The sequence below is a fragment of the Pleurodeles waltl genome, chromosome 6 (genome assembly GCF_031143425.1).
Source record: "Pleurodeles waltl isolate 20211129_DDA chromosome 6, aPleWal1.hap1.20221129, whole genome shotgun sequence".
In the NCBI taxonomy this organism is placed as follows: domain Eukaryota; kingdom Metazoa; phylum Chordata; class Amphibia; order Caudata; family Salamandridae; genus Pleurodeles; species Pleurodeles waltl.
In genome coordinates this window covers 1,678,092,770-1,679,017,050 of record NC_090445.1, presented here as the reverse complement: position 1 = coordinate 1,679,017,050, position 924,281 = coordinate 1,678,092,770, and the positions used below count along the sequence as shown (strand labels likewise).

At 44.9% G+C, this 924,281-nt stretch overlaps 2 protein-coding genes and 2 long non-coding RNA genes across 7 annotated transcripts; 2 read left to right on the top strand and 2 right to left on the bottom strand.

Moving 5' to 3' along the window:
- Nucleotides 1-19,864: 19,864 nt before the first annotated feature.
- Nucleotides 19,865-284,346, bottom strand: CRB2 (crumbs cell polarity complex component 2). Its single transcript, XM_069241708.1, has 13 exons — nt 284,032-284,346; nt 175,249-175,920; nt 163,801-163,996; nt 155,014-155,153; nt 152,460-152,642; nt 149,797-149,910; nt 62,140-63,087; nt 59,084-59,646; nt 48,718-48,883; nt 47,665-48,532; nt 44,779-44,895; nt 41,368-41,488; nt 19,865-33,595 (listed from the first exon to the last, which is right to left on the bottom strand). The coding sequence occupies exons 1-13, from the start codon at nt 284,102-284,104 to the stop codon at nt 33,368-33,370; spliced, it is 4,389 nt and encodes a 1,462-aa protein (XP_069097809.1). The 5' UTR covers nt 284,105-284,346; the 3' UTR covers nt 19,865-33,367.
- On the top strand, nt 99,587-581,455 carry LOC138301341 (uncharacterized). The gene is made up of 3 exons (XR_011205091.1): nt 99,587-99,798; nt 152,385-152,505; nt 581,060-581,455. It is a non-coding gene; the product is annotated as an uncharacterized lncRNA (long non-coding RNA).
- On the bottom strand, nt 539,083-586,930 carry LOC138301340 (uncharacterized). Of its 3 annotated transcripts, none has more exons than XR_011205089.1 (2): nt 586,167-586,930; nt 539,083-543,001 (listed from the first exon to the last, which is right to left on the bottom strand). It is a non-coding gene; the product is annotated as an uncharacterized lncRNA (long non-coding RNA). The 3 variants fall into 3 exon arrangements; XR_011205090.1 differs by lacking the exon at nt 586,167-586,930 and adding an exon at nt 585,324-585,425; XR_011205088.1 differs by lacking the exon at nt 586,167-586,930 and adding an exon at nt 584,939-585,109.
- A 133,164-nt stretch (nt 586,931-720,094) lies between these two features.
- Nucleotides 720,095-918,425, top strand: SLC2A6 (solute carrier family 2 member 6). 2 transcript variants are annotated; one of them, XM_069241707.1, is made up of 10 exons: nt 720,095-720,350; nt 773,187-773,349; nt 782,058-782,264; nt 783,972-784,071; nt 792,497-792,705; nt 794,489-794,641; nt 795,904-796,012; nt 796,866-797,036; nt 807,003-807,148; nt 917,479-918,425. In XM_069241707.1, exons 1-10 carry the CDS (start codon nt 720,223-720,225, stop codon nt 917,632-917,634), a joined length of 1,542 nt encoding a protein of 513 aa, XP_069097808.1. In that variant the 5' UTR covers nt 720,095-720,222; the 3' UTR covers nt 917,635-918,425. The 2 variants fall into 2 exon arrangements, with proteins under 2 accessions (XP_069097808.1, XP_069097807.1); XM_069241706.1 differs by lacking the exon at nt 917,479-918,425 and adding an exon at nt 832,549-836,341 and having other exon boundaries at nt 720,097-720,350.
- The last annotated feature ends 5,856 nt before the right edge of the window (nt 918,426-924,281 follow it).

Below are 924,281 nucleotides of genomic sequence, written 5' to 3'. Positions count from 1 at the left end.
GACGTTGGACTAAGCCAATGGTGAGTTCAGGTAAGTAAGGGGCTGGGCCAAAGTTCCCTTTAATTTTGTTTTCACAACAACAGATTTTGCAAGCAGCGCACAAGCGCGCATGCAGGTGAAACCTAAAAAGAAAGATTTAGACCTGTCAATTTTTTTATTTTGCTAGGTTGAATTTGCAGTTTAATACTGCACTACATGCTGCAGTGGCATGCCTGAAAAGTGCTACTTTAGGGGGTGGCACAATAAGTGAAGCAGCCCACCTGTAGCATTTTATTTATAGGCCCTGGGTACATGTAGTATCATTTACTGGGTACTTATAAGTAAATTAAATGAACCAATTAGGCACAGACCAATTTTACTGTGTTTAAAGGCAAGAGAACAAACACTTTGCCACTGGATAGCAGGGGGAGTACTCAGAGTCCTAATGACAACAAAAATTAGTTCAGCAAAAAAATGGAGGGCGAAGACAAAATGTCTGAGGGAATATCACACCAAGGATGTCAGATCTAACACCTTCCCACCCCACCCTTCCTCCCACACTGGTTCGACTTCTAGAGGAGCACAACTTTCTGTTGTTCGAGGGTACCATTGAGCGAGTACCGGGCGTGGAGAAGAGGAGAGGATGTTACTCACCATCCGTTCTCATTCTAAAGAAGGACAGAGGCCTCAGGCTTGTTTTGGACCTGCACCTACTGAATGCCTTTCTGAGAAGAATGACAGGTCCAGAATGCTCACTGTGCCCCAGATCCTTTTGTTCCGGGAGCCATACAATGGAGTGCGTCCTTGAACTTAGGGGACACATATTTTCATACACCCATCTTTCAAGTGTTACTTACATTTCCATGTAGGCATGTAGCACTTTTAATTTACCCTGCTCCCCTTCGTCCTTTCCTCAGCCCATTAAGTTTAAAATAAAATGCTGGTGGTGGTCGTTGTCCATCTTCAGAGGTCAGGTTAATGCATATTCCTGTATCCTGATGACTAGCTGCAAAAGGCAGCTCCCTGCAGTAAGTAATGGACCATGTTTGAACTCATGACATCATTGGGGAGCCACAGTCTCACCTGGGCCCCATGCAGAGGATTCCATTCACTGGAGCAGGTCAGGACACAGTGGCATTCAAGGTGCTTCCTCTTCCCCAACAAATCTGCGACATTCACCATATGATCCCGATGTTTCAGGATCAGCCCTGGGTTTTGGTGAGGAAGAATCTGAGGCTTCTTGGTTTACCTGCCTTATGTATCCTCCTCATCCTGAAAACTAGGGGGCACATGCGAGCCCTGCAATGGACCTTCTGAACCCAGTGGACCCAACATCAAGGCTGCCTCTTCGACTCCATTTCGATCTGGATGGAGAGGACAGAGGAGTGGCACTGGTGGCTGGCAGACACCATCCTGTCTTTTGACAAGCCATTTCACAATCTCACATACTCTTTTCATGGTAGTGACAGACACGCCTCTGTTGAATTTAGTAGCATCTGGCAGAGTCAGAGGACTTTGGTTTCTGGTGGAATATCTGTCTTCTGGAGTTTCAGGCAATCCATTTGACCATAAATGCTTTCCTGACATCCAACAAAGTCCTAATAGAAAAAATGACTGCAGTACTGCAATACGCAGAGTGTAGTGGTGTCATGGATTTTATGCCAGGAGAGGCTTTGCCCCTCTGGAGGTGGTTAACCCTGTAGAACATTTCCTGGTCACAAGCCACCTAGCAGGGTCCCTGAATGCCATTGTAGATGAACTGAGTAAGCATCATCCGGTGAACTACAAGTGACATCTTCATCCATGGGTAGTGCAAGATATCTTTGGTCAATGGGGTACGCCTTGGCTAGATCTAATCGCCATTTGAGAGCACGCAGTGTCAGCAATTCTGCCTGTTGGAGTTTCCTCCAGGCCACTAGTTAGGAGACACCTTCTGGCTTGAATAGAAGATGGACTTCCTTACGCTTTCCCACTCTACTTCTTCTGCCTGAAGTCCTAAGCAAGCTAAACATAGGCAAGGCTCGTCCTCAACCCAAATGGACCCACACCACCCCCACCTCAAGAAGCTCCACTGGTTCCCTATTCAGAAGAAATGTCAATTTAAGATGCTAATCTATACCTGCAAGGCCCATCACAATCAAAGACCAGAATACATCAAACACTGCCTGAATTTCCACCAACTCTCCAGAAACCAGCACTCTGCTTCCCTCTCCCTCGCACGCACCCCCTACATCCACCAAAGCAACAGTGGAGGATGCTCCTTCTCCTACCTCTTGGTGAAATTGTGGAACCCCCTCCCTCTTCTCCTACAGACCTCATCCTCTCTTCTGGAATTAATGAATGGACTGAAGACCTGGCTGTTCACCTGAACTCCTTAGCAATTATGTTCTCAGTGCTTGGATAACCTTGTGGGTGATTAGCTGTGATCTACAAATCCTACTTGGTTGATCGATTGAAAGTATGTCTTCTACTTTCAGTGCATAGTAGAACGTATATTAGTATAGTTCTCAGGCACCTGATTTTTATAAAAGTGAGAAGTAAATCAAGGTTGTTGGAAAAGGGGTGAACTATATGATAGGTTTGGGGCCTTATTGTGCAGCACACTCACATTTATCTTTTTGGGTCCATTCAGAATTATTTACTTAACCTTGAGCTCAACCCATTGGTAGCTATGGCACAGAGCAGCAAGGCTTAGAAAAGGAACAATATGCAAATCATTTAACACCATCAAACAACAGAATAGGAAAGTTACCAAAAAAGAGAGAGAACAACAGCAAATTATTTTTAAAAAGAGCATATTTTAATGAATTTTTAGAGTCCTTAATGACCAAAATCCACCAGAGTGTCCTGGAGATGTGAATTTTTTTAAGGCACTTAGGGCCATATGTACAAAAGCGTTTTCCCATAGACACAGAATGGGTAAAATCCTTTCGTACATCTGGCCCTAACTTTAACATCAACCGCAAACAAGCACTGGCTAGTCAAAACTGTGAAAACGTGTGAAAAGTTTGCAACACTGAGTTTTGGTGGAGGCTAGTGATCCTTGGGATGGACAAATCCAGTCACAACTAACATCCATAGGTCCAGCAAACTCAGGTGGAACTTCTAGTTAATTCCAAATAGTCAGTTGAAGCGCCTGGTGTCCGGTAGTGGCAAAAAAGCTGCGATGGCTACCAGAGATGCGGTTTGGCCTCTCCCAGCTTTAATGTTCCCAGTAGTGTTCTGAGGGCCAGTGAACTGACCTTTGAAGTTTCTGCTTCGTATTGGGGCTGGGAATCAACTTTTCTACAAGCCTGGCATGCAGAAGAGGTTCCAAACTCCTCTAGCCCAAAAGTGCAGCAGGGGCAGTAGCTTCAACATCACAGCCTCTGTTTGTGCTCTTGCAACAGGTGCAAAGTGGTCTTCCTCTCATTATTGGTCCAAATCCAGCAAGTACTGAAGCCTGGAGTGCTAGGGGGCCCATTATATCCCAGTGAAGTGCCCCAAGGGGGCAACCCAGTCACTAGCCAAGGGGCTAGTAGGTCCCCTTCAATCTGATGACTCATTTCCAGTGATGTTTGGCATCTAGCTATCCCACAGTGCATTCTGCATGCCACAAACAACATGAATGTGAGGACCTTGGTAGCCCACTCCTGGGGGGTGAGTACCATGGGAAACACTTCCACTGAACTCTGTTTCTGAAACTCATTTTCCTTTCCTTGGCCCTGTCTAGGGGAACCAAAAGATTTCTGGCGCGGGAGTGTTGTCACAGCAGCCCATCAAAGGTAGCATCAACACCCTTCTCAGCCCATCCTGTGGGCAGGGGGGTAACACCTACAGTGCAAAAGCCTATGTACCCACCCTGGGAGTTGTTCACATGTCTCACCAGGTGGGCAGAAACCTGACTGCAAAGTCCCTAGACCAGCAGGGTCATAGAGTGGCATCTATTGAAAAAGTGTCCAGCATTCAGTTTGACATAAGTGTCCCCTTTAATTTGATACTTTACTTGGCATAGTTAAGTAGCCTCTGCCAGGAGTTAGATGCATTGGAGTGCAACCATTAATCCTGCAATGACCTTATAAGGCTACTTAACTGTCCTCAGCAAACACCGACACTTCAGGGCTTTGCTGTATAGACATATCAAAAATAAATGTAGGGCTTCATAGATCTGCCTTGGAGGAGACTAAGATGGGACTAGTGCACTTTGGCATTAATGATAATGGCAAAGTAGAGTGTGCAATGCATGCACAGCCTTTTCACTGTGTAACGGCAGCCAAAAGTAGTGTTTTCACTTTGTCACACACAAATTGGCACAACCGGCGCCGCAGCTCTTGTGTGGACAGCCAGCCTTACATGCCATGGGTACCATGTACTAGGGACTTATAAATAAGTCTGTGCATGCCAGTTGGGGCCCCAATTAAACATACCATTTTGAAAAGGAAAGAGCACTGTCACTGAGGTCTGAACAGCAGGCCTCGGTGCACTCTCGAAGTCGAAAACCAGCAACTAATAGTCCAAGTTGGGCAAACAGTTGGGGGAACCTGCAAACAGAGTATTTTCTCACAAAGTTATCAGAGTTCCACTGATACTGTCACTCATGCCGCTTCTCAGTGATGCCTTCAGGACTCCTTCCCTTTCTGTGCTTCCGGCACCTTTTCTGGCATCTTTGCTAAGAACTGGGTTAAACTTTGGTGTTATGTTTGGTGGAGGTTCTTCCTCTAACAATGAAAAATGGTGTGAAAGTTCAGTCCACTTGCTTCCCTCAGGGGAAATGTAAAACACTGTAGTAGTGCCCGGACAAGGAGTGAAGAAAGGATGTTCAAAAACATTTACCGGTTTACTGAGAATCTAATGTGTGTATTTGGAAGCAGATTTTAGTGAACAGATAGCCTTAGGTTGCCTCCTAGATATTGATAAGATAAGAGTTTATGAAGCAGTTATTTCATGGACTTTTTGTACTGTATAAATTCCCATTTTTCCTTCGTACTGATAGTTGATTGTTTTGTTTTCTTGCCAGATCTGCAACATTAAAGCTTAAAGTAGAAAACAAGTACAAGCAGAGTCGAGAAATCATTCTTTTTCAGAAAGGTGTGACTTTGCAGGTTCCTATTCTTGCTTGCCCTGCTGAATAACTACGAATAGTTCACAATTAGAATTCATCCTGCCACTGGATGGCTTCTGTCCCCATGTTTGTCAAACCTGGGTGATACAACTCCTGTGGGTACACCTAGTTAGACCAAATCAGTGACAAAGCAAATATGAACTTGAAGATATTAAAAATGAGTATGACTGGATATCAGCACAGTCAAACTTAGATTACACTAAAAAATGGCGGGGAGGCATCAAGGAAATATTTCAGAAAACTTTCTTTGTCTGTGTACTTCAGACATTATCAATGGTTCATGTCGATAGCTGATCGGACATCTTAATTTAATATGAATCAATTTGATTCATCAAATTTCTGTTCTTTATGTTAACCTCTTTATCTATATATGTAAGGGAACGTATTTTTAACAGAAATGTGTTTGTGGCAAAATGCGCATCCTCTGCAATGTTGGCTTAGTATATAGCCAAAAGGATGCTTTGGTTTGCTGAACATAACACAAGCATTCACAAACCCAATAGATTTTGCCCATGTTGAGAGCTGCTGGCTTTGGCAATGGCTAGTAACCGTATTTCACTTCAGCATCACTGCTGTGCTGCATGGCTAAATGTTCGAAAATAATTGCTATGATGCTGCCAGTGCTGGCCGCATCATAGCACTTTTTCCCCATAGAACTGGAGGTGGCAATACAGACAACGGGAGGGAGGGTGGTGTAGGGTCTTGCATATTTGAAGATGGAACCTTCATGGATCCAAACGGACGCCATATCAGTGTGACGTAATCGCTAAAATAGAATAAACTGAAAGCTTGGTTTAGAATGTTCACAGGTAAACACAGAGGAATAAAGGCGTGTGATTTACAACTCTGTGTGTGGCCTAGTCATTGGCGGGTATCCAGGCTGGGGAGGATTTTACAGCTGGTGACGAAATGGGGGATAAGTAACCCGACGAAGAAATTGCTCTCCAGGGAGTTTGCAATGGTCCAAGCAAACTGCTTGTGCATGCCACGTCTGCCTTCATCGAAGTGCAGAGTCGACGGCATATCAAGCACAACTCCAGCCGGTGTGAAGCATTTGAATGGAAAGAAAGCTTCATTAAGAAGTCTACGCATTGTTGGACAACAACAACCAAGACTCTACTAAAAGGTACCGTACTGCCACACAAAATAACATCATACAGTGTTACAACGTTAAAGCTAAAGGCGAGATACAACTAGGTGTACAAAGCGCTGCAAGGCAGAGATGAGCCAGATGTCAGAAAATGCTAATTGACATGTAGAAAGTAGGAAATAAATAACTTTCAGAGCCCACTAAAGAGAGTCATCGTGCAACAGCATTCAAAAGAGTGGCTCAAAGAGAAGTGCTCAGGATTGTTCTTCAAGAGCTGTCCATACCCAAAACAGCTGCCTACGAGTCTGGTGAGTGGGGCTAAGAACAACTTTGTTGGTCTTGAAAGAGCAAGGAGTTGTCGGCACATGTCAGATTAGTGAAATTTGAACAAGGCAGCTAAAAGAGAAGACACCGTTCCCATTAATGTCAGACAATCTTGAGGCTCACACATCAAAATACTTTAAAGACAGTTTGCACAAATATAATCATCCAACAGCATCAGGGAGCGCCCTACTCTCAATGTCAGTAAGTTCCACACTGGTTTACAATGCTGCCGCCTTCCTGAAACCACCTTTGGATACCACCAATAAAGAAAATATTGTCAATAGATGGACGGCTTAGATACAGACATTTGAAGATTTCATTGATGCTGTTGAAGAGACTGATAACAGAAAGATTATCAAACATCTTAACAATCTTGCTGGCGATAGTGTGAAAGAAGTCATGAAGAAAATGATGAAGAAGTCACATACTGTCAGATTAAAAATGCGTAGAATAGCAAGTTCAATTCAGTTCCAAAGGTTGATTACAAAGATATGTTTTCTGTCAAGAATGTCAAAGAGTTGGAGAAACTATCGATGAGTTTGTGGAAAAATGCGAGGTAGTCATCAAACACTGCTGGGCAGAGCGGAGGGGTCTGGCGGGGTTATGGAAGGAGATGCGATGGTTCAGGTAGGCCGGTCCGATGTCGTGCAGGGCCTTGTAGGTGTGAGTGAGTAGTTTGAAGTTGATTTGCTTCTCTACTGAGAGCCAATGGAGTGGCTTATGCTAGTAGAAGTTTGTCAGAAACAGACCGTGCTTACTCACAACCTGAGAAGGAAAGCTTGGCTGTGGTAAGGGCTTGTGAACATTTCGATGTATTTCTGTACGGAAAGCTGTTTATGCTGGTAATTGTTCTTTTCGGGAGAGCACGTCAGGGTAGGTTCCCCTGCAGACTGCCGTCATCCACAAATAGTGACCGCTTTCGGCATGGTACTTCCCAAGGGGCCCCCCATGTACCAAGGGATGGGCGACCATTAGAGGTTTCTGACAATTAGTGAACTTCTATGTAAGTGACTATATGATTTGTTTGACATTTTTGCAAACTTTCGGTAATATAGACAGGAGAAGTCTTATTATGTATTGGTCCTGAAGAAGCGTCATAGGATCTTGTTAGACCACTGTACGCGAAACATGTTGACCATGTCCTAGGAGCCCGACGATAATCTCCTTAAGCTCCAGCACCATGCAGAAAGTGGTTGAGCATTATTCCTCATTTTACACTTTCCTTCTGTTTTTAATCTTGGTCCCGGTCTTATTCCATTGATTAATTAAATTGACTCGCTCCTATTAAGACTGGGAACCAATTTTAGCTTTCACTCTCCTGCCAGGATTAGTGCCTGACCGCAACACCAGGTCTTGTAGTGTCCGCTACCACGGCTGCTACCTAAAAGATCTCCGGCAAAGAGCCCCCTTACGGGGAGCCCGTCAGACATTGCAGCGCCGGTCTGACGAGGAGCTACCCGATGATGAAGCATGACATCCTCTCGGATGTGTGAGGGCTCTTGTTCCTGAACTTTAATGTTCCCCTAGTGATTATATTTTTCCATTTGGAACAGTGTACACCTTTTTTGTATGTTGATTTAACGTTAAACATGTCCTTCCAGTAAAAAGACCCTAAAAGCCATTCTCACTATAGCAGAGTTAGCTGTTCCCTAGGAAAGCATAGGGTTACATTATTACATTTATTAATCGTATTTACATCTAGGAAACAGCTGCAGGAGACTTTTTTGGATTTTTAAAAATATTTATTACAAACTCAATTCATTGGTACAGTGGGATTCATAATAAATATTGCTAAACAGGTACTTTCATAAAGTGGAATCTTAACTGCCTAAAACCTGCTAGAAGGCCATTTGCATAAGCTTCCAATTGTCACCCAGCAGTGGAATAGCTCCTTTGAAGAGGTGTGAAGGTGTGAACTTGCTCCCAGAGCTGAGATAAAGGCCTTTGGTGTGGGAAGATTATCTGTTTCTCTTGCAGGCTGACCATCTGAGCTGTGCCTATGAAATTAATAACTTCAAAGCGACCTACCTTGTCACAGGCAAATTCAGAGAACGCATGGGGCTGCCACTTTCCTTTGTCTCCTTAGCCAGGCAGGTCCTAAGCTCAGGGTGAGAGGAGCTTCCTCCAGAAGTGATTTTGAGTGACCACAGAGGAGTGGTTGCTCATTTACCTGGCCACATCACTAGGTTTTGCACAGGAGCTCTTCACAGGGAAGGAAAGGTTCTGCCATATGTTTGAGCAAATTGTTTGCAGTAGGTTACAGAAAGTGCTGCAAAACTGGGTAGAATCACAACCTAAGAACATTAACCCCATTGGTTAGGGAGTGGCCAGGAGTTTACCCCACCCATAGGCTGGTGCCAGATATAAAAGTTGCAATTACAGTACCCTCCTGAGATCATGTCTGAACCTGTGGAAGAACAGAAGAAGACTGAACCTGCCATCTGTGACCTGTGATGAGCCTGAATACTGGATATTCTCTGTCTTGTACCCAGGAAAATAAGTGGTCTACAAGGATCATAATGCTGACCTCTCCTTTAGGCAACAGGGATATAGCACGGATCAAGAGGCCTTTTTCAGCATTGCCAGTTGACCAGTTCCACCCTACTCTGGATCCTGCTACTGGCCTCTGCTGAAGCAACTCTTGACTCCCAAGTGCTGTCTCCAGGTCCTTTGACTGGTGTCAAAGTGTACTCCTCCTAAAGATTCCTGAAACCTGGGACTAAGAAACTTTTTGCACTGAGAGCCAGCTGACACCAGTACCAACCTTCCAAGCCGATCACTGAACGTGCACCACTGCTGGGATTCAGTTTGCCGCAGCTCCCACTATATTGTTCTCCACAGCAGCAAATTTTATTTAGCTGGACCGCAACCAACCAGCATCCAACGATGTTGAGCCACCTTCGGCCATAGCCTGAAGCCTTGCCCCGATAAGGAAATCCAAGCTCCAGAAATCTTTGTAAGTCTGAATGTAGAAAGCTTCACTAGACCGAGCCGTTGCCTGTATCCAACCAATGTCAAGGGGTGTTTGAGCGCCAAACCTGAGCATTTCCTATTCAGAGCTTTCTCACCTTCATGAGCAAAATAACTGAGACCTCGAAGGTCAGCTCCCCGTAGTTGTGGTCCACCCCAGCTTTGTCCACAGCCTGCTGCCTTGCTCTGTGGAAGATTTTTTTTGCTCGATAAAAGTTTCGAAGTGTGAAGGTAAGTTTCAGACTGGGATGAACCAGGTCGTTGTATCTGACCTGCTTTCCATCACAGTTGGCCTTAAACCTTACTGTTGCAAATGCAACAAGATAACCAGGGTTCGTTCTTCTCAGTTTTGGTGCTATTTTTAAGTTCAAACTATAAAAATTGAAAACTACTTTTTTACGTATTGGATGCTTGTCATTTGGATGTCATTTTATTTATTAAAATGTACTCTATTTTCCAAAATTGATTTGAGATTTTTCATATGTTGTGTTTTGACTGTATTACTGTTTGAGTGATGCATAAATACTTTACACATTGCAAGGAAAGCCCCTCTGGTCTGTGCCATAGAAGGTTGAGCTCAGGTTAATTTAGTGACTTTAAGGGTTGACTCTGACACAGATTGTATTTATTATTCAATGTGGGTACCCATCCCTCTCAACAAATACTTTCATTTCTTGCACCCTCTATTAAGGAGGTGATCCCAGTGGCACTTTTGGCATTCCTCTATTCTTGGTCTTCAGGGTCCTTCCCGGTGCCACCTCAGGCCAAGCTGTGCTCCGGGCACCAGGTGCAGATCTAGCACTGAATCCATGTTTGAAATGTTCAGTCATGCTGCAGCCCCCCTCGAGTGCGATTGGGCCCAATTGGATCTTTTTTGGGGTTCTGTATAGAAGTCCCCCAATAGGTCTTCTGCCAGCACCGCACATCCCCCCGTTCCTCACACCAATGCCTCCACTGCCATCTGGAGCTGTGCTGATGCCCTTTTTAGCAGATCCTATCCATGTGAAGAAGCTGACGCCACCTCCGAGGCTCTTGCCACCTATTCAATAGCCATAAACCCGAGTTCCGCTATCCCCCCTCTGGAGCAACACCCATCAAAGGCTAGTGAGATCCTTCAGAGATCAAGGAGGGAGGCTCAGTGATGAGAGGAGGAGGAACATTTCAAGAAGAAACAGACTGAGGATTCACACCAATCCTTCTGGCATACAATGCATGGGGTCTTTGGGTTAGATTATATTTTGCAACATGTCCTGGATAACAGTAGCGAGATGCTAATTTCCTGCCTCACTGATAGAGCAGTCTTTTGAGAAATTCTGAGTATTCAGATACATTGTCTGACAAGGAGATGGAGATGAAGTTTCAGATACATTGCCTGAAAAGGAGATGGAGATGACGTTTCCTTTGGGACTCCACTTTCCATAGGTAACATCATTCCACACTGTGCTACTTAAAGCAGCAGACGTCCTTGAACTCCCCTGCTCACAGTAGAAAGCAAAGCTAATCTCCTAATAGCCTTACACAGTCTTACAGCCTAGTCCACATTTGTCTGAACAATCGTTGCCCTTTAACGAGGCCCTTTTGGACCCAGTCCCGGCTGCTTGGGAACAACGGACTTCCATCCTGGTTGGTAACCTGTTTGTATCTAGAATCTACAGACCTCCAATGGTCCCCCCTTTCTGTCATTGCTCCAATCACCACAGAGCTTAGTGGTACAAGCTTCTTGCTGCCCGTAACAGGTTCTTGGAACGTGCCTTACAGCCCCAAAGGTTCAGGATTTTAAAAAATTGCAGGCAGTAGGGAAAAATATTTTTCCAGCAGGTGGACTGTCCCTCAAAGCACATAACTGATTGGAAGATATGCCCATGCCTGGTGGGGTATGTCTCAGCTAGTCTTACTAAACATATCTCAACACCTCAAAGATCACTCTACAGAGGTAGTACATGATGACCAAGATATTAGACACATTAATTAAGGTTGCAAGGGCACATCTTATTCTCTAGCAACATGCATAGCTGAGATCATTTAGTTTCTTTAATGAAATGCTAGAAAGATTTAAGGGGATGAAGAGCAATGGTCCAGGTCAAGGGGCTCCAATCTTTGATAAGAGAATATTCCTGAATAGGAAGCTTCATGGGGTCTCAAACTATTTAAATTTCCTTTAGTGCAAATCATCACTGCCCTCCCAGCAGCAAACCCTTGCTTTCAAACAGCACAGAGGAAGGGACATAGGCAGAGGCTACATTATCCAGCGGGCAGCCTCTTCTCTTCTTCTCCAGGGCCCCAGGAAAGCTGCTTTAGTCCATCCTTGAGAGAGAATGTGCGCTCCTGAGGGAAGATGCACATCCTGCTATTTCTAGGCCTGGAAGTTCATAATATTGGACAAATAGATATGCCCTACCCTTCCAGGAGACTATTTCTACCACCCCCCCTTTCTCAATCCCCCAGTCAGAAAACCATCTTCAGACCTGCATCAGGAGGTGGCCGGCCTCCCTCCTCCTGATGCAGTGGTGGAGTTGGTGCCAGAGCAGAAAGTGGAAAAAAGGTGCTACTCTTTGTACTTCCTGATCAGGCTCGTGAATCGTTTCCTCCACGAGAAGCAGAAGGAAATCTTCAAGATGTTGTCCTTTTCTTAGGTTCTTTGGCATTGGAAGAGGGAGGCTGGAGGGTGAAATTAGGATAGCTGAACATGCATTTCCACTTGCCAATCCTGCAGTTGCACAGGAGGGAATACGCTTTGCGGTAGATTCAGTTCACAATCTTCTTATTTGGATTAATATCTATAGTCTTCACAAAGCTGATGGCAGTGGTTGTGACCAATCTCAAGTCAGGAATCTTGGTGTTCCCCTGCACGGCAGACCGGCTACTTAATGTCTGTTCATAGCAGATGGTGTTGCATCACCTGCTTATGACAGCATTTTTCAACTTGGGCTTTTCCATTAGCATGCCCAAATTTCTCATCAAGCCCTCTCAGTGTTTACTTTTCATAGGGGCAGTCAGGATGCAATATGACCCATAGCATTCTCTCCTCCACAGAGGATCAGGACTTTAGTATATAATTACAGTGTTTCAGGCGGAAACTCATACTTCACTCCTCACGGCACTTCACTTACTTGCTCTGCTACATTCTTGTTTCTTCTGCATCACTCTGGCACGTGCAGGCTCTCCTGTGGTGCCCCTGCATGCAGTGGTTTGAGCACAGACGAAATCTGGCAGACACTATTATCATCTTCTGGGTCACTGCAGTGACTTGATGGTCATTGGTGGAGCACTTGTTCCAGTAGATGTCCTTCTACCCTTTACAAGCCCTAGCCACAGTGGTGATGGATGCATCTACTCTTGGGGTGATCATCTGGCAGAACTGGAAAGCAAATATGCATGAGGAATTGAAATGGCCAGAGACTTAGAAGTGCTTGAGTCTACCTTATCACTGTAGGCCATGGTGTCAGTGCAGTGAATGAGTGCCCTGAAAGGCATTGCCACAACCCGCAGGTTCACAGTCCCTGTATTTAGTAAAGTAGGGCTTGTGGCTTTTGGGACAACTTCCACCTCAGGCAGTGTGGGATTGACATTAGTAATCTGTTTATTCACTTGAGACCCCTGGTCAAGGTGGATTTTAGGACTTCTAGAAATCATAGAGAGCATCTCTGCTGCCTCACGCTCCCCTACCGAGAGTTGTGAGAAGCCCCCGACTGATTCTATGCCTTTCATGCCTCCCCCAGCCCATGCCACTGCTCATTTTCCACATTTGCATGAGTCTGTTTTGCATGTACCTGGGTGCCTAGTGTTTCCAACTTGAGTTGTCACATCAGTCATGTCAAAGCTTCAGTGCTCACCCAATGTTTTAAATATCTCAAACCACCAAAGTCACCGCCAATACCACTCTTGGTCGGAACTGTGCTTACTTAAGGACCCCAAATGGCTGTTATGGTTCCTACGTTGCATCTCTAATTAGCTGACCCCCAGCGATTGTGACAATTACAGTCAATCTTGGCAGTTCAAAAAAGCATTCAAGGACTGCGTGCGTTTTTTTGGGGAAAAAAACCCTGGTGAGTATACAGGTTTTATTTCCTTTATTTTTATCAATACTTTTGGGTGAAAAAGTAATTATAGGCCACTGTGGCTGTAGGCATAAGGAAGCATTAAAGAAGGAGATGAAGTCACTCACCTTACACTCTAACAGCCATTGAAGTTTAGACTGCCAAAAAAAAGAACACTCCTTGCTGTTTTTAGGTCGAGCATAGCTGCTTTTCCAGCGTGTTGGTATGTATCTGGGTTTTTAACCACGCCCACCACACGCCTATCACTGTCACTCGTGTAATTGTAATAGTATTTATATAGCGCTTACTACCCCTGACGAGGCGTTGAAGCGCTTTTCGGCTAGTAGCACGCTACTCCGGAACCCAACACAAATTAGTGATGGATTAGTATCGGGAAATATGAGTACAGTTTTAGTATTATTATGAGTTAATTTGAGCCGCGGATATGAGAGTTTGTTAGATTGACTGGAGTAATGGAGGGGTGGAGGAGGAAAGAGTCCAGAAGTGTTAATTGGGAGTATATGGTAATAGGATTTAGGCTTGTGATGAGTAAAGGAGGATGGAGGAGGGAAGAGTCTGTGGAAGGGGTTAGGGAGATCATAGTAGCAGGGTGAGATAAATGAGGGCGAATTTAGTAGGGTTGTTTGGGAGGTCATGGTAGTAAAGTGAGGTTTGGTGAGTTAGATGTGGAAGCGGAGGGAAGAGCTTAGGCAGAGTTATTTAGGAGATGAAAGTAGTAGAATGAATTTGGGATGAGTCAGAGTGGGAATGGAGGATAGATTGATAGAGACATGACATATGACGATGGGTAGATAAGTATGATATAAGATGAGAGCAGGGATTCATAGATATCTACTATACTATAACAACCCACCCAGGGGCCATGCAATGACCCACGAACCTGCCAAGCACAGAACAACATACACACACACACACATATATATATATATATATATATATATATATATATATATATATCAAAAAACGAAGTTGTCCTCATGTGAAAGCGCACTCCCAACAGGTTATATAAACGGGAAAAAAAAAGCAAAGCCAGCAACTCACAGTGAATTTTTTAAGCAGTTTCATTATTCCAGGCCTTAAGTTATAAAATCATCTCTGGACACGTGTTTCTAGGTCAATCCTTTCTTCAGAAGAGAAAAATATAAAAGTGTTTCACCCTCATAGGTGCAGCCAGTGCTGGAAGTGTTCCAGGCATCTCTTTCTTACTGAAAAGACCGGCATAGCCTCAGCTTGTCTAATTACAGGCACCTGATTAGTCTCTTTAAATACCAGTCCACCCCAGTGGGCCTCTCAAGTGAGCAGTGCATGCTGGTTGTGGTGGTCCTGCAATTTTTTCATTTTGCCCCAAGTGGGTTGCTGGAGCCAAACGAAATAATGAACCAAAGTGCAAAACCTTTGTAGGCGAATCCAAAGTAAAATTGTCAGATTTGCTGTGAGTATCCCATGAAGCCATGCCGGTCTTTTCAACAAGAAAGAAATGCCTGGAACACTTCCAGCACTGGCTGCACCTACGAGGGTGAAACACTTCTATATTTTTCTCTGCTGAAGAAAGGATTGACCTAGAAACACGTGTCCAGAGATGATTTTATAACCAAAGGCCTGGAATAATGAAACTGCTTAAAGAAATTCACTGTGAGTTGCTGGCTTTGCTTTTTCTTCCCGTTTATATAACCTGTTGGGAGTGCGCTTTCACATGAGGACAACTTCGTTTTTGATAACTAACCGGCCCGTCCAGTCGGGAAAGCAGCACCACTGCACATCGAAGCAGGTCTGTGTGACTAAAAATGGATTGTCACATAAGAGCAATCAGGTTGGGTTATTCACAGCAAATCTGACAATTTTACTTTGGATTCGCCTACATAGGTTTTGCACTTGGGTTCATTATTTCGTTTGGCTCCAGCAACCCACTTGGGGCAAAAATTAAAAAATTGCAGGATCACCATAACCAGCATGCACTGTACTCACTTGAGAGGCCCACTGGGGCGGACTGGTATTTAAAGAGACTAATCAGGTGCCTGCAATTAGACAAGCTGAAGCCATGCCGGTCTTTTCAACAAGAAAAAAAAACACGTGTCCAGAGATGATTTTATAACCAAAGGCCTGGAATAATGAAACTGCTTAAAGAAATTCACTGTGAGTTGCTGGCTTTGCTTTTTCTTCCCGTTTATATAACCGGTTGGGAGTGCGCTTTCACATGAGGACAACTTCGTTTTTTATATATATATATATATATATATACATATATATATATATACACACACACACATACATACACACATGAATACACACACATATATGTACATACAATACATACTTAGAACCATGGGTAAATATACTTAAACAGGTTTAAAGAGTGTGTGTGTGTATTTTATTGTTATGACATAGTAACGATACATATTTTCTAAAGAACTATACATAACTAGAAATATACACATAATCAGAAAATAAATTTAACATAGGCATATGCAGTCCATAGTTGTTTTAACATGGTGGTTATGAAGGAAAGAGCCAACTCTTGAGTAGTTTTCTGAAGACAAGAAAGTTATGTGTGGCTCTTATAGTTGGGGGTAATGAATTCCTTAGTTTGGCTGCTTGAACGAAGAAGGATGTACCACCTATAGTCTTTTTCTTATATGGTGGTGTTCTAAGGTCGGGTGCCAATCTTGAGCGGAGGTTTCTTTGTTGGATGTGTTTGGTTATTTTGTTTCTGATAAAAAGCTGTCCTGTTCCATGTATAGCTTTGTGGGTGATACAAAGCAGCTTGAAAGTGCATCTTCTGGCAACAGGTAACCATTGTAGTGCTCTCAAGGCAGGGGAGATGTAGGCTTGCAGCTTTACATGTAATAGTAGCCTGGCTGCGGAGTTCTGAATACGTTGTAGTTTTTTCATAATAGATAGAGATGATCCATGGTAGAGGCCATCGGCATAATCCAGTTTGGATAGTACAAGCGAGATAGCAGCTTGCACCTTGTGTGGAAATTGGAGGTGGGGAAGATGCGTCGTAGCGTCTTCAAGGTGATGAAGCTTGTTCGTGCTAATTTGTCCACTTGGGCATTCATAGTTAACTTGGTGCTTTCCAAGGTTCCAAGGTTTTTAACTTCCTTGAATAATTGAGGAGGTGGTCCGAGATCGTCAGGCCAGAAGCACCACAGAGGTTCATAACTTTTCCAGTCACCACATATGAGTATTTTTGTTTTGGAGGTATTTAGTTTGAGATGGCTCCAGGTCATCCACTGATCAACGGCTCTGAGGCAACTGAAGATTTCTGAGTTTTCAATGTTTTTGGGGCATTCTAATTTAAGTAGTATTTGTGTGTCATCTGCATAGTTGTAGCATTTGAGATGAAAATCATTGATCAGTTCTGGGAATGATATCATGTAGATGTTGAAAAGCAAAGGTGAGATGATTGATCCTTGGGGGACCCCTGCTTTTGTGAGGTAGGGTTTGGACGAGAAGGGGTGTGAGTAGATGATGTTAGATCTTTTTTGAAGATAGGAAGTAATCCAGTCGAGAGCAGTCCCTTCTATGCCGGCTTTGTAGAGTCTTTGAATTAGGGTGTCATGGTCAACCATATCAAAGGCAGCTGAGAGGTCCAAGAGAAGTAGTGCAGCAACTCCATTGCGGTCGACTGTGTTTTTAAGATCATCCCAGATTGCTATGAGTGCCGATTCAGTGCCTCTTCCTGGGCGGAATCCAGTTTGGAAGTCTGAAAGTATAGAATGGTCTTCAATGAATTGTTACATCTGGGTGAATGCTTCTCTTTCTATCAGTTTGCCCAGGAAAGGTCCATTTGTGATTGGTCTGTAGTTGTTGGGGTCCTGCAGGTCTAGGTTTGTTTTCTTTAATAACGGTCGTATGTATGCCTTTTTCAGGTCTACAGGAATGTACAAGCTGCAAACTCACAAAAGGGGAGGGAGAACCAGCAGAACAGAGCATTCCAGAATATCTAAAGAGTTTAAGCGCAGATATCTTACCTCTGCATCTCCTATATGAATGTGTTATTGATCTTGCACCCCAATCCCTTATTCTCTTCTTTCACCTAACCATGAAAGAAGAGGAAGTAATGAAGCAATACTTAGGAGAAGACTTAGAGAAGGTGTTAATTAGACACTGCACTGGTGGAAGCTCCCCTGATCTTTATTTACTCCCAAACTGAATGGAAAATATCTACCATATAGAGATTACTGTGAGATAAATGCCTTTTCTGTCATACATCACTATCCTTTCCCCCCATACCTCTTTTTCCTGAAACAGATAAAAGATAAGGGGGGGTTATTACAACTTTGGAGGAGGTGTTAATCCATCCCAAAAGTGACGGTAAAGTGACGAATATACCAGCAGCTGTATTACGAGTCCATTATATCCTATGGAACTCATAATACGGCTGGTGGTATATCCGTCACTTTACTGTCACTTTTGGGACGGATTAACACCTCCTTCAAAGTTGTAATAACCCCCAAGGTCTTTATGAAACTAAATTGTAGAGGAGCATACAATCCATCCATAATTCATGAGGGATACACCATTTAACATGTGCTATGACCATTATGGTACCTAATAATGTAATTTGGTTTATGTAATGTCCCTGCCACTTTCCAGCATTTTGTTAACAATATTGTAGCAGAGAATTTTTTTTTTTTCTTTTACAAAGATCAGGTCACCTTTTTAGGGCTTTTAACTTTCAAGGAAGGCATCAGTATGGCTCAGGACAAGGTCAAAGTTTTATTAGAGCGGGCAACCCGAACATCTGTCAAAGAAATGTGAATATTTGGTTTTGAAAACTTATATCACCATTTCATTAAAGACTTCTCCACAAATATGAAATCTATCTCAATACTGACTCGGAAAAGTGTCAGCCTCTTGGGTGAGGCCAAGAACTAGGAGCCCCATTTTACCTTTTAAAAACTTCAGCTATTCTACAGCATATGATCCTGCAAGTGCCCTTTTTAGTAGGGACTGAGGCATCAGCGTTTGCTATAGAGGCAGTACTGTTGCAAAGATATCCTGAGACTGAGGCTTATTATTCACAAAACTTTCTGCTTCTGAAATGAACTGTACAATCTAAGAAATGGAGCTGTCAGCGATTAAGGAGGCCTTCGCAAACTGGCCACCCTATTCAGAAGGGGCATTACATGAAGTCACCACCTGGAAGGACCATACAAATCTGCTTTAGTTAAAATCAATGACATTTCTAAATATGAGACGTGTGAGATGGGCCTTGATTTTCACAGATTCCAGAAAACTATCTCCTATAGGCTGGGGAATGGCAAGGCAATGATCTCTCAGGACAACAAGAAGAACAGGTAGAGCTGATTATGGAACAACATTGAGATAATCTAAGGTGTTTTCATCTTTTGCAGGTAATGGTCTAGTGTGTCCCTGATTGGTCTTGTTTTAGATAGTAGAATGGGTTATGAGAAATATATAGTATCTTCACCTCTGGTGAAACACAGCAAATCAGGCAAGCAATGCGTATTGAAACGTTTAAGTATGACTTTCATTTACAAAGGATTGTTTTATGCATACAGTAATCATAAGATCTAAAAGTGCAACAACTTTGAAAGTGATTTGGAAAAAGCAGTGCCTATTAATTACTGATTCCTCCAAGACCACCCCTCTATGTTTCCTTACTTAATAGAAGTAGTTGACAGCGCCAGGTGGTCTTGGAGTCCAGTTCTTGGAATACCTGTGTGGGCTAAACCTGCACATTGTGAGTCTATGTCAAAGTACTTCAAATAGTCTTTTGTAGTCATGAAAACTTAGACAGAGAACTAAGATTGGGCTCACAGTATTAGCTAAAGAAACAATCAGCTCTTCAGTGTCATGGAGGCAGTGATAAGAGTACCAGTTAGTAAGAAGTCATAGCTGCCAAGCAGGGTAAGGGCTATGATATGAGCACCAATGGCATGCAAGGGAGACAATTGTCCCGCCTTCCACTTAGCCAAGTCCTCGTCTGAAAAAAAGAGCATCCATGAGGACTGGCTTAGTGTAACGCAGATTGATAGTGAAAATTTGTTTTGTACATCATGAGGACACAGTCTCAACATATCTCGTTCTATAAAATATATGTACCATATGATGAACGTGTGCCTAGGTTTGTTATGGATGTCTTTTTCAGCGCACTTTTGACCAGGGACTGAAGGTTTTGTCCAACTCTGAGAGTACTACAGGCAATACAATACAATAAGTTGTTGACTAGTCGTATTAAAATGATTAATACCTTGTTTAGAAATGGAGAGTTGGTTCTAATGTTCAGATGCAATATACTTTCATAATTATACAGAGACGCACAAAGGGACATTCACATAAGCTTTTATGTCATCAATAAAAATACTTCGCCACTTGTTTATCTGTTGTTTATTGCAAATAATTGTTTGTCAGACACACAGTCTATTATTTACAACTCTATAAAAATCTTATTTCTGAAAGTCTGGAGATTTATGTAGACTAATTTCACATGTGAATGACATTGTGTAAAAATATATTTAGAAATTAAATACAAAAAGTGGTTATAAAATCACAGTGACAAAAAAAGACTTAAATATTAAATGCAACATTTCATACCAGTGTACCATACTGTTCAGTAGTCCAAAACAGAAATCTAATTTTCACATTTCATCTATTCCAGTTTTCATAGGAAACAGTGTAGTATTTTATTTACTATGTGACCTCATGCTGATGTTACATTAGTAGTCTGCGGCAACCTCTATCCAACGTGTGTGCATTTATTTTTCCAAGTCTCTGTGTCATTCCATTTCTTATGATTATTTTATAAGTTATCTCTTGGACGAGGTAATTTTTTTAAAAGGTGTTTAACAACTTTGGAGAATGACGAGTCATTAATTCAGATGAATGTGTGCATGAATAAAGACATTTGTATAGCACTGGAACCTATCGTGGATTTGCACGTATAGGTTCATGTTTTGGAATTATCAGGTTTGCAAAATGTAGGGAACTTTGCTCTCAGCCCCCGTAGTCGTCACTGTTTTGTACCCCCCAAAAAAAGCTGAAGGATGAGTGTTTTTATTTACAAAAAAAGTACTCACTTTTGTCCGAGCTCACTGCTAGAAAAATAAACTCTCTGTGAAAACAAAGGCCAGAATCTGCCTCTTTTGACCAGTGCGAGCTCCAGTTTTTTCCTTTTCAGGCCAAGGCTCAGATTTCCCCTTTAACCTACGTTTAGAAAAATCTTTACGTACAGTTTCTGAACAAAAGTTTTTTGTTTTTTGTTTTAATGTTGTACCGGAAGTCCTAGAAACTGTCTTGAATTGTCATTTTTATATGCAGGAAAAAAGTTGGAGTGGCAGGTTCATTTAACAAGACTACACAGGGTGTAGGCAAGGATCACAGTCAGAGGTGCCAATGGGCACAAAGTTCCACATTAAGAATACTGCAAGTTGTAAGCAAATTCTAAAAACACACATTTATTTTCTATCAGTTAGTAATATGAGTTTAGGATAGTTTCCCTGCAATGTATGCAATATGTTACATAACTTTTGGCCTCATTATGAGGCTGGTGGTCTCGCGGTGACGGTCAGACCACCGCACCTGTGGAGGTTTGACCGGACCCGCAAGGAGGCTTCTGTCCCCACCGAGTATATTGTTCCTGACGGGGTGACGGCGGTCTGAGTTGTACTCATCCAGGGAGGCGCTGAGCTTGGCGCCGCCTGGCTGATTGCAACTCACTATACCGCCAGTCTTTTCATGGCAGTCACGCACTGCCCATGCTCATGCCAGCCTCGAATGCGCACTGTCTGCTTTGCTTTACAATATTGTAGCACTGTTCCCACCGGTCAGCCCGGGGGAAACATTGTAATACACATGGTGGTGACTTCTTTCCCGCAAGTTTGGCCGTCCCGCGGTGGAACCACCAAATTCATAATGAGGCCCTTTGCGTTTACCAAATAAGCCCATCTGTGTGGTTGAGGAGGTTTTATCATTAAAAAAACATTAAATCTTTCTATCCAATATCTGAAAAATCATCTGCATTAGTTGTACATGCAGGCATCTACTTAAATTAACAATATTTTTTAAATGTTCTGGACCAGAGTTTCTCAGGACATAAATGCATCATCAGAACACAAATCCATGCAGCAAATTTATCACACCAGTTGCCACATTTTAACAAGTATGGGTTCTAAAGAGCCACGTTTTGTTGGCTATGCAAAGCCCAACAGTTGATCAAGGTGCCGAATTCTTTGGGGGAAGAAAGATTGATGTTCCACGAACTGCACATGTCCTCATCACCACAGACACATCTAAATCTGGGATGAGCTTCTAGGCCATGCGTTTGGCTTCTGCCTTTCTGCTTGCCGTATAAATTGTGGCCTGCTAGCAAGGACTTCACTAGTGTACATTGTGCAATGGCACCATGTTGCAAATATGGTAGATTGTCGCTTGCCTGTGACTGATTGTTTTGGGTTACATTTGTGTGAAGAAATATGGCAACTCTGACAGTACATCGTGATGTACCTATCAGTGTTGTTACCACTGGAAGATACGCCGTAGTTGCAGAACATCTTGTAAGTACCGACGCATCACTGATGACACACCAAGTGTTTTAAATGCACCCCTGTGGGTTAATTTCCTCATACATAAACTCAGCGATAGTTCACCCAGAGTCCTGAACAACTGACCACACTGTTTCATCCCTATTGTTAATTGTGGTCTGCCAGGGTAGGGAGGATTTTAAGGGTAGAAGCTATCCAGTAAACAGCGAAGGTTTAGTTTCACATACATCTGTTCCACACTTAATTATTATTTTATAAGGATGTAGGCCTCTCTGAACATATCTACGAATGCTAGCACATATTTTCTAGGATTCAATATTAGGCTGTCACTTGTTCTTTGACTCACCTTCATCATCCCATAAAGACAAATTCCTCCGATATACCAAAACTGTAAACCTGCATCAACTTCCATGGGACTGCTCTGCAACGACATCTGAGTGGAGGCATGCCTTGTTTGGCGGTATTATGGAAGTAGATACCACATTCCACAGAATGGCAATTGATAGTGGAAATCTTGCATTTAATAATTGCTGACTAGAGCACATTGTTTTTATTGCTGGCTTAGTTCAAAGTATAAAGGTCTCATTACGAGTTTGTCGGGCCGACTGCCGGCCTGCCAGACCCATGGGGAGGAGACCGCCACGATTCTGGAGGCCTCCTCCACCCCGATCCTATTACAATGTTTCCACCAGGCACTGCTTTTCCGATAGTCCTTTCATGGCGGTGACCCCGCCCTGTAAAGGCTGGCAGAAAGAGAAGTTGTGATCAGCCCAGTGATGCTGAACTCAGCGCCGTCGTGGCTGACCACTACTTCGACCGCTGCCAACCCATCGGGATCCGTGATCCTGGCGGTGGCAGTGGTCTCCTGTCAGTGTGACCGCCAAGGTCGTAATCTGGTGTTTGGACTGCCAAGAGTGCAGAGGTCTGACCACTGTGAGTTTGGCGGTCTCATGACCGCTAAACTCGTAACGAGGCTCCAAATCATGTAGTGTAAAATAGCAGTACTGTGCTCCATTAACTACCTTTTAATGTGAATTATATTTACTCTTTCCATTTTTAGATTGTTGAGGCCAGTGTTTATTAACAAAGTGTGGTCATGGTTTGCTCCATTACACTGTCCAAGGCCTACAGTTCCTTCAGTGCCTGCTTAGTATCATTCAAGGCATTCAGACATATTAGGCAAAAAGCATTGCTCAGTTCAGGTTCAGTTTTTAAGCATCAAATTCCTTAAAGCGGACCTACCTAATAATATCAGTGCAAACTGTGTTTGAAAATGTTATTTTATCGCATTTTCTAAAAAAATCACATATTGTGTACATCAAATGTGAGTCTGATAATGTAAAACTATAAGGGAACACCTGAAATGTAGAAATCAATGTCCTTTCTTTTGCATCTGTAATTGCCGGCGTCGGACTGGCCTATAATGCAATCAGGCCGCGTCTGACGGACTGGTCTGACAGATCAGTGTGTTGCTTTTTTTTGGCTGTTTGGGGGTCTGTTGTATGGTCTGCCCGGCCGGGTTTTACAGCTGATTTCCCTGATATTAAAACAAAATTACCAGCAGCAAGCTCAATCCCTACAGTATTGTATACATTGCAAAACACCTATACAGTGCGTATTTACAAGTTAAAAACTGCCCCAATTTGCAGACATGATCCACTTTTAGCTCATACGCTAATGGAGGACACTTTTATTTTGATGACGGGCCTATTTTCTGTGCCTTTCCGACCTAGGTAAGTACGGGTAAGCTAAAATACGGGTAAGCTATTAGATGTAGCTAAGGCAGAGACCCGCAAAGACAATATAATGTGAAACGGGTGAGTAAAGAAAAATCATGTATGGTGTGAGGGGAGAAAATGACATTAAATGGTCATAATGGGTATTCTTTTGTCCTTAGAGATTCAATGGATCAGTGCCTATGACGTGACAGTGGCATTTACATAATTAAATAATTCTATTGGATCCCTTGTTTTGCATGACAGCTTAATTTATTTCACATTTGGAGCCAGGTTCTGGTGCCAATACGTTTTTGCTGAATACAGTCCATGTTTCACAATCAGTGCAAGTCCTGGAGTTCATACTGTGCATGTTCTACTTGGCAAACTCTTCTAAGGTGAGCTGCCAAATCCTTGACAGTAATAAATGTTTCATTTCCCGGCCATTCCAGCCCCACCACTGAGGATTTCCAAAACTGACAAGCTTCACATTGCATTCAGGTCACCCCTTGTCCCTTCCCACGCCTCAAATCAAAACATTTTTAAAGAAAACCTGTTTCACCCACAGCCGTGGCAAAGGTATAAATCGCAGAGGAAATCTGTTCATGAATAGAAAACAGACTTCTGGCCTTGAAGGACAAGATATGTGCTGTTTCCATGAAATTATATTCCTCTTTAATTTCCTGCCGCATGTTTGTGACCACCACCAAACCCCATCCATTCGAGCAATGTAAGTGATTTTTCTTTTGGCTCCTTGAACCCTACAGACCACACTTGAGTGATTTATTTTTTAAGAGTGCATGACATATGTTAGAAAATAATTCAATATTAAAATAAATAGCACACTAAGAAAATTATTAAAACTTTGAATAACGGAAAGTAAAATAAAAATATGAAAGGTACTAGGTCTACATTAAATTTACGTTGGAGGTCCAATTATTTACAGAGTTATTTTGTTGGTATTAAATTTGGGAGCAGTTTAAATGCTGGCGTACCGCTTGTGGCTATATGTAAGCCAAGGGGCATTCTTGCCTTAAAGTAGCCAGCAGTTGTGTTCTGGGGATTAACAACAGAATGGGCCACCGTACACAATGCCACTGTTTTCATTGCTGTTTGCACAAACACATCTTTGTTTTCCAGCAAAGATGCCATCATTCTTTTCCTTTGTTTAGTTCAGTAGGTGAATGTGAATGATGAAGACTTGTTGTGAGCATGTTTTAGAACTTTTCGTAAGATCTGGAGCCAGAAATGTATTTTTATTTACATCAGTTACATCTTATTTGTCACGTGTGCAATATGGCGGATAGTAACTGGAAATATGTCTCACATACAGCTCAGAGGCCTTCGCCTCTTCTGTATCCTTCAGCAGCTAGTTTTAGCACCTCCATGTCATTTCAGTCACTACAGGCCCTCTTATGTCACTCAATCCTTAGAATGCTTTTTTGTGGCTAGTGTAGATAAATATTACAGTGTACAAATAAATCATGGCTCTATTGTCATATCATCAAATATCGAAGGTTATCAAACTGAGTCTGCAGTCCACATTGTTTGCTTCCTCTCCTTCAAATCCCCTTTATTGCTCTGCACATAGCTCATCAGGTCATTTGCAGGGATAAGACCGAGGTGTTTGTCTGAACTGCAAACACAGGACTTTGGCTCTTGGCTCTGCCTCTGTTTGCTGCCTTCCTTGTTTTAAATACCTGTGGCTGGGCAGCTTGACCCCAGTCTTGTTTATTTTTTAGAGTACCTTGTTCATTTTTAGACTAAGACCCTTTGGTGCATTAAGCAAACCCTTGTCCAACAAAATGAGCTGTATCTTGTCCTGCAGTTCTTGAACAGGCGCCCCATGTCTCTTGAAATCTCTTGAAAAACTGGTGTGCTCTGGTTGCTTCCAGAAGACATCCATGATGATAGTCTTTGTTAGTTGGATAGAATTTTTGTTAACTTTCACTCCTAGCGTCAAGTGACAAGAAGACAAATCCAGGCATTACAATAGCTCTAAGTAACAGATGAGGGCTTTACTTGTCCTCCTGAACACATTCAGGGTGATGACAGGCCTCAAGCAATGTTTTTTGTGATCCCTGTGCCCTCTTTTTCCCTATATCTGTCACCCGACGTTGATTATTAATACCAAATATCTGATTGAAGCAACTTAAGCAGAATTCATAACTGCTGTTATTGTAACACAACATTGTATTAACATTACGCTTAAATAAAACAAATATAAGTACAAAAAATCTAGTAAAACAAACAATTAGGAAGACATGATGCCAGAGATGTAAGATCTAGCTGCTCTGTGATGTCTACCTGTCATCTATATCCGGCTAAAAGCATGTGAATGTCCAACTGGTACACAATGGTCATGCTACGGTAGACCTATGAGTTTCCTAAATGTCTACTATAGCTAGCCCACTACTTTCAACCCGTGCTTACTAATGACGACAACTGCCTGACCATTTGACCCAGTACAGAATACATGTCAACTCTACACAGAAGAGCTGTGAAGTACTCCTACCTCCTTGGTCATGGTAAAAAAATAAATAATTAAAAACGTAATCATTATAAGTATTTTTTAACCTTTCCTAAATGTACCTTAACTTTCTGTCTTCTCCTTATGTTTGATTATATCTGTCAATGTCAAGAAGCTAAAGTAGTCTGTACCATAACATAACACAACATAACATAACATGACATGACAGTAATGGCGGATTGAACAACTTACAGCCTGGATTTAGACGGGGAGTCCTGATGCAACTGATCCTTTAAAATCATTTAAACTTCATCAATACATGATTAGTTGAAGGAAAAACGTATATGAGACGTTTTACTGGGCCTGGGTTAAATTCACTTTTTAAATATTCACATATAGGATAGGATTCAGACTAGGCTACTGTGTCCAAGTGAAGGTCTCCAAAAATATTGATACCGAGACCGAAGCATGCTGGCCTGATGCAATTAAAAATATTTTTTTTAACGTTTTAATGCCTATGATCACTTGTCCTGTCACTGACAGACATTTTGACTGATTAAATTGCAAAAACTGCACAAAATTAAATTGCACTTTATGACATTAAATACCTAATATAGTAAAGATGGGGTTGAATCGTTGCCTTGATACTAACCAGGGTGTAAGATTCCAAATCCACTTTTCCTGTACTACTTTTCTCTTAATTTAGTATTTTTTCTCAAGATTTGTAGGTTTCTGGTTTTATAATGACTGTGGACCTTTTGGAAATGTATTAAAATGATTATATAAAACTGAAACTTTACAGTTTTGTATGTTCTGTTAGGGCATTGCATTCAATATTCATAATGTTGGGATATGGTAATAGTAAAGGCTAAAATCTGGCACTGGTAAAGAAAGATTGCCATGTTTAACAAATATGAACATACATGCTAGGACTTGAATGATGAGGTGTTTGCATGACCAAAAGAATTCTGTGGAATATTTTGTACAAATTCCTTATTATTCCTCGGTAGGTGGTGCAATACACTTTAGGTGTAAAGGAAGGCAGCAATAGAAAAATGCCTCATGTGTTTGGTGCATGGTGATTGCTGTGGACTGTTGTGGCCAAGAAGTGTTTGAGTTTACTTTTCTGTAGAACAAATGAATATCTAGTCACTTACTGGTGACACAAATACTTGACACCTAGTTCAAGAGTATACCTGCTTTGATGATAATACAGGCCCAAATGTACAAAGCCTGCTAAGATACTCCCAACAACTCTTAAATAATGTAGGTAGCATACGATATCCTCTATACCCTCATTGCATCAGATACTTTGTGTGAGTGATGAAAGTTTGTGTGTTCCATCTTAACAGTATGCTGGTGTATTGCCAACAGGCTAGATTTGTGTAGGAATAGTTTGCATGATTTTTGCACTCTACACAATGATACATAGAAATACCAGAGTAAAACCAGCATTTGAGCATTCGAGAGAAATGTAGATAACCTCTGTGACACTAGAATATCGTGATTGTCTCTCTTGCACCCTACAACAGGAGCAAATAAAATCTGCAATATTATCCCTTCTTCCTTAAGCAAATCAAAATATTTTACAAGCATCTGCTGCTTCAAGTGTTGTCAAGGGTCAGACCAAATGTGCAGCAGTGTAATACATTTACAATGACTAATATCTTACAAATTTAACACTCTTCAAATATACATATTATCTAAATAAAATTGGGGGTAGGGGAGCTAATGTTTCCTCAATAAAAATGATAGTGCAGAAAATGTAAATGTACAAGCTTTTCACATTTGACGTACATTGGTCAGTGCTTGAGTGTTCTGTAAGAGTCCTCTAGATGTGTCCCGGGGCACAGGCAGGGATGCTCAAATAAGTCGTTCGTTTGGTGGAAGTTTCAGGACGTTCCACATCTCCACTCTCGCCCCATCTTTCTCCTGACGGCTGGGGCTGTAAGTCCCCTGGGTTGCCCTCTTCTTTCTCATGGCAAACACAGACGTTGGAATGACCACAGAGAGGATGAGAAGGATAGCAGCTCCTGCTGCCGAACCCACGAATGCCGACATGTGGGTGCCTGGCCGGAGCATGGGCTTCTGCTGTGGGACATGGCCATGGCAAGTTATTAAACATTTCTTTTTGTGACAATACTGATGTAGAAAGCACAATTGTCATAAAATGCAACCACTTGTTACATTAAGAGGCAACTATCACCCTACAAAGATAATGTTTGCTGCCTTACATATGTATGACTGTGTTTCCTTTATATTAGTAATTGTGGTTACGCGTTAACTTTACAGCTTTACAAGCTCAAATATTTAGCACAATCTGTGCATGTGTTTAATGTACTTATTGAAAACAGAGTCTGGTTCTAAATCTAAAGTTTGTCAAACAACTAGGTCATTAAAATGTAGATATGTTTCTAATCCTTCTGGTGTAAAATCCTGAGTGCTAAGACTAAATGGCGTACATGTTTCATAGTCTTGTTCTTGAAGGTGTTTCAGAATTACAATGCATCCATCACAGATTGGTGACCAGTCACAGAGGACTGAAGAATGGGAGCAATAGTTTCCCTTAAGAGACCCCTACTTAATGCACCTCATCTGCAGTCCTGGACAAAACAAGGGGCGGGAGGTTTCTTGTACACCATAACCCCAAGACCCTGGGTGTGATTTTTATACTCTGTTTCCGAAACCTTTTTCCAAACACATGAAAATGAAATAGCAACCCAAGGGTTGCTAATCAGGAAACTAATTATTTCATAGAAAATTTGTTTATTTAAATTTGTACTTATCCTGCCAGTTGGAGTGTTACATTTGAATAAAGGAGACCACGGGTGTTATAAAGTGTGCGGCGTAACAGTCAGCTACTTCTTCCTACTCATCAGGCTACTGGAGATTTAACACGAAGGCATGTCCTAAAATGGATTCAACCCTTCCAGCCTGACAGGAACCACCTTTAACATCTGCACCAATTAAAACATTTGAGGGGGTCCTCAGGTGCCACCTCTCCTCTGTTACTATTTAATGCTAATCTTGAATCGCGGACTCTCCTCATTGGATCTTTCAGCTTTATCTACGTAAACTATGCCTAGGGAGCACCAACACCATCTGAACTGAAATCTTCTGGAATTCACAACATACAGCCTCACTCCAGAGAGACCCACACCGGCTGTTTGTGAAGAGCCCTGTGTAGTTCAAGGCCTTATTCATTGTATGTACCACCAACTTTTTGGACTTTTCCGTAAGGCTTGATAGATCTTTATATGATATTTTGTATTTTTCAATGCAGAGGGTTCATGCTTTCATAAGGCAAAATAAGGCATCAACCCTAGGGCGCCACCTAGTGATGGTGACAAGTAGCTACAAAAGGCGACAATAAACAGCTTTTTTAGTGTGTGGGCAGGTACGCCCTCCACTTGCCAAAAAACTAGTATATCTTGAGCCCTGGAAATTCTTGCCGAGCACCTGCCGTTCCTCTGATGCCCGGCTTGTTCCTGTACTTTACTTTCATCATTCTCATTTGCACATGGTCCTTTTCATATCAAAGAGCTCCTGTATGGACCTACACAGCTATTCAAATGAAATCAGAATAGAATGCATTTATATTCCTAAAGAATAAATGAAAACCTGGCTTTATAACCAGTAATGTCCAGCTCTACTTAATTAGTTAGAATAACTTCGCCCCAGTGCCAAGAAAGCTCTTATGGTGTACGCGTGGTCAGATATAACAAATGAATCACTAAATATGCAGAGGGGCTTCACTGATTGCCTACACTACATGTTATTAGCACAGTGTCGAACAAACTGCCAGGCAGAATTGTCTTCATAATGACTTATTTCTGTTTTTAATCTCTGGTTTAGGACATGCTCCCCTGACCTGTTTCATATTTTTTAAATGATTTCAAAGTAATATTTCTCAATCCAGTTTCATCGATGTTCTATAAGGCTCGCAGCAATGAACATTGCTCCATTTTTGCATCAGTTCAAATGTGTTGTAATTTAGTCTAACATGGCACTAGATCTTTTGAAATCATCAATGATCTATTCATCCTTTTGTTTCAGTTAACCCGCCCAAAGTTCGTAGTCTCAAATAACCAATCAAATTGCCTTAGTTTTAAATAACTCACCCAGCAGCTATCATTAATGTATGCTTTTGACATAATTAAACCTGAGAGGGTTCTCATAAATATTTGTCCAACACATAGCCGCCATTTTCTCTATGTGACCATGTAAATCTGGGCTGGCTGTATCATGACTCCATTTTGTGTGACAATCTATATCAGGGCTGGCTGTAACATGACTCTATTCTGTGTGAACATGTACATCTGGACTGGCTGTATCATGACTCCTTTCTGTGTGACCATGTACATCTGTGCTGGCTGTATCATGACTCTATTCTGTGTGACCATGTACATCTGGGCTGGCTGTATCATGACTCTATTCTGTGTGACCATGTACATCTGGGCTGGCTGTACCATGACACTATTCTGAGTGACCATGTACATCTGGGCTGGCTGTACCATGACTCTATTCTGTGTGAACATGTACATCTGGGCTGGCTGTACCATGACTCTATTCTGTGTGACCATGTACATCTGGGCTGGCTGTAACATGACTCTATTCTGTGTGAACATGTACATCTGGGCTGGCTGTATCATGACTCCATTCTGTGTGACCATGTACATCTGGGCTGGCTGTATCATGACTCAATTCTCTGTGACCATGTACATCTGGGCTGGCTGTCTCATGACTCCATTCGGTGTGACCATGTACATCTGGGCTGGCTGTAACATGACTCCATTCTGTGTGACCATGTACATCTGGGCTGGCTGTACCATGACTCTATTCTGTGTGACCATGTACATCTGGGCTGGCTGTACCATGACTCTATTCTGTGTGAACATGTACATCTGGGCTGGCTGTATCATGACTCTATTCTGTGTGACCATGTACATCTGGGCTGGCTGTAACATGACTCTATTCTGTGTGAACATGTACATCTGGGCTGGCTGTATCATGACTCCTTTCTGTGTGACCATGTACATCTGGGCTGGCTGCATCATGACTCCATTCTGTGTGACCATGTACATCTGGGCTGGCTGTATCATGACTCAATTCTCTGTGACCATGTACATCTGGGCTGGCTGTCTCATGACTCCATTCGGTGTGAACCATGTACATCTGGGCTGGCTGTAACATGACTCCATTCTGTGTGACCATATACATCTGGGCTGGCTGTATCATGACTCCATTCTGCAACTGTGCACAGGGGCAAAAGGGAGGTGTAATCCCTTCTTTGCAAATACAGTGCTGACTCATGAGCATGGAGTGATGCAGTAAATCTCTGAGTTAGCGCATGCACTGCAGACAGCGCGGCTTGAAACCACAAAGCTGCCATTGCCGCTCTGTGTATCAGAGCATCGTTTCTGGAACACGTGAGCTGACTTGGACTTCACGTTACCAAGCTAGTACGTGTGCTGCAATTAGAAAACAATGCTAGGTGTGCGCAGGCGCAGAATGCGATCATAAGACTCCATTATGCCGGGGCGAGTAGTACATCTCTCAACGTAAGTTTCAATGCTAGCAAGTAAAGGTCTCTAGCACAGGGGAGGCTTTGGATGGGTTTGTCCATCTTCTGCTGCTGTTGACAGTTCTTTTTCAGAACATTTCTTGACAGTACCAAGTTCATCATTGACATTCCAACTAGGCTTCAAAATATGAACCTTTCTCATTATAAAAACTGCGATATATACAAACGTACCATAAATAAGCTCTACATAGTTTCCTTGGACAACATTCAACAACAGTGAAGGCACAGCACACTCCGGAAGAACATGGGTGGTACAGTCCGTAAGGTGACACAAGGCTGGGATTGTCTCAGTTGAACACAAGCACAGTCTTCTTATTTTAGAAGAGCATGTTCTTCCTCCAGGTATATTCTGCTACTCCTCCTTGCTATTCTGAGGTGTGTAGTTTGACTTATGGGAAACAAGCTGTGTGTGCTCGCTACAACATCGGTGGCCTCTTTCTGTGATACTTAGATGTTGTAAATATAATATTTCAAAATAAGGATTTTTTTTTCTTCTTCTCTTGTTCTTCGTGGTGCCAGAATGTGAGGGAAGTGACTAGATACCACCTTTAAAGGTTTGCATCGTTTATCCTCCAGTAGTACGACATCTCCTTCTGACGTCATTTGTTTGTAGTACATAAGATTAGGCCCCAGTCTATTTTTGTCCAGGTAGGAACCAAATAATCTTTTGTTGGACAAGACCGTCGTGTAATGTTGTTTTTATTTATTTGTTTGGGCTTATGGAACTTGAAATTCTTTTTAATTAAGGGAATTTAAATAAATTTTCGAAACAGCTGCCTACACGTGCAATCTGAAGGCTACCTATGTTTTGACACATATGTGTTGACCTTACAGTCTCACACTTTGAATATATGCTCATTAAAGCACAGAATGAAATAGGAATTTTCACTTCCCTATCATTCTGCCCTTTGACCTTCAACAACATCAATGTTTGGATGAGGCTTATGATGGATTTAAAAAATGGCAAATATTTGCTAGGCGCAAGATGGTAGCATGACCCAGAGACAAAGAAGTTTACAATTCTCTAGAGCACTGCAAGGCGGCTTTTCAAAAGTGGGCTGTGTAGGTATTCCTCATTTCTAGAAGAGGGGGAGAACCACATGAAATGACCCTTGTAATCCTTAAGGGAAATGGTTGTAATTGTCTTGGCTAGGATAGTAAATGCTTGTGTCACCTTACAGAGAGTAAAGGAGCTTTCAATTACCATTGGTACTTTGTAAGAAAGCACCTCACAGCAGGTCTTAACAAGTGATTTGTGGCTTTCTGCCAATCATTGTCCTGGCTTTGAATTGCAAAAATCTGGAAAAGCAAAGTCACTCCACACAGATTCATTTGGAGTTGATACCGTAGGACGCAAGGGCCACCCTTGGATACAGACCACCTGCGGTTTGGTAGGGTGCCACCTTTTGGAATGTTGAAGCCACTTTAAAGGCTGCTTTGGTTCACTGTGGACCCAACACAATGCCCAAAGCACATTGTTGTGGAGGTGACCGAAAGCCTTAAAATCACCATAGGTTCTGGGTGCACAGAGCTGTCGGCGTTCGCGGTCTGTATACGGGGACCAGCTCATATTAAGCGTTCCTCAGGTGGCATCTTCATGACGCTGTCCATCTCCAGGCGTGCTCCCGCCACTTCCTGCTGGCTCGGGCTGTAGGTCCCTTCCGACTGGCGACGCTTCCTTGCAGTGAAAACCATGAACAAGACCCCAATAGCAAGAAGCAGCAAAGAACCACAGGCTACGGGGACAGCTACTCCAAGCAATGGGAATGTGAAAAACCCAACTGGAATCCCCTTCTGCAAAAGAAACCAATGGACAAGAGTGAGACCCTGGGCACAGAAGGAGGAAATGTTCTTTGCGTGTGGTCATCGTCTTGCAACCCTGCGTTCACGGATCCCACAGAAGTCTGCCAAACCCCAGATGCCTCTGTTGAAAATTCTAACCCACCTGTAATCCCAGGTGAAGTGAAATACTCTTCTTTAGAACAATAATAACCGAATGGGTATTACATTTGATATTTAGAGAAAAGCTCCCTTTACTGCCACTTTTATGTGGTAACTCACTTTTTAATTTTTTTTTAAAGTTATTTGGAAATGTGAACCAACCCATGACATCACACACATTTAAGGGAGTCATTACAAATAGCAGAATAGCATCCTGAGGAATTGTTTAAAGTCAGGTTAGCATTGGCATGATGCATTCTGGTTCACATAAAGACTTTAAGGGGCATATTTAAGAGCTCCTACTGCCTCCGTGTGCCACATTAGCGTCAGTTTTTTTATGCTAATGTAGCCCAACAAGGCCAAAATCGCCGCACAAGATTTACAAAGTGGCGTAATGTGTGCATTGTACCACTTTGTAACCCCTTGCGCCACATTATGCCTGCACCAGGCATAATATATGCAAGGGGGGCGTTTCCCCTTTAGGGGGGCTGAAAAAATGGCGCAAAGAAATCTAAAAGATTTCTTTGCATAATTTTTTTGCCATTTTTAACGCCTGCTGAGTGCAGGCATTAAAGGGGCCATGTCATTATTTTAAATGGGCTCCTATGTACTGTTCAGGGTTAGCGCCACCCTGAACAATACATCAAAAGTGTCAGAAATTCTGATGCTATTGCCTCCGACCCTGCGCCATAGTGCGCAATATTTTAAATACAGCACACACGTGGTGGTGGTAGGGGGCACAAGGGGATGCAAGATAAGTGCTGCTACATGTATTGTAATGCCACTTTTCTTAAATCTGGCCCTAAGAGACTTATTTGTAAAACTCTATATTTCGTGATGTCACCTTAGAATGAAGGAAGCGAGTCCAGCCTAGTACTCCAATAAAGTCTATTTAAGCATTGTTGTGCCTCTGATCATTGGGTTTAAAGCCAGGAGAAAGGTTTAGAAAAAGGCATTTATACTTGTCTCTGAGCCATCAAACTACCTCTTGTGAGAAGTTTTTACAGCACTATTTAAAATGACATTTTGCTGTTTGCCCCCCCCTCTGTTCTCATAAAACAAGTGTTTTTTGCAGCTATTTATCGCAGACTTGTGCCACATGTTGGCAATATGTGATGACACCATAAGCTACAGTGGTCCTGTTCTAATACCCGTACTTCTTCAAATAACACCCCATCATGTGCTGTAACCCATAATTTCCTGCTTAGCCAACTATGCACATCACTTCGTTACAATAGCGTTGCGCAAAATATGGCCTGGAGCACTTGGACTAACACGCGTGTACTTCCTAGCCTGATGCTCCCCCACCTGTGTTCCTGAATCATGGCTTAGGGAACTCTCACCCATTCAAGTGCTTCTGTGACATACTCCCTACAAACAGCATTTGTGACTGAAGTTGTCAAAAGGCCAATAAATACACTCATAGATGTACACATTTTTGTAAAGAATTCTATATTTCCCTCGAACTCCATCAATCGAAAAGCATAGCTGAATTTGAAGTTACATTAAAAGTTACATTTAAATGGACTTTTTCAAACTTATCGATGCTTGTAGTGTTTTAAACGATGACATTTTCATCTTCATTAGGTCTGGCCTAGAGACAGCCTCATGTAGTCATAAAAATGCATATATATATTTATACATACATACATATATATGCTTTTGGTCAGGCCCCTTCAAGTACAATGCTTTTATATATATATAAATATATATATATTTTTTTTTGCGATATCAAGTCAAAGATTTCCTGGTATAGTTATGAAAGAAAAGTGCTCTCCATTCCTAAGCCCACACCGCCCTCTCGTGGCATTTTAAATATCAATTTGCACATAGCCCACACATTAAATAAAATGCAGTACTCTTTCACCTAATACAATCCTAATCTCTGAACATGACAACCTCCCCCATAATACTTTTAGAGACTGCATGTATGTGCTCAGATTGAATTGTTACATTTATTAGATTTGGCAAGTGTCAGGAGTTTCAAAAGGAGATGCTTCGAGTGAGTTCTGATGTCCCTCCCTTCCTTTAACAATGGCATTAAATAGAATATTACTCATTGAGGACTTGCAAATGTGGATTACGCCATTCTGTTTCTTCCGATTTTGTAGTTCTAAACAATGATATTTAAATAGAATAAAGATACCAGAAGGTAACACGGTGTTAATTCCGTGCATCAGGATAAATCGCACTGAATAGGCCCAAACCCTGTTAGCAGAGATTTTTCCACCGCCAAGCCATTGCAACATGCATTTGTAAGCCAGTAAGGTGTGATTTCTCACAATTATATTTGACCTTCACATCATTGAAATTGAAAGTGATCAAGGCTGCGGAGTAGGCGGAAACGCGTCAGTTTCCAGGGTAAACTCTGTTTCACCTGCAGCCCGAGTGACCGTTTCATTTTTTGTAATTGAAATTAACCAAACAGCAGCTAACCAAAACACATCAGACTTTTATGTTGATGCAATTTATTTTAATTTTATGAAATTAATAAAGTAATTTAAATATATGTGTGTGTGTACGCACACACACGTACAGGGAGTGCAGAATTATTAGGCAAGTAGTATTTTTGAGGATTAATTTTATTATTGAACAACAACCATGTTCTCAATGAACCCAAAAAACTCATTAATATCAAAGCTGAATATTTTTGGAAGTAGTTTGTAGTTTGTTTTTAGTTTTAGCTATGTTAGGGGGATATCTGTGTGTGCAGGTGACTATTACTGTGCATAATTATTAGGCAACTTAACAAAAAAAAATATATACCCATTTCAATTATTTATTATTACCAGTGAAACCAATATAACATCTCAACATTCACAAATATACATTTCTGACATTCAAAAACAAAACAAAAACAAATCAGTGACCAATATAGCCACCTTTCTTTGCAAGGACACTCAAAAGCCTGCCATCCATGGATGCTGTCAGTGTTTTGATCTGTTCACCATCAACATTGCGTGCAGCAGCAACCACAGCCTCCCTGACACTGTTCAGAGAGGTGTACTGTTTTCCCTCCTTGTAAATCTCACATTTGATGATGGACCACAGGTTCTCAATGGGGTTCAGATCAGGTGAACAAGGAGGCCATGTCATTAGATTTCCTTCTTTTATACCCTTTCTTGCCAGCCACGCTGTGGAGTACTTGGACGCGTGTGATGGAGCATTGTCCTGCATGAAAATCATGTTTTTCTTGAAGGATGCAGACTTCTTCCTGTACCACTGCTTGAAGAAGGTGTCTTCCAGGAACTGGCAGTAGGACTGGGAGTTGAGCTTGACTCCATCCTCAACCCGAAAAGGCCCCACAAGCTCATCTTTGATGATACCAGCCCAAACCAGTACTCCACCTCCACCTTGCTGGCGTCTGAGTCGGACTGGAGCTCTCTGCCCTTTACCAATCCAGCCACGGGCCCATCCATCTGGCCCATCAAGACTCACTCTCATTTCATCAGTCCATAAAACCTTAGAAAAATCAGTCTTGAGATATTTCTTGGCCCAGTCTTGACGTTTCAGCTTGTGTGTCTTGTTCAGTGGTGGTCGTCTTTCAGCCTTTCTTACCTTGGCCATGTCTCTGAGTATTGCACACCTTGTGCTTTTGGGCACTCCAGTGATGTTGCAGCTCTGAAATATGGCCAAACTGGTGGCAAGTGGCATCTGCACGCTTGACTTTTCTCAGTTCATGGGCAGTTATTTTGTGCCTTGGTTTTTCCACACGCTTCTTGCGACCCTGTTGACTATTTTGAATGAAACGCTTGATTGTTCGATGATCACGCTTCAGAAGCTTTGCAATTTTAAGAGTGCTGCATCCCTCTGCAAGATATCTCACTATTTTTGACTTTTCTGAGCCTGTCAAGTCCTTCTTTTGACCCATTTTGCCAAAGGAAAGGAAGTTGCCTAATAATTATGCACACCTGATATAGGGTGTTGATGTCATTAGACCACACCCCTTCTCATTACAGAGATGCACATCACCTAATATGCTTAATTGGTAGTAGGCTTTCGAGCCTATACAGCTTGGAGTAAGACAACATGCATAAAGAGGATGATGTGGTCAAAATACTCATTTGCCTAATAATTCTGCACTCCCTGTAGATTTTTTCACTGAAAAAACTCAGTTAAGTGTTAGTTATGGTTCAGCATTTAAAAACCTGAAAAACCCCTTGCAAATGAGTGCCCACTGTAACTCACGGTCTGCCAAGCTCAGTACACCATTTTACAAATGGTACAGGATACAGAACTGACTACCACGAACGACACTCACTGTCCTGTCATGGACAGTGCACCACTTTGCCAATATTATAGACAAATAATTCTGTCTACCAAGAGCAGAGCGAGCTATAATATGTCTTGCATAAAATAACTTGAACATTTCAGAGGGTTTAGGGTTTTGTGTTCAGTGAACAATAACAAATGGTTAACAGTATTTTCTGTACATTTCTTTGTATATTTTTTTTTTATAAATACCAGTTACACATGCTATTTACCGATTCTACATTTTGCACAACCTTCAGCAAGTCCTGCACCCAAACCCCTTCAGGTGTGTGCAGCAGGAGTTTGCTGGCTTTGAACTGGGCTTTATTCGTTAAGTGCTTTGGAAATTTCACGCAGATTCACCAAACAAAGCCAGAATTATTAGTGCAGTGGTTCCCATCTGTGGTCCGGGGACCCCTGGTGGCGTGCGAAGTCTCCTCAGGGGGTCCGCGACTGCTTAGACAACTAAATCAGATTAACAGATTAGGTCCCCAGTTTTCAGTAATAACTCATTGGGGGTCCCCGGATTCCAATAAGGATTTCAGTGGTGGTCCCTGGCTTTCAGTAATGATAAAGTGGGGGTCCACAGAGGTCAAAAGGTTGGGAACCACTGTATTAGTGAATAAAAACTATTAATGTTCCTCATTTCTCTTTGCCTGCGAACATTGAGGGAACCGTTCAAAACCTGACATAACCAACAGAATGCTAAAGGTCTGCCAAATTGTGTGCAGATACTTCAATTCCATTCATTGCTAATTGACTGCCAAACTTTAATTTAGATTCTTCAAACAGCTTTAAAAGCAAATGGAAGTTATCTTGCTCCCCATTTAACTATGCCATTTTTGATGGGCTGACACAAAATTTGGCAGACCAATCCTTCAAAGCTTCAGACAAGTTTTGTACTGAACAGTCAGACAGTGCCACTTTTTATCGGCATACAAAACTCTTTTTTGCTTCTCCTTTTTTGCACTAGGCCTTTCCTTGATGGATCTACATTAATTTGAAAATATCAAGAGCTATCTCAAAATCCTGTCTGCCATAATTCTTGCATATTCGTCAAATGCTGTAAAAGCAAATTGGCTTTTGCAACCGACAAGATGCACAAACGTTTTAACCCTTTCACACCCCCAACACTTTTTAAAAACACTAATATCTCAAAGACTACTGGACAGATTTACAACAACCCTTGAAAAGCACACTTCCTGAGCACAGTTCTACTATCTTGCCAAGTTTGCTGTATACTTGTTCAGCGGTTTTTGCTGTAGCTGTGAGCACAATTCCTTGGTTACCTAAAAATGGAAAGTGTGCATGTTCACTGTTGTTGGCTTGGTCTCTGGGTTTGGACCTTTATATTCCTGAGTACCTCTATAGGTTTGCCTGGGTGATATTGGCTGAGTTTAGGAAAATCTGATGTATATTTCTGAAGGGGACATATTCAAAGTATTCCTCTATTGTTGAGTTGCCTAAATGAAGAATCACAATACTATTAACTTCCTTTTCAGCCACATTTTGTACAGCTTTTGCCAGCTTTACCCACCACTCCCCACAGTAAAAAGCAGTTCATGCAAAGTTGTTAATACATTTTATGCCATTCCATTACTACACAATAAAAATCATGCACTATTAAGACGGTCACAGCCGCCGTACGGTAAAGGTCCCCGCAAAGCGAAACGAGCGCCACATATTTCTGGACAAAACTTCATGCAAGAAATGTCAATCAACAGCAACAGAAGTGGAGACTCCATCCAGCCCAGCTCTGAGGATGTCATGCAGGGAAGTTCTGCCATGCATTATTCTCGTTATAAATCAGGGTTATTGAGTTTAATGGAAAGATACTCAGAAAGGAGGACAGAAGCCTGATTCAGTGTGGATGAGAGAGGTAAAGGTGAGAAGTAAGGAGCGAAGTGCCCCCCTTAAAACAAGAGTTGGAACCCCTGAAATCATCCGCATTAATCCTTACTAACACTACACATCTCTGATTCTTACAACAAAATCAAAGTTCCATAAAATACAAATAACTGTTCAAGTAACAAAACATATTTATAGATGTCAATTCTTTTTAAAGTTAGCAGCAAGGTAGGAACATTTTAAAGATGAAAGTCGATCATCTATCTAAATTCGCAACAATTACATTATTTTCATAACTTTTTCAGCAAAATATTTTATTTTGAATGAATAAAATGGTTTAGTTATCCATTTTGTTGTTGGGGTTGGCAAATGATCACAAGGATGATTCCCTGTTGCCCTTCCCTGAAAAAAAAGTTATATACATCTAGCACTTATTAAAATGCACCCAGTAGTAGGGCTGAATGAATCGGCATGAAGTTGTTGAACACACATTTATTTCATGGTTGAAGTTCTTTCGCTGTTAACAGACTAACAAAAGCCATACATTTTCCTCAACAGAATATTTTAGGTACATGGTCCTGACTTTTTTGCTTGGTTGTTGTACCTTATCTCACTAGGCCCCACAGATGGTCCCAAAGAAGCAGGGGGAACATGATGTCTCAGGGGTTTGGAAGAAGTGCAAGATCCCAGTTGTGGGGCTGAGATTCTCTCAGCTTTGAGGTGGCGGGGATACATTCTGTATCATTGACGCTGTGGATCATAGTACAGTGCTGGACTAGACAACTACAATGACATTAGAGGCTATTGATAGGGTGATTGATTGATTGATACAATCGCTGGCTGCTCGGATACAGTTTAAGCCTTGTTATTGTTCTGGCACTGCTGTGGTATGCTCTCTACTCTGATGGGAGTTTTTTTAATAAGGTGATAGGTTGTCATGTTACATCAATGTGAACTAGTTTGAGTGGCCATTTTGCAACATTTTGACATAGAGGTGTAGAATACTTTGGCACACTCTCACCACATGGATAGGGGATTCAGGCTCAGCTTGGATACACCAAATGAATAGAATGTCTCAAATACATACACAACACTGCCACATTGTGGAAATGTCATGATAATATTTTGGGGTATTCTGTGTAAAGTAATGTTATGGTACATGGATGGGTAATTTTGGCAAGAATTGTCCACAAATTTGTATTTCAGATTTTCTGCTACAATTACATGCATTGTCCAGGCTGACATGTTAAAGGTAAAATACTCAATTCTAAATGATGCTAGAATGCTGCATGTTCTCACTTATTTGTTTGAACTTATTCACCCACCCATACTAGCTAGACCCCAGTTCTGTCTTTGTAATGCTTTGTTTCTATTTCCGTAATATAAAAACTCTTTTGAGTTAGTTGAACTGGGAGAAAAGGTTCTGCACTAAATTTGCTATAGTTTGGCCTTCAGATTTACTTAAAAGTGATAGAGAAGATCAAAGTGTTTCTGTGACAATACGGAGGGCTGCCAGTTTACTGTACCTCACAACGGCTCCCAGTGAAGCTGCCGTTACATACACACTTGTACTTGTTGATGGAGTCCTGGCAGGTTCCACCGTTCAAACATGGGCTTGAGTTGCACTCGTCGATGTTGACCTCACAGCTGGAAGAAAACAAGCAGTAACTTATGAATAACATTTCTGTATCCAGGTAACATGTTTGTGTAATCTATTGGCTTCTTTCCAGACACTTTTGTGGATGAATTAATCACAAAAGCCGGTGGGAGCACCACCCACAATCCTGCCATTTTATGTTTCTCCTCACAGAATCTAGCTGGTTGACCAGAGTAGATCCTCCAAAATAACAACCTATTCTCCACATCTCTTGCCCCATCATGTCCATGACATAGCTACCACCCTCACTTCAAAACCTCCTCATGTCCATCCAGAACATCTTCATGTCTTCACAAACTCCTGTCCCACTTTCATAAACTCCTTTTTGATTCACATTAATGTCTCTTTCAGAATTTGGGCTTGCTATATCCCCCATCATATTCCATCTCTCTTTTACTTGAAATGAATTGGCCATATCTGATCCCACCAAACACAGCTGGAGTTGGCCACAAACGAGGATTTCTGTCCACCTCAAAAAGGCAAAAGGTCATTGTCAGTGCAAGTGAAGTGCTCAACTATCATGAAATTGATGTATTTCTTACATGCTACATTTGTATGCTCCTGGGGACCCGGTGTTAAAGCCAACTAGAGCCTTCTCCCTCAGAAGGCTTTCTGTATGGTGCTAAAGATCTTGACTGAAATTCTCTGCTCTGATGAGAGCTAGTAGAGATGCTTACAGCATCTGGTCCCACAATCTCCCTTTCTGAGTTAACTGCCCTTCCCTACATTTCTTTTAAATTTCATAGTCAGTGTTTCGAGTTTGAAGTCAAAATACAGACCGCAAAAATAACTTCTGCTAAAACATAGATTTAATATGATATCATATGATATATGCTAGGGCTGGCTTAACGTACAATTCTAACTCCAGATCTGGAACTCCAGTCCAAGCGCAGTATCAGCCAGGAGACATGGTGTATATTGAGTAACAGTAAATTTAGGTAGAAGCTGAAACATATGTAAGGTGATATTTATATATAATTGAGACATTGATATTACAGATTATGGAGTTTGTTTTTGCAAAAGTTGTTTTCACAGGCTACAATTTCTTTGGACAGCATGAACAGATTGTGCTATGGTAGTCAACACAACAGAGATTCATGGTCTTGATGAAATATCTGCATTGATTTGATTGGACTAACAGAACAAAGAGGGTGTCGATGAGATGTCGGTATTGATTTAATTGGACTAACACAACAGAGATTAATGGTCTCGATGAGATATCTGCACTGTTTTCATGGCATTAGAGTGAAAATCTTCCTTCTTTTTAGCTGGTAGTTCTTTCACCATCCTACTAACGTTAGACGATAAGGCCAGTGTGCTATCATACTGCAAATCATGCTGCTCTCGTCATGTGTAGGCTGGACCTCCAATCCGATCTCTCTCTCTCTCTTTTAATGATTTCTGCTCTCTCTCCAATGATGAAGCATTAGTTGTGGGATTTGTGACTGGATTATCAGGGACGTGTAACTCATTGCACCAGTAAACACTTGCTGATTATATGCTAAAACCATAATAATTATATCACATATCCATCAAAGACATGCTTGTGGCATTTCTTTGATGGAAATATGATGTAGTTACTGTGGAGTATAAATGAGAATTCCTTCCTCATTTCACAAAACATCCACTGCTTTTTTTTTTTTTTTAAATACATTTCCAATGCAAGATAAAACACATTTTTATTGAGCTCTGTGGGCGTTAGTGACAGTTATCAATCTGAATGTTGACTCGGCTGCACCAGAATACCTGTTTTTGATGCCACAGTCGAAAATAATAAGTGTTAAAAAAACAAGCAAAAGTCCCAAAAAATCATGGAAGCAACCACGTGTGTGACAGAGGTGTAATATGGTAAAGACATATTAAACATATTAAGGATGTGCACAGAATGACAGGTAAATGCACTGAGCAGCTTCCAGCAGGTGTATAGGAGGAAATGTCCGTAGCCCAAGTCAAAGAAGGACTTGGCCAGACACCAGAGAGTGAAGCTAACATGAGCAATAAAACATGGCTGCAACCTAGATTGAAATTGCAGTGTTAAAAAGAGTCTGGGCATTTTGGTAACCAGCCATGGACGTGCAAACTCTCAGGTGCATATCCTTGTGCAACCACAAACTGCAACACAATTGACAAATGTAAAATAGTTAGACTTTGATCTAATCCACCCAGTTACCCTGTATCTCAGGATTCTGATCTAATCCACCCAGTCACCCGGTATCTCAGCATTCTGATCTAATCCACCCAGTTACCCGGTATCTCAGCATTCTGATCTAATCCACCCAGTTACCCTGTATCTCAGGATTCTGATCTAATCCACCCAGTTACCCTGTATCTCAGGATTCTGATCTAATCCACCCAGTTACCCGGTATCTCAGGATTCTGATCTAATCCACCCAGTCACCCGGTATCTCAGCATTCTGATCTAATCCACCCAGTCACCCGGTATCTCAGCATTCTGATCTAATCCACCCAGTCACCCTGTATCTCAGCATTCTGATCTAATCCACCCAGCTACCCTGTATCTCAGCATTCCGATCTAATCCACCCAGCTACCCTGTATCTCAGGATTCCGATCTAATCCACCCAGCTACCCTGTATCTCAGGATTCTGATCTAATCCACCCAGCTACCCTGTATCTCAGGATTCTGATCTAATCCACTCAGTTACCCTGTATCTCAGGATTCTGATCTAATCCACCCAGTTACCCTGTATCTCAGCATTCTGATCTAATCCACCCAGTTACCCTGTATCTCAGCATTCTGATCTAATCCACCCAGTCACCCGGTATCTCAGCATTCTGATCTAATCCACCCAGTCACCCTGTATCTCAGCATTCTGATCTAATCCACCCAGCTACCCTGTATCTCAGCATTCCGATCTAATCCACCCAGCTACCCTGTATCTCAGGATTCCGATCTAATCCACCCAGCTACCCTGTATCTCAGGATTCTGATCTAATCCACTCAGTTACCCTGTATCTCAGGATTCTGATCTAATCCACCCAGTTACCCTGTATCTCAGGATTCTGATCTAATCCACCCAGTCACCCGGTATCTCAGCATTCTGATCTAATCCACCCAGTTACCCTGTATCTCAGCAGTCTGATCTAATCCACCCAGTCACCCGGTATCTCAGCATTCTGATCTAATCCACCCAGTTACCCTGTATCTCAGGATTCTGAAGCCACTCAACTTCTGTGTTTTAGTTCATCAGTTATTAACCACAGAATATTTGTCTGAACGGCGAATGTCCAGTTAGGAATAAAATAATGTTGTTCACGTACTTCCTTCCCGTGAAGCCGGCCTTACACGTGCAGTTTGCCCCCCATATCCCACTGGTGCATTTGCCTTCGTTTAGACAGGTGAAGTTTTTATCGCACTGGTCTGGCGGGTATGCCCATCTGAAAACAGCAAAAAGAAATCGCAATGAAAATCGATTAGAGAAACCATCTTAAACAGCACATCAAACAAACACCACTTCTCGGAATCAGTTTTGAGAGTAGGCCAAAAGAATGAATTCCATTTAGTTTTAAAGAACTTCTGCTCTGTTCATGACTAGATGATCCTTTCTGGTTTGCTATCATATGAGCATGTGCCTGCCTCTTTCTAGAGCTTTTAAGTTATGAATCCAGCCCAACTCAGGGTTCTTTGTCTTTTCAGGGGTAGAAGTGATGGGATCAGCAACCTTGTCTGACACGCTCTGGCTGAATCACCCTACACATATATTATTGTAGAAAGGCGTTAAACTCAGCTAGAAGAAAATACAACTGGCGCTCCTTCCCTCACAATATCCACATTTGAAATGTATTTGTGGAGTAAAATTAATCTTATCAATAAGAGATTAGTATATTTTGGCAGTACATTCAATATTTTGATTCACTTTTTTGAAGTTATCTCTGAGTTATATGCACATGTATGTTGCGTCACGTTGGCTGATTACTAGCTGTTTGCAGCTCTCACACAGTCAACTGTGCTCCTAAACACATCTACAAATTACAGATGTTCTGGATACATCTACAAATTACAGATGTTCTGGACGCTCTTATGGAGTTATGACTTGAAGTACAGTGGCAAAATTCTCTAGGGTAACAGTGCTGATTTCCGAAGTACTACAACAGGCAGACGTTAGCCACTGGGCTATAAATATGGATTGAAATTTTAATTTATTTTTATAAGGTTTGTTAACACGACTTTAAGAAATAAAGCATCATTTTCTGTGGAATTGTGCCATTTCTGCAGTAGTGCATCTGGCTGACATTAGCCACGATATGCTGTGCACTCCCCCTCCATGCTCTTCACAGCCCGTGGCCCCATCCCTTCTACAAGAAAACTGTAATAAACAGAGATTATTAAAGTTTTCCTGTAAAAGCTTTGCAGCTGCTGGCGGGGGAGCCGCCCCTGTCTATAAGTGAGGGGGTTAACAAAAATGGAGGAACTCACATTTTGCAACTGTTGCTTTTAAGAAATGTACATTAGGGTGCTTAATTTACTTTGCTTAACCCTTAAAGGTCTATGATTTAACTATCCATGTGCAGGGTGTAAACGATTTGTTTAACAATTTCACCTTTACTTTGGACTTTGCAGTTATTGTTATTAATTCCATAGAGAGTTGGGTTGATGTATCAACTTGATAGGATATTAGGGATGGTCTGTGGCTAACTTGGCCTGTCGTATACCTAGGGAACTATTTTAAGATGCTTGCGTTCATATCTATGTTGAATAGCCCCTTTCTAGCAAATGGCTGCATACTTAAAGTAGTTGTATTGATTTCAAAGACTCCTGCAGTCACAATGAAGGGCAAGACAATGGCTAATTTGTTAATCCACTCTAAATTACGAACACAAAAAAAGGCCAGTGATTCAATCCAGTTAACACCAGAATCAAGCCAGTGGCTAGCTACCTACTTAATCAGCCATTATCAGGACTAAAGGACTGGTCAGTGATTTATGGCAGCCAATAAAAGGCTCATTGAGATCTGTTGGGTCAGTTTAAGGATGTAGGAGCTGACCAGCTGTGAAGTCCAGTTGTTACTGCAATCGAGAAGTTGGGCAGCTCTTCAGAGATGTCAGTCACAGAGTCATATTGAATAGGAGCTGCTTAAGCTGATCAATTACAGAATCAAAAAGACGGACTACTTTTCAATCCAGTAGCAGGAGCAGGAAGATTGATAGCCACTTGAGCCAGTCAATTACAGAGTCAAAGTTATGAGCTGTGACATAATGTAGGCAAAGACATGATCACAGGGACTGTCATCTAATTAACCAAGGAGATAAAACAATACAACCATCCATGTAATAAAGGCAATAAACGAATGGTAGAAATAGCCGCCCATTTATCCGTGCCCATTCAGAGTAGGGAGAGGACCAGTAGGCAATAGTCGGTTGTTTACATCGGAAAGTAACGGAGCCATTTAAGGCAGCCATCATTGGGTCCAGACGATGGACCGCTTTTGAGTCCATTCCAAATAGGGTAACGACATTGGGCGGTTCAGGTTAGCAGTGTCAATTCGCGAGAGCATTTAGGAGTACGGAAACTAGTACTGCAGGGCCACTTTTTTACGCACATGTATACGCCTTTGCGAATCTGCCAACGAATGTCCAACACTCTATCACTAAGGTAGTCCTTTCTGTGTGTACTAATGGTATATTAATGCAACATGGCTGGTCCCATTTCAGATATTTTGAGGCCATTTCACAAAGGCATAGATGAGCGTATATACCCACTACAGGAGTGCTACTTTACGCGCTCTAAACTGCCTTTGGGAGTTGTCTCCATCATGTTTATATATGATTATGTAATGATTACTCCTATTTTTTGGGTTGCTACTGTATAGCACTGTGAATAATAATATCTTCCTTTAACCATTTCATTTTAATAAACTTTATTCCTACCAGGACTCATGCCTGTCAATTTAGTCTACTGGAAGATCTGAATAATGGGCACCTAACCTCCTGTTTTCAATCTAGTCAGTAACAGGATCACAGAGAGATAACTAGCTCGTTAAAGAAGGGATTATTATTGGATTTATGCAGCTTTCCATTGCACAATTTCCCTTGTACACGTTACCTGGACTTGTATCGATACAGAAGAGTAGGCAAACATGGACTGTTTATAACAAAATTAGCATTGTATGTTTCAAAGAATAATTCATTCAATATATCCAAACCTACTGGCAGTGAGTCCCGGCGAAGGCCGACGTGCATTTGCACGAGTAGGTGTTAATTCCATCGATGCACGTCCCTCCATTCAGGCACTGTTGGTGTTGGCAGTCATCGACGTCTGTTTCACAGTTCTGACCGGTGTACCCCGGAGGACACACACAATGGTACTCTCCCTCCAGGTCTACACAGTGGCCCTGGACACAGGGGCTGGATTTGCAGTCATCAACATTGGATTCACACTGAGGCCCTTCCCATGCAGGTGGGCAGACACAGCTGAAAGAATTAAATAGGTCCTGGCATTTCCCATTATGTGAGCAAGGATTCGCCAAACAGACATCCGCCCCCCAACAACCCAGAGGAACAACTCCAAGACTGCTTATCACAAACTGATCCCGCTGTGGGAAACTCTGGTCTTCAACGAATGGAAGATGAATTCCACTGATGTCGATGTGCCCTAGGCAGCCTGTGAAATTCTCCGCCAGGAATATAGAAACTTTATTTTGCAGGAAATTCAGGTTCCCAGCACTCCCCTGAAGAGAAAGATTCTTAACGCTGTCCAAGTGTGCGAACCATCCAGAAGAAAAAGCTGTTGCGTCTTCCATGGACAGAACCAAATGGTGCCAAAGAGCGTCTGAGACTGGGGTCTCGCTCTTGAAGGTGATGCCTTCGATACTGTTACCACTCAAAATGTTTACAAGCAAGAAGTTGTTCTCAATACTGATATGTATTGAGTCTACTCCGCGTGCTGCATGCAACAAAATAGCGTTGTCGTCTCTTGTTCTGAAACTCAGAGAGATGCTTGTGAGATCCTTCTCGATGGGGGTTTTCGGTGTATACTCAAGCACACTGGTTTCTTGGAATGTTGCATTTGCTAGACCTGTGAGAAAAAGAAAGGTTTCTATTACATTATTAATTTATTGTAAAGATTTTTGGACACAGAGCACTGGATGGAGTGAGGGTTATTAATAAGTAGTGAAAGTTTCTCCATTTAAATTCATGATGTAAGTTCGCCTCAGACATAGTCGTACAAGCTTCTAGACAAATAAGACGCGCAGTACTCACACGTGTATCCTCCTAGAACATTCAGACACTCCGTCGCAATGGGGCACGGGCTGTTCTCACACCAAACCAGCTCTTCGCAGGTTTTGCCAGTGTATTTAGTTGTACAACTGCAACTGAAATCATTCCAGGTGACCGTGCATGTCCCACCATTTTTACAAGGTTCAGACTAAAAAGTAAAGAAATATATGTTTCTCATTTATCTGTGCATATATTGTTTTTCTTTTCTTTGGCAAAGTTCATTTAGAAACATTCTGCTCTTACCTTGGGTGAAGACAATCATTAAAGATTTCAAACCCAGAATTACAGTCTACAGATTGTGTAAAACCAGGAGGAGGAGTTTAGATAGCTGAGATAAAACGCTTTGCAAATAAAAAGACCGGGAATATGTAGGCAAAAAGTTAATTGCTTCTTTAGTTATGGAGAGATGCACTGAAAATGTAACATTAAATTGCACAGAACATTAAAATGAATTTGCACTTTGACTTAGGAGTAGCCAAAATGTGTTGGGGTTGTGTATCCACCTATATATTGAGGGACAGATCTAATCATACTTTCCTTGTATGTAGTACTTGAAATGGAAAAACATAAGTATCAGAGCACCTGCTTGTTTCTGAGAAGTGCCGGTACTCTCTAATTAAAAGTATTATGTTTTTCCTGAGAAGTGCAGGTGCTCTCCATCTCAAAATAAATAAGTGCTGGTACTAAGTACCGGTCAGTACTGGCCCATTTAAAGCACTACTTGTAGGAGGTCTTCGCATTGCAGTCTGTGGCATCTTGGTATTTTCTGTGTTGGTTCATCCCTGGCCAAGGTTTCCCCTCTGACCATTATCATAATGGTCCCTCCCACCAAGATTCCAGGAGGAGAGCTCTGACTGTCGCCAGAAGATCTGAGGGTGACCATCTCCCCACAGTCCCAGATGCAGGGCTATCAGAGGTGATTACCGGGTGCATGATGACCTAGGCATCAAGCTCTCCAGGTCATAGCGGTCCTTCAGTGAGAGATAGTAATAGATTTTCCTCCGTACCCAAGCCTGCGGTTCATTAATAATGAAGCAGCATTGATCCTGGCACTAGAGGACACCAGATGCCATGGTTTCTCTTTATTAATAACAGGTGCTAATGCCACCTAAGAAAAACAGAAGACGTACCCAGAGGGCTCTGCACTGTTTTGGCCTCAGGCCTCACAATAAATTCTGAAGAGCTGCCCATTTGAGGTGTAGGACAGTAACTTGATGAAGGCTTCGTAATGCCTGACAGAATTAAAAGGCAGGGGTAATGTTCAAGGGGTCAACACCAACCTCTCTGCAGCAAGAGGCAGAAGCCAACATCCATCTAGGAATTATCCAAATGCACTAAAAATAAAAGGGGCTGGGTAACAAGAAAACCAAATTTCAGAAAGTCTGACATTCAAAAAGGGCAGAGTGAGTTGGTGGTCAGCTAGGGCAAAGCTGGGGACTAGGTAAAGCCTCTAGCTTCTACTCCAAATACAGGAACTGACAGAGGAGGTGGGCTTCCAAGTTTTTTGAGAAAATATCAATATATTTTTGATTCTTCTTTGTTTTACTTGTGGTCGAATTAAAAAATATCTGGAGGTTTGCTGACATTTCCTGGTGCGTCTAAGTATTTATAGTGCTAACTCCTCCCGGTGACTATTGCTTGATCCAGGATGACTGAGGAGGAAATCAAGGACAATCACCAGTATGTGTGTGGGTGGCATTACTTTATGAGGGTGGGGGAGGCAGTGGAGGGTGTAGTACTGGATGCTGGGCGGTGCTTAGACCGGTACTGGGCCATCCAGGAAGCTTTGTTGCTGGAGGGGATGAGCTGGGAGCAGGAGATGAAGGATGGGTACCGAATGATGGGAGTTCAACTCCCTTCCATTACCTTTAGCTTTCCCCAGCAGCAGTAGGACATTTTTCATGCCTGAGGAGGAATGCTGACACCACCACAATTAAATTTTTCTTTTTTTTTGCTTTTCAAACTTCAAGAGGTTTGGACAGTGGAAATTCTGGAAATGGTAACAAAATATGGGCCTGATTTACACTTTTTTTGCGCCGCATTTGCGTCATTTTTGACGCAAAAGCGGCACAAACTTACAAAATTCAATTATATTTTGTAAGTTTGCACCGTTTTTGCATCCAAAAATTACGCAAATGCGGCGCTGAAAAAGTATAAATCAGGCCCTATGTTTGTTGTCATGCCGAATCCAATACTTTGCAACCTCTCACTCCCTAAATGTATTCAATTTTCATTTTCCTCCATGAGTTAGCATGTTAAGAAATATATTCACTGTGAACTTGCAATTGATCAAGGAGAGATGAGTGCACAAAACCGCAAATGCCCTTTACACACCTTACTCAAAACCCAAGATGAGGGCTCAGGATGTTTTGTTTTGGACATATTTTACCGTAGTTATGTTTACATTTTCTTGTGCTTCTTTTCTATCTTTTCGGCTGTGTTGATTTGTCTAAAAGGCAGAAAACCCCATCATTTCTTTAATGGTCAGTTCCTCCTGCCTGGGCCTGTGGTCGTTCAGACAAGCTGATGTTATATTCTGCAGCTAATCAAGTATGAAGCATATACTGTTGGCTTGGTGTCTCAACATGTGAAAAAGCAAACAGTGTCAATCTCGATGGCAGTGACAGATCATAAAAAACTCAAACCCTAAAAGTGAGTAAGTTAAGGTGAAAAACACACCCAGCCAATTCCTAATATTACACATTTTTTGCTTTTTTAAGCACTCCAATGTTCTGTATATCTACTCATTGATCCATGTTATGTATGATGTGGTTGTATGAAGGACTCATGCATTCCTGAACCACAAATGCCTTAAGAATGTGGTCACAACAATGACCGCCTCTTTAACGCACATTCGTTTACCACGCATGCCGTTAAAACGAATTTCGTTGTAAATGCATGTTTAGTGAAGGAACATGCGTTGTAAATTTTTCCCTGCCCTGGCCCCTTACACCTGATACCATACTCTGCAATCCACCCCACCCCTTAATACTGCCCCTTCAGCCCTGTCCTGAGCCCTACACCCCCCACCCTGAGCCCTAAAAGTAACCCCACCCTGCCTTGAAACTACTCCCACCCCAACCCTGAACCTTAAAACCTACCCCACCCTGTCTGAAAAACTACCCCGAACCCACACCGCTGCCCTGAACCCTAAAACCTACTCCACCCTGTCTGAAAAACTACCCCGAACCCACACCGCTTCCCTGAACCCTAAAACCTACCCCACCCTGTCCGAAAAACTACCCTGAACCCACACCGCTGCCCTGAACCCCTAAAACCTACCCCACCTTGTCCGAAAAACTACCCCGAACCCACACCGCTGCCCTGAACCCTAAAACCTACTCCACCCTGTCTTTAAAACTACCCTGATCCCCCCCCCCCGCCCTGAACTCTAAAAGCTACCCCGCCCTGTCCTAAAACCTACCCGGACCGCCCCCCCGGCTCTGCCCTGAACCCTAACACCTACCTACGCTGTGACCAATCAGACCATAAACACTATCACTTTATGAATCTACAAACTGATTATTTTCACACTGCTTTACAATATTCCTAGACCCTCGTGAGGATGGTCTGCTGTAAGTTAAATTAATATTCATAAGATGCTCATGAACAGCGCAACGGCACCCACCGGGTCCACCTTCAATGTACATAAAAATGCCACTAAAAATAAATAAAGGCATTTTGCAAGTTTTATACAATGTGGGCAAGTTCCAGTGGGCGGAGTTAAGAAGGAGTCAAGTCACCTGGTTTCCCAGACAAGTGAGTAACCAGCCATCTTGCTAAACGGAATATTAGTTTAGAACGGTCCGCTACTGTTCATGATGGTAGAGATGGATTCGCAACATGCGGAGGAAATGAAATTACGCACCCTTTGACCCCATGGAATTGATACCGCCTTCACCAGGCTCCTGTTTGTTGCTGAAGGGTTAGCGAAAGGGCAGAATGTGGAAACTATGGAAAGTAAAGAAATCTGTTACAGTCCTCTTTACTTTCACCTCCTGAACCGCTCTTCGTGGCTCGCGCGGTCAGGGGGCGCGAGGGCAGTGCTAGAGGCGCCAGCTGACACCCCTAATGGACAACCATGTACGTGCTTACCAACTAGTACGGCAACAGAAGATAACGTATGGACACAGGGCTCTGACAGCCATGAGTAGAGGTGCACCACAATATCAATTTCTGAAATTAATAAATAAAATAGGCATTTCTGGAAATCTCCTCTAATGAAAAGCACATGGAAGGTTCATCCAAGGGGGGGCATTAAAAAACCTCCCAGAGAGAACCTGTCTTGCAAAGGCTTGTGAGCCCTAAGTCAAGAAGGTGGACACATGCCAAGCAAGACCTCTTTAGTTACCTATCGTTCTAAAATGTTCTCCGTGATCTGAGGGTCAGCTCACGGTGTGCCTGCTTAAGGCCCTTCTGCCAGCGAATGCGGGTTCGGTTGTGCCTTCATTAATTATAGAGAGTTGCCAGGAGCTCCAGCACGGTGAGAGAAAACATTTAAATGTGGTTCTCGCAGGTGTAGGTGAATCAAAAGCTGTGATTCACAATGAGGTGAAAGAAAGGTGTTCCGGAGCTTGTCGCGGTTCCACTAAATGACTGTACGGTTCTTCGCAGGATTGGTGGCTTCATAAGATGCGGGGCAGGACTTCTTGGTGGTATTAAAAGTGCACAGTCCAGGTAAAGTGGTAGCTATTGCATGAGAAATACATATAGGAATCTGCCACTGTATGGATCTGAACTTATATAATGGTAAGAAGGTAATATTGCTTACCAATAAGTCTTTTGGAAGTAGTATCATTATATAATGGACAGAAATTCGGGTTTTCAAGCCACGAAAAAAAATGAGGCTAGCTGGAGACGTGTTAACTGAATGGTGAATCAAGGTGATTCAAAATATACTACCTTGAAATGATAAGCAAAACAATAAAACATGTTATCCTCCAATGCCCCCTCCCCCCAAAAAATAGATCTGTGGTCCAGGCCATGATTATATTAGTGTTTAGAGTAGCATGGGCAAATAAGCCTTCTTACCCCCTCAAGACCCACCACAAACACCACACATCCTGATTTTAACCTTTATAGAGGCTCTAAGGGTTGACGTGCAGGTCTGGCTTGTAGGCTCCTCTCCACACAGCCATTTGTGTGTGTTCACTGGCCAACCGGGGTCAAATGACACCTTTTAGACAGTGAGAATGGCCGTAGTGGGTCATTTTGGGAGCCACATTTATTGGTGTTTTATAATCCCTTATATCTCCGGAACAGTACAAGAAGGTTCAGAGTTCTTCTAATCGGTGTTGGGCAGGAGGAAGGCATGTTTTACTTTATTTCTTTTTTTTAATAAATGTTCTTCAGTGTTGTCGAAGAGGTAATTGGATAAAGCCACTTTTAAGTTTAGGCCTCCACCGCTTTCCCAGAATGCACCTCAGAGGTGTAGCCATCCAAAATACACTACATTGTAGGTGGCTCCTTCCGATCGAATAACATTCATTCAACTGCACTAAGGGGAGTACTTAAGCATCAATTCATTTCTATTCAGCACTTTCAACAGCATTCCACATCTAAGATTGCTTTCTTGGGGAGAGGAACACAAGGCCCAAGTTACTGAGACGTTCTTCTGACTTATGCAGGTTTTATGATTGCTACTAGCCAGAGACGTTGGGCATTGTTTACCAAGTTTTTTTCTGTCTGTTGCTTATGATGTTCTTAAGACCTAAATTTGTAGCTTATGACTCCACTAAGTCATCTAAAGTCACCAAATTCCCTATTTTAAACTAGGTCAATTTTTCCAGGTGTAAGGCGTTCTTAATATTGTCAAAGGCTGGGACATTGTTTAGTAAATCAAGCCCACGATATTTTCATTAAGGGAGAATCTAAAGCAATAAAAGAAGAGGCGTGTGGTCCCTAATCAGCGCTTCAAACAGTAATCATCATATAATAAGATGACTTCGGCTCTATGTCACCAAGTTACAGGCTTTCTTCATGCGCCCTCTTAAAGAACTTACAGCCTTGCGGCCAACTTTCATTGCAAAAAGGTCCTATAAAAAATTTCTGCAAAGTATATTCTCTCCATACACATTTTATTACAAAAGGTCTTGTGTGGTCTGTTGTTGACCATTCTCAACATTTTCAACTGTAGTCAACCACTGGCATATCAATTTTAATGTACAGAAACAGCAGTTAAATTTTTATCCTAATGTTTCATTTTTACAGATGTCAGAAGAACATATGCAAATCACTGGTAAAATGAAAACTCACCATCACTGATGAAAACGCTGAAAGGAAAGACCACTGAAAAATAATGCAGTACCGTTAACCCATCAAAAGTGAGAGCTGAACTTGAAGAGAATTGTTTTGATTTAGTCACAGCAGAGAATACAACACATCTTTGATTGTTGCAAGGTCTTACTCCTGTGCTCAGTGCCAGCCCGCCAATGGACAGACAAATAGGGTCAGCCATCTTTGAGCATGACGTGACCCCGCATTCGATCTTGTTACTCATGGTGCAAGTTTGCTCCAACTATTGCACATTATTCCCTGAATATCAATATTTCAGACTAAAGAAAGCCTTGGTCATCGTCAACGTTATTGAACTTTGAAAAAAACAAGACGTTCACCTAAGCTGAGCCCAAGCACTAGCTGGGTGTACCGTGCACTGCGCATGAACATACAATAAACCGCTGCAGCAAAAGAGTAACAATGAGCTGAGCACTAATAATACCTGTAATGTACGTTTCTATAGGCTACTCGATGTTTTGTGTTAAAGGTGTACACACCTACCATGCCCGAATCATCTGAAGAACAAGTTATACTGATTATGATCAAAATTCGAAGAGCTGTAGTATTCATTGTGTACCAAATGTGCCTCTGTGCACCTTAGTCAGCGTGATGAACTATAGGGGGGCCTAGCCACGAATTTCTTAGGAAGTACTGAATCAGGTGTTTACCTAGTCCCAGGAGCTAAAGTACATGCCAAGCCGTCGAAAGACCCATTGCGCATGTAATGCACTAAGGGCCAGATGTATCGGACATTTTTGCAGGCCGTTTCCGATTGCAAAAATGCATTTTGGTATGTATCAAGTCCAATTTGCGATTCGGTAACTTGTTACCGAATCGCAAATTTGATTTGCGACTACCTACCGATTCGGTGTTAGTAAGGGCCGTGTTGAGGGAGTCCCTTCCTAATACCGAATTGCAGAGGTATGTATGATTGTTTTGTGACCGTGAATGCGCTCGCAAAACAATCGCAATTAACACCAATTTCCAACTGGCGCAAATCCATTTGCAAAGGGGAAGGGGTCCCCAAGGGACCCCTTCCCCTTTGTGAATGCATGCAAAAACATTTTTTAAGAGAAGGTAGTGGTCCCACGGACCACTGCCTGCTCTTAAAAAATGAAAAGAAAACGTTTCATTTTTCTTTTTTAAACGCATCCCGTTTTCCTTTAAGAAAAATGGGCTGCATTTAAAAATATATATATTGCTTTATTCAAAAGCAATCACAGACATGGTGGTCTGCTGAGCCCAGCAGGCCACCATCCCTTTGATTGTAGCCGTTCGCAATGGGTCGCAAATTTCGACCTACCTCATAAATATTAATCAGTTAGGTCCACTTGCGAGCCCTTGCGAATCACTAGAGGAAACTCTTGGAGTTTCATACATTCCAAAAGCGATTAATTGCGATTCGCAAAAAAATCGCAATTTGGTAATAGCTATTGGAATTAATCACACATCTGGTCCCATATATCATCCAGAAAAATGAAAATATTTTTTTTAATAAATGTTACCCTGGTGAACAGTTCTAAAACTTCAAATTTTCTAAAGGTACATTTTTAAAACAAATAATAATAGCGCTCGTCAATTTGCCATCTAAGATGTAAAAGTCAATTCTATTTTTGCATATGAATGCTCTATATTATTATTTTATTGAGCCCCATGTAATGTATTAATCTATTTAAACATTGTACAGCGCAGCAACCTGAATACGAGTCAGTATTATAAGGTGGTTGCCCCAGGATCACACGTTTTGACTCAGTGGGAGAAGTTGATATCTGAACACATTTTCCATATTACAGAGCCTGCAGCTCATGAATGGAAATAAGCACTTGGTGACGTCAGTTTCATTGGGTGTGACGCTGCTTCTTTCCCTGTTGAATAGTGCTAAGTGGCAAACCGTATACATCAGATCAGAGTGACACCACATAAGAAAGTTGTGGAACCAAGTGTGATTAAACCACAAAAGAGGCAGGAACACAAAAAATAATGATTATTTGTGAAATTAGAATAACAATATTTGTACAAATGTGAAGAATGCGCCAGGTCGTTCTCTTTAGTGCAAAGTGAAATGTAAGACACCAAAGGTTTAGATCTATAATTATGTGTAAATGCCAGCTGGCCTCCTTTGGCCCAGTTGAAAAAATATATTTCAAAAAGAACAACACAAACCATTTACAAGACAAGGAGGAACAAACCTAAAGCAATTACCAATGATAACAAAGGAATTTTTAAAGGCAGGCCCATCAACCAGTGATAGTGATGGGCCTGCGGTGGGCGTGGTTAAAAGCCCACAGATAGATTACAACACTCAGAGCGCTTGCGAGCTCGACCTAAAAACGGGGGTCGAGTATGATCAGTCTCAGGTCACATTTTCCTAATTTGAAAGAGCTGTGAAGTTCACGGTTGTTGGATTTTGTTAATCCTCAGACTGTGTTAAATCATCTCTTCCTCACTGATTGAGAGAGAAGTTGTTTGTTTTCAATGTTTCAATGAAACTGACTAATGAATGGAGAGGGCCTGGGTCTGTCACTGAAGTGAGATCGTGCCTAGCTAATGCCTTGGGTAGATGGCACCCCAATATTTCAATAGCATTGTGCCGTCCAGTAACTACAATTATAAAGATAAACCAATCAAACATTGGTAAATGAGTTCAGAAAAGCCCGTTTCACAAAAATAACTCATACATGTACTCGAGTGGGTCTCCTACTTTTGGAGCAGATGTCTGACTATTGTGGAGTTCACAAACGATTCATAACTCCTAGGAACCTGTAGACTCCAAACAGTTATTGTTTTTTTATGTAATGATGCTCACTTACAAAACCATTTAAACGTGTGAATGTTCAGGGCGTACATTTAGGCATGCACAAGCGTAACTCGAAAGAAAATATTGCTGCACTTTATAACATTTTTGTTTTTTTTTCCATTGGGAAACTATTCCTTCACACTTCTGCGATAGCACAAACATTTCTGAAGGTTTTTCACTTTCCAGGGTACACATTTACTCCTGCTTTTCACAAAAGTAAATTTAGTTTCATATCTTGAATGTCAAAGTGCCTGTAAAGGTTCTTGAATACTTAAAATCCTGGGTGCTTATGGGCCTATACCCGAGCGTGCATTATGAAGAAACATCTAAAACAAGTTTCTGTGAGTAGATTACAGGCATATAAAGCTACAACACACTGGCGGAATAGTAAGTATGAGTAAATACACTTATGGGTCCAGATTCATGTCTTGTGACTATCAGAAATATTTTTCTACCGCTGTTTGCTCACCAGCTTGGCACTTGGAGGGGCGACTGGCTTAAAATATTCAGGTCTCGTTGGCCTGTTGTTCGGTGATACATTGGCCTTCCAATGTGCCTTTAGGAGTAGACAACAATTCAATTCTCTTTAGTGCTGTAATAGATACATTACAATGTATATTTGTGTTTCTTTCCCTTTTGTCCAAGCTGTGCTGGTTTCTTTAGGCGTACTGCTGCAGCAAAGGTGGATTACTTCGCATTCCACAGCCAGTGTAAAACCTCATTTCCACATATTGTACAGATCTGAGCATTTACTAATCCGCACGTGCTGCCTGCTTTCACTTGTGATACAATTCTATATTTTCTGCTACTCTGTTTATTACATATTACACACAGCTACCGCAGTGCCATATTTAAAGAGTTACCTTAATAAACATTTCCTGGTTGAAAAAAAGCACGTGCATGCATCATGGTAAATGGAAAATTGATCATGTGAAGGTATGAAGCTGGTAATATGTGTTATGGTCCCACAATGTAACTCGAGGTTCTGGTGACGTTTACAAAGGAGGCTGTTCACACGTCACCCGGCCTAACAATGGCGTTATTAGACAGTAGTATTCAGATGCATATCATGTACCCATTGTGTAAATAAGACATCAGCTTTACACGCACACTTCCATATGTTTGGATCAATAATGAACTACTGATATTTTAGCCACACTGCGCATTTTTATGTGTAAGCCTTTAAGGAAAAATATAGGTGATGCCAAGCCAGAAAGGGAAAAATATAGGTTATGCCAAGCCAGAAAGTAATTAATTAATATTCTAGGTACCTACCTTGCACGTGTCATCTGAAACACAGCTCTCAGTTAAATGTCTTACTTTCCCGAAATAATGCTGACCGGGTAGGGTGTAGTTTTCAATCTGGAGAGGAAAAAACTCCATTCGGTGGTTGTTGAGCCTCAGGTCTTGTAGACAACCCTTGAAGTATCCTCCCCACAGTTCAAGGCGCTCTTCGTCTGGATTTCCGCCAACATACAGGTGGTCTCCCGCCGCCAGGGCCACCGAGTCCAGCTGCCCCAGGTCCTGCTGCCTCCCTTGGTTGCTCACAGCCACCATCCCATCTCTGAAGTGCATGCCCAGCAGATGTCTCCTGCCATCGGCCACAATTTCCGGGAAGGTGACATTATTTTCAGGCGAAGTGAATATGCAAATCCTGCCATTTTCAAGAAAGACACTGAGGACAGTTGTTGAGTCATTGCCAACTTGTAACAAAAGGCCACTGGGTTTGAGGGTCCTCAGGAAAACAGAAAAACTGAAATTGGTGCCAAAGTTCTCCTCAATTGTGAAAGAAACCAGACTGGGCTGTCCGTCTAGGTTAAAGGTCCCTTCTGTATACTCTGCAGACAGAAACAAAAGACAGGCTTGTTATACTGCAAAAAGGAAAACATTTATAACATGCTATCGTTACTAATGGAACACATGTTTTTTATACAAGGTTCGTCACTCACTAAATACAAAATGGGGCTCATGGATTTTGATCACCTGTAACAATTCGCAATGTTTCTAGGTCAATTTCTTCTGCGTCCCGTTGTAAAGCACTACTACACTACACTTGTGATTTCAGTTATGATGTCACAAATGAAGTCATTGGTGACACCATAATTGTATAGTATGTCTTGTAATATTACGTTTTTGTAACTGAGTAGATTGAGCTTGGTCCACAAACATTTTTGTCATTTATTTACCCTTTATCTTTAGAATGTGTGACAGACAGACACTTTTGAGTTCCTCCACACATTTAGTATGGTTGGCCGTGCACTTTATCTACTCACCTCTCTCCCTCTTTTGTCCCTCTGTTACTCTCTGTGTTTCTCCTTTGTCTTTTCTCCATCTCCCCTATATTTCTCTCTTACCATATCGCTCACTCCCGCTTTATTCTTTCTCGCTCTTTCTCTTGATTGCTTTTCCATTTTACCACTCTGTTTTCCCCTTCCCTCTCTTCTTGTTTTTAGGTCAAAGCCTAGCAGACAGCACTACTGCATGGTTTGCTAAAGACATCGGGAGGATTTTCAGAAAGCTTCCCTGGGAATGCATTCCGCCAGTTGTTTACCATTGGTTCGTGGTTTGTAACTTACATTTTCTGGCTTTCTATTTGCAGGATTCATTTATCTGCCCCTTTCTTTATATAGACCTGTAAATCTTTGTGCCACTGCTTTCTATGCCACTGCACTCTACTATGCACCACTTTAACCTATGCCACTGCATTGTACACTGCTGAATTCTGTGCCACTGTACTCTATGGCACTGCACTCTACGCCACTCTACTCTGTAACATTCTATGCAAATGCACTCTACACAAATCCATTCTAATCTACTCTGTGCCACTGCACTCTCCTCTGAACCGCTGTGCTCAATGCCTCTGCGCTTTATGCCACTCTACTCAGCAACAGTCTACTGTCCGCCACTGAACTCTGTCACCCTACACCACTGCACTCTACAACACTTTGCTCTGCAACACTGCACTCTACGCCACCGTACTTTGCACTACTGCATTCTATGACAAGGCACTCTACGTCATTCTACTCTGGATCACTTAGCTCTATGCCATTGCACTCTGCAGCATTCCACTCCAGGCCACTGCACTCTAATGCACTATACTTTACTGTGCACCACTCTATTTCACACCACTCTATGCCTCTCTATTCTGCACCACTGCATTCTATGCCACTGTACTCTGTGCCACTCTGCTCTACACCAGTGCATTTTATGCCACTGCACTCTATTATGCAACACTCTAATCTACACCACTATATTTTACAGCAATGAGCTCTATGCTGCTGTGTTCTGCAACACTCTACACCAATGCATTCCTCACCAATCCACTGTACTCTGCACCACTGCACTGTACGTCACTCTTCGTGACTCCACTCTGGGCCTCTCCAACCACTTCACTCAAAAACACTCTACTCCACTCTTTGCCATTCCAATCTACGACACTCCACACCATTCTCCTCTACGCAACTTTCAGCCATGCTGAAATACAGCCACGCTGGTGTACAACACGGCCAAAACACATTGGCAAAGCCAATAGCTCTTGCATAGGTGAAACTTACTGTCTTTGCCAATACATGTTTTTTCTCTCGCGCTCTCTCCTCTCTAACAATGCCACTCTTTCCTTTAGCTCTCTGGCCTGCCTCTCTCCTTGTCTCCCTATCACACCCCTGTCAGTTTTTGTCTCTTTCTCTGTTTTGTGAAACTGGGCCAAAACATAAATAAGTAACTTAATTTAGAAAATTATACAGAATTTAACATTTTTTTACTTGTAAATATGGCATTTTTTCAATGTTTTGAATATCGAAAAGATTATAAACAAAAACAATATTATCAGTGAAATGTCTTATTAATATAACCATGCAAATTATTGTTTAGGGTATTGCAGGTGATAAACGAAAGTGATTTACTGTAATTGTCCTTAGCTTAGCCATTACAATTAATGTACTTGTTTCGGGAGATGAATCCCTAATTTTACTCTGAAAGTATTGAAAATAAACATAGTTCTTTTATCAACAGTATGGGTTTCGATTTTAGTGCTTTTTACAAGCAAAATAATTTGGTTTCTTTCAAGTTCTCTGCCTCCTTGCATCTCACTGCCACAAGAGGGCACGCTTATGCCTAGTATTGCCTGGATCTGTTTCACACCTGCACCCCACCCCACCCCACCATTGTGAATATTTCATTGACAATTTCTGCCACCAATGCCAGTAGACATGAGCTTCCTGGGTTAAATAGCATATTTTTAAAGACTTTTTAGTAACCCTGGCAACACAGCAGTGCTTATGTTGCTGACATATATGTGGAATACAGTGATATCCTGGATGTGAGACACCTACCTTGCAAGCATGTTGCTCCTTCATAAGGCCGCATGCAGTCACACCTGAAGCTTGTCCATAGATCAATGCAGCGCCCTTCGTGAAAGCACGGGTTGGGCTCGCACCACTCCGTCCTATTGCATCCAAGGCTCATCTGATATGATGTATCACCCATAAGGTATTGTGGAAGTAAAGTCTTGGAGTTCATGCGCAAATCCTCCATGCAGCCAGTGAAATTCTGCTGGCTCATTGTGTTGTTCAAAAGGGATCCCTCATAGAGACCACCAATATACACTCTGCTAAAAGAGTCTGGGATGGACTTGTTATGGCTCACTGACTGGTCTTTCATGCATGTGCCATTATTGCACCCTTCATGGCCAAGGGCCAGCCTCAAAACTTTGTTCAAAGTAACCTCTGCTTGGTGCCAGTGGCCATCATCTACTCTTAATTCATTCATTTGCAAACATGTTTCGGCACCGTTCCACTTGATCGTGGCCTGCAGCAGGCCTTCGTAGATTTCAAGGAACAGGAATTCCTCCTCGTCACCCTGGTAAAGCAGCAGCAGATCGGGTAAGGTTGTTCTGAAACGCAGAGAAATACTGAGCCTCTCACTTTCAAGCTCCCTTTTTGTCCTGTTTTTTGAAGAGAGGTCATAAATAATATAACCACCAGAGGAGAAGGAGAACGTGGTGGGAGTTGAGCACACCTCATCGTAGAAGCCAGCCTGGCACTGGCATAGGTGGGCATGGTTTCCATCCTCGTAGGTCGGAAGACAAGTGGCTTGGTTTTGGCAAGAGTGCTCTTGGCACCCAGTTAGTCTTACAGAGCAGTTTTTCCCTCCCCATAAGACTCCTTCATCATCAGCATAAGGGCAGAGGCAAGTATAGTCGGCAATGCCATCAGCACACAAAGCTCCATTTTCACAGGGATCACTTTCACAGTCGTCTATATTTGTGGAACATTCCACACCTACAATAAAGCACAAAAACAGATATGTTAAAAGAGGCATGCAATCATAGAAGCACTACATAGCCATGATTTTTTTTAACATCATAGTCAGGTGGTGTCACTCTGTCGTGTTCCTTCCCTTCTAATGGCAAGTACTGAAAGGAGGCGACAGAGACTTTAGTTTGTAGTGGAGAAAGTTTTCTCCCAGTCAGCCAACACCTCCTTGTATTTACAATGTAATCATGTTACTATTTTTGGGAATAGGACATGTCTGATGAGAAAAAACATGTATTCAGTTTAAGGGTTTCTTAGAAGGCAAAAAAATCCTTTACTTTAAAGTTGCCGTGTAAACTTCCAGGTGCAGTGACTCTAAGTGTGCCCATGTACTTCAATATTATGCAGCAAACTTTGTATGATCAGTCTGGAAAACTGGGGTTAACTCCTTGAACAGCGAAATGCAGGGGCTTAATTGCAAACGGCTTGCGCCACTGGTGCGTCACTTTTTGTGGTGCCCCGGTGGCATAGGCTGCAGGCTCATATCTACAAGGCCAGGCAAAGTCACTTTGCGTGTCGCTTCATACCCTTGTAGATGATGGCGTGAGGCAACGCAGCCCAAGGTGCTCCGTTGCCTTACTTTGCGTCAAAGAGGCATTCCATGGGTGTTGCAGTGGGTGTTCCCACGCATCACCCATGGATTTTGACACATTCCCAGATTTACAAGGTTTTGTAAACGTGGGAACGCGTCAAAAGCCTACGCCACCCAAGGGGCGTAAGGGTGGCGCAACAGTGAGAAATAACATTATTTCTCTCTGTTTTTTCCTCTTTCTATGTGTACTGCATTCTGCAGCACATAGAAAGAGAAAAACATCTCTTCCTTCACAAAAACAATAATCTCCGCAACGCAGGCAGCTTTGCACAATGGTGCACGGGGGCCTGTGTTGGGGCATGGCAACAATTTATGTTCCAGTGCAGAGGACAAGGACAGGAATGCGCCATATTGTAGATACAGTGCATTCCTGCCCTTTTGTTTTGATGCAGGACAGAGCAGCAGGAAGGCTTGCGGCACTGCCCTCTGCCAGAAAATTGCAAATGAGGCTCCCAGTTCTTACAAAAAGAAAACGTTTCTTAATCTATCCATGTAATTCTTCAAGGTTCATGCTCTTTTCAGGTGCCTCTTTTGTAACTGTACTGCAAGCATTAACGTTTCTCGGATTGTCCTCAATTTTGCAAACAGATTGCAACCCCCGAAAGAGGAAGTGACGTCAGAGAAGAACAGAACAGTCACTTTGTTGATTTGCGAGAGTCACAAAGGTGGAATGTACAGGTTTATGCTTTGTCCTTAGTGAGTTTTACTTCTTTGATACAGATGTCCAATGCATTCTCTGTCCTCCTGTAATATCATTTTCTGTTTCAAATATTAATTACAATTCTTAATATTCAAGAATAAGCAAATTATGACAAATGCTTTCTAAAGCTACTAAAAAGACGAATGGAAAGAGGTTTTGAGTGGTAAAGCAATCTGAAATCAAACATTAGTAGTAAAGATCAACACTCTAGCATTATTTGTAAAAATTGTTCTTTTTGAGGTTCGGGTGGGCATTTTTGTGGTTACGTAATGCATATTACAGCACATTTTCACGAAAAGTTGCGAAAAAGCAATTGGCTTTAAAGGGGTAGTCATGGGATGGTCTAGGTCCAGGAGTTTCATGATGTGCTAAATAAGCCTGACCCTCCCCATGGTTTTTCACATTCACCCACTCAATTATAATTTAGTGAAAATGATAGTTAAGTAGTTACTTCTATCCTAACAAATTTCTTTATAGGATGTCTAAAATCCAATCTTCTAAATACCTAAACCCACTTTCTCATGTGATGTAAAAAGAGGGAGTGGGTGGAACGTATCTTTCCCTTAGGAAACTGCTTTCCTCTGTCAGTAAGTTACCACAGTTAGTGAACCCCAATTCCCGGCACCATAAGCTGCGACTGAAGCACAATGACTTTCATAGATCTCTAAATAAGGGATAAGACCCTTGTGCCCAGGGTGGAGTGGCATGCTTAGTAGTAAGTATAAAAATATAGAGAAACTTAAACCGAGTGTTGGATATATGGGAGAACCATTGTCCAAAGGAATTCGAAGCAAATGCTTAAATAGGAAAATTGCTTGATCCATGCATAATAGCGGGAATTCACTGGCATATGGGCACACATACAATAAAGTGGGACTTATTAAAATTAGTTGTGGGTTCTAAACTGGCCATGAATTCCACAAAACCTTTCACTAGCAAGCGCAAAGCATTAGGTGTACACGCGATCAGCACAGTGTCGTCCGTGTTCAACAATATTGGTAAGGGCGTATTATTAATCAAAGGGATGTCGCACAAAGCTCTAATCAAAAGTCAGAATTAGTTTATTTTAGATGTAAGATAAACAGAAGTGGGGCCAGCACACAGCCTTGCCGCACACCTCAGACCTGAGAAAAGAGTTCCGTAAGCTCCCCTAAATCCCCGTATTTTACCCTTGCAATCAGATTAGCGAGAAGGGCATGCAAAAAGTTCCCTAGGTTTGATACAGTCTACGTTCTGACAGGATACTCTACAGCTTGGAACAATTAACTAAATTGGAACCTGTTGGTAGGTCCATACTTGGCAGGCACAGAGGGCAGCGTTTGGCGATGGTATACTTGCTGAGGATTAGGTGTAAATTCAAACACTGCTCCAGTGTACCCAGTCATTCCTTAAAGCCCTGTTGGGTATGGTGTAATATATTATTACTAAGGGACCAAATGCACATCCTGGTATATATTACTTTCCCGATTATTTTAACCAAGTATCAATGAGCGAAAATGGGCAATAACATTTAGGATCCCCTCAATTACCCTTTTTAAAGATGGGTAAGATTGTGGATGAAGTACATGAATTTGAGAAATTATTACTATCTAGATTATTATATAGACCAAATAGATTCATCAGTACGGCCCAGAGTTATGTTTTGCACTCGGTTAAAACCTTTCATCTGGTCCTACTGCTTTTTGCCCAGTTATGGTCAACTTGAAGGCAGGACATTCTTCACAATCTGGGGCTGAAGATGAAGGACCCCCTCCTCCTCTATATGCAGAGCTGAAAGGTGGTTGACTCATGCAGTGGTATTGATATGACAACTAATTAGGGAGGCCGGGTTGGGGTTCGGATGACAAGCGCTAGTCGTAGCCCTACATTCCCTCTGGCTTTTCAGGTCTGTTGCAGCTACCATGTGCTCCCAGTTAGCTTCCCTGAACCCCAGCTTCTTTTTCCTCAAGGTTTCCTTACAAAACCTATGAGCAGATGTGACCACAACAGGAACCCTGGGACATGCCATTAAAGTGTCCCTCAGTTGGTGATTTGCCCTTGGAGTCGAATCATTTAGGGAGGACAGAAATTTCCCTTAGAGGCCTCATGAGTGCTTGATCAGGGTGCCTAGTTTCTCAAAGGCAGTTATCATATTGGCACCAGTTGTATCATCATTAAGGCATTGTAAGAAGGATGCTAGTTTGGGGGCTCCTTGCGAGATGACTCCTATTGACCTCGGTTTGACCTGTTCTTGTCACGGCTGCGGCCACCAGTCCCAATAACACAAGTGGTGCAGTGTTTTTATTGGCACGAGTGGGGGTAATGCTAAGTGGTAGAATTTTCATAGATTCCTGCAAATTCTGGGAGTTTTCATCACAGAAATTTAAGGAAAATGTGTGTATGTTTGGGCATAGTTTGAGGTTCGCAGAGCATTGTGGGTAAGAGAAGGTTTTCTAGTTTTCAGAAATGTCTGTGGTTGGTAGGTTTGCATTCTATGCTACTGCACTCTACGTCATTCTATTCTGCATTACTTAGTTCTATTCCACTGCACTCGTCAGCATTCCACTCCAGGCCACTGCACTCTAATGCATTATACATTACTGTGCAACACTTTATTTCATCCACTCTATGCCACTCTATTCTGCACCACTGCATTCTATTGTATTGTATTGTAATAGTATTTATATAGCGCTTACTACCCCTGACAAGGCATCAAAGTGCTTTTCGGTGAGTAGCACGCTACTCCGGAACCCAACAAGAATTAGTGATGGATTAGTATCAGGAGATATGAGTACAGTTTTAGTATTATTTTGAGTTAATTTGAGCCGCGGATATGAGAGTTTGTTAGTTAGATTGACTGGAGAAATGGAGGGGTGGAGGAGGAAAGAAATCCAGAAGTGTTAATTGGGAGTATGTCCCTCATTTACTCATCCCAAAGGCTTGGGATGAGTAAAGGGGGATGGAGGAGGGAAGAGTCTGTGGAAGGGTTAGGGAGATCATAGTAGCAGGGTGAGATAAATGAGGGTGAATTTAGTAGGGTTGTTTGGGAGGTCATGGTAGTAGAGTGAGGTTTGGTGAGTTAGATTTGGAAGCGGAGGGAAGAGCTTAGGCAGAGTTATTTAGGAGATTAAAGTAGTAGAATGGATTTTGATGAGTCAGAGTGGGAATGGAGGACAGATTGATAGAGACATGGCATATGATGTTGGGTAGATAAGTGTGATAAGATGAGAGCAGGGATTCATAGATATCTAGTATAACAACCCACCCAGGAGCCACGCAAGACCCACGAACATGTCAAGCACAGAACAACATACACACATACATACATATATATATATATATATATATATATATATACACATACACAGACACATACATACACACATGAATACACACACATATGGACACATATATGTACATACAAAACATAATTAGAACCATGGGTATATATACTTAGTCAAACAGGTTTAAAGAGTGTGTGTGTATTTTATTGTTATGACATAGTAGCGATACATATTTTCTAAAGAACTATACATAACTAGAAATAGACACTTAATCAAAAAAAAAAATTATCAACATAGGCATATGCAGTCCATAGTTGTTTGAATATGGTGGTTATGAAGGAAAGAGACAACTCTTGAGTAGTTTTCTGAAGACAAGAAAGTTATCTGTGGCTCTTATAGTTGGAGGTAATGAATTCCATAGTTTGGCTGCTTGAATGGAGAAGGATGTACCACCTATAGCCTTTTTCTTGTATGGTGGTGTTCTAAGGCGGGGTGCCATTCTACCCTACACCAGTGCATTCCCCAAATAAAGAAGCTGCCTCAATTGTTTTTTCCTCTATGTAGCGCTTTAGGTCCTTTTATGCCGTGGTGTCATGGCCCACCCACACAAATGGGGTATGGTTCTTATTGGGAGACAAGTGAAAACTCAGGGTGGTAGGAAATATATAGCTCCCTACAGATTCCAGAACTTTCCATCACAGAAATGCAAGGAAAATGTGTGTTTTTTTACCAAAGTTTGACATTTGCAAGGGCTTCTGATACAATTACCTGGTGAGAGCCACGCAAATCATGAACACCAATACCCCCTTGGTTGTCTAGCTTTTAAAAATGTTCAGGTTGGCTGAGGTTCCCTATGTGCCTGCTGAGTGAGGTTCCAAAATCCACAGCTACCCACTTTGCAAAAACAGGGTCAGTTTTGAGGGGAAAAATATGATGTATCTATGTTGCATTTTAGGCTGTTTCCTATGACAGGCATTAGGTCTAACTGCACAAGTGAGGTTCCACTTTTATTGGGATACTTGGGAGAAGGCAGGGTGGAAGGAAGCTTGCAGCTCCCCACAGATTCCAGAACTTTCATCACAGAAATGTGAGGAATATGCATTTTTAATCAAAGTTTGAGGTTTGCAAAAGATTCTAGTTAAACAAAATCCTGGTGAGAGCCATGCACGTCATCCCACCCTGAATTCCCCCAGGTCTCTAGTTTTCAGAAATGTTCAATTTTTCTAGATTTTCCTAGGTGTCGGTGAGCTAGGGCCTAAAATCCACAGCTACCCACTTAGCAAAAAAAAAACAAATGTCCAATTTGAGTGGAAACATTTGATTCTATCCATGTTGCATTTTGGGCCATTTCCTGTTGGGGGCACTAGGTCTATCCACACAAGTGAGGTACCGTTTTTATCAGAAGACATGTGGCAGCAAAGAATAGTAGAACATTTGATATTACGAATTGTATTTTGCTGAATTTGTGCCTTCCGAATGTAAGCCTGTTTAAGAAAGAAGACATTTTTTAAAAATACTCTCTAAAGCATATGCTAGTACGGGTGCCTAGAAATTCAGAGATGTACAAATAACCACTGCTCCTACACTCCATATCTTGTGCCCATTTAAGAAATACATAGGTCTCTTTGATACCCATTTCCCATTCTAAATATTTCACCATACCAGTCGGTCTATACTTAGTACACAGTGAAAAACTGTTGCACAGTGCAGCTCAGTTGTTGTCTGTGGGTATCTTGGGCTCCTGGAGAACCTACAATCTCTATAGTCCCCACAACCAGAGGATGTAGTGGACATAATGGTATATTTCATTTGTAAACTGGCCATTGGAACAAAAAGTTATAGACTTAAACTTTGTCACAAATGGCTGTTTTTCCTCCTCATTCTTAATATTTTTTTAATTTCAACAGTTAATTTCTTTATGAAAACCCTGTGCGATCTACATATGACCCCTTGCTGAATTTTGAATGTTATTTACTTTTCAGAAGCTATAGCTTTCCGTGATCATCCATTGGTTTCATACTGGTTTCCAACACAAACTGGAAATAGGTTGACAGCAAAAAAATAGGAAAAATGGGCTACCTCTTTGAAAAATGCCAAAACTGTAGTATTAAAAACTGTTTTTTTATTCAGTTCTGGATCTTCCAGAAAGCTGGGAAGATTGTTTATCACAGCAAAATATTCATTGATGCCATTTTTAGGAGAAAAAAAACAGAAAGTTTTATCCAAAATGCTTTTTTTCAGAATTTTCCAAAAACTCAAAATGGTGCTATATTTTGCCTATTTTCTTAGTCTCCTCCAGGGGAACCCCCAACCTTGGTACCGTTAGAATCCCAGGATGTTAAAAAATAAAAGTATGCAAATTTGGCGTGGATACCTTATGTGGCAACTATTCCAAAAAGCTAAGACGTCTTAGCATGAGGCAGAAAGCCCCAGTAGTTAAAGAAGGGTTAACAGACATTTTCACCTAACGAAACTTTGTTTTCTTCAGTGAATCAATCTATCTATCTATCTATCTATCTATCTATCTATCTATCTATCTATCTATCTATCTATCTATCTATCTATCTATCTATCTATCTATCTATCTATCTATGTACACACACACACTCCCCAAGCAAAGCTCAAGCGTGTCTTGGTTATAATAATTGACTGTGGCTCGGCCCTCGTGGTCTGGTAAACCAATTAGAGACGAGCAAGGAAACTGCTCCTTTTACCCCTCTGAGTGCAGTTTTAGATTACTGATTAAGTGCACTAGGACAGCCTACTGCACATAATCTGTAATTGGTATTTCTTTAAGGGGCTTGTCTGTGGGCGAACTGAGCGGCAATTTAGGTTTCTCAGTGAAGATTTGCAGAAAGTCCTCTTTGAATTCTTAATCCCTGTATTTACCATCATTGAGGTCCTGTTGTAAAATCAGGAGAAGGCCATGATATGGATATAAAAGCAATCTCCGGCCTCCCTTTACTCCTAACTGGGTCCAAGGAACAAAGATTGACATTTGACACACCTAGCCAGTCATTTTGAATTAACATGTAGCAGTATTTGTTTTACATGAATACAAAGTCCTAATTTAGGTCATGAAATCATTAAACACAATAGGCTGCCCTTTGATGGCAAAAACGACAATTTCATAAAATATTACTTTTATTAGACTGCAATACAGTGTTGTAATTGAATGTTAAATATAATAAAATATGAAAGAGTCTTTATCAGTTTTTGCAAAATATTTGCTGTATTATTTACAGCCAGGGTGGTGGGACACAAATGCGGGGAGATGAGCACAATTGCAGCTGGTTCACCAGCCACACCTACAGTCTGCCCCTTGACCCTCAGGAAAGAATATGCAGGTGCTGATGGGCTAAGTCTGAGTTAACCCATCACGTCACTGCAGCTCAAAAGGTGCATGATGTCACTTTTGCTACTCGTGACATTTTGTTGAATAGGTGGTCACGCTTTACCTTACCTGCTTTTCAAGTACCCTTGCCGGACTCCAGTGGCTTCCCTGCCAGATTAGGCGGCCGGAGAACAGCTGTAGTTCTCAAAGGATCTGGCAGAATACTTAGGGCCTGATTTAAGAAAAGTGGCACTGCACCAAGTGACTCTTAGCGCCCCCCCTAACGCCACCATGTGTGCGCTGTATCTAAGATACGGCGCACCATGGCGGTAATTAGGGGAAGTAGCGTCCACATTTTTTACGCTAACTCAGAGCTTTGCAGGATTAGCGTAAAAAATTCTGATGCTAATTTTGCAAAGCCCATTGAGGCCCATTGAAAACAATGGTGTGCCTTCTTTTAACGCCTGCTCTGGGCAGGCGTTAAAAGTGCCAAAAACAATGATGCAAAGAAATCTCTTGAATTTCTTTGCACCATTTTTCAGCCCCCCTAACGGGGGAATGCCCCCTTTGCATACATTATGCCTGGGACAAGCATAATGTAGTGCAAAGGTTTACAAAGTGGCACAATTCATGCATTGCACCACTTTGTAAATTTGGTGCTGCGATTTTGGCCTCGTTGGGCCACATTGGCCTGAAATCTAATTACGGTAATGTGGCAAAAGGAGGCGCTGGGGCTCTTAAATCAGCCCCTTAGTATCACAGCTACTCCTGTCCCAAGTCTCTCCAGCCCTGGCAAGCTCCTGGAAGGACTGTGGGGGCTGATGTGGTGCAGGTGGCAGCAATGGATGGGTGGAGGGGGGATGTGTGGGCCCATTGCTTTCAGTTGTGTCATCAGTTTTCAATCTCCTAGCCCCTGCCCTTCCCTCTAGTTAGTCTCATTTCAACTTGACCATCTCCAAGGAGTGGAACCATAGGGACAACCACGTCTGCGGTGAAGCTCATGTGGTACATTACATGCCACCACCATGGCATATGCATTGCGCTTCTCTTTATACCACACAGGAGGGCTGACTGGCTGCAGCTGAGTGTAGCATGACTATGGAGAGCTGCTGTCCCCAGCACCCTGCAATTGTGGGCAGCCCAAATCAGCTACTGATGCTGCATCCCCATAGACCCAACCGAGCTGCAAATGCTGGATCCAACCAGACCGACCCGACAACTGATGCTGGATCCTCCCGCCCAACCCACCTACTGATGCTGGACAGCCACCACCCAAACCCAGGTAGTAATGCTGGATCCCACCCCACCCAAAGTCAGCAATCTATGCTGGATCCTACCAGACTGACCCGACAACTGACGCTGGATCCTCCCGCCTGACCCACCTACTGATGCTGGACAGCCACCACCCAAACCCAGATACTAACGCTGGATCCTGCCCCACCCAAAGTCAGCAATCTATGCTGGATCCTACCAGACCGACCCGACAACTGACGTTGGATCCTCTCGCCTGACCCACCTACTGATGCTGGGTGGCCACCACCCAAACCCAGATACTAATGCTGGATCCCACCCCACCAGAAGTCAGCAATCTATGCTGGATCCTACCAGACTGACCCGACAACTGATGCTGGATCCTCCTGCCTGACCCACCTACTGATGCTGGATGGCCACCACCCAAACACAGATACTAATGCTGGATCCTGTCCCACCCAAAGTCAGCAATCTATGCTGGATCGTACCAGACCGACCGACAACTGATGCTGGATCCTCCCGCCTGACCCACCTACTGATGCTGGATGGCAACCACCCAAACCCAGATACTAATGCTGGATCCTGCCCCACCCAAAGTCAGCAATCTATGCTGGATCCTACCAGACCGACCCGACAACTGACGCTGGATCCTCCCACCCGACCCACCTACTGATGCTGGACAGCCACCACCCAAACCCAGATACTAATGCTGGATCCTGCACCACCCAAAGTCAGCAATCTATGCTGGATCCTACTAGACCGACCCGACAACTGACACTTTATCCTCCCACCGACCCACCTACTGATGCTGGACAGCCACCACCCAAACCCAGGTAGTAATGCTGGATCCCACCCCACCAGAAGTCAGCAATCTATGCTGGATCCTGCCATGCCAACACTTCCCCCTCTCCTGTAAAAATAAATGTTTATAAAAAACTACACAACCTCTAGGAACTAGCAATGTGTTGTATCAAATGAGTAAATATACGTATTGATTTTCAAGTTACACACAGGGTTCCCAATACTGACTCAAAACACACTTAAACTCATACATGCGCACACACTCTGCCATTAAAGATTATTTACAATAAACCTTTTTTTAAGTGACATGTAAATCCTATTCCACAGATTGATGGGGAGTAAATGTTTTGTATTTCTTCAGAATAATCTTCTGCGGCTGGCAGGGGGATAAAAGCAGCCCAGATTATCCGGCTCTGATTGTATTATGTATGGCCCCTTAGTGACCAAGCAGATGGAACAGGAGCGGCAGGGGTTGAGCACTGAGCTATTCCGAAGGGGAACCCCAAGTTTTAACTTTCTACAAAAGCGACAGAAGTACTAGAAATCTGCCTCCTTTGCTAAAACCAATAAATGATGTTTGAGGGTCAAGGGCTCCCTTCTCCATCTTCTGTCTCCCACTCGTCTTCATCTCCTTCCTTCCTTCTCTCTTTATTTCCGGTTCCTTACTCTTTCCTTTGCCTGCTTTCCTCATCCTTGCCTCCTTCTCTTTCTCGCTCAACCTGATTTTCTTCTTCCATTTTCTTCTTTTCCTCCCTCCTCCCTGTTCTTTCACCCTCTCCTTTTCTTTCACCCCTTTCCTCTCCCTTTTTTATTGTTCCCTCTTCCCATATTCCACCCCTGTGCATCTCCCCCTGAAATGTAACCACAACCAGGCCCCTGCCATTCACTGGGTCTAAACAGATCAGAACAAGCAGCCTCTGAAACAGCATCAGCTGGTGAAGGGCAGACTGGGACGCCTCCCACCTCTGGGCCCTGGTGCACTGCACCGGCTGCACCAGTGGTAGCCACGCCCCTGCAGTAAAGTGCAGCAGATGGTGCAGGCATAATGGTCTATCTGAAAATTGTGCATGAAAACAGGATTACTCGAGAGGGAGGCCACCACAAGAGTACCCCGACCCCAGCCATAACCGAGCTACCAGTTTCAGGGTACAGGTGATAGACTATTTACTCGTGTAGCACGCATATTGTCACTTTCAGAGGACAATTTCAACCAAGTCCATGACAGCTCCAAGAAGCCAAGTAATTCTAGATTTCTGTGCTTTACAAAAAATGTGATAAATAAGAGTATGTCGAACAAGTGTTGGCAAGTCCAATTAGTCTGGAGTTGGCTCTCAGTTGTTTTAATTTGTCAATGCTTTTTTTTTTGGCCTAGTCTTTATAAACATTAGGCCAGATTTACAAGAAAGTGGTGCATCATCTGTGACATAACACTTTTCTTGAACCCCCTGCTGGTACCTAATGACATCATGGTAGTGTCGTATTTACAATACAGCGCACCATGGCGCACATTAGGACAATAGCATCAGAATTTATGACGCTATTCTGGTGCTTTGCTGCATAAATGTAAAAAATGTTGACCCTTGTGCAGCAAAGTGCAAGGAGGCCCATTGATTAAAATGGGCATGCCACTTTGATGCCTGCATTGAGCAGGCATTAAAAATGATGCCATAAATGGAGCAGTGATATCTTGTAGATTTTATTGAGACATTTTTGCGGGGCCCCCAACGCCGGGACACCCTCCCTTGCATACGTTATCCCTGGCGCAGGCATAATGTGGCGCAAGGGGTTGCAAAGTGGCGCAATACATTGATTGCGCCACTTTGTAAATATGACGCAGTGAAAATTGCTTCCTTGAGCCACATTAGTGTCAACAGAATGGCATTTGTGTTGCGCAAAGAGGTGCTAGGGCCTAGTAAATCTGGCCCATTGTGTGGAAAATACAGAGCCTTTCCAATATTGGAAAAAAGCTAAATTAATTCTTGTCCTCACAAAGCACACATTGCTCTGGTAGTCTCTGCAGATAAAGGGAACTACTTTGTGAATATGCTCCTTGTGAAAGAGCAGAGTGCTGTCACTCACAGTGAAATCAGACAGTGGCTGAAATGGGCTGACCGACTGCGCCATGCTGGAGTGGGTGAAAGAAAAACGAGAATGACACAATACCAGACCACTGGATGAAGTGGGATGGCTGGAAGTCCTTATAAGTATGGGCATTATACATGTAATGTTAGTCAAAGCATAAGGTCCTGGTAACTTCAGAACTAAATGTAAGTCCTGAGCCCCAGAAATGAGAGGCCAGTGCCCACAAAGTTAAACCAGCAGCACAGGTTCAGCAGTTTCTGAGATCCAGAAAGCTAGCACTTATACACACAGATTGATGGAACCCTTCAGTTAGCATTCACTAACTCAGAGAAGGATGCAGAACAGGGCTGGATATGTCTGATCCATCCCTCAGGATAGGATGTGCTACACCACTCTGTGATTCCAGCTGCTAGGAGTAAAGGAGATCGTGTCTGGCGAACACTTCATGGCTCACCACCAGTACTCTGCTTCAGGTCCCTCCGGTGAGTACCTGTGTAGCTGTAGGAAGTTGGCTCTGTATGTACTATTTCAAAGTAAGAAATAGCATGCACAGAGTCCAAGGGTTCCCCTTAGAGGTAAGATAGTGGCAAAAAGAGATAATTCTAATGCTCTATTTTGTGGTAGTGTGGTCGAGCAGTAGGCTTATCAAAGGAGTAGTGTTAAGCATTTGTTGTACATACACAGGCAATGAATGAGGAACACACACTCAGAGACAATTCCAGGCCAATAGGTTTTTGTATAGAAAAATATATTTTCTTAGTTTATTTTAAGAACCACAGGTTCAAGATTTACATGTAATACTTCAAATGAAAGGTATTGCAGGTAGGTACTTTAGGAACTTTGAATTAGCAAAATAGCACATACAGTTTTCACATAAATGACACATAGCTATTTTAAAACTTGACACACTGCAATTTTCAACAGTTCCTGGGGGAGGTAAGTGTTTGTTAGTTTTTGCAGGTAAGTAAACCACCTACGTAGTTCAAGTTTGGATCCAAGGTAGCCCACTGTTGGGGGTTCAGAGCAACCCCGAAGTTACCACACCAGCAGCTCAGGGCCGGTCAGGTGCAGAGGTCAAAGTGGTGCCCAAAACACATAGGCTTCAATGGAGAAGGGGGTGCCCCGGTTCCAGTCTGCCAGCAGGTAAGTACCTGCGTCTTCGGAGGGCAGACCAGGGGGGTTTTGTAGGGCACCGGGGGGGACACAAGTCAGCACAGAAAGTACACCCTCAGCAGCGCGGGGGCGGCCGGGTGCAGTGTGCAAACACGCGTCGGGTTTTCAATAGGTTTCAATGGGAGACCAAGGGGTCTCTTCAGTGATGCAGGCAGGCAAGGGGGGGGCTCCTCGGGGTAGCCACCACCTGGGCAAGGGAGAGGGCCTCCTGGGGGTCACTCCTGCACTGGAGTTCGGATCCTTCAGGTCCTGGGGGCTGCGGGTGCAGAGTCTTTACCAGGCGTCGGGATCTGAGGAGCAGGCAGTCGCGGTCAGGGGGAGCCTCGGGATTCCCTCTGCAGGCGTTGCTGTGGGGGTTCAGGGGGGGCAGCTCTGGCTACTCACGGTCTCGCAGTTGCCGGGAAGTCCTCCCTGAAGTGTTTGTTCTCCACAAGTCGAGCCGGGGGCGTCGGGTGCAGAGTAGCAAGTCTCACGCTTCCAGCGGGAAACGCAGGTTGTTTTAAAGTTGCTCCTTTGTTACAAAGTTGCAGTCTTGGGTGAACAGAGCCGCTGTCCTCTGGAGTTCTTGGTCCTTCTAGAGCAGGGCAGTCCTCTGAGGATTCAGAGGTCGCTGGTCCCTGGGGAAAGCGTCGCTGGAGCAGTGTCTTTAGAAGGGGGGGAGACAGGCCGGTAGAGCTGGGGCCATAGCAGTTGGTGTCTCCGTCTTCTCTGCAGGGTTTTTCAGCTTAGCAGTCCTCTTCTTCTTAGGTTGCAGGAATCTAAGTTCCTAGGTTCTGGGGAGCCCTTAGATACTAAATTTAAGGGCGTGTTTAGGTCTGGGGGGGTTAGTAGCCAATGGCTACTAGCCCTGAGGGTGGGTACACCCTCTTTGTGCCTCCTCCCTGAGGGGAGGGGGGCACATCCCTAATCCTATTGGGGGAATCCTCCATCTGCAAGATGGAGGATTTCTAAAAGTTAGAGTCACCTCAGCTCAGGACACCTTAGGGGCTGTCCTGACTGGCCAGTAACTCCTCCTTGTTGTTCTCATTATTTCCTCCGGCCTTGCCGCCAAAAGTGGGGCCGTGGCCGGAGGGGGCGGGCAACTCCACTAGCTGGAGTGCCCTGTGGTGCTGTAACAAAGGGGGTGAGCCTTTGAGGCTCACCGCCAGGTGTTACAGTTCCTGCAGGGGGAGGTGTGAAGCACCTCCACCCAGTACAGGCTTTGTTACTAGCCACAGAGTGACAAAGGCACTCTCCCCATGTGGCCAGCAACATGTCTGGTGTGTGGCAGGCTGCTAGAACTAGTCAGCCTACACGGATAGTCAGTTTAGGTTTCAGGGGGCACCTCTAAGGTGCCCTCTGGGATGTATGTCACAATAAAATGTACACTGGCATCAGTGTGCATTTATTGTGCTGAGAAGTTTGATACCAAACTTCACAGTTTTCAGTGTAGCCATTATGGTGCTGTGGAGTTCGTGCATGACAGACTCCCAGTCCATATACTCTTATGGCTACCCTGCACTTACAATGTCTAAGGTTTTGCTTAGACACTGTAGGGGCATAGTGCTCATGCACTTATGCCCTCACCTATGGTATAGTGCACCCTGCCTTAGGGCTGTAAGGCCTGCTAGAGGGGAGAATTATCTATACTTCACAGGCAGTGTGAGGTTGGCATGGCACACTGAGGGGAGTGCCATGTCGACTTAGTCTTTTTATCCCCACTAGCACACACAAGCTAGCAAGCAGTGTGTCTGTGCTGAGTGAGGGGTCCCCAGGGTGGCATAAGATATGCTGCAGCCCTTAGAGACCTTCCCTGGCATCAGGGCCCTTGGTACCAGGGGTACCAGTTACAAGGGACTTACCTGGATGCCAGGCTGTGCCAATTGTGGAAACAAAAGTACAGGTTAGGGAAAGAACACTGGTGCTGGGGTCTGGTTAGCAGGCCTCAGCACACTTTCAAATCAAAACTTAGCATCAGCAAAGGCAAAAAGTCAGGGGGTAACCATGCCAAGGAGGCATTTCCTTACAGTAGCTATACGTTTTTAGCATCCTAACGACTTTCTTTACATTTCAGCTCATTTTTTTAAATTTCATTTTGTCGTCTGTATTGCATCTGATGGCCTTTCACCTGGCCCTGAAAAATCAGAATCTAGAAAAACAAGAAGTCGTGGGCCTTTTTAAATTGATTGTGCTGGTGGCAGCCCAGTTTTTCACTGACGGGTCCAGCTTACAAGGGATTGAACCAGCCTGGTAAAAATCTGAAGTTATACTAGACCTTAACGGTACCAGTGCAAATTCACACTGACAGGCCCTGCTCGCACAGATGACGTTAGTACCATTTTGCACTGACATTTCCATATTGCAGCAGAGTGCAAGTGCGCTGGTGCAGTTCTGCCATTGCCAGATTCACAAATGTTGCACTTGTACAATTTATCACTGTCATTTTCAGACATCTTTTGCAGTGATGTAATTTTGTACTGATATGAATAGACTGCAAGGGAGACAGTGCAATTCTGCTAGACATTTCTAAATGACCTAGATCAGTGGTTCCCAACTTTTTGACTTCTGTGCACCCCCACTTTATCATTACTGGAACCCAGGGATTCCATTGAATCATTATTGGAATGCGGAGATCCCCCTTTCCCCCCCCCCCCCAATTAAGTCATTTCTAAAAGCTGGGGTCCTAATCTGTTAATATTATTTAATTTTCTAAGCAGTGGTGGACCCACTGAAGAGACTTCGCGGACACCCCGGGGTCCCCTGACCCCAGGTTGGGAACCACTGACCTAGATTGCATTGGTGTAATTATTAGATTATATATATACTGTAAAAGTGAAATTTAGGTGAAAATTTACACTGACTTAATCAGATTATTAGACTGAAGTTGCGCTAATGATATTTTGCAGGAGTATATATATATGTGATTAAACAAAGCGAGAATTGTATCTTGCACCAGTCTGTCAGTCAGTCTAAATGCCAATGCTATATTACATCGGTTCTAGTGCAATCTATGGAATCGCGAATCGGGCCTGGGACGTGCGTGTTTCCGGATAGCGCCTAAAGCCCACCGTGGCGCACCATATGTGCGACCTCGTTTCTGCTTCTCGTCGGCGCCGACGTTCGCACCTTCCCTCCGTTCACGCCCTCACACAAAAGCACGAACAAAAATACTCCCACAACCCGCTTTGTTTGGCTTTTGTGAACCTTTTCTCCCAGATGCCTGCCCTGCAGCGGCCTCCGAAATATAGCGCCGATTTAGGCCGCGAACACTGTGAGCCCGTGAAAACTCGCGTTTGGTTAACAACGTGCTGAGCTGAAAATCTCCTAAGCAACAAGGCTTGCGTGCGAAAACTCCCTTTTACTTTATGCTCGAGGAAAAGAAAAAAAGTTCTAAATCGTTATTTTTAAAAAAAAAAAATGCATATCGATTTTAAAGCTTGGGTTTATGAGTGTTCAGCCTGCACATTGTCTGAAGAAGGTGCATTTCTGAAGCAAGTCAAATAGTTCATATGTAGTTGTTTTATGACGCCATGGATTGTGAGAAGAAACCACTTCCCAGCACTGATGAGCATAAAAACAAGCATTGTCAAAGCCAATAGGTCGGACGTTGAACACCGGCTTTTGGCTTTGACAATCCTAGTTTTCTTTTTTCATGATCTTAGTAAACCTTTATTGCTGTGGAAGATGTCGGGGCCCTCGTTATAATAAAAAACAGACTATCTAAAAGTAAAATAACAATTTGGGTAAAGGTAACTGCCTTGTGTGCGGAGGTGTTCTTTGTGGAAAGGGCAGAATGCTATTAGTCACAGTGAGGGTAGCCATTGCTGCCCCATGCTGTATACTGAAGTGGGCTAACCCCGCTGCTCCATGCTGTAGAGTCGGCTGACCTGCTGCCCCATGCCGTAGAGTGGGTTGACCCCGCTGCCCCATGCTGTAGAGTGGGCTTCCCCACTGCCCCATTGGTGTATACTGGAGTGGGCTGACCCGCTGCCCCATGCTGTAGAGTGGGCTGACCCGCTGCCCATTGCTGTATACTGAAGTGGGTTGACCCTGCTGCCCCATGCTGTAGAGTGGGCTGCCCAGCTGCCCCATGCTGTAGAGTGGGCTGCCCCGCTGCCCATTGGTGTATACTGAAGAGGGCTGACCCTGCTGCCCCATGCTGTAGAGTGGGCTGCCCTGCTGCCCATTGCTGTATACTGGAGTGGGCTGACCCGCTCCCCATGCTGTAGAGGGGACTGACCCGCTGCCCATTGCTGTAAAATGGAGTGGGCTGACCCTGCTGCCCCATGCTGTAGAGTGGGCTGACCCGCTGCCCATTGGTGTATACTGAAGTGGGCTGACCCTGCTGCCCCATACTGTAGAGTGGGCTGACCCGCTGCCCATTGGTGTATATTGAAGTGGGCTGACCCTGCTGCCCCATGCTGTAGAGTGGGCTGACCCGCTGCCCATTGGTGTATACTGGAGTGGGCTGACCCCGCTGCCCCATGCTTTAGAATGGGCTGCCCATTGCTGTATACTGGATTGGGCTGCCCCATGCTGTAGAGTGGGCTAACCCCGCTGCACCATGCTGTAGAGTGGGCTGACCTGCTGCTCCATGCTGTAGAGTGGGCTGACCCGCTGCCCATTGGTGTATACTGGAGTGGGCTGACCCCGCTTCCCCATGCTGTAGAGTGGGCTGCCCATTGCTGTTTACTGGAGTGGGCTGCCCCGCTGCCCCATGCTGTAGAGTGGGCTGCCCCGCTGCCCCATGCTGTAGAGTGGGCTGACCCGCTGCCCCATGCTGTAGAGTGGGCTGACCCGCTGCCCCATGCTGTAGAGTGGGCTGACCCGCTGATCCATGCTGTAGAGTGGGCTGACTCGCTGACCATTGGTGTATACTGGAGTGGGCTGACCCCGCTGCCCCATGCTTTAGAATGGGCTGCCCATTGCTGTATACTGGATTGGGCTGCCCCATGCTGTAGAGTGGGCTAACCCCGCTGCCCCATGCTGTAGAGTTGGCTGACCTGCTGCTCCATGCTGTAGAGTGGGCTGACCCGCTGCCCATTGGTGTATACTGGAGTGGGCTGACCCCGCTTCCCCATACTGTAGAGTGGGCTGCCCATTGCTGTTTACTGGAGTGAGCTGATCCTGCTGCCCCATGTTTTAGAGTGGGCTGCCCCGCTGCCCCATGCTGTAGAGTGGGCTGCCCCGCTGCCCCATGCTGTAGAGTGGGCTGACCCGCTGCCCCATGCTGTAGAGTGGGCTGCCCCGCTGCCCATTGGTGTATACTGGAGTGGGCTGACCCCGCTGCCCCATGCTGTAGAGTGGGCTGCCCCATGCTGTACACTATATTGAGTGGAAGAAAAGTGTGAATGACACCAGAACAGGCCAATTGATGAAGAGTGCGGACCAAAACCCCATAAGTAATATATTATGCATATAATTTTAGTAAAATCAAAAGGCCTTGGCTAGTGGCAGGCCTAAATATCTCCACCACTTATAAGGTGCAAACCACAGATCTTATCTTGTGCTCGGGTATGAGGCATTGCAAGTAGGAACGGCATTGTGTTACACGCACACGAAGGCTGTCAGGAAACAGCCACGTGACAGTACAGGGCTTGTGGAGTTGTGTAGCACAGCAGGCCACACTGCATCTCTGGGAACTGATTTCTGACCCTCACAAACCCAGTATAGCCTAAATATTGCTGTTATCTGAAGAGTATTACTGTTGTGCATCAGAGAAGAGGTGTCACAGAACATTGCTTTCTTCTCACTCGCCTTTAAGTTAATACATTTGGGTAATTGGTGCAAAATGCTGAGAGCTCCATTCAAGACAATGGAGTGGCTCTGGGTGTATAATGGCTGGTATTAGCCTTGAGCTCAACATTCCAATGTTTACCTTAATGTATCTCCCTTTATAATTTGGGACATTCTACCCTTAGTGATTGGAATGTTCTAATACCCCTGTAGCCCTTCTGCCTCGGGCTATACCTGTTAAAGGCTCTCACCTTCAGCTCAGGCCTACAACAGATGTTCAGGGCCTTTTACCACCGGTATAGACCTCGGCAGAAGGCTACAAGGATATATATATTTACAGTTTTGGAACTTTAGGGCCTATGCAGTGACAGAGCAAGTTTTGCATGAGTCAGCAATAAAGACATGTGACGAAGGGATTTTTTTCCTCGCAATCTTCCTAACTTTCAATCGAAAGCTTCACAATCTTCACCAAGTTGCAAATGTGTGCCTCTTTCGAAATCTGAGTTAAAAAATGTGACACTTACGATAATTCATTACTGGCTACAGTTACCGTTGCGCATAAAATGATGCTCTGAAAATGTAAACTCGCGTTGAAAAAGACTGCATATATTCATCATCTCTGCTGGTTTTTGATTAGAGTGAAATGGATCTTGCAAAGTACAGAACACATCATTGAAGCAAATGTAAACTTAGAGAAAAATGTCACAAACTTTATTAAGTGAAAATTAGGACCTTCAGAAAATCACTGACACAGAAATAAATTTGCGCTCTGTCAGCACTGAGACATTCTCTAAATTCCATAATTGCAGACCTTTTGGTGAGACTGCAAGAGGGCTTGATTTAGTATCTGTTAACTTTTTATGGAGTGTGGCCAATATGTATGGGGTATTGATCAAAATACCCCTACCCATTGCTCAGACTCTGCACTTGGCATTAATGCCACTTTCTTCCTGGTAGAGGAAGGGTTTGATGTGGTAATACAGTGAGGGAGAAGCCTATATGGTAGACTATGTCATATGTGCGCCCCCCCACTCCTACCCCACCAGGTGTACATCATTTCCTCGTGCACCTATTTCCTTTACACATTTCTGAAAGGTTTAGGACACTTTGGGGGTTATTCTAACTTTGGAGGAGGTGTTAATCCGTCCCAAAAGTGACGGAAAAGTGACGGATTTACCACCAGCCGTATTACGAGTCCATTATATCCTATGGAACTCGTAATACGGCTGGTGGTATATCCGTCACTTTACCGTCACTTTTGGGACGGATTAACACTCCTCCAAAGTTAGAATAACCCCCTTAGAGACAGAATATCTCCATCAGTCACTTGTGTGAGAAATCTTAGAGAGGAAGTGAGTACCTGCAGGTTCTAAACCAATGCCAGACCATGTCCTTCATCTGAGATGCTGTGCACTTGGCCAGTTCTCAGTGCCGGAAAGCCAGCTTAAATTCTATCACTGGAATGCAAAAAGAGAGCATCCCTTTTTTGTGAAGCAGACTCGAGCATGTGCCTCAGGATACAAGGTAACGGGCAATTTCCTGAGCAGTTCCAGTAAATTGTCAATTTTCTAAAAAGAGATTTTTTATGAAAAGGTGCATTTCTGCGGTGCCTTCCATAACATGGTTTCTTCTCATTGAGTAGAATGCATTCTTTTTCTTAGGCACCTCTGTACAGCATAGGAAAAGGACATTAATTAACAAGGCTAATAGATCTTGTGTAAGTGCGACCTATTGGCTTTGCCAAAGCTTGTTTAGTTGTTAACCATGCTGCATATCAGCCGTCTTACTGTTCAGTGTGGCATAAAATCATTGGGCAAGCCAATAGGTCTCATAGACAAGATAAAATAGCTTTTCCAATGCTTTTTGGAACTTCTGCCCGATGTGGAGATTTCGATAACCTTTTCTTTTATTTCAGTTCATACTTTAGATGATCCTGAAGTTAAATTCTGTTTACTTCACACACACACACAGTGTTAGTGTTTTCCCGCTGATGTCAGGTATGATGTTACGGGCTTGACGTCAGCGGATACTCGGGCTAGACTGGGAACTCAAAGCAGCCCTGGCAGTGTTGTAAGCCCAGCCCCCTGGCCTGGGGGGGGGGGGGTAGCCTGTGGGGAGGAGGGGTTTGTGTGTGGAGGGAAGTATGTGATACACTGCGGCTTCTGTTACTGACAGTCAAGTTCAAGCCGCTGCTGCAAAACTGGCCCCCAGTAACAAAACTGGCCCCCACCGCTGCAAAACCGGCCCCCACTCTTCCGGCCCACTGGGAAAATGGCCAATGCCCACTACGGCCAGTCCGGCCCTTGCGGATACGCACTCCTGACTCTGTGATTAATCCCGAGCAGCAGTTTGATAGGGGCAAGCGTCTGGCCAGAATTCTGGCAGGGGAGTCGTGGTAAGGGTTGCTTAGCTGTTGCCCACCTGCCCACCTCCAGTTGTCCCGCACGCGCCTTAATCTCCGTAAGCAGCTCTCAGCCGCTGCATTTAGAATGCAAAGGGTCAGGGTCCTTTTCTGACTCCTCTTCTGTGCTGGACTTTGTTGTGTAGATGTTTCATAAGGCGGCTGTCTCCACCTTCAGCGTGTTTTCTTCTACCTATGGACGTGCACTGCAGTGGCCTTAGTTACACCACTGCTGCCCTACACGTGGAAGCGTGGATAAGAAGCGGAGGTTCACTGCTCCAGCATAAACATTGATGAGGGATCAAAAAAATAAAGCATCGTTCCAAAGGTGCGTCTGTTGTTGTAGAGACCAACTAAAAGTTGACCTGCACATAACTCTGAAATCTGTAAAAGTGCTCTTTCTTTTCAATAAATAGTTCTTTATATGAACGCTCCCAAGACCTTGATGTTTCCAATTGGTATTCATCTCCGTTTTGCATGTTTCATGAGATCATGCTCAAGCAACATGGCCGACATGTTCCAATAGCACGGCAATGAGTTCTGCCTCATGGAACAGGTTTCATTGTGGGCTCTAGAATTTTCGCTGCCTCTGCTTACTGTTACCCCGAAGACCTTACTGTCCAAACTCTGTTCTGCGTTGGTCATGTCCGTGCTTCACTGGAGGACAACATGTTAAGTCACATACTTGGCCTAGGTATGGTGAACTCTTGTGCGGTCCTTAAGTGGTCCTCAGAGGACGAGCGCCGGCTAGTGGACAATTCACTGTTTGGACAGGTGCAGTTGAAGCCAGTGCAGAGCTTCGAGGGCAGGCATGGTACTAACACGGGGTACAGGTGGGCCAGACTAACCCCATCATGACCTTTGGTCCACAGAGTCACAGCAGACGATGCCACCTGTTAAGTGCTTTTTCCATTTCAGTCACCTTCACTTTAATTATCCATCAGGGAGAACCCCAAGAAAACATTTTACAGTGCATTGTTTGTATGACTACTATTTTAAGTATGTACTGATAAGGGGAGAAAATACTGACTTTAGTTGATTTTTCCCTATTTTTGTACTGGCTGAGAGATTAAAATACTAATCATGTTGGTTAAAAAAAATTCAGGCTGGAACCCTAGCTAGCACCTAAAGCAAAGTGTTAGGGTGGCCAGCAGAAGGTACATTAAAGCTCGGCTTTTATGAGCTTGAAGTTCCAACAGGACCTCGAGCTGGGACAGGCTTCAGGCTCAATCCCGGCTCGAGCTTTCAATAAGTCCCCCATCTGTAGTTGAGAGAGTGGGAGCAGAGGCTTATCTGCCTGTGGTGCAGTAGGTAAGGAGACACCAGGGCCCAGGCATTTGAGTGGCCTTCTCTACCTCAGTTATGGTCTGAGTGAGGGTTCTGAGAGTGTTTATGGTTTTGTCTGTGTACGATTCACACAGTAATACACCGTAAGATGGGTCATGCATGATACTATTCAGATAGTGGCAGTGCATGCCTCAATGGAGGAGAAGCCACGAGGGTGAGTGGATCATAAACGCTGTCCCCTCCCCCATTACCTAAGAATTAATGTGGAATGCCTACTAGAGTAAGGGCCTAATTCACAAAGGTAAACTTACACTTTTGTGTAAGTTTACTATCTTTATGTATTCACAAACTACAAGTGTATTTTTACTAACAGTAATGTTACAACTCTGGAGATGCCACAGTCGGGGTGGAGAGCTCCTCACATGAAAAGATAGAACAGCTCTATGTTTTTATGTGCGTGGTCTCGGCCACAAGTGTGGAGTCTCTGTAGTCGTAAAATTTCCGTTAGTAAAATTAAATTTGTAGTTTACAAATACAAAAATAGAAAACCTACAGAAAAGTGTAAGTTTGCTTCTGTGAATCAGGGACTAAGTGTGTCAGTCTGTTTTCTTCCAAATGCTGTGGTAAAGTAAATAACTGTATTTTCACAAATGAAATATTATGTTGGGCTGAAGTTATTCTCACCATTAAGCCAGAGTTAGAAAATGAAAGCATTTCATTTTCTGATATGTTACAGTATATTGGACATTCCTAGGTTATATCCAGGTCCACTGGAGTTATTACATTTTATGTCTCTGGTGTTTTCTGAAAAATTATGGAATTGCTGTATTTGCCACATAATCTATCTACTGCATAGTCTGCAGATTTAAAACAAAATTCTAGAAGCATTGTGTAGTAACCTTTGATCCCTTTGAGCAACAACGGTTGCACCACAGTTGAAGACCCTATGAAAAGGTTGACTGTTCACCTTTTAGTTGTTTATTGCTATACTTGTGTGATAAACTTGTGCTAATGTGGTACAACCTGGGCACAGATAGTGTTAACAAGTGTAAAAAAAGACAAAATAATCCACTATCGCAAAATGTTGCCATGTTACACAACATAATTTTTCTTTTCCTGCAGTATAATTTAGTCAACACACAGAATTTGGTCCTCCCCTACAGTGTAAATTCAGTGGCCCTGGATACAGTGATACTCTTTATCCAACCACATCTACTTGCAATGGGACTGATGATAATTCAGTTCAATAAGTGGCTACCATGGGTTATGAAACGTGGCATGATATAGAAATGATGGCACTAATGCTAATCATCTATACTTACCACAGAACTAAATAACCCACACCAAAGACCTTCAGATCGTTATTGACTGCATCCTCAACGGAAGATGCTAAGGAACATTTTCAAGTGGTTTGCAGTCAACACCTGGAAAATCATCACCACATTCATGCCACTAGCAAACTAGACTACAAGAACACCCTCTACGCCGGGATTAACGGGCTCATCGGGATGCTGCAGAACATTAAGAGCTCGGCAGCCAAATAACTCTCAATCTTGCACGACACTCGCACATCTCACCTCAAGGAGCACCCTGGCTACCCATACACAAAGGAGCACATTTCAAACTCCTCACCCAAACTTTCAAGGTACTCTGGCCCAGCTTACCTCAACAATACCATCTGCTTTCACAAACCTTCCAGACACCTGAGCTTGGCAGGACTCCTATTTGGACACATTCCAAGCGTACAGAAAACCTGATCTTGCAGTAGAGCCTTCTCCTCATTCACACCGAAAGCGTGAAATGATGAGCTGTTACACATCCTAGCCACCTCCTCACTTCCTGAATTCCACAAGAAGCTGAAGACCTGGCTTTTCGAGTAACCACATTAGACCCTAGGCTTGGCTAATCTCACACCTGCTCAGTGCCAGGATGCCCTCCTGGTTGAGAGTGCACTATATACATCAACATATCATGACATGACATGACCAGAGAGAAGCAAATGCACTTTATGGAGCATTCAGTTCAGGCTGGTGCAAACCCAACCATTTCTAGAGTATTCTGTTAGTCTGCACGATTGCTTTTGTTTTTCATGCTGTGTGCCTATTTGCCTTTGCACCCGCATCCATAATATCAGAAAAGCTAGGAGGCAAAGTGAACCTCTCATTTCCAGGGGTCACCCCCCTTGCAAATGAGGGAATGCCTTCTGACTATAGCGCTGGCAATACATGCGCACTAGCGCTATCATTATTACAGATGGGGCTGCAGAAGCATCTGCTTGTATTAGGTCCCTGGTAGCAGTGACCTACCACAGACTGCTTGGAAACCAGCTGCTTGTGCTGAAGCCTGGCCTGATGGATATTATAACAATTGGGGCTGATGAGTATAGACATCAACTCTTACTGTCAAATAACTTTCTACATGCACTGTATGCCTCTTTGGAAGGAGATACAATGTAAACCTAGGACTTGTAAGCTACCCCCTCAATTGGCAACAACTGGGCCTTTACTGGCATACCCAAATGGACCCTTGGCCCATCCAGAAGAAAATTCCTGGAACCGGGTCTTTTGGAGGGTGACATTTAGGTGAGCTGATCAGGCCTTGGACAGAGGTGGGCAGGAGGTGATTCTGCAGACTAAATTGTGCGTGCCTTCCTAGTATGATGTGAGGATGCTGCATTTCGGCCAGTGCTGCCGACTTTGGTACTGGGGCATGAGGTTCGAATCGCGGCACTGCCTCAACATTCTGTGATTCTGGGCAAATCACTTAATCTCCCATGTCTAGAAATTAATGTGACTTTGAGCAATTTACCTGGTGCTCATGTAAATGCTCCAATACCTTCAGATCAAGTTTGAGATATATAAATATGCATAAAAAATGGTACCTCTATTGCACGGGACGGAGACTAATTGAAATGTATCAATCTGTACTCAGTCCATGCGCCACACACTGCCAAATTACAAAGCAGCAGACAAAAGAAAATGATGGGAACGAATGGGCAGGCTAAATACCCCAGCTAAGGAGTATTTTTATTTTTTTGACAGAATAGGTTGCCAAGCGACAGCGCATGTGCACTGCCTACAGGCTTGCTCTAAAACCAGACAGTGGATGCTGTATATTTCCTTTCCTGCTTGGTCCTTTCTTCAGATGAGATTTGGCCCAGAAGAGGTTAGGAATAGCTAAGACAAACATCTCCCTCCCACTGCTTAGTATTCACAATGGCTCAACAGCACAAATCACCAGGTAAATTGGTTGTTGATGCCAAAATAATAAGTAAACGGAAGTCCCTCAATGTAACACATTATATTGACATCATAGTTGAATCCTGTGCAATACAATTAAACCTAAGTTGTTGTTAATGCAATATGTTATCACAGATAAATTAGATCCTATCGCTATAATTGTAGACTCAATTGACAATGTCTGTGCAGAAAATAATAAAAAGATGTTTCAAAAAAATATTGACATCATAAGGATGAAAGACTGAGCCATTGTTGCCAGGATTTTTGTATATGACTCTTAGACTTAGCATGATTCTCAAATGGAAAGTAACATTCCCGTGCCCCCCGTCACGCACAGTTCTCTACTCACACATTTTTGTGAAACTCATACTCCATAAATGTATGTCCTGCATTAATAAGAAACATTGTTGTTCCAGTTTAAAATGTCCTGTTGTCGAGGAACTGGTGGACAAGTGCTGTTTCATTTCTGCAAATTTATACTCTGAAAATGATCATTCTGAAAAGAAGTTCCTTGACACGATAAATATGCACCTGCTTTACCAATATGAAGTATTCGCTTGTAAGGCTTGGATTAAATGTGGAATTACATGCTTATACATAACCGGTTTCCATTTTTGAGGTCTGCCACAATTGGGGACTATCTCACCATTTTGAGCTTATCAGGGACCAGGTGTGTTTTTGTCTGCTAAGCCCTAAAACGGCCCTTGATATTTTATCTTTTAGATGATGGTGAACTAGTCTTCCTAAGGGGATTTTGGGCCTTCTTCGGTTCAAGCATGATGTCTTTGAGACCTCCAGAGCTTTCAACCCTCCAGAAAGGGGTGTGGGTGATGTCCCTTTTGAAATCTTGGTGCCTGTGAGAGAGGACTATATTTGATTCCTAAACCAATTAAGCCTATTTACATTCTGAGTAAAAGGGAGGATTGCGATACCTCGACTTGCATTCACAGTGCAATCTCTTGGAATCCTGACCCGTGGCTATTTGCAAATCCTGCAGAAAAGGCTAGAATTTCAGAAATGGAGAAAAAGATGTCCAAATTCCTAGAAGAAGGGGGTCTGCATCGCCCTTCCCTAAAAAAAGCATGATGGGAATAGCATTGTTGTGGGTACATGCCACCGCCCAGTGGATCACCGTATGCTCCCCACAATGCCTGAGCTCCCAGCCACAATGTGGAAGCTGTCCCCCAAATACAGCTTTCAATTTTGAAATCCAATTCTACACCCTTTGGGGAGCCAAAATGTCATCAATGGTTTTTGACCCAAATTGCAGTTGCAAAACATTAGCACATGTCATTGTGGTGCATAAAGAGGGAGATGTCACTTTCATGCCCCTCCTCCATTAATGCAGCTCTGTGGATTACAACCTAGGGTTTTATTGTGGCAAAGTCTATGATGTTTCAAATTACAGGATTTGTGACAGCAAAACCCTGTGATTCAACGCCCTATATGTCAATAAAAAATGCTATTCCAGGCCTAACCACAGGATGGTAATGTGGTGCATATTGTTGAACCTAAGATAGTTAAAGTCTGCAAAATCACAAAGACCTTAACTACATTCAGAATAAGATGGGTGATCAATTCAAGGTCAATATAAGATATCAATGGAGTGCAGCACCCTCGCAGAACAGTCACCACAAAAAAGAGCACTTACCTACAGTTAAGGGAGTTTTAACTTCATTCAGATTGCAGGGACCAACTATGAAATGGCCATCATCTGACTGATTTAGAAAAGACAACAATTTGAAAGGAAGGAGGCTGCTTGGGGGTGGACAATTCAGCAACATGACACAGTGCAGAATGTACAGGAGGACGATACAGGTAACTAAAGCCCTCGCCCTCCTCTGGGTGCTCACAGACATCATAACAACAACAACAGAAATGTTGATAAGCATGTGTATCTACTCCCTAGAATTGAATACCACTATATCCCCAAAGCACGCCTTGATGGGGAAGTGAAGATTTACTATTCCAACTCCACGTCTACTTACCTTGATGATTTAGTGCAAGTCAATAGAATGGAGTTGATATATGTGCCTGTCAATAATAACAGCACAATGAAGAGTGAAGGGCATATGCATGCATTATAATTATTTTTGCCATCATAGTGTATTTTTCCAATCCTTAGAGAGCATTGTTTGATTGCATTTTACTGTATTATTATAAACATATTTTCAAACTTAAAAATAATAATGACACAAGATTTCAGTACCACACACTTGAAAATACTTCCTATTTCTAAAATAAACAAATTAGCGGTGTTCTTCAACAAGGTAAAAACATCACCTGTAATGTTTCTCACTCTACAGAGACACATTAAGATGAATGTTCTCAACATAGATAAAAGTTCTCAACATCTAAATGTGGTACTGCATCCCCTCAGACATGGTCATTCTTAATAACGCCCAACAGGAAGAGAAAGACTGTGACTCTGACCACGTGAGCTCTCATCTACCAGGGATTCTCTGAGTGAGTCGTGAATTTATACACAAAACACATGGCCATCTCCATCATCAGCACCTCAAGACTGTGCAGTGTTTGGCAGGCTCCTGGCTCCAGGACCATCCTCCAAGGAAAGATGATGGACAAGTGTGTGTGTGGGGGGGGGGGCGTGTGTGATCAGAAGTGAGGATGAAGAATCTACACCCTATCACCTTGTTGTGGTATGCCACCCCTAGCAGGCCCCCTGCAGCCCGTCATCTGTGAATTCCCTGTGATTCCCCCACTGAGCCACCATTACTATGGCAGTGTAGCATATATTCTATCTGGGAGCCCTTTCTGGCAGGTCTAGGAAAACCATCAATTGTACTGGAGGAACCACTCACTGAATGTGTGTGGTGAGAGTAGAGAGTGCAGTGTCATCTTAGGATTTTTGGGGACCCCAGTTAAGAATTATTTTGGGGGGCCTTTGTGGAACAACTTTGTATTTTAATACCCATTGTCTGCTAATCCCAGTCCAGAAGATACTAAATTCTACATTAAAGGGTGAGACAAAGGATAGGCAAAAGTGAACATAAGTGAAATAGTATGAAAGTTCACTTTCCTGGGGGTCCCTTGGAAGGTGGGAGCCCTAACTAATTGCCCACTGTGCCTTAAAATTTATCTGAGACAGTGTATTCAGTGTCAAAACAGATTTGAAATGGTGTGAGTAAGTTAGTAGGAAGGAAAGTTGGTTTCTTCTCAGAAGATCTTTGGGGTGTTTTATGCATGTGGGTGATGTATGCTGGAGGGTTTCCTTTCTACCTCTCAGAATGGAAGGCAGATAGAAGGGCGTAAACTGTCCTTCGCCCAGCCGGAGCATCACATCCAAGCATTCATCCAAGCATCACAACACAGGTCTGTTATCGTGATTGGGTGCTGTGCGTGTAAGGATGCGATAAATTATCTATATGTTTCTAAGTTGTATGCTGCTGTGGTGGGGACCAAGCTTTGCCAGCTATATGGCTTTGGTGAGAATGAGCGCATGATGGTGAGGAGGGGTTCTTTCTAGCATGTGCTCTTTGAAGTTAACCATTTGTAGGTGAGATTGGAATGATGGTTCAGGAGTTGGTATTATGTGCGGCCACATCAGGGTTGTGCAAACGGTGGTGATCGTTCATAAAAGTAACAAAAGAGCAACATAAATGAAGGGTTACAGAGGCAAGTTGGTTCCAGTGGGAGAGGTTTTCATAGTACTCGTTTTAGAATGGACAAAGTTTGCTCATAAAATATGTTCGTCATGGATGGTGCTGTTTTGGGAAGGGAGTTCACTACATTGTGTTATTTTACACTAACATATAGTGTGGATATTATGCTGTGCTACACAATATTATATGTGATTTTAACTTTTTGCTTTTTTATGGTATGCTATGTTATGCAGTTGCTTTATGCTACAATATTATGCTAAGTTTGATCTCATTTTATGTTATGTTATATTGGTATGTTATCTTTTATTATTATATCGTATGCATAATAAGCACGGCCACCGGAATCATGTGATTGTGTGGCTGCAGCGTTTTTTCCATAATTGTGGATTTGCTGCATATGCCACATAATTCATAATCTGCATAATCCATCATTTGCTGCAGAATCTGCAGATTTGAACACAAAATCTGTTTCTGGCTCAAACTGTTCACAAGTTACTAAAAACACATTGACACATGTTGCTGTGCAGTGGAAGGCCATTTGCATAGGGTGACTGGTCACTTTTCTGTTGCTTGTTGCTGTATTTAGGTGTTAGACTGGTACCAGTGATGTGCAACCTAAGCCCAGAGAGTGGTAAAACGTGTAAAAATGACAAAGTAATGAAATAATACTATCACTAAATATGATGCATTATGCCTCACAAATTGCCTTTTCTTGCCGCGTAATTTAGTCAACCCTGCTGCATAATTTGGCCCTCTCCTGCAACATAATTGCAGTAGCCCTGATATTAAGGGAGTGCACTATGTATATATATATGCATATATATGTTATTTCTATAGTGTGAGCCTAGCCAAGAGGCAGTGGAGTGTTGTACAAGGTCAAAGGCAAGCTTAAAGTCGGCGAGTAACAGGAGAGGAAGCTGAGCCGTGACGGTTAACGCATCGTGATGTAGTGCTCTTTAGTGGTTTCTCAGCACTGGAGAGGAATAGAGAGGCCATATAAAAGTCTAAAACAGCGAGGCTGAACAAGCAATGGGCTGCCTGCGAAGAACTGGCTGTAAGGACCTCGCAAACTTAAAATGGCGGCACGTTGTGTAATGTTCTAGGGCTGCCCTTTCCCCACCTTGCTGAAAAAAACAAGGAATTTGCAGTTGGCGTCACGTAAGGAGGAGACACTGAGGCAGTGTGGAAATCTCAGCACATAAGAGCGTTAAGCCCCAGAAAAGGAGATTGAAGATTAAGAGAGGACCCCGTGTGGTGCCATACGCAGAACACCGACGAAGTGACGACAGCAGGGGCGGAGCCAGTCACAGGAGGGAGGAGTCTGTAGAGGAGGGAGTGATGTGGGAAGTTGGCAGGCCTTGTGTAAAGGCATGTATGAGAAACTCCTGGAAGGAAACTGGTGCCTCAGTTCCAAGTTTAATTGTTTCATTTTGGAGTTGCGTGAACGTGGCTTAATAATAACTCCAAGTTGCAGGAAAAGAGGTAATAAGACAGTGGACCAGTTGACCCCCAGAAATATAACAATCCCAATAAAATGGCATTGAAGGAAAAAAAATTAGCAGCTTGAATCATATCTGTAATAACCTGTTTGTTTAATCCTGTGCGCTATTCTGCCCCATTCTTACAGCTAAAGCAACTTTGTGAAAAACACATGGCAGGGTCAGGATTGACTAAAAAGGTGTGAACATATATGGCCTTTATTTTATGGAGGGATGGTTCAGTATTGGCTGGCAGCAGTGATGGTCAGTCCAGGTGATGCAGGAATTGATTGAACTGTGACTGTCCCTGGACATAAAACACCTGTTGGTCACTCCGTTTTCATATGTCAATGAGGACCCTGTTTATCCGGTGGCATATTGTACCTTTGACCACACTATTTTTGTGCCTTGCAGATGAAAATAAATGTGGCACGATAGAATATGTTACTTATGTGAAGCAGGGTCGGCTTTAGCGCTGGTGGTGCCCTGTTTTGACAGTCTGTTTTGCCCCCCCCCCCCCCCACTCCATGACCATCTCCTCGGAATCCCTCCCTAACACCCGGCAAATGAGTCCCATATCTTTCCATAGCCCCCTTTCACACATACATTCATTTGTTTTAAAACATTTGTAAAGTCTGGCTTTACTAATCCACTCAGCTAGCCACACAAAATAAAGATCTGTTCTTTGCAGCAGGCATGTTAACCTGCTGCGCTACTTTATAGCGAGTCAAAGCTGCCAAAACTCCCATCTCTCTCACTAGCAGGAACATTAATCACAAGAAATATCTTGACATTTTAAATGCTTCCTGAAGTCTGGATGCAAACAGGAACTTTTCAGCAGGTGCTTTTAAAGCGCAGGTTCCTAAGTTATCGCTAAACACAGCGAACCCCCTGAGGTCAGCGGTCCCTAATTCAGGTCATCACCCGGTGCGGCCGCACCGCACGCACCGCCCTAAAGCCGGCCCTGACGTGAAGTACACTCACAACCGTATAGCGTCTCCTTTTTTGCTACAGTACAAAGGAAGACGTCCGTGTTATCACCACAAGACAGGATAACTGACAAGAAAACAATTGTTATTGTTTCATAGATTCCGTTCTAGAATCTGTTTATAACATAAACCATTTGGGGCTATAATCATCGTCAAATTGCACGTGCGATCCCACGTGCTATGGATTGGGCTCAATATCTTTGTTTATGACTACTGCACGTGAAAAGGCACACACCCAGGTCCACTGAGTGAATGTTCTATTTAGTGGCGTTGTTGAGAGGAGGAACAGGAGGGGGCATCACAACACGCTCGGTGCTTCGCCCCCCACACACACACACTCTCAACGAGGGTAATATACAGCTTATTACACTCTACACATCTGCATGTATGCTACACATAGAAATGTAGAGCAATTATTACACCAGAATATCAGTATACTTTTAAGTCAAGAAGTTCCGCTGCAGATAAACACCAGACCCAAAACCAAGATTGGGGGGGGAGGGGAGGTGGGGAGGGGGGGGTGTAAATAACCCCCAAGGTGTCATCAGTGTGAAATAATGGTAAGGCACTGTCAAATACAAGGCATAAAGGGATGTGGTGATATTCTGTGCTACAACACCAGTAGTTATGTCACCAGAACCACATGATGTCAATCGTGGCTTGATATAAAAACGTATATTCTCATCACTTTCGGTTTAGTGCACCATCAAAAGATACATCTTTCCAAAGAGGAAAATGTTTTTTTGGATGCAGTAAGTTACCTTCTGCATTAACCAGCCAAGTAGCCTTCAATAATAAAAGTAGAATAAAAAGACTTGATTTATTATGACGCCTACCCGAAGTTGTGGTTTTAGTGGCTGTGTTTCCTGTTCACTTTTAAAGGGAACCCTTCAAGGCATGTTTTGTCTGCTGCACATGTAGCTGCGCTTCAGGGTCTGTTCTTTAGATCGTTTAACTCACAAACGGGAAGTGGGTGCACGAGCATAAACTGTGTTTACACCCACTCGGAGGTACAGAGTGGACCAATCGAATCATGTGTTTTATTTTGTAATCAAGGGATTTTCGACCTGATAAAAAGGGACCATTTGATTGGTAGCAAGGAAGCCAGTCTGATAGAAGGAACTGAACGAATTTTCAAGAGTGGGGGTACTAACTGGTACGTCACAGGCTCACTTAGCAGCCATCTTTCAGTAGTCTGTCCCCGTCCACTAATGTTCTTCTTCGATGACACAAATATTCTGCTCTCCCCCGAAACTGCAAAATATCAGGAAACATTTTCTTCTGGACTTTAAGGGCAGGCTTTAGCTGCAGGCGCTAGATTGTTTTGAATTAAATATATTGTGTTCTTAATCCTGCCAGAGATGTCTCGCTTTGAAGAGCCCCTTTTGAAAGTACGACTTTGCATTCCGTTAAAAAGGGGAATTATTCTAGCACAGAGATGTCTAGACATTCCCTGATCTTTCATCTGGTGAGGGTTTACTTGTGCAAACAAGGACAGCAAGTGCACGTGCAACCTAGCGGAAGGACAGGCGTAAAAACCTCGGGTCCAGTCACAAAAAACATACAGAAATTACGCATCGTATATAGGATGCTTGTGTCGAAAACGTTCTCACAGCACATGTGCACAAGCAGACAAGCCACAGATTTCCATTCATATCCTTTGGCTTCTGCGGACTGTCCACAGGGCAGGCCATCCACAGGAGAAAGTATTTCAGACCTGTAAGATTTGTTTTTTTCTCCACCTGTAAGTATATTTACTGACCTAATTTACACATTTAGGGTCAAATTTAGAATTTGGATGATGGGTTACTCCATCACAAACATGACGGATATCCCAACCGCCATATCACGATTTCCATAGGATATAATGGAATTGTAGTACGGTGGACAGGATATCCGCCACGTCTGTTGCAGAGTAACCCCATCCTTCGGGTGACGAGGCATCCCAGATTTTCACCAGCTGTCCTGGCAGATATCGGAAACATTTAGCTCATGTACCGGGTTTTAGAGGTGGTCGACTGAGAATGGTGGGAGGGGATTTTTTTTTTCCAAACCAGGGATAGTTAGCAGCTGATATCAGAAAGCAATTTAATTAACAGGCATTACACTGGCTTTCAAAATTGCAGTTTATTAATGTTCTTAGTGTCTCTTCTGTAATTCTATTCTGATGAGCGCTGCCATTCTGTGCCCTCAGCTGAAGTAAACGTGTAGTCCTTCTTCTATTTTTGTGAAATGTCCTGGTTTTTGGCTTTAAATTTCTGGTCACCCTACCCATCCTCCAAACTCTAAATCAGGCCTTAAGTCCGACTAATTTGGCATCAAGCAGAGTGCTGCCAGGAGGCCTCAAGTCAGAACCACTGCTGAGGTATAAAGTATCTGCAGGCCACAAGTATGGATACTGTTAGCCTGACTCAATATTCCATCATTCCCAGGTAGGTTAACTGGCCACTGTTAAACTGCATAATAGTAACACCTGTGATGAACAGTACTGAGAAACAGCAGGTGTGATATGAAACACTATACATACGCTACTTCAATGTAAAAGTTTGGAAGGACACTGGATACCCACATCTTGCAACTTCAGATTTGTTCACCTTGACACCAAGCCCCCAACACCCACCTGTCCAAGCCCACCACCCTGCGTGGCCTTTCCTCCCCAGAACAGCCTTGTTATGTCTTAAACATAAGATTACAACCAACATAGTTCTGGATCTCCCAAAGTCCATCCTTCGACTGCCCATGAGTTTAGGCTCACAATATTTTTCCATCAGATGCTTGTTTTACGTAGCAGCAGGAGTTGGGAGACCACCTCAGTCCAAGTCATAACCGACACTGTCTCACGTCCTATACTTCTCACCTACATATCATCAGGCGGTGTATTTATTAAAAAATCACGGAGCACAGCAAGTCACCTCCAAGCGCTGCGTGATAGGAAGAGGGCAGGTATGCACCATACTTAATATTGTACGTGCACTACTGTCCTGTCCTTGCACTGGTGCACAATGCCCCTGCGTTGTCAGCTGGTTTGATTTTGTGCAGGAAGGGACACCCTCCTGTATAAAACCAATCCTGAAAGACATTTTCCTCTTTCTATGTGTGATGCAGAATGCAGCACACATAGAAAAAAAAAACAACGAGGAGAAATATAGGCCTTTCATAAATATGCCCCAAGTGTGCTAGTCTAATCAAATCCTGGCAGCAAATCAAGACTACAACACCCAGAATACATCAGGCTATCACTCTCGCACATGTCCAGGCCGCCAGTGTCCCTAATGGCGTGGAGAGAGGCGATCAGCCTAGTAGGAACCGGCAGCAGTGGGCAGGGTTTGATAAAACCACATATTTCATCTTTTCAACATGGTCACTTTCTTAAATGACCAGACACTCTAATAAAATGCACATTTGACTAGAAATGCAGTACGCTGTATAGATATAAAAAAAACGTTCCACGATAATGTTGGATTGAATGCAGTTGGTAACTATGGAAATCAAATCTTGAGTCTGGAAACATTTTTGAAGCAAAAAAGCTGCTGAAAAACTCCCTCTAAAGTGTACAGTAAGCCTTTGTAGTGACAGCTCAGTTTATTTAAAAATTCGATCTTTACTAGACCTACTTACATTTACACTTTCCGTGGCGGCTGAGAGGCGTACATTAATGAAAGCCAGCAACCTAGCTCGGTCGGTTAATGCATCTTATGTCCTTAGCTGCATGCAACCTACTGACAACAGTTTTAAATCGAAAATTCTCCGACTCGGTTTACAAACTTGGTAGAACCAATCCCTTTGCTCGGGGTGATAACATGAACTTTTGTTTTAAAGTGCACTGAACCTGCAATACTGTGAGAGGTGGGATTGTATAAATAGCACATTAGTGCGAAGGTCCTACACAATATATGGGATAGCAGTTTTATCAAGTGCAGTGTCAATTTATTTACATGAAATGTTCCCGCAGCCCTCGGTGTGTTCTGAAATAGTCCTATAACTATCTTTGCACTGCTCACTACAGAGTTAAAGTCCGTCCTGTAAACCTGATAGCTATTCAGTGCGACAGGTTTGTGAACTGAAGTTAGTAGATGCGTCTGCAACGTAAAGGCCACAGGTGTGTATCACCGAGGGGCTAAACAGCCTCTCATCCTTCCAATATCGCAAGTGAGTGACACTAAGTGTAAAACACCTGTTAACAGCAAGAATTCATGCTAATTATTTGTAACAATAATAACTTGTTTTAGTATAGCCAATCATTCTATTCAGCTGCTGTCTCTAAGCGCTGTATATAACAGGTGATACTGTCATCCACTTTTTGGAGGGTACATGCTATTGTCCTGAAGATGGAAACCAGTACTGGAATTCACAATGCACTTCACTATGACCCATACTTAGACAGGGAAGCCTTCCTCCCCCATATGTCACTCGTCCACACGTCAACTAGCTGAGCCGGGATTATCCAATCATCATGAAGGGTTTAGACCACCAGGGTTCATGTTGGAACTATAAAATAAGCATTGTCAAAGCCAAGAGACCTGAGTTTCATTATGGGTCCTGAGTAAAATGAGAAAAAATAGTCTGCTGACGTGAAAAAGAAATGCATCACGACTGACTACTTTCTGTTTGCAATGCTCCTATGAGATCATTCTTCTGCTGTGCGATGATTCAGTGTTCTTTTTTGGAGGCGTAATATAGTTCCTGATGTATTTCGTCAGAAGCACTCCAGAGGAGATGGAATGATACACCACACAGCCAATAGCACGAGGTGAGAAATGTTACTGATTGTTCGGAGCCAAAGCCAATTTGATGTATATTTTAATCTATTGGTAACAATAATTATAATTGACGGTAGCGCTGCCAAGAGAGACCTAAAAATAACATATGAAGAAGAGTCTATAAAACTCACTTTAGAATAGAGAGACCAACATTGTCGCCTGACAGACAGTGTGATCCTGGGCTAGTCACTTAATCTCCCCATTCCCCAGTTAGTTCTTAATTGACCTACATTTGGAGACCATGAAACTCAGTTATAATAATGTATAAACAGAAGACATTTTGAAAACTTCGTAGGCAGATAAGAATATGAGGTTGTGAAATGTCTGCCTACGCTTTGCGCCCACATACATTTCACTCACACGACAAGTGGTGCAGTTCACAGCCCTTCACTATTCGAGCCTCCTCGCTCACTCAGCATCACATGAGACAAAATAATGTAAAATCACCGGTTAGGAGGAGAAATCCACTTAGGACGGTCCAGGCGGTCCGGGCTTTCATGTTGGGATCCTCGCGCGCATTTGTGGCCGCTGGTCGGGGGCCAATTTAATAATATTTCTGAGAAGGACACCAGAAGGAGAAGATGAAGGTGTGCCGGGGTCCTGGGTGCTCCGTCCTCCCCTGGTGCCAGCTGGGCTACAGGCGAAGCCCTGCGTGCCGGGCTCTGAAGGGGGCTGGGGCGGGCGCTAATCCGCCCTCCCTGAGCCCTGCCCAGCTGGCTGCTGTCGGTGCTGACATGAAGAATGCGTCTGCCGGGTCTTCCCACACCGTGTGGGCCTGGCTATGGCCTCGGCTCGGAAGCTGGGTCCCTGATTCCCGGACTCACACAAAGTGGGTGGACACGTCCACCATTTATGCAGGAGATTCTGAAGTCCCTCAGCATGGTCAGAAGTGGTTGACTCGGTAAATTTTTGAATTTGAAATTTGATGACCTGGGAACAAATCCTCCTTTTGACAAGTACCCTAGGATTCTGGGGAAGTCGGTCTCAAAATTGTTAATCTGTGAAGTCCGATGACAAAATGTCAAGAACACGTGTGTAACAATGCCACGAAAGGGACTATTTAGACCCACGTGGTAACACTCCGTCTCACCAGCGGAAGTAACATTTGTGCCAGGTAACCCCGGTAGCCCTCAGCTTCGGGTAGGTGCTACTGATTTGGGAATCAAGTTTTGGGTATTAAATCTCAGACTGAGATTTATGGTTTCTTTATAATTTGTTCCCATTGTGTTTTTCATATGATGCCACTTTACTGGGGTTTCTTTGGGGTTCATTACATGTCCCGTTGGGATTCGGTACAAAAACACTACACTTGGTAAATAAAAATATGGCACGGTGTGGTTTTTCAGTGGTGCAACATTACCGCATGAATCCAGATTACACAACTCAGGATTGGGGAAAACATGTAAATAACCCATGTTTTCCGACTTTTCAAGGTGCACAACCTCAGAATGTGCAGATTTTCCTCTCACAAATTGTGCTCAGTTCTACCTGTCAAAAAATGTGCACTACGGCTGTGGTGATTACTGCAACGTACAGATTCAGATCAGTGGCGTAACGAGACTTGAGGGGGGCAGTGGCGTAGCGTGGGTTGTCAGCACTCGGGGCAAGGCAAGTAATTTGCGCCCCCTAACCCGGGGCAAGGCAAGTAATTTGCGCCCCCTAACCCGTGGATTTAGTCTCTTCCAAGATGTTGCGCCTGGTGCGGCCGCCCCCCCCTGCATCCCCCACGCTACGCCACTGGAGGGGGGCCCTTTTGAATAGGGGACCCCTGGAGGTTGCCCCCCCCCGACACTGCGGGGGCTTGTGTTATGCCACTGATTCAGATGTAAGCTCCAGTTTGTGCACAAACTGGGATTTGTGTGGCACTTGTACTGTAGTATTACTGTGGTACACAAATACAGCAATACCACACTGTAAAATGGAAAATAATGAATGTTATCATCTGCAAAACGGAGTGCTAACAATTTCACCCGTCTTTATATGTGTAGAAAATGCTAATTCAGGGAATAGCCCTGAACTCTGAATCTAGTGCAGTTTTCTGCACTATGGGGTTACATCTCAATTGGCACACCAGTCGAAGGGCCTCATTACGAGTCTGGTGGTCTTACGACTGCCAGACTTGCGGTGGTGGCCGGACTACCACATGCCAGGTGGTCCGAATGTCTTATTATGACCCTGGTGGTCGGACCACAGGGGACCGGCGTCATCGCCAGGAATGTAGTTCAGCGCTGCCGTGCTGATCATGACTTCACTTTCTGCAAGCCTTTTCATGGTGGAAAGACAGTACTGGGGGCCGCAGGGGGCTATGGCAGACAGTGTGCATTTAAGGGTGCTGGGAGAACTCTCTGTGCGACGGCATTGGCCTCGGCTCCACGAGGATCCAAGGCAAATGCTGCTGCACGGTATCCACTGGACTGACCGGCGGAAAACTCGGATTTCTGGGGAATCAGCCGGTCAGCCCAGTGGAAACCCTGTAATAGGGCCGGTGTACAGTGATGCTTTTCACAGCAGGCAGCACTGGGATTGTTTCGAGGTCAGTGTACCCAAAACATCAACACAATGAAGTGCAAGATCTCTGCACCTGATGGTCATTAGCCTTTCGGAAGCAGCAATCAGGGGCAGAAAAAGGGCAAGTCTGGCCTAGAAAGTTACTTTGAACAAGAGTAATAACAGCCCCACTCTTTACCCACCATCTAACAGAGCCAAGGAAGAACTGAACAGCATATCCTTGCCACCACATTTTGTGGAAAAGTAGCTCGCTCCACATCCTCCTCACTTTATTTTCTAGGTCTGCACCTTTGAGCCACAGGAATGCGTTCATAGACGTCTACTGTCTGAGAAACTATCCTTAACCCCATCTCATGCTATGCCACAACCAGGGGCATTCAAATTGGGCCCCACATGCTTTCATAAACAATACTGTGAGTCAAACTTTAAGGGTGAACATCAGAAGAGATCCTCTCCAGCATTTGAAGCAGTGCTTAATTTGAGCCGGTGATTACCGGTGCGGGGCACCAGCACCTATTTTTGAAGGCTGGCACTTATTTTTCTGCATCAGGTAATTACTGCGAGCAAAAGACACACATAAGAAAGGCGGAGGGAAGAAAGATGGAAAAGCACTACAAAGAGAGAAAACAGAAAGCTGCAAGAGTAAGCTAAAGGGGCAGGGAGTGGCTATAAGTGGATAAAAGAGGTTGAGACGCCGTTAGGATTACATTGCCTCGGTATTCTGTCCCGTTTTGGGCACCGGCTCATTTTTATTTACAAATTAACCACTGATTTACTGCATTTCTTTTTCAATGTTTGTATTATTTACTCCATATTTTCTGACGTTACTATGGTCATAAGGTGACTGCTGCCTCAGTGTGCAACTGGAACCCCTCAATGTGTTCCTTGGCATGCGTCAAGCCAATACTTTACACTTTCAGCCCTTGCGCTAATCAGCTGATTTTATTCAGCTGCTCTAGCAGTAGCCTTTCAGTGGAATAGATGATTCTCCCAAATTTAGTGTTTTTCATAAATACCTTACTAGCCCTAACTCACATGCCAATAATGTTAATTGTTCTACAGTTTTGCATCATAAGATTGCATATTATCTCCCATAACACCTCCTCTGTATTCCTTTGAAAAATGCCCTTGGCTTAAACATTTTGATTGTTGCCTCATCATTCTTCTTTCAAATAAACATCCCCTTACTTTTCTTCTTCTGGGCGTCTCATCTTCCTGAACACAGCTGACTCTAAGTAACATGAATGTTCACTCTAATCCCTATTACTTTTTTCTGCAAATTGGCCATACCTCATCTCAGAGATCTGCCACCTCTCTTTTATTAGTCATGCCCCTGCAATCTGACAATACTTAATCTCCTGTATCTCCTCTAATAATACTGCCAACAATTTGCATGAATTCACATGCCCCACACATAACTCCTACTCATTTAATCTACCACATAGAATCTGGAGTAAATTCATGGAATGGTTTCCTTAAGAGCAAAAGACTGATCCAATAACCACCGAAGAAACACTGGCCTTAAGTTCCAGAGCACTGTGTTGTCCTGCGTAAAGCACTTCAATGCGTCATCAGGGGTGGTAAGCACTATATACATGCATTTACAATACAATGCAATTTATAACCCTGATCCAAACTAATACTGTAACACATGGCAGTGGGCAGTCTGTTTCATGCAGACTGCTTTATAATTTTGTTATTCTGCTTCACGCTCTCACACTCACATAAGACAAAACTGCTAGAGATTATGTCCATCATCAATTACTGTACCAGTCGACAGTAATAACCCACCCATCACCAACTGATGAAGCATTGAATAACTGAGGACATCTGCCACATAACAGAGGACTTTACTTTAATCTGGATCTGTCCACCATATCTTCCTCCAACCTATGCCTGCAGAGGGCCGTCATATCAGAGCATGGACATCTCAGTGCAGTACCAGGCTAAGTGGACTTTGAGCATAAGGTATACCATAAAGGGACCAACAGAGGGGTTCAAAGCTGCCAGGTCACTGAAAACCCTATACTGTGCAACAAGATCTTCTTCATCCATCACACTGCTCGGAGCTGCGTCCCATCACACGATATCTGCATCTTGTGGTCATCAAACACGACATGGAAACACTTCCTGCACACAAGTAACATTAGCCCCTGAAGTGCGGGGGTGGGGGGGGCGAGCTCCAGGAGGCTCCCTCAGCACAGTACAGTGATCAAAGTGAAAATTGGGGGGGCTCCATGTACTTTGCGGGGGCCCCTTCAAGTTTTGTTATGTCACTGCCCACAGAGAATCAAAAAACGAAGACAACCCACTTCCAACCACACACCCTACATGGTGTAGCATGCCACCCAGGTAAACTAATACTTCAGCGCCCCCACAGGGATAGTGACGGCTATATAAATGCTGCTTTATGATACTCCTGCAGGAAATGCTTATTTCTCTTTCTGCAATCTGTAAACACTAATTAGGCCGGCCACCCCCGACACTTGCCACCCACTCGTCTGCACCAAGTCTAAGATGTTAAGGCAGACCAGGGCTTATTTCAAAACACCTCCTGGAATAATTGAGTTTTCTTAATTGGTGCCGCCATGTTGACTTGCCTTGATTTTAAGGAGGCGCCGTAAGGATGCTGCTCACAGCGCCTTTATATAGCACCAGCAGCCACACTGCTTCCAGGCACCTGCTGGGGTTAGATCTGGCTCTGAGAACCAAGCGCATCTGGAGCATATAAGCCACGGAAGTTACAAGTGCAGTTTGATCCCCTCAAAAACTTGAATAAAGGCCGGAGGAGCTTGCATTGCGAGGGTCATTCAAAAACAATTCAAAGTAAGGCCCATATTTATACTTTTTTTGCACCGCATTTGCGCCGCTTTTTGACGCAAAAGCGGCACAAACTAACAAATACATTATGGCCCGTTTTTATACTTTTTAAGCGCCACATTTGCATCGCTTTTTGACACAAAAGCAGTGCAAACTCACAAAATACAATTGTATTTTGTAAGTTTGTGCCGCTTTTGCTTCAAAAAATGACACAAATGTGGCACTAAAAAAGCATAAATCTGGGCCCATATATTGTTAGTTTGCGCCGCTTTTGCGTAAAAAAGCAGCGCAAATGCGGCGCTAAAAAAGTATAATTATGGGCCTAAGTCTGTATAAAAATCCACTTCCTCACAAAAACTAAAAATGTTCCCAGCGGGCAACATTTTTGACTTTTTCTAACTGAATGTGATGAATCGACAGTCCCCTGTGCTGGTAAAACACATGGCAATGCCAGTAAAAAGTGTGTGTCTGCGCGAGGGCAACAACAGATAAGGCTGTGATAAGAACAGTGTTTGTCGGCCGACACTCCTGGCCACAAGTGGGGTGTGGAGTCCTTAAAATAGCTGCCAGTCAACAGCCAAGGCTGCTCCATTCCTCACACAGAAAAGATAACTTTGGGAAGATGTGCCCCGCTGGTGCTAAAGGACTGCTGACAGGGTCACATATCTGTCTGCACAAAAGGATGACTTCCGGGAAAGCTACCTCTAGTAATCTCTGCTGCAGTAGTGGGGCACAGTCACACATGGGCTCAAGAGGCACGTGTTTGGCACTAAACAATTACTAAACCGAAACGAGATATACATTTTTTGCATGAAGGTGGAATTCCTTAATTTGAGTGTGATAAATAAATAAGCATTCATTAATTGGAATATCAACTTTGTAAGTAATATTTTAACAAGCCGGGGCCTACAATCTCATCTGTGCCTACCGTATGTTTGTGCTCAGTGTGGAATTATGTTAAACAGACACCATGAATGGGGGTCTATGCCCCCTCACAATGACATATGACAATACAGATGTGTGTCCAGTAGACTGACAACTCAATTTTGTGGGCCAAAGGCAGCGCTCTCTAAGTGTAATAGGCTTACAGAACCCCACCACCGCTCTGCCCCACCCCCCAAGTCAATGATGGTAGTAGTAAATTAAAAACTTGACCTATCATTTTTTTTCTATAATTTATAGAATGTTGCATTTTTTAGTCCAATTTTTTTCTCAGAAATATGGAACAACAGACAGTTTTTCATTTGTTTTGCACCCATTTTGACTTCAGATTTACCACTAAAACTACTGAGCAAACCAATGCAAAAATGGTAAAACTGAACATTACGGAATGTTGTGCCTGTAAGTTGTTGGTACACTTGGTACCAGGATACATATAGGGCACTATACAGAAGTTTCTGGGCATAAGATAAATGAAAGCAAGCTTTCTTTACTTGTCCAGGTACTTTTTATATGTTTGCAGCATTTGTTCCCAGGCCGTGTTTTTTTCCTTTTTTCAACCCCGCAAACTACAAGCGAGTGAGGAGGGCCCAGAAAAAATGGGGAAAGTCGTAGTATTGCCCAACAGCCCCCATTTCTAAACCTCATTTCTTTTGTTGGTCATTAGAGGTGTTTTTAAGAAATAAGTGTACCTGAAATTGTAGAATAAACACACACCTGTGAAGTCGGGTAAAAACAGAAACTCTTGCCCAAGTGCTTAAAAATAAAGGAAGGACAGAAAACTATTATGTGAAGACCCAAGAGAGTGAAACTTTTCCACTCGCATGTCAGCCTCAACTAAGTGTAGATGCTGAAATGACTGGGATTACTGTGAGAAACCTCCCCATATATGTATCACCAGATGGTGAGCTTTCATATTAGGAATCACTTGCTTCTGGGTGAAAGAAACGATTCATCGTTCATCAGGAAGTAAGTAATTTACTGAAAAACTCTACAAATGTATATTTTTGCAATGTTTTCTTGCACAATTGTGGGAATAAAACATATAACTTTGGGATGTGTTCTGCAAGCTGGAGGAAGCACAGACTAATAATTGGCGAGGAGCCTCCTGCATCCTTCTAGAGGTGAACAGAACATAGAAACTTGGGGTCTAGCAGCTCAGGTCTAAGTCTTCGTGACTTATATCATCTACTGACTACAGCATCGTTATGATTTGGGAATACGTGCATTTAGGAATTGCTCTAGGCTGTTAAAATCTCTCTAGGATGAGTATTGGCATTAATCTAATTACTTTGTAATGGCTCTTTCATTAGACACTTAAGAGTCTGAGCTGAGATGTTGGTGCCTGGTCACCCACCCATCACCTGGAGCGTCACCCTCGCCTTCCTTCGGGGTCAATGTCTCCTCCTCAGCTCCACCTGACTTTGGAGTAATGCTGTTGCTTTAAAACGAATCACACGTCAGCTCCCACCCAGGCTCCCAGCCCCTTGTAATAAATCCCTTGCTACAGGTTGGGGCTAGCAGTACAGCAGTGACGTCTCTGCACTTCACTAACAGGCTCTCAGGAGCTGTGATCCTAACTCCCAGCTGATCCCTTCTTAATATCCACATAGCAGGGACCAAAGCGCCCAGATCCATTCCTTAGAATCTAACATTTTAAACTGTGATAAAAAAAAGCTACCAAAGCAGATCCCAAATCTGTCTTCTCCACAAACAAAAATAGGACCTAAATGATGCACTTAATTCTTTTGCAATAAACAGGAGGAACTTCAGAAATTTTAAAAAGTTACATTTGTTTGCAGTGGATCGTCTTAAGTTGAGCAAATCAACTCGGTTTCCTTGATCGTGTTTCAGATGTCTGGGTGGTGTTTAATCAGTATTTTAACAAGGGTCTCAGCATCAGGAGGTTTGTAAACATGTTCTTTAAATTTTGTTATTTCCCGAACACATAAAAAAGTACTTCAGTTGTAAAATCGAAAAATATAAATGCCCCTTACAGCATATGTATGTGAATGTGGTATTTGTATAGTGCAAACCAAGCCATAAGGAGCTCCCTCCTGTAGCGGATAAACTGTTAAGGTACAGCAAACAAATGACTGAAGAGCCAGCTAGGTCCTGGGAGCAGAAGTGACTGATAATGCATCATGATGTAGTGTTGGGGCAGTGGTGGCTAGTGACCTTGAGAAGTGGCTAGGTGTGATCCTTGACTCAAATGTAAGTGTGCGAGCCTGACTTCTTCTTGGAGGGTTCGGGGGCAGGGAGGTTGCTCACACTCTTGCACTCAGTCTTAATTTCTCACTCAGTCTCATTTACTTACTCATTCACACTTGCACTCACTTTTACGTACACTGACTCACTCAGTCTTATTGGCCCATGCAGTCTCACTCATTCTCATTCTGATTCACTGATTCTCACTCTTTATGACTTAGGGCCTGATTCTAACTTTGGAGGACGGTGTTAAACCGTCCCAAAAGTGGCGGATATACCACCTACCGTATTACGAGTCCATTATATCCTATGGAACTCGTAATACGGTAGGTGGTATATCCGCCACTTTTGGGACGTTTTAACACCGTCCTCCAAAGTTAGAATCAGGCCCTTAATCTCGCCCACTCCCACTCATTCTGATTCACGTCATCTCACAATGACTCAATCAGACTCCCTCATTTTCAGTCCCACTCCATCTCACTCATACTGGTTCATTCAATGTCACTATGACTCACTCATTCTCATTCATTCTTCCTCTGGCTCACTCGATCAGACAGGGTCACTCGGTTTGACTTATTCCAATTCATTCATTCTAACTCTAACTCACTCACACTCACTCAGTCTCACATATTCTCACTTAGGCACATTCTAAATCAGTTTCAATCTGACTTACTCTGTCTCACTAATTCACTCAGCCCCACTCATTCTGATACACTCAATCTCAGTCTGGATCACTCATACTTGTTAGTCTTACTCATTTCCACTCATTCTGACTCACCCAGTCTAACTCTGATTCACTCAGTCTAACTCATTCTTAGTCAGTCACTCAATCTCAGTCAGTCACTCATTCTCAGTCAGTCCCACTCAGTCTAACTCACTCTGTCTGACTCAATCTCTGACTCAGTTAGAATGTGGCTCACTCTGACTCACTGATTCACATGGTAACACTCAGTTCAACACACTGTCCTTCTCCCTCCCTCACCCTCATTCATTCTCACTCATAGTTACTCTTCCTATCACTCAAATGCATGAGTATGAGGGATTGAACAGACAGCAGGTCTGAATCTGTTTTCCGGGAGGAATAGTGGCACTTTGTTTAGTAGAGCGAGGCGGCGGCGTTTTTTTTTTGTTTCCTTGGTCACATGTGTGGGTAGGTTGAGGTTTGTGTCCAGGATGAACCCACTTGAGTTGGCATTGGGTGAAAGTCGGTGTTGAAAGCCATAAAGGTTGATGTCATTGAACCAAGATTGGACCAGCTGTTGCATGCTGCCCTTTGTAAATAACAAGAATTCTGACTTGGTTGTGTTGAGCATCAGACAGAGTGAACATTCAAATCTGAATGAGGAGCAGGCAGTGTTTGTGGTGCTGAATGTCTAAAGACCTTCAAGTAGAGCTGCCAGCATCTGGTGAGTTTTTAATAGTGTTATCAGTAAGTAGATCCCCAAGGGGTTCCAGGTAGAGGTTAAAAATGATGGAGGACAAGGTGGACTCTTGGGCACTCCACAGGTTATAGGGATCTCCTGTGACCTGGAGGTGCCCATGTGAACAGATCGCTGTTGGTTCAATAGGTTTGTGATAAACACCACTATCCTAAATAGATGCTGCCAGGCCCACATTTTTAAATGTTTTAGATACTCAACTGTATGTTTTTCATACAAGAATTCTGAGAATTAAACTGCCACAGTCAGAAAATAAATAGTGCCATTTGAGCTCTTCCTTTTGGACTAACTCATCTGCGTGGGACATATTGACAGGTGCAGCAGTCAGGAAATTTGCCTCTTAGGTATTTCTAAAAAAACATTAAGTTTAATTATTACGTCAATTGCCTTCCCTGGATGCTAGTCTCTGGAATTACTCAGTGTGATGATTGACATTTTTGTATTTGTGTTTATTGACTAGTTTACCTCTGTCACTTTTATGCTGATATTTCATCTGCTGCTCCCTTCTCCCAGCTTATCCATCAACTTCATCCCATTATGTCGCGGTGTAATCCCCCAGCTGTGGTACATTTCCAAGTTGGCCTTCAACCACTGCCATTACAGTGGAATATTCACCTAAAAGGTCTTATCTGTAAAAGGTAGGATTAACACATGGAAATGCCAGTGGGCACCTCATTTGCTTCAACACCCAGGGTTTCCCCAGAAACAAGGCTAATTCTCAAGTCTCCAATTTCAAGTCAACTTCAAGCCACGCACCAAGTAGTAGACCTCCAGCAACAAGCAACTAGAAGCATCATTGCCTTCTAGGCCACTCTAGAGCACTGCAACAAAGCCTAAAACAGGAAAACAGCACTTCCAGACCACTCTAAAGCCTGGTCACATCACGTGCAACACGCAAAAGACATACATCTCAAACAAGAATTCCAAACCTCTCCAAATCACTGCAATAAAGTGTTAGACAGGAAACCAACACTTCTAGAGCACTAGCTCACAGTTACTCACACACTTGCAATACGTGGAAGATATAAACCTCAGACACAATTCTAGACCACTGTAAAGCACCACCTTCTCAGTTGGACACAAGTGCAATTTGAGGCATTCGACAGGGACACAACACTTCTTGACCAAAGAAAGCATTGCCATCTCCAAGTTACACACAGATGGCCAACAAATCATAATGTATAGGACTCAAACATATTGGTGTTATATTGTCAGGCAAGTGAGCTTCCTCCCAAAAACACAGCACTTACACGCAAGGAGCTCAAGCTGTTCATGTTTGTGAGTGGAACTACAGCTTGGCAGAGGTTCAAAGTCTTTCTTCCAATGCCTTCCACATCACAATATCTCTATGGGTACACAGCAACTTGTATTGCAGTAACCAAAACCTCTAGTTCAGTTGCAGAGTTTAACCCTTCTTCGAAAATTAACAGTATGCAAGAGCCAAATTCAGGGGCGGCTCCTTCGCTATGGGGAAGGAGCATCGCCCCCCTGGCTGAGCCAGCAGCAGAAAACTAAAACAATAGCTCACTATCGTTTATTTTTCTGCAGTAGTGCAGGGAGGGGCAGGACTGGGCCGTGGGAGGAGGAATGCAGCGTACTTAAGTGCGCATGTGTGTTTGGCCAGCCATCTCAGGCCAGCCAAACACACTTGCGCACTTAGGTTTCCCCACACTGGCTGTGTTTAACAGCCGGGCTGGAGAAACTGCACAGACCCCAGGGGTGCGTTTCTGAGCAGCTCAGACCAATGATGACACTGCTTTCATGCTAGGTTTAGTATGAAAGCAGCGCCAGGATTGCTGGGGAGGCTGTGCTGGTGTCCCAGTGAATGCTGGGACACCACATCAAGGGAACAGGAGCGAGGCGGTGGGAGACGGCAGTCCGAGGTAAGTTTATGTTTTATTATTTTTATTTTTATTTTCCCCTTGTGGAGTTTGTTCATTGTTTAATAAAGAATAGGTCAGTCCAGGTTATTGCCAACTAAAATGAGTTCAGCCTTTGAAGATCTTTGCAGTGTGTTATGTTATGTTGTGCTTTTAGGTTATTCATCACTGTCATTATTCTTCATGGGGTATGTAAATGGAAGGATTAAAGTTCTGTCTGTTTTCACATCACACAAGAAGTACAAAGTAGAGAGCACAACAGGCCCAGCTATTAGTTGATTTTAGAAATCAATGTAAAATCTGTGGGTTAAACATATTCTTTCCGAAGTTAAGAGTGAGCAGAGTTGGCTCATAAGGTTCAAGTTGTTTCGAGTATGTGTTCTAAGGTTACACCGTATAAAGGGTATGGGAAGTTACATAGCTCACAAATATGCATTTCCCTTATACCAGTCACACTATGATTTGTTCAAACTGAGATTTCTTTGAACCACCCCCACCAAATAGAAAAATTGCAAATGTACCTTAAAACAAACCCGGATGGAGAAACACAAGGCGGTGATAAATTCACCAGTAAGTCCTAGGAATTTCCTAGTTGAGGTTGTGCACACTAACGTCTTCTTTTTACATATGATTTTTTTAGCATAACAAAGAGTTTGTATTGTCCGAAACAACACATATCTCGCAAGATTGATCTTTTGAGGCATATTTATGAGCACCGGAGCATCACGCAGACTACAAAATCATATCCATGCGGACACGCAAAGCCTCTTTGCATGGCTTTGAATGGCCTCAGAGATATGGAGTAAGGCAAGGCAGCGCAAGTCACTGCGTTGCCATACTCTGCACCAGAGAAGTGTTCCATGGGTTTTCCCACACAACTTCCCTGGGTTTTGACACATTCCCAGATTTACAAGGACAAGCCTTATACCTCCCCAGGGCAGGCGTGATGAGGAGGAATATCTTTATTTCTCCTAGTTTTTTCTGCATTTCGCAGCACACATAGAAAGTGGAAAACACCTCTCAAGATTGTTTTTTGTGGAGGAAGGTGCCCCTTTCTGCACAAAAACAATCCTGCCAACAACACAGGCATTCTGGCGCATTGGTGTAAGGGTGCTTGCGTTTGTTCCAGGCAGCTGAAACGGCACCAGTGCAGGGGAAAAGGAATGCACCATATTGCATCAATGCAGTGCATTCCGGCCCTTTCACGTTAGCGTACGGCAGCGTAGCGAGGTGACTTGCTGCTCTACCCTATGCCAAATCCCTGTAAATACGACCCTCTGTCTCCAAAACTAGACCCAGATTATTAAATACCCCAGCAATTAAATTCCCCCTGAAATCAGCATTTATTAGTATAAGTGTTTATGGGGTACATAGTGAACCAGTTACATTTCGCCCTATTTCAGTGTTTAATTTGTGCTTGTTGTTTCCGGTGCGGAGCATCAGCACTTATTTTTGAGGGCCGGCGCTTAGACTTCTGTCTCAAGCATTTGCTGCAAGCAAAAGACACAAATGGGAAAGACGGAAGAAGGGAAAAACGAAAAAGCGTCACAAAGGGAGAAAGTAGAAAGCTGCAAGAGTGAGCATGGGCATCGAGTGGCTGTAAATGAAATAAAGAGGCCCGAGCTGGCTTCAGGATTACGCCGCCTCAGTATTCTGTGTTCCCACATTTAATTGCAGCAGCTGCATCTTTAAGAGGAGGGCTTTTTTATTTACAAATTAAGCACTGCCCTATTTGAATATTATTGCACTTACATTTGACTGCACAGTATAGGCAAGTGAAATCAATCAAACTCAGTAGCAGCTTTGAGAAAAAAAAATATTATACATCAAATTAGACTGAGTACTCATGAAAAGTGGTGTTTCACTGCAGCACCTACATTAGTCATTTTTCTGCTGGGGTAAGTACACAAGCCTAACAAGAGGCATCTGGGTGTCTTCAAGACTAGATGTCACCAAGCCAGCTCTTCAACACATGATGACATCTTGTTAATATTTTAGTAGTAATGGGAAACCCAAGTAGGATGTGTTGGCATGCACTTGCAATTTCCAGTAGCTCTTCGCGCTCCACACCACAAATGGGTGCCTTTCACGCCAAATCTCTCGTCATTGAGAATGTGGCAGCCGGCACGGAAACGGCGTATCTGGCACCGGGGTTTCCTGCAGGGAGGAGCAGGGACAGCGTTGATCTCTTCCAGAGGGGATGAGATGCTGTGACACCTCTCATCCATTGTTAATGCCCTCTGTACGAGTCTCGCGATACGCTGTCTCGTATTCGCTGATGCTGGAGGCGGTCTGTTTATCCACTTCTGCGCCTTGCCTGCCTGTCAAAAACGGATTGACGCCTGTCAAAGATCTGAAGCAGGAAAATGAATTCTAATAACTTCTTGGAAAGCTTGTTTCAAACCCGCAGTGCTGAAGTTCCTGTTTGCTCCTTCACTCTCTGACTAAAAAGCTGCTTCCAATTGACAGCATTGGGGATTTACATTGTGTTTTTATTTCCATAAATCAGAAAATAGAGCAGTGGTACTGGTTGTTTACTTCACTGACTGCACTTGCCGGGCCTCCGTCATTTCCTCGAGTCTCCAGATATGTAATGCACAGTTTGATTCTGCACAATATGTACTTCATGAAGCTTGCCATCTGTTGGTTTCACTGGTAATTGTCTAGAAACAGATGCTTGTTCCTCCCAATGTATTGTTTCCAGCCTCCTTCAAAAGACTAGTTAAGTTCTTCTTATCTGCTGTATCCAAAGGTCGGTCCTCATTTTACACTTTCTGTTGACTATCCAAAGTGGTATGTGGCGCGGTATTACCTCACTAGAGTTGATAGTTTCAGTTTTTGCATGCTAATTTCTATTTCCACTAGACATGTACACCTTCCTATTTGTAGCTCACATTGTAGATCTAATCTAAATATCTTCCGGGCTCAAGGTCCTGAAGAAAGCCTTCTACCCCTTTAGGGGCCTTTTAAATAAGGCCGATACATATTGACCACTACCTAAGCTAGAATGATTTCCCCTGTTGAAACAATTATTCTGGGGTCAATTGCAAGGTAGTTCTAACTCACCATTTTTTGTTTTCTTGTGCTCCTAAGTTCCTCCTACTATCGCGGATAGGACAGCGCATTTTAACATTATATGTTACCTTAATAACTACCTTCACACATGGTACAACTGTACACAAAAGAAACACCAGCAAGAAAACTCCCTCATACATGAGGTGGGCCGGCTCATGCTAAGCCACACTTGGCATGAGCATGCGGCGGGCTTAGTGATGACGCGTGCCACCCGCGGTGGGTGAGGACCGAGCATCCTTCAAGGTATTAGTCTTCCCTTAAAATACATTTACAAAACATCTGAACCCAAACATTCGTTATCTGCTTCTTTCCTCCAGGGTTATCCTCCAAGAGTCATGTTTGAATCTTTGGAGTGCTGTGTAGGGAGGGTTTACTCTGGCTAATGGGTTTAATCTCCATCCTTTGTGAGTTATATGGAGTGGGACAGCAAAGAAGGTGATTGGCCTGTCCACGGGCCCCACTGATGCTTTAAAGACCAAGGGGAAAGTAGTGGGTTTCATGCAGGGCTTTTCTTGCCACGGATATCAAGCCTTTAGGTTGACTGAGTTTCCTTTGTGTGTAGAGGTCTTCATGACACAGTCTGTTGACCAGCAGGTAGTGGAGCAGTATGTGCTTAGGCCCTCATGGTCTAGAGACATGGATGACTGTGCCTCTAAAGGGGATTCTGTTTTGAATTATGGTCTTGGATTGTAGAAGAAAAAAAGGCCACAAGAGGCCATTAGTGCTGAGGTTTCAGCAGTCTCGGATTCTGGGTTGCAAGCTTTAAAAGTCTGCTTTTTCAAGACAATGAAAAAGTCTAACGTCACGAGTCACCACCAATCTCCTTCTCATTTTCTTTTTCCTCCTAAATTGTGTCTTCTCCCTGTACTTCAGGATTGCGTTGGCCTTCACCTAGATAGAAGCAAAATAGAACATGTATCCACAGGTCAGACAGGCCTAAAGGTCTGAACTATCTGGAGAGGAGCAGATGGGCACCTACTCCTCTTTGTTTCTCCAGCTTTAGTTCTGCTCAGGGCCCAGTCTCCTACGAATTTAGTTTTGAAAGACTTGTGACAATAGTGGATATATCCAGAGTGTTCATGTATTACTTCAGCCTGGATGTGTCCATCAGAGCAGAGGTTTATGAGATGTAGGATTTCCAGTCATTGGTGAAAGAATAAACATATCTCTCTTCTAAGCTTCAAGCTAGTCAAATACTATGGTAGTTTGTTGGTGTGTAAGTAAACTCAAGTCAAATTCATCTTTGATGTAACTAGGCTATTTCTCTTACCTTTGTCATGGGTTAGGGGAAGGTTGATAGCAGTCTTGCATACCCATGCACTTAGAGACTTGAAGGCAGATGGTTCTTTTTTCATCTAGGGTTCAACAACACTCATCCAGTGGCCACTGAGGAAGGCCTCGAACCAAAAGGTTTCTCCACATCTCCTGGTGCATTGCCTCTTTAGAGATGACAATCACATTTGTGAGTCTGGTACCAGATTCCATTCTCATTATCCTCTTGTGACGTTTGTTGGGTTTCAGATGGATGGCTGGCCTTGATCCAGGAAATGCATTAATTGATCTCAAAGGGCGCGGTGGTGTCAGGGCGCTTTTCTAAGTAAGAGTCTTGTTCAGAAGTGACACATGGAATGTGGTACACTTTGCCTTGCTTTTCTACCATCAGGAACCAAACACTGATACCTCTTCCCAGTGCCATCAGTTTAGCTTGAGTGACAGTGTTCCCATAATCTCGCTCCCAGCTTCCTTCTGTTTGATTCCTTTTTTTCACCAGGGAACACAATTTCCTCTTGTGCTTGGTCCCCGTGCCTCTCACGAAATTTGTATCTACCTCCTCACACCTGTGTTTGTGTGACTGGGCGCAAGACTCCCGCTCTGCACATCTGTGACACAGTTTCACCCTCACGTGCCTTGGCGTGACCAGATGCACACGTCCCTTCAGCGTTTCCTTAACAGCGTAGGCAGAACAAAGTTACTACAATCTGTGCAAAAGGTAAGGAATGATGTACCTGACTCTTTGCGAAAAAGCATTAATAATGTTTTATATGCTGATGGTTGTAATCAGGCACGTAAATAGGCAATCATTTTGCCCAGATTTTATTAAAATCCCCAATCTTGAGGGGCAGAAGAAAAAAGTTTAGATACTTAAATATAGTTCATAAAGGTAAGAAATAAATGTTCTTCCTTTGTCATGAAAACTCTTCATTACAGCTCAGCATTTATTTCAAGACTTCACTCGGAGGTTAGAAGACTTGTTGCATCTCTTTTTAAGGACCAATATCATGGACCCTAAAGTACCTTCTAGCAAGCCTTCCCTCCCCCACATAATAAATATAAATGAGCTTTATTGTCCTGCATGGTTGATTCTTAATAGAAAGTAGTGTTTCTCAACACTTCATTTTGAACTCAAGGTAAACATGACCTTAAGGCAAGTGTCCTATTTTGACCAGCTTATGCTAAATAATGAAGTAGCAAATTTTTTGCAAGGTGTGCACATGTAGGCATTCTTTATGCTGATTTCACATTCTAAGGGGCATATTTAAGAGTCCCTAGTGCCACCATTGTGTTATTTTTTTTGGTGCTAAGGTGGCATTAAAGTGGCTTTTCTGCCGCACCATATTTACTAAGTGGTGCACCACTTTGTATCCCCTTGTGCCACATTATGCCTTCGCCAGGCATAATGTATGCAAGGGGGAGCCTTGTGGCGCTAGGAGGCCTGCAAAAATGGCACAGTTAAATTTAAAAGATTTCACTGTGCCATTTTTGGCATCATTTTTAACACCAGCTCAGAGCAGGCGTTAGAATGATGCTCCAATAGCAAGCTATGGGACTCCTTGCACTTTGCTGAACTACATTTTTAGCTGCTGGTGTAGCAAAGCGCCACAATAGTGTAAAAAATGATGCCGCTATTGTGCTAACGACCCCCATGGTGCGCCGTATTATAAATAAGGCACAACAATGGTGTCATTAGGTGCCGGTAAGGGGGGCGCAAGAAAAGTGACGCATCATAGCTGATGCGCCAGTTTTCCTTAAATATGAGCCTATATTTTTTACTGGCTCTATTTTAGTCAACAAGGAAGAAAGAGCGGAGTTGTTAAACTGGTGTCCATGTGCTTCTGTACGTGAATGAGAAATTCTTCATGAATTGGATCTGCTGAATGTGCAAATGTTATTTCCTTAAGAAACCTGTGCATTTTTTGTAGCACGGAAGTCCATTTTATATCGCTGTTTGTTAAAGTAATTTATTTGATGATGGCGCAGAATGTGTAGTTTAATTTACTTTAATCTCATAATATGCCACATAATATGACTTTCTCCGTCCATAATTTAGTTAAGGTAGCCGCAGAGTTTGTTCCTTCAAATCCCTATAATTCCAGTGCTCCAGTCTATTAGTCTCTGGCGGCCAGAAGTGTGTTGACGTCACGATTAAACTGCTTTGTTTCACAAATGTCAGCTTTGTAAAACTTTCAGCATTCCTTGAAGCTTAGGGAGACTTTTATCTATGTTTGGCTGCAGTCTCTTTGCTAAAGGTGATTTACTAGGACTGTGACGACTCCAGACAATTCACTTGGATTCGCCAGTGTTCTTTCATTCAGGCAGCATCATTAGATTTATCTGGTAACATCGGTTTACAGCTTTTTGGAAAGTGTTCGTCCTTCCGTGGGGCTGGTGTATGTCACTGTGTCTTCTGAGCAGAAATATACCCACTGACTGTAGAATGAGCAGGTATTTTGAAGGTTTAGATGTGCCCTTTGGGTTGAGACCCCAGAGCAGTGCTTTATTTGTAAAATAATACGTGCCGGTGCCGAAAAGCGCTGCTCAGGCACCCGGGACTGGCGCCGTAAAATGTCAGAATGCGAGCAGCAGGAGTGCGAAGTCCCAGACCCACATCTGGCATTAATGCACTGATAGGCCCTCCCTTGCCAGTTACCTCACTCTTAGGTGTCTCTCACTCGTGGTGACGGATTTTCGTTACTTCATTTCCTCCATCGTTTAGTTGTGTTTGTGTTTACCTCAGTTGGCTTCGGGAAATGTCTGATGTGGAGAAATGAGTGCCGGCCCCCAAAATTAAGTGCCGGTGCCCCCCACCGGCCACCACCGACTCAAATTAAGCACTGCCCAAGAGTATAACGTGTTAAGCCCACGAACATGAAAGAGGCAATTCGCAAATCCAAAAAGAGGTTGCTTTTCTTTACTTCTGAGCTTGTGTTTTCTAAAAAATGCCATAGAACTAATTCTCGGAGCTCAGTCACCCCCTGCTCGGCAGGGGGCTGGTCCTGCCTCTCATGTGCTGTGAACCAGAGTCGGACAAGGGCGAAGCTCTAATCTGAGCTGGCACCTCTCGCCCCGGACAGCGCCAGGCTCAGACATCTCTGGGTCCGGCTTCCACCACAGGGAAGGGGTCAGCACGAGGAGGGGTCGGTAGAGGCCTGTCAGCCTCGATGTCCTGCAGGCGAATGTTGCTCCCTGCGAGAGGTGGACACCTCGCCTTCTGGTACTCCCACCAGCGCCTGCGTATTGTACGTGAGTGATGGAGCCTGTGTGGACCATCCTCTTCACTAGTTAAAGCAAATACTTCACGAGAAGTCCCTAGTCCAAAACTCTACCATACGCGATTCCTCTTTCCGCTCATCTGACGCTCTCTATGGGCTATTGAAACTATGCTGTAGATCTCAACTCATGTCCACCACGGTGAGGTTTGATGTACCACTACTTTGATTCCACCTCCTTTTCTTTGTATCAGTTTCAGAATTTTATAAAGCACTTTCAGAGGCAAGTAGGCGAACAGGATGGATCTCAAATTAAGCATCTGCTGATACACAGGTCACAGGTTCATACCCCAGCAAGGCCTGCTAAGACTTCCAACCTGCATAGGTGAGTAATTTAAGTGCAATAAACTTGGTACTAGAAACATTAGTCATTTACAATGAGTAGAAGCCGCATAATTGTGGTATCAAGTGATATATAATAAGCAGCTTGTTATTGAAGGACATTTCCTGTTCCGGTAACACATCAGTAGTAGTGTATCTTCACTGTTGTGGCTTGCTATTAGAGCGCTGCTGTATAAGCGTCATACCTGCCTTAGTTTAACCTACCCTGGCCTGTCCAGCTGAGACCACACCAGCAAGACCATGAGAAGCAATAATAAAACATCTCCAAGCAAATCAAAAATACGACAACCTTAGTGATGGGACAATCAGCTTTTATATCCACAGAGGGAACTAAAACCTGCCAGCCAGCCAGAACCTCCTGGAGCTCTACACAGTAACCAATCCAGATAATCTAAGAACCTACTCAAACTTCTGAGTCATAAAATGGTGATGTCTAGATTGACACTGTTGTGGCACCAGGTGTATGTCACCAACCGCAAGAGACAAACTAGAATAGGCAAGATCCTGTCAAAAGCAGAAAGTGACTGTATGCGGTACCAACAGACACGTCACTTTCACCACTCTTGTGTACGGTAACTGCACCTGGACCACATCATGGTTTTAAACCATCCAGTGGTGTGCCGAGGACCTCCAAATCTATATCCAGGAGCATGGCCAAGAATGGAACTGATAGCAGAGTCCTTCGCTTAAATGAAATGGAAACAAACATTGTGGTGGTTCTCAAGGAAAAGAACAACAGAGAGGTCTCCGTGTGTCACAAGCTGCAGAGTGTGCCCATATCCTGTCACAAAAAATAATTGTTCGAGTTTGAATTTTCCACTATGTGGTAAGTAATATATTAGCCAAAACTCAATGCGTAGTGAATGTTTGACTGTTAATTAATTTATCGATGGGCTATTTTTAAAGAGATACAAATCTGTACCACTAAATCCGATTGCATTTTCACACAGTGTGACATAATCCCTCAAGATGATTTCTTTGTGCTCCTCTGAGTTAAGATTAGAACACATGTCTATGCTTTAGGGCAATCAAAGCGGATCGGATGAGCTGATGGAAAAAACCTTAAGTAATGGATGAGGCCCCTAAAGATGCTAAGGTACCCATTGGACGCCTGTTTTGGGCTTCTGACCGTGGGCGAGGAGGGCTATGTGTGTGATGCAGAGGCGGATACCGAATGATGGACTGTAATGGGAGGTCAGCGAGGGATGATCAAAGAATGTGGCATGAAGTAGCCAACCTGAAACAATGTGGAAGCATTTAATACCAGCACTGAAATGCCAAATTAGCTCCCAGTAGACCAGCGGCCAAAAATCAACATAATTTGCAAAGTGAAGAAGGTTTACTGGGGACTTTACCCCCAACAAATGACCCAGATCCTTACCCTAGCAATCTGTGAGGCCAATTAAAGCTCATCGTAGAGGCAAATCTATAAAGGTTCAGTGTCATTAAACAGTCATTAAAAGTTTACCATGCTACGTACTTTTCAAATCAGAACTGGCAAAGCTAATCGGTCTGGGTTTGATGTGCTTTCACATGCAAGTGAGTCACATTGGCAGGAGCCAGCAGAAGTGGATAGAGAGGACTATGGCTGTAAAGTAGTTTCTCATGCAGATTACTGTCAGTGCTTGATTGGAGCCATGGAGGCAGAAGGATACACTCAAGCAGCCAGCATCATAGGGTGAGAGGTGCATACTCACTCCACTGGGTTTAGTGAAGACTTGCTTAACAAAGTCTCAAGCTAATGGCTGAAGAGCCTAGTCAAAGAAAGCCAATGGTTGAGATAGTTGGACCCAAAACCCAATCCCTACATATTGTAAGTAATAGTTCTGTTTGATGGCTGTGCTGTGAAAGCCCAGACCTCAGAATTGCCCAGAATGTCAGTCTCTCTCTCTTCTCCCCCCATTCCCTTCTTTACAGCCCTTTAATTACGTGTGTGCAGCTTAACAGTACAAGCCATCCTCAAATGTCACAAAACCGTCCTATTGCATTATGACTATGGGGCTAATTTAGAATTTGACAGAAAAGGTACTCTGTTGCAATGGTGCCAGAATATCCTTTCCTGCAAACTCATGGTCCGCCCGTCTGATGTACAGATTGGAGGATCATTAGTATATGACCGACTGAGACTGCTCCGCCTCCGTTGCTGACATTCTCCTACGACGGCCTGATTGAGTGAGGGCCATCGGAGGTTTGGCCATTTGACTGCCTGCCCAATTTATAGTGGGCTGTTGAATGGCTAGTTTTCACTGTCTGTCACTGTCGGGTAAATCCTGGCAGTAATGGCAGGGAAAACTGCAAAAGGACCCCACATCATGGGAGATAACACCCATGGGTTTTGGGTTTCTTCAGTTTTAGTATTTTCAAAAACAAAATCTGCTTTGGAATTTCCTTTTTGAAATTACAAAAACATGTTAAAAGTTTGACATTCTGTACCATCGTGTTCACAGAGCCGTCCGCCAAACTTTTAATACATTGATAGGAACTGCTGTGACCGGGCCAGGAGATATCTCTCAATTCACTCTGATGGAGTAAATATTGTAAGCCAATCTCTAAATCGGGCTGAATGTTTAGCCAGAAATACAAAACAGAGAGAGGGAGGTAATTTATTCATAAATAGATGTGAAGACTGTTTTGTCAAAAGCAGCTCCACCATCCTCAATTTTCAGTTAGTCATAAAGTTTTGTGCATTGCCCAAGTTATGGCATTGCATTTTCCAGTTATTGATCCACATTTCAAATTTGGCCAAGAGTTCACTTTCTCACTGTGGAACCACCTTGACTCTTCTAACAGAAAGTGGTTTCACTGTGGAATGTTGGTTTTTACATTCTATCTTCCCAAGTTCACCCTGTAGGCTTTAAGCCCTTTACAGTCTACACCCAATGTTACAAACAAGTGGTCATGTTCGTCAAGGATGAAGTCCATCAATATAAGTCATCAATGTTCTGTGTTCCCCTAGAAAGTGGAGAACATCACTGACTCATCTGCAAGGAAAGATACCCGCAGTGTGGCTATAATGAATCTTGGCCTGACCTTGTGGACAAAGCCAGGAGAGAAAGCTGGATTGCCTATTAATTTGGGAGAAGCAGGGGAAAAGCGCTAACTACCTCAGTACCCCAAACTCCGTTATCCCTCTAGGAGTGGTAAAGGAGAAGTCTTTTTAGTGAATGAAACTTCAGTAAAATATCTGAGAGTGTATCCAAGTGCAAATACAGAAGAGCTTTCAGATCCCTGGATAGGTCCCATGCCAGAGAAGCAATGAGGAATCACAAATACCTCAAGGGGATGAGAGGCATCAGATCTGGAGATCCGTCGTCCAGGGATCATGTAGACCGTAATCAATGACTCTCAGTGCAGAGGCTGCCGCACTCAACACCTTATTCTCATTCACATTCATTCTCACAATGCACCCGTGTAGGTGTGACGTCTGCACTGCGGAGTCCATTTCTGCTAGGCATCTCTGAGCTGTCACAATTGCTTTTGAAGCTCGCCTTGCCTGCATATGTTGCTTGGACCTAATGGTCACACGAGGGCGGCACCGTAGTGCAGAATGCATCCCTGTGGTCGTTCCACATGTGGCCTCTGCTGTGCGACCACCTGTCACAGGGAAGAGATGTTTAAACTCACTGGTGCTCCTTTTGGAGTTGTCCACATTATGTAGGAAACCTTGGGGAGACAATGCAGTGATAAATATCTATTTACATTTGCCATGGTTTTTTCTTTTTCAGAGTACTCGATCTGTGGCTATATCTGTTACAAAGACAGCTCGGCAACGAGAGCAGGGAAACTGGGATCCCATGTTATCCACCTGAGCAGCAATGACACCCTTGGTGCTCACAGATCCACTTCTGCATTGCTCAGACCACATCAGTTTCCCTTTCACAAGCACCAAATAACCCCATGTTGCATGTGACACCTTCCACCAGTCCACTCCTTCTAGCAAAACATGGTTTGAATTCTGGGACTTGTAGTGACAACCCCTCACCCCACACACGCACACCCTCGTTGTACCTATGGTCCTAAAAATACCAGCATGCAAATGGCTGTTGATTAAGAAGTCAGGGCAGGAAGATCATGGACCCATTTATCAGTTATGCATTAAATACACACATTTAACTTTCCCACGTGCCTAGATGTGATTCAGTTTCCAGCGTATCCTAAGCACAAGCATTCATGTATGTGGGTAATTGGAAGCGCTGGCGAGAACGCAGAGAACCAGGATTCACACTTGCACTGGACGGTTTTAGAGATAGTGCTTTAAGGGTTAACAAATGGACGCGGCACACTTCTGCTGATGCAAATGATTGCAGGTTGTTGCATAAATACTCCCTACATTCCTGGATCTCTGCTTGAGAGATTCCGAGGCAAGATAGAAAATGAAACACTGAGCAGAACAGAGAGAGAACTTTAATCATGAAAGTCCTAGTACAAACCCAAGTGAAGGGAGGTGGAGCTGGAAGTTTACCCTGCAATCTGTAGCTGGGGGGGGGGGGGGGGGGGGGAGGGGTGGGAGGGGGTGGTGGGGGAGGGAGGCATGGCTGGAAGGTTCGTGAAAACACTCTGTGATGCTAACACAGAGTAATAAGCTGTTTCCCCAGCGTGACCACGCAGGGATTAACTGCCCAAGCAGAGGGGATTAATGTCTATTATTGCCCTGTCAGCTGCACTCCTCAACACTCAGTCACCCAGCTGAATGAACCCTCAGAGAGAGACAACATGTGACTACAGCATGGGCTGTGCCCTGTGATCGGCTGCTGGTGAGCAACCCCTGGCTGCACCCAGTGCCTTTAGGACACAACATATGGGGCATATGTAACAACAAGTCAAGCAGCACAGCTCAGCAGGTCACCTTGCCACACTGTGTGATCAGGGCTGGACTGAAGCCCAAAGCAGCCCTGGCAAATCTTCAGACCAGCCTCCCTAGGGTGCATAGTGAGCAAGCCTGACTACTACATGGGGACTTGGGGGTTTCTCCCCCCAAGAAAATATCAGAAAAAATGGCAGAAATGGTGCATTCTACAACACATTTTCATGATATATTCAATTGTATTACTTTTTAAATCATAATAAATGATCGTTGTGGAGTGCACCAGGATACAGCAATCTTTATCGGAGCTCTTCAATGATTCCCTCACTATCACCCTCCAACAGTGCCTTCATCTCTCCATAGCCCCTCACTCACATGTATTTCATTTGTTTTATAGCGCCTCTCTTACCAGAGTAGGGTGTTGGATCATACATGTGTAAATCGGTGAATAGAAAATGTTACATAAAACAAAGGGATCTACAAGGTGTAGGATCCACATGTAATCCATACTGGTATGCACTTTAAAGAGTTCTTGGTCTAGGGAAGCATAAACTCAGGATTCAGAACGTAACACAGTGGCTATGGTTGACCTTACTTGTATGAATTTGTTTCTACCCACACTAACCCTTTTTAGCAAAATTAGTATAATGAATGACTGGGAAAAAACATACCTTTTCTAACCTGTACCATGCAGTTTGTATGCAGCTCTTTGATGGCAATTCATAGCTAAACTATGATTGTAACTCATTAACTGCACAGTAACAAAAGGACTGTTGTGACAAAAGCAGTAATCCACAGAGCTATGCACATAAAATACTGTTCTGTGATCTGCATGGTACACATTCATTGCAGCAGGCATATTAACCCTCTGGGCTACCTTAGATGAGTCAAAACTGCCACTAGACAAAACTCCAATCTCTCTCCAGCAGGAACATTAATCACCAGAGTTATCTTGGCACTTTTATTGTTGCCTGAAAGCTGTTGGATATACAAGGAACTCTGCAGTGCTTTTAAAATGTCTGCACTGCTACAAAACTGGCACCTAATAACAAAAGCAGCCCCCACTCTTCCAGCCTCCCAGGGAAATGCCCGATACCCGGTACAGCCAGTCTGGCCTTGTGAAAACAATCTAACAATGGAGTTGATGCCCATGTGCAATATCATAGAGAGGAGGATTCACTTTACCTCGTGACTCAAGAGACGTCTTCAAAGAAAAACAACTTGCACACATCCGGACCCAACACTAGATGGCAGGAGTATGCCCAGCATGTGTATCTCCAGCCATACATGCCATCGAACAGATATTTTGCCTCGTTACGCTTCACCCAGGGAGGTGTAGGTTTTTGGTGCATTTCCAGGTCTGCCAGTGATGGTAAATCTGGGAATGCACCAAAATCCATGGGTAGATGCGTGGGAACACCCATGCTTCACCCATGGGATACTTTCCAAGGGCAGAGTAATGCAATGTAGCAATTTGCGCTGTGTTGCATTACTCGGGATTTATCAAGCCATGCATGGGCATGCAAGGTGGCCTTGCATTGCTTGTTAAATCTGATTTAGGTTTTGCATCAGCCTTGCACTCCCTTGCGTGGTGCAAATGTGATGCAAAATCTACATGAATATGCCACTTAATGCTCAGTCCATCATTTGTGTTTCTTTACTTAATGCTCAGTGGGCAGTTTCAGGTGACAGTGATCCAATGTAAGGGTTACCAATAGTGGGCCACGAGGGCCGGATACACACACGATTTTTAGCATTTGATGTATGTACATTAGAGCTCTCCAGATTCCCATTTTCATGCCTGGGTAGCTCCTCCAGTCCCAATTATATTTCTTTGTAATCTGGTAATTGTTTATTTCTTTATAACCACCACACCAACAATTACCAGAATCCAAAGAAAAACCCTAAACTATACACTGCTCACACATTGAATGGAAACTTAGAAAGCCATTGTGTAAACTGAATGAACCTAAAGCATAATTGGTTAATTAAGCAATATTTATTTTGAAAGTCTGGCTTGGACCCTCCCTCCTGGACAAAGGTGAGGGACACTAAATTCGATGCGTTGGAATCTAGGCAAAGTGTTTAAGAAAAGGTTCCCTATAGGGATAAACTCATTCCAGGTTTGTACAGCAAAATAGCTGAATCTTACACTATTGTGGATCCATCTCTAGTCTATATTTAATATAACTTTTCACTTTATATTCTTGCTTTTATGACAGTCTATGCCAACTTATTCACACCTTTACATAGACAAAGTATCACCGCGTTGCTCATGAAATCACATTGCACTATAAATATCAATTTTCACAAAATAGGGTGTACGGATTGAAAAAATGCCTGTGGTAAACCCTGAGAGTGTTCAACCAGTAACCTGTATAGACCAATGTCACTTTAAAGTCTTATTCATTTTTCTGAATGGAACCTCTTCTTAATGAACTGTTGACACGTTTCGGCCTACATCATTCGGACCTCCTCAGGACAAAATACAAGGAGTGCATTATTCCAATCACATTTTGTTGTCTAATTCTTGCCTACGTCGCTAGCAGAGTATCTAAAAAAAATATCGGCATAGGTTGAATATCCTGGTCTAAACCTACAGGCTTCTGCTTTTGGGTTCGCTAGTGTACATCACATAAATGGAATAAATATGAAACCATATGTCTGTAACAGCAATAAACTGTGATACATTGCTGTGCTCAGAACTGTGTTTCTAGTGCATAAAATACTCATGTTTCAATGTATGTATGTATGTATATAAGTGGATTTGTAGAGCGCGTTCCGGCTCAAACGAGCATCGAAGCGCTAATCAAAGGTAAGAGGAAAGAAAACAGAAACACAGTGCCGCCATGAAGAAAAAAAGAGGCCAGGAAAACAGGCCAGAAATTAGCGCGGGAAAAGTCGAGTTTTAATCAGTTTTCGGAAGCTCAAATAATTAGATTCCTTCCTGATATGGATGGGGAGAGCATTGCAATGTCTAGTTGCAGCTGCAGTGAAGGCTTTGTCCCACCACTTGACTTTGTGGGTACGCAGAACCTGAATCAGGAAAGCTTCAAGGGACCTTAAGTGACGCCTAGGTCTGTACCAGCGAAGGTAAGTGACCAAGTAATGAGGGCCAATACCGTGTACGGCTTTATGAGTCAAGCATAGTATTTTAAAGGTCACCCATTGGGCTACTGGGAGCCAGTGCAGTTGATTGAGACTGCCTGTAGCTGAGGCAGAGCGCAGAAGATTTAAAATGGATCTTGCCGCCATATTCTGAATCAGTTGAAGTTTTTTCATGGAGACACTGTCCAAGTTAGAAAGGAGGGCATTACAATAGTCAAGCCTGGACGTGATCAAAGCTAGTGTGACAGTAACTTTCAACTCCTATTGTAAATAGGGGAAAATTTTGCGTAACATTTTTAAAGTCCATAGACATGTCGAAACAGTATGGTTGACTTGGGCTTTAAAGGATAAGTGATCATCAAAGATGATCCCTACATTTCTGCTGGTGGTGGTGGGAACAGGGAGAGAGCCACACTCATCGGGCCACCAACGAGAATTCCATCGCTCAATCCCATTACCGAAACATAGGATTTCAGTTTTTGCCCCATTTAATTTCAACCAATTGGTTCCCATCCAATTGTTAATAGCTAGCAAACAGTTGTGGTAGCGAACAGCCACCTCCTCCCAGTTCTCGTCCACTGGTATAATGAGCTGAGTATCATCAGCATAGGACGTCGGCATAAATACGAACAACCGTACTAGGTTGGCCAGGGGTGCCATATAAATATTAAACAGGGTAGGACTCAAAAAGGAGCCCTGAGGAACCCCACAAGGTAGAAGATAGGCCACAGATCTAAAGTCACCGTAGCTGACTGAAGTCCATCTTTCAGTTAGAAATGACTCCAGCAGCGTCAGTGCTCGGTCTCTGATGCCCGCCTGATATAGGCGAGTTAATAAAATTTGGGGTGAGATGGTGTCAAAAGCCGCTGATAAATCTAGTAAATTCAAAATAGCCCCTTGTCCACCATCCACCATTCTTCGTTTAGAATCCGAAGATGTAATGAGAGCAGATTTGGTGCTGTGAAATTTTCTAAAACCATGTTGCGAAGGGTCTAATACACCCTTTGCCGTTAGAAAAGCCATTAACTCCTTATTAATGTGCTTTTCACAGATTTTAGCCAAAAAGGGGAGGAGAGCAATGGGGCGCAAATTGCTTAAGTCCAAGTCATCACCGTTTGCCTTTTTCTTCAAAGGGGTGACCGTTGTTTCCTTCCAGGAGGCAGGATAACTTCCTGATGATAAGACCTCCTGAAGAATGGGGGCTATAGCACAAGCGAAAATTTCAGGGGCTAGTTGAAAGATGGACGGGGGACACGGGTCTAGATGGGAACGTGACAATCTCAACAATTATCTTTTGGATGCAATCTTGTGAGGGAAATGAAAAATGGGATCGAATCATATTGCTGGTGTTTGGTTCTACATCAGACATAGTGGCCTGGTGGCAGAACACCATCACAGTGAAGTTAGCAATGGTTGGAGACTGCTGAACCATGGCCCATTGCTGTATATTGTAGTGGGAGGAAGAACTGGTATTGGCAAAACCTATAGGTCTCGCCTGTGAGAAATCTATTGGCCTTGTCAATGTTTTTAGGCATGTTATACAGCGCTTGCACAAAATGATTATTACCTTATAAAATATTATACCATGATATAGCATATATGTATGTTATATAATATCATAATATTTGAATATGATTGTACTGTATGATAAATGTTGTATGGCAAGGTTTGGTGTGGTATGGTCTGTCATTGTATGGTATGGTATGGTCTGTCATTGTATATGGTATAGTATGTAGCATGGTATGGCCTGTCATTGTATGATATGGTACAGTATGGCATAGTATGGTATTGTATCATATGTATTGTATGGTATGATATAGTTTGGCATGGTATGGTATTGTATGGTATTGCCTGTCATTGTATTTAGTATGGCATGGCATTACCTGTCAATGTACATGGTATTGTATGGCCTGTCATGTTATGGTATGGCCTGTCATTGTATATGGTATGGCATGGCCTGTCATTGTATATGGTATTGTATGGTATGGATGATCATTGTATTTGTTATGGTATGGAATGGTATGGTATGGTCTGTCATTGTATGGTATGTCATTGTACATGATATAGTATGTAGTATGGAGTATGATATGGCCTGTCATTGTATAGTATGGGTGGTATGGTCTGTCATGATATGGTATTATATTGTATGGTATTGTATGGCATGGTTTGGCATGGTATGGTCTGTCATTGTATAGTATGGTATTCCCAGTCATTGTATTTAGTATGGTATGGTATTGCATGGCATGACCTGTCATTGTATCTGGTATGGAATGGCCTATCATGGTATGGTATTTTATGGTATGGTATGGCCTGTCATTGTATATGGTATGGTATGGATTATCATTGTATTTGGTATGGTATGATATGGTGTGGTATGGCATGGCATGGCATGGCATGTCATGGCCTGCCAATGTATAGTACGGTAGAGCCTGTCAAAGTATAGTAGGGTATGTATGGAATGGTGTGCCTGTCATTGTATGGTATAGCATGGCCTGTCATTGTATAATATGGTATGATGTGGTATGGCCTTTCATTGTATAGTATGTCATGATATGGTATGGTACGGTATGGTATGGCTTGTCATTTTGTAGTATAGAATGTTATGCTATGCTATGGTATGTCACTGTGTGCTATTTTATGGCCTGTCTTTTTATAGCATGGTGTGGTGTGGTAATCTTTGCTACAATGTACAAATGAAGCTATGGGAGGAAGCTCAATAGAAGCAGCCAAACAAAAAAAGTGCTTTATAATATGCTATTTTCACACTAGAACGTTTTGTACAACTCGTAACAGTGCGAATAGAAACCAATTTAAAACACACCCTGTGTTTTGCATAAAACATTTTAATCATGCTCAAGACATCCTATAAATCATAAAACATATACTAAAATATGCACTTTGTTACAAGTGACTACCTGATAGAGCCAACGCAAAACCACAAATGTATTTTGAAATCAGCGTAAAAACAACGCTAACAACCTGTGTCCTGCTGGTGTTGTTATGCTGCATCAAAGAGTCGAAGGGGAGAGGATGAGAAGTAAACGCGAATATGGGAAACGAGCAATAAACGAAACAGCATGGAGCAAAACCAGAGCAAGTCAACTTAAAAACACATGCACTCTTACAACATGGTGCAAGTAAAAGAAGAAAGAATCCCAAATAGAAAGCTGTAGTAGCAGCAGGACATTCCCAAAAAAGGGAGCAGTACTTGGTCCATGCTCCAGGGACAAGGAAAAACAAACAAACTGAAAGTGAAGCCAAAAGGGAAGCCAGCAGACACTAACCAAACAGGAGCCAGCAAAAAAGACTGACAATGAAGCCAACGGATGGTAAGTAATGAGCTGGCTTTACTCTTCCTGTATGTAAACAAAATGTCTTATAAACAACAGCACATGTGCTGTATCAGGAGGGAACCAAAAATGTGAACTTGACAACTACAGGCCAATGTATGAGCTATCTAAAAGACCCCCTTCGTAAATATATTATAGATATAATTTTTGAAAAATCTAAAGTTCCTGGCTGACCCCTGAGCTAATTACTAGGTACATTCTCCACTGATTGCATGGTGCCCCCAAGACCCACTACTCACATCTACCTGAATTTTACTCTGAAATTCTGCTGGGATCCCTGCCCTACCAACCCTGCAGAAAGTACAAATGTGGGCTACATGCAGATGTGGGTCCATGTACGGAATTACTGCAGGCTCTTTAAACTGAAATGTGCATGTGACAATCTAGGCCAGGTGAAAGATATAATTACCAGGAATCACGACTGATGTTTTCTGAATGTTTCTTTGGTATCTCTGGACACTCCATGTCTTTGCAGATTCAATGCAACCTTTATTTTCTTCCAAAAGTTTGTGTGCAGCTCTAGTTCTCTAGATACATCAAGTGATCTTGCAGGTCTCTAGTTCCCTTGAGGAATCTGGTGGTCTTGCAGACCTTGCTACATCAGGTGATCATGCAGATCGCTGTTTGAAATGCCAAAGCAGGGTACGAATTTAAGTCTCCAAGTTATAAGGTTAGCATTTTAGTCCCTAGCCCACATCTCCTTTACGTTCTATTCACCTTGGACCAAAACCTTGGAGTATGTGCTTGTTCCTGCTGGCTGCATGATACACCAGTGTGTGCCAGTGTTACCTGGCCAAAGGTGACCATGCATTTGGATCATTGGCTTTAGCAGGCCAAATCTACTTCCTGTAAGAGATTGTGTTGCCTTGTGCCAATTACTGCTCTGGCATAGTCCAACATTTGTCATTATCACACTAGGGTATATTTGGGTTACCACAACGCTGCTGATAGCTTACAAGGGTAGTCAATGAGATCAGCACGAGATATACAGTTTCAATACCGCTGATTAAGCTGACCCCAACCACAACTATGGCCACACGACATTCTTCACCCAAGGGGCGAGTGCCAGGTCCGGGAGCATTGCCAGTGCCTCCTGCATCAAGAGTGTCATTCCATCCTCTCCGTCACTCTCCTTCTCATAGTATGCCAGGCTGTGCTACAGATTTATTATTTCTGTGTCTTACTAAGGGGTGAAGCGGGCCCCTGGTGGTGTCTAGCACTATTCAACCATACGGCATGACTGATAGGTTAAGAAGTAGATCTTCTCATCAGAAAGGACATCATGCATGGTGTATACATTGATGTCGCCCATATCTGGACATAGGGACCAGTGAGGTCAGGCGGTGTGTCACATACAGAGGACTGGAGGTAGGAGAGTAAGGGGGTGTTTCATAAGTATTGGTTGATAGTGCATGGGGAGAGGGCGATGTGAAAGTGTTAGGAGGTCTACCTGGCCTTTCAATTGGTGGAAAGAGATCAAGGGATTTCTGCCGGGGGGACATTGTGGGGCAACAGAACTTCAGAGCCTGCAGCACTCCTTGGTCACCAGGTAAGAGATGTAAGCGAGTGCCACATTTGACAGTCCAGGTGCACGGAGAATGGAGCCGGATCACCAGGTAGGAGATGTAAGGGAGCGCAGCATGAGACAGTCCAGGTGTATGGATAATGGTGCAAGATCACCAGGTATGAGATGTGAGGGAGTGTTGTATGAGACCGTCCAGGTGCATGGGCAATGGGGCTGGATCACCACATAAGGTATGTAAGGGAGCGCTGCCTTAGACAGTCAAGGTGCATGGTCAAGGGTGCAAGATCATCAGGTAAGACATATGAGGGAGTGCAGCATGAGACAGTCCAGATGCACGGGCAATGGGTTTGTCTCACCAGGTAAGAGATGTAAGGGAGCGCCCCATGGGATGGTCCAGGTGGACGGGCAATGGTTTGTCTCACCAGGTAAGAGATGTAAGGGAGCGCCGCATGAGACAGTCCAGGTGCATGGATAATGGTGCAAGATCAACAGGTATGAGATGTGAGGGAGTGCTGTATGAGACCATCCAGGTGCATGGGCAATGGTGGCTGGATCACCACATAAGATATGTAAGGGAGTGCAGCATGAGACAGTCAAGGTGCATGGACAAGGGTGCAAGATCATCAGGTAAGCTATATGAGGGAGCGCTGCATGAGACCGCCCAGATGTACGTGCAATGGGGCCGGATCACCAAGTCAGAGATGTAAAGGAGTGGCGCATGAGACAGTCCAGGTGCATGAACAAAGGTGCCAGATCACCAGGTAAGAGATGTAAGGGAGCATTACCTGAGACCGTCCAGGTGCATGGATAATGGTGCGAGATCACCAGATAAGAGATGTAAGGGAGAACGGCATGAGATGATCCAGGTTTATAGGCCAATGGGCTAGATCACCCTGTAAGAGAGTGGTCTTCAAACCTTTTAATGCTGCACCCCCCCAGGTAAAAACAAAAATCATTGGGGTCCCCCTTCGAATTTTTCATATTTATTCTCTTAAATTGGCCATTTTTAAATATGTCTAGACATAATTAAACATTACAGTTAAGTTCTGATACTGTCTAAAAAATGCAATCAAATACATGATGCCAAACATACTATTCTGGTCAGGCAGTCCTTACTAACCTGTAACAGTCTCCACAGTGTGAATATTGGAAGTGGGGGGTTTGACGGGTATTTGGCGCCCCTTCCCTTTTGACACATACTCCTAGGTTGCAAATAAATGACAAACCATGTTATTGATGCCCATAACACAGTGGTATACTGCTGCCCATTCTTTTCAGCTTAAAATGAGCCCCGGCCAAACTCCTCAAATGACAGCAGCGCATACAAAACGCCTCTGCACGCCTGATCCTCGATGCCCACTGCCACAGCCACATCACTCCCCTTCTGAGAAATCTACACTGGCTCCCTGTCAACAAAAGGATAACCTTCAAACGCCTCACCCATGCACACAAGGCGCTCCACAACACCGGCCCAGCCTACCTCAACAGACGACTGAACTTCTACACCCCGTCCCGCCAACTCCACTCAGCCGACCTCGCCACCGTTCCCCGCATCCAAAGAGCGACTACAAGAGGCAGATCCTTGTCCCACCTCGCCGCCAAGACCTGGAACAACCTTCCCCTGCCCCTACGACAGACCGAAGACCTGCTGACTCTCAGAAAGCGGCTCAAGACCTTGTTATTTGAGCAGTAGCACCACCCTCCCCCCCCTCAGCGCCTTGAGACCCTCGCAGGTGGTAGCGCGCTTTACAAATACACTGATTGATTGATAATGCTTCTTTTGGCCAGAGCCTGGTGCCCCCCTGGAATCACTCGAGGCCCCCCCAGCCCTCCCCCAGTTTTACTGTAAGAGATGTAAGGGAGTGCTTCATGAGATGGTGTGGGTGCACAGGCAATGGGGCCACACCAGGTAAGATATTTAAGGGAGCGCTGCCTGAGACTGCCCAGGTGCATGAGCAATGGTGCTGGTTCACCAGGTGAGAGATGCAAGGAAGGGTCGCATAGCAAGGTCCCGGTGCATGGACAGCGGTTCATGATCACTAGGTGAGAGATGGAAGGGAGCACCTCATGAGATGGTCCAGGTGCATGAGCAATGAGCTGGGTCATCAGATAAGAGATGTAAGGGAGTGCAGTATGAGATGGTGCAGGTGCATGGGCAATGGTGCAAGATTGCCAGGTGAGAGATACAAGGGAGGGCCGCATAATGTGGTCCCTGTGCATGGAGAGTGGTTCCTGACCACCAGGTAAGAGATGGAAGGGAGCACCTCATGAGATGGTCCAGGTGCATGAGTAATGAGGCCGGGTCATCAGGTAAGAGATGTAAGGGAGCGCAGTATGAGATGGTCCAGGTGCATGGGCAATGGTGCAAGATCACCAGGTAAGAGGTGCAAGGAAGGGCCGCATAGCAAGGTCCCGGTGCACGGACAGCGGTTCCTGATCACCAGGTAAGAGATGGAAGGGAATGCCGGAGGAGATGGTCCAGGTGCACGAGCAATGAGGCCGGGTCATCAGATAAGAGCTGTAAGGGAGTGCAGTATGAGATGGTCCAGGTGCATGGGCAATGGTGCAAGATCACCAGGTAAGATATGCAAGGGAGGGTCGCATAGCAAGGCCCCGGTGCACGGACAGTGGTTCCTGATCACCAGGTAAGACATGCAAGGGAGGGCCGCGTAATGTGGTCCCGGTGCACGGACAGTGGTTCCTGACCACAAGGTAAGAGATGGAAGGGAGCACCTCATGAGATGGTCCAGGTGCATGAGCAATGAGGCCGGGTCATCAGTTAAGAGATGTAAGGGAGCACAGTATGAGATGGTCCAGGTGCATGAGCAATGGTGCTGGTTCACCAGGTGAGAGATGTAAGGGAGGGCCGCATAGCAAGGTCCCGGTGCACGGACAGCGGTTCCTGATCACCAGGTAAGAGATGTAAGGGAGCACCTCATGAGACGGTCCAGGTGCACAAGCAATGAGGCCCGGTCATCAGGTAAGAGATGGAAGGGTGCGCTGCCGTAGACTGCCCAGGTGCATGAGCAATGGTGCTGGTTCACCAGGTGAGAGATGTAAGGGAGGGCCGCATAGCAAGGTCCTGGTGCACGGACAGTGGTTCCTGATCACTAGGTAAGAGATGGAAGGGAACGCCGCATGAGATGGTCCAGGTGCACGAGCAATGAGGCCGGGTCATCAGTTAAGAGATGGAAGGGAGCGCAGTATGAGATGGTCCAGGTGCATGGGCAATGGTGCAAGATCACAGGTAAGAGGCGCAAGGAAGGGCCGCATAGCAAGGTCCCGGTGCACGGACAGCGGTTCCTGATCACCAGGTAAGAGATGGAAGGGAATGCTGGAAGAGATGATCCATGTGCACGAGCAATGAGGCCGGGTCCTCAGATAAGAGATGTAAGGGAGTGCAGTATGAGATGGTCCAGGTGCAATGGCAATGGTGCAAGATCACCAGGTAAGATATGCAAGGGAGGGCTGCATAGCAAGGTCCCGGTGCACAGACAGCAGTTCCTCATCACCAGGTAAGACATGCAAGGGAGGGCCGCATAATGTGGTCCCGGTGCACGGACAGTGGTTCCTGACCACTAGGTAAGGGATGGAAGGGAGCACCTCATGAAATGGTCCAGGTGTATGAGCAATGAGGCCGGGTCATCAGGTAAGAGATGTAACAAGCACAGTATGAGATGGTCCAGGTGCATGGGCAATGGTGCTGGTTCACCAGGTGAGAGATGCAAGGAAGGGCCGCATAGCAAGGTCCTGGTGCACGGGCAATGGTTCATGATCACCAGGTAAGAGATGGAAGGCAGCACCTCATGAGACGGTCCAGGTGCACGAGAATGAGGCCGGGTCATCAGGTAAGAGATGGAAGGGAGCGCTGCATGAGATGGTCCAGGTGCACAGGCAATGGTGCAAGATCATCAGGTAAGAGGTGCAAGGAAGGGCCGCATAGCAAGGCCCCGGTGCACGGACAGCAGTTCATGATCACCTGGTAAGAGATGCACAGGCACCTCATGAGATGGTCCAGGTGCACGGGCAATGAGGCCGGGTCATCAGGTAAGAAATGTAAGGGAGCGCTGCATGAGATGGTCCAGGTGCATGGGCAATGGTGCAAGATCCTCAGGTAAGAGATGCAAGGAAGGGCCGCTTAGCAAGGTCCCGGTGCACTGACAGCGGTTTATGATCACCAGGTAAGAGATGGAAGGGACCACCTCATGAGACGGTCCAGGTACACGGGCAATGATGCCAGATCTCATTTGGTGTGGGAGGTGGGACAAACCTCGGATCAGCCAACACCCAGGAATCCTTAAGCTGGAGATGGGACTTGCACTGTGCTACTGGGAGCAGAAGGTGGCTTAGAACAGAGCTGGGGAAGGCGAGCACAGTTGGCAAGCAGCAGAAGTTCATCTACTGCCCTGTATGGTCGTTTGCAGTACGTGAAACTGTTTCTTCAAACTGTTCCTCATGTTTAAAAAAAACAAATAAAAATCCTCATGAGCTCACAAATGTTTTAAAGAACTAGTATTGACAGATGCCAGGACTTTGCAAATCAACTTACTCATATGGCACAGAGCCTTGTGGCTCTTTCCTCAGTGTGAGTGGGTCTACATCAGAGTAGTGCCTTCGGATGGGGGCCTAAGAAATAATGGTTCATATCATTTTGTCTCCGGGTTAAGTTTTCTTTAAAGGTTCCCAGAAGCCTTACAAAACACAGATTTGTATCTGCGATACCATTACACTTCAGATGCCCCCTTTTAGGTAGACTCCCATTATCTGAAGAATCTCTCCAGACAGAGAGCCCTGGTGACAAATAATGGAAAGCTTCAAAAGACCCTCCACTTCCTAGTAGGGGGATTGTATCCAGCCACAGCAGTGTGCCTTCTTCTGCATCTAAGAAGGACCCAGAACACCGCTTGCTCAATGGTCTGGTTGCATTCCCAGGGGTTTTCCTTCATTTCCGAACTCAATTTTAGATAGTGTTTCAGAACCTGGTTGTACGTTCCTACTACTCGGTGGGCCGGAAACAGTGGAATGACAGAATAGGTGCTGTGTCGCTCTTTCATGTAGGTGTGTACAGGTCACACTAGTGCTTAATTTGTAAAAGAATAAGTGCCCAAAAATCTGCTCTAAAACCTGCAGCCGGTACAATTAAATGTCGCTGCACCGAATGCCAAGACTGCGTGATCTTGAATCGACCACGGGCCTGTTTATTCCGCTGCCAGACACTTCCTGAACCTTATCTCACTCTTACAGGTTACTCCTTTTCTCCTTTGTGACTGGCTGTTCTCTGATGCAGAAAAGTAAGTGCAGGTCCCCAAAAACAAGTGCCGGCGACAATTAAGCACTGGCTCATACACACAGGTTGAACTATTATTTGTTTTGCGTTCCCTCTGTGACTTGTTCCCCTACTTCTAGGGGAGTTTGCCTCCACCTATGTTGTCCCTTCGCTGTCAGGGCAACCTATAAAGTTCATGCCCCCACTTTCTCCCCAGTCCCTGGAACAGGAGGAGGAGTCCGTGGACAATGAGTCCTCCAAGAGCCTTGAGCCCCACCTACCCTCACGACATGGCATCAGGGACCAATAGTGCGAAATCCTGCGAGAACAAGGGTAGGCAATAAATCTTTTTTCTTGTGTAGAAAATGGTGGCTTTAATGATTGGTGATAAAAAAATTTTTTTTTGGGTCGCTTTTTGTCTTTGTCTGAACTATCGGTGGTGTAGCCCACAACACGTGTACCTGTTATCCAATTAATTCATGTTCATTTTATCGACGTCGTAAGGTATTTTTTTTTTTTTTTTTTACCATCTGTTTTATTTTGTTTTTCCGCACATCAAACAGTACCATCTGCAATTGTCACGATATCGGATATAACATATATCTGCAATAAAGCACAACAACAATAACAACTCAGGTCTTATCTCCATCTATTTTCACGTTTTATATCTTGCAGCTAAATCACTCGTTCTCTGCGGTGTCAGATCTTGGCGGGTGATGTATATTATCTTATTTTCCATATGTCACTTGATTGCGCGGGGAGGCAGGAAGGGGGGAGTGGGGGAAACCTGGGCTAGGGGATAACTATTGATTTTATTTGTGCTTGTCTCACTAATACATATTATAGCTCTGTGGAGAATTTGCTTTCATGTGTGATTATATATAATTGATGTCCTGCATGTTTACCTAAATCTCTGTCAATTTTTCAAGGTGGGCGCTCATCATTTTTGACCTCTAGTTTGGCCACAAGTGTTTCCCAAACTTCAGACCCAGTGTGTTTCTGGCCTTCGTCCCGCAATTTCCGTAGGACCTGATACTCTGTGCGTGCCCAACGTAGTGTCAAGCCTCGCCATGTTTTCAAATCTGGTGGTTTGGGGGCTTTCCAGTTCATAGCGATTAACCTTTTGTACATTACAAACGCCAGATCTGCAAACCTATGTATGTGTTTATGTTTCTTGTCTCTTTTTCTAATTCCGAGCAAGCAGGAGCTAGGATCCAGTGTGAATACAAGGTCTGTAATTGCTGATATATCAGTCACTACCGCTTGCCATGTTAAATCCAGAGAGCCACACTCCCAGATCATGTGATAAAAGTTAGCTGAAGGGGAATTGCATCGGGGGCACTGGAATTCCGCGTCAGGGAACATACGCTTCAGTCGTGCAGGTGCAAGATAAGTTTGATGTATGTAATTAAATTGAGTATATCGAAATCGAGGGTTTCTTGATACATTGCGAGTATGACTTACTGCTTGAGCCCATTCTTCTGCGGTCAATTGGTTCGGTAGCACTGCGTTCCATCTAGTTCTAGCATTTTCTAGTCTGTTTACAGGGTGTGTATGCAGGGCTTTATACGTGTTTGTTATGACTTTGTTCTGAATGTCGTATACTAGCATATGATGCAGTGAAGTGGATATATTAGGTTCCTGATCTCCTGCCGACCATGCCTTTTTAATTAAATGACAAATAGAATAATATGCCATAAATTGGCCCACTCCTATTGAGGTGAGTTCTCTCATGGCTTCGAATGTCATTAGCTTCCCGCCTTCAAAGCAATCTCCCACTACCAGCACACCTGCCTCAGTCCAAATCTCAGTAGAATACATGCCCAATGTGCTACCCTTACTTGGGATGTATCTCAGAGGGATGAGAGGGGAGTACGAGGTTCCTTTCTGGCTTTTTTGTACGTATTTTGTCCAGCATTCATGTGCGGTTACCATTAATAGATTATCGGTTGCTCTATGGGCATGAACATTGAACAGCCACTCCAGCAATGGTTTGCCATTTAGTTGCTTCAGGATCCATTTGGTTTCAGCAGATTCAGGTCTATGTATCCAGTTCAGGATCCACTGTAACTGTGCGGCAGCAAAGTACAGTTCAAAGTTTGGGGCTCCAAGCCCCCCCTCCTTTAATGGTCGCTGCAGTGTGGCAAGTGCTACCCATACTCTGCCACTCCCCCATATGAGTCTCGACAAAGCTGTGTTTAATTCTCGAAATAATTTTTGGGGCACTAATACGGGTAAGGCCGCAAAGAAGTATAGGAGTCGGGGGAGTAGCAGCATGTTTGCTATTGCCACTCTACCCAACGGCGATAATGGTAGTGCACACCAGAACCGCAGAGACCCCTTTATTGAATTCAGTGCACGTCCCAGGTTCCCATCTCTCAGATCTTCGGGTTTATGGTATATATGTACTCCCAGGTACTTGAAGGTATCAAAGCACCATTTCAAGCGCCCTTCTTCCCTATTCTCGGTAGGCCAGACAGTCAGCGGAAACACACATGATTTATCCCAGTTTATCTTTAAGCCCGATATTACGCTAAATTCTTCTAATAGGGATATCACTAGCGGTATAGTTTCATTACATTCTCTTACATATATCAGGGCATCATCTGCGTATAACGAAATTGTATGGCATGTTCCTGCAGAAATCACTCCCCATCGTTCCCCTTCCTTGCGTAATCTGGTCGCCAGTGGTTCCTTTGCTATGGCGAACAATAAAGGAGATAGTGGGCAACCCTGTCTGGTGCCCCTTTCAATAGGGAAACTGTCTGAGATGGTGTCTCCTGTCTTTACTCTGGCTCTGGGTTGTGCGTATAATGTCTGTACCCAGCCTATAAAGGTAGTTCCAAACCCCATATTTTGCATTGTTTCAAATAGATAATTCCATCCCAGTGTGTCAAATGCTTTCTCAATGTCAAGTGACATTGCCACACTGTCCTGTGTTTCTGGTGGAGTATCTCCTAGTATGCTCAGCAGTCTGCGAATGTTTAAGAATGTGTTGCGTTTTGGGATAAACCCATTCTGATCTTCGTGTATCAGGGTGTGTATTATGGGGGCTAGTCTGTTTGCTAGGATTTTACCTAGTATCTTGCAATCTAGGTTTAGTAGTGAAAGTGGTCTATAACCCTCTTCCCCTCATATGGAGGCCGCGCACCAAAGGCACGCCAAAGGCAAGCCCGTCTGCGCCCGTCCGCGCCTGGACCGCGCCCAGCGCCAGACCCCCTGGCCCCTGCCGCTGCGAGCCTACCCGCCGGACCTACGAAGCCGCCACCCTCATCGCACTCAACACCGGCCGGATCCCCGGGTGCTGCCGAGCCGCCCCAACACGCATCCACGGACCCTTCACCTGCCAATCCTGCAAGTTCTCCTGCATCCAAACCCGCACCGCACCCGCCAAACCAAGCACCAGCAGCAACCATCTGAAGTGCATCCTGCTCAACACCCGCTGCGTCCACAGACACGCCGTGGAACTCTGGAACCTGCTCGACACCACATCTCCAGACGTCGCCTTCCTCACAAAAACATGGATGAACGCCTCCTCAGCGCCCGACATCGCCATCGCCATCCCGGACGGATACAAGATCACCCGGAGGGACCGCGTCAACCAAACAGGAAGAGGCATCGCCATCGTCCACAAGAACACCATCCGCATCACGACCAACTCCGACGACACCCTCACACCCCCGAACACCTTCACTTCCAGATACACAAGTACCCCAAGACCACACTCAGAGGCACCCTCATCTACAGACCCCCAGGACCCCGCACACAATTCAGCGAAGACCTCGCAGACTTCCTCAGCCCACATGCCCTCCTCTCCGCTGACTACATCCTCCTAGGGGACCTCAACTTCCACCTGGAGAACAACAACACCACCACCCTGCTGGACAACCTCGCCAACCTCGGACTCAAGCAACTGGTGAACACCCCCACCCACTACGCCGGACACACGCTGGACCCACTCTTCACCTCCAGCAAGTACATCTCCTTCAGCCACTCCACCGGACTCCACTGGACAGACCACAGCTGTGTCCACTTCAGCTTCAGAAGAACCACGACTCACCACCACCCACAACAGGCCCCCCGCAGTAACTGGAACAAGATCACCACCAACCAGCTCTCCACATCACTGAGCCTGAACCCCCCCGGCAGCTCAACGGACCCCAACCAAGCAGCCAACAACCTCACACAGTGGATCACCAACTGCGCCGACCACCTCGCACCACTGAAAAGCCATCCCACCAGACCCAACAACAAGAAAGCCCCCTGGTTCAACAGCGACCTCAAGAACTCCAAGAAGAACTGCCGCACCCTCGAGAAAACCTGGTGAAAAAACCCAACTACTGACAACACGACCGCCCTCAAGCACGCCTCCCGCAAACACCACCAGCTGATCCGCACCACCAAGAAGACAGCATTCAAAGAACGACTAGACAACAACGCACACAACAGCAAGGAACTCTTCAACATCGTCAAAGAGCTCTCCAACCCCAGCGCCGGAAACAACGACATCACGCCCTCACAAGACCTCTGCGACTCACTCGCCTCGTTCTTTCACCGCAAGATAGCCGACATACACAACAGCTTTGGCGCACAGACCACGCACCCAACCACCAAACCAACGCCCCCCAACACCACCCTCCGCGCCTGGACCCCGGTCAGCACCGAAGACACTATCCACACGATGAACACCATCCATTCCGGATCTCCGACCGACCCATGCCCCCACCACGTCTTCAACAAGGCCGACTACATCATCGCACCCCATCTCCGGGACATCATTAACTGCTCCTTCAACACCGCCACCTTCCCGGAGAGCTGGAAGCATGCCGAACTCAGCGCCCTCCTGAAGAAACCCGCAGCCGACCCCACCGACCTCAAGAACTACGGCCCCATCTCGCTCCTCCCGTTCCCTGCCAAAGTCATCGAGAAGACCGTCAACAGACAGCTAGCCGCCTCGACCACTCGACCACTCGCAGTCCGGCTTCCGTGCCAACCACAGCATCGAGACCGCCCTCATCGCAGCCACTGACGACATCCGAGCCCTGCTCGACAATGGGGAAACAGCGGCACTCATCCTCCTAGACCTCTCCGCAGCGTTCAACACTGTCTGCCACCACACCCTAGTGCAACGCCTCAGCAACATCGGAATCCAAGGGAAGACACTAGAGTGGATCATCTCGTTCCTCACCGGAAGAACCCAGAGAGTCCGCCTCCCCCGTTCAGTTCCGAGGCCACCAAAGTCATCTGCGGCGTACCGCAAGGATCGTCACTCAGCCCCACCCTATTCAACGTCTACATGAGCCCCCTCGCAGCCATCACACGCCAACACAACCTCAACATCATCTTCTACGCCGACGACACCCAGCTGATCCTCTCCCTCACCAACGACCCAGCCACCGCCAGAACCAATCTGCACGAAGGGATGAAAGACGTAGCCGAGTGGATGATGAATAGCCGCCTGAAGCTGAACGCAGACAAGACGGATGTCCTCATCCTGGGATCTTCACCCTCTGCCTGGGACGACTCCTGGTGGCCCCCTGCACTGGGCAGCGCACCCAAACCAACGGACCACGCACGCAACCTGGGCTTCATCCTGGACTCCTCCCTCTCGATGACCAGACAAGTCAACGCTGTTTCATCATCATGCTTCAACACCCTACGCATGCTCCGAAAGATCTTCCGATGGATCCCCACCGAAACCAGGAAGACGGTCACCCAGGCACTCGTCACCAGTCGACTGGACTACGGAAACACCCTTTACACCGGAACCACGGCCAAACTACAGAAAAGACTCCAACGCATCCAGAACGCCTCCGCACGCCTCATCCTCAACATCCCTCGACACAGACACATCTCCGGACACCTGAGAGACCTGCACTGGCTCCCCGTCAGCAAGAGAATCACGTTCCGTCTCCTCACCCACGCACACAAGGCCCTCCACGACATGGGCCCCAGGTACCTCAACAACCGCCTGACCTTCTACACTCCCACCCGCCAGCTACGATCGATCAGCCGTGCCCTCGCCGCCGTTCCACGCATCAGGAAAGCCACCGCGGGAGGAAGATCCTTCTCCTACCTGGCAGCCAAGACTTGGAACTCCCTCCCCATCCACCTCCGTCTGACCCAAGACCACCTCTCCTTCAGGAAGCAACTCAAGACCTGGCTGTTCGAGCAGTAGCGGTTCCCCCCCTCCCCAGCGCCTTGAGACCCTCCGGGTGAGTAGCGCGCTTTACAAAGGACTGATTGATTGAACATCTGTGGAGTCACGGCCTTGTTTAGGCAGAACCACTATTAATGCTTCACGCAATGAGCATGGGAGTACTTTGTGGGTCCATGCTTCTTCGAACACCTCCAGTAAATGCGTTTTCAACTGTGTGGAGTACATGCTATAGTATTCTATTGGTAATCCGCCTATACCAGGTGCTTTGTTTCTAGAGATTTGTGTTATGGCTGCTTCTATTTCCACCATTGCCAGTGGAGTTTCCAGTGCTTCAGTATCCGACTGTGACAGCTGTGCCAGGGTCGCCCCCTTTAGAAAAGACCTAAATTGTTGACTAGTGCCTGATCCCCGTCCCTTGTATAGGCTTGTATAATAGTTTTCAAACATTTTATTAATTCCTTCTTGACTAGTAGCCATGGTTCCATCTGCCTGTCTAATAGCTCCTATCGGAGCTTCGAGTCGTAAGGTATAAAAGCTTAAATTGCTTCTCATGGACTTAAAATTCTCTTTGTACTTGAACTTCTAGTTCCACACAGACTGTTCAAGCAGCTGCATTAACCCACATTACTATCTATAGAGCACGCCTTGAATGTTAGCGCGAAGGGAACTTTCTTTCGCCTCTGTGTTTGCTTTTCCTTCTACGAACACAAGATGGCGCTCTCATCTCTTTCAAACACCCTCTGAAAACTGTAAAAGGAGTCGAGCGTTGTAACTGTGAGTGATCTTGCTTATCAAGTTCATTTTTAGGACTTTCACTAGCACTAAATGAAAATAAACTTCGAGAAATAAGGAGGCTCGACATGAAACGTCAGAATAAGTTTCTGGTCTTGATAGTCCAGGCAGCGGCGACGGTACCCGGGGAAAAGACCTCTTCGATGAGGGCATCGCCCGAGACTTTAAAGAGTTATTTATGCAGTCTCTGTAGATACAGGTTCTTACAACTTGGCACAACTTTTAGATGCAGTGTTTTTGTTTGTAACATAAAGTAAATAGTTAATTTGAAAAACGTGTACAATTATAATTTAAAACACCCAAATAAAGTAGGCCCGAATTTCATTCAATTTTCCACTGTGAGCCAAAAGAGTTTTCTTAAAGTGTTGTCCTTGTTCGTTCTGTACAAACACGATTACCTAAAACACAGACTTCTCGCTACGTGAAAGTCTTAACCCCGTTGTTAGGCACGAGCCCTCCTATCTTGCCCGAGAATACAGCATCCCTGAAGATGGGCCTCTTCGCTTGTGCTTCTGGGGCCGAAACCCACAATAACAGATTCATATTGAGAGTTAAGACATCTGATTGTGATTCAGCCAAATGATTGGTCGCAGTGTAAACAATCATGCTGCTCAACCAATTATTGTGTTTTTAGGTCTGGCTTAGAGACAGCTTTTAGCTTGCTATTGTTGAGGACCTGCTGTGGACCCATCAAACACCTGTTGCGGAGTTTAGGCCAGCCCATTGCTTACCATTGACTTACTTTCTTTTTTATCTTATTTTCTTGCCTCCTAATTGATTAATTTTCTTCCTCTGCTAGTGTTTGTATCTCCTCTGAAACACAGCTTCTTTACTGTCATTTGATTGGATGAGTTGTATCCATCCACTGCTTACATCCATCAAACTACTTATTTTCTATCTGTGTTTTTCTGCTCTGTCCTCCTCCCTTAAAAACATGTCCCCCCAGCTTGTGTGTTACTTCCACCACAGCTAACAATCTGGATGTATTCTGCATTTTTATTTTATTACCCCCAGTTCCTCCATTGCTTCTGAAAGCCCCATTCCCCAATGCTTTCCTGACAAGTTCCTCCACTGCTCCCACGCCCATTTTTAATTAAAAAATTGTCCCCTTTTACACACTTTCACACATTCCTTTTTTACTTCACCAATACAATGCCTCCATGTCATGCTGCAAATCTGTTAATGTGGGGTGACACATGCGCTTGTATACATTATCATCTTGTGGAATCTCTTTTTGTTTTCGTAGATGCTGCCCCATATTGGCAAGTAAGCATTTTTTTCTTTTTTTTGGTTTAATTTCACTCCCTTTTTTTCCATGTTTGCAGTATCAGCAAAAAAAATGGCACCTGCAAAGCCGAAGTTTCGGGTTATGCCACTGAAAGACAAGGCCTATTGATTTTGCTGATGCTTGTTTGACAACAGTATTTACAATGTGTCATATTTTTGTGTCTGCATTTCTGTTTTGCAAACCTATATCCACTGTTTATTTCGCAATAATATATCAACATATTACTCGGCCTTAACTCCCGTTCAGCTACAGTTTTGTTAGGACATTAATGTGCATTTAAGAACCATGTAGTAAATATTTTTTCAAACAGTACTTACTTATTATGAATTTTGAATCTATTGTGTATTTTGAACATTAAACTACTCAGCAGTTTATTTCAATAATAGTAGGTATTTCCATTGAAAAATTAAGCATAAATATTTTCCAAATACACTGTCTTGAATGATTACCACGAGGAAACCACTATTTTCTACGATACAGCATCTCAGTCTTCACAAAGAGCGTTGTTTGTTTGCCTCCTCTCTCATATCCTACCCATTTTTAACCCCACAGTTTATCATTCTTTCTTCCTCTTGCACCATGTCCGACCCCAAAACATACCCTACACCACTCTGGGGCAAGGATACTCAGCATCCCTAGAAAAATAATATTTTGTCGTCTGGAGCGCTCCTGCTCCTGTACCATCAAGCAACGTGTTGCAATCACTAACACTGTTATAATTGGACAAGGGGCCAAGCCGCCAGGTCACAGGCACCGAAGACAGGTGTAGGCCGGATCGGACCGGTCCCAGGCAGTGGCCAATGGCGGCCACCTTTTGAATTTCCCAGGGATGAGCAACCGTTGGTTGCTCCCATTGGTGGCGGGGTTGCCCATGCGGTCGTCAGGGGCGGTAGGGCATGTTAAGTAGCAAGCAAGGTCGCTCAGGTTACACATTACTGCCTGGTCCCCCCCCCTGATGATCGCTGCCGCTGCCCTTTGGCCTGCTCGAGCGACGGGGTTCTCTGCACTCTGCATAATGAAGCATCGGATCTGAACAACTCCCCACCCCAATCTTGCTCTGAGCCTCACCAACTCCTTATGTGATCCAGTCTCTGCTTGCATTGGCATTTATCTCCTCGCCCATGCCCACTCTGTCAGATACCACTGTGAAAAAAAACCTCCCACCCATACAAATAACCCATGCCCACAGCAAAACCCTGCTAAGCACACTTCAGCCGCAGAGGCACAGACCTGCTCTTTTGCGGCTGTACTATGCTGGCACTTATAGTGCTTATGCACAGTTCTCGAGCAGTGTGGCTGTGAATCGTGAATCTCATACTCTTGGTGTGGGGATACGTGGCTGGAGAGAAGGCTGGGGTGTCTACAAACACACAGCACAAAGAAACACGCATTGGCTTAACCTTGTCAACAAATGTAAAAATCTGCATTCACAAATACTGTTTGCATGTGGTCTATGCACAGATGATGTTCATCACATTAAAGCCTGTGCTACTGGCTTTGCCTGTGATGGAGATAAAAAAAGTTGCACACATGATTGCTTAATGTATAGAAGCATATCAGAGATGAAGACCTGAATTACACAGAGTGATGACTGACTCTAGTTTTAAGATGTAAAATAGTCCCTCATGCATTGCAATGGAAGCACTTCCTGGAAGGTGAATGACAGACCACATAGCTAATTATACAAGGTCAGAGAGTAATAATGCTCGGGGTGGAGCCAACGCCTACTCTATGTGCACCTTAAAGAATCGATAACAATACCACATGCAGACAGCTGCACTGTGAAGCCAGGTCTAGAAAGGAAGGGGGTTGGGAAAAGACTAAAAGAAACAAAAGAAAGGGGGAGTATCGAGTGAAGCAATTGGTCTCTGACCCACCCCTATTATTATATTGATGATTCTTAATTATTATTGTTATTATTAGCCGAGCACAGATAATCACTTATAATAAGTCACTTGGCTCTGTAGATCACAAAAGTTGATTGAAACAGCAGTTCAGCTTCTTTAGTATATTCAGCTCCCCAGGGGTATTTGCAGGAATATCAAATCCGAGAGCTTGTCTTTCTATGTTAAAAGCAAGGCTGATAGCAAGAAACAACAGACTATTCCAAGAAAAAGTCCTAAAGATTAAAACAATTGACTATTTGATTACATAATAAAGAAAAATAAATATTTTAAAAAGGATTTCGAGTCTGATAAAACACTGGTGATATTTTAGGTCATGAGGAACTCACATTCGTGTTAGCGCTGGAACTCATTCTCAAATTGGATATTGACCCTCAACAACCTGAGTGAACCCTGAACCCATGCTGCAAAATTTAATTGTTTTTTAAATGCTGCCAGTGCTCCCATCCTTGCACCCCTCTGGTTACAAACACAAATATAAGCTGTGCACTCATGTGGTTGCTCCAAGTGTGGAGTGGACGGTGCGGCCTCACACGCGACACCAAACATCACCAATAATCAAAGAAACTCTACCAATACCCAGTGGCGGCCGGTAATTTTAGGAGGGAGGGGGTGGGCGGGAAGCACACTCACACTCATTCATTCACACATGCACGCACATCCATTCACAACACTCATCAAGATTCAAACATACAGCAGCACCAAACATTAAGTTAAAAAACACTCACACACACTTACCTTCAGTTCGGAGGTTCCAGGAGGGTTGGGACTGCTGCCTTCGCTCTCTGGCTGACCTTAGGTCAGCCAATGAGGGAAGGCAGCAGTCCCAACGTCGTCACAGAGTGGGATGGGGTCAGTGGGACTGCTGACCCCTCCCCACTCTGTGACGCAGTGTCACTGATTGACACTAGCCCTGGGCGCTTCAGTGCTTAAACCTGAAGCGCTCAGGTTGAAGTCAACGGGTGACGCTTCCCCTCGCCACCGAGGGGAAGGGCCTCGAGGCACCTTTGCTGAGCCGAGGAGGTCACGCCCATAGGAGCTGTGACCTCCTCAGCTCAGCAAAGTTCAGCCCAGGCAGGCAGAAGTCTGCACAAATCTCGCATTTCTCACTCCTTGCTGCCTGATCTGAACATGAAGGGTGTCTGTGCGGCTGACCTTTGCTCAGCCTGACAGGCACTCTTCATGAGGGGTAAAAGGTGGGAGGGGTATGGCCCCTCTGCCCTAAAGGACGAGCCTCGGCTGCCAATACCCTTCTTCCAGCATGAACTACTGATGCAGGCTTTACTCAGCCAATGGTAGGAGAGCCTTTGCGGGCCCCAAAAGGAGGTGCGAAATGTAAAGGAAATGCTGCAGTACAAGACACAGAACCTGATGTAGGGGCCAGATGAAGTTACTGGGACCAGCTGGTGAAGGAGTATGTATGCCAATTTACTACAATGCCAGCGGTACTGGAAATTACGTCATGCATGATCTGGCTCCACAACAACATCAAAGGGTTCAACCCATGTCCCACCCTTTGCCCATTAGCAGCCTCCAGTTTAATGTTGAGGGGCTGTGAGAAGGGCATGGAACTGACTCCGCTGATATTAAATGGGAGCGGCAGAGCCCTGAAACTAGGGCAGCCAGGCTAGTGCCAAATACACAGGTCTTCTCACTCACTGCCATCAAGGACACCACTGCCAGTCCTGTGTTTTTAACTTACAAACCATTGCTATCAGGTTGGTTTGTCTTGGTTCAATACAAACACACCAGGACTACAACTCCCAGAATGCATTACAACTGGAAACAGTGTGGTAATGACACAGAGTGAGATGGTCTCACTAGTGCCAGGGTTAGCAAAGGCTAGGCCAGGGGATAACACCAATTCACATGCATGGCAGAAAGGGATCGCCCCTGCAATTTTCTGGGCTATGCCAGTCACAACAACGTGGGCAGCAGAAATAGTTTGTGTTCACTTAATAATCAAGAGTGTACCTTCTGCAAGGTTACTCTGCAAAAATTCATGTATCTGGGAATAATTTAGAGGAACGTACCTGTGTACCCCAGGGCACAGTGACAGAGATATTTGTTGACTGCATCTTCACAGCGACCCCCATTTTGGCACGGCTGGGACTCACATTCGTCAATGTTAACAGAGCAATTTTCACCTTTAAAAAATAATAGAAATATATTATCATGATGAAGTAACTGCTCTTCATCAATAAAATTCACATATGAAAATAATGACTTCCTCAAGGAACGTTTGCCCTAATCATCCATGTCTCTGAGTAAAACAACATTTCCATTCTTAAAAAAATTGCTAAATAGGAACTGTTGAAAACAAAAGGAAAACACTAGAGAGAATAATAGGTATTAGTTTTGGAAGAAATGTATCATATAGGGTTTTGGGCACTGAAATCAGTATTTGGCTCACAGTTTGCGATGCACCCGTATTAGTAAGGACACATGGGATCGTTCTTACGCGAGGACATTGTGTAGCGGGTTTTGTGCTTCCGAGACCGCTGATTGAAACCCTTCAGAGTAAAGTTTGGCAACATTGTAGTGAGAACGTACGGATGCTGGCATATTGATGGAAGTTTATGGTTTGAACACACTCGAGGAAAGCAAGATTTTCGTATTAAGGTGAAAGCGATTTGTAGTTAAGACATCAATATTGAATGGGGAGCCACTGTGCCTTCGCCTGTACATGCAGGGTGAGTGAGGATTCCATGAGAATTTGGTGCAAAACACTGGCTTGCCCCTTTTTGCTTGTGTTAATTCCTGATGAAGACCCTTCTTCAAGATTTTGAATACTCATCCTTCCTTTTTTGGGTCGAAACGTCGATGATAACATTTCATTTTGCCTGTTCTTCCTCCTAATGGGGTATTATGGATACAAGCTGTCACCCCGTTTATTCAATGAACACTTTATTGATCAATGTAATTGTGTATAGACAGGCCTGCAGAAAACTTTTGTATGATATATTGTGTGTGTTTTTTGTACTCTTTTTAGAAATGCACTTTGCAAAGTCTGTGGTATGTGCACAGGAGCAACCACTGCAGTGCTTTTTGTTATTACTCATTACTGTTTTCAAATACAGTAGTTAGATTTCGTGTTGTTTTGTCCTTTTAAAACAAACATCTGGTCACTGGAGAGAACTGTGCAATATTATTAGTATTGTATTTGCAGACTTTCGTGGGACCGCTTTGTTAGAAGTACTACACAGTTTACATTGGGCAGTAGCTCTCTGCTTCCGGATTGAAGGATACCTTTTTTTACAGATGAAGTAAAACTGACTTTTGAGATATTCTGGGACTATATCACTTTGCAACATTCGGCAATGAACTTTGTGTCAGCTCGGGCAGTAGTGGTTTTCAGGATCTGGACACACAGTCGTTTCAGTTGCCTATACTACACCCCATGGGAGCAGAAAGCAACAGTACGGAGCGGTCCTAGTTCATCCGTTACAGATGATGTTCAAACATACTCCCACCTCTAACATAAGAGAAGGTTGGTACCGTGAAAGCAGGAGTGGCAGCTCCGGTAGGCTGGTATTTGGCAGCTGTGAAGGCTCAGAAAGGCAGGGGATGGGACTCCAGGCTGCAGATCACACTAGGCACATCTGGGGCATGAGGAGAAGCCGCAGAAGTTGCACATGGAAGCTGGCGTGATGGAAGCATCTAGTTCTTGCTAAGATTCCTCGCTGTAATGACCTAGTTCGCACCCATTTCTGCGTCCCTGCACTTTGTTATGTTATCCCTTCCTCAGCCCCCTCAGTCCCTTCTCTCTGTTGGCTTACGCTAGACTTGAGTGTCATATATTAGGTGCTCTGCGGCTTTGACTCCTTTTTTCAGGCTTCCCTCATCTTCGGACCCTTGGAGTGTATCCAAGTATTCTTGGGGGCTACGTGCTGCCTACAGCTGAAAATGTCATGGTATGACTGAGGGTTCTATAGTTAATATTTGAGTTCAGTATTCTGTGTCCAACACTCTTAAAGTTGTACTGTTTTTGTCATTACGTATACTGCTCAGCAGTGGCTCCCTGCACCCTACATGTTTTCAACCAATAGCCGCCTCATTAGTTTCTCTCTTTCTCTCCATCTTTTCCCCCTTTCCATGAGGCTTATCTCCACTTGTAAATACAGGAGGCAATGGTTCACTAGGACCTCATTTAGTATCATTTCTATTTGTTAACAGCAACACAATAACTTGAGTCAATTAATGTAAATAAAGGGCAGCCATTATGGAAAATAAAAGCACTTTTAATTATGGAAGCAATACGCACTGACCATAAATGGACGAAGGAGAAAAATTAAAATCGTGCAAATGTCTCCCATTGTCCTACAGAAAGGACAAAGCCTCCTTCAGGTTTAGGTTTAGGCCTTAGGGGATGCTGGAGATGTTTGTCTAATTCCTCTGGTGATTCCTAAAGCATGAAAATAGTGCCCATTTGCTTGCTCACCCTGACAAGGGATAATCTTAAAAGCAAATATGTTTTATTTTAAGAAGGTCTAGGACAATATCTATTTAAAAGTTTACTGTTATCACTTTTTGTGATTTTTGTGCATAAACCTATCTTCTGTGAAGCGCTTGGTGCCAGCAAGTTTTATCGGTGCTTTGTGACTTTGTCATATTTTTGCAGTGCTTGGCCACACTCTACAGCCCACCCCGACTGAGAAGAGTATAGATAACAGAAAACACTTTCTCTTGGCAGTACCTGTGAATCCTGGCTGGCATCGACAGATGTATCCCGCAGCTCCCAGGTAACTGAACTCTTCCTGGAATTCAGGAAGCAATCCATAACTTGTCTGATTTGAACGTTCGAAGCAGAGCGCTCCATTCTCGCATGGGTGGTTGGCACACTCATCTATGTCTATTGCACAGTGGTACCCCGTATAGCCTAGAGGAGACACAGTGAACATAGTAAAAATTAATCACTATATTTGTTTTACATTTTAGTAGAGTGTTTTTTAACATCACTAGTCAGAAACAATAGAAGCATATCAGAAGAACCTACTGGGTTTATCACAGACATAATAACATACCTACACAGCCAAAAATGTGCTTTCAGTTAACCCACCTTGGACGGTTCACTGCTCTTTCTGATCCCCCACTCTGGACACCGTGTTTTACGCACTCAAGACCGAGTGGTTTCTGAAGGACCCTGTGCTGGTCCTTCAGGACTCTGCGCTGCTCATTCCGCATGGACAACTCTCTGCTTCATCTAGACCCTGCGTTGCTCCTTCCCACAGGACCCTGCCTTCCTCCTTCCTGGACCCTGCATGTCTCCTCCACTGTGCGGCCAGCGCTGCTGGATGTCAGCATGCTGTATACCAAGGCCATAGTCTTGAGTCCACCTCAGACCTCCTTAAGCAACCACCAGACACTGCCAGTCCCTTTATCTCACTCTTGCAAGTTCTCTTTCTAATCCCTCCTTTCTCTCTTTGTCATTGTTGTTTCTTCCTTCTTTTTCTCTTGTGCATTTCTCTGTCTCTGCTCGGGGTCAACATCTGATTAAATAAAATAGGTGCCAATCCCCAAAAGTGTGTGCTGGAGGGCCCCACCTCCAACCGTTAGCTGAAATTAGGCACTGGGGCTGCTCCCCCCTTGAACACTGTGCATCTTCACCCTGAGCGCTGCACGGGCACCCTTGGGTTATGCACTGTTCTCTGTGCAGCCTCCTAACCCTTGACCATGAGTTGGTCCTCACCTTCTGCCCTACTAGAGGACCCACTGGACTCTGTGCTACTTCTCTTGTGGGCCCTGTGCTGGCGCTTAGACTCTGCTCTGCTGTGCCCCCGGCCCCCACAGGACTACTCCCTTCGCTTTGAACCCTGCACTACCCTCGCAGTACACCTTCCCCCTCCTCCATCGTGCGAATTGTTTGAGTTTTGTAGGGAAAAACAACAAGCTTCACTAATATTTAACACAGGTTGACGCTTGCCCTGCCCTTCACCCCTCAAAAAAGTTCTATTTACTGATGATGGGCAGTTTAAGGACCATGGGCCATAATTACGAACACATTTTCCTATACACACAGAATGGGTAAAACCCTTTGATACATCTGGCCCCAGGAGTGGTAAATACAAAAATAAATGCAATAATGTCGTCCTATTGTCTTAGTGTCTGCCCTCATGACCACCAAGAGCAGATGTGTCAAGGGCAGTGGTAGGAAACCCTAGGTGAAGGCAGAGGAAGCACTGACTACCAATAGCTACACCTAAGTGATGTTCGTAGGCCGGCCATCTTCTCCATAGTCAGGAAATGGCACCACGCCCCCTCTGTAGTACCGCATAAGTGCAAGCATGACCATCTCTCTACACTTACTGCGACAGGTCTCCATGGAGCAGGTTTTATGCTAAAGAGATTGGAAGCAGCGTGAGAGGAGGTCGCTGCCCTCTCGGACCTACTTACTGGCCTGTACTTGAACACTAATGAAACAGTTCTTTAAGACGTATTAACAAATGGCATTTATACAGTGCATTAAACAGAATATGGGTGTGAAAGTTTTTATTACACTTGTAAAGACTCACGTAGATCACAATTATTGGCATTCTAGTAGGTTTGGGACTGTTCTGGTTCTCCTAGATTTAGGCCCTGGTATAGGTGCTGTCTGGAAACCCAATAGGCTCTCATATGTTGTTTTGCTCGGAAAACTGATGTGCTGTGTGCTCATAAGTTAACTTTAAAAAAAATTCATACCGATGTTGAAATAACTTATGAGTATGTGAAGGTCATGCTTTTCATGTATAATTGAAATTGGAGCACTTGGTGACCTATGGCTAGCAGTCGTAGCTTTCACACAAATGACTGGAAATGTGCCTGATAACCACTGCACAGCTCCATACACCCCAAAACTTGTCCTATCTTAAGGACACTCGTATTAGCACTTGCCACTTCCTGTATCTGGACAAGTGGCCCATAAACTGAAGAGCGATGCCTTTAGTGTGTATGACCTAATGAGATATGGGATCAGTTCAACTCACTGAGCCATCTTGGTTTGATGTGTTACTAGATTTTGAAGAAGGTGACTCCTAACACAGGGCTTTTCCTTAATTCCCCCTCTTCATTTTTCTTTTCTCTTTCCTCTATCCTGTCCCCTCTTTTTCATCTCTCCTGCTTCCCTGTGTACATACAGCCATATGACAGGTAACAACAGCATAGACACATTTCTTTGTATCCTTCAGTCAACATCACTCATACAAAGGTGAGTACGAGGGTGCAATCCCCTCTTCTGTCTCTAGGGGGTGATCCAGAAGTAAGCTCCTGACCTGGCCAGCAGGCACAGCTGTAGTTCTTGACCCCTTCCAGGCAGGTGGCGTTGTTCAGGCAGGGGTCAGAGGCACACTCCGGGATGTCAAGTTCACAGTGGTCTCCGGTGAAGCCGGTGTCACTGCAGTCACACTGGTATCTGAAATAAACAAACAACACTTACTAAGAAATGCATCAGACACAAGACAGGCTCATCTATATCTGATTGATGGTAGACTGATCTATGACAGATTGATCTAAGACAGTCTGTCCTATGACAGACCGATCTATAACAGACTGACCGATCTATGACAGACTGAGCTATAACACAATGACCGATCTATGACTAATCTATGACAGAATGATCTATGACTGATATGTGGCACACTGATCTATGACAGATTGATTAAAGGCTGACGGATCTATGACAGACTGATCTATAACAGACTGACCAATCTATGACAGACTGATCAATCTATGACAGACTGATCTAAGACTGGTTTATGGCTGTCTGACCTATGACAGATTGATCTAAGACAGTCTGACCTATGACAGACTGATCTATAACAGACTGACCAATAACACACTGATCGATTTATGACTGACCTATGACAGAATGATCTATGGCTGATTTATTGCACACTAATCTATGACAGATTGATCAAAGACTGACGGATCTATGACAGACTGCTCTATAACAGACTTACCAATCTATGACAGACTGATCTATAACAGACTTACCAATCTATGACAGACTGATCTATGACTGGTTTATGGCAGACTGATCTTTGACAGATTGATCTAAGACAGACTGATCTATGACAGACTAACCGATCTATGACAGACTGATCTATAACAGACCGAACGATCTATGACTAATTTATGACAGACTGATTTAAGACTGATCTCTGGTAGACAGATCTATGGTCAACTGATGTAAAGCAGACTGATCTAATCTGTATCTTGGCCAAACCTTGGAGAGTTCTCGCAGCTTTTTACGTGGCAAAACTTTGTGCTCGGTTTAGAGTTTGGAGAACAGGTTATTCCATCACAACGTGACTGACATCTCATCCACCATATTACAAGTGCCAGTGGCTATAATGCACCTCTAATAACGTCACAAGATATCTCTGAAGTTCGTGACTGAGTAACCATCCATCAAACCCTAATTCTGACGCTTTATTTTCCAGGGTTAGCTATGCAGAACACAAATGTGCACATTTGATAATGCACCATTATGTTTTTATACAAAAAGTGTAAATTGATTTCTCGATAAAGCTATATGAAATACGGAATTAGTGACAATCTTTGTGCATTTCTTTTAACACTTTTAACATTTTTGCATATGCTAGCGCAGTGGTTCCCAACCTGTGCTTTGGGGACCCCCTGGGGTTTCACAAAGCCTACTCAGGGGGGTCCATGACTGCGTAGACAATTAAACAATATTAACAGAATCATAAAGTGTGTACGACCAAAGTAGCTAAGTGTACAATTGCACATTTTAAAAAGTACTGTAAATATCAAGGACTTTGAAACTGGAGGCTAAAAATTAGGTTAATATCCTCCGATTGATCTACCCGAGTAGTGCAGGTGCATCAAGCAGAATAGTATGAACGATCTGTGGCTTCAATTGAATGTAGAAAAGCTCCAACGTGCCTATTAATATTTTTTTATTACGTATATTTGTTTTCAAAATAAATAAAATGTGTTATCATTTGTGTTTGATGGAATGCTTGTTTCTCTAATTTTTGTGTATTGTTTTGTGGCAGAAATCATGGACAATGTTTAGGCCTCAGCTTCCAGTAATGAATCAGTGTCGGGGGGGTCCCCGGATTCTAATAATGATTCAGTGGGTGTCTCGGGGTTCCAGTAATGATAACATGGGGGTACCACTGTGATAGCGTATATTGTGCATACCTCTGAGGCAAATATCCACAGATATTATTTTAAAAGTTAGCATCTCAGTGGATATTGTATTCTAAATCAAGATATGCTGACATGATTATGTGCGCCTCAATCAAAAACGCAAAGGCATACCCCATCAGGAATTTACAAAGGGTTAGGCAGATTCTTTGTCTCGGGAAATAATTCCTCTTTGAGGAAAGTCACTAACGACCAGAAAAAAATAATTGTATCTGCTTTATTAAATATATTGCCTTTAATTTTAAATAAGCACTATGGTATAGGTACTTGTAGAGGTACAGGGGTGAGGTACTGGGATTAGTTGGAGGAGAGGTACTGGGGTGTAGGTATTTGTAGAGATACCTGGGAGAGATGGAGGAGAGGTACTAAGGTATAAATACTTTTAGAAGTACAGGGGAGAGGGACTGGGATTAGATGGAGGACAGACACTTTGGTAGAAGTACTTGTAGAGGTACTCGGGTGAGGTATTTTAATTAGATGGAGTATAGATGCTGTGGGATAGGTATGTGTAGAGGTGCAGGAGAAAGGTATTGGTATTAGATGGATGAGCAACCCTATGGTATAGGTAATTGTAGAGGCACAAGGGAGATGTATAGGATGATATGGAAGAGGGGTACTATTGTATACATACATGGGAGAGGTTTTTCGATTAGATGAAGGTGAGGTACAGATGTATAAATAATTGTACAGGTACATGGGAGAGGTTTTGCGATTCTGTAGAGGAGAGGTACTGTTGGTATAGGTACTTGCAGAGGTATAGGGGAGGGGTATTGGAATTAAATGGAGAAGTACTGTGGAAAAATTACTGTAAAGGTACATGAAAGGGTTTTGGGGAATTAAATGGAGTAGTACTATGGTATAGGTACTTGTAGGGGTACATGAGAGAGGTATTGGTATTAGATGGATGAGAAGCACTATGGTATAGGTACTTCAAGTGGTACAATGGGGAGGTATTTTGATTAATTGGTGGAGAGGTTCCATGGGGTAGAAAGGGCTAGCAATCCTAGTGTATATGTAGGGGTAGAGTTAGCATGTAAAGTATTAGGTAGAAGGTAATGGTTAAAGTGCTAGCATAGTGGTAGAGGTATGAGATTACAATCAGGGGTTTAAAAATTAGGATGTGGTTAGGAAGAGGTACGATAGTATAGGCCAGCGTAAAGGTACATCATATGCACCGAGGTGCAAGTGCTAAAGTACAGGCATAGCTAAAGGTTTAGGAGTAAAGGCTAGAACAGAGGTGTTACGGTATGGGTGAGGCAGGGTAAAAGTTTGTAGATGAAAGGGGTAAAGATAAAACATACTTTAAGGAGAGGTGGAAATACCATCTAGGGTTAACTGTAAGAGCAAAAAGGAGATGAAGAAAGCAAAGTAGTTGTGGAGAAGAAAGAAAGAGGTTAGGCAGAAAAGTAAAGAAGAAAGAGACTTCTATGATCCAGGAAAAATATAGGCTGCAGAAAACTATTTTCACATGAAGTGCAGTCGCAGGGTGTGGTATTGACATCCTGTGAATTGCATTAATGTAGAAAAATTTGGGGAACCGGTGTCTTAGCCAAGACCCCAGGGCCTACTTAATTCAGGCCGCAGCACGACATTGCAGTGTATGCTCGCCACGGGTGCGCAGCTGGAATGCGAAAGGCATGTCAAAGGCAAGGCTGCCTGCGCTCGTCCGCACCTGGACCGCACCCAGCGGCAGAAATCCTGGCAACATGACTATCCAATGCAACACCACAGCTGTAGCCACCATTGGAGATAACAAATGCTGCCACTACTCCTCTACCATCCTCTACGATCTCAACAACACACACAGTAAACTCCCTGTTGCCGTGCATTCCCTAGCAGTACTGTAGGACCTTTCTCCTGCACCCATTGCAATTTCACCTACACACCTCAGACCACAACACTGTTACCTCCAAACAAACAATGCACCCCACCTCCAACCCATACCAACTGTCTGGCATGCTCCTAAATGTCCTACACTTCGGGAAACTCTCCACTGAAATATGGGACCTCCTTAACAGCAACATGCCTTTCTTGACCGAAACATGGCTCAGACCAGCCTCCAGCTCACACATCACGGGAGCCATCACACCGGCCCACAAAACCATACACCGGGACTGAAATAACAAACTAGCTGGAGAACTCACGATCCACTACAAAAACATGATTGACTGTGCCGCGTAAACGACTCGGACACCAACCTCATGGAAGACCTCCACCTCAAAATATGAATGGACTTCAATGCCACCCTGAAGGGAATCCTCACCTACCATCCCCTGGTTCCCGAGCGGAATTCTGCAACCACATTGCAGACTTCATCGCTTCCCTCTCCATCAGATGAACCAATTACATTCTCCTCTGGGACCACAATTTCCACCTGGAAGACACCACAGACCCCAACTCCACGACCCTCCTCGACAGATTCAGCAATCTCGGGCTCACCCATCTCGTTCAAGGACTAACACACACAGTAGACCACACCCTCAACCCTATTTTCTCCTTCAATAACAGGATCACTGCCACCCACATTACGCCACTCACATAGTCTGACCACTATATCATACATTCTAAGATACATGCCCACCATGTCACCCCACCCAAAAAAACTAAGCACTAGCAAGACACTGGAGCAAAATATCCGACGAAAACAGGACAAAGACCCAATAGGAATGTTCACCTAACCACACCGGGAACGCTGATGCTGGCACGAAGCTCTTCAATGAATGGCTCACCACCTGCACCAATAGTACTGCTCCCACCATAAACAAGCCTTCTAAAAACAATAAATGACCCAGCTGGTACCTAAATGACCTAGGGAGTCCAATCGCCACTGCAAACAACTTGAGTGAAAATGGAGACTCGTCAAAAATACCACCGCAACATCTGTACAGAAAGCTGCCCTCAACCTCTACCACTGGCAACTATGAGATGCAAGGAAAAAAGCCTTAACTCTCAGACTCAAAGTCAGCCTCAACAATGCCAAAGAACTATTCACCATCTGCAAGGTGTACTCCAACCCTGCAGCTGTGACCAAAAACATCATCCCCTCTCAAGCACTGTCAATGACCTCTCAAACTTCTTCAAACAGAATATTGCCAAGATCTACAACACATTCAATCCACAGCATACTGATACAAATGCCCAGAAGGACACCACCCTAATTGCCAAACATCAGCTAAGCAACCAGAAGCACCTCTCAAATGAAGATATCACCTCCTTGATGAACAACATTCACTAAGGTGCCCCTTCAGACCCATGACCCCACCTCATATACAACTTTGAAAGACCACCATCTCCCCCACGCTCACTGCTAAGAAACCAACAGTGGACCCCAGTGCCCTCAGAACTACAGGCCCATCTGGCTCCTGCCCTTTCAAGCTAAAGTCATGGAGAAAGCCACCAATACCCACCTAGCAGACCACCTAGAACTTCATCAAATCCTAGACAGCTCTCAATCTGGCTGTTGCATCAACCACAGCACAGACACTGTCCTCATTGTGGCCACCGATGACATCAGAAGCATCCTTGACCAAGGAGATACTGCCACACTCATCCTCCTCAATGTATCCACAGCTTTCGATATGGACTCCCACAACTCACTAATTGGAAACCTTCAGCCCTTAGGGATCTGCAAACTTGCCCTGAAGTAGATTTCCTCATGACAGTACTTAATGAGTTAGACTTCCCCTACACCTCAGTACTCATGAAACTCATCTGCAGAGTCCTACAAGGATCGATGCTCAGCCAAACACTCTTCAATGTCTACATGACGCCCCTCGTGGACACCGTCAGAACCCATGGCATCAACATAGTGCCCTATGTGACAACACACTCATCCTCTCCCTTAGTGACTCAACCAGGACCACCAAAGCAAACTTCGCCAACTGCATGAGCAACATTGCTGCTTGGATGAAAAACAACTGCCTCAAGCTCAACACAGACTAAACTGAAGTCCCTATCTTTAACAACAACCACTCCTCCTGGGACACCTTTTGGTGGCCCTCTGTACTTGGCCCCCACCCACCACTATGGATCATGACAAGAACCTCGGGATCATCCTGGACACCAACTTCTCCATGAGCAGACAGATCAATGTCGTCACCTCATCACACTTCCACATCCTGTGAATGCTACACAAGATTTTCAAGTCGATCCCACTTAACACCAGACTTGACTACGGAAATGCCCTCTACTTTGGAATCCCAGCCCATGCTCTACACTGACTCCAAACCACCCAGAATGCCGTCGCCAGACTAATCCTGACCATCCCACGAAATAACCGCATCTCTCCACAACTCAACAATCTCCACTGGCTCCCAGTCCAGGAAAAATGTATATTCAAGCTACTCACTTGTGCCTACAGAGTGCTCCACAACACCAGTCCAGCAAACCTCAACCACTGGCTCAACTTCTACCAACCCATCAGACGACACCTATCTGCGTCCCAGGCAAGAGCACACCTCCCTCGCATCAATATGGCCAGAATCGGAGGACGCGCCTTCTTATACTTTGTAGCCAAGATGTGGAACGATCTTCCACAAAACCTCAGGACCCCCACAGCCCCTCCCTCATGGACTTCCAAAGACACTTGATGCATGATCTCCTCCCCCTTCAGGCCTGTGCCTGGATACCCCTCAAGGATGATTATCCATGCTCTACATATCCACATAACATAACATCAAATAACAAGTTGGTCAAGTGCAGTAGCAAAGGGTTAGAATTCCAGTCTAGTCATTTGAAATTCAACATTGTTGCCACATTTGCTTTGTCTGCAGGATCTAACATGTGATCAAGTGGAAAATATCTCCAAGAAAATGATTCTTGAAGCTAGCCTAAGGTAGAAATGTCAGTGGCTAGCTTGTGTAACTTATTCATAACAGCAAGTTTGCATTTATTTGATGCAGTATTTAACCTATGCAAGAGTGAGTGTGAGGTTTGTGATAAAGACAAGATAAACAAAGGGGTAGTACTATGAAAATGCTTTATCCCCATGAAGAATTTTCTTGAGCACTTCCAGGACAGAAAGAAGTAGAGCCTCTTTCCTGGAAGCACAGGATAAAAATATAATGCAATTGCATTTTTCTAAACAACTTGACTGGTGATGTGCTTCATTCGGTTATATATATATATATATAGGGCAGATGTACTAAGCTTCTGGTTGCAAAAAGTTGTCACAGTTTGCAACCAGAAACATATTTTGCAAACTGATCAATGTACAAATAGGTTGGTTGGCAAAATAAGAATTTTAATTGAGCCACAATATGACCTGCGTAATCATTATTTCTTAAGTAGGTCGCAAATTGTGATTCAATCCGATTGGCCACAATCACAAAGATGGTGGCCTATAAGGGCCAGGAGACCACCATGACTGTGATTGGTTTCAACGGGCTGCTTTCGGAACAAATGTTTTGTTTTTGTAAACGCTTAAGTGAGAGTTGGCAGTGGTCCCTTGGGCCACTGCTGTCTTCCCCTGAAACGTTTACCCCAAATAACAAAGGGAAAGGGGTCTAAAGGTGTATTCCTTGCGTTTTGTGACTAGGTTACCATCTAAACTTGTGAGATGGCCCACAGTTTTGAGACCGGAATTCCAGTTGAAAACCATAGTTACATATGGTATCGATTTGCAGTTTGGAAGGGATCCCCGCAATATGCTCCTTCCAAATTATGAATCGATAACCATTCACAAACCCACTTTAGGAGTCAGTAAACGTTTACTAACTCCTAAAATGGGTTTAGTGCATAAGGAGTATCTATTTTACAGTCGAAAACAATTCCATTTTGTAAATCGGCGTGTTCGCAAGGCCAGAAATTATATATTTGGCTCCTGCAGTCCTGGCCCCTTTTCAGAGGTTGAACTTAGAGATGTTCTCTATGCACCTATGCTCGATTAAAAGTGTAAAATCAAATGTGGAATTTTTGTTTGAAATTAATTTTCTCAAATCACTTTATTACACCATATACCATTACATGTTATTATTACAGTATATTTGGTTCCAATGGAAGTGCGTGGATACTGGAGAGGGGGTAGTGCACGCCATGTTCGTAAATAACCACTAACTTGTGAGTTTGTGAGTATTCACAAAAGTGTTCGTAGTCCAGTCCCACCTGGGATACGTATGAAGATGTAATCCTGTGAAAAGCAACAATAACCCCTAAACCAGTGTGGGAATGGGGAGGAACCCCATCCCCCCAAAATTGGAGGGGTGGGATGGCAGGAGAATCTCCACAGGGAAAAATATTGTAACAGTAATTCAACAGAAAAGTTTGCAAATGGCCATTTACTAAGCACCTACATGCATCTGTATGAACATGTTGCACTACCTGTGTATAAAGGTTTTCACATGTGTATACACCTGGAAAGCGGTCACTTCCCAACTTTCCTGGAGTGTTAATGGAATTTTTGAGAGTTCATAAATAATGTTTAAATCTACTGCAAACGTAGGTCTGAACCTAAAGGAGTACATTCACAATGCCTCTTGAGATTCGTGCCTGCCTTTGCACGATATGCTGAGTTACTGCCATGAAGCGGGCCTGAGAGTATGTAATCATAACTTTGTCCTTTGGGCAACCAAAGCGCAACTGTAGTAGAGAAGCTTCAGTGTTTCAAACCCATATACAAATTATTTGTAGCTAAGGCCCCAGAATATTGTAAACTAAACATAGTCAGACACAAATATCATGTCCTAAATATCGTTCACAAAAATATCACATTAGAGTTAATATTTGAAAATCTACGCCCAAATGGATGAAATTTTTGTAAACAATTTAATACATATTCCTGCTGCCAGATATCTTAGCTAATGATATTCTGACATATGATCCACATGTCTAACGATTATGATGCCAAGGATCCACAGAAAGGCAGCTCGGTCAAGGGTGAGGCTTACCTATTGACACGGTCAAGGCATCGCCCTCCATTCTCGCAGGGCTGGCTGGCGCACTCATCGATGTCCACCTCACAGAGATCTCCCTGGTATCCCGGCACACAGGTGCAAGTGTAGAATCCCACGTGATCACTGCAGGTGGCGTTGTTCTGGCAGGGATCCGACTGGCATTCATTTATATCAATTTCACAGTTTATACCTGGATAACAGAAAAAGTGATAATGGCATGAACATCGCACTTAAGAAACAACTTAATTAAGTACATCAGCACAGGATTTTAGAAACGAAAAACTGATCTTTGAGAAGGGGTAGGTAACAAGTAATCTGCTCATAGAAATATTGAGAACATTGCATGGATACCCAGGCATGGAGAAGTGGGAGCCTTGTAAAACGTACACATTTAAGGTGACCACTATCCCAGTCTTTAATTTACCATCTATAAATCATTGATTTCAGGTGTTAGTCTAATTAGTTCAGTGGAAGCAAAACAAGACTACAACACCCAGAATGCATTAAGCTGTCACACAACTGTCCACAACTGGAACCAGGGTCAAAATGAGCTGGAGGTAGATGGGCAACCTACATGCAGTGCTCCATTGGAGAGTAAAGCATATCGAAAAAAGGGAAGGGATTATGTTACTAGGACTCTAGCAGCATTGCAATTAAATTGGCATAATAGTGCTTGAGATTGAAGACAAGAAGAGCTAATTATGGAAACCTTCACTGTTCAAATAATTTAGGAGACATCAGTAGAGTCTCCAGAACAGGTTATGCATTTTCCCCAGGAAGGAATAAGAGGAATGCTGGAATATAAATTCTTACGTCAAGGTAGTTTATGCCTGCATATTTATTTCTTGCTAATTCCAACACCTGCAGCATAATTTGCAGATTTTAAGTCTGGGCTATCTAGCTCAAATGATGCTAACACGAAAGGTAGCACAAGCTATTTTATCTATGAATGGGTGACGATTGTGCTCCATTTGTGTAAATGTCACAAATTGATGAACTAGAAGAATGTCTTTTGTCTGCAGTAAAAAAATAACAGTACCAATTTAAATGCCGTTAACAAATAGTTGGAAGAATGAGTCCATCATTGACAAAAAATATGTTTCATACAAGCCACCTTCACATTACAGGGTTCTCGCAGCAGTGGATCCTTTAAGAAGACCTTCAATGTTCTAAAAGCAGGGATAACTTTAAGAGAACATTCTTAATTTATAAGAATCACCAATATTTTGGTTCTGTCTATAGGGTCTGATCTTTTGAATGGTAAGATGCCTCTTACCGCTGTATGGGGTTTTTAATGGTAAGAGATGCACCCGAAGCACCTTGGCTTTAGAATAGAATAATCCCAAAATAGGTTCCATAAAATTTAAAAACATAGCTATGATATCAAGCATATTAGATTATTATTTCCATACCTTTTAGACGTATGAGGGCTCATATTCTGCAAGCTAGGAAAACCATGTACCACAAGACACAACTTCTACTTGAAACCAAAGCAAATCACCTTTCTGCTGAGACCAGTACTGTGTGTTTACACAGACTAACTCAGTGAAGAAGAACGGGCAGAACCAATAAAATGGAGTTCCTTTGCAACATTCGTCAGTTGTTGGTAAATATAATAGTTTTCTTCCTATAGAAAACTCTCTGTTTTTTAGAAGCAGTGGAATTTCTTTTGTGCCAAATAGTAGTGCAACGTCGAGATAAAACCACAGAATTTACACTATTATTTTTTCTCATATTACACAATATACCTACCCTTTAGATCTGAATTATGCAACTCTACAGCATAATTTCATTTTTGTATACCACATATTTCCCCATAGCCCTGACAATGACCTGGCAGGGAGAGAGATAACTAGAGAGAGAGAGGGTGCGGGAGAGTGAGAGAGAAATTGTTTTCGCACTGTAAACATGAATGTGGATGCCTCGCCTCAGTGTTGGTCCAGCCCTAGAGGCCACATCTCAGAGAGGATGAAGACAGCTTCTGGGTTCCAAAGACAAATGATCCAGGTTGTGCGTGGGTTCAACCCAACCAGAGTCCTCGGAGGAGAATCTCAAGGAGACAAGCAAGTATATAATGGTGGGGAGAATGGAAAAAGGAGGTGTGATACAGACATTTACATTAGTGAGGAGTAAAAACACAGTATTGGAGGCAGTATGTGAGCATCTTTTAACAGAACCGAACTAATCCAGCTTGAGGTTAGAGCATCTGATAGGAAAATAACATGAGGTAACAAAGCCCTGAAGTGACACTTGGATACCTTGGGAGTAATGTTAGAAGCAACTGGAGTGAGACATTCAAAGTGGCTCAAGTAGGGTAGGAGCACCTTAGGAGTAACATTAGAAGTAAGTGAAGTAGGGTTAGGGAGGCCTCAAGAGTAACTACAGGAGTCAATGAAGTGAGTCCGAGAGACCCTGGGAGTAACTAGTGGGGATAGAGCGGTCTTATGGCTAACATTAGAAGTGGCTCAAGTAGGGTAAGAGCACCTTAGGAATAATATTAGAAGAAAGTGAAGTAGGGTTAGGGAGGCCTCAAGAGTAACAGTGAATGAAGTGAGTTCGAGAGACCCTGTGAGTAACTCGTGGGGATAGAGAGGGCTTACGGCTAACATTAGAAATGGCTGAAGTAGGGGTAGGGAAGCCTAAGTAAGCCAAATTAGAAACCACAGAAGGGGTTAGTGGCCTCATGGATAACTTAGAAACCAATATATTAGCCATGAAGTGGCACACATTGCATAGTGAGTGGGTTATATCAGTTATGAGGTGGCCTATATTTGATTACAAGAGACTTATACCACACATGGTGAGGGCTACTTTGGACTTAGGTGTCTTACACTGAACATGAAGTGGTTTCCATGGAACATGAAGTGGATTCCACTGAGCTTTCCAAGCCATAATGGGCACATTTTCTAGTGCTGGATTTAGGTGAGATAAAAATGCATTCTGGTTGTTGTAGTCTTGTGGAATTAATTAGACTAACACACCTAAAATCATTAATTTGTAGGTGAAATGTTCAAGGCTGTAGACAGAGTTGCTGATGACCCATAGTGTGGTAATCATTCTAGTTGGACATGAAACAGTTTATTGGACACATAGGAGCTCATTCCGAGTCTGGCGGGCGGCGGGCGCCGCCCGCCAGGCGGAAACCGCCCAAAGACCGCACTGCGGTCAAATGACCGCGGGGGTCATTTTGACTTTCCCGCTGGGCCGGCGGACGATCTCCAGAAGAAGAAGGAAAGCCCCTGCAACGAGGAAGCCGGCTCCGAATGGAGCCGGCGGAGTTGCAAGGGTGCGACGGGTGCAGTAGCATAGCAGACAGTGAAAATCATGGTGGGGCCCTGTTAGGGGGCCCCTGCACTGCCCATGCCAGTGGCATGGGCAGTGCAGGGGCCCCCAGGGGCACCACAACACCCGTTCCCGCCTTCCTGTTCCTGGCGGGTTTTACCGCCAGGAACAGGCTGGCGGGAAGGGGGTCGGAATCCCCATGGCGGCGCTGCAAGCAGCGCCGCCATGGAGGATTCCCTGGGCCAGGGGAAAACCGGCGGGAAACCGCCGTTCCCCTTTTCTGACCGCGGCTTTACCGCTGCGGTCAGAATAGCCCTGGAAGCACCGCCAGCCTGTTGGCGGTGCTTCCGTTGCCCTCCACCCTGGCGGTTTCAAACCGCCAGGGTCGGAATGAGGGCCATAGTGGCTGATATTGGACTTGAGGTGAATTACACATGATGACATTGTAATTTATGGGGAACATTGCATGGCTTCTTTTGCGCATTAAGTGGCGTACTTTGGACATGAAGTGGCTTGCATCAGAAACTAAGTGTATTATATCGGATTTGAAGTGGATCACTTCGGACATGAAGTGACGTGCATTGGACATGAATGTTATCATTATGAGACCCACTTAATTCCAGTGCAGCAGGAGACAGGAGTGACTGACCTCATCGGAGATGTTTGCTCTCCCCTGGAATGTTTGGCTGATGGCTGCTGAAAACTCCACGTGAAAGGGTGGACCAAAATAGGGTTGGCTAAGGAAAAGGGACCCAGAATTGCAGATTACCCTGGAATTTCCTCATTACTTAGTACACCCTCAGGGTTCAAACTGTAATCTGCTGGATTATCTCTGCACCCCCTTTTCCACCCAAATGGTACCCTTCAAATTACAATAAACTTATATTGAAAAATAACAGCCCATTCCCTTGTAAAAGATAACAAGGGCCCCTGTGGGTGTTGTTGAACACAAAATGGCTTGCAGTGGACATGAAAACAGTTTCCCAGGTTTTGCATTTCCTTGATGACAGTATTACTTTTAGCAACTCGGATTCTGCAAGCCAGGAAAAGTGTGCCTCACAAGACACACCTTCCACTTGAAACCATAGTAATTTCACTTCATCAATCTAGCCGCTTTGTAGGCACTGTTTTAAAATTATAAACCCAGATTTAAGACATTGTAACAACACTTAAGCATGCATTTGATGGCCAAAAATGCCACGCTATATTTACGAAGTAGCACAGTGCATGCATTGCGCCACTTTGTAACCCTTTGCGCTACATTATGCCTACGCCAGGCATAATGTATGCCAAGGGGGCATTCCCCCGATAGGAGGGCCGAAAAAATGGCACAAAGAAAGCTAAGAGATTTATTTTGTGTTATTTTTTTCAGCACTTTAACCGCCTGCTCAGAGCAGGCGTTAAAAGGAGGCTCCCATTGATTACAATGGGCCTCTGGGCACTTTGCAGGACAAGCGTCAAAATCTTTTACGGTAATCCTGCAAAGCGCCAAACTAGCGTAAAAAATTAGGACGCTAGTTCCCTAACTACCGCCATGGTGCGCCGTATGTTAAATATGGCGCACACATGGTGGCGTTAGGAGGGCGCTAAGGGCCACTAGAAGAGTGACATTGCACTAGGTGCAGCATCACATTTAATACATCTGCCCCATAGTTTCCTTCAGTTTCGGTTGATAGAAAGTGGAATCCCATCAAGTGAAGAGAAAACTACCAACAAATATATAGGCAATAATGCTGAACGTGATGTCACGTTTCAGTAAAGTTTAAGTGACAGAAATAAAGGAGGCTGTGAGGATGTGGACAGAGGAACTACTAATAATGGTGGTGATTGTTTCATGATAAAGAGACCCTTCACCAATTGACCCACATTGACCTCGTCGGATTTTTTTAAAATCAAAACATACTGGAAAATTATTTTGGTGTTTGAAAATCACTGTAAACGTGTAGCAGTGTTCCCCTTCCAGCCCTGACCCATCATAAAACAACATCCTGAAAAAACGAAATGTGTCCGTTCTCACCTCCCTCCCAACCCTGACAACAGAGGAGCGCCATGTGCCACCCCTCACCATCTTTGGGTTGTCTCCATCTGTCATACTGGAAATAGCGCCTGCACTGAAATACTGTCAATGTTTCCTTTCCACCTTAGCGGTGCTCACAAAAATGAACATATCTCTCTGGCAGCTCACTGGTGGGAGAACTTTCGGAACTTAGGGACACTGTCTGTGCTCACTGAAGTTTTCCAAAATTGTTTTTTTTTTTCTAAAGAAGCCCAGTTTCCTTTAAGAAAATAAAGTTGCTTTAAAAAAAATGAAATAATTTCAAAGGTCACAATTCCTATGAAGGTATTCAATTAAAAGGGGTTGCAATTTGCAAACTTCCAAATAAATATTAACAGAATAGGTTGTTCTGCAAACCTCCGCCCCCTTTCATTATTTTATGAACCAACCTATTAGTACAGAGGTAGGTTTGTGAAATAAATTTCAGGGCACAAAAATTTGCTGTGCAGTTTATGATTGCCTTCTGTGACTAGTGCAATAGCCCCAGATTCTATCTGAGCTGTCAGTCAAATCCTTTACAAGTTAGTGAACTTGCAGTTAGGTGTAATGCAGCTACCGTAGATAGCTGCCTGTTGCTTGAAAGTCACAGTTTTGAATACCAGCAGGTCCATTCAGGCTTTCATTCTTCAAAGGTCACTAAAATAAGTACAAAAGAGTTTGGTAATAAACTTATCAGCCCCGGAGGAGGTGGTGTAGTGTGCTAAATAAGTGTATTGTTTGTTATAGCATACTAACAGATCTGATATAATGTTAATCACCTGGGATAAGAGTTGTGACAACAGTGTAGATTTAAAAAAAAGTAATTGTGCTGGTTTACGAGAACAATTGTCCTCTGAGGTGATTAGGTTGAGCGCCCAAGCACTTTGACCTGTTGTAAGAACTGTGGGCTTTCAACCACGCCCACCGCACGTCCATCACTTTCACTCGTTTGGGTGCTTCCCTTTCAAAAATCCTTTTTTATCATTGGTAATTGCTTTACGTTTGTCCCTCCTTGGGGAGGGTTTTTTACCGCCTTGCAGACTGCCCCTGTTACATGGGTAATTGCACGATTGCCAATACGTTTAACTGTGAGTGAACTTCTTTTTCTTTTTGTGTCTCTCCTTCACGCTCATGCTCTTGGCGGCCGTGGCGCTTTGAATCGGCTCGCTTATGTCAACTGTCTTACTTTTCATTTTCAATTTATGTGGCAAGAAAAGTCCAGTTACGAATTTACAAAGCTAATAGCTCTAACTCGAGTAAACGCGAGACCCATTGCATTGCAAATGCTTTTTTATTTTATTCACAAAAGAATGCTTATTTTCGTGGCCAAACCAAAGTATGCTTCACCTTCCTTAGTCATTTTTGCTAGTCCTTTCGTGGGTGTTCAAAAATCAAAACTATTCTTTTGATTTTCCATGATGACAAGGGTTGTAAGTTTGTATTTGCTTCTGTAGGTGTGGATATGTGTATTTAGTTGAAATTAATTAAGCGTGCATTATTGATATGGCCTGAAACTTTGTGAAACTGTTTAGTATATGTTTGTATCTTTTAATAAAAACCGTGAAAGAAACACTACCGCCTCGTGCTACAAAAAGGGTTTTCATATGTATTATTAATGCCTTCTGCCCTGCAGACACCCTTAGCATCTGCAGTGGAATTCCCGGGGACAGACATCATCGGTGAAATGTCTGCATTCCTTTGCAGTGAGGACCACAGGAGAGCCTGTGCCTGGTGGTACCAGGGAGGGCCTGGGTGAGCTTTCTCAAGCTGTTTCTTCATACTCTGTGCCCCAGAGACAGGTCTGCTCCATATTGTTACGGTATGAGACCCCTAGTGTGTTAGACAAGTACTGCAAACCCAATAAGACATGTACCCTGTTTGAGGAAGGCAAGGATTTGCAGGACCAATGAAGCTCATTGTAAACCATGGCATCTTGTTGCAGGACGCGCAGCTCAATTCACCCCCATTATAAGGCTGCTACCCTCCTTGGACTCATCTTCAACTTCCAAATAAGGCAACTGACTCCCATAGTCCTCAGTGGAATTACCCGGCATCAAAAAAAACTTCCTCACCCTCCACAAATGTGTAATTCCATTGAGAGGTATGTGTAAAACAGAGAGCTGTTACGAATTTCAGGAGCTACCCTAGGAGTGACTCCAAACTCAAATCATCAACTTCATCAACAAACAGGAATTGAGTGAAGGAATCTTCCATGCTTATAGTTGGTTGGGCATACTTCACTTTTCACCACTTCTGTCTTGTTTCTTTGGATTATGACACTTGTAGTCCTGGTTTTATAATGAGATAAAGAAGACTACAGATCCCAGAATGCAAAGAAAAAAGTGAAATGGTTGAACTACTTATGTATAAGGCCTGGGAATCTTGGCAGCGCTGTGCATGGAATAAAGTTTGGGAGGCTAGAGCACTGGTCTCTTTTGGTTGCTTTTGATTTGCAAAGTACACTGATACCACTAAAGTGGACTCACAGCGATGTACCCCTGTCCATTTAGAGACTGAAACGAGATGTTTTGTTCGACTGCTTGCACAGAGGGTAACCTGGCAGGACTTCTATCTCATGATTAGAAAGAGGGTAGATGGAGTATAATGTTAGAAGTTAATCTACAAGGTGGATTTCAAAGCCAGATGCTGCCACCCGGTGGATGAGGTATAGAGTTTTGACAAAGTGTACTCATCTGATAAAGGAATATTTTAAAAGGTATATACTATACCCTCCAGTCGTTTTAACAGATTTGTACCCAGAAATTCTCAACCATTTAAGCATGCCAAATGCACATTCTGTGTTAGATTATTCAATATTCACTGCCTTACTTGTTACATGCTAACCTACCAAATAATCGTTTATTTGACATATGTCCTTGACAAGTTTGTCCTCTTTTTTTATACTGTTTACTGTCTTGTCAACATGGAATTTAAATCTGTGTAAGAGATCTTCCTATTTTACTTTTATTCATCCTGTTTAATATTAATTTCTTGCCTCTGATTAAAAAAACATTTGTTTTTTTTAAGGTATAGATCATTCATTTTCATGTTTTACCAAAACCAATCAAATTCATATCATAAACTACATTATACATATTTTAAAAACACACAGTTAAAAAAAGATCGCCAGTAATGTCAGTTATCTGTTCAATACAACTACAAGAATTGTATATTTGCAATATCTAAATGCCGCTCACCTTAGTGACTGTTACTCCTTATGAAAACAGGTAATCAGAGTCTCCCGCATGTCATTGACTGTGGGTATCTGAGTCGGGTGCCTTCCAATATTATGAGGACATGCCCCAGGCAGATGAGGTCCACTCCCTTCCACCCGAGCACCAAATAACAATCCATGCTAGAATGGCAGGGCTGAGAGGACAAACACCTCCGAAGGAGATTAATATTTAACTGGGCTACATATGGACAGGATTTCAGGAGGCCCTAGTGGGTTTCTCTGAAACCTAGCAAGGTGTGGGTATTCCATTCTCTGGGTTTAGGCCATTGAGATTTCCTCAAGATGCGGAAGGGAAAAACCATAGAAAATGTCAGAATGACAGTGGAGTAATTTTAGGAATATTAGGAAATGACTTCTAGGTGGAAAGAAGGCAAGGCTATGAAGTATTCCTCTAAATTAATATATCACCATTAAGATACTCCTGGCCAAAGTTTGCAGGATCTGTGTGTGTGGCTCCCTGACTAGAAGCAGCAGCCCTTATTACTTAGGACGGAAGCCCTCAGCAACCTAAAGGTGGCGTGCTTCATCAGTGTACCCCGTCATGCTGGCATCAAGGAAATCTGCCCATGTGGACTACAACCTTCCTCAGAGGGGAGCTGTTAAGAGGATGTTAGAGGAGAGAACCTCTATGAAGCGGACTGTGTGAGGTACAGAAAATATGCACAGGGGAGATATGTGAGCAAGAAAGTGAGGTTTACATTTCCTCTTGGTGGCCAAAAAATGTTATTGTTGACCCCACAGGGCAGGTTTAAAAGGCAATGGGAAGTAACAATTCACCCGAAGAGAGTAGTCAACATGTTTCTGCATGAGCTGTGCTCAGAGGGGCAGGTGTCATGGCATTTGTTAGTGCCATTCTCTCTCTGCTACCAAGTGGTATAAACAAAGAATAAAATACGTTTTTTGATACTACACTATGTAAATTTGCTGTTCTTCCGGATTTCTCCTGTGATAGGAGGTGCGGTCCGTCCTTTAGGGCGGAGGGGCCACGCCCTCCCACCTTTTGCCCCTTATGAAGAGTGCCGGTCAGGCCAAGCAAAGGTCAGCCTGATGGACACGCTTCATGTTCAGGTCAGGCAGCCAGAAGCAGACATGTACGATTTGCACAGACTCCTGGATGCCTGAGCTGAACTTTGCTGGGCTGAGGAGGTCACAGCTCCTATGGGCGTGACCTCCTCGGCTCAGCAAAGGTGCCTCGAGGCCCTCCCCTGGGTTACGAGGAAAGCGTCACCCATTGACTTCGACCTGGGCGCTTCACGTTTAAACCCTGAAGCGCCCAGGGCGAGTGTCAATCAGTGACACTTCGTCACAGAGTGGGGTGGTTCAGAAGTCTCACTGACCCCATTCCACTCTGTGACGAGGCTGGGAGTGCTGCCTTCCCTCATTGGCTGACCTAGGGTCAGCCAATGAGGGAAGGCAGCTGTCCCAACCCTCCTGGGACCTCCGAGGCTGAAGGTAAGTGTATGTGTGTGTGATGTTTTAAAATGAATGTTTGGTGCGTGCATGTTTGAATGTTATGGGTGTGCGTGCGAGCGTGCGTGCGTGTGTGTGTGAAAGAATGAGTGTGTGTGTGCTTCCTGCCCGCCCCCCTCACTCCTAAAGCTGCCGCCCGCCACTGTGTGATAGTACAAGTTATTGCCTCACTTCACCCTGCAGAGCTGGCAAGGGAACATGTGACCCCAACATACGGTCTGTGATATCTTCCCTTCTTCACTTATATCAATAATGGCCAAAATCAGGCAACGTAAGCCATCAGTCACTACATACATGGTCGAACATGCACATGCTAAAGTGCGAGGCTCACCAGTCCACAATCGTCATGTGTGTCACAAACCATCTAACTGAAAGGAGGATCAAAATAAATGCTAATAAATGCACATGCCATAATTGGAAGGGAAAGAAAGATCTCAACCATGAAGTCTGATAAAATGACACATTTTCTGAAACTCAAAGACTAAATACCCAGATTTAAGATAAGGAAGTGAGAGACAGGGTTGCTAACCAAAGAAATATAGACAAGTCCTCCACGCCTATACGAAAGAGAAGCATCAAAATAACATTAGAACTTATCTCAAGACAAAACAGATCCTGGAGTGATCAGAACTCAGGCACTAAGAACAATCCACGGAAACCGACCAAGAAATGTTCAACCACCACTGGATATATGGTGGTGGTTTGCGTAAAACAGCACTTTTCTCAGCACTTAATGGGAAAAATAGAACTAAGGCTCAATCCAACATGAACATATTTCTGGATACTCTTGTTTATGTTCCTATACCACGGAGAGTAGAGCAGAAGAGGGAAGTTCTAATACCACACTAGAGTGAATAAACATGAAGGACAAACGACTTATGTCGGAAAGAGGCGCATGTGCACTCAGAGAGGTCCATCATATTACATCACCCAGATCTTTCGTACTCATAGGAGATACATCAATGGGATGCTCACCTGTGGCGCATGTGCACTCAGAGAGGTCCATCATATTACATCACCCAGATCTTTCGTACTCATAGGAGATACATCAATGGGATGCTCACCTGTGGCGCATGTGCACTCAGAGAGGTCCATCATATTACATCACCCAGATCTTTCGTACTCATAGGAGATACATCAATGGGATGCTCACCTGTGGCGCATGTGCACTCAGAGAGGTCCATCATATTACATCACCCAGATCTTTCGTACTCATAGGAGATACATCAATGGGATGCTCACCTGTGGCGCATGTGCACTCAGAGAGGTCCATCATATTACATCACCCAGATCTTTCGTACTCATAGGAGATACATCAATGGGATGCTCACCTGTGGCGCATGTGCACTCAGAGAGGTCCATCATATTACATCACCCAGATCTTACGTACTCATAGGAGATACATCAATTGGATGCTCACCTGTGTAGCCCAAAGTGCACTTGCACTCATAGTGGTCCATCATGTTAAGGCAGGTCCCGTTGTTGATGCAGGGTCTAGACGCACACTCGTTGATGTCGATTTCACAGCGATAGCCCTGGAACCCAGGCACGCAGAAGCAATTGTATTCATTGACTGTGTCCATACAAATGGCTCCATTTTGGCACGGGCTGGAGGCACATTCATCGATGTCTTCTTCACAGTGGGAGCCACGGAACCCAGGAACACAGGCGCACGTGTAGTTGCCCACCCCATTGATGCAGGTACCATTATTTTGGCAAGGGTTATCCACACACTGGGAACTTTGAGGTTGGCAGTCTTCACCGAAGAAGCCTTTTTGGCATTGGCACTTTGCCCCAGTGGCACTCAGGACACATTCAGTATTAGGCCGTTCGCACTTACACTCACTGGTGCCCGCGCTGCAGTTGCAGATGCACTCGTGTCCAAGGATTCCCAGAATGCTAGTACAGGTTTCATTGTTTGGACATACGGCCAGTAAACATTCGTTGTACAGATGTTCACAGTTCTTTCCAGTGTACTCCAGGGGTTCCTGGGGGCAGGTACAGGTGTACCCATCTCTTGAATCCTCACAGGTACCCCCATGTTGACACGGAGTTGATGAACAGTTGCTGGTCACTTGGGAACAAACATTTCCTGGAGAAAAAAAAGAAAAAAAGACTTATAGTTGTGCTTGGTGAAATATATTTTAATTTAGAGCGGTTTGTCTTTCCCCGAAATACACTGCAACTGAACGTTTTGTTAGCTGTGGGCCTAGAGCCCCGTAAATTAAACAACAGAAGGAAACCGAAGAGCCAATTCAAGGAGGGCAGCCCAAGTGCACAAACACTACCTTGAGAGGGAAATGGCAGGTCTATTACCCAAGAAAACAGCCAGAAGATGAGAAATAAACAGGCAGCCTGCAGGGGGGGTCTCCGTGACCCCCTCCACCCTGCTGCAGAGTGATCTGTGGGGTGGCAGAGTAAACAAAACACATACAAAGAAAGCTGGTGGTTTCCATTTGTAAGGAAGCCTGTGAGTTTTGGGTCAGCAACAAGGCTTTCAGTTTTCACGAATAACATCTACTGGGATAGAAAGTGCCTAGACACCGCAATGAGCCCTCTGCATGGCATAGGTCTTAATTAATGGCTGTGTTATCCTTCTATGGCAATGACTGCCATCCATGTCACTCTGCCCACTTGTGAAAGGGCGCTCTATTCACGAAAATATCCCCAGTTCATGACAATGTTTCACATTTACAACAGTGGTTTCGTTTGTGACAAAAGACGTCCATTCATGACAAATATTCCCTCTTTCAAAAGTGTTTTCTTTCGTGATGAAATTCTATATTTAAGACCATGCTCCCCTATCATGTCGATATTCCCCACTCATGACAAACACAATACTTCCAATTTATAACAATGGTCCAAATAGGTAACATTGCTTCCAGTTTAGGTCAATGCTGTCCATTTGTAACAATGATCACCATTTGTAACAATGTTCCTAAGCCATGTCAATATTCCCCTTTCCTGGCGGGGTTGTCCATTGGTATCAATGTCACGCCCAACCATACAATGTTTCACATTTGTAATAATATTTGCTACACAACGTTTCCGTTTTGTGACAATGTTCTAAATTTGAAACAAAGTTTCCCATTCGTGACAATAAACCATATTTTGACAATGGTCCCAATTTGCAACAATGCTGTTCTCCATTCACAACACTGTATTGCATTTGCGACACTACAGACCATTCATGCAAAAGTTTCCATTTGTGAGAATGTTTCCCAAGGTCGAAGAATATTTGCCACTTGCGCAATGTTGCTGTTTGTTGTGCACACAAAAGCATCTCTACAGTCCTGTTGATGTCGACCCAACATGTAGGAACACACAACACTGCATGTTTGAGGAACAAAAAATAGGGGATGGAAAGAGGCAGGGCACAAAACAACTCTGCAAGTTTGCCAAGGCCTATGTTCGGAAATGTTAGCACATTAAAGCTAGACCTATTGGCTTTGGTTCTATGTCCAGCAAAGAAGCAGATCATTTTACAGGAGGTACAAAAGAGAAGGAAAAGAGTATGGCAGACGAGGAGAAAAGGTAGGGTGAGGGGACGTAGGGAAGTGTTGGTGCCAAAATCAGGGGTGGTTCCTCTGTTACGATGGAGGAGTGTCACCCCTCCCCCTCGCCAGCAGTGGCAGCTGCAAAACCTTTACAAGAAAATGATAATAAACTGTTTTTAATATTGTTTTCTTGTACAGGGACGGGGCCACGGGGTGACGAGCAGTGAGGGGAGTGCACAGTGCACTCCCGTCAGAGTGCATGTGTGTTTGGCCGGCCGTTTCGGGCCAGTCAAACACACATGCGCAGTAGGCTCTCTCCAGGCTGGCAACTGGCTGGAGAGAGCATACACAGGCTCCCAGTCTGCCTGGGAGCGCCCTGGCTGGGTGCTCCCAGCCAATCCTGACACTGCATTGAGCAGCATCAGGATTGGGCACAGGGCAGGCTGGGAGCCTGTGCCTGTCTGCAGCAGAAGAGAAGATGTAGGAGCGGAGAGGCGCAGCAGCGGGCAGGTAAGTGTTTTTTTTATTCATTTAATGTTTTTTGTTTATTCCCCCCTCTGCACCCTCGCCCCACCATCCCCCGTGCCGCCCCACCCCTTCTGCGAGCTGCGAGCCGTGACTGGCCAGAATATTATCCAGATTTAAAACTCAATTTGAACAAAATAATCCTTCAGCATCAGCCGGCGATTGGTGGTGTGTGGAGTGAGTAGTACGGTAAAATGATGTGATGTGCTTGGAGATAGGTCAGGCGAGGAGGTCATGTAACATGAATGAGGCACAGTGGATCTACACCAACATTATTTTCTTATGGTTCGTTCATTTGCATTTGATTGTTCAGGTAATTCGGTCCCATTTATAAAAGGAAATATAATTGTTAGCCAGACTCTTCCATTTTGATTAGTAATGTGGACCCTTAGAAAAGGCAGACGTCGGTAATGATTACTGTGATTAATTATTTCTAATTAATAAACCATATTGCCTCTTTAGTTTTTACTTGATAATTAAGTTGACAACTTTTTATGTACTGCCAGGCAACAGGTGCCTTCTGTTTCCTCAATCAGTTTGGATCATATGCAGAACTGAGCTTTGAACCTGGGAACTGAAGCAAGAATTATTTCATGGGTTAAGCTCTGGGAATTCAACATTTTACTGGGTGTGAACATTATCATCTAAATAGGGCATGTCAGGGTGTTTTTTGTGCTGACTTCACCAAACTCTACATCTTTTGGTATTTGCCGGTCATTTCTTTCCAGGGAAATGTTGGCACTGTGTGACCTACAGAAATGTATTTGGAGCAAATTGTGAGGCTGCTATGTTTGCAACATTGAATTATGACAGGAGTTACTGCATATTCTGGAATTTAGCAAGTCACTCATGATGAAAGTTAGCGGTGAGATTTAACCACATTAGCCCTCTCACATTCCTTGACCACTGGTTCTCAGAATAAAATGAAAACGTGAATTCAGGCATCAAGGAAAACCATGCAAGCCTCTATTTATTTTTATTTTTTAATTGCACATTTATAAAATATTTAACCATAAATAATATTTACCTTTTATTTATATATGCAGTTTAACTTTAAATTACATGTATATATATGTTTTCAAAAGTTGAAATAAATTAATTAAATTCAACATTATTTCCTATGGGGTTCTATTCTAAGTCCCTGCCTCCATTACTTTCAATTGGTGGGTGTTGCAGCACCAGTGGTTGGCCACGTGTGATGCTGGACTTATTCCATGTTGTGCTGGAGTAGATTTATTACTGTTTTGTCTCCTTTTTGGCTGCAATAACTTTAGAAGAGCAGTTTGTGAAGAGCAATGGACTTACTCTTTAGTCAGTGGGTGTCATAAACTCCTCCTTTATCCCCCCTATGCCCCTTCCATTCAGTAGTAACTATGTCCCTTTTTCCAGTCACTCCCCTGGTCCTTCTCACATTTACTACTATGTAGTAAACGTATGTGTGTGAGGCTCATCACCTAGAAAAGCAAGGAGAGGCGGGGATTTACACTTGTAGGTTTGTGAATTGTTAAATAATTTCATTAATTTGTCGCAATGTCTACTTTCTTGTCAACATAAACGGATGATGGACGGAGTGCTGAAACTTTTCAAACACTCACTCCCAGTCACAGATCTGGGTTTAATCCATTTTTCTTTTGCTCACCATACGCCCATTTGCACCCAATATGCAAATCAGTCTTGACTCTGCTCCTCATGGCGCACAGTCAATGCACCCTCCAACATCTCTTTTGCTTCTCTCCTCGTGTCAGTAATACAGAGTGGGCGATAAGTGCTCAATCATTGGGGATCACCCTGGTGCAGCACTGCTGAGATCTTTATTATAGAATGGGGCAGCACAAACATCTGGGGCATCTTTTGTAATACCAAAGTACCACTGGGCATAAAATGCGGGCACGCCTACCGGGCACTTTACATAGTGCTATATCCATTTAAGGAAATCAAATGGAAAAGACATTCCGCATAATTCAAAAAAAGTGTGGCCGCGAATCTGTTCAACCCAACAACACGTACCATGACGTCACTGATAACGCGCACATGACGTAAGCTGCGTGACACTCAGGACGTGCCGTGCGGCTTGTACCCAGCAGTACCCATGGTCTGCCTGACCTTTGCGCCCGCGCTCCCAGCCTCTGTCTTAAACCTTCCCGTAACTTATTTTTTTTATTAATTGAACGGCCAAGCTGGGAAGGCATTTTATGTGGCCAGTAAAGTGAAGGACATGGATTTAGCCCCACAAAAGATCCCTTTCCATTGACCAGTCCAACTCGTTACTGAGTTTGGTGTTTTCCCCCCAGATTCCTGCGTCTCGGTGAAAGCGTCATTTATTTACCCTTTTGTGCATCCATCATGGTTCAAGCCCTGCGGCGTTCTCAGGAGAGGCCTGCTGCTGCCCACAGCCCAGGGCCCCATTTATACTCGACGCCCTCCTTTCTTCTGAAATTCCCATTCAGGCAGAAACTCTCAATAACAAGCGTGGAATTCCTACTAATTAGATGCAGGGGGTTGGGGCCTGGCGCAGTGGAGGGCTATTCTTCTATGTCCCATTTATCCTTCTAAAGAAAGAGCAGCTTCTCCCTCTTCTGGCCGTCAAAGTCTTCGAAATAAAAATGGCCTGTCTTGAAAGTAAATTTTTATAAAGGCTTAACACTAGTGTTTAGGCAATGCTTATCTCAGTGTACTATTGGTAGATAGGAGTGCAAATGCACATAGAAATTATGTGATTGGTCCAGGATCAAACATTGGCCTAGTTGGGATGCGGGGATTAGAATCCAGGTCTCTTGGCATTTTGCCACGAAGCCCTCCTCTCCTTCCTAATATCAGATACTCACATATTTATTATGGTCGTATTTTAAGTCACACTACATTTAAATCATGTTTGTAACTGGTGGAATGTTACTCAAAATAAATTTTTCTGTTTGAGACAGAAACATTTTAAATCTAGAGGTAATGCAAAACTAAACTTTAATGCAGTAAAGTTCTAACGCCTGCACTTTGGGAATTGGCACAGGCACTTCCGGGTATAAAATGGGACACGAGGTTCAAGGGTCGTCCACGAGAGGTGTATGTGTCTGCTGGCAGAAGTCCTCAAGTGTTTTGAACCTAGTCTGGCACAGCCGTGTGGAAGGGGCAAGGAGGATGTAGGGGTCTGCAGGATGGGGAGGTCCTAGGATACTCACCATGGAAGGTCTTGGAGAGCCTGATTTACTTGTCTAGCTGTCAGCCTCCTCTGTGAGTACTGTGCTTCAGTGTTACAAGTAGTTCCTGAAGCCCCCTCCGGAGCATTATAAGTTCACCTGGAGGCCTCATCTCTGTACTGACTAGACCTAAAGTTATTTATCTGAACTATTGTGGCTAATTATAGATACATCTCTGTGAACAAAATTAGCCGAGTCATACAGTTTAGGATAATTCAAGATCCCCAAAACTCACAACTATTTTTCAGTTTGATTTCTTTGGGTTCAAACCCTTAATCTGCTTTTCAAAGTGTGCACTAAACTATTAAAAGAAATACGTAAGTTATTTGCACTCTCTGGTAGGCAAATTTAGTGGACGAATCACTTCAACCCACCTCACCTTTAATCATATGTTAGTAAGACTGAGATGGTTCACCCTGTAAGTGATTTGATCTGTAGCACCTGCTGTATCGATCATGAGGCTGGACGCACCAATAAACACGATTGTATTGTGTCAGGTTTAAATGACTCGCCTTTAATGTTGTGCTTAGCTCTGGAGTCCTTACAGAGAGTATTTTGTGTATTATGTGTGCTAATCTCGAATGTTGTCTTTAGTTCAAGACAGCCCTTCTGAAATGTTGACATTAGTACTGATTCCCGGCTTCATACATGTCTGGTGACAACTCCTGCAGTTTCAAGAGCTAGCGCCCATACCTGGGATAATCTACCTAGTTCCGCTGACCCCAGTTGAATAGTTGAATTTAGTTCTCAAGGCCTCTTCTGGGGTATTGTTTCTATTTCTGAGGACACCAGCTGTAGTGTTGTGTCCAGTTCTGGAACCCCAATCTAGAGTTTTGTGTGAAGCTCTGTAGGCCACACCTGGAGCGCTGTGTTGAAAGATGAGTTAGAAAAAGTGTAATGGTTAATTCCATTTGCTTCACACATAGGTGCTCAACGATGCAAATAAATATATTCGACAACAAAGGGTGAATGAAAAATATCATGAGATACTTAGGCATCTCAAGGTAATGCTCAAGGGACTAGGTGCTGCAGTATTTAAAGGAACAGCACTCACTGAACCCCATTCACAATTTGATACTGTGGACTGTGAAAAACGAAAACATACTTTTAGTTCTCACCCAAGACTGCATGTGCTGTCTGTTCTGAGACAGTACTAATTTTCGACAAGATAGTAATCTTTGGCAGTAGTAATCTCTGCAAAGACACCTCACTCTGGGATTCCACCTGTTGGCCTGCTGAACCTGGACCCACACCATGCCAACCCATGCAACAAACCTCGGAATAGTAAATGATAACCATCTCACCATGACCGGCCAAAATAATACAGTCTCTGTCTCTTGCTTCCACACGTTTGCGATGCTCAGGATGATCTTCAAATGGCTCCCCACCAACACTTGCAGAACTGCCACCTAAGCCCTCATCACTGGCAAACTGGACTACAGCAACACACTCTAAGCTGGAATCAACATTCAACTGACCACAAGACTCCAAACCTTGCAAAACTCAGAGGCTTAGCTCACCCTCAACCTCCGATCCTGCACTCACATCACCCTGCACCTCAAAGACCTCCACTGGGTCCAAATCCACAAATGAGCACGCTTTAAACTCCCCACGCACACGTACAAAGACTGACACAGCATTGGCCCTAGGTACCTCAACAGCAACTTAAAAGTAATCAAACCTACCAGATACCACCGCTCAGCTAGACTCCTTCTACTTGCGTCCACACCCACATACGCAGAACCAGACACAGCAGTTGTGCCTTCTCCTACCTCACTCATAGAGCCAGGAATGACCTGCCCCTGCAAAGCAGAGCTGCCTCGCCGGTCCCTGAATTCTGTAAGAAACTGAAGACCTGAATCTTCACCTACCCACGGCCCTGGCTCAGCCACACAGCTCCTTCTCCATCACCAGTGTACGCTGCCAGGTGAGTTGTGTGTTACACAAATACTTAAAACATAAAATAAGATTGGTAAAGCCAATAGGTCTCAACGGTAAAACGTATTGGTTTTACCTATACATGTTTGTAACAAAAGTGCAGTGAACTCCTGGAGCAATCTCTGAGCCTAAGAGGTAATAACTAAAGCAGTAACTACACTCAAAACCCCTTTGACAGACAGAAAAGCAGTGTCAGAAAGTACGGAAGATTGAAGTTCAAATCCACATTCATTTGAGAAGAAAGCAGGATGTGAAAGGAGACCACTGGCAGGGCATGGCGAGCCATAGCTGTTTCTGAATCCTAAGGAGTCAAGGAACACGCCTGTGGGCTTTATGTTTTCTAAAGTTGTCCTGTGGCATGACCTTCTAGTTTATTTTTGCAATTTTATATACTGCAAACCTGGCCCAAAGGCATTGGAGTGATATATACTAAAACTACACATTTTACTTGAGAACAAGTTACTAATGTCTTTTCTTTCAAAGATGGGCAGGGTAAGGGAGTTTCCCAGAATCCTTAGGGTGCTGAGCCGAGGCTGGGATTCAAACCTGGTTTCTCCAGTTCCAGATGCATCAGCCGCTGGCCACCTCTCCTTTCCTAGATGTGGCATATTTAGTAAGAATATGAGAGGTGGAAATCACTTTCTGAATAGTGGACCGGGCCCTGAAGTAGGTAGACCTACAGCATACACTAACAGCAGTGAGACACGCAGCAGCATGGGAAAGAGAACAGGTAAGTCACTGTCCTTAGAATACCGGGGCAAAGGTCACGAGGAAACACCTGATGAGGGAGGTGGGGAAGCTAAGGGTTGGCGAGGACACAGCTGCAAAGTCAGGGAACAAAGGCCCCCGTAGCCCCGAGCTCCAGGTTCCCCCTCAGCTCAGTACCCGGCCTGAGTGAGTCGAGAGGGGACCCCCCTCCATGCTCTTTGAGAGGGCCTCCCTCCAGGTTCCTTAGGCCACTGGCCAGGCTTTACTCCTTATCAGCTCTGTGGTGTATTTGATGGCTTACACATGCCAGCAAGTGTGATGGAGGTAATTTCTATAGTGCACATTTTCTTTATAGTAAGCTACTCCATGGCACTGACACACACTTTGCACCACTTGAGCTTTTCCTATTATACTATAAAATGCAATTGGGTGCCATTTTTGATGGACTATTTGGTTTCGAAGATAGGCTAACCTCCGATTTTTTCAGACACGAGGTATTTTACTATTTGTTTTCAATTTAAAAGAAACATTCAAATGTGTTTAGCTAGCTCAGCTTCCGGAGCGTTTCCTCGCTAAACAGGGCTAATATGAAATGTCTTCATTGTCTCTGGCCCTCTTTAAAGTGCCTCCTCCAGTCAGTGATGATAAAAGTTGCCTAAACACAAGCACACACTGTTCTTCTGCTACTCATTCATTCCTCTGTGTCTTAGGTAATCTCCTTCAATGGTTCTCACACTGTTTATCAGAATTGTTCCAGCTTCACTGTTTCAATTTTCTGAGTCAACCATAGCTTTCCTGCTCACAAAGAATCTACTCCAAAGCCTTCTGTAGGGAGTACAAGGCCATGGAAACCAGATGTCTTTATGGACCAGGCTGCCATTAGGCCTGGCTTGCCAAAGCGCAGGCTTCCTGGACTTCATGTAATCGACAGAAAAAGAACTTTATGAAGCACACAGGGCGTTGGCTCCTCCTACATGTTGATTTCTTTAGCTATAGCATTTGATTTTGCAGAATTTGTGGGCTTCCTCTGAAAAAAAGTGTTTAAATTATCCTTAATACATTGTTGGAAAGCTTATGCCCAACAGTATTCCTGAGTTGATTGTGGTGGAGAGCCTATCATGTAATTTGTCTGACTGTTAGTGTTAAAAGTTACGCCAAAGGCAGTAGGCCAGACTTATGCATGTATGTGGTATTTCTGTAGCGTGAACCTAGCCAAAGGCGATGCATGCAGGGTCAAAGACATGATGTAAACGAGTCATAGGACAGGTAGGCACCTCATTTGTCAGATGCCACGGGCCTTGTGTGTTATCAAATAACATGAGAACGGTAGTAGGTCTGACATATCCATTATGACAACATATGTTAAAGTTGGTAGCCTTGTACAAGCGGACGGTTATTATGCAATGGTGCCACATTTACACTGGTATTTTGTTTCAGGGAATGCCACAGATTGGTGTAGTAGGCAAGGGCTTTGTTGTTGGTTACCCTCTCTGACAAACCCTCAAGGTACAATATTTGCAGTGTGACCACCCCTACTTACTACAGGCAGTGTATATTGTTTTGTCAACTGTACTTTTGTACATATTTGTATGACTGTAATGTGCACAAATAGTTGACATCTGGGAAAGCTTATGTTAAAGGCACCAATCTTAAGGTGGGTATGGTGACGAGCCAGTTATAATGGCATTGTGTCGGATTGAATCCTTGAGAAAATATAGGTCAGATGCAATTGGTCTGATCTGTTTGTAATGGAAGCTTACAAGACAGGTCATGGGGGTGTCATTTTATAGGGAAAAACACCCGGAAAATCAAACAAGCCTTTAAGGGTGTGTTTTTAGGGTCGAGCCTGCGTTGCATGCGCTCGCGCATGCGTATCGCAGCGAGACGCTTTTGTATTTAGAAAAGGGCTCGGAGCCCTGTCAACTTCACATCAGTGTTTTTTATTGGTTCGTGGGCTTGCCTAATAAAATCTGCTTGCTTTCATTAGTCGAAGGCAAGCATACGTCATGCCTTTTCCGTGGCTAGCCCTCCTCGAGCGCAGCGACCAAGTACAGAAAACATGCGAAGCTCGCTGTTTTCCATCGGGCTCGTGGACTTCTTTTTCTCTAATTTACGAGCGCGATCTCGCCTGGCAGAAGTCGAGCGCTTTACATAGTTAATTTCACTTTTTCGGGTTGTGTACATAAATGCACTTTTGCCCGATAGGTGAAAAGTCGGGTTAGGAGTTTACAACGCGATCAGCTCTAACATGAGCAAATGCGAGACCCATTGCATTGTAAATGCTTGTTTTTTTTGCTGTGTTGATTCTGTGCCTGGGATTTTGTAACATAGAATGTTACAGATTGCCAGAGTAGGCAAGGGGTTTGGTTATCCTCTGTAACAAGCCCTTGGGTAGAAGATTTCCACTGTTAACCCCTTTTAGGCCCACTTATGAGGGTGTGTATAATGTTTTACCAACTGTAATTTTGTGCATTTTTGTAATGTTGAAACTGTTGCACTTGGGAAAATATACACTCAAGACAGTAGGCCTGAGTTAATTATTTTTTAGTGACAAAGGTATATGCCTATATTTAATTAAGAAAAGTTATATCCAATGTCGTAGGTCTGACCTGTTTATTATTGAAGCTTCCGACAAAGGCAATACCCCTGCCTTATTTATTTGTCAAAAGAATTATTTAAAGCCCATGATCCTTCAAGTGTGGATTGATATTATGTGTGCAAAAGCTATAGGCAATTTTTAAACCATATTGAAACTCACAGATTACGTTGTAGATGAAGGTTGTGATGATGGCTACCGTCTCTGACAAACGCTGGGAACTAGGTGATTTGTACTGTTCTTTCCTTGTTAGGCTCTTTTAGGAGGGGTTGAAAATATATATATATATATATATATATATATATATATATATATATATATATATATATATATATATACATATATAAATATATATACATACAAACTGTTTGCTGTTAGTCTTTGATATTAAAATCATCAGACTCATCCTGCGTTCTTGGAGTGCGGTATATTTCTTTGTTTATGAAAACTGAACTTTTACTCATTTTTACTTATTTGTCATTTTATGACTGTATGCAAATTACTGCCTTACGGAAAGTTTAATCTCAATGCAGTAGCCCTGAGTTGCTTATGGTGAAAATCCGATTCTAATGTTTAAATGGCAATCCTTATGCTCGATATACTAGGCCAGTGGCCAGTGTAAGTTACAGTAAAGGCTGTAGACCTGGTTCTTTATTAGTAAAAAAGCTGTGTCACATGTCTTATGTATGTTCTGTTTATAAAAAAAAAAATATGGCAAAGGCAGTAGGGCTGACCTATTTACAGAGAGCATTACATGTTAAAGACAATAGGCCACATTGTGCTAAAACTGATATAGAGTAATGTAGATTTTCAGCAGCTTTGGTGAACGGAAAATCTGGATTTCATTAAAGACACAGAGACTATGGGGGATATTACAACTTTGGGGGAGGTGTTAATCCGTCCCAAAAGTGACGGATATACCACCAGCCGTATTACGAGTTCCATAGGATATAATGGACTCGTAATACTGCTGGTGGTATATCCGTCACTTTACCGTCACTTTTGGGACGGATTAACACCTCCTCCAAAGTTGTAATAACCCCCAAAGTTACATAGAATTCGACAGATTACTGTAGTAGGCTAAGGTTTTTGTGTTTATTATTCCCCTCGGACAAACCCTAGGAGAAGGTTTTCATTTGAGAATCCTTGTTGGACCTCTTAGGAGTCGTTGTGTATTGTTTAACTGACTGTATTTTTATACGTTTGGAACGTTATGTGCCGCATTTAGTGGTGTGTGTCTTAATGGACCTTTTACATCTTTCCTGACAGCCTAAGTTTGTCAGGCTCTTGTATTAAAAACAGTCATAAAACATATGCATATGTATACGTTCTCATAGTGACTTCAGGTCAGCCTTCTTCAGTTATAGGTCTGTTCAAGTGTAATTTACATTCTGCGTCCACCCATGACACTATATATCATGGCTCACGTCTGCCTTTGGCTCTATTACCCTCTCTTGCAAGATCACATGTGCACATCTATCTGAAATTGAGTACACTTTACCTTAACTTTCCAATTTATCCTTCAGAGGTCTCCTTTTTTTTCCTTCTGTTTTCTTATTTCCCTTCCTTTTCTGATTTTATGTATTATTTGGCGCTCCAAACAGCCCCCTAGACAAAGCCAGTGGGACGTTGATTTATTGTTTATTTCAACTGCAGTGCACTGCTGCATCCCGCATGACCAGTTCTATTAAATGGGGTGGTCATCTTGAAGTAGATCATCCACACAGTATCTTTGTTTTGCCATTCCAATATGACAGAGGCATTTAGAAGCAACACGTCAGCCATCTTGGATTGGTTCAACAATTATTCACTATAAACAATGACATTTCAAAATGGCTTCTCATTGCTATGTTTAATTTTTTTCGTTATTCTTAATTGCAAGCGCAAGTTTGCCTTGTTAAAGCAGTAGTATTTGTATTTTTCTTTTATTCTTTTAATTTATTTTGCATATGCTTGTTAAGTGTATGTGCGAATTATCTTATATGAGGAGAATTAATGAATGTAAGAATAGGTGAAAGGGTGATGAATGGATGTATGAGTGCAAGAATATGTAACAGACTGAAGGTATGATGAAGTATTGCATACCAAAACCTACAAGTGACTGAAGAGGCACTTTCATCTCTAAGCCAGACCTATTTGCACTATTATTGTTCATTTTGTACTTGGCAGCCATATGTGTCCAGTTGGAAAATCAAGAAGGAACGTCTGTAACATGCAGGGACAAGGTTAATTTTTGGCGATGGCCTGTATCTGGTCCTTTGTGATAATTACTTTGTAATTTTCAGTGAACCATATAGCTAAAGGGTGTAGCCATCGCTCATTGGCATACCTCAACATAAATGCACGGCCCATAGTCAAAGGCCCAGTTTCTGTTTCATTGCTTTGCACAGGCTAATAACCTTTTTTACAAGGGCAAACAGTCTTTTGAATTCACAAATTTTGTTTCTGCGCTTGTAATGCAATTTTATCACGAGACCCAATTCACCAATAAAAGTGAAAAAGTACAGGAGGAGAGGAAAATATCTTGCTTAAGGTACTTTTACGTGTACTCACTATTCACCAACATTCCCAGTAGTATGCCTAGAAAGCAGCATCAAGTCGGAAGGATATGTGGCAATTCTAGAAGGCGTCCTATTCTGATGTGCAATTTCAACATAATGTTAAATTCTTCACAGGGTTGGATAGACACATTGTGTGAATGCAGTTTTTTTTCTTTTTTCTGTATGAGAAAAAAAACTTTCCTTGTGGATAAAGCTCTTCCTGTACATCCTCACCAAATATGGGAGTAATCTGTTACTCTTACCATCCTGGAAGGAAATACGATTGTGAATAGGCCCCAGAAATGTTTTTAGGTGAAAACATCTACTCATTGGTTTGGGTAGTATGTGGAGAGTGAGAGAGCGATCCAGGGCTGAAATGTCATATCTATCTGTGCACTCACTCGCAATGTCATGGATGGTTATTCAAAATTCCTCTTCCACCCGTTCCCACTGGCAAAAAAGGTTAGAAACCTAATTCTGCCCATGGCAGGAGCAATTATTTTCCAGTTTAGGAAAGCGTTTATATGATCCCAAAAACTGGCGAGAAAAAAAGAAACAGAAAAACCTAGCAAGTGCATTTGGATTTTCTTTGAAAATGTTCAAATTATCAAAAATATACAAATATATACTTGTGCTTTCAAAAAAAGATTTAAAAATGTTTCTGAGAAATTGATGTGATTTACTGAAAGAGGCAAATCTGTACCCATGCAGGGTCAAAGACCTTCAAGTGCAGAATTCTAATGTATTTTAAGAATCTGTGAGTGTTTTATTCTAAGTACCCACACAGTCCTGGTGCTGCTCTCATGCTGTGTGTAGCATGAGAGAAGCACCAGGATTGGTCTGAGCGGCTTGGTCTGCCGCTCATACATTGCATGGGAGTCTGTGCTGTTTCTCCAACAAGGCTATGCAAAACACTCAAGTTGGAGAAACCTAAGTGCGCATGTCTGTTTGGCAGGCCTAAGGCAGCCGGCCAAACTGACATGCGCACTTTTAAGTGCACTCCATTGACTCCAATCCTCCTCACCCCTCCCATGGCCCTGCCACTCCCTGCACATGCTGGCTTAGCCAGCAGCTGAAAAAAAAACAATAGTAAAATATTGTTTTATTTTTCAGCTGCTGGCTCTGAGGTAGTGGGGCAACGCTCCTCCGCCATTGTGCGGAGGAGCCGCCGCTGTGGGCTTCTTCCAATATGAGAGTCGGATGCTGAACAGTTTGTGAAACAAGTGTGGTTGTTGAAGTTCACAAACTTTCCAAAGCATTCTCACCATCTATTCCTCACCTACTCCTGTAAGAGGATAAGAGGATGTACTCGCACAAATAACACTCAACAGTAATTTTTTATGGTGTAAATCCACATTTAATGAATGCAAAAATGTCTTTGTGCTCAAAAGTTTACTTCCACTTGTAAGTTCAATTTATGGGTCTATCTTGAATACCTTTATAGAAGAAAGATCAAAACTAGAAGATAGGAGAATAGCAGCAAGACAAGGGTGGAAGAGGTAAGCGTGGGAGGTGTTCATTCAGAATGATAACTGTAGCCCAAAAAGAAATTGGGAGAAGGAGGACCAGAAAAAAAAGATTAGACTAAAAGTGTGAAACTGAGAGGGGGGATTTGGCATGAAAGAAGAAGAGCCAATGTAGAAATTACAGCGTCTATGGTTTGAAGTGCACGATGGGCTAATGTTGCAAACTATAAAACAGGTGTGACTGTGCAGGGATATATTCAGTGCTTAATTTGAGCAGGTGGTTTCTGGTGTGGGGTTCTGGCACATATTTTTGAGGGGCGGTATTGAATCTTCTGCCTCAAGCACTTACTGCAAGCAAAATACACACATGGGAAAGACATAGGAAGAGGAAAACGAAAAAGCGTCCCAAAGGGAGAAAGCAGAAAGCTGCAAGAGTGAGCTGAGGGGGCAGAAGTGGCTGTGAATGGATTAAAGAGACCCGAGATGGCTTCAGGATTACGCTGCATCAGTATTTCATGCTCGCACATTTAACTGCAGCAGCCCCGTGTTTCAGAGGAGGGCTTTGGGCACCTGCACGTTTTATGTACGAATTAAGCACTGGATATAATCCTGGCACTACATTTGTTCAACTAGAATGCCATCCATATTGCACATAGTATCCATTCATGCCTCATGGACATGGAAAACCCCCAAGGGAAACGTGTTATGTGAATTAACAACATTTTGTGGATTTAAAATGTCACCCAATTTTCAACAATGGACCACTGGTTCGAGCAGGGAGTGCCTTGCTGAAACAGTGATTTAGGCAGTTCTTAATTTGTAAATAAAAGTATGCCGGTGCCCAAAGCCTTCCTCTTAAACATGCGGCTGTGGCATTTAAATGTGCGAGCACCGAATACTGAGAGAGCGTAATCCTGAAGCCATCTCGGGCCTCTTCAATCCATTTAGAGCCACTCCCCGCTCCTTCAGCTCACTCTTGCAGCTTTCTGCTTTCTACCTTTGTGACGCTTTTTCGTTTTTCTCTTCCTCCATCTTTCCCATATGTGTCTTTTGCTTGCAGTAAATGCTTGAGGCAGAAGAATAAGCCCCGGCCCGCAAAAATAAGTGCCAGTGCTCAGCACCGGAAACAATAAGCACAAATTAAGCACTGGATTTAGGGCTGCAAAATATATTTTCTTGGGACAAGCATTCTCCTTCCCGTATCTGGTGCGACCTTTGAATTTACAGTCTTTAGAATAATTTTTCAAGTGTGATTTCAGCAATGGTATTTCGTGGATTTGTTTGTAATTTTAATTAAATTTCTTGAAATTAATTCATAATTTCGCACTTTTATAAGAAGGACTCCAGAATGGGGGACATAGCAGATTTAACCTGGAGACTGATGTCGACCACTCTTACAGGGGGGCACCCAGGGGGAGGCTTTTCAGTAGGGTCACACAGCTTTCACCAACCGTGAGGTTGCCCACGGCCTATGAGGGATCAATAGCCACTCAAGGCTATAAGTCAGAAACACTTTGGGCACATCCCCAGTTCGCCAGGGCCTGAGTCTCAGCTTATGAAGGAACACAAATAAGCACTGACAAAGCCAATAAGTTTGGTGTTGGCTGACAACTTTGACCTTGCAATTGTTTGTGAATTGCTTTGTAAACCTGTAAAAAGGGGACTAGTTTTTAGTGTAAGGCACATAGTAAAAGAACAAAATGCTGTCAGGCAGAGAAAGTAGGCCAATGGCTGAAGTGGGCCGACTCTGAGGCCCTGTTGTATGCTGTGATAGTGGAACTAAATTGTGAATGGCACACTAACAGACCAATGGACAGCTGGCTGTAAGCCACTGTAAGTAAGGATATTAAATATAATTGTATTGAAATCAAAACATCTTGGCTAAGCCTAGACCTAAAAACAAGCACTGGCAAAGCCAATAGGTCCCACCTATGCAAGAGCTATTGGCTTTGCCAATGGGTTTTGCAATGGTGTACACCAGCGTGGCTGCTGTTCAGCAAGCCTAAACATTACTGGTATAGAGGAGAGTGGCATGGAGTAGAGTGTCGTAGAGTGTCATAGAGCAGTGGTTCCCAAACTTTTGACTTCTGTGGACCCCCACCTTATCATTACTGGAACCCGGGGACCCCCAATGAACATTATTGGAATCTGGGGACCCCCCACTGAGTCATTACTGAAAGCTGGGGGCCTAATCTGTTAATAATATTAAATTTTTTAAGCAGTCGCGGACCCCCTGAGGAGGCTTTGCGGACCCCCAGGGGCCCCCGGACACAGGTTGGGAACTACTGTCATGGAGTGGAGGATTTTGGAGTGGTGTAGAGTTGACTGGAGTGTCATAGAGTGGAGTGTCATGGGGTAGAGGTGAGTGTTGTGGAGTAAAAAGGAGTGGTGAAGAGTGCCATAGTATGGAGAGGGGCAAAGATTGAAGGGGCAGATTGGAATAGAATGGAGTATTGTGGAGTGGTATAGAGTGTTATTGAGTGAAGTGGCATATAGTGGCATAGAGTGGTGTGGTGTAGAGTGGGGTAGTAAAGTGGAGTAGTGTGGAGTGGAGTGGTGTACAGGGAATTGTGTAGAGTGCAGTGGAGTAGCGGAGAGTGAATTGGAGTAGTGTGGAGGGGCATAGAGTGGAGTTGACTTTTGTAGAGTGGATTGTCATAGACTGGAGTGTAGTAGAGTGGAGTCTTGTATAGTGGAGAGTCGTAGAGTGTTGTAGGATGGAGTGGATTGTCTTAGAATGGAGTGTCATAGAGTGGAGAGTCATAGAGTCTCATGGACTGGAGTAGATTTAATTAAAGTGGCGTAGAGTGGAGTATATTAGGGTGGCCTAGAGTGGAGTGGAGTGGCATAGAGTAGGGTGGTGTAGAGTGTAATAGAGTGGTGTGGAGTGTCATGGAGTGGCAGGTTGTAGAGGGGAATGAAGTGTCATGGCATAGTGTGAAGTAACGTAGAGTGAAGTAGAGTGTCATAGAGTAGAGTGGAGTATCATAGAGTGGAGTCTCCTGGAGTAGAGCGGAAGGGCATAGACTGGCATAGAATGGAGTAGAGTGGCACAGAGTGGAGTATGCATGGTCTGGTAGTGCACTGCCATTACAGACAACACATTTTAAAACGAAACCGCCATTATACTTGCACAGATGCACAGCTGTACGGATAAAACTATACAGCGCACAAACGATTATATGTGGAAATAGCATCACCTAGTGTATTGATTTCTTTTGATCATATTAAATTATTTGTTTCCACCACACATCAGAATTACAAATAAATGTGCTGCATTTATGCCTTCCTAATTTTGATATATTCTTAAAAACTTGCACAGTTCATTTACAAACATTTAAATTTTGTTGTGTGCCTAAAAGAAAAGGCTTTCTTTTCACACACCCAGATTGTCAGATAAATCCTCTCACTTTAAAGTCAGAAAAATAAATGTAAACGCCAGGCTCTCTCAGAAACAGAGCCTGACATTAGACCTCAGTCTTTAAATGCACAGCAAATGTGGCAAGATAAGAACAACATTTAAAGGCTTGTTACAGAAAGTGAGCAGTTGAGGAAGAATACAGTAAACAAGGTGTGCTCCATTAGAGGGAGAAAAGAATGCTGGATGGCCTACCACAGACAGCAAATAGAAACAATAAAAATGTGAGTTGCAAACCACAAAGCCAATGGTAAGCAGTGGGCGGAATGCATTCCTATGCCAGCGTTCAGAATGTCCCCAACATGTCTTTGCAAACCAGACAGCTAAGCCAATTGGTAGGCTTCAACCTAAAAAGGATTGCTGCTTAATGGAGATTAATGTGGGCCTTTCACAAGGAGAGTGTGGCAACAGACAGTTCTCTCTTTTAACGTCCATCATGACTCATGCAGACCTAACTTTCCACTAAAACAAAATTATTTCTCGTCTACTTCTTGGTGAAGAGAAATATTTTTGCAGGGGGCCTAGAAGGTAAAAAAAAGTGTTTAAAAAAGTAGCACAAAAATGCTTTTTTTTAAAAAACATTTTCATGCCAAACCAGGTTAGGAAAGGGTTAAAGCAACAGGAGGGCAGCAGGGAGAAAACAAAGTCTCAACAGAAGAATTAGGAGGGCGGAGGGTGGGGGGGAAGTTGTCAAAAACACTGGAGTGAGAGGCATCAATAGGTATGATAGGTGGAAATAGGAGGGAGTAGAGAGGCTTAAAAAGGAGAGAGTAAAACACTTGCACTCACATCGAGTGCTTCACAGAAAAAAACAAGCATTGGAAAAGCCAGCAGGTTTCTCCTATGTGAGAGCTATTGTCAATGTCTTGTAGCCATGTTCTACAGCAGAGTGGAGGGAAGTAGAGTAGAGTGAAGTAACATAGCATAGAGTGGTGTGAAGTGGTGTAGAGCAGAGTATAGTGGAGTACAGTGCAGTGGCATGGAGTGGAGTAGAGTGGTGTGGAGTGAGATATAGTGGACTGGAGTAAGGTATAGTGGACTGGAGTGAGATTTAGTGGAGTGGCGTAGAGTGGAGTGGCATAGAGTGGAGTGACATTAAGGGGGTCATTCTAACCCTGGCGGTGCTAAAATGACGGGGGCACCGCCAACAGGCTGGCGGTGCCCCGCTGGGCATTCTGACCGCGGCAGTTCGGCCGCGGTCAGAAGTGGAAAACCGGCGGTCTCCCGCCGGTTTTCCGCTGCCCAAATGAATCCTCCATGGCGGCGCAGCAAGCTGCGCCGCCCTGGAGGATTCTGACTCCCCATACCGCCATCCTGTTCCTGGTGGTTCTCCCGCCAGGAACAGGATGGCGGTATGGGGTGTCGTGGGGCCCCTGGGGGCCCCTGCAGTGCCCATGCCAATGACATGGGCACTGCAGGGGCCCCCATAAGAGGGCCCCAAAAAGAATTTCAGTGTCTGCTTTGCAGACACTGAAATTCGCGACGAGTGCAACTGCACCCGTCACACCTTCCCACTCCGCCGGCTCAATTCTGAGCCGGCGTCCTCGTGGGAAGGGTGTTTTGCACTGGGCTGGCGGGCGGCCTTTTGGCGGTCGCCCGCCAGCCCAGTGAAAAACCCAAAATACCCTCAGCGGTCTTTCGACCGCGGAGCGGTATTTTGGAGGGGGGAACTCTGGCGGGCGGCCTCCGCCGCCCGCCAGGGTGAGAATCACCACCTAAGTGTCCTGTAGTGGAGTGCCTTAGACTGGAGTCGTGTAAACTGACGTGCAGTGGAGTGGAATGCAGTCGAGTGGAGTGGCGTAGAGTGTATTGGTGTAGAGTGTTGTTAAGTAGAATGGCAATGAGTGCATTGATGTAGGGTGGAGTGGTGCAGAGGTTTTGGTGTAGAGTGCAGTAGCATTGAATGCAGCATCATAAAATGCATCGGCATAGAATACAGTGGCGTAGAATGCAGTAGATTAGAGTGGTGCAGGAGAGTACAGTACAGTGGCCTAGAGAGCAGTGTCATAAAGTGCAGTCACGAAGAGTGCAGTGCGGTAGTGTAGAGTGGCATAGAGTGTAGTAGGAAGAGTGCAGAGTAGAGTGGCTAAGAGTCAATGATGTAGAGAACAGTGGCATAGAGTGGTGCAGAGTAGAGTGGTGTACAGTACAGTGGCATAAAGAAGGGAGGTGGAGAGTAGGGTGCAGTGGTGTAGACTGGAGGGCTTAGAGTAGAGTGGCACACCGTGCAGTGGTGCAGAGTGCAGTGGCATAGAGTGGAGTGATGCAGAGTAAAGTGACATAGAGCGTGGTGGCATAGAGTGCACTGGCATAGAGTGCAGTAGAGTGGTGTAGAGTAGACAGGTACAGAGTAGTTAGTGGCATTGAGTGCAGTGGCATAGAGTGCAGTGGAGCAGAGTAGAGTGGTGTAGAGTTCAGTAGTGGAGAGGGCAGTTTTTCAGAGTAGAGTGGTGTAGATTGCATTTGAGTAGAGTGCAGTGGCATAGAGTGGTGCAGAGTAGAGTGGTGTACAGTGCAGTGGCATAAAGAAAGGAGGTGGAGAGTAGAGTGCAGTGGTGTAGACTGGAGTGCTGCAGAGTAGAGTGGCACAGGGTGCAGTGGCGCAGAGTGCAGTGGCATAGAGTGGAGTGATGCAGAGTAAAGCTTGGTGGCATAGAGTGCACTGGCATAGAGTGCAGTAGAGTGGTGTAGAGTAGACAGGTGCAGAGTAGTTAGTGGCATTGAGTGCAGTGGCATAGAGTGCAGTGGAGCAGAGTAGAGTGGTGTAGAGTTCAGGAGTGGAGAGGGCAGTTTTTCAGAGTAGAGTGGCGAAGAGTGCATTTGAGTAGAGTACAGTGACGTAGAGTGGTGCAGAGTGGAATGACATCAAGAGCAGTGGCAGAGAGTACAGTGTTGCAGAATAAACTGGCATAGACTGAAGTGACGTAGAACAATTGTTTGCCGCCACTTTACGCAGTTTTTAGAGTAGCTGTGATAAGCTTATGCACTATATAACATACAATTTCTGTTTGTGCTCGCTGCACATGAAGCAAGGCTAGTTGGCATGAGCTAAGAAACGTATCTGAACATTAAGAATCGATTCATCAGCCCATGTTCAAGATCCATAATATTTACAATCACTTATAAAGCCGGGCATATGCACTTTTGTTGGCCTAGCACAACAGAAATGACAGAGCGATATCAATATTAATGTTAAGTGCACTAGCTACAGTACAATTATTGTCTGGCCATAATAAAGGGAAGGGTAAAACATATCTGCACATGAAGATCAAGCCATCAGTCCATGTTTGAAGTCTACAACATTTACCTTCACTTAAACACCAAGCATACAACGTTTTTCCTAAATGCTTCCAAAAACCTGGCACAGCCAGAGTACAAAAATGCAGCAATAAAGCAAGTGCATTAACCATCTATCACCTTAAGTCCCCAGCATTTAAAATCACTTATAATCCATCTATGAAAACTTTCTGTTAAGAAACACCGCCAAGAACCTAGCACAGTGGAAAAGGCAAAACAGCAGCAGTGGAATACAGTGCATTAGTTACAGAACTAATGATTTTCTAGCCACTCTGCAGCCATGAACCTGTACACTGTGTGGCAGGCTAGTTCTGTTTGTATTAGTTGCAAATGTGGCAGAGCTGGTCTGCACAATCTACTATTAAGGGAACTAGAATAGTTTTTCTCTAGGCCCTACATAGGTCACAAAAGAAAACAAAGTGCAACTGTGATTGAGTAAATGCCACATGGGCAGACCGCAAGATCTTTGTCCCAGTATGCTGGTGAAGGGAATGAAACCAACAGGAGGGCCATATAAAGATAAAATCACACCAGATAGTATATTTGTGTGCTGGGAATCATATAACAAGCATTTGCAGTACAATGGGTCTTGCATTTGCTGGAGTTAGAGCTATTAGCGTTGTAAATTTCTAACTGGAACTTTCTTGCCACACAAACTGAAAATAAAAAGTAAAAAAGTTGACATAAGCAAGCCGATTGAAAGCACCGCCGTGAGTGCGAAGAGAGAGACAAAAGGAAAAAGAAGTTCGCTTGCAGTCAAAGTTATCGGCAATAGTGCAATTATCCATGTAACAGGGTCGATGGCCAAGGCAGCAACAAAACTGCCCCAAGGAGGGAAAAACGTAAAGCAGTTACCAACAAAAACAAAGGATTTTTGAAAGGCAACCCCATGAATGAGTGATAGTGATGGGCGTACGGTGGGTGTGGTTAAAAGCCCAGATACATACCAACATGTGGGAAAAGCAGCGCTTGCGCTGTGCTATGCTCAACCTACAAATATGGTTCTATACAACCGCCCATCATTAGTGATGTGCATGCCCCCACCTTCCTTTTGCTGCACTCCAAAATATCTCTTATACTTACTTGCCATAAGAGTCAGCAAGTCATTTTTGATGAATACTTTGGAGCACACTCCTAGGTGCTGTGGGTTGCCAAAAAAATCATGGCATCTAATTGAATGCAATTGGGTCTTCATGTACTGTAGCCATTGGGTATTTTTACACGATTTATCTAAGTTCAAGCAATCTATGATCACTGCTTCATAGAGTGTTGCTTCAGGTCGACTCCAAACTGATATCCATAACAGTGTTGGGGCTATCTTGATAGTATCCTCCACGTGTTGTAGGCCTAGTTCTTCATGATGTCAGAGAAAGAAGAGTAAACATCAGGCTCTGTCAGAAAAGAGTCTGACATTTGACAACTGTCTTTGAATGCACAGCAAATGTGACAAAATGAGAAACAGGATTTAAAGTTCTGTTTTGAGAAAGCAAGCAATCATGGAAGAATACAGTAAATAGGCTATGCTCCACGGGAGGGATGTACTTAAGATGGACAGCCTAAAACAAATAAAGTTAGCAAGTAGAAAGCAAGGAAATGTGAGTTACAAACCGCAAAGCCAATGGTAAGCAATGGGGGGAATGCCTTCCCAGGAAAGCTTTCCAAATGCTCACAAGATGTCTTTAGCAAACTAAATAGCTGTGTTGTCTGGTAGGCTTGAGCCTAACAAAGAGCACTGTAAGGGCCATATTTATACTTTTCGACGCACAACTGCGCCAACGCAGTTGTGCGTCAAAAAAGTTAACGCCGGCTAACGCCATTCTGAAGCGCCATGCGGGCGCCGTATTTATTCAATGACGTTAGCCGGCGTTAGCCGGCGTTAGCCGGCGGCGCTGCCTGGTGTGCGTAAAAAAAAATGACGTACACCAGGCAGCGCCGGCGTAGGGGAATATGGAGCTTGGGCGCCAAAAAATGGGGCAAGTCAGGCTGAGGCAAAATTATCGCCTCAACCCGATTTGCGCCATTTTTTTCGACTCCCAACCCCCATTGAAATGACTCCTGTCTTAGCAAAGACAGGAGTCATGCCCCCTTGCCCAATGGCCATGCCCAGGGGACTTCTGTCCCCTGGGCATGGTCATTGGGCATAGTGGCATGTTGGGGGGCACAAATCAGGCCCCCCTATGCCACAAAAAAAATAAAAATAAAAATACTTACCTGAACTTACCTTATGTTCCCTGGGATGGGTCCCTCCATCCATGGGCGTCCTCCTGGGGTGGGCAAGGGTGGCAGGGGGGGTCCCTGGGGGCATGGGAGGGCACCTCTGGGCTCCTTCCGAGCCCACAGGTCCCTTAACGCCTGCCCTGACCAGGCGCTAAAAAACGACGCAAAAACGGCTGGACGTCATTTTTTTTGACCCGCCCACTCCCGGGCGTGATTTTTGCCCGGGAGTGTAAATACGGCGCACATGCCTCGGAGTCAATTTTTTAGACGGGAACGCCTACCTTGCATATCATTAACGCAAAGTAGGTGTCCACACTAAAAAATTACGCAAACTCCATGGACTTTGGCGCTAGACGCGTCTAACGCCAAAGTATAAATATGGAGTTAGTTTTGCGTCGGAATTGCGTAAAAAAAAACGACGCAATTCCGGTGCAAACAGAGTATAAATATGCCCCTAATTGTCTACCAGGTGGTGACTTCACTAAGTGAAAGCAACAAGACCATCCTGACAGTTGAATAAAAAGGAAGGATAGTAAAGTGATTCTCAAAGTGTGAAAACATATGTCTCTACAAATATTTGTATAAAATTGACAATCTTTAGCTTCTACTCAATCTGTGACAACATAAAACCAGGTTTGTGGTGGTCAATAACACAGGAGCAGACTGTCCTCAGCTGCCAATACTGACTGTGAGGATTGTGAGGTCACTGAAACAACTATTGTAGTCTGTATTCAGCTAGTCTTTCGGATGTCACAAGGGGCTGGGGGTATCAATGAAACTTGATGGCTAATATGCCTTGCCCTACAGATTGTGATGTCACAGGGCCCCGATATACCATTGTGACTTTTGCTGTAACCTATCTTTAGTTACAGTTGTAATATAATACTGGAGAGAGAGCAATCACTGAATAAAAGCCTGTATCTAATTTCCTTTTTACAGACAACTAGTTTCCCATAATAAAGAAAATACATAGATGCTCAATTCTAATAAGTTATTACAGTGGATTTCTGGCATCATAATGCTTGCTGTCAGAGCCAACAACCAATGGAAAAGGCATTACATAGAGAGTAAATAAAGCTACACTTAAAAAACAATGAAAGGTTTCTTTCCTTATCTGCTCTGTTTTACTGGAGGAACAATAACAAGCAGAAAGGAGAAATTTCTAGCAACATGTTTATATTGTCCACCCTTTAAGTGACTACAAGAAAGATGGAACCTCCTCGCATGTTTCTACACATTCTGAGGTAAAGTGTGTTTAAATGTGAATTGAAAGCTAAAAACCTTTTGCAAGGAATAGCTAACTGCTTTCTGGTGTGTTTAACTTTCAACTAGAGATTCTAGTTTTATTCTTCTCGTTTGTAAACCTCCTATCTCTTTCATAATAAAAAGCACCGCACTAAGGTTTAAGGTGTTCGTTGGAAGGACTATGGTGTGACCAAGTAGTAAAAGGAAAAAGTGCCCCTTGCCCCGTGACTAATTAAAGCAGGTGGGGGCCACCAGCACTTATTTTTGGGGACTGGCACCTATTTTCCCACACCAGATCTTTGCCGGGTGCAAGAGAGGGAAGAACACGCACAACAGAAATATAGAGAAGGAGTGGTTGACAAAACCATCACAAAGGGAGAAAGCAGGAACACGCAAGAGTGAGGAAAATGGGCAGGTAGTGTCTAGTAGTGAATTAAAGACCACTACCCTTGGTATTGAGAGCACCAATGTTGATTTGCACCGGCCACCGGCTTCTGACTAGGGCTTGGAGCACCAGCACTCTTTCTTTCACAAATTAAGCACTGCCTGTGCCATAGACAATATGGATACTGCAGGACATGTTGGAGTTTGATTATCTCATAAAGAAACACAGCTTTTGTTCTTGTTCCTCTATATAGTCACTAAACTCCTCAGTGACTTGCAATATTTTCATTACGTATGGCAAGAACGGCTTATCCCATATACAATACAGGGAAGCTTGAAATTCCAACATAAAAACATGTCTCTAATTTCCGTCTCTACTCACCTGTACTAATGAAATGAGTAGCTGCTCAATTGTTATAAACCATTACAGTAGAGTTGTGACATCATAAAGCCTTTTAAGAGCCAGCAATCAAGGTGAAAAGCAGGTATTGGAGCATAGTTGCATCTGCATTAAAAAAACTACAGGACCTAGATATTCCATCTTCTGAGTTGTATTTGTAAAATGCACAGATATCATTATAGACATTTATCGCAACATTTATTTTTTGCATATAGTGCATGACAGGAAAGATATAGGCCCATATTTATACTTTTTTAGCGCCGCATGTGCGTCGTTTTTTGACGCAAAATCGCGAAACTTACAAAATACAATTTAATTTTGTAAGTTTGCGACGATTTTGCGTCAAAAACCGACGCAAATGCGGCGCTAAAAAAGTATGAATATGGTCCATAGTCTCTCTGTACTTTACTACTGATTCTGAGCTACAATTCATTTTTAATCTGAGTTACATTAAACTGAGTCTACTGTGTTTTTGCATCAAAGTACTAACTGCTTTTTGAGATCCCTAATTTCACACAACAGATTCCGCTGTTGTTGTACATAACTGCAACATTACTATCTCTCTCATATGGAAGAGCAAGATACAACGTTTTTAATTGGTTTGTGGGATGGGGTGATGTGACCATATAGTACAAGGAATAAAGTACCCCCTGCCCTATATTATAATGAAATTGCAAGTCACCTTGGAGTTCCATGACCTCATAAAGGAACTCTACACCATGGCTCTTCTCAGTGATTTGCAATATCCTTACAAGTTACAACAGGGGGTACTTTATCCCGTATATCACAGGCTATTGTAATATTACTGCTTGCAGCAGATGGTAATCTCTCACAACTAACAAAGCCAGAACTGTCTCTGGTTACATCTGCCAAGGAAACACCACGGTTCAAGTATTTAGAAGCAACGCGTAATGTTTTAAATACATTTTAATGGAAGAAAGAGTTAAACGTGTAACTGATTAACAAGTTAATGGCGCGCAGTAAGTCCCAGGGAAAGGGAGCCTTCTCAGCTACATATAAGCCTGGCCAGGCCCTTTGAAGACTTGTCACGGTTGGCTTCGGCATGCAACCAAATGCGCAAATGAAACTGGAGAGGCTTAGAATTCCTTTACAACCCAGTTTATATTCCTGTAAGGTTAGACTTAATGTGAACTTGAAAAGTGAAGCTCAGACACGTGAGGCACTGCTCCACGGCCCTGATAGGAGGATGCCAGGGGTCCTTCCAGATGTGCGCCTGGCAGGGTCTGGATGGATGACTTCTGAAAGCCACACTCACACAGAGACATCTGACGGTGATGAGCGGCTGTTGCAATATGTGACTCAGTGACAAGTTGCCTTCAAAAAAGGCAAGAATGACCTTCAATATCAATTTCATTTTCACCTTTAACTAACCACCTGATCTTGTTTTATGGATACCTCCTTACACCGCCCACATAATTTGCTGTGTTGTATTTATGTAGATAAGATACTGCTGTTTAAACATGTTTGATTAAGTCTATTTTGTGCTCATCAGCCTAGAATTCGTTCTAGTTTTTACTGTACAAATTAGCAATTTTTTGAAGCTTGTAAGTTACATCTTTGAAATGTGCTGTGCTCCTACTGGAGTTGGTCTGGGCCGTAGAAATTCACACATATTTAAATGCTTTAAGAAAAAAAATCAACTATTGCCCAATTTCTACCTATTTCTTAAAAGAACACAACACGAAAAAAACAATTTGCTGCTTTTCCATGATCATAACCTGGTGGAAATCTTCTCGAGCAGGCCTCACCGTGTTTGACACCATTGTGGTTGAACAGAAGGCTTACTGAAAATGGTTTCCTATAACAGACTGGCAGCCATAAAACTGCACAACACACACTGCGCACCTAATCTGGTGCGCTCAGCGACCGACAAACTCTCCCGCGAGGAATGCAACATTAAACGTCAGGCCTTCAAGATCCTCTCAGTATCAGACACTTGCACAATCACAGCCATGACGTTTACACATTTTGAAGAGTCAAATATTTCCAAGCCAGGAAACACACAACAACGTCATCCATTGCTGTATACGGGGGGGGGGGGAGGCCCTCCACGTGAGCGGAGGAGCGTCGCCACAGTAAAAAACACATGCCTCTAAAAATGCGCCCAGAACTGAAAAATAAAATGGTTATAAACTGTGTTTATTACCATTTTATTTTTCATCACCATGTCGTGAACGGAGTGTTTAACCCCTTCGCTGCCAGGCCTTTTTCCCCTCAGGTGCCAGGCCTTTTTGGCTATTTGGAGCAGTTTGCGCTTAGGCCCGCATAACTTTTTGTCCACATAAGCTACCCACTCCAAATTTGCGTCCCTTTTTCCCAACATCTTAGGGATTCTAGAGGTAGCCAGAGTTTGTGGGTTCCCCTTGAGGAGACCAAGAAATTAGCCAAAGCACAGCACATTTTTTTTTTTTTTAAATGGGGAAAAAAGGCTGCAGAAGAAAGGTTGTGTTTTTGTCCCTGAAAATGGCATCAACAAAGGGTTTGCAGTACTAAAATCAGCATCTTCCCAGGTTTCAGGAGCAGGCAGACTTGAAACAGAAAACCACAACTTTCAACACAATTTTGGCATTTTACTGGGACATACCCCATTTTTACTATTTATTGTGCTTTTAGCCTTCTTCCATAAATGGGTGTGAACCCAATACTGGATCTCAGATGCTAAACATTTCTGAAAGGTAGACAACATTCTGAATTCAGCAAGAGGTCATTTGTGTAGATCTGACATGGTTTTACTATAGAAAATAATAGCTGAAATAAAAAAAGTTTGAAATTGAGGTGAAAAAACACAGCAATTTCTCAGCCAGTTACTCTGTAACTTTTTCCTGCCATGCCAGATTTTCAAAATCAATATACCATTACGTTTGCTAGACTCTTCTGGTTGCGGGGATATGTAGGGCTTGTAGGTTCATCAAGACCCCTAGGTACTCAGAGCCAATAAAGAGCTGCACCTTGCAATGGGTTTTCGTTGTATACCGGATATACAGCAATTCATTTGGTGAAATATAAAGAGTGAACAATAGGTATCAAGGAAACCTTTATATTTCCAAAATGGACACAAGATAATGTGTTGAGAAACAGTGGTTATTTGCACATCTCTGAATTCCAGGGTCCCCATATTAGCATATGGATTACCGGCCATTTCCGAAATAGACATCTTTTTCACATACTGTCTTATATTTGGAAGGCAAAAATGTAGAGAAAGACAAGGGGCAATAACACTTCTTCTATTCTGTGTTCCCCCAAATCTCCTGAGGAAACACAACATGGACACATCACATTTTCCTAAAGAAAACAGACCTGTTTTTTGCAAAGTGCCTAGCTGTGGATTTTGGCCTCTAGCTAAGGCGCACCTAGGGAAACCTAGCAAACCTGCGCATTTTTTAAAAATAGACACCTAGGGGAACCCAGGATGAGATGACTTGTGGCTCTCTCACCAGGTTCTGTTACCCAGAATCCTCTGCAAACCACAAAATGTGGCAAAACAACCCAGTTTTTCCTCACATTTTGATGATCGAAAGTCTTGGAATCTAAGAAGAGCCACAAATTTCCCTCCACCTAGCATTCTCCCAAGACTCCCGATAAAAATGGTACCTCACTTGTGTGGGTAGGCCTAGTGCCCACAACAGCGAATGCCCCAAAACACAACGTGGATACATCACATTTTCCTAAAGAAAACGGACCTGTTTTTTGCAAAGTGCCTAGCTGTGGATTTTGTCCTCTAGCTCATCTGGCACCTAGGAAAATCTAGAAAACCTGGACATTTCTGAAAACTAGACACCTAGAGGAACCCAGGATGGGGTAACTTGTGGTGCTCTCACCAGGTTCTGTTACCCAGAATCCTTTGCAAACCTCAAAAGTTGGCAAAAAATAACACTTTTTCCTCACATTTTGGTGTTGCAAAGTTGTGGAATCTGAGGGGAGCCACAAACTTCCTTCTACCAAGCTTTCCCCCAGGTGTCCCGATATAAATTGTACCTCACTTGTGTTGTTAGGCCTAGTGCCTGCAACAGGAAATGCCCCAAAATGATCAAATACAAAACTCCCTGTTTTTGCGGGGGTACCTGCGTTTTTGGTCCTGGGCTCAGCAGCCATCTAGACAAACCTACCAAACCCAAACATTTCTGAAAACTAGACACCCAAGGGAGTTCAAGGAGGTGTGACATGCGTGGATCTCTCAATGTTTTCTTACCCAAAATCCTCTACAAACCTCAAATTTAGCTAAAGAAATCATATTTTCCCCACATTACAGTGTGGGATCAACACACTGGCACAAACTTCCTACCATCCAACGTTCCCCTTAGTCTCCCAGTAAAAATGATACCTCACTTGTGTAGGTGGGCCTAGTGCCTGTGACAGGGAAGAGCCAAAAACATGTCAAAAATGAGAGGAAACCAATGCGGGTCCAAAAGGGCAGTTTGAAAAAAAACATTTTTAGGCTGACAAGTGGGGCAGAATATTTATCGGTATAGATGCGACAATGCTGGGTGGTAGGAATTTTGTGGATTCCTGCAGATTCCAGAAGGTTCCAGCACAAAAATGTGGGAAAAATTTGTGTTTTACAGCAAAGTTGGACGTTTGCAGGGCAATGTGGATAAGAAAATGGTGTGAGGTGAATGTGAAGCACAAAACCCTGGACTCACCCAGATGATTAGTTTTCAGATGTGTCTAGGTCTCATAGATTTTTGTACATGGCAGCGTCCCAAAGTCCAAAAAGTGCATCCCTCACCATTCCAAGTGGGATGATTATGAGAGTTAGACAAGATCTCATGGCCCAAATGTAAAACCAAAAACCAAAATAATCAAATATCCTCTTGCTTGCCATTGGGATAAGATCATTTAGTTGGGGGGGGGGGAGAGCTGAAAGGCTGTTACTCCCTTTAGTTGGGGTGGAGGCATAACCATGCCCATACTGGTTGGTAGCCACCACCCCACAATTTTTTATTTCCCTGGCATCTAGTAGGCTTTCTGCTCCCCGAGGAGTGGATCGGGGGTAATTGCCCCATCTGCCCACCGGTGGGCAGAACAACTTTGTCTCCATTTATTTGGGGTGGGGGCGTGGCCATACCCCCCCCCTCTTATTTTGAAAAAAAATCTTCCCTGGTCTCTAATGGGCTTTGTGCCCCTCTTGGGGGCAGATGGGCCTTACCAAAATAGGCCGATCTGCCCACGGGGAGGTCAGAAATGGCCAACAATAATGAGCCCCCATGGGGAGCGACCCTTGCCAAAGGGGCTGCCCCCACCCCAAACAAAACACACACGCACATACCAATCCCTGGTGCCTAAGTGATTTCTGTCCCCACTAGGCCTAATAGAAATAGAATGATCTGCTCCCAAGGGGGGCAGAAATGGCCTAAAATAAATTTGCCCCCCAGGGGGGTGACCCTTGCCTAAGGGGTAGCTCCCCATCTGTAAAAAATAAAACAAATACATAAATCCCTGTTGCCTAGTGGTTTCTGCCCCCTTTGGGGGCAGATCAGCCTAATTAAAATAGGCCCATCTGCCACCAAGGGGGGCAGAAATAGCCTCAAATACATCTCCTCCCCCCCCCCAGGGGAACGACCCATCTCTAAGGGGTTGCTCCCTTAGCATTAAATTGGTGCAAAAAAAAAATCCCTGGTGTCTAGTGGTTTCTGCCCCCTTTGGGGGCAGATTGGCTTAATAAAAATAGGCCGATCTGCCCCCAAGGGAGGCAGTAATGGCCTAAAATAACATTGCCCCCCAGGGGAGCGAGCCTTGCATAAGGAAAAAATAAAAAATAAAAAATCCCTGGTGCCTAGTGGTTTCTGCTCCCCTTGGCATATCGGCTAAATTAAAATAGACAGATCTGGCCTAAAATAAATTTTGCCCCCCGGGGAACGACCCTTGCCTAAGGGGTCGCTTCCCTTGCATGAAACTGACTTACAAAAAAAATCCCTGGTATCTAGTTGTTTCTGCCCCCCGGGGGAAGATTGGCCTGACAGATGTGCCCCCAAGGGGGACACAAATGGCCTAAATAATTTGCCCCCAGGGGATCAACCCTTGCCTTAGGGGTCGCTCCCCACATGTCCACTAATTAAAATAGGCCTATCTGCCCCCAGGGAGGCAGAAAAGGCCTAATTGTAAATCGCTCCCCTTATGCATAAATAAAAAAATAAAAAACTCCCTGGTGTCTAGTGGGCATTTCTGCAGCCCAAACGCTTTATGATCGGGCTGCAGAAATGCTTACAGAGACATGAAAGGGAAGGCCTTTCCTTCCCTTTCATGCCTCTGCCTTCCCCCACGTCCGAGTCGGAAGAGAAATGCAAAGCATTTCCCTTCCGATCGCACTAGAAGCTGAGCTTCCAGCGCAATGGGAGACGACCTCTGATGAGGTCAACACAGGATCTCAACCTGATGTCATCAGATGTCACTGGGGAGCCCGTGGTGGAAGTGGAAGTGATTTTCCTTCCATCCCTGCCCTGGAGGCGTGGGGGTGAGGCTCATGAGGGGAGGGCTAGCGCTCCCCCCATGAGCCCCTCCAAGGACGTAACGGTTACATCCTTGGCCCCTCAGCGCCGCAGCCAAGGACGTAACTGTTACGTCCTTGGCTGCAAAGGGGTTAAACTATGCATGTTCCTGTGGCTGGCCGTCTTGCGACGGCTAGCCTAACATGCACATTTTAAACATCTCCAACCCAGCTGCCTTAAGACACCTGGGTTAGAGAAAGCACAGACCTCCAGTGCTCTGGTGAGCACATGCCCACTCCCACCAATTCTTGTGTTGCTTTCATGCTGGTTAACAGCATGAAAGCAGCATCAGGATTTGTTAGTGGTGTTTCCTGGTACCGCGTTGGAGCTTCCGGGGGCAGAAGGATGCCATAAGGAAGACGCCTGCAGGTAAGTGACTTTTTTATTTTTATTTTGTAATTGTGTGTTTTATATTTTTGTCGCCCGTTGTAAAAACAAGCCAACCGCCACTGGCTGTATGGCCACACCCACCGATGTTCCAGGTGACCCTGACCCAACCAACTGGAACAAGAATAGTCCTGACCTTTACTACCCAGTAATAGAAGAATAATCACTAACCCATAGGTGCTAAATCCACCACAAACCAAGTTGTGGGCATCACTGAATACGTTGGCCCTGAGCAAACAGACATTTCAGAGTGCTGTGAGGCCCTATCAGTGGCAGACATAATGTACCTCCATAGATACTGCAGGAATTTCTAATTGTGCATCATCTTTTCTGGTTTCTCCCAGTGAGAGTCATCACCCATGGACCATGTGATGTTGTATATCTTTACTTCACCACCAAAGAAAATACACATAACAAGCATTGGCAATGCCAATAAGACTTGCTTGTGAATATGAGTGTCTTTTGTGCCGTTGATGGGTCTAGACACTCAAGTCATCATACATGCTGTCAGTCACTTATCTTGCATTCATGAGTCCATTCATCCACCCTGTGACATTCTTGCATAACCCTTTGACTCAACCATGATAAAAACACAAGATAAATAAAAAGAATACTAGTAGAGAAAAGAAAAGGTGTTTCTAAACGCAATGGGAATATGCTTGTGATAGCGAAATGAATCATAGCAGCAGGTTCCCGTCTTGAAGTGGTACTGTACATAATCTATGGATGCCTGGTTTAGAGGAAGTGGCCAAGCGGGATAGAGTCCACTTCTGATGAAATCAGCGCCAAGAAGTGGCCTGTTAGCACTGCCAGGGGAGCTTCAGTATCCTCTTAAGAAAAATGTGAATGAAAACAGGAGATGCAAAGAAATGAAAGGGCAACGAGGACATTGAAAACTAGAGGACTGTCCAACTAGGTCTGTCACTAACGCACACTCATTTTCAGCTTGATCACTTGTGATCAGGTAATACCATCTTTTATGGGGCAAAACAGTCAATGGTCTATGTGCACTGAACCATTTTACCCAATGGACTATGCTGTCATGTATTAAGTAGATTGCTAATGACACTCAGAAACACCATTGGCAGAAGAGGGCTGACCCAAAAGCCTTTAATGAATCTTCTCTCTCTCTCTCTCTCTCTCTCTATATATATATATATATATGTATATATATATATATATATATATATATATATATATATATATATATATATATATATAAAACACTTTCCTCTTACTATAAAACAGAGGGTCAGCACTCCAGGGTGTGTATTCTCTGTAATTTTACTGAGCAGAAATAACAGGAAGGCGTTTCGGCATTACTGCCTTCATCTGCCTGTTAGACGCCATCTTTGTTTACTATTTATATTTCATCACATGATCATATAGTCTGAAATCTTTTCAACCAAAATTATATATTTTCAAAACAGTTCACTGAAATTACAAAATCGTTCACATTGAATTCATCATATCATGTGACAAACCGAAATTTATCTATTATCAAACAATTTGTTCGTGAATACGCCCAAAACAAGTCAAAATGATTATGATAGCTCCACAATGTCTCAAGTGAGGCAAACAACCACATCAAGTATTTACATAAGATCTTCACTGTTAGTGTATTCTTACATGGTTAGACATCAAATATAATTCAAGTACTCTGAAGTGCTACAAACTTGTCTGGGCGATTAGTTATACCAATGCGAAATAAGCCAGTGACAATAATTGAATGTCAGAAATAATAACCTGAAATCTCTCATCCAAAATTGCATGTTTTCAAAGCAATTCACTCAAATTACAAAGCCTTTCACATTGTATAAATCATATCGTATGATAGACCAACATTTCTCTATTATTGAACTATTCGTACGTAAGTCCGCCCAAGAAAAGTCAAAATGATTATGATAGTCTACAATGTCTTAAGTTAGCAAACTACCACATCAAATATTAGCGTGAGATCTTCACAATATGCAAGTATATTATAAAATAATGTGTATTATGACATAATTAAACATCAAATATAATTCAAATACTTTAATGTACTGCTAGCTTATTTGGGCGATTAATTATACCAATGCGAAATAAGCCAATGACAGAAATAATTAAATATCAGAAATAATAACATGGTCCATCGAACTACTAATAGAGCAATCATTCAACCAATGCTATATTTGATTAAAGTTCCTTAATCGTTTTGACACAGTGTGTTGTAAATGTACCCATACTCAAAAATTAAAACAATGGTACAACCTAACTCCTTAACTGTACATATAACTCTTCATTCTTATTCAGTCCATTTGGTTCCATTGTATCAAATGCTAGTAAATATCTCAACTCAAGAATTCTTAGCTTTTTCTCTCTATCTCCTCCTCTGAGGTCCTTTGGTATCCCATCTATCAGACTATATTTTAGACTTTTGGTATCTACTCCATGTATTTCTTGAATGTGTCTAGCTACTGGATATGTATCATCCTTATTATGAACTGCTCTCAAGTGTTGCAAAATGTGTTTATGCACTTGTAATTTTGTGCTGCCTATATGCATTTTGGGGCATTTGAGAGTATATACAACATAGTCACTTTTACAGGTATACACTCCCTTAATCTTATGTATAGTTTTGCCATTCACGACGACTGTCCTGATGTTTTCTCCATTCCTGCATGCCTTACATTTAGAACATTTGAAAAAAAAACATCATTTTGAGCTAACCAACTCTTCTTGATATCATGCTGCCTGATGTCACTTCTTACTAGCTCATCACACATTGATTTTCCCCTGCGATAAGTAATCTGAGTTTTTTTTTATATCTTTACCTATAACTGGATCACTTCTTAACATATGCCAATGTTTTTGTAATATCATTCGCACTTGTGGATAAGCCATATTATATGTTGTTATAAACCTTACAATCTGATGTTTATCTAATTTTTTATTAATGCTTTTAGGTGTATCAAATAGAATACTATCCCTTGAGCGTTGGCTCACTTTCTTCCTTGCCTTTGTAATTGTGTTACTCGAATATCCTTTCTCTCTCAATCTTGTTAACATATCCTTTTCAACTTCTGCAAAATTATTGTTAGTAATGCAAATTCTTTTAGCTCACAGTAACTCCCCATAAGGGATACTTTCTTTTAAAGGTTGAGGGTGAAAACTGGCAGCATGTAACAGACTGTTGCCTGCTGTGGGTTTCCTGTAGAGTGTAGTCTCTAACTTAACCCTTTCTATTGTGACCTTGACATCCAAGAACTCTATTTCTTGAGTGCTGATATTCCCAATGCATTTTAAATTCAAGTCATTCACATTAATGTCTTTTATGAATTTTTCCGCACTTTCTACATTGCCTTTCCAGATCCCAAAAATATTGTCTATGTAATGCAACCACAAAATAATGTGATCATTCCATCCATCCAACGGTGGGCTGTTGAGGACCTGCTCCTCCCACCAGCCCATGGACAAGTTGGCATAGCTCGGGGCAAAACAAGTACCCATCGCCGTCCCACACAGCTGCTCAAAGATTTCGTTATTGAAAAAGAAAATATTATGTTGGAGACACCATTGCATCATACTTATTAACATAACACTGTGTTTATAAAATCTTATGGGTCTAGCTCGCAGAAAATATTCTGCAGATCTTATACCATCTTCATGTGGAATACACGTATACAGTGTTGTAACATCTAGTGTTATAAGAAGCATGTCAGACTCCCAACTCACATCAAATACGCGTTTAAAAAAATCTGTAGTATCTGTCAAATATGATGGTAAGTTACACACCAAAGGTTTCAAGAAAAAATCTACATATTGTGATACAAATTCAAACAAACTGCCTTGTGCTGCAATTATAGGTCTTCCTGGTGGTTTGTCAGCATTCTTGTGTATTTTGGGAATAAGATAGAACACAGGTAACTTTGGATAATCAACTTTCATATATCTGTATTCATCTTATCTTATTGGACTTTGATCTTTCCATATCAATAAAGCTTTTCCAAATTCATTTTCACCATTCTGTACATATTCGATATTCACCTTCTTATAGCTATTTTCATCATTATTTTGTTTATATGCCTCCTCCATGTAATCTCCAATTGGCCAGATCACTTTATTGCCACCTTTATCTGAACGTCTGATCACCAATTCTGAATTTGTGGATAGTTTCTGAATAGCTTTTCTAAAGCTCTTCATTTGTTCCGATTTTCTCAGAAAATGTTTATCCCGAGGCTTTTCAAATCTTTGATGACTGACTACGCAAACTGGTCAATTAAATCCCCACTGTATGGAGGTATAACCGTAGATCTCTGTTTGAGCTGCGAACCTCCTTCTCACCCATCTGTATACTTTCTGCTTCGAGTCGTTCAACTACTGCTGCTTCATCCATGGATTGTGTAGCATTGTCGTGGAATTTCCATAGTTCTTTCAACAGGAAAATATCATCAATTAAAAGATTATCCTGTTCACTTAATCTTTCACCAATTGCTACTTTGGTCGATCAATCCTTTTTGATTTTGTGTATTTTCATCAACTTCAACTTTCTAACAAACAGAAACAGATCTATCCTGCTTTGTGCATCATCAAAATTACTTTCTTCACAGTACGACAAACCCAGGTTGAGATTTGTTATATCTTCATCATTAAGCTCCACTTCTGAAAGATTGCAGATCGTTTTGCAATCAGTTAGTACCGTCTGTTGCTGCAAGTCACTTTCTCTTGTACGTCTCTGCTGCCATCTTGTTCTCTTACCACCTCTTCTCTTCTTCCTTTTCCTCTTCCTTTTGGCCTGCCCATACCTCGCCATGGCCTGTGATTGGTTTTTTGATCTCTACGCAAAAAATCAAATTCCTCTTGTAAAGAAGTATGTACTTTCATCCGTGAAAGTTCCTCTCCATCAGTGTCAGAGCTTTCACTAACCTCATCACTAATACCGCTGGGTGTCTGAATTGTCTGACGCTATGATCATGTGATGAAATATAAAGAGTAAACAAAGATGGCGTCTAACAGGCAGATTAAGGCAGTAATGCTGAAATGCGTTCCTGTTATTGCTGCTCAATAAAATTACAGAGAATACACGCCCTGGAGTGCTGACCCTCTGTTTTATAGTAAGAGGAAAGTGTTTATTTTAGAATGCGGTGGCGCGCGTTCAAATTCAGCACCACCAGCGATCTGGAGCGGAGTGACCATGCCAAAATTCGTATATATATATATATATACATATATATATATATACATATATATATATATATATGTGTGTGTGTGTGTTTATTTTATAAGATCACTGCAGGGAAATTGTCTGTCAGGCTTTTCTGAAGAGTTTCTAGCAAGACGTTTACACCCCTTTGGCTTGTGAAAGGTGGCAAACAACACCAAAATGTATCCCTACAAGGGTACCCTGTGAGATTTCATGTAACCGCAGGCTTTAAACTGTGCAAAAACAATCTACCCTAAAAGGCCTATTGGGACTAACATATGTTTACACAGTTAATATATATGGTCTGGTGCCCTTGTCAGAGCTTTTCATAATAAACAGATCGGTTCTATGGCATTTGGAATACATTTTCCTGATCAACCAGTCAGGCTGATAGCTGTTATCTGAGGCTCGTCATCATAACCAGCTCAGGCCTGCTGTTGCCACAAGGGAACCAGCAGACATCTTATACGCCTACGGCTTGTTAAAAGGGGCAAACAACTACTATGATAAGAAGTGATATCTCATGCAACAAAATACATATAACAATCCACACTTAAATGCCTATTGACTTTGGCATACGCTTTCACAATCAATATTTCTGGCCTACTGCCTTTATTTTAACACTTCATTACAAACACTCAGGGGTCAGATTTATGAAGGGCTTGCGCTGCCCCTGCATCACGAGAGGCAACGCAAGCCCTTAAATCAGGTTTACTATGCCACACAGAGTTACCTTGCATGGCTTTAAGTTGCATAGTCAATCGGTAACAAAAGGCAACACAATTCACTTCCTTGCATTACTCTTCGCTGGGAAGATGTTCCATGAGTGGCTCATGGGTGTTCCCATGCATCCTCTCCTGCATTTTGGAGCATTCCCAGATATACTTCCCTAGTAAACATTGGGAATGCATCTAAATGGTACGCCTTCCCAGGTGAGGCGTTACGAGGAGAAATGTGTTTACTTCTCCACATTATTTCCTCTTTCTATGGGTGCTGCATTCTCCAGCACTAGTTTAAAGAGGAAAATGCCTCTAAGGATTGTCATTCCTTCCAGCACAAAACAATCCTGTCTATAATGCAAGCATCCTGTACTATGGCGCAAGGGTGCCTTTGATGGTGCTAGGCTGCACTCTGTGCGCCAGAGCAGAGGGAGAGCAGGAATGCGCCATATCTTATTAGAAAGTTGTCTTGCTGTGTTATGTTGCTTCAGATCTTTGTAAGTCTGACCCCAGGCCTATAACCTGACACTATAAGCAAAACAAGACTACTGAAGTGTGCATGCACTGGCAATCATTGTGCACACAGTTATAAAATTACAAATATGTATAAAATTACAGCTGGCAAAGCAATGTACAACCCCTCTCAAAAGGGCCTAACAAGAATCATCACAGTGAAGATCTTCTACTATCACGGTTTGTCACAGTGGGTGACCAACACCAAAATCCTTGTTTATTATGGAAATCTGTGAGATTACATGAAACAAAATACTTTAACATAGTATAACAATCCAAAGTTAGTGGCCTATTGGCTTAAACAAATGCTTTCATAATAAAATAAACCAGACCTAGTGCCTTTGTCATAACCTTTCACAATAAACAGTCCAGACCTATGGCATCTGGCATACCTTTTCCCACTGCACCAATTATGCCTATCGCTTATAATGTTGCTTTTCACAATATTATAAGCTTTCCCATAAGGCAGCCGTCGTGCACACAATTCCAAAATTATATATATATATATATATATATATATTAATCAGATTTTCTCACCCAATAGGACAAGAAATCAAGACACAAAACGGACAGTTCAAAAAATTATATTGAAAGAAAAATGGTCCTCCTCCCAACGCGTTTCAGCCGTAGCCTTGTTCACGGATGGGGGAATACTACATACAGCAGGTATAAATGCAAATACATAGACATAAAAAAAGGACTTAATCACCATACAGACATATATCCAGGTGCAATAATGTGCGCCATCTTGTAACGGTTACAATGATCAAAATATCTCAGAATTCGTATCCATATTATGATTTAACTAACTTTAGATATATACAGATACTTAAAAATGTATTGTCAATTCCTCAATTATCACTACGTAACCGTATATATTGTACTTGAATATCCTATTATATTTCATGCCTATATCAAAGATAGATACAATAAACCTCAAACACCCCCAAACAGAAAGAAACTTTGTGCCAAATGTGTAATAAGGCCAAAGTACATTAATTAACAAAATAATACATAAATATCATAAGAAACTCAAAAAGAAAATCAGAAAATCCAGTATCTAATCAATTAACTGCCAAGATGGGTATTCATCTCTTCACTTAAATTTAGCCCATTAGGAAACAGTGTCATGAATTTAATAATGTATTTGGATTCAAGAACCCGTAGCATTTTCTGTCTATCACCACCTCGTGAGTTAAGTTTGATCTGATCACAGACCAAATATGTAAGTTGTTTTTCATCACCTTGATGTACTTCATGAAAGGGTCGCGCTACAGGGTAATTACGGTCAAAGTTGTGAATGGGTCTTACATGTTCCAACATTCTCTTTTTCGCTTTATGAATCGTACTGCCCACATATATTTTGTCACATGGACATCGTAAGCAGTACACACAGAAGTCTGTGTTGCATGTAAAGAAACCCTTGATGGCATATTCGCTTTTACCAGCGCCCCATGTTACATTCTTGCAGTCCTTGCTGTATCTGCATGCTTTACATTGGTGTCAACAATAGAACCCCAGGATTCCAGATTTACCACTCTCAGATTTAGCACTACTAAGTACCATATTAGGGCTGAGGTTATCTCTGAGCGACCTACCCTTACGAAAAGTTACTGCAGGACTGTTCCACACAAACTCCTGTAAGTCCGGGTCTGTTTGTAGAATGTGCCAGCTTTTGGTAAGTGCTCGCCTTAGATTAAATGTTTGGTTAGAGTAGGTGGTAATAAACCTGATCTTCTCATCAGGTGTAATGTGTTGTTGTGTGCGGTATAGTACTTCTGATCTTACTACTCCCTCAACTTTTTTTACAGCCTGCCGAATGATATTATCACTATATCCTCTTTCACTGAATCTTGCACACATTATCCTACACTCCTGCTGATACTTCTCATCAGTACTGCATATTCGTCTTGCTCTTAAAAGTTCCCCATATGGTATACTCCTGATTAGGTTAGGAGGATGGGCACTTTTGGCATTAAGCAAACTATCGCCCGCTGTTTTTTTCCTGTATAGCCTAGTCTGTACCAAGTTATTTTCAACATTCACTTCAACATCTAGGAACTGGATAGATGTACCGCTATGCTGCTCACTCAGCTTAAGGTTGTATTGATTATCATTTAGAGTTGTCACAAAACTAAGTGCAGAATCCTCGTCACCTCTCCAGATGATGAAGATGTCGTCTATATATCGGCACCATAAAACCACATTGTCATCATAGTTGGCTATATTGGAGGATATCTGTTCCTCCCACCAACCCATAAATAGGTTTGCGTAGCTTGGAGCGAAGCATGTACCCATCGCAGTTCCCTGAATTTGTTTGTATATTTGATCATCAAATAAAAAGAAGTTATTAGTAAGGCAGTACAGTACCATGTCACAAATGATTTCAGTGTGCATGAGGTACGATACAGATCTTGCTCTCAAGTAATGTCTAACTGCTTTAAGGCCTAATTCATGTTGTATACAGGTATATAGGCTGGTTACATCTAAAGTCAGAAATAAGAAATCTTCCTCCCAACCTAAACCATCCATCATCCTTATAAATTGTGTGGCATTCTTCACATAGGAGCGTAAGCATTCCACAAAGGGTCTGAGAAAAAAGTCAATATATCGTGAGGTATTTTCCAACAATGAACCAATTGCTGACACAATTGGTCTGCCAGGAGGATTTTGTTTGTCTTTATGCAATTTGGGCAAGAGATATAATACTGGGATTCTAGGATGATCGCATTTTAGAAAAAGATATTCATCCCATTCTAGTAGACCACTATCTCTCCAGTCAGCTAATTTCTCATAAAATTGGAGACTAGACATTTTCAACTTTGAAAAGAAATAATGGCTTCCTCATTAGAAGCTCAAAGAAAGGAGAAATCCAGCAAGTTGTTTTTCACCCAGCAGATTCATGATAGAGATGGGTCACAAGGAGCATCCAGTGTAGGTTCAGGTTTACAAATACAACTTATGTATGACAAATTGGAGAAACTTATGAGGAAAGAGCTGTCAAAATGGTGGGAGATTGAATCCCTTCAACAATATATTGAGGTGGAACGTGTTCCAAGAGGTTTACGTATTTATACAATTCCCTCTTATGAAGATCCTGACCCGGAATTATTGGAGGAATGGACTGAGAACTCTAAGACTAGTTCCCTCAATATGATGAGGATTTTGATTAAATATGCATCACGAGACCGGGGTAAAATCATGGAGGAGATTGATAAAACCATCAAATATATTCTCACCGTGGTATCACAAAGTGCTTATGAAGAAGTAAAAGGTAATTTGGATAAAAAACTCTCCAAATTTGAGGAAGAGATCACTATGAAAAAACAGAGAAAATTTATACGTGATTTTAAAGATTACCAGGCAGGGAGGATCCTTACCTTCCATCACAAATACGATCACATGTACACAGAAGATTATAAGGATTCGACACCAGTGGGTGTTGCTGGGAGTCCTGGCATTAATTTGGGACTAACAGAGGAGAGTGATGTATCTGATGAGAATCTCTCAGATGCACCAGAGATTGTAGCTGATAAAAATCAGGATGTGGATACTAGCACCAGTAGATCAAATTTTTTAAAACAGTTTTGCCTTTTAAACCAAGGAAGGACAGAACAAAGGAAGGATTTTCAACCCAGGGGCAGGGGGCAGGGACAGAGAGGCAGAGGAAGAGGAACCGTGCAGCGAAGGCACGAAGAAAGAAAAGAAGCTCCTATAATAACAACAATGACTACAAGAGCACGCAGAGTTCCACAATGACTGTAGTCAACCTGTCCAACAGAGTGCTAACTAGTGAGGAGGAAAGTCTCCTAGCCCTAGGCTTGTCTTTCTGTCCCACTAACAATTTTGACTATGTACAAACTCGGATTGATCTTTTTCACTTTACAAGAAAAGTAAAATTGAAAAAATAGTATAAAAACAAAGTAATGGCTGAAACTTGTTTGGAAAGATCTGATAATATTAGCAAATTATGCATTTCAGATATTGATCTGTTACACACATAATCTGTGTTAGATGATTGTACTAATGCGCATGAGGATCCATATGTAAATCTACTCAACATGGGCATAGAGACAGAGTTATCATGTCCTAGTCCCTTCAGACCGAAATCTATTTTCTTGCCAGCTATTCAGAGTGATGCCATTCAAGTATTCGAGAAAGATATGATAAGATAAGCCAATTTAAGAAGATGAGATATGGTTCTACAAATGTTGAATATGACAATCTCTCTAAAAAACAAAAAATGGCTCTGGATAGCTTAAGGAAAGACCCAGATATTGTCATTCGGGAATCTGACAAAGGGGGCAATGTAGTTGTTCTCAGTAAGATGCAATACTTGGGGGAAGGAATACGCCAATTAAGTGATCATAATTGTTATGTCTATGCTAATCAGGTGGAGTTGAAAATGTCTAGTCTCCAATTTTATGAGAAATTAGCTGACTGGAGAGATAGTGGTCTACTAGAATGGGATGAATATCTTTTTCTAAAATGCGATCATCCTAGAATCCCAGTATTATATCTCTTGCCCAAATTGCATAAAGACAAACAAAATCCTCCTGGCAGACCAATTGTGTCAGCAATTGGTTCATTGTTGGAAAATACCTCACAATATATTTACTTTTTTCTCAGACCCTTTGTGGAATGCTTACCCTCCTATGTGAAGGATACCACACAATTTATAAGGATGATGGATGGTTTAGGTTGGGAGGAAGATTTCTTATTTCTGACTTTAGATGTAACCAGCCTATATACCTGTATACAACATGAATTAGGCCTTAGAGCAGTTAGACATTACTTGAGAGCAAGATCGTTATCGTACCTCATGCACACTGAAATAATTTGTGACATGGTACTGTACTGCCTTACTAATAACTTCTTTTTATTTGATGATCAAATATACAAACAAATTCAGGGAACTGCGATGGGTACATGCTTCGCTCCAAGCTACGCAAACCTATTTATGGGTTGGTGGGAGGAACAGATATCCTCCAATATAGCCAACTATGATGACAATGTGGTTTTATGGTGCCGATATATAGACGACATCTTCATCATCTGGAGAGGTGACGAGGATTCTGCACTTAGTTTTGTGACAACTCTAAATGATAATCAATACAACCTTAAGCTGAGTGAGCAGCATAGCGGTACATCTATCCAGTTCCTAGATGTTGAAGTGAATGTTGAAAATAACTTGGTACAGACTAGGCTATACAGGAAAAAAACAGCGGGCGATAGTTTGCTTAATGCCAAAAGTGCCCATCCTCCTAACCTAATCAGGAGTATACCATATGGGGAACTTTTAAGAGCAAGACAAATATGCAGTACTGATGAGAAGTATCAGCAGGAGTGTAGGATAATGTGTGCAAGATTCAGTGAAAGAGGATATAGTGATAATATCATTCGGCAGGCTGTAAAAAAAGTTGAGGGAGTAGAAAATCAGAAGTACTATACCGCACACAACAACACAATACACCTGATGAGAAGATCAGGTTTATTACCACCTACTCTAACCAAATATTTAATCTAAGGCGAGCACTTACCAAAAGCTGGCACATTCTACAAACAGACCCGAACTTACAGGAGTTTGTGTGGAACAGTCCTGCAGTAACTTTTCGTAAGGGTAGGTCGCTCAGAGATAACCTCAGCCCTAATATGGTACTTAGTAGTGCTAAATCTGAGAGTGGTAAATCTGGAATCCTGGGGTTCTATTGTTGTCACCAATGTAAAGCATGCAGATACAGCAAGGACTGCAAGAATGTAACATGGGGCGCAGGTGAAAGCGAATATGCCATCAAGGGTTTCTTTACATGCAACACAGACTTCTGTGTGTACTGCTTACGATGTCCATGTGACAAAATATATGTGGGCAGTACGATTCATAAAGCGAAAAAGAGAATGTTGGAACATGTAAGAGCCATTTGCAACTTTGACCGTAATTACCCTGTAGCGCGACACTTTCATGAAGTACATGAAGGTGATGAAAAACAACTTACATGTTTGGTCTGTGATCAGATCAAACTTAACTCACGAGGTGGTGATAGACAGAAAATGCTACGGGTTCTTGAATCCCAATATATTATTAAATTCATGACTCTGTTTCCTAATGGGCTAAATTTAAGTGAAGAGATGAATACCCATCTTGGCAGTTAATTGATTATATACTGGCTTTTCTGATTTTCTTTTTGAGTTTCTTATGATATTTATGTATTATTTCATTAATTAATGTACTTTGGCCTTATTACACATTTGGCACAAAGTTTCTTTCTGTTTGGGGGTGTTTGAGGTTTATTGTATCTATCTTTGATATAGGCATGAAATATAATAGGCTATTCAAGTACAATATATACGGTTACGTAGTGATAATTGAGGAATTGACAATACATTTTTAAGTATCTGTATATATCTAAAGTTAGTTAAATCATAATATGGATACGAATTCTGAGATATTTTGATCATTGTAACCGTTACAAGATGGCGCACATTATTGCACCTGGATATATGTCTGTATGGTGATTACGTCCTTTTTTTATGTCTATGTATTTGCATTTATACCTGCTGTATGTAGTATTCCACCATCCGTGAACAAGGCTACGGCTGAAACGCGTTGGGAGGAGGACCATTTTTCTTTCAATATAATTTTTTGAACTGTCCGTTTTGTGTCTTGATTTCTTGTCCTATTGGGTGAGAAAATCTGATTAATATTAATGGGATTCCCGATCCCATATCAAGACCGCCGCAAGTGAGTCTCGATAAGTCGGGGTTCTTTTGATGATTATATATATATATATATATATATATACACAATTACAGTTAAAAAAGCAAAATACTATTGCTCCTAAAAGGGCCTAACAATGACCCTCACAGTGCACAACTATCCACATTTGTCAGACAGTGTAACCAACACAACACAAAAACTCTTTTCTACTACAGTAATTTGTGAGATCCACATAACAAAATATCTCTCTCTAGGATTTAGTACAAAGTATTACTAATCCACACTTAAATGCCTTTTGACCTTAAAGTATGCTTTTCACAATAAATACGTCAGGCTTACTGTCTTTATCTTGACTTTTCATAACAGTCAGGCCAATAACTTTTATCAATGGCTTGTTGCCAAAACCAAATCTGTGTTGGGCATAAGCATGTAACCAAACATCTGCCTAAATACTTTATCATGCTACAATAACAATCCATCGTTAAATGCCTATTGCCCTTAACACATCCTTTTCAAAATAAGTATGTCAGGCCTCCTGGCTTTGTCATAACATTTCATAATAAACTGATCAAAATCAGGGAATCCGGCATAACTTTCACAATAAACTTCTAAGGCCAAGAGCGTCTACCATGACTTGACACCATACCTAATATAGTCCCATTCAATGTCCATAAACTGACAACAGTCATGCAGACCCGGGCCGGACTAGGAACCCAAAGTAGTCCTGGTAATTCTGTCAGGCCCGCCCCCGGATGGGTTGGGGGGGCATAAAGCACTGCTGCTTTTGTTCTTTTGTTACTGGTAGCCGATATTGCAGCACTGCAGCAAAACCACCCCCCAGTAACAAAACCCACTGCTGAAAATTCATCCCCCAATAACAAAACCAGCCCCCACCACTGAAAAAATGGCCCCGCCCTTCCAGCCTACCTGGAAAACACCCTATGCCCACTATGGCCAATCCAGCCCTGATACAGACAGTTATATAATTACAAACATGTAGAAAAATACAGTTTTCCAAACAATATACAACTTGTACGGAAGTGGATTAATAGTTGGGGAATGTGGTTGCCCACATCAAGCAATAATAAAGCTAACTTGTAGGGTGAACCCAATGTCACTAAATTAACCTGAGCCCAACCCTCTGGTTTCTATGGCACAGAGAAAACATTCCTATCGTAGTGTGATCTATAAAGTATTTATGCAGTACCAAAACAGTAATAAAGTCAAAATACCAAACAATGAAAATCCTAAAGTGACTTAAGAAACTAGAGTAAATTTTATGACATCAAAACAATGAAAATCCGATTACGGGAAGAGAAAATATGTGTTTTTCAAAATGTGTAAGTAAGTATAGTGTCAAACAGCATTAAGAGCCAATGGTAGTCTATGGAAGCAATATACAGGAATCTAGGTGCAATTTCAGGCTGATTACGATAGAACACGAGTAGGGTACCCCATGCATGCTCGTCTTGATCAAATATTTCAACTGCTGAGTTAGTCATTTTTTTATGGTACTCGAAATTCCCCAGTGGGATAAGCCTGATGCTGTGGCTGATGAGTGTGTGCCAAAATCAGACACTTTTGCCACATGGTTGTCCTGACAACTCTGGTGGTGTTGGAAGTCTAAAACCTTAGACTAAGTTCCAGCTTTTCATTGTTTCTGGGGCAGCTCCTCTGAGTCCCTTTTAAAGCTCCCAGCACCACAAGGAAGTGCTTAGAGCCTGGGACACACTCCAACAGAGTCACCAGAAAGGTCCAGTCCAGGTCCAATTGGAATTGGTCAGCTGGTCACTTCAGGAAAAAGGACTCTTGCAGCTTGTTGTGTTCATGTACCCACGCAGGAGGTCAACTAAGTGACCGTTGTAGTCCACGTCTTTGCCCTGGGTACCAGCTGGTGCAGGTGCAGTCTTCCTGGGCTCCTCTCAGGCCACAGACAGCAGTTCCAGTGCTCTTCTGATCTCCATAGATCAAAAAAAGTGTTCTGAGAATGAACCCTTGGAATGCCACATTTGTGGGTGTCACCAGGTAGTGGGTGGAGTGAATACTGGCTTCCACCTCACCAATTGTGTAAAAGCTCCCAAGGAAAACCATACCCACTTTTACAGCAGCTTCTGTCTGTCCTACTGCAAAAAATCCCACAGTGCACCTTACTTCTAAAATTCAAGATGGAGAAACCCTTCCTCCCTTGTTCAAGCCTTTGTGCCCACTCAGTGTTGTGGCCAGGAAATCAAACAATCTCTTCCTTTGTGCTCACTCAAAACTGGTTCTGGGTGTAGCTATCCTGCCACTGGGCTTGGTGCCAGTCTGACTGTGGGGTGAAAATTTGCCTTCTGGTCTCACCTCACATTTATTTGTGAAAGATCAGGCTGCTTTACATTTTAATTAAGTTTCTGGGTCCACCCTAATTTTTCTTCCTGCGAGAAGACGAAAAACAAATCCCCACTCATAGGCCATTGTCTGTCCTTTGGGAGCAGTTTTTAAACCTCATTAAGGCCAAGAACTGGGCAGACCAACTGTCAGTAGGCTACTGTTAATTAGCTGTCTGTTAGTTCAGGAAGGTAAAAGGTAACTTTCCAAAAGTTTTTTTTCCCTAAATACTTATTAAAAACAGACTTTACCATTACACTGGATATTTTTGAAATATTAAAATTGAATAACTTTTGTATACATTTCCCGTCAAAAATTGCATATTAAAGTTTATAAATTGTTTTTGACATTTTCTAGAATTCAGTTATAGCCGTCCAGTAAAAATAGCTTTTGAGGGCTAATCACTGGAGGAACATGCCAATTTTAGTTTTGCAAAGTTTGATTTTTAAATATCAGCACACTACCTTGTGTGTGACAAGGTGTGCCTAGGGGTAACTTAGTAACATTTAAAGGTAGTGTTTACCACCTGTAAAATAGGGTTATTTTAACCACTTCAATAGCAGGTTTTGAGGCTGCTGCAGTCAGGCTGCACATGGCATGCTTAAAGCCGCGTTTTCCAGGCCCACCTCCGTGAATGTAACAGGAGGTGCTGCAGTATGCAGGTAGCATTTAACTTTCAGGCCATGGGTACATTTTCTATACCGTATACTATGGACTTATAGGAAAGTTACAAATGTCAATCAGTGATAAGCCAATTTAAATATGTTTCAAAAGGAACAAAGGCACTTTGCTTCTGTTTAGCAGAGGTAACAGTACACAGAGCTATACGTTTAGGATTCCGAAAACAGTGTAACAGCTAGGGTGCAAATTTCGTACACAACCTTTCTTTATAGGATCTAACAAGAAATCATCACAGTGAAAACCTTGGGGATTTTTTAGAGTGGTTGGCATCAAAGAACTTGGTTATTACTTTAATCTATGAGATTACATATATAAAATACCTCTCTATAGCCTATAACACAATTTGATAGCAACCCTCTCTGAAGAGCCTATTGGCTTTAACAAATGCTTTTCACAATAAATAATCTAGGCCTACTGCCTTTGTTAGAACTTTTCATAATAAGAAGAGCAGACTATGGCACCAGGCATAACTTTTCCCAGTTTACCAGTTAGGCCACTAGCCATATCCAACTCAGGGCTACTGTTTTGAACATAGTCTTTTCCACAAGGCAACCGTAAGGAACACACAAGAGTGCAACAATATATAAAATTACAATTGGCTAAGCAAAATACTGTCTCTTATAAGAGGGCCAAACAAGGATTCTCATTTGGCAAATCTCCTATATCCACAGTTTGTCATGAGGTCCACCAATACCAAAACCCTTGCTTCTATGGTAATCTGTGATATTCCATGTAACAAAATCCTTCTCTGCATGCTTTCATATAGGACTGATGTTTACATATGCTTTTCACAATAAATACATAATGAAAGTGTCAGGCCTGCAGCCATTATAAATGGCTTGCTGCCTTAACCAACTCAGCCCTCCTCTGCTGAGCATATGCTTTCCCACGAGGCAAAAAGTGAAATACACACACTCTTTTCAGTGAAAGCACACAATTCCGGCCCAATCAAAACTTGTGCTTGTGTCTACCAACATGTGGGCAGAGCCCAAAACCACTCACGGTAGCACTTCTGAAAGCTCTTTTTTAGGTTTATCTCATAAGGTCTGTTAACATCTGAGCTGTCAAGCCAGACCTAAAAAAAGACTGAATGTAAAAGCTATTATAAGCACTGATGTTGCATAAACCTTTTTTTGCCATAGTTGCCACATAATCATAGGGGAAAAAAATTACATTTTCTTTCATAATTTGATTTCTTCAGATAGCCAATTCCAGCAAATTTTGTCTTGAGGGCAGGTTTGTGGGAATGTCAGTGTTTGGACTCCTGCCTAAGTTTATGAACATCCACAAATCCGCAGGTTTCTACATTTTCACAGCGGTTCCTTTGACAGCACAGCCATCCATGTGGTTAAACATTTTACAGTTGTTAGCCTTTAGACACTAATGATATATCCCTAGTTTCTCATTCTTTTGGACATAAGCCTCACACAGCAGAGCAGTCCATCAGGGGGCACAGAATGTATAGGATTTAGCTTTAGACAGCAGAGCTATCGCTCTGATTGTATTACGACTGTTCCTGGATAGAGTGCACATGAAGTGCATCAACCCACCTTACATGCTGAAGATCACTCAAGTGTCAGCAAAGAGTTGTGTACTAGGCTCTTGAAGCCCATCAACGAGGTTTGCCGCCCACCTGACCAAGTCTGTTTTCCGATGAATGGTGCATCGGAGATCGTCTTTCTGTCCCCTTTTTTCTCGCTCTCTTTTTCATTCAGTGTTTCACAATTTCATCATTGTGCTGTAAAAGTTTTGTTCCTTTACCACAGAAACTACTGTTAAGTGCATCCCTGCAATCAAAGGTGTTTCTTTACATCACATATTATTTTGAAAATTAGTTGAGTACATGTTTGCCAAGTACCACACATCTCAGGTTAGTCTAATGTACTTCATCAGTCTGCCCACATCACACAATCTTTACAACAACAACAATGGTTTCCTCTAAGGAAGCTCTAAACCTGCGCTGCATAGGCGAAAAACATGTGCAAATTTCAAACACTGGGGAAAAACTGTTATTTTATAGCTGCTAATAGTGATTAATGACAAAAGTGAACCATAAGTGTACAAAGGTACAGAGAAGGAGATCATGTTGACTTAATGTCCTCTCAGTTTTAGAAGCCAGGTCTCAAAGTTGGAGTACAAGCTCATCAGAATACAGTCTACATCAGTTAAACTCAACATGGGAATGCGCTAACGTTTCGACCCCTAAACAAGTAATTTTCAACGGTGCATTCATCAGGACCATTCAGGTAACAACCTCTTACCATAAGCCATATGAACAAGTAAATATCTCTTGACGTGTGCTTTATAGAGAAGGGTAAAGACTTCTTGAATCTGCTTGATTTGTTCATGAATGACTGAGCTATTTATTTATGCACTGAGCAACCACACGCCGTCTCTCCCCATGCGGTTCTCTACATGATCACAAGGATCATTGTTTGCCCTCAATTAAGATCTGTGAGCTTGCCCCTCCAGCTGTGCTCCTGTCTTTCCAGGCACTCAAGGTATTTCACCTGTTCATTTTAAAGCACGTCACAAGCCACCTAGGAGCTGAGGTACCTAAGTCCTCTTCCCACTGTGAATTACTGGTCCTTGTGTCGGTGAAGATTTGTACCAGGATAAACGTTGAGTGACTTTCACTGTCTGTCACAAATAACCACATACAGCAACAGTCAGTGACTATGAGTATATGTCTGCTGGCCATCGCCTATGGGCCTTCAATGGTCATTTGGGAGTGCCTTGCACACGCTTCTATAGGTTACCCAAGGGAATGAAGGGGCCATGTTGTGCCTCTGGCAGTGGGCACGCCTAGGGTCTGCACTAAAGTAGGGTGACAGTGAAAATCCTACTTTCTGGATAGGAAGGTCCACTGGTGCCATTATCCTCATCTTAGTGTCAGTGTGGTGAAGGTAATTTCACTGATGGACTTCAGCTTTAGCCGCTCACAAAGAATTAGAGATGCTATATTACCATCAATGTCTGAACCAGGCCCCTAGACAGCTGGACTACCAGGAAGCTAAGACAGTAATATCAGGAAACTTCTAAAAGCTTCTCTGCACCATCCTCCTCCACTCTTTGCTATCTCACTCCTCGTCCCTTTGACTTCCCATCTTCCACTGATTTCCATAGTATATCACCCCTTCTTCGTATTTAAATGCTCAGTTTTTTCCTTTTCTTGCCCCTCTTTTCTCTTCTTCCTTTCTCTTCATCTCCTGTTTTTCTTGTTGCTTTTCTCTTTTACTCTCATCTCTCTGTTTTTGTCTTCACCCTTCACTGCTCCCCTTTTCCTTCCTCTCTTTCCCTCGCTCTTCATTTGTTCCAGGATGGCTAAATACTCATGCGCACTGATGGCCGGCTATCCCTTGATGTACCTGGTGTTTCAACTTAGACTGGGAAAGGAAGTCTGAGAAGACTAATCATGCCCCACCTGGAAGATGCTTGTGTGCTGTAAATTACAAGATCACACTGCGGTTGTGCAGCCAAGCAGGGAAGGCAGCACCAAAGCATGAGTGAGAACTTGTGCAGTGCTGTGCTGTATGCAGCTCTCTCTGGGGTGAGACTGCACTGGCAGCATTGCTGCCTCCATCCAGCATCAGGCAGGAGCCCTGTGGCATTATGGGAGAAGTGTCATTTACATGGGGGTGTGTGGGACGTAGGAGGGTCAAAGGGCACTTGGAACAACATTATCAGTCCCACTGGCCGAGCAACGACAACCTCCTAGTGAAATAGCAGGGGGTGGAGTTTGACATGTGCAATGGTAAACAAAACAATTAAAGATTTCTTTTAGAGAGAAAGCTCATAAAAAAAAAGACAACAGGATGGAAAGGCAACAGGGCAGAGGAACGAATGATGGGTGAGTGGGTGGGGAAAACATCAGACAAGTGAGAGCAATACAGGGGGGGGAGAAGGGAAGCACACCTAGAGAATTAAATACAGGGTGTGCGGAAGAAGGTGGAGAGCAGAACATGGGTGGATCATATAAGAGAATGAGAAGCACTTTAAAGTGACAGTAACGAGTGGAGTGAGGGAGAAGCACATGAGAGCAGGAACAACACAGCACAGAGGAAATGTGAGGAAAAATACACGTGAGAGCAACACAGAGTATGAAGGAAGGCAGTTGGGTGGAGCACACGGAGAGGAGAGAGCTGGAAACCACATGCATTCTCAAGGGGCACTAAAACAAAAAGAAAAAACTGTTCTCTAAAAGTAAGTAGTGGGTAGATTGAAGGCTGGCAAACAGGGAAATGGTAAAGAGGCTAAACTCCGGGGGAGGGACAAACACAGGATGGATGAGCTGGGACGAGGAGATCCATTGAATAAGAAGCAAAGAATTGAGAGTGATAATAATGCCAATCAATGGCACACCATGGCGGGTGTAGCTCCTGTAAGTTGTTGGTTAGCCCACAATAGACCTTTTGCAGCCAGACAGCTGTCTGGTAGGCTCGACCTACAAAGGGAGGATACATTTCTCTCTGAACACGTTCTGACCATATAGCTGGGTACTGCAATGTTTTCTTTTATAGCACTTCCATTTATGAGATGGAATTTCCTTCCATCAAATAGTAGTTTTGGTGGTTCACGTTTTACTTGGTGTCAAAAGTGACCACAAATGAGCAACAGCGATATTTCTACCCGGAAGTCTCTTCTCGTGGAAGGAAGTATTCACCAAAAAATATAGCCATGTCCACCAGCTGTCTCTGAAGTCTCTCTGGGGAGGGAAGGCCTCCTGGAAGAAGCGGTATATGTTGTTGAGCACACAGGGTTGCAGGTGGAGTTTCTTTCAGTCTGATGGAGGCTAGAGTGTCATATTTTCTTTAAACAAACTTTAAGAAGCTCACAGTTCTGGGCCTCACACGGAAACAGCGAACAAACCCTGCGCCATTGGATTAAAGCAAAACTTTTCGGCTTGTGAAAGTACCCCTGAAACTACTTACAAGAGCTCTTTTTATCAGCTTTTATCAGCTCTGCCTTAAAGTGCACTTAGAAACTCGCCTATCAGACCGGCAGCCATGGTGGCCCGTTGGTCCCATTGAAATGCCACCCCTTAACACTAGGCATGCCTGCCGGGTACCTGCGCTTCGTACACCCCCAGACAGCTGGCTGATAAAGCCAGCCCCCCCAGGGTTCAGAGGCGCACTTAACATTCCTGCAGTGGCCCCGGGCGCGCAGGGGTTATCTCCCAGGCAGGCCTGTCCGTTCTGATCCCACACACCTTCTGCACATGACTCAAGGTCAGAGGAGCCTTGTTTCATCTCGGGAGGATGACGAGCTCCCAGTGGGAATCTTAAGGGCTCGTTTATTTTACTTCACCAAACACGTCACTGGGAAGCGACTGATCACAAAACAGAATGCACTCAGGTCATTGGGGGTCAGGAGACCCCTAAGCCGAGGATGAGTCCGTTTTCCTGAATCTGCGCAGGGATGGAATTTAGCACCCAATTTATTAGGGTTCACAAAGGCGTGGAGCACAAGTGCACAGCAAACTGGGGGATTTAAAGGGGAAGGCAACACATGAGGAAAAAAACTAAGAAAACACATGCAATTCCTTGGAGCGCTAACAATCAAATGAAAAAAAGTTATTTCCAGAAATTAGAGCAGTCGAATAGAAATCATCCAATCAAAAGTATGGTTAAGGAGCTGTGCCCCGGAAGGGGGGTGGGAGAAGGGAATTCATTGAATAAGAAGTAAGAAAATGAGAGTCAGAGGAAAAGCAACGAAGGTTAGGCAGTGGGCTGGCGTAAAGCCGGCTGGTGTTGTCCATAATAGATCTTTCCCTACAGACAGCTAAGTGCATCTGTAGGTGACGCGTAAACATATGATGTACAGCTGCAATGCTCACACATTTGCATGTTCACCCAGTTCTAAAACCAACTCCTGAATGAACAGGAGTTCAGGCATGTCCTGCTTTTAACACCGTTTACAAACGGGCCTTGCACATGAATGGGATTTCCTAACATGCCTGTAGAGTGGAGTTGCTGTTAGAGCAAATTTACTCTACATGCACTGTTTGTGGGTGTTATTGGACAGGTCCAAAAACACAATTTAGTGAGCACCCACAAAGTCATCAGGTTATCGGTATTCACCAAAACTTGGCAGGTAGTTTCCCATTCTGAAAACACTGGCACGTTTACTTCTTGTCAAGGGCAGGTACAAGCACATCCTCAAAGCGAGAATGAAGAGAGAAGCTTCCCAAAATTGATAATTGTCTGGGGAAGAGATGTCTAAATGTGAACAGTGTTTTCTCTTGGTACAAACATAAACAATCACACATTGGCTTATGCTAGTAAATGAGGAATTGTACCCAAGTTTCTTTTCTCTATGCAGAGAAATATACATAAGTGAGTATTCAGGTAATCTATGACTGTGGCAGATTAAGTATAGAATACTTCAACAGTTCTTTGTGAAGACCTAAAAACCCATACATTTACTGCAACCAAAACCGTGAGACTATGGGAGTACATTTCTGAGGTTTTGCCTAGTACTTTTGTGATAGATTTCTGAATTTCCCCCCCAAAAAGTGGAGTTTTACATCAAAACCGAAAACTTTTACAACAGGTAGGGTATCTTTAATCAATGTGTCCTTTCCTTTCCTGCCTTCTCTTACCACTCTCAGTACAACACATTTATGTTACACACTGCAGAACAAGGATCTGGATGTATAAATTACGCAATGCTCTAAGTGAATTATTGCACATTGTTTAATATTATACAGAAGATGTGGGAAGAGTTGGGAAGGTGCATAACTCTCTGTGCCACTTTTATCCTAAATATGAGTTTCTGTGCACATTGTGATCTTCAACTCTGCTGGTGTGTGGAAGATGCTCCTTTGCTCCCACCAGGGGCCTCAAGAGCAAGAAATGTGGCCTCATCTTATGGGTGATGATGACAGGCACCCTGAAGAAAGATGGTGGGGAGGTTATGCCAAACCAGAGACTGCTGCTTTAAGGCATCCGGGTGGCCACTTCTGGCCTAGATTTCAATGTAGGGTGCAGAGGGTTGAGAGGATTTTGAAGGGTTCCGCCCCGTGCCATGAGCCTCTTCTGGTGGATGCTGTTCGTGCAACATTCCCAGGGCCACTGGAATATTGCACCAGGGTAAGGACAAATTATGCGGCAAGGTAGAGTAAATTATGCAGCAAGAAAAGGCTAATTATGTGGCATAGTGAGGCATATTTTTTGGATAGCATTACTTCATTATATTTACATTTTTACACTTAAATAACACAGTCTGGGCATTGGTCATACCTCATTAGTACCTTCTTAACACCCAAATATAGCAATAAGCAACAGAAAAGTGACCAGTCAACCTTTGCAAAGGGCCTTCCTCTGCATGCCAACATGTGCTGCTGTGTGTTTAGTAACTTTTAAACCATGTGATCTAGACACACATTTTTTGGTTAAAATCTGCAGATTATGCTGCAGATGATGGATTATGTGGCGCAAGGGGCAAAGCTTTGTTTATGCGAAAAACTCTTCAGCCACACAGTTGCATTATCCCTGCAGCCACACAGTTGCATTATTCCAGTGGCCCTGACCATTCCCCTGCCACCCAGCAAATGTGGAAGCACTCCCAACTCACCTTCAAATTCAGTGCAGTTCAAGTGATCACAAGGTCACCTCTGGAGCACCAACCCATGTCAGTGCTTCGCTCAGAGTTTTTTTATTGAATCTGGCCCTTGGTCTCCAGCATTGACGTGCTTACTTAATACACATGTACACACTGTGTCCCTATTTTCCCTACAGTAATTCTTCTGATCAGAGATTTTTCTGAACCTCACTGTAAGATTACATACAAATATTACTCTGAGGTACCTTCCATACTATAGATTAATACCGCCAAAGTTGCATTTTTGGCTAAAAAATACATAGATGACACCTCACTTCATTGAAAATCCATTTCTGTACCCATAATAACTTAGCTGCTGTTAGGCAATTTATATCAAATTTATCAGATAAGTATTGGCCATGTCATCCTTGGACATGCTTTTGGTCAGATGGCTTAAATGGATCAAAAGTTTCAAGGGGACTCCCACAACCTGTTACTACTATGAACATTGTGGATTCCCATAGTGGAAAGTTTCTCTGTGCATGTAATTCCAAAGTGGTTGGAAACAAACCTACATTTAATGTCAGTTTTTTTTAACAATTCGGTGCCTTTTCCTCGTCTGATGAATTCTGGTACAGCCATTTTGGAGATATAAGTCAAAATGTGAGTGCCGGTGCACCTGCTCCAACTATCCATTATCCTTGAAGATCACCAAAAAAGAGACAATTCATTATTGTGAAACGTTGATCTATTGCATTAGCAGAACTGGACTCTGCAGGCCCTTGCTCAGTGCTAACCACGTCTTCAAGCTGTGCCCGGCTCTGACTTCTGAAGCCTTTCCTAACTGCCTGGCATTGCAGGGGAGACATCTCTGAATAGCTCGTTCAGTGCCGAAAGTTTACATGTTTGTATCTCTTCCAAGGTCGTTTACATGGACTCCCACAGCTTTAGTTCCTACAACCATGCAAGGACTTTGTTTCTGTTTCATCACATGACATCCATTGGATCCCTATGAATGAAAACATACAGATTTGTATCTGTCTCTGCAGGGAAAGCTTTACGCTCATTGGCGTGCCAGGGGAGCGGCTTATTGCCCTACTCGTTGGTCCAATATATTCATTTTTCTTCTGTTAATAAACATTTTCAGACTTCTAATTAGCGTGTGCACAGATTCTCTTTAACATTATGAAGTACAAAAACAAGCGTGTAATGTCTTGGGGTTATTTTTTGTCCTGGATATTTACTGACCGATCCTCGCAAGGCCATGTCATTTGGCCCCATTATCCCTTTCTCCTTGTCCAAGTGTGAGGGGGTAAAAATCTGCTTTACCCTCCACACTGGCAAAGTGCAGGCTGCATTTCCTTACCCCGCCTTACTAAGAGTGGAGGTATTATTTTCAATTTGACCACATAGAAATAGTACACAGCCCCAGGATAGATGGAATACTTGCCCCAACCTACCCACTTCACCTAGCGCAGGGGAAAAGGGTATAATTATTAAGGCCCCTTCTATTGCAATACTGTGGGCACATTTTGTAAAACCACTGCCTTGTCCAAGGCATCCCCTGGCCGTGCCCTAGGGCACCATTTGCAAACAGTGCACTGTGGAAACTGACATCTTCCTGGTTATCAAGGCCCGCAACATGCTAAATGCCATGGAAAGCTAGAGAAGCTCACAGCTGCCTGATGCCAGCATCCCAAATGTGGAGATGGCACAGGGAGAGCTGCTAGAGGCCTCCTAAAAGCACCACTCACAGTTAAGCAATGTATAGTGAGGGCAGACAAAGCCTCGGCCTTCCCCTGTGCGTGACTCAGTTACTCCTCAGCCCTTCCGCGAGGCGGAGGAAACACACGACCCCACCCTGGGCAAAGCAGAGTTGATTAAAAACTAACCGACCACCCTTGGACAAAGCAGGCCATGGCAGGTTGTCAATAAATTCACCCTCCTCCCTTGCCCACCTGGACCAATGTGTGGGGGGGGAATTCTGGTCTGTTCTTTGGAAAAGTGTGGGGACAAATAGAAACCCCCTAGCAGGCGCAGTAAAGAACAAGCCTGCCACAAGACAGGGAAAACAACTATACTCCACCCATCCTTGAGACAAAACCTAAAAAGACGCAAAGCTCACCAGCCACCATAAGACCTCAACATTAGCTCCCCCCACAGTGTCCTCACTGGCTCTTTAATCCCACCCCCCTCCCCATACACCATTTCCAAAATCAAAGTTGTTCCACATATATAATTCTCTAATTAATAAACAACAACATCACCAATTACATGTATGATGAAAAGGCACTCATTCACATACTTATTCAGTCTCATATTCACATCTCATTTACACCTATATAAGTGCTGGCTGAGTCGGGACTTACAGTAACACCTTAACGTGGCGTCATTGTTTAGAACCCCACTTCCACCATGCACGGTTCACATCTCATTCCCACCTTCAGAACTGATAGCAGGGTTGGTGTAATAGATCAGGAAAGGATGGGGGGCGTGTGGTACCACATGTTCAGCTTCAGCCACAGGGAGATAAAGCAATTTTCTAAAACTCACAGTTAAATGCCAAAACTGTTTTTTCAGCAGATGCTTCTCCGAGGCCATTTGTACCACTTATTAGTGTTAAAAATGCAGATTGCAGTCTTACCCTGTAATCAAAGACGGGTTATTCTCAACATGGGTCTTCCAAAGCCCAGATTTGACTACAGGCAGGCTGTGGCACCAGGAGCTGTTCTACTGCAGTGACTCTGCTAGTGAGAGACTTACCAAGCACAGCTTGATGCCCTTAGGTGCAAACCACTGTGGGCACAACCCATCTATGCAGCACCACAATGAGAAATTAAGGTTTAAAATGTGTGTATATATAGAGACATGGTGGTACCGTGGGTCCAGGAGATTAAAAGATACAATTTGATTGGCTGCCTCATATAAAAAATATGTTTGGCAGCCATTTTAGGACATGAAGTCCTGAAAAAAAATGAACAAAAACATATAGGGTAGTAGGGTAGGGATACCATGACCCCACAGGCCTTGTTAAAGGAGGGAGATTCCCAGAGGGATTCCACCCCACCACCATCCCCCCTCCCCTCCCCCCCCCACCCCCAGCCAAGGCCAAAAATGTTTTGTTTTTTTCAAGGTACCTCAGTACTGCAGTAACATTTGCCTTTTCAGATTTGAAGCCCCTTGTGTAAGCCAGGGCTCGGCACCTCGTGAAAAAAACAGAACGGCAGCGTACGCCTCCCTAAGTCCCCACCCCCCGAATCCATCTATTGGTCCCACACCCCATCAAGGGGCCTACATATCTGATTATTTGATTTTTTGTTAACAAAAGGAGAGGGGCATGCAGCACCCCTTCCTGAGCCGTTTAATGGTCCCAGTTGATCCCATTTTCGTGGCCCGAAATATTGATTATTAGGGGAGATGCGTGAGGGGCCCATGAACCTCAATTCACCAAAATGCAAGGGGTAGCAGAAGTGCCATCACACGCCATTTGACTCACATACATACACATTTACACACACACACACACAAACACACACACTCTCTCTCACACAAACAGCCTCTAACCGACAGGCACAAACACAGCATACATTTCAAAGCATTTTTACTTACAGCGGCTGGCAGACAGGGATATATTGCAGCTAACTGTACCCCATTTTTATCACACTAATTAAGTGAATAACATTATATACTATTAGTGTAATAAAAATTGAGAAAAAAACAGGAAAGTGAAGTCTCAACCTACTTCCATTAGGAGGAGCTGCCCCTGTGTTCCAGGCAATTAATTTGCCACCTCTGAGGCCAGGGGTCGCAAAGGCAGTGCCAGGGGTTGCAAGGGGAAAGCCTGGGGTCGCAGCTGCAACCCCTGACAACCCTTAAATAGTGCCCATGTGAGGGCCCCCCTCTCTGAGCCATTTAATGATCCCAGGAACCCCATCCCACAGGACCAAATAGCAAGCAGTGTCCAGAACAGAATTCTAAGTCCCTGCCCATGCTCTCCCGGACCGGGGACAGGATTGCCCCCACCTGTCTGGTGCAGAAACAAAAGATGCTCCAGCCGTGTGGGAGGAAACCAATATAGCTGGCTCCTCCTAGCAGCCATGATGGGTGCTGACAGGAGAACAGGCTGACGATGGGGGGTCATGAGCCTTTTCCCACGACCGCGGGTGGGAGCGGAGCCTCCCACTTAAAAAAAAGTAAGAACTGCTGACTGGCAAGCTGGTGCATGATCTGCAGGGGCCATGGGCCTTCCCTCGCAGCCCCCAATAAATTAAAATGGTTGTGTGCCTGGTTGTGTGCCCCAGGTGGGACGGGGCACCCATGAAAAAAAAAATATGGGCAGCTGCTGTTTGCTGGCGAGCAGGGAACTGGAGGGCCAAGGGGCTTTGAGTCTCCCCCCCCCCCACAGCCCCAACATATGGCAGTTCTTGACTGCCCTGGGTGTGACCAGGAAACCCAAAGGAAAAGCAGCAGCACAAATATGAAATAAGCGGAATAGTCTTTCATTTAATAATCACTGAGCCTATCAAGGGTAGCCTCATAATGCCCTGCAAGGGCTACTTATGCATAATGATATGGTTTTATGATGCCCCTGGAAGGGCAGGGGCGCCACAAAGCAACAAGCACAGCAGTCCCTTAGGAATATCTAAAACAAAGTGGGATACGTGACCTCAGGAGAACTTACTATACTTTTTAAAGGACTCCAAGAAAGAGCTGTATGTTCTTCAGCTGCAGCACTGGGACCCTTTGTAGTTGGGTCTGCCTTTTGTGGCCTCAAGAGTGTGAAAAAACACAAAGGTTAAAGTGATATTACAGTTAGGTGAAAATCTCAGTAAAATGTAACATTTTAAACTGAAGAAAAACACTGAAATTCACCAGTTACACTAGCTGAAGTAGCTATCAGGGGCGGCTCCTCCGTTAAACCAGAGGAGCGTCACCCCACTGGATTCTGGGGAAAGAAAAAATAAAATGGTAATAACACCATGATATTATCATTTTATTTTTCCTGGGAGAAGGGGTGGGCGGGGCTGGGCTGGAGGGAGGGGGCCGGAGGAGGGGTGTGTGCACTATGAAGTACGCATGTCTGTTTGGCTGGCCAAACAGACATGCGCACTTTGCATGTTTTCTACCTGGCTGTATTGCACAGCCGAGTGGAAAACATGCCCAGGCTCCCACTCTCAGTCTGAGCAGCGAAGCAGGTCACTCAAACCAATCACCACGCTGCTTGCTGTTGCTGATGACAACAGCATCGTGATTAGCTGGGAGCCTGGGAACAGGAAGAGGACGAGGACGGAGGGGAAACAAACGTGTCTCCCCCACAGGTACGTTTTTTTGTTCTTTTTTTTTTTCCCCCTGTTTCCCCTCCTCCTCCCCTGCTCCATCCCCCCCCCCCCCCATTAAGTGGCAGCCCCCACTGGTAGCTATAACTTGCACCTTTGTCAAGCACTGCTTACGACAACACAGTGTTCTATGACATCATTGATAGCATCACTGTTGACATCTGAAATAACATTATTGATGACAATTCTGGTATACGGCGAGGCTGCAAGTTATATTTACTTCAGATAACTATATCTGGTGAATTTCAGTGTTTTTTTAGTTTCAAACTTTATGTTTAAACTGACATTTTCACTTAACCAAAGCATCACTTTATCCTTTGAGTTTTCAATAAATATATATCTTTACATACAGTAGTGTAAAGAAAAGTGCCAGGCCCTCATGCAGGATGTATTGAAGGGACCCTGAAAATCCCATAACACATAGATATGTATGGGCTTTTGGCTGAAAGAGGCCCCCTGAAGGGTGAGCCCCCCTCCTGGACTGCAGTGGCTGCGGGGCCCTGTGTTACGCCCCTGTATATATAATTGCATCCTCATTCAATATGTTGTGAAATGTATTTAGGGTCTTCCTGCACAGTGTCTGCATGCGAGCTGGGCTAGGTCTGACCTGTAATATTACCAAAATAAAATGAAATTAGTTAATAATTGTATTGTCTCCTTCATGCGATAAATGCACATTATTTAACTTCAGAATTATGAGATGTTTTATTTGGGCTGGTTGTAGAAACATTAAACTGAAAGGTATGCAAATACTTTTTTTCTTGTTTCTGTTGGTCTTGTGCTGAGGTTTTCAGTTTTCTATGATGGAGTATTTACTAGGGATTTTAAGAAATGGAGCATGTTTGGTCTTAACACTTGTATTGGGTTTCAGCCTGGAGGGAAGACATAGTTAACGTTTATATATTATTTAATACATGTGTAGAACGTGGAGTTGCCACCATATGGACTTCTGTAGGGCCTGTGGGTGCGGTAGGCACAGTAATTACAGAGGTGGAGCGGCATGGGAGGGTAACTATAAATGGATGTTGTGAAACAGCCAGGCCTTGAGACGGGTGGAGGGAGGATGCTTCAAACCCCTAGACATGCCCCCACCCAGAGCACAACAGGGTTCTATGAAAAAACACAAGGAAGAACCTCTCTGGCTCGCTCCCTAGAACCCATTACCAAGAAATTATTCCCACAAATGTTCTACTATTATGTTTGTCATAGTTGCTACTTTTACTTCGAATACGGATATTCCAGAGTCTCCTTCTTACCTCACATACTGAGGTCATGTCTTGTCAACCCCACCTCAGCTCCCAAAAAACTCGTGATCATTATTTCATGATAATTCTTTCAAGGCAATGGATTTCTTGGTGAAGAGGTAGAGATTGTCACTTGATGTCGTAAAAACAGGTATCCTATCAGTTTAAGGCACTGCTATGTCTGACATATTGAAGTCCGGTGGCTCTTGGAACATGTTTAAAGCATCTTTCCATGTTACACCAGCTCCCGCCCCGCAAGCACCAGTTACTGTCTTGGAACAAGGACTTCAAATAGCTTTTTGGACTGATGTTGCTTTTGGGGGAGGGGCGGGGGTGTGGATCTGAAACAGAGTTATTTTTTGTGGTAAGGCCACTGGATGAAACTACAACAAAGTCGTTTTAGGGATAAGAACAAGGTCTGCCCGGATGACCTCAGACAACAACAGAAGACAGTTGCTGGGTTTTTGTGTCAGTTCTGTGAGCTTTGCAGTGCGAGCTTTGAGCAGCGGTCACTGCCCCTCCCTCTGGCGTCGTTGTGAGTCATGGGGGGACAGGAAGTGGAATGAACTGGCCTTCCCAAGGTATTTAAATGTAGAAAAGACAAAGGGGCCCCTCAAGCACGGATGATGCATTGAGCCAGAATGTGAGTCATTAGCTCAGTGGGTTCAAAGCACCAGTGTTAGAGTAGCAGGTGCTTCCATCCCTAGCGGAAGTTCCCTCTCATTGGGCAGTTACGGCTATGTACCCTCATATATAGGCTGCATAGCATACCAACTCTCTTCTTTTCCTTTGTATGATTAATGCTGCTTTTCATTCACACTATCAACCAATAGGAAGCACGCAAGATGGCTCTATGATCTAAATACTTTCTACTGACTCTTTGTCAAAGCCAACTCAGATTTTCATTCTTATCAGATTGATAAATTGTGTACCTCATTTTCTAGCACCCTCCTTTCTGTTGCACCCCAGAAGACCGTCTTTTAGCTGTATCACGGTCACACTGGCTATGGTTTCAGTGTGCTGTAGATGCTCTCAGTGGGTCTTTGGATCAGTGTGCAGAAGTTCCCTGGTAACATATGAACAGTAGCCGAGGCCCAGGTATGCTGGTGGCCACGAGTACAGTGACTGAGACCCACGTACGCTGCTAGACACAGCTACAGTGACTGATGTCTGGGTGCACTGGTAGACATGACTACCATGGCTGAGGCCCAGGTACGTTGCTGGCCACAAGTACAGCGACTGAGACCCAAGTATGCTGGTAGACGCAAGTACACAGACTGAGTCCCAAGCACAGTAGTAGATATGAGTAGAGTGAGTGAGACCCAGGTACACTTGTAGACTAACCTTCTTTACCTGTGCGCGGCGGCGGGACCTGGCGTGCGGCCCGCGTTTGTGAGGATTACTCACCAAAGGGATTCCTGCTTCTTCTTTTTTCACCGGTTGCTGCCTTCGTCTTGGTCTTTCCTGCTTCGCGGTCGAGTATTATTTGTAAGTATTTGCGCGTCCAGCTCGGTGCCTGAGACGGATTTCTTCGCGCTCTAGTGGCGTGCAGGGGCCCCTGCTTTCAAGCCGCGTGGGGGGCAACTAAACGCGCAGCTGTCTCCAGACGTATTTAATTTCAAGGCGGCTGGCTAAGTAGTTTGGTAAGCTACGTGGGGGGGGGGGGGTGAAATATTATCCGAGCAGCGGAGTGCTTGGATTCCGGTTGCAGGGTCAGTCTCCCAAGTGGCGAGCAGTGCTTTTCAAGCACGCGCTGTGTTAACTGGCCTGGTTTTTGAGTTTATCGCTCGTGCTTTTAACAGTCAAGTCTTTTCCTTGGTGCCCCGGCGCTGCTGTCTTAAAAGGTGGGGGGCGTTGCGGCTAGCGTTGCTAACAGATGAGCTGGGAAACCAGGCTCCAGTCTCGTTGGTGGCTCATCACCCGTTGATTCTGGGAAAATGTCTTAATCTCCCCAAACCTAAAAACGAAATATAAACAAATGTATTCACGCTCGACGTTTGTGCGTATAGCGGTTGCAGTACTGAGAAGTGGCAATGCTGATTTATGGTTGCGTAGTTGAAGCCTTACAACATGTGCGGGCTGCATCGTTGTCTCCAGAGGCATTTTCGGACTTCTGAGCACTGGAAAGGCGGAGTCATCTTGTGGTGGCTAAAATAGTTAAAGGGCCCCCGTAAAATACACAGGACAATAGCTTGGAGACACTGCAGTGCTTCGGTGTGTTGATCTGTCATCATCAGCGACGGGGTCTGACATGGAAATCTTACCTGATGCGAATTAAGGGACAGAAGGGAACTACTCCTTTGTTATTTGATAATATTCTATAGTTGTAAAGTGGGCACCGTAAACTCGTCTTGGAGAAGCGGTACAAGTATTTGTTTTATCTGCCTCATTATTAGAACAGTGTGGTTACTTCACCCACTGGTATTTGTTTTACCAATGTAAATGGACTAAAAGGCAGTGCTAGCTTGCCGGGGGATTCAGATCTGTGACTTTCTTTCGGCAGTCCATTTCTGCAGCAGGGGTCGAACCCGCTGAACTTACCTAGCCTGTTTCAAACCATCTGTCCATTTTATCAGAAAGGTATTTTATTTGTTCATTTGAGCACTCCTTTTTTGTCACTTGTTCCTGCTGCCAAGAGAGAGTCCTTAAGGCCAACTTCTCGGACTCCATCCTTTCCAGTCCTAGTTTTCAGCAGTAACAGCAAAGGTTTAGCTGATGCACAATACTTCGGACGTGCTTACTCTTGAGGGCTTTCCACTGTGATTCCTAAGTTCAGGGTGAACCGGTACTTGTACCTATGGTGGGGTGTTTCACAAGTGCCCGCTTGGCCTGCTCTGGTGTGGTTGAGTCCAGTGGTGGCAAAGGAGTGCCCAGTGCTCATGTGGGGCAGCAGATTACCGATTTCATTACTGTGCTGCTGTTGGCCCCTGGAATCCTTAGGTTCACTTCATAAGACACACTGCACTGCATCTGCACTCAGGAATTATGGAATTCCAATACAGTAAACTTTGGTTAGCGTAAGAGTGCATGGTTTAGTGGATAGCAGCTTAGGTTAGCATTGTTACCTTGGGGTAATGGCCATGTCATATAAACCCCCATTAACACAAATATACAATACAGTGACCTAAAATTGCTAAGCGAACATGTGTATTGACATACAAGCCAACGCTCTTGATTAAGGTGGGAGTACCCGATTTTCTAAGCCAATTACTTTATTTCCTAATCGTTATCTTGGATAGAGTGGGCGCGCTGATGGTAATAAGTCTGCTGCCATTGACACCATTGGTAATTCATGCATTGTGTGAAAACTGTTGCATGTTGGGCAAAGGTCTGGAATGGCTCTCCCCATTCTAGAGGACTATAGGTGGTTTGTAGCATTTCAACAGTTTAGCCCAAAGACACGTCAGTTGTGGCAACTCACCACATTTCCTAATGTCACCAATCTTAAATAATATGTATATATAACGTGCTTTTGGCCTTTGTAAATCCTACTATGTGTACTACCGTTCACTGCCTCAACCAAGGCTTGACCATGGTAAAGCTATTTATCTCACCACCCCTGAAGCTCTCGTCACTAACCCCAAAAAATCAGCCTAATGAAAGGGTTGGTAGGTCGTTAACAGATTAGGAGTTAGTTGCATTGTGGTTGATGATGGTTGTTTTAAGCAAAATTGAAATATTTTCTAAAGCTAATCTTTCGAAGCACTGCATGCCACTGTTTGAACACCTGAAAGCACTTGGGTTGAACTGTTAATCAGTGGTGTAGATGGTCAGATGTGATTGGTCCAGCCATACTCCGCTGACTTGGTCAGAGCAGTGGCAGTCATCTCCACTGTTGTCTAGGATGGGTGGAAGTTGGCATGGCTTGCAAATGTTCTTTTCAGGATTGATTTTGTGTAGAAAACAGCTGACCTTTGGAGACTGACTGGCTCTTCAGGGTCAGTCCCTAGGTCCTTTGAAATGCCTAGCTGGGCAAAAAATAGCCTAGAACAGCCTTTTTCTACTCTCATCCCTCACAAGGAATCTTGAGAAATCGCCACCCGGCCTTAGATGCTGTGAGAGGGAGTTCCAGAGGATTGCACCTTGAACTTAATACGCCTGCCACCAAAGCTTTTGCAGTGAACAGGTGTAGAGGAGGTTGAGGGGGACAAGAGACCTGATGCCCTACAGCACGCTTTGTGGTTTGATGCCCTACAGCACGCTTTGTTGTCTGGTAGGAGGGGCAAAACCGCTTCGCACTTAAAACTAATGTTATTACTTGTCTTTATGCTACTGAAGTAGAGCGTTTTGCATAGCTGGGGTAAGACGCGGTTTACTCTTGGCAGCACTGTGTAACCTACACTTGGCTGCCAAAAATTAGTTCTGTGTTGCTTTCATTGTATTTGCAACCCTTTTTACAGTACCTAAGTAGCCAGTGTTTCTTTGCAATTATTCTGTGTTCTTTTGGGAAATGCCGTGCCTAGGAGGGTGCAGGTTTTTCATAGATTGGTTTGATCAAGCTTTAAATGAAATGGCCTCCTATTATTTAGCACGAAGGGCTGCCTCGTTACCACTGACTGGCAGCAACATATAAGCACACATGGGCCTGCTGTGGGGAAAGAAATCATCACTCTTCTGCCTTTTCCAACTAGACAGAAAGCATTATGTACCATAACACTCTCGGAAACCCTCATTGGCTATGTGCCGCCCGATAAGGAAATGTTCATTTTGATTTTAGCTGGGTTGTTCCATGCTAAAGAGCTGTAGCTCAATGGTAATGTTTTCTGCCTTAGGTGCTGCAGGCTCCCCAGGACAAGGGTTCGGATCCTGCTCCTCTGCGGCACAAGTAATTGAGAGGCTGGTGGTTTGAGACCACCAAGGGACTAGAGCTTCATAATTTTCCATGCATGAAAAGCTGCACACTAGGCGCCTAGTCGTCGCAGTGATTTTGTGGGAATGGTGAACCCTGCATATTCATTTTAATGTGGTACCTTTGCATTTGGTTGTTCTTTAGTAGTGATGGTAGGTATGTTTTTCAAGTACATATTTCTTTGTTCCATTTAATGGCGGTGCTTCATCATTGCTGGGTTGGCTGAAGTGCATCGGAGGGCACCAGTGTGCTGCACTCACATCGCAGGTGCCAATGCACAGTATACACATGGCACTCCCATCTCGGGGCCACATGGCTCCTCCCCTCCAATGCTAGCCTGGCATGGGGCATATCAATCTCTCGCAGAGACAAGCACAGGTTGGCTCCCTCTCTCTCCTTGTCTGGCGGCCCGTCTCTTTCGCCATGTCAGTGGGATCCCCTGGCCCCTACTCCTTAGGAGGCCTGGCCAGCCATAACCTCGGTTGCTTCAGCAACATTCTGCCGAGTCCACGTCGAGCAGCTCATTTGTGGCACTTTAATTTCTAAGGGTGGCTGCAAGCAAGGCACTTAGGAGCAGCCAGTGGTCCCCTGTCTGCTAGTGTCGGTATAATCGGCCTGTGCCACAATAACAAAAGCCAATTTTGCTTCACTTCGGTACAACATACTCATGCTTGTTTCTTCTGTTTCAGTAGCAGAACGTGCTATGGGTGCTCAGTCACTACTTTGTCCTGCAGGCGACCGTGGAACCATGGATCACCCAGCTACAGAGACTGGTCCAGAGGGTGAAGGGGTGCGGGGAACTTCTGTTCCCGGACCTCATTGCCAGATATGGATATGATATGGGTGAGGCAAGCATACCATGGTAATACCCCGGGTCAAGGGTATGCGGGGAATACCCTACACAGTTGGTGGAAGGTACAGACAGTTGCTAAGAAGCGGGTGCATTTCTCCAATGTGAGCACAAACCGTTGCATTGAAGCTAGTTGGGCCTTTTTTCCACAGTTCGTGTAAGGGTGGTGGACCTCTGGGCCACGGGTCCCCCTTGTGGGGTGAGTGGAGTTAATAAAAGCACCTTAAGTAGCAGAGGGATACCCATGACAGGGTACCCTTGATAACACGGAAGGTAGGATCACGCAGTCATGAATCAACCAGAGGATGTTCACACCTGCTTGGGGGTTAGGGTGCTCAGATCGTTGGGGTGGGCAAGGGGCTCCAGCTCCTGGCCAACCCACTTGCACCCCCACAGCAGCTCAGTGTTGGGGTGGGGGCGGAACCCTGACCTCGCAGACAAGGGACAGTGATGTGTTGGGACCCCCCCCCCCCCAAGGATACAGGTGAAGTATGGTTCACCTGTGTGGTCCAAAGGTGTTCGGGACGCAGGGGGCCCCCTGGGTTTGCCTTTTATCATGATTTTGGACAGGATGGGATGTGGACTTGCAGCATATGTTTTTTATGTTTACAAAATTGTTACAAGTGCATAAAACAATCAGATTTTGTCGGTTTCCATCTTGAAATCACAAGAGTGGCAAAGCAATTCCCGGGGGCAGCATTCGCCTGGTCACACATGGTTCCATGTCGTAAGTGGGGGGCAGGGATAAGATCTCGAACCATCAATGTGCTTGTTCGCCGGCTGAATGCCGAGATGGCAAAACTCTGCCCAGGCCCTGGGCGCCTATGGAATATCCCCCACAAACTGCTGAAAGGCGTGCACATATTTCACAACGACCAGGTGCATTTGTCTGACGAGGGAACCGATCAATTAATCCGTGACATGTGGGGTTTTGCCTGCAGCCTCTTTTTGGGTGGGGAGGGCGAAGGACCTTTGGGGCCCTGGTCGCCCTTGTGGCGGAAATTGAGATACAAATGTGACTAGAAACAATAGGAGGGGGTCCCCAAGGTGGGGCCCCCAGGAGGACATCTGGGATAGGATCCTGAAGTTCTGAGCCAACCAGCGGATGTACACACCAGATCAGGGGGTAAGAGACCTCAGATCGCTGGGGGAGAACATGGGGCTCCAGCCCTTGGCTCCCCCCAATTACACCCCAGGGCTGATTGGTGTTTGGAGGGGGGGCGGAACCCTAAACTGGAGGACAAGGCACCGGGTAGTCAGGGTAACCGTCCCTCCTACGGATACAGGTGAGACACGGGTCACCTGTGTGGTCCAAATGGTGGTTCAGGACAGGAAGGGATCCTGTCAGATTGGTTATGGTCACAAGTAATTTCTCAGTAACATGTAAATAGAAATGTTTTCTTTATTGACTAACCTTGCTATACTTGCTATTTAATGTTTGGCTTGTTGAAGTTATGAGCTATTTCATATGTCTTTTTAAAAAATAAAAGATACTTCTTCCAACGAATAACGCTTGTCGTCTCGTGCATTCCTGGTGGGGGAGGTGTGGGCCGACTGGAAGCCTCCGGATCCTAGGGTAGAGCGCCCGCCCCGCAGTGGGGGGGCGTGGCCCGTTAGGGGACGGGGCCTCCGAGGCCCTGGGGCACTCCACCCCCCCTTTTCCCCCTCTGCCGGGGATGCGGTAGTCGGCCGGATTTCCGCCCTGAAGCCTCGCGAGGCGTTGGGGCGGAAGTCATGCCACAGGGGGCAGGTCGTGGGGCCGACGTTGGCCGCCCGCCGGTTCCGGCCGCCGCGCGCTGGTGGGGGGCTATTTAAAGGCCCCCCCAAGAAGGGAAACCCCTTCTTTACCTGTGCGCGGCGGCGGGACCTGGCGTGCGGCCCGCGTTTGTCCCACCCACCCTCTCCTTTATGATAGTAGTTTGGAAGGAAGTTGGGAAATTGAGATAAAAATGTGACTAGAAACAATAGGAGGGGGTCCCCAAGGTGGGGCCCCCAGGAGGACATCTGGGATAGGATCCTGAAGTTCTGAGCCAACCAGCGGATGTACACACCAGATCAGGGGGTAAGAGAACTCAGATCGCCGGGGGGACAACATGGGGCTCCAGCCCTTGGCTCCCCCCAATTACACCCCAGGGCTGATTGGTGTTTGGAGGGGGGGCGGAACCCTAAACTGGAGGACAAGGCACCGGGTAGTCAGGGTAACCGTCCCTCCTACGGATACAGGTGAGACACGGGTCACCTGTGTGGTCCAAATGGTGGTTCAGGACAGGAAGGGATCCAGTCAGATTGGTTATGGTCACAAGTAATTTCTCAGTAACATGTAAATAGAAATGTTTTCTTTATTGACTAACCTTGCTATACTTGCTATTTAATGTTTGGCTTGTTGAAGTTATGAGCTATTTCATATGTCTTTTTAAAAAATAAAAGATACTTCTTCCAACGAATAAAGCTTGTCGTCTCGTGCATTCCTGGTGGGGGAGGTGTGGGCCGACTGGTGGCCTCCGGGTCCAAACACGGGCCGCACGCCAGGTCCCGCCGCCGCGCACAGGTAAAGAAGGGGTTTCCCTTCTTGGGGGGGCCTGTAAATAGTCCCCCACCAGCGCGCGGTGGCCGGAACCGGCGGGCGGCCAACGTTGGCCCCACGACCTGCCCCCTGTGGCATGACTTCCGCCCCAACGCCTCGCGAGGCTTCAGGGTGGAAATCCGGCCGACTACTGCATCCCCGGCAGAGGGGGAAAAGGGGGGGTGGAGTGCCCCAGGGCCTCGGAGGCCCCGTCCCCTAACGGGCCGCGCCCCCCCACTGCGGGGCGGGCGCTCTACCCAAGTACACAGACTGAGTCCCAAGCACAGTAGTAGATATGAGTAGAGTGACTGAGACCCAGGTACACTTGTAGACTAACGTTTAGTTACTGAGGTTCTGTAACACTGGTAGAAACAAGTACCGTGACTAAAGACAAGTACAATGAGTGAGGTCCAGGTACCATGATGCCTATGAGTACAGCAACTGACGTCAGTTATGCTTCTTGACATGAGTACAATTACTGAGGTTCAGGCACGCTAATAAGCATAAGAGCAGAGGCTGCGGGCCACGATTTTCTGCTAGACACTAGTACACTGACTGAGTCCAAGATATGTTGGTAGCCACAACTACAGTTACTGTGGAAGACGCAAGTACAGTGACTGATCATCAGGTACACTGGGAAACACAAGTGCTGTGACTGAGGACTAGATATGTTGATAGCCACAACTAGAGTTACTGTGGAAGATACAAGTACAGCGACTGATGGTCAGGTACACTAGGAAACATAAGTGCTGTGACTGAGGCTCTGGAATGCTGGTAAACATGAGTACACAGTGACTGACGTTCAAGTGGAGGAAATTCCACTGGTGGAGTATCCTCTGGATTTACCTCTGCTCTGATGACATTTTATGATTTTCTATTACAGCTCTCAATTCCTAATCTGTCCCTGAATCCTGTTTTATTAAAGTGTGGAAAAGAGGATCTGGTCAATGTGACCAAGCCTCCTCTCACTCCTCCATCTTCACCTCTGCCGGCCTCCATTTTCCTCCACGCAGGCGTCCCATCAGTGGAGACACCTCTACCTGCCAGCGGTAAGCCAAGAAACAAGGGCAACACTGCCAGAAATGCCGATGTAGCAGCCGCTCAATCTATAGCTACTGCCCACCACTATTGTTGGTGAAGTTAAACCTTTTGAAGACAACCATGGGAATCGCTCCATACTCTTACCAAAATATAAGTGTAATGGCCAATATAACCTGCAGAGCAGCTTTGCCTAAACTATGGGTCGCAACTGATTTTTTGGTGGGCCAGGAAAGTCTGAGCAATAAATAAAAGTGCCTTTAAATTCTGTGTTTATCTTGCCACATTTGTGGTGCCTCAAAAATAGAGATCAAATGCCAGGCTATGTCTTCTGTTAAATTGCTGCTTAATATTTTAATATAAGGATTTGTGTTTACTTTCTTTCTCTGACTGCAAAGTGGAAGGAGTTTTCAATATGAATTATGTGACAGTCTTGCTGGAATACAGGAAGTGTGAAAGGAAAGGCTGTGGAGAGTCGTTTTATTGCAACACACAACAAAATGTAAATACCTGTAAATGAACTGTATGCATTCAACAGTTTGGAAAGCTTAGGAAAGCAAAAATGAAGAACATTTTTTGTAATTCTGAAATATGCTAAAAAAATAGATTTTAATAGGATCAAAACAAATCAAGATACTTTACTAGGTGATTCACAAATGATGAACATTCACAGAAACATGATTTCCACACATTATCATTTGGGTCCTATACAGTTTAATCAGTAAAACTGTATGTTGGTGCAAATTTAGTGGCCATTTCAATGGAAAATGTGCGGTCTGTAAGGGACAATGCGCTACCACACAGTGCTTTAGTTGCATTGAAAAATCATCCCTCTCAAGTCTATTAAAGGTAGGCGGGTCAGAAAAGTTTGTTGTTCTGAAAATGGGGCAGTGGTTCTAAAAAGATTGTGAGGCACTCCTGTAGAGACCGCTGCTTGACCTAAACTTCACATACTTCACTCAACACAAGTCAACAAGATACTGATCCAGGTTTGGCACTGACCGTCTGAGTTTAATCCCTCACTACAACCTAGAGAAGGGCAAACGAGGAAATACACAGGTAGAGCCAAGTCAGCGCCTAGCCAGGGAGTCTCGGTTGGCTGTAAGAGCCATAACACGAGCCGCTAACATATTTGGAATGTAAATAGTCCAACAAATATCACGTAAAATAAGATAGAGCCCTCAAAATTCAAAAAAGCGTATTTCTTTAACTTGGTTTATATAATTTTAGAGCGTTACACTGTATCACTGCATTAAGTGCTACTTTTTTTTAATAAGTGGTACTTTCTGTAAATGAACTTATAAATATTAATGCCCCTCTAATGATGATGCCAATAGTGAACTGAGAGGAAAGTCAGTTGACATATGTACCCTATAAGGGGCCTAGTGTATTATAGATGAAGCAATAATAAAGTCTACTACAACATGTGCGGGACAGAGTTTCATGCATTCATTTTAAAGAGCTCTCACATGTTCTGATAAAGTAAAAGGAGGCACTGTGAAGTATGGTCATTCCCTAGGAGCACGCAATTTGGTCAGACAGGTAAGCTAGATTGATCCCAGGTTTTGTAGTTGTGGAATTCACCTCCTACATGGTTGTCACTAAGTCCCGTTTTACATTAAATGGTAATCTGTTGTCCTTAATTCTTTGAGGAGCTATAGCAGTAACCTGTGTTAAAAAAAACAAACATATATTACATGATCAAGTTGAAACAAAAAATCTTTCTGGAAAATGGTGACTGAGGTAAGGGGCAGCAGAAACCACCCGAGGGTCGGCTCGTTTTGCTTGGGGATCCAAGAAGACCTAGAGCGAAGCTAGAGCCAGGCATGTTGTACATTTACACATGTGTAATTACTTTCTAGCTTTTTTCTTATTGCCACAAGAAAAAACTATTTTTCCACTCCTACTAGCCCAGTTTCCAACTTGCATAAGGATTTATCCCTGGTATGGGAAGGAGGAAATATCTTGCAATATCCTGGATGCAAAGGTGCCACCCAAAAAACGTTTTCAAACACTCACAAATGTGGAAGTTTGTTGGTTATCCCATGGTGTTCACTTCCTCTGCAACAATGGGAGAAGATTCACTCCATAGCAAAGGACACCACGATGACACCCCACATGTGAGTAAATCAGTTTATGGGTCTAAATTCAGAACTTGTAAATTCTAAACTTGTATTTGTAATCATAAATTCATTCATGCCACCAGACCCAATTCGGGCGGGAAACTCACGATTTTTAACATAAAAATTGATTTATTTTGGCTGTCTCCAGCCTGAAATTGCCCCTGCATCAACAGAGGAAACATTCTCCAGATTATTCTTTTTTTTTATAAAAAAAAACTTCCAGTTTCCTCTACTAAAATGTTGGCATGTATGAGAATTATGCCGCTTTCACATCTAAAGTGAATTTATTATCACAAATATGACTTTCTGAATAGGACCACCTCAGTATAAACTAATACTGTTTCTCCTGTTTAATAGTCCGACAAACTTTTGGGCTCGGTCTGCACTAAAGAAACTTTCAAAATCAAACTTGAAAAGGAATAGAACAAATTACTGCAGCTAGGGAGTGGGCGAGGCTGGTAGATAATGCCCGAGTTGAGCATTTTACAACTAGTATTACAAGCTGCATTTACGTGTACATGTTCTAAATTTCATAGATTCGCTACATAGTGCCTCAGCGCCGGAAAGTACCCGGTAGCGTCCTCACCTAACTCTAAAATGAGTGAATAACTCAATAAACTCGGCTGGCTGCACCGCTGCGCTGCCGTCGGGCGGGGGCGGGCGGTGCGTTGCCATGGCAGCGGACAGGCATGTGTTTAGATTAGTAAATCCCCCCTGTCCTGGTCAGTGTTGGGGATTAGTGAAAGGGCGCGCGCTTCTCTGTCGGCTCCCAGGATGCAAGCGGCCCAGGGGTAACTGGAGAAGAGTTTGAATTAGTTTTGCTGTCTGCGGTGTCACCGCAGCGCCTGACCTTTCCCCCCACGCCGACTTTTGGGAATGCTTTCTCTACTTCTAAAAAAACTTACTCCCTCCCGTTCCTCATAGGCCAGATTCCATTTCAAGTCTCGAATTTTTCTGTGCAATTTTTTTTTCCAATTGTGCTTTTTTTCCGAGATGGAGTTTCTAAAGCTAGACTCGGGATTCAGAGCGCACCGTTATGTCGGGCAACGTCATCAGTCAGCATTAAATTAATGCATAAAGCTGTGACGTGTTCTGCGTTCATGAAACGCACCTAGTAGTGTAAATAAACTGGGACATGGATTGTGAAAGTCGCTCCAATACCACTAACCTCTCAAGAACCAGTTGTGTATAAATCTACACCTCAAAATCTTCAGAGAAAACCCCAAACAGCTACCGCAAATAAGTCATATCTTAACGAGCATTTGCAATGCAATGGGTCTCGCATTTACTCGAGTTAGAGCTAGTAGCGTTATAAACTCCTAAAAGGACTTTTCTTGCCACATAAATCGAAAATGAAAAGTAAAACAGTTTCAAATAAGCGAGCCGATTCAAAGCACCACGGCCGCCATAAGGGTGAGTGAGACACACAAAAGGAAAAAGAAGTTCGCTCATAGTCAAACATATTGGCAAAAGTGCAATTAGCCATGTAACAGAGTCGATGTCAAAGGCGGTAACCAAACCGCCTCAAGAAGGGACAAACGTAAAGCATTTACCAATGATAACGAAGGATTTTTGAATGGCAAGTCCATGAACGAGTGTTAGTGGTGGGCGTGGTTAAAAGCCCAAATAGATAACAACATGTCGGAAAAGCAGTGCTCGCAAGCTGCTATGCTCAACCTAAAAAAAGCAGCATGTTCCTTGTCAGCTGCGAAGTCCTGAATGATGAAGGTATAGTGTAGCGAAATTGATGCTAAGAAGCGAGCACTTGAGTTAGCCAATAGGAGTGGGACGTGTTGGTAAGGCTCAGGAGGGACGCCACATTTCTGGGTTCAACAGTGAAGAGGAGCTGAGGTTGTTTCTTTCTTGATAACGGATGGTGATCCCACAAAGGGTATTTTGGGCTAAGTTTGAGAAGAGGATTCTTTGCTTAGGTGACTGGTATGGTCTGGTGCCAAGCGTATCTAAGGATGCACAGATGCATGTTTGGTCGACACCATCAGTGAGGAGGCTCTACTTGTTCGATCCTCTCTTGAGCACTGGCAAAGGGGTTCTAATGGCAGTGCAGAACATTTTCACCTTGATCTGGCATTGCTGGTGGTTAGGCTACCCTTTAACATCCTTAACAATCAGTTTGGGTCTTTTGCCCTCAGGACCTTGTTAGAAATTACTTTTAGGTTTAGAAGGACATATACTTTTATATTTTGTTAAGCACTCTTTCCAGAGATCATAGCTTGCCACATTTATGTAGGTATACTGTCTCCTTATGACATTGCACTTGCAAGAACAATGTAAATAGACATTCTCACTTAGTTTAAGGCTCACCCTTCATATGAGACCCTGAAATAAAAAGCACCAGACGCTGAAACTCTATTCCCCCTCACACGTCATCTCTTCCTACTCAGCCCCACTGAAATACATCAGCAAAACTGTCAAATAAAGATGATAGAGCTTGATTTATTATTTCATGGCCTCTGATTGGCTGATGAGGCCTGCAATGAGTTTGGTTCTACCTTCTGCCTACCTTCTGACAATGATCAGTGTTTGATGCTTATGGTAGTGGTCTTTAGCCTTTCTTGCTCAGGTTATCGTGAAATGACGCATTGTGTTTCCATATCTTATATCCAAAGTTGTTTGTTTACGTAACGTGATTTGCCATCCTAATGTCATCTCCAAGCCCAGAGTTGGACAAGAGCAATGGAAGAGAGGTTCAGGTTAGAGTAATGGGAGAAACGAGCGAGAATGAGGGAAGAGTCTTGCTGATCCATTTGTCTTACGTAAAACTCTTGTAACACCATGATTGCACATACGGTCTATTGGTGAAGCCTTCTCTAGGCGTCTGGGTAGCAGGAATCTTTATCCCTCTCAGCCTCCATGTTCATGACAACTTTTTCCTATGGGTACATGCATATTTAAATCTCCAGGGTACGCTTACAAAAGAAACAACTTGTATAGCAAAGCAAAACCTTGAGATAATGTAAGCATCAGTGATAGAAGCAGTCAGAGAATTTGATGACTGTGGTAGCTCTCCTCTGCGTTGTTTTGTTTTTAATGAATTATAGCATTTACAATATCTTCATCAGTAAACAATAGTTTGGGAAATAGCTGCAGACCAGTTTGTTCCAACAGGCTCTCCCTTAGCTGAACCCATTGGGGCATTTCCCCTAAGCCAGCACACAAGGATTCAAGTCAAAACACACGCTTCCAAATACCGAAACACAAATGTGCATTCATACCCACATTTCCAATCTTTGGCTAGAGATTCAGAACTCAAAATCTTAATTAGTTGTGCAATCTGAAATACCCATTTTCCTAAAGTGTCCTCTGGTTCTTAAAGCAGGATTCCACGATGGAGTAAGATAGCTATCTCTTGACGACTTTAGGAAATGTAGAAGCAAGCATTTGTTGAGGTCTAAGCAAAGGTTCATAGACAGCCTTCGCACCTCGTCCACACGTGGCGTTTGCATGTGCCAGAGAGCTTTGAAACATGCTTCCTGGGAGCTCTACTCACATAGGTACGCACTCTTGGATTAGTGAGCAGACTGTCGGCCATTTTGCAGAACCTGTACCTACCTTCAATGTCCTAAGGAGCCTCTGAACAAAGGTGTTCATCCAAGTGGGAGGACCAAAGTTGTCTGTCACAATTACTCAAACCATGATTATCTATTTATGTAGAATTTGTATCTGGGGCTAAGTGTTACTGTTTGCGAGTGCTGACGGCGATGATAAAGAAAGTCAGTGGAAAGGAGAAGGCAGAATCAATTAGGTAGCATGAGGGGCTGTTCTGATATCTTTTAGTCACAATTCCAGGACTGTTATTGAAGCGAGACTCAACCAGTGCAACATTATGCTATATTCAGCGCCTAAAAAGCATGCCCCAAAAGGCACTTTTCAGTTACCACAAAGGTATTTGTCCAGACCTAAATGATTTGTGGACCTGCATGCACCACTGTTCATGGTTCAAGGTGTCCCAATCACCTATCTTTAAGCCCTGACAGGTTGCTTGATATGCCTGAAGGGTACAGTAGATGGGACTTCAAAGTGCCCTGAATAAGGATGTACTCCAAAAAAGATGCTATTACTCGAACATGAGTTAGCAGATTACCATCAAAACAGAGGGAGCAATCTCTTCGGGTGAGTTACTTTAAAAACCTGGCATACCTGGGGTCAAGAGATCATGGTCTTGTCTTCTCTGCCCCCCTTTGTTGTGCCAACCATCTGAGCGATGTCTACTCCAAACCATCCAATGACAGCGATACATGCCATGCGAGATACCTCACAAACTCACTAGTACCTTACAGTGACAGCTCAGCCGGAAACCATCCATGACTCACACTGGAGAAGGGAGGCTTATTCTCATGGTCCAGCTCAACGTTTTAGAAATGACCCAGTGACAGGCTGATTTCATTCTTAAGAGCGATTTCATCACCAGTGGTCATATTAAACCCACCACTGTGCAACCGACCTACTCCAAGTGTATGGGACTTGAGTGTGTGTGGATATTTAAATAAATGTAAATGTCCAGTTTTCTTAATAATCCACTTAACAATGGCATTAGGTCCATTTCTAAGCACTCTTAACATTGACAGATAAATGAACTGAATGTCAGTGAGGTAATGAGATGTGCCCAGGAACAACCGATTTAGTCAATTTATGTTAGGAGAGATTTGCATGGTGTTGTTTTGCCACTGGTGCAGCGGGAAGATGGGATTGGAAGTTCCCTCTTGCATTCCCGTAACACAACACAGAAGCTCCCACTCGTGTTGGAGCGTATCAGAATTTGCTTCTGTCAAGGGGTCTCACCACGATGCACATTAAAGGCAATGTATAGATTCTATATGTTTTAAGTGGTCCGCCCTAGAAACTTCCTTAATTTGTAGGGTTCCCTGCATCCACTGCTAACATCCTGCCATTGGAAATTGTGGCTTTCAGGATGACTTGTGCCTCCCACTGCACCTGCAAGGTTCCTTCAGATGTCTTCACCTTCCCATATTAACAGAGTGCGATGTTATGTGATATGTATTTGTAAAGCGCACTATCACCCGCGAGGGTATCCTGGCTGAAGGTGAAGTGTGATAAAAGGATGAATGAATAAGACTGAGGACCACCCGGTGGCCTGCATCCTTGGTGGCCTGTGAGTCCAGTTTAGCACAGTGATCTGTCGGCATCACCACAGCAGAAGTTACACCATCAGTAACAAAGGCAGTGAGCTTCCAGTTCCTCACTTCCCTTTAATTGCAACTGCAGACAGCACAGGTGCAGTTGACAGCCAAGCACTTATTGGCAGGTTAGATACAGCAGGCTATTTGAGTGCAATTTGTTTTTGTTTTAACACAAATAAATCTGCAGTGGAACAATCAGGATCTTTCAGGTACAGATGGCAGCTCAAGAACCACACAAAAGAAATACCTTGCGGAGCTGACAGACGCACACACCGTTTTTGGCAGCATCCATCTCAATCAGGATACTCAAAGAAGCACTGATACTCACCATGTCAGCGTTTCGCGCCTTTGATGTGAAATACTCAGCTGCTATGCGTAAGTGATCGTTTAGAACATTTGTAAATCAGTAATTAAGCAACTGATTACTTATTAGCAGAGGTTTTTTTGTGTTATTATTAATTTACTTATTGTGGGTGGCTTTGAACACAGCCAATGTGGTGTCAGCCACTTCCAAACAATGAGCAGGGGAAAGGCTTTTCAATGTCTGTAGAGTTCATCCCTCTAGGAACTTCATGAAGTCATCTTACAGCCCCAGCTACACAAAGACAGAGTAACCCCCAAACACTTGCACTGAGGCCGCTGAGTAGGTTCAGGGACACTGACCATAGGCATCTTGTTCCCGGTAATCCCTTGAAGGACTTGCACAGGTCTTTGGGCATCTTGCATGGAAAGATATGCAGACAACGCACACACATTTAACATTGGTTCTTTCCCCACATTAGAGCAAATTTAGAGTTTTCAGTGCTGTGGTGATGTATTATGTTACAACATTTTTAGATAATGCAATATCCACCTTTTTCGACAACTGCGGATGCGATTCAGCAGTAAAACCAGGTGATGAGTTGGCACAAAATGGGGGTTGGCCCCATGTGGATTAGGTCTTGTGGCCTTTAGAATCAACCCATGTCTTTGTGTTCATACAACTAGCTTAATTGTGCTGTCTAAATCCTGAGAGTGCTGTCCCTAATGGGTCGACGAGGAGTCACATTGAGTACTACCCTGCCCCCACCCAACCAAATGAATGACGAAATACTTTACCTCAATCTCCTTGAGTTTAGACAGGGGTTGTAGTTTTTCAAAATAGAACAGAGGAGAAACACATGCAGCTTCCTGCCTGGATATCTGGTCCTCCTGTGTTATCGTCAGTCGTGTGGGGATGGTGTGGTATGGTGCTTAATATATGAGTTTACCTGTGTCTGTTCTAGTGTCAATCAATTCTTTTCAACAAGGTCTGTACAAGGTTTACCGAAAGATGATCTCAGTTGTGTGGTCACAGTCACTTTTGTGTGTCTTAAAGTTCTTTTTGCAATGGATACCTGTTAATTCATCCTTTGTTAGAGGAATCTGTTGATAATGTTCACATATATACTAATATGGTCTTGTACCCTCACCCTTCAAAGCCTTCTTGTCCTAAAAAAATTATTTGCCTCGATTAAAAAGAGATTATCTTCAGGTATGCCAGACTTTACCCTCCTCCTAAATTCACGAGATTGAGAGATATCCTTGTACAACCCCAACCATAACATAGTTATTCACTGGGATCTACTGCACATAGGAAGGAGTGTAGGGTACAGAACTCAGGAATTGCTGTTGTGAGTCTTGGAGTCTACCTGAGCCTTTGTTGTTCATCTGCCGCTGTAGCAAAAAGATGGACAAAGGGCTAAGTTGTAAAGTAGTCCCTCAATCAGTACAAGCACTCCAGTGCAGGCGGAAAGATACACCCGAACAGGAAACAGAATTAGGTGCGGGAGAATTATCCCACTAGGCGGAGCCAAGAGTTGATTGACAGTGCATCAAACCAATGGTTTTAAGATTCTGGTTGAAGAAAGCCAATGGTTGAAAGATGTGATTCCAAAGCTGACGCTATATTGTTAGCCATAAGCGTGATTGACAACGGCACTGTCACATCCCAGACCTTAAAAGGACTACATGATTCCCCATGACCAACCTGGGAACATCAGTGAGACAATGTAACTGTCCTCAAAATTACATGGCCTAGATGTACAGCCCACCCGAGCAGTTGCAAACATCTAAAAACACAATAGTAAATGGCTGAAAGGGTCTGACCCAAATCCTGCTTGCTCGCTGTACTTCTGATAGTACTCTTTTGAATAATTGATGGAAAAATTTCTTCCAGGCACCTAAAGCTGTCTGTGGTCATACATTCAACAAGCACTGGCAAAGCCAATAGGTCTCGCCTATGAAAAGGCTTTTGGCTTTGCCTGTATGTTTTAGCCAGGTTGTACACCAGTGTGACTGCTGTTCAGCATGGCTAAAGGTTTGTGGGGTAAAGGGAGTGGCGCACAGTGGAGAGTCATCAAGTGGCAAAGAGTGGAGAGCAATGGAGTATCGTAGAGAGTCATAGAGTGGTGTGGAGCCGCGTTGAGTAGAGCTGAGTGGTGTGGAGTTGACTGAAATGGAGTGGCATAGAGTGGAGTGGTATAGAGTGTTTTGGAGCATTGTGACGGGAGTAGAATGTCGTAAAGTGGAAGGGTGTAAAGTGGTGTAGAGTTTAGTGGTCTAAAGTGGAGTAGAGTGTCAGAGTGAAGAAGAGGGTCATAGAATGGAGTGGCATAGAGTGTCGTTGAGGAGTGTAGAACAGAGAGGAGTGGCATAGAGGCTGTTGCATGGAGTAGAGTGTTCTACAGAGAATGGCGTAGAGCAAAATAGATTGTCAAAGAGTAGAGTAGCATTGACTGGAGTAGTGTAGGAGAGTGGAATGGCATAGAGTGGAGTAGAGTGTTGTAGAGTCAAGTGGCATAGACTGGAGTGGCATACAGTGTCATAGACTGGAGTGGCAGTAATAGAGTAGAGTGTCATGGATGTGCATAGAAGGAGTTGTGTAGAGCATTGTAGAGTGTAATAGTGTTGTGGAGTGGGCTAAAGTATTGTAGAGTGGTTGGCATAGTGTGGAGTAGAGTGGTGTAGAGTTTAATGGAGTAGAGCATCACAGTGTAGTGTCTTAGAGTGGAATGTCGTGGGGTGAGTAGAGTGGCCTAGAGTGAAGTGGCATAAAGTACAGTGGTTTAGAGTAGATTGGCATTGAGTGCATTGGTTTTGAGTAAAGTAGTGTAGACAGCATTGGCATAGAGTGCAGTGATGTAGAGTAGAGTAGAGTGGTGCAGGGTAGATTGCAGTTGCACAGAGTTCAATAGCATAAAGTGGAGTAGCCCACTGTGAAGTAGATTGGTGTGAAGCGCAGTTGGGTAGAGCGCAGTGGTGGAGAGAAAATAGTTAGGGTGAAATTGTACACAGTGGAGAGGTGCAGGATAGAGTGCAGAGGTGTAGAGATGAGTAACAAAGAGTGCAGTGACATAGAGTAGAGTGGTGTGGAGTACAGTGGCTGGGGTGCATTGGTGCAGAATAGATTAGAGTGGCATACAGTGGAGTGATGTATAGTGTAGTGGTGTACAATGCAGTAGTGTGCCGTACAGTTGAGTGGTGTACAGTAGAGTGCAGTGGCATAGAGTGCAGTGGTGCAGAGTAGAGTGGCACAGATTAGAGTGGCATAGAGATCCGTGGCAGAAAGTGCAGTCTTTGCGAGAACAGTGCTGTAGAGTGCACAGCTGTTGAGTGCACTGGTGTAGAGTACAGTGATGCAGAATGGAATGACAGAGTGCAGTGGCGTAGAGCACAATTGTATAGAGTAGCGTAGCAAGCACTGGCATAGATTTCAGTGGCACAGAGTGCAGTGGCACAGAGTTTAGCAGCATAGGGTGCAGTAGTGCAGAGTAGCTGTCTTAGAGTGCAGTGGCATATAGTGTATTGGTTTTGAGGAAAGTGGTCTGAAGTGCACTGCCGTAGAGTGCAGTAGCGTAAAGTAGAGTGGTGCAGAGTAGAGTGGAGTGGTGTAGAGTGGTGCAGACAGTAGTGGTGTAGGATGGAGTGGTGCAGAGTGGAGTAGAGTGGCTCAGGTTGCAGTGGCATAGAATGCAGTGGTGTAGAATAGAGTGTTTCAGAGTAGAGTGAAGTGGGGTAGAGTGGCGTGGTACACGGTAGAATGCACAGCATAGAATAGTGTGTTAGGGTGCAGTGGCATAGGGTACACTGTTGCCGAATAGAGTGGAATAGAGTGGAGTGGAGGGATATAGATTGGAGTCACACAGAGTAGAATGGTCTAGACTGGAGTGATGCAGAGTGCAGTGGTGTATAGTAGAGTGCACTGATGTACAGTAGAGTAGAGCAGAGAAGCATAGAGTGCAGTGTCATAGAATGCAGTGGTGCAAAGTAGATTAGAGTGGCATAGAGTGGATTGGCATACAGTGTAATAGGGTAGAGTGTAGTGATGTAGAGTGCATTGATGGTACAGTGCATTGGCATAGCATGCAGTAGAGGAGGGTAGACTGGTGCAGAGTAGAGTGAGGTGGCATAGAATGCAGTGGAATAGAGTACCCTGGCTCGGAGTAGAGTGTCCCAGATTAGAGTGGCGTATAGTTCTGTGGCAGAGAGTGCAGTGTTGCAGAGCAGAGTATCGTAGAGTGCAGTAGTGTAAAGTGGAGTAGAGTTCATTGGTGCAGAGTGCAGTGGTGCAGAGTGTTGAAGAGAAGAGTATAGTGATGTACAATGCAGTGGTGCAGAGTAGTTTGGCGTAGACTGCAGTGGCATAGAGTGCATTGGTTTTGAGCAGCGGCATAGAATAGAAGTGCTGAGTGCAGAGTCGGAGAGTGTAGTGGTGCAGAGTAGATTAGAGTGGCTTAGCGCAGAGCGTGGTGTCATAGAGTGGAGCGATATAGAGTGCAGTGGCATACAGTGCATTGGCACAGAGTGCAGTAGAGTGGCACAGAGTAGAGTAGAGTGGTGCAGAGTACAGCACAGTGGCATAGAGTGCAATGGTGCAGAGTAGAGTGGCATAGAGTTCAGTGGTGGAGAGTGAACTGTTGCAGAGTAGAGTGGCATTGAGTGAAGTGGCATTCAGTGGAGTAATGCAGAGCAGAGTGTTGCAGTGTGGAGTTCAGTGGCGCAGTGAGGAGTGATGCAGTGTAGAGTGGTGTAGAGTGTATTGACATAGAGTGCATTGGTGTAGAGTGGCTTAGAGTACAGTGTGGCAGAGTAGAGTGCAGTGGCATAGAGTGTAGTGACAAAGAGTGCAGTGTTGTAGAGAAGACTGTCATGCAGTGCAGTGGTGTATAGTAGAATAGCATAGACTGCATTGGCTTACAGTGCAGTGACATATTGGGTAGAGTGGAGCGGCTCAGAATGGAGTAGATTGGCGTTATGCACAGTGGTGTAGAGTGCAGTGGCATAGAATAGATTGTTTCAGAGTAGGGTGAAGTGGTGTAGAGTGTAGTGATGCAGGGTAGAGTGCAGAGGTGTAGAGTAGAGTAGCATAGAGTGCAGTGGCATAGAATAAAATAGTGTAGAGTGCAGTGACGTGGATTGCAGTGGTGTTGAATAGATTAGAGTGGCGTACAGTAGAGTGATGTAGAATGTTGTGGCATACTGTGCAGTAGTTCTGTAGAGTTGAATGGTGCAGAGTAGAATGGAGTAGCATAGAATGCAGTGGCATAGAGTGGACAGGTGCAGGGTGGAGTTGCGTTGCGTTTAGTGGAGGAGAGTGCAGTCTTGCAGAGCAGAGTGTTGTAGAGTGCACTGGCGTTGATTGCACTAGCATAGAATACAGTGGTGCAGAGTACATTGACTTAGAGTTTAGTGACATAGAACACAATGGTGTGAAGTGGCATAGCATGCAGTATCATGGAATGTAGTGGCATAGAGTGCAGCTGGTGTGGAGTTTGGTGATGTATAGTGCAATAGAGCAGAGTAGTTGGCATAGAATGCAGTGGTGTAGAGTGCATTGGTTCCAAGTAACGTGGTGTAAAGTGCATTGGCGTAGAGTACAGTGGCGTAGAGTAGGGTGGTGCAGAGTGGAGTAGAGTGGTGTAGAGTGTTGCAGCTTAGAGTGCAGTGGTCCGGAGTGCATTTGTGCAGAGTGGAGTGGTGCAGAGTGGAGTAGAGTGGCATAGGGTGCAGTGGCATAGAGTGCAGTGGCGTAGAGTAGATTGTTTCAGAGTAGAGTGAATTGGCGTAAAGTGATGTGGCGCAGGGCAGTGGGCAGTGCATTGAGTAGTGACAGAGTGCAGTGGCATAGCAGGCACTGTTGCAGAGTACATTGGTATAAAGTGGAGTGCTATAGAGTGGAGTCATGCAGAGTAGAATATAGTGGTCTTGACTGGAGTGCTGTTGAGTGCAGTAGGGAAGAGTACAGTAGTGCATAGTAGAGCGGGTTAGAGTGCACCGGAGTACAGTAGAGTGGTGCAGAGCAGAGAGGCATAGAGTGTGGTGTCATAGAATGCCATGGTTCACAATAGATTAGAGTGGCGCTCAGTGGATCGGCATAGAGTGTAGTGGTGCAGAGTGTAGTGACATGAAGTGCACTGGTGGTATGGTGCATTGGTGTAGAGTGCAGTAAAGTAGAGTAAAGTGGTGCAGAGTAGAGTGAGGTGGCATAGAGTGCAGTGGTGTAGAGTTGAGTGGCACAGATTGGAGTGGCTTAGAGTTCTGTGGCAGAGATGGAAGTGTTGAGGAGTAGAGCATTGTAGAGTGCAGTAGTGTAGAACAGAGTGGCATAGAGTGCATTGGTGTAGAGTGCTGTAGTGTAGAGTGTTGAAGAGAACAGCATAGTGGTGTACACTGCAATGGTGCAGAGTAGACTGGGGTAGAGTGCAGTGGCATAGAGTGAATTGTTTTTGAGTAAAGTGGTATAGAGTGCAGTGGCATAGAATAGAGTGGGGTGGTACACGGTAGATTGAATTGGCTTTAAGTGGAGTGGGGTACAGTGGAATGGCGCAGAGTGGAATAGAGTTGCGTAGAGAGCCGTGGCATAGAGTACAGTGGTGTGGAGTGCAGTGTCGTGGAGTGCAGTGGTGCAGAGTAGATTAGAGTGACTTAGCAGGGAGCACAATGTCGTACAATTGAGTGGTGTAGAGTGTAGTGGTGTACAGTGCATTGGCATAGAGTGCAGTAGAGTGATGTAGAGTGAGGCAGAGTAGAGTGCAATGGCATAGAGTACAGCGGTGCAGAATAATGTGGCATAGAGTTCAGTGGCAGAGAGTGTAGTGTTGCCGAGCAGAATGGCATAGAGTGAAGTGGCACTGAGTGGAGTGGTGCAGAGTAGAATGGAGTATTGAGGGGTAGAGTGCATTGGTGTAGAGTGAAGTGAAGCAGAGTAGTGTGTCATAGAGTGTAGTGACACAGAGTGCATTGGTGTAGAATGGAGTGGCAGAGAGTGTAGTGTTACAGAGCAGACTGTTGTAGAGTGCAATGCTGTACAGTAGAATGGCATACACTGCACTGGCATGGAGTGCCCTAATGTAGAGTAGAGTGGCATAGGAAGCAGTGACATGGAGTACAATGGCATACAGTGCATTTGGCTTTGAGTGCAGTGGTGTAGAGTGTTGCACAGTAGAGTATAGCAGCATAGTGTAGAGTGGTGCACAGTAGAGTACTCTGGCACAAATTGCGGTGGTACTGAGTGCAGTGGTGCTGAGTGCAGTGGCATAGAGTAGATTGTTTCAGAGTACAGTGGAGTGGTGCACGGTAGAGTGCAGTAGGTAAAGTAAAGTGGCATGGAGTACAGTGGTGCAGAGTAGATTAGAGTGGCTGAGAGTGGATTGGCACAGAGTGCACTGGCATAGAGTGAAATGGTACAGAGTAGAGTGCATTGGTGTAGAGTGCAGTGGTATAAAGTGCAGTTTTGCAGAGTAGAGAGGCATAGAGTGGAGTGGCACAGAGTGTAGTGGTGTAGAGTGCAGTTGCGAAGAGTACAGTGGTGCATAGTAGAGTAGTGTGGGGTAAAGTGCATTACAGACAACACATCTTCAATTGAAATTACCGTTAAGTTTGCATCAGCTACAATTTTTATGATGAAAGTATACAGTGCACAAATGGTAATGTGTGGAAATGTCATCACCTAGTGTATTGATTTGTTTTGATGGTATTAAAACATTTGTTTCCAAAACGCTTCAGGAGTTCCAAAAAATTTTCATAATTTTTGCTGTCCTGATTCTGATATATTCAAAAATATCTGCACAGTTCATCTGCAGACATTTAAACGTTGTTGAGTACTAGAAGAAATATAACATCATAGAGTCGGTCTGCACACCCTCAGTAGTCAGCATGATTGTCACTTAAATCCTCTCGCTTTGAAGTCAGAGAAAAAAAGTAAACACCAAGCTCCCTGGAAACCATATCCTGACAGTTGAAGTATGCCTTTGACTGCACAGCAAATGTGATAAGGTGAGAACAAGATTTAAAGGCCTGTTTACAGAAATACAGTACTGGTGGAGGAATACAGTAAATGAGGATTGGGTAAGGGAAAGGATGAAGTCAAACTGGACAGCCTAAAACAAATAAAGCTAGCAAATAGAACGCAAGTAAATGTGAGTTTCAAACCACAAAGCCAATGGTAAGCAATGGGCAGAATCCATTCCCAGGGAAGCTTTCCGAATGTCCCCAAGCTGTTGTTAGCAAAACAGCCAGCTGCGCTGTCTGGTAGATTTCGACCTAAAAAGCACTCTGAAGTTCAGGGATATCGTAAGGGGCATGGAATAGACAGGTGTGTAACACAGGCCTGTGAAGCCCCTGTGGGCAAGAATACCACCACTCCTTAGGGGGATCTCATTCCACTTCAGGATTATGAATACCTGTGACATATGGAAGTTCCATGGGCTCCTTAGGACATTCTGTGAGGGCTGTGGCATCATTTTGCCTTAAGCTGCTAGTCATAGGGAGAAGCCCAGACAAGTGCAAATGAACTGCAGACTTATAGCCCTGAAACACACGATGTTTTGAGGCGGGGGTCCTCGGATAAGGTCAGGGGTTGTCACTAAAGGTCAGTACTGGAGATAGTATGTGTAGAAGGAGGGTTCACAAAGTGATGGAGACCTGAAGAAAGCAGTCCCGGCAGACACATAGGATGGATAAGACGTAACCTGTCATTTCTCTGGTTACAACTTGATCACCTCTGAGTTTACTCAAACCATGTAGTACACCTTTAATCCCAGGCATCGAACAAAACCAAGGTTTTTATTATTGATTGGCAACAGACGTGAAGGTATGCAGACCCCCGGGACAAGGCTGTTAGTAGCAGCCTTTGGTCCGGGCCCTTTGTTTGTCTTTAGAAGTGGTTAAGTGGAGTGAGTTTACTGCAGGGGAGATCAGTGATCGGCCAATTTAAAAGCCATCAATGACAGATGCACAGCGGTGCCCGCAGCTTGAACCGGAGCTCTCAAAATACCATCCAGTGATCAGTGCGACGCACTTCAGAGCTCCCCCCTTCTAACGCCCCTCCCCCCCGCCCCGCCTCCCCTCCCTCTGCATTTTACAAGCCCGACTTTTATCCTCCACTCAGAAAGAAATTCATTAGCGTTAGTTCCGGGCTGTAAACCGCGGCCCTTTATTGCGCCAAAAGGTGTCAGGGGCCTCGGCAGCATCAACACAAGACCCCCCCCTTCTTTGGATAAGAAAGTCACATTTAAATTGGCAATGACTTTAGACTTTGACATTTATGTGAGCTAGCTACTTTGACTGTTGTTGCCAGCTAAAAAGAGGCTTGTTCCCAAGTGATAGCTTGCACATCCGCTGCTCCTGGTGGAGGTTTGCAATGTATATGGCATCATTGTGAACGGCTCTAGTCCGTACAGGGGACGGATGGGCGATATTTTCGATTTGCTGCATCAGTCAAGTTGTTTTTCATAATTCTCACTAAAATGCACACAGTAAGGTGAAGATTAGAGACCGGCCATAAAATAACCTTTAAAAGACGAGCCTTTAAAACATATTCGTTCATCAAGTTTGTAAGGTCAAAAAGCAATTCTTTTTCTATTGGCATACCCATAACAAAGCAGTTTAAAAGGCTTCAGATAATATAAGTATTTAACTTTTTACGTTTTTATACAATACCATATATATATAAATTTGGGAGCTGACTACCAATAATGACGCTTTTATAAAGCACTTAAGAAATATGGCATATTTCAGCACTTAAATAATAGATATTTTTGAAGCCCAAAAGAAAAAAAACGCCTTTTTTTGCCCGGTTTATAAACATTTGGTGCACCTAAAAACTGAGGGCCTCATTTACACGAATCTGACTCATCGGCCTTGATGCATCAGATTTCTCGCGTTGCCCTGTGGTCCTTTACAACTCCACAAATGCGCTGTATTTTCAATACAGAGTTCCATGGCGCAATGCTGAACTAGCATCAAAAAAATGACGCTACTCCAGAGAAGGCCCTCGTAGAGAAAAGTCCTGCGTCAACTTTATGCCTGCTTTAAGTAGGTGGCAAAATTCTGTGCAGTGATGTCGCAGAATGACGCAGTGAAATATTATAAATTTCACCATGTCAGTTCTGCGTGGCTTTTCCTGTGGAACACCTACCCTGCATACATTATACCTGGTGCAAGTTTAATATGACACAAGAGTTTACAAACTGATGCATTCAGCTAAATGCGTCAGTTCATAAATCGGGAGCAGTGTGTGGCGCTGCTAGCGCCACTGCTGCATAATTGCATCAAAAAACAAGCATTTGCAATGCAACGGGTCTCGCGTTTGCTCATGTTAGAGCTGGTCACGTTGTAAACTCCTAACCCGACTTTTCATCTATCAGCAAAAGTGCTTTTATGTACGTAAAAAAGTGAAATGTGTAAGCGCTCGACTTCTGCCAAGCGAAATCGCGATAGGAAAATAGAGAAAATTAGTCCTCGATCTGACAGAAAACAGCGAGCCTCGCATGTTTTCTGTACTTGGTCGCTGCGCTCGAGGAGGGCTAACCACCTGAAAAGGCATGACGTGGGCATGCCTTCCACTAACGAAAGCAAGCAGATTTTACTAGGCAAGCCCACGAATCAATCAAACACACTGACGTGAAGTTGACAGGGCTCCGAGCCCTTTTCTAATAACTGAAGCGTCTCGCTGCGATACGCATGCGCGAGCGCATGCAATGCAGGCTCGACCCTAAAAATGATGCAACCGTGGAGCAAAGGCCTTGTAAATGAGGCTCTGAATTTGCAGATTAAAATTTTGATTCTCCATTGAATCAATTGCAAATTTCACATGGGCATTGGGAAATTCTGCAAGTTGGCAACATTTTCGACAGTTGTGAATGTTAGGGCTAATGTGGGAGCAGTTGGTTCTGTAGTCATTGAAAAAATAGTGAACATCCACGAAATGGTAACTTTGAGAGTGATAGTTTTCACACCCAATCTTAACACCTACACTTGGTGCCAAAAAAGCTGGGTGAAGTGTGCAAATGCATTTATTTATTATGGATTTGTTTTTAAAGAGCTGTCACCTTTTGAGATACCACAGATCAAAGAAATGTGATGTGAAAACCACTCAAGCCCAAAATATTTGTTTGGGGTTGTTGGAAGCAGTTTCCCACCTCCTGAGAAAACTTTCCTCAGTTGGATAAGATATCACAATTTTCATGTGCAGATCAATATACAGGAGTAAGAACTTGGCCAAAGTATGTATGGAAATATACAATATGCAAAGCTTTCTATGCGTACTATTGAGAATTTGGTGAAACATGAAAATCTAAAATCTATGCATGAAATAGAAGGAAAATACTGTTGCACAGGTTATTTTGTGAATCAATTCACAATCCCCCCACCACCTACATCTAAAAATGAACAAGGGGGTTGGTGCTGCTCAAATGTGAAGCTGTGCCTTGCCAGGATTTACTCTGAAGTCAGAATTTAATCCCACATGTCTTTGTTAGAGCCTCTGTTTTTCCTTATCACCAGGAATGCCTGCTCCAAGAGTGGGAGGTTGGAGGCGGGAGTTTTCCCAATCGTGACACCTGGGTTGTACAGTCCAGATGATCACAGACCTGACCCCAGCCCATCAGTACATGCCAGTAAGAGTTATTAATGCAGCACCCCTCGAACCTCCTCTCCAGTGTGTACAAGCCCCACACACCAGCAGGGAGGGTGAAAGGGAGAATCAGGAGGAAACGTTTGTTAGGAATACCTTCATAAAGCAAAGCAAACACCTACGTTTAGGAAGATTTAGAAAGACCATAGGGCACAAATGGAATTGTTAATGAAACTGAATGCATGTGTGATTAGAGGTAGACCATGAAAACACTGATCTCACTGTAACTGAAATTAGAGCCACACTTTTAAAAATGTTTTTTTAATCCAAAATGGTTATTAGGGTCCACGTGAGACAGCGAGATGCAATACATTTAGTTAAATTGCTCTAGAGAAATCAAGCTTTAAGTTTTTGAAGTGCTCACTGTGACAGAGCTGGGCACAGGGACACAGCTCCATGTAAATGAAACACATCTTGAGTGACCTCTCACCTGAAACATGCCCAGTACTTCGGTTATGTTAACGGTAGAATTGACAAACGTAGGTGGAAACAACGCAGTGAGTATAGTTGTGTCTTAACTTTTTTAATTTATTTGTTTATTTATTTATTTTGCAGTATTATATAGCACAGACTTGGCCTGAGGGGAGAAAGTGCTTTACAAGACAACCAGATTATGTTAAATATACATATTTTTACCCACCGGGATGATTCGTCAAGATTCATACGATTTGCCAGCACGGGCCACACCAGGGCAATTTTTGTTTTCAACTTTCAACCATGCTCCATATAATACAACATGGCCAATACAGGGACAAAACCAATACCTTGCATAGGCTGTAACTATTGGCTTTTCCAATGCTTGTTTTGAATGAGAGTGTAGAGACGACGGGCGGAAGGGAGGCCGCTCTGTACATGACATTCCTCCTTTGACAGTTGGTTCTGAGTTACAAGACTGACATTTCTTGCATGTGTGAATAAAGCCAGTCTGTCTTTTTGAGGTAATCCAGGCTATTAAGCTGGTCCTGCAGAAAAACCGTCCCCTAGAGAGCCAATCCGGGCTCGATTTGCGCGTCACAACACTTCACAGGTTCGGATCCCATCACGGCGGGCTCATCCTTTCAACCTTCTGGTGCTGACAAAAGAACACCGGAATAAGCACCTTTTCTCCCTTCTGCTTTTCCAAAACTTGCATTTCCATCCGCTTCCTTAAAGTGCAACTTGAGTGCTCTTTCATAGAACGCACACAAGCAGCTCTTACAATCTGACCCATAAGTGCCAGAGAAAGCAATTAATTCAGTTCCAGAAAAAGGCAGCCGAAAATAAAGTGCAAGCCTAGCAAAGATGACAGCCTCGTAGGGCCACAATGCACTTTTAATCTCAAAATGTGCTCTTGGTGGTCGATAAAATCAGTACCACTGAGATGCATATCTGGAGCACAACGAGCAGAAGGCCCGTGTGTTGTGTGCGCGCCTTTTACAGGGTGCACACAGTGAAATAAATAAGTAAACCGATTATAAACGTATAATGGTGTCTCCTGTGTGATCGCCCTTTGCACTAAAGAGGTTAAAATGTGAGCACCCGCAGGACTTTCTGTGTTGCCTTGGTGACTCCTTGCTCCCCCTATTCTTAGGACAACAAAACATTGCTGGTGCACGCCCCAGCCCCCCGATACTGCGCCCTAAAACCGCAGGAGAGGGGCACACATGGTACTTTACACAGGCTCCGAATGACAGATGTAACAATAACACGCGTGACCTCCACCCCCCGATGTGTTACAACTGTAAACTCTAACGTGATACATTTCCAGGCTCCCGGGTGCATCTGCGCAAAGCATTATCCGTGTGTGATGGTCCAGGCGGGCAGGGGGGGCTCTGATGTCCCACCGAGGGGTGTGCGGACTCTTTGTACACACAGCATCAGGCAGGCAGGTTCTCTTACCCCTCAGATCCTGCCGCCGGGCGGAACACGGCTGCGCCCATGGGCGGCTCCAGTAAAGCCGGCCAGCCCTTCAGCCCACAAACGGTGGGAAACAATTTAGGACCCCCTGGGAGCAGGTCGCCGTCGTGGCCTGACCTCAGCCCCACCCAAGAGGGCGAAGTGAAATGCACAGTGGCGTACTGGCACCCCCTGGCATAGTTATACACTGAGCAACCAATCAGCACACAAAAAATACTCCGGTATTGTGTGGAGTACATTTCTGATTTTTTTAGGCTTGATTTCAGAGAATCCTTGAGATATTCCTTGGAAGCTGGGTCTGCGTCAGGTTTCCAATGTAAGTTTGGAATTCCCTGAGGATTCCAAGTTACTCGCATGCAAAAATATTTTCACATGCCTAACTAGAGTAAATAAACATTTGTGCACTTTTGTATTTGTTTCACTAGAGATGTTTTTCAGTCGAGAAACCCTTTCCCCACTAGAGTTGGGAGTTTCCCCTTCCCAGCTGCTCTGCTCCTGACAGGAGTACATCTCACACTGCATTCAGCATGGGACTGTGCCAGCCAAAACTTGGCGAATACTCGCAGCCTTCCAAATTTGTGGGTGCTCACCTACTTACTCAGACATTCCTGTCCTGGGAGCAAATCTGTTCACATGTAACTTTACATTATTATGATGAGGTCTAAACAAGGCCACTTATTACTACAAATTCATTGTTTGCGCCTGAATATGACGTCACACTTGTACGTTCAACATTGCTGTGCAAATACCTTTGTGAGTGCTGCCCTGGAAGAACAAAAAACAGAGATGGCGTCAGTGCTATTATGGGGAATTCTCTGTGTTTAGGAGTGAGTCAGGCATCCACTTGTCACATTTGTGTTTCTAGGGGAACCTGCCTAAGGTGGGGGCGGGTTTTGCAGTTTACAGTTGGGGGTATGGTTCACTGGGCCAGGGGGTCTGAAGCAACATCCCACCAACGATGTCCAGCTAGAAAAGAACATGTCTGGGCTTGCTTATTTTCGTGCACACCAAACTTGGCCCGACAGCTCGGGTAGGACTGCAGCTTTTGAAGTAGTGTGTATAGTTGGTCCTGTCGCTCATTTTATAGACAAGATACAACATTGACAAAGCCAATAGGTCTCACTTTTTCAACCTGTTGGTTTTGCCGATGCTTTTTGTCAATGCATTATAGCATCAACAAAAATGGAAAGAAAAAAATACAGCGTTGACTAGTACAGACGCATGTGTCATGTTGCATACATGTCTGTCAATGCGTCAAGACACAATGGTGTCTTATCCTTATGACATAGTCATGCACATGCGTCATCACAACTGGGCTCACATATGATATGATGGGCGGCTGACATTTTGATTATCTTTTTATTTATCATTCAAGGATGGCAGAAGCCATTCTTGGAGTGAAAATAAAAACATTTATTTAACATGCACAAAATAGCATCTAACAAAAGAAGAGGTCAGGCATCAAATTGTAGCAGCTTGTTGACCTTCTAAAAAATGTAATAAACTTTTTTTTTTTAGTAAGGAAAGAGGAGCCTGGGTCGGGAGGGGCATGGGAGCTACAGAGGAACATGTAGGAGTAAAGCAAACACAGGGGAAGTAAGTGGAGAAGCATCAGAGGCACTTCACGTAGGGGGGAGGGAGAAAAAAATAAATATACAAAAACGAGGAACTGCCTGAAACTAGTCCCAGAGCTGAACTTGCAAGATTACACAACCTTTGTCTGCAAACAGAAAAAAATGGGGATGAAACTCCCAGTCAGTGTGCCAAGATTTCTTATCAACCAGAATATGTCAACACTAAACAAATAATTTGGGCTCACCAAGATTGTGGCCATTGACAGCAATCTCCACTTGGCAGGTCTGGGAACAGAAACCTAGAAACTCTGCATCTAGCCAGGAACAGCTGCCTTGCAACCACCTTAAAGGAAGGAGCTCACTGCTGGAGAGCGGTCCAGGAGTTATCCCTGCACAGAAGAAAGGCTGCATGGAAGAGGACATCAAGGACCTTTCCTGGGAGAGTGGGATGGCGGGCCATTATGACTAAGGGAAGGATCTTCATGAGCAGGTTGTCTGGTTAGATCTTGTGACCCAGGTCTGTCTGTAGAACATCCCTTAGCGAAGCAACTTGCCCATGAATCGTTGCTTATGGCATGGTGACTTCTCCCTCGACTGAGATGTGACTCGGATATGATGAGAGGCGAATTCCAGAGACAGGTTCACCAAAGGAGTGGGGGGCTAGGGAAGTGGCTTTGACAAGTTGGCTCTACACAAGAATCACCACTGCAATTGGAGGTTTCATGTACCAAAGCACCAGTGCCCATGATGAATAGGAGATAAAGAAATCTTTGCTGCTGCGACCAAGTGTGGGCTCTTTATTCGTTTGGGGCATTGGTTTGAGTTTCAGCTTGAGAACGATCATAAGAAGAACTTTTCCCTCCTGCACGATGAGTGTTAGAGACCGCACCTTCCCCTGGCTGTGTCTGCGTCGTCCTCCTCTTCACCACGACTGGAGGTGCATATGCGGATGTTGTTCATATCATCTGGTCCTGGGCAGAGTCAGCACAGCAGGTGTCAGGAGCTGTGTACGAGAGTTCACACTAGCACCGAAGTGTCCCTAATAGCCAGGACTACTGAGAGCACATTCCAGTGAACTACGAGTAAGCCACACTGCGAATAGCAACCTTGATGGGAGGACCACCACATACACAGATGGGAGGACCACCAAAGACACGGATATCATTACAACCAGGAAACCTGCCCTGTCCGATTCCAGACCAAGAGTGGGGCTGGAGATTTAGGCCCTGGTGGATGGACTACCATCTGTCACGGTGGCAGCGAACTTACCGTCCACCACTCTGATGGATAGTTGTCTGTCTTATTTAGAGATAATTGCTGGCCCAGCAGTCACCTCTACACATTGAAAGGAACTGCAATCATGGTGGTTCCTTTCAAGGTACAAAACGTTTGGTGGACGACCGTTGTTGGTTCTGAAAGCTGTCCAACAAACTTTTAACAATGTTTCTTTTTCATTTCATTCTTTTATTGAAAAAAACTAATGGCTGACACACTGGGAATTTTCTTGCAGTATGTAGGGGTCATTATTTTTTTCTATCCCTCTCTGGTACAGTTTTCCACGTGGTAATAGACAGAAAAAGAGCTATCAGACCATCCACTCTAAACAAAGAGTCGGCAGTGTGATACCTGTAATCTGATGTCCCCTACTCCATTGGGCCACTGAAGGTAGCTTTCCATTCACACAGCCAACGGGGGCTCGGCCAACAGAAAGCTGATGGTCCACCCATCTTTAAATGATGTGGGCATAAACTCAGTTTGGCAAACAGGGTATTCCTTTGTGTTTGTGACTGAGTACCCTGTCCACCAAACGCCAAATTGACCCCTTAAGCTTCAACCCTCGATTACAGAGAGCCAACTGGCCTGTTGGTCCAACGGCACTGCGGAGGGATGTACTCTGCTGGCCAGAAAGAAGACCGACCACCATATTTAAAGAGTTCTGCGAAGGAGGCAGAGTTGTCTGTTCTATCATCAGAGATACTATAGCTGCGGCTGTATTGAAGGTACTGAAACTTTGCTGTGTGTGTGCCGTGTTTAATGTTCTTACTTATCAAAATATTTTGTAATTGAAAAACAAACTCCCAAAGCAGCAGGAGTTCTTTTTTATTGAAAAACAAAAAAAGAAATATCGCTCACACGCTGGCAGTTTTCTTCCAGTATGGCGGATCATTTCTTTGGTTCCCTGTTCGGACGTTAAGCTTTTTCTTGCATTTTGCGCCAGGACTAAAAGTATGTTGCAAAGTCACTCCTAAATAGTGTGGTCAAAGGTACGGTGACTAAAGTCCAGTACCTACAGGTTGTTGGTCAAACGTTTCTACTGGCAGAGTAAACGTTGGCTATGCCATGGGAAACTTGACTGTTGTCTCAACTCGCAACAGAGCAGGGGATCTGTGAGTTTGGCAGATGCAACAACTGATACGATTTTGATAAAGTTTCCCATCCACAAAACTTTAAATGACATCCTAAGGGACCTCCCAAAGTGCAACTGTCATTGTGCTCATTGGTTGTGTTACCAGAATACTCCTTTCATAGAAAAGTCTGGGAGCCTCAGTAAGAAGGGGACCCATCCAGCCAAGGGGTGACCACGACCAAATAGCAACCAAAGAAACACATGCTAGGACCATAGATCAGTTTGTGGTTTGAGAAAAACAACTAAGGTCGTGTTTATTAACAAGAAACAAATCACAGATTTTTAAGGAATAACTAACATAAATCATCAGTATGTATTTCAGTAGGATAAAGCCGATTTTTCATCACACTTTTGCAAATGATTTTTGATCCCACACAGGGTCACCTAGACAATAGGCTTCCATACCATCATCTTTCATATCCAGTTTGTGAACGCATGACTGTATTACTCCACCAGTCTCTTAGAACCTCTTATCTCAGAGTCTTAAATTTGCTCAGCTCCTAAAAATATGGAGCTGGAACTCCTTAGATATGGGCCAAAAGAACCATGCCTGAAGCATCTTATGCCAGACTCTGCCGTCAGAGATGTGACTGCACAACTGGGCCACACCTGGTCCCCTGGCGCAGATAGGTCATTGTACACACTCATCAGTTGTGTGTTTGTGAATAAGCTACTTTTCCTTTTTCATGCCAAAGCACTATGTAGCCAACACTTTATTAACTTGTCTTGAGATTTTAAAGAGTTTGCAGTATCTATCCTACACCACTGCCCTCAAACCCCATCGCAAGCCACCTCCCCGAGTAAGCCTGGGCTGCTACACTTTGCTATCCTGAGGGTCAGGCGCTAACAAGGTGTGCTTGGGTTGTCGGTTTTGAGTTCAAGAATGAGGTAAAGTCCTTAGACACCAGATTTAAAAGGCTCTTGATGTTACAATTTAAACCCAGTAACTCCAGATTTCCCCAGGACTTCTGAAAAAGTCCTCATAGCTAGCTTTGACATCTGAATGCAGTATCTTTTATTAGTGAGCAAAGCATTTCGATCGGATATTGTGTACACTACTTTATTCCTAGTTGATGTTGGATTTGTAACCAGTAAGACTTTGTGAGATGTGATCAAGTTTGGGTGTACCCCTGGCAGACTGTGCTTACAAAATGTGTATTATTTGCATTTAAATATATTTTTGTGGGCGGTGCCAATAAACAGTGTGCCACAGGCTCACAGTAGCCAATCGTGAGCTGATACTGGTTTGGCCAAAGCCAATCCAGGAAGTGGCATTTGATGGATGCTATGGGCTGTAATGAAAGGAAGGACAAATGGGGACCCCATGGCCAAGTCTAAACACTTTTAATCTGGGTAAGTAGCTATTTATCTTGGAGCAGTTGGTTCAGTGGATCCCTCACACAACTGGGCTGCAGCGTCAATGTAGCTACCACACCGAAGCCTAGCGCTGTGTGAACTGAAGTTTGCAACAGGCGGTACAGGACCTCACTTCTGAACTCACTAGCAGTCCAATTGGGTATATATACAGAATATTCACTGTAACAACTTCATTAGTTAATATTAATTAACAGTTTATAGTACAAACTTTTGTGGCATAATTATGCATAGTTTGGTTTTATTTATTTATAAACACATACAGATTATCTCCTATTCAAAGTTTCAAAGCGAAATTAGTAATTCATCATAATTTTACTAACAAATTGGTAGACATTTAGAAAGGGAAGAAAGGATACCTTATGGACCAAACGCCAAAATGTAACCTCGAAGTACACATTGACAAAAGATTTGTAACCCAACTAGGAAGTAGTATCTTGTAGGTACTTGGCCAAGTCACGGTAAGTTTTCCAAAGTTCTCATCCAGTTTTTTTGTGATTGCAGTTACTTTTCAATCCTTCTCCTCCAGCCCTTCAACTCAAATTCTGCCCCCAACCCCCACCTCCGTCTACCCCGCCTCAGCCTGCTTACGAGGACTTTCAGCAAACTGGACTGCTGCATTCCTCTGCATCACGGTGGCCATGGTTACCGGCAACAAAAGGATGCCTGCTGGCTGCCTCCCTTCCATCCACCAGCCCAACGAGCTCCAAGTGGCTCCCTGCACCAACAGACACTGCGGAGAGGGGGGTGCAGCGCCAAGAAGGATGATTCATGTGGAATGATTTCGAAATTACCCCATAAATGGAGAAGCCACATCTAACCGTATTCCTGTTGAGGACAAAGTGCAATACAGAGGGGCCCATTATTGGAACCAAGTGGCCTCTTGCTCTGGTTTTAAGCATTGGTGAACCCAGGTCCTCTCTTCCACCCAGTTAAAAGCACTGGTGAACCAAGGCCTCTCTTCCACCCAGTTACAAGCGCTGGTGAACCACACCCTCTCTTCCACCAAGTTACAAGCATTGGTGAACAAAGTCCTCTTTTTCACCTGGTTACAAGAGCTGGTGAACCAAAGACTCTCTTCCACCCAGTTACAAGCATTGGCGAACCAAGGCCTCTCTTCCACCCAGTTAAAAGCATTGGTGAACCAAGGCATCTCTTCCACCCAGTTACAAGCATTGTGAACAAAGTCCTCTTTTTCACCTGGTTACAAGAGCTGGTGAACCAAAGCCTCTCTCCCACCCAGTTACAAGCATTGGTGAACCAAGGCCTCTCTTCCACCCAGTTAAAAGCACTGGTGAACCAAGGCCTCTCTTCCACCCAGTTACAAGCGCTGGTGAACCAAGCCCTCTCTTCCACCCAGTTACAAGCATTGGTGAACAAAGTCCTCTTTTTCACCTGGTTACAAGAGCTGGTGAACCAAAGCCTCTCTTCCAACCAGTTATAAGCACTGGTGAACCAAGGCCTCTCTTCCACCCAGTTATAAGCACTGGTGAACCAAGGCCTCTCTTCCACCCAGTTACAAACATTGGTGGACAAAGACCTCTTGTTCACCTGGTGACAAGAGCTGGTTAACCAAGGCCTCTCTTCCACCAGTTACAAGCATTGTGAACCGAGGCCTCTCTTTTATCCTGTTACAAGCAGTGGTGAAAACAAAGCCTCTCTTCCACTCCGTTACAAGCATTGGTGAACCAAGGCCTCTCTTCCACCCAGTTATAAGCACTGGTGAACCAAAGCCTCTCTGCCACTCAGTTACAAGCATTGGTGAACCAAGGCCTCTCTTCCACCCAGTTTCAAGCACTAGTGAACCAAAGCCTCTCTTCCACCCAGTTAGAACCATTGTGAACCGAGGCCTCTCTTTTATCCTGTTACAAGCAGTAGTGAACCAAAGCCTCTCTTCCACCCAGTTACAAGCACTGGTGAACCAAGCCCTCTCTTCCACCCAGTTACAAGCATTGTGAACCAAGGCCTCGCTCCCACCCAGTTACAAGCACTGGTGAACCAAGGCCTCTCTTTTATCCTGTTACAAGCATTGGTGAACCAAAGCCTCTCTTCCACCCAGTTTCAAGCATTGGTGAACCAAAGCCTCTCTTCCACCCAGTTACAAGCATTGGTGAACCAAAGCCTCTCTTCCACCCAGTTAGAAGCATTGTGAACCGAGGCCTCTCTTTTATCCTGTTACAAGCAGTGGTGAACCAAAGCCTCTATTCCACCCAGTTACAAGCACTGGTGAACCAAGGCCTCTCTTCCACCCAGTTACAAGCATTGTGAACCAAGGCCTTTCTTCCACCCAGTTTCAAGCATTGGTGAACCAAAGCCTCTCTTCCACCCAGTTTCAAGCATTGGTGAACCAAGCCCTCTCTTCCACCCAGTTACAAGCATTGTGAACCAAGGCCTCGCTCCCACCCAGTTACAAGCACTGGTGAACCAAGGCCTCTCTTTTATCCTGTTACAAGCATTGGTGAACCAAAGCCTCTCTTCCACCCAGTTTCAAGCATTGGTGAACCAAAGCCTCTCTTCCACCCAGTTTCAAGCATTGGTGAACCAAGCCCTCTCTTCCACCCAGTTACAAGCATTGTGAACCAAGGCCTCGCTCCCACCCAGTTACAAGCACTGGTGAACCAAGGCCTCTCTTTTATCCTGTTACAAGCATTGGTGAACCAAAGCCTCTCTTCCACCCAGTTTCAAGCACTAGTGAACCAAAGCCTCTCTTCCACCCAGTTAGAACCATTGTGAACCGAGGCCTCTCTTTTATCCTGTTACAAGCAGTAGTGAACCAAAGCCTCTCTTCCACCCAGTTACAAGCACTGGTGAACCAAGCCCTCTCTTCCACCCAGTTACAAGCATTGTGAACCAAGGCCTCGCTCCCACCCAGTTACAAGAACTGGCGAACCAAGGCCTCTCTTTTATCCTGTTACAAGCATTGGTGAACCAAAGCCTCTCTTCCACCCAGTTTCAAGCATTGGTGAACCAAAGCCTCTCTTCCACCCAGTTACAAGCATTGGTGAACTAAAGCCTCTCTTCCACCCAGTTAGAAGCATTGTGAACCGAGGCCTCTCTTTTATCCTGTTACAAGCAGTGGTGAACCAAAGCCTCTATTCCACCCAGTTACAAGCACTGGTGAACCAAGGCCTCTCTTCCACCCAGTTACAAGCATTGTGAACCAAGGCCTCTCTCCCACCCAGTTACAAGCACTGGTGAACCAAGGCCTCTCTTTTATCCTGTTACAAGCATTGGTGAACCAAAGCCTCTCTTCCACTCAGTTTCAAGCAATGGTGAACCAAAGCCTCTCTTCCATCCAGTTACAAGCATTGGTGAACCAAAGCCTCTCTCCCACCCAGTTACAAGCATTGTGAACCAAGGCCTCCCTTTCAGCCGGTTACAAGCGCTGGGGAATTAATTCCTCTCTTCCCCCATTTAATAGCACTGGGAAACCAAGGTCTTTCTTCCACTCAGTTACAAGCATTGGGGAATTAATTCCTCTTTTCCCCCATGTGAAAGCACTGGGGAACCAAGGCCTTTACATTTACAAGCACTGGGGCACCAAGGCCTTTCTTCCACTCAGGTACACTCACCTGAGAACCAAGGCCTCTCTTCCACCTAGTTACAAGCATTGGGAAATGAATTCCTCTCTTCCCCCATTTTAAAGCACTGGTGAGCTGCTGCCTCTGTTCCGCCCATTTGCAAGTGCTGGTGAACCAAGGCCTCCCTTCCACCCAGGTACAAGCTCTGGTGAACTAAGGCCTCCCGTCTCCCCAGTTACAAGCTCTGGTGAACCAAGACCTCTCTACCGTCAAGTTACAAGCATTGGAGAACCAATGCCCCTCTTCCACCCACTTGCATAGAACTCAGAGACCACCAGACGGCCCTCCCCCTTACACCTGCTACACGCAGACCGACAAACTCAGTTTTTGTTGGAAGAATTTTTATTCATAACTTTTAACAACTAATTCATAAAATACCACCAGTAATAATTCAATTCAAGAAGGAATCTTCTAATCATATTTACATTTATAGAACCATTTCAATAAGATTAATTAAATAACCATAAATCAATGCGACAGTATTCTTTCCTGTCCTGAACCTCCCTTGGACCACACAGGTGAACCGTAACTCACCTGTATCCCTGGGGGGGGGGGGGGCGGCTCCCCCGACTTCACCGTACCTTGTCCTCATGCTTAGGGTTCTGCCCCCTCCCCAAAAACCAATCTGTGAAGAGGGTGTAACAGAGCAGCCAGGAGCGGGAGCCCAATGGCCACCCCAGTGATCTGGACTCCCTACCCCCTAACCTGGTATGTGGGCAGGGGGCGCGCACCACGGTATAGCGTGCCCCCAATACAGGTGCGGGCCGGATCGGACCGGTTTCGGCCGGCAGCCCAACTGTGGCTGCCGCGAAATTTTTTGAAAATCGCGCTCACCCCGAGGGGTGAGACGATTGGCTGAAGGGGGTGTGGTGGGGGCTCCCAGGTGACCAGCAGGGGCAGCCCGAGTTAGTTAAAAGGGGGACTCAAGTCCCTCTAGGGTCAGGTTGTTTTCTTGACCCTGGGGCTGCCCCTGACGATCGATGCTCTCCTCCAGAGGACTGGAGGAATTCTTTCCCGCCCACCCATCCCCAAAGAATAGCAGGATTAGGAAGGCCTTAGGAGGGAAGGAGTCATGTTTTGGCACAAAACAGGTGGATAACCTTGGCATCAAGAATACTAGTGCAGGCGAACTCAAGACGGTATCATGAGCTTGTTGGCTCAAACCAGGGTGGCGGTGCTGTGGGTTTAGGAAAGGGGCTTGGGACGACCGCTACTGCGAATGTCCATAGCTCCCCCCACGGTACTCCATTACATGGCCCTGGAATTTTTTTATTTGGGGGGATGAGACTGCGCCAGGGGACCAAGGTATGGCCCGGTTGCCCAGTATCATTCCCATTGGGTGCCAGGGGGGATCCCTTGCTTAGGGTTGGCTCTGGCATGGTTGGATTGGGGGACAGTTTTCATGCTGGCCCGCGCCCCCTCTATCTTGAGGGGGCAGGTGAGTCTCGCCTTGTGAAGCGTAATTGGTTTTGGGGAAAACACGGCCCCCAGTTTACAGACGATGCCACAGGTGCCTGGTGGGTGGACAACCATGACTCCTTTTTAAGATTTGAGATGTATATTGTAAATAATTATGGAAATTTAAAGATGAAAAGAAATACTGTACATATGATGATAATTTTATGTCGTGTTTATATGATTGTGAATAAATACGGCCTGAGAATTGTTATATTCTCTATCGCAGGAAGGTTTCAGTCTGCTTTGTTTACTGTGAACATAAAGTATGTTGCTCCAAGTAGTGGATCATAGAGGGAAAACCAGTGTGAACTGTTTTTGTTTGTGGGTATCGATGCGGTCCCCCACCTGTACATCCGCAGGTTGTTTCAGGACTTCAGGATCCTACCTCTGGTGTTAACCCAGGGCCCCAGCCTTGGGGAGCCCTCTGTTGGCTATGGTTACTTTAGTACTTCTTCACCCGCCACGAGGGCGACCAGGGGCCCAAAGGTCCTTCGCCCTCCCCACCTGCAACAGGCTGTGAGAGAAGAACCACATATCTGCAATAAATTGATCCGTCCCTGCATTGGACAAATGTACCATGTCTCTGTGGAACATGTCGGGACCCTTTAAAAGTTTATGCGGAATGTTCCATAAGCATCCGGGACCTGGGCATAGTCTTGTCATTTCAGTGTTGAGCCTCCCAACCTACACATTGATTATACTAACCAACATTCAGGGTATCAGAATGACAATAACTGGCAATTCCTGCTAGGAGCTTGAGAGTATTGTAGTATCAATCACCGTGTGGCTCCTCTAACCTCTGTGCCAAGAACCCCACTGACCCTCCTCTCTGTGCCAGCTTTGCCACCCACTGGCAGTGCCAAGGTTCCTACTAGAATACTCTGGGGATGTGTCTCCGCTGTCCTAGTGACCCAGCTTTATCAAAGGCCAAGATGCGACAAAGAATCTAAATCAAGGCTCCCTTTATGCTCGCATCCCAGGCAAAAATCATTGGAGGGGTGTGCTTTCTGAGGGAGGTCAGTGGGACACTGGAGACCTATATGCTCTCACGAGCTCCTCGCTGTTTTCTCTGCTCACTTTAGCATTGTTACTAGTATTGGCTATTAAGGGGATCTGGCAGCATGGGCACAATACACAAACTTTACAACCTCACTTTATCTCACAACGCCCCACTTACACCACTGGGCACCAGGAGGGGAAGAAGGGAATTGTCTTTCCAGCTGGACACGTTGCCATGACAACAAGGCATCAATGGTAACCCTCCTTGGAGCCTGCATCAGCAATTGAAATAAGTGACATATTGGCAACTAAGTGAGGCCTTTGTCCTGGCCTTCAGTGAAACGAGTGTGATGCCAGCTAGCAGATAACCAATTCTCCTCTTTGCCATCCCTAAGGTTCTCTTATGAGAGACCATACTATGCCTCCAGATTGGTGCTGTGAATTGTACCAATACCTATAGTTATGCCAGGGCAGTGAAAATAAAAGTATTCAAATAACACCGTATTTAGAGTATGTCTAGTAAACATACATTCACACATGTATTACTACAGTGCAAAGGTCAAATTTGACTTTATTACCGCACTACAGAACACTATTGACACTAGAAAAACACGTTTTATTGCCTCTCTAATTCCATCTAACACATCCTTTATACAGGTAACCCGCCTTCCTAATAGTCACAGGGTCTCTTCATTGTGACCTTACCGTACAGCACAATGTAAACCCTGGCACAGTACACATGAGAAACTACGACGGCATGAACGATATATGCAGACGTGCAGGGTATAATCAGGGCCACTGGAATTATGCGATTCTGCGGCGATGTTTGCATAGTCATATATTTGCCATGTAACCCATCATGTGCTGCATAATCCGTAGATTTTAACAACTAAAATGTTTCTACCTCAAACGGATCAAAAGTTGAACAAAATAGAGCGACTCGGGTTTCTGCGCAATGGCATACTTTATGCAACGTTTGACTGGTTATCATTGGTTATACATTGTTACTAACAAGGTAAAACTCAGTTACCAGGCGTCATTCCCAGTTGCAACCATGAAAAAATAATGAAGTAATACTGCCACAAAATGTTCCCCAATATGCCGCATAATTTATATATTTCTTGCCGCATAATTTGGTCTTCCTCTGCCGCGTAATTCCAATGTCCCTGGGTATATTATACTATTTAATAATATTGTTGGGGCAGATCTTGACTCGATCGAAGCTTTCCCACTCATGAGTTCTAGCTCCTCCTCAGAGTCATGAATGTAATTAATAGGACATTATACTTGCAACATCTAGATAGATCGTCACTCATTTCTGGGAGCGGGAAGGGGGCGAGGGAGAGAGGGAAAGACAGAGAGAATGAGAGCAAGAGAGAGAGACTTTACCCCTCCTCTAATCTGCTTTAAAGCGCTGGGTGAGGACAGAAGAAGGGCAGAGAAGAGCGCTAGAGGGCAGCTGGCACTAGGCATAGGGAGTGTGCAGGACAGATAAGAGCTGGGTACATAGTATTATGTAAAAGTGAGAAATTGTGCAGTGCTTAAACACCCCCAATGTTGTGTCAAAGCACTACAGAGCGGCAGAAGGGGCAGAGAGGAAATGAGGGCTCAGGATGGGAGAGAGAGACACCGGTGCCAACTGAAAGGAGATCGGGGTAAGCTCGAGGGTAAGAGATGCTTGGGGAACATGAAATGACACAATACAGCAACATTTTCCTTGAAGATGAGGGCGGCTCCTTTAAAGGGGGAGAAGTGGTCAGTGTGGTTGGGGTCACAGGGAGACAGTGTTGCATGACCCCTCCCCTGCCCCCACACACGAGTCACCTTTAAACTCTCCCCTAGAGTGTGATAACAAAGGCTTTCCTGGAGCCCAGTCAGGGCCTCTGGTGTACATGAAAAAGGGCGGAGTGCAGACTGATGGGTCCTTATCTGGCCTCATTAGCCGTGTTTACACACTCACCCCAGATGCAAGACTTCGGTGTGACATTGTGGATTCAGAACACCTGCGCTGTTGATCAGGCCGAGGCCAACACACGGGGGTACCAAGGCATCAGAAAGTGCCCAACACACGGTATGCCAGAAACAGTCAGCTTCCGGGACGTAAACGCACAGGTGTGCCCTGAGTGCTAAATCTACAGGCCGGTCCTGTGAACAGTAATATTTTGGGTGAGTGGGTACATGAGTAATTTGCGTGAGTGAGTGCTTCGAGTATCCGAGCAAGCGATAACTCTGTTCATGCAGAGATCTCCCTCAGCCCCATGAGTGACAGATTAATTTTGCAATGCATTATGGTACTTGAAGTGTTTTGCGAATGTGTGAATTGGGGGCGCCGGGAAGCAAAGACAAACCACCACTGGGTTAACTGCTAACGCCTTGGATGTGGCAGCTTCAGCTCAGTGCCAAGGACACAGAATGTAATCACCTGCCCCTACACTGCATGGCCCCTCCAGGGACTCGCCAACCTCAGCCTCGATGTGGGCAGCAGGCTCTGTGCGCCCGCCCCCCAGCATGGGCAGACAATGCTATTTCTGAAAACTACCACAGCCTTTCACTCACAGGCGACACGTTTCTACTGTAGATTCATAAAAACATTCACCTAGTCGGTCATGCCAACAAACATGCCTCGTTAGCCACAGCGCTCGGAAGCTACAAGCTGTTGCATACACCCGGCAAGTTACTAAAAACTTCCATCATTGTTTCTGGTGATGGGCTTTGTCCCGCGAGGGTAGGGCAGCTCTTCGGGTTGAGCGGCTGCTCCAGAGCTTTCAGCGTTACCAGGGCGACACATCCCTCCTCCTGTCATATATGTAGATGGATAAAATGAGTACCGCTAACTTAGATATTAACTACGTCTATTGTTAAAGCACCAAGAGGCAGTTCCGTCACAAGCACGGCACATAGGGTTTGTATCACATGGATACATGTATCAGTGTAAAATTCACAGCACCTGGTTTTCCTAAACTTTGAAACACAAAACAGTTTTTGAAGATTCTTGAAACAGTTATATTTGACTACATGTACTTTTGACAATAGTAGCGGATGCTTCTTCTCTTCCTGAAGTGACATCTCCTCCGGTGACAGTCACGAGCCACTTGCTGCCACCGCGGGGAGGGTGTAAGTGCCTCCGCAACACCCCCCCCCCCCCCCCATCAGGAGAAGCCCCCCAATAACTCTGACCAGTCCATTTATCTCTTTTAGTTCTGTGACGTAGGAAAAAGTTCCCGTTCTCCTCCAAACACTAAAATGCAACTATCACACTCTTGCACTGAGGCCCCCAACAGCCTTTCATGCTGATAGTTCAATCAGTCAATCAATCAGGGATTTATAAAGCGCTGCTTCTCACCCGTGAGGGTCTCAAGGCGCTAGCGCGAGGCAGGGGGTGGTGGTGCGGAGGATCAGTCGAAGAGGCAGATCTTGAGGTCCTTCCTGAACTGTGACAGGGTGGGAGATTGCCTGAGGTGGATGGGGAGGGTGGTCCCCTCACCCGAAAATGGAGCCATAACCAGAGCTGGGGTGGGGGGGGGGGGGGAGAGGGTGGGGAGAGGGGGGGAGAGAGAGAGAGAGATATCTCACTTTCACGGGGGGGGCCTTGGAAGGTGGGAGGTGGGGGTAGGTAGGGCAATAGACCACCTTGCCTTAAATATCACCTGGACCTCACAGCTCAGAGAGTTTAATACGGAATTAAAGTTTTCCAACCACTACAAACTGAGAAGCTGGCGGGCTCGACCCTGTGCTTCCGTAATGTGCGTCTCACAAGCATCTACAGCAAAGGCGAAAACTTACCCCAGAAAATAAGCGAAAGTGGGAGGAAGAGAGCGGTCCGGTGTCTGCGGGTAGAAACTCCCGGGCGATCCATGGAGCAGTCGGGATCAAACAGTCCTTGATGTTTCCAGGAGGATTCCGAGTCTGTGTGCGGGGAAAGTCCGGGTTCTGCGGCCCACTTTTCAGAAAGTTGCCTGGAAGTGGGAAGAAGGGAGCTGTAAGGCGCTACACTCTTTGTCGGCTCCCAAGCAGCACCCGGGCTGTGGACAGTCACTGTCCACTCTGAAAGTGCTCGTCCTGCTTTGGGCGGCTGGTAAACCCTGGCCTGGATCTACGGATGCGCGGACTGGAGGCGCTGACTTGATGCATCGAGAGTTTAGCGGGACGTAAAGGAGGCGCTCTCCAGGGGATGGATGAAGGGCACACAAGACGGTCTGCGCTCTCTGAAGCTCTGATCTAGTACTGCAGGCCCAGGTCCGAAACTAATAACAACCTTTATAGCGCTTCGAAACATCAAAAGTGCCTTCTAAAGCGCTATATGCAAATACGTTATTTTGTGCCAATCAAACTAGCAGATTGTTGAACACTTCACTGAATTTTCTTCATATTAACGGATTTTAGTGGCTCGCAGCGCAAACAAGCGGGCCTAGACAATCTCAAGGCGCTTTAATAGAGATTCTTCTCGCCTTGCTGGATTTACAGACCGCTTCCTTCTATTCCATGTTAACAAAAGAAGGGGCTTCCACGCCGCGCCCCATTGTTGGCCATGTCCGGTCCCCTTTAGTTTTTAATCTATCGCTGAATACAGGGACAGGGGGTCTGCCTGTTTCCAAGGGGGTGGGGGAAGGGAGGCTGATAATGGGGGCCCTGACTCTGCAGTCCTACAACGGAACGCCTTGCTGGACACGACAGACATCGAGAGATCAACACAAGACTTTCGAATGGATGTATTAACTCACGGAACACCTATAATCGCCATCTTAAAAATAATTGTTCACTATTATGAGGAGAACCTCTCAGACAATTCACAAGGAAAGCATATCTCAGTTGTGAAAAAGGCCGCACCTGTAGTCATTACCTAATGCGGCACCTAAGCCTGGCATGATTGCTGAAAAGTAGGATTAAATAAATCATACCTCCATGACGTCAATTAATATTGCTAATAGTATTATTTCTCCGCTTAAACCCCCCTCCCTTAGTATAACATATAATCCTCCACTTTTTTTGATTTCACATATTTAGGGCCACTGGAGTTATTCGATTCTGTGGTCATCGCATTTTCCGCATAATTATGGATTGACCGCATTTGCCATATAATTAATCTTCTGGTGCCCCATCTGCCACATTTTAACAAACAATCTAAAACACGTGTTGCCACACAGTGGAATGGCCTTGGCAAAGACTGACTGCTCACCATTTATTACTTATTGCTGGATGTAGAAGTTAAACTGGTACTAATGAGGCAAAGACTTTGCCCAGATAGTGTTAACATGTGCAAACATTGCAAAATACTGAAGTAATGCCATCACAAAATGTACCACATTATGCTGCATAATTTGCATTTTCTTGCAGCATAACTTGGTGAATACTGCTGAATATTTTGGTTCGTTCATGTCACATAATTCCAGGGGCCCTGCATATATTGCAAACCTGCTCTAAAAATGGTATTACTTGGGTTAAGGTTTAAGAATTTTACTTTTTTGAAGTTATGGCTGGGTAGAAGATTAAAGTGATTTGAAAGAATGATGAAAATAAGCTTGATTGTAAGAATACACAGTTTTGCAAAATAGAAGAACTGATGATTTGGGCAGTGAAGTGGCCTCCATGCTTAGGTCGGGCCAGTGGAAAAGGCAGGATAGGAAAATGTAACCAGAAGGTGACAGCCCCTCTGACATGATGCTCACTGCTCCCCATTGCCGCAAGATTTTCTTTAAAACCCTAGTCACGCCAACATAGCCCCACTTGTAGAGACCCCGAGGTGTGGCGGGCGCTCACCAGAATGATGGAGAACATTCGAGTTAGTGACTGATGCTGAGTGAGAATGACTGTGCTGAAGGAGAGAACTGGGTGAAGGTGCCCATGGGGAAAAGTGTTGATACTGGATGGTGTGGTGTATATGGATGAGTGATGGATGCTGTGTGACTGGGAGCATGTGGGTGAGTGGTGATGTTGAATACTGTGTGTGTCGTACTGTTTGCATGTAGGTTTTAGAACTTATAGGGTGCAAACTTGGCTGGAAAGCTAAGGTTCGCTGCGCAAAGCACAATGGATGTGTGATGCCATCTCCAGAGGTTCCTGGCTTGTATGTGCATGAATAAGGTGACTGAGTAAGTCTGAGTGTGTGGTAGTGTGGTTTGGAGGTGCAAGGGAGCTTAGGGGTGGTGGTTGTCTTCCTGCTGGAGAACGGAACAGACAGTTCTTGTGTAAAAATTTAGCTTCCCCCTGAATCATAGCATTCCGCACATTGCAAAATATTCATGGGTAATATGTGTTGTGTTCTCACCAGTAAGCATAGCGCACAGAACTAGGGCGGATTAGTTCTCTCACAACCTCACTACAGACCCCGTTATAATTTTAAATCAACTCTAAGTTATCCGACTGGGCCAATGATAACCCTTTAACCATTGCTTGATTTTCTAAAGGTTTCACTACCATAATAAAAGACATCACAACAAGTGGGGTGGGTATCGCTTCAAACATGCCATTGTATGACATGGACCACCCTGTCCTTGTGGTCCAAGAACTTGACCAGGGGAATGAGCTGACGTCATACACACCTACTTTACAAAACTGCCCCAGCTCTTTGACCTATAATAAGGCCAGATTCCATATTCAGGTAAGGTACAAAATTCTGTATGCCAACAATGGCAGCTGAAGAATATAGAATAATCCACCACCTAGACATTCATAATGTGCCCAGCTCTTTATAAGTACATTTTTGTTAGTGGTGAGCCAGTCCACCCTCCATCATGTAGAATCAGCAAGCGAGGTGTGTTCCTCTCTACTACCGGCCTTAACCCGGGGGGCTATGGGTGAGCCGTGGTCTGGCAGCTCACTAATTACAGGCATAAGTAGTGGTTATGAGCCCAGGTTCCTTCAACAAGGTCAGCGTGTGAGGCTAGTTTTGCTAAATCAAATCAAATCAAATCATTAGCATTTATAAAGCGCGCTACTCACCCGTGCGGGTCTCAAGGCGCTAGGGACAAAGGGGGTGGTTATCGCTGCTCGAACAGCCAGGTCTTTAGGAGTCTCCGGAAAGCGGAGTGGTCCTGGGTGGTCCTGAGGCTGGTGGGGAGGGAGTTCCAGGTCTTGGCCGCCAGGAAGGAGAAAGATCTCCCACCCGCCGTAGAGCGTCGGATGCGAGGGACGGCGGCGAGTGCGAGGCCAGAGGAGCGGAGGGGGCGAGTGGGGACGTAGAAGTTGAGCCGTCTGTTGAGGTATTCCGGTCCCTTGTCGTGGAGGGCTTTGTGTGCGTGGGTGAGAAGTCGGAAGGTGATCATTTTGCTGACTGGGAGCCAATGCAGGTGTCTCAGGTGTGCGGAGATGTGGCTGTTGCGGGGTACGTCGAGGATGAGGCGGGCTGAGGTGTTTTGAATGCGTTGCAGGCGATTTTGGAGTTTGGCGGTGGTCCCAGCGTAGAGGGTGTTGCCGTAGTCCAGGCGGCTCGTGACGAGGGCGTGGGTCACGGTTTTTCTGGTGTCGGCGGGGATCCAGCGGAAGATCTTGCGGAGCATGCGGAGGGTGAGGAAGCAGGCGGAGGACACGGCGTTGACTTGCTTGGTCATGGTGAGAAGGGGGTCCAAGATGAAGCCGAGGTTGCGGGCGTGGTCTGCGGGGGTCGGTGCGGTGCCGAGGGCCGTGGGCCACCAGGAGTCGTCCCAGGCGGACGGGGTGTTGCCGAGGATGAGGACTTCAGTTTTTTCAGAGTTCAGCTTTAGGCGGCTGAGCCTCATCCAATCTGCGACGTCCTTCATACCCTCTTGTAGGTTGGTCTTGGCGCTGGCGGGGTCCTTGGTGAGGGAGAGTATAAGTTGGGTGTCGTCGGCGTAGGAGGTGATGATGATGTCGTGCTTGCGTACGATGTTAGCGAGGGGGCTCATGTAGACATTGAAGAGTGTCGGGCTGAGTGATGAGCCTTGAGGTACGCCGCAGATGATCTCAGTGGGTTCTGAGCGAAACGGAGGGAGGTAGACTCTTTGGGAGCGGTTTACGAGGAAGGAGGCGATCCAGTCCAGGGCCTGGTCTTGGATCCCGGTGGAGCGGAGGCGGGTGATTAGGGTACGGTGACAGACGGTGTCAAAGGCAGCCGAGAGGTCAAGAAGAATGAGGGCGACTGTTTCACCGTTGTCCATCAGGGTTCTGATGTCGTCTGTGACTGAGATGAGGGCGGTTTCAGTGCTGTGGTTGGTTCGGAATCCGGTCTGTGAGGGGTCGAGCAGGTTGTTGTCTTCCAGGAAGGTGGTCAGCTGTTTGTTGACGGTCTTCTCTAATACTTTGGCTGGGAAAGGCAGAAGGGAGATGGGGCGGAAGTTTTTCAGGTCGCTCGGGTCAGCCGTAGGTTTCTTTAGTAGGGCGTTGACTTCGGCGTGTTTCCAGCATTCGGGGAAGGTAGCAGAAGAAAAAGAAGAGTTGATGACGGTCTGGAGGTGCGGGGCGATGATGTTGTCGGCTTTGTTAAAGATGAAGTGCGGGCAGGGGTCCGAAGGGGCGCCGGAGTGGATAGAGTTCATGATGGATTTGGTTTCTTCCGTGCTGATGTGGGTCCAGTTGTTGAGGGTGATGGTCGGGGATGTGGGTTCGGTGGTGTTAGGTTGGGTCTGGTGTCCGAAGCTGTCGTGGAGGTCGCTGATCTTGCGATGGAAGAAAGTGGCGAGGGATTCGCATAGATCCTGTGAGGGCGTGACGGCGTTGGCGTTGGCGCTGGGGTTGGAGAACTCCTTGACGATGCTGAAGAGTTCTCTGCTGTTGTGGCTGTTTTTGTCCAGTCTGTCGGTGAAAAAATTCCTTTTGGCAGTGCGGATCAGGTGGTGGTGTTTGCGGGTAGCGTTCTTGAGGGCGGTCATGTTGTCAGCGGTGCGGTCCTTGCGCCAGGCTTTCTCAAGTGCGCGACAAGTTTTCTTTGATTCTTTGAGGGTGTCAGAGAACCAGAGGGGTTTCTTGGTGTTGTTCTGTCGCTGCGAGCGTTTGAGGGGAACAAGGTTGTCTGCGCAGTTGGAGATCCAGTTTGTGAGGTTGAGGGCTGCGACGTTGGGGTCGGTGGTGAGGGTGGGTTGGTTGGTGGCGAGTGCGGCGAACAGTTGCTCTTCAGGGATCTTGTTCCACTGTCGGCGAGGGATGGGTTGAGTGCGGAGGTGGCGGGTCTCGCGTCGGAATGTGAAGTGGACGCAGCTGTGGTCGGTCCAATGAAGGGCGGAGGCGTGGCTGAAGAAGACGTGTTTGCTGGCGGAGAAGATAGGGTCGAGTGTGTGTCCGGCGATGTGGGTGGCAGTGTTCACCAGTTGTTTGAGGCCGAGGTTGGCGAGGTTGTCGAGCAGGGTGGTGGTGTTGGGGTCGTTGTTTTGTTCCAGATGGAAGTTGAGGTCGCCTAGGAGGATGTAGTCCGGTGAGGCGAGGGCGTGCGGGGAGATGAAGTCGGCGATGGTGTCGCTGAAAGGGGCGCGAGGTCCGGGAGGACGGTAGACGAGGGATCCTCTGAGGGTGGTCCTCGGGTCGGTGCGAATCTGAAAATGCAGGTGCTATCTCAGACTCTATCTACATTGGTAGTGGGTAAGACACTATGGCCCTCATTATAACATTAGTGGTAAAAACCGCCTACCGCCGCGTCGATGGCCGCCAAAAGACCATCACCGCGGCCACCACATTCTACCGGATTATGAACACAGACTCATTTCTGCCAGAAGGATGGTGGAAATCCGTCTGTAGCCATGCCAGCGGATGGCGGTAAGGTGACGCTTCTGCCAGCAGTAGCACCATGCCAGTAGACTGCCGCCAGTCATATTATAACAATAATACGGCCTGGCGGTATTCTGCTGGCAGACGCTGCTGCTGGCAGTAACGCCCCCCCCCCCCATTTCCTGCCGGAGGACCCCCTGATGACAGTTAAGTCGGGTGCTCCGACACAGGAGGGGGTGTTGTGTGTGTGTTTGGGGGTGTGTGTATGTCTGCGCGTGTGTGTATGCGTGTGTGTGTTGCATGTACTGTGTGTGTGCATGTATGGATGTGTGAGTGAATGCATGTTGAGTTATGTGAATGCGTGTGTGCATGTATGTATGTAAGTGTGTGCAGGTGTCCGTGTGAATGGATGTATGCATGCGCGGATGAATATAGGAATGGGTGTGTGTATGCGTGTGTTTGTGTATGAAGGGAGGGGCATGTAGAGGGTGGTGGGTCTAGAATGGAAAGGGGGTGAGGGGAAACCAAGGGATGTCGAGGGGGGCAGGGCAGATCCCTATCAGTAACAGGGAAGGGATTCCCTGTCACTGATAGTGCCTACCGCCATGGTTTTCGTGGCGGTAAGGATGCCACAAAAATCATGGTGGTAGGCGGGGTCATAATCCCGCAGGCGGCCAAGTGACGGCCACCGGGCTGGAGAGTGAAGTCTCCAGCCCAGCGGTCGTTCCCGCCGTGGTGGTCGGTGTGGTACATAAAACGCCAATGTCTTAATATGGAGAAAAGTACAGCCAGTCTGTTGGCAGTACTTTCCTCATATTTACGCTGACCTCCGGGGTCATAACGACCCCCTATGTGCCCGCATGTGCAGGAAGTGAGGGAGTAAAACAGCAACAGCATACGAGCCCTTACTTACTCTTCTGAAGAGACGCCTGCACAAGTGTGGAATCGTAAGGTCATGTGAAAGCCAGAATCCTGAGCACAGGCAGTCGCGGCTCGCCGCACGGTGAAGGGGCAGGGCTGCGCGCGGCGGGGGCAAAATAAACATTCAGTTAAAAAGAAAATTACCTGCCTGGGTGCCATGCCACTCTTGTTTTCTGGTCACGGGAGGCACAGGCTCCCAAGCCTGCCCTGCAGCCCATCCCATTGGTGCATGAAAGCAGTGTCAGGATTGGCTGAAGCGCCCTGGCTGGGTGCTCCCAGACAAACTGGGGGCCTGTGCCTACTCTCTCCAGCCCGGCAACACAGTACCAGGTTGCAGAGAACACAATGCGCATGTTTGCTTGACTGGCCTGAGATGGACGGCCAAACATACATGCGCACTGAGGGTAAGTGCTGTGCAGTCCCTTTTTGTCCCGGTCACCGCCCATGGCCCTGCCCCTTTAACAATAAAACAATAATAAACACAGCTTATTATTGTTTTATTATTAAAGGTTTGCAGCAGCTGCTGTTCATGGGGGGAGGGGGGGTGACACTCCTCCGCCCTAGCGGAGGAGACACCGCTGTGCACAGGGTGAGATATGCACTGCTTATTCATATTGTTGCACATGCCTCAGGTGACGCGCTTCCTGAAAACAAGGACGGTATGGGTCATACCAGCTCTGAGGCCATACCTGAGATTTCCTCACGTTTGGCATTCGGTTACGCAATATGAAGGTGACCAGGCAAGCACCGGTGGCATCACAACAAGAACCAGATAATAGAATCCACCCAAGACAGTTACTGTAGCATGAGAAAAACATATCAGGCCACATTCAGTCTACTAAACATAACAGGGCTATTCTTTCAAAACAACAATTTCAAGTAATAGTGTTGTGCAAAATATTTGCATTAAATCACAGAAGATAGAAATCCATGCTTATTAAGTAGACTCATGATTTACCTGTCAACAGGTCTTCCCCACCCCAAAAACCCATCACCTTGGGGATACCAGACCTATGCAACTTTCGTAAGTTCACCCCCATACAGAGGAGTACGATTATATTCTTAAGCAGGCCTCCAAATCCACATGAGAGGTATCCTTGCTAAGGAGCCATGGCCAACATTTGAGAGCTGTGTCTGGGCAAATGTGCCATTACTTAGCCCCCTGGCTTAGGTCCATACCCTCCCCATCCCATGGGCTGTAAAGTGGCGTATCCAGCATAGGACTTGTTGAACAGTTGCTTAAATGACCCCAACCAGCTAGAAAAAAGAACCCTCAAAAGCTCGAACTTGGGGGTAAAAATTAAAAACAACCATCAAATATGGAACTTAAGTCTAGATTTACAAGGCCCTAGGGCCACCGAAGTGTCACTTTCAGTGACGCTCCAGTGGCGCTGTGCAGTGTGCCACATTTACAAGATGGCACTAAGCCACTTTTTGTAAACGTGGGCCGCTCTGACGCAGTTGTCTGCGGCAGAGGGGCATGCAATGTCTGTCGCTGTGGGCGTTCCACCACAACACCCACTGCTTTTGACGCTGTCACAGATTTACTAGAAGCTGTAAATCTGTGACTGAGCCAAAAACTAATGCCACCCCATTCTGCAGCACACATAGAAGTGCCAAACCACCATTGAAAATTATTTATGTGCAAGAAGGGGCACCTTCCTGCACATAAACAATAACTCCCTTCAACGCAGACACCCTTGCACTAATGTGCAAGGATGCCTGCATTGGTGCAGGCTGCTTAATTTAGCGCCAGCGCAGGGGAAAACGCAGGGGTGCGCCATATTGTTGTAAATACGGTGCATCCCTCCGTTTCAAAACTGGCGCAGCGCAGCACTGCTATTTTTGGCACAGCACCACACTGCACCAGTTTCTTGTAGATCTGGCCCTAAGTGAGGGATCTCAAGGGTGTCTAACTGTAGCTATGCAAATCGACAGGATACCTGCTCATCAAAAGACACCAATAACCCAAATAACATCAAAGCAACATTCAGAATGCCAAATGATAAAGCACAAGGAAACAAGTCTCACACTCCAGGCAAAATATAGGGATAGTTGGGTGGGAAACACTGTTCAGGAAAGCTTGGGAAAGGCAAGAGGTGACGTAAAATGTCATTCAGCTTATTACGGCTTAGTTGTAGTGCAATGTTCCTGAATACTGGATAGTTTGTATGTGATATGGCAGTGCTTAATTTGTAAAAATTAAAAAGTGGCAGGGACTTTGCCAGGATGCCACTGCAGCCTGCACCACCTATTGCCCCTACCACCGTCGCCAGTGACAGTACCAAAGTAATTACTAACCACACCCACTCTAACAAATGTGACAATTCAGACTATTCCAGAGCCCCAAATCTATAAAAATGGCTTGGCAGGTATTAGACATTTTTAGTGTGTACTGAATTATTAAACAACTATTATTGTGTTTATCTCTTATTTAGACACACAGGGCCACCATGTGGCAGACTGTCATAAGAGCTGGTGTTGACAATTAAGTTCCGGTGCCCAGCACCAGAAACAACTAGCTCAAATTAAGCACTGGATTTTGATTATAACAGCCTGGCCTGACATAACTTATTTTCCTTACTTCATGCTTGTTCTAAATTAGTTAACCTTATTCCAGTTCTTGCCTGATGTTATTAAACTTATTTCAGATTTGTTCCATTATAATGTTCCGTATTACAGGCTCATTCTTTGGATATTGTTTTTCTATTTCCAGGGGAGTTCTGATGCCATATTTTGAATTACAGTATTTTTTGCACATCTTTTAGGTCTAGTTAGATATCACAGTTGTCTGTATGACCTACTGTTACCAATTCTTTAAAATATACATTAAGTTAGCTGTGGCTGTACTCTTTCATTATGTAATTTCATTTTGATTACGCCTCCAATGGAGTGATTGCGTTGCGATGAAGGATGGACTATTTTACATCTCAAAGGCACATTGAATCATCACACATCAAATTATTCATCTCATGGATGCATTGTATACATAAAGCAATCATTTTTTTCAGTGCTGCAGGATTTTTTTTTAATGGCAGTACTCAAAATGCAGTCCAAACCTACTGGCTTTGCCAATACTTTTTCTTTTTACAGACTAGTTATGGTGAAATTGTCTTCCACAATACCTGATCTGGTGTCATTTTTTAGGTCTTGCCTAGTAGACTGCAAATGTTCTGTGTATTGAGAGATGTGTTGTTAGCTTATAGTGGACTTATAGCCGGCTCATTGCTTACCATTGGTTGGCTTTACTTTCACTCTAATTTGCTTGCTTCTTATTCTTTAGCTTGTGTGGGGTTCTCTTCCTTTTCTTGTGTTTGTCTCTCCCGTGGAGAATGGACGCATTACTGTGTACTTCCACTGCTCACTTTTAAAACTCTATTTTTGATTGTGTTTTCCAGCTGTTTCCCTCACATACATATCATACCCCCCTCTGCCACACACCATGTGCCTCTCTCTCACCCATGTACTTCTTGTAGGCTGCTCCATGCTGCTGCCTTTCATCCATTTGCTCCCTCCATTGCTCCACTTTGCTGTTTCTGTGTCATTTGCTTTCCCAACACCCTTCATTTTGCTTCTGCTCCCCACCCGTGCCCATGAATTGCTTATGCCCCCACCCCACCAGCATTTTGTTTCTGCCCCGTGTTGCTTCTGCCACCACTGTTGCTTCCACCCTCCACCCCAAAAAAGAATTGCATGTTCTTGTAAGTTGTATTTTGTTTATTGTATTTATGCATGTATTGTGTGAAATATATATATATACATATATATATATATATATATATATATATATATATATATATATATATATATATATATATATATATATCAAAACAAATTCCTTTTAGGGTTAGAGTGATGCATAAAATTATGCGTCACCCTGTTTATCTAGCAAAGATTTTAAGCATAGGATCAGCACAGTGTCTAGATTTGCTCACCTCAAATGTCTGTTTATCTGTTTATCTAGCAAAGTTTTTAAGCATAGGATCAGCACTGTGCTGATCCTATGCTTAAAAACTTTGCTAGATAAACAGACATATGAGGTGAGCAAACCTAGAGTGTTGCAGGGTGCTCCTTACTGGATCTGATCTCCACCTAAACTTGGAACTCCCATAGTTCTCTCTTCCTTTTTGCAGATATATATATATATATATATATATATATATATATATATAAAACTCAAATGCTATACTTTCTTGGCGGTGGACAAGCAGTGGAAATTATTTTGTAATAGTTCTAAAATTAATGAATTGAAGAAATAAATATAATTCCAGTGCCAATTAAGGGTGTCATTGGACATTGAAAAGAGTGTAATTGACCTGAATCATTTTTTTTGGTACTGTGACCATGTTTGCCCTGAATGTGGGGGTTAAATGGGCATTACCTTCCATATTGATGCTTGTTGTGCTTCTTTTAAGCAACTTTATAGTGCAAAGGTTTGCACTGGAAAGTAAATAACAAATCAACATTTTGCACCAGCTTGCATCACATCTGGTGACTTTCTAGGGGTGTTGATCAATATGGTCCAGGCTGCCAACAGTCACAGTACTTATATTTCTGTGCAGTCAGTGCATGTTTACTAGAGGCCTCTTTACCATGGCAATAATTACAACACAGCACACATAAGCCGCTAATGCCCCCCCCCCGTCTGTGGAAGTTCTTCCAGCTCTTATATTATAATGATAAATCCAATTAAGGTGGAATGTGGACCCCTTGACTCACAGGGCGAAGGAATCTCCCATCCTCAGAAATTAGTCTTGGGACCTTGGAAAGAGTCCATTTCGAACGGGGCCTGTGGTCCAGGCCAGTGTTTGCTGCAGCCCGAGTCTCCAGAGGGAGGCAGGACCTGTGGTCCAGGCCAGTGTTTGCTGCAGCCCGAGTCTCCGGAGGGAGGCAGGAGGGAAAAGCCCTATCAGAGACGAATTAACGAGCTTGGAAAGAGCTTAGAGGAAAGCGGTAAACCCGCGGTAAACCCACAGCAAATAAACTACATACACTTTTCACGCTCAGTATATTAACGCACTGGGACATCCAGTAAAGGCTCAATGGAAGAATCTTCTGAAGGATTCTGGAATCTATTCACAAAGGTACATTTGTCTGTAATCACAGGTTTACAGAAGAATTTACTTTACTTACCACTGCCAGGAAGTTACACAGGGATTCCTGGCAGGCGTAAGCCCATTTACAGATGAGGAGGTCTCCAAACGAGTGCAGAGACACCCACACCTGTAAATCCCACTCCAGGGGTGGGAAAGTGGGTGGCCCTGGATGATCCTAGGCTCGGTTAGCCTTGAAAGTTTTGGGTCGCCCAGAAACAGTTATGTTTTTGAGCATTCATAAAATTATTTCTTTCCCCTTTAGAGACTGTAAAGGGTCTGATTTTCATTCCAGCCCAGGAATAATGTACATATCCAGTGATGTAGGGGGTAGAGGTTTCTTCACCAGGAAATAATTTTCTCTGCAGAAAGTTAAAAACAAAACAAAAAAACGATGCATTTGCATACAGGATCCAATTCCATATGTGTTGGAGTTTTCTGCTACAGAGATCTCGGTACAGCAGGAATGAGATCCTGATTGGAAAAGCACATGCCTGTCCAGGAATCCACGTGGAAGCGTGCAGTATGGAACCCTGCACCTAGTGCAGTTTTCCACACCATTTCCTGAAAATGTTGCTTTTGTGTATATTCTCAAAGATGCTTTTATCAGCCGCCAGCCCTTCATAAGCGGCCCCTATGTAGACCAGGCATTAGCGTTGCACTAAGTGTGGGAAAGAGCATGCACTGGGAAAGAAACCACTTAAATGTACCGTAACCCCCACATCACTCCTGCAGATTGTAGGTTATGCAGACAATCTACAGATTAAGGAGTAGAGCAAAGAGATGTATACCAAAGAACGTCCTAAAATTGGTTGTCCAAGAAAAACCTGCACTTGTTGGGATTGTTGACACTTTAAAGTTATCAACCTAGTGTGTATCTGTATTTACTCAGACTGTTTATGAAGGAAAACCTTTTTCAAGAGCCTGTTTTGCCATCAATGAGTTATGCTAACAAAATAAATGTAAACACAATTTGATAGACCTGTATATGTCAGCAGACGATCAATATGGATCTAAAGGATAATATTCAACTATTTGTACCCATTTTATAAATTTCCTTTTATGCTAAATTTATTTTGTATTTTCCTTCCATCCTCATTTCTCACTGGAGAAATAGGGATAATGCAGCCCAGAATCATAGAGTATGAAACTGTTGTCAAACATGAAATAAAACACAAACATTATATACTGTCCATCATCTTGAATCCTTAAATAGATAATAGAAAAATAATACACTGTCTCCCATTAGCTGTTGGCAAACAGTCACAGCTTTACGTCATACAGTCCACGAGAACATTGTTATTCCCAGATACAATTTCTTGAAATCAACAGCAGTACTGTAAGTCTCATGATTTGAGGATTTCACTTAATATGAAGCCTAAAAGTTTAGTTCCGGGTAACATGGAGGTTATACAACAAGTACTGTACTATGATTCCAAAATATCTTGCTGGGATTCTGAACGAGGCTCACCAGCCAGGTGGCCTTTGTCCTTGTGGTTTATAAATTCACCAGAATCCATCCCTCAGTGACAGGTACAAAAACACAGGTGTTCATCATAAATTATCTATATATTACAAGTGACTCTGCTGTTGCTCAACAGTAGCAGCGTTTTCTTTCAATTTATTTTTATTGAGCAAGGCATTACGCCCGTAAATACATGAAGACTAAAACAGTAAAACATAAAATTACAAGTAATACTATAGTGGAATCATTTATTTTATGGTTTTGTAGCTCCATCTTGGGGTTTTGTTGACATTGACATACCAGATTGCATCATTGTTTACAATGTGTCCAGAACCCCCAACAGGAGGCGAAAACATGGATGTCCATAACACCCCATGCAAGAATCATAGATGCAGGCTGTTGACCACGGTCCATATATAATGGAGTTAGAGCCCCCTCTTGGGCGGTGAGTTCAGACTTATCTCTAGCTGCGATCAACTGTTGGGTAGGATGAAAAAGATATGGCAGCAAGGTCCATGCAAGGCGCTCAAAGCCAACCAGGAATAAATGCACTTCCCATATATTCTGTTGGGGCACTTTATTTCCAAATATACCTTGGTGCAGCTCCTCAGATCACCCTCATCCAAACCTCAATTTGGTTGTATGTGCCCTTGATACACAAAAGGGCCAGAAGACCATTATTTTCTGTAGACCATATAGATTGATTGCTCAACCCTCTACTGCTTTCTTTACATTAGGACAAAACCACAATTTTATTGGTGTACTCAAAGAATAGTGTCATGAATGAAATATGGACTGCTTTGTTACATATGGTCAAGTACAAGATGAAGGATGTTTCCTTTGAAAACACCAAGTTGAAGGAAATGTTGATAATGATTCACAGCCTCAAAGTCACAGAAATTCAAGCAACATACTTCACACATGACCCAAAGTGCAAAAAAAGTCCAATGGACTTATACCAATCTTGGCATAGAACTCGAAGTTTACTTAGAATACACCATTTTGTGGCTCGATGTAAATCTGTTCAACGGTTTTTGACATTTTTGTCCTACAAAAAGTTGCCTAGCAGAGTTATGGCTGTATCTTGTCAGTGAATTTGAAAGTTCAGAATTCACAAACTCAGCCAAATAAATGTCAAATGTTGAGACGCGATCCATTGGTGAAATTGTGTGAATTCAGCTTGGTGGAAAAATTGCTTTTATGATTAACATTGTTAGAAATACTGAAGGAAACAGGAAAGTCCCCAAGAGGCAAGGACAATGTAACGGTTTGTTAATATGTGTGCTAGATGAATGGAAATGTTGCTAGGATTATTGCTGGTATAGTTGGATTTCAATCTCATTGCTACTTCTGCCACCTATCCCCGCCACCTCGTCCTTCCCGTCTCTCTTCACCTAATTAAGATGACTTGCTCCATCCACCAATAGTTTTACAGATAGGAACCAATCTCTGTTTTCACTATAAAGTTTCCTTGACCAGCTAAATACTCAGGTATTTGAGCTGTGCAAGACATACATTATTTTTTGGGGAAAAGGGCATGGACTGAAGCAAAATACAGAAAGTAAAATATTACAGGTGAAATTAGCCCACAGGGACATACCCCAAACATTACTTAAAGAGATCATTGCACTTTACTCAGAGATGTGTGTGTGCTGTACACAGGTCATGGACACAAGGTATCCGAAGAGATCTTTACAAACAGGTGCATCAAACAAAGTTGCGTTTACCCCATTGTTGTTAAATCTATATTCTGCCGATTTGGGGATTACAATAAAAAAGGCAAAATTATTTTCTCCAAGGATATGTGCGCATACATTTTTGTTTCTACAACATGCAGACGATTTAATCACTGTGGACCAAACAAAACTTGGTTTGTAGAGTTTGCTGTACAAGCTTCATTATTGCAACCTGAGCAATAAATTAATGGTAAATTCAAGCAAGGAAATGTGGCAAGGTATTCTAAGGAAAAATCTGAGAAGTGTGGTAACTGGGAGTAGCTAAAATCGATTACTTCTGCCCATATAATTACTAAGGGGGTTGGCTAGCGGAGACGAGCAAACCACTGCCTCACTTCACGTCAATTCAGGAAAAAAGCACACAACTTAATATTTGCCCTTTGCCTATTAAATGTGAATTTGAAGAGGCTGTCAGCGGAGGCTATTATAAGGGTAATAAAGGCAAAGCTGATGTCAACAATTTTGTATGGTCAACAAGCCTTCCCGCCTAAAATTGATACTAGTTTAGGTAAGCTGCATTGCACCAACTAGACATATATTTGAGTGACCTCAGTATACCCGACGGGGTCAGATTTAATTGGGATTCGGAATATTAATACACGATTACATATACAAGTCATCATTCTTTTAAATATTATCATCAGATCATCCACGCCAATGATAGGTTAATAAAAACGGTATTGCAAGAGATTTTTAATGGATCTCATAATGACTGGACTAGATATTTATATTTGGACAGTACTGATTTAGACCTGCAGCCAGATACCCTAAGAATTAAAAGTCTTTCTTACCTGCCTTTAAATTATATCCTGTAGAGACAGGTAGTGGCATCATCAATGAAAATCGATTTAGAATCCTTGCAAACTTTTGAAAAGGTTAGATCTATACTTCCTTCTTATGAAAATCTTGTTTGGTAAGTTACCTGAAACAGTTGTATTTTAAGAATTTGTAGCTAAATGTATGTTGAACACTTTCGGCCTGATTAGGAGTTCCACAGATGGGAAGACCTGTCTGCCGAACTTCCGACGGGTAGGTTGTCGCCACAATGGCTACCTCCCCTCCGGACCCATTACGAGTTCCCTGGTAGGCTGATAGATGGAAACCGAGGTTTCCGCCTGTCAGCCTAGCTGGAAACTGGTGGCAGCATTGTCTCCAGCTTGAAATCGAGCCGGCGGCAATGCTGTCGCCTGCAGGGTGCACGAGCAGACAGTGAACACTGCGAGGGTGCTGGGCAGGGGGATCCCTGCACTGCCCATGCCAAGTACATGGACAGTTCAGAGGCCCCCTTGTGGCCCCCTGCACCTGCTCTCTACAAGCCTTTTCATGTTGGTATAACCACCATGAAAAGGCTTGCGGAGAATTAGGTCGTAATCAGCAGGGCGGTGCTACATTCAGCGCCACCCATGCTGATTGCGACCTCCACCCACTATCAACCCATCGGGCTCACCAATCCCAGCAGAGATGGCAGAACCCCAGCGGTCAGACCGCCAGGGTCTTAATGTGGTGGTTGGACCACGACAGCAGCGGTGGTCCTGACTGCCACCGTGAGGCTGACGGTCTCGAGACCGCCAACCTCCTAATGAGGCCCTTTGTATTTAAACAAGCATTTGCAATGCAATGGGTCTCACATTTGCTCCAGTAAGAGCTATTGGTGTTGTAAATTTCTAACTGGACTTTTCTTGCCACATTAAATTGAAAATTAAAAATAAAACAGTTGACATAAGAGAGAAGATTTAAAGTTCCATGGCCGCCATGAGCATAAGAGCGAAGAAGAGACACAAAAGGAAAAAGAAGTTTGCTCACAGTCAAACATATCGGCAATTGTGCAATTATCCATGTAACAGGGTCTGTGTCCAAGGCAGTAACTAAACCTCTCCAAGGTAGGACAAACGTAAAGCGATTACCAATGACATCAAGGGATTTTTTAAAGGGAAGCCCACAAATGAGTGAAAGTGATGTGCATAAGGTAGGCCTGGTTAAAAGCCCACAATACTTACAACAGGTCAAAGTACTTGCACACTTGACCTAAAAAGGGCAGCCTCTCCTCTCTTGTTGGCTAAAGCTCATGAACGCCGACCACAAGGTCCTTTTGGTGAATTTTAGGCAATCGAAGTTTGAATTGCAATTTCGATTTTATGGGGTTTGAGCCAGCCCAACACTACATTACAACAGTGAACATTTGAAACACATTTTCCTGTCTTACTGGAACAGTAACATGCATCAGCCATGTTTTCTTGCTCATTCTAACATTGCCCACAAGATATCACCTTTTCTGCTTCCCCGCCCACTTTTAAAAAACAAAATCACCTTTGTTTATTTTATTCACTTTTTAGTTGCTGATCCAACTCCGACTGCTAATTATAAAGAAGAAAACTGCACTTGTGTCCTTTTTATGCTCATGCATAATGTGCTCGCCTACGAATTAACGTGGGCGGCCATGCCCAATGCTTTATTTTCTTGTTTTTAAAACTTTAACCACGATGCACGGAATTAGAGATGCTCTGCAATGTGGCTAACCAACGGTAAAGTCAATAGTTCCCAAAGGTAAGACCTTTTGGCTTTGTCAGGGCTTGTTTATTTCCTCGTTGCTGACGTGGAACACCATCGGCAAACCCAATAGGCTAGACTTCTTGGCTTTGCAAATGCTTGTTATATAAATGTACATATCGCGGGCTCATTAAGCTCCAGTATGCCACATAAAAATGTTAGCCACATCCAGGCCTCTCTGGGATCTCGTGTGTGCTAGTAGAATCTATAAAGTGTTCTACATCTGAGGGCTCACAGGGTCACGGTACTCACTGTAGAAGCTCCACTGCAGACTTTAATTAGACCCTCGCAGCAGGAGGCGAGATTTGTCGAGAAAGATGTGTTTTTGCTGCTTTCATGAACTGACCATTAGACGCCAGGAAGCAGAGCTCGCCTCAGCTGCAGCGAGGTCGGCTCCCTGTGCCAGCCTTGTGTGCAAGGACCTCACGGATACACTCAGCCAAAAGGCGGCCTCCTGCTGCCCGGACAGGGCGCCTGTTGTCTTAGCTGCAAGCAACCATCCGGACAGTCACCGAGCGTAAATACTCGTTGTACCCACACATGCTGAAGATGTCACCGCCATAAGGCACGAGCCCCGTGCAAACAACAGTAGCTATGAATAGTGCAGCAGGTGTAGTGACACCGAGGCCCAGTGGTTTCAGGCTCCTATTAAAACTCAAATATAGCTTTTTTGCCACACTTTATTGCTTGCTCTAGGGGCTGAGGCACTTTCGTAGGCCACTAGCAGGCAGCCCTCCAATGTACTCTTTTCAGTAACCTCCCCTCAGTGCTTAATTTGTGCCTGTGCTTGCCGGAGCTGTCACCGACACCCATTTACAAAAATGGGTATTTTATTGTCACAGTCCAGGACACACTGGCCTCTGTCTGCCTTTTTCCTAAACCACTTAAAAAACATATTGAACTAGCACGTGTAGGTCTTTCTTAGAACTCTAGGTGACTTGGCTGAGTGCAAAATGCCCCACTTGTGTCAGTGAGATGGGTCGTAGTACAAATTAACCACTGCCTTCCTTTGTACGACAAATCTGCAACAAGTTCAGTGATGTCAGGTTGTCTCATGACAAGTGTGAATGATTTGCCCAGTTCTGGGCTTTGCTGGCTGTTCTGTCTCCACAAAAAGATGAGTAAAACTACAACTAGTCAGTGTCACATGAACTGCTGGCATCAGGGAAGGGATAACTTGGGCTCCAATAGTTTTTTTGTCATTCCTTTCCTATATCTCCAGACGTCTAGGAGCCACCCGTACATACCAAAGGGCGAGACGTCTTATTTTGATAATATCCAGGATGGTCACAAGGAAAGATGGGCATGCAAGTGACTTAGATGTTTTTTAAAACAATTATTTAAAAAAATCCAGCCTGATTAATTATTTAAACGACAACACTATAGTAAAACACCTGACATGTATAGTACTGTGAAAACATTGAGAAGAATCGTGGTTATCGATCTCTAGCAATAAATGCTCAAAAGAAATGGACAAATATTATTTTTGTGCATTTTCCATGTTTCACAGTTGGCAGACTGCATGGGGCCTGTTCAGCACCAGGCACAGCTCAGATTGCTGAAGCCAAGGGAGATGTCCCGATGAGAAGACACACAAGTTACTTCTGGGTGATCTCATCACTGAACATTTCATTAAGCCTCAATTGTATTTTTTGGTTAATTTTGTGGGTCTGCCCTATGTGAAATCACTGACAATCAAAGTTGGACAAAGTTAAGTTACGTTAATTCTTACTTGTAGCAGTTGTATCAATATATGTAAGGAGTATTTCTATAGTGCAAATCAAGCCAAAAGACCGTGGGGTGCTGTGCAGGGTCACAGACCAGCAAAATTCAATGAGCGATGAGGGAAGTAGATGATTCATGAAGTGTTAATGCACTGTGATGTAGTGTTCTTAAAGTGTGTCTTCAGCTCTCTCCTCAATTGTAGAAGTGGCTGAGGTGGTCATGATGGATACAGGGGTTTTGTTGCAGATCCTTGGTGCATAGATGGACAACACCCTCTGCCAAGCTTTTTTTTCTTTTTTATACTTCTTCGTCTGCAGTCTGATGGTGGGGATGCCGAGAACCACCAGGCATGGTGAGCTTGTCTGCAAGGTAAATAGGGGTGCTGATCATGATGGCTTTGTAAGTGATGATGCTGGTTTTGAAGATGTGCGATCTGGCAAGAGGCGCCAATGGAGTTCCATTAGAATGGGGGTGATGTGATCATATTTCTTCAGGTCCTGGATGAGATGTGCACTGGCATGTAGAATGCCCTTAAGGGGGGTCAGTGTGCAGTCTGGGAGGCCATGGAGCAGGGCATTATCATCATCCAGATGTGACAGTATGAGGTCTTGAAAAGCTGTTATGAAGTCGCTTCTGCAAAAGAATTGTTTCACTTTCTTTTGTAAGAGGGAGGTGGCACATGGCCATCTTCGTTCTTTGTTTCTTGAAGGTGAGGTTGGTATCCATGGAGAGTCCAACTGACTTGGCATTCAGCGAATGTTGGGGTTTGAAGCAGTCAAGTTCAATTTCTTTAAGCCAGGTTTGTACTGTTTTTTTGGTAGTTCTTGGAAAGCAGTTCTGTCTTGGTCAGGTCGTGCTTCAGAAAGACTCTAGACATCGAGGTCTGGGTGATGTGCAGGCAGTGTTTGTGGTGTTGGATGTCTGAAACAGTGGAGACTTTCAATTAAAGTTGTGAATCATCAGCATCATGGTGCATCCTGAATGCTGTTACCTATGAGCAGAGCACCAAATGGTTCCATATAGAGGTTGAAAATGACTGGGGACATTATTGATCTCTAGGGGACTCTGCAGGTGAAAGAAAGCTTTTCTGGCCCATGTGAACAAACTGGTGTCGGTTGGAAAGATAGGGGGGAAATCAGTGAATGGCTTTGTGGGTGAATCCCACTCAAGATTTCAGGGTGCCTATGAGGATCTGATGGCTGACGTTGTCAAGGACTACAGAGAGATCCAACAATGTCAGAAGGCACGGGACTCTGTTAAGAATACACAAAAGTTGCCTCTGGGTAATCTCATAATTGAAAATGTCATGAACTCTAAACGGCTCTTTGGTTCATTTTGTGAAATAAGCCAATCTGCGGTAAATTAAATTTATGCTACTCAAAATAGGATGAAAGTCATATTACCTCTGTTCCTACTTGAAGTAGTAGTCATTTTATGGTGTTTAGATTATTATTATGCCTTTAATATATCAGGACTAATGTTCTGTAATTTAGAAATTCCAGTTCCAGTAGGCATCTTAACTTCTGGCTAGCCTAACAACCGTGTTTGATAGCCCAGTCACTTAATATGGTTGGGCATTATAATCTACTGGTCACAGTTAAGAAAGTCCATTGGATCTGTGCACAAAGGGGCTTGGAATATCTCATGTTAGGGCTAGAGACTTACCAAACATTTTGAAGAGATATCTCTGACACTCGTAGTATGAGAAACACCTTCACTAGGAGCATCATGCAACTTTCCAGGATCGAAGGATGTCACAACATGTTTTGGATCAGGTTTTGTAGTGTATGCACCAAACTACAGAAATAAGCTCATAGTGCCCCCCTCCAATTTAGGATTTAAGACGAATGGAATCAAGTGGTTGCTGAACCACTGGAAAAAGCAACGGGGTCAAGAGGATCGCCAGTTATGATTCAAAGACACTCATCCACCACCTAAACCTGTGGATGGTGATGGACTGTTCCATATTCAATGCCAGACTGAGGTTAGTGAGTGATAGGCATGCAGCAGGTGTAGGATGCTCACTGATGCAAAGGGTCACTTTGACGTAGGAAATGCAGCTTTCCAAAATGTGTAGATTCTGGAACTCACCACTCCTGCACTCGGTTGTGATGTTATCACTCTCCACTGCCTTTGGTGAGGTGTCTCTGGAGGGCTCCTGTGCACCCTGACTCGCCTCCTTGGCAGGCCATTGTTCTCTCTTTGTGCAGGCCATCCTAGCTGAAGACAAGGCAGACAGGGCTAGTGCCTTGGTCGGAGTTTCATGATTGGTCCTAACCTTCATGAGATATGCAGTAGCTGCTCCAGTCTAAGAGACACCAAAGAGCTATTCAGGTATACATCAATGTAACTCTTAAAACTGGCTCAAGCGAACCTTTGCAGTTGGTGGCTGTTGTGCCTAAAGTGTACTGGTAATCAGGAGGCTGGTATCATTAAAGATTTCAGGTACCACTACCAGCCAATTACATGAGAAGAATCTATACATGCCTTCTATCAAAGTTGAGGATGAGAAACTGGCTTGGACGGCATCTTCCATGCGTATTCTAGGTCTAAGCCACAAAGGAAAGCAGGTCCCACCTTTTTGACCTATGAAGTTTGCCAATACCTTTTCGGATGCTGTGAAGCATAGGACAAAAAGAAAAAAAGTCCAATGATGCTGATGCAGCTGAGAGCATGAAAAACTTAAGGATCAATTTTTGGATAAGATGGACAGACAAGTGCACTCGTGGGGCAATCGAGCATATTTGAAAAACAGACACCCGATCTTCCAGTGGGTCACTCACTCTCAACAAGGTGACGCTCGTCCCTCACACAACAGCCTACACCACAGTGCTGGTGTGCATCACTGAGATACATCTCAACCCGCTTCAGAGAATTGAGCTCACTTGTAAGAGACATTGAGGAAGTATATAACCTCATACTTGGAGGACAAGCACAGCTCACAGACATAGAGGGAGGAGAAGTGCTACTTACATAGAAAGGATGGACATTGGTTTTAGATATGGAAGCAAAACATATGCTAGTTGGAGATATGAATTGAAGATGAATGGGCTATTTCTGATGCAAAGACTCTGTTATGAACATCATATAGAAGTTGAAGGATAATCTGCTCCCCATCCCCATCACACGCATGTATACACCTATAGAATGACCACACGTGTTGCTGAATGCCAGGGATGCTGAATGCCAACTTGATTCCAACTCATACCTTTTTGTTCCATTACCCCACCACTCTGGGCCAGATTTAATAACACTTTGCGTCAGATCTATGTCACTTTTGTAATGCAAGCCTAACGCAAAGTGCTGTGGTGGTATTTACTTTGCAATGCAAATCAGCATTTGGCATGAACTATGAGTGAGACAGGTTTTCCCTAGCAACCATCCAGGGGTTTTGACACAAATCCCTGTCTATTAACATTGGTAGACCGGGATTTGCACCAAAGCCTTATGCCTCCTTGAGACAATTGTTACATGTAGAGCAACTTTAAAACTCTCCAAAGTTTTCCAACTTTGCATTTGTGCTGCACTGTACAATACACATGCAAAGTGGGAAAAGTATTGAAGCATAGTTTCCAGTACAAAACCTATGCTTGATAAAAAGCACATGCCGTTGCACTCTGGTGTAGGGGTGTGTGCAGTGGCGCATGGCAGTCTTAAGTTCACCAGTGCAGGGAGAGAGGAAAACAATGCCACATCTTAGTAGTTATGGAGGTGTTCTGCTCTATTTCCTTCACACAGCTTTGTCTGCTGTGGTGCTGTGTGTTACTGTTAGTAAATCTGCCCCTTTGTCTCTGTAGCATCTTCCCCAGCCCAGGAGCATGACACGGACCACGCCACACGCAAAGCTCTGTATTAAATGTCTTTATTCTTCAGCATATGATCACACACTGCTCTCGGATCATGTCACATCGATTAACAACTACATCTTAAAACCTCCCAAGTTATGCAATTCCTCTTTGAGACTGCCTAGAATCGCTAGGGTCCTAGCTCACAACACTGCATCCACCCTTGTTAAATAAAAAGTATAAACAACAGTCACATTATATTTCTCCAATTAATTGTCAAGGTGCTCACACTAGCCAGCCAGATCAAGTGGGATGAGGGAGCCAAGATGCACTCTGAAGGCACTGGTTCTGATGCTTGATCAGTACTGTTAGGCGGGATCGCCTCGTTCAAGGTTTGATGAACGCAGAGGTAGGTGCTCAAAAAGTGATGAGTCACATGTGATTGTCTGTCTGGTACAATGCGCTATCACCATGTGTCCTTTAAATGTGACCACCCTCTAAGGATTGCCAGCAAATTCAGTGTCTGTTTTCCACTTTCATTTCTGTTTGACCTTCATTGAAGAATGTTACCTGAGCTTGTCAACGCCAGTCAGCATTTGTTTTCATTTTGAACTTTCGAAAAGTGTCTATGACACAAACCTTATCAGCATTCAAAGGTCGGCCCACTCTCCACCTGGGCAGTTTGGTTCCAATGGCTCTCCCAAATATCAGGGTGGCAGGACTCTCACCAGTTGTGGAGTGAGGAGCTGAACGTAAGCCTGAAGGGCTTGACAGAGACCCTGGTTTAACTAGATTCCCTCCATCAATGTTCTTTGAATCAGCCTTTTTAGGATACCCATGAATCATTCAACAACACTATAGGCTTGTGACCACAGAGGTGTACTCTTTTGATGCTTGCCATTTAGCCTGATTAGAAACTCCTTGAATAGTTTGCTATTGAATGGTGGACCATTGTCAGATTTGAGAATGGCGGGATACCTCATGCTGCAAAGATGTCATCCAGCTGCTGGATGTGGGTTGTTGATGATAGCTCCTCTACTTAAGGACAGCATGAATATTCATAAGTGATTACCAAGAGATTGTCTCCATTTCCTAAGAGTCCAAAGAAATCAACTGCAACTCATTCCCAGACATGTGCAGGAAGGTCAGACATAGTCAATGGATGCTGCATCACTTTGGGGGAAAGGAAATAGAAAAGATGGCGTCTTTTAGTTCCTTCTCAACACGCTCTTCCAAGGGCAGGAACCACACTTGGGGCCAGATGTACCAAAGGATTTTACCCATTCTGTGTCTATGGGAAAAAGCTTTCGTACATATGACCCTTGGTCTCTTAGGGCTTTTTTGGTGGCTACAATGCCACAATGTCCTTCATGGACTAATTAAATGACTTACTGTATGAGGTTTTCAGGAATGACAATTCTTGTGCCCATCAGTACAACACTTTCCTTGGTTACGGGTAGTTCATCTTGTACATTTTTTAATTTTTGAAATTCAACATTGTCAGCAAAAGGTTGAGTGTTCCTCTTCCCACAACTGATTTGAAATGATGTAATTGAGAATAAGTAGGTCTTCATCGGCATTAGTGGCAGCAATAATCTGTTTTAATGGATAGGGCTGCTGGTGTACAGGGCCTTACAATAAAGTTAATGTACTCCTCAGCGGTCCTGGATGTCACACTGATGATGTAGTGGTACTCATGAAAAGTAACCAGCAGGGTTCTGCTCTTTACCTGGCTTGTATACAGCTGCATAGTCGTACTGTTGCAGTTGCAGCTCCCACCTCTCAATGCGAGGGGGCTTCTTGGCTTTTGGGTTTCCAAAAATAGTGAGCACTGCTCGGTGGTCAGTAATGATAGTGAAACATTTTCCGTATAGAAACGCATGAAAATGTTCGCAGGCTACCTCTACAGCCAGACTCTCCTTCTCCGGCTGAGAATAGGCACGTTCCATGTTATAAAGGCTTCGACTAGCATATACTACATGTGTCTCTAACAATTCGGCTGACCATTATTTTGAGTAAAGATTGCCCCAAGCCCCACCAGGCTTGCATCTACTGTGATCTCAGTATGTAACTTAAGCTGAAAATAGGCTCTCAGTGGCATTCTCAATCACATGTTTTATTCTTTTGGAAGCTTTGCTCACATTCAAGAGATCACTGGAAACTGACATTTTGTTTGGTCAAGTCTCTTAATGAGGCACTCACTGTGGCAAAGTCACAAATGTACCATGAGCAATAACTGGCCATGCCCAAGAAAGATTGCAGCATGGTGACATCTTGTGGGGGGAAGTAGTTGACAGTGCTTGCACTTTATCTCGGTCAGGAGTCATTCCCCCATCAGAGAATATGTCCCCAAGGAATTTAAGTTTGCTTTTGTGAAACTCACAATTTGCCAGGTTCAGAGTGAGAACTGCATAAACAAGTCACTGGCACACTTGGGTAACAGCCTTGTCATGCTCTTCTCACATTGCTCCACATACCAGTATGTCATCACAGTAATTAAAAGCATACATCACAGGTTATATTATTTGATGTATAACATCCTAGAATATTTCAGCAGCTGACCACACTCCAAAACTCAACCTTTTGTATCTGAACAAACAGACATGAGTTCAAAAAGTAATGATGTACCTGCAGTTTTCTTCCAAGTTGAGGTGATGGTATCTTTTGTTTAGGTCAAGACAGGAGAAGACTTTGGTACCATTCATTTGCATGATCATGCCTGCTATGTGTGGACCAGGAAGTTGTTCTCTCTTAATTGCTTTGTTGGCTTGGCGCATATCAACACATGTGCACTGCACTTCTACTGCCCTGTTTTGGTACCACTTCTATGGGCGAAACCCTTGGCATACGACCAGTGGAGCACTCAATGATGACATGCCTCAACAGGGATTCTAGTTCTTTCTCAACAGCTTCTTGCAAGTGAAAAGCGACTCGATGGTGCTGCTGGGTAACAGGGCAAATGTACTCATTAATGTGAGGGAGCACTTTTATTGTCTTGAACTTTCCTCCGCCATGAAACAGACTTACAATTTCAGTGAATGAGAAGGTTGTAATTGAGCGATATCAGTCCTATGTTAGCAGAAGTGGCAAAACAGACAGACACTAGACAAAATTCCTTGAAGAACTTGAATTGGCTGTTGCACTGATATGTCTTTATGCCACATTGTCGCTGCACATGACCCTTCACTCTGCAATGGTTTGAAGGCAGCCCACATGTATACCTTTGTGTTTGATGAGTTGAGGCGGGGAACAGGAGACAGGCTACTAAACTTCTCGATTGGCATGATGTTGATCGATGCACCACTGTCTAAGGTTATGGGGAAACCACTGACTTTTATTGTAATCTTGGGGTAGTGTCCAAATGAATTAAGTTGTTTCTTTGATAGTATGCCTTTGTCTTTTGTTCTTTCTTGCAAGTGACCACACCAACATATGCCTGTTGTTCATTGGTCAACATCATCATTGCACATCCATCTTCTTCAATGGTGCATGATAATGACGTTGAAGAGACTACGTAGGGTGAGCTTGGTGACTATCAACTTTGTTGGGTTTCTACTTGTAGTAACGAGTGCTGCTTTTTTGCCTTGTGCTAGAATGCTTCTGGAATCTTCTGGCATCCATTTTCTTTTCCAGCTGTGCCATATTTGGTTTCTCTTTTGCTTTGTAAACCATTATGAATTGGTTTTCCTTTTAGCACGTCTCTCTCATGTCTGGACATTTACCTTCATAGGGAAATGAAAAACCACATCGGAAACACAACTTTCTCTTCTTTAAAGATAGCAACTTGCGTGCATCTACCTTGTGCTTGCTTTTCATGACCAAAACTGATTCATTTTTCACTGTTCCTGCTTCCATATCAGCAGCTTGTTGATCTGCTCTTTCATTGGCACTTGCAACCACTAGTATTTTCTCTAGACTGAGCATCTCTCTCAGCATGTACCTTCTGAGTCTGAAAGACAGCTCTTCAATCACTCTGAGGTGTATAGCTTTTTCATCGTTAAGTTCACTAAATTTGCAGTGTTTGATAAGCACATCAAATCTTTCAACAAACTCGTCCATCGTCTCACCAGCTTGCTGTCTTTCTTGACTAAAAATGTACCTTTCATAGTCAACATTCAGCATTGGATTGAACTTGGAACCCAATGCCTCTTTGATCTGACAGTACGATTTTTCATGAGACTGTGAGATTTTCTTCAGCACTGCTTTTACTCCATCACTGGCAAGGTTCTTTAAAAACAAAAGCCCCATGAGCTGCCTTAGCATAATTTTTTTAATGCTTAGGTGGCCTTTTCCCTGCGCCATATTTACGAAGTGGCGCAGTGCATGCATTGCACTACTCTGTAACCCCTTGCACCACATTATGCCAGCGCCAGGCATATTGTATGCAAGGGGGGCATTTGAGCACTAGGAGACCCGCAAAAATGATGCAGTGAAATTTAACAGATTGCACTGCGTCATTTTTGGCATCATTTTAACGCCTGCTCAAAGCAGGTGTTAAAATGACGCACCTATCAAAACCTATGGGCCTCCTTGCACTTTGCTACACTAGCGATAACATTTTTGATGCTAGTGTAGCAAAGCGCCACAATAGCGTCACAAATTTTGATGCTATTGTTCTAACGACCGCCATGGTGCACCATATTATAAATACGTCACAACCATGGTGTTGTTTGGTGCCGGTAGGGGGGGCGCAGAAAAAGTGGCGCATCAGTACTGATGCTCCACTTTTGAATAAATATCAGCCTTAAGGATTTTCTTCTAGTCTACTTTATCTAGGGCATCTATTAAGTCATCAAATCCATGCGATCCATGCGGTCCATCTGGCGCCAATATTTTGCTTGTTTGTGATGTGGAATGGTGGTGGTGGTTCCGGAACAACAACTGTGTCATAATTCATGCTGTTTGCAACCATCGTTGAGTGCATATGCTATTCAGATGACTGCCGCTGTTCACCTGGACCAGTAACCTCTGCAAGCACTGGCTGTGTCCTCGTGCTTGGGTCATCATGTCCAATCAGAGGTTGTAGATCACCATTTTTTCTTGACTGTGAGTAACAATTATTTTTCTTGCACTTGACCATTGTTGTGTTCAGTTTTTTGCATCGTACCAGGTTGTCACTACCTTTAGCGTTTCGTTCTGTATAGATGATGGCTCTGTGTTATGGCGTGCCACTCTATTTCTTCTTTCAGCCTTACCAAAGGATTCCGGTGGGCTTTTCAAGTGCTCTCCTTCTCAGGACCTTCCACTTCTTTGAGGGAGACCCTTGTCTGTTCTTTGGGGTACGTATCCCCCACTTGTCTCCAGTTGTAGCATCACCCCCAGCCCAGGAGCATGTAAAGGACCACACTACACATGGAGTTCCGTAACAGACGTCTTTATTCCTCATCATATGATCACACACTGCTCTCGGATCACGTCATAACCATTAATTAACACACCTTAACACCGCCCAACCAGTTACACATTTCCTCTCTGAGTCTGCCTAGAATCACAAATGATCCTACTGCACAAAGACTCACAGAACTACAGTCTCTTGCAAGTTCTTTTTCATCTCTGGTCTCTCACTTTTCATGGTTTTCCAATCTTTCTCTTCCACCTTCACTTCCCCTGTCTTTCTTGTGGTAGGTCAAATTTCATGCAAATAAGTATTCATCTACAAAAAAATGAGTGTTTTTGCCAGCTACCTGTAATTAAGCACTTAAGTGACAGCAGGTCGACCTGGTGAATGATTTATACATTGAATGAATACATAAATGGAAGGATACTCATTAAAAACCCACACCACCCACACTGTTTACACCTAAGAAGAACGGTTTCATTTCACTTTTAGATGTCTGGATAAAGACATCCAGCATCCTGTGTTCACCCTCCAAAGGATGACCCGTTAATATCAGAACACATCCTCCTGATCTTTTTTGTAGTTCCAGAAGTAAATGCAGGCATCATCTTCTTGACAGTAAAGACAAAGGGCCTCATTTACAAAGTTTTGGCACAGGGTACCTTCGCAAGCCTTTTTGCTGCGCTGCCCTGCATCAAAACAAAAGAGCAGGAATGCACCGTATCTGCAAAATGCAGCACATTGCTGTCCTGGTCCCCTGTGGTGGCGCACTAATTGCTGCCATGCTCCAACGCAGGCACCCTTGCACCATGGTGCAGTGATGCCTGGCTTGCAGGAATGATTGTTTTTATACAGGAAAGAACACCTTCCTGCACAAAAAACAATCACAAGGGTTGTTTTCCTCCTTCTATGTGTGCTGCAGAATGCAGCACACATAGAAAGAGGAAAAAACGGGGAGAAATAATGTTATTTCTCCCCATTGCGCCACCTGTACACCACCCCTGGGGTGGTGTAGGAAACTGACGTATTCGTAGGTTTACAAAACCTTGCAAATCTAGGACTGTGTCAGATTCCATGGGTGCTGCATGGGAACACCCACAGCATCACCCATGGAACGCCCCTTTTACGCAGAGTAATGCATGAAGGAGGGCCATATCTACAAAGCCTTGTAAAGGCACGCAAAGTGACTTTGCGTGGCCTTGTAGATATGGCCCTGTAGCCTGCGCTGCCCATGCATCAAAAAAGTGACGCAACGTGGCGAAGGCCGCTTGTAAGTGAGGTCCCCGAGGTGAGCAGCACCTAGTCTTGGTCCCAGAGTTCGTAGAGGCAGGGCCCTATAGATTGAGCAGGTGTAAGCAGTTTGTCGCTCTAGGAAAAGGAACATTTTGCCATCCCATCCTGTGGCTGTGGTGGCAGATATATTGCTTGAAGGAGCAGTGTGCCCCCACCACTGGTTCCCAGGCAGGTCGCTCCCCTCACCACTACGCAGCCCCCAGTGTGACCGCTCTCGCTGCCGTGCCCTGACTGCCTGTGCCTGCCTCCTGTGACCGAGCGGCAGTGTCCTCCGATCCTGTGCCCGAGTGCCTGTGTCCCTGGTATTGTTACTGTTATTGATATTGTTGCCCTGATTGCTCTCCCTTACTTGTTGCCTTGCCTTGACTGTGCTCCCTTTTTTCTCTGCTTCCCTCGTCTTGCCGCGTCTCCCCCTCACCGCCCGTTTTTCCCGCCGCCGCGTCCCGGTAGCTCCGCCCCCTTGCACCCCATTGGCCGCCCCGCTCCCACCTCCCAGCTGCTCCTCCATCCCTCTTCCCCTCATATGGAGGCCGTGCAGCGGTAGAGAGAGCGACCTCTGACCCTGGTTCCCAGGCAGGTCGCTCCTCTCACCGCCACGCAGCCCCCAGTGTGACCGCTCTCGCTGCCGTGCCCTGACTGCCTGCGCCTGCCTCCTGTGACCGAGCGCCAGTGTCCTCCGATCCTGTGCCCCGAGTGCCTGTGTCCCTGGTATTGTTATTGTTACTGTTATTGATATTGTTGCCCTGATTGCTCTCCCTTACTTGTTGCCTTGTCTTGACTGTGCTCCCTTTTTTCTCCGGTTCCCTCGTCTTGCCGCGTCTCCCCCTCGCCGCCCGTTTTTCCCGCTGCCGCGTCCCGGTAGCTCCGCCCCCTTGCACCCCATTGGCCGCCCCGCTCCCATCTCCCAGCTGCTCCTCCCTCCCTCTTCCCCTCATATGGAGGCCGCGCAGCGGCTGCGACACTGGCGCGCCGAAGGCGCGCCAAAGGCAAGCCCGTCTGCGCCCGTCCGCGCCTGGACCGCGCCTAGCGCCAGACCCCCTGGCCCCGCCACTGCCAGCCTCCCCGCCGGACCTACGACGCCGCCACCCTCCTCGCACTCAACACCAGCCGGATCCCCGGGTGCTGCCGTGCCGACCCAAGACGCACCCACGGACCCTTCGCCTGCCAATCATGCAAGTTCTCCTGCATCCGGACCCGCACCGCACCCGCCAAGCCAAGCACCAGCAGCAACCACCTGAAGTGCATCCTGCTCAACACCCGCTCCATCCACAGACACGCCGTGGAACTCTGGAACCTGCTCGACACCACATCTCCAGACGTCGCCTTCCTCACAGAAACCTGGATGAACGCCTCCTCAGCGCCCGACATCGCCATCGCCATCCCGGGCGGATACAAGATCACCCGGAGGGACCGTGTCAACCAGACAGGAGGAGGCATCGCCATCGTCTAAAAGAACACCATCCGCATCACGACCAACTCCGACGACACCCGAACATCTCCACTTCCAGATACACACCGACCCCAAGACCACACTCAGAGGCACCCTCATCTACAGACCCCCAGGACCCCGCACACAATTCAGCGAAGACATCGCAGACTTCATCAGCCCACACGCCCTCCCCTCCGCTGACTACATCCTCCTAGGGGACCTCAACTTCCACCTGGAAAACAACAACGACAACAACACCACCACCCTGCTGGACAACCTCGCCAACCTCGGACTCAAGCAACTGGTGAACACCCCCACCCACTACACCGGACACACGCTTGCCCCAGTCTTCTCCTCCAGCAAGTACATCTCCTTCAGCCACTCCACCGGACTCCACTGGACAGACCACAGCTGCGTCCACTTCAGCTTCAGAAGAACCACGACTCACCACCACCCACAACAGGCTCCCCGCAGGAGCTGGAACAAGATCACCACCGACCAGCTCTCCACATCACTGAGCCAGAACCCTCCCGCCAGCTCAGCGGACCCCAACCAAGCAGCCAACAACCTCACACAGTGGATCACCAACTGCGCTGACAACCTCGCACCTCTGAAAACCCATCCCATCAGGCCCAACAGCAAGAAAGCCTCCTGGTTCAACAACGACCTCAAGAACTCCAAGAAGAACTGCTGCACCCTCGAAAAAGCCTGGCGAAAAAATCTGACTACAGACAACATGACCGCCCTCAAGCACGCCTCCCGCAAACACCACCAGCTGATCCACACCACCAAGAAGACAGTATTCAAAGAACGACTAGACAACAACACACACAACAGCAAGGAACTCTTCAGCATCGTCAAAGAGCTCTCCAACCCCAGCGCCGGAAACAACGACATCACTCCCTCACAAGACCTCTGCGACTCAATCGCCTCGTTCTTTCACCGCAAGATCGCCGACATACACAACAGCTTCGGCGCACAGACCACGCACCCAACCACCAAACCGACGCCCCCCAACACCACCCTCCATGCCTGGACCCCGGTCAGCACCGAAAACATCATCCATACGATGAACACCATCCATTCCGGATCACCAACCGACCCATGCCCCCACCACGTCTTCAACAAGGCCAACTCCGTCATCGCACCCCATCTCCGGGACATCATCAACTGCTCCTTCAACACCGCCACCTTCCCGGAGAGCTGGAAGCATGCCGAACTCAGCGCCCTCCTGAAGAAACCATCAGCAGACCCCACCGACCTCAAGAACTACCGCCCTATCTCGCTCCTCCCGTTTCCTGCCAAAGTCATCGAGAAGACCGTCAACAGACAGCTAGCCGCCTTCCTCGAGACTAATGGATCCCTCGACCACTCGCAGTCCGGCTTCCGAGCCAACCACAGCACCGAGACCGCCCTCATCGCAGCCACTGACGACATCCGAGCCCTGCTCGACAACGGGGAAACAGCGGCCCTCATCCTCCTGGACCTCTCCGCAGCGTTTGACACTGTCTGCCACCGCACCCTAGTGCAGCGCCTCAGCAACATCGGAATCCAAGAGAAGGCACTAGAGTGGATCATCTCGTTCCTCGCCGGAAGAACCCAGAGAGTCCACCTCCCCCGTTCAGATCCGAGGCCACCGAAGTCATCTGCGGCGTACCACAAGGATCATCACTCAGCCCCACCCTCTTCAACGTCTACATGAGCCCCCTCGCAGCCATCGCACGCCATCACAACCTCAACATCATCTCCTACGCCGACGACACCCAGCTGATCCTCTCCCTCACCAACGACCCAGCCACCGCCAGAACCAACCTGCACGAAGGGATAAAAGACGTAGCCGAGTGGATGATGAACAGCCGCCTGAAACTGAACTCAGACAAGACGGAAGTTCTCATCCTTGGATCATCACCCTCTGCCTGGGACGACTCCTGGTGGCCCCCTGCCCTGGGCAGCGCACCCAAACCAACGGACCACGCACGCAACCTGGGCTTCATCCTGGACTCCTCCCTCTCGATGACCAGACAAGTCAACGCCGTCTCATCATCATGCTTCAACATCCTACGCATGCTCCGAAAGATCTTCCGATGGATCCCCACCGAAACCAGGAAGACGGTCACCCAGGCACTCGTCACCAGCCGACTGGACTACGGTAACACCCTCTACACCGGAACCACGGCCAAACTACAGAAAAGACTCCAACGCATCCAGAACGCCTCCGCACGCCTCATCCTTGACATCCCCCGACACAGCCACATCTCGGGACACCTGAGAGACTTGCACTGGCTCCCCGTCAGCAAGAGAATCACGTTCCGCCTCCTCACCCACGCACACAAGGCCCTCCACGACCTGGGCCCCAGGTACCTCAACAACCTCCTGACCTTCTACACTCCCACCCGCCAGCTACGATCGACCAGCCACGCCCTCGCCGCCGTGCCACGCATTAGAAAAGCCACCATGGGAGGAAGATCCTTCTCCTACCTGGCAGCCAAGACTTGGAACTCCCTCCCCATCCACCTCCGTCTGACCCAAGACCACCTCTCCTTCAGGAAGCAACTCAAGACCTGGCTGTTCGAGCAGTAGCGGTCCCCCCTCCCCCAGCGCCTTGAGACCCTCCGGGTGAGTAGCACGCTATACAAATTTCTTGATTGATTGATTGATTGACCAGCTAGAAGGCCACCTTCTATTGCATCACCTTAGTGACCAGCAAGCAATGGAAGTAAGGGCCGGGGTGAAATCCCCTCCGGCCACGCCCAGCAGAGATGCCTGATGCTTCCCGGCTCGGAGTATAATGAGAAGGCGCCTTGTGATGTGGGAGGCTCATGCAGGCTACCACAGTCATCTTGAATTACATGTGGAGAGCTTAGAAGATACTTCCACTCTCAAGAGTATGAGTGTAAGGCGTTCAGAACCAGGCCCGCAGTATGTGCATTAAAGAGATGTAACAACCAGGTCAGCTAGTGGGGGTTCAAATCTGCTCATGTAGAAAGGAGGTCCTCAGGGGCGTTTATACCAAGAAGGACTTTATTTCCAAATACAGTGTAGCTTTTAGAGTCAGGGATCGTAACTACAGGAAGTATTATTTTGAAGAGTAGGAAATGCTTTACATATTGTACCTAACTGGTTAGTGGGGTCAATCAACAATTCCCCTCCCCACCCCACATTCTTTCGAGGATGTGGCTAGGGAGGTTACATTACTGAGATAACCTATAACGACATGTCGTGATATCATGCAGGGTCAACAAAGGATGGCTGTGCCTCACTGTCACGATGTATATATGGTTTCTAGACCCCTGGGTACCCCTAGTAGCCGTCCTCAAAATATGCCCATTAAGTCAATGCATCTTTCCTGCATCATCGACGTTCTGAGCCATTTCACCTTCTAAACAAGCTCAGACCCAGCCTGACAGGTTTTTCTTCCCACAGGGCATTTCCCCTGTGGGCTGGTGCTGAAAGCTCAGGGCCGCTCCTGGGGTCTGTCTCACTTTTCCCAGCTCACCTGGTCAATTCAGTGCTTAATTTGTAAATAAAAAGGTGCCGGTGCTCAAAGCTCTCCTCTTAAACACGCGGCTGCTGCAATTAAATGTGCCAGCACAGAATGCTGAGGCGCGTGATCTTGAAGCCACCTCGGGCCTCTTCAATCCATTTACAGCCACCCCCTGCCCCTTCAGCTGACTCTTGCAGCTTCCTGCTTTTACCCTTTCTGAGGCTTTTTTTTATTTTTCTCTTCCTCCGTCTTTCTCACATGTCTTTTGCTCGCAGTAAATGCTTGAGACAGAAAACTAAGCGCCGGCCCTCAGAAATAAGTGCCGGTGCTCCGTACCGGAAACAACAAGCACAAATTAAGCACTGGGTCAATCACAGCAAGCAGAAGGCCTTAGGAGAGGGGACCAGGGGGGAATAGAGAAAGAAAGTCTTCAGGGAGGGAGTGGGGAGAGAGAGGAGAGAAGGATGCAATGATGAAGGATGTAAAGAGAGATACCACGAGACGACAAAAGGGGCGGGGCTGGGTTGAAGATTCTTGCCGGGGCTGCTTCGGTTCCTCAGTCCTGCCCTCCTCGGGCCTCAGTACACTGAGCCTGGTACAGCACAACGGAGTTCTTTGTCACTCACTGCCCATTTCTAAAAAATGTGTAATAGTTATTACAAAGTATAGAGATCTCGAGGTCCTGGAAGTATAATCTACGCTTCTTGTTATGAGTGACTTGGCTCCCTACAGGTAGGCTTTTCCAAGCAAGCAATAATTATACTCACCAGCTCTACACAGTCCAAACGTCTTCCGCCCGCCCCTTGGACGGCGTATGACCAGCGGGTGACTAAGGGATGGTTCGCTATAGCCCTCGAGGCAACATTAATCATACTGTTTACTTCTCTTTATTTCCATCCATGGATCTTCGGCTTGGAACCAGAAGCAAGAGGCTTTGTTTTGTTTTTCAACTTTTTCAAATTTACAAACCTTTGGAAGTTACCCTGAAAACCTGGGACGGTCTCAGACGTAAGACATATTCCCAGAAAAAATCTAAATTAAATTTTTCGTGCAAGAATTTGTAAGGGTTTCCTTCAAATACAAAATAAAAAACTAAGAAGCCAGCTGGAACAACTTTAGTAAATTTTTCCTTTGTTACCAAGGGAAAGTATTATTACTGTGGAGAAAAGTATTTCCCTACACACCCATATTTAGGTCTCGCCAGAGACAGCGCATGCCCAGTCACTTGCCAGATATTTTGTTTACTCACAGAGCGCTTAGAAGCCATCCATTGCTTAACATTGGCTGGCTTCACTGTCAGTCTCTTTTGCTTGCTTTTCATAAGTTAGCGCGTATGGCATTCACTTTCGCGTCTTGTGTTTGAAGCATGGCCCAAGTACTTCTACTGCTCCCTTAATTGGGCACTGTTTCTTCTTTTCTCCTAAGCTTCGACTGCATTGAGTGTCTTTTCCAGAAGTCTCTCTTTTGTACTTGTCCTCCTTGCCCCACACAAGCCCTTCATGTTGCTTCACCCTGTGTGTTACTTGCTCCACCTCTTCATGTGCATGTTGTTGCTTGCCCGCTCCTGCTGTCCGTATTGTTACTTGTTGCCTTCCCACTGTCCATGTTGTTGCTTACCCCGGCTGTCCATGTTGTCCCTTGCCCCCTCCCGCTGACAGTGTTGTTTCTCTCCCTCCTACACCCCTCCCACTCCACTAACTGCCCGTGTTGTTTGTTGCTTGCCCCACCCGCTATCCGTTTTGTTGCTCCTCCGTCCCCTTCACATCACACCCGCTATCCGTGTTGTTGCTCTTGCTCCCATCCCACTCATCAGTGATATTGTTCTCCTCGCCCCTTCCCACTACCAGTGCTGTTTCACTCCCTCCTACACCCCTCCAGACTTTAGTGTCAGTGATATTGTTCTACCTGCCCCCTCAGACCTCCTACCACCGTGCTGCCTCTGTACCCCACCACACAATAAAAAGCACTACCACACTGCTTGCGCTGGTTATGTCATAGCCCCTTTTTCTCTCCAGACCCTCCATCACTGATGCCCCAAATACGCTCTCCTTCTGTGTTGATGCCTGAGCCCCACACTATTAAAAAAATGCTATGACAGGGCCTGTGCTGGCCGCATCAATGTGCATTTGTTTACTTTCAGGCATGTTGCAAAGCAGCAGTGTTGCTGTACAACAAGGCTAAAAACATTGTTTGTCCTATGCAAACAATTGGAATGAGGAATGGTGTGTGGAGGTTTGAAACAACAATGTAGGGGTTGCTGGATGAGGGAGACTAGTGTAGCTGTGAGTTAGTTAGATGGCTGGGGCACTTTCTCCCTCAAGAATAAATGCATCTGCAGCCTACTCTTCCCGCGAGTACCATTGATTGAAGAACCTTACTTTGTAACACTCACATTATCCTTCCTTATAACTTCTCCACATTTCCTAGAATGTTCAATCTTTTTTTGCTACAACCAGAACATCATCTAGGGTCCTGTCACCCTCTTGTCACAATTGCAACCTAGCAGCAAATGAACCCATATTCTCCTGAGTGTCCACCTACAAATAAGCACAAATCTTCCTACCACCTACTCCAGTCCAGTGCCTAAAAACATTATATCAAACTCGACTTGGTTCTTAAGTGATACAACTCTTTGGACTGTACGTTCTTTGGTGTTCACAATTTGGCTTTCCTAATGCTTTTTTTAAAGACATGCTGCATGTCAACCCAGTTGCTATTCAACATGGATGAACAGTAACAAAGCCAGTAGCTACTGTCTCCTAAGTGAGACCTATTGGCTATGCCAAAGCTTGTAAGGGGTTGTTGCCTGCCGGCTCACAAATGTTTTTCACTGAAACACTCATAGTAGGACATGCATTCACACTGAAAACTCTGTTTGATTAAATCCTTTTACGAGTACAAAACTGACTTTTAATCAGTGCTTAATTTGAGCTGGTGGTTTCCGGTGCTCACACTAGCACTCATGACAGTGTGCCACATGGTGGTGCTGTCTGCTTAATTAGGGATGAGCACAACAACATGACTCTGCATTACCAATGACTAATACCTGTAACCAAGTCAGCCTTACACCCGAAGGGGCCTGAAATGGTATGACCTGTCACACTTGCAAGAGTGTGAGGCTAGTAGAGGTGTTGGTATTGTCATTGGCAGCACTGGCGGGGCATGGATGCTGCAAGCTGCAGTAGCCTATTGATGAAAGCCCTGGCACTATACATATATATATATATATATATATATATATATATATTTATTTTTTTAGAAAGGTTCCCGGTATAACCCAGCTTCTTCCACCTCTAGGGGTCGGTGAAGGTCACGGCCACCAGCAGCAATTATTGTAAAACTGAAAGTATACCATTCCTCCGAGGCATAAATAAGACCGCACTCCAAAGTGGCATTAAATCTATTTTTGCATCTAAGAATTTTGGAGTGCGGTCTTATTTATGCCTAGGAGGAATGGCATACTTTCAGTTTTATATATATATATGCCTTTGTCAACATGCCGAAAAGCGTTCCTGTTTAGACTAAATAAAAGGTGAAAATATACTCGCTCTCAGAGTGCTGGACTTCCTTACAGTAGGATGAAAGTGTTTATTCATAGACGCGATGCCGCGTGTCCCCTGACAGGCACCGCCGGCGTTCAGGAGGGGAGTGGCAACGCCGACTAAGGGCCTCATTCTAACCTTGGCGGACGGCGGAGGCCGTCCGCCAAGGTTCCGCCGCCAAATGACCGCACCGCGGTCACAAGACCGCGGCGGCCATTCTAACATTTCCTCTGGGCCGGCGGGCGCTCTCCAAAAGAGCACCCGCCGGCCCAGAGGAAATGCCCCTGCAACGAGGACGCCGGCTCAGAATTGAGCCGGCGTAGTTGCAGGGGTGCGACGGGTGCAGTTGCACCCGTCGCGTATTTCAGTGTCTGCATGGCAGACACTGAAATACTTTGCGGGGCCCTCTTACGGGGGCCCCTGCAGTGCCCATGCCATGGGCATGGGCACTGCAGGGGCCAGCACCCGCCGGCCCAGAGGAAATGCCCCTGCAACGAGGACGCCGGCTCAGAATTGAGCCGGCGTAGTTGCAGGGGTGCGACGGGTGCAGTTGCACCCGTCGCGTATTTCAGTGTCTGCATGGCAGACACTGAAATACTTTGCGGGGCCCTCTTACGGGGGCCCCTGCAGTGCCCATGCCATGGGCATGGGCACTGCAGGGGCCCCCAGGGGCCCCGTGGCACCCCCTACTGCCATCCTGTTCCTGGCGGGAGACCCGCCAGGAACAGGATGGCGGTAGGGGGTGTCAGAATCCCCATGGCTGCGGAGCGCGCTCCGCAGCCATGGAGGATTCCCCCGAGCAGCGGAAAGTCGGCGGGAGACCGCTGACTTTCCGCTTCAGCCGTGGTCAGAATGCTCGTGGGAGCACCGCCAGCCTGTTGGCGGTGCTCCCGTGGTCGGTGGCCCTGGCGGCCACCTGCCGCCAGGGTCAGAATGACCCCCTAAGTGTTATATATATATATATATATATATATATATATATATATATATATATATATATATCCTTTTGTGAGGGTTTAGCTGGACGCTACTACCAGGCTGCTCCCTCCTCTTTCACTCCCACATTTACTTTTTTGTAATTTAATTTACTGTTTGCAAATGTCTATTGAACATATTGGAACACTATATTAAACCTACAAAGCTGAAATGGCCACTGATGCATTACAATGCTTTTACATGTGTTGAAACATCATGGCACATGCCCACACCCTGGCTGCCATCTTGGAACGCTGTTCTTTCAGTACACCTGTTTCAGAATTGCTGCCAATGCATGCACGTGTCATGGTGCATTGGTGACCATTTTGGAATAGGTTTATCTCACAAAGACATTCTATGAAGACTGGTGGTGTGGCCACTGGACATTTTGATTTTTTCATTATAACATCTGCATAACTTTCACATTCACTATGACTTTACAAACACGTACCTTCCACCATAAAAGAAGAGTATCGCCCACAAGTCAATAGAATGCTCTGTCTAATTGTATATTGACATTATTTGAATTTCCTGTAAAACCTTTTGCTTGTAGACAATTTCTCAAGGGTATAGTGCTACAAATTGAAATGCTAGACTCCCAACTAAATATGAACAGGATCATGCTCTCTCAGCAGCCCATAAGTTATAGTAATATTCAGGAATGATTTCAGACCTGCCTGAACAGTGTATGCTTGCAGCCAGCTTCATTGAGAATTGTTCTTAAAAAAATCCAACATGAAGCCCTATTTAAAAAAAAAAAAACACTCAGGGGAAAACTCAAACTATCCTGGGCTGCGTCTGGCTTATTCGTGTCACTCGTATGTGGTGTACAATTTATTCCTCGGGTAAAGACCTATACTTTGAAAATTCAACAGGTGATACTGGCTGAATCTCTACATGAATTTGTCTATGGACTCCAAATAGAAGTGCGAGAGCAGCTTGTCACAGCACAACCCAAAGAAGATTATATGCTCTACACGAATTTAGCAAGAAACATATCAGTTTTTGAGTTCTTCAAAAACTTTAGAGAGCTTTTGGGGATTTTTTTTCTCACTGAAATCCACTAGCCAACATTGTTTTTAACTAAGAAAGAGGAGAAATCGCAGAAAAATAGACAAAGAGGGCAGGTTTCCGCAAAATGGGAGGACTTGGCATAATTCAAAACTGTAACTACAAATATTTAATGATTGGATTGAGGAAGAGTGGAAATGGTTATATATGGTAACCAGAACAATTCTCTTCCTAACATCAAAGGTCCTAAGTTTAGTACACCTTTCTTTGGTGATAAATGTACTAAAAGCATGCATCTCCTTTCTTGAAGGTGCTTTCACTTCTGGTTGAACAAAGAATGACACTCAAGGCTCTAGGCACTAGGTACAATGTCCTACGGGACTGAAGCCCAAAATAAGTACAAAGTGTGACACCTCAGTGTGCTCACCCTGCAGATATTTCTTCATGATCTGCCTGAAGAGATTCCACGAGATGAATCACCCAATTCATGAAGCTTTATTCTATGAGTAGATGTAACTCACTTCTAAAAATGTACTAGGACTTCAGAAGTAAGTCACAACTATTCATAGAAATATATTTGTGAATCTGACTCAAAGAAATGATCCCCATGTGCCGGGGCCTGCTCTGTTGCTTAACACAGGCTTTTGTCAAAGGGGAATCAATAAAGTAAGAAAGGGCATAACATCTCTCCTGGGCAAAGATTCCAGCTAAGCTACCAGTAGGTTCCCAAAGGCTACACAACCATTCTTTCAAGCATGTCCGTTGTTATTGATTAGCCCTCCTGAATGGCTGCAGCCACTAGTCAGTCACAGCAACAGGGAATTAAGGCATAACTTTTATATGAACTCTTGCTGAATGTCCCGCTGACACACCATAGCATTCTTATTGCAAAGAGATCTATCCAACTGTTGACGTCCTGCGCGTCTGATTGGCTGCATACCACCCAATACAAAACTCCCAAATAAATAATAAATCAAACATTTTTCGGATTGGTCAACAATTAAACATGGCCACTGGAGTATTTATCTACAAAAACCCTTTTACTTTGTGCCTTTTGTACTATCCAAAGGCCATCTAATTTGCAGTGCTACACTGTACAACCGTGAGAAATAAGTGCAAGAAATCTCAAAACATGGGGGAAACTTCATGAGGGAACTATCTGCTCCTGGATGCAGCTTTGTGAAATCTCAGGCTGATGAAATAGCTTCTTGAAATATTGGATCTATAAATATATCTTTTGGGTAAGAAATAATAATGGTGGATTGAGAAGACCTGATCTTAGCTAACGGTGCCTTTATCACAAAATTTGAACATGGGTATTAACTGGAAATTCCCAACTCTTTTGTCAATGATTCTGACAGGGTGTGTCGTTGCATGGGTCTGTATTGCTGATTATATTTTTGTATGAGATGCCCGAAAAAGCATAGACGCTTTGGATACACAGGCCACGTTTTGCAGGCAAGTACAGAAGAGAAACCCAGTGCCATATTATTGGTTCTAGAGGATCCAGGCAAGGCATATTTTGAGGTCACCTGTTAGGAACAACTTTAAATGTATTGCCCATTTTCAGATAATTCAAGTCCTTCCGATATCAAACAATATCGAAATATACATTAAACATCAAGAAACTGAAGAACACAAAACAGCAAAATGCATAAGTTGGTAGGTTCCGGGGCCAGATTGTGCTCGTAGGTGACCCGAGATTAGCGGTGAAACGCCAAGCCATAGTGGTTTGTGAAGCCTGATGTTGCCCCGATGAGGCCCTATTATTAGACTTTGGAGGGCTTTTGTTTTCCCAAATAGGGAACTCAAATTAATCTTATCCTAGAACTTTTTTCAATAAGGATTAGGTACGTATTAGGTCCTGAAGAATCGCACAAGATCATTTTTGACTATGAGTAGCGAGAAACATGTTGACCTCCTGTTTTTGATTGAGTGACACAGGAACTCTGTGTTGCCTCACTTCGTTCCATTTTCAACGAGATTTACGAACTGTATATTTCTTTGTTGAGGGATTGTAAACATTATTTTGCCATATCCCTATACAGTGTTTTTAATCATGTCAGAGGCATTAACATCTGAATAAATTATCAGTTTTTACCTTTAGACATTTTTATACATTTCTTTATACCAATCCTTTTTTCATATTTTGACCGGTTAATACCATCTTTCAAAAGATCTCCGGCAAAGACCCCCCTTGAGGGGCCCGTCAGGCATTGCAGTGCCGGCCTGATGAGGAGCATGGCCCAATGATGAAGCATGTCACCGGCTGGTGAGTGAGGGCTCTTACTCTAAGCATATTGCTTTTTCTGGTATACCTTTTTCCCAAGAGAACCCTTTCTATGTTTTGGAACCGTGTGTACACTATTTTTGATTTACCTATACTCGGGAGACCTACACACGGGACCAGGAGTGTCTCTTTCTTTTTCCTCCGAACCTCCCTTACTGCCCCTCCGCTGTGATTGTTTGATGGCTTGGTGCCTGCCAACACAATAGTAGCAGAGAATATCTTGAACAATCATTGCATTTCTTTTTGATTATCGACCTACATATATTTTTGACTTGCAACAACAATACTTTAAGTGAAATTCAGTGTATAACTAGCCAGCTTCTTCTAAAGTAGGAAAGAAATCTAAGAGGTACTGGATATGAGTTTAGTGGACCAGTGCACAACTTTTAAATAAGAGAGGCACCTTGAAATTGTAGCTTCAGTTCAGAAAATATATAATCACAGTCACAAATAAATGCCCCTTCACAGCTGGCATAGCCATTGCGACATTGAAAATAAAAGCACTGCTTCCAGGGTTTTCAGCATTCAAGCGGGTGAAATTCATGTTAATTCTCTCTGTATGACTTGCCTCATTTCTTGGATAGGTGGAGATCTCTGACTCTGTTGGGTAAGGGAAATGGTAGGAAGTGGGAGACAAGAGAAGGACAAATGTAAAGAAATGGCAGAGCAAGAGAGGTGAAGCTGAGCAGGCAGGAAGTTTGAGATAAAGAGTAAGGAGTGGTAGGAAGGGACAATAGGTGAAGGGAAGGAGGTGAAGTAACCAAAAGGGAAAATACAGAGAGAGAGAGAAAAGAATAAGAGGCAGAAAAAGTAAGTTAGAGTCGTGGATAATATTTTGGGGAGAGCTGGAGACAACCTGAAGGAAAGGCAGATGGGCAAGGAGTTTGGGCATACGGAAGTGAGGAGGAGAGCGTGTGGTAGAAGGAGAGCGGCGTCAGAGACAGGAACACATAGAGGCAGAAGTAGACAGAAAGGTGGGTAGTGACAGAAGTGTCAGAGATGCAAGGTAGAGGCAGACAGGATGGTAAAGGGAAGCTGGTGTAAAAGGACAGATTAGTTAAAGAGAGTAATGGGGCAGAGATAAAGTTATAAATAGAAGGGTGAAGTACAGGAAGATGGAGGAGATGCAGAGAAAAACAAGGTGAAATTGATGAACCGAGGTGAGGTTGGTACAGAGGAAGATAGTGGGGTGAGATAGAGAGGATGAGCTGAAATAGAGGAAATAGGCCAAGAAGAGGTTAAACAGAGACAGAGAAATGTAATGAAAAGACAAAAGGACGAGATAAAGAAAAAGGTAAATGAAAAATAAAGTAATTATAGAGGCGAGGTGTGGGTCACAGTAAAAGAGGGGGAAGTGGAGAGGTGATGTAGCAACCAGGAGGGGGTAGGTAGTGAGAAGGAGGTTGGGGGGATAGCTGAGGTAGGGAAATAGATGTGAAGTAAAGAGATTTTAAAATTGGGGTTGTTGGTTGACTGGGGTGCGAGCCATGATCAACCAATAGTCACAATCCTTCGCAGGGAGAACCACAAAAAGTCACTAGATTAACCTGTGCTGAACCGTCCATAGCTTGGCACAAAAAGCAGTCAGGCTTAACTCAGAGGCAATGTGCAAAGTATTTATGCAACACACAAGCAGTATTGAAGTGAAAACACAACAGTAATAAAATCCCATATCAATTTAGAATAATAAAGTAAATGTAATAAATTATTTGTCACCAAAACAACAAAAATCCAATCAGTAGAACCAGAGTTATGATTTTTTAAAGTTTTTAGTAAACACTAGTTTCCAGTCCTTAGCATAGGTGAAACTACGTCAGAATAAAATCGTGGGAGGAGAGTAACCCCAATGATGGGCAAAGATAGAGAGCGGAACTGCTTAGAATCCAGAGTGCTGCAGCCAGAAAGGAAATAAGCAGACTGGCTGCGCCTGGAGAACCATTTGTCTTTTAATTTGATATTTACCAAAAACTGACCAGATCTTCTTGCTTTTAAGGCATCCAGAAGGGCTTGCCAGTCCGTATGTATTGTAAGGCACGTATATCCGGGGGGTAGCTCGTACAGTAAGGTTGGGGGGTGAGCTTCATATTTTCAGACAGGCTGGCATATACTTAAATACATTATACCACCAGCAGGGTGCATGGGAGGGGCCTAAGCGGAGGTGAAAAGCGAGAGGAATGTGGCTTGGTAGAGGTACTAAGTGAGGGAAAACACAATATTTTGTATAATTACCAATATTTTTTAGGACAGAAACTGAGAGGAGGAGAGAGTTTGTGTGCGTTTTTGTCTGAATGTATGTAAAAATTACCAGTGAAGCCCGGCAGACATCGCCCCATACCGGACGGAAAGCATCTGCACCCAACTATTTATCACAAAATTCATATATCAGGTGGGTGTAGACAGTGCTTTAAATGGAAAAATAGAAGTGCAGGTACTCTGTACCAGAGTACCTGCTTGTTTCTGAGAAGTGCCGGTACTCTCCAATTAAAAGTATTACGTTTTTCTTGAGATGTGCCGGTACTCTCCCTCTCAAAATAAAAAAGTGCCGGTACTCAGTACCGGACAGTACCGGCCCATTTAAAGCACTGGGTGTAGAACCTCAGCCCCTGCTTATATTGCGGCCTAAGCTGGCGTCAAGCGGAGTACCGAGTCGTCTCTGAAGGGAGCCGTATTTTACTAAACCTTGATAGGGTCGAGCCAGCTTTTGACTGCTCCACACAGCTTTCCCTTTCTTTAGACTTTTAACAAGTGCTTTGTAATTTATTTCTAGAGCTCTCCAGACAGGCGGGGCGCCCTTTGGTCTTCTCAGGCAGTGATACGGGGATGGGGCCATGAGTTACCGCAGGTCTGAAATCCTGCATTGCTCAGCAGCGAGGAGGAGGGAGGGGGCGGCCCAGGAGGCCTCCCAACACCCCAAGAAGCACGTGCCCCCCGTGGGAGGATGACTGAGCCACGGACATGTACCAGGCAGTACCAAAAACAAGAGATAACGAACTGCTGTCCGCGCTAAAGCAGCCACATTTGCGAAACATCTGGACGTATTCTGGGAAGAGTCGCCGTTTCAGGCGCTAGACGGCGTGATGTCATTTTATTTTAATGTAAAACTTGTTCTTGTAATTTTTTGATTTCGTGTTTTGTTGCTATTTAAGGCTCTTTTGCTACTTCTCTCCTGTCTGTGATATTCACTCTTCCTACAGTCACAACATTCTGGACAGGGAAAGGATAGGAAAAACATTCCCTCCGAGCTAAAGTAGATCATTAGCATTTTGCATGAAGAAGTACTCACCGCATCCTGAGTCATTCATTGTCAAGACGTGTCAGCTCCAGGACGCAGAGACCGGAGATGGCGGTAAACACATTTTCACAAAGGCTTATCCTGACTTAGTAGCATAGTTGTCAAGCGGCCCCGTGTCAACAGCGACGCCTTCAGCCAGACCTGTCCTTTCTGCCAAACGTGTGTTGTATTCATTGATTTACATGTTAGGACCGTCAGTGTGGACTCAGGGATCTCAGTTCACAACTAGCGGGGACCAGCAGGCGATGTCACACGTGACATGGGCCCTATTGGTCAGGATGAGTCAAAGCAGAAGTATGTCAACTACATCCCAGTGCGAAAAACAAATGAGTGTAAAATAGTCTGTGATTACTGGAGATCATTGAGCAATGTCTGCCCTCAGCTCACAAATATATTAGATAGCTAAATGAAAGTCCAGGACTGGAAACACTGTTTCCTGATGGCATGGACCTCGGTGGCAATCTTAAGCATATCTACGGCTGATTGTTGAGACTTGATTCCATAGAAAAATCATTCTGACAACTCCTGCACGTTGACGGCGTAGGGAAAAGTGTGTGTTTGTACATGTCTAATTCCAAATCTGTATTTAGAATTGTGGCTAGGTAGGTTTCAAAATAGAACCAGCAGTGTTTTCTAAATAAAAGATGAGAGACAAGCTTGAGGTGTCTGTGATGTCAATCATGTCACAGAGAATACCTAGGTTGAAAATTCCAGATTATTGACAGTTACCTGTCTTTAATTTGAGTTGTGTATGTCCCCCCAACCTTATCCTCCTGAGAAATCACTTTGCCCGTCCAGTCTTTTTTTCAACCTCCTAGCTTCGTCGGTGGAAAGGTGGTCTCCTGAGTCAAAGCAACATTAAGGCGCTTAAGACAAAGTGCCTGAGTTAGAACTTGGGGGATGGAATACACTGTCACCAATGTGAGGGATATCCCTTACGCCCTATTACAATCTCCATAGAACATAATGGGATTGTAATATGGCGGACAGGGTATCCGTCATATTTGTGATGGATAATTCCTCTCCGCCTAGTTCTGAATCAGGCCCAAAATCATCTTGTGTTTAACATAATGTGTTAGGCCCTTTGGTGTTCTAGTAACTGATGAATAGTGTGTCTAGACTGATGATGTGTCATGTTGTTCCATGACATGATTATTTTACAATGCACATATGTCACAGAGGAGGCATGCAATAAGGACATGGAGTGTTATCAGGTATGCAGCACTATAGATGCACCAAAGCATAAACCACTCTGAAATATGGGTAACTGTGAATCCACAAACCGTGGAGTTCAACAAAACAGAACTTGTGGGAGTGAAGTCGAGTTTGGCGCATTGACAGTAGGGTTTTAAAAGGAGATCTACGCAGGTGAAGAAGAGGTTCTGAGTTAAAGACAAGGGCCCTCATTATGAGTTTGGCCGGCGGCGGAGGCCGCCAGCCAAACTCGTACCGCCATCAGGCCGCCTGTGTGGCCAGAACATCGCCGGCCCTGTTAGGAGTTCACCGCAGGGCTGGCAGGTGGAATCAAGGTTTCCACCCGCCGGTCCTGCGGTGAACAGGGCCTTAACATTGAGGCCGGCTCATAATCGAGCCAGCACCAGTGTGGTGGTGCAGCAGGTGCAGCAGCATCTGTGACGCATTCCCTGCCCACAGCGCGACGGGGCTGTCCATGGGGGCCCCTGCACTGCCAATGCTAAGCTGCATGGGCAGTGATGGGGCCTCCATGGGGCCCCGGCACCCCCTTTCTGCCAGCCTTTGCATGGCGTGGCTACCGCCATACAAAGGCTGGCAGAAAGGGGACTCATAATCCCCAAGGCAGCGCTGCAAGCACGCTGTCCTGGTGGATTACAATCGCCGAAACCGCCAGGCTGTCAGCTGGCAGCAACCTGGCGGTGCCGGTGGTCTGACCGTGGCGCTTTCACCACAATCGTAATGTTGCGGTCGTACCGCCACTTTGGCGGCGGTCCGACCGTGACCATGACCCTGGCGGTCTGCAGACTGCCAGGGTCATAACGAGGGCCAATATGCTAACACAAACATCAGTACACAGAGGTCACTAGTAGATGTACTGAAAGGCGCTGAGTTGGACACCAAGCAACTGGTAAACCTAAGCTCTACCTTCTCAGGCAACTAAATAGCAAGACAGTCCTAAATGGTGAACTACAAACTTAAAAATTTAAGTAGCTGAGGGGAATGTCTATCCAAGCACAGCCACCCCCTCTACCATAAGCAAGGTACAGCTGTGCACCCCGTCTTATGTACCCTCATCAACATGTAGAAGGCACAGGGGAGGTATCACCACCTTCACATCATGTTCATAGAGTGTAGTAGACCAGGAGTTTGAAATCTGGTACATTCTGCCATTTGAGATGGGGGATAGACATATGTCTTTTTCTCATTTGATTGACAGCCGTCTATTCCATTTATTCTAAAAAGGACAAGGGCACTGAACTGATGGAGACAATTACCATACGACTGATCATTGTTTGGCAAAGACACCCACTCAATTCTGAAGAAGAAAGAGAGACCTTGACTTGTCTCTGTTCCATTCCTGTCCCTCCTCTTTTGGCTGAGTCCAATCTCTCTGCTTCCAAGTGGTCAGCCACAAAATTTGCCCCAAATTCAGTAGATTTGGGGGGAGTAGAGACACATTACTCTCAGGGTTCCTATTGTACTTCGTGGAGACTTCCATTGCAGCTGTGTTCCCCAATTCTAAGTACTTTTGTAGTTCTTTGGGCTGGTAATACTCCATATTTCTGACTTCCACTGTGATCGACCTAGCATTAAGTTTCAAAAGAACATATCTAATCTTCCATTTTTTAAATAAAAAAACTAAAACCTGTCTCACTTAGCATTGGTTGCTGTGAGAGATTGGCGAAAATAAATATTCTATGGTTCTTGTACATTAAAGGGTCAGTATAGGCTAAGGAACATGTCTATTCAGTGTATTACCCATGCGCCTCTAGAGTATGGAGTCATGGTACACATAGAGAACCTTGCATCAATGGGATATCTTTAACACCCAAAACTCCTATTAGTTCCCTAGATCTCCATTTACATATGTGCTCAGTTACCTAGGGATGTGGGCATTTGAGGACAGAAGGGGGTTGCCCTCCGAAGGAATCATAATTGTCTCCTATCCAGGACCAGTGATGGCCCAAGGACTAATTTCGGTGCAGCTTACTTTGCCTCAGAACAAGACCCACACCAGGATGGAAGCAGTCACCCCTACCAGTTTTACTCCATTCCTCAAAGATGACTAGTCAGGTCACTCAGCTTCTGAAAACCAGAGGAGTCTAGAGGGGTCCCAGGGATCTAGTCAAAATCTGTTGTAGAGGTAATACATTAATGCAGTGATGATCAGTAGATCTTGTCTTCCTGTATCACCTCCAAGACACACAGGGAGTCCTTGATGTAATTCTTGCCATACTCGTGGAGTGTACATTGACCTATGTAAGATCTTCTGTTCCAGACGGTACCCAACAATACAAGTTGGGCCCTTCAGTGTTTGGCAGATACTTCTGCTAGCAAGGTTTTGGGTGAAGGTGCTAACTAGTATCTCCACACAGTCGTAGCTTGTCCTTCCATCACCTCCAAGACATGCAAGCAGTCCTTGATGTTGTTTTGGTAGTACCTGTTCAATGTATTTTTGCCTCTGTAAGGTCTCCTATTCTAAATGGTTCCATCGGGTACAAAATGGTCCCTTCAATGTACGGCAGATACTGTGTAGCTGTTTCTTTCAGCTAGCAAGCTGTTGGGTGAAGATAGCGACTGCTCCCCGTTGCCAGACACAGTTTATTCCATGCGTACCTTCCCCAACACATCTCAGGTGGATTTGTCTCCTGTCTTATGGGAATGTTTTAGGGCAAAGTAAACAGGAGCAGCACGGATCTCTCAGGACAGTTAGCCACCTTTTTAGTGGCCATGCCTCTCTGTAGTTAATCATTTTTAGGTTTCGCCTGCACAGCGCTTGCGCTGTGCTTGAAAAGTCTTATGTTACTTAAAGAATTTCTTGTCCAAGTAGAGACCCTTATTCTAGTCAGGATAAGGGGGATGCCCACTCAGATAACCCCTGCCCACCCCCTAGTTAGCTTGCCAGGAGCAGTCAGGTTTATCTCACAAGCAATGTGTAAAGCATTTGCACATAACACACAGTAATAAATGAAAACACTACAAAAGGACACCACAGCAGTTTTAGAAAAATAGCCAATATTTATCTCTATAAAACAAAACCAAACATGATAAAAATCCAACATACAGTGCTAAAGATATGAATTTTGTAGGATTTATCTTACAAATACATTTCCTTGAAGTTGATAGCTCCATCTGGGGCTATCACGGCGTCATGAACAACAAAACCAACAGTTCGGGCCGTCCGCGGGGTCGCGGGCCAGCTACTGTGTCGGGAAGACCCTCAAACAGTGCCTTAGATTTGTAGGGTGTTGTGATCCTCGCGGTGTGCTCCGGAGAGTGGTGTCGTTGGTGTTGCGGTGCCAGTGCCGGAGTCGGTGCGGGAGTCATCAGCCCTTGAAGTCACACACCTTGTGCCAATTATAGATAAACCGATCCACAGTACAATTTATATGCAGAGCACTTGCACTTTAGCACTGATTAGCAGTGGTAAAGTGCGCAGAGACAAAAAACCAGCAAAAACAGAGTCCAAAACTAGGAGCTTAGAAGGCAGAAAGACAGGGGAGACATGCCAAAAAGCTGCCAGGTCTAACAGCCATGATTTTAATGGTACAGAAGGTGCAGTGATACCGGGGCCAAAAGCTCTAACAACCCCTCTAAACACCAAATATTGCCTTATTTTACTACTAAACTGGCAGTCAAAAGTGCAGTTACCTCTTGTCTGCTTCAGTCGCTCGTAGCTCAGCTCTCATGCCAGCAGGCTTGTGCCCCTCTTCAAAGCTGGCATCATTCTGTGAAGGTGGGCAGTAGAGCCTTCCATTTCAAAATGTTGGTTCATCTGGTGACCCTTTCTTCATTAGGTTCAGAAGATATGTGTTGCTCCTCAGCTTGAATCACTAATGCTGCATATTGGTTTCTCTTCCCCTCACTGCCCCAACCTAGAGATAGTGACGCTGAGGTGTATACTGCATTACTGCCTTTCACTGCTCCAGCCCCATCGCTTGTCACCTTCAGGAGTTCTCCTTCTCCTCACCCAAACCACAACTCACAGGAGGATGTATTGCTCCCCCATCAACTTGCAGTTCATGCCTCAGAAGCACTCATTTACTCCACTGCCCGTTTCTTCTCATGCGCTGCACATCTGTCCTTAGATATCAGTCCTGTTATTTCCGTAGTGCTGTTTCATTACAGAGTTCTTATTCTTAAGCATCAGTGTCATGCAAATGGTGCCATCAGTCCTAATGTAAGTGAGAAAAATGGGCTACTGTCGCCTTCCACTGCTCAGCCTGAATATGAAAGCTCAGTCCTAACTGTTGTGTTATGGGCTTCCCCATATCCCATGGACTCGGTGTTACCACACCTGCTGCACAACTAATAGTGATGAGCCTGATAAGCAAGCTGGCTCTGATATAAGAACCATTGTGTTTTCAAGTTCAGATTTTAGAAGATCAAACCTGGTGCAACCTGTCTAGGGAAAACCAGTAATATGCAGCACATATGCAACTGGAACGAGAAACAAAGTGCTGCAATGAGGGGCACCAAAGATATCTCTCAGCAGCACACACAAAGAAGAACTAGCCTCAAAGGATAGTTTTGGCCAAGAAGGTACCCCTCCCTGCACAAAACTATCCTGATTATAATGTAGACACCCTTGCGCCATGGAATACGAGTACCTCCAATAAGCACTAGTCAGTTCAAAGTGTACTTGCACATAGAGAGAGCAGAAATTTGCATTTTCTTTGAAAAAATGGCGCTGTTCTGTTGTCTTTAGGTGACACTACATCCTGCAGCAACTTTACTTCCTTCACAGTGTTTTTCCACTTCTTTGTAAAAATGCCCCTTAATCACTGGTGTAACACAAAAGCAGCATATGTGCACTCACATAGGTACTCCTGGAATAGATGCAGATTTACTACTTTTTAGAATTCACAAACATTGGACGTAATTGGCTTGGAAAGGTATGCCAGCCTCAGGTTTCCAGGCGTACTGCTGGCAATCAAACACCCAAACGGTGACAGGATGAATGCTTGCAAATAGTATAACCACGGGCAAGTAACATTCCAAACCACTGTTTTTCACCCACTCTGCCACTCTAGACAAAAGGCCTGATTTAAAACTTCTCAAACGGAGTAAAGTCAGACAGTGTGGCTGAGGACTTTACTGCCCTTACTTAACCCGCCCAATTTAGAGATGTCCGCCAGCCCAATGCACATCTCCTTACATTGGCAGGAATCACCATTGTGGCAGTTCCTGTCATTGTAGGAAAAGGTTAACGGATGACACCGATAAAGTGCACAGAGTTCTAAAGCCAGCAAAGCAAAAATCCAGCAAGGAGAAAAATCCAAGGTGACTGAAGAAATACAGATTTTCTACAGAAACCATGAATGATGATTCCCTTGCTGCAGCTGACTCTGAAAGGAAGGCCCAGGAAGGTAGCAGGAGCCAATGGATGAGAATAAAGGGGAGGATAATGAATGTCTATCCTTTTATCCCTGGGTTTTTGGGGAGGGGCAGTAGAGCAGCAAGGGATCATGTTGGGGGAGGTGGAGGCAGTGGGACATTCTGTGAGGGCAGAGGAGGAGGATGGTGGCAGTTATACTGCTGGGTGTAGGGTTGTGGTAGCTGGACATATTGCCATGGGGTGGTGGAAGATGGCTGTTTTGGACTTTATGGGAAGAGTAGTCGATGTCACTCACAGCAAGGAATGCTGGACAACTGGCAGCTATCATACTCCCTTGATTGGATGCTGCACCAGTCCCTTTATTTTTAACCTTAATTTTATTTTTAAGCTCACTGTTTTTGCAAGGTGTGAAGCACATGGTCTTTTCAAAGAACATTTGCAGAATTGTTTATAGTCTGTTTGGGGCTTGTAAATGCTCACACCTTTATGGGTTTTTTGCATACTTATAATTTGGCAAGGCCATTCGGATCTTGGATAGGTTTGAAAATTACTCATCTAGAGGGTAGGATTAAATCTGTTCGGGATGCAGAAGAAGGTGTTTGTCCACATGGAAACATAAGTTCCACATGCATAACAAAAAATAAATAAACAAGCATTTGCAATACAATAGGTCTCGCATTTGCTTGAGTTAGACTTTTCTTGCCACATAAATTGGTCAACCATGCCTCATAATTTTGTCTTTTCCTGCCACATAATTCCAGTGGCACTGCATATAACAAAATCAGTTCCATTTACCTTCTTCCTCTACTATCTGCAGCAAAATATGAAAATGTTGCCATTTAGCATCTTAACTTAAATCTGCCATGCTAATTCCAATAGAATACCACTTTCATCACCCCACCATCAGAGTTGCTGGCTAGCTAACACAATTCCCCCCAAAAAGACACAAGACAGCTGCAGAGGAAAAAGAAACTAGAAGGGTCACCCAAACATCTCAAGAGTGTAATAAGGATGTTAAGTTGGCCTGAATTATAGTCATAACTATAATAAGGAGAGATTAATAAAACGTATACAATTATTATATAAACCTTTATCAGAAATACATTTTTGGCATTAGACTGTAATGCTCCAAACTGCCCCTGGATGGCACCATAGCAAAAATATTGTTCTTAAGAAACATAGGTGGTCATTACAACCTCGGCGGTCTTTTTACAAGACCGCCGAGGGACCGCCGTGCGGAAGACCGCCAGTAGTGGCGGTTTGCCGCTCGGCGTATTATGACTGTTGGCTGCTCTCTGTCCTTTTTCGGACGGAGAGCCGCCAACAGCCATACTGGCGGGCGGCAGGGAAGTGGAGGTTGCTCCACCTCCACCGCCACGCCAACAGAACACCGCTCACCGAATCACATCCTGTGATTCGGCGTGGTGGTGTTCTGTTGGCGGTGTGGTGTCGGCGGAGCAGCCCCCATGGCTCCCGTCCCCTCCCGGAGGATCGACAGAACAGGTAAGTCGATCGTCCGTTAGGGGAGGGGGGTGGGGGGTGTTGTGTGTTGTGTGGGTGCATGGGGGTGTGCGTCTGTGTATGTAGAGGGGGTGTGTGAGTGCGTGAATGCTTGCAGGGGGTTGCGTGTTTTGGGAATGAGTGCGTGTATGTCTGTATGTATGTCTGTATGGATGTGTGCATGTATGTTTGTATATGGGTGTGCGTGTCTGACTGTGTGTGTGGATGTAGGCATGTATGTCGGTGTGTGTGCCTGTGTGTGTTGGTGGTGCCTGCGTACATGTCGTGTGTGTGTGTGTTCTGTGATGTTGGGGGTCGGGGTGGGGAGGGGGGCCCTGCCACCTTTGGGGGGTGGCAGGGGTGGTGGGGGGTGTAGGGGAGGGAGTCGGGTGGGGGAGACCCCTATCAGTGCCAGGGAAGGAATTCCCTGGCACTGATAGTGCTCACCGCCATGGATTTCATGGCGGTCCCAACCGCAGGAAAGCCACGGCGGTAAGCCGGGTCAAAATACCGCCGGCGGTATAGTGACGGCCACCGGGCTGGAGACCCAGGTCTCCAGCCCGGCGGGCGGAACGGAGAAGCGGCGGATGACCACGGCGGTAACCGCCATGGTCATAATACAAAAAAAAAGACCGCCAGCCTGTTGGCGGTCTTACCGCCGCTTCTCCGCCTTCCGCCAGGGTCGTAATGACCCCCATAGTCATGTAACCATATTGTTAGCCCTTAGAGGGGATAACCAAACAAAATAAAACGGGAGAAAGTAATGCAATGTAACCATATACTTATCTCAGAGAGAGGCTGTAAAACAGAAGTTGTAGCCATGAGAAAGCCTAAAAGACACTGACTGGTAGAAGGGGTTGTTAGTTTGGGGTCCCCACTAACCTAGTGGACAGAAAGTATTTTGAAGGTGGTCCCATTGTCCTAGGACCACCACAGGCTGATTTATGAGCAAAAATGGTTTGTAATGCCCTGCAAAGCGTTATGGGGCAAGGTTTTGTGCTGTGAATAATATAGTATTTTGAGTGCAATGCTCTGAACAGCCCCAAGATGACACCACAATAAAAATAGCATTTGGAAGAAACATGTTCATGTAACCATACAGTCAGCCCTTACAGAGGATTTGTACATGAAACAAGAATATGAGAAAGTAATGCAGTGTAATCATATATTTAGCCCCTAGAGAGCACAGTGTATTACACATTTTCAAGATAACATGATTATTGTAATGATATTACAAACAAGGCCCATAAAACATAACATCTGCAAACTGTAAAACAAAAGTAGGGTTTATTATTTTGAAATCTTCTTTAACATAGTGTGTGGACCCAGAGATGATGTAGACAGAAAGAACACATTGTAGTCAACGTTTTGGAGGTGGTGTCATTGTCCTAGGGTCACCACAGGCTGAGTATTAAGCAACAATGTTTCGTAAAAGTAATGCCCTGAAAAGCATTATCAGACAAATTTCCATGCCAGGAATATTTTAATACATTGATATGACTGCAATTCTTAGAACAGTCCCTAGAGGACACCACAATGAAAATAGCATTTGTAAGAAACATGGTTGTTAGAAATGGGGTTTCTGGTTGGCTAGGGTATGCACCTCAGCCAGGCAGAACTTACCCACTCTAGTCAGGGCAAGGGAGTTACACGTCCAAGATAACCCCTGCTCACCCCCTTGGTAGCTGATAAAGGCACCTCCAGTGCCTAAGAAGCAGAAACACGGGGGCCCCCGGCGCTCCCTGCGCAAAACGGGGGCCTCATGATACTGTAGAGGGAGAGGGGCAGCACGCACCCTCCCCGATCCTTACTGGGTCCCTCCTGGGGACTCGTGATTATTAGGGCCCCCCCCCAGGCCTCAACCGGCCCTCTCGAGGGGGGGGACCGTCCTCTCGATACGGGGGAGAAGGGGGGCGTCATGCACCCCCGCCCACTCTGTTGCGGGCCCCTCCAGGGACCGTGAAAGCAGAAAGATGCCCAAAAACAGGAGCGTCCCGCTCCAAGTGCAGCGACCGGGGAAGGGGGGCGCTCCCCGCGCCTTCCCCCAGTCCTGCTTCAACGATGAAAGGCACTCGGACCCCTCCGGGGGTCCGAGGAAATACTCGCCCACAACCCGATGCGGTGTGCGAGTACACGGAGCTGCTCCTGGGCTGCCGGGAGGCTCTGCGAAGAGCTGGCGGCAGCTGGTGCCCCGGGGGCGCTCCCAGGAGTGGGAGGTGCCTCGGGGGCGCCGAGAGGAGCACACTTGCTCCGGTGCCTTTGTTTGTGTGCCCCGGGGGCACTGGGAGAAGCACGATCCCCGCGCTTCGTGTAATTTACAAAACCCGGCTGCGGCGGTGATCCGGGGGCGGTAATCAAGCGCTTCCCAAGCACTAAATCAAGTTTTGAGGCCCGGGCTGCGGCGGTGTCCTTGGGCAAAAGTAAAGCGCTTTTCAGAGCGCTGAGGGCAAAAGCTAAAGCCCAGGCTGCGCGGTGATCTTTTCCAGCTATTTTAAGAGAGAGCGCTTTTTCTAAGCGCTTCAGACAAAGCTGTGGAGATTGTGGCAGGGGTCAGGGGCCACAGCACCCTGCCCCTGGGAACAATAAAACAAGAAGGGGCACAGGGCTGGTGGGCCCAGTTACAGGCCAGCACAAGGGGTGCAGATGGTGGCAGTTCCTCCTAGTGACCAGGCAGGTCACAGGTCAGCACAGCAGCAGCAGTCCATGGTAGTTTCCTGGAGAGTCCATTCATCAGCGTTCTGTGTCCAGTTTCAAGTTCCAAGAATGTTCAAATTGTGGGGAAAATTCCCCTGTACTTATAGTCAGTTCTTACAGTATTTTACAATGGTAGGGAGAGGAGGTTCCAGCCAGTTACAACTAGTTCTGGGAGTGCCCCCTCTCTCCTTTCAGCACAGGCTCCAAACATCAGTGGGGGGTTAACGACCCTATTGTGTGAGGCCAGGGCACAGCCTTTACAAATGTAGGTGTGCCCCGCCTCTCCCTTCTCTCAGCCCAGGAAGACTATTCAGTATGCAGATGCACCTCTGTGACACCTCCACCCTCCCTGTGTCCAGGCTGTCTGAAAAGTATGCACAAAGCCCCAACTGTCACTCTGTCCCAGACGTGGATTGGAGTCAAGCTGCAAAACACCAGTCATAAGCACAGATAAATGCGCACTTTCTAGAAGTGGCATTTCTGTGATAGTAATAAAAAATACACCCACACCAGTAAACAGCATTCATTATCACCATAACAACCATACCAAACACGCCTACGCTACCCCTCATAAGTCAGACAATACCCCTTACACATAAGGCAGGGCATTTCTAATGCAATCCTATGAGAAGGCAGCACTCACAGCAGTGAGACACCAAGTTAGGCTGTTTGTCACTACCAGGACAGGCCATGCAATATGGCACATGTAATGCCTTTCTACATACATGGCACCCTGCCCATAGGGCAAGCTAGGGTGTACCTTAGGGGTGACTTACATGTAGTAAAAGGGGAGTTCTGGGCCTGGCAAGTAAGTTTAGATGCCAGGTCCCTGTGGCAGAAAAATGCGCACACAGGCCCTGCGCTAGCAGGCCTGAGACAGGTTTGAAAGTCTACTTTAGTGGGTGGCGCAAGCAGCGCTGCAGGCCCACTAGTAGTATTTAATTTACAGGCCCTGGGTATAAAGATATCACTGTACAAGGGACTTATAGGTAAATTAAATATGCTAATTAGGTATAAGCCAATCATACCAACTTTAGATGGGAGAGCACCTGCACTTTAGCACTGGTCAGCAGTGATAAAGTGCTCAGAGTCCTAGAGCCAACAGCGAGAGGTCAGAAAAACCAGGAGGAAGGAGGCAAAAAGACTGGGGATGACCCTGCGTAAGGTAAAAAGTCCAACACAACCCCCTACCAGCCAAAAGCCAGGGGAGAACAATCAATACCTTGATGTACTTCCCTGATTGGGGCGATAGAACAAGGACCCAGGCCCTCAACAGCAGGGGCATGTTCTAGTTCTACGCCTTCCTGACTCCACTTGGATCTCTCTGTCAATGCTTCCCAGGCAGCCTAGACCAACCCACGGGGTTCTCTAGCTGCCAATGGCCAGAACCAGGCCCCAGGCCATCTAGGAGCCTCTGGTCTCTGAAACCATAATGAGTGGGGAGCGGTAGCCCCAGGTGCAAAGCAACCTGTCTCCACTCCATTTCCAATCAGTTCAGGGGCTCTACCCTGCCACTGATCCACCAACCTAGGGTCCGCAACCATAGGTTCTACAGGGGCTAGAGGTGAGGCTCTCCTCCCTCTACCCCTCCTTCTAGGATCCCGCCCTCCTCTCCTAGGAGGGGTATCACCAGAATCCACACTTGCCAGGGTGCTGGGTACAGCAGCCCCGCACAACTCTCTCGCCAGCTCAGGATCACTACCTGGCGACTGACCACCCAACCTAGGGACGACACCCTTGGGTTGCACCGGGGTCCGGGGCGGGCTTCCCCCTCCCTGAACCCCACTTCCAGAGTCCTGCGTCTCCCCACCTCGGGAGAAGCCACCAGAAGTTTCACACGGGGTGAGCACACTTACCGGCCCCCCAACCAGGTCAGAGTTTACCCCCTGAACCTGTCTATCTAGTCCAGGGATGACACCCTTAGACTGGACCATTGCCCAGCGAACCAGGACTTCCTTGGGAGCACACCTATCCCCTACCAGATCAGAGCTTACCTCCTGAATCTGGCAATCCAACCCAGAGTCACTACCCTGCGGTTGAACCACTGCCTGGCGCACCAGGACTTACTTGGGAGCACACCCACTCCCCATCAGGTCAGAGTTTACCCCCTGAACCTGATCATCCAACCCAGAGTTACCACCCTGCGGTTGAATCATTGCCTGGCGCACCAGGACTTCCTGGGGGGCACACCTACCCCCCACCAGGGAAACACCTTCCCCAAGGGCCACACAAGAGTCTGGCTGGCGCTGGTCTCCTGACCTCTGCCCATCTGACAGAGTCTGGATTCCCCCCAGCCCAGAAATGGTCTCACCAAGGTCGTTCCTGGGGGGCTCTGCTCTCATAGCTGACCCCTGACCCTCCAGGTTCTCCACTGGGGCCCACAGCCCCCTCTCAACCCTATGCCTGGATTTCCGCCTCCTCCGCTGTAGAGTGAGACTACCAGACACCAGGACCGGCGGAACGCTATCACCAGCCACCCGCCCAAGTCCTAATGACAAAATGGGATCCTTCTGAACAGCTGGCCCTACGGCACAGGCTAGGCTCACCTCCTGGCGTTCACTCATGGAACCCTCCAGGACCTTGGACTGGAGCTCGGGTACCCTGGGCCTCAGCCCAACCCCATTCCCTCTCCTCTGAGACTGGACATGGGGTGCCTTACCCGCCCCAATACACTGGGACCTACCTGGGACACAAGCCTTTCCCACCACACCTGGTTGGGAAACACCTAGACCACTCTCATTAGGAACACCCCCTAATGCCACACCAGACCCTCTGGTACGCAACCAGAAGTCTGCCTCCTTTGCAAGCTCCCTGGGGTCAGAGAGCTCACACACTGACAAGTGTTGGCGTAACTCTGTAAAACAACAATGAAGCAGGTGCTCTCTGACAATCAGATTGAACAGCCCTTCAAAATTGTTTACTGTGCTACCCTTCACCCATCCATCTAGTGCAATGCAGCAATCCTCCACAAACTCCTCCCAAGACTGGTGGGACAGTTTCTTACCACCCCTAAACCTTTTTCTGTATTCCTCAGGGGAAAAACCATACTTCACCATCAGTGCATTCTTTACAGCGGAGTACCCCTCCCTGTCACTCTCTTCTAGAGCCAGTAGGGCATCCCTCCCCTCCTCAGGAATAAAGCTCCCTAGGCCAGTTCCCCAATCCTTCTCAGGGATCCTGTGCTCTACCAGAGCCCTCTCATATTCCTTTAACCACTGACGGATGTCACCCCCCTCTTGGAACCTAGGTACCAGATCTATGGGTATGTGAGGAACATCTTTGCTACAGCACTCTACATTGCTGCCACCACTGGACTCAACCTGCAGCACTGGTGAGTCCAGAACTTTCAGACTGCGCTCTAGAGCTAGTCTTTCTCTGGCAACGGCCCTCTCTGCCTCTGCCATTCTCTCCTGTACTAAGGCCTTCTCTACCTCAGCCCTTCTCTCCTCAACAGCTAGGCGCGCTAACTGCAACTTCAGGTCCCTCTCTTCCCGCCTATCTCTTAGCTCATCAGGCGTCAAGGAATGAGAGGTAGCCCTGCTTCTTACACTGGACCCAGCAAGGGACTCCCTATCACTGGGACCTTCCCTGTCAACTGGGGTCCACACCCGGTGATTCTCACCCACCTGATCAGTCTCTCCACCACTCTCTAGGGATGAGGTCTGGGAGCCCTCCCATTGGGAACCCTCGCTACACTCAGGATCCTCTGGGTACCCCCTAAGCACACTCCCTCCCTGGGTATATGTCACAAACCTTTCAAAGAAATTCAGAGATCTCCTGAGGTCCCCTTCTACAGGCAGCCCTCTCTCTATACAGAACCCCTCTAATTCCCCCTGCCTGTAAAACGGCAGGTCCTTTAAATCAAAGGTAAGCCCCATTTTGAAAAGGTACAAATAACTCAAATGTTACAACCACAATACCCAAGCGTGAGAACTGAAAATAGGAAAAATGACCAAAGAGAGAAAGTTAAGAGAAGCCAAACATGTGATGGTCTAAACGCAATCCTTGTAGTGAAATAATGTGTCACAATGGTATTGTTCAAGCGCAAGTCCTATCCTCACCGCTGACAACCAATGTTAGAAATGGGGTTTCTGGTTGGCTAGGGTATGCACCTCAGCCAGGCAGAACTTACCCACTCTAGTCAGGGCAAGGGAGTTACACGTCCAAGATAACCCCTGCTCACCCCCTTGGTAGCTGATAAAGGCACCTCCAGTGCCTAAGAAGCAGAAACAAGGGGGGCCCCGGGGCTCCCTGCGCAAAACGGGGGCCTCATGATACTGTAGAGGGACAGGGGCAGCACACACCCTCCCCGATCCTTACTGGGTCCCTCCTGGGGACTCGTGATTATTAGGGGCCCCCACCCCAGGCCTCAACCGGCCCTCACAATACAGGGGAGAAGGGGGGCGTCACGCAAACCCTCCCACTCTGTTGCGGGCCCCTCCAGGGACCATGAAAGCAGAAAGATGCCCAAAAACAGGAGCGTCCCGCTCCAAGTGCAGCGACCGGGGCAGGGGGGCGCTCCCCACGCCTTCCCCGAGTCCTGCTTTAACGATGAAAGGCACTCGGACCCCTCTGGGGGTCCGAGGAAATACTCGCCCGCACCCGATGCGGTGCGCGAGTACACGGAGCTGCTCCTGGGCTGCCGGGAGGCTCTGCGAAGAGCTGGCGGCAGCTGGTGCCCCGGGGGTGCTCCTGGGAGGTGCCTCGGGGGCGCCGAGAGGAGCACACTTGCTCCGGTGCCTTTGTTTGTGTGCCCCGGGGGCACTGGGAGAAGCGTGATCCCCGCGCTTCGTGTAATTTTCAAAACCCGGCTGCGGCGGTGATCCGGGGGCGGTAATCAAGCGCTTCCCAAGCGCTAAATCAAGTTTTGAGGCCCGGGCTGCGGCGGTGTCCTTGGGCAAAAGTAAAGCGCTTTTCAGAGCGCTGAGGGCAAAAGCTAAAGCCCGGGCTGCGGCGGTGATCTTTTCCAGCTATTTTAAGAGAGAGCGCTTTTTCTAAGCGCTTCAGGCAAAGCTGTGGAGATCGTGGCAGGGGTCAGGGGCCACAGCACCCTGCCCCTGGGAACAATAAAACAAGAAGGGACACAGGGCTGGTGGGCCCAGCTACAGGCCAGCACAAGGGGTGCAGATGGTGGCAGTTCCTCCTAGTGACCAGGCAGGTCACAGGTCAGCACAGCAGCAGCAGTCCATGGTGGTTTCCTGGTGAGTCCATTCATCAGCGTTCTGTGTCCAGTTTCAAGTTCCAAGAATGTTCAAATTGTGGGGAATATTCCCCTGTACTTATAGTCAGTTCTTACAGTGTTTTACAATGGTAGGGAGAGGAGGTTCCAGCCAGTTACAACTGGTTCTGGGAGTGCCCCCTCTCTCCTTTCAGCACAGGCTCCAAACATCAGTGGGGGGTTAACGACCCTATTGTATGAGGCCAGGGCACAGTCTTTACAAATGCAGGTGTGCCCTGCCTCTCCCTTCTCTCAGCCCAGGAAGACTATTCAGTATGCAGATGCACCTCTGTGACACCTCCACCCTCCCTGTGTCCAGGCTGTCTGAAAAGTATGCACAAAGCCCCAACTGTCACTCTGTCCCAGACGTGGATTGGAGTCAAGCTGCAAAACACCAGTCATAAGCACAGATAAATGCGCACTTTCTAGAAGTGCCATTTCTGTGATAGTAATAAAAAATACACCCACACCAGTAAGCAGTATTTATTATCACCATCACAACCATACCAAACACGCCTACGCTACCCCTCATAATTCAGACAATACCCCTTACACATAAGGCAGGGCATTTCTAGTGCAATCCTATGAGAAGGCAGCACTCACAGCAGTGAGACACCAAGTTAGGCTATTTGTCACTACCAGGACAGGCCATACAATATGGCACATGTCCTGCCTTTCTACATACATGGCACCCTGCCCATAGGGCTAGCTAGGGCGTACCTTAGGGGTGACTTACATGTAGTAAAAGGGGAGTTCTGGGCCTGGCAAGTAAGTTTAGATGCTAGGTCCCTGTGGCAGAAAACTGCGCACACAGGCCCTGCGCTAGCAGGCCTGAGACAGGTTTGAAAGTCTACTTTAGTGGGTGGCGCAAGCAGCGCTGCAGGCCCACTAGTAGTATTTAATTTACAGGCCCTGGGTATAGAGATAGCACTGTACAAGGGACTTATAGGTAAATTAAATATGCCAATTAGGTATAAGCCAATCATACCAACTTTAGATGGGAGAGCACCTGCACTTTAGCACTGGTCAGTAGTGATAAAGTGCTCAGAGTCCTAGAGCCAACAGCAAGAGGTCAGAAAAACCAGGAGGAAGGAGGCAAAAAGACTAGGGATGACCCTGCGTAAGGCAAAAAGTCCAACAATGGTCATGTAACTATATAGTTAGCCCCTAGAGAGCATAACCACACAAAAAGAAAATAGCAATTAACAATGCAGTATAACCATATATTTAACCTTTAAAGGGCGTAGTGCGTTACATATATTCAAGGGTAGCGGGCCTATAACAATGATTGTACAAACAAGGGCTTTAAAACACAAGCTATTCCCAGCTGTAAAACAAAAGTTCTACCCAAGAGAAAGTTTAAACAGACACTGAATGTTGGGAGTGGTTATTATTTTGGGGACTCCAGTAACCTAGTGTGGAGACCCAAAGATGATGTAGACAGAAAGAGCGCTTTGAAGATGGTACCTTTGTCCTAGGACTACCACAGGCTGAGTTATGAGCAAAAATGTTTTGTAAAAGTTATGCCCTGCAGAGCATTATGGGTCGGGTTTTCCCGAGTGCAGTGAATATTGTAATATCAGCTCTCCCGATGTGCCAAGAGAGCCGCTTTCGCTTTGAGGTTTTCAGTTTTTTATAAAGCATTCACCAATTTCAAGTGTTTTAAGGGGAGAGCCACAGGAAATGACTCTTAGGTAATTGTGAACAATGTGACCAGCGCTCCAATACCGCCGATCGAGTTCACGCTGTTGTGCCTGTTTGTGCTGTGAGCACCATGGCCGCCATGCATCACAAAGGGGAGAGACAAAAGGAATAGTTTGACCACACTGAAGTATATCGGCAATCGTGCTATAATCCATATAACAGGGGCAGTCTGCAAGGCATGACAAAAATAGCCTCAAGGCGGGACAAGCATAAAGCATTTACCAATAACATCAAGTGATTTTTGAAAGGCAAGCCCGCAAACGAGTGAAAGTGATGGGCGTGACATGGGCGTGGTTAAAAGCCCACAATACTTACAACAGATCAAAGCGCTGGCGTGGTCGACCTGAAAAAGATGTAAAGTACAAATGCGCTATTAAGTGTTTACACATGCTTAAATCATGCTCACTAGTGTCAAAATTAATGTTTCACAATAACTTGGAATTTCATAAAAACATTCTAGAACTTTTCCTGGGAGTATGTAACTGCTGCAGCTTCCTAGAAGTACTTCTGGGCTCATCTGTGAATAAAATATATGTTAAATATGTACTTCAAATTTAGGAATAAAAATACATGAGTAAATTTCATACTTTCTTCAAATTTGTGCTGTAAGCATTTCTCACTGAATTTGCCTAGCTGCAGTACTGTCTTGTTTGTTTCTTTAGTAGAATTCACTTGAAAATGGTGAATTGTATAATTTAATATAAAGTAGTTAGTATAGTGTTTGGAATTCGTTCAGATCAAAATGTGCGTTTTTGTCTCAACATCCAGCTTGGAACCAGGCACAAGAATCCCAGTACATCCCTGGACTTTCGATTATGTCCAAAGCTGCCTGATTTGAACCTGTCAGCAAAGTCATGCAGAAGACTGATGGGGCAAAGCCAGTTGTCCTTCTGTGCAATTTTCTTGGTCAGACGTTTGTGCACAAATTTAGATTGTATATTACAAAAGTAAAGTTCATTTTGGCATTTCCGAGAGTCTGACTTGGCATCAAAAAAGGAAACTCGGCCTAGAAATCTATTTCATCAAAACGAACACACCAAGATTATCGACTTTGTTGCCTTTTATTGAGTTTTTAGTCCTGGGAGACAGAGAAGTTGTGCTTGACCTACTGATTATAATTTACAACCAGTGGGCTTTGGATAAACCCCATTCAAACTTTCCGCTTGTTTGGAAAGGACAAAGTCCTATCAAAAGACGAATTCGCCCGAGCTGCATTTTAGCACCGTTTCTACTTACCCTTTGTGTCAACAGTCTTGAGTCTGTTTTATTTTCCAGTAGGTTAGATCTCCCCAGTGCTGGTAACCACCTTATGCCTGCACTTTTGTACATGGATGACGCATTTCTTGTGGCCAGAACTGCTGTGGGTTTTCAGAGCCAGTTGAACAATTTTGTAAAGTTCATGGACTCCCTGCAGTTAAAAAACAGTTTTACCAAGTCTTTTGTCACTGGCTCGAGACCAAGTAACACTAGTGCTTTCTTTGTTCAAGGTAGACCTAGTACTAAGGTTAATTCTTTTTCTTGTGTTGGTATTTTATTTGATTGTGCTGGTCCTCATTGATAGCTGCCAAAAATAACCTCTTGTCTTTGAGGAAAATACAGACATTTTAACAAGTACTATTCAAAAAGGTCACTCACATTTATGTATGGGTATCAGGAAAAAAAGAAGTTACTGTGGGGGAGTGTATTACTACTCAGGTATTAATTTTAATGCTCAGAAATTAATGCAGATTCAGTGTAAATTATTAGTAAAAAGAGCAGGCATTTAAACAGTATAACTCTATAAATACATTTAGGGCCTCATTCTAAGTCTGATGGTCCAAGGACTGCCAGACTCGTGGTGGCGGTCAGACTGCTGCACTCCAGGCAGTCCATCTGCCATATTAGGACCCTGGCGATCAGACTGCCAGGGGACCGCCATGCCTATCAGGAATATTATTCCTGATGGGCTCATGGAAGTGCAAGTCGTGGTCAGCCACGGCGGTGCTGAGTTCAGCGCGCCTCGCAGATTATGAGTCCAGTTTCTGCCAGCCTTTTCATGGGGGGGACTGGCCAGGTAAAGGCTTGCTGAAACACTGTGCAGGGGGGCCCAGAAGGGCCCCTGCACTGCCAATGCCCATGGCATGGGCACTACAGGGACCATCCTGCCCAGCACCCATATTCTGAGGGTGCTGGTGAGCTACAATATTGGCCTAAGCTCCCTTAAGAGAGCTGAGACCAATACCATAGCACTGTTCCTGCGTGGCTGACCAGCAAGAACATCATAATATGATGTTCCCACTGGTCAGTCCGGTGGGAACATCGTGATACGGCAAGGGGTGAGGCAGCCAGGTTGACAGCCGCCTCATCCCCGTCAGTTTGATGGTCAGCTCGCCTGACCACAAAACTCGTAATGAGCCCCTTAGTGTTAGGAATGGTTATGTAGGGAAAATAGGAGTTTATGGTGGGGAAGTGAATTGATTTAAATACTTGAATGTTAATAAACATTCAATGTAAATATGTTGATAGAAAGATCAGACGTTTTAACAAGTTTGATTGAAAGTCACTTACTTTTAGGTGCGGGATGCTAAGAAAAAATAGAGATTAAGGGTGGGAAAGTGTATTAAAACACATGTATTAATTTTAATACTTGAGTATTAATGAGTATTTTTAGTTAATTGTATTTAATAAAGATCAGGTATTTAAAGGAGTTTGATTGAAAGACACTTACATTTAGGAAGGTGTATCTAGAAGAAACTGAGGTTTTAGGTAGGTAAGTATCTTAATACTCATGTACTAATTTTAATACTCGAATATTGTGTAATTACTGTTAAATTTATTTTAGAAATAACAAGCATTTAAAGGAGTTTGAATGAAAGGCAACTACTATTAGGAGTGGGTTTGTCTAGAAAGAACAGGGGGTTTTAGGTGGCTAGGTGGATTAGTACTCATGTATTAATTTTAATACCGGAGTAGTAATGTGTATTTACTGTTAAATTTATTTTAAAAAGAACAGGCATTTAAAGGAGTTTGAATGCAAGTCACCTACATTTATGAGTGGGTTGCCCAGTGAAAATAGGGGTTTTGGGTGGGTAAGTGTATTAATACTCAGGTGTTAACCTTAATACTTGAATATTATTGAGAATACAGGTTCATTTTATTTTACAAAGGGCAGGTATTGAAGTAAGTGTAATTGAATTTGAAAAATCACTTACATTTAGGAGTGTGTAGCCTTGAACAAATAGAGGTTTGGGTGGGTAAGTGCAGGTACAGGCAGGTACAGGCATTTAAATGAGTTTGAATGAAAGTCACCTCATTTTAGTGAGCGGGTTGCTTATACATAATAGGGGTTTTGGGTGGGTAAGTGTATTAATTCTCATATTAATTTTAATACTTGAATATTAATGTGCACTTACTGTTAAGTTTAAAAAAAAAAATAACTGACATTTAAACAGTTTGAATGAAAATCACTAATTCTCGGAGCAGTTTGCTTATAAATAATGGGGGTTTTAGGTGTGTAAGGGTATTATTATTCATGTATTAATTTTAATACTTGAGTATTAATGTGTATTTACTGCTAAACTTATTTTAAAAAAGAACAGGTATTTATAGCAGTTTGAATGACAGTCAACTACTCTTAGGGGTGGGGTTGTGTAGAAAAAAGGGGTTTTTAGGTAGGAAAGTGTATTAATACACAGATATTAATTTTAGTACTTGAGTATTCATGTGTATGTACTGTTAGATGTATTATAAAAGAGACATGCATTTAAAGGAGTTTGAATCACAGTCTTCTCTTTTAGGAGCAGGTTGCCTATAACTAATAGGAGTTTTGGGTGGGTAAGTGTATTAATACTAAGGTATTAATTGTTATACCTGAGGTTTATTAATACCTTTAAGTTATTATTAGAACATTTATAATACATTCAATGGCCATACATTGGAAGTTACTAACAAATTAATTAGAAGAAATCACAATGATTAAACAATTATTTTGGTTTAAAAAACAAAATCAACAAAAACACAGCCAGCCTGAAATGTTAAACCACAAACTCATTAGAGCATAAATCTTTTTATTTAAAATTAGAGTAAAGACCAAAAAACAAAAATGTTATTATTTTATTATACATACTTTTACAAAGCATGGCAGAATATTTACAATACCACACAACATTTGCTAAAAATATTGTTTAGAAATATTTTCTCAAACAATTACATTAGTAAAAAGGTGTAAAATGTCCATTCCCATAAATAATGACTAAGCATTACTTAAGCAGAAGAACTTAATAAAGTAAACTGGGGTGTAGAAGCCACACAATTTGCATCTCAAGTATAGATCATGGTAGCATTGGAATGTGTTTGTTTACATAATTTTAGTACATTGGTGGTTATCTTTACTGTAAGGTAGAAATGGGGAGGTACAAAGTTTAATGGCACATGAAAAGTATGTTACGTAGGTACCAACCCCAACATTATTTCCCAAATTGCTGAGTATTTGGAAAAATCAAACAAAAGGTCACAAATATTTTCACTAAATGCAGAGGAGATGTGAATTTTAATAAGAAATGTTGACAGCTTGCCGATAACTTTCACCTCTACGTGCATGTGAAGAAAGAAAATGGACATGTAGTCCTACCTTACTGGTCTTATTTACTTGAGGACCATTCCCCAAATCAAAATGGTTTCATGTTTTCAGATCGTAACAAAAATCAACAAGTAATATTGTTTTAAAAAAATGTTCATTCTGTTGCGTATGATTTCCTTTTAAAAAGTGCATTTCAAAACTTATTTTCTTTTAAGAAAAATACGTACCAAATGTAAACACATAAATGTTGCCGACCACCATTTTGTAGTCAGTTGCTCTGTGACACTGATCACCCCCAGACGTGTCTGACACTTGCTCTGTCAATAACTGTTGTATCTCGAGACAGTGCCTCCCAGTGACCAAAGTAAGTACCATGTTTAGACCTACTTTTCTATTATAAGCCTAGAAATGAAATATTTATAATGTATTTTTAATATATTTCCCAAAACGAGCTAGTTTCACAGCTGCCTGCATTAATGTATCAGGAGTGAATTAATGCTTAAGAAAGAGAATTTTAATTTAGTCTGGTAAAGTAAAGTTTGGAATAAATGTTACAAAAGTTAACAATTTAAAAAAAGAATATTACTCCCTTGGGACATGTTCTTCAGAACATTATGACGGTCAGATTTATTAATAAAAATACTTCTCTAACGTGATGAACCATTTTACGATATTTGTACTAATAACAGACTAATCACCCAAAACAAGAGTGCTTATGTTGATCCTACAGAGTGACATGAAGAATATTGGCGAACTACAAGTCCTCTTCAGTAGCCGCTCACGTTAGCTACTGGACAATGCTAGGGGAGGTGGCTTTAAACTACTGTGGAGCCATTTCACATAACAAAATAGTTTTTAGATCTCCAAGCTTTAGAGCAGGTTCTAGTACTTTGATGATGACAAAATTGCAACAATCTGTGGTGTATATATTTTCTAAAAAACTATATATGTTGTTTTTCCCACAGTACAAGGAAACTGTTGTGGCACTGACATTCCAGTGAGAACATGCTCCTTCTTATAACAGAAAAAAATAGCCTTATCATTGTAAGTATAAAGTTGTTATAATTCACAAGTAAAATAAACAAGCCATCACATAATTGTTTAAAAAAAGTATATAACAGAGTTACTGGATAGGAAATGAGTTTTTTTTTAACTAACCCATTTTTGGACCATCCCTCCGGCAGGTGCTGGACAGTGGCTGGGGGTCAAATTAGCACACTATTGCACGTCGTGTTCATTGTTTTTGTTGTAGAAACTGGCGCCATAATGCCAGTTTCGTTATAACGCCTTTGTTACAAAAGCCGTTGGCATTACGGCTTTCGTAGTAGCGTCAAACAATCAACTCCACAAGCTAGCTGTTACTTTGAAAACACTGGAAAACTTTATAAAGTTCTACTTGGTTACTCCGGCCTTCTTTGGGTGACCAACTCTGGCAGAGAGCAAGTCAGGGAGGCCTATAAGGTTTAGCAGGACAGTTACCTTGCTGGCAAAGCAGTCTTCAGTCAACTTTCAGGCTCTATGGGCAAATCGCCATAGACATCAATGGAATGGTCCTGATAAAAGGGTATACAGGTTGCTGAAGATGCTGAGGATGCTGTGGATGCTCATCTGGTCGACAGGGCTCTTTCTGGCGCCACCAACCGTCAGTCTAAAAACATGGTGGGGCAACCTTGGCCACAGAGGTCGATGTCGCTTGAAGTCCAGGTGAGATCCAGCCAAATACCAGTTGCCACTCGCCTCCGGTCACAGTGAAATCAGCTGTTTTCCTTAACTGCGTCTAGTGTTCATCTTAGATGACTAAACTGCACTTTGACAAATTCCTGGGTCCAATAGTTGCAGGTGCAACTTTTGAGTGACAGGGTTTGTTCTCCTGGGCTGTGATTCGGCGGGTAGCGATGAACAAGCACTTGTGGCTGCCAACTTTGCCAAGGCAGCTTTTTCTTTTGTGGATCTGGTTCTCGAGTAGGAGGTCAAGCAACTGACTCTTGGAGTTCACATCTTCTGTCTGGGGATTGCCTACAAGTTTCCCTCGAGCAGGTCACCACAAGAACTGTCCTTTCATTGCTAGCCCAGGAGCAGCAGATGCTGTCCAGTCTTTGGTGCAGTATCTTTTAGCCAGGTCTAGGGAGCAGGTGGGCAGTCCTTCTTGTGTCCTTTCTCCAGTAAAGATGTGATCCGAGATCTGGGCACTAGGGGCGACACCTTTTATGCTCATAACCTGTCCTGGATGGCTGCAGTGGCTAATAGCTATTTGGCTACCAGGTCCCCTTGCGCCTGATGTTTTCCTGCAATGTGTGGCATCTAGCTATCCCAGGATGCATTACATGTCTCACTCCCAAGATGGCAGAGCAACTTTCAAGGTGTGTGGAGCTTGATAGCCCACCCTAGCGATGTGGCTACCTGAGGGTTACACACTCAAGGGTTTGCAACTGTTTTCCTCTCTCTGTCCCCGACGCAAACCTGTCTACCAGAATAAAAGAGCAGCCCGTCTCATGTGTGTCCAACATTTGCCCTTGAAAGGCAGCTTCCCCTTTTGAAGTTCACCTTTTGGGCTCACACCCTGTGTGTTTTCCTGCCAAGGAGAGGTAACACCTCTTTCAATGGCATTCCTCTATTGCATCCTTTTCTGGGAGACATTCACAATTCTCCCCAGATTGGCAGAAGGCTGTCTTGTGGCATCAGAGTGGCAATTTTCTAAAGTTGCCTTTTACTCAAAAGTTACCTTAAATTTGACTTGGGCATCAAGACTGGTTTAATTAAACAATTCTTTTATTGTGTTTGAGGATCATAACGAGTGGAGGAGCAACAGAGGGATGGGTGAGAAGCTGATGAAGGGAGGAACCAGTATTTGAGGGGGGTAAGCAGCACACAAGAGGGAGTAAGAAAACATGCAAGTTCATGGCGTGCTTAACACAGAGAAAAAGATAGTTCCCTAATATAAGAGCAGTGGAATATCACAAGTCGGCCAATCCAAAGGATGGCAAAGAGGGTATGCCCCATGGGAGGGGAAACTCAAGAAGAGGAAAGCAACCCATTGAATAACAAACAAGCACATAAAAAGTGACAAGAAAAACAATCAATGCTAAGCAATGGAGGGGCTCAAAGCCCACTCTAGGCTTCTGATATTGTCCACACAAGGCTTTCCACCTACCGAGAGATGAAAGCTGACTGTAGATGAGACCTAAAAACTGAACATTTACTATATATACCTGAGTTATAAATAGAATATATAATGTAAGTTATACAGTAGATAGATAGATAGATAGGCAGACAGACAGGCAGGCAGACAGATAAATAGATAGATAGATAGATAGATAGATAGATAGATAGATAGATAGATAGATAGATAGATAGATAGATAGATAGATCTTTATTTGGAGAGACACATATTATTCATAAAAGCACAGTAATAGACATAAAAACATGATAAATACATAATAAAAAGTGCAAAGGAGGAAAGCGAATAATAAAAAGAGAACCAGAACCTTAGCAGCAACAATCAATACAGTACAACCTAATCGACAGTGCAAACGTATTGAGGGGCATATTTATACTCCGTCTGCGCCGATTGTGCATCAAAAAGTTTGACGCACAATCAGCGCAAACGTTGCCCCGTATTTAAACTTTGACGCCCGAGCCCACGGATGACAAAATTCCGCCATGTGCGTCATTTTTTGGATGCGGCAACCCGCCTTGCATTAATCATATGCAAGGTAGGCGTTCCCGTCCAAAAAATGGCTTAAAGGGCCGTGCGTCGTATTTATGCTTTTGAGCAAAAATGACGCACGGCCGGGAGGCGGAGCCAGAAAATGACGCACAGCCCGATTTGCGTCAAAATTTAACGCCTGGGTCAGGGCAGGCGTTAAAATGGGGCATACACACCTGTATTTAATCAGAACACACGGAACAAACAGCAGACCAGCAGAGCAGCAACAGGGAGCCATGGAGGTGATACTAATCCAGCGTGCACGCAGACGCAGAGCCCAGCAGCAACAACAGCAGCTACCACAACACCAGCAGGGACCCCAAAGGCAGCGCAGAAGGCAGGAGAGGATATTCCGCCCAAGAACCACCCTTCAGGGCCTCAGGAAACACGACATCATCCAGAGGTACCGGTTGAACTGGCAGGCCATTCAGCAGCTGCTGCGCAACATTGAACAGCAGTTGGCCCCCACTTTGGTGACACCCCGCACCATCCCAACAGAAACAAAGCTGCTTGCTGTACTTCATATGCTGGCAAGTGGCTCTTTCCAAACAACTGGTGCCCAGGTTGGCGGAATATCACAACCATCATTCTCCGCCTTTTTGCCCAAAGTCCTGAATGCCATCATTCGACTGACACCCCGCCACATCTGCTTCCCTAACACACTGCAGAAGCAGCAGGAAACAAAACAGGGGTTCTACCTCATCAGTGGCTTCCCACACGTCCTTGGTGCAATCGACTGCACACATGTACGCCTTGTGCTACCTGCTGCAACTGAACACCTCTACTGCAACAGGAAGCACACACATTCCATCAACGTGCAGGCCATTGTCGATCACCAGGGATTGATCACCAACATCGTAGCTAAATATCCTGGGAGTGTACATGACTCATACATCCTCCGTCACTGCACCATCAATGAACACTTCAAGGATGGACGGTATAGCAATGGACTACTTGTTGGTAAGTACAAAAACGTACTTATATACACACTGCACAGCAACCCTCTAGGACTCACAACACATACACCACAACAGCAACATGTTAACAGGAACAGACTGAGGTCGTGACATCGCTAGCCATGTTTCTTAGGTCTGCAGTGAACCTGTCACACATCTGAAATTACTGTACAGCCTAATGTTAAGATGTCAAAGATCACAACGTGTGGAGTGGGTTGCCTAAATGTCACCTTGCAAATTGTAAGTGTTCCAATGACGTTTACATTAATCCATTGCATAAGTCTAAAGGTATGGGATGTCCAGGGTACATTGATATGAACGTGTTAACAACACTGTCAATTTTAACTGTGCATGCAACTATCATCTCACCCCCGTGAAGACACACGGACACCTGTATCACAAGTCACAATGCTAGGGAGGGCACACTGTACTGCAAATCCCAAAACATACTGCTGACAAACGGTTAGCAGACAAACACTCGTTCAGCCAAGGAAACAACACAATGCAGATGGAACATCCTACAAGCATAGGATGCCACATTATTACAGAAAAGAGTCACAGACAACACAAGACAACTACTGCCATGAAAGGTCTTTTCAATAGTGCCAGCTACATCAACATGATCCCAGTCATTTTCTCTTGCAGCTGATCAGGGGTATGGCATCCAGCCATGGATTATGACACCATTTGGCAACCCAAGTACTGCTGCAGAGCGTGCCTACAACGACGCCCATAGGCGGACATGCAGAATTGTCAACCTGACCTTCGGCATCCTCAAGTCAAGGTTCCACTGCCTCGACATCACTGGTGGTAGCCTCCTATATTTCCCGGAGATGGTCTGTAGGATCATCCTCACATGTGCAATATTGCGCAACATTTGTATCAAAAGAAACATTCCCCTCCTGGAACCAGAGCCACACATGCCTGAAGAGGAGGAAGAGGAGGATGCTGGCCTGCAACAGGAGGGGGAACTACAGAACACGGCCGCTGGTATACGCAGGCGGCAACAGATCGTAAATAATTTCTTTAGAATATGATCACCTTCACCACTTTAGTTAACGAATTTAAATAAACACCTATTATAATCACCATATCATTGTCTGGCTATTCCTTTTTGCACACCTTCATCTCTACTTATCAGAATAAGAGTGTTGCCTCATGGAGCATTACTGAGATACTGAGTAGGACACGGAACATCCCAGAGCTAATGTGATGCCTAACATACAATGGTCACATACACACACACTCTTAATGACATATATCATGTACATTTCTCCTTTGAAGGCCAATAGCAGAGGACCAGAACTATTTCACACATACATGTTGAAATCAAGGTCCAACGCAGCATATGGCACACAACTAAGACACCATCACTCAATAAGGGGAAAACAAGCCTCATACATGAGCCAGTCAATGTGCTTTGGCATCAGTAACAGGAATGCCTGACCAGACCCTTGACAGCAGTAAGTCCAACTGCATACAATATTTGCAAGGACTATCTGTGACCAGAGTCCCATAGAAGCAGAACATAGACAGCACAAGTGCCACACATATGAGCAGCATTGCACACATGACATTCCATGTACATGTCAGCCCATTTCCTAACTCCTGACACACCCATGCACCTGGTCACAACCCACCTGTCGGAAGAGGTTCCTGGAATACTAAGATGTGTACCCTGATATTACCTCCTCTACACACACAGACCAACATTAGCAAACCAGTGTGCTACACCCTTTCCTATGGTATACCATTGTCATAGAACATCTGACTGCAAGGACGTCAGGTCAATTTATACACTGTCTTCTAGTTTCAAAGCCCTGTTAGCACATGTAGATAGCTTCCCCAGTGAAAATGTCTGTTGGCCCTTAGAATGCAAGTCTCACCTACAGGACTGGTGAGAAACAGATGCAGCCCACACATGTGATCACCTCCATGCACTACACCCATTTCAATAAGCACTGCCCCTGATGATGCCTGGAACAGCATAGGAGTTGCCATTATGTCAGATACACCGTCAAGCATTGATACTACTTAAGCCGTGTAACACAGACACTGGGTTCATTTGTCACCTTCAAAAACACAGGACATACACAGTTTGACATGTCAACTGTCTAGTTTGTCCTCCAAACAGTCTCAGTCAGACCACTGATTACGTAACTTGTCAAGTAGCTGGATCCTGAATCACCTTGCATTCTGTCAGCCTGACTGGCAACTGTCTGTACGTCACACTAAAGTATCCCTGTGTCCACATTTGTACCACACTTGCGTTAGCAAACCTCTCATTCATCAGGGGGCATTGGGCATGGGCTTCTTCCATGCATACACAAATACATTGTATAGCATCATCTGCCTTTTAACTGTACCATTTGAGTTACATCCTCTTGGAAAAGCAAAATTCATGGCCCATCCCTTGTCTGGGTTGCATTTATGCATGAATGACAAAGTGTGACAGTGTCCCAGGGCCGTAGGCAGGGATTGGGTACGGGGCTTTCAGCACAACCAGCAACCTCTGATAATGTCCATGAATAATACACAAATGTCAGGACCCTGACAGTTCACACACAGCATCACAGTGCTCACAACATAGTGATGGGCCGTGTGTGGTGAATAGCTGCGAGAATAATCAGCACTATGATGTTCCCAGATGCAGTGGGAAATGCAGAGGCCAACCTGTGTACAAATGTTGTAATGACACCTGCCAGAACATGACACCTGAGACATTATCTCACTCAGCACACCAAGGTTGCCCTGTTGACTGTCTCATTACATGTCTTTAGTGACAGGGTGGGACCATCCCCATGTAGGTTCACATGTCCACATCCACTTTACTCACATTGATCAACCAAGGATACTCAGTAGACACAGGAATAGCTGCCACTGACTCATGATGAGTCCTGGACCAAACTGTGACACATTACACCCTAAACAATATACAGGATCATAATTGGACCACACACATGAACAAGACACCTACGTGCAATTGATCACTGGAAATAAGTGGACACGTGCTGTCTTGTATGCTGGTCCACCACAGCCACTTGATAGTTGGGCCTCACTTCTACGGCCTCAACTGTGGTGTCAACATACATTTGAGATTCACCCTTGTCTGTCTGTGCAAACAACATGGTACCCACTTCCTCAATGCATGTGTATGACTCACTGTGGGATTCACCAACTAGTGCCTAGGAAGCTCTTACCAATACTCTAGGACATAGGATGTAGAAAATGTGGACCATTGACATGAACAAGCGGCTGCCATCCATCTGGTGCATGCTATGTCACATGTGGTGTCTACGTGACCCTAAAACTTGGAAGTACACTTTACAGGTGTTGTTACATGTATGACTAACACATGCCCTCGCTCATTTCCAATATGACTTGCATCTAAGGATTGGACACATGGACGTCACATTCATACAACCATATGTACAATTATGCTTCATGTGATACACACACACTTGGTCAACCAACACATTAGTTGCCAAAGCACACAATTTGAGCCAAAGGCATTTAGGTATTGTACATATGTGCGTCACATTGCTATCCTCTCCTTATGCCAAACATGCACAATTTGTGCAACACATATATGTAGGCCACACTTATGACCATCTATTGCGTCAGCCAACTGTAAAAATACTGTGAAGGGAGTAGAGGATCATGTTCCGCTGCAGTATGATGTCACACATGTGAACATACACCATCAACACCATACTGTCTTCAATTAGCCAATCTCTGATGTGTCCCAAATGTAACATAACAAAAAACAAGTAAAAATGCCCCAAACCAGTTAATGCACTGTAATTTTGACGGCCCTAGCGTTGTGCGTCATTTTTTGTTTACCAAAATTGTATTTGCGTATTTTTTTTTTACGCACAGGAGTGAAATTTAGCCCGCATCCAGATATTTGTACAGTCCATGTACCATAATGTGGATGCGGGTTAATATTCACTTCTGTGCGGCAAAAAAAATGACGCAAATACAGTTTTGGTAAACAAAAAATGACGCATAACGCGAAAAAGGCGGGACTTTTCATACAGGAAGTGATGAAATAGGATATCCTGTTTACAGATCATGTACAGTGGGTGTACTTTCACTTTCACTTTGCAGTCTATGATCCTTCTAGACTGTGTGGCTGTGTAGAGAGTGTTGTCCTGAGATTTTGTGCTGTTTTTGTCCTGTGTGCTATCTATATTGTCAATTTGTGAAATAAATATTGTTGATGTATACTGTACCACTGTGTTTTGTCTACATTTGTCCAATTATGTTGTGTTTTTCTTGTTTGTGGGAGTCTGTTGTGGGTAGTGTTAGTTTGGGGATAGTTGGGCTCTTTTAGTGTTTAGGTTTACTTTTTTTCTGTCTTTGTACCCCTACTTTCCCCCTTTTCCCCTTTCTATTTCTTTTACCCCTATTCCATTTCACTTGTAAGTATGTCTGGTAGGCCACGTCTTGGCAGGATGGGGGAAGAGGAGTTGGGGATTCATCTGGCTTGTGACGCATTTCTTGCCGCTCATGATCCAGGCAGGGGGCAGGGTGATACAGGGGTGTCTGACAGAGGCGCGCAGAATCCGGTGGGGAAAGGTGCTGCATCACCTGCAGCGTGTGTATGCCAGCCAGAGGAGCGACCACCAGCTGAAGCACCGGTGGGCTGACCTCATCACCAGGGAGCAGGATCTCTTGGACCACCTGGGAATCATGATTGGTGGCACTGTTGGTGAGTACGAATTATGTTAATGTGCACGATTAAATGCTCTGTTGTGACATCAGGGGATTAGTACAATGTCTGCCAGCTAACTTGCTGACTGTGTGTAATGCTGGGGAAATATAAGGGGATCATTGATGTACTATGGCAAGGATCACAATTGGTAGCTGTCAGGTAGCACGTGCTGAGGAAACTTACAGGTTACTTTTCCATGAAGGAAATTGGTGCGGCCTTTTTGTCAGAACAGCTAACAAAATATGAGCCAATCATGTCTATATAGGGTACTATTGACAGAGAAGTACAGATATACCAACATTTCGGCCAACTATGTTGACGCAATTGCTAGACTGACTTTAGAATCACTACATGATGGTGAAAATGAGTGCTGCCTTCACGTCAATTGATAATAGCAAAGTGGCTCAGACATATGTCTCATGTGAGTCTGGTCAGTGTGGAAGGAAAGCGTTCACGGAAGTACTATGAATGAGTGGGATTATTGTGTTCCTTGATCTTTTTGGATACATGTCAGTTCTTGAATTGAAAACATTGTGAAAAGGTGTAAGGTGCCCTCAGGTAACATCTTAAGATGTTTATTGGAATTAGTTGAGCCACAATCCAAATATGGATGGCAGTCCAAGTGTATGCACATGGCCTCACATCTCCATAGTTGGTGCAAATCACCATAGCTGGGCCACATCAATTGAATAAACTGTAACAACAGGATGGCCTACAAAAGTCCCTGCCCCTCCCTCTGTACATTGTATCTATGTGCAATAAATGTGTCATGGCCACAAGGCATGTTTGACTGGTAATGCAGTCCTCAAGTAACCAGGCTTTGGATGTCTCTCTTGGATGCACTTGATGAGACGATTACACTCCATATTTTTTAGTGCTCACTAATTACGGGGCATGTTTGCAACCACATGATAGTTAGAGCCAATATATGTGTGCAGATATGTGTGTAACTGTCACAGGAGACCCATTCTATGTACAAGTTGGCCGTGATATATCAGATGCAGTACCATCATGTCTGAATGGCTGCCATTTCCTTATTCAGCCTACACATTGTAAATGTTTATGAAATTGTTGCACTGTGCACAGATTTTGAGCACATTCTTCCTTCCATACCTTACAGGTGGACCGGCACCCTACACTGTGGGAGAGGTGGCGACATTTGAGGACCCCGACCACTCCAGTAAGTGTTGATATGTCTGTTATGTGTTGTGTTTGCTGGTTATGGACTCGTGTGAGTTGGACGCATAGCAAGGTGTGATGCGTTGGGCAAGCTTTTCTCTTGTTCCATGAGTGGGAATGCAGTTCTCACATATTTTGAGTTTGCCAATGCATATCCAATGGTATCATGTAGGGATTGTAGGACATCCCTGTAGGCCCCACTGTGAGTACAGGGGTTAGTCATGTGTATGACACTTGTATCACCAAGAGTCGCAATGGCAGTCAGCCCCAATTTAGTCAGCCTGTCAGACCCACATTCTCTAAGATTGGTACAGCAAATAGCTTTCCAATAGACATCTGCTTCCCTATTTACCTACGTTATTTTGAAAGATTAGGTAGAACCTCCTAGCAGCATGTACTTCCACATGTAGTGCAACAAGTCTGTGGAACCTGAGTGCAATGGCCTAGGTGTGCATGCATTTCATGATCATGGGTGTTCTAGCAACTCTGTGTCTGATGTAAGTCAGGCCTCACTGGAAGTATATGTTGTGTACCAAGTTCTGCATTTCCTGACATGTCTGACCCTATGAGTGCTCTAGGGTTTGCTGACTCCTAATTGTAGATAGACCTTACCTGTGGTGTGTCTGTAGAGACAAACATGTGTGGAGTTTCCTATACACTCCTCGGTGTACATGTTGTTGGCAAATTATAGTTGTGTATCCACCCCCCCCTCAAACACGGGCATGGGTTTGTGAATGCGGTACCTAGTACTGATGCTACCAGTATGTTACACATACATGTGAATAAGTGACGGTTTGGTTGCATACTAGTATACACACACTCAGGTGTGGCACTTGGTACTATAGTGGCAAGTCCAGTTACAACTTGCAGACCATGTGGCTTTAGTTTTGATTTCCGTACACTGACATTTGTAGCCCAGGTCTTGGCGGAGGATATGCAGCATGATTCTTGAATGATAACTGGCAGAACTCAGATTGCAAGTCAAAGCCAGTTATTACGCATCTTGTAGGTTATGGATGTGCTTTGTGTGATGTGACCTTTGTAGTCTGGCCTGCCATATACTTCCTCAGGGACATTCAATGCTCTGTATTGTGATATGAGCTGTTACAAGTACAGTAGATGTAATGTCTTATAAACTTGCTGTGCCATTTCACACAATGCAGTTACTAATGTAGAATATCTGCATTTGTCTTCACAGCTGCTAACATGACTCCAGACCGGGTCTGTGAATTTCACCGCCGGGCCATGCAATATCAGCACATCCTGCTGGTGGAGTCGGGGTTCCGGGGGATGGCCCGGCGATATCGGCATGAACGGGCCTCCGGGGCATGGAGAGCCTTCCCACAGAGTGGGCCTACTTTGCCCACCACAGCCACCACCAGCACAACCACCAATACGAGCCAGGTGGCCCCACCCACAGCTGCCACTGTTTGTCCAACATCTGCTGGACTTCCAGGCCCCAGCATTGCCACCGGTGCAGGACAGCCCACTAGGCATGGCACCACAACCACACAGATCTCCTCCACCGGTACACAGACTGCCACTGCTCCATCTGTTGACCCTGCAACCTTCAACCGAATGGAACATAAGATGGACAAAGTGCTGCGAAAGTTGAGCCACCTGAGCCGGGATGTGCGGCACATTAACCGGCGGGTTGAGTCCATTAAGAGGACCCTCCGGAGGGCCAACCTCTAGACACTTTTTTGATGGACATGATTCCCTCCCCTCCCTCCTCTTTCCTTGTTCTTATAGTTAGTGGGCTTAGGGGGCTTAGTGTTAGGTTAGTATAGGCTGTTAGTTTAGTTAGTGTTAGTGGGTGGGGGGCCTGCTTGTTTCTATTTTTACTTATTACATGTGTGGGTGGGTGGGTGTGTGGGTGGAGGGCTATGTTGTGTGTTGTCCTCCATGTGTCCCATCTCATAAGGGGGGTGGGGGGTAGATGTTTAGAACGTTTCGTTACATGTGATAAGTAAGTGTAGCTTAGGTTAGTTAGGGACAGTTGTGGGTAATGAGTAGTCAGGGTAGATTAGGGTAGGTAAGATTTTTCCCTCAGTTTCCTCATCTGTGATTAGCATTTAATAAATAGTTGGTTAACCCTTAATTGTATGTGTTGAATGGTACTTGATCATGGGTTTGGATTCAGTGTACATCAATTTGGTACTATAACATCTGTATCCTATGCTACAAACAAATCCCAACTGAGCTGTACGATTGGCAGCTAGCCCGGAGCTACCTTGCAAAGTGTCGACCCTTCGTTGCAACCATCAATCACAGTTAATATGGATCCCAATGTGTTTCTGTTGATAAGTGTGTTTTCAAAGTCACTAACAGTGCTTCCAGACTTGGTATTGGGGAAACAGTTTTAGGTCTGACTGCAGTGTGATGATTATGCACACCCTTATAAGATGTGTTCTCATTGGCAATCTTGTATTCTTGTCTTCATGACCCTCATACTTCATTTGTGACACAGTTTGGCATGATTACCTATTTGTATGTTAACTCAGACCCCTTCATTTGTGCAATTTTTTTTGTGTTTACTTAGATTAGTGTGGCATGTTTATTGTGTTATTTTTGCATGTTTACAACATTTTGAGGCCACTATTTGATGACTTAGTTATCCCCTGAGGAAGCATTCTTCTGTCCAACACAGCATGGTGGTGTATGGTTTCTCACTTCATCAGATTTGTCCCTCAGGATGGGCAGAGTATGATGCAATCATGGGCTCTGTGCAGAATTCTCTGACTACATATCATCAGGACAGTTGTATTGACAAGCTACGTAATTTGACAGTAGGCACATTTCAGTTATCTACTGCACAGTTGATATGTCACATTACCCAGAGACAGATTTGTTGTGTAAGTGCTATCTATTGAAACGTGCTGTAGTGCTATCTGTACATTGTCCATGATTGTGAGTCCATTATAGTGACATCTTAAATTGTGATCCAACACAAGGGGTTACGGAAATGCTTTTGACATGCTGGGATTGATGTTTTAGACTGTGCAGGGGGACAGGATTTGGCAATGAGTAGGAGAGAGACAATCACTGGGCTGGGTGACAAGATATACAGTGGTTCGCAGAACAGTGCTCGAGTAAAGTTGTTGCAAGACTGGCAAGTTACAATGCCCAGGACCTTGGTAAATGTGGGCCATGTGGCAGGGACTAGTGCTTCCGGGTCATTTTCCTTGTGAATGTGATCTGTTCCATGTCTTCTTCTTCTGATGTGTGTGTTGCCTGCTTTGTCCTTGTTGTTGTTGGTTGTGAAGGGGCAACACACACCTCAGTGTTAGAAGACGTGGAGTCAGACATCCCGGTCGCTGCTCCCTGTGAAGGTCTTAAGGGCAGTACTGCAGCAAGGAGGGCCTGCTGGTTCTTGAGAATAGCAGCCACATCACAATGGTAGGCAGCCAGGTCGGCCCTGAGGGAGTCATGATTGCATTCGTGCATGCAGTAGAAGGTTTGGGGTGCGAGGTGTTGTGGCAAATCCCTTACTGCAGTGGTGAATTCCTTGACAGTTTCTTGTAGTCCTTGCAGTATGGATGTTAGGGCTTGCATAGCTGCTGCCTGATCTGCAGATGAGATCATGCACGAATGCATCCCCTCAAGGCTGGCTGCCAGAGTTTCCATCCCCACCCGCACCTCCTTGGCCAGCTCCCGCTGTACTCCAACTACAGTTCTCTCAAAGCTAGTGCCAGTGTCGTCTGAGTCCTCAGCTGTATTGGAGCTGGCAGGTCTTACAATTGGGGTGGTGGGTGGATCCTTTGCGATCGCTGCTTGTTCTGTGCTCCTCCTTGTGACTGAAGGTGGGGTCTGGAGGGTGTCAAGGACCTTTTGGATAGTCTCCTGGGGAATGTTTATCGGCTCGTCATCCATGTCATCAGGGAAATCTGGGACAGGCATATCGGCAGGAGATCCATCTTCCTCTGCAATGAAACAGGGTACAATTAGTGTGTCTGTGTTGTGGCAATTTTGATGTGACGTGCCTGCCTTGTGATGAATTCACTTTGTGATCTTGTTTTGTGTTAATTTCTCCAGTCCTTCAGATGGGCATTCTTCCAGGCCTATGGCCCACCTGTGTGTCACATGTATGTTATTGAGTTATCAGACTTGTCAGCCTCATTGCCTCTAGGTGTTGCTTTATGCCAAACAGAGAATTGCCACCTTCTTGTCCTACTCAACCCACTGTGTACATCCATTCTCATGGTGAGACCTTTCACTGGCTGTGGGTGTTCTGATGGCCCTGGGAGCACACTTAACAATCTGGACCTGCCCCAATCTCTGATCTTTCACATCCACTTAAATGTATTTGACATGTGGCATATCCTATGCATGGCAATGTTATGATCCGATATGGATGTTGACATTGGTAATGTGTCCTGCTGATGTTGGGGAATGTGTGTTACATTGGATTGCCCTGATAATCGTATCAGTGTCCTATTTCCTCCTCTGACTGTGCAGGTGTATTTCAGTGACCAGTTACATGTGTCCCCTCCTCAATGCTGTTGTCTGAGCAGTATGACATTTGGGATGTTGCATTGTTACCCAGGCACAGGATGGACCCTGACATATGCAGCATGGGTGTGTCCTTAGTGCTGTGTAGCTCCTATTGTTGTTTACATTGGCTAATGTTTGCGACAACTATGGGCATTGACATTTGAGAGTACTGGGGCCTTTGTCTTGTTTCTGGGGATTGTTGAAGTTGTCATCCTCACCCCCTAATTTAGGTGTGTATGATCCATGGGGAGGTTACTGCCATTGGCTACTTGAGCTGCACACAGAGCAGAGGTGGTAGTGGCAACTGTTGTCGCAGTTACATTCCAGTTGTCGGTATGGCTAGAGGTTGTTAATAGGGCCCTAGTTAATGTAGGGGGTATGTTAGCTGACGTGTGCCGGGATGTCAGTTTGACGTAGTGGCCTTCCCTCCTTGCGTGGCTTTCCCTTTGCTCCATCGTTGGCATGACAGCATGCCCCCATGGGACTGTTGTTGGTGTTGTGTAATGGTGTGCCCCAGGTCTTCTCAGAACGGGCCATGCCCCCCTGCCGTGCCCCTTTACCCATGCCACACCATGTATTAGGATGACTTACATGCATTTAGTGGTCTGTATCCCCCCCCGGTTGTAGATGACATTATTGCATTTTAATTCCCCATGCGACTTACCCTGCATGTGCGTTGTCTCCTGGTAGTCTGCGCTGTCCTGTCCTTGAATCCCTGTGACGATCTCCTCAGGGATGACGGCTGCAACCATCTCCTCCATGTGGTCCAGGGCCTCCTGGGGTGCTGGACTCCCCCCTCCAGTCTGCAGTGCTGCCTTCCTGTTCCTGGCCATCTTTTCCTTGGTCCTGCGCTTGCAGTCATGCCAGCGTTTCTTGCATTTGATGACTGTTCTGCGTACTTCAGCCACACTGTTAATCTTGTCGACAATTTGTTGCCAAATGGCCTCTCTCCTACTGATTGGCAACTTTGATGTGACAAACAGTTGGTGCTGGTGTTCCGTCACCTCTTTAACCAGAATTTCCTGCTCCTCTCCACTAAAGCAACACTTTCTTTTCTTCTTAAAAGTGTCCTGGTTCTTGTGTGGGTCCTCCTGGCTGGTTCCTGGTCTGCTGTCATCTTCCTGGGGTATGTAGTGGCATCTGGGATCCATTTTGGCTTTCCTCTGGTGAATGGCAGTGTTAGCTGATTTTTTTGACGCTATTGCGTAAAAAAAAACGGCGCATATCCGGTTTGCGGTGTCGTAAATCAGCCCACAGTCATTTCCGCTGCGTTAATGTCGTTTTCCTTTACGACTTGACGCCGCGGTGTGCGTCAAAGATAATGACTCCCACCTGTTGTTTGCGCCGCCGTGCGTCAAAGTATACATTTGACGCCCGCATGGCGCACCAAAATGGCGTTAGCTGGCAGTAATATTTTTGACGCAAAACTGCGCCGGCGCAGTTTTGACTCAAAATGTATAAATATGGGCCTTAGTGTGCATTGAGCTGCGGCCAGTACAGCAGTAGGACTCCCCTTTGTATATACTGACACTGGGGGTGACAATTGAACCTGTGGAAAGAAACTGTGGACAGGATCTGATACACTGTAGAGTCCAGGAGGTAGTGAATTACCCCGTTCACAATAATAATTTATTCAAATGCTCAAGTTTGGACGAAGAATGGTCCTCTGTCATATTGTTCTGCTTTTTTAATGTTATGGTTATCTTATAGATTGCATCCCCTTCATGAGAGTTGGTTAGAATAGTGGAGGAAAGGTGGCTCTGTCTCTGACTGGCTCAGCCCCTTTCTTGATCCAGCCTACCTCTCATCCATCATTTGGATGGATCACTTTGCGAACCTTTCAGCCTGTCGATGGCCAAGGCTTTGTGTCACTGTCAGAATGGCTAGATCTGCAGGTGGAAGAGTCTGTGAATGGTTCAGTCTGTAAATAGTCAAAACTGTCAAAAGCCTACGGCCAGATCTATCAAGCGTTCTTGCATTCGCAAATGCTGCGACTGGTCATTTGCGAATGCAAAAATGCCTTTTCCGATGTATGAAAGGCAATCGCAGTGCGAAAATAAGGAATCGCAACAATAGCGATTTATTGTGAATGAGACATGAATTAGCGTGTCGCTAACAGCGTATCGCAAATAGCGATATGAATTACTGAATCGCTATTTGCGAAACGCAAACTGCGACACCGATTAGCAAATCGCAGATAGTGATCCGCTAAATTGTGACGCTATTTGCGATACTGTTCTGCTTTCCTGCTTTTATCTCATGCCCGAGCTTACAGAACCTCTCTGGAATGCACTTCTGAGTTTAAAGAAGATATTTATTGTTATTATTACTTCACCACGAGGTTCCTGAAAGACAAAATTAGTAGATTGGAAGCACACGTTTAAAAGTAGTCGCAGCAATGAAAGCAAAATATATCAAAGTACTTCTCAGTTGCAATGCACACAGCAAATACATGTGATTATATTATAGCATAACTTCAAAGCAAAGCATAAAAGTCAAAATTGCATCACCGTAGGGCCTATCACTCCGCTTCATCTTTCTGAGGTCTGCAAGTTTTTGACTCCGGTTCAACTGCGAGAAAGAGATTTTCTACCCAAACAGGAGACAGGCAACTGACGTGTCCGTTCCTGTCTGAAGTCAAGATAGTTTCAATCTAACTCTGTTGTCCAGAGCCACCCCTTAAAAGCAAACTCAGTGTGAGAACCGAAGAAACTTGGAGAGTGGCCAATTCTCCAAGCCTCACTCGTTCTCAGACTGGCTTGAGAGGTAAACACAAAATCTCCATGCTCTTATCAGCTAGGGTCTAGTGTGAAAAACACAGCTTGGTCTATCTTGTGGAAAAACACAGCTTGGAAAAACACAGCTCATCTGCAATGTCTCAACTGCAATGTCTAACTCCACGTTAAAGCCAATAGGCAGCTAACTTAAATATCAAATGTAATGTCTAATGCCATGTCAAAGCCAATAGGCAGCTAAACTGAATACAGAATGTAATGTCTAATGCCATGTCAAAGCCAATAGGCAGCTAACCTGAATACCAAATGTAATGTGCTACTGGTGAACATTGAGCAACTAATATGCGCAGTGGTGAAACACAAAGTCATTGGTCAAACACAATTCATAGCATCACAGATACACAGATTGTGACACACAAAAACGGATTCGCAATGCGATGCATCAAAAAATCGCAATTTGCGATTATTCGCAGAATGGCCATTTGCACATGCAATTTACCACAAACTGAAACCAGGTGGTAACCAGGTGCAACCTACATAAAGAGGCCCAGAATGCCTCAGCTCCTCTTCCATAAGGGCTGCACTCTACGTCATGGCGAGGAGAATGAGGATCTTGGCAGGTTTGAGGAGAGAGAGGAGGAGACAGGAGCTCATATTTAGAGTGTGCATTACCCTTTTTGACCAGACTGAGAAGGAAATTTATGAGAAGTACAGATTAAGCTCAGCCATGATACTTGACCTGATAGCTGAGCTACAACCCATGCTGCAGCGCACAACACACAGGACCAATAGCATGCCCACCCATGTGCAGGTATTATGCTCCATGCACCTGCTAGCCTCAGGGAGTTATCAAGGGGTCATAGCAGCAGCTGGAGGGGTATCACAGAGTGCCCTCTCTAGGTTTTTCAACGCATTTCTCAATGCCATGCTGAGCAGAATAAAACTGTACATAAGATTCCCCAACACCCCACAGGCATTACAACAAACTAAAATTAATTTCTACCAGATAGCACAGTTTGCACATGTCCGAGGTACCATCTATTGGACACATCTAGCAATCTGTCCACCATCGGCCAGTGAGTATGTGTATTGCAACCGTAAAAACAATCATTCTATGAACATACAGGTGATATGCAATGCCTCCTACATCATTACCGATCTCGTGGCCAGATACTCAGGGAGCACACATGACTCCTACATCTTTCGCCACAGCGGGATACACACAAGACTACTAGCTGGGGAGTTTGGTGAAGGATATCTACTAGGTAATTTGATAGTTTAGAATAATGCATTGATGTAAGCCTGATGTCAGACATCACAGGTACTCATTTTACTCTCTGTGTATTCAGGAGACAGTGCCTACGCTGTGCTCACCTATATGCTTACGCCCTACCTGAGTCTTGCAACTCCAGCGGAGAGGAGGTTCAATGCTGCACACAGGGCAACCCGCAATGTGGTGGAGCACACTTTTGGGCTGCTGAAGAGCCGCTTCAGGTGCATCCATAAGAGTGGAGGTGCATTACAGTACAGCCCAGAGACGACATGCAAAATTGTGGCCACATGTGCTATCTTGCACAACATAGCAACCACCAGTGGCATACCTGTGGAACCCACGGAGCCAGACTCAGATGAGGATGGTGATCCCTTACCACCCCTTCAACCAGCAGACAGGACCAGTGCAGCAGAGGGCAGGCAAAGACGTGCTGACATCACGCACAACCATTTTTGATGTAAGTAATGACAACTCCACTTAAATTGAAATGTATTTCTGTAGTTAGCATCTTTATTACCTTGACTTCAGGTAACCAATGTGTCAATAGGACATAGCTATTCACAATAGGCAGACATGTACATTTAACAGTGTCACACTATTAGCGCCATAGCATAACTGTATTGCTACATGTTTATGTAGTACCCTGTAACCCTCAACATCACTTCTTCCGTCCACGCACTCCACTTGAGTGCTCAGTGCCCTCGCTGGCACCTCTAGTAGCAGGTTCACCTGCAGTACTGTGCCTGGCACTGCGACGCCCCGGATCTATCACAGGGACTGTCAGACTGCTGAGGCTAGAGGACTCCTCACTGTCCCCAACACCCCAGTTCGCTGGTTGTGGCACTGCGTGCGGTTTGCATTGCATCCAGTACATTGGTAATTTGCACCAATCCCCGTGCAATGTCAGGACTGCAATGTGCTATCTCCACCTGTGTTGCAACGGCACGCCGTGATATCAGGGTTGTTGAACTTGCGAGCCGATTGACGGATCTACAGAAGCTACCAAACCTTCCCAAATATTGGTGATGGTGCCTGCGCTGGCTGACGCGCTCCTGCCATATCGCAGTGCAGAGTTAGGGTTGTGTACTACCACTCACATAAGGCACAGTTGTGTTGTATGTAAGATGTGACATGGACTAGTTTTCACTGTGCATCAATCTATTATCTAAGGGGCATTTGTACATGCACATGTGGGGATACACATAATTACTGGCCTTACCTTTGCTGGTGCTGGGTGTCCCTGAGGTGTCAATGTCGGTAACACCACTGACAGCTTCTGGAAGCAATGTGGACTCCACCAGGTCTTCCATAGGGGTGGATGGTGTCTGGATGGATGGTCCGCCTCCGGTGCTCTTTGCCTCCTTTAGCCTGCTGGCCACCCTCTCTTTGGCACAGGACAGCAAATCGTACATTCGCTTGCGTATCTCCTCCACAGAGACAGCATGGGCTGACTCACTTCCTGGTTGTGATCTCATCAGGCTGTTCTGGTTTGCCGTTTTCACTATTTGCGATTTTTAATTACCGATTTGCAATTTTTTTTGTGATTCGGTATTTGCATCTCGCAAATTGCATTTGTGAATTTTAAGAAATCGCTATTAGCGATTTTCAAATTTGATACATCGCTTTTTGCATTTCTTAAATTACGATTTCTTAAAAATCGCAATTTGAGAATCACTAACTGGAATCTTGATACATCTGTCCCCTAGTCTGAAATGGAGCACCACATGAATAGCCAGAATATTCTAGAATGTGAAGGGCTTGGTGTTTGAATGGCCTACACTGTGAATGACCCAATCTATCAAGGATGGAATGTGTACGGGCCACTCCTTGAATGTTGCTGCCTGTGAATGGTCCATGAATTACCAGGTCAAGCCAGGTGGACTGCATGGCTGGGTGTTTGTATGTAATTTAGTGTGCTTGTGTATGGGGAGGGCTACTGCTTTTATTTTAAATATTATTTAGCATTTTTATAGTGCACAAGCTGCCATTAGCTTGTCATTATGTGTATTATGCATGCATCTGGATGTCTCTAGGTGCATTGTGGATGTAAGCGTTTCTGTTGTGCTTACGCTATACAAAATCCAAACATAATGACTTAGCCAATGCTTGTTTTGCCATGTTTTTACTTGTGTGTATTGTACCTCGTGCATTCACCATGGTCATTATGTAGACCACCTTTACACTTCACCAAGCCTAGAAGGCAAATATTATAGACAAAGGAGGAGATTTACTAAAATCTAGTGCAATGTAGAGCAACAACTATAGTTGCCATGCTGTGCTGTGCTAGGAAGAGAGCAAGCCAGTGCCATGTATACTTAGACATGGTGCTGCTGCTCTATTCCTCTTTGAGCCCGCCTATTGCCATGCACGTGCCTTTGCACCATCTCAGTATGTATATTACGTCACAAAGGTGACAGAGTGTACATACTGCCAGGATACAGGTCCACCCGCCCAATTTAGATGTAGATGAACCATCTCTTTAATCATTGCGGAGACTACTCAGTCCCCACCACGATTTATCTCTTCTGACAGCTCTGTAGAGTAAGGGCCGTTAGAAGCAGACCTCTAATTCTTTGCGGGTTTTTCAGCCGTCCCCCACACACCCAAAAACCACAGAGAAGGAATTTTGTTCTTGCAGAAAAATGTACAGCTAAATATAATTTCTAATAATTTTTCCCATAGAGAAGACTTTGTGAATATGACACCTTTTGCAACTTCAGAGACCTGCAAAGGTTGTAACCTGTTCAAAACTTTGGGCCTAATTTATATTTTGGTGGAGAGGGAAGTCTGTCCCAACGTGATGGTGTTCCCTCCCAGCCAACACAGTGATTTGCCCACCCAATTTAAAGGTGGGCAGACCATAGGTTTAATCACTGAAGAGGGTCATCAGAGACAGACCTCTAATCCCACCCACTTGATTTAGATGGGCAGAATAAGAGGTCAGTTTTCAATGCCTTTCACCATTATGAAAACTCTGGTAATGAGGGGCAGTGGAAACTGCTGAATGCTGCATCACCATGGGAGCGAACTTCCATGGGGAGGGGAGCATTTGTTTTTTAGTTTAAAAAAGAAAGTCCCGCTTTGGGATTTTCTTTTTGAAAATACAAAGACACCAGTTTGGTGCAAGGCTCCTTCATGTTGACAAAGTTGTGTACCAAACTTCAGAAAGCATTGACAGTAACCGCTATGACAAGATATACCTTTTTCTCTGCTTCTACTGGCCTCCTCCAAGCAAAGGTTCTGCCACTATTATGTCTCATTTGACCTGTTTTTTTGTCATTTACAGACACATGGGATTTGTGTGGATGGTAGTCCGCACATTAGTACACCGTAGTGCAAAGGTATGTACATGATGTCTAGTCTCCACAATGAATCATTGGCCTACACTTACGTATGCAAAATGTGTGAAAAGATCCTTAGCCTTTGCTAATTTTAAAATAGTTATTCTTAAACTTGCAGAGATGGTCAGATAGATTCCCAAACATCTTCACAAAGGAGCTACCTTCACATGGTCAAAACAAGCTGATGAAACAAATGTTTTTTTTTTAAAACACACTTTTCGTGTGCTCCTATATTCTAACAACCAAATGTTGAGCTTCCTTTCATTGTAAAAACAGAGGCCCACATTAGGAGTTTGGTGGTCCGAGGACCACCAAACCCGTGGTGACAGTCAGACATCCAGTGGACCGCCGCCACAGCCAGGATCATGGATCCCAGCTGGGTGTCGGCAGTCGGAGTCATGGTCAGCCACAGCGTCGCTGAGTTCAGTGCCGCCGTGCTGATCACAAGTCCTCTTTCTACTAGCATTTTTCACTGGGGGAGTCCCGGCCATGAAAAGGCTGGTGGAAAGGCAGTGCTGGGGACCATTGGGGTGCCCCCGAACTGCCCATGCTTATAGCATGGGCAGTGCAGGGTGCCCCCTGCCAGCACCTTTAGAGTTTGCGCTGTCCGCTGGGCAGACAGTGCGTATTCCGAGGGTGCTGCTGTGCGACGTAATACAATGTTTCCGCCAGTCAGCCCATTGGAAACATCAAAATACCTCTGGGGGCAGCCTCCTCCCAGCGGCTTTGGTGGTCGGCTCGTCCGACTGCCAAAGTCTTAATGAGGCACAGAGGTTTCAAATCTTTCAGTGTCAGAGGGTTTGTCTCGAAGTAATGGAATCACTTTACAGATGCATCCAGTAACCTTTTGTTTACCACAGAAAGTATCACCACCAGAACTAAATTATTATTAACAATTAATTTTTAGCAATCAAGTAATTTTTTATTAGAAGCCAAGCATATAGTTGAGATCTACACCAACCACAGAAATTTCCAGTTCTTAAAGACCCCTTGGCACTGAATCCCAGGCATTTGAGACGTACATTGTTGTTTTCGGATTATGACGTAGGGCCAGATTACGAGTTGGGCGGTTGAACCACCACAACTCTAATACGGCGGTAGTGAGGTGGCCTTCAAGGCGGTGGCCTCACCCCGTCGTATTACAATGTTTCCACTGGGCTGACCAGCGGAAACTGTTGTATTATGATGTTTCTGTAAATCACCCCAGTGGAAACGGTGCAGCAGCATTGGCCGTGGCTACCTTAGTGAGCCAAGGTCAATTCAGTGGCACGCAGCACCCGTGGAATGCACGCAGTCTGCTTTGCCAGACAGTGCGCATTCTGAGTGTTCTAGCAGGAGGGCACTTCCCATGACATGGTCGTGGGCAGTGCAGGGGCCTGCCTTTGGCCCCCAGCACTGTCTCTCCACCAGCCTTTTCATGGCAGGGACCCCACCGTGAAAAGGCTGGCGGAAAGCAAAGTCGTGATCAGCATGGTGGTGCCGAACGTGGCGCCACTGTGGCCTACCACAACTTTGAACGCCGCCAATCAGTCGCGATCCCTTATCCCAGGACGGTAATCTGGCATTCGGACAACCAGGAGTGCGGTGGTCCGACTGCCTCCGCCAGTTTGGCAGTCCAAGGCCCTTAGTGATCAATTATGAACTTTACCTACTGCAGTAGTTAAGCAGATGCCTTTTGTAAACAGAATCAACTGGAAAATGAGACCTTTATTGGTGTTGGCAGCTGAAACCCAGTACAGCAATTCTGTAGCTTTAATCAATGTTGAAACCTTTCTAATTGAAGTATACAAAAAAATAGAGTCTACTGATAGATAAGCTGGACTTAGAGAAAAAAAGTGAGAAGTAAGAAAGATGAGAAATTATATGAGGTGGCTGTATGACCGTAAGACTGCATACTGGCGTAACTAAAAAAATAGCAACAGTTACCAGATATTGGTAATGGCAAATGTTATCTACAGTTATTAATCCATATGTGTAGACAAGTGATGCATGTGTGCACATTAAGAGCTAACCCACGAAAGCCACAGGTTTTTTAAGCGTAACACCTGTTCCTCTCAGACTACGGTATCTATGGACTTGAGTAAAGCTATCCAAGAGTTGAAATTTTACTTTCATTCTTCTTAATGTTGATCGTTTGAATGAAGGGTCCATTTTACCTCATTGTCTGCATTTCCCCCTCCCCCTTTTTTTAAAGAGTTAGCACATTTGTTTTCACGTAATGAGATTCAGTTACCTGGTGTGCCACAAGTTTTTATAAAAGACATAGGGGCGCATTTACAAGCCCCTGGTGCTCCCGGAGCATCACTTTTTTTGACACTCCAGCGGCGCAAAGTGAAGGCCCACATCTACGGGGCCACGCACAGCCACTTTGCGTGGCATTTCATGGCCTTGTAGATATGGTGTAAGGCAACGCAGCGCAAGTCGGTGCGTTGCCTTACACTGCGTCACAGAGGAGTTCCATGTGCATTGGGGTGGATTTTCCCAAGCAACATCCATGGGTTTTGATGCATTCTCAGATTTACAAGGCAAGGTAAACCTGGGAATGCGTCAGAATCTTACGCCTCCCCAGGGCAGGCACAACGAGGAGAAATATCTTTATTTCTCCTCGTTTTTTCCTCTTTCATTGTGTGCTGCAGATGTTTTTTGTGCAGGTCGGTGCCCCTTCCTGCACAAAAACCATTCTGCATGCAATGTAGGTACCCTTGCAGCAGGGTGCAAGGGTGTCTGCATTGGCGCTAGGCAGCACATTGTGTGCCAGAACAGAGGGAAAGGACAGAAATGCACATTATCTTGTAAATACGACATATTTCTGCCCTTTCATATCGGTGTAGGGCAGTGTAGCAAAAATACTTGCAGTGCCACCCTACACCAATTTGTTGTAAATATCCCCAAAGTTTCTCAGTTCATCTAAAAAAGTTGGTGTCAAATATGTAAAGAGTTAGACATTGAAAATGGTCTATCTACTAGTTTCATCCTCTAACAGGGAAGAGAGAATGAGTGACTCAATGCGTTGAACAACAGCTGCTGAAATGTCATTGCAAGAAGATTGGAGTAAGCTGTTATGGTTAGCAGCACTAACCTATACTAATGCTGACTTCTGCCACAGGAGTGTCACCATTTCTCTGTATGAATGGACACCAACCTAGAATACTATCCTATTCCTGTTCAGGTGAATGTTGAAAATGAATATGAATTAAATCCATTTAATTTTAGATGCACACATTTTAAGAAGACAAGTTAAACATTTATTAGAACATTGGAATGAGGGAGGGCTATATCATGATCCATGGCCCACAATTACCTCTATGCTGGGAAGGTATGGAGACACACTCATCCAAACTACTTAGCTGCTCAAGAATACCATAGCTGGGAATGTCAGTGGATGCTGCTTGGTGTGAGGCTTTGCAGCAGTGACACTTCTCCATGTGCAATGTATATGTGAAGTCAAGACAGACTTCAAATCCTAGAGTTCACGACAGTCTCTCAATATTTCTAATGGTGGCAGTCATCTTGGTTTTACAGAAAATAAGTTCCTTGTGTTTCAAAACATTCTGTGCTAAATAGTCATGTTACACCGGAACAGATTTACAAAAATGCCCTGCAACGCAGTGCAGCAAACAAAGTTGTTGTGCTGTATTATGTAAGAGGAAGAGAGGAAGACAGTGGCATGTCTACAAATATATGTGTTGTTTTTCTCTCCCCCCGGCCTGATGCTCTTTGATCCTGCCTTTGCGCAGTGCGCACAACCTTGCATCACAACACAAGAATTCTGTCTGGCATAGTTTATGTAATGGAAGTCTACCATTCAACTATAAAATACTATACCTAGACAAACTTTAAATCCTTACCCACTTTGGAATTGTGCAAATACAGCATAACACAGATGTAAAGTTTGAAAAGTTTGAAGAAATAAAATATTTCTCCATGTTAATGCCATCCTCAAAGATGCATTTTTTTCTGGCATAAAGATCTGTCTACAAATGTAAGGGCATACATACATTTACAACGTGAGCATAATTATAGCTAAATAAAATTATTTTAAATGTAATAATACACATATTTAAAATAAATTAAATTTCATTTTAATTTATGTTAAAAAGTACAAAGACGATTAAAACTAATAAAAACATAATTTTTCCAGGTTTAAAAATGTTAGCAAGGGTGGTAATTTTTGAAATATTTTTTAAAATATATATTTAAAAATAATTAATATACTTAACTTAATGAACAAGGTAGTGTGTTTTACATTTTGCAATAATTAATCCAGTTAATATTGCCTCTGGGCATTAAATTATATTAAATTGATTTTTTTAAATAAAAAAATATATATATTTAAAAAAATATTAAACATTATTAAATATCCATATATTCTCCCCAAACCGCTGGAAAATTACTAATATACTCATAAACTCAAACTTGGGAGTCTCCACCCCCTTATTTGAGTGAATGGATTATTTTATGTCCACAGCTAGGTTAAAATCTCCACTCAGAGAAGGTGAACAGCAAAAAAGTTGAGATTTAAGGACAAACATGTACAAGTAGATCTACACGTGAGTAGTCTACAAATGCAAACATTCCTTGCGTATTTTTACATTTTGATAATGTTTGTACAAATTGTGATAATATATTAACATTCTTTTATTTTCAAATGATTTTTCAAAAATACAGTTTCAAATGGTTTTATTAATCTTTATTATGTTATGAATGCATAATTATTTACCTTAGAGGTGTATTTTAAAATGAATATATGTTTCTCAACTTTGTAAATGTAAAATATTAGTATAAGTAATGCACGTTCTAAAAATTATTTTAAAATGTAATACCTATATTTTTTTATATAGATTCTATATGTAGAAAATCCTTTTATACACCTATAAAAAAGTCAAAAATGAAATATTTCATTTAAAATTACATTACTAAGTGAATTTCATTTTTTGTTAACTGTAATTAATATTTGTATTATTTTTTCAGTATTATAATCTATATGTTTAAAAACAACATTATGGCTAAATCCATTTAATTCTATTGCAATAGTAAATTTTTGTCTATACTTTTGTGGTCAATATTTTTGGTAGTAAACATTTTTACGGCAATATTTTTGTTGTCTTTTTTATTTTAAGTACATAAAATGGAAATTGTTATTAATATTTTGAATGTAGCATTTTTGTGCCACCATATTTTTGTTGTGGATATTATGGCAGACAACACCAAGAGAGTTCTGACGAGAGTGAGGAGCAGATTCAGGCACCTTATTACCAAGGTTGTAATATCAGATGAAACAGTACAGTTCACATGTGTTCTGACACTGTATGGAACCGTTCATCCATTGTTTCTCCCTTCCACCCTGGCTTTTTTGCATGCATTCAGTCATCTGTTCACATGTCTATCCATCAGCGCACCCATTTCCCCAAGCAAACACTCTCTTTATAATTTTTCAATTCTGCTCATCCACCTATCCATCCATATATCGATTCATCCATTAATAAATCCATATATCACCCATTTGATGTGTTCATCCAGCCACCAATACATCTATTTTCCATCCTTTCATCATTTCAACCATCCTATTTTTATTTTTGTCCATCATTTCATTTATCCACACTTTCACTCTTCTATCCTTTGTTCCTATTCATCCATTCATTCTTCCATGCATCACACCACTCACTCATCTACCCTTTCAATCAACCTTCACTCTTACATCCATCGATTCTTTCACCCATCCTTTTATTTTTACATCCATCAACCCATCCTTTATACCGTCCAACCCATCCATCCTTCCATCCACCAGTCCTATCACCCTTCCATCCTATCTTTGACCCTTTAGACTATCTATCCATTTGCTCTCATTGTGAGTCCTTGTGGTGGCGGTCGGACCACTGCACTCCAGGCGGTCCGATCGCCACATTACGAACCTAGAAGTTGGACCGTCGTCCCCACCAGGAACATGGTTCCCGACGGGCTGTCGACGATCTGACACGTGCTCAGCCATGGTGCGGTGAGATTAGCACCGCCGTGCTGAGCACGAGTCCCCTTTCCGCCATCCTTTCCATGGCGGATCACCCACCATGGAAAGGCTGGTGGAAAGGCTGTGCAGGGGGCCACAGGGGCGCCCCCGCACTGCTCAGTGCCATGGCAAGGGAAATGTAGGGGCCCTCCTGCCCAGCACCCTTGGAATACGCACTGTCTGCTATAGCAGACAGTGTGCATTCTGAGGGTGCTGTTGTGCCATGGCGTTGGCATTGGCTCCCCTAAGGAAGGCGAGACCCATAACGTATCACTGTTCCCACAGGGCTGACTGGCGGGAATGTCGTATTACGATGATCCTGTCGGTCAGCCCAGTGGGAACATCGTAATACGGTTGGGGTGAAGCAGCCGGGGGTTGATGGCTGCCTCATCCCCGCAAGTTTGGCGGTTGACTCATCCGACCGCCAAACGCGCAATGAGTCTTCCCAGTAAGAGATTACAGTGAGCAAACTGAGACTATTTGCTTAGCCATTTAGTTAAAATGTTTTTGTAAACCTTTATTTTAAAAAAACCCAGAAAAAATAGCTGCCAATGTGCAAGCACAGGCAGCTGTTTCTAAATGTTTTTGTAATAAAGTTGTACAAGAAAATTTAAAGATGACCTCCACTGCAAATACATGCATGGACATGCGCAGGAGGACGTTTGAATGTTTTTGTAGCAAAGTGTGGCAAAAATATTCAACGATGGCTGCCCCTGTGTATGTAGGAGTACAAATGGAAACTCATAGTTGGATATCTTGAAATTGGATGGAAGTCTATTCAAAGAAGCCGCATGTGCACACAATTGTGATCATCATGCAATGGGTTGGAAGCCAGTTACAAAGAGAGCGACCACGTGCAGTGCTCATGCAAGACGCAGAGCACAACAAGTCGCGGTGAGCAGTGTCTGGGGAGTTTTCTTGTCCTTGCAAAGTTTAAAAAGAAAGTTTAAAAAATATCAAATAGTTACACTATGGCACACACGAAACATGCACTGAAGGGGACTTCTTTCTGTCTGGCTGATGATGTTGCATTAAGAACTAAATTCAAGATATTGTCCACATAGGCTTTTCAAACTTTCCTCTGTCCCTGGTGTTCTGTAAGTATCATAAAGTGCTAGTTGCAATGTACATCAATATGAAAATATAACTGAAGTAACAATCATGCACAACACAACAAGCAAGTATGATTTACCTATTGTGAATAATGGATCATGTGGAAATGCTGATCAAACTCTGATAGGTTTAATGCATCATGCGTGAACTGCAGGTGGCTGAATAAAGAAAACAGCATGATGGTGACCCATGGACCAAACACAGGTGTTACTCCTACAGCATGGGTACTCAGAAACATTTTCCCAGAGGCCAAAATGTATGGTGAGTTGCGTGACCGCAGCACACATTGATGCCAGCGAGGTGGGGGAGGAGGGGAAGAAAGGTGGGCGTAGGGGACATGCACATGGTGTGGACATGGAATTGCAGAATTATTTTGAAGGTTTCATTCCATACAGCCCTCTAAACGAAGCCCCGAAACGAAGCCCCTGGTCTCTAGGAGAGTCATAGATTTGACCATACTGAGTCATTATCTCTCCAGTGCACCCTGGATTAAGCCTTCTCTATTGTTACTTTGGATGACTCAAGTTTACAAAGGAAGTAGCTTGATTATTAAATTGGAATGTTATTTTAATAGTTTATAGGGCACGTGAATACCAATTGGCGTCTAGGCGCTATATGTCCGCACATGGTATTAAAGAAAAGAATAATAAAAACGAATTAGCAAATTAAGGAAAAAGCCAGGTTTTAAGTTGTTTCCTAAATATTAAAAGATTTTGCTGACATCTGGGATGGTCAGGTAGTGAATTCCACCAGTTGCATGTAATATAAGAGAAGCTTCTTCTCGTTCGTTCATGAAATGGAATCTTAGGCCTCACAATCTGCGTATGCGTTTACTTTCTTACCTATAAACTTTAAGGAGTGCTTAGAAATAGGCTCAATTAAGGTACTGAGTGCTATAAAGAATTCCCTTCTCAAAGACCCCACCAACAAGGTGTCCATTTCACTGAGGTGGGTGGACACAAATACTGAAACCTCCACCGCTAGACATGGGACAGGTGGAATGCCTTAGCCATGGCAGTAGGAGACTTGACATTTAATCCTGGCTTTACCACTTTGCCAAAATATGCTGGTTGTGAACACTGTGTTTTCAGTCTGAGCAGATTCCACAGCACAGCGGCATTTCTTTTGGTGAGAGTGGTCCCTAAATTCTCACCATCAGAACCACTGACACCACATTCGTTGTGTAATGAGTCAGATGAAAACTATGGAACCATAAGACATGTTATTTTTATTAATCTCAGCCACCCCTTATGACAAATTCTGCATACTTTGATGATCACCTTCACAACCAATTCCTCAGCTCCATTTTTAACACAGATAGGAAAAACCTTAGTCAAACCAAACCCTGGTAGTAAGTATGTAGGATGAAAACGGGAACGTAGCCCGACAATTATTCGATTTTATTTGGGAGGAGAGCACACCCAGTCTCATAGTCCACTTACTAAAATATGGTATAGTGAGAAAGTTATGAATCTTGTAACATGGAGTCTTCACTGTTGTTTGATGATGGGCAAATCAAAATGTCTTTGACCACTTCATAGACATTATGTGCTAGAAGTGGGTGAGTCAAGTGCCTGGCTGAGCAGTTTAAGATACACAGTCCGAGGAATGTCACACATGCATTGACGGTGGGACCGCCGCACTCCGGGAGGTCCAACCACCCAATTACAACCCTGGAGGGTAGACCCTCCAGTGGACCTCTGTTCCTGTCTGGACCATGGTTCCCGATGTGGTGATGGCGGTCTGAGTTGTACTCAGCCAGGGCGATGCTGAATTCAGGTGGATTACAACTCCCCTCACTGCCAGCCTTTCCATTGTGGTTTCGCCAACATGGAAAGTCTGACTGTGAGGGTGTGCTGGTGGCCACAGGGGGAGTCCTGCATTGCCCATGCATATGGCAGGGACAGTGCAGGGCCCCCCGCCAAGTACCCTTGGAATGCGGTGCTGGTCAGCCCCCTCTGTGCTATGAGATAGCACTCAGATCGTTTAAGGGAGCTCAGTGCTATTTCGTAGCACTGTTCCCGCCGGTCTTACCGACATGAATGCTCTATTACAATGTTTCTGCCGGTTAGACCGGCAGGAACATTGGAATAGAGTGGGGTTGGGGGGAGTCCTCCCTTTGAGTTTGCTGGTCCCACGTTGGGGCAGCCAAACTCATAATGAGGCCCCTGAAGCTGAAAAGAAGCCGAGCCGTCACGTAGCATCTGTTTGCCACTCGTGTGCTAACGTCATGCTCCAAACATTAAAGACAAAGGGGTAGATTTACAAACTATTTGCACTGGTGTTTTTGTCACAACAGTGATGTAAACCAGCACAGAGTGCTTTGGATGCAGCAGTATTAACAGGAAGGAGGAGCAGGGAGAGCCACACACTGTAGGCTAAACCTCATGAGTGGCCCCAAGCCGTGGACTTTGGAAGATAGCCTTTGGGTCCCTAGAAGAACTGGGTTTGACAGAGTAATGTCCCAAGTAGTACAGGTGTCAGAATGACTGGCAGAGGATACTGTGAGAGACTAAACCAGGGGTGTCCAACACAGAATTAAAAGCTGGGAGGCATGTTAGCTGTTTATGATGTCCGCATATGATAACAATTCTTAACATAAATTTAACAGTAGATCTTTTACAAAGTCAGCAGCTATCCAGCAAATCAGCATGCATGCAGCCCTTCAGGATCATTCCTGGCTTTGACTTCATAGGGTTCAAATCTAACAATTCTACATCAGTGCAGTGGGGATACCACCCAGTCCTCGGTTCTTGCATAGATGGGAACCGAAAACCCTTCTGCCTGAAAAGATCAAATGACTGAAAAGGCACAGCATAGACAAAAAAAACGTCTGTATGGCGTTCAAATACTCAGGTTGCACGATATCTGGTGAAAAAAACAATCAATAAAAATGAGCATAAATTCCTTTTATTTCAGCACCATAAACAAAACTTCAAAACCATCATCTTTACCTTGTGTTTCTGTTATGCCCAATACATACTGCTACTTCTAACATAAGAATTAAACTAAACCATGGTGCCAACAACTAATTAAACAAATTTAACAGATTTTTGAGTTAAAGGGTACTTTAACAACCACTGAAATAAATTATTGCTAGGATTGTTTCCTGTAGACAAAGCAATCATGTATTTCATATTATACAAGCATTCACAACACCAATAGGGCGGGCCTTGGCACGCTGAGCCCGTATTACGATAAGGATGCACTTTCGCTGTTTACGCCACCGCACACCGTAAGACAGGGACATTGGGTGCAAAGAGAGAAAGTGCACCCTATTGTGGTGAATGCGTTGCCCTCAGTGAAGTTGCAAACTAGCGCTGCCCTGGCTCCAGCACCTGCTTCAAAGCCGATCCGTGTTTCACAGTGCAAGTGGCAGCTGCCTCCACTTTCATCAGGGATTAGAGTTCCTTTACAGGCAGGTGCAGTGAGTGACTGCACTCACCTGTAAGGGGATGTCTGCAGGGTGCAAATGGACCCCCTTTCTCCCCTCTAGATGGCTGCCTTTAGGAGGTGCACTAAAAGTGTGCCACCTTTTTGTGGCGTACTTTTAGTATGCCTTCAGAAGGCATGTTTTCATCTGCGCCCGCGTCCTTGATACAGCCCCGGCACGGAGGCAGAGTGATTCCCTTATTTGCATGTGGCCCCTTGAGATAGAGCTGGCCCTACATATGCGCCAGAGCTATCACTATTACGGAAGGTGCCGCTCCCGCATCTGCGTCCTCTTCTGTAATACCAAAGTGCCCGGGCGGCACACAGCAGGCGCACATGCCAGTTGTGCCCGGGGCACTCTCTGCAATACGGCCCCTGGTGTGATGAGAATTGAACAAAATATATATTGCAAGTAATTGCCACAAAATCACAAAAAAAAGAAAATAAGCCACCATCATAATGTGGCTGCCGCTTCTTGCAATAAAAAAATTAAATTTAAAAACACATTCAGTAAAGTGCCAGATATACGAGTGTTTTATTTTATAACAAGCTTTGCAAAGCATTTTATTTAATTATTAGTGAAAGAGACAATAATACCTTGAGAAACAACAATGAATTACCACCTAACCAAGCTCTCAAATTGCAGCAGCAATGTAACAACATCACTTATACACTTTATAACAACAAAAAGGAGGCAGAAATTAAATTACCATCAAACTAAGCATCCGAATTGCGGGCAAAAAATACCTGGTATGTAAAGCTAATGTAAAAAACTGAATGCAAGTAAAAAACACTTTGAACAAGCTTTGCAAATGACAAGGAAGGAAGTATTTGTATTTTGACGTGAACAATGACAACAGGCTTGGTGTAGGCACTCAATTTGAAGAGAGCAAATAGGTGAAGCGGGCAGACCTATTGGACAACCTGTGTGCTGTGGTGGGCAGAAGCCAAAAGTGTTTGATGAAACAGCTAAAGCTGTCTCAAAGCCCAGACCTAAAACACTAAGGACCAGATGTAGGAAGCAGTTTGCACGTCGCAAACAGCGAATTTCGCTGTTTGCGATGTGCAAACTGCACTTTGCAACGCACAAAACCCGTTTTATGATTCGGTAACCTGGTTACCGAATCGCAAAACGGGTTTGCGAGTCGCAATTAGGAAGGGGTGTCCCCTTCCTAATTGCGAGTCGCAGTGCAATGCAGGATTGCTTTGTGACCGCGAACGCGGTCGCAAACCAATCGCAGTTTGCACCCATTTCAAATGGGTGCTAACCCATTCGCAAAAGGGAAGGGGTCCCCATAGGATCCCATCCCCTTTGTGAATGGCATTAAAAACATTTTTCCAGAGCAGGCGGTGGTCCTATGGACCACCGCCTGCTCTGAAAAAATGAAACGAAAACGTTTCGTTTTTCAGTTTAGTAATGCATCTCGTTTTCCTTTAAGGAAAACGGGCTGCATTAGAAAAAAAAAAAAAACTGCTTTATTTAAAAGCAGTCAGAGACATGGTGGTCTGCTGTCTCCAGCAGGCCACCATCCCTGTGAGTGCCGCGAGTCTCAAGGGGGTCGCAAATTGCGACCCATCTCATGAATATTCCCCGAAGTGTCAGGGACACTGTTGTGCATATGGTTTTGCGACTCGCAATTTGCTAGTCGCAAAACCCAAATTACCTACATCTGGCCCTAGATGCTTTTCCTTTCCGAAGATTGGAACCAACCTCATATATGAACAGGGATTAGATAAACTGATTTTTTTAAGGCTGTCTATTCACCAAAATGCCTGGGGTATCAGAAGCGATGCAACATACCCTTTCACATCTAATAACACGTTTGTTAACCCATTGTAAACCCCCTAGCCCAGAACTGCACCCATTAGCTGGTGAAGGGATACCAGAAGAGCAAGGATTAAGATATAAAGGGGCATATTTACAAGCCCCTTGCACCACTTTAGAGCCACCATAGCGTAATTTCTCTTACGCTAAGGTGGCTTTTCTCCAGCGCAATATTTATAAAGTGGTACAATGGTAGCATTGCTCCACTTTGTAAACCCTTGCATCACATTATGCCTGCGTCAGGCATAATGTATGAAATGGGGGTATTTCAGTGCAGGGAGGCCCGAAAAAAAATGACGTAGAAAAAATTTACAAAATTTCCCTGCGCAATTTTATCAGTCATTTTTAATGCCTGCTCAGAGCGGGCGTTAAAATGACGCACCCTTTATATTCAATGGGCCTGCACTAATGTAAAAATTTGTGACACTAGTGTAGCAAAGCGCCACAATAGCATAAAAAATGTTGACACTATTGTGCTAACGACCGCCATGGTGCACCGCACTGTAAATACAGTGCAATCATGGTGTTGTTAGGTTGTGGGGGGTGGAGAGGTGCAAGAAAAGTGCTGCATCATCTATGATGCGCCACTTTCTTGTAAATATGCCCCAAAGTATATACACAGTGTTTCTAGAGCCTCTTCACCTTTTTATCCATCTGCAGTCTTCTTGGCGCTCGAGGCCAGTGGTAGCAATGGAAGTGTTAGGAGTACCAAAGGCACAGACATGTTAAGGATTTTGGGGGCCCTGTGCAAAACGTATTTTGGGGGCCCCTGTTCAGAACAGCTTTGCATTTATGATCCAATTTCAGCTCTTTCATGTCCTCTATGGCCAGGTCACTGACATCACACAAGCAGGCTCAAATTCTAAATGTTTTTATATCTAATATTAAGGGATAGTGACATGCTCTTTTAAAATTGTAACAAAGTAGCAGCTAATATTACTGCAAATAAACTCTGCGACACCCTCAAATTTCTCATATCTGAGGTTCCCTCTTTGAACTAAAAAAAAAACTTTTTTATGGATGTTGCATGAAACACAAACACAACATTGCTCTGCAAAATGCCTGCAATAGACTCTCGACATCATCCACATCCAAAATAAATTAAAGGAAAATTGTATTTTTAACAGAGTTGTTTAAGAATTGTTCAAGGTCAACAGGGCAAGACTCTCTGCCGGTCAGAGCTAGCTCTATCAGAGGGCCCCCTGAAAGGTTGGGGGTCCTGGGCCAGAGCCGCTTTGCCCATACCTTAAAACGGCTCCGACCAAAGGGCATAACAATTACCATTAATGCTCCCTCCGATCAATATCGGTCATCTGTTTGGTGAACGACTTACCAGAGCTGCAGATACACTTGTGTCCATGGCCGTCCACGCAGATGTCCTGTTCTCTGCCACAAGAGCTGCTTCTACACCCACTGACGTCAAACTCACACCGCTTGCCCGTGAATCCAAGGGGGCAGGTGCACCTAAAACTCCCTTCCTGGGTGACATTGCAAAAACCTCCATTTTTGCAGGGTCGAGTCCTGCAGGCGTTCATCGGTCTGTCACAGACCGTTCCCTCCCAGCCTGGAGCACAGATGCACACAAACCCCCCATAGGTATTGTGGCAGGTGCCCCCGCTCCCGCAAGGGATGTCTGCACACTCATCAATGTCAGACTCACAGGATTTTCCTTCAAAGCCTGAAAAAAAGTGCAAAAGAAGGTGTAAGAGGACACGCATGAGCTAAACACTACACATAGAAACTCTACTTGTTTTTAAGTAGACACTATTTTCAATTACACTTCTAAGTGCCCAGATGTCGACACACCCTCAAAACAGTAAGTTAAAAAAACCTCACTAAAATATAGATTTTGCAAGCATCCCCCCCCAAAAAAAAAAAACATCACCAAGGATGAACTCTATGGTAGTTTTGCAGAAAAATATACAGCAAAGATATTATTTTCAATACATTTCATCCACAGAGAAAACTTTGGGGCATATTTACAAGCCCCTAGCGCCACCTTGCGCAGCCCTAGAACCAATTTATTTTTACGCTAACGTGGAGTTAAGGTGGCTTTTCTGCTGCCCTGTATTTACAAAGTGGGGCAATGCAAGTATTGCCCCACTTTGTAAACCCTTGCGCCACATTATGTCTGCGCCAGGCATAAAGTATGCAAGGAGGGTGTTCCAACACAGGGAAGCCCGAAAAAATGGCACAGTGAAATTTACAACATTTCACTGCATCATTTGTTCTGTAATTTTTAATGCCCGCTCAGAGCAGGCATTAAAATGACGCACCCATTTTAATCACATTTTTTATGCTAGTGCAGCAAAGTGCCACAATAGAATCATAAACTTTGATGCTATTGTCCTAACGATCGCCATGGTGTGCCTTATTGTGAATATGGCGCAACCATAGTGTCATTAGGTGGTGCAGGGCAGAAGTAAGAAAAATGGCGCATCGGGACCATTGCGCCACTTTCTTGTAAATATGCCCCTTTGTGAATATGACACTCTCAGCAACTTCACAAAATTGCAAAGGCTGTAACCCATTCTAAACTTTGCATTTTGCTCACAACACTTTTCTATGTAATATGCATGAGCTGCAATCACCACAATTCTTAAGCCACAAATGTTCCTATACATACAGTTAGCACCAAAACGAATTTAGCTGGAGCATTATCCAAACATTATCTGCCCAAATAAGCCTCAGTCCTGAAGCTCCAACAGTAATTTGTTATGTCTTCAAAGGTTCAAAGGTCAAACTACAAAGCTCAGCGAGGGAACTAAGGCACATGCCCACCAAAGTACCAAGTGCAAGTTATGATTTTATTTGCACAGTTTGGACATGGGGACAAGCTTTATGGCTGTGGGAAATTGTAAAGTTTGTCACCCTCACAAAACTTTACCTGTAGCAAAATGTACCAGAAAGATTTGTGCGAGATCTTCCCTGCAAAACATTTTTGCTTGAGAATTTGTCTATGAAGAAGCAGGTTTTGAAGGTCCTCCCCCCCAGGGCCGGCTTTAGGGCGGAGAGACAGATGCAGCCGCACCTGGCACTGACCTTTGTTGAGGGGAGGGGTGCCTCTGTGTTTAAATATAATATCAGTTTAAAAGCACCTGCTGAAGAGTTATTTGTATGTCAAGCATTTTTCAGGCAACAACAAAATGTCAAGATAACGCTGGTGATTAATGTTCTTGCTAGAGAGAGCTCGAGTTTTGTCTACTAGGAGTTTTGTGTCATCATAAAATAGCAAAGAGGGTTAATGCGCCTGCTGCAAAAAATAGTGCCATGCAGATCACAGAATGATATTTTATGTGGATAGCTCAGTGGGTTACTGCTTTTGTCACTTAAACATTTTTGTTGAGTGGCTTAACAATAGCTGCTTCAGCCCCCATAGTGAAGGAGGGGGCGCTCCAGGGAGCCCCCTCTGGCACTCTATATGGGAGGTTGGCCCCTGGTCGGAGAGCTCCTGACTGAGTCCATAGCGTGGGTGCTCCCTCCATGTATTTTGTAGGCCCCCCTACACCACTGCTTTTGTTACTTGCAGTTATAAGTTACAATCCTAATATAACACAGCTATGAACTGTCATCAAAGAGCTGCATGCAGAGTGCATGTTATAGGTTAGAAAGTTATGGTTTTTTTGCCCCAATGTTTTATTAGCTTAATGTTTCTTAAAAGGGTTTGTTTAGGTAGAAATACATTGTTATTAATGAAGCTAAAACCCACCACTCAGGTGCATTTGAAATCCTAAGTTTGTGCTTATCCAGGCAAAACACTCTTAAAACCGTCTGCCTGCTGGTGTGGATAGCATGTGATTCTGATGCTTTGTAACCCACATTGTCTTATGTAACATTTCATGTAGACTGGTTTAAACACATGATTCATTGTCGCTGTATAATGTGTGTGTTATGTAAAGTGCTCCAGCACCCGACACTGGTATGAGTAATGCTATAAAACACAGAAAATGCATTTGAGAGAGGGGCGAGCAAGAGATGAGGGCACTGTGGGAGGATGGTAGAGAGGGAATTCTGGGGAAGGAATTCCTGGGGGAGCGGAAAAAGGCTGTTATACTGGGCGCCACCAGCGCTAAAGCTGCCCTGTTTTCACTTACCTGCTGTTTTTTTCTAAACTTTGTGAAAGTAATTCACAAAAAAAATTAATTTCAAGAATTTGTTAAAAGTCAACTTTTTATATTTTGGACACCCATAACAATAACATTGTTACTTAAAACGTTATACACTTTGCACACATGCTCTCTATGTGAGGACCCGCCACTCCCTCGACATTGGTAATAAATAACATATAATCGACACATCTGTTTATATGATTAATGCATTCTATTTTTTCATGAGTGTTTATTTTAACAAAAGGTATTTAATCAAAACTATGATTCAAGGAGATAATTTTGTGCATTAAGGTAAAATCATCAAGGAAGAGACCTCTTGACTAAGAAACGAGCTGTTTGTCTACGTCTCACATGGGATCTGAGCGACAGAATATAACTGGTGCTCTGAAGTAGCTGTAACTCTTGATACTTGAGATATCAATAACTGGTGAATTTCATTGGTTTTGTTTGTTTAAAATGGTAAGTTTTATTGACCTTTTTACTTACCTATAACATCCCTTTAACACTTAACCCTTGATATATGAGTATGTGTGTGTGTGTGCGTGCGTGTGTGTGTGTGTGCGTGCGTGTGTGTGCTTGTATGCATGCGCACTAGGAGAGTGAAAATAAATGTGGTACAAGAACACGTTACTCTGAGCAACTGTACTAATAAACACAGTCACTCATTTATTACTACAGTGTAATGGTCACATTTGACTTTATCACATTACAGCAAAACCGAGATTAGAAAAATATTGTTTACTCATTTTCAAATCACATGTAACGATTGTTGTAAATGACAAACACTCACTTAGTCTAGTTATGTAAGGTCCAATATACCAAATTTTGTGCAGTTCTAAGCAGGGAAAAAAAAGTTAAAGGAGGATCATGTTGGTATGTTTGTCGTTGAAAACCAATAAAAATATTTTTTTATAATTGCATTTTCCTATTTTAGCTCCGAAGTGAAATTTTGCTGACACGTACGACTTAACCGCTAAACACATTTGCAATAAGCCCAGGATGAATGTAGAAATTCACTCAGAAAGCATGCTTTTGTTGGTTAGAGGTAAATATCTTCAATAATATCTGTTATTATGCTTGAAAAATGTGTCTGGCGGGTTTCAAAGGGTTAACACTTTTATATGTCTTAATAATTGAAAAGCCATTTGTTGATTTGCTTAAATGTTTTGCACCATTTGACAAATATGCCTGAATTTTGGCAAACACTTTTGCCCTCATTATGAGTGGCCAAGTAAATGAGCCTAATTTTCTCTACCCCTAGGTTATAGAAACCAGTTGTAATGGTAACTGTGGGTGCACAGAAAATCCTGCCTAGTAGAAGTTGGACCCTTAAGGGCCCACTATCAAACGTGGATTTTCCAGGGAAAGTGGTCCCAATTCATTTAGTAATTCCTCATTTTGAGTCAGGGACTCACCTGAGATTTCAAATGCTTTTAGCAGTCAAAATCTCAGTGTGAAAGTTGATAGATCCATGGTCTTCCCACAGATTTCGTAATTCAGAGGAAGAAGGTAACCAGCCCCATCAGAAGTAAGAGGCTACTGTCAATGAGGGTCCCAGTATGTTAAGATGACTCATGATATTTTCAAGTCTGTGCAGCACCATCAATGGCAGGGCCTGTAACAAGGGGCGGGATGTCCAAAAAGATGCTGCAGTGCTGATTAGGTTGTCTCTGTATGAAGAATCTGCACACACTTTGTGAGAAGCTTGGAAAGATTTGTCTATTAGTAGATCTAGATTCATGCCAATCCATCTTCCAGGTGGCATTTGCTTATAACATTGGCACTGTTTGATGAATCTGCAATGAATGTGGCAGGCTGTCAGCAAGTTATAGCCAGTGCAGGGTTTTCAGGTTTTGTGCAGATCCCCTGGGCAGCCAGGTTAAAGGGGAGGCCAAAACAATTTTGATTTGTTAACAACTTTGACGCTGTTTGATGGCTTTACCTGAAATCTGTCTCAGAATTAGAATGTTTAGTCTACTCCTGATTTTTTTCAATTTCATGCTTGGCCATCGGTGGGAGGGGGCAGATATTAAGGGGGAGATATTATGAGAAGGGTTCACTTGCTGATATATTTAGCCCTGTTTGATGAATCCCAAAAGTTGGCAGACATTCAGTAGGCTTAGTTTCCTGTTGGTTATGTCAAGTTTTGAGCAAATTCCTTGGGGGTGGGAAGCAGGGATAAATGAGAAGAATCAAAATGTAATTCACTAATAACTTTGCTGCTGTTTGGTGAATCTCTGTGAGGTTTGGCAAACAGTGAATCAAGCACAATGCAAGGCCAAGCAGACCCTGCAACTCTTCCTTACTGCACACAGCCAACGGAAGGTGGGTTCAGGACATTGCTGAAGACAGTGCACAGCAAAAAATGGGTATGTGGCAGGTGAATGTGGTACATCATAAAAAAAACTAAGAAATTCACTGAAATTAGCACAGTGAAAAGTTAGTTATGGTTCAGCCAACACAAAACAGAAAACACCCTGGAATTCACCTGTTAGGTTGAGCAATGCACGAGGTTCAGCAGAACTCACTCTCCTGTCATGCTCAGTACATCCTTTAGCCCGAGGCATATCTTAAAAAATATAAGGCTGTGTACACAGAGCAAACCATGAGGGGGGGGCTCAATTATTGTGAGTGATGTGCATTGTGCTCCGTAACTGGGAAATTCCCTGGCTTTCATGTTTTTTTATTTGTTGAACAATAATTAGTCTATAACTGTACTATCTTCAGTGTATATATTCAGGTGTGGAGAGTGTAGTGGGCTACATACTACCATAAAGGGATTGAGCCATGTCTCACAAGAAGCGAAGGCTTGAACGAATCATGATGTCTCTTCCCTTCCTCAACAGCAGTGATTAAAAGCATATTATACTCTCCCCCATCTGCTTTTATGGCCTATGTCATGGCATCTTTTAATTACTTTTTGTTTTAACAAAAGTTATTGGACCAAAACCAGGAAGCAAGGTGTTACATTCGTGCAGCAAAGTAAAATCACAATGTTAGAAGAGTTGCTTCCCTGTGTAAAGTGATCCACTAATACATTAAATAATTGAAAACTGGTTTTAGAAACAGATTTATCTCAGGAACAAGAGTCATGCATTGATATAGGAGCTCGAAAATTGTTCTATTTAAAAATGTTCTTTCCTATGCCCAAAATAGTAAATAGTTATTATACTGTAAAGTTAATAAATGCAGATGAAACAATGATATAGTCTTAAGGCATGTCAATTAATGTTGTGAAATTTAATTTAAAATGTTGGTGTTTATAAATTATTTAAGCCTTGAGAAAAAATCAAGGACACTTGTTAAACACATGCTGGAGGACAATATAAAATTCACCACCCAGTGCTCAGCGGCCGTCTCCACTGATCTAACAATTTAAGGAAAGTCTTCACTAAGTGTTCACCGGGGATCTTCGATGTGATTCCACCACACATCAGGCTACCCCAGACTCAGTTTTCAGAAAGGAACTGAAAATGTACCTCTTCCAGGACTGCCTCAGCCACCACAGCTCCTTGAAAAATAAAAAACTCCTTGGGCTCCCTGATCTCAACTCAAGGGACAAACTGTATCTCTACACTACACCCCCAGTTTCTTCCTATTTCCAACCCTAGATCATCCCTGCCTTATATAGCCCTTCGTTGCTTCTATCTATATTCCCCCTCTACAAATAAGCAAAACCCAAAGAGGCAATTAATCATTGGATATTTTGTGAACTATAACACAGAACACTCGTAGGGTGCTCAGAGACTGAATTTCACACAGAAAGAGTCAAACATGTTTCTTTATCCCTCCTTTGACTAATCCCAAACCTCATCTAACTAATATGCACTTCCAAATAATACTATCTAGACTCTTGTCTCCTCTCTCCATACTTTAGTCTATTCAAACCAACTAACAGACTCACCTATCCACCGCTCAAATTAAAAACGTATATTTCCCATACTATTTCATTACTAATCCTTTGGGTTCTGGAGTAGCATGCTGCTTACAGGAAAGTGCTTCAATGTCCCATCAGGAGTAGTAAGCGCTATCTAAATACAAATGCAATTACAATTAAAATGAACAAAGAGCACATCTGGTAGCTCCCTACCTGTTCTGCAGAGGCACCAGTTCTTGGCTGTTGTTCCAACACACTCGCCATTGTAACAGCCACTGTGGAGGCAGCTATTGTTCAGTTCCTGGCACTTTAAGTCTGTTAAAACTACAAGAGAAAAAAAAAACGACTTTAGGGAAGCAACACAAAGATCTGATTTCACAGCATCCCTGGAAGTTTTGATAATACACAGAAGTCTGTACACATGGAGGGAGATATGGTGAATTGATGTAGTGGAAAATGTGAAATTTCCTTGAAAGGTCCCTGCCGCAGGTAGACGGTCACTGGTGATGCAGAGCTATGGCCCAATTTATATATTGGTGGTATGCATACTCAGTTGCAACAGTGATGGAGTATGATTACCGCCAAGATAATTGTTCGCCTGCTTGATTTAGATACGGGCAGACCAATGCGTTTGGCTACATCGGTGACTATTCAGTCACTAATATAGCCAAAAAGCTCTGACAGCCCAACAGAGTAAGGGCCATTGGAGGAATGGCTATATGTCCACCCACCCAATTAGTATGGGTAGACCTTACCCATATTTTTCAAAGTCCATCACCATCAGACAAACCCTGGCAGTGAGAGACAGTAAAAAAGGAATAATTCCCTGCTTGGCATGGGAGATGCCTCCAATGGCAAGAGGGGCATTTTATGTTTTATGTTCAAAAAGAAAATCCTGTCTCAAAAAAGGAAGCTGATTGGTGCAGGGCTCCGTCATGTTGAGAGAGCCGCCACCAAACAGCTAGATCATTGACAGGAACCACAGTGGCGACGGTTCATGTTAGTGCATTATGAATGATCGCCGGGTAGGCGATCATTTATAAATTCAGCAGGCGGTCCTTCCACCAGGGAGACAGAGTAATATACTTTGCCGCCCTGGCGGTACAACTGGCTGTCTCTAAACATATAAATTGGGCCCAGAGTCACATGTGGCACTGGACTGGCCCTGCACCAGCCTATGTGCCGTTATCAGGAAAAGAATGTCAAATGGACCTCTGCCGTGCCAGAAAGAGTAGCCCGCTTTTAGCAAGAACATCAAACATGCTGTGAATGGATTTTGTGGGTGCCACGTTTAAAATAGGTTCAACTTCTTAGCCACCCCCACCCCCCCAAAGTTTAAAAGATAAAGGAAGGGAGACACAGGGAAATATTTACCCATCACTACACAATCTGGTCATGTTGATGACTCCTAGATAGGTAAGGCCATTTAGAGCCTGAAGAAGTGATTAAAAAAAAGTCTAGAAAGTCCTCAGCTTTTACCATGCCGCCACTCTACGACTTTGCCAGAAATAAGGCCGGACTGCTCTGTCATTATCAGCTATAGCTCCTGGCAGCTATCAAAAGGCTGCTGCTGGCTACAGACGCAGGTGTGAAGGTGCCTCCTCAAAAATAAGTGCCGGTGCCCCGCACCAGAAACCACCGGCTCAAATTAAACAGTGGTTCCACGGCTGACAATTTACGTGGCACATCACATCTACCCTTCTCCTCCACCCTATATGGTTTACCTAATGTGTGAACGGTCCCTGCCTCCCTCCTCTGACAGGTGCATTACTCATTGAGAAATTGGCAGCCCTGTTGCTCTGAAGTTGATAGGGTAACTTTAGGGCAGGGCCACGCCCCTTGCTTCTTTGCCAATAAACACGCTGAGTTCGCCTGAGGATGAAGCACGTGAGCCTGATATGTGCAGAGGAGGAAACGTCTGAAAAGGGATCGTATTCAGTCGGAGATCGCTCTAATTAAGACACAAAGCCCCCCATCTGCTATCTTTCATTTAAAAACAACGTAATCCATCAGACAATCTGCTTTTTAGGGAATTGGCAGTTATATTCTAGCGTTCTGGGTGAAAAAGCGGCTAGTCTTGTTAGCTGGAGAGGCGCGCGCTTGTCTCGCCTGCGCGACACCGGCTCCATCTGGAGCAGTAAGTGGCTTAGCCCAATTAAAAGAACTTTAAATCCACGTCATTGGACAGAGTGGTTTGGTTGGCTCTGCAACACCCAAGTAGGGAGATATCTGAAGACAGAAAAGTTAACAACTTAAGCTACCCGCCAGCTGTTTACTATAAAGACCAGCGGCGTAGCTTGGTCATAAAGACGGGGTATTCGGGGGCCTTCATATTTTCCAACAAATATGAGAAGCAGCGCACATGATAGGGACTAAAGGGGCAGTGGAAAAGGAGATATGCGGATTGGCACCGGTAGTAAGTCAGAGAAATCACATTATTTTGTTACATTTTGAAGACTTTCAAAGTAAAGAGAGAGAACGTGTGTGTTTGTGTGTGTGTGTGTGTGTGTCTGTGCTTGTGTAGAAATTCCTGGTGAAATCCGACAGGCACCTCACCGTCCCCAACTGAAAGCACCTGCATCCAAGCACTTATCATACAATACATTTATTAGAGGGGTGAAGCTCACCCCAAAAATCAAACAGCTTGCAAAATGTCAGAAAGACAGGGAAAATAACAGTAATTCACCCGATGCATATAGTTAGTGCTCATTTCTAAATATTTATTATAAATGTGCGATTAGCAGCCACCTCCTGCTTTGCAAATCCAATTGACAATTGTGTCGCATCGGATTCAGGGTTCTTTGCAGCGAACAAACAAAACTCTGCAATAACCCGCTTCGAGCCGTCTTTGCCACAAGATGTAACATTTTTGCTGCCCATAGGGATTAACAGGCACAAGCATTTCTGGGTCATTTGTGGCATTGGTTTTGCACTCAGCTTCACCAACAGCTCATTGTTATTGGTAAAATAGAAAACACCACACCCTAGGGGAGTAACAAAGGCCCCCACAGCCCCCCGGTGCAGGGGGAGCCCCCGAGCTCCAGGGGGCCCCCTCAGCACCGTACACTGTCCACGGTCGGCAGGCCCCTGACTGGGTCCAGTGTGGAGGGGGCCTCTACAGGTACTTTGCAGGGGGGGGGCCTTAAGTTTGGTTACCACTGCCATCCGCTAGTAAGGGAGCTGAATATGCGTCCAGCTCGCAAAGCATGCCTAGTGTCACATGCACCACGTGCTTCAGTGTCTAAAGCCCTCATCTGGAGACGGTCGAGCCGTGCAACTTTATATCATGCATCCACTAACTGTATTACCACAACCTGTAATAACAATATTACAAACAACTTGGCTTCAAACTGGGAGCTCAGTGTGGTTAAAGGGTCTTGCTGCAGGCTTTTCTTGACATGTTCTTCGGCATGTAAAAGCCCAGATTAGGACACACTTTTTAAAGCTGCTGAGGACACATTTCTCATTTAAAGGGATAATCCCGCTCTAAATACAAACCCGAGTTACATGCCTGGAAATCCACTCGCTGGACATTTAGGCCCAGATGCAAACTGCGGCAAAGGGTTCAAAAGGGATTTACTCTCCAGCAAAAAACTTGACTTGTGTTGGAAAACACCCAAAAAGTGAACCAAAGTTGTGCTTTCTCCTATTTTGCGGTACTTTGCGTCAAGTGGACATCCCAAAGGTGGTACATGGGCTCTCCCATGGAACCACCAATGTATTTTGCTGCAAAACCCTGTCTACTAAAAACACAGGCAGGGCTTTATGCCAACCATGTATGCCTTGTAACATTTTAACATTGTAGGAAAGATTTCTTTTACTAACATGTTTCCAACTTTGCATTTCTGCTGTACATACAAACGAGAAAACATTTTAAATATGTCTAAGAATATTATTATGTGCTGGTAGGCTACCCTTGTAGTGCAAAGCCTATGATAGACATCATCCTATGCCACCCTTTCACAATGGTGTAATGGTCTGCGTGCGGCACATGGCTACCTTATGTGCGCCCGCGCAGGGGAGAGACAAGCAGCAACATATCTGAGTGGGTATGGTGCTGTCCTGCTCTCTTCGGAGTGAAACATGAATGATATGACAGTAACACATACTCGTGCAATCACCCCAAACATAGGGGATAAACTAGAGGCAAGAGAAAAGCATTTCATCTGGTTATCAAATACCACAACCTACATCCCTCCAGCAGCACCAAGACCTGCACGTCACTCCATCTGCACATTTCTTCTCTAATCACCCTGTCCTGCCTCTCGCAGCCTCTGTTGCTCCATCCCTTGTGATCCCCTTAACTTTTCTTTGTCAGTCATCATCATCATCTTGGAATCACCACCCCCGCCATGTGCATCTCTTCTTCCTTCTTCACTGTTCAGCACCCTCGGTTTCTTTCCTCGCTTCTGCAGTACAGTGCCACAATCCTCCTATTCCACAATCTTCACCACACATCATTCATATACATTCCCCACCTTGGTTGGTTCAAGGAACTCCGAACCCCCCTCTCCTCTTCTGCTCAATTTGATCATCACCTAGGGCGTAATTGACAAAAGGCCTTCCCCAGCCGGAGCGTCACCTTTTATGATGCTCCATTGGCGCAGGCCTCTTGATCATATCTTTGAGGTGACGCAAATCCACCCTGCATGGCTTTGTATGGCCTCATAGATATGGAGTAAGGCAGGGCAGTGTAAAGCGCTGGGCTGCCTTACTCTATGTCAAGGAGGCATTCAATGGGCGTTGTGGTGGGGTTTCCCATGCAACAACCATGGGTTTTGACACATTCCCAGATTTACAAGGATCTGTAAACCTGGGAATGCGTCGAAGCTGTGTGCCTCCCCATTCTGCAGCACGCATAGAAAGAGGAAAACACCTTCATTGATTGTTTTTGTGCAGGAAGTTGTCCCTTGCACAAAAACTATTGTGCCAACAAAGCAGACACTCTTGCACCGTGGTGTAAGGGTGCCTGTGTTGGCGCTAGGCAACAATTTGTGCACCGGCGCAGACAGAAGGAACAGGAATGCGCCATATTTCATTAATATGGTACATTCCTGCCCTTTCCTTTTGATGCAGGGCAGTGCAGCAAAATGACTTGCTGTTCTGTCCTGTGCCAAAAACTGGTAAATGAGGCCCGTAGTCTTTAGCCAAGTATCCATGATTTAATCTCCTTCCTTTACAAACCACTACCTGTCAAACCTCGCCCATCCATTTTGGCAAGAATTTGGCCTTTGGCTCCCTCTAATGAATCAGAGTTTTTCCTGTTGCACTGTTTTGTATGGTCCAGTATACCCAAAGGATCTTATCCACCACATCCTTCACACTCGTCCTACTGCTCACAGTCATTTGTATTGTACCCTCGACCAGACGAGGCTCCACTCTCATCAAGGGCCAGATGTAGCAAGCGTTTTGCATGGTGCAAACAGCGAATTTCGCTGTTTGCGCCATGCAAAATGCGCATCGCGATGCTCATTCCCATTTTGCGAGTCAGTAACCTGGTTACCGACTCGCAAAATGGGAATGCGACTCGCAAATAGGAAGGGATGTTCCCCTTCCTATTTGCGATTCACATCGCAATGTAGAATTGCTTTGTGACCGCGAACGCGGTCGCAAAGCAATTCCTGTTAGCACCCATTTGAAATGGGTGCTAACCCATTCGCAAAAGGGAAGGGGTCCTTATGGGACCCCTTCCACTTTGTGAATGTCCCTGAAAAATGTTTTTCAGAGCAGGCAGTGGTGACCACTACCTGCTCTGAAAAAATAAAACACAAACGTTTAATTTTTTCGTTTGTGTTGCAACTCGTTTTCCTTTAAGGAAAACGGGCTACAATAAAAAAAAAAAAAAAAATGCTTTATTAAAAAGCAGTCACAGACATGGTGGTCTGCTGTCTCCAGCAGGCCACCATCCCTGTGAGTGCTGCGAATCGGAAGGGGCTCGCAAATTGCGACCCACCTCATCACTATTATTGAGGTGGGTCTTTGCGACCCGCTTCCGATTCGCAGATGGTGTCAGGTACACCATCCTGCATCGGGGTTTGCGAATTGCAAATTTCGAGTCGCTCAGACTCGCAATTTGCAAGTCACGAAATCGGATTTTCCTACATCTGGCCCCAAGATACTACTCGTAAATCCCTTTGTGACTGGCAAACAATTGTAAAGTTACACAAAAGTGTAAATTTACTTTTATGAATCAAGTCCTAACCCCCTTAATCTGCACACTTAAATTTGGAATAGTTAAATGCCAAATTTTCTGTGTTGATTCATTGCTAGTGAGCCAGTCAGATTCAAGGGTTTAGGAGTAGAGTCAAAGCTGAAAGTGTTAAAACTCTATATTTCATCATTTTCAATTACATTTTGAGTGCTACAGGGGCAAAACCGTTCCCTCTGAGGTCTATGAGTGTGCCACTCAGCAGAAGCTTTTACTTGCCACTGTGGTGCCACATCAATGCCATTCTCTGTTGCTGTAAGTCCCAGGGTGAGACGTCCGGCAGCAGTGAATAACAGGTCTTGAGCTGCTGGACATACCTAGCACTTAAAGTCTTTGGGCAGGGCTTTCGGCAGCGGGGAAATACATGCCTGGTGATGCAAAGTAGCATCTATGGCGTTTCTGGGCCAGGGTAGACCTGAGTGGTGGCAGATAAATTCACTTCCTTGCAGGCTTGAGTCCCATCTTATGCGGAAAGCCTAGCTGCATGGACTGCACTGAAAGAAGCAAAACATGACCTTGGCCAAAGTCAGGCAACTTTACCCTTCTTTGCAAATGGAGTAGCTTAGTGACTTCATGGAAACTTGTGCACAAGGCTTTTACTTCCCCCACCATTCTTTACTACTTATGGGTGCATTTGTTTCGCCAAAAGTAACAGGTGTATGCTGCAGGATCAGCTCCAAAGAGACTCACCCAAGCATGATTCTAATTTAAAAAATTACCAGTACTCTAGGAGCAAATGTGTCATTTTTGTAGCTATTTAAAGGCCAAGCTTCAATAACTTGTTAATTCCTCAACTAAAACTTAAATGCACTAATGCATGTTGGTCATGTGATCTACCCAACGGCGATGACGAACACATGTTCTCTTCTTGTCCAAATTTGCAAGAGTTCTGGCAGGCCATAACAACACAACTTCAAATGACTTTTCAATAGCCTATAAACCTATCTTTCCTAGCTATTGTTCTGAGCCCAAGCCTAGGAAAAGCCCCCCATTGAACTTCCAGACACAGGTCTCTAGCTCCTAGACCTTCTGCTCACCATCGTCATTAAAGTATTTCTGTTAAAATGGAAATCCAAGAAAAATGTCTCATACCATACCTGGGGGGCCTGGGTCACTTATCGAAGAAGCATCCACATTAGACAAACGCATGACACAACCCAACCAACCACCTCGCACCTTATCTTGCAAACACTTTACCTATTTATGCAGAACTTCCCTACTTGAGGAAATGCTTCCTTTAAGTACCCCATATGCCACCTCAACACCCTCTGACCCTAAGTGTTGACCAGTATTTTCCTCTCAAAATATGGCACGCCCTCCTTCTAGCCCACCTGTCTCTATACTAGAAACTCAGATTGTACCTACAACATGTACGCTGTACCCATCATAATCACAGGTGCACTGCACTTCTAGTGATGCATCTGATTGCTACCGATTGCTATTATTGCTCACCTCCCTGACCTGTTATTTTATTGCCACAAAATATTAGGGCCCACATTTATAATTTTTTAGCGCCGCATGTGCGTCATTGTTTTGATGCAAAAGCGGTGCAAACTTACAAAATACAATTGTACTTTGAAAGTTTGCGCCGATTGTGCGTCAAAAAACGACGCAAACGCGGTGCTAAAAAAGTATAACTATGGGTCTAGGTCTACAAATGTACATTTCTGGTCAAGAATATTTCTTTTCTGCTTATCCCTTTCTCCCCAAACTTTGTTTATGCTGTGTTTTTTCATTCCATGTAACCTAAAAACTCAATGAAATATTTTGAACAAAAACAATAACTTGTTAATTCCTCATTACACGTCAGAACCCTTGTTTAAAAAGAATAAAGGTGCCTTCTCTAGGGTCGTGTGAAATCAGTCCACTAATCCCCAAGAAAATAATTCAGCTTGACACTGGTGCAATTTATAGCTGAGATCCTCAGTAGTTCCGTTCATGCTTGGCATATTTCCTTAATTAAGAACCTTACAAGTACTGACACTGCCAAGCTTGCAGGTCACCAAGCGCCGAAGCAAGAGTTCACCAGACAGCGGAAGCCCCTCCTGCAGCTCCGTGAAGCTGGCAGTCCTTGCTCCAAGTATGGCACACCTTCGGGTCCTTGGTTCTCGCTGCAGTTTGTCTATTACCTGCCAGGAAAGCCCACTGCGAGAGGCTTCCATCTGGTGCCAGCGTGATTCACCTTGTGTCCCCGTGGGTAATGGGATGTGTTAGCAAGCTGCCACCCTGGACCCTGAGGCCCCACTCTTTCCCTGAGCAGCATTTCTGCCCACTCAGGCCAATTGCAGCACTTCTTCCATGCTGTGTAACAGCATGAAAAAAGTGGCATGATAGGTTGAGGAGAGAAGACGAGGTGGTTGGAGCGGAGCAGCGCATCACAGAGGGGCAGGTACGTTTTTTTTTGTTTATTTAACTGCCCCCTGTACCCCCTGCTCTGTGCGTTGCCCCTCCCCACCCCCAACCCTTCCTCTTAGCAGCCGCAACTGGTGCTTTGCAGACGGTGTTAATGGGCCAATTAAGTCTTCCATAATTGATCTTGTAATCTACTTTCTTCAGGTCAAAGTATTCATGTTCAACTCAGGCACCACAGACACTGGAACAACATAAAGACGTAGGCCCTCATTATGACAATGGTGGTAAAAAACACCTACCGCTGTGGCGACGGCAGCCAAAAGAGCGCTGTCGCGCCTACTATCAGTTTGCCGAATTATGACCACAGCCGGATTTCTGCTACAAGAAGGGCAGAAATCCGGCTGTGGCCATACTGGCGGATGGTGGTAAGGTGGCGCTGCTACCACCAGCAGCGCCACCCCAGTAGCTAGCTGCCAGCCGTATTATGACAAATAATACGGCCTGGCGGTGCTGACGGTAGCAGCGCCCCGTCCCGTTCCCTGCCGGAAGACCCCCTGGATTGAGGTAAGTTGGGTTTCCGGCAGGGGAGGAGAATGGGGGGGTGTTGTGTGTGTGTGGGGGGGTGTGTGCGTGTATGCGAGTGTGTGTTCAGTGTTGTTTGCGTGCGTGTATGAAGGTGTGTGAGTGTGTTTATGAATGTATGTGAGTGCGTGTATAAATGGAAATGTGAATGCATGTCTGTGCTTAAGTTTGGATGTGTGCGTGTATGAATGAATGAATGCATGTATGTATGCGTGTATGTCTGTGTGGATGAGTGTGTTTCTGCGCGTGTTTGTGTGTATGGAGGAGGTTGGAAGGGAGGGGGCGCATGGATGAAGAGAGGGTGGAGGGGTGTCTTGGGAGTGTTTGGGGCGAGGGGGCCTCCTATCAGTGACAGGGAAGGAATTCTCTGTCACTGATAGGGCATACCACCATGGTTTTCAAAGCGTTACGAACGCCACGAAAACCATGGCGGTAGGCAGGGTCATGATCCCGCTGGCAGCACAATGGTGGCCGCCGGGCTGGAGATTGTTATCTCAAGCCAGGCGGCTGCTACTGCCATGAGTGGTACATTGGCGGATTGGCTTCAGCCAATCAAGCCAATGTCATAATGTGGAGATAGGTATCACCAGCCTGTTGGCGGTACTACTGCCACTTTATCTCTGACCGCCGGGGTCGTAATGACCCCCATGGTGATAGGGCCACAAAACTAAAAATTATGACATCCCAGCAACGATCTGTGGGTGGCCAAGAAATTAAACACTTTAATGCGTCAGTCTGTCTGTCAGGGTTAAAGCCTCCATTGACTTTGGAATCATGAATTCATACCCGTACGTGGATTCACTAGTTTTGTCTACTATTCATTGTTTTCAAGTGTGTTAAATAGTCCAAAGGCAGCACAATAAGACTACAAATCCCAGGATTCATTAGGTTATCATACAAAAGTCCAGAAATGGAAACAGTGTATGCAATTACTGGGGAAGGTGATGACCCATTGGTGAGTAGTACAGTCTTTTGCCATGTTGAGGAAAGGCTAAGCAGTACCTGATTAACAAAGAGAGGGGGTTTAGATCACCATTTCTAACATAATATTAATTGTTGGTGAAAGGGGAGCATGCCCACCAGTCTGAGTCACTCTTCCAGGGATGTAGTTGCATTCCTGTTGTTGTCATTGGTAGAAAAGTTGCCTAGTGTATCTCTTGAGTGTTCTCTCTAGTGCTCTGTGTCAGCATAGTTATGTTTCCTCTGGTGACCTGGGGTTGCTATAGAACTCCTTTCTGGTTACACTTCTAGTCTATCAGGCAGCAGACAGCAGCAAGGCCATGGGTTTTACTTAAGGCTTGACACAGACTTGGGAAAACATATAGCACAAAATCATTGAGAAAAATTGCAGGTCCTTGCAGGTCAAGCTGGATAGTTTCTTAAATTACTGAGGTTGAGCTGCAGCTGATCTGCACAGTTTGAGACATTACCTTTAAAGATTTAACATCTTCGCTGGTTCTATTGAAAAAATTTGGTGGAGTTTGTTAGATGGAATAAAGGCAGTCAAGATGATGGAGGACCTTTCCTGTGTCACACTGCCTTCACTTTGCCTACCACGTTTTGAGTTTATCGCTCACCTGGGGCGAACCACTGGGTTTGGTCATCAGTTTGTGGTGCGCCTGTCACTGGATGCTTGCACCAAACTTTTAAAAGTTTTTAATTTTTCCAAAAATCAAACTCTCAAAGTGGGAGTTTGGTTTGGGAAAAGGTAAAAACTAATGGACCCAACATAATCTGGAGGTAATTTTTTTTTTTTTCTGTACTTCCCTACCAGGATGTTGTTGATAGTGACAGACAGTAAAAAAAAAAAAAAAAGCACTGACTCACCATTCTAAATAGGCCGAATGGTCAAATGACTTAACTTTGATGGCCCATACTCCCTCTGGTTGTTGGAGAAAGATTCACACAAACTAAGTAAATTTTACTAAGTTGGTGCAAACCTGCAACCTGTTTAACTCAAAATTGGGCAGGCTGACCAAGGGTTTAGAGGACAGTGTACTCCGTCTCTGATGAGCCTCTCCACCAAATTGGGTCCTTAGTGATTCTCGTCAAAATGATCCCCACTACACAGGACTCGTCAGGGTTTACAAGGGACACAGTGAGCACTAACACTTATACTGCACCACCAAACGTGACTAATTCACTACTAGCGGCTAGTGACCAATTGTTAAGGAGAACATCATTTAGAGGTGCTCATTTTGGCCTTTCCTTTCAAGTGCCTAGAGATCAGCAGGGCAATACTCGAGTCAGTGTTGTTGTGATCACCTTTATATTGGAGCCACCGGGGCACACTAAAAACAATAGTGCAACAAGCAGGAAAAAGCACAAGCACTGCCCTGTTTAATAAAGTAAATTATTAATTGGGGTAGATGGAAGCCCACCACAAGTAATAAAGCCACTAACCCATAAGGACTCATAAAGGTTTCAATAAGTTAAACCTGAGCTGAACCCTGGTAGCCGTGGCACAGAGGAAACTGACTTTTCTTAAGGAGAATGTGTAAAGCATTTAGAAGTACTGAAGTAGTTGAAAATTCAACAACACAACACAATAAAAATCCCACTCCAACGTATTCAAATAGAAATAATTTAATAAGCAAATGACATAATGATGACCACAATCCAATAAGGGGTACCAGATATATGAATTGTTAAAGAATTAAGTGAAAAAAACACCAAGAAAAAGTAAAGCACCAATGATTTGGTCGAAGTTGACAGTACCTAGGCACGATTTCAGGCACCTGTGATGGAGCGTGGGTTTGCTACACTAAATGGGCTCCTCCTGGTCTGAGATATTATCTTGGAACAAGTTTGCAGGTTGTATCTAACAGAGAGTTTCACAAGGCCGGATACCTTCTCACCAAGGGCTAGCTGAAATTAATTTGCAGCTGTGGAAAAGCTCCAAGTGAGAGAAGCATCTGATGGTTTGGAAGTCCCGATTTTTCAGAGGTGTTTGGAAAAGCCCAGTTAGACACAGGGAAGGGTCTCACACCCTCAGGAACAGCACTTTGGGGTCAAGCCTCACTCCAGCGGAGGCCACCAGCAGATCAGGTCCAGTTGCAACTGGCCCTCTGGGACCTTGAGGGAAAAGGCCTCTTGCAGGATATTGTTTCCCTGTAGCCACATAGGTCAGCCAACTGACTCTTGGGGTCCACTCCTTTGTCCAGTGGGAGGAGGTCCAGCCCAATAGGTCTCCTTACAGCAGGTACAATCCTTTTTCTGTTCCTCCACAGGTCTAGAAAGTGTTCAGAGGAGGTTCTTTGCGATGCCACATTGACGCGTGGTAACCGCTAGTGGGTGGGTGTTTACTCCTCCTTGAACAATAGGGTAGATGTTGCCTGGGGCAACCCTACCCACTTTTGCAGCAGTTCCTGGCTTTCTACAGAGAATCCCGTAGTGTACCTTACCCCCAAAAAACAAGATAGGCTAACGCTTCCTCCCTTGTGCAAAGCCTGTGAGACCACTGTTGGAGGCTGCTTATTAGTAGGGGTAAATACACACCTACCACTAGCAATAAGGCCCCCAATCCAATGTTAGGTCCAGTCAAGGTCTTAAAACTTTAGCCCCTGGTTCAACCCCTGGTAGCTTGGCAATGAGCAGGCATGCCTAACTTAGAAGACAGGTATGTAAAGCATTTAAAAACACCAATAAACTAAATAGGGAAGACACAACACACAATAAAAATCTCACACCAATCTATAAATATAGTCAATATTTATATTTTAAAATGACACCAAAATGACAAAAATCCAATATAGGGAACCGGAGATATGAATTTATAAATATTAAATTTAAAAAGTGCTTTCTGGTGCTTAGAAATCAATAGCACCAACCGGAAACATCTGGTCGCGCTTGACCGGGACAAAGTCAAATATTGAGGCCAACCTTTACTCTTAGAAACCTTTCTGGAGCTTTTCTCTCTCAACGTTGTATGGTCCTCTCCAGCAAGCCCATTTCGATTCAACTTCGTTGGATTGCTTTTCCCCAGGACCCCGGTCAAATCCTGAAAGTCTAGAGTTTCGGAGCGAACCTGAAATTCAGGTCGGGTTGTAGTTGAAGGTAGTCAGGTTGACTCACAACATCCAGTTGGTCCACTTATGAAGCTTTTTCCCAAAGTTGCTCCAAACTTCTCAAAATTTCTAGAACTTCTTCCTAAAGTTCCGCTTGAGGGTTCAAAGTGTCCAAAGCACCAATCAAAGGGTCTAGAAGTTCTCAGATGGAAGTTTAGGACTACAATTCCCACAATGCACCTGGACAAATCCTTAAAACTTCACTGGACAAACTTCAGGCTGGGGACTTTCGTGACAGTTGGTGTAGGCAAGCTCTGTTAACCTGTTGCTTTCAGGGAGTCCACTCCTCAGTCCTTTTTGAAGAAAGGCAACAGGGTGTTGTTCCAGTGTGCAGCAGGCACAGTCCTTCAGAGTGCACAGAAGGGTTCCAGCAGGGTAGTCCTTCTTATTCTTGTGGTTTCAGGCAGCAGATCTAAGTCATATGCAGCTCCCAGATATTTATTCAATCATCTTGGGAGACAACTAGGGTGGCACCTCTGTCCAATGAGATGCAGGGTGCCACCCAAAGCATGACAGCTTCCTCCAAAGTGTGGCATTTTCTTGTCCAACAAAGCAATGCACTTTAAATTCCAAGATGGAGGATTTCTATCCAGAGGAGGAAGACCTGGTTAAACCAACCTACTGGTGTGGCTCATTTCCATTAACACTCCCCCTTCAGACCATCTGCAAATTCCTTTCCTGGGCCTGCGATCTATCTGTGGGGTACAGGGTGAAAGGGCAGGCCTGGTTGGCATTCCTTCCTGTCCAGCTTCCTTTGAAGCTCAGTTTGATATACCCAGCCCCCTTCCTGGCCTGGTCTCTCCAACTGTAGACCTCCCCCCATTAGATAACCTCTGGGCAGAGCAGGCCACTTATCACCTCATCAAAGCAGCGTGACGAATCCTGTTAAGGCTACCCAATCAGGAGAGGCCACAAGCAGGCTGGATTTTGGCTTACAGAAAAGAAAGTCTTAGAACTTCTTGTCTTTATTAGCTATGATGAATTCAACAGCAGCAGGTTGTTGGAGTTAGCATTACCAATTGTTTGAGAGCTTTCATGACACATTTAGCTCCTTCCTAGCAATACCTATGCTTATGTGAGATATTCCCATGTTATCCAATTGAGTGAAGTATCTACAATGAGGAAAAATGAAAGGGGCAGATGTTCCCTCACCAGGGCATATAAAACATCTTTTACAGTGTCCCTACTTATAGTTACATGGCACCCCACCCCTGGGGAACCCAGGGGAGACCTTAGGAATGACTTATATGTAAAAATAAGGTAGATTATCACTTTGGAAGTACGTTTAATTCCAAAGTTGAACGTGCACACATTTTACTTTTTAAAGAGTCTGCAAGGCAGGGCTGCCTTTAAATATGACAGCAGGCAACACAGCAGTGCACATCCCAGTGCAGGAAATCTAATGGGTCTCTAAACGTCCCTGACCCATTTTATACTAGGGATTTATAGGTAGTTTGAATACCCCTTGTCGTATTATATACTAGAGCCTTACAGGGTCTGGCATTGCCAATTGTAATTGTACCACATTCCCATATACCTTTTGCCTAGAGCACTGGTCCTGGTTAGCAGAGCCCAGGGCACAGTCAGGGTCAGTTACCACCAATATCAGTCATAAACAAATGTGGGTAAGCATGCTAAAAGGATGGCTTTCTCACACCCACCCAGAGGTGAGGGCAGGGAAATGAGAAGTCCCTTCCTCTGTGATCACTCAAAACTGGCTCTGAGGGTAGCTGACCCCCCACTCACTGGGTTTGGTGCCAGCCTGACTGGGGGAACAAAGTTGGCCTTCCCAGGTCTCTTCTTACATTTACTTGGGAAAGGGCAGGATCATGTATAAATTAGTGAAGTTCCTGGGTCCAACGAATTTGTTTTTCCTGTCAGTGGAAGAAAAAAACACCTTCCCATACGCAGGCCATTGTCCCTGCTCCGGAAGCAGTTTTCACATGTCATTCTGGCAAAGCACTGTCTGAGCAGCTGCTGGAGTGCTAATGCAAATTAGCCTTTAGGAGCTTCAGACAGGGAAAAAGCCTCAAACCCAGGATAGCAAAATCAATATTTTAATCTGTACTCTAGTTTTAGCATAGGCCAGCCAGAGTCTTCCACATTGAAAACATGTTTTGGGGCCTTGTCACTGTAGGGACATGGTAACATTAAATGTCTGCATGTCCCAAATATAAATACCATGTGCCCTATGTTGTGGTCTACAAGGTGTACATGGGGAGACTTATTAATATTTATAAGGAATTTATAAGGAAGGTATTTCTCCAGTCAAAAGAGTTATTTTGACAGGTTGGACTGCAGGCTTAAACCACAGCAGCCAGGCTACATTGGTAGACCTGAAGCCATGTTTTCCTTGTCACACTAGTAGATGGCACAATAAGAGCTGAAGTCCATAGGTGTCATTTAAGTTTCCATACAATGGGTGTTGTTTCTGCACCATATACTATGCCCTTATAGAAGAGCTAAATATGCCAGTTAGTGATTAGCCAATTTCTACATGCTGTAGGGGTCAGTACACATACTCTGAACAGCACTGCCCTTTTGTACAAAGTCTATTAAACAGCAATAACACTGAGAAAAAAATGGGGGTGACCATTCAAAACGGAGCCTTTTCTCACAGTCTGGGTTTGATGTGCCAGTGCAATAGCACATCACTGAAAAACACATGAAGGGTCAGCAAGTGCTGACAGAGGGAGCTATAGTTGTTAAATAGAAGTAAAATAGCACTCTATGCAGTTCAATGCAAGCATCTGAATGGAAGTGGAAGGATATATCCAACATTCAATAGCATTAGGTGAGAAATGTATGCTTGACTAGGTAGAGCCAAGATGTGATTGACAAAGTCTCATAACAATGGCTGAAAGAGGATGATCATGGAAGGGCATTGGTTAAAAGGGGCAAGCTCAAAGCCCTCTCTATGTATAACTACAGCTCTGTTTGCTGTCTAAACCCAACTGAGGGGTCAGGATGAGACAGCTGAAGCAAACGGTTGTCGGTATTTGGCTCTGCACCATATATATCTATCTATCTATCGACACACACACACGCACCGCACACTGTATTGTCATCAGTAATGTAATTTTAGATGTTACATTGACATTATGAATGGTGTCATAGAACATGTCATGAGTGATGTAATGTTTGAGGTAATTAGCAGTGCATGGCGGGCCGCAAGTTATAGTTACTTTAGAGCACAAGTTATAGTTACTAGAGATAGTATAACTGGTTACTTTCAGGGGTTTTGGTCATTAAAAACAGTATGGGCGTCATTACAAGTGTGGCAGTCTAAAGAGCACCACACTTGTGGTGGCGGGCAGGACCACCGCGGATGCGGCAGTCCGAATGCCACATTACAACCCTGGCGGTTAGACTGCCAGGTAACCGCTAGCTTCGTCAGGATCATGGATCCCGGTGGCCTGGCAGTGGCGGAGATCATAATCTGCCAGGGCAGCGCTGCCCTGCGGATTTCAACCTTGTTCTGCGCCAGCCTTTTCATGGAGGTAACAACACCATGAAAAGGCTGGTGAAGAATAGGTGCAGGGGGCCACAGGGGGTCCCCTGCACTGCTCATGCACTTGGCATGGGTAGTGCAGGGCCCCTCCTGCCCAGCACCCCGCAATGTTCACTGACTGCTGTTCAGACAGTGAACATTGCAATGGTGCACCCTGCTGGCTACAGCACTGCCGCCGACTTGGGTACGAGCCGGAGACAATGCTGTAGCCCGTTTCCCGCAAGGCCGGGTGGAGAAAACTCAGGTTTTGGCTCCCTGACCTAGGGGGAAACTCATAATGACTCCGGTGGGGAGGTCGACGTGTAGGCTGCCGCCACCCTGTCAGGAGTTTGGCGGACGGGGTTTCCCGTCAGCCAAACGCGAAATGAAGCCCAGTATGTTTTAACTGACATTTTCACCTATCTATAATGTGAATTTACCCTTTGGCTTTTTTGTGATTTGCAAGGGCTTTTTTAGTGTAAAGTGATATTTTATTAACTCTGTGTTCCGAAATGACATCCACAACATATCTCTTCCTGTTGAGGCCAGCCAGTCACACCGCAAACTCCTGCTGGAGTTTGCTGAAGGCTTTCGCTCCTGCGGAATGGAGGTGGCAAAAGGAGAATAAGGCCCCTCGGGCAATCAGGCGGCTCTATTTATTTATTCTGCACTACTGTGGGACTTTTGTGAGCCTCTCGGAAACCCATTGGTCCAGATATACAAATAATTTGAACCTCAATTTCTCAAAAAACTACTGAACAGATTTATACCAAGTCACAAAATCACACATTCTGGACCAAGATCAAGTTGCTTGCCAAGTATGGTGAAATTCCGTTCAGCCGTTTTGCCTGTAGTGCGTTCCAAATTACATAGGAAATTTGGTTTTGGGAGAGCCCTATTTCTTGGCTATCGCTTTGATGACTACCCTGATACTTTCAAGGAAGAAGCTGAGGTAGATTAACTGTTTTTTTGGGAAATTTTCAAGATTCGTCAAACCGCGCCAAAGTTATTAGCAAACCAATCAATCCATTTCCTATGTAAGTGTGGTACTAACCATAGCTACTCACTGGCTGCCAGCAGTGGGAAATTATAGGTGTATAAATTAGGATGACACTTAAGCTTGACCAACAGGACTGCACAGATCTCTTCCACGCCACATCAGGTATTGGCTGATCTTACATGCCCCTATCGTTGGGTAATTCCTGTGATGGTTACAGCATCATTAGCTCTGGGCAGCAAGAGTTCGGTGCCAGAGATGAGAGCTGTGAATAAGGTGGATTATCCATTCCACCACACTGGCATCTCCTCAGTAGGCTGCAGGCTAGGGGGATGCTTCAGAGCCGGATGGGCGGCCATGACCCAACCATGCTCTCGTTGCCCTAGCATAGTCCCTGCCTCCTGCACTGTGGCAGGGTTTACAACGTGCTTGCCAGAGATGATTTCTGTTTCCAGTCCGGTCCTCCTGCTGTGGTCAGGGGAGCAAGAGGCAGAATTACATTATGGGTGGGACTTTCCTGGTTAGTTTAGGTAAAAGTCTCATCAGAGCCTCACAGAGGATTAAAGAACAGGACTTTACTGGGAAAGATTCAGCGCTGTTTCTGTGCATTTATAGGTCGGATTAAAATCCATAGATTCCATAAAGTCCCCCCACTGCTTTAGCACCCCCAGCTTGGTTCTGAGAGCTCCTCATGTACAGAGACAAGGGAAACGTCTCCTTGCACACACTGCTCGCATTCCACTGAACAGTGAAATGCATGATTAAATGAGGTAGTCATCCGATAAATTTCATCGCCACCGAAAGATCCCCGTGTTTTCCGCAAAAACGGCAATGCCAACGCGAGGAGTCACCGTTTCCAGATAACAAAATGCAGAAATGCAGCCTGGAGAGCTCACCTTCATGAACTGTGTTCAGTAAAACACCGCCTAGTTTAAATATTTTGGATTATTTTACCGTGGCTGTCTTTCAGACGGTTATCATGCCGTGAACCACATAATTCAACAGAAAATGTACATTCTTGGATTGTTGTTTCCCCCTTGTGGCAAAGGTCTGCAACTGCTTTAGGGTGCATCCTAAAATGTAACAATCAAGTTTCTGTCTCAGATACATGGAAACTATGGAACAGAGGAACTTTAATCTTTGGTTTTGAGGTGCAGGGCGATATTGAAACACTGAGGTAGCAACTCTAAATCCAAATTCTTTTGACACTGCCCTAGAATTATTTATGTATAGGTTTTATTTAGTAGGATATATAGATACACACACACACACACAAAACACACCTACTGGCGGTCGCCAGTAGGTAGCTATAGTAAGTACCTAGTTTCCATAGAAAAATAGTTTTTTGGCTTGCCTATCTCTTTGGTGCAGTTTGACTAATATTCACGACACTATCCCAAAAATTGCCCTTTAAGGTTTTGTTGTACATGACAAGTTTCAGGACGACTCGTCAAGTGGGGGCCAAGAAAAAGGGATGGGGGTGTCAAACAATGCTCTTCCCATATTAATCCCTATAGTCTCTTTAGGCACGCATGCAGCCCATACCGCTGGACAGAATTACACAATTAAGACCTAGGCACTCAAATAGTCAAAAGCCACAAAAAGTGTTATTTGATATTACAAAGGATAAACAATATGAATCACTGATTATGAATATAATTTATAAATGTAATTAAACAGAAGTCCAGTAGAGTCTGTACGTCGTGAGCACTTCATCTTTTAATGTTGCGTAAGGCAGCTTGAAGATTCCTTCATTCAATAAAGATAAATGAAAACCAGCCAACACGTGTTTCGTCATGGGGGGAATACTCCCCTAGACTTTTTCAAGGCTAAAAGACATAACAAACATAAACATATATATATTCGAACAAATGATCACAAAAGAAACAATATATATACCTTGCAAGGTGTAGTGTGATTTGACGTCTCACAAATCTCGAATATAAAAGACAGTCTATATCGTTTAACACGTTCAAACAGGATACAAATATCCTTCATTAAGTCTATTAAATTCCATTCATATTTAAATTAGACTCATATACTATCCCATCCAGTGTGAAAAGTGAGAGTGAAGAACCTCGGCACAAACGCGCGAATTACTTCAAGTAGTAATTCCACTATAATTATAGTATTACCCAAAAACTCGTGCACCCATAAAAAACCCGTGTAATGTGGTCTAAAACACACCTAATAGACACCGTGACCCAAATCAGAATAGATCATACCTCAATAGAAAACTTCAAAATCAGCAGTGTTGCACCAAACACACCCGATTCAAAGAGCTACTCTGAAAAGAAAACAGTGCCAAAAAACAAACAAAAAAAAAAACACTACTAAGAAAGACCTCAAACAGAAAAGCATAGGAGTATATACGCTCCACCAAAGTGCAGTGCAACAGAACACCTACCCGCTTGTAAACATCTACATGTAACTGTGTATGCAGTAGACAGGTATCATCGGCACCTGAAAAAATTAATTAACATTCTAGAGCCACTGATTAAGAAGTCCCAATTGTACCATCTATATTGTATATTTATTTTTATACTAGTACGTCTAACATCACTTACCTAAGAGCTGAAGTATCTGCGCATGAAAAGGAGCTAAGTTCGCCGGCTCCGAGATCACGGGCCCATTAAGCGTTCAAATCAGCCGCCATTGCCGAATACATGCAACAACCGGCGCGCGTGCACAAATTAAAGTGCGACCGCAACAATCCCAACACGAGAAAGCAGCTGATCGGCGAAGTGCGGGCGCCATCTTTAATAGGGTGAACGCTAAGATCATGCGTTCTCGCCGTGATCATTATGTGAATGTAAGTAAATAGTCATTTGGCTCTATTATTACCTAAATCACCAGAACAACGTGTCAAAAGAAAATCATAGGTAAAAGAAAGACGATCACCCTAAAAGGAATAAAGATATAAAATCAGTTCTAATAAGAAAAAATAAATTATATCATGCTGATGAAGACAAGAGAAGTTAAAGGTCACCTCTATCATATATTAGAAGATAACAAAATTAACAGTAAGTTCCTACACATAATGTGTGCATATATAAGGCAGCAAAACCGCTAACCATAAGTACTGTAGCCTATTCTTAAAGCCAACGCACGTTTGTGCCCTAGTCCTCAACCCACAGATCAAACTGTGATGGCAACCCAATATTAGATGATGGGAACAAATGGAACAGACTAGTTGGGTAAAACATCAATTCAGTTGTCAATACATGTGTATAAGGTATTACCACAAATTTGCAAAGGTGGAGGGAGCCTCCGGATAACAATGCATAGTAAGATACATTGTGTAACTAATAATATAATAACACCTGATAGGTGAACCTATCATTATCAATGCATACTATTTACAAAGATCCCAAAGGGAGCATATTTGTACTCCAGACATAAGTCAAAACAAATAAACATGAAAAACGTATACATAAAAAAGTTTCAATCCAAAAAGTATTCCATCTCATAATTGTAGTTCAGTCCTTCCTCCACAGCTCTAAGTTTAAGAATCCATAGGCATTCCCTCTTTCTTAATTGTAACTCTCTATTCCCGCCGCGCGGATTTGCATGGACCATCTCAAACCCCAAAAATTCAAAGGTCCATGTATCAGTCTGTCTAGAACACTGACTCACGTGTGTGACAATGGGATAACGTTCATCACGGTGCTTCAAAGCTCTATAATGTTCGCTGATTCTTACTTTGAGGGATCTGATTGTGCTACCAATGTAATATAAACCACATCTGCATACAATCATATAGATAACAAAACAACTATCACATGTAATGTGGGAGGTGATATAAAATTTATCCCCCATCAAACTATCAAAAGAAGTAATCCCCGATCTACTCAGTTTACACATCCCACATCGACCACACTTGAAAAATGAAGAAAGAGGGAATGCCTATGGATTCTTAAACTTAGAGCTGTTGAGGAAGGACTGAACTACAATTATGAGATGGAATACTTTTTGGATTGAAACTTTTTTATGTATAAGTTTTTCATGTTTATTTGTTTTGACTTATGTCTGGAGTACAAATATGCTCCCTTTGGGATCTTTGTAAATAGTATGCATTGATAATGATAGGTTCACCTATCAGGTGTTATTATATTATTAGTTACACGATGTATCTTACTATGCATTGTTATCTGGAGGCTCCCTACACCTTTGCAAATTTGTGGTAATACCTTATACACATGTATTGACAACTGAATTGATGTTTTTCCCAACTAGTCTGTTCCATTTGTTCCCTTCATCTAATATTGGGTTGCCATCACAGTTTGATCTGTGGGTTGAGGACTAGGGCACACACGTGCGTTGGCTTTAAGAATAGGCTACAGTACTTATGGTTAGCGGTTTTGCTGCCTTATATATGCACACATTATGTGTAGGAACTTACTGTTAATTTTGTTATCTTCTAATATATGATAGAGGTGACCTTTAACTTCTCTTGTCTTCATCAGCATGATATAACTTATTTTTCTTATTAGAACTGATTTTATATCTTTATGCCTTTTAGGGTGATCGTCTTTCTTTTATCTATGATTTTCTTTTGACACGTTGTTCTGGTGATTTAGGTAATAATAGAACCAAATGACTATTTACTTACATTCACATAATGATCACGGCGAGAACGCATGATCTTAGCGTTCACCCTATTAAAGATGGTGCCCGCACTTCACCGATCAGCTGCTTACTCGTGTTGGGATTGTTGCGGTCGCGCTTTAATTTGTGCACGCGCGCCGGTTGTTGCATGTATTCGGCAATGGCGGCTGATTTGAACGCTTAATGGGCCCGTGATCTCGGAGCCGGCGAACTTAGCTCCTTTTCATGCGCAGATACTTCAGCTCTTAGGTAAGTGATGTTAGACGTACTAGTATAAAAATAAATATACAATATAGATGGTACAATTGGGACTTCTTAATCAGTGGCTCTAGAATGTTAATTAATTTTTTCAGGTGCCGATGATACCTGTCTACTGCATACACAGTTACATGTAGATGTTTACAAGCGGGTAGGTGTTCTGTTGCACTGCACTTTGGTGGAGCGTATATACTCCTATGCTTTTCTGTTTGAGGTCTTTCTTAGTAGTGTTTTTTTTTTTTTTTGGCATTGTTTTCTTTTCAGAGTAGCTCTTTGAATCGGGTGTGTTTTGGGCAACACTGCTGATTTTGAAGTTTTCTATTGAGGTATGATCTATTCTGATTTGGATCACGGTGTCTATTATGTGTGTTTTTGACCACATTACACAGGTTTTTTATGGGTGCACGAGTTTTTGGGTAATACTATCATTATAGTGGAATTACTACTTGAAGTCATTCGTGCGTTTGTGCTGAGGTTCTTCACTCTTACTTTTCACACTGGATGGGATAATATATGAGTCTAATTTAAATATGAATGGAATTTAATAGACTTAATGAAGGATATTTGTATCCTGTTTGAATGTGTTAAACGATATAGACTGTCTTTTATATTCGAGATTTGTGAGACGTCAAATCACACTACACCTTGCAAGGTATATATATTGTTTCTTTTGTGATCATTTGTTCGAATATATATATGTTTATGTTTGTTATGTCTTTTAGCCTTGAAAAAGTCTAGGGGAGTATTCCCCCCATGACGAAACACGTGTTGGCTGGTTTTCGTTTATCTTTATTGAATGAAAGAATCTTCAAGCTGCCTTACGCAACATTAAAAGATGAAGTGCTCACAACGTACAGACTCTACTGGACTTCTGTTTAATTACATTTATAAATTATATTCATAATCAGTGATTCATATTGTTTATCCTTTGTAATATCAAATAACACTTTTTGTGGCTTTTGACTATTTGAGTGCCTACGTCTTTGTTATTAGGTTTTTCTATCTGTGGTATCACAGAGTTGGAGGTAGGAAGATTCCTCCTGGGCCGGGAGCACCAATGTTTATACTATAGGGGATTGTAGGTAGCGCTTCTGTTTTCCCCTAAAATTTCTTCCCATTGTGATAAATAAATAAGAATTACACAATTACACCACGTTTGGCAGACAGGTGGCTTTTGGTCCACAGATCACCCTTTTTAGGTCGAGCATTGCAGCACGCATGCGCTGCTTTTCTGATGTGTTGGTGTGTATCTGGACTTTTAACAACGCCCACCTCACGCCCATCACTACCACTCGTTCGTGGGCTTGCCCTTCAAAAATCCTTTGATTACATTGGTAAATGGTTTACCTTTGTCCCTCCTTGGGGAGGTTTTGTTACCGCCTTGGCTATTGCCCCTGTTACATGGCTAATTGCACTTTTGCCGATAAGTGTAACTGCGAGCGAACTTCTTTTCCTTTTGTGTATCTCTTCACGCTGATGCTCATGGCGGCCGTGGTGATGTGAATCGGCTCCCTTATGCGAAAGTGTTTAACTTTCAATTTTCAATTTATGTGGCAAGAAAAGTCGGGCATAGGAGTTTATAATGCTAATAGCTCTAACTCGAGCAGATGCGAGACCCATTGCATTGCAAATGCTTGTTCTCATTTGGTATAAATCCGTTCAGTAGTTTTCAAGATAATAAAGCAAATCCAAATGTGTGTATCTGGGCAGAGTCTGGTGAGATCTGATTGGCTGTCAGCACTTCAACCAGAAAGTGATGGCAGCCATCTTGGGACCAATACTCATGATAGCACCCCATTGAAATGTATTGTAGTGAATGACAGGTTTTGAGAATCACAAAAAGGAGAACGTATAAAGGGTGATAACAAATTTTAGTTACAATATAAAACATTTGTTCAAAAGTAGACACCAGGGCACACCAAATGTACCCAACAAGTTATGATGTACACCAATGATGAATCCAATGCAAAGGATGGCGTAGAGACACGTTTATTGTTCATCCAAAAGTGTTCCATAAAGCAATATCCATCATACGTCACGAGGAGCAATAGCCATGATAGTGTCCATTATACATCCAGAGAAACAACAGCCAACACGTGTTTCGTCAACATGACTTTTTCAAGGCTGTAACGTATGTATACAAAAAAGAAAGAAACAAAACAAGGAATTTTTCGTAATTCCAAATATATATATGTGACTATAACAACCGTGTTCAAATAGACACAAGAAAAAATAATTTAATTAAAAAATACAAAACAGGGCCAGAGAAAAGAAGATGAAACCACGAAAAGAAAATGGTGATGATGGGACAGAATGGTGTATTTCCACACTAGACCCAAAATAGTGAAGTAGGACGGAGGTGTTTGTAATAGTAGTTGCATGGAATAACGTGAATTCCCCATGCATACATATGTAGGCAAAATACAGAAATTTTGAAATGTGTTCTATAGAGAACATTTCTTAATAATTGACCAGCGAAGAAAAAGTCCCAGGAGCACCCCAGCCTATATGGTGCACAGAAGGGAGTTAGTCCATAAGAAAAAAACTACCAAAGTAAGATCCATACCAAATGTCAGGCATGTCAAAGTGTGAAGTTCTGGTGCATCAAGATGGCTTGTTGATATAAGTCTCACTACCCAAATGTATAAGACGGGTAAGTGAAAAGGAAGGCAGACGTGACCATGATAAGCCTACAGAATAAATAGCAATAGATATTATACAAGAGAAGTATAGATGACATTTATGTAAAGTTTTATAGTTGTAGACCAAAAAAGTGAATGGAAACAAATTTCCTCCATTTTTACTGATCGTAGAAAAGGTTATAAAATTGTTTGGGCGTAAGAAATAACCAGTGAAGGCAGGAGAGAAAGCGGAGTGTTGGATATACAACACTCCGCTTTCTCTCCTTTTTGGTCTACAACTATAAAACTTTACATAAATGTCATCTATACTTCTCTTGTATAATATCTATTGCTATGCAACAATAACAGCTAAATTTCTATGGTTTGTGCAAGTAAATTCAGAACCTACCTAAAACATTCCTGTAATCTTTGGTTTTTAAGTGAATTTCATATGTTCTTCTAAATGCTAATTCCTATCTATAACATCCCTGTACCCTTTGGTGTTTTCAGTGACTTTCTATGTTTTTTTTAACGCAGCAGGGGCTTGGTCACAAGCCAGGCTCTGCGCCCAATCCCACACATCCTTCAAACACCACGCCACGCAAGGCCTTTGGTTGTGTACAATGGGGAGCTGCCACAGGGCCTGGCCTGCAGCTAGACCCTGCACCCAGCCCCATATCTGCTACCAACCCCATACAGGGTTGGTTGAGGATGTGTACTTTTTTTTTCAATCGGGCTCTGGATTCGCGGATCAACTCCGGATACGCGATTCCATTGCTGATTTGCACTATGGCATCGCACTGAGTGCCGCAGCGGATCCGTGGTTCTGCAAACCAGCGAAAAATAAAATTGGACAATTTTTTGCCCACCGGGTGTCCCTTAGGTACACCTCCATCTGTCCTCTGGGGTCTATCCTGACCCCTTATCTAACTTTTCATTTTTATTTTGCACCCCACTGCACCTAGCCAATAAACCAAATGACGGCCACAACTTTTCTCTCAGATTGCGACCAGCCAATCAGGGCCTTTCTTCGGTGTACAGATTTGCGAGTCCGCTGCGGTGGATCCACAAAGGATAATATAATATCTCTAAAACTACTGAACAGATTTACACCAAACCACAAAAAGCATGCTTTCTATACCAAGAGCCAGCTTTCTGCCAAATTTGGTATAATTCCATTCAGCGGTTCAGGCTGTAGTCTTGTTCAAAGTCCCTATGGGAAAATGCATGGGGAAAACGTGTTTTTGGACACACCCTTTTTCTCCGCCCCCTCTTGACATTGATCATGGTGGCTGGTTAGCAATAAAGAAAAGTATATGACTCATGCATAAGTGCACAGTGCATTGATAGGGTTTTTGGGTAAGAATAGAAGAAACTCCGTTTTTTGGGGGGTTGGGTTTTTAATGACAATTCGACATTCTTCTTTGAATTTTATCAAGAGTTTAGGACAGCAGTAAAATCTTGTTAGGGAAAAAGTTTTTCAAAAATATCTGGGTATCATTGGTGTATGGTGGGAGAGGCATCCCAGAGGGTTTTAAGAATGGCCCCTACCAGTTCACAGTAAAAATTAAAAAGAGACAACAAAAGGATGGAGAGCACTGAGGGACTTTTCTCAAGTCTGAGTCTGAAGGGAGTACTTTATGGATAAAGCATTGCCAATTATCACTGCTTGGTTTCGGTTTGACATATCAGTGGAAAATTGGTTTCACGCCATGTCATGTATGTTAGTGATGTGGACTTCCCCTGCACGCATTTCATAATCACTGTTAGTACTTGTATATCAAGGCTGAAGTCAAGTTTGGCAATCTAGCTTTACAGAATCTTTACGCTTCACTGCAGCAATGAGGGTCCCACCAATTACTTCCAGTAGGGTTTACTTGAAGTGCTTTTTATAGGTAACAACCAATATTCTTTAGATGATATTTATGATGAGTGAGGTATTGTGGGTATTCATATATATATATATATATATATATATATATATATATATATATATATATATATATATATATATAATGTTATGCTTAATATGTACATAGGTCACTGCATAGTTTTGAAATTAGTTATTTGATTTGATGCTTATGCACCTCTTTTTTATTTATCTATGACAATTTTAAATATTATCATGACTATTTTATCTACAATTGCATCTCCACTGAAATACTGAGGAAAATATAAAATTAAAATAACATACATGAAAAACAGAAAAAACTAAAAATACACAAATAAATTAGATTCAAGTACAGCAACCCTTGAAAGACTGAGTTTATAAATACAGCTTATATATCTAAATATATTATCTCCCTGACACATGTATAATCTATCTATCTATCTATCTATCTATCTATCTATCTATCTATCTATCTATCTATCTATCTATCTGTCTATCTATCTATATTACTTTACTCCTACTGTAGAAGAAAAAAACTTTAACTCTCTTCAGTGCACTACTCTGCCTCATCCGATACATTTCTTAGTGTATCATTGACCTCCACTCGCTGACTCATCCCAAACCTCATTTTACTACCATGATCTCAAAAATAATATTATCTAGACCCTTCCCTCCTTGTCTCACCCAAACCTCATTTTACTACCATGATCTCCCAAATAGCATTTTCTAACTTCTTCCCTTGTGTATTTCTCCTTTGACGCATCCAAAGCTCGTTTTATTGCTATGATCTCCCTAATTCATTATTATACTCTACCCTCCTCCAGCTTTCCTTTCACTCATCCCAAACCTCATTAAACTACTATGATCTCCCAAATAACACCTTATAGACTTTTCCCTCATCTATTCCTCCATTATCCTAAATTCAAATGCCAGGCCTGGAACTCCCCTTTCACTACATGTAAGTCATCCCTAAAGTAGACCCTAGCTAAACCTATGGGCAGGATGCTATGAATGTAAAAGGCAGGACATGTGCCTGGTTGTGCGGCCTGTCCTGGGAGTGTCAAACAGCCTATTTGGTTTCTCACTGTTGTGAGTGCTGCCTTGCTCCTAGGATTGCATTGGAAATGTCCTACCTTGTCTAGGTGGTATTGTCTGATCTATGAGAGGTAGCATAGGCATGTTTGGTGTGGTTGTAAAGGTAGTGAGAAATACTGCTTAATGGTGTAGGTGTTTTTTTAATTTCCATTATAGTAATGGCACTTCTAGAAAGTGGGCATTTCTCTGTGCTTATGACTCAGGTGTTTTGCAGCTTGCCTCCAATCCACATCTGGGGCAGAGTGACAGCTGGGCTTTCTGCATACTTTTCAGATAGCCTGCACACATGGAAGGTGGAGGTGTCACAGAGGTGCAGCTGCATATTGAATGGTATTCCTGGGCTGAGAGAAGGAGAGGCAGGGCACACCTGCATTTGTGAAGGATGTGCCCTAGCCTCACACAAAAGGCTTGTTTCCCCCCCTCTGATGTCTGGAGCCTGTGCTGAGGAGAGAGGGTACACTCCTGGAACCAGTTAGTACTGGTTGGAACCCTTTCTCCCCCTTTTGTGGAGACTGTGCAAAATTAGTATAAGTACGGGGGGGTTTCCCCATATTGGGGAGACACTAATGGACTGTTCTAGACTCAGGAGGCTGCTGCAGGGACTCGCCAAGAACCGCCTTGGGAATGCTGCTATTGGGCTGACCTGTAACCTGCTGCATCACTAGGAGGAACTACCACTGACTGCAACCCTTTGTGCTGGTCTGTTTGCTTGGGCCCTACCACCCTGTGCCCCATTTAGCTGTCTCCAGGGGCCGGGTGGTGTGCCCCCTGTCTCCTGTGGCTTTTGGTGCCTCACAGTGCTGGAGAGCACTGCATTTTGGAGTCTGAGTGTGGAGGGTGCTCCCTTTTTTGCTCATGGCTGATCAGGCGCATGAGGAGGCCCTTCATTCTGCTTCTTCTACAAAGCGCCTGGTGTGCGCAACGTATTGTTGGCTCAAAAAGCGGGAGAGTGCCCTCTGTGTTGCCGTGACCTGGGCGGGTCTTGAGAAGCCACTGGCTGGGGGAAATCCCCCGGGGCACTCAAGCGCTTATACTAGTGCCCCAGGAGCACCAGCAGGAACTGCTTCCTGGAAACATCACAGGTGCGGCCTGGGACAACGTATAGCTGGGGCACCTTGTCGGGTGTGTTGGACGGGGGGAGTTTACCCCAGGCAGCAGGAGGACGACTCTCCCTGCTTTCCCTGTGGGCCCGAGGCCCGCACTAGGCACAGAGCCATTGCTCCGTGTGGTCGTGCACACACTCCTGGAGGTGAAGCAGGGCTGGTCCCTCTTTCCAGAAGTCCGGGAGGACTTCAGACCTGTTACAAAGTGCCCTGAGGTGAGCACAAACCGAGGATGCGTGCAGGCACTCCGGGACTTCCCTGTTTGCACAGAGGCCCCGTGAGGTCTCCCTACGATTTCCCCTGTGGAGGGGGGGCGGGCTTTTCCTATGGACAGGAGGCGGGATGAGGAGAATCCTCATCGGAAGCCCCAATCCTTTCAGTTTGAGACGAATATCGCTGCTTTTCCATATTCCTGGTAACAGGAGCGCGTGAGCTCCTGCATGGCATCTATGGGGCAAGGATTTACCACTCCTTTTGTATGATGTAGGTGAGGGTGCTTTCATGGTAATTTCCTGGCATTGTTGGGTAACATGTGCTTACTAGGACATGTGCATTTTTAGTAACATGTTTACTATGACGTGCATTTTTGGTACTATTGACGGCAACCTGACTCATGCATGTGTGCAGAACACCAGTAATCTATGGTCTTCACCTGACTACTGCCTATGTTGCAGGGTAACCGGCATCTTATGTGTTTTATGTGATCGCTTCTGGCTTTTGCAGAATACTAGTAACTGAGTAATGTTCTGATAACTGATTGTGTACCAGGGTATTGTATTGCTGACATGTTGTGTTTGGTCTAATTATGTTTTGTTCAATACAGTTTATTATTATATAACTTGGTGTTGTCTTTCCTTTGTGGGGTATTTATTGCGTCACCCGTGTTTTGTGTCTTGTGCAATCGCTGTACACATTGCCTCTGATATAAGCCTGACTGCTCAAGCCAAGCTACCAAGGGGGTAAGCAGGGGTGATATTGGGTGTGTTACTCCCTCGTCCTGACTAGAGTGGGTGGGTTCTGCCTGGCTTAGGTGCATTCCCAAGCCAACCAGAAACACGATTTCTAACATTGATCCAGTAGGGTAACAAGTGTTTGGCCAGGTCTCTATAAATGTTACCTGGGATGGTGTTAGTAAAGTTGGTTCAGGGTTTAACATTGGTGATGAATTTGAGAAGGTCAGGCACGGATATAACAGTGAATTGAGACCAGGATGTCTCCTGGCCAGTTAATAACAGACTGTAGGGAGTCAGAGGTCTAACGTTTTGACCTTTTGAGCAAATAATTAAAAAAAAATATTTAATTTTGCAAATTTCCATGCTGCACAAAATTGCCTCTTTGTGTAAAAGTGTCCCCTCTTGCAAATTTCCTGTTGAATTGAGCGACTAGAATGTCTTGTCATTGTGATTCTAGACTTTTGCAATATAATATATGTAGGCAATACAAAGAAACTGATTAATTTCTATGGCTCTAAATTTAGGCTACTAAGATGCCACTGTGACTGAATTTATGAAACTCTGAACAGGCTAAAACAACTTACAAAGAGAGCCATTATCTATCTATCTATCTATCTATCTATCTATCTATCTATCTATCTATCTATCTATCTATCTATCTATCTATCTATCTAACTATTGAGCGGGTGGGAGAGAGCCAAATAATGGAAACGTAAATATAAAACTTATAGCAAAAAGAGATACAGGGGTTTCAAGGTAGTAAGTAATACAAGTAATATCAAAACAAAATCATACACATAAAATAAGGTTTAAGTAGGCTATCCCCACCCACATTATTATATCCTATAAACATAATAAAAATATGCACACTCTCCCTCACACACACATATAGCATAAGAACAGATATAGGCCCATATATGAATGGTGTTTGGAAGGTTAGGAGTCTTTGCTTATCCACCACAAAATACAAAAATAGGAATAACTAAGATAGATAGATAGATAGATAGATAGATAGATAGATAGATAGATAGATAGATAGATAGAGTGTGTGTATGGTGTTTATAAATAAAGATATGCTACTACAACAGATATATTACAAAACATTAAGTAAAACATTAAAGAAAAGTCAAAATTTTGGAAAAGATGTTTTGGGTAAAACAATACACTACAACTAAAAAACACTTATTGTAAAAGATCTTTTTGAAACTCATTTTCATTACAGAGTATTTGCTTGTCTAGCACCCCTGTCTAGTGGATGGAGTTTGTATTTACAAACTCTATGATAGAAATGGCAAGACCAGACGATAACGAACAACTAATAAACTCAGTCCATTGGACCAAAGAGCCCAAAGTTATTCTTAAAATTATCATACATCTGCTATTAAAATGACTGGGTTTGTATAAGAGCTGGATAAACGTGCTATAACCTTCTGATTTTCACTGCATAACAAAGTTTACTTACATGTAAATAAAAGTCATGACTTTTATGCTTACAGCGCTGGGTAATAAGCAAGTTTATTATGTGCAATTCGATGTGTTCTTGACTATCCTCTTTAGTCAGATTGTTTGTGTTTCTAAGGCCAATAAGTGATCAGTGAGATCCGTCTGTCCACTTCTCAGATGGCCAGTTTTGCAGGGATCATTACTCAAGCCCACTTCTTGTGACATGATCAGTTTTTGACCTCTTCTGCAAGATAGCTATAGTTTATGATTAGTCAGTTATCCTTCTGATTGCTACTGATTCCATGGACAGTAAGAGATCCCTCTCTTCAAAAGATCAATCTTTCCTTGGTCAATGCAACACTCACTTGTGAGATGCTCTGTATTTCTATGGTCAGTTTGTTATCCCTCTTGTGTCAGATGGTGGGTGCTTCTATAGTTATCGAGTGCCCCTTCGTCTTGTCAAACAGTGTCTAGAACACAAATAGAGGGCCTTTTGTAACCCAGTTTCATAGCATATTAAAATTCCAATTGCTTGTCTGTAAATAGGCAATCTTTATCACTAGTAAGAATTTTAACATCCAACAATAAACAAAAATAATTTTTTAACATTGTGAATAATTTGTCAGATATTTCTAAACTACCATTTCCATTACTCATTTCCAAAATGTACTCAACAACCTTGCTAGATTCTTTATAAAATGTAGTAAATCTCCTATATTTTAGTTAATATTCAGCAAAAAATTTCTTTCAAGAAAAACATGCTATTTTTAAGGACTTCGCCAGCCAGCAACAGAATTTCTCAACAAAGGAACAGAACAGGAGTTTGAGGTTCTTGCCGAGCGAGATATTGTTAAGAAGACTCCTCTTCCCCCGTTAGCTTCATGATCTTCGGCAAGGAGAAGAAAGAGTGCTCCCCCCATACACTCCAAACCCCCATCTGATGACCTGGACATGGATTGTTTTTTTAATGAAATTGCTCCTGAAGAACTAAAATAGCAAAGCCCACTCTCCCTCTAAACCGTGTCTCTAAAGGTTCTACAACCAGCTTGTTGTAATGTATTTGTGATTAAGCTGTTAAAAAATATAAGCAAAGTACTTTTTTCCTAAAGATGACATTTTAATCTTTAGAATAACAGAGGGTGAACACAATCATACCTCAAAGAAGTTCTCAAAATATGGAGGGATGCGGAGCTCACCCTACGTAAAGACAATTATCAATTCTTAGAAGAACTTGAGGGCTTGGTTTAGAGTTTGTCAGACTGATACTCTGGCAGATAATCCATCCGTCTTATTTCCAGTGCTTTATGGTACAATGCACCTTTAATAAGGAGGATGCCATATCTGATGGACATGAAAGCTGGCTGTCAAACATTTCCAAAGTTGTTTTATTTTTCTCAAACCCAAACTCCCAAAGAGGGAGTTTGGTTTTGAAATATAAAACCCTAATGGCCCTCACACCACGGGAGTTACCTCCCATGGTTTATGGGAGTCGGGGATTTTTTTTATTTTTTTTATTGTCCATCACTGCCAGGATATACTTGACTGTAACGTACAGTTACAAAAGAGCTACCTGACCATACTTTCTAAAGAAGGGTGACAACCGGATGGCTAACCTCCAATGGCCCCTATGCCGTTAGGCTTTTGGAGGAAGTTTTATACTCACAGAGTAAATTATACTTCGCCGGCGTGGTTTGCCTGACTCAAAATCGGGCAGGTGGACTTTGACTTTGTCAGACAGGATAGTCCGTCTCTGTTGTGTCAAAGTAGCCTGTCGGTCAAACTCGAAATAGCCCCAAAGGCTCCCTATGGGAACAGTCCACCCCAAAGCTTGGCCAACCCACACATCCAACCTTGTGGACCTCTACTTTCTTAGTCTGCAAAATTTAAGATTCACATCCACTCCCCCGAATCTCACTAACTGAGCATTGCCTCTGTTTGTTCAATCCCCACCCCAGCGACACAAGGCCTTTAGGTGCAAGAGTGTTTTTATAAATCCATAGTAATATATAGTGCTTTATTTGTAGAATGATAAATGCCGGTGCCGAAATGCGCTGTTCAGGCTCCCGGGGCTGGCGCTGTAAAATGTCAGAACGCGAACTGCAAGGGTGCGCAGTCCCAAACCCACATCAAGCTTCTTAAATGCACTGATAGGCCCTCCCTTGCCTCTTGCCTCGCTAGGCGTCTGCTTTTCCCCTTGGGGACGGATTTTATGTATTTCATTTCCTCCATCTTTTAGCTTTCTTTGTTTTTACCCCTGTTGGCTTCGGAAATGTCTGATGTTGAGAAATGAATGCCGGTTCCCCCACCGGCAACCAGCCGCTCAAATTAAGCACTGGTAATATAACATAAACTTCCATTAAAGTGTCAAAAAGCTGGTCGTGGTCCAGCACTACATTACCGCTAGTGAGGATCTGAAAACTGCAACGGATCCGATGAATAGAAAACTAATTTTTGTCCACCCCTGCCATCTAGTGGTCAAATGAATTTCGACTCTGATATTAAAGTGCTCTGGAAAATATATTTATTTAGTGTTCATGTTGGAGCATTTTGAACAGAAAAGGTTCGCACCCAATGAGATGTTGACATCTGCCACAATAATGCAGATAGTAACTTAAATGTATAAAGTGTAGAAGGAGGTAAATGAGACATGAAACATTAACACTGCAATAAATAGTAATGCCAGAATTTGAATAGGGAACGTGGTGAATTTGGAACATCAATGCCTGCCTAAAGGCGCTACAGTTTAAATCTCCATTCATCCATCATTAATCCATTTGCTCATCTCTGAGAATGTGGAACCTCATTCTAGGCTCTCTAAATGTACCATATAGCCCTAACCTCTGAGTGCAAGTCTTTCTCGTCCCCGTGAGGCCATACTAACTGGGAAAGAGGCTGGAGCTGCAGACAAACTCAACTCCATCCTTATTGTTCCTTCTCCCATTATGAAAACCTGTAGAAAAATAGATTTCAGGAATTTGCATTGCAATCTGATTCCAACTCCCCTTCCTTAAGAAATAACCACCTATCATTTTTCATTCAGTGCTTATGCAAAGCCAAACCAATGTTCATTGTGGGAGCAAGCACTGTATGTTACCACATCAAAGTCCAAAACCTGTCTACCACTGAGTCAAAGGTAGATTAACTGCTTAGCAGTACACAGTATGCACTTAGGCCCAGATTTACCATACTTTCAAGCAGCGCAACACAGCCAGCCACCTTGATGAGCTGCACTGTGTGAGGGCAAAGGGCAGAAATGCCCCATATTTACCATCATATGGTGCATTCCTGCTCCTTTCCTTGCACTGACACACTTTTAGCTGCCTAGAGCCAACGCAGACAACCGTGCGTCATGGGGCAAGGGTGTCTGTATTGAAGGCAGATTTGTTTTGGGCAGGAAGGGACACCTTCCTGCACAAAAACAATCATTAGAGACATTTTCCTCTTTCTATGCGTGCTGCAGAATGCAGCACATGCAGAAAGAGGAGAAAGCAAGCAGAAACAAAGATATTTATCCTAGGTATGCCTCCCAAGGGAGGCATAGAATTTTAATACAGGTCTGCTACTAATGGTAAATCTGGGAAAGTTCCAAAATCAATGGGTGGATGAGTGGGAACACCCACGCCCCACCCATGGGATGGCTACCTGGGGCAGAGTAACAAATGACAACAAATTGCGCTGCCTTGCGTTACTCTGAAGCAATAAAGCCATGCAGGGCCACACAAGGTGGCCTTGCGTCACTTGATAAATCTGAGCATTGGTGTTGCGTTGCCCTTGCATGCTCTTGCGTGGGAGCTGAATGGGGAGATCTTAGAGATTGTATAGAAAACGTGGTAAAACTAGCATTTTGTATAGGGCTATGCGCCCCATTATATTCCCCCATATATACTTGCCATCGACTGAGATCGGCTTTCACTCTTTTGACAATGACGGTGATGTTCAGGGACCAAGTCGTGGGCTGCTCCAGAGACACTTTAATACCCAGGTACGGGAAGTGAAGGCGTTATATCGCAATGTGGGATTGCCAGTCTATTGTGTCTCGGGAGTTGGTGAGTGGGATCAGGAGGGATTTCTGGTGGTTCACTCGGAGACCCGAGGCCTCCTCGAAAGCCCTAAGTAGGTAGAGGCATCTGGGACTGCTCGCTGCCGGATGCGATAAGTATAGGAAGACATCGTTGGAATAAAGGGTGATGCGGTCCTCCTCACCCCTGGTCACCTCCATTCCGTGAGGAAGACGTCCTGACAAATAAGATGTGCCAGGGGTTCTATGGCAAGGGCAAAGAGGAGGGGGGATAGGGGAAAAACTTGCTGTGTCCCCCTCCACTCGGGAAAGGACTCTGATAATATTCAGTTGACAAGGACCCTGGCAGTTGGTCTCTGATAAGTTTCACCATACGACGGAAGGTGCCTCCCAGACCCATTTACTTGAGAACGGAGTCAAGATATCCCCAGTCTACAGAATAAAACACCTTCTCAAGTCTATTAGTAGTAATGCCAGTGGAGAACCAATGCTCTGTCAGTGCCCCAAAGCGTAGTGTTGTCTCCTTAGACAGTGTCGAGTCCCTCGAGTGGGTATGAACCCACACTGATTGGGCTGAACCAATGGCGTATGACCGTCTTAAGGCGATTGGCTAAGATATCAGCAAATATTTTTATTTCACCATTTCTTAGGGAGATGGGCTGGTATGCGGCGCATGACCTGGAGGGAGGATGGGATTTTGGGATGACTACAATAGCCACCTGGTCTAGTTTCTCAGGCAAGTGCCCCCCATGCAGTGCTTCACTGTAGAGGTCATGAAGGTGAGGCAGCAATATGTCTCCAAATTTAGATTAATATTCGGCAGGGTAGCCATCAGGACCTGGGGTCTGATATTATGGTGTGTGGAGCCATGGGACTAGGGAATTGAAGAGTAAAGCCCAGGTGAGCCCTCGAATGAAGAATCCCCGGGGCCTAGTGACGGGACCTGTGGTATAGGTATGAGCTTGTGCCTGGATCCTGTGTGTGCATGAGTGTTTGGTACCACATGACAACAGCGTAATATACAAAAGATATTTAACTGCGCATCCCCCAACATTCCCGCCTCCCCACACTTCCCTCCCCAACCAGAGAAGCATCTGTCATCCTTCGATAACCGCTAAAATAACTCGAAAAGAAAAGAGCAAAAACTTGAGTGGTATGGAGTGGTAGACCCCTTCAGGAAGCGAGATCTTTATGGCTGTTCCGTCCGCTGACCCCAGCAGTCGTTATCTCAACGCCCCAAAGTCATTCAGATTAATTGTGATTGGCTTAGTCTTTTCCCCTCAGGCAGAGGGGACTGGGTCAGCCGGGTAGGGCTGCGAGGCATTTCAGCACGGTGTGTATCCGAGGAGCTGGGCCTGGTGATTTAGACAATATCTGTCCCCTGCAGTGGGATCGAGTACAGGAGCATTTGTGGCGAACATCCTCTCTTGTAGTCGCCCAAGGTCCAGGAGATGAGGACCAGCCAGGAGGACTCATCGTCCCCGGACATGGGCAGAGCAGATATTCCTCAGTTGCCCATTCACATGCTGATTCGGGCGTATCAAAGAAGTGGGCCTTTCCCGTGTGCACAATCTTAAGGCGATCAGGAAAAAAGAGCATGTATTTTAAGTGTAAGGCTTTCATTTTCTGTTTCACTTGATCATAAGAGGGTCTCTTTGTTTGGACTTCAAGAGAATAGTTTGGAAAAACTTAGGATCTTATAGTTTTGGTAGTGCACCCCGTCAAGACAGCGGGCTTCTGTCAAGATGCAGTCACGATCGCAAAAGTTAAGGAAATAGGCTATCAGAGCCTTGGGGGCAGTGCCCGGGGGTGGTCTCGCTGTAAGCACCCTGTGGGCAAGCTCCACAGTGAACCATGGAGACAGTTTGTCGGAGAGCATCCATGTCTTAAGCCAGGTCTCAAGAAAGTCACCCGTGCGGGAGCCCTCATTTCCTTCTGGAAATCCAATGAAGCGCAGGTTGTTGCGTCATGATCGATTTTCCGCATCTTCTGCCCGGCACTGCAGTTCACATGTATTGGTGAACAAGCAGTTTAACTTAGTCTTTAATTCCTGGACTTTATCATACACTGTGGAGATGCGTTCTTCTGTTTCAGTGATACGCACTGTGGCGTTTTTAAGGTCTTATCACAGTAAAGCCATGTTGACTCTTACTTCCCCAATGGATAGCTTAGAGAATTTTTGCGGTGTCTCATGCTGCAGTGGGCACCTCCGCCATGTTCTCCCCTGCCCTGGGCCCCTGCCTAGGTAGTGTATCCATCTATCTATACGGGCCTAAGACGATGTGGGCGGCACCCATTTCTCCTTTCCCATGGTGGGTTGGTTGTGGTTGCCTCAGGATAGTTGACTGAGCACTCAGCAGTGGGTTCGATGTGTACCAGGGGCAGAGGAGCAGTTGCCCCGGCCTCTCACTGGTTTTATTGCCCTCTCTGCTGATCTAAAGCAGGCAGGATCAGAGCTCCCGGGGCTGCCCACCCACCTCCTTGTGGCCCCTTTGGCCCTTATTTATCTCAGTGCACCTTTACAATACTCCCCTGTCTCTGGCGGTGTTGCACATAGGGCTCTTCACTGTCTCGTTCCAGGCAAGGCAAGAGAGGCTCTGAGTATGCCGCCCCCCCCTTCGAGGGTCTGCAATCCTGTGTATCCCCAGTGACGGATGAGCCACCAAGTAGGCCCACTGGGTGTCCTTGTACCCCACTGTCGCTGATTTACCTCCTGTATGTCTCCTTCAACCAAGTGCCTTGTCCCCTCAGCGTCCCGGTCTCCTTCGCGTCTCAGCAGCCCCAGGCCACAGTCTCACCTTATGGGGAGCTGCTATCCGGGGCAGAGTAGGAGGCAGTGCTGCATTCATGGAGCGGCGGGCCCCAGTCACCGCGTTGACGCCTTCCACTCCTTACCTCTGGGGGGGTGGGGGGGTCCACAATAATCACAGAGGCTCAGAGAGGCCTCGGAGGCTTCAGCGAGGGCGAAGGGCCGGTGATGAGGCAGCACAGAAGGCAGGACGTCCAGGAGGCCGCAAGTCAGATCAGTGGGGCTGCGTCCCCGCTGCCAGCTCAGCGGGACCCCCGACCCCCAGACACGCACGTGGGGGGGACCCAGCACCAACTGGTCACTGTTTCTGTGGGTCAGCAGGCAGGTGATGCAGCATGTTTCTGTGGCGGATGACGGAGGGGTCCAGAACACTCTCAGAGGGAGACCACCGTCTTGATGCCCTAAGCCACGTCCCCAGTGCCTAAGTTTAGTGTAGCCAGAGGACTTTCTCCATCTTGAAAATGCCCTGACACATGACATGTTGGGCCTGTTTGCAATAAAGCAAGAGGAAATACTAAAAGGTGGGTTGGGTTGGCCCCTGAAATCTAGACCCCTCACTGGGTACGGTATGCTCTGGAGACACCCCCACCTTTTCCCCTAGCTGGTGCTAGGCATAAATGTGGCACTTCCAGGCACCCACATCTGAACACTTTCTGGACATGTGAATGATGAGAGACTCTGGACCTGCTGTCTGTAACATGAGAGGAGCCCTCAATGACTTGGCGGTAACGACTGCCGGGCTGGGGACTACAGTCTGCAGCCCGGCGGCCGTCACTAGGCCGTCACCATGGCATTTTGACCCTGCCCACCACCATGGATTCTGTGGTTTCTGTACCACCACAAAAACAATGGTGGTAGGCACCATCAGTGCCAGGGAATTCCTTCCCTGGCACTGATAGTGGTCTCCCCTGCTCCGCTCTCACCTTCCCGAGAGTCCTCCCACACCCACCCCCTCCAGACCCCTCGACATTTACACACATACATGCACATACACACACACCCATACACAAACGCATACACACATTCACCCGCACATGCATACATTCATACACACTCACAGGAACACTCACAAACATACATTCAGGTACATATGCAATTACACGACACAACATGCACGTACACACACACCCACTCATGCACACACGCATTACACACGCATGCATGCATTCAGTCACACACACACACCCATACACGCATACAACACCTCCCAACCCTTCTCCTGTTGGAGAACCCAACTTACCTGCTTTCAGGGGGTCCTCCGGCAGGAGACGGGACGCGGCACTGCTTCCAGCAGCAGCGTCCGCCAGCAAAACACCACCAAGCCTTATCATGGAACATGATACAGTAGGCTGTGTTTTGCTGGCGTGGCGCTGCTGCTGGCAGCAGCGACACCTTACCGCCGTCTGCCGCCATGACCGTAGCCAGAAGGCTGGCGGAATTCCGGCTACGGTCATAATTCAATGGATGGTCGGTAGCCATGGCGACAGTATGCTGGCGGCCGTCGCCATGGTGGTAGGCGGCATTTGCCGCCAATGTCGTAATGAGGCCCTTGGTCTTTTCTATCTGTTTGTCAGAGGTGGATTCCATGGGTCAGATGGAGGACCTCCTGGGAGGCTACAGGGAGATAGCAAGCTGCAAGAGGCCTTTTTCTGGAAGTACCCAGATCATCATTGGCAAATGGTAATGGGCTGGACCTTGCTTATGCCCTCTACCTGGCACTCTGTGAGTCTCTAAATGCTTCTCTTGAGGTCCTGTCAGGCTTTTGAAGTATACTTCTGTGGTTGTTTGGAACAATGTTTGGAAACATTTGAAAACATTTCCTCTAGTGGGATTTAGAAGGTTTTTTTTAACTTTCTGACTTCCAGACTTTCACCAGGAAGAAACTGCTTTGTGTATCTGACCCAGGCTCCATAACGGTTAGCCTGAAGCTTCACCTTGGTCTGGTCTACCACAACCATTGACTATCATTGCTGCTTTACTTTTTCTTCACACTATTTCTACTTAATATTGTAAAAAATCCCTTTGTTGGTTCCCCTTATTGACCTTTGTCATTTTGCTGTCTTTTTGTTTTCCAATTTGGTTAGGAATTGTTATTGTTTGGCATTTTGACTCTGCAATAATGCTTTACACAGTTAGGTCTGTCTGCTCTGTGCCATAGTTTCTAGAGCACTGGTTCCTAAACTTTTTTGACACATGGCTCCCTTGACCTCCTTGCCATTGACTGCAGCTCCCCATTATGTTACTTTTTTGGGGGGGTTGGGGAATGTAAGCTCGGCCTCAGGAGTACTTCCACGTTTCTCCCTGAAAATAATTGGGATGAAGCCAATAAAGGTATTATAATCATAAATGTAATCCTATCCTACCCAGGGCTAGCCACCCCACTGTTTAAGATGTAAACAATATCGATATCGCGTTTGTTATTTTGAACTGTTTTCTTCCACAGATTACACATTCAAATGTGTGCACAGACTCATCTGAGACCCTAAAACAGTTACTCTCAGCAGAGTTGGTAGCCCTGCCACAGATCAGCTCCAGGGCAGCCCTTCCACCCTAGTCTGACTGCACCACACCAAAATGACCTGATTTCCCTCTGTGTTGGTCCACTTGTAGTACACAACGTTGAGTGAACGTTGGAGGACAAATGCAAGAAACATGATGACCTGTGACAGGATGCCTCATTCGAGACCTAGTGGTTCCTCCTGAGACTCTACATGCTGTATGGGCTCTCCCGTGGTGCATAACAGCTGTTCTGCTTGACATGCTGGACATCCACTGGGGAATGCACAGCAACATGTGAAAGCTCTCCTATACACTGATGAAGACATAGGGACTGATCCTAGCTTTGCAATATTGGTGTTCCAGACAGTAGATCTCAGAGGCAAAATTCTATGTGAAGCTGTGCAGAGGAAAACTATGAATCTGGAGCAAAGCACTTTGCTTTTTTTCAGAGCTTTGAATATGGGACCCTGATCCAGTCAGAGGGACTTGATGGGTGTTAAAAAAGAGCTTTTTGGTGAGGGGGCTGCAGCGAGGCAGAGTTCAACACTGGGGGGAGGAAGGATTGAAGATTCTGTTTCCTCAAGTGCACTCTGTTAACTCATTTTGGGCAGCCTGGAATTAAACCCAGTTGAAGAATGGTGACAGAACTGTACATTCTTCTTTGCTTGAAAGCAGGGAGGTGTGTTTACTTACTATAGATAGATGCAGATGTGGCAAATGCCGCTTTGAACAAGAGGAGACAGATCTGTTGTTTTGTTGCAACTAGTGGACTATGCATTCTTTTTTCTCTCTCTACTGTCTGCCCCGGCTTTCCTGACTCCTTGGTGTAGATGAACTATTTTGAGAGCTGTCTTATTTTTAGAAAGGAATTATTGACTAGATATCTGTTATGTCCTCATCGCAGTGACTTTCAGTCTATTTATGAAACCTGGGGGTTCAGAAATTATCATTTTTGAAAAATGATAACCCAGAAAAACAAGGAGTTCAGAAATTGTTTTTTTGTTTAAAAAAATAAAAATAAAAAGTCGGCACTCCTAAAACTCAGCAGAATGTGAAAACTTGAATGTAATTGAAACTTTGCTCACACAGGAAACTTTAGAGGCTAGACTGTTATTTGGTAAGCAACCACTAGCTGGCAGTGCACACCAAGAATTTAATGAAAAAGGCCTGCAGGCTCTCAACTGTAAATACAAATTGTAACAAAATGCAAAAGCATTTACCAGACCAAGATTTGGTGATTCCCAAACTGTGAGCTTAGTGCGTGGCGCCCCTGGCTAGTTTTGATGATACACCGGGGTGCCTCGCACACAGATTGGAAATCACTGGAGAGGGATTGACATAAGGTTAAAATAGTGACTTGGAGGGTTCAGTCTGACAAGGTTGTGATTATTCCTTAAAGTGAGCAGTCACCCACCACAAATAATAATTTGGTTTCTTACATTGGTGTTCAGTGGTGGTAATCCAAGATTTTTGTTTTGCAGTACCACACAATAATTTACATTGAAATGAAAAACTCTCAATTAAATCACTCTCTAAATTGATTACAGATATTTACATTTTGAATTTTTCATTGGCGTTTGTATTTTAATTGGATCACTTTTTAATTTAACAAATTCACTAATGCACTCATTTTTTGCATGCTTCATTTATGGTAACATGGAGGCGGATCTGGTTAACATGGACAACCTTAGCATGGCAGCACTGTCAATCATGTACAAACAGTGAAGACCTAAGTCAGAAAAGCAGGCCAAGAAGAATGATTGCCATCAGACCCTGGGAGGATGTCTGTTGTGTAGTCCACCTCAAAGGAGAATGGAAATGAAGTTGAGTAGGAAAATGAGGGGACGTTTAGGAAGCCCCACTGCCAGGTAAGCAGTTCAAAGCACAAAACAACCAAGGAAGGAGGTTTTGATATTTCAACCCATATCTACTTGTCTGGTCTCATGAGGACCTCTCATTGGGCTAAGGTACTTAAGGTAAAAGAGAAAAGTGTACTCACTTCCTGTACCCCAAATAGGTCCACATTCAATGTCCCCCGTTCACCCAAAGACACATACTCACCACACTCTGGACCTGATTTAAGAAAGATGGAGCTGCACATAGTGCAGCGCCACCTTTCCTGTGCCCCTTAGCAACCCCTAACGCCACCATGTGTGCGCTGTATCTAAGATACAATGCACCATGGTGATAGTTAGGAGAACAAGCGACAAAAATGTTTATGCTAGTTTGAAGCTTTGCAGGATTAGCATAAAAAATATTGACGCTAATCCTGCAAAGCCCATTGAGGCCCATTGTAAACAATGGTGTGCCTCCTTTTAACGCCTGCTCTGAGCAGGTGTTAAAGTGCTGAAAATAATGATGCAAAGAAATCTCTTAGAATTCTTTGCACCATTTTTTCGGCCCCCCTAAAGGGGGAACACCCCTTTTCCATACATTATGCCTGGCACATGCATTGCACCACTTTGTAAATCTGGCACGGCGATTTCGGCCTCATTGGGAGACATTACCGTAAAAAAATTACCCTACTGGGGTGCAAGGAGGTGCTAGGGTCTCTTAAATCTGCCCCTCTGTATGAGCATATGGACACTCACAGAGTCATCACCAGGATGTTCTAGAAAGCAAGCAAGGAGTCCAATTATCGATATATAAATGAATTTTTAAAGACATCACAATAAATGTCACCCTGTGCACCAATGGCGTGCAATCGCCTGATGGTATGTGAAACATTAAAACTGTATCCATGTCCCTCTAAATTGGATATCACTCCAGCAATCTTAATGATTCATTATGCCCCCTGGTGGCCACACATGTATACCGGGAATATCAGTGCCCCAGAAAAAACGCACCCTGTTAGTGAGTCGTCCAAGTGAAAGCACTGGGTGACCACTGGAAGCAAACATACCATACAAAATCACCCTAACATACTTTCGTGCCAACTATGCCCATATAAGATGTCACAACTCAGCCACAAGCCATTGAAAACTTACTTAACAAAAACAATGAATCAAGCAAATATATCTCCCAGGTGGCCACACCATTTTCGTGGTTCCCGTCAAGTAATATGCATGAATCTGGAAAGTAACCACTATGTAAATACCAGGGACAGAAACATCTCAGGTAATCCTCAGAAACAGCCACCTCACCATTGTGTAAAATAGTCGGGTTGATCCTCTATATACACAAAATATGGACTGAAGCACTTACCAACAGTATAGACCAGTGGTTCCCAACCTGTGGTCCGGGGACCCCTGGGGGTCCGCGAAGCCTTCTCAGGGGGTCCGTGAGAGCCTAGAAAATAAAAAAATATTAACAAATATTGACAAATTAGGTCCCCAGCTTCCAGTAATGACTCAGACGGGGGTCCCCGGATTCCCATGATGATTCCGTGGGGGTCCCTGGGTTCCATTAATGTTAAAGTGGGGGTCCACAGAAACCAAAAGGTTGGGAACCACTGGTATATACTTATCCATGAGGGCTCTACTGCACTGGTGCCTCCAATGCAGGAAAGTGTGGACGAGGGACAAACACTGCCATGGTTATCTCTCAGACTGTCTCAACAACTAGACCGTCACCTGATGTCCACCATATTGGAAGTCCTACTGTTCTATGTACATCGGAGAGAACCATCCATTACCCAACTTCTGTTAGGTTGAACTGCATGTATCAATCTGTCTAGCCATAGCAAAGATCGCCATCACTCAATGGACTTGGTAGTGATTAATACAAGTCGATCATAACTACCAAAAAAGCAAGGGGAGGCAATTCTTTGACCTAATATCATCAAAAATCACTACTTTTCAGCGTATAATGCCCCTACGACAGCAATCCCTTTGGCAGTTCTAGTTAGGAAACACCTTCATTTATCCCCTTACGTGTCAGATTGTATTATAACAAACAGGAACCTTGTTGACCTCTCGCGCTACACGCGAGACAGCAAACCATATGTCTTCATATTATTCCTCCCAACAATATAAATTGGTCCAAATTTGAGGATGTACCTTGGAAAATAAATATATCTACCAGACTAACATCTAAGCAAGTACAGACACACGTAGGTGATCATTTCAACTGCATTTGCATTTACATATATATAATTCATTAAATTTACATTGGCATCTACATTAGTCCAGCATACACATATAGTACATTCAGAGTGACATAATGAATGCATATTCCAACATAATGTTTCCTCGTGTCATCATCACATAGGATTTACAAGATGCAATTTAGAATTACAACACAAGAGTCTGAGTAGCTCATATAGCTCATTGAGGCCCTTTGCTGTGCTTTCAGGCAGGTCCATCCATTTCTATTCTCAGCTCCAGCTCAGTGGAGATATTCCCACCTCAGCTGCCCAGTGTACCAGGGAATGTCATCTTCAATGTGTCCTCCTTCCATGAAATGGTGAACCAAGGGTGCACCTTCCACTTTGCACCTAATCCTGCTGTGATGCTGTGGTGCTAGGCAATCTTCTACTTCAATGTTTGATCATCCGCAGGTAACATTTTCGATCATGTGATAGACACACAGATTCAAATTTTCTAGTGCATAGCATAGAGCAACATAACAGCATTGTGCAGTGTCTAGACCATGCGTACTTCTGATAGAAGGTTGTGATTCATTTTTAGCCATCTCCCCCTATTCTCCTAACATGTCCCCAGCATTCAGACTCCCCACATAGGCCGCTGCTGCCCAATCCTGCACATCAATGCCACTATGCTCTGTGTTTTGGTCATGTGCTGGTTTCTTCTGTTCTCTAGAAGTCCCACTCCTGCACATCTGTCATCCCATTAGATGGGCTGCCGAGCTCTTCTCCTGCACTCTGCATCTTCCACCAGTTCTCTCGCGTGAAGCAGGGTACCAGCTTAGGGTATGGAGAAGCATATTCCTGGACCTTGGTATTTCAGTTCAGCAGGTTGACTCATTCTCATTGCACAGGATGAAGATATGATGGGCTTCGAACCACAGTCACTTGTGAACAGATCTACGGTGGTCTGCCAAAGCATGAGGCTCACACCAAATGAGTGAAACCAGTGCATGTTACTGTCCCACAATGATAAAGACTTTCCTCCATGATGTAATTCCCACGTGACAACCAGAGGGCTAGGCTGTACCCCAAAGCATGAAATTCCTGGCTAATGACAAAAACTGGTATCAAGTTGTGAGGCAGACAATGCACAAGAAACACTATGTGGCAAGGGGTGGGAACTACACTCAATGAATGAGTGTGAGACTCATCTGGTGAGTGAGTCACTCAGCTAACACTCAGGGAGTGTCACTGTACTACAAGCGGTGAAACTGGCTCAGATAGAGCACAAATCTGCGGCAAGACTAGGGACTCATGTCCAAAGACAGCGATTATGAACTGAGGTGTGAGACACCAAATGAGAGAGAACATGAGAGTAGGCGTGGTCTCCCAAAATTTCTCTAAAGTGTGCATCCCACAACAAATGTGTGAGGCTGTGCTCCAAGAAGTGAGAATTATAAACAATGAATGTGAGTCCAACTGACAGGGACTGATCAGCACCTTATTCTCTTCTGGACCTCCCAGAAGCCACAACTGCCATGCTGCAAGATATGCAAAGCCCTGCTCTGAAGAAAGCAATGGGATTGAGTAAATATGATCAAGTGTCAGTCTCTAGAGTGAAACTGAGTGAATGATGTGTAATTTTGTGGACTGTCTTAAAGACAAATTTTCACAGCATGAGTCCACACTCACCATTTCCTCCAGTTTGAAGCTTTTACTGAAGGTACCCAAGATAGAGTTACTCCACACATGTTAGACCTGACAGCCTTCATGTGGTATTCCTCCAGACTTTCTGCCTTCATTCCCCTGGTTTTGCTTAACTTCTTTTTGTTTGCATTATACCTCTGTGCAATTTACCCCTTCTACCCAGTGAGAAAGCAAGTACTCTCTCCTTTAAACATCGTAAAATTGGCTTACACCTAATTGGCACATTTAATTTAATTATAAGTCACTAGTATATAGTAATCCTAAAAACTCCTAGGGACGTGTGCTATTTTTTATGTAGGACAAGAGTATTTCAGTTTTACTTGTCCTGACAGAGAAAACTCCTAAAGTCGTTTTTTATTTTGCCAGGCTGTCTCTCCCATAGACTAACACTGGGTTCAGTATAACTCTTAAGTGATAATACCAGTTTGGTAACAGATAGAGAAATGACTCGTCCACTCATTGGAAGTTTAATTTTAAATCATCTTTAATGGCAAAGTCAGATTTTGAGTTACTATTCTGAAAAGCCCACTTTAGGAAAGTGGTAATTTTTATGCCTAAACCAAATGTGCCTTTCTGCCACTATACATGGTCACATAAACATGATTCGCTCTCCTGTGGCGTGTTGTGTAGGCATGGGGATAAAAAAGCCTTGGATATGGGACAGGTTATTCCTCTGCTGAGCGGGATGCCCTGGGGGTTGTACTCATCCCTTCCTAAGCTTGAAATAGTATCCTCAGGGCTATGTCTACCCCTTGACTTGTAAGGTCTGCCTGCCCTGCCCTGCTACTACTAAACACAGATCACTCCTAGCCCTGCCTGCCTTTGTCCCTCGAGACATATTAGAGCTAAACATGGGTAAGGGTGGGGATAGATAAAGGGCATCCCCCACTCACAGGCTGGCACTGGGTTTAAGAATATCACATTTGAAGCATCTCATCATCATCATCAGACTGGATCTGTGGAAGATTAAGAACAAGGACTGCCCTGCTGTCTGAAGACGGAGGATTGGACCTGCTTGCCTTGAATCCAGGCTCTCCAGAAGTGACTTCACAGATCAGTTGGCTAACCTCATGGTTGATCAACGGTGATTATGCTTCCAGAGGCCTTCCTACAGCTGCCCAGGTGACCAGCTCTAACTGGACTCCATGAACCCTTCTGCTGGTCTCTGCTTGAGTGAGGAAGTCCTGATGCCGCAGAGGTGCCCCCAGGTCCAGGACCTTTGACTGGAATCAGAATGTACTTCTCCTGCAAATTCAGGTGGAAATCCAGATGTTTTGGGCTCTTCACAACCGCAAGCAGAATCTGTGCCCAGAAATGCCTGTCTGCAACACCTGGCATCACTAAGATACAGCAATGATCTCCTCTTCGCTTCAGCAATGACCATTCATAACCACCACAACCGTAGCATCTCCTACCAATGCAAAACCCCAGGGATGATCTTCTCTTTGTGCCCAACAGCGACCACCTGCATCGAGTTCCAGTGTGAGACTCCAGCAGTGACTAGCTCCATGAGCCGAAAACAACCTCCTTGCTCCCCCCACCAACACAACTCAATGCTTCAGCTGAGGCCTCTTGCTTGGTCTTCAAAAATATGGGACAGTACACTTCACGCTGGGGCAAACCTGTTCCTTGTATTTGGCTGGGGCTCCATTGCGATCGGCCTGAACTTGCAACTTTGAACCGGTCCAGCATGACCAGATACCTACAAGTGATACTTTGTGCTTTTTGGCACTGCTTTCACCTAAAACTTAAAACATGTGTAACTCTGGTTCTACAAATTGGATTTCATTCATTTTTGTGTTATTTTATTTATTAAAAATAACTCTAATTCTCTACATTAGCTTATGAGTCTTCTTGTGTTTTTTCACTTTATAACTGGTTGAGTGCTGCATAAATACTTTACACATTGCTTCTAAGTTCAGTCTGATTGATTTCATTGCAAGCTACCGGAGGTTAAGCATAGGTTTATTTAGTGACTTTTGTGGTGTGTCCTCACAAGGATTTTGTCTATTACTTTATTGGGTTTCCCACCCCTCTTAATAAATACCCAATTTCTCACAATGGGGTTCTCCACTTTTCATGTTACCATGTCTCCAAATTGTGGAATATTCTCCTCTTACTTTTACACCATCAGGACAATCACCTCAACTTCAGAACTACTCAGAAAATCTTTCTGTTTTGCTTTTTTCCTGTTTGTGTGCTCTCTCCTGCCTGTTGCAAAGACCAATCAATGCTTTGACACACACACTAAGGTCATGATTACTACTAACCCGGTTAGTGAGGCGTCTCTTGTTCTAATCTGCAGTCTCTCTGTCCTTTGCACTATTAACTACCACTTCTGTGTGCTCCCTTTTGGGCATGTTTTTTGCTGTGTGACCTTGAGAGCATTTCTGCTCTGGTGCCCTGATAGCCTCTGCCTTTATCAGAATTGTTCTTCTAGACCAAGACTTAAGAAGACCGAAAATGAAGAGAAGAACTCATAAGGCTCATTGTTACAGAAATAACATAAGGGATGATATAGGACTGTGTGACATTATAAGTTATAATGACGAAGTGTTCTGTCGAACTTGTATGTAATCTGGTGTGTTTTAGAAGTGTAGTTCAATGGTGTGATGTGGAGGGTCCACAAGGTAGGGATAAGTATTGTGTGTGGTCCTATGATAGGCATAATGTTTAACAGATTGTTGTGTAGAAACTTCTTGTGTGTTGTGTGAGGTATGATGCTGGGTGGATATTCAGTACAAAAGCATCACTGGTCCTTTGTGCTCTGCGGTAACGTAGGGCAGTGGTGGGTTCCTTCTGAGATATTACATGCATGGTGGTAAATTTAGATTGACTCTGTAGATTGGCCAGGTAATTACCATTTTGATAAACACATTTAAATTTTAGTATAGCAAATGCAATGATCAAGAATGAAAGTCCCTGGTCTCCAGCCCTGGCTCTAGAGCTGTCCAGAGTGCTGATTTTTCAACAATAAGAATCAACGATGTACCCTGTTCAACAGAAATAAATAGGGGCAGCACGATCTTAGAGTACACTACTGAGCAAAACTCATATTCATACTGAAGTTGGATAGATGTCCAATTAAGCCAGCACCTGCTTCTCTCATTTCCACAATGTAGTAGATTATCCTGATATTGTGTTATAGGGCTAGAGTCAGTCTAGGCTGCCTTGTCTGATATATTGGTTCTAAGGATCATGATCAAAAATTCAAGGTTGTTTGGTGACCCAAAAACTAAAATGGCTATATCCTTGGAATCGGGAATAATAGTAAAAATAATTATTTTCCTAATTTACGTAACAGATATATCTGTCAAACTTCCTTTGGGCTCTGTAAAGCCAGGGATCATGTAACTTCAGTACTGTATGTATTAGCCTCCCAGGACTACAGTCTTGGCACTCCAAGGGGATCCTATTTGCAGAATTAAGGCCCTCATTATGGACTTGGCGGTCTGGGCCGCCATTTCCCACCATCCGGCATGGCGTCCCAGACTGCCACATAATGACGACAGGCAGCCTGGCGGTGGACGGCATCATCTGACAGGGCAGCGCTGCTGCCCCTCGGATAATGATTCCATTTCCACCAGCCTTTCCCTGGCGGGTTCTCCCGCCAGGAGAAGGCTGGCAGAAGGGGTGCTCCGGGGCCCCCCCTGGGGGCCCCTGCAATGCCCATGCACTTGGCATGGGCAGTGCAGGGGCCCCTGTGTAGTGCCCCATTGCGCAGGTCACTGCCCGATTTACGGGCAGTGATCTGCGTGACGGGTGCAGCTGCACCCGACGCACAGAGGCATTGGCGGCAGCTCCATGTGGATCCGTCATCAATGTCCCAGCCCAGCAAAATGTTTATTATGCGGCCGGTGGGATCCCAGGGTGGCTTGCGGTCATTAGAATGACTGCCGGCCTGAACACGGCGGTGAAAACCGCCGAGTTCATAATGAGGGCCTTAAGTGTTTCAGGCTGTAGTTATGACCTGGTTTGGGTCGAGTTTGTGCCATGCACCGTGGTACATATATGACGCAAACCTTAAGTCAGACTTATGAAGCCACATAAGGCACCTTGCGTGGCTTTATAAATTTCGAGCAATGCAGCGCAAATCACTGGACACTGGCAGAGCTTCATCATTGTTTCCAGCTTAGAAGAAATGGGGTACACATAACTGCAAGGATCTAGGAATCATCACAGCAGGTCCATGCAGATCAAGTTGGCAGGAGTCTTTGCTTTTCTGGTGTCAACTCATCACATTCATGCCTGTTTGTGGAAATACAAAAGTAGGACACTGCCTAAGAGAGGTGCTTTCTTGTTTCTCCTAATCTGAGTGTTATGGGATGCGGCCTACATGAATACTGATGTGTATCCTATGTCCAGAGGCGACAGGAGACCTGTCTGTACTGGAAGGTTTGTGGATTTTACAACATCCGGAAAGTAAAGGAATTTAGGCCCATATTTATACCTTTTTTTGCGCCGCGTTTGCGTCATTTTTTGATGCAAAAGCGGTGCAAATTTTGCGCTGCTTTTGTGTCAAAAGGTGGCTCAAATGCAGTGCTAAAAAGGTATAAATATGGGCCTTAGGGTTTGCAGAAATGTGAAATGAAGATGGCAATTCAATGGTGTAGACAGACACTCTTCCACCACTGAATGCACCCAACACACATCCTCACCACACACTGAAGGTGGTGGGGAACATAAGTTCCCAGTTTTGGCAAACTCACTGGGTTACACTTGTGGGGAGTGCTAGACCTTGCCCCAGAGGACAGGCCTAATGTCCCACAAAAGTAATAACCTAATGCTGCTAGTAAACATCTTCTTCAGAAGGAGGTGAAATTGAGCTATTCGTGTGTTGTCTATTTTAGTGGAAATTTTCCTCGTTCATTCTTTTGTCCAGTAAAAGCATAAGCTTCTCCAAATAGGGTAGTTTATAATACACCAGACCTGTATGGTCATTGTGTAATCAGTGCATTTTCACTATCCACTATTGCCTGTATAGCAGTACTGAAGCAAGCCATGACATAAGCAGGTCAACATGGCAGGGAGAGCACGGTCCTATTCTGGGAAGGAAATGTCAAAGAATGTTGTTTGAGCATAGGTGAGAGGTGCATGGTATGTCTAGGCTGGTATAACAAGGTTCAGAAGAAGCATAATCCAAACACAGAGCCAAGCTCTTAATAACACATAACATAGGCTTGTCAATTGTCAAAGCAGTGGAAGATTGAATCAGTGGATGTTTCATAAACTGTTACATAGTAACATGTCCGCTGTCCTTTGACCTCCAACACAGCCGATTACAGTCAAGAACCTCATGGGTCCCTCCTCTGATTCTCAAAGAACTGTAGTTAGTCAGCACACACTGCTCAGGTCCTATGATCTCCTGAGAAGCAAACTATTGCTACAAACAGATAATGACAGCAAATATACTGGAATCAGCTAGGAATTCCCTCACCTTCTGGTTTGTAGAATCTAGAGTACTGCAACTAGAAAAGGGACAAGTATTTGGAAAATGTCCCTGTTACTTTGGAGGGACGTCTGCGTCACTGCTATCCATACCAGACGTATATACGGCATTTTAAGAGACTGTGCTTTTTCTGACGTGGCAGCCTTCCTTGGGATACTAGTAGGTCTACCGACCAAAGATATATATATATTGGAAAATAGACATTTTCCCCCAGAAAGACGAATAGACCTGAATGGGGATTATCGAAGCAAGTTAAATAATTTCCCAGATTTCCATGTGCCAGCACGCGCAGCCTTTTGCATGGGTTGTTAGTCTTGCCCTGCCTATTTGCTCTGGACCTACCATGCCAAGCTCTTATCATCTTATCATCCACGTGGACCGATGAAAGGGATTGAAGGAATATCTCAAATGATAGTGGAAGAATGTGAAATGAAGCCAACTCAAATATCACACCTCTACTTCGTGCATGTTGCAGATAAAATGTAAAGATGTTGCTTCTTAAAACATCACGTATGTAGTCTGTGTGATGAACACGGTACTGAATATTGCTGAGTATATTTCTGAATTATAACAATGTGTTCCAGAAACACAGAGAGAATCCCAGACACCAAGAAGAGTGCAGTCCCCCTTTTATTAAACTTCAGACAGGGCACCCCTCAAGCACTCTTTTGTTTCTGTTGTTCTCTAACAGTGGCTGGACAGGTGTAGCTTGCAGTTACTCAGTGAAATAATAGTTAATGTCACCAAGTGCAACTTCTAACCGATCCCTATGTTGATCAAACCAGGGTAGCCTTCCTCTGGAAGTTACTATTTTAGAATAAACACACTAAACCCATCTATCTGAATCCAGTGTTAGAACCACCTACTGATGCATTTTTGCATTCTAGGCCACATATACAGCATAAAGTTACTGAGTGTACATGTGCACGTGCATAGCATGAAAACAGAGTAAGCCCTGGAGGCAGGTGTAATTGTGCAAGCTGAAAGTTATATTATGTACAGTTTACAGATCACTAAAGTTTGGGGTGTAAGTATTTCTCCGTGTTAAACAAGGTAAAGTGCATCTAATGTGGTTTGTGAGGAATGTTTCAAAGTAGTTGTAGCCTAAAGTCAAAATCCTGTTTAAAACAAATCTATGAGAAAGACCAAGCTTATGTTAACTACAGATTTTCCTCCAGTGGATTTCAGGGCACGTGCTCATGTTAAATAGATGAAATTTAGTACTATAGCCAAATTGAATGCAGTGAAGACATTTATAAAGTGTGAATGTTTATTCACCAAACATTGATGAAGATTGTGAGGCATTGCAAATTGTTGAATTATGCAGAACGTGAGGGTGTCCCACTCAGAATGGGATGTATCTCATGCTGGCATTATAAGAATGGGTGTAAGGCTGTATGCCCTTGGGCCCATCTCATGAATGGTGTAGTGTATTCTACCAAGCTACAGAGGTTGTCCAATGGGCCTTCCAGCAGGTGTCTTTTCATTGGTAAATGCATACCTGTCAACCGCTTGACTTAGGATTGCAGGTCATGTGATGTCTTTAAAAGAGTGAAAGGAGTGATTCCATTAAGGTGATTATAAAACTGTCGAGAAAACAACACAAGAGGGGCAAAAGAATAATGGGAAATTCGGAGAATGACTCCTGGTCCCGTGTGTAAGGTTCCCAATACCGTAAAACAAAAAGGATTACACACTGTTCCACCTCATATAGTAGGTTTCTTTAAAAAAAAGGGGGGGGAAGGGTGGTGGTCCAGTCATTAACTGAGAACCAAAATGTTTCGAAGCAAGGGCCCTCACTCACCATCCGGTGACATGCTTCATCATAGGGCCAGCTCATCGTCAGGCCGGCGCTGCAATGCCTGACGGGCCCCACAGGGGGGCTCTTTGCCGGAGATCTTTTAAGAATTGTGAAAGCCGGTCAAGAAAGGGAATGGATTGGTAAATAGGAGATTAAAAATGCCTAGAGGTGTTCACTAAAAATGTTTTTAATTCTCGTACTACAACCTCTGTCAAGATTAAAAACCGAACACGGGGAGTTCGTGGGATGATGTCCACACCCCCCATATAAGTGTAGGTAGGTATAATAATAGTTGATGAGTCTCTTGGAAAGATACAATAGTATACAAGAGGCAGAGCACACAGGATCCCCTGTGTCACTCTCTGTAGATGGTCAACATGTTTCTCGCTTTCTAACAGTCAAATTAACTTATGCGATTCATCAGGACCTTATAGCATACCTAATCCGTTAGTTGGTGGAGAATTCCCACATATGTAAAAGTCAAAGACGCTCCAAAAATTCATGGTAGGGCCACATCGGGGGAGTCAAGGCTACAGAGATCAATTCTGATTAGTCTGTGGATCCGCTGCTGCCGGTACACCTACGCCAGTACTTCAAACCCCGGTATCGATTATAAAACTGGCCTCTTGTGTAGCATGCTGAATTACTTCAAGTCCGCAAACCCCTAGGATGCTGTCATAATGACAGGATGAAGTCATTTGAGGTGTAATCAGTGATGTCATCAGTGATGTTATTTTATCTGTCATGAGTGATGTAATATGTGAGGTCATAAGCAGTGCATGGTCAGGATGGCAGTTATAGTTCACTCAGAGAACCAGAACAGGTGCATTATGGTGCTTTTTTGTTTTTAGCCATTAGTTTTCATCTCATTTATCTAATCTCAACTCCTAACCATAACGCCACCTTAAACCTTTGATTTTTTTCAATTAATTTCTGGGCTTTTTCAAAGTAAGGTAAGATCTTATTAGTATACCTAACTATAACATCACATGAACCTTTGGTTTTGTGAGTGAATTTCTATTTTTTTATCATATTCAAACCTGAGCATATGCCCAACACCCTCTGGAAACCTACACTCAATACTTCTACTGCGCACATCCTTTAGCATTGGGGTCGGTTGACCACACACCAGGATGTGTGACATGCCCACCACAACCATCCAATGACTGGGTGCACATGTCCTCTGCTGTGCAGAGTGGGTGGTTGGCAACTGTCAACCAACCCTGCATTGTGCAAGGCCTTCATTCAACCTTGCAGTGGACAGCAAACCCCACCATTGATGGCAAAACTCCCACTATCTATCGCCTCCAGCTGCGCACAGCTGGTGGTTGGCAGGGCACCTAATCTCTCCTGGTTTCCCAAACCTCCACGAGTGCCCTACCAATATTTTATATTTCTGTTTTCATTTTTTATGGATAACGAAGTTTTACTGTGGTGCCCTCCAGGCAAGTTTCCACTCTCCACAACATGGTACCTCAGTACCATGCAAGGTTCCTTGATGAAGCTTCCACACTACTGAAATATTATGGGGATAAGCTTCGACTGCGGCTCCTGTGGGAGATCCTCACTACCTCCTGGAATGGCAGCACTGGGTACCATGGAATTACTGTCCTATCAGCGACTTGCAATTTTTTCTTGATTATTTTTTGGCATGTGAAATAAACCCTCCGGGCCCCTACCTCACAAGATCCTGGAGGTGTCACATAATACCCATGATAACCTATTTGTAAAAAAAAAAACTAAAAACATTTTCAGGACATGAGGAATCAGACCCTCAGTCCTGTAAGGGCAGGTGCAACATTCAGCCAATCAGACCAGCGGGAACAATGGACAAGTCCCTATCTTGGTCCCATAGTACCAAAATGGCAGATAGGTGAAAAGCTTTCTTAGCGACTCAGAAAGCAATATTTAAAAAACAAAAAATTGGTTTGCAGAAAATCCCACTGTCCAGCCGCCCAGACATATCTAATACATTTTTAACCCGTATATGCTCATGGAGAACCATTTTTTAAAGCTAATTTCCTAAAATGCAGCTGAACACATTTAGAACAAATCACAAATACCATGATTTCTGAGTAAAGTTCCAACTTTCTGCCAAAGAAAAAGAGGTGATTGGTCCTGGTGGAAGTTTTGAAATTGCTCCTGCCAGGTGGGGGCACACTTCTGTTTCCCTACCTCTACTCTTGAGTGCAGAGAAACTCTGATTGCTGACAGTAGCAAGCTGAAACAGTTAGGTAGGAGCAATGGCGGCTCCCAGGCGGGAGCCAACTGAGGCCGTGGGGGCCTGGGGCTCCACCCACAGTCCTGAAGTCCCAAACATGAAGTTTGTAGGTGCCTGGGTGGGTGGCCTTAGAGTGTACATTCCCTCCCCAATGCTGAAAAAAAAGAATTGCAACCCTGCAGCTGACCTGCATTTTAACCTCAAAAGTGATGTCATCAATGTTGTAATTTCCGATGACAGCAGTGATGTTATCAATGACATCATAGACCATTTCCTGAGTGATGTAATATGTGAGACTGAGTCCCTGAGTCCTGTAATGGCAACTGCAACATTGTTGTGTGTGTTGCAGCCCACCAATCACAGTTGAGTGCTCTGGCTGGACTCTCTGGATCCTCTCTCTCCTTCAAGAATGAGATGGTAGATGGTGAAAAAGCTCTCTCGGCCAATCAGATCACTCCACTATTTGAAGTTGCATGAACACAGGAATTTTGTGAGTCTCTAGCTTACCCAACCACCCAGACATCTAGAAATTTTAAACCTTAATGACTCCCAAACTACTAAACAGAATTACACCAAATTGCAAAAAGTACCCTTTCTGGAGAAAGATTTAGCTTTCAGCCAACTTTGGTGCAATTCTGTTCAGCCATTTTGACTGTATCACTGTCAAGAATTTCCAGTGGAAATGGGAAGGAAAACTTGCATTTTGGGACCCCTCCCTTTGTATTGGCCCCTGTTTCAAATCACAATAGTCTCTCCATGCAATGACTTCAAAGAGTAAGACCAGCAAGATGTTTCGTACGAATGTTATACATTTGGATGCAGAGAGGAACAATGTCACTTCTTGCTTAATGGTCAAGGTCTTGTGCTGTCAGTAGGCTGAAGGTTCAAATCTAGGCCTGGGCGGAGTGCGCGGAGATGTGTACACGGAACTCCACAGAGTGGAAAAAAAACACTGCCACACTACGCAGAGTTCTGCTAGTAGGGGCAGAGTTCTCCGCTGCGCCCTTTCGCGTTGCATTTGACATCACATGCAATATGAAGTGCGTACTCACGTTAAAAATCTCACGCGAACAGCACCACGCAGTTCGCAAGGGTGCAGCCATCTTGTTTTTCACTCTGTTTATGGTGCTGGAACTTCTACTTCTATCTGCCCTCAATCTTTGCAATCCTCTACCGCATACTTCATCTACCCCTATTTTTTTATTTATTGTATTAGAGTTCCTTTTTGTGTCTTATTATTTTTATGTTGTGTTAATTTATTTTGAGTTTTTCTGACTTTTTGAATTTTTGCTAATTTTTCCTTTTTTCCTTCCTTTGCTCCTGATTCTTTTGCTTTACTCCTGCTCTACCCACCCAGCACCATGGCAGCGGGGCAATAGTGGCCACCTGCCCTGTGGGCGGCACTGCCATCAAGGGGTGCAGCCTCGCCCCATTTTCATCAAGGAGGAGGTGGCAGCACTTGTTTTTTATGTGCAGCGCTACCTCCCCTCCAGGCGGCAGGCCTGGAAGCGGGTATCCCCTGCGGGAACATCAGCAGCACTGGGCTAGGATGCACCGGTTGGTCAGGGATGCCATGCAGGTCCAGCACACCACCCAGCAGCGGACTACCCGCTGGGCCGATATAATCGATTTCGAGTAGGACCTCCTCGACCTGCTAGATGTGGAGATCCCAGGGCTTGGTGAGTATTCTATTTTTATTGTGTTTGTGTTCTACAATGCTAACTTTTTTCCAAATAGCATGCGACTTCCACTCAGAGGTAAGTTACGTTTAGTTTACGTTAGATTATTATTTATTATGTGATCCAGTTAGAGCTAGCCAGGTGCTCGGTGCTACATCATAGATTTTTTTACTCGTAGGTAGGCACTATCTTTGGCTGATTATTTTCAAAGCCATTGCAATGCAGACTCCTCTATCCTCCTTCTAACTCCATAGTGAATCAGTGATATCAGTGACTTAGCGTTCTCTGTGACTTTATGTAGCTCGTACAGTCCCAAGCATTTTCACATTAATGCGAGTATACATCCATTGCAAAAAATGGAGATTGAGTTTTCCATCAAGGGGCTTGAAAATGAGAATAGAATTGAAAGATAATTCATTGCAATGTATTAGTTCTAAGTGTAGATTTTCTTAAAGAAATTTGAAATAGGGATTTTAGGACTATGGCCAACTCAACGATAGTTGATCATACTAGTATAGTACCATAGGCGATCTGATTTAAGTACAATGTTATTGCATTTGACTGTTATATAATAGTTTTGTGGAGATTAACAGTAGCACTAATGTATTTTTTTTATCTTCTTTCTAATCTTACATCAGCACCCCAGGGCTCTTCACTGATTCATCGTCAATTATAAGCTATAGCTCTGCCCCTCTAATACATGAAGCTTTTGGTTGGCTTGTCTGCCTCTCTGTTATGCAAAGCTTTTGGTTGGTTTGCCTACTTGGCTTTTCTAACATTCCAACAAAATGCCCTGAGTGATATTTTTGCCAGAAGGTACTGCAGTGTTAACAAACTGTAACAATTGTGGTTGCATTTTTTTATTTTAAATTTTTTAAATTTAATAATTAGATCTGGCATCCAAAAACTGTATATTGTTTTTTTATAGCCACACCAACCACCAGCGGAGTAGGAGAAGCCGGCTCAAGTTCCGCCTCTGCAGGAGCAGATGGAGCAGGGGAGATGTGGCGGCAGAGACGGGCGCTGATAAGTCAAATTGCTTGCTTATTGACAAATACTGTTACTCACTAGCTACGAGGGGTGTTTCGTGATTGGATTCATGAACCCCCTGCATTACAGCTACAGTGGTGGTTGGGTTACTTATGGCCTCTTCTATCTGCAACTAAGCAAAAGCACACATAACGTATGCTAAAAATGATGGCTTGATGGAAACGGGAAAGAATGGAACGTTAAAAGAAAAGGATGGGTGAAAAGAGTGAAAGGAAACGATGCATGGGTGGATGAAAAAAGATGCGTGGGTGAGTATTGGTATTGGGTAAATAGATGGATGGGTAAAAGGAAGATTGAAAGAAAGGGTGGATATTGTGGGTACTGAATGGATGGATAAGGGACTGTGAATTTGGTTGGAAGACTGGATGAGAGAATGTAAAGCTTTAATCATGGTGGGGAGCTCTTCTTTTGTAGATAAATCTGTGACGCTCCTCTATTTTTCTATAGTGAAAGCTCTACCTACCTGCCTAATCCATCTGCCTCACTCTACAGTAGTATAAGTGAAGATTCTTCACTTTCCTTACTGCCCAGCGAATCAATTTGTTGGAAAAAATTTGTGTTGGTGGGTGAGACCTGTCAGTAAAGTGGGACCAGTAAGTGCCTGATTTGATTTCAAGTTTTGCGTAGGGGATACTCTGTGACGAACTTGCAATCTATATAGCCCATTCCTTTCCCTGTAGTGCAGTGTATCATTTCCCCCCATCTCCTTACCGCAGACAGGAAAATATATCTGAATTCTATACATAACGTGTGATGCATCTTATTTATTCATCTGCTTCTTTGGAGTCAGGGTAGCAACTAAACTAAGTAAAAGGCATTTGGGAAGAGAAGGGCCATTGGAATTAAAGATAGATAATTGTCAGCTACAGCTGCCTGAGCTGCAGACAGTGGCAATGTACTTGAAGCGCTGGCTAGCATGCCTCCAATAATTTGGCACAGCAACCTGTACTCCATAGTGCATAATGTCTTACTCATCATAATGAGAAGTAATTATTTTTGATTTTTCCTCTAAATGTGTCTAATTAGTTTCTAGAGAAGCCTTTAAAACAAAAATAATGAAATCACCAGCTTTTTAATCTGGTCTTATTCTGCCTTCATTATTTTTTACCAGACAGTTAGTGCTTCTTATGAGAGGTATGTGTAGGTAAACAAATAAAATATTGACCATGTGACTCTCCTAATCATAAATAATAATCACATCAAATTCCATCGTCCCTTGGGGACCAGCAATGTAGTGCTACTGTGCCACCCACTGTCTATCATTTGAACAAGTGTTTGTTCAGACCACTGTTTACAATTTGTCTTTTGTTATTCTTCTTTTTCTCAATATAGCTACTGCTGCTTGATGACTACAACCAACTAAGCAGGAGATAGCGGCCCAGCAGCGGCAGCAGAGGCTGGGAAACATTAGGGCCGAGTACCACCGCCTGGTGATCCTGGAGGAGTAAAAGGCCGAAAGAGCTGCCTCTGACCCAAGACCCAGCAGAAGAGCACGCCGGCCCACAGCCTCCTGGCTACTACATCACCAGCGCCACCAGCGGTCACGGTCCCTGACTGCACCTGCTGGTGCACCCTCCTGCTCGCATTTCGAAGACACATCTGCAGCGGATGGACCGTTTGGAGAGCTGGCTCACCAGGATACAGCAGAGCATCGACCAGCTCCAGACCCATATAGATATTACCCTTTTTTATTTTTTTTATTTGGTGGGAGGGACTTGAGGGTGGAGAAGGTAGAGAGGGAGTTGGGATGGACTTCAAGTTTTGACTTTTAATTTGACTTTTTGGGAACGGGGTTATATTTGTTCGGGGAGAGGGGTGAGACTGATGTCAGTGGAGAGGGAGGGTCTTATATTTGTAAAGAATAAAAAAGATATTATTTTTTTACTTCATTTGCATTTCAAATCTTTATTTTGGTGTTTTAGACTTTTAGTTTACACTGCTGTCTGTTAATGTAGCCTGTCATTTTTAATCTGCTAAAAAAAGTTTATGTCATTTGCTTAGACCCCTGCTCTATTGCCCCCTGTAACTATTATTGACCACTAGGGGATGATTGCCCTTGCCTATTTTGCCTACAAAAACCCAGTACACACAGACACCATCTTCTTCAGTAGGAGTTAAGTAGTACCTCAACAAGTTCACTTCAATCCATAGTACTTTTCCTACATGAGTAGATGAAGTGAGGGAGTCTTCTTCATACTGCAGGGTTTTGACAAGATGGCATCTTTAGGGGGTGGTAGGTAGTAGTAGTAGTAGCAATCAATCAATCAATCAATCACAGACATTTATAAAGAGGGCTACTTACCCGTTAGGGTTCCAAGGTGCTGAGGGGAGGGGGGGGTGACTGCTACTGCTCGAAGAGCCAGGTCTTGAGGAGTCTTCTGAAGGCGAGTAGGTCTTGAGTCTGTCGGAGGTAGGTAGGGAGCGTGTTCCAGGTCTTGGCGGCGAGGTAGGAGAAGGATCTGCCGCCGGAGGTGGTTTGTTGGATGCGGGGGACGGTGGCGAGGGCGAGGCTCGCGGATCGCAGTTGGCGGGTTGGCGTGTAGAAATTGAGTCTGTTGTTGAGGTAGGTGGGGCCGGCGTAGTGGAGTGCTTTGTGTGCGTGGGTGAGGAGCTTGAAGGTGCAGGCTCGCACACTAACAGGGAAGACAGAACTTGATAGAAAATGCCACTCCCACCTATGCGAACTCCAACTACAGGATTTATCAAAGGGTTGTCCATCAATGTCAACTCAGTTGAAAGAAAATAGAGAGTTAGTGGGTCATCATCATATATTATAACTGTAGGAAGACTGAGACCAGACTACCACAATGACAGTATTGACACACAGCAAAGAAGAAGACCTGATATGATAATAAAATATAGAAGTATCAATTTCTTCTGATCAATGGTGGGGAGCTATTGTATAATAAAACTAAACTTAGGAAATGAGATCATGGAGTCAGAAGCAGGCTCAGACTCATGAGTGTATGGACCAGGTTAAAATTTACCTAACACACACAAGGCATTCATGAAGATGTTGAAGGGGCCCGTGTGGAATATTGCTCAGGTAATAGAAGGTAGAAGTTCATGCAGTGAGTTGGTGTTGCTTACTTGCTTTCACCATATCCGCCCTAGCAAGTGTGTTCTTCATTTAAGGTATAAAATTAGGTCACACCACAATAAATCACACAGCCCAGGGGAAGAGGGTTAGAGGCTCAACAAATGGATGGGAAAGTGGATTTGGGTAAAGGTGTGAAAGACAAACCCTACACAAAATAAACCACAACACTATTTGTTGGGTGTTGAGTAGCACACCATCGTCAATCTCTTAAGGAAAAAATAAAAGGATAAGTATGACACAGTTCAGTAAATTCATTGGAAACATTCCTTCTTCTCCAGAGAGACCCCAGATAGTATACCCTAAGTGTTCTTCTAGTTTTGAAATATGGAAGTTTGAATGTAACCCACCCAGCCCTAAAAATTAGGATTGTCAAAAGGAAAATTATACTGTATTGCCAAATTGGGTGCTGCATCTCCATTCTTCTTGGCATGTCTGGTGCCTCTCTGAACCTGTCCAGTAGGTAAGCTGGAGTCTTGAGCTTTGAAAGTTGTGTTTGTGCAGGAGAAGACTAGAATGCCTGTGTATTGAAAAAACAGTAGCTGTATTATAGAGTAAAGGAAAAGGACAAACAGAAACAAGGTAAGCTTCATGAGGAGTCAGGAGGACTCAGGAGTGTACAAAGAAGACTCAGAGGCAGAGCAAGAACATTAGAGGAGTTTCACGTTTGAGCTAGCAATACAGCAACCACATACTCAGCAGCATTTCCAAATCAACACACCTCTCTCCAGTTCACAGAGCTGAGTGATTACTAGGCCTCAGAGTGTTCACCAGCATCATGGGTTCTCTTTGAAGTAGAAAACGTTCTCCCTTCTAGCTGTTGAGGTAGTCCCGCCCTGAGTCCTTCCATCTTCCTCCTCCAGATTCAGAGTAACTCCGTACCAGTTCCCAAACCTAGTAAGGTAGACTTGTGAAGTGCACTACTGTTGAAGAACAAATAGAGAAACAGAACTACAGTATTTTTGTGTAGATTTGTGTTTTGTAAGTAAAGTGGGTGGTTTGCTACGAGGAACCATAAAAAAGGAGTAGACCTTGCAAGTAAATTTCACTACTTTTGAGCGGCCATTCACTTTCAGGAAGAAATGATCACCCATCAGCCCCCAAACATTGAAAATCATCAGAAACAAGTTTACAGTTTTGTTGAACTCGCTCCCTCACTGCTAGCACCACATACATCAGTCATCACTCACAAATTCACAATCACAATCAATCAATATATCACCACTCATTGGTGCACTCGTTACTTAGTTACCTCTTCCAATCCAAGCATGGTGGTTGAACAAAACACCTCCTCTTTGATGTTATCCACACACTGCAATTAGACATTGGCACTGGCAGTCTTTTCATCAATGATCTTCTAGTGGAGTCCTGCTAGGTGATGTATGGGATAGACAATGGCATGTGAGGGAGACAAGCAGCATCTCCAACATCCTGAAGGGTATGTGGGGACTTTTTCACTGCACATGAGTCCAACTCGAACCCGGGCTTGTATGTGACTTTAAAATCAATGGTGGGGCAGCATAAATCCGACACAAGCATAATGTTGAACTAGCATTTTTTTTTAAATAAAGAAAGAGAAAAAGAACCTGCACGAGCAATAATGAAAATGTTTCATGGGGACACCAGCAAACTCAATCTGGGAAATAGAGTTTGTCCTCAAATTTTGGTGGTTCACCCAGAAGTTGGTCAGCTAACATGCTTTATTCAGACAAATCATCCTCTTCCTCCTCTTATGGTATTTCAGAAATGATGTAATCAATGCTGGTTCATTTTAATCATTGTCAATCTCTTCAGGTTTTGAGGCGAGACACGGGTCCTTCTCCAAGTAACAACTGCATCAGCTGCACTGAACACACGTCCAGCAGACATCCTGGCTACAGGACAAGCCAGAAACTTTATTGCCAGCCTGCTGAGCCCTGGCCTTTGGCACATCTTCCCATACCAATACACCAGTGAGTTTTGATCCAAATACACATCTTTTGGGTCATCCAGATACTCCTGAAATATCCTCTGAATGGTCATTGGTGCTGCCACCTGCTCAACTATTTTTTCCTTCACCTTTGCACCTGCCACTTGGAACCAAGCCAATGTATAGGTTGGGATCCAATTCTTCTGTTGCTTTTGTCATCGGTTTTCTTGTTGGTAGGGTTGGCGGATGTAAGAAAAGACTGCCCTCTCTGGAAGTTTAGGGCGGCACCCCAGAACTGCGGAGTGGGACTCTAAGTTCCAACTGTTCTTCTTCCAGTTCTCCTGCTTGCTCAATAATCCACTGCTTGTATTGTGAAACATCCCCTTCAGAAAAAGGAATGATAGCAGGAAGAAGTTTTTTGTAGCGTGGATCAAGCAAGCTGGCACAGATGTACTCTTTGGACGAGAGGTTTGCATTACAAGTCAAGAGATAGCTTACGCTAGTAACCAAGGCATGTGCTTCTGGGCTTTTGTTCGCACCCCTGAAAGCAAACCTTTAAGACACCTTCTTTAGCTGTTCCTGTAGCAGATGCAATAACGGGATAGTTTCGCCCATTGTACTGTCCTCCTTGCTAACTTCCCATGTGAAAACCTCAAAAGGGAGCAGCATCTGTGTGAGGCATTTGACTAGGCCCCACATTTGTCCGCATCCACGGTCATAGCTTTCCCAATTGCTTCAGCTCCTCTTTGAATGACATAGTCATTGATCTATTTGTACTGCTCAAACAGACGTTGCAACATATAATAGGTTGAGTTCCAACGTATTGGCAACTCCTGTATCAGGACTTTTACTGGTACTGTGTTGTGACGCTGAATGATCCACAACTGTTTCCCGGCTTTAAAAGAATGGCTGATATGAGTGCAGATGCGTGTGCAGGTGGTCAGTATGTTGCAGACTCTGGCCCTCATTATGACATTGGTGGTAAAATCCGAATACCGCTGCAGTGACTGCCGCCAGCATACCACCGCAGAGGTGAACATCCGTCTGCTAGATTATGACACATACACGCAAATCCAACAGAAAACTGCCACAACCACAAATCCGTCAGACCTACTGAACGTGATAAACTGTCAGAACTACCACCCATACTGTTACTCCCTACAAATAATGACCCACGAATCACCACAGCGGACATTCAACGGCGGTAAACCATTGGTGGTGCACACCACCGCGGCAGATAAGGCCACCGAAATACAAAACAAGACACCATTGGCCAGAACAAAAAACCCACACCTGACACACATACACACACCCACCAACAGCATTATAAAACACACATCCACAATCCTTTGCTAACACAACAAGACGGATACACTTAGCAACGCTAACTCAAAAGAGAACTGTACACACATATCACAACTACCTATTCATCCCACACGCAATGAACACCCCACACCCTACCACATCACACATCACCCTCTGCACAAACTACACACACCACACAACACTCATGTCCCCACAAAGGCACCCCCGTTTCACAGATGAGGAGTTGCGGGTAATGGTTGAAGAAATAGTCAGGGTAGAGCCACAGCTGTTTGGAGCACAGGTCCAGCAGATATCCATTGCCAGGAAGATGGAGCTATGGCAGAGGATCTTGGACAGGGTGAATGCCGTGGGATGACATCCACGCATAAGGGTCGACATAAAGAAGAGGTGGAATGACCTACAGAGAAAGGTGCGTTCCATTGCAGCAAGGCACCAGCTCGCCATCCAGAGGACTCTCAGTGGACCCCACCTCCTCCCCCACAGCTGACAGCATGGAAGGAGCAGGTATTGGCAATCCTGCCTCCTGAGGGACTCACTGGAGTAGCCGGGGGACTGGACACTGGTAAGTCAACATTTACTACCTATCACTCCCCCATGCCTGCATGTCATCTCGACCCCTCACCCTGACTCTCATCACCCACTCCATCCCACACTGTGCACCACCACAATTAACATACCTAATTGCCAAGCCCTTCATGCCATAACCACTGCATGCACATCCCTTCCAGCCCTGCATGTACACCGACCACCAATGCATGCACAGCATGGAGAACTAACAATCCCACAATCCATCACCAATAACAAACAAAGATGGCGGGGCAACAGGAATAATTTAGGGGAAGCAAGTGATACAGAATATGTCACAGACATGTAGCACACACACCACTTACATCCCCACAGGTGCACCAGCCAATCTTAGCGGCGAGGAGGTGCAACGGCTATCCAGTCCCCCACCAGAAGATGCCCCCAGTGATGACAACAACTCTGGAGCTCTGGATCTGGATGAACTCCCTGGCCCATCAGGGACCACTGGGCAGTCGGCTACCCCACCCCACATCTGGTCCACTACAGAGCCTCCCCCCTCAGAATCCAACATCACAGCAGCCACCCAATGTCCCCAGACCTCTGTGCCCAGGACACGTCAATCAGTAGTGTGCCCACCTGTACAGGGACCACAGTCCACACCTCACAGGCAAGACAATGAGGGTCCTGGGGCCAGTGGCTGTGGGCACACCGTTCAGGAGACACAAGTACAGGGGGCCAGGGACGGTTGGAGGACAGCTGTGCGCCAGGGGGAGTACAGGCCCAGGGAACCAACTGCCCAATAGGAACTTACTAATGTCCTGGGGACTTAGGAACTATCCCAGGACAAAAAAACATCATCCAGGAGAACCAGCGGCTGCAGGGGGAACACCACCAGGAGATCAATCAAGAATTGCAGGCCCTAAACACCACCATGTTCTCCATTGCCGGGGTGCTGGGTGATTTGGCTAACATCATTAGGGACTATACAGCACACCAGTGGGCCTCTTCCACTAGCCAGTGTATTGACCAGCCCTCCACATCTGCTGCAGCTAGTGGACAGGAGGCCCTTCCACAGGACCCACAGGCCACCAGCACCCCTACCCCTGCAGAAGGTGAACCACCCCGCAAACGGTCCCTGCGACCCAGACAGACACCAGAGACAGTTGCCAAGACCTAGACCACTGACAGGAAATGAGCCTCTCCTGAATGTCCCCCTTGTTTTCCACCGTGTCACCTTGTCCACTTTGAACTACCATTGCTCCCCTTCCTATGGCCCCTTGGACACTAGACCTCTGCCACAAACAGACTGGCCCACTACACTGGACTCTTCACAACCATCAGCCCACTCTATTGCACCATGCTTCGTATACCAATTCTTAATAAACACCCTTGGACACAACTTGAGTAATAGTGCTTTATCTGAAGGTAATGTACAATGTGTGGAACTGTTATGAACTGCTTGAACCTGTGTAAATGTCCAGTAGTATGTTGATCCATCCTACAAATGTCTCTCAGCAGTCTCTACACATCACAGCATTGCACTGTTGTAACCACAGCAACATCTGCAATAAGGGAAGGCATAGGTAACAGTCAGGTGGGATGCAAATTACATGTGGAGCCCGAAGGCCCTTTCAACAATCCTCCTGGTACTCCCATGAGCATCTTTGTACCTATTCTTGGCCCCTGTTCTCACATTCCTAACAGGGGTCAGAAGCCATGACAGGTTTGGGTAGCCGGAATCACCTGCAAGAAGTGAGGGACCCACATTAGTCCTGCACAGCGGCATGGGGTATGACTCCTGAAGGCATACACTGACATACATTGGGGTGGGGACTCAGGCTCACCTATAAGACACACTCTTAACCTCTGTAGTTGTGCCATCAGCTGTGGGAAACTGCTGTTTCTCAGGACAAAGGCATCATACACAGACCCAGGATACTTGGCAGTGATGTGTGGGATATACTGGTCTGCAGAGTGAATGGAAACTCTTCTGATTCCTGTACTACTGTTCATTGGCCCTGGGGGGGGGCTAAGGCAATATGGGTCCCGTCAATGGCCCCAACTACATGTGGTATATGTCCCATTGCATAGAATCCAGCCTTCACAGTGGGTAAATCATCTACCTGGGGGAATGCTATGTAACTGCACATGTGGCAGACAAAACCCTTGCAAGCACAATAGAGAACATTGGCTGTGACATTCCTGCAGCCAACCCCCCTGTCACCTGGAACGAGCCAGTTGCCAGGAAATGGGGCACTGAGAGTACTGGCACAAGAGGGGGTATTACTGTGGCGCAAAGTATAGCAGGTAGCAGATCAGGCTCCAATTGTGCACACAGCTCTGTGATTGTGGCCCTGTCCAGACGATAGGTGAGTATGATGTGCCTGTCCTCTAGTATAGCCAAGTCCACAAGGGGTCTGTACATGGGTGCTTGCCTCCTCCTCCTGTTCCTCTGCAGCGGTTGGTCCCTAAGTGACCCAAAAGTAAAAACAGGAACCATGAAAACACTACAGCAGTACGTTGGACACTGGAATTGTCTAGGTAAGAACATTAGAATACAATGACGTTCTTTGAAATCTGTGCATGTGTACTAGCATTAGAAAATGGCAACCACCTGTCTTGTATGCAGGGACAAGTGGAAGTGATCTCACGCTGCCGGCGTTCGCATCATGGCGAGAGGTGGTCTGCACCGTTGTGCAATTCCTCATTGGCTAATATGGCCCTCTATGGAGTATGGGAACCAATGATGATCAACGGTGGCGGTGACGATGTTCACCGCTGTGGACTTTACCGAGATTTTATTCTACCACTTCACTTGATTCCTGACTTTCCACAGGACGACATCACCACTGCGTGTGCTGCTTTGACCTGTGTCTGGAACCTGCCATGGCACGTGTGACAGGGGAAAGGGCCGCAGCCTTCATGTCGGAAGAGTTGGAGAGGCTCGTAGATGGGATACCATCCCTGTATGGGCAGTTGTATGCGTCTCCACACCATCAGGTGAGTACATCATGAGTACGTTACATGCGACATGGCTGCATGTAGATGTATGAGTGTGCCAACAGTGTGTCATTGGGAGGGTATGTTGGTGGCAGTGTTAATGCAGGGGTACGGGTCATGTGTGTGCCTGATGAGGGGCTAATGCAGTTTGTAGGCCATATGTGTGACAGATTCGATTGTCTTGTTCATGGTGTCCCACTGTTTGTGTTTCCTCTGCAGGTCAGCACCCACCAGAAGAAGGGGTTGTGGCTTGCCATCGCCAAGGAAGTGTGGACCCTGGGGGGCTATAGCAGGCAGAGCACCCACTTCAGGAAATGGTGGGAGGACCTGAGATGCTGGGAACGGAGGACCGCGGAGGCCCAGCTGGAGACGCCCTCCCAACGAGGGAGGGGTGCCCGTCGAACCTAACTCCCCTGATGGTCTGCATACTGGTGGTGTCCAATCCTGAGTTGGATGGGCGCTTGAGAGCATTACTGCAGCCACGAGGGTGTGAGTACAGTGTGTTTGACAACCATCTCTGTTGCTTGTCATGGGATTTGGGTACTGGGTACTAGTCAGTGGATACCTCAATATGCCAGTTTAGACATTGCTGCGTGGTCCAGCTTAGGTTAATAGGGTAAAATGCATGTTTTTGATAGCTAGGTAGCTGGTTTTCCTTGGCAGGCCTTTCCGGTTGGTCCCAGTGGGTGTATGGCTGGCAGTGTTTGGCTCCTACCTGCTGTGGTACTTAGCCAATGGAATACCAGTGAGGTCCAAACTGCCCATTCTCATTCTCAGTGTGTGACAGTGATGTGTATGCCATCTGTGCTGTTGGTGCTGTGATTGACCCTGTGCTCCCTTTCTTCCCCCCCCCTCCTTTTGTCATCATGTCCATGTGTGCAGCAATTGGGCTTAGGCTTCATACCCCATGGGCATGTGATTAATCTAGGAACTATAAGTGCATGCCGTAGTGCAGAGGGCTGCTCACTGTCTGTTGTGTCCGCCAACGGTAGTGGTGTTGCATGCACTGAACATGTCTTTCTTCTGTCTTTCCCACCCCTTTTGTGGTCTCCCTGTTCTTGTGTGCAATAGCATCATCTGGCGAAGGAGCAGGGGCACCAGTGAGTGAGGGAGCTGCATCCCACAGGACCCAGGAAGCAGAATCCACTGATGCAGAGGGGACCAGTGGGACGGACGGTGAGGGGAGAACCACGGCGGGGACAGGAGGTGACGCCACTGACTCTGATTACTCCTCCGATGGGAGCTCCCTGGTAGTGGCGGACCCCTCTGGGACCACCCCAGCTACAGGTTCTACCGCCACCACCAGCACAGCCCTCCCAGTAGCCCTCCACTGAGTTGCCTGTGCCTACTCACCCGGAGGGTGGGCATCTCCTTCGCCCAGGCACCTCAGGCCCTGCCCCAGTCAGCCCTGCGGCCCTCAGTGAGTGTAGGGCAGTCAACCATAGTGAATGCCATCCAGGGGCTGGCATCCCAGATGCAGCAATGCAATGCCGTCTTGAAGGGCACTCACAGTGGCTTGGTGACCCTCCAGAGATCATTTCAAGCTCTTCACTGATGGCAGTCAGTGTTCCTGTTTCTTCTGTTCCACCTCCAACTACCTCTTCCCAGTCCCAGTCGCCTCACCCTCAACCCATCCCACGCAAACATTCAGACAAGCATGGACACAAAACATCACACAAGACTCTCACAGACAAACACAGGCAGCACACTTCAGTCCACAAGCACTCACACAGCCAACAGACAGATGCACACATAATATCATCCACTGCCTCCCCTTCCTCCTCCTCCCTCACAGTCACATCCGCACTCACACCTACATGCAATGCATCAATAGTCCCTGAACCTGCCACCTACACAACCCTGCCCACAGCCACCACAACAACAGACCCGCAGACATGCACACCACATGCCCAGTCACCAACATCACCACATCATGCAGCACACCCACCTCACTTGCAGACACCACCACAACATCCATCCACACGTCCTGTTTGTCCTCCCCCACCCTGTCTGCCCCCCTCCAAAGACACACAAACGCTCGCACTCAGGCCCCCAACAGCCATCCACCTCACACACGCACACTGTCCAGGCACCTGCACCCAAGTCCAGCACACATACTCCTCCTACAACCACTCCCTCTACCTCCACTCCCATCCCTCCTCCAACATCCCATCCCATTCGCACTAGAAAGCGTTTCATTTCCCGCCTTGACTTCTTCTCTCCCCCTCCCCCATCCCACCCATAAGGGGAAGGTCTCACCCCCAACCCAGTACCTCAAGCACACAGTCTGACACTGTACCACTCTCAAAATCTCCAGCACCCACTAAGGGGCAAATGAGTGCGATGCTGGCCCCCTGCCCAAGGACACTCCTCTGCCCCCAAAACAGAGGGCTAAAGTGCCTCCTCCTCTGAAACAGACAACAAAGAGCATGGAGCCACCTCCAAAACCTAGGGCCAAGGAGACCCCTCCCAAGACCAAGACCAAGGAGGCCCCTCCCAAGACCAAGGCCAAGGAGGACCCTACAAAAAGTAAACCCAAGAAGGCCCATACAAAAACAGAGCCCAAGGAGGCCCCAACAAAAACTAAGCCCAAGGAGGCCCCTCCAGAACCAGTGGGCAAGGAGCCCCCTCCATCATCAGAGGGCAGAGACCCCCTCCAGAACCAGTGACCAAGGACACCCCTCCAGAATCAGTGGCCAAGGAGCCCCCTCAGGACCCATTGGGCAGGGTCCCCTCCATAACCAGTGGGCAAGGAGCCCCTTCAGTATCCAGTGGGCAATGAGCCCCCTGAGTAACCAGTGGGCAAGGAGCCCCCCCAGGACCAGAGGGCAAGGGTCCCCTCCAGAACCAGTAGGCAAGGAGCCTCCTCATTATCCAATGGGCAAGGACCCTCCTGCCCCCTGAGGTGCCTGTCCATTTCCAACATGGTGCCCCTGAACAGTAGAGTCCCGATGTTGTCATGAGTCAAGTTGGGGGCTTGGACTTTGCCCTGTGGGCATTAGAGACGTTGAACTGGCCTTTGGGCCTGCATGTACATATGCAGTTGTATGTTTTTTTTTTATTTTGAATTGTCATCCAACATGATTACAGTGGTTGGAACAGAGGTATGTGTCTTGGCCTTTTTTGCTCCTGGGTCCTTTTACAGTGGATTTACTCTGCAGCTTGTTCTGGGTGTGTGGTGTGTGTGTATTGTGTGTGTTGTGCATGTCTGTGTCACTCTCCCCACCCTCTCTCCCTCCCTTGTGTGCTATGCAGCTGAACTCACTGTCGTCGGTGCCGTTGCTGCTCCAGGACTGCCATGGCGTGGTACAGCATTGGGAAGGTTCCATGACGACCGCAGACTCCTCTGTGTCCCTGAAGGTGAATGTCTCCTTTTAAATGATGTGTTTCCAACAGGTTTTTGGTGTTGTTGCTACTGCCCAGGAAATCCTGGCGGTGTGGTATGTCATAATATGGTGGGCGGATCCATTTCTTCCGTCTGCCTGTAGGTAGCTACCGTAGTGTTCAGTAGTCATACCGTGATGACAGTTGGTGTGGTACATTGGCTGTCTATGGGAGGGATCACTGCCATGGTCATTATTTGGCGGTCATGACCACTGGCCTGGCGACGGTACTACCAACCACCAATGTCATAATGAGCACCTATGTCTACTTTTTTAAGAAAGTCTTGCACAACCAGGTTGATGCAGTGTGCCAAACACAGCACCCTGAAATAGCCACCATCTGCCATGGAAAATATGCTATGTTACTGCCACTGTCCATAGCAACAAATCCAACTCGAAGAACAAAAATTCACAAAAATTCAGATACCTTGCTACTAAATTTCTCCAATTGCAGCTGTGTGTAAGTTCTCCATGGCGGACATGGCTACTGTTGCATGCCGCCGGACGCTCTTAAAAATTTCTTCAGGGCCAAGACCTGTTAACAGCTTTTGCTTTACCCCCAGAAAAGAGATCCAATGTGCAGAGATGCACATGTTATCAGTCGCCTGACAAATGGTCCACATGTCTGTCGTCAGGTGGATAGTGTTGACAACACTTTGCTACAAAGCTTGTCCAACCAATTGCAGCACATCATGATGCAGTGCTGGAAAAGCAACTCTGGGAAAATAGGTCTGGTTTGGAACCTTCCATTTCACGCAGAGGGCTGCCACAAACTCTAAGAATTCCACTCCTTTCACAAAAGAAAAAGGGAGGAGGTTGAGCGCTAAACTTTTTGCCAGCTTGCCATTGTACAAATGCACAGTTGGCTGGTTGCGGTCATATGGCCCCTCCTGCCTAAACATGCCAATAATTGTAGCCTGGATTTTCTTCTTTTGTGGAGCCACTGATGCAGGTGATTTTTCAGATCTAGGTGGTGGTAGACTCAATGCACGTCATGGTGCTGCATTGACCATATGCTGTGATGTTTTCATCTTCCTCTGCCATTGTGAGGCCGCTGAGGAGCGTGATTCTGGTGCATTGCTGGGGACAGGGCTGCTTTGTATGAGGATAATATCACTCTCTTCTTCCTCACCTTCCACTGTGATTTGACCTGGTGTAGCTGATGTTTCCTGGCTCTCCTCACCTTCACCATCGCAACCACATTGAGCCGTGTGTTTAAGGTGCTGCTCCCACCAGATTGCGTTCTGTTTTCTCAAATGGGTCATCTGACCTCCAGTACCATAATGTGAACAAGGCTTACCTCGATGAACAAATATGTGGCAAATGAAGCATATGGCATGTTCTCCTCCTGTTTGCTAATCATAAAAAAAGTCCCAAACTGGTGACCAGTACTTTCTTATTAGGCCACTGCCAATGCCTGAAGAAGAATTGAATGTAGGTGGTCATTGGTGTGTCAATTGTCTCTCTGCAGTGCATACTTGTACTGAGGAAGGGGTTGGTGCAGGTCTTTGCTGGGGCCTTACTAATATGGGAGCTGGCAGTGCTGTCTGTGCCACATCCCTTGGAGCAGTTTGGATAGTAATGTCGGACTCCTCTGAGTCAGCTTGGGCTTGCGTTGGGGTGGAGCTGTGGTTGTTGCAGGCGTGCTTTCAGGTTCCTACCCAGAGGCCGGTGTGGCAGCAGGCACACGTCTCCCGAAAAGGTTGCGGTTGGCATGCCACTGGTGGAAAGCTGCTTTTTTTCTCTGGCCACTTTCTTGGGAGCAACTTTCTTTGGGGCCATCTTAACTTGCTCTACATTAGTAGTGGCTCTGAGATGCACAAGCAAAAGAGTTTGGTGCCTGTGGGCCGAAGTAACTGTAGGGCCTTTTCTTTGGCAGTACTGCAGGTGATGTGGGGTCTCTTCTCTTGTATACCTACAAACAACCAAGCAAGAAAAACATGTAGTTAATTAAATGTGGCATGCCACTGGTGCAGCAGGTTGAAAATAGTACAGAGAAATACAATCTTAGTGCGGTTGATTACTCATGTAATATACCTTGTATTTATTTTAAAGGCAAACCACACCACCACGCCATAAAAAATGACATTTCAAATCAGACAGCACAACAGGCAGATCTATCTCTTTGCTTTATTTACATCTGTTTTAGGAGACACCTGGGGTAGTCAGAGAGAGGTGCATTGGTAAATGGAATAATCCTTTAAATAAAATACCCTATGGTGACAGGGTTGTCCAGGGGAAATGCTTTGGTGAATGGATGGAAGGAGGAATGGAATGGATCAGATGGATGGATCAAGGCAAAATGCAAAATTAAATTAAAATTATAAAAAAGTCAACATAAAAAATTAAAAATTAAAAATAGAAATACAAAATTAAACTTTAAAAAAATATCAAAATTAAAATAAAAAATAAAAAATATATTAAAATTAAAAGTAAAACAGTTATGAAAAAATAAAACTAAAGTATGAACATTAAAATAAAAAGTAAATTAAAGAATAAACAAAAATGGCATAAAATAAGATTTTAATAAAAAATAAAAAAATTACAATTAAAATAGAAACTTTAAAAACAAATGATCAATAACTAACGATCTTTGTATGTAAGCCTATGTCAACTCAAAGACACACTGGATGCACAGTGCACACACAAAATGGCTGCCAGACAGCCCCCTGGTCAAACAACAAGGAGCAAGGAGGAAGCATGGAGAACAGAGAAAACATGCAAGCCTGTGGCAAGGGTCATTGGCTGCATGGACAAAATGGCTGCCAGCCAGCCACATGGCCCAACAACAACAACAAGGAGCAAGAAGGCATGGCAAACAAAGAACACATGCAAGCCTATTGCAAAGGACACTGGCTGGATGGTTAAATTGGCTGCCAGCCAGCCAGCCACATGGTCAAATAACAACAACAACAAGCAAGGAGGAAGCATGGAGAACAAAGAACACATGCAACCCTATGGCAAGGGATACTGGCTACATGGACAAAATGGCTGTCAGCCAGCCACATGGTCAAACAACAACACAAGGAGCAAGGAGGCATGGCAAACAGAGAAAACATGCAAGCCTATGGCAAATGACACTGGCTGCATGGAAAAAATGGCTGCCAGCCAGCCACGTGGTCAAACAACAACAAGGAGCAAGGACGCATGGCAAACAAAGAGCACATGCAAGCCTATGGCAAAGGACACTGCCTGGATAGGTAAAATGGCTGACAGCCAACCAGCCACATGGTCAAACAACATTAACAACAAGCAAGGATGAAGCATGGAGAACAAAGAACACATGCAAGCCTATGGCAAGGGACATTGGTTGCATGGACAAAATGGCTGCCAGCGAGCCACATGGTCCAACAACAACAACAAGGAGAAAGGAGGCATGTCAAACAATGAACACATGCAAGTCTATGGCAAAGGGACAATGGCTGCATGCACAAAATGGCTGCCAGCCATATGGTCAAACAACAACAACAAGGAGGAAGGAGGCATGGCAAACAAAGAACACAAGCAAGCCTATGGCAAAGTACACTTGCTGAATGCACAAAATGGCTGCCAGCCAGTCACATGGCCAAACTACATTGTCCTATGCCTTCAAATATTATTATCCCACAATATATAAACTTTTTGCAAAAAAGTGGAATGCAAACAATAACCAACATTTAAATTTATATTAATCAAATGCCATCCCTACCCTGAATGAAGTTTTAAAATCATATACCAATGAAACATTTATTTCATGCACTGATGCCTACTATTGCTGGCCTGGGATGGCTGGCTTAATGGCCCTTTTGAAATTGAGGACACATTTTAAAATATTTTTGCAAATGGAAACTTGTAGAAAAGGTACTGAGCTGTGCAACAATTTTCTTTAACAAAAGGTGAAAATTCAATGAAATCCAAAATAGATAATAACTAGACCCATACTTAAACTCCACGCCACCCATCCCCACTTTACACTTTTAAATCAAATTAAAGTACAAAGAAATACTGGTGCATGGCCAAGCAAACAAACAACACCACCCTTATTCAATATACTTTTAGAACTTACTTGTGGGATGATTTCATAAAAACAAAGTCCTTAAATCCAAAGGTACATCCAGGAGACAAAGAGAGTGATTCTTCCACCTCAAAATCCAAGTGAAAAGTGGCCAGGGAATCGACAAAGCACTGAGAGGATCTTGATGGACAGGAACAGGAAATTGGAGTCTCTGACACACTTCCTTCTTGTTGAAAAAAAGGCTTCTCAATCTGAAAAGCAAATTGCAGGGTCCATTGGAGAAGAAAATCTAGTCAGAAAATCTCTTTTTGACTAGATTTAGGCCTGTATTTATACTTTTTTAGTGCCGCATTTGTGCTGCTTTTTTACGCAAAAGCGGCGTAAACTTACAAAATTCAATTGTATTTTGTAAGTTTGCACCGCTTTCGCGTCAAAAAATTATGCAAATGCGGCGCCAAAAAGGATAAATATGGGCCTTAGTGTCGCTGGTGTAAAACAAATCTACTTCAAAAGTGAGTTTGTGCTTGCAAGCAACCCGATTTGGCCGCTGGCGCGGCTGGAAGCAACATGAGAGAGCACAAGGTCTCACGTAAGCTCGCTGCGGCCAAGGAGAATCTTTGCGCTCACGAGAGAGCACCAAAACCCAATCTTGTGAGCGCAAACTAATTCCACTCTGAAAACTCCTCTGGGTGAGCAGAGTTCTATGCCTAGGCCTATTCGAATCCCAGTGTCGCTTGGCAGTGTGTTTGTTTATTTAATAGTGTTTTGACTGTTAAACCTTCCTACTGATGGGACATTCATGTTTCTTTCCAATCACATGCATGGGTTGACTGTCATGGGTATGTCTGGAAGCATCACAGTAAGGAGTCACTTATGGCCTAAAGGTTAAGGTCACAGACCCTCACACTTAAAGTTGAGGATTCTGCTCCAGGTGTGTCTGTGGTCATTTTCCTTTTTTAATTTCTTTTAAAATGAAAAAGCTTAAGGTTCATACTGAAAGGTGATCTCACATTTCTTTATCAACAAATACATTTTTATTTTCAATTAGACCAGAAATATCACATTGTGAGTATATCAGTCATCAAATTCTACACACCAACTCATAGTTCCACTCAAACCCTCAAATACCCACTCACAGACCCACTCAGACCCTTGTGCACCCACTCACAGCCCCATGCAGACCCTCACACACCCACCCACAGACCCACTGATACCCTCAGGCACACACTCACAGATCCACACAGACACTCACCCACCCACTCACAGACCCACTAAGACACATGCACCCACTCTCACACCCAGAGAGACACTCTCATAGTCCCTCTCACACCAAGATACACCCTCTCACACCTATTCTCACACCCACAGAGACAGGCTGTGACAAACTCCCGCTCTGCATGGCCAAAGGCTTTCGCAGCATGGTGTTAGGTGGTTAGGGGGTTGGCCAGAGGGTCTGGCTGCAGGCTATGTCCTGTGGCCACCCCCGCGCATGGCCAAAGGCCATGTGTGGTGTGGGGTAAGTGGTTGGGGGGGGTTGACCACAGGGTCTGGCCATAGGCCAGGTCTTGTGGCCAACCCGCTTTGGCCGTGCGCACTGGTGGTTGGATTAACCTATGGTAATGAAAATTACTTACATTAAAAAAACATAGAAATCTACTGAAAAAAAACCAAAGGTTACAGGGACGTTATAGTTAGGGAATAGATTTTTTTTAAAACATAGAAAATCACTTAAAAAAATAAAGGTTATAGGGATGTTATAGTTAGGCTCACATTTTAAACGTACAAAACCATAGAAATTCACCTGTTATAGTTAGCGTTATCCCATGCAACAATAACTTGTGCCCTAAGGTAACTATAACTTGTACCCTTGCCATGCACTGCTAATTACCCCACAAATTACGACACTCGTGAAGCTTTGATAACATCTTTGATAGTATCAATGTGTATTTGCAGTAAAATCTTTGATGAAAAAACTGTGAATGGCGGGGGCCCGAGTTACAGTTATCTTAGGGCACAAGGTATGGTTACTTGAGATAACTATAACTTTAACAGCTGAATTTCTATGGTTTTTCATGTTTAAAACGTGACCCTAACTGTAACATCCCTGTAACTTTTGTTTTTTTAAGTGATATATATATATATATATATGTGTGTGTGTGTGTGTGTGTATATATATTTATATACATATATGCATATGTATATATGTGTGTGTATATATATATGTGTATGTACGTATATATATGTGTGTATATATATGTATATATATATATATATATATACTTAGCGAGAGAGAGACAGAGAGAGACAGAGACGGAGACAGAGAACGAGTTAGAGTCCCCATAATTAGGGAATATGCTGTTTTTCAAAGAGTGATATTTGTTAAAGTGCTTGAAAAACTTGCAAAGTATTTCATGAACAGTAACAATTAGGTTGTTTAATTCCCATGAATACTATGACTACTACTGGTAGTTAATTGCTAGGTTTTCTGCATGGTTTTCACATAACATTTCTTCAATATATACGTGTCAGTACGAGGGCCAGTACTTGGGACCTCAACTCTGCAAAGGAGATGGTTTCTTTTAGATTTCTAAGCCACTGGAGTTGATATGATGCTGATGTGGTTAGATTGGCAATGTGGTCAATAAGGGTGACGTTCTCCTCTGAAATTGTTAGATACAGTTCCGGAGATTGACATACTTTATTACCTACTACCGGCCAAGAAACACTCTGGTCACAAAACATTTCTTTCTTCTGGCTTTAAGGTCTTCTTAATTTCATCGCCACCTTTTCCATTGGCCACTAATCCTTAGCTATGTGGTAAAGGATGCTTGCCTTGCACTAACATCTTTTCATCCTCATACATTTCAGGATCTTCAGAAAAAATATCATTCATATCCTCATTAGTGGTCATTGAAAATGTTGACCTTCTAGTTCTTCAGAAGCTGGTCAGGTTCCCCAGCATCCTTTCTCATCCGAACAGCTTTCCTTCCCCTCTGGTTCTCCCTCATAAATTAATATTTCTTTGATGTAGACAAAATGGCTGGATACTTTTTAAGAATTGTTCAACCCTTCAAATCATTAGGTTTCTCCTGCACGCACGCACTTGCACGCTGTACTTGCGAAATCTTTTGTTGATAAAAAAACTTAAAAGAGGCAAAGAAACCACCCCTTATTTACCTGAATTTACCATTGGTTTGGTCCAATGTCGCTCTCATTTACGTGCTTTTGATTGGCCAGCATGTCGTCTGCACGTTTTCTTCTTCACTTCCTGCTGTCTTCTTTGTCGTTCATGCCATTGGATTGGCTCGGAACCAAGTGCCAATTCTGGTCACTTGCCATTGGACATTCGCCAAGGTCCTCCCTCTGGCTATGATGCTGAAGGTACTTATTTTTTCTTTCTGCGTGCCGTCTTCCTTCACAGCTGATGTCTTCTTTCTTTACTGCTGTCTTCTCTGTCTTATTTCTTTGTTGGCGTCTTCTTTCTTCGCTGACATCGTCTATGTCTTCTTTCTTCTTTGCCGCATGCAGGAACAAATATTGCACCAGCATAATGTTCTCCCATCTGTGCAATGTTTGTAAAGCACTTATTCTTTGTGTAATCGCTGCTGTTTATGTAGATGCCTGCAGCATTGAATCAACAGTTGTGTGAAGGAGGCAGCCTTGGCTGTGACAAGCAGCAGCCATGCTTGAAGACGCCGTGTGTGATTGACGTGAACGTGCGAAGAGCATACCGGCGGGATATCAAGGTCACTTCCCCACCGCAGGACAGATTACATTGGGTGAGGTTTTCTATCATTCCGACTGAGGCCCCGGAAACATTAATAATGGACAGGGCTAGATGATAATACCAGGATGGGAAGAGCCAATAATATCCTGAATGTATTCACTTGTTAATAACCTCTGAATATCCAGTACTGCCAATTGGGCAGCTTTTATGCCACAATGACAGCCAGCGCTTGCTCCCTTCATATGTCTGGGGGTGGGTGTCTGTGTGTGTGTGTGTGTGTGTGTACCTACATGCTGCCTCTACTGGTAGTACCTGCGTCAAAAATCATTATTTTAAGTACTCACATGCATGTAAAAAGAGCACCCGGGCTTCTATGTGCTAGGGCTACGTACATGGGTGCGTGCCTCGAGTGGGAATTAGCACTTTAAGTAGCCCGGTCCATTCCGTTTTTTGATTTTGAGGGGAAGTAAGTTACAGTACGTGTTCTGCTTGTGGCCCCACACAACAGTTATTATTCTTGACTTCAGACTAGCAAAGCTAGAGGAAAATGGTTTTAAATTTGATAAACCATTAAGAGTTGTTTATGTTGAAATGAATGTTGAATTAAAAACATCAACATAAACAACTGTTAACAGTTTATCAAATTTAAAACAAACATTATTATACAATTTTGCATTATTTTTATAATCCAGTTAGATAGTAAGATAGAAAGCAAAAGAAAAATCAAAGACGAAACCTACTGGCCTTGCCAATGCTTGTTTTTGATTTCTTTCAACTAGAGACATCACAATTGTTCCTCTTTTGATGCCTTGAGGGCGTTCTGGCTCTCATTCTCCTGTAGAAACAGATTTTATTGCATTACCTACCAGGCTCCTCTTGTCATGTAATCAAAACTAAAAATAGAAAAGCTACCAAATAACCAGTATAACACACCCATAGCGCCCTGATGTCTAGGTCGCGACCAAGTAACAAGCATAAGATAACATGCATGTAGCGCCCTGATGTCAAAGTTATGACTAAGTAACAAGTGTAACATAACGTGCACTTAGCAGCATGATGTCAACAAAAGGTCAAGTAAAAACATAGCATGCACCTAGAGCCCGGGTGCAAAAGAAATGACCAAGTAAAACGTGCACCTAGCGCCCTGATGTCAACAAAAGGTCAAGTAAAAACATAACGTGCACCTAGCGCCCTGATGTCAAAGTAATGATCAAGTAACAAACAAAACGTGCACCTAGCGCCCTGATGTCAAAGGTACGACCAAGCAACAAGCGTAACATAACGTGCACTTAGCTGCCTGATGTCTACAAAAGATCAAGTAGCAAACATAATATGCACCTAGTGCACTGATGTCAACAAAAGATCAAGTAACAAACATAGCATGCACCTAGCGCCCTGATGTCATAGGAACGACTAAGTAAAAAACGTAATATAACTTATACCTAAGCGCCCTGATGTCAAAGGCAAGACTAAGTAACAAGGGTAACATAACTTGCGTTGCACTCTGATGTTAAAGGCATGGGCAGAGAACAAGCATGTATAAGGTGCACCTAGCGCCCTGTTGCCATAGGAACGACCAAGTAACAAATGGAAACTTTTGGGCCCTGTATGCCAGCGCTTAGAGGATAGTTGTTTTGTCTAATAAATTGTGGGCTCATTTGCAAGGCCCATAGCGCAGGACGGCGCTTTGTTGCACCACCCTGCGCTACTGGGAAAGGGCAGAAATGCACCATATCTACACGATACAGCGCGTTTCTGTCCTCTTCACCTGCCGTGGTGCACAAATTGCTGCCATGCACCAATGCAGGCCCCCTTGCTCCATTGTGCATGAGTGCCTGCGTTGTGGGGATGATTGTTTTTGTGCCGAAAGGGACAATTCCTGAACAAAAACAATCACAAGAAATGTTTTCCTCTTTCTATGTGTGCTGCAGAATACAGCACATATAGAAAGAGGAAAAAATGGGAAGAAATAAAGATATCACTCTCACACCACCCCGGAGGTGGCGTAGGGATCTGATGTATTCCCGGGCTTGTAAATCTGGGAATGCATCAAATTCCTTCATGTTCCATGGGTGTTGCGTGGGGACACCCCAAGCAACACCCATGGGAGGCCTACACAATAGCCATGGAACGTCACTTTCACACAGTGTTATGGTAAAAGGCGTCCATATTTACAGGGCCATGAAAAGCCATGCAAGATTGCTTTGCATGGCCAGGTAAATATGGGCTGGCACACTGTGCCACCAGTGCATCAAAAAGAATGAGGCTCAGGTGGCGCTGTGTGCTGCTGGGGCCTCGTAAATGAGGCCCTGAGTTTGGAAAACATAGTCCATCCAGCAACCTGACCTTGGCACTGATTTATAACTAAATGCCTTTTTTAGTTCAGGGAAAGGCCTGGTTCACACCTCGTCAACCACATTCTGAGTTTGACGCCCAGTCACTAACTCCGAGGAAGGGCAGGTACCGCAGGACTAACTTACCCCTCTGGCAGAGTGTCACTGATGGGAGTAAGTGCCAGTGGCGCGGACTGACTGCTCGAGGAGTGATCTGTCAGTGGGGGTGCCAGGCGTTATCTAAGCGCCAAGAGTCTCCTGCTCCAGGCCAGGCAACTCCCCAAGATTCCTGCAAAACTAATCGGAAGCAGATGGGGCTCTTACTCCGCCTTTAGAGGGGGGGAGGGGGGTCCACAACATTACAATTCTGAAATTCGGCAATCTGCTTCTCTCATAAAAGTAACCATAGAAAGAAAAACTCCACATGCATTTTACATCTTGATTATTACACAGAACGCCATCCTGCAGCCTCATGCACAAGATCACACAACACGCAGCGAGACGAATTTAAACTGGGGAACTTGGCAAACTTCTCTATGTATAGCAATTGGGAACTTCGTCAAACTCCTCTGGTATAAAACATCACAGCAAACATAAAACCACTATACAAACCGAATGAGTCATAAATCATACACATGCTAAACAAAGGCTTGAGTTGTATGCGAAAACAGTGCGAGAGCTCATTAACTGGCGAGACTCTAAAAGAAAGTTTTCAGTAGAAGAGACAATTAACCAAGTTTTGAATTGATCTGATTTTCAGGACAGGAGAGGGTCACGCGCAGCCTGCCCCAGCCAGCTGCCCCCGGCTACAAAGTACGAGTCTGCCTCCTGATGAACCGCCAGCCCCAGGTGAAGGCGTGTGAAGGTGCAAATGCTCCTTAACCCCATTGCACCTACTGCACCATAGATTGCTACAACATTGGTGTTTTTTAGTTAGTAGACTGCACAACAACAGTTCCCCATCCACACTGTATGTTGATGTGGATTTTATGTGGATTTTCTTGGAAGGAATGATGTTGCACTCAACAAATAGCCTTCACAGATAGAGAGTCAGACAGGTAAATGGATTGATGGATGGATGGATGGATCCATCCATCCTTCCATCCATCCATAGTACCACCTACCACTTCGTACGACCCTAAATGGAAGATATTTGCTTCCCTGCATTTGCCTGCGATCAGCAATGTCTATGGCAGTCGACTGTCTTCCTTCAAATAGGATCGCTCATGTAAAACAGAGCAGAAGGTTCTGACACAGCATCCTTCCAAAAAACAAATCTTTGACTGATAATGAGTCAAATATAAATAGGTTAAAATCAATCTGGCCCTAAAACATTGTGGTGACTGTTTCTGCACTTCTGTTTCTCAAAGAACCACTACATTAATTTCAAATTATTTATCCCTAAAGAGAAAAGTGAACAGAAGAATTAGTGCGGACCACATTTCCAATCCCATAAAGGTGGTCCTGTACCATGTATGTCTACGTGAACATGTGTATATCATTTGAAGGTTTTTTTGTTTAATAGGAGCAGGAGTGGAGGTAATCTGCCTTTTCGGTGTGTTCACCCTGGATTTTTCAACTTTTGCCTTGCTCTATATTTTTGCTGATAAATAGTAGTAAAGTGCCTGTTCTCCCCTTTTAAAACATTGCCAAATTTACATATTGCTAACTGGTATGTTTAACTCACCTACATGTCCCTAAAGTGTACTCAGGGCCTGTAAGTTAAGTGCCACCAGTGGCCTGCAGCACTTTTTGGGTCATCTACTTGAATGGCAGTGCAAACATTGCTTCAAGTCTGCCATTGTAGCCTGACTGCAGCAGTGTAAAACTCCAATTTTACCTGTTAAATTAAACTCTTTTTGACAGGTAAATACCTTTTGTTTAAATATTAATAATGCATCCCTTTGTAGGCCTTGTAGCCCACAAGGCAGGGTGCCTGTTATTTAAAAGTAGGACATGTAGAAATGTAAGCCCAGATACAATTCATGCAATGCAGAGCAGCAAGGCAAGTTGTTGTACTGTGTTGAGTGAATGGAGAGACCTGAAAGGCACAATATTTACAAAAATATAGTACTGTTCAACTCTCTACCTGCCTAGAGCCAATGCAGCCCCCTCGTACCATGGTGCAATGGTGCCTGCATTGTCGTAAGCATAGTATGTAGGGAGGGATACTTTCCTACACAAAACTATCTATAGAGGTATATTCTGTTTTGCAGAATGCAGCACACATTCAAAGAGGAGGTAAGGAAGAGAAACAAAGATATTACTCCTTGTTACATTAGCCTTGGTTAGGCACACGATTTTGGTGGTAACCCAGGATTACACCCTTAAGTAAACCTGAGTTTGCATCATAATACATGAGTGGATGAAAGGCAGCACCCCATGCTCACGTCACACCGTCTCAACACAAAGTAACACAAGGCAGCAACTTGAATTACATTTCCAAGCAAATCAGCTTTTTGCGCCTTTGTGAATCAGTCCACACATTTTGTGCCATGGCTAAGCCAAAACAGTGTCACAGCCACAACACAAAATGTTAGTGAATCTGGGCCATAATGGTAACATGTTCTTACAGTGACTAACACCCAAAACTATTTTCACTGTGGAAGGACTATCTGTCCTATGTTGAAAACTAGAGTACAGAATACATATTAAAATATTATTACTGTATTTCAGTAAAGGGACCAACTACAAAAATAATTAGAAAACTATTTTTAATAGTTATCAAAAATCCTATTCAATGGTGGTCAGATTTCTAATAACTACTAGGGAAAAGTAAATTTTAGAAAGTTAGCTTTTCCCTGCCTGGAATTCCTGAAGGCTAATTTGGATTAATTCTTTAGCTTCCCCAGTGTGTAGGTGACCTAAATAAGGTATTAATGAGGTGATCAATTCCTTGCAGGAGCTAAACAATAGGTCACAGTGAGTGATAAGTCAACTTGAATGGGCACAGATGAATCCTTTAAGCTCAGCAGAAGGGTGGAGATGCAGATCATCCTGTTAACAACACACTGTCAATCAAGTCCTGTGGACAGGTCTGTTGAGTCACATATAACATTTTGTGAACACATGAGAGGGGAGAGAGCAGGTTGCGAGGACAATTCTTGTGGATGCAGTGTCTGATTGCAGAAGAACTTTGCTTTTGTCCTAACAGACTTCTGTCTCTGGGCTTACATGTAACCCTTGGACCACGCATGAGAAGGGAGAGAACAGTATGTCAAGGCAATTTTTGTGGATCCACTGCCTGATTGCTGAAGGACTCTGCTTTTGTCCTACCAGACTTCTACCTCTGGGTTTGTTATAGGTAGAGGTTGCTTTCCCAGGTAAGTTTAGGTGAGTATATATATATTTATTTTAAAGTGCCATTGGGGGTCCCTTGCATGGGGCCCCCTGCCTGGCACTGGGTATTTTGGGCTTGCCCAGGGGACACTGGTCCCCTGTGGTAGGCATTGTTGTGGTGGGCATGGCTCCTGTCTAAACTTAGACAGGAGTCATTTTTTGCCTGCTTGTGTGTCAGTTGATGACGCTAGGCTGACTAGCGGCAAAACATTTTCAGCTAACCAGCCTAACGTCATTTCTGACCCACTACCGCCATTTCCCCTAACGCCATTCCCTTCAGCTAGTGTCTTTTTTTTATACTCTAGCCAATTCTTAGCGCCATCACGCAGCATTCCATAAATATGGCGCATAGATGGCTTTAAGGAATGGCGTTAGCTGGCATTAAGAAAAGTGACGCACAACAGCGTTAGCGCTGTTGTGCGCCATTTTTCATAAATTTCCCCCAAGTTTAGTTTGTCCAAAGACTTCCTCCATTATGAAAATGCGCAAAGTGGGTAGGGTTGGCCCTGAGAACAATTACCCGTTTGGTTAGGGCTAGGCCATGAGTCATTCCTACTAAGTATCTAGTGCCAGGCATAAATGTGGCCACTCTAGGCACCCACTTAAGAACAATTTCTGGACTTGCAGAAGATCATAAGAGGAATAGACGTGATGTCTGTGAACAGAGAAGATCCAGAATGATTGTATATGCTCTCTGGTGTACCCAGGACAAAGAAATGTACTCCAGGGGTTATCGGACTGACCTATTCCACCCACAGGGATACACTAGCTACAAAAGGTCTTTTCCTGGAAGTACCATGTGATTAATGTCAAGTGAACCTGGACGGGTTTGGACCCTCCTGTTGGGCTCTGCCTGTCATCTTGTGAGTCTCTAAGTGTCTCCCCTTAGGTACTTGGGGCACTAAAAGTGTACCCCTGTGGTTGGCTGGACACCAGAAGAAACTTTGGAAGAAACTTTTGAAAATATTACTTCCAAACCAGTTGGACTTAGAAACGTTTTGACTTCATACTTTCACCTGAACCAATCCACTTGGTGTATGTGGCCCAGGTTCTATTTTGGTCGGCTTGAAATTGCACCCTGGTCCCAATCTTCCGTGACCATCGACTATCCTTGGGGCTTTACATTTTCTAGGTACTTTTCCAACATTCTTTGGTTCCCCGTATTGGGTTTTTGTCATATTGGTGTCTGTTTGCGTATTAACGTTCTCATATTTGATAAATGAGAGTGGTATTTTTCATTGAGATGTGTTTTTACTTTTTAACTGTCTAAATGCTTTACACATTTTTGGTAATTTAAGCCTGTCTGCTCTCTATCATAGCTACCAGGTTCTGAGCTTAGGTTGATATACTGAAACCATGGGCTGGACCTAACAAGATGGTGACTTTATTACTTGTGTTGGGGTGGACACCACATGATCCCAACTAATAAACCACTTTCTCACGATGTTTAGGTGCGTAAAGTAGAAAAAGAACCGTAATAGACCATCTGTTGTTTGGCAATTTTTCACAATAAACCCCTTTACTTGTATGATAACTGAATGTTCGGGAATGCTAAGAAACGCAAGGTCATTTCTTTTGCAGGAACTGTAACATGTGTAAATAAAACATGAAATAAGACAGAAGCATGTCTCAATGGAATTAGCCTGATTTACCAAATGTTATATATAATCTGCTCATGTTGTTTAAGACCAGATATTGACGAATTACACAGCATTGTTTGTGCATTAGAAATAAAACTTTAACTGCACCCTTCCTCGGTCATAAGGTGGAGAAACAACTTTCAGACAATGATTTACCATGGTGGTAGGGGGGATGCAATTCTTAAAAGTGGAGAAGAGAACACATGAATTAATGAGAAGAATGCATAAATCAAGCTGAATTATTAGACTCAATAGTGTAGAACAATAACACCACAAGTAGCGGGATTGGAGAACCTTGACCCACAAGGGAGATTTTTTTTATCCCTGGAGAATATTGATTATCAGTTTACACAACTAATTTAGACTGTAAGTTACTTGAGATCTCAAAATTCTATCCAAGATTACTAAAAGATACTTCTTCTAGCGACGATGGTTTGGGAGTGGTTGTACTATTCATATGAATGAGTTGAATATCAATGTGGGATGAAACCCCCGCTCTCGCCCAGTCAGACTATCTTAAATCTTCTGAAATTCATATCGAGGGAACAGATAAGGAGCGCTGGGTGATTGAGATTAATTTAGCAACAGACCCACTAGATCACAGCAAACCCGCAAACCCACCTCTACTCCAGGTTTCTGATTGGCTTAGACCACCCCCTGTCCCAGATGGGGCTGGAAGCACCCTAGACACGACCGAGAAGGGCATATTGCTTCCCCACGGTACCCTAGCCCCGAGAGAGAATCCCGTGGCTGAAGCTCCCCATAACAAACCAGATGGCTTAGATACCATCCTCAGTTGGAACATTGCCGGATTGGAGAGTAAAATGAACAACCCTGAATGGGGAAAATTCATAGACAAACATAAAATATGTCTCTTCCAAGAAACATGGGCGCTGGAGCCTAAATATAGAATCGGTTACAAAAGTTACTGGGTTCCAGCAAATAAGGTGAATTCAGGGAGACCCTCAGGTGGCCTGCTAATATGGCTCAGCTGTTCTCTCAAATGCCAAATTGAACCAATTGACTTGGGCTGCCCTGATCTAATGGGTTTATCAATACCATCCCTTAGAGAGAAACCACTTTTAATAATTAACATCTATAATAGGAGCCTGGGCAATAAATATGAGTCCAACGCACTGACTATTTTAGACAATTTTCTCACCGATAAATCACCCACTCATTTTATTCTTATTGCCGGAGATTTTAACACCACTTTTGAACCCTACTCACTGGCCCAGGAACTATATAAAGATGAAGATGCTCATTGGGGCATCCCCCAGCTGGTGTCAAGCAAAAGACCTAAAATCAACAGACTATCGTACCAGCTCATGGACATTACATTGGCACACGGTCTCCGGGCTTGCAATGGCCGCTCCCGTTCGGATCTTAACCTTCACCCCACATTTAAACGTGGGTTGCAGAAGAGCCAGATTGATTACATCTTGCTCGACATCCGCCTTTGGGGTCACATGGTCGATATGAACATCACAGAACATGAGGAAAGCGACCATGAACCATTGATTTTATCACTCAGGAACCTACTACCCCTACTTGAAGCCTCCTGCCCCAAGTCCTATAGTCAGCAGCTCGCACTGACCAACAACAGGCGAAATGTTAGATGGAAATCCCTGAACACTGACATAACCACTTTGGCAAAAGTGTACTGGCAGCTGGCGGATCATATGGAATATATACTTCAACCCACGAAAGATAGTGGTGGGCTTATAGCAGCCCACACACTGTTTTTTAACTCTTTAAAAACTCTACTTACTAAAGAGTCGGCAACAGAGCCTAAACAGAACTCTAACGCAAGATGGTTCAACACTGCATGCAGAGAAGCACAGCATAAGTTGCTGAGAGCCCTAAGAGGTGGCCAGATGGATTATATAAGGGAAGCTAGAAAAGACTACAAAAAGGAACAAGGTAGAGCCCGTAGGGAATGGGATGAATCAAGATGGGTCCTCCTCCTGGAATCTGCTAAAACAAACGACACCACGAAATTTTGGAAATTGGTAGCTGATGCCAGCAATGAACCACACCGTTCGCCTGGTGCCTCAATACTCCCTGCAGAATGGTCCGACCATTTTTCCCAATTATACCTGGGGACCACCGATGCTGCTTCCCGGGATCTGATCCATATCATGACCTCCGAGACCCCCAAAATTGAATTCACTTTGGCAGATACCAAGGCTGCGATTATCTCAATGAAATGGGGAAAGGCCCCCGGCCTTGATAAAATACCAGGAGACCTTTACAAGTCAAATCCAGATGTATGGGCCCCATACCTAAACCTCATCTCAAACGAGATAGCTGCTGGAGCACCTGTTCCGAGCTCCTGGTTGGGAGCAGAGATAGTCCCCATTTTTAAGAAAGGCGACCCCTCTAACCCTGCCAACTATCGCCCAATCTCCTTACTCGACAACTTCCAAAAAATCTATGCAAAGCAAATTTTGTCCTGTCTAGAAGTCTGGATTTTAGAAACAAACGCCATCTCTGACCTACAAGCAGGGTTCAGACCAGCAGTCAGTACTATAGATCAGGTACTAAGATTTTTAACAATAAAATGGAAAACTGTAGAAATAGGAAGGGGTAACCTTTACGTAGTTTTTATTGATCTCAGAGCCGCGTTCGACCTGGTCCCCAGAAACCAGTTATGGCTGACGCTAGCCAATATGGGTGTCCCGCACGGCCTTCTGAAACTTATTACCCGCCTACATGAAAATACCTACGCCCAAATCAGGAACGGCAAGAAGGGTGATCTCACAGAACCAGTGGCTATTGATAGGGGAGTTAGACAGGGGTGCGTCCTGGCCCCAACTCTCTTCCTATTATACATAAACAACTGCATCAAGTACTTAGCAAACTGCACAAATGATTCTCCCAAGCAGGCTGGAACCAAAGTCCCCTGCCTACTCTACGCAGATGACACTATTCTTTTGTCTAAATCACCCATGGGAATTCAAAACTTGGTAAATCAGTTTGGTGTTTACTGCAGAAATTATGGATTAGACATAAACCATAAGAAAACCAAACTTATGATATACAGCGCCCCGAACAAGAAGCTCAGCGCAAACATAAAGATGGATCTGACTCCCCTTGAGAGAGTAATGGAATATGACTACTTGGGCATTAGACTATCCGACAAGGGCAGCTGGGAGCCAGCCATAAGGAAAGGGGCACTAACAATTAGCCAAAGATGTGGAGTAATAGGACGCAAAGCTAGCACTGCCACAAGCCCCCCTCTGATCCTTATCTCTGAAATATATAAAGCACAAATCCGTGCTGCGGCCCTATATGGAGCAGAACTTTGGGGATCACATAGACAGATGGATACTCTCCAAACCAAAGAAAACAACTTCCTCAGACACATATCTAGACTGGGGAGGGGCACGCCAATGCTCCCCCTCAGACTGGACCTGGGCTTAAATAGTATCAAAGACATAGCATATCTAAGACCACTCCTGTATTGGGTTAGACTATGGAAAACAGACGAACTTGAACCCTACAGGGCAGCAGTTAAAGAACTATTACCACCTCATCACGGATGGGAAAAGGTACGGTGGCTCAGGGAGATGAAAGCGGCATGGACCAAACTGAGTCTATCCCAGTACTGGGAGAACCCCGAGATGATTCCTGGCAGTGCTAAACGCCTGATCAAAGAACATTATTGGGCAAAAATCAACGAAGAATCTCTCTGTTCACATGTGTCAGGTCGGCTGACAGCTGAATTCCTGCTGGTCAAACACGTTCCCTTCCCTGAAAGCTCCCTGGATCTACCCATACCAGCCCGTGCTCGCTCTCTACTACTCCAGCTCAGGTACGGGACATTGGCGGTTAATAGCTACACGGCTGGTTGGTCGACTAACAGTTCCCCATCGGACAAATGCATAAATTGTCATTTATGCAAGGAAACAGCTGAACACATCCTATTTTTCTGCCCTCTGTACAAAGGCCCCCGAGGGAAGTGGATTATTCCCTTGTGCAGAACACTCCAACCACTATCCCGCAACAGTCTATTCAGAATATGTAAATACGACACTTCCATACTGATAATCAGCGCTGTTTCTAAATATCTGGCAGCAGCATGGAAAATTCGTAATAGGACTATTCTAGATTTTAACTCACTGTTTGAAGAGTTGTCTTGAAAACAGTAAATCAGCACCCTGTTATATCAGCCTTGGGCTCTAATTGTAAACCGCGACTTATTGAGCACAAAAAACCGTATCTCTGAATAAGTGCTATATTGAGTTATTTTAACCAAAGTGTTTTATAAATTTAAAATTATACTTAATTTTATAATTGTCAAGATGCAATTTATTGGATTAATTAACCCAAAAGAACTAATTAACCTAGAGCATCATCTACCACTGTCTGACTTCTTAAATTTTTTAATCAGTTTTACTGCCTGGAGTTTCAGTGCCTGATTTTATATAGAGATGTGCCACACAACAGCTTTTACGTTATCATTATTTTACTGTTCAGGGTTATGTACAGGGTAAGATCTAGAGACTATTCCGAGCACCTCTTTCACCCCTCCTATTTATGTAATCTTTCTCAGGCAGCTACTGGACCCCTACTTTTTTTTACTATTGTTCCTTTTATTGTGTACTGGTCTATGGTTTTTATCTTTCTGTACGTATGTATATATTTTTTAAATCTTTTAAATGGCCCAAATTTGGACCGAATAAACTATTGATTGATTGAATGTGGGATGAAAGACACAGAAGTTACAAATTAATAATGATGTCTGATGGGCTAAAATAATTAACGCACAGTTATTTGTGATCTTTTCCATAAAAGATTAGAAGTTGTTGAACTGGCAGAACAATGTCTGCATGAGTCCTATGGCATTTCCGAGGGCTCAACTAAGCATGCATGTTTACCTGTGAATTATTGCATGTCTCTGAATGGTAATTGGTTAGAGTTTTAAATGTTTTTTAAAATGACTGTGTGCTTTCCAGTTGAAGGACGAGTGTGTCCTTGAGTCACATACTATAGGCCAATCAAAAACGCCGCTCAGACTGTATGACCATGTTTGAACAGCTGCATGCTTTCTTATATTAGCAGGCAATTGTTTCAGAGTGGAAAGAGAAGAATCCACATTAGAGTGTAAGTCTGCACCATCTTGCCTTTTTTCAATTATTTTCTTAGGTTTCCATCTCAAAATACAAATTCATCCAGAAAATGAAAAAAACATCTGTCTACAATGCTGGGTTATTCTTTGTTCACAGTACAATTTCATCCTTTTTACACCAACAAAATTTACCATAATCATTCTACACATATAACATGTCAAATCAAACAGTGGCAAATTGGATTTTTAGAGAGAGAAGTTCCTGGCACTACTTCCATATGTGATTGAACCTTGCATATATATTTTCCCTATTGTAAACTTTTTGTATTTTATCTTTCAACATAGGAAAAGAGGATACATCTTTGGTTTTCCAGTATCTAGTGATAACCGATCTTGCTACTACAATAGCAACGCACCACCATTGTCTTTTGGGCTTGAGGCACTAACCCAGATGTGAAGTACACTTTAATGAAAATAAAAACTGCAACTGTATCTATTTGAATATTTAAGCCTCACATTATTAAATAGCGTATATAACCCGGTAATCCCTTAAGTGAGGACACAGCCACATCATGTTTATTCAGTAGTATGTCCCTGTGCATCTTGGACAAAATCTGGAGATGTTAGGATTTCACTTAGGAACAACACTTAAGTATAGTGTACCAGACACTGACCAAATATTTGCATTTCTTTTATAATCCCCCCTCCTCTTAGGTCTGCTATGTTATACTCTGGTGCCTTCCTCCACATAGCAAGATTAATCATAGCTAATTTTTCTTGAAACCACTTTCTCAAGATTTGTTCTTGTAATTTACTAGGGTTATTCTTATAGGGCAAAATATACTTGATTAAGTGTTGTATCCCCAATAGAAATATACATTTCTTAAAGATGTGTTTCACTAGCTCTTTGGTGCTTTCAATATTGAATATGGACATCTTATAAACTAAGCAGAAGATTTGTCTATATGCAAACTGATACCATCCTTTCCTACAAGAAACTTTTTCTCTAACTGCTTCCCATCTGTTAGAAATGGGGTCTTTGGTTGACAGTCAGGTTACCCCCTGTTCAAGCAAGGACCCTCACTCTAGTCAGGGTAAAAGAGAATCACCCTCAGCTAACCCCTGCTTACCCCCTTGGTAGCTTGGCAGAGCAGTAGGCTTAACTTCAGAGCGCTAGGTGTAAAGTATTTGTACCAACACACACAGTAATTTAATGAAAACACTACAAAATGACACAACACCAGTTTAGAAAAATAGGAAATATTTATCTAAACAAAACAAGACCAAAACGACAAAAATCCAACATACACAAGTCAAGTTATGAATTTTTAAAGATTAAACTCAAAAATAGCGCTTAGAAACAAAAATGCTTCAATGAGATGTTAATACGGCGTCGTGACGGAGTCGTTCCCAACAAGCCGACACCAGCGGCGCCGGACACGGAGTCGTGTAAACCCCCAAGTACAGTACCTTTGGTGAAGAGTGAAAACAAGCCGAGGCGCGAAGTCAGGAATCGCGGCGTCAGTGCGAAACGTTGAATCCGTGCACTTCAAGCGGCGTCGGTCACGACGTGGTGCGGCGACTTCCACGGAGTCGTGGACTTCCGCGGGGCTGCTGCGACGTCAGGCCTGCGAAGAGCGTCGCATTCCAGCGAAGGTCACGGCGTCAGGTGCAGGCGGCGTTACCGGATTCAGCAGCGGCGTCGGTCCGGAGTCGTCCGAAGTCGATTTCCTTGGATTTCCACCAGCTTTCCTTTCAAGGGCCCAGGGACTGGATAGGGCACCACTTGTCAGAGCAGGAGTCTCTCCAGAGACTCCAGGTGCTGGCAGAGAGAAGTCTTTGCTGTCCCTGAGACTTCAAACAACAGGAGGCAAGCTCTAAATCAAGCCCTTGGAGATTTCTTCACAAGATGGAAGGCACACAAAGTCCAGTCTTTGCCCTCTTACTCTGGCAGAAGCAGCACTGCAGGAAAGCTCCACAAAGCACAGTCACAGGCAGGGCAGCACTCCTTCCTCAGCTATCAGCTCTTCTCCAGGCAGAGGTTCCTCTTGGTTCCAGAAGTGTTTCTAAAGTCTGTAGATTTGGGTGCCCTTCTTACACCCATTTTAGTCTTTGAAGTCACCTTTCTTCAAAGGGGACTCACACCTACTTGTGAAATCCTGCCTTGCCCAGGCAAGTCATCAGACACACAGCAGGGGGTTGGAGCCGGCATTGTCAGAGGCAGGCACAGTCCTTTCAGATGATAGTGACCACTCCACCCCTCCCTCCTAGCAGAGATGGCTAATCAGGAAATGCAGGTTACACCCCAGCCCCCTTTGTGTCACTGTCTGGTGTGAGGTGAAAAACAACCCAACTGTCAAACTGACCCAGACAGGGAATCCACAAACACGGCAGAGTCACAGAATGGTTTAAGCAAGAAAATGCTCACTTTCTAAAAGTGGCATTTTCAAACGCACAATCTTAAAATCAACTTTACTAAAAGATGTATTTTTAAATTGTGAGTTCAGGGACCCCAAACTCCACATGTCCATCTACTCTCTAGGGGAATCTACACTTTAATCATATTTAAAGGTAGCACCCATGTTATCCTATGAGAGAGACAGGCTTTGCAACAGTGAAAAACGAAATTGGCGGTATTTCACTGTCAGGACATATAAACCACATTACTATATGTCCTACCTTATCCATACACTGCACCCTGCCCTTGGGGCTACCTAGGGCCTACCTTAGGGGTGCCTTACATGTAAGAAAAGGGAAGGTTTAGGCCTGGCAAGTGGGTACACTTGCCAAGTCGAATTTACAGTGTAAAAATACACACACAGACACTGCAGTGGCAGGTCTGAGACATTATTATAGAGCTACTTATGTGGGTGGCACAACCAGTGCTGCAGGCCCAATAGTAGCATTTGATTTACAGGCCCTGGGCACCTCTAGTGCACTTTACTAGGGACTTAACAGTAAAACAAATATGCCAATCATGGAGAACCAATTACGTACACATTTTAAACAGGAGCACTTGCACTTTAGCACTGGTTAGCAGTGGTAAAGTGCCCAGAGTAACAAAAACAATAAAATCAGAGTCCAGCACACATCAACAACCTGGGGAACAGAGGCAAAAAGTTAAGGGAGACCACGCCAAGGATGAAAAGTCTAACACCATCTAATTATTCTACCTGCTATTATCCAGTTACCTACTTTCTCCATACCAATTACATGCCAGCGTCTAAGCTCCTGCCTTGTCATTTCTACGTGGGTGCATTTCAAATGTATTTCTGCATTTATGCAAGGGTTTTAGATATTGGAGCAGTCGTTTGTGTCTAGTTTGATACATTATCTGAGGTCTTAATTACACTCATTTAGAGTTCTGGATCCATAGTTTTCTTGTGTCATTATATGTCCAGGGCTCTATTTCATTGAAGAAGAAATTGCTGTGATAGTGAGGTAGAGTAATGGATATGCTGCCTGCTAATAACTTCTAAAGTCTGGTAAAGAGAGACCCCCTTCTTCTTTAATTAATGGCAGTTTCTTAAGGCTGGCTCGAGACACGTTTTTGCCATAGGAAACTAGATACCACCCCTTGTATTTCTTTAAAGAATTTCTCATAAATCACACATGGTATGGTAGAAAAATAAAAATTCTAATAATGTACAATATTCATTTTAATGGTTGCAGTTATCCCAATTATCGAGACTGGGAGGCTGTTCTATCTTTCCAATAGCTTTTGTATCCTTTATTTAACAGATTTAAAATGTATTTGGTATAGTTCTTCTACACCTGAATTCCTAAATATATTTTTGAAGATTTAATAAAAGTTTGAGATAAAAACTTTTGTATCTTCTGAAAAGGGTATTAAACAGAAGAATTTAAGTTTTGGCCTTATTTGCATTGTCCCATCCCACTGCAGATTATTTCACTATTAATTGAAATACAGTCTCAATTGATTATTGTTGGTGGTCAATATATAAGACCATATCATCAGCATAAACCTTTAGCTGAGGGGGCCTAAAGATGTTATCACTGGGGATAATCATATTGCTATTGCTAGGGCCTAGATCTAGATAGCAAACAGATCATTTGTTTCAATGCTTTCCCATTCAGTATCATAGTGGCCGAGGCCCCTTTGTATATCGATGAGAACTCTGATCAATTGAGTAGGGAATTTCATTTTTATTTGTCTTTATTTGTGAATTCTGAAGTAACTGAATGCTCCCTATATGATGTCTGAAAGTGGTGTACAAAGAGTCTTAATATTATCAGGTGTGGTGAATATCTGACTATCAGTGTCCACTATTAATTCTACCATGTTGGCCACTGATTGGCCGTAGTCCTCCATGTTGCAAGATTCCCAGTATTTTGCCTTTCTTGGTATATTTGATGTCCTATTAACTAGGAGTTTACTATTTCTCTTTCCAGTAGAAAAGCTCTGAGATTCTCTTTAGCCTCTCCCCATCTATAAAACTGATCTCTATTATTGTCCATATTAATTTCCTACTCTTCTAGTTTTAGTGTGTTCTGCAATGTCTGTAGTTCTAGTTTTCTTGTAGCCTGCAAATGTGCTGCAAAAGCTGTCACTTCCCCTATAAGGGACTGAATTAGTGTGATGTTACTCTATCTATTTTTTTTCTGTCCCCCTGATAGAGCACTCCAAATTTAGAGATGTATCCTGTCCCAGTGGACATCTCTTACAGAGGCAGGAACTGCTGTCATGATGGTTCCTGTCAATGCATTAAAAGTGTGCTTTATGGCTTTGTCAACATGTTGGAGCCATACAACGCACTTTAATTTTCTTTTTTTTATTTTCGAAAATAAAATTTCAAAGTGGGATTTTGTTTTTGAAAATAAAAATAACAATGACCTCCTTGCTATGAAAGTTTTCTTTTATGGCGTGGGAGGGTGGGGTAAGGGAAACTGATATATTTTTACTTTAACTTACTAAATAGTAACATGCACTTACTCAATTGGGCAGGCGGACACATGACAAACCCTCAGCTGGTCCTTAATCCATCGAGCCGTCATAGGTTTATGTCAGTGGTGAAGATGGAGTAGTCTCCAAAGCTCGTATACTGATGGTCTGCCCACCTCAAGATGAGGCATGTGGGCCTTTACTGTGACAGAAAGTTTACTCCATTGCCATTCCCTTTCTGCCGCACTATAAATCGGGCACAAAGCGACACTGTGTATGCCTCCCATATATTCTCTTGAGAGGCTGTACCTGTATTCTATTGGAAGGGCATTTTTATCCAAGCTTTGAATTAGTAAAAAGGTCAATGCTAAATCTCCCACAAGTAATATCTTGGGATCTGGGTTATAAGGCTAGATTCAGTTGAACTGCAGAGTGATCTTAGAAGCAATTTAGTATAAATTACATAGAGTATTGGGCTGTTTCCCATAAATTTAGCAATTCTAAATCCTTTATTAGGTTCAATATAGTTCTGACAAACCTGTGCTTTCTCTGTTCAATATCTTCTCTGAAAGAATCCAATCTCATGGACTGCAGGAAGTTAAAATATCCTCTCATTATTATTAATGATGGAATGTCCGCTAGTATTAATGCTAATTCATCTTTCAATGCAAAGCTATTGTCATAGTCTGTTGAATGATTTTTATGGCTGCTAATGCTCACCTCCCCACCTCATCATTTACAGTCCATTGAATAATCCCACTAAACTATCTTGCTTTTAATACGGCCACCCCTAATGTGGAATAATGAAAACTTACTAGAAGAGTGAATATGAGCCAGAAATACCTTTTTGATCGAGTTCTGGAAATATGGGTCTCTTCCTGGATCATAGTAGAGTGAATCTGGCTCTTTATTCAATTGAACATTGTATTTTCCCCCTCTTATTATTCAAGCCGCTAACATTAACTTAATTTATTATTGTCTGATTTATATCCCCTTACCCTATACTGCTATTGTCCTGGCCAATTTGAGCTGTTTTAGTGAACAAAGTTATTTTAACCATAATCCTTATTTCTCTAATATTGTAGGGTAATAGCTAATTTTAGAAACCTAAGACTGTTTTGCCATCCCGATTCCCCCCATCTCCCGTAAATCTCCTCCTCCCCTCCTTTTACCCCACCAACCTTCTGGTTAGTGAATGCCCACCCTGATCTCTCTAAGACCCCTTCCCATCACATTTGTGGTGCAATCATGTGTACCATGTGATTTGCTGCTGTGTGGAGAGCCACACCCCTTCTCCTATTGAGTTTGTAAGGGCATATGACAGATATACACACTAGTCGTAAGATTAATCCAGTCTTTGGCCTTTTCAAATATTCTCTGTAGCTATTGCTTTCCATGTCTCATTTCACAGTTTGCATCAGTTGTGTTCTTTTAAGCTCCTATTCTTTTAAGGCCCCTCCCACTTTTCCCTCTCCCATCCTTTAATGCATGCTTGCGTCCCTTTTGTAACTCATAAAGAAAAGCTTGTGCGGAATCACATCTGTAAACATTCTGAATGTTCCTTTTGCAAGCAATTTTAATTTAGCAGGTTGGGGAAGAATTGATAGTGCACCCGCAGGCTTAAACGAGGAGATCGACTGTTTAAATGTTCTCCTTCTCCTGTCGGATTTAGACAATGTGCTGAAAAAATTGGAAGCTAAATTCACTGGGAGTTTTAAATTCCTTGTTTTTTCAAGCAGCTGGCAGGATTTTTTTCTTCATTCTATATTCTCTGAAGTTCACCAGAATAGTCCTCAGTTAAGTGCTAATTGGTTTAGCGGAGAATGGAACATGAGGTGCTCTCATTATCGTTGTGTCCTCTTTCATTTTAGCAGCACAAGAGCAGGAATACAAGTAAGCAGTGGCCTACTTTACTAATGCGTTCTTTTCCTCAAGTTCAGAAATACCAACAAATCTCAGGTTGGAACATCTTGACCTGTTTTCTTGTTCATCTAATTGATACTTAAGCAATGAAATTACTTTTGTGAAGAGCGATGTTTGTTTAGAATGGGGTTCTGCATATCCTCGCAATCGGCTATTCTTTGCTGGACGACAAGAACCTGATTTCCCAAGTTGTCTATTTTTGTCCAGTCTTTGCATCTGTGCACTGAGAAAGGTTGTAAATGCTTCCTGGCTTATCTTTAACTCTTTTATTTCCATTAGGATTGCTCGGAGCATATATGTGGTCCCCTTGGTAGATTCCTGTAATGCAGAGAAAATGTCATTCATGACTTTTATCTTCTTTCAGGCTGTTAGTTCTTCAGTTCCTATCTGGCTGCCTTGGTTTATTAGGGAAATATTGATTGCTCCAGGTAGGTCAAAACTGAGGGACGTATGTTGGAGAAGCCAATTGTAAATTGCTTTTGAGTAACTGTTATTTTCATGCTTATTTCTTTCGAAGCTTGTATTGTCCTCTGTCAATCAGTTTCTTTATTTGCAAACACAGGTTACCTGTTGGTACCTACACTCAAGGGCTCTATTATATTATCACTAGTAAGGGCTTGTGAGGCTTCTCTGTCCTTTTCCTAGCCCTTTAGTGGGTTCTCACCTGTTGCTTTCCTCTCCTCTTGTAGTTCCAACATACCTAAACTTCCTTCTTGTTCTTGTTCTGATTGTGCAACCAGATGTGCACAACTAGCTTCCTCTGGGCTAATTTCCATACTTAAGGATGAACCTTCTTGTCTCTAAGCTTTCCTTTGTCATGTTGACCAGTTGCAGCTCATGCTGCATGGAAGGGGTGGGAAGACGCGTGGGGGCTTAAATTAAATTAAAAAATATATTTAAAAAAATACCTCGCTCTGCACCGCTCCGCTCTCCCTCATCGCTCCAAGCAGGCACAGGCTCCCAGTCTGCCCTGCACCAATCCTGATGCTGCTTTGAGCAGCGTCAGGATTGGCTGGGAGTGCCCTGGCTGGGCGCTCCCAGGCAGACTGGGAGCCTGTGCAGGCTCCCTCCAGCCCAGCAACTATAGATCCTGTGTGCATATGTGTTTGGCTGTCCCTAGACGGCCGGCCAGCCAAACACACATGCACTCTGAGGGGGAGTGGTACACTCCACCTTAGAGCATGTCACCCCCATGACCCCGCCGCTGCTGGCGAGGGAGACAATGTTCCTCTGCCCAAATGGAGGAACCGCCCCAGATGTTGACTGAGCTGGCCTTGGTCTCTACAGCAAAACGTGGAATAGTGTTAATGTTTTCATCTGGCTTATACTGTAAACTACACCCAGCTGTTCGTAGTTGTATGGTGGTTTAAGCTCTAGCAAACTATAGGGAATTTTGTGCATTTAAAGTAGTGCCAATCTCAGCATTTATTTTAGGGATCAGAACTACCAGAATGTGAAGGCAAAAACATACCGCCCCCTTGAAAACCTGTGCAATATTGCAACAGTGTTGTTGCCATGTGATATGCACACTTAAAAAAACATGTGCAAACATTCAGACTATGGAAAGATCCTGTTATTTGTATAGTGCTACTGTGAAACATCCATAAAGACGGTAATACAAGAGGTACATGGAAAATTATGCAAATTTTACAGCTTATGACATGTTTGAAAGATGAGACAACTTTAAAGAAAAAAGGTTTCATTTTTGTTATTTTCTTAGCATTTGAGTTTCTTTGGAGGCAATCACAAATGGCTTGTTCATGTGAAATAAAAGTAGTTTATTTGAAATACTGATGGTAAGGGGCCATAGCATGAGTATTCTCCACTGAAGTACAGCCCTGGATAAAGCATAATGAATTGAGTGTTGAACAACCTGTGAATCCACGGAGGCCCCGGCAGCCTCAGAAAGAGCCATCACTAGAGGATGAATGGACCTTACAGCCTTTTGTTCCATTACTGTAGACGGTCTTTAGCTGCACTCTCCATGCATTGAGGTGTGGCCTAGCCAACATTGCTTGAAGGGCAATTTCAATTTAAATAGATTTCCTGATGCTGTCCCAGATACTGGGGCTTGAATCTACCTCATGCCTCTTTCTTCCACCATTCTACACTTCCTATGCCATTATCATCCTCTTGCAGTTTCTTTTTCATACCTGCTTTCTCCCTCCTTTATTTTTCTATCTTTCTCTTTTGCCTTTTTTCTCCCTTTTCCACCATAATTGCGGTCTGCATAAAAGTCTGACAATTAAAAGTAAGCCCTGATCCAAAAATGATAACAGAAAAGCAAGGTCTTCAGCTTCTTGTGGAGTTCAAGAAGAGACGAGGAAGCTCTGATGTGGAGTGGGAGGTTGGTTCACACATTAGCAGCAAAGTAAAACACTGCTTGCATACATGCAATAATAGAAATAAACCTAATTTCTAAACGTCTCCTGATCTGGTTCTGTGTATGTGTGGGATGTGTGCAAGTAGGACTCCTGTGGAATGGGGGTGTTTGGGTGGTTGGTGGAAGGAGATGCAACTGTTCAAGTAGGTGGGCCCGAGTTGTGTAGTGCCTTGAATATGTGTGTGAAGAGTTTAAATTGAGGTGTGGTGCGATGTGAGTTCTGTGTGAGAGGTTGAAGATGAGACTATCCATTGTGTTGTGGATGGTTTGTAGTTCTCTAGTGAGTTTCTTGGTAATCCCAGTGTAGAAGGTGTTCCCAGAGTCCAACTTGCTATGACTATGGTGTGATTGGCAGTTTTTCTATTGTTGCTTAGGAGCCACTTGAAGAGCTTCCTCAGCATCTTCAGGGGTGGAAACAGGATGCAGTGACAGTGCGGTCATGTCCAGTTTGCTGTTGATCATTAATCTGAGTTTCCTGGCATAGGTTCTGGGTGTGAGTCTGAGTTTGTCCAGCCACCAGATGGAGTCCTACGGTGAGGTGTTCCTGCTGAAGTTTGCTACTTCTGTCTTGTGGGTGTTGAGCTGGAGACAGTTGCCTTTCATACAGTTAGTGACTTTGGTCATGCAGGCAGTGAACTTGTGTGAGGGGCTTTGTCCGATAGGGAGAGTATGAGTGTGTCATCTGCGTAGAAGAAAATTTGGATGTTGTGGGCGTGGATGACATTGGCCAGAGGTCTCATGTATGCGTTGAAGAAGGTGGGGCTGAAAGATGAACCTTGAGGCAGTCACAGATTTATTTGTGGTCTTCCCTGAAGTAAGGTGCCAGGCTTAAAGCTTGTGTTCTATCTATTAAGAAAGAGCAGATCCAGTGAAGAGCTGGTCAGTGGATGCCAATCTTATGCAGGCATCTCATGAGGGTAGGGTGTGGAACAATATTTAATGCTGCAGCGAGGTCCAGCAGAATTAGGGCTGCTGTGTCTCCTCTGTAGAAGATCATGCAGATGTCGTCTGAGGCAGCGATCAGTGCTGTTTTTATAATGTGGTTGGGCCTGAATATTTTCTACCTGGCTTTGGGGAACTGGTGGTAGCAGAGGTGGTCAGTGAGGGACTAGCGTCAGAATTGTTCACGCTAGTCCGCAGTTTGCAGGATTAGCATAAAAAATGTTGACGCTAATGCTACAAAACACCTGAGGCCCATTGTAACCAATGGAAGCCTCCTTTTAACGCCTGCTCTAAGCAGGCGTTAAAAGTGCAGAAAAAAATGATTTCTTAGATTTCTTTGTAGCATTTGTTTGGCCCCCCTAACGGGGGAACGCCCCCTTTGCATAAATTATGCCTGGTGCAGGAATAATGTAGCGCATAGGGTTACAGAGTGGCGCAGTGCATGCCTTATGCCACTTTGTAAATATGGCGTGGCGTTTTTGGCCTTCTAAAGCCACATTAGCGTAAAAGAATTACGCTAATGTGGTCGCTAATGTGGTGTTAGAATGACACTAGGGGCTCTTAATTATGCCCCTAAGAATTATTTCCAGGTAGCATTGAAAAAATACAAAAAATCATAAATGTAGGAAATATGAGAAAGTCCAGTGAGAACTGACAGACCATTTATTGTGATGTACACAAGGATTTTCAAGCATAAAAACAATTCACACATTCAAACTTAATTTTCCGGTAAGGGCTCATTTTCTCTTTCTCATGCTTCCTATTTGGAATGAATATGATTGTGGCACGTTATCTTAAAACATTTTTTTATTCCTAGCAGACGTTTTTAGTTCCAAAGAAAAGCAAAGTTGTACGAACATGCTGCCAGTGATCACATTTCACAAATTGTATCCCGAAGCAAACATGGCGTCAGCAGCACAAAACAAACAAAGGCTTTCAGATAAAGTCCCACTTTTAGTATCAAAACATATACCTAGGATTTATAAAAGCATAAGAAAACACAAGAAAACAACAGCAAAGATGACAAATCAAAACTAGGAAAAAGTGTATTTTTGAAGAAAATAAACTAATGCACGGTGCTTCCAGTGGTAAATCTTTGAATTAGTTGATGTTGAAGTCATTGTGGTGTAAAACCTGTGGGTGCAGAGTAGAAAAACAATAAATATTTCATTTTTGAAAATGAGTTAGGGGAGTTGAATGTATACGCCCTCCCCCAACCCCAGTGCTGGAATAAAAAGGGATCTAACCAGATCCTACAGCTACTATTGGACGGGATTTAGACTCTTTCTGGCCCAATGAAATATGCTGAATTTGTCCTGGTGTCATTTGCCATCACAAGCCAGCAGTGCCTGCGCTTTCTGTTCAGAGCAGCATCGTACAAGTAGAGAGGAGGCTAAATTTAAAGGATATCAACCATCCTTTTGTTCGAGTATAATTCTGGCTGGGAGAGCTATATTGAGCCTAACACCTAGATGCCAGTACAATGGTGTGGATGCAAGGCATACAGATTGTTATCACTTCACAAGTATTTAAGAGAAATGTTAGACTTGCCAACTTTAGGGTGGTCTTCCCCCAACTTTGTTCCCTTCCTCTTCCATGTTTCTGACCTTGTTTTCACTAGTATTAGGCCTTGAGCACTTTACCACTGCTAGGCAGTGATAAAGTGCATGTCCTCCCACATCTTAAACATGGTAATATTGGCTTATCCACAATTGTCATATTTAATTTACTTATAAGTCCCTAGTAAAGTGCACTACCTGTGCCCAGGACCTGTAAATTAAACACTAATAGAGGGGCTGCAGAACTAATTGTGCCACCCACTTAAGAAGCCCTTTAAATCTGTCTCAAGTCTGACATTGCAGAGCCGGTGTGTCAGTTTATACTGTTATTTCAACCTGGCAGAATAAACCTTTTGCCAGGCCCAAACCTTCCATTTGAATACATATAAGTCACCCATAGGGTAGGCCCTGGATAGCCCTAAGGGCAGAGTCCAATGTATTTAAAAAGTAGGACATATATTTTTTAGTTTAACATGTCCTGGTGGTGAAAAAGTATTAAAATTGTTTTACACCATGACAATGCCTACTTCTCCCATATGATTGCATTGGAGATTTGTAATTACCTTTTATAAGCATAATTTTCAAATGGGAAGACACAATTCCTCCAAGTTTGGTGTCTCTGGAATGACAATTTAAAATCCTAACTTGTGGTGAAGTTGGATATTAAATTGCAATTTTTAAAATGCCTCTTTTCGAAAGTTGCCATTTTCGTTTCTTAGCCATTTGTTGCCTGCTGTCTGTCTCTGATCACATGTCTGGAGTGAGTGGCAACTGGGCTTTGTATATTCCTCCTAGACAGCCACACACAATAGGAACTTAGGTGTAACTTGATGGACCATTTGTATCTCGATGGGCCATCCTGGGCAGAATGGGATGAGGAGTTGGGCACAGCCCCACTTAAACCCAAATAGGCTGTGCTTTGTCCAAACACAAAGGGCTGCATACCCCCCTGTAGTGGGTCTGGAGCCAGAACAGGCAGGAAGGGCAGGACCTTAGTGCACTTCAAAGGCATGTCTTTAAAGTCTCCCCCACTTCAAAGGCACCAGTGGGTATAAGAACTGGACCTCAGACACCACCATTTCAGTACACTTCTGGACTTGTAGACTGCTATGCAACTGAAGGACTGCCACTTTTCTAGACTGTACTTTGCCAGACCCCTGCTTTGCTGTGCTGACGTGCTGCCTGCTGCCTGGATGAGAAGGACTGGACTGCACGCTTGATCACAGAACCCAAAGTGACTCCGAAGGCTTGTAGTTTGGCCTCCCAATATGAAGTCCCAGGGACATAAAAGAGTTCCAACCACCCTTCTTCTGCACCTGGACTCTGCCATCTCCGAGGCTACCCTGCCAAGTGGTGTCACCCCAATCCTGGACCCTTGGAAGTGGGCCTACGATGCCTGCCAGCAGAATCGAAGAATCTATTCTGCTGAGCGGCACATCCTCAAGCAGAACCGACTCATCACTGCTGCTGCATGGATTGGACCCAACACAAAAGAGTCACATCACCACAGCATCCTGCATCTGGGTTTGGCCATCACCTTTGGAACTGCAGCTGCACAACACGTTCCCAGAGCAGCTCCTCGCATCCTTCATTGACGGCAGCCTCTGCGATGATGGGGAAAGCTCCGCATTGCAGCTTCACTGCTTATCGGAACCGACGCATCACCTTGACTGCGCAATGCATCCCCTACACCAGACTTTGCATTGCAAGCCCTGTCAAAGGGATCCTCAATGTCAATGCAATGGGACCTCACACCGCTGCCTTGCTGCATCAGAGAAATGAGGCATCACCTTGCCTGTGCAACACACCTGCCTAACTGGGTCTCAGTAGCTGGCATGCTCTCCAACGGGATAGGCCCGAAATGTGACTTTGTCCCAGTCCAGTGTCACCACATACCCCCGGTTGGTGCTTTTGGCTTTTAAGCGCTATATTGAAGTTTATTCTTTCAAAATTCATAACTCAAGGTATAATGATTGGATTTTTTAAGTTTTGGTCTTGGTTTAGTTATTAAAGTCTACTGTATTTCTCTAACACTGCTGTGGGCTCTTTTGTGGTGTGTTTTCACTGTTTTACTGTTTGAAGTGCTGCATAAATACTTTACATAGCATCTAAGTTAAGCCTGACTGCTCTGTGCCACACTACCAAGGATTGAGAGCAGGTTAATTTGTGGTTCACTTGTGTCATACCCTGACAAGAGTTGTGGTTGCTGTTTGACTAGGGTTCACACCTCATGCAACCAACAACCCAATTTCTTACAAAAAAGTACAATTTGGAGGCAAGTGTTTGACTTTGTTCAATCCCTGTATATAAGTGATTTGCCTGCTCGGTTAGAAGGTCTTTAAGAATATTTACATGACTAACAATTTAAATAGCACTTTTTTTCTACTCATCCCAAGGTAGCGTGTCAGGGCACTTTCCATCCCACACACAGACACAAACACACACACATTATACACAGTAAATCATACAAGTGTGTAAATCAAAGTACAGGATCTTACATAAGATAAAGAAAGTTTCAGGGTGTAGCAGTCACACATCTTCTTTACTTGTAGACATTAGGGGTCATATTTATCAATGTTTTGCATCACCCTTGCACCACGCAAGGTAACACCAAGGTGACGCAACACCTAGATGAGAATTACCAACCCACGCAAGGCCACCCTGAGTGGCTCTGTGTGGTTTGATAAATCTGGAGTAATGCAAGGCAACACAAGTCGCTCCTTTCCAATACTCTGCCCCAGCGAGGCATTCCATGGGTGGAGTGTGGGTGTTCCCAAGTATTCACCCATGGTTTCTGTAGCATTCCCAGATTTCCCAATACTGGAAATGCGTCAGAATGCTACGCCTCCCCAGACGAGGTGTAAATAGGAGATATATTTTTATTTCCCCTGTTTTTTTCCTCTTTCTACATGCACTGCATTCTGCACCACACATAGAAAGAGGAAAAAGCCTCAGATTGTTTTTGTGCAGGAAGATGTCCCTTCCTGCACACAAATATCCTGCCTGTAACACCGGCACTCTTGCATGATGGTGCAAGGGATTCTGTCTTGGTGCTAGGCAGATGTTTGTGCGACAGCGCAGGCAGAGAGCAGGAATGCGCCCTAACTTTATATATAAGGTGCATAACTGCCCTCTCCATTTCATGCAGCACAGTGACTTGCTGTATCACATTGCATGAAATGTTGATAAATATGGCTCTATATGTAAATAGTGCATGGTTGGGTGAGACAGAAAGAATTTGAAACTTAACACAGTGCTTGGGGGTGTCTATATTAATAAGACTTTATTACTACCCAAAGAAACCTACTTTATCACCCTTATAGTAACAACAGACTGAGAATAAACCATAAGTTTCTAAACCCAGGCCTTGTAATTTTCCTGCAGGTCCTTGATGCCAGTTCATAGCTCAGTGTGCGATATTAGAAGGATTCCAATCTATGAGTTGCAAGTAAAAACAGGATCTTGTGTCAAAAGCAATAACCCACTTTCCTGTCTTCATGAAATAAAAATCTGTCATCAGCATATCACATCATGGGTTTTGCAGGAGACACCTTAACCCTCTATGCTACTTTAAGAGTCAAAACGGTGACTAGACAAAACACAGATCTCAGCAGCAAATGCATTAACCCCCAGAGTTATCTTACCATTGTTATTGTTCCCTGAGATTTACTGGCATTCAAATCTCTCTGCACCTAATAGCATAAATTATTTTAAAATGCAGCCTTTGCTACCAATTAAGCCAGACCAAATTTACTATCACATTTCTCCATCCTATCGATTAAAAAAAAAAAAAAATATGTGAGTGTCAGAGTAGTTTTCACCCCTTGTTAATCTCTCCCCTTTTTGTTGCTGCAGCTTGCCCCCAATCCATGGGCTCCCGAAATAAGTTTTTTTCAGTTCCATCACTGACCGAGCCAATTTATGGTGCATTTTCAGACGCACTCAAAGTTAACCTTCTTGACCAACTCTGCAAAGCAGACCTATGTTTAGCAGTAAGTAACTAAATATTAGAGACAGAATAAAACAAACAAACAAAAGAAAATGCTGGCCGCACATTTGTCGTGTGGCACTGACCGGTAAGAATTAGGGTGAGCTCGAGCAGACGGAGCATCCTCCAGTGGGGGCCTTGTCGTCGAGGCAATCTCGGGCCCTTCCTAAACCGCTATCCCGGTGCTGTTGGATGGTGTGGAGGGCTTCTACCAGCCTGCACAGTGCACGACTCGTCCGCACTCTGATCCCTGAATCTCAAACTATCTCTCTTCGCCTGTCTCTCCCACTCGATTCCAGTTATTTATTCCTGCTGCTTCTTAAAGGGGCATGTGCGGGATTTAGAATCAGAAGTTTCTTGCAAGCAACAGACGATTTATGGAAAAGCATCCCTGGTGTGGGGCTTCCTTCTTCACTGAGGTCAGAGCCTTTGGCTATTTTGTCAGAGTTACAGACCAATATATGTCACTTCCAAGAGCCACATGTCTTACTGTGGTCACCCATCACAATCAGGCCCCACGCTCATTGTCCATATGTCATCACTTGTTTGTACAGGGGCCTCTATCCATCACCGGCCACACAGATATTCGTGCAAACCACATCTACTCAACATGACAGGCCCATCACTGGGCAAAGAGTAGGCCTAACAGTAAGCTTAATTCCTCCAGATAGCCATGGACGTCATTTAGGGGTCTGCAAGGCGACCCCTGGCTTGCCCTTTGCGACACTTGGCACTGCCTTTGCGACCCCTGGCCTCAGAGGTGGCAAGTTCAGCTGCAGGAACACAGGGGCAGCTCGTCCTTATGGACGTCAGTTAGGAATTCACTCTCTTTGTTTTCTGTCAATTGTTGTTACACTATCATGAATTATTCACTATTTTAGAGTAATAAAAATGAGGCAGAATTAGCTGGACTATGCCCTTCCATGGCAACTGAGGTAAGAACATTTTTTTAAACATTGTTGCATGCTTACGGATGAGAGTGTGTTTATGTGACAGAGTGTGTACAAGTGTGAAATTGTTTGTATGTGTGGGTGAGTGAAAGTGGAGGTCAAAAGGCACGTGATGTCACTTCTGCTACCCCTAACATTTTGGTGAATTCACTTCCATGCAGATAGCATCAGTTTATCAAGAAAAATAGAGGCAGGATCGGGCACTATGCATTGGTGCTCTCGTAGGAGGTAGTAGCCCCACTATCACCTAACATTTTTTACAATGTTAGGTAAAGAGGCACCCAAGAAATGTATTCTTCAAATTGCAGTTTCCTTCAAATCAGTAAAAATGTATTTGTAATAGTCAATATGTTATACAGATATATAGGATGATTTTATACTGAAAAAAATCTTTTGTACATTTGTTCAAATCCTCCATAATACAATGCCATCAACATTAATGGTAAATACAGCAAAGGTTGAAGTCAATTAACAAGTGAACAATGTGTCAAGTATAAATACAGCCAACACGTTTCAAAATGTCCTGTCCCTGTTTCAAGACTGCCGTTAGAAAAGAAAAAAGAAACGATAACTCATGAGAAAATTACAATTATCATTTACAAAAATGTAGATTGAATTTCCATATTGATTCCAACCTTTCCTCTTTAAGGATATAATCGTTAACAAAGTACTCTTGGGGTGTTGATCAACTCTACATAAGATTGTCTTTAAGTATGAAATTGGACTATGTATCTGTATATGGCATACACTATATTTAAGTGAATTTGGACTGAGTTGAAGGAAACCTCATTTTGAAGAATAATTTCCTTGGGTGCATCTTACACGTCTTTATCTAGAGACATCGGTTTATAATAAATAAATCTAAGAAGTATCATAGCTCCAGGAGAACCTCTGCCAATGCCTGGCCCCAACAATAGAAGCTGTTCTGCTCTGTAGAGTGACTTCTATCCCACCGTCTCCAGATATTGCCCGAATGGCTGTTTCTAGGTTTGTCAGACGAGTTATATCCAGATTCCAGATGTTGTCTTTCCTCTAAAGCCCACCCTGTGTGTGCATCCTTTTCTTTAATAATTGATTAAACAGTCAAATAAATATATATAAAATATTTTGATTTTAGGAATGATCAGTATGTTCATTTATGAATCCATCAGTAGGGAGGCAAAGAGAGACACAGAGGCAGGAAAGGAGTGTTTAACAAAAGGAATAAGAGGAAGGGGGTAATAGAAGCAACAAACACACAAAAGGTGTCGGGAAAATGCTTGCAAATAGGCTGACCAATTGCAATTGCCTAAAGTGGCATTCTAATCCGAGGTTTTTGCCCACTATGCCACCTCAAATGTGGCCTAGCCATTTGCAAATCAGCCATGGTCCTGCCCCAGTATGAACAGTTCAGCTCAAACTGCCAAGCCAGGTCTTCTTTGAACCACAACACAAGCAATCCACAACTGGTTTCGGCTTGATAAGGCCTGGAGCCGCGTAATTACTGCTCCACTCCCTTATATGTAATACATATATATATATACATATATACATATATATGTATATATATATATATATACAACATGTGTTTAATAGTATTAATCTGTGTACCTTATATTAACCAAGTAGGTGGTTATACTTACCCTAATGACCCGTATATCTAAATGAACTAAAATTGATGTATCAGCATTAAATTGAACAATGTATACCGTCGTGAAATCCAAACACTGTATTTGTATGTGCTAATCATATTAGTTAGGAAACCATTTTGCATTTGACATTGGCCTAGTGCCTAACCACGTCCGAATAACGTGATTTTTAAAAATTTTATAATACTTTGCAAGTGTCTTGCTTTTCTTTCCTGTTCAGGTTCCTTATCATTGAGCTTGTTGAGTTGGAGCAGACTTACTGTTGGTTGTATTAGACTGATTGGTAGCTAAAACTTAATTAGAAGTAAACCTGGGACATGGAGACTGAGACAGTGGGAGAGATCCTCCTGTACCAGGCAGACCGGACTGATGTAATATCTAAGGTCACCCAGATATTTGCTCCTTTGTTCAATGTAGAGAAACTGGGGAGTTTACCTGCTCACAGAGAATGATCATTCTCAATTGGTCTGGTTGGAGGGAACTGATATGCAGAGTCTTGGTCATCGGATGCTGACACCTTTCTCAAAAAGTTTTCCGCTTGCTACTTTCAACACTTTATTTAGAATAGAGACATTCTTTATGGAACCTGTTTGGATGATATTTTGCAATCTATATATAATTCTATTGCATCTTTTCCCTTATAATACACAAATTCAGACTTCATGATCATTTACACATGCCTGCTCTTACAATATATTATCTTCAATTTTGCTGACTGATTTACCTTGTAATCTGAACCTATTTGATAATAAAACCCTTAAGGTCTGGACACCATCTTTTCTGTCTTTTCTATGGAACCAAGAGGTTTCACTGTACCTGAAATGTGTTGCTGATGGTAGCTTCTTTCTTACACTTCAAGTTTTCAATAGAAGGAACATGCTACCAGTAGGAAGTCCTCCTTGATCACTTAAAGAGATTAAGATTTAAGGGTTCCCGCTCCATCAGTGTAGGAAAGTACCATCTTGCCTGGCATGTTACCCCCATTTTTACATGTATGTCAGTTTGTTTTTGCCTGTCTCACTGGGATCCTGCTAGCCAGGACCCCAGTGCTCATAGTTTGTGGCCTGAATATGTATACCTGTGTAGTGACTAACTGTGTCACTGAGGCGCTGCTAATCAGAACCTCAGTGCTTATTATGCTCTCTCTGCCTTTAAAATTGTCACTATAGGCTAGTGACCACTTTACTAATTTCAATTAGCACACTGGAACACCCTTATAATTCCCTAGTATATGGTACCTAGGTACCCAGGGTATTAGGGTTCCAGGAGATCCCTGTGGGCTGCAGCATTTCTTTTGCTACCCATAGGGAGCCCAGACAAACCTTTACACAGGCTGCCATTGCAACCTGAGTGAAATAATGCACACGTTATTTCACTGCCATTTTTTCACTGCACTTAAGTAACTTATAAGTCACCTATATGTCTAACCTTCACTTGCTGATGGTAAGGTGCAAAGTTACTTAGTGTGAGGGCACCCTTGCACTAGCAAAGGTGCCCCCACATAGTTCAGGGCCATTTCCTGGACCTTGTGAGTGCGGGGACACCATTAAACACATGCACTACATATAGGTCAATACCTACATGTAGCTTCACAATGGTAACTCCGAATATGGCCATGTAACATGTCTAAGATCATGGAATTGTCCCCCCCATTCCAAATCTGGTATTGGGAGTCAATTCCATGCACCCCGGGGCTCCACTATGGACCCTGTTTACTGTCAAACCAGCTCTCTGGGGTTTCTCTGCAGCTACCGCTGCTGCCACCCCATAGTGAGGGTTCTGCCCTCCTGGGGTTTGGGCAGCTCAGTCCCAGGAAGGCAGAACATCAAAATTTCCTCTGAGAGAGGGTGTTACACCCTCTCCCTTTGGAAATAGGTGTTTAGGGCTGGGGAGGGGGAGCCTCTCCCAGCCTCTCGAAATGCTTTGAAGGACACAGATGGTGCCCTCCTTGCATAAGCCAGTCTACACCGGTTTAGGTTGTCCCTGACCAGTCCCTGCTCTGGCTCAAAACTGGACAAAGGAAAGGGGAGTGACCACTCCCCTGTCCATCACCACCCCAGGTGTGGTGCCCAGAGCTCCTCCAGTGTGTCTCAGACCTCTGCCATCTTGTATCCAGAGGTGTGAGGGCACTCTGGAGGCCTCTCAGTGGCTAGTGGCAGCAGGTGACATCAGAGACCCCTCCTAATAGGTGCTTACCTGACTAGGTGGCCAATCCTCCTCTGAGGGCTATTTAGGGTCTCTCCAGTGGGCTTTTCCTCAGATAATGACTTGCAAGAATTCACCGTAGTTCCTCTGCACCTCTCTCTTTGACTTCTGCCAAGGATCGACCGCTGACTGCTCCAGGACGCCTGCAAAACTGCAACAAAGTAGCCGGAAGACTACCAGTGACATTGTAGCGCCTAATCGTGCCAGCTTTCTCGACTGTTTCCTGGTGGTGCATGCTCTGGGGGCTGCCTGCCTTCACCCTGCACTGGAAGCCATGAAAAAATCTCCTGTGGGTCGACGGAATCTTCGCCCTGCTTCAGCAGGCACCAAACTTCACCTTCACCGGTACACTGGGTCCCCTCTCATTGTGACGAGCATGGCCCTCGGAACACAGGTGGTGGACCCAAGTGACCCAGACTGTCCAGTGGTCCAACAGTCCAAATTTGGAGGAGGTAAGTCATTGCCTCCCCTCTCCAGACAGTAATCCTGTGCACCGCGTGTTCGGCAGCTACAAGGGCTTCTGTGCAGATTTCCATGAAATCCTGCATGCACAGCTGAACCTAGGTCCCCAGCACTCTGTCCTGCAATGCTCAGCTCCCTGAGTGGATCTCCGGTGTCGTGGGACCTCTTTTTGCAGTGTTGAGACAACAGCCATGTTCAGTCTTCTTGAACCCATATTCAAGGACTTCTGTGGGTGCTACCTGCTTGTGCATGGCTCTCTAGGTTGTTGAGGGCCCCCTCTGTCTCCTCTCCCAAGTGGCAACATCCTGGTCCTTCCTGGGCCTGGGCAGCACCCTTTTTCCATAACCGTGACACTTGCAGCCAGCAAGGCTTGTTTGCAGTATTTTACACCCCCAAAAAACTCTACCTCCTCCAGCATGCCGTGGGACATCTTCTGCACAAAGGAGAAGTTCCTAGCACCTTTCGTTGCTACAGAATCTTCAGCTTCTTTCATCTGGAGGCAGCCATTTTGCACCTTCATCCGGGGTTTAGTGGGCTGCTGCCCCCCGGACACTTTCACAACTCTTGGAGTTGGTCCCCTTCCTTTGCAGGTCTTCAGGTCCAGGAATCCGTCTTCAGTGCTTTGCAGTCTGTTGTGGTCTTTGTAAAATCCCTTTTCACGACATTAGTGTGTTTCTGGGGAAATAGTAGTACTTTACTCCTACTTTCCAGTGTCTTGGGGTGGGGTATCTTGGACACGCTTAGTGTTTTCTTACACTCCCAGCAACCCTCTACACACTACACTAGGCTAGGGGTCCATTCGTGGTTCGCATTCCACTTTCTTAGTATATGGTTTGTGTTGCCCCTAGGCCTATTGCATCCTATTGTATTCTACAGTGTTTGCACTACCTCCTGACTGTTTTACTTACCTGATTTGGTTTGTTGTGTATATTTTGTGTATTTTACTTACCCCCTAAGGGAGTATATCCTCTGCATATTTTTGGCACATTATCACTAAAATAAAGTACCTTTATTTTTAGTAACTATGGGTATTTTCTTTATTGTGACATAGTACCTATATGATATAAGTGGTATTGCATGAGCTTTGCATGTCTCCTAGTTCAGCCTTTGCTGCTCTGCTATAGCTACCTCTATCAGCCTAAGCTGCTAGAACACTACTAATCTACTAATACGGGATACCTGGACCTGGCCCAAGGTGTAAGTACCATTGGTACCCACTATAAGCCAGGCCAGCCTCCTACAATCAGGCCTTCATTAGGGTGCATTTTGGTGCTGTATGTAGGTGCTGGAAGTGTGTATGTTTGTGAGTTGGCTGATGTATGGTTGAGTGACGTGTGATTGGTGTTTCAATTCTGTGAACAAATGAATAGAATGGGCCCTTTAATGGCAGCAGTTTGTTGTTGTGTGTGTTTGCCCCATGCCAAGTAGTGTGATGGCTTTTTGTGGCATGCATGAAAGGTGTGAATGAACCCTAAACTTGCATGTGTCTTGATATGGCTTTACAGCTCACTACCAGTAAGTGATAGGTTCAGTATTCTGATAATGTTATTAGTATTTACTGGTTACCTATTGCTATTGATAGTGCAAAAACATCATGTACGAGTCTGTACTTCAGAAGTGGGTGAACTTCAAAGGAACAATAATAACCTCTGACATTTTTTAATGCTGAGCACCCAGACTGATACTTGCATTAATCCCACTCACCCACACTCCTATGCAAACCTCAAACTTTGCCTAAAATCACACATTTTCCCTCACATGTCCGTGATGGAACCTCCAGGAATCTATGGGTATCCAAAAAGACCTACTACTCAGCGTTTACACACTTCCCAATAAAAATCCTCGCTTGTGAGGCTGGACCTACTGTGACTCAAAAGCCCTCATAATGCAACGTGGAAACAAAAGTGTTTATTGCTTGTCGGGTACCTTTTTCATCGAAAGAAGTGTAAGAACGCTGGGTACACTGAAAGGAACTGCCATCACAGCAGGTCCATTCAACGTACGAAAGGTTTGGTGGAGGGACGCTATCGGTTATGATAACTGTTCAGTAAACTTTTGTAATTTTTTTGTTTTTCTGAAACAAACGTACTTAGTGGAGCTTTCCTCCAGGGTGTGGGTATCATTAGTTTGTTCCTGTTCCCTCACCACTAGTGATGGACAGAAAAGAAAAACATTATACCATTATACCATACACCTTATTAGAGTGGGGGTGTTATGCCAGTAATCTGAGAGCCCTTCATAATTCTTGCTGTCAGAAGAAGTTTTCACCCGACAAAGTATATGGGGATGCATTGATGGACATATTAAGATCTACCCATCTCTAAATGAAGTAGACGGACTGAAGTGTAGCAGACAGGGTCCTCTGTCATGTTTGTTATGAAGTACCCTGTCACCCAAACTGTGAATCCTACCTTGTGTTTGGTCGGCTTCCCTGGGTAGTGGCTGAGCCCTGGCCCAAATACCGCAGCTAAATCCATTGTGAAACAGGTAATTCTTTTTACAGGAAATGTTGATGTCTTCACATTGCATATTGAGGCATTTTGTGTCGTAGGAGATAGGCTCATGCACACATGGGGGGTTGCGATTTTTTCAGGAGAGGAATGGAAAGGCTGGAAGGTTAGAATTTTGTGGCTACCCACAGGTAACGGACGTTTCTGTCACAGTAATATGACTAAAATGTGTGATTTTAGGTGTGGTTTGAGGTTTGTGTGGCATTGTGGGTAATAAAACCTTGTGTGATCCATGCAAAGCACACTACACTGTAATCCTCTGGGTGTTTAGTTTTCAGAAATGTCTGGATTCTGTAGGCTTCCCTGAGTGTGGGCTGAGCCCAAGCCCAAATATGGCAGCTACCCCTATTGCCAAAACAGGTAATTTCTTATCAGGAAATGTCAATGTCTTTATGTTGCGTTTGGGACCCTTTGTGACATGGGAATAGGTCCAGCCCCACAATCTGCATATCATTTCTATCCAAAGAAGCATAGAAATGCTTGGTGGTCATAACTGTGTGGATCCCCCAGATTACAAACGTTCTCATCTCAGAAGTATGAGTTAAATATGTGATTGGGTCCAAACTTTGAGGTTTTCAGAAATTTGGTGGTTAAAAAAATGCTGTGGGATCGATGTATGCAACAACACCCTGGGCTCCATGGGTGTATATTTTTCAGAAATGTGTTGGTTTGATAGGTTTCCCTGGGTGGATGCCAGGCCCGGACCCAAGTACTAGAACTACTCCATCTGTAAAACAAGTTGGGTTTTACAGGAAATGTTGCTGTCTCCACATTGTGTTTGGGGCATTTTCTATCACAGGTACTAAGCCCTGCCACACTAGAGGTGTATCGTTTTAATTGGGAAAAGCGTGGGAACACAGAATAGTATACCATTCCTTATTGTGAATTGAATTTCTCTGCATATTGGCTTCTAAATAAATGCCAGAGTGCAACAAAGATCACAGTTTGTAAACCCAAATTCAAAGTTGTTCAGATACCTTCTCTTCCTAGAATAAGTATCTATGGCACTTTTTCAAAAATGACCAGATTTTTTTCATACCCATTTTTCATTTACTAGATTTTACATTACGAACCAATGCATGGTCTGGACACAATAAAATATAATTAAAAGCTGCTGCTCAGTTGCTGCCTCTGAGTATGGCATGTTTTTGGATGTCCAACAAATACCATACAGTCCTCCTACCAAAAGGATCTGATAGAGATAACAGTATATTGCTTTCTTAAATCGGCAATTGCGGCAAAAAATTACAGACAAAAATATTGTCAGCCATTTCTATTTTTGTCCATTACTTTTGATTTGAATTACCATATTCTTTGGGGAACCCATGAGCTATCCACAAAACACTCTTTGCTGAATTCAGACTTGTTTACAGTTTTCAAAACTTTGTAAGTTTCTTGGTTCATCCTTGGGTTTTCTATCTGTTTCTACTACAAAATGCAAGTAGGTCGAAACTACAAAAAATAGGAAAAGTGGATATAACTTTGAAAAATACAAAAACAGTGGTAAAGAATAGTTATTTGCCAGCCCTGCATGTTAATGAAATCTGAAAAGTTAGTGAACTTGGCACTGCACACCTTTCAATGATGCCATTTTAAAGAAAAGAGCATGCTTTCTTGAATAGTACTTTTTCCCCATTTTATTCAAAACTTTTCCAAATTGTAACTCTATTTTGTTTTTGTTTTTTATCTCGGTTATCTCCAGGAAATCTGCAAACTCTGGTTACCGTTATAATCCACAGGGTGTGGGAAAAAGAATGCAAATTTGGTGTAAATACCCTTTGTGGTAAAAAATTATGAAAGGTTAAGTACGAAGTACCCCAAACATCAAAAAAGAGCTTTAGCACTTGGGATGGAAAAGTCATAGCAGCAAAGAGGTTTATATTAGGGACTTTGTTTAATGTGTCTACTGCCTAGGAAAGCAGAGTAACTGTCTGAATGGGTACGATAATGAGTGTGTGTTTGACTGCATGTTTTCAATTTAGAAATGCCATCTTCTCGGTCAGTGATTACTGACAGAGCTCAGACATCCGAAAGAAATGTTCCACTCTGCTGAATTTCAAGTTCTACCTTAGGATGCAAGGGAAAAAAGATCTTGCAGAGATTGGTCCTTTTTAGAAACAAGTAAAAGTAGCATTAGCTTCTGTAGTTTCCATTTGGTTCTGTGAAGAGGAATTGTTTGCACATTTGTGTAGCATGACATTGGTAAGGCACTGTTGGAGAGGTGAAGTTAGAGACATTGACCGATAACTCAGGGGAGATGATGACGGACTGACCTCCAACTGCTAATCTGATGATAGTATAAAGTATGTGGGACAACTGTACCTGGCTTGGCATAATTTAGAACCAATATAGCCATATAAGTTAGATAACTGACAACATTTGGGCACTCTGAGTGGGGAACAAGCTAACAGCTGAGGAATGTGCAACGAAATATGATTTGGGGCTTATCTAACATTCATCTTAATCTGTATATTATACGATAAGTGATTTATAATAACAATTCTGCTATAAGTGATTTGTAGACAAATACTGAAAAATAAATAAGTATTTGAAAGGAAAACACCAACCATTGTTTGTGATTACTGATTTGGGATACAAGGGCACTGCTCCATTCATTATCAGCTGCAGACACGAGATTCTCTGACAAGTTTGGCTGATTCTTAACACTTTCCATCTGATGGAGCATAACTCACTAAAGAATAATGAGAGGCACGTGCAGGTTCGTGTTTTCTCTAAAAAGTGTGCATTTCTTTTTAGGGGCAAGGGGATCTGCTGGATGTTTCCCCAATAATACTGGGGTGAACAGAATGGGAACCCAAAATGCTGTGCCCTGGCTAAAGGCAGATGACTTCTCAGAACTCCCTGAGATTGTTGACCTTCTATGACCATACCAAGATGTGATGCTTAGATGCCATTGAAGAATTAGAAGTTGCAATCCACCTCCCAGAGAGACTTGAAGGAATTGTCTGAGAGGAACTGGACCTGCTGTTCCAATATGGGAAGTCAAGAACAACTATCCTGTCTCCCATTTCAAAAGATATCTGAGGCATGGTTTGCCTTTTCAATGGTTTCTGTTCAGAATTTAATTTTTGCAACATAAATGACTTCTCTTTGCTTGTGTGGCATGTAACTATCGCCTATTTTTAATGTGGACATTAGTGTTTTCCCCTTATTTCAACTTCTCTTTATTGTAAAAAGTAACAGCTGAGCTCTGTTAGGCTAGAAGGGGAATCCTTTCATTGGAGCTCATTAGAGTACTGTTGAATTCATTCCGGAGAGGGGACATGGGGTCGCTGCTGTGACCCCTAGTTTGCTCCTTGTGACCCGTGGTACCGTCTTGTGACTCCTGGCCCCAAAAGTGGGGAAAAACCATGCCAGGAACAGAGAGGCAACTAGTGCTTATGGACGTCGCTTGAGGCTTCACTTAGTTTTCTGAGAATTTTTTTTTAGCACACTAATAGTGTGCAACAGTATTTTATTCACAATTAATGTAATACGAATGTATAATGTAATACCAAATGCAGCACAGTTAGCTGGAACATGGCCCTCCATTACAACGCTTTTAAATGTTTGCTGTGCGCGTGCTTGTGGGTGAGAAGTGTGTTTATGCAAGAGTCTGTGTTTGTGTGAAGGTGTGTGTATGAATGAAAGTAACGGTCAAATGGTGTGTGATGTCGCTTGTGATGTCTGCACTCGTCTGTTTTTGTTGGTGTGTGTTTTCCAGCAGGAGTGCGTGCGTGTTGTGTGTCGTTGTGTTAGGCGTATGAGAGCATGTGGGATTCCCGCCAACGTATGCTCGGAATCTGAGTTAGCATTCGTGACTCGTGCGAGCACTGTGCACGTGTCATGCGCCTTTAATTTGCATGAGTTAAGGAGTACATGTTTATTTTAATGTTTTCCGAGTGCACTTGTTGAAGCGCGCTTTGTGTATATCTGTATCCAGGTACACGGTTGCGTACAGTACGGATTTATCTGCGAAGTAGTCTGTTTGTCTCTTGTATGTGTCTGAACGCTCTGGTTTTAGCTACTGTCCCCGGTGGTGTGAGTCATATACAATACATGTGTGTGCTTCAGTAAACATGTTCTGTGTGTGCTCACTCAATCAATCAATCAAAAAAATTTATAGAGCGCGCTACTCACCTGTGAGGGTCTCAAGGCGCTTGTGGGGGGGAGGTGGGGTTACTGTTCGAACAGCCATGTCTTGAGGTTTTTTCTGAAGAGTAGGAGGTCTTTAGTTTTGCAGAGGTTGGTGTGGAGGGAGTTCCAGGTTGTGGGGGCGAGGTAGGAGAAGGCCCTGCCTCCTGTGGTGGTTTGTTGGATACGGGGGACTGTAGCTAGTGCGAGGTCGGCTGATCGGAGGTTGCGGGTGGGAGATTCTGGAAGTTCACTCTTTCGTTGAGGTAGGTCGGGCCGGTGTTGTGGAGGGATTTGTGTGCGTGGATGAGGATCTTGAAAGTGATTCTCTTGTCTATGGGGAGCAAGTGAAGGGATCTGAGGTGTGGTGAGATTTGTTCGTGGTGGGTGAGGCCAAGGACGAGGTGTGCGGCTGTGTTCTGGATTCTCTGGAATTTGCGTTTGAGTTTGAGTGTGGTGCCGGCGTAGAGGGCGTTACCGTAGTCTAGACTGCTGCTGACGAGTGCATGGGTGACTGTCTTCCTGGTCTCTGGGGGAATCCATTTGCAGGATTGTGTGGAAGCAGGAGGAGGTTAGTGCATTGATTTGCTGTGTCACTGAGAGGGAGGGGTCCAGGATGATGCTGAGGTTGCGTGTGTGGTTTGCGGGGGTGGGTGCGGGCCTAAGGCGGTGGGCCACCAGGAGTTGTCCCATATGGTTTTGTTGGGGCCGAAGATGATGATCTCAGCTTTTTTGGAGTTAAGCTTGAGGTGGTTAGTTGTCATCCAGTTGGCGGTGTCAAGGAGAGCAGCGTGTAGGTTGGTTTTGGCGGTGGTGGGGTTGCGGGTGAGGATGAGTTGGGTGTCGTCTGCGTAGCAGAGGATAGTGATTCTGTGTGGTCGGAGGATGATGGCTAGGGGGATCATGTAAATGTTGAAGAGTGTGGGGCTGAGGGAGGACCCTTGGGGGACTCCGCAGATGATCTTGGTAGCGGTGGAGTGGAAAGGTGGAAGGCGGACTCTCTGGGTCCGGTCGGTGAGGAAGGAGGTGAGCCAGTTTAAGGCTTTGTGGCGAATTCCTATGTTGTGGAGGCATGTGCGGAGTGTGTGGTGGCAGACAGTGTCAAAGGCTGCGGAGAGGTGTAGGAGGATCAGTGCGACGGTCTCGCCTTTGTCGACTTTGGTCCTGATGTCGTCAGTGCATGCGATAAGGGCGGTTTCCGTGCTGTGGTTCTTGCGGAACCCAGATTGTGTGGGGTCAAGAGTGTTGTTTTCTTCGAGAAAGTGGGATAGGCGGGCGTTGACTAGTTTCTCGGCAACCTTGGCGGGGAAAGGCAGGAGGGAGATGGGGCGATAGTTGGAGAGGACCTCCGGGTCGGCTTTGTTTTTTTTTAGGAGAGCAGTGATTTCCGCGTGCTTCCAGGGGTCTGGGTAGATGGCAGAGTCGAAAGAGGAGTTGATTATGTTGCGGACTATGAGGGCGATGGTTGGGCTGGCTTTGTTGTAGATGCGATGAGGACAGGGGTCGGAGGGGGATCCGGAGTGGATGGAGTTCATGGTTTTTTCGTTTTCTTCATGTGTGGTGGGGGCCCAGCTAGTGAGTGTGGTGGGGGTCATGAGTGGGGGTTGAGCTGGGTGAGTGAGGGGTGTGTGTGGTGGGTGTGTGTGGTATGAAGCTGTTGTGGATGTCCAGGATTTTGTGGTGGAAGTGGTTGGAGACGGCGTCACATAGGGGCTGTGTGTGGGGGGGGTCTATGTTGCTGGATTTGGGTTTGGATAGCTCTTTAATGATGGTGAAGAGTTCTTTGCTGTTTTGAGAGTTGTTGTCAAGGCGTGTCTTGTAGTGATCTCTTTTGGCGGTGCGTATGAGTTGGTGATGGGTGCGAATGGTGGCTTTGAGGGTGGAGAAGTTGGTTGTAGAGGGTTCTTGTCGCCATATTTTCTCCGCTTGGCGGCATTTGCACTTGGAGTCTTGGAGTACGGGGGTGAACCATGGGGCGTTCTTGATGTTGCGGGTGGCGATGTGTTTTCTGAGGCGGGCTAGTGTGCCTGCGCAGGTAGTGATCCATTTAGAGAGGTTGTGTGGTCCTGTGTTGGGGTAGTTGGTGTGGGGGGGAGGTTGTGAGACAGTTGGGAGTTCATGCTTTCTGTGGGGATCTTGTCCCACATGCGGTAGGTTGTGGTGTGTTGATGATGGTGTGTGGGGGGGTTTGGTGAAGGAGAAGTGGACGCAGTGGTGGTCAGTCCAGAGGAGTTCGGTGGTGTGGGTGTAGGCTATGTGTTGGCTTGAGGTGAAAATTGAGTTGAGCGTGTGTCCTGCTGAGTGGGTGGGTGCGGTGACCAGTTGTTTGAGTCCGAGGTTGGTGAGGTTGTCTATGAGGGAGGTAGAGTTGTGGTCTTGAAGGTTCTCCAAGTGAAAGTTGAAATCACCAAGGAGGATGTAGTCTGTGGAGGTGAGGGCGTGCGAGCTGATGGTTTCGGCGATGGTATCGCAGAAGGCGGAGCGTGGTCCTGGTGATCTGCAGATTAGTGTACCTCTGAGGGTGGAGTTGTTGTTAATGTGGATTAGGAAGTGCATGTGTTCTGTTTTGTCGATAGTGTCTTGGGAGCTGGTGGTGACTTTGATGGTGTCCCTGTGTAGGATGGCGATGCCACCACTTGGCTTGTTGAGGCGGCCTTTGCGTTGGAGTTTGTATCCCTTGGGGGTGGCGATGGCTATGTCGGGTTCCGAGGAGGGGTTGGTCCAGGTTTCCGTGAGGGAGGCGATGTCAGGTGAGTGTGATGTGATGAGGTCCCAGAGTTCTATGGCATGTTTGTGAACGGAGCGAGTGTCGAGGAACAGGCAGTTGAGGTGGTTGTGGTGGGTGGTGTTGGTGTGGTGCATGAGGGAGTTGTTGCGGGGTGTGTTCTGGTTGTGGGGTGGTGTGCGGTGGGGCTGGTTGGTGGGGGTGGGGGCAGAGCAGGTGTGTATTGCATTGGGGGTGTTGTGTTTGTTGTCGGGGGGTCGCTATGGTTGGTGTGTGTTGTGAGGGATGAGGAGCAGGAGAAATGACAGGTGTGGCAGGTGAAGGGGCCATGAGTGTGTGTGGGGCTGGAAGGGTGCAGGTGGGGCGAGGGCCTGGGTTGAGTGAGTGGAGGGTGAGTGGGGAGCAGATTTGTCTGAGGGGGCCAGGGGGACTGGCACTGGGCGTGGTATTGGTGCAGACGGGCGCAGATGGGCTTGCCTTTGGCGCACCTTCGGCCATAAATGGGGAGGAGGGAGGGAGTGGCAGCTGGGAGGAGGGAGGGCTGGGTGAATGGGAAGGCTGGGGGGGTGGGGCCGCAGGGATTAGCAGCGGCGGGAAAAACAAAAGGAAAACGGACGGTGAGGAGGTGGGGGGAGACAGGAGGTGCCGCGGGGACGCAGCGGCAAGGGATGAGAAAGATGGAAAACAGACGGAGAAGGAGGTGGGGGGAGGCGGGAGGGGCTGCGGGGACGCAGCAGCAAGGGACGAGAAAGATGGAAAACGGACGGAGAAGGAGGTGGGGGGAGGCGGGAGGGGCCGAGGGGACGCAGCGGCAAGGGATGAGAAAGATGGAAAACGGACGGAGAAGGAGGTGGAGGGAGGCGGGAGGGGCCGTGGGGACGCAGCAGCAAGGGATAAGAAAGAAAGGAAAAACAGACGGAGAGGGAGGCGGCGCGGGGCGGTGGCGCGAGGAGCGACCTGCCTCACTGTGAATTATTGTGTGACTGCGGACTGAAGAAACACAGGGCACGTGCACGGTCATACACTGAGCACACACTCAAATCGCGATTTTTTCGAAATATTAAGTATTATGATTTGTTTACAATGTATTGCATGTAGTCGAAATGAAGATATTTTTACGTGTGTTCGATTTTAGTAAAAAGCTGATTTTCTATTCCCAATAAGGATATTGGTGGGGAGTTCAGGGTACCTGTGGGGAGAACTTTGAGGACCCACTAAAGCTCCCCGCGGTGCGCGCAATCCGTGCTTTGTGTCTGTTTTTACCTAGGGGCGTATTTTGGGCGTGTTTATAAGGGAGAGCGCTTTTCTATGGAAAAAGTTAATATTTCACAAACCACCAAGCTCTCAAAAAGCAGCCCCGGGCGTGACCAAACCAACTTCCTGTGCCAGGACCACACCTTTTCACACCGGCACGCACCTGGGACACTGGACACCGAAGTAGATCCGTGTGTGGTTCATGTGGACTTCTTGAAGCTTCTTTGTGGATATTGTGCCCCCTGTGCTGTGTCTGGTGCACAGCCCCCGTGCCCCCTCCACTGAGGGAGGGATGTGCATGAGCACAGGCAGGGTGCCTGATAGCCTTGGTGTACCCTGGTGTCTTGTGCCCAGATATGATGGGGCAATAATGGTCATTAGGTGTTATTAATGCTGTGCCTGATAGAGCCTTTGTGCCCCTCTGCCTGGTAGGTTCTATTGTGTCCTTCTGTCACAAACTGTACATCTGTTTCTGCAGTTTAGTGCCCAGTCTGGTATCTGGCGAGGACTATGTGACTCTGCCTTGTGCCTGGCAGGGTCACACCGCCCCTTCATATTGTGCTTGGCAGTCATTGTGGCCCTATGTCCTGTACCAGGCCGGTTCGTTGTGTTCCCCTGAACTGGGTCAGCCAGGCTCATTGTCTTCTTCATGAGATGTGCTGGGCAAAGTCATTGTGCCCGCTATCTTGTCCCCAGAAGCCTAGTTTCAGGCAGGGTATTTTGGGTGTTACACCCCCTAATAAATGTATTTTGTGATAAATAGTTGGGTACAGGTGCGTTCAGTCGGGTATGATGAGGTGTCTGTCGGATTTCACCGGGTATCTTTACACACACAGACAAAAACGCACACACTCTCTCTCCCACTGTTTGGAGCGGCAAAGATGTTGGTTATTTCAGAAAATAATGTGCTTTCTCTCACTTAGCACCCCTACAAATCTGCATTCCACTCCCTTTCCGCTGCTCTGCCTGTCCTATAATGTATTTTAACATTATGTGCCAGAGTGATTGTTGGGAAATCAGAAGCTCACACCCGCTTAATCATACTGACCAGGTTACGTCTCTGCTTGCGCCTGGTAGTTATTACTCTTTTCTGTCTGGGAGGGTCATGATGCATGCAGCATGCATATTTCTCTACCAGTGCTTAATTTGTGCTTGTTGTTTCTGGTGCTGAGCACCGGCACTCATTTTTGAGGGCCGGGGCTTATTCTTCTGCCTCAAGCATTTTCTGCGAGCAAAAGACACATATGGGAAAGACGGAAGAAGGGAAAAGCAAAAAAAGCATCACAAAGGGAGAAAGTAGAAAGCTGCAAGAGTGAGCTGAAGGGGCAGGGAGTGGCTTTATATGGATTAAAGAGGCCCGAGATGGTGTCGGGATTACCCGCCTCAGTATTCTGTGTTCACACAATTAAATGCAGCAGCTGCATGTTAAAGAGGAGGGCTTTCATCACCGGCACCTTTTTATTTACAAATTAAGTACTGTTCTGTACCCTGGATTCATATGCTTTTTAGATTATACTTGTGATGATTGGTGCACTGTGACAACTCTACGTGACAAATAGAAGATTGTTGGGTGGTTGCTTGTCGCCTTGCAGCATATAATTGGAATAGTTGTCCTCGGGTTGAATGGTTTTGTCCTGACGATGATCCCACTCATTTCGGTTTAGGGACCAAAACGTTGCGTCAACAATTATACCTTGACTCACAATATTAGCTTTCGATGTATGAGTATAGGTACCAGTTAATGATACAACCTACGGTATATTTCTGTGACTCTGTTTAGTAGCCTGAGTTATTTGATTTTTCTATATTACACTGTTGTCATTTTTTATTACACAATATGGTGCATCAAAGCATAATTTTCTAGTGGATATGACATGGCACCTTTATTAGAAACAGTCTTTTTGGAAATCATATCGTCCTTTGTGATTGTTTTGTATCTCATTGGAATATATATATATTTTATGTACAATAAATCAGTATCATTGTTTATTTTTCACATATGATTCATTGTAATTCTATGCATTTATTGATATAATATTGTTTTGTAAGGGGACGTTTGTGGTTTTTGTAGTTTGATACCCATGGCTCCTCCAGATCTGTGGGTTCCCTTGTTGACTGACATAACGTAAACGGGGCATGATCACACGTGGTCTTTGATCTCAACTTTATGAGCGTGTGTGGTCTGTGTCTCTGCAAGCGCATGCGGGGCGCACATTACAGACCCAGCAAGGGTCGTTGCACTGGCGACAAGGGTAGTGTGCCCGCGCTGCCTCTGCTATCTCATCATGCCCTCATTATGCCCTATCTCTATGCCAGCCAGGAGTGATTCCGACCCAGCTCTCCGTCAGAATCAAGGCCCTGCACCTGCCACCGGTGTTTGCAACCGGCTTCAACCCACGCAGACTCCCTCCAGACGTGATCAAGGTACTGTGGGAACTTTGTCTACTGCATCATACACTACGCATGCACCCGGAGATCGCCTGCTAACAGTCTCACCCCGCCCCCAAGACCTAGCTACACACCATTCCCGCTCACAGGTACGCAAAGAGTCCCTAACCTCCTTATGATCATCTCGCAACCGTCACGTACGAGCGCTGCCACAGACTGTCTACCAGTGCCAGAGAATACTGTTTGATGTCAGACAGTACTCCTTGTGGACCAAAGCCCTCCTGAGTAACTGTAGGTTGCCACAGAAGCCCTTCTAACCCACCATGTCACAACCAGGAACAGGTATTAAACAGGCCAAGCACATTGCACTGGGAGGAATCTGCTGCTCAGTCCCCAAGGCCGCAGTGCTCTGACACCCTGAACACACACATGTTCAATAGCATGCATGCCGTGCAGCAGCCCTTCCACAAAAAAACATTAATAAAGGGAAGAACAGAAAGCAAAATGAGTGAAAATAAAGACACTTTTGATCACTCAAAATAAAAGCCATTACAACCACTAATTGCTAAGGTGCCTACCCCTCACTCCAACAATCATGACAGATAATCATGCAGTACCAGCCAATCCTGCACAAGTCACACAGAACACACCATAGTGGGAGCACTACTCCCTTTCTGAGAGCTAGCTGACCACACAACAGCCTATCCACGATGGAAAATATGGGTTGGGAGTCTAGAGAATTACTTAATCGCCAACAAAGAGCGTATTGGGCCCTCAGAAGGTTGTTATTGCTTCATTTCAGTGGTGATGAGATATACAAGGTATTCAGGCATATTCCCAACACAGGTGAGATGGATGACTATGATGCAGTAGTAAAAGCACTCAACGCCCATTTTGACCCACAACTCAACCCTGATTACGAGAGATTTAAACTGCACTAGACATGACAACAAGAAGGCAACTCCGTAGACCAATTATATGCACTACTAAGAGATCTGACCAGCACCTGCATGGCGGATAAACAACCCGAAGAAATCCGTGCCCAAATCATTCAAGGTTGTGGCAACAAAACACTTTGAGGACTCATCCGAAGGCAACCAAATATCAGTCTCAAAGATATCCTCATAATGGCAAGGTCTCATGACCTCTCAGCGGCCGGAGCAACTGAGATGGAAGCCGCAATGATCCAAATAACGGAAAAAGCTCCCATCATCAAAATGAAATGTGTGTGTGGCATGCTGGGGTCACAACTCAAAGGGAAACACCAGACAAAGGCCCCAACCAAACAAGGGTCATGTTGCAGACGCTGGATGTGAGGAGCACGCCCAAAAAGACTTCCACCCAGGACAGCAGTGCTCTAACTGTGGCAAGCTGAACCACTTTGCAGCTGTATGCCACAGAGGTGCCAAAACCAGAAGCAAGAGAGGGAGACACCCAGTCACAAGAACCATGAGACACATGTCCATGGGAGACCAAGGGCCTCCAGACCAAAACCGGATGGACGAAGAATGGGTACGCAAACCGTGAGGCTCATCACCAGATGAAGAGGAAATATTCCTCATATCCTTCCCAAATAACCTAAAAAGGAACCAGAGGCACCAACCAACCTGTGTGGTTGACATTGCACCGTCCCAAGTCAAAGCACTGATTGACACAGGTGCCTCAGTCACTGTCATGGTCATTGAGCAATAATTACTCCTCCAACCACTTCCCCAGCTGGCACCATCCCACACGAAAATCTTCACCTATGGCAGCCACAAACCACTACCGCTACATGGGAGAATAATTGTGCAAGTCAAGTCGGATGGCAAGAAAATACAAACACCTTCCACATGGTGGACAAGGAAGCAGACACACTACTTGGAAGCCACCTGGCAGAAGATCTCAAATAGTTTCATTCGTTCATAGGGTGAGATCGTATCAAGTCGATGACCTGCTAAAGCAGTTTCCTAAACTATTCACAGGCCTAGGATGCCTGAAGGCCCCCCCCCCAATCCATCTACACATTGACAAATCCATACGTACCACCACCCTGTGGCACCGACAAGTCCCCTCCCACCTATGCCTATTAGTGGAAGAAAAACTGGGAAAGCTCGAAGAACAGGGCATCATAGAAAAGGTGACCCGACCCACGCCATGGGTGTCACCCATGGTGATTGCTGAAAAGCCCAAACAACCAGGGAGGGTATGTCTGTGCATCAATATGCGTCTTCCCAACCAAGCAATCAAACAGGAGAGTCATATAACACCAACTAACAATGACATAATTGGAGACCTAAATGGCTCTCAGTGGTTCTGAAAACTAGACCTAATTGTGGGATACCACCAGTTGTGCCTAGCAGAGGACAGCAGATACATAACCACATTCTCCACTCATATAGGAGTCCGGAGATACAAAAGACTGAATTTTGGCATATCTTCAGCTGCTGAAGTGTTCCAGGATGTAATTCGGGAGACGGTCTCTGGCCTGCCTGGAGTGATGAACATCAGCGATGACTTTCTATTTTTTTCCAACACAGCTGAAGAGCATTGCGAACACCCCCAGGCCACGCTGCAAAGCCTCTCAGACCATGGATTGACCCTCCACAGAGAGAAGTGCCCATTTTTCAAACATCTATCAAATTCTTTGGATACATCTTTGGTCAAGACGGGTCCAGGTCGACCCACGAAAATCCCAAGTGATCAAACAAGCCTCCACACTGACCACAGTAAGTGAAGTACGCAGTTTCTTGGAAATGGCTGCATGCTGTGCCGATTCACACAGAATCTCGCAACCGTTGCAGAGCTGATCCGAGCCCTCACAAAGAAAGAAGCCATGTGGGGCTACCATGAAGAAAGTGCCTTCCGTGTCCTGAAGGATGCCCTCCTGAGCAAAACCACCATGGCCTACTTTGACCTGAAGAAGAAAACCAAATTAGTAGTGGACGCAAGCCCTGTTGACATCAAAGTCAAACTTACCCAAGAGATTGAGTCCGGAAAGGGGGCCCGCTGGCATTCGCGACCAAGGCGCTGACAGACACCAAGAAACAATACACCCAGATAAAGCGGGAGGCCCTTGCAATCAAGTGGGCTTGTGGGAATTTCCACCTCTACCTCCGGGAAAAAACGTTTAAGGTAGTTACGGACCATCAGCCTTTCATCCCACTCTCCAAGGGCACAGCACCACACCTCTCTCCAAGAACGATAGGCAATCCAGCTGCAGCATTATCAGATGGAAATCACACACCTCCCTGGTTCCAGGAACCCGGAAGACTTTTTGCTCGCGCCACCCACTAGATCAAGAAGATGCGGCAACACCAGTTGATGAAGCAGTGGAAAGGTATGTTCAGTCCCTAGCAAAAGGCATCTGCCCCAAAGCACATACACTACAGGAGATCCCTGAAGCCGCAGACGATGACACCACCCTGTGCAAGGTGAAGTCAGCACTCTCAGGAGAATTATGGGAGGGATTCCTCACAGATGCCACCAACTGGGCTGAATATGAAAGAAAGCGGCTAGTAAAGACGTGGAGAGTCCGCAACGAGCTAAGGACCACACCGAAAGGCCTAGTATTAAGAGGCCACTGACTAGTAATTCCTGCCAACCTCCAACAAAGAACCATTGCTCTAGCACACAGAGGGCACCAAGGCACTGCAAGGATGAAATCAAGGATGCAGGAGAAGGTGTGGTTCCCTCTTCCCTACAAAATAGTGGATGAATACGTGACGCAATGCTCAGCATGTCAACTGACAAGCACCAGTGAAGCTAAAGCCCTGATTATAACTGAAGGACCCTGTGAGGCGCCTTGGTCCAAAATCAGCATTGACTTTGGCAGCTTCCCTGACGGGAGGGTGACCCTCGCAATAATAAACGGCTACTCAAAATACCCCATTGTGGAAGTTGTGCAGTCGGCTGCCTTCACAAATGAGGCTTTGGTACTAGAAAAAAAAACCTTTGCGATGTTCGGCCTCCCTTAGGAAGTGAAGACCGACAATTGGCCCCTATTCCAAGGGGCTAGGTTCAAAGAACTGCTGGGATTCTGGGGGATTAGACACAGACACATCACCCCACAGTGGCCAAACGAGAAGTCGAGCACTGCATGCGCACCCTGAACAAAACACTCTGGATCGTCACATTAGAATGTACCAACCCAGAGAGAGGCCTACAACAATTCCTCAGGTAGTACAGAGGGACCCCACACTGCAGCACACAACAGCCCCCGTGGTCACTCATGTTAACAGGAGTGAGGCAAGACACCATAGCAACATGTCCCAGATGGATACCACAACCGTATGACTTTGGGGCAGCACCAAGCAAAAAGACCAACATGTGGGCCGGCAAGAGGCAACACGCAGCCCCACGCAAATTGAGCCCTGGAGATCAGGTGATCGTCTGGGACAGAAGGCCCGGGTGGAAGTTCAGGACACCCTTCAAACCAAGTGCATGGACAGTCGCATCTGTAACTGGCACAATTGTTACAGCCAAGAAGGAAGCAAAACAAGTGGTGCAAAATATATCCTAGTTCCACAAGATCTGCACTGCTCCAGGGACAAACGAGGAGGACAGTGACACCGAAGAGTCCTGGCATGATCACCTAGTGGACTCCAGAACTGGCAGTCATGACTCTCGGGGATCAGCGACTGAACCATCTAATGGCACCCTGAGACCACTGGGTCTCCTGCCATGCAGGAGGATGACTTCCTGCCACCGCCTCAACAACCAGGTCTCCGGCCCAAACCACAACTGAGCCAGCGGCTCAAAGACTATGTAATGCCTGTGAGCAATTGCAAACTTTTCAGAACCAAGTTGGGGAGGGATGTAAGAAACTATGCAATGGTGGTCTAGTTGCCGGGAGTTTACTGTGACACTGGAAGGGGTCTGCACGCCCTCTGGCCAGGCATAGCCAGAGGCTATAAAATAAATGAAGCAAGCCCGCATGTGTTCTTTGATCCAAGCTATGAGTGTGAGTGGTCTGTGGTCTGAGTGCGAGGCACGCATTACAGGCCCAGCAAGGGTCTTTACACAAAGTACTGCACTAAAACCTTCTGCAAGAGTCCTCAGAAAAGCATTCATACAATTTAGCTGTTAATTTTCTCTCCTTTCCACTCGTGTACTGATTCAGTGTGCAAAGTGTCCAATGTTTCATAGTCTACTAACTGTGACCATAGTGAATGCAACATGATGCCGGGCAGAACATGTCCTCACCGACCTGTTCAAAAGACCATAAATGTGCTAATTCTAGTCATCCCATCCTACTCACCTGTACGAGCGTGGACACTCCAACCCTGTATTGCTGTCATGCAGAGACTGACATCCTGTGTTTGCCATCAGACTTTATAAAGCCAGTTCCAAGCATTTACCACCTTTTCTTAGAAGACAGTTTGTCACATGAACATTTCTTCTTCAATTATTCCTCTGCTGGGAACTCCTCTATCTTGTGTGCCCATAATATACAATAAAGGAAGTTGAGTAGTCTTTGCGGTTTGATCCGAATGAATTGTGTTCTTCTGAGTAACCTAGATGCATTTATAGCGGCATTGCACAAGGGTAAGGTTATAATCAGGGAATATGCACAAGGATAAGGTTATAATCAGGGCCAATGGAATTCTGTGGCAAGAAAAGGGAAATCAAATATTGGGCACATTGGGCACATTTTGTTGCAGCACTACTGGACTATTTTGTCATTTTTACAATGTTAACCCCGGCTACACATAGGTTTTGCCTGATTAACATCAGTTTAACACAAATGCAGCAATCAGCTAAAGAAAGGGGCTCTGTCACTGTGTGGCAACATGTGCGGCAGAGTGTTTAGTAACTTCTGATCTGTTTGTGCTAAAAATACATCATTTTAAATTCGCAACTATGCAGATTATTATGGATTATGTCGTAAATGCACCAAATCTATAATTATGCAAAAAACGCAGCAACGCCAGAATCATGCAATTCTAGTGACCCAATTGTATTACTGGACGTGAATAGAGCCTGTCTCAAAGATCAGGTGGATGCTAAGGTCCTAATCGGACGTTTCATGCCACGTAAGCTGAAAATGAAAAGTAATACAGTTTTACATAAGCGAGCCGATTTAAAACGTCACGCCATGAGCGTGGAGGAGCTCACAAAAGGAAACAAAAGTTTGCTCGCAGTCAAGCGGATCAGCAGTTATGCAATTATCCATGTAACAGGGTCGATGTCATGCAAAGCCGTTGACTACTGCCCAGCGAGATCGCGCTGCGTAGAAAATAAAAATAAAAAGTAGCCCAGAAGCCATGCGGAAAACATGGAGTCTTGTATGTTTTCAGTAGTTTACCGATGCTTTTAAGGAGGGCTAAACACCGGAAAAGGTGTGATGTATGCATGCCTTTCACAAATGAAATCAAGCAAATTTTAAAAGGCAAGCCCACGAACCAGCAAAACTGATGGGCGTGTCCTGGGCCCCCAGAGAGATTACAACACGGGCTAAAGCGCTTGCGAGCTCAACCCTAAAAAGGGGACAAAATGGCTCATATACATATCTGGGTTATTTCACAGTCCAAACGCATGGCCCCAAAACAGCCCAATTTAAATTTGGTCTACCCATCCACCCAATGAACCCAGGGGGGCAGACCTCCCTACTATCGGCTGCCCCCCAAAACCCATTGGCGATGTATCAAAACATCTATAGAGAATCTACATGGGTTTTGAAAGCAAGAAAGCACCACTCTGGTATCTTAAAAGTCTCTCTGTGTCAACTGAAGGAGTCTTGTAAGATGGTTTACCAGGCTATGATGCAGAGGGAATGAAGTATTCACAATGTCTTTGCTTGGTTTTAAAAGTGTAAATGTAGAGAAATGATATGATAAATAATGGGCAAACATGGAAAAGAGATAATTCCATCTATATTTTTTCCTAATAAAGGTATAAAATAATACACGAAGAACAAAAAGAAGTACACTGTTCCAAACTAAAAGAAAATATAGGGAACCTATTACTACAGGAGCGAGACCCTCAAGCATCACATTGGATGTCCAGTTTCATCATCGGGAAAGCTCCTCGTTAGGCCGGTGATGCAATGCCTAACGGGCTCCCCAGAGGGAGCTCTTGACTGTGTTGCAGATGGAATGAGTAATAGAATTCAATACTCAAGTAGTGATGGAGAGAAGATAATAAAATTGGTTATCCATCTAAAAATACTCATCATGAATTTAATCGGTGTTGGGAAGATGGAGACCAAGGTTAAAAACAAAGCGAGAGCCAAAGGGTGAGTGATAATGCTCACAAGCTCTCAGCGTATTTAACAAGAGGATTAGACCAATTATGGTTCCACTTGACAATAGGTCTCCATGTTTCGCGTCTATTGGCCCAAAAGGGTCCACTGACGCTTCATCAGGACCAAAAATTATGAAAAAAATTCTCCAATATAAGGGTAATTCCACCCAACTCGGGACAGAAAAAGGAAGACAGTCACGTACTTTAGTGTGTCTGCTACGTCAAAAAGGTCGCCCATCCCTGGTCTAAGGATAAAGCTCCTTGGGATCGCTAGTCAGAGACTGGAACTGACATTTATGCGAAGTCATCCGATGCTCGTTGCACCTACCCAGCTGGCAGCGTCCCGTAATACACAACATACCATTATTATCTTTAAAAAAAAAAAAAATTTAAATTGTGAATGCTGCTCCCCACACACGCATAAGGTTTTACCCAGCAGTTTGCAATTTCATCATCAGAAAAACAATTTTTACGATTGCAAACATCCCAATTCTGCAAAACATGCTGTGTACGTGTGCCCCTTAGGTCATTAAGAGGATTTTCATCTGGCCGGGAGCAGGATTGTTTCCCAATTTATGTTAAAAAACTTTTACATTTAAGAAATACATCCAAATGAGGTGGTATAATTTGATGCGCTAAAGTAAAATGCTACCAATTGTTAAAAAAACAATTGCCAGGACACCTTATTATATTCTAACATGACTTTTGTTGCAAGATTTACATGGCAAATATTTTCATGGCTCAGTTCTGGCTAGGCCTGCCCACCTCTATTGTATTGTATGTATATCGCTCAGTAAGTAACTGAGATCCGTTTGTTATTTGCAGCTAATATTTCACAATCCTACTGTAGTAGAGTGAGGTATGATCCAACACTGCATGCAAACTGAAAGGCGTAGAATATTTATTTTCTCCTCAATCTTTTGTTGTCCAAGGTTGTTAAAAGGATAATACAGTCTTATTAGCACACTCAACAACTGCATAGTGTTTTAATCCTGACATTGTGTTTCTACAGAGCAAGTGCTCTTAACATGTGGTATGAGAGTGGAGCAGTGCTAATGACGAAGGGGGATGGAACAAGAAGAGTGATGACCGTGTCAGCAGAGTTGAGGGAGTGTCAGTGTTGAGGGTGCCACCGAAAGTTCTGTGAAATGGGTAATTTTCCTTTCTGCTTCTACTAGGAGCTCTAGAAAAGAGCCACCTGTAACAGAATGGAAACAACAATGTCCCCTATACCTTTTAGTGCCAGAGTAAGTGATCACAGGGAAGGTCTTTGGAACAGAAGGCATGGAACTGACCATATTAAGTGACTGTCTTTGCCTTATTCAGTAGATTTTAATTTAAAAGTTGTGGAACTCATCCAACTGCAGCAACCCTCAGTTTTCATACTGTTGCTTCACATTTACGTACACTTGTTTTGCACGAAAACTGATTTTCAAATTTGTCTGCTGTGATGTTTATTTTGGTGTTGTCCCTTACTGTCATTGTAAGGCTTTTTTTTGTTGAATATCTTCAGGCAAGTTGATAGAATGTAAGCCATGCCAAGCAAGATGTGCTGCAATTACTTTAATACAAGGTGATGTTTCTTAATATGTTTAGCAGTGATTGTGTGGTGTTAATTCTGCATAAAGTTTCAATATTGTTTTTTGGAGCCACTTTGCTGAAATAGCATTGAAGTTCCAATTCACAGACATAAGGTGGGTTATAATCTGCTCTTGTGGAGTTAATTCATGAATGCCAGGTTTGGATCCTGCGGTGACAGAACAACAAGGTGAAAAGTCAGAACTGGGACTGGTCTGGAAAATGAGTAGTAATTAACACAGGTGCCCATATACCCTCCTCCAACTATCTGTATATTGGTTAGTATTTAGACTTATGCTTAAAATGTTTTCTGAAGCCTTTTTTTGCATAATTTGAGAGTTGCCACTTTGTGCTGATTTTTGGGCTGACACTTGTCTTCTTTGGGCAACATTTGGCCTTCTCCTTGATGGGTTTTGGGCTTGGGGCGAGTCTCAAAATCTGGCAACATTGGCTGTCGGGTGAGCAGGTTTTTGGACTTACCCTTGAAAACACTGGATGCCCTTCCTTTGGCTCAGAGTTAGAGTTTTTTATTTAACTTTTTCCATCGTTGGGTAGCAGGAAATGCACCAAAATATAAATACTGTTTTACGGTATACTAGCACATTATTGTCCAACGATAAGCCCACACTGAAGTTTGTCATTTACGTGCTGAGAACTTATTTAAATTAGGTATTATTCACACTCTGATACTGTGGTAATGAAGTAACTCTGTGTTTTATTTGAGCTGGAAGAAAACCAAGTGATCTGTATGGTTTCTGTTAACACTGTACTTTTTGTAATGCGATGCCAATAACGAGAAGAGAATGCAATGAGTGACGGAATGTGGCAGTAGGGTTGTAAAAACAAAATTTGAGTGGCGTCATCTCTCATTTGTTCTATTTCAATACCAGTCCTGGGTCTTTTCCTTGTTCCGCATTTTTTTTCAGTTTGTCGTCCTGTTTCTTCTATTTAGTAACAGTCAATAGAAATTTCAAACTCACTCCCACCTCAGTGTTTTCATAGCTGCGTGCAGTATGTCTTTTGACTTGTGAGACATTGTTTACAACAAGCATTAGCAAAGTCAATAGGTCTTGCCCACAAGATTTGGCTTTGGCAATGTTTAACTGTGTTGTACAAATGCCCAGCATGTGTAAAACAGCTGGAAGTAAAGAAAATGAAAGAACTATAATGTATTCAACACTTGCCACGTTATAACGCTTTTATTATTTTAACTTTCAGCCATGTTGCAGAGTGGCTGTACTTGCAATGCACAAGGCTAAAAAAAAAAAATTGAAAAATTCAAAAGACCTTGTATAGGCGAGACCTATTGGTTTTGCCAATGCTTCTTTAAAATGTTTGAGGAATGGATCTTCCTCGCTGGGAACACCCGCACCCACACATCTGCCCTGGGGTCCGGGGACCTTCCCCTTGCGACCTTTGTGTGACCTGTCACTTTGTTCAGGGTTATTGATTTCACTTCCGCCCACTTTGGCAAAATGGGAGGATTGGTCTAGGCCCCGGCCCAGTGACTACCATTTACAGCCGACTAAATAGCTACAATCACTTCTTATAGGACACGTTACTCCCTGCCTGGATCAGTGACATCTTTTCTGGCCAAGTGGAAACGTGCGCTTCATGATCTGCCTAGAGACCCCCACAATCCAACATAGGGACTCCCAGTACATTCCTAGTTCAGCTTATTGACTCATACTCCAGCCCAGAGAGCCCCCTGTTCAGTCCAGTATCTATCAGTCTGGACTACATCCATTAAGTAACCAGGCTTTAGTTTGTGATGCTTTGTGAACGTGATGCAGAAATGCTCTTTTCAAGAAAGCAGTGTGTTTCTATTTCTGCCAACTTTTATACCCATTTGTTTCTACTTTTGCTCCCATGTACGCATACCAATTTGTGAATGGCTGGGAAACATTTTGAAAGAGCTGGCAGTGTTCTCACGGACTACTGCCTGCTCTTAAAAAATGAAACTGAAATGTTTAATTTTTTTCTTTTTTAACCCATCCCGTTTTCCTTTAAGGAAAACGGGCTGCATTTTTTTTTTTTTTTTTAAAGATTGCTTTATTTAAAAGCATTCACAGACATGGTGGTCTGCTGACCCCAGAAGGCCACCACCCCTGTGATTTTTGCGATTCCCAATGGGTTGCAAATTGCAACCTACCTCATTAATATTCATGAGGTAGGTCTATTTGCACCCACTGGGAATTGCAAAAGAAACTCAATGGAGTTTAGTACATTTGGAATTGTGATTTCCTAATTGCGATTCACATGGAATTGCAATTAGTAAATCACAATTTATAACATACATACATGTGGCCCTAAGTATTTTAGTGTGTATTTAGGCAGGTTCGGTAAGTTAGGCATTGTTGCTAGATAAGTAGGTTTTGTGCATTCCGTAGATAGATATGATACATTAAGTATGTTAGGCAGTGCTTAATATGTAAATAGAAAAGTGCCGGTGCTCAGAGCTCTCCTCTGAAACACGCAGCTGCTGCAGTTAAATGTGTGAACAGTAATACTGAGGCAGCTCTAATCCTGAAGCCATCTCGGGCCCCTTTAATCCATTTAAAGCCACTCCCAGTGCTTCAGCTCACATGTACAGCATTCTGCTTCCTACCTTTGTGACGCTTTTTCGGTTTTTCCTTCCTCAGTCTTTCCCATATGTGTCTTTTGCTCGCAGCAAATGCTTGAGGCAGAAGAGTAAGTCCCGGCCCTTAAAAATAAGTGCTGGTGCTCAGCACCGGAAACAACAAGCCCAAATTATGCACTGATGTTAGGTCAGGCTGATAGGGAGGCTTAGTAAATTAAATAGTCATGGTAGGTATGGTGGTTAGGTTTTGTGAGTTAGTTATGATAGGTGGGTATGGTACAAACAGCTGATAGGTATGGTTGGGTAGGTATGGTGTTCAGTGACATAATGCACTATGATGGGGGCCTCTGCAGAATGTGAAAAGGGACCAAGTCTCCCATATCTCACAGATGTTTATTGATTTTGGGATGAATGGAGGGTCCCTTAAGGTTTAAGGGCCCCTGAATGGTTGCCCCCCCCCGCCTCCCCTCAACCCGGACCTCATGGGATTCAGGGGCCTGTGTTAAGGTCCCGATGACCAGTTAGGTGTGTTAGGACAATATCATTTTTGTCTGATATTTAAATGTTTGTGCTAACAAACCATGTTCCAGAGTTCTTGCTTCAAATCATAGCACTTTTAGTGAGAAACACAAACATTTTTTTTATTGAAAACACACCTTTTTGCTTATAAATGACTGTTTTGTTATGCCTGTACCTGTGTTTCCTGAATGATAATACAGGGAATTCTTCAATCCCTCTATAAACGCCGGTCTCTAATTTCTTTATAATACGCGGAATTCTGTAATCTCTGTATATTCACTCATCTCTAATTTCTTTATAATCATGGACTTGTGATGCACCCAGTCACTGATTATAAAGAAAAGATGTCAGAACTCCCCTGTTACAAGTTATTACAGTCGAGTTCTGACATAACAATGCCTTCTGCCACAGCCGGCAGCAGAGGTGGAACGGGGGTCAGGTCCCAGAGCATAATTGAAGCTGCTATTTAACAACAATAACTGACCATTGCTTTTCTTTATCCTCCATGTATCAAGCTTACAATGACAAGCAGAGAGCACATGTTTGTTTGTGGCACTCCTTAAATAGTTAGAGGAAAACTATAATCATTCTGCATGTTCCCACACATTCCGAGCTACTGCAGCTTAAAAAAAAAAATGTAAAGATAAAACTGACTTTTATTGAACTGTTTCTAATATCTGTTTGAAACAAATATCTAACAGGTTTCTTATGCGTCTCATTTTTCATTAGAGGTTTTATTTTATTCTTCAAGTTTGCAAACATGCCCACTTTTTCATATCAAAGAGCTACGAACCAAGGTTTTAAGTGGTTTGTGGGAAAAGTGATGGTGTGACCATGTATTATATGGGATAAAGTACCCCCAGATGTACCTGGCAAGGATATTGCAAGTCACGGAGGAGTTACATAACCTAATAAAGGAACTTGGCATTTGGCCTTCTTCCTCTATATAAATATAGAACTCCTCGATGACTCACAATATCCTTATAATGTACAACACGGGTTACGTAATCAGTTATATAAAACGGCTACTTGTGACACACCCAGTCACCAATTATAAGGAAAATACGACAGAGTTTAACTGTAATAAATTATTACATTTGTGTTCTGATGTTACAATACCTGCTGCAAGAGCCAGCAGCCGAAGTGAAAGGGAGGTCAGGTCACAAAGAAGCTGTTTAAAGCAACACAAGTGAAACATTGCTTTTCTTTCATCTGCTTTTTTTTAAGTTACAGTGGCAAAGAGAAGGACATTTTTTTTGCACTATTTGTATAATTATAGAAAAATAGAACTTCTGCATGTTTCTACACAATGCAAGGTACTGCAGTTGTTTTTTTTAACTGGCTTGGATTAAACTGTTTCTAATATACTTTTGCAATAAATATCTAACCGGTTTTTAATGTGTTAAATTTTCCGATAGATGTTCTATTTATTGTCTTCATGTTTGCCACATGCTCTCTTTCATATGAAAAAGATTGCATTATTTAAAAGCTACACACCAAGATTTTACGAGGTTTGTAGGAAAGGTGATGGTGCGCAACCATGTCTTATAAAGAAAAAAGAGGACTCTACTTACATAATAAGGATATTGCAAGCCACCTCAGAGTTCAGCCTTATTCCTCAATATGTTTATGAAACTCATCAATGTTTTGCAATATCCTTATAATGTATGGCAGGGGGGACTTTCTCCCATATACAATAGTAATCGTACTCAGAATAAAGCTGATTTATAGAAATTAACCTTTTGCAGAACAGATTGCGTTAGAGTTTTGCTGCACTCTCTAAGAAAAGTGTTATGAAATTGAGAAAGATGAAGCATGCCTTGGAATATGTGATGAACTTAAGTCATACAAAGCAAAATACTGCTTGTTAAATCTGGAAAGAGGTAGCACCATTTGTCTGCATGAATTCATGCGAAAGAAAAAATAAGAATACAGAGAAGGGTTTTCAGTGCTTATTTTTCAGTGCTTATTTGATGAGACAAATGTTTTGCATTGAGTTTATGCATTGTTAAGAGGGTTGGAAAAGCACAAGGAGAGACAGCAGACCAGCGCCACATTCTAGCGCTCTCTTATGCATGCAACAAAGCAATAGAACCTGCTGCACTGCATGATTTTTTAGTAAACCTGGACCCCAAAAGTGTGCTGGCGTGATCCCAAGGGTGCGTCCCCTTATTTGCACGGGGGCGTGGCTCCATGCAAATTACAGATCACTTTTGCCTAGCTCCAGTGTCGTACTACAGTTGGGATCTGCACTGAGAAAAGCACATTCAGTCTAACAGCAGGGCTCAAACTCCAGGAAAGCACCGCATTAAATAAGTGCTGTGGTGCTCACCCTGGCAGTGTGCCCACGGACGTCATTTAGGGGTCACAATTGCGATCCCCTGACTTGCCCCTTGCAACCCCTGGCACTGTCGTTGCTAACCCTGGCTTTGGAGGTGGCAAAATCAGTGCCTGAGAAATAGAGGCAGCTCATCCTTATGTACTTAAGTTGGAGGCTCCACTTCCCTTGTTCATGGTCAGTGTTTTAATACACAAATGTTTATTATTATTATTCACTATTGGTATAATAAAACATTGAGTATAATTTGTTACAATATGACAATATATGGCAGCTAAGGTAAGTAGGAATGCTTTTAAAAGTCTGTTGTATATGAGAGAAAGAGAGGGGGTGGGGGGGGGGGGGTGGGTGGGTGGGTGTGTGTGTGTGTGTGTGTGTGTGTGTGTGTGTGTGTGTGTGTGTGTGTGTCTCACAAAGTAAAAGAGACAGGGTGTGTGATGTCATTTCCGCTACCCCTAGCATTTTTGTGAATTAGCGCCTCTGGGTGTGCCCCGTGTATAATATAGGCTCAGATGTCTTTTTTTTTTTTCGAGTTTTCTTCTCTTTCATTAACATACCATTTCTCAGATACTCAGACTGTTGATGTTTGAGCCCTAGTGCTTTTAGCGCGCAGATACTCACGTGTTGTCCTTAATGCTTCCTCCTGTCAGACCTAAAAATTGCAGCCTCCTTCATCACTGTACCCTGCATTCACTGTGTGTTTTTCACAGGAGGAAGCTGGCCTACAAGGTAATTAACGAGCAGCAGAAACACACAGGCAAAACAGGTTTTTCTCCTCTGCTGGGCAGATATAATCTGGTTTACATTTGTAGATATGAAGCAGCTTTACCCCCTCCTTATTCCTGAACACAGTCTCCCCAGCCTAAGTTAGGCAGATGTTCAAACCTTCCCTGTTGTTATTTGCTAGAATTATTTGTGAGCGATGCCGATATTTTATTTTATTTAGAAAAGTATTATCCTTAATATAAATATATGCTTCTAAAGAGCACTGCATGAATCGTGTCGTAGTGGGACCCATGCATAATTCTCAATTAAAAATAAAAACATAAAACAGGTACACTGAAGGCCATGACCGAATTAATGCATTAGCACAAAATAGGTGCCATCTTGGTAAAGGAATATCTACGCTCTATGGCAGTGGTTTCCAACCTTCTGACTTCTGTGGACCCCCCACTTTATCATTACTGGAACCCGAGGACCCTCACTGAATCATTATTGGAATCTGGGTTCCTCCCACTGAGTCATTACTGAAAGCTGGGTACATAATCTGTTAATATTATTTAATTTTAGAACCAGTCGCGGACCCCCTCAGGAGGCTTCCCAGGGGTCCCCGGGTCACAAGTTGGGAACATCTGCCCTATGGCTCCCCATTTCACAGTGCAGCATGGCTATGAAAAAGCACACCGTTACGACAGGTGAGCAGAAATTACCAGAACACACTCAGAAAACAGGTGAATTACCATGCTGTTGGACTTCGTGTAGTCCACTGCTTTTTGGAAAAAGGTTGGGAAATATATCTGGAGAAGTACTAGATTAATAGCCTAATTTAGATATTAACGGATGACACACTCCTTAACAACATTGACGGAAATCCCATCCACCGAAATCTAAATTCGATTTTGTCATATGGGATTTAGATTTCGGTGGACGGGATATCCATCACCGTTGTGAAGGAGTATCCTACCTGCTTATATCTGTGGGCCTGATTTAGACCTTGGTGGAAGGGTTACTCCGTGACAACGGTGACGGATATCCTGTCTGCTGAAATCTAAGTCCCATAGGCAGTGCTTAATTAGTAAATAAAAAGGTGCCGGTGGGTAAAGCTCTCCTCTGAAACACGCGGCTGCTGCAATTAAATGTGCGAACACGGAATACTGAGGCAGTAACCCTGAAGCCATCTCGGGCCTCTGTTATCTATTTACAGCCACGCTCTGCCCCTTCAGTTCACTCCTGCAGCTTTCAGTTTTCTCCCTTTGTGATGCTTTTTCGTTTTTCTCTTCCTCAGTCTTTCCCATATGTGCTTTTCGCCTCCAGTAAATGCTTGAGGCAAAAGAATAAGCTCCGTCCCTCATAAATAAGTGCTGGTGCTCCGCACCAGAAACAACAAGCACAAATTAAGCACAAATTAAGCACTGCCATAGGATAGCATGGGAATTAGATTTTGGTCGATGGGATAGCCGTTACCGTTGTGACGAAGTAACCTGTCCGCCAAATTCTAAATCAGGTCCTAAATCTATTTCAAGGGCAACGCGCTTTTTCCACAGCGCAAAACTACCAGCGAGTTTATTTTTCTCTGTGGGAGGGAACCAGTTTCCACAACAAGAAGAATTTTTGTTATGGATGTGGTACTTCACGGACTAGTGACTTCCTAACACCAGAACACTGATGCTCAACAATTTTAACCATTGATTTGACACCCTAAAGCGTAACTAGTCTGCATGGTTAGCTCTGGTTGAGATCTTTTCTCTCCTTGGGGATAGGGTTGGCTGGTTTGTCACTGAAAAAAACCTTCAAACCTGCTACATCCTCAGCACCCCAGTACATAGTGAGGAGACGACCATGATGTGAACATTGAGTACCCAAAATCCGTGGAATCCTGCAGTCTGCAAAAAGGGTCTATGTTAGGCCCAAGGGCAGCTTAGTGGGTCTGGCAAGCCCTGTATTTCAAGCGAGCATCATAGTTTATATTCATTGGGGTTCTTTCTATTGTGAAAACCACCCCTGTATAAATTAATACTGGACTCTTTACACAGATAAACAGGGCGAATTGTCAGGAAGGGGAAGGCAACACATCACTTGAAGCCCAACCAGTCTATGTCTGACCTCTCCGAATTCGACCCTGGCAGTCCTCTGAATTGAGGAATTTCACTAATAGATCCCATTTTTTAAAAACATTTCATCATTGGTTTCAGTTATGCAGTAAGTCTGGCCCTTGCAGAATTCATTAAGAATAATAAGGTCATTTATACCTGTGTTATATTAACTAGTTCAATCCCTGCGCCCAAAAGAATGGGGAATAACGTACACAAATGTGCCTTAAGCTTGTTTTCTGCATGTTGGTACTAATAGTGCACTGCTTTCAAACGTCAATCAGCAAAAGGTAAAACCGGATGTGACGTGCAGGTGTCCACACTGAGCGAGTTGGAAAGGCCTGGGAATCCCCTCCCGCCAGAGTCACAAACACCGAGGGCATCAGTGACTCTCGGCCGTGAGAAAGTGCATCGCGTCATCGTTTTGTTTGTGAATAACATGCAAGAATCGTCGCTTTTCCAGTATTTCAGCAGGTGAAGTGTTTGGGTGGAAAATACGCGACCCAGAGGATTCCCGAGGGACTTGTAATCTCATTGGGGACAGTCGAGGCGGTAATACGTCTTTAGTCTGAAAGTCACCTCACTTTATGTTTTCAAGTTAGTGTGGCTGAGTTTCAAGAAAAGTGGAACAATGTCCTAGAGGTGAAATAAAAAAAACTTTGTAAATGGAGTAAAGGGGGGCTGTCCAGTTGAAAGGGTGTTGAAGGTGGATTGTCTTTATATCTGGGAGTTAAAGGCTGCTGCATTCAAAAACATTTTCATTTTAAATCTAACAAAGTGAAACACAGCAACTACGAGAGCTGGCACACACATTGGTGCCTTGCAACAAAAGGCCAGAATCTTCGATTACACTTTCCACGTTCTTACCATAACATATGTATTTACGCAAAGCCACGTTTGAAGTTTTCAGCCGCCCTCGTGTGTATCAGGACGGCTTAGGTATAGATTTTCAGAGCTGAGTGCAGAAATAAAATGTTCACCTGTACCCGCCCACAGGAAAGAAGTAAAGAAAGTGAAAAATAGAAACAGTTTAATGGATTTAAAAATTCACTACTTTCACCTCAGGCACTTTTTTCTGTAAAGTCATGAGGCATCCGCTTTGCTCGCTCATCCACATGCTCGACAGGCTCCTTACACCATCCTGGAATTAGCCAGAGGTTCCCCTAATTTACAAAAGCAAACTCTCTGCCATGCGACGGAATCTCACGAGGCACGTTTTCCATCCTGAAATCTGATGCAGCAATATTTACGTGTTCAGGGAGCTGCCATTTTGTTTGCTCCCACTGAAGCAGTCATACCAACACTTGAGAAGAAGAAGCTGTAAAATGGAAGCCCAAAACCGAGTGTAAGGTGCCCCAGTGACACGGATGTGCCTGGTATTTCTAAGTCACTTTCTCCTGCAGATAACGCAAATCTAGGGCTTGCCATAAACAGGATCAATATTTTTGATTAATCAGTCAGGACACGTGTCTGAAATAAAAACATCCCAGTTCTTGTAGTCTCTGTGCCCAAACATTTCTAACCTTTCTGGGAGCACAAGCAAAGGGTCGCTGGTCAGACCACCTTGATGGCTAAGGGGGTGTTTATATGTGGTTCCAAGCAAAATGAGCTTTTGCTCGCATAATGTGAAACAAGCACTGCCAAAGCCAATAGATCTTGCACATGTGGGAGCTAGCGGCTTTGCCATTGTCTTTTAGCCATGCTGTAGAACAGTGTGCTGCTGTGCAGCATGGATAAAAGTTAGAAAGAAACCGATATGGCGGGGCCAGTGCTGACCACATCATAGAGCTTCTTTTTTTTATATCGGGTGGGGGTGGGAAACATGGAAAACAGGAGGATTGGAACAAGCAACACAGACAACAGGAGGCTAAAAAAAGAAGCGTTATAATACGGCGAGCACTGGCCTCCTGACGGTGCTTTTTTTTTTTCTTACGTGGGTGGAAGAAGCAACACGGACAATGGAAGAGCCAGAGGTGGGAGGGAAGAAGCAACAAGGACAATGGGACAGCCAGAAGTGGGAGGGAAGAAGCAACGGGGACAATGGGAGGGCCAGAGGTGGGAGGGCCAGAGGTGGGAGGGAAGAAGCAACACGGACAATGGGAGAGCCGGAGTTGGGAGGGAAGAAGCAACACGGACAATGGGAGAGCCGGAGGTGGGAGGGAAGAAGCAACACGGACAATGGGAGAGCCGCAGGTGGGAGGGAAGAAGCAACATGGACAATGGAACAGCCAGAGGTGGGAGGGAAGAAGCAACAGGGACAATGGGTCAGCCAGAGGTGGGAGGGAAGAAGCAACACTGACAATGGGAGAGCCGGAGGTGGGAGGGAAGAAGCAACACGGACAATGGGAGAGGCGGAGATGGGAGGGAAGAAGCAACACGGACAATGGGAGAGGCGGAGATGGGAGGGAAGAAGCAACACGGACAATGGGAGAGCCGGAGTTGGGAGGGAAGAAGCAACACGGACCATGGGAGAGCCAGAGGTGGGAGGGACGAAGCAACAAAGACAATGGGAGAGTCGGAGGTGGGAGGGGAAAAAGCAACACGGACAATGGGAGAGGCCGAGGTAGGAGGGAAGAAGCAACACGGACAATGGGAGAGGCGGAGATGGGAGGGAAGAAGCAACACGGACAATGGGAGAGCCGGAGTTGGGAGGGAAGAAGCAACACGGACCATGGGAGAGCCAGAGGTGGGAGGGACGAAGCAACAAAGACAATGGGAGAGTCGGAGGTGGGAGGGACGAAGCAACAAAGACAATGGGAGAGTCGGAGGTGGGAGGGAAAAAGCAACACGGACAATGGGAGAGGCCGAGGTAGGAGGGAAGAAGCAACACGGACAATGGGAGATCTGGAGGTGAGAGGGAAAAAGCAACACGGACAATGACTAAGTACCAAGCTGACACCTGCATTCTGAGAGAAAGACAACTCTTTCAAGGCATGACTCAGGTCATCATTGTGGGCACATGATCAAGTAATAGCTGAACACCACACAGATGTTCAGCTCTGGACTTTCGGGAAATTGTCCCAATTACAGCACTGAACATGTATGTAGTAAGGGAAGATTCATTGAGTTCATCTTTGTTCGACACTCGTTTAAAGGGTGGTGCTCGTGTGCTTATCCCTGTGCAATATGCAGCAGTTTAATCTCAGAACATTCAACATTGTCGGTGGACTGATCTCCTTAGGCAGATAACTAACCCAGAACATTTTTGTATCCTTCTTCTGTAATGGAACAGCCCCTATTTCCAGACCCTTGGTTTCATGGTATAGTAACTGTCTTTCAGACTTTTTTGTACATTCCTAAATTTGCATCCAAGATTCCAATTTCGTATATGTGGACCAAACTGGCCTCTGCACACTTGAGATCAAACAATAGAACTTTTTCACAGCTACTCTCTTTTAGCAAGACCTCATTTCTACTAATCCCCCCATCCTTATCATTATTCTCCAGTAAAATTGGTCCACTCTCCCTGTAAGAACCTCTTGCGTTAGCTATGATTACATCTGCATCTCACGTGCTGCCTTCACCCAAGTCCATCCCCTACTCTTGTTTACGCCAGTCTGTTCTCCTGTCTGGAGGAGGTGACTGTAGTCACTTTAACCAGCCACTCTTAGCCATTCTTAACGTTTTCTCCTATTAACAGAACCGATTGGCCATATGTTTCTTCTTGTCAACTTTGGAAACGTGAGATCCTCATGTTCCATCATTCTTAACAAATGTAAAAAGTATCACAAAGCATTAGAGGTATACTATATCCCTTTGACCTTCAAAATTCTTATTTTTGTTCCGCGTATGCCACCACCCACATTTCATTTCTCAAAGTCAAGTCAGAGGTCTAATGCAGCTGTTCTCACAAATTTAACCAAACACTGTCATGGACCACCATATTGTGCTTGGGGTACTGTTGTTTTTTAAAATAAACTTATTTCACATTGATAAGGAGGCAAGTTCAGAGTTAGCGTTATAGCGCCCCACCCTCAATATTTCAACTTCTTGAAAGAGAGGGAACTGCATTATCACCATCAGCAAACAAAGCCTCTTTCCAAATAATATTCAGAATTGATGTGTAGAATGGGTAGGTTCCCCATAGATTTTGAACAAAAGGTGTCTGGCGCCCTTTCAGTTACATTGACGCTGGTTAAGATTTCCAAAGCAATGCCATATGTTAAGTTGTGAATCATGTTGTCTGCAAAGTTTTCCTTGTCTATCCACAGGCTCAACGTGGACTTCCATAGATTGACCCCTCCATCGCGGGAGCAGTGTATTCCCTGATAAATTCCATAAGGTGCACAACCGTTTCTCTTTGCAACAACGGCAATAGCCAGGACTGGAAATTCACTGCTGCAACCATGTCCCTGGCGGAAGTAGATGATTCTTGGGTTATCCTGTTGAGTTCTGATATTTGGAAATTGGACTTGCTCTGACTCCGACAGCAATGAAATAATATTTTTTGTAAGGCAAAGGAGAGAGTTTGCTGTACCTTCTTGTGCAATAGCAATAAAGGGGAGGTCAACCCCTGTTGAGGGCGTTTCTATCAGCCACCGCTGGCTCAGACTTTTCTTAAGAGTCCACCAGGTTTTTTCTGTCTGGCTTGGGAATAGCAGCCTGAGTTTCTCAATTCTGTGGTCCTGTGAGTTGAACCTATTGGACCATATTACTCTTCTGCGGGGATCAATGGGTTCCTGGTGTGCAGCAGAATACAGAAAAAGAGTAGAGACGAGGGTAAAAATAAGGAACAGCACTGCAGCAAGAATCACAGAGGGCAGAAAGTCTGAATCCTCATGTCTGAAGGATGTTTGTTCGGATGAAGCAGCTGAAGTGTGGTCATTCCTTGGTTCCATCTCCTTGTTGGTCAACCAGGGAAACAGCAACACTGGCAGGAATGGGTCCTTTCCTCCTTAGCATCTTTCCGAGGTCATGATTTCTCTCCCTAAAAATATAACAAACATCATCATCAGCATTTCAAGCTATTAATAGACATTAGTTATTGCGTTAGTGAAACACCAACATTAACACACACATGTATGGATTAATGATTACATTATGACCGTGGCAGAGCGACCAGGGTACAACCGACGACACCGCAGTGCTGCCCTGGGAATCACGGGTCCCCATTTGCCAGCCTGTCCGTGGCGGTAAACACCACCATGGAAAGGCTGTCGGAGTGGGGGACTTGGCATGGGCCGTGCAGGGGCCCCATGCACAGCCCCATTGCGCATTTCAATGCCTAAATTACGGGCAGTGGAATGAGCGATGGGTGCTGCTGCACCCGCTGCCCTGCCACATTGCAGCCAGCTCCTTTAGGAGCCGACTGGAATGTTAAGGCCCTGTTCCCCGCCGGCCCAGTGGAGAAACCATAATAGGGCCAGCGGGATTCAGGCCGCACAGGCAGCCTGATGGCAGTATGGCATTGACGGGCAGCCTCCCCCACCCGCCAATGTCATAATGAGGGCCTAAATGTCCAAAATTCCCTTTGAAATGTAGGGTAGCTTACTACATCTTTGGATGCAATTGAGAGTAGGTTCAGAGGCACAGCACATTGCATGCTCAAACATGCAGTGGAGTGGAGTGGATTTAGCGATGGGGAATGTGGCCCCCTGATCTTGTGCAGGGAAACATTGAAAACTACCTTTGAACACCTAGAGTTAAAAATAGTTTTACTGTAGTCTTTGTTGAGGTTTAAGATTCAAACGCTCTGTACAGAGCCCATGACCTACTGTTCATCTCAAGATCTACAGTAACCTATTGGAACGAAAAAAATATAAGTTGCACTGCTCACTTTTAATTATCAGACCAACGAGAGGACTATCCTAGGTGGTCTAAATCTAATGATGATTCTGAGAAAAAACATGGATCATTTCAGATCAAGAGCCAATTCTTGCTCCAAGCATGGCAGACAATGTAAAATCGAAGTTGTAAAATACAGACTACAATGAGATGAGTTTTAGACTTGTATTTATTTATTTATTAATTTTAGTTATTCATATTACACTCCATCTCTGAGACCAAAGTCTCCAGACAAGGCACAGTAGATTCTACCATCCAGTCCTAATTACAGCAGTTATTGTGGGAACAGGTAATTGTTTCCAGAAATTAAGGAAATTAGCTGCAGTTTTCAGGGGGATATGGTGGATTCTCAGCATTTAGGATCAAGGGTGGAAAAGGTCCTACCTCCCCATTTTCCAGTTTGCACTTAGGGGTAACACTTTTGAGTTTATTTGCTTGCTTGACAATGGAGTTGCTCTCTATATTCTGATACATTTCACATCTTTTTCAGATTGAACAGAGTTCTAATGATGGTTCTTTAGATGTGCTAGAGGGAAAATGTTTTATTTGTTTTGGCAGAACAAGGTTGATGGCATTTCCAAACGTCGAGCTTAGACTGAATATAGGCTTTGGGTACTGCAATTTTATGGAAGACGGCATGGAAAGGAAGAACATGTTTCAGTCTAATAAGTTGGTAAAAGCGTGACTTATTGACAGAAACAATTGGAGACTCAGAACATGCTGGAGAGTCTAGTAGGACATCCAGATTACAGACGGTAGGCAACGAGCAGTTGTCCATGGAGGGGTGTCAGAGAGAATTTCTTCATCTGGATGTTTTGTTATGGACTGGAAGGCTTCGTAGGGGTCCAGCATCAAAACACGTGTAGTCGTCCAGTTCTGAGTAGTAGTAAGAACTGAGAGGCGAGTATCCTCGACATATTTAAGATTGGCAATCAACGTAAATTCAAACAGAGTTACCTGCTTAGTAAAAACTCAAAACGTTTACAGAGAGTAAGCTAATGGATAAAGGTTAAACAAAGTTGTGACAGAATTGATCCTTGTGGTACTCACCCCATAAAAGGGGGTCTTTGTTGAAAAGTAAAGTTTTTCAGTCATACAAACTGAACTCTGTCTGTAAACAAATGGAGCTTCTCCATTTCAATACGCCCCCCCTGGCTAAACTTTATATTGATTGTGGGAAGATGGAGAGGTCAATAGTATGGAAGGTACTAAAAAGGTCCAGGAGAATCAGGATCTGCTCTCCCCCATAGTTAACCACCATCCATAGATCACTAAGTGCTACATGGAATGACAAGTTCAGTTGTAAATTCCAGTCCAAAACTGGCTTGCAAGGGATGTTGAATTTTGTTATGTCAGCAATTTTTGAAGCCATGAATTAACCTAATTTTCCATTAGTTGGATTGGTAGGGTCCAGTGAGGGTTTTGTTCCTTTAGGAATGGACTGACAGTGGTAATGTTAAAGCAGCCTCCATCTAGACCGCATCAGGAGAAGATAAGAATAGGCAACACAAAAGGCTGATGGACGGAGTGCTACACAATGCAAACACTCACCGCCAATCACGGATCTGGGTTTAATCCATAGTTCTTTTGCTCACCATGCCACCCTAGTTTGGACCCAGCCACGCACAAATCAATCTTGACCCTGTTCCTCATGGGAACAGTCCAGCCGGAACAGCCAGGTCAGGTCCTTCCTGGACCGGACACAAGCATCCTGGGACCGGTTTTAGGGTTTCACCCTTCATCAGCCAGGCTCGCTTGAATCCAGTGGCACAGTGAGCAAGGACCCACGTCTGAGCATACTCTTCCCACTTAGGGCAACTTTAGCAACATGAAAGGATGATGGACGGAGTGCTGAACAATTCAAACTAGCCTGGCTGATGAACCATTTAATTTTGGATTTGAACTAATCTCATTTGCTGGAGAAGGTTGCGGACAAGAAAAAGAGTTAACCACAGGCTTTGGAACTAGTGGACTGGCATGATTTATACCGGATGTAACGCGCCCAGGTGCTCCAGATGTGGAGGACTTAGAAAAGTTGTGAAGGAAAGCATGGGTGGCAGGTGTTTGGTAGTTGTCCCTGAATGTGATGTGCTGGGCAGTGTCTTTTATGAGGGAACTGCCTTGGTAGGGTCACAAGTTGTGACTCATTTGCTCTAAGTTGATCAATAAGAGGGGACTTTGGCACAACAGGCCTCCTTAAAGGGATCGAATTGACACAAAATTGTTTTCGAAACCCCTGCAAATAAGGGTGACGAAGGAGGAAAAACAGTAGAAGCTGACACCTTGATCAGAGTCTAACTTGCTTGGTTTATCTTATCAGGTATAGCTCTTTGCCTGCTGTGAGTTCCCCACTTCACTACCTTATTGTCTGTAGATGGAGAACTGGCAATTCCACAAATTGCTGAAGTAGATAAATTAATAGCAACGGGGGGTTGTGTATTAGGGTTTAAAAGTGAATCCGACACCAGGCCGAGGGATGTGTCTGAGAGAGGTTCATTGGGGAAGGTGCTGGAGTCGTGCCCATGTTCAGGCTTAGCCTTTTCTCGGTGAGAGCTATTTCAGTGCTAATGGCCCTTTCCAGTGTTTGGTCACTAGCAGTACACTTCACAAGAGGAGTAGAGGCCCCCAGTACGTTTCTTCTTTCTCACTTAGGTCCCAGTCAAGTGCAACTCGGTTGCTGTAGATGGTACTTAAGGCTTTTTGCTGCTGTATTAATTTACAGTTTTGAAAATTCATGTCTTTTTTCCCTTATTGGATTGTTCGCATTTTGGTGTCATTTTGATATTTAGAATACAGTCTACTTTTATAAATTGGAGTGGGATTTTTATTGTGTTGTCTTTTTTTAAAACTTTTTAACCATTTTGGTACTCCTAAATGCTTTACATATTTTCTTAAGCTAAACCGGTCTGCTTTGTGCCCAAAGCCCCCTGGGTTTGAGCTCAAGTTTCAATTACTGAAACCATTAATCCTCTTTCTGACCTGCGTGTGTATATATATATATATATATATATATATATATATATATATATTCGTAACCAAGTCCCGGAATGCAGGTGCTCCACACAGCGGTCCTGGATGGGTTCCGAGAGACCCTAATATAACCTTAAACACTCCTTCCAATATCAGGAGAACCAGGACACCTCCAATATGAAAATTCAGTTTATTTCAGCACAAAATCCAACGCGTTTCGGCAACAGCCTTACTCATGGACCAGGAGGTGTCCTGGTTCTCCTGATATTGGAAGGAGTGTTTAAGGTTATATATATATATATATATATATATATATATATATATATATATATATAATGACCCATTTTTTTTTTTTTTTTTTTTACAGAGACTCAGCGTATCCCAAGATTCAAATCTCTCAACCCTAATCCTGGTCACGTAGTAGGTTCAAATTCACAAATAAGTCTAAATAGGCAATCTTTTAAGGGGATTCTGGTAGGATAAATATTTATCTTTGCCATTGTGGTACAGCAAAGTAACAAGGTCTTCCCTTCAACAGGATCTACTCGCAGGAGTTCGGATTCTAATCCCCACCCCTCAAACTCTTGTGGTTTGCCATTTTGTATTGTCTGGTGACTACCGCTTCAAGGTTAGTACAGAGGGTACTTTTCTGCTTCTGTGTAAGTAACTGGGTTTTGATACTTTGTGTAGACATAAGCGAATACATCATTTTGGGTTGGGAGATGACAAGTGATTTTATTTAAGAAAGAGATGCTATTAAAGTCAACTGGTGATACACCAGTAGGTACTTTTGCAAAACGTTACATTTTTGTTTAGACGCATGTTTTAGTTTTCAGTCCCAATCCAATCAACCTAACAATATATTAAAAGTTGTCCTTTGATAGTTTCTTAGCCTTCCTCGTTGGCCATCCTACAACAAGAGTCTGCATTTATCATTGTTTGGTATGATTTAAAGGTAACTACTGTTACAACATAATCAAAGAGAAATGCTGTTTGTGGTTGAGAGAACCATGATTGCCATTTTCACAAACTTATCAAATGTATTTCATCATCAAATGCAATAACAACAAGGTATGTTGGTGAAGGGTAGAAGCAATACAAGCAGAGCACAAAGCAAAGCTGAACCAATGGTAAGGAAGAATAGGGAAAGGATTTTAAACAATATTGTACCACTTTTAGCAAATAAATTAAATCCAGTTAGACGTTAGGTTTACATCCTTTGAAACAATTTGATTTAGTGGCATTAGGCGTTGCAAAATAATAGAGTACACACCAGGATTTTGCACTGCACATTTTGTCCAAGCTCAGACATCCTTCCAGACACCTTAAATCTTCTTGAAGACTGGTTTTGTCAGAGTTCCAATCGTCATTGCCTGCTCTGTGGGTACCGCCATCTCCTTCCCACCTGCCAAGACACTAATTGGCCACAAGCTTTCTAATGCTTTTTTGGTGCTTACCTTTAGGGTCAGTGTGAAATAATTAAAGGCATTTAGGCCCACATTGTTAGTTTGGCGGGCGGTGGAGGTCGCCTGCCAAACTAATTGCACGGAAGACCGCCACACCATTCTTCCGTCCGCCGGCCCCATTAAGAGTTGCCTGCTGGGCCTTAACATTGATGCCAGCTCAGAAAACTGTCGTAATTTGGGAAGTGAAAAGCATGACACGGCTGTCCATGGGGGCCCCTGAACTGCCCATGCCAAGTGCATGACTAGTGCAGGGGCCCCCATGGGGCCCCCGGCACTCCCTTTCTGCCAGCCTTTGCATGGCAGGGATACCGCCATGCAAAGGCTGGCGGAATGGGGATTCATAATCCCCAGGGCAGGGCTGCAAGCAGCGCTGCCCTGAAGGATTCAGACAGCCGGGTTGGCAGCAACCTGGCGATGTCGGTGGTCCGACCATGGCGGCTCCATCACAGCCATAATGTGGAGGCTGGACTGCTGCTTTGGCGGCGGTCTGAACTCCACCACGTCCCTGTCGGTCTCATGACCCCCCGGGTCGTAATAAGGCCCTAATTCATGATCCATAAAACTTTATGAAGTATCATACCAAAGTCTATGTGCAGTTCTATCTGGGACAGCAGTCAACTGGCAACTTCGATTGGAGTGCTCTGCAAATCCTCTGGGTTAATATCAGTTATGGTACTTCAGCTTTTGATGAAAATAATTGGTATTCCATAACTGTACAGTTTCCTAAATGAGATTGAAGTATTGTTAAATACACTGCAAATAATATAAATATATAGTAGTACTTGAAAAATTGCTACGCTTACTTATGGCACGAGGGGGTGAGAAATTAACTTCATGCTTATGTTTCATTTGCTGGTAGGATCAGGTTATGCTGCAATAGGGTTTCATCTGTCTGTAAGAAAGGCTATTTTGTTTTATGAAATGTATCACATTTTACTTCAAGTCACTCTTAATATCTGGGTACTTATAAGCAGGCCACAAAAGTGATAGAAACTGTGACCGAGATCGCAAAAGGCACAAACTAGCTGACCCACAAAGGAGAACTTGTTTCTGTGAGGAATTTGTGGCACACCCTTTGTAGCCTGGCTTGGCTCAATGCCTAATAGAGAATGCATTTAGTATATGTACAACAATCCTGCAAACAACAACACAAGAAAATTATGCAGCTTATTTACTTATTAGAAATGCAAAAAATTACGAAGTCTACTCTACATGGTTGACTGAGATATTGACGCCCTCTGTGGGTAAACCTCAAGGTTAAACAGTCAGCTAGAAACTGGCAGTTCAATATAATGAACGTTTTTACTTTCAAACTAGAGAAAAAACATCTTCTGTGGGGCAATTCTGAAAGCTGTAGCTAGAAAGAGTTCCAGAAAATCAGACACCCCATCAGATGGTCCTGCGTAACCTTAAACTATCAGCCAAAATGTTTGAAGCAGCAAGAACCACAAAGCTGCAGAGTTTGTTATTTTTAGGGAGTCTGGGCTGGGTGTTTGAGGTGTGACTTCTTCATCCCAGCAAAGTTCAGCTCAGGCAGCCTGGAGCTTGGACATTTAGAGCATGTCTAGCACCTGGCTGCCTGACCTGAAAATGAAGAGTCTCTTTCAGGCTGACCTTTATCTCAGCCTGACAGACACTCTTTATTTCGGCCAAAAGGTAAAGGGGGCTGGGCCTCTCAGCCAATTAGATGGACATAGAGTATTGTAGTACCTTAGGGTAATGTAGATCACCGGAAGGTAACAGTCATTTCCACCTAATTTGTTTACCTCTACGCAGTCCTTACTTAACTTTATTTTTCCTACTCCATTTCCTTATGTATCATGCTAACAAAAAAGATGAAGGCTGGCGTGGCTTGTCACTAGTAGAAGAAGGCCACTCTTTAATCTGGCTCAGTGGTGGTCAAGGAGAGAAAACTGTAGCCTGAAGCCTTGAGAATATTTTATGCCAGCAGCAACAGTCAATGGCCGTGAAGTATGCTCTACCATTTTAGGACTTCTTTGACATGTGCTCCCAACTTATTATCCGTCATTGTCAGAGAGTTCTAAAGTATCAGATCTTCTCTGCAGAGTTTTTTTAATTACAAGAACATTGTCATGCGTACACGTTAAGGAAAACCTCAATTTAATTTCTTGGCGATATGTCTTCACGTTTAGTTATTTTTGAACTTCAAACTGCTTGAAAAATGTAACCTGGTCAACTAAAAGATGTTCTCGCCTGAACTAAGTAATTACATGAATGGATTGACAATGCAAACTGAATTAAGAAGCTGCATTTACCATTTTACAATTCTCTTTACAAGCACTATTTATATTTACCCGGGACCTCAATAGAGTGAGAAAGAATAGATTATGATCCAACTGATAAAAGTGATATTTGCTCTTAGCTGCCTTAATGACTTTTATTTATGTATTTTCTCTTATTTTATTCTCTGGTTTGTTTCTTTTCTTTTGTGTTTCTTTTATCCACTCTTTATAGGTTTGTTTCCATAGATATCACATTAAGCTATGTATGGCATATATTATATAGCTATTTCTTAACCATTCCTTGTTCTGCTTTTTTAAATTATATTAATTTTGAGAACTCGGTTTTATATTGATGCTTAGAGTTATATCTTGGAATGTCAAGGGGATCGGTTCCCCTATCAAAAGACAGCATTTTATAACACTTAGCTCAAAGCAGATATTGAATTATTGTAGAAACTCACTTCATTGACACTGAAGCTGTGAGAATATACGGTTGAATGGATAATATTTTATTTCCACCTGTTCAGGAAAAAAGAGTGGCATAATCATTTTATGCAGCAAAGCTCTTGATATTACATTTATTTCAAGAGAAGCTGATTCTAATAGAAGATGGGGTTGTCTTAAGTTAATATTTAACAACATTCCCTTATCTATTCTTAATTTTTATAGTTCTATTCACTCAGATATGTTATTTTGGAACAATGTCACTAACATACAAATTATTTTTTCAGATAAATATTTAATCATTGACGGGGGATCATAACCTTGCTATTCATACCATTTTAGACAGAGATTCCAATGTTGTGCAAATGCTATTCAAAAGCATTATAAAGCAACAATCTTTTGTGGACACCTGAGGACTATGGAGCCCTTTTATGAGAGAATTCACCTTTTTCTATCCAGTACATTCTTCCTAATCTAGAATGTATCTTTATTTGTTACTTTAACTTTGTATCAACAGATTCGTAACTCGGTTATTGGTAAAATACTAATATAAGGCCATGACTGTCATTTTAGATCTGGACTTATTACCACCCTCCAAATGTAATAAAGGGTGGAGATTTAATAATTCCCTCCTTGTAACTATCTCCTTCACCCAGGATTTTGAATTGTTTGCCAAGAAAGTTTTGATCTGAAATATATCGAAAATATATCTACCTATATCATTTGAACTCCTACAAGTCTATGTAATCTTACTGTGCCTCAAGACCAACCCATAAACCCATGACCCTGAGTTATGAATAATTGCAGTAAAACAATGGCTTTCTTCAGTACCACTTATGAGGATGTATTTTCACAAGGTATATTAGCCTTATCCATGTAGTGCTATAGCTCATGTATTCCATCCAAACAGTAGCCTGTAAGACCACCACATTAGTTTATATTACATTTAAAAGCATTTATCACATCTGTCAATTATGATAAACAGACCTCATCAGGACTAAAATGGCGGGGGACAATAATCCTACAAGTCATTGGCCAGATATGTTATCATTAATTTTGTATAAAAAGAAGAAAATTATAAGTAAACAAAATCCAACAAATGCTTAGATGAATTAATGAATGGTAAATTTCATAAATAAGCTACAGAGAATACTGATTCCTATAGACTTATCACATATGGTTTACAAAACAAGACTGCTAAACTCTTAGCTACTTATCATAAACTTTAAAAAAAAAAAAGACTGTCACAATAGAGTATTTTGCAAGATAATATACCTACCTTTATACACTCCAGAATATTTCCAGAATTTGCAAAATTGCAGAACTTATATACAGCTGAAAGAGCAAATGCAACAGGACATCAGACCCAATTATCTCTCAACAGTTCTGAAAGAATGTGATCCACTTACAGATTTCTCTTCCTTAGAAAATGATCTATCAATGCAAGATTTAGCCAATGCAATAAACTTGATTAAGAAGATAAAGCACCTGGAATGGATGGTCTTCCTATTACATTTTATCTATATTTTTCAAACTGCTTCTTACTAAAGTACATTAACTTTCTTACATAATCAAGTAGCTGACAGTGCCTTCCAAGAACACCCTAATCTGTTTTATCCATAGAAAAAGCAGAGGTTCTTAAATTTGCAAAAATTATAGATCAAGCTCACTAGTGAATACTGATTTTGCTAGAATTATTGCTCCCTTGATCCCTTATTACAAATTTAGTAGGAAAAGAGCAATCAGGATTTTTTTAAAGGTGGACTCATTTCGGATAGTAGTAGACTATTCTTTAACATTCCAAGTAAATCAGAATCGTATAACCATCCATTAGCAGCTTTAACTCTTGATGCTAGAGCACGTTTGATTGCATGAACTTCAATTATACTCATAAGTCTCTTTAATGGTGTGGCTTTGATCCAAAATTATGAATTTAATCAAATTATATTATATTCATCTGGTTCAATTTCCATTTTTGTAAACAACGTGTTTGCCCACCCTTTAACCTGCATAGACGAGTTAGGTCGCTTTGCTCCTTATCCCCTCCATTTTTTTATATTGGTCTAGAACCTTTTCTTTCCGGAATAGGGCAGTGCTGTGTTATACAGGCATTTTAATATGGTTATAAACAAGTCAAGATTTCAGTTTGTTGATGACATTCTCATATATGCCAAACTTCAGCGTTTTTGCCTGCCTTCATGGAGAAAGTCAATTATGTTTCTGTCGTTTCTGGTTATGAACTAAATTGGGACATATGAGAAGTTTTTCCAACTAATATGCAATGTTTGAGGACTACTCTGAAATTCTTCATATTTTCCCTAGTACTAGAAAAACAAGAGATGTGGAACAGCAATGGGAGGAGGATCTAAAGGTTTCTTGGCCAATTAGCTTAAGGAATACATTTTGGCTTAAAAATCAGAATTTCTCCAATTCTGCTAAAATTATACAAACCTTATTTTCTATTGACATAAACTTATGATTGTGCCAAAAACCTTAAACAAAGTGAATCCTACTGTTAGTCATTTATGTTGGCCATGTAATTTTAGTTATTCTCATTTTAAATATATGCTATTTACTTGTCAAAATCCTCATGATCTCTGGTTAAAAGTGTGGAAACAGATAATCTCTGTTTTCTGTGTTAATCATCCCTTTTGTTACACAAGCCTGTGAAGCCTCTCTGATAACTGGAAATGTTATTCACCATTTGTTGATATTATAAAATTGATGCTTGCAGTTGCTTTTCAACAAGTAGCTAAAAAGAAGAGCACTATAAACATTTATTTCAAGCATAGTGCTAGGGTTTACCTATCCTTTGATTGTAGAGTACACCCTATCTCACTTGCCATCAAACGAGAAAAACTCTGGCCACCTATATTTGTCTTCTTCGATGTATCATCTAAATCTTCTAACCTGCATCAACCAGCTGTTGAAGAGGTCCCCAAAGTCCTTTGAGATGTTTGTTTATGGACTTTAAGATGTTTAGATGTTCTAAACATTAATATTTCTAGTCTACACATTTTCACTAACTTATTTATTTCTTGAAGTTAGTATAGAACACAAATCACTCCCAAAGGAGTATCTCGTCACTTGTGATGTTGGCAAGGCAAGTGCAGAACAACAAGGTTTCTTCTTGAAGGCCCGGAAGTCGGAGCTAGAACGTATATGGAGAGGCAGTTTAGTCCAGTGGAATGGGGCTAACTAAGAAAACGTCCTGCCACCGTGTCTAGCCATGTGAATGTGTGTGGTCCGGAGAAGAGCCTTATTTGAGGACCTTAGCTGCCTAGGAGGCTGGTAGTATCCGAGTCGAGAATGAAGTAGGGCAGGTGAAGCCTTATGAAAGGCCTTGTGTGTCAGACAACAGTTTGAAAATGGTGAGTTTCCTGTTGGCCAGCCAATTCAGTTTTTCAGAGTAGGCATTGATGGAGTCTGCAGAGGTAGGTTGCAGAGGACCAGAGTGGCAGTATTCAGAACACTTGCAGTTTGGACAGCAGAGTATTGTTTGCGGTAACAAGAAGGGCGTTCCCATAATCAAGTTGACTGATTATGAGAACTTGGATTAGATGTTTCCTGGAGTCTACGGGCAACCAGGGGAAGGCTTTCTTTAGGAGTCTCATAGTGGCAAAGCACATGCCACATTTATAGCTAACTTGGTCTCTCACAGAGAGTGTGTGGTCGATCTTTACTCCCAAATTCTTCACCACTTGCTTGGGCAGAGGTGCGGACTGAGATAGGAGGGCCGCCAATCTGCAGACCATAGCTCTTGTGCTTTGCCAAATAGCCTAATTTCAGATTTTGCCCTGTTAAGTTGGAGGCTGTTCGAAGCCATCCAGTTAGCAATTTCTATCAAACAAACAGCGAATTGGGCTCTCGCGTTGTCTGCAATTGGGCCAAAGGAGATAAGTTGCGTGTCATCTGTCTATGACACAATCACCACTCAGCATGCTTTTACAGTCTGAGCCAGAAGAGCTACATAGACATTGAATAGTGCAGGCTCAAGCAAGAGCCCTGAGGTACCCCTGTGCTGATGTGCATCATTCTGGATTTGAAAGGGCCCATACAACCATTTTGAGTACAATTATCGAGGAAGTCCCTCACCCAGTAAAGCTCTCTGCCATAGGTTCCTGCCGCATGGAGTCTGCGGATAGGAATAGAGTGGGAGACAGTGTCAAAGGCTGCAGGTAGATCCAGTAGTACGAGCATTACTGGGAAACCCGCAGCAAGGGAGAGACAGATATTATCTGTATCTGCCAACAGTGCCATGTCTGTTCTGTGTTGGGCTCGGAAACCTGATTGAGAAGAGTCCAAGATCTTCTAAGTGAGTCTTCAAGAATGATATTAGTTGGCTGTTGATAAAGCTTTCTAGGGTTTTGGCCAGCAGCGAAATTAGGCTGTAATTTAACAGTACTTCAGGGTCTAACGTGTTTTTTTTTCCCCAAGAGTGGGGGTACTTGTACGCATCTCTACTCGAATGGCAGTTTTGCAGAGCCTATAGAAAGACTGAATAGTATCACAATGAAAGTTGGCAGATGGTGAACTCTGCTGGAGACAGATCTCAGGTGAAGCCAGGTTTGGAACGGGATTGCAACCTCAGGACCTGCTCAATGGAACAAAAGTCAAAGTCCTCTATGCATGCAGTGTCCTCTGGGTCACCGTGGCCACATATATATTTTTAATAATTATAAAGTTGGTACATTTAGCATGTTTTATATTTGTAAATCTTTTTCAACTCTGTATGCACTTGTTACTATATTAGCTTCACCATATAACATTATATTTCTCTCCTTTCTTTTCTTATTTCTTTCCTTTATTGGGTAACGTTTACTGTTTTAGTATTTTCATAACTCTGTCCATCTATGTACATATATAGCATATGTTTCCGTAATGTACTGCTTTTGAAACTTTACTGGTTATTGACATATTCTGTGTATCTATCTATGAAGCCTTTTTTTGCCATAAAGATTTTTTCTTAAATTTCTGCAAAATTGACTTGGGACCGCAAATGTACAGCCTCTGTGAGATATAGATCCGAGCACACTTTCAACAAAGAACCACATCTGGATGTGTTGAAATTCCAATTGAGGTCTAGTGAGCTGTCCTGGCAAATGTATACCAAGGAAAATCTTTGGACTTGCCCATCATGAATTTGAACCACTGCTACATTTTGTGCTTTAAGTATTACCACCCTCCCAAGCCCGTCAATTAAGGACAGAAAATGTCCTCTTTTACTTTACTTTTTACAAGGTGAACCAACAGTTTTGTGCTGAGACTCCATCAACCAACCAGAACAATTTTGGCGTAGGTATTTTATTTACTTATGCCATCACCTGTATTGGATATAAACTATCCTCTTGATTTGAGCAATGTTGGAGAAGGCAGGTAGAAAGGTATCCTCTTCCAAATAAAACAAAAATTAAGATTTGGACCCGAGTCCATGCCATGGAGACAAAAGGTTGTAGATATGGTTCTGAAATAACCAATGCAGCTAGCTCCTCAATATGTCTCACCATAGTAAAAGGCCACCAAAAAAGATACCTCAACAAACATCCACACCAGAGTTGCTGATTTTAGTGGTGTATAAGAGTGTCCTGAAGTTCCTAGAGCACCAGGGTAAAGTCAGCCAAAGGTAATGGGTTATCCATAACTGCCCTACTTTTCCTAACACCATGTTTCAAATGAGCCACCAAGGTTTATTGATTGAGAAGTATTACCACGGTTTCTTTAAATGCCCCTGTGGCCAGCCTCAGGCACCATAAAAAATCCAAGCTGTCATTGTGTGTAAACATATTAGAGGAACTTCAATAACTTATGTAGATTACAAAACAAGGCCAATGACCATGTCTCTTGCATCAACTTGTAAAATATGACCAGTGACAACAGTACATAGCTCACCACCATTAATGGTTGCCCGGGATCCAGGATGTCAAGAGATACTTGAACAGCCCTTTCTCTGCAGCTGGACTCTTTCAATTTCCCTTCCATCAATTGAAGACTGAGGTGGGCTGACAAGTAAATAACCGACAAATAGAGGGGATGAAGATCTAAAGGTAAGCAGGCAGGAGTGGCTGTAATAGCTTCTGAATTAACGTGTACCATAGATGCTGATGCCATTGTGGTCCTATGCTGTAAAAAATGACAGTGCATTCATCTGTTAAGCCCTAGCTGCCAAAGCTACAGGTTTATTGCCCGAAATATTTTTGGATGCAGTACTAAGTAACGGATAACGAATAATTCATTGAAAAAGGCAGAGGAACATGTGCTAGTCTGGTCTGGCAATGGCCCTACTATCATTATCGATGTAGGTCTTGACACTTAACTGACGGATTGTCAACCCATCCTTGGAAATGGAGAGAGCACCTTCACAGTCAGGATCATCATTATTAATTCCCTCCAGTTGAGGATCTGAGAGAACTTGTTAAGGAATCATCTGCCTGAACTTTCCTACTCCGATTCCTACTTATACAAAACGGCAGACATAGGAGTTCGCAATTAATGACATGAGGGTGCTGCAATATCTCAGCTGTTTGCTTGACTCCACCAACTACCATGACATGTTGGTGCCAATTTCCACAGTAAGTTCAACATTTCTTGTGCAACTCTAGTGGCTCAATAGGAATCTAGCCTATGGATTTCATTATAGGCATCTGCTTGTGCCCTTGCAGATGAAGCGGCCAAAAAGCCCGTTATTCCACATTACTCCTGCACCCAGGCTTTCTATTTGTAATGCAAGGTTGTTCTCTGGCAGCACTGCAGAAATCCTGCTCTTACTTTTTTGGTTAGAGTCATTGAGACAGTCGCTATACAGAAACTACAGAATTATCTAGAGTCTAATACAATATACTTAGAGTCAGTTTAGAGAACATGTTCTCCAACTCCATGGTAAAGTTCATTCAAACTTGCTAATCCTTTCAGATTTGCCTGCAGCATTTGATACCATAGACCATGGGTGGTTGCGTGCAAGGCTGAAGTCCGAGGTGGGGGTAATTGAGCTCTAGCATGGCTGAGATCTTTCCTACTAAACAGCTACTAAGGTGTTTAGATGGAGCAAAGGACATTTACACAGCACATTATAGCATGCCATGTATTCTCACCCTAATTAACATTTACATGATTTCCTTTGCACACTTCATTTCGTTCGATGGACTCTGATGTCAAAGGTGTACAAATGACACACAGATCTTTGTAGATCTGCATGCTGATTCTCTCACAACAAGTAGAGAAGAAATGGTTATTATGGGAATGGTAGCAAAACTCTTCACTGTACTTCAGAGAGTGTAAATAGATCTACAACAAGTGTAATAATTATAGGGGTTACGTTGCATCACTCCTCATTCATCGTCAGTACTCAGTATACATTCAAGTCATTACAAAAGCGAAAATACCGTGGACTCATATGAAAACATTTAGATCGGGTCTTCATCAGGACAAATTTAGGATGCACCCTCCATTTTGGTGGAAATATATTTCACTAAAGCAAAGGTATGTCAAACAATATGAGTTCAAATCCCACATCAAACGCAATATGAGTCAAGGGATCCTTTTTACCAGCTCTACAACAATTTTGAGTTGATTAATCCCCAACAGTATGATTGCTCAATAACAGAAATTGAGGTTCAAGGTCTCTCAGGACATTAGCGGCAATATCTTGTATAGTGGCGATTAGTCACTGGATGGCAGCACATCGCTCTGCCTAAATGCCCACAAAGCAGAATCCTTACTATATGGACCTGAACATTCTCATGTGAGAGTTTGGCCTAAATAATTAGCTGATATTTCATCGTCTCAATCAGTCAAGAGTTTTGGAATGTTATTTCATTTTTCTTTCTCCTTTGGTAAAAAAAAAAAAAAAAAAAGCAGGACTATTCCTAAGGTTGCTCACTATCATTTATTTACTCTGTCAAAAGTGGCAACTTCAATACAACCCTCTCATTTCATTGTGGTAATCTAGAAAATACAACCACATGTATTATTATATTATTTGTCTGTTTACTTAAATATCACCGAACCTGAATACGTTTCAAGCTACATAAAAATCGCACCATCAGAGGAGTGCCTGCCCCAGAAAATCTGACAATCTACCAAAACATTAGAAACTCTTGGTTGGTTGCCAATCAGAAAACAAGCATTTACAATGCAATAAGGTCTCACATTTGCGTGAGTTACAGCTATTGGCGTAGTAAATGCATAATTGGTCTTTTCTTGCCACCTAAATTCGTTAACCCTTTTGCATAATTTGGTCCTGGCTGCCAAATAAGTCCAGTGGCCTTGCATATAACCTTTTTCCTCCATCTGCAGCCAAAAATGAAAATATTGCCATTATTACTTATTATAATTGTTGATACTGGTGCTATGGGGTTGCCCTCAGCCTAGTGTGGAGACCAAGAGATGACCTGGACAGAAAGAGCATATCATCAGGTGAGTTATGGGTGAAAATGTTTTGTAAAAGGAATGCCCTGCAAAGCATTATGGGGTGAGTTTCCAAATACAACGAATATTGTAGTATCTTGATTGTCATGCACAGAACAGCCCCTCGAGGACACCATAACAAAAATAGCATTTGTAAGAAACATGGTCATGTAATCATATAGTAACCCCCTAGAGGGCACAATGACAAACACAGAATGGCAGAAAGTAATGCAGTGTAACCATATGAACAGCCCCTAAAAGGGCACAGTGCCTTAACTCATTTTCAGGCCTAGCAGGACTACTACAATACTATTACAAACAATGCCCTTAAAAAACAGACTACTCCCAGCTGTAATACAAGTTCCAGCCAAGAGAGCTTAAAAAGACATTTAATGGTGGGAGAGGTTACTATTTTGGGATCCCCCTCAACCTACTGTGTTGACCCAGAGATGACCTAGAAAGAGCATATTGTGCTGAACGATTTGATGGTGGTTCAATTGTCCTAAGACCACCAAACAGTGAGTCATGTGCAAAAATGTTTTGTTAAAGGAATGCCCCGCAAAGCATTATGGGGAGAGTTTCCGAGTGCAGCAAATATTGTAGTAGCTTAACTGTAAAGCTCAGAACAGCCCCTAGAGGACACCATAATAAAATAGCATTTGTAAGAAACATGGTCATCTAATCAAATAGTCAACCCCTAGAGGGCCTAAAAGAATGAAAGCAGAATGGCAGAAAGTAATGGAGTGTAACCATATATGTAGCCAACAGAGGGCACAGTGCGTGACACATTTTCAGGCCTAGCAGGCCTACTCTAAGACTATGACAAACAAGGCCCTTAGGACACAAACTACGTTCACCTATAAAACAAAAGTTCCAGCCATGAGGGAGCTTCAAAAGACATTGAATGTTGGGAGAGGTTATTATTTTGTCCGCCCCCCATGCTTGTGTGGGAACCCAGAGATGACCTAGACAAAAAGTGCATGTTGTGCTGAACGGTTTGGTGGTGGGCCCATTGTCATACAACCACCACAATCTGATGGGCAACAATGCTTTAAAAAAGAAATGCCTTGCAAAGCATTATGGGATGAGTTTCCCGAGTGCAGTGAATATTGTAGTATCAGCTCTCCCACTGTGCTGTGCGTGCCGCATTGATGAGTTCTGTGCTTTTGTTTGAAATGCTTCAATTTTAATATTTTTCAACTGCTAAAAACTTGTACATAAGTGGTAGTCATGTAAAGTGCTCCTCAGATCGAGTTTGCGCTATAAGTGATTTCACACACTCATATAAAGCACCTCTCTGAGTTTGCGCTATATGACACTTCACATACTCATTCAAAGTGCGCTACAATCCTGTTTGTGCTATATGAACCCTTTAATAATAAAGAACCACCCTTCAGCTTGCAGCCTTTGTGCACAAACACCACAAAGCAATTTCTGCATGCCCAAAACAAGGAAAAGGAAGAAACAACATACGGCCATGCAGTCAAAGTGGCAGAGGAAAAACAAAAAAGTAGTGCGCCACACTAAGCTATATGGCCGATTGCGCAATAATCCATGTAAAGGTTCAGTCTCCAAGGCGGTAACAAAGTAGCCTCAAGGCGGGACAAAGGTAAAGCGTTTACCTAAGAAATCAAGGGAATTTGGAAAGGCAGGCCAAGGAATGAATGAAAGTGATGGGCATGAGATGAGCGTAGTGGAAGCCCACAGATGTAGATTACAACATGTAGAGAGAGAGCACATGCGCGCTGCCTCGGCTCAACCTAAAAATGACTCTTGCTAGAGTTCTGTTTTGTTAATTGGAAATGCTTAGTCTTAAATACCCGATGATTAGTTTTCAGCTCACAAAGCACTCTGGAGTTTATGCTCACTATCTCATTCTAGCTTATTGCCAATTAGATGGCAGGCCATAAACTTTGGAGGTTGGCTGCTTAGTGTTGTATGATGACAATATGGATTCAATTTCCTTCTGGACTTCCTAAGACTTCCATGCTCTTTTGCCTCTTTAAGGAATAGGCTGAATGAATACTTCTGGGGTAAAATTTGGTAATACCACATTATTGCACATGTTTCATCTGTATATGCTTATTTTTCTACTTTTATTGTGTCTTTTGCATCTTTTGTTAGACGCATTCACATCTGTTTTAGTGGCACATGTTCATGTAACTAAATTAAACTAAACTTTTCTGGAAAAATATTGTCCCAAGAGATGTTATGAGGTGCAGGGGTCAGAGATGGGAATTTTGCTCATTGATCAAGAAACCAAAGGATTACGGCAGCTAACTGCCCCATGCCCCGACTGATGTCACATCAGGTGGTATCCACTCTCCGAAATAGTGGAAAGATCTACTACATCCAACTTGCACTTGGCCCTGCTTTTGACATTTGGCCAGCTGTGGTCTGGGTGGTGAAGCAGAGTAGCCACACCAAAGTCCATTAAGCACAGCCATTTACTTCCACCCACGCGTGTGGTCACACAGCACCTAACCATGGATCTTTGCAACCTGTTATTTTCTTCTTCCTGCTGCTTGCTTCATGTCCCCAGAAACCATGTTAGCGAAGAATGTCAACGGGATTCCAGCTAGGATCATCACTCGGTTCCCCAACTGCTAAGAGAAGCTGCAGTCGTCAGATCATTCAGTCACCGAACTCTTAGCACAGAGTGCGCATGGCATCCACAGAACCAAACTTATTGATGTTAGCGGAAGGACCAGTGTTGGGCAGTCCTTTATTGTGTGAAGAGGTGTGCAATCCAGAGGAATGGTTAAGAGGCTTTGTGATTTGTTGCTAAAGGGTGGGCTTGGGTTTGGGGGTTGCTACTACCAGGAAGACTTTTGGTCACAAGTAGGCACTGAGAGGAAGTGGTATTATTACCAGCAGGCAGAGCTACTTTAAAAAATATGGAAGCCTGCCCCTCCTGTACATATATGTTGACGCTCATTCCTGTCATCATGACAAGGACATTACAGAGAATATCATGCAGCTGGGAAGCAGCACCATGCCTGTACCAACATGGAATTCAGTTACCCAAAATGGCATGGGTACCAGAATATCTTATCTGCGCATTAAGTAAGAATTGCAATGCCCGGCTGTGTAGCCCATCGGGAAGGGTAGAGAGAATGGAGGGGACACACAGTAGCACTCCTTCCCTTATTTCTTACCTGCATCAGGAAGAACTGGAATGAGGAGGTGGGTTTGGGTGATAAATATGAATATTTAATAACAAGGGCACCTTGATTTTTTGGGTACACAATTATTGTATTTCAGGAAATGAGTGGCTAATGTTGCTTTTTACTTAAATATTTTAAGGCTGCTCCTTCAAAAATGTCTAGAAATCCTAGGGCTTCTTCTTCAATTTCTTTCAAAAAATGCAACCTTTAACTTAATTTTCCCAACAATCTCCTCTGGGTTGGGGGGGGGGGGGGGGCGAGGGCAGGGTTGAGGGTGGTAAGATGATGGAAGCTTGCATGTTCCCTTGGTGCAAATTTAAGTTGAGATGTACACGCAACCTGTGTTCAGAGGCTTCGTGTTCAGCATTTTTTAGGTTGTTTGCAAAGAGTACAGACTGGTTGTTGTGATTTAGTCAGTATTAGTTATTATCTAATAACCACCTGAATTTTCTCTATTACTTAACCTCATTAAAATCAGTATCATCCATTATCTAATAATTAACTGAAGTTCGTCTATTAGATAACCCCATTAAAATCTCATCACACCCAACCTCTTGCTGCCAACTTACTTAAAGCAAAAAAACAGAGCACATATAATAGAGACTGACCAACGCCCTGTTTCAACAAACTCCACCCTGGCCAAAATACCTCTTAGTAGTGTAAAATATGCAAATAAAACGGAATGATATTCTGCATTGCATTAGCAACTGCCGACGAAGCATGCATAATAAAAGGCAAGGTGAGGGGCAGTGGGGTAAGCCTGGTAGAGCCATCTTTATCCCCAAACCTCCCATTTAGGTGAATAAAAAACACCTCCACACCTCATGTGTGCAAAATAGAAGAGGAAAAGAGCAGTTCAGAAGTGTAGAGAGGAAACCAGTTTTTTATTATTTCAGTACTGTGGCCATCTTTAGCACCAGCTGTCATTTGAGAGGTTTGATTTACGATCTCATGCAGCTTCAGAACCGGAGGCTCTTTCTGACGTCACTGTTCCATCACCATGAACCAAATCCAGATCTTTGAATCTGAAATCTTCAGTCCCTTCTTTTGTCTTTTTAATTCTATATTCAGAGCTTACACCTTTCTTCACTAAATGGTCTCACCTTTCAAAGTCTTCTCTGTCCACTGTGTCCGTCATTCAAGGTGCAAACCTCGCTTGCATTTTTAAGATGCTTGTTCATTTTTCATGTTGTGGTCAATATCTATTCCCAATCATGGTGGGGCATTAAATTAAGAATACGAAAAGGAGGCATTTACTACCCCTGATAAAATACCTCTGGGGTCTGTATTTACTAAGTGGTTGAAAAACCTCACCACCCTCTGGTCCATTCATGGGATAATGTGTTGGAAAAGACAAGCTCCTTTATTAAAAACAAAAGAGTATGAAGAAAGTTTGGCAATGTGATGTGTAATATATAAGATAGTTCAGGAACAAAACGTTTATTTTGAATAATCAATTGAACACTGCTTAAAAACATTTAGGGCCTCATTCTGACCTTGGCGGGCGGCGGAGGCCGCCCGCCAAAGTACCGCCGTCAGAATACCGATGCGCGGTCAAAAGACCGCTGCGGTAATTCTGAGTCTCCCGCTGGGCTGGCGGGCGACCGCTAGAAGGCCGCCCGCCAGCCCAGCGGGAAACCCCCTTCCACGAGGATGCCGGCTCCGAATGGAGCCGGCGGAGTGGAAAGGGTGCGACGGGTGCAGCTGCACCCGTCGCGATTTTCAGTGTCTGCTATGCAGACACTGAAAATCTTGGTGGGGCCCTGTTAGGGGGCCCCACGACACCCGTTACCGCCAACCAGGTTCTGGCGGTCAAAGCCGCCAGAATCAGGCTGGCGGTAAGGGGGTCGGAATCCCCATGGCGGCGCTGCCTGCAGCGCCGCCATGGAGGATTCCTCAGGCCAGGGGAAAACCGGCGGGAAACCGCCGGTTTCCCTTTTCTGACCGCGGCTTTACCGCGGCGGTCAGAATTGGCCTGGATGCACCGCCAGCCTGTTGGCGGTGCATCCGCGGTCCACGGCCCTGGCGGTCCATGACCGCCAGGGTCGTAATGACCCCCTTAGTGTTAACAAGGTTATACTGGGAACAAAACATTTTCAACTCTGGCATAAATGTTCAAACCGGCCCCACTCCTCTCTCTTTCCACCTATCAATTGTATGTTTTGATTCCTCTGTCCACTGTCTTTCTCGAAGCTTTCCCCATCCTCACCTTCTTCTCCCCCCACTCTCTATTTCTCTTTTGCTCGACCATCTCAGGCTGCTTCTGGCACACAGTAACAAAGTGAGAGGCAGCCGGGATGGCACAAAACTTTAAACTGGGCTCCAGCCTGCAAAGCAAATATCACATGAGCGTCATGACTGATCCGGCCTTGGATGTACTGTGCAGGCCACTGATTCGGATACCAGCAACTCCAAGCAGGGTTATTCATTATCACAAGGCTCAAAGCGGTGCCTTAAAAAGTGGCAACTGAAGCATGCTAGGATAATGTGGGTGAGGTGCCCTCTTCCAATATCTGGAGATTTTAAGATATGCGTATAAGACCTAAAAGTAAGGGTCTTAGTAATTGGGACCTACACACATGGTTATGAAGAAAGACTCAGCACAAATATACATCCAGTTAGAGAAGAAGGAAAATCTCCTTATGCATCTTCATGTCCTTATACAGCACCATGTGTAAACATTATCTCTTCGACCACATCTTCTTTTGACAAGAATAGTTTTATTAGGTCACTCATAATTGTCCATATATAGCTTCATGCACAGTGAAAATAGCCATAGCCAACGCGTTTCGTTCCAAAGGACTTCTTCAGGGTACACAGGTCAAACAAGATGGTCCTCTAAATACAATTCGATACGGCGAAAGGGATTTTCCATCTTCTCTAATTGGATGTACATTTGTGCTGAGTCTTGCTTCATAATTATTACATTTAGCATATAGTATAGCAATTTTACATTTTGGTGATTGAGGACTAGGGGGCTGGTCCTCTAGATTCGTGCACTATTTGTTCACGGTTAATGACATACGTCACATATATGATTGAAGGAAAATGTGCCACAACTTTTGCCTCGGCCCCAGAGTTGTTGGTCTAGTACCTACACACGTGGTGTTTACTGTGCAAGGCTGGGAGGCTGTACATCGACGCAATTGCCTCTCACTCTCCCTCTAGTGTGAACTGAGTACTTGAGCAGCAAAGAGCTTGTTCAGAAGTAGTCGTAAAACATCAGGAAAATGAGTTTCCGGGCACCTAAACAGATAGATGGCAGAAAGGCTATCTCTGACAATGAGATAATCACGTCTTTCTGGTCAGCACCACCTGTAATTGGCGACATCCGTTTGGATCAGGCGCTGTCAAACATGAATGACTGGAGGACACTACCAGAGTTAAAAAGACAAGTAAAAACATTGCGCCATGGACCAATTATGACAGGACATCTCTGATGCAAAGCAGAACCATGAGCAGAGATCTTGACAAAAGAACCACATTTTTTCTAGAGCATGCAGAATTTAGAAGGGATTAAAAACTAGTGGCCTGGAAGTGTACACGAGATTGACTTGTATTAAGAACACAAACAGCCAAAAGACCTCCTGATGCACAATTACTGAAAATGAAAACAAGGGAGGGCGCTTTAAAAATAAATAAAAAAAAGTTACTCTGACGGTTTCCAAGAAGAAACTAAAATAGGTAAATAAGACCACTACAGAGTTCAAGGAATTTGAAACACATTTTAAGATTACAAATTTCCAGAAAGATCTCGAACATGTCACACATGGTGGCACCTTCTCTTGCATGAAGGCAGATTTCCAACCTGTAAATACGGCCAAACCTGCTAGCGTACCTAAAGTGAGCAACCTGCCCAACTCAGAAGGAAGTGAACTAAAAAAAAGAAAATAAAACAATAACAAGAGGTAGAGTGCCCGGTGGGGGGCGGGGGGGGGGGTAATGTTTCACTACGAGCTGTGGATGCAGGAAATGAACAATCCCTAGTCTGGTTGGCATCTTTTCCACTGGTTTCACCAACCACCACCACACATACCAAGGAGAGGCTTCTCCCGACATCCTAAAACATGCCTTTTTAGACAGAGCCAGTGGAAGAGAAAGAAGATGAGAACGAAAGATCCAGTGGGACAAAGAGTCAATACATAGGAGAGGGAAATCCAAGCACTCTGGAAAGGAATGTTTGAATTATTCATAAAACATAAATCTCAAGACTTTATTTACAAACAGTGAAATACTGGTGGGACTCTATCCAAAACACAGAGCTATGGAGAAAATCAGCTTCCCACTAACTGCAAAGCCTCACTAGCTTTTGAAAAAGTAGAAACTAAACACATTGACTCATTAAGGAGAAGCACAATTAATCATTTACACAACCTAAACAAGAAAGAAAAACAAGTTCTCCAAGAACTGGCAAACTTACAGTCACTAATAATTATAAAACCAGCAGAGAAGGAAGAGGGGATGATGGTCATGCCAACAGACATGGACAGAACAGAATGTCTTAAGTTGCTTAGGAATTATAAGCAGTTAGAAAAGGATCCCACATCAAACATATATAACACCACATACCGGATTGAGTCAGAAAAAGACAAAGGCTAGCCCACTAAAGAGGAACTAGATTCCCCATTAGAAAATCATTCCAGGGTCCCTTATTTCTACATGAGGATAGAGCACATAGGACTATACCCTTCAACAGGAAGGCCTATTGTCCCCAGCATTGGATCAGCCCTGAAACTCCTGTCTCAGTTCTCAGATTGGTAATTGAGGTCTTTGCGTAAAGATGCCATTTAATGTTAAGGATACCAAAGAAATCCTTAAGATTTTGGAAGGAATAACACTGGATTCCTAAATCAGAAGGGGAATAGTGTTCCCCGGGAACATTCTCAGAGAGTAATAAACCCCTTCATTACATCAGTACAATGGGATTACATTACACCAAAAGATTTTGTATTGGACTGGTGCACATTGTTCTAACCAGGAATTATTTTCAATTTGAGAAAAAAAATATTTGTACAAACACACAGGACTTTTATGGGCCGCACATTATCCATTCGAGAACATGAGGTTTTGGAATCACTACATAAATAATAACCTCATCCTTTGGTAGAGCAATCAGGAAGAGGTAAAAACTTTCATAACATGGCTTAACAACTGCAGTACACTTCTGCTTTTCACAATGACGATGACTCAGAGAGAACTATCCTTAATGGACCTGCAAATCCCACCACACAAAAGGACCTCGAAGTGTGAACTTTTCTACAGACAGGAATAATCTCCTGAGATATGAGAGTTTCCATCAAAATGCATCAGAGATAAATAGATGGGGAAACTCCCCAGACATGAGCGCTTCTATCCAAAATCCCTCAAAGATAAATAATTGACCAGTAGGACAGTTCCTCAGATTAAGAAGAATTTGCACAGAAAAAAAGGACTTTAAAAGACATGCTGATAAACTAATCAACAAACTAACAGAAAGAGCCTATCCAGACAAAACTGTCAATCAAACAAAGAAGATGGTATTATACAATTCCCACCCGTCATTAATACAAACTTATGAGAAAGTAAACGAGGATAATATAATTTGGGTAACCACTTATGGGATTTATTCCAACATCCTGAAGTGAATTGTGACAAAGCATTGGAAGATCCTTAAATCCGGGTCACCTAAATTAAAAAAGAAAAGCAACGTTTTCATTCAGAAGAAACATGATTATGCATACCAAACCCAAACGTACGTACCAGGAATCACTGGTCAGACCACTTTGGCACTTACCATGGGTTGCCGTCCATTTTCCTGGTGTGAACTGTAACATTTGTGGTTTCAGAGAAAAAGCAACAGAAATGGATCTAGGATTCAAAACTCCATGGGAATTACAAAGCCATATGATCTGTAATTTGAATAATGTAATCTCCATCATCACATGTCCATGTAATGTATATGTAGGATGAAGACCAGAAAAGCAAGGACAAGAATCAATGAACAAAGAAGCATAACTAGTGCAAAAAATGTAAACATAACACTTCAGCGAGACACTTCATATTGAGAACGACTTCAACTGTACTAAAACTTTGCACTTGTATAGCGCACTACTCGCCCATTAGGGTCTCAAGGCGCTGTATGCATACCGCTCTGGAACCCCTCCTGGCTTTTCCCTGTGAGGCACCCACTCCTGGGCAACCCCTTGGGTGAACCCAGGCATCCAAGCACTGTCAGGGCCCTTGTGGAGATTAAGCAAGCTATTGCCCAGAGTGGGACCCATTAATTAGATTAGGCACGGAGTTGACAATTATCTGGTCCAAGGGAATTGAGCCCATGACCCACCAAGCGGGAATTGAACCCTGGTCCCAGGCCAGATCTCTGCATCAGGGTCTGCCGCTCTAACCATTGTGCCACACTTCTCCACACTTCTACTATAATGGAAAAGGTGAGGACAACCACCTCCAATGCATTCTCCAAGTTGTGGTATTAGGAGCAACAGTAGCTTTATCAATTGAACACCCATGAGAAAGGCTTGGCAAGGATATAGCCTGGACTCAATTCCAAAAAACAAAAAAGAAGAAATCCTTCAACCAATGACACAGAAAGTGAATACATGAATTATGGCTAGGAACCTCTTAGGACACATAGAATAGACCTAAACCAACAAACGAAGGGATCCGCATGACACTAGGCCTTATATAGCAAGCCAGCTATGTATTAATTGCAAATATTTTGTAGGTTACATACTGGTCGCTTCTTACAGCAGACTTTATTAAATGTTCAATAGACCCTTTACATGGTCCTTTGTAAGGCAAATATGGTAATAATCCAATTAAAAAATCCGACTCCGATTTTAAAAGTAACAAGGAAACAGTATCAGAAGTGCGGTTCTGTTGCCAGACAGCATCACACTTGAGTGAAGTCTACACACCCTGACACCACCTGCGCCCAACTAAAAAGTAGAACTCTCACGTCATGATGCATGTACAACATAGGCGGGGACATTAGACCCATTGGACTCAATGAGGTAGAAGTCAGGGTGGAAAAAAAAAACAGGAGCCCGACTACCCGATCCACCAATGGTGGGAACTGAACGTGGAGGACTAGATAAAATGACCAGCACCGAACCCCGACACACTTGAATCAGAGACCGCAGCCCAATTACTTTTGGGAGCCCGACTATATTATTGAAAGCATTTGCTTTACGTCAAGGTTATGGTTTACTCATTCGGAATTCATGATACGGGTACAAAGGGTGCATAGTAAATATACTGCATCTCCTACTATAACAAAGCAGAGTGCTGTATACGTGATTCATGAGGACATGCAGAAGGCCCCACTGTAACAAATATTGGAATATAGACTTAAATTAAATGTTGATGAATATCACTGAACGTCATGAGAAAAACAGGCCAAAAGAAACAGCGTACTGTGTACAATCAGAAGCACAACAGCAAAATGCATGCCATGTATGTATTTCTGATTTGTGTGTGGATGTGTGTCCACCACACATGCCTTTAGGTGGTGGTGTTTCAAGTCAGTTATCAATACCTTCTCCCAACAAACTTCTCAGGGACATAAACCAAGATAATTGACAGTAACCCTTTTACAATCTGGAAGCAATTACCTTTAAGAAACATCTCCAGAACAATATTCTACACTGTGTCATGCGAGCGGACCTTAACATAAGCATTGGAAAAGCCAATAGGTCTGGGTTTTTGCTAGGTACCATGTTTGGTATTAGTTGGATAAATCTTTGAGTTGTCCTAGAAAAAAAAAAAAAACCTAACCAACGTCTTGAGCTGTAAAACTATGGAAGAAGAGAACCGTGAAACTTCACTAAACTGACTGCATTTGCAGAGTTAAACTGAACCTCAAAAGAAGAAAGTTGTGAAAAGGAGTGAGAAAATAAGGTTTCTTTTGTAAGAAGTGAACGTTAAAGACATGCATGGTAAAGTATTGCGAAATACTTTTGACTGATGGACTGTATTTTCATTGCATCCTTAAGCCGCCTTTGTGCATAAACATATTCACTTTGTGAACAAAAAAGCAGTAACAGCAACAAAGTGAAAGTCAAGAGCAAGTACTGAACGTGACAATGTCATTGCAAAGGGTTAAAGTATCCCAAAAGCTAGCTCCTCCTAAACCAAAACTCCGTACATCAAATACCACACAGTGGTTCATTGTATTGTATTGGTTTATTTATAGAGCGCATTCCGGCAAAAGCAGTGAAGCGCTAATCAAACCAGAGACACAGGGAAAAGAGCACCAGCTACCCCAAGAGAGTCTAATTTGCAAAGAGCCAGGTTTTAAGGCTTTTCCTAAAAGAAAAAGGAATCGACATTTGGTGGAGCGAGAGGGGCAGGCCATTCCAGAGCCTAGCCGCTTCCACCGTAAAAGCCTGGTCTCCCCATCTGGCCTTGTTGCAACAAGGCACCTTGATCATGAATTTGGAAGAAGATCTCAGATATCTCGACGGTTGATAAAGTTGCAGAGTAGACTTCAAATAGTCACAACACTCCGACTGTAATGCTTAGTGAGTAAGACAGAGTGTTTTAAAGATAATTCTCTTCTTAATCAGAAGCCAGTGTAGGGATGATACACATCTGCTGGCTGATGTAGACTGAGGGAGATTCAAGGTTAAGCGTGCTGCCGTGTTCTGAACTGACTGTAATTTGTCTAGAGAGGATTTGTTTGCATTGAGCAGCAAAAAATTACAATAGTCAATTCTAGAAGTGACTAACGGCAGCACCTCCGGCCGCCTTAAATCATCCTCTAAGAGATGTAAAGTTTTCTTAAGTGTTTTTAATATCCAAAAACAGACCTTGACTATATGATTAATCTGTAACTTAAAGGAGAGGGTGTCGTAAAATATTATGCCTAAGTTTTTTGCGGCGGGCACAGGTGACGGGCAACCCCCACACGCTGGGGGCCACCAGCTATTGTCCCAAGGGGAGTTATTGCACCCAAAGCACATAAATCACAGTCTTGTCCCCGTTAAGTTTAAGCCAATTACTGGCCATCCAATTGTTAATTGCTGTCATGCCGCATTGAAAATTCTCCTTTGTTTCCTCCCAGTTACGGGAAACAGGCACAATCACCTGCGTGTCGTCTGCATAGGAAACAATCTGGAAGCCAAATGAACAATACCAGGTTCGCCAGGGGCACCATGTATAAATTGAAAAGTGTCGAACTGAGGGAAGACCCCTGCGGAACTCCACACAGAAGATGGAAAGGGGAAGCCCGATGGTCACCACAGACCACCGTGATCGTTCTATCCTTGAGAAAGGAGCTAAGTAGCTTCCAAGCCTTCCCTCTCACTCCGACCTGGGACAGACAATTGAGCAGAATGGTCGGAGAGATAGTGTCAAAAGCTGCTGACAAATCTAGCAAAACCAAAATCGTACCTTCTCCCAAATCGCCTCTACGACGAATAATGTCAGAAGTAGAAATTAGTGCTGTTTCCGTGCTATTAGCACCACGAAAGCCATGCTGAGATGGGTCCAGTTTGCCATTCTCTTGAAGGAAATCGGATAACTCATAATTTAGGTGTTTTTCTAACATTTTGCCCAAACACGGCAGTAACGAAATCGGGCGAAATCATGCTGTGTGTGCACTCTAAGAAAAGGGCTACTTTATTCCCCATCACCCAAAACTAATAGAACACAAATCAAATATGAGGGGCTTGATGGACAGCCCATCCGAACAATGGCAACCCATGAGAAACCCAAGAAAGCCAACAGCTGAATGCCCAAAAACTGTGTTTGACTTCCTGTACTATTTTTTTAGATAAATGATAACATGAGGTTAGCTACTTAGCTAATCTGCGGCTAGACCTAAACAGACGAACCCTGTGTTGGATTCGTCTAAAGCCCGAGTGTGATGTTGAAATAACTGCCACTCTGAGACCGGCGTCTGTGATGTAAACAAACAGGTTTTGGTTTCCGGTGCAGATAAACGTCCTTCCGCCGGTCCATCAAATGGGGATGTTGACGCTATGGTGACTTTTTTTTTTAAACGCCTTAAAAGCTGTCGGTGTGGTCTTCCGCCTCATGCAAGCCAATTAAACAAATGTTAACCCTTTGAGTTAGAAACTCGTTTATGCTAATCAGCAAATTGAGCAGTAGATGGCTGATTATGCGGCTAATGAGGCCAATTTATACTTATCCAGAAAAGACTGTGGCAGCAGACAACACACATTCTCAACCCCCACGAGCAGTTCAACATCACACTCTGGAGAGTCCAGGACTGTGCAGCACCACACAGTTTGTGCATCCACGAGCAGTGCAGCGCGAGACACATTCCGGGCTGCACCACACATTTTATGTATCCACGAGCAGTGCAGCGCGAGACACATTCCGTGCAGAACCACACATTTTGTGCATCCACACGCAGTGCAGCTCGAGACACATTCCGGGCTGCACCACACATTTTATGTATCCACGAGCAGTGCAGCGCGAGACACATTCCGTGCAGAACCACACATTTTGTGCATCCACACGCAGTGCAGCTCGAGACACATTCCGTGCAGCACCACACATTTTGTGCATCCACGAGCAGTGCAGCGCGAGACACATTCCGGGCTGCACCACACATTTTATGTATCCACGAGCAGTGCAGCGCGAGACACATTCCGTGCAGAACCACACATTTTGTGCATCCACACGCAGTGCAGCTCGAGACACATTCTGGGCTGCACCACACAGTTTGTGCATCCACACGCAGTGCAGCTCGAGACACATTCCGTGCAGCACCACACATTTTGTGCATCCACGAGCAGTGCAGCGCCAGACACATTCTGGGCTGAGTGGGGGTATGCAGCAAGGCAGAATCTGGCCATCCCAAAACATTCAGCATCATACTTTCTGGAAAGCCCAGAGCAGTAGCAGCACCCCAGCCACACCCACTCTCAGCGCCTTGAGACCCTCACGGGTGAGTAGTGCACTTTACAAATGCTATGATTGATTGATACTCTGGAAATTTAGAAGCACTTCAGCATCACAATTTCTGGACAGTCTAAAGCCGAGAAACAATGCACATTCTGGGTACCCGAGAGACAAGCCCACCTATTCTGGAAACTTTAAGCAGTGGAGGATAGCACATTATTTACCTATAGCAGCGTTTTATTTTAAAATGTGTGTGTGTGCCAAAGCCCTTCTCAGAAATCCACTGCAACTTGCGCCATCCATTGCCACTGCCAACGCTGCCAATGACCGTACCTAGGTAATTACCAACCATCTCACTGCTATAAGTTTGACATAGCAGACTGTTCCAAGCCCCCAAAGCTAGAAGAATGGCTTAGCAGCAGGTATTCGTTGTTTTACATGCATATTGAAATAATAATCAACTGCTTACCTTTAAATTACCAAACAGTGCCACCATGTGACAGCTATCATAAATCTTGGGGTTGATAATTAAGTTCCGGTGTGGAGCCCTAAAAACCACCAGCTCAAATTAAGCATTGACCTACAGACATGTGAGTTGCACTTGTCTAAGAAGATCTTTGTTTTTTGCAGACCTATTGTACCTACAAATTGTCAGTGCAAAGCTGTTCTACATGATTGCGCACCTCAGCAAAACACATGGTCACTAATAGCCTCTGTATTTTTTCGATTTGTTTATTGAAATGCTGCTATCCCTTTTCTAAAATAAATGCGGTTCTTACTGGGTTGTTTCGGCATCATATGCCACTATTATGCATTATTTGTTTTCCTGTCATTTCGTGACTTGGACATGCACCACACTTACGGCCTCCTTATGAGTTTGGCGGTCCCACTGCAGGATGGTCAATCTTGTGGAGAGGACGCCACTTCCATAGCGATGGCATCCCTCCTTGCCCTATTACAGTGTTCCCGCTGGTCAGACTGGCGGAAACATTGCAATAGAGCATCCCTGTCGGTGAGACCGGCAGGAACAGTACTACAAGATAGCACTCGGCTCCTTTAAAGGAGCCGAGTGCTATCTCGCAGCACAGGAGGGGCCGACCAGCACAGCCGGAATGCGCACTGTCTGCAAAGCAGACATTGCGTATTCAACATTGCTGGGCAAGGGGCGGCCCTGCACCTCCCATGCCATGGGCAGGGCAGGGTCCCCCTGGGGACCCCAGCACACCTTCACTGCTAGCCTTTCCATCTCAGTGAAGCGGTCATGGAAAGGTTGGTGGTGAGGGGAGTTGTAATCAGCCAGGCGGTGCAGAGTTCAGCACTGCTCTGGCTGATTACAACTCTGACCGCCGCCATGCCATCGGGAACCATGTTCCCGGCAGGGACCCCTGGTGGGTCCACCCACCAGGGCTGTAATTGGGCGGTCAGACCACACAGAATGCGGCGGTGCGACCATCAACACGAGTGTGGTGGTATTCAGACGGCCACACTCGTAATGAGGCCCTTAGTTTTCCTAGTGTGTGTAGATGCATCCATTTGCCCAAGACATTCTTTTTTTTATCACTGTATTAATTACATTTCTTTTTATCGTTGCGCTGCTTCCGTTTAAATGGCTAGCTCGCAGCACTAGGCTGAAGTATACTCAAAAGATGGTTTCCAAATTGATTTTTCCAACCTGTTTAGGTCTCTTTACGTAGAACTAGAATGGTGGAAACGGTAATTGGCACCGGCTACCTGTCCGGAGGATGACCACTTCCAATTTTAGACTCAAGGGGTTGAAACATTGATGAACTGCACCTGATGGGTGAATTTTCCTCACTACTTGATTTCTATGCTTAAGCTGCTTATCCTTGTAATTCAGATCACTTCATCTCTTCAGCTGTGCACCCTGGCATATTTTGTTCCAACTGTTACCATAGCACCTGAATTATGTCAAGCTCATGATAAACTTTTTTGCCGTTATTGAATTTCTCAGACTGAGAACCAAACATAATTTTTCCATATAAAAATTTAGTCTGAACATAAATTGCCTATAAACATCAAAGCTACATGCCTTTTGCTTCATTTACAGAAGGCATTTCCTGTGAATTATAATAGTTATTTTGAAAACCACAACATTAGCATTGCATCACACATTACATAAAGTCCAGAGCAGTGAAGCAACACGTTCTGCACCTGGTAGAGCTGCGCAGCAACAGATCTTCTGGGCATCGTAGCGCTGTGCAACAAAATATTGTGCACATCATAGAGCCCTGCTTCAAATCACATTTTCCATTGTCCAAAGACATGCAACACCTTCATTTGGACATCACAAAGGTGAGTAGTAAGCACATTCCAGCCTATAGCGATGCAGATCTCAGCCTTGCTACAGGTTTGTCGACGTGCACTTTCCAGAGAGGCCAGGGACGTGCAGTAATGCACATTCAAGCCATGCCGGAGGCTTCCAACAATGAACATTCAAGACAGGCCAGATATTGCAGCAATGCATATTCGAGTTGTTCCAGAGATGTGCAGCAATGCATATTTGAGTTGTGCCCGAGAAGTGCAGAAATACATATTCAAGGCATGCCAGAGGCACGGAGCAATGCACGTTCGAGTCATGCAAGAGACATATAGTAACGCACATTTTAGTCATGCCAGAAATGTACAGGACAGCATTTGAGCCATGCCAGAGACATGCAGCAATGCACGTTCCAGACAGGCAAGAGATGTGCAGCAATGCATTTTCGAGCTATGCCAGAGACGTGTAGTAATGCACACTTGAGCCATGCCAGAGACATGCAGCAATGCACATTCCAGACAGGCAAGAGATGTGCAGCAATGCATTTTCGAGCTATGGCAGAGACGTGTAGTAATGCACACTTGAGCCATGCCAGAGACATGCAGCAATGCATATTCCAGACAGGGCAGAGATATGCAGCAATGCACATTCCATAAAGGCACACACACACACACACACACACACACACACACACGCCTCCTTTTCTGGCTAGAGCCTTATGAATGTAGTAACAACACAAATGTTTCCAAGCATCAGAACTTTCCTGAGCAAACAATGCAATGTTGATGCTTTTATAACCTGCTGCTGTGTTTCACTGCTCTGCTTGGGGTCACTGTGCCTTGCAACATATGCAAACTATGCACAGGCTCGCTGTCTCCTATGTACGGAGCCCCGATCTTTAACCCCCAATCCTCGTGCCTAACTTGACATTGCTCCCCCCTCCCTCCTCAACCAGTCGCCACTTCTTGCCTCCCTCCTCATCTCTCATTATTTGCCTCCCTCTGATCCAACCCCCCTAACCCCCGGAGTTAGCATAACAAGGGCAGAACTCTCCTCTCCATTGTAGGCCATTGTAGGACATCCCCATCCCTCACAGCTCAGCTGTCATTCGTCCTCACCCACGCCACTTCTCGTGCCTCCTCCTGGTAATAAGTGAATAGGATTATTTTCTTTACTGTATACAGATAATTAAAATCATTACACAACTTGCAATGAAAAGACAAAGCACGACTATTTAGCATAACCAAGTCTCAAGGCATAATAAAAACATAACCGGTCTTTACACACACAGACAGAAAGATAAAAGGGAACTCAAGTCAAGACCACACAGCTGAACAAGATCAGTGCCGTTGGCGAGATGCAGGGACTTAGAAAAGCTGCAATTGTGCTTGAATTTGCATCAATTTAAGGCAGCAGGCTAATTGAAACCTGCCCCTTTAACAAAGGGCACGTGTGTTGTGATAGCAGCTGTTTAGTTGTTAAAGTCGAAAAAACTGATAATTATAAAATACAAAAAATATTAAACTGGGTAAAAGCGAAGGCCAGAAGAAAACCACCACACAAGTTTGTTTAATTTGAGAACAAACTGACCAGGGGCTGCAAAATTAGTGCCATGCTATCATCAAAAACATGGCACAGTTAAAACATTGGAAAAGGGAAATTAGCATTAAAAATCTGATTGTAACCCACCCCCCCTTTACCAAAGTGTAAATGCACAGTGATAGCAGCTGTTTAGTTGTTAAAGTAGAAAAAGTTTGTCAGTTATAAAATACCAAAATTATAAAACTGGTTAAAAGCGAAGGTCAGCGCAAAAACATCACACAAGTTTGTATCATTTGAGAACAGCAAACTGACCAGAGGCTGCCCCTTTATCACCGAGCAATCACAAGAAAATAGCACAGTTTAAACACTGAAAAGGGAAATTAGCATTAAAAAGCACTAAAGTTATGGGCTGAGTCTAGTTCTACCAGAGGGCTTCAGTGGTCAGCTGGCACAGTCAAGAGTCGTGTCCTGCTGGCAGACCGACTGATTTTACTTGTGTTAGGGACCGCTCAACTCCCAGCAGGTAATTCACCCTTTGCGCAATCATTCCTAGGTTGGCTGAATTAAGACAAGCTAGGACGTCTTCTCTGCAGGAGCTGATTCCAGATGCGGCAGCCATTCACGTTGTGTTATGTAAAGTAGCACTGCAGAGGCAGATGGTGTGCAGCAGGTCTTTGGTTACAGAGCCACATAATAGGCAGGTGCCCTTGATGTCCTTTGCCAGAGCCTGCAGTGCATGAGGGGGGGGCAGGAGCTCTAAGCGATAAGTGAGATATCTGCTCATGATCTAAATATGGAGTTCGTTTTGCACTGAATTAGAGTAAAAAAATGACGCTAATTCGGTGCAAACAGAGTATAAGAATACCCCAGAGTATAAATATGCCCATATATATGGCGTTAAGGCCATAGAGCAGTGGTCTTCAAACTTTTTAATGCCGCGCCCCCCCAGGTGAAAAAAAAAAAAACATTGGGCCCCCCTCAGAATTTTTCAAAATTATTTTAGAAAGATGGCAATGTTTAAACAGGTCTAGACCTATTTAAACATTGCAGTTAAGTACTGTTACCTTTTTAAAACTGCAATAACATGCTTCTGCTTAAAACAAAGGCATGTTATCTGTATAATATTTCTTTTGGCCAGAGTTTGGCGCCCCCCCTGGGATCACTTGAGGCCCCCCAAGGGGGGCCCGCCCCCAGTTTGAAGACCTCTGCCATAGAGTAATTCTTTGCACAGGAACGCCTGCCTTGCATCTCATTAAGGCAAGGTAGGTCTCCACTTTCAAAAAATGACTTTAACACCATAAATTTGGCGCTAGACGGGTCTAGCATCCAAGTATAAATATGGAGTTAGCTTTGCACTGAATTAGAGTTAAAAAAAAAGGACGCTAATTCGGTGCAAACAGAGTATAAATATGCCCCTTAGGGCTTTATAGCGGTTTAGTATGGCCCAGGCATGTGTGCGGTGCTCTAAGGTAGTTCTATCTTCCAGTGAGGAGATAATTTCACTGAATGCTTTTTTAAATACTTCATGGCTTGCGGCCGCATGCCATAGATGGCAAGCCCAAACCAAGTTATTGTTTCTACAGATAATCCCTTGCGAGCGAGCATGGCCTTTTCATGATATCCTCCTATATCCAATAGTTTAGTGAATGCACCACAGCAAGTTTCAGTTTATATCAGTGTGGGTACAACTTGGGCTCTGGCAATTTCCAAGATGGGAGTAAGTGAGTGTGCCTTCAGGTTCTTAAACACTGCAGAGAGCCCAGCCGTTAGGGCCATCCCCTTTCTTTTAATTTCTTCCCTGTGGGGCTTGAAAGAACACCTGTTATAAAAAATAAAAAAAATGGCAATGTATTTGTAGACCTTTGTCTCCTCGAGGGTGTTTCAATCAAGATACCAGTTGACTGCCCATTTGTGACTATTTCTAGCGAAGATCATCTTAATTTTTTTGCTATTTATTTTCAAGCCCTTGTCCAGAGAGTATTCCTACGTCGCTCCCAAACGGCGAACTATGCTAACCCTTGTGCAGCTAAGTAGCACCAGGTCATCCGCATAAAGGAGGTTTGACAGGTGCCTTGACCCCATTTTCGGTGGATGGGAATTAACTTGAAGTAGGGCTGCTGGAAGATCTGCCATAAGTACATTGAATAATAACAGTGCTAAGATGCACCCCTGCTTGAGGCCACTTGCTGTTGGAATGGCCCTGGATAAATTAGCACCGTTTCCCAGTTTCATTTTGACCCTTGTGTCAGAGCATAGATGTTCGATCGCTCTCAAAAGGGGTGTAGGGATACCCCATCTGTTTAGCATTTCTCACAGCCTCTAGCGATTGACACAGTCAAAGGTTGCTTTGTAGTCGATGTAGCACAAATAGAGTGGCAGCTTCTTTGTTATGGAGGAGGTGATGATGAGGGTCAGAGCCATCACTCATAGTTGTGTAGATGTGTTTTTGTGAAGTCTGTTTGGTTTAAAGGGATGATGTTGTTCAAAATTGCCCGTTCGCCGAGATGGTCAAGTAAAATACCAGCATAGTATTTCCCCTTGTTGTCAATAAGGGAAATTAGCCTGTAATTCTCTGGGTCAAGTTTGCTTCCTCATTTAAAGATGGGGGCGATTATAGAGCCTCTCCAGGAAGCTGGAATTGTGGCCCCGGTCAGAGCACTGTTGAAATGTAGGGCCACTGCATTGGCCCAGGTTGTTGGGCTCGTCTTGTCAATGACCTGGGGGTTTCCATTTGGGCCTGGAGCGCCAGAAAAGCACCCCTTAACTATATGCCTAGGTACCTCTTTGTTGCTGTTCGAAAGAGTATCACAGTAGCTCGTCAATAATTCTGTGACTGTGCTACCCCGGATGTATGCAGCATTGGTTTTGGATTGGTTGGCAGGTTGAAGTGGGAAAACAGATGTGCAGCCCACACTGCTTCTGGGATGCAAGACTCCAACTTTCCATTTGCAGAACTTTCCATGCATCACGAACACGTCAACGGCAAACCGGTAGGAGAACACCCCCTACTCTGTCGCCTGTTGAAGGGAGTAAGATTTTCAGTTCCTCCATTACCTAAATATTCAAAGTTATGGGATGTCAATTTGGTTTTGAATTTGTTCCTTTCCTGGCAGGACAATGCGGATTTGTCTTTGAAAATGCTTTCAGCGAAACTTACTATGTTGCTTTGCTTAGTGTCTATTAAGCATTTATCTGACGCTAGGGCACTGGACGTTACTTCTCGGCAATTTGCCCCCACAGGGGTACTATTTCCCATTAATAAACGCACAAAAACCAATTTACGTACAGTTTTTTTATCCATATTTTCCAGATCAACCTAAGCCCTGTGTGGGGCAATGTCTCAAATGTTATGAAGAACGGACAGCCAATCTCAGAAAGTCCTCGGTTTCCCAACTACTAATCTCTTTCCAAAAACCACATAATCCGGTGGCCGCGGCAACTCTGGCCAGATGGGTTCGTTGGGTTATGTCCCTTTCGGGTATAGATACTTCCATATTTGGAGCTCACTCAGTCAGGGGTGCTATTGCTTCCAAGGCCTTCTGGGTTGGATCCAGGCTAGAGGACATTCTGAGATCGGCTGATTGGTCCAATGATAATGTATTTAGGACGTTTTATTGTAAACCAGTGCACACAGCTACTTCAATAGTGATTAATATGCTTTAAAATAGCATAATATGAGCCTCCGTTCGTGCCATAAAATGTAGATTTTCCTAGTACATTATGACGGAAAGTCTTAATTTTATTAAAGATACGGAGGCGAGTATTATCCCGCCTCAACAAGGAGATATTTCTGATATGTCTTGTTTCTTCCCTCCCTTGCAGCTACTTCCACTCCAGCTCAAGCCTCTACCTGATCAACGGAGATATTTGCCGGATGCCATCACACCGACTGGATGTCCAGCTTCTTTCCGAAGTATCCCTTCTTCTCCTCTCCGGATTCCTGCTTCGATACGGTTTTGCCTAGCATTGATCCAGGACTTTTGTTCTCTGACTTTTGCAATTGCTATAATTTTTGCCATTTTTCCACTGTTTTCTCGTAACTCCTAGCCTTCTCGCATCAAGAAAGAGGGCTGGTCGCAGTCAAGTGTGATGTATGTTACCTGTCAGGATTGTGATTGGTGCATCTGTTATTACGTTTTTCGCTCCCCATTGTTCTAAGCCTATTGGGAGTTGTAGTTTTCTTGACTGCTGCTATTGGAATTAAAGCAAGTAAGAGAAGCATAATACTCGCCTCTGTATCTTTAATAAAATTAAGACTTTCTGTCATAATGTACTAGGAAAATCTACATTATCCCTCTATTTTGAGAATTGCCTGGATCAGTTCCCTTGGAACTCCCCCATGATCTTTGCATGTTGGTTTATTATCATTATTGTTGCACCTTGTTTTAACTCACTGTTGTCAATTGCTATGTGGAGCATTTGTACTCTATGCGAGTCCGTTTTTAGAACTGTGCTCCTGGCCTTTATGGCTATTGATAGCTTTATGGCTATTGATAGCTAAATTCCCATGCCACCTTTGCTGCGGCCGAATTTTGTGTCCTTGGTAGCTGGTATGACATTATGTGACAAAAACAGGTATCACAACCGGCTCCTGCGCCCAGGTTTCCTGCAGGGCTGAAATTTCAAAGGATTGGAAATATCTGCACAGGTCCAGGTCATCTATCATGTCCCTCGGTCCATGAATATTACTGGAGCAAAATCTTAGTTTAGAACTCCTACGTTCGGATGTGATCTCGATAGAGTCAGTTCACTTTGAAACAGCCTTTGTTGGTGCGGACTTGTTTAGGGCACTTGTAATCTCTATCAGGCTCCCTTACCAGCCAGAAAGTTAATTGAGATCCTATGCCCAGGCTCCTAACTGTGCCTCTTTTTGATGGAGTAGGCCCTCTGACATTCCCAAGAACTTAGTAAGACTTAGGGCGGCCCGTTACGTAACTTGGGCTGTGGTCTTTGTGCCTCCTCAGGGGATACAGGTACCCGGGGTCAGAAAAAGTTTCCACCCCAATGCCCCAGTCACTAAACTGCTTGCTCTCATTTAGAACTCTCTAGACAGTATTGGATGATCTCCAGGTGACTTTGGTTGAGTCACTACAGCCCTGAGACTGGGCTAATAAACTGGACTAAGTCAGTTTTGTTGGAGGGGAGCCCAGCTAGCGTCTGATTCTGGTTTAATAATCAAAGTGAATATGCTGATGATACTAGTGGAGCTGACAAGTGTTCCGGGTTGGAAATGATTGGTAAACACACCATAATTGAGGACCTCTTTACCTCATCAGTAAGGTCCCAGTGGTTGGAGGACTTGTTTTCAGAAAGCTGGTATGCATTTCTTTGAAATTACTAAATACTCCAAACCAGTGTTTTATTTGAGCCAGTGTTTTCTGGTGTTCAGCATTTAATTGGTAACACTGGCACTTATGACAGCCGACACATGGTGGCGCTGTTTGCACAATTTAAATATGAACAGAACAACAGTTTATTAATTCACTATACATTAAAAACAACTAATACCTGCTGCCTAAGCCACTCATAGCGCGGGGCCTCTAACAGTCGAAATTGCCACACTTGCATTAGTGTGAGGGTGAATAGTTGTGTAGGTACCGTCATTGGCAGAGCCGACTCTGGCGATTGGTGGTGCAAACTGCGGTGGCTTCCTGGGAGGGCTCTGGCACTCAGGTGCTTTTTTTTTTTTTTCCAAAAATTAATCTCTGCTCTACACAAACCAATACACATTTACAGCTCTCCTCTGTACCCTGTTTGTACTCCGTTTCCAAGGAGGTAAATCTTCCCAATATAAATCAGTGAATCGCCCCCTGCGTGGTATTCATCAAAATGACACTGAAAGTGTTTTCTGGGCATTGTGAGACAGCATTAATAATGTATATGTGTGACGTAACACACAAAAGAGAAGCATGCATATATTTAGCCATGGGAGACAAGAAACCAGAGTGGCTCAATGCAAAGCACTCTGGGAATGCAAATACCCCTTGCCCAGATCCTATGTTGGGTCCGTTTTTTTCCCTGAATGCATGGGTTGAAATCACTGAAACACAAATTATGTAAACAGGTATTTCGTGCCCCCATTGATAAGTCAGTTCTAGCACTGAATGTGTGTCCATTGAGGGCACAACTTAAAACATCAGCACTTTCACTTAGCACCATAGAAAGAGGGGCTGAGGAGCCAGGGATGGCAGGATCTAGGCAGATTAGTACATATTTTTAGACTGCATTGTTTGTTTAATTTACTCAACGCTCTTGATGAGAGGAGAAGGGTTGGTCAGCAAAGAGTGAGTGACTAAGAGTGAGGGATGAAGGCTGAGTACTAAGCGAGAGGGACAGTAAGCGACAGAGGATAACGAAGAGATAGAAGGTATAAGGACTGAGCATGAGAAATGAGGTGAGCTAAAGGGAGAGAGACAGGGAATGATCACTCTGGGGTCAGGGATGTGGAATGAGAAATGGTGAGTGATGAGAAGCCTTGCACAAGTTGTCTAGCTTTACTCCCCCGCTCACATTTTCCTCTGTGTTATTGACAAGCTCTCTGGGTTTCCTCACCTTCTGCTTAGATTCTCTTTGCCCCACTTGACCTCAGACTCTCTGCCTCTCCTCCACCGTCTCTCCCTGCACCCATTCACCACAGACTACTCCTGTCAGTTCATCTCCTCACCAAAGGTCGGACTGGCCTGTAGGGCAATCAGGCAGTGCCCGAGGGGCTGGTCTGAAAAGCCTTATGTGGGCCAGTTTTTTGTGGTTTGTGGGCCTTGTGTTATGCTCTTGTGGGCCGGTTTTTACTGTTGGTTTTCCTGATATTACCACAAACTTGCTTGTGGTAAGCCCAAAATTCATGCACACCTTGCAAAATACCTATACAATGTATCTTTACAACTCCATAAGTGCCCTATTAGGAAATGTGGGCCACTTTTTTAGCTATCTGATGCGCTGATGGGGGCCGCTTATTTTGGTGCCCAGGCTTATTTTGTGTCCCACTCCAACCTTGTCCTCACCACAGGCCCGCGCCGCTCCTGCACTTCGTGTCCCTCGATCCACCAGAGGCTGTTCTGTCTTTCCTTCTCCCGTTCCTCTATTCACCGCCCAATCCCACTCTACTCACCCCTTCGCCACAGACATTCTCTTTTCTCCAACGCCCCCCCCCCCCCCCCCCCCCAATTCATACCTTTTGTCTTTGCGCTCTCTCACCAGCTCTTGACCCCTCCACCCCCGCCCCGAACCCCATGCTCTACCTTTCGCCTCGGGCTTAACTGCTTTCCTGTCTCCCCATTCCTCCAATAACCCAAGCTCTCTGCAGTGCTTAATTTGAGCCGGTGATAAAGCAATCATTTCTGGGACCAGCATTTATTTTTTCCTCTTCAGACATTTCTGGAGAGCAAGAGAGGTCGAAAAAAAAAAAAAAAAAAAAAAAAGGGGGAAGAAGAAGAGGAAAGGAGGAGGCATGGAAAACAGAAAAAAAAGTCACCAAAGGAGAAAGCAAGAACCTGCAAGAGGGATACAAACAGGCAGGAAGTGTACGTCAGTGGATTAAACAGGCCTAATCAAAACTACGCAGCCTTGGTATTCGGAGCGCTGATATTAATAGCGCGGGCTGCAGGCTTCTAAGCAGAGCTTGGGGCGCCGACACTCGTTTTCATACATATAAAGCACTGGCTCTCCCCCGCTCCTTTTCCCATCTCTCATTCACCAACCTACCTCTCCTCCTCGTTGCTCTATTCACCACAGCCCTACCCTCCTTTCTTCACGCTTTTCCCGTCATTTGTCTTCCCACTCCTTCTGGTTTCATTTTCGACCTCTCCTCCCTGTTCCGCCATTAACATCCTCAGCTTCACCCTTTCTCCCGTCCCTGCAATCACCTACGCTCCCATCCTCCATTCCTCATCAGGCTCCCCCCCCTCATCCCATTCTCCCTGTGCCTCCATTCCCACAGGCTTTGCCCCGCCTTTCGTGGTCTGTTTTCCACCCTAGCCTCCATCTCTATTATCCATTCCACCATGTTCACTGCATTCACTACCAACCTCTCTCCTCGTCAACCTCTCCACCTGCCCCTGAGCGCTCTCCCGCCCTCACCCATCAGTACCTAGTTTGGGCGTTCATGCGCTGCTTATCCATCACAGTCCCTGGTGTGCACCAACAATGACCCGCCGACGGGTGAAATTCTGCCTGCCTAGACCTAAATCAGTGGTCTCCAAACTTTTTAATGCCACGCCCCCCAGTTGAAAAATAAAAATCATTGGGGCCCCCCCCCTCAGAATTTTTCACTTATTTTTTTTAAGATGGCAATTTTTAAATATGTCTGGATGTATTTAAACATTGCAGTTAAGTACTGTTGCCTTTTTAAAAATGCACTAACACGTTTCTGCTTAAACCAAAACACTTATCTCTGTAATGCTTCTTTTGGCCAGAGCCTGGCCCCTCCCCCCACCACTTATCACTTGAGGCCCCCCTACGGGGGCCCACCCCCCAGTTTGAAGACCCCTGACCTAAGATGACCAGACACCCTGGACAGTCCCGGTGTCCCGACGCCTTTGCTATTTTTATATAAATGTCCCTCTTTTTTGGGAAAAAGGCCACGCCATCCTGCAAAGGAGAGATGAAAGGTACGCTGCCCTTTCCACAAGTAGCACTAAAGGTTGAAATAATTTGAGTGTCTGTTTCCGCCAGGCAGCACGGGGGGAGACTGCTCTCAGCAGAGAGAGTGGAGAGGAGTGGGGGGGGGGAGGGGGGGTGAAGGGTGTAAGCCTTGCTATTATTGCTAAAACGTAGTATGTAAATAAGTGTGCACGTATATATGTAACATTTACAACCGTAGCGCGTACATAGATATATCCACAAGTACATGTTTATACACACACATTTACAAGACTACGCAATAAACGTGACAGGTCAGATATAGAAGTGAGGTTAAAGGCTTTAGTCCTACTTTCATGTCTGACCTCTCCCGGCTTTTGCTTCCCAGAAGCTGGTCACCCGAGTAAACCACTCCACATCTCCGAAGCGGTGCAGGTGCGGGGTCCCGCAGGGTGCTCACCTGTGCAGGAAGCGTCGGTCCTGCCGCTGAGGGAGCGCACAGGTGCCGAGCCCGAGTGCCTCGAAGCTCCCTCTGCAAGCCGCCGCAGTCGTGTGTTCACCTCAGGCTCGGGTGGCGTGGGAGGGACTGACGTGAACTGATAGCGCTGGAGTTTCAAGTTTGGCAGCCAGGGCAGTTTATCCTGTTCGGCGCTTACTTCACCAGTGTAACTTCAGACCTGAGCTCCCCGACCCCTCCACCAGGGCAGTTAATCATGTTCAGCGAGTTACTACACCTGTTTAGCTGTTGAGCTCTCAGACCCCGCCGTCAGGGCAGTTAATCCTATTCGGCTGTTCACCAGTGGAACTGCACACCTGAGCTCCCCGACCCCTCCATCAGGGCAGTTTATCATCCACCAGGGCAGTTTATCCTGTTCTACAGTAACTTCACCTGTGGAACTGCAGACCTGAGTTCCCCGACCCCTCCACCAGGGTTGATTGCCCTGTTCTGCAGTTAGTTCACCAGTGGAACTGCAGACCTGGGCTCTCCGACCCCTCCACTAGCGGGCCGTGTCAAGTGAAGACTAAGAAACTCCCACAGCCCTGCAGGAGGAGCGGGTATCTACAGAGCTGCCAGCTGGCCTGGTGCCATCCGGGGCACAGGCTTCTAGTTCCCTGTTTTCTTTTCATTCAAGAGGCTGCGCGTTGGATTCTGGGACGTGACTTTTTGTGCTCACATTTATATGTATGGGTTTAACAGCCCCAAAATGCAAAGTAGTGTTATTGCCTCTTTATCCAGGACAGGCCGAGGTGTTGGACATGCCTTGGGGAATAATTGGGATTTGTAGTGATGCCCAGGAAACCGACAACAGACCCAACACATTGTGCCGAAGTCGTATTTTCATATTTAAGCAAATAAGGGGTTTATTTTTTTATCATTGGGGGTGCTAATCAGGCTGGAAAATTACACAATAAAAAATCGTCAACACAATTATGGATTTGATTTAAGTCTGCGAATGAAGACTGTAGTGACGCAGAATGCGGGTGGAGGGTGTTCAGCTATTGACAAGTTGTCACAAATCAGAGCAAACAAAGAATCTCTCGCTCGCTCCTCCCTCTCTAAGATAAAATATTACACAAGGCGCGTGGATACTGAGCGAATGGCTGAATAGACTCGCTTATCATGATGGAGATATCCAGGGTCGGACTAGCCTACAGGGCAACCAGGCAGTACCCAATGGGCTGGTCTGACAGGGCGGTGCTCGAGCCGTGTGTTTTTTTAGGTGGCGCATAGCAGCGCGCAAGCCCTGCTTTTCCGACGTGTTGGTATGTATCTGGGCTTTTAACCACTCCCACCGCACGCCCATCACTAGTTCATGGGCTTTGCTTTCAATAATCCTTTATCATTAATAAATGGTTTCCGTTTATCCCTCCTCGGGGCGGGTTTGTTTTAGCCTCGGCCATCGACCCTTTTACAGGGCTAATTGCACTTTTGCGGATAACTTTGACTGAGAGCGAACTTCATTTTGTCTCTCTGGTGGTGCTTTGAATCTGCTTGCTTATGTCAACCGTTTTACTTTTTAATTCTCAGTTTGTGTGGCAAGAAAAGTCCAGTTAGGAATTTACAACGCTAATAGCTCTGCCTCAAGCAAGCCCGAGACCCATTGCATTGCAAATGCTTGTGGCTGTTTGTGGTTCTGTTTATGGTCTGGGCGATCAGTTTTTACAGGGGATTTCACAAACATTGCTTGTAGCAAGCTCAAATCCATGCAGTTTTCAATAACTTGCGAAACACTTGTACAGCAATTCTTTACAAGGTCAAAACTGTTCTGATTTGCAAACATGGTGCACTTTTTATCTATCTAAATCACTGATGGAGGTCCCTTTTATTTTGGTGGTTGGATCTAATATATGACCCAGTCCATCCCTATAAATACCAGTAAAGATTGTTTGTAGATTTGCATTTATTAGTGGACATGGCCAATCCAGGTGAAAAAAAAACTGCATCGGGCGTCCGGCATCGACTGCATTGAGAATGAGTCCTCTGTTCATCGGCATTCCTTCAGGCTTTTAGAGTTGCCATATATTCTACTCACACATTTAAATGTATCAATCTCTGTTATCTGCCCTGTAGATGCTAGGGCCACATATTCCCAGCTAGTGGATCAGTAATGACCCCCTCTTCTTGCATGCAGTTATATAAGCGAGACACTATGTGATGAGGAGTACTGGATGCCAACTGGAGTGTCAATGTCATTCATTAAGGGTCTTCATCTGGGAATATGGAAATACTGCTCTGGATGCTGCTGTGAGTCTATATTATAGACAAATATCTAATGGGGCGTGATCCATTGTGACAGGAATTGCTTTTACTGGAGGGGACTGGCCATCAGGAAAAATTGCACTAAGTTAAGGGTGTTCTGCAATTGTGGCATTGACTTCTGTGCTTGCTAAAGATGCCAGGCAAGGAGTGAGTAGAAAGTCCGGGGAGTATAAGACCTCTCGTTCAGCCAGCAAAATCCCAACACATTCAATTCAAGAACAATATTTACATCTTCTGTTGTCCAGGTGGTCGGCCAGCACAGTACAGTCCCCGGGGTGTAGGGGAAGCACTATCTTCCTCAATCCAAAGATGGGGCACAAAAGGTGGTAAGTAGTACCAGGTGTCTGTGCAATGGGTATGAGCTTATAAATCGTAGAGGTCAAAGTCTTAGAAGCCACTTTAGTCATACGGCAATGTAAGGGGTTCCCATTTTACTCCAGGTTGTTTCCCAGCAATGGCAGTTTCACCATTACTGTTCAAGGAGGCAGAATAAGTGTCTAGCCAGTGAAATAGGGATATTCAAGGACATATATAATAATTTAGGAAGAAGCATCAACTTCATCAGGGCTATACGGCCTGCCATCAAGAAGCGGAGTTTCATTCACCGGCCCACCTGCTGCTCTTCAGTGTTTGAGACGACTGTGCCATAGTGTTCACGGAGAACTGAATTTATGTTGTGATGGATCCATCTCCACAGGTACTCGACGTAAGAGTTACACTGTACTAGTGGGAAGTCTCGGCCATATTCTGTGGTGCTCAGTGTCAGAGGGAAGACTTGCGACTTTCCTCAATTAAGGGAGAGGCCCAAGCGGTGCCTTAGAAATTCACAGATGATGGTGGAGAGGTTGAATCCCGGATCTCTAGAGGAATAATAGTATGTTGTGCGCATAGAGTTTAATGAGATGTTGTCATGAGTTAAATCTGAGCCCCTTGTCGGAACTATATTGGTGGAGCATGCAAGCTGGTGGCTTCAGCACAACATCAAAAAGGATGGGAGAGAGGCTGCTTCCCCCTCTGGCAGCTCTTATTATTTGATTTGATGCAGATATCATGCTGTTTTTCCTTAGACAGGTAATTGGGCAATAGAGCATTCTAATCCATCTAATCCAACCAATTAATTTACCTACTAGCCCCACTCTCTTAAGTGTTACAAGAAGGAATCTCTGCACCAAGGAATCAAAAGTTGCACTGGCATCAAAAAGTACGGCTGTCACATTGAGCAATGAAAGCAGCTGGTGAAGGCAAGAGATCACTGTATGAAAATGAGAAGATTCAGAAGTGTGGTGCCACGGTTGCACCCATCAGTGGCTTCAGATGCAGGCTTGGGAAGGTGAGATGTACATCGCTTCTTCTGCTGTGAAGTTAAGAGGGGCTCCGGTGGGCCACTGCGCTCATCCTGTTTATTTACCTCTCATCTTCCAGCCCGCCGGTGTTGTTCTGGGTGCTTCCACCCTGATCCTGGGAGGTTTGCTGCTAGGAGATACCTTGAGTACCTCCATTTTCCCAATGTTTCTTCCTCCCAAAATTCCTAGGGAAGGAAGTATATTTGCCAATACAATATGGCGGACATCCTTAGTCTCCCAATGGACTCTTCCAAATCAATTATAATTTCCTTTTTCCTGATGTAAGTTCCTGAGATTTTCTGTATATATAAGGAGGTCAGAACTGCCTTGGCATCACAATGCTTTGTCAGTCCTGTTGAGGGCTTCTACACTTCCTACTGTTTTCCTGAGTCCAGGTTCCTGTCTTTCAACTCTGCTAGTATCCGTCCTGCTCCTGTTCCCAGTACCATCTGAATTCCAGTTGCTTTCTCCAGCGATTATCACTTTCTGGATTTTTTTGCCAAGCTGGCTTTTTTGTCCAAATGGGCTTTTTTTGGAAGGCAGTATTTCCTTAGGCTCTTTCTGGCACTGGCGGCATCATGGCTACCGGAAGGGTCACTCATACCTCTGGCAGAGTAAGACCATGAGAACCTGGGCAGTTCCCTCTCATCAAACTAAAGAGTCCTTAGCCAGGTGCGGTTCTCCTGAGCCTGACAGATTGCGACTCCCACAAATCAGTCATGTACCAGAGAGAATGGCTTAAGCCAAGGTTATTGTACAAGGGGCCCTGGTGGACCATGGCAAAATCTTGTTGCAGTCTGTTTAGCAACAAGCCCAATCATTGCAATAATTACATGATGAAAACCTAGCCTTATGCCAAACCATAGTTGCAAGGTCCTCTGATGTACCATCTGTTTCTTCAGCACTTCTTCATTTTTCTAGAGATCCTAACAAGCTAAAAGAATTTATAGACTCCCTGATGGTCTTTTTCACTTTCTACCTAGCACAATTTGCTCAGGATAGGGCAAAGATTGGCTACCTTAACAGTGCCTTGTCCGGCTCTACTTTAGCCTAGGTGACCCTGTTAGCCACAGAAGACTCTTGCCTCACAGGCTGTGCAACATTTTTAACAACGTTCAGACGCTTGCTTGAGAGTCTGGATTTATTTTTTTCTGCAGAAGCCCTCTGTGAAATTAACAAGTAAATCAAGATGTTTTCACCTTGATAAACTGATTTTGTCAATTATATGCCAAGGCCAACTGGGTAGAACAACCCCTTGTAACCTTGTTTCCCAAAGGTCTCAGAGAGGAAATCAAAGATGAACTGGTTCACTCTAGTTCAGCAGAGACATTTTCAACCTTAATGGATCAGGCCATGCTCATTGAACATTGCCTTTGTGAATGCTGTTTTAAAAAGAGCATTGCACCTAGCCCGCAGTTGCCCTGTTTGTTCTCAAAGGATTTCGGGAAAAGGTAGCTCCCGTCCCTAGTAAAAAGTAGAAAGGATGGGATATTTCTTCAATTCCTTTCTTCAGAGTATATGGGGATTCACCAGCCTGTTTATTCCTTTTTATGCATTCTATTGGAATTTCCTAATGTTAAGAACGAAAAAGGGTCTAGCCCTTTTGGACAGTGGGGAAAGTGGCCTATACTTAGACAAAGACTGGGCCCAAGTGAAGGGTATTCCTCATATTCCAAAAGAAATTCAGGAGCAAGTTCAGACAGTAGATGGTACAACTTCGGTTTCTGGACCGTCAAAGAGATGACAGTTCCACTGAAACAGCACTTTTGTAAGCACCAAGAGACCACATCCTTCGTTCTCATTGTTTCTCCCAATCATATTGTGATTCTTGGGATGCTCTGGCTGTCACATCAAAATCCTTATGTTGATTGGGAGACCAGAACAATATCCTCATCCTCCCAATTCTGCCACAAATTTTGTTATCCTTCAGAAGATTATTGGATTCCTAAAGAAATGGCTCATACGACAACCATAGATTCAGGAAACCTCAATTTCCTTCAAGTAGTATGAGTTTAAAAATCAGTCCTTCTCTGACATTTTTGAAGAACCTGAGGAATTATCCTTGCCTCCCAATCGAGGGTTTGACTGCGGAATTCCCTTTGAGCCGGAGCTATTTTTCCTGTTGGTAAAATGTACTCCCCTTCACAAACTGAGACGGCAGCCCTGAAACAATACAGAGAAGAAGACTTATGGAATGGATTCATTTCCTGCTCTTCATCCCCAGAAGGAGCTTCTATGTTTTTGTTCAAAAGAAGTCAAATGAATTGAGACCCTGCACAGATTTCAGAGACCTAAACAAAATCACTATTAAGGATAGCTACCCATTGCCCTTGATCAAGGATATTGTAGAGTCGATCGGGGGTGCTGAATTCTTTAGCAAGCTATACCTTTTGTGGGAGTTATCACCTCTTACGTGTCAAGGAAGGAGATGAGTAGGAAACAGCCTTTAGAACCACTCCGGTCATTATGAGTACCGTCATACCATTTGGTTTACCCAGCGCCCCAGCTATTTTCCAACGCATTATGGATCATGTATTTTTATACATGCTTGACCAATTTGTCGTAGTCTACCTCAATGACATCCTGGTATTTTCCAAAGAAGCCGGATTACAGCATGGGCATGTCTCTCAAGTCTTAACTTGATGTATTCTGAGAGAAATATATATTCCCATGACTGCTTTCAACAAGTCCCATGCACTGTGAACTGTGGAGATGAAAGTGCTATCTTGTAGTGTGGGGTTTCCACTACACCATACATTGGCCAGATTGTGTGCCTTCATTAGTCCAGTCACCAGCGCTGCAGACTGCAAGTATCAGACTGTACCTGATCTATCAAGGTGTGGGTCTATGGTGATATTAAAGTCTCCTTCCCAGGAGATCGCACAGGGCAAGAGTTGCAGACATTTATCCCATACCCAGCAGAAGAAAAAAATGAATTATCTGTATTAAGACAGCATATTCTCTCCTAATATATCCTGAACTATCAGTTATCACCCCTCAGCATCAGTAATGACTTCTAGCAGGTGGAAACAGAGCCCCCTCCTGAAAATAATTGTAGTGACCCTTGCATATGATAAGAAGGACACAATGAAAAAAAGTGCTCCATCTGGTTGCAAACTGTTTACATATTTTTTGCAATGTGTGTTTCTTGCAGCAGGACTCCATCCACTTTATGTCTGTTTAGATAGTCTAGGACTGTTTCACCGTGCACATGTTATTTCAATCTTGGACGTTCCAATATTGGAGGTGCAATACTATGTCATTTCAATTAATTTGTATTTTAGTCATCATATATTTAAGACTGTGTGGTGTGTTCTTTTGTGGCTCATGGAAAGTGTTAGATCGCTTGGTCGTTGTAGTCGTTGTGTCTTGTGACCACAACTGAATATCAAAGCTCAATTCAGCTGCTCAGCTTCCCACACTGATTTCCCTAACTTGCCAGTGGGCAAATGATTCCCAACCAGCCTGTCAAACCTGACACCCAACATGGTGGTATTACCACTGTCATCCAGGCAATCATAAGCACTCAAAACAAGTTTCTCCCTGGGATTCAAGCCATATTACTACACCTTTAGGTAGAGCCAGGTGGGATGACTTCCCATCAGGCACACAGGGTAGTACAAATGTGGGTTACACATCATATATGACAACATTAAGGGGGTCATGGACTGCCGGGGCCAGGGTTGGAGGGAGCACCGCCAACAGGCTGGCGGTGCTCCACAGGGTATTCTGACCACGGCCAGAAAGGGAAAACCGGCGGTCTCCCGCCGGTTTTCTGCTGCCCTGGGAATCCCCCATGGCGGCGCAGCTTGCTGCGCCGCCATGGGGGATTCTGACACCCCATACCGCCATCCTGTTCCTGGCGGTTCGCCCGCCAGGAACAGGATGGCGGTATGGGGTGTCGTGGGGCCCCTGGGGGCCCCTGAAGGGCCCATGCCAATGGCATGGGCCCTGCAGGGGCCCCCGTAAGAGGGCCCAACTTTGTATTTCAGTGTCTGCCTTGCAGACACTGAAATACGCGACTGGTGCCACTGCACCCGTCGCACCTTCCCACTCCGCCGGCTCAATTCTGAGTCGGCGTCCACGTGGGAAGGATGATTTGCACTGGGCTGGCGGGCGGCCTTTTGGCGGTCGCCCGCCAGCCCAGTGCAAATCCCACAATACCCTCAGCAGTCTTTCGACCGCGGAGCGGTATTTTGGAGGGGGGAACTCTGGCGGGTGGCCTCCGCCGCCCGCCAGGGTGAGAATCACCCCCTAAATCTGGTGCCCATTGCATTATACTATTCTTATGGTAAGTGGCGATGTCAACATTAGAATCTGTCAAAGGGTACATGTCTAATGAGCAGGGATGATTCATAGGTCCGATGCTCCCAGCAAAAGAGCTGTGGTGACCATCAAGTTGTCGCTCTCAGTACTTTCTTGCATCAAGTGCAGAATATATATAGATGATGAATTCAGCTGTGGGTGGAGATGGTAGTATTAGCCACTGCCCTGATTTATTTGTCACTAACTTGCTAAGGTGTGAAGTGGAAGCATCATCTCATTTGATTTCTTTGTAAAGAAGACCGAGCCAGGTAATTTTTTAGGAATGTAGTGATTTGGTGTGTGTTTGTGAAGATATGTGCCTGGTATTGTCACTCAATTGCACTGGATATGGCATGGCATACCCATGGGCAGCATTTTATAAATTTCTCCTAAATGGCAAGAACTTAAGTCTTGCTTCTTGAACCACCACAGAGAAGACCAGGTAGGTGGAAATTGAGCTGCCATCATATATGTCAACCCTTGCTTCTCTCTTCCTTGGTGAACGGCGGTGTTGCTATTCGTATAGTTAGAGCAGACAGGCTATGATAGGATGTGCTGTTGTTGCATCCAATGAGCTCACTCCACTGTAAACATGTGAGAATGTAGCAGAACCAAAGTTATTTGTGAACACAGTTTCCACAAAATCCTCCATTTTGCCAATGGTGGTTGTTTCTGTGACTTCTAGTATGCACAACTTGTTCCTCCTTGATCGTGTTTCTAGGTCTTAATTTTTAGCTATAATGAAGTCCAGATACCTTTTCATATGTGCCACGCCGAGAATCACCTGGTGACGCCACAAGCAGACTCACCATCCCATGCTCAGTTGCAATATCAAACTGTTTCAAGAAGTGAGGCTGCCCCGCGTGGCACAGGTAGTGAACTAGAGGAGGACCCTCACCTTGCACTGTCATGGCTTACCTTCTTGTCCTGGAGTCTGGGGGTCAGGTAATCCCTCTCATATCACATCAAGATTCTTTTGATGCCCATATGTCTAGGAGTGCTTCAGCCCTGTAGGTCAGCTCCACTCTCGGCAGCATCTTCTCCAGACCCTGCCCTGTTCTAGACCACTCTCGCCTGGCCCCACAAGAGCACAGCACCAGGCTGCAAACGTCATCCCAAAGGCAAGGTACAATCCACCAGCCTGTGCCTGAGGCATCACAGGATGGCAGGACAAGACCCTCACCCCTGGGCCACCTCTGGGTACTTCCTATGATTTTGTCTTGTCAGCCATTCTGAGGAGTGGCGGTATCAATAGGTGCCACATCCTAACTACGCTTCTATAAATTATTTTGTTTGGTGCTTTGTTGATGGTGTGGTGCAAGGGCTCCTGATTCCATGTTTAATTTTGGTGACATATTTTGCCATTTTCGATGAAAGGCTCACAGTGTAAGTTGCTTCTTGGTGAAGTGGATACTATTTGGAAAACCTGGTGGGTTGTGACCATCTTATGTCTTGAGTGGGAAGTTTTTTTTCATGGTTATTTAGGAAATTAGTCTACTGTGAACAAGGAATACAAATAATCTTGGTACACTGAGAAAATGAACCTTATTAGACTACGCTTGAAAAACTCAAGAACCTATATTGAATTAGGACTAGGTCGTAATATGGGATCTGCCAAGGACAATTGATCTCATTAGCAGAAAACATCTACCAATATATCATTAATTTACAAACATTGATGAAGCATAAACACTTTGAGTCTACCAAATACCTCTTTAAAGTGATAGCTCTCAGAGTTCTCAAATTCACAAAAATTGAAGTGCACAATACCACTTAAAGTGTCTTCATGTAGATATGGTTTTCAATTTAAAGTCCCAAACTTCACGATGCAATGATTGTGTGTTGCTCAGAGATTTCTGATGTCTGCTGCTGTGCTTATCAAATGGTAATTATGTTTGTACAAATTTGTTTTTATGAAAGGTTTTTAAGACATAGGACCAAGACTTGAACTCCTCAAGCTCGCATCATATTTCAGATCCCCCTCACTAAATTCCTGTCCCCTCATTTGGCCTTTCATACTCTCTGTAAATTAAGAAGCTCTCGATGCTGCCAGAAAGTGGGGTTCTGGAAACAAGGAAAACTTTCAGTACTCCACTCTCATGGTTCCCTAATTTCTTGCAGGGTTTCCCATGAAGGACTCCTCAGACATTGGTTATCTCACCTAGTAAACCCATGATGCAGCTTACAGTTCCCATGGAAAATAAATCACAGGAGATCCCATGTGATTCAGTTTCTGTTTTGTTTTTGTATTTCCCACCTACACCTGCTGCTGTGTCTAATCCAGTAGCAGCTGGTCGCAAAATAAATTGGAAGGGCAAAGAAAACTGGAACATACATACTGTACATAACATTCACATATAACATACACACATAACATATACAGATGAAGCGGAGTGGCCAAGATGGTGGCGTGAACGGACGCGTCTCGGAGCGCTCTGCCGCCTGGAGAAACAGCATAGCAGCCCTGGGCCCCCCCGCTTTGATCGCTCCTGAGTGCTCCGGAGCGCTGCTGTGACCCGGGGGGGGGGGGGCAAGCGAAGCAGTCCGACGCTGAGGCGGAACCGGCGGAGGAGCTACGCCTGACCGGGCCGTCTGAGAGGCCTGAGACACGCGTGGTCTGTGCTGACTGACCGGGCCGAGCCTCCGGCCCCCACACAGCGAGGCGAGATCCCGATGAGAGGACACTGGCCCGGCAGCACTGACGAGGAGAGGCCCCGGGGCCGGGACCCGGTGGCACAGACCAGGCCACGGAGGTAATGGGATGGGGGACTGGGTCTGTATCGCAGGGCTGAGTCGCGCGGCTTCGCCCCCCCGGCCCTCAGAAATGCTGATGGCCCTGGATGTGGGCACAGGGAGGACCTGAAGAGGAGGTGCCGGGAATGCTGGGCCCTTCTGCCCCTTTTGGAAACTGCTAGCCTGCGGTCCCGGAGACTGAGAGTGCAGCGCAACGGGAGGCGAGAGCTCGGCGGAATCGATCGGCCCGCGGAGGTGAGCAGTATTAGAGCGCGTTGGGGGGCTGCCCTCCCACGGTAGTCGGAGTGGGAACCCCACCGTGAAATCCGGGGGGGCAATGGCCCCCACCAAACCAAAGAGAGATCAGTCAGTCCAGGAGATGCTGACTAGAACCCACCCATCGGAGGGCAAACACGTCGATGCTGCCGCCCAGACACAGGGGCTTGCAGAAAAGGGAGATACGGAGGACAACGGGCGGCACTGGTCACAAAGAGTTTCCGCACCTCCTTGTTTAACTCTCTGAGGACGGATCTTCTGGAACTATGAAAGGATTCTCCCAGGAGATGCTTGAGCTACGTGCTGATCTCACCTCGTTAGGGGAAAGAGTGTCCAGTATAGAGAACAACGAGATATCCAGAGGTGATGAAGTCAAACAACTTCAACAGGAGATTACTCGCCTGCGCAAACAACAGGAGCAATTGCAGATCGCAACCGAGGACCTGGAAAATCGCTTCCGTTGCCACTATATACGCATTAGAGGGGCTCCACATGGGGCGGAAGGAGATGACATCAGAGAGTATGCTACAGCTTTGTTTTGCTCACTCTTAGGCCCAGAAAGTAAGCAGAAGATCATATTGGACAGGGTCCACAGAGCGGGCCGATCAGGAGGCACTGGAGCTCGCCCTCCCGACATCCTAGCGTGTGTCCACAATTTTATGACCAAAGAAGATATCCTCCAAAAGGCGCAAAATCTACCCCAAATCTAGTTCAGGGGTCACACCTTACTGCTCTATCAGGATCTCTCTCTGCTCACACTGCAGAGGCATAGGGAACTCAAGCCCAACACAGACTACCTCCGGGCCAACTCCACACCTTACAATTGGGCTCACCCCTTCCGGCTCATAATCCGATGGGGGGACCAGACGCGAGAGGTGAAATCACCTCACGAGGCCCAACGGATCCTAAACCTGGAGGAGACAGAGCACAGGGTGAAGTCCCCTGGGAGGGGGCCCCCCGAAAGTCGCCCTGGATGGCGATGAAAGGAACGGAAACGGAGACCGCCACGGCCATCTTCCACGGAGAGAGCTTTTGAGAGACAATTTGTTTTGAACAGCATTGCTGCCGGCGCCAGCCCATAGCTACTGCCCGCTGCCAGAAGCTGATGGGGACGCCCACGGACCACCCTGAGAGCCAGGGGTTGACGGGTGCTGGAGTGGGGCCTGGGCAGCGGGGCCTCTAGATGCCACACTTAGACTTTGCGAGATATCCCCGACCTCTGCTCAAAACCTTGCTTTTTCTTGGACTTTCTATAGAGGACTTGACCGTTGTTAGATGAGCACCTGTTGTGCTGTTTTGTTAGTAACAATATGCTCCCCCTCAAGAATCACCTTTTAGCGCAGAGGCCTATAAACCCCCACGTGCACACTCCATCCAGGGCTGTCCCCGAGCCCAGCTTACTCACAGAGCTCAGATGCCACTGCTTTATACCCCGCATTCATACACTTGACATTTAAGTGCCTAAGCCTCAATGTCCGAGGCCTTGATAATCCCTCGAAAAGACTGGTGATTCTCTCTTATCTTGAGCGGTCAGAAAGCCATATATGCCTACTACAAGAGTAACACCTGCTGGCCAAAGACACATACCGAATGCGCTCCAAATGGTTTCCCCAACAGTATTTGTCTTCAGCTCCACTAAACATGGGGAGGTGGCGATTTTGGTTTCTAAAACATTCCCTGGAGAATTCATCATTAAGATTCATGAGATTATGGGCAGATACCTGGTCTACAGAGTGCAAATTGAATTATTTTATTTCGAAATAGCTAACATTTATGCACCTAATACACAGCAAGAAGCATTCATGAAACAGGCTCTATCTTCAACGCTCATTACCCCCAACAGAGCTATACTCGTGGGTGGTGATTTCAGTCTTGTTATGGACAATGACCTAGACCGATCAGGACAACGACACGAGCAGACGGGGGCTCTTACTCCTGCAGGTCTGCAGTGGCTTGCAGACTGTGATTTAGATGATATCTGGCGGAAGGGTCATCCGAACCTTCGAGACTATCCGCTTTACTCGGCTGCCACAAAGACTTATACACACATAGATTATTTTCTAGCCTCTTCTGAGTTCCGATCTCGGGTCCAGGAGACCACGATAGAGCCCCGAGCTCTAGCGGACCATGCTCCTATAACTTTAACACCCCAATTCAACCTCAGCCGAGCCCCAGGTTCTGGCTGGCATTTTCGGGACAGGATCTTGCAGTCTCGGGGTGTCACAGATGCGGTGCGACAGACGATCATAGACTACCTTAGCCGAAATGATAATGGGCTTGCCTGTATGGACACACTCTGGGAGGCACTCAAGGTAGTAGTACGTGGAGAGGTGATTTCGATCTCGACAAAGGAACAAGGCCCGGAGAGAACAGAGAGCGTTGTTAGAGCAGAGGGTGACTGCACTGGAGTGCTCTCACAAACACACGGGATCTCCAAGAGTTGGAGGGAACTAGAGAAAATTCACCTCCAGCTGAAAAGATTAGACTGGGATCGGGCCGAGTATGCAATAGGACAGCTCAAACATAAATATTACATGGGGGGCAATCGCTGCAGGAAACTTCTTGCCCACAAATTAAGGGCACAACGCACGCTAATACCATCGAGATGGTGCGCTCCCCCTCCCGAGGTGAGGCGCGCACTGATACGCAAATTGCGGAAGCATTTTCCGACTTCTACAGGGACCTATACCCGGCAGACACTGTGATTGCCCTCGATCCCTCCGCGTACCTCGCTGACTGCACAATCACCCCACTCTTGGAAAAGGATGCAGCTCCCCTTAACAAACCAATCAGGATAGAAGAAGTGATCTCGGCTATTTCCTGTCTTAAGGTCGGGAGGTCGCCAGGCCCGGATGGCTACACCCCCCCTTTTCTATAAAACCTTCTGTCCTGAGCTATCCCCAATACTCACACGACTCTTCAACTCTTTCACAGAGACCAAAACTCTTGCTCCCAGCATGCTCTATGCGATCATCACTGTAATCCACAAACCCGAGAAGGACACGAAGGAATGTGGATCGTCCCTACCCATTTCACTTCTAAACATAGATGCCAAGCTGTTCAATGGCATCCTAGCACAGCGCCTCAACCCTTATTTGCCCGGGCTTATTGACCTGGATCAGGCGAGTTTTATACCCCATCGACAATGTGGAGATAACACAAAGCGACTCTTACATCTTATAGACAAAACGCACAGATCACGAAAGGAGGCACTCCTCCTTACTATTGATGTGGAGAAGGCGTTTGACAGGGTGCATTGGCCCTATCTCTTCCAGGTGTTGGAGCACTTCGGGGTCGGACCGATGCTCCTGACGTGGATAAAATGTGTTTATCAAGAGCCCAAATCAGCGGTCCGAATCAACGGCACGTTGTCATTGCCATTTCCGATAGGGCGAGGAATGAGACAGGGCTGTCCACTTTCCCCGCTCCTATTCGCTCTCTACATGGAGCCCCTGACACAAAGACTGAGAGCCAATCGCCTTATAACAGGCATCAACTTTGGGGGCGACTACCACCTTATTAGTCTCAATGCTGATGATGTGATCCTTACTGTGTCTGAGCCCGTGGTATCACTCCCAGTGCTCACTGACGCTTTACACACATTCGGTTCCACTTCAGGATTCAAAGTGAATGCTCAGAAATCTCAAATTCTGAACCTGTCGGTCCTTCCTGAGCACGAGGAGGAACTACGCTCCAGATTCCCCGTTATCTGGACATCCTTGCACGTCCCGTACCTTGGCATTGACCTAGCAATGACGGGCACAAAAACAGCCCATATGAACTATACTGTAATTTTCAGGGTGGTACTAAAAGACCTAGAGACATGGGGAAAACATAAACTTTCTTGGTTCGGCAGAATTGCTGCAATAAAAATGACAATCCTGCCGTGCATACTCAATCTATTCCAAACACTCACCCTTGCTCCACCACCTAACACCATAGCTACGCTTCAGACGGCAATATTAAAATTTATATGGGACCGGAAACCTGCACGCATCTCACGCCACACTTTATACCTCCCTAAAGTAGAGGGGGGCTGGGGGTCCCATGCCTCTTGAAGTGCTATCAAGCGGCTCAGTTACGTTTCATGCTGAAGTGGAGCCACCCGTAACGGAAAAAAACTGGTGCTTCATGGACCAAGCTGTCGCGGGGTCCCATATTTGGAAGGAACCTTGGCTGCAGCGCAGACATAGAGCGACAAGGTTATACTCTTCACCTATCACTGGCGCGACTCTCAGGGTGTGGGGACGCGGTGGCGACCAGAAACGGCCTGACGACCTTTCCCTCCCCTATGACTCCGATTTGCGCGAATCCCGACTTCGCCCCAGGCCTGAAATCTGATGGCTTTCAGCGATGGCATGATGGGGGTTGTAGAAGGGTGGGGAGTCTATTTGACACAGATGGCATTATACCCTTTGATCACCTAAAAGAGGCATATGGGCTAACGGAGGCAGACAGATTGACATATTACCAGGTCAGACACTGGGTGCTCCAACCAGCGGTCAAGCCCCTTGTAGCGAGAACACTCACAGCGTTCGAGAAATGGCTACTGACTAAAAAAGATGACTAGCGGCTGATTTCTAAAATCTATAAGCATCTTCAAGCAGCCACACCATTCCCCAAAACTAAAGGACAGAGAAGGTGGGAGGGCGAGGTGGAGAGGGAACTAATAGAAGAGGAGTGGGAAGGAATACACTACAGGGCACATCATACAGCTCACAACATACGAGGGGCTGAAACAGCCTATAAGATAGCAACATATTGGTAATATACCCCTGTGAGAATACATGCGTGGGATCTCACTAAATCTGAGCTTTGCTGGAGGGGGTGTGGAAACACGGGCACACTCATACACCTGCTACGGCACTGTCCTAAGCTGAAAAGATACTGGAGTAACATCCTTGATATAATAGACAGAGTATTCCACACAGAGATACCCAGATTTCCAACGTATACTATTCTGGGCCTGCCCAACCATCTAACCTTCCCCCTCTGCTCCTTGAGAGGATGGCAGATTGCCCTTGCCCTCAACGCGGCGCATCAGAAGATTCTAGCCCTGTGGGGCATGGACAAGGTTCCGAGCTACACCTCATGGCTCCATAAACTCTGGTTCATTCTAGCGATTGAGAAATTATCGCTGGCACCCGGACAGCTAGCAGAAGAAATGGCCACATTGTGGGGACCCTTTATACAGATTCAGTCCACTGAATTTAATGAACTTACCTGCCCTGCATACTTAAAGACCCTGCGTCTGCTGCAGGACACGTGACCCTTACATGGACAGCCAAACCCTTCAGTCTGGGTTCTGGGGCCTGGCAGACAGCTGGGCTGGATGCCCGTGAGGGTGGAAAGTGAAGGAATCACGGCGTGATTGTTGACTGTTGCCTGTCTGGTAATACTGCACAGGAGATTCAGGCTATAGCAACACTCTCTGCCAAAACTCTTCTTAGATTGTAAGAAAGGAGAGCCACCAACGCTGCCGGCCTGTAAGGTTGTAGGCGCATAGCTGTGTACCTTGTTTTTTTTTTCTTTTTTTCTTTTCCTATATCCGAAATATCAATAAACAGATTTGATCCATAAAATACACAGATAACATGCACACCAACATAAATATATATTTTTTTCAAAACTTACCTTACTCGAGATCCTGCAGCACGTCCTCGTTCTGCAGCGCGAAGCACACAGCCAACTCAAGACACTTTTTTCATGCTGCCAAGAGTCTTGATTGGCTGGAGCGGGCCGGCTCCATGCTCTAAAAGGCACCGTATGCCTGTGCCTTCTCTCCAACTCAGCTCTCCAAGACAGTTGGGTTGGAGAGGTTTGAATGCGCATGTCGGTCTGGCCGTAGCAAGGTAGCCAGCCGATCCATCACGCGCACTTCAAACAAATGAGCCACACCTCACAGCAGTGACGCACTGGCCCTGCCCTCGCACTTTGTTTGCTGGCAGAAAGCATCAAAAATAAAATGGTAATAAAATGATTTTATTACCATTTTATTTTTGATGCTTTCTGCACAGCAGTGCAGGGGGGCAACACTTCTCCCCTCCCACGGAGGAACTGCCACTGGTCTGACTGGCATTGTAGTGTGTGACTGGTGCGGCCGCACTGGCACTGACCTTGGCGGGGGACCTAATCTCAGGGGGTGGAGGATGGGGAACTACTGTATTTCGCAATATTTCATGATTTTAAAAACCCCTGCTGCAAAGTTCCCTTTTGTCAAGCTTTCAAGCAGCAATAAAAATATAAAAATGCCAGAATAACTCTTGTGATTAATGTTCCTGTTAGAGGGAGGGATCAGAGTTTTTTCTACTGGCAGGTTTGACTTGTCATAAAGTGGCTCCGAGGGTTAATATGCCTGCTGCAAAAAACACATACTGTGCAGATCACAAATCTGTATTTTATGTGGATAGCTGAGTGAATTACTGCTTTTGCCACAGATATTCTTTTGTTGCTGAAGTTCATAAGACACAACTCTAATACAGAACAGTGACTGTTTTGAACTGTCATTGAAGAGCTGCATAAAATACGTTAGGGCGTTATGTATTTTCCCCAGTCTTTGATTCTCAATTCTTAATATTCTGAAAATGGTTTATTTGGGTAGATATACATTCTTGTTGTTTAAGCCAGCCTTTACCAGTGCTTTAAAACAAATGAAATGTATGTGAGAGAGGAGTGATGGAGAGATGAGGGGCACTTTTGCCTAGTGGTAGTGAGGGAAACCGAGGAGGAGGTCATGAGGGCAGAGGGTGTCAAAAATGATTGTCGCACTGGGCTCCACCAGTGCTAAAGCTGGCCCTGAGTATTTGTGACAAAAAGCCTGCATACGTCTACAAACAAAGCTATCACAAGCAGAACACATACCTACCAGCTTGACAGGTTCCCGTCTTTTGAGGCTCCCGACACACCCACTGCCTGAACTCCTGTCTCAACATGAAGAAATGCAAAATGGGGAAAAACAGGAAACAGGCCTTTTCTATCAACTGAGAGTCTGGAAGGACGGGGACACAAGGGCTCCAGTAAGGCGCATTCAATTCAGGAAAGAGCTGAATGTACATCTCTTCAAAAATACAAATTCAAAATGTCACCCTGCCATTAACAGTGCTCTTCGTATCACTGAAAAAACCCAGCCCTGCCACATCCTAAATCCTATTTGCCTTTGCCTATGTACAGCGCTCTGCAGCCTCTGGGCAGGTTGGCACACTATAAATGCATGCATAGTCAACACTAAAGAATGGGTACAACAATTCTTAACCTCTTGGAAATCTACTGGTAAATGTTCCACACCATTGAGAATTTGTGTGGCAGCAATCCATTCCAGTGTTTTTAAGTTTATCTGTCCTGTTGCTATATGCACGAGGTCTCCCCCCAGCCTCTTTGAGTTGTAGGAGCCATGTGGGAGTAGGAACAAATAGATTGTATGTATTCCATAGTGACTAAGGTGCTCAGATCTATGGGCCTGATTTAAAACTTGTCGGACTGGTTACTCCTTCACAATGGTGACAGATATCCCGTATGGCGAAATCTAAATCCCACTGGATACAATATAGACTTATAGCCCACCGTAGCGGGCTATACCTGCCATTAAAGGCCCTCTCCAGTGTTAAAGGCGTGAACCGAAGGCAAGGGCCTTTAACAAGGGAGTGGGACTTGAATGCCGCTATAGACCAGCTAGGAAGGGCTATTAGAATATACTGCCACTAGAGAGAAGAATGTTTTAATAAATAAAACAAAGGCCTCATGAGCCTGAGGGAATTGAAATACCCTCAGACTCTGTATGGCTCGTGTTCACAGCCACAGCTGTGAGCAAAAACATTGCAATGTTGGGGCTCTGGGCTTCTACTGCCCATTAGAATCCTGGAGTGCTCCACAGTTTTCAATGACACTCCCAACATTCCAATGTTCTAATGGGATTTAAATTTCGGCAGACAGGATACTTGTCACCGTTCTGACTGAATAACCTGTCTGCCGAGTCCTAAATCAGGTCCTAGGTCTGCAGGGGGAAGCAGAGCCTCCAAACCCTCCGTGATGCTGCAGGTTAGTTGTGGTTGAGTAGTCAAGGCTCACCTCAATGGAGGTTTGGTGAAGATTTTGAGAATTACAATCTTAATAAAGATGAAGTCTCCTGCCAGGGATTCCACTTTGAAAATGAAATAATAATAAACACATTACAGTTGTTGTTGGACCTGACCCTTTTTGGGGGTTATCCTCAATTTTGCCAGGCCCCCTTGTAGGCCCTAAGGCAGCCCATCTGAAAAAACAGCACTACCACATTCTAAATGCACTCGTATTCACCTTTGACTCTGAAGAGAGCTCTGCTGCCACTGGGCAGGTTGGCACCCTACAAATGCATGCATAAATTCATACATACATTCAGTCAACACTAAACCAAATGGGTACGATTCTTCACCTTTTGGAAATCTACTGGTAAATGCTTCCACACCATTAAGAATTTGTGTGGGAGCATTCCGTTCCAGTGTTTTTAAGTTGGTCTGTCCTGTCGCCATATGCATTCAGTCTCCCCCCAGCCTCTTGTGTATGAAAGAGTAGATTGCATGTTTTCACTAGTGACCAGGATGCTCAGAACTATGGGCCTGATTTAACACTCGGTGGACAGGTTATTCCATCGCAACAGTTACAGATATCCCGTTGGATGGGATTTTCGTCCCTGTTGTGATGGAGTAACTTGTCTGCCAAGTTCTAAATCAGGCCCTAGGCCTGCAGGAGGAAGCAGAGCCTCCAAAACCCCCTTGATGCTGCCGGGTAGATGTGGTTGAGCAGTCAAGGCTCACCTCATTGGAGGTTTGTTGAAGAGTTAGAGAATTATAATCTTAATAAATATGAAGTGTCCAGCCATGGCTATCCCTTTCAAAAAGAAATTTAATTAAACACCTTACAGTAGTTGTTGCACCTGACACGTTTTGCAGGGTTATCCCCATTTTTTTGCCTTCTTCCTCCTATTTTTTATGACCTGTTTTTGTTGGCTTTAGGACTCTAGGCACTTTACCGCTGCTAACCAGTGCTAAAGTGCATATGCTCTCTGTCTAAAATGTATTGGTGATTGGATTCTCCATGACTGGCATACTTGATTTACTAGTAAGTCCCTAGTACAGTGCACAGTGTGTGCCTAGGGCCTGTAAATCAAATACTACTAGCGGGCCTGCAGCAATGATTGTGCCACCCACAAAACCCTTCTTCCACAGGGGCTGAATGACAAATTGGAAATGTGTTTCTTATAAACTCTACATTTTGAATATACACAGTCTGTCTTATGGGTCAACTAATTCTATTTGGCTTACGTCCAGGAAGGATATTGTCCATCATTACACAGGTCAAATATAAATTCACAACACTTTGTCCACACAGTACCTTAACATTAACCATACAACTGTTCACTAATACAGAAACAGTCAAACGTCTACTCGTGGTGTTTATGTTCTGGACTAGTAGAAAGTTTGTATTCTTGTTCTATATTGTAGGGTTTTTACACCTCGAGTTTATTGTCAATGCTGGTTTTTACAATGTGGCACATATTGAAGTTGTGAACTTTGCAACCATACAGATAGAACATTTACGTCATGCTTCAACTCTCAGAAACCTGTTGTAACCTCGCCGGGTTTATTTAAACACACTGCTGAACGCTGAAGGCATCAGATTAGCCGGTAGGAGCGGTGCCTATCGCTGGAATTATAGTTTGCATGGTTCGCACTAACTGAGGCTGTCGGAAGGTTATGGGTCTTTCGTTCATGTCGTTTACGTTTTTCGTTAGTGGCCTGTTGTATTCACGTATTTAGGGCACATCGGTTTACTTCGTTCAGTCCAGAACTGCAATTCTAGATGTTAGGAGCAGCAGTGCTTAATTTGCACATAAAAACATGCCGGTGCCCAAAGCTCTCCTTTGAAACAACACTCGGCTGCTCCAATTAAATGTGCGAGGAGAGAATACTGAGGCAGCGTAATCCTGAAGCCATCTCGGGCCGCTTTATCCGTTTGCAGCCACTTCCTGCCCCTTCAGCTCACTCTCGCAGCTTTCTCCCTTTGTGACGCGTTTTCATTTTTCTCTTATCCCGTCTTTCCCATGTGTCTCTTTTGCTCGCAGTTAACCCTTGATGCAGAAAACAAGTGCCGGCCGTAAAAAATAAGTGCCAGTGCCCCCCACCGGAAACAACCGGCTCAAATTAAGCACTGCGGAACAGTGAATCATTAGGAGAGGTATGGTAGAATTGTCTTGTACCGATGGCGTTCTATCGTCATCGTAGCCAATATGCTCATGAACATAATGTTCATATGCCAGGAATCTTGGTTTTCGTGTTGGGCACACTCACGAGTCAACCAAAAATAATTTCGGGGAAGGCTCGGCTCCGGAGTCCTAGGATGTAAGCTTGCATACTAGAAGCACCCTGTCTTGTGATACACCGGTTTTCATTTAATCACGGTGATCGTATATTTTACATTTTGGTCAAACAGTTCCTGCCTTTGGATGAAACGCATTATTTAATCAGATCTAGAACCACCGAATCATCTATCGGTAAGGCATTTTGTTTCAGCACGTACCATGTGCATGTTGGGAAATGTAGTACACTTAAATCAGACTAGTCATTCGTTAGCTCGCTATTCACTATTCTTGGCTATCAGGCATGCTGCATTATCACGCTGGAGGCGGCTTTCTAGTTGTGGTTTGTTCTTTTCTTTGGGTTTAATAGTCAAGCTTTTGGTTAAATCGTTATTCAGCACACTGCGGTGCACGAGCAGGAGTTGTAAACTTCAGGGCATTGACAAAGTATACTTTCAGCATGGTATGTTTGTGCACTTGTTCGTAGATGGTTGGACATCTAAGGCGAACACAGTCTCTTCTCGTTCTGTGTCACGGATTGCATACCGTCCTCTTGTTTACGGAATGTGTCATTTATTTACACATTATGGAGTTTGTTCAAGCACTGTCTTATGCATTTGTTACAGCTACCCCTGATGAAGAGTGTTACAACCCCAAAGGCATTGGGTCTCAACAACAGAATTGTTTTGTTAACACTGGTTTACGACAAGTTATATAGTGAAAATATAATGCATGTGAAGCAACATTCGCGTGATACTTCAATCAACAATGTGATATGAATTTGTTTGTCACAAGAACACTTTTGTTTATCCTGTTGAATTGTGATACATGACAACATGTCCTTGACCTATGGGGCATTTTGTAGTGTATTTTGCTCTAGTTATACTCTTGATTTTCTAGTTCTACTCCAAGTGCACCCACTTGCCAGGCCTGAACCTTTCTTTTTATTGCCTGTAAGTCACCTCTAAGGTAGGCCCGCGGCAACCCATAGGCAGGGTGCAGTGTATTTAAAAGATAGGACATGTACTGGTGTGTTTTACATGGCAATTTGGTTTTTCACTATTGCAAGGCCTATCTCTCCCATAGGATAACGTGGGGATTGCCTTGACATATCTTTTAAGTGTAATTTCCCATTAGGAGCAGATGAGATGTGGAGTTTGGGGTCTCTGATCTCACAATTTAAAAATACATATTTTGTTAAAGTAGGTTTTTGAATTGTAAATTTGAAAATGCTACTTTTGGAAAGTGGGCACTTTCTTGCTTAACCATTTTGTCCATGCCTCTCTGTGGAATACAAGACTGGGTCAGGATGACAGTTGGACTGTTTGTGCATTCCCCCTAGACAGATACGCACAGGGAGCTGAGGTGTGCCCTGTATATCCTGATGGCTCATCACCAGACAGATGGGTCTTCCTGAGCTATAGTGGGAGGAACTGACACTTCCGTCTGAATATGGCTGTGCCTGTCCTCACACAAATCATTCTCCAACCCCCTGGAGTGTGTCTGGGGCTGAGGCAGGAAAAGGAATGTTCTTGTGCACTACAGAGTCTTCTCTTTGAAGTTTGCCTACTTCAAAGACAGAAATGGGTATAAGTACTGGACCTCCGACATCACATAGTTAAAACACTTCTGGACTGACACCTTTCTGCCAAGAACAATAGATGGACGCTATAGGAGGGGCTGCCAATCTGCTTCTTGCTTTGTTGTGCTGGGTTGCTGCTTGTTGCTTCTGTCCTTTGAGTGAAAAAACTGGACTTTGCTTTCTACATCCTGCTTTCCAGGGTTCTCCAAGGGCTTGAACTGAGCTTGCCTTCTATTAAGAAGACTCAGGGCCATCAAAAACTTCATTTGACAGCACCTGGGCTCTTCTGCTTAGAGTCCTGACTTGACAAATCCAGTTCTTGGGCCCTTGGGAGTGAGTTCTGGTGCAACAAGGAAGAAACTAGTACATTGATTTCCAGAGCGACTTCGAAACCGGCACCGCTGTCTGACTTCGACCACTACCTTCACCAGAGCCGTGATCCCCTCTGAATGCAAAGACAGTGGCCTACAATGCAGGCCCCAATGCTGCAGCAGCACCTCCAAAGTCCTGCCACAGCATGAGTCCAGAGTGCTTTGTCACCGACGTCAGTGGTATCTGACTCACACTCTGTTGCAACACCTGTGGCCCCTTGGAATAATCTGACACTGCAAAGTCGACTCCTCATGTTTTGACCTGCTGTATTCATCGGCCTTGACTTGTAAGGAAACTGATGCCTCGCCACCAACGCCGCATCACCTCCTCTGCAATTGTAAGGAACCAAAGCCTCACCTCCCCTGCCTAGCAGTAAGGAACCAACGCCTCACCTCACCTGTGGCAGTAAGGAATTGACACACACCGGCTCCAGCCATGGCTCACCTCCCTGACGCCATACAATGTCTTTGTTTCCTCATCGTTTTCCAAGGTGTTGTAACCGGGGTCTATATGACTCTGTAGGTGGCTCATTCTCCCTCAAGGGTGGTGCTGGACTGTTGGAAGGAACTCCGCTAAGCTGATTTGCCCCAGTTGCAGCTATTGTGTTTCTAAGTGCTATACTACATTTAAAATTTGAAAATTCATATCTTTACTTGTGTATGTTGGATTTTTGTCATTTTGTTTTTGTTTTACTCAGATAAATATTGGCAATTTGTCTAAGCTGGTGTGGAGTACTTTTGTGGTGTCTTCACTTTGTTACTGTGGGCCTGATTCTAACTTTGGAGGACGGTGTTAAACCGTCCCAAAAGTGGCGGATATACCACCTACCGTATTACGAGTTCCATAGGATATAATGGACTCGTAATACGGTAGGTGGTATATCCGCCACTTTTGGGACGGTTTAACACCGTCCTCCAAAGTTAGAATCAGGCCCTGTGTGTGTACAAATACTTTACAGGTTGCCTCTGAGATAAGCCTAACTATTTGAGCCAAGCTACCAAGGGGATGAGGAGGGGTTTTCTTAACTGTGTGACTCCTTTTACCCTGACTATAGTAAGGGTCCCTACTTAGACCGGGTGCAAACCACTGCCAACTAGAGGCCCCAATTTTAACAGTTGTCAAAACCTTAGGCATTAGAAGGAAGAGTATGATTAATGTAGTCTTATCGGTTACCAGGTAATGATCCAAAACAGTTCTGACTGGATTCCAGGCGATGTTAGAACCGGTTCAGTTAATGGTCTCCGTTATGAGAACCAGTTTAGACTGATTTGGTCCAGTTGATGATGCTCTTACAGGAAACAATGGGCCAATGTTATCCTATGAAGGTTTTGTTCTTCACAATGTCAATGAATAAGCAGAGATAAGGTAATTGATTCTTTAAAACTTGTTTGTATTAGTATTTTTGAAATAATAAATAGCACAGTGTTACATAGTTGCTCAGTTGGCCATGCATGAATGAAATATACAAACATCCTGCATTCCACAATTTGAGTTTAGCTCCCTTCCTTCTCAATGTCTGTTTTCTCAATTTGGAAGATTGGTCGGGTATCCTTCAAAGAGCTTTAGGGTGTGCTCTCTCTACTATTTTCCCTAGGACCATTTTACCCCCCCCTCCCATAATCACCCAACTTTGAGATGTCAATTGTGTCCCATCGAGCCAAGACCCTAAGGTTTCCCAGGGACCATAGCTGTTTGCTGTCCCATAGAGGTGTTTCTGTGGTGAGTGTCCGCTTCCAGCCCAGATATGTTGTAACTTCCTGCCAGATCAGCACTACTGTTCTGGTGTGCGTGGGAAAGTCGCCTAGGGGCATCTTCCCATAGAGCGCTGCCTCGTATCCCCTGATACCCACTGAGTGTATGCTATTCTTACTGCTGGCTCGGTTTGGGCTGCATATGCCCAGTCGTTTACGACAATTAGTCTAGATCACCAGTAGTTTTACAGATATATGTAGTGCTGTTCCTCCCTCATATATTCCTCCCATTAGTTTCGCCACTGCAATTCATGGGGTTGGGTGCGTCCCATAACAGCAGCCATATCTCTCCTCCTGCTGTTCTGAAAAATTGTATTGTGACCCTGTAGGGTATGTGCTAGAGAGTGTATAGAAATCTAGGAAGTGCCATCATTTTAAGCTTGGATGCTCTGCACCTTCCCAGCAGTGACCGTTGGAGCCCTCACGAGTGACGCATAGTTTGTATGGAGCGATCGAGGATTGTGTGTAGGTAGTGTGATAGAAATCCACTTGGGTATTTGGTGATGTATATTCCCACATATTATGAGTATTTTGCAGTCTTGGGGCAATTGTGGCTTCTTTCAGTCAATGATACCCAATGTACCTGAGGGATTTGCCCCAACTGATCCTATAGCCCACCTATTTGCCACAATTAAGCACAATTTGCATGAGCTTATTAATGGTAAGTCCAGGCTCTGTCACTTAGACAGTATGTCATCAGCATATAGAGATATGCGGTCTACCTATCCTCCCTCCCAATATATTACCTTAACTAGCAGGCCATGCTTAACCCATGCCACTAGGGATTCCAGTGCCAGTGCAAATATCATTGGTGACGGTGGACAGCCTCATCTGCTAACCCGTCCCATTTGGAAGACATCAGAGTATGTGTTCCATTTAACCTGGCCCTAGCCAATGGCTGTCTTTATTAGAGTCTTACCCATTGTGTGAAATTAGGACCAGAGCCCATCCTCTCCAGTACTGTGAATGAGTAGTTCCATACAAGTGTGTTGAACACCATTGTGGCGTCAGTGACATTTCTACTGCCGGCTCCTTTATTCTGTTCTATCACTGCAAATAGACGCTGGAGGTTGAGTCTAGCGCTTCTGTTGGGCATGAAGCCTGCCTGATCTGGGTGTACTAAGATAGCGATCTCGTTTTCCAGCATGGTCGCCAATATCTTGGCCAGTATTTTCATTTTGCGTTTCGCAGAAATATTGATCTGTAAGATGCAAAAGCATCAGGGGGTTTACCTTCTTTCGGTATCACCACAATGATGGCTAATCTTTGGTCCATTTTGAACTGACCCACTTCCCTCACCTCCTCATACACGGGTTACGGATGTAGCATGAGTTTGGAGATCAGCCTTTAATATAATTCAATAGAGAACCCGTTGGGTCTCATCGCTTTCCTGAGCTGCAGTTCTCCAATTTCAAAAGTTGAGGTAGTTGTATGTCTTGCAGCGGGGTCGCCTCTGGGAGTCATGTATATCGAGCACAGTTAGCACGCCCATTGCCCAGTTTGTGCTGCATATCGCCCCCTGCAGGTCTGTCCAGGTCCTGCTCTGGATATAAGGCGTTGACTTACAAGTTAGTATCTCCACTCCTTGTGAAAAAAAGTATTTTTCAGTTCTATTTACCAAGGGAACCTTTGTTACGGAACTACAGATTCCAGCTTCGTTAAAACCAGCCTCCGAATAGCTGGTCTCTTTGCTTCCGGAGCCCAGAATGAAATGCGAGCCTTAATTACTGGAGCCAAGCTATATAACCATGGTTATAGTGTGTAAATTATACAGCCTTTCATTGTGTGCTCTGCCTTTATTTGCTGAAGTATTTGAACACCACCAAACCCCAATGAAGGAGAAAACAAGCTGCACGCTGGACGTATCTTTGTTAAGCAATATTGCGTTTTGCTGCGTGTTCTTTAGTCATTTGCAAGTTTACGAAGAGAAAATGTAATTTTCACAAACTGTGAAGCTTTTATTAATTCTGCAGGCAGGTAAGACCATTTTCAGAGCGACGCTAACAAAGGGCTTAGATTCCATCTGTCACCGGGGAAAATAATGAAAGGAAATACAGGCACTAATTAAAATAAAAAGTACTGACTGCAGATATGGGTATGTTTTTTTTCTATTTATAATTAAGACCCTGTTCGTGCAATTGCCTTTCTGGTTGTTTTTTTTCTTCACTAGGAAAATATATTTCGTTTTGGAGAAACGCTTCCCATTTGTACCCCATTTCTGTCTGGGGAGTCCAGGTTCATTCCCACCTTCACCCTCCAAAGTGATTTTCTCCTACAGGAGTAAATCTCTGATAATTTCCATGGTAAGAATGACTTAGAAAAATATTTGTGAATAGTTACCAAAATGTGAGTTCAGAACATTACTTGCCCCCTATATGCCCAAACACCGATTCCTTGCCCCGTCAGGATTTACTCATGAGCAATATTATGCTGTCTTGAGTGATATTACGTAAAAGTAAATAGATTTACTACTGCAAGGTCGCCAGTTTGTGAATGCCTTGCACATGTAGATCAAGCCATTTCTGCATGCTGTTTCTGTATGCATGATTGCCAGTCTGGTTTAAGATCACTCTACGGCACAGACACATCTACTTTACCCGTCCCATGTAAAGCCCTCCTGGCCACAGATGGCAATGACCTGCCTCCTGAGATTGCTGAATCTCTCAGCTGCTTTCCAGACATTCAACAGTTCCTCCCTCATAGGCACCCTGTACTCACTGTCAATGCCCTTTATTGGTTAGCCTCCTACTTTCTCAATCGACAAGTACTTGTTCACATGGGCACCTCCAGGTTCTGAAAGACCTTCATCACCTGCAGATTCTGCTGGGTTCCATATTGTCCCCTGCCGATGAGACCTAATTCTCCTTTGCTTCAGGCATCCAATGTCTCAGTTACTGCCAGTACATGATCCAGATCCGGATGCCAAGCTCTTACCCAAAGGGTGACCGGACCAATACAGAATTCCTACTGTTCGGCAAGAACAACAAAGAAGAAACAGTACAAACCTGGCTCCCTGACATGAACCTTGATGGCTTCAAACCATGATGGCTTTCACTGATTACAAAGTCGCTTGGATTCACCCAAGACCCCAACCTCATGCTCAAGGAACACATTGTAAAAGCAAAGATTACCTGGTACCAACTTGTTATGAAGAAAGTGAAAGAAAGTGTTCCTTCCAGAAAGCAACTTCAGTCCTGGAATTCAAGCCTTCAGACCTTACAATCTGGATGGTGGTCACACCATGGCTCTCTGGTTTCACACTGGGGCCCTTTTAAGAGCAACCTACAGACCGCAGTACGACTCAGCCACAGCCTGAAGAAACCACTGGTTCCTCTTGCCTGCCCAATCATCTTCAAAGCTAATTGCATCATTTACAAACGCATCTCAAGTAGCACCTCTGTTTACCTTGCAGGCAAGCTTGGCACACCTGCAGCCATGATACAAGCAGACGTCAGACTAAGAATTGTTACAAAAAAAAGGCATCTAGTCTTTTCCATGTCTGCACCAAGGACCTGGAACAGCATCCCTGTCTCCATCAGGACCACCACAGCGCTACTCCACTTTAGAAAAGAGTTGAGGAGGCACCTTTTTAAAAGACACTACATCAGAATGTAATAACAGTCCTCAAACCATCTACTTCTCTTAGTGCACGTTGACTTTATGCTTGTCTTTGACCCTCTACTACATTCCACGGCCTTTTGTCTAGGTTTGTACTTTAGAGATATCACTTATTCACATACATACATGCAAGTTAAACTTACATGGAAAATAAGCTTCGAAAATCAGGCTCATGGAGTTCTTAAAAACTGGGCTGTATGAAGGGCTCAATGGATAACGGAACATGGAAATTATTTCTAAGCATTGTCATAGTGAACACAGACCATGTGATTATGGCTTCACTCTTGCCACCCTCCACCACTGCAGGTTTCTGAATATGGTAAGTCTCAGGGAGAAACCCAGAGGTGCTGCTAAGCAAGGCTACTGTTAGGTTTCCAGGGTAAATTACCAGTGCTTTCAAGCTGAGTTGAGATCATTTTTGGTAAGTACAAATTCTTCTAAGCCTAACAGGGATAGTTTTAATGGTTCATACTGAGTACTTCTCAGTAAGGACAATAACACTGTTTCTCATAAGACCTCTATCTTGCAGGGCGTCAATGCCTTTAATAGTACATCTCAAAGCCAGCCGTACTTTGTAATGACACAGTACCAGCACAAGTTCGCAGTCACAGCTGGGGTGCCAAGAATTCAATGGCTCTATTCTATTCTCTTTTTTAAAATTTTGTTTTTTTAAATGATAACCACGTATAAAGTTTGATGTAAACGAGGCTGATGTAAATGAGGAGCACGGTAAGATTAAAACGCATTTATTTTCATTTTTAGGAATAAACAGATCACAAGTCTTCGAGCGCCCCCAGGACAAAGCCGCTCGCCGCTCTGTCTCCAAACCGTCTCCCTCGCTTGTACTCGCGCTGCCGTCGTGCGCCTAGCAACCCCTTCACCATCGGGGTTCTAGACGCGAGACCTTGCGCGAGGCTACGCTTGTAAGTACAACATTGACTTTTTTTTTTTTTACATTTTTACTAAATATTATCAAACATCCCACTAAAATAAAAAAAAATTGAACTAAAACGCTAATGAAAAACATTATTGTTGACACAATTTCCAGAATAGTAAACCATACCCTCATTGACGCAATTTCTAAGGTAACTTACGTATTCTATCACCCCTGCGCAACACAAGACGATCGTCTCCACTCTTACTCAGGTCCGATTTTAACACCAACTCTCGCCTGGTCACAGCCTGAGAATCCCAGGTCCACTTCAGTTTAAACACTTTGGATTTGTTCCACCACTTGTTGCCTTGAACCCTCACTGTATTGCCCAAAACACGTTCAACACAAACAGGTTCGGAAAATTTGGCATTATCTTTCTTAACAAACGTTGGCACTTTTATCACTACCCAATCACCTTCCGCAATAAGTGACTCTTTAACCCCTTTCTTATTGTCAAAGTATCTCTTCTGTGTAAACTGCTTGCTTTCCACATTGGCCTTGATAACGTCAGCACGTTCTCCGACTAGCATTTGTTCAAAAATCTTAGACATCCACCCAGGTTTGATTTGGGTATTAGGCTTTCTCCCTTTGAGAGCTTCAAAGGGAGATACCCCCGTGGTAGAATGAGGAGTTGTTCTGTAAAACCAAAGCATAGCCTGTACCGACGCCAACACAACACACCCATTCTTCAATGCCCACCTGATGCAGTCCCCCACCACACGGTTGAATCTCTCCACCAAACCGTTTGTTTGAGGCTGATAGAGGGTACACCTCAGTTGTTTGACTGAACCTTGGGTCAGAAATGCTTTAAACTCCTCAGACACAAACTGAACCCCATTGTCCGAAATGATTTCCTACGGAAAGCACTCATTCATAAACACTTCTCTTAAGAAAGTCACTTAAGATCTAGCATTAGGCTCCTGTACAAATTTGACATATGGCCACTTTGAGAAATAATCCTAAGTATGCATACCATAGTCTGGAATTAAGCAAGTGAAAGGGTCCCACCATATCCACCCCCAATTTTCGCCACGGACCTCCAGGACACGCAATAGGCATAAGGGGTGGTGTCGCAGTTTTCAAACACTTGTCAGAATTGGAACACACAGCCCAATTTTTTACCAATTGCTCAATATCACTGTCCATACGTGGCCACCAAAAGCTGTCTCGTACACGTCTTTTGGTTAATGTGGCCTCCAAATGGCCTTCATGCACCTTAATCACTATTTAACTCCTCAATTCCCCCGGAGGAATGAGTTTATCATTTCTCAAGAGAATGCCCTCCTCAATTGTAAGTTCATCTGAAATTTTCCAAAATGGCTGAATCGCCATCATCAAATCTCTCTCATATGGCCAGCCTTCAACAATGAACCTCATTACAGCAAAGTCATTGTCTCCAGTCAACTTCTCCTTCCACTCTGTCTCAGAGCAAACACAGACATGGTCAACCTCAACAGTTGCAATCATACAACATTCATCGTCCACCATTTCATCAGTCGTCGGGCTAGTCTGACTGGGAAATCTCAAAAAATAGTCTGCTCTTATATTCCTTCCACCAGGAATATGCATGACCTCAAAATCGTATTGCATCAGCCTAGCTACTAACCTATCAATTCTAGGTGTACCAGTCTTATCGTTTGTCCCTTTTGAGATAGAAACCAAAGGCTTATGATCTGTTTTTAACACGAAATGCCTCCCCCACACATAGCTTCTGAATTTTTCAATGGCCCACCCACAGGCCAACAACTCCTTTTCGATGACGGAGTAATGCACCTCTGGTGCCCTTAACACTCTAGACGCAAAACCAATGGTGTTTTCCTCACTCTCAACCGTTTGAGTCAACACAGCCCCCAATCCAATATTGCTGGCATCAACCGTTAGGCAACATTGGAACCATTGATCATACGGTTTTAGCACTTTGGCTTGTGTTAACAGGACTTTGACATCCTCAAACGCTCGTTCACACTCAGCACTCCACTCAAAACTGGTCTTATCCTTCAACAAATTTGACAAGACTCTAACCCGACTAGCATACTCTGGTATGAACCGAGAGTAAAACTCACACATGCCTTAAAACGCTTTCACCCGGCTTTGTCAGTGGGGGGGTGGTGCTGCCTTGATGGCATCAATCAAACCAGGTTTCGGGCTAACTCCCTCCTGACTAATCACGTGACCCAAATATTCCACAGAGGATTTCATGAACTGGCACTTTTCCCTTCTAAGAACGATGCCATGATCCTTGAATTTCTTCAACACCTGTCTGAGGATCTTGTTATGCACCTGTAGATCAGGTGCGTGAATTAGAACATCGTCCTGAAACACCAGCACATTGGAAATACCTTTTAACAGTGTACACATAATCCTTTGAAACACTGAGGCTGCAGACGCCAGCCCAAAAGTCATACAACAAAACTGGAAAACGCCAAAAGGCGATACAAATGCTGTCAAATACCTGGAGTCCGGATCCAGTTCCACCTGATGATACGCACTGGCCACGTCTAACTTCGTAAACACCTTTGCGCCTTTAATGGAGGACAACATTTCTGTTATATTAGGTAAGGGATGTGAGTGCACTCATATCTCTCTGTTGGGTGCTCTCAGGGCCACACAAATTCTCAACTCTCCATTCTTTTTCTTCGCTACTACCAATGGAGAAAGCCACAAAGAGGACTCAATGGGTTCTATAATCCCCTTGTTCTGTAAACTTTCTAATTCCCTTTCCAGATCTTCTCTCACACTGAAAGGCACAGACCTAATCTTATGTTTGACAGGGGCGGCATTAATTTTCACTTTTATCTTATGTTTAAAACCTTTCAGCTTTCCCAATTCACCTGAGAAGACTTTAGGAAACTCGTTGAGTAGACCTTCAATCACATCCGCTTCTCTAATCACTGCAACCTGTTTTGGTGTACCTGGTCGCAACACCATTCCAAACAAACCCTGATGGAACCAACCTAAAATGTTCAAACCTTTTGCTGCTACGTAGACTTTCCCATGTATACATCTTCCCCTATACTCAAGAAGATCCTCAAAAAAACCTTGGAGCTCATTCATCCTCCCTTCATAGGACACTGGAGCCCTGTCCAGTGGCTCCAGAGCTCGCTGTTCCCAATTCTGCTTGAACAAGTCTAGCGTGATCATGGGGATCCTAGCCCCTGAGTCCACCAGCAAACGCAAGGACTTGTCACCAACTCTTATGCACACATACGGATCCACACAGTTATCTGGATCACCAGACTTAACCACTCCACTATCAACAACTAGAACCATATTCTGAACCTCTCCCATGAGGTGCTGTACTGCTTCTTCATTCTCATCCAACACTGTCATGACAGATTCACGCTTTCCACCTTGACACACTTTAGCAAAATGCCCAACTTTGCTACAATTCCTACATTGGATATTCCATGCAGGACAACTCTTAAACCCTTTTTGATGAGGCGCATTTCCACATCTAAAACAAACATTCTTTTGTTTAAAAAAAACATTAGAATTGGCAAACTTAATGTTCTTCTGTCCACTTGCTTTGAGTATTGTTTTTTTATCTTCTCTGTTGATGACGGCATTAACCTTGCTAGCCGTTGCCTGTTCTATTTCTCTGGAGGACTTGATCGAAGATTCGATGCTCTTTGCAATTCTTATAGTTTCAATCAATGTTGGATTGTCCAACGATAACAATTTCTGTCCGATAGACTTGTCTGTCCCTTAACAAATAAATTAGTCTCTAATGAGTTGATCACCCAGCTCTCCAAACTGACAGAAGACGCAACGCCGAAATTTAAGTGTCAACATCTTCGCCAGAGCGTTGTTCTCTCTTAAAAAACGTATGCCTAGCAACCACTAAGCTGGGAGGTGCATCAAACCTGACACTCATTTTTTTCACAACTACTTGGTACTCATCCATTTCACCATCGTCCAATTGTAAGTCCGGTAGGTGCTTAAAAATAGCCCTCCCTTCGAAGCCAATGGAATGCAGAAGACACTTTTTGCGTTCTGGTCTGTACCGTGATGCCCCTAAATACGTCTCAAAGGCCTCATACCATTGCTTCCAGACTATATATGGTTCACTAGGGCTCTCTAGAAATGGTGGTGGAGGGAGAACGGATTGCATGGTGCCAATAAAAAACAATAAAAAAATTATTCCTGGAGACAAAAACAAAATCGTAACGCCCTTTGTTGTAAATGTTTTTGTAAGTTGAAGATAAATAAATAATCCAACCAGTCCATATTGCCTCCTAGGGGTGTTCTTTTCCTTTTTAAATTTTAAATCTTAACTTTTTTTTAAATGTTCAGCGGAGGCGCTATAGAACAGAACTCTTCTTTAGCAATGCCTCACCTTCACTTGTGTAACCTCTCCACATCAAAAAACCACAAAAGGTGATTTCCATGGTTGGTTGGAGTAACACCGGAGCAGGACACCCGTCCCACGAGGTGGAGTAAACCGGTTTCTGACAGGAAACCCCTGCCGTCTTTTGTGTAGGAGGAGATCCACTCACGAACCTGCTGGCACCGAAAAAGGCGCTGGAGGCGACTTCGTTGACAGCTGTTCATCAGCTGATGCGTGGGCCCGCAGTGCTCGAAGACCGGACCATCTCGTCGCCACAATGATGTAAACGAGGCTGATGTAAACGTGGAGCACGGTAAGATTAAAACACATTTATTTTCATCTTTAGGAATAAACAGATCACAAGTCTTCGAGCGCCCCCGGGACAAAGCCGCTCGCCGATCGGTCTCCCTCGTGTTGTACTCGCGCTGCCGTCGAGCGCCTAGCAACCCCTTCACCATCGGGGTTCTAGGCGCGACACCGTGCGCGAGGCTACACGTGTAAGTACAACAAGGTTCTTGGTGTTTACAAATATAACAATGATTACATGATTGAAAAGCGTTTTAGTAAAGAATACATCATAATTCATCTTGCTAACATAATAAAAATAGCAGACTAATCAATCAAATACTTCTTATGCCTCCCTATGAGGATCCCAAATTCCCTTAGCTTTCCTCAGTGCCCCCGCCCTCGGAGTATACACCTCCTCTAATTTCCTAACACATTCCATTTTACATTACCCTCAGCACTCCCTGTAGGTCTGATTTGATATAGACCTGTAACTTTTCACCCATAAAGTTGGTGATCTTATTCCAAAAATCAAATTGCTTGGGACAAAAAGACCAAAAATGAGCCCAATCTCCTGTTGGATGGTTGCATCTAAAACATTTAGTCGAAGAAGTCTGAAACATTCGCTGTACACAAAATGGGGAATAATGCAGAGCCCATTTAGTATAAAAAGCGTTTTGTTTTTAATTTGCTCCTCTTATAGCTTTGTGGGCCATGTGATTGAATCTACCCCAGGTTTCAAAATTGATTTTCCCTTCAATGTATTTGTGAAATCGAAGTAAATGTCGATAAGCGATCATATCATGCGAGTACGAATATACTATCAGATACCAGTTTCCCAGACGATAAGTTTATTTAAAAAAATGGGTTCGTTTATATATTTTTTTGTGGAGCTTGCTGCCTGAATATAGGCCCGAAGACACTTGTGGATCTGGAGATAGGAGAGTGCAAGGTCAGGTGAGATGTTGGCATTATCTGCAACTACCGGACCCTAGGTTTTTATCTGCTCAGCTACTAAAAAGTTCCCAAAATTATTATACCCTGTCCTTGCCCACTTTTGACTGTATTTTGAAGAACGCACTATCTATATTGAGGCGAACTGTGCCTCCAATTAAAGACACCTTCTTCAACGGACTTGGGACACCTACGTATTATTTCTACAACTCCTGCATCCTACTAGGGATACAAATCCTTGTTATTTGACCAGACTTTACATACCAGTACCAGTGTACACAATGAACAATAAACACAATGTGACCACAGCACATGTGGTCACATTGTGTTTATTGTTCTTTGTGTACACTGGTACTCAATTTTGTGCCTACTGGGTAGTAAGGCACTTGACTACTGGCACCAACATTGAATTGTGCTTACATCCGCGATTTATACTGTGTTTACTCCCTGGATGTGCGGCACTTCTCACCCTTACTACCCCTTCTTTTTGTCCTAGGCCTCACTTTTTGATGATGTTATGATGCAAGGTTAAGCCTATTAGCCCATGTTCCTTCAGTGGTATCTGGGGATGGCTCAAAAGGGAACTGATATTCCTCTTGGAGCCGTAAAAACGTATTTGCGAATGCTCTCAGGAGCTTATACCGGGAACGCTTGGGTAGTTTCGGAATTTTCAAAAATACAGGTAGCTGAGTCCCAGACTCGGGAAGATTTTTCTGCAAATAAGAGTAGCTTGACAAAGTACATTCCACAGCAGCGCTCTATAGCCAATCAAAAACAACATATGTGGGGGTGCCAGGCCTCCATCTTCGATAGAGAGCTGAATTGTGGTGAGTTTGGTACAGGGTTTCTCCCTTGCCATAAAAACTCCTGCATCATCTGATCCACCTCTGCAAAAACACAATAGCTTTACTGCATTTAAGATGTTCAAGGAAGTAAAAATAAACAAAATAGACATTTTAATTGCTGCAACCTGTCCTATGATGGACAGTAGCAAGTCGTGCCAACTGGCCAGAATGGCACGTGCCTTATTTAGGGTGCCAACATAGTTCAGTTGAAACAGGTCTAAAAAGTCTTGAGAGATAAATGTACCCAAATACCTCATGGGACGAGTAGCCGAAACGTGTTGTTGCATCTCACTGGATAAGATCAAGGGTGAGCAAAGATATAGCTGATAGCCCCCAATGTCTGAAAAGGATTGTATTTTGGCCAAAGTACTATGAATATTATGAGCGGTACTTGCTAAATAGAGGGCAATATCATCAGCAAATAATTTTAATTTCTAATCTCCATAAAGCTGCGACAGGATTTCAGGATCTTGTCTAAGGGCTGATGCCAGCGGCTCCACAAAAAGAGAAAACAGTACCGATGACATCGGACAGCTCTGTTGCGTACCTCTACGTATTATGAAGGATCCTACTGCTCAGGAGTTATTCATAATCTTGGCTTCTGCCTTGGCATATAAATTACACAGCAGCCTTATAAGTTTGAAGGTGAAAGCAAAATGCAGAAGAATCAAGAACGAGACCTCTCATCGTACATGGTCAAATGCCTTTTGTTAGAAATGGGGTTTCTGGTTGGCTAGGGTATGCACCTCAGCCAGGCAGAACTTACCCACTCTAGTCAGGGCAAGGGAGTTACACGTCCAAGATAACCCCTGCTCACCCCCTTGGTAGCTTGGCACGAGCAGTCAGGCTTTACCCGCAGGCAATGTGTAAAGCATTTGCCCAACACACACAACACATGTGACGCAATATCCCCACCACAAAGGAAACACACCAGATTATATGAAAATATACTGTATTGTACACAACGCAATTATCAGACCAAACATCACATATCAGTACTATCCTGCTACCTTAGCAGTTGTCAGAACGTTACACATTAGTTACTCTGCAAACTAGCAGTAGTCACACATAACACACAGGTTACTCAGTATTCTGCAACATAAGCAGTAGTCAGGAAACACGTTATCACATTAGAACACTTGTCATAAGAATATCATAAAACGCCCATAGTAGGAACATTAGAAAACATATGGCAAGTTAGAAAAACATATTAGCATGTCATGCCCATAACAGGAACATTTGCATATACATATGTAACACCATCAAAAACAGGTAGGCAATATATAAATCAGCAAAGTCTTTAGAAAGAACTTCGATTATAATTATATTGGTCCTTTTAAAAGTACCTGACTTGATGGAGGCACCTCCAGTGACTTTTAAATGAAAAGAAATGGGGCCCCCGGCGCTCCTCTGCGCAAAACGGGGGCCTCCTGACAATTCTGGGTGAGAGGGTGGTGGCACACCCCCCCCTCTGTATTCTTAATGGGCCCCTCTGGGGACTGAGATTACTGGGGGCCTCACTAGGCCTCCACTGCCCTCACGAGGGGGGAGCCCGAGTCAGGGAAATCCTCCGAGGAAGGAGGGGGGCGCCACGCACCCCCTCTGGTTTAAAAATGGGCCCCTCCAGGGACCCGCAACCTCCTGGGGTCTCCCTGGGCCTCCGCCGACCTCCCAAAGGGGGGGGCTGAAACCCAGAAGAAATGCAAGGGGAGGATGGCACCACGCGCCCCCTCTGCTTTAAGGCGCGGACCCCTCCTGGGACCCGCGATTGTTGTAGGGCCCCCCCTGGGCCTTAACTGGCCCTCCACGAAAAGGGGGGGCAAAGACCCACACTGGCCCACACAAGGGCCAAGCCAGGGACTGGCGTCGCAGGGGGCCTCCAGCGAGGCTTCCGCCCTGCTCGTAATCACCAAAGAGCAGGACGGCCTCGTTTGGGCCGGAGGGAACCTCGGATGAGGTTTCCTTCCCTCCGCCCGGCCTTCAATTGAACGCGACGGAGGCAGGCACCAAAGTCGGTGCCTGCCAGTGCTCCGGGGGCGCTCCATGGAGCGCGCTTCTCCCCGGGGGCACGCCAGGAGCACTCGTGCACCACGTTTGTTTTTAGATGCCCCGGGGGCATGGGGAGGGGCGCGCCAGCTCCTCCCTGCTCGGCAACAGTCCCCCGAGGCTAAAATGCAGCGCGATCCAACGCGCTTCAGGATTGCAGGATTGCTGCGGCGGTGATTTCTGGCCTTGGGGAAGCGCTCCCAAAGTGCTAGGCAAACAACTCCACAGCACTCCTCAAGCGCTACCCCATTCAAGGGAAAGCGCTGAAAACAGGTGGTTGCAGGGTTCAGGGGCACAGCACCCTGCCCCTGGGGGACTAAATCCAAAGAAGAGGTCCACAGGTGGAGGGCTCAACAACAGGCCAGCACAAGGGGCATGCAGCAAGAGAAAAGTCCCCTTCAGTGACCAAGCAGGTCACAGGTCAGCACAGCAGCCGCAGTCCATGGCGGTTCCTGGTGAGTTCTTCCAGCATTTCTGTGTCCAGTTCAAAGATGATTAAGAGTCTCCCAATTGTGGGGAAAATTCCCCTGTACTTATAGTCAGTTTTTACAGTGTTTTACAATGATAGGGAGAGGAGGTTCCAGCAAGTTACAACTGGTTCTGGGAGTGTCCCATCTCTCCTTTCAGCACAGGCTCCAAACATCAGTGGGGGGTTAACGACCCTATTGTGTGAGGCCAGGGCACAGCCTGTACAAATGTAGGTGTGCCCCGCCTCTCCCTTCTCTCAGCCCAGGAAGACTATTCAGTATGCAGATGCACCTCTGTGGCACCTCCACCCTCCCTGTGTACAGGCTGTCTGAAAAGTATGCACAAAGCCCCAACTGTCACTTTGCCCAGACGTGGATTGGAGTCAAGCTGCAAAACACCAGAGTCATAAGCACAGATAAATGCGCACTTTCTAGAAGTGGCATTTCTGTGATAGTAATAAAAAATACACCCACACCAGTAAGCAGTATTTATTATCACCATCACAACCATACCAAACACGCCTACGCTACCCCTCATAAGTCAGACAATACCCTTTACACATAAGGCAGGGCATTTCTAATGCAATCCTATGAGAAGGCAGCACTCGCAGCAGTGAGACACCAAGTTAGGCTGTTTGTCACTACCAGGACAGGCCATGCAATATGGCACATGTCATACCTTTCTACATATATGGCACCCTGCCCATAGGGCTAGCTAGGGCGTACCTTAGGGGTGACTTTCATGTAGTAAAAGGGGAGTTCTGGGCCTGGCAAGTAAGTTTAGATGCCAGGTCCCTGTGGCAGAAAACTGTGCACACAGGCCCTGCGCTAGCAGGCCTGAGGCAGGTTTGAAAGTCTACTTCAGTGGGTGGCGCAAGCAGCGCTGCAGGCCCACTAGTAGTATTTAATTTACAGGCCCTGGGCATAGAGATACCACTGTACAAGGGACTTATAGGTAAATTAAATATGCCAATTAGGTATAAGCCAATCATACCAACTTTAGATGGGAGAGCACCTGCACTTTAGCACTGGTCAGCAGTGATAAAGTGCTCAGAGTCCTAGAGCCAACAGCGAGAGGTCAGAAAAACCAGGGAAGAAGGAGGCAAAAAGACTGGGGATGACTCTGCATAAGGCAAAAAGTCCAACACCTTCTCAGTTTCAAGCATAATTATAGCTGCTTCTATGTTATTAGCTGAGAATTCATCCATTGCCCCCATTAGGAAATTCATATTGATTGATATAAACATTCCAGGCAAAAAGCCATTTTGGACACAGGAGCTAGTCTTAATGAAATGTTAGCGAATAGTTTACAATCAGCGTTCAGCTAACTTATGGGGCGATGAGAGCCAGGCAGCTTAGGAGGTGTGTGTTTCTTAGGAAAAATGACAATGACCGCCTCTGTGAAATTTTTCAGGATTTCACTTCCATCCAAGAATTCATTAAATAATGTGACAAAAAAATACAGTACCTGTGTGACCAATATGTTGTAGAATAGAGATGGCATACCGTCATTGCCACATGCCTTGGCTTTGGGAAGATGTTTATTAGCATCCTGAACTTATGCCCACATAATGGGAGCTTCTGTCATTTTCCGTGATTCGTTATCCAGCAAAGGGAGTTTGATCGGGTGCAAACAAGCTTCAGTTGTGTTGGTCAAGGAATTTTTGCTCAAGATGTAAAGCTTAGCATAGTGGTCTACAAACACCCTACATATCTGATCTGGATCCGTTGCCATACAGTTCTGCTTTGCATCTAAGATCGTTTTAATAGACCTCTGATTATGTCTCTTCTTAACTGACCACACTAAAAAGTGTTCGGCATGCTCACTCTCCTCATAACATTTCTGAAGACAGGACCTCTGATTACTTGTCTCTCTCAAAACAAAATAATCTTTAAGATTCTGGCTTGTCATCACCAGTCTAGCTTATGTTGTATTTAGTTTAAGATCATCCCTTCTGGCCTGTTCAAATTCTTCTTGTAAGGTGGCAATTCCTCACGTCTTGATTCATTTAATAGGGCTGGATGGGAGATGGTTTCTCCTTATGAAGTCTTTACATGCCCCCTAGACTGAACAGTTCGAGGCCGTACCTAAGTTCCTCTTAAAGAAAATCAGTTATGGCTATTCACATACTGGTTACGCAGCCCTCTTCCATCAATAGAGATTTATCTAACGACCATTGTGTTCCTTTCGTGAAAGAGTTAATCATTTTTAGATCTGTATATGGAGCAGAGTGGTTGGATAAAGGGTTCAAGTCTATGCTTGATCCAGCTCTTCTACAACTATGTGATATTAGAAAGCAGTCGATATGGGATGCTGAATTGAAGCATTTAGAGAAACGTAAATTTGTGCCCCTCTGGGCAGGTCTTGCCAGCAGCACTTTTCCACAGGTTTCCAGTGCCCCAGGCTGCTAGCCATTTCCCCCCTGCACTGCTTATTCTGCACTGCCCGCTTCCCTCCTCCTGCCTCCCCAGTACCCCTCCCGAAGACCTACTTAATGAAGTCTGCAGTGCGTCCCTAGTGAGTAAGTCTTGCCAGCTCCCCTTGCTGCCAATCGCCACATCAGCTGACTGCCCGACTGCTCCTACCCTAGGGAGCCAGCCCCGCCAGCCAGAATACTTTGCTACAGGTTTCCAGTGCTCCAAGCCACCTCGCCGTTTTTCCCCACACCATTTACCCGCTCTACTCAATTCCCGCCTCCCCAACACCCCTCCTTAAGACCTATTTAATGAAGGCCGCAGCACAGCCCTAGTGAGAAGGTCTTGGTAGCTTCCCTTGCTGCCAAACGCTGACTGCTGGACTTTTCCTGCCCTAAGGGGCCAGCCCTGCCAGCCAGCAGACATCTCTACAGGTTTCCATTGCCCCATGCCGCCTCGCCATTTTGTCCTGTGCCTTTTTTCCTACTGTGCCCACTTCCCACCTCCCCAGAAACCCTCCCTAAGACCTATTTAATGAAGACCGCAGGACGGCTGTTCAGCAGATGCGTGCAGTGGCCGCGTGCCAAATGCAAGCCCATCTGCACTAGTCCACGCCTGGGCAGCGCACAGTGTCCGGAACCCTGGCCGTTCACTCTCCCACCTATACTCCTCTGCAGAGCTCCCTGGCCTGTGCCCTGGACGCAAAACAGCTGTGCCTCACATCACCATGCTCCACTACTGGACCTTTCACCTGAGTCCACTGCCGGTACTCTACAACCCTAGAACTGACCACCATCGCAGCTACAAATGCCTCACCATCGCTGCTGACTGAGACCTCCCCAGAACACCTCAGAAGCCTCCTGTTCAACGCCAGATCGCTCTGCAAACACACAACTGAAGTCTGGGACACATCTCCACCATCACCACTGATGTAACCTTCATCACAGAGACCTGGCTCTCCCCCGTCTTGGTCCCTGACATCTCCACAGCTACACCTGCTGACTACAAGATGAAACAGTGTGACTGCATCAACAGACACAGAGGCAGCATCGTCATTGTACACAAAGAATCCATCACCTGAACCATTAACAATGACGAAACCAAGCTGCTCATGGAAAACATTAACTTCCAGCTACACACTGATGCCAACACCACCATAAAAGACACCCTCTCCTATACACAGCACTGCACGCACCAGGACCTCATACTGGCCTCAGCGATGCCACCACAAATTTCATCACCCCACTCGCCATTGAGTTCAAGTGCTACGTCCTCCTGGGAGACCTCAACTTCCATCTGGATGACTCCACTGACCTCCTGGAAAGATTAGACCACATCGGCCTCAGGCAGTTGGTCACATCTTCACATCCAGCAACTAAATCAGATACTGCCATTCCTCTAAACTCACTTGGCTGGACAACTCCATTTTACACATCACCCTCGCTGGACCTCGAGCATCACCCCCCAACTGCCACAGCTCCCCCTTCAGCAGTTTTACCAAATTCACTCAGCAACAATGGACAAATGCCCTCAACACCGCACATCCCAATGTCAACTCCAACCTGGATCAGGCAGTACAGAACTTCAACCAGCACCACCGACCGAGTCACTCCAACCATACCAGCCTAAACCTACAGACCCTCCAAACAAGCCAGTTGGTACACCTCAAAACTCCGCACATCCAAACGCAGGTGCAAAAAACTGGAAAGAAGATGGCGCACTAGCAGAAACTACAGAGACCGAGCCACCTTCAAATCAGACCTCAACGACTACCACTGCCCAATCAAAGCCACAAAAAAAGGAGGCTCTATCCCACCGGATCAACCAATCCAAGGAACTCTTCACCATCTTTAGAGAGTCACTTGCTCGTCAGCCACCGAAAACTTTATCCTCTCCTCACAGGAACTCTGCGATTCCCTCGCCGACCACTTACGTAACAAGATAGCAACAATCTATAGAAACTTCAATCCCCAACCCTTTGACCTCCTCATCACCTCACCATCCACCTCCGCCGACCACCTGCTCACCACATGGGAGCAACTCAACACACCAAACACGACCACACTTATGAACTCTGTCCACTCGGGAGCACACACTGACCCCTGCCAGCACTAGGCTCTTCAGCCTCGGAAGAGATGGGATTAGCCATCAGCTAACCACCATCCTCAATGCCTCGCTAACCACAGCCACCTTTTGTGAAGCCTGGAAGCACGCGGAGATCAGTCCCCTCTTCAAGAAACCTTCTGCAGACCCTAGCGAGATCCAGAACAACAGCCCAATCTCTCTGCTCCTGTTCCCCGCCAAAGTCCTGGAGAAGGCCATTAGCCTCCAAATCACTGAACACCTGGAAAGAAACAACCTACTGGCTTCAGAGCCAACCACAGCGCCGAGACAGCTCTGTTTCCCACAGTTGATGACATCAGCACCCTACTGCACAGAGGAGAATCAGTCACCCTGATCCTGCTTGACCTCTCCACAGCTTTCGACATGTCTCTCACCACACACTCATCAATCGACTAAGCCAGATTGGAATCACATGTGATGCTCTCAAATGTATGACATCGTTTCTCACAGGGTGAACCCAGAGAGTCCACCTCCACCCCTTCACCTCGCAAGTCAAGCACACCATCTGTGTCATCCCTCAAGGCTCTTCCCTCAGGCCAACACTCCTCAACATCTACATGAAACTGCTTGCAGACATTGTCAGATCGTACAACTTCAACATCATCCCCAACGCTACATAGCTCGTCCTCTCGCTCTCAGCAGACCCCACCTCAACGATGACCAAATTCCAAAACTATATGAAGAACGCATCAGCCTGAATGAGGACAACTGCTTGAAGCTCAACATGAACAAGACTGAAGTTCTGATCTTCAGCAGACACATGGCCCTCTGGAATGACTCCTGGTGGCTGTTGGAACTCGGACCCACCCCACCCAAAAAGATCACGCCCGCAACCTCGGCATCATCCTCAACAACGAACTCTCCATGAAATGTCAAGTCAACCCCATCTCGTCAGCCTGCTTCCACACAATTTGCATGCTCCACAAAATTTTCAAATGATTCCCCATCTGCACCAGGAAGACAGTGATGCAGGCCCTCATCAACAGTTGGCTGGACTACTGCAACACACTCTATGCAGGCACCACCACCAAACTCGTGCAAAGGCTCCAGAAGATCCGGATTGATCCAGAATGCAGCTCCCAGACTGATCCTCAACTTACCCAAGAGAACCCACATCACTCAGCACCTCCAGGACCTCTATTGGCTCAATTTTCCCCCTCTGCACCACACTCTTGCTGTCCCACTTTAGGAAAGAGCTCATGACCTGGTTCTTTGACGTATAGCTGCAGCAAGTGCCTGGATATACCCTCTCAGGTGACAAGTCACGCTTTACAAGTACGACCTGATTGATTGATGAGCTCTCCAGGGGTTGATCAAAATGAGATCCTTCCCCAGTTGAGCCAAAACCCTTGCTGATTTTGATATATTCTGATGTATGTTTTAATGAGAACAATCACAGCTAACCTCTTGAATGAAGTTGAAATCCCCTCCCATTAGTACTAATCCCTTAAGTGGGGATAGAATATTATAGACTTCTTCCAGTGAAGTCGCTCCATCCTCAGTGGGCCCATAGAAGTTGACTAGATGGCTAACTAAGATGTAGGATATTAAGCTAACCAGACTCCACCTCGCCTTTGGATCTTGCACCAAACCGCAACACTTCTCCTGTAAATTTCTGGGTTAAAAAATTGCAACCTCCCTCCCCCCACTGCTGCATTTGCAAGTGCAAAGAATGCCTGCGATATAAATCTTGCCATTGGTGGTTGCTTAGCTGGCACTTCCAAATGTGTCTCTTGGAGAAAAATTATTTGAGCCCCTGTGGATCTAAGCCTTGATATGATCGCTCTACGTTTGCTCCAGTTGTCGATGCCCTTCGTGTTACACAAAATAGCTCTAAATATTTCTACTTTGGATCTTGGGATAGTCACACTTGCATCTCCCCATTGGCTCCTTCATACTTAGAACCATCTCCATTGCAAGTCCCATCCAGCCCAACCCTAGGCTGTCCCCCTGATCCCTCTTTTTCGATGTACATTCAAAGGTCAGAGACACTCTAATTGCTAGTGAATATTCGTCTGATTATCTTTTTCAAATGCCCCCCTCATCTTCCCCCTAGTGCCCCCTTGATCCCCTCCCACTCTCCTTGTCCCGGGAGCCCTCCCCACCTGGGGCCCCTTTGAGGGTTGCCCCATTTCTCCCGTGAGTGCAACCTCCTCCTCCTTCCCCCCACTCCCACCAGTCCACTGCCACCTCCTCCCTCCCCCCTCCCCTGCTATGGCGCCTTGACATGGTGCCTAGAGGCTGTCTGGGGACTGCTGAAGGCTATACCTAAAGCATCTAGCTGCTAGACATAAATTATAGCACACAGGCCCCATGTCCATTATAGTGTTGCCTAAAGGAGGAGTCAAAATTGCACATTTCTCACCCTTTCAAAACTCCAATGCTCATTTGGGGGTTCTAATCTCTGACGACTCCACCCACCTCCAGCTGCTGAAGAGAATGAAGAAAGTTTTGCACCTACTGAACAGTCCGAAAGATATGTGCCTTTCACTTGTGTAAAACATTTAGCTCGGACTGTTGAGTGATGGCTTTTGGAACACCGAGCTTCTGGAAGCAATTAGTCATGGCTTTAAATTCCTTGCAAAACACAGATATATCCCAAAAAATCTTAAAGGAGAAATTGTTTTAGGTCTGGTATGTTTTGTCCCTGATGGCGTTAGCCAAGATACTTTCCTTTATCCTGTAATCCCCAAAGTTCACAACAATTGTTCAAGGATATTTGGCATATTTGGCACTGTGGTCCCACAGTGAGCTCACATCATTGTTGGGTCTATCTTTTGCGTAGCAGCTTCTGAATACCACTATTTTAGAATAAGATCAGAAACTAGGGTAGCGCCCGATTGGCAATTTTCACGCCCCTCTAGTATCCCTGTGAATCTTAAATTGGAGTTATGCAACTTATTTTTTGCGTTGTCCACCTTCATCTGAAGATCCAGCAGTTCTGTCTGAGGTATATTTGTCAAAGTTTCTTGATGTGAATTGACATCCTTCAGATCATAAATTAATTGCCGTACACCTGAAATTTGCTCTGTAAGATGCTACATATTAGATTGTATTAAACTATAGTGTTTCTCTTTTTTTTTATGCTCCTCTTCTTGTAATTTTTTTATTTGTTATAGTTCCCCTAAAATTTGAAGGAGAATTAAGTTCATTGACATTGCTTGGGATTCACCTACGCTGGGAGTTTGTTTTTCTTCCTGTATCTGCCCGCCTCATCCTTCTGCAGACTATTCCATGTCATAGGTGGTGAAGGAGCAACAGTAATTAAATTTAAGTCAGCTGCATTCTTATGTGCTTATAAGATAGAGCTGTCCTTTCTTGACAGGTGTCTTCCCTCCTTGCGTTGCTCCTTAGTGCTAATTTTAAAAAACAGGGGATATGCCTGTACTTGCTTTGATTTTGAATGGTTGTTGATTGATAATCTTGTCTCTCTCTCTCTCTCCTGCTTCCAGGCCAGCTTGAGAATTTCCCCATGGATTTAAATTTGGCTCTTTCACCTTGGCAGAATTCATGCCCGATGCGCCTGGGAATGTAGTGCCACTAGCTTGAAGTTCTGTAGATTCCTGGGCCTACTTGTTGCGCACAGATTCGCTTTTCATGGATAAGTGTCCTGACCCAACAATATATCAGGGGAGATGCTCTTAAATACTCTGTCCGATAATTTGAGTCTGACTCCTTTGACAGAGGTGTGACCGCAAAGTTTTGTGCTATGCACCAGATGACATTTGCACGGTTCTTAGTTGCTGATTCTCTTGACAACCTCTTCATTGTTATGCACAGACCTGCACTGGGGTTGCCCGTAGGAGCCACAAGCCGCACCTGTAGCTACACAGGCTGCCTCTGCAAATGCCCACTGGAACACCCCCCCAAAGGAACCCTCTTGACCCCTCGGGATGTGCGCTAGGAGAGCTAGCTGTAGTGCTGCCACAAGCCCTCTAGCTATAGAGGTATCCTCACCACTGCAATGACCAAGTTGGTAGCTTCGAGAAGGTATTTGAAGATGCCTCTCATCTTGACAGTCATTTGGTGACTAGCCTTAAAGGAGTAAATGTTATATGGATAGCTTCCTGTCACCAACCTAGATCTCCCCTCTTATTTGTACAACTCTCTCAATCTGTTCACTGTAGTCTTCGAGGGCGACCGGTGATGTATGCTGATAAGACACAGCAGTTCTAACACAAAATTGCTTTCCAAGTTTTACGTGCAGTGCGCGATTGTGCACACTGTCAGAAGGCAATTAGCACCAGTGTAACTTCCACCAAACAGTTGCTCTCTTTTTAGTTACAGATAATACCTTACCTTGCAGCAGATGAGGTAAAATACTATGGGCAGGAGCCGGGGTATCGTAGAATAATCGCTGAACTCCTTCATCCAATTGACAGTTTCTGTCAGAGCTCTAACAATGGCATTCGCTCATCCCACACTGTCGTCTGCCTTTTCAGACCTGATTGCTCTCCCCGATTTTAACTTACTTCGGTGGGACTTAGGTGGGGTGAATAAATGCTGGTTGCAAGATCGCCCCAAGGACCTAGAGCCTTGAAGAGGAGACCCACTGCAGGATGCGGGCTTCGTAGTGTAGGGAATCTGGGTTTCCCGTCTCAAGGCGAGTGCAGCACAAAGCGGTGCGCTACCCGCCTGTCATCTTGGATGCCGTCATCATGCCAGAACAGCCTTAGCCAAGGAGCTCTACGTGGCCTGTAAAAATCCAATAAGCTCTATTCTCAACTTTCACATAAGGTATGACAGACAAGAATTTGCTGTCTAAAACGACTGCCCAATTGTGCACGACATCGAGTCATGTTCTTAAACCAGCAACTTTCACAAGTGGCTGTCATTACCCAAACCTATCACCCGTTCAGAAGCAATGTAAAATCAGGAAATCCCCAGATTCTAATAAGGCATAAGGCATAGTGCTTTGATTAGCCTATTGAGCTGGGGCAGAGTCATCGCAAGTTAGGTACGACTTACATTTGACTGACATTATTCCAGCCTACAGCCATTACAAGGGCACTGTCCTGTTGTGAAATATACATTGGAAAGATAATGGCCCCCATTATGACATTGGTGGTAAGTCACGCTTACCACATTGCCGACTGCCGCCAATATTCTGCCAGCACGGCCGATTACCGATACCCATATTATGAGACACACATAGCAATCCGTCACTATACAGCCACAAACACAAGTCCGCCAGCCCAAAGGTCAGTGATAAACTGGCGATACCAAGACCCACAACGTTACGCCAACAGAACTATGCCTACAGCATTATGACCCACGAATCACTGCGGTGGACATTCAGCGCGGTAAACCATTGGTGGTACATACCACCACGCTCAAAATACACACACACATACAAAACAACACCACATTGGTCAATCTGAATAACACACACCTGATATCCATACACACACGACACCCACACCACTATAAAGCACACACCCACAACCCCTTACGACCCAAAAATATTGACAACTGAGAGAGACAGACCAAGAGCACCCACAGAACCAGAGCCACAAAACACCATTACCCATACAGCATCCACATACCTCACAGCACACACCCCAACACATCACCCCACACACCCTCACACACACCGCTCACACTACATCCATGGCACCACAAAGACACCCCAGGTTCTCAGAGGAGATACTAAGGGTCATGGTGGAGGAAATTATCAGGGTAGAGCCACAGCTATTCGGATCACAGGTGCAGCAGACATTCATTGCTAGGAAGATGGAGCTATGGTGAAAATCGTGGACAGGGTCAACGCCGTGGGACAGCACCCCAGAACAAGGGATGACATCAGGAAGAGGTGAAACGACTTACGGGGGAAGGTATGTTCCGTGGTAGCAAGACACTAGATAGCAGTACAGAGGACTGGCAGTAGACCCCCACCTCCTCCCCCACAACTAACAACATGGGAGGAGCAATTCTTGGCAATACTACATCCTGAGGGCCTGGCAGGAGAACTGGACTCTAGTAAGTCAACTCTTTACTACTTTCACCCCCCTACCTGCATGCCATCACATACCCCCACCCTCACCCTCACACTCACTCCCATCACTTCACCACCTGACTACCTCACACACACCCCACCATCACAACCCACCCCTTCCAAAACCAAGCCCTGCATGCAACACCAATGCATGGACACCCATCGCAAACCTGCATGGACAACTGTCACTAAAGCATGCACACTAGTGACCATGACCTAGTCCACCAAATCACTACTCACAATAGGCAAAGCTGCCAGGGCAATAACAACCAGACAGGGCAACACACCCATGCACAAGATGTCACACACAGAAACAATAGCACTGCTATTACATCCCCACAGGTCACCCATCCAACGTCACTGAAGAGGAGGTGCCAGTCACATCCAGTCGTCCCCCCCCCCCCCCCCAAAGCGGCCCACAGTCATGACAGCAGCTCTGGATGCCCGGATCTGGATGACCAACCTGGCCCATCAGGGACCTCCGGACAGTCGGTTACCCAGGCACAGTCCCATACCCCCACAGAGCCTCCCCCTTAGGAAATACCACCACAGCACCCACCCAGCGGGCCCATACCTCTGTCCCCAGGACACGTGAATTAGCAGTGTGTCCACCACTACAGGGACACCAGGACACTTCACAAACACAGGACCTGATAGATGGAGGCACCAAAACCTGGCCTTCAGGAGGTGGAATGTCCTCTCAATTATTCTTCTTGTTCGCCCATGTGCCTCATTGTAACGTTCCTCTGCCCTTGTCCTGGGATTCCTCACAGGGGTCAGTAGCCATGAGAGGTTGGGGTAACCAGAGTCACCTGCAAATATCGAGGGATACCTGTTATCCTTAGGACCCACACCATTCCCATACACCAACATATACTGGGTGGGAACCATGGGCTCACCTATTAGCCACACCCAGAGCCTCTGGAGTTGAGTAATCACATCTGGGATGCTGCTATTCCTCAGGATAAAGGCATCATGCACAGACCCAGGATACTTTGCATTGACATGGGAGATGTACTGGTCCGCCAGGCACCCTATCTGCACATTCACAGAATGAAAGCTCTTTCGATTTCTGAACACCTGTTCATTTCTACGGAGGGAGGGGGGGGAACAAATGCAAAATGTGTACCATCAATAGCCCCAAGAACATTGGGGATATGCCCCATTGCATACAAGTCACCTTTAACCGGGGCCAAATCCTCAACCTGGGAGAAAACAATGTAGCTGCGCATGTGTTTAATCAGGGCAGACAACACTCTGGTCAGCACGTTTGAGGACATTGGCTGTGACATTCCTGCTGCCAAGCCCACTGTCACTTGGAAAAAAACAGTTGCCAAGAAATGGAGCACAGATAGGACTTACACTAGGACTTGCACAAGAGGGGGGAATCCCAGTGGAGTGACAGATATCCGGTCTGGCTCCAATTGGGCACACAGTTCAGAGATTGTGACCCTGTCAAGTCTGTTGGTGAGGATAATGTGCCTGTCCTCCATTGTTGCCAAGTCCACCAGGGGTCTGTACATGGGGGGATGTCTTCATCTCCTATTCATCTGCAGCAGTGGTAATCTAGGGGGCAAAACTGGGAGCGGCTGGTCAGTATTTCACATTTCCAAACTGTACACTGCATTGCATGTTGTGACTGAAACAGTATGTTGTTGGATAGGCCCACATGGTGACTATGTGTACTGTGATGCAGTTAGGTGCCGTGGCCTGCCCCCCCACTAAAATGGCATCTGCCTGTCCTGTGTGGATGGACAGTTGGAAATGAGGTAATTCCGCTGCGGAGTTGGAGAGACTGGTGTATGGGGACCTACCCCAGTACCGAATGCTGTATGGGCCTCCAGACCAACAGGTGAGTACACTGTGAGCACGATGCATGTGGCATGAATGCATGGAATGCTGTGTGTGAGGGCCTCGTGTAAGGGGGTGGTGGTGGAAGGGTCCTGGGCAGCGTGCTGCATGTATGCTGGGCAATGTCTGTGCGTAAGGGGATGTGAGGGATATGGTGGGCCATGAGTGTAACAGGCCGGACGGTATGGCTGATACCTTTTTCTATATTTATTTCCCTGCAGGTCAGCAGCCATCAGAAAAAGGGTATATGGCGTGCCATCGCCAAGGACGTGCGGACCCTTGGGGTCTATGGCAGGCGGAGCACCCACTGTTGCAAACGGTGGGAGGACCTGAGACGCTGGGCATGGAAGACAGCAGAGGCGCAGCTAGGGATGGCCTCCCAATGAGGAAGGGGTGCCCATCGAACCCTGACTCCCCTGATGGCCTGCATGCTGGTAGTGGCCTATCTGGAGCAGGATGGGTGCTTGAGGGCATCACAGCAGCCACAAGGGGGTGAGAACAGTTTCCCAATATACTCCTTGCACGTGGTGGGGTGGTCTCCGGGTGGGGGATGTGGGCCTGTGGGTGCCCCTAGGCCAGGCCGGACATTACAGGGTAGGTCCCATGTTGGGCAGGGGCTGATGAACCCCACCTCCTACTAAGCTAGTAAGCATCCACTACTGGACAGGGGTCTGTGGGTGTGAGGTATGCTGCTATTGGAGTTAGGTATTCCTGTCTTTGGGCTGGTGACTAGCATTGTGACTGGTAGTGCATTGCATAGTGCGTAGCCTGTTTCCTGTGTGAGGGTGCTGTGTACGCCAACTGTGGTGTTGGTGCAGCCATTGACCAAGTGTATCCTTTGTCTCCCCTCCTTTTTGTTTTGTCACCCTGTCCTTCTGTGCATTAGCATCATCTGGCGGAGGAGCAGAGGCACCGGTGATGGAGGGAGCTGCATCCCACATGGCACAGGAGGCCGAATCCACCGACGGTGAGGGCACCAGTGGGACAGAGGGTGAGGGGAGCACCATTGCGGCGACTGGAGGGGACAGTTCTGACAGTGATACCTCCTCTGATGGAAGCTCCCTGGTGGTGGCGGTCACCTCTGTGGCCACCCCAACTACAGGTACAGCCGCCACCCCCGTACCAGCACCGCCCTCCCAGCAGCCCCTCAGCGTGTTTCCCGTGCCCGCTCACCCAGGAGGGTGGGCATCTCCTTCGCCCCAGCCACCTCAGGCCCTGCCCCAGTTAGCCTTGCTGCCCTGAGTGAGGAGGCTGTTGACCTCCTGCGTTCCATCTCTGTTGGGCAGTCAACCAATAGTGAATGCCATCCAGGGCCTGGTGGGCCATTTGCAACAAACAACTGCATTCCTGGAGGGCATTCACTCTGGTATGGCGGCCCAACAGATCAATCCAGGCTCTGGCCTCCTCTCTGATGGCAGTCATTGTCCCTGTCTCTAGCTTCCCCCCTCCTACTTTCTCTGCCAAGTCCCATTCCCCTGAACCCCTACCTATCCCTAGCACACATTCAGACCAGCATAGCACCCAAGATAACACACAGGAGTGTCTCAGGCAAACACAAGCACCACACATCATCACACAGGCACTCACACAAACACCCGCCAGATGCAGACACACCAGCATACATTGCCTCCACTGTGTCCCCCTGCTCCTTGTCATCCACCACCCTCCCAGTAGCATCTCCACACACACCTGCATGCACTACATCCTCTACCGCCATCACGCTCACGTATATCACTACACACCCCTCACTGGCAGTGACCACCCCCACATCCATGCACACGTCCCCTGTGTCCTCTCCCACTGTGTCTGTGACCCATACTCCCAAAGTACACAAATGCAAGCACTCAGATACCCAACAGCCATCCACCTCACAACAGCATCCAGCCCATGCACCTGCACCCAAACACGGCAGACACCTCCAACAACCACTCCCTCTTCCTCCACTCCCAAAGCTTCACCCTCTTCCCGGCCCAGTGTCCCTAAGAAGCTTTTCCTCTCTGCCGTTGACCTCTTCCCTATCCCTACCCCCGTCCTTCACTTCAGGCCAGGGTGGTCAGAACCCAGGCGAGCACCTCGGCCACCCAGTCCACAGCCACAGTAGTGTCGGCAGCTACTGCAGGTGGGAGAGGCTAAAGGGAACCAGCCATCAACACTGACTGTGTGCCTGCACCAGCTGCCAAGGGCAAGAGCAAGGAGGCACCACCAGCTGCCAAGGTGATGGGCAAGGAGGCACCACCAGCTGCCAAGGGCAAGAGCAAGGAGGCACCACCAGCTGCCAAGGTGACGGGCAAGGAGGCACCATCAGCTGCCAGCTGCCAAGGGCAAGAGCGAGGAGGCACCACCAGCTGCCAAGTTGAAGGGCAAGGAGGCACCACCAGCTGGGAAGGGCAAGGGGCCTGTCCCTGCAGGCAGGAAGGACGGGAGGCCTGGTGCTGGGACTGATTCTGAGCCCCCACCACCAACTATAGCGGTTCAGCTATCCGAGGTTGCAGAGGAAGGGCTGGAGCCTCCAACCACCACTGGCTGGCGTTCCCGACAACAGCACCTCCACCAGCACCGCCAACAGCACCGCCACCAGCAGCAGCAGCCCCAGTGGGCAGCCATCTGAGACTGCAGGGGACGGGCAGGAGCCTCCCCCCACCACTGCCAGCACCGCCAGCAGCCTCAGTGGGCAGCCATCTGAGGCTGCCGGGGACGGGCAGGAGCCTCCCCCCACCACTGCCAGGCCCGACACCAGCCCCACTACTGCCACCACTGAGCAGCCGTCAGCCTGGTGGACAGTGTGTAGTCCTGCCTCCATGGACTGTAGTGCGTCCTGGACCATGCAAATCCTGTGGGTGTGACACCCAGGTGAGAGACTGGGACCTTGCACTCCCCAAGATCAGCATCACTGGGCACAAAGCCCCCTCCAGAACCAGTGGAAGAAGCCATCCACTCACCGCATCCTTGCCAGGATGAAGCATACTGGGCACAAAGCCCCCTACAGAACCAGTGGAAGAAGCCATCCACTCACCCCCTCCTTGCCAGGATGAAGCACGCTGGGCACAAAGCCCCCTCCAGAACCAGTGGAAGAAGCCATCCACTTGAGAGACGGTGGCCTTGCACTCCCCAGGACCAAGCAGTGGGCAAACCACCCACTTGAGAGACTGTGGCCTTGCACTTCCCAGGACATCGCAAAGGGTATGTAGCCCCCTCCAGGACCACTGGCGTTGTACCATCTTCCGGCTGAGGTGCCCCCGTTCTCCGTCCCCCTGAGGTGCCTGTGTATTTTCAACCTGATGCCCCCTGAGGTACCTGATGTATTTTCAACCTGATGCCGCTGTGTATTTTCAACCTGATTCTCTCCGTGTTGTTGCAGGAGTCAAGTGGGGCCTGGGCCTATGTGATGTGGCCCTGTGGCCCACGGACATTGTGGACTGGGCTGTGTTCCTCCATTTGTATATATGTATATACTGTTTTGGTTTTGAAGTGCAAATTTCTAGATTTTTATCTTATTACACTCACTTTAATCCATTCCTTTTGTCCTTGCATTATTCCTGAGGGGTACGTGGTAGATATGTTTTCTTACTGCATCTGCTTGTGTGTCTGGTGTTGGGGGTGGGGGTGTTGCATGTGTGTGTCACTCTTTTCCCACCCTCCCTCCCTGGTTTGCTAGGCGGCTGTACTCACAGTGGTCGTCTTCGCCGGTGTTGATGTTCATAGTGAAGAAGGAGATAGACAAGCAAGGGGAACACCTGCAACTTGGGCTCCATGGCGGCATGGTTCTTCCCTGAGTCTCCACAGGTGAGTCCTTTGACTTCTGAGATCTGTTTCCGCCGTGCTTTTGATGTCGTTGGTACCGCCCCGGAAAAGGTTGCGGATAGGCCTGTTGTAACAGTGTGGGTGGTACATTGTCTTCCGCCTGGCTGTTGGTGGTTACCGCCGCAGTGCTTGTTGCTACTGCCGTGGCGGTCAGTGTGTTAAAGTGGCTGTCTGTGTGGGCGGTTTCCACCGTGGTCATTATTCCCTTTTTGTTTCCGCCAGCCTGTTGGCGGTATTACTGCCGCTTTATCACTGACCGCCAGGGTTGTAATGATGGCCAATGTGTTTGCTCCAGATATCTTTATTTTATTTGCAGGAATTATATAGTTTGTTCAGTTAATGTGCATGTTGCAGAGGGCTGCAAACGACCAAAAATCACTATTGGGAATCTGAAATGACCCAATAAATCATCTGTTTCACAAACCGCTGCTGTAATGAACTCTAAATCTTTCTAAATGTTTTAATAACTAGATAACACTGCCAAGATCAACACACCGAATTAAATCAAATATTGTGGGAATAATCAGGGCATCTGAGGCTGAAAACAATTGTATTATGATTGATCTCTTGACATCTCAGCACAACACTACCTAACATTTGTTTTATTTTTATATTTCGTAATCTAAGATCTGTGAATTATGAAGGGGCAAAACTCTGCTTTTGAAGTATATTTTTTACTTTTAAATTCTTTTTGTTTTTAGTAAAAACAATATCTAATGTATGGTCAATACAAATAAATTGCTGCTATGAGACCCCATGTAATTAATCTACTAAAAGCCTAATACTTGATTCAAATTTGGGGTACCATTTTTATTATAGTGTGGGAACACTTGTGGTTGGAACTTTGTAAATACTCACAGATTCTGGAATTTTCCTTGACAGAAATATGAGCAAAATATGTGATTTAGCTATGTTTAATTTTTGCAGGGCATTCTTATCATGAAAGGGTAGTGGGATCCATGCAAGTCACACCACACTGGACTTCCCTTGGTGTCTAGTTTTCAGAAATGTCTGGGCTTGGCAGGTTTCCTGGAGTGCTGACTGCCTGGGCCCAAACACTGCAGCTACCCATATTTTCCCAATGGGTAATTTGCAAAGCAAAAGCTTGATGTTTTCTTATAGCATTTTGGGACCTTTACTGTCATGGGTGAGAGGCCCCACCCAACACGTAGGTTACTGTTTATATCTGAAGAAGATTAGAAACACTGTGTGATAGAACTTTTGTGGATCCCCACATATTCTATTGGTGCAGTCTGCTTTCCCTTTTTGTTGTGAGTTGTGATAAGTCACACCAAAACAAATAAATCAAACTTGGGATGCAAAAGAAGCATTTGGACAGTCTGTAGGAATTTGATGGCCTCATAGTACTAATTTCTTTGTTCCATGATCCTAGGGGACTGCTCCAATCCCACTAGCCTCAATGCCCCCGCTATCCCGACCCCTCCCCAAGGATGGTAGTCTTTCTGGGGAGCAGCAAAAACACAGTAGCCAAACAAATGTAACACCTGTTGCTTCTGGCCCTGCACAACGAAGAGAACGTTTCAAGTGAAATTGATCATCTATAGAGAAGTAGGCTAAACGGAGGAGAACAAATATTGAGAAGAACAGAGAAGATGTTCTAGAAAAGGAAAGGAGAAAGAGAAAAATGATGGAGACTGAATGAAAAAGGCAAGAGACAGAACAGGAGAGGAAGGAAGTTAAGATAGGTTCTGTGGAAAACAGAGAAGGTTAGGAGAGAAAAAGGCAAGAGAGGCAGAGGGGGCAGAGATTAGGACACGTGGGGAAAAAAGAGAGATTAATGGAGCTCCAAAGGAGCCAGAAAGAGCTAGATACACATGCTGAGAAGGTGATTGGAGATTTTAATTGGTGTTTTATAGCTTATCATGATTTGGCCAAAGCTTTTGGCCCAATGGTATTTCAATGCACAGTTTTGCACTTATATTTTAAACGGATCTTCGTGTTAAATCCAAAAGTCATCTTGCAAAGTGGTTTTTAAAGTCTGAATAAGCACGAACCACAGTTACTTGATCTACATTGTCTTAGGCAAATTTCTTAAAAATAAACCCCACCCCTGTTATTTGTACTATGTGATCTTGGTGAGAAATGCTGCCATCTCTTTGAATGCATATAAGCTATGTCTGAATTAGCTGCTTGGCCACTGGAAAGTATGGCATAGTTGCTTAGAAGTGCACATTATTTTATGGAGTTACTTTGGGTTTCTTGTGTACATTAAATTATGGCAGCCTCTTAACGGTTTTGTAACATGAAGCCTGACTTTTAGGCACAGATAGCAATGGTGAACAATCCATCTGAAAGTAAATATTTCTCTTTTCTGGTACACATTGTAGGCTTCCAAGCTTTCTACATTCATCACTCTGAAAAGTACAAAAGTGCATACATGCTTGTCACAGCAATATTAGGCACGTTGAGGGAGCACCTTGAGCACTCTATGCAAGGAGTCTACTGCATGTGAAATTGGGGAGAGTGTGCACAATTGCAGAAGTCTGTGAGACAACAGGTTTGCCCATTTAATTAACAAGGGCTACTGCGATCTAATTTACCAGGATTTTTCACTTTTTGATCACCTGTTTTTTTACCTTTTCTTGTGGATAAGCCTAATAACTGACAACTCACCTACAGTAAACTCACTCACAGTAAAATGGACTGAATGTTTACTGTGAGTATCCGCCATTTAGGATATGGCCACTGCGATGCAGTAAGGGTAAGGAGTAGGTGACTGGCTACATGTGAACACTTGACAGACCCTTGTCATGGACAGACCCGTAATTGCGCAAAGGAAGCCTGACACAGAGGGTGCTCTGCAGAAGCAGATACTGACCTGGTGTAGGCCTCAAAATGTTAGTGTGCACTCATAGGGAAAGTCAGTGTTGTTTACTGACTTGTCTGTAGTGACACTCAATTATACCCCTATAGGGAAGACTGCCTTAGAGCGCAGCTTCACCATCCCTTTGACCTACAAAGACCAGTGACGTATCGAACTGGGGTGGAATCTGTGTGAGAAACCCAATTATTAGAGTTCAAAGAGGATATCTGTACATGTTATGAGTCATTCTAGATTGTCTTATTTCTCTGGCTCAGCTCCTGATCAGAGAATAGGCTTTTTCTCACCCTGCTATGCTAAGTTAATTACATTTCACTCCAGCAGCAGAAACAAAGCTCTACACACACAAAGGGAGCAATTAACAGTGCTTGACTCAGCTCCTGAGGAGGAAAGGGGTTGGAATGAAGGACCTGCATCAATCAGTCAGCTGTCACACTGTACCAGGAATGGGCCAGCCCAAGCCCACTGAACAAAGGAGGGAGTCCAGACCTCTGAAGGCAACATAGGAGGGGGATCCCCTTGATGATTTGGTGGGAAAGCCCTTGGCAGTGATGTCAGCAAGGGGTGGAGCAGAGACCCTTAGAGCAGGTGTGACTAGTGACTCTTGGGTGGTGTCATTTTGAAATGTCCCAGCAGGCTGTAATGGAGGGTTGGGTCAGGGCGGAAAGGTGATGTGACACCCAAAGATAGGCCAGAAGCGCCTCACTTCTAGGATCTAACACCCTCACTTAGAAGATCTTGCGCAAGGGAGAGAGCTCTCTCTTGGTTGTAATTTTCTGCTTGACACTGCGACTGGAGACAGCATCCATGGGCAACTGGAAGGTAGAACTCCCTGATATCCATCTGAACTAAGGAGTTTTACTACAGTGGCCCCAGGACCACGAAGCTGACACCCCCTGAGGAATAGTTAGGGAAAACTGTGCTTCTGTGCCAAGGAGGAGAGAAGCTCCAGATATGAACACAGGAGGAAGGCTGATGCAGAGAGACAGTGGCACCACATGGAGGCGCGGGGCACATGGGAGCTGGTAAGGTAGTCAGGGGTTGGCTCCCTGGGCTGCCCCCAACATCTGGAGGAATGGGGGTGCCAAGGTTGGGCTGGGCACCCCCAGTTAAAAAGGAACTGCCAACTTGCCAGAAAAATAATGAAAAGCAAGGCAGTGGCTCTCCCTGGCACAGAGAGAGAGCTGCTCATTAAATATTCACTGCTCCTTGATGAGTGCCCCATAATGCCCTGCGTGGCTCTCACATATTGCGCATTTTCTCTCCTCGTGGTGGCTCAGGATGGTAGTGTCACCACCAACAAAAAGAAGGACGTGTTAGGGGGCTGCAGGAGCGGAGCAGCTCCTCCAATCAGACGTTTTACAAATTACTGCCCTGTGTACAAGGGATCAGAAATCCAGGACCCTGCCAGGATTTACCGACATTTTCAAAGCATTTCCTAGCCTGGAGCATGTGCTCTTCAGCTGAGAGTGCAGCATCCTCTAGTGGCTAAGTCTATGGCTGCAGTTATTGTGGCCTGAAGGTGGCTAATGAAAGGTACATGTAGTAGCGTGCTCGCTAGGGGGCTAAGTCTATGGTTACTTCATGCTTGTGCCCGCCACAGAATGCCGATGAACGCACAGGATTCGTAAACACGTCGAACACACCAGACTCACTTCCCGCTGAATACAGAACGATGTACGAGCAGCATACCATGTTGGTGCAGGATGGCGAAACATTGAATTTTTTGATGCGGACACATGGTGCTCACTGAGTCCGCTGCAGGTCGGAAGTGAGACATGGTGAGGCAACTTGCATTTAGCAGTCAATTTGCAGTCTGCAGGGCAGGGGTTGCAGCGATTGCATCTCTCATTGCAGGATCGGATGTGCAGTGGTGCAGCTTTGGGGCTTCCCGGACTCCTGGGCCTTGGTTGCAAGTACTTCGCAGAGGCTAAAATTGCAGGGGGTGGCTCTTCCTTTTATCGTTTGGCAGCACATACAGAGGCCTGGCTGGGCATCTACGTGACTGGACTTGTCACTTCGCTGGAGACCAAGAGTTGCTCATCGTTGTGTGCAACAACATCATTTAAAGGCTTAAGACTTAAATTTTTTTGTTCTCACTCAAAAATTAAGGAGTTTTGAGTGGCAGTTCTGTGGTGGGGGCAGCAGCAGAGGAGATACCCCCAGACTTCATTATGTGGTATGAGGACCTAATTAAGGAAGTTGTAGCATGTCTAAAGTCAACCTAAAGGTTTTTAACAAAATGCAAGATCAAAATAGGGTTGAAAAGCATGCAAGTAACATCTGGTTTGTCAATGAATGCAGACTTGTGAAAAGAAAAATGAGGGAGTTAGAAAGTTATGTAAGGACCTATAGATACAAGGAGGGTGAATGTCATCTTACTGATTTAAGGAGAGCATTTAAAAGATTGGTGCTAAGCAAGAAGCAGGCTCATGAGGAATGCTGGAAAGTTATTTTTGAGATGATAGAATCAAATAATGTTACGAAATTTTGGAAATTGGTACAAAATAGTATAGGGAAATATCAGGGGACGATGACATGCTCGGTGGGAGAGGATGCCTGGGTTGATCACCTGGAAGAAGTCTACAATAAAGATGCTGTAAGTATACAGGGCCCTCTAAACTTTCATACTACTTAGGGAGTTAAAGAGAGATTCTCAGCATCATTAATCAAGAAGACAATAGAGTCTACCTGCAAATAAATCTATTAGATGTGATTGGGAAAGTATTTTAAAAAACCTACCAGGGATGTTGAAAGAATGGACAGAAGCAAACTCAGTAATTCCTTTAGAACAAGGAGGTTTCAAACAGAACCACTCGACAATAGATCATTGTTTTAGCTTATGGGTGTTGGCCATGAACTCATTAAAGCAATGTGGAGGATTATACTGTTGTTTCATGGATTTTCGCTTCGTATTCAACTTCGTTGATCACGCATTGCCATGGGAAGAATTAAGAAATTATGGAGTTCCGGAAGATCTACTTTCGATTCTACAAGAACTGTGCAGGGATAATTAGGCCCAAGTGGAATTACATTTTGACGGGTCTCTTTTGAGGAGAATAGATATAAGAAATAGCCTGAGACAAGGGTGTGTGCTAACTCCCATTCTGTTTCTCTGTTTTTAGTTGACTTACCTAAAACACGTAATCAATCAAACAGTTTTAGCCCCAAAATGAATGGAAAACATGTATCCTGCCTTATATGCAGATGATTTAGTAATTCTTGACTTAACAGAAATTGGCCTCCAGAGAAAGCTAGATGTCTTCCATAATTATTTTATGAGGAAAAAGTTATTTATAAAAATGGAAAAACTGAAAGTACTTCCATTTGGGAAAATGAGGAGAAAGTTGGCTTTGTATGTAACTAAAGCTAATATTGAGATAGTTAACAAGTATAAATATTTGGGGATGTGGTTCACAAACAACTTATTGTGTAAGGAATATATTGTTTCTCTGGATGCTAAAGTGCTATATTCTGTAAGGGGGCTCAAGAAATTTGATTAACAATTTGGGGGCTCTTCACTAAGATCGGGGCTGGTGACCTATGAAGGAATGATACGACCACAGTTCCAGTATGGTGCCGAAGTGTTCTGTATTAGCGGAAATCAAATTGGGACCTTGAAAAGGGTAGGTTTTTAGAAAGATTACTTTCTTTTCCACCCTCCACTATGGTGCAGGCTGTTAGAATAAAAACTGGCCTGATGGCATGGTCTTATCTAGCTTATGCAACTACTATAAAATTCTGGTCACAAATAGAGAGTAAGGAGCTTCCCAAAATTTCATCGCTAAGCAAAAGAGAAATTATGACAAACGAATTGAAATGGGCAAGCTCAGTCAGAGGGAAGATCCTCCATTTTTGCCAAAAGCTAAACATAGAATGAAAAATTGATAGTGCATGCATGAGTAAAGCTGAGTTCAGGAGAATAGTCAAACGGATGTCTAGAGAGGATGACTTAAATTATGTAAGGAAGAAGTCAGTATCCCTCTTGTTGAGTTAATGGGTAGCGGAGGAGATTTTTCCTTATTTGAATAATTTATCCAATACTCGGTTAAGACAGTGTCTATTGAAATTTAGATGTGGGGTAAACTAGATGTTAATCTCGGATGCAGACTGCACCCTGTTGGACAAGGATAGAATATGTAAATGTAATCTTAAAATTAAAGGAGATTTAATGCATTTTTTTGTAGACTGCCTGTGGTTATTAGCTGAAAGTAAGCTTTTACTGAAGCCATTTTTCCCAAAATATGTCATTAGGTAACGCGGGCAAGAAGTCAGCTTACTCTTGGACATTCGGTTTTTAGATGTAACTTGTGCCTTGGGGCGATTTTTACTGTCTATGAATGAGGCCATGGAAAATGTTGATTATTTTATCATATTGTTGGACTGTGGTAATGCTGTGTTTTAATCACGGGTTCACTTGATTGTAGCTTTTAAAAAAAACTTTTTTATGTACATATATTGGGTTTTATTGTGCTTATACTTTAAAGACTAAGGTCTCAAAATAAACATATGTTTGACAGACTATTGTTACATGCTGTGTGATCCAAATGTGATTGTCAACATTAGGGCAGTGTGCGCTCTATGGGCAACTAGAATGCAAAAACCTAATAATTTCAAGCTAACATAATTTATGCATTGTGCTGTTATGATGTTGTTTAACCTTTTGCATTGCAGAGTTTAATCCTGAGGACTTCAGCATGCACATAAATACTGTTCTCATGTAATGTACTGCTGCAGGCTTTCAGACTGTGTCAGGGTGTGGTCCCTTTCCAGGGCCTTCTAGAAGCTTTCCCTGCAGCATGCCTGGGTGTGGTTGGTGGGCTGGGCTAAGACTCTATAAAAGGAAGCCAGCCCAGCTCCACGTGCTCACTATTCAGAGGTCCCGGTGCAGAGCAGCAGCAACTTCCTGAGCTCCTGTTCCGGCGGCCTACTTTGATCCTCCAGGCCTTTCCCTTTTCTCACTTTCATTGGTGATCCTAGATCAGGGCGGTAAGACGGAGGTCAGGCTGGACCCTCGACCCTGTTATCTAAAACTCTTGAGTTCTTGGGCCTAATCTTTGCATGATAATCTATAGTACTCTTGTGCGTGTGAATGTGCGCTTGGTTGTTTCGTGACATTTGCATGCTGATATTCAAATCGGCAAGACGCGCAATTCGTTTTCTTGTGTGTTAACTCTTGATATTCATTGTGCGCTACCATTTTATGGCATTTACAAGGATAGCATTTGAATCGGAAAGACGCGCAATTCTTTTCTCATGCTTAATTCTTGATATTCATTGTGCGCTACCATTCCTAGGCAGTTACGGTGGCATTCGAATCGGCAAGACACGCAATTCGTTTTCTCGTGTTTTAACCCTTGATATTCATTGTGCGCTACCATTCCTTGACAGTTACATGGTGGCATTTGAATCAGCAAGACGCGCAATTCGTTCTCTTGTGCTTTAACCCTTGATATTCATTGTGCGCTACCATTCCTTGGCAATTATATGGTGGCATTCGAATCGGCAAGACGCGCGATTCTTTCCTCATGCTTAATTCATGTTATTCATTGTGCGCTACCATTCCTTGGCAGTTACATGGTGGCATTCGAATCAGCAAGACGTACGATTCGTTGCTCGTACTTAATTCATGATGTTCATTGTGCGCCATCATTCCTAGGCAGCTACATGGTGGTACTCAAATCGGCAAGACGCGCAATTCATTTCCTGTGTTTAAAATCACGGTGTTCATTACGTGCTACCATTTTAAGGCATTTACTTGGTGGCTTTTGAGCTGGCAAGTCGCATGATTTATTTCTCTACTCTAATTTGTGTTATTCATGGTGCACAATCAACCTATGGTATTTTTACTACCTATGTAAAGATCTGCAATGTGAGCAATTAATCTTCCAGCAATTTGAGAGAACAAAGAACCGGGTTTCTAGATGTAATGTTGTTGTGTGTTCCTAATATGTTTCTCAAACACGATTCATATGATGGTTTAGAAATCATTCAGATTCTTTCCTGATCCTCATGTAAATGATAACTCTTGAATTTGAAAATTGCATTTAACCTTTCTTGATTCCCTCTTAGGTATCCAGTCATCTTGAAGCCTAATCATTTTAAGTCTATGCTTCGGTTGTCCATGTTTTCAGAATGACAATGCTTAGAGTCATAGCCTAGTATTGATATTCAGATGATGTAATTTTGATATTGTGTGTTTTCACCTTTTTGCTTCCTACAGGTCTCCTTCCGAGCTGTTCCCTTCCTAATCCCCTTTTCCCCACTTGGACTCTCTTAGACTCTGTGACAATGCTAATCAGAGTATTGAAGCTGTCTTGTGGTGGAAGTGTTGGGAACGTACAGACCGCGAGGATCTGGTGACTCTGACAGTGATGCCCTTTAGGGGCTGTTTCTATTATTTCATTCTCATTATTAGAACGTCCATAAAGAGCACATAGACATGTGATGATCATTTCTAAATGCTTAATTGAAATAATAATGTTGACAGTGATTACTGGTCAAAGTGCATATTGTATTGTATTGTAATAGTATTTATATAGCACTTACTACCCCTGACGTGCTTTTCGGTGAGTAGCACGCTACTCTGGAGCCCAAGAGGAATTAGTGGTGGATTAGTATAGGGAAATATGAGCTCAATTTTAGCATTTTTATGAGTTATTTTGAGCAGAGGATATGTGAGTTTATCAGTTGGATTGATTTGAGTAATTGAGGGATAGAGGAGGGAAGAATCCAGAAGTGTTAATTGGGAGTTTATAGTAATAGGATGAGGCTTGGGATGAGTAAAGGAGAGATGGAGGAGGGAAAAGTCTGTGGAAAGGGTTAGGGAGATCATAGTAGCAGGGAGGGTTTTGGATGAGTAAAGGTGAGATAAATGAGTGAGAATTTATTAGGGTTGTTTGGGAGATCATGGTAGTAAAGTGAGATTTGGGTGAACTAGATGTGGAAGAGGAGGGAAGAGCTTAGGCAGGGTTATTTTAGAGATGAAAGTAGTAGAATGGGTTTGGGATGAGTCAGAGTGGGGGAGGATAGATTGATAGAGACATCACATATGGTGATGAGTAGACACAGTAAAGCTTACAAGAGAGGAAATTTATATTATGTTTATGTATAATTTTTTTAATATATTTATACATATATATATATATATACTTTTTTAATCATTATTTTATTTGTCTAATTATTTTATTTTTTTACTTTAATTTGCTTTTTTATAATTTAACTTTTATTTATAGATTTTATTTTATTTATTTTTATTTATACACACACATACACACACATATATATATATATATATATATATATATATATATATATATACACATACACACACATGCATATGCATATTTAATTGTGAGTAAATATACATTTGGTAAACAGGTTTATAGAATATGTGTGTAATTTATTGTTATGACATAGTAGTGATACATATTTCCTAAAGAACGATACATATCTAGAATATACACATATTCAGGTTACAAATATTTCTCAACACAGGCATACACGGTCCATTGCTGTTTTAGTATGGAGGTTATGAAGGAAATAGCCAACTCTTGAGTAGTCTTCTGAAGACAAGATAGTTATGTGTATCTTATATTTGGGGGTAATGAATTCCATAGTTTGGCTGCTTGAATGGAGAAGGATGTACCACCTTTAGTCTTTTTCTTGTATGGTGGTGTTCTAAGGCGGGGTGCCAATCTTGAGCGAAGGTTTCTTTGTTGAATGTATTTGTTTTTTTTGTTTCTGATAAAAAGTGGTCCTCTTCCATGTATAGCTTTGTGGGCGATACAAAGCAGCTTGAAGGTGCATCTTCTGGCAACAGGTAGCCAGTGTAGTGTTCTCAAGGCAGGGGAGATGTGGTCTTGTGGCTTTTCATATAATAGTAGTCTGGCAGCAGAGTTTTGAATATGTTGTAATTTTTTCATAATAGAAAGAGATGATCCATGGTAGAGGACATTGGCATAATCCAGTTTGGCTAGTACAAGAGAGATAGTAGCCTACACCTTGTGTTGAAATCCGAGGTGGGGGAAGATGCGTCGCAGAGTCTTCAAGGTGATGAAGCTTGTTCGTGCTAATTTGTCCACTTGGGCATTCATAATTAACGTGGAGTCCACAGTAATTCTGAGGTTTTTAACTTCCTTGGGTAATTGAGGAGGTGGTCCGAGATCGTCAGGCGCACAGTAGGTCATACTTTTTCCAGTCACCACATATGAGTATTTCCGTTTTGGAGGCATTTAGTTTGAGAGGGCTCCAAGCCATCCACTGATCAACAGCTCTGAGACAACTGAAGATTTGTGAGTTTTCAATGTCTTTGGGGCATTGCAATTTAAGTAGTATGTGTGTGTCATCTGCATAGTTGTAGCATGTGAAAATCATTGATCAGTTCTGGTAATGATATCATGTAGATGTTGAAAGGCAAAGTTGAGATGATTGATCCTCGGGGGACCCGTGCTTTTGTGAGTTAGGGTTTGGATGAGAAGGGGGGAGAATAGATATCTGTTTCAAAGGTAGGATGTAATCCCGTTGAGACCTGTATTTACACCTGGTTATTACTGATTTCTGCATTTTCTCCTAAAATGATGACACTTGTGACATGTAGTTTGTTGAGCTTGAATACTTACGTGATGTGTTTATATAACGCTTTAGGGGGTCAGAAGTGAGCAGGCAATGTCATCTGAGGTATTTCCACCTACCTTATGTATATCTGTAAATTACTTTACCCTTTTTTCAAACAAAAAAGCACAGACTGGACATTTTTTTTTGGGGTGTTACTATTGAGTACCAGTGAGTGGTGGCTACTAGCCCCCACCTCCCCTTGAGTAGGTCTTAGACTGTCAAGCGCTACGGTGGAGTGTTTTGTTCCCAGTGGAGGGCGAATATGAACCCATTACATGTGCTGGCCACACAGCTAATGACCAATTTCCTTTCAACATCCAAATGTGAGCACTATGCAAGCAGCATCAAAGAGAGCGATTTGTGCAGGACCATGAATGTAAACTGTGACACCCCCACTCAGAGACATAGAAGCAGTGCTGAATCCTCCTCATTTACAGCTTCTCTAAATGGAGATGGCACTCATTTGCACTGTCAGGCCACAGACCTCAAATTGACCCATCTGTGCCTCTCAAAAGTAATGATCCCTTATCATGCCTATCTTGCTGGTAGAAGTCTGAGGAGGGTCTTCTTTTGTTCAGCACCTTTAGCGCAACCTGCCTGTAACTACGAAGGGAGTATGCTTACGGATGAGCCTGCTTAAAGTCTGCTTAAAGTCCATGCAGTTTTGACTGATGCTTTTGATCAAATGTTTAATTGGACTATGCATGTTTTTTCACAACTTTATAGTGTAATTCAGAGTGAGACCTTCCAAATTCCTTCTGTTTAAATTTTGTTTTGTTTAGTTTCCACCATTGTTGCAGCTCCTAAATGTTTAAAACATACTGTTTGTCACTGCGTAACTCCTCAACCTTGCTGCTTTACCCAGTGTGACTCACAGCAAAGTATGGCCCTGAGCCACAGTGTTAGATATGGGGTCTCTAGTTGGCAGGGGTATGCACCCAGTCCAAGTAGGGACCATCATTCTAGTCAGAGTAAGTCAGATACACACTAAAAGCTAACCTGTGCTCACCCTCTGGTAGCTTGGCACAGAGCAGTCATGCTTATCTAAAGAGGCAATGAGTAAATTATTTGTGCAAAACACACACTCTCTCTCTCTCTCTGTCTCTCTCTCTCCCTGTCTCTCTCTCTCCCTCTCTCTCTCTCTCCCTCTCTCTCTCTCTCTCTCGCTCTCTCTCTCAAAATACCACAGAAAGACTCCACACAGGTTTAGAAAAACAGACAACACATTTATAAATAACTCAAGATGAAAACAACTAAAATCCAGTAAGTAGAAGCTGAGTTATGAATTTTGGAAGCAGAAAAGAGTTCTAGAGCTTAGAAGAAAATAGCACTTTAGGAGTTACTTGAGGTCGCACTGGACTGGGGCAAAGTCAACAGTTCAAGAGCACACATGGAGCACGGGCTGGGTACAAGAGCCAGATAGGTCTGGGGAACACAGTTCCTTGACCCTGGTCGCAAACACAAGATGCAACAATTTTCCACACGCAGTGCTGGGTATGCGTTGGTTCCGAAGTTGAAGCGACGTTGCTGCACTGCATTTATTCTGAAGCCAATGCGCAAGGTTTCTCCACGTAGTGAAGGGATGCATCAGTCTTCTTTCAGGTGTAGCAGCGATGCAATGGTTCAGATGCAGTGTTGATGCATTGGTTCCGAAGCCGATGTCCGGATTTCTCCATGCAGCGAAGGGATGCGCCAGGCTTCCTTTAACGATGGCGGCGATGGGGTGGTTTCAATGCGGTGATGATGTGATCAGAAAGCGCTGGTTCTAAATGCGATGCACCAGTTCTGCGCCTGCAACGGGAACGATGCCTTATTGCCACTTCCAGCAGGCAGGAGAAGCATTGATTTCACTGGCACAAGTATCTGGGTCCACTTCCAGTGAACCAAGCACAGGAGCAGGTGTAGGTACTTTGATATCCCTGACTCTTTAGCAACAGGAGGCAAGCTAGCAAGTCCTTGGAGATCACTTTGGGTTGCAGGGCAGAGTCCAGCTCTCCCTCAGAATTGTCAGAAAGCTGCTGGCAGTAGGGCGGCAAAGCAGAAAAGCAGTCCTTCCAGGTCAGTGACAGCAGTTCTTCTGAGAGTCCAGTTATAGGACTAGAAGTGTCTGATTTGGTGGTGTCAGAGACCCAGTACTTATACCCAAATATGCCTTTGAAGTAGCGGTAACCTTAGAGAAGGATCTTTGAAGTGTGTAGAAGTCCTTTCTTCCTCTGCCCTGGATCCAGGCTGTTAGTAGGGGCTAATCAGCCCTTTGTGTGGGGACAGGCACTGCCTATACAGCATTGCCTTTTCAGGGGTATGTGTCATCCCCTCCCATCCTTCCTGCCCTGGAAGAGCCATTAGGATACAGATGAATGCAGATGAGTACTCCAGACACATCAAGCCTTCCTGTGTTATGGATGTCTACAGGTAATGCATAAAGTATAGCTGTCACCAAACCCTGGTGAGTATTGGAGACAGGCTTCAGACACACACAGCTGAATGAACAGAGAAATGACCACTTTCTAAAAGTGGCATTTCTAAAATACTCCACTGGTGCCATCACCCACAATTTCTGACCAGGTTGAAACTCGACCAAAGTGACATTCCGGTCATACCACTGTTTCTTATCCTCCTGGATTGCTTCTAGGTTCTCCTGTGTGACTCCTGAAGCGTGCAGTCTGGTTTCCAAAGCCAGCATGTAGCTAAATACATCCTGGGGGGGTTTACTAGGAGCGTTCTCTAAAGCCTCCTTAACCAGACTCAAAGGTCCCCTCACAGGGTGGCCATATATCAGCTCAAAGGGACTAAACCCAAGTCCCTTTTGAGGCACCTCCCTGTAGGCGAACATAAGGCGAGAAGACGTCCTACTTCCTTCTCAAGGGCTCTGACAGGCCCTGAATCATGGCTTTCAAGGTGCGGTTGAATCTCTCAACCAGACAATTACTTTGGGGGTGGTAAGGTGTGGTGAACTTGTACGTCACCCCATAGACTTTCCACTAAGACTTCATATATGTGGAAATGAAGTTGGTACCCCTATCAGATACCACTTCCTTGGGGAACCCCATGTGGGTAAAAACCCCATCAGTGCACGACCCACCACAGGGGAAGTGACTGACCTCAGAGGAATGGCTTCTGGGTACCAGGTGGCATGGTCCACCAAGACCAGGATGAACCTGTTGCCCAAGGCTGTCTTGGGGTCCAGAGGCCCCACAATGTCAATACCTACCCTCTCAAAGGGAGTACTAACCACAGGTAAAGGTTGGAGGGGAGCCTTACATTTCCCCCCACTCTTACCACTTGCCTGACAAGACCTGCAATGTGCATCTGAGTGCCTGCGCATTAGGGGCCAGTAAAAGTGGCTGGCAAGCCTCTCAAAGGTCTTGTCCTGCCCCAAATGTCCAGCTAAAGGCACGTCAGGAGCCAACCCCAGTAGGAAGGCCGTGAAGCACTGGGGTACCACCACCACACGGGCTGACTCAGGCTCAGAAACCTTAGGCTCGTTATACAGGAGGTCATCCTCCCAATAAACCAGGTGTGATCCTGGCTCCTTGCCAGCCACCTGGTCTGCAGCTTGCTGCCACAATCCCTCCAAAGTAGGGCATGTTTTCTGTGCTGCACAGCATGGTTCCGTGGTGGGCCCCCTTCCTGCTGCTACTGCAACAGCTCAGGGACCTCCCCCAGTTCAGCCATCTGTTCCCCTGTAGGCTCCAGGGCGTCACCCTCAGGCACCGCCCTCTCCCAGACTGTGGGAACTTCAAGGGCTGGTTTCCCGCACCCCTTGCCCTTCCTCTTCTTGGCAGTTCCCTGGGCTACTGTTTTAGGCTCCAGGGGCTCTTGACTACCCTGACAGGCTACCATTGACTGGGAGGATACTCATACCCACCCAGGCAGATCCAACATCTCCAAGTGAGACTTGTGTTTCACCTCCTTCCAAGGGGAATCCTCCAGGTCATTGCCTAGCAAACAATCAACAGGCATGGTTGGACTCACAGCTACCTTCAAGGAACCTGAGACCCCCCATCATTCAAAGGGAACCTGTGCCACTCTGCAAAGGCACTCTGAGCTGTCCAGTACAACTACTTGGTGAAGTACCCTGGGATCAATCCGCTCTTCAGACACCCGCTGACTCCTCACTGTAGTCACACTGGCTCCTGTGTCTTTCAGAGCCTCCACCCTCTGTCCATTGATGGTCACCCACTGCCTGTATTTCTTAGTGTTCTCAGGCGCGAGGGTTCTCTGGACCATCTCACTGTCCCCTAGTGAGACATGGGTCATCTCAGCTGGCTTCCACCCACCTGGAACCAACTCCTCCCCAAGCGCTTCACTGGCCAAACCCTGGGACGGCGCACCAGTTGGTGCCGGTGTACTTTTGGGGCATTTGGATTCCCCCTCACATGACCCACTTGGTCACATGCATAGCATTTACGTGGGGGGCCACCTGCCACTGGCTTCCCTTTGGAGAACCATGGCTTCTTCTGACTGGGGGGTTGGGAATCCTTACCCTGGGAATCAGTTTGGGGCCCCTTAGAGAATTCCCCTGTTTACACTTACCCCCTCTTTCTTTTGAGAGGGACCCTGCCCACCCTTGGCGTGGTCTCCCCCATACCTCTTTTGGACCCTGGTGCTCTCCCAGTGGTCTACTTCCTGTGCGAGCTTCCTGGGATCAGTCAGCTTGCTGTCAATCAGGTGCTGGCGCAGCTCTGGAAAACATAAACTGTACAAGTGCTCCCAAACAGTCAGATTGTAAAGCCCCTCATACGTAGTTACCTTACGGCCCTTCATCCAACCATCCAGTGACCTGCAATAAGAATCAACACATTCCAACCATGTTTGGGATTTCTTCTTCTTGTAGGACCTAAACTTATCCTTGTACTGCTCAGGGATGAAACCATACCTTGTGAGTAAGGCATCCTTCATGCTAAAGTAGGTGAGATTATGAGCATCCCCTAGGGTTGTCAGTGTATCCCTCCCCTCTACCACAAAGTGCTTCCACAGACCCACCACCCAATGAGCTTGAGGGACCAGATTCATATGGAGAGCAGGCTCATACCCCTTAAACCACAAGTATATGTCATCCTCCCTCTTGTAATCCTTCACAAGGTCTTTAGGAATATGCATCCTCGCAGGCTGCACTGTGGGATTGCTGCCACCATCTCTGCTAGACTGGCTCCTCTGGTCTAACTCCTTCAAGCTAAGCTCATGAGTCAGCTGCAGCTTCCATTCCTCAATGGCCAACCTTCTCTGCTCCATCTCCCTCTCCATCTCCATCTTTAAACTGGACTTTTTCAGCTCCAATTGGTATTCCCTCTCTGCCTGTCTGTCCTGTAACTCTTCAGGTGTCAGACCGTTGGAGGACACACTGCTACCTGCCCTGGAGACTCTCTCCCTGGGCATAACAGGCCCATCCACTAAATCATTGTGAATGGCTTGCACCCCTTCCTCCTCACTCTGCTCCTCCTCTGTGTGCCCCTCACCTTCTTTGGCTGTCACCCAGGCCCTCAGCGCCTTTTGCAGCTCCTCCTTCTTGGAGGAGCTCTTAATGGGACAGGCCAAATCTTTACAAAACTGCTTCAACTGAACTACTGTATAGCTCTCCAATTTTTCCAAATCAAAAGCAGCTCCAGCTGATGCATCTCCAGACTGAGACATGTCGTCGAGTTAAAAGTGCAAAGTTCCAAAGAGAGACAACAAGTTCCCAGATGAATCAAGGGATCAGCAAAAATAGAAGTAGAACAAAAATAGTCCCAAAGAGAAAAAGTTAAATCACAAGAAAAGTAGTATGTGGTCACGTAGTGGTCTGAACTTACAACTGTAGTGTAAACTTAATCATTGTATGTCAAGTACAAATACAAGTCCAATCCCAACCGCTGATCACCAATGTTAGAAATGGGGTCTTTGGTTGGCAGTCAGGTTACACCCTGTCCAAGCAAGGACCCTCACTCTAGTCATGGTAAACGAAAATCACCCTCAGCTAACCCCTGCTTACCCCCTTGGTAGCTTGGCACGAGCAGTAGGATTAACCTTAGAGTGCTAGGTGTAAAGTATTTGTACCAACACCCACAGTAACTTGATGACAACACTACCAAATGACACAACACAGGTTTAGGAAAAATGTATCTAAACAAAACAAGACCAAAATGACAAAAATCCACAATACACAAGGCAAGTTATCACTAAAAATGCAAAAAGAGTCTTCATGGAATTTTAAACACATACTACCACCGAAAGCATGAAAATGTACATTGGGTGCATCAAAAATAACCCCGCACGGCTGAGTGTGTGGCAAAAAGGGCTTGCGATGCATCGATTTCACTCATGAGCGAGACCTTATGTTGTTTCTCCTTTCGTCAGGTCGGGCGCGTCGTTTCTTCTCCCAGTAGGAGAGCGATGTGTCGATCCGGTCAGCACTCTCTGGTCCGGGCAGGCCTTGTGTTGTTTTTACACACCCAGTGGTGCTTGTGTCAGAAATCCAGCCGCACGATGATCCGAAAACCACTCAGCGCGGGTTGCGATCTCACCAGCCTCTGTCAGCGATGCTCTGCGCTGTTTCTCTAGCTCCGTGCATCGATTCATCTGTCGTGTTGCAGACGAGCGTCAATTTTCAGCTGCAAAGGCGGTGGTGATTCGATTTTCTAGCTGCAGATCGGCGTCGCATCGATCTTTTCCCTGCACGGCATCCTGTGCGTGGATTTCTTTCTCTTAGGCTACCAGCTTCTCCTTTCAGGGTTCCAGGAACTAGATGGACACCACTTGGCAGGATAGGAGCCTCTCCAGAGACTCCAGGTGCTGGCAGAAAGAAGTCTTTGCTGTCCCTGAGACTTCAACAACAGGAGGCAAGCTCTAAATCAAGCCCTTGGAGATCTTCACAAGATGGAAGGCAACACAAAGTCCAGTCTTTGCCCTCTTACTCTGGCAGAAGCAGCAACTGCAGGATAGCACCACAAAGCACAGTCATAGGCAGGGAGCACTCTCTTCTTCCTCAGCTCTTCAGCCCTTCTCCAGGCAGAGGTTCCTCTTGGTTTCCAGAAGTGTTCTAAAGTCTGTGGTTTTGGGTGCCCTTCTTATACCCAATTTCTCCTTTGAAGTAGGCCTACTTCAAAACAAAGTCTCTCTTGATTGTGAAATCCTGCCTTGCCCAGGCCAGGCCCCAGACACTCACCAGGGGTTGGAGACTGCATTGTGTGAGGGCAGGCACAGCCCTTTCAGGTGTGAGTGACCACTCCTCCCCTCCCTCCTAGCACAGATGGCTCATCAGGATATGCAGGCTATACCCCAGCTCCCTTTGTGTCACTGTCTAGTGTGAGGTGCAACCAGCCCAACTGTCAAACTGACCCAGACAGAGAATCCACAAAAAGGCAGAGTCACAGAAATGGTATAAGCAAGAAATTGCTCACTTTCTGAAAATGGCATATTCAAACACACAATCTTAAAATCAACTTTACTGAAAGATTTTTTTTTAAATAGTGAGCTCAGAGATCACAAACTTCACATGTCCATCCGCTCCCAAAGGGAATCTACACTTTAATCAGATTTAAAGGTAGCCCCCATATTAACCTATGAGAGGGACAGGCCTTGCAACAGTGCAAAACAAGTTTAGCAATATTTCACTGTCAGGACATATAAAACACATTATTATATGTCCTGTCATAACCATACACTGCGCCCTGGCTGTGGGGCTACCTAGGGCCTACCTTAGGGGTGTCTGACATATAAGAAAAGGGAAGGTTTAGGCATGGCAAGTGGGTACAATTGCCAAGTCGAATTTACAGTTAAAACTGCACACACAGACACTGCAATGGCAGGTCTGAAACATGATTACAGAGCTACTTATGTGGGTGGCACAACCAGTGCTGCAGGCCCACTAGTAGCATTTGATTTACAGGCCATGGGCACCTCTAGTGCACTGTCCTAGGAATTACTCATAAATCAAATATGCAATCATGGATAAGCCAACTACATACACATTTTGTAAAGGAGCACTTGCACTTTAGCCCTGGTTAACAGTGGTAAATTGCCCGGAGTAACAAAAACAGCGAAATCAGAGTCCAGCACACATCAACAACCTGGGAAACAGAGGCAAAAAGTTAAGAGAGACCACGCCAAGGATGAAAAGTCTAACAGTAATGTTAAATCTGACTTTACCGGTAAAGATAATTTATCCTTACCATTCCTAAGTTATGGAATGTGACACATCTACTCCTTTAAAAAATCAGGAATTACAACTTAAATGTTTATTAAAGAATTCCCAATGCTAACCTAAGAGAGGAGTAGGCCTCAGAGTAGTGAAAAACGACTTTGGGAGTTTTTCACTACCAGGACATGTAAAACATAAGAGTACATGTCCTATCTTTTAGTTACATAGCACCCCACCCTATGGGATACCTGGGCCTACCTTAGGGGTGATTTATATGTAGTTAAAGGGGTGTTTCAGACTTGGTAAGGGGTTTTAAATGCCAAGTTGACTCAGCATTCATGCTGCACACACAGGCTCTGCAGTGGCAGGTCTGACACATGTTTAAAGGGCTATTTCAGTGGGTGCCTATCAGGATTAGGGCGATGCGTGGTCTAGGGCCCGGCCCTACCGCCGCTTCACGCATCTCCAGTACTTTTTACGTGCCTCTCATTGTCCCCTCATGTGCCAAGAAACGTTATCAACGTCGCCTCCCCTGTGGAAAAGCACATGTGGCTGCAGGGCAGGTCATTGGTGGACACGATGTACTTATCATTGTTATGTGTCCTATGAATACGTTGTTTCATGGAAGAACTACCATTCCCAGTATTTCAGGGGCGGTGTCCATCTTGGGGTGTGGCAGGCCTATAAAGCCCAGCCACACCCAGACACGTGTGCTCACTATTTTGGAGACTTTGGTTCTGTCTGGGCCTTTGGGGTTTCTCTCGAGATGATTGAGCTGAGTCGTTTCTGTTCGGAGCGTCCTGTTTCTATGTGGATACAAGATAAGGAGTAGGTGGTACTCGTAGCGGTAAGGTCAATCGGAGGGCTTTGTTTTCTGAAAAAGCGTATTCAGATTTAGAACTCTGTCTGCAAAGGAAAGGTAATTACTACTGGATACAGTTGCATTTGCGAACAACGCTCAATCAGAGAACATTGCAATAGCGGCGTAACATTGTTGCAAGTTTTGGCATATTGGGTATTGAAGAGGAGAAACTTTGTTTATTCTTTGAAAACTCGTAGTAGCAAATTGTGTCTGTTATCATTCTCGACTCAGCTGCACATGAGGAAGACGCGCTTTAGTCACAAAGAGAAAATGAATGTTTGATAGACTCTTTTCTTTTGGGAGAAACCTACATTGTTGGTAGTGTGGATAAAACAAAGATTATGCGCATGAGTGAGACATACGATTTAGTTCTTGTAGAAACTTATGCCAAGGTGACGTTCATTCATGGAAAGCACAATTAATACTCGGTCACGATATTGAGTAAACTTTCATTGGTGCAATCATCGTTTCATGTATTGGTCACTTCTTAGATACTGTGATTACATGTTGTTCCTACTCCAAAGCAGTCATGCTTAACTCATAAAGGTCTAGTCTTGTTGTTATTTTGACACAGTTATAAATAAGAATATTATTATATTATATATGTGTGTATATATATATATATATATATATATATATATATATATATATATATTGTTCTAACATTCTTGTTTTCAGATCTCCTTCCCTGCAGTCCCCTGTCCTAACTTTCTTTCCCCCCACCTGCGGTCTCCAAGACTCAGTGCTATAATAGCCTTCTGAGTTGGTGATGCTGGGAGGTGGGCCGTTTTGCACTGCAGCGTGCAGATCCCGAGGAAAGGGCACTGTGACAGAATAGTGAGCCCACTAGTTTATTTCCTTACGGTCTGTACGAATGCTGCACAGAATGGCCACCTTAGAAAATCTTATGCAGGTGATTACACAAATGCAAAGGGACCTCGCAGAATCTAAAAATATTACTGCTGATGTGGTTAACAAAGTAACTCGGTTACAAGGTAAGGTAGATGGAGCAGGACCTATGCCTATACCACGTCCAACTTCTTCCACACCTACTAATATAGCAGTAAATGTGCCAACGCAAATTCCATTAGCTGCACCCGAAAGGGTTTCTGGAGATGCTAATAAGGTTCAAGTTTTCCTCACACAGGTGGAGTTGCATTTTACGTGTCGTCCCAGTACTTTTCCGGACCCACCATCCAGAATCGCATTTCTCATCTCATACTTGACTGGTGACGCAGCTACTTGAGCAGTTCAATTAGTACAACTAGATAATCCTCTTTTGTATATTTGCCATCTGCTTGTGGATGAATTTGAAAAAGTTTTTGACAGACGTTCAATCGCTATGTTAGCAGACAAAGAACTATTAGAACTATGTCAAGGAAGCAAAGGCTTACTAACGTACTTATCTCAATTCAATCATTTAGTGGTGGAAACAGCATGGACAGAGGAAAAAAGATCAGCAGTGTTTTATCAAGGATATAATGAACCAGAACCACTGAGAGATAATTCACTTCAATATAATTCAAGCACCTCAATATGGCTTTATCTTAGGAATGCCATGGTTAATGTTACACAACCAAAGTATAGATTGGCATGATCAAACTTTACGTTTTTCTTCATCACTTTGCCAAGACAAGTGTATTCAACTGAGAAAAAATGAAAAGAAAAATCCTCAACAATTTCTTGCCAATGCTGAGGAAAAGGAAATCAATCTGCCGCAACAGTATTCCGAATATACTGATGTCTTCAGTGAAAAGGAGGCAAGCTCATTACCACCTCATAGGCAGTATGATTGCCTAATTGATCTCATACCCAGAGCCAATGTACCTAATTGTAGGATTTATGCATTATCAGAAAAGAAAACCAAGTCCTACGAGAATACATCGATCAATGTTTAGCTAATGAACTTATTAGACCATCACGATCACCAGCGGCTTCTCTGCTGTTTTTTTTAACCCAAAGCTAGCGGTGAATTGAGACCTTGTATCGACTATAGAGCATTAAATAAAATCACTGTTAAAAATAAATATCCACTACCCCTCATACCAGTCTTATTGGACCAGGTAAAATCAGCAGTTATTTACACCAAACTTGATTTACGTGGTGCTTACCATCTGGTCTGGATTCGAGAAGGAGACGAGTGGAAAATGGAATTTAAAACCTGTCACAGCCTCTTTGAATACCTCGTAATGCCGTTTGGATTATGCAACGCCCCAGCAGCATTCCAATATTTCCTAAATGATGTCCTGAGGGAATATTTAGACATCTTTGTCATCGTTTATATTGATGATATACTGATATATAACTCTGAAGAAATTTATGAAGAACATGTAAAAAGAGTGTTGCAAACTTTGAGAACCCATCATTTATACTGCTAATTAAGCAAATGTGAATTCCATAACAAAAGGTTAGAATTTTGGGGAGTCATCCTAGCACCTAATGGCATGCAAATGACTGAAAGAAAGATTCAAGCCATAGCAGAATGGCCCACACCTAAATCAGTACATGACACCCAATGTTTTTTGGGATTCGCAAACTTTTATCAATGCGTTATCCTTAACTTCTCCCTGAAGGTAGTGCAGATTACCAATTTATTGAGAAAAAAAGGCTGTTTTTAATTGGTCCAAAGAAACAGATGAAGCATTTCAAAACTTAAAAAAGGCCTTTACTTCAGGTCCTATTTTAACTCATCCAAATGCAGCGGAACCATTTATAGTAGAAGCGGATGCATCCGATGTCGCTATTGGAGACATCCTCTCTCAACGTCACCCAAACACAGGTCAGTTGCATCCCATTGCATATGTGTCAAGAAAATGTAACGTAGCTGAACAGAATTATACCATTGCCGAGAAAGGACTACTAGCAATCCGCAATGTTTTCAAGGAATGGAGACATTATTTGTTGGGAGCAAAACACACAATAACTGTTTACTCTGACCATTGAAACGTACAATTTATGAGCTCTGCCAGAGTATTAACTCCCAGACAACTAAGATGGATGTTATTTTTTGCAGAATTTGATTTTATACTAACCTTCAGACCAGGAACGGATAATCGCAAGACATACACATTGTCCAGGCAAGATTCATCAGTCATGCATGCTGAGCAAAAACCCATGTCAATTATTACACCTTCAAAGGTTTTGTGTTTAATAGCTGCAGATTTTTTTTATCTCATCCGCACACATTGTCATATCACCAAATGGCAAGATTGGTTAGAACAGGATACCAAACGGTCTATTCATCAAGGTCTACCCCTGTATGAATCTTCAGTATTTTTACCCACTGTTGACTTACTAGAGATAGCCTTTCACTGGTTACATAGCCATCCCTTGGCAGGACATCCAGGTCCTCAAAAAACAATAGAACTAATAAAAAGGTATTTTTGGTGGCCTACAAAAATTATTTACTTAAAACCAATGCTGCAATCATGTGAAGTGCGTGCAAGATGTAAAAGTGAACATAGTAAACCTAAAGGTTTATTACTACTATTATCTGTTCCAAACTATCCGTGGGAACATATCACTATGGATTTTATTACTATTCTTCCTAAGGTAAAACAATATTCAACCATTTTAGTGGTAGTAGGTAGCCTCACCAAGTATGCCCATTTTATTGCATGTAAAGGTCTCCCAACATCCAATACCTTAGCAACTATTATTCTGAAAAATATTGTTCGCCTTCATGGACTTCCAAGAATTATTCTATCTGATCGGGGAACACAATTCTTTGCATGTTTTTGGCAAAAATGGTGCAAGGCCTTGCAAGTTGATTCAACATTATCCACAAGTCACCATCCACAAACTGATGGTCAGACAGAGAGACTAAACCAAACCTTAAACAATACTTACGATGTTATGCAACAGATTCCCCAAACACTTGGCTTGATCTCCTGTGGCTTGCAGAATTGGCTTATAATAACTCCCACCATTCTTCAATAAACTTACCTCCCTTTTATGGTCTATATGGACATCATCCACATATTTTACCAGTCAAACTGCCTGCCTCTATTCAAACCACGCCAGCAGTCAAGGGTATGTTAACGCACATGCAACAAGTACATTCACAATTACAAGCAAACTTACACCAAGCAAAGAAAAAGTACAAATTTCAATATGATAAAAAACATCAACCTGGTCCTGATTATAAGGAAAAAGACAAAGGGGGTCATTCCAAACTCAGCGGTAAAAGGCGCTTACCGCCAGACAGAAGACCGCCATAACACCGCCACGGTCGCGGTAAACCACCACGGTCATTCTGACCCACACTAGGCAAACCGCTAAAATACCGCCATCCACAAAAGTCCGCCACACCAAAGGTCAGCGATAAACTGGAGATGACCAAACCTCCACCGTCACGCCAACAGAAATATGCCCATGCCATTACGACCCACGAATCCACGCGGTGGTCTTTCAACCGCAGTATTCTATTGGCGGTACACACCGCTGCGGTCGAAAAACACATACACCTACAAAACACTACCACATTGGACAATTCGAAATACACACACCTGATACACATACACACACCACTCCCACACACCCAATACATTATAAAACACACACCCTCATCACCCACAAACCCTTACGACACGAAATTTCGAACGAAGACCAGAGATAGACACCACAATCTACAAACAAGCATCCACAGACACACAATACCAATTCCCACAGAACTTCCACGCACCTCACACAACACACCACTAAATAGCACCCCACCTATCACTACACACTCCACCCCACACATTATCCACACCACCCCATGGCACCTCAAAGACACCCCAGGTTCTCAGATGCTGAACTCAGGGTCCTGGTGGAGGAAATCCTACGAGTAGAGCCCCAGCTGTTCGGGACACAGGTGCAGCACACCACCATTGCCAGGAAGATGGAGCTATGGAGCAAAATCGTGGACAGGGTCAACGCTGTGGGACAGCACCCAAGAAATCGGGATGACATCAGGAAGAGGTGGAACGACCTACGGGGGAAGGTGCGTTCCATGTTATCAAGGCACAACATCGCGGTACAGCGGACTGGCGGCGGACCCCCACCTCCTCCCCCCGAATTTACAACATGGGAGGAGCAAGTCTTGAACATCCTGCATCCTGAGGGCCTCGCTGGAGTATCTGGAGGAATGGACTCTGGTAAGTCTCATCTTCACTACTTCATCCCCCCCACCCCACCTGCATGCCATCTCATACCCCACCCTCACCCCCTTCACAACTACCCCTTGCAAATGTCTCACCATCACAACCCACCCATCCCAAAACTTAGCCCTGCATGCGGCCCCAAAGCATGGACACCCATCACCAAAGCATGCCCAATGCACGTACCCATCACCCCCCCCCCAATACACCGTCACAACAGCCCCCACAAAGGAATGCCAGCACTGGGGTACACGGGCACCCACCCATTGCACGCCATTGGCACACACAGAAGCAATAACCATACTTTTATACCCCTGCAGGACCCGAACGCCAGGTCACCGCGCAGGAGGGTCCACAAATGTCCCCTCCACCCCCAGAAGAGGCCCACAGTGATGACAGCAGCTCTGTCTCCCTGGATCTAGATGACCAGCCCGGTCCATCGGGGACCTCTGGACAGTCGGTTCCCCTCAGACAGGCACAGGCCACAGCAGACCTTCCCCCCTCTGGGAACACCAGCACAGCATCCACCCAGCAGGCCCATACCTCTGTCCCCAGGACACGTCAATCAGCGGTGTGTCCACCACTACAGGGAACCCAGGCTAACCCACCACCCCAACAACAACAGGGACCTGGGGGCAGTGGTAGTGGGCACACGGTCCAGGGGACGGAGGCCCAAGGAAGCAGGGGAACTGGGAGGGCAGCTGTGCGACAGGGGGGGGACAGGCCTAGGGAACCCACTCTCCACGAGGCCCTCTCCTCCATCATGGGAGCATACCACCACTCCCAGGAGACGATGGCGACGGTCCTGGCCAGGTTTCAGGAGACCCAGAGCCTGCAGGAACAACAGTATATGGGGTTCAGGGAGGAACTGAGAAACATCAGTACCGCCATGGGTACCATCGTAGTGGCCCTGAATGAGTTAATCTCCACATTGCGGACCACTGCGGCACCTCAAAGGGCCCCTGACACTAGCATGGACCAAGAACTGGCTACCACCTCCGCCGGCGCTAGTGGACAGGAGGCCCCGACAGAAGACCAACAGGCCACCAGAACCCCACCCCTTGCAGAAGGAGAACCACCCCGCAAGCGGGCCCTGAGATCCAGGAAGAAGACAGAGTAACATGTCAAGACCCCTGCCAGCAAAGGATACCGCCCTGATTGTCATCCCACTGTCCCACATTGTCACCCTGTCCAACCTTAAACTGCCCCTGCTCCACTTCCCACAGGCATTTGGACAATGCACCTGTGAACCTGATAGTCTGGACTCTGCCATGGACAATCCTCCACCATCACCCCTCACCGATTTGCAACCACCCATCCAAATTAGAGCACTTGAATAAACACACTTATTGCACATAAACAATCTGGAGTCTGTCTGTGATTTTAACAAATGTATTAGACATGACAGTGCCAAAATTGTTATTCACATTGTGATGCCAAAAAACCGCTGTCACACAGCTGTAGTCCATGGGGAAACTAAGCAGATGTCACGCAGTGGGGTCCACAGCTCTGAAAACGGAAGGGAAAGTCACAACACAGTTACCATACACTGGGGGAAAAAGTCAGACAGTAGAGAGGTAGGAGTCTTTAAGTAAATGTAATATGCCGGTGTGTACTCTTACCTGTGTGTCACTGAAAGTATTGCTCTATTACTGTGTTCCTGTTGTCTATGTCGTCCTCTTCGGCTTCCTCTTCTTCACTCTCCACAGGCTCCACAGCTGCTACAACACCACCATCTGGACCATCCTCCTGCAGAAAAGGCACCTGGCGGAGCAAAGCCAGGTTGTGAAGCATACAGCAGGCCACGATGATCTGGCACACCTTCTTTGGTGAGTACATTAGGGATCCACCTGTCATATGGAGGCACCTGAACCTGGCCTTCAGGAGGCCAAAGGTGCGTTCGATCACCCTCCTAGTCCGCCCATGGGCCTCATTGTAGCGTTCCTCTGCCCTGGTCCTGGGATTCCTCACTGGGGTCAATAGCCAGGAAAGGTTGGGGAAACCAGAGTCCCCTATAAGCCACACACGGTGCCTCTGGAGTTGCCCCATCACATACGGGATTCTGCTATTGCGCAGGATGTAGGCGTCATGCAAAGAGCCAGGGAACTTGGCATTAACATGTGAGATGTACTGGTCTGCCAAACAGACCATCTGTACATTCATCGAATGATAACTTTTCCTGTTCCTGTACACCTGTTCACTTTCTCTGGGGGGTACCAAAGCCACATGGGTCCCATCAATGGCACCTATGATGTTGGGGATATGTCCAAGGGCATAGAAGTCACCCTTCACTGTAGGCAAATCCCCCACCTCAGGGAAAACGATATAGCTCCGCATGTGTTTGAGCAGGGCAGACAACACTCTGGACAACACCTTGGAAAACATAGGTTGAGACATCCCTGATGATATGGCCACTGTTGTTTGAAATGACCCACTTGCTAAGAAATGGAGTACTGACAGCACCTGCACAAGAGGGGGGATCCCTATGGGTTGGCGGATGGGTGACATCAGGTCTGCCTCCAGCTGGGCACACAGTTCATGTATAGTGGCTCGGTCAAGCCTGTATGTCAGAATGACATGTCGTTCCTCCATTGTCGACAGGTCCACCAGCGGTTTGTACACGGGAAGATTCCTCCATCTCCTCGCATTGCCAAGCGGACGGTGCCTAGGAAGGACAACAGCGAGCACAGAGTCAATCAACCCACAGGTACGTTCCCACAGCTTGGACACAACACGATTCACTATGCATTGAATGGTGTGTATGAGTGTTGAGGAAAGGCCTAGGTATGTGTGACGCAGTAGAAATTAAGCCATGTGGGCCCTTGAAATGGCGGCTGCCTGACCTGTGAAGTGTGACAATGGGATCTGAGGTCAATGCGCTGGCGTGGCACACCGTGGCGGTAGGCGGTCGAAGACCGCGGCGCAAAGCCGCATTGGTTCACATTGAATCCTATGGGTTTCAGGAGCCAAAGACGATGTGCGCCAGCGGTCGCGGTACGCACCGCCGCGGGCGTGACCGCCATTTTCTATCAGCTTAATCACTCGATACCTGATCTTCCACAGGAGAGGACCTACACTGCAAGTGCTGCTGTGACCTCGGTCTGGAAGAGACAATGGCTGCTGCGACTGGGGAAAGGGCCCCTGCCTTCACTTCTGAAGAATTGGAGAAACTCGTGGATGGGGTCCTCCCCCAGTATGCGCTACTCTACGGTCCTCCAGACCAACAGGTAAGTACACTGGGACCATGCTTTGTGGGCAATGCCTGGGTTGAGTCGGGTGGATGAAAGATGGTGGGGAGGGGAGCGATTGAGTCATGCATCAGATGACAGATGAGAGTATGTGCCACATGGCAAGGGTGGGGATGGGGGGCCACTCACATTGAGCATGCAGAAGGTGATGACAATTTTTCTCTCCCTGTACATGTCACATAGGTCAGCGCCCACCAGAAAATCGCGATTTGGCGTGCCATCGCCAAGGACGTCCGGACCCTGGGGGTCCACAACAGACGGGGCACACACTGCCGGAAGAGGTGGGAGGACATCTGCCGCGGGAGCAGGAAGACGGCGGAGGCTCTGCTGGGGATGGCCTCCCAACGTAGGAGGGGTGCCAGTCGTCAATTGACCCCCCTGATGTCCCGGATCCTGGCGGTGGCCTACCCCGATTTGGATGGGCCCGTGAGGACATCACAGCAGACACAAGGGGGTGAGTACAGTCTCATTCTGGTGACTTTGCACGTAGCTGAGGTGTCTGGGTGGGGGAGGAGGGCTGTGGGTCTCCCTAGGCCAGGGCGAATTCTGTAGGCTAGGCCCCTCCGTAAGGCATGACCCTGTGCCCCCGCCCCCCACCTCTGTAGGGTGCCAAGTTCAGGTATCCATGGCCCTAGGCTTGTAGGCCATGTCCCACGGATTGCGTAGTGGACCCCAAGTGCGCGGCGTAGTGCAGGGGGCTTCTGTGTCTGTCTTGTCCGCCAACGGTAGTGGTAATCCATGCACTCAACATGTCTTTATTTCTCCTCACCCCCTTTTTTGTGGTCTTCCTGTTCATGTGTGCATCAGCATCATCAGGCGGAGGAGAAGTGGTATCGGAGCACGAGGGAGCTGCATCTCACATGGCCATGGCGGGCCATGCAACTGAGTCGGATTTCACCAGGGAGACGGAGGGCGAGGGGGGCTCCACAGCGGGGACTCGTGCTGATGTCAGTGCCATCCAGAGTGTAGAAAGGGAGGTGCACCGGAGTAATGCATACCTGGAGGGCATTCATTCGGGTCAGGCTGCCCATCAGCGATCGTTCAACGCTCTGGCCTCAGCACTGACGGCAGCAATTGTCCCTGTCTCTAGCCTCCCCCCTCCAACTTCCTCCACCCAGACCCAATCCCCAGTACCTCTGCCTATCCCAGACACACCATCAGACCAGCCTGCACACACCTCAACACCCAAGGGAAGCTCATCCAGACATAAGCACCACACATCACACAAGCATTCACACAAGCAACATCCACATGCAGACATACCAACAGCCACTGCCTCCACTGTGTCCCCCTCCTCCTCGTCTCCCTCCTCCCTCCCTGTGACGTCTCCACTCACACTTGCATGCACAACATCTTCAGCCACTACGTCCATCACCAGCACACCCACCAGAACACTCCACACACGTGCAGTCACCACCCCCACTACCATGTACACGTCCCCTGTGTCCTCTCCCAGTGTGTCTGTCACCCCCTCTTCCAAACCACACAAACGCAAGCAGCCACCCACCCAACAGCCACCCACCTCACGACAGCCTCCAGCCCAAGCACCTGCACCCAAAGACACCAGACTTCACACTCCTACAACCACATCCTCTTCCTCCACTCCCATACCCACTACACCTACCCATCACTCTCTTTCCAAATTGCTTCTCCTTGCCAACCTTAACCTCTTTCCAACAACTCCCCCACCCCGTCCATCTCATAAGACTGCAATCAGCACCTCAGCCTCCACCAAACGAGGTCCTATCAGGACTGTTGTCCAAGGACTGTGGAGTCACCCACTCTCAAGGGCAACAACTCCGGCGTGGAGCCAAGGCACGCCCAGCCCACCCCCGGAAAAGCACCCAAAAGTTAGCAGTGCCCGGCGCGAGAGGCCACAGACACCAGGGACCAAAATCCCTACCCTGGCTCCGTCTGGAAGTGGGGTGCCACCTGGCACACCGCCAAAGGTGTCAAAGGGCCACAGACGACCAGGGTAGGGTGGGAAGGGCAGCACGCCCGACAAGTCTGGCAGCAGGCCAGCTGCCCAGGAGTCCCCCACCAGCCCCCTCCCAGGTGTGCAGGAGGACACCCAGAGGCTCGGTACGGCAGCCCAGGAGGGCCCCGCAAGCTAACGGACAGATGGGCAGGAAGGCCCTGCCAGCCACATGCCAGGTGGCGAGTGACACCCATGCCTGGGCCGGAACCGCTGAACTGGGCCCTTTCAAACAAGCACCGCTGAACTGGGCCCTTTCAATCAAGCACCACTGAACTGGGCCCTTTCAATCAAGCACCGCTGAACTGGGCCCTTTCAAACAAGCACCGCTGAACTGGGCACCGCCGTCTCAAGCACCGCTGAACTGCGCACCGCCGTCTCAAGCACCGCTGAATTGGGCACCGCCGTCTCAAGCACCGCTGAACAGGGCACCGCCGTCTCAAGCACCGCTGAACAGGACACCGCCGTCTCAAGCACCGCTGAACAGGGCACCGCCATCTCAAGAACCGCTCCACTGGGCCCTTCATCTCAAGCACCGCTCCGCTGGGCCCTTCATCTCAAGCACCGCTGAACTGGGCACCGCCGTCTCAAGCACCGCTGAACAGGGCCCTTCATCTCAAGCACCGCTCCGCTGGGCACCGCCGTCTCAAGCAGCGCTGAACTGGGCCCTTCATCTCAAGCACCGCTCCGCTGGGCACCGCCGTCTCAAGCACCGCTGAACTGGGCACCGCCGTCTCAAGCACCGCTGAACTGGGCACCGCCGTCTCAAGCACCGCTGAACAGGGCACCGCCGTCTCAAGCACTGATGAACTGGGCACCGCCTCTCAAGCACCGCTGAACTGGGCACCGCCGTCTCAAGCACCGCTGAACTGGGCCCTTCATCTCAAGCACCGCTGAACTGGGCACCGCCGTCTCAAGCACTGCTGAACAGGGCCCTTCATCTCAAGCACCGCTGAACTGGGCACCGCCGTCTCAAGCACCGCTGAACTGGGCACCGCCGTCTCAAGCACCGCTGAACTGGGCACCGCCGTCTCAAGCACCGCTGAACTGGGCACCGCCGTCTCAAGCACCGCTGAACAGGGCCCTTCATCTCAAGCACCGCTCCGCTGGGCACCGCCGTCTCAAGCACCGCTGACCTGGGCACCGCCATCTCAAGAACCGCTCCACTGGGCCCTTCATCTCAAGCACCGCTCCGCTGGGCCCTTCATCTCAAGCACCGCTGAACTGGGCACCGCCGTCTCAAGCACCGCTGAACAGGGCCCTTCATCTCAAGCACCGCTCCGCTGGGCACCGCCGTCTCAAGCACCGCTGAACTGGGCCCTTCATCTCAAGCACCGCTCCGCTGGGCACCGCCGTCTCAAGCACCGCTGACCTGGGCACCGCCGTCTCAAGCACCGCTGAACTGGGCCCTTCATCTCAAGCACCGCTGAACTGGGCACCGCCGTCTCAAGCACTGCTGAACAGGGCCCTTCATCTCAAGCACCGCTCCGCTGGGCACCGCCGTCTCAAGCACCGCTGACCTGGGCACCGCCATCTCAAGAACCGCTCCACTGGGCCCTTCATCTCAAGCACCGCTCCGCTGGGCCCTTCATCTCAAGCACCGCTGAACTGGGCACCGCCGTCTCAAGCACCGCTGAACAGGGCCCTTCATCTCAAGCACCGCTCCGCTGGGCACCGCCGTCTCAAGCACTGCTGAACTGGGCCCTTCATCTCAAGCACCGCTCCGCTGGGCACCGCCGTCTCAAGCACCGCTGACCTGGGCACCGCCGTCTCAAGCACCGCTGAACTGGGCCCTTCATCTCAAGCACCGCTGAACTGGGCACCGCCGTCTCAAGCACTGCTGAACTGGGCACCGCCGTCTCAAGCACTGCTGAACTGGGCACCGCCGTCTCAAGCACTGCTGAACTGGGCACCGCCGTCTCAAGCACTGCTGAACTGGGCACCGCCGCCACAAGCACCGCTGAACAGGGCACCGCCGCCACAAGCACCGCTGAACAGGGCACCGCCGCCACAAGCACCTCTGAACAGGGCACCGCTGCCTCAAGCACTGCTGAACAGCTGTCTGAGCCAGTGGGGCTTGTGCTGGCGGTCCTGTCTGGCCCAGCGGGGCTGGTGCTGGCGCTCCTCTCTGGGCCAGCGGGGCTGGTACTGGCGGTCCTGTCCTGGGCAGCAGGGCTGGTGGGGGTGGCCTCTTGGGCACCAGGGCAGGTGCTGGCGGTGGCCTCCTGGGCAGCGGGGATGATGGTGGTGGCCTCCTGGGCAGCGGGACTGGTGGCGGTGGCCTTTTGGGCAGCAGGGCAGGTGCTGGCGGTGGCCTCCTGGGCAGCGGGGATGATGGCGGTGGCCTCCTGGGCAGCAGGGATGATGGCGGTCTTCTCCGCCGTGCTGCTCTTCCCAGACCTGCTGACTTTCTTGTGTCCCTTCCCCACCTTGGAAGGTGTTGCAGCTGACTCCACACTCCCACCTGTACCCCTGGGAGCGGCTTTGGTGGCTGGAGTCTTCCCCCTCTCCCGCCGGGCACTGGCCAACTTTTGATGCTTCACAGGTGGGGGACTGTCCGTGCTGTGGCTCCATGCCACACTGGCTGCCCTGGTGGCCGGTGCACTCAAGATTCTGGTGACTACAGGCACCACTGGTCCTGGAGATGTTGTGGCTGAGGTGCTAGGTTGGGACATGGAGAGTCGGGCCCTAGGAGACGGACGGGGTGGGGGAGGTGTGGGAAAGAGGTCAAGGTTGGACAGGAAAAGTTTTTGGGAAACACTGGGACGGGTAGCTGGAGGGGGTTTGGGAGTGGAGAAAGAGGTTGTGGTTGTAGGAGGTGTTCGTTTGGTGACTGGGTGAAGGTGCATGCGCTGGAGGCTGTCGTGAGGTGGATGGCTATCGGGTGGGTGTGTGCCTGCGTTTGTGTATCTTGGGAGGTGGCGTCACAGACACACTGAGAGAGGACACAGGGGACGTGTGAATGGCAGTGGGGGTGGTGACTGCACTTGAGCGGGGTGTGGTGGTGTGTGTGCTGGTGATGGCAGTAGTGGCTGTAGATGTAGTGCATGCAGGTGTGAGTTTAGACAAGACTGGGAGGGAGGAGGGAGGCGAGGAGGAGGGGGACACAGTGGAGGCAGTGGATGTTGGTGTGTCTGCATGTGTGTGATGCTTGCGTGAGTGCCTGTGGGATGTGTGGTGCTTATGTTTGCCTGAGCTTCCCTTTTGTTTTGACGTGTGTGCATGCTGGTCTGAAGGTGTGCTTGGTATAGGCTGAGGTAGAGGGGATTGGGTCTGGGTGGAGGAAGTTGGAGGGGGGAGGCTAGACACAGGGACAATGGCTGCCATCAGTGCTGAGGCCAGAGTCTGAAAAGCTTGCTGAAGGGACGCCTGACCAGAATTAATGCCCTCCAGAAATGCATTTGTTTGTTACAACTGCCTTTCTACACCCTGAATGGCATTCAAAATGGTAGACTGCACAACAGGGAGGGACCTGAGGAGGTCAATGGCCTCCTCACTGAGGGCAGCAGGGGTGACTGGGGCAGGGGCTGAGGTGCCCGGGGCGAAGGTGATGCCCACCCTCCTGGGTGAGCGGGCACGGGGCAAAGGCTGAGGGGCTGTGGGAGGGCGGTGCTGGTGGGGGGGGTGGCGGCTGTACCTGTAGATGCGGGGGCACATATGTTGCCGCCACCACAAGGGAGCTCCCATCAGAGGCCGTGTCACTGGTGTCAGCTCCTGTCCCCGCCGTGGAGCTCCCCTCGCCCTCCGTCCCACTGGTGAACTCCGAGTCCGTTGTCTCACCCTCCAGGGCCATGTGGGATGCAGCTCCCTCCTGCTCCGGTGCCACTGCTCCTCCGCCTGATGATGCTAATGCACACAAGAACAGGGAGACCACAAAAAGGGGTGACGACAGAAGAAAGACATGTTGAGTGCATACATTACCGCTACAGTTGGTGGACACTACAGACACAGAAGCCCACTGCACTACGCCCCGCACTTGGGCTCCACTGTTCAGTCCCTGGGACATGGCCTACAAGGCTATGGACGACATCTGCACACATGGATGACACAGGAGCTTGATTAGGTGTACTTGGCACTGTACACAGGTGGGGTGGGGTGCCACTGGGTCTGCCAGAACAAGGAAACCTTGCCTACTAAACTCGCCCTGGCTTAGGGAAACCCACAGCCCACCTCCCCCACCCAGACACCTCCACTGCACGCAAAATCAGCAGAATGAGAGTGTACTCACCCCCTTGTGGCTTCTGTGATGCCCCAAACACCCATCCAACTCCGGGTACGCCACCGCCAGGATCCTGAACATCAAGGGGGTCATGGTGCAACGGGCACCCCTCCCACGTTGGGAGGCCATCCCCAGCTGGGCCTCCACCGTCTTCTTGCTCCAGCGGCGAATGTCCTCCCATCGGCAGTGGGAGCTCCGTCTGCGGTAGATCCCCAGGGTCCGGACGTCCTTGGCGATTGCACGCCAAATATCTTTTTTCTGGTGGGCGCTGACCTACATTAATTGTACAGGGGGAAAAGAATAGTTATTACCAAATGCACCGTCACAGTCATTGGCCCCCATCCCTACCCTTGCCGTAATGCACATGCACTCACCGTCGTTTCATGCACACCTCAATCTCCGCCCCCCCCATCTTTCATTCACCCCACTCCACACAGGCATAGCCCATACAGCATGCTCCCAGTGTATTTACCTGTTTGTCTGGAGGACCGTAGAGTAGCGTGTACTGGGGGAGGACCCCATCCACGAGTTTCTCCAACTCCACCGATGTGAAGGCAGGGGCCCTTTCCCCAGACGCAAGAGCCATTGTCTCTTCTAGACCGAGGTCACAGCAGAACTTGCAGTGTAGGTCCTCTCCTGTCGAAGATCAGGTATCGAGTGATTGAACAGATAGAAAATGGTGGTCACATCCGCAGCGGTGCGTACCGTCACCGCCGGTGTACATCGTCATTGGCTCCTGGGACCCATAGGGTCCAATGTTAACCAATGCAGCATTGCGCCGCGGTCTTCGACCGCCTACCGCAACGGTGTACAACGCCAGCGAGGTTACCTCACATCCCATTGTCCCACTTTACACGTCAGGCAGCCGCCATTTCAGGGGCCCACATGGCTTAATTTTTAACTGCGTCACACATACCTAGCCCCAACACACATACAGGCCAATTTTCGGATTATGATTCGTGTTCTGTGTAAGCTGTGGGTACGTACCTCTCAGTTGTTTGACTCTGTGCTCGCTGTTGTCCTTCATAGGCACCGTCTGCTGGGACATGTGAGGAGATGGCGGCATCCTCCGGTGTACAGACTGCTGGTGGACCTGTCGACAATGGAGGAAAGACATGTGATCATCACCTACAGGCTTGACCGTGCCACAATCCAGGAACTGTGTGCCCAGCTGGAGCCAGACCTGATGTCAGCTATCCGCCATCCCACAGGAATCCCCCCTCAAGTGCAGGTGCTGTCAGTGATCCATTTCCTTGCAAGTGGGTCATTTCAAACAACAGTGGCCATAGCATCAGGGATGTCCCAGCCTATGTTTTCCAACGTGTTGTCCAGAGTGTTGTCTGCCCTCCTGAAACACATGCGGAGCTACATCGTTTTCCCTCAGGTGGAGGATTTGCCTACAGTGAAAGGAGACTTCTATGCCCTGAGACATATCCCCAACATCATAGGTGCCATTGATGGGACCAATGTGGCTTTGGTACCCCCCCGCAGGCGTGAACAGGTGTACAGAAACCGGAAGAGTTATCATTCGATGAATGTGCAGATGGTGTGTTTGGTAGACCAGTACATCTCCCATGTGAATGCCAGGTTCCCTGGCTTAGTGCATGATGCCTACATCCTGCGGAATAGCAGCATCCCTTATGTGATGGGTCAACTCCAGAGGCACCGTGTGTGGCTAATAGGTGAGCACCTGGAAGCAAGTCAGTGGGAATGGTTGTCTGGGTCTGGGGATATCCCTACAGGTTAGTGTGTGTCTAACAGTTGTCCCTCGCCATTTGCAGGTGACTCTGGTTACCCCAATCTGTCATGGCTACTGACCCCAGTGAGGAATCCCAGGACAAGGGCAGAGGAACGCTACAATGAGGCCCATGGGCGAACTCGGTGGATAATAGAGCGGACCTTCAGCCTCCTGAAGGCTAGGTTCAGGTGCCTCCATATGACAGGTGGATACCTATTCTACTCACCAAAGAAGGTGTGCCAGATCATCGTGGCCTGCTGTATGCTTCACAACTTAGCTTTGCGACGACAGGTGCCTTTTCTGCAGGAGGATGGTCCAGATGGCGGTGTTTTTGCAGCTGTGGAGCCTGTGGACAGTGAAGACTAGGAAGCAGAAGAAGAGGACATGGACAACAGGAACTCAGTGATCCGGCAATATTTCCAGTGAGACACAGGTAAGAATACAAACCTGCCCACTACATGTACTTAAACACTACTACCTCTCTACTGTCTGTCGTTTTCACCCAGTGTATGGTCACTGAGTTGTCACTTTCCCCTTACGATTTCACAGATGTGCGTCCCACAGTGTGACATCTGCTTTGTTTCCTCATGGACTAGAGCTGTGTGACATAGGTATGTTGATATTACAATTGAAAGAGCATTTTGCCACTGTAATTGCTAATACACTATTTCAAAATCACAGACTGACTCCAGATTGTTTTGTGCTTCAAGGGTGTTTATTTAAGTGCTCAATATTGGAGAGGGTTGTAAAATGGTGAGGGGTGATGGTGGAGGAATGTCCATGGCAGAGTCCAGTCTATTAGTCTCACAGGTGCATTGCCCAAATGGGCATAGGAAGTGGTGCTGGGGCAGTTTGAGGATGGACAGGGTGACAAGGTGGGACAGAAGGATGACAATCAGGGTGGTCTCATTTCTTGGCAGGGGTCTTGGCATCGTTCTCTGTCTTTGTCCTGGATCTCAGGGACCGTTTGCAGGGTGGTTCTCCCTCTGCAGGGGGTGGGGTGCTGGTGTGGTGGTCCTGTGGCGGTGCCTCCTGTCCACCCTTGTTGTGCCACAGTGTCCCTCCTGGTGTTGAGTACTTCCTTCAGCACCCCTACGATGGTGCCCAGGGTGGAATTGATGGCTCTGAGTTCCTCCCTGAAGCCCAAATACTGTTCCTCCTCCAGGCGTTGGGTCTCCTGAAATTTGGGCAGTACCGTTGCCATTGTCTCCTGGGAGTGGTGGTAGGCTCCCATGATGGAGGAGAGGCCCTCGTGGAGAGTGGGTTCCCTTGGCCTGTCCTCCCGCTGTCGCACAGCAGCCTTCCCAGTTCCCCTGTGTTCCTGGGCCTCCGTCCCCTGGATCGTGTGCCCACTACCACTGCCCCCAGGTCCCTGCTGTTGTTGGGGTGGTGTGTTATCCTGGGTTCCCTGTAGTGGTGGACACACTGCTGCTTGACATGTCCTGGGGACAGAGGTATGGGCCCTCTGGGTGGGTGCTGTGCTGGTGTTTCCAGAGGGGGGAAGGTCTGTAGTGGCCTGTGACTGTGTGAGGGGAACCGACTGTCCAGAAGTCCCAGATTTGCCGGGCTGGTCATCTAGATCCAGTTGGACAGAGCTGCTGTCATCACTGTGGGCCTCTTCTGTTAGTGGTGTGGACATGTGTGGACCCTCCTGTCCGGTGACGTTGGGTAGGGGTCCTGCAGGGGTATAAAAGGATGTTTATTACATCTGTGTGTACCATGGTGTGCAATAGGTGGGTGTCCGTGTACCCCAGTGCTTGCATTCCTGTGTGGGACCTTGTGTGATGGTGGTTTAGGGGGGTGTATGGGTATGTGCTGTGGCCATGCTTTGGTGATGGGTGTCCATGCTTTGTTGTTGCATGCAGGTTTTGGTGTTGGGATGGGTGGGTTGTGATAGTGGGACATTTGTGAGGAATAGGAGTGATGGGGGTGAGGGTGAGGGTGGGGGTATGTGATGGCATGCAGGTAGGGTGGGGGATGTAATAGTAAAGCTTTGACTTACCAGAGTCCATTCCTCCATCTACTCCTGCGAGGCCCTCGGGATGCAGAATCGCCAAGACCTGCTCCTCCCATGTTGTTAGTTGTGGGGGAGGAGGTGGGGGTCCGCCACCATTCCGCAAGGTGGTGTCTTGAGACCACGGAACGCACCTTCCCCCGTAGGTCGTTCCACCTCTTCCTGATGTCATCCCTATTTCTTGGGTGCTGTCCCACTGCGTTAACCCTGTCCACTATTCTTCGCCATAGCTCCATCTTCCTAGCAATGGAGGTGTGCTGCACCTGTGATCCGAGTTGCTGTGGCTCTACCCGGACGATTTCCTCCACCATGACCCTGAGCTCCTCCTCAGAGAACCTGGGGTGTCTTTGCTGTGCCATGCTGTGGTGTGGGTGATGTGTGGTGTGGTGTGTGTAGTGATAAGTGGGGTGCTATTTAGTGGTGTGTTGTGTGAGGTGCGTGGAAGTAATGTGGGTGATGGTATTGTGTGTCTGTGGATGCTTGGTAGTTGTTTGTAGTGTCTCTCTCTGGCCTTCTCTCGGTACTTGTGGTCGTAGGGGTTTGTAGGTGTGTGTTTTATATTGTAATGGGTGTGTGGGAGTGGTGTGTGTATGTGTATCAGGTGTGTGTATTTGGAATTGTCCAATGTGGTTGTGTTTTGTAAATGTGTGTGTATTTTGAGCGCGGCGGTGTGTACCGCAGTTGAAAGACCGCCGCGTGGATTCGTGGGTCGTGATAGTGTGGGCTTATTCCTGTTGGCGTGACGGTGGAGGTTTTGTTATCGCCAGTTTATCACTGACCTTTGATGTGGCAGACTTGTGTGGGTGTCTGTATTATGGCGGATTCCGAGCTGTGGGTCGTAATAGCTGTAGCAGAATTCCGCAGCCGCGGCAGTGTGTTTACCGCCAACGTTGTAATGAGGGCCTTTGTTTATTCTTTGAAAACTCGTAGTAGCAAATTGTGTCTGTTATCATTCTCGACTCAGCTGCGCATGAGGAAAACACGCTTTAGTCACAAAGAGAGAAATTAATGTTTCATAGACTTTTTTCTTTTGGAGTAACCTACATTGTTGGTAGTGTGGATAAAACAAAGATTATGCGCATGAGTAAGACATACGATTTAGTTCTTGTAGAATCTTATGCCACAGTGACGTTCATTCATGGAAAGCAGAATTAATACTCGGTCACGATATTGAGTAAACTGTCATTGGTGCAATCATCGTTTAATCTATTGGTCACTTATTAGATATTGTGATTACATGCTTGTTCCTACTCTAAGGCAGTCATGCTTAACTCATAAAGGTCTAGTCTTGTTGTTACAAAGACACCATCATCCAGGTGAATGATAGTTGTTATTTTTGATAAAGTTATAAACAATATATATATTTATTGTTCTAACCATTCTTGTTTTCAGATCTCCTTCCCTGCAGTCCCCTGTCCTAACTTCCTTTCCCCCCACCTGGCGTCTCCAAGACTCAGTGCTATAATAGCCTTCTGAGTTGGTGACCCTGGGAGGTGGGCTGTTTTGCTCAGCAGCGTGCAGATCCCAAGGAACGGGCACTGTGACAGTGCCACAATCAGTGCTGCAGCTCCACTAGTAGCATTTGACCCTGTCACCAGACAGGTCGCTCCCCCCATCTGCCACGCAGCCCCCTGTGGGTTGAACCTCCGTTGCCGCTTTTGCCGCCTGACTACCCGCTCACTTTTTTCTGTACCCCTGCGCTTGGCTTCTGTGCCACTTCGTTTTTTTCATTCTGTGCCCCTGTGTTTTGCTTTCTGTACCCCTGTGCTCTGTTGTCCCTCTCCCGCCGTCTTTTCCCGCCGTTTTTTCCCCGGGTTTTCCCCTGGGTTTTCCCCCGGGTTTTTCCCTTGCTGCTGAGCCCCTGCTGCCCCAGCCCCTTCACTCCCATTGGCCGCCCCGCTCCCACCTCCCAGCTGCTCCTCCCTCCCTCTGCCCTCATATGGAGGCCGCAAAGTGGTGGTAGAGAGCGACCTTTGAACCTGTCACCAGGCAGGTCGCTCCCCCCATCTGCCACGCAGCCCCCTGTGGGTTGAACCTCCGTTGCCGCTTTTGCCGTCTGACTACTCGCTCCCTTTTTTCTGTACCCCTGCGCTTGGCTTCTGTGCCACTTCGTTTTTTTCATTCTGAGCCCCTGTGTTTTGCTTTCTGTACCCCTGTGCTCTGTTGTCCCTCTCCCGCCGTCTTTTCCCGCCGTGTCTTCCCCGGGTTTTCCCCTGGGTTTTTCCCAGGTTTTTCCCTTGCTGCTGAGCCCCTGCTGCCCCGCCCCCTTCACTCCCATTGGCCGTCCTGCTCCCATCTCCCAGCTGCTCCTCCCTCCCTCTGCCCTCATATGGAGGCCGCGAAGCGGGCGTGCCGCTGGCGCGCCGAAGGCAAGCCCGTCTGCGCTCGTCCGCACCTGGACCGCACCCAGCACCAGAACCCCTGGAACCCGCACCCCCGCAACGCCAGACTGCACTACGACGCAAGCACCCTCCACGCACTCAATACCAGACGAGACCACCCCTGCTACCGGGCCACCCCGAAACGCACCCAGGGGCCTTTCACCTGCAGATTCACCAGCATCCAACCCTCCACACCACCAGCCAGAGAACCCAACCACCTCCGCTGCATCCTCCTCAACACCCGCTCCGCTCGCAAGCACGCCATCGAACTTTGGGACCTCCTAGACTCCACTGCCCCTGACGTCGCCTTCCTGACGGAGACCTGGCTGAATGCCACCTCAGCACCAGACATCGCCATAGCCATCCCACAGGGCTACAAGATCTCCAGCAGAGACCGCACCAACGGAGTGGGAGGAGGAATCGCCATCATCCACAAAGACTCCATCAAAATCTCAACGAACACCGATGACACCCTCACCACCGCCGAGCACATGCACTTCCAGATCCACACCGACCCCAACACCACCCTCAGAGGAACTCAGCAGCCTTTGACACGGTCTGCCACCGCACCCTATCAGCACGCCTCCATGACGCCGGTATCCAAGAGAAGGCCCTGGCCTGGACCACATCCTTCCTCTCCGGCAGAACCCAGAGCATCCGCCTCCCACCCTTCCGCTCCAAAACCACCGAGATCATCTGCGGCGTCCCACAGGGATCCTCCCTCAGCCCGACACTGTTCAATATTTACATGGCCCCCCTCGCCCACGTCGCACGACAACACAACCTCAACATCATCTCCTATGCCGACGACACCCAGCTGATCATATCCCTCACCGAAGATCCCCACACCGCCAAAGCTAACCTCCACCGAGGAATGAAGGCCGTAGCCGACTGGATGAAGGACAGCAGACTGAAGCTGAACTCAGACAAGACGGAGGTCCTCATTCTCGGACCCACCCCATCAGTCTGGGATGACTCTTGGTGGCCCACGTCACTAGGCACAGCCCCGGAACCCACGGACCACGCACGCAACCTGGGGGTCATCCTAGACTCCACTCTCTCCATGACCAGGCAAGTCAACGCCGTCTCCGCGTCCTGCTTCAACACCCTCCGTATGCTTCGCAGGATCTTCAAATGGATCCCCCTCAACACGAGAAAAACCGTTACCCAGGCCCTCATCACCAACAGACTCGACTACGGAAACGCCCTCTACTCAGGAGCTACAAACAAGCTTCTGAGACGACTCCAACGCATCCAGAATGCCTCGGCCCGACTCATCCTCGATGTCCCCTGCCGCAGCCACATCACACTCCACCTGAGAGGCCTGCACTGGCACCCATCAACAAAAGGATCACCTTCAAGCTCCTGATCCACGCACACAAAGCACTGCACAACACCGGACCCACCTACCTCAACAACCGACTCAGCTTCCACACCCCCACCCGAAGCCTCCGCTCAGCCAACCTCGCCCTCGCCACAGTCCCCCGCATCCGAAAAACCACCGCCGGTGGCAGATCCTTCTCCTACCTCGCCGCCAAAACCTGGAACACTCTCCCCACCATCGTACGACAGACCCAGGACCTGCTGGCTTTCAGAAGAGTCCTCAAGACCTGGCTCTTCGACCAGTAGCACCCCCCCCTCCCCAGCGCCTTGAGACCCTCGCGGGTATGTAGCGCGCTTTACAAATGCAGTGATTGATTGATTGATTTAAATTATAGGCCCTGGGTATGTGGTAAACCACTTTACAAGGGATATACAAGTGAATAAAATATGCCAATTGTGTTCCCATGTTTAGGGGAGAAGCACATGCACTTTACCACTGGTCAGTAGTGGTAAAGAGTTTAGAGTTCTAAGGCCAGCAAAAACAATCAGCAAAAATGTGAGGCAAGCAGGCAAAGGGTTTGGGGGATGACCACCCTAAGGATGACGGGTTTAACACATAGTGAATAAAACAATCTGCAGCAAATATATCTATGTTTTGTACCTCTACAAGTGTGTATAAATATTTTATCCGATACAACTGTTCAAATGAAACTCATTATGTTTTATGCTTCTAACTGTAATTTTTCTCTTACTTTTGGTTTTGCACCAGCTTGTGATTTTGCTCTTACTTGTAATTATTCACCAGCCTGTGATCAAACATCTTCACCTTCTGTTGCGCCCCCTACTGGTACATCATAACAAACTGGCTTCATACTAGTTGCAATATCTAGTCCAAAATCCAGAATTAGTGGCTTTGCCAGCGTGCATCAATACTTTGGAATTCTGTACCCACTGAACTCCGGCCACCCCCTCTTGATCTTTATGCAGGAAAACACCCAAAGCGTAGCTCTATAAGACCTACTCAGTCATTTGAGTGACACTTTTTTCCGAAGTCAGTATCCTAGGCATGGGACACTTCTTAAGAAGTAACCATGCGGACTACAAATCACATTATTATTATTTATCACCTGGAATCATGCTTCACCCAATCACAACCTCAAATTGCCTATTATACCTATTAGTCCCAAAGTCTTAGGCGTTCATGGCTGCTATCTTTAACTTCTAAACACCGTTCACCCATCACACACTTCTCTGTGCCTTTTTCTCCCACTTTGTCATCAGGAAACCCTTTAACTTCAAATTCCTCTACTGTTCCCAATTAAAAACAAAACTAACAGGTCAGTAGAAAAAACATAAATCAACACACTACCCTATGTCATTCTGTTTGTGGAATGATGCTTCCATCTACAACAAAACCATTTCAGTTTCTGATCTCTTTGACTTTCAACTTTGATGCATTTCATTGCTGTCAGCAAAACACAGGTCAAACCAAATGATACCACGAGAGCAGCAGCTCAACACACTGCATGGCATTTCTCCAAATGCCATTGAACAAAAAGGGCAGGAGTGTAAGCCTTCTCTTTAGTAAATCATTCTCACCACACCAATACTAGCCTCCTCCCATTCATCCTTCGAGTAACACAGAGCGCCTTTTATTGCACCGTTTAATACACATTTAGGCCCATATTTATACTTTTTGACGCTAAACTGCGCTAACGCAGTTTAGCGTCAAAAAGTTTTGCGCCGGCTAACGCCATTCTGAAGCGCCATGCGGGCGCCGTATTTATTGAATGGCGTTAGCCGGCGCAAGCAGACCGGCGCTGCCTGGTGTGCGCGAGAAAAACCACGTACACCAGGCAGCGCCGGCGTAGGGGGAAAATGGCGCATGGGTGTCTTAAAATGGGGCAAGTCAGGTTACGTCGAAAAAATCGTCGTAACCCGACTTGCGCCATTTATTTTCGACGCCCATCCCCCATCAACATGACTCCTATCATTGTAAAGATAGGAGTCATGCCCCCTTGCCCAATGGCCATGCCCAGGGGACTTATGTCCCCTGGGCATGGTCATTGGGCATAGTGGCATGTAGGGGGGCACAAATCAGGCCCCCCTATGCCAAAAAAAATTATTAAAAAAAAATAAAAAAATACTTACCTGAATGTCCCTGGGGTGGGTCCCTCCAGCCTTGGGTGTCCTCCTGGGGTGGGCAAGGGTGGCAGGGGGGGTCCCTGGGGGCAGGGGAGGGCACTCTGGGCTCATTTTGAGCCCACTTGTCCCTTAACGCCATGCCTGACCCAGGCGTTAAAAAGCGGCGCAAATGCGCCGTTTTTAGCCACGCCCACTCCCGGGCGTCTCTTTTGCCCGGGAGTATAAATACCACGTAAAGGCCTGGGAGTCATTTTTTAGACGGGAACGCCTCCCTTGCATATCATTAACGCAAGGAAGGGGTTCACGCTAAAAAATGACGCACATTCCGGGAACTTTGGCGCTATTCGCCTCTAACGCCATAGTATAAATATGGCGTTAGTTGGCGTTAGTTTAGCGTCGAATTTGCGTCGAAAAAAACGACGCAAATTCGGCGCAAACGGAGTATAAATACGGCCCTTAGTGCCCAGTTGCAATTAACTATCAAGTAACATTAGCACCTTCTTTGATGAACTTGATGAATTTGAATCACTATCCTTTCAACACCAATCATCATTCTAGATTTTCCCCTAGCAACACGCTTAATCTAGTTCTAAAATCTAGCACCTTGTTCATTCCTGACCTATGATCATGCCATCTTCCTTTAATAATGCCATCATGCATATGTTGGCCACAATCTCTCCTTCCTCTCTCCTCTCAGCATAGACTCAGATAATGAAATGTAAATACTCTAAAAAGGCTGTGCCATCATTTCTAAATCAAATTGACAATGATCTCCCACAGGGACAGATTTCCACCTCTTCTGGCATACTTAAAAACACACTGAGAACCACACTTGACTCACACTATCTCATCTAACACCTTACCTCTACAGCGCCTTCTTCACATAGCTAGCTTACCCCTAACATAAAGCTTTGAAAACCCAACTTCATAACCTCTACCCACCACAATCAGCTATCCTCTGTTCTCATACTGTCTCAAGTTGCAATTGCTTTACATAATATTTGTCCTTCCTAAACAATCATGGATAGGCTCCTCTCTTATCCTGTTACTTCTATCAAATGCTTTCATTCTCATGGTGCATCTCCTACCGGTTGGGGTCCCACCAGGCTCAGTCCTGTGTCCCCTCATTTTTTCACCCTACACCTTGGGCCAGATGTAGCAACAGAAAATTTTGTGAGTTGCAATTTGCGATTCAGACCGACTCTCAATTTGCAACTCGCAAAATTGTATGCAGAAAGGTGTCTCAGACACCTTCTGCGACTCGCTATGGGGTCGCAAAGACCCACCTCATGAATATTAATGAGGTGGGTTGCATTTTGCGAACCCATAGCGAGTCCATGCATTCACAGGGATGGTGGCCTGCTGAAGACAGCAGACCTCCATGTCTGTGACTGGTTTTTTTAATAAAGCAGTTTTTTTTTTTTTTGAATTGCAGCCCGTTTTCCTTAAAGGAAAACGAGTTGCAATTCAACTGCGAATTGCTTTGCGACCACTTTCGCGGTCACAAAGCAATTCTGCATCGCGGTGCGAGTCGCAAATAGGAAGGGAACACCCCTTCCTATTTGCGAGTCGGATTCACATTTTGCGAGTCGGTACTGACTCGCAAAATGTGAATCAGCATTGCGATGGCTGTTTTGCCCCTTATCTCTTGGCAATATGATCACCTCCTTTGGCTTTTCTATTGCTTCCAAGCTGACAATACCCAACCCTTTCTCTTGGTTCCTGCTTTCACTCTTTCAGACACAAATCACAATATTTTTGACAACTATCTGCCACTGGATGGTGGTTTGGTCATTGATGTTAGATTTCTGAAGTAATTGTCTTTCCTGCATCCTCGGCACCTGGCACCCTCCCCTCTCCTAGATTAAGACCGGAGCATCCTCATCCAGAAACTTATTGGTACATTTCAAAGTGACACTGTCATAACCAATAGAAGCACAGCAGCTAGAGTCTCTTCATTGGTTATACAAAAATGGGCTTTACTATTTCTCTCCTTCTGGAAAGTCTTCCCCTTTTTTCTGTTACCTCATTGGATAAAGTTCTAATGTTTGCTAAAAACACTTACATCACAAGACCCCCACCAAGTATGCAGACTGTCAATTTGAATTAGGACTTTATACTTCAAAGAATGACTGGCTCCCCAAATAACCTGTGGTCCTGAGTTGATAGGTTTCCTACTCTCAATCTACAGTGAACCAACAAAGACCTCATAGCGGTTACTAAGCCTCCATGTGCAGCATCTAGGTTCCATGTCCTTTAGTTACTGGGTCCAGTATACAGGACATCTCTTCCAGTTAAAATTCCATCAATCACTCTATTCATATCATGTTCTTAAGGAGTAAGTAGGTAATAATTTAATAAAGGACTTGAATACCAAGGGGTATTGGCGCTCATGGCATTAGATTACAAACAAACAACCTATTCTACAGAGGAGTTGAAGTACCACGTTTTTAATAGTTTTCTGAAATGAGTAAGATTGCTTTGAGACCTTATAGATACTAGTAGAGAGTTCCAAAGTTTACAGGTCAGGAACGAGAACCTCTTGATTTTTTTTATCTTGGATATGAATATCAGCTTGTTGCAGGAAGATCTTAATTCATGGTATGTACCATTTAAAAATACTTTGTAAATACTGTGAACCCATACCATATAAGGCTGTGTGAGTAATATATAGGGCCTTAAACTTTGCTCTATCTGAGATTGGCAACCAATGTAAATCCTGGATTTTCTTAGTTATAGGGCTGAACTTGGGTACTTTAAGGAGCAGACGGGCGGCTGCATTTTGTAAGGATTGGAGCTTGGCTTGTGAGCGCCTCCTAATGCCCCGGTAAAGTGCATTACAATAATCAATCCTCGAAAATATTAGAGCAACCACCACAGTTTTTTGCCTCTCATAAGGGATGTATGGAAGAATCTTTTTTAGGATCTTAAATAAAAACAAGATGACGTTATGAAGTTGATCTGCTTTGAGAAGACTAACTGATCATCAGATAGCACTCACCGATTTGTACGTTAGAATTTTTAGCAGAATTTATCTTGTCAGCATAGTACTTAACATTTTTCCCTTATAAACGCAGCTTTATTATTGTCACAGGCTACTTTGTACGAAAGTCTGGCTTCACTTTCATATTCTTTCCTCCAATTATGTTCCAAGGCACAACATTTTTGCTTCAGTTTCCTGAGCTCCGCGCAATACCATGGAGCGTTGGGGCTTTTCCTGTAATTTTTTTAACATTTTTTTCTGGAGCAAGCGGGGTGACTGCCCTGACAATCCAGTGAGAAAAATGCTCCCCGGCGGGGCCCCCACCAGTCTCTATCAGAGGAGTATCTTGCATGGAACTATTAAATATTTTTTATAATATGTGAGCTCACTATCTACAGCCATTGATGTTTCCTTTCTAGATGCCCCCTGATCTCAGTTGATGAACCACGGACCTTGAAGCTGATTGTGGGTAGGTACCCGCGATCCACCAGCTACAAAGAATATTAATGGGAAATGAGTAATAGAAATATACACATCTAATTTTAAAAGTGGTATTTGACACAAATGTTGTCAAAATAGAAACATATATAAACAAATAAGCATTAAGCATAACAAATTCACGTTTAAATTACAAATATTTAAATAAGACAAGGGGCTGTTATGAAAGTGAAAATGATGATATATAGAAGTAAAGATCAGATGTTACTGGACTTACCTGATCAACGAAGGGTCGAGGCATCATTGCGGCTTCCAGGATGTCCCATTATGTCTTCTATGGTGTTGGTCACAAGGTGGACACCATAGGCTGTTGTCTGACTGTAGCTGACAGGAGATTGAGCTATATGAAGAGGAAATTTAAAAGTTATTCATGATGAGCGTTGTTTATTTTTTAATATAAAGCATTACACACACAGATTGGTCGATTTCAAGTTAACGCATCACCTAACAGAAATATTTAGTACCGCCATTACAGTGCAAAGTCAAAGGATAAATATAAATAAGAAACCACATCAATATAAATACGTACAAAAAAGTATGGACATCGGTGGTTATAGGGACCTGGATCAGTAGACATACACCTATCCTGTCACTTACAAAAGATGAGTTAGGTTAGGTCAATTCTCAAAAGTACGTAGAGTACGTGGAGTATGCTTATCACTTTCTGCCTTCCATCTGCTTTGAGTAGCCAATCCTGGTTTTGGTTGGCGCCCTAGGAGCAGAAGTACAGGGTTGTGGGAGGTGATGGATGGATGTGACAATAACATAGTCTTAAAAGTTGATAAAAATAAATGTATGAATATAACATTCTTAAGAACATGAAGCGCGACCTTATATTTGAGCACAGACATTAATCACAATACATAGTCCATTTAAATAGGTCCCAGCAAACAAAGTTATAGAAATCTCGTACTGTTCTAGTTAAACTAGTGTATGTTTTAATGTTCTGTTTCGAGAAAGGCCCTGTTTTGCTCTGCCACATTACAAAGTACTCCTGTCCTAGCTATAGCAGCCAAGATACCTGGGATATTCACATTCTGAGAGTTAGGAGTTTATAAAATGAAATTAATGAAAACATTATTATACTATAAGGGTGTGTTGAGGTTGTGTTTGAGAGGTATGTATGTGACATTTGCAAAACAGTGTAGGTTTAGAAGCAGGGCATAATTGGGAGACTGCTTTTGGGAGACATTTTAGGGACAGAGAGGGACTTACCATCTTACCTGGCATAACATTATTGTGGTCTGCATAAGGGAACCCATATAGAGGCAAGGGTGCATTGTGCAGAGGACAGCCTCCCCAAGATGGGTGAGATGGAGACAGGATCTGGGTTCCCCCTCCAGCAAAGAGTTTTAGCCAGCTGAATTCTGGAGGACTTCTCTTTCACCTGCCTCATCTCATTCTGCTATTCCTTCTTTATGTTCCCCATGATGCGGGCCTCCACCTCAATAGAGTAACAGAATCTGTCAACCGCTGCTACATGGCAGCCTTCATAGTCTTTTACCACAAACTCCACCACTGGGGCTGTCTCCTTCTCTGCGAAATTCCTCTGTAAAATTGACTCTATCCTGGAGGCAGAGTGAGGGTCCTGATAGCTGCAGGTTCACAAGGCTGAAGTGGAAAGTGATACTCTAGGGTGTGGTCTGAAGTAAATGGGTGAGGTGCATCTGATTTCCTTCCGCTCAGAGGTTTCCACCTAGGCGGTGAAGATCTCCATCTTCAAGGTGGAGCTTCTGCCCTGCATGCAGATAATGTCTGCCAAGTAGGTGAAATGATGAAATATGGTCATAAAGTTACCAGTAGTAAGTTTACAGTCATACATTATGTTGTGGGAGACCCCACCTCCTAAACTGAGGGGGTGGAGTTATGCAGGTCTACACCTAGATGTAAATCTGTATTCGGAAATGGCAAAAAAGTGTGTATATATATAAATAAGTCAAAAAAATCATTAATATTTATAAAGCGCGCTACTCACCCGTGCGGGTCTCAAGGCGCTAGGGGAAAAAGGGGGGGGGGAGGGTTACTGCTGCTCGAAGAACCAGGTTTTTAGGAGTCTCCGGAATGCGGAGTGGTCCTGGGTGGTCCTGAGGCTGGTGGGGAGGGAGTTCCAGGTCTTGGCTGCCAGGAAGGAGAAGGACCTCCCACCCGCCATGGAGCGGCGGATGCGAGGGACGGCAGCGAGCGCGAGGCCCGAGGAACGGAGGAGACGGGTGGGGGCGTAGAAGCTGAGGCGACGGTTGAGGTAATCCGGTCCCTTGTTGTGGAGTGCTTTGTGTGTGTGGGTGAGAAGTCGGAAGGTGATCCTTTTGCTGACTGGGAGTATAATATGTATGTGTAAAGGTAAATTTACACATGAGTAAATCTACATATGTAAATTTACCTTTGTGAATAGGACCCTTCATGATCCGGGATGAACAGAGGCTTCCATTCCATACATATCGAATTCAAAAATCCACAGGCAGCCCAGGCTCCCCCTCCACTCTCTTCCGGAGCAATACGGGACAAACACCGCACGCAAATCCTCACTCTGCAGCCATCCCTGGTAAAACGCATGGGTTCCCAGCTGGCCAGCCTAACATGGCCTGATGGCTATTTGAACTACTCCTACCTGATATGGTGTTCGTGAAACATCTGTTCCTATTTCTTTGAGCTCTGCAAACCTTCTCTCTTCTCGTGATGTCAAGTTACCCTCTGTCCCGCTCTCCTGGCTCATCAGGCCGGTTTCTCCAGAGAGACAATAAACTTTTACCAATAAAAGCTAAGGGTGCCCTTTGGCCAAGCAGCAACCCTCCTTTCCGTATGCAGATGGGGTGTGGTTTCACTTCCACCTCAGTTCTATAACAAGGCAGTTTCCGCTCAATCTAAAAGTGATTTTCTTTGTTTCCAATACATTACAGCACATTGTGTGCATCTATGTAGGGCTGCCTCACAGGCAAGCTGGGGTAAAGCTTCGGGGAGGTGTTTGGGGTGTTACACCCCCTACGAATTGCATTTTATGATGAATAGTTCAGTACAGGTGCTTTCAGTTGGCTATGGCGAGGTGTCTGTCAGATTTCACCTGGGATTTGTGCATGCACACACTGACAAATACATACACATACTCTCATCTCTGTTTTGCAAGTCCTCAAAATGTTGGTTACTTTACAAAATCATGTGTTTCTCTCATTTAGTACCCCTACCAATCAGCAACCCTCTCCCTTTCCACTGCCCCTTAAGCCCCTCTCAAGCACCTTGCTTGGAGTTTAATGTATTTTAACATTAGATGCCAGCATGATTGTTGGGAAATCTGAAACTCACTTAATGCTAGCTTGAGCATTTTTGATAGGGCTGCTTCTGGTTCCTCAGCTCTACCCTGTCACTCATGTGTCAGGGGTCTCCGCCTCACCCAGACAGACTGTGTGTCAGCTAGGGCATGAGCTACTGATGTCAAACATGGAATGTCGATATTTTAGTTATGAAGCCAGCTTCTTCAGTCAGCTGAACTGTGTGATCCTAAGCAAATCTCTTATTTTGTATTGCTCATTTTTTAGGTTTCGCCTGCATGCACACTTGCGTGCTGTGCTTGTGAAATCTTTGGTGATAAAAAAATATTAAAAGGGGCTTAGAACCCACTCCTTATTTACATGAACTTATAATTGCCTTAATTCAACGTTGCACTAATTTGCATGCTTCTGATTGGTCAGTACGTCATCTGCTTTTACTTCCTGCTCTCTGCTGCTATGCTGTCCTGTTGTCCATGCCGTCTGGAGCCATGGCAAAGTTCTCCTTCCCGTCACTGCCATTGGCTACTGGCCAGTGTCCTTCCACATACCATATGATTCCCAAAGGGCTTTTTGCCGCACTCTTCCCATAGATTCTTATCTTGGGCGCTTGGACATCACTTTATCCTCGGGGCTCACAGTATACCCCATCCAGCGCCTCGGTCCCTACAGATTCCTGTCAGACAGTGCACACACAATGAAGGTATTTGAGTGTATAGTGTGGTCCTTGTTAATTTCGGCTGCCTTGCTGAGAGATAAAAATGCATCTCATTTAAAAAATTTCTTTTGTTCATCTTTCAATATGAACTGTGGGTGTTTAAATTTGCAGGGATGCCTACCTGGCACACCTGGTCGATGTTCCATCAGAGGAACAGCTCAATGTTAGGACCCATGATGTTCGGTTTTTATGTATTGTTTTTCCTTTGTTCCATGTGCGCACATTTTCCATTAGCCAGATTGAAATCAGCCGTGAGGCTGTCTGAGGACAGCCCCATGATATTATCTTGAGCTAGGGAGACTGCAGCGAGATGCAATGACTAATCTTATAGACATTACACTAATCTTAACACATTATCATCTAGGGACGGGCCTCCTATAGCCTTGCGTGAGCAGATCACTCATGTAGTTCCTGTTGCTTCGTGGTACATGTAGTTTTGGTGTGCCCATTACAATCATGCGACGACAAGTCCCAGACAAACCTCCATAAATCACCAATGAGGTTCTGAGCAAGAACTTGAAATAATCCTTGAAGGGGAGAAGGGGTTTTGCTGTTCGGAGGGAGGCTTTCTAAAAGGTAAATGACCAATGCATGCCAAACTGTTATCCTTTATGCTGGGAATATATGTGCTAGCCCATATAATCAAATGTATTTGTTTAGGATACATAATAGTAAGCGTCCCATAGTAAAGCAGTCGATCAATTGTTCTCAGAGATTTGGCATCATGGCGTTAAGTGCTTCTATCAGGGCTTCAAGCGAGATGAAAAAAGCATGAGTGGGCTGGTGGCTGAATTGAGGGAATAGCTTAAACATATGCACCAAAACTGTCATAGAGTGCCACCTTACCACCACATTTACACACCAAGGATTGGATGACTATGTATTCTGATCACCTTTTTGCCCCACTGACAGGCACTGAATGAAACTGACACTGTCTTCATCCACAAGTTAAATTGTACCACCTATAAGCACCTGGATGTGACTTAATTCAAATTATGCACTTGTGACAAGAGTAATATGCCGCCTTGAAAAAACAAACCGTAAAAACATCCTGGAAAAAGCAAACACTCTTAGGGAAGGCAAGACTAAGTAAAGCGTGTGAAATATCAGCAGGAACAAAATGGATTACCTTAACGTTTTTGCACTCATTGTTCAGAAGTTGTGCAGTGTTTTTTGCATGAAAAGGTAAGGACATAAGTACAGTGCAATACATTATGAAATAAGGGAAACAGAATGAGTGAGACTAGGAAGAGCAGATACAAGTTTGAATTGCAATCCTGGCACTGTGTTTTAACGTGTTAATATTATACTGGCAATGTGACTCTATTAAATCAAATGCTTTCAGATTGTTAGACATATTTGACCTTAATGTAACGTGCAAAGTATATAAGATCTAGCTGTCCTGTCGGAAAGGAAGGCTCCTTAACAGACACACACACATGTGCCAGCACATCCATGAGTCATGCACACATGTCATACATGCACGATCAAAGATAAATGATGTTCTGAATGTGTGGGAAAAGGGTTGTGTAGTGTTCCTCTGCAGACTGTGAATGGCGCGGGGCACGCTGGTGGACATTGAACCTGTCGGTGCTCTCTCTGTGTGAAATGAGCCGATGTTACCATTTAACTCAGACTGTCCCAGCCTTTGCTTGTGTCTTGAACAGATGGTATCAGCAGACAGCCATCTACACAGCGGCGGCCGCTACATATGTCAAGGGGGTAGGGGGACGATAGGGAAACGTTTAAAAAAAAAGACAAAAAAAAAAACAGACAATACTTACTGTATCCTTTTGCACCGCCTGTCTCCCACTGCCTCCAGCCACCTCTCTCCTCTTGTGGGACACCAGCACAGGCTCCCCAGCAATCCTGGTGCTGCTTACGTGCTAAACATAGCATGAACGGGGCATCAGGACTGGTCTGAGTGGCTCAGACACAAGCCTGTGGTCTGTGCTGTGTACACTGTCGGCTGTGTACACTGTCGGCTGTGTATACAGCTGGGTTGGAGAAACCTAAGTGCGCATGTGTGTTTGGCTGGCCTCAGACAGCCAGCCAAACACACATCCGCACTTAGTGCACTCTCACTCCTGTGGCCCAGCCCGGCCCCTCCCTATACACTCTGCTGGCTGAGTGAGCAAAAAATGATGAAAAATAAAACAATATTAAGCTATCGTTTTATTTTTCATCTGCTGTCTCAGCCAGGGGGGCGACGCCCCTCTGCTGCTGCGGAGGAGCTGCCTGTGCATCTACATATGTGCTCTTGCTGAGTGCTTGGCCCATGGCAATGAGAGAATCCAGAAGTGTCTTCAAGCTGGATGAGAGCTCCACATTTCGTAAGACCCAGAACGGCACCTTATTTGAACTTTTCCCACAGTCCAGGATGCATGAAGTGAATTATGTACCACATCATGACTGATTTCACTACTACGCACCAAAAGACAGCCTCACTCTTCAAGAACAGTTTAGGCCATCCTTATCACAGAGCATGTGAACTTAAACATATTCCAAAATCGCTTGTCCTATCATTTATGCGCACCATCCCCTACGGGGTGGATATATTATTTATTTATTTTTAGGTTTCGCCTGCACGCTATGACGTGGACAATGACAAAGCCAATAGATTATGCATAGGCAAAACCTATTGACTTTGCCAATGCTTGTTTCTTTAGTCACTTAGAAACAGGTAACGTCCGGAGGGAAGAATGGAAGTAGTAGGAGAAAGAGGATTATGATTTAAAAAAAAAAACAAGAGTACTCCTCTCATAAACTAATGCCGGACACTGATGTGCTAAGTTATTGTGTTGCTACAGCTAATACAGATATAAACTCTATTTTCCTTCTGGAAAAGAAAACGTGTTTCATTTTGGCTGTTTCAGACCTTTCCATTTTTGATCAGTCAGTGAAAATGGGCTGTTTTGTCCCAACCCAACTGCTCACAAATCTAAATGCACACAAGAGTCGCCCCACAAACATTACCAAACAACGAAAAACATTATGAAGGCTGCCATTTCTGGGTTTTGTGTGAAACCTATTTGCATTTGTATACTATTTCCTACAAAACCTTTAATTGTGACGTGGTCCCAGATCATGTGCGACAACTATAACTTTGTAAGGTGGGTGTTGTGTGGCTAAGCGAAGACACAACAACAAGGCTGTCGCTCTTCAAGAATGCCCATTATCCTAAGACATATACTGTGTCGCCTTGCTGGAGTTATTGACTTCATTTGTCATGTGTCCTTAAAGCCAGTGCTCACGTTGTGCAGGTGGCTGCAGGGGATGGGCACTTCACAGTTACTAATTGGAGAATATATATATATATTTATCTAATAATTTGCATACAATACACTACTCAGCAATGTTTCAGCTGCTAAGGGGGTGGTGCAGTGTGTAGAGAGCCACTCGGGCTCTCCTATACTTTGTTGCCCGCTCCATGACGTAATATGGTGTTTGGAGTGAGGACTATTTAATAATGCAGGGCAAGCCCTCATGATCTTTGCAGCGTGAGCGAGAACCAGCACAAGAAGTGTCGGAGTCTTTGGTATGCGCTAGCGTGAACTGGACAGCACAGAGGAGCAGGGGGTCATAGAGAAAGTGACTGTGCCGATACCCTGGGTCTCGCCTCATCATCGCCCCAAAACCCAAACAGCCCAGAGCCATCTGACTCTGTGTGGATATGCGGCTCCCCAACAGTGCCATAAAGTGGGAGTGCCACCTCACGCCCACTACGGACGATATTATCGCAGACCTTGACAGGGCACAATGGTTCTCCAAATTGGACTTGAACTCTGTATACCACCAACTGGAGCTAACCCCTGAGTTCTCGACACATGTGGGACTGCATTGCTACAAACGACTAAGCTTTGGGGTTTTGTGATTGGCTGGTGTCATCAATCTAAGTGATGATATTTTGATCTTTTCAAACACCTTGGAAGAACATCACAAACACCTGCTAGCCACCCTGCACCGACTATCAGAGGCAGGACTAATGTTGTACTGAAAGAAATGCGTTTTCTATTACAACTCCATCGTTTTTTTTTTTTTTTTTTGGCTACATTTTTTTGAGGAAAGGACTGAAGGTTGACATTAAGAAAGTAGAGGCCGCCAAGAGGGCGTCAGTACCTCGCAATGCCACTGAGGTCAGGAGATTCCTCGGGATGACGACGTATTGAGGCAGGTTCATCCCTAATCGAGCCACGCCCGCCGAACCACTCGGGTGGCTCACAAAAGTCAATACTCCATGGGAGTGGAGCGCAGAGGACAAAGCATTCCGGGCTGTGAAAAATGCCCCGCTGTACACAGCGGTCATAGCTTATTTCCACCCATGCTGAAGAACCGAAGTAGTGGTGGACGCCAGCCCCGTTGGGCTAGGAGCTGTGCTACTGCAAGAGCAGAGTCACCCGCAGTGGACGCCTGTGGCCTATGCTAGCCGTGCCCTCTCAGCAACTGAGGCTCAGTACGCACAAATTGAGAGGGAGGCGTTGGCCATTAGGTGGGCTTGTCAGCATTTCCACTTGTATCTGTGCGGAAACGAATTCAGGATGGTCACCGATCACAAGCCGTTGGTGTGCCTCTTTGCGGACACTGCCAGGCTTGCCCCTCCGAGGATTGAAAGGTGGGCAGTGCTCCTCCAGCCTTATTTGTTCCAGGTCATCTACCGACCAGAGGTCAACAATCTGGCAGATTTGTCACGCCATCCCCTACTGCCACGCTTGGAGGAAGAAGCAGAGGAGGAGGATGGGCGAATGGAGAGCTTTGTAAGCATGATCATGAACAGGGCGTGCCCCATGGCTCTCACTGGCATAAACAGCTGATGCCTCGGGCAGAGATGCCATCATCGGCCGAGCGAAAGAGCCACTACACCACCATTCCTGGAAACGTTTTTTCGACAAAACACCAATGTTTGACTCCGAATAGCGCCGGGTAATGCAGCAGATATGAAAGGTGAGGTTGGAGCTCTCGATGAGTCCCAAAGGTCTCCTTCTAAGAGGACAATGTTTGGTAATACCCCGAAGACTGCAGGGCTAAGTGGTGGAGTTAGCGCACCAGCGTCATCAAGGAACTGTGAAAACTAAAGTGCGCTTACGGGGCAAGGTATGGTTCCCGGGGATGGACACCATGGTAGACAACCTGATACACAGAAGCTATCCATGCGCCATCACCGCCCAGGATCCAGTGACCGAACCACCCAGCACTCGACCTCGGTCTTGCATAAGCCTGGACTTTGGCATCTTTCCAGATGGCCGGCTGACAGCCGTCATGATCGACTCTTGCACTCGGTTTCCGGTGGTGGAATTGGTGGTGTCCACGGCTTTTGAGCACATCCGCCCCGTTCTCGAGAAGAAGTTTGCTCGCATGGGTCTGCCAGATGAGATAAAGACAGACAACGGTCCCCCATTCCATGGCCAGGAGCCCCAAGACTACTTGCGCTCGCTGGCCATAACCCATCGGCGAATCACCCCTCAATAGCTCCAGGCAAACGAAGATGTAGAGCGACTCATGAGAACGGTGCATTGCGCCCTTCACATTGGGGTGAGTCAACAAGAGGAGGCTGAACTCTGCCTCCATACATTCTTTAGGGCCTATCGGCACACGCCGCATAGCACTACTGGGTGCACCCCGGCCGCCTTAATGTTCAGTTCACCACCCAGAGACTGTATACCAGAGGACGGTCACTGGCAACCCGTTGCCCCAACGAGAGGAGGAAAGTAAAACATCCTGATCTGTAAGTGGGAGAATCAGTCATCCTAAAAGATTGCCATCCAGGTTGGAAGTTCCCCACTCCCTTCGAGCCAGACGTCTGGAGAATAGAGAGAATTGAAAGGACCATGGTGACCGTCAGCAGAGAAGGACGGCGGGTGACGCAGAACGTGTCATGGTTTCGGAATGTGGAGCCTCGAGAGCAGGGTTTGGAAGCGCAGACAATAATGGTGAAGAGTTCGAAGGGAGCAGTGCTTCGCAACCAGGCTCTCCCCTTGAATGTCCACGGAGAGACGGGGATGGGTCCTACAGGGATCCGGAGAGGTCAAGTTCCCCAGACCTGAGGCCAATCAGCGGGTCTGAGCCCCAAGGGGGGGTGCACGTTACTACCTGTGGCCCAACCCTAACCCCAGCCAATGGTTGAAAGACTTCCTGTGCTAGAAGGAACTGATGTGCCGATTTAAATCTCTCTCTCGCTCTCTCTCTTGCTCCCTAGCTCTCTCTGTCCATCCCTATGTTCTTTTCGTTGTCTTCTCATCCCTCTCATTGGTGTATATTACCTGTTTCAGATGTTTACAATGGTGCACTAAATCCTGGTGGGGGATGAAGAGAGCCACTGGGGCTCTCCATACTTTGTTGCCCGCTCCGTGATGTAGTACGGTACCCGGAGTGAGGGCTATTTAAACAAGCATTTACAATGCAACGGGTCTCGCATTTGCTCATGTTAGAGCTGATCGCGTTGTAAACTCCTAATGTGACTTTTCACCTATCGGGCAAAGGTGCATTTATGTACATAACCCGAAAAAGTGAAATTAACTATGTAAAGTGCTCGACTTCTGCCAAGCGAGATCGCGCTCGTAAATTAGAGAAAAAGAAGTCCACGAGCCCGATGGAAAACAGCGAGCCTCGCATGTTTTCTGTACTTGGTCGCTGCGCTCGAGGAGGGCTAGCTACTGGAAAAGGCATGACGTATGCGTGCCTTCGACTAATGAAAGCAAGCAGATTTTATTAGGCAAGCCCACGAACCAATAAAAAACACTGATGTGAAGTTGACAGGGCTCCGAGCCCTTTTCTAAATACTAAAGAGTCTTGCTGCGATACGCATGCACGAGCGCATGCAACGCAGGCTCGACCCTAAAAAGCAGGTCTTTGCCACGTGAGCGAGAACCAGCACAACAAGTGTCAGAGTCTTTGGTATGCGCTAGTGCGAACTGGACAGCGCAGTGAAGCTCTTACCTGCTGTGCTCTCTCTACACAGTGTTCATGACTTGGTGAATAGTGATAAGAAGTGATTAAAACGAGATTTCTAAAGAAAATATAACCTGAAAACCTTTCTTACTCCATTCGCTTGTAGGGCCGAGCCTGATCTGTGACTCGTTTCTGACTTGATTCTATACTTTGATTCTATCTGTGATTGTCTACGGCCCTAATAATGAGGTGCCTAGGAAAAAAAGACAATGTTTCCCCATCTTTGGAGTTACTAGTACTGGGGCTCCGACTCCTCCCCTGGGGCGGGGGGTAAATCCGACCCATTAAATGATTGGTCATGGGGTTTCACTAAGAAACGAGGAATTACTGCAGGGACAGCAATGCTGGGTAGTTCATCACTTGTGCCGATGCTTTCACTTTTTGCAGTACAAATTAAAAAGTGGTTACTAACTCCTGTTATCGGCCCCTTTGAAATGAAGTGGCGCTTCGGGATGAGGGCAATTGTGTTCTAAAAGAAGGCAGCAGGCAGAACCTAACATTTACAGGGGTTTGAGGCCGCTTTGAGAAATCCCTGCTCTTTTGTAAAAGTGTATCCGATAGAGTGTAATGGTCATGAGAGAGACAGAGAGGAAAATAGACTCTGGTAAAAACTGTGCAAAACTGTTGAAAATTAAAGGGAAGTCGCGGTGGAAAATGTAGGTCCATTTGACAGACTAATTTGCAGGTGGAAGTTCATTGTATGCGCAAATAACCTTTCTAGTAGTGTAAGGTATGCTTGCGAATTATAAACCTGGTGTTACACTCGTGCAATATATATTTACCTGAGTAAGCCCGGCTATTTTACTGTAAATTCACAGGGACAATGCAGTATTCCACCACTAGATGGCAGGACAATGCAAAGTATAGTAATCTAGAAATGCACGAAGCTCAAAATTCATTTCAGCCTTCATGATGGCAATGCCTATGTTGAACATGTAAAGTTCAATATGATAAAACCTGAACAGATCAATACTCACATGGGTAAACTTTCAGTCATAAGGTGGTGAAAAAAATCTAATAGCACGCTTTTATCGTGAGCCAGCAATCACCTCTCTTGCCCAGTTCACCGCAAATTATGATAAACCAGAAGTTTAACCTCCCAATGCACCGTTAACAGACCACTATGACTAGAGTGAAGAATCCAGAACCATCAATTCAATGTGAGATATCAACGAACCACATTATGTCTCTGTGGTGTGATTCCACAGAATTGAGAGGTGTCTTCACTGGCATTGGTATCTGTTGGCTTTGCCAATGCTTGTTTGTTTAGTCACTTAAAAACAGGTACGTTTTGGAAGGAAGAACGTGTAGTAGGAGAAATAGGGTTACGATTTTGCTTAGTGCCACATAGGTGACCACATCAAAAACCTCCTTGTCTGTATTTTGCTCAAGAAGAACTTTGGCTTGGTGAAATTCAACAAATCACTAGAAACACCCAGTTGCAGATTTAAGAGCCCCTAGTGCCTTCTTGTGCCACATTAGTAGCATTATTTTTTTACGCTATTGTGGCCCAACGAGTTAGTTCAGAAAGCCTTCTCCATTAGACCATGCTGACCCCTCACACTTTATGGCCCTGTCTTGACTGAGGGGAAGGGATGATCCAAGCATGTGCAGCAGACTCAGCCACTGTGGCCTCCCCTAAAGCAGGGGCATGATGACAGTCTGGTTCTGGGAAAGGATTTCAGACATAATGTTGTGGGTACGGTATCCAGCACACCTAGTGCTCCTGTCAGTCTCTTTAAACACAGCCAATCAATGCATCTTGCTCAATCGTCTGAGCGCTTCTTTAGTTCAAGTCTTTCTTGACAGGCAAGCACAGTATATACCAATGGCTCTATCCCATTCTGTTTAATATCCTGTCTTCAGTGGTGTAGCTCTGGGATGAGCACTCTCTCACATCTTATTCAACATCAAAACAGCCTTTGGGTGAAATTGTTTGCCACTTTGGGTTGAAGAGATTTCCTTCTGTTAATTGTTAGAAATGGGGTCACTAGTTGGCAGTCAGTTTGCATCCTGTCCAAGTAGGGACCCTCGCTCTAGTCAGAATAAGGGAGATACCCGCTCAGATAACCCCTGCTCACCCCCTTGGTACCTTGGCATGATCAGTCAGGCTTATCTCAGAAGCAATGTGTAAAGCATTTGCACATAACACAGTAATACAGTGAAAACACTACAAAAGGACACCACATCAGTTTAAGAAAAATAGCCAATATGTATCTGTGTAAAAAAAGACCAAGACGAGAAAAATCCAACATCCAGTAAGAAAGATATTAATTTTGTAAGAATTACCTTAAAAATACAGTTCCTTGAAGTTGACAGCTCCGTCTGGGTCTATCTCGGCATTGTGAACAACAAATCTAATAGTTCGGGCCGGCTGCAGCTTCACGGGCCAACTATGGTGTAGATAAGACCTGCAAACAGTACCTTGGAAATGAGGGCATCATGATCCTCACAATGAGATCTGGTGTGCGGTGTCCCTTTTGTCGCAGGTGACAGTTCCGGAGGTCACTGCATGTGTCGTCGGGCCCTTGGAGTCACACATGTTGCAGATCGAACTCTGGGCTGATGACGAAGTTAGGAGCGCTACTGTGGATTGTGTCTGGGCTGCTGTGCAAATCGGCACGATGCGATGTGCGGTGCCCACATATAACGGTGTAGGCAGCGGCTCGGTGACAGCATCCTGCGGTGTTGGTGAGACCAGGGCTGTGGTGTGTAGCGGGGTGGTGCAAAGTGCAGTGTCTCGTCATTGCTGAACTACTGTCGTCAGTAGACCCAAGGCAGCGGTGCAGCTTGGGGTGGGCTCCATTTGGCACACATGGGTTGCAATGAAGACAGGGGCGTCTGTTGACGACACTGGAGTCGATGGCGCTGGTGTCGGCTGACCGGGGCTGTGGTGCAGTACAGGACGGTGCATCGTGTACCTCACAAGCGATGTCCTCAGGCCACGGTGCAGGCAGCAGCTTCATTGTCAGCGTGGAGCAGTGGCATCAGGGATACCAAGGCTGTGGTGTGAGCAAGGCGATGCGTGGAGTGCGGGGCCCACAGGTCACGGTACAAACAGTGACGGCATCAGGTGGCAGCAGTGGTGAGACCAGGGTTGTGGTGCGACATGGGTCGTCAGGTCATGGTGCCCGCAGCCGTGTCATTGATGGCGTGACAGTGGTTTTCTTCTGTTGCAGCACAAAAAACAGTTTCCAGTGCTGTAGGCAGATGAAGCTGACGTCTTTGATATCCCTGAGACTTCCAACAGGAGGAAAGCTTTACTCCAAGCCCTTGGAGAAATTTCACAAGCAGAGTACACAGCAAAGTCTAGTCTTTGCCCTCTTTAAAGCAGAAGCCGCAGCTGCAGGCCAACCCAGCAAAGCACACGCAGAAAAGGGGCAGTACACCTCCTCCAGCTCTTCCACTCTTCTCCTTGGCAGAGGTTCCTCTTGATTCAAAAGTGTTCTAAAAGTCTGGAGTTTTGGGTCCACTACTTATACTCCTTTCTGCCTTTGAAGTAGGCAAACTTCAAAGGAAAGTCTCTGTTGTTGAAAAGATACTCCAACTTTACTAAAAGATGTATTTTTAAATTGTGAGTTCAGAGACCCCAAACTACACATCTCTATCTGCTCCCATTGGGAAACTGTACTTAAAATATGTTGAAAGGTAGTCCCCATGTTAACCTATGAGAGAGAAAGGCTTTGCAACAGTGAAAACCGAATTTGACAGTATTTCACTTTCAGGACATGTAAAACACATCAGTAAATGTCCTACCTTTCTTTAACAAACTCTGCACCCTGCCCATGGGGCTATCTGGGCCTACCTTAGGGGTGACTTACATGTAGTAAAAGGGAATGTTTGTGCCTAGTATGTGGCTACACTTGCCAGGTTGAATTGACAGTGCAAGACTGCACACACGAACACTGCAGTGGCAGGTCGAGACATGTTTACAGGGCTAGTCATGTGGGTGGCACAAGCATGGCTGCAGGCCCACTAGTAACATTTGATTTACAGGCCCTGGGCACACATAGTGCACTTTAATAGGGATTTGTTAGTAAATCAAATATGCCAATCATGGAAAAGCCAATTAAAATACAATGTACATAGGGAGCACTTGCTCTTTCTGCACACTTTACCACTGCAGATCAGTGCAAGACAACAAACCAGCAAAAACAAATCAGAAAAAATCGGAGGAAGAAGGAATGTTTGGGGATAACCCTGCAAAAAGGGCCATTTCCAACAGTGATGATATTCAATTGCTTATAAAATTTGATCCTTTGTTTTTGGGCAATGTCGAAGAACTTGTTCTCTGCAGTCCATGTTCTGAGATCGGACAACTTACTTAAACTGAGTGGCATTAAGACCAAAGTCGTGGTGTAAGTAACAACCTCACTGTCTGGCCCCCCTCAGTTAAAGACTAGTCAAATCCATCTGTGCAAACTAAAAGTCTAAGGTTTTGACTTGATAACCTGAATTTTGAGGCCCAAATTCAGAAAGTGTAGGGTTCCTGTTTCTGCTTTTGCAAACTTTCATTTCCCCTTCATTCCTATACAGAATAGGGCTTCAGTTGCATGGGTGTTGATCTTATCCAGCTTGTATTATGAGTATGTCATGTATATTGGGATCCCTGAGAAATAATTGGTAAAACTACAGAACATCCAAAACATAGCTGATCACTTGCTGCAGAACAAACAGCGGCTTCACCACAAGGTACTGTGCCTCATGCAGAAAGCATTTGTTCTCATTGTCCCATTGCATTCATTAAGATCTGAAACTTGTGCACCTATTGAAGAAGGCACGCTGTGGTGGAAGAGCCTTCGGTTTCTTGAAAACCCAGAGTTTCTACAGCTGTGTTCACTATCTGAGTATGTGTGTTCAATATAGAGTATGTGAGTTAACTATCAGAGTGTGTGCATTTCCATGAAGCACTGAATACTTTCCCATCCTGCAAACCTGGTCTCTGTCATCCTCCCTGCCCTCTTGTGCCTTTGTTGTCTTGTCCCTTGTCTATGTTTCTCTGCAGGTGTTTGGTTGTCTCCTGGTTTTGCGCCATTATGCATCTGTTGATTGCTCTATAAATTCATAAAGCAAAGAAAATTAAAATCAAAAACCTCAGCAATGATGGCTTGCCCTGAGGCATGGAAGTAAGACTGGTCACCAAGAGTGATGCAGTTGATGAATAACAATGCGTACGCTTGTTCACTTATGGTTACCTATGACATCCATATGATCTTAAATTTATTCTTAGCATGTCTGAGTAACTCATCCAGTCTGGATTTTTTCTCTGGATTCCAGATGCTCATAGTCCTATGGTTATAAATAAATAAACAGGACAAGAAGCACTAGTATGTGGGGAAAAGAAAGTTATGCAAAGTTAGGAAACTTGCACAATTACAATTACTCTTTCTTTGTACTCCGGTATGTGTAGCTTGTATTTTCACTTATACTCGGGGCACTGGATTTTCTGCCAGTGGAGGGCCAAATACTGTGGTAGCATTGACTAAAATGTGTCACAAACAGAGGCAAATTACACAGCAACTATACAGCACCTTTTCATTAAACCAGCTCTGCAAAACATAAGAGTGCATCATATTCCCATTAAGTGCATATCTCTTCAGGTGATACTTTAGGATTCAAAATATGGAACTTAAAAAGACATGTAATATCTGTGTGATTCTTCTGAAGCGGGGGGTCTCTAAACCTTTCTTTAACAAGAGCTACTTGTGATCGATGAAAATAGTCTGAGCTACTAATGACGTTGACCATTGATACAGCAGTGATCACATCAGAGACAATCCCAATACTAGTCACACCTTGCAGAAGTGCTAGTAGGGGCCACACAGATCTATGCCATAATATTCAGTGATGCTAAAATATCATATGCAGAATATAGACAAATGCAATATCAAGAATTTACATATGCACTAAAGAATTGGTTTATAATTCTAAACTTTACACCTACATATATTCAATAATTATATCTTCTAAACAATCAGATGTAGAGTTATTCACATAAATAAAATTATTCTTACCTTCACATACTTACTCTCATGATGCTGTGTTTATCTATGTGCTTAATACAATATTTTGTCTGGATAATATTTAGAATTTGATATTGCAATAGAGCACCAACTATCCTGACGCATAAGATAAAGTTACTAACAGCAGTGGTAGGAAAACCTTTATCATAATAAAATGCTTCCACATGTCTAATGATATAGCAGTCATGGCAGTAACTGCCCTATGGCAAAAAGGAAATACTAAAAGCTACACATCTTTACACATTGGTAGGACCTAAGGGCAGTTTCAATTTGAATTGCTACATGGTTTTGTATCAATTTGCATCACACATTTTAGGTTAACACTAAAAAATAATTTGTCTTTTTCTTGCAAATGGACCTTCTTCGATATTTCTAGAGTAGACATTCTGAATTAAGTACTGTCCTGGGCGGCACCACAGGGAACTACTTCCAGGGTACAGGCAGCTACTAGGAGCTCTCGAGCTACATGTCTGAGAGCCTTGTTCTAATATCGGTGTGCCCTCTTGAAGCAACCACAGCTTTGAGAACATTGCTTGATAGTGAACAGAAATTTTGTGGTTATAAAAAATCATGAAAAGGGAGTCAGTCTATTCATCCTGCTTGAATTCTATTTGAGGAGCTAAGATATTTTTCCTGCTACATTTGAAAGTCCTTCATCTATCTGATTAAACTAATCAGTAGCTGAAAGTGAGTAGGTAACTTTCAAAAAGTATCTAGCATGGCACTGCACTCACTATGAAGCACTTAAGACTTTTTATTCTTTTGAGATATAAAATAATTTTGTGTTTAAAATCTCCAAATTATGGAGCAGGTGATTGGTTTTGTGGTGACTATCGAAAGGTCACATTCATGCTGAAAATGCATAATTAAAGATTCCAGTGACCGTACTAGCAGTCAAAGGACTTCAGGGGATGAATGACCAAAATATTGTGGAAAAGGTATTGTACTACAAGAGCATCATGCGATAAACATCATCGTCAAAAATATTGGGTGAAAGAATTTAGACATTTAGAATATGATATTTGTTGGTGTTGTGTCTACATAACATTGTTTACATTAATATAATAAATTAATATGATATCATGTTTTTTTACTTTAACATTAAATATTGTCTTTAACTAATTAACTGTATGGTAATTAAGTTATTACATTATGTATACATAGTGGTATTATAATAACAGCTATTTTTAATATAGTTGGTAATTTTTAATTTGTAATTAAACATTTCTTTATTATACTTAGTATTCTATGTATTCTATGATGTAGAAGCAGATTGTTTATTGTGGAATAGTTAACTTAAATATGAAATACTTTTCTATTGTAAATAATTACTATAGTAATTAAATAATTTATTGTAACTAATTGTTAGTTACTTAATTGATATTTTATTCTTTTTAGTGTCGTTTGTGATTTTAAATTTGAAGTTGACATTTTCTAGAGTTTAATTATTATTGTCTAATTTAGTAGTTCTAATACCAGGGGATTTTAATACTACGTTTGAACCTTATTCAGTGGCCCAGGAACTTTGCAGGGAAGAGGACCAACTATGGGACATCCCTCAATTGTCCACGCTTAATAGGTGCAGGTTGACTCGAGCAGCATTACAGGTTTATGACATCACGCTGTCACATGGACTCCGAGCATGTAATGGTCATTCTCGTTTTAATGCCAAGTTAGTCCCTATGTTTAGATGTGGGATGCATAGGAGCTGTATTGATTTTTTGCTTCTAGATATCCATCTGTGGGGTCATATGGTTGACATGGAGGTGTTGGAGCGTGATGGAAGTGATCACGATCCACTGGTACTCTCTGTTAGAAACGTGTTCCCGTGTTTAGATGGCTGTGGTTTTGGTGTTCTTGGGCAACAACTCAAAGTGATTAATAACAAGCGTAACATCAAGTGGGAAACACTTAAGACGTCCCCCTCTATGATTGTCTCCCTGAATAAACTGCTGGCTAACCACATGGAAACTATGCTTCTACTTGGCCCTGACCATGGGAAGATAGTAGAAGTGCATTTGAACCTTTATGATTCCCTTAAAGGGCTATTTGTCAAAGAACTAGCAGGTAAGGTGGGGCCCAAGCAAAGCAGCAGGTGGTATACTAAATTCAGCAAAGGGCAATATGTTTAGATACTTGAAGGTTTTCCCAAACAAACTAACAATTGAAATAAACAAATATTGAAAATAAGTACGAGAAAACAGCCACTTGTGACAACGTTTTCATCTGTAACATTTTGTTACGATGGCTGATTTACAAAAGCAATATACCATTACATATGCTAGACCCTTCTGGTTGTGGGGGCATATAGGGTTTGTAGGTTCTTCGAGAACCCCTGGTACCAGGAGCCAACAACTGAGCTACACTATACAATATTTTTTCATTGTGTATCGAGTGTAGACTAATTCATAAGGGTGAAATATGTAGAGTGAAAACTGGGTTTGAAGGGCACCTATGTATTTCTGAAATGGGCATACAATGTGGAGTTTAGGAGTAGTAGTTTTTTGTACATCTCTGAGTTTGTGTGTACCAGTACTAACATAAGAGTATTTTTCAAAATGTCTTCTTTCTTACTTACTGGCTTACATTTGGAAGGCACAAAAGCAGCGAAATACAATTGATAATAACAAAGTTTGCACTATTTTATGCTCTCACAGGTCTCCTGATAAAAATGGTACCTCACTTGTGTGGGTAGGCCTAATGACCATGACAAGAAATGGGCTGAAACACAACATGGACGTTTCACAATTTTCCACTCAAAGCTTTTTTTCCAGTGGATAGCTGTGATTTTAAGTCCTAACTCAGCGGTCACCTAGGCAAACCTAGCAAACCTAGACAGTTTTTACATCTAGGGTAATCTAAGGTCGGGTGACTAGTGTGGCTCGTACCCTTTTTTTTTTTACGCAAAATCCCTAGCAAACCTCAAACTTTGACTGAAAAACACATTCTCCCCACATTTCCATTATGGAAAGTTCTGGAATCTATGTGGAGCAACAAATCTCCTTCTACCTATAATTCTCTTATGTCTCCTGATAAAATTGAACCTCACTTGTGTGAGTAGGCCAAGTTCCAGTGACAGGAAATGGCCAAAAATGTAACATTAAGACATCACATTTTATCACTCAAAAGGACACTTTTTTGCAAGGTGGGTAACTTATAGATTTTGTGCCTTAGCTCAGCTGGTACATAAGGAAACCCAGCAAACCTATACATCTTTAAAAACTAGACACCTAGGGAAATCCGGTGGGGGGGGGTGGTGTTGGTTTAATTATGTCGTCCTCTTTAGGATTTAGTACTCAGAATCCCTTGTACACCTCCAACTGTATTAACATAACACATTTTCCTCTCGTATCTTGGACGGAAAGCTCTGGAATCTGCAGGGCGCCACACACTTTCTTCTACACAACATTGCCCTAATTTCCTCATAGAAACAATATGGAGTAGGCCTAGTGCTCATGACAGGAAATGGCCCAAAATGTAACCTGGTCAAATCAAATTTTTCTACTGGGCTCTCCACCTAAATTTGGAAATACCCAGTGTTCTCTCTTCTTTTTTACATAATATATGCATCACTCTGAGCCTGAAAGGTATTCTTTTGACTTGTACTGAATGCTCCCTTGTGTCTGGACGAAGCTAAACCTCCCTCAAGAGCTGCAATGATAGCAAAACACGTCAGTGGTTGCTTGTGCTCATTCCAGATTGGCTTAGATGGTATTTTACCAATCCATAGCTGTAATATTGTGCCTGGAGTGGTGAAAGGCTTTTGTCATTTTACAGCTAGGCATGGGTGGCATGGATGGCACTGTGCTAATCCTAATCTTATAGACCTGTCTGTATAAATGACAAAAGACTTTGGGGGTCATTAGGAGTTTGGTAGACATAAACATACAACCGCCAAACCCCCGACAAGGAGACCCCTGCTGTGCTGGCTGTCTCCCCACCTTCCCCATTACAACTTTCCTAATGGGCAGACTGGCAGAAACCAAGGTTTCCACCAGTCAGCGCAGTGGGAAAGGTGCTACAGCATTGTTCCTGGCAACAATGCTACTGTACGCAGGGTGCACAAGCACCCTTGAAATGCGCACTGTCTGCACAGCAGACAGTGCGCATTTCAATGGTGCTGGGCAGGGGGTCCCCTGCACTGCCCATGCGATCGGTTCCCTCGTGGCCCCCTGCACTTAGACTCCACCGGCCTTTTCTTGATGGGCAACCACCATGAAAAGGCTGGCAGAGAACAAGGTTGTGATCAGCAGGGTGGTGCAATGTTCAGCACCGCCCTGGCTGATTACAACCAGGACTGCCATCAGCCCTTTGGGATCTTGGATCTTGGATCCTGGTGGGGACTGAGGTAGGTTGACAGGTATAGCCATGGCGGTCCAGCTGCCACCGCAAGTCTGGTGGTCTTGTGACCGCCAGACTTTGCAATTGGCCCCTTTCTAGCATGGCGTGGAAGGCACTGTGCTAATCCTATGCTTAAAAACTTTGCTAGAAAAACAGACATTTGAGGTGACCAAATTTAGAGTGCCACTGGTGTTGTAGGGTGCTCTATACTGGAGCTGCCCTCCGCCTAACTTGGGAACTACTTAGAGTTCTCTCTTATTTTTTGAATAATTTCTGTATCACCCTAAGCATGAAAGGGCATTCTTTTGACTCCTACTGGGTGCTCTCTTGTGTCTGGACAAAGGTAAACCTCCCTGAAGAGCTATAATGATAGCTAAACACACGTCAGGGGTTGCTTTTGCTCATTCCAGGTCAGCTTGGATGGTAGTTACCAGTCCAAAGCTGTAATACTGTGCCTGGAGTGGTGAATGGCTTTTGTCATTTTACAGCTTGGCACGGATGGCACTGTGCTAATCCTATGCTTAAAGACTTTGCTGTATAAATGGCAAAAGACTTAGGCCATATGAATGGCCTTTGTGGTGTAGGACAGTGCAGCAAGTCACCTTGCTGCACTGTCCTGTGTCACAGGGAAAGGGCAGGAATGGGCCTTATTCATCCAATAGGGCTCATTCCCTTGCACTGGTGAACTATGGGCTGCCTAATGCCAACGCAGGCACTCTTGCACCATGGTGCAAGGGTGCATACATTGCATATAGGATTGTTTTTGTGCTGGGTGGGACACCTTCCTGCACAAAAACAACCCTGGGAGACTCTTTCCTCTTTCTATGTGTGCCACAGAATGCACTCTTGGAAAGAGGAAATTAGGAGAAATAAACATATGTCACTATTTCTCCTCATTACGCCTCTCTTAGCAAGGTGTGTCTTTTTGTGCATTTCCAGGCTTACATGTTCTAGTAAATCTAGGAATGTGTCAAAATCCATTGATGTTGCGTTGGAACACCGACGCAACACCCATGGAAATGCCTGCCTGGCCCAGAGTAACGTAACACAGCAGTTTGTGGTGCATCATATTACACAAGATATATGAAGCCACGCAAGGTGTCTCTTTGTCCCTTTCTAGCTCTGCATGGCACTGTACTAATCCTATGCTAAAAAACTTTGCTAGAAAAACAGATGTTTAAAGTGAGCAAGTTTACAGTGTTGCTGATGTTGTAGGGTGTCCTATACTAGATCTGCCCTTCACCTAAACATGGGAACTACCCAGAGTTCTCTCTTCTTTTCAGAGTGTGTGTGTGTGTGTCTATATATATATATATATATATATATATATAGATATGCAACACAAAAGGATGCTGACAACGCAAACACTCACCTCCAGTCACAGATCTGCTTTTAATCCATCGTATCCACATGTGTATATATATATATATATATATATATATATATAGTCCCAGCCCACACCACCTATGCCACATTAAATGCACTGATGTACGGATTCTGGGCCCAATTAGGAGTCTGGCAGTGGCGGTCACACTGCTGCAGCGGTGGCGGTCTGACCCCCCAACCTACGGTTGTACCCACCAGGATCCTTAGTCTCAATGGGCCGATGGCAGTGAAGGTTGTAATCAGCCAGGGCAGCGCTGACCTTAGTGCTGCCCTGTTGATTACAACCTTGCTCTCTGCCCACCTTTTCATGGTGGTCTGACCACCATGAAAAGGCTGGCGGAGAACAATTGCATAGGGGACATGGGCAGTGCAGGGGTCCCTCTTTCCAGCATCCTTGAAATGCACACTGTATGATGTGCAAACAGTGTGCATTTCAAGGGTGCGGGGGCCCCCTGTGTGCAGCAGCATTGCCGCCGGCTCTATTATGAGCGGGCGGCAATGCTGTAGAAAGTTGTAATAGGGCTGCTGGGGAGACCACCACCTCGACGGTTGACTCCTCGCCACAGGTCTGCCCGTTGGCAAAACTAACTGCCAAAGTCATAACCAGGCCCTCAAAGAGGTATGATTTCACACCAAATCATGGTATTCTAAATATACTAGGTAACATAATAAAACTGTGCATGGCATGATTGTGAATCGAAAACATAAATTGTTTTACTATTAACCCCCAGGAAATATAGTAGTATCATATGGTAATGACGGTTTGTGTTGCTCTCTCTTGGGAGAACAAGTAGTAACAGACTTCGATGCTGAAGGTTCGCGCTGCTCACTCCTGGGAAAGGCAAGAACAGACTGTGGCTCTGGCCTGTGCTGCTCACTCCTGGGACAGACAGTAACAGACTACAGCTCTCAAAGCCTGAGCTGCTCACTCCTGGGACAGACAGTGAAGACTATGGCTCTGAAAGCCTGTGCTGCTCACTCCTGGGACAGAGAGTAACAGACTGCAGCTCTCAAAGCCAGTGCTGCTCACTCCTGGGACAGACAGTGAAGACATGCGGCACTGAAGACCCATGCTTCTCTCTTCTGAGACAGGCAGTAGCAGACTGCGACACTGATGGCCTGTGCTAATCACTGCTGGGACAGGCAGTAGCAGACTGCGACACAGACTGCCTGTGCTAATCACTGTTGGGACAGGCAGTAGCAGGGTGTGACACTGACGGCCTGTGCTAATCACTGCTAGGATAGGCAGTAGCAGACTGCGACACTGATGGCCTGTGCTGCTCACTCCTGGAACAGACAGTAACAGACTGCAGCACTGATGGCCTGTGCTAATCACTGCTAGGATAGGCATTATCAGGCTGTGACACTGACGGCCTGTGCTAATCACTGCTGGGATAGGCAGTAGCAGACTGTGACACTGATGGCCTGTGCTAATCACTGCTGGGACAGGCAGTAACAGACTGCGGCTCTCAAAGCCTGTGCTGCTCACTCCTGGGACAGACAGTAACAGACTGCAGCTCTCAAGGCCTGTGCTGCTCACTCCTGGGACAGACAGTAAAGACTGCGGCTCTCAAAGCCAGTGCTGCTCACTCCTGGGACAGACAGTCACAGACTGCGGCTCTCAAAGCCAGTGCTGCTCACTCCTGGGACAGACAGTAAAGACTGCGGCTCTCAAAGCCTGTGCTGCTCACTCCTGGGACAGACAGTCACAGACTGCGGCTCTCAAAGCCAGTGCTGCTCACTCCTGGGACAGACAGTAAAGAGTGCGGCTCTCAAAGCCTGTGCTGCTCACTCCTGGGACAGACAGTAAAGACTGCGGCACTGAAGACCCATGCCGCTCTCTTCTGAGACAGGCAGTAGCAGACTGCGACACTGACGGCCTGTGCTAATCACTGCTGGGACAGGCAGTAGCAGACTGCGACACTGACGGCCTGTGCTAATCACTGCTGGGACAGGGAGTAGCAGACTGCGACACTGACGGCCTGTGCTAATCACTGCTAGGATAGGCAGTAGCAGGCTGTGACACTGACGGCCTGTGCTAATCACTGCTGGGATAGGCAGTAGCAGACTGTGACACTGATGGCCTGTGCTAATCACTGCTGGGACAGGCAGTAACAGACTGCAGGTCTCAAAGCCTGTGCTGCTCACTCCTGGGACAGACAGTAAAGACTGCGGCTCTCAAAGCCTGTGCTGCTCACTCCTGGGACAGACAGTCACAGGCTGCGGCTCTCAAAGCCAGTGCTGCTCACTCCTGGGACCGACAGTAAAGACTGCGGCTCTCAAAGCTTGTGCTGCTCACTCCTGGGACAGACAGTCACAGGCTGCGGCTCTCAAAGCCTGTGCTGCTCACTCCTGGGACAGACAGTAAAGACTGCGGCACTGAAGACCCATGCTGCTCTCTTCTGAGACAGGCAGTAGCAGACTGCGACACTGATGGCCTGTGCTAATCACTGCTGGGACAGGCAGTAGCAGACTGCGACACTGACGGCCTGTGCTAATCACTGCTGGGACAGGCAGTAGCAGGCTGCGACACTGACGGCCTGTGCTAATCACTGCTGGGACAGGCAGTAGCAGGCTGCGACACTGACGGCCTGTGCTAATCACTGCTGGGACAGGCAGCAGCAGGCTGCGACACTGGCGGCCTGTGCTAATCACTGCTGGGACAGGCAGTAGCAGGCTGCGACACTGAGGGCCTGTGCTAATCACTGCTGGGACAGGCAGTAGCATGCTGCGACACTGATGGCCTGTGCTAATCACTGCTGGGACAGGCAGTAGCAGGCTGTGACGCTGTGACACTGATGGCCTGTGCTAATCACTGCTGGGACAGGCAGTAGCAGATTGCGACACTGACGGCCTGTGCTAATCACTGCTGGGACAGGCAGTAACAGACTGCGACACTGATGGCCTGTGCTAATCACTGCTAGGATAGGCAGTAGCAGACTGCGACACTGATGGCCTGTGCTGCCCACTCCTGGGACAGGCAGTAGCAGGCTGTGAAACTGATGGCCTGTGCTAATCACTGCTGGGACAGGCAGTAACAGGCTGCGACACTGATGGCCTGTGCTAATCACTGCTGGGAGAGGCAGTAGCAGACTGCGACACTGATGGCCTGTGCTAATCACTGCTAGGATAGGCAGTAGCAGGCTGTGACACTGACAGCCTGTGCTAATCACTGCTGGGACAGGCAGTAGCAGACTGCGACACTGATGGCCTGTGCTAATCACTGCTGGGATAGGCAGTAACAGATTGCGACACTGACGGCCTGTGCTAATCACTGCTGGGACAGGCAGTAGCAGACTGCGACACTGATGGCCTGTGCTAATCACTGCTGGGACAGGCAGTAGCAGACTGCGACACTGACGGCCTGTGCCAATCACTGCTGGGACAGGCAGTAGCAGACTGCGACACTGATGGCCTGTGCTAATCACTGCTGGGATAGGCAGTAACAGCATCACTGCTGGGACAGGCAGTAGCAGACTGTGACACTGACGGCCTGTGCTAATCACTGCTGGGACAGGCAGTAGCAGGCTGTGACACTGATGGCCTGTGCTAATCACTGCTAGGATAGGCAGTAGCAGATTGCGACACTGACGGCCTGTGCTAATATCTGCTGGGACAGGCAGTAGCAGACTGCGACACTGACTGCCTGTGCTAATCACTGTTGGGACAGGCAGTAGCAGGCTGTGACACTGACGGCCTGTGCTAATCACTGCTGGGACAGGCAGTAGCAGGCTGTGACACTGACGGCCTGTGCTAATCACTGCTGGGACAGGCAGTAGCAGATTACGACACTGACGGCCTGTGCTAATCACTGCTGGGACAGGCAGTAGCAGACTGCGACACTGATGGCCTGTGCTAATCACTGCTGGGACAGGCAGTAGCAGGCTGTGACACTGACGGCCTGTGCTAATCACTGCTGGGACAGGCAGTAGCAGATTACGACACTGACGGCCTGTGCTAATCACTGCTGGGACAGGCAGTAGCAGACTGCGACACTGACGGCCTGTGCTAATCAGCTGGGACAGGCAGTAGCAGGCTGTGACACTGACGGCCTGTGCTAATCAGCTGGGACAGGCAGTAGCAGGCTGTGACACTGATGGCCTGTGCTAATCACTGCTGGGACAGGCAGTAGCAGGCTGTGACACTGACGGCCTGTGCTAATCACTGCTGGGACAGGCAGTAGCAGATTGCGACACTGCATGCCCCTGCTCCTCACTCTCAGGACGCCCTGCTACTGCATTTTTGTGCTCCTCAGTCTTTGCAAACTTAATAGGTCTACTTTTAACGTGGTGCAGGATAAAGTTAGCTCCAACCCTGACATCACAACTTCGACTTATATGTATACATAACATTTCATATAATGTGTGTTTTAATGTAATTAATGTAAAGTGTTTCACTTGAATTCAGAAACAAAGTGCATTCACTGTAGAACTAGGGAATCATATATACTATGTCTTAACATTATTAAATGGAAACATAATTATTTGACATGATTTAGAAATTATCCTCATGTTACTGAGATGTATTAACTCCAGAAATGAGAAGTAGTCATGGAAATGTGTGCACCAAGTTTTCACTTTGGATTTAAATTATAGTTTTGGGGTGCACTTATACTCATGTATTCAAAATGTTCATTGTTTTTACTAAAAGATATAACCAAAAATTATTTAAAATTTATGTACTGCCATTTTCATTTATTTGAAGTTACATGTGCACAATGGCACACATTTACATTGTGCACAATTGCACTGTATGTTTAAGTTGACTAAACTAGGCCTGAATATCTCTCAACGTGAGGAACTGTTTTCCCATTTTTGCTTGCATGTCTTTTTCATTGCAGGTGCATTCACTTGAAATATTGGTTTTGAAATAGATGTAGTATTGTGTTAGCAATAGAGAGTCTGGGAAAAAGACCTTGATGGAAGAACATGGAGAGGCAGAAATTGTTGCCAGTGATGTCCAGATGATCAAGGTTGATGTCATTCTCAGGACTAGTCTGGGAGAAACCGTAGATGTTGGAACTTGCATCATGAGACTGAAGAAGACAATGGAATTTCTGATGGCTTGATAAGGCGTGCTACTTGACAGAATTATGTGGTATTAACTAGTGTTCTCAGGGACTGATTTTGGCCATTATCCTTTAGACATTGAGAGGTAGAGAGACCTCTGACTTTTCCCCTTGTCCTGATATTTTGCAGAGTGTGGCTTTTGCTAACACTTTTTTCCTGATTCTAAGAAGACTCTTAGCCAAGCTTCTGAAATGCTGACACCTTTCCTATATGCATGGGCATAACTTTTATTTTTCCTTGAATTTCCCTGACCTTTTTAGATTTTTCCCCAGATTTAGAAATTCTGATTAATTTAAGTCCCAAGTTTGATGTCTTGAGACATTACTCATGTTTAGGAGAGAGAATCGACGTCTGTTCTCTGAACATCAAATCATATTGCTAATTGTCTATAGTCCAGCAGAGTGGCAGTCCTTCAGCAGCACATCTGTCCAATTTCCTGGCAGAGTAGTCACAGGTCCAGAAGTGTATTGAAGTGGTGATGTCAGAGGGAGAGACTTCAATGACAGGCCTTTGAAGTTCACAGAGGTCATACCCTGGCTCCAGTCTTACTACAGGGGGTTATGCGCCCCTTTGTGTGGGGACAGGAGACAGCCTATTCAGGTGTAAGTGTGGCCTCCTCCCTCCCAGGATGGCCCATCAGGTCACACCTAAGCTCCCATTATGTGTGGATATCTAGGACAAATACACAAAGCCCTGCTGTCATAGACTCCAGACAAGTGATCAGAGACAGGCAGCTGGCACCAAATGGCTAAAGTATGAAAATGCCAACTTTCTAAAAGTAGCATTTTCAGAATTACAATTTAAAATCAGACTCCTCCCATAAATTATGATTTAAAATTGTGATTCCAGAGACACCCAGCTCAAAAAGCGTATTTCTTCTATATTGTGAATTACACTTATAAAATGTAATAAGATAATCCCAATGTTATCCTAACGGAGAGCTAGAACTTTAGGGGTTTTTCACTACCATGACATATAAAACTTAAAAATACATGTGCAGCCTTTAAAATACATTGCCCTCTACCCTTTGGGTTGTCCAGGGCCTACCTTAGGGTTGACTTATATGTAAGAAAAAGGAAGGATACGGTCTGGAAAGGGTTTTTTGCCAGGTCAACAGGGCAGTATGAAACTGCACACACAGGATCTGCAGTGGCAGGCCTGAGACATGGTTAAAGGTCTACTTGAGTGGGTGGCACAATCAGTGCTGCAGGCCCATTAGTAGCATCTAATTTACTGCACTGGGTACAGGTAGTACCACTTTACTAGTGATTTATGAGCAAACTAAATATGTCAATTGAGGATAAACTAATATTACCATGTTTAGGGGAGAGAGACGAAGCACTTGAGCACTGGTTAGCAGTGGTGATTGTTCAGAGTCCAAAAAACAAGCAAAATCTCTATCCTAAAAGTTGAATAGTTAGGCAAAAAGTTGGGGGGGTGACCACCCTAAGGCTGTCAGGTCTAGCCATAATTATTTATTATTCGAATCCATGATGTTTAAGCTCATATACACTAGTTTTTATGTGCAGTCATTTCCACTGTGTCTAGAGTTAAAATATATATTTTGTAAGATATAGGGTCAGACAGGCATTTATTTCTTTATTAAACATTATGTACACTAAGTTTTAAGCACTCATCCCACACCCCCTCCCTGAGTCATCTATTGATTGCTCTGTCCAGCAGCCTTGAGGATCAAGTGCTAAAGGGGTGTAGCTGGCGTTCAGTTTTGGGTCAAGTAGTGAGGTGGTGTCAGGTCAACAGAGGTAAAAAGCTCTAAATAACACACTGGAGCAAATTCTGAAACTCCACACCCACTTCCCACATTATGGCATCTCCTCTAACCCTTTAAAATGCAGCTCTAGGGTTACACTCTCTGCTTTTTTGTCACAAAGATATCCGATCCACTGACATTTTGATATGGAGAGCGCAGGTGATAATGATGAATGCTGGCGATTTCAGAAAAAATTTGTATAGTCTCTAACATGTGTCTGTTATTTATCTTAACTCTCTCTTGCACTTGTCTGTGAAGAATGAGTGAGAATCAAGTCGAAGAGAAGCACTTCCTTTCAGAAACCACCATGATACTCACCTAGGTCGTTCAAGGAAGTTCCCTTATGGGAAAAAACACAAGTGGCCACAGGAGGGTGCCAGATTGTAACAAATGGCCTCAAAATGATTGTCGCTTGAACAAAAACATAGCACCGTGCCTGGAACTCTGAAAATCCATGTTCTGAAGTTGATCACCATCTGCAGTCATTTTTGCTATATTGGCCAGAATGTGTTGCACCAGCTATATTGATGTGCTGACCAATGGACAGGCAGAGTTCAGTGCTTAATTTGGGCTTGTTGTTTCCGGTGCTGAGCGCCGGCACTTATTTGTTAGGGCAGGGGCTTATTCTTCTGCCTCAAGTATTTGCTGCGGGCAAAAGACATATGGGAAAGACGGAGGAAAGGAAAAACGAAAAAGCGTCATAAAGGGAGAAAGTAGAAAGCTGGAAGAATGAGCTGAAGGGACAGGCAGTGGCTTCATATGGATTGAAGAGGCTCGAGATGGCTTCAGGATTACGCCGCCTCAGTATTCCGTGATCACACATTTAATTGCAGCAGCCGCGGAGGCCTTTGGGCACCGGCACCTTTTTATTTACAAATTAAGCACTGGCAGAGTTGCCCTGTCCACGTCTTATGGTGCGATTAAATATCTGCTTGGTTCCTCTGACAAGCAGGTACTGTCCCCGTTGATCTTTAAAAAGTGAGGGGTTAAACCCGGAAGCAATAACAAAATCCGCATTTTGTCTCTGAGAGGATGGAAGGGTAAGGGGGAGTCAGTCGCGTCAGGCCACTGTCCATGAAAGTTAGCAGAACTGTCCATAGTCGGTCACACGGGATGAATACGCCATCACTGCCACACACAGGGCTTTCTATAAGTGTTAGGCATTGGGTGGAAGGGCAGATCTCAGTAACAGAAACCCAGAGATGAGATTTATGTGCTGTCAGTGATGAGGAAGTGATTAGGGGATGAAGACTGCCGCCTCTGTTATGTCTGTCCACCTGTGTTTGACAGTGTGTACGACCGGCAGTGTGTATGGATGTGACAGTGGGCATCAGTGCTTAAGAATGTGACGTGCACGAGCATGTCCGGCGTGCATCAAAATGTGGGTGTGCAGTTATGAGACGAAGGTAACCCGAGGGCAATCTTACTTTCAAGTTGCCTGTTCACTACAGCCCGGGGAGAGTTTCCCACATTGCAAAATCCTGGCCCTCCCCCGCAGAGGCCTCTGCAACACCCTCCGCTCCCCCCACAATGTCACAGTGCAGGAAATCCACTCCCACTGCTTGAGGTAGAGACACCCGGACCGCAGTGTGAAAACAACACATTCCCCGCCTAGGCACCAATCACCACCCCCCGTCCACTAACACCGAACCCAGGAGGGACCAGGCAGGGGAACCATGAACCGACCTCTGCTGCGGGACGAGGCGCCCAGGACCCCGCGTCTTCTTCAGGGCGAGACCCCGCGAGCACACTACAAAACCTTTTCACACAAAGAGGTCAGAGAGGCCGAGAAGAGATATGTCAGGTGAGAGACCGGCTGTCGGGTTGGGAGGTCCTAGAGATGTGTACCTGTGGACTGCACGACAGAATCTAAGCTGTCGAATAATAATTAGAATGCCTTTTATATAGCGCACTTGGGCCCTTTCTATCTAGGCGCTCTTAATTACAGATGTTACTATTACTTAATGGTATCCAATTTATTGGAATCGGAAGGATGGGAATCCGAATTTACCTTTTTATGATTCGAATTACCCAGTGCTTAATTTGTAAATAATAAGGTGCCGGAGCCCACAGCCCTCCTCTTAAACACGCAGCTGCTGCAACTAAATAAACACGGAATACTGAGGCAATGTAATCCTGAAGCCATCTCGGTCGTCCTCAAGCCATTTATTGCCACTCCCTGCCCCTTCAGCTCGCTCTTGCAGCTTTTTCCTTTCTCCATTGTGACGCTTTTTTGTTTTTCTCTTCTTCCGTCTTTCCCATGTGTCTTTTGCTGGCAGTAAATGCTTGAGGCAAAAAAACTAAGCGCCGGCCCTCAAAAATAAGTGCCGGTGCTCCGCACGGAAACAACAAGCACAAATTAAGCACTGGGATTGCCGTCAGCTCACTGCCGATGGGCGTTAACTTGCTCGAGCCATCATTCGCAGTCTGCTTGTGGAGTAAGTTCCTGTCGCATGAAGGCTACAACAAACAATCTGAATGGTGAAGGCAAAAAGAATACGAGAGAACCCCACAGCTCTAGTTCAGGGGTTACACGTTATTGGAAAGTCTCTAGTTTTGCCTTGGCCAAAAGAGCAAAACCATAATAACCATCATCGGCTTCCTAGTTATCAATACCAGCTGAGAGGCCAAGAACTGAATGGGAATAGAAATTTGACATCTCCTCGCTCACAGCATAACTGGTGCATGTTAACGAGCAGGGACGTCTGGCTAAGAGTATATGGATGAAGGTACCTTTGCTTAGTACCTTTTGCCATCCGTCTTAGTACTCTGTAGTCTAACTGAGCCAGTTGTTTCGGTTGTGCCACGAAACTGTTACCCAGCCTGAGCACTCTGAATAATTACAACCTGGGGGCACATTTATGAGAGGCTTACGTCGCTGTTGCGTCACTTCTACTGACACAGTGGCAGCACAAACCTTTCAAACATATTTATGAGGTCACGCAAAGCCACTTTACGTGGCTTTCAATGGCCTCATAGATATGGAGTAAGGCAAAGAAGCGCAAATCGCTGCGTTGCCTTACTTTGCATTAGGGAGGCATTACACGGGCACTGCAGAGGGTGTTCCCACACATCACTCATGGATGTTGATGCGTCCCCAGATTTACCAGGCCTTGTAAAACTGCGGATGCGCCAAAACCTTACGCCTCCCCAGGGGAGACCAGGGGCGGCCGGCAGCTTTGGGAGGGGCGGGCGGGGCACACTCACAAGCACACACACACATTCACACACACACACAGACTCATTCTTTCACACCCAGACACGCACGCAGGCACGCTCATCCATTAACAATACTCATTCCATTCAAACATGCACGCACGCACCAAACATTCATTATCCAAGATCACACACATTCATTCTTTCACACACGCACGCACGTACATCCATTAACAACACTCATTCCATTCAAACATGCACGCACGCACCAAACATTCATTTTCCAAGATCACACACATTCTTTCTTTCACACACGCACGCACATCCATAAACAACACTCATAACACTCAAACATGCACGCGCGCACCAAACATTCAATGTAAAACATAACACACATACATACACACACACACACACACACACTTACCTTTAGCCTCCAGGTCCCAGGAGGGTTGGGACTGCTGCCTTCCCTCATTGGCTGACATGAGGTCAGCCAATGAGGGAAGGCAGCAGTCCCAGCCTCGTCACAGAGTGGGATGGGGTCAGTGAGACTGCTGACCCCACCCCACTCTGTGACGAAGTGTCACTGATTGACACTCGCCCTGGGCACTTCAGGGCTTAAACCTGAAGCGCCCAGGGAGAGTGTCAATGGGTGACGCTTTCCTCGTCACCCAGGGGAGGGCCTCGAGGCAACTTTGCTGGGCCGAGGAGGTCACGCCCATAGGGGTTGTGATCTCCTCAGCCCAGCAAAGTTCAGCTCAGGCAGCCAGGAGTCTGCGCAAATCGCGCATGTCTGCTCCTGGCTGTCTGACCTGAGCATGAAGAGTGTCTGTCAGGCTGACCATTGTTCAGCCTGACAGCCACTCTTCATGGGGTGGGGGGGTGTGGCCCCTCCGCCCTAAAGGACGGGCCGCCACTGGGGGAGACGCAACGAGGAGAAACATCTTTATTTCTCTCAGTTTTTACCTCTATGCGTGCTGCATTGTGCACCACACATAGAAATGAAAAAGCCTCCCAGGATTATTTTGTGCAGGAAGGTGCCCCTTCCAGCACAAAAACAATTTCTCCTACAACGGAGACACCCTTGCACAACAGTGCCTGTGTTGGTGCTAGGCAGCCAAACCAGAGACAGCGCAGGGGGAAAGGACAGGAATGCGCCTTATTACATAGATACAACACATTCCTGCCCTATCCTTGTGACACATGGCAACCCAGCAAGGTGACTTGCTGTGCTGCTCTGCACTAAAAAGTCATACATCTAACCTTTAAAGACAAATGGAGTGACCATCACATGTCCGGGAGGAGAGAGAAAGAAAAGGAGAAAAAGATCATCTATAACAGTGCAACGCACATCTGTTCAAGGTCAGTGCTTAATTTGAGCCAGTGGTTTCCGGTGCGGAGCACCAGCACTTATGTTTTAGGGCCAGGACTTATTTCTCGGCCTCAAGCATTTACTGCAAGCAAAAGACACATATGGGAAAGACGGAGAAAGAGAAAAACAAAAAAGCATCACAAGGGGAGAAAGCAGAAAGCTGCAAGAGCGAGCTGAAGGGGCAGGGAGTGGCTGTAAATGGATTAAAGAGGCCCGGGGTGGTGTCATTATTACGCTGCCTCAGTATTCCTTCCTCGCACATTTAATTGCAGCAGCTGTGTATTTCAGAGGAGGGCTCTGGGCACCGGCATGTTTTTATTTACAAATTAAGCACGGTTCAAGGTGCAGCTGATTCCAATCATCCTCCCAAAAATAATTGTCTCTCTGTTAATGTTTGCATTTATGAGAAATAGCACAAAGGTATTTTGGAGTAAAGTAATACTCCAGTAGCACTCTTTTATGTACTTTTACATGCCTTTGTGAATTGACTTTACAACAGCAAATTTAGAATTGAAATTGTAATATTCATAAAAATTAATGCAAATATAAAGGACTGTGCCCTCTTTGCACTTTTACAAAGGTACTTTTCAAATTTTAGGCTGATTCATAAAGCCACGTAAGAGTTTGTAAAAGTGTACTCCTATAGAACTACTTCCTGTACTCATAAATGCTTTTGCGAATCAGCCCCTTAGGGGTAGGTGCCAGAAACCTCTCAGAACAGAGTATCTCACGTTCAAAGCAATTTTGTGCCCGCAAACCTTGCAATGCACAAAATCACAGGTTTGTGACAGTCTCAGTGCTCAAAAGGGGCAGGGCGGCGCTGCGCGTGGCGGGCGGAGGGGGGAACAACATACACAATAAATACTTTAAAAAAAAAATAAACTTACCCGACCAGCCAGCCAAACACAGATGCGGACTGAGGGGAGTGCTGTGCACTCCCCCTCCATCCCTGTCATGCCCCATAGCCCGCCCCTTTAACAATAAAACAATATTATTGGAAATATTATTGTTTTATTGTTAAAGGTTTGCAGATGCTCCTGCTGCTGGTGGGGGCGACGCTCCTCTGCCATACCGGCGGAACCACTGCCCCTGATTTGTGACCACAATAGGACTTTTTTCAAAGTACTAACAACCTTTATAAGATGTAAACGTTTCCTACTTGTAAAAGTGCTTTTGCAACCCTTTGCAAACTGTAAGCAGGAAGAGGCCTGGATGGGGGGGGCCCTCTCCTGTTTACAAGCTGGAAGGGAACATATTATAACTTTGTAACCTTAATAGTTGCGTAAACCATTGATCAGTTACCAGCCTGGAAGTGGGTGGTGACAGATTCACAAAGGGGAAGCAGAGCTTTGGGGACAGCTTCTGAATCATATACGGCAGATTTAGGAGGAAGTTTTCTTGAAGTGTTTGTGAGAAAGTAGCCTCTTTCTAGCCTTGTTACCCCCACTTTTGGCCTGTTTGTGAGTGTATGTCGGGGTGTTTTCACTGTCTCACTGGGATCCTGCTAGCCAGGGCCCAGTGCTCATGGTGAAAACCCTATGTTTTCAGTATGTTTGTTATGTGTCACTGGGACCCTGCTAGCCAGGACCCCAGTGCTCATAAGTTTGTGGCCTATATGTATGCGTTCCCTGTGTGGTGCCTAACTGTCTCACTGAGGCTCTGCTAACCAGAACCTCAGTGGTTATGCTCTCTCTTTACAAATTGTCACTAACAGGCTAGTGACCAATTTACATTGGCATACTGGAACACCCTTATAATTCCCTAGTATATGGTACTGAGGTACCCAGGGTATTGGGGTTCCAGGAGATCCCTATGGGCTGCAGCATTTCTTTTGCCACCCATAGGGAGCTCTGACAATTCTTACATAGGCCTGCCACTGCAGCCTGAGTGAAATAATGTCCACGTTATTTCACAGCCATTTTACACTGCACTTAAGTAACTTATAAGTCACCTATATGTCTAACCTTTGCCTGGTAAAGGTTGGGTGCTAACTTACTTAGTGTGTGGGCACCCTGGCACTAGCCAAGGTGCCCCCACATTGTTCAGGGCCAATTCCCCTGGACTTTGTGAGTGCGGGGACACCATTACACGCGTGCACTACATATAGGTCACTACCTATGTGTAGCTTCACAATGGTAACTCCGAATATGGCCATGTAACATGTCTAAGATCATGGAATTGCCCCCTCTATGCCATCCTGGCATTGCTGGCACAATCCCATGATCCCACGGGTCTCTAGCACAGACCCGGGTACTGCCAAACTGCCTTTTCAGGGGTTTCACTGCAGCTGCTGCTGCTGCCAACCCCTCAGACAGGTTTCTGCCCTCCTGGGGTCCAGCCAGGCCTTGCCCAGGAAGGCAGAACAAAGGACTTCCTCAGAGAGAGGGTGTTACACCCTCTCCCTTTGGAAAATGGTGTTAAGGCAGGGGAGGAGCAGCCTCCCCCTGCCTCTGGAAATGCTTTCATGGGCACACATGGTGCCCATTTCTGCATAAGCCAGTCTACACCGGTTTAGGGATCCCCCGGCCCTGCTCTGGCGCAAAACTGGACAACGGAAAGGGGAGTGACCACTCCCCTGACCTGCACCTCCCCTGGGAGGTGCCCAGAGCTCCTCCAGTGTGCTCCAGACCTCTGCCATCTTGGAAACAGAGGTGCTGCTGGCACACTGGACTGCTCTGAGTGGCCAGGGCCAGCAGGTGACGTCAGAGACTCCTTCTGATAGGCTCCTTCAGGTGTTGCTAGCCTATCTTCTTTCCTAAGTAGCCAAACCCTCTTTTCTGGCTATTTAGGGTCTCTGCTTTGGGGATTTCCTTAGATAACAAATGCAAGAGCTCATCCGAGTTCCTCTGCATCTCTCTCTTCACCTTCTGCCAAGGAATCGACTGCTGACCGCGCTGGAAGCCTGCAAAACTGCAACAAAGTAGCGAAGACGACTACTGCAACTCTGTAACGCTGATCCTGCCGCCTTCTCGACTGCTTTCCTGGTGGTGCATGCTGTGGGGGTAGTCTGCCTCCTCTCTGCACTAGAAGCTCAGAAGAAATCTCCCGTGGGTCGACGGAATCGTCCCCCTGCAACCGCAGGCACCAAAGAACTGCATCACTGGTCCCCTGGGTCTCCTCTCAGCACGACGAGCGAGGTCCCTTGAATCCAGCAACTCTGTCCAAGTGACTCCCACAGTCCAGTGACTCTTCAATCCAAGTTTGGTGGAGGTAAGTCCTTGCCTCCCCACGCCAGACTGCATTGCTGGGATCCGCGTCTTTTGCAGCTACTCCGGCTCCTGTGCACTTTCCGAGGGAATCCTTTGTGCACAGCCAAGCCTGGGTCCACGGCACTCTAACCTGCATTGCACGACCTCCTGAGTTGTCCTCCGGCGGTGTGGGACTCCTTTGTGCAACTTCGGGTGAGCACCGGTTCACTCCACTTTGTAGTGCCTGTTCTGGCACTTCTGCGGATGCTGCCTGCTTCTGAGAGGGCTCCTTTTCTTGCTGGGCGTCCCCTCTGTCCCCTGACGCAATTGGTGACATCCTAGTCCCTCCTGGGTCACAGCAGCATCCAAAAACCCTAACCGCACAACTTGCAGCTAGCAAGGGTTGTTTGTGGTCCTTCTTCAGTAAAACACTTCTGCACGACTCTCCACGGCGTGGGACATCCATCCTCCAAAGGGGAAGTTTCTAGCCCTTGTCGTTCCTGCAGAATCCTCAGCTTCTACTGTCCAGTAGCAGCTTCTTTGCACCCACAGCTGGCATTTCCTGGGCATCTGCCCACTCTCGACTTGATCGTGACTTTTGGACTTGGTCCCCTTGTTCCACAGGTACTCTCGTCTGGAAATCCATCATTGTTGCATTGCTGGTGTTGGTCTTTCCTGCAGAATTCCGCTATCACGACTTCTGTGCTCTTTGGGGAACTTTAGTGCACTTTGCACTCACTTTTCAGGGTCTTGGGGTGGGCTATTTTTCTAACCCTCACTGTTTTCTTACAGTCCCAGCGACCCTCTACAAGGTCACATAGGTTTGGGGTCCATTCGTGGTTCGCATTCCACTTTTGGAGTATATGGTTTGTGTTGCCCCTATCCCTATGTGTCCCCATTGCATCCTATTGTAACTATACATTGTTTGCACTGTTTTCTAATACTATACTGCATGTTTTTGGTATTGTGTACATATATCTTGTGTATATTTGCTATCCTCATACTGAGGGTACTCACTGAGATACTTTTGGCATATTGTCATAAAAAATAAAGTACCTTTATTTTTAGTATATCTGTGTATTGTGTTTTCTTATGATATTGTGCATATGACACTAGTGGTACTGTAAGAGCTTCACTCGTCTCCTAGTTCAGCCTAAGCTGCTCTGCTAAGCTACCATTATCTATCAGCCTATGCTGCTAGACACCCTATACACTAATAAGGGATAACTGGGCCTGGTGCAAGGTGCAAGTACCCCTAGGTACTCACTACAAGCCAGTCCAGCCTCCTACAGTGTTGCCAAAAGGGTTCCTTTTAAAAAAAATACCTTGTCCCTTCCACAGACATGGGCTGCTAGTAGAGCAAATACAGTGATAGGTGGCCTTTTGTCCTATGAGACCCTCAACCCTGCATTCACAGTAGATCACACATTGTGACCTACCTCATTAATATTCATGAAGTAGGCCATTTTGTTAACCCTTGAGAATGGCCAATTTGCAATGGGCCACGTATTTGTAGAGGGGGCATTTTAAATTACATCCCTGTTCGTAAACCAGCCAGTATGCAATTTGTATTGAATTCTGCTGTGTTATAGTCAGGATCACTGGAATTATGCGATTGTGCAGCCGCTGCGTTTTTCTGCATAGTTATAGATTTGCTTCATTATCCACCAGATGCTGCATAATCTGTAATTTTAGCAAAAAAAATGTTTGTAGCTCAAACGGTTTAAAAGTTACTAAAAACACAGCGGCACATGTTGCTGTACAGTGAAAAGCCCTTTGCAAAGCTTGACTGGTCACCTTTCTGTTACTCATTGCTAAATATGGGTGTTGAACTGATACGAATACCTAACCAATACCCAGACAGTGTTAACTAGTGTACAAATGACAAAATGATGAAGTAGTACTACCATAAAATGCGCAGCATTACGGAGCATAATACGCCATTTCTTAACCCATAATTTCATCAATCCTGCCTTATAATTTGCCCCCCCCCCCCCACCGTTGCATAATTCCAGTGCCCCTGGTTACCCCGGTGTGTGTTTCTGAAGCACTTATCTGCCCAGGTAGCATGCTGCACTGTGTAGCGTGTGTGATTGCAAGGGGTTGTCTTTGCTCTGAGCCTATGTGGGAAGTGTTTCCATGTTGTGTGTGATGGCCACCATGGTGTGGTCACAGCATTGTGGGACACATTACTTCCACATCGGGACAGTACCTTGGACTGAAAGTGATCCCTAGCTACAGTGACAGAGCTAGAGAGGAAGCGCAGGGTGACAACAAGAACTCAAAAAAATGATGCTTGATGGGCCTTTGAGCCCTTGCCAGTACCCGCTGGCTTTACAAAGGGTTCACTAGACCTTCTTACAGAATGAATTGCTTCTGTTTTGAATCAGAGGGATTGTCGTGTATAGTGCCTGCAGTGGTGATTTTTTGCTGTTAGTCTGTGTTAATTTGCACAGAGGTGCCGTTTATCACCATAGAGTACATAGTAACTGGGACCACATTTTACTCTATTACAGGTCGCTATTGTCAGCGCCAGTGCTTAATTTGTAAATAAAAATGTGCCAGTGCCCAAGGCTATCCTCTGAAACACGCGGCTGCTGCAATTGAATGTGCGAGCACTGAATACTGAGGCAGCTTAAACCTGAAACCAACTCGGGCCTCTTTAATCCATTTACACTCACTCCCTGCCCCTTCAGCTCACTCTTGCAGCTTTCTGCATTCTCCCTTTGTGACGCCTTTTCATTTTTTCCTTCCTCCATCTTTCCCATATTTGTCTTTTGCTCACAGAAAATGCTTGAGGCAGAAAAAATAAGTGCCAGTGTGCAGCACCAGAAACCACCAGCACAAATTAAGCACTGGTCAGCGCTGTTTTGAGGGAGCCAAGAAGGAAGTTCACTAAAGACCACTACACCCTCCCAAAACATGCAACTTTCAAATTAACACCCATTAAACAAAATATAAACCCCTGTTTTAAAAGTGACCTGCTTAACGCCATTTTTTTGTGGCACCCAGGTTTGCTGGAACAGAAAGAAATGAATCTTTTGTTTTGGGCATAAAATGTTAACAATAATGTTTTGTGTTGCAGAGCAGCAATCAACGTCTGCAGCGTGGACAGGGAGAGCAAAATAGGAAAGTGTGCACATAGGTGTTAAATAATACGAGGGTGAAGTATCACCAGCTGTCCGGCCAGCTATGCAGCCCAGCTCCAGGTCTGGCACCAGGGCCTTTGTTACAATCCTGAGCAGATACCTGTCCGAGGCAGTTTACGCAGCCTAGCTCCAGGGCCTTTGTTACAATCCTGAGCAGATACCCGCCCGAGGCAGTTTACGCAGCCTAGCTCTCCAGGTCTGGCACCAGGGCCTTTGTTACAATCCTAAACAGATGCCTGTCTGAGGCAATTTACGTGGCCCAGGTCTGGCACCACCAGGGCCCTTGTTCCAATCCTAAACAGATACCTGTCCGAGGCAGTTTACGCAGCCCAGCTCCAGGTCTAGCACCAGGGTCCTATTTACAATCCTCAGCAGATGCATGTCCGAGCAGTTTACGGAGACCAGCTCCAGGTCTGGTACCAGGTCCTTTGTTACAATCCTGAGCAGAAACCTGTCCGAGGCAGTTTGCGGCCTAGCTCCACATCTGGCACCAGGGCCTTTGTTACAATCCTGAGCAGATACTTCTTCGAGGCAGTTTATGCGCCCCGGCTCCAGTTTTGGCACCAGGCTCATTGTTACAATCCTGAGTGCCTGTCCGATGCAGTTTATGCAGCCCTGCTCCAGGTCTGGCACCAGGGCCTTTGTTACAATCCTGAGCGGATACCTGTCAGAGGCAGTTTATGCAGCCCAGCTCCAGGTCCGGCACCAGGGCCTTTGTTACAATCCTGAGCGGATACCGGTCTGAGGCAGTTTATACAGCCCAGCTCCAGGTCCGGCACCAGGGCCTTTGTTACAATCCTGAGCGGATACCTGTCTGATGCAGTTTACGGAGACCAGCTCCAGGTCTGGTACCAGGTCCTTTGTTGCAATCCTGAGCAGAAACCTGTCTGAGGCAGTTTACGCAGCCCAGCTCCAGGTCTGTCACGAGGGCCTTTGTTGCAATCCTGAGCAGATACTGTCCTAGGCAGTTTATGCAGCCCAGCTCCAGGTCCGGCACCAGGGCCTTTGTTACAATCCTGAGCAGATACCTGTCTGATGCAGATTATGCAGCCCAGCTCCAGGTCCGACACCAGGGCCTTTGTTACAATCCTGAGCAGATACCTGTCCGAGTCAGTTTATGCAGCCCAGCTCCAGGTCCGGCACCAGGGCCTTTGTTACAATCCTGAGCTGATACGTGTTGGAGGCAGTTTATGCAGCCCAGCTCCAGGTCAGGCACCAGGGCCTTTGTTACTATAGTGAGAAGATGATAGCAGAGAAGAGCGTGGTAGGAGGTTAGCGCAGGTAGTGCGGGGTGTGCGGGGTTTCTAAAGCTGGAACGTGCTTTGGGTCACATGACACAGCACACTCAGGGCCTCTTAAAACAATTGACTTGCATTCCCTTATTTTGTGCATAGAATTGAACTTTCCACATTCTCACATAAACCAACGTCTCCTGCGCAAGTTGTATTTATTAAAGAAAAAATCTAGCTCCAATGGATAAAAGGAAGTAATCTAACTCTCTGCTCACACAGGGCAACCCGCACCCTTTGAAAAACTAAAGTGGTTACATTTCAGCTCTGGGTTGCTTTAATTCGGCATTCCAAGTGGTGATGATTTGCATTGCATAATGCAAACCATTGTGGTACAATATGAACCCAATGACTTGACAAATGTCACCGAATATAGATAGTAATGACTCTTAATTGCCTTCTCCTAGTTTGTAATTTGGCTAACGCTGTGCATAATTTGATCCTTCACTACCGAATAAATCCACTGCCCCGGGGCATAATGCACCATAGCCTTTTCTTACCGAAAATGGTTAAAATTTAGCCCTTTATTCTACATGCGTTTTGTAATTGAACCAGGACTACAAGTTCCAATGCATTGCATTGTTAAATAAAAGGCAAAAACCGAGCCATGATATCATCAGATAATCTTGGTGAACTTTTTCACTAACTTCTTAGAGATACTTGCCTCTACATTGAGGACGAAAAACACTTGCTTTTATTGGGGACAAAATAATTAGCAAATATTAAATTGAAGTAAATGAATTTCTCACATATCAAAGATGGGATGTCATGAGATCTGACATCTCAAGTTGTCCCATGGCTGATGTAAGAACCTCATCCAGTCCTGACTCTTCCTTTGAATCCAGATCATGAAGACCTTGCATTAATAAGGGGATGATAGAACTTCAAGTACCAGAATTCCAAGAATAATCCAGGATAGAATGAGCATCTCAGGGTTGCGCTGGGACAGCTTGAGATTTCTGAGCCCTCTGAACAAGTAACGCTGGGCACATAATGCCCGACATCCACCCCCTGAACCCACAATGGACATTGTTTTAGGAAAAACTGCATTGTGCAAGCACATTGTTCTTAAATAATAGCAGTGTTTCTATGAATCGACTTCAGCGACCCTGTGAGGTCAAGAAACGCTAAGCCCCCTGATTCATACCATGTCTGTTCCTCCTTCATACATGTGAGCGCAGCGGTCAGCATCTGCTCCATGTCAGTTGTGAACTGGCCAGTCATTCCTGACCTTTGTGCTCACATCACTTTGAATTATTGTACTTTGCAATATCATAGCATTATTGCCTGTTGCTGAGGGCTATACGAGTTGTTAAAGGCCCTCATCCCGAGCAATAGAACCAGGATGCAGGCCCAAGGCGGAGGGCTATAATGCTATTGGAACATTCCACCCACCGAGGGAAAACATTCTAAATTAAAAGGGAAAAAAACAGAAAGGCAAGCATTGGAATGGTGATGCAGATTATATATCCATTAATGCCCCTGAGCCACTACATTATAAATGTAGGGCTATAAAAAACGCAAAAAAGGAATATTCTGATCTATGCAACCGAGATCGGTTGATAAATGTATGGACTAGGAACTGAATGCATACATCACATGTAATAAGGGGCATATTTATACTCCGTTTGCGCCGAATTTGCGTCGTTTTTTTCGACGCAAATTCGACGCAAAACTAACTCCATATTTATACTTTGGCGTTAGACGCGTCTAGCGCCAAAGTTCATGGAGTTAGCGTCATTTTTTTGCGTGAACACCTTCCTTGCGTTAATGAGATGCAAGGTAGGCGTTCCCGTCTCAAAAAATGACTCCCAGGCATGTGCGTGGTATTTATACTCCCGGGCAAAAATCACGCCCGGGAGTGGGCGGGGCAAAAAACCCCACATTTGCGCCTCTTTTTAACGCCTGGGTCAGGGCAGGCGTTAAGGGACCTGTGGGCTCAGAATGAGCCCATAGGTGCCCTCCCCTGCCCCCAGGGACACCCCCTGCCACCCTTGCCCACCCCAGGAGGACACCCAAGGATGGAGGGACCCATCCCAGGGAAGAAAAGGTAAGTTGTGGTAAGTATTTTTTTTATTTTTTTTTGTGGCATAGGGGGGCCTGATTTGTGCCCCCCTACATGCCACTATGCCCAATGACCATGCCCAGGGGACACAAGTCACCTGGGCATGGCCATTGGGCAAGGGGGCATGACTCCTGTCTTTGCTAAGACAGGAGTCATGTTAATAGCGTCTGGGCGCCCAAAAAAAATGGCGCAAATCGGGTTAAGACGATTTTTTTGCCTCAGCCTGACTTGCCCCATTTTGGGACGCCCAAACGCCATTTTTCCCTACGCCGGCGCTGCCTGGTGTACGTTGTTTTTTTTCACGCACACCTGGCAGCGCCGGTCGGCTAACGCCGGCTAACGCCATTCAATAAATACGGCGCCCGCATGGCGCTTCAGAATGGCGTTAGCCGGCGCTAATTTTTTTGGCGCAAAACTGCGTTAGCGCAGTTTTGCGTCAAAAAGTATAAATATGGCCCTAAATGTTTTATGTACCTTCACATAATGCAATTAGCTGATAAATACAATCCCAGCACTGGAAAGTTGAGTTCCGACCCGCTGACATGGCCTCACCTGCTAATGACAGCAGGCCCCAGGTTCCAGTGTTTTAGGGACTCTGGCTTATAGTATTCTCAGGTCACAAGATGACCACGATGGCCTCTCCACACATTGTGAAATGTTAGGCCAGTGGCTCCTTTTCGTTTGTTTCCATTTGTCATTTTGCAACCGTGGTCACGCTGAGACGCCACCAACAGCCTGGAAAGGATGTGGCTGCAGGCAAGTTTCAAAATGCATACCACGTCCCCATACACTTGCACTACTGTGAAGACCATTGAGCCCGCATGGGGCTGGGGAATGGAGACTTTTAGTCCCATTGTTAAAAAAGCATTAGCAAAGCCAACAGGTCTTGCCTTATCGACCTATTTGCTTTGCCAGTGCTTTTTGCCAATGTTGTAGAGTATTGAGGGAAAAACAAAATGCTTTTGGCTGACGCTGTGTAACATCAGCAAAAAGATTTTGAAAGGGTGGTGCTGCAACTGCTTTTGTTGTGCGCATGTGCAACTAGGCATGCTGTATGCCAGTTGAATGATGCGGGCACCATCCGCTTTGCTTCTTTATTTACCAGTGCAAGATGGCAAATGCTACTTGGATCAGTAAAATAAAAAAGTAAGCATTTTAGAGTGAAAGCACAAAAAAAAAAAAAAAAAACATGGGGTGGACAACAGGGGAACAGGTGGTGGAAACTGCTGAAAGCAGCACATGAGGGAGAAAGCAGTATAGTAGGAGTGGGAAAAGGACACATGCATGTGCGTGCATAGAGGTCCAATTAAAGGATGGTCAGATTGAATGGTAGTGGTTTCTAAACATAACAAGAAGACTCTCCAGCAGATACAGCAAGCCCGAACGGCCTGTTAGAGACATTTCAACCTTGGCGGGCGGCAACCGCAGCCCGCCAAGTTGAAACCGCCGGGCGGCCGCCAATGCAGCCGCACTCCCGCAGGGCCTGTTTGGAGATCCCTGCTGGGTCGGCGGGCAGAAACCTGGTTTCCGTCCGCCGGCCCAGCGGGGATCTCGGCCGCTACACGGGAGCCGGCTCCAAATGGAGCCGGCGGTGTTGCGGCTGTGTGACGGGTGCAGTTGCACCCTTCGCGCTTTTCACTGTCTGCCATGCAGACATTGAAAAGCTGCATGGGGCTGTGGCAGGGGGCCCCTGCACTGCCCATGCCAATGGCATGGGCTGTGCAGGGGCCCCCAGGACCCCGCGACTCCCCTTTCCGCCAGCCTTTTCATGGTGGTTCAATTCCGCCGCGGTCGTAATTCCCCAGGAAGCACCGCCAGCCTATTGGCGGTGCTTCCGTCAAAACAGGCCTGGCGGTCAAAGACCGCCAGGGTTGTAATGACCCCCAAAGTTTGTTAAAGACAAAGCTGTGAAAACAATCATGGGTAACGAAGGCCGACACCTAAGATGGGTGGTACATTTTGAAGCCAGAAAGACCTATCAAAGACAAAGCTGGTTGAAGAGAAAACTGGGAAGACAATCATGGGTAACAAAGCCCAACAACAAAGATGAGTGAAGCACTTTGAAGAACTGCTGAACCAGCCAATGCCGCAGTCTCCACTAGACATACAGCCAGCTGACAAAGACTTGCCAATCGACAGCAGCATCAGTAGACTTGCTCTACGCAATGTCTGGAAGGATATGGGGAGTGGAAAAGGTGCCATCAGACTATAAGGAGGGATATTTCATCAATATCCCTAGGAAAGGTGACCTGAGTAACTGCACAAACTACAGAGGGATAACTTCTATCAACCACAGGAAAAGTGTTCATCAGAGTAATCCTGAACTGAATGAAGGAACAAATTGACAGATCAGCAAGCTGGCTTCCACAATGATAGATCCTGTATTGTCCAGATTGTAAGACTGTGCACCATCATTGAGCGGTCAATAGAATGGGACTCCCCCCTCTATGTCAACTTCATTGACTATGAGAAGGCATGTGACAGCATGGAGAGAGACGCCCTTTGGAAACACTGCCGCCATTACGGTGGATGAGGGGGTCGTTGGCTGAAACACACTAGGGAGGATACAAAATGTGAGAGTGGGGGTAAAAGGATATGATGGCAAGAGCAACACAGCACAGGGGAGTAAGGGAAGAAGATGAATGACCAGCATGTGTGGGTGAGAGCAACATTGAGCCGGGGTGTGCGGCAGATGCTTGGGAGGAGAACTGGAGAAATGAGAGCTGGAAAAACACATTCACACTTCTGGAGTGCATAAGCAAAAAGAAAAAAAGTAGTTCCCTAAAAGTGAGCAGTGAAAGAGCACAAGTAAGGAGGCTAGGCTCCAGGGGAGGGACCAACATAAGATGGACAAGCAGTCGAATAAGAAGCATGCAAATTAGAGTAACAGTAAAACCAACCAATGGTAAGCAATGGGTAGGCTCTAGTCCCGGTACGGCTTTGGTAAGCAGACAATAGGCAATTTTCAACCAGGCATCTGTTTGGTATGCTCAACCTAAAAACAAGCTCTCAGCCCCCTTAAAATGAATGATTTTTTGTTTACGCTTCTTAGTAATATTTGTTATAAACATCAGAATTTAAGAGTAATGATTGTACCTGTTGTACAGATCATTCTCAATGGCAGTCCTTCACAGAGGTATTTATATCCAAGAATTGTATGCAAAGTTGTGAATATTTTCTCTCATGAGCTTCCTGTAATTATCACTTTACTTGTGTATTGAAAGGTTCCCACAGCGAACAATGCTGTGTCTACTGCATGTGACTGCACACACTGAGAGTGGCCGTCATATCCTTCTGTGGCGGTTTGTGGTGGGAAGTTACTGCAGCACAGAGCGGTCATCCATAGCTTTAATTCAACTTTTGTCTACTAACTTTTAGGTACTAAAATATCAGAGCTACTAAAATATCAGCGGCTACTAAAATATCAGTGTTTCAGTAGTCCAAGTGAAAAGAAATAGCAGAACAATGGCCTTGATTGAAAAGCACTCTAGGAGGTGTGCTTCAGGACCAATCCACAAGGTTTTATCACTTGGGTTCCTTCATACACATAAAAAAAATCTCAGAAATATAAGTGCAAATAAAAAATTTAAATAATTAAACAAAAGTCATAGCGGTGTTATGCCCAACATATAATTCCTCTTTAAGAAAAACAAATCTAATACAATTTGTCCATAAAGTCATATTCTTTGTCCACTGGTGCCCCATGAATTTACTTATTAACAAACCCACAATGTTGACAGAAGGTAAACGAATTTCAGCAGTACAATATGGACAGCAATTAAAACAGCTATTTTAGTGAAAGAATCAAAGCTCCATTGGAATCACTTACCAATAACTTCTTAGGCTTCATTCTCAGTTGCCCAGTGTTTGGGTATGATGATTGTTCTACTGAATATCACACACCAGCAATATCGTTGGATATTAATATCAAGGTCAGAATGTTGAGGGAGACAATATTGAAAGATAAGTGCAAATAGGGACGTATAGATTTACTATTCCTAACTCCACATCTACGTACCTTGAAGATATATATGTGGAGTTAGGTAGAGAGAATCTAGACTTACCAGTCAATATTCTATTTCCAATATTCTGTCCCATCTATATTGTTGATTTGATATTTTGGTAAAACTGAGTTTGGTAAATCCACCATGGTGAAATACTGATGCCACAGAATACAGTTTTTCTAAGGTGCAGTTTTACCTTTGTTCTGAGGGACTGTCGTGCAGTTCCTATTTTGGTAATAAGATTGCATTTTTAAGGTGGCAGCACCACCGCTTGTGGGTGAGTGAGCCGGTCCACACCGCTTGGGAGCTGTCGGCCTGATTCCGGGCTCGCCGCAGTGCCTCATCCAATCCTAGAAAGTAAAGGTGATTTGTAGCAGCCTAAACGTGACACTCTGACTTCTGAGATAAGTTGTGGTGAACAGATCATACCCCTTTCGCTCGATTACTCGAAAGACTCACACATGCCAAGGCCGACCAAGAGATACAAAATGGATTCCAATGCATTTATTGAAGCAATTGCATCCTATTATAAAAAAGCATAGGCTGAGATGATTAGGCAGATGAAACATAATAAAATGATCATTGTTACCATCAGAGTGAAGCAGGCAAACAACCCCACCATCTTTGTATGATCCCCAAATCCTAGAGATTCCTATCTGCACCCTATGTCTAAAATAGTGAGGACCCCATAGGTGAAAGGTTGGCAAGGGTCTGCCTGTTGTCTCGATGGCAGTCCTCTTGGGTGGCTGAAGAGTCAGCACCAGGATCAGCGAGGCTGTCGGCAGATTGATGTGTGTCGCAGGACGGTTATGACTGGAAAGCCCTCTGCCCCTCTTAGTCCTAAGTCGCGTTTTTATAATAAATCCTGCAGTGTTCTAAGAACAGGCCTGACGTGTTAATATGTCAAAGAATTAGGGCCTGACTCCTGAGCTCCTGGATCAGTAATAAGAGTTAGAATATCATCTACCGAACATGACAGCCTTGAACAGTGCACAAAGTGCAATGCATGCAAAGGGCAGATAAAAGTGTACAGCCCGAACAACTATGTCTTCTCAGAAATAAGCAGCTGATAAAATATAAAAACAGCGAGCTAAAAGCTGGCTGTTCTAAAAAATATGAAAAGAATAAAACGTGTCTATGTGTGAAAGGCACCAGCTACTGGCCACATGCTAAAATAAGGGTGTCCAACCCAGGAACTAAGGAGAACCCACAACAGGATAACCACAGATTACAACAGATTCTCCATTTTAAGTATTTGCAAAAACCTCAAAATCTGGTTGTACCTAATTTGAATTACAAAGCCATTCTGAAAGAGGGCGATAAATCTTAAACTAAAGCACATAACTGTGCATCTTAAAGGTTCCAAAAAAGAAAAAAATACTTTACAGATCCTTTTCTAGACTTGAATATCTAAAACATTTCTCTATCATTAGCTTCAACCCTCTTTGCCCCTCTCTGTCCTCAAGCATTTCTTTATACCACAACCTAAAACATTTCCCCGAAACAGGGAGAAAACACTTCTCTAGTTATCTTTCTTCCCTCACTGCTGCCTGACACAGCAAAAGCTGTGCAGTGGCAATGTTACACCCTTGCTTCTTCCCCCTTCTTTCCTGCCCCTGTGCTAATGTCACATAATGTTACTCATCTTTTTTCCACTTCTCGAGGATGGAACCATCTACTCAGATCCGAACCTTTAAATGTATTCTTGTTTACTTGTATCTCCTTTTTCACATGTTCTTGTGTAACAGAGTTAACAGTGTGCGCCTGCTATATTCTTCTTGTCCTGATGATGACCATCCAATAATGCATAGGTCGAAATGTTGGCAACCATTCCCATGTTTAGAAATTAATTGACTGCCAATTGATTTTCTCTAAATAGTTAATATCCCAGAGTAAGTCTGTCACTGATTGCCTATTGTTGATACTTGTACAGGTGTAATGTAAATTTTACTGTGGTGAGACATTAAGATTGTATAGTTTCTAGTGTTTTTTTTTTTATAGTATGGACATATCCCCTTGTGTGTGGGGGGGGCAGAGAACTGTCATTGTTAGGGCGTCACCAGTGTGCAGTGTGTGGAACGAGGAGATGTCATTGTTGGGGAGTCACCAGTATGCAGTGTGTGGAACGAGGAGATGTCATTGTTGGGGCGTCACCAGTGTGCAGTGTGTAGAACAAGGAGATGTCACTGTTGGGTAGTCACCAGTGTGCAGTGGTTAGAAGAATGAGGATGATTGTTAGGGAGTTACCAAGGTGCAGTGTGTGGAACAAGGAGATTTTATTATTAGGGAGTCACCAAGGTGCAGTGTGTGGAACGAGGAGATGTCATTGTTGGGGGGTCACCAAGATACAGTGTGTAAAACGAGGAGATGCCATTGTTAGGGAGTCACCAGCGTGCAGTGTGCGGAACAAGGATATGTTATTATTAGGGAGTCACCAGTGTGCAGTGTGTGGACCGAGGAGATGCCTATGTTAGGGTGCAACCAGTGTGCAGTGGTTAGAAGAATGAGGAGATGTCATTGTTAGGGTGTCCCCAGTGTGCAGTGGTTAGAAGAATGAGGATGATTGTTAGGGAGTCACCAAGGTGCAGTGTGTGGAACGAGGAGATTTTATTATTAGGGAGTCACCAAGGTGCAGTGTGTGGAACGAGGAGATGTCATTGTGGGGGGTCACCAAGATACAGTGTGTAAAACGAGGAGATGCCATTGTTAGGGAGTCACCAGTGTGCAGTGTGCGGAACAAGGATATGTTATTATTAGGGAGTCACCAAGGTGCACTGTGTGGAACAAGGAGATGTCATTGTTGGGGAGTCACCAGTGTGCAGTGTGTGGACCGAGGAGACGTCATTGTTGGGGAGTCACCAGTGTGCAGTGTGTGGAACGAGGAGATGTCAATGTTAGGGTGCAACCAGTGTGCAGTGGTTAGAAGAATGAGGAGATATCATGGTTAGGGTGTCCCCAGTGTGCAGTGGTTTAATAGAATGAGGAGATGTCAGTGTTAGGGAGTCACCAGGTTCCAGTGTGTGTTATGAGGAGATGTCATTGTTGGGGAGTCACCAGTGCGCAGTGTGTGTGGAACAGGGAGATGTCATTGTTGGGGATTCACCAGTGGCCAGTGTGTGGAATGAGGAGATGTCATTGTTAGGGTGTCACCAGTGTGCAGTGGTTAGAAGAACGAGGAGATGCCATTGGTAGGGAGTCACCAGTGTGCAGTTGTTAGAAGAACAAGGAGATGTCATTGTTAGAGAGTCACTAGTGTGCAGTGTGTGGTACAAAGAGATGTCATTGTTGGGGAGTCACCAGTGTGCAGTGGTTAGAAGAATGAGGAGATGTCATTGTTGGGGAGTCACCAGTGTACAGTGTGTTGAACGAGGAGATGTCATTGTTGGGGAGTCACCAGTGTGCAGTGTGTGGTACAAAGAGATGTCATTGTTGGGGAGTCACCAGTGTGCAGTGGTTAGAAGAATGAGGAGATGTCATTGTTGGGGAGTCACCAGTGTACAGTGTGTGGAACGAGGAGATGTCATTCTTGGGGAGTCACCAGTGTGCAGTTTGTGGTACAAAGAGATGTCATTGTTGGGGAGTCACTAGTGTGCAGTGGTTAGAAGAATGAGGAGATGTCATTGTTGGGGAGTCACCAGTGTGCAGTTTGTGGAACGAGGAGATGTCATTGTTGGGGAGTCACCAGTGTGCAGTGTGTGGAACGAGGAGATGTCAATGTTAGGGTGCAACCAGTGTGCAGTGGTTAGAAGAATGAGGAGATGTCATTGTTAGGGTGTCCCCAGTGTGTAGTGGTTAAAAGAAAGAGGAGATGTCAGTGTTAGGGAGTCACCAGGTTCCAGTGTGTGTTATGAAGAGATGTCATTGTTGGGGAGTCACCAGTGTGCAGTGTTTGTGGAACAGGGAGATGTCATTGTTGGGGAGTCGCCAGTGGCCAGTGTGTGGAATGAGGAGATGTCATTGTTAGGGTGTCCCCAGTGTGCAGTGGTTAGAAGAACGAGGAGATGCCATTGTTAGGGAGTAACCAGAGTGCAGTTGTTAGAAGAACAAAGAGATGTCATTGTTAGGGAGTCACCAGTGTGCAGTGTGTGGTACAAAGAGATGTCATTGTTGGGGAGTCACCAGTGTGCAGTGGTTAGAAGAATGAGGAGATGTCATTATTGGGGAGTCACCAGTGTACAGTGTGTGGAACGAGGAGATGTCATTGTTGGGGAGTCACCAGAGTGCAGTGTGTGGTACAAATAGATGTCATTGTTGGGGAGTCACCAGTGTGCAGTGGTTAGAAGAATGAGGAGATGTCATTGTTGGGGAGTCACCAGTGTGCAGCGTGTGGAACGAGGAGATGTCATTGTTGGGGAGTCACCAGTGTGCAGTGTGTGGAATGAGATGTCATTGTTGGGGAGTCACCAGTGTGCAGTGTGTGGAACGAGGAGATGTCATTGTTGGGGAGTCACCCATGTGCAGTGTGTGGAAAGAGAAGATGTCATTGTTGGGGAGTCACCAGTGTGCAGTGTGTGGAACGAGGAGATGTCATGGTTAGGGAGTCACCCGTGTGCAGTGTGTGGAACAAAGAGATGTCATTATTAGGGAGTCACCAGGGTGCAGTGTGTGGAACAAGGAGATGTTATTATTAGTTAGTCACCAGTGTGCAGTGTGTGGAACGAGGAGATGTCATTGTTGTGGAGTCATCCATGTGCAGTGTGTGGAACGAGGAGATGTCATTATTGGGGAGTCATCAGTGTGCAGTGTGTGGAACGAGGAGATGTCATTGTTGGGGAGTCACCCATGTGCAGTGTGTGGAACGAGAAGATGTCATTGTTGGGGAGTCACCAGTGTGCAGTGTGTGGAACAAGGAGATGTTATTATTAGTGAGTCACCAGTGTGCAGTGTGTGGAACGAGGAGATGTCATTGTTGAGGAGTCACCAGTGTGCAGTGTGTGGAACAAGGAGATGTCATTGTTGGGAAGTCACCCGTGTGCAGTATGTGGAACGAGAAGATGTCATTGTTGGGGAGTCACCAGTGTGCTTTGGTTAGAAGAACGAGGAGATGTCATTGTTGGGGAGTCACCCACGTGCAGTGTGTGGAACGAGGAGATGTCATTGTTGGGGAGTCACCAGTGTGCTGTGGTTAGAAGAACGAGAAGATGTCATTGTTGGGGTGTCACCAAGATACAGTGTGTAAAACGAGGAGATGCCATTGTTAGGGAGTCACCAGTGTGCAGTGTGCGGAACAAGGATATGTTATTATTAGGGAGTCACCAAGGTGCAGTGTGTGGAACAAGGAGATGTCATCGTTGGGGAGTCACCAGTGTGCAGTGTGTGGAACGAGGAGATGTCATTGTTGGGGAGTCACCCATGTGCAGTGTGTGGAACGAGAAGATGTCATTATTGGGGAGTCACCAGTGTGCAGTGTGTGGAACAAGGAGATGTTATTATTAGTGAGTCACCAGTGTGCAGTGTGTGGAACGAGGAGATGTCATTGTTGGGGAGTCACCAGAGTGCAGTGTGTGGAACAAGGAGATGTCATTGTTGGGGAGTCACCAGTGTGCAGTGTGTGGAACGAGGAGATGTCATTGTTGGGGAGTCACCCATGTGCAGTGTGTGGAACGAGAAGATGTCATTGTTGGGGAGTCACCAGTGTGCAGTGTGTGGAACAAGGAGATGTTATTATTAGTGAGTCACCAGTGTGCAGTGTGTGGAACGAGGAGATGTCATTGTTGGTGAGTCACCAGTGTGCAGTGTGTGGAACGAGGAGATGTCATTGTTGGGGAGTCACCAGTGTGCAGTGTGTGGAACGAGGAGATGTCAATGTTAGGGTGCAACCAGTGTGCAGTGGTTAGAAGAATGAGGAGATGTCATTGTTAGGGTGTCCCCAGTGTGTAGTGGTTAAAAGAAAGAGGAGATGTCAGTGTTAGGGAGTCACCAGGTTCCAGTGTGTGTTATGAAGAGATGTCATTGTTGGGGAGTCACCAGTGTGCAGTGTTTGTGGAACAGGGAGATGTCATTGTTGGGGAGTCGCCAGTGGCCAGTGTGTGGAATGAGGAGATGTCATTGTTAGGGTGTCCCCAGTGTGCAGTGGTTAGAAGAACGAGGAGATGCCATTGTTAGGGAGTAACCAGAGTGCAGTTGTTAGAAGAACAAAGAGATGTCATTGTTAGGGAGTCTCCAGTGTGCAGTGTGTGGTACAAAGAGATGTCATTGTTGGGGAGTCACCAGTGTGCAGTGGTTAGAAGAATGAGGAGATGTCATTATTGGGGAGTCACCAGTGTACAGTGTGTGGAACGAGGAGATGTCATTGTTGGGGAGTCACCAGAGTGCAGTGTGTGGTACAAATAGATGTCATTGTTGGGGAGTCACCAGTGTGCAGTGGTTAGAAGAATGAGGAGATGTCATTGTTGGGGAGTCACCAGTGTGCAGCGTGTGGAACGAGGAGATGTCATTGTTGGGGAGTCACCAGTGTGCAGTGTGTGGAATGAGATGTCATTGTTGGGGAGTCACCAGTGTGCAGTGTGTGGAACGAGGAGATGTCATTGTTGGGGAGTCACCCATGTGCAGTGTGTGGAAAGAGAAGATGTCATTGTTGGGGAGTCACCAGTGTGCAGTGTGTGGAACGAGGAGATGTCATTGTTAGGGAGTCACCCGTGTGCAGTGTGTGGAACAAAGAGATGTCATTATTAGGGAGTCACCAGGGTGCAGTGTGTGGAACAAGGAGATGTTATTATTAGTTAGTCACCAGTGTGTAGTGTGTGGAACGAGGAGATGTCATTGTTGTGGAGTCATCCATGTGCAGTGTGTGGAACGAGGAGATGTCATTATTGGGGAGTCATCAGTGTGCAGTGTGTGGAACGAGGAGATGTCATTGTTGGGGAGTCACCCATGTGCAGTGTGTGGAACGAGAAGATGTCATTGTTGGGGAGTCACCAGTGTGCAGTGTGTGGAACAAGGAGATGTTATTATTAGTGAGTCACCAGTGTGCAGTGTGTGGAACGAGGAGATGTCATTGTTGAGGAGTCACCAGTGTGCAGTGTGTGGAACAAGGAGATGTCATTGTTGGGAAGTCACCCGTGTGCAGTATGTGGAACGAGAAGATGTCATTGTTGGGGAGTCACCAGTGTGCTTTGGTTAGAAGAACGAGGAGATGTCATTGTTGGGGAGTCACCCACGTGCAGTGTGTGGAACGAGGAGATGTCATTGTTGGGGAGTCACCAGTGTGCTGTGGTTAGAAGAACGAGAAGATTTCATTGTTGGGGTGTCACCAAGATACAGTGTGTAAAACGAGGAGATGCCATTGTTAGGGAGTCACCAGTGTGCAGTGTGCGGAACAAGGATATGTTATTATTAGGGAGTCACCAAGGTGCAGTGTGTGGAACAAGGAGATGTCATCGTTGGGGAGTCACCAGTGTGCAGTGTGTGGAACGAGGAGATGTCATTGTTGGGGAGTCACCCATGTGCAGTGTGTGGAACGAGAAGATGTCATTATTGGGGAGTCACCAGTGTGCAGTGTGTGGAACAAGGAGATGTTATTATTAGTGAGTCACCAGTGTGCAGTGTGTGGAACGAGGAGATGTCATTGTTGGGGAGTCACCAGTGTGCAGTGTGTGGAACGAGGAGATGTCATTGTTGGGGAGTCACCCATGTGCAGTGTGTGGAACGAGAAGATGTCATTGTTGGGGAGTCACCAGTGTGCAGTGTGTGGAACAAGGAGATGTTATTATTAGTGAGTCTCCAGTGTGCAGTGTGTGGAACGAGAAGATGTCATTGTTGGGGAGTCACCAGTGTGCAGTGTGTGGAACAAGGAGATGTTATTATTAGTGAGTCTCCAGTGTGCAGTGTGTGGAACGAGGAGATGTCATTGTTGGTGAGTCACCAGTGTGCAGTGTGTGGAACGAGGAGATGTCATTGTTGGGGAGTCACCAGTGTGCAATGTGTGGAACGAGGAGATGTCATTGTTGGGGAGTCACCAGTGCGCAGTGTGTGGAACGAGGAGATGTCATTGTTGGGGAGTCACCCATGTGCAGTGTGTGGAACGAGAAGATGTGATTGTTAGGGAGTCACCAGTGTGCAGTGTGCGGAACAAGGAGATGTTATTATCAGTGGTTAGAAGAATGAGGAGATGTCATTGTTGGGGAGTCACCAGTGTACAGTGTGTGGAACGAGGAGATGTCATTCTTGGGGAGTCACCAGTGTGCAGTTTGTGGTACAAAGAGATGTAATTGTTGGGGAGTCACTAGTGTGCAGTGGTTAGAAGAATGAGGAGACGTCATTGTTGGGGAGTCACCAGTGTGCAGTTTGTGGAACGAGGAGATGTCATTGTTGGGGAGTCACCAGTGTGCAGTGTGTGGAACGAGGAGATGTCAATGTTAGGGTGCAACCAGTGTGCAGTGGTTAGAAGAATGAGGAGATGTCATTGTTAGGGTGTCCCCAGTGTGTAGTGGTTAGAAGAAAGAGGAGATGTCAGTGTTAGGGAGTCACCAGGTTCCAGTGTGTGTTATGAGGAGATGTCATTGTTGGGGAGTCACCAGTGTGCAGTGTTTGTGGAACAGGGAGATGTCATTGTTGGGGAGTCGCCAGTGGCCAGTGTGTGGAATGAGGAGATGTCATTGTTAGGGTGTCCACAGTGTGCAGTGGTTAGAAGAACGAGGAGATGCCACTGTTAGGGAGTCACCAGTGTGCAGTTGTTAGAAGAACAAAGAGATGTCATTGTTAGGGAGTCACCAGTGTGCAGTGTGTGGTACAAAGAGATGTCATTGTTGGGGAGTCACCAGTGTGCAGTGGTTGGAAGAATGAGGAGATGTCATTATTGGGGAGTCACCAGTGTACAGTGTGTGGAACGAGGAGATGTCATTGTTGGGGAGTCACCAGAGTGCAGTGTGTGGTACAAATAGATGTCATTGTTGGGGAGTCACCAGTGTGCAGTGGTTAGAAGAATGAGGAGATGTCATTGTTGGGGAGTCACCAGTGTGCAGTGTGTGGTACGAGGAGATGTCATTGTTGGGGAGTCACCAGTGTGCAGTGTGTGGAATGAGATGTCATTGTTGGGGAGTCACCAGTGTGCAGTGTGTGGAACGAGGAGATGTCATTGTTGGGGAGTCACCCATGTGCAGTGTGTGGAAAGGGAAGATGTCATTGTTGGGGAGTCACCAGTGTGCAGTGTGTGGAACGAGGAGATGTCATTGTTAGGGAGTCACTCGTGTGCAGTGTGTGGAACAAAGAGATGTCATTATTAGGGAGTCACCAGGGTGCAGTGTGTGGAACAAGGAGATGTTATTATTAGTTAGTCACCAGTGTGCAGTGTGTGGAACGAGGAGATGTCATTGTTGTGGAGTCACCCATGTGCAGTGTGTGGAACGAGGAGATGTCATTGTTGGGGAGTCATCAGTGTGCAGTGTGTGGAACGAGAAGATGTCATTGTTGGGGAGTCACCAGTGTGCAGTGTGTGGAACAAGGAGATGTTATTATTAGTGAGTCACCAGTGTGCAGTGTGTGGAATGAGGAGATGTCATTGTTGAGGAGTCACCAGTGTGCAGTGTGTGGAACGAGGAGATGTCATTGTTGGGAAGTCACCCGTGTGCAGTGTGTGGAACGAGAAGATGTCATTGTTGGGGAGTCACCAGTGTGCTTTGGTTAGAAGAACAAGGAGATGTCATTGTTGGGGAGTCACCCACATGCAGTGTGTGGAACGAGGAGATGTCATTGTTGGGTAGTCACCAGTGTGCTGTGGTTAGAAGAACGAGAAGATGTCATTGTTGGGGTGTCACCAAGATACAGTGTGTAAAACGAGGAGATGCCATTGTTAGGGAGTCACCAGTGTGCAGTGTGCGGAACAAGGATATGTTATTATTAGGGAGTCACCAAGGTGCAGTGTGTGGAACAAGGAGATGTCATCGTTGGGGAGTCACCAGTGTGCAGTGAGTGGAACGAGGAGATGTCATTGTTGGGGAGTCACCCATGTGCAGTGTGTGGAACGAGAAGATGTCATTATTGGGGAGTCACCAGTGTGCAGTGTGTGGAACAAGGAGATGTTATTATTAGTGAGTCACCAGTGTGCAGTGTGTGGAACGAGGAGATGTCATTGTTGGGGAGTCACCAGTGTGCAGTGTGTGGAACAAGGAGATGTCATCGTTGGGGAGTCACCAGTGTGCAGTGTGTGGAACGAAGAGATGTCATTGTTGGGGAGTCACCCATGTGCAGTGTGTGGAACGAGAAGATGTCATTGTTAGGGAGTCACCAGTGTGCAGTGTGTGGAACAAGGAGATGTTGTTATTAGTGAGTCACCAGTGTGCAGTGTGTGGAACGAGGAGATGTCATTGTTGGGGAGTCACCAGTGTGCAGTGTGTGGAACGAGATGTCATTGTTGGGGAGTCACCAGTGTGCAGTGTGTGGAACGAGGAGATGTCATTGTTGGGGAGTCACCAGTGTGCAATGTGTGGAACGAGGAGATGTCATTGTTGGGGAGTCACCAGTGCGCAGTGTGTGGAACGAGGAGATGTCATTGTTGGGGACTCACCCATGTGCAGTGTGTGGAACGAGAAGATGTGATTGTTAGGGAGTCACCAGTGTGCAGTGTGTGGAACAAGGAGATGTTATTATTAGTGAGTCACCAGTGTGCAGTGTGTGGAACGAGGAGATGTCATTGTTGGGGAGTCACCAGTGTGCATTGTGTGGAACAACGAGATGTCATTGTTGGGGAGTCACCAGTGTGCAGTGTGTGGAACGAGGAGATGTCATTGTTGGGGAGTCACCTGTGTGCAGTGTGTGAAACGAGAAGATGTCATTGTTGGGGAGTCACCAGTGTGCAGTGTGTGGAACAAGGAGATGTTATTATTAGTGAGTCACCAGTGTGCAGTGTGTTGAACGAGGAGATGTCATTGTTGGGGAGTCACCAGTGTGCAGTGTGTGGAACGAGGAGATGTCATTGTTTGGGAGTCACCCATGTGCAGTGTGTGGAACGAGAAGATGTCATTGTTGGGGAGTCACCAGTGTGCAGTGTGTGGAACAAGGAGATGTTATTATTAGTGAGTCACCAGTGTGCTGTGTGTGGAACGAGGAGATGTCATTGTTGGGGAGTCACCAGTGTGCAGTGTGTGGAACGAGGAGATGTCATTGTTGGGGAGGCACCAGTGTGCAGTTTGTGGAACGAGGAGATGTCATTGTTGGGGAGTCACCCGTGTGCAGTGTGTGGAACGAGAAGATGTCATTGTTGGGGAGTCACCAGTGTGCAGTGTGTGGAACAAGGAGATTTTATTATTAGTGAGTCACCAGTGTGCTGTGTGTGGAACGAGGAGATGTCATTGTTGGGGAGTCACCAGTGTGCAGTGTGTGGAATGAGGAGATGTCATTGTTGGGGAGTCACCAGTGTGCAGTTTGTGGAACGAGGAGATGTCATTGTTGGGGAGTCACCCGTGTGCAGTGTGTGGAACGAGAAGATGTCATTGTTGGGGAGTCACCAGTGTGCTGTGGTTAGAAGAACGAGGAGATGTCATTGTTGGGGAGTCACCAGTGTGCAGTGTGTGGAACGAGGAGATGTTATTATTAGGGAGTCACCAAGGTGCAGTGTGTGGAACGAGGAGATTACATTGTTGGGGGGTCACCAAGATACAGTGTGTAAAACGAGGAGTTGCCATTGTTAGGGAGTCACCAGTGTGCAGTGTGTGGAACAAGGATATGTTATTATTAGGGAGTCACCAGTGTGCAGTGTGTGTGGAACAGGGAGATGTCATTGTTGGGGAGTCGCCAGTGGCCAGTGTGTGGTATGAGGAGATGCCATTGTTAGGGTGTCACCAGTGTGCAGTGGCTAGAAGAACGAGAAGATGCCATTGTTAGGGAGTCACCAGTGTGCAGTTGTTAGAAGAACAAGGAGATGTCATTGTTAGGGAGTCACCAGTGTGCAGTGTGTGGTACAAAGAGATGTCATTGTTGGGGAGTCACCAGTGTGCAGTGGTTAGAAGAATGAGGAGATGTCATTGTTGGGGAGTCACCAGTGTACAGTGTGTGGAACGAGGAGATGACATTGTTGGGGAGTCACCAGTGTGCAGTTTGTGGTACAAAGAGATGTCATTGTTGGGGAGTCACCAGTGTGCAGTTTGTGGAACGAGGAGATGTCATTGTTGGGGAATCACCAGTGTGCAGTGTGTGGAGCGAGATGTCATTGTTGGGGAGTCACCAGTGTGCAGTGTGTGGAGCGAGGAGCTGTCATTGTTGGGGAGTCACCCATGTGCAGTGTGTGGAACGAGGAGATGTCATTGTTGGGGAGTCACCAGTGTGCAGTGTGTGGAACGAGGAGATGTCATTATTAGGGAGTCACCAGGTTGCAGTGTGTGGAACAAGGAGATGTTATTATTAGTTAGTCACCAGTGTGCAGTGTGTGGAACGAGGAGATGTAATTTTTGGGGAGTCACCAGTGTGCAGTGTGTGGAACGAGGAGATGTCATTGTTGGAGAGTCACCCATGTGCAGTGTGTGGAACGAGAAGATGTCATTGTTGGGGAGTCACCAGTGTGCAGTGTGTGGAACAAGGAGATGTTATTATTAGTGAGTCACCAGTGTGCTGTGTGTGGAACGAGGAGATGTCATTGTTGGGGAGTCACCAGTGTGCAGTGTGTGGAACGAGGAGATGTCATTGTTGGGGAGTCACCAGTGTGCAGTTTGTGGAACGAGGAGATGTCATTGTTGGGGAGTCACCCGTGTGCAGTGTGTGGAACAAGAAGATGTCATTGTTGGGGAGTCACCAGTGTGCTGTGGTTAGAAGAACGAGGAGATGTTATTGTTGGGGAGTCACCAGTGTGCAGTGTGTGGAACGAGGAGATGTTATTATTAGGGAGTCACCAAGGTGCAGTGTGTGGAACGAGGAGATTTCATTGTTGGGGGGTCACCAAGATACAGTGTGTAAAACGAGGAGATGCCATTGTTAGGGAGTCACCAGTGTGCAGTGTGTGGAACAAGGATATGTTATTATTAGGGAGTCACCAAGGAGCAGTGTGTGGGACAAGGAGATGTCATTGTTGGGGAGTCACCAGTGTGCAGTGTATGGACCGAGGAGATGTCATTGTTGGGGAGTCACCAGTGTGCAGTGTGTGTTATGAGGAGATGTAATTGTTGGGGAGTCACCCGTGTGCAGTGTGTGTTATGAGGAGATGTAATTGTTGGGGAGTCACCCGTGTCCAGTGTGTGGAACGATAAGATGTAATTGTTAGGGAGTCACCAGTTTGCTCTGGTTAGAAGAACGAGGAGATGTCATTGTTGGGGAGTCACCAGTGTGCAGTGTATGGAACGAGGAGATGTCATTGTTGGGGAGTCACCAGTGTGTGTTATGAGGAGATGTCATTGTTGGGGAGTCACCAGTGGGCCTTGGTGGAGTAGATACTGGTGGGCTGAATGGTTGGCAATGTGGGAAGCTTTAATACATTCATCTGCTATAAAGTGTGCATTGATGACTATTGGAGGACAAGCTGCTGCACCCCCTCTTCCAGAATATATTACCCTAGGTTTAAAAACGTTCTTATGCAATCCTATAACTATGAAACCTTATTCCTCAAACGTCTGTCGAGGACTATGATTCTGTTCTGTGCACGTGGCATCTGTCAAGTAACTCAACATTCTCTTTGCATTTACTATCCCATCCCCAAATGTAGTGCATCTAGTGATTGATCCCTCATGTACAGCAATGTGATAGGATCATACGGGAATGGGAACCATGCTGGACGAAGGTCTATGGTGACAGGATCACGCAGGGATGGTAATCATCCCTTCCGAAGTTCCAAACTGAAAGGATCACCTGGGAATGCAATTCATGCTGCCCAAAGTTCTAGAGGCATAGGAGGACCTTGGTATGGGAATCATGCTGTCTGACAATTTAAAGTGATAGTATCACCTTGCGATGGAAGTGATAGGATCACAGAGGGATGATGAACCGTGCTGTCCGAAAATCAAGAGAAAGGATTAACATCAAAGGAGAACCTTGCTGTCCGACACTCTAAAGCAGAGGCCTTCAAACTGTGGGGCGGGCCCCCCGAAGGGGGCCCCAAGTGATCCTAGAGGGGGGGCAGACTCTGGCCAAAAAAAGCATTATACAGATAACAGGCCTTTGTTTTAAGCAGAAGCATGTTATTGCATTTTTAAAAAGGTAACAGTACTTAACATCAATGTTTAAATAGGCCTAGACATATTCAAACATTGCCTTCTTTATAAAATAATTGTGAAAAATTCTGAGGGGGGGGCCAATGATTTTTATTTTCCAACTGGGGGGGCACGGCATTAAAAAGTTTGGAAACACTGCTCTAAAGTGATAGGGTCACAAACTCACCATGGGGTGGTAACCATGCTGTTCATCATTCTAAAGTGATACAATCGCCCAAAGACGGGAACCACTCTGTCCTATGTTCTAAAGTGAAAGGATCACCTAGGAATGGAAACCATGCTTTCCAAAGTTCTAAAGTGATAGGATCACCTGAAGATGGGAACCATGCTTTCCTAAGTTTTCAAAATGACAGGATCCCCCAGTGATGGGAACCATGCTGTCCTAAGTGTCAAAGTGAAAGGATCATCTCGAATGAGAAGCATGCTGTCTGACATTGTAAAGTGAAAGGGCCGTGTAGGGATGGGCAGCATGCTTTCCTAAGTTCTAAAGTGAAAAGATCACATAGACATGGGGACCATACTACCCCAAAGCACAAAATAATAGGGTTATCCTTGGAAGGAAGGAAGGAAAATATGATATCTCAGATTTACAGGGAGTGCAGAATTATTAGGCAAATGAGTATTTTGACCACATCATCCTCTTTATGCATGTTGTCTTACTCCAAGCTGTATAGGCTCGAAAGCCTACTACCAATTAAGCATATTAGGTGATGTGCATCTCTGTAATGAGAAGGGGTGTGGTCTAATGACATCAACACCCTATATCAGGTGTGCATAATTATTAGGCAACTTCCTTTCCTTTGGCAAAATGGGTCAAAAGAAGGACTTGACAGGCTCAGAAAAGTCAAAAATAGTGAGATATCTTGCAGAGGGATGCAGCACTCTTAAAATTGCAAAGCTTCTGAAGCGTGATCATCGAACAATCAAGCGTTTCATTCAAAATAGTCAACAGGGTCGCAAGAAGCGTGTGGAAAAACCAAGGCGCAAAATAACTGCCCATGAACTGAGAAAAGTCAAGCGTGCAGCTGCCACGATGCCACTTGCCACCAGTTTGGCCATATTTCAGAGCTGCAACATCACTGGAGTGCCCAAAGGCACAAGGTGTGCAATACTCAGAGACATGGCCAAGGTAAGAAAGGCTGAAAGACGACCACCACTGAACAAGACACACAAGCTGAAACGTCAAGACTGGGCCAAGAAATATCTCAAGACTGATTTTTATAAGGTTTTATGGACTGATGAAATGAGAGTGAGTCTTGATGGGCCAGATGGATGGGCCCGTGGCTGGATTGGTAAAGGGCAGAGAGCTCCAGTCCGACTCAGACGCCAGCAAGGTGGAGGTGGAGTACTGGTTTGGGCTGGCATCATCAAAGATGAGCTTGTGGGGCCTTTTCGGGTTGAGGATGGAGTCAAGCTCAACTCCCAGTCCTACTGCCAGTTCCTGGAAGACACCTTCTTCAAGCAGTGGTACAGGAAGAAGTCTGCATCCTTCAAGAAAAACATGATTTTCATGCAGGACAATGCTCCATCACACGCGTCCAAGTACTCCACAGCGTGGCTGGCAAGAAAGGGTATAAAAGAAGGAAATCTAATGACATGGCCTCCTTGTTCACCTGATCTGAACCCCATTGAGAACCTGTGGTCCATCATCAAATGTGAGATTTACAAGGAGGGAAAACAGTACACCTCTCCGAACAGTGTCTGGGAGGCTGTGGTTGCTGCTGCACGCAATGTTGATGGTGAACAGATCAAAACACTGACAGAATCCATGGATGGCAGGCTTTTGAGTGTCCTTGCAAAGAAAGGTGGCTATATTGGTCACTGATTTGTTTTTGTTTTGTTTTTGAATGTCAGAAATGTATATTTGTGAATGTTGAGATGTTATATTGGTTTCACTGGTAATAATAAATAATTGAAATGGGTATATATTTTTTTTTGTTAAGTTGCCTAATAATTATGCACAGTAATAGTCACCTGCACACACAGATATCCCCCTAACATAGCTAAAACTAAAAACAAACTAAAAACTACTTCCAAAAATATTCAGCTTTGATATTAATGAGTTTTTTGGGTTCATTGAGAACATGGTTGTTGTTCAATAATAAAATTAATCCTCAAAAATACAACTTGCCTAATAATTCTGCACTCCCTGTATAAGTGACAGAATCGCCCAGGGATGGGAATAATGCTGCCCTCAAGGACAGAGTCATAGTATTGGACTTGGTCGATGGTTAAAACAAGTCGACCCCAAAATGATTAATGGAGCAATGAATGAAATGTGCATTGCCTTATTTTTCCAACATTCACCTCTTCTCTGCAAGATCTTACCGAATGGGTAATGAATGCAAAACTGGTGCTGATGAACGAAACGGGGGTTCTCCTAGAAGCAGGAGACATTATCTAATCTTACAGCAGTGGGTCCTAAAATGAGAAGAACGAGCAACACCTGCACCCCTCTGTTTATGCGCTTTGTGGTCTTCATGGTGGCTTTTGACTGTGTCTCCCCGGAGCTGCTGTGGGAGAAGTTACAGCTTTGAGGTATCTCCCAGAAATTACTACAAGCAATCCAACTGGTGTACTCTGGAACATGGGTAAAGATCAAGGTTGGGGACAGCTGCCACTTGTCCAGAGAAGTAAGAACACCTGTTTGGTTAGAACAAGTCTGTGTACTAGCCCCTATTGTTCAATCTGTTCATCTCAGAACCATCATTGTTTTTGGACGAAGTGGGGTCATTTGTCACACAAACAAAGGGCCATCTCAGCAAAAGCAGATGCATTCAACTTTGTCTTCTCGAATCTAAGGAAGCATCTGTGAGGTCACAATCTTAAGGCCTTACTTATGGTGGTGATATCAAAAATGGTCCCAACTTTGTCTTATGGAAAGAAGATCATGCTAGAGGAGGATGCTGATATGATGGATAAATTAATATTGCGAACATACAAACAAGTGTTTTAGCTGCCAAAGCATGCCTCCCAACTAAAATTAGAGTTCTCTCTGCCAAAGTAAACATTAGCTAGGAAAGGTGCATTACTAAGATGTTGTCACTGCCTGAGCGATACCCCCGACGATATCCTTGCAAACTATCCATGGACTGATATCAGTCTTGAACAGTGGAAAGAACCCTTTCCTACCTTCTTGTGTAACAGCTTAGAGAATTTAAGAGTCTCGGATGTATGGGAAAAGAACATCCGCGATTCTAGCTTTAAGAAAATTCTGCATCCAGCAGAAAAACTACCTAGAGGATAAAGGGCTATTGGCAAACCGATTGCAAGGGTGGTTGGTGATAAACTCACATGAAACAGGCAAGGAACAACCATACTTTGACCTCGCCTTCTCACTAACCATCAAGAAGGAGGCAATTAAATTTCGTTTTGGCCTCCTTCCAACGATCGAGTTCACACCCAAGTGGTAGATTAAGGGTCAATTGATGACTAATCTGTGCCGCCTGTGTTACCAGACAAATAAAACACTTATGTACATTGTATCTTTGTGTCCAAAGTTATTAGCAGAACGTAGGGCCCTGCTGCGTAAAGAATTCAGGGGCGAATTCGGCGCAAACCTAACACCATATTTATACTTTGACGCCCAACCCCGCGAATGTCAAAATTCAGCAGTGTGCATCATTTTCTTATGCGTGAAACCACCTTGCGTTAATGACATGCAAGGTAGGCGTTCCCGTCCCAAAAATTACTTTAAGGCATGTGCACCTTATTTATACTCCTGCGTCATTTTGACGCACAGGAGGGGGCGGGCCTTAAATAATGGCGCACAGCCTGATGTGCGCAGTTTTTTAACGCCTGGGTGAGGGCAGGCGTTAAGGGTCCTGTGGGCTCATTTCCATGGTCTCTGACCATGGAAGCAGTCCACAGGTGCCCTTCCCTGCCCCCAGGGACACCCCTTGCCACCCTCGCCTACCCCTGGAGGCCACCCATGGATGGAGAGACCCATCCCAGGTAAGTACAGGCAAGTAGAGGTAAGTAATATTTTTTTTATTATTTAAGTGGCATAGCTGGGCCGACCTTGGGCCCCCCTACATGCCACTGTGCCCAATGACCATGCCCAGGGGACAGAAGTCCCCTGGACATGGCCATTGGGCAGGGGGGCATGACTCCTGTCTTTCCTAAGACAGGAGTCATTTCAATGGGGGTTGTGTGTCAGAAAATGGCGCAAGTCCGGTTAGAACCATGATTTTTTTACTCTAGCCTGACTTGCACCATTTTTTGACGCACAACCCCCATTCTTCCCTACGCCTGCGTTGCCCAGTTAGAGTAATTTCTTTTTACTCTAACCAGGCCGCAGCGCCGGCTAACGTCAATCGATAAATAAGGCGCCTGTCTGGTGCGTTGGAATGGCGTTAGCGGGCGGTAAATTTTTTGATGCAAACCAGCCCTGGCGCAGGTTTGCGTCAAAAAGTATAAATATGGGCCTTAATGCCCTGTGAATAAGGTCCTGTAGGGCAGCGGTGGTTGCATCTCTCAACCCACAAAACCCCATGCTGAATATGCGACTGGTGCAGTTCTTAGCCATTTTTAATAGTAAGACGAAACTATTCCAGGGGCCCGAGCAGGAAGATGGGAGCACTACATTAGAGGTATGTTGTGAGAAGAATCATAATCCCCCCACCTGGCATTAAACCATTCTATGTATGGTAGGATATGCGTCTTACAGGCATACTTTCTTATAATTCCCTATTATGTTTATTGTGTGCTATCCAGGCAACTGAACACAGGGGACTTAGAAACTGCTTTTGTGTTTTTTTTTTTGTATTTATAGAAAAGCAGTTATTTGATAGTAAAACAGAACTGCATTTACTGTTTGGACCAAGCATTTTAAGTATGTTTGGTCATGCTTGCCCCTGAGGTAATCCCTAATACTGTGCAATATACTCATGCACCTACTGTTTGTAACAAGCACTTTATGCATGATTGTTTATGCATGCCTTAGAGGCAACCCTTGCATAATGCATAATCCCATCGGATATCACTATTATCCGTGAGGGGCCTTTTTGAATTTCAGTTTTATTTAGTCAAACATTACTATTTGCACAGCGACCAGGTTGAAGCAGATGGATAATGAATGCCAGGTCTCACAGCTTTTCCAAACCTTGATGTTACAATTTCGATCACCCACTCCTAATCAAGGACATTTTAGTTTTGATTTAAAGGTATGCTTTCAGATTTTTAATTTGTGCTAGATTGTGGATTTAAGTAACTAATAAAATACAATAAACAAAACAAACCTTATGGTGTGGTGTAATTTTATTTGGGGCTGATGGACATTAGAGACGTGTTCAGTCTTGCCCTGCAGACTGGTTGAATTTGAAGCTACTTCCTGAGTAGCATAGAAAGAGAACAATGATTTCAGAAACAGAGTCGCTAATATGACACTGATAGAAGTATTTATTTGAGAACAAGTATGCTGTTAACCCGCTGCTTAAGGCCCAGAGAGATAGTCTATGTCACCCCAAATCATCTCACTGGTAAGCAAGAAGATTCCAATGGTGATGGACTATATATTTCTGAGTTTTCAATGTGTACATTACCAAATCTGCATTTGCAGGACATACTTTCTGGGTGTTGTGGCAGGATTTTACTGATGCCTCAGTCAGATCCATGTTTACAAGATGCTCAAAGTAAATATTAAATGGAACCTACAGGCCAAGTCCTTTGAGAAGGAGGGTTTGCGGAAAGCTCTTGTGGGAAAGGTGGGCCTGTTGTAGCAATGTCTGGGTGTCCGAATGTACATAATGGAATGAAACATAACAAAAATAAATGCTACACCCTGGAGGAAACTCAGTTGGAACACTGTTTGTCCTTCAGTGCCATTGCATGACAATGCTGTTTCCGTGTGACTCTTGCTTATCCGGGAGCCTTGTAGTAGGGGTATGGGAGAAGCAGCAGCACCCCTAACTTTGCAGCTGGGATTGCTTATTTACATTTTAATGTTTTACATCACGACTGCATCACACAGACTTCACGTTCTGTACCAATGTGCTCGTCTGGCTAGACTTGCCACATCCAATGGAAAACACATCTTCCACTTCATACCTGGAGGAATTTACCCCGTTAAAATGAATGAAGCCTGGAACAAATTTTGTAATCAATTTATGATCCCCAGTAATACAGATTTTGCAACCCTTGAAGACTAAGCAACTTGTAAAAGACCCCTTAGTGTGTCAGGGCACTTAGAAAACATCGCAAGATCTTGCCACATTGAGAAAAAAAATCCCTATGGACATGTGCTCACTGGCAAATACTCCACTGAAACAAAGTGTATTGTGCCTCAGGATTTGGGGGCGTTGGACTAATCTCAGTTAGAATCAAGGCTGCCTTGATATCAGTTCAGTAGGATGCTGACTCTGCTTAGGACATGAGCACTGAACGAAACCCTTCAAAACCTTATTCCTCTAAGAGAATCTCACCTAGGCCCTAAGGACGTTGAGAAAAATTGAGTTGGTATCTTGAAACACAGGGTAAAATATCCCCAAATAATTAAACTGGATATCTCTCCTGGTTTTTGAAAGCCCGCTAATATATCAGGGGCCATTTGCACAGTCAGCTCAAACTTCCGTTTGTTGTGTGCTAAATTATTGTATTTCAACACCTCTAAAAAGGGGAAATGATGGATTGAAATTTCTGCTCACACCCGTCAGTGAAGTCACTCCTAACCTCAGCTTCTGCTTTCCATCTCACTCAAGGGTGGATTGGGACATCAGAGACATTCCGCCAGTGGAAGGTTGAAATTGTTTTCTTCCCAATTTGTCATGAATTACCAAGTGCCTCAAATTTGTCCAATTTAATTTTCTATCTCCCGAAGTAGGTGTTTACCCAGTTCCTGGAGTTTGCGCAGGCGGTGATCTCATTGGAGAAGCCCAATGGGTGCCCAAACACAACAGGGTGGAGTTATTAGTTGAAAGGTTTTGTAGTCAGGACTTTGTATAGATTGCTGCCGGACTGGGAGCTTTTGAAGACGAAGACTTGCACTGCATGGGTGGTTCTAGCAGGCCATGACAGTGCTATAATGCCCTTTCAATCCTTGCCACTGTCTGGATTACTGCCCACTGTGCAAGGAGTTAAATGCCCACAGATGTCAATCAGGGGCAGTCAATGGCAGCAACTGCTACAGCTGCCACGCCCTTCTGTATAGGAGACACTTCCCTTCAGATCTGTGCTCCGGTGTGATGGGGCTGATACATAAAAGTATTATGGGTACCAAAGTATTACTACAGGAGTACTCTTGAAAATATTCCTACATGCATTTGTGAATCAGCCCTAAAATGCTCTACTTCCTATTAATAAAAGTGCAAAGATGGCACAGTCCTTTCTCTTTGCTATTGTACTAATTGTATATGACTATTCCAATTGTACACTCAATTTAGAGGTTTTTGGGCCAATTCGGAAAGTCATTTAAGTGTATGTGAAAAAATACTACCAGAGTACTACTTAACCTGCTTCAAAACGCCTTTGTGAATACGCTCCTGTCAGTAAAAACAATATTCAGGAGTCCTAGAACCATGTTAACGTCCAATAGTTTCATTCCGTATTTCTCCTTTGTTTATTTCATAAAAAGTAGGAGTCTGCTGGTGTGAGATGTGGGGTCATCGGGGTCATGACATCACTTCTGCAGCCTCTGATGTTTTGATAATGTTTTGCCAATCAGTCACTGGAGTGACACAGCTGATAACTCACCCACTGCACGAGCCTGTGTTTACTTGTTGGATCAGAAATAGGTTTTTAAATCCGGAGAACCCAGTCATCACTTCATCTCCCTGTGGATGTTGAAAAGGAGCATTATGGAGCTGTGCTGACAATAAATAGCTGTCATGGTGCCTAGAAACTGCTTTGACGGTGAATGTTTGCCTTACAATTTAATTTTTACAGTAAATGGATTCCTGGCCACTGACAACAAGCCAGAGGCCCTCATTTTCAGTGGCTCAATGTTCCTCCCAGCAACTCCACACCTCCTCTTGTCCCCCCGAATTACCAATACTAGCGTTATAGATAAGTCCAAGGGCTGCAGTTTAAAATTAGAAATTAATGGGATGATTAGTAATTCGAGGTCCAATTCCCTGATTGTTCTTTGCAAATTCATCCAGAGATTTCAAATGATTTTGCTAACTTCTGTTACTGGCCCTATTAGAACTAAGTGACCACTGTGAATTAAAGATGAAAAATGTTAACTCATCAATATTAGGCCTCGATTAAAAAGCGTAATTTTTCCACATTTAATATGCTTTATTTCCATGAAAATTACATATATTATGCTTGCTCCGGGTGTACACAAGGTATGTATTTGCTTACAAAATTCACTGGCGATACCTTCTTAATGTATTATATGGTTGCCTGTACAAAAACTGTACTTAAGGTATGCCCCTGCGTACAGAAGTCTGTCTTCAACAAAATTGTAATTGCTTACAAAAGTCAATGGCGCTACTTGCTGAATGTATTGGGAAGTTGTCTATATGAAAAATGGACTAGGGTATGCCTTGTGCATAAAAGTCACACAAGATACGTATTCCGTGCTTTTGACATCTCAGCTAGACAGCACTTGCTCTGTCTTAAAGAGACATGTTGTATATACTTTGTGGGCTTCAGCCCAACATAGGCTTTCCATTTGCTGGCTCCAGCATCACTTTACAAATCTTTCTCCTCATTTTTCCATGGCATGCATCTGTCATGCCTCTTCCTGTCCCTGGGAGCAGGGACCAATGGCTCATTTCCATCCTCTCCTCCCATTTAATGACCATTTTAAGAACTCCTTTTTTCTTTTTTTTTAAGAGCCCTTGTCAGAAGCGCTCCTGTTTTCATTCGCTCTAAGTGCTGTTTAACAGGCCTGTAAATCATGTTCTTATCTCATCACATTCAGTTTACATTCTTAAAGCAGCCCGGAAAGCTATGTCTCCTCCCACTAGCCCTCACCCACAGAGATTTATCGGACTTGCAGTTTTCATTGTGATGCCTATCTTACTAAGGCACTGCTCATATCTAGCGTGATGCACTCTTTATTTGAATCCCATGGCATCTGAAAGTAATGTTGTGAAAGCACACGTTTCCATGCTTGCAATCCAAAGTGTCTTATTACTTTCAAGCAGCTGAAAACAATTTGTAGAAATGGAAATGATCATAAAAGTTCTCCATCTCTGCCTTCAGTAGTATACATTTTTTCATTAGCATGCCTAGAGGGACCAGGCTTTTATAATGGAGAACCGCACAGGTACATAAAATGCCTGCACTAATTTTTGGCCACACAGAATTGCACAGACAGAACTAAACTGGGGTTTTACAGCCCTTGGCATACATGTTATGTGTTTTGAAGCATGCTGCTTTGTGTAGCACAACAATGTGCTCTGGTGAGAATGTGCTGTAAGATTTTTCAAAAGACAAAATCAAGGTGAGACACTTTCAAATCAGCATGTGGAGGGAAAAGATGAAAGCATGCATTAACCCACTATATGGGTAATGGCTAGTTTTGGTTTGTGGAGGTTAAGGTCCTGTTTTTGATCCTAATGGAGGGGTTCACTCCATCACAAATGTGACAAATATCCTGTCAGCCATATGACAATCCCATTATATCCCATGGGGATAGTAATACAGTGCACGGGATATCCGTCACATTTGGGACCGAGTATTCCCTCCGCCAGGACCAAATCGGGCCCTTAGTGTTGTGCCAAGAATCACAGGATGTTGAGCTGTCACCGACACTCAAACATGGTTCCCCCATTGTAAAGACAGCCCTGCCCACAAAGCCACGTCCTTTGCCCGGCCCTTTACCCACTCTCTCTGCATACCTAATCCTGTCCATGTTTAGAATGCAAGGAGTTTTTATGAGAGGAATGGGAAGGAAGTCCTGGGAGTCACATTTCAGTGAGATATCACGGGTCCTCCTTTAAAGTGGAGGCAAGCTGTTGCAGTCAAACTACTTTTTAGAGTGCAATACATTGCATCAAAGGGTGGCAGCCCATAAACATCTCACTACCTGTCTGATGCTTCGGAGACAGCCTGAGCTCTGTGCAGTAGTAGTGCCACTTCAGCCATGACTGCCTGCGGCAGGCTTGTTATTGGAGCTTGAGGTGGTGGAAAAGTCCTTGGGCTGCGGTGCACTCAAAATCAGCTGGAATGCTCCAAGAATACTATAAGAATCCAAAGCATGAAATAAGTCAACACTGGGGATGAGCCCTGCCCTAGACCTAATTTAATCCCAGATGGATGATTTTTCATGAGCAACGCCCAGCCTATTGCAGCCATCTGGGGACTCTCCATTTACGCTCCCCTTTAATCCGACCTAACCAGCATTACTTACAGGTTTTCATGTAAAGTATACTTACACACTCCATACTCCTGAAAATAAACATGGTTAAATGAGCTGTTGACTGGTTTTTCTTTCCATAACAAATAACTTGTTGGTTTTATTGTCTTTTATAATTATAATCTGGATTACTCATTTATACCTGTGACAATTATAGACCTATTGCCTTTGCCAATGCTCATTTTTCTTCTCCCAAATGACCCGTTTCCCTTCATCATCCGTGTTACCGTTCTCCACTACCCTGCCTCCATTGTCCATTAATTTAATGTGGGAAGATGCTGAGTACTTTGATGATGGTAAAATAGTCCCTCAGCCATTGCAGTGCAAACACTCCGTAGGATTTGGGATGATAGACTACACAGCCAGTAGCATAATATGAGAGGGGAATACTCCTCTAGGCACAGCCATGCCCACAGTAGTCTTAAAGTGTACCCCACTCTGACTTAGGGATATATATATCTGTGTGAATGAACAGTGGCATCCCTTGAAAATAAATATCACACCTGTTGGTGCACTAGTAACCTTTCTACTGTGAATTTCTTGAGGTAGAGGATGAGAGTGGTGTTTGAGTCATGGGACCCACATGCTCAGAGGTGGACACCCTTATCTAGTTTACTTGAGTGATCTGGATGCTCAGGTATCCTATTCTGTTTTTGAGCAGCTTATCCACACTACTTTTTAGGGATCTCCTAAGACAGCGCCCACACTGTCAGTTGTGAAACATATACAGTGGGCTTAGAGCCCGGCCTTTGCCTACCATCGCTTTGGTTCATTGTAACTCATTTTATGGCTTCTTATTCGTTAGCTTGTGTAGGCTTTCCTCTCTCTTCTTGGGTTTCTCCCTCCCTTGGAGCACTGGCACATTATGATGTCTTTTCACTGCTTACTTTTTTAGGATCCACTTTTTTCTTTTTGTTTAAGCACTCTACAAGAGTGCATGTTTTTTCCCGCTGTCTTCCTTGTGTGCTTCTCACTTCTCTACTCTGCTGTCCTTTGTGATCCTCATTCTTGCCTATTTGCATCTCTCCACATTCGCCGCATTGCCTTCTCACATGTGTGCCTTCACCCAGCCATCTCATGTTTCTCTCTTTTGCCCATTTGATCTCCCCTGCCCACCCCGTGTTGCTTCCTCCCATCGTTCCCAAGTTGCTCCACCTTCATGCCCCTGTGTTGCTTCCCACCAACTGCTTTAAAATCCTGAGTGCCCTCTGTTGTTTACACCTCTCACTCCCTTTGTTCCATCCCCCACTTAGCCCCCGTGCTGCTTCCCTCATGTTACTTACCCCACCTCCATAAAAAAAAAATGCTTTCATGCTTTTTTTTTCCTTATTAGTCACTGATCAACTCACATAGATAAATAAAACAAAAAATGTGGCATCATCACTTTGTAGGTATACACATGCACGCACCTACAAAATGTCCCTGCCAACAGCGTCAAAAACGTTAAAAAAATAATTCTTGAGCCATGCAGCACGGCACCTGGGTTGCTATGCCTCATGACTAAACATAATTTGGTCCCAAAGGCAAGGTCTATTGGCAATGCCAGCATCATTACTCTCACTGTGGTCCAAATGTGCAAAGCAATTTTCAGAGAATATGGCTGTTTGTGACCAGAAAAATGCTTTTTCAAATGTACAAAATGCAAAATGTGATTCGCTGATGTGTTATCGAATAGTAAGTTGCATTTGTGATTCAGTATGTGGAAGTTGTGTGTTTTGGGAATCCCTTCCAAGTACCGAATCTCTTTGGTAGGTATTACCGTTTTGCCACCGAATTCCAGTCACAAAACACTAATTGAAAATATTGAAAAAATATGTTAAGAGCTGGCAGTGGTCCCACGGTCCACTGCCTACTCCTAAAAAAATGAAACTTCAAAGTTTAATTTGTTTCTTTTTAAACGCATTCCACTGAAAAATAAATGCCTTTATTAAGAAGCATTGGCAAAGCCAATAGGTTTCGCCTCTGCGAAATCTATTGGTTTTGTCAATATTTTTTTGGACATGTTACACAGCAGCGCAAACATGGATGGCTTAAAGTTTTTTTTAAAAAGGTGCTATGATGCAGTCATTTCTGGGTGCGTCATAGTGCTTTTTCAAAAAGAATATTTAAGCCAAGTTTATGTGGCGAGCCTTTAAGCCATGTTTATTTGGTGAGCTATTATTGTGAAACGGCTTGTGTTTCTTTTGAGACAATAGAGGTAAAAACATTATATATATATATATATATATATATATATATATATATATATTTAAACAAAAGAGTAATTTATATATCTATATATATATGTACATAAGCAGGTGTGGAAAATGTTTTGCTACCTTTAGACACTCATACTTGCAATAAGAGCATGATTTTCACTTCAAAATATTTGGGCGGTTTGTTTAAAATAAAAGAGAAGGAGGCGTATTAAGCCACCGTGCGTGTGCAAAGAGTGAAAACTAGACACCTGTAACAGTCATAAAAAACACTATTAACTGTTGCCTGCAGACAGGGGTAGTATGTTTTTGGTGTTGAACATACTACGAAAGAATTCTGATGCCACAATACTAAAATAACTGAATAGAGTGACTTACAGAAGTCTAACATTGAGTGCAACAATTATTAAACCTGAAACCATTCGGAAAGGAAATGAACACTTGCGATATTAGTCTTTTACAATGCATCCATCGATAAGGCTAACTGCAGAAGCGCAATAGTGACACCGTGTGGTAAAAGTATTATGGTGCCATCAAAATGAAATGGTAGGACAACAAAGTCCGAGACTCGGCTTACCTAAACCCAGTGCTTAATTTTAGCCGGTGGTTTGCGGTGCTGGGCACTGGCACTTAATTGTCAGCATCGGCTTTAGTGACAGTCCACCGCACGGTGGTACTGCCTGTCAAATTGTGAGGTAAGCCCAACAACAGCGTTTTAAAGCCATTATAGCATCTGTCACTCTCACCAAGTTTAGGGTGGCCTTTGAGGAGGCACACCACTATAGTACGCCCGGGTTCATGGCCAGATGTTGCTGTTGCCCACAAAAATGACGTAGTGCCCCACTGGGCCATCGCCGCCCTCTCCCCATCCATAACTTCTGCATCATCCATCGGAGGCTATTCCGCCGTGGCCGGCATCCGCTGGTAAGAGCTGCTCCTTAGTCTGGTGTACACTTAGGGACAGTCCATTTCACATTTTGTAAAGAGGTCCTTGGTTTTAGAATGTAACCGAGCACATTTAGGAAAACTGAAGTGCCATTAAGTCGGTTTTCAGCTTTTAACATTACAAACCATTCTACAGCCAGTTCATTTCACATTTTTTGAACACTAATCGCACAACATTTTCCTTTCGTGTGAGGTTTGCAGCTACAAGAGTGAAGGGAGGCATTACCTTATTTCGCAATTTAGCAAGAAAATCGAAATCTTTTTTGTTTGAAATGTAATAGTTCACAGGTCAGAACTTGCCACCAGATTGTTTAACATATCACTTTTGGAATGGTGGGAAGTGTATCCCTTCATTCTGGGCGCATTTTAACATTGCTTCACTTACATTGCCTTGGCACTCACTCAGACACGCATAGGTAATTCAGTCTGCAGCGTGCAGCTCTTGAACAGTAGCTCCTCTGTCTTCCGAAGTAGCATGTGGATAAAATGATAGGCACCGAAGAACTCCATGTCATGTGAAACACCTTGGGGATGCATCGGCTGGTGGAAGGTTACACCACACCTGCAAGGCCTCTCCTGACCTCCTAAGCTAATGGCTCCTCTCCCCAGTTTTTCACACTGTGCATTCTTTTCTCCGACCCAGCTACAAGGCCATCTGTCCTGTGTGCCTCCTCACACTCCCAACCCCCCCTCTCGCCATTCTGCTGGGTATTCGAGCTATCTACAAAACCCTGGTGGAGTCTGACATGATCCACTGCAATGTCTTTCTAGGTTCCTCCTGGGATGCGTCCATCTGCTCTGCACCAAAAAGGGGAGAAACACACTCCAAGTTCATCTGTCTGACACACTCCTCTTGCACCCTAGGAAACGTTTAGGGGCTTAAACCAAGGGCCATGTTTACAAGGCCCATGGGCAGGGCAGAAATGTGCCGTATATACGAGATATGGAGCATTTCTGTCCTCTCTCCCCTGCGCTGGTGCACAAATTGCTGCCATGCGCTAGCACTGGCACCCTTGCACCATGGTGTAAGGGTGTCTGGGCTGTAGAGATAACTGTTTTTGTGCAGGAAGAGGAGCCTTCCTGCACTAAAAAAAACTATGGAAGCGATTTCCTACTTCTATGAGTGCTGCAGAACGCAGCACATATAGAAAGAGGAAAGAAAGGGAGAAATAAAGATATATCTTCCCGTTGCGTCACTCTTACACCACCACTGGGAAGGCCTGGGCTTTTCACGCTTTCTCAGCTTTATGAAAACTTGTAAATCTGGGAATGCGTCAAAATACATGGGTGTTGCATGGGAACACCCTCGCAAAACAAATGGAAACACCTCCCTGACGCAAAGTAAGGCAACGTAGCAACTTGCACTGCGTTGCCTTACTCCATATCTACAAGGCCAAGTGGCTTTGTGTGACCTAGGAGATATGGGCGTGCAGCAGGCACCACTGGTGCATCACAAAAAGTGACGCACGGACTGGGGAGGCTGCTTGTAAATATGGACCCAAGTCCCTTATTTTACTAAGTTTCCTCCTAGTCTAAGGTGATAACTTCCCTAAAAAACAAAACAAATGTGATTGGATCACCCCCCTTCCTTTCTCGAATACCTGGGTGTCAGCCCTCCTTTCTCAAATGACTCTGTGGCCACAGTTCCTAGCTAGCTTCCCAAGAAGACCATACACAACACAGCACTCCAGCAAATGGCCATTTCCATAACCAGCACTACAGATTGGAAGTCACCGTTTTCTAACCTTAAGTGTACAATCATTTTTTATAGTTTTTAAATGGAATATATACTTCTTTATAGCATACATTAGTTTGTAGAGTTAGTACTCGTACCTCTACCCAGTACCTCTGGCCTCAGAGTCCACTGGCTATGGCCTGCAGCGTTGACCTTTGTCTGCTAGTCACAGCAATGTTGAATGCCGTACCTTGTGCCTCAAGCCCATGTACTTAGTGCCTGATGTGCATTGCTTTTGGAAGTTCCTTTGGTCGTCAGTGCCTGCTAGGTTAAAGGTGCGGCCTTCAGTCATTCGCTGTGAGTTTGTACCTATGCAGCTGGTGAAAACTCTGTAGAGCAGTGGTGTTCAAACATTTTAATGCTGCCCCCTCTGTCAGTGAAAACAAACATCATCAGCCCACCCCCCGAATTTTTCACACTTATTCTATTAAATTTGCAATGTTCAAATATGTCTAGACTTATTTAGACATCGTAGTTAAGCTCTGTTACTTATACCAATGTAATCAAATACATGATGCCAAACATACAATTCCAAATGTATTTCAGTGGCCCTTATTATACCCTTTGCCAGCTCCAAAAGCCAAATACATTGTACCTAGAGGAAAGGTTTGTTCATGTTTGGTTTAATATTAAGTTATATAATACAATACACTGTTCCAAGAAAGATAAAGGGAGAAAATACTAGGGAGTCCTCATTAATAGGAGCAAGAGTCCTCACACACCATATTAGGTGTCATGCTTCATCATCGGACGGCTCCTCGTCAGACCGGCGCTGCAATGTCTGACGGGCTCCCCCCAAAGGGGGGCTCTTTGCCGGAGGTCTTTTTTTATAGATGATGCCACGGAACCAAATATGGGTCCGAAAAGAGAGGAGAAAAACCAAAATAGAGAATAAAATTGGGTCAGAACCCTCACTAAATATTCATTTATTCATTGATGTTGGGTGGTGGCCAAGATTAAAAAATGACAAGGGAGTGAAATAGAGATAATGCTGAAACACTCACTGGAAAGATGATAGAATGTAGAGGAAGTCAGTGATTATCAGAAATTCCTCAATATGCGGTCGACATGTTTCGCGTCTCTTTTGGTCCACACGGATCCTATGACGCTTCTTCAGGACCTAATATATCATTAGACTTCTCCAATAAAAAAACAGATAATATAGACTCCTGCACTCTGAAGCTCACAGTCAAGACGTCAACAGTCACTTACAAGAGTTCACTTTAACCCGGACTTGCTGTTCCTATTAGTCACCCATCCCAAATAGAGAACGGGCTTCATGGGATCACGCAGGCCTGTTGCCAGGTTTACAATAGATTTTCGGGAGTGCAGCCAGGGGGTAGGTGCCATATCTGACACCGGTTAACTACAAATGTGTTGTCTGTAGGCTTCCAGCTATTTCATTTGTGAGTTTCAGTGTCATTTAAAAATCCTTGATTACTAGTGGTCAGTCATGCCTTTTTTTCCCGCCTTCTTATTATGCCTTGTCTTATTCATCTGGTCTGTAGGGAACTTTCTTTTTACTTTGTTTCCTGGTTCTGTCCAGGGAAGCTTCCATTTTCATTTGCAGAGCATTCTTCCTCTGATCTTAGATGTAAACAAGGCTATAAATCAGGCTGTTATGTTGGTCACATTTGGTCTTTGTGGGTGCTCTGCACCTTCTCTGAGCTGCCTGGCTTCCGCCTTTCCTTGGCTTGGATTTGTTTACCAAGTGTGCCTGCCTGTGTGCTGAAAGAAAGGGTGGAGCGGATCTCTTGTAACTGCTTATAGCCTAGGCACCCAGCTCTACCAGGGCTCGACAACCCTTAGAGACAGTGCTCACTTCTGGTCCATACTGGGATCCCACTCACAGCTTCATCAGTGCACCGCAGTTCACACACTCCAAACACTCAGCCGTGCCAGTGCCAGGAACACCAAACACGCTGTCTGCCAGCGCACCTCAGTTCTCGCGGTCAGAACACTCTGTTGCTCCAGTACTGGGACCTTGGGCGCAGCTCCATCAGTACACTGCAGTTCACCCACTCAAAGCATTACTATTCCAGTACTGCAGCCACATACAACTCTGTCAGTCCACCTCAATTTTAACCTGCAGCTCCCCATTACTCCAATACTAGGACTTTCACAACATTCCGTTTCTCATTCCTCACCCGCTGCCTTTCTGTTATTCCAGCACTGTGCCGGGACACAGCTTTGTCTATACCCCCAATCCTGATCTGAAGCACCACAATATTGCTGTATTGGGGTTCACATACAACTATGCTAATGCACCTCCTGCTGTTCTGCAGTGCCCCCTGCTGTTCCACACTCTTGACTTCTCTTTGAGGATGTGTGGGAGCCAAGTAAATCTATTCTTAGCTGCCATCTTTGTTTGGGAGGGTCTGTTTCATCTATCTCACTCCGTTCTTTCCTTTATTCTGTTTACTCTCAATACTTTCTTTCTTCCCCACTTTTCTCTTTCCAGCTCTTCAAATCCACACGTTGACAGTTTCACTCTTTTTTTCAACTGTTTAATTCTGCTCCTCTCCCTTTTTTTATTTCCCTCTTCCTCTTGCTACCTCGTCTTTCAAACTCGAAAAAATTGGTTATTTTTTTCCATGTTTCGTTCCTCCTATTTTCTTCCTCAGTGTTCATTCTTTCACTATTTATTTCTCTTCCCTTCATTCTTTCTTTGCCTTTTTTATTTGCTCTTTCCTTTGACTCGGTATGCATCCTTTCACTTTTTTTTTTTAGGTCTGTCTTCCTTCCTTTCTTTGGTGTTTTTCTTATCTTTATCTGTCAATTCACGTTTGACTATAAATCCCTCTTTTTCTTGTCTATATGTGGACGCCACAAGTTACTTGTCGGGATCTTAAGTGTCAAAGGGGTTTTCCTATTCTGTGTCTGTGGGAAATGTGTCAGTACATACATGCCCTGGGTCGTTCGTCAGTTGTTTCTCTCACATCTCTCTTTTTTTCTCTAATGTTCATTTTTCTCTTTCTTTTCACACTTCCTTCATTATTTTATCCTCTGTATCTTTCGTCCACTAGTTTCCTTCCCTTTTTTCTTTTGCCTCACAAGTTTGCTCTGTTTCTTCTGTTAGTTGTGTTTTCTTTTTCTCAAGCTTTCTTTCCCTTCTTTCTTTTATTTCTTTGTGACCTCTTCTCTTTCTTCCTTTTGTCTGTTGTATTCCTATCGCTTCTCTTTTTCTGCCCCATCCGCTTTCTCTCCCCTGAGGCCTAGTTATCAATGGACTAACAGGTGCAGTGACACCGCGGCTCAGAGACCTATGAACCTCACTCAACTTTAATTTCAGCTGTATTTTCCTACTGAAATTGCAGTCAACCATTTTTCTTTCATACTCCAAGGCCCATGGCACGGTTACTAGGTCACTTGTCCTATCCATCTTTACTCCCCACTCCCTCTTTCCCTTCACCCTCCATTCCGTCCCAAATGATATTTTTGTTATGATGTTTTGAGCATTACACTCTAATGCCAAACGATTATTCCTGATAAAGGTTTATACGCAAATTGTATATGATTTAAGATAGAGGAAGAAGGCAAATTGAAGTGCTTTAGTTAAATGCTGGCCCATTGGAATTATATGGCAAGAAAAGACAAATTTATGAGGCAGGGTTGGCCAATTTATGTGGCAAGAAAAGTCCAGTTCTGAATTAACAATGGCAATAGTTCTTACTCAAGGAAATGCGAGACCTATTGCATTGCAAATGCTTGTTTTCTTTGTTGTAATTATTATTATTGTCCCTCCCACCCCGCCGTAATTACAAGCCAGCTGCCACTGTCCTACTGAGCACTGACAATAAATTTTTGTTTTTTGGTGATCCTGAACAGCATGGGGAAACAGTATAGGGAAAGATAATAGAGCTGCACTGGCACAGCCAAAGGCGAAATCTATTGGCATCGCCAATGTTTGTTAAGATTTACATGGGACTATTTTCTAGTTTCCAGGGAAGAACTGCGCCAGGGCGTAAGCTGAGGAAATCAGGAAGCTCTGAGGATTAGAGGTAGACCCATTATGGGTGCATCTAGCAAGACCTAGCTCGTGGGAATCAAAATGTGCTCACCGCCAATTTTTACAACTTAAAAATCTTATATTTTGTCATCTGTTTTGCGGCGATATTAGTAGAAATTATGGAGCTATTGATAAGGGGCACTTAATTATTTTTACAACTGCTCTATATCTGCCCCCTGGTCTCGATTCAATACATTTTTGTCCTTCCAACTCTGGCCCAGAGATAATGATGGGTCTGTTTGAGATAAATGGACATAAAAAACAAAGTTTGAGAAATGAAATAGCATCAGAAAGTGAGCCAACAAATATGTGATGTGAGTGAAGTCTTGATTCAACAGGTGAGCTTTAGCTGGTTGCAGTTCATCGATTAAAGAAGAAATTGTAGAGCGTACAATGCGCGGTGGATCATGTCTAGACACCTTGAGAGAAGCGGGGCACAGAGGGGATCGATTACGTGTAATAAGAAGGTAAATGGGCCATGCAAAGCTTGACAGTGATATCTAGGTGCAGCAGAAAGGAGATAGGCACCGGTACTGGAGCTGCACATTTCGCAATTCGCGAATTTATTTTTGGCCTTAGATGTACCTTTTCAGCTGAAAACACCTCATTTATTCCAGCCAGAGACTGACAAAGGGATTACTGACAGCTGCAAATGTATTTATCTCTGTGAACTGCTCCACCATGATTGTGGAGAAGTTGTAGTAGTCAATCCCTTTCAATGGGTGGGAAGTGGGTGGTCCAAAACATGGTGTGTCTTAGAAGTTTAGGAACACCCACAAACATGTACATTTGTGGAGTAGCTCCACTTCCAGGATGAGAGGGGGAATGGATAATTCTCAGATTTTCTGGGGATTTTGGAGAAGTGTCTCTCCATGCAGAAAATGTTTTCCCAACGGAGAAATGTACATTTTCACAGGAGACGTAATTCTCAAAACCACCCTGTTGCGGAGTTCTATGCTATGTAGGATTGAGCAGAGGGAGGCTAGAACTTCGTGTGACGTGACACATGACATTCCCAGTTGTGCACCCTGGTCTTTAAGTAGCTAATGGCTGCAAAAATGGAAGAAATACATGCAAACCAAGGGCCCCATTCACAACAGAAAATTTGGTCCTAACCATTGGTTTATGACTGAGGTTATCTTTTTGAAACCTGACAGGAATCCAAAAAGGGATTCTTGGCATGTGTAACTTCGTTTATGTGTGTAGCGAGCTCTGCCACGAGTGGAAAGCTTGCCACATTCATAAACCCTAGCCAAGGGGGGCAGACAGTCGATATACCAAGAAATATAAGTTTTGAAAGTTTATGAACGCCCAGAAACACGGATGTTAGTCGACATTCACAAATCCCTTCCATTCCCCCTCAGTCATGATCTAGGATGGGGAGCAGAATGGATCACCCCTATAGATGGTGCAGGTGTTGGGGAAGAAGGGTCCCCATGGAAGAGCAAAAAAGCGAGTTTGTGGAGGGAATCACATTTTACTGGTGCAGAATTCTTAGCTATGTAGAACTCTGCACAGTGGAAATAGGATCCAGTTAGAAATGCCACAAGATGTTCCCAGAAACACGCGTCTTGGCAAACATTTTCATGCGGATTCTTGGGAATATTTGTGATTTCCGGATATTAGTAAATCTACTTTTGCACATAAGTGTAAATCTGCAAGTGTAGGTTTAATGTTTTCTTTGCGAATCAGGCCCAGTGTGTGTATGAAACCCTCTTCAACTAATCTTTGATGTTTTTCAACTTGCTTTATTAAGCACACAATAAAAATTAGAGATCTTCGTTGTCTAAGATCAATCAAAGAACTGATTACACTTTTTCAATTCATTATATATTTATATAATTCTTTTCATGTTTGTGTTTATCAAGATCTGACCATATATTCTATACAGGTGGTTAGAAAAGTTGCAAAGATAAAGAAATGCAAAAAATCAATAGCAGAATTTTCAATTGTTTATTATGTTATTAGTATATTAAAAATATTAATTTATGTTACATATTCTCAAGAATTATTTGCAATCGTTTCATAGATTTAACCTATGGCTTTATACATCGTCTACAATTATTAAAAATTATATAAATAAAATAAAATTACACATTTTATCATCGATAAAATCCAACACCACTGGAAGAAGGAGCCAGTATTGCAGTGAAGAGGAGAGTAATAAAATGCAACATGAATCGCAAAATGGCAAGACAGAATAACTAAGTGAAATGACCAGTGTATGGTTAGAGGTGCAAATACAGAGGTTAAATTACCACACCCATTTAATAGAACTATAGGACTACTTCACATTACTGGTATGATAATGAAAGACAGCATCTTAATAACAAGCCCAAAAGAGACTGCAGGTCGATTCTCCAAGGACTCAATCCTAAGAAGAAACCTGCTACCCACCGATGGTTCCCCGAACAGGAAACATTTTATTTTTTTAAGTAGCCCCAGCGTGTTGTAACATGGGCTAATTTGAAAAAAGGTTTTAAGTTTGGGAATGTAAATAGTCATCACGTTCTGCTGTTCACCGAAGGTCATTATCACTGTGTTTGGTGTACATCACAGGGGTCGCAAATAGTGAGCAGCCCCATTAATATTCACTTGGAAGGTCGTTCTGCAACCCCGACAACTGGACATTTTGCAGTGTGACCTATTAGTTTATGAGTATTCTCTCAAAAAGTGGACAATTTTCAACCACTTTTTGTAACCAGTCTTTTGATACATATGGCTTCTAGTGCTTTCTAAATATAAATATTTGAATGAATAATGACATAAAAACGACTACTAAAAATAATAATATATTATTATTATTATTGTTACTACTTTTGTTGATTGATGTTTTTATTGCTATTCTTAATTTATTATTGTAATTTGTTATATTGTTTTTCTTTTTTTCCTATATTACTATTTCTATTGTTCTTTAATATTATTATATGTAAAGAAACAAACCCAGTCCTCTCATGGAAAGAGAACATTCAAAATAACAAAATGTAAGCAGATGTATTTGTATATATTTAAACAGAGAAGGACATTTCAAAATAATCTTGTTTTTTTCTGCAGCCACTTCAACAATGATTTTCATTACTAAATTTTCTTTTCAGCACTCTCAAAAATAAGAGGTTGTTTATTGCGGCCTTTGCTGCAGTCTTGGGTGCTTTCAACTTTGGTTTTGCGCTGGTGTACACTTCTCCCGTCATCCCTGCTTTGGAGAACAACAGAGACCCCGTCATCAAAGTGACATCAAAGGAAACGTCATGGTTTGGAGTAAGAATTTTACATATACATCTTACAGCTTTGCTGACCTTACGTTGAAGAATATATTATTCACTATTCCTTTGTGTTGTATGTCAGACTATTGAAAACTTATTATTTTCCATAGATGATATTGCCTATATCTTGTTTAAAGAAATATTTCACCTTTGAAGAGATTTCTTTAGTTTCTCCAATGGTGTTATCTATTTCAGTGGATGCTGGTGACCTTTAAACGTGGTGGTGTGCAATCCTTTGTTCAAGTTCCAAAGAGCTTTTTCCTGAAGGGTTCTCTTTCACTTTCTTGCACCAAGTTTACTTTCTTACTCTGTCTCACTAATTCATTCAGACTCACTCATTCCACTCTGTCTCACTCAGTCTCACTCATTCTCACTCATTCTGAATTACTCAGTCTTACTGTGACAGTCTCACACACAGTAACACTCAGTTACACCTACTGCCATTCTCTCTCCCTCCCATTCATTCTCACACATACTCATCCTTACAGTAACTCATTCTCACCCTCTCTGACTCAGCCTTTCACTGACTCTCTCACTTCAGCTCACACCTATAGTACACAGACATGCTCACAGTGAGCTCTGAAAAATCTCTCTGATGGCTGGTGCAGGCATTTTTCATGCACATATGCCAGCAATCAGACAATCTCACTAGCTGCCTTAGTTTGTTGCTGGACCTGAAGCCGGTCTGCATTTAATATTTTTTATTGTATCAAGAGTGAATAATTATTCACTCTTGATACAATAAAAATGGACCACAAAACAAGAAGGGTGTAGTGTAGCTGTGAAGCCCATAAAAGAGAGCCGCCACTTGTCCAAGGACACCTATCCATCAAACCAATCCATCCACTCAATCATCCATCCACTCACTTATCCATCCCCCTTTCATCCATTCATTCATCCTTTCAATTATCCATCCATCCTTTTGCCCAGCCATCCACCCTTTCGCTCCATCTATCCATCCCCACCCATCATCCTTCTGTTGGCTCATCCATCTATCCACCCTTTCACGGAGCCATCCATCCTTACACCCAACCATACACACTTCGTCCCATCCATCCACCCATCCATCCATCCCTCCATTTACCCTTTCACTCAGCCATCCATCTTTTCACTCACTCATCCATTCATCTGTCTATTTATCCATCCATTATTTCACCCTTTCACTCATCCATCCATCCTTTCACCCAGACATCATCTACACTGCTTTTTACTCATCCATCCATTGTTTTACTCATCCATCTTTACATACATCCTTTCACTCATCCTTCCTTTCACCCATCCATCCACACTTCCACTGCATCCATCCATCCATCCACTCATCCATTCACTTACCCTTCCATTCATCCATCTGTCCATTTTACCATCCATCCATTCTTTCTCTCATCATCCATTGATCCATCCATCCATCCTCCCTTTTACTCATACAGCCTCTCTCTGTTTCACTCTTCCATTCATTCTTTCACTCATTCATCCATGCATCTATCCATCCACCATTCCATCCATCCACCCATCCATCCTTCTTTTCACTTACTCACCCTCCAAAGTTAACTATGAGCCCTTGTCTGCCGATCTGCAGACAGAAGAGGCCCATCAAGAACCCCATCCCCGCCCGTAACTGCTGATGCAGGGATTGGAGTGGAGTAGGGTGGGTGGGGGTAATAGGGTGATGATGCCCCTGATGCACAAGCTTAAGTGCATACTTACCTCTTAGTCCACTAATGCAATTGTCAGGAGCCGGTTCCTTCCTTCTTTTGGGCCTCCACAGAGTCTAAATAAGGAGCACTCTGTCATGCTCAGCTCCATAATGTTTTTTTTCAAATTGAAACCAAATGCAGTTATAAACATGTGTTACTGCCAGGAGAGCAGCCCCCCTGCACCCCTCCTACAGCCTGCCCCTCTGAGGTAACCAACAACTTGTTGCTACCCACTCCCTCCTTGTCCTCGAGGGCCTGCCCCTTCTGCAGCCACTGAAGTGGATGGAGTTTTGTAACTCCCCCAAGGCCACTGTTCATGCCCCCCAAAAGCATCAATTGCTTTCTAATTTAACACTCTCTCTTCTGTGATGTCACTGCTGTAGCTGGTGCCTGCAGGCCGAAGGAAACATCGCCCTGCTGGAACTTGTGGAATAGGACATCTGCAAAGTTCAGGAGAGTTCACCCAGGAGCTTCAGCACTATCTCGGAGCAGTAATTTCTTTTCAGCTGCTCTTTGTTTTCTTCCCTGTTCTTGCCTCTCTCCCAAGGGTGGCAGGGGAACCCCCCTTTTGCCCATTAACACCAGTCGCCGCTGGTCTTTTTGTAATATATATTTAGGACACAATGTTTTTGTCAGATAATAGTTTGGTTCTGGGATTCTGGCCTCATACCATTCCTCTGCATGTGCAAAGATAGAGCAAATGCAGATTTCATCTTGAAAGAACTTGGTTCTGTTATGGAAAATACATCATATTTTAGTCATTTCTTGTGTACTGCACTTATGAAAGGAAGTGAAAGTGTGTGTCTCCTCTAGGAGCACCTTAGTCACCAGGGGCCTGGAGATTCTTCCGACATCTCGGCCTAAATGCTAGAAGATAACTCATTCCCCTCACTAGCTTTCAAACCTACCTAACATTTACAGACCTAGGGTGGCTGGCAACGATATATATATACATACATACAAATATATATATACAAATATTTCGGTTGCCTGACGTGTAAGCCACTCAATATCCCATAAGCATGGTTGAAAGCAATGTTTAGAGATAAGGCATAAAGGAAACCCCACTGTGTTTTTACCCCATATGTTAATGAAAATTTGGTTATGAGAGCCTTAGACAAAGGTAAGTTATCTTAAATCTCATGATTGTGATCAATGTGCTTTTCGCATATGTTCATAATGTTCTATGTGTTTTTACCACTGGGCACTTACACTTCATATTTCATATTGTACAATAGAAAAATATGCAATAAACTCTACTGCCTTTTTTATTTTGCTGACCTGTGTGCCCGTGTTTCTGACATGAGTGTTTTATTACCGCTTCTATGCGCTATGCACTTCTGATGCTAACTTATGGCTCTACTGTTGACCTTTATCACTGTTAATTCTGCTGTTTTCATATTGATGGCCAATATTCCCGTTGCTGACAAATTGGTTCCTGGCGATGTATGTCTTCATGTGTCTGGCGTGTGATCCTTGAGAATGTAATTTTATTAATTCGAAATTCTGTTTATTTAGGTTTGTATAACTAGACCGCAAATTGGCAATGCTAGGTCTCAGCCTGATTGCACTGACATCTGTTTTAAAGCTGCTGAACAAAAAATGTTGCTTTTATTTTCCATTAATGAGTTTTCAAGTTGGTGTCTCTATAGCTAGTGTTTTTCCATTTCAGAAAATAAAAGAAATCAATTTCACTTTGTGGTGATGTTTTTCGACTGAGCTTACATGTATTATTTTTTCTCCCTTGAGAAGGAAGCTATGTTCTAAATTTAACCTTATTTGTAACACATTCAAAGTCCCTAGCCCGAGTCTTCTTTAGGAGTTAATATTTGGCTGCAATGTATATTGTTTTCAGTTGTTGCATAAATGCCACATTATTTTTCCTCATTTTCTGTGCAAAGTAGCTGGTCCTTAAATTGTTTCCTATTTTATGTATTGCATTTTCTTTTTTTATTATTGGTTCATGTTATTTGTACTTGCTAGTACAGTTTTATGATGCTAAATCTCGCCATGTTGAGTGTGTGGATTTCCACTGTCTAAAATCTATAAAATGTGCCCTTTCTGGTATGTGTGCCAGACTTTGCTTGCCTTTCAAACTGAGCAGTCTCTATGTCATACTGTTATCTGACTCTACACATGATGCTTTCACTATCAAAGGCAGTCTCCACATTAGACTGCCTGCTGATTTATACTTGGACCTTTTGGCACTTTACTTGGAGGCAGATTTCATGCCAGTCCTCTTCATGTTTATAGTAAGACTCTCCATGGTTCTTAAATGGATCAGATTTTATGCTAGTCCTTCACTGAACTATATTTTCGTTCTAGCTACTTGCTTACTTTTGGAAAATACCTTATTTTATGACCTCCCCTCCTCACCTCTGGTATTATTACATATATTATTGGGGACGATTTGAATCTGACAAACTATTTTGACAAATTCAAGTCTCAGTTGGGAATTGGCGCAATGTTTCTGGAAAGTATGATTAAAATTGTTTTATCAGGGTAATCCAAATCAAGGGTTGATCATACAAAACAAAAGACTCTGAAATAAATCTACATTTGTACATACAACCCAGTTCAAACCAGCAGAAATACTGGCATATGAACAGGCAGTTATCCACGATGTGGAATGTCTCAATGTTGCACAGCACGATCTGTTCCATAACTTATCTCACACTCAATGTATAGCAATGAAATAATTGGAAAAACAACAATTCAATCATTAAACCAGCAGACAAAAGGGGCGCCATTGTGGTTATGTCTAATAAAATGGGTGACACCGAATGTAAATTCCTTCTATCATCAACCAACAATTATGAGATCCTAGCAGTATATCCTACCCCTAGCCTCAGGGTTATCATTCAGAGTAGCGGTTAATTTGTAAATAAAAACGTACCGTGCCCAAAGCTCTCCTCTGAAACTTGTGGTTTCTGCAATTATATGTGCGAGCACAGATTACTGAGGAAACATAATCCTAAAGCCACCTCGGCCTCTTTAATCCATTTACAGCCACTTTCTGCCCCCTCTTCTCACTGTTGCAGCTTTCTGCTTTCTTCCTTTGTGATGCTTTTCCGTCTTCCTCTTCCTCCGTATTTCCCATATGTGACTTTTGCTCACAGTAAATGCATGATGCAAAAAAAAAAAGTGCTGAACCCCAAAAAATAAGTGCCCGTGTCCCTCACCGGCAACCACCGGCTCAAATTGAGCACTGTTTACCGGACAAGAGGCTGAATTCCCAGTGGCGAAAGAACCACTGATAGCACAATTCTGTAATTTCTCCAAAATTCACAAAATTAGGTTTCCACCACCAGGCAGACCAACAGTCTCGGGGGTCAACTGGATCTTGGAACCCCTTTTTCAGTTCTGACTTTGGTTTCTGACACCACTAGTGTAAAGGATGCTCTCATAGTAAAAGTATACTAACGATGTCCTGTGCTTTTTACGTTACAAGAGCATTAATGAGAACAGTGACCAGCTAATTACTGTGAATATTGAAGCGTTCTACTACAGCATACCCCAGGAAAGAGCTCTAGAAATAGTAGAGGGCATCCTTAAGAATTTCATGTTGGATATTATCACTCCAGTACATTTTGTCATGGAATGTGCCAGGATGCCCCTGATGGAAAACCTTTTTTTTGTATGAAATCACTCTCTATAATTAGATTCAGGGAACACCTATGGGCAGCACTTTTGCCCCAGGTTTGGCTTGCCTGTATGCCCATCAATTTGAATGCTACTATATATACAGTGTACCCAACTCTTTCATAAACCAGGTAAAGGTATGGAGGAGGTACATTGATGATGTATTTTGTATTTTTATTTTGGCATGGTAGTACTAGTTATGCAGAGGCCCTGCAGTTTGTGGAGTGGGTCAACAATTGGGACACCTTTTTGAAACTGATTCACACTATTGATTCAAAGAAAATTACCTTTTCTGTATCTGGGAATTGAGATGAGAGAAGAGCACTTTGAAAGTAAACTCTTTGAAAAACCAACTGATAAAAATTGACTTTTACGTTTCTATAGTTTCCATTCAAGGTCTCTACGTGAAAACGTTTCCTTTGGACAAGGGTTGTGGGTCTGATGTAACTTCTCCAGATTGGAGACATTTAACTCACAAGTGGACCCTCTAACTTATAAACTTACAGCCAACTTAAACCCTAAGAAAATCACTAAGATACCAAAGAAACAGGCTTCTAATAAAGGACTCTCTTCTAGAAGCGCAACAAAGAGAAGAACCAGACAGACATGTGTAACTACGTTTACATCTGTGTGAAAGAAGGTCATCACTGAAAATCACCAGAAATACATGGAGTCTCTCCACTTGTTCTTCTATGAACAGGGCTGAAGTGTCAGAGACAGGGTGGAGCACAACAGGAATAGTCACTCCTACTGTAGATGATGAAACACTATGGAGAATACCACTTATAACAGGTCCCTATGCCTGTGGCAGGTGCTTTATGTCCCCATTTACAGGTACCGCAAAGGAGATCGATTGTTTGGCATGGAAAGACCATGGATACTTAGAGGCCCACACTAATTGCAAACATGAGAATGTTATTTATATGATAACGTGTCCATGTGGCCCCAGGTACCTAGGGATGACCTCACACAAAAGATGTATCAGAATCAGTGAGCATCGCACTCATATACGATGCAAGAAGAGCTCCACAAAAATGAATAACCACCTTTTGTTGAAGAACCATACATAAAACGACATTAAGTAGATGTTTCTTGAAAAAGTGACTACTGACCATCAAATAGCACTTACATACCTTGCTAAACAAGGAACCACTATGGGTATACAGTCCGAGGACACACACTGATGGCCTTAATGATGAAATACCCTTGTTGCAGATCACACCCAGATGATACAGCCATTCCTTTGACTTCATTGATGGATCCCTATCTGGCCTGACCAGGTCCTTATGAGCCTACTTAAACCCTTTAGATATACTTTGGTTATTACAGTAGATGTTTTAATATCCTGCATCCTTCCTCTTCATACACCATATTGTACTAATAAGTCTTTGACGTACATAGTAGAGGGACATACTCCACCACCACTCCACTACCCTCAGATAAATGTACAATTTCTTAAGAAAGCAAAGCCTTTAATGACCACACTAAATGTACAGCATGAACTAGGCAGCATTAAAAGGTTTGTTACCCCCTCTCCATTCTAGGCAGATTAAGCATGGTATAAGGGTTTAGCCATTTTCTCATTGGTGGGCATACGTCATTCACTATATTATGTTGTCACATTAACACAGTAATTTTCAATGAGTGTGACGGCCACCGTGCAGCTAATCACCTGCGGGGCTCTAAAATTCCCAGCATCCCAGACACGTTAGGAGGAACCACACACCGCACCATATAGACGTGCGTATGTCTGTGGGCGGGACTTTCCCCATGTGACGTGGAAACTCTGGGCAGGGCCACAATCGAAATGCTTTAAAGCGCCAGACTGCCACTTGAATGAGTAATATTCGGAGGGGTTGACAAGAATACCTTTGACGAAGCAAGTGCTGGTGACCAACACGAGGAGGACATAATCCTGTTTTTTTTTGCCTAACATTCGCCTTTGGCTTATTAATCATATTCTCTATGTACATTATTTATTCATAGGTTGTGACTACAAGGGTTTCCCCTTCGAACCTCTACATGGGGCCCCCATTAAATTAGGCTAGGGTAAGACATCCTTATGATGTGTTTTTGAACCTTTGCATGGTTTGCACAACCCTCACGTATCTGCAGTGGTTTGCTGTGTGCACTAATAACGTGTGTGAAATGATATTTAAAAAGTAGTTATTACAAACATGAAAGCATTTATTTTCTTTACATGTTTATTTTCTTTATCGTTCGTATTATTTTTGTTGTGTTAATGTCTCTAGGCATGTGTTTTAGCAATGTTTTTCTATGTTATGTGTTTCACATAACCTACTGGACCAAATAAACCATGCAACTCCAGCAAACGCTGTCCCACAGGACTGTACTAATAGGTATAGTGTGCCCATTGATTAGCGTATGTACGTGTTTGTAGTAGAGGAGTTAGGAAAATAAAGATCTGGCCCCTTAAGAAATCCTAGGACCCTTTAAAGGCCACTATACTGGCTGAAACATGTCGACCCAATGAGATGCAGAGATAATAGATAATTCCCCTAATCGCTACAGGTTTTAATCATTCCCCCATTGTAAGGAAGGCCTCCGGGTTGGGGCACATAGATTTTTAGACCTTCTATATCCTGGTTTCACATTTACCCACCTCCTCAAAAGTACTTCTTGTACCAACGAGGAGCCCAGCCACCACCAGAAGTTTTTCCTGGTGAATGAGGTGCTGCCAATGATGAAGCATGATTCCCAGGGGTGATAATGAGGTCATATCTTTCAATTTTCTGTGAATTCTTTCATCCAACACTTATCAGGAGACATAATACAAAACAACAAAGGACTCTTGACAAAGAGTAGTTTCTATGAAGTGAGTTTCTTTGTTAAGTCTGGTCACTTGTTCTTTATTGGATGTTGCTGTACAGTTAGGGACGATGCAAAATAGTGACCGCCCATTTTCTTCTTGTTCCCTAAGACCTTCTTCCACATCAGGAATCTAGGTCCTCCTGGTTGTAGATAACTATTTTTGCTTTCTTTAAAGATAATTCTTAAATTTGAATAAACCTTTATGGTTTTGACTTTAAATTTTGTCCTGCAAAGGTTTTCTGTTTTTGCACAAGGACTGTTGACATTAGGCTCTTCTCTTGACCAGCAGCCTTCTTTTACTGACTTATGTGCTTACTGACGTGGATAGCTCTACTGTTAATTTGCGTAGTTGCTGCGGTGATCTGTGGGCACCTACTGTTGAGCAGTGTGACTTGTTTCTGACTTGTGGGGTTCTTTTGTCCTACATGATTGTAATATTGACCCTTGTGGATTCAATGCTGACCTCTGTGCTCTTGTTTCCAACATGTGTTGTCCTGCTGTTGACAGTACCATATCGCATTTATTTCCTCCACAGTCTGTGTTCGCACTGGGTTCCATTGTTGGAGGCGGGAGTGCCATGTTTCTGAATGACTTCCTGGGCCGCAAGCTGAGCATTATGTTTTCTGCTGTCCCTTGTTCTATTGGCTATGCACTAATGGCCGGAGCCCAGAATGTGTGGATGTTGCTCCTTGGGAGGATCTTGACAGGCTTTGCAGGGGGCTTGACCTCTGCCTCCATACCGGTAAGATATTTTACTTGTGTGTCCATTGGATCCAGATAGGACTTGTGGACTTTTGACGGCCTTCAAAATGTATCTGAGAACTGAGTAACTGAGAACCATGTCCGTGACTGCTTTTAAATAAAGCAGTTTTTTTTTTTTTAATGCAGCCCGTTTTCCTTAAAGGAAAACGAGATGCATTTCAAAAACAAAAAATTAAATCTGCTCTGAAAAAATGTTTTCACTGACATCCACAAAGGGGAATGGGTTGTGAATGGGTTAGCACAAGTGTGACACTGGTGCTAACTGAGATAGTTTTGGGGTCACAAAACAATCATACATGGGACTGCGAGTCGCAATTAGGAAGGGAACACCCCTTCCTAATTGCGAGTCGTAATCCCTTTTTGCGTTTCAGTAAATAGTTTACCCGAATCGCAAAAATGGGTTGGTACATGGGAAAGTGCATTTTGCACGTCGTAAACAGCCCGATTCACTGTTTGCGACGTGCAAAGTGCTACGTACATGTGGCCCTTAGTTCTCTCTGCAAACTGTGTTCCCATTTGAAACAACAATTGGAACCACAAAAATAGAATGCATCTAAAAAGATCAACATCAGGTTATAGTAGGAAATTTTGATTATTTCCATATGGGCAGATTTATAGCAAAAAACTAGGGGTGGGTGATAAATTCCACTCCCCGTCGAAGTTGTTGGAATTCTGGCCACTCTGTGTTACGCTTGTAGTGCTATGTTCTGGCTAAACTCTGCCAACTGCTGTGTGGTGGAGTATATTCTTGCATGCGGCTCACCAACGGTAAGTTGGCGAGCGCAAGTGAGAATTGGTGTTCCCTAAAGTGCTATTTTTGGATAATAGGAGGGCAGGATATTCCCAAACTGGGCGGACACGACCCTTTGTGGTGAGAAAGCTGCCACTCAAGTAGAAAATATCTACTTAAATATCTAATTGAGCGGCAGCAAAACAAGCTTGAGAAGCAGCGCCCTCTGGTGCACCGCATGGTGCCATTCACTCTCATTTCAGCGTGGAACAAGCTCACGGGGCTAAAAATCAGTGCAAGCAGTGCGTCCTGCCAAGTTCCACCCATTCATGGAACTCTGCGGAATCTCACAGAGCTTTCATGTAACCCCACAAAATTCCACATAGTGAAACTCTGCAAGTTTCACCCACCACTACAAAAAACATTCAGAGGTCTCTCTCCTCCTGTGCCCCATCAAAGTTCTGGGGAAGGCCATCAATACCCATCTCACAGAATACCTGGAAAGAAGCGGCTTGCTCGACGCCTCCCAATCCAGCTTCTGTGCCAACCACAGCAGGGAAACATCCTTGACGTCAGATGCAGCTGTTACCAACAAGGTGGCACTCATTTATCCAGCATAAGCATAATAGCTTCTGAGCTAAGGTTGCTGGGTGTGAACCCTGTGCCACTCAGGTCACCTAAAGGTCCTACAGAGAATACATTTAATCATAAATGTAGGGTCTGTATACAACCTAAGGGCCAGACTGATCTGGTTTTCGAGTGCATTGAACTATACTCAGAGGATATGACTATGCTAGTGGAGAGAGGGGATCTCACACATCACTGCAGGATAGAGGAAAGCATGGCTAGATCTCCTCTAGACTGGCAAAAGAGGTACGGGTTAAGCGGGTCAGCACTAGCAACTAATGATGCTCCATGTGTCTCACTATGATGATCTATTTTTTTTTTTACTTGCAGGTGTATGTGTCAGAGATCTCTCACTCTGGTGTTCGGGGGTTTCTGGGTGCTTGTCCCCAGATCATGGCAGTTTCTGGTGCCCTGGTACTTTATGCCTTAGGTAAGTATCACAGGTTTAGCTCAAATCCTTACTGTTCTTCGGGTACATGACCCAAGTTAAATAACTAGCGGTTTCACCAGCATAAACAGGATGTGTTTTATTTGTTGTATATTTCAATGCAAGCTTGCAAAGCTTCATGGCCTCTGGTGACATCTAAATGGAGGACAACATATTTATTGTCTTCTAGGGATTGCTGAGCAGGGATCTCAGTAGCCGTCATCAATCATCTCTAGAGCACATATTTATGAAAAAGTTGTGCATCAGAGCTGTTGTGCAGCTTTTCTGCTCCCCCCTACCGGCACCTAACGACACCATGTGTGTGCCGCATTTATGATATGGCGCACCACTGCACATGTTAGGGAATTAGTGTCAGAAATTTTTATGTTAGTTTGGCGGGTTGCAGGATTAGCGCCAAAAATGTTGACGCTAATCCAGCAAAGTGAAAAGAGGCCCATTTAAAACAATGATAGCCTCACTTTAACGCCTGCCTCAGGCATACATGCGGCGCAAGGGTTTAGAAAGTGGCGCAATGCATGCATTGCACCACTTTGTAAATATACGTGGCATTTTTGCTAACCTAAAGCCACATTAGCGAAAAAATAATAATTGCTAATGTGGCATAAGGTGGCACTAGGGCCTTCATAAATATGGCCCTAGGTCTGAGAAAAATACTTCTCGACCCACTCAACTCTCAATGATTGTACGTTTTTGTCTGGTGTCCTAGCCCTACCCTTCCACTTAAAGTGATAGCCACTCCAGAGATAGTCCGTAAAGTTATTGCATTCCTCGAAAAAGAAACTAAGATTGGTATGGGCAGAAGTATGGCTCCCTGTCCCTACCACTTGCTGAATGTAACAAGTGAATTTCACAGAGCCTGCAATGGCCTTTGACTCCAAAGGGGAGCTTATATAGCACCTCTAAAGACTAATTTGTTAAAAGTTAAGTTGGTCCCTTAATGATTCCCATTCTGAAAGAGTTGACCATTTTCACCCATATGTTCTCGCTTAGGTGCAGATTTCCGACTGTTTGGAATTGCCAGAGTTATTCTAGGTCACACCTGTAAACCGTGCGCCAGTTACATCCTTCCTGGCTTCACTTTTGAGAAAGTTTTCTCAGTTTCTTTTTTTGCAGTGAAACAACACATATATATGTATAACAGAGCAAGTGTACATATGCAGGGGCAGATTTAACAAAATGTCACGCAGCACATCAAGACACTGTGCTGCGCTCCGTGACAGGTAGAGGACAGGAATGTGCCATATTTAATCTTATTTGGCACATTCCTACACTCTCTTTGTGCTGACTGGTGCCAACACAGGCTCCCTTGCACCATGGTGGAAGGGTGCCTGTTTTGCAGGCAGGGCTGTTTTTATGGACGGACACCTTCCTGCACAAAAACAATCCTCTTAGGTTTTTTCCCTCTTTCTACATATGCTGCAGGATGCAGCATACGTAGAAAAAGGAAAAACAAGGAGAAATAAAGTTATTTCTTCTCGTTACGCCTCCCCTTGGATGGCATAGCATTTTGACACATTCTCTGGTCTACTACTCATGGTAAATCTGGGAATACGCCAAAATCCATGGGTGGATGCGTGGGAACACTCACGCTCCACCCATGGAACCCCTTCCTGAGACAGAGTAGTGCGAGGCAGAGACTTGCGCTGCCTTCTATTACTCCAGGTTTACCAAGCAATACAGGGCCACGCAAAGTGACCTCGAGTGGCTTGGTAAATCTCATTCTAGGTTATGTGTTGCCTTGCCTCCCTGTGCCTGGCACAAGGGCGATGCAAAGCTTTGATAAATCTGCCCACAGTCTTTTAAAATTCTTTTTAATTCCGCCAGAAACATATTTCCCTTTGAGAAACCCTTTTTCCTTTACCACCACTAAATTTAGGGTTTTTTCCCTTCAATTTAGCACGATGGACAGAGAGTGAAGGAGGTCCAGTGCTGGCTGAGACATTCTTCTCCCTCAACTGGATTTTAAATTGGGGTCCACTGGAAATTAGTGTTTTTGTGTGATAGTGTATTCTGTTAGACTTTAGTTCTTAGAAGTCGCAAAGTGCTAAAGAACACACTGTACAGAACATAGGAAGGGATGGCAGTTCGAGCTATGATCCAAAAAGGTATATCAATGAAATATTCTGAGTCACTTTGTGAGAGGTAACAATTAAAGGAATATCGTTTCTAGTGCTTTGGAAAGAAGATTAGGTGTTGCTCTTTCTTGCATGGCTTTGCCTTTTGAACAGATCAGTTCTTCACTTCTATGTTGCTCTAAGATGCCTGTGTCTTTTAACCACGTTTAACCTGCCCTTGGTCTGATTGTAGGTGTAGTGGAGCCTGTCCATTCTGTATTTCCTCTTTCAATCAAGCTTGTCCTTCAGATTTAACCCCATTCTGGATCTCTTTGTAATTTGTGTATGGCCATTGCTGCTCACTGCCACCTCTAATGAACACTTTGCATTTCCCAACTTTTAACTTACTTTAGGGTTGGCTTTAGCTGAAAACCTGTTTCAGGGTCCTGTGTTTTCTCCGTAAAAGCATGCTTGCCATTTTGCGAGGGTTCACTTTAATCTGGTACTAGCAAGAGCCGAGGTACTGCCTGAGGTTATGTATTCCTCCATCTCACTAGGTATCTGAGACATTCCAATAACGCCGGAGTAATCAGAGTAATATTGGTAATTTCACGTTACTCTTTGATTCTTAATTACTGATAGTAACACAATTACTCCTGCTTGCATAGTTAATAGTAATTTGGCAGGGAAAAGTCTACGGCAAGAGCACATTTAACAAACATGAGCTGCCACTTGGTGTTCGTCTTCTGCTTCATCTAGTGCTGTTTCTTAGAGCAAAATGCATCCTTGCGCCCACTTTGGATGCAAGAGTGCATTCTGCACTAAGAAAATGGAGCTAAATGGCAGGAGGAAGTTGGGGGAAAATCCCACATCAAGAGCACATTTAGTGAGTGTGAGTGCCTATTCCTGTGCTGTTGCATTTAGCTCTATTTATTAGCACAAAATGCTTTCTTGTGTTCATTTTGGATGTGAGGGGGCTTTATTTGCACCAGGAAATAGTGCTAAACGTAAAGTTACTCTTCTCACATAATTCCTCATAATTTTTCTGAATTTCTAGGTTATGTTGTGTGATAACAAAGCCCACCGCTACACCTTACATACCTCTTGACTGTGACTATTGGTTTACCAGTGGACTTTGTTTCATCTCCTAAAGCAGAGGTCTCCAACTTTTTCTATAATAAGAGCTACTTATGTTCAATGAACATCAGTCTGAGCTATTGATATTATTAGGGTTGTAATAGTGACCACATCAGACCTGATTACATTAGTGGCCACCCTGTGCAAGATTGCCAGCAGCAATCACATCAGTGTATCAGGCAAAGTTGGCGGAACACATGTGAAAATACTTTGTCAAATGGAATGCCTTTACATGTGTAATATATATCTGCCATAGCTGTGATGCCGGTGACACCAAGATAATGATATCAGTAATACGTCTCCCCAGTGCCCCGTGTCTTATCAGTCAAATATCAGCTTTTAAATAAATTTTGGGAATTTTTCTCTAAACATCCGCTTATAACTTCTGAAGATAACACACCTTTCAGTTTTGGTACACATATATTAAATCAGTAAAGCAAAACCTAATTTAGTAGGCAGGGTTGCAGACTGGAGAGCTACTTACAGGTTGCTGGAGAGCTACCAGTACCTTGTGAGATACCCGTTGGAGAAGCCTGTCCTAAAGCATGCTCTAGTGTTATCGCCAGTTGTGGAAATGACTAATTCTTCTCTCCAAGATCCGATTCTATCCTGCAAATGCACCAGCATTTATATCCAGTATGAACTAGAGCTTTATGTCCTTTATTGTCTCAAGTACTTGTCTGTGTTGCTGACTGGTTGTACCCATGACTGTATCTTTTAGTTTTGTCTTGCCTCCACTAACATGTGCTTGCCATTGGCATTGGTTTGTTGTAGCTAGGACTATGTCATTTGGTTTTGTTTTGCACATATTAATGTGTGCTTGTCCATGACTATGGCTTTTGGTCCTATCTTGCCCCACTAATGTGTGCTGATTGTTTGTAGTCATTCGGGTTAGTTGTGCCCTTATTAATGTGTGCTTGTCCGTGGGACTGATTGTTTCTAGTCATTACCATGTCTTTTGGTCATGTCTTGCCGCCATTAATGTGTGCTTGTCCATGGTGCTGATTGGTTGTAGCCATGACTATGTCTTTTGGTCAGTTCTTGCTGCCACTAATGTGTGGTTGTCCATGGTGCTGATTGGTTGTAGCCATGACTATCTCTTTGGTCATATCTTGCCCGCTCTAATGTGTGATTGTCCATGGTGATGATTTGCTGTACCCATGACTATGTCCTTTGGTTATGTCTTGCCCCCACTAAGGTGTTTTTGTCCATGTTGCTGATTGGTTGTAGCCATCACTATGTCTTTTGGTCATGTCGTGCCCCAACTATGCTTGTCCATGGTGCGGATTGGTTGAAGAAATGACTGTGTCTTTTGGTTATGTCTTGCTGCTACTAATGTTTGGTTGTCCATGGTGCTGATTGTGTGTAGTCATTACTATGTCTTTTGGTCATGTCTTGCCCCTATATATGTGTACTTGTCCATGGTGCTGATTGCTTGTAACATGACTGCATCTTTTGGTCATGTCATGCCCCCACTAATTTGCTGATTGGTTGTGGCCATGACTGTGTCTTTTGGTTATGTCTTGCCCCGACTAACTGCTTGTTCATTGTGCTGATTGGTTGTTTGTAGCCATGATTATGTCTTTTGGTCATGTCTTGCCCCTACTAGTGTGAGCTTGTCCATGGTGCTGGTTATTTGCAGCTATGACTATGGGGGTCATTATGACCCTGGCAGTCAGTGGAAATATGGCTGTAAGTACCGCCAACAGGCTGGCGGTATGTACAGCCATATTATGACATTGGCGGGTTGGCTGAAGCCAACCTGCCAATGTACCACTCTGACCGCCATGGCAGTGACAGCCGCCAGGCTGGAGATATCTATCTCTAGCCTGGCGGCTGTCACTGTTCCACCCGCGGGATTATGACCCCGCCTACCGCCATGGTTTTTGTGGCTTCCTTACCGCCACGAAAACCATGGCGGTAGGCACTATCAGTGAAAGGGAATTCCTTCCCTGTCACTGATAGGGGTCTCCACCCGCCCCCTCCTCCCTCCAGTTACCCCCCACCACCTGCCTCTCCAATGCCCCCCTCCCCACCACCCTACATTCACGCCCCCTTCACACACACACACATACATACACACAAATATTCCCCAAAACACCCACACATGCATACTTCCACTCACACACACCTGCACACACTTTCAAACATGCACGCACACACATATTCACAAAGCATAACATACACACACTCCCATCTTCATACATGCACACTTGCATCCAACACGCAACTCACACCTGCGTACACGCACATACAAACATACACACACACCCCCTCACACACACAACACTCCCCAACCCCCTCTCCTGTCAGAGCACCCACTTACCTGTGTGCAGGGGGTCCTCCGGCAGGAGACCGGGCGCTGCTGCCAGCAGCAGCATACACCAGCAGAACACCGCCAGGCTGTATGATTTCTCATAATACGGCTGGCGGCGGTCTACTGGCGTGGTGCTGCTGCTGGCAGCAGCACCACCTTACCGCCATCCACTGGCATGGCCACAGCTGGATTTCCGCCATCCTTCTGGTGGAAATCCAGCTGTGGTCATATTACGGCAGACTGTTGGTAGCTACGGCGATGGTCTTTTGGCGGCCGTCGCCGTGGCAGTAGGCACTTTTTACAGCCGGTATCATAATGAGGGCCTATGTCTTTTAATCATGCCGTGTCCCGACTAATGTGTGCTTGTCCATGGTGCTCATTGGTTGTAGCCATGACTATGGCCCTCATTACGACCTCCGTCTGACCGCCAGTGTGCCAGAGCACCGCTGGCCCTATTTCAAGTTTCCCACTGGGCTATTTCCGCCCCGCCAGCCCAGTGGGAAACAGGGCCTTGACACTGATGCTGACTCGTAATAGAGCTGGTGGCAATGTGCGGTGTGGCGGGTGCAGCAGCACCCACTGCACTTTCCACTTCCTGTAATTCGGGCAGTGGAAAGTGCGACGGGCTGACCATGGGGGCCCCCGGTGCCCTCATTCCACCATGAAAAGGCTGGCGGATTGGGGAGTCATAATCCCCAGGGTGGTGCTGCATGCAGCGCCACCCTGGTGGATTACAACCACTGAGACCGCCAGGCTGTCGGCGGTCAGACCGTGGCAGCTCCACCACGGTTGTAATGTGGCGGTACTGCCACCGCGAGCTGGCGGTCTTAAGACCGCCAGACTTGTAATGAGAGCCAATGTCTTTTGGTTATGTCTTGCCCCAACTAATATATGCCTGTTCATGGTGCTGATTGGTTGTTGCCATTATTATGTGTTTTGGTCATGTCGTTCCCCACTAATGTATGCTTGTTCATGGTGTTGATTGGTTGTAGCCATGACTATGGGGGTCATTATGACCCTGGCGGAAGGCGGAGAAGCGGCGGTAAGACCAGCAACAGGCTGGCGGTCTTTTTTTTTGTATTATGACCATGGCGGTTACCGCCATGGTCATCTGCTGCTTCTCCGTTCCGCCCGCCAGGGCAGAGACCTTGGTCTCCAGCCCGGCGGCCGTCACTATACCGCCGGCGGTATTTTGACCCGGCTTACTGCCGTGGATTCCCTGCAGTTGGAACCGCCATGAAATTCATGGCGGTAAGCACTATCAGTGCCAGGGAATTCCTTCCCTGGCACTGATAGGGGTCTCCCCCACCCCGACTCCCTCCCCGACACCCCCCACTACCCCTGCCACCCCCCCAAAGGTGGCATAACCCCCCTCCCCACCCCGACCCCCAACATAACATCATTCATACACACGCGTACACGCACACACACCGACATACATGCCAACATCCACAAACACAGTTAGACACGCACACCCACATTCAAACATACAAGCACACATCCATACCTACAGACATACACGCACTCATTTCCAAACACACAACACCCCCGCAAGCATACACGCACTCACACACCCCCTCTACATACACACCCGCACACCCCCATGCACGTACACAACACACAACACCCCCCCACTACCCTCCCCTCATGGACGATCTACTTACCTGGTCCGACGATCCTCCGGGAGGGGACGGGAGCCATGGGGGCAGCTCCGCCGACACCACACTGTCAACAGAACACCGCCACGGCGAATCACATGACGTGATTCGCTGGGCGGTGTTCTGTTGGCGTGGAGGTGGAGCAACCTCCACTTCCCCGCCTCCCGCCAGTATGGCTGTTGGCGGCTCTCCGTCCGGAAAGGACGGAGAGCTGCCAATGGTCATAATAGGCCGAGCGGCAAACCGCCACCACTGGCGGTCTTCCGCACGGCGGTCCCTCGGCGGTCTTGGAAAAAGACTGCCGAGGTCAAAATGACCCCCTATGTGTTTTAGTTATGTCTTGCCCTGACTAATGTGCGCTTGTTCATCGTGCAGATTGGTTGTAGGCATGACTATGGGCCTCATTATGAACACGGCGGTAAAAACCGCCGTGTTCATGCTGGCGGTCAAAACACTGACCACCAGCGTCCCCGGATCCCCGCCGGCCGTATTAGGAACATTCCTGTGGGCCGGCGGGCAGAAACATTGTTTCCGCCCGCCGGCCCACAGGAACGCCTGGCCGTGACATTGACGGAGCCGCTGCAAATGCCTCTGTGCAGCGGGTGCAGCTGCACCTGTCACGCAGATGCAGTGATCTGTGCGATGGGACACTGCACCGGGGCCCCTACTCTGCCCATGCCAAGTGCATGGGCAGTGCAGGGGCCCCCAGGGGTGCCCCGGTGCACCCCTTCTGCCAGCCTTTCCCACCTGGGAAAGGCTGGTGGCTGAGGAAACATTATCCGAGGGGCAGCACCGCTGCCCTGTCGGATAATGTTTCCAACCGCCGCCAGGCTGCCTATCGGAGGCAGCCTGGCGGTGAGTGAGGGCTGGCGGTGGCGGCCCTCATGGGGTACATTACATGGCTGTGTGGCCGCCATGCCGGCTGGCGGTTTTACCTGCCACCGCTGGCATGGCGGGCCACACCGCCATGTTCATAATGACCGCCTATATCTTTTGGTCATATTTTGCCCCACTAATGTGTGCTTGTCTAAGGTGCTTATTGGTTGTAGCCATAACTATGTCTTTTGGTCATGTCTTTCCCCCACTAATGTGTTCTTGTTAATGGTGCTAGCTCTTTGTTGTCAGGACTGAGGCTGATTGTTCCGTCTTGCCCACTTTAACATGTAGTTGTCCATGGCTCTGGTTGGCTGAATCCAGGACTAGCTTTAGGTTCTGTCTTACAGTGTTCGTCTTTTCTGCAGGTCTGATTCTGCCCTGGCGCTGGCTGGCTGTAGCAGGGATTGTGCCCGTGCTTACCATGCTCATCATGCTCTGCTTCATGCCCTATTCCCCTCGCTTCCTGCTTTCCAAGGGCAAAGATCAGGAAGCATTGGAGGCTCTAGCTTGGCTCCGGGGAAAGAACACAATGTACGCAGAGGAATTCGAACGGATTGAGGACAGCTTAAACCAGGTATGTGAGGCTCATCCTGGTAACGAAGGCTCATGCTGGATATCCTTCTACTAGAAGGCAGTTCTAGAACTAGAATCACATCCTGGAAGGCCTCGCTGAGACATTTTGTGATGGGAAAATGTTTTGTAATATTACACATGGCAATCCCAATTCAGTGCAAGCTTTCTTTTATACTCAAAATTAGATTCCCTGGGACTAGGAATGAGCCAGTGTATTATGTTCTAAGTTGAGCTGTGGTGGCTTTGAAAAGGCAAACAACTCTTGCATATAAGACATGCCCAATTACACCCTTTACACTATGGCCTGATTAGAAGCATGGTCGAGAGATATGAGGTACTTGCTGGAACGGCTATACCTAACTCCATACCAACATACCTTGGCAATATATGTTTCTTCAAGGTACGTAGATGTTGAGTTAGGAATAGTACATCTGTGTTTAGCTATATATACTAATCTTCACGTTATTGTAGTAGTCCATATTCTAGAGTGAATATTATTACAGGACCATCTGCTGTCAATCAATATTGTCACTGTCAACCATGGATGCTTCCCCTGTTGAGCAGTCCTAATTCAGTTGAGTAGACTGAATACACATCCCTTTCCTGCCAGGCGCACAGCTGCGCTGCAACCATATCTTAGCAACCTTTCTCACTTTGTGCTTTGGTGGGCACTGACCAGAAGCCCACAGACTTTGGCTAGGAGTCTGATTTTATTCAGGCTACTCAACATGGAGCCACAAATTGGTATCAACCTCCTCCTCTTCTCACTTTTATAAAGCACAAGAAGAAAGTTTCGGGTGATCCACAGCTTGGGAGAGTGTTAAATCCTTGAATTTAGCTGCCTTTTCGTTTGGCCTTGATTTCTTCCAGTACTCCAAAGGAGAATAAATGCTGCCTCCTTGGGTAAGCATCTTGTATTTTGTCTGGATTAAAAAAAGAATGATCTTTGTACTAACCTAGCAGACATTTACCTATGATACAACCTTGGTAGTTGGTGTATATCTCCAAGGCAAGGAGCAGACCTAGAATCAAGATGGTGGAAGCACTACTTCTGTGACCTGGAAAAAAAGTAAGTTTCATTACCCTGAGTGAAGAGGACCAGGCTTCAAACCAGGGGCATTGAAAAGTAAGGCCAAGCTGACTGAAGCTTGCATTCAAGTCAACATTTGGGAGTAAGTTGCACAGGCACCATAAGAACTTTGAAGGACCTTGAAGACCAGTGCACTAGAACAATCCCAAGAACTCCTGAGTTGTGTACTCTCTATTTATTGTATATATTCTATAATCAAGGAGACCTTGGGCCTGATTCAGAACTCAGCGCATAGGTTTCTCCATCACAACGGTGACGGATATCTCGTCTGCGGAACTCTAAATCCCATAGGATAGAATGGTATTTAGATTTTGGCAGATGGGATACCCATCACCGTTGTGACGGAGTAATCCATTCCCCAAGTGCTAATTCAGGCCCTTAATTATGAAATTGACCGAACCTTTATAAGCTTTCCATTTAAACCATATGTGCATTTATAGACCGCACGGTAATGCCTTTCGTGGTACTCCAGATCGTTACATCCTACAATTTAATGAACCATACCTCTAGTTGCCACACTATAACTTGTCTGCCTTTGCATATTATGCCTTTACACCGCTTCTGTTTAAACAATGTATTGCCTTCAAACCATATGCACTTATAACCCACACTGTAATGCCCTGTGGTTCACACTGTACTTTAACTCCCTATGTTTTTGGAGCTATGTCTTTACACCATATGCTTCTTTCCTTAGGGCAACAAGCTCACATGGGCCGAGCTCAAGGACCCGTACTATTACAAACCCCTCCTGATTACGGTGTTTATGCGCTGCCTGCAGCAGCTGTCGGGGGTCACGCCCATACTGGTCTTCTTGGAGTCCATCTTTAACAAAACTAAAGTAATACTGGTAAGCAGGGGTTTGCTAGTGAGGGCAATAGCACAGGAAGGATATGGGGGAGCTATATTGTGGCTTGCTATTACGCTTTCTGGGTACGATATCTGTTAGATCATGGCAGAAGTTTTGGCTAGGACATGGACTGTCCACTTTTATGGAGAATACTTCATGCAGCTGTAGGAGGTTCTGGATTTCTCCTTTAAAATATAAATCATTTAAGCGTATGGGAGAAGCTATTCGCCGGCACTTGTGTTCATCTTTTAAGGTGATAGAGTGTGAAGACTGTAGGAGGGTTTAGTAATAGAAGTTGATATCACGCTGTAATTTGAATGCATACCCTATATTAGTGAAGGCGCTTGTAAATGGTGTTTGTGCTTCCATAAAGGGCCATTCACACTGATCCGCTATCCCATGAGATGACGCGCACTTGTTAAGTGTCGTCAAGTGCAGTATTTACTAATTGCCCACTTAGCACACCATTTTGAGTTAGTGCATGTTTTCCCCTGTTAAAATGAGTTGAAATTTGTAATATGGGCTGATTGGCCTCACAGGTTGTGGCTATTTTTTCCCAATGCAAATCGCCTTTGCAAAAAATATATTTAAAATCTCAATTTAGCTGCAAATGGGAGTTTGTGGCCAAACTTGGACCAGTTGAAATGAGACCCTACTAGGTGAGAAAGGTCTAGAATGAGAGAAAAGTCGAAGGAGCCAAAGAAACAGAACAACTAACCCGTACCAATGTCTCCCCAGCATGTGTCTTGGCTTTAGTAGTCTTTCTTCTCTTTCTGGCCTTTCATTGCATTGCGAACCTTGTAGTTGTTTATTTTATAGTTCATTTGTTACATAGTAATGTCTGGTTTGAATAGACTAACTTATAATGTCCCATTGCATTATGGCTACAGGGTAAATATTTATTTGCATTTTCCTTCACTGCAGTCTATAGTGGATTTAATTCTCCTTGGAGCTTATCAGAGGGTTATAACTGGAGGTTTTATACGTTTTTATGCTTAATTTTTTGGATATAAATATAGGAGATTCTGCCACTCTTTTATTTGTTTTAGATCAAGTTAGCCATGAAAGAACAATTCTGAGAAGAAAAATAATAGTTTTATAAGACTCCTTTGCTCTTTGAACGACGGTCACGTCTGAGAATGTATGTAGATGTTCTTCTTTCTGTAAAATGCATTACAATTGCTAAAAAAACAAACAACGGAGAACGTTACTTAGGAGAGTCGATGTGTTTTTGGTGAACTCTCTACCCTTCCCTCCTGTAGGACGGGAAATATGATGCGGCCCTGGTCGGTTTGGTGCGGCTGCTTTCTGTGGGCATTGCAGCTTTTATCATGGACAAGGCAGGCAGGAAGATTCTCCTCTTCATCTCAGGTTTGTCTGCACTATTGTAAAAGACCCCTCTAGAGGACAGGGCCTCCCACTGCACTTAGAGTAGCATCAAAAGAGTGTGAGCATCTAAACGTGGGGTGGGGGTTGCCTGACAAGTGCTCAGCTTCTCTATAGCTGGGATAGTTCCTTATACTGTATATACACACCCCTACATGTGCACAGGTGTAAATAAGCAGCTGTAAGAGATGTGGCTATGGAGCTAAGACTAATGGGGTAACACTGCAACCCCATCCTCGGTCCTCCTGTTTCAGTGAGGTCTATCTGGAACTTCTAGAACACGCCATCCCTTATCACATTTGTTCTGTTCTCAGTGGACCAGCCTTAGTGCCTTGGATATATGCAGATGTGGATGCCAGAACTCGCTGTTATACCACTCAAGCTGCACCTCAGTGATGAGGCCAAAGAACCTGTCTTTTGGTTGCTTCTGTTCAAGTTCAGGAGGGTCCTGGTATTCCAGTTTTCATTGCAACTGCTCCTGTTGGAGCAGAACCAGTGCTCACCATATGGTTGTCACTGTCTGCAGCGGCACAGTGAACATAAACATGATGGACTGAAATGCAGCCCCCAGTAATTCCCAGTAGATTGGATTCATTCAAGCATCCCACCCATCAATTGGTTACTTTTCACAGCACTATGGAAAGCCAGATATTGCTGTCCATTGCCCAGAGCAGTAATTGCAACTATCTGATGCAGAGGACACCTGAACAGGACACAGTTTATTGAACATATACCAAACAGTGCCTATTATGGCCATAGAGGTAGTAGTAAATGCACAAGAAATGATCCTTAGACAATGTCCATTTTTGCAATCTCTTCTCCATTCTTTGTCTTGCAGGCGGTCTTATGCTGGCTTCAACATTCACCATGGGCATGTACGTGCACTTCACATCACTACCTCAAGGGAACAGCACCAATCACACTGGAGACAGCCTGACCAGCTCCACCGTGGAACCCACCAACTACATCACACTGATTCCCCTGTTATGCGTCATGCTCTACATCATGGGTACGTAGTGTGCTGTATCTCACAGTCTGACTGCAGGCGTTACAGATACAGATTGAGTGAATGGCAATAAGAGTTTTCTTGGGTTCCATGTACAGACTGCGCAGATGTTTGCAAGAGCAGTCCAGTGTTACAGAGAAGTTACAGAAGTATTGCACATACTCTGACTGTAGAACTCGTGTGTTTGACATACTCACTAAGTAACAGACTCAAATTGTTGGAAATTACCATCTTTTGTGTAGTATTCCTCTAGAATGTTGCCTTACCTAGCCTATTTTTGCTGAACCTGTTTTTGTTAGCATTAAGACTGTGCACTTTACTCCTACCAACCAGTGGTAAAGTACTTGTGCTCTCTCTTCTAAACCTGATAAAATTGGTATACACCTATTTGACACCTATGGTTTACTTATGGGTCCTAGTAAATGGTTCTACCTGTACATCAGGATCTATAAATAAAATGCTAAAGTGAGATGCAGCATTTATTGTACCACCAACTAAAGTATCATTGTAAAACATGTCTCTGGACTGACATTGCCTTCTAGACAGGGCAAAATATACCTTTTGCCACACATAAAGCTACCTTTTTAATGCTTAGAAATCACCCTAAGGTAGGCCTTAAAGGCTAATAGGGCTGCGTGAATGATATTTAAAAAGTAGGGCATGTGTACTTAAGGCTAGCTCTCGCATAAATTAACACTGGGTTGCCTAAAATTTAATATGCAATCACTTCAGTTTGGGACCAGCTAGAGAAATATTTCTTCCACTCATTTAAACTGTGATTTAAAATCCTCTTTCACAATAAAGTTGAATTTTAAAATACTATTTTTAAACTGACACTTTTAGAAAGTTGGCATTTTTCAGCCTAAACCAAATGTGCCTTTCTGCCAGTGCCCAAGGTCACATGACTACTAATAGCTCTCCTGTGGTGTGATGTGTAATTCTTCGAGACAGGGGACAAAAGTGCCTTGAATGTGGTAAAGGATATTCTCTTCTGAGTAGGATGGCCTTGGTGGTTGTACCCAACACTACCTGAGCTTCAAAGTGTTGCCTGAGTTCTGAACCCTGCCCGTTCCTGACTTCAGAAGATGCCTGCCCTTTCACTGACAAATGCACCCACACCTGGGCCTAGCAAACCTTTTGTTTTCTTAGACAGACTGAAGCCAAACCTAGGAAGAACTGACCAAGACCAGTTTATGATTAGACAAAGGGGGTGTCCTCCACACACAGGCAGGCACTGGGTATACAGGTGGCAGTGGCAGAAACTCTCATAAGAGCACTCCTGGACTTGTGGAGACTCAGAAGAAGGACTGCCCTGCTGTCTGAAGCCGAAAGGAAGCCTGGATCTACTTGCCTTGAACCCAGGACCCCAAAGGTGACTACCAGGGTCAGTCAGGATCAGGGTCAGGGTCTTCAGGGACACAACACGCTTCCACTGGCCTTTCCCTAAAACTGCCCAGCTGAGCAGTACCAACTGAACCTGCTTGAATCCTGATGGTAATCTCTTCTGGAGTGAGTCCTAACCCCCAAGAGTTGTGTTGCAGGTCCTGGGCAAGTATTAGAGTACCTCTCCAACCGTAAAACTGCAGGAACAGGACTCTAGGTGAAAAAACACAGAGGCTCTGGGCTCTTTGTGCCGAAAAGAACAATCCCCTTTTTCCTTGAGAACGTAAGCAGTCTTCACCAAGGCCAACGCGGGGACTGCACCTATCTTCTGACAAGACCTTCCCAGACACAAACCCCGGACCTCGTTGCCGAAAGCTTTACATGTCAAAAACAACGGTTTTGTGTTTCCTGCCAACGTGCAGTTCAGACTGTCGATCAGCTCTTTGAGCTGATGAAGGCCGCACCAACAACAAAAAGATCCGACTGAGGCCTGGTACTTCAGCAAACCAGCCATTGGCGAGCCCTCCTCCGGATACAGCTTACAGCCTGATGGCTGACGACCTCATCAATGAGAGCTTCTTGCACATAACTAGACTAAGTTAGAAGGTAAACTTTCCGCCTTGACAACCGTAGTCTCTTTATCCGACCTGCACTCCATTGTGGCCAATCTTAACTTTTGACTTTAACATGTTCCAGTGCAACCATAATAACTGCGATTTGTGCTTTGTGCCTTTTGGTGCTATTTCTGTTATAAATGTTAAAAAATGATTTCTTCAGGTTTACCTAATACAGTTTTGTCACTTTGGTGTCACTTTATTTATTACACTTTCCTCTATTTTTTGTTTTGTGTTTTCACTTTATTTCTGTTTGAATCCTGTATAGATATTTTACACATTGGTTCTAAGTTAATACTGACTGCTTTTGTACCAAAGTGCCTTTAAGCAGAGGTTTATCTAGTAATGTTTGAGGTTCACTCAGACAAGGATTGTGTTTATAACGTGGGTGAGGCTCTCACAACTCTCAACTAATTTCCCAATTTCATACAGTAATACTAGAGTTCTGTGCACAGATTGTGAGACTGCCTGGCAAAAAGTTCTTTGGTGCACACAGATTATTAAAGAATGCTTCAGTGTATAGATTTAAGGGGTCATTTAGAGTTTGGAGATTGCAGACAAGTCATCAATGATAGTAGAACTCCCACCCACCAAGCCAGGATACTCTTATGTTATGTAAGGTTATTTGTAAATTGCACTGTCACCCTCAAGGGTATCCTGGCACTGAGTAGGTGTGTGTGCCTAGTCCTACCTATGGTGGAATGGTTTATAGAAAAGCCAGGTCTTTAGCTTCTTGTGGAATTGAGGAAGAGAGGAGGGGACTCTGATGCGGAAAGGGAGGTCGTTCGGTGGCTTAGGAGTGATGTAAAAGGATTCTTCCTCCCTATGTATAGGTTAGTGGGAGGACAGTACTTTGCAGCTGTCTGGTGTCATCTAGTCTCCCCCTTGATGGTCAAATCTCGAAAGACAGGCAGAAGGCCTTCACACAGCCTTGTTATCAGCTGTTATTGCAGTGCATCTGAAGTGTGTGATGAGCTCCTGGCTGCATTCACCAGCGGTAAGCACATAGAACACAAATGGCAACACTCCAACAACAGAATACAGTGCATACAATCAGCATCTAACAAAAGACACAAAAAGATGCATTCCTTTAATACGACAGAGAACTTTGAAATGTATGACTACAACATTTAAGACTTTGCTAGAGAACACGTAGGTGCCTGGTTTGAATAGGGGTGTGACGAATATCATATTTTATCTTGTGAAATTCCATAACTTTGAGAGTTTACTATTTTAAAGTGAAATGTGCTTTGCACTTATCTTGAGTGACTTATTTCTTGAGAGCACACAATTCATCATAACAAGTTGTGCAGGATACCAGCAGGAGATTAATATGATTCAACAAGACATTTTCTTAAATAATAGCTTCCCTGGGTGCAAAATAATACGCAAACTTGTCTTGTGGAACATTGCGTAAATCTATTTTCACAAGTATTATTAAAACTTCTTTCAGACCTAGGGATTATTTTGTAGGGAAGTTTGAATATGCACATGCAAGGCACAAACGAAATGTACAACTATGAGAGATGCTATGTAGTACTCATCCATGGGTTGTATGATTTATGATCAAACACCCAAGCATACCTCAAGGTTGGTAACAATACTGTGAGTCAGCACAGGAATCACATATGAATGTCAAATACAAGAAGCCGTTGTGAGCTTTGATAGTGTAAAGCATTAATTGGAATAGCAAGACACAAGTGAAAATATAATTATCAAGTATGGCTTGCATGGGTCTTAACATGGTGAATCTGTCACATCATCATTGTGTATGAGAGCTTGAATGTAAATGAACACAACCCAAAGAGCAACAATGCTTGGTACAGCATAACACCTGCTACCACAATAAGGGGCATATTTACAATATATTGGCGCAGGGCACCACCCCAAGGTTTCTTGCTGCGCTGACCTGCATCCAAGGAAAAGGTCCTCTTCCAATGCGCTGGCACCTAATTGGCTGCCAAGCGCCAATGCAGGCACTCTTGCACCATGGTGTCTAAGTTGTAGGAATTATGGTTTTCTGCAGGAAAGGACACCTTCCTGCAAAAAACAATCAATGGAGGCATTCTCCTTCAGTACACATAGAAAGAGGAAACAACAAAATCTTCTGGGGAGGTGTGGGCTTTTGACGCATTCCAATGTTTACAAATCCTTATAACTCTGGAAATGCATCAAAATTCCTGGGTGTGGCATAGGAAAACCCACTTCAGCGCCCATGGAATGCCTCTTTGACACAGAGTAAGGCAATGCAGCATTGTGTTGCCTTACTCCCTATCTACAAGGCCATGAAAAGCCACACAAAGTGGTTTTGCGTGGTCTTGTAGATATGAGCCTGCTGCTGCGCTGCTGGTGTGTCAAAAAAGTGATGCACCAGCGACGCAAGCCGCTCGTAAATATGCCCCCAAGTGCCTTGGGATATCCTCCTATGTGTCAGTCAAATCGGAGCAAAGGGGAAATCCATTTCCAATTGTAGACATGAGGCACTTTTACACACGTGCAATCCCTATGGAACTGGTTCACTATTCCCTGGCAATTAAGAAGTCTGTTTACTCTCCTGAGGGTAGTGTTGTAGGTTTACACCAATAGAACCCTTTCCCATGATTGGGATACTATCAATTTTCAAGTCATTATAATTGTAAGAAAACAAAAAACATGCATGACCTGAACACAATGTTGAGCTACAATTCCAATTCCATCTAAACCAAAGTCAGATTTAAGAAACATGTACATGTAGGACCATCAAAGACATGCAGCAACCAACCATCGACGAGCAATGGCTTAGGTAATGGTGAGTAAGTAGAGGCAGTATGGCCTTGACCTTACTAGTCCTACATGCAGGGGTATTGTGTACCCATTCTGTACTAGAAGACCTATTGAGATTGTTTTGGCCTTTCCATTTAATAGTAGTACAGGCAGAGTGTTAATGTTTTAGGTGTGTGTATATTGGATGCCATTTCAATTTTTCAAAAATATTACTCTTTCATGCATTGTAGTTTACAATCACTTTACAACGCAATATTTTTAGACATGAGTGTAAGTAATTTGGTTATTCATTGAAAGGGATGGAAGCCCCACTCAAATAACAAAACCAGTCCTTGTCAAGGTGAATCACAAAAGTCACTAAACTAGCCTGTGCATAAACCTATGGCAGCTTTGTACAAAGCTGTCAGACTTAACTTAGAGGCAATCAGTAAAGTATTCATACAACACACCAACACTAATGAAGTGAAACAAAACACAAGAGAAATCCTAAACCAATTTAGTAATATAGAGTACAGTTTAACAAATAAAATTACATTAAAATGAAACAAAAGCAATTAGTAGAACCAGAGAAATTAATTTGTAAATTTAGGTAAATTAAGTGCCAAGAAGCATAAAGTGCCAGTCATGGTTATCTGGTTGCACTAGACTAGGGAAATCCACAAGTTCAAGACGACTGCAATGGAACGCTCTTTGGATACAGGGACCAGGTTAAAATCACTGAAGAGTTACCTTCTCAATTCAAACAAAGAGTTCTGTTCACATTGGAAGAGGCTGGAGGAGGAAGCGGCGTGAAGAGCACATCTAGCATCGTGGGCATCGTTGCTATTGCAGAAAGAGCCACTCATTAGCGTGAAGAGCAGGTCGAGCATCGTGGGTGTTGTTGTTATAGCATAAAGAGCCAGTCATCGCCAGAGAAAGAGACAATCATTACCAGATATTTGCTTTGGTTGATCATCGCGGACGGTCGCTGTCAGAGCAAAGAGCAGGTTCCGCTGAGGCTTTGCATTGCTAGTTGTCTCGGGGGGCAGCAATTTGGCATGAACGGCCCATTCACAGTTGTGAAGAGTGCAAACTTCATGATTTTCACCTTTTTCTTTTTTTCAGGACAAGCTCTTATTTATGCCAGACAAGGGTCTAGGACCTGGGGGGTGAACCTGTTGGAGAACAGGACTCACTATAGTAGGGGACAGCGGCAAGGTTCAGGCAAGGCCAGTTGGTGTTGGTCAGCTGGGCACTTGCAGGTAAGCCTCTGGAAGCTTGTTGTGTCCATGTTGCTCACATAAGAGGTCAGACAACTGACCCTTGGGCCACTGTGGATAGCCTCCAACCAAGACAAGCAGGTCCAACCTTCCTTCTTCAGACAGCAAGGCAGTCCTTCAAGCAGCAGTGGGGTCTTTCTGCAGGCAAGGCTGTTCTTCTTCTGAAACATTAATGGGTCCAAGAGTGTGCTAATGAGTGGTTCTGAAGGTCCTATTTTTATATCTTGTGCCAGCCTTTGTGTGGGGGATTCCCTGGCCTACCCATAAAACTAGTACTGGTCGGTTCTTCACCATTCCCTGGCCCTGGCTCCAAACTGTCACAACTGTGACAAAAAGCAGGATGGGCCTGGTGTCAGGTGCCTTTGTATGTCCTGCTGGCAGGGCCCTTTGAAATGTATTAAGGTAAGGGACAGCTTCTCCCCAGTCATCCTGTCAGGAAGACCCTTCCTCCTCACACCTAGGAGTCTTTTGTTTCACTGCCGGAACCAATAAACAACACCCACAGCAGAGCCATTTGCAAGCATGTGACCCAAGACACTGACAGAAAAGCACAGTTGGTTGTAACATGAAAATGGCAACTTTCTAAAAGTGGCATTTTAAAGATTGTAACTCAAAATCTGTCTTTACAATGAAAGAGGATTTTAAAATAACAATTAATTTGAATGTAAACACAATTTCTCTGTCTGTTCCCAATCTGGTTAGCACGTATTAGGCACCCCAGTGTTAGTCTATGAGAGAGATAAACCTCACAATAGTGAAAAAATTATTTTAGTAGTGTTTCACTGTCAGGACATTTAAAACTTAATCACACATGTCCTACTTTTTAACTACAATGAACTCTGACCTACACATGGTTAGTGCCTACCTTAGGGGTGACTTATACCTTTGTTAAAAAGGAAGGTTTAGGCCTGGCAAAAGGTTTATTTTGCCAGGTCTGAATGGCACTTTTAAAACTGCACTACACAATTCAGTGGTAGGCCTGAAAAATGGTTCCAAAAGGCTACCTTGCTGAGTGGCACAATGAGTGAGGTGGCCAACTAGAAGCATTTAGTTTAGTGGTCCTGGGAACATGTAGTGCCATTTACTAAGGACTTACAAGTACATTAAATGTATCAATCAAGTGTAGGCCAGTTTTACCATGTTTGGAATTGACAGCACAAGCACTTTATCACAGGTTAGTAGGAACAAAGTACAAAGAGCCCTAATAGCCAACGAAAAATGGTTCAGCAAAAGAAAGCTGAGAAAGGAACAAATCTGGGGGTGACCCTGCAGAAGGGGCTAAGTTAATGGGTGAGTAAGTAGATGTTTTATACTTTTGCACACTTCAAACCATTTATAGATTTTTTAATGATGGATGTGCTGCTGCATGAATTATATTGTCTAATATTTTATCACACATGGCTTTGTAGGTAGGAGATGCTTTTGAGCAGACCTCAGGACCCTGTGAAACTAAAACTTGTTTCTTACTGTCCAGATGACTGCGATTAATGTGGTGACTAACTTAAGGGATAAGTTAAAACTTTTTATAGTGGGTAGTTTCTAATAACACAGTAACATCTCTACGTACGAGCAGGCAGTATTAAAATACCAATGTCCACTACTCCTTCTTTATCACAGATACCACAGCTGTGCAATAGTTCCAGCATATTCTCCTCTCAGGAGAGCATGTTGAGTGGCCTGGGTAATCCTCGTCCATTTCCCACTCCATTTTATCTATCATCTGCTACTATGGAACTGACCATCCTAGCAAGCTTTTCAGCTCTCCCCTTGTGTGCTTAGCACATTGGAAACAGCATTTGCACACTCCACTATGCAGGGCAACATTTTCTTATTGATGTTTCAAACTGATAGACTGTACAATCCTCACAGTGTCATTGGCCATTACCTCCAGCTCTTTCTCCCTCAACAATGTGGACTTCTTGTAGCCATTAATTCAGTATGTTCAGTGTATAGCAAGGCTGTTCCTGTTGAATGTAATTAAACACAAATGATGGATCCATCAATTCTTTTGCTCAACATGCCAACACAATTTGGACTGAGCCATATGCAGCCCGAACTGCCAGGCCAGGGCTACCCTGGACTGGAAACAAGCATCCTGGGACTGGTTTCAGGGTATCACCCTTCATCAGCCAGGCTAGCTTGAATCCAGTGGCATAGTGAGCCTGGGACCCATGTCTGGGTATACCCAACACACTTAGGGCAACAAAAGCAAACAAACACAAATATTTAAAACATGGATAGATTAAACCCAGATCTTTGACTGGGGGGTGAGTGTTTGATTGGTTCTGCATTCCATCCATCATCTTTTGTGTTTGCATTTGTCGTCCTAAGTGGGAAGGGTATGCCCAGACGTGGGTCCCGTGCCTGCGATGCCACCAAATTCAAGCTAACCTGGCTGGTGACTGACTGTAAGATCTCTACAGCCAATCCTGTAAAAAGTAAGTGACTTACTATAAGACCACTCCAGGCATAAATGTACAAACTGAGTGATAAACAGTAAGAGCACTACAGTGTTCCATGTACAGTCTCAGAGTGGACTTTAGAGTTTGGTGGATGTGGGATAGCTGCCTAAAATTGGTGTATGTCCCATCCACCCTTTATACAGTGTATACCCATATATACAAATGCATACAAGAGTAGGCAGATGTTCCATATGTTCTATTCTATTTATGGTATACACTCACAATAGGATGGATAGGACATCTGCCAATTATTGCCAGATGTCCAGTGCTGCCAAACTCTAAATCATCCCTTAAGGACTGGCTGTAAGAGTGATTCAGTGTTATTTTATAAATCATGTCCTAAGTGATTGGCTGTTGGAGTGATTCAGTGTTATTTTGTAAATCATGCCCTAAGTGACTGTCCGTTAGAGAGAACCTGTGTTATTTTCTAGGTCAACCCCTAAGTAAATGGCTAGTAGAGTGATTAAGTGTTATTTTCTATCCCCCCCCATGACCCACAAAGAGAGTGATATACTGTTATTTTCTATATCACCCACTAACTGACTGGCTGTAAGAGTGATTCCGTGTTATTTTCTAAATCATCCACTAAGGGACTGGCTGTTAGAGTGAACCAGTGATATTTTGTAGATCAACCCCTAAGTAACTGGCTGGTAGAGTGATTCACTGGTATTTTCTAAATAGCTCCCTAAGTGGCTGGCTGTTAGAGTGGTTCGCTGTTTTTTACTAAATCATCCCCTAACTGACTGGCTCTTAGAGTGATTCAGTTGTATTTTCTATATCACCCCCAAGTGCCTGGCTGTTAGAATGAACCAATGTTATTTTGCATATCAAACACTAATTGACTGGCTCATAGAGTTATTCAGTGTTATTTTCTAAATGACCCCCTAAGTGGCTGGTTGTTAGAGTGATTCACTGGTATTTTCTAAATAACCTCTAAGTGACTGGCTTTTAGAGTGATTCAGTGTTGTTTTCTATATCACCCCCAAGTGACTGGTTGTTAGAGTGAACCAGTGTTATTTTCTACACCAACCCCTAAGTGTCTGGCTGTTTGGAATGATTAAACATTATTTTCTAAATCACCACCTAAGTGGCTGGCTGTTCAATGCTATTTTCCAAATCACTCCCAAGTACTGGTTGTTACAGTGATTCTGTGTGTTTTCCAAATCACTTCCAAGTTACTGGCTGTTAAAGTGATTCTGTGTTTTTGTTCCAAATCACTCCCAAGTTACTATTTGTCACAGTGATTTTGTTTTTTTCCAAATCACTCCTAAATTACTGGCTGTTAGAGTGATACCGGGTTATGTTCTTATTGAATCCCCTAAGTCACTGGCTGTTAGATTGATTTGCTGTTATTCTGTAGATCTGTGATTGTAGCTCTTGTGTCTCTATTGGTCCAGTTCCTTTTTTTGCAGTGATAAATCTCATATAAACTCTCTGCATTATTTCCCAGTTGATGAGCCACTTGTTTAATGGGACTGCTTGTTTCAGGTTACGCAATGGGCTGGGGTCCAATCACCTGGCTGCTGATGTCTGAGGTCCTGCCCCTCCGGGCACGGGGTGTGGCTTCTGGACTCTGTGTGCTGGTCAGCTGGCTTACAGCCTTTACTATGATCGAGTCGTTCATTCCTGCATCGGTGAGTAACTGTAATAGTGCAAACATTAGATGGAGTGGCGGTGGTACCAGAAGTAGTACGTAATAAAAATGATACTGAATATTTGCTAACATATAATAATCATATTGATCACAGTAGTAATATAGATATTATCACCATATACAATATTTGGATATCGGAATTATGAGAGAACCATTTATAGAAATGGAGTGACAAAGGGAGAATAGTGCCTGACATACTTCCTCTTCTCCGGGCTTCCAATATTTCCATTTTTATTTTTGCATGTTCTCTTTAGAAAACTATGCCTTTATTAGGTTGAGTTTCCTAACAGCATTAAATGACCTCAGACTCAGACTATATCAGTCACTAAATGCCCTCGCTAACACTATAGGCGTACGTCTTAGGCTCAACCTAGAATTCAGCAGAAAGCTTTTTACAAGTGTTTTATTTGTTGGCAGCAGGCTACAAATTTATTATAAATTTGAGTTGCATAATAATTTTTATTTATATAAGCATATGCTGATCGGGCGTAGCCAAGATGGCAGCCGCGTAGGAGCGTCTTCCCGGAGCTCTGCCATCGATGTTGGTCGGGTATCAGACCAGGCCTACACAAATGCCATCCAAGGTGCTATTCCCGCATCTGGGGACCCCTGTGACTGGTGAACTCAGCCCCGGAGGGGGACAGGCAGCAGGGCGGCATGCATCCCAGTGGTGCAGCAGGCCTGGGTCTCCAGTGCTGAAGAGCAGCAGGTACACCAGGGGACTGATTGAGGCGGGAGGACAGGGTCGAGTGAAGGCAGTGAGGAGGAACAAGGGGCAGGGACATCACTTGGTGGACTTGAGATGAAACCTGATGAGGTGGTAGGAAAAGAGGGAATCTCGGGGGGCTAAGTGAATGTCTGTCGGTGATAGGGCAGACTAAAACAACTGGCCGCTGATATCCAGACCCATTGTGGTCCCACATTTGAGAACACTCCCTCCTGACCACAATGGCTTCCCAGAGACGCTCCAAGAAGGAAATCCCTCTCAAGGACTTCTTGACAAAGACTCCTGCTGAAAAGCCAGATCCCCCTGCGAGTCCAGTTGTGGAAGGGGTCACTGCCACTGGAAAGGGCACTGCAGAAGGTGATGACGTTCCCATAACGAAGGCGTTCCTGGAGCAACTATTCGGTGTTCTCAGAGGGGACTTTGCTACATTAAAGCAGGAAATAGTGACAGAAGGTAAGGATCTTAGGAGAGATGTTGGAGACCTGAGACAAAGAGTGGACACGCTGGAGCAGATGCACTACACTGTGAAGAATTGGACAGCCACAGGAGGGAACTCCTCGCCCTGTTAGAAAGGAACTTAGAACTGCAGTACCAGCTGGAAGTCTTTGAAAACATGTCAAGGCGCTCAAATATCCACATCAAAGGAGTTTCACTACAGGCGGTCTCCGGGAGCCTTGAGGATTTTGTAACCCACCTTTTTTTTCATGTGGCCCCTACTCTGAAAGACCAGGACATCGTACTAGATCGGACCCATCGATCTGGCCTGCCTGCCCGCTTCCCTGGACAAGCTCAAGACATACTTACCTGTTTACATTACTACAGACAGGGAGGTCCTCCTTGCGGCAGTTTGTGGCCAAACTACAATTGAGTTTGAGGGCCTTAAACTGGGCCTCTTTCAGGATCTCTCCTCAGTGACCCTGCAGCTCTTCAGAACCATCTGACCGTGATGGATGCTCTCAGGGAGAAAGGAATTAGGTATAAAGGGGGTCATCCTTTTCACCTACAATTTGTTTGGCAGAATGAAACGCGAAGCATCCGCACGCTGGAAGATGTGCAGGCAATACCTGATATCCCACTGCGGGTTGGGGACCCTGAGTCTCAGGGCTCCGCACAGGACCAGCAGCCATGTGCGGAAGGGGGACGTCATGAAGCCAGAGCACGCATATACAAATAAAACAAGCCCACAAATCTGGAGAGTAAAATAGAGAGAGCTGCACTACTCAGAAGCCTGTGGAACTTAGACAGTGCATCAGAAGCCGACTGAGCACTAGGGCTACTCTGACCAACCTGTGCGGGGTGCTCACTGCCTGGTGGGTGGGGCCAAGGAGGGGTCCCTGAGGGGTTCGTCTTCTACAGATGGTCATAGGTGGAAGGCAGGCCATGTCTAGTGGCAGCGGACTGGCAGAGACCCACAACCCCAGGACATTGGATGATGAGCAAGGAACCATGGCGACAAGCTGCAACCCACAGAAGTACATGTTTCTGTTCCCAGGTCGGGGACTTTGTTTATTGTTCATTATATGTTTATTCTTGTTACTCATATTTCTATGATGGCGACCACACTGGGCGTATTGTCTGTTTTGAGGATTCCTGTGGGTACTGTTGTCCGGGTTATGTGTCCTACGAACAGACAAATGGGACAAGACCTAACACTTGTTATACACCACCTGAATGGGGTGCATACTTAGTCTTAATGTAAGGGGTCTTAACGCTCCTGTGAAAAGGTTGGCTCTTCTCTCGTTACTCTGGGAAATGGAATGCAACATCTGCCCATTGTAGAAAACTCCCTTGTTGAGAGTAGGCTGGAAACGAATACTGTCAAGATGGTATGACCGCCAAAACCACTCACCGGGGCAGGGCAGAAAGGCAGGGGTAGCAATTTTGATGGCCACATATTTCCCAGGGAAGATAGTAGGCCCACAAGCGGAGATACCTGGGAGACTACTGTCCCTACTTACTACTATACATGGTCTCACAATGACCATAGCAAATATTTGTGGTCCCAATGACCACCAAGAAAGCTTTCTTAAAGACGCAATAGGAAGAGTTCTTCTTACAGAAAAAATAGATGTCATTCAAGGGGATACTTCAGTATAGTTGCAGACTCCCAATTAGACAGATCTGCCCAACAACACGGTCAGTCTGGAGACTTTTCAAAGGGCTTCTGGGAATGGCCACACGAGGCAGACTTGACAGACATAGGGTGACTACGCTACCCTCTAGACAGAACTTACACTTTCTTTTCTGCAGCTCACCAAATTTAGGCTCATATAGATCTCTTTCTCACCACGCCATGCATTACGAACGCAGTGTCCCGCTCAGAGATTGGGACAGCCTCTAATTCTGATCATTCTCCTATTACTCTGCATCTCGCTCTCCCCGCCCCCCCATTGAGTACGCAGCACTAGGGTCTCAATACTAAAGCTCTCACATACAAGGACACCTTAGCCGAAATTCGAAATAAAATAAACCATTACTTACTTATAAATGACACCTTAGAGACCAAAATTGCCACATTATGGGAGGCACTTAAGGCGGTTATTACAGGTCAATTTATAGCTATAGCGGTATGATTTAACACATTTAAACAAAATGAACGACCCCAACTAGAGGACACTATTCAGGACTTAGAGGTCTCACACGGGCTCATGGGGTCGATGGCGACCAGGAGGCTTCTAGCCACGACCCGGAAACAGCAACAAGCACTAGATATGAATAAAGCGCCACATGCCTTACTACGGACAAAACAGAAGTACTACATGGGAGTGGAAGAAGGCTGGTCGCTTCCTAGCACACCACCTTCAATTCCTGGCCGTGAAGAGGAGGGTGGTGGAACTGAGACTGCCTAATGACACCTTAACACACTGACAACCTGATCCTCAAGAAATTCAAAGAGTTCTACGCATCCCTCTATGCTGCCGATGATCTTGATCTCAATGGTGTGCTGGCTTATTTGGACTCCATCCCTCTGCCCTAGATCTCACAGATGACTAGTGCCAACTTAGATAAGGACATTACCCCTACTGAAGTGCACCTATCCATCCAGCGCCTCCAAGCGGGGAAGGCACCGGGTGCTGATGGCTTTGGGGCAGAATTCTACAAGGCTTTTGGAACCCAATTGGCTCCCATACTGTCTAGGCTGTATAATGCCTTGGGCGCTCATAGCTCCCTCCCTCCTTTGATGCAACTGGGCACAATAACGGTCATACCCAAGGCTGGGAAAGACTCACGGCTGTGCTCCTCCTATTATCCCATCACGTTGCTAAATGTAGAGGCTAAGATCTTCACGGACATACTGGCCCACAGGCTGGGTCCATACATGTAGCACTTGGTGGACCCGGGCCAAACTGGGTTCATCCCTGAAAGATCGTGTTCTGATAATACTAACAGTCTTTGCCACTAACAAAATTCACCACTCATAAATGCCAGCCATACTCCTTTCTATAAATGTGGAGAAAGCCTTCGACTGTATGCACTGGCTGTATCTATATGCAGTCTTGGGGCACTGTGGCCTGGGTCCTAGGATCTGTAACTATATACGTTGAAATTATGAAGCTCCCAGAGCTGTGGTAAGTGTGAATGGAGCCCTTTCCCAGCAGTTCCCTATTTCTTTGGACACACAACAAGGTTGCCCCATGTTGCCTTATTGTTTGCCTTACATATGGAACCTTTTGCTGAACATATAAGAAGACATGCCCACATAACAGCCTTCCTTATGGGTAATAGAACACATAAGTTGGCCCTATACGCGGACAACGTGCTCCTTCACCTCCCGGTGGTCATGGAAGAGTTGGTAGCCTTTAATGAAGTCTTTGGCTTCAAAACTATCCTCCATTTTGAATCGTACTCTACCAGAGGCAGACCGGGACCCCCTGGAGGCATCCCTGCCTTTCTCCTGGGCCATGAACGGGATTAGATATCTGGGCCTGCAGATCCTCCCCACCTTAGAAGCTATAGTAGAGTACAACTATAACGCGATCTTGCAGACCGCACGGACAGATTTGGCAGGGTGGAAGATGTACGGCCTCTCTTGGCTGGGACGCTTGGCTGCAGTCAAGATGTTGCTCTTGCCGAAGGTGCTCTATGGTACGCAGACTTTACCCTTGCAACCACACCCTGGTGTACTGGACAAGATACAAACACACATCTGGGACTATACCTGGGATGGCAAGAAAGCCAGAATGGGAAAGACCCAAGCATACCTGACACAGGCTGAGGGGGGCTGGGAATCCCACACCTCTTGAGTTATTACCATGCAGCCCAATTATGCTACATGGTAGAATGGTCACGGCCATACACCGAGAAGTATTGTTGCTTCATTGACCAAACCATGGCCAAAGTACATATTTGGAAGATGCCATGGCTGTCAAAGAAGCACTGTCCACAAGGTGGCTACATCTCCCCTATTTTGAGAGCCACATTACGGTCCTGGGATAGAGTTCAGGTGAGGAAAGGACTGCCTACCCTGGTTTCTCTGCAGACCCCATTCATTGGAAATCCAGATTACCCTCTGCATAGAACGACCTACGTTCACATTTTGATGAGACGCCAACTGTAAAAGAATTGGTGACCTCTTTGATGCTAATGGGAATTATGGACTTTGCCCAGATACAGAAGGGCTAAGATCTTCCAGACACAGCACACTGGCAATACTTAGCAGTCCACCACTGGGTGACATCCCAAATGATACAACCTTACGTGAGCAGACCCCACATGCCATTTGAAAAATGGTTGCTCACGCTCACATTGGACAAAAGACTTTTATCTGACATATACACCTTTCTAATTGCCCCACCTACACTGCCTCAGTTGCCAGCCAGGCGAAGATGGGAATGGGATTGCGGTCGCTCATTTACATATAGGGAATAGGCGATATTCTACATCGAGCAAAGGTTACCGCCCGAAACATGACCACTAAAGAGATGTTTCTAAAGATAGCCTGTTATTGGTACTAAACACCGGTGAGGGTTGCTTGGTGGAGGACACACAGCGACAGTAGGTGTTGGCGAACTGTGGCCAGCACGACACACTTACGCTCTTGCTGTGTCACTGCCCCAAAATTGAGTCCTTTTGGGAAACTGTCCTGCAGGCTGTAGACGAAACATACAACACCGCTAGACCACGATTCCCTAGCTACCTGTTATTGGGACTCCCTAACCTGCAGACATACCCTCTCCGCTCCCTTAGAAGACACGCTATCACACTTGCCCTGGGGGCAGCTAAGCAACTGCTAGTTTCACCCTTGGGCTCAGAGGTAAAACCCACACACACTGACTGGCTACATAAATTATGGAACATACTGGAGATGGAAAAACTGACAGCAGGGGGTTAGATTGTTGAGACAATGAAGAAGTGGTCCCCGCACTACAAGCTTAATTTTCTACTTACCCACTGGTCTTTACATAGGAATGATCATCACCATAACGGTTCTCCCCACTCACTTCCCATTCCCCATTTTCTTTCCTGTTTGATATGATCGAAGCTCCCCACTGGCCTTTGGATGTAGGTGGGAAATGTACTGTTCCTTGGTTGTCTTACATTATAAAATAAAAAAGATCTTAAACGTAAATATTTGCTGCATTTTATACAGAATGCCTAGAATAAAGGCACTAACTACTGTTGTTTGACTGGATTGTAAGTGTGAGTGCTAAGCAGCCACATGCAACAAACAAGGACAGCTGGCCTGGTGGTCTCCTCTGTTGGGTGAGAGTAGCTGTACTGCTGAATGCTGTCACAGGCTAACTTCTATTAATTGCCCTTTCCCTTTATTCTTCGGCTTCAAATTCAGCTTGAACCCATAACTGTAGGGTGGTGAATTAGCAGAAAACAGCAATAACACTTAATAGGCATTTGCAATGCAATGGGTCTCGCATTTGCTATTGGCGTTGTAAATTCCTAATGGGTCTTTTCTTGCCACATAAATTGAAAATGAAAAGTAAAACATTAGTTGACAAACACGAGCCAATTCAAAGTGTCATGGCCGCCATGAGCATGAGCGCGAAGGAGAGGCATAAATGGAAAAAAGTTTCCCTCACAGTCAAATGTATTGGCAATCGTGCAAATGATCCATGTAGCAGGGTAAGTCTGCAAGGTGGTAACAAACCCTCCCCAAGGAGGGATAAACGTAAAGCATTTACCAATGATAACAAAGGAATTTTAGATCGGCAAGCCCATGAACGAGTGAGTGTAATGGGCGTGCGGTGTGTGTGGTTAAAAGCCCACAATACTTACAACAGGTCAAACGCTTGCGCCCTCTACCAAAAAATGGAAGGAGGACTGACCAAAAGGTAGGCATCATTTGACTGCAGTGGAGTGGTATGAGGCCTACAGACATCTTATACAAGATTCCACAGCGAGCCTAAAACCTTTCACCATGTCCATAACTTGTTAACATAGAAACTTGGGGGCATATTTATACTCTGTTTGGGTCGGATTTGCGTCATTTTGTTTTTTTACGCAAATCCTGTGCAATCTTAACTCCATATTTATATTTTGACGCTAGGCACGTCTATTGTCAAAATATGGGAGTTAACGGCATTTTTTGCCTGCGGAAAACTACCTTGCGTCAAATAGATGCAAGGTAGGCGCTCCAGGGCAAAAATTTACTCTAAGGCCTTTGCGCCTTATTTATCCTCCCGTGCAAAAACCATGCACGGGAGGAGGAGGGCCTTAAATAATGGCGCTAAGCCTACTTAGCGCCATTATTTAACGCCTGGATCAGAGCAGGCGTTAGGGGACCTGTGTGCTCATTTCCATGGTCAGAAACCATGGAAGCAGACCACAGGTGCCCTTCTCTGCCCCCAGGGACACCCCCAGCCACCCTCACCTGGAGGACACCTAAGGATAGGGGGACCCACCCCAGGTAAGTTTTAATCTTTATTTTTTTAAAGTGCCATAGGGGGGACAAAATTGGGCCTCCCTACATGACTCTATGCCCAATGGCCATGCCCAGGGGACATAGGTCACCTGGGCATGGTCATTGGGCAGCAGGGCATGACTCCTGGCTTTACTAAGACAGGAGTCATGTCCATGGGGGTTGTGCGTCAAAAAATGACGTTAGATTAGTGTCATTTTTCTTATTCTAACCTGACTAGCGTCATTCCTTGATGCACAACCTCCTGTTTCCCCTACGCCTCCGCCAGTGCTTGAAATGGAAAAAATAAAGTGCTGGTACTCTGTGCCAGAGTACCTGCTTGTTTCCGAGAAGTGCCGGTACTCTCCAATTAAAAGAATTACGTTTTTCCTGAGATGTGCCGGTACTCACCCTCTCAAAATAAAAAAGTGCCGGTACTCAGTACCGGACAGTACCGGCCCATTTAAAGCACTGGCCTCCGCCACCCGGTTAGCGTAATTTATTTTGACGCTAACCGGGCCTTATCGCCGGCTAGCGTCATTCCTTAAAGTATAAATCAGGGACTTGGTGAGCAAAGCATAAATTTACGATGCCTGACTAAAAGCATTATGATGTGCAGTAAAAACTCGTATCACAAGCACTTGCAATGCGGGGGCGTAGTTAAAAGCCCACAATTCTTACAACAGGTCAAGTGCTTGCGCGCTCGACCTAAAAATACGCACGTGGGCAAGACATGCTAAAGGGACAGGCTGATGGGGGCCACGGAGCGCCCACTGATTGGCCTATAACAGCGGAGAACATTCTGATAGGCTTGTTCAGGATCCAATGTTCCATAAAAGGCATTAGGGATTATTGCCCACATACACTGTAGACATTCAAACTGGCTGCAAAATACGAATATTCTAATTGCGCATTCTGATATCAGTTACATGTAGTCCGTCCTTGCCCTCAAAGAGGATCCTGTTCTTTTTATTTTGTAATTAGCAATACATGCACCAAAGTGTTCTAGGTCTGGCCTTTTATGCACGCTTTGATACCATGCAAAACCTACGGCATTTTAATCTCAGTATTGGGAAATTCTGAAACCATTACTCAAAGAGCAGCATCGATGTTATTTAATTTGAAGCCAATGCTGCCATCCTGTGGACTTTTTGTATATATGTGTCTTTGACTACCATTGCGTTGAATTTTAGCTATCAGCCATGTAGTAGGTTTTTTTTATTCCATCCAACATAACGCGATAGAATTCAGTGCGCTTCATTTATTTGTCATTTTCGTTTTTTACAATCAAATCATTATTAAGTTATGGTAAATATCTCCTACCTTACCCTTACTACGTCCTCTGTTAAATTATAAATAGTCGTTAGGTAGCAAGATTCTGTCTTTTTCAAACATTTGACTCGTGTGTTTTTTTTTTTTTTTTTTTTTTTTTTATTTGAGTCGTGACATTCGTGTAAATAGATTTGATGATTTCGGGTATAAAAACGTGTTCTTGGGCTACGAGCTAGGGCACATTAGCTTTCCATCATTTCTGTATCCAATGTCGGCACTGAATGCATCTCAATCTTGGGAATTCTGTAGTTTCGACTCTATAGAAATGCCGGCAGATAGTCCAAACCATCCTATTCTCTGCTCCTCGCCAAAAACACATTTTTTCGTAATATGACCCAATGGCAACACAAGAACCTCAGCGGTGGGACCATTAGATGGATTGACAGGAATGTCTTGGAGTCGGGACATTTGAGCTTCTAATATGTCGCCCGAAGAAGGACAGGAAAATAGTGTGTTGCATTTTTTGTAATTTTCTATTATTGAGTAAGAAGGTGGTAGGGAGCCTGCGTTCCAGTAGAAGGCAGATGCCTATTTGAGAGTTTGCGGTGATGTGAAATCCACCAGATTCCTTAGGGATCTTTAAATATTGACAGGAATCCACCCGCAGGGATTATTCCACAATCCTATCCCTGAGATAATAGAAATTAACCTGCTGGATTATAATCCGTGTGTAGGGTTTCCTCCAGAAACAGGAGACCTTTCTCTTAGCATCAAACTCTAAATGAGAATTAAAAAATATTTTGAGTACTTCATTGCATCAAGAGAAATAATTAAGTCGTGACCTCGAGCCAAGTGGAGTCTAAAACATCCCGAACAGCATTTTTTCAAATGTTCTTGGCTTGTGCACGGATTCGTTTCGAGGGGGTGGAGTTCACGATAATGGAAAATTACATTTTTACGATCTGTGACTAGGCAAACGTCCTATAATCTTTAAAAGACGAACTTTCGTTCTGCCACCCATATATCACAGCAATCCCAAAATACAGCTTTCTGCGGATGCAAAGTGATGCAAAGCAACGCACAGATGTGCTCTTTGCGGCTCAGAAGGTATTACACATTGGAAAGGTGCCCTTTCTAAGGGCAAGTACTTTGCATCACTTAGCATCCGGGGGGAGGAGGGGTGTTGCTGAGGTGGTACTTGGGTGGCTCAGTTCAAGCAGCCATAGGTTTTGAGGCAAAGCCAAGTCAACTTCTATAGCATGACCGGGCTTTAAATAAAAAACTAGTACCTTGAAGCAGGCATTAGCAAGGGGAGATGCTTTCTTTTCTCCAAAACCCCATGCATTGCATTTCTCCTGAGTGCACAGTACATTGGGGATCTTTCATGAGTTTGGGAATGTATAGAAATGTGCACTGGGAATGTATGCTTCTAGTACCAGTCCTTAGCTACAGAGCACACCCTTACTCTAACCCACGGTGTGAGGTTTTGTGGCTCACTAAGCTGCCTAGTGAGAGCGCCTGGCAGGAAATACCAGCCCTCTCTTAGCAGCTGGGGCTCCGCACTGCCCTTTCTCCCTCGCACAAAGAAGCACAGAGAGTTGGGCTGCTGCCCTGCGTTGCATGAACAGTTAGTAAATCTTTGCTGCTGTGTCCAGCACATTAGAGTATTGCAGAAACAACTATGGAAGGCTCACAATACCATGTCAGCCAAGGAGTCCTCAAAGGAGTTTTGGGGAAGACCTTGAAGAGGGAGACATTGTAGGAACTATCAATGTAAGTTCCTGGGGATTGATAGCACAAGAACCATTCTCCGCTAGGCTGGTGTGTCTGGTGGTCCAGTCCAGAGGATGCCCACAAAACCCAACAAAGCCAGCCACATGATTTTAAGGTGAAAGTATATTCGAAACAAGAGGAACCAAAACCCACGTGAATGTTTTGGCCTCAAATCTATTACATACTTTGATGTCAGGGGTCTTGAAGAACTCAGACAATCCAAAGCCAGAGGTTCGACCTTGGGGGACAGTTTCACTCTGCATTAAAACCAACCACAAAAAAGGGCAGTTGTATGTGTCTCTTGTGGCCTCTGGTGAAAGTGGGAGCCTGGAAGGAGGCTCGGTCTGAAGCTCTGGTTCTATCTCACTCAAAGGTCACCGATAAAGCTGTGCATAGTGATGCAGCTTTTAAAGTCGAGGTTGAAGACCGGCCTCAATGGAAAATATGCAACTTATAAATCACACTGACTTTAAAGCCACCCACACTGATAAAGCCAATGGGCCTGACCTTACTCTGCTGACACATACCAAGGCTGGCAGGCACAGATGTTGTATGCATACTTCTGCACATTAAAGCCTTGCCAATGCTGACAGAAAGCAGTAATAATGCGACTTGGTTAACTTTCCTAATAAAGTTGTAATTGCTTGAAAAAGCAGCGTCTATTAATGTAATATTGGGTTACATCCTACAACAAACTGCTGAGCTGTTATACTGCTTTGTCTGGGTGAGAATGTCCATAGAAAGGAGCAAACTAGACAGAGGCTTCAGAGAATAAAGCAAGCAGCACAGATGTAAGGGAGTAAGCAGACATCCTTGAGTAAGGGTCATTGGTAGTATCTTTCACATCCGGATGACCTGACCCCAAGATGGCCACCAAGAAGTCTCATGTGTCAGCTGCAAATCACATTCAGTAGCAAGACTTTTTGGGCGGCCATTTTGGGTCAGGTTTGGTGGTCCTGATATGTAAATAGGACAAAGGAGACATTAGGTGGCCATGCTAGGGTGCTATCACATGTAGGCCTTGTCAAAATAAAACATAACATCATAAAATTGAAAAAATAAAGAGAAAATGCTGCTTACAAGCTCCCGCCTGGATGTCTGGTGAACAATGGCACGTAAGTACAATGGAGGTGGTAAAGACATTCCACCAGAATAATTGAATGAGCCTAGCACAGATTAATGGAAAAATAGTGCACTCTCTCATAATTATGCTTAAGGAGGACTACCAAATAAAAAAACTGTACCGATGTTGGAAAGATGCCTTTTCCTCCCCCAAAAAAATAATATAAATTGCTTTTTAAAATGCTTCATTGAAACACGTCTATAAATCCATTAGTATTAGTTGTCATAGTTTTGAACACCTTTTTATTTTGTATTTTTATGTGCCTTTGTTTGCTCACCAAAAATACAATCGGACCAATTTAGAACAAAAGTTGTAAACCTGCAGCAGTAAGAATTATTCTACATATAGGTGCTCTATGCAGATTTACGTATTTATGCAATTCGCGTATCTATGTAGAATGTCTGAAAAGCAGTGCCAGGCAGAGGTTCCCAGAAGTACTGCTAGGAATGTCGGGTGACATCTCTCCCAAGCTTTTACTTCTCCAGCGTTAATTCTACATGAGCCCACTGTGTAAACACCCTTTTTACTTTTTTCCTCCATAGGGGAAAATGTTCCCCTGTCAATAAAACTCTTTCAACTACACCCCCACCACATCTGGGGGCGATCAGTCCCCCCTTCCATTCTGAAATGGGAGTTATTCCATCCTTGGGCTGCAGTAATTGTCCTGCCATTCCCAGAATAGGAAATTGTCACATTCAAGTTTGTGAATGCCCACAAATAAACATGTCTGTGGGTGTTCCCAACTTTTCATCCCTTTCACACCCCTTGTGTGAGATTTGCTATTGTGGATTACTCCACCTGATGCTGTGGTGATGTGCATGGAGGAGGAAGAAGAGGACTTCCTCTTCGAAACTTTCAGCAGCAGCAAATACGTATTCACCTGTCCTTAAAGGGATCCTAAAGTCTGCCAGAGGTAACTCTGTTAGTCCTGTCACAAGGGTGTGTTACTCCAGGGGTGAAACATGTATAAGGCTCTTCCTCGAGACCCAATTTACATTAGATGGCATGCACAAGCTGACCTCTCTTGTGGTCTGTATGGGAAGCAGACACTCACTAAAAGAGGTTAGGGAAGGAAGCTTGTGGATGTGGACACAATTCAAAACCCCTTCTTAGCTGATATTACAGATTTCAGTGGTAGGAGATGGAAGATGTAATAAAGAAACCCAAAGCCCCTGAAGACAAAAGAAGTGAATGTATGAGAGTGCACACCCATCTTAAATGCAGATTTTTTAATTTTTTTAAATGCAAAAATTGCATTCAGATATCAGTTGAACTTTCTCTTACGTCGACAGACTTTAACTCAGAATCCAATGCTTACCGGATGTACACATGTCCTTGCTAAATTTGCATTTTATTAGGAATTCTTGCTTGGACCCAGGGCTTTGTAGAAAATTAAGATGTATGTGGAGACACTTAAATCGATATGGCCTTAATATCACAGGCCACAGGGAAGGTGCCCCGCCTCAGGACCACCCAGCATTCACCCAACAGCCAGGATGACAAAGACAACAGTCCTCGCAACACAAGCAAGACAATTTACTGGCCAGCACTGTATCGCGTACCCGAGGACCTCAACACATAGGACCCCCTCTACCTAACAGTGACTTGGTGTCTCGTCATCATCACGAGGTACCTGCCAAGGGAGTAATGAGGTGCGAAAATAATCTCAGACAGGTGGGTGCTGAATATCACCTTAGAGGATTATTGACTTGAAATTGCCCAGCAACCGAAACATTACTCACCAGGCAAAATCAACATCAGACTAGACATTTCACCAGACCTGTTAGGGGAGTTTGCATCATTGCTAACACCCATCGACCACAGGCATGCGTGCTGTTACATCACCTTGCACCTGGATGATACGGAGATGATGCACTACTCCCATCTGATGTGTTAGATTATAATGCAGTGTTTCCCACACTCTGATTCATGACCTACTGGTGGGTCGCCAACTAATTACTGGTGGGTCAGGAAAGTCCATGCAATAAATAAAGATACTGTTAAATTATGTGCTTATCTTTAACACTTGGTGCTTCAAAGACAGAGTGAAATGATAAGCTATTTGTCTTCTGAAAAACTGCTGTTTATGTGATTGGTTTTTACTTTTCTTTCTCCCACCGCAAAGTGAGAGGAGTTTTTCAAATGGATTATGTGACAATCTTACTGCAGTACAGTAAAGTGTGATATTGTTCTTTCAACACAACAAAATGCAGGTAGGTAGTACCCGGGACTGCGTATCTGCACTTTTTTCAGTTTGAAACAGATAGCACCAGCCTGTCTCCACAGGGGTGCAGTACGCTTTACAAAAGGCTACCATTAATACTCATTAGCAAACAGGTACTCTGGTCTAGTAAGTACCACACTTCTGTACTGTCCTGTCAAGCACTGCTATGGGGTCAGTCTGCATCTCAGCTATGTACTCATTTAGGTATTTTCTAATGTAATGGGTTAGCATTATTGAAGATGTGTCTCCTCCGCTAGTAACGCATCCTGTGCAATAACACTGACATACATCGATAAAAATGCAACAGAGACACAGCTATGCTCCCTGCTGTATATATTGTGCAATAAGCTTTGATTAATTACCTCTAAATCTCTGATTGGAGTCCGAAGAGATGTCCACCTATTGGCAAAGAAGATTAGGTATTTCTAAGGTAACGGGTTATGATTCTTTGACTATGTGTCTCCTTCTCCAGTAATAACATCCTTTGCACTGGCCCCGACAAATCACAGTAAAATGCATTAAAAGAGACCCAGTTATTCTTCTTAGCCTTTACATTATATAATAATCATGAACTAATAGCCTTTCCATCTCAGAGTCTGAAGAGGTGTCTACCTATTTCCAGAGTAGAGTTGCTTTGATTCAGAAGGAAAAGGCGTCACATTTCCAAGTCAAGATAATGCACAGCTGTAAGGTTTCTTTTCAAAAGAAGGAGGTGTGCAAAATGTCACGCACAGTGGTGCCTGGGCCAGCGCAGGCAATACTTGGTCACACGGACTTCTTCGTGTATAAGCTGTGTACCGTTCTCCTGGCCATTTTAGTGTTTGTAAGGAGGAGGATGCTGCCTCATCATATGACAGGGCACAGGGCAAGAGAGTCTGTCACCATCAGAGATAATAAAATGTGGTCCCTCAATATTGCTTCAGGTCCTTATATTTTAAGAGGTGTGTGAGCTAGCTGGTAAAACCAAGAGTGAGATGCTGAAGTGCTTTGAAAGTGTAAGCAACTGTCCATACTTAAATATATAATATGGTCCAGGTAAGAAACAAGCTGATAAATAGTAGCCTTGTCATGCTAGAATAGAACTACATCAGCACGAACAACCCGGTAAGGTCTCCCCTGAATAAGAACACAAGCATCCCGAAACTGGTTTTGACCATTTTGGGCTTATCAGTAAAAAGCAGCTTCAATCCAGAACAAGACCTATGGCTGGGCATACCCATTGGAATGAGGTCACATTACTGAGCAAACTAACAAGCATTGGCTAACAAGAGGTCTCAGCTTTAAAAGGGGAGCTATTGTCTTTGCCAATGCTTGTTGGCACTGGCATGCATATAAATCTGATTTCCCCAACCAGTTGATTGTGAGCTACCAGACACCTTCCGAGTAGCTTGCAGCCTTGAATTCATTTTTAAATAAGCACAGGGTCACATTTTTCTTCTAAGGTTAAGGGAAGGCTGAGTTTACTTTACATTATTATCATCAGGCTGCAGATAGCAAAGCATGATAGTGAACAGTGCTCAGTCGGATTTATGGACCAGGCTGGGGCACAGAGGTGAAGAACTGATACATTGAAGTATTTTACTCTCAAATAAAAGTCCTTGTGGACTCAATATTGGAACCTAGTGTTTCTGAATGCTATTAAATGGGAGAAAATTCAAATTAAAAGTTACCTTATTGATTAATCTCTTCTTTTTAATTTTCTCTAATTTCAAAGTGTTGCATTTAGAAGCATTAGGCCATTTGCTCCCAGTGGCCACTCCCCAGAAAAGTAGTAATTTTTTTAAAGGGAGAAACTTAAAGTACAGAAAACTTGCTCTATGAAACATTCAGGCTTATTATCTTTCTCCACTTCCAGTTGAGCAAATTATGTCTTAATGTTTTAGGAAAAAACAACAGATGATGGACGGAATGCAGAATAAATCCAACATTCACCCCCAGTCACAGATCTGGGTTTAATCCATCGGTTTTTCTGCTTGCCATGCCATTCAAGTTTGGACCCAACCATATACTAATCAGTCTTGACCCAGTCCAGCCCAAACTGCTAAATTAGGTCTTCCCTGGACCAGAAACAAGCATCATGGGAATGGTTTTGGGGTATCATCCCTCATCAGCCAGGCCAGCTTGAATCTGGTGGCATAGCAAGCACAGGACCCACGTCTGGGTATACCTTTCCCACTTAGGGCGACAAAAGCAAAAACAACAGATGATGGATGGAATGCAGAACAAATCAAACAGGTTGCCACAGTGATTAAACACATAGATAGGCTGATGAGTATAATGCTGGCAAAATTGTCAGCCATTGGCAATTGGTTGGAGTTGCATTCTTGTCTGTTTTCTCCCCACAGGATCCCTACAGACATGGTGAAACTGCATGCCAATGAGAAATTCCTCTTGGTCCATTAGGAACTTTTCAGACCGAACTGCCAAGCCACCCTCTGAACAGGAATACAGAAAGTGCCAGACCAGTTTTGGACACATACAATCCTGTATGTAGTAAATGTAATGTTTGTCGATAAACCCTCTGCTCACAAACCTGTAGCTAGAAAAAAAAAATCCACCAGGAAGATTTGTTATGTTTGTTCAACACCCCATTACACATAAATGTCAGTCACTCTGGAGAGGATTCACAGAGCTATTTGCACATGTAAGTTTAGCTTGCATGCACAGCTATGCAAATAAGTGTTTAAACTATTTCCCAATTCTCAGGTTTGGTTTGACAACGCTTGTAAAATTATTTATTGAAATAAAGGCATCCCAGGACGTGGGAATGACTCAGTTACTTACCATTAATCTTCATGACAGGTAAAATAGTGGAAGTCTATAAACGCCCACTAAAAAACAATTGTGAATATCCAGAAATGTCCCTTAATACCATTTGCACCATGAACAAGGTAATATATATGGTCCTGCCGGGGTGGGGGAAGTTCCTTTCGAGGGTGCGAATCGGATGGAAACATCAGAGCATTTGTGTCAGAGTAGATGTTGAGTTTTTTCAAGCAATAAAATATTTTTCCTGTAGAGGAAAGAAAAGGAAATCAGATGTCTTTGGACAACTGGGAAGGCGTTCTCCCCAGGTACAAACCTGCGCTATGCACATTTGCTCATGTGGAAATGCCTCCTAATGTGAACAAATGAGAAATCACCATAGTTTCCAAAGAATAAGCCTTAAAGCCTGTGCCAGTTGTAGATTCCTGGGCAAACATTTGAAAACTTTTGTGAATTTCAGTAAGTGAGGAATCTTCACTAAAGAAAGCAAGAAAGCTGCAAGCACAGATTTTCAACTTTGTGTGGTATTCATGCGTGACACAAGGAAGCCCTTTGTGAAAGCGATCAGGTGCATAGACTGTGTACCATGTACATCTGTCTGTGCAGAAGGGTAAATTCTACGACTTACCTAAAGTCAGTTACTGCTTCCATATAGGCATTCAGAGCATGCAGAATTATCATGGAAGGAAAGAATATAGCCTCCGCCAGACTACAAGTTGCCCAGTGTTTCCGCACATGGGTTTACCAGGTAGAAGAACACCAGGCCTGGCCTCCCCATGACCCACTGTAACCCTAGGGGCATAGCACACATTGCAAGACCCTGCCCTGCCCCTGATGCACTCCACTGCAGCCCATGTCCCATACACTCAGATTTACCACCTCCTCAGAGCAGGTGGTAAATCTGAGGGAAACGTCCCTATAATCAGGGATAGACAGCGGAAATAGACCCGCTAATTGGGGGTCAGCTTGGTTATTCCCCATTCCGGAGACATTATTTTGACGAAGCGATACCACATGTAGCTTCAGTAATAAATCCATCCGAATCGTATTGAGGTCCAAAGTGTAATTATTTTTTGCAATTTATGGAAATGTAAACTTTGGTTTAAAAAACCATGGCGTTTGATTGAGAAAAAAAACCACGAGCTGTAGCTTTTGCTAAAAACTGCATGAAATCCACTGGTAGTTAAATAAAGCCTTCCCATAACAATATTGCCTTGAGCCTCCGACTTCGTGCATTCAGGCGATCAAGGCGCTGGAATTATGAGGCAATGCAAGAAAAAATTATGTGGCAGGGTTGAAACAGCAAATTATTTAGCATAGAAAGTCGTGTTCTGTAGCATACTATGTGATTAAATGTAAACTTCACTTTCTTTGATGTTATTATTGCACAGTTTTAATGTTTTGTTACACATTTATAGAAAAGACATAAGAACTAAGAAAATACACAAGATTCTTAAGAAAGAAAACTGACCGTTCACTAGGCACTATTCAACAATTTTTGGTCTATTAGGCATCGAAACAAAGGTGTATCTTGAATTAAGTTGGTCTTTTCTAAATCCCAGGGGTGAAACCATATTCCCTGATACTAGCACGACCTGGGTCAGGTACCCACATTTTCATTGCCTAAACAAGGCAATCAGCAGGTGAAAGATAAACAGTTAACGTTTAGTACGTTTTCGGAGCTGAGTTTTGTATGACATATGGAGCATGTTTAGTGACTTGGGATCTTTTTGCCCGAAAACATTGTTTTTTTATTAAATCTGCAAAATCTGTCGTGAGTTAACAATCTAATGGCAGTATCGACAAGATGGGATTTTGATTTTATTAGTCATAAAAACACAAAGTTCAGTTCAAGAAACAAAGTATTTACCCTTTTAACCCCTTAGCTGCTGGGCCTTTTCCCCCCCAGTGCTGAGCCCTTTTTTGGCTATTTGGGGTAGTTCGCGCTTAGGGCTTCATAACTTTTTGTCCACATAAGCTAACCACGCCAAATTTGCGTCCTTTTTTTCCAACATCCTAGGGATTCTAATGGTACCCAGAGTTTGTGGTTTACCCTGGAGGAGACCAAGAAAATAGCCAAAACACAGTGAAAATTTAGTTTTTTCCAAAAAAATGGGAAAAAGGGCCGCCGAAGAAGGCTTGTGGTTTTTTCCCTGAAAATGCCATCAACAAAGGGTTTCTGGTGCTGAAATCACTATCTCCCCACCTTTCAGGAACGGGCAGACTTGAATCAGAAAACCACATTTTCCAACACAAATTTGGCATTTTACTGGGACATACCCCATTTTTACTATTTTTGGTGCTTTCAACCTCCTTCCAGTTAGTGACAGGAATGGGTGTGAAACCAATGCTGGATCCCGGAAAGCTAAACATTTCTGAAAACTAGACAAAATTCTGAATTCAGCAAGGGGTCATTTGTGTAGATCCTACAAGGTTTTCCTACAGAAAATAACAGCTGAAATAAAAAAATATTGAAATTGAGCTGAAAACAACAGCCATTTTTCTTTATGTTTTACTCTGTAACTTTTTCCTGCGATGTCAGATTTCTGAAAGCAATATACCGTTTTGTCTGCTGGACTCTTCTGGTTGCGGGGATATAAAGGGCTTATAGGTTCATCAAGAACCCTAGGTACCCAGAGCCAATAAATGAGGTGCACCCTGCAGTTGGTTTTCATTCTATACTGGGTATACAGCAATTCATTTGCTGAAATATGAGGAGTGAAAAAGAGGTATCAAGAAAACCTTTGCATTTCCAAAATGGGATCAAGATAAGGTTTTGAGGAGCAGTGGTTATTTGCACATCTTTGAATTCCGAGGTGCCCATACTAGCATGTGAATTGCAGGGCATTTCTCAAATAGACGTCTTTTTTACACACTCTCTTATATTTGGAAGGAAAAAATGTAGAGAAAGATAAGGGGCAATAACACTTGTTTGCTATTCTATGTTCCCCCAAGTCTCCCGAAAAAAATGATACCTCACTTGTGTGGGTAGGCCTAGCGCCCGCGACAGGAAATGCCCCAAAACACAACGTGGACACATCCCATTTTTTCACAAAATACAGAGCTGTTTTTTTGCAAAGTGCCTACCTGTGGATTATGGCCTCTAGCTCAGCCGGCACATAGGGAAACCTACCAAACCTGTACATTTTTGAAAACTAGAGACCTAGGGGAATCCAAGATGGGGTGACTCGCGGGGCTCTGACCAGGTTCTGTTACCCAGAATCCTTTGCAAACCTCAAAAAGTGGCTAAAAAAACAAGTTTTCCTCACATTTCGGTGACAGAAAGTTCTGGAATCTGAGAGGAGCCTCAAATTTCCTTCCACCCAGCATCCCCCCAAGTCTCCCGATAAAAATGATACCTCACTTGTGTGGGTAGGCCTAGCGCCCGCGACAGGAAGTGCCCCAAAACACAACGTGGACACATCACAGAAAACAGAGCTGTTTTTTGCAAAGTGCCTACCTGTAGATTTTGGCCTCTAGCTCAGCCGGCACCTAGGGAAACCTACCAAACCTGTACATTTTTGAAAACTAGAGACCTAGGGGAATCCAAGATGGGGTGACTCGCGGGGCTCTGACCAGGTTCTGTTACCCAGAATCCTTTGCAAACCACAAAAAGTGGCTAAAAAAACAAGTTTTCCTCACATTTCGGTGACAGAAAGTTCTGGAATCGGAGAGGAGCCTCAAATTTCCTTCCACCCAGCGTCCCCCCAAGTCTCCCGATAAAAATGATACCTCACTTGTGTGGGTAGGCCTAGCGCCCGCAACAGGAAATGCCCCAAAACACAACGTGGACACATCACAGAAAACAGAGCTGTTTTTTGCAAAGTGCCTACCTGTAGATTTTGGCCTCTAGCTCAGCCGGCACCTAGGGAAACCTACCAAACCTGTACATTTTTGAAAACTAGAGACCTAGGGGAATCCAAGATGGGGTGACTCGCGGGGCTCTGACCAGGTTCTGTTACCCAGAATCCTTTGCAAACCTCAAAAAGTGGCTAAAAAAACAAGTTTTCCTCACATTTCGGTGACAGAAAGTTCTGGAATCGGAGAGGAGCCTCAAATTTCCTTCCACCCAGCGTCCCCCCAAGTCTCCCGATAAAAATGATACCTCACTTGTGTGGGTAGGCCTAGCGCCCGCGACAGGAAATGCCCCAAAACACAACGTGGACACATCACAGAAAACAGAGCTGTTTTTTGCAAAGTGCCTACCTGTAGATTTTGGCCTCTAGCTCAGCCGGCACCTAGGGAAACCTACCAAACCTGTACATTTTTGAAAACTAGAGACCTAGGGGAATCCAAGATGGGGTGACTCGCGGGGCTCTGACCAGGTTCTGTTACCCAGAATCCTTTGCAAACCTCAAAAAGTGGCTAAAAAAACAAGTTTTCCTCACATTTCGGTGACAGAAAGTTCTGGAATCGGAGAGGAGCCTCAAATTTCCTTCCACGCAGCGTCCCCCCAAGTCTCCCGATAAAAATGATACCTCACTTGTGTGGGTAGGCCTAGCGCACGCGACAGGAAATGCCCCAAAACACAACGTGGACACATCACAGAAAACAGAGCTGTTTTTTGCAAAGTGCCTACCTGTAGATTTTGGCCTCTAGCTCAGCCGGCACCTAGGGAAACCTACCAAACCTGTACATTTCTGAAAACTAGAGACCTAGGGGAATCCAAGATGGGGTGACTCGCGGGGCTCGGACCAGGTTCTGTTACCCAGAATCCTTTGCAAACCTCAAAAAGTGGCTAAAAAAACAAGTTTTCCTCACATTTCGGTGACAGAAAGTTCTGGAATCGGAGAGGAGCCTCAAATTTCCTTCCACCCAGCGTCCCCCCAAGTCTCCCGATAAAAATGATACCTCACTTGTGTGGGTAGGCCTAGCGCCCGCGACAGGAAATGCCCCAAAACACAACGTGGACACATCACAGAAAACAGAGCTGTTTTTTGCAAAGTGCCTACCTGTAGATTTTGGCCTCTAGCTCAGCCGGCACCTAGGGAAACCTACCAAACCTGTGCATTTCTGAAAACTAGAGACCTAGGGGAATCCAAGGAGGGGTGACTTGCGGGGCTCGGACCAGGTTCTGTTACCCAGAATCCTTTGCAAACCTCAAAAAGTGGCTAAAAAAACAAGTTTTCCTCACATTTCGGTGACAGAAAGTTCTGGAATCTGAGAGGAGCCACAAATTTCCTTCCACCCAGCGTTCCCCCAAGCCTCCCGATAAAAATGATACCTCACTTGTGTGGTTAGGCCTGGTGCCTGCGACAGGAATAGATCACACAACGGTCAATGTTGGTCCTTAAGTGAGGCAGCTGTTGACCCTGGGGTGATCCATTCCTGACACAGACACTAGGTGTAGGCACTCAAGTGGGGTAGTGTTTTTATCAGGACAGGTGAGGAGTCACTGGGTGGTAGGAATATTGTGGATCCCAGCATATTCCTGTAGTTTGTGTGACAGAAATGCGAGAAACATTTAGTTTTTTTTCAACATTTCAGCTTTGCAGGGTATTCTGGGTAAGAAAACTTTGGGGAAGCCACACAAGTCACACCTCTGTGGACTCCCCCGAATGTCTAGTTTCCAGAAATGTTTGGGTTTAGTGTGTTTCTCTATATGGCCGCCGAATCCAGGACCAAAAACACAGGTGCCTGCCTTACAAAACCAGTTTGTTTTGCCATGGATAATTTTGATGTCTCCACAATATGATTTGGGTGGTGGAATTTGGGGCTGAACTAAATTGGGGAGTTCCCAAGAGAGCACTCTCTCTCTGCTTGCCGCCACATTCACCTGCTCTCTGGGTTGACCTAACCCACTATTACCCAGTTGCACAAACAGCTTGCGAAGGGACAGCAGGACTGTCCTCATCACCTCCCTCATAATGTACTGGAAGAGGAGTTATCGAATGGGACTCCTCTGACTGAAAAATCACTCCCAGAGTCTGCGCCATTGTCCTATCCCTCAGATGCTGTCTCAGTATCTGATGTCTCAGTCTCTGATCCTATGTCAGAGCGGTCCTCTATAACCCGAGTGTAGGCAGCAGTCATCCATCAAGATGCCATCTCTGCTATTGGCTAAACTGTTGCTCTAAAACACTAGCCTACGTAGACAGTCACAAAATCGATGGTGTGTGAGATACGTGCAACAGTAGAGGCCACCTTACCTGCGCTTCTTCCCTCAATCAGCACGTACTTTCAAGACACTCAAAAAACACCTTGTCACATACCATTCGTCACAGTCTTTAGCACCTCCTGCGCCCAGTCCAACAATCATTATTGGTGCTCCCACTCCCTCCTCCTCGGATTCCCTCATTACCACCCAGCAAAAGTGCCCTTCATCGCTCCATAGACTTTGCTAATGTACTCAGCTATTTACATAAAATACAGATTTGCTCTTTGCAGTAGGCATATAAACCTTCTGCGCTTCTTTATGGCACTAAAACTGCCACTAGACAAGTCGGACCCTTTTCCCCCCAGGGAAACCACACACATATTGACAAAAGTGATATATATATGACAGCCAATCACCTGAAACTCAACTCAAGCAAAACCAAAATAATCCTCTTTGGCCCACACAAAAACACCTGGGACCCCTCATGGTGGCCCACCACGCTAGGCCCTGCACCCACCCCCGCCAAACACGCACGCAACCTCAGCATCATCCTAGACTCCTCCCTCTCGATGACCCAACAAATCAACGCTCTCACCTCCTCATGCTTCAACACACTCCGTATACTGAAAAACATTCAAATGGATCCCCACAGAGACCAGAAAAACTGTCACTCACGCACACATCAGCAGCAGGCTTGATTACGGAAACGCCCTCTACGCCGGCACCACTCTAAAACTCAAGCGCAAACTACACGCATCTAGAACTCAGCAGCACGACTCATCCTCGACCTCCGCCGACACGAACACATCTCTCCACACCTCAAATCCCTCCACTGGCTCCCCATTGACAAAAGGATCACCTTCAAGATCCTCATCCTCGCACACAAATCACTCCACAACACAGGCCCTGCCTACCTTAACGAGAGTCACCTTCCACACCCCCACACGAAACGTCCGCTCAGCTGACCTCTCTCTCGCCTCTGTCCCCCGCATCAAACACACCACCACCGGGGGCAGATCCTTCTCCTACCTTGCACCCAAAACCTGGAACGCCCTCACAACCCACCTTCGCAAGACCCAAAACCTACTTCTTTTCAGGAAGGGCCTCAAAACCTGGCTTTTCGAACAGTGAACCTCCCAGCCCCTTTCCCTCCCCCCGCCCCCCCCCAAGCGCCTTGAGACCCTCACAGGTGAGTAGCACACTTTATAAATCTCTTTGGGATATATAGATCTACCTCTATATATATATATATATCTATGTACATAGATATATCTATAGATATATCCATGTACATAGATATATCTATCTACATAGATATATAAATATAGATCTATATATAGATCTATTTTTTTTAGTTGTTGTATAGTTTCCTTGGGGGCCAAAATGGCCCCCAGGGAAACCCTACAACATCTAAAAAAAAAATTGCCCCCACAGGGGGTCACCCTGCCGACGGGCGACCCCCTGTCATTTTTTATTTTTTTTTCATTATTTAAAAAAAAAAAAAAAAAACAATCCCCTGGGGGGGGGGGGGGCGCGAATGCGCCCCCCCCCCCAGGGGGCACCTATCTTTTTTTATTTTTATTAATTATGCCCCCGGGGGGGGGCGGCCCGTTTTCAGAGGGGGCCGCCCCCCCAAAGTGAAATCCCTGGCATCTAGTGGTGTTTCCTGGCCCCCGATCGCAGCTGTGCTGCGATCGGGGGCCAGGAAACACTTTGAGAAGGCCTCGTAAGAAAGGGGAGACTCTCCCCCTTTCTTACGAGGCCTTCTCAAACTGTTTCTGGCCCCCGATCGCAGCACAGCTGCGATCGGGGGCCAGAAACAGTTTGAGAAGGCCTCGTAAGAAAGGGGAGAGTCTCCCCTTTCTTACGAGGCCTTTTCAAAGTGTTTCCTGGCCCCCCGATCGCAGCTGTGCTGCGATCGGGGGGCCAGGAAACCTGAAAGTGTTTCCTGGCCCCCGATCGCAGCACAGCTGCGACCGGGGGGCCAGGAAACACTTTCAGGAAGGCCTCGTAAGAAAGGGGAGACACTCCCCTTTCTTACGAGGCCTTCCCGAACGTGAGAAAGGCCGTTTTCCCCATCAAAGCAGGAAGCGGCCGCAAGGCTGCTTCCTGCTTTGATGGGGAAAACACCTTTGCAACGTCAGCGCGCCGCGAGGCGCGCTGACGTCACGAAGGGGCGGGTGGGGGGGCGGGGGGAGACACGGAAGCTTCCGTGTCTCCCGGGGGGGGGTTTAAAAAAAAAATAAAATCCTCGGGTGCAACGCACCCGAGGATTTATTGATACCCTTCCTGGTGTCGGCCACTGGTCGTGACCCGCACCAGGGAGGGTGTGAGGGCGTCGGCCAGTGGCCGACGCCCGCACCTATCAGGTTAAGGATATAGTGCAGGTAAAAACACGGGATGGCTTTGGTAAATAATTTAAACTTTATAGAAAATAATAAAATGATAAAAGTGCATTCACTTTTGTGCCACATTTGTCTCATGCGATAGAATCTTCTTCCTGCCTTGAGACATTTGCTCATGCCTCCTGCGCTTTGTGTTTCAGGAGGCGTTTGGCCTTGAGGTGCCTTTCTTTTTCTTTGCCGTCGTCTGCACAGTGAACCTCATTTTCACGGGCTGTTGTGTTCCCGAGACCAAAGGCCGCACCCTGGAGCAGATCGAGTCTTACTTCAGGACCGGAAGAAGGTCCTTCATCAATTGACCACCGCCACCCTCCCCGGAGGTGGGCTCGCTGGCTGCCTCGCAGGCCAGGTTTGGGGGTGACTGGTGGCAGATGCATCTGAGTCCTGAGGTGCAGGGAGAGAGTCTCCCCATAACAGGTGGGATGGAAGGACCAAAGCCACCTTGTTTCAAACCTGTGACATTTGTAGCTGTTGGTGAATTTGGTCCTTATCTTCACAGTGGGTAATCTTAAGCTCTTGCGCTAAGTCACAATAGAACAACTGGGTGCACACATCTGCTCAAGATCTGAACCCCAAGAAGATGTTTGATGCTGGCTAGCTTGTGCGTTACCATGATCTTGCATCCTGGAAGCATGGACTAACAACACCTTCTGCTTACACCAAAAAACCTACCTGTGGCGCCAATGGACCTTCAGTGGCGATGGACTCAGCAAATACTCTGCCACGTGATGACAAAGGTTCAATGAGTGCGACCCCGAAAAGCTACACAAGACATTGATGTTGGGGTTGAGTGTTACAATTGCAAAGACAGTGGCCAGTATCATCAAATTACAATGCTTCAGAAAAATTGCACCAAAAACTGAGAGAATGCTGACATGGGTAGCTGAGTTTGTCTACTTCATACACAAAAGGGATGAGGGGCTGCAAACCAAGCACACCCCACATTGCATCCAATCAGGCAGTTTGCATGCCGGGGGCTTTGCCCACATGCCTCCAGTGGCATGGACTGCAAATCAGCATAAACGAACTCTATTGTTAGTACTCAACTGTGTATCATTGTGTTGCAACTGTGTGTTGTGTAACCTTTCATGCAGTAAAACGAACTGCCTTGCTAAAATTGCAGTAGTGGTTTTATTTTTCTGGTACAACCAGCAAGATCTCACCCTGAAGAAGGAGGATAAGTGATTTGAAAGTAATCCTATTCCTCTTATTAAGTGGTATATACCTGGTAGGCCTCTCCGCTCAGCTGACCTGAAGTTAGCTCATGTCTCTAGGACCAAGAAAGTGAAATGGGGGGCCCGAGCTTTTTCTGCAGCTGCAAATTATGGAACGCCCTACCTTTGAAAACTAGGAACATCCCTTCTCTTCAGTGTTTTCGTAAACAATTGAAAACCTGGTTATTTCGAGTTTAACTTAGACGGATTGTAGTCATCATGGTCTCATTTCGTCTTACAGCGCTTTGATACCTCTGGTCGAAATGCGCTCTATCAAATACTAGTTAAATAAATAAATATAAATAAATAAATAAATAAAATAATCCACTGTGCTATATGGGGAGTTTATATGGCGATCCAATGAAAGGTGATGCAGCTAAAACACAGAAAAAAGTTTCGACATTTGCTGCTGTGTCGGAGCACAATTGCCCAAGATAGATGCACTTTAACAACTTGGCTGCCTGTAGCTTCTCAACTGTTTCAAAAGAAGAAGAAGAGAGCTGGATGAAAGTCATAAGTCTATTGTGCTTCACAGGGGGTTCAAGACATCAACGGGCAGAGGTACCAATATCTCATGCAAAGCAGGAACCCAACATGTTGTGCTGCATTAAGTGAGAGAGAGAGAGGAGGACAGAACCATATCTATTTTGGAATGGCACAGCTGCTGTACTCCAAGGCACTGGTCCACAATGTAGATGCCTTGCAAAGGTGTCTGTGTGAGATCAGCATAGGTTTTGTACTGGAAGGGCATCTTTAGACTACTAATACTATGCTGAGATTTTCTTTAATAATTTCGCCCTTTGTATATTTGCTGCACAGTAAAGCAAACGTAAAGTTAGAAAAGTTTGGAGGAAAGAAATGCTTTTTCCTTATTTATGACTACGCGATGTACTTTTTTAGTGATACACTCTATCTACAAATGTTAGTAGGTAGTGCTTTGTGGGTGGTTCGATGGGAACACCCAAGTACACCCCATGGCACGCTGTCCTGACGGAAAGTAGCACAAAGTATCATATAGCGCTACTTTGCCTTACTTTTAGACAATTTTCCAATACAAAATGGGCTTTGAGCTGGGTTGCGTCACTTTTTTTTTTTTGTATATGTTTATTGAGAAGTACATGTCAATATACAAACTGTGTTAAATAGAGAAACAATACATCAAATTATGGCCATATATGAAAAATATTATGAAATATTAACTTCTCAGATTTCTAAACACACAAAAAAACAAAAAAACATTATACATATATCAATAAATGCAATATATGAGATTATTTATAAGGCATCCAACTGTGCATTAACTCTTAGAAGTAGACCTATAACAGAAGATCTGGAAAGAAAGAATTATGCAATATTTATTAAACCATATATTATAGGTTGTTAGAAGACAGTGTTGAATTGGTGAACAGTAAGTCCTACTTAAAATAACAGTGTTAATGGGTGAGATGTCAATTGTCTTAATAACAGCATGACTCAAAACAATAATAAAAATGTCTTAATAAAAATAGGAGACAAAGAATGAGAAAATGTTTACGTGTGGATATTAATAGAATATGTATTAGCTAGAAAGGGTTTCCAAATTTGGATGAAAATCCCAACATTATCTTGCAATCTGTAAATCAGCTTTTCATATGATGCCATGTTATACATTTCAATAAGCCATTCATCATGTGTAGGACGTTGTGGTGTTCTCCAATGTCGTAATATACACATTTTTGTTACAGTGAGTGCAATAGCAATCAATCGTCTTGTATGGTTTGTTAGATTTGGGAGATCAGTAACATCATGTAATATAACAAATTTTTCTGTTAAAGGAATGGGCACATGTATAGCTCTGTGTATAGAGGAAGTTATAGAAGACCAGTATTCCGTCAAAACTGGACATTGAAAGAAAAATGTGTAGGATATCACAGTCCTCATGAGGACACCTCCAACAGGTAGAATGGTGTAGTAAACCTGCTGCCTTGAGTTTTTGTGGTGACCAGTACCAATTATGAAGAATTTTGAAAAAAGTAAATTTCATTCTTGCCTCTCTGATTCCTTTATCCATGTTCATAACAACATCCGTCCAGTCCTAATTGAAATACGCTACATTAAGTAATCCTTGCCTTTTGACGTGGAGTTGAGCTAGTAATGGTGATGAATGTAGTTTATGCACAATGAGATTATAAAATCCAGAGACCGCTCCTTTCAGTTTCCCCCAAGTTTTTAAGTATTGTACGACTGGGGAATCCTCAGGTATCCACGGAAATGGTCTTAGTCTACTAAGTAGAGCTTGTTTCAATTGTAAGTATTTCCCCTTTTGAGAGCTAGGGTGTTGAAACTCTATCTGAAGCATCGTAAAGGTTTTAAGCTCGCCTTCTAAAGTGAATAAATGATCCAGCATTAGAATACCTGCTCTCTCCCATGTATCCCAGGAAATTGTTTGTTTCCCTATTCTAATATCAGCGTTATGCCATATGGGAGCCTTATTATGTAGCCTCGGATTACTCTTAAAGAGTTTGTGGGAGTGTATCCAAATCTTAAGCATAGACTGAATAATAGGGTTAGAACTTTGTAAAGCAGGCGATTTATGAATATAAAACATTTGCAAACCTGAAGATACCTGTAAAGATTGCTTTTCAATAAGAACCCATAGTGGGGGGTCATCCTGTATTGGCCAAAGATAAGCCAATTGAGATAAATGGAGGGCTGTATAGTAATGTTCAACGCATGGTAAACTAAGGCCACCAGATCGCCTCTGAGCAATCAGTTTGGAGATTTTGAGTCTAGGTCTCAGAGATCCCCAAATAAAGGTTTTAATACCTTTGTGAATGTCTCGCAGTATTGATATTTTAACTGTCAAAGGTAACATACCTAAAACATATGTGAAACGAGGCACTATAATCAATTTCACTACCTGGACTCTACCCCAAAAGGACAGGTTAAGATCGGACCATTTTTCATATTCTGACTTCGTTTTAGCAAAGAGTGGATCTAAGTTATCTTGAATCATACGTTCTAAACCAGTGTTGATATAAATACCTAGATACTTCAGGCGATCCGCTTTCCATTGAAAATTGTAGCCTAAGATAGCTGCTTTTGTTGTGCCCCGGGATAATGGGAGAGCTTCAGTCTTCGTCCAATTGACTTTGTATCCAGAAATGTTTGAGAAGCGAGAAATAGTAGACATGAGTGCCGAGAGTGAAGTAGGTAGATCTGTAATTGTGAGTAATATGTCTCCGCGTATAGAAGTAGTTTTGAGATGCCTGCTGGTGTAGGAATGCCTGCTATTTGTGAACACTGTCTTATTGCTGCAGCCAGTGGTTCAAGTGCAAGAAGAAATCAGAGGGGCGATAAAGGGCAACCCTGGCGGTTACCTCTTTGCACTAAAAAGGTTTTTGAAAGGAAACCCCCACAATTCACTTGTGCAGATGGTGTCTTGTATAACCATTTAACCTTAGAGATAAAATCATCACCTAATCCCAACCTATGCAATGTACGGAACATATAGCTCCATTCAATGCGGTCAAAGGCCTTCTCGGCATCTAAGAATAATGCTACTCTGTCTTCTCCAGCATCCTTGGAAAACCAAAGTATGTGAGCCAAAGTGCGGAGATGGCTACGAGAGTTTCTGCCTGGCATGAATCCAACTTGAGAATTATGTATGAGTTTAGAGATAACTTGTTTGAGTCTTTTGGCAAGAATGGTGGCTAATAGCTTTGAATCTGTATTAAGAAGAGAAATCGGACGATAGTTACTGCAGTATAATGGATCTTTATCAGGTTTGGGAAGGACAGTTATGATAGCTTTATTTGAGAGTGAGGAGAGACTACCAGTTTCCTCTGCTTCTTTATAAACCTCATAAAGGGCATCTATTTCTTCTGGATTTACCCAACGGTAAAATTCCCCAGGAAAACCATCTTCTCCTGGTGCTTTATTGTATGGGAGACTGGAGATTGCTTGCGCAATTTCATCCTTTGTTTTTTCGCAAGTCAGTATGAGCCGGTCCTGTTCATTGAGACAGGGGAGTGTTATTTTATCAAAGAATTCCTGTTCTTTGAGGAGGTCATCATCAACTTCTGAACTATATAACTTGGTATAATAATCTGCAAACATATTAGCTATTGCTTGAGTCTCAGTTATTAGTTTACCCTCAGGGTTATATATAGCTGTCATAGCTTCTTGCTGTTTTAATCGTGCCGCTAGTAAACGGCCTGCTTTTTCTCCTTGTTCATAATTGTGAGCCTTAAGTCTATATAGCATATATTCTGCTTTGGAAGTATATAGGGGGTCATTACAACATTGTCGGTAAAAGCCGCTTACCGCCATGCAGAAGACCGCCAATACACCGCCGCGACTGCGGAAATCCGCCACAGCTATTATGACCCACATCTCGGAATCCGCCGAAATTCAGACACCCACACAAGTCCGCCACACCAAAGGACAGTGATAAACTGGCGAAAACAAATCCTCCACCGCACGCCAACAGAAACACGCCCATGCTATCACGACCCACGAATCCACGCGGCGGTCTTTCAACCACGGTATTCCATTAGCGGTACACACCGCCGCGCTCAAAACACACACACATCTCCAAAACACCACCACATTGGCCAATTTGAATTACACACACCTGATACACATACAAACACCACTCCCACACACCCAATACAATATAAAACACACACCCACATCACCCACAAACCCCTACGACCAAAAATTATTGATGAAGGCGAGAGAGAGAGCACAGCATAGACAACCCCACCACACAGAGGCACACAACACCATCACCCACACAACATCCATGCACAAAACACCACACACCACTACACATCACCACACTCATCACCACATACACCACCCCACACATTACCTACACCACCCCATGGCACGGCAAAGACACCCCAGGTTCTCCAAAGAGGAGCTCAGGGTAATGGTGGAGGAAATCGTACGGGTAGAGCCACAGCAATTTGGAGCACAGCTGCAGCACACCTCCATAGCTAGGAAGATGGAGCTATGGCGAAGAATAGTCGACAGGGTCAACGCAGTGGGACAGCACCCAAGAAATCGGGAGGACATCAGGAAGAGGTGGAACGACCCACGGGGGAAGGTGCGTTCCGTGGTCTCCAGGCACAATATCGCGGTACGGCGGACCCCCACCTCCTCCCCCACAAGTAACAACATGGGAGGAGCATGTCTTGACCATTATGCATCCTGAGGGCCTCGGAGGAGTCGGTGGAGGAATGGACACTGGTAAGTCAAATCTTAACTATCATATCCCCCACCCTACCTGCATGCTATCACACACCCCCACCCTCGCCCCCTCCCCTATCACTCCAACTCCTCACTAATGTACTAATAACACAAACCACCCATCCCAACATCAAGCCCTGCATGACACAACTAAGCATGGACACCCCTCACTAAAGCATGCCCACTGCACATACCAATAACACCCCCCCAACCATCATCACACAAGCCCCCACACAGGAATACTAGCACTGGGGTACACGCTCACCCACCCATTGCACACTATGACACACACAGATGCAATAATCATGCTTTTAAACCCCTGCAGGACCACTACCTAACGTCACCAGACAGGAGGGTCCAGACATCTCTACCCCACCCACAGAAGAGGCCCACAGTTTTGACAGCAGCTCTGTTCAACTGGGTCCAGATGACCAGCCCGGACCATCGTGGGCCTCGGGACAGTCGGTTCCCCTCACACAGGCACAGCCCAACACAGACCTTCCACCCTCTGGAAACACCAGCACAGCACCCACCCAGCGGGCCCATACCTCCGTCCTCAGGACACGTCAATCAGCTGTGTGTCCACCACTACAGGGAATCCAGGATAACCCACCACCCCAACAACAACAGGGACCTGGGGGCAGTGGTAGTGGGCACACAGTCCAGGGGACGGAGGCCCAGGAACACAGGGGAACTGGGAGGGCTGCTGTGCGACAGGGGGCAGACAGGCCAAGGGAACCCACTCTCCACGAGGCCCTCTCCTCCATCATGGGAGCATACCACCACTCCCAGGAGACGATGGCTACGGTCCTGGCCAAGTTTCAGGAGACCGAGCACCTGCAGCAGGAACAGTATTTGAGGTTCAGGGAGGATCTCAGAACCATCAGCTCCTCCCTGGGCACCATCGTAGGGGTGCTAAAGGACATACAGAACACCATGAGGGACACCGTGGCACTCCAAGGGGCCCCTGACACTAGCATGGACGATGAACTGCCCACCACCTCCGCCGGCGTTAGTGGACAGGACGCCCCACCACAGGACCACCACACCAGCACCCCACCCTCTTCAGACGGAGAACCACCCCGCAAGCGGTCCCTGAGATCCAGGAACAGGACAGAGCACGATGGCAAGACCCCTGCCAAGAAATGAGACCAGCCTGATTGTCATCCCACTGTCCCACTTTGTAACCCTGTCCATATTGGAACTGCCCCAGCTCCACTTCCTATGCCCATATGGGCAGTGCACCTGTGAGACTAATAGACTGGACTCTGCCATGGACATTCCTCCACCATCACCCATCACCGTTTTACCACCCCCTCCAATAATTGGCACTTCAATAAACACCCTTGAAGCACAAAACAATCTGGAGTCAGTCTGTGATTTAGAAAATGTGTATTAGCTATGACAGTGAAAAAATCCGTTCTCAAATGTAATGTCAACATACCTATGTCACACATCACAAGTCCATGAAGGATGCAAGCAGATGACACACGTTGGTAACAACACCTGTGAAACCGTAATGGAAATGTACAACTCAGTTACCAAATACTGCTTGAAATTGACAGACAGGATAAAGGTAGAAGTGTGAAAGTACTTGTAGTAGGCAAGAAAGTGTTCTCACCTGTGTGTCACTGGAAATATTGTTGGATGACTGAGTCCCTGTTGTCAATGTCTTCTTCCTCTGCTTCCTCCTCATCACTGTCCACAGGCTCCACAGCTGCCACAACAACATCATCTGGACCATCCTCCTGCAGACAAGGCACCTGGCGTCGCAAAGCAAGATTGTGAAGCATACAGCAGGCGATGATGATCTGGCACACCTTCCTTGGTGAGTAGAATAGGGAACCACCTGTCATATGGAGGCACCTGAACCTGGCCTTCAGGAGGCCAAAGGTGCGTTTCGCTCACCCTCCTAGTCCCCATGGGACCCCATGGGCCTCATTGTAGCGTTCCTCTGCCCTGGGATTCCTCACTAGGGTCAGTAGCCATGACAGGTTGGGGTAACCAGAGTCCCCTAATAGCCACACACGGTGCCTCTGGAGTTGACCCATCATATAAGGGATGCTGCTATTCCGCAGGATGTAGGCGTCATGCACAGAGCCAGGGAACATAGCATTTACCTGGGAGATGTACTGGTCTGCCTAACATATCATCTGTACATTCATCGAATGATAACTCTTCCGGTTCCTGTACACCTGTTCACTCCTGTGGGGGGGGGGGGGACCAGAGCTACATGGGTCCCATCAATGGCACCTATGATGTTAGGGATATGTCCCAGGGCATAGAAGTCACCTTTAACAGTAGCCAAATCCTCCACCTGAGGGAAAACGATGTAGCTCCTCATGTGTTTTAGCAGGGCAGACAACACTCTGGACAACACGTTGGAAAACATAGGCTGGGACATCCCTAATGCCATGGCCACTGATGTTTGAAATGACCCACTTGCAAGGAAATGAAGCACTGACAGCACCTGCACTTGAGGGGGGATTCCTGTGGGATGGCGGATTGCTGACATCAGGTCAGGCTCCAACTGGGTACACAGTTCCTGGAATGTAGCACGGTCAAACCTGTAGGTGATGATTAAATGTCGCTCCTCCATTGTCAACAGGTCCACCAGCGGTTGGTACACCGGAGGATTCCGCCATCTCCTCACATGTCCCAGCTGACGGTGCCTAGGAAGGACAACAGCGACCACAGAGTCAAGCAACTCAGAGGTATGTACCCACAGCTACACAGAACACGAAACATAATCCAAAAAGTTGTCTGTAAGTGTGTAGAGTCCAGGCCTAGGTATGTGTGACGCAGTTGAAAATGAAGCCATGTGGGCCCCTGAAATGGCGGCTGCCTGACTTCTAAACTGGGACAATGGGATGTGAGGTAACTGCGCTGGCGTTGTACACCATCGCGGTAGGCGATCGAAGACCGCTGCGCAATGCTGCATTGGTTAACATTGGACCCTATGGGTCCCAGGAGCCAATGACGAAGTGCGCCGGCGGTGATGATACGCACCACCGCGGACGTCACCATCGCGGACGTGACTGCCATTTTCTATCTGTTCAATCACTCGATACCTGATCTTCGACAGGACAGGACCTATACTGCAAGTGCTGCTGTGACCTCGGTCTGGAAGAGACAATGGCTCATGCGTTTGGGGAAAGGGGCCCTGCCTTCACTGCACAGGAGTTGGAGAAGCTCGTGAACGGGGTCCTCCCCCAGTACACGCTACTCTACGGTCCTCCAGACCAACAGGTGAGTACATAGGGTGCAAGTTGTATGGGCTATGTCTGGGTGGAGAGGGCTGGATGTAAGAAGGAAGGGGGCAGAGTTCTGCGTGCATGAGGGACTGTGAATGCATGTACCACATGGCAAGGGCAGGGATGTGGGCCACTCACTTCGACGGTGCAGTTGGTAATGACTTCTCTTATTCCCCTGTACATGTCATGTAGGTCAGCGCCCACCAGAAGAAGGATATTTGGTGTGCCATCACCAAGGACGACCGGGCCTGGGGGTCCACCAGAGACGGAGCACCCACTGCCGGAAAAGATGGGAGGACATTCGCCGCTGGAGCAAGAAGAGGGCGGAGGCTCAGCTGGGGATGGCCTCCCAACGTGGGAGGGGTGCCCGTCACACCATGACCCCCCTGATGTTCCGGATCCTGGCGGTGGCCTACCCTGAGTTGGATGGGCGCTTGAGGGCATCACATCACAGCAGACACAAGGGGGTGAGTACACTCTCATTCTGATGATTTTGCGCGCAGTGGAGGTGTCTGGGTGGGGGAGGAGGGCTATGGGTTTCCCTAGGCCAGGGCGAGTTCCGTAGGCTAGACCCCTCCGTAATGCAGGCCATGTGGCACTCCATCGCACCTCTGTAGAGTGCCAAGTACAGGTATACATGCCCCTGTGTCATCTATGTATGCTGATGTCCACCATAGCCATGTAGGCCATATCCCAGGAACTGCATCAGTACAGCCCAACAGCGCAGCGTAGTGCAGGGGGCTGCTGTGTCTGTATTGTCCGCCAACGGTAGCGGTAAGCCATGCACTCAACCTGTCTTTCTTCTGTCGTTCCCCCCCACCTTTTTGTGCTCTCCCTATTCTTTTGTGCATCAGCATCATCAGGCGGAGGTACAGTGGCAATGGAGCACGAGGGAGCTGCATCCCACATGGCCATGGAGGGCCACACCACAGACTCTGAATACACCAGTGGGACGGAGAGCGAGGGGAGCTTCACGGCGGTCACCGGATCAGCAACCAGCGACACGGACTCGTCCTCCGATGGGAGCCCCCTTGTGGTGGTGGCAAAATCTGTGCCCCCCACTTCTATAGGTACAGCCGCCACCCCCCCTACAAGCACCGCCCTCCCAGCAGCCCCTCAGCCTTCGCCCGTGCCCGCTCACCCAGGAGGGTGGGACTCACCTTCGCCCCAGGCACCTCAACCCCTGCCCCTGTCACCTCTGCTGCCCTCAGTGAGGAGGCCATTGACCTCCTCAGGTCACTCACTGTTGGGCAGTCTACCATTGTAAATGCCATCCAGGGTGTAGAAAGGGAGATGCAACACACTAATGCATTCCTGGAGGGCATTCATTCTGGTCAGGCTGCCCATCATCGAACCCTGCAATCTCTGACCTCAGCACTGATGGCAGCAATTGTCCCTCCAACTTCCTCCACCCAGACCCAATCCCCTGTACCCCAGCCTATCCCAAGCACACCATCAGACCAGCATGCACACACGTCAACACACAAGGGAAGCTCAGGCAAACATAAGCCCCACACATCCCACAGGCACTCACACAAGCATCACACACATACAGACACAGCAACATCCACTGCCTCCACTGTGTCCCCCTCCTCGTCGTCTCCCTCCTCCCTCCCAGTGTCGTCTACACTCTCACCTGCATGCACTACATCTACAGGCACTAGGACTCGCACCAGCACACCCACCACCACACCCCGCTCACCTGCACTCACCACCCCCACTCCCATTTACACGTCCCCTGTGTCCTCTCCCAGTGTGTCTGTGATGCCCCCTCCCAAAGTACACAAACACGGGCATACACACACCCAACATCCATCCACCTCACCACAGCCTCCAGCACATGCACCTGCACCCAAATCATCAAAAGTTACACCTCCTACAACACCTCCTCTTCCTCCACTCCCAGACCCCCTCCAGCTACCCGTACCAGTGTTCCTAAGAAACTGTTCCTGAGCAACCTTGAACTCTTTCCCACCACCCCCTCCCTCCAATTCATAGGTCCCGTACTAGTACCTCAGCCAGAAAATCTCCAGTACTAGTGGTGCCTGTTAGAGGTATGTGGAGTGCACCGGGCATCAGGGCAGCCAGTGTGACACGGAGCCAAAGCACTGCCAGTCCCCCCCCTGTGAAGCACCAGAAGTTGGGTAGGGGGAAGACTCCAGCCGGCAAAGCCGCTCACAAGGGTCCCGGGGGAGTGTCGACTCAGCTGTGACTCCTCCCAAGGTGGAGAAGGGGCAGAAGAAAGCGCCAAAGTCTGGGAGGAGCAGCACGGCGGAGAAGACCGCCATCATCCCCGCTGCACAGGAGGCCACCGCCAGCTCGATCGTCACTGGCCAGGAGACTACCGACAGAGTCAGTGCCCAGGAGGGCAGCCCCATCGTCACTGGCCAGGAGGCCACCGCCAGAGTCAGTGCCCAGGAGGGCAGTCCCTTCGTCAGTGGCCAGGAGGCCACCGCCAGAGTCAGTGCCCAGGAGGGCAGTCCCATCGTCACTGGCCAGGAGACCACCGCCAGAGTCAGTGCCCAGGAGGGCAGTCCCATCGTCATTGGCCAGGAGGCCACCGCCAGAGTCAGTGCCCAGGAGGGCCCCGGCTGCGACAGCCCCGCTGGGCAATGAGGGACCACCATGGCAAACACTGCTGCACAGGTCAGAGACAGCAAAGTCAAGCACCGCTGAACAGGGCAAAGACCGCCATGGCAAGCACCGCTGAACAGGTCAGAAACTGCAAAGTCAAGCACCACTGAACAGGGCAAGCACCGCTGAACAGGGCAAAGACCGCCATGGCAAGCACCGCTGAACAGGGCAAGCACCGCCAACTCAAGCACCGCTAGCCCATGTGCAGCAGGGGCAGTGACGGAACTGGGACCGTCACGGGGAGAGTGATGCACTCTGGGCACCAGTCCCCCTCCAGAACCAGTGGAGAACAGCATCCACTACCTCAGTCCTTCACAGGATGAAGCACTCTGGGCACCAGTCCCCCTCCAGAACCAGTGGAGAACAGCATCCACTACCTCAGTTCTTAACAGGATGAAGCACTCTGGCCACCAGTCCCCCTCCAGAACCAGTGGAGAACAGCATCCACTACCTCAGTCCTTAACAGGATGAAGCACTCTGGGCACCAGTCCGTCTCCAGAACCAGTGGAGAACAGCATCCACTACCTCAGGCCTTAACAGGATAAAGTACTCTGGCCACCAGTCCCCCTCCAGAACCAGTGGAGAACAGCATCCACTACCTCAGTGTAGGAAAGTACCATCTTGCCTGGCATTTTACCCCCATTTTTCACTGTATATATGTTGTTTTAGTTGTATGTGTCACTGGGACCCTGCCAGCCAGGGCCCCAGTGCTCATAAGTGTGCCCTGTATGTGTTACCTGTGTTATGACTAACTGTCTCACTGAGGCTCTGCTATTCAGAACCTCAGTGGTTATGCTCTCTCATTTCTTTCCAAATTGTCACTAACAGGCTAGTGACCAATTTCACCAATTCACATTGGCATACTGGAACACCCTTATAATTCCCTAGTATATGGTACTGAGGTACCCAGGGTATTGGGGTTCCAGGAGATCCCTATGGGCTGCAGCATTTCTTTTGCCGCCCATAGGGAGCTCTGACAATTCCTACACAGGCCTGCCACTGCAGCCTGAGTGAAATAATGCACACATTATTTCACAGCCATTTTCACTGCACTTAAGTAACTTATAAGTCACCCATATGTCTAACCTTTACTTAGTAAAGGTTGGGTGCTAAGTTACTTAGTGTGTGGGCACCCTGGCACTAGCCAAGGTGCTCCCACATGGTTCAGGGCAAATTCCCCGGACTTTGTGAGTGCGGGGACACCATTACACGCGTGCACTATACATAGGTCAATACCTATGTATAGCTTCACAATGGTAACTCCGAATATGGCCATGTAACATGTCTAAGATCATGGAATTGCCCCCTCTATGCCATCCTGGCATTGTTTGTACAATCCCATGATCCCACGGGTCTCTAGCACAGACCCGGGTACTGCCAAACTGCCTTTTCAAGGGTTTCACTGCAGCTGCTGCTGCTGCCAACCCCTCAGACAGGTTTCTGCCCTCCTGGGGTCCAGCCAGGCTTGGCCCAGGAAGGCAGAACAAAGGACTTCCTCAGAGAGAGGGTGTTACACCCTCTCCCTTTGGAAAAAGGTGTTAAGGCAGGGGAGGATTAGCCTCCCCAGCCTCTGGAAATGCTTTCATGGGCACAGATGGTGCCCATTTCTGCATAAGCCAGTCTACACCGGTTCAGGGACCCCTCAGCCCTGCTCTGGCGCGAAACTGGACAAAGGAAAGGGGAGTGACCACTCCCCTGACCTGCACCTCCACTGGGAGGTGCCCAGAGCTACTCCAGTGTGCTCCAGACCTCTGCCATCTTGGAAACAGAGGTGCTGCTGGCACACTGGACTGCTCTGAGTGGCCAGGGCCAGCAGGTGACATCAGAGACTCCTTCTGATAGGCTCCTTCAGGTGTTGCTAGCCTATCCTCTCTCCTAAGTAGTCAAACCCTCTTTTCTGGCTATTTAGGGTCTCTGCTTTGGGGAATTCCTTAGATAACGAATGCAAGAGCTCATCAGAGTTCCTCTGCATCTCTCTTCACCTTCTGCCAAGGAATCGACTGCTGACCGCGCTGGAAGCCTGCAAAACTGCAACAAAGTAGCAAAGATGACTACTGCGACACTGTAACGCCGATCCTGCCGCCTTCTCGACTGTTTTCCTGGTGGTGCATGCTGTGGGGGTAGTCTGCCTCCTCTCTGCACTAGAAGCTCCGAAGAAATCTCCCGTGGGTCGACAGAATCGTCCCCCTGCAACCGCAGGCACCAAAGAACTGCATCGCTGGTCCCCTGGGTCTCCTCTCAGCACAACGAGCGAGGTCCCTTGAATCCAGCAACTCTGTCCAAGTGACTCCCACAGTCCAGTGACTCTTCAGTCCAAGTTTGGTGGAGGTAAGTCCTTGCCTCCCCACGCCAGACTGCATTGCTGGGAACCGCATCTTTTGCAACTGCTCCGGCTCCTGTGCACTTTTCCAGGATTTCCTTTGTGCACAGCCAAGCCTGGGTCCACAGCACTCTAACCTGCATTGCACGACCTCCTGAGTTGTCTTCCGGCGGCGTGGGACTCTCTTGTGCAACTTCGGGTGAGCACCATTTTACTCCACTTCGTAGTGCCTGTTCTGGCACTTCTCGGGTGCTGCTTGCTTCTGAGAGGACTCCTTGTCTTGCTGGACGCCCCCTCTGTCCCCTCACGCAATTGGTGACATCCTGGTCCCTCCTGGGCCACAGCAGCATCCAAAAACCCTAACTGCACGCTTTGCAGCTAGCAAGGCTTGTTTATGGTCTTTCTTCAGGAAAACACTTCTGCACGACTCTTTAGGACGTGGGACATCCATCCTCCAAAGGGGAAGTTTCTAGCCCTTGTCGTTCTTGCAGAATCCTCAGCTTCTACTGCCTAGTAGCAGCTTCTTTGCAACCACAGCTGGCATTTCCTGGGCATCTGCCCACTCTCGACTTGATCGTGACTTTTGGACATGGTCCCCTTGTTCCACAGGTACGCTCATCTGGAAATCCATCGTTGTTGCATTCCTGGTGTTGGTCTTTCCTGCAGAATTCCCCTATCACGACTTCTGTGCTCTTTGGGGAACTTTAGTGCACTTTGCACTCACTTTTCAGGGTCTTGGAGTGGGCTATTTTTCTAACCCTCACTGTTTTCTTACAGTCCCAGCGACCCTCTACAAGGTCACATAGGTTTGGGGTCCATTCGTGGTTCGCATTCCACTTTTGGAGTATATGGTTTGTGTTGCCCCATCCCTATGTGCCCCCATTGCATCCTATTGTAACTATACATTGTTTGCACTGTTTTCTAATACTATACTGCATATTTTTGGTATTGTGTACATATATCTTGTGTATATTTGCTATCCTCATACTGAGGGTACTCACTGAGATACTTTGGCATATTGTCATAAAAATAAAGTACCTTTATTTTTTAGTATATCTGTGTATTGTGTTTTCTTATGATATTGTGCAAGTGACACTAGTGGTACTGTAGGAGCTTCACTCGTCTCCTAGTTCAGCCTAAACTGCTCTGCTAAGCTACCATTATCCATCAGCCTAAGCTGCTAGACACCCTATACACTAATAAGGGATACCCGGGCCTGGTGCAAGGTGTAAGTACCCGTTGGTACTCACTACAAGCCAGTCCAGCCTCCTACGTTGGTTGTGCAGCTGTGGGATAAGTACTTTGCAACTACTTACCACTTTTGTCATTGTACTTTTCATAAGAGAAAACTATACAAAACAAGTTCAGTGTATGTACACATAACCAAAAAAGTTTTGCTTTTCTTCTCTCACTTCTTTGCTGAGTGCTGAAAAGTACCTCTAAACTTTCTAAAAAGTTGTAAAAGTTTTTTTTTCTGTTCCTTAAAAAGTACTGAAAACTTTTTCTTTCTTTTTCTGTCCCTTAATCCTTTTCTATCATGTCTGGTACAGGCCAAACTCTTGATCTGGCCAGCACAACTTATGACAACGTTAGCTGGAAGGAAGCAAGGAGTCTCTGTGTAGATAGAGGTTTAGGGGTAGGGAAGAATCCCTCAAGACAACTGTTAGTTAATATGCTCATTGAACAAGATAAGACCTTAGGTGGCACTTCTGGTGATAAATTAGCTGATGGTTCCCATTCTGATTCTGGGGCACTCCTAGCAAAAGATTTGGGAGGGAATCTTTCCAACCTGCCCGTTAGCAGGCCACCTAGCAGGGCTGGTACTTATGTGAGTTCTCATCACAGTATAGAGATTACTCCCTTAGGCCAGGTTGTTAGGGTGCCATCTGTTAGGGACAGGTCTCCCTCTGTTCATTCACACCATTCTTCTGTGTCAAGGCATGCCCAACCCACCCACCCTGATGACAGAGTGTTAGAAAGGGAACTCAATAGATTGAGAGTGGAAGAGTCCAGGCTGAAGCTTAAAAAGCAACAGCTGGATCTCGACAGGGAAGCATTTGACTTAGAAAAAGAAAGGCAGAGGTTGGGGTTTGGACCCCATGGTGGCAGCAGCAGTATTCCAAATAGTCATCCTGCAAAAGAGCATGATTCTAGGAATCTGCACAAGATAGTTCCCCCTTATAAGGAGGGGGATGACATTAACAAGTGGTTTGCTGCACTTGAGAGGGCCTGTGTTGTACAGGATGTCCCTCAAAGGCAGTGGGCTGCTATCCTATGGCTATCATTTAGTGGAAAGGGTAGGGATAGGCTCCTTACTGTGAAAGAAAGTGATGCCAATAATTTTACAGTTCTTAAGAATGCACTCCTTGATGGTTATGGCTTAACCACTGAACAGTACAAGATCAAGTTCAGAGAGACCAAAAAGGAGTCTTCACAAGACTGGGTAGACTTTGTTGACCATTCAGTGAAGGCCTTGTAGGGGTGGTTACATGGCAGTAAAGTTACTGATTCTGAAAGCCTGTCTAACTTAATCCTGAGAGAGCACATTCTTAATAAGTGTGTGTCTGATTTGTTGCACCAGTACCTGGTGGACTCTGATCTGGCCTCTCCCCAAGAATTGGGAAAGAAGGCAGACAAATGGGTCAGAACAAGGGTGAACAGAAAAGTTCATACAGGGGGTGACAAAGATGGCAAGAAGAAGGATGGTAAGTCTTCTGACAAGGGTGGGGACAAATCTAAAAATGAGTCTTCATCAGGCCCACAAAAATACTCTGGTGGGGGTGGTGGGCCCAAATCCTCTTCAAATCAAAACAAAGAAAAGAAACCATGGTGCTATTTATATAAAATAAAAGGCCATTGGACAACAGATCCCAGTTGTCCAAAGAAAAGCACCAAGCCTCCTACCACTACAACCCCTGCTGCTACACCTAGTTCCCCTAGTAATAGCAGTGGTGGTGGGAGCAAACCTACTAATAGCCAGTCCAAGGGAGTAGCTGGGCACACCTTTGGTAATTTAGTTGGGGTTGGGGTTGGGGTTGGTCTGATTAGGGAGACCACAGAGGCTGTGTTAATCTCTGAGGGGGCTATTGATTTAGCCACCTTGGTTGCTTGTCCCCTTAACATGGATAAGTACAAGCAACTACCCCTAATAAATGGTGTTGAGGTTTAGGCCTACAGGGACACAGGTGCCAGTGTTACAATGGTAATAGAGAAACTGGTCCACCCTGAACAACACCTACTTGGTCACCAGTACTAAGTAACCGATGCTCATAACAACACCCTTAGCCACCCCATGGCTGTTGTGAATCTCAACTGGGGGGGGGGGTTACCGGCCCAAAGAAAGTTGTGGTTGCCTCAGATTTACCTGTAGACTGTCTATTAGGGAATGATTTAGAGACATCAGCTTGGGCAGAAGTGGAGTTGGAGGCTCATGCATCAATGCTGGGCATTCCAGGGCATATTTTTGCTTTGACCAGGGCTCAGGCCAAAAAGCAAAAAGGACAGGGTGACTTGGATCCTGGAAGAATGGACCAAGTGCTCCCTAAAGCTAGGGTTAGTAAAGGTAAAACACTACCTACTATCCCTCCCTCTACAGTGGATTCTTCTTCTGAGGAAGAAGAATTTCCACCCTGTGCAGAACCTACACCAGAGGAGCTGGAAGCAGACACTGCTGAGCTTTTGGGTGAAGGGGGGCCTGCCAGGGAGGAGCTGAGTGTGGCACAGCATACCTGTCCCACACTAGAGGGTCTAAGGCAGTAAGCTGTCAAACAAGCAAATGGGGATGTCAGTGACTCTCACAGAGTTTACTGGGAGGACAACCTCTTGTATACTGAAGCAAGGGATCCAAAACCTGGAGCTGCCAGGAGATTGGTGATTCCTCAGGAGTACAGAAAGTTCCTCCTAACTCTAGCCCACGACATTCCCTTAGCTGGACATTTGGGGCAAATGAAAACTTGGGACAGGCTTGTTCCCTTGTTTCATTGGCCTAGAATGTCAGAGGACACAAAGGGATTTTGTAAGTCCTGTGAAACCTGTCAAGCCAGTGGCAAGACAGGTGGCACCCCAAAGGCACCCCTTATTCCACTGTCTGTGGTTGGGGTTCCCTTTGAAAGGGTAGTGTCGCGCCGCGTGGTGCGGCGCGAGCCGAATGTTCGGCACAAGCCGGGCGTTCGGCTGGGGCCGCACAGCACGTTTCTAAAACGCGGCGCGCCCCCAGCCTTTCATGCACTTTTCGAGGCCCCAGGCATTGCATGGGGCCTCGCTCTGTCGTTTTCCACCGCCTTGCTGGGGTCTCCTGACCCCCCTTACCTGTTCTTCTTTCTTCTTTCTTGTCCTCTTTCTTTTCTTCTTTCTGGGGTCTTTTTGTTGTACTTTTTTTATGTCTTCTTCCCTTCCCAGGTTACCTTTCTCTTCCCAGCATTCATTGTTCCCTATTCTCTATGGTTTCTATTCTGTTTTGTTCTATGTACTTCTCCCTGTCTAATATGGTGTCCTTTTACTTCCTGTGGGTCACTTCCTGTCTTTTGGTATATAAGGGCTGTGTTTTCTTCATTTCCTTGCGCTGCAACACTTTCTGCTCAGTTAGTGTCTTCGCTCCTGATTTCCTCCCCTTTTGGTTCTGGATTTCAGCATTCTGTGTTTCCTGACTTTTGCTCCTTTTGGATTCCTGTTTGTTTGTTCTTGTTTTTTTTCCAGGAATCTTCCTGTTTGGAGGTTTTTCCCCTTTTTCTAAGGGGTTTTTTCCCTCTGGCGCTATTTTCTGAAGGGCACGGTCTGTTCTTGGCGTCTCCATTGCCTACAGCACCGTGGCTACCAGAAAGAGTCGCCCCTTTCTGGGCCAAAGTCGAACATTGAAGATCCACGCCACCAGATCTGCAAATTCCAGGCGCAAGCAGCACGTGAGTCGTGACAGATTGCAGCGCCCAACCATTCCGACGTCCTCAAACACCATGGATGACTCAGTGGCGGCTGCTGCAGATCCGGAACAATCTCTTTTGACCACGATTCAGCAACAAGCTCAGGAATTGCAACAACTACGCAATGAAAATGCTGCGTTACGACAGGCTTTTGGCTCTCCGCACCAGTGATGTTCCAACTATCTCCGCTTCCACCCCTTGTTTCTCTGGTGAACCAACCAAGCTTCGCAAGTTCCTGGATGCATTAACAGTGTACTTCGCCTTCCGACCTACCCAATTCTCCCACGACAGGACCAAGGTGGGTTATCTTATCAGTGCCTTATCGGGTCCAGCCTTGGCCTGGGCAACCCCGATGGTGTCCTCCAACGACCCTGTATTGTCGGACTATTCCACCTTTGTGAGTCGCTTCAAACAGATGTTTAGCCGTCCTGGATTGGAAGCCTCTGCTGAAGAAGCCCTATGTGACATCCAACAAGGCTCGCAAGACGTCCTGCAATATATAACCCGTTTTCGTCAGCTGGCGGCAGAGACCACTTGGGTGGAACGTACTCTGGTAACTTTATTTCGTAGAGGACTCAAAGAAGAAATAAAGGATGAACTAGTACATTCTACCAGAGCGGAAGAGCTTCGTGGCCTGATGGATCAAGCACTGTCCATCGAATATCGTCTTCAGGAACGGAGATCGGAAAAGAAAAGGAGTAGAGGGTTTTCCCAGGCAAGTAGCTCACGAGCTTGCCTGCAGCGTTCCGAGGAACCTCGCACTCCTGCTAGAGACATCGAAGGGGAACCCATGCAGGTGGATACTACCCGAGGTCCGCTCTCTGCTAGTGAACGAGAAGACAGACGCAAGAGAGGGTTGTGCCTGTACTGTGGTTCTGCTGGTCACATGCTTCGTACCTGTCCTGTACGTCCGCCCAGGCCTTCGGGAAACGCCACCTCCCGTCCTCTGTAAGAAGGGAGGGGACGGGATCTACAGCTATACCTTCCATCAGCTCCTTTAATGACAATACAACCGCCTTGTTCATTTTTCCTGTCCTGTTACAACTTCCTGACGGTCGTCAAGAAAAGACTATGTCATTACTAGATTGTGGTGCTAGTGGTATATACATGGACAAGACGTGGGCTGCTGCTCACCAAGTTCCTACACAAGCAAAAGAAGTACCCAAACAGGTACACACCGTGGATGGATCCTTGATATCCTCGGGTCCTGTAGACACCACTACCCTGATGTTAAGTCTACAGGTGGGAAACCATCAAGAAAACATTTCCTTCGATCTTATCACGTCCCCAAACCATACCATCATTCTTGGAATTCCGTGGTTCATCAGACATAACCCGTATATAAATTGGGTAACCCGGACAGTTTCTTTGTCTTCGCAATTTTGTCATGAGAACTGTTTTACTTCCGACAAGTATTGGTCTCCGAAAAGATCCTTAGATACTGAAGGTGCCACTGGTATGTCCATTAATACGGTCCAAGGGGTCCCAGACCACTATTTGGAGTTTCAGGATGTTTTCCAAAAACCGTCGAAACCTGTGCTACCTCCACATCGAGAATATGATTGTGCTATTCCATTGGAACCCGGCACAATTGTTCCTTTTGGGAGGATGTACTCTCTCACGGAACCCGAAAGGGAAGTTCTAAAAGAGTATCTGGACGAAAATATACAGAGTGGTCTTATTGTTCCATCGTCGTCTCCGGCTGGGGCTCCTCTCTTTTTTGTGCCCAAGAAGACAAAGGATCTTCGTCCTTGCCTGGATTTTCGAGGTCTGAATAAAATAACAATTAAAGATCGTTATCCTTTGCCTCTCATCAGGGACATACTAGAAGCTATCAGAGGGGCTCAACGTTTTACTAAATTAGATTTACGAGGAGCTTACCACCTTTTACGCATAAAAGAAGGCGACGAATGGAAGACAGCTTTCAGGACTCCATTTGGCCATTTTGAATATAGGGTTATGCCGTTTGGTCTCACTAACGCCCCCGCAATCTTCCAGAGATTTATGGACTCAGTGTTTTCAGACCTTCTGAATCAGACAGTCGTGATCTACCTAGATGATATTCTTATTTATTCTAGAAATCCTGAACTCCATTTTTCCCATGTGAAACAAGTTCTTCAAAGACTTCGTGCTCATCAACTATTTTGCAAACCAGAAAAATGTGAGTTCGACATGACGGAAGTCAAATATCTGGGCTATCATTTAAGTCCCACCGGCATAGCTATGGATCAAGAAAAGGTACAAGCTATCCTAGAGTGGCCTTCTCCTTCTTCCATAAAAGAAACACAATGTTTCCTAGGGTTAGCAAACTTCTATCGACAATTCATTCTAGACTTTGCCAGACTGACTAGCCACATAACTCACACCTTAAAAAAGGAAAATTTAAAGAAAGGGTTTGTCTGGACTGAGGCGGCTGAAGCAGCCTTTCAAGAATTAAAGAGAGTCTTCACCCAAGCCCCCATCTTGAGACATCCAGATACCACCAAACAATTTATAGTCGTAACTGATGCTTCTGAGAGAGCCATCGGAGCTGTCTTACTCCAACGACAAGAGGATGATGGTCTTGAACATCCTGTTTTCTACTTGTCTCATATCCTTTCCACAGCTGAACAACACTATTCTGTACTGGAAAGGGAATTATTGGCTCTGAAAACAGCCTGCCTTGAGTGGAGACAGTTTCTGATGGGTTCCAAGGAACCATTTGAGGTGAGGACAGACCACCGTAACCTACAATGTTTACGAAATTTTGTATGCCAGAATAGTCGTCAGGCCCGCTGGGCCTTTTTCTTCAGTCAGTACGATTTTTTTATCACATATATTCCTGGATCTCAAAACATTCTGGCTGATGCTCTGTCTCGCCGATATCCAGAGTGTACTCCTTCCTCATCTCAGTATCTTCTGGAACCCCGTAAGATCATTGGAGTGGCTCAGTCTTTCCTGGAAGAAGTACAACTGGAATACGCCAACCTATCGGACCACGACATTGAAGAACTAAGACCATTAATACATAAGAAACAAGGATATTTTTATTATCAAAACCTGATATTCCTCCCCACTAACAAGGTGCAAGAAAAGGCATTACAAATGTGCCATGATTCACCTGTAGCTGGTCATAGAGGCATCAAGGCCACACAAGAACTTCTTTCACGATTTTTCTGGTGGCCTACCTGGAAGCTGGATGTGGAAAGATACGTTCAGGCCTGTCCCATATGTGCCCAAATCAAGATACCCCATACCAGACCGGCAGGATTACTACAGCCTTTGCCTGTTCCACCGGCCCCATGGCATACCATCTCTACTGATTTTATGTGTTCACTCCCACCATCAGCAGGAAACCGGGTCATCATGGTCACGGTGGATTCTTTCACGAAGATGGCTCATTTCACTGCCCTGAAAAGGCTACCTACTTCTCAAGAACTAAGTCAAATATTCATTGATCATATCTTCCGTCTCCATGGACTTCCACATACCATAATATCTGATAGAGGACCTCAGTACATTTCCCGATTTTGGAGGCATTTTTGTAAAACTCTAAATATTAATAGAGCCCTGTCTTCAGGATTCCATCCTCAGACCAACGGCCAGACCGAGCGTCTGAACCAAGGACTAGAGCAATATCTTCGATGCTTTTGCAATTCTACCCAAAGTAACTGGAACACTTACCTCTCTATAGCTGAATTTTCCTACAATAACTCAGTCCATAGTGCCTCCAAGGTCGCTCCCTTTTTCTGTTCATATGGTTTTCATCCTACCTCTTTTCCTACTTCTCCACAATCCAACTCTCCTCTACCCGCTATTACCTATTTCTCCAAATGCCTTCTCCAAATCCATAGACTAATTCGATCTAATTTGTTACATACCAAGAGATATATGAAGAAGGCTGCAGACAAGAGACGTGCTACCAATCCAGACTATCATCCGCAAGATAAAGTCTGGCTCTCCTCCAAATTCTTACCCTCACGTCTTTCTCAAAATAAGTTCACACCTCGTTACTATGGGCCTTTCCGTATTCTTCAGTTGGTCAATCCTGTCACTGTCCGTCTTCACTTACCTCATACATGGAAGATTCATCCGGTCTTTCATGTTTCTCAGCTTAAACCTTATGTGCCTGACCCTTACTCACGTCAGTTTCCTTGTCCACCTCCTGTACTCGTGGATGATGTTCCTGAATATGAAGTACAGGAAATTTGTGACTCTCGTCTTTTTCACAAACGCCTTCAGTATCTGATTCATTGGAAGGGTTATCCTCTCAGTGAATGCTCTTGGGAAGATGCATCTTCTGTTCACGCTCCTCGCCTGATTCAACGCATTCACCGTTTATTTCCTCTCAAACCTGGACCTTCGGGAGGGGGACCTACTGTCGCGCCGCGTGGTGCGGCGCGAGCCGAATGTTCGGCACAAGCCGGGCGTTCGGCTGGGGCCGCACAGCGCGTTTCTAAAACGCGGCGCGCCCCCAGCCTTTCATGCACTTTTCGAGGCCCCAGGCATTGCATGGGGCCTCGCTCTGTCGTTTTCCACCGCCTTGCTGGGGTCTCCTGACCCCCCTTACCTGTTCTTCTTTCTTCTTTCTTGTCCTCTTTCTTTTCTTCTTTCTGGGGTCTTTTTGTTGTACTTTTTTTATGTCTTCTTCCCTTCCCAGGTTACCTTTCTCTTCCCAGCATTCATTGTTCCCTATTCTCTATGGTTTCTATTCTGTTTTGTTCTATGTACTTCTCCCTGTCTAATATGGTGTCCTTTTACTTCCTGTGGGTCACTTCCTGTCTTTTGGTATATAAGGGCTGTGTTTTCTTCATTTCCTTGCGCTGCAACACTTTCTGCTCAGTTAGTGTCTTCGCTCCTGATTTCCTCCCCTTTTGGTTCTGGATTTCAGCATTCTGTGTTTCCTGACTTTTGCTCCTTTTGGATTCCTGTTTGTTTGTTCTTGTTTTTTTTCCAGGAATCTTCCTGTTTGGAGGTTTTTCCCCTTTTTCTAAGGGGTTTTTTCCCTCTGGCGCTATTTTCTGAAGGGCACGGTCTGTTCTTGGCGTCTCCATTGCCTACAGCACCGTGGCTACCAGAAAGAGTCGCCCCTTTCTGGGCCAAAGTCGAACATTGAAGATCCACGCCACCAGATCTGCAAATTCCAGGCGCAAGCAGCACGTGAGTCGTGACAGATTGCAGCGCCCAACCATTCCGACGTCCTCAAACACCATGGATGACTCAGTGGCGGCTGCTGCAGATCCGGAACAATCTCTTTTGACCACGATTCAGCAACAAGCTCAGGAATTGCAACAACTACGCAATGAAAATGCTGCGTTACGACAGGCTTTGGCTCTCCGCACCAGTGATGTTCCAACTATCTCCGCTTCCACCCCTTGTTTCTCTGGTGAACCAACCAAGCTTCGCAAGTTCCTGGATGCATTAACAGTGTACTTCGCCTTCCGACCTACCCAGTTCTCCCACGACAGGACCAAGGTGGGTTATCTTATCAGTGCCTTATCCGGTCCAGCCTTGGCCTGGGCAACCCCGATGGTGTCCTCCAACGACCCTGTATTGTCGGACTATTCCACCTTTGTGAGTCGCTTCAAACAGATGTTTAGCCGTCCTGGATTGGAAGCCTCTGCTGAAGAAGCCCTATGTGACATCCAACAAGGCTCGCAAGACGTCCTGCAATATATAACCCGTTTTCGTCAGCTGGCGGCAGAGACCACTTGGGTGGAACGTACTCTGGTAACTTTATTTCGTAGAGGACTCAAAGAAGAAATAAAGGATGAACTAGTACATTCTACCAGAGCGGAAGAGCTTCGTGGCCTGATGGATCAAGCACTGTCCATCGAATATCGTCTTCAGGAACGGAGATCGGAAAAGAAAAGGAGTAGAGGGTTTTCCCAGCCAAGTAGCTCACGAGCTTGCCTGCAGCGTTCCGAGGAACCTCGCACTCCTGCTAGAGACATCGAAGGGGAACCCATGCAGGTGGATACTACCCGAGGTCCGCTCTCTGCTAGTGAACGAGAAGACAGACGCAAGAGAGGGTTGTGCCTGTACTGTGGTTCTGCTGGTCACATGCTTCGTACCTGTCCTGTACGTCCGCCCAGGCCTTCGGGAAACGCCACCTCCCGTCCTCTGTAAGAAGGGAGGGGACGGGATCTACAGCTATACCTTCCATCAGCTCCTTTAATGACAATACAACCGCCTTGTTCATTTTTCCTGTCCTGTTACAACTTCCTGACGGTCGTCAAGAAAAGACTATGTCATTACTAGATTGTGGTGCTAGTGGTATATACATGGACAAGACGTGGGCTGCTGCTCACCAAGTTCCTACACAAGCAAAAGAAGTACCCAAACAGGTACACACCGTGGATGGATCCTTGATATCCTCGGGTCCTGTAGACACCACTACCCTGATGTTAAGTCTACAGGTGGGAAACCATCAAGAAAACATTTCCTTCGATCTTATCACGTCCCCCAACCATACCATCATTCTTGGAATTCCGTGGTTCATCAGACATAACCCGTATATAAATTGGGTAACCCGGACAGTTTCTTTGTCTTCGCAATTTTGTCATGAGAACTGTTTTACTTCCGACAAGTATTGGTCTCCGAAAAGATCCTTAGATACTGAAGGTGCCACTGGTATGTCCATTAATACGGTCCAAGGGGTCCCAGACCACTATTTGGAGTTTCAGGATGTTTTCCAAAAACCGTCGAAACCTGTGCTACCTCCACATCGAGAATATGATTGTGCTATTCCATTGGAACCCGGCACAATTGTTCCTTTTGGGAGGATGTACTCTCTCACGGAACCCGAAAGGGAAGTTCTAAAAGAGTATCTGGACGAAAATATACAGAGTGGTCTTATTGTTCCATCGTCGTCTCCGGCTGGGGCTCCTCTCTTTTTTGTGCCCAAGAAGACAAAGGATCTTCGTCCTTGCCTGGATTTTCGAGGTCTGAATAAAATAACAATTAAAGATCGTTATCCTTTGCCTCTCATCAGGGACATACTAGAAGCTATCAGAGGGGCTCAACGTTTTACTAAATTAGATTTACGAGGAGCTTACCACCTTTTACGCATAAAAGAAGGCGACGAATGGAAGACAGCTTTCAGGACTCCATTTGGCCATTTTGAATATAGGGTTATGCCGTTTGGTCTCACTAACGCCCCCGCAATCTTCCAGAGATTTATGGACTCAGTGTTTTCAGACCTTCTGAATCAGACAGTCGTGATCTACCTAGATGATATTCTTATTTATTCTAGAAATCCTGAACTCCATTTTTCCCATGTGAAACAAGTTCTTCAAAGACTTCGTGCTCATCAACTATTTTGCAAACCAGAAAAATGTGAGTTCGACATGACGGAAGTCAAATATCTGGGCTATCATTTAAGTCCCACCGGCATAGCTATGGATCAAGAAAAGGTACAAGCTATCCTAGAGTGGCCTTCTCCTTCTTCCATAAAAGAAACACAATGTTTCCTAGGGTTAGCAAACTTCTATCGACAATTCATTCTAGACTTTGCCAGACTGACTAGCCACATAACTCACACCTTAAAAAAGGAAAATTTAAAGAAAGGGTTTGTCTCGACTGAGGCGGCTGAAGCAGCCTTTCAAGAATTAAAGAGAGTCTTCACCCAAGCCCCCATCTTGAGACATCCAGATACCACCAAACAATTTATAGTCGTAACTGATGCTTCTGAGAGAGCCATCGGAGCTGTCTTACTCCAACGACAAGAGGATGATGGTCTTGAACATCCTGTTTTCTACTTGTCTCATATCCTTTCCACAGCTGAACAACACTATTCTGTACTGGAAAGGGAATTATTGGCTCTGAAAACAGCCTGCCTTGAGTGGAGACAGTTTCTGATGGGTTCCAAGGAACCATTTGAGGTGAGGACAGACCACCGTAACCTACAATGTTTACGAAATTTTGTATGCCAGAATAGTCGTCAGGCCCGCTGGGCCTTTTTCTTCAGTCAGTACGATTTTTTTATCACATATATTCCTGGATCTCAAAACATTCTGGCTGATGCTCTGTCTCGCCGATATCCAGAGTGTACTCCTTCCTCATCTCAGTATCTTCTGGAACCCCGTAAGATCATTGGAGTGGCTCAGTCTTTCCTGGAAGAAGTACAACTGGAATACGCCAACCTATCGGACCACGACATTGAAGAACTAAGACCATTAATACATAAGAAACAAGGATATTTTTATTATCAAAACCTGATATTCCTCCCCACTAACAAGGTGCAAGAAAAGGCATTACAAATGTGCCATGATTCACCTGTAGCTGGTCATAGAGGCATCAAGGCCACACAAGAACTTCTTTCACGATTTTTCTGGTGGCCTACCTGGAAGCTGGATGTGGAAAGATACGTTCAGGCCTGTCCCATATGTGCCCAAATCAAGATACCCCATACCAGACCGGCAGGATTACTACAGCCTTTGCCTGTTCCACCGGCCCCATGGCATACCATCTCTACTGATTTTATGTGTTCACTCCCACCATCAGCAGGAAACCGGGTCATCATGGTCACGGTGGATTCTTTCACGAAGATGGCTCATTTCACTGCCCTGAAAAGGCTACCTACTTCTCAAGAACTAAGTCAAATATTCATTGATCATATCTTCCGTCTCCATGGACTTCCACATACCATAATATCTGATAGAGGACCTCAGTACATTTCCCGATTTTGGAGGCATTTTTGTAAAACTCTAAATATTAATAGAGCCCTGTCTTCAGGATTCCATCCTCAGACCAACGGCCAGACCGAGCGTCTGAACCAAGGACTAGAGCAATATCTTCGATGCTTTTGCAATTCTACCCAAAGTAACTGGAACACTTACCTCTCTATAGCTGAATTTTCCTACAATAACTCAGTCCATAGTGCCTCCAAGGTCGCTCCCTTTTTCTGTTCATATGGTTTTCATCCTACCTCTTTTCCTACTTCTCCACAATCCAACTCTCCTCTACCCGCTATTACCTATTTCTCCAAATGCCTTCTCCAAATCCATAGACTAATTCGATCTAATTTGTTACATACCAAGAGATATATGAAGAAGGCTGCAGACAAGAGACGTGCTACCAATCCAGACTATCATCCGCAAGATAAAGTCTGGCTCTCCTCCAAATTCTTACCCTCACGTCTTTCTCAAAATAAGTTCACACCTCGTTACTATGGGCCTTTCCGTATTCTTCAGTTGGTCAATCCTGTCACTGTCCGTCTTCACTTACCTCATACATGGAAGATTCATCCGGTCTTTCATGTTTCTCAGCTTAAACCTTATGTGCCTGACCCTTACTCACGTCAGTTTCCTTGTCCACCTCCTGTACTCGTGGATGATGTTCCTGAATATGAAGTACAGGAAATTTGTGACTCTCGTCTTTTTCACAAACGCCTTCAGTATCTGATTCATTGGAAGGGTTATCCTCTCAGTGAATGCTCTTGGGAAGATGCATCTTCTGTTCACGCTCCTCGCCTGATTCAACGCATTCACCGTTTATTTCCTCTCAAACCTGGACCTTCGGGAGGGGGACCTACTGTCGCGCCGCGTGGTGCGGCGCGAGCCGAATGTTTGGCACAAGCCGGGCGTTCGGCTGGGGCCGCACAGCGCGTTTCTAAAACGCGGCGCGCCCCCAGCCTTTCATGCACTTTTCGAGGCCCCAGGCATTGCATGGGGCCTCGCTCTGTCGTTTTCCACCGCCTTGCTGGGGTCTCCTGACCCCCCTTACCTGTTCTTCTTTCTTCTTTCTTGTCCTCTTTCTTTTCTTCTTTCTGGGGTCTTTTTGTTGTACTTTTTTTATGTCTTCTTCCCTTCCCAGGTTACCTTTCTCTTCCCAGCATTCATTGTTCCCTATTCTCTATGGTTTCTATTCTGTTTTGTTCTATGTACTTCTCCCTGTCTAATATGGTGTCCTTTTACTTCCTGTGGGTCACTTCCTGTCTTTTGGTATATAAGGGCTGTGTTTTCTTCATTTCCTTGCGCTGCAACACTTTCTGCTCAGTTAGTGTCTTCGCTCCTGATTTCCTCCCCTTTTGGTTCTGGATTTCAGCATTCTGTGTTTCCTGACTTTTGCTCCTTTTGGATTCCTGTTTGTTTGTTCTTGTTTTTTTTCCAGGAATCTTCCTGTTTGGAGGTTTTTCCCCTTTTTCTAAGGGTTTTTTTCCCTCTGGCGCTATTTTCTGAAGGGCACGGTCTGTTCTTGGCGTCTCCATTGCCTACAGCACCGTGGCTACCAGAAAGAGTCGCCCCTTTCTGGGCCAAAGTCGAACATTGAAGATCCACGCCACCAGATCTGCAAATTCCAGGCGCAAGCAGCACGTGAGTCGTGACAGGTAGGGGTTGACATAGTTGGCCCCCTTGAGCCTCCTACTGCTTCAGGCAATAGGTTTATCTTGGTGGTAGTGGACCATGCCACCAGATATCCTGAAGCAATTCCTCTAAGGACCACTACAGCTCCTGCAGTGGCAAAGGCCCTCCTGGGAATCTTTTCCAGGGTGGGCTTCCCAAAAGAGGTGGTATCAGACAGGGGAAGCAATTTCATGTCTGCTTACTTAAAGGCCATGTGGAAGGAGTGTGGTGTGACATACAAGTTCACTACACCCTATCATCCACAAACAAATGGACTGGTGGAGAGATTTAACAAAACTCTCAAAGGCATGATTATGGGACTCCCTGAAAAACTCCGCAGGAGATGGGATATCCTGTTACCTTGCCTCCTTTTTGCTTACAGGGAGGTACCCCAAAAAGGAGTGGGCTTCAGCCCCTTTGAACTCCTATTTGGACACCCTGTGAGAGGTCCTCTAACACTTGTTAAGGAGGGTTGGGAACAACCTTTAAAAGCTCCAAAGCAAGACATAGTGGACTATGTACTTGGCCTAAGATCTAGAATGGCTGAGTACATGAAAAAGGCCAGTAAAAAACCTTCAGGCCAGCCAAGAGCTCCAAAAGCAATGGCATGACCAGGAGGCTGTTTTGGTTCAGTACCAACCAGGGCAGAAAGTGTGGGTCTTGGAGCCTGTGGCCCCAAGAGCACTCCAAGATAAATGGAGTAGACCCCACACAATTGTTGAGAAAAAGGGTGAAGTCACTTACTTAGTTGACTTAGGCACTGCCAGGAGTCCCCTTAGGGTGCTCCATGTCAATCGCCTGAAACCCTGCTATGGCAGGGCTGATCTCACCCTGCTCATGGCAACTGATGAGGGACAGGAAGAAGAGAGTGACCCTCTCCCTGATCTCTTCTCTTCCACAGAACAAGATGCTCTAGTGGAAGGTGTAGTTTTGGCAGATTGTCTTACTGCTGAGTAGAAAGACCACTGCATAAATCTCCTGGGTCAGTTTTCTGAACTCTTCTCTACTCTGCCAGGTACCACTTCTTGGTGTGAGCACACTATAGATACTGGAGACAGCTTGCCTGTCAAAAGTAAGATCTATAGGCAGCCTGACCATGTCAGAGACAGCATAAAGCAAGAGGTGCAGAAAATACTTGAACTGGGAGTGGTTGAGCACTCTGAAAGTCTATGGGCCTCTCCTGTGGTACTTGTACCAAAACCTCATTCCAAGGATGGAAAGAAGGAAATGCGGTTTTGTGTTGACTACAGAGATCTCAACCAGGTAACCAAAACCGATGCTCACCCTATACCCAGGGCAGATGAGCTCATAGATACACTGGCATCTGCCAAGTATCTAAGCACTTTTGATTTGACTGCAGGGTATTGGCAGATCAAATTATCAGAAGATGCAAAAGCAAAAACTGCATTTTCAACCATTGGAGGCCATTATCAATTCACAGTAATGCCTTTTGGATTGAAAAATGCACCTGCCACTTTTCAGAGGTTGGTGAACACAGTCCTGCAAAGGCTGGAAGCTTTTAGTGCAGCATATCTAGATGATATAGCTGTCTTTAGCTCCACCTGGTACACCTATGGAAAGTTTTGGAGGCCCTGCAAAAGGCAGGCCTCACTATCAAGGCTTCAAAGTGCCAGATAGGGCAGGGGAAGGTGGTTTATCTGGGACACCTGGTAGGGGGAGAACAGATTGCACCACTTCAGGGGAAAATCCAAACTATTATAGATTGGGTTCCCCCTACTACTCAGACTCAGGTGAGAGCCTTTTTAGGCCTCACTGGGTACTATAGGAGGTTCATAAAGAACTATGGCTCCATTGCAGCCCCTCTTAATGACCTCACATCAAAGAAAATGCCTAAGAAGGTATTATGGACAGCAAACTGTCAGAAAGCTTTTGAGGAGCTGAAGCAGGCCATGTGCTCTGCACCAGTCCTGAAAAGCCCCTGTTACTCCAAGAAATTCATTGTCCAAACTGATGCATCTGAATTAGGGGTAGGGGGAGTCTTATCACAACTTAATTCTGAGGGCCAGGATCAACCTGTTGCTTTTATTAGCAGGAGGTTGACCCCTAGAGAAAAGCATTGGTCTGCCATAGAGAGGGATGCCTTTGCTGTGGTCTGGGCACTGAAGAATTTGAGGCCATACCTGTTTGGCACTCACTTCATTGTTCAGACAGACCACAAACCTCTACTTTGGCTAAAACAAATGAAAGGTGAAAATCCTAAATTGTTTAGGTCGTCCATATCCCTACAGGGAATGGACTATACAGTGGAACATAGACCTGGGAGTACCCACTCCAATGCAGATGGACTCTCCAGATATTTCCACTTAGACAATGAAGACCCATCAGGTAATGACTAGTCTTATTGTCCTTCGTTTGGGGGGCGGTTGTGTAGGAAAGTACCATCTTGCCTGGCATGTTACCCCCATTTTTCACTGTATATATGTTGTTTTAGTTGTTTGTGTCACTGGGACCCTGCCAGCCAGGGCCCCAGTGCTCATAAGTGTGCCCTGTATGTGTTACCTGTGTTATGACTAACTGTCTCACTGAGGCTCTGCTATTCAGAACCTCAGTGGTTATGCTCTCTCATTTCTTTCCAAATTGTCACTAACAGGCTAGTGACCAATTTCGCCAATTCACATTGGCATACTGGAACACCCTTATAATTTCCTAGTATATGGTACTGAGGTACCCAGGGTATTGGGGTTCCAGGAGATCCCTATGGGCTGCAGCATTTCTTTTGCCACCCATAGGGAGCTCTGACAATTCTTACACAGGCCTGCCACTGCAGCCTGAGTGAAATAATGCACACATTATTTCACAGCCATTTTCACTGCACTTAAGTAAATTATAAGTCACCTATATGTCTAACCTTTACTTAGTAAAGGTTGGGTGCTAAGTTACTTAGTGTGTGGGCACCCTGGAACTAGCCAAGGTGCTCCCACATAGTTCAGGGCGAATTCCCCGGACTTTGTGAGTGCGGGGACACCATTACACGCGTGCACTATACATAGGTCAATACCTATGTATAGCTTCACAATGGTAACTCCGAATATGGCCATGTAACATGTCTAAGATCATGGAATTGCCCCCTCTATGCCATCCTGGCATTGTTGGTACAATTCCATGATCCCACTGGTCTCTAGCACAGACCCGGGTACTGCCAAACTGCCTTTTCAGGGGTTTCACTGCAGCTGCTGCTGCTGCCAACCCCTCAGACAGGTTTCTGCCCTCCTGGGGTCCAGCCAGGCTTGGCCCAGGAAGGCGGAACAAAGGACTTCCTCAGAGAGAGGGTGTTACACCCTCTCCCTTTGGAAAAAGGTGTTAAGGCAGGGGAGGAGTAGCCTCCCCCAGCCTCTGGAAATGCTTTTATGGGCACAGATGGTGCCCATTTCTGCATAAGCCAGTCTACACCGGTTCAGGGACCCCTCAGCCCTGCTCTGGCGCGAAACTGGACAAAGGAAAGGTGAGTAACCACCTGACCTGCACCTCCCCTGGGAGGTGCCCAGAGCTCCTCCAGTGTGCTCCAGACCTCTGCCATCTTGGAAACAGAGGTGCTGCTGGCACACTGGACTGCTCTGAGTGGCCAGGGCCAGCAGGTGACGTCAGAGACTCCTTCTGATAGGCTCCTTCAGGTGTTGCTAGCCTATCCTCTCTCCTAAGTAGCCAAACCCTCTTTTCTGGCTATTTAGGGTCTCTGCTTTGGGGAATTCCTTAGATAACGAATGCAAGAGCTCATCAGAGTTCCTCTGCATCTCTCTCTTCACCTTCTGCCAAGGAATCGACTGCTGACCGCGCTGGAAGCCTGCAAAACTGCAACAAAGTAGCAAAGACGACTACTGCCACACTGTAACGCTGATCCTGCTGCCTTCTCGACTGTTTTCCTGGTGGTGCATGCTGTGGGGGTAGTCTGCCTCCTCTCTGCACTAGAAGCTCCGAAGAAATCTCCCATGGGTCGACGGAATCGTCCCCCTGCAACCGCAGGCACCAAAGAACTTCATCACCGGTCCCCTGGGTCTCCTCTCAGCATGACGAGCGAGGTCCCTTGAATCCAGAAACTCTGTCCAAGTGACTGCCACAGTCCAGTGACTCTTCAGTCCAAGTTTGGTGGAGGTAAGTCCTTGCCTCCCCACGCCAGACTGCATTGCTGGGAACCGCATCTTTTGCAGCTGCTCCGGCTCCTGTGCACTTTTCCAGGATTTCCTTTGTGCACAGCCAAGCCTGGGTCCACGGCACTCTAACTTGCATTGCACGACCTCCTGAGTTGTCCTCCGGCGGCGTAGGACTCTCTTGTGCAACTTCGGGTGAGCACCGTTTCACTCCACTTTGTAGTGCCTGTTCCAGCACTTCTCCGGGTGCTGCTTGCTTCTGAGAGGGCTCCTTGTCTTGCTGGACGCCCCCTCTGTCCCCTCACGCACTTGGTGACATCCTGGTCCCTCCTGGGCTACAGCAGCATCCAAAAACCCTAACCGCACGCTTTGCAGCTACCAAGGCTTGTTTGTGGTCTTTCTTCAGGAAAATACTTCTGCACAACTCTTCACGACGTGGAACATCCATCCTCCAAAGGGAAAGTTTCTAGCCCTTGTCGTTCTTGCAGAATCCTCAGCTTCTACTGCCTAGTAGCAGCTTCTTTGCACCCACAGCTGGCATTTCCTGGGCATCTGCCCACTCTCGACTTGATCGTGACTTTTGGACATGGTCCCCTTGTTCCACAGGTACGCTCGTCTGGAAATCCATCGTTGTTGCATTGCTGGTGTTGGTCTTTCCTGCAGAATTCCCCTATCACGACTTCTGTGCTCTTTGGGGAACTTTAGTGCACTTTGCACTCACTTTTCAGGGTCTTGGGGTGGGCTATTTTTCTAACCCATACTGTTTTCTTACAGTCCCAGCGACCCTCTACAAGGGCACATAGGTTTGGGGTCCATTCGTGGTTCGCATTCCATTTTTTGAGTATATGGTTTGTGTTGCCCCTATCCCTATGTGCCCCCATTGCATCCTATTGTAACTATACATTGTTTGCACTGTTTTCTAATACTATACTGCTTATTTTTGGTATTGTGTACATATATCTTGTGTATATTTGCTATCCTCATACTGAGGGTACTCACTGAGATACTTTGGCATATTGTCATAAAAATAAAGTACCTTTATTTTTAGTATATCTGTGTATTGTGTTTTCTTATGATATTGTGCAAGTGACACTAGTGGTACTGTAAGAGCTTCACTCGTCTCCTAGTTCAGCCTAAGCTGCTCTGCTAAGCTACCATTATCTATCAGCCTAAGCTGCTAGACACCCTATACACTAATAAGGGATACCTGGGCCTGGTGCAAGGTGTAAGTACCCCTTGGTACTCACTACAAGCCAGTCAAGCCTCCTACACTCAGTCCTTAACAGGATGAAGCACTCTGGGCACCAGTCCCCCTCCAGAACCAGTAGAGACTGTCATCCACTTGACAGACTGTGGCTTTGCACTCCTCAGGATGGTACAGTGGGCAACCCACCCACTGGAGAGACTTGAGAGACTGTGGCTTTGCACTCCCCAGGATGGTACAGTGGGCAACCCACCCACTGGAGAGACTTGAGAGACTGTGGCTTTGCACTCCCCAGGATGGTACAGTGGGCAAACCACCCACTGGAGAGACTGTGGCTTTGCACTCCCCAGGATACATCAATGGGCATGGAGCCCCGTCGTGGATCTGGCGTGGTGCTGTCATCCGGCTGAGGTGCCCCCCTTTCCCTTCCCTCTGAGGTGCCTGTTGTATTTCGATCTGATGCCCCTGCAGTGTTCTCTCCGTTTTGCTCAGGTATCATGTGTGGGCCTCGCCCATGCATTTTGGGCCCAGTGGTCCACGGACATTGAATGGTGCATACCTGCACTACTAATTGTGATGTATATTTTGTTGAATGTGTATATATATCTGTATATATTTGCTTACTGTATTTTGATACATTACAATGGTTGAACTCATTTCCTTTTGTCTTTGCATTCTTCCGGGGGGGTTGGGGGTTGTTATGTTTGGATATGCATTGGTGTGTGTGTTGTAGTGGGTGAGGGTCGGGGTGGGGGTGGGGGTGTTGCGTGTGTGTGTCCCTGACTTTTGCCTCCCCCCCTCCCATATGTCGTAGGTGCAGTACTCACCGTTGTCTTCGGCGCCGGCGTTGCTGATGATCGTACAGGAGCAGGAAGACTATCGCAGGGAGTATTTGGAGTTCCGGCTCCATGGTGGCCTACTTCCTCGTGGGGTGTGTAGAGGTGAGCATTTTCCCATTGAAATGGCTGTTTCCGCCGTGTTTTTATCCACGGTGAATCCGCCACGGAAAAGGTGGCGGATTGGTAGGTTGTGATACTGTGGGCGGTACTTTGTCTCCCGCCTGTCTGTTGGCGGTGACCGCCGCGCTGTTTGTCTGTACCGCCGTGGCGGTTGGAGTGTTAAAGTGGCTGTCTATGTTGGCGGTTTCCGCCACGATCATAATTCCCGTTTTTTTCCGCTGGCCTCTTTGCCGTGTTATCGCCGCTTTAACACCGTCCGCCCGGGTTGTAATGACCCCCATAGTGTATTAAGTTCCATCTTAGCTTTTTCCAATCTGCATCTGGAAGCTTCAGTTGGATTACAAAAATGAGTATGTGTCAGTGTTTTTATATCATTTTCCAAAATGGCCTGTTGTTCTATTCTGCGTTTATTTGTTATGGCAGAAACCCTCATAATTTACCCCCTAATAGTGGCTTTTGCGGCTGCCCATAGGCTTTGTGGAGAAGAAACTGATCCTTTGTTATCTTTCATATAAGTAGTCAAATGTGATTGTAATTGTGACTTTTCTGCTGGTAGTTTGCAGCACAATATGTTTAATCGCCATGGTTTCCTACAAGGGCGTTTCAGACCCCAATCAAGCTGGAGACTGATAGGAGCGTGATCTGACAGTGCAATTTCTAAAATATCACAATCTAGTACTTGTGGTGTAATAGAATGTGAAATAAGGAAGTAATCTATTCTAGAATGGGAATCATGTACTGTCGAGTGATATGTAAACCCCTTATCTGATGGATGTAGTAAACGCCAGATATCGATCAAACCATGATCTTCTCTGATGTCTCCCAGTATGGCTCTATCTCTACCATGAGGTGTCCAGGGGACCTGTTTTGTCTAAGATCACATCTGGCGCAAGATTCCAATCGCCTCCCAAAACTATTCTTGAAATTCCCATTTCTGTTAGAATTCTATTTAGATAACGGAAAAAGGGGGCTTTAGTCCCAACAGGAGCATAAATGGAACCCACTCCTAATATATTGTTACCAACTTTAAGCTTCGCTAAAACAAATCTACCATCCTCATCTGACCATGACTGAAGTATTTGGCATTGCAGTGTTTTCCGTATTAGAATGGCTACACCACTTTTTCTAGTAGTAGTGTGGGATGTAGCATCTCCTGATATGTGAGAAGGGGATTTGCAGCTGTAAAGAATCTGGCCTACCCAATCTCGTTTTAATTTTTCTGATTCTATATCAGATAGATGAGTCTCCTGGATGAGAGCAATGTCAGTATGTTTGGAGGCTAAATAGGAAAGAATGTTCTTCCTTTTAATGTAATTAGTAACGCCATTGACATTGAGAGAGACAATTTGCATAGGACTTGTTGTCATGATGATGACTAAAAATGTTAGAGTATATTTGACTGTGTGAAACAGAGTCAAAATGCTACAAAAGGGAAAAGGAAGTAGATAAATTATATGGTAATGTGATAATGAGAACTTACTGGAGGGAGAAAAAAAAACTATCTGGAGTATAGTAAACCTGAAACCAATAAGTGGAACTATAATCATAAAATATTGTTAACACTAAACTCTAAATAGTGTAAGTACACCGTTCTAAGTGCTAGAATGTAAAAGAACACTGCAGATCAAATAATATGTATCTTTCGTCAGTGGGTCTAAACCTCAATTCGAAACCCAGACTCTGGAGGGGAGGAAAGGAAAACCACTCATGGTAAATAGATTATAAGAAAAACCACTCCATGGAGTTATAAAATCTATCCAAGAGAAAATCTGCAAATACAAACACAGTAGGAAATGTACATGGTTATTGAACAGCAATATATGAGGATAGGAAATAAATCATTTCTATCAGAATTAATAACTGTAGTAAAACAGTAATAACATTATATTAATACATAGCATGTATAAATATACTCATCTAGCTGGAAGAAGTGATAGTGGAAGGTTGAGCATCAGTTACTTTATTAAAAGACGTGGGTGACTTTAGAGGTGATCTCGATTTGTCTCTGGGATTTTCCTGTGTGAGTGACTTTACCCAGTGACTGCTTTATCTCTGTCAAACTGTTTCTTAACAGTACGTACGTGTAATCTACCAGTACAATGGCTTTGTGGATCTTTCTGTAATTGAAGCGGACTATTCAGAGATGTTTTGTCCAGTGGCGTTGAGTCCATATATTGGTCATCCAAACTGTCCAGGAAGCGTACCAGATCTTCAGGCTCTGTGTAATACCTTGAGTTCCCATCCATTGTGATCCACATTGTGGCAGGTTCTAAAAGACCATATTTGATATCCCATTTGCGAAGTCTTGGCCTAAGTTGCTGGAACGCTTTTCGTTTGGCATTGGTTTCAGTGGAGAAGTCTGCAGCAATAAATACTTTATGGCCTTCCAAGTCATAGGGACCATGTTTACGAGCAGCTGTTAATATTTGGCGGACCTGTTCATGATGTAAGAGGCATGCTATAATTGATCTAGGTCTAGATTCAAGAGTTGAAGTTGAAGTTCTTCATCGAATTCTGTGAGCTCTCTGCAACTCAAGGGGATGCTCAAAAGATATGTTCAGTAGCCGGGGTATTAACGTTAGTAGCAAGTTCTTCACATCATTATTGACTTCCATTTTTTCTGGAATTCCATAAAAACGAATGTTATTTCTTCGGGCCCTGTCTTCCAAATCTATAACTTTTTGTTTTAGGTGCCAGATATCCGGACCCCAATACTCTGCATTATCTAATTTCTCTTCCAAAAAAGTGGTTCTTTGATCTAAAATTTCCACTTTGGTATGAAAAGAGTTTAGATCCATCCGCATTGTCTTCATTTCCGTTGCAAGATCTGAAATTTTTACATCCATAGATCCCAATCTTTGCCCCATGGCAGAGATCTCTTTTAAAATAAGGTCCATAGAAGCAATGTCTTGTGGGACAATAGTAGACGTGCCTGGAGGTACAGTGTTCCCTACTATTTGTGTAAACAAAGGCTTTCTATTAGATTTGCCACTGGCCCTACTGTTATATTTTAATGTTAGAGAAGACAATAAATAAGTACAGCTTAGTAATCAAATATGATATCTAATTGACTCACAAAGTAGGTAGATATTAACACTGTAAATGGTGGCAGACATCTGGGATTTTAAAATTATGGCTATATGTTTTCAAGCAGGTGTCGCTGAGAAAGAGTGCATCAGAAATGTTGTACAGTTTTCGTCTTCCTACCCAAATTCACTTTACCCCCTCTGCTGATAGGAATTCCGGCGTTTATTTAATTTCGTAGTAGAGTCTGAATTGGCAAATTTAGAAAAATATCTCAGAAGTGAAAGTTTATATGCTTCTCATACAGCTGCCTTTCGACATTCAAGGAAAGGAATTTCACATATCTCTTCAGAAACTGTCTGTGTTTCCTGATAGAATGAGCAATTTTCACAAACTCTCTCAGCTGTAGGAATGGTGTACAACACTCACTTGCCAAACTGTATTTACGCCACTCACCTGTAGACAAGAAATTCCTGCGCTTACATATTCACGTCATGGATCCTGAACAGTTAAGTGAAGAGAAATACCTCAGAGTTTAGAGTTGTCAGAGGCTTCTCTTACAGCAGCCTTTTCACTTATCTCACCAGCGGCTGGCTGTGTTTCCTGACAGAATTAGTCTTTGCCACAGACTTCTATAATTTTAAAAAATAATGACTGAATGATTTCAGACAGGTGTCCCTGAGAATCAGTGCATCAGAAATAGCTCACATGTTTTGCCTGCCTATCCAAATTCGTTTTACACCCTCCGCTGATAGGAATTCCAGCATTTACTTAATTGCGAAGCAGACTCTAAACTGTCAAATGAAGAGAAATACCTCAGAAGTGAAAGTCCATATGTTTCCCCTACAGCAGCCTTTCAACTTTCAAGAATGCCCCTTGGTTCGGCCTCATGGCTGGACCATGGGCCTTAGTGGAGGCCTCCCCAGGGAGCAGAACCCGGACTTGGCAGGTGTAAGGGAGGGAGATAAGGCAGGCAAGGAAGGTTACTGGTTAAGAAATGGAACACTGGGTCCAGCCCAGTCGTAAATTTAGTGATAGGAATGTGGCATAGAAGGTATTTAACTGCGGGTGCCTGGCATGGGCCCTCTTTCTCCTGGGGATTCTTCAGAGGACAGAGGTGCTGCTGCTGCATTGTGTGAGGTGATGGGGGAGTTATTTTGGGAGGACTTGGGAGCAGTGTGGCTGGGGCGAGAGGAAAAGCTATGATGTATGGATTGGTCGGTGACATTGCACAGTGCTGAAGGGAATCGGAGCAGAGGCGTAAGTGTGAGAGGAGATTAGCTGGGAGGGTCCCTCAAGAGCAGAGAGAAATCAGCCGTCATTTAGTCTAGCACTAGACATAGCGCTCCCCACGCGCAACAAAAGGCAAACAATGTGAGTGAGTTTAGGGCAGGAGGCTTCCCATGCCACTGGATTCAAGCTAGCCTGGCTGATGAGGGGTGAAACCCCGAAACCGGTCCCAGGATGCTTGTTTCCAGTCCAGGGAAGACCTGGCCTAGCAGTTCGGGCTGGACTGTTCCCATGGGGAACAGGGTCAAGACTGATTTGCATATGGCTGGGTCCAAACTGGAATGGCATGGGCAGCAAAAAAACGATGGATTTAGGCCCAGATCACTGTACTGGGGGTGAATGTTTGACAATGTTCAGCATTCCGTCCATCACTTGTTGTTTTTGCTTTGTCGCCCTTAGTGGGAAGGGTATGCCCAGACGTGCGTCCCGTGCTTCCCATGCCACTGGATTCAAGCTAGCCTGGCTGATGAGGGGTGAAACCCCGAAACTGGTCCCAGGATGCTTGTTTCCAGTCCAGGGAAGACCTGGCCTAGCAGTTCGGGCTGGACTGTTCCCATGGGGAACAGGGTCAAGACTGATTTGCATATGGCTGGGTCCAAACTGGAATGGCATGGGCAGCAAAAAAACGATGGATTTAGGCCCAGATCACTGTACTGGGGGTGAATGTTTGACAATGTTCAGCATTCCGTCCATCACTTGTTGTTTTTGCTTTGAAGGCTGGGTTGAACCAGGTATGGGGAAAAGATGGGGTGGGTACGCAATTGGGAAATGACATTCAGGAATTCTACATCCTTATGGAGGGAGAATAGCTCTGGGCCATTGCCCACCACAGATACTTTTATTTGCCTTTAGTTTGGTTAGTTCGTTTCTTCACTCTGGTCTCCTTTCCAGCAGCAGGGCTCACATTTCATTGCAAAGAGGTCCGTTATGTTGTGCCACGCTCCCCGCTAGATAATAGCACATTGTTTGAGGGGCTTATAAGTAGTACTGCGGTACTTTTTAAACACCCGCACCAAGCAAATGGGGCTGTGAGCCATTATCAGGAGAGGTGCAGGAACGGAGGAAGAGGGTTTCGAATTTCGGCAGTTTATCGCAGCTGTAATGGGGAGGGGTGTCCTGCTTAGGCCTTGGAAGAGGGCGGTGGGGTAGGGCTGCTTGAAGATCTAGTGGCATTCCTCCATATCTGGAGATGGAAGGTTAGGAGTGGCGGTGCCTGACACTAGCCGGTATTATTACATATAGGGCTGGCGCTGCATACTGTAGTGCCCGGGGAGCCTTTATTATGCAAGCGCAGACGGATCAGATCGCCAGTGCTCTGTATAGTTAGCTGGGGCCGTGGCATCAAATTGTAGGTGAAGGAACACAAAGGGATGCCGGGGATAAGGTTTGCTCAGCATCTCCGGTTGCCCACCTGGTATCCAAATGGGACAGTCCGTAAGAACGCACTTGCGGCGCAATTAAAAGGAATAAGTAGAGAGGGGGCTGCACTCAGTCTAAATGGAATACAGTTATTCCCCATTCCGAGAGGATCTGGGGAGATTAGAATATCAAATGTAATAGCAACTCAATGCCAATCACATTACTCAGAAACTCTTCTGCGACGGGGCTTACAAGGATAACCTCATGTTGGAAACATCCGATTTTTTTTTTTTTTTTTTTTTGGGTGAGACTCTTCTCAGTTCCTGGGCCAGATTGCCCTGTCTTATTTACATTCTATCTCGGTTGGTTTGAGTTGTGCTTTGTGGTAAGATTTATGACATTTGTTTAAACTACCTGTTTGCGGTCGCAGGTTTACTGACTGGCCCCCGGTGCTTTCCTTGAGTGTGATACCTAGCATGGAGCGGTAAGGGTAAATAATTTGGGCAGCACATTGTTCCTGCTTGCCTCGTCAGACACATAATTTCGACGGTTCTCCCACGCAGTGTCTGGCGAACTACCTTGCTACAGCTTCTAACCGCTTTAATTATCATGCACTACCTATTTTCCAGCTGGGGTAGGCTGTGCTTTTGGGCGGATGGCCCACTGGGGCGGCAATAGTGAGATAGGCAGGGCGGTTCACCCACTTAATGCATTCTGACCGCTGGGGTTGGTGCCTACTCTGGGGACTTGTGGGCAGGTTTGGAGGTGTAATGGCGCCAAGAGATGCACTTGCGCTCTGCAGAGGACGTTCTGGGGGTGTAGCTCCTCTGGGCTTTGTCTAGGCTGGCCTGGCCGGGCACCAAAGCTGATAATTTGCCTGTGATGTGACCGTGCGGTAAAGTTTCTAATGTATACATTCAAAATGAATGCGAATGTTGCTTAACATGTGAGTGGATGATTAGCAGTAATTTCCTGTGTCCACACGTCTTTCGCAAATGCAGAACACAGAACTTTCGGTAAACGGAATAGGAGCTAACTACAATCACACGGTTACTTCGGATTCTCAAATCAGGTAACCTGTATTTCTTTCCTGTATTCTCTTTGCAAGCCAGCCCAAGGGCAGCACATCCTACATATCTGGCAGATTGGCCTCAGGGTCATACCCCTACACTACTTCGAGAACGCTATTCCAGTGCATGCATACCTGCAAAACCTGTATTTGAGACGCCCGGCACGGCGATGCACCTTGCATTAACTTGTTCACAATTTTAATTTTAATACTGACACTGGGAAGTGTTAATTCATTGTGTGGGGTAATTTAATGCGAAAAAATGCGTTTATGCACGCGCCCAAAGTGCTATTGAGTAGCGCTGCCCTCCTCGCGCCAATGCTACACAGCGTTCATCAAGCGAAGCGTAAACAATCCCTGGAATGTGCTCACATCACAGGAGGCCGTAAATCCGGTCTGAACACTGAGGCCAGAAGAGCGGAGCCCAGGCCTCCTTTTAGCTTCCGACAGAAAAGAGTCTAACAATCAATGGCACCCACAATTAGTTGGAACTGCACTCCCATTCAGTTATTTTGAAGTTGGCTGCTTTTACGGTGCATTCAGTGCTTAATTTGTGCTTGTTGTTTCCGGTGCTGAGCCCCGGCACTTATTTTGAGGGCCGGGGCTTTTTCTTTTCCCCCAGGCATTAACTGTGAGCAAAAGACACGTATGGGAAATGCAGAGGAAGAAAAAAAAAAAGCGTCACAAACGGAGAAAGTAGAAAGCTGCCAGAGTAAGCTGAAGGGGCAGGGAGTGGCTGTGAATGGATTGAAGAGGCCCGAGATGGCGTCAGGATTACGCTGCCTCAGTATTCAGTGTTGGCACATTTAATTGCAGCAGCCGCGTGTTTAAGCGGAGGGCTTTGGGCACCGGCAACTTTGTTTATTTTTTATTTACAGGTTAAGCACTGGGTGCATTGTAGTTTGCTTTAAAGAAACTGCGAACATCTTGCAATGATTTCTTTAAACTGCATTGAGAAAAGTGGTCGGTTTATAATGCAGGTTGCAGTTATTTGGGCAAGGCTGCATTTGGCGTGCAGTGCGTGTTCATCTGCGGACCCAAAAAAAAACTTTAGATGCACCATTTGGTTGTTTTCAAGGGGGGCAGTGTGTGTGTGTAGGGGGGCGTAGCTCAGTCGGTAAGATTGGGGGAGGAAAGCTTCAGATTTTCCGGCTATCAGGCTGCCGCATAACCTTAAATACATGATATGACAAGCAGGGTGCACGAGAGGGCTTAGGGGCAGAAAGAGCGAGTAATGCAGGGTGGTATGGTTACTAAGTAAGTCAAAACACAGTATTTCATACAATAAGCAACAATTTTAAGGAACGTGAACCAAAAAGAAGCATACAACCAGCAAAGATGCAATGCATGCAGATCTTAACACTTCGCACACGTTTGGCATTTCTAGCAGGGGTACATCTGCGCAAATTATGAAATTTAACAAATGAGATGTTGTGTCTTGGTTGTTAAAAAAAAAAAAAACCCAACCCCAACACAAATTGAGGGCCTCGATTTTTTGATAAATGGGAAAGACAAAGCGCTTCACAAGGGGAGAAAGGAAGCTGCAAAGTTAGCTAAAAGGGGCAGAGAGTGGCCGTAAATGGATAAAAAAAAAACGAAATGGCTTCATGATTGGTTGCCAGGGCGGTTGTCATTTGGTATGATGGGAACTCCCATAAATGTCCAGGAGTTGATGCCCACATATATTCATGTAGGCATCTGTGTTGGGTTTTCAGCTCATTATTTACTGGGGGAACCTGGGTTACGCAGCAGCGGTGGCTTCCAGTGAAAGGCAGCAAAGGTTAATCTTGGGCTAGATCAGCAGGATAGCGAGGGTTATGTGTGATAGCCTCAGAATTGGAGTGTAGTTATTAGCGACGTGACAACTGAGTGACACTATCTTGCGAGCAAAACAATCAATGAAGACAAAGGAAACATAGCAGGTTTCCGAGAGTTACTTAAATTGGACAATGAAGGGATGTTATTTGGCTGTCCTTAAGTGATGTTTAGGGTTAACTCTGTGTTTCTTTACAGCTGTCGTATACCAGGGCGCGTTTACATACTAGCTCAATTCACACAAGCAATGTGCAGTGCCTTGCTGATTTACGGCCGAGCGAAACACATCCCTAGGACTTTCAGGAGTGCAAACAATGGATGTCTGAGTACAACTGTAGGGGTACAGGCCTACAGATTCATAGACACAAAGTGGTACGTATTTATCAAGCAATATTTGGTCGGTTAGAGGTACTCTAGCACTGCCACTTAAAAAGCCCTTGAGTTGTAGGCAAGGGAGGTACTGGGGAACCCTGTGAAGCAGTTGGGGCTTCCAACATGAGGCGGCAGATAATGGGTAGACTCTGCTGCACTAGCTCTAGATCGAAACAGGACCTCGAATATGACAAGGCGAAGGGTTTTGCAGAGATTATTTGCAGTAAAATTAGTGAGCTGCTATGGAGTTTCAGTACTGAAAACCTGTCACTATCCCGAAATATTAGATGTACACACATTCAGAATAGGGACCAATGGGCCTATTCACGGTCATTGACCTAGCTGAAGAGGGTATGAATGAGATGAAATGAGATTATAAATTTAGAGCTGTTCCTTACATAGGGACCAAAAAAAATATATATATTAATAATAATAAATAAATGATTACAAAAAAAAAAAAAAATATATATATATATATATATATATATATATATATATATATATATATATAATGGCACAGTACTGTGCTTGTGGTACAAGTGCCTTCATAGTGTGTCCTTAAGGAGTTTAAGGGAAACTGATTTCTGCAACAACAACTTTGTGCATACCTTTTTCAGGTATTGAAGGAGGGGTGGGTGAAGGGGCAGGATGATGGTTCTGGATGGTACCGGTTTGATTGATGGGGGCATACTTGGAACTCCCAGATTTGAAGTGACCTGACATTGGATAAGAATAAGAAATGGTCACTAGAGTAGTCATTGGATAACAATAAGAAATGGTCACTAGAGTAGGTGCATGGGATCTCACTGTGGGACTAGCAGTGATGCCAGGACTGGTCATTGGATAACAATAAGAAATGGTCATTAGAGTAGGTGCATGGGATCTCACTGTGGGACTAGCAGTGATGCCAGGACTGGTCATTGGATAACAATAAGAAATGGTAATTAGAGTAGGTGCATGGGATCTCACTGTGGGACTAGCAGTGATGCCAGAACTGGTTATTGGATAAGAATAAGAAATGGTCACTAGAGTAGGTGCATGGGATCTCACTGTGGGACTAGCAGTGATGCCAGAACTGGTTATTGGATAAGAATAAGAAATGGTCACTAGAGTAGGTGCATGGGATCTCACTGTGGGACTAGCAGTGATGCCAGAACTGGTTATTGGATAAGAATAAGAAATGGTCACTAGAGTAGGTGCATGGGATCTCACTGTAGGACTAGAGCTTAATACATGTCAATAGCTACAATATTTACAATGGCCATTCCTTATTTAATGCTGCATCTCCTACAGTGTTTGCCTAAATCCTGGTTTGTATGTGCTTAGCACTCACTAATGGTAATTTTACTATGGAGTGAAGTGGTGTGGCATAGAGTATAGTGATGTGAAGTATTCTGCTGGCAATGGTAATTTTGAGCAGATGTAGGGGAATGAGGTATACAAAAAACTAAAAAAATAAATAAAAAAAATAATAAATAAATAAGGGCTTACGAAAAACAATATGAAATGCACTGGTTACAGGGTAATGGGTGCATAATGTATTTAAAGGGATGAAGGAGATGCAGAAAAGCACAACCAAGAGGGAGTGAAAAGACTGATATGCAGAAGGGGAACATGTGCAAACAATTACCAACAACCATTAGCAAATGCAGTGTTTCTGGTGGGTCTTTTTAGGTACCACCCTTAAATGGAGGGCACATCAACCAGCGGTGATGCACGTGCATTATGGTTGAGACCCCTATCCTTAACATTATGTACCCTTTATGCTTTCAGGATGACCTAAGGGGGTGAAACTGCAATGAGTCAAAGGTCGCTTCAACAATGGCATTGTCTTTTACTGTTAGGTTGGCACCTTTTACATGCTGGGCAGACGGCGATCTCTACAGCAGGTGCCTAGTCCTCAGGGTTGGCAGGGGAGTTTGCATTTGTTCCTAGAAACCCCACCCAGTTGCCTGTGGTGGGAGGTATACCTTGGCCCTCTTTTGACTCGGGTGGCTGTACAAGGCACCTCGCCGGGGGTTTGGGGTGGAGGGAGTTGGGAGATACTGAGCGCTCTCCGTTCCTTCTCCCCCCTTCCCCAGTGCACCACATTGGTGCAAGGTGGGTCAAGGGGAGTGAGGTTCGGCATATAATATGTGTCTTTGTGAAAGGCAGAAAGAGTAGTAGGTTTGTGCATGCAAAAAAAAAAAAAAAAATTAAACAAATAAAAATGAAAATAAATAAATAAATAAATAAATAAATAAAAATAATAATAATAATAAAAAATAATAATACATTAAAAAACAAAACAAAAAAAACATCTGAGCATGGGAAGGTGAAAGGCAGAAATGGTTGGAGGTTTGTGTACTCAAAAACAGTTTTCAATTCCAAGCTTAGGAATAAGTCACAGTGCGGCAAAACAAGTGCTAAAAGGGATCATTTTATATCGAGGATTCAAAACCTTTTATATCTTTGGTGAAATGGGAAGGGATTAAGTTGCCTCTCAGGCATCCTCAGGTTGTCATCATTGTTCTAAGTAGGTGGGTACGGTATAGCTGATTAAACGTTTAACAAAGATGTTTTAGAAGAAGAATTTTCACAGATGGAATTTAAAAACTATCACAAAAAATAAAGGGGAACATTGGCAGGTACTCAGGCGGGGGAAAGTGAAGGGCACGTAGCCTGGACACAAGTAAGCACTACTCAGTGAGGAGCACACATGTGAAGGAAAGAGGAGTGGGTATTCAATGCAGCTTGAGTGCATACAACGTGCCAAAAGTAACTCAGCTCAATACCGTAATTTCAAGGAACAGTAGGAGATGCATTGCAGGCTTTTAGGGCAAAAAGCATGGGGTAGCTCTATGAACATATCAGGTTTCAAGGCACGTGTCCGATTGGAGAGCGAGGGACAGCAAGGGGGGGCAAATGCATTTGGTCAGGTTAAGGTGAACAAGATTGTTAACAAGTTGTTTTCTATTATAGGTTATAAGGAAGGAGAGAGCGCAGTGAAATGGGAAAGGGGGTAGGGATCCCCAGAGTAAAGGTGGTGACAAGACTGGGGCAGAATCGGTTATCAGTAAGGTAGCAAAGGGAAACAGGAAGAAATATAAAGGGTCGGAGGCAAGAACACCAGGTAAGTCTAAGCAACTGGGTGGAGCAAGGCAGGAATAGGAGGCCCAGTAAAAGGAAGATAGTGGGGGCTGTGCTATTTTCTCTCCTCTTGTAAACTATCTCTGGTTCTAGTATGGATGGACTGACCCCACCTGTATTTCCAAGTACAGTACCAAGGGCCAATTGCAAGGTGGATGGGGTTAAGTAAAGGTTGGATTAGTGGGGCTGATTAGGGGAAAGGAAGTGGGACAGATCTTATGTCTCCCCATTGAGTCAGGTCCATCTGCATTTACAGGTGCACTCACCCTTAAGTCCGTTCCATTACCCCAGTGATTTTCAGGTTTCACCAGTCAGAATATAACGAAGATGCCCGCACTTGCACACCAATAACACTGACACCTGTCATTATGCTAACGCCTATTTCATTTTAGGTCAGCTGCAAAACGGATGTGGATCAGACAAGTCCTGAGTGCCCCCACAGTGTCGATTTAGGTCTGACCTTGGAGGACGGGGCAGGTCCTGGTAGTGGCAACCCAGGATGTAACTACCAGGCTGGAGAACATATCCCGGAGGTGACAACTCCCCCCACCCACCTTACCAGAGTGCACATTCAAAGGACATAGAGGAGTCACAATAGGGAATTTTATAACTGGTAACACCTAAACACTAACTTGGGAGAATCAGTGTGCTACCAAAAGGCACAACAAAAGATAATGAAGGTGTCAGGGGATAGCACAAAAAAAAAAAAAATCCCTTGTGTATGCATCAATGGCAGTCTTGAAGGAAAGGGATCAGACAACAAGGAGGTTACACTAATGCCTGAAACTGGTGAATTGGATGAGTTCTCTGAGTCGATGCCTGTTCAAAGAGTGGCATGGGCTGGTAGGAGCACACTGTCAGGAGTGTTGATGGACAATTTTCCTGTTTTGGCGCACAAGGGTCGAATGGCTCGCAAAGCCTGGGTTGTAGGGAAAAAATTCAGGCATGCTGAACCCGGGCAAAGAACTCAGATATTTTGATCATCCACTTTGGGAGGGAATGACCTCCCGGCTATCAGTAGGGGCAACTTGTTTCAGATTATAAAGGAATCCCTCACTGAACTGGCTAGAACCATGGATGTGAAAGAGGTGATATCATCAGGGATCATCCCCAAGAGGTCCTAGATAGGGACTTAATCCCAAGATAGTATATAGTTGTCAGGATGAAGGCTAAACAGCCTCATGGCCAAATTCCTGTTGGGGGTAGCCATAGGTAGGATTAAGCATAGCCTAATTTGCGGCAGCCAGACTATCATTGTCCGAATGGGGTACACATGCCAGACGGGCATCATTGAATGCAAGAGGTTATTCGTAGAGTGGAAGAATTGAGGCGCACCTATGGCGTTGGGGGGGGCCTTGCTGGCAGCAAAAGCTCCCAGCAAGGCATGGCCGTACTTACAATGCGATCCTAAAGAATTATGGCAAGTTGCTGGAGGGGAACAGGCCACAAACAGGTGACAGTCAGGACCCAGGGTGGTACTGACAGGCTACCACAATGGCCTTGTGTGTTGAACCGGAAGGAAACAATCAAGGGCAGAGCCTGTGGCCCGGAAGAAGTTGGTGTAGAGGTGACTAGGTCAACTGGAAATGAAGGGTGGAAACGTTCACCTAGGATATCAGTTCATTCTTGGGCTGGAAGCTGACGCTTGCTCGGATTGAAATGAATAGTGATACCGGAAGTGAATGGTCACCGGGTGGGCTGGAAGCAGACGCTTGCCCGAAAAGAAGGTGTGGTGGTGCCGGAAGTGAAAGGTCACCCGGCTGGGTTGGAAGCAGACGCTTACCCGGAAGGAACTGAGTGGATGCACCGGAAGTGAAAGGTCACCCGGTGATAGGGCACCTGGGTCAGACTGGCCAGCGCTGAATGTAGGGCTCAGTGCTTGGGGCCGTGACAAGGAGGGCACAGGCTCGTTCCGGTTGGGGCTGGAAGCAGACGCTTGCCCTGAATGCAAACCAATGGTTACACACCCCAAGGTGATAAGGTACCTGGGGCAGACTGGCCGGCACTGAATGTAGAGCACAGTTCTTGGGAGGCTGATGAAAAGAAGGGCAATAGCTCTTTGAAAAATTGAAAATGGTGGTTGAAGGATCGCTTGTAAGTTGAACATTGCCCAATAAACTGCGGCCTCAATTCTTCCACAAAAGCAAAATTGGTGTGGTCTGAGTTTGTGGGATCCGGGTGGGCGACCAGGTGGGAGGTGCCGCCGCTAAGGGAATTCCACTTATCTGTTAAGAAACCGGCTGTAGTTCCTGGCAGAATGAGTAACTTTCACAGACTCTCTCAGCTGCAGAAATGGTGTACAACACTCACTTTACGAACTGCATTTGCTCCACACACTCAGCTGACAAGAAAATCCTGTGCTCACACATTCAGGTAATGGAGTCTGAACAGTTAAGCTTCCCTGTGCTGTGTTGAGAGTTCAACCAAAGGTCAACAGTAACTTAATTCCCCTAGTGCAGCCTCCCAGTTTAAACACTGAAGAAAGCCCCTTATCTCTTCAGCAGCTGACTCTGTGTCCTGACAGAAAGTGTTGTTCTTTGCTCAGCTGAGGGGCCCCCTGTTCTGTTCAGGTGATTTGTAGCCCGGCTTCAGGGCTTCAATTAAGAACTCCGTTTTAACTGGCATCTCTTACTTCGAAAACAGCTTCAGAGTTATGTTGCTGTTATCACATGTATATTTCCTTTCATTCTGACTCCAAGGAGGCTTTTTGACAGCTGTTTGTGTAATCCTTCTCCCCTCGAGCTTCCGAGCTCTACGTTGAGGCGGCCATTTCAGACGGCAGCCAGATCCGCCCCGGTTTGCGTCACTTTTGATGACTTCATACCTACGCAAAGTGTTGATGAATCTGGCCCAATTGGGCCACAGCTGGTTGGACAGGAGACTACAGTCTACAGCCTTATTTCTATAAAAATAATCAACAGACCGAACTTGTCTGACATTTCCTTTAGTAGCAGACCACGTCACCCAACAGTCCACGTTTTGGCTGTTGTTGTCATTTGAGCTTTAGAAGTTACTGTAGGAAACACCACATGCTAATCCCCCACCAACATCACCTTGGGCTTTAGAAGGTTCATGCAGCGACTGTAAACAACACAACATGATTCTTGTAAGAGTCACCAAGAGGATGGCGTCCGTGGAGTTTTGTGGCCACTATGAGAATAGACCAGGATATTTCATATTACAATGGTGGCTTACCTGTGTGACTGAGGTACTTACATGTACACGCTGCAGTAACAGAATATATCACCAGTTCCCAGGCCCTCCCACCCACCCAAGTAGTGGTGTTGTTTGCATTAACAAGTAATTTAGAAGTGACTTGTTTATACACAAACACATCACGCTAGACTTTGAGAGAACAGGGCATTCTGGCTACCTGTTCATTAAAGGGTTATTCGCCTTAGTGCGTCTTTGAGGCATGGTTCCCAATAAAATGCACATGCAGCGTTATTAAGGGCCTGCCCTGAACACACGTGTTTGCATCCAGGCCGTCTACATGTGAATCTCAAAATGAAAGAAACAGTAAATCTAAAAAATGGTAATGAGTGGACTTTTCACGAATAGCACATTTTCCTTGTGTTTGTCGGCTGTAAACCAGCATGTATATGGGCATTTTAGGAGCACTCTCGCTGCCAAAATCACTTCAAAAACAAGTTGTTTTCTTAATGATTTGTATGTTTGCACTTCTGTTGTCAAGCCGCCTTCTATTTGCTATAATAAGCTCTCTCTCTATGTTGTTGTGCACCGGGGGCAGGTGCACCAATTAGACAGGCCCACTTCAGGGCCTCAGGACGGGGATCATTAAGTAAAACGTAGACAGAGTGTGGTTGTAATTTCTGCCCAATCGCGCCAAACCCCTCGGCAACTTTATTCACTCCGAGTCCTGACGTCAGGACTCTACCATTCGACCCCTGTAGCACGGGGTTACCGCTATTACAGTCATAGCGGCATTTGCTACACCCCTGAGCCATTGGTATACCCCATTCTGAACATAACATTCCTCCTCAGCTCAAAGCTAAAAACACAACAGTATACTTGAAAAACATGAATAGCAACATTATCCAAACTTTCTCTGTAAATCACCTGATAACTTTTCATGTAAAACACGTGATACACAAACTGCAGCTATTTCACCTGAAATACGGTTCCGCTATTAACACACATTGGGGCATATTTATACTCTGTTTGCGCCGAATGTGCGTCCCAAAATTTGACGCACATCCGGTGCAAACCGCGCACCATATTTAAACTCTGACGCCAAGCGTGTGCGTCATTTTTTGGAGGCGGGAATCCCCCTTGCGTTAATCATATGCAAGGTAGGCGTTCCCGTCCAAAAAATGACTCAAACGGCTGTGCGTCATATTTATGCTTCCGGGCAAAAATGACGCATGGCTGGGATGCGGACTCGAAAATTGACGCACAGCCCGATTTGCATAAAAGTTTAACGCCTGGGTCAGGACAGGTGTTAAAATGGGGCAAACATCCCTGTATTTAATCAGAACACACAGAAGCAACAGCAGAGCAGCAAAAGGGAGACATGGAGGTGCTTCTTATCCTGCATGCACGTAGACACAGAGCACAGCAACAACAACAGCAGCTACCACAACACCAGCAGGGACCCCAAAGGCAGCGCAGAAGGCAGGAGAGGATATTCCGCACCAGAACAACCATTCATGGCCTCAGGGAACATGACATCATCCAGAGGTACAGGTTGAACTGGCAAGCCATACAGCACCTGCTGCGCAACATTGAGCCACAGTTGGCACCCATCTTGCTGACACCCGCACCATGCCAACACAAACCAAGCTGCTTGCTGTACTCCACATGCTGGCAAGTGGCTCTTTTCAATAACTGGTGCCCTGGTTGCCAGAATATCACAGCCATCATTCTTTGCCTTCTTGCCCAAAGTACTGGATGCCATCATCGGACTCACACCCCACCACATCTGCTTCCCTAACACACTGCAGAAGCATCAGGAAACAAAACAGGGGTTCTATCTCATTAGTGGCTTCCCACACGTCCTTGGTGCAATCGACTGCACACATGTACGCCTTGTGCCACCTGCTGCAACTGAACACCTCTATCGCAACAGGAAGCACACACATTCCATCAATGCGCAGGCTATTGTCAATCACCAAGGAATGATCATCAACATTGTGGCTAAATATCCTGGGATTGTCCATGACTCATTCATCTTTCGTCACAGCACCATCAATCAACACTTCCAGGATGGACGGTATGGCAATGGACTACTTGTTGGTAAGTACTAAAACCTACTAATATACACACTGCACAGCAACCCTCTAGGACACACAACACATACACCACAACTGCAACATGTCGACAAGAACACACAGGTTGTGACATCGCTAGCCATGTTTCATTGGTCACCATTGAACCTGTCACACATCTGACAATACTGTACAGCCTAATGTTAAGACGTCTGTGGTCACAACGTTTTTAGTGGGTTGGCTAAATGTCACCTGCAAATAGTAAGCACCTCAATCATGTTTGCAACAATCCATTGCATAAGTCTAAAGGTATGGGATGTACATGGTTCATTGATATGAATGTGTGAACAACACTGTCAAATTTAACCTGTGTATGGGACTATCATCTCACCCCCAATGAAGACACAGGGACACCTGTATCACAAGTCACAGTGCAAGGGAGGGCACACGGTACTGCAAATTCCTAAACATACTGCTGACAACCACTCACCAGCCAAACACTCGTTCAGCCAAGGAAACAACACAATGCAGATGGTACATCCTACAAGCCTAGGATGCAACACAATAACACAAAAGAGTCACAGACAACACAAGACAACTACTGCCATGCAAGCTGATATAAATGGTCCAAGCTACATCTAAATGATCCCATTCACTTTCTCTTTCAGCTGATCAGGGGTATGGGATCCAGCCATGGATCATGACACCATTTGGCAACCCAAGTTCCACAGCAGAGCGTGCCTACAATGACACACATAGGATGACTTGCAGCATAGTCGAGAGGACCTTCGGCATCCTCAAGTCGAGATTCAGGTGCCTCGACATCACTGGTGGTATATTCCCCTGAAATGGTCTGTAAGATCATCCTAACATGTGCCATCCTGCACAACATTTGCATAAGAAGGAACATTCCCCTCCTGGACCCAGACCCACACATGCCTGAAGTGGAGGAAGATGAGGATTCTGGCCTGCAACATGAGGGGGAACAACAAAACAGGGCTGCTGGATTGCGTAGGCGCCAACATATCGTTAACAATTTCTTTTAAATATAATCACCATCACCACTTTATGAACTAATGTAAATAAACACTGATAATAAACACCACATCATGGTCTGGCTAATCATGCAATTTCGTAAGCACATGTATCAAGCATTTCCTATTTGCAAATTGGGCATTTAGGAAATGCAATTACCACCAACAAAAGTTTGGTGGTAACCATGTGCAAATTACAAAAAGAATTTTTTAAAATTATTTTTACAATTGACATGTAGCGCACACATGCCCCTAAGGGATGTGTGTGCTTCACGTGTCCGTAAAAATATTTTACACGCGCACCAAGTGATGCAGCACCTTTCCCCACCGGACTTTTCGCGCCTCAGTTTGATACCCCTGTATCACCCTGCCCCCTGCCTCGATTATTAGTGGGAGGAAATGGCACACCAGCCATATAAAGCCCCCCAACTCCTCCTCACCCATCCTGCCAAGACGTGGCCTACCCGACATCTCAGCAGAGAATAGGGGGATTGGTGAGAAAAAAGAAGTAGAAAGGAGAAAAGGGGGAAAGTAGGAGTCCAAAAAAACAAAGTAAACTTAACAACTAAAAGAGCCCAACGATCCACAAACTAGCACCGGGGAAAGGTGCTGCATCACTTGGTGCGCGTGTATGGGAGCCAGAGGAATGACCACCAGCTGAAGCACCGCTGGGCTGACCTCATCTCCAGGGAGCGAGATCTGCTGGACCACCTGGGAAATCATGATTGGTGGCCCTGTTGGTGAGTACAGATCATGTAAATGTGCACAATTAAAAGCTGTCAGATGATTGGTACAATATCTGCCAGCTAAGTTGCTGACTGTGCCCAATGCTGCGGAAACATACAGGGTAATTGATGCACTATGTGAAGGATCACAAATGCTAGCTGTCAGGCAGCTCATGCTCTGCAAACTTGCAGGATGCTTTTTGCTTAATGTAATTTAGTGCCGCCTTTGTGTCAGATAACAAAACAAAAGATGAGGCAACCATGACTCTACAGGTCACAATTGCCAGTGAAGTATAGATGTACTAAAATAATTGCAACATACGTTGACGCTATAGCTAGACTGACTTTGGAAACACTAAATGATGCAGAAAATGAGTGCTGCCTTCACATCAATTGATGATAGCAATGTGGCCCAGACATATGTCTCATGTGTGTCTGGTGAGTGTGTAAGGAAAGCGCTCACGGAAATTCTATGCTTGTTAGGGATTAATGTGCTCCTTCATATTTTTTGGATACATGTCAGATCTGGACTTGAAAACATTGGGAAAAGGAGTAAGGTGCCCTCAGCTAACATCTTAGACTGGTATTTGGTGTTTGTTGTGCCACATTCCGATTAGGGATGGCAGTCCAAAGGTATGCACAAGGGTGCAAATATCTATGTTTGGTGCAAATCACCATTGCTGGGCCACATCAAATGAAGAAACTGTAACAACATGAGGGCTTACAGAAGTCCCTGTCCCTCTGTACATTGTACCTATATGTCATAAATGTGTCATGGCCACATAGCCTGTTTGACAGGTAATGCAGTCCTCAAGTAACCAGCCTTTGGATGTCTCTCTTGGATGCACATGATGAGACGAATACACACCATTATTATTTCTGCTCACTAATGAAGGGGCATGTTTGCCACCACATGATAGTCAGGGCCACTGCATGTGTGTAGATCTGTGTGTAACTGTTGCAGGAGACCCATGCTATGTACATGTTGGCCATGATATATCCGATGCGGTATAAGCATGTCTGAAAGGCATTCATTACTTATGTCAGCTTACACATAGTTTTTGTCTTTGAAATTGTTGGTCAGTGCACAGATTCTGAGCACATTCTTCCTTCCATGCTTTACAGGTGGACTGGCACCCTACACTGTGGGAGAGGTGGCTCGATTTGAGGGCCCGACACCTACAGTAAGTGTTGACATGTCTGTTATGTTTTGTGTTTGCTGGTGATGTGTGATGGACTCCTGTGTGTTGAACACATAGCAAGGTGTGATGCGCTGGCCAATCATTTGTCTTCTTCCATGAGTGGGATTTCAGTTTTTATAGAAATTAGACTTGCCCAATGCTTATCCAATTGTATAATCTAGGGATTGTAGTCCATTCCTGTAGGGCCCGCAATGAGTACTGGGGCGAGTCATGTCGATTACACTTGTATCAATAAGAGTCGCACTGGAACTCATCTCCGATTGAGTCTGCATGTCAGACTCAAATTCTCCCAGAATGGTACAGCAAATTGCTTTCCAAAAGACTTCTGCTTCCATATTCACCAATGTACTTATTAAACTGTAGGTTGAACTTTCTGGCAGCATGTACTTCCACATGTAGTACTGCAAGTATGTGGAACTTGAGTACAATGGCCTAGGTGTGCATGCAAATCATGATAATAGGTGTTCTTGCTACTCTGTGTCTGTTGAAAGTCATGCCTCACTGGAAGTATATGATGTGGACCAAGGTCTGCATTTCCTGACATGTGTGTCGCTAGGATTGGTCAAGGGTTTGCAGACTCCTAATTGTTGATAGACCTTACCTGTGGTGTGTGTGTAGAGCCAAACACGTGTTCAGCTTTCTATACACTCCTGGGTGTGCATGTTGTTTGGAATTGTTTGTTGTAACCCCCCCCCCCCAAAACACAGGCCTGGGTTTGTGAATAGGGTACCTAGGACTGATGCTACCAGTATGTTACACATACATGTGAATATTTGAATGTTTGGTTGGAACAGTATACACACTCAGGTATGGCACATGAGTACTGTACTAGCAAGTCCTATTACAACTTGCAGACCATGTGGCTTTTGTTTTTCATCATATACACTGACATACACTGACATATGTAGCCCAGGCATTGGCGGAGGATGCGCAGCATGATTGTTAGCTGACAACTGTCAGAACTCAGATGGCAAGTTATTGCCAGTTGGTACCCATCATGTAGGTTTTGGATGTGCTATGTGTGAGATGACCTTTGTATGCAGGCTTTCCATGTACTTCCTCAGAGACATTCAATGATCTGTATGGTGATATGAGCTGTTACAAGTGCTGTAGATGTATTGTCAGATTGACCACTTGTGCTATTTCACACAATGCAGTTCCTATGGTAAATTGTTGGCCTTTGTCTTCACAGCTGCAAACATGACACCCGTCCAGGTCCATGAGTTTGAGAGGCGGGCCATGAGGTACAGACATATACTGCAGGTACAGTCAGGGTTCAGGAGGATGGCCCGTAGATACCAGGCGGAACGGGCCTCGGAGCATGGTGGGCTTCACCACAGGGTGGCCCAACTTTGCCCACCACAGCCACCACCAGCACAACCGCCTTGGCTCCTCACGCCCACAGACCTCCTCCGCCGGTACCCAGACAGCCCCTGCACCAACTGTTGACCCTGTAGCATTCCAGGAAATGGAAAGGAAGATGGACGGGGTATTGAGGAGGGTCAGCAATCTGAGCCGGGATGTCCGCAACATTAAAAGGCGTGTTAAGTCAATCAAGCGGACACTCCGGAGGGCAAACCTCTAGACTTTTTTTGCAATGGACATAATTCCCTCCCCTCCCTCCTCTTTCCTTGTTCTCATGCTTAGTGGGCTTGGGGGATTAGTGTTAGGTTAGTATAGGCTGTTAGTTTAGTTAGTGTTAGTGGGGGGTGGGGGCTAATGATTCTTTCTACTTTTACTTATTAAGTGTGTTGGGTGGGGGGCAATGTTGGGGTTCTTGTGTGTTTCATAAAATAAAAAAACAAAAAAATACATACAAATAATAAAATATAAAAAATACAAAAAAAAATATATTTGTTTAGGATAGGATAGTATGTGTGTAGGTTAGTATGTGTTGTCCTCCATGTGTCCCGTCTCATAATGGGGGGTGGGGGTGGTTGATGTTTAGAACGATTTGTTACATGTGATAAGTAAGTTTAGCTTAGGTTAGTTAGGGACAGTTGTGGGTAATGTGTAGTCAGGGTAGATTAGGGTAGGTAAGACTTTTCCCTCAGTTTCCTCTTCTGTGATCACCTTTTAATAAATATATATTTACAGTATGTGTTCAATGCTACTTGATCATGGCCTTGGCATTAGTGTACATGAATTTTGTTGTATTACATTTGTGTCCTATGCTACTAACAAATCCAAACTGAGCTGTAAAATGGCAGCTACCCCAGAGCTACCTTGGAAAGATTCCACCATTCGTTTCAACCACTGATCACAGTTAACATGGATCACAAAGTGTTTTTGTCGATGAGTATGTTTTCTACGTCACAAACAGTGCTTCCAGACTTGGTATTGGGGGAACAGTTTTAGGTCTGACTGCAGTGTGATGTTCAGGGACACCCTTATAAGATGAGTTCTCATAAGCACTCTTGCCTTCTTGTCTTCATTACTCACATAGATCATTTGTGACACTGTTCAGCATGATTACCTATTTGGATTTCAACTCAGACAGCTTAATTCATGCTGTTTTTGAAGTGTTTGCTTAGATTTGTGTGCACTGTTATATGTGTTAGTATTGCATGGTGACAACATTTTGCTGCCACTATTTGATGACTTTGATATCCCTTGAGGAAGCATTATTCTGTCCAACACAGCATGATGGTGTGTGGTTTCTCACTTCATCAGATATTACCCTCAGGAAGGGCAGAGTATGATGCAATCCTGGCCACTGTGCAGATTTATCTGACTACATGATATTAGGAAAGTTGATTTGACAAGCTACATAATTTGACAGTAGTCACATTTCAGTTATCTAATGCAAGGTTGATGTGTCACATTACCCAGAGACAGATTTGTTGTGTAAGTGCTATTTATTGAAAAGTGTAGTAGGGTAATATGTGCATTGTCCATGATTGTGAGTCCATTCTGGTGACATCTTACATTGTGATCCTACACAAGGGGTTAAAGTAATGCTTCTGACATGCTGGGGTGATGTTTCAGACAGCGCAGAGGGACAGGATTTGCCTATTAGTAAGAGAGAGACAATCACTGGGCAGGCTGACAAGATATACAGTGGTTAGCAGAACAGCCATTGAGTAGAGTTGTTGTAAGACTGGCATTTGACAAAACACAGGACCTTGGTAATAGTTGGCCATGTGGCAGGGACTAGTGCTTCCGGGCACTCTTCCGTGTGAATTAGATCTGTTCCATGTCTTCTTCTTCTGATGTGTGTGTTGCCTCCTCTGTCCTTGTTGGCGGTGGTTGTGAAAGGGCAACACACACCTCAGTGTTAGAAGACGTGGAGTCAGACATCCCGGTCGCTGCTACCTGTGAAGGTATTAAGGGCAGTACTGCTGCAAGGAGGATCTGCTGATTCTTAAGAATAGCAGCCACATCACAATTGTAGGCAGCCAGGTCGGCCCTGAGGGGGTCATGATTGCATTTGTGCATGCAGTGGAAGGTTTGGGGTGCGAGGTGTTGTGGCAACTTCCTTACTGCAGTGGTGAATTCCTTTACAGTTTGTTGTAGTCCTTGCAGGATGAATGTTAGTGCTTGCATGGCTGCTGCCTGATCTGCAGATGACATCATGGACAAGCGCACCCCCACAAGGCTGGCTGCCATAGTTTGCATCCCCACCCGCACCTCCTTGGCCAGCTCCCGCTGTACTCTTACTACAGTTCGCTCAAAGTTGGTGCCTGTGTCGTCTGAGTCCTCAGCTGTATTGGAGCTGGCAGGTCTTACAATTGGGGTGGTGGGTGGGTCCTCTGTGATGGCTGCTTGTTCTGTGCTCCTCCTTGTGACTGAAGGTGGGGTCTGGAGGGTTCCAAGGACCTCTTGGATGGTCTCCTGGGGAATGTTTATCAGCTCGTCATCCATGTCATCAGGGTATTCTGGGACAGGCATATCCGCAGGAGATCCATCTTTCTCTGCAATGAAACAGGGTACAATTAGTGGGTCTGTGTTATGGCATTAGTGATGTGACATGCCTGCCTTGTGATTAATTCACATTGTGATCTTGTTTCGTGTTCATAGCTCCAGTCTTTCAGATGGACATTCTCCCAGGCCTATTGCCCACCTGCATGTCACATGTATAGTATTAGGTTATTGGACTTTTCTGCATCATCTCCTCTAGTATTGTTTTAGGCCAATTAGTGATTTGCCATCTTCTTGTCCTACTCAACCCTCCGTCTACATCCATTCTCATGGTGAGGCCTATCACTGGCTGTGGGTGTTCTGATGGCACTGGCAGCACACTTAACAATCTGGACCGGCCCCAGTCTCTGATCTTTCACTTCCACTTAAATGTAGTTGACATGTGGCATATCCTATGCATAGCATTGTTGTGGCACGATATGGATGTTGGCATTGGTAATGTGTACAGCTGATGTTGGGAATGTGTGGTACATTGGAATGCCCTGATAATCGTAGCAGTTTCCTATTTCCTGCTCTGACTGTGCAGGTGTATTTCAGTGAGCAGTTACATGTGTCCTCCCCCTCAATGCTGTTGTCTGAGCAGGATGCCATTTGGGATGTTACATTGTGACCCAGGCACAGTATGGATCCTGACATTTGCAACATGGGTATGTCCTTAGCGCTGTGTAGCTCCTATTGTTGTTGACATTGGCTGATGTTAGCGACAACTATGGGCATTGACATTTGACAGTACTGGGGCCTTTGTCATTTTTCAGGGGATTACTGGAGCTGTCATCCCCAACCCTTGGATTTGGGTGTTTATGATCCATGGGGAAGTTACTGATATTGGCTACTTGAGCTACACACAGAGCGGAGGTGTTAGTGGCAACTGTTGTGGCAGTTACATTCCAGTTGTCAGTATGGCTATTGGTTGTTAATAGGGCTCTAGTTAATGTACGGGGTATGGTGGCTGACGTGTCCCAGGATGTCAGTTTGACGCTGTACCCTTCCCTCCTGGCGTGGCTTTCCCTTTGCTCCATCGTTGGCATGTCAGCATGCCCCCATGGGGCTGTTGTTGGTGTAGTGTAATGGTGTGCCCCAGCTTCTGTTTGTGCAGGCCATGCCCCCATGCCATCCCCCTTTGCCCATGCCACTCCATGTATATGGTGACTTCCATGCATTATGTGGTCAGTATCCCCCCCAGTTGTAGTTGACATTAGTGCATGTTTATTCCCCATGCGACTTACCCTGCATTTACGTTGTCTCCTAGTAATCTGAGCTGTCCTGCCCTTGAATCCCTGTGACGATCTCCTCAGGGATGACGGCTGCGACCATCTCCTCCATGTGGTCCAGGGGCTCCTGGTGTGCTGGACTCCCACCTCCAGTCTGCAGTGCTACCTTCCTGTTCCTGGCCATTTTTTCCTTGGTCCTGCGCTTGCAGTCATGCCAGCGTTTCTTGCACTCGATGACTGTTCTGCGTACTACTGCCACACTGTGGATCTTGTTAACAATTTGTTGCCATATGGCCTCTCTCCTACTAATGGGCAATTTTGATGTGACAAACAGTTGGTGCTGGTGTTCCGTCACCTCTTTTACCAGAATTTCCTGCTCCTCTGCACTGAAGCAACACTTTCTTTTCTTCTTATAGGTGTCCTGGTTCTTGTGTGGGTCCTCCTGGCTGGTTCCTGATCTGTTGTCATCTTCCTGGGGTCTGTTGGAGCACCTGGGATCCATTTTGGCTCTCCTCTGCTGAGATGGCTGTGTTTGCGGCGATTTTTGGCGCAATTGCGTGAAAAAACGCCGCATATACGGTGTGCGGGGTCGTAAAGTGAGTTACGTCGCATTTGCATCGTTTTGCTTTCCGACTTGCCGCAGTGGTGTGCTTCAGAAAAAATGATTCCCACCTGTGGTTTGCGCCACCGTGCGTCAAAGTATAAATTTGATGCCCGCACGACGCACAGTAATGGCGTTAGCTCGCATTAAAAAAAATTGCGCAAAACTGCGTTAGCGCAGTTTTGCGTCAAAAAGTATAAATATGGCCCATAGTCTTTGAGTCTCAGGGGTGCATTTATACGAGATCTCAAATTGGATCGGTCCCCACCTCTTTGCAGGGCAACATCCGGCACCACGGCTTCAGGTAGCTCGTCGGACTCTCTTAGGACAACCTCGTGGTTCAACTCACCAGTTCCGGCTGTTCCCGTACCTTCGCGATCCTCTGGTCTGCATTGAGGACCCACTGGGGGACAGATCTCTCTGTGCAGACCAGGCATCAAAACTTCTTCCTGCTCTTCGCAAGTATTCTCAGTCATACCCGTTACCTTAGGTGCCTTTTCATCACAATGGTACTGCTTAAACCATGAAATGTTCCAGGTAACGGTCTCCTCGTTTCTCTTGACGGTCACTAGAGTCCCCTTCACTCCAATAACTGCGCAGGGATGGGGCTCAAACGGAGTCTTGAATTTCCCTCCAGGATGTCGATTCTTTATCAGCACCAGATCTCCCACTCGCATGTCCTTCACACGAGCCCTCCTTTTCTTTGACATCCGGTCATTCTTCTCTTGTCTGTTCCGTATCTTCCTTTCCACTTGATCATGGATCCTAGTTGGAACACAGACCTGAGGAATGGTGTCTCTCACGTCTCTTCTCAAACAAATGGAACTAGGTGCCATTCCAGTCGTGCTGTGTGGCGTCAAAAGGAATTCTCTTAGAAATGTAAAGATCGCGCAGTCTAGGTTCCTTCCCTGTGCTACTGCTATTCGTATCACCTTATTGAGAGTTCGCATAAATCTTTCTGCTTCCCCATTGGCTTGCGGCCATCGGGGGTGATTTTTCAGTGATGGATGGAGTGCGAATCCAGATATCAGGAAAAATCGTGGCTTGAAAACGGGGGACCATTATCCATCCTTAATTCTTGCATGATTCCGTGGGTGGCCATCACTTTCTCCAGGCACGGTATTACTTTTTCCGAGGTCATGGCTCCTAGTAACTCTACCTCTGCGTACTTTGAAAAATCATCAATGACCACCATCATGTGCCGGCCATCCGGTAGACCGCCTAGATCTGCACTTGCCCTCTGCCAAGGAGTGGATGGAATTGGTTCTGTAATGATAATGGAGGGAGGCTCTGCAGGCCCCACCATTTGGCATACATGACACTGCTGTATTGTCTGTTCCACTCGAGAGTCCATATCCGGAAACCACACTTTGCTTCGTAGCCTGGCTTTGGTCTTCACCATCCCTTGATAAGCAGCATGCGCTAGATCAACAGTTCGTTGTCGCAAGATCTCTGGGATGACAAGGCAACTGCCTCGCAAAAGACAGTCTTCTGATGATACTGTCAACTCGTGTCGAACACGGAATAGCGCCTGCAGTGTCATACTTGCATCAGCTGTTCGAAGTGTCAGATTTTGTTTCAAACAATGCCACTTCCCGTCTTGAACACATGACATGGCTAGTTGAACACTTCGTCCCTTTGGGTAGCTTCCTGGATTTCTCTTAACGACATCGGGAGTGGCCTCAATCTCTCCACCACTAGCCGCACATACTCCTTGATGTCCTCTATTTCGTCTCTTTCCTTTTCTGAGGCAGGTCGGGCATGGAGTGATAAGTAATCGGCCGGATACTGGGTGCCTGGCCGATATACCACCGAGAATTGATATCCTTGCAGTTGTAGGATCCATTTCTCGATTCTTGGGGGAAGCTGTGATGTTGTCTTGTTGAATAATGGTATTAGAGGTTTACGGTCTGTGTAGACTAGGAATGGATGACCGTATAGATATAAGTGATAGTGATGACATCCCCAATTTACTGCTAGCGCTTCTTGTTCAATGTGGGCATATCTTTGTTCCATCATGGTCAACGCTCTACTGGCATATGCCACTGGTGCCCACTCACCATCCTTCCCTCGTTGTGACAACACAGTCCCCAGACCAACTTGGCTTGCATCTACCGACAGCTCTGTGTCTCTTGCGGGGTCAAAGTATATTAGTGTGGTCTCTGAGGAGAGTGCTTGTTTTGTTGCCTGAAATGCTGCCTCCTGTGTCCGACTCCATTCCCATGGGGTGTTGGTCTTCGTGAGTTCCCTCAGCGGGGCTGTGAGTGAGGTGAGATTTGGGATGAATCTCCCACAGTAAGTCACCATTCCCAGGAAACTTCGATCACCAGTGACTGAGGTGGGGGCGTGTGCCGATTGTATGTCTGCCACTTTCTCTGGGTCAGGTCGAACACCCCGTTCTTAAAAGTGGTAGCCAAAGAATGCAATGTCCTGTCTTAAAAACTCACACTTTTCTCGGTGTAGAGTTAGTCCATTCACGTGTAGTCGTTGGAAGACAGCCCTGAGTCTTTTTAAATGTGTCTCTATCGTGGGGGCATGTACCAGAATGTCATCACTTACATTGATCACCCCTTCTAGTCCAGCTAGTACTCCTCGTATGGTGTCTTGAAACACTTCTGCCGCGCTGGCAACCCCGAAGCTTAGTCGTTTGTATCGCCTAAGCCCTACATGGGTGGAGAATGTTGTTATTGCTCTCGAATTAGGGACGCATCTAAGGGGACTTAATGACGATATCCCCTGGACCTCCCTATCACCATGAATATACGATGTAGGTTATTCATTATCCATGAATACAACCTCATTCACTTTCCTACTCTTCTCATCATTCTGATGACATTTCAGTTGTTTTTTCTTTTTAGACATTATCCATATTTGTCATTAAGATATCCTGTCTAATATGACACAGCATTTTTATTATTATATATATGCACTATTTTCCTGGATCTGGGAAATTATTTGTATCAATATCTCTTTACAATGGCAAACCCTTTTTTACACTTTCAACCGGCATTCTGCTCCACAAATTACATTTTAGTGGAGTGGATTATCCACATTCCTTTTTGGCTGCCCTCAAACACGAGGGTTTTTATCACACAGTGCTTTGGTGCTCGAATCATCTCTTTTAGAATGACGTGAACTACTAGTGTGATCCCACACCTGTAGCCCATCATCTATCCCCGAGATAATCGAGACCAAGGTGTGGGCCCTTCCACCTTTTCGATGATGTCAGCTTCCTCTAACTTCCGTAATTCAGCCTCCACCTGCGGTCTAAGGTGAAACAATATCCGTCTGTGTTTAAGGGCCACTGGCTCTATGGATTTGTCGATGTGCAGTCTTACTTGACGGTCTTTCAGACAGCCAATCCCTCTGAACAGATCAGTGTATTCTTCCTGCAGGTTGTCCAGTGTTCCTAGGTGTATGCTGAACGCAAATGTCACCAGCTTTAGCTCTTCCACTGTGCGGCAGCTGAGTAGCATTCCTGTCCCTATTTTGGCAACGTATACTTTAGCTTGCACAGTGGCCTCTTCGTGATTGATGTCCGTCATAAACACTCCTGCCAATGCGAGTGGCGTGGTTGAACCAAATGCAAATACTTGCACTGATGTGTGGCGAAGGGTGGGAGGGTGTTGCAGTTGATTAAATACTGATTGAGCTTGAATGTTTATTGAGGCTCCCGTGTCGATCAACGCAGTTACTTGGTGGCCTGCCACTTTTACTTTGCATTTGGGGATTTTGTTTCCTGCCAGATTGCCTGGTCCTGTGGCGTGTATTACATACACTGTCCCATCCGGTTCGACATCATCGTCCATGTCCGGAATTAAGTCCGGTTGCTGGATGGCTTTCACAGCATGACTCACTCTCTGTCTCTCTGTCTTAGGCCTAGCTGTGGAACGACATACTTTCGCAAAGTGATTTAGTTTTTGACAGTTCGTGCATTGTTTTCCTAGGGCAGGGCATGTGCCTTGGTGTGGGAAAATCCCTCCGCACATATAGCATTTTCGGTGATTGGTTGCCGATCTTGACTTGTCCTTTTTTTTTTGTGGTCCCTGAGTTGATGGTGTTTACCTGCTCTGTTTTGATTACTTGCGTAAGTACTGACTCCATTTGTGCCGCTCTCACTTTGGATAGTTCGTTTGACCTGCCCATTGTTAGCATGTCAGCCATCGCCATCCCTGGGATTTGTAGAATGTGCTCCCTCAGTTTTGTAGAGTGACATCCTTGAATAAATTAAGCTCTTATTTCGTCCTCAGGATCTTGCAGTGTGCATGTGCTGGCCAGTTCCCTTAGTCTTGCATAATAAGCATCTACCAATTCCTCGGGTTGTTGTCTGGCCTGTCGGAGAAGAAAACGTTCGTAATCCGGGTTCGCCATGGGTTCAAAATATGCAGTGATTGCCCTTTTTAGAGTTCGGTAATTGAATGGAGGTCCCTCTTCTGCTACTGTTTTGCTGATCCTGTGTGTCATTGCTTCCCCCATGTGTAGGAGCATCGATCTCTGCCTATCTGGGTCTAGCACCATTGCTGCAAAGTAGTTCTCTATGCGCTCCTCCCATGATTTCCACTTCGCCGCTTGAGCTGATGGAGGCCCTTCCATTACAAAAGGCTCTAATGCTGGGAATGTGGCCATGATACTGTATTTCCTGTTTATTCCTCCCTTGTACCTTTTTTTTTCTTTTAGGGATTTGCTGGTTGCTGGGACTATGTTATGAGCTGTTGGTGGTGTTCTTGCTTGCTTTTCACTGATTTCAGGCCAATACAAACACAGTGGCACCTGTGACTATGGTGTATTTACTGAGGGTGTGGCAAACTATTTTCTTACACGTGTCTCCTGGGCTCCCTTTTAATACAGGACACACCCCTCTGTGCTCACTGTCTCGAGCGCCGCCGCGCTCGTGGTGCCGGTAACTTCCTCTTTGTCTTTTTTTTTATTTTTATTTGGAGTGCTGCCTCCACCGATGAACCCGATGGTGCCGCTGCCGCCGTGTGCTCAGGTCCGAGAGGTGCTCTACGGGGCCGCAGCGTGGTGCGCGACTATCTGCTCCCAGGCGGCAAATACGCCCTCGTAAATCACATTCTCACCGTGTTCGTTGGTTCGGCGCTGTCGACGCGGCTCCGCTTGTACAATTCAGAGGCACAGAGAGGAGACAGTGGGTTCTCCATCCTCGTCGCCAGTTTGTTGTGCACCGGGGGCAGATGCACCAATTAGACAGGCCCACTTCAGGTCCTCGGATCGGGGATCATTAAGTAAAACGCAGACACTGAGTATGGATGTAATTTCTGCCCAATCGCGCCAAACCCCTCGGCAACTTTACTCACTCCGTGTCCTGATGTCAGGACTCTACCATTCGACGCCTGTAGCACGGGGTTACCGCTATTACAGTCATAGCAGCATTTGCCACACCCCTGAGCCATTGGTATACCCCGTTCTGAACATAACATATGTCTCCCTCTATATATTTCTCTCTCTCTCCCCTCTCTACTTCTCCCTCTCTCTCTGTCTGCCCCTCGCTCTCACTCTCTTTCTGTCTCTCTCACACACTCTCTCTCTCCCTCTTTACCACTCCCACACACTCTCTCGTTCGCCCTCTTTCCCTCTCGCTCGCTTCCTCTCACACACTCTCTCTCTCTATCCCCCTCCCCCTCTTTACCACTCTCTCACACTCTCTCTCGCTCACTCGCTCTCTCATGATCTGGGGGGGGAATCGGTCCCTCCTGCTCGTAGACCACAATAACGAGACGCATAGTGACAAACAGCACAGCAGCAACAAAGGTTGTCCAGCGCCATATGGAGGTGTCATTTGTCCCTGTAGTGAAATGCTTATTTCAGTCAATGAGTTTGTGAGAAATATGTGAATTTACAGTCTTACAAGTAGTGTGTCTTCACCAATAGGGGTCAAAGGCCACTATAGATTGACACACTTCTGCCAAAAGTCTCACGCTTGCGTCATGCAGATGTAATTTTATTAACTTGCAGAAAGAAGACAAGTGTTTTTCACTGAAATCAATCACGTCAGAGAAAGCTCTTCTCGCACCGGAAGTGGAGTTATTTATGGTCGGACTGGGAACATAAATAGGCCCAGGCAGTAACAAAATATGGGGCATATTTAAACTTGTTTTGCGCCCAATTTGCATCATTTTTTTTACGCAAATTCAGTGCAAAACTAACTCCATATTTATACTTTGGCGCTAGACCCGTCTAGCGCCAAAGTTATGGAGTAAAAGTCATTTTTTGGACGTGGAAACATACCTTGCGTCAATGAGATGCAAGGTAGGCGTTCCTGTGCAAAAAATGACTCTATGGCCTTAGCGCAATATATATCTCCTGTGCTAAAATCACACATGGGGGGGGAGGAGGGCTCAAATAATGGTGCAAAGCTTGCTTTGCACCATTATTTAACACCTGGGTCAGGGCAGGCGTTAGGGGACCTGTGGGCCTATTTCAATGGTGGAACACCATGAATTAAGCCCACAGGTGCCCTCCCCAGGCCCCAGGGACACCCCCACCCACACTAGAGGGACAGCAGAGGATGGGAGACCCCATCACACGTAAGTAAAGGTAGGTAGAGGTAAGTATTTCATTTTATCTTTTAAAGTGCCATTGGGGGCCCTGAAATGTCCCTCCTTCATGGCACTGGGTGCAATGGCCAAATATGTTTGCACACCGCAAATACAATGGGGCCAATTTAAAACTAAAGTAGTAAACCTGCAGCAGTAAGAATTCTTCTACATATAGGTGCTAAACGCAGATTTACGTATTTATGCAATTCACGTATCTGTGTAGTATGCCTGAAAAGCAGTGCCAGACAGAGGTTCCCAGAAGTACTGCTAGGAATGTCGGGTGACATCTCACCCAGGCTTTTACTTCTCCAGCGTTAATTCTACATGAGCCCACTGTGCAAACACCGTTTTTACTTTTTTCTTCCATAGGGAAAAATGTTCCCCTGTCGATAAAACTCTTTCAACTACACCCCCACCACATCTGGGGGCGATCAGTCCCCCTCCCATTCTGAAATGGGAGTTACTCCATCCTTGGGCTGCAGTAATTGTCCAGCCATTCCCAGAATAGGAAATTGTCACGTTCAAGTTTGTGAATGCCCACAAATAAACATGTCTGTGGGTGTTCCCAACTTTTCATCCCTTTCACACCCCTTGTGTGAGATTTGCTATTGTGGATTACTCCACCTGATGCTGTGGTGATGTGCATGGAGGAGGAAGAAGAGGACTTCCTCTTCAAAACTTTCATCAACAGCAAATACATATTCACCTGTCCTTAAAAGGATCCTAAAGTCTGCCAGAGGTAACTCTGTTAGTCCTGTCACAAGGGTGTGTTACTCCAGGGGTGAAACGTGTATAAGGCTCTTCCTCAAGACCCAATTTACATTAGATGGCATGTACAAGCTGACCTCTCTTGTGGTCTGTATGGGAAGCAGACTCTCACTAAAAGTGGTAGCGGAAGGAAGATTGTGGATGTGGACACAATTCAAAGTCCCTTCTTAGCTGATTTTACAGATTTCAGTGGTAGGAGATGGAAGATGTAATAAAGAAACCCAAAGACCCTGAAGGCAAAAGAAGTGATTGTATGAGAGCGCACACCCGTCTTTAATGCAGGTTTTTAAAATATTTTAAATGCAAAATTGCATTCGTCTATCTGTTGAACTTTCTTTTACGTCAACAGACTTTAACTCAGACTCCAATGCTTACCGGATGTACACATGTCCTTGCTAAATTTGCATTTTATTAGCAATTCTTGATTGGACCCAGCACTTTCTAGAAAATTAAGTTATATGCTGAGACACTTAAATTATTATGGCCTTAATATCACAGGCCACAAGGAAGGTGCCCTGCCTCAGGACCACCCAGCATTCACCCAACAGCCAGGATGACAAAGACAACAGTCCTCGCAACACCAACATGACAATTTACTGGCCAGCACTGTATCGCGTACCTGAGGACCTCAACACATAGGACCCCCTCTACCTAACAGTGACTTGGTGGCTGGTCATCATCACGAGGTACCTGCCAAGGGAGTAATGAGGTGCGAAAATAATCTCAGACAGGTGGGTGCTGAATATCACCTTAGAGGATTATTGACTTGAAATTGCCCAGCAACCGAAACATTACTCACCAGGCAAAATCAACATCAGACTAGACATTTCACCAGACCTGTTAGGGGAGTTTGCATCATTGCTAACACCCATCGACCACAGGCATGCGTGCTGTTACATCACCTTGCACCTGGATGATACGGAGATGATGCACTACTCCCATCTGATGTGTTAGATTATAATGCAGTGTTTCCCACACTCTGATTCATGACCTACTGGTGGGTCGCCAACTAATTACTGGTGGGTCAGGAAAGTCCATGCAATAAATAAAGATACTGTTAAATTATGTGCTTATCTTTAACACTTGGTGCTTCAAAGACAGAGTGAAATGATAAGCTATTTGTCTTCTGAAAAACTGCTGTTTATGTGATTGGTTTTTACTTTTCTTTCTCCCACCGCAAAGTGAGAGGAGTTTTTCAAATGGATTACGTGACAATCTTACTGCAGTACAGTAAAGTGTGATATTGTTCTTTCAACACAACAAAATGCAGGCAGGTAGTACCCGGGACTGCGTATCTGCACTTTTTTCAGTTTGAAACAGATAGCACCAGCCTGTCTCCACAGGGGTGCAGTACGCTTTACAAAAGGCTACCATTAATACTCATTAGCAAACAGGTACTCTGGTCTAGTAAGTACCACACTTCTGTACTCTCATGTCAAGCACTGCTATGGGGTCAGTCTGCATCTCAGCTATGTACTCATTTAGGTATTTTCTAATGTAATGGGTTAGCATTATTGAAGATGTGTCTCCTCCGCTAGTAACGCATCCTGTGCAATAACACTGACATACATCGATAAAAATGCAACAGAGACACAGCTATGCTCCCTGCTGTATATATTGTGCAATAAGCTTTGATTAATTACCTCTAAATCTCTGATTGGAGTCCGAAAACATGTCCACCTATTGGCAAAGAATATTAGGTATTTCTAATGTAACCGGTTATGATTCTTTGACTATGTGTCTCCTTCTCTAGTAATAACATCCTTTGCACTGGCACCGACAAATCACAGTAAAATGCATTAACAGAGACCCAGTTATTCTCCTTAGCCTATACATTATATAATAATCATGAACTAATAGCCTTTCCATCTCAGAGTCTGAAGAGGTGTCTAACTATTTCCAGAGTAGAGTTGCTTTGATTCAGAAGGAAAAGGCGTCACATTTCCAAGTCAAGATGATGCACAGCTGTAAGGTTTCTTTTCAAAAGAAGGAGGTGTGCAAAATGTAATGTGCAGTGGTGCCTGGACCAGCGCGGTCAATACTTGGTTACACTGACTTCTTCGGTGTATAAGCTGTGTACCATTCTCCTGGCCATTTTAGTGTTTGTAAGAAGGAGGATGCTGCCTCATCATATGACAGGGCACAGGGCAAGAGAGTCTGTCACCATCAGAGATAATAAAATGTGGTCCCTCACTATTGCTTCAGGTCCTTAGATTTGAACAGGTGTGTGAGCTAGCTGGTAAAACCAAGAGTGAGATGCTGAAGTGCTTTGAAAGTGTAAGCAACTGTCCATACTTAAAGATATAGGGGGTCATTACAACTTTGAAGGAGGTGTTAATCCGTCCCAAAAGTGGTGGTAAAGTGACAGATATACCACCAGCCGTATTACGAGTCCATTATATCCTATGGAACTCGTAATACGGCTGGTGGTATATCCGTCACTTTACTGCCACTTTTGGGACGGAATAACACCTCCTCCAAAGTTGTAATAACCCCCATAATCTGGTCCATGTAAGAAACAACCTGATGGATAGAAGCCCTGTCATGCTAGAATAGAAATAGATCAGCTCGAACAACCCGGAAAGGTCTTCCCTGAATAGGAACACAAGCATCCCGAAACTGGTTTTGATCATTTTGGGCTTATCAGTGAAACGCAGCTTCAGTCCTGAACAAGACCTATGTGTGGGCATGCGCATTGGAATGAGGTCACAATACTGAGAAAACTAACAAGCATTGGCTAACAAGAGGTCTCAGCTTTAAAAGGGGAGCTATTGTCTTTGCCAGTGCTTGTTGGCACTGGCATGCATATAAATCCGATTTCCCCAACCAGTCTATTGTGAGCTACCAGTAGCTCTGAGACACCTTCAGAGTAGCTTGCAGCCTTGAATTCATTTTTAAATAAGCACAGGGTCACATTTGTCTTCTAAGGTTAAGGGAAGGCTGAGTTTACTTTACATTATTATCATCAGGCTGCAGATAGCACAGCAAGCTAGTGAACAGTGCTCATTCGGATTTATGGACCAGGCTGGGGCACAGAGGTGAAGAACTGATACACTGAAGTATTTTACTCTTAAATAAAAGTCCTTGTGGACTCAATATTGGAACCTAATGTTTCTGAATGCTATTAAATGGGAGAACATTAAAATTAAAAGTTACCTTATTGATTAATCTTTTCTTTTTAATTTTCTCTAATTTCAAAGTGTTGCATTTAGAAGCATTAGGCCATTTGCTCCCAGTGGCCACTCCCCAGAAAAATAGTAATTTTTTTAAAGGGAGAAACTTAAAGTAAAGAAATCTTGGCCTATGAAACATTCAGTCTTAATATCTTTCTCCACTTCCAGTTGAGCTAATTATGTCTTATTGTTTTAGGAAAAAACAACAGATGATGGACAGAATGCAAAACAAATCAAACATTCACCCCCAGTCACAGATCTGGGTTTAATCCATCCGTTTTTTGCTTGCCATGCCATTGCAGCTTGGACCCAGTCATATGACTGGGGGTGAATGTTTGATGGGTTCCGCAGTCCGTCCATCATTTGTGTTTGTTTGCTTTTGCTGCCCTAAGTGCGCTTGGTATACCCAGACTTGGGTCCCAGGCTTACCATGCCACTGAACTCAAGCTAACCTGACTGATGAAGAGTGATACTCTGAAACCCGTCCCACGATGCATGTTTCTGGTCTAGGGAGGACCTTGCCTGGCAGTTCAGGTTGGACTGTTCACATTGGGAACAGGATCAAGACTGATTTATATATGGCTGGGTCCAAACTGGGCATGGCCTGGTGAGCAAAAAACACGATGGATTAAACCCAGATCTGTGACTGGGGTGAATGTTTGATTGCTTCTGCATCCTTCCATCATTTGTGTTTGTTTGCTGTTAATGTTTTATGAACCATGTTTCTTCACTTAAAATCCCTTCCCTTTAAACAAATGTATTTTTAAAAAAATAAAAATGGCACCATATCTATAGACCACTGAGAGCAAGATGCCTGGTGTTTGTAAATGGGACAGATGGATATGGGATAAAATGTAAATGATGAGTTTTATGGAATCCATATAACCAAAGTTAACTAATCAGCTTAATGTTCTTGGCAAAGTGCCATATTTATAAGTAAAAAATACAGCCATTGTTTAAAGTAGGAGAAACTTAAAGTGCAGAAAACTGTTTCATATTCTGAACATTTTTGCAGAACATTTTTTTGTACTTTAAATTTCACCCATTTTCAAAAAATGGTTGTATGTTTGTGTTATACCTGTAATGGTGCCACATATGGTGAAAGGTATGCCCTGTGCCACAAATACATATGACAGTCTCTCAAGTCACCCATACATATATGTCCCATTCATATGCACACACTTCCCGCTCCATGGAAATACATGGCAGCCCTGTCATAGTGCCCCTAGTCAAAGAATTTTGTTCAAACCATATTATCTGGATCTATGGACTTTAGGCTTAAGGTCAGTTAAGCTGGGCGTGGGCGCATCTAGTAACAATGCATGGCTGCTTAGCCTTCAGTAGCTCACAATGATTTTGACTGATCAGAAGTAGCTCTCACTACAGAAAAGATTGGGGACCCCTGCTATAGATGTATCAAAACCTATGAACAAGCATGGCCAGCAATGTCGGAAGGGGTTTTCTATTAAAGGAAGCCCATTCCAAGACGGCTGCTAATGGTCATGCATGTGTTGTGAAGCATGCACATGCATGTGTGTCATGAGACATGGCAGCCACTTTTAATTTACCATTCTCACATGGTGGAGATTAAAATGATTGTAAAAGAAAAGGGGTGTGCAAAGCGTGACGAAGATAGTGAGTTGCCTACAGCTGCTGAGCCCTCATAAAACAAAACAAAAATTATTTTTAAAATGTTGCACAACCAGCAGGGTGTGGAGTGGGATGGGCGCAAAAGACGGTGGAATGAAATGACAGCACACAGGTATGCTGTGCATGCATAAAACTCATCCAATCAGAGCACTGTGAGACTGGAATGCTCCTTGGCAGGAAAAGCGCAAGAATAGAGATGAGAAATGTTCGATAAAGAGCAGATAGCTCAGCTAAACAATATGAGCAAGGGGCTTTCCCAACTGAAGAATATGTTATTTATTGGAAACAGGAAGTATGCGTAGCTAAAGCTATCTGCAGCCTAGACCTAAAAATAGGTGCTTGATTAAATACTTGCAGAAGTGACAACCACTAAGATTCAATTGGGTATAGTTCAGGACTTTTGCCCTCAATGCCACTGCAAACAGGGACCAACTTTAAGTCAGACATAGTCCTGCTCCAGTGGGAAGAGTCCGGTCAAACTGCCAGGTGTGCGCATTGCACAGCATTGGATGACAGAATCTAGCGTACATCCCAATACGCCCACATGCAGATCTTCCAGGCCTAATTCGGTGTCTCAGAATCCAAAAACAGACTATGGAGGTAAAAGGGAGCACAGAGGAAAGAGACAAATAAAAACGTCTTCTACAGGATGCTCCAAGCTTTGTGATCAGATGTCCTTTTGTGTACTGCAGGGGGAAGAAATGTCCACAAGATGGTCCTCCTACTGCAGGTATTCTCAAAATTAGATAAAACAAATTACTGCCTCACTATGGGAATGTTGATACAACATAAAATAATACAGATCACGTCTCACAGGTTTATTCAGTTGTGAGACTATAACTACTCCCTGTAGACGTGGAAGTCTCCACAAGCGTGCGAGAGAGAGAGAAGAAGCCACTAGCTGACAATGAAGTTCAGCGGTCAGGTTCAAAGAGCTAATAAGTTCATGGAAACTCAAAAGAACTGACATTGAAGCAAAAAAGGGAGGAAAAACAAAAAATTGCAGTTGATTCAGCCAGGCACAAAATACTTTGCTAGTGGAATGTTCCTATAGCATTGAGTATTGCCAGGCACTCAGTTGTGAATAGAAGATCCTCTTTTGCTGGCAACTTTTAGTGTAACTTGGAAGTGCTAGCGCAACTGCTGTGTCAGCCTGCATGCCAACTCTTCCACCATGCCCCAGCCACCACCCTCCTGTTTGATACCACTACCAGAGTTAGAAGGTATTGAGTTCACCTTGTGGCAGATGAGTGTCTTCTGGAAGATCTGCATCAGCCCAGATCTTCTCTGAATGCAACACAAGCACCCACAGAGTGCTCTCGGTCTTAGCCTCAACAATGAGGTGTAGCTTGAGTCTTCTGCCACAACAAACACATTTGTCATGGCATAGTATTTGGACATAGGGTGCCACAGTGATTAATCACATAGATAGGCTGGTGAGTACAATGCTGGCAAAATTGTCAGCCATTGGCAATTGGTTGGAGTTGCATTCTTGTCTGTTTTCTCCCCACAGGATCCCTACAGACAGGGTGAAACTGCATGCCAATGAGAACTTCATCTTGGTCCATTAGGAACTGTTCAGACCGAACTGCCAAGCCACCTTCTGAACAGGAATACAAAAAGTGCCAGATCAGTTTTGGACACATACAATCCTGTATGTAGCTGGCTGCCGTCTGAAATGGCCGCCTCAATGTAGAGCTCTGAGGCTCGAGGGGAGAAGGATTACCCAAACAGCTGTCAAAAAGCCTCCTTGGAGTCAGAATGAAAGGAAATATGCATGTGATAACCGTGACATAACTCTCAAGTTATTTTCGAAGAGATGCCAGTTAAAAGTTCTTAATTGAAGCCTGGTTACAAATCACCTGAACACGGCCCCTCAGCTGAGCAAAGAACAACACTTTCTGTCAGGACACAGAGGGGGTCATTCTGACCGTGGCGGTCTTAGACCGCCGGGGCCAGGGTCGGCGGGAGCACCGCCGACAGGCCGGCGGTGCCCCGCAGGGCATTCTGACCGCGGCGGTAAAGCCGCGGTCAGACCGGCAACACTGGCGGTCTCCCACCAGTGTACCGCCGCCCCTTTGAATCCTCCAAGGCGGCGCAGCTTGCTGCGCCGCCGAGGGGATTCCGACCCCCCCTACCGCCATCCAGTTCCCGGCGGTCCGCCCGCCGGGAACCGGATGGCGGTAGGGGGAGTCGCGGGGCCCCTGGGGGCCCCTGCAGTGCCCATGCCACTGGCATGGGCACTGCAGGGGCCCCCGTAAGAGGGCCCCTACGAGTATTTCACTGTCTGCTTGGCAGACAGTGAAATACGCGACGGGTGCAACAGCACCCGTCGCACCTTCCCACTCCGCCGGCTCGATTACGAGCCGGCTTCATCGTGGGAAGGACGGTTTCCCCTGGGCTGGCGGGCGGCCTTTTGGAGGCCGCCCGCCAGCCCAGGGGAAACCTCAAAATACCCACCGCGGTCTTCCGACCGCGGTACGGTATTTTGGCGGCTCCCGCCGGGCGCGCAGTGACCGCGCCCGGCGGGAGTCAGAATGACCCCCAGAGTCAGCTGTTGAAGAGATAAGGGGCTTTCTTCCTGTTTAAACTGGGAGGCTGCACCATGTAATTAAATTACTGTTGGCCTTTGGTTGAACTCTCCACACAGCACAGGGAAGCCTCTGACATGTCTCAACTCTGAGGTATTTTCTCTTCACTTAACTGTTCAGACTCCATTACCTGAATGTGTGAGCACAGGATTTTCTTGTCAGCTGAGTGTGTGGAGCAAATGCAGTTCGGAAAGTGAGTGTTGTACACCATTTCTGTAGCTGAGAGAGTCTGTGAAAGTTACTCACTCTGTCAGGAAATACAGCCAGTTTCTTAACAAATAAGTGGAATTCCCTTTCTTGAAAGTTGAAAGGCTGCTGTAGGGGAAACATATGGACTTTCACTTCTGAGGTATTTCTCTTCATTTGACAGTTTAGAGTCTGCTACGCAATTAAGTAAATTCGGGAATTCCTATCAGTAGAGGGTGTAAAGCGAATTTGGATAGGCAGGCAAAACATGTGAGCTATTTCTGATGCACTGATTCTCAGGGACACCTGTCTGAAACCATTCAGTCATTATTTTTTTAAATTATAGAAGTCTATGGCAAAGACTAATTCTGTCAGGAAACAGAGCCAGCCGCTGGTGAGATAAGTGAAAAGGCTGCTGTAAGAGAAGCCTCTGACAACTCTCAACTCGAGGTATTTCTCTTCACTTAACTGTTCAGGATCCATTACGTGATTATGTCAGCGCAGGAATTTCTGGTCTAAAGGTGTGTGGCGTAAATACAGTTTGGCAAGTGAGTGTCTTACACCATTCCTACAGCTGAGAGAGTTTGTGAAAATTACTCATTCTATCAGGAAACACAGACAGTTTCTGAAGAGATATGTGAAATTCCTTTCCTTGAATGTCGAAAGGCAGCTGTATAAGAAGCATATAAACTTTCACTTCTGAGATATTTTTCTAAATTTGCCAATTCAGACTCTACTACGAAATTAAATAAACGCCGGAATTCCTATCAGCAGAGGGGGTAAAGTGAATTTGGGTAGGCAGGCAAAAACTTTACAACATTTCTGATGCACTGTTTCTCAGCGACACCTGCTTGAAAACATATAGCCATAATTTTAAAATCCCAGATGTCTGTCACCATTTACAGTGTTAATATCTACCGACTTTGTGAGTCAATTAGATATCATATTTGATTACTAAGCTGTATTTATTTATTGTCTTCTCTAACATTAAAATATAACAGTAGGGCCAGTGGCAAATCTAATAGAAAGCCTTTGTTTACACAAATAGTAGGGAACACTGTACCTCCAGGCACGTCTACTACTGTCCCACAAGACATTGCTTCTATGGACCTTATTTTAAAAGAGATCTCTGCCATGGGGCAAAGATTGGGATCTATGGATGTAAAGATTTCGGGGCATATTTATACTCCGTTTGCGCCGAATTTGCGTCGTTTTTTTCGACGCAAAACTAACTCCATATTTATACTTTGCCGTTAGACGCGTCTAGCGCCAAAGTTCATGGAGTTAGCGTCATTTTTTTGCGTGAACACCTTCCTTGCGTTAATGATATGCAAGGTAGGCGTTCCCGTCTTAAAAAATGACTCCAATGCATATGCGTCGTATTTATACTCCCGGGCAAAAATGACGCCCGGGAGTGAGAGGGTCTAAAATACCCGCATTAGCGCCGGATTTTAACGCCTGGGTCAGGGCAGGCGTTAAGGAACCTGTGGGCTCAGAATGAGCCCAGAGGTGCCCTCCCCTGCCCCCAGGGACACCCCCTGCCACCCTTGCCCACCCCAGGAGGACACCCAAGGATGGAGGGACCCACCCCAGGGACATTAAGGTAAGTTCAGGTAAGTATTTTTTTTTATTTTTTTTGTGGCATAGGGGGGCCTGATTTGTGCCCCCCTACATGCCACTATGCCCAATGACCATGCCCAGGGGACAGAAGTCCCCTGGGCATGGCCATTGGGCAAGGGGGCATGACTCCTGTCTTAGCTAAGACAGGAGTCATTTCAATGGGGGTTGGGCGTCGTAAAAAAATGGCGCAAATCGGGTTGAGGCGATTTTTTTGCCTCAGCCTGACTTGCACCATTTGTGGACGCCCATACTCCATTTTCCCCCTACGCCGGCGCTGCCTGGTGTACGTCGTTTTTTTTAACGCACACCAGACAGCGCCGGCGGCTAACGTCATTGAATAAATATGGCACCCGCATGGCGCTTCAGAATGGCGTTAGCCGGCGCTAATTTTTTTGGCGCAAAACTGCGTTAGCGCAGTTTTGCGTCAAAAAGTATAAATATGGCCCTTCAGATCTCGCAACAGAAATGAAGACAATACGGATGGATCTAAACTCTTTTCATACCAAAGTGGAAATTTTAGATCAAAGAACCACTTTTTTGGAAGAGAAATTAGATAATGCAGAGTATTGGGGTCTGGATATCTGGCACCTAAAACAAAAAGTTATAGATTTGGAAGACAGGGCCGGAAGAAATAACATTCGTTTTTATGGAATTCCAGAAAAAATGGAAGTCAATAATGATGTGAAGAACTTGCTACTAATGTTAATACCGTGGCTACTGAACATATCTTTTGAGCATCCCCTTGAGTTGCAGAGAGCTCACAGAATTCGATCAAGAACTTCAACTTCAACTTTTGAATCTAGACCTAGATCGATTATAGCATGCCTCTTACGTCATGAACAATTCCGCCAAATATTAACAGCTGCTCGTAAACATGGTCCGTATGACTTGGAAGGCCATAAAGTATTTATTGCTGCAGACTTCTTCACTGAAACCAATGCCAAACTAAAAGCGTTCCTGCAACTTAGGCCAAGACTTCGCAAATGGCATATCAAATATGGTCTTTTAGAACCTCTCTTTTAGAGATGTGTATTCGATTCTCAGGCTGAAAATACTGCGTGTATTGACAGTGGGCGAGGCGTGCTCGCTATTTTTGTGAGGAGGTGTTTATTTAAAGGAAACAGAATAAACACAATTATTGTGACTGTTTTATAGGACACGAGGACACGCTTGACTCCCACTGCGTCAGTTCTTCTGTGGAATATTTTTATTGCGGTCTCTTTGGTGGGGAGGTGGTGCTGAGCCAAACCCCACTTAACACCTGGTGTTTCTGCCTCCTCCCGCGTGTAAAACTGCGAACTAGCAGCTTCTTTGTTTTATAAACTCTAAAATGTTCAATATAAATACCTGGAAACGATTAAAGATCTATTCATCTTTGCTCTTTTAAAATAGATTTAAAACAGTATGCAATATATATATATATATATATATATATATATATATATATATATATATATATATATATATGCTAGTATATACTATTACCACAATATTAAAGGTTATAGATGTGCATATGTAACTTTTAATTTAATAATGTAAATATTTAAGGCTAGTATTGTTCCTAAGTGTCCTCGTTTGCAAACAATTGTAAATGATCGTCATTTTTTTTCGAAAGATGCATAAAATCACGAATTTAATATAGGCTTTATTTTCAAATTAAATAACTTAAGTTTTAATTATCAATGTTCAGGTTTTACTAAAGGAGTGGTTTTTATAAGTGCCTTGTTCGTGTTTTTTGTTTTACCGGGTTCATTTGATTCTGATTTTGTTTTCCTTTTATTTGCATTTTTTTTTTAAATGAGGGGGGTGCGATATGTGTTTTTCTATCCGTGTGTAATGTCTCTAAACCCCACGGTTTTGTCTCCCGACCTTTGCAATCAGTGAAAAGGCACGAGACAACATCGAAAGCCGCAAACCTGTCACAGTGTCTGAGAAGGGGGAGGGAGCTGGGATGAGTCACAGCAGCGAGCTCTTTCCAAGTGACATCTCAGTGAATGAGACACCTTTCAACTCTCGAGACACCTCTCTTGCTGTGTGTCTCTCCACCCGGCCCCTCTCTGTCGACCTCTCTCTCTGTCCCTCTGTGTCCCCTAATGTGTGCATGCAAGTTCATATGTACCAAGTTTTCTAACACATGTAACTGAGCACAGTCTCAAGCAGACCCCCGACTCTCTGCAGAGACTGCGCATGTAGCTGCAGACAGTCTCAGACCCCCACTTGTCTTTAGAGACTTCAGATGTAAGGCAGCTCCCCATGCTCACATCAGCCTGACCCTGGTGTAAAGGGGTCCCCTGCTCATCTGCTAAAGTAATTGGCCCCTCCTGCAAGAACATGATATCTGAGCGGGAGGGGGACCCCCTGGGCCCTGCCATGAGGATGCCTGCTGGAGTGGCAGCCCTGGACGCACACAGTTCATGGAAAGCTTCCCCTAGAAGGGGCGGGGGGCTCTGCCTATGTAAACCAGAGGCAGCCCCAGCCTGGAAACTACAGCTCCCCGCTGAGAAACGTCAATCACGCTCTGTTTGGACAAATCTCAAATCTGCTTCTCTGCTTTTCTGAAATTACCAGCCGGGAGCAGCTTGGAAACCCACTCAGGCTGTATTACAGGGGTCTCGGGGGGACTGGGACTGCATTAAGACATATGTAAATATTCTAGTGCGGTGGCCTTTGCTCTAGCACCGCCATTAGTACTGATGTGAAGGGAGGAATTATGGTTCATTGGGCCATATTTACAAACACTTTTTCCCATAGACACAGAATGGGTAAAAACCTTTGCTACATCTGGCCCATTGTTCCTACTTCAGAGAACGGGTGCTCTGGACCCAGTCATACACCCATCCATCCTTTCATTGATGCATCTTTTCGTCCATCCATCAATTCATTCACCCTTCCTTTCGCTCATCTGTCCATCCTCCATTTAGCTGCATTCATCCATCCAAACTTTCACTTCATCCATCCATTTACCCTTTCACTCATCCACCCATCCTTTCACTCATCCATCCATCCATTCTCTCATCATCCATCTAATCATCCTTTCACTCAGCCCTCCAGTCACACTTTAGCTCATCCACCCATCCTTTCACTCGCTCATCCATCCATCCATCTATTCTCTCATCATCCATCTAATCATCCTTTCACTCAGCCATCCATTCACACGTTAACTCATCCACCCATCCTTTCACTCACTCATCCACCCATCCATTCTCTCATCCATCTATGCATCCTTTCACTCATCCATCCATTAACACCTTCACTCATCCATCTGCATGCTCATTCATTTATTCATCCATCAATCCATCATCCATCCATCCTTTCACTCATCCATTCATCCTTTCACTCATCCATCCATTCTTTCAATCATTCATCCATCCATTCATCCACCCTTTCACTCGTCCATCTACTCTTGTGTATTCATAGGTATTGCTTTCAGTACTTGTATATTGGACTCAGTTGTTGAGATATACAAATAAAAATTGCACGATTGCTGTTACGTTTCACTGCGACTGAACTTCTTTTTCTTTTTGTGTCACGCCTTCATGGCGGCCATAGTGCTTTGAATCGGCTCGCCTATGTCAACTGTTTTACTTTTCATTTTCAAATTTATGTGGCAAGAAAAGTCCAGTTAGGAATTTACAAAGCTTATTGCTCTAACTTGAGCAAACGCGAGACCCAGTGCATTGCAAATCCTTGTTATTATTGTTTTGAGTCATGCTGTTATTAAGACAATTGACATCTCACCCATTAACACTGTTATTTTAAGTAGGACTTACTGTTCACCAATTCAACACTGTTGAATTGGCAGGAATATCTCCATTTGAAATGTTATATGTGTGGATTTGTATGATATTATTATCTCGACTGTCTTCTAACAACCTATAATATATGGTTTAATACATATTGCATAATTCTTTCTTTCCAGATTTTCTGTTATAGGTCTACTTCTAAGATTTAATGCACAGTTGGATGCCTTATAAATAATCTCATATATTGCATTTATTCATATATGTATAATGTTTTTTTGTTTTTTTTGTGTTTAGAAATCTGAGAAGTTAATATTTCATAATATTATTTATATATGGCCATAATTTGATGTATTGTTTCTCTATTTAACACAGTTTGTATATTGACATGTACTTCTCTATAAACATATATATACAAAAAAATCCTGTATGTAATAAATGTAATGTTTGGCGATAAACCCTCTGCTCACAAACCTGTAGCTAGAAAATAATATCCAGCAGGAAGATTTGTTAATTTTATTCAACACCCAATTACACATGAATGTCAGCCACTCTGGGGACGATTAACATAGCTATTTGCACATGTAAGTTTAGCTTCCATGCACAGGTATGCAAATAAGTGTTTAAACTATTTCCCAATTCACAAGTTTGCTTTGGCAACGCTTGTAAAATAATTTATTCAAATAAAGACTTCCCAGGACTTGGGAATGACCCAGTTACTAAGCAGTAATCTTCTTTAAAGATAAAACAGTGAAAGTCTGTAAAAGCCCCTTAATAAACAATTGTGACTTATCAGAAATTTCCCTCTAGACCATTTCCACCATGAAAAAGGTAATATATGTGCTCCTGCCAGGGGGGGTTCGGGGGGGGGGGGGTAGGTGCGAATCGGACTGAAACATTAGAACATTTGTGTCATAGTAGATGTTGGGTTTGCGCAGGTTGAAATACCTCCTGGTGTCAGCAAATGAGAATTCACCAAAGTTTCCAAAGAATAAGCCTTGAGGCCTGTGGCAGTTGTAGATTCCTAGTCCAACATTTGAAAACTTTGGGGAATTCCATTAAGCCAGAAAGCTCCAAACACAGATTTCCAACTTTGGCTGGCATTCAGGCATGAGACAAGGAAGCCCTTTGTGAAAGCGATCAGGTGCATAGACTGTGTACCATGTAAATCTGTCTGTGCAGAGGGTAATTTATACCACTTACCTAAAGTCAGTTACTGATTCCATATAGCATTCAGAGCATGCAGAATTATCATGGAAGGAAAGAATATAGCCTCCGCCAGACTACAAGTTGCCCAGTGTTTCCGCACATGGGTTTACCAGGTAGAAGAACACCAGGCCTGGCCTCCCCATGACCCACTGTAACCCTAGGGGCATAGCACACATTGCAAGACCCTGCCCTGCCCCTGATGCACTCCACTGCAGCCCATGTCCCATACACTCAGATTTACCACCTCCTCAGAGCAGGTGGTAAATCTGAGGGAAACGTCCCTATAATCAGGGATAGACAGCGGAAATAGACCCGCTAATTTGGGGTCAGCTTGGTTATTCCCCATTCTGGAGGTAATATTTTAACGAAGAGATACCACATCTAGCTCCAGTAATAAATCCATCTGGTTCGTAATGAGGTCCTAAGTGTAAGTATTTTTGCAGTTTATGGAAATGTAAACTTTGGTTTAAAAAACCATGGCGTTTGATTGAAAAAAAAACATGAACTGTAGCTTTTGCTAAAAACTGCATGACATCCACTGGTAGTTAAATAAAGCCTTCTGGTAACAATAGTGCCTTGAGCCTCCGGCTTCATGCATTCATGCGATCATGGCACTGGAATTATAAGGCAATGCAAGATAAAATTATGTGGCAGGGTTGAAACAGCAAATTATGTAGCATGGAAAGTCGTGTTGTGCAGCATACGATGTGATTAAATGTATACTTCACTTTCTTTGATGTTATTGCACAGTTTTAATGTTTTGATACACATTTATAGGAAAGGGATAAGAACTACGAAAATACACAAGATTCTTAAGAAAGAAAACTGACCATTCCCTAGGCACTATTCAGCAATTTTTGGTCTATTTTGCATCGAAACAAAGGCGTATCTTGAATTAAAATGGTCTTTTCTAACTTCGAGGATGAAATACCAGGGGTGAAAACATATTCCCTGATACTAGCACGACCTGGGTCAGGTACCCACATTTTTATTGCCTAAACAAAGCAATTAACAGGTGAAAGATAAACAGTTAACCTTTTCTAAGTTTGGGAGCTGAGTTTTGTATGACATATGGAGCATGTTTAGTGAGTTGGTGTCTTTTTGCCCGAAAACATTGTTTTTTTATGAAATCTGCAAAATCTGCTGTGAGTTAACAATCTAATGGCAGTATCGACATGATGTGAGTTTGATTTTATTAGTCATAAAAACACAAAGTTCAGTTCAACAAACACAGTATTTACACTTTTAAGGATATAGTGCAGGTAGAAACATGGGATGGCTTTGGTAAATAATTTAAACTTTATAGAAAATAATAAAATGATAAAAGTGCATTCACTTTTGTGCCACATTTGTCTCATGCGATGTTGCAACTTATGAATGTTCTTCCTGCCTTGAGACATTTGCTCATCGCTTCCTGCGCTTTGTGTTTCAGGAGGCGTTTGGTCTTGAGGTGCCTTTCTTTTTCTTTGCCGTCGTCTGCACAGTGAACCTCATTTTCACGGGATGTTGTGTCCCCGAGACCAAAGGCCGCACCCTGGAGCAGATCGAGTCTTACTTCAGGACCGGAAGAAGGTCCTTCATCAATTGACCACCGCCACCCTCCCCGGAGGTGGGCTCGCTCGCTGCCTCGCAGGCCAGGTTTGGGGGTGACTGGTGGCAGATGCATCTGAGTCCTGAGGTGCAGGGAGAGAGTCTCCCCATAACAGGTGGGATGGAAGGACCAAAGCCACCTTGGTTCAAATCTGTGACATTTGTAGCTGTTCGTGAATTTGGTCCTTATGTTCATGGTGGGTAATCTTAAACTCTTGCGCTAAGTCACAATAGAACAACTGGATGCACACATCTGCTCAAGATCTGAACCCCAAGAAGATGTCTGAGGCTGGCTAGTTTGTGCGTTCACATAATAATGCACCCTGGAAGCACGGACAAACAACACCTGCTTACACCACAAACCCTACGTGTGGAGCAAATGGACCTTCAGTGGCGATGGACTCAGCAAATACTCTGCCACGTGATGACAAAGGTTCAATGAGTGCGACCCCGAAACGCTACACAAGATGTTGATGTTGCCATTGAGTGTTACAGTTGCAAAGACAGTGGCAAGTATCATCAAATTGCAATGCCTCAGAACAAATGCACCAAAAACTTAGAGAATGCTGACATGGGTAGCTAGGTTTGTCTACTTCATACACAAAATGGATGAGGGGCTGCAAACCAAGCAAACCCCACACTGAATCCAATCAGGCAGGTTGCAGTTTGCATGACAGGGGCTTTGCCCACATGCCTCCAATTGGCATGGACTGCAAATCAGCATAAATGAACTCTATTGTTGGTACTCAACTGTATATCATTGTGTTGCAACTGTGTGTTGTATAACTTTTCATGCAGTAAAACGAACTTCCTTGCTAAAATTGTGGTACTGGTTTTAATTTTCTGGTACAACCAGCAATATCTCAACCTGAAGAAGAAGGATGAGTATTTTGAAAGTAATCCACTGTGCTATATGGGGAGTGTATGTGGTGATCCAATGAAAGGTGATGCAGCTTAAACAGAGAAAAAAGTTTCGACATTACCCGCTGTGTCGGAGCACAATTGCCCAACATAGATGCACTTTAACATCTAGGCTGCCTGTAGCTTCTCAACTGTTTCTACAGCGGGGGCTCCTCTGCTAGGGCGGAGGATCGTCGCCCCACTGCTTTATGCAGTGGACAAAAGGGAAAAATAAAAGGATAATAATGTAACATTATTATCATTTTATTTTTCGTCTGGGAGTACGGTTAGGGTGGGGTGGGGCTGGAGGAGGAGGGCTGGAGGCAGAGTGGTGAGTGCACATAAGTGCGCATGACGCTTTGGCCGGCCAAACAGTCATGCGCGCTTTGCATTTCTCCACCCTTCTGTATGGAACAGCAGGGAGGAGAAAGTGCACAGGGCTCTACTCCCCAAATGAGCGCCGAAGCAGGGCACTCAGACCAATCACGATGCTGCTGTCATGCTGTTGACAGCAGCGTCATGATTGGAGGGGAGCCTGGAGGCCTTGTGCTTCCGGGAATCCGAGGAGGACAGAGAGACTGAACCGTTTCTCCCAACACAGAGGTAAGTTTTTTTTGTTTTGTTTTTATTAATACCCTACCCCCACCCTGGCACCCACCTTTACAAGCGGCCACCACTGTGTTTGAAAGGCAGAAGAAGAGAGCTGGATGAAAGTCCAAACTACATTGTGCTTCACAAGGAGATGAAGACATCAACGGGCAGATGTACCAATATCTCATGCAAAGCAGGAACCCTTATGTGCTGTGCTGCATTAAGTGAGAGAGAGAGAGCAGGACAGCGCCATATCTTTTTTTTAAATGGCACAGCTGCTGTACTCCTAGGTGATGGTGCACAATGTAGATGCCTTGCAAAGGTGTCTGTGTGAGTTCAGCATAGGTTTTGTACTGGAAGGGCACCCTTAGACTACTAAATACTATGCTGAGATTTTCTTTAATAATTTCACCCTTTGTATATTTGCTGCACAGTAAAGCAAACGTAAAGTTAGAAAAGTTTGCAGGAAAGAAACCCTTTTTCCTTATTTATGCATACGCGATGTAGTTTTTTAGTGATACACTCTATCTACAAATGTTAGTAGATAGTGCTCTGTGGGTGGTTCGATGGGAACACCCATGTACATCCCATGGCACGCTGTCTTGACACAAAGTAGCACAAAGTACCACATAGCGCTACTTTGCCTTACTTTTAGACCATTTTCAAATACAAAACATGTTTTGGTCTGGAAAGTAAATCCCAAACCGACACGATGAGCAGGTTTGCGGCACTTTGATGAGTTTACACCTACGCAAAGTGTTGATAAATCTGGCCCAATGTGTGCCATTGCTGGGTTCGCCAGGAGCCTGCAGCCTATGCCCTTATTTATATAAAAATAATCAACAGACTGAACTTGTCTGACAACTGCCTCAATAGCAGACCACGCCACCCAACAGTCCACGTTTTGGTGTTTGTTGTGATTTGAGCTTTAGAGGTGACTGTAGGAAACACCACATGCTAAGCCCCCACCAACATCACCTTGGCCTTAAGAAGCTTCATGCAGCGACTATAAACAACAGCACGTGATGCTTGCAAGAGTCACCAAGAGGATGGCGTCCGTGAAGTTTTGTGGCCACTATGAGGAAAGACCAGGGTATTTCATATCCCGATGGTGGCATACCTGTGTGACCGAGGTACTTACATGTACACGCTGCAGAAACAGCTTATAGCACCAGCCCCCATGCCCTCCCACCCACCCGAGCAGTGGGGTTGTTTGCATTAACTAGTAACGTGGAAGTGACTTGTTTATACACAAACGCATCATATTAAACTTTGAGCGAACAGGGCGTTCCGGGGATTATTCGCATCAGTGTGTCTGTTAGGCGTGGTTCCCACTAAAATGCACGTGAAGCGTTATGAACACACGTGTTTGCATCCTGGCGTGAACTTCGAAATGAAAGAAACAGTAAATATAAAAAATGCTAATGAGTGGACTTTTCACGAATAGCACATTTTCCTTGTGTTTGTCGGCCCTAAATCAGCATGAATATGGGCATTTTAGGAGCACTCTCGCTGCCAAAATCACTTCAAAAACGTGTTGTTTTCTTAATGATTTCTTTGTTTGCCCTTCTGTTGTCACGCCGCCTTCTATTTACTATAATAAGCTCTCTCTATGTCTCCGTCTATATATTTCTCTCACTCTCACTCTTTCTCTCTCTATCTCACTCTCTCCCCCTCTCTATTTCTCCCTCCTCCTCTCTCTCTCTGTTTCCCCCTCGCTCTCACTCTTTCGGTCTCTCACTTTCTCTCACTCTTTCTCTCCCCCCCCCCCTCACTCACTCTCTCACACTCTCTTTCGCTCGCTTCCTCTCACACACACTCTCTCTCGCTCTCATGATCTCGGGGGGATCGGTCCCTCCTGCTCCTAGACCACAATAACGAGACGCATAGTGACAAACTGCACAGCAGCAACAAAGGTTGTGTAGCGCCAAAAGGAGGTCAGTTGTCCCTGTAGTGAAATGCTTATTTCAGTCAATGAGTTTGTGAGAAATATGTGAATTTACAGACTTACAATTAGTGTGTCTTCACCAATAGGGGTCAAAGGCTACTATAGATTGACACTCTTCTGCCAATAGTCTCACGCTTGCGTCATGCAGATGTAATGTTATTAACTTGCAGAAGGAAGACACGTGTTTGTCACTGAAACCAAACGCGCCAGAGGAAGCTCTTCTCGCAGCAGAAGTGCAGTTATCCATGGTCGGTTATTCATGGTGGGACTGGGAACAAAATAGGCCCAGGGAGTACCAAAATATGGGGCATATTTACACTTGTTTTGAGCCGAAATTGCGTAATTTTTTACACAAATGTTGTGCAAAAATAACCCCATATTTATACTTTGGCACTAGACCCGTCTAGCGCCAAAGTTATGGAGTTAAAGTCATTTTTTGGACGTGGAAATGTACCTTGCATCAATGAGATGCAAGGTAGGTGTTCCCATGCAAAAAATTACTCTATGGCCTTATTTATTCTCCTGTGCTAAGATCACGCGGGAGGAGGGGTCAAACAATGGTGCAAAGCTTGCTCTGCACCATTATTTAATGCCTGGGTCAGGGCAGGTTTTAGGGGACCTGTGGGCCTATTTCCATGGTGGAACACCATGGAATAAGCTCACAGGTGCCCTCTCCAGGCTCCAGGGACACCCCCACCCACACTAAAGGGACAGCAGAGGATGGGGGACCCCATCCCATGTAAGTAAAGGTAGGTAGAGGTAAGTATTTCCTTTTATCTTTTAAAGTGCCATTGGGGGCCATGAAATGGGCCCCCCTACTGGGCACTGGGTGCAATGGCCATGCCCAGGGGACACTGGTCCCCTGTGCTGGCCATTGGGGTGGTGGGCATGGCTCCTGTCTTTTCTAAGACAGGAGTTCTATGTGGTATGGATGGTTTTGCGTCAGAAAATGACGCTAGGCTGGTTAGAGTCATTTTTTTTTTTACTCTAACCTGCCTAATGTCATTTTTTGGTGCAAAACCCCCTTCACCCATACCACCACCCCCACTCAACTAACGTAATTGTTTTTAATGCTAGCCCACCCTCTGCACCGACTTGCACCATTCCATAAATATGGTGCCCGGCTGGTGCTCAGGAATGGTGCAAATCAGTGCAAAACATTTTGATGCAAAACTGCGTTAGTGCATTTTTGCACCAAAATGTATAAATATGTCCCTTTGTGTCCACATTTGCGATGCGTAACATTTTGCTCACGTTGCCTGGTTAGTATGCGGGAAAGCTTCAGACAGGTTAATGATGTGTCCAGAGAGGATGTACAGCAGGACTGGGGTGTGTAGTAGAGGAAGGAGCATGTGCAGAACCCTCATACCACTGCAGGGGTAGCTTCCTGCACATAAACAATCCAAAGAGGAAATAACGAGGAGAAAAATAACTTTTCTCCTTGTACCGGGTTCACGCAATCTCAGTTTTACAAAATTTATAAATCAGGAATTGTGTAAAGTCCATGGGAACTCCCATGCTGTACCCTTGGAATAGTTCACAGCTTAAAATGTAAGAGAAAGCTGTGGCTTGCGCTGCATTGCACAGCATTTCTTTACAAAGCCATGCAAGGTCGCGCAGTTAGCCCCTAGCGTGTCTTTGCAAATGATGCAAGGACAACACAAAAGCTTAGTAAATCTGGGAGAGTTCATTGTACGCCAAGAAAATGACAGTCCATCCTCTCTATTAAGAGTCCTACTGGTGCTGCCAAAGAGAAAATAAACCATGATGCCAAAACCCTGTGAGAAAACTGCGAGGTGGTCAGGCTCATTATTTTTTTATTTTGCAAAAACTAACTCCCACTTTAGAGGTTTGTTTTTGCACAACAAAAAGTTTGCTCAGCAGTCACTTGAAACATGGTGGCTGCTCAACCAACTTTCAGTGGAGTAGTGGCAGCTCCTATGAAGGCATAAAGAAGTTATTACCTCCACTCTACTGGCAGATGGTGGGTCACACACTGAACTCTAAGAACCATATTTATTAACAGATTTTCTTGTTGCAAACCCTGTAATTCGATAAATTGCAAGGTATTAACAATAAAATGTGATTTTCGAATGTTCTAAACTCATTTAGCGATTCAGTAACATGTTACCGAATCGCTAAATGACTTTAGTAAATCCTAAGAAATCGCCATTTGGCAGGAGAATTTCCAGGACGTCCCTCTCAAATAGTGATTCCTTATGGTATGGTGTTAATGTTTTGCAACTGAAATACGGTCACAAAACATTATTTATTTTACTACCACCTCAAAGGAAGTGGTAACCCGTTCCCTTTGTGAATGGTTCAAAACACATTTTTAGGAGCATGCACTGCCTACACTTAAAAAGTAGTTTTACTAACTTTTCTCAGTTAAGGAATACCAGTTGCATTTTAACAAAAAAAACTGCTTTGTTTTAAAGCAATCACAGGCATGGTGTTTGTGATGGCTGCGATTCACAGTGGCTCACAATTTGAAACCCACTGCAAGATTTAAGAGAAAATGATGGTGCACGTCGCTGTGTCAAATTTGGCAGTGTCACGCATCTTCATTTTCAAAATGCAGGAAGTGACGCATTTACTAGAATATGGTGCACCCGGTGCTTCCTTCTGTGCTGGCTCTAAATATGCTGCAGTGCGCCAACGCAGCAACCCTTGTACCATAGTGCAAGGATGGATGCATTGAGGCGGGGATTGTTTTTGTGCAGGAAGGAGCACCTTGCTGCACAAAAACAATCTTAAATGGCGATTTGCTCTTTCTATGTGTGCTGCAGAATGCAGCACACATAGAAAGAGCAAAAAACGAGGAGAAATTAAAACATTCCTCCTCGTTGCGCCATGCTAACGCCACCCCTGACGTGGCAATAGATTTTGGTGCTGCCTCATGTTTACGAAAACTCGTAAATACAGGTCAGCATCAAAATGGCAATGGGTGGTGTTGTGGCATGCCTACAGCAATACCCATTGCACACCTCTTCCACACAAAGTGCTGTGTGTGAAGAGGCTGTATTTACAAGGTGGCGTTAAGCCAAATACGGTGCAGTGCATAGCACCACCTGAGAGTCACTAAAAGTGGTGCTAGGGGCTCTTAAATATACCCTTTAATTCCTTAATATTCATGAGGTAGTTCCAATTGCAACTGTAATGAATTGGGTGTTTGGTTGAGGGGGTGAATCTTCACACAAGCAACA

Excerpts from the sequence above, each read along its gene's own strand:
- CRB2 (XM_069241708.1), bottom strand. The coding sequence starts at position 284,104 with ATGGATCGCCCGGGAGTTTCTACCCGCAGACACCGGACCGCTCTCTTC. Across the intron at positions 152,643-155,013 it reads CAGCTGTGCCTGCTGGCCAG|GCTATACGGGGTACCACTGT; the intron begins GTCAGGAGCTTA and ends TGTCTCCTCTAG. Across the intron at positions 41,489-44,778 it reads GCCGGCTTCACGGGAAGGAA|CTGTGAGGTCAACATCGACG; the intron begins GTACGTGAACAA and ends GTTTTCTTCCAG.
- SLC2A6 (XM_069241707.1), top strand. The coding sequence starts at position 720,223 with ATGAACCGACCTCTGCTGCGGGACGAGGCGCCCAGGACCCCGCGTCTT. Across the intron at positions 784,072-792,496 it reads CCTGGTACTTTATGCCTTAG|GTCTGATTCTGCCCTGGCGC; the intron begins GTAAGTATCACA and ends TCTTTTCTGCAG. Across the intron at positions 807,149-917,478 it reads AGTCGTTCATTCCTGCATCG|GAGGCGTTTGGTCTTGAGGT; the intron begins GTGAGTAACTGT and ends TTTGTGTTTCAG.